The sequence below is a fragment of the Natator depressus genome, chromosome 7, assembly GCF_965152275.1.
Source record: "Natator depressus isolate rNatDep1 chromosome 7, rNatDep2.hap1, whole genome shotgun sequence".
Lineage (NCBI taxonomy): Eukaryota > Metazoa > Chordata > Testudines > Cheloniidae > Natator > Natator depressus.
Genome location: NC_134240.1, coordinates 60,663,016 through 61,797,160, shown reverse-complemented (window position 1 = coordinate 61,797,160; position 1,134,145 = coordinate 60,663,016). Strand labels below are relative to the sequence as shown.

The following is a 1,134,145-nucleotide window of genomic DNA, read 5'->3' as shown; positions in this document are numbered from 1 at the left end:
AGAATGTAACTAAGTAGAATCACAACCGAACTCCCTGCTTTTGGAGTGGATTTGCCCTTCTGGATTAGAGCACTGGTCTTTCTATCCAGTCTGAGATTCTGCCTTTGGCACTGGTCACTTGCAAGGGTGTCAGAGAGGAAGGGAACAGGGAGAATCCAGCTCAGTCTCTGATCCAGCAATGCACTTAGGTATGTACTTAAGTTTTAACATGTGAGCATTACCATTAAAGCCAGTGGGACTAATCATATAATTAAAGTTAAGCATGTGCGTAAGTACTCTGCTGGATCAGGTTCTAATTGTGCAGAACTCTGCATGAGGGATGAGCGGGTTAAATCTGAATCCACACCAGTGGACCAATGTGCTCCCATAATGGGAGGCTGAGACTGAATAGGGAAGCTGTAAAATGTGGACTACAGTAGGGAGGGCAATAACCATACAAAATTAGTCCCGTCCCCACAAGACAAACTTGGCTCCTACTGCTGAACACAAAGGGTGTCAGATACAGTGTGTACTGCTGCTTGATGAGTAATTAGCAAAATATGCCATAAGCTGATAAAATGCTATCGGACCTTGGGCGGGGCAGGCGGTAGATTCATTCAACAGAAAGAAAGCACAATGGCATACAGAAACACTCTTTTCTTCTTGCTTCTCTCTGTTTGATTCTGGTGTGAGGTTGTCCTCCACCTTCTTGCTACCACTCTGAAATGAATCATGAAAAGACCCAGAGTAATTAATTTGCTGCAAGCCTGAAAAGCAGACATTGGTAGTTCAGTGCATAAGTTATACGCTCAGGAATACACTTCAATGGCATCTTTTCTGGAACTACCTATTCCTAAGAGCTCTACAGACCTTTAGTTACTAGAGATGGGACAGAGGTTGGAAGTTCCAATCCTGGTATGAAATTTCCCAATGTTCAGGCACATGCAGATCCAGGGGGTCAGTTCAGCTTGTTTTAGAGGGGCCAGCTGAAAAGCTTGGAACTAGAGCTGAACTCTGTCAGAGTTCAGGGACGTGTAGGGGTGGGATTTTGGTGCAGACCCATCTCTGGCTCTTTCTTTATGTGCCCTTTACTGGCTCATAGTAAATTTTAAAAAATTCAACGCTGAAGACAGCTATAGATTTTAATTCATACACCCCCGACTCTTACCAGAAGGAAAAAAAAATTCAAACCCCAAATCCTTTTCAAACCCCTAGTGACAAGCTAACTATGTGTGTGTGTGTCACCTGCAAAACTGCAGCAATTAGGGCTGCAACTCAGCCAAAGGCTTGATATAAGCACATGCTCAATTTGAAGCTTGTAAGTATTCCCCTGACTTCCGTGGGACCTCTCACGTACTTGGAGTTAAGCACAAGTTTGATTCCTTGGCTGAATCATGGCCTAGAAGTGCTTCTTCCAGAATCGGTTCACTTCTCTTTTTCCTTGTGTGGACGCACAGCGACACCTAATGGTGGAGGTGGTGAATCTCTAGCACTTATTACCACCATAGACAGACATGCAAGTTACTGTAATACAGCAATATCTCTTTCATTCATAGGAGAAGTCCAAGTTCTGTTTTAAATAATGGTCCCTGGGTTGGGCTGTACATTTAGGACTACATACTCTCCTCCATCCACAGCAGAACCCCCAAAGACATCAATGGGAGGTTTGCACAATGATTAAGGGTGAAATACGGCTTTTATGTAGTAACTAAGGCCTCGTGTTTTGAAGCCATTCCCTCCCTCTCTTTTGTGGCAGGTTCTTTAAGTTTCTCTTGTCCAGCTCCCCCTGGGCTGGCTGCAAACTGGAGTTACCTCTGCAGCCTGGGACAGGGACTCTGCGTCACCCCTTTCCCTCCGGGGGTAGAGTCCACTGGCAAACAGTCCATCTCAATTTTCCCTTTCTCACAGTGACAGCAGAGAGCTTTTTGTGCTGTTTCCAGGGTTTTATCTTGATTGGTTCGGTGACTGAGTGGGAGAAAGGGGAGCCTATGCTACAAGGCTTCTTAGCCCTGGGTGCTTAAAGAAAGTCATGTCTTCTCCCTGAGACTCAGTCTTCCCCCAGAACTATCTTCTCTCTCCCCATGTCTACCTCAGCTGTCCCCATCATCATCATTCAGTAGAGTCTACTTTGAACAGAATAGCCTGGCATTGGATGCCACCTCCTTCCTAATTACTCTTTTCCTTTAAGGGCCAGTATACCCTGTTACAATTCCCAACTTGACACAGCTTAACAGGGCCTGATTTTTAGAAAATGCTGAGCACTCACTGTCTGAAAATCAGGCACCTTTAAGGTTTCTGAAATTGAGCATCCGGAAATTGAGGCATCTAAAATCATCAGTCACTGGAAAGTTTGGACCTAAACTTTTAGCTTAGATTTTATCATTATTATGTGCCTCATTGGCAGATGGGAATCACTCAGGGTGAAAACATTGCACCTGTAGGACCCGAGCTATCACTGCTGTCATAAATATAAAGGGAAGGGTAAATACCTTTAAATCCCTTCTAGCCAGAGGAAAAATCCTTTCACCTGTAAAGGGTTAAGAAGCTAGGATAACCTCGCTGGCACCTGACCACAATGACCAATGAGGAGACAAGATACTTTCAAAGCTGGAGGGAGCAGGAGGGTGAAACAAAGGGTTCTCTTTGTCTGCGTGTTGCTTTTGCCGGGACTAGAGCAGGAATGCAGGTCAGAACTCCTGTAAAGAGCTAATAAGCAATCTAGTTAGATATGTGTTAGATTCAGTTTTGTTTAAATGGCTGATAAAATAAGTTGTGCTGAATGGGATGTATATTCCTGGTTTTATGTCTTTTTGTAACGTAAGGTTTTGGCTAGAGGGCTTCTCTATGTTTTGAATCTGATTACCCTGTAAGCTATTTCCCTTCCTGATTTTACAGAGGTTTTTCTTTTACTTTCTCTTTAATTAAAATTCTCTTTTCAGAACCTGATTGCTTTTTCATTGTTCTTAAGATCCAAGGGTTTGGGTCTGTGTTCACCTATGCAAATTGGTGAGGATTTTTATCAAGCCTTCCCCAGGAAAGGGGGTGTAGTGCTTGGGGGGAAGACATTTCCAAGTGGGCACTTCTCCTGTTATTCTTTGTGTAACACTTTGGTGGTGGCAGCTTTTAACCTAAGCTGGTAAGAATAAGCTGAGGAGGTCTTTCATGCAGGTCCCCACATCTGTACCCTAGAGTTCAGAGTGGGGAAGGAACCTTGACAACTGCCCTTTCCCCCCCACCCCCGTCTCACTTTCCCTATATTTGTTTGTCTCCTCCTTCCTTCGCTCCCATCCCTGCAACAACTTATAGTCTCCACCACCACCCATAGGCTTCACTCCCATCTGCCAAAATAATCAAAAGAGCTGGTCTGAAGACAGCAGGGGTGGACACAAAGTGTTCCTGAATCACAAAATGTTCCTAAAATGTTTATTCTTGGCAAAATGTTCCACCCTAGCTCTTGTGGTCTCCAGTGGAATAGTCCTCTCTGGTCATATACCTTGGAGCCAAACTTTATAGGATCAAGAATCCACTCCTAGGCAACGGTCCAGCTCTATAGATCCATGGAGCTTATCATAATCCACCCCTGGTCTTGATGATTTTAATTTACCCTTTCATTCTAGGCCACCCGTTCTCCTGCACAGAGGCCTATACACAAGCTAAGTGTGAGGTTTCCTTAACTTGTAAATGATGAGAATACAAACAAGTCATTCAGAAAATTTGAGGAAAGCATTTTCTTCACTTAACTCCAAGCAGCTGACCTGATTTTGCTCAAACTTTCCAAACTAAATTTCATCCCTGGGCTGAGTCTCACATGGAAAATCTCAGACTTCAACAGCAATTTTTCATGTAAAAATGTTATGGGAAATTGAAGAAGTGAAAAGTGAGTCGAAAGAATAGTAAATATGGCAGGCGACCAGCTTGGCTTAATGGTGAAATCCTAGCGGATCTTAAACATAAAAAAGAAGCTTACAAGAAGTGGAAGGTTGGACATATGACCAGGGAAGAGTATAAAAATATTGCTCGGGCATGTAGGAATGAAATCAGGAGGGCCAAATTGCACCTGGAGCTGCAGCTAGCAAGAGATGTCAAGAGTAACAAGAAGGGTTTCTTCAGGTATGTTGGCAACAAGAAGAAAGCCAAGCAAAGCGTGGGCCCCTTACTGAATGAGGGAGGCAACCTAGTGACAGAGGATGTGGAAAAAGCTAATGTGCTCAATGCTTTTTTTGCCTCTGTCTTCACTAACAAGGACAGCTCCCAGACTGCTGCGCTGGGCATCACAACATGGGGAGTAGATGGCCAGCCCTCTGTGGAGAAAGAGGTGGTTAGGGACTATTTAGAAAAGCTGGACGTGCACAAGTCCATGGGGCCGGACGAGTTGCATCCGAGAGTGCTAAAGGAATTGGCGAATGTGATTGCAGAGCCATTGGCCATTATCTTTGAAAAAAGAAAAGGAGTACTTGTGGCACCTTAGAGACTAACCAATTTATTTGAGCATGAGCTTTCGTGAGCTACAGCTCACTTCATCGGATGCATACTGTGGAAATTGCAGAAGACATTATTATATACACAGACACCATGAAACAATACCTCCTCCAAGATGGGCTTGATGATCACTTTAGATAAGCTATTACCAGCAGGAGAGTGGGGTGGGAGGAGGTATTGTTTCATGGTGTCTGTGTATATAATAATGTCTTCTGCAATTTCCACAGTATGCATCCGATGAAGTGAGCTGTAGCTCACGAAAGCTCATGCTCAAATAAATTGGTTAGTCTCTAAGGTGCCACAAGTACTCCTTTTCTTTTTGCGAATACAGACTAACACGGCTGTTACTCTGAAACCTATCTTTGAAAACTCGTGGCGAACGGGGGAAGTCCCAGATGACTGGAAAAAGGCTAATGTAGTGCCAATCTTTAAAAAAGGGAAGAAGGAGGATCCTGGGAACTACAGGCCAGTCAGCCTCACCTCAGTCCCCGGAAAAATCATGGAGCAGGTCCTCAAGGAATCAATCCTGAAGCACTTACATGAGAGGAAGTGATCAGGAACAGTCAGCATGGATTCACCAAGGGTAGGTCATGCCTGACTAATCTAATCACCTTCTATGATGAGATTACTGATTCTGTGGATGAAGGGAAAGCAGTGGATGTATTGTTTCTTGACTTTAGCAAAGCTTTTGACACGGTCTCCCACAGTATTCTTGTCAGCAAGTTAAAGAAGTATGGGCTGGATGAATGCACTATAAGGTGGGTAGAAAGTTGGCTAGATTGTCGGGCTCAACGGGTAGTGATCAATGGCTCCATGTCTAGTTGGCAGCCGGTGTCAAGTGGAGTGCCCCAGGGGTCGGTGCTGGGGCCGGTTTTGTTCAATATCTTCATAAATGATCTGGAGGATGGTGTGGATTGCACTCTCAGCAAATTTGCGGATGATACTAAACTGGGAGGAGTGGTAGATACGCTGGAGGGCAGGGATAGGATACAGAGGGACCTAGACAAATTGGAGAATTGGGCCAAAAGAAACCTGATGAGGTTCAATAAGGATAAGTGCAGGGTCCTGCACTTAGGACGGAAGAACCCAATGCACAGCTACAGACTAGGGACCGAATGGCTAGGCAGCAGTTCTGCGGAAAAGGACCTAGGGGTTACAGTGGACGAGAAGCTGGATATGAGTCAGCAGTGTGCCCTTGTTGCCAAGAAGGCCAATGGCATTTTGGGATGTATAAGTAGGGGCATAGCGAGCAGATCGAGGGACGTGATCGTTCCCCTCTATTCGACATTGGTGAGGCCTCATCTGGAGTACTGTGTCCAGTTTTGGGCCCCACACTGCAAGGAGGACGTGGATAAATTGGAGAGAGTCCAGCGAAGGGCAACAAAAATGATTAGGGGTCTGGAACACATGACTTATGAGGAGAGGCTGAGGGAACTGGGATTGTTTAGTCTGCAGAAGAGAAGAATGAGGGGGGATTTGATAGCTGCTTTCAACTACCTGAGGGGTGGTTCCAGAGAGGATGGTTCTAGACTATTCTCAGTGGTAGAAGAGGACAGAGTGAGGAGTAATGGTCTCAAGTTGCAGTGGGGGAGGTTCAGGTTGGATATTAGGAAAAACTTTTTCACGAGGAGGGTGGTGAAACACTGGAATGCGTTACCTAGGGAGGTGGTAGAATCTCCTTCCTTGGAAGTTTTTAAGGTCAGGCTTGACAAAGCCCTGGCTGGGATGATTTGATTGGGGATTGGTCCTGCTTTGAGCAAGGGGTTGGACTAGATGACCTCCTGAGGTCCCTTCCAACCCTGATATTCTATGATTCTATATTCTATGATTCTATGAAGAGGAAGGAGAATGGAAATAGGAGTTCAACCTCACCTATAGCTTCTGATACCATGAAAGTTATTTACAGGACATTTATCTTCAGTACACATACAGCATGGGGACATTTTAGATTCTCTCCGTTGCTAAGGACACAGCTCTGAGCCTGACTTTGACCATCCCCTAACTTCACCACAATTAAAGCAACCTACCTGAAATGCTACAATTGCTCTTTTCTATCTATCTCGTCATTAAATGGTACCCATCACCATAGCATCTGAGCATCTCATGAATTCAATTAATTTATCTTCAAAATATCTATGGGTGGTAGGAAAGGATAGTATCCCCATTGTACAGATGGGGAGCTGAGCCATAGAGAGACTAAGTGACATGACCAAAATCACATAGGACCTTTGTGTCAGAGCTGGGAAATGAACCCAGATCTCATGAGTCTTAGGCTATGCCTACTCTACCGTGGTAAGTCGACCTACACTACGCAACTCCAGCTACATGAATAACGTAGCTGGAGTCAACGTACCTTACATCGAGTTACCGCAGGATCTACACCGCGGGGCGTCGACGGGAGAAAATCTCCCTCCAACTTACCTTACTCTTCTTATTGGGGGTAGAGTACAGAGGTCGACTGGAGAGTGATCTGCAGTCAATTTGGCGGGTCTTTACTAGACCCGCTAAATTGACTGCCAGTGGATCGATCTCAGAGCGTCGATCCCGGCTGTAGTATAGACCTGCCCTCAGTCTAGGGCATTAAGCTATCCTTACTCCATTATATTCAGAAAAAATTCTGAGGCAAATCATACAAGATATTAGGGAGCTATATGAGCTTTTAGTTCCACCCTAGACCACACCGGCATTATAATGGGTGGTAGAGATCCTAGAATGGGAAATTAGTAGATTTGGTGCTTGACTTGTCCTTCCCCTTCTACTTTTGTCAATTAGACCCTTCTATAGTATTCTATAAAACTGTAGTCTGAGATTTTCAGAGCAGCCTAAATTATTTGGACATCCAATTCCCATAAAAAATTAATTAAATTAGGAATCCAAATCCCCTAACCAGCTTTGGAACCTCACCCATAACCTTCTGCAGTGGAATGTGTGTGCATAAGCTTCTGTAAGCTTCTGTTAAAAGTATTGTCCAGGGTTGGCTTGAGGGAATGTTAGCTGAATCACCATCCTTGGTAGGTAAGATAAAACTAATTAGCATTTGATGCTAGCTCATGCACAGCAAGAAAGAGGCAGGACATGAAATGCCATCCACAGGCTGAAATTAAATAGTGAAGACTTGTGGGGGAGCTACAGTATATATGTCTGACTGTCTCTTCCAACATCCGGAGAAAGCTTCAGTGGGAAGTTGTGGCTCTGAGATGCCAGAACTGACCAATGAATTTTCTTTTCAGCCACATACACAAGAGACAGTTCCAAGAAATAGGGACTTAACGGGGTGAAAAAACCAAACATTTTATGGTGCAATCAAATCTGTATAGGAAAGTTGATCTATGCTTACCTGAATATTTCCTTTCTTTGAGCAATCAGGTCCACAGATCCAGCTCTCCCGGAAGACAAACAGATCATTCAGAACTGAGACAGAAATGGACATCTAAGTAATTGGGTTTGTCATCATTAGGTGGAATTTACCATGCTCTGCAGTAGGAGAAATTGTTTTAAATATACGTTGAAGGAAAAACCCTCAATAATCTGGAATTTAAGGAATTAGATTCCTGGCTGTGGAAGTTATCTCAACTGGAGGGAACTTCAGTAGGTGGGGCATTCCCCTCCTGACGGTGACTGACGGATCTGGTTCTGCCCCGAGGCTGCAAGTGGACTGAAGTATCCGTTGTAATGGATCTGTAGACTTTGACACGAAGACGAATCACTGTTCTCAGTTACTTTGTCCATCTTGCTATGTATTTCAGATGCCCATGAAAAGATGCTTTTTTGGGAACCCTATTTAAATCTAAAGCCTCCTTGATGGGAAGGAGGCTTTCAGCTAGACCATACAAATCACAGGTAACTTACTTTGCCGTCTCCCTGGCAGCACCAACCATGACTCTGCAGAGATACTGTTAGTGTCTGGGAATCCTCCAAACAAGTATTTTTTGCAGGAGGAGCTGAGGAAGACCCCTATATTTTATACTTAGTCTTGCTGCCTCCTGCATTCATGGCATCATGTGATAAGTCAGCTTGACTACTTGTGTCTGGTGCACCAAAAGTTTACACCTAAACTCTCTGTCTAGGTTTCCATACCATAGTGGCATCTGGACACGGGGCTACATGGACAAAATAAACACTGATCCTGGTACCAACACCACACAGAACAATGTTTTCCTGTCACTGCCCTATTTCCAACAGGAGGAAATGCAGCTATTCATTCTTGCATCCACAGTGTCCCATTGAAACTGATTTCAGCCTGTCAACCCTTTGAGGCAAGCTGGCCTCAGCCTTGCCCATTAGCAGCTATGACTCGGCCTTTTTGATGAACTGGCAACATAATAGCTAATTAGTGACACCACCCCCTCACTGGGTGTAATTAGAAACCAACCCTAATGAGTCAGGCTGCACACTTGGGGGGCGACTGATTAATTGTCTTCTGGCATAAGAGGCAGAGCTAGGCCTTAAATAGAGGTAGGAACTCAGTAGACGGGGGAAGATCCTGGAGGAAGGAACAAGTGGAGTTCCCCTGTGGGAAGAACCTGGGTAAGTCAGACTGAGAGACCCACAATGAGTAGAGTAGGTTTCTGTGGGGGAGCCCTCAGGTAGGGCCTACAAGGAAGCCCAGGAGAAGCAGAAAGACTATTTAGTTGCAGGGCCAGCTCTAGGTTTTTTGCCGCCCCAAGCAAAACATTTGCTGCCCCAAGCTCCAAGAGGACAACCGCCCAAGGAAAAAAAAAAAGGGGGGGGGGGCCGGAATGCCGCCCCTGGAATTGTGCCACCCCAAGCCCGTGCTTGCTTTGCTGGTGCCTGGAGCCGGTCCTGTTTAGTTGTAAAAGAAGCTCAGCAGCAGAGACACCTCTAAGGAAAGCTATCGGAATCCCTGAGGAAGAGAAGTAGTAAGGGAATCCTGCTGGAGAAGAAGCAAGATGAGAGAAGCTCTGTAGGGGCTAAAAAGGGCCAAGAAAGTGGAGCCCCAAAGGGGCAGAAAGACTACTATTTTGGATACTCGATTTTGGACTTTGAGTTGGACCTTAATTACCCTGGAAGGGGTGTGAACTTCACATGATTCAGCCAGAGGGCTGAGCCACAGAAGACCTGGAACCTGAGGCAAACGGCCCGGCCTGCAGGACATGCTGGAGCCAAAGATACTGGTGACATCACATTAGGTGGTGCTCCAAGGGTGTATGCACTCTGCCACCTCAAAGGCAGAATCAGAAAACGGACACCTTTTTGGTTTTAGATCTGACTTGGAAATAAAACCATAAATGTGAGCTCTGATTGGAGGATTTGAATCCAGACTATTCAAACAGATTTAGACGCAAAGTTCTGGTTGGGTCATCTCCAATAACCATCCTTATTTTGCTCTTTCGCTGGAAAGAAAGCACCTTCACTTAAGCTTTCTTCCAAATGGCTTACATTCTGATTGCTAAACATCTTATAGACTGTCTTTCTGCTTATGACCCAAAAAACAACTGCAATCACAGAAGGATGCTGAAGCTATTGATGTCCAACTGGTTTTAGAGCAGAAGTCTTCCTTTCCCCAGTAGCATAAGCTGACTAATAAACTTCCAACTATCAAAGTGAAAGTGGACACCTGGAAGTAATCAAGAGCAGCTTCCATTCTAGACAAACTTCATGCAAGTCTTAATAAGATATTCAGTGCCCAGATGACAAATCTATTAGACAGATTTCAGCAACCGATTTCCAACTTTATGCAACTTAGTAAAGTTGCCAGAAACAAATTTAATCTTTCTGGAAATCAGTGTGTAAAACAAGAGGGGAAATATTGCAACTTTCTTGGTCATCAGACACAAATATCTTTGTTGGGAATACATTTGAGGAATGGATTAATAAAAACAGAAAAAAATCATATTCCTTTTTACTTTGGCTCTTTACATTATATCCTGGACTACTCAATAGTCTGCTCTGGTACAATGGATTTCATTCACCAAGGACTTTTTCCACCAAAGCAAGAACCAGGCTGAATTTCACCAGGTCATTGCTTCGTCTAAGAGAAGCAGGTGCCATTGCAGAACTTCTCTAAAACAGAAAATGCAGTGTAGATTATTACTTACCATATTCAGTTTGTGACTACATAGTTTATCATCAGAATTAATCCCATGTGTTTCTCCCACCCCATCAATGTTGTGTCTTGTGTGTCAATAATGCATTTCTTTCAGAAATCCAATCATGATTTTACTCTGTCACTCCTTTATAAATCTTTCAAAATAATTTCTTCCTGCCATCTCCTGGCCGAATGAAGTATTACAGTGTTTCAGCCAACTGTCCACTATTCAGAATGGTCCAAAACTTCCTCTGTTTTTCAGGCCTTGCATTTCTTAAATGTTTTTAACTGCAAAAGATCTCCAGGTGAAATGCTGGCAATCTAAATTTTCCATATAATACACATGGGTTGCATTCCAGTGCAACATAAATACCTTGAAGAGAAGCTCCTCTTGCTAACATTTCAAGTTTTCTGCTTTCAAGAACACACAGCTCATCAGCAAAAAAACATCTTTGATACTTGTAGTTATAATTCCTGTCCTTATGCAGAGCTATGAATCAAACTGGGGATCTTGCACAACGAACATATAGAAGCTACTTCTCTGTTTAGGAACTCCCTATATAACCATGATACAAACTGTGGTGCTGGCTTAGACCAAAAAACACAACAAACCTATATTTCAAATATATACTGTTATAGATAATATACCAACCCTCACTCTTGAATGCACAATTATATACTGTTGCTTAGATGCTCTAAGATGTGAATAGTAAGAAATCAGCAAAACAGAGCCACACTCATGATCAGCTGTCTGAAAGACACAATGCATCACTATGCGGCTATTATTATCTATTAGAGCTAGGGAAATTATTTGAACAAAGACTTTCACTGAAAAATTGCCTTTTTTCAAAAGTGAAATATTTCACAATAAATTGACATTGTTGAAAATGTTTATTTTTAAAAAAAAAAAATCATGTTTTCTTTTTCCAAATATTTTCCACAATTTTTTATTGTTATGAAAAGTGTTATTGAAAACATTACTGAAATGGTGGTTGAAATGTTTTATTTACTGAAACCTGGTTTTCAGTAAATAAAACATTTCAAGGACAATTTTAATAAAGTTTCCAATATCATTTTTTATAAAAACGTTGGAAGTAAAATCAAAAACAAAGTTCAAGCAAGATTTTTAAAAGATGAAAAATGGAGCAGTTTCAAATACTCCAAAATCACGTCAGCTTCAAATTTTCACATTTTCACCCCCATGAAAATAGGCTTCTTGTTTGACCAAGTCTATTTATTATTTGCATTACAGTATTACTCAAAGGCTCAGTCAGGAGCAAAGCCTCGCTGTGCTAGGCGCTGCACAAATACATAGTAGGAAATGGTCTCTGCCCTGTAGAGAACTTCACAATATACTAAATACTGAGCAAGTAACAAGATGACCCAGAAAATCTAAGAGAAACTCCAACACGCAGAAGAAAGTAAAAAGGAGTTTCGGTAAAAGAGCTATTTGAAGTTACACGTGTTAGATGAGAAAAGTACTAGCATTGGCAAAACACTACATTTTGCAGTGTAAGAAACTGAGATCAGCTCAAACATCCTCTGTCTATGGTACTCATGTGGCCCACCATTACCATTGTATCTGACCATCTTGCAAACTTTAATGTATTTATCCTCGGAACACCTATGTGAAGTAGAATCCCCATTTTGCAAATGGGGAATAGAGGCAGAGAGAGAAAAAGTGTCTTGGCCAAGGTCACACAAAGGCTGAAACCAAGCAAGGAACTGATACCAGGTTTCCCAAGTCACAGGCTAGATCACTAGCCATTGGACCACCCCTTCCTCTCAATATCTATTATGTACAACAACTTCCCATCACATTATAAGCATCATCATTTGCACCCTGAACCTTCAGCCTTCCAGCACAGAGTATGTTGCAGAACTAAGCCAGACTTTTTAAAGGGCGTTAGATGCTTAAATGCCTTTAAAAACTTCGCCTTGAGTACATAGCTTTACAATGGACTGAACCAAAACCTTGGACGTTGAATTCCTGCCAGTGGGATTTCCAGATCAAAATCTGAACTCCCCCGAAGTTCAGAGGTGTTAGGGTTTGGCCTATTATATGGAAGAATCAATCCACATTCATGTGTCATAGACAACAGATGCAATTAGTAGATAGTGAATGATATATAATGTCTGTAATGTAAGTGCCCAATTCCGAGAGATGCAGTTCCATTGGTGCTCTCAGTTCATTCTATAGGAGATGATGGCACTTAGCACAGTGCGTCAGAATCATTGCAGAATACGAATTTAAAGATAATCTGAAGAATAGTTTTGCTCCTCTGCTGAGTGGTGGAAATCAGTGATGCAAAGTTGGGGGAACAAATATCTTTTCTCCCTGTGTACTTGATGCATTCAGAAGCCCCTTCTGTCATAGTCAAGTTCTGTTGCTTGTCATTTGCATGGACTGCTCTGGGCAGAACTCACATACTCAAGGCAGGGTTTACCAGGAAAAGCAACAAACCTGAAAGCGACGTTAGGCAACAGGCAGACAACTGCACAGAGAGGAAGCAGACCTGGGGGGGGACCAGTACATTTTTGGGGGCGTTGCCAACTCTCCTTTGCTGGAAAAATTATTCTCATTCTTTATATTCTGGTAGCACCTAGCTGCCCAAAGATCACGATCCCCCTGAACTGGGTGCTATGCTGCTAAACAAACACATAATGAGGGACAGAGAGCTTACAACCTAAATAGACATGACAGACGCACAGAGAGGTAGTGTGTTTTGCCCAGGGTCACACTGCAGGTCAGTGGCAGAGGAGGGTACAGAAACCAAGTTTCCTGATTTCTAATTCAGTGCCCCAACTAGTTTGCAATGCTTCCTCCCTTATAAGCATCACCAAGAGAACAGAAACACCCTTATTAAAACACATTTTGAGAGATTTTTTTTAAAAAAAATCTGTAATCCTATTTAACGAATGTGCTATCGGAAACCTGATTGCTTTTTAATTACTCAATTTAAAAAAATATCCAAGTAAAATCCAAGTTGACAGTGTTCCCTGAATGACGCATTGTTTGTCCCAACAATTTGACTGCCAGGATATTCCTCAGACTAGAGATTTTTGGAGTCTTTTCATTTGAAATTCCAGCCCAGAGAGTTAAAGCCATGCACACTTGATGGAGAGTGTCTTTCCCATGCTCATCCTTGCAAGCTGCAAGGAGGGAAGGCACTTTGAGCTGTTTCTCCCAGCTCCTTTAAAGTAAGCAGTAGAGAATGCCATTCGCCGTACTGCTGAGGAACATTGAAAGCCTTTACCTGTGCTGTCAGATATTCTGAAATCCTGCAAGCTTGACAGCATTGTCATCTTTTTATTGACAGCATCAGCCAGATGAAATCGGTCAAGGAGTAAATCAAGTAGAAGTAAAAGACCTTTTAATCCACAATCACACACATCTGCACTGCCTGAAGAAGGGTAAGTGCTTTAGAACCTTTTTGAATGGCAGGATATTAACATGCTTATTTGTCTTTCCTTCTGCTTTCAAGACTTTTTTCCTTTCAATCTTTTCTCCCCATCGACGTTTGTATCAGGACTGATGTACCTTATGCCTACTGACAGTTTTTGACACTGATGAAATCTGAACGCTGTGACAGCACTTGGTGGACTGTTAGCAATGTCAAGGTCACTTTATTTCTCTTGCTTTAGCTCTAATTCTTCCAGCCTGGGGAGTACTTTGTCTTAAGGGAATCCTTCTTCTTGAGCATCTCCTGATTCACAGCCTCCTTGCTCCATTACTGTCGCTATTTTAAGATCAGAGTGAAGTTCATACAGTAAATAAACTATTATCTGGATGGTGCTGTTGTACTTTCCTAATTACACCAGGTAGCACAGTTCTGACTGCTGGTAGCAAGACTTAAAACTACAGCTATTTTAAATCAGGGAGAATCAACAACTTAATCCAGCAGTACACAGACAAGCTGTAGGGTTTATCCATTGGACATAAGTGCCTAGGAAAAGAACTAGAGGAGGAAAAAAACCCACTCTGGACTGGACACATGCTGAGTTGCCAACAGCAGATTCAGAGAGGATACCAAAGGCTTGTGGAAAGGCCAGGTAACGTGCCAGTGACAGCATATTAGATAGCAAATAGGTACCAGTTGCTAAGGTATAATGATTTTTTTCTTCTGTTAATTGCAGATTGAAAAGCTGCCTTCCTGTTAAACTTGCAGCCTTGCATTTGGCAAAAGCATTGCAAGCCACCGAGTCCCCATTTTTCAAAGTCTTCCACGATGTATTTCAAAACTTCCTTTTTTACCAGAGTCTGCCACCTCGATGTTCGACAGAAACGTCCATTAACTCAGACACAGATCCCTCTGAGCTGAACCTCAATAGAGCTCTAGAGGAATATTCTTAAACCCGACAGACTTTAGAGACTTCTTTCTTTAAATGTCATCCTAGTAGTTTTAATCAGGAAGGGCTGGTTTGCTGAGTAGGGCAGCTCAGTCAATCCTGCTTCACTACCCACCCCCTTGGGAGCAACTGAAGTGTGCAAGAAGCACAAGAACCTTCTATTTTTTCTCCAGAAGCCTCTTCCCAGTGACCCATCCTTTGTGGCCATCGCTCACACATTCACTGAGCTTAGATCAGTAGCATTGGGAAGAGGGGCCTTCAAGGGGGTATAATTCTGATAGGAGAGAACAACACACGTGTTAACATACCCACTATCAAGTATTTCCCACTAGCAGTGAAAGGTACAGCAAAGGAATGCCTCTTCTCCACCAGTCAGCCAGGATTTCATTCATGGTACATGAACAATTAGACCCCGGTGAGTCCTCTTTACAGGGGCCTACCTCAAAACACTTTAAACAAACTGGTCACATGCATCAGCAGGGTGTGGATAGACAGTCAGAACACAGCAGGCTAGCGCAGGGTAGAGTCACACCCAGCTTGCTGCGCTCTCATTGTTTGTGGAGACAAGCCCTTCGTGTCACATGACCAGGCCATGGGCAGCCATGCCTAGTGATCAGAGGAGAGTCAGGCCTAGCATCAGAACAGGTGTGGATAGTCAGGAGTCAGAGCCAAGGGTCAGAGGTCAGGAACCAGAACCAAAGGTTCGTACCAAGTTACCATGAGTGAAACGAGACAGGGCAGGGCTGGAACAAGGTAGGGGCAGGGCTGGGAACAAGCAGACACAGGAGCGATCACAGACCTAAGCAAAAGGCTTGAGCAGCCATTGAAATGTTGCAGCTGCTGGGCTTACGAGCCAGTCTGCTGAGTCTTCCCATCGGTCTGGGGGTGTTGCCAATGAGGGAGCCTGCTCCAGGTCAGCTGTGTTCATTAGGTTGCCTGGAGACTGACTTTGCTGCAGGCCATGATTCCTGACACTTAGGGCATGTCTACACTGCAATTAGACACCTGCAGCTGGCCCATGCCAGCTGACTCAGGCTCGCAGGGCTCAGGCTGTGGGGCTGTTTAATTGCAATGTAGACTTTCAGGCTTGGGCTGCACCCAAACTCTGGGACCCTCCCACCTCGCAGGATCCTACAGCCTGGCTTCCAGCCTGAGCCTGGAAGTCTACACTGCAATTAAACAGTAAGTAAGGAGGAACGTGAAGGGAAATAGATGGCCCATGAGGACTAGTAATAAGGCAAAGAGTCATTCACCTCTAACGTCCTGATTCAAATCTAGCCCAGGCCAGTACGACCAAAAATTGCTATCTCTCAGTCTAATTCATAAAGGACAGGGGTCCATATCACAACTGCCCCAGGTCTGGCATTAATTGGAAGTCTGTCTCAGCAGAGACATCAAGGAAGGAATGGATATGAAGATTTCAATATTCTCCCCGCCAGAAAGGGGGCCTCTACAATCCAGGGCTTAGATGCATTTGGAGGACAATTGGGTTCTGAGTGTCATGAGGAGAAACTTGCAGTGTTGTTCCCTGTTTTGTCCCTAAACTGTGGTTAAAGAGGGGTCTGTATTCTCCAGATGCATCAGACAACTTTCCCAAGCAGTAAGTTTACTTTAAAAAACAAACGGTGCTTTAATCATTCATTCTGCTTTTCTCTTCAGACCAGAATAATTAAAACAGCATTAACACAGCAGTGCATTAAACAGAGACTGTCAAAGAGTCGGACGGACAGATTCTGCTCTCCGTTACTTTGGTGCAAATCAGGAACAACTCCACTAGTGTAACAGAGAGGAGAATCAGGCCCTAAATATTTAGGGAGAGCAATGAACTTCTATAGTTCCTGCTGTTTGAGAATTGGCAAAATAAAAGGCTATAAAATATGATGAAGTCAGCCAAGAAAGCAATATTGCTCTGCCATGTGCATGGGCTATATAAGGGTGAGTGCAGGATCTCATTTCAAAATCCCTGTAGGTGCCTCATTTAACCATCAGCCATAACCCGCTTCTTGCTTTCAATATCACTTGGTATTAGAGCTGCAGTGAACTGCTGGTGAGAGATTCTAATTCCTGCAAACAAGTCCCTCTAGGCTTGTATGGAAAATACAGAGTTCCCCTTTCAGTCGCCTGCTAGGTTCCCATCTGGCTGCTTTAACTTGGCTATTACTTTTAAATGTGCCTGTTTCTGCACATGAGACTGTGTCCTGCCTCAAGAGACTTTTGGATTTCCTGAGCTCAAGATTCTGGCCAAAATTTCAAGAGAGAGATTGGGTCTTTTCGGGGGACGGATGTGTGTGTGGAGAGGGGGGAGAGAGAGAAGAGATCAGATTCAAGGTTACAGTCAATGTGTAATTCCACTCACATGATCATTTCCTTGGTTCTTTCCCTGACTGGGTTCTTCCATAATGAAGACAAAGGGCCCCAGGATGTATTACCTGAGAGAGAAGGGCAGGCAATGGAAAGACGTCTGCAGAATAAAAAGATGTTCATATAGAAAAAGAGGAAGAAGGAGATGGAGCCGACAGATGTCCAAGTGCAGAAGCAGTAAAAAGAGCCATGCTAACTGAGTAATGATTTCATGCTTGGTGTTACTGTTTGAATCTTTCAAGTGTTTAGCTATTTTGTTTGTATTGGTTTTACTGTCAAACTTTTGTTTTATATTATTATTTAATATTTGTATGACAGCAGCACCCGGATGCTTTGATCAAGGGCTCCACTGTGTTAGGTGCTGTACAAAAGACAGACTAAGATAAATTTACATTCTAATTTAAGCCCTTGTTATCTAAAGACACCTGTGGCTGGTCTATGTTAATTATTCCACCTCCATTATCACCAGTGGAGGTGCACCACTGGGGAAAGTGATGGTAAAAGGAGAGGGAAAGAATGCTTCAGTGGTCAGGATGTTAGCCTGGGATCTGCTCCAGCCAGGTTCAGTTCCCTGCTCCACCACACACTCTCTTAGGTAAGTCACTTAGTCTCTCTCTGCCTCAGTTCTCCAACCATACAATGGGAATACTACTACTTACTGTGTCACCAGAGTATTGTGGATAAACACAGTAAAAGTTTGTGAAGCACTGAGGTACCGTAGACTAGCAATTCTCAAACTCAATTGCACCACAACCCCCTTCTGTCAATGTAAGTTACTTCACGACTCCAGGAGGGGGGACTGAAGCCTGAGCCCCACCTCCCCGAGCAGGGGGGCCAAAGCCCAACGGCCTCAGCCCTAGGTGTGGGGCCTGTAACCCAAGCCCCGCGACCCAGGGCTGAAGCCCTCGGGCCTCTGACCCAGATCCCAGCAAGTCTAAATGCACAGTTTGAGAACTGCTGCCACAGACAGATGAAATACTTATGTAGACAAGGCCCTGTAGTACATACTAACTGTTCAGGAAATGAACTAGAGCCTGCCTCGTTTATTTGGTACTTCCCACCTCAGCAAGCGACAGGCACTGAGTCAGTTGGAGTCTGCAATAAAATTAGGGGTGCTGAACCACTTGCAGGATACCTACCATGGGGGTGGGGCTTTGGGGATAGGGTGGCTCCAGAATGACTGCAGAGTGGAACCTGAGGCTTCCGGAATCAAATATCACTGCTCTGCAGACACAGGGCCCAGCCAAAGCCTGGCCAGTTCGGACTCAGTGCTTTGTGCATTTGTAAACTAATGCTTAATAACATCATATTGAAGTTGCTCTCACGCTCTCTGTGAAGCAAGGAAATAAATCCATATTGGTTACATTTAAGATTTCCACCCTGTCTTAATCCTTTCCTAAAGGTACAAGCTTGTTAAAAAAATCCATGCAGTAATACAATCCTAAAATGTTCCCAAGCTACAGTCTAGTTTTGGAATTAAAAATAATCCTCTCTAATGTATGTGGACTAGATCTTTGCAAAAAAAGTTTCCTATTTAAAGCCCTTGTAACATTTTTCTCTCCAGAACTTATTTTCTAATTACAAGGGACCATACCTTCCTACAGTTGCTGATTGTCACCAAAAATGGACCGGTTTCAATTAGCCCTGCAGGGTGGTTTACAAACACACAATCAGTGGCAGCACTTTTTGCCAGCTTTACAGCTCGGTCTTTTAGTATCTTTAAAAAAACGAAAACCACCTCAACAAAGACCCAGGTCTTCAATTAAAATTTTCATATAATTTTCCTCATTAGTCCAATCATCTGGTGTAACTCCTAAAGGCTGCACAGACGAATTCATCTCAAGGGCAATGCAGCACAAAACAGGGTGGAATGATTAGGAGTTACACTCCATGATGATAAGAGGAACTTGTTTGTTTGGTATTAGTCATGTGGAGCAAATGATGCTGCACACTTCCTGGGAAATCGAAGGGCTGTATGAAAGGGCACTTTGTTACAGAATGCATGACAGGGCATGAAATGGTGAAGCAACCATTCAGCACCAAGGGCTCAATCCCGCAAGGTGCACAGAGCTCCTCTGACATAAGTCCCTGAACCACGACCATGGGAGAGGGGAGAAAAATGTTAAAAGCTTACGGACTATAGCAGAAAACTAAAATCATACGAGAGAGATGGGACAAAAAGAGACCCCTTTTAGATCCCATCTTATTTGTGCCTTGCTGTCTCTGCTGGACACCTTCCTACAGTATGTTCCTCAGTGTTGATCCAATCTACTTTTAAACATCTAAAGTAATTGAGGTTCAAGCACTTTCCTTGGAAAGTCTAATGGATCAACAGACCTTACTGTTCGGGAATTTCTCCTAACCTGCATTTCCCTTTGCTTAATTTCATCTTATTGCATATTAAATGGTCACCCCAATGAGAGCTCCTTTCCTGAGGAAAGTTGTTAGTGCTCTTGAAATTAGCACGAAAGAAAAAAAAATCGTGTGTAGGCTAAAATCTCACAAAGGAATATATCTGGAGTATTCAAAACCCTGCTATATTGTCTGCATTTTTCCCCACACAGGTGAAAAACTGCTTTTCTCAAAATAAATCCTTTCTGCTATTTTTTTGTGTGTATGCCCCAAAGCTGTCTCTGCTGTTGAAGAAAAGAACATGGTGCAAAACTTGGAAAATTATAGAGATGAGTGTAAACCCAAACCGTGGGTACAGGTGTCCCGATATTACAAAAATGAACAAGGTATAAGAATTTATGAGGAATAGAACAGATTCAAAGCACTCCCAGATTTAGCTCTGGCTTTCTATTGTATCTAAACCACCTCAATCCACATAGTTCTGCGCTTTGGGGAAAGTTTGGATCTGAATCAGAATGTCAAGTTGATCACTGGTAAAAGTGCAATGTTCTTTGGAGGCGAGAATTGCAATAATTCCGTTTAAAGAGATTTTATTGGCATGACAAGCTATGCAACTGTTGCCAAAGTATATAATAAAAGAGACAGACCTTTCAGGCATCTTTCAGGAGGCAGGTAAGAGCCTGCCCTGGTAGGGCCACACACTGCCTGGGGTTTGATCCCCCATGTCCATTTGCCAGTACTGATCTGGCAACAGGTTGCTGAATAGCATGATGCCACCTCTGCCATCTCTCCCCCTTCTTGCCGATCCTCCTTTATAATGTGCATTGCTGTGGCACCCACCACATGCTAGGAGCTTTCCAAACAGAGAGAAAGGCCTGGTCTCTGTTCAGAAAAACTCACAATCTAAGCAAACAAATTATCACAACCTTTGTCAAGGGTAATAGAAATGAATGGGTTTTGCAGTGGGCAAAAATGAATGTATTTAAATGACTGTATTTCTGCAATCCAGACTCAAAGGAGTCAGATGGATGTGTTCTGAAATGTTGGTTTAACTTGTCACTAGCATCATTGGGTTGATGGAATCATCACCCCAACCAAGATGACCTCATTATCTCAGAAATTATTTAAGACGTAGCAAAGGCAATTGGGAATGAAATTTGCTCAATCTTAATGGTCGATATAAAATGCCAGTCTAGTGCAGTGTTAAGTAATAAAGGTTTCAGTTGAGCATGCAAGAGAAACCTCATTGCTCAGTAGGACATCCGGACCTATTGGAGAGGCTTATTTACTGAGAAATCAACAAATGGGTTTTTGCACTACCACAGCAGCAAATGTCATTGCAAAAGAGATGTAGATACTCAATTTCTTCTTTCAGGTGTGTCAAGGAAGACGTGACAGGGTGTACAAGCCCCATGCCAGGCAAGAAGGGCTTGGATGATGTTTCTCCTTAGTACAGAACATAATGAGATGTCCCTGGGCCACAATATTTAAGGGACCTGTCACGGAATAGACATGGAGACTGAACTATTCCCTTGCTTCTAAAAATGGCATCTCCAGTGTAGGGTTGAGATCCATTGTTGCTGCCCATACTGTACCTGTTCTGTGGATACATCATCATTAAATGCATTTCAAGCCCCCCTTTCTCACTCCACGTGGCAATGCACCAGTTTGACACTTTTCACCACAGCTGAATTCATTTTCAAAACTACAAAATGCAGTGCAGTGGAACGACAGTACCTTAAAGTATCAAGCAGTGAATTAGATGTTTACTCGGAGCTGCTGGACATGTGTGGTGGTGGTGGCTTTATCATTATACCTGTGTTCGTCACAGTGAATGATGTACTAAGGCAGGGTGCTGTTGCTGAGGATTATCTGAGGGGGGAGGGAGAGTGTTAATCACAATGCATTTGGAAGGGGCTGGGCTTTTCTTCTCCACAGCATGATTTGACAAGAAATTACTACACTGTCTTATGATGCTGCTTTCCTGAGGGACAAATTCCATACCTGTATAGTGACAGTGCAGAGGCAACCCTCATGGCTGGCTGCCTTTAGCAACACGTTCAGGCTCAACTGTACACTCTTCTAATAATAATGCAAAATTATTTGGAGGGCAAAGAACAGGACTAATTTACAGAGAATATTAGTTATGTATGAAAAGCTTCTCTTGGTTTATTTCAGAAAAGCTCTTTGGGATATCACCTGAGTGCATGAAACAGAAGAGGAGGTATGCTTCACACCAAGAGCTATTCCTCTGAAACCAGCAGCCAGGCACCATATGAAACACCAGCACTATCTGACCTTCAGAAGCTGTTCTGGTTCAGAGGAGGGTCTGACAATCATTTGGACCAAGTCTGGCCAAACCTATTCCTGGGAGATGCGTAAGGGGATATTGTATATTGTGTTGTTACTTGCACACTAGAGAGAGATGGAGGGGTGTAGAGGTGGTTAACAGTGAGAGGTAAAGCTATGCTCACATCACAGGGCTCCAAAGCCAAACACCATGACAGTCAGCCTCAAGTGGTTTGGATGTCATGAGAAGCTTGACATATACACATATAACTTACTCATAGTCTGCCTGAGCTGTGCTTTCTACGTTCCATGGATCACAATGGATTTTAGCAAGATAAACTTATTTATTATTTGTATCATGGACATTGACAACTGGGTCTTGGGGGGCTTTACCTCCTCCAAATATTTAGAGTTTGCATTTATAAAGGAAACAGTTTAAAACAGAAATTCATTTATCTCACTATATTAGAAGTGGACTCATTTAGTTATGGTACAAAGCTACTCCTTCAAGTGACATTCAACAGCTCTTATTTTATTATCTTTTAACTCTAGGTACCTCAAAAAAAAAAAAAAGGTGTCTATTCCCCTCTGTATATAATAGTGCCTAGAAGGCCCCAAACTGAGATCGCGATCTCATTGTGCTAAGCACTGTACATATACATGCTAAGAGAGAGTCCCTGCCCTTAAGACATTATGCTCTAAATAAGATGGACAATGAGTGAGAAAGGAAGTATTATTATGCCCATTTTACAGACAGGTAACTGAGGTCCAAGAGGTTCAGCCTTAGGAGTCAGAATGAAGAGAGGACAAAGTCCCATAATTATATGGTAGGAGGCCCTGCAGATGCAAAAGCAGAATTTCTTTTACCAGCTTATAACTAAATATCAAAACATATTACACAATTACTTTGTACTTGTGGCAAAAGAGACGTTGCTATGCTGAGCTACTTTGCCTCTCTCTATTAATCACCAGACAAACTATTTGTCTAAATTGCTTTTCATCCGAGAATCTTAAAGTGCTTTAAAAACATCATACAAACATCACAACTTCCTTGTGCAATAACTTTATCCCCATTTTACAGATGGGAAATCAGGGAGGCCTGGAGAAGGGAAATGACTTGTTCAAGGTCACACAGTGAGTCAGTGTCAGAAACAGGAATGGAACCCAAGAAAGAATGGCTATTTTCAAGAAGTGGGATCGGTGTGGATAGTTAAAGGAGAGTCCTAACTACTATCCTTTGCTCTAATCACTGAACAACATTCCCAGTGATTAACTACAAGGAGGAAATACCTGAACAACTGGTATCTCACAGGCTGATCCGTACTCATGTAGCCCCTTCCCTGAAGCGTGGCTCAAACCTTCTCCCTTCTCTCTCCATGCTGCTTGCCACCATCAATATTAGGAGTTGCTTCTTCCTTCTCCTTGCACAGGTTGGGTCCTGGGTATTTGCTGGCATGTGGTGCCTCCACCCAAGGTGACTCCTCACTGCCCAGTGCACAGGGATGCTGCCCTTTGAGAAAAATCAATACAACCAGCTGGCAAGGAGTGCAAAGCCTAGTACATGAGGGACAATGAAGTACATAAACAGAAACCCCAGCAAAGGAAGAACATACCCAAAAGAGCAGCATAACAAAGGCCTTGGCTACACTTGCAGATGTACAGTGCTCTGAGTTAAACCTGCCTTCGTACAGCTGAGTAGGGAAAGCGCTGCAGTCTGTCCACATTGGCAGCTGCCAGCGCACTGTTGTGGCCACATTTGCGGCACTTGCAGCGGCATTGGGAGTGGTGCATTATGGGCAGGTATCCCACAGAGCATCTCTTCCCATTCTGGTGTCATGGGTTGTAGGAAGGGGGCGTGGGGTGCGGGGCATTCTGGGTCCTGTCCTAATGCCCCGTGATGCATCACTTCGCATCCCAGCAATCTCTGTGTTTCCATCCACATTTGGTGCCATCTTTCAATGGTTTCTGTGCAGCGTGATCTGTGTTCCGTTTCGGTCTGCAGGAAATGGAGCCCCGAAGTACCGCGTCCAGCTCTTTGTAGAATCGGCAGGTCGTGCAGGGAGCACCCGAGTGGCCGTTTGCCTCGCGGGCTTTGCGGTAGGCACTCCACAGCTCCTTCACTTTAATCCTGCACTGCAGTGTGTCCCGGTCATGGCCCTTTCCCTCATGCCCCTTGATATCTGCCCGAAGGTATCGTAATTCCTACGGCTGGAGCGCAGCTGGGACTGGACAGCTTCCTCCCCCCAAACACTGATGAGGTCCAGCAATTCTCCATTGCTCCGTACGGGGCTCGCCTGGCACATGGAGGCATGGTCACCTGGAAAGATTCGCTGAGAGCACTCCACACCTAGCTGAGCAAACAGGAAGGTGATTTTCAAAATTCCCAGAGAATTTAAAGGGCGTGTCTGATGGTTGGTCACCTGAGGCCAGGGCAGTAGAGTTCGAACTGATGACCAGAGTGGCTAGAACAGGCATCGTGGGACACTTCCGAATACTTCTGGAGGCCAAACAGAGCGCATTGGGCGGCCACACTGGCGCCGCAGCACACCAGCGGCGGCGCAACAAACTGTATTCCTCTGGGGGAGGTGGAGGACCGGCAGTGCTGTAGCCATGGAGACCCAGCGCTGTACGTGCCTTGCCAATGTGGACGGGGAGTGAGGTACAGCGCTCTGGGCAGCTTTATTGTGCTGTAACGCGCAAGTCTAGCCAAGGCCAAAGGGAGGCTTTACTGGAACAGGAAAACAGGATCAAGGGAAGGAAAGGGTTACGGTTATCTAATAAGTACTAAACATTAAACAAACAAACAAACCCCTCACCTCCCAACACTTTATCCCAATAATCCCAATAATGACTAAGGTGTTAACATTTTATGTTCTGTGGGGTGCAATATTTTTCATCTTTCCCCCATTTCAAGAGAGGAAGAGTTAAATTTATCCCAACCTCTAGCTCCCATCTTGGCATCTTCCCAGGAACATAGCATCTTGAGGTTGAATCCTGAGATGGAGTGTTACAGCACTGTGACATGGGCAGGTTTAAATAGAAGTCAGCTTACTTTAATTCTTCATGCTTGGCTGGGCCAGGATCTTCTCTGGATTCATACCAGGCTTGCTGTTTCCATGGTCTAGAATCCTGGGGCGGGGGTCTTGGCTGGCTCTCAGTAGCTGGCGCCAGGTCGGATCTCTCTCTAGCTGGATGCTGCTTACCTGGTGCTGGAATGACCCAATCCATGCAGCTAGATCTCACAGCAGAGCAAGCACTTGCTTTGGGGGCAGTGGGAGCTGTGCTGTTTCTTTCCCACTTTCCAAACTCAAAACTTAAATTAAACCTATCTGTGTAGAGTCAGGCTGTCCCCTGGCTGGGGGCGTGCAGCCCTGGCTTGTCACTGGTCCAGGGGACTGCCTCCGTATTAGCCTCACCAGTAATTTCTAGTTCTTTCTGTCCCCACCCCTGACTCCATGCATGCTGGGAAATGGTGTCACAGGGCTCTGGTAGCTGTTTCAGTTGTAGTCCTTTTGGTAGCGCCCCCTAGGGCAGCAGTTCTCAAATCGGGGTCTCCCTGTGAGAGCATGGAATGTATTTCTGGGGGAGAGTGAGAAGCTTTAGGGGAAAAAAAAAAAAAAGACTTACTGCGCACATTTTACCCACAGCAATGTGTAACTAGCAAAGCTGATTCCTTGAGACATATCAGGTCCTCAGATGGCGCTGTGCATTTTGACGGATTTCTGTTAAGCTTGTATAGCATGATAGAAAGTTGTTGCCACCTGTACATTAATCCGTTTGCTGTCATGCAGTGTGCACATTTAATTGTAAGCATCGAACACAATCGCAGTTTTGCTTTTGCTTTTATTACAGTTTGAATCAATGCCTAACTGTTTTTAATATTCAGTGAGAGTTGTGTGTTGATTTTTTTAAAATCAGTATATGTACTTGTGTGGTGGGAAGGAGGGTATAAACTGCTACAGACACAAAGAAGGGGGTGCAATCAAATTAAAGACCCACTGACCTAGAGGCTCAGTCTGGTGCTCCAGCAGCGGGCAAATTCCAAGTGATGGTTACAATACCATCTCACATTCTTCAGTAGCCATCTCTCTAAGACCAAGGCACTATGGACTAACAGGGTTGTCTGTTAGCCATTCAATGCCCTGTAAAGCGAGCTGCAGTGCTTGCATTCTTCCCCAGGGTGAGTGGGTACTCACATTAAACAGTGCTATTTTAATGCAGAAAGTCAGCAATGATCTCAGTAAAACCTTCATCGTCTTTCAACAGATGGGCTGCTAGAAGTAAAGCAACTCTTCAAAGCCTCAATATTACTCACATCCTTAATGCAGCGGATGGGCCGTACAGTATCAACACAGGAGCCAGATATTACAAAGATCTGCAAGTAGCATACCATGGAGTAGAAGCGTTCGATGACCCTTCCTTTGATTTAAGTATCTTTTTCTATGATGCTGCTAATTTCATACACAAAGCCTTACACACGCCAGGAGGTAAGGAAGGGGTTTGATATTATGGGGCGCATGTGCGTAAGTGCTTTTCTGAATGGGACCTATAGCTCTAATTCAGACTATTTCAGTCAATTAAGCCGGAGAGGCAATATGAACCAAGGATGTGGGGGCCTGAGCCAATGCCCACTGAAGTCACTGGGATTCTTTCCAATCACTATTAGCATCATGGCCTAGTTGCTAGGAATTTTTTAGGTCTAGTTGTTCCCTCTGATCCTGACTGGCTGTGTGGTCTTTGGCAACTAGTCATTAAGGAGCTGATCCTGGGATGTACTGATCGTCCTCCACATCCTCCTCAGTGCCTCATGGGTCTGGGCAATGAACTGCTTTGCATCTCAGATTCTCCACAAGTAAAATGGAGAGAATAGTCACTTACACCTTTGCAAAGTTGAGGCGAGGGTTCATGTTCATACAGTACTTTGGAAAGGTAACAGGCTCTCTAAGTGCTAAGTGTAATTAGAAAAAAGAAACCACCTGGTGTTGTAACATAGGGGGAAATAGAGGTTTGCTCCTCACTGATACTTGGAAATAACATTTCATAATCCCAATAATGACTAAGGTGTTAACATTTTATGTTCTGTGGGGTGCAATATTTTTCATCTTTCCCCCATTTCAAGAGAGGAAGAGTTAAATTTTTTTTGTTTGCAGCAACCATTGGGGGCACAAATTTCAATCATGAGCCAAGGGGTCTGATCTTCAATGGCTTGGCTAAGGGCCCCAAAGCACCATGGGAAGAGAAAGTCCACCTATGATTAGTTCTGGTGAGGGCGTACCTAGATTACTGTGTTCAGTTCTGAGGCATCTCAATACCAGAAAGATTATCAGAAGGGTTTCAGAGCAGAGCAACAAAATACATAAAGGGACAGGAGGGTTTGACTTGCGAGGAAAGATTAATACATAGTTTGGCTGAAAAATAGCTAAGAGAGGGGACATGATAGGGTCCTACAAGTACAAGAAGCTTGCAAACACTAAGAGGAGTGGAATTCCCTTAGAGTACAACCTTGGAGTAATGAGGTGATAGTAAGAGAGAAAAAAGTTAAGCAGTATTAGGAAAAAATTCTTGTCCTGAGAGCTTTTAGTCTGTGGAATAGTCTCCCAAGGAAATTGATGGACTCTCCCCTGATTTGAGATAATTAAAGCTATTCTGGAGAAAGCTGTAGATTAAACCAGCTGGACTATAAATCTTTTTTCTATGTCTAACTGCCTTGGTTTGAGGAACATCTGAACCACTTGGCCTACAAAATGAAGGCAGAGACTTTTATTGTGAGATTTGAGGTACTTGTAAGTTTAAAAGTTGCATATCCCATTACCAACCTCCTGATGGTTTTGCCTAACAAGGTGCCAGGCAAGGACAACATGGAGGTCAAAATCACCTATCAAGAGGATACTTCCTTTAAAACCGGTGTAGAAACCACAGATGTGGGAAGAGTTCAGCACTTGGGTGACAAAAAAAAAAATAACGGTGATAACACTGCACTTCCCACTGGAATGCTTTTAAAATATTCAGTAGTTAAGCCTCACATCACAGTTGTTGATGTACAGTAGGTAACATACACATTTTACAGCCAAGTGATACATTGATGTGCAGACCAATTATATAACTTGCTGAAGGTCACCATTAGGGCCAGTTGAAAATTTTCTGATAAAACTGTTTTCATGGAAAACAACATTTTTCACAAAAAGCATCCACCTTCTGCAGAAAGTTTCAATTTTTTGTCAAAAAACCAAATCCCTGAAAACAAAATATTTTGATTTGGAAATGGGAGTTGTAGTTTGGTTTCTTTATGTCCCCATTGTCCTCTGTAGGTCATGCTTTCCGGCTGGATTAGATCTCCCATGATGCATCACCTCTCTTCTCCAAGATGGGTGACCATAGTGGGAGAAATAGTCCAACCAGGGGGAAATGGGAGTACAAAGCACTTAAACTACAACCCCCATGAGATGCTGTGGTAGCCTTTCCAAACTGAAATATTTTATTTTGGGGGCAAAATATTTCTGGCCAAAACATTTCAGCATTCAAATTTTATCCAAAATTTTCCATAGAAGAAAAACCCCATTTTTCAACCACCTCCAGTCACAGTGAGTCCATAGCAGAACCAAGATTATCATCAAGGAGTCCTGACGGCCAAGCCTTTGCTGTAAGATCTAGATCCCACTCCCTTCCGGCATACATTTAGTAGTATAGCTATTGCTGTTACTCATACATGGACGACCAGAGAGCTTCAGTGTCCCAAGCCAATAGCACCTCAGGATGCACTAACAATCAGTGAAAAACTGGCTATTTATTGTATTTATTGATTCTGACTGTTTTGACCCCTCTGGGTCTATCTTACCTTTCAAGTTCTAAATCCCACTGGGCACATGTTTTCTCATTTATTTGCAGGTAAAGTGTTTGTTCACTGTGCCATGGGGATAAGCCGCTCTGCATCTTTAGTGCTCGCTTTTTTAATGATCCATGAAAACATGACGCTTGTGGAGGCTTTAAAAATGGTGAATTTTCACAGAGAGATCTGCCCAAATACAGGATTCCTGAGCCAGCTCCGAGATCTGGACATCAAATTAAATGAAGAGAGGAAAGGAGTTAGAGAATCTGCCAACAAAGAACCATAATACAGAACTGCACAGAGAGTGGATGCAACACTATCAGTATTTCCTGGATTTCTTTTAATATGAATTATGTTTTCCAAGCCAAGGGCATAAACTGAAAATGCAGCGTAATACATATTCTATATGTAAATGCTTATTTGACTTTATTATCTATACATTGTATAAAGCCTATCTAAATTCTACCTGTAGCTCAGTTGGCTATGGTATTCTTCACTCCCTCCCCTCAACCTGTTGTGAGAAATAGCTGTAAACTGTTAAGCAGCTGCCAAGCTCCACCCTAGAGGTGACTGCATTTCAGTGATGCATGACACTTATATTAGTCTGCGAAGTGTTAGGATTCTTTGGAGGTGAAAAGTGCTTTGTTATTACATTATCTGTACTGCAGTAGTGCCTACAGGCCCCAATCAGGGCCCCCATGGTGCTATATATGTTTAAGATTGTTAATATTTTGAGGTTTTAATGTTGGCATCTGTTTGTTATAGGTTATAACAATTTGTGCAGCAGTCTGAGCCTCTTGGCTGGGCCATGGAGGCTCTTTAGATATAGAACAGCTGGGAAATGTTGAAGCCACTCTCTTAAGAAACAATTCCAGTCTGTTTTCCATACTCCTCCCCCTGGGTCTTCATCAGTAGGGGATTTTCATGAAAAGATCTTAACTTGAATGGATTTTCATCTGCTCTGGCTGCTCCCCACCAAAAGTCAAGCGGCTGCTGTAGAAAATGATTATGCTGTCATGAAGGAGGCGGCTTGGTAATGGTCTCACAGCTGAGGGTCTAAAACTATTGCGTTGGCAGCAGAGGGGGTGTGTAGGGGTGTGTGTGTGTGTGCTCGCACGCAAGGCAAAACTCAAAGCCATTGAGAATCAAGGGTCTTTCATTAGGTCTGAAAAGATGATACAACTTTGCAACTTTTAATTTTTATTTACTTACAGTTTTCCCTCTCAAAATCAAGACGACTTTCACAGAAAGAATCGTGTTTTGTAGTCTTTGCCCATCTGCAATGAGAAAACACAAAGAGAAGCTACTGGGGCACTGGATTGTTAAGGGGGATGCTAATAGGTACAGCACCTTTTATCTCAAGGTCCCTGGAGCAAGTCTGGGCCAGTGCAGCAGTGACCCACAGTCAGTGTCATCTGATGCCTCTATCGTAGCTTGTAATTATGTGAAATGAATCTTGCCATCCCAGTCTCATCCCCAGTAGACAGGCGTCCACATCACAAAGCCAGCTCCAGAACTGCCCCAGATGTGCCCATCCTTACGGCCAGTTTCAGGAATGAATCGGCATGGATACCAGACTACCCTGAGCTGCTTGCTCAGGAACAGAGCTGAGGCAGATGAGTAGGGCAGCATGGAAAAGCATGCATTGCCCCTCCCTGCGCTGTCCATAAGACAGATTTCAGCCTCCCGGGCAGTCAAGTGCAGAACTATCCACAATTATAGGATTTTCTCTGATTACCAGCAGATCCCATCTGCCTTAGCCTACCGAATGAATATGGAACTTTTAAGTAGACCAGACATCTTTGAGTACTCAAGCATGATCCTGGTACCATTAAAGTCTACAGCAGGGGTTGGCAACCTATGGCACGCGAGCTGATTTTCAGTGGCACTCACACTGCCCGGTCCTGGCCACCGGTCCGGGGGGGCTCTGCATTTTAATTTAATTTTAAATGAAGCTTCTTAAACATTTTAAAAACCTTATTTACTTTACATACAACAATAGTTTAGTTATATATTATAGACTTATAGAAAGAGACCTTCTAAAAATGTTAAAATGTATTACTGGCACACGAAACCTTAAATTAGAGTGAATAAATGAAGACTCGGCATACCGCTTCTGAAGGTTGCCGACCCCTGGTGTATAGCAAAGCTCTCATTGACTTCCATGGAGGGAGGACTGAGCTCTTCAGGCAATGTTTTCCTCCCAGGGGAACTATGGACTATAACATGTCATTGATATTACAGCTGTGATGGTTTACTTCATTCGTTTCCACGAAAGAAACTCTAGTGCATTTTCTCAGCATTGCTGATTTGTTGGGAAAAAAAAATCACTCGAATGGTGTTTACACTGTCTCTCTAATAGCAAATTCCAACCCAAGGATTTGCAGACTGTTCCTGTACTAAGTATACTCTGTGGGAGCAGGATGAGAGAACTAGCTAGGAGCTATGATCCCCTCTCACCAGTAGATGGCAGTATAAACCTGAGGCTGAGCTAAGGAACTCAGCAAACTAAACCCTAGGTAATATGTACACAGCACATTTAAAATCCTACATACAATCCACAAGTTTTCCCAGCACTCTTTCAAGAAAGCGAATCGCCACACCATACTGAATGTGTTCCATTAGAGCCAGAATTACCACATCTCAGATCATTAGGAAAGCTGTCTGTCGCCACCTTGAAATTCTTAATATAAACTCCTTTGCACAGTAATAAGCTGTAAACACACACACAGTTATATATATACATATAGCAAGCAATGATACAACCAGATTTGGACAAATTTGTTGCACAAACACGGAGAAAAATAATAAACTAATAACTTGTATTCCCTATGCGAGATGTGTTTTACTCCATGTTGAGGTAGAGGTCCTGTCCCAGGATTAATGAACAGCTAGTAGGAACAGATTGGCCCAGTCTGCACCTCTGGCTATTAATTCCATCTGGTCATTAATCCTCAGGAAATTCCCTGCAATGAATGCTTTATTGCTATTTTTATTTAGGATTCTTTGAAAAAATCCAAGGTGGATGGGATATTTTATGGCACTTTCAATTGATAGGTTTACTCAACAGCACAAGGAGTTCAGATTCCTGGGTGGTGTAAATCAATGTAGCTCCATTAACATTAGCGGAGCTACACCGATTTACACCAGCTGAGAATCTGATCCCATTTAGATCTCAGTTTCTGTCTGTTTTTGTCTCAGCTGCCCTTTACTGGATGATGCTTTTAGATCCAAAGGTGGAAGGAGATCATGGTTTATAATTAACTCATTAAAAATAGAAGTTGAATACACTTGAAAGTAGCAGGCAGTCGGGAAATCTGCTGTGTAACTGACATCTTAGGAAGAAGCTAAACGGCATCATTTAAACAAAATTAATCCAAAACAGCACAGTGAAGGAGCTGCAACTTCCAGGCAAGTACTTTTAAGCTTGTTTACAAACCAATAACACTAAATTTAATATGTGCACTGGGCAGCACAAAATTAATCATAGGCAACTATGTGAGTGGTGGAACAACTGCAGCTCCATGCCATGTTCTGATTTGCATTGTTGTTCCCAAAAACTGAAACATTTGTGAAGCTTTAGATTGCTTTCTCCAGTTGGATTACCAAGAGAAGCAACTTGCATTGAAAAGGATGATTAAAACAATAAGAAAAGGAGTACTTGTGGCACCTTAGAGATTAACCAATTTATTTGAGCATGATGCATCCGATGAAGTGAGCTGTAGCTCACGAAAGCTCATGCTCAAATAAATTGGTTAGTCTCTAAGGTGCCACAAGTACTCCTTTTCTTTTTGCGAATACAGACTAACACGGCTGCTACTCTGAAACCTGATTAAAACAAGGTTGCTTTTAATTCCAGTCCAGACAGGGCATTCCTAATTTAAATAGTAAATCCTATAATAACGTACTTCACAACATTTTGTAAGATTTTCCTGATCCACTGTTCATGTTTATAAGAGTCTTTTCAATGATTGACTAATATACAGAGAAAACGTGAAACTGATTATACACAAAATGCTGTCAAATGCACGAAGCAAACTGAAAAAATAGAGAAAGATTTTTTTTTGGTAACTCCTTTCAATTACAATGATCTTAGTAGTTACTTAAAACCAAAGCAGAATGTGAGAAATGTGATTTTTGCAGTGACAGAATTCCTTGTAAATTGCAGTTATTGAGGCAATGCCTACTATAGGGCTGGGAAGGCAGTGAGTAGGAACGTGCAATCGATCAATCTCTGAGAGCAAAGAGCACAGACCTAGGAAACTCGTTTAAATTAATTCCTGCTAAATATGGACCATCAGACATTACTGTCTGCATGGGAAATTATACACAGAGCTGTCCCAGGGCTAAGGGGACACTGTTTATCTAACCCTCGCTACGTAAGAATTTAAAGGAAAACTCCAACTCAGCACACAGGGCTCATCATCTGCTTCTGTCAAGATAAAATCATGGGGGAGATCATCCCCCTCGCTCCGGATCTATGCAGGACAGGCTCCTTTATATAGAGATCTACCCGCTTCATGTAGAAGGGAACTCCATCACGTCTGTGGTATTGGCCACCCTGCACCACTCAGGCCTTGCAGAGCTCTCTTCATGAAATCCATATGGTAGGAGAAGGAGACTAAGCCAAGGGCAGAGCCAGGGAGATGCAAATCATTCCCCTTCTAGTTCCATGGAATTTACTCTTAGAACCTGAAGCTGTTTTACCTTTATGTTACCCCTCCACTCCCTTTACCTCCACCAGGTTTCTCAGGGCACCCACAGATGAGGGCGTGCCTGGTAGCACAGTCCAATGCAGCCAGACTGCCAGGGGCCACAGCAGGGAAAGAGGAACTGGGTCTTGTTGCAGATAGCTTTAGCCTCAGTCCTCACCTTCTGCTGCTGTGGCTTTTTCCATGGGGGCCACACACCTCCAACCTGACCAGCCATCATGGGGCAATCACAGAGAGGGAAATGGGTCCTAACAGATTAGTAGAGCATGTTTGTGTCTGTTTTTAATAATCTATGAGGTTATTAAAGTAACAAGGGCAGTCTTTAAAATGAGTGTGTAAAAAACATGATTGTCCCTTTAAAAACAGAGCTGTCTGCTGGGGCTCCAATGCTACACTCCTCCCATCCTCTCTTAGCTTCATGCTCTCTCTGATCTTTCTTCCACATCTTCCACCTTAAGGTTTCTCTTTAGTGTGGCTGCTATCCTCTCTTTCAGGAACAATATCCACTCTACTTATTCAGTGCCCCTGTTTTGTGATTCCATTCTCCTGCTGTCTGCTAGGCAGGGAGCAGAAGTTGCAGGACCTGGAGCTGCCTTTGAGGTGCAGGTAATTATTATGTGCATCTGTTATTGTGATCTCTGCCTCAACAGGTGGAAAACATGCTGTTGCTCTGATAGATTTGCAGTGCTCTGCATTCTTGGCTTCTCCTTACTGTGAAGCTAGTCATGTGCTGTTTCTATAATAAACACAGCCTTACTACTGCCACAACACCCACCCATACCCCCCCAGTAAAAATCTTTTATCGGAATGAAACCTTATTAAGGATTTGAAGAGTTATTCATCGAAAGCAAAATATGAGCAGTAAGGTTGGGGAAAGAATGAAAGACTAGTTTGCTTCCTTTCCCTGGGGCCTATAAAGGCAGCAGTGCCTGCACTTTAGAGTTGGATATTGGGGAATTACTTAACCCAAAATGATGGAAACAATTCAGACTATTACAGTATAGCATGAAAGTTTCTCACATTACATCTGTTTCTCATTCTACAGGCTATATTCTGCCCTCAGATACACATGCACAACTCTCATCAACTTCAGGGCAAATTGTATCTGAGACCAAGACATGCCATGCTGTCTTCCTAAAGCATCTCTATGGTTTAGTTGATGAGCACTCTCACCTGTGGGCAAAAGGACTGTGCACACAGCTTGTCTGATTCCCAGTGGTTTAGTTCTGAGGGGTCCATACAAACATTTTGTTTTCTGGTGTCAGTTTGAGAGAGATCCCCGTTTGCTGAGTTTCGCTTTGAGTTTTATCTTCCTAGTAGCCCCAAGCTATAGGCCAATTTATCTACTATGTACAACTTATAAACTTCTTGAACGTATCATCCTCAAAAGAATATGCCCTTTTACTGAGCCAATTATCCCTGTCGAACAGGCAGGCTTCCGGCCAAAACGTAGTAGTTGTGATCAAGTTCTGGCACTCACAACTCACATTGAGGCTGGCTATTAAAAAAACCTAAAGACTGGCGTAGTATTTGTTGACCTGTCATCTGCATAAGATACTGAATGGATTAAGGGACTGATGCTGAAACTTGCTAAAATTATACCTTGCTACCAAACACTTCACCTTCTGTGGACCATGCTGAGTAACAGATGCCTATGGGTGTACCTGGGTAATAAGACTAGCTCACCCCATATCATAAACAACGGGCTACCATGAGGCTCTGTACTTGCGCCAACCCTTTTTAATATTTACATAAATGACATGCCTCCAACTAAATCACGATAATGTGGATATGCAGATGATCTTGCCATGACAATCCAAGCATTAAAAACCTACATGACATCGAGAAAGCATTAACTGAGGACCTCCAAAATATGGAACAATATTTCCGGAAATGGAAGCTCAAAACAAATCCTGGAAAAACAATAGTAAGCACATTTCATCTTGATAACAGGAGTGCCAAAAACACACTGAAAGTAGCTTTCTGCGGTAAAAATGTGCAACACGATTACACTCCAACATAGCATGGAGTGAAACTCGACCGCACCCTCTCCTTCCATGATCATCTTGAGAAGGTAGCTGCAAAGATAAAAACAAGAGCCAACATAATCCAGAAACTAGCAGGTACAACCCTGGGGTGCACCAGCATCAGTGCTGCGAACATCCGCAATAGCACTTGTATATTCAGTAGCTGAACATTGTGTGTATGGAGTAGATGCAGCCACACACCATTTGTGTGAATACAGTGATCTGGTGCATCCTGGGGACCCTTAAGGCGACTCCAACACATGCCAAACTGCTGCAACATTCCGTGAAGCTCAGCAAATCCGGGAAAACAGATGTCTTCCTATCCACCAAGATCTTGACAATGCCTCCCTGCAACATCTTAAGTCCCTCAAGCCTTTCTGGGAACATTCATTTAGCTTCACGCAATCAGGCTATGATCAGGAGGAGGCTTGGAAAGCAGATTGGGCTAAACAAGACTTAAAAAATAAGCACCTTGTGCCAGTTCCCATGTAGAAGGTTCCTGGTTTGACCTTCCACAGTATTCTTGGTCAACTCTGAACCGAATTCAAACCAACGATGGTAGATTTGGATATCTAATGCATAAATGGAAAATCAAGGACTCCCCGTTGTCCGAGTGTGGTTCCCCACGACAGACCATCAAACATATCACTACCTACTGCCCAATTTATAAATATGGAGGCGGCATTATTGCAAAAAACTCTGCCACTGGTCACGTAGCCATTTGCCTCGATCAACTTCAGGTGAAATTGTAGTTGCTGCTCTACACCAGCCCTACGCAAGAAAAAAAGTAGCTCCAGAACAAACTCAGAACAAAACATAGCCAAAACTTCCCATTTTCATCTCGTTTGGGGGTCATAAGCCACTGAGTTTCCCATGGGTTGGTCTCGAGCTAGTCCAGAATTTTCAGGCACAACATTTTTTCATCAGAAAACATTGATTTGTCCCGCAAACAGTCTTCATTTAGAAAGAGTCAGTTTCAATGAATCTCCTGATTTGAAAAAAAAAATTGAAAAGAAAAGTTTGAAACTGTTAGAATATCCCGTATTGACATTTTTTAAAAGAAAATTTTCATTTGCTGGTTTAAAAATGGCTTTTTGTGTAGAAATTTTAATTATTTGTAGTAAAAAAAAAAGTTAAAATAAAAAAGGCTCCATGAAAATGCAGTTTTTACAGGTTATTGAAATGAAAGGTTAGGGTTAGGCCCAATTACATTTTTGGATTATCCATTCACAAAAATTTTCAAGATTTCGATTTCTTCTTCTGATTTGGTCCTGGAAAGTTTTTTGATATCTCGAAAACTCTTGTGGGTCAGGAAAGTTGTTTCCCATCCAGCAAGAGTTTGTTCCAGATATCATAAAATTGACCCAAGCTTGTCTAAAAATGCTCTGATTTTTTCTCTCTTTCTTTCTTTCTTTCTTTCTTTCTTTTTCTTTTTCTTTTTTTTGGCAAATCAGGTCCAAGATTCAGACTGTTGAGGAAATCCCTAATAAATATTCCATTTTCTGTCTCCTGGAGATTTCATGTGGCTTTGGGATTCATTATGAAAGATTCACACCACTCTAATCCTGGCTGTAGATTCTCTGCAAGACTTCCATTTATCCCCAATGCTCACACTACAGAGTACTAGTCGGGGGCCAAAGGCAATTTGACCAGGGAGGTTCAAATTCTTCCATATTTGTCACAAAGATATGCAACCACACAGCCAAAAAAGGTCATCCTTTGTCCTGTGAGCAAATTAAGTTGGTCTGAATATCACTGTTGACCTATGGATCTGCATGAAGTCCCCAAACGAGGCTGTGCTACAACTCTACCTCTAGCATATATTGACGAAGGAGATAATTGACTTTCCTTTCTCATTCCAACTATTTCCCCCACGATCCCAGTTTAAAAACCAATCCAAATTAAGTGATGATTGTATGCTTTAGTTGGAAATTAAATACATCTTTTATCAACATTGTTCCATTTAAGATATTGATATATCTATTTATACATACGTATATCTGTTACAGCCTAGAGTGCAACCCCATTGGCTTCAGTAGGATTACATTCGTGTCACTGAGAGCCAGATTCTCCCAGCAAGTACAGAACCATACCTTGATTGTCCCAGGAGTTTAGAACAAGTTCAGTCCTGACTTTAGACCCTTTGGCCCCTACATGGGCAGACCCACCAGGCCGTTCTCTTTCTCACCAGTTTAATAGCCTAGTTCTTACTTGATTTATTATTAATTGCTAACATTTCGTGATTACTTTTTTCACTGCTTTGCAATGGAAGCAATAGGCTTGGTCTAGTGACCCTGTTGTTCATTGCTGTGCTCTGCTGTGAAAAAGATCCTGGGCCAATTCCTCGGACCTTTCTCTGGTGCCTCAAGTTGGGAGCCTTGAGAAGGCACAATGGTGAGCTCCAAGGTTGAATAGATTCATGGTTTACCCACAGAGTTAGAAACAAAAAACAATATTCAAATACTCCCCCTGAAAGATTGCAATGACACTACTTTATTTCTTAAAATGAAAAACCCTAGCACACAAGAACCAGCAAACAGTGAGAGATAAAGCAGGCTGCTCCCTAAGGCACAACTCAAGCCACCTTGCTCTAGCCTGGCTCTTTGCAGGCTGCCTGCTGAAGAACCAGATCACACACTTCTCCATAGAGCCCCCTAGGCTGTAAGCAGGACCAGGAAACCCCTGACTCTTAAAGTGATAGTGTCATTTTAACACAGTTTTCAATACACCACAATAAGCAGCTGACATGTCTTTACTGTAATGCCTGTAGCCAGTCCAACAGCAGTCTCAGTAGGCTCAGAACAGAGTTGCACCTAGTCCTCTATGACTGAAGGGCAGTTGTTGCAAAGGAAGCCACAGGGACAGATGGTACAAATAGAACTGAAGTGTGAGGAGAACCCACGCAGAGCACCACTAAAAGGATAACACCGAAAAACAAACAGGAGGGGATTCTCTGTGCCCAACTGTTTGTAAATACAGTTATAAAACCCTGCCTCCTCCAAATGTTAGAATGTCACATGGGATGAAGGGGATCCAGTTATTATTATTTATTATACGTATTGCTAGGCACTATATTTAATGGTCCTTGCCTCCAAGAACTTATTACCCAAAGATAAAGTCAAGAGACAATAACAAGTGGATAAGATAAATGGGAGCACAACAGTTAGAAGTTAGTCTTTGGGATCATTCTGTAAACACATAAACCTCGCTGTCAGTCAACCCACACACTAAGGTCACTTAGACCATTTATATCGCATAACATTCACTCTCATACAATGCTGTAAGTGTAGATGGAATGCAGACTCTTTTGCTCCAAAAACCAGAGGTCCCTACCATTAGAGTTTAAGGAGCACCTCCTTCAGCTAAAGCAGCATTAGGGATTACCGCCTCCTTAGGCCTCCAGCTACTAGAGGGAGACATGCCCTTCAGAAAGTTGACCCTTGCATCTAATAGAATAATTGTGCCTCTTTTTTTTTTTAATGGCTAACTAGTGCCTCATACTGCTCTTTGTAGAGATATCATTCCTTTACAGGGTAAATTTTGTTCTTTTCTCTTTTTTGCTTGTAATGTGTGTTAAGTTTTGGATCGTTTTTTTCTTGAATGGTTAGTTATTTTAGAAATGTGGTAAGAATTAACCTATACTCAGGCTGATCCAAAACAGACATATTTTGAATCCAGAAAACTAGCACAAATGCTGGGATGAAAGTCACCCACTAGGCAAAATCTGATCAGTTCCTGTTTGTCTCCTCTACAGCCAGCTTAACAGTGAGATTTTACAATGATGGCTTAGGTAGACTGGGATTTCATTTATTTCCACTATATTTTTTAGACTGTGACTGAGGATGAGCCAGCAAATCCCAGTCTGTTCAAGCTCAGTTTGACCTTTGTACTAATTTACTTTATTATTTTTAGTTCTCAAATGGTGCATTACTCTATACCCAGGGGTCTGATTATAACAGGCCAGTATTTTAATGATTTATGAGGGGCACCTGGGATTGCATGGGTAGCACATGCATTTTGTCACTGTTATCGGAGAAGCCTTTATTGATCCATACCCAAGCACCAAGACTGAAGCATCTCAAATTCCAATAAACTTTAGCTCACCAACCTGATTTAACAGGCGGTCAGGGTTGCACTTGGACTGACCATAGCCCTTTCTGTGGGAATAAAACAAAAGAGCTGACTTGCTTCGGTCTGTTGTAAGTCTCCCATCATGAGAAGATCTCCATTCCTCTCTTCTGTTCTGTTTCTACCTTGCCATGGGAAGGGAAGTGCCAGCCTTTGCCTATTATCCAGCTGGAACCCTAAAAGACAGGACGTTGCTACAACTGGCGTGGCTCATCTCTTTGCCAAAGGAGGTTGGTGGAAGGAACATGCTGCTGAAGCCGCACTTCTGAAGGCTCTCTGATGTGCTGAATCTTGGCCTTTGCAAGCAGCAGTCGTGTTGTTCGGATTAGTGGAAAGAGGTGAAGAGCCACTGAGAAAGCAAAACTCAGAGGCAGTCACAACATTTAGTGCAGGCGCATACCTGCTTTATGAGGGAGGTCCCACCCACAGCAACAGCAGCAAGGACCGTACAAGTTTCCCCAGTTCTGTCTGGGAAAGAGCCAGGAGTCCTGGAGAGCAGCATGTGGAGCTGTGATGTTTGTCACATCTTCCTTGGTTTGGGTGTGCACATCCTGAATTTCTTTCTGAACTTCAGGGTCAAGTGAACCCCGAAACTCGAAGCACCACTTAGCCAAAAGCATCAGTTCGGAGTGGGAATCATGCAGAAGCACCAACTTTTCCCCACTTTGCGCCTCAGACCCTAAACTGGCCCAGGCTCCCTGGGAGACAGACGTAGCTCTGGGAAAATCTTTCCCAAGTTTTGGACTTTGCCTGGATTTGGGTTTCACTACCAACATTTTGCACAGCTCTGCCCCTGGCTAAGCTAATAACCTGCAGTCACAGAACTGCTCATTGCCTCAGTTTCCCCATCTGTAAAATGGGGATACTAACGCCTGCGTCACAGGCTAAATTTAGTAATGACTCAGACTGCCATAAAATGCCCATTCTTAATATACTCACTGTCAACCTCCTGCCATTTCCCTTCATTCCTCCGACTCCCTCACTAAATGTAAAAGCCTCCCTTCTGTGTAAATACAGAGATACCCAAGTCATCGCTTTCCTGAAGCTCACAGCACAGAGCTACTGGTAAACCGCAACTCACAGCAAAGGCTATGGGTCAGGAACAGAGGCAGCAATGCTGCAGCTAGCCCTAAAGAAACAGACATGGGAGGAAGCAACCTGCTAGCAATGACCTTTCTAGACAGGAAAGTTAACCCCTTCTTTTTCGGCAGTTTTAATGGGGAAGCACTTTGGAGCTAATACAGGAGAGAAGAGCCTCACTTTATATCTGGTAAATAAGTACTTCGTCAGTAAATTTTTTGGGGCAAGGGTTGTCTCTTTACAAGTAATGGGATTGAACCTGGGACCTCTGGCTCTTAAACCATGAACCTCTACAGCCTGAGCTAAAAGATATAGCTGGCTCATCAACCTCTATATGTGGCTTGGCCACCACTAGAGGGGAACAGAGCCCCACACTGAGTGGGTGTGGGTTACAGTTGTGTTTTTGTACAATGCCTGGCACAATAAGGCTCTGGCAATATAAGTAATAAACATGATTCTGTTTCAGACTATTTGGGACAGAGATCAGCTGAGCCAATCTGGAAGAGTGGGTAGACTGAGAAAACGAACAAGGGTGTGAACCTAGCAATGGGTGAGAGGAATGGACGAGGGACGGGAAGCAGCACCAAAGCAGCATTTAGTCCTTCTGTCATCTAGCTAACTGTAGTCGGACCCGCTCGCTGTATGTGGCCTTCTCCTGTTGCACACAGCTGGTGACAAGATGTCCAGGTTGACAGCTCTCGAAAACAAGCCTGTATGTTAAATAGTGGAAGGCTTATGCCTGGTGGTCAGCATGACATGCTTTTAGAAGTTGCTTTGAGTACGACAGTCATCCCAAATGCCAGCAGCAGCTGCTAAAGAGAGAATGTTTTCTGCTACGAGAATTTACCTTGTGCGGATAAGGTCCTAACAAACCCCTTTCCTGCACAGCCATCACACTGGCGTTTAATTCAAATCACCATCAGTTACAGAGATGAAAAGGTACCTGCTTGGAAGAAATCAGCCCAAACCAGCTGTGAATAATCCAAAATGTGTGCTTCTCTGCAAGAGTACCCGAAACAAACGCTGTCTGCTATAATAAGATGGTTGGAGTCCGTACTAGGAGGATGTACTAGCCATGACATTTGGATCTGGATGCAAGTTTCCCAAAGTTCTAGGGGGTGGAACTGGAATTCCAAACCAAAACTCTCAATCTTTCCAGGCTCCAGACACTCTAGCCCCAGTGCATAAAATGTGACCTGGGGCAAGGGATGATTTGCCTTATCAAACAGTGAAAACTGAGGCTCCCCCCACTTCCAACAGAGCTTTGGTATTTCTCAGGCTTCACCTCAATAAGGCTGTGGCCCACAATTCACCATTGGCATCAATCCAATGCTGGAAGAAGATGTAGGGTCAGCAGGACTCGGGCAGGCATTAACCATCATGACCTCCTACAGATTTAAAGAAACAGTGCACATATCCTCACAGCACCCATTTATTTTTCCTGCAAGAGAAGCCAATAGTCTTATGAAATTCTCAGAGATTACTCAGTCGTAGTCAAGAGATCTAATGCAACAATGTGGCAGCCCACAGAGGGGCCATATCATTTTCATCACAATCCAAAACGGAGACCAACAGAAAACTTGGAGCAGAGCAGCAAAGCAAGCAAAGCGCTGGGTTTTAAACATAAAATGGCAGCATGTACCTCTGCTGACCCCACAATCCAAACCTCCCACTGAAGTCAGCCTTCCTAAATACCACTTAAAGTTTGTCTGGAGGGCCAGTTTGGGTGAAAGGTATGAACTATAGACTGGAGCTGTGAGCAAACCTATGAAAGGCACCTCTCAATTTGTCTTCATTTGAGATACCAGCATCTGAGCTGGGCAGGGCAGAAGTTGTTCACGGTCACACTTTTAATGCAGACTGAAGTGCTTTGCACAGAAAATGTTTGAGATCCCTGAATCACTAACAGTTTCTATCTTGCAGTTTTGTGCTGCTGCCCATGACTATAGTATCTGATCACCATGCATGTAAAGTAGACTTCAAGGAGTGTCTGGTTCCTCTCCATTTTCAGGTAATGGAAAGCTCCGCTGGGGTAGGATTTGAAGTTGTGACCGTTGTTGTGGTTATGGTGGGAAAGGTTTATTAAAGAGGACGCGATTGCAGCATTTCCTACAGGTGGGCAGACTGGATTCATCTCCTCTCCTCCAGACTTTCATTCCTCAGCCAGATCCCCTGGACCAAGAATGCATTTTCAACCAGTTTTCACGTGCATCAACCAGGACTTTGTCCCAGAGGGATGCAACTGTCCTGGTGGTTGATGGAAAGAAAGGCAGTGTGTAATACAGCTGGGTGCTGATCCATCCCTGGCTTTGAAGACTGTGACCAAGGCATTAAACTGGGAGCGGAAGCTGACTGGGAGCCTGTGGAGTTTCTGGAGCATGGGTTTCATCACAGAAGAGGTGGCAGATGCATTTTGGACCAGCTGGAGCCTTTGGATTGTTTCACATTCATAATCACCGTATCTGAAGCTGTACCAGAGCCTAAGTGTTTCACTTTACTGTTCAGGTTGATGGGAATGGAGGGAGCTCAGCAGTTCCCAGAAGCAGGGCTCTGTTGGGATGCACATGCTGTCATTACAGTTTCTGTTCCAGGGCGCCATCCTGCAGCCATTCTCCTGTACTTGCTCTGCCAAAAATCCAACCGTCTTCAATGGGCTGACAGGGGACTGACTGCAGGATTTGGCCCATGCTGCTTCCTTCATTCCTCTGCCAAGAGCTAAGTTCAGGCCCTCAGGGCTCTGTTTCTCTCATGCTCCAGCTGATGACCTCATGAACACCTAGCACAGGGGAGGAACACAGCTCCCTGCACAGCTTTAAATGTTTGTGTTTCCTTGCAAATGCCAATGGCATCATTGACACCTAAGGGCCTGACCTCCGGTCTTGGCAGGTAAAAGCCTTTTGGGTCACTTTACACTGGGGTTCCTGCTCTTGATGAATATTTATTTAATGATAGCTAGATGGCTGTAATTAAAGTTACTGTAAAGCACCGTCTAAAATGCACTAGTAATAAATTCTTAATAGCCGATGCTATAACAAGCAGTTACAAAAAATACATCGTAATGTGCAGATTGTTAACACAATGTCTGGGCCTGTTTAATGCAGGTCTTTAAAGAGTTACAATGCACGCTATTAAAGTGGCACATAAAATTCGTAACTAGTAAATAAAGGGCCCAATTCAGCAACAAAATATTTCCAGGCAGCAGGGGTGTAGAAACCATGGAAAATTGATTTCTGTGTGTTCACTGTCTGCTATGGTCCCCATAGCTCACTCTCACAGATCTTGGGAGACAGACCAGTCCTTGCTTACAGACAGCCCCCCAACCTGAAGCAAATACTCACCAGCAACCACACACCACATAACAAAAACACTAACCCAGGAACCTATCCTTGCAACAAAGCCCGATGCCAACTCTGTCCACGTATTTATTCAAGTGACACCATCATAGGACCTAATCACATTAGCCACGCCATCAGGGGCTCATTCACCTGCACATCTACCAATGTGATATATGCCATCATGTGCCAGCAATGCCTCTTTGCCATGTACATTGGCCAAACTGGACAGTCTCTACGTAAAAGAATAAATGGACACAAATCAGACGTCAAGAATTATAACATTCAAAAACCAGTCAGAGAACACTTCAGTCTCTTTGGTCACTCGATTACAGACCTAAAAGTGGCAATTCTTCAACAGAAAAGCTTCAAAAACAGATTCCAATGAGAAACTGCTGAGCTTGAATTAATATCCAAACTAGATACCATTAACTTGGGTTTGAATAGAGACTGGGAGTGGCTGGGTCATTACACATATTGAATCTATTTCCCTAAAATTAAGCATCCTCACACCTTCTTGTCAACTGTCTAAATGGGCCATCTAGATTATCACTACAAAAGATTTTTTCTCCTGCTGATAATAGCTCATCTTAACTAATTAGCCTCTCACAGTTTGTATGGCAACTTTCAATTTATCTCTTTGTATATATATGTCTTCTTACTATATGTTCCATTCTATGCATCTGATGAAGTGGGCTGTAGCCCACAAAAGCTTATGCTCTAATAAATTTGTTAGTCTCTAAGGTGCCACAAGTACTCCTGTTCTTTCTCCTAATGAAGCCTATTTAGCTGTTTCTTTGAACAGTGAGGAGGAACAAGTTAAACCAGACCAGGCACCCTTAGAGAGAGTCCACACTTCCCGGCTGGGACACCTTTCCACACCCCCTTAGTTTCACCGGGCTCTGGCATTCGAGCCCCTGGCTTAACTAGGTCCTTTCAGCTGAGGGTGACAGGTTAAACACCGTTCTGCTCCCCTTTATTCATACAATCATGACAACAACACTGGTAACACCATTTCACTACCCCTGCATTCAGTACTCAAGTGATTTGTAACCCAACACCAGCCAAAGTTGATTATTTTGAGCAACACCACTCTATCTGCTGGATATGTAAGCAGAGTAGGTGTGTTCATGTAAATACAGTTTGCTCCTGAAGTCTCTCCCCCTCCCATCTAGCTGTCAGGGGAGAATTCATTAGACCCTGCTTACAGTTGGAATAATGGTCTCCCAAGCCAGGAGAAAGAAGGGGAACTCCCATCTACTTTTAGCAGCGGAGCAAGAGCTGTGTTTCCCTGAACTTTAACCCCTGGCTGTGACCTTCAATGTAGTGTAGGCAACATCTTTGGTGAGCCCATTTCCATTTTAAAGAACAGTGACAGCAGCAGCTGTAACCAGACTTTGCAATTAACCACAGTATTACTGCACAATAGAGTGAATCCTCTCCATGCTCTCCCCTTCAGTGACCACACACACAAACATAATACTCATCAACAGATACACCAACTAGCTGATGTCACAAGAACATCTGATACTCTATAGAGCAATATAGACCCATCTGGAGGGACCATGTGCTGTTTTACTTCCTGAAACATTCAAGATCAGCAGGTATGATCCCAACTGACCAGCCCACAGAATCACTGAGAGAGGAAGAGAAATATGTCAGGGAGCCATATATGAGGCATGGTTTACAGAAGGGCTGTGTCTCCACACTTCCAGCTGAAGTCCATAGGAGCTGGGGCAGGCTCAACACCCCTGAAAATCACGCCAGATAGTGGTGCCCTTATTGATATTTGGGTAGTACACCTTACTCCACGAATAATTCCACTGCATTCAATGGGACTTCACATGGAGTAAGGTCGACTCAGTGTGAGTAAGGGCATCCAAATCGAGCCCTATATTGGGAGAGGACACTTGCTACCAGCATAGTATCCAAGGAGAACACAGGCAGATGTTTTATTCTCATCAGTGCAGCTCTATGTTGTGTGAAGACTGATCTAGCTCACATTCCTCCAGACATTGAGACCACATTGTATAGTGAAGAGCAGGCCACTGAAATGGATTCTGTAAAGTCACACTAGTGCATGTGGTCGTCACCTTACACAAAACGCACAGCTGGTGCTAAACTTGTCCCTACTAAATTTGGAAATGCTATTCAGATTACATCCTCCAGCTGCTGGAGAGATTTTCTTACAGACAGTTGGCTGCTCAAATACCTTGTGCATCCCTGGAAATGGCCAGTGTCTCAGCTTTCAAACCCAGCCAGTCCTACCTCAATCATCACTGTAGTTGATTCATACTATTTCCCACGGCACTCTCAGCAATCAATAAATTATGGCTCCAGTGAGACTATCAGGTTAAACAGCAAGAAGGAAGAATGATTACTATAATATTTGCAATTTGTGTAGAGATGTAACAGATAAAGTACAAAACCTTTCCTCAAACATATGTTATCATGCAGTAATCTTTCCAATGGATAGGTTTTCTGCAAAGTATTTGTGACTTTCAAAAGCACAACTGTTAGCAGTGGTGTTGTGGCAGTGTTGGTCCCAGGATATGAGAGCGACAAGGTGGGTGAGGTAATATCTTTTACTGGACCAATTTCTGTTGGTGAGAGAGACAAGCTTTCAAGCTACCCAGAGCTCTTCTTCAGGTCTGAGAAAGATAGTCAGAGTGTCACAGCTAAATACAAGGTGGAGCAGATTGTTAGCTTCTTATGCTAAACACACATTGCAAGAGACCATTCCGGGTGATGCAGAAATGTGTAGGACCCATGGATCTTGAAAAGTGTAGTGGGGGGGGGGTTATGATCATCATAGTAATGGAGATATGTCTGCAGGTTTTGCATCTGTGTAGCACCAGATCCTACCATCACAACATGTGGTGCACCTTATCCAGTGCACTAAATGCCCCAATAACAATTTCAGTGGGTGAAACAGACTACTACCATGCTCTTGAATGACCTCCCACAGAAAAATGATAAAAGACCATATAACCCATGGGTGAACACTTATCACAGAATGATCACTCCATATCTGACCTCTCTGTCCTCATCCTCAAAGCAAACCTGCACAACACCTTCCAAAAACAAGCCTGGGAGCTTAAATTCATGTCTTTGCTAGACACCAAAAATCATGGACTCAATAAAGACACTGGATTTATGGCTCATTACAACAATCTGTAACCCACTAACCCTCTGCTGTCTTAGGACTGCAGAGGTATTGGCTGCCTACTTCACCTTGAATGGTCTCTTGCAACATATGCTAATTACTTATGCTAAACAATCTGTTCCACCTTGTATTTAGCTGTGATACTCTAAGTACCTTTCCAGACTTAAAGAAGAGCTTTGCATAAACTCTAAAGCTTGTCTCTTGGTCCAATAAAAGCTATTACTTCACCCACCTTGTCTCTCTAAATATACAACTGGCACAAACCTGACATGCCCTATCTTGGCCAAACCCAGAGCTTCATTCTGGTCTTTTACAATCACCTGTCAAACATAATCCAACTGAAGTGCATTCAAGTTGACTTTTTAACTAAAATGACAGGGTTACAACATGTCCCACCAGTCAAAAACAAATCATGAGTAATGTCTCTGCAGGGTGAACATTAAAGGCGTGTTTATTAAGTTGGGGAAAAGATAGTATTCTACAAATGTATAGACTGATAATTACTGATGGGATTAAAACATTTAATAGATTATTGACGTAAGGGTACTGACGTCCTGAAATTTTCCAAAAATTTCTCCTCCATCTCACCAGAAAAAGGAAGTACAGTGAAGGGCTGATGAGCTAACTCTGTGCTAGGGCACTGGCTTCATATCCATGCAAACAACACAGTACCACCTACTGAAGCACCGACACCATTTTGTGCAGCACTGTGTCCTCTGCGAATATGGTGCAGCAGTTTGGTTCAGTCACTCAAAAGGAACAGTGCCACTTAGTCACAAGTCACCCTGCCCTATTATTTCCTTTCTTCCTATTTAGCCAAGTATTAGGTACACAGATACATTAGGGGAAAAGTAATATGAGTTTCAAAGGACTGGGATTTTTGTTAGGGGACCTTACCTCAAAGGCCCTCTCCATATTGTGGCACCAACCTGTGCTAGTTACAACACTATGCTTCAGGGCACCCCTGAGGGTATGTCTACACTACAAAATTACGTTGACTCAAGTTATGTCAGCATACAGCCACCGCAGTAATTAAATCACTTTTGCATTGCCACACTACATGCCTTGTGTTGGCGGTGCCCATCCTTACCATGAGCACTTGTATTAACTGAACTATCATAGAGTCATCAAATCATTGAGAGGTCATCTAGTCCAGTACCCTGCACTCAGGGTAGGGCTAAGTATTATCTAGACCAGTGGTTGCCAAACTTGTTCCACTGCTTGTGCAGGGAAAGCCCCTGGCGGGCCACGCCGGTTTGTTTATCTGCTGTGTCTGCAGGTTCGGCCGATCACGGCTCCCAGTGGCCACGGTTCGCTGCTCCAGGCCAATGGGAGCTGCTGGAAGCAGCGCGGGCAGAGGGATGTACTTTCCCTGCAAAAGTGGTGGAACAAGTTTGGGAACCACTGATCTAGACCACCCCAACAGGTGTTTGTCTAACCTGCTCTTAAAAATCTCCAATGATGGAGATTCCACAACCTCCCTAGGCAATTTATTTCAGTTCTTAACCACCCTGACAGGAAGTTTTTCCTAATGTCATAGAACCTTAGAATCATAGACTATCAGGGTTGGAAGGGACCTCAGGAGGTCATCTAGTCCAACCCCCTGTTCAAAGTAGGACCAATCCCCAACTAAATCATCCCAGCCAGGGCATTGTCAAGCCTGACCTTAAAAACTTCAAAGGAAGGAGATTCCACCCCCTCCCTAGGTAACGCATTCCAGTGCTTCACCACCCTCCTAGTGAAAAAGTTTTTCCTAATATCCAACCTAAACCTCCCCCACTGCAACTTGAGACCATTACTCCTCATTCTGTCATCTGCTACCACTGAGAACAGTCTAGATCCATCCTCTTTGGAACCCGTTTCAGGTAGTTGAAAGCAGCTATCAAATCCCCCCACCTTCCTCAGACTAAACAATCCCATGTCCAACCTAAACTGCCCTTACTGCAATTTAAGCCCAGTGTGGGGCATTGTGGAACAGTTTCTGAAAGCCAGTAACAGTCGTTGGAAGCAATGCAGGGTCTAGACTGATACTGTGTCAACCTAACCACATCAACATGGACTCTACACCTCTTCTGGAGTGGAGTTATTAAGTTGGTGTAGCAGGGCAGTTACGTTGGCAGGAGCAAAATTTGAGTGTGGACACTTACATAGTTAGATCAAGGTAAGCTGCCTCACGTCAACCTAACTCAGTAGTGTAGAGCAGGCCGGAGTTAATGAAAATGGTGCTGGAGAATCCACAATGAGGGCAGTCCAAAAGGACATTCATTGTTGCTTCTCTGAGTGGGAAGAGAGAAAAGACCTTCCCACCCACCCAAATGGTGATGAACAGACAGACTCTACCTGGGCATTCCCATGAGGGGAGTGAAGGACAACATGTGAAAGGACTTCAAGGCTGCCTTGAGACAAATCAACTGTCTTCCTAGCATATTACTTTTGTTACCCAGTCTTCCTCCTCCCCTCCATCCGGGCTCCCTTGTTTGTCTGTAAGCAATTGGGGGCAGGGACTGTTTACTACGTATTTGTACAGTATCTAGCACAATGGGCCCCTGAACTGGCTGGCCTTTAGGCACTACCATGATACCAATGCTAATTCTCCAAGAGTTGTTGGGCTAGATACTGGAATTACTGATGACACTCTAGCCTGTGTTCTGCAGGAGGTCAGACTAGATGATCATAATGTTTCTTTCTAGCCTTCAGATCTATTAAAGTCTTGCCTGATTGCAATTCTCCAGCTAACATATATTAAATATAGATATATATATTTATATTAAATTACATTATACAGTTCAGCTAAAATTACTAGCTCTAGTATAAAGTGATTCAAAATTAATTTAAATATAGTGCTAAAAATTTCTCTTACATGGTTGAATAATTACTGTGATACAGTTTCAATAGGGCAAAGACCGGAAATGTCTCATATGAATATCATTAAGAGCATCCCAACTGGATGGGCATTTTAGGACAATATAGCTCATTACATGTAAAGTCAGTCATAAAACAAGCCCACTACAGAAACAGAGCAAAAAGATTTAAATAAGCAATGTAAGATAAGTTAAACAAGCCAGTCATTAAATATATATTTTAAAAATATTTTACAATAGCTTTGGATAACCACATTGTTTATAATCCATGTGTGCTTAATGTTTTAAATGTACAACCTCATTTTAAGCAACATGCCTAGCTTATTTCAGCTAGACAAAATAACTTTCTGCATTTCATCACTTTGTTTAAAGTGTGCAATTAATTTGCATGTGTGAATTTAGTGTGTGAAAAAGTGATAGACAAAGCTAGAGCTAAAATAGTTTGGAGTGAATAGTTTATTCACTAAATTTTGCCTTTTCTGTTTGTAAATTTTCTGTCGGATGCTCCTTATTTTCTTGAATGGGTTCATTATTCAAATGATTTCTACAAGCAATTTTCTAGCTATAGACCATTTATGATCAATTTGCTATGAGTATTCTGTTTTTGAAATTTGAGCAATGATCGCTAGCTTTGATTGGACACAGAAGTCACATGACACGATTCTATTCCCTAACTGGATAAATGTGAGTCTTAGAATCAGGCTGTAGTGAGAATATTTGATGTGAGAATTCAAGGTTTGATTTCCATTAATTTACTGTAATGCTCACTTTTTCAGTGAACATCCCTGCTGGTAAACTCATTTGCTGGAATACAAAATGGGTGAGACTACAGCTGGAGCTTATTTGAGGACAGTTTTGGAGGGATTCACCCATCTTAGTTTCAGTCTCCAAGACTTTCAGTATATCTTCTCTTTATCCATAGGGCACGTACAGCACAAACTTCCCTGTACTACCTGGTCAGCATGCCTCTGCTCTCCTGGAACGACCACCTCTAGGGATACATTTACAACAGCACTATTCCCAACATTTGCCTACCACTGATGCTGCTCCATCAGTCATAGCATTGGTGGAACTGCTAGAGAATGCAGGATTGCAGGTGTTTTCACCATCAGGTCACACTCTGAACACAATTCAACAATGGGGTGATAAAGACAAGCTCATGCATGCTCTCTTTTAGTGCTTATACCATTGGCAACTCTTGGAAGTACACCACTGGTAGACAAACAGTGCCAAAAAGCTAGCGTAGACAAGGCTCTAGGGCAGAAAAGTCTCCGTGGCCCATTCAATCCTTGGTCTCTCTGCTGGGGCTTTCAGTAAATTCTAACTGTGTTTCAATAAATTCTAACAGGTGCCTCTGCACTGTCACCCAAGAAAATACTCTCTCTATTTGTATTTTGATAAACTGCCCTCTCCTAATATAACTTAACAGTCCAATTCCTGGAGGGGCAGTATGATAAATTTTAAGCCACTCTGTTTCCCAGATCTCATTCAGCAACACAATCCACACACAGCTACCCGCAATGCTCACAAGACAGCCTATAATTCATTACTACTGTATGGGTCTGAAAGGCGAGGTTGATAGGTTCTTTTGGCTCTCAAAGACTCAGCAATATTAATTAAAGTCAACCAAGAATTTTATGCAGTGGAGAAAGAAAGCAGTGGGGATGACAGGAAGCAGTAAATAAACAGAGGCCAAAACAGCTGAAGGAAGCTTATCAGGTCATCAGCTACACTGGAGTGGTCACCAGCCATGCTGCAAGGGATGGGATATGTCAAAGGAAGGGAAGGTTAGCTGCAGCTATTATGAGATGAGAGGGACTGAGGGAGCTGCGATTATTTAATGGAATGACAGATGGTTTGGTGGTTAAGACACAGAAAATGTTAGTTCTGTTTTTGCTGCAGACTTCCTTTGTGACATCAGGCAAGTCATCTAGGTGTTTGAGATCACCAGCTGGAGTGAGGGCATGAATTGACACAGTTAGATTCATTATGCATTGGGGGTGGAAGTACCTCTGAAGTAGCTAGTACTGGGACTCATCAATGTCAAACTGAGGATATCAGAATAGGTGGAGCATGTCTGTTCTTATATGCAAATTCCTGTGTTCCTTCTCTTGCCTAAAGTAAGCAGAGATGGGCAATTTTGTAAAGGCTCCATGTCTATGGCCAGTCCTCTGAAGCATTCTGGACCTTTATGCTCAAGAAACACTGCTGTGAGTGAGCCAGTGGCCATTATGGCCCAACTAGGCCCAGGGAGTTAAATAAAAGGCCAAGATGGAAAGAGGATTATCCGTAAGTGAATTTTTCCCCAACAATTTTTTTTATTGTGGTGTAGACAAAATAGTGACTTCACCTGCAGTCCCTAAGTGCTTTATCCCGCTCCTAAGAATTGTCCCAAAAGCTCAAGCCCATTTCCAGTTAAAGAACCAAGGCGCTACTATTCCAAGAGAAAGATATACCATACAGGGACTGAACAAACCCAGACACAAGCAAAGCCTGCAGTTCCGTTTTCTTTCTGCAGTTCCAACATTTATTTCAAGACTAGAAGTTTAGAAAGGAGAGAGAAAAGGAATGAAGGAGGAAAGTAAGTGAAATAAAATTTATGATCTCCAAAGTGCTAACATCCACAAGTCTGTGAAGTTGCTCATTAGTCAGACTTGTTCTGTCCAGTCCTACCATTCCTTCCTACTATGGCAGTTTGTCATGAGGACATTGGGTAGGGTCACTGGAACAGAACTGCTCAGTGCTATCACAATACAGCCCTTACAGCTGAATATATTATTATTATTATTACTACTATTTATATGGCAGTAATAGCTAGGAGCCCTTGTCATAGATCAGGACACAAAACACAGAACAAACAGATAGTAAGCTCTTTGGTGCAGGAATCTTGTAAGTTGTTATTGTAATTGTAGGTGAGTTTTTGAGTGGGAGGGAGAATGAAACACTGTATAAACGGGGGGGTATGTCTTCTCTATTCTATATTTCAGAATGGCTTTTGATTCGTTATGCAAAGATGACTTACTGCGCCCCAGGATACGAAGCGCTTCGAGCCTGACCCTTAGAAGCCAGAGCAATTACCAGACGCCACCTCTGACAGAGCTTCAACGCCTGCTGTGGACACATCAACCTTCCACTGGCCACGTGAATGAAGTCTGGCCAAACCTCTACGTGGGAGACTTGTAAGTGAGATTCTTCTAAAGAACCTGACCTCAAAATGAGACAAGAACTAGGAGATAAATGGGGGCGCTGTCAAATGAAATCACCTGAGAATGGAAGGTTTGGGAATCATCTGTTAATGGGGGGCCCAATCCTTGGGCCTGGTTGAACTATGCCTAGGGCAGGATCTAAAGGACAGGGGAGGAGAAGTCAGCTTTATGCCTCCTCTAATCCTAAAGCCAAAAGTGAGCATGGACTGCATCTCCTCTGTGGTAGTAGAGAAGCACTGCATCAGGACTGCATCAGTACAGCATCTAGGCACGCTACCAGTGCTTAAATAATAATGATACGTTTTTAAAAGTTTTCTTGGAAAAAATTTGGGTTTTCCAATGAAAACCTGAAAAAAACCTGATGGAAATGAAAAATTCACAAGAACCAGTTTGTGCTGAAAAAAACATATTGATGGGGAAAAAATCGAGCCGTGCCAGTTTGCTGGTATTTCAAAGCACCTAGCGTCTGCACTGTAACAACAATCAGCGCAGTAACCGACAGCAGCACAATTCCACTATAGTTTGGCCCAGAGGTTTGTAGGGCAGTGGGCAGAGAAATCCTTGCACAACACCCTGCAGACTCAAAGTGTTCCTTCTTTCAGATTTACAGCTCGGGACAAAGAGCAGCTGCGCCGAATGGGTATCACCCACATTGTGAATGCTGCAGCTGGCAGATATCATATTGACACTGGAGCTAAATTCTACAGAGACCTGCCTGTAGATTATTATGGAATAGAAGCGGACGATGATCCACATTTTGATCTCAGCATTTACTTCTATCAGGCTGCCAGATATATAAGAGCAGCGTTGAATTCTCCACGAGGTAACAACACTGGCTATGCATGTTACGTGGCTTCAGCATAAAAACAAGCAGAGCAAGTCATCAGCTAGCATTCAGCACAAGCAGATTCCAAGTTGAGATGGGTGGGAATTGAAATACCTAATCCACCTGGTCACACAGCCACTACCCATAGTCCCACAGCTAGTCTGGTAAGCCAGTTAGCTCATTAGCCATAAAGGGAAGGTGAGTAGTTTCTCATTCAAATCTTAGCCCTGCCAAGAGAAGGAGACACAAAGCCTCGCTACAACTCAAATCTACTTTTATATCTCCCACTATGCTCACAACTTACTCTTCATGGAAGTGCTTCTCCAAAGCCTAGTGACACAAAGACTCCTATAGACTTCAGTGGGGTTTAGATCAAGTCCAGAGTCTCTTTCTGTGGCATTTAGAGATCCAAATCCTGAACCCCAGTACTCAGTCAGAGCAGCCAGGCTGTGTGCTGTGGGGGAAAATAAGCTGCACGCAGTTAGTGTGGCTACCGCCAGCCCACAACACAGGAACAAGGGCATCTTTAAGACCCATCTTCACAGGTCTCACAATTACAGTAACATCTCTGCTAATTCACTGTGAAGATTCAGTGCCCACCAGCACTCATAATTGCTCCCAGCACCTGTGGAGTGATCTGTCCCTGGGGTGTAGTATATAGCATGCAGAGCCATTAGACTAGCATGTCTTTAAACCACAATCACACACCCCTATGCAAGTGCATTTTCTGCAGGTTACAGATCACAGTTTCTTTACATCTGGTCACTGGAAAAAATAGAGGCAAATTTAAAAGATGTGGCACTATGGGTGGGAGTAAACATCACCAGCCCTTATGCACCAGCAAGAAAAACTCAAACTTCTCATGCGGAAAAAGAGATCATAGAATATCAGGGTTGGAAGGGACCTCAGGAGGTCATCTAGTCCAACCCCCTGCTCAAAGCAGGACCAAATCCCCAATTTTTGCCCCAGATCCCTAAATGGCCCCCTCAAGGATTGAACTCACAACCCTGGGTTTAGCAGGCCAGTGCTCAAACCACTTTCAAATCTGCAGTATACTTCAATGCCAAGAAGCCAGTGGTCTGAAATATTATACAGCACAGAAGAATTTAGGGCCAGATTTTTCAAACAAATGAGGTATGCTGTTGTACACTCAGCATTCAAAGTAATTAGCATGATAGCAAATGTGGGGGAAAGGCGTTGCCATTTCTTGAGCTGTGGTCGGCCCCTTTTGGCCCCCTAGGGGAGAGCAGGTTGCATCTGCTTTCTGCCAGGACAATCTTCGTGAGTGGATTCTCTCTGTGGTCAGGAGGCATATACCCTGTGGTGAATCCAGATAGTTAAGTGCAAATCTTTAACGGGAGGGTTTTCCACAGCACCACAAAGTTAAGTGATTACAGACTTACACAAATGGTAATTATGCACCTAAAGGCCTGTTCTGTTTCAACAATTACAAGGTTTTACAGCAACATAGATCCTAAACAGTAATTATTAGGGTAGGATGTACCTGACACCAAGGTCCATAGCTACTACACTCTAGGGTTAGTCCTAAGCAGCAAAATTTGGACCTGGATTGTGAACACCCAGAAGTTCAAAGGCTATTTGGAAGACTTGATCTGTCCCATCATAAAGATTTACTTGGGCTTTGAAAAACTGAGGTCTATGTCTGGCATTCAAAACCACCACCAAAGTTGAGGGAGTTTGGATCTGGACCCATTTCTACTACAGTGTGTGCTATTTACAAATTAAGTCAGCCCCCTGAAGAAAGGTAGACTCCATTGTAAATTCTAGCATAGAGAATATACAAAGGAATAAAACATGAGAACCAAGCTGACTTACAGGCTCCCTTCCCCTCAGATAATGTTAGTACAACTTTGCCCACAAAGGAAATACAAAGCCTTTCTGGGTACATTCCAGAATACTGAAAGTGGAACAGTTAAGAAAATAGACTAGATTGTTGCCCCATGGAACTACAGTATGGGTATAAGGTAATCACAGCTGAACTAATCATAGCTAGAATTGATATTTAGTTCGAGTGTTACGGCTATAGATATTACTTTACTGAACTACCCGAGTCTACATGCCAGAAGGAGTGCTGGGAATGGAGAGAAAATCAAATTAAAAAAAACACTCAATCCAGCTGCTGCTGACAGTCATCATTTTAAGTTTTTTTTTTTTTAAAGGGGTGGCAGAGTTGGATACATATACAAACAAGATGTTCTGGAAGCACAATTCCCTGAGCTACAGCAACTCAGCAGCTCAATATCCAGGGCCTGCACAGGAAAGAAAGGAGGGATGGGTGTGTTATCCACATCTTTTAGAAGAGGGGGGAAAAAATAGCTGCATTTACTTAAAAGTACTGATGCACAACAACAGAAAGGTACCAGGTAACACGAGGGCCGTTCATTTTAAAGTCAGGATATACCATGTTTAATCGAGAAACTGTTTGGTAGAACTGCCACTTAATTATGACTAATTCGTTCCACACAGCTTTTTAGAAGGTATTTTTTATTAACTTGTTCATCCAGGATGATACTGAGTCACATTTAAGTATATATGATGCACACACACACATACTGGTTTTTTTAAGCTGTGAATCAAATACTTTATCTTTAGAATTACACTTGAGGCCAGATTCTGTTCTGTTACGCCATTGTAAATCCAGAGTAATGCCACTGAAATCGGAGTGACTCCAGATTTATGCTAGTGTAACTGATCAGGAGATGTTCCCAGTGGGGTAGGTTTGGTTTTGTTTGTCTTCAGTGGGAGCTCTATTGTATCCTTAAAGGGGAACTGTTGTCTTAAGTATTGGACACTCTTGACCTCCTTTCCACCAATACTATTCTGGAGTATTGGTAAGTAAAGGAGCATCTGTCACCCTCAATGTGCAACCTCTTACATCTTGACTGTCACAGAGGCTGCTGCCGTAGCCAGGCCATGAGAGCACTATTTCATGAGGTGCCACCATTCCAGCTTCTTTGGCTTGTGCCCTGCTTGAAAACCAGCCACTCCATACCTGCATGGCCCTATGGCACACAGTCAGTACAACTGTTGGTTTCAACTGACAATGTAACTACCACGGTAGTTTGAGAATCCCCATTCATGGGTCAGCAAGTGAGAGGAGTCTCCTCCAAGCAAGCTAATCCATGCAGCCAGAAATGTTTCTGGCTGATCTTTTACTGAACTTGTTTGCTTCAGATAGGAGAAGGCGCTAGAGGAGAGAACACCACCATGAATATCAATTTCGCCCCTTTGCATGGGAATGTGTACAATTTGCATTTTTTCAGACTATAACTAAACGTGAATGCACAGCTGCAGGTTTTGATAAAGTCTGCAGAAGGAGAAAAATAATCTGTGGGCACAGATGAGAGAAGTCCATGGACAATTATTAGACTATCTGCATGCAGAGAGAAAGGTTTGCAAATACAGGATTTTCCTTTTATTGATCTGTGCACATATTTTAAACAAGCAGATGAAAACCATCAATTAACTCATTGAAATTATGGGTGCTCAGAAAAGACCATTCTTCTAACATCGTGCTGGTGGAAATGCAAAAGTTGGTCTCCCCGTAAGGGAGGCAGAGCGGCCCAGCAACTTAACAAGAATTTTCCTCCTTGAATCTGCTGCAGGCTCATTAGGCATGTCACTTAACCTCTCACTTTCCCCACCTGATCACAATTCTTAGCCACATCTGTAGAGCATTTTCAAACCCCCAGATAAAAGGCGCGATACAGCATAAGGGCTTGTCTATACAGCACAGCAAAGTGTGTTAGAGGGGCTGATTTCTAAAGCGTTGTGTACTAACTGTCCCCTGTATGCCCTGCTGGCATGAACCAAAAGTTCCCTTGGGTGCATTAACGTAGAAATCACATCCCTCTAGTGAGCATTGCTATGCCGTGTAGATGAGCCCTATGTTGGAAGTCGGCCTTTGCTATTGTTCAGCTGATAGTAAAGACACAGATAATTGGTTCTGCCCATAGCTTTATGGTAGTGGGTAAAATGAAACAAGTGATGAGAAAAACAAGGGTAAGTGAGAAGATTCACAGATACGTAGAATAGGCCAGATCCTCAGCTGTTGTACATTGATGTTACTCCACTGAAGTCAATGGGGCAGGGCCCATTTACACTGGCTGAAGAGCTGGTTCACGGTTTTAACCCAAATTAGTTCAGTCCTATGAGGAAGCAAAGGCTAATTCAAGGCATTCAGCTCAGTTAATGATGGGTAACAAAAAGGACAATCAGATCTTATGTGCTGTAATGTCTAATTTGTTTAACAACATTCAATTTTCCAACTTGAATTTGGCCAACAAAGTTGAATTTGCAAAATTCATCCCTGGTGAAGCCCTGTCAAGTCAGTGGAGTTACATCAGGGACGAATCTGAGATAATAGCCATAATCCGTTGTTAGAAAGGAAGTGTTATTGTTCTATGTAAATCCCAATCAGATGACAGGTCTTCATCCATCCATGGCATGTCTAGCTTTCTGCTTACTCTATTTTGGGAATGAGGACCTGGAGCATGGATACCAGACGCCAAGGTGTCTTTACTAGCTGCTTCCCTGCTAGAGGCTTAGGTAATATTCTGCCATCAGAAGTGCTCAGGTCTGCCATCCAGAACATACCCATTTCAGGCTCTATTCAGTAAAACAAGTGCAATACATCACGGTGAGTTCAGATTGCACTTATCCCATTTATATCAACTGCTATCAGACAAGGATCACAGCCTGTAAGAAGAGCTAAATAGCAACATGGCTTTTTTCCCCCTTACTCAAGTTTAACATTCATTCGTTTGCTGCAAAACAATCACATAGTAAATTAAAATCCTCTTTCATTAGAGCAATTTCACACTAATGAAATCATTTCATGTGAATGATTTATCTGCATCAAACAGTCACTTTATTGTCAGCACACAGAATTCATCCTAATCTCTGTGCAACAAAGGACAGCAGCCAGGAATAAAGACTGAAAATATAAAGGAGGTAAATTATCTTAATCTACATGCCATGGTGATGAGTGCTTTAGAAAGCTAGGTAGATTAGCTCTAAAGCCAATCATAGGCTGGTCTAGTGTCTTGGTGGGAGACCTTCAGAAATTAATAGCTGATATGAAAAGGAGTAATTTAAAGTGAAGATATAGTCAGAGAAGCAAATATGAAAAATCAGCACCTTCTTACTGCCTCCATCGTCTCTTTGTATTTGAGACATATCTACTCACTCACTGATAAAATCAAAGGTCTGCTGCTCCTAGCCCTGAAGAGGAGAGGCAGGTAGGGGAGAGGGACCTCTGGCTTTATCCTGCATCCCTAACAAAAAAGGGGTCAGGTAAGTTCCAGTGGTGGAATCTTTGGGGGTGCATAAGGAGGAAAAACCACAGCTTGGTCTCCAGACCCCAGATTAAATGTGGAGACTGACAGGGGTGCTGGAACAATTTTTATATTTATATACAATTTTTATGAGAGCCATTGAACCAAACTGTAAGTCCTCTATATAATGGAAACCACTTCACACCAGGACATACAGAAGCACCCCTAGTTCCAGCACCTATGGAGACTGGGCATACTTGAGATGGAAGAGTCATTGAGTGAGAATAAATATGGAACCTAACATTTAAAAAAAAACCACAGTCACTTTGCTGATTGCAGTCTCACCCTCCAAGGTCTTGTCTGTACGGCAAGCTAGTGCATGGCAAGTGAGGGGGTGAATCTACAACCGCCGCAAGCTAACTCGCCATGTGGACCCTGCTATCATGCACTAAAAGTTCCATACAGGAAATTTTAGTCAAAGTCAAAGCACATTATGGCACTTTCAGTGCATGGTGGCAGGATCCACACAGCGCAGCAAGCTAGAATGCTGTAGATTCACACGCCTGGCTAGCCGCTCACTAATTTACCATGTACACAAGCCCAAAGCCAACAAATGGAGTTCTGCCTGCCAAGTCTGACCTGAACCAAGGACAAAGAGACTCAGAACAGTCTCCTATTTTAACCACGCTGAATTTCAGGGACAGTTTGGATTTAGATCCAAATTGTTCTATGGCTCTAGTGCTGGGTCAGACACAAACCAGTAGGACCTTCTTTTCTGGATGTAGCTCAAACCCTGGACATTTTTAATATTATTATTTCTAGAGCTTCATAAACATGTACAGTGTTTTTCAGACACATAAAAGAAAGTGTCCCTGGCTTCTTCCAGGAACATCCTTTCTTCCAAGATTTCCACCTTTTGAGGCTGAGGTATGCAAGAACTCCTGGAGTCTCCCAGTGCCACTAACTTGATGTTTGACCTTGTGCAAGCAACTTAGGCTTGGATTTTAAAGAAACAAATGGGAGTTAGGCACCTGATTCCTACTTAATTTTAACAGGAGTTGTGTGCTTAACTCCTTTAGGCTCCTTTGAAAATCCCAGTCCAAACTTACCTGGGTCTCAACTGCCCCCTCTCTAAAATGAGGAGAGCAATGCAAAACCTATCTACCTACCAGGGGTATTGTGAGGATTGATGATGGCACAGAACTTTGAAAATGAAGCACTGCTGCAGTGCAAGGAATTCTCTTTTAAAGGCCATTTCCCTGACAGCACATATTGCCCTATTTTGCAAATACTCCCATTGACTTCAATGGAACTATTCACGGTGTAAAATACAATTCAGCATGAGAAAGGGGATCATGCTGCGGCTCACAGTCATTTCTGAAATCTGTAGATGAAAAGGGAAAAGGATAACCCAAGCAGCAGCTGATATTTTTTTAATTGCAAGATCAACACAAGAGATTTTTTTAAAAAGTTTGAAAGCCTGATCCATATCTGCTCTCAGCAGAGCAGAGTTTGTACTACTTCTTTGTAGTCTATGTTTGTCCTTTTCTTTCTATTGAAGCCATGTCTATATTTAGAGGCAGGGCTCAGGTTTCTTATGCCAGGATAGTGAAAGGTGACAGTCTCATCAGACACAGGCCATTTTGGCATGAAACCTTCTCTGACCCTGCTGACAGGAAGAGGTTTTAAACCACATGCTCGCTCATTCTCTGAGCATGTGACGATGAGGTCGTCATTAGTCAAAACTGCAACTGTTGCTATAAGCTCCTTAAATAAAAGCTGTGTCACAAAAGTAATGAAATGTGAGATGCAAGCCAATGCACAGAGTACAAGGTATTAACAGCCAGGGAGACAGGCACAGCAAACAAGTTTCTTTGGCTGGACAGATTGACATAATCCAACAGGGGTATCTTTGGCCTGCTCTACACTGGAAAATTAAGTTGGCTTAAATAGGTCACTTGGATACTTGACAAATCCACGCCCGAGTGTTTTAATTAAGCCAATCTAACCCTCAGCGCAGACAGTGCCAGGTCGACCTAGCTAGCGCCTCTGGGGGAGGTGGATTACCTACACCAATGGGAAAATGCCTCCTGTTGGCACAGGTAGTGTCTACACTGAAGCACTACAGCGGCACAGCTGTCCCATTTCAAGTGTAGACAAGCCCTTTTTTCCTGATCCCTGAGAATAGAGAAGCTAACATGCTGTTAGAAGGAACAAACCCAGGACAAACCCTGACAAGCTCTAGGCTGTACAATGGCCACATCATCAAACACCTCTGCATTTTAAAGGCTTACAATAACCACAATAATTGTAATCTGCTTCCAAGGGATAACAAAATGGGATATTTTCTGACCCACTGGGATCAGTTATTCTCGCTTTCTTCTGGACATAAGTTGTAACATATTCTAACAATATCTAGCTGAGTTGGATGAATAGCATTTGGTAAGCAGGAAATTTGATGGATTAGTGGCCTTTGGAAAATGAGTTGGTCTCAGACCTGCTTCTATAAAACTCCCATTCCCCATTTGGGCTGGATCCTGAATAGTGGGGAGTGCTGAGTGGCACTCCCACTAGTTTGAATGGAGGAGAAGAGAACTCAAGTACAGAACAGCTGTGGAAAGTGAACTACCCAATCATACCTAGAGAGGGTCTCTCCAGGACAGGATGGTGACACACTGCAGGATTTGCTATACTGCTCTTCCCATAGTTTGCACATTACTGAAAACAGTGGCACACTCAAGATAGTCAAAAGAAAAAAGAAAAGGAGTACTTGTGGCACCTTAGAGACTAACCAGTTTATTTGAGCATGAGCTTTCCTGAGCTACAGCTCACTTCATCGGATGCATAGCATATCGTGGAAACTGCAGAAGACATTATATACACACAGAGACCATGAAACAAAACTTCCTCCCACCCCACTCTCCTGCTGGTAACAGCTTATCTAAAGTGATCTTCAAGTAGGGCCATTTCCAGCACAAATCCAGGTTTTCTCACCCTTCCCCCCCCACACACACATACACACATACAAACTCACTCTCCTGCTGGTAATAGCCCATCCCTCTTTGAAACCTCTCTTTATAATGCGCATGATAATCAAGGTGGGTCATTTCCAGCACTAATCCAGGTTCTCTCACCCCCCACACACACACACCCCCCTCCAAAAACCACACACACAAACTCACTCTCCTGCTGGCAATAGCTCATCTTACAATGTGCACAGCAATAATCCAAGTTTAACCAGAACGTCTTGGGGGGGGGGGGTTGTAGGAAAAAAACAAGGGGAGATAGGCTACCTTGCATAATGACTTAGCCACTCCCAGTCTCTATTCAAGCCCAAATTAATAGTATCCAATTTGCAAATGAATTCCAATTCAGCAGTTTCTCGCTGGAGTCTGGATTTGAAGTTTTTTTGCTTTAAGATAGCGACCCTCATGTCTGTGATTGCGTGACCAGAGAGATTGAAGTGCTCTCCGACTGGTTTATGAATGTTATAATTCTTAACATCTGATTTGTGTCCATTTATTCTTTTACGTAGAGACTGTCCAGTTTGACCAATGTACATGGCAGAGGGGCATTGCTGGCACATGATGGCATATATCACATTGGTGGATGTGCAGGTGAACGAGTCTCTGATAGTGTGGCTGATGTTGGGTACCCGCATGGCCCCACAGTATGTCAACATTTTTATGGCTGATTTAGAACAACGCTTCCTCAGCTCTCGTCCCCTAACGCCCCTACTTTACTTGCGCTATATTGATGACATCTTCATCATCTGGACCCATGGAAAAGCAGCCCTTGAGGAATTCCACCATGATTTCAACAATTTCCATCCCACCATCAACCTCAGCCTGCTCCAGTCCACACAAGAGATCCACTTCCTGGACACTACAGTGCTAATAAACGATGGTCACATCAACACCACCCTATACCGGAAACCTACTGACCGCTATTCCTACCTACATGCCTCCAGCTTTCACCCTGACCACACCACACGATCCATCGTCTACAGCCAAGCTCTGCGATACAACCGCATTTGCTCCAACCCCTCAGACAGAGACCAACACCTACAAGATCTCTATCAAGCATTCTTACAACTACAATACCCACCTGCGGAAGTGAAGAAACAGATTGATAGAGCCAGAAGAGTTCCCAGAAGTCACCTACTACAGGACAGGCCTAACAAAGAAAATAACAGAACGCCACTAGCCGTCACCTTCAGCCCCCAACTAAAACCCCTCCAACGCATTATTAAGGATCTACAACCTATCCTGAAGGATGACCCAACACTCTCACAAATCTTGGGAGAAAGGCCAGTCCTTGCCTACAGACAGCCCCCCAACCTGAAGCGAATACTCACCAACAACCACATACCACACAACAGAACCACTAACCCAGGAACCTATCCTTGCAACAAAGCCCGTTGCCAACTGTGCCCACATATCTATTCAGGGGACACCATCACAGGGCCTAACAACATCAGCCACACTATCAGAGGCTCGTTCACCTGCACATCCACCAATGTGATATATGCCATCATGTGCCAGCAATGCCCCTCTGCCATGTACATTGGTCAAACTGGACAGTCTCTACGTAAAAGAATAAATGGACACAAATCAGATGTTAAGAATTATAACATTCATAAACCAGTCGGAGAACACTTCAATCTCTCTGGTCACGCAATCACAGACATGAGGGTCGCTATCTTAAAGCAAAAAAACTTCAAATCCAGACTCCAGCGAGAAACTGCTGAATTGGAATTCATTTGCAAATTGGATACTATTAATTTGGGCTTGAATAGAGACTGGGAGTGGCTAAGTCATTATGCAAGGTAGCCTATCTCCCCTTGTTTTTTTCCTACAAACCCCCCCCCCCCCAAGACGTTCTGGTTAAACTTGGATTATTGCTGTGCACATTGTAAGATGAGCTATTGCCAGCAGGAGAGTGAGTTTGTGTGTGTGGTTTTTGGGGCGGGGTGTGTGTGTGGGGGGGGTGAGAAAACCTGGATTAGTGCTGGAAATGACCCACCTTGATTATCATGCGCATTATAAAGAAAGGTTTCAAAGAGGGATGGGCTATTACCAGCAGGAGAGTGAGTTTGTATGTGTGTATGTGTGTGTGTGGGGGGGAGAAGGGTGAGAAAACCTGGATTTGTGCTGGAAATGGCCCTACTTGAAGATCACTTTAGATAAGCTGTTACCAGCAGGAGAGTGGGGTGGGAGGAAGTTTTGTTTCATGGTCTCTGTGTGTATATAATGTCTTCTGCAGTTTCCACGATATGCTATGCATCCGATGAAGTGAGCTGTAGCTCACGAAAGCTCATGCTCAAATAAACTGGTTAGTCTCTAAGGTGCCACAAGTACTCCTTTTCTTTTTACGAATACAGACTAACACGGCTGTTACTCTGAAACCTGTCAAGATAGTCAATTATCCATTTTTAAAGTTACCTGCTAGTAAAGAATGAACTGGATGTCATAGGGATAGCAGCAATTGCTAAGCCCTTGTTGTAAAAGGAAAAAGCAAAGAGAATCATATTCAAATGAGTGCAGACAGCCTATTCAAATGTTAGGCTACTTTCCTCAAAGAAATGCCAATTAGGACTTAATTTTCACTCTCAGCTCCAAGAGGTGTCAGCACCTCTGAAAAGTCTTCCCCTCCGTGCTGCAGGCAGATAAATAGAGCAGGTAGAACAATGGGGAAATTTTGCAAAAGTTGGTTCACTTTTTTTGTTGGGAAATTTTGAAATTCAGAGTTTTTCAGCCAGCTCTTCTAGTAATACTTCGCCTTTCTATACCCGCTTTCATGGAAAGGCTCTCTGCCCACATTTTATGGGCAGACCTGTGAGCCAAAGAGCTTTGCAGAAGGATGAGTATAGTTCCCACTGCTGTGGATGAGGAAACCCAAACATAGAAGGGTGAAGGGCTGGACTGGCACCTTCCAGTTTGTCATGAGGGCAGGGACCAAATGGCAACTCAGTCACAGTTCAGTCCCTCCTCATTTCATGGTAGAAGTAAGCTGTTCCAGCCCTTCTTCTGGCATGCGTCCCTTCCCCCTTTGTGCTAGCTTAGCTCCACTGGCAGGTTCGTTGCGGGAGGATCCACCTTCACTCTGCACCCACTTGCACAGGATGGTGAGTAGGGTCTGGCTCTGCGGGTCAAGTACAGGTCCTTACACCTCCTTACTCCCCTATCTGCGCCTGCATCTGGAGTGATGAATGACTTGCCAAATAAGCCAATGGCCCACTATAGAACCTCGGAGGACATGTCTACACTGCACCTGGGACCACAGACTTGCAAGAGCAGGGCTCGTGCTAGCCTGCTAAAAGTAACTGTGTAGATGTTGCGGCTCAGGCTGGAACTCAGGCTCTGAAGCCTTGGCAGGTGGAAGTGAGATTCAGAGCCTGAGCCTCAATGTCAAAGCACCATCTACTCAGGTATTTTGAGTGCACTAGCATGAGTCTGGGAACCCAGGCTGGGAGGTTTGCTCTCAGATGCAATGTAGACATACCCTGAGTTTGTCTATCCTCGACCATCAGACTACATTCCCTCACAGATGATGTACCATGTCTGGTCTGATCATGAAAGTCTAGATGCTCCTGTCTGCAGCGAGTTTGCCAGCAGTAGCCCGGCCAAGCTCAGCCTGGATGAACTCCATCAGCAGATATGGTGTATAATAGTGACACCTGCTCTCTCTCTCTTATTTTCAGGCAGAGTATTAGTTCACTGTGCAATGGGGATCAGCCGATCAGCAACACTTGTACTTGCTTTCTTAATGATCTGTGAAAACAAGACCCTTGTTGATGCAATTCAGGCTGTGTGTAAACATCGAGGGGTCTGTCCCAATTCCGGCTTCCTCAAACAGCTTCAGGAGCTAGACATGCGATTAGCGAGGGAGAAAGGAAGAGAAGCAGATCCCCTCAGATTTTAGATGGGGAGATGTCTTCTGATTACAGACCAAGAGATACAGGTTGCCTCCCGGAAGATTGTACCTCTTGCAAGATAGATGAACCTGGACTATGCTGTACTTGCCTGGAGAAATCCATATGGGGCGAGCAGGGAGACTCAGAGTTTGAAATTTCACCTCCTGTGGAAATACAAGCCAGATCCTCAGCTGGTGCCTGTCAATGTCGTTCCACTGGACTTATGCCAATTCATAACAGCTGACCATCTGGCCCCTTCATTGGATCCCCTCCCTCCCCGGCAAGCCTTAGTGGACTTGTTGGAACCCCAACAAGCCCTTGTAGGTTAGTTGGAGTTCCTCACAACCACCCCACACACTCTCAGACCCTTATAATGATCAACAGATATGTGAGGTCCCAGTCACACGCTGGAAGCTGATGCACAGCTGTGAAATTACTAACACAACACAGTTAGAGCCCAAAGCCATGTTCTGAACGCTGCTATTTTATACAGAAACCACAATAGCTTCCATTTCCATTGGCTTTTAACCCCGGTGTCTCAAAACACTTGGCAAATAATTGGTTCAAGTCTCACAACCCCTCAGTGAGGTAGGTAAGTAATGTTAGCCCCATTTTACATATGGGGAAATCGAGGCCCGAAGATGTTAAGCAAACTGCCCTACTGACGCACTGCAAATCAGTAGCAATGCGAGGAGAGGAATCCAGATCCTCTGGCATCTAGTGCCATGTTCTGTTCACATTCCCCATCTTTCCCTTTGATAAAGGAACGCTAACCTCATGTCAGAGCAAAACCAGACAATGCACCTACCAAATCCAAAGCAGCAGCTCTGTAGTCAAGTTTCCCTTTTACATCCAATTGACCACATTCTATCTCATGAACAACTGGAAGGAGATATTGACTTCAGTGCAATTACAGCCCCATGCAGCCCACTGGCAAATGCAAATAATATAGAATTTCCACTTGACAGCAGATTAATTTGGTGTGATGTTTTCCCTGGAGAGTTCTTAAAGGCTTGCAGTAGTGAAAGTGCCATGCAGCTTGTATTTAGAGTACTGTGGATTCTGAGCTGGAATAGAGGGCTGTATACACTCACCTGGAACTGCTGGGTTTTTAAACTGCCACGCAGTAACATTTTGACTGAGCACAGCACTCTTCCTGTGTGTGTCTCAGACAGCAATATGAAAACGAGACTTCCCTGCAGAGCTGGTGGCTAAACTCAGCTGATATTTTCCTTTTCATAAGCACTGGTAAGCCTTTGCAACCGATGCTAAAGATTTGTATTCTCAGAGGGGTCAGGTGATAGCAAGGTTGGTTTCGTCTCCACTGTTAAGATAGGACAACTGGAAGAGGACCTATCCATTGGGGAATGGAGAAAGTGGCTGGTAGGGAGGTCACAGTTTATGATGGGGGGAGGGGGAGAAAATCACTGGTGTATTGCAGCTTTTCAAAGAAAAGCTCTAGGGATCATTTTAGGGATGCTGTGTTGTACAAGAGGTCAGGCTAGAGAATCACAGTGGTCCCTTCTAGCCTGGGAATCTATGACTCTAGGGTCTGATTGGCCTGCTTATTGGCAGTCTCAGCAGAGAGGCCAAGCATTTCAACACGCATGGAAGCTGAACTACCGTTTCCCTGTTAGAGGCGGTCCCCCTCCATGTCAGGGGCAGGGCATATTGATGGGGCAGCGTGGGGAATCTTGTGTTGTCACTGCCTGACCTGTACCTGTTTTGTGGATAGAAGCCTTCATTCTCCACAGCTGTCAACCGGACACCTTTCCTGAGCACCGGATTCACTTTAACTTGGTCTATGCAGTACGATGGGGCGTTACTGGGCAATCTTAGCAGAGTGCAGGTGATGTTAGAAAGGCACGAGTCCAAAGGCTCAATGCATTTATCCAGTCCAGAGATTTATCCACCCCCCATCAATTCCAGGCCTCTCCATGATTACACAGTGGAATTAAAACAAAACCGCCAACGATCAAATGCGTTATTGACACGGGCCTTGCATTATAACAGGGGAACTTGGACTGCGACCCAGTCAGTGCTGTGACAAGGAAACCTGACCAGATTCCTCAGGGGGCTCAAGTTCTTATCCCCTGACACCTCTCCACCAGCAACAGCAGCTCATGTTCAACAGCACACAGCAATGCAACACAAGCCGCAAACCTCACAATAGCAATGGCAGGACTCCCATGACCACCCCAAGTCACTGCAGGCCCAGCAGCATTAATTGAACTAGCTGATGAGGATAATAATATGAAACTTCTTCATGGTGGTGTTGTGAAGCTAAGTTCATGTGTGCAAAGCACTTTAAGTTGCTGGGATGAAAGGTGCCACAAAAAGTGTCACTATCTCATGTAGTCGTCTAGATTCTCTCTCTCAGCATGCAAGCAAGTGTTGACTCTCGGGCAGGCGTGCTGTGCTGTTCGCAGTTCTGGTTATGGACAGAGCTTTTGCATAGAGGCAGCTTTGGGTGAGAGGGAGCGGTGTGAGCAGCGGGAGACTGAGTCTGGGGCTCTGATTAGAGTCCAGTCCTGAAGCAGAGCAGGCATTGGAGTTGGGCTAAGACATCTGGAAGAAGGGGTTGCCTGTATGCTGTTTGACCATCTCGTCAGGACCGGTGCATGTGTGTAAATAAAGCAAGTTACACTCAGACTATAACCAGACTCTGTGTCACTGATTTAGCCTCCGTAGGGAAGCTGACCTGCACAGTCTCAGACATCTCCAACCGCTTGAGAGGTGACACCATGGGCAGCAGCACAAAGTATTATACTAGATAACATTCAAAGCATACACACAGGGTTGATTTACCCTTCTCTTGGGAGAGGGACCCAGAGAACTAAAAGAGGCCAAACTGCAGGAGCTGAAAGTGAACCAATAGCACCTCACTGATAAGAGAAAGATAAGGAAAGCTTTCCCCTCCCGTAGTGGTCAGGCTAGCTCCCAGTTACACCCCTTGAGTCATTCCATTTTGCCATAACTTCCAGGTGCTGGTGGGCAGCTAGTCCCCCTCTTTCTCCCTTTGAACTTGGTTTCATCACTTCACAGTTCCCCCTTCCCTTCCCACAGGTATTTTTATGGATATAATAGGTGCCTGCCTGCCTGTTGAACACACGCAGTAGCGATGAGAGCATCTACTAAAATAAAGGCCCCAGCACAGGTGCATCTTGGAATTAATATTTTATGAAGATTAAGCAATCATAACCCTTGACTCACATGTGTTACACACACTGGTGGCTTCTTCCCACCGAGCTTAGTTACCACGTAGAAATCTCTTAAAGTACACTTAGCATCAGGACAAAAATCAAAGAGGCATTAGGGGTTGGTTCCAGATTTATTCTCACTCAACAGCTTCCAGATCCCATGTGCAAAGCTTGCTCACTGAGATAGCTTTTCAAGCTGTGAGCTCTGCAAAACCAATTTGGGAATCTGAGAAATCCAGCTGTTATTTCTGCCGCTGCAATTCTCACCAGTAACAAGGAGTCTGATACCAGAACTTAGCTGGCAATTTTGCTGATCATGCACTAGGAGAATAGACTCCCACTCATTCTGCCATAGGTGTACTGACCCTGCAGTGCGAGTTCTAGTAAAACTTGTCTGCAAATGAACTCATTACTACTTGTGAGAAACACAGGCAGCAGATACTAGAGGCTGAGTAAGATGGTAGCATTTTTCTGTCCATAATGGCAAGTGCAGAGCTAGTCATAACAGATACATGCATGTTCCCTCATAAGCATTCTCTTCTTCCCACCCACATTTTACATGGCATTATATGAGCACTAAGGATGATTTCATCATCATCTATTCATCTTAGGTGCTTATATAACTCCACCACCATTACTGCGGTATATGAGCCTTGCAATCTGCAATATATGTATCCTCAAAATCCCTCTGAGAAAGGGAGTACTATTATTCCCATTCTACTGAGGGGGAACTGCGGCACAGAGAGGCTAAGCGACTTGTCCAAGGTCACACGGAATGTCTGGGGTAGATGAAGGAATTGAGCACCAGTCTCCCCAGTCCTGTGGCAGCTCCCCAACCACTGGACCATCTTTTCTCCCCTTCTGAAGATATATTAACAACCTCTCTGGCTCTCCCTCCCAGACATGCGTTAATGATAGTAATTATAGAGAACGTTGCAGCAGACATGTCTGTGCTGCATTATTCCTTCTTTGTTTTTGCACTTGGGGTTTTATTTGTAAAAGAAAAGAGAGACTATAAATCTGTCCTGTGAAGAGCTAAGGGAGGAGAGGCTACTGACTCCAAATAAGTAACATGAAAGGAGCAAGAATAGTGGCTTTTGCACCGGGGCTGATTTCCCAAAGAACAATTAAGGGCATTGCCAGATGTACACCATCTGGGGAGATGAATATGTGACTGAGGCAGCCATGACAGCTATGTATATTGGTCTCTTCATACCCTGGGGCATTAATTTATACCATCTCTCCAGAACTACAGATGCAAAACTTCCAAACATACCTCCACTGCTACAATGATAAATATGCTCCCCCCCCGCCACACACACACACACACCTTTCAAGATCCATGGGTCCTACACATGCCTATCACAGCATGTGGTGTATCTCAGCCAGTGCATCAAATGCCCCAACAAACAATTATGAGAAACCAGGCAATAACTATGCTCTCGAAAGAACTCACACAGAAAAAAAAGATAAAAGATATATCCATAGCTGACCTATCAGTTCTCGTCCTCAAAGGAAACCCGCACAACACCTTCAAAAAGGCAAGCCTGGGAATTAAATTCATAACTCTGCTGGACACTTAAAAAAAGGACTTAAAAGAGACACGGATTCTATGGCTCATTTACAACAATTTATAACACACCGTATGTACTGCCTGCTAATGCTTAACTGCCCACTTGATTTTAAGTGATCTCCTACAACATGTGTGAACCCCTTATGCTTAAGCGTGTCCCATCTTGTAATTAGCTTGGACACTCCAGTAATCTTCTCCAGACTGGAGGAAGAGGTCTGTGAAGGTTGAAAGCTTGCACCTTCCACCAACAGAAGTTGGTCCAATAAAAGATATTATCTGACCTCCCTTGTCTCTCTCACATCCTCGGACCAACCCAGCTACAAGAACAGGGCAAATATCCAGCTTTCTAGGATAGTTTCAGTGCAGTTATGAGAAGAACCACCCCCTCTATCGGGTTTTTATTTGTGTATGATGTGGTTGCTTTTGCTGTTCCTCTTCTACAAACAGCCTGGGCCCTTGCACCAGAACATATCATATTACTAGAACATTAAACATGACCATGATCTGTAATGCCTCAGCACGGGAAGGACTCATAGAGCAGGCTTAATTTGAGCACTTCCCAGTGTAACTCTTTGGCGTGCAACTTGCAATAAAAAGATACTTTTGCTCTTTGAGTATAGTACCCTAAAAACACGACACAGATCTAACAGCCTGTATCCAGATCTGAGTTGCATTCCCCTTGTGCTCCCACTTGCCCTCCCAGGATTTTAAAGCATGCCAAAGCTCGTTTGCCCACTGTTAATTTGCCACTGTTGTTGCTTTTCATTCCATGTGTACCAGAGATACCTCTGCTTTTGAGGAACGCCTAGCTGCCCAATGCTTTAGTATGAAGAGCTTCTGTGCAGGATACTTTCATGTTTTGAAAGATCACTGGAGATTTGTTCACAGTTAGGAATGTACATACATCTATTGGAATCTCATCAAGCTGGAGTCTTGGTCCCGATAGGCTTTGGCCAGTAAAACTTCCTTCAAACTTTTCCAGTTTCACTGCATCTTATGGACCAGATCCTCAGCTGGTGTAAATGAGTGTAGCTCCATTGAATTTGCTATTTGCAATGCACAAGAAGTTTTATTAGTTCTACAGAACTCAGAAACAATTATGCATTTTCTTGAGCACCACCTACTGACACTGTCAACGATTTTTAATTTTACACACACACACACACACACACCCCTCTATTTTATAGGGCTCTCCTGTAAAAATGCTAATTTATGCTCCTGTGGATCTGATCCTACATCTCCTCCTTTCGCTTGTGACACCACAACACTTTTCTGCTACCATCTGTACCTGGAACAGTCACATTCCTTCGGTTTGCCAAGCAGTCTCATTCTCTTCCTTCCCCCATACAAATCTCACTTCTTTTAGAAGATTGCTGTTGACAGAAGGGACTAGTGGCTATCACAGACACAGGCCTGCTTCAACAAAGTTTCCACTTTACTTCAGTCTGCAGTTATGCTTAGGTTTTCTCAGTTGACTTCTGGGCTCATATCTGAGTCCATACTACCCCTACCAAATCCTTGCCTGCATTTCCATGGCTCTGCCTCAGTTTTCAGGCACTAGGAAGACATGGTTTCAGGCAGGGAAGACAGAACTATCAGAAAGAGAATAAAAACTCTTGATTAAATATTTATAATCAAATTGGCATATAAAGATGACAAATTAAATACATTCACAGATTTCAAATCTGTTCTTGGAGAAATTACTCGGGAGATGAAACACCTCTCTCCAATACAAGCCCCCAGGGAAAAATATAAATATTCCCATAATAATAAAAGTTGAAAATCTGCAAAGCAAAAATGCAACCAAGATTCAATTCATATTTCTCCACAGCTGATTTAAAAAACATTTCCTAACTAGTGCCCAAAGTAGCCTCCCTCTGTAAGAAAAGTGCCAGTCTCCAGTGGACAAAATCTCCCACGTTACCCACCTTTGACAGGGCCTGATCCTGTAAGGTGCTTAGCATTCTCCATACCCACTGAAACCAAGGGATCTTGAGGCACTTAGCACCATAGAGAATCAGCCCTGGGTTGGGAGCACACAAATGATAAGACTCCACAGAGACAGAATCCTGATTCCTGCTGGGGTTCTTAGCTATTCATGCTGTACTGTATGTAAATCAATACTTTGGTGGATAAAAGCTGGAGCTGAGTTAACACATATTCGGATTCAACATAAGTGTTTACTCAAATGAAAAGCTGAACTTGCTTCAGCTGTGTTTGCTCTCTTTTGGCATTTGCTCCCCATTAATATTTGAGCAAATGAGCCTGATTCTAGGACTGCTCACCGAGGCAGCCAGTTTTAAGTAAACATTAGCTGGCAGCATTCTTTTAACTCATACATGGGAGTATTCTCACTGGAAAACTGATTATAAGAGCTATACCTATCCAGTCAGAGAACAGAGGCAGTACCATGTGACCTACATGTCCAATCCAATGAAAGCTAACCAATATACATCTCCAATGTGTTGATATCGAATATCTTCAACAAGCCACTCGTGAACAACATACAGACCAAAATTAGTGACCATATCCTTTTCTATGAATACTTCCTGGATAGCAATCATATTTGCAATAAACTATTAGAGAAAGAGGAGGCTTGGAATTTTTAAATGAAAAATGTCAAAGTCAACAATTTTTCATAAAGTTGTTAAAAAAAAAAAACCACAGCAATTTTTTGACAAAAATCCACCTTTCTAAAGAAAAAAAAATACCAACCAGCTCTAGCTACAAATTATTTGTTCAGATCTAGTGACAACTGACTGTTACTAGAATTATTCTGACACACTGTTCCAGAGAACATCTGTTTCCACTCTGACTCCTTTAACTTTCAGATGTGAACAACAAAAGCTTATTGTCATGCCATGCCTTCCATCTCCAGTTGGCAACAGCCTCATGATAATGAAGTTATTGTTATGCTGGATGTTCTGTTTGTCAGTTTATATTTTCCTTTGGTATCTATTTTTAGGTGCTCATTAGCATTCCGTGGGCCCTCTCCTATAAATCTTAAACCTTTATAGCACATCTTGACAACTCATTTCATGGAGCCAACCTCCAAGGAAAGGAAACCCAAACCACTTCCCCCCGCTTAACTGAATAAGATTCATACTCAAGTCTTTTAAACTTCAAACTCAACATTTTCCCATCTGCTCTTCAGACACCACGGCCCTTTTGCGCTACCAATATTTTATTCTCCATTCATAACCCTTTATTTCCCCCAAGAGGTTTCCAGATGCTTTTTAGTCTGCTACGCTCATGGAAGATTTGGATTTTAAGATCACTTTTCTCCCACTGCACCCAACCTTCAGGAAAAAATTACTGAGGTGGCTGAATGGCTATTACTCCCTCACAACAGTTACCTAGCAAAGTCCAAGGGTCACAGATTGTTCTTAATGCAATGTTTGTCCTTCCAGAGTGACTAACCAACACCACAGACTATCTACATTATTTTTTAAAATTTCTTTCATTTACTTTTCACTATTTACGCGGTTTGTTGACTTCCATTTCCATCAGCTTCGAGAAGGATGGAAAAAAGTTTCAACTGACCAATTTCAACCACTGTTGGCTGTGCATTGTTGGGGCACCAGCACTGCTGACATCAAAGGCAGCTGAACTCACAGTCCAGGGAGCATTCCAAACAGCTTTGCTCTGTAAATGAACTCTGGACTGCTCCAGGATCATCTTGACCGGATGACCTGGTCGTAATGCTGTGGCTCTGCGGCAACTCATCTAACGCTACCTGTCTGTACTGGATGCCCTGTTCATAATGATGATGATCGGGATTGTGCTGCTCAGCGGTGCTTCCTCCATCCTGCCTGACAGAAAGTGTTGGTATGCTAAAAATCAGAGGAATTATAGGATACTAGGAAAGAAATCGTGGGAGTTTGACCCCAAGCCCTAGGGTTCCAGATGGTATCCCACGATCCCACCACAAGAAAAACCAAGCAAGCGACAGGACATGGTATATCGGGCCAGAACACAGAGTGGTTATTTTCAAAAAGCAGAGAGCTGCCTAGTCACAGTGTCTCACAAAAGAATTAGATTAAGACAGCATAAACATGGGGTGGACAAAAAGTAAAAGTCATGGACAGGTATAGTTATACTGGTAAACTTATAGTGGGAACACGTATATTGGAAAAAACATTCCCATCTAGACAAGCCTCAAGGCAGATGGGCAGAATCCCTTGCTGTGCCTTTGTAGTAACACTTCATTTTAATTGAAAGTGAGTATGAGCCACAAAATTCAGATCCTAATATAGATTTCAAACACCCTGAACGCTGAGGTTTTTGGACCTGGGGATTTTGGTTCAGTCTACTCTGGTAACAGCAGCAAATTGAAAACCTTGAGCTGGAATCAAATTTGGAATCAGATAAGCACACATAATGCACCACTTAGTTTTGTGAGCAAGAACTGCAATATTGTCAGCCCCAAGTGTTCAGAAATGATGGGAAAGCTCCTGCCCCAGCCCACCCAATTATGAGCACTGTTTATAAGTCATGATATTTGGGGTTCTTTTTACTTGCCTTTTAAGGTTCACTGTTTAATGCTTTCATCCACAAAAGAAACTGACTTCTTTTACAAAAATGAAAGCTGAGGGTCTCATAGAGGAAATGACGATTTAAGAAACACATCAATCTGAGATGCAATAAAATTGCGAGGGTTGGAACATTGCCAACTGGCATGCCATGCAGATGTACTGGTGCTAACACAGATACAACTATAGGCTGTTGAATATACTTGGCTATGCCCTAAAATTAGAAGCTCTCAGGAAGGAATACATCTATACCAGTCCACACAAGAGATCCACTTCCTGGACACTAAAGTGCTAATAAACGATGGTCACATAAACACCACCCTATACCGGAAACCTACTGACCGCTATTCCTACCTACATGCCTCCAGCTTTTATCCAGACCACACCACACGATCCATTGTCTACAGCCAAGCTCTACGATACAACCGCATTTGCTCCAGCCCCTCAGACAGAGACAAACACCTACAAGATCTCTATCAAGCATTCTTACAACTACAATACCCACCTGCTGAATTGAAGAAAACAGATTGACAGAGCCAGAAGAGTACCCAGAAGTCATCTACTACAGGACAGGCCCAACAAAGAAAATAACAGAACGCCTCTAGCAGTCATCTTCAGCCCCCAGCTAAAACCTCTCCAACGCATCATCAAAGATCTACAACCTATCCTGAAGGACGACCCATCACTCTCACAGAGCTTGGGAGAAAGGCCTCACCAGCAACCACACACCACACAACAGAACCACTAACCCAGGAACCTATCCTTGCAATAAAGCCCGTTGCCAACTGTGTCCACATATCTATTCAGGGGACACCATCATAGGGCCTAATCACATCAGCCACACTATCAGAAGCTCGCTCACCTGCACATCTACCAATGTGATATATGCCATCATGTGCCAGCAATGCCCCTCTGCCATGTACATTGGTCAAACTGGACAATCTCTACGTAAAAGAATAAATGGACACAAATCAGACGTCAAGAATTATAACATTCAAAAACCAGTCGGAGAACACTTCAATCTCTTTGGTCACTTGATTGCAGACCTAAAAGTAGCAATTCTTCAACAAAACTTCAAAAACAGACTCCAACGATAGACTGCTGAATTGGAATTAATTTGCAAACTGAATACAATTAACTTAGGCTTGAATAAAGACTGGGAGTGGATGTTTCATTACACAAAGTAAAACTATTTCCCCTTGTTTATTCCACCCCCCACTGTTCCTCAGACGTTCTTGTCAACTGCTGGAAATGGGCCCACCTTGATTATCACTACAAAAGGTCCCCCACCCCAACCCACCCCGCTCTCCTGCTGGTAATAGCTCACCTTAAGTGATCACTCTCCTTACAGTGTGTATGGTAACACACATTGTTTCGTGTTCTCTATGTATATAAATCTCCCCACCGTATTTTCCACCGAATGCATCCGATGAAGTGAGCTGTAGCTCACAAAAGCTCGTGCTCAAATAAATTGGTTAGTCTCTAAGGTGCCACAAGTACTCCTTTTCTTTTTGCGAATACAGACTAACACGGCTGCTACTCTAAAACCTATCTATACCAGCATTATTGACTTCTACAGTACTGAGACATTTACAGTTAAGGCTACAATTTTGTCATGGAGGTTGCAGAAATCACAGATTCTGTGACTTCCAAAAACCTCTGGGGCAACTGGGAGCTGCAGGATCCTGCTGCCTCCCGCGGTGGCAGGGAGCTGTGGGGCCCCCAAAACTCTGAGCCACCATGGGCAGCAAGGGTACCCTGCAGCTCCCATCCCCCCCGGGAGACAGGGAGACCCCAGCAGCTCCTTACTGCCACGGTTGGCAAGCTGACCCCAGCAGTTCCCTGCCACCACAGGCAGCGGGGGCTCCCCGCAGTCCTTGCGCCCCATGGGCGGCCGGGGGATCCCCACAGCTCCAAGCTGTGGGTGGAGGGGAGCCCTGGATCTCAGAGCCCCCATGAGTGGTGGGGGCCCGCAGAGCTCCCAGCAGCCCCCACAGCTTCCCAGCAGCTTCCCATTTTGTCATGGATATTTTTAGTATTTTCTGTGAATTTTTCTTTGTTGCCCGTGACCTGTCCATGACTTTTACTAAAACTATCCGTGACAAAATCTTAGCCTTATTTATAAGCTTTTCTTTAATTAGCTACCTTGAGCCTTGCAAACTTTCAGGATGGGACAGCCTTTGGTAAAATATCAGTAAGGTTGAGGTAGCTAGTTATATCCAAGATAACTCCCAGCAGAAAGTGGAAATTTGACCAGCCCCCAGGTCACAGCAAATAAATTGATGGAACAGATTTGTGTGTCAATTTACAAACAGAGCCATAGCTAATCAAGTTTTTGACATCTGGAAAGACCATATAATAATAAGATTTACACAAGGCATTAGGCTTTACTAGGGAGAATTTGATACTTTAGCCTACGTGACAAAGTGGGGGAGATTCCTGGTTTCCTTGTTTCCTGTGGGGTTTTTTTTCCTTGGTTTTCCTATGGTTTGCACGCAGAGGGAGTGGGACTCAGTTTCCTTGGGGGTTACCGGTTTAACAAGGTGATGGGAGAGGGAGTTTGTTGTTCCAGAGGACCGGCGAGGGAAAGTGGGACCCCAGGCAATGACCTGGTGACCCAGAGGCCCAGCTCAGTCGCATCTGGTTCTGGCCAGCGGGAGAACAATGGGCTTTGAAGAGAGGACCCCCGGGGACCTGACCAGCCGGTTCCAGACAGAGGGGTAAGAGGGCAGACGAGAGGAGAGGAGGCCCAGGCGACCCTGTTTCCTGTTTACCTGGAGAGAAGACACTGGACAGAGGCGGGGCTTGGGGATGGTGATACTAGCGGCCCAGCTGGGCAGCAAGGGGTCTCTGGGCTGGAGAGAGAGGGCAGGCAGAGCCCACCTGGATGCAGGGAGATTTGGATGTGCTGTGCTGAGGGAGGCCAGGCCTGAGGGTCCTGAGAGTTCCTGGGCTGTGTTCAATGCTCAGTAAACCTCCTGTTTTACGCTGGCTGAGAGTCGCTCCGGTCTAGAGAACAGGGTTGCATCATCCGCTTCAGAGAGTGGAGACCCTGGGGGGTCCAGAGCGAGGGGACTCCCCAAGGGGGCCCACAGCAGAGACAGGCATGCTAAAGCTCCGAGAGGTGCAGATCCAAGAGGTGGAAGGGCTTACCTCCGCAAGAGAGTGGACCCCCGAGAAGAGCTGTCTCACTGAAAGGGGCACCCCCGACAGACCGCACGGGGCCAAGAGTGGGCACGACCTGTGAGTCCATGACAGCCTATAAGATCTTGTGCACATTGCCTGGTCTTGAAGCCATCTTCTCAGAAACATATACACACTTATAAATGAATCTTCAGTTGTAAAATGGGGAGAAAATGACATTTCATTTAGAACTATGTTTTGATTGTAACAAATGGATTTCTTTGAAACATACAGTGCTTAGCTTTATACACTGAACTACTGGCTGGTTTTGTAAATGTCATTAATATTTTATTGCAACAAAAAAATCAAATTCAGAGAAATAAAAAAAAGCGTGAACACTGGAGAATACAAGAGACGAACCGCAAGCCACTTACTTCACAGCTGGATCTGAACTTCAAGAAGTTGAAAGGACACATGATCTGGTGCTCCAATTCACTTTCACCTCTAACCATTACCTTCTTTTATTTGAAACATATTCAAACCATACTACTTTACTGGTATTGCTCAGCTCTGAAGTATCTGCAGTATTCATCAGTAATAATAAGACAACTATACCAGCACTGTTGTATGATTTGGTGGGTTAGACCTGAAGTTCTCAAACTGACTGGTGGCTCACCAGCTATCTACCGGCTTTAAAAACAGAAGACTTTGAGGGCCAACAAGAGATGAAATGAAGAGCAGAAAGAGTCATCAATGTAAGCAACTTGTTTTTTCAAAAAACACCCACCACCTCAAAATCAGCTAAAATATATATATTTATTTTAGGGAAGTTCTATATGACGAATTGTGGCAATGGTCACGTATGTGAGGAGACAGCCTGCACTAGGATGCGATCCACACTATTAAGAAGTATGCAACTCCTCCTGTAGACCATTACTCCAGAATGCAGCAGTGTCTTCATAAAGGTCTCTAACTGTTACACAAGCCATAGTGGACTTTTGCCAAGGTCTTTATTGTCTAGCAGTGACCAGGTGGAGGCATTACGATTCTGAGCCCCAAATTGGAGGGCCATTTACGATCACTATAGATTACCACTGCAATAACAGTAAAAGATCAGTATCAACACTGGAATCTCTCTGAAAAATGCATTAAGATTTTTTATGTTTATTAGCTGTAAGTTAGCTTTGCACATGATATTCTAGATTCATTATGTGGTGTCCCCTTTACAATCTTATTCCTAAATATACAGCGAAAAAAGGAGACACGTTTACTAACTTTCTCCACCCGCCCCAAACATGGCAACTGCTGTAGCCTTTAAAATGTGGAGTATTCCATGGCCCTTTGTCAGTCCATAAAGGATGGATTCCATAACCAGTTCTTTTGGAAGAATTCATGAAACAATTGTTAATTACGCATCTAGTTCATATTTTAAATAATATCCATTATTACTATGATGTTTTGAGCCCCCCCAAGAAGAAGGCTCAACCACTACGATGAAACCCCTCTCCAAAGAATCTAAATAGGAGAGATAATACGTCAGGTTCTTTGTGTAAGGGGTAGATAAGGAACAGGCCTTAAATTCAGCCAGAGCTGTCTGGAGTGGACCTCCAGTAAATATTTTTAACTCCCCTGGAATTTTTATAGAATGTTGGGCGGGGGATAAGGGCGGGCCTCCAGGAAATACACAATAAGAATTTAAACTGGATGTCTTTTGAAAAGCTGTCCTTTGGCTCAACCAAACAATACTGGGTTTGAAACAGGAATGACTGGGCAACATTCTCTGGCCTGTGTTATACAAGTGATCAGTCTAGATCAGTTGGTTCTCAACCTTTCCAGACTACTGTCCCCCTTTCAGGAGTCTGATTTGCCTTGTGTACCCCCAAGTTTCACCTCACTTAAAAACTATTTGCTTACAAAATCAGACATAAAAATACAAAGTGTCACAGCACACTAGTACTGAAATATTGCTACACTTTTTACCATATAATTATAAAATAAATCAACTGGAATATAGATAGTGTACAGAATATAGATCAGTATAAACAAGTCACTGTCTGTTTGAAATTTTAGTTTGTACTGACTTCACTAGTGCTTTTTCTGTAGCCTGTTGTAAAATTAGGCAAATATCTGGACGGGTTGATGTACTCCCTGGAAGACCTCTGCATACCCCCAGTGGTACACTACCCTGGTTGACAACCACTGGTCTAGATGATAATCATGGTCCCTTCTGGCCTTAAAAAGCTATGAAATATTTTGAGATTTCCTCAAAATATGAATCACAAGCTGGACAATCTTCTTTCCACCCCAGCCCACCTCCCGCTAGTCAAATTCATACATGTTTCTTCTAGTGCAGCATTGGTTATGTCATAAATAATTCTCGCACCTCTCTGCAAATCCTCCTCCAAATGAGCAAACTCCTTATAGCTGTTGAAATACAGAACAAAAATAATCCTGCTGTCATTTTCAAGTTCAAATTGGTAAAGTCTCTTTATAGATACATTATAGAACAGAGCTGAGAGATCAGATATAGTTCATTTCGTATTATTATATACCACTGAGATTCAGAGATACAAGAATAGTGAATGAGGTTGTCTGCCTCCCGGGTATAATCAATCAACTACACTTGCACTGTACAATGCTCTATAATTCTTATGCAATGTTAAAATCTTCACCTTTGTGAAGCAAGCCAGTCTCTTGAGCAGCTTTTGCAACCCTTCCAAACGAACACATTAGTACTTAAGGATTTTAGGAATATCCCTCAGATGAATCATTGCTCTTCTATTAATGCCACAAAGCATCTGCATTTTCCCAAAAATCTATTCAGCACATTTTATTCCAGTTGCTACAGAATGATCCTAGTTTTGATATCAATTGTTGTCTTTCTTGCGCTATGGTAACTCATCATTTATAAAGGTAACAATAAAATGGTAATAGTGGTAATAATTTTACAAGTAGAAAGCCTTTCATTTAAAGAACTCTATGTAAATTACAAATATTAGGACTCACAATGCTCCTGTAAAATCACTCAATATTATACCATTATTACAGATGGGTAAAATGAGGCAATTAGATGTGCACACAGAGAGATTAAATTACTTCCACAATATCAGTGAGAAAGAGAGTGGCAGAGATAAGAACAGAATCCAGAAGTTGACACACTGGACTATGCACACTAACTCGCACCCAAATGGATTCCTGCTCTCTTGATCAATCCCCGTTAAAGCATATTTGAGTGGAAGAAGTGCAGTAACAAACCTAACACGATTTGTCTTTAGTTTTTTTCATAAAATATTTCTAGAAACTAAGATGCGTGATGCATTTCATGGTCTAGCAATGCAGTGTCTTCGAGATTTTCATTCTGCAAAGGAAAAGCATTATCTAGCTCATTTGTATCTCAACCAAAGTCACCCATCCCTGGTAATAAACAGATCCAGTCAGGCCTCAATGACTCAGATGCTTTATTTGATGTCACCGAAACGAAGATGCAATTGCTGTTTTGCTGAAGGTTGTCACAAAGCTTTTCAGTAATCACTTTCAGACAGAATAGATGCTTAATTGTTCTTATTTCCCTCGAAGTCAGCTTGCTCTTCTTTAATAATTCCCTCAGATTTCATTTTTAATCTCTTAAGAAAATTACTAGGAAAGACCTTTGATGTATGCGCCAACCAAACTCATTCATTCCTCAGTAGTGGATGGAGTTGAGAGGATCTCCCATTCTTATGTCGGAGGATGATAATTATTACTTCAAAGCCCTGAGGCATTTTTTTTTTTTTTTTTAGCTTTTCCTGATTTCTTTGCAGAGTATATGTTTTGTGGGCCACCACCACTAAAATCCAGAACCAACTGTATTTGGATGCCAACAGCTGTGCCATCTTTCACAGTATAGCTCCTATTTCTACTTCACAGTGGAACAGCTCAGTCTGGACTGTTATTTCACCATGCAAGGTTGCACCCTATATCCAGTGCTTATGGTGTATAGCTCTTCAAAATGTTTTCATCTTAGTGCCTTAGGAAACTGCCTATACCCAGGCTTAGTCTACACTGCAGAGTTTTGCCAGCACAGCTATGCTGACTAGGCTTGGGGGGGGGGGGGAATACACACACCCAGCAGACATAGCAATGCCAGAAAAACCCCTGGTATAGACAACTACGGCGACAGAAGAGTGTTGGCTTTGCAAATATCATTCAGGGAGGTGGCTCAGCTATGCTGGCAGAAGAATTCTTTGCATTGGCTTTTGCATCTCCACTAGGGGGCTCTGCCAGCATAGCTATACCAGCAAAGGCTCTATAGCAGGGGTGCGCAAACTATGGCCCGCAGGCTACATCCGGCCCATCAGGCCTTTTAATCCAGCCCTCGAGCTCCTGCCAGGGAGCGGGGTCAGAGGCTAGCCCTGCTCTGACACACAGCTCCTGGAAGCAGCGCCATGTCCCCCTCCAGCTCCTACATGTAGCAGTAGCCAGGGGGCTTGCCACACGCTGCCTGTGTCCCAAGTGCCACCCCCACAGTTCCCATTGGCCAGGAACTGCAGCAAATGGGAGCTGCAGGGGCGGTGCCTGCGGATGGGGCAGCACGTAGAGCCGTATGGCCAGCACCGCATCCCTGGTAGGAGCTGTAAAGGGGCACGCCGCTGCTTCTGGGAGCTACTTGAGATAAGCTCTGCCCAGAGCCTGCACCCCGAGCCTTCCCCCATCCCCCGCTGCCCCAGCGCTGATCCCCCTCCTGCCCTCCGAACCCCTCAGTCCCAGCCCAGAGCCCACTCCTGCACCCCAAACACCTCAGTCCCAGCCCCACCCCAAAGCCCACCCCCCCAACCAGAGCCCCCACACCCTTGCCCCAGCCCGGATCCCTCTCCCACACCCTGAACTCCTCATTTCTGGCCCCACGCCAGGGCCCGCACCCCCAACCGGAGCCCTCACCCCAACCCCCAGTTCTGTGAGCCTTCATGGCCCACCATACAATTTTTATCCCCAGATGTGGCCCTCGGGCCAAAAAGTTTGCCCACCCCTGCTCTATAGTGTAGCCAAGCCCTCATAGTGAGAAGCGATTATAAGGCTTTTTCACCAAAGGGTAGTGCAGCTATTACACTATCGAGATGCCAAAACGTCCCTGGTAAATTTTGATGCATTGTTTTGCTGTTTTCTTTTATTACATTACATATATAGTAACTCCTCACTTAAAGTCATCCCGGTTAACGTTGTTTCGTTGTTATGTTGCTGATCAATTAGGGAACATGCTCGTTTAAAGTTGCACAATGCTCCCTTATAATGTCATTTGGCAGCCGCCTGCTTTGTCCCCTACTTGCAGAAAGAGCAGCCCCTTGTAGCTAGCTGGTGGGGGGCTTGGAACCAGGGTGAACCAGCAGCCCCCCATCAGCTCCCCACTCCCCTAAGTTCCCTGTGCAGCAGCCGCCCAGCAGGCTACCAATTGCCGGGCAGTTCAACTGTCCCTCCCCCCACTGCCATGTGCTGCTCCTGCCCTCTGCCTTGGAGCTGCTCGTGGGAGCCTCCTGCTTCCTGGGCGGGGGGTGAGGAGGAAGAGGGGTGCTTATATCAGGGTGTCCCCCTGCCCACTGCTCCTCCCCCCCCCACTTACCCCATCTCCATAGAGCAGGGGGACACACGACAGGGCTCAGGATGGAGGGAGCTTGCTGGAAGCAGCTGCTGTCTCAACTTGCTGATCTACTTAAAAAGGAAATGTACTTAGAATGGGGTCAGCATACTTAAAGGGGCAATGTGCATCTCTCTCTCTCTCTCTGACACACAGGGCGTGTGTCCCTGTCTGCCATGCTGTCTCCCCTCCCTCCATTTGTGCTGCCTTGTAGAGCGTGAGGCTACCTTAACAACAATGTTGCTGAGGGCTCAGCCAAGTGCTAGTTCATCATTTAGCAGTAAGGCATTCCCAGGGAAATATCCCACCCTCTTACTTCATCACCTCAACCAAGCTTCACAATCATCATTGCTGTGTACAGTATTAAACTGTTTGTTTAAAACTTATACTGTGTGTATATATATGTATATAAAAATATATATAGTCTTTTGTCTGGTGAAAAAAATTTCCCTGGAACCTAACCCCAGCCCCCTCCCCCCCCCATTTTACATTAATTCTTATGGGGAAATTGACTTTGCTTAACATCGTTTTGCTTAAAGTCACATTTTTCAGGAACATAACTACAATGTTAAGTGAGGAGTTACTGTATTTTGTTAATTCTGAGCTGGTTAGTGGGCCCAGCCTGACAGTGTTGCTGCAGATTATGTCACCACTGAGCGGCCATAATATAAGCAGTAGCTGGGGGGCGGGGGGGGGAGGGAAGGGGCATAGAATATTCAGTGCAAAGGTGGCAAATTCAAAACTGATAACAGAAACTATTTTTCACACTGTTAGCCTGTGGAACTCACTGTCACAATATATCATTAAGGCTTAGCAGTATCCAAGAAAGGATTGGACGTTTTATCTAGATAACAAGACCAACCGGAGACAAAAAGTAAGTGATTTAAAATAGTTTTGGAAGGAATATAAACGCTCTTGTTTTGGTCTTAAGCCACCTGCAATTGTTGGGGATTAGGTAGACATTTTCCCTGGGGGCAGGTTATCCTATAACCTCACACTTGAGGATTTCTTGGACCTTCCTCTCAAGTACCTAGAACTGGCTACCCTTGATGGCAGGACCCAGGATTATATGGACCAGTATGGCAATTTTCTCATTCCCTTATAGTGCACTGGCAAGGAGCCTGAAATCTGTACTGAAGGGATAACCGACAGCAATATAATTCCTGGCTATTTACTTTGTGTTAGACTCAGTTTTGGCATTCAGCACATCACATGAGGTTACTTTGACATGAAATGTGCACTCAGCATGCCTGGACAAAACTTTTAAATTAGAGTTACATTTAAAATATCAACTTATTTTTATTTACGTTGTGCTGAGGGAATAGATTGGCCTGTGTTTCCAAAATGAAAACCTCCCTGCCCTCATGCACAGTGAGAGGAAACAGACTGTGGCAATCTCCCAATTTCTCCTCCAGAGGATTGATTAAGCACAGTGCTATGTGTCATGCTCTAGTATGTTAACTATAAGGTCATCCTAATGGTGACAACATATATTGTACTCGCAGTGCAATTCAAATGCTGCACAACAGTTATGGTCCCCTTCATTGCTTGCAGCAGTCAGTGGTATGCAGGGCATCCTGACAGAAGTAGTTTATTCATTGGTCAATGTCCCCCCCACTTTTCAGGGTCCATTCACAGCAGCTCCTCTTCTGGGGCTGTCCTCCTGAACACTGACGAAGAGATAGACAAGCCTTCATTACGAAGGCCACCACACTCCTCCTGTTCCTAGCATGCTTTGTTAAGAGGAGGTGACAGGCTGTCCTCTTCCACCAGTCTGCTCTATACCATGCCCTATTCTCCAGGTAAGGACAAATCTCCCAAAGCCTGGTAACTTTGGGGGAGGGGGGAGAGGAGCCATAAATGGCCCTTCTCTCAGGGCTCTAGACTTGGGGCCCCACCAAACAAAGGGGGGAGAATACCATAAATTCAGCTTATTAAAAGGCAAGGTCTTTTCTTCCTTGAGATGCCTTCTTAATCCCCAGCAAGAGCTTATTCTGTCTCAGAGCCCAGGTACTGCCTTACAAATGCAACCATCATTACTAGGTTACTTGCTGTATGCTGCAGATAGATGCAATGTACAGCCTAGACACTCTAGCCACAATCATAGAATCACAGAAATGTAGGGCTGGAAGAGACCTCAAGAAGTCATCAAGTCCAGTCCTGTGCGCTAAGGCATGACCTAACAAACCTGGACCATCCCTGACAGGTGTTTGTTGAATCTGTTCTTAAAAACCTCCAACGATGGTGATTCCACAATCTCTCTTGGAAGGCTATTCCACAGCTTAATTACCCTTAGAGTTAAAAAGGTTTCCCTAATATCTAACCTAAATCTCCCTTGCTGCAGATTAACATTGCTTCTTGCCTTACCTTCATTGGACATGGAGAAATATTGATCATCATTCTCTTTATAAGAACAGTCTCCAAATATATTAAGGGGTATCAGGTCCCCACCTCCCACCCCAATCTTCTTTTCTCAAGACTAAACATGTTCATTAAAAAAAAAATTTCCCCATAGGTCAGGTTTTCTAAACCTTTTATCATTTTTCTCACTCTCCTCTGGACTCTCTCCAATCTATCCACATCTTTCTGTACCAGCTGCTCCAAGAAGCAGTCATTTAAAGTATCGAGAAATTTTGTCTCTGCATTTCGTCCTGAGGTGACATGTACCCAGTCAATATGGGGATAATTGAAATCCCCCACTATTATTGAGTTCTTTATTTTGATAGCCTCTCTAATCTCCCTTAACATTTCATCGTCACTATCACTGTCCTGGTCAGGTGGTCGATAATAGATCCCTACTGTTATATTCTTATTAGAGCATGGAATTACTATCCATAGAGATTCAATGGAACATGTGGATTCATTTAAGATTTTTATTTCATTTGATTCTACATTTTCTTTCACATATAGTGCCACTCCCCCCACCCTGCACGACCTGTTCTGTCCTTCCCATATATTTTGTACCCCTGAATGATTGCGTCCCATTGATTGTCCTCACTCCACCAGGTTTCTGTGATGCCTGTTATATCAATATCCTCCTTTAACACGAGGCACTCTAGTTCACCCATCTTATTATTTAGACTTCTAGCATTTGTGTACAAGCACTTTAAAAACTTGTCACTGTTTATTTGTCTGACCTTTTCTGATGTGTCAGATTCTTTATGTGAATGTTTCCCGTCTGATCTGGCCCACACTTTGTCCTCTTTCATCCCCTCCTCCTGACTAAAACCTAGAGAATCTCTATAAATAGACTCTCCTCTAACAGAAGTCTCTGTCCGATCCACGTGTGCCTCTGCAGCAATTGGCTTTCCCCCATCTCTTAGTTTAAAAACTGCTCTGCAGCCTTTTTAATGTTAAGTGCCAGCAGTCTGGATCCACTTGGGTTTAGGTGGAGCCCATCCTTCCTGTATAGGCTCCCCCTATCCCAAAAGTTTCCCCAGTTCCTCATAAATCTAAACCCCTCCTCTCTATACCATCGTCTCATCCATGCATTGAGACTCTGAAGCTCTGCCTGCCGACCTGGCCCTGCGCGTGGAACTGGTAGCATTTCTGAGAAAGCCACCATAGAGGTCCTGGATTTCAGTCTCTTTCCTGGCAGCCTAAATTGGCCTCCAGGACGTCTCTCCTACCCTTCCCTATGTCATTGGTATCTACATGTACCACAACCACCGGCTCCTCCCCAGCACTACGCATAAGTCTATCTAGATGCCTCAAGAGATCCACAACCTTCGCACCAGGCAGGCAAGTCACCATATGGTTCTCTCGGTCATCACAAACCCAGCTATCTATGACAGGTTTCAGAGTAGCAGCCGTGTTAGTCTGTATTCGCAAAAAGAAAAGGAGTACTTGTGGCACCTTAGAGACTAACCAATTTATTTGATCATAAGCTTTCGTGAGCTACAGCTCACTTCATCGGATGCATTAAGTGGAAAATGCAGTGAGGATGTTTTATACACACAGACCATGAAAAAATGGGTGTTTATCACTTCAAAAGGTTTTCTCTCCCCCCACCCCACTCTCCCGCTGGTAATAGCTTATCTAAAGTGATCACTCTCCTTACAATGTGTATGATAATCAAGGTGGGCCATTTCCAGCACAAATCCAGGGTTTAACAAAGTCTGAGGAACAGTGGGGGGGTTGGGGGGTAGGAAAAAACAAGGGGAAATAGGTTACCTTGCACAATGACTTAGCCACTCCCAGTCTCTATTCAAGCCTAAGTTAATTGCATCCAATTTGCAAATGAATTCCAATTCAGCAGTCTCTCGCTGGAGTCTGGTTTTGAAGTTTTTCTGTTGTAATATCGCAACTTTCATGTCTGTAATCGCGTGACCAGAGAGATTGAAGTGTTCTCTGACTGGTTTATGAATGTCATAATTCTTGACATCTGATTTGTGTCCATTTATTCTTTTACGTAGAGACTGTCCAGTTTGACCAATGTACATGGCAGAGGGGCATTGCTTGCACATGATGGCATATATCACATTGGTAGATGTGCAGGTGAACGAGCCTCTGATAGTGTGGCTGATGTTATTAGGCCCTGTGATGGTGTCCCCTGAATAGATATGTGGGCACAGTTGGCAACGGGCTTTGTTGCAAGGATAGGTTCCTGGGTTAGTGGTTCTGTTGTGTGGTGTGTGGTTGCTGGTAATTATTTGCTTCAGGTTGGAGGGCTGTTTGTAAGCAAGGACTGACCTGTCTCCCAAGATCTGTGAGAGTGATGGGTCATCCTTCAGGATAGGTTGTAGATCCTTGATGATGCGTTGGAGAGGTTTTAGTTGGGGGCTGAAGGTGACGGCTAGTGGCGTTCTGTTATTTTCTTTGTTAGGCCTGTCCTGTAGTAGGTGACTTCTGGGTACTCTTTTGGCTCTATCAATCTGTTTCTTCACTTCAGCAGGTGGGTATTGTAGTTGTAAGAATGCTTGATAGAGATCTTGTAGGTGTTTGTCTCTGTCTGAGGGGTTGGAAGGGGTACTCCTTTTCTTCCAGCTATCTATATTTCTAATGATTGAATCTCCCATTACTAACATCTTTCTTAAAGTGTGGCATACAGAATTGGACACTGTACTCCAGCTGAGGCCTCACCAGGGCCAAATAGAATGGAACATATAAAATACCTTTGTGATAATATCAGAAGTTGACAAGAAGCTCATAAAACTATATCAGCTTTCTGTTTGTTATGTTACTTGGATAAACAATACCTATAGCTATAAACAACAATGTTTGGCTCATGACTGGCTGAAAAAAGCAATGTAACAAGAGAAGCTTGTCCAGTAAAAGATATTACCTCACCCACCTTGTATCTCATGTAACAAGAGAGGGAACGAGTACTTTTGTCCAAGGCTTCAACAATACTAAGATTAGGAGCACTATTTGCCAGTCAGTTCCCAGCTGTAAGAAATGAATGCAGATTATTTATCTCTGAGGAGCCATTCAACTAACAGAAATCTGCATACACCTCCTGCATGGCTCAGAAAATTAATTTTTTTTGCAGGACCTTTCATTTAATCTCCCCTTTAGAATATTATGGGTTTGTTTGTTTTGTTTTTAATTTACACTTAAAATTATGGTCATAATGATGAAATTTCCAATAAATATCCAATCAAACAATTTAACAAGTATCTAACAATGCATACATACACATTATGTTTCAACAAACACCTAGATATATTGTCTTTTAAGGAAGTTAGTCACACCTGCTTTGCCTTGGTCAGAATTTTCATTTTCTTGATTTAACACAATTTTGATTTCTACCTTCATAAAAGGCATATACCTATCATGTCTCTTATGCCACCCATTTCTCATTGGGATAATAACTTGACCCTCCTTAGAGAAAGATCTTTATTACAAGTTTCTATCATTGTGTTAGACTATTGTAATTATTGCTCTATACCCCAACCCCTTAGGGTGCCAGTAGCATGCCAGGTATACCGCAGCTCACAGGCAAGCACTGTAGGACTTCAGCAGTGAGGCCTTCTTGGTTCTAATCTTCATCCTCTCTCTCTCATCAACCTTTGAAACAAACAACATATTAGACAACTAAAGGGCTGAATATTTTTTTAATAAAAATGAATTATTTGGTAGTGGTTACAATGGGGGAGAGAAGGAACAAATGAAAATTTAGATTGCAAGTAATGTAGAGCAGGGACTGTCTTTTTGTTATACCTATATACAGCATGTAGCATAATGATCTCTGATTGGCAATACCTCCATACAAATAATCAAGCCATGTCCTTATACATGTACAATATTGTCATACAAATTCTAGGCATCACTGTGCCTGCTTTAGTTGACTTTAATGAGTGTCAAAGGCACTCAGCATTTTGTAGAACTGGGCCATTTGTTTTTGAATGTGATGGTCTCAATCTGCAAAAATCAAAAAAGCCGTAGCTGTGCCATAGCTTATGTCTAGTTTAAAGACTGCTTGTCTGTGCAAAAGGAGACCATCTGGATTTGCTTAATGGTTAACTTTAAAAAAAAGTATGTATATATAAAGTTTCTTAACTTTTGCCAAAACAACTCAAAGCGTAATGGTTCCTGCATGCTATTAGCATTGCAGTGCAGCTGCAAACTTTCATTAGGATAATCTTATATAATTATATATGTAGTCTTCCCATACAATTGTTTAAAACCCTACCTCTCCAAATAACAGCATATTTTGTAATAAAAAGGAAATCTTCCAGTTAGGAGGAAAGAAATCATTTCAACCGGAACCTTATTCAGAGCTTTCATTTTTAAAATTAAATATTAAACTTTCAAAATGCCAGATTTTTCCAACTATACCTCCGGTGTGGTCTGGCCAAAATATCACGGTGGTTTTCCTCCCTCCTGTCTTCCTTGCCCAGTTGATTTATGGGGGGAAACTGAGTGCTTCTAAGAATTTTGTCACATTTCAGCTTTTACTAAGTTACTAAGTTAAAAAAATATGCATTAAAATTGTACATTGTTGGCTGCTATTTCAAAAGAGCCTCATCTCCAAAGACATGACTGAGATCATGGCCAAAGAGTGGAGCAAACAGTGAGGCCCTCTGAGCTCAGGCAATACAACACTCACTTCCAGATGTGTAAAGACACAGAGGAGAACAATACATCCAACGAAGTGGGTATTCAACCACAAAAGCTTATGCTCCAATACGTCTGTTAGCCTATAAGGTGCCACAGGACTCTTTGCTGCTAATACAGACTGTGTCAACTCCATTCTTCCTCTTCCAGATCTCAAAGCCTGGACGCATGGGATGTAAAGCCAGAAGTAAGAGGCAAAACTCCCAGTGACTTCAATGGGGACATGATTTCCTTCCATGGACCCTATGTTAAGCAGATCCAGAGATTACATTTACACAGATATTAGGAACCCAATACAAGTGATAATTCATAATGTAAATTGAAGCAGATCTTAGTGGTGATAGCATGAAAAAAAATTATTGGCATTGGGTAGGTGTATAATGTGGCTTGTAAGAGGGACCATCATCATTCTACTCTTTGGAGGTTAGGAGGCCAGCACAGCAGCTGCAGAAAGCAGTTCAAGCTAGGACTGACGGACAGAGGATGCTATCAGTGTGTTCTGCAGTTTTCACTCTGAACATGCTCTTCTCTTTGCTGATTGCCTGTTTGCACCAATTCCTCCTTCCCTCTCCGGCCCCCTCTCTTCCTTAGTCTTTCCATCTAGTTAATCCCCCGTCACTTAAAGAATTTAAAACAAACAAACAAAAATTGCAGAATTAACAGGACATTTGCTGCAGTTGCACTGTTCCCTCTGCTTCTATGTTCTCTCTCTTTCCCCATATCTTTCTCTGTCTTCTCTATTTAGACTGAATGCTCGTCAAGGCAAGGACGGTCTTTTATTGTAGTTTGTACAGCGCCTAGCATAATAGGGCATCATTTATTGAGTGGGCTCCTTGACACGATCATAATAAAAATGATAAATACATTATGCAACACTTCCTATTATTAGTGTTTGGGGTACTAGAGCTGACCTGGTTAGGAATGTCAATGTGTCCAAGTACCAGCTTTTTCATGGAGAGAAAAAGTCTATGAAACCAGGTAAGACCAGAACGGAGCATTAGATCTAGCCTGACCTCCTGTATTACACAGGCCATTACCCCTGTATTGAGCCAATAACTTGTGGTTGACTAAAGCATCTCTTCCAGCAAGGCATCCAGTCTTGATCTGAAAGCATCAAGAGATGCAAAATCCCACCATTCTCTTGATAGTTTGTTCCCCTAGTTAATCACCTTCTTGATAAAAATGTGCCTAATTTCCGGTTTGAGTTTTTTGGGCTTCAGATACCTGCATGTGACAATAAGGAAATATTGGCTACGTACAGGGCTAAATCCGTAATGATAAAGCAGGGTGTGTGGTTTAGAATGTCACTTGGAGAGTCTGGCAAAGACTAGTTCAAAAGTAACTAGTGACCTGGGGTATCTCAGCTTCTGGGTTCCTAACTGGGATACTTTAAAAGGACCTGATTTTCAGAGAGTGGGTGCTCAGCACTTTCTAAAAAATAAAAAAAATCAGATTGTCCCTTAATGCTCTTTCAGTCTGAAATCACTAGTCACTTCTGAAAATATTCTCCACAAAAGCTGTTGATAAAAAAATAAAACTAACAAGCACACACACAATTGGACCCCAAAATAGAACCTAGGTTTCTGGGAGTTAAAATCCACTTCCAAGCACTTATTTCAATTCTAGTGAATTGCAGCAAGAGCTTGTATTGTTCCGACAGCCAGGGAGACAAATAAATACATCTATTTCAGTTTAATATTCTTGACCCTAAAGAAAAAAAATTATATCTCAAAACTTTGTCAGACCATCACTCTGACAGCAAAAGGGCAAATTTGCTGAGTGACAGTTTAAGAATGGAAACATTCCACCACCCATAGATTATACAGTACCCACATTACATAACCTATTCTAATGAGCACTGCTATATCACTTTACCTCCATTCCCCCATGCTGGCTTGGTCGCCAGGATAAAAATAAAATGACCAGAGCAGCAGTTTCTGTCACATGAGATATATTGCCTTCTCCCCAGAAGGGAATTAATTTTTTCTACTACCTTCTGAGGTAACTTGGAAGGCTTAGCAGGTTTCTAACATCTAAAATCTTTTGTATTTTAAAGCCAACTATCTGAATAATTGGACAGGAAGCTTAATTGCTCTATTGTATAACAGCTAAGCTTGAATAACCTGCTTAGATAAAACAGGAATAGATCCATCGCCCAGAACTCAAACAGAAACTATTATTGCAATAGTAACCAAAGGTGAGAGTCAAGATTGTGGTCCCATTGTGCTAGGCAGAGTGCTAGATAGAAGTATGCAAAGACCCATTCCCTCCCCAAAGGGCTTTAGTAATCTAGAAAGAAGGCACAGGAAGGGTGGAGGAGAGGGATATGGGATAATGTTTTCGAAAGCACTTAAATTACTTCGGAATCTAAGGGTATGTCTACACTATGAAATTAGGTCGAATTTACAGAAGTCGTTCTTTTATAAATCATTTTTATATAGTCAATTGTGTGTGTCCCCACACAAAATGCTGTAAGTGTATTAGGTCCATTAACTTGGCAAAGTGCTTCCACAGTACTGAGGCTAGCGTCGACTTCCGGAGTGTTGCACTGTGGGTAGCTATCCCACAGTTCCCGCAGTCTCTGCCGCCCATTGGAATTCTGGGTTGAGATCCCAATGCCTAATGGGGCAAAAACATTGTCGCGGGTGGTTCTGGGTTCATGTCGTCAGGCCCTCCCTCCTTCTGTGAAAGCAACGACAGACAATCGTTTCGCTCCTTTTTTCCTGGGTTACCTGTGCAGACAGCATAGCACGGCAAGCATGGAGCCCGCTCAGCTCACTGTCACCGTACATCTCCTGGCAGACGCGGTACTGCATAGCTACACAGCAGCAGCTCATTGCCTTGTGGCAGCAGACGGTGCAATAGGCCTGATAACCATCGTCATCATGTCCTAGGTGCTCTTGGCCACCTCAGTCAGTCAGGAGCGCCTGGGCAGACATGGGTGCAGAGACTGAAATAGGAGTGATGCAACCAGGTCATTCTCTTTAATCCTGCCGGCAGTCGTATTGCACTGTCTTCTGGTGAGCAGCCAGGAGATGAGGATGGCTAGCAGTCCTATTGCACCGTCTTCTGGTGAGCAGCCAGGAGATGAGGATGGCTAGCAGTCCTATTGCACCGTCTTCTGGTGAGCAGCCGGGAGATGAGGATGGCTAGCAGTCCTATTGCACCGTCTTCTGCCGAGCAGCCAGGAGATGAGGATGGCTAGCAGTCCTACTGCACCGTCTTCTGCCGAGCAGCCAGGAGATGAGGATGGCTAGCAGTCCTACTGCACCGTCTGCTGCCAGCCAAAGATGTAAAAGTTAGATGGAGTGGATCAAAACAAGAAATAGACCAGATTTGTTTTGTATTCATTTGCTCCCCCCTCCCTCCCTCCCTCTGTGAAATCAAGGGTCTGTCTGCCCTGCAATCATGGGGTATGTGACTGTAGTATGCGTAGGTTTACCCAAGATAGCTTTAGTCTAGCTAGCTAGGCTACCAAGAGCAGCAAAGCTGAGGCAGCACTGGCTGCGGTGCCGTACAAACCCACCTGGACCCCTGGCAGCTAGCCCGCACTGAACTCCTTGCTGCTGCAGCTTAAAACTAAGGATTAAAGCTAGCTCAGGAATGGCTACAACACATGCTGCAGTGTAAACTCCATAACTGCAATGTAAACATATCCTTAGTCTCACTGAAAAAAAATCAATGGGACGTAGGCTCCTGTCAAGGCTGACTCCCCCCTCTGGCACTTCGACTGCAGAAAGTGGGGGCCCGCAAGGGTTCTAAAAATTAATATTTGCCACTCCAGGCTTGTATTAAACTCCCAAGGTTACAGCTTTTCTCTGACCTTGGATTGGTAGATGCTGCCATCACCCAAGTGCAGAACCCCCTTGAGAATCCAGGAAGGCGCACTTGGGAATTCCTTCCTGTGGGGTACCCTCAAGCCCTTTTACTCCCTCTCTGGGGGGGAGCTGAGAAAGAGGAAAAAAAAAAAGAGAAATCAGCTGTTACCACCAGCTAATTAAACAATTTGTGCACAAACCTCTTAAGACACAAAAATCCAATTATGTTCTTTAAAAAGGTAAATTTTATTAATAAAAAAAATACATTTGGGAACTTAGGCTTTTGCTAGATTTAAAAAAAAACAACTACAAGGATTAAGCATCAAGAATAGCTTTCTTGAGGTCTATCTTAAAGGTTACATGCAAAACAAAAGCATTTGGGGTTAGCACAGAGGAGTCCACAAGCCATAAAGAAATAAAAAGAGAGAAACCTAATCACGTCTTCCTAGACATTTCCTGATCTACTTACATATCTGGGGTTTCAGATGAGTAGTTTCTAGGTATGATACTGATGTTTTTTCATACCTGGCCCAAGCTTCTCACAGCATAACTCTACCCTGTCCCCTCTCTCCAGGAGAGCAACCACAGACAGACAAAAGGGGAGTCGTTTCAATTTTTAAAAAAGTTCTAGCCTTCCCATTGGCTCTTTTAGCCAGGTGCCCACTCACTTCCTTTTACCTATGCATCACAGTGATACTTTTTAACCCTTTACAGGTAGAGCAATTAGAGAACAGCTACTAAGAGGGCTTTTATAGCTACTGGCTGTCCATGAAAGGGAGCTCCCCGCCTCCTCCTTCATTTGTCACAGCTCCTCACTTGGGACTTGAATGCTTTTGAAAATGGAACTTGGCTAAAATTTCCAGAAGTACCACAATCAATTCAATACAGTTTTTAATGTAATTTTCAAGGGCACTTTTTCCTGCAGAAGGATAAAGATAGGGGCTGAAGTGTGGGTGTGGGTGATGAGACAAGTTAAGTCCACAAGTCCTGTCCATCACTCCCTCTGAAATACTGACTTGCAACTATTCTGTACCTGGGTGATAAGAAGGCACTGAAGTATGGGCAGGCCCTGGCTTGGTCTTGTGCTAAGTAACATCCAACGCAATCTCTCATTATAATTTTCTGCTTGTCCCATAGCCCCCACAACACCCTTCTCCCTTTGCCCCTGCCTGTGCAGCGTGTTTGAGACACTTTCTGACTCCTGTCCACATGGACTGGAAAGGTAGCAAGTGGAGCTGATGCTCATCTTTCCAAGCAGGGAATGGTCCTTAAGGAACTGGATATCTGCTGTGGGTGTCAGTGCTGGAGTGAGACAGAACACCTAATGAGGAAAATCTGTTTAACAAGCCAGGAGCTACTCACCACGTGCACACACTTGAGAGCCTGGAGCCCTGTGTGGCTGCATGGGTCTAAGGCCACCTCTGTTCCTGTGGTCCGTTATCTTGAAGGCATAAAGCCACCAGAGGCACTGTGTCTACAAACACCTGTTAATTGCTTCTAACAAAACCATGAGTAAACTTAGCATCAGGACCAAGAGGGGAATGGAAAGGTAAAAGAGACCTTCTTGTTTATTATTATAGCCAACGTGCAGACGTCACATTATCTTACTCTTGCTGTGACTGATCACAGACTATGACTAAATGGCAGGTTTAAGGTTCGGGTCACATCAGGGAATAGTTTTACAAGCAGATATAAAGATTCTCCCCAGGGACTGGGTAGCACACAAGGTCAGAGTAAGCAAATCCTACCCTAAATATAGATTCTAGTTTCAAAGTCGGTAAGATTTTCTGTGTCGTCCTGCCACACTTCATAGAGCCAAGCTACCTACGGTGCCTGCCTAAACTTACAGGTAAGCCTAACCAAAATCCACTTTGAATTATGTTTCCTATGCTACCACTCTTCCTTTTAAAAACTAGCTCAGCAAGTCATGGCACAGATTGAGAGCTGGGAAATCTTCCAAGGTAACTGATGGCTTCATAAAATTGTTATAAACAAAGGCATGAAAAAGTTTAGAATCAATTTTTGGAAGAATATAGGGCCAGTTTCTCTTAAAAATCCTAGTATGAGGAGACTTATAAAAGGAAAATTAGCTAAAATAAATGTTTATGACACAAATCCCCTTTAAATCTGGGTTGAAATTAGATTAAAAAGATAGCAGAGAAAATCCAGCTTCAGTTTACAGGTTAATTTTTTTGTGACATCCCCCTAAAATCAGAAATCCCCCCACCTGAAAATTTTGTTCATTCTCTGATGATCCCTGCTCCACCAGTTTAAATCTGACTTTTCCAATTCAGTTACAGATTTTATGAAATGAGAATGAGGTTTTAAGTTTCTTGGGCACTCTCAAGGTATTCAGTGGAGCCCCCAACTTAACCTGTTTTAAATTAACCAACAAAGAATGAGGGCAAAATGTATTTTTTAAAAAGGCATCAGAGGTTTAGAGATTCATTGAAATAGCTGGTTAGTTCGGAATGTACACAGCAGGAGGGTTTGGGAAATAATTACACAGAGGCTACAATTCTGTCTGGCTTGAAATTGTTTAAAGACAACTGCATAAAATGAACTATGTTACAGCCCCAAAATCCTTTAAATGTAAGGACATCTGGGTGATAAAAGAGGCTGACCGAAATGACAATTTCTGGTGAAGGTTGGAGGGGATAATAAATATGGATCATATTCTCAGGAGTTCCTTCATTTAATATAATGGGGGTATTTTAGGATTATTAGTTATGTATTTACAGCCCTTGCCTTCATTCTTTCTCGGCTCCCAGCTGAAGTAGAGGAAAACAGCTTTTATAGGGGATTCAGAGGGGTAAAAAAGTTAAGGTTTCCCCCTCCCACAGGATAGATTTTTAATAAATTCTAAATCTCAAATATTTTTTAATCAGATGTAAAAAAAAAAAAAAAATCCCAAACACATCCCTCAGTTCTTTGCCTAACTGCTGCAGGGCTCGGTAAGTGCCAGACTCACAGAGGATGGCATAAATCTCTGAGGATGTTGGTCAAGCAAAGTGTCATGAGGACAATATAATCAGGAGCAGCATTTTTCAGCCCTCAATACACTTAGGGAAGTAACCTAACCCAAAGGGTTTTTCTTCTTGTAATTTACGTACCGTTAGCTCTTTGTGACAAGTACCATCTTTGAACCTAGAAAGCAAAGCGCTGCTTACGTTCTCAGCCAAAAGTAGACAATGCACTCCACAGAGTCCATATGCTGAATTCTTAAATGACAGCTCTCTGCCATGTAACCACCTTCTGCTTAGCAAAATGAGATGTAGTGACATTGTTCAAAGAGGGTAAGTGCTTGTCTGCCCAGATCAGAAGTATGGACTGGTAACATCCCTACTATTAGTACTGCCTGGAAAGGAAAGTACAGAACATTAGCCAGGAATTCAGGGAACATACTACACTACCATTCACTATTTCTAAAGAAAGAATCTTGGCTTATTTTCCCTTTAGCACTGAGAGGGTACTAGTATGTAGACAGTCATACTGCTAAATTAGATCCAGATCTGTTGCATACTCTTGAGTACACATGAGAACTTGTCATTCTGATCACTTGATCTCAGATATTTCTCTCTCTCTCTCTCTCTCTCTCTCACATGCAGTGTTCGCAGCAATTTTTTTTTCTTTGTGTAGATCTTATGTTAAGTGTAGCTAAATAAGAAACCTCAGGTTGCACATATATAGAGCTTGATAGGGCCAGGATTTCACTCAAAGTCAATGGCAAAACTTCAGCGGTTACAATTGTCTTTCGTGGGGCAGGATATGCAATGAACAGGGGAAAAAATCAGTATTCCAATCCTCTACAGAAGAAAATACAGACATGAACGATTTATCGTAATGCTCATTTCATGCCTGGAAATGTTTCAACAAAACTCCTGAGTTTTCACTTCATTTCATCATTCAGCTTAAATACAAACGGCAGTAAATAAACTCTCACCCTGGCGTGAAATCTTGATTCCATTGACGTCAATGGGAATTTTACCACTGATTTCAGTGGGGCTGGTCCATGGGCTTTGTCCTGGCCATGAAGTTCACTAGGGACTTTGCTATTGCTATTACATGGAAGTCACCCAGACACTATGGTGATGGACAGCAATATATAATCTTAATGGACAGATGGTGCCTGTCTGCTCTCCTGAATTGTTTTGCTGTTTTCTTTCCCTCATACAGTGCTTTGAAGATCTTTACACACGCGCACACATAGACATACTAGGCATTGCCGAAACAAAAATGGAGTTAGGCTGAGGCTGCAGAATCCTAAGAAGTCAAGCCAACACTTTCACATGGGGGGAAGTAAGTTAGGCATCAGTATCCATATTTAAGCACCTAGATAAAAAGTGGCCTGGCTATCAGAGATGCTGAACAATGAAACCTGCAGGTGCTTGGAACTTCTTAAAGCACAACTTCTTTTACTAGAAACAAAACAAGTTTTAACCCAAGCTAACACTGCAGTGAAGACAAGCCCTAAGTGTCTTCACTCTTGCAAGTCAATGGGGCTATCTGTGCGAGGAAGGTGAACAGGCTCTCATTTAGGGAAAGCCTGACTAGTTCGCTGTGGACCTTCCCCAACCTGACTTCACTGACTGATTATTCCCAACCCTACACTGCACATGATCTAGTCACTTGCTTTCTATCTGTAGACTTTGTAAAATAACTGCCAGCATGCCAGGCCTGGTCTCAGAAAGAGAAGGACCAGCTGGAACTAGGCAGACACCATTACTGGCCTAACCTCCCGTCATGTTTCTATAGCTTGACATTTAGTCACAGAGGGGAAATTCACCTTATGCAGAGGGCTGGTACAAGGGAGTGCATTTGTGGGATAAGCCATTACACTTTGAAGAAGAGGTGCTCTAATCTTATCTCTATACCACACTCCCTCATCGATCAATTCTTCATAAAAATGTGCCAGCCCCCGCCCCTGCCCCCCGCCCTCTCCCTTCAGCCTGTAGTAAGGTGGAGGAAATAAAATAATGTACAATGAGCATGTATTATTTATATTATCGTAGCACCTAATAACCGTAGTCATGGACCTGTTCTACAAACACAAGACAAAAAGACAATCCTAATAATCAAAGTGCCTTACAAACAATCAAGTCTCCTAACACTCTTGTGAAGTGGGCAAGACTTAACCGCATTTTACAGCTATGAAGAGAGTCAGACAGCTCAGCTGCTAGTAGCAAAAGCAGAACTAGAACTCAGGAGTGTGAGTTCACGGTCCTGAGCTCTGACCACTAGGCCAAGAAACATTCTTCTTTACAGGCCACAAGCATCATATGGGAGGCTCTGGTGTCCACTACATCTATTACATGTGACTGTAAAAGTCACCCGCCTTTACTGCTTTGAGCCAATGACTCTTTAGCCTTTAGAAAACTGTTGCTAATAGAGACTGGAGTTGTGTCTACACAACAGGGTTATGACACAGCATCTTAGCTACGCTGCTATAGTCGCTGCAGCATAGACATGGCCTAACCGGGGACATTGGCAGGAATTCTTGCTGTTTAGCCAGGGATTGGGAAGCTGAAATGGTTGCATGCCTGTGGACCCTTAAAGCGACTAAGGAACTAGTCAGAATAGAAGGGCAGATGGGAAAGAAGATTTCTTTGCAGCTAGGGAGGCAGTGTGGGGTAGTAGGTAAAGCACTGGAATATGAGTCGGGAGATTTGGGTACTATTTTTGGCTCTGCCACTGAACTGCTGTGTGATCATCATTTCCCCACTCCATGCCTCAGTTTCCCTCCCGCCTTTTGTCTCGTTAGATTTTAATTTCTTTGGGGCAGTGATCATTTCTCTCTGTGTGTTTGTACAGCACCTAGCACAATTGGTCTCTGGTCTCAGCTGGGGCCTCTAGACTCTTTCACACAAATAACACAGGCAGAACTGGCAACAAGGGGTATGTCAGACTTGAGTAGTCTTGAGAGGGCTTTGTAGCTATCTAAAGGCAAAGAAGAGGAATCATCTGCACAGGGACAGGGTTGGTTGAGATTCTTGGAGGGAGCAGAGGACACATTCTCTTTTTTCCTTGCATCAGTCCTTTTCTCTCTACAATAGATGTCTGGACATAAATCTCACTGAGCAAAGTTGTCTGGTGTCTTGGCATGCAGCAGTAAGATTTATACAGCATGTCAAGCCAAAATATTTAGAAACAATAATACTTTGCATTTACAAAATGCCTTGTATCCATGGACCTTACAGTGCTTTAGAAACGTTCAGCAGGGCACGTAAAACAAGGGTGGGGTATCTACACATCATTACTGGAGATCACAAATCTACAACTTTCACATGCAGATCTGAGCACCAGAGTTCAGGGATGTTTTGTTCCCCTTTATACATGGGCCATCTGACACGCACAGAGGTTAAGGGTATCATTTCCAAGAAAGGCCCCTAATTTTGGGACACCCATGACCTGATTTTCAGAGGTGCTGAGCACCCACAACTCAGTGGGAGCTGCACCTGCTTGGCACCTCTGAAAATCAGGTCATGGGTGTCTCAAATTGGATGCCCAAAGTGAATACCCAGAGTGGACACTTGTGGAAATTTTGGCCTTTGGGACTAGCTCAAGGCCACACAAGTGAGTGAGGTGCAGACACAAGACTATACATTCTGACTCCCAGTCCTCTGCTTCTCCCACTGGACCATGCTCCTTCTCTGAAACAAACACCAGACAGACCAGCTATCACAATATTACAGACCAAGAGACTTCCCTTAACAATGGCAACAACAAAAGATAAACCACAATTCCATTTGGCAACTGTGGAGTGGATAGTGAGCATAAAGAAGAGATTCCTTTGCAGAGCCTAATGCATGCTGCTTATCCAAATTAGCTGCACAATTACTTCTATCAATGCAAAAATAGTTGAATGTTTTTTCTAGTGCACAGCACTTGAGAGAGACTTAAAATGCAGTGTAATTTGCCACAGTGTATGTCCTGAAGTGGTTTGCTAATGAAAAGAGGATTAAGTTTCCATTATTCTGAATTACCATTTTGTGAAATCACTAACAATATTTTCATTTATATACATATAACCCGGGGGTGGGGGTGGAATATTCCTTCCAACCAAATGCTTAACAAATAAAATTCATTAGATAATGTGCACTTTGCTCTTATTTATGCAAAGTAAGATTAGGGTATAAAATTGTAGATGCCGGAATTTCTATCAGCCTGTGTCTGACCATAAGTTTAAAGATTATCACAGAGTCATTCAGAAGCAACAGGTTTTGAACCTAATGGTTATGTCCTGGTTTGCAGAAAGGGTGAACCCTACAAATGACTCAGGGTGAATATGGGAAATCATGTCGGGCCTGATCTCATGCAAGGAGCACCAGCCTCAGCTCCCACTGAGAGTTGGTACTGAGTAAAGACTAACTACTAATTAAGAAACTCAGTGCTTGTCCCTAAGGGAATAGACAGCACTCAGCAACTCTGAGGATCAGGCCCTTCATGTACAGCTATCTGTCTGAGTCTCGCATGGCAAGGAGCAGGAGAGCAGCACAAGAAAGTTATAATACTTGACTCTTCCATGGCACTTTTCCTCCATAGATTCCAAGGGAAGATAATACATATCAATCTCCCCACCCATTTTCCAGTTGGGGAAACAGAGGCACATGGAGAATCATAGAATATCAGGGTTGGAAGGGACCTCAGGAGGTCATCTAGTCCAACCCCCTGCTCAAAGCAGGACCAATCCCCAACTAAATCATCCCAGCCAGGGCTTTGTCAAGCCTGACCTTAAAAATAAATGACATAACTAGCCCAAAATCACACAGTGAATCAGTTACAGAGCTGGGAACAGAACTCAAGTCTCCTGTTTCCCGTCCAGTGTACTCTCCACCCAGTAAAAAGCCAACGGGGCTCAAAGCATACTGCTCAGCGTGAAAGAACTGACATGGTACAGTGGCATAGCAATTTCTTTTCTCTGGAGCTTATCTTAGTTTCTCCTCTGTAAAGTGGGGATTCCTATTATTTAATATTCTACTGAAGGGGCATCTCGACACTCCAGTCAGAGATTAGGGTGACACTGTACACAAAAAATGATGGCCCCTCACCCCAAAGACCCTACAATCTAATAAGAGTGCTTCCCAAAAAATCTATGGATGAAAACGGACATAGAAGTGGTAAGTATTGTTATTCACTGTCAACAGAAGAGAAAAACAAAGCTGAGACACGCCATTCCAAGTCTGTCCTATAAAATAGACCGAGCCCTCTAAAAAAAAAAAGTGACTTTCCCTGCCATAACTTCTGATTTGTCTTAGACATAATTTATCATATTTATATTTGAGGCAATATCCGGGGGCAAGAGAAGGAAAAGAAATCCAACCAGTTTTTAACCTCTAATCTAAATTGAGGGGGTTGATTTGGGGAGCAATCCTCCCTTAGCTCTGTCTGTCATACACACAGAAGCCAATGAAAGGGCAGATTAGAGTGACTTGGTTCTTTGACTGACACTAACCTTTCCTCCCAAACAAATACTTGACAGGAATCAATTCCAGAGCTTGTGCAGGAAGCCAGCTTTTTATAACTGAAACGACATTATTTCCTACTTAAGTTTAGAATCAAATCTGAAATATATATTTTATTAGGGGAGTTTCAACGAATATTTCCTTGTATTGTAATTCAATTTAAATATCCCAGCAGCAGATAGCATTGGCAGGGGATGAAAGTGCATAGCTTGCTTGAGAGTTCAGGGGGGAATACGGCTTCCCAAGACAACCAGCAGAAATGTCTCAGAAGAGGTTCCATTTTCAGAGTGCTAACAAAGCTTAAAACTGAAATAGTATGTTGCAGTACCACAGATGATCATTTGCAGATGTAACTATCCAGTTTTAAGGTCTGCACTTTAAGTGCAAGACTATCGAAGTTACAAATCCATGTTCTGTGGTCACCAGATACCAGGGTGACCTGGGACAATTACCAGGGACATCTTTCTCTCACACACACAGCCTCACTTAGGGAGACAGGCCTAGAACCTCCGTCAGTCCCTCAGCATCAAAATTACAGGCCTCTTCCACTTGAGCTAAGGAGAACATTCTCCCAGCTAGCACGAGCAATAGGTCCTTTATCCTCAGAGTCTGCCACTAGCAAGGCACAACACTCCTCTCTCACCCATGCAGTTAGAACACATTATGTTGGTGTCTCTATAAAGAACGTTAGACAGCCAGTGTTAAACAGACTGGTGGCATGAGTGTGCTTTAGCCATTAGAAGAAAGAATTCTCCTCATGAATTATTGCTGAAGGTGCAGAAATAGAACTCCATGCTACTAAGCTCTGCAAAATACAGTGCAAGGCAGATACGCCAGAAGTGTGAGCACTCACATTTCCTTACAAAACTCAGAAGCCCATTTAGCCAAACAACCAGGGCCAGTCTAAGAGGTGGGTGGGCAATCAGGGCAGAAGGCCTGGGCACCAAATTGGCAGCAGCAGGGGTGGGGGGGCACATTGCTCAGCCTTCCCCCTATCCCTTTCCTTCTCAGCTGGTTGCCCCTGGGTGTTGTGGGGGAGGAGACAAAAATGTGTTCTATCGGGGGGTGGCGGGAGACACTCCTACGGCCAGCCCTGCAAACAACAATATATTTTAGGAAGTTTGGCTGAAAGATGGTATCACAGTTTCCAAGGTGTGTGAACATCTGACCTCTTTGCTGCCTCTATGAGAGCACCCCACTTAAGTCTCAGGCCTGTAGCCATCAGCTTTCTCAGGTCAGGATCCCATGATCCACTCCCTCCAGCTGGGAAGATTAGGCTGCAGAGCCTTGCAGTTCACTGTGATCGCCTCAGCAGTCTGGCCTTAGCTCAGCACCCTGCAGGACTCTTCTCTCTTTGGCAACAGCCACCTATCTGGTCTTGTTTCAGGCTAACCGCTGCCTCATTTTCCTGTGTCTCAGGCTGAATCTCGCCACCTTCCCAGGAAGGGCTCACTGCCATGTCCAAGCCTCTTTCCAGGCAGCGTTTTATTCTTCAAACATAGAACTCAGGCAAACATATCAAGCCCAAAAAGCAATATCTCTGCCCACCTCTCCTGCTACAGCTCCCAGAGACTTCTCCCCTGGCGCCTCTCACAGCTGAAAGGAGGACACACTATTCCCTTCAGAGCCTACCACAGAAGCCAGTCTCTCTCCCGGAACTCCTCTCAGCTGAGCTCTCTCACCCCTTCATAAGGGTCACCAAACACCTTCTGAGGGCTGCCTGGCCCCAGGTCTTTAGGGGGGGGACCAGCCAGCTTCCATAAAGCCATGTACTATTTAATCAAACAAAAGCATTACAAAAAAAAATTTCTCTAAACACAATAAACAGGTTATATACATGTCTAGCTTACCAGATGTTCCCCATCTTCTATACGGAGAGCCTCTCACAGGGCCTGTCCTTCTTGGTCAGTTTCATGACAGTTCTTGGATTGGGTGAGTCTCACCTTTTTCCCTACATCAGAGTGGGCACTTTATATGGTTTCCTGTTCTCTGGAACGAGGTCAGACCAAGCAAATCAATTTTCCCTAGTAAGATGAGCTTTGTTACCTGCATAGGGATGTAAGGGTTTGCATTCATTATCTCCCCTCTCCCCACAGTGACTTTAATTCCTGCAGGAAACTCTTTAGCTCTCCAAGAACCCGGAATACAATCCTGAGCCCATAAAGATACATATCACTTTTATAAAGCTGATGCAGTAGTCTTTGGATAGTCCATGTGCCCATAATCTCTATCACAGCTGGATCCCAGTGCTAGTGAGAATGAGCCCAGTTTCTGAACAAAGGTGCACACATACCAAACAAAAAGGAGCTTTCATGGTTTGATAGAAAATAGCCATTTTTGTTGAATTTTGTGGAAAAGCGACATTTCCTAGGCACCATTCCCCTCTTCCCCTCCTCCCCCCAATATCAGTGAACAAATCCAGTAGCGAATTTAGAGGAGTTTGGGGGAGCCAGTCCAGGGTACTTTGCCCGCAAGGAGCATGGGTTTCTAGCCACTGGGAGGCAGGCTGACCCTTTCAGGAAGATGGAGTCCTATTCCACCACCTCCCTCTGCTAGGAACCTGCTTTTCCAACTGAACTGCCCATCACTGCTGCCTATTGCTTAGACTCATGACCAGCAGTGGGGACTGCTGGTTGTATAAGGAAAGCAAGCAGGTTTTATGATCACAGCATACACACAGAGAAGTTAGAGAAAAACAAATAGTTTTGCTGGAAGGTTGCAACTTCAATTCTTATAATTTAGAACAAGAAAACCAAAAACACAGAGACACTAAGCAGGCTGCTCCCAAATTCAGAGGCACAACTCACCCCACTGTACTCTAGATTGGCTCAGGTTGCACACATCTCTACAAAGCCCCCTTCATCTACAAGCAAGACCAGGAAATTCGCGAGCATTTAAAGTGATAGCTCTACAATTTGAGTACAGGTTTCTGCAGGGAGATGGAAAAAACAAGCGAGACAATGGGGGAGAGTGAGTGGCAAGGCTAGCAGCTGTGCAAGGCATGTGGGCAATATGGAGGAAGGGAAGTTGTTCTCCAGTTGATGTTGGGGAAGGAGGGGAAAAAAGGAAGGAGGCACTAAAAACAAAAACAACCCTCCCTCCCCCACCATTTTTATTTAGTGCTCCAAGGTGAGACTGAGAGAACCAACACATACAGGGCAACAGAATTAAACTGTATTCAGAACACTTTGGATAGAATCAGCGCAAACCTACTGCCTTTTGCCCACTCTCATATTCTAAGGATTTTGGCTCCATAGAGAGGAACCCTGACTTCAAGTGCAAAGAGCAGATGAAAATTCGAGATGAACCCAGAATTCAAGCTTCTAAAGACAGGGTTTGATATGGAGATCAGCTGCACAGAGTAACATTCCGCAGGCAACCCACAGAACAAAGGCTCTCTTTGCCTTTGGTAACCTTACTGTCCATGAAAGAAGAACAAGAGAGGCATTACAATCTCTGTGTGCTTTGCAAGAACCCTCCTATGATATGCTGTCTGGATCTACGGCACGAGCATCCTTTTTGTAATATGCAGTGTCTCGGAGGCAGCATGGGTATGAAGCTACAGTTGTGTTGATTTGGACTGAACGTGACTCAAATATACATTTACCACTTGCCATTTTCTTCCCTGCGGCCTCTGATCTTCTACCGGGGATGTACCAGGTCAATAAAGAGGTTGCTCTTTAAAACATGCTCTAACTACATGAATAGCTCCATCTCACTGTAGTCCAGATTGAAATTACTCTGCCATGGAATTTCCCCTGAAATGTTTTTTTTTTTCTTAATGTGACTAGACTAGATTGAGAGTAGTGGGAATCTGAGAGCCAGATTCTCAGCTGGTGTAAATCAGCACTGTTGTGTTGGAAGGATCTGGCTCAAGGTAATTTTCCAACAGACAGAAAGGTTTCTGCTTGGCTTTGGCTAGGTTAGGTTAGGATTGAAGGTGTTTAGTTACATCACATTAGCTAACATATGCTAAGGGTGTGTCTCCACCAGGAAAAAGGTGTGTTCTTCCCAGAAGGTAAAATCCTAATGACAAAGCAGTTGGTAGTTTTCATGTGTGTCAGTGGGTAAAGTTAAAGGCTAGGCTCACAAGGCTCATCTACACTCCAATTAAAAAAAAAAAAAGTGTGCCACAGCGCAGCTGGCCAGAGTCAGCTGTTTCAGGCTTGTGAGGCTCAGGCTGCAGGGGCTATAAAATTGCAGTGTGGACATTCAGGCTTGGGCTGGGGCTCAGGCTGTGAGATTGAGGCTCTCATACCCTGGGCTCCAGCATGAGCCCAATGTCGACACTGCAATTTTATAGCCCTGTGAGGCCAAGTACTTTGGGACTCTGAGGCTCACTGCCATTGGTTTTTTATCGCAGCATAGACCTTAGTCCTTAATGTGTGTGTGAAACCTACACACTGCCTTGTCTGCGTTTGGATTTCACCTTGAGTTAGCTAACAAATGTTTTAAGTACACACCTTTTCTCCTAGTGAAGACACCGGCCTAGTGAAAAGTAAGGGAGGAGGGGGAGATTGGGATGATAAGGAAAGAGAAGCAGCCATCTTGGCATCCATCACTGGACAGACACTAGGGGCCAGAACTCTTGCAAGCTGAGAAAGATGAGTCCTTCAACAAAAGGGGTTGGAGACTGTGGGACAAAAGATTGGTAAGAAATCTATCTTGAACCAAACCTGTAGCTCGTTAAGTCTTAGCCATTAGAAACCATCTTTTTGCTTTTGTTTGCAACTCTTTCTAATTTTATTTCATCCCTTAACCTATGCCTTTTTGTTAATAAACCTGATTTACCTTTAATCTAAACCAATCCAGTGCTGAATGGAAGTACTTGTTAATTCCCGTTAATGTGGGAAGTGACTGGGCACTGTCTGTTTAAAGGAGCAAACCAACCCGATTATCCCTCTGAATGGTCCAGAAAAGGGTTGGACTTTGCAGAGAAAAGGTTTGGGGAAAATGTGGGACTCGGGGGAGTTGGGGTTATATCTTGCTAGGTATAATTAAACCCAGTGGAAACTAGAGCAGGGCTGTTGTGTTGTAGGCAGGCTGCTGGGATTGGAGCGCTGACACTCGGGGATCTACACTTTCATCTGCTGGCTGTAGGTGTCCGGGCTGTCAGCCACAGCAGCAAAGCAGTTAGGGCATCCGAGGTTACAGGGCAGGCAATGACACAACCCCTCGCTGGTCTGGGTCGCACCCCACAACAGGGCGGTCTATGACCACAGATGAGAATTAACGCATCTCTTTAGCTGAAGACTGCTCCCTTTGTTTAGTACGCAGCCTTTCCGAGCATGCAGATGGCAGTTACGCTTGCACTCCTGGCTGAAGAGCAGGTTCAGCTGGTCACACCGGCTATTAGTGCCCTGCAGCAACCGGGCAAACTAGCAAGTCTGGAAACAGTCATTTAAATGTTCAGTATGCAGAGCTGTGTTAAAAGTTTGAAAGAGTAAAACAAGGGCACCCCAAGGCCAGCCTTAGGGACAAACTCAGCCACTCTCTGATTTGCCGTATGTTAGATAAAGGTGCAGCCTGTGGAGACTAATGACTAACAACCTGGAGTCCAAGTCTTACCAGAAGGGACCATTGTGATTGTTTAGTTTGACCTCCAGAGAGGCCATAGAACTTCCTCGAATGGATTCCTGTGTGAACTAGGGCAGATTGTTTAGAAAAATGTCCCATATTGATTTTAAAATTTCATCTGATGGAGAAAATTCCCTTCAACTGGCTCTTTGGGGGCCTGAGGGTGGGGTTTTCAGAAACTCTTGAGGTCAGCTGACCTATAACCCTTGACTTTCCTGGGCACAAACTACCGAGGGGAGCAGAGTTGGGCCAGTGCTGAGCGCTTTGGAAAGTCCCACCCTTTATTTGTCTTCACTGCGAGCAAGTTTATCGAATGAGCTACTTCTAATTCCTCTCTCCAGGGAGCCAGCAGCACAAACAAATTCCAATCATGGGGCTGCATCTGTCAGAGAGGTGTCTATCCATTTATACACAGCTCCAAATCCAGGCACGCTGGTTGTGTTGCTCTCAGTGTCACAAAGGAGTGGGGTGGGAGGGAAGGGGCTTAACCAGAGTGGACCCAGTGGCTTTGACACTTCTCCCAGCTTTCTATTCTTTTTATGATTGCATTTTAGTTACTGTCATTCCAAGTATACAACACCATATAATCCCCTGGGGACAAGATGTCTTCAGCAGATTTGAACATCATGAAGAGAAGTGCCTACACAGCAATCAAAGTGGACCCTGACGGAGACTACTATACCCCCGGCACATTTGAACTGGAGCGGCTCTTCTGGAAAGGCAGCCCAAAGTATACTCATGTCAATGAAGTCTGGCCTAATCTCTACATAGGAGATGAGTAAGTGATAAATGCAACCCACCAATGGAGCCACAGGGGTTCCTATCCCCACACTCTGTTAGCCAGCACACAAGCCATTGCTGGCAGCCCAAACCAGTGCTCAGTATAGGAATAAGGAAGCCTCAGCTCTTCTCAGGATACACAAAAGCAAAGATTTCCCCTTCTAGTTTTCAAGCACCACAGCCCAGAGAAAAGGTTTTCATAGCCATGCAGGCATCTCTTCTTACCAAAGATTGCAGTAATGGTGTAGTAGTGACAGTAGGACAGGCTGCAGCATTTGGGGATAGTCATGTACTATTTTAAGATGGTTAATTTCAAGGAGTAATTTGTAATTTATTACCAAGTGACAGTCCCCTGGTCATGTTGAGTGAAGGGCACAGGTTGAGTGCACAGAACCATGGGTGAGAGTGGTTTTAGCCTGAAATGGAATTGTTGGAAGTGATTGAAGAGTCTTCCCAAAAGCTGGAAACATTTCAGTGTTGGTAAGTCAGAGCCTGGCTGGGGGAGTATGTCAAGGAGGAAGAGGGGGGCTCTCGTGCATTAAAATGGTCCAGGCTTTTAACAAATTTGTCCCTATTCATAGGGCTAGGCTACTTTGAACTCATTCTCTGCTGCAGGGCGCATCTCACTGCTGTTAGCAAATGAATGTGAAAGCACAGGATTAATCTGGAAGTGGCTATAACATACTGTTAAACAGAACCAACTCCATACGCAGACAATCAAACCTGTCTGCAGAGCAGGAGAACTTTTCTTAACCCTTAGGCACTATTGGTCGAATTCCCATTTTCCCCCTACTCCCTTCCCTCATGGGATGTTTATTTTACATCATTACTAAAAGGCACAATCTGCAACCCCACCGACTCCAAAGTATTCATAATATTTTTAAAAGGTCCCGAAATTCATCTGCTGCCAGATTATAAAAGTGGAAAGATAAACAGCTTTTTTAAAAAGTTATTCTAGTTCCAATATTGTTGACCAATTAATTCTGTGGCACCAGAGGCAACAGAAAGACCCCCATGAGAGATCTGGGCTATAAGCATCCAGGGGCTAACACTTTACAGAAGAAAAATCTTTTTTCCAAGTGTGGTGATAGTCTGGCCAACAAGCTCAGGGACAAGTGGGGGTGGGAAGAAGCGATTATTTGTTTCTTACTAGATCTTTTTTAACCCAAAATTCAGCAAAAGCAGAATGGACTCTGTTAAATTCACCTGGCATTTTCTTTCCCTTTCCTTGTTTAAAATTATTGGAATTATTTTTAACGTAATAGGTGGAAGTATTCTCCACTTATCTTTGAGATGAGGCTTCAACTCTGCCCCTTTGAGCTGGTGCAGAGAGGCCCAAGTGGCCAATCAGAACAAGGCTTTGAACATTCAGGGTCCCTAGACACAGGCCACCATCTACCAACCGTTATTTTTCCAACGACAGTTGTTTCTGTAATTCTGCCTGGTTACACCTCTAATTTGAACGTCTATAAGACAAATGCTAAGAATAAAGCACTTGTCCACTGGAGCAATTAATCAGGGAAACAAAACAGAAGCCCCACTTCCTTACATGAGACTATTCAGAGATACGTTGTTCGCTTAGGTGGGCTTGGCTGTTGAGAGAGTATCTTCTGGGGGGCAGAGCACACTAACTCTTAAGAAAATGGGGCGAGCTTTTAAGAATAGGTGGGAAAGGGTCACATGATGGTAGCACTGCAGGTAAAAGCCATCGGGTCAAAAGACCTTGCTAGCCCATCCCTGCAGGGCTTCACAATGAGACATTTTCTCCACCCTATTAGAGGCAGGGAAAGAAAGCTATATGAGAAGGAGAGATGACTGAGGATCAGGGGAAAAGGAAAGAAATAATGGAGGGATGGAAACAGATGAGGACCAGCTTTACTAGGCTGATGACCCACAAAAAATTAATTCTTTAGCTAGCACTCCAGTTCACATAGGGCCCAGCCTCCAGTCCCCAAGGATTTGGGACGATGAACTGGTCACCAGGCAAGACTCTGGCCCCATTACTGGGACAAGGTGGTAGTTAAGCATTTAATTCTAAACAGATGAAGTCCAGGATAATGGGGCCATAATAATCCACGTATACACAACTCCACATGCTGGCACTTTGGCAGTGCTGCTCTCAGTGTCAAAATAGGGGTGCCTCTTTATTAGAGTGGAACTGGTTTGCTTTGACACTTCACCCAGCTTTATGTTCCCTTTTAGTTATTTTCATGTCCTAAGCATGGAACACAAGATAAGCCCCTTGGGACAAGATGACCTTATTTGTGACCAACAGCTTCCGCCCTCAACTCAACAGTGTGCCTCTTTTTAGGGCCTGGTTGAAGCACTGGGCACCAAATAGCTACTGTGGAAAAGGCAACAGATGTCACGTTCATTTTGCATCCTTATCAACCAGGCTAAATTAAGGGTTGCCCTTAGAAGAATTTAGTGGCATGCTCATTGCAAATCAAGTGTACACACACATACAGAGTTTAATCTTCAGAGCCTCCACATCTGGGCCTCATTCCTGCCTTCTGCATTTACGAGGTTAGCAGCGACTGCTTATGGAAATGCCAATTAATTATCCTGACTACATAACCACAGCATTATTCTAATGCAACGCAGGCTATCATGGAGCCCTGTGAGGCCACTCATTCCTTTTGTTACAGGACTCCACTGCAGCTGTTTCCCAGGGGCAATGAAATCCTCATGAGGCCCGTCAGGCCCAGAATAATCAAAGCCTCAAATTTAACATCCTGTGTTCAGCTCCAGTTGAAGTTTTCCTCCGGCAAGTTCTAAAGACTTTTAAGACCAGACCCTGGAGACAATAGGAGCCTCCCAGTGACAGGAACAGAAACAGGCTTTTGGTTTATCCATGACCAGCATTAGTAACATGTAGATCATCTTCAATAGGATAGGGAGTTTCCTTCTTTTAACAGAGCACTGTTTGATGTGAGGCAGATGTCTTCTTCAGGTGGCCTGGTTGCTTGATCCCCAGCCATAGGGTACAACCAAAGCACAAGCAAAACTGGTGCTCAGAGGGAAACCCAGCTCCTAGTGCAGAGCCAGAAAGTAGAGATGGTAGCTGCCAAATTACCCATCACTACGGCTGTGATTCTGGGTTAAATCCAAAACTTAAAAAGGCCCATTTTCTGGAACCAGAGTACCATTCACAAGATTTCAGCTAAAGATGATGGTGGTCTCCTAAAAGCTTGGCCTCATCTGACCTCATCCCTAGCTCTGATTAGGTTTCAAATCTGAATCCTAGCCAGAACCTAATCTATATCTGAACACTGTCTCATTGGCCTGTCTCTACCAAAAAGAGAAACTAATCAAGAGATCCCTCCTTACATAATACATTTTAAGACTAACTTCCAGCTGCAAAGCAGAGCCAAACTCCTGTAGGAAAGGAAGCCTTCTCTATAGTTCAGCTGGTAGAGCTGACAACCATGCTTGCTACGAGGGGTATGGTTTGAGAACTGACTAAGGCAATTAAGTTTGCAGGTAGCACACACAGAGAGATCTAGAAGATAGGGAACTGTGCTAATTAAGCACACACTGAGTGTTTAGCCACCCATTGATTGACTCCCTCCCCTTCCTGGAGGATTTTGTCTGGCAAAGTGATGTCTTTGGCTCAGTCAAAATGGCTACATTTAAAGAGAAATGCCATTTGGATTAGTTCAGAGGAAATCAGATGGGAATTGGCTCAGTGCAATGGACAGTTACATCACACTGTTTAGAACATATGAACTCTTAGGACATCCACTGGTATTAATCACATCAAAATAGAAACATACCAGGTCGTATTGTTAGTGACCCAGGAGGTAGAAATATGTACACAGAATGGAGAGGGTGTGGGATCATTTTATTTTAAAAAGAAAGAGACATGGTGGAAGGTTTCACTGTAATATTAGCATTGTCATTTGCCAGTCCTAGTGGAGGCTTTATGAGCCGGAAGGTAAATATGTAACTCCATACAAAAAAATCTCTCAGGAACAAAAAGCGATGGTATGGACTTTAGCTTTAAACGCCAAGATACAAGCAGCATTGGCAGTTTACACTGCCAGTCCTCCTCACAAATCATTTTGGTCTGCAGCTGATTTGCAACAGTTGAAGCAATAAGGAAGAGTGTCAAAGTCTGAAATTAATTGTCTGTGTCAAACATTTTCCAAAACTCTTATGCTTTTGGGGAAGGTGGGGAAGGTGAAGAGGAGGTTCCTTGCCTATCACAGCATCCACAAAACGTCAGTCAGCGGATTTGCTTTGGGGACTGGATTGCTCAGTGAATCCTGGCTTTCCCCACTCAGCAACTCATGAGTTCCTCTGGTTGTGAAGAACTTGCTAGCTAGTTTGCAGAGGGAAAAAAATTTGCTCTGATTCATGCATCTGTGAAGACAAGGCAATGCCTTGTTAGGGACAAATGCTACATTATCTCTACTTAAGCTTCAGCCAGCAGTGCTTCTCTAGATGCAGGGGAAGTTGCGGAAACTTTAGGCCCAGTATTAGTGGAGATTGTCAACACCTGCCTTAGCAATGGCAGGTTGCAGACCACTCTTAAGGAAACAGAGGTACTGTCTATATTCAGGAATTCCTCATTTGACACTGAACATCTGGCAAATTAGTGCCCTGCCCCTAGCCTTCCCTTGGTGGTTAAAAATACTTGAAAATTTATGAAGAGACAATTCCTTCCACAATATCTCATTGCCTCAGATTTTCTTAACCCTTGTCAATCCAAGTATTAACTTGAGTATGATACAAACTAAGAAAGCAGCTGTTTGTGTTGCTCAATGATCTCCCTCAAGTGTTGGATAAAAGATGAGTGTCCATAATGATATTAGATACACCAGCCGCTGAGTCAGATAGCACTGACTATGAAATTCTGTTGACTTACCTGGGGGCTATAGGAGGAGTAGATAGTGTTGCTCTGTGCATTTCTTGTTGAACGATCTCAGAGGGTAGACTTGCTTTGCTTCCTGCTGGGCACTCAGAGGTTTTCACAGGGCTCCATCTTGTCCCTCCCCATTTAACACGTGTGTGAGGCCATTGGGAGGGTTAACAGAGAAGCATGGGTGGTGATGTCTTCAATATGTGGATGACACCCAGCTTGTGTTTCTGTCTCTTCTGACCAGATGGCGTGGCTGAGCATCTTCCCCAGTGTCTGGCTGAGACTAAAGCATGAATGAAGGGCTGAGTTATTGGTGCTCATGAGAGAGATGCCAATGAGAGAGGTGGTGATGGTGGGTTGGGGTAAACTATAGAAAGGGAAGGACAGTATCATTTTATTTTGCTATAAGGGTTAGCTAACTGTTGCTGGGATGAAATAGAATTTGTAGCAGTAGTGGTCTTTTTGCTATGAACTTTCATTTTAAATGAAGATCACAGGCTTGGATGGGCACCATCTTTTTGTCCTTGTATAAATCTTAAAGAAATAAGTACTATTCTTCAAGAAAATGGCTGCACTTAGTTATATTTTTGATTGGGCCTTTTCCCCTCAACTCAGTACTAGGCAATATGTTCTGAGGTGTGCATATAATCTAAAGTAAAAAGGGATTTCATCTTCTGTTTCCCCCATATGAGGGTCATGCCCATCTCAAGTACCCCCCACCCCCGTCACAGAACTTTACAAACACACTGATGGGTCCACCTGCCTCATGTTCCACTGTAGAGGCCCTGGTTTTGTAAAGAGTTGAGCCCCTGCTTAAAGGCTTTGCTGCATAAGGATGGACTTAAGCACATGCTTGACTTTGAGCATGTGCTTAAGTGCTTTGCTGAATCAAGGCCACTGTACCCAGTATATCTCTTGTTATTAAAAGGCCTGGTGGGTTTTTACTCAGGGACCCAAACTTTCCTCCATGCCTCCCTTCCCAGATTGAGATGTACTGTCATTTTCCTAATTATTTCCCAATACAGTACTTCACCTTCCCTACTCTGAAGTGCATTCAAGGCAGACATTGAAGATCATAATGGCTTATGCCATGTAAAAAGAAATCAAGCGCTAAAACACAGATGGCCCAGAAGAGTAAAATGAAAGCAACTGGAGGATGTCAAATGCTGATAGTTTCACCTACACTGGGCATTTAGAGCGAACTTTTCCTGGCATTGTGGTTTTATGTTCAATTATTACCAGAGAAATAGAAATATCTATCACATTTACAAGGCAATAGCATCACGTAGGGAGGGAGTAAGACAGAAAACTCTTAGCTGGACTATTAAACTCAGGTGGTGAGCTAATTGCAAGAGGGAGAACATCTGTGTGATGTGCTAGCTCAAAACAAATTAAGGATTGAATTATAAACCCTTGAACAAGGTTTATAATTCACACTAACAGCCTTTGTGTGACCCTAGCTCACTAGCTGTCTTACCCATTTGGCTGCTGGTAGGTATTCTTATTTTACATCCTCTTTCCTTTCATCTAAAATGCTATTACCACAGTAGTGGTGTAAGAAGTAAATGGAAGAAAAGGAAACACATACATCTTGTGATATACCCAAGAGTTCTAATGATATTAAAGCACAAAGGAGGTAAACTATGAACTGAGATTTTCACAAGTGACTCATGATTGTGGGTGCTTCTATGGGTACATCTACACCAAAGTTTTGGGTTGTGCTGTAAATCAACCTAACTGCTTGCCAATTATCTTGAGTTAATTGAGATGCTTGTAAATTCTAGTGTTGGCACTGCACAAAGGTTTGTTTCTGGTCATGGTTGTGTGAGCTACGGCCGGGAACAATATTTGCATTCAGAAACGTGCATGAGCTGCTACATCAGAATTTGCAATCATGTTAGTTACCTCAAGATCATTGACAATCAAGTCACTTCAATTAAAGCAAGACCAAAACCTATTACTATTATTTATTATTTGTAGAACCTAGGAGCCCCAGTTACTGACCAGGACCCCATTGTACTAGGTGCTATATAAACAGAAAAAGGATGGTTTCTGCCCCAAACAGCTTAAAACTAAGTATAAGAAAAGAGACCACAGATGGAGACAGGCTGCTGGTAAGCTGAGACCACTGCCGATCATGCTGACCAATAATGTCTCATTGTTTCCTTGCATGCCCCCATCTGTCTACCTGTTGTAAAGATTTTTTTGTAGGTATCATGGAAAAGAAAAGTTTGAGGGATTTTGAACGATAGGCCCATTATTTGGATATTCAACTGGAAGCACCTTAAAAGGGTCTAGGGTTGCCAATTTTGGTTGGATGTATTCCTGGAGGTTTCATCACATGACAATCGTTAGTTAAAAATTGATCTTTAATTCCTGGAGACTCCAGGGCAATCCTGGAGGATTGGCAACCCTACAAGGGCCTGATTATCAAAGGGCTAATCTGCAGCACTTTCTGAAAATTCTTTACAATATCTCAAGTTGGGCACTCAAAATCACTGGTCACTTTTGAAAATCTTGGTCTGAGGACCTGATCCTTTGTTACTATGAATGGCAAAACTTCAGTTTAAGCCAATAGGAGCAGGTTATAAATACAGAACCTCTTGCTAGCGGAGGGAAGAGGTCCTGTTAAGGACCTAACAGAGCTTAGTCACTGGAAAGGGAAATCACGCCATTTAAGCTTGCTGGAGCTCTCTAAAGAGGAAAGCAAAACAGCGTATGAGGTGGAAGCAGCAGCTGTGGAGTGATTTAATCCTTTATATTTTTCACAAAGATAGTGTGCTCAATGCTGTACAGAACAAAGGCACAAAATCCTGGCCCCGCAGAATACGCAACGTACTAGAAATCGTAGGAAAAGTTCCTGGTGTAAGCCTTCTACAGAAATGACAACCAACCCTTTCAGACGGAAGCAGCCAAACCCATACTGAGGCATCTAAATACATAGTCTTACCTGCAGAGGTGCAGAGAGCTCACAACTGGATCTGCAGGTGCGCAGCACCACTGAAAGTCAGGGCATTTATTAAGACACCAGTTCAGTAAAGTGTATGCTTAAATTCCACTGAAGTCAGTGCAACCTAAGCACATTCTTAAGTGCTTTGCTAAACTGGCATCTTAATGCCCCAAAATGGATCTGAATGCTTAACTCTGAGCACTCACGTTTGAAAGTTTTCTAGTTTTAGCAGCTAAAGAAGGAAGGGTTTGATCTGGGCCCATGTTAAACAATGGGTTATGGGACAGGCACCAGTGGGAATAAATGGCCTTATCTGTGGTAACCTTGCCTGCAAAAGGTCAGTTCTGAACTCGAACAGGTCCACAGAACAGCACTCAATACAGCAGAGTTTGAAGCAGTTGACCTGAGAGGCTAAGCTAAGAGGAAGGCAAGGATGACAGACAATTTAACATCAGCCTGCATGAAGCACTAAAGAGAACATGATAGAGAATAATCCTTCATTGGCAGGATGATGGTCTAGACAGAGCTCAGAATGTCTCTTCTGTATCTTATATCTATGATTAATTCAGAGCAGAAGAGGGACTCACAATGATAACAGATTTTGTTTATCACACTGTAAGCATTTGTAAGGTTTAAGACGGATCAGTTGCTCCTCTTTATCCAATCCCAACTGACAGAATGACTACATGAATAAATACATACCCAATATGCCTCTGCTAATATAAGGGGTTAGTCCAAACTGATCAAGAAAAATTATACTAAAGCTTCAGGACATAAGATAGTCAAGAGCAGGCATCAGGAAGGAACTCCATCCTCTACCCCCGGCCTCAACATACGCTTTCCCACAACGCCTGGGGCAAAAAGGAAAGGCAAAGAGGAGTGTTTTCCACTGAAACTTCAGGTATAGTCTGTTGCCAGGATACTGCAGTCAGTATACCAGTGGGCTGCTCCAATAGCATAGACCCCCCATGTCCCTAAACCTAAAGAGCCCTGGGAGGTTTCATTTGGGTACTGTAAGGAGAGGTAGAATGGAAGTGACTATGCAGATACAAAAATACCATGCTAATATGGGAGTGAGTATGGTAAACCCTGTGGTAACCCTTGGGTTTGCCCAGAACACACTAAATGTTTTTCTAAGCCTGAGCAGACTCTGACTTAGCTGAGCGCTGATGCAGTTAATAAAGAAGCACGGTGCCTTCTCTCTGACAAATGAGACTCCTGTGTGCTCACTAAACATTACAGCCACTGAACACACAAATGCGAGATCTCAGAGCCATGCAACACGTTATAATCAAAGCTCTCTCTTGGTATAGTGTCTGCGTCTAAGTTGGTTGCAGTGTTGTTGTAGCCGTGGTGGTCCCAGCATAGGAGTTGCAAAAGCTTTTGAGCTACATAGATCTCTTCTTCAGGTCCTTTTAGCTCAAAAGCCTGCCTCTCTCACCAGCACAAGTTGGTCCTCTGAAAGATATTACCTCACCCACCTTGTCTAATTTGCATTTAAGGCATTAATTTCTGACAGTCTCCTGAGAACCCAGTCAAGGAAACAGGGAAATTACGTCCCAGATGAATGTTGCAGTGTCAAATGCAGGGGTGACTTTAACATCGCTGCCCCTTTTGCACCCCCCATCGGCGGCTCTGCCGGGTCCCTACCAGCAGGGCCGCCAATGGGGGGGGCACAAAAGGGGCAGCGACGACCCGGCAGGGCCGCCGATGGGGGGCGCAAAAAGCTTTAACATCGCTGCCCCTTTTGCCCACCCCCCTGGCTGCTGACGGGGGTGGGGGAGAGACACAAAAGAAGTAGCTGCCCCAGGGCCGCGATTTAAAAGGGCCCTTTAAATTGCCACTGAAGCCCCAGGCAGTGCGGGCCAGGGAGCGCAGATGGACGGGCTGGGGTACGCTGACCCCCAGTTCTGCCCCTTCTGCCCGAGGCCCTGCCCCTTCTGGGGGGGCCAGAGCGGCCCCATACCCGGTAAGAGCTGCATTTTACTTTCACCCCTGCATGTGACCTATCGTTTGGCATTGTCTCTGTTTAGAACAACAACAATGTACATTGTTTAATTCAACTGCTATTTATTCGATTGAGCTGCATTTGCAGAATCCAAATTTGAACTTACTTTTCATGGACAGTTAATCTTTATTTTCCCATTGACCCTGACTACAATGTGGCCCTACTTGCTATTAAGCAAGGATTCCACTTGCAGGACTTCTAACTGAGCACAGATCTATGAACTGAAAGCATCATTTTTCCATGTTTGTTGGGCCAAGTCTGAAGAATGGAAAACAGATTTTTTTTCCCCATAAGGGTTGCAGGGGGGAACCACCACAAAACCAAACCTGAAAGCAGAATCCGTGTTTCACCTCAAGCGTGGCAGATTCAACAGAGTAGGGTAAGTCACCTGCCCTGAACTTCTCCCCAGGAAATTATTTCATCTGTTTTTAAAGCATCAATCTTTTTGATAGTATTGTAACAGAGTTACTCTGTGCTTGCTAGGACTGTATGTGGGGCACATCTACATGCAGCCCCTAACGAGGGGGGCTCTAAAGTTGTATGCATAACTGATTTCTCAGTCCACTGGCAATTCTGGAAAAAAAAATTACCATCTTGGGTTCATCCAAAAACAAATCATTTTTGAAATTTTTAGCAAATCAAGTAGTCAGAAAAAACACTGATTTGGGTCAAACGAAACATTTTGTTCAACATCTGCTGAAATGTTTTGATTCTGAGTGTTTTAAATGTTTTTAAATTTATAAAAATAAAACTGAAGTAAATTTTGAAAGTCATTTTGAATCAAATAAACATGGAACAGTTAGTATAGAAATGAAATGTTCAGATTTGTTTGGAATTATTTTTAGTTTTTATTTTCCGCTGAATCAGTTTGACATATTCTACACAAAGCCATAAAATGTTTCAGTCAACCCAAATCCGCATTTTTCCCCAAAAAAATTCACCTGAAAAACTTCACCCAGTTCTGTGGCTCCTCCCAGAGAGGAAGGACCCGGCCATCTCGGGAAGTAGCTCTGAGAGGAAGTTCAGGAGGTGAGCATACTTCCTGCCTAGGGGAGTAGGTGAAAGTGTGTTTGAGCACTACGGTCAGCAGAGGGCTGCACTGACTCTCGGCTCTCCTCCAATAACAATGCTGGGTCTCTACTGTTCAGTGAGCTCATGGCTGTGTAATTGTTCTGGGGAGTCTGCTAGATTGTGCTAACCCACCAAAACAAAGATCCCATGGTAACACAACAGTAGAAACTGACCCCACTGTCTTACCTTGTATAAAACACACAGCTTATTAGACATAGCCGCTAAACAATGCTCTTGTGTGGAAGCAAGAGCTATGTGCCTTGATACAGCAGCAGCTCTTCTGCATCCCTCAAGGAATTCTCAACCACACTTGTGTGTGCTCAGGTACAGCAGAGTACAATTAGAATTTCCTTTTTGTATCTGCTAGCCAACAGGGTTAGGAAGAAAGGATAAAGGATTCATATTAAGAACATAAGAACAGCCACACTGGTCCTTACAATCCTTACAGGGCTCATCTGTTTGCTGGGTGTTTGTACAGCACCTAGCACAGTGGGGCCCTGATCCATGACTAGGGCTCCTAGGCATGAGGGCCACATTAATAATAATAAACAACAATAGGCTGTTCTTATCAACAGGTTTACTGAAGGTTGGACTGCCACTTTCCTGTCCTTAGCACATCCGGGTGCCTGAGCATGGAAAGGGAAGCATTAGCTTTGCACATCCTGACCACTTTAAGAAGCTTGAATATTTTCAGTTTCATTCCCCCCACCCACCCAATAGATTCCCCCTCACCCCAGGAGCCAATTCCTCTTCACTCCAGAGGAAGAAGAGGACAGGGAGTAGCACTATCCCCTTTTACTTCTCTAAAGCAGTTACAGCTCTAAATCAGTGGCTGATATGTGATCTCCGAGTATAATGCTTTTGTCTTGAGACACCTTAACATGATCCGTTAGTACATGGCAGCAAGGAGGAGGCTGACAGGGCTTCTAGACCCTTTGGACACATGAGCATGAACAAGTTTCTTCCTCTAAGTGTAGAAGGGAAAAATCTCAGTGGTTGCATTTCTTTCACAGGTAGTAAGAGCCATGTGAACCCTAGCTGAATTTAATCCTCATTTGTAACTGACTTTTTGATTAGTTCTGTAATATTAAATGATGGGAGAGAATGTGTCAGATGGTTAAAGCCAGGGAGTGGGAGGAAGGATTCATGGATTCTATTTCTAGCTCTGCTGCTCACTCAGTTTGTGACCTTGGACAAGTCAACTTAACCTCTCTGTAGCTCAAGTTTCCCATCTGTAAAATGGGTAGAACCAATAACGGCTCACAGCATATGGCTGCTAGGCAGCTCAGTTTGTTTGTGACATCCTGGGATGAAAGGTATTGTGTAAAGGCAAAAAGAAAAGGAGTACTTGTGGCACCTTAGAGACTAACCAATTTATTTGAGCATCCAATGAAGTGAGCTGTAGCTCACGAAAGCTTATGCTCAAATAAATTGGTTAGTCTCTAAGGTGCCACAAGTACTCCTTTTCTTTTTGCGGACACAGACTAACATGGCTGCTACTCTGAAACCTGTGTAAAGGCAGGGGATCAGACTGCTTCTTTGAAGTATCATCAATGTCGTTGTGGTTTATGACTTGCAAAATAAGAGAAATATTTCTGAGCGGATGCAGCATGAGAGAGCTCCATTTACACATCTGACTGTGACATTTGTTTAACAGGAAAACTGCATTAGATCGCTACAGCCTTGAGAAAGCTGGCTTCACCCACATCCTCAATGCAGCCCACGGCCGGTGGAATGTGGACACAGGACCAGACTACTACAGTGACATAGCCATTGAGTACCATGGGGTAGAAGCAGATGATCTCACCACCTTCAACCTCAGCCAGTTCTTTTATTCAGCTGCTGAATTCATTGAAGCTGCACTCCAAGATCAGAGAAGTAAGGAGGGGGCAGAGTACGGTCAGAAAGACCTTGTTTGCTACAGTTGATCTCAGTGCACATGAGTATTCATCAAAAGTAGCCAACTCCCAAGGGGTAAAACAGGCAGAGAAAGTCAAGGACCACCGGTACAAGACAAACAAGCAATGGCTAATAATGGAGCTGGTCATTTCAGGGAAGTCAATGCTGTTATGGGGTTCAGGTCATCTCACAGCCACGTCAGCCATTCAAATCAAGGGGATTTGGTAGCAATCCAAGAGTCCTTACCTTCTGATGGGCCACTGTTAACCAGCGATCTCCCTAGCATACAGGTGTCCCTAGCACAAGCAGCGCTCATTGTACAGTCCTATGAAGCAAACAATCTCAGGAGGAAAGTCGTGAACTCAATGGGCCATGGAGCTCGTCTGCCATTCCTAGAAGTGGTCCCTTTCCAGTAAGCTGTGAGGTCTATTAGCAGGGTATCTGCCCAGGCTGTACTTACCCTGCGAATGTAGGACTCCAGTCTCCAAGGCTGTCACTTCAACATTTCTTACACTAAAGCATTAGGTTTGCTATAGAGACATATAAAAGCACTTTAGTACTTTTGCCATCAGATCATCTCCAAGCTGTAACAGGGATTTATTTTTATCACCTTCCAAGCCGTAGGAGACTGAAATCACTTTGACAGCACAGATCTGGAAACATTAGTTAAAGCCTTTGTAATTTCCCAGCTTGATTACTACAATTCATTATTTGCTGACCTCCAGCAGTGTTCTAACTAAGGGTTTAAGCTGATGTGAAGCACCACAGCCGCGACCCCACACTGTCTTTCAGCATTTACTCCAGTTCTTATTTAAAAAAAAAAAAATCTCAACAGGGTGTGTTTTACCAGGAGCAGCAGAGAAACTTAAGATCCTCCTGCTGACCTACAAAGCCTTTAATATCAAAGGGCCACATATATCAAGTTTCCAACCTTTTGTCAACTTGTGTTCTTGGCTGTTTAGATCAGCAGCTGCTGGTTACCTGGCATACCCCCAATAACCAGCCAGGTCTTAAGCTTTCAACAAGTACAGTCCTCAGCTACAGAATTTGCCCCTTGTTAAGGCAGAAAGACAATAAATCATCACTATTTTAAAATTGAAGTGTCATTAGCGTTTCGTGCTGCCTTAAGATTTTATGTTCTTAGAAGGAAGAGAGGTCCGTAGGTGAAGGAAGCTACTTAAAATTGACAAGACTCCACCCAAGTACTGCTTCTGGAAAGGGTGGGGAATAGTTAGATTTTCTGGGTGGCTGAAAGTGTCTGATCTCTAGCCTCACTTCTAATCACATTCCTAGAGAGGGCCTTAGGAGCTTGTCTACACAAACACGTAGTTTGTGGCAAGGTGGGGTGTGAATCTAGCTCACACTACCCTGCCACAGATTAACTAACCGCGTGCTCCCTGCTGTGGAGTTCATTAGAATGCTTCGCTCCAAGCTTCTTTAAAATGGGACTTGCTCAAAATACTCTAAAGAACTTGTGCCAGCAGGGTGCACCCAGAAACCTAGTCCACGGCAGGCTGGTGTGGGGTACAGTCACACCCCAACTTGCCATGGAGAAAATGTTTTTGCAGACAAGCCCTTAATAGCCTTCATTTCTCCGTCCTGCAGCCTTCTCTTCCCGTTCCCGCAGCATAGCGTGAAAGACATGGTAAACACACAGAAGTCAAGAGAGAAAGACTGTTTCCAACAGCACTACATTAAAGTGCACAAGCAGGTCCTACATGGACCTGTTAGTGCACAGCACACTAGTGCGCTTTAGAACTCAAAGCCCTGTCGTGCACATTGCTGCTCCATAGAGACAAGCCCTGGGAAGTCTAGCACATTCTCATGTGCTGATAAATGATGGGGGAGAGACTCAGAGCAGTTCGCAAGGCTCAAGCTTCAAAGCTTCCGGTTACAAGGCTGTATCAAACACCTGCGAAGCCTTGAGGCTCAGCCAAGCATTGATGCAGCAATGAAACAGAAGCCCGACTCAGAGAATGGAGTGATTCACTGATTAAAAATACTTCTGAATTCAAGAGTAACTAAATGTGTAATGCTGACACTTCTGTATGTAGCTGTTCTTCTGGCTGCTGCAGTGGTAAGGTGTTTGAATAACAAGGACAGAGAGTTGTGTTTTGTTCTTACATGCACTAGTGATGTAAAGATGACCATTGCCCGTAGTAGCCCTGGAGCAGAGAGGAGGACAAGAATGCAAAGAAACTCATGCTGGGAAACAAGGGGCTCTGAATACGTTACTCATACCACAGCCAAGTATGGCACCATTAAGCCTCACCTTCTTGTCCAGATGTGGATGGTCATTTTAGTGCATTCAGTGAAACATACACGTGCAATAGATTTAGGGCCTTTTTTTTTTTTTTTTTTGCTGATACGGCGGTTTCAGAAGTATTGTAGTGGGCATTTTCCCCATTCAGATAGTGGGCTACAGAAGTAGGACATGTAAAGAGATAAGAGGCAGTTAGCCAAGCAGCACATACTCCTATCAGTGCAAGGGATCAGCCTTAAAGAAATCTTACGCAAGAGTACATAATTTACAAACATACATACATACAAGTACATAACTTACGCAAGTACATAACTACCCTGTTTGATAAAGACCAGTCTCTGTTTAGCCACCTAGCATAGCAAGCTGCCACTTCTTTCACATGCTTAACTTAATTCCAGGCATCCTAGGAGTATAATAACCCAGTATGTTTGTCTGGTTAATGCCCTCCGGGTTCCTAACCCACACTTTGGAGTAAGTAGTAGAGGAAGGATGGTTCAGGGGCCAGGGCACTAGCTTGGGAAACCTAGATTTGAGTCTTTGCTCTGCCACAGACTTGCCATGTGACCCTGGGCAAATCACTTAGTCTTTCTTTGCCCTGGCTCCCCCTCTGTATGATGGGGATAATAGCACTTCCTGACCTCCCAGAGGGGTTGGGAGGATAAGTAAGATTGTGAGGCATCCAGATACTACGGCCATACAAGGAGCTTAGCAAGATAGATTAGCACCCCAAAGCATCTGAACAGCAACACACAAGCAGGCATCACTTCACCGACCCACACACTGCACAATTGGGCCCTTCAGGACAGGGCAAATTCCCTTCTTTATGGAAAGTCCTCTGAGATCTTCAGTGTTCACACAGCAGACAGGTTCTCCATCCTTGCCATTTCCAAAGAGACATGCACACTTTTTTCCTTCCTTTACGTGACAAAAAATACAGGTTCTCCTCTTCCCACTGATGCCCAGAAAGTTCTTCTCTGTTTCCCAGCTAGCCAAGCAAAGCCTTGATCCCTCAGCCTTCCCCTCATGTCAGTCATTTACTCCACCATTCTGCCCCAGCCCATTTACAAACCGGAGGCCCGAGCAAAGAGTGAAGGGCTGAACAAATGGGAGTTTTCATCTGTTTCAAATATTCAGAGTAATGATAGAAGGGATTATCATTTTCTGTTATCAGTGAGGCTGGAAATCTGCCATGATGCCTCTACAACTATCTGCTGGGATTAGGATGCAAACTGTGACCATTAATCCCCTTGTGCTGGCAGTTCTTGATGTGTCCATGACACAGCAGTGCTGCTCCTGCCAGGAAATCATCCCCTCCACTCCCAGCATCAAGGAGTGAATTGCTAGGAGTCGTAGCCAGATGTAGTTGACAAAGTAAAAGTGCCTCTGGCCTTGCAATGGTGTTTGTGGTGTTATCTGACGATAGGAAGTTGAAGTAGACAGAGCTTCAGATGCTGCCTTTATCAGGATACACTGATAAAAAAAAAACAAAAAACTCCATGGCAGCTAGTCTCAGAGCCCAGGGCAACGGACTTGGGCTCACACTACAGTGCTGCAACTAGTAGTATAGACGTTCCTGCTAGGGCTGGAGCTCAGGCTCTGAGACCCACCCTCCTCGCCAGGTTTCAGAGTCTGAGCAGGATCTCTCATGCCATACACAAGCCCGAGTCTGTTGACCCGGGCTCTGAGACTTGCTGCCAGGGGTTTTAAAACACAGTGTAGATGCACCCTCAATGGATCACCCTTTTCCTTCCAAAATGTAAAACTCCACCCCAGCTTTTCTCCTCCCAGGGTTTTGTAGCCCAGAAGCATTTCCATCAGTTCCTGCAGCACATGGAAGGGCCCAGTATCACTCACTCTCCTCCTCCGGCCCCTGGCTACTGCCAGTGGGGGAATCCCACTCTCATTCATGTGCCTTACAGCAGCGCTGAGAGGCTCTGGCAGAGACTGACACCTCATTGTGCTAGAGCTGCCTATACGCAGTAAGAGACAGCCCTGATCCCAAGAGCTAAAATCTAACTGGACAAGACAAACAGGGTGGGATGAAAGGAATTGTCATCCCGAGATGAGACACAGGGGGATAAAGTGATTCGTCCAAGATCACACCGGAAGTCTGAGGCAGAGCAGGGAACTAACTACTGAGTCATCCTTCCTCTCTGGCCCCTGGTATTCACAGAACCAAGGACTGGAAGGGGCCTCAAGAGGTCATCTAGTCCCGTCCCCTGCACTCATAGCAGGACTAAGTATTATATTACTAAGTATTGGGAGTGAGCAACTGAACACATCCTTTTCACCCTCCTGGAGGGAATGAGTATCTGGTTCATCAGCACCTCGCCGGCGCTGGTCCCCCGCCTCCTAATTCTGTTCCCGACCCAGAGAGCAAACACTCCTTGATTCAGCAGACTGAATGAAGCACAGTAAATCATGGATCTGTGGGAGCCCAATAAAGGGGAGGCTGCAGCTTGGCTTTGCTGGCTACCTACTGTCGCATTGCAGCCCATCCTGCCTGGCTGTAAATTGGCAATCCTTCAGTTGTTAAAGCATTAGGAGATCCAGATTTTACAATGGGACTCACTGGGTGACCATGGGCAAGTCACTTGATCTCTCTGTGCTTCAGAGTCCCTGCCTGTACAAGAGGACAGTATTTACCTGCCCTGCAGGGAGGCTGTACAGAGTATTCATGGCTGTGAAGCACTCAGATCTCTGGGCAGAAGGCCCTAGAGAAGGGGAGAGTGTTTATTATTGGTAAATCTGAAAGCCTTCTCTGTATTTGCTCTCCTCACTCATGCAGACAAGATCTTGGTTCATTGTGCCATGGGACGCAGCCGATCCGCCACCTTGGTCTTGGCTTACCTGATGATTTACAAGAATATGACAGTGGTTGATGCCATTGAGCAAGTGCTGCAGCACCGATGCATCCTCCCAAACCGCGGCTTCCTGAAACAGCTGAGAGAACTGGACATAAAGCTGGCTCTGGAGAGGACAAACGCCAAGAACGGCATCCAAGTCAGTGGAGAGGAGAATGGCAAAGAGATATAGCATTCCTCATGCCCTGAGGTTACTGCTACCTGGAAAAACACCTAGCAAGAGAAAACTGGAGTTGGAAAACAATACTGTCAAAAGTCCTTTGTAAGAAGTCCAGAGGGAAGAATCAAAAGCATTTGAAATGCCTTAAAGGGAATCTAAGGTTGGAGATAGATAAATGGAGAGGGGAAGCAATCTCGTTAGGGAGTGTAACACAGAATCCCCTTGTTTTAGTGCTGTTCTTCAGGGCTATGCTGTACAGAAGAGAAAAAGGAGGGACTTGTGATGGAAGGCAGTGGCTCTATAAGAACTATAGGGGTGGTGTCCAGTATGTAAAGGATGGGGTAAGTGTGCAAGCCCATGAAATACGAATCAGGCCCAGCTGCTCCTGCTGCCCTATTACAATAAATGTTGAACAGCCGTTATTTTAATACCGTTTATGAGGGGCTAGTTTATCCCAAGGCAAACCCACATGTAAAGTCTAACACATTTACTTAAATATAACCACCCCATGGCACAACATACATTTATTATACATGTCACAAGGTGTAAACTAAATAAGGAAGCATGAGCCCAGCTTCACCTGTGTTGCCTTGGGTTAGCAGAACCTTTCCACATGGTCATGCACCTATGATAACTGCCAACTCAGCACTCATTAGCTTTTGAGTCCATGCTGTAGGATCTAGAGAGAGGGAGAGGAGACCCAAACAGCCTTGCAAAGCCTGAGCCAGAACCCATAGCTGCAATCCTCCTTTAAACTAACTGGAGTGGGATACATGGGCAGTGGGTGAAGCTTCCTGTGGGAGAGGCTAGCTTCTTGTCCCGCCTCTTCCGACTGCGGCCCGACCCACACTCCACCCTGTTCAGCCACTCTGCTGCTGCCCGCTGCATCTCTCCTCACTCCCCCACCCGCTGTGAGACCCCCCCCGAACTTCTCCACATACCACTCTCTGAATCCCTCCTCATCCCCACCACCCGCTGCCTCTTGCCTCCTCACCCCCCAACCCGCAGCCAGTCACCTCCTCACTCCACCATCCACCATGTCCCTGCTTATCTCCTGCCCACCATGATACCCCCCACCTACCGCTGCTCACCTCCCCACTCCACCACCCACTGCAAGACCCCTCCTGCCCACTGCATCTCTCCTCACCCCCCGCCTGCTCACTCCACCGCATCCCTCCTCATCCCCTGCCCACAGACACTCACCTCATTTCACCACCCGCCATGAGACCCACCTGCCCAATCATCGTTCACCTCCTCACTCCACTGCATCCCTCCTCGTCCCCCAGCCCGCTGCCGCTCACCTCCTCACTCCCCCACCCGCTGCAAGAACCCCTGCCTGCTGAGTCCCTCCTCACCCTCCGCAACTTGCCTCCTCACTCCCCGACCTGCTGCTGCTTGCCTCCTCACTCCATCACCCACCACGAGACCCCTCCCGCCCACTGCCGCTCGCCTCCTCACTCCCTCACCCACCACAAGACCCAGCCTGCCATGTTCCTCCTCACCCCCCACCGCTCGCCTTCTCACTCCACCGCCCACCACGAGAAACCCCGCCCCCCACTGCATCCCTCCTCACCCTCCACCCCCATGGGGGAGGGAGGCAGAAAGCAGCTGGGACCTCTGGGGGGGGGGGAAGGTGGTGGGGAGGGGGAAGGGGAGGAGAGGAAGAAGACTCATCAGGCAGCAGCAGCAGGTAGTGGGGGCCTCCGGGAAGATGCGAGGCCACCATAGCCCAGGTGTCCAGCAGCAGGTCACTGGTGGCTGCACCAGGGGAGGCTTAGCCTCCCCTGGCCTGTTATACCCGCCGCCCATGGCGGGGTGGGAAAAAAAAGAGACTTTGGGTTTAGCTCCCTGTACCTAAGCACGGGCTCCCTTCAGAGCCCCAAAATCCTAAAGCCAGTCCTGTTGGAAATGAACCAGCGCTGTAACACACAGCGCCTACTGCAGTTCCATCTATTGAGGCTATTATTCTTTGACAAGGCCAAAAGCAGGCGTTTATGGGAAGGGTCAGAGATATGATTTGTATCTAATCTGGAGAAAATAAAATTCACTTTGTTTGCCATTCTCAGTCTGCTTCTTTGAAGAATGACCAGTTTTTACTCTGTTCCCACCTTCCCTGCTACTACCACGTCCCTGTCTTGTTTAATTTGTCAGAATACAGTGGACTATAATCACTGAGAACAGTTTGGGGGCTGGCCCGGAGGGGGTGTCATTCACCGAACACTCTCTAAGCAATGGGGTGCAAGTCACCTGGAAAACGTAGCTAAGCTCCAGCATCCTAAGGCCTGAATCTATTCTTTGAACATGCAGTACCGAACTCCAGCAGGATACAGTTTGGTTTGGTAAACCGATTCTGGGCAGCTGTTCGACACTCATAAGGCCTCTTACCTGTCAGCTTTCTTTCAATTGCTATTGGGGAGCTAAATTCCAGAACAGCACTATAAACGGGAACGTTCAAGATGACATCAGACCTCGCAAACTTCTCAACAGGTAGCTACTGTGAGCAGCGGCCAAGGCCATTGCCCACTGCTACAGCTCCCCCACTGTAGAAAACATGATAACATGAAGAGCAGGAGATTTATCGTAACTGAGTTTGGGAAGCCAATGACGGATCACGAGCTCCCCCCACTGCTGCATAATCAGTGCCACCAGGCCATCCCTCTTCCAACTTCTTTACCAGTTACTGCAAGGTCCTTTTTCCTTCCCCCATCTCTTCTCCCCAGCCCCTCATCCCCCCAGTTATGGCAGTGCTGGGGACACATTCCCTCTGTTTGGATCTCTGGGTTCTCCTCCACCTCTATGCTAGTCCACATAGGTTCCTGTACCATGTTCATCAACGCAGTATCTGATGTTTGGGCAGAGGAGTGTTGTGTTCTAGATTTTCTTTTTTTCAATACACACGTGCAGTTTGTAATATATTTAGGGTAGAGGAGGCAAGATCAAAGCAATACATTCCGCACTGAGAGTGGAAGGCAGCGAGGTTTGGGAAGGCTCTTTGCTCCTGCAAGAGCTCATTCCACAGTCTCAGCCCAGCCCCTGAGAAGCTCTGTCTCCTTTATCCTTATTGTAGAAGGTTCCACTTTGCCAGAGAAGTTGCTCCGCAGTTCCTGCGGTCCCCTCCATTACCTCTCTTCCTCACCAGTTTCTGCATCACTGAGCACCTGATTCTCTCCTCCAGCCCTCATTCCATTACTCTAGCACCGGACAACTGTTTCCCCTGCCCGTAGGGAAGTTGCATTGTCTGATGAAATAACCACAGGGCAGGAGCCAGGAACCTCTGAGTTCTATCCCCAGCTCTGCCACTGCCACAGACTGTGACCTCTTGGACACATCACCAGCCAGGGTGCACGGATGGGCTGGAGGAGAAGAAAGGGTGCCAGGAGACTGCAGCAGTCATTGGGCTGGCTGTGCAGGAGACAGGGGACATGGATGATGCCAGCCAGGAAGGAGGCACCAAAAGAGGCATTTCTGGGCACGCCTGGGAATTTGCTGTCCCCAACCCCAGCTCCCTCAGGCTTCTGAGAGGTGTAATCATGCTCTTAACTTCTCTGCCTGTTTTCCCCTTTTATTCACTGGGGGATAACATCTACTTCACAAGGTGCTTGAACATTAATGTCTGCACAGCACTTTAAACAATGGGCAGGGAACTGCCTTGGGTACCATTAACTAGCCCTCCTCCCTCTTAACTACTGCAGTATGAGGCGCCCATTTCTCCATCACTGGGCACCTCTCTTTACCCCTCCATTAACCCCCCACCTCATGAACTCAGCTCTAGGGTATGCTATATTCAGGGCCCCATACCCGAGGTAACCCTCCCATTTCCCGCTGAAGGAAGCTGTTCGTCAGGGTGATGCTTTGGAGAACTAGTAGGGACAGTCCCACCCGCCCATGGAAGGCACACAGCCCCATGTGTCAGAGCAGCATGAAGCCTCCTGTCTGACTCGCCAATGCGGCTGGATGCCATGCCAGCACCAATAACTAAAATCCCTCTTCCACCTACAGCTTGCTAGGAACCTTTGCTTCTCCCTCCGGGATGAGGACCTGGCCATGCTGGTCCCTGCAGGATTCCTGTCATTCACTATATCAGGAAGTGAGGGCGAGAACAGCACTCGGGCTCCAGCTGGTATAAAATGTGGCAGCCATCACCTTCATGGCTTAGGCCACTGTGAATGTATCTAGCCTGTGACCCAGTTCCTCCTCGGTCCCCCAGACAGCTGCAGCTCTCAGTTTAGAGCCTCGGTCATAATCATCAAAGTCAGGAATGGATCTGCACGCACATATGTTACACACTGCATTGCCAGCCATTTGCCACCAGGACAGTCAGGGACAATGCAGCTCATAAAGCCCACCATGAAGTATGCCAGAACCAAGGTCAAAGCATTCCCAAGCGGATCTGGCTGTAGAAGGAACTTCTGGAGGACAGGAGATGACTTCAGAGTCTAAAAGCCTTAGGAATAATGTTGCAATCGCTTCCTCTTTAATAACACTTTTCCTCCATAACTGACAGTCACAACTTCAAACCACCTCCTGTTCCAATCGTCCACTCCCACCCAAAATCCTACCCCAGCAGAGCTTTCTATAAGAAGGAGCCAGAGACTTCATGAAGTACACCAGTGACGTTACCATTCCCAATCTATTTTACATGGAACGTGTTCAGATGCTACAGTGATGGGCAACAGCACAAAATCCCCAAAATAGATCAATTAAATCTCACAGAAAGTGAATGCTGGAGGGTTTCCTGACCTGGAAGCTGCTGGGCAGCTAGTCAGCCAGCCAGCCAGCCATCTCATTTGTGCCACCTCCTGGCTTCTCTGCGTCTACTTTCTTCACATGAGAAGCTCCAGCGGAGCAGCATGCAGAGATCACACAGATGAAGTGGGTCACGCTCTCATTCTGCACAGCAGCTTTTGGAACAGGGCACAAAAAAGAAAACAAAATAAAAACCAACAGCAACAAAACCACCACACATACAACATCTCCTGAGCAGGTCAGGAGAGCAGCAAAAAATAGGAAATACAAATACTGCCAAAATTACACACAGCACATCTCTTATATGTTTGCACCATCTAGTTTTAACAGGCTCTTGCTAAATGTTCGAAAGGTCCAAATGTCACCTAATGCTCCTAATGAGTTTAAAGGTTCTGTCTACCACACATGATTGACTGGGATACAAGACAACGAACCAAGTTAGGAGAGAAAGACGTCTCCTTATTGCTATGGGCTTTGTTCTTCTGGAGCAGCACATGAAACAAATTTAACTGCTCAAACAATATACATTCCTTCTCTTGAGCAAACTGCTATTTCCTTTGGGCTGCTAAGGAGTGGTTTATGCTTAACATTATAAACAACCATGCTTCAAATAAAAGCAGTTTTAATGAGGTTCTGCATGTCTGCTTTTTTAAAGAGAAAAACACACTGAAGAGAGACAGTGTAGGTTAACCTGAGGATGGAAAATAAAACATTTACAAACCACCATATTGTTTTCATTATCCAAGACGGAGCTGTTGCTATGCTCTCAGTTATAACTGTTTATATTCACAAACAAGGAGCTGGGCTTGGGCCACACTACAAAACATTACTATGCTCAAACATGGCTTCTAACAATTCTGTTAACTGACACAGAAGGTGCCAATCTGCTCTGCCCACCAAACCCTATTCAGCATTGTGTCACCTAATACTAGCACTGGGAACTATGTTCAGAGATGGTGAAGGTTTGCAGCATGGACCAGACCTTGATGTTTTTCCACCTAGTCAAGACAAAAGACTAAAACAAACCACATTACTTCCATACCTTATTGACACCCTCAAAGGGACACAATCAACACCCTCTCCTCAGGAGTTTGCTCGTCTAACTCAAGATCTCAGTTAGAGAAAGGCTCATCTTCATGGCCCAGGGAAATAACTGCCTCACAGCACAGGAAACCAGAGCACTTTCTACTTCTGTACCAGGTGAACCACAAATGAGGGAACTGCAGGGAAGCTGTGGAATCGAAGCAGGGAGAGTGAGCTGAAAGTGGGACACAGCATCTCAAGCGGATGGGGCAGATTCTGTCTTTGAAGGCGGTGAGAAGCTGCTCTGTTGGGGAAGTCTCAGGGGAAAGGCAGAGCCATATTACATTCCTGAGGAGCCTTGTCTTGAACTGAGTTCGTGTAAGTACCGCTCATGGACTTTACAAAGTGACTGTCGCTAAGTGTGTTTCAAAGATGAATTTTCGGATGCCTTTTACCTGCTCTTTGTGGGGCCTGAGTATCTCTAATGCGAGATGGTGAGAAAGGAATTCCTGTTTCTTCATTCTCCTGGGGCAGAAGGGAAGCCATCATCCACCCCCCCCTGCAACACCCATGCCACAACACAGGCTGGTGCCACCAGTCATGTAGTGTACATATTTTGCCACTCCAAACCTCAGAAAGAAAATTCTGGGTCTAAAGCATTCACAAAGGCTTTGTGCAGGAGATACTTTACCCTCCCTCCTTCCCAAAAACCTTCCAGGCCAATCCCTCAGTGTGCACCTCCCTTTCAACTGGGGCAATGAATTAATTTGGGACAGCTGACCCAGCCCTAGTATCCTGACCATCTTTGTATTTAAAGCATGCAGTTGTAGACTTTCCTCTCTTCTGAGGAAGAGTTAAACTTTTCTTCTTGCCGATAAGGCCTATACATCCCATCACACTTTTATGGGTCCTCGCGTCAACCATGCAGACAGATGGAATGCATCATCATTCTCACTTCACTCTGGTTGGTGGCAGCCAATGAGGAAAACTCATCCTCCCCTAGCCAGGGTACCAGCTGTTTCAGTTCCTGTCCTTGGCCCGTTCAGTGGCTGTCCTAGCTAGAAGTGGATTTGTAGCTGGTTTGTTAAGTAGGTCCTTTATTGTGAAAAACAGACTGGAAATTATATTACAGCAAAGCTCTCTTGGGTCTGAGGGACAAGCGAGTGTCTGTCTGCACAAGTCTCACTGAAAGGAGAGAGGAGATGAAAAATTCCATTTCCTGTGACCTGTTTGCTACTGACGGGGATCGATTGGGTTTGTGAGTAGTGACTTCCCCACCAGGGATAGGAAGCAAATGCTGAAATTATTAAATGTATCCATCTGGCACAACAATGGATCATGTGCTCCTAAGACTGAAGGCCCACTGCTTGCAACCTGCACCCAGGCACTAGATCAATCCTATTATGCAGAGATTCTCAACTGGTCTGTGCAATACACACTGGCTCTTCCTTATCTCCAGCAGCATTTTGCATCTGAAGAAACTTCAATATTTCCATAAAATTACTTTCCAATATAAGCAATTGCTGTACTTACCTCAGGGATGTTCTTCCATAGTCAATGGGAGAAGAGTCCATGTATTAAAATGTGGCCCATGCTAGGAATATAGCTGAGTCCCCCCGCTACACTGGTTGTTAATAGTGGGAAGGGACTGCCACATGGCAATCTTAAAGACCAATTCTCTGTTTTCCCCACAACCTAGAAAGAAGCTTAATGGTCTTTCAATTTAGATGGACAAGGCCTATTAGCAAACTCAGCTTGCAAAACACAGGATCTGAGCCGTTTGCCTATTAGGAATCTGCAAGTTGCCATCGTACCATAAAGATAAAAACAAGTTCTCGTAAAAGGAACTGATTAGAGTCAGAACCTTGAGGGCTCTAAAAATATCACTGGAAGGGCCAAGTTGGTTGTTCTCCATCTAAGTCTGAAGGACTCTTCTGGGTGCTGCTCCCTAGGAAACGAGTGCTTGGTCCAGTGAGTAAAATCAATACAATGTTCGGCACAAAAAGAATGAAAAGTCATCATCATCCTAACAAGGATGTGGGAAAAGGAAGGGATTATAAAAAATGGTGCAGAGAGCAGCCAGCCAGAGTCTCCAGCCGGCAGGAGCAGGAGCAGGAACAGCCAACTCAAGGAATTCTGGACAGTCCAGTCAAACCGCTAGAACTTCTGTCTCTGCCCTGCTGACTGGCTGTTTGCTCCAACTCCTACCCCCACAGCCTCTTCACCAGTTTTATTCCATACCTGCCCTGCCTTACTCTCCCCTCTGCCACCCCCCCCACTCCCTTTCCCTTTTCTTTCCCTTTAGCTCAACCCCTCCTACGTAAAGCCACCCATTAAAAAAAAAACCACCCTAACACCCGCGGAACTAACATCATGTTTGCCACCATCTCATTGGTCACTCTGCTGGTCACATTGCCCTTCCCCCACCTGTCTTGTCCAGTTAGACAATATTGTCTCATTGTTTCCATGTACTTCCCATCTGTCTGTCTCCATACTTAGATTGTCAGCTCGTTGGGTCTTTCTGTACTGTGTTTGTACAGCACCTAGCACAATGGGCCACGACTGGGGCTCCAAGGCACTGTGAGACTACATATAAATAAATAATCATAATAAGAGGTAGGAAGCAAATTGGCTGAGAAAGAAACAAACATCCGGAATCCTGACGCAGGACAGGTGTTTTGCTGTATTATGATTGGTTGCCACCTGCCTGACAATGAAAAAGGTCTATGCCAATAGTCTGCAGCAATGGCAACCAGGCAACAGAAAATACTTTTTCTATAGCACCTTCCATCAAAGTATCTCAATGTGCTTTTACAAACATAAGTTATTCAAACTTATCGCTCATTATCCCTATTTTAGTGAGGGGGGAAATGAGAGACAAAGAGGCTAAGTGACATGCCAACGTTATATACAAAGGTTCTAGCACGGCCAGAAATAAAACCCCATTCTGCACATTAGTCACAAAACCCTCCCGCTTCCTGACCTTCTTGATCATTACTGATCTGGGCTTCATTTGCACTGAGAGAGAGGAAGTCTTCATCTGCCATTACCAATCCCACAAGCCATCCAGTCCCTAATAATCACTATAATAATGGATTTATTAGACATGCATATGCTTCCTATGTGTAAAAACAATCAAAAGATCTTTGATGCATCAGTTACTCGTTTTTGTATCAGTAATATGTAAATTCATATAGCCATAGGATGTAGCAGCGTGACCCCTCCCTTACTATGGCAGTTTGCTGGATTATTCCACCGTCACCATTCTCATTATCTATTTATAATATACCAAATGGAGTTTTGTATCAGCCAGTCTGAGTGACAGCTAGTTAATTTACTGGTAAAAACTCATTATGTGCAGATTTAGGGACAGTGGGCTCATTAAAAGCTTTTTGTGTCTGGGACTGATTACACAATACATGCTTTCTGTTGATATTACATTCCTTCCAACAGGATTAGCTCACAGGTTGGGTCTTTTTAATTTGGTTAAACTAGCCCAATCTTAAAGTGCAGTGCTAATCACTTACCACTGATTGACTGACAAAAGACTGAGCAAAACTTGCATCTTGGGGAGAGTGGGGTTTCAGTGCATTGGCATTTAATGGCTTGCACGTCAAGTGGGCTCGGTTTATACTAGGAGCGTTTGGCTATATAGCTTATTCCAGCCCCCACTCCCACAGCAAAATAAGCTATACTGGCAAAGGCAGTTTTGCCAGTATATCTGCATCTACACCAGGGATTGGCAACCTTTGGCACATGGCCCGTCAAGGAAAGCCACTGGAGGGCCAGGACTATTTGTTTACCTGCAGCGTCCGCAGATTGGGCCCATTGCAGCTCCCACTGGCCACAGTTTGCCTTCCAGGCCAATGCGGGCTGCAGGAAGCGGCGTGGGCTGAGGGATGTGCTGGCCGCTGCTTCCCACAGCCCCCATTGGCCTGGAATGGCAAATCGAGGCCAGTGGGAGCTGCGATCGGCCAAACCTGCGGACGCTTTAGGTAAACAAACTGTCCTGGCCTGCCAGCGGATTTCCCTGGCTGGCCACGTGCCAAAGGTTGCCAATCCCTGATCTACACTGTTTACAGCTATATCAATCAGGGCATAGGCGCCGACTCTGTGGGTGCTCCGGGGCTGGAGCACCCACAGGGAAAAATCAGTGGGTGCTTTGCCCCCACCAGCAGCCAAGCTCCCTGCCCCACGCCCCACTTCCTCCTCCTCCTCTGAGCGTGTCGCGTCCCTGCTCCTCCGCCTACCTCCCAGTGCTTCCTGCCTTGCCGCCACCAAACAGCTGTTTGGCAGTGTGCTTGGAGGGTGGGGGAGAAGTGGGAATGTGGCACGCTCAGGGGAGGAAGTGGGAAAGAGGCGGGGACAGGGTGGGTATTTGGGGAAGGAGTTCGGAATAGGGGCAGGGAGGGGGTGGAGTTGGGGCAGGGACTTTGGGGAAGGGGTTGGAATGGGGGCAGGGGAGGGCTGGGAGGAGGCAGGGCTGGGGGCAGGGGGGAGTCGAGCACCCACTGTTGGGAGAAGTCAGTGCCTATGAATCAGTGATCATACCGTATACTTCTGACCAATATAACTCTTCTAGCACAAGCTGAGAGTGTAGATCTGACCTAACTGCCAGCCATGCAAACTCACCAGAGGTTCAGGGTCGGGGTTCTTTCCATCTTTCACACCACCAGCCATAATAAAAGGTTCTGCTGTCCTAATTAGGCCCTCTTCACACTCTAGCAACCCCATGTTCTTTCGATTATTCCTGCAATAGCATCTGTGCAAAACTCATGGTCCCCACAGGGAATGCTGATTACAAGTCAGCAAATAATTCTGTTGATCCACTTCATGGAAGAGAATCCAGCTGATACTCTCTTCGCTACGTCGGTTCTTCACGGATAACAGGAGTAAAAAGAAGTGAAAACTTCTTTGTTACTAAAGTGAGCAGAGGTAAGTGACACTGAATATACACATGGAGCAGATCTATCTAGGAAGACAGGAGAGTTTTATAAAGCAGAGTTGTCAGTGTATAAATGCCACAAATGAAGAACTCAAAAGATGTCAAAAGCACTTGTCCTTCTGAAAGTAATTTGTTTCTGAAATTAAGTATTTATTATGTGCACACAGTACACAATTTTTCATGAAACTTTCAATCATATATTACAATGCTGAGCTCTCGCAATATTCTAGACTCAGCATGCTCAGGGCCAGAGCACCACACACTAAAATAACAGCTGGATCTGGCATGAACAGTGCTGCAAAACTGGTGTTGCACAGCAGTGGGTAAGGCCCAGTTGTCTTTATTTTTGATTTCATATAAATATACAAATACAAGTCACATAATATGCTGCTTCTATTTCACTGTGCAATCATTTAACACACACAGCTGCAGAGCTCCAGTTTAGAAATTTACACGCACACACAATCCTGCATGTGTTAATCTCCCATCACACATTGAAATAAGCACAGTTTTCTCTTCATTTCTCTTTGTCTTTGTTGTATTTCCCTAAAAATAAAGAGGCTACGGCAAAAACATTATGGCAGATGCTGCTCCTCCAAAGACATAGGCAGGTGTTTAGTTTTATGCACTATACATAGTCCCACTGGTTTCAACAGGACTATTCAGAGTGTATAAAGTTAAGCATGTGAGTAAGTCTTTGCAGTCATGTCCTTAATGCAGCATTATGGTTGACAGTTGAAACTCCCAAGAGACAGGGGTTCAAAGTTATGATTCTCACAACCACCATAGCCCCTGTTCATGCACACACCTACATATGTGAAGTAACTTCACACGAGTAGCCCCATCAAATTCAAATGGGATGACTCAGACATATAAAGATACTCACATGTGTAAGAGCCTGCAGGACCAGGGCCTTAATCTGACCACATTAGACATAAGTATTAAGGGGTGTTGTTTTTGTTAAGTAATACACACATTTCTGACTTTTGAGCAGTTAGATGCCCAACTATGAAGCTTCTTTTATAGATGTTTTTCAATGATGAATTAAGATGGCTGATGATTTTATTACGTCTACCATGTTTTAAAACTCAAATTATGCAAAAAATCAATATCAGCTTTAAGCGCAGAAACATTTTTAGAAATTCTCATAAGGATACATCTTTTCTGTGGTTTTGTTTCACATGCACCTGACCTAGATTTGAAAGACACATTTCATTATAGCTGCATTTATGAGACATTTTCAATTTTTATATATCTACAATTGCCAGGGCAAAGTTGTTTAAATATGCAACACTGTGAGGCAAGTTCAATTCTGGATGTTCAAAACATCTTGGAAACTGGATAACTCTCCATTGTAACTGAAGATAGTAGTCAAAAGGACCAAAGGGAATGCAGGTTTAATATTGAGAGACGGCTCAGTACAAACGCTGTGTACACTACAGTAAAACAGCCTTTTAACAAAGTAACAACTTTTTTTTTTTTTTTTTTTTTTTTTTTTTTTTTTTACAGAAAAGTAGTCCACATTCATTAAATATTTGGTAATGTTTTATATATGTAATTATTCAATATTTTGTTTTATTCAAGTTTTTTTTAATTATCCTAGATATTTTTATTTTCACAAAGTATACCCAGTTGTGAAGTGTAATCTACATTTAACCTTTAAAGGCCTAATCCAAAACCCATTGACTTTAAGAGGCTTTGGAGCAGGCCCCCTAGTCAAACAGATCTGTAATGAACACGGTAAGGCAAAGTGATAATTTTCCATGCAACATCAGACTATGACAAACACAAGAGGCTAAAAATGGCTCATCATAATTTATTTTATGTTAAAATGTACAGCTTGGGGTTGTTGGTTTTTTTTGTTTTTTTTTTTAAGTGACTGACTAAAAAGATAACAGATAAATACAAGAGTGTCACTGGGTCCTATTTTACACATGTATCAAGCCTCTTCTGCTCGGCCCTTACAGTCACTCTGTACAGGTACAAAGGCTACAAAAAAAGGAAGCAATATAAACAGACACATAACTTTTGCCTTTTTACATGCGATCTGTAAGCTTAGTTTGAACTATTCACACGCTACTGCTCTATTTTTTTTCCCTTAAAAAATAACTTCAATATTTTATAAAGATAGAAAAATCTACAGATGGAATGAAAATGTAAAGTTAGAAGCATTTCCATAAAATAGCAACTTTACACCAAATTCACTATTTTTTAAAATCCTGCCAAGTATTTGGACATATGTGAAAATGTTTCAAAACATGACAAATAAACACTGAGATATGCTTCATTCTGTCAACAAAAGTCTGTAATTATAAAACAGAAAGCTGCCTTTTTATTCCCCCCCTCCCCGAAAAAAACCCCAACAGAAATCAGTCACCAAAAATGGAAAAGAGTCTCAACTTTACACCAAACATTTAGCAATAAAACCCTTTGAACTAACAAAAATGTGAATAGCTTTTACAGTTTTTTTTAATTTTTTACAAGTTTTATAATTAACAAAAATATAGTTTTGTTTTTTTACCCTCAAACTAGGGTAACCTAATCAAGGCAAAAAACTTAAGAAATGGCTTACTGTTAAGCACAACACTTGTACAGTACTACAAAATGCACTGTCACTAACAAAGACATTAGCGGCATGCGGAAGTGTCACCTTAAGAAACAAAATGTACAATAAATGAAATGCTAAAAGGCATTTACATGTGGGGGAAGTGGAGAGAAAGCTCAGGGTCCAGTACTAAGTTTTGGAGTCTATGTATCCACATTTTTAATGGGAGCAGGCACATAAAATGGCTCTGAACCATTGGCTGCTGTGTAATTGCAGTTCGTAGAAAGAATTCTTCCTTTCCAGAGAACTTCAGTTAAAATTAAAAAACCAAAACAACTTCCCACCCCCCCCAAAACAAAATCAACAAAAAAAGAGAGGTTTAAGAAAGAAAGAAAGAAAGAAAGAAAGAAAGAAAGAAAGAAAGAAAGAAAGAACTTGTATAAGGCTTTCTGCTGCATACAGCTTTTAACATGGTGCCAACAAATGTTTTTGCATTCACACCAATTGCTGGTTTTGAAATCGTACTCTCCTACGTGTGCAGATCAATCCAATACGCCAGTTTGGTAATCTGACTCTCCAAAGAGCCTACCTTCTCATGTAGGATCCATTAAGAGACTGTTTAGACATGCCAGTATTCATGTAGCCATGATGCCCTGGAGGAGTGTACATCATGTTACTGTGTGGTGTTGTCTGCATTGGTTGCTGTGCATATGGCTGAGTTCCCATCATTCCCATCTGCATCTGCATAGGGTACTGGGCTGTTTGATTCATATATCCGTGGTTACTATGATATCCGCTGTTCATCATGGGCTGGGACATACTATATCCGTTCATAGCATTAAGGGTGTTCATATTCATGTTCACTGAATTGACATTATAAGCGGGGGCTGGCATCAAATTTACACTCATATTCATACCACGTTGCATTGTTAAGGTCCGTGCGGGTCCTTGCATGGCCACAGTCTGTGAAGCACGCCCATAGATTTGTGACTGATGGGCTGCTGCCGCTGGGGGCAGAGGGGCTGATTTGGTTCTCACAGACACGTGGCCTTTGCTGGCCATCTGAGTTTGCAGTCTTTGGGTATGGGATATTCCAATATTTGATGCTGCCATGTTACGCTGCAAAAGGGGAGGAGGCAAATTCATGGGAGGTGGAGTAAGATTAGGGGGCGGGGTCATAGTAGCCTGTGCTTGGGGTCCTCCAGGAACAGTGTGTGGAGACTGAGAAAGCTGAACAAGCCCTGTGTTACTTAAGGGTGTGGACAAAGAGGCACTGTTTGCATAGGAAGTTACAGCAGCTGAATGGCTGTAAGGCAATGAATGATCCATAAGTGTGTTAGTTAACTGTTGCAGTTTGGCAAGGCTAAAAGTGGCAGATGGCTGTGGGTAATGCCCTGCTCCAAATTCACTCTGACCCATTCTTTCATATAGGCCAATGTTGGCATTGCCAGTCTCTGGGATTTCAGTTAACTGCATAGGTGGTGTAAAATTAGCAGCCATGCTACACTGAGATAACTGTTGGTTGCTGCTTGGTGGCCTTTCAACAACACAGCCTTGAGGAGATTTTACATTACAGGTAGGAGGAGAATTGATGTTGGTTTGTTGCATCATACTGCAGCTTCCATTAATATTAGACATTTGCTGTGTCACTGCACAGCTACTCTGTGTTAAGTTACTAGATGTAAGGTTGCTATACGAGCAACTGTTTTGGGAAGAGTTGTTTCCACAGATGCTACTTCCCATTGTAGAATCGTAACTGCTTGGGTTTTCATAGTTTTCCGTTGTGCTCTCGATGCTTCCTAGATCACTAAACCCACTATCCACAACTTGCTGTGAATGATCAGAAACTGATGGGACATCCATCATTGGGCTGGTCTCCATGTTCTGTAAAGATGGCACAGAGATGGCACTTTGATCTGGGCTGATTTGAGCATAACTGTTCTCTAATGGAGGAACGTTTGGACTATTAACAGAACGAACTGACTGGCTAGGATGAGAATGGACAGATGAGACTGGGCTACTGTGGTCAGATTGTTGGCAATCATCCAATGTGGTCATTTGTGGACTTTGGTCAGTATGAGTATAATTCTGCAGGCTTCTACATGCCTCTTGCGTCTCTGAACAGTCCTGAAATGCATCTTCCTGTTCACTTGTTTCCTGGGTTAGAGACTGGACTGCTTGTACTGTCTCTGAATCAATCTCCATAGTTTCAGTACTTTCTTCCTTGAAATCAGAATTTAATTCTTCACTCTCCTTTTGGTCCTGATTATTATCTGTATGATCATAATCAGATTCAAGCACAGGCCCTGAATCTGCAGTAAGCTCTTTATGGTCACCTTCACACTCAGCTGCAAGGTCAACACCACAGTCCATTAAGTCTTCCTGATTTGAATTACCAGTTTGTACATTTAGGTCTAAAAAAGACTCCTGGTTCTCTAGCACTTCTTTGAAGGCTTCTCCTGGTAACTCCTCTTTCTCCACTTCTGTTGAACCCATATGGCTATCATCTTCATCATCTGCATCATGATCCTCATTGTGAGACGGTTCTTCCTCTTCTTCCTCCTCCTCTTCATGATCATCCAAATGCTCAGGCTCATCTTTTTGTGCACACATTTCCTTCTGTGGGTCTTTATCTTGATTTTTTGCATTGACAACATCTTCCTCTACATTTCTTTCTTCTTCCTCTACTTTCATTAGATCATTTTCTATGATTTCAAAGTGTTCACTGGGTGGGTTTAGAAGCTCAGGTTCCAGCTCTTTTACCTCATCTTGAGGCTGCAAATTCTTAATAGGCTCTTTAATCTCCTCTTCTGCAATAGCAGGAACTTGGCAGGGCTTGTCTTCAGATACTTGCTTCTGTTCCTCTATTATTACCTGGTAGTCAGGTTCCATAGGAGTCTCAGGTGGGGTGTATAAATTAAGTTTAAAACCAGGCTTTCTTTCTTTGTTCTGCCTCCACTTAGATGGACCACGCTTCACTCCTTTGGGCCAGCCCTGTTTACACCTCAAAGGTTCAGGATTGTCTTTAGTGCTTTCTTCCAAAACAGCTACATCCTCTGTGTTGTCTTTGGGAAGCAGAGAACAGAGAAAAGAAAAAAAAGGTCTTAGTTTGCATAAACAAATCCATTTCTATCAACAGACAGAACTGATTAATCCAAAATTAACTTATACATTCTTAAAAAAACTTTAGCTAATTAAACAAAAGTTATACTGCCAATAAATAGATACTCTTAATCTAACCACACATGACAGTAAGTAGGGGCAATATTTACTATACACACACTGCTTCCCACTCAGTAAAACTACACAAGAGTTTTAAACATTAGAGCATACTAGCTGAATAAATGTAGACAGACACCTTATTTGTAGCACTATAACAGTCAGCCTCATAACTATATATGTATTTAAAAATGCCACCTGATACTTCCTGAAAGAATTTTAAGCAAAAAACATTTTTAAACTGCAGAAAATGTACCCTACAAACCTTTGATTTAATATAAACTATCGCCTCACCTTGTGGTATTTATAAAATGTGGTGGACAAATAGAATACAAAGCTAGTTTGCAGAATAAAACAGAATGCTACAAAGTTTACAATTGTTAATCTCTCCCACTAGTGAGATAAACTAACCCCAGAGTGATTTTTACACACAAGCTCCCCTCTATACAGTAATATGCACCTTTATAAAAGATGGATATCAACTCTCATTATCTAGATATGGAATGCATGACTACATCCTTTTTGTTACTGCAGAAATGATAGAGCCACAGGATACACAAAGGAGCTCTAAGTCTAGGAAGTGTTCGATGCACAGAAATGCTGAGTTCGATGCACAGAAATTATTGCTCCAGTGCTGAAAAAGCAAAATAATTTTTTCTCCTCACAAGAAGTGTCTTGCAATACAAACCAAAATGTGGGGGGAGATTCCATGCAAAAACATATTCTGAAACAGAACTAAATAAAACTGAAAGCAGAGACGAAATAAAAAAAAAACCAACCAATTCAATTAATCACAAAAACAACTAGAATGAAATGTATTTCAGTGTTGAATATTGCTGCCTTCAAAGACACAGCTTCAGAAAAAGCATTACACTCTTAAATACTACCTCCCACTGAAAGGGTTACTCCAAAAGCATTGCAACAGTTGGGTAATGTGAACTAGACTCTTAGGTCTCATCTATACACAAATACCAGTATAGTTACAGCAGTACAACCCCACTACTGGGGATGCAATTTTATAAATATAAATGTGCTTACACCAGTACAGTTTATTTCTGTACAGGAAGTGGGATAAACTATACCAGTATAAGGCACCTTTACACAGGTAAAACAGCATCCACACTAGGGGTTGTACTAGTGCAGGGGTTCCCAAACTAGAGGTTGGGACCCCTAAGGGGGTTGTGAGGTTATTACATGGGGGGTTGTGAGTTGTCAGCCTCCACCCCAAACCCTGCTTTTCCTCCAGCATTTATAATGGTGTTAAATATAAAAAAAGTGTTTTTAATTTATAAGGTGAGGGATGGGGGGGGGTCACACTCAGAGGCTTGCTGTGTGAAAGGGGTCAACAGTACAAAGGTTTGAGAACCACTGTACTAGTGTAACTATATTGGTAGACTATCACACCCCTAACCAACAGAGTTATACGGTACAAAAGCTGTGTGCGAACCAGGCAACAGCAGATGATCTCTTAGTTGGGCAACACAAAAATTTAACTTCCTGACATGTCCTGAGAACTATTAGTTCTCCAGTACCACAGAGGTACCTGCAGCTTTTGAGAGAAAAGAGTTTGTATGTCGGAATCCATAATTCATTCCAAAATTGGAATTAAACTGATGTTTTCATCTGAGAGTTAAGAGGGAGAGAGATGAAGATTTTCTCAAAATTGCTCATTGGTGAATACACATTACATCCTTTAGCTTTCCAGCTGAGCAATATCCTTGAAATCTAACTTGATGAGCAGCTGTTAAAATGTACATTAAATAAATTGTTGTGCACTTTTTAGGGAAGACCTGGGATCCTAGAACAAAACATCTCCCTACAAATCAACAGAAGAACCCAGGATTTTGGCAGCTGTGCCAGTGCTTAAACAGCCCCAGGCTATTTTGAAAGATGGAAAGGGAAGTCTCTGGGTGCTCCTGGTGGAAGAATGTGAGGTCTCAGAGTTTATTAATATAGCATTGCAGAACTGCCAAACTAAAGTGAAGAGGACATATTGTTCCTGGGGAACTAGGCAGATTTCAGTAGTTCTCATAACTAAATTGGTGTCAATACTGAGTGCAAAAAAAAAAGTCATTGGTATCAACTACCTCTTGCTTTTTGTAGATAATGGTTTCACAAAACAAACTAAAGAGAAAGAAATCCCCTGGTTTTCTCTGGAAAAGTATGCTGAGGCCTGTTGTAGATATACAAGATTTTATTTTTGTTCTTTCCCAAATGGTAAAAACATGAATACCCCAAACTGAAACAAAACCTGCTAATCTTCTCCTGAACAGGAGTAATGAACTGAGGTTAATGTACTGAACAAGCTATAACAGGACAGAGAGAGAGAGAAGAAAAATTAAACACTAAAAATACTGAAAAAAGAGCAACATGCCTCAAGCTATTACACAAAGCAAGCAGATAAAGTGGGACTAATAGCGTAAAGCATATCTCAGGGGGACGGTGCATTAGTAAAAATGCATGTTATTTTGATTGTGAAATGTAAAAATTTCAACAGCTCTGAAAAGCTGGTCACAAAGTGGCTAGTTAACTACAAAAGCAAGTGTTGCCTTTGAATCCCAAGTAACAAGTTAACTTGAACATAGTTTAAAAATAACGTTCAACTTACTTCTACACTGAACATCATTTTTATAACAACGATTGTCTTTCTCCCCTTTGTCCTCCTCTTCCTCCTGGTTCTGCCTACCAGGTTGATACTGGAATACTTTTCTGATCACAGGCTTTAAGTCATCATCTTCCCCATCTATCTCACAAGTAGGTTCCAGCTGTGGCATGGGCCGCTCTTCATCCGAGTGATCAAAGGGCTCGTTCAACACCTCTGTGGTTTCAGAAATTGTCTCTGTTGTAACACTACTATTAATCCTTCTGCGTTTACGACCCCTTTTCTTTTTCAAGATGAAAGGTCTCTAAAAAAAAATTCCAAGAAATATAACAATGAACTGTTAGAGTCCAGGAAGAGTTACCTGACTTGGTACATAGAGAACAAATTAATTTTTGTGAAATGCGTTTATGATGGTCTAATCTATTTATCAATTTAGAAGTTACCTTATGTTACACTTTTAAATCTAGATTAGATTTTTTTACTGCTATATACTAAACCCATACAGTTAAGCAATGAGCGTGTGCCATCTGAGACAGAATGCACACTCTGGTCTTTGTTTTATGAAGGTGAAAATTAATATCTATAGTTTATGGTTGGCTTCCAGCCTCTACTCTGGTTAAACAAATAAAAATTCACAATAGTAGTATATAAAATATTTATGCTTACAAACACCTGGTTATATACTTAGTGGCTCATATTTCCACTAAAACCATTTGCAAGACTCAAATGTACATCTTATGCTTTTAGATTTCAGGTTCCTTAAAATTATGATGCTGCTTATAAACAAACAAGCAGAAAAATGATAAACAGCACAGTGCCAAGACAAATAGTCCAAGTCTTAAACTTGGTGTAAATAACAGCAATATACTAAAGAATGTTACAGTTTAGCAGCTGTAGAAAAGAAGGGTTTGATCAGGTTCAGCTAAAATTTCAGTAAGTTATATTTCCACTGTTACCTATTCATTTCTCAAAGATTCACATTTACTTTAAAATTCTCTAATCCAAAAATATACACAGTGGGACACTCATCTGTAGCTTCTCACCAAAGCAATGTAAATACATGCAGTAAGCCAAGTAGTTTAACATTTATGGGTTCTTAAATTATTAAGTTAATAAACATTCAACATGATTGCATAATTTTCAGCAAAAAAATTTAAATACTCAAGATTAAGCAGAATTTGGAGGGTTTAGTTCCTGGAATAAGAAGGCGCTGTATAAGAAAATAGAAATGTTGTAATATTTCGAGAAACAAATTTGTCTTAAAAAAATGCATTTGCTTTATTAACATATCTTGCAAAAGACCTTTTTATCCTGCTAATCTTGTAACAGGAGAAAACACATAATTGATTTGACTTCATCCCAAAAGGGCAAAAAAACCCAAGTGAGGGTATGGAAGAACCAATTAAAATGTTTAATCAGTACCAACCCTAAACAGCAGAGGGCAGTCATTAGTTTAAAAATAAATTCTAATTCTAATGTTCAGTGCCATCCATTTTTTCATAACAATATGAATAAGTCAAAAGGAAAGCCAAACTGCCTAGAAAACAGCTATGAACCAGGAAGGGCTTAGTGTGCAAACACAATTTAGATAAACATAAAAGAAGTCTAATTAAAGCTCGTAAACAGAAAAAAACCCTGCACTTTTTTTGTATCTTTTTGACAAACATGGTTTGATTGTAATGGACACTGAACAAGTTTAACTGAAAGTGCTAAAAGTAACATACCTTTCTTTTTATGGCCAGTGATTGTGGTTTGGTCAGCCGGGGAGGTGAACTTTGGTGATTCCCATCCCCCTCATCATCCTCACTGCTTTCTTTAGATTGCTCTGTGGATTGCCCTCGCTCTCCAACCACTGCCACACTCTCTGGAGATCGCAAGTATTTATTTTTAGATTGTACTTTTGCAGGTGATTGCCTACTATTAGTTCTTGTGGAGAATATATCTTGCTCTTCCTTTTCCCAGCAGCTAGCCTGTTCCATCAGACGCTCAGCCTGAAGGGTTGGGGTTAAAATAATGGGTCACTGAAACAGTATTAGCCATATCAAGTTCAGCTAAAGAGTTACAATAAGTCGACCCTGATTAGCACTGCTGCCTAACCAAGCAACAACATTTCAGCTGAATCATCTAGTAGCTCCTTTACAACAGTTAGGATAACAAACCAAAGAAGATTGCATTTCATGGGATATTTAGCACTATTAATGATGCAGCGAATTGATTTAAGTCTTTTAGCACTACATTACATGCCCGCTGACATGGATCACTTTGAGCAAGTTCATAAACACAAAGAATCGATTGACACTGCGGCCTTTGAGCTCTGCACCAAATCTGATCTGATTCCATGCTTCTAGACTACTTCAGGAGCAGTTAAGTACAACTTCATAGCAAGTGAGACAGAGTTTAGGTTTTCATATTCATTTTCCAAAACTTACTGTACAATCTCCAAAAACCCTGAGTTATAAGTGATTAGTGCTAAAGTGTTTCACACAAGCAGTTTTCCCCATAACTAAGATGTGACAATGTTAAACAATGCTATATTTAAGACAGCCTACTACTGAATGGTAAAAACTGGAGAAGAAATCCTAAGGAAAGGAATTCAGACTGACAATGTCTGCTGTTACCTCTTTTTCAGCTTCCCTCTCTTCTTCAGAAACCGCAGCATTAGAAACAAGCAGTGGAGTCCATCTCAAACTTTCAGGGTCTACTTCATTGACGCGTGGATTAGCTTTCAGTTTCTCCATGTGGCTTGAGATCAGTTTTTCCCTTCTAATTATTACAAATCTAGAATTCAAAAAGGATTTTTGATGTTAGAAAAACATCAAGATAAAGCAAAACAATCTCACATAACTACTTTGGAAAATAGAGGTCTGGGTAAAAATAAAGAGGGAGATGGAGACCACTATATACACATTAATATATCTTACATGCATGCAGGAGAAATATCGCTCATGCTGGTGTTTTTCATCAGAACAAAAATGTGCATAATCATTTACAAGATAAAAGACAGATATTAACAGGATTAAATAGGGAAAAGGAGAGAAAAGAGAATGCTCCTGCAGCAGTAGATGTTCACAGACATGTGGAAGATGTCTGAGCATGGACCCCAGGGCGACCTTACCCATCCCTGGCATAACTTTCTCCAGTTGTGTTACAGAACATATTAGGACAAAGCAGAATATATATGGGACCATGGTGCTTAAAACTGGGAAAGTTAGTGACTAGAGTATCAGTCCTGTAAACAGGATATGATTGGGCAGGAAAGCAAATTACAAATACAGGTATTCTAATAAAAGAAACAAAGAAGAAATAAATACATAAGAATGGCCATACTGGGTAAGACCAATGGTCCATCTAGCCCAATACCCTGGCTTCCGACAGTGGCCAATGCCCGATGCTTCAGAGTGAATGAACAGAGCACAGCAATTCTGAGTGATCTATCCCCTATCATCCAGTCCCAGATTCTGGCACTTGGCAGTTTAGGAACACCACGAGTATGGGGTTGCATCCCTGACCATCCTGGCTAACAGCTATTGATGGATCTATCCTCCATAATCTTATCTAATTCTTTTCTGAACTCAGTTTTGCTTTTGGCCTTCACCACAACCTACGGCAATGAATTCCATAGGTTGAATGTGCCTTGTGTGAAAGAAGTACTTCCTGATGTTTGTTTTAAACCTGCTACCTCTTAATTTCACTGGGTGACCCCTAGTTCTTGTGTTATGTGAAGGAGTAAGTAATACTTCTCTGTTCACTTTCCCCACACCATCCATGATTTTATAGAACTCTGTCATATTCCCCATATCCTCTCTTTTCTAAGATGAGCAACTTAAAGAGCAATCCTTTGGTTTTCCTTGGGACCCACTTCTATCATGATACCTGTAAGAAAGTTAATGAACTGAAGGGCAGATGGGTATAGTTGGCATCTTGTATTTTTTCATATCTATCTAGTTCAGGGATCGGCAACCTTTGGCATGTGGGGCCCGCCAAGGAAAGCCCCTGGTGGGCAAGGCTGGTTCGTTTACCTGCAGCGTCCGCAGGTTTGGCCGATCACAGCTCCCACTGGCCGCAGTTCGCCGTCCCAGGCCAATGGGGGCTGCGGGAAGTGGCATGGATTGAGGGATGTGCTGGCCGCCCTTCCCGCAGCCCCCATTGGCCTGGGACGGCGAACCATGGCCAGTGGGAGCCGCGATCGGCCGAACCTATAGATACTGCAGGTAAACAAACTGGCCCGGACTACCAGGGGCTCTCTCTGGCGGGCCGTGTGCCAAAGGTTGCTAATCCCTGATCTAGTTATATATAGTTATTTGGGGAAGAGGGAAAATTGCATAGGTAGATGTATATAAAAACCACATGTATCTGACTTAATCCCTTTCTCCCACCCTTTGTGGGTTGCTCTTTAAAATTTGGATGCTGTTTGGGGCAAGGACTGTGGGCCAAATTCTCTGCTGATATAAACTTGCACAGGTGCAGTGAAGGCAACAGAACTGCATCAAACATATACCAGCAGGGAATTTGGCTTCATGCTTTCATATTTCTTTGTGCCAAGTGCAATGGGGCTCCGATTGTGACTGTCGCCCATGGATGCTGCTTTCATTGTGCAGGGGATTCCGGGCATTTCATTGTGCAGGGCACAGTCCTGTGCAGACAACAAAACTATGGTTTCAACATCAAAAGTGTGGAACCTAGCATAGAAAACACAACACTCTGATCCTGCAAACACATACACATGTGAGTAACTTAATGCGCCTGAGTACATAACTATTCACATGCCTGAAGTTACTCATGTGCTGAAGTGTTTGTATGATTGGGCACTGGTGAGATTATTTCTATTTATCGAGAAGCATCTATTTATAAACTAGAGGCATATACCATTATTTTTAGCACCACATCAAAAACCAAACGTGGAAAAATATACACTTAATGATCCTCCAAACTCATCACCATTTACATGGAGACTCTCCCTCCTTAACCTACTCATTCCACCCAATCAAGGAATTTTATCTCATGGTTTGTTCTCATGTAAGTAATATTTTAATTTGCTGCATGACTGTTGGAGACTGTGTGGCCTAAAATACAAAACAATGCACAGAAGACAAAATATAAACCATCAGAATATTTGTGGACTGTCATGGTACCCTCCCCGAGCACAAGCAAACTCTTAACTTCCTTTAACAAATCTTCTCTCCAAAGCACTTACTGCTGACATGCTGTGTCAGATGTTGCAAAGTAGAACATTATAATCCTAAATTATGCCCTACCAAGAGCAGAGATCGAGAATATCCAAAATGAAGGACGTTACCATATTGGCTCTCCTCCTATGAAGGAGGACGTGTACTTAATTCCTATGTAGTGCTGCCAACTTTTGTGATTTTATTGCAAGTGTTCGCAAAAAGAAAAGGAGTACTTGTGGCACCTTAGAGACTAACCAATTTATTTGAGCATAAGTGCATCCGATGAAATGAGCTGTAGCTCACGAAAGCTTATGCTCAAATAAATTGGTTAGTCTCTAAGGTGCCACAAGTACTCCTTTTCTTTTTGTGAATACAGACTAACACAGCTGCTACTCTGAAACCTATTGCAAGTGTTGTGACTTTAGTGTAATTTTTAAAGCTCCAGCTCCTGGAATCATGAGAATCAAATGTCTAGCCATCATAGTTGCAGAGAATAGCTTGTAAAGTGAATGCATTCTAACAGCTCAGAAACCAGAAGGCAAAGAAAAAGAACCTCAAAATTATTATTATTTAAAAAAAACAAACCCTTATTTTTAAGCCAATCTCATATTTTGGTGATGGACTCATGGTTTTTTGTTTTTTTTTAATGCTTGAGGTTGGTAATACAGCAAAATGTACACGTGTTATTGAGTCCACAGTTACTGCCTTCTTCCTTGCTTTGTATGATACATTTTCTCAGCAATCACTGTCCCTTCACCAACTAATTTTGCAGACTTTTCGTTTCTGAAGCTGAAATTTTCCAAAGTGTTTAAGGGCTTACTTATGCTACAAGGACTATACCAGCATGGCTCTAGTGTCACAGCTATGCTGGCATAACCCCATAGTGTAGACACAGCCTACATCAATAGAAAGGTTTTTTTCTATCTGTGTAGGAATACCACTTCTCCAAGTGACTGTAGCTAAGTTGACAGAAGCATTCTTTCATTGTCCTAGCTGCACCAACACTGGGGGTCAGGTCAGCATAGTTATGTCACTCAAGGCTGTGGATTTTTCACATCCCTGAGTGATACAGCTAAGTTGATCTAACATGGAGACTAGGCTCATGAGATATAGAAGCACAGGTCCCACTGAAAATAAATAAGACCTGTGTCTTAAATCAGTTAGGCCTTTTGATAATTCCACCCTAAATGCTAAATCTAAATTTTTCAATCCAGTATACTAATAAGAAGAGACATGTAAAAAAGGACTCTGTCAACTTAAAAAAAATCTACTAATGTTACAAGCACTACTAAAGATTTCTATAAATGAAAGCAAATAAAGAAAAATATTCTATTGTTTTGCTTTCTCTGTGCATCTGCCTGAACTTGTGTATAGTCAGTTAGGTTCCCTTGTTCGTGTGTCTTTCACACCGTAATAAGAGGAGAAAACATTTTTTTTTTTTTGAGCAGGGAGGGAGGAACTAGGAAAACATGACTGTAAAACAATGAAAATTAGTGAGGGAACTCTGGTGTGGGTATGCTATCTGAAACTACCTTCAGTTTCAAAACAGGCGTTGGCTTGATTTTCAAGTTGGCAGTCCCTTCTCAGGCAGTGACGATCACCACTAAGCCTTCATAAAAGTCTATGCAAAGTACACTAGTTTTTTCCTATGGTAAAAGGTGCACTCTCAACGAGTATTGCTACAATGAATATTTTTGTCTTCATAAGTACTCTCCAAATGGTGTATGCTTTACTGACCTGTCTTCCCTCCTGTCTATCATGCTGTGCTGCTGCAGGGTTGTGGCAATATCATGTGGACACATTCCAGTGGCTCGGCTCATTCCCTTGATGCTGATATGTTTTTCATGGTGGCAATAAAGGTATTCTAATATGACACTTTTCCAGTAGGCCAAGTACGAGAGACGACCCAGATCAGACAGCGGCTTTTCAGGGGACCCTGCTTGTCCCTCTCTTCTAGAAAGTAAATAACCTAACAGAGGGAAGAGAAAGAACATTTTATTGAACCAACTCACCTTGAGAATTTAGGACATGTCCTATTAGAGAGACAATACATAACAGACATGTCAATGTGACCACACGCTATGAAAAAAAGAGAAAGATTCAGCTGAAAAAAAGGCAGAAAATGCTGTCTTTCCCTGTTTCGGTAGCATCTAAGAAGGTTCTGTGCGCCTTATTTCTCTGAATTCCTTATAGCAAACCTCAGATTCATTTGTGTGGTATCAGCATTTCAAACCTGCATAAAAATGTTTTAATCATGGGAAAAAATAATTTTTCAGGACAATAACTTGAACATACACACTGTCATTTAGACAGTTTCTTGCAAATACTGGAAATCAGGAGATAACATGAAAGTCCTTCCATGGCACCATCACAGGGAGTAACAGTCCATTCACTTTTCCTGTTGAGAGCTGTGTATTATCAAAGAGTCACCTTGACTAAAACGCAATAAGCAATGTACAATATAACTTGTGGGTTAACCTGAACTTGTGAGAAGTATTTTTTAAAATGCCATGTCCTTTAAGTCAGCTGTAAGAACATTCAGCTAGCTCCCATTTTATGTCTTCCACAGTAATTACCCTATTTAGCAGTATAATACAATAATCCTGTTCAAAAATGTCTTCCTCAATATATACCATGTAGGTCTCCATGGTATAATCTAGGCTAGTCCTTTAGCTCTCCTCAATTTCAAGAAGCTTTAAATTATAAAACAGAGCAAACCTGCTTAAAGAAAGTGAAAAAAAATCTGGAAGCTGTTATTGTAATTAAAATCTGCTTACGGAGAAGAAATGGTATAAACTAATGATGTCTACCTTTCCCTGATTAAATACTCCTTTAGCTTCACCTTTATGAACACTATTCAAATGCGGACCTTAAACAGCAGGTACCCATATTTATGAAATTATATTGCTCAGAATGTGTCAAACTTGAGCCCACCAGCACCACTGGTTCTCTCTCTTACAAATAACTTTCTAAAATGGCTTGATGCATTAAACTTCAAAAACGAGTCAGAATTTCATTTCTTTAAATCTCAAAGCTCACTGCAAATGCACCTTTACCATAGCCAACTTTGCATATCTCAAGACAAAATCAGCATATTCCCCATTACATTTCTGATTTCCCCCCCTATTTTAATCATAATGTTTTTCGCTATAAATTAAAGCCAGGTGATTAACATTTTGGTTAGTGAAACACAGTCATTCTTATGGACTTATTTCCTCGCTTTTCTGCATACTTTATGTTCTCCAAATCAATATTTTATAGTGTGAAACAATGGTCTTTGTTTTTCTTCTGTTGTGGGCCCCATCAGGGCTGACAATTGGAAAGTGTATCTACTCTGATCACACTCTCGCCTCCGGACCACAAAATGTCCATAATACAGAAAGGCAGACATGCCATTACACACAAGATGATCAGTAACATTGTGGGTGGCAGTTAAATATTATTCAGATATCTACTAGTCTGTTAACAGAAGAATTTATGAATAATAAAGCCTACTAGTTCATAAGGAGGAAAGTTGCCCCACTGGAAATGTAAAGTCTACTTATACCTATGGAAACCATGAAGACACTTGGGCCAGTACAACCTGTTCTATTTACCACACAACTGCCATCTAACATAGTGCTACTTAAGCTTACTGCAGTGAGGTAGCCTATGACAATATACCCATTATATACGATAGTGCCTTACAACATCTGTTGACTAAGATACATTTTCTAACAAGCTAAGCCACTGTGCATACAGAGGACGCTGGTCTTCATGTTCTAAGACTGATTGTATTTGGTCATTGTGGACTGGCTAGGTTGAAGGCCAAGAATAAATATCTTGCTTCAAACTTTGGTATAGCACAGCTCCTCTTTACCCCTGTACATTCTGTACAATTTTGGGGAAAATTTTAGTTCTAACTGATAAGAATTCAAAACCAGCTTACTTACACTGTAAAGTAAGACGAACTTTGTATTTAATGTGTACTACATGTCATTGCTAATCAGATAGAGTGTGAACCTGTAGTGCAAGAAATGGTGAGATGGTTTCAGATGCAGGCTGAAAGAGCATGTGGGTTTGTACAAAGATATGAAGTGTCCCATAATGCAGAGACTGAAGCTGGTTAAATTATCAAGTTATTTGAAATCATCAGCTAATGCCATAACTTGCAAAGACACTCAGACACAATCTTCTACGTTGTTTTGCTTTTACTAACATCATCCCATGTATTATGGTATTACTGCTCAGTGTATACTCTCCCAAAGTATCTTTGCATATCATTATGGTTGTTTAGCCTAGTGAATAGAGCACTAGACTGGGATTCAGGAGACTCAGTTTCTATTCCCAGCTCTGCCATTGGCTTACTGGGTGACCTTGGGGAAGTTACTTAACCTCTGTGTCTCCACTTCACCCCATCTGTAAAATAGGGATGATTACCTCCTTTATAAAGCACTTGGAGAACTACTGATGCAAACCACTGTATAAGAGCAAGGTATTACTTACTACTAGATCACTATAAATAACTTTACAATTTTACCGATTTATATTCTGAAGCACAGGCTCCTTCTGTTTGCTACATACTCATACTCCCAGAACCTCCTATTATAACTTTGTCTACATTAGGGACTTGTTAATTACACCCACTCCAGTGTAACTAACATGGAGGTAGCACCAGTGTGAATTTCCCCCCCAAAATTCTGCAGTACGCACACAGTAAAATGATAAAAAGTTTAGAAAACTTGAAGTTTCCTTGAGGAAAGGTTTAAAAAAACTGGGCATATTTAGTCTTAAGAAAAGAAGACCAAGGAGAAGGGGGACTGATAAGTCTTCAAATATGGTAAGAACTGTTATAAAAGAGGACAGTGATCAACTGTTCTCCATGTCCAGTGAAAGCAGGACAAGAAGCAAGTGACTTAATCTGCAGCAAGGGAGATTTAGGGTAAATATTAGGAAACTTTCTAACTATAAGGGTAGTTAAGCACTGGAATAAGGGAGGTTGTGGAATCCTCATCACTGTAAGTTTTTAAGAACCGGTTAGACAAACACTTGCCAAGGACAGTCTACATATACTAGGTCCTGCCTGAGCACAGGGGGATGGATTAGATGACCACTCAAGGTCCCTTCCAACCTTACATTTCTATGGTTCTATGGCCTACCTGTGCCCAAGATGCTCATATCATATTACCATAAAAATACTTTGAACTTGCAGTGTAAATAGTGCAGATTAAATACTAAATTCCTCTTATTTACAGCATACACAATTTAATTGGTTCTGTGATTTAAATTACATCTATTAAATTAAACTTACCAAACAGATGCCAAATAATTGATCTAAGTTGCAGGTAAATAAAAAACACTGATCTTGATAGCTCGTGTATTTATCCTGAAGCATCTGAAATGAGTACAACACGCCCCTGTTAAACAGATAGCCCCAGTGCTGGTATCTCCATCTAGTCTTAACAATGGATATCCTCAAAATGATGACCTAACAGATTTTCTAAGGATATAACTAGGAATGCTGGCAACTTTTGGAGGAAAAAGCACAATAAATGAAGTATAAACAGTGGATACCGTTTGTTATGAATAACAGTGAAGCGAAAGTACTACTAGGTGTTTCTTAGTTAAGAAAAGAGTCCCCTTGCTCTCTTCACAGGGATGCATGGTGCCAACTAAAGCCTACCAGACCACTGCACAATAAAATTAATATCCAGAAAAATACTAACATTTAGGACTCCTAGCCCTGTCTCCAGGTTTGAGAAACAATTTGTCCATGCAGATTCAGGCCCCTAGTTTTGTTGTATGAATCTCCTCATTACTACTACACTTCATCAACAGAAGAGACTAAGATTATATATGGGGGGCAGGGGAGAAATGTATAATCCTTTTTAATTAGGAAAACTCTAGTCCACAAATTTAAGAGCAGAGATGAGTAGCTCCCTAGGATTTTCATTAAAGAAATTATAGCAAACACTAAAAAGTCCCCTTTCAATCTGTTGCTATGCTCAGCTTGATACATTCTTATTCAGATGGATCCCAAGGGAATTGAGTATCTATGAAAGATTCTGCAGAATGCTTATTTCAGGCAATTAATTATATAAGTAGGTAATTTATTCTACATTGAACAATTCTGCGAAAAGCAATCTTTTAAATATTTATACCACCTTTATGTAACTTCAGAGCACAATCTCCCCTCTCCAGCCTCCATGGTTACACTCATAATGAGAGATGGGCCAATACTGCAGTGATCTAGATTTTGAACACTCCAAAGTTTGGGGCTGTCTGGATCTAGAGTTCAATTTGGATGAATCCTGACTCCCCAAGCAAGAGACTCAGAGGCTTACAAACACTGTATGAAAAAGGCAATCCTGATCCATCATTTTCTGATCAAATTCACACATGAATATAAGTTTTTTCACAGCATCTTTCAATATCCCAAGCTAGGGAAGTATCAAGCCAATTGTACTAAGTCTCTCTACTGACAGGGTCATAAATCTGAGCTCACATATATGCAAGTGTGGTCGATTCGGCTTCCTCCAGGGACTGTGTATAGTCTGAAGGAAGCAAAACAACAAGCTCCGCAGACTGAAGCAAACTTCCGTTTGATCTGACTGGAAAGTCAGTTCTTTTTTCGTGGAATTAAGACATTTTGCTTTGTATCGTTCTCCCTACAAACTCTAAATGAAGTTCTAACTTGCTGCAGGACCTGGCCACCCAGTTACCATTCAAATCTGTATTGAAATAATGAAGTCTTATTAATTGTTTAAAAAAACCCATACAGGCTTATTAAACTATGATTGCTGTCTCCATGGATTCAAGACAAGACTATCACGAAGATGCCCAAATAAGTTCTTAGGTTGGGTTGGAATGGGTGAGATGAGTCCCAAAAAGCAAATCAAGTGACAAGTGGTCTGGAAGAAAACTGCACAGAGGAAGATGTAAAACAGAAAAAAGTTCCACTCTAGAAAAATTAATAGTATCTATTTGGGGACCATTGCTATGAGCATTATTCTGTCAAAAGGTCTGCAGAAGAATGAAGTTAAGCCAGTTGGGCTTTATAAAGATGCCCATGTGCTGAGAGACACAACAGGATAGTGGTCTTGCAGATCTTCTCCGTGCAGGGCTGATGCCCTTTCTGCCCAGAAGACTGTTGTGGAACATGGACAGTGGGCTCTGATCCCTTCAGGAATTAGTTTATCTGTCGCTGAATAGACATTTCAGTATACAGCACCTAATCAATCTACCTATGGAGGATTTAGTTTCTTAAGCATTTACAGTGAAAGGAAATGAATAAATATGTTTTGCTTGTTCTCCCGAAGTGGTTGGCTATACTAAGATAAACTTTAACTGCTCAATAGCACATGCCATCTTTTTTCCAATAGTGTTAAGAGAATGAGGGAAGAAGGATCTCCTCTGATGTATGGAAAAGTTAACCTTAGCAATGAATTAATTGGCAGTATGATCAACAACCTTGTCCTGGGGGAAGATGAAATAATCTTTGTGTCTTCTAAATGCAGATGTTTCAAAATCCTTGACAAAAGGAAGCATGTCTTTATGCAGAGTAAACACAGGGAAATAGATGTGACTGCCTTGAAGGGACACAAGAGTTGTAGCAATTTAGAAAGATCTCATGTCAAGAAGATAGAACTAGCTGCTGTGAAAGGGAAGGAAGGAAGGAGCCCACAATCCAATGGTCCTCTTGTTTCCATCAAATGAGGGACTGGATCACTGTGGCTGAATGTTGTACTCTGCTTTGCATCTCTTGTTAAGAACAGCTGCAGGCCTCCAAGGAATCCCTGAAGTTTGCATGAATGTGTAACCTGAAGACCAAGGAGCTGCAGATACAGATGGATTGATGACACCATTCCATGACACTTCAGAAACCAATGCCTGGATCTTATCAAACTTTTCCTGTGTCAGGAAGACTTTGGCTCTCCTTGTGTCAACCCCACCTCATAGGTGGACTGTCCACTCAGAAAGAATCAGATAGCTCTTTAGGTTTATGGAAGTTGTCTTTCTAATGACTGTGAGCATCTGATGGGAAAATCATCTAAGAAAAGGCATAGCTGAGCTTTATGGGGCATGACTGGAATATAAAGATAAGCTCCTGCCAGATCCACTGAAGTAAGAAGGTCTCCTGCAACGACAATGAAAGATCTTGTCAGTTCTGTAGAATATTGTTGCGGCTGCCAGTGTTGCTGTTCTTGGGGCACCAATGTCAGCTGCACTAGCAGACAGTGCAGCATGTTAATTCAGCAGACCGTGATGTTGTTCTCAAGAAAGACCACAGGCTTGGTTCGGTGGCGAAGGTGCTCAGCCAGGTTTATTTGTCGACAAAGCACAGTACTAGAGCACAGGAGCAACACATGTATGCCTGCAACAAGGTACCTGCTCAGTCAGTACACCAGGATGCTGTCCCCTCAGCGAGTACAAAGTTGCCCCTCCTATGACTTCTCCTTTTATACATGGATACAAACAAGTTACAAAATACACTCCAGACGTTGTTAGTTACCACCCTTATCCTTATACCTGCTAGCTCGAACAAAACATCCTTACCCATTATCCTGTCATCCCATCCTTATCTTACGAGGGGTGGGTGTATTCTTATACCATCTCTTAGGAATGCATACATGTAGTTACTCAAGAGATCTGTGTGTTTTTATACCATCCTCTCCAGTCCGGAATGTGCTTATGTGGTGTTAGCTAATACCTACAGTGTTGTTATTTTGTCAAGGCCAGGCCACCTCTGATTCACAGCCTTTGGTTTACACTGGTTTTAGAGCAACAGCCGTGTTAGTCTGTATTCGTAAAAAGAAAAAAGAAAAGGAGTACTTGTGGCACCTTAGAGACTAACCAGTTTATTTGAGCAAGTTATTCCTAAGGCTGCAGCCAGGCCTACAAAAAGTAGAGTCTCCATCCTGAATTTCATCTTCTTCGCTGAGCAGGACCTGCAGGGCTTGGAGCCCCGAGAAGAAGAGTCAGGGTGGAGGGTAACCCCCCGAACCCGACTAGCACTAACTAAAACCAAAAACTAGAACTACAAACCAAACTAAAAACAACTATCTAAAGAGCTAGGGAAACGTGGAGAACTTGCTGAGCAAGCCGCCACAGTTCCAACGACCGTCACGGGCGGTAAGAAGGAACTGAGGGGGCTCCGGGTCAGCAGGGGTATGTATTGAGCGCCATGAAGGTGCCACTCCAGGGGGCTCCACAGCCGACCCACGGATGCTGCTGGGGGAAAACTTTCTGACGGCTGTGCACATGGCGTGCGCACACCTAATTGGAATCGATATGAGCGAGCACTCGAAGAAGAATAACCTGTTTCTGGCGTAGCCCATGGCAGATGGTTAACAGCAACACTAAAAGTTTAGAGCAAGACTATCATGTCCAATTGCAATACAGTGGGTTTTAGGGAGGAAGAACATAAGACAGTATTTGGCCAGGCCACCAGATTTAACAGTTCTTCTCCCATGAAAATGCCATGGGATATTTAACAATCACAAATTGTTGGAACAAATTAGTAAACAATCAATTTATAAGCCCGTACAGGATAACAGGGTTATAAGTAATAGCCAACAAGGATTTGTCATGAACAAATCATGCCAAACCAGCCTAATTTCCTTCTTTGACAGGGTTACTGGCCTGGAAAAAGGAAGCTGTAGACTTGATATATCTTCATTTTAGAAAGTTTTTTCATACAGTTCCACATGGCATTCTAGCAAACTCGGGAAATGTGGTCTAGATGAAATAACTATGAGCCGAGTGCAAAACTGGCTGAAAGAGCATACTTAAAGAGTAGTTATCAATGGTTTGCTATCAAACTGGGGCGTGGGGGGGGGGAAGAGTCCCACAGGGGTCTGCCCTGAGTCCACTACTATTCAATATTTTCATTAATGACTTGAATAATAGAGTGGGGAGTATGCTTATAAAGTTTGTGAATGACACCAAGCTGGGAGGGGTTGCAAACACTTTGGAGCAGAGGAGAGGAATTCAAAATGACCTTGACAAATTGGAGAATTGGTCTGAAATCAACAAGATGAAGTTCAGTAAAGACAAGTGCAAAGTACTTCACTTAGGAAGGAGCAATCAAATGAACAATTTCGAAATGGGGAATAACGGGCTAGGTGGTCGTACTGCAGAAAAAGATTTGAGAGTTATAGTGGATCACAAATTGAATATAAGCCAACAATGATATGCAGTGGAGAAAAACGCTGTGGTATACTAACAGGAGTGTCACATGTAAGACATGGGAAGTAAGTGTCCTGCTCTACTCGGCACTGCTGAGGTCTCAGATGGAGTACTGCGTCCAATTCTGGGTCCCACACTTTAGAAAAGAAGTAAACCAACTGGAGAGAGTCAAGAGGAGATCAACAAAAATTACAAAATGTTTAATAAATCTGACCTCTGGGAAAGGTTAAATAACTGGGCCAGTTTAGTCTTGAGAAAAGAAGACTGAGGCAGGGACTGGATATCAGTCTTCAAATATTGTGACAGGGTTAGGCCAGATGGCTACAGGAGAGTGATAGAAGGTAGATATATTAGCCACAGATTAAGCAGATCCCTTTTCCCTAAGTAAGATAATGGGCTGTTCCAGAACAATCAGGAAGTTGCTGGAACCAGTTAAGGCAGGCTAATCAGGGCACCTTGTTTTAAAAAGGACCTCACTTCAGTTAGTGAAGTGCGTACGAGGAGCTGGGAGCAAGAGGCGTGCAAGAAGCTGAGAGTGAGTAGGCGTACTTCTGGAAGACTGAGAAGTACAAGTGTTATCAGACATCAGGAGGAAGGTCCGGTGGTGAGGACAAAGAAGGTGTTGGGAGGAGGCCATGGGGAAGTAGCCCATGGAGTTGTAGCTGTCATGCAACTGTTACAGGAGACACTCTAGACAGCTGCAATCCACAGGTCCCTGGGCTGGAACCCAGAGTAGAGGGCGGGCCCGGGTTCCCCCCATCCCTCCAACTCCCTATTTGATATAAGAGGAGTCGATCTGGACTGTGGGTCCCACCAGAGGGGAAGGTCTCTGTCCTGTCCCCCGACCCGTTAGGTGGGCCAGCAGAGACTGCGGGGATTGTTCTCCTCCTTTCCCCCATGCTGGCCAGTGATGAGGTTAGCTGAGTGAACGGCAGGTTTGTGCCACTAGCCAAAGGAGCCAAACTGAGGACTGCTGTAAACCTCTGAGGCGAGCAAATCCGCCAGAAAGCGCAGAACCCACCAAGGCAGAGGAGGAACTTTGTCACAATATGTTAAAGGGCTGTTTTTTTTAAGAGGACAATTGTTCTCTATGTCAGATGGAGGTAGGACAAGAAGTAATGGGCTTAATCTGCAGGTTAGATATTAGGAAAAACTTTCTAAGTATAAGAATAGTTAAGCTCTGGAATAGGCTTCCAAGGGAGGTTGTGGAATCCCCATCACTGGAGGTTTTTAAGACTAGGTTAGACAAACACTTGTCAGGGATGGTCTGGGGTTTACTTGATCCTGCTCAGTGCAGGGGGCTGGACCAGGGGACCTCTGGAGGTCCCTTCCAGCACCGCATTTCTATGATTCCGTAAGTGATTAGGACCTCGGCTGCACCTCATGTGAAAAAGAGCACTTCCAGAAATATAAGATATGCTAAACCCAGTCAGGGCCATTTTCAATATAAATTCTGAGGGAGCATCCCCCTATTGAATCAGTAAAACCACTTCCTGCAGCATCTGTGTTCCTTGAATGTTCCTCATCCATATACTAACCTAGCCCAAGCTTGCTTAGTTTGCTGAATCTCACAGTATCACAGCCCAAAGCATGACCGTGGGTCATTCATTTTATGTGGTAAACAAAGGATATGGATCTGATCCAAAATGGCCATTCCTCGCTTCCTATAATGTGAATATTTACATTTATGCTGTTCCTTTGAGGATGACATCCTGGAAGACAATTGCTTCATTCTTCTGGAGGACCCTAAGTGTGACAAATTAAAATCTGCTCTGACCTTCTCTTTCACTGCATGTCACGCAGTACATGGGAGCATCTGACTATTGGATAAGAGAAAATTTGTTTATGTTACATATTTGAATCTAGAGGGTGAACAGCCTGTTCACCAAGATTACTGCCTTATATCTGCCACTGATATCCTCATGTTAAAAGGATTGAAGGACATTTCCTGAAAGAATGCTACATCACAGATCAGATGCTTCAGGTACTTTATTATGCAATTTTAACCAGCCACTAATAACCTAGGCATTCCATGAAATATAGTTTAAGAGACAAAATACAGGCAATCCATAGAAAACTAACACATACTTCCTCTCCTGACTTTTGGATTTTTCTGACTACTTATCTCCTGCTTTCATTTTTAAATAAATTTAGCTGGATGTTTCTCCTAAAACAGTACACAGTGATGAAGTTAATATATTGATATCTAAATTGATATCAAAGTTGCTGATATGAAAGGGACGATTTCCCATTTCTCAGAGCTGCTATTTCTTACTGGTTTTCTGAAGACTTTGCTTGACTGCACTACATTGGTTCACATTCAGAAGAGTCTCTTCTCACTCATAAGGGCTAGAAACTAAATTATTTTAAAAAATTAAATAAAGGATAAATTCTGAAGAAGCTGATGGAGCCAACAGAGCCTTGCTAGGATAGTATATAGGCAATACCAGCTCCGTCTGAACCCAGGCAGAAACTTATAGCTTGCAGCATTTTGTTTTGATAAAAACACAATTGTTTTTCAGTTATGCAAGAAAAAAAAAAGAGCATTTTAAAAATGAGCCCCTTAGACTGAGACTCATGTGATCTGCCTTTCAGTGGGGATGGAATTCTCATGTCAAAGTTTTAAAACCCTGGAAATCAGTGTTTACAGTGGAAAAAAGTCAGCACAACCTTAACTCTGCCTCTGTCACTGGGAAGCAATTTAATATATTAAACAAATTAACCCCCTCAAAATATATTTATAGCCCTGAGCAAATAGTCGCCTTTTTGTAATGTTTAGATTACACTAATTGCCCTCTTCTGGGAAACTAGAACCTAATGTTACTCTGAATAATAAACTCCACCCCCCCCCCCCAACATTCCCATCCTTTCAAGTAAAGAAATAAATAGCTAATAAAATTCTGGAAACTAAGAGGGGTTGAGTAGCTTAAGGCTCATAACTGAAGTGTCCTCAGCAATAGCTGGCCATCAGAAGCAGTTTGAGAGAAGGAATTGCTGGCCTCCATACTGACATATTGAGATTACCCTGTACACTTGTTTTTAAAAACAGGGTTACCTCTTTAGACTTCCACAGGCTCAACGAATGGATTGAAAGTGCTTTGAGAATAACTCAGTACAAATCAGTTACATTACAACCACCATCCTGTGCTGCAAATAAGTACAAAAAGAAAAGGAGTACTTGTGGCACCTTAGAGACGAACAAATTTATTTGAGCATAAGCTTTCGTGAGCTACAGCTCACTTCATTGGATACATTCAGTGGAAAATACAGTGGGGAGATTCATATACACAGAGAACATGAAACAGTGGGTGTTACCATACACACTGTAATGAGAGTGATCAGGTAAGGTGAGCTATTACCAGCAGGAGAGTGGGGGGGGGGGGCCCGGCGGGTGCGACCTTTTGAAGTGATAATCAAGGTGGGCCATTTCCAGCAGTTGATAAAAACGTCTGAGGAGGGGTGGTGGTGGTGGAATAAACATGGAGAAATAGTTTTACTTTGTGTAAAGGTGGGACAAACCTGGAACAACTGTGTTCGAGGCCATAATAAAGGAACTATTTCCCAAGTTAGAATACCTTTCTCACATGCTTTTAGCTCATCCACATTGATTTACTGTGCTGAAACGTGAGTTTAAATTCTGAAGTTCATCCAGTGTAGTCAAGGCCTTAAAATAAAATAAGATAGAAGTGTGTGACTAAGGATAAGAAGATATTTTGAACTTAAATCCTTATTTTGCTCTGCTAATTACTTGTGGATTGAAGCTAAATAGCTTTCTGCACAGCTCTGTTAAAGACAGATGGTATAACTGTTTGACATACATTCCATTTAAAAGTTAAACTCTTCACCTTATTTAGCTAAGCCCTTGTTCCTTTTGTGGTGTGCTTACAAATCCTTTTTGGCATCTTCTGTATGGCCTGGACACTTTACTACTGCTCACTGGAAAAGCCTCTCGCTAATCTGTTACAATTCACATTTCATGGAGCAATAGCAAGAGAGAGCAATAATTATTTCTTCTTTAAATAGGGAGGTTGAAGGAGTGGCAGTTCTGGGAAAGGAGTGCAGGAGTCTCATAGCAGGGTTGAGGAGAGTGGTTTTAAAGAAACTGGTGTTTCACTAGGAAACTTTTGCTTCCTCCATGTTTCTACCTGTAATCAGTTTATTGGAGACCAGCTTTCAAGCCACACAGAACTCTTCTTCAGGTCTGGGAAAGAAGAGCTCTGTGTGGCTTGAAAGCTTGTCTCTCTCACCAACAGAAGTTGGTCAGATAAAAGATATTACCTCAACCACCTTGTCTCTCTAACATCCTGGGACCAACATGGCTACAGCTACACTGCATGTAATCAGTCTGCCAAAGATCACCCACTTTCCACTCTGTGCTCAAAAAACTCTCACACTCCTCTCACAGATACCATTTCTGTTTGAATCTCAACCCACTTTCTACAGCAAATGGTTCTAAAACTGATAGATACACAGCATGTAAGCCTGGTCCAATTAATGTGATTTTTTTTCCCTATCAGGCTGGAGAATGACAGTTAAAGCATATCAACATTTGAAATTTTTCAAAAAAAATAATTTTTTTTTAAAGAAAAATCAGGGGAAAATTTCATAAACATTTTCAGGATTCCCCCCTCCTCCTTTTTAAAATACCTCTTTGCAAAAGGAAAGAAAATATGATGAAAAGACATAAGCTTTCAGACTCCCAATAGGCTTTTCAGTGTCTTTCTGACGGTAATTTAGAGAACTATACACAGATCAGTAGCTCTAATTCAAGTATAACCCATTAATCACTAGAACCAGAAGAACTGGTCTTACAGGAGTCAGTGGTAATTTCTAGGGTAAATTAAAAGAACAGAACACAACTGAAGTGTACTTGCACATTTTTCCACAAATGTAAGACCTACAGATGTCACTGCTTCCATGTACTTTAGCTGACTTCTCTGACGAGGAATCACGAACTCTTGCTAGTGGGCTACTTCACAGAAAGTGTCACGGTGAAGTTGTCACTTAGGAGGAAGACATGTTTCCTTCTCTAAGACACAAAAGGAGTCAGGGAAGGCTTCGCTGAATTTCCCAGAATGATCTCATATTTATATAACATCACTGACTGGAACAGGAACTCAGATTCTGAGTTGTCCAAACTGGATCAGTCCATGACAATTGTGATTTGAAGTGAGACAGTTGCAGAAGGAATTCCCTGAACCGATACAAACTGGAAAGTCTGCCAAGAGGAAGTATTTCAAAAGGTAAATTTAACCAGTGCAGGTCCGTTCAAGGCATCTGTTGGTGGAGACCAGCGGACTGGGGGTAGGAGTCCACTGAAGAATCTTCATGCTGACACAAGTTAGCAGTACCTCTGTAACACTGAGCACTGCACTCTTAGCAACTGGGCCCAGAGTCTGGATGAAGCCAAGCTTGTTAGCTCACAGAGCAGCCACAGATTGAGGGTTCGGGAGAATATCACAATTACAGCATATTTGAATCAAAGAGTACTTTTCTGGGTTGACAAAAAGAAAAAAAGGAGGATGACAAATACCAAAAGAAGCTTATGCCACCTGTCCAAACAAACCTGTGGCTATCCAACTGTGGCCAGCAGTATGCACAAACCACCTTTCTGCATATACACATTTATTGTATTTTTCTTGATTTACACATGCCTCTCTCAAACTCAATGCAAAACCAGCTATGCACTTTGTTAAAAACAAGACAATGACAACACAAAATCACCTCTTCTTCTTGCTTCCGCACATCTCAAATTATGCCAACAATGAAGCTACTGGGGGCCTTGTTAAAGGAGCTGTTGGGATAAATGGATAACATTAAATTGGCTTCCTATAAATACATCATAATTGGGCCAGACTGATGCCAGACACATAACGTACGGGTCCTTTTATAAAACAAGAACAGAAGGTTGCACTCAAGTTTTGAAGAAAGCTTTTAAGAAATTCATAAGGGCACTCACTCCCTAGAAGCTGGGAAAAGATCATGCTCTTAATGACTGGTGCTTGAGGATGTGCATCTCTTATTAAAGTGGGAAAGTGGGGGTAGGAAGGGTTAGCTTCTAAGAACCTTTGTTGCTCACTAGACTTGTGTCCCTGGAAATAAATTACTATCTCCATTGATTCCCTGGGCTTGACTATGACGAGATCATCTAGAGCTACTCCATTACTCAAAGGGTGCAGCAGTGTGCTTGTGAGGCAGAAGGAAGTCTGTAACAGAGAAGAAGACTACATGAAGGATGGTCTGTCCTTCTATGAGAATGATTTATAATTTTCTCCTAACGTTTCTTTTATTCCCTTCAGCACAGTCTCATCAACATAGCTCTGAATACTCCCCCTCCTTCTCCTGACCTCTCTCTGGGAATTGCTCTTTTCTTACTCACCTCTGCTTCTGCAGCATTTCTTCCACAAACTGCCTCATAGTCATCATGGTGCTGCTTATCTTTCAAAGGCAAGTGTCTGGACTTCTTCCTGATAAGCAATAAAGTGAAATTTACAAGTATCTCTCTCTCTCTCTCTCCCTGAGGCACCAAGGAACAGGATTTCCCAGAGCAGGATTCTTGTAAATTTCAATTTACCGCTTGCATATAAAAACAGAACAGAAAGGCATGCTATAGAAGAGCTCTCATCACATCCCAAAAGGCTTCTGCTCAGAGCAACTGTGCACCATTTTTTTAAAAAAAGCTATTTTAAAACCCTATAACATTTAAGTCAGGATTGCGCCGATGTTTAAAAATTAGAAGAAAATGTAAGTAACTGGAAAGATCCTAGGAAAAGATATGCACACAGTAACGAAGATCCAGATTTGGGCCTATTAACCCAGACAATATCCCCTAACAAAGCTTCTTTAAATCATATAAATCCTAATACTATAAATCCTGCTGTATTGGGGGGACCAAGTTTCAACACAGCAGAATCCTGCCACGGTTAAAGAATTGCTCAGTCTTGCCTGCATAAACAAGACCAAAGCATGTTTTAACTATGTTGCCACACCACATTACAGTCCAGGGGCCGTGGTACGATTGAGTCCTGTCTATTACACAGGATACTGTTTTCACAAAACTAATCCCAGTTTAAAACTCTGCCAGGGAATTATGGTGTTGTAAATCAGATCTCTCCAAACTAGTCATTTATTTCATTTTGTAGGTAATGTGTCATGGAGCTATTTTTGCCAAAGTTCCCCAGCACTGCTAGTACTGGTTCAGTTCCACCGGCAGTAACAACAGTGGAAACACGGATGTAGGTGGGCCTTCCGGGAGCTGCCAGGTTGGAAGTTGCATGTCATCTAACCCTGCTCATAACATATCTACACAACATGGTGCTTAAATGCCAACCCGCTGATCGCACCTGAACTACGCTAGTGCTCCTGCTGGTGGAGCTCAACTGGTGGCAGCAACGATGGGAAATTTTAGCAGCAGTATCCTAGATTAGACAGGACTTTTGAAAACCTGAAGCAATTTACAACTTGTTTTGTTGTCCTGAGATAAAAATCAAAAGCTTTCTATTATCTTTTGTAGCGTATTGGTGTCTCAAACCAATTTACTTCATTAACTGCTCATGCTGCAAAAGTAGTTACACATGTAACTGAATTTCTCTTAACCCACTGCACTGAATTTCCAAGAGCTCAATTTTTTAACTTGAAAAAAGATTTGCTGATGTGACAATATACTGCAGTTCAGCAATATTCAGTCTAAACACCATTCAATACAAGTAGTCAATGGATTTTTTCTACTGAATTTATTTTCAATCTTACTAAATTTAGAGTAATGAACATTTAAACTTCTACGTCTGTGCAACACATCATACTGTGTCAGAGCACTAAAATAGCCAATGGAAAGGACTTCACCAAGAGGCACTCTCCTTTCATGCATAGACATCACCTCCTGAATATGCTATTATTGGAAACGGGACATTTGGAGAACTAACCAGTTTTATGCTTTTCCTGCTAATATCTTGCATGCTGTTCTGGTTTCATGCCACAAACAGGTTTTATACATAAATCTGATATCCTCTTACACCGAACAACATATATTAACAGCTGTTTAAACAAAATTGATGAATGGACAAAAGTCTCATGAGTATTCTGACTGATCACTTGGTCCAGAGTGATTACAGTATAAAGAGGAACATTTGCACTTCAATTTAGTATGCAATTAGCCAATTTATACAGCTAGCCAATATGCAATTAATTAGTGCAACAAGGACTATGCCATTCTTATGCACCTAAGCTGATTATGTAGTTAAGCACTATGCTCTGAAGTTCACTGTATTTAATCTATCTGCCACTGAAGTCACAAATCACAATTCCGCTACTGATAGGAGTCTGATTGGGAAATAATGTCTGTCCAGACAGTGAACTGCATCAGGCACTATGCAAGGAGAATGGATTTGGAAGAATAATCTGAAGCTTTGAGGCACATAATGAGTATTCAGTCCTATTAAGAGCTGCAAAAATTAACCTCTCAAAAATTGAAGTTATTAAAAACAGCTTTAATATTGAAACTACTTTCTGCTGTAAAGGCCACACTCTGTAGTTCACTTGTCTCATTTTGCTTAATACAGCTACCTAAGTCTGCTATTTGCACAGCACAAATAACTACAGCATTCAGGTGCTAATATGTTAGTAAAATCATAAATTCACAAAACACCATTACACACTGCACTTAGATCTGATCTACAAAGATTATGAATAAAGCTTTTGTACCACCCCTGACAACTCAAGTCTGCCAATCCCAGTTTCAAGTGTGCCTGCATACTATATATACATATGCAGGTATATGTACACTTACACACACAGCATCACAGGCAGCCCCTGTACCATCTGAATGGTTCTCACAATGAAGATAGACTCAAATTACTTAGGAAAGCTTTTCAGATACATACACTAAAGATGCCATCACATTGCTGAAAACCCCGAGCACACAAAAGAGCTGCCACAAAACTGAACTGCTGCCAAAACTTGGGAACAGCTTGAGATCTGAAACTTTCTCACAGAGGCCCTCACAGACTAGAATGGGGCCTTTCAGAAAAAGAAAAAGTCAGCAGCACTATTTCATGTTCAAGAGATTGCTCTTAAATAATCTGCATTGCTGAACTCTTATTTTCTTTCCGATATTTGATTTTTTTTAAAAACTTACACTATAGCAATAGAAGGTATTAAAAAGAATCCATCTAATGCAAAGGAAGAGAGGGTCAGTGAACTTTTCTCAAAAGCATTTTCTGAGCTTTTATACATCCCCTTTAAAGGCTCCCAATGAGTGAATAACCATACTCAGAAGGGTTCACATCAGGCAGATTTTTATTAAACTGAGTTTTATTGACCATACAACCTGGTAAAATAAATCCTTAATATGCAAAGTAAGAACTGGAGGGATTTAGTGCTACATACTGTATCAAACAAGAGCTTTGAAAGCAAAATAGCAAACACTGGTAACAATTTTTATGATACACTACCACCTAAATGGAAAGGCAAGGTATTTTCACAGCATTTTAAACTATACCAAGAGACAGCTTTTAATTCTGTGCCATAACCAACAGTTTGTTTTTAAAATGAAATGATGCAAGAAATTATTAGAAAAACAAACAATGAGAAAGCAGCTGTATAGTACGGTACACTCTAAGTTGATGTTTCAGCACAGAATTTCAAGCTCCAAGTAGGAAATACCAAGGAAAAGAAAAAGAGAGAAAACCCAGAAAGGCAAAAATGTGAGATTAATATAAACGTACCCTCCCAAAATATGACTTGTTCATAAATAGTCTGTCCTATTTATGGCAATATTTTCCATGTGTGTGTATCCATACCTCCCATACAGGTCGGGGGGAGGAGGGGGAACTGTCAAAGATCGAGGACCTTAAATAGGAGTTTATATCCTTTTTGAAACTGCCTTAAGAATGCTTTCAAAGGGGCCACAATGCCAGGGTCCTTGTAAACATTACTGCTGAGAAAAAGAAAGGTCAGCTGTAACTTGAGATCCTTAGGTAAGTGAACAACCTGCTACATTCTCTTTTCTTCTTTGTCCAGTTAAAGAAAAAGCTTTACTTACTTTGAACAGGGCCAAGTCAAAGTTTTTCTCATTACTGTTACGAGGAAGAATGGTAGCTATCACTCACCTCTACATTCTCAACTAAACGCAGCACAGGGGGCCTGAAACCTTTGGTTCCTTTATAGAAAGTTTCATAGAGGAGGCTAAACAAATTCCCTCGACTAAGGGAAGGAAGGGTAATGCAGACAGTATTAAAGTCAAAACAACAAAAAGCTCCCTTTGAAAATTAATTGGCTAACACTCACTTCACCTGTGCCAGTCACCAGTAAATCCTTGACTGGGTTGTTTTTTTTGGTCTACAGGAAGTGGACTAATTAGAACTGTAGTGAGAGAATAAGTGAGAGGAGAGGAATTACAGCACCTCTGAAACCAAAACCATGGTGCCTGGTGCCAACAGGAGGAACAGATTTGTTAGCAGGTTAAGCAGTTCAAAAGATCATTACTGAAGTTTGATTCTTGCCCTGGATTTTATAAATATATTAATGACTTCAAACACTGAGATGTTTATAAATAGTATATGTAATTGTAACAGTTGAATAAATGTCATTAAGAACCACTGTTATTTTCTGGTGCTCCCATAACGTCGAGGGCTAAGCAACAACATTGGTTGCAAAATAGACTAGATGGTTGATTTGAAGATGGTGATCATATTTTTAACAAACTCTGAGAACTACAGAAGGTAACAGAGGGTACTTACGATGAGATAACCCATATTTCCAGGTAAGCTATTTATAATCATCTCAACTGATAAGTGTGTCATTCCAAGACAGAGAGAGATGGTCTCTAGCACTACTAAAGAGCATTCAAACAATTGGGACAGGGGCTCACAGAGGTTCTGTAACCAAAAGTCACATCACAGTTGTGCATATTGGTGCACATAACAAAAATTCATGTAGCGGGGGCGGGGCAGAGGGTTGGGGCCAGGGGAGGGGTGTCTCTCCCCCCTGGCCATGGCAGATCCAGGAGAGAGGTGCCTCTCCCTGCCACTGTACTGAGAGCCTGTGTGATGCTTAACAGGCTGCTGCACAGCCGCACAGCATAGAGGAAACTTAGGTTCTGGCCTAAGGTCAGGGAACAAAGCTAGGAGTAGAGCAACCCTATGTTCTTTTAAAAAGAAGGGAGGGGAAGTTTGAGGGCAGGGTGGCCTAGATGCCAATATATGAAAGGAAGGGAAGGAGCTGAGTGCCTTAGGAGGGTTTAACTGGAGCAGGGAATGCGGGAGGAGGATCTTTAAATGTCTCTGATATATAAATGGATACATCTGCATATGATGTGTGATGAAAGAGAAAAATGGAGTAAGTGATGGGGGGAACATAACACAGTGTGCGACTGGGCGGGAGGTGAATGCAATGGGTGATGGGGAATAAGGAGAATGGGGAACAGGAATAGGAGAGAGAGAAGACTGAGGAAATGAGAAAGGAAAGGGTGAATCAGGGAGAAGGGAGAGGCGAGAGAGTGAATGAATGGGGACAGGTAGATTGAATTTAGGTGAGTGTGTAAGTGAAAGAGAATGTATACGTGGCTACATGAAGGACTAAGAATTAAACCTGCATGCAGTCAGGCATTCTACACAGAGGGGGAAAAATAATGGAAGGAACATTGTTGAAAGGGAACAATCCCTTGGTCCCTCTGCAACCCAAACTGAGGACAGTGTCTATATACCAAATCTCACAAAATGTATTATTTAGGAACACTTATGTAACAGGCTAGTTTCATCTATCTATCTGACCCAATCCTCTTTGTTAGGAATAACACTTTTATACATCACTGTACAACATGCATTCCTGTTTTTCAGTCTAAAATTGTTGAAGATATTTAAATAAACAAAAACAAAAAAACCTTTTAAAAAGTAAAACCAATTGAATTAAGGAGTTTAGTTTGAAGTTTGCTTGGAGGGACATGGAGATAAGGTATCAGAATTAAAAATATCAGGTATTAGGTATGGAACACAAACATCTTTATGCCTATTTTCCAGATTCTTAAATCCTCTATTAAAACCTAGAAATGTCAGACTTCCTGCATTCAGGTGGAATTCTTATAATTTCAATAAGTTTCTTAGGGATCTTTCAAGAGTCATGCTGACAGAGAAAGGGACTCAAGTTTTCATCTGAGGCAATCAAATACCAAAGGTTACATGTTGGTAATATCTACAACAGACTGTTAAGGGAAGAACGAGGTTATCTTAGCAAGCGCGCTGTCTTGTCGAAATGTTGCCAGCAACAGGGAAATGAATGGAAGTGCTAGACGACATATGCCATGGGAGAATACCTGCTGTTTTCATCAGCACACTGCAATATAACTGGACTGTGTGGTTGACCATAGAAGCAAATAGCTTGGTCAATGCAGATGCTTTTTTATGAAAATCTGTAACCTTTCTGGGTCAAGCCTGCCTACTCACCCATTCTACTTTAAAGTCAACTTTGCCTATCAAATGCCCTGTCTTGACTGTTACCATGTTTTAGCCTTCCTTCTGGTTGCTTTCAATGTTAGCTTTCAATCACTGAAATATAGGTGCTCTTTGGTTAGAACAGTCTTATCGTTATGTCTGAAGTGACGTATCAGATTTCTTTTACCATTCTGATAAATGCACAGTGTCCTGAAGCTACATAAAATATGCTGAGAAATTCCCACAGGCTGATTTTCTTGGAATAACCATAAATCAACAAAACTTTTTTCAAAATTCATCTTTAGAAGAGTTCCTCTCTCTGAGCCAGGGGACTGTGGGAACTGCAGTCCACACACAGAAAGATTTTAAACAACATTTTGATTCAGCACACTGAGCCAAAACAGATCAGCATTTTCCAAACATAAAAGAGCATGAATGCTACAATATTAAATCAGTATTGCATCATATTCTCAATAGACGGAAATAAGAAAAATGTGGAGATTCCAGCACTGCACCTTACAAAATCATGAATAAAAATTACAGAAGCTGCAGTAGCCATGCAAATAAACAGGAGGGCAGGAACCTTGGCACAATATAGGTAAAGGCTGCTAAAAGGATGTGGAACTGTGTGGGGAGGAGAAGCTGCAGTGCCAGCTCTTTCAGTCTACACCAGCACTGCAGTGGTGCAGGATGACCTGATACAAAGGCGGTGGAGTCGGGCCCCAAGCATGTGTAATCACAGTGGTGCTAGCAGTGCTAGTGCACTATTGCAAACACTCATGCATGGATGCAAGATACTTGCAATGCAAAATTCTCTACTGTAGAGAAGACTGGAATAAGTTCCACAAAACCAGAACTTCAAAAAAGATCTGCCCCTAGTCCACTTCTAGCTGAACCTAGGGAGCTACAGCCAACTTGCTGCCCAGCATTTGATTAACCACTAAGCACCAAATGCTCAGCTCATGCATAGGAGTGCCCACTCTGCTGCACCAGCTGAGATCACATGATGATGATGTCATCATAGACAACCTGGAACCCATGGAGTTGGCCGCCTGCAGCATGGACCATAATTTGTTCTACGACATACTCCTCTGGATCCACCCTAGGGCCTTCCAGCCACTCACCGGAGATCCTGTGCTGCTTTTGGTTTGATGGCCAAGGGGGAGGGTAGAATCTGTTCTTCTCCGAGCGATTGCTCATATAGATTCTAAATCAGGTGTGCGCGCGCCGCATGCACAGCCTTCGGAAAGTTTTCCCCTAGCAGCATCCGTCGGGTCGGCAGTGGAGCCCTCTGGAGTGATGCCGCCATGGTGCTCAATAGATGACCCTGCCGATCCGTAGCCCTCTCAGTTCCTTCTTACCGCCTGTGACGGTCGTTGGAACTGTGGCGTCTTGCTCAGCAAGTTCTCCATGTTTCCCTAGCTTTGTTTAGAAAGTAGTTCTGATTTTTGTTGATAGTTTCTTTTGATTTTGTTGTAGTTAGTGGCAGTGGGGTTGGGGGGGTTTACCCTCCACCCCGACTGTCTTTCTTCGGGGCTCTCATGCCAAAGTCCCCAGGATTTGAGCCCTGCAAGTCCTGCTCCAAGCCCATGCCAACAGGCAACCCCCACGACTCTTGTCTGAAGTGTCTGGGGGAGGCTCACCAAGCCGAGAAGTGCAGGATCTGCAAGGGATTTCATCCTCAGGCTAACCAAAACCAAAACTATGCCAAAACCACCTGGCAGACCCTGGCCTCCATTCCCCCTGTGGCCAAGGGGGTCCAATGCAAATACTTTGTACCCTCAAAGGGGTGCGACTACCTATTCACGCACCTGCAGCACCTGCAGTTCGCGGAGCAGACTGACTCTAGGCTCTATAGCCTTAAGGACTCAAGGGTGACCATGTACGCCCTGGCAACCCAGCAGAAACACTTCAAGCCACAGCAGCGCTCCTACCCTCCTTGGCCGAGGCATGACTTTTACAGGCGGCGGGGACAGAATGGCAGAAGAAAGCCCTCCAATTCCCCGTATGGGCAAGGCCGGGGCCTAACCAAACCATTGTCGGTTTCCAAGCAGGCCTTTTGAAGGGACGCCCGAGGACGGTGTACCAGACTTACCCCTGATCCTTCCCTGCCCTTTTTTGAACTATCACACTTCCACCATGCGTGGTCCCAAATAACCTCGGACAGCTGGGTCCTTTGCACGGTGGAAGCGGGATACTCTCTCCAATTCTGCTCCTATCCGCCTTCCCACTCCCCTTCCCCATCCCTCTTCAGGAACCCCTCTCTCACAAGCAACTTCTTATTCAGGAGGTTCGGGTGCTCCTCCCCATGGGGGTGGTAGAAGAGGTTCCATGGGACCTAAGGGGCAAGGGGTTCTACTCCTGATATTTCCTAATCCCCAAGGCCAAAGGGGGCCTCCGGCCCATTCTGAACCTGTGTGGGCTCAACTGGAGACTGGTACGCCACTTTGACATGAAGGACGTGTACTTCCACATAACAATTCATCCGGCGCACAGGCGCTTCCTGTGCTTTGTGGTCAATCGTGAACATTACCAGTTTACAGCCCTTCCATTTGGTCTTTCAACAGCTCCCCAAGTGTTCACCAAGTGTATGTCAGTCATGGCTGCCTTCCTCCGTCGTTGGCACGTGCAAGTGTATCCCTACCTTGACAACTGGTTACTTCGGGGCCGCACCAGAGAGCAGCTGCAGTCCCAACTCCGCCTGGTCAGGTGTACGTTCGAATGGCTGGGTCTCCTCCTCAACGTGAAGAAATCGACCCTAGAATTCACCCAGAGGATAGAATTCATCGGGGTGGTGCTGGACTCAGTTCAGGCGCGGGCCCTCCTAATGAACTCCTGCTTTCATGCTATCGCAGGCATCATTCAAGACCTTCAGCAATTCCTGACCTTGATAGCATGAGAGTGCCTGAGTCTCCTCAGGCACATGGCTTCATGCACATATGTGACCCAGCAAGCCAGGCTTCGGCTCAAGCCATTGCAAGCATGGCTCACCTCTGTCTACCACCTGAGGCGTAACAGCTTCAATTCAGTGGTCACTGTACCGGGGCAGGTCCTCGCCTCCCTCCGCTGGTGGCTCGACCCCCGAGTGGTGTACGTGGCCTTGAAACAGCGAATCATGCCTTGGTCGAGAGGTTGGGGGACAGAAGTGGTATTGGGGGGGGAGAAAGACGACTTCAACGTTGTTATGTGCAAACCGGAGTGCTGCCGGGTGGCCAGGAGCATTGTCTATGATCAGCAACACTTTAAAGTCAAGTCCTTTCTCTTCAAGGTACCGCTTGACCTCCGGAATGAAACACTTGTGGAACCAATCCAGAAATAATGCTGCCGTCACCCAAGCCTTTTTATTTTATTGCCAGAACACAGGCAGGAGATTTTTGTTCTTGCCTTTTAGGGTACAGGGATTTGCAGCCCTGTAGAGCAAGCCCTACTTTATTAAATGCCCAGCTGCATTGCCACAAAACAATACAGTCCCACGGTCTTTAGCTGCTTTGAAGCCAGGGGTTTGTCTTTCTGATTTTGAAGTGTAAGTGTGGTTGGGCATGTTTTTCCAGAAGAGCCCAGTCTCGTCAGCATTAAAAACTTGTTCCAGAAGATAGCCCTTTTCTTCTATGATTTTCTTTAATTGTTTGGGGTAGGCTTTTGCTGCCTCTTCATTGGCAGATGAAGCTTCACCAGTAGTCTGCACGTCTTTGAGGTTGAAGCGGTTCCTAAAACTGTTAAATCAACCTTGGCTGGCTTTGAATTCCTTCTCATCAGAAGGCTATCCCTCTTCGGTGGGAGGTTTGAACAGCGCATAGAAGCGAAGAGCCTTTTCTCGCAACGTGTTGCCATCGATAGACACACGTTTACGGTTCATGTCTTCCAGTCATAAGTTTAATGCCTTTTCAGTCTTCACTAAAGTCTTCACCTGGCTCGTCACCTTAGCAGTTACTGGAGCACTTGATGCCACGGCTTGACGAATTTCTCTCTCTCGAATCTTGATGGCACGGATGCTAGATTCTTTGCGGCAATATTTACGCGCCACGCTGGAAACTGACATACCGTCTCTCAATAAGTCCAACACAGCCAGTTTTTCCTCCAGCGTTGGAACAGATCGCTGTTTCTTCGGATGAGCACCAGATGAAGTAGTTGGCTTGTGTTTAGGGGCCATGTTGTATGAAAAATATGTACAGTATCTTTAAACACTAGAATCACACTCAGCGCAGCGAGATGCTCACACTACAAGAGGCACGCGGGAACTGAGACTGACTGAGGGAACAGCAGATTCACGTCTCCCATCTCACGCTCACTCCGGGGCATACACTCATTGAGTGGAATGGTGAGTGGAATCGCCCGCACTATTTACAGGTATCTTGTTATTTTTCTTTTTTTTTGCTGAGCGCATATAGTTGAATTCGCGTAAGTTAAATGCGCGTATGATGCGACTCACCTGTACTCTGCTGTGCCCAACTGGCCTGGCTCTATCACAATATACATAAAGAAAGGAAGAAGGAAGCTCCTGCCCCAAGCATATTCAGGATTTTCTCTTTCTTTCAGGAACTGCTTAAAGCTACCAAAGTAACCTGCCTTCACTTACTATCACATCAAACACACCTCTTCCAATTCTCTAAAACACACGATGTGATCTAAAGAGACAAATCACCCTACCCCAATAGAATAGGACACCATCACAATCCAGGGACAAAAAACACCTACGCTGAACACAAAAATCTGTATTTATTGGCTGAAATTTTGAAACACTGGTGTTTAAAGTTAGGCACCTAAATAAAAGTAGCCCGGTTTTATATGGACTGAGCACCAACAGTTTTCAAATAAATCAGGGGGAGTTAACATGATTACCGCCTCCGAAAAAGTAGTTTTCTAAATTTGGATTGGGATGCCTAACTTTAACTAACCTATTCTGAAAATTTTGGTCATTGGTTTTCCCAAGAGAAAATAGCATCTGACAATGAGTAACAATACTGTATTTGTAAACTGATATTTTTCTAATGGCACAAGTTGGAATAATGAGTAATGTTCTTAAGAGTTATTCCAAATACAAGTGTAGAAACTAACACACGTAATATAATGTAATATAAGAATATTTATTAAAGTATACTGGGCGCAATAAAAAAAGAACAGTCACTTGAATCTTCTTCATAGCTAATAACATTGTACAAAACTCTTACTTTTAGAATATAAGACAAGTTAATTTTAGAGTAAGTGAATTAAAGAAAGTCAAACCAAACCTGGGTTTAAATATGAGCAGTTCTTCAATCTCAACAAATAGCTTGGAACTGGATATTGCATTTCCTGGGCCCCACCAAAACCACTGGAGTCAAGAAACAGATTCTTGTTCTGTAAACTGTGACAAAGTTCCTCCTCTACCTGGGTGGGTCTTGCGCTAAATGGTGGATTTGCTCGCCTCGGAGATTCACAGCAGCCCTCAGTTTGGCCGTTTTCGTGAACCCACAATCTAGGTCAACTCCTCCTGTGTCTGATCAGGAGTTGGGAGGTTTGGGGGGAACCCGGGCACGCCCTCTACTCCGGGTTCCAGTCCATGGCCCTGTGGAATGCAGCTGTCTAGAGTGCCTCCTGGAAAAGCTGTGTGACAGCTACAACACCCTGGGCTACTTCGCCATGGCCTCCTCCCAACACCTTCTTTATCCTCACCATAGGACCTTCCTCCGGGTGTCTGATAATGCTTGTACTCCTCAGTTCTCCAGCAGTCCACGTTCTCACTCTCAGCTCCTAGTGCCTCTTGCTCCCAGCTCCTCACACGTGCATCACAAACTGAAGTGAGTGCATTTTTAAACCCAGGTGCCCTGATTAGCCTGCCTTCATTGATTCTAGCAGCTTCTTGATTGGCTGCAGGTGTTCTAATCAGCCTGTCTGCCTTAGTTGTTTCCAGAAAGTTCCTGATTGTTCTGGAACCTTCCCTGTTACCTTACCCAGGGAAAAGGGACCTACTTAATCTGGGGCTAATATATATCTGCATTCTATCACTCTCCTGTAGCCATCTGGCCCGACCCTGTCACAAAACATACATCTTACCAGGCTTTCAAAAACCAGAATGGACAAGGTGCATAATGTCATGTTATAGAACACTTCCATTGAACTTAATTGTCACATACAGTAACACATGTGAAAAGAGATGTTGGCTGAAGGCATAATCAATTTTCATCCCTGCCATTTAATTGTCTTAATACACAAACTTCTTCCTCCTTCATAATTTGGTCTGCTCTTCCTCAAAACATACTTTTTCACTCAAGAGAATTCACAATACTGTATTCTTTTTGTCTGTGGGAACCAAGAAGTTTGAACATAGTACACCTCTACCCTGATATAATGTGGTCTGCGGGAGCCAAAAAATCTTACTGCATTATATGTGCAACTGCGTTATATCGAACTTGCTTTGGCCCCCCTGCTCCTTGTCTCCTGACCGCCCCCTCCAGAGACCCCCTGTCCCTAATCACCCCCAGGATCCCACCCACCCTCTCTGCTCCCTGTCCCGACCCCTATCCACACACTTGCCCCCTGACAGGCACTCACCAGCAGCGGCGGGAAGCGGAGAAACGTGGCTCCAGCCTGCTCCACTCTGCCGGCTCCCAGCTGCGGTGCTCCGCTTCCCGCCGCTGGTGAGTGCGGGGAGGTTGGGGAAAAGACCCCTTTCCCCAAGCCCCCTCCCCCGAGCGACACGGCTAGGGCCAGGGCGAGGAAAGCAGAGCAGGCTGCTCCCAGCCCCCCGCTAATCCCCTGGGTCACTCTGGGCCTGCGGGGCCCCCAAAAGTGCCCCCCCAACCCTGGGGGTGGGGGAGGGGCTGCTTTACCGCGTTATATGCGAACCCATGTTATACTGGGTCGTGTTATATCAGGGTAGAGGTGTATTATACTAATAGTTATAATCAGGTTTAGAAACAATAGTCATTTCAGCTCCTCTCCCTCACTCCAGAAGCAGTTCATTCCAGGTAATCTAACAGAAAAATGCAACATGGAATAGTGGTACAAATAGGTTACTTACACATAGACAGCTGTACGTTAACAGATGTTGAGAAGAAAGGGACAGACAGAAAAAAGATAAATTGGATCCTTTATATAATTTTTTGTTATTTATTTTTGTAGTAAAAACCTAAGAGATTTTCCCTTGGGCGTCACATGCCAAAAATCAACCTGATCTTTCTCTAAAGACAAACTTACTCCATGAAATCTAATGTCTATACCACCCTGCAGTTTGGACAAAAGAAGTGTGACTAGCAGTGTGCACCAAAGCGATATGTTCTAACTCCCCCGGGTGGGAGCTGTGGGTGCAAATCAAAAGGTTCCTACTTCATGCTAATAAAGTCCTCTTCAAACAGGACTACATTACTGGGAACTAGGAACCTTTTACTTCGCACCTCTAGCATCTACATGGGGGAGTTACAGCACATCACCTTGGAGCGCCCTGCTATTCACACCCCCGTAGCCGGAAGTGCGGGGCAGTGTAGACACAGCCTAAGTAAAAAGGTCTCCCAGACATCAGATGCTACACAATTCAAACTATACATGATTATCATGTATTTAAAAAAAAGCTAATAGGATGCAATCAACCAAATTATAGCAAAGTGCTACTAAAATGAAAGTAGTCCAGTGACTGACTTTCTCCTTAGAAAGTTTAACAAAAAAAAGGGTCACCTCAACAGAAGCCTGGGCAAATAGAAACAGACAGAAAGTTATATGTGCAATGTTAATTTTTATAAAATGATAATCATGAGCCATGAAAAAGAGGCATTTCTGCTGTTTGTAAGCAATAATCTGTTCATTGTTTTGAGATAAGTATCTGATATATCTCTAAACTACAAAGCGGTGCAGCTGTTTCTCAACAGCATGATTCAGTGAGCTCGATTTTAATTATTTTGGGCTAAAAACTCTGCTGGTTGTCTTTATGAAGTCAACAGATATTATCAATTATCACTTCACAGAATCTGAGATACAACAATTATTTCCTGTTTCAAGGAGAGGGAAATGCTACGATGTGAGAATGTGGTAAATTAAGACATTTTAGTATTAATCACTATGTCAAACTTATAACCACTTTGCAAAAAGCACATTAGAATGAAACATTCTGCAGATCAATGTTTCAGGTAAGTGCTTCTTTTAGTATTCTATACTTTGACTGGTTTCAGAGTAGCAGCCGTGTTAGTCTGTATCCGCAAAAAGAACAGGAGTACTTGTGGCACCTTAGAGGCTAACAAATTTATTTGAGCATAAACTTTGACTGTCATTTTGTGTTGATATGCCAGGAAGGTGAGGGTTAATTTTACCCTACTCAGCAGAATGTTAATTGGGCCACTCCACTCTGGCTAGTTGTGAAACAGTATGTTTCTCCTCTGAGAATATGATAATTAAAACCCTTATTCCTAGAATATGTGGCAAGTAAGCAGAACTGAAAATGGAAGGAGATGACAACTGTGGGAAGGCATTAGAGGGCTATCAGCACTAGAGCAATTTAGCCTGCAATCTCACTGGAAAGTGGGTGACAGTTACCAACCTGAGTGAAAGTGGAACCTGAATTCTAACCCAGATGCCCAATTGTGCTTGTTCACCTGGGTAGAAGCTACCACCTAACTCAGGTGAGAGGGTTGTGTGTGTGGACAGGGGAAGATGAGGGATAAGGGCAAGACCAGGGTAAGAGCCTGGGCTATTTCCGTAGTAAAGTCATACCCTAAATCATCTCTGAGAATGAGAAAAATTCCAGGGTTCTGATGTACTGCAGGCTCTTTACAAAAAGAGAATTTGAACACAAACTTAAGCAGGGCTACCTCCAAAGCCCCACTGGTTCCTTCAGATTAACAAATGCAGGAAAGTAAAAGGGATGGGGGAGGAGGCAGGTGGAAGAGAGATCCAGTAAGAAGCATAGTGCATTGAGTACCTGTGCCTGTCACTCCCTCCTGGACTGAATTAAATGAGAAAATACTCCCTTGTGCTGTGATCCAGCTAGATCTCACCAAGTTAAGCACGGCTGGGCCATGTCAAAGCTCACCTAACAGAATGCCAAGGAACACCTAAGTTTTAAAGTGGTGTTGGCAATTCAGTAGGGGTCACTCTGCCCTTTGTATCAGTACTAAATCAAAAATCTAGCATGGTGTTATTTGACGGTGTGGGTGTGTTACTGAATGTGCTGTCTTTCAGATAAGGCACAAAACTGAGGTTCTGACCACTTGTGGTCATTAAGAGTTCATCAGAGTAGAGGTGTTAATCCTCATGCCTGAGCCAAATTCAAACTCAAGTAACTATCCTCCTAAATTCCCCCTGCTGTTCTAACAGTATATGGTATTCTTCACTTCCTGCCCTAAAATGTTGTGTAATCTAACCGCACAGTTAGACAGCTGTTGTGTTCCACTCCACTGGTGGCTGCCTTTCAATGGTGGATGAAGTGATCCATATCTATCTCACTGGGGTGTTGTGAAGCTTAATTGTTTGTAAAGCTATTGGATGAAAGGCACTACAGACACAGTATTTTTATTAATCCTAATGTTCTTTAAAGGCAGTGTGGTCATGCTGCGTAGAATGTTGCAAGACGGAGAGTATCAAAACTCTATAGTCATAAGCTATTGTCTTAGTCCTGCTGTTATACCATAAATGTGTTTTATTTGCATGTTAATCCACTTGCATGCCCCTTTGAGGCAGGAACCATATTACTAGAACCCTGTAAATTTTTTTATTTATAAATTCTTTGTTTTATTTGTTGGGAAGTTTGTTTTCTCATGGGAAGCCCATTGTAAGACAGGGTTGGGTCCTGCCCTTGGGGTGGGAGGCTCTGGGGGAAGGAGGAGGGTGCTGTAGAATGAGTCAGCCCTGCACTCACACTGCAGCGGCAGCTCTTCTCCTTCAGGGTTGGGCCCAGCTCCCCGCTCTGGGCATTGCGGCACACGGGGTTGCACTGCCACTCAGGTTTGGAGCACCTACCTCTCCAAATTTGAGTATTTGCTAAAAACATGGGGCTCTACCTATTATCTTAGCTGCCCATGGTGCCGTGTACTCTTACAATGCTTTGAAATCATAGTGAAATCTCAATTTCCCAGTTCCCCACATATGTTAACCTGACTTCTCTATCCTCTCTCTAAATGACATTACAAAGTCAGGTTCAAAAGCACAGAAGGCATTTAACTGAAACATTTACCTACAGAATTTTGTTTTGAATTTTATTGTGATTTCAAATTGAGGGTTTTTTGGTGATACATGGGTACGTTTAAACAAATTATCCTTAGGCTTTTCGAACAGGACAGATGTACAGATTTGCATAATAAGGCAGCAAGCAAGGATACAACCATGAATGCCAGTTTATATATTTGCTACGAAGAGCAGAGTTTTCACTAGAGAAGCTAGGTAATGAAATTCCTCTTTCCCTCTCCCCCACTTTTTTTTTAAAAAGAAAAATTGAAATATTATGTTCTTTTCATAAGAATTGTTCTGCTAAAAATATGTTACAAGTTAAAAAAAATGTAGAAAGTGGAGAATGCCTTGGACTAACACCTTCTTTAGCTTTAATCACAAATAATTGCCTCTTTTTGTACTAATGAGCAGTGCAAAATGGAATGTAATTTAGACATTCATTCAGTGTAATAGCTTTGTGAGCTAATATTACTGCAGAGAGATCTATTCTCAATTTCCTGGAGTACAATAACAGAGCAGCAGTAAGTTTTTCACTTCAGGGAGCTTTTCTGCCCTATATAAATATAAATAGAAATCCCATTATCTATTGATAAAAACAACAAAGCAGGTTAAATAAAGTTTTATATGTTACTGTTTCCCATAACAACCATCAGCTCTGTGGCTCATGAATGTAAATAAAGCACTTCACTTACTGAAATCAATGAGAAACCTTCCAAATCCTTGCCTTTGATATTGGGGCATGATCATTATGCAGGAGACATTGTACTTCTGCTGGCAAAGCTTTTCCTGAGGGAAGGAGAAACAGATCAAGTATGTCAAAGCACTGCTGAAGTGGGCAATTCCCTGCACCTGCCACTGTCCTTGTAAAATATTCCAGAAAGGTGAAAAGACGTATCTGGTCAATACCAAAGCAGAATAAGTCTAAGGTATTCATTAATTATAAGGGGGAAAGTATCAATCAAATACACCCTCTAAGTAATTTCTTTTTTCTATTTAACTAGTCAGCACCATAGAAATTAAACAAAATCCCAAGGACTTGCATAAACAATATAATGACGGTTAAGTGCAAAATGGGGGGGGGGGAAGTCTTTTCATGTGATACCGATTATTCTGTCAGATATATACAAGGGGAAATAATATACACACACTCACCAAAAGAGAGCAAGTTAGGTTTGCAGCAATTGCCATGTTAAATAACTTACTGCCTTTCACCTACATTTCATCTTCTACCTTTTAGCAAATACTTTTAATGCTAGTACGATTGTGTAACTGAAGTGATACAGTTTTTTCACAGCCAAATGCATTCTCCTCTGATTACAAAGTGAAGGAAAAATGCTTGGGCCATCAGATCTCAGCATTTCAGGCAAGACAAAAATCACATGACTAAGAACATAATAGAAGCAAAGATTACACTGACTGCCTAAGACAAAGGGGAAAGCAGGCACAGAAACTAAACTAGGAAGCAGCCCTTGTAATATAGTCTGAAGGATTTTTGTTTTTTAAAATTTGGATGCAATATAGGGGCAGTAATGTTTTTGCAGGAGTATCCAAAAATGCCAAAATCCACAAAAGAACAGTCCTGAGACAGGCCTCTTCCTGTATTTAGGAGTACTGCAATTAAAAATAAGTAACTTTTAAAAATAAAGCTAACAGCATCCAAGACCTAAATCAGACCACTCAAATCCAGGGTGACATATTCAACAGAAAGCTGCAGCAAGCATAGACTTGATAGGAAACTACTCAGGGTAACACATGTAAGGAGATGCCAGAATAGTATGGGAATTGTCACTGTCACAAGTAGCAATAGGCCAGTTTCAAATCATACTCCTTCACTTATGAAATTTGATTGCCTCTTTGCCACATTTCATAAAAGTATCCCAGCTCCTGTGCAGATTTATACTGACAGTACCGCTTAGTCTCTAGTGTGGTCCAAAACCCCGTGAACTGACTGCCATAAGATGTACTTTGAAATATTACTGTGCCCATTGCAAAGGATTCAGGGGAATTTTTATCCACAAAAGAATACTAGCTACAGAAGACTGAAAAGAAAGGGCCCCAGTTCAGGAGAGCACTCCAGCATGTGCTAAGTCTTATTGAAGTCAGTGGGATTCAAGTACATGTTTCAGTGCTTTCCTGAACTGGTGCCAGGGACGTGACAAAGATAAGAGACTGGGTGAGCTGCTGAGAAGAAGAGGGCCAAAACAAATTTTTGGGGGTGGAGGGAGGGAGGGGAACAAATTCCAGTCTTCATTTTGAATGTTAATGCATCTCCAGCAGGTCTTTATACCTAATAAAGTTTAGAATGATGCCTCAGACAATGAATGTACTAGAAGGTATGTGCCAATCTCAGAAGTGGCAGTACTATTTTATCTGTAATCTACATACTTAGAATCATCTAAACTATGATTGATGAATAGGCCTACAAGGAAATAGATCAAAGACATATGAAATTCTAGGGTCTGAGGCAGTGCAAATTATGTCTGTCAATCTCACGGTTACTTAGGGAACGTCTACACTAAAAATGCTACAGTGGGATTCTTCCATTGCTGCCGTAAATCCATCCCCCTCGAGATGTGCTAACTAAATTAAAGACTTCTGTCAACCTAGTGGTGTCTACAGTGGGGCTTAGGTCAGCTTAACTGCATTGCACAGGACATGAAATTTTTCAATTTTGCCCTGAGCAATGTAGCTAGATCGACCTATGTTTTAGGTGCACACCATGCCTTAGATTCTCTTCAAGCCTTATATTTGAAGACAAACGTATCAGTCCAAAAACACCTCGGTAGACTATGCTGCTACTCCAACTTTAGCACTTTCAACAGATCTCTTTTAAAAAAAAATTCTTTCAGATAATTTTTTTGTTATTAAGAGAAAGCTAAAGGAAAATGAGAAAAATCACCCAATTTCCAAAGATAAAAATGATTGTATGACATGTTAGTTTGGAAGCCACTGATACACCAAACCTCTTATTTGAAAGTTGACAGAAACAAATATTGGCTCTCCTATTCCAGGAAATTCTACTTTTACCTTGCAATTAATTTTACTATAGCCTCTGTCAAGGCAATAAAGAGAAATTCCCTCTTAGCAATAATTGGGATTGTTGTTTTAAAATTCAAAGAATCACCACGAGTCAAAGACATCGACTATGAAAATTAGTAACTTAGGGCTTGATTTTCAGAAGTTTAATGTGCAATTAAAAACTGCAAAAAAAAATTCAGGTATTTACGCACACAAGTGACCAAAGATTAACAGAAATGGTCATTTGTTACATGTGTAAATAGCAAGTTTTACCAAAATACATCTGTAAATACAATACAAATAACCCATTTTGTACAAATAAAACTGCTGAAAGTCAGGCATAGTATATCTATGCAGAATCTGTAACTAAGTGAATTATATAGAAAAAGATTTCATGTCAAACTGAACAATTATAAATCACCAGATAAACAGTAAAAACAGATTTAACTGAATACTCAGGCTGTCAAGCGATTAAAAAAATGAATCGCAATTAATTGCACTGTTAAATAATAAAAGAAATCCAAAACTATTTAAATAAATGGTAATTTTCTACATTTTCAAATATACTGATTTCAATTACAACACAATACAAAGTATACAGTGCTCACTTTATATTTATTTTTGATTACAAATATTTGCACTGTAAAAAAGAAACAGTATTTTTCAATTCACCTAATACAGTTACTGTAGTGCAATCTCTTTATCATGGAAGTTGAACTTACAAATGTAGAATTATGTACAAAAAAACTGCATTCAAAAACAAAACAATGTAAAACTTTAGAGCCTAGAAGTCCACTCAGTCCTACTTCTTGTTCAGCTAATTGCTCAGACAAACAAGTTTCTTTACATTTTCAGGAGATAATGCTGCCCACTTCTTGTTTACAATATCACCTGAAAGTGAGAACAGGCGTTCGCATGGCACTGTTATAGCCAGCATTGCAAGATATTTATGTGCCAGATGCACTAAAAATTCTATTCCCTTCATACTTCAACCACCATTCCAGAGGAGGTGTATCCATGCTGATAACGGGTTGGGCTTGATAACCTTCCAAAGCAGTACGGACCAACACATATTCATTTCCATCATCTGAGTCAAATGTCACCAGCAGAAAGGTTGATTTTCTTTTTTGGTGGTTCAGGTTCTGCAGTTTCCACATTGGAGTGTTGCTCTTTTAAGACTTCTGAAAGCATGCTCTATACCTCGTCCGTCTCAGATTTTGGAAGGCACTTCAGATTCTTAAACCTTGGGTTGAGTGATGTAACTAGCTTTAGAAATTTCACGTTGGTACCTTCTTTGTGTTTTGTCAAATCTGCAGTGAAAGTGTTCTTAAATGAACAACATGTGCTGGGTCATGATCTGAGACTGCTATACATGAAATATACAGCAGAATGTGGGTAAAACAGAGCAGGAGACATACAGTTCTCCCCCAAGAAGTTCAGTCAAATTTAATGAACGCTTTTTTTTTTTTTAAATGAGCATCATCAGCATAGAAGCATGTCCTCTGGAATGGTGGCTGAAGCACGAAGAGGCATACAAATGTTTAACATAACTGACACATAAATACCTTGCAATCCCAGCTACAAAACTGCCATGTGAACGCCTGTTCTCACTTTCAGGTGACATTGTAAATAAGAAGCTGCCAGCATTATCTCTCATGAATGTAAACAAACTTTTTTGTCTTAGCTATTGGCTGAACAAGAAGTAGGACTGAGTGGACTTGTAAGCTCTAAAATTTTACATTATTTTGTTTTTGAGTGCAGTTATGCAACAAAAAATCTACATTTCTAAGTTGCACTTACACGATAAAGAGATTGCACAACAGTACTTGCATGAGGTGAACTGAAAAATACTATTTCTATTGTTTGCCATTTTTACAGTGCAAATATTTGTAATAAAAAATAATATAAAGTGAGCACTGTCAACTTTGTATACTGCGTTGTAATTGAAATCAATATATTTAAAAATGTAGAAAACATCCAAAAATATTGAATAAATTTCAATTGGTATTCTATTGTTTAACAGTGTGATTAAAACTGTGATTAATTTTTTTAATCGTGATTAATTTTTTTGAGTTAACAGCGTGAGTTAACTGCAATTAATTGACAGCTCTACTGAATACGCATAGAACTTTTCTCAGTTAATGTAAGTCTTTTTGGGATGGATAAAGATATTGTTATTGGTTATCAGACAGTGAACAATTTTATGAGACTTGCAGGTGGGATTTCAAATTTTAAAAAATTGTCTTCATTATCTATTGAAATTACATATGCAAAAATACTTGAATAAGAAGCATAATTTTTAACAGTGGAAAAATTATGAATTGTTAATATTAAAAAGCATATAGAGATATTGCTTTACCTTAGAGAAATATCCAACTAAGTGACAGCCTTTTTCATCATTTTTTGTAAGAACATAGAAAAGGAATGGCTCAACATCATAATACAATGTTTTGTGGTCCAGAAAAAGCTTGGCTAACAAGCAAAGATTTTGGCAATAAATTTTGCTCACATTTCCATCAACCTAAAAGAAAAAAAAATCACACAGATACATTTTTTCCCCACACAACCATTATTTCTCACAACACCACCATTTTAGCATAAAATGGTATCTTGTACTTACAGTATCCTTTAAGAAAACCTGAAAGGAAAAAAACGTTAATTTCAGAATAGAAATTCTCTATTAGTGCTAATTGTTTGCATTAGCAAGAATCTTCAGAAGATCTGGATTTATCAAACAATCAAGGTAAGTTGATCTGATAATTGGTCCAGTTAGACTTGGTTACATCCCTTTCACTTATTGCCCTATAATCCAACAGATATGAATAGCAGATAATGCAAACATTATTAAAGCTATCTTAAGCTCTAGATCATTATTGAAGGGGCTGCCCTCCAAAAGTAGTACAGATTGAACGCTTTATTCTGAGTCCCTGAGTAGGGCCAGCAAATGGGATGTCAGTTTGGTATTATACACTGCAGTATTTTAGATATAATTAGAGAAGATAAAAATTCTACGCTGGAGTGAAGATGCTACTGAGCAAGAGAAGTAAATTTTCAAGCTAAGTACCATAATTAGTCTATGTCTGTTATAAGTATAAAGAATCAAGCTGTGATACTGATGGTTGCAGACAGGCTAGGCACAAGTGCAAATTTCTTTGATCACAATCAGTTTCTCCTGAAATGAAGAGCAAAGTCAATGTAAGCAGCAGAGTCTTTCCCCAAGATTCTTCTTCAGGGAAATGATTACTTGCAACTAGAGTTCTTTGATGATAGGACCATCTGTATTTTATTTACACAGAGAGCCTTCTGGTCTATGCACAGCACCAGAAAGAAATTCCTGTATTATAATCCATTGCCAGAGTCAGTTTCTGGTGTAGCTTGGACAAGTCTCTGCTTTACCTGCTATAAACTGGGTAAGCATTAACCTCATATGGGTATGTGGGTATCTGGGGGTGGATCAGACAATATCTGTAAGTTATGTTAAGATAAAAAATATTACTTACGAGTTAAGAATTACTGATACAAATACTTATGTATAATCTCACATATAGTACCTAATAATTTCAGAAGTATTTTAAGCACACTCATGCAACTGACTCCCTTGTATGAAACTGGGGATTTTTTTGTTTTTTTTACACACGTGCAAACAAGTGAAAAAAACAAATGATAAAGTTGGCCTTAATTAGATTTTTTAAAACTTGTAATGGTTAACTAAAGAAATTTCAGTTCCTCTAAAAATGTTGGCAATGAATATTGGAGTTTGCTTTTCAACTCTCCTAAAAGAGGAAGTGTCCAATTGTTATGTTGTTTCAATGGAAGACTTCCTTGATATTAAAAAAAAATCCTAGAGACAGCCAATCCTTTAAAACATTCTATACGCTATTTTGTGAAAGAGCATTCATGTGAAGATGGAAAGGCATTCCGTAACTTTCTGATAAGACCAGCTTGTTCAGCATTTCAATGGGGGAAAATGGACTACAATCTCAGACACCAATGTTTGCTAGACTAGAATGGAGTAATAAATTATGACAATAAGTCTCCTCTTAGATCTGTCAAAGTTTTGCAATGGAGGGAAGGCATACATAAACATAAGATGCCCTGGGGCATTTTCTGCTCCCTGGAGAAACAGAAGGAGAATAAGAGCCCATCCCCTTCTCTGTCCTGTCACGCAGGGAATGAATGTGTTCAGTCACTGTATCTTGTTCGAAGTCTGCAGAATTTCTATCAACTCATTGAGTTTCTGCAACTATCAAAATTAGAAGTAATGGCCCTAGCCAACACTTCAAGCAAACTGGAAAAGTTAGTCTTCAAGAGTCTCAGTAATCCTTTCCAAGTGTCTCAAGTACAGAAGGAAAAAAGGGCCATCTGATGAGTCCAGATTTTCCTTCCACAAAATATTCTCTCTTCCAGGGCTCTTTTTGAGAGACCTTAAGAAAGCTTCAAAAAAAGAAAAATGAAGGACTAAATAAGTTTTGATGGCAGCTCACAGAATAACACTAACATAGTGGCAGATTCTCCAGTTGCCCTACTCCGTGTTAGCAGGTGTTAGAAGAACCCAGTAAAGAGGAACATGTTAATCATGTTCACTGGGAAAAGTGTGGCTTTTTATACTCTGGGAAAGTTTAAGGGAGGTGGGAGTAACTCTCTGGATGAGGGAACTAGGGTGTGGCTCACCCATGTCATGGGAAAACCATAGGAGCAGAAATATCTGGGAGAAAACACTTAGGCTGGGGGAAATGAGTGACTAGTAGGAGGGACACAAAGGGGGCACCAGCTAAAGGGGGGCACATGACCTCCCCACATGACTCCTCCCCGTCCCGCTCCCATGACCCATCCCCACCCCCAGCCTGGGGGCCTGCGCTCTGCTCCAGTCCCCCGGCATGTGTGGAGCCACTAATGCATTCTCCCAAGCAGCCTCCGGCCATGCTGCTGGCCTGGACTGTGGGCAGCACGGCCGGAGGCTGCCTGGGAGAGTGCAGCCACTGCGTGCTGCACTAGGCAGCGTGGCCAGAAGAGGAGAGGCTCTGGCCCCACCTCTTCCCTTCCAGTTCTGGCCTTGCCCCTTCATCTCCCCAGCTGCCGGCCTTGAGAGTTACTTTCCCCCCGCCTTCCCCACAGGTCACCATTGGCTGGGGTTGGTGCAGTTTTAATTCAGAATTTTATTTTAGTTAAGAACAAGAAATCTGTGACTGACTAGAACAAGTGTTAAGGTTTGGTTCAGTTGCATGGGGACTCCACCAGATTACACATCAATATTTCAAGACATGGAGTAGACAAGCATACCTGCAGGGGTAACAAATATATTTACACAATATGAAAGTGCTAGGTAGTGGCATCCGTGACATCCACACTACTTTGATTTTAAGCATTTTTTAAAATTCAGAATTTCTTTTCAGTACTGCTACTCAGAAATACTTGTGCCATTCTTCTGAGAGAATTAAGATGGTCCTAAGAACCTGGAAGTCTTTTCTGCTAGTAGTATTGGTACTGGTGCTTAAGAAATATGAATAAGTAGGTTAGGGTAATTGGGTGCAGCAATGACACTTGAAGCCAGGAGACAGAATACTCATTAGTTAAGCTCAAGGGTCTTTTCACAACAGAGCAATGTGGTCAAAAGTCCTTAAGAGATTAGCTCCAAAATGTCCCGAAGAATTATATTCTATTTGGTGTAATTTCTGAACTAACTAAATTAAAGGCAGTTAACCTTGACCAGACTTGTATCAGGCTGTGAAAGTAATACCGATAGCTAACAGGTTCAGCCTGGGACCCAACACACCCCAGCAGAATGCCTCAGGAGATATTTCTCAGGCTTTTTGTAGGGGGAATAACTTCAGTTTCAAAATTTAGTGCTCCTGGAGTCCTAAATCAACCTGCAGAAAACTTAAGTGAGGAAAATGTTACCTTTGCATTTCCTATACAGCCAATAGTCATGCTCATTGTTCTCTTCCTTCCCCAAATAATCATTGTGTCACAACTGAATGTCTATAAAAGGTCTATAAAATCATGAACCATGAATGGTGTGGAGAAAGTGAACGGTGAAGTTTTATTTACCCCTTCACATAACACAAGAACTAGCGGACACCCAAAGAAATTAATAGGCACAAGGTTTAAAACTAACATAAGGAAGTATTTCTTCACACAACACACAGTCAACCTGTGGAACTCGTTGACATGGGATATTGTGAAGGCCAAAGGTATAACTGGGTCCAAAAAAGAATTAGATAAATTCATGGAGATAGGTTCATCAGTGACTAATAGCCAAGATGGTCGGGGCACAATCCCATGCTCTGGGTGTCCCTAAACCTCTGACTGTCACAAGTTCGGACTGGACGACCAGGGATGAATCACTTTAAATTGTCCTATTTGTTCATTCCCCCAAAGCATCTGGCACTGGTCACTGTCAAGAGACAGGATGCTGGGCTAGATGGACCATTGATCTGATCCAGTATGACTGTTCTTATGTAATGGGTAGAAAGGGGAAAAGAAGGGTGCCCTTTTCATCTGACCAGAAGTAAAAGAACATGTAGTTGGAAGATATAGTTTCAATATACATCTAAAAGCCTGCTGCACCAGAAGGCTACAAAGCTCTTAAATTCTACATAACTTATGAGTACACAGGATATAAAAGGTGGGGAAAAGTGAAAGAGGAGACTTAATTTTTTGAGTACAATATGAATATTAGTGGGAAAATATTTACAGTAGAACTTCAGAGTTACGAACACCTCGGGAATGGAGGTTGTTCGTAACTCTGAAATGTTTGTAACTGAACAAAAGTTCAAAGTTACGGTTGTTCTTTCAAAAGTTTGCAGCTGAACATTGACTTAATACAGCTTTGAAACTTTACTATGCAGAAGAAAAAATGTTGCTTCCCCCCTCTTTTTTTTTTTTTTTTTTTTTTTTTTTAAGTATTTTACATTTAACACTCTACTGTATTTCTTTTTTTTTTTGGGGGGGGGGGGGTGTCTCTGCTGCTGCCTGATTGCGTACTTCTGGTTCCAAATGAGGTGTCTGGTTAACCGGTCAGTTCGTAACTCTGGTGTTTGTAACTCTGAGGTTCTACTCTAATACATTTTTATCTTTTTCTACTTTTGGCCTTCAACTGGTACATAATCAACTGATACATGTAAGTTTTTCTTTTTTAAACAATCTGGATTTTAATACACCTACCTCAAATACTGAAAGATCATTTCTTCTGTAGATTTCATTGGCTGGAGGGTGGAACCAACCACATTTCTTTGAGTGTCTTAGCAAAATGTTTTTACTTTTCATATATTTAAGACAGAATTCACACAGGTAAAGCTTTGATAGTCTGTTGAAATACAAAAATCATGAAGAGTTTGAGTGCTGTTACAGTTCTAAACTCTGTGACCAAAAAGCACATGTTCTCCCTCTCCACCCATCTTAAAAATATCTAAACAGACTTGAATTAAACTGTATTTCTGTGTGTGCCAAATATGCATCACGGGGGGAAGATTAAAACATGCATGCGTTATTTGAAAGTAATGCACATTAGAGACTCATGTAAGTGATTTTCTCCTAAATGAGATGGGAGGCTTTATTACATAGTAGAGTTGATTCAGCTGAGTCAGAAGTGAAGAATGCCTCATCTTGGCTGATCCATGGCTTGGACCAGGGGCGGGCAAACTTTTTGGCCTGAGGGCCACTTCGGGTTTCAGAAATTGTATGGAGGGCCGGTTAGGGGAGGCTGTCCCACGCTGTGTCCCCGCCCCCTATCTGCCGGCCCCCCCATTGCTTCTCGCCCCCTATCTGCCCCCCCCGGGGACTCCTGCCCCATCCAACCCCCCAGTTCCCTAACAGCCCCCCCCCAGGACTCCTGCCCCAGCCACCCCCACCCGCTCCCTGTCCCCTGATCACCCCTGGAATCCCTGCCCTGACTGCTCCCGCACCGCCCCATCCAACCCCCCCCCGCCGACTACTCCCGCCCCGGGACCCCTACCCCCAATCAACTCCCCCCATTCCCCACCCTCTGACCGCCCCGACCCCATCCCCACCCCCGCCCCCTGACCACAACCCCCAACTCCCCTGCCCTCTAGCTAACCCCCCCTGCTCCCTGCCCCCTTACTGCGCAGCACAGAGCACCGGTGGCTGGCAGCACTACAGCCACGCCACCCAGAGCGTTGCCCAGCCGCCCAGAGCATTGCGCCGGTGTAGTGTAGTAAATTGCTCTCCGTAACTGCTACCAGTAGCATATTCCTATGCAGAGCAGTTAAATATACTACTCCGGAAGCATGGCGCGGTGAGGCTGCGGGGGAGGGGAAACAGCGGGGGAGGGGCCGGGGGCAAGCCTCCCGGGCCAGGAGCTCAGGGGCCGGGCAGGAGGGTCCCGCGGGCCGGATGTGGCCCGCGGGCCATAGTTTGCCCACCTCTGGCCTGGACTGTCATTAGCAGCCTCACCAAATCACAGAAATTAGAGAAAGAAGACCAACTAGATCACCTAGTTTCATAGAATCATAGGACTAGAAGGGGCCTCGAGAGGTCATCTAGTCCAGTCCCCTACACTCATACTGCCAGAACAAAACTATTCCCTGCAGTAATTTTTCTAGCACTAGGTTTATCCACATTTTAAAACTACAGAAACAGCAGGACACTGTTGCATAAACTAATTATATTATATCATCTTTGGAGCAGAGGCCAATTTACAGGTGCTCTAAAAGCAACTAGCATGTCGTAGGACCGTATACAGGTGGTTATAATGGTTTACTTACTTCAAGTATTTGTAGACACTTATGTCCACATCTCCATCATCATTTTGCCAACCTATAGACATATTTAGTTTTTAATCTTTCCTGGAAAATCATCCCTGAAGACTTTTAATCATTTATGGTTTTTTTCCCCTCTATATCGGCATCTTTTTGGTAATTTGGTGCCTAAAACTGCACCTATTCTAGGGAGACCTGCCTCCATCACCATAAAGAGGAATTATCGATTCTCCATTCCATAATGTAATGCCTTTTGCAAGTCAAGAATCACAATGCCCATTTTAGATGCCATATCACACTGCTGGTTCACACTAATGTACTACCTGCTATCACCTCAGTCTCCCTGTTGCTCCCTGTACCTGGCTGTTCAGTCCCCAGTGTGGTAGAACTGAGGAAAAGTTTACAAACAAGTGAAGTAGGCTGTTGCCACTGGACAGTCCTGTAGTTAATAAAATGAAATTGGTCTAATCCAGTATATTCTGTTCACAATATACACCTCATTCTCAGTGGAAGAGGGAAATACCAGCTTGGAGTGGGGAGGGCGGGGAGGGGAGAGGCAGGATTTACAGCATGTTTGCAATAAAGGGACAACTAGGAACTCATACAAAATTAATAAGACTGCAAAAGAAGTGCTGTAGAAGTAATAGTTTTGGGTGCTGCTTCAATGTGTTGGTCAAATTTAATCTCAGCTGAAATACCATGAAACAAAAGAACAGGATGAAGCCCCCGTCCTCATCATCACATAAAAACAAACAGTAATCTTGACCACTCTACTACCTCGCATATTCCTGCGGATAAGGTGAAGAGTACCAGGTCTGGATCTCATACTTCCCGAATTCTATCACTGAAGGGTACCGGCCATTTGTTTCACTGCTGTTTTTACATCCGATTTTCTGTCAGGTGTAACAAAAGCAAAAAGTTCCAGTTATAAGGAATTAAAGGAGGGTCAATTCACATCTTCATTTTCATTTGGTTAAGATTAGAAAACCTTCAAGTTTCTCAGACATGATTAATTGCCAGAGGTCTCTGGAAATTGCCAAACATGGGGCTAGAACCCAGGCTGCAGAAAGCCTGGCAGGACTGGAGTGCAGCAGTAAAAGCTGGCTGTAAGCTCCATTCCACTGGAAGGCCTGGCGCTGGTTGATGCTGCCCACAAAACAGGCAGGGCTGGCAGAGGTTGGGCCCAGCTAAACAGATTTTCTGATTCAGTAAATCTCACAGGCAGTTGGCAGAGCCTGTCTGGAGTCCTGGCTCAAATTCTAAGGGGTCCTTCCCAGAACTAAATGAAGAAGGATGGTGACATTGGGAGCACCTGCTCTACCCCAGAAGTGGACTTACCCCTCCTGCAAGCAGACGCTGTGGGTACCGAGGGTTCAATTTGCAACCTCCAGTGCCCATAGGGTATTAAAATAAGTTAACTTTAGCTGAGATGACAGAAGTCCACTTGGTAGGACAATGACCTCCAGGGTCCACAGAGGAGGTTAAATGGGGACTGGGGGGGAGGGGGAGGAAGGTTACCTTAATCAAATAAGTCCAACTGAATATATTCTGAACTGTGGGAGAGGGATGAGAATTTGTTTATAAAGAGAAGTAGCTAGCAGGAAACTAAGAGGTAAAATTCTCAACAGCCAATCTCAAACTAGGCCAAAACACTTAGGGCTGAGATTATGCCTAATTTACACTTTGTGTCTATACCAGACAGTCTCAGTACTTGTACTTCTGGCCTGCAAGAGGAAGTTTATTACTGAGAGCCAAGCTAGACTCCCTTAAAAAAGACTGAGGGGTTGGACGAGGGCTTGCACAGGAGAGCACAAGTCTAGATTTAGACACAACCCTGCAAAAAATTGTAGTAGCAAGTGTTGCCGTGCACCCTCCATCCCATACTCTCAGAGATGCAGTTTTTGTCTGTCTCCATGAGCTCCACCTGTGAATAGCATTTTCCACAATGAGGTTTAAAAGAAAAGTCTTGTCCTTTCACACTGGCACAGGAAAGTAAAAGGGAAATCCAGTTTGTACGTCGGGGGCTCTCTCAGCCAAGTGTACAAGGAGCAAGGGAAAAAATACAGCCTCAGAAATATAACATATATTAAAAAAGAGAACATCTAAGCACCAGCTGGTGCAATAGTTTTAGGCAGATCCAGCTCAAACATTTCAATGACCATAATAATCTTATAGACTATTAAAATAGCTGGGCAACATAAAGCAGTGAAGTTCTATACTGATCATAAAATCCAGTTTTGCATTTCTTATAGAAGAGTGACAGGACACTGACATTATCTGGTGGCTTTTCATAGTGCCTGCTTTCTGCATTGACGGGGGGAAAGGATCGGGATTTTAGTCTTTGATTCCTTGTCTAGCCAATAGGAGGCAGATACCTAAAATCCACAAGTGTCACACATCTGATTCACTCCACCGGGATGACAGCGCTCCAATCCAAGGGAATACTACTGTATGCAGAACATCTCCACTCAACATACATCACGTATGATACGCTTGGTCAAAGGAAAAAAGAAAAGGAGTATTTGTGGCACCTTAGAGACTAACCAGTTTATTTGAGCATGAGCTTTCGTGAGCTACAGCTCACTTCATCGGATGCATAGCCTATGCATCCGATGAAGTGAGCTGTAGCTCACGAAAGCTCATGCTCAAATAAACTGGTTAGTCTCTAAGGTGCCACAAGTACTCCTTTTCTTTTTTCTTTTTACGAATACAGACTAACACGGCTGTTACTCTGAAGCTTGGTCAAAAGAGTGTATCAAAAATACCATGAGGCTGAATGAACATCAGAAAAATAACTCAGTGTTTATTTATAGAGGTAACTGAACTGACCACAACATGGTTCATTACTGAAATGATTTTCAGTTAGTCTTACCTCCAGAGAAAGTTCCCGAGCCTGCTTAAAAACTTCCACATCCTCCTCTGTAACAATTTCCTTGCTCCCCACCAGAATTACATCTGTATTTTCTTGTTTGATGCTTATTTTGATTTCTGTATCTGTTATTTAAAACCAGCAGAAGGTTTATTCACAGACATGAAGACCACGTCTTACAGTTCCTGAGTTGTACTCCTAAATAGCACTGCAGGCAGTGATGGCTCTTAGAAACTCCCATTCTAGTTTAGATTTGGACTCCTTTATACCTGTTATAGCAACTATGCCCCTCCTCCCTCTCTAGTTTTTAAAATTGCGGCTGCAGGAGCAATTTTCAGTATTTTCTTGCCGGTCTCTTATAGGCCTTTATAGGCTAGTTGAACGGTACTAAATGAATTCTGAGCACAAACCTCCTGAAATCGCTAAGTTGATACTAGTATATGTATAATGTATTCTCAGTCTCCAACGCTATTTCTCTATAAAAATAAAAATCTTGTGTCCCCTTCAGTGCTAGTTTAAACAAAAAACCTTTTTAAAAATTAGGAAACCAGTGCTATGCTAAATGTACATTCAGACACTATAAATATATTTCCTCTTACTTAAATAAAAAAAAAATCAGAAAAAGGACATTTTACAGCAGTACAGATCAAGTGTTGTGGAGACTGCAGCAGGATGGAATTGGTCATGAAAAAGCAATGGAGCAGAGGGAAATGAAGAATTGAAATGTCCATCATTATAAGCACTGACAGCACACAATCATAATGACAGCACTACTGCCAGAGAAAGGGCAGGGGAAAGAACAAGGAAGTAGCATGAAAGTGGCTACTCATGCGGTACTACAAGCTATAAGCAACGTTATGAAGGCATTTGGGGCTCCTAGTGCCACTACAGATGCAAAAATAATAATAAAACGGTGGTATAGTATTAGTCAGAAAAAACATTTTGGAGGTTTAGTCAGCATTAGGTAAAAGGTCAAAGTTTCATTGCTTTTGTATGAGAGTGAAGTAAGAATAAGAGAAATAGCTAAGACCTATGTGACAAAATAAGAATTTTGGTTTTGGACGGGACGCAGGTTTGGTTGGAGCTTTGACCTTTGCTTACCATCATCCTGATCAGGTTTAATCCTTCCGTCTGCCAAGCTCCCCTTCCCTGGTGAGGGGGTCCCCATCTGAGGGGTCACTTTATACTTTAATCTGCCTAGAATCCTGTGCTTTTTAAGGAAAGTTGTTCGCTTGAAGTGAGCAATTGCTTTAAAAGCACGTCCTCTAGACACACCCCATCCAGAGGTGGAGGAATGAGAAATAAACCTACTTCTAATCTCTTTCTTTCCATAGAAATGGGTATTAGATTTTGATGTGGAAGATAACTCTGGTTTACGACGCATACGTTTGGGTGGTGCATAACTCGGGTGTCCCTTTTTTCGAGACTGTCCCTGGGTGGTATAAATGTGAGAAAGTCCATCAAAGAGTCCCTTTAGCTGACTGTTATTAGGAAGGCTGCTAAAGGAGGGTGCACTTGACTGACTGGAAGAACTTTGGGGAGAGTTAGAAGAGGTGGAAGTGCAGGATTTTTGTGAACTGGGGCTCTGACCAGAGATGGGAGTTGGGGGTGGAAGTGAAGAAGGTGGAGGTTTTAGCTTTTGTGTGGTACCTGTAGCCAACACATGAGAAGTGCATGACTGTTTCTGAGAGACCTTTTTCCTTGGACGATAGTGCTTTGAAAAGTCTATTATTTCACCTCGTGATCTGCGACCATCGGGTGATGGTGTAAAAAACTTAGTAAGGCCATCAATGAGCCCTTTGGTTTTCTTGTTAACTTTAAGTGTAGAGGCAGATATGTAGGTGGAGGTGGTGGTGATTTTGGTGGTGGCACCAGGCCGAGTGGGGTCTGTAACAGGCAATCTGCTGCTTGAATCCTTCACAGATGCAGCATGACCAGATGAAGGTGTGGTACAGACTTTAGTCTTTTGACCCCTACCAGGTGACCCCCTTCCTGTGAATGCATTCATGGATCCTTCATCACTGGTTACAGACCTATGCAAAAATTTGGAAAATAAAATCAGCATTAAAAAAACTACAAAAACTGCTGACAAAACAATTCTACATAAAACATATATGCCATTGCACTTAAAAGTCAAGAGTGTAACAGTGACCCTTAAAAATACGTATGCACTACTGACACATGATTCACTGAATGAAAGTGAGCCGCTGATACCTATTAGATTTCACTGGGTAGTTCACAGCATGTACCAGTGGTAAGGAGGTGGGATAGAAAAGTCTTCAGTATATACAACACATTTTTTAAGGAAAAATATTCTCTTCTGAGAGAGAAAAACTGTTAACATACTGTTTTTGTTCACATCGAACACTTCATTGCTGTGAAATCTGTAACATACATCCAGGAGATGCACATGCCCTGTGCTACAAAGTATACATAGCATATCAAAACATTGTATTGATTTCAGCAGAATGTTCACTAAAAGACAGCAGAGGTGTTCCACCAGTATGGGGAAATAATACAGCCAATCTTCAGTAAACTGGGATTTTTGTATGATTTTATTAGATTACACTGATGAAATTAGTATTTTTTTTTTATAAAAGACCATAAAAATATCCCTTTAAAAAAAAATGAAGCTCTAAAGGCGGAATGAGGTAGTTTATGCACAGCACTACCCAGACAGCTAACAAAGCGACCACTCTATTTAAAAAAATAAAAGTGTAGTTAAAGCAAAAAATAGAGGGAAACAGCAAAAGCATAAATAAAATAATGATCAAAGAAAAGTCGTAACTGGGTTAGGCATGACATGGAAGAGCTTGAGGAGAAGTGGTAAAGTTTACTAAGAATGATCAGAGGACATGCTCCAGACCAAAGCTTACATTAAAAAATGCTGATTTAGCTGATGGCTAATGACCGAATGAGACGACAGAACACTGAAGGGAATACTGAAGAATGGTATTTTGTTGAAGTAATACAAACTGAACAGCTGAGCTTATTCATAGTAAAGAAATACATGTCATCAGGAAGTGTTATACTGCAAATCCAAACAAAGCTGCATAATTACATCAAATTATTCCACTCCCTCTCCTCTCCCACAAATGCATCCTTACATTTATTTAAAACATTTGTGTATTTTGCAGAGGAAGGTTTCCTTCCACAGATTTTTGTCTTCTTAATTGTGAAGCTGAAACAATTAATTCCAACAGATTACTTTTAGTTAGAGATGGAACAGCCTGGGGCTACCATCTGGTACCTGAACTCCAAGAGCCCACCAGCCTTAAAACTGGCCGCTGCTTCTCTCTCACACACCATTGAATTTGGGTAGCTGAAGAGCTCTTAAAATTCCCAATCTTGTTTAAAAATACTATCTTTTTCTCTAAAGTCTTCTGAATCTGTTGATGCCAGAAGTTCATATTTCTAGCTACAACACATATTGTCAGTACCAGATGTGCCAATAACCATACGTGCCCAGAAGTTAACAAGCACCTGGTGTTATTTAATCTCCTGCAGTAACTTGTCTGTTCAGGGTTCCATACAGAGGTCCTTTTAAGCAGTGCTATTCCACTAGTACGGGATAAGATCCCATACACTATATCAAAAGGGCTAAGCAACTTTATACGCATTAAGGTCCAGCACCATATGAAAGATGGCTAGATTCACTACCTCTCATACCCTCATACTGCTTTTAAAGTGGGATTATTTCTGCAGTAGATTCCATCTAGGGAATTATTCTTCTCTAGTCTTCTTACCCATCCTTGTAAATTAAGATATAATCCCATTTTTAAGGAATATTGTTCAATGGGAAACCATACACTCTTGAGTTTTAATGACAGAAATACATAGATACAATTGAGAAAACGGGGAAATAATTTATTCTTGCACAAATCCTACAAATCAATAATTTATTCTTACCCAAGAATCCTCAGACACAAGTGGGGAATGAGATTTTTATAGTCAAAACCATCATGCAAGCTCTTTCAGAGGACTTGCCCATTTTTAAATGTAGTATTTATTATATGGTTGTGGTGCAATGACCCAAATAGTTAAAGGTAACAGTGGAACCACATGTCATTCTCAATGTTTCCACTTTGTTTTAGTGGAAGTGAAATCAAGGCCCTTAGGTGCCATCCCCCGCCATGCCGCAACATGCACCCTACTTGGGTGATCAGATTTCAGCATCCCAAACTTGGCCCAAAGTTCTCTCTAGGGACTAGGTAGTGAGGAGAATAATGGGGCAGCAGCACTACTACAGTGAGAGGCTGAGATAGTTCTTACTTTTTTTTAACCTTTTTTTTTTTTTTTTTTTTAAATAAACTCCTACCCTTGTACTTATCCCCAAAGTGAAGTAGAGAGTCTAGGGTTTCCCGTCCCTACTCCCTTGCTGGTGTGCTTCTCACAGTCCCTTGGTTAATACCTTCATTCTTCAGGGACATGGAGAAGCCAGAGCCAGGGCGGAGCTGGAAAATCCCTCACTTTTCTCCACACAGGTGCCCCTTGATGCCCCCTTCATTACCAACACTTCTTCGAAAACAAAGGGAAATTCACTGCCCAAAAACTTGGTTAATGCAGAGTTAAGGTCGCCAGTAGTGCCTCAGACCCTTCCAGAACATCAAATACACCTATACTTAAGTCTAAGGTGATGACTCCCTTACCGCTGCCCTCCTGCAATTGGCAATAGGCACTGGAACAAATCAAAACCTGATGTACCTCTAATAAAATCTGCGCTCAATTTTGTCCAACTCAATGCTACATCGTTACTGCTCTTCACATTTTCTTACTGACACTGGGCTAGGCTCATAGCATATTGATCCAGAGGTTAGTTGCAGCAAGTCACCACAGCTCTCACAGCCATTTGAGGAGAAGTGCAGCTGATGCTAGAGGAATCAGGACTCTCTCTCTCTCTCTGTGATACACAGGAGGTCTGAGCCAACAAAAGTTGTTAAAATGTCTATAGAGAGTTTTAGTTTGCAATGTTGTTGTGTCCATGTCAGTCCCGGGTATTAGAGAGACAAGATGGGTAAGGTAATATCTTTTATTGGACCAACTTCTGCTGGTGAGAGAGACAAGCTTTTGAGCTACACAGAGCTCTTCTTCAGCTCTTAAGACTGCTGTAACAGCTGCTACTGTCACCTCCAAATACTGACATTCCACTGTGCATGGCAATAAGACAGGTGAATATAAGAGCGCTTCATCCATTTCTAACACTGTCTTGCATATTCTTAGTGCCCATTAGAACTCCACATTATCTGCACTGGCTTTCACCAAGTGCCATGCACCCTCTCTGTCCTGCTCTACCGCTCTAGGGAGGTCTAGCAGCTTGGTGGCACACATCATAGTGCACTGCCAGTCTCAGTCAGGGCTAGGTAAAGGTGATGTGTCACAGGCATTGCCTAGGACAAGGATGAATAGGTGTTAGAATCTGGCAACTCTTTGGTGGTTTGTCAAGAGTAAGTGAGGTGGTTGAATGTAGGTCATGCTTAACTAATTTGTGTTTACTAAGCCTGACCTACACTCGACCTAATAGTTTCCATCACATTACTCTTGTGCACTTTTCACGCTGTCCTCCAGCTGCTCAGAAAGGGTACAGTCCTCTGCTTTCTCACAGTGATGTAAGGGGGCAGGGTTAAGGTTTTGTGGCAGACTTCCTCTAACAATATATATCCCAGTTGTCAAAGGTTTAAGTTTGTTTTACTGTAACTCTTTGTTAGTCATTCAGAGCTTTAAGTATAGGTGCCTCTGACATTCTAGAGAAGTATAAGATGCTGCCAGTCAACCTTAACTCTGCATTAACCAAGTTTTTAGGCAGTGAATAGTAAATTTTTCACAATGTGGAGTGAAGAAACCTTAGGATGGTTTTAGGTGTGTAGAGAAAAATTTGATAGGGGCCATAGGACTGGGTCAAGTAGTAGAGTTCATTAATGATTGTGAAGCTCCCCTACAGTACAGTGATGAGAGCCATTCAAGTACAAATGAATAGCACTGGAGGAAAGCACTGAGGGGCACATGCAGGGGCAAAGGTAGGAACATGTGTTGGACGGTGACATGCTACTATCCTTCTCATCTTGCTTTGCAGATTCAAATAACCCATTCCTCACATTCAACATTAATGCAAAAGTTTCACTCAGCTTCTGTCAGGGTTCCCTCCCCACTCTGAACTCTAGGGTGCAGATGTGGGGACCTGCATGAAAGACCCCCTAAGCTTATTTCTACCAGCTTAGGTTAAAACTTCCCCAAGGCACAAACTCTTTGCCCTTGGACGGTACGCTGCCACCATCAAGTGATTTAACAAAGAATGAGGGACAGGACCACTTGGAGTTCCTATTCCCCCAAAATATTCCCCCAAGCCCTTACACCCCCTTTCCTGGGGAGGCTTGAGAATAATATCCTAACCAATTATTACAAAGTGATCACTGACCCCAAACCACTGGGTCTTAGGATAATAGAGAAATCAGTCAGGTTCTTAAAAGAAACAGAACTTTAATTAAAGAAAAGGTAAAAGAATCACCTCTGTAAAATCAGGATGGTAAGTACTTTACAGAATAACAAGAGACTCAAAAACACAGAGGATTCCCCTCTAGGCAAAACTTAAAGTTACAAAAACAGGGATAAACCTCTTAGCACAGGGAAAATTCACAAGCTAAAACAAAAGATAACCTAACGCATTTCTTTCCTATTACTTACTATTTCTGCAATACTAGATGCTTAGTTCAGACATAGCTCAGGGAGATGTATTTTTCCCTGCCCTGTTTCCTGGCTGGCTCCGAGAGACACAGACAAAAAACCTTTCCCGGCAGATTTGAAAGTATCTTCTCCCCTTATTGGTCCTTTTGGTCAGGTGCCAACCAGGTTATCTAAGCTTCTTAATCCTTTACAGGGTAAAGAGGGATTTTATGCTACCCTTAGCTGTATGTTTATGACAGCTTCTCTGCTGGGCCCAATGTGTTACCAACTCATCACCTGCCTCTCTGACGGTCACCTCTCTCTTTGATTTTGCCATAGTAGTGGGGATATCCAGGGTACAACCTGAACCACAGTAGTACAGCAATAAAGAAGTGGAGAAAGGGGATGGCAGAGGAACTTCATTGTGAAATGAAGGTGTCAACCGAGTGAATATCATCCCAGATCTGCTGAAGATAATGAAACTAGGACTCAGTCCTAAAACCTACTGATACAATTGCCAAAAAACCAGAACAATCCTGGACAACCAGGAGATCTGTTCACTCTAACTATGCAGCAGTGTTTGCACAGTCATCTTCTCCTTCTAACACCACAATGTGGGATGGACGGTCACTGGGGTCCCACAAAGGATGTTACAAATCCATCTACTTTTTAACATTTGCACTTGATTCCCAAATAGTAACTGTCATTATTAGATAAGCAAAAAGTAATTTATGTGCTCTAGACCTTGCAAGCTGATACTATAGTGTCAAGAGGCGGCAATCAATGGTGTGCATACATCACTGAACCTCACTCTTGCAACAAGAAATGTATGAGTGATCACCACAGATGTGCTTAGTGAAAAGTTGATGAAATGAATCAATGAGATGGCTTTAAATCTTGCCCTTTTTTTTTTTTTAGGTTGTCTTTTTAGTCCATGCTATCGATGTTCCTTTCTTTACTCTGCTTTCTCTTGTGTGTGAGCATGAAAAGATGGTGAGAAGGACAAAGAAGGTAGCTCCCCCACCCACAACAGCCCTCCCTCCAGCTTTAAGATGTCCAAGAAGTCTGTGTTCAGTTACATAAACGTTCACTGGGAAGCGGGGTGCCAAAGGTGCTACAGTACCCTCTTCTCTCAGACATTAATACCCATGGGCTGGAGAGAAGCATGAGGAACTGCAGCCCGCTCCCCTCCTGACTGGCATTACTTAGCAACAGCAAAGGTCAAAAAGGTTATTTTTCCAAAGTAACTCTGGACTCAATAGCTCAGTCTCATGGATACCTCTGGGCCTTGAAATGAGCACTGACTCATTATGGAGCTTGTGTTGTAGGCAGGGATTTTATATACATTAAGAGGGAATGTGTACCAATTTTAGGAGGTGGCGAGCAGCATTTCTGAAATAGCATATTCTTGCAAATAAATACTCAGCACAGAACAGTCTCCTGAATAGGCGACAAATCAATTGGAGGAAACCTTGCAAGACGTCTTTTGGGGTGAGGTGAATTACATTTTTCACTTTATCGGTGTATATCATCCATTTGATATGGATTGTGCAGATAACCCGGATATGACAGTTGTTTTTTTTAAAGTAATCAATCATATGGCTATTTATTATTGAGGACTGTTGGTACCATTTGGATTTGGGAAATGACACTGTTCACATATGAATTTAAGTTTAATTCCTTCCCTAGATCCAATAGTGATTTTTTTTAAAGTGATGCAAACTTTTAGGATAACTTTTTGCTGCCATCAGAAGACTCAGAAATATCTACTGTACTTAATTATTTTCCATTACATTGAACATTATGCATAATAGGTGCTGCTCATCATGTGATTTTTTTTCAGGCTGCAGTACTCAGCAAAAGCAGTAGTGTAATTTTAAATAAACTGTCACCTAAAATCTCATTGTATTACATTTTCAAGAACACTATAATCAATTGGAAAAAGGGAACCTACAACATTCGTTGCTTTAGTTTATTTTTAGGTCGTCCAATAGGTTTTGCATATCGTCGTCTTATTTGCGCAGCTTTCTCGTGAAGTAACTTTCTTCCCTTCTTCTTTGGTCTGCAGACCTGGCAAATCCACATCCCTGCATTGATTAAGAAAAAACAATTGTTTTAACTGTACATGCATGTAGTGTGTGTCCAGTTTGTACCCAAAGTATAGAAAGCTACACCTCAGGTGCATTATTCTAACAAATTCTACTTCAGCAAAAAGGATGGTTGGGGGAAGGGAAGAGAAACTCTCTCTATAGTTCAGAAGGATAGCTTTGCCCTTCCTATAGCAACAAGGATCACGGGGGAGTGGCACTAGCAAAAGGATTCTAACATGTCTCCTCTTTCTACTGCCAGACAGACCTCTCCCCATCCAGGAAGTACCAGACCAAGCTTTCAATTGAAAACAAAGTGATATATGTGAAGAGTTTTACTGTATCTTCAGCGTCTATGTTCTCTCAGTTTCATATTGTTAATTACCCTCATTTAGGTTTCCTGGACCAGTCAATAGGAGGCTGAGGAAGAACACTAGCGAACACAATCATTAGGCTTCTTACCATACAAACCCCTCTGCTGAGAGCATAACAAAAGCTCTGTTGTGCTAGCATAGTAGAATCTTGGTATGGCTTTCACACAACAAGATACCTTAATTCAACACTTATCAAGCTTATGTTACAATCTGCCTTGGGGACACTAAGAGTTTCCTGGGCACCAAGCATACCAATGTGTGGTGAGTTGTCCTGATCTAGAGGGAAAGCTCCACTACACTCTGCCTCCTTGAAATCCCATCTACATTGTAAAACCTACGTTGGATGAAATGGGTTACAGCATGGTAGTGTGTCTGCACAATTTTTTGGTCTTACAGTGTAGAAAGCACAAAATCATGCTCTGTATCGTACTGAAGCCCTGCTAAGGTTCAAGGGGTCAGCACGGTTAAAACATGTTTTAGTTCCATCCATGATGAAAGATGAACAGTATTTTAACCCTGTCAGGGGGACTGCTATGTTTTAACAAGATCCCCCAACTCGTTATATTTTGCAGTGTAGATAGATCAGCCTGCTAAATCAACACTCAGGCTGGCTATTGCACTTGGAACCATTTTCAAAAAGCTGTGATCAAAATAGCTGTAATATGGCTGTATATCTATGCTCCACATTATTAAACCAACTTAAAAGTGTATTTGAAAGCCACAGAAATTTGCAACAGGCTTAAGATACTGCACGATTGTCGCGAGGACAGAGTGGGGGGTTGTTCACAATGGTAACTGAAACTGTGATGGCTACAATTGTATCTATCTGTGAAAATCACACAAGACGACAACTATTTGCAAACACTTTAACTAGTAGGGTTCTGCTGTCAGCATGGACAAAATTTAACGTCCTGCTGACTCAACGAGGAGTCCTTGTGGCACCTTAGAGACTAACAAATTTATCTGAGCATATGCTTTCATGGGCTAAAACCCACTTCATCAGATGCATGGAGTGAAAAATGCAGTAGGTAGGTATACGTATTACAGAACATGAAAAGATGGGAGTTCTCTTACCAAGTGGGGGGTCAGTGCTAACTAGGCCAATTCAAACAGGGTGGATGTAGCCTATTCCCAACAGTTGATACGAAGGGGTGAATATCAGAGGGAAAATTACTTTTTGTAGTGCTAATGAGGGTGGATGTGGCCCATTCCCAACAGTTGACAAGAAGGTATGAGTATCAACAGAAGGAAAAATTACTTTTTGTAGTGACCCAGCCACTCCCAGTCTTTATTCAGGCCTAATTTTTCAGGCCTAATTTGATGGTATCAAGTTTTCAAATTAATTCCAGTTCTGCAGTTTCTTGTTGAAGTCTGTTTTTAAAGTTTTTTTGTTGAAGAATGGCCACTGATTCCCACCAGTCCCACTTCCTTCTCTGAAAGTATTTCGCTCTTTTCAGAACATGTGTGTTCAGTTGGAGCTTCCAGGTTCTAGATATGCTCAGTATACTTTATACTGGCTGCAGTGCTGAAAAATTCCCCACTCCTCATTTCCTATGGGCCCTTTAGACCTTTTCCGTACAGTTCTATTCCAAGATCCTGAAATAGTTCTTGAAAGCCATTTCAGGTAACATGGTTTTGCCAGATGATGCAAGCACTAGTAGATAGTGAAAAACTTAGTTGTTCACAACTGGTCAAGCCTAGGTAGGGGATACAGCTTAGAAACAATTAACAGTAGCAGGATTTTCCTAATCACTGTCCCAAAAATTTTCTGGAGGAGGCTAAACCATGTCACTGACAGTGGCAGCAGACTTACAGCATGGTTTCTTTTAGCATTGTTTGGTAAGGCAAATTGTTTTAGAACCTTGTCAACAGTAATTATGTTTACAGAAGGTTGTATAGTAGTGGATGCTTTTGTTCCCAGTGTAGGTGGGGCCAAACTTTATAACACTGATAAACATATAATTTTGCCATGTTCACATCTATTTTCAGCATTCTCCAAACTCCCCTCCAAAATGTTAACCAGCTTATACATTTTAGAAAATATAAGGAGGCTCTACAAACCCATCTACATCAATGGCTCTTGAAAAAAAAAGGCCAGATCATATCTAGCTGTAATTTCAAAGATATGGTGACTCAGCTATGCTAACAACCACCTAACCTTACTTGTCCAATGTTAAAGATGGGCAAATGAATACAAAAATACTGATTATTTAAGAAAAAGGGTGCTACAAAAACTTTGTATCTGGAGCAATTTTTATAATGAAATATAAGAAAAACCAGTGATCAGCAGTGATACAACAAAATGAGATATGACATACGGTACATATAATCCTAGATGGAGAAAGAGATCCTTTGAGAGAAGAGAGGAACTCTGACCACATGACTGTCAAATGGCTTTTTACAATGATATCCTCTGGAAGACACAAAGGAGGCTCTCTCCATGTGCCCTGATATGTCCAGCATGTATATCCCATATGCTGTCAGCTATGGCCTTCCCCAACAGCTTCACTCTGAATAATTAGTTCAGTGACTCAACTCATGTTATAAAATTAATCAATAGGAATGTCTTTCACTTTGCAGGAAGGAATCTTAGGAGCAGTCAAGCTCAAGAGGCTTTGCTTTTCATGTTCAGGACCATACCGCTAAGCAATCTATAAATGCTGAAAGTCTAACTTGGCACTTGAACATCCGGTCTAATTAATACATTAGTACAAGAAAGGTTTTCAGTATCACCTTTAGGCATTCGGGAAAGTGGTGGGTCACAGCATTCCATGTGGAACCCTCTATCACAAGAATCGCAGAAGAGCATGTTATCCTGAAATTGAAAAAAAGGCTTAATACAAAGTTACTAGAGATTCTGCATCAATACTTTTTGTATTTTTAAACCTGACAGTAAGAGAAAAAAAGAAACTGAAAACAGTGATTATAGAGCTTATTACATTATATAGAAGCTTATATTTTTACTCTTTTTAAAGTAGCCTGAAATTGTAAAGTTGAAGGGACTAGCCCACAGAATATGAGTGAATATGCAAACACGAACTCAAAAGACACTGTACTATTAAAATATTAACTTACTGCATTTTTGCCTTGGATTCTACATGCACTGCATGTCTTGCATTCGATACACTGCCATCTTAAGGCCTTTACGTTTGTTGTTAACTCAGGACAAAATTTCAAACATGATGGATGCCCTGCAAAACAGAGTATTTAAAATGTGCTGAGGTTTCATAGAGCTCCAACTCCTGTGTCCTACAACAGCTACGACACCACTGCACTTTCCGTCACTGGAACCCTGCCAATGTCAACCATTCTCAGAACTTTATATTATTCAACTTATTTTTCCTCCTCTGAACAGGACATGAAATAGCTGCTCAGAATGCTTTAGTGTGGGGAGAGCTGGAAAGTTTGCATTTACTGTAATCATAATGTGTCAATAAGTCTATAAGCACCTGAAACTGAATGATGTCTTGTCCAGGCTGTCTCCACAGCATATTAAACTATCACTGACTCTGAAAAAGATTCTTTTCATACACTTGAATTAATCCTTTTCATAGTAGCCAGAGTGAACCATAACTTATTAAAGAATTTAATATAATAGCATCAATACATTTCTAAATTTTAGAACTAGATTACAGTATTTTTAAAGTATGCACAATGGAAAATCTAATAAAATATATTCAATTAACTATACAAATATATTCCTTTCATTTTAGTTATATTACTACTTACACTGTCCTACAACACACACATTTTATGGCAACAGTAAAATAAAAAATGTAATAAGATATTTATAAGTAAAAAACTTAAAAAAAAAAATCTTTGGCTTCAACCAGAAATAAGGTGTATCTGACCCCTGACCTCCTCTGAAATGGACCCCCCTCTTTCATGAGAGTGAAATTTGGTGAGGAGACACAGTTCTCCTGGTTAAGATAGTCAATTCTTCCTTCAAAGAATGCAAATTATCAGGAACCTTAGCAAATGCAGTGGTATGTTTCTTCAGGATCAGTTGAACAATTATTGCCAATGACATCACTAGTAATCACCCTTAATTCTGACAAGGCAGACGTTATATTGATAGGAAAGGGCAAATCTTTAAAGGAAGAAGAATTTGCCAATTCTGTACCCACATTGATAATCAAGGCCATCAGACTACAAATTGTCAGGATGGTAAGAAGCTTTGGAGCCATACTAACTCATCACTATTTTTAGACAGGTGCATTGTCATAGCCACAAGGAATGCTCTTGTACATATCTATCAGTGCACTCTCAGAGGAGAGCCTAGCCATGTGATCCAAACTCTCTCCTCCTCCAAGTTAAACTGCTGTAAATCTATTTACTGGAAGATGAACTAAACCAGGGGTCTCAAACTCGCGGCCCACGGGCCATCTGCAGCCCGCAAACCTCCCCAATGTGGCCTGCAGGGCTCCAGCAGTTTTGGGGCTGGTCTCTCCCTTGGCCCCACCTGCCGCCCCCGGGCACTCCCCTCCCCCCGGGTGATTTAAAATGGCCCAGGACCCTGGTAGCACAGAGGAGCTGAGTGGCATCTGCCTGTTCGCTCCACGTGTCTGCCGGCCCCTCCCTGGGGCCCCAGGGCTGGGCTGTGCCTTTGCGTGCTGCCCCCGCCCCGAGCTCCCCTGTAGCCAATGGGAAGCTGTGGGGGCAGTGCCTGGGGGCAGCAGCACGCGGAGGCCCCCCGGCCTGCCCCGCCTTGGAGCCCCAGGTAAGCTTTGCACCCCCTGACCCGCTTGCAGAGCCTGAACCCCCATCCCCTTCCCACATACCCCCTCCTGGCCCCAAACTCTCTCCCAGAGCCTGCACCCTCCCCCACACTCCCAGCCCCCAAACTCCCTCCCCACACACCCCAGCCCCCAAACTCCCTCCCAGAGACTGCAACCCCACCGCCTCCCCCAGCCCCTGCCCCAGTCCAGAGCCTGAACCCAGCACTCAAACTCCATCCCAGAGCCTGCACCCCAATCCCCTACCCCAGACCACCTCCCGAGCCCAAATTCCCTCCCAGAACCTTAGGCAGGTGGAGGGGGAGACGGAGTTTTTGGGGGTGGGTTCTGGGTGGCATGAGTTACATTATTGGCCTGCTGGGACGATTGGAGGACTGGTACTGGCCCTAAGGTAAACTGAGTTTGAGACCCCTGAGCTAAACCATCACAAAAAAGCTAGATGGGATAAAGCATAAAAGAATTTCCTATCTTTGTCCTATCTCTAAAACCCGTCAACAGGCAGGGACATGACTATCTCAGGGAAGACCTCACCCCTCCATAATCCTTCAAGCAGCTTTGCTCCAAAGTAGCAATGCAGTGGGAGAAACCCAGTTTTAGACTATCAGGTGCTGGAGTAGAAGATTCATTAGGCAGAAGTTTTTATTTTAGTTGAGAGCAGATTTTCAAATTCTAATTTAGGCTCTGCCTCTATCATCTATGGCAACTGTCTCAACCTATCTGCCTCAGTGTCCTCATCTGTAAATTTGACAGACTTATGTTTACCATTGAGTGATTTTGTGACAAATCAGTTATCGTTTTTAAAGAACTATGCAAATAAGCATTATGCAACAGACAAGCAATTATTATCCTGCTAATCCAGAAATGCTAATATCCTGGGTTTCCAAGATTTTGTGGTCTTCTATTTCCACCATTCCTGTTATGCTACGCAATTCAGACATATCACTTGCTTCCAATGGTCTTCTACGTGGAAGAGAATTATTCACAAGAGTGCCCTTATTTTTTAAGCAGAAAGGATCAGGACACCTGTAACAGTCAGGATGCAAGTAAAAATATTTTAATAGCTGAAGGTATCTTAGTTGTTCGTTCCTCCTTCCAAACCAACCACCCTCTCCCAGTATTTTGGAATAAAAAAAATGGGACATGGGTCAGTAAATGAACAGAGAGTGGGAGGCAGCCCTCCCTATCCCCTTACTTTTGGCTCCAATCCCCATTCTCTAAACTGAAGTTATCTGTCCCATGCCCTGCAAATCCCAATTCCCTTTCTCCTCTCTCTCTCTCTCTGCCCTGTCCCCTGCTGTTCTTGGTTTGTTCTTCTGTCCTCCTCCCCATGCTCCCATGCCTCTGACTCTTTGCCCTTTGCCTTTTCAGTCTAACCTAGATTTGTACACATTAGCTAGATCCCACTCTCCCCTGCTGCCTAAATCTCCATCCATCTTCTCTTCCCCTTTTTTCTTACCTCCAACATAACTATCTCCTTCTGTCCTCTTTCCAAACATGTCCTACACTGACTGATTAAAAATGAGTCTGCATGACACTAGCTCAACTCTCCAAAGCTCTTTGGCACCTTTCACCTCTCAGCTGTGCAGTGGGGACCGAAAGCAATATCATGCTTCCTCTACACAGGTGAGAGGAAGCCAGAATGAGGATCAAAGGGCTATCAGGAAACTGCCAAAGCTGAACAATATCATCGTTACAGTGCACAGCAGCATCAGCAAGGCCAGGAGCAGGGTGACTAGATGCCCTAGTGGGCAAACTTTTTGGCCCGAGGGCCACATCTGAGAATGGAAATTGTATGGCAGACCATGAATGCTCACGAAATTGGGGGTTGGAGTGCGGGCTCCAGCTGGGGGTGCAGGCTCTGGGGTGGGGCCAGAAATGAGGAGTTCAGGGTGCGGGAGGGGGCTCCGGGCTGGGGTGCAGGTGGGGTGAGGGCTCCAGCTGGGGTGCGAGCCCTGGGGTGGGGCTGGAGATAGGAGTTGGGGGTGCAGAAGTGTGCTCTGGGCTGGGACCAAGGGGTTCAGAGAGTAGGAGAGGGATCAGGGCTGAGGCAGAGGGTTGGGGCGCGAGAGGGGTTCGGGGTGCAGGTTCTGGGCAGCGCTTACCTCAAGCAGCTCCCAGAAGCAGCAGCATGTCCTCCCTCCGGCTCCTACATGGAGGTGCAGCCAGGCGGCTCTGCACGCTGCCCTGTCTGCAGGTGCTTGGGGTGAAGGCAGAGTGCGAAGCCCCTTGGCTCCCCCTACACGTAGGAGCCGGAGGGGGGACATTCTGCTGCTTCCGGGAGCCATGCAGAGTGGGGCAAGCCCCAGACCCTGCTCCCCAGTGGGAACTCAAGGGCCAGATTAAAACATCTGGAGGGCCGGATGCAGCCCCCAGGCCATAGTTTGCCCACCCCGCCCTAGCTAGTTCTATATGTACACTGTTGGAGAAGGCCAGCAGTGAGCAGGACAGAGCTCCCCCAGATTTCAACTCTGAATGGCCTCTTTGTATCAGTGGTGAAAGAACCCTCCTCATGATAGAGGATTACAGTCACTTCAGAGGGAGAATATGCTGCCTTAGTGCACCCAGGCCCTACACGATTGGGAAATGGAGATGAAGCCTGGTTCCCAACAAACCCCAGGGCCAGTTCCCCTTTCTTTTAGGGGTCTTCTCCCTCCCATGCATACCTAAAGTTTCCCTCTGTTCTTGCTGGAGTCAGAGAACCCCTGTATGAAACGGCACATGTGACTGAAACAAAGAATACAGGAGAGCATAGAAAAACATGCACTGATTATGGGCATTGCAGTTTAACCCCTGAATCCCAGTTCCACAGATAGACTTGCTCTGTCCAGCAACAATGCAGATTATTCCTATAGTTTCTTTTACCCCGGTACAGAGGAACCTGCTTGTAGGTGCGCTGCAATGTGCAAATCACAAGTCCAATTACAACAAACCTCAACACAGTCAAATTTTTCTGTTTATATGGTGCTCTGAGATTGGTTTTTATTTTAATAAATCATCAGTAACTAAACTTTAGCCATCTTGCGATCTGATTGGCAGTCTCAGCATTTCAATGTGTATATCTAATACATCTTAGAAACTAATTAAAGATAATTTAGTCTTAATGAGGCAGAGAGAATGTATCAGTGTTAATTCAAATGGAAGCTGATCCATGAAAGTCAAGGCTTCCAATTCTAATGCTCCTTAGAACTGCCAGAGATTGTTTTATATTGGAAGAATAGCCAATATTTATTACATCCTGACTAATGCAAACCATGTTTGCAAAAAAGCCACTCTAACAAACTAAGTATCAATCCAGTTCTTTTCTAAAGAATATTAGATTTGGGATTGACAGAAAGCACAGAGAATTTGGTAAGTCACAAATAAAAGAGTTAAAGGAAACATCTTCTAACTTTCTATTGAAAATCTAGCAATTTGCTTTACTTTACAGTGTAAATACATTAGGATACATGCTTATGGAAGTCTATCACAAAGGGACACAAATCAATTCAGAAATGGATAATGGCAAAACTTTATCCTGCATAAATGAAAGTTTTTCTTTTTTTAGTTATAGAAGTCCACATTCTAGTCTATGCTGTCCTGTTTTATCCAGGTACTTATATGAGCCCATCTGTGGCTCACATTACTGTGGTAATTTGAGTGCCTCACAATCTTTAATGTATTTATCCTCACAACACCCTATAAAGATAGAAAGTGCTATTATCCCCATTTTACAGATGGGGAACCAAGTCAAAGAGAGATTAAGGGCTTGCCTACACTGAAGTGCTTCAGTGTAGATATTATCTGCGCTAACGGACAGGATTCGCTTATCAGTGTAGGTAATCCACCTCCCCAAGAGGTGGTAGCTAGGTTGATGGAAGAATTCCTCCATCAACCTAGTGCTGTCCACATGGGAACTTAGGTTGTCTTAACTACAGCGCTCAGGGTGTGGTTATTCAGACTTCTGACCAATTTAATTAAACCAACCTAATTTTCTAGCGTAGACCAGGCATAAGTGACTTGCCCAAGGTCACGTAGGAAGTCTGCGGCAGAGCAAGGAACGATCCAGACCAAAAGGAAGAGTAAGAGCTAAGTATCATCTGCATACTTGTGTCTCCAATGACCAGCCAACCTCATTAATTCAATTAATGACCTCATACACATGTTAACCAAGAGGTGACAGAACAGACCCTATGGGAAAAGCCCTTTGGGAAAATGAGCAGCTATCTAAAAGTCCTTTATGGGTCTGCTCAAAAAGTACTTGCTATCAACACTAAGTTATCACTATCACAATATCGTACAAGATTAAGTTAACTTGGGCCAAAGTACTTCTAAACTCATACTCTGGATTTCACACATACAAAGCAAAGATCACGAAAATTCAGTATTTTAAGAAAGATTCTATGCTAAGAGGTTGAATACAAATGTAAGTTTGCCGCAAACTTTGAAAGAAGAGTAACTGCCATGGGAGAGTGTGCACGGGAGAGTGTGGTGACCAGGACGAAGCTGTCAGGGAGCTGGTCAGAAGAGAAAGATGGGTTACTGTACACTGAGAGGAGGGAGAGAGAGAATGAGCATCTTAAGCAACTTTTCTTAAAACCATATAACATCTGGGGAAGATTTTCAAAGGTACAAAGGACATCAACTTTCCATGCAAGTTGGATGCCTAACTGACCTTGTGCTTTTGAAAGTCTCCCTCCGGTCTGCAGGGATGCATGACTATACAGTATTTATATAATTAATGTTAAAAAAATGTTTTAATCTTCAAGCATTATTGGTCCACAAATTGTTTCCCCCCCCAGGATAAACATGGGGAAACTAGTATACTGGCACTTATATTTCAAGTCATTTACTAAAATTACTATTTGTATTTTCATCCATATAATTTTTGTAAAACTTAATAGGATTTTATGTAAAATCGGCAGCAGTATAGATAATATCCAATTTCTTTATCCTCTACCCCAGCTTCTTTTAAATACTGTAACTCAGTGCTTGTAAAAGGTATCGGACTGATAGCCTTCGAGACGATGGAAAAAATTTTGAAACATGGATGCCAGAGTTAGGTTTCTAAAATCAAAGCTTTTGCCCCAATTTTCAAAACTTGCTGCCCCCACTGACTTCAGGGGGAGCTGAAGTCATTTAGCTCCTTTGAAATTCAAGCCCAAATGAATAATATGAATTTAAGAATCTAATTTTTAGCTATCATGGTTTGAAAACTTGGCCTAAGACTATTTTTGACTGTAACAGGAAATTTACATGCTGAACAATGACCAAAAAGATAGATTTACAGATGGCTCTTGTACAATTTGCAAGTAGAACCAACTTACCACTGCTGCCACAGTCTGCGCAGGAGAGCAGTTCTTCTGGTTTTTTTTCACGATTTGATTCTCTAGTCCCCAAACAAAAACTACATATTGGAATGGGATCAGCTCGTGGCTAGGGCAAAAATAAATACAAATTATTGTTACTTCTCTTACACAAAAAGTGATATTCCAACCCTCTTTTCTCAAAATCAGAAGACAATTTGCCTTCATTTTATTTTCTAAATGTTAGTTTCATGGTTTATCAGACACTTACTCTGGTATAGGAAGTTAATTTTTCCTAATAGATATTATGTTGTAGTCATCTCCCTCACCTTACATTTAACACAAATATATACTTTGTGCCACAACAGTATCATTCATCATATAGTATCAAACTGTTTTATAAATGTTCAGTTAGCCCCAAACACCATCAAGTTAAGATAGTTTATCATCTTCTTTTACAGATGGGGAAAACAGTGGCATAAATGGTGAAATAACTTGCTCAGGGTTGCTTCACATCAGTTGGAAAGCCAGGAGCAACTACTCATTCTGTGCTCAGTTGTATCAATTTAGCTGGAATAAATGGGCCAAACGTGTTAACATAACCCAGTCACCTTCTAACATTAAACAGTGTTAAACAAGGTCTGGGGTTTGGTATACACAGATCTCACCCTGCTTAGTACCATGGCAAACACAGCACTGAAAATGTTTTTAACCTTTTATTAAAGATACGGAGAAGGAAAAACAGTTAAAGCATTTCAAATGTAAAGCACTGAATGAGGCTTTCATTTTAGCAACATCCCTTGTTCCCTTTCCCATTAGCTGGAGAGAGATTTTAGAAGGAAAAACCCCTTGTTTGACAGTCTCTTCGATGGTATCTGAGATGGGAAAAGAGAAGAAGTTAGTTGAGATGGGAGGGAACTGTTGCTAAAGTCCAACCCCATTTCATCTCAGGTGGTGTTTGGGATTCAGCTGGAGCAGGTAGGGGTGGCGATGTCATCTGGAGCCCTCTCTGTGGCCCTATCTAGTTAGGACATCCCTCAGGATTAGGATGAACAAGGTCCGGGGTCTCAGAAGAGGGTGGGGGTGGCAGCCATCATGGTGAAGCTTGCTCTACTAGCCTTGATCTGTTCTTTTTGTATTTGCCCCCAAAGTTTCCTTAAAGACCCAAAAAGAGAGCGGTGGGTGGAATAGCCCATTCCATCATTATTTGTCCACCAGTTAGGCCTAATATCCAACACACCAATTTTGGTTCATTAATTTCCAATTCTACATGTTCTGTTTTTACCAAGCATGATTTCAGCAGAGTCACTGAACCATCTCAGCATTGGTAGGCCCAACTACCACAACATCTCTCATCCACGCTTACTCCAACTTAATAAGTAAGGGGATATTAAATGAAACTGAAGATGGCAAATTCAAAATTAGTAAAAGGAAATTACTATTCCACATGAGACAACTAGATTGTGGGAACTCATTGCCAGTATATATAATTAAGGCTAAGAGCTCAGCAAAATTCAAATAAAGATTGGGCATTTGCAGGGAAAACAAGAATATCACAAGCTATAATAATAACTACTACAAAAATAAATGAGAACTTTGGAAGAGACAAAGACCCTCAAGCCTCAGGGCATAAGGTAACTCTAAATATTAGGTAGGAGGAAACTCTCTCTGAGGACACGTTACCCCATAACTGTCCACTAGAGGGGTTTCTTGCACCTTTCTCTGAAGCAGCTGGTACTGGCCTCTGTTGGAGAAAGGATACTGAACTAAATGGACCACAATGATCTGATCCAGTCTTGCAATTTCTATGTCCCTATTAAATCAACATATTCTATGGCAATAAATTAGACAAATACAAACTTTAATTTAGGAAGTCAGTCTTTCAACAAAGCACATTTTTCTGATCAGGAATTCACTTAAGGGGGTCTCACTGTTTTTGCTCTTCTTCATTTGCTGTATGACAAGCTAACATCAACATATTAAAATACTTCAAAATAATTTGTGTAATAGATTTCAATGTGTTAAAAACAAACAATCACATCACCTAAAAAAGGCTTGCTTACTTAGGGTACTTATGGGCCTGATCCTGCAGGCACAGCCCTTTCTTCAAATGGAAGTACTCACTGTAGGAAGTACTAAATGTTTGCACAATTAGGTCCTAACAGAATTTTTAAGTGTCATGATTACTAGAAGATAACAATGAAACAGTTAAAAAATTCACATGAAAGATCTGGAATGCAGTAGAACTATAGTATTAGTTTACATAGCAAATTGAACAAATGATATTTTAAAAGTTACACAAGCTCTAAATCAACATTTTTGCATTTCCAAATTGAAAAAAAAGCAAGAGAACACTTAACCAACCTCTGGCATTATATGACGTTACTATAGAAATTCCTTTTAAGAACATACAAGTCTACATTTACTTCTCCCAATGGTTCTTTACTACTCCAAGCATTACTAAGTCCCCGTACATCTGTTTATGTGTAGACTCCTGAATGCACAGAGGTAGTAGTTTTCATAGCTGTTAACATGCTGCATTAAATAAAAATGTATTTCTCAGAACTACAGATTTGTTATTTGCTGGTATGTCCCTTTAAAATACAATTAAAAGGATTTTGATATTCACACACACACACACACACACACACATTCCACCCTTAGCAAAATATTTTTGATTTTATCAGGAATAATAAACTTATTGGTCTTAATCTTCCATAAATGCATTAAAAGAGACTGAAACATCATCTTATGTTGTGTCAAATATAACTGCAGACACCACATACTAATCAGTTTTATTAATGCCACAAATTGTTACAAATTATTTGCACTGCTGAAAAATCAAATCGCCACCTTGAGAGAAATAATTAAGAAAATGATCGTATTGTGTCATTTCTAATTCAATCATGTTTCTAAAACAGTGAAAATGAATTTCAATAATTTATTTTAAATTGTTGTGCGGTGACCTTCAATAGCATCATTAACCTTATTGGTGGGAGCATTCTTCATTTCAAAGTTTAAAAAACAATGCAAGAAGTGAGAGAGGAAAAAAAGAGCTGGGTTGATTGTTCTTGCTCAATAGTGGCCTTTTGAATTCAGTAAGCCCCTCCCTCCCACTTCAAGCACATTGCAATTTTTGTCTATGCAAATGTACTTTCTAGGAGTGTTAGGAACATTCCTCAAGTACAGAAACCTCTAAAGAATTTGCAAAAACAACTACGAATTGGTTACTGACCCTGCCATCACCTTACAAAAATGTCAGGCAATCAGTGCTATGCATTGATGGATCCAGTTATTACCTGCAACTGCTCAAATGCAGCATCTTGGGAACACTTTTTGCCCTTTAAATAACAATTAAAAGAACAATCTGATTTAAAAAGCAATAATATTCCCTCGACAGAGGTCAGTGAAAATCCTGTCTTTGCAGTCATGGTATTCTTACCTTCATTTGATTTAATAACGCTTTAGTCATTTCTGCCATGCTTACTGCAATAAATAATTCACAAAATGTCACATATCATTCATATAATGAAACAAATCCAGATCTACAATCCCATTTATCTTTCCCAGATGAATTTTTTGCTGAGAGAGAGACATGGCTATCGGCCAGCATTCATGCTCTTCTTTGTTTTTAACTAAAGGTAACATAAAGGACAAAGGTTGTTGGTAGTTCAAGGCTAGAAAGACTGATGTCCCCATAACAAACCTAATAATAGAAAGCTTACAGATCCTATCACTTCATGCTACGTTTTCTAGAACCCTACAGCGCTGATGTTCGCCTTTAGCTATTTATATTAATGATAACTATCTCAGCACACCAGTGCATTATAAGACAGAAATAATGTCTGCTGTGCTACCTATCACTGAAAATTCAAAACACTTTAAGACTCCTTCCCAATACAATAGGAGTACTTGTGGCACCGTAGAGACTAACCAATTTATTTGAGCATAAACTTTCGTGAGCTACTGCTCACTTCATCGGATGCATCCTATTCTTTTTGCAAATACAGACTAACACGGCTGTTACTCTGAAACCTTCCCAATACACTAACTCAATTATCCAAAATTATGTGCCGAGGATTTTAAATGAAATGGCATACAAACTGGCTGTAGGAATATTTTGGCTCACAGTTGTCTCAACTAGGATATGTACAAGAAATAATTTATTTTTAATGGATCAGGATATGATCCAACACAAACTAAAAATAGCACATTAGGTACTGTACATACCTCGTACCTATACCTGTGTTTTCAAGTCATATCCATTAGTTTAACTGCCCAACCCAAGTAATTAAGTACCAGTGTCATCACCACAAAGGTTACAGGTAAAGAGAACAAAGTAATTCCACTCTGCCTCTTATATGAACAAGAATTGCCCGGTAAGCTCAGATCCCACAATCTTCGTAGTTGGCAATAACTGCAGGAAGCAGAAAAGACACAGTGTGACTTTCATCTTGAACTCACAACTCACAATACTAGTATAGTTAAAGAAATCTTGTTGTGTCTTGTAAACTGAACTGATTTGATAGAAAAGATGTTGACTGAATAAATCTGGAACCTGAACATGTTTCTGATTGTAGAAGATCATCACAACTAATAATTTTGCTACCAACTTAACATTATTTTAAAAGCTCTTTTTTTTTTTTTTAAAGAATGCAGTTACTAGTTATGTTAAAAAAACATTTCTAGTCAGATGAGAGGCTGCATGCCACCTGTCCAAACCAAGTGCCATTGTTCCTTCAATACACCGAATTAATGAAGGGCCATTTCCCCCCCCCCCCACCTATTTACTTTAAGAGCCAGTGAAAATATTGTGATATATATGATGATTTCATTTCGTTTTTAAATATAGTTACTTAATATTTCTAAGTTGTATTTTCTCTCCAAGAGATGCCGGCTTACCAGATCATGCAGAGTGATCACCACTAGTAAAATTTTCAAAGTTAAAAATTGCCTCCCCTCCCGTCTCTCCCCTTGGTTTGAGAACTTGTGTGCTACTGATAACTGCAGCAAAAGCAAGTTTGAAAAGATTTCACATGCTAAAACGGGAGGAGGAGACTTCCAACACACTCTCCTGAAATATGTTAAAAAAAAAATTAGGACTCGAGGCATTTTCTACTATTTGTTAATGTGAGAGTATCATGACAGGACGTGTAATTCATTTGTATTTTAACATCTTACGAGATATCAAACTACCATTTGTGTATACACCAGACTACTGTAGTCAATCAACCTCTTGAACGTCACAAAAATACTAGAATGCTACAGTGATAGTAATTTCACTGCCATCAATAGTTCTGACACACGTCCATGGGAATGCAAGTGCCCTCCGGCTGCACACTTCATGACCTGGAGCTGCCCCCTAAGGGCAGCAAGCTGTCTCTCCTACAGTACATACCAAAGCCAAGACTGAGCTATAAAATAATAAAATATTTTATATGACCACTGAAGTAATTTATCTACAATGTTCAGCAGTTTATGTTATTTTAAACTTTAATAAAAAGAACTATTACTATTTGCGAAGAGGTACTTTTTAATTAATGTTACAAATATAGTACTAGTGTCAAAGAGGGTTCTACTTTCAGTACTCACAATTTCAAAGTATGATGTTATGATGTTAGTTAAACCAGTACAAGTTGTGTTTAGACAAGCCTTAAGTACCACCATCATGGAGCTTGTCTACCCTATGCAACCTGTACTTACAGCTTTCATGAACCACAGGTATTTGTCATAAGAAATTAATGAGCTTTTCCTAGTGAGCCAAATTAACAGTTGGAGTAACTCCACTGGATTTTAATGAATTTACACTAGGACAAATTTGGCTCAAAGGGTCAAAAGAGCTTGTATTTCTTTTCATCTGTTGCTAATGATCTTATGGAATTTGCGTGTTCTTCCGACATTCTCCATGTTACTTAGACTGGGGCAGTGCGTTGGTGTTTAAATGTCAAATGTCAAACATATGAGAGATCTTCCAGAAGTTCTAAATATCCAATCCTGCAAACTCCTACCTCAGTGAGTAGCATCATACCTTGGTGTAGTTTCACTGAATTCTATTTAGATTTTTAAATCTGTGCTTTTTTAAAATACACATTTCTAAAGAAAAGTTACAAATCTTTTTGAAAAGTTAAGCTCACTATTGTTCCACAAACTCCCTTATCTCAAAACTTCACCTCTATTAGAAAAGAGTTAAGTATTTTATATATATTATATACACAGACATTATACATCTATATTCTGTGGATAGAGACAGCACGTGAGTAGTTTCAGGCTGAAAAGAGCTTTTACAGCAAGTTAGAGGCTGGGGTCAAAACGGTTTAAAATGGAAATTGCCATGACCTTAACTGTGGATCCCCCGCCATGGTCCCATAATCTTTGTCCCTCTGCAGACTGCTAAACTCTATTTACAACCTCATGAAAGACTTCTAAAAACATTCCAATTAGAAGCATAAATCTACTATTCTGGCATTTTCTATATTTCCATAATGTTATTAAATGGCCCCTGAAGATTCTGCTTTTAATTTCAGTTCCTATTGAGACAGGGGTCTGCATATATAGACCACCTCCAGAGCCAATGCTAACTGGCACCGTTTTTCTGCCTCAGAAGACAGGCCAAGGACCAAATGGGCCATAGGGACTGCTATCTTCTCAAGAGCAATTATTTTGAAGGTTGATCATTGATTGATAAGGCACATTGGAATGGTATTATGAGTTCTTTAAACTGCAGTTCCCTTACTGCACCTGTTGTGTTGATAAAAAGTAGACTATTCTCTAGAACTGACAACCCATCTCCTTACTTACTTACTTACTTACTTACTTACCTACACACACACACACACACACACACACACGGTTTCTGCTCATGTTTCTCATCTAAAGTCAAACTGTCTTTCTGACATCACAGTTGATTGAAAGGATGATTATGATGTCACGATTAGGATTTAGGTTTCAGGTGCATAATAAAGAGGAGCAGGTACTTAGAAATACTTCTATAAAAAGCTCTTTAAATATATATTCATACTACCATTACCAGCTTTTTATCCAAGGATCTCAAAGTCCTTCAAAAACATTCCACTGCCTGAGCCTCCAACACCCTTGTGAAGCAGTAAAATGGGGATAACACTTTTTACAATTGGGAATTGGAGGCAGACACACACTAAAGGACTTGCTCAAGGTCGTATAGCACAGTCATGACAGAACCAGGTCCTCTGACTCCTAGCCCTGTGCTTAGCCTCAAGACCACTTTTCTTTTTAGCTTAAAAGTGCCAGAATGCACCGAAGCTCAAAGTAGATAGGCTAACAAATATCATTCACCTAGCACTTGCATTTTTAGAGCAGATTTCCACCCAAAGCCCTTATTAATTACTGTACAAATACACCACCCAACACTTATGTGCACCCAACTCTGGAAGTAACACAGTTCTCAGCTACACTATTTTCCGCTAATGTTTTAAATCAATACAGAATGCTCACTAGCAACATTCACTAATTACTGTACTATTACAGTTGATGGAATTTTGTATAAAGGGTACATCTTTATGAAAAAATCCTATGTTTACATTTTAATGGGGGAAGAAACGCAAAAAACAGCATACACTAAAAGACAGGTTTCTAAATGGGATATTTTTCAAGATTCTCATGAGGCAGCATTAGCTTTGTCAAACAGGAAGAGAATGTTTCAATTTACACTAGTACAGGTGAGCTCAAAAGAGCTACTACTTAGACAACAGTATCCAATTTGTAGCTTTGGGTGTCTAGAATATGAAAGATGATATAAAAAGTCAAACTCTAGTCTATTTGAAATGAAACTATCCATGTTCCACACATGATTCAAGAGATTAAAAATAAAACCCTAAACTAATCTCTGTGACGACGTATTACATCTACCATAGTAACATTCAAATGCCCCAATCAGGATGACTGCCCCATTGCACTCGGCACTATACAAAATACATATATATGTAGAAAAATTAAGATTAAAATTCACTCCATGTGCAGGGGACCTCCTCAAGGCCTCGGCACCAACTAAATGCAATTTTAGCAATTTAAGTCAAAATAAGGCTTAAGTAATGCCAAGGCCTTGGGTTGGTCCCCCACAATGTTATCTCAACATCCATTATCTCTTGAATCTTACTCTTTGTGTGATTGCATTTTATATCCACATAGACTGAAACCTAAACAATCTCCTGCCTCTGTAAATCAGTATTTCCCAAAGCGTGGGGCATACCACCCTGGGGAAGATGCAAAGAAGTAGCTGAGAGGTGAAGACAAGTCTCTCAGTTGTTCTCCAGTGTCTCAGCTTTCATTTTAAAAAAAGTCAGCCTCAAGCTGTTGTGGTTGTGGAGAAAACCATGACCTGAGTGTAATGGAGGCAGAGAAGTCTGTCCGAGTCTGCAGAGAGCCTGAAACAGTAGCTTTGTGATATCAACTCCCTTAATCATTTCAATGGCCATCAACTCAGATGCCAAGGATGATACTTCACGTTTCAACATAACTATTTCACTGTTCATCAGAACATGTAAAAAAAGGCATAGAATTAGCATATTATGAAGAACACTGCATGGCAACCTTGAAGAGAGTCTGATTTATTTTAATTTCTTGAATAGGGACTCATTTTTAAAAATTTCTTAACTTCAGTAACTTCTCACACAGCCCTTTCAAATGACATGATCAAACTGAAATTTAAGTAACTTCTTAAAATTCCAATTCCTGAACAGAGCAACTTCTTTTAAACACATGTGCCATTTTTCTTATATTCACTTTTAAAATATATGCTTATAAGCATCATTTGAGTAAAGGAAAGGAGCTTCTTTCAGTTACAGTAATCTTAGGTGTTATTTCTAACCACTGTAGGTACCCGTACAACATTTTCTCACAGAAAGGATTTTGAAGTTGACAGTGTCCCTTTAAATTGTGTATTCACATTTGGTAGGCATAAAAACAAAATACAAGTACCATTATAGTCCCTGTACAAGCATCTCTTCATGGAATTTCAGTTATACCCCAGTGATGGCATGCAATTTCTAGCTCTTGAGCTACCACGAGTAGAAACATGGAACAGCATTCACGTCGAACTCCCCATCAGTACCCGGTCCAAGTCCAGGAAGCTAATAATCCAACCAGTGGACCAAATTCAGTGATGAATCCTGATCACGTGCCACCTGAGGCACGTTGCGCATATGCTAAGAAAAGCCAACTACCAATTGGGCCAAACTGTACTAAGTTACATGATGGTTTGGTGATTTAAATAAATTAAAAGCCTGAGCAACTCATCTTCACTTATGACCTAAGGTTGCATCTAGACCTAAAGTGAAGAGAAAGCACATTAATCCCATTGTGCTGCTGGATACGCCGACTTTAGTCAGTCCCGATCACTTACCAAGCAAGAAAAGTTTCACAGTTAGAAGTTGCCATCTTGCAGCGGCCTAAGCCTAGCTAATGCCATGTCCTGGCCATTCCCGCCAAACCACACCCCCTCTGTGAAGGCAATCTCCTCTCTCTTTCCTCATAAAAATCAATGAAAGGATTGTTGAATATAGCACCTTAAACTTCTATGGTGTTGGAAAGCTTTTCCTCCTCTCCTACCATACCAACCCCATGGCTCGGAGAGAAGAACCCGACAACTCCCACGCCACTGGGAATTTTTGCTCAGGAGTTAGATAATAGCAGCTGAAGTGGTCAGATATGTGCTAAATAATATTCCTTTCCAGTTTGACCACCTTGTAGTTCTGGATTGCTACCAATCACTTGCTGTCAAACCAGAAAAGCAAGTTTTCCACATCAGCACCTGATCAGTATCTCAGTACAAATCTAATTTATATCCAAGATGCCATTAGATCTCTGTTATCACATCAGGCACCCAAGTATATTATAACTGCCTGATACAAGCTGGAACTCTGCTGTAACTCTCAGTAATTAGTGGCCAATGCCCTTCTATAGGGTAGTTTACGTACTTTGGTCCATTGCAGAAGGGTTCTCACATCAAAGCTCTGTTTCTGCTTTCATCCATCACAACTGCAGTTCTTTTTCACCTGCTTGTCACTGGCTTATGGAACTAGGAAGATGGGAAAAGGTGTCCCTCAGACTCCTGACTAGGTTTGTCAAGGTTCACTACACATGCTACCACCACTTTAGATCTTAGCCCTGGTCTACACTAGGAGTTGACGTCAAATTTAGCAAAGTTAAATCGATTTAACCCTGCACCTGTCCACACGACGAAGCCCTTTTTTTCGACTTAAAGGGCTCTTAAAATTGATTTCTTTACTCCACCCCCGACAAGGGGATTAGTGCTGAAATCGGCCTTGCCTGGTCGAATTTGGGGTAGCGTGGACTCAATTCGACGGTATTGGCCTCCAGGAGCTATCCCAGAGTGCTCCATTGTGACAGCTCTGGACAGCACTCTCAACTTAGATGCACTGGCCAGGCAGACAGGAAAAGTCCCGCAAACTTTTGAATCTCATTTCCTGTTTGGCCAGCGTGGCAAGCTGCAGGGGAGTGCAGAGCTCATCAGCAGAGATGACCATGCAGAGCTCATCAGCCGAGGTGACCATGATGGAGTCCCAGAATCGCAAAAAAGCTCCAGCATGGACCGAACGGGAGGTACAGGATCTGATCGCTGTATGGGGAGAAGAATCTGTGCTATCAGAACTACGTTCCAGTTTTCAAAATGCCAAAACATTTGTCAAAGTCTCCCAGGGCATGAAGGACAGAGGCCATAACAGGGACCCGAAGCAGTGCCGCATGAAACTTAAGGAGCTGAGGCAAGCCTACCAGAAAACCAGAGAGGCAAACGGCCGCTGCAGGTCAGAGCCCCAAACATGCCGCTTCTATGATGAGCTGCATGCCATTTTAGGTGGTTCAGCCACCACTACCCCAGCTGTGTGCTTTGACTCCGTCAATGGAGAGGGAGGCAACACAGAAGCAGGTTTTGGGCACAAGGAAGATGATGATGATGAGGTTGTAGTTAGCTCACAGCAAGCAAGCGGAGAAACCGGTTTTCCCAACAGCCAGGAACTGTTTCTCACCCTGCACCTGGAGCCAGTACCCCCCAAACCCACCCAAGGCTGCCTCCTGGACCCGCCAGGCAGAGAAGGGACTTCTGGTGAGTGTATCTTTTTAAATAGTATACATGGTTTAAAACCAAGCGTGTTTAATGATTAATTTGCCCTGGCATTCGCGGCCAGTACAGCTACTGGAAAAGTCTGTTAACGTGTCTGGGATGGAGCGGAAATCCTCCAGGGACATCTCCATAAAGCTCTCTTGGATGTACTCCCAAAGCCTCTGCAAAAGGTTTCTGAGGAGGGTAGCCTTATTCCGTCCACCATGGTAGGACACATGGTACCATGCCAGGCCAGTAGCAGGTAGTCGGGAATCACTGTAGAACAAAGCACTGCAGCGTATGTTTGCTGGTGTTCCAACAACATCCGTTCTTTATGTCTCTGTGTTATACTCAGGAGAGTGATATCATTCATGGTCACCTGGTTGAAATAGGGTGCTTTTCTTAAGGGGACATTAAGAGGTGCCCATTGCTGCTGGACTGTTTGCCTGTGGCTGAACAGAAACGTTACCCGCTGTTAGCCACGTGGTGGGGGGAAGCGGGAGGAGTGAGGGGTTAGCCACGCAGTGGGGGGAGGCAAAATGCGACCTTGGAACGAAAGCACATGTGCTATGTATGTAATGTTAACAGCAAGGTTTACCGTGAAAGAGTGTACCCATTCTTCTATAAAATGTGTCTTTTTAAATACCACTGTTCCTTTTTTTTCCCCTCCACCAGCTGCATGTGTTTCAAGGATCACAGGATCTTCTCCTTCCCAGAGGCTAGCGAAGATTAGAAGGCGAAAAAAATGCACTCACGATGAAATGTTCTCTGACCTCATGCTGTCCTCCCACACTGACAGAGCACAGATGAATGCGTGGAGGCAGACAATGTCAGAGTGCAGGAAAGCACAAAATGAACGCGAGAAGTGGCGGGCTGAAGACGATAGGTGGCGGCAGCGTGATGAAAGGAGGCAGGATTCAATGCTGAAGCTGCTGGAGGATCCAAGTAATATGCTCCAGAGTATGACTGAGCTGCAGGAAAGGCAGCTGGAGCACTGACCGCCGCTACAGCCTACCAACCGCCCTCCTCCCCAAGTTCCATAGCCTCCTCACCCAGACGCCCAAGAACGCAGTGGGGGGGCCTCTGGCCACCCAGTCACTCCACCCCAGAGGACTGCCCAAGCAACAGAAGGCTGGCATTCAATAAGTTTTAAAGTGCTGTGTGGCCTTGTCCTTCCCTCCTCCACCACCCCACCCAGTGCTTCCCTCCTCCACCATCCCTCCCGGGTTACCTTGGCAGTTATTCCCCTATTTATGTGATGAACTAATAAAGAATGCATGAATGTGAAGCAACAATGACTTTATTGCCTCTGCAAGCGGTGATCGAAGGAGGGAGGGGAGGGTGGCTAGCTTACAGGGAAGTAGAATGAACCAAGGGGGGCAGGGGGTTCATTAAGGAGAAACAAACAGAACTTTCGCACTGTAGCCCGGCCAGTCATGAAATTGGTTTTCAAAGCTTCTCTGATGCGCAGCGCGCCCTCCTGTGCTCTTCGAACCGCCCTGGTGTCTGGCTGCGGGTAACCAGCGGCCAGGCGATTTGCCTCAACCTCCCACCCCGCCACAAACGTCTCCCCTTACTCTCACAGATATTGTGGAGGGCACAGCAAGCAGTAATAACAGTGGGAATATTGGTTTCGCTGAGGTCTAACCGAGTCAGTAAACTGCGCCAGTGCACTTTTAAACATCCAAATGCACATTCTACCACCATTCTGCACTTGCTCAGCCTGTAGTTGAACAGCTCCTGACTACTGTCCAGGCTGCCTGTGTGTGGCTCCATGAGCCATCGCATTAAGGGGTAGGCTGGATCCCCAAGGATAACTATAGGCATTTCAACATCCCCAACGGTTATTTTCTGGTCTGGGAAGAAAGTCCCTTCTTGCAGCTTTTGAAACAGACCAGAGCTCCTGAAGATGCAAGCGTCATATACCTTTCCCGGCCATCCCCCGTTGATGTTGGTGAAATGTCCCTTGTGATCCACCAGTGCTTGCAGCACTATTGAAAAGTACCCCTTGCGGTTTATGTACTCGCCGGCTTGGTGCTCCGGTGCCAAGAAAGGGATATTGGTTCCGTCTATAGCCCCACCACAGTTAGGGAATCCCATTCCAGCAAAGCCATCCACTATGACCTGCACATTTCGCAGGGTCACTACCCTTGATATCAGCAGATCTTTGACTGCGTTGGCTACTTGCATTACAGCAGCCCCCACAGTAGATTTGCCCACTCCAAATTGATTCCCAACTGACAGGTAGCTGTCTGGCGTTGCAAGCTTCCACAGGGCTATTGCCACTCGCTTCTCAACTGTGAGGGCTGCTCTCATCTTGGTATTCTTGCGCCTCAGGGCAGGGTACAGCAAGTCAAAGTTCCATGAAAGTGCCCTTACGCATGCGAAAGTTTCACAGCCACTGAGAATCGTCCCAGACCTGCAACACTATGTGGTCCCACCAGTCTGTGCTTGTTTCCCGAGCCCAGAATCGGCGTTCCACCGCATGAACCTGCCCCATTAGCACCATGATGCATGCATTGGCAGGGCCCGTGCTTTGAGAGAAGTCCGTGTTCACGTCCTCATCACTCTCGTCACCGCGCTGACGTTGCCTACTCGCCCGGTTTCGATTTGGCAGGTTCTGGTGCTGCATATACTGCTGGATAATGCGTGTGGTGTTTAATGTGCTCCTAATTGCCAAAGTGATCCGAGCGGGCTCCATGCTTGCCGTGGTATGGCGTCTGCACAGAAAAAAGGCGTGGAACGATTGTCTGCCGTTGCTCTGACGGAGGGAGGGGCGACTGACGACATGGCTTACAGGGAATTAAAATCAACAAAGGGGGTAGCTTTACATCAAGGAGAAACAAAAACAACCATCATACAGAATCGCCCCCTCAAGGATTGAACTCAAAACCCTGGGTTTAGCAGGCCAATGCTCAACCCACTGAGCTATCCCTCCCCCCGGTATTCCAGACAGGACTGAATCGCCATTAAACTTTTCAAGGTGTCCCTGACAAACCTCACTGAAAGGACCGTCGGCCGTTGATTTCACGGAGGGAGGGAGGGGGGAGCAAATGAATACAAAACAAATCTGGTCTATTCCTTGTTTTGAGCCACTCCATCTAACTTTTACATCTTTGGCTGGCAGCAGATGGTGCAGTAGGACTGCTAGCCATCCTCATCTCCTGGCTGCTCGGCAGAAGACTGTGCAACACGACTGCCGGCAGGATTAAAGAGAATGACCTGGTCGAGTCACTCCTATTTCCATGTCTGCCCAGGTGCTTCTGACCGACCTTACCGAGGTGGCCAAGAGCACCTAGGACATGATGACGATGGTTATCAGGCCTATTGCACCGTCTACTGCCACAAGGCAATGAACTGCTGCTGTGTAGCAATGCAGTACCGCATCTGCCAGCACCCAGGAGATGTACGGCGACAGTGAGCTGAGCGGGCTCCATGCTTGCCGTGCTATGGCGTCTGCACAGTTAACCCAGGAAAAAAGGCGCAAAACGACTGTCTGCCTTTGCTTTCACGGAGGGAGGGAGGGCCTGACGGCATGTACCCAGAATCACCCGCGACAATGTTTTTGCCCCATAGGCATTGGGATCTCAACCCAGAATTCCAATGGGCGGCGGAGACTACGGGAACTGTGGGATAGCTACCCACAGTGCAACGCTCCGGAAGTCGACACTAGCCTCGGGACTGTGGAAGCACTCCGCCAAGTTAATGCACTTAATGCAATTAGAGCATTTTGTGTGGGGGGGACCACACAATCGACTATATAAAAACAATTTAAAAAAAACCAACTTCTATAAATTCGACCTAATTTCGTAGTGTAGACATACTCTTAGAAAGGATCAGAATAGCATTAGATTTTGCCTAGCAAAAAGGACCTGCCTAAAATATTTCTGAATGTCTTAAAATTTTAACTACATCACAGGAGTAACCACTTCCAATCTGCAGTCTAACCTTCAAACAACCTATGATCAGAAACAGATATAGAAATAGTTCCTCCATCAGAAGTGTTTAGTCATGCTAAAATTGCTGGGCAGAGTTTTAGTTATTTGAAAAGCACCTTCTGAAGAAGAATGCAAGAAAAGAAAAAAAGATAGCACTGTAGGTTACCAGCTTACAGTTTGAGAAAGCTATAGTTTAATACCTTTCATAGATTCCCATGTGAGAAGGACCATCATGATTATCTAGTCTGACCTCCTGTGTAATATGGGCCATAGAACTTCCCCAAAATAATGCCTACAACAGATTTTTCAGAAAAACATCCGATCTTGATTTTAAAAATGGTGAGTGATGGAGAATCCATCACGGTCCCTGGTAAACTGTTCCAATGGTTAATCACTTTCCTGGTTAAATTTTTACAGCTTATTTCCCATCTGAGTTTGTCTAGCTTTAACTTCTAGCCATTGGATCACGTTATACCTTTCTCAGCTAGAATGAAGAGCCCATTATTAAATATTTGTTCCCTAAGTAGGTATTTATAGACTATAATCAACTCACCCTTTAATCTTCTCTTTGTTAAGCTAAATAGATTGTGCTATTTGAGTCTATTACTATAAAGAAAGTTTTCTAATCCTTTAATCATTCTTGTGGCTCTTTACATGACCTAGACCTCTAATAGAAACTACTGTTCACTACATTACCTGCAACCAGATAATAACACCCTGAAACTTTTAAGGCAGGATACAGACTTTGCCGTTAGCCTGCTTTGTGAACTTGGGCAAGTCATTGCACTTCTCTGTGCTTCAGTTTCTAAGAAATACTGAACTCTTTGTAAAGCCCTTTGAGAGCTACTGATGCAAAGTGCTACATAAAGAGCTAGGTATCATTATTGTAAAAGAATAAACAAACAAATTCAGTGGAATGCTATACATAATCACAAGGGAGTGGGAGAGGATTTTCTATTAAAAAGGAAAGACAAACGAAATGTAGTGACAGACGGATGGAGGCCAGGGATGTAGGCAAACTTAAAGAAAACCTAGTAACACAGCCAAAAAAGAGCAGTCTCAAAATCCATTGAGGGACCAGCTGCCAAGGAAGAAAGCAGAGAGCACTCCTTCAGTGTTTTGTTTGGAGGATCCCCCTCAGCTCCCTCCAGCTTTCAGAGGGGCTCCACTCTCAAGTCCCCCTATCTCTAGGGGATCTTATGGCAAAGCACAACTTCTGCTTTGCACTAAAGACTCGCAGATCTACCTCTCTAAACTGGATCTGTTTTCTTCTGTCTAAATTAATATTATAGCCGCTTTCTAGCATCTTTGTTGAAGTGCAGCTGCCAAAGCAAGTTCAACGCGGCCAAAATTAAACTATTGATATTTTCCTTCCCAAGATCTCCCACTAGCCTCGGTCACCCTGGATACCTCCACTATCCTCCTTGTAACTCAGATCTGTAACCTAGGCCTCATTTTTTACTCCAACTTCTCTTGAGAGCCACACAACTATAGTGCATCTAAACCTTACTGCTGCTTCTTGTGCAAGGTCCTCAAGATCCAGCCTCCAGCTGCTCACAGAAATACCAGGTTTGTTATCCCCAAAGGGTCAGTGTACACACCAGCCTGTTTGATTCAACTGAGGATCAGCTCCTATACTGATTCAATTGAGGATCAGCTAACAGCACAGAGATACATTTATAATTATAACATAATTGTATTATAAACTAAATGGTAGGATAAACAAAAACAGATCTGTGACTAGGGTTTTTGATTTCAAAAGGGCTAACTTTAAAAAATTAAGGAAATTAGTTAGGGAAGTGGATTGGACTGAATAACTTGTGGATCTAAAGGCAGAGTTAAAGTTGCAGAAACTATCAGAAACCTGCATCCCAAGAAAGGAGAAAAAATTCATAGGCAGGAGTTGTAGACCAAGCTGGATGAGCAAGCATCTCAGAGAGGTGATTAAGAAAAAGCAGAAAGCCTACAAGGAGTGGAAGATGGGAGGGATCGGCAAGGAAGGTTACCTTATTGAGGTCAGAACATGTAGGGATAAAGTGAGAAAGGGCAAAACCCATGTAGAGTTGGACCTTGCAAAGGGAATTAAAAGCAATAGTAAAAGGTTCTATAGCCATATAAATCAGAAGAAAACAAAGAAAGAAGAAGTGGGACCGTTAAACACTGAGGATGGAGTGGAGGGTAAGGATAATCTAGGCATCGCCCAATATCTAAACAAATACTTTGCCTCAGTCTTTAATGAGGCTAATGAGGAGCTTAGGGATAATGGCAGGATGACAAATGGGAATAAGGATATGGAGGTAGATATTACCACATCCAAGGTAGAAGCGAAACTCGAACAGCTTAATGGGACTAAATCGGGGGGCCCAGATAATCTTCATCCAAGAATATTAAAGGAACTGGCACATGAAATTGCAAGCCCATTAGCAAGAATTTTTAATGAATCTGTAAACTCAGGGGTTGTACTGTATGACGGGAGAATTGCTAACATAGTTCCTATTTTTAAGAAAGGGAAAAATAGTGATCCGGGTTACTACAAGTCTGTTAGTTTGACATCTGTAGTATGCAAGGTCTTGGAGAAAGTAGTTAAGGACATTGAGATCAATGGTAATTGGGACAAAATACAACATGGTTTTACAAAAGGTAGATTGTGCCAAACCAACCTGATCTCCTTCTTTGAGAAGGTAACAGATTTTTTAGACAAAGGAAACGCAGTGGATCTAATTTACCTCGATTTCAGTAAGGCATTTGATACGGTTCCACATGGGGAATTGTTAGCTAAATTGGAAAAGACGGGGATGGGGATCAATATGAAAATTGAAAGGTGGATAAGGAACTGGTTAAAGGGGAGACTACAACGGGTCACACTGAAAGGTGAACTGTCAGGCTGGAAGGAGGTTACTAGTGGAGTTCCTCAGGGATTGGTTTTGGGACCAATCTTATTTAATCTTTTTATTACTGACCTTGGCACAAAAAGTGGGAATGTGCTAATAAAGTCTGCAGATGACACAAAGCTGGGAGGTATTGCCAATATAGAGAAGGACCGGGATATCATACAAGAAGATCTGGATGACCTTGTAAACTGGAGTAACAGTAATAGGATGAAATTTAATAGTGAAAAGTGAAAGGTCATACATTTAGAGATTAATAACAAGAATTTTTTTTATAAACTGGGGACACATCACTTGGAAGTGTCCACAGAGGAGGAGAAGGACGTCGGAGTATTGGTTGATCACAGGATGACTATGAGCCGCCAATGTGATATGGCCGTGAAAAAGGTTAATACGGTCTTGGGATGCATCAGGCGAGGTATTTCCAGTAGAGATAAGGAGGAGTTAGTACCGTTATACAAGGCACCGGTGAGACCTCATCTGGAATATTGTGTGCAGTTCTGGTCTCCCATGTTTAAGAAGGATGAATTCAAACTGGAATAGGTACAGAGAAGGGCTACTAGGATGATCTGAGGAATGGAAAACCTGTCTTATGAAAGGAGACTCAAAGAGCTTGACTTGTTTAGCCTAACCAAAAGAAGGCTGAGGGGAGATATGATTGCTCTCTGTAAATATATCAGAGGGATAAATACTAGGGAGGAAGAGGAATTATTTAAGCTCAGTACCAATCTGGACACAACAAATGGATATAACCAGGCCATCAGGAAGTTTATACTTGAAATTAGAAGAAGGTTTCTAAGCATCAGAGGAGTGAAGTCCTGGAACAGCCTTCCAAGGGAAGCAGTGGGGGCAAAAGACATATCTGGCTTCAAGACTAAGCTTGCTAAGTTTATGGAGGGGATGGTATGATGGGATAGCCTAATTTTTGCAATTAATTGATCTTTGACTATTAGCAGTAGATACGCCCAATGGCCTGTAATGGGATGTTAGATGGGGTGGGATCCGAGTTACTAAAGAGAATTCTTTCCTGGGTGTCTGGCTGATGAGTCTTGCCCACATGCTCAGGGTTTAGCTGATCACCATATTTGGGGTTGGGAAGCAATTTTCCTCCAGGGCAGACTGGCAGAGGCCCTGGGGGTTTTTCACCTTCCTCTGCAGCGTGGGGCATGGGTCACTTGCTGGAGGATTCTCTGCACCTTGAAGTCTTTAAACCACAATTTGAGGACTTCAATAGCTCAGATATAGGTTAGGCGTTTGTTACAGGAGTGGGTGGGTGAGATTCTGTGGCCTGTGTTGTGCAGGAGGTCAGACTAGACGATCATAATGGTCCCTTCTGACCTTAAAGTCTATGATTCTGTGATTATGTTAAGACTTAAGAGATAGCGAGCAAAGATAATATATGCTTTCTAGAGACCAAACTTAACGTTAACAGGCTAACCATATGTCTAAAAGCTGTCTAAATGTCCTTTACAGTGCTTCCAACCAAGGCAAGATGTGATCCCCTTTTCATGAATGCAATCATACTGCCCTGTTGCTTTCTCAGGTGCAGGATAAAGAGGTGTCCATTTGCCTTCTCCTTATATCCCCCAAATCCCTTGTTTGTCCCCTGAGTCGGGATGACCCCCCGTGATTATTCCCTGGTGTGCTGACTTCATGCTGACTTTGTATGCAAATGGAGCATTTCTTGTATTGGTTTATAATGCTTAATTTACATGTCAACTGAGGCATACATCCTTTATGTGGCAGAAATATGTTTGTCAACCCTGCCTTGATTCAGACTTTTTTAGGAACATATTTTCAGGGTGTACCCACGCACACCCATCTTACATGGTATCTGTACATACATTTCACAACAATATTCATGATTGGCATGCCTCTTTTTTATTGAAAACCTCACATGACATTCTTTATGGATAAATACTATGAAAGCAGTGTCCGCTAGGTGTGATGAGTTTGTCAGACCTGTCATGAGTTAGTTACAGAAGAGGGGGTTCTTAGGGTCACATACTTGTCTTCATTTTTAAGGCTTAATACCACCCTATCAATCATCTCTTAAACACCATCAACTACTGCTTCTGTTGTACTAACATGCCACCACTTATCCTTGGGAAGGGCACCTTTAAAATCCACAAGAGACACTATATTATCCTTCTTCAAATCTCACCTTACAACGCGCCTCTGCCACAATACCTACAAAACATTTGACAACGGGCAGGCAGCTGGTGTGTTGTGATACTGCTTATGAAGTTCTTAATCGTCTTCCTGTTTCCTTGTACACCCGTTAGTTGAATCCTACTGTTGTCTCTCCTCTTATACTTTGATTGTATGGAACTCTTTGGGGCAGGGCCCGTCCTTTTGTTATATATGTGTACAGTGCCTTGCACAACAGGGTCTCTAACTGCTCTTGCAATACAAATTATAAATACAAAGATAAAGCAGGATATTGGGGACACATATGTGACCATAGCAGTGATCAGACTGAGGTACAGTTCAGAGCCTAGGGCCTAGTAAGCATGTTTTCAAAGCCTTTTGGAAAGCATATCCTCTAAGGGGACTGAAGCAACTTATTTCTTTAGTATTAAATTACTTCATCACTATAAAGTTGTGCTTGCCCAGATGTTCACGTAACTGCATATTTTCTATTCATAACTTATTATCAAAGCCATCCTAATAAATGTTGATGTTTGCAGTGTAGCACAGGTAATTAATTGTTTGGGAAAATGTTTAACTGCATATTAAATTGATCACATACATGTTTTATTTAACGTACTCTTTTGGGGGCAAGTTTGCTGTCACTACAATACTGATTTGAATTGCCTTGGAATAAACAGAGCAGTATGGGCTTCATGGGACCAGACTAAACATTTGAAATGTCATCTTAATCAGAGGAAGAAGAACTCCAGTCATTGTGCTTCAGCAGTAAGTTGTTTAATTTACACATACCAAAGCAAATCACACAAGAAATAAATACTCTCATCCTCAAACAGAAAACCAACAACTGGCCTATTTGCCTTTGAGACTTAAAAGGGCTAGAAAAGGCAGGCCAAGGAGAATTGATTTGAAGTCTGAAACCAGACACAGAATGTCAAATGCAATACAGAAATTATAATCAAACAACGTTCATTCCTCAATACATCCACTACATATATATGGACCTGTATAGTATTGTTTTATTGAAAGTCAAACATTGTGGAATTCACACTCATGGAAACAGATTATTTCTTCATCATAGACATACTGTGCTTTCATTTAATTAGTTTAAGAATAAGAACAAATCATATTTCATCTGTATTAAAAGGGCATTCATCTCACTTACACAGCTGCACACTAGGGAATTTACACTACCAATACCAATTCACCATGTTAACTAGTGTGAAGAGGCTTGCAGGAAACATCCGGCATTCCATTTATCCATTGTTGAGAATCACTGATTTGTCTCTGGTAAATATCCGAAGTACGTACTATGCCATTTAACAAGAGTGTCATTTAGGTGCACTATGCTGTATTTACATAAGTGCCTTGTACATTATGCAACAATACAGATAATGAACACACATCCTGACAGCTATGAAAACAGATTCCTGGTCTCCCTGGTGAAAAACCTGTACAAATGTCCGATAGAACAAGTGCGAGACTATTTAACTTCTGATCCAACAGAAACTGAACTCTACTCTGAAGAGCATTATTATTTAACAGCTAAGACACTGAAGGCACTCATGGACTCCTTGCTTTACAAACCAGTACACCTGAGACATGATGCCATTGAAAATCCACCCATATTTATGACAAATACCAGTGAGGTTCATACAAGTCTTCTGAAGGAATTATGACTTATATGAATAGCAGTCTTAGTTTGGTAGAGAGGTAACAAAGGTGAATAATAAGTCAAGTAGTCCTAAGCCATGTGGAGATGCTTAAATTGTTGGTATTTCAATAGGAACCAGCCAGTTAAGAAATGGAGCAAGCTGCCTGTTCCATTAATCCATGCCACTTTAGATACATAAATAATAGTGCCTATTAACTGCTTCTGAGTACAGTTCCAACGGAAAAAATAATTCCATTATCGCACTTAATTTTTAAAACAAGCGAAATGTCTCCATGCAAAATTAAACTAAGTAATTTTAACAACTGATGCCACATACTCAAGTCCACAAGTAGCACAGAACAAAAGTAATGTTCTCTTTACAGAAGCCTACCAGTTTTTGGTGAAGTTATATACATACACTACTGACATAAATAAGGATGAAACCAAAATGCTTTTAAAAAGGGAATTTAAAAAGACTGAATTCCAAATCATTTATAGTAATGTAATGTATATGATTAACATACAGTTTTATTATTTAGACCCAAATTTTCAAAAACAGGAACGTGGTCAGGCTGCCAAATCCTGATTTTGACCCATAAATAAGCTGTCTGATTTTCAAAACTGCTGGGTACCTAGCAGTTCCTACTGCAGTAAGGAAGACCATGTTGCCCACAGAAAGTGAAATTAAAGTCTAGTTCTGTGAGGCCAATAGGTAAGGATCTCTCCATCATGATTTTTTGAGGGATTCCTCAAACAGCAAAGCAGACAGCCTGTACTTTACAGACAGGACTTCAGAGCAGAGTCACAGTATCAGGGTGCATCTGGCTATTACTCTACTTAGTGTAACTTTTCACAATACCTTGAGCATGTTCAGATCTGCATCAGGAGAGGAGACAACATGGCAAGAGCATTGCTAGTAGCCGCTGGTGGGAAAGCTCATTCCCTCCAAACCAGGGTGGATAAAAATCAATGATGTAAAAAAATTTTTAAAAAATTAAAAAAAAAAAAATCAGATTTTTTTGATAAAATGCTTTTTGAAGAAAAAAAATCTACCTAAAGATTTTTTTTAATTAAGATACATTATAGCTCAAAGATATCTCATCATGGAATGGGGATTATAAATTCTAATTCTGTAGTATGAGACAATATATTCATGTAATTTTTAAGAAAAGTTTTGTAAATGAGTTCCAATAGTTCATGGATTAGGGACCCAATCTTATGGGGTTCCAGGAGATTCTGTATAGATTATTTAGGTTAATCTTTCTATCTACCCAATGGGACTCAGTGCTCAGTCTAAAACATACCATCAGATATGCTTAGTTTTGCAGTTCCCAAACTGTGGATTTATGTTTCCAGAGATAACATGCTTGTTAACAGCAAAAATGTTTTAAAATAAATAAATATATAGAGGTGAGAAATAACAGACCTCAACCTTATTGTCCCTCTGCAAATTTGTGTACACAGAGTCAATCCCTTACCTCTCTCTAAAAGTGGAAAGTTTCAAAAAGTTCAATGAATAGAAGATAGTTGGGGATCAAAAAGATCTGGACAAGGAGAAGAAGTCTGTAGATAAATGTGAGAAGGGAGGGATAGGCAGTAGAAACAAAAGGGAAACTGTTTGAGCAGCATATTTCAGAAGTCTTGAGGTCTTTCTGAGTGTAGCCTTCATTGATTTGAGATCTACCATACCATTCTCCAAAAAGGAGGGAAAACCTATAATGGCAACAGGTCATAAAAGAGACCCAGGTTGGGAATATTTTAATGAGGTTCCTCTACCTGTGGGTAAGACAGGCATGCATGCAAAATGCAAACAGTGAAACAAAGAAATGCAAGGCCTGGTCGCCCAAATCAAACAACACCATGAGAAGTGTTCCATCTCATGAGGAAGCTGCGCTGAAGATGATGAAAGGAACATGTCTGAACATGCAGGATCTTCAGGTTGGTAAACTTTTTTTATTTCATACTTCTTTCTTAAGGACTGCCTGTCTTCCTTCTGGACTATTCTTGAATTCTCATGTTTGAGCAAAATATACAGTTGTTACTCTATGGTACTATCATTTTAGATGCAGTTGTGATAAAAAATAAATAGCTGAAATAAGCAGATCTTCCCTTTACAATTTCACCTTTAAAGTAGTACTGAGTGTCAGTGAATGCAGTGAGTAATACTAAATGAGCAGTATGGTAATAATAATTAAATAACTGCATTGACTTATTTTGTTTAGGAGAATCCATCCTCAACACACAGGATTCTGAAGACTATCCACCTTCAAGTTCACCATCATTTTCTATAATTTCAGAGTTATCTGCCAATGATAGTGTTTCAGTCACATCATGTATGTCACACAGCCACAGTATATCATCTGTAGCAAAAAGGAAAAAAAATCTCCATCATCCAAAAACCACCATAGATAAGTTTGTGACAAGAACCAGCAGATTACAAAAAGAGGTAATCAATGAAAAAATTGCCCTGTTTGTTTATGCAACAAACTCTCCTTTCCGTATGATTGAGAACCCACACTTCATTAACATGGTTCAGTCATTAAGACCAGGATACAGTCCACCCAACAGAGCAAATATTGCAGGCAAATTGCTGGATAAAATATATGAAAGAGAAACTGAGCAGTGTGCAAAAGGGTAAAATTGTTAACCTGAGTCTTGATGGGTAGAGCAATGTCCACAATGATCCTGTCGTATGTGCTTGTGTGACAACAAAAGAAGGGAATGCCTTCCTTACAGAAACAATTGATATATCAGGAAATGCACACACAGCAGAACAGAATGTCTAGTACGCAGCTTGGTCACAGACAATGCTGCAAATGCATCCAAGATGAGACAAAGTTATTTAGAAGAGAGTCCCAAACTAATAACATACAGTTGCAGTGTTCATTTGATGCGCCTCCTAGCCAAAGACTTCAGTGTTCTAGAAATAAAGGCTAATGTTGTTGAAATTGCAAAATACTCCTGTAACAACCACTTTGCAGCAGCTGCTCTGAAAAAAGTTGGAGGAATCAAGCTAACTCTCCCACAAGACGTGCAATGGAACTCAGTAGTGGACTGTTTTGAGCACTATATCAAGAACAAGCTTAATCTGATGACAGTTTGTGAACAAAATCATGAAAAAACAGATGGCACTGTCACAGCCAAAGTTCTCAACATTGGGCTTAAGAGAAATGTTGAACACATGCTAGGTACTCTGAAGCCTACTTCTGTAGCCTTGAACAAAATGCAGGGAAACTGCTCTTTTATTACTGACTCTGTTGAAATTTGGAAGGAACTGAGTGAGATCTTAAAAAGAGAAATATGCAATGACAGAGTTAAATTACAAGCATGAAAAAAACAAGCACTATCTCCAGCTCATTTTCTTGCAAATATTCTCAATATTCGGTGCCAAGGTCAAACTTTAACTGCTGAAGAAGAGGAGTTGGCTATGACATGGACATGCAGCAATCATCCCTCCATAATGCCAACTATAGTAAACTTCAGAGCTAAGGTGAACCATTCAAGAAATACGTTTGCTGATGATTTTAAAAGAAAGTCACACCAGTGAACTGGTGGAAGTCATTTAAACGCTTGGATTCAGAGACTGTTGAAGTGATAATCTCACTTTTAACAGCAGTAGCTTCTTCTGGTGGTGTAGAAAGAATATTTTCTTCCTTTGGACTAATTCATTCCAAATTGGGAAATCATTTGGGACCTGAAAAAGCAGGAAAGCTTGTTTTTCTTTTCCAGATTATGAACAAACAGGAAAATGAAGATGAAGACGACTGAGTTAGTTGCAGAAGCCAATATTTTAAGTTTCTCATGTTGACCTGGCTGACACAGTCTATTTAATTTTTGTTTTTTTAAAAAATTCATTTAATTATTTTAGTTAAACAATTTTAACAAAAACAAACCTGATTTTAAAAAACGTGAATGTTTCACTAATTCAAAAATTCATATGCTTGTTTTGTTAAAACATATGTTTGCTATTGAAGAAAAAAATCCAGAATATATGACGTTGTTGTTTTAATTAAATAGAACTATTTAAATGTCTGTCTAGTGATGTTCTCCTCCTAATACAGCATGGCAAGAAAATCCTCCAAATATTAATGATTAACCTGTTGAACTGGAGATAGTTCACATCCCAATGACTTCATAAATATCTGCTTCAATTACCTTTGGTAAATGAAATAACCAAACAATCATTCATAGCTGTAAAACTAATCTGAAAAGTTTTCAAAATAAACTACTTTAAAAATGTATAGTGTGTACCTTCTAAAAATGAAACCTACATCTGTGTCTGAGTTGTGAAGAATATGTATTCAGGTTATAACAATCAACAAGAATGCACTTTTATGTAGAAATCCATGATTAAATCAAGTCTTCCTAACTAGTGATTTAAACCATGATTTGAATCAATTTGATTTAAATCAAATCCACCCTGCTCCAAACAGCCAGGCTTTAGCAGCAGAGAGAGTGAAAAACAATTACCATTTGGGAAACTGATCACACACACAGATTAGAATGACAAAAAGATTATTGGATCTCTACGCCTCGTCTACAACAGAAAGTTGTATTCCGCTGTAACTAAACCTAAAGCTTTACACACACTGCTTATATAGTTTATTTCCATACAAGAAGGGTAATAAGTAGTGTAAGGCACCTTTATACCAGTATAACTGCATGCATACTAGAGCTTTTATCAGTATAAATGCATCAGGTAACAAAATGAATAAATAATGTAAACACATTCCTAGGCAAAATAGTTATACTGGTAAAGCTTTCAAGTGTAGACCAGGCCCAAAGATCCAGTAATCTTTGTCAGTGTAATCCCATATATTGTAAGAGGACAGCAAACAGATACACTGAAGTAAGAGCTATTGCAGGGATCCACTTTTAGGGATGACCTCCAAAACACCGATTTTTTTTCCTCTACAGAACTATACAACTTTTCCCTCACTCAAGCAGGAAGTAAAAGGGGGGGGTGCTTCTAGAGGGACAGCATGACGGAAACTACCAAATGGCATACATGGACATCCCTAGTCTAACCAGTTTGAAAATTACTTTGTTTGTGATAGATTAAGATGGCCACTAGCACAGACAGGCCCAAGTCTTCTGCCAAGGTTTTTCATAGTCAGACTCTTTGCTGTCTAGTTGCAACGACTATAAGAACGCCCTGGAAGGAGAACTCTGGCAAGGAGATCCTCAATTTAATCACTCTACTAGTCCTCTTTGAAGTGAGCAGCTTCTCCAGCAAAATAGTACAGAATGATCAGGTAATTATCTTTTGAAGAGGTTTCTCTATTTATGTATTTCCTTCCCTGCCTTGTGTTTTGATCTTTAGTTGTGTCTGAAGGGCAGTCAATCCCCTAAAATAATAAAAAAAATGCACAAAACAGAAAATAAAGTTTTCCTCATAGGAGCTGTTGAAACGAACTAGAGAGGCAGAAGAAAGTCTGGAAAAACAATCTACCTCTGCCTATCTAAAGTGCTTATTTGGTCCCCATCACTGTAGCATCTGAGCACTTTGCAATTGTGTGTTCATCCTCACAACAACCATGAAAAAGGGTAGTGCTGTTATCCCCATTTTACAGATGGGGAATTAAGCTACAGAGAGGCTAAGTAACTTGCCCAAGGTCATACAGGAAGTCTGTGGTGGAGCAGAGAACTGACTCCAGATCTTCCTCATATCCAAGGCTATGTCCTAACCACTGCAGATCCTTTGTCTCAATTTACTTGTGATGGTACCCCAAAAAATCCCCCCCAACTTTCCACACAAAAAGCCCTCTTCTAATAGGTGGTATTGCTGATCTGAATTGTTGTCCAAACAATGCAGACCTCTTTAAGTACTGAAATCTGTATTTTGTTTGCTTTTGTTTAACTTTACTAGGTTGATTACAGAAATCTTATTTTAAAAAGCCCAATAAACTTAAATGTCTATAAGATTAAAACTGCAATAACTAATGTATTTTACATAATGGTATTTCAAGGTAAAGAGACCAGGTTAAAATCTTACAGGAAAATCCTAGCCCCACTGAAGTTAATGGGAGTTTTGCCACTGACTTGAAGGGACTAGGATTTCACCCTTATGGATTAAAAAAAATCCTCTGCAAATTGTTTAAGTGAAACAGGTTTGGATGTGTCATTTAAGAGGCCCTGTGCTTTACAGAAAGCAGTTGTGCGTTTTATTATTGGTAAGCTAAAATGTACTTACAATTCAAACCATTTTCTTTTAAAGTTTGTTTGAACCCTACTTTCAGGGCCCAATAAACTGGCTGCTACTAAGTCCAATGTATGTTTCATGTTTGCAAAACCATCAAGCAAGGCATACAAGAATTAGTAAGAAAGCACTGAAGTAACCTGATCTGAGCAGAGCGCCTTAGACCACTGCCAAAGAAAAAGCATGATCTAGTTATTCCACATGCACCAAAAACATTTTGATAGGCTAATTAATCATGAACATAACTTTTCAGACATTACATAATTTCACACAGACTTGCTGCTAGCTCCTGCCAAAGAAAATAACAATTTGTATGAGAAATAAATCAATACTTAAAAAGAAGTGACAGTGACAAAACAAGAAAAAGGGAGGGAAAGCAGGGGGGGAAGAGAAAGGATGAACATTAATACTGCAAAAAAAAAAAACTTAATCTCTTTAATTTTACTTCTTAAAGCACAGTAAAATCCAGAGTACAGAAGTGAGACATTAGTTCAAATGTATGTATAAAGTGAAACCATTGACTCAAAATAATCTCTCTCCCCTGATGACATCCGTCACAAAGTCACTATCAACCTATCTAATTGTGGTCTCCACAGTTAGATACAAAGGGAAGCCATAAAAAACAGTTTCTCAATCTCTGGTACTCCTGTTTGGGAAAGTTAATAATACTTTCAATTTATCATCTGGGATAAATTGTTACTTGTAAACCCAATAGAGTTGAATTATTAATACTTTATATTGAAACAATATTCTCTAAAGGTTTTATCTGTTTGACAGCATGTCAACATCTTCCTCAATAAGTCAATATATGATCAACATGGTCTGTTGAAAACAGACGAAAAACTAATAAAAAAAATGTTAAGTTTTTTAAAAAATTCTCTTTAAACATAAATTGAAATAAAAACAATTAACATTTAAATTGCTGTAATCATTATTACAGTCAGGGGAGGATCGGAAAGATAGTCCAGTGGTAGGCTACCTGACTGACTCCAGACTCCAAGTGACATGGATTCATTTTCCAGCTCAGCCAGAGTCTTCCCACATGATCTTGGGTAAATCACTTAATCTACTCTGTACCTCAATTTCCTATCTGTATAAGGATTTTTACCTCACAAAAGGTGTTGTGAGAATAAAATCCATTCATGAACATAACTTTGGGAAGCATTCTGACACTATGGGGATGAAGGACATGAAAGTGCTGGATAGATAGGACAAAGAAATGAAACATAAAAGTCTCGATTTCCATTTCTGAGTACTAGATCAGTTGTTATTCGGATGCCACTATGATTTCTGCTGTTGTCTGGAATATTTAAATCATCTGCTAAATCTACTATACCAGTTTTGCCAGAATTCATATGCACAACAATAAAAATCAGGAAATTAAAAAATTTGGTTGCCCCATCTATGAAAATGTACGCAAGGAGCCAGGGTTAATTACTTTGCATCACTGTTAAGTTGTGCTCCCTTTAAGTCTAACAGAGGGCTTGAAAACTCACTTGCCAAAGGCAATAAACAGCACCATTTAATTTAGACTGTGGTAACATGCATAGTGTGCTGCTTGCTAAACAATAAGAAATAATGTCCTTGATGTGAAAAGCATAGTCTGAAAAAGGAATTTTCCTTGGAAAATGAGGTGTGGATGAGGTTATATCATCTATTTCCACAGAATTTTAGTTATCATGGTTGTGAAATAAGTTTGCATGGGAGGTTATGTGGGCAAACAGCAGTAATGTCACTGCTACAATTTGTGAAAGCAAATGAACAGTAAAAAAGATAAGAATCATGTTAATTTCACATCTCCTTCTGTTTGGGCAAGTTATGGTTGGTAGCAGCAGTGGAAAGCAGTGGAGCTACTGAGTAGACAGGACAGGCCTCGTTCCCCCTTCCCCTCCCCCCAAAAAGATCTGGAAAGACAGACCACTAGAGACTAATACCCATAAAAACCTACTCCAGAATTGTCAAGAGCATCTAGAGTTGGCAGCATATTCTCAAAAAGTCTAATTTTAGTACCAAAGTTAGCTATGGTCCACACAACACAAATCTGGTGTCCCTTTTCTTTTATTGTTGCAAGTTATTTACATATGCAGAATCATGGAACCTACGTTACATGGAGTTATTTGCAACACAAGAATGAACTTCTTAGCATTTTATGTTTTTTAAATGACAATTTGTGTGTCTCCCTAACTTTGAGCCTTGACAGGTTGAATGGTAAAGGCAGGGGGAGGGAAATGGAGGAGGAGAACAAGCGTCTCCCTTTCAGTAGCCACTAGGATCCCATAGCTTCTAATTGATCCAACACTCAGAGAGAGAAAGAGACTAAAATGAAAGATTGCGCTCCTGAGCAGGTTCAGGGATAGCACCCTGATACTATAGGATTCCAACACCATCGCTCTCCCAGTAGCTTATGGGGCAGGATGCTATGTTTCTGCCTGTGCCTCAGTGGTGAAATCCCCATTGGTCCTTTGTTACCTTCTAGCTAGGTGCACTAGTCCTCTGGCTAAGGGGGAAGTGTGGTATATTTTTTCCCATAGTACTCCCCTCTATATTTCAATTTTTAAGTTAATATTTTAAAAGAGCACCTAAGCTTAAACAATAAAGCCTCAGCTTTAGGTAAATTTTGACAGTTCTTTAAAAATACAAGCCATATAATAAGACAAGTCCAACAAGAAAGCCTTGACTATTCTAGAAACATAACAAAAAGTACCACGCTCAGACATTCCACCCACCCCCAAAAACCCAGATGAAGAGATCAGCAAATTATTCTCCCTTGACAGGTAACTACAGACAAAACCAGGATTTGAAGCACAAATTTACATCTGTTTCACTTTGCAATGCCTTGTCTCCCCTGTCTAGTGCCATCAGAAACTAGAGGCACAAGCAATTGCAATCCTGCCTCTTGGGTCTCAGATTGCTTGCATGCAACCATGTTGTTCTACCCTCCTGGTCACTCAACGGTGGCCACTGAAGTGACACACTAAGCACCCTAATGAGGACCTCCAGGAGAGTCTAGAATTCCCATCTTCAATAAAGTATCCATCTCCCTCACCCACTTGCCATCAAAAGACCCTCCCAATGCCCTATAACCTCTCAATTTAAAATTCCACCCTCTCAACCTCTCCAAAATAAGACCTCTCAATAAAGACAGCCTTCTCCCCTATAGGTAGTCACTTTATGCCATCTAACCACAAACCTCCTTCAAGTATTATCATCCTTCCAATCCACTCTCTCCTATCTGTAAAGTACCTCCCCACAAGGAAGCACACGAGTCTCACCCGAACACCAGAAGACAAATACTCTGAAATGTAACCGACTCCATCACTGAGGCCAAGTTGGAGGACATGATCCATACATGGTGGAAGAGCCAACTAATACTCTGACTCTGAGTGACAATCAACTACCACAAACACATCCTCTGTGCATGCTTCAAAACCCTGATCTCCAACAGCACTGAAAATTGTGGGAATGTGGCAGTGGTGGTGAAGAATTGATGGAGACTTTCTTCCCTTTCTCCATCAATCCTCCAAAGACTGGCTCAGCAATTGCAATGGAACCAAGCAAGTAAAAGCTTTAACTAATGCTCGGAATTGAAACTACATGCACAATAGGACTACACTCCCCAATGCGCACAAGATTTGATGGCATGGGTGTCATGGGCCAACAGACTGACAGAGGTAAAGGTCCCTGCAATGAGATCCATAGAAGTTAAGGAATGGGCAAGCTTGCAGCTCTGTTTTAACCAAAATAAACCAACTATTGGGAATTTACATGCTGCTGTAAGTGATTAACATTCAACTCGCGATTTGCACAAGCACATTTTAATTCTAAGACTGACTAATTGGGTCACGAATCATAAGTGCAATTACTACAAGTCTATAGGATCACATAAACCAACCAAACAGCAAATAGGAAGCAACTGCCAGATATTTTTTAAAAAGGTTGTCATAACTTTGGAATTGGTGTGTTTCAAGGCCATGCATAATGTAAAGCAATTTAGAAATGACTGTCAGTCTTCATTCAATGCTTTAAATTTAGTAACAAGTTAATAGCATTCAAGTAGAGTTGGTGAACATGTACACTCAATCTGATCAAAGATCAAAACAGGCCATGATGCTGTATAATCTCTTTCCAGTGCGCTCTCACAGTGGAGAAACTTCATCACACCCCCCAGATATCCACTGAGTCTGTTTTAACCAATTCAGTTTTCCAACAAGCACTAGATTCAGCCATTCAAAAATTTCAGAGACTACTCTCTTGCTTTGGCTAGGATGCTGTATGGCAAAATAAAAATTCTAAAGTTCTCTGGGAGCAGACAGGTCACAAAAAAGATCATACTAACAGACACCCTGAAAGGTTAGATTTAAAAGATACTGGCCTACATTTTCACTAGGCGCTAACGATTTGGGTGCTCACCTTAAGATATCATAGGACTATGAAGATAGGTTCTCAAAACTTTCTGACAATCAGGCCCCTTTAAGATGTACAACTGGGCTCCTAAATACCAAGACACGTAAAAATCACTTTTGAAATTTAGCCTATTAGCTACTGAAACAGCTGCACTCATAACCTACCTATTCCCATAAATGAATAGGTGATAACATGACATCAAAAACCTGGTATCACTATAAGTTGCCTTACAATTGCATAGGACATCTACTGAATTGTTACTATGAAATCTATGCCAAGTGGGTCATATAATGCCTGCTTTGGTGACCTTTTGTTTGATGGCCAAACTATTGAACAATGTTTGCTAGTATTTTGAGCATGTTTCTGATACACTATATAGTCTGTACACAGTAGTCCACTTTTACTACATGTAAATTACCAAAGATTTAGTTATTCACCAACACCACTGAAATTACTACACGAAACATGTTAAACTCACATAATCTGTTGGTATTCAGTCCTCCCACTGGCCAATTCCAGTCATGTTATGACCACTAAAGGATGATGAAGCCTGTCTCTAATTAGAGACCCCCCCATTCTTTCTACTAAGTGAGCTGTGTGAATGGTAACTTGTGATTCTTTAACTCTGCAGGGGAAAATGGTACCAATGGCAAAGTACCAATCTACACTAAATTTACAGCCACATGGACTTCAGCAACAACATAAGGATTATTTGTTTACTCCATGTTTTAGCTTGGTGAATTCTGAAACAATCAAGAGAGTAAATCTTGAGAAAGTCCGAGTTTAAAATGAAATAGTCTTAATCACAGCATTGCTACAGGAGTACTAGATCAATATCCTGCTGATCCTTCATTTTATCAACTGCTAAGAGAAGGTAGCTTTGCAGAAAGAAAAAAAAAAGGCCAGACAACCACCTACATTCATAAATTGTACTCGAACACGTATAAGCTGGGATCAACAGCCTCAAGAGAACATAGAAGTCCTAGACGTCTCTTCTGAATACCTCATAAGTGCAGAGCAGTGCAGCAAGTCAATTAGAAGCCCAATTACATTAAGTTTGTAAATCACTTAAAAAAACCCTAAATACTAGAAAGTTAATATTCACCTACCCCAGTTGAAGTTACCGGACAATTATTGTATCCTTAGACCAGGGTAATGTATTTCAACATAGTTTTGTTCTCTAGCTATACTTTCTGGAGCGAGGAGAAGGAGGTAACATATGTCCTCTAAACCCATTAACAGCCATAGTGTGGTTAAGAATCTATTTCATACTGTATTAGCTGTGTGTCTAATTTAGTGCAGATCTATAGAATAAAAAGTCTATTTTTAAAGAATCATTAGTATATTATTAACTACGTACAATAACAGTGTATTTGATTTTTTTCCCCCAGCAATTCTTCACTTGATACTCATTCATCTCCAGGGTTATCATATAACTACCAGTTTAAGGCTGAATCAATGTTTTTTCACTTGACTGAACAACCCAATCCATAGCAACAAGGACATTCTGCTGTCAAAAGCAACTGCCGTTTATGCTGCTAGTTCCCCCTGGGCTTGGTGTTACAGAACCATGTTAGATAGATACCACCACACAGTGCTCAATGTGACACTGATCACTCTGTAGGCACAGTACAGAGAACTGATATCATCTATACAGCTAAATCAACACAGATAATTATTTGCACCTTGTCATAAAAATAAGGGGAAGGGTAACCACCTTTCTGTATACAGTGCTATAAAATCCCTCATGGCCAGAGGCAAAACCCTTTCACCTGTAAAGGGTTATGAAGCTAAGATAACCTCGCTGGCACCTGACCAAAATGACCAATGAGGAGACAAGACACTTTCAAAGCTGGAGGGGGGGAGAAACAAAGGGTCTGTCTATCTGTGTGATGCTTTTGCCAGGAACAGATCAGGAATGCAGGCTCAGAAACTCTGTTAAGTTAGTAAGTAATCTAGCTAGACATGCGTTAGATTTCCTTTTGTTTAAATGGCTGATAAAATAAGCTGTGCTGAATGGAATGTATATTCCTGTTTTTGTGTCTTTTTGTAACTTAAGGTTTTGCCTAGAGGGATTCTCTGTGTTTTTAATCTGGTTACCCTGTAACGTATTTACCATCCTGATTTTACAGAGGTGATTCTTCTACCTTTTCTTTAATTAAAATTCTTCTTTTAAGAACCTGATTGATTTTTCATTGTTCTTAAGATCCAAGGGTTTGGGTCTGTGTTCACCTGTACAAATTGGTGAGGATTTTTATCAAGCCTTCTCCAGGAAAGGGGGTGTAGGGCTTGGGAGAATATTTTGGGGGAAGACGTCTCCAAATGGTCTCTTTCCCTGTTCTTTGTTTAAAACGCTTCTTGGTGGCAGCATACTGTTCAAAGACAAGGCAAAGTTTGTACCTTGGGGAAGTTTTTAACCTAAGCTGGTAAGAATAAGCTTAGGGGGTCTTTCATGCAGGTCCCCACATCTGTAACCTAGAGTTCAGAATGGGGAAGGAACCTTGACACACCTTAAGAAAATTAAACAGTTGTCAAGGCAAACAAGTTGAAAAACTATGTGTATCTTGCACTGCTAAGAAGAAAAAAATCAACCCACCATTTCTATATACATGATACACTTGAACATAAAATATTATATAATTAAAACAAAACAGAGTTGACTATAGATAAAAGCTTTTTTTATATTTGACAAATATTTGAAAATATGAAAATCAAATTGTTCATGCCACCTCGTGGAATCAACAAGGTTGCCCTTTCAATCCATAAGGTCATAAAGACTTTTCAAAAATTACACAAATCACAATTTCATTATATATTTGACATACAGGAAACATGTTTTACACTTTGTACATTACTTAACACATTTTCAGTTTAACACATGAATAGCAAGTGGATAAGGGGAAAAAAAGAGATAGGAAATGGCTACAAGATTTCACTGTTTAAATCCTTAGAAGTATTTGTTTAAAATATATTCCCAGAAATCTTTAGTGTGCAAATTAGGTTTACTCACTGGTCTGTCCAATCAGTGTGTATTCTGATGCTTCTAAAGTATCAAGTATGTGGATTCTGTAGAACCCAGTGATACTAATATAGTTCTGTTCCAATACAGTGTTACCTTTATATCATGCAGCAAAGTAATAGCTAGTACCAATGTACCCATTATGCTACAAGCCAAGAACTTCCACAAACATGAAGGCAATAGCTTCTGTATCCTGGAAAAAACAAGTCTGTTCACATGCTGTGTTTGGGATATTCCAGCTAACTGAATCCATACCATGTGCATTTAATTGACTGGCAGACTCACATTCTTTAGTTATATTTAGCGTTAGCTTTCATCTTTGCAAGGGTTTACAGAAATTACTAAGCAAGTACATATTTTGCTCTACTTTGGGTAACAAAATGTCACTTACACACTAGCGTTTTCTTCAATTATTTAGATTTATAACAGAACATATACAAAAATGATCCTATCCAAGGCTCTAAGTATCTTTACCAAAAATTTAAAAAACACAATTAAAAATAAAGCTAGCAGCTACCACTCCCCTCCCCCCAAAAATCAAAAATAAGGACTTATAAAAAATAATCTCCAAAATACCCCCTCTCCAAAAACTGGAGTAAATTAGATGGGCCCCATAGAATACCTTGAAGCAGGGGTTCTCAACATATTTCTTTCTGAGCGCTCTCCCCCCAACATGCTATAAAAACTCCACAGTCCCCTGTGCCACCATAAGTGGTTTTCTGCATATAAAAGCCAGGGCCAGCATTAGGGGGTAGCAAGCAGGGCAATTGCCTGGGGTACATGCCACAGGTGCCCCCATGAAGCTACATTGCTCAGGCTTCGGCTTCAGCCCCAGGTGACAGTGCTCAGGGCCCCAGGCTTCAGCCCGCTGCAGTGGGGCTTTGGCTTTCTGCCCTGGACCCCAGCAAGTCTAACACTGACCATGCTTGGAGTACCCCTGAAACCTGCTTGCGGCCCCCCAGCAGGCCCCGGACCCCTGGTTGAGAACCAGTGTCTTGAAAGTCACCAAATTTGGCTACTCCGTGTGAAGGCACAGAGTGAGAGTGTAAAGATTCCAAAGCTAGAGAAAGACTTTGACAGAGAACAACTTACTGGCAGTTCCTTCTTTTTTATACCTTGAGTACCTGTGGTGATTGCAACAGCAATTGGCACGATGTGTTTTAAGTCAATGCAGAGCTGTTGAAAGATACCTGTAAATCAGAGGTGGGCAAACTACGGCCTGCGGGCCACATCCAGCCTGCAGGACCATCCTGCCCGGCCCCTGAGGCTACCCCCGGCTCCTCCCCTGCTGTCCCCCCTCCTCCGCAACCTGAGTGCGCCGCGCGTGCTCTGGCCCGCCGCTCTTGCCAGGCAGCGCAGCCGTGTGGCTCGCTCCAGCATGGTAAGGGGTCGGGGGGGTCCCAGGGTGGCAGTCAGGGGACAGGGAGCGGTTGGATGGGTCAGAGGTTCTGGGGGGGCAGTTAGGGGACAGGGAGCAGGGGGTGGTAGGATGGGGTGGAGGTTTTGGGGGGGCGGTCAGGGGTCGGGGAACAGGGGGGGTTGGATAAGGCGTGGGAGTCCCAGGGGGCCTGTCAGGGGTCGGGGAACAGGGGGGGTTGGATAGGGCGTGGGAGTCCCAGGGGGCCTGTCAGGGGTCGGGGAACAGGGGGGGTTGGATAGGGCGTGGGAGTCCCAGGGGGCCTGTCAGGGGTCGGGGGTGTGGGAAGGGGCTGATAGGGGGCAGCCTTCCCTACCCGGCCCTCCATATAGTTTTGCAATCCCGATGTGGCCCTCGGGCCAAAAAGTTTGCCAAACCCAGCTGTAAACTGTTGAGTCCTGATCCAGCTCCAATCCAGCCTCCCCCCGTCCCCCCCAAAAAAGCTGTACATGTGTGGTAGAATCAAAGCCAGTCTTCCTAGGATCTACTTTTACCAACAAAGGGATAATTCTAAAATATACTATATAGCCCACAGTCTAGGCTTTCACCCAAGGCCTTGCTGCTCCCTGAGTTGACTGGCGGATTGATTCAGGAACCATGTACCAGGCCCAAGGCTCCTCTGCCAAAGGCTGAAGCCCACCTCCCTCATATCCACAATGAAGTGGAATGAGCCACACCTGCACATATAAGTCACCAGCAATCAACATGAAGTTCCTTGCAAGGTTTCAACACCTGCTACCGAAGTAAGGAAACAAGAGAAACCTACCAACCTATAATACTGTCATATTGACAGCCCTAGAAACAGAGAGTCTATTTTTAAAATCCATAAAACAGATCTAGCGTAGGAAATATCAATGAAGGTTTGGTTATCAACATGCCTCAACTGTGTTCTAAAGATACTCAGCTTGTGCGAATGAGTGTAGATCCATTTACTTTAACGTAATAACACTATCTTACACCAACTGAGGATCAGACCATCTCCATTATCTATAAATCCTTGGAGTCTCTGATGAAAATACTAGTTAAGGATATGAAATTTTATTGATAGGTATAAATGTGCAAACTTATTCACTTGGAACTAGACTAGGACTCCATCTCATTTACATAAACCACTGAACAGCCAAAGAGAGAGTACTGACCTCTAGTAATTACTGACCTGAGCTAGATTTAAAATAGTCACCTAGAGGTGAATGGCTTCGTATCCCATTACCAATCTCTTGATGGAAAAAGATATTAATGGATTGCAAAAACCCTTTCAGTAGGCTTCTCACTCTAAAAGCAAAGTCTGCAGAAACTCCACAAAACTTATCTGAACATGGTACATGTAAACACTGAGAACATGTTGCATTGACGTCATTTAACATAAGCTTCCAATGAAATTTCACTCATGTCTCCATGCCCGTCTTCTACAAGACAATTAGTATATGTGCAAATCTTATGTGAAACAAGCTACTGCATAAAACCAAAGAGGTGTCAATCTAAAATATATTGGGCATCAAGCAAGTTCACGTAGGAGATTGAAATTTACGATATTAAACCTCAAACAACAACAACAGCTGGGAGCAACAAATGCAAGGCAGACATAAGCAAAATAGCTGTGGAAGACAGACAGAAGAATGCCATTTTCCTCAATAACCTATAAGTGAAAAAGGAAATGACTAAGTAAACAATAAGCCTCATCAAAGAACTAAAGCTGAAAGTCTGCTTCAGTGGCATTCCATTAGCACCCAAAATTGATATTTTCCTTTGTTTACATTTTTACACCTCTTCAAAAAGCAAAATATTAGAATGTCTGAAAATTGCCATTGCAACAGTTACTCAATACTCTTCCTCTGTTTACATGGCCCACCAAACGTAATTTTCCATTGCAGAACAAAGCAAGGGGGAAACATGCTGTTGGATGTACACGCTTGATGTTTATTAAATGCGTAGCAATGATTTCAAAAGTGATATCGTCCCAGAACAGTACATTAAGTTATGCCAGAAATCTCTACAGTTGTTCTCCTAGTTTAATATTTTAGTGGAATGGAAGAATACTTTTTATGACTCATTGGTTTATTTGGCATGATGGGCTGTGTTTGTTGTAACGTCTTACAGATTTCTGTAAGTGTAAGTAGACCTTGCACTTTTAAACTGTATTAACAATATTGTTTAGAAACCAATGTATGTTTTATAGGAACACTGTAGCATAATGAAGAGTTCCAATATTTTGAGCAAAATGCATCTCAAATAGGAAATGAGTTTTTTAACTTCACAATTTGTTATTTTGATCTTGGTGTATATTTTTGCAAATGTTATAGGACAATAATAAGTTGGGTAACTCAGGTGGGGCACAGAGAACAATGATTATTATATGGCAGTGGGGAACTAGCTAGTTTCTACAAGAGGGGAGCACAGCTCCAGGAAGCCCACCAAAAGCCATATGCACACCTTATTAAGTCTGTAGGATGTGTATGCAAAGTGGGAGGGGTATTGGTGGTAATGTAACACCTAGACAGGATATGAGGTGATGAAATGGACCACTCTCCTTACCACTTCAAAAGTTATTTTTCCTCCCTTGGTATCCTGCTGTCAATTGAATTGTCTCCTTAGACTAACCTCACACTTGGTAAGGCAATTCACATCTTTTCATGTATTTACACCTGCTCCTGTATCTTCCACTCCATGCATCTGATGAAGTGGGTTCTAGCCCACGAAAGCTTATGCCCAAATAAATTTGTTAGTCTCTAAGGTGCCACAAGGACTCCTTGTTGGTTTTTTTAGAAAATGGTGGGAAAACAAGGGGAAAGCAAATAAGATACACCACAGAGTATTTCTCCACCCTTGACAGTGTGTACACAGAGTTGGGACTAGAGCTTATATCAGCCTCCCTGGGAAAAAAGAGGCTAAACAGTTGACACCAAAAATGCAAAGCATGCTTAACATATAAAACTGTATTAAGCAGCAGAGCAAGACAGTTTCCTAGTTCTTCCTTCTCTCCTATCTTGGTGTCTAGGGCTTCATGCTTGAGAATACATCATCTTCCCTCTTGCTGTCCTTCGCCTTCTATACATATCCCTGCTCTTATGAGCCCCTAACTTACCACTTCCCTGATTTCCTTATTGTGGCATTTATTCCATCTCTTTATAATAATTTCCCCACTAAGCTACCTCCCTCCTACAAAAGCCAAACCTATAAGGCACTTCTTCCCTGCATGGTAAGCAAAACCAAACAACTAAATTTGAATTTTCCCAGACCAAGCCACTTTGGAGAAACAAGTCAGAAAAAAAAACTGGGAAAATTTTCAGTGTCAACAGTAATGTTTTTGTAACATTATGGGTCAGATTCTCACCTGTCTTAAACTGATGTAGGAGCCACACTGATTTATGGCAGCTGAGAATCTGACCTCATAACTTAATTTTTCTACTGATTTTTTCCCGAAGACCCCCTCCTGAAAAATTCTACCCAGAGATGAGTTATGACACGTGAAATTTCAGAGGACTTGGTTTCTTTGGGGGGTGTTAGGAACAGGATGAAAAGTTAGGCGTACAGTGGGAAGAAACTAGCTTTAGTCTTAACTTTGGAGTGGCTAACATCACTCCATGACTCTTGCACTTTTTATTTCAGTTTTATTACCTTATCAGATTACAGTCTCCTCTAAAAGGGAGATGAGAAGAGTATTTTTCCTGCAACAGAAAGCAATCCTGGCCAAAACAGGATCTGCCCATTAGCCACCCTATCTCCACAAAGACAGCAGCCTTATTAAATTACAACTGTTTGAACAAGGTCAAGCACTCAGGGTTTAATTCAAAGTGTTTCCAGGTATAATGCTGTCAGATCAACTTAAACAAGCCAACAGAGGCTTTGAGCCTGATTAAATATTAAAACAGAATCTTTCACATCTGTTTTTACCCAAGGATGAAATTACTGTGCATCACTTCAAACAGCTCATTAATACACTGTACACATATCTTGCCTCAAAGGTTACAAGAATATCAATGCTTTCGGAGTGCCTGCAGTGAAACCTACACAACCACAGCTAGAAGTGAGGTCACTTTATACTTTAGCAGGATGTCAATATTTCTTTATAAATGTGAAAGGTAATCAGTTAGACATAGATTAATTTTAAATTAAAGGATGGAAACCTCCAGTGAACCTAAACCAGTTACTTTTGAGCTGAACCTTTTAATCATTCATCTCATTTTCTTTGATAGATAATTTGATAACAGACGTTGCCACAGAAAGTTTGATCCAACAGTAATTATTTTTCAAACTGGAGGGCTGTCATGTCCAACGAGAAATCTGTGGTGGTTTTTTTTTTAATTTACAAAGCATAATTTTTAATTGGAACATAAAAAGGTCCATCAGGATCATCTGTTTAAGCACCTACCATTTCTAATGATACTTTGATGCGAGATTAGAGTAGAGAAGACGTTTGAAGATATGTTTTCTTTGACAATGATACATACTGCATTAATGTACTCAGTGAAATATCTGTAGTACTCTAACAACCAAAATAATTGAATAACTCCTCCACTATGACTTTTGTGAGACAGACTAGAAATTAATCATGTTATGCTTTTGAATAAAATCTATAAAAATACACCGTGCCAATTTAAAGACTTACCTTTAAAAATGTATGGGCAGGGTGGGACTTAGGGAAAAGATGCAGGAGAGAGTGACTTTGTATCTAATCTCTACTTATGTTAGAAGAGAGTCACTGTGATCCACAAGCCAATTGCCTACTGAAGTGGAGTTTAAACATGTATGTATGTGTGCATATATATCTCAAGTGATGACAAAAATATTCTTCGTGAATTTGCCACAAAACATTTTACCTTACGATGCAGTTTTACCAACCCAACACTACAGAAGAAAAATACTCCGTGAATACAAACAGGCTTACATAACGAATAAGAGAAACCTAAAAGAAACTTTCAGAATGTTTTGGCATCTATACCAAGGGTCAAAACGACACATTTTAAGCACTTCTAGTTAATAAAGCATGAGACAATTTGCTTAGGACAAAATAAAATTCCAATACAACACAGAGTCTTCTACCACCCACTAATTTATACTTGAGTGATATAATCAACGAGACCAAACTATGCTTAAAGTAAAGTCAATAAATTCTTTTTTGGCTGTTGACACAAAAACCTACTGGGAATTTAACACTAGAGGAAATTAATCATTATAACACTTTGGCTCAATGCATTTCTACATTGAAATAATTCAGTCTGTAATCCACTTTATTTGTAGTTGGATTTAAAGCAGTAAATTTAATAGAAGCTGGTCTCATTAAACTGGATCAGGTTCAAAATGGTCTTCCATTAACACCGATATATTTGAACTAAAATCAAAATATTCATTTCCTATAACATGTACAATTGTTCATTATAGAACAACCCAAACAAACCACCATCATTAGAGTGTAATAAAATAAAAGCATTTAAATTTGATTTGATCAAGAGTCTACAGCGATAGATTTGCCTACTGCAGAGACAGATTTTCCTCAGGCATTATCGGTGTCATCAATTCTTATGTCCACCAAATAGGCTGCTGTGGATTTAAGTTTTTCCAAATACATCTCCCACGAGCCTCACACATACTATGACAAAATCTTTGCTACCTGAACTTTTCTTAAAAGCTTAGTTCATCTAACATGGATTTGGGATGCTTTGCAGAGACACTACAGACTAAACTAAATCGTGCTGAACATATTCCACCAGGTTTTAAGAACACAGGCTCCCCCCCTGCTATGTCTTTACCCTTTTTTAGTCTGAGAAGGGAAGGCTGTGAAGGACTTGCTCTCTCAGAGGCAGATCCTTCAGTTGGTATAGCTGTCAGCTGCATTGCAGTCAGTTTATACTCCTTGAGGATCTGCCCCGCTATGCCCCACATCCTGGCCATTTCCCCCTTCTCCTTCAAAGAGGAATTTGTTTCCATTTAAAATGAAAGCCAGCATGTTTACATTGTAGTTGCAGAGGAAAGTCCCCACAGTGTGTGCTTATTTCCCCATCTCATTTGGAAAGGCAGATAAGCCCAGAATCCTGGCCCTCACTATAAGATATACACCTGCTTCTACTCTAGGTTTAGTTCTGCAGGAGTTCTGTGTATGTTTGAGAAGCATGTTTTAGGGATGCAGGATGTCATATCTGGGATGCAAAAGGTGTTTCATCATTAAAAGAGCAGAATGGGCACCTTATAAATGTGGCTCCAGCCCTGAAAACAGCTAGCCCCTTGCCAGTCCGGGTACAGTAGCGAGGCTACCTCTACGCAATCCCTCCTACCCTGGATGGCATGGAACAGCGCTCATCGCAGGATAATGTAATTACTGTGTCTGGTATAGTGAACCCAGCAGTGGGGCAAGGAAGAGAAGTGGTAGAATGGGCAGTTCAGAGAACACACTGATTGGCACAATTAATCCCTGAGGCTTGGGGAACAGGCTCAGATGCAGCAGTTTCCATCAGACAGTTGCAGCACAGCAAAAACCGATCATCACTTTCAGCACGGAGACACTAATTTTCATGTTAAAGCTTGTCTTTATTGGAGACAGGCTGTACACCTCCATTTCAAGCAGACTCCATCTGCCCACTGCATCCTAATCATCAGTGACATAAGGTAGAAACGGAGAGTGTGTTGGCAGAACCGTGGCATTGCACAATTGTGGGGTCTCTCTCTGATTAACAGGATCCTTGGAAGAGAACAGAGACAAGCCAAATTTAGTTCTCTTACCTATAATTTCGGTACTTCCTAAAATGGATCCACTGCTCTGGACCAGAGTCATAGCTCATGGGTATTTCTGTCCCATATAGCAGAAGTGAGGCAGAGCCATTAGTTAAAAGTGCCTCCTGCTGGTATGTTAGCTGAATCCATAATGCCCTTCCCACACAAATGCTTCCAAGGCCAGGGAGGCAAAACTAAATCATTACAACTTACACTGAAGGAAAAAGAAAATCAATGTGTTTATGTCGTGATTGTGACATGTTAGCCCCACTTAATAGCCCACCCTGTTCTGAATTGAAATTAGACATAAAAGAAGGTTTTGCAAAACTAAGCCCACAGAGGATACTACATATAAATGTACTAGGAGAAACTAAAACAGACAGGTAATGCAAAACCAGTCCTTTCTCCCACAACAGATTTATGGCTCTGGACAGAAGTCATAGGTAATGGGAAGTAACAATCAGTGACCATCAACTAGTCATATGCAGAGGGTAATAAAATAGTGGGGAAATGCAAAATGTCACTACAAATAAAAGAAAGTGGCTGTGATTCAAACAGCAACGAGACTAATAAGAAATCCTCGATAAGACAATATTAGCCTGAGATTTAGAAGCTATGGTAAACCTATTGAATTAGCCTTGAATTCAAAAATAACTAGCTTGCAGAAGCAATAATTATCTTTATATATTTACATATAATCTGTATAAATACAAATATACATATGAAAACAAATTTTACTGGTATCTCTTGGTCCTAAAATGCACTGATAGAGTAAAGGATCTACTGGCTGAAAGTTTGTTTTTTTTAATTTGATGAGTATAACAATTCAATTTGGAAACCTTTAGAAAAAGAATGAAGGTTCTGGTGACCAGTTAGCCTTGGACGTTTCCTTCAAACAGGGTTGGTATTTTTCCACCCAACATACTACATATTTTTTCTTCTGTAGCATAAGCACCAAAATGCCAAAGGAGGTTTCCAGACTACCAATTTATTTGCCTGGAAAAAGGCATTCACTGATCCTTCTGGCACAGTAGAATGTGGAGGATTACATGCCCTTTTTATATGACTGCCAACCCCATGAAAAAGGCATCTGATTTCCTCCATAGATCAATTTTTGTAGACACCTGGAAGGAAGGTGCAACATGGGAATACTGAAAAAGAAGCAAAAAATTAACTAGTCCCATTGCAGAGGAAGCCATTTGGTTGAGATTAGTTAGAGAATCACCAGGATGGGATCCAACAAATGTATGGAATTTTATTAATTAACCAGTCTGCTCGGGGGGGAAAAAAACCTGTACATGGCTTGGGATTTCTTTACCTTTGTGGGTCAAAACATGAACAGCACCTCAGCCATGAGGATTTCTTCCAGGGGACTTCAACCAATAGCTTAATGTGCTTCAACAGAAGTGGGTTTGCTGGTATTCTAGATTTTAACACAAACACACACGTTAATTCTCCAGAGCTCCTTTTGTATCAACTATAATGAATGCTGGAGTAGATTTAATGTATGATGTGGCCTCGTAATATACTTGGTTCTTTGAAAGTAAATCCTCATTATCCACTTCAGACCTCAACTGCAGAAAGGAATTGCAAGTTTCATGCAAATTCAGGGACAGGACTGTAGATATCGCTGCTGCTAATGTCTGTTCATCTGGACTTCAACTATTTGGAAAGCACTGAAGAAGTTTGTCCTCCAATAAGCTGAAAAATGACCTTGTGGCAGATCAGTTGGGCTAAAGATAAGCACTGTGTATTTTGGGACCTTTCCCTGTTTTAAACTACACTAAATGCCAGTCAGTCTTGCTGCAGAGGTGGGAAATTAAATCAACCCTGAGCTTTACTGCCAAATCATGGTCCGGGGGAAAGAGGACACTGTGTCACTGGCAGGCTGGTGGTAAGAAATACTGTCCCCCATGTCAGTGGAGCATCCTGGGTAGGTAGCAAAAGAGAGAAACTAGGCCTACCTAGTATCTCTCAGAGGAAGAAATAAACTGTTAGAAATCACACTGATTCACCATTTCAATACTGAGCTGTGGCGAGACAGAGTACTTTGAGCGTTTGTTAACGACAGATGAGGCACTCAACAGGAGAAAAGGACAGTGGTGTTTATAAGAGAACCAGAACCAGCTACTATGTCAAGCAGTGGGGTCCCATGCACTAAATGACCTTGAAAATCATCTCCCTGAGGAATACTGAGCTACACTAAGACTGAAGATGAAAGAAAGGAAGGGCTAATTCTCAGGTCTTCTCTGGCCTTGCTTTCTTTATGAACTTTTCCCCTAAGGACAGCTTTGGATTGGGAGATTCCTGTGGCTTTAAGAGTTCTGTGATCGTGTGCATACACCAGGAAGTTCTTCCTTTTTCCTCAGATGAGCTATCTGACAATGCAGTAGCAGGAGAGCATGGAATGAAAGAATAATTAGCCTCATGAATTAGATATGCTCTGGAGATTATTTTGAGGAAGTTCTCTGGCCTGTGTTATGCAGGAGGTCAGACTAGGATCACAATGGTCCCTTCTGGCCTTGGAATCTAATAACTGCAGGGACAGTGAATGCAGACACAGAGAAAAAGTGATGGTAAGGCCCTCCCCTCAAGTGCGTAAGTCAAAAAGAAAATTGTTCCAGTCATCATCTGCATGGGGCTCCTCCAGGATCTTCCTTTCCTTACCTGGACTTGCTTGCAGGCTTTACGGGAAACAGACTGACGGTGTTAGTTCAAAGATTGCTCTGCTATTGACCCCAAGAGGATCCCAAACTCAATACCAATACAGTGGACGCTGGCTCATGCTGTATACATGATGGCTGATTACATTAGCTTTACAGCACCTGAGAATACCCCCACACCACAGGAAGGCCAGCAACTGCAAAATAAGCTATTTATCCAACTTGAAAAGTTAGCAAAGAATGTCTAGTTGGCAGAATGGTTGCCAAAACCTCTCAGAAAGTAAGAGCCTTAACCATAAATTCACCATTCCAAAATTGAGAGTACAGAGAGTCACATTCCCATTCTCCTGCTTCACATTCCACTATCCTGCTTTCATAAAGCTTCTCTTTACTTTCCACCCCCACCCCTTCCTCACTGAGTCTAGCACTCTATTTTTCTGTTTACCAACAATCTTCACACAACAGCAAGGGTGGTAAATCACTGTTCCAATGTGCACAATCGAGAAGGCACTGAAACTGGCAAATGCGTGGGGACAGACAGAAAGAAAATATTGTTTTGAAGATAAACAGCTTACAGCACCACAGGAAAATTCTGAAAAAACCCCAATTATTTGCATAACTATCTGAAGCTCTGATGCTAAGCAGCCTTAACCACAAGATCATAGCACATCCCACAATTTTCCCCTGCTGAGATTTATAGTTAAAATTCTAACAAATACTTACTGGTTAAATTAGATAGAATGAGCTATACCTTTTATCAGACCAACAAATATGTTATAGTACACAAGCTTCTGGGCCTAAAAGATTTTTCTTCTTCGGGTGCTGAGATTTTATCAATTAAATTATTTGTAATGTAAAAAAAGCTTTATAATTAGTGCTTATATCATCATGAAAACCTTGCAATTCACTGCTACAATGTCACAGCCTAATGGGTTTGCTTCTTTCTTTCTATCCATTTGCGCAGCCTATATTCTTGCATCTAACTGCAGTCAAATCCATTATTTTCTATATAACTGACCAAGTACAACAGCCATAATTCTTTCCCCATAAATACGGTACGTTAAATGATCTAGGGTTACAGTTACCACTCTTAAAACAATTCCATAATGTACACTGGGCTCAGTTTATATTCTGACAAAGCTTAAGATGCTTCATCCCACAGCCCACAAAAGTTTGATTTAAAAAAAACACTGTACAGTAATTAGATTTAAGCAACAGAATTACTTAAAGCAATACACTCATTGACGGGTAGAGCTTTTACAGTAATAGATTAGACTCATTACCTAAAGAGACTGAAAAGCAGCAGGAGCTTCATTTACCTCCTATTCCAGAAATTTACACATTTAGTTCCAGTGACAGCAGTCGATGGGAACACATAGATATGAGTTCTGCAGGTCCACCAGTGCCAGATAATCACCTGGACTGATGGAGACAGAAAATGTCTTGGCTGATTCAATCTTGAAGCAGTGGCAAACTTGTTTAGTACGCCTAATCTTCTGGAAAACCCTGCAATACACTCACTTAGAAACCCTTTTATCCAGAAAACTAAAATGGTAACTTCTATATTGCACCCAGATGCAAGACAGTTGATAGCACTCTTTAGTAATATTTTTATCACTTAACATAAAATACTGAGATAGCTGCATGTTCTTATGCACAACATATTTTGTTCTCATATGAAGAGGAAACAAACACGTTTGGGAAAATACAAGTGTCCTATTTAACAGGCACTAAAGTAAATATGCTATGAAAGCTGAGAAACAAACATTTCTTTCTGAACAGCCTACAGCCTAAATTTAGGATTGCCCGACTGGAGCCAAGGAGGAATAAGAGGACAGAAATAAGAAAATGGCAGATTTCATCAAGCTAGAGCTGTACTTTATAAATGTCCCAACTGTTAACATTGTACATGTGATCCAAAGACTCTATTTAGGCACCCATTGGTGTGATTTTTCAAAAGTCACTTAGGAGTACAACTCCCATTGATTTCAGACTGCAAAGTCTGATGGAGGAGTATAGCCTGGTCAAAGCATTTCAGCTCTCTTGACCTGTGGAAGCTCAATATATTAGAGGTGATGTTGGTTGAAAACATAGTGTGGACTATTTGCACAGCAATTTTATGTCTGAGTTTTTGTTCTAATAGGAAGGATGTTAATGAGGGCCCGGACTTGTCTTTTTCAGCATAGATGAACAGCTGAAGTGTAAAATTTAGCAGAAAAAAGTCTTTGTAAAATCTAAAATTCTACTAACAATTAGCAAACTAAAGAAAAGTATGAAACACCCAGTTTAGTAATTTAGTCTATAAAATGAGAAATGAACTAGAAATGTAAATAAATCCAATTTAGATTTTTTTTAAAATAGTGATTTTTATCCATTCTGCTTCCACAGTGTCACTTACTCACACGCTCTCTAGCTGGTTGCAGTTTTCTAGAGCGGAATTGATGATAATATCCCAATCAAGTAACTTATTAATAAATGTATATTGATAACATCACTGATTTAATTCTTCTAGTTTCACAGAGACACCAAGGATCTTACTATTGGAATTTTTGATCCAGTATTTTACCATCTCCATTATTTACATTTGTGGTGGAAGCGGTGGTAATTCTGAGAGTGTGCCTCTATTCTGCAGGGCTTTTAAGCTTCTCACTTTTGGCTTCTGCATCAAGATATTGTAGACAACCAGCATGGGAAGGTCCCAGAGCTCAGACTGCAACCTGACTCCAAACCTGTCTCCACTGCAATTAAACACCCCATTAGCCCAAGCCCTACGAGCCTGAGTCACCTGACATTGGCCAGCCGCGGGTTTTTAATTGTAGGGTAGACATACCCCTATACACAGTGAGAAATCTAGCCCTCTACCCCGTCCCTCCCCACCCTCCACACACCCTATATTCCCCTTGTAGAAAAAGCCCAAACTTACTGTTTAAGGATTATGGGCACTGGAAGAATATTCAAGTTTCCTCCAAGTAGTATAAGAGAATTCCATCAGAACCAGAATACAGCAAACCTGTATCGTTAAATACATCAGCAGCAAAGGAAGTAGTTTGGTAGCCAAGCAGAGGGTGTCTGAGGTCTTAGGTGCTCAAGAAGGGACAAGAGCTGGTTTGGGAGTTTGCATACCTTCTGGTTAAGGCTTGGACCCAACACAGCTCTAGTTTTTCTCCCCTCTTGCAGACAGAGGTGGGAAGTGAAATGAATTCCTAATTCAGATCCCTAAAATCCTCCACAGCAAACATCATGCCAAAATAAATAAGCACATATGCTAGACATGCCTTAAAATTATCAGTGGTCAAAACAGTTAACAGTGACATCAATTCTGAAGCCTACTGATGACGATTAAACAAACCCCCTGAGATGATTCAAGCCATTCCTACCTCTCAGAGCTTTCCCTTCTGCATGTCTGATTGCATACACACACACAAAACCCCTCATTATTGGTTCAGATTTTCTCTGAGAACATTTAATTTTTTTGATTAATAATGAAAGCTTAGATTCTAGAGGAAGGAGTGGATTTTGTTGCAAAAGCCAAAGAAATTCAGATGGTTCCTCCAATTAGAACTGTTCATATCCACAGCATATGGAAATGCATCTTCTAGAAGCCCATCACATTTTTTTTGAATGGACTGTGTGCTAGCAGGGATCAAAGGAACTTGGGGACCAAAGTCAGGCTGTTGAAGTCGATCTGATATTTTCTGGAGCTATTCAAGTAGCTCTGGCCTACCTGATGGAAACCTGAAGCCAAATTCTTGTGGAAAAAGGGCAAAGGTGTACTCCCATCTAGTAAGACTGAGGTGTAGCTCCGTACTGGGAGTTTGACTGAGCACAGCCCCAACCAAAGCTGGTCCTGGTGAATGGCCATCTTTGTTCAGACGCCCTGGGCTGTGATCTAGATTTATTAGAATTTCCCTAATCCTCCAATAAGCAGGGATTAAAAATGTAAGTATATGGGGAAAATGGGAATATCTTTATATGTAAGTATACTTGTATATGTAAGTATACGGGGAAAAGGGCTTAGGTTTCGTCTACGCTGCCAACTTATGACGGTGTAACTAAAGTCGCTCAGCAACATACTCAGCTGAGCAACATAGTACCAACCTTACTCGTGTAGACAGTGGGATGTCAACAAGGAGAGAAGCTCTCCCATTGGCATAGGCAGCGTCTTCACTAAGCTCAACAGCAGCTCTGCTAAAGCGCTTTAAACTGTAGACAAGCCCCTAGTCACTGCATCTCTGAATTAGAAATCCAAATCAGTTCAGTTTACAATCAAGTAAAAACGTAACTGCTTTCAGGACACCTATGGTTTGGTTTATAGAACCAAAATTACTGGAATGTAAGTATCTTAAAATTTGGCTGACAGCTCTGTTAGCAACAGGAATATAAATGAAATATATCAAGCCACATTACTAGCTTTTGAAAACATCCTTAATTGGTGCTGGGCATAAAGAGGCAACAAGATGGCATCTGGCAATAACTTAGAGGAAGGTTTGGACTTTTGGTCAGATATCCAGTTGACCTTGCCTTCCTAGTCAAAGAGCCCTGCTAGAAGGAGCAAGTAAGCCTAAGTGAAACAGCACAGAACAAAACAAAAAAAAAAACCTCTTTAAAAAAGCACCATCTATTGTTTTCAGGTCATGTTTGCAAGGTGCATTCACGTTGCAGGGAAAGAGACTACCAATAAGCTGAGGATAACAGCTGGATCATTTTTAAAGGTAGGACCACCCGCATAACCTGTCACATTTTGAGATTCTCTTTTAAAAAAAAAAATCAGAAATCTTTCCAGTTAAAATGACTTTAGAAGTTAACAGAAAATGTTATGAAAGACACCTTTGTTGGATTAACAGTACCATTTGGCCCTGAAAGTCATCTTCTATAAATCGAATGCATTACTGCTTTTGATTCAGGAGTCTGAGGCCATGTTTACACCACAAACTTTGTTTAACGCAAGTTATGTCAGCATAAAGCCCCTGCAAGTCAGCACATTGCTTCTTTGTGACAGTACTTGGCTCCTTCCATCAGCGTTGTGTGTACTCACCAGGATTGCTTGTGTTGCTGCCGAGTAGCTGTCCCAGTGCACAACTTGCCACCATGCAGCACACTGTCTTTTGAGAAGTTTTGGCAATGGATAGTGAGGCAGAAACAAGTCACGCAGGAGTGACGGGAGCAAGGAGTCAACTCCCCAGTGCATAACTGTCTCCATCTTATGTCATCTACCATCCCATAATTCATCTTTTTTTAAAAATCCCATGGACCCACTTAGCCCTCATAGCTGTTTGCCATCTCTGACAGAAGCATTGAACCTGCACAACTCTTCACTACTGTCATAAGCGCTGCAAGCACAGGACACTGTCTGCCGATATTTGCAGAGCTGTGAGAACCACCAAATAAGCAGGGACCATGACAATTTCTTGGAGAACATATTGCTGTGGGACACAGCAAGAACTAATTCAAGTTTGCTGATGGCATTCCCAGAGTAATTGCAGATGGTGGAGCGCCACTTCTGTGCCTGAGAAATGAGCCAACTGGTGGGATTGTAATGCAGGTTTGGGATGATGAGCAGTCGCAGCAGAACCTTCACACGTGCAAGACCACATTCCTGGATCTGTGGGATAAACTCTCCCCAACCCTCCAGCACAGGGACACCAAAATGAGAGCTACACTGACAGTGGAGAAGTGAGTGGCGATCGCACTACAGAAATTTGCAACATCAGACTGATACCAGTCAGTGGGAAATCATTTTGCAGTTGGAAAAATCCACTGCAGAAACCATTGTCATGCAAGTGTGCACAGCCATTAATCATCTCCTGCTATGCAAGACTGTGATTCTCAGCAATGTGCAGGACATTGTGGGTGGTTTTGCAGCAATGCCGTTCCCAAACTGCAGTGCAGAAACAGATGGCATGCATATCCTGTTCTGGCATCAGACCACCTTGTTATAGAGTACACCAACAGAAAGGGCTATTTTTCTATTGTTATACCAGTGTAGACGGTTCACCAGGGACACTTCACTGACATCAGCGTTGACTCGTCAGGTAAGTGGCATGATGCTCGCATCTTTAAGAACAAAAGGACTATTCAGAAAGCCACAAGCAGCGACTCTTTCCTGACTGGCAGATTACCTACCATTGGCAATGTTGAAACACCAACAGTGATACTGGGGGACCCAGCCTACCCTTTGTTTCCCTGGCTCATGAAGCTGTACACTAGTTATCTCAACACCACCAAGGAAAGACTGAACTATAGGTTCAGCAGGTGAACAATGACAGTCCAATGTGCTTTTGGTAAATTTAAGGGACGATGACATTATTTACTCACAAGATTGGATATCATTAAAAAGAAATCCCAATGGCTATAGCTGCCTGCTGTGTCTGCATAATATCCATGAAGCAAAGGCAGAAAAGTTGCCTCAGGGGTGGAGATGGAGCAGTTATCTGCTGAGTTTGAACAGCCAAGGACCATTAGAAGAGCTCAACATGGAGCTATACAGCTCAGGAGGGCTTTGAAAGACGCACTTTAACAGTGAGCCACAGTAATACTTTGTGGTGTACTGTGTTCTAACTGGCCCTGCTGTTTTGGGCCCGAAAGGAATTCTGTGATGTTTGGCGTATATCTATGAATATAACACTGTCAATGTACCTATTAATTTTGTAGTGCTTGCTGTACATTTATGGATTATTATACAGTGTGTCACTGATCCTATAAGTTGTGTGGCAATGTACAGTAACAAGTAAGTGGGTGCTTTCAGAACTGCTAGGCACTCTGAAGCATATCTTGTGAATTAATAAAGATGAATTATTTTCCAAATAATAGAATTTTATTCAGTAACAAAACCAGTGCAAAGAAAAATCTGTGCAATTAAAAGCAAATACATAAAAAACTTGAAAAATTAATAAAACAGAACTTAAGGGAAAGAACATTCATGTTCATTTTATCTCCATATACAGCAACCATGCCTTTCACAGGTCAGCATATGTGAAGCTGTGGTTGTCCTTAATGTCCCCCAGGGTGGACTGGTAGGGGTAAGGGATTCGGCCCCTGACACCATGTGGAATGTTGAGGGGAGGAAAGCGTAGGGAGCTGCTGTAATGAGATTCTCCATGAATTGCAAAAGGGAGGCGAGCCCAAGATTGTTGGGCATTCAGGTCCACAAGAGTATGCAGCATCTGTGTTTGCTGCTGGAGAAGCCCTGTTACATCCCGGTACATCTTCCTCTCCTTTTCCTCCTGGAACTCTCTCCTGTCAGCTCTTTCCCTCCCCGGGCTGTCTGCAATGGTCACCCTCCAGGACCTTTGCTCACGATCTGATGCAGCACTCGCTTGCAGTATCTCTCACTGAATGTGTCATCCCAAATCCTCTTCTCTCTGGCATTCTGTGCATGTGGAGGAGGAACCTCTCAAGGTCTAAATAGTGTCAGCTGCAGATAGAAACACAGAGGTACCACTGTCAATGCATTCACAACAGAAAGAGAAAGTTAAGATTCAGAACTCCCTTCCCTTGCTTTCCTGAAGTTTTATACAAGACATGCTTATTGATACTCCTGCTTTCAAGTGCATGTTAACACTCACAGCACCAACCATGGTGACTATGGCCCACTAGGAGTGAGGGAAATGAGGGGGGGGCGTTGCTTGGTTGTGAAACTAGGAGTATAGTGCAATGGCACTGAATACTGGCATCATTTTCCATAGGCAGTGGTGATTTCAGCGGATCTCTCACTCCTGAGGATAACAAAGGCACAGAGTGCACAGCTGCTACTGGTGTCCCAAAGCAGCCCGGCCCGTACGCTGCTTGCCTGTACAGCAATAGTGCCTGCCAAATGTACCGCTGACGGGCATGGGAAAGTGTCCTACCGTACCTAGACCTCTGCAGGAGAGGACTGCAAAGTACCTCCATGGAAGTTTCTTTGAGATCCCAAGATGAATCAAGGGACATCCCTGTGTATATAAACAAACTGCTCCGCATGGCCCTCTCCTGCCTAACTCTATGAGGAAACAAAAAGCAAACAACACACACTCTCTCTCTGTTGTATTGCTATCTTTTAGTACGAGCTCATTAATGAAAAGTTGATAGCTGTGTTCTGTTAAATTAGAAGCACCATCAGTAAATCATTTTAATGGGAAACACACTTACCTGAGGTTCCTTCCCCTGCATCAGGCTTGCCTGTACTAGACTGCCGGGACTGACTGGACTGCAGGGGAGTCTCAAACCGGTCCTGGCTCACAGCATAGCTGAACCCTCCCCAGTCATGTGTCCCCCATCGTCCTGTTCTGTGTTTTTCATTCCAGGGACCTGTGACTCGGGTTCCTCAGAGGTATCCATGGTGGTCTGTGCTGTGGAGGGGTGTCTCTGCTAAGTATAGCATGCAGCTCTTTGTAAAAGCAGCAAGTCTGGGGGTTGGCACCGGATCGACTGTTCGCCTCCTGATATGCCTGATGCAGTTCCTTCACTTTCACACGGCACTGCTGCTGGTCCCTGTTGTACCCCCTTGTACTGCAACCCCCATGCAATCTGCTCGTAGATGTCCTCATTTCTACAGCTGATTTCTAGCTGTGCCTGCTCAGCATCTTCTCTCCACAGGGCCAGGAGACCCAACATCTCCTCACTACACCAAGCTTGAGTGTGTCTGGAGCGTGTAGCTGGCATGGTCACCTGAGCAGTTGCACACAACAATGGAGAGCTGCTAGGTGTGCTCGCCAAGATGGACAAACAGGAAACATTTCAGAAATTTGCTGGCCTTTGAAGGGGAGATAGGCCTTCTAGTCTCAGTGACCCCTGGGCAGTGGAGTTCACAATTGTGCTCAGAGTGGTCAGTGTCAGACATTGTGGGACAGCTTCTGGAGGACTGTTAAGGTCAACATAAGTAACGCAGTGCCTACACTTGCGCTGTGTCAACCTCAGTATATTAACCAAGGCTCAACACCTGCCAGGGAGGTAGTATTACTGATTTGCTGTAATGGGTCACTTCCATTGATGGGAGGCAAATTTTAAGTGTAGACACATGCACAACTAGGCTGACGCAAAGCAACTTACATCAACCTAACTTTGCAGTTTAGGCTTGGCCTGAGAAAGGGCTAACTTAAATGCCTTTAACACTGTAGTTTGGAGAGGAAACTCCTATTTTCCCATACAAGTTTCCTGGAGATTTCTTTGCACTCAGAATCCTTTACTGAGGCAGAGAAAATTTCCATGCTCTTCGATAATTCCCACTATTCATTTGGGTGCTTGGTTCTTCTATTAAGGGCCTCTCTACTCAAGAACGAGTGTTGTAACTTGTGCACTGAAGAGTTATCATTTTCCTCCAATTGTAGAAATTTGGAGTATTTTGCTAAGAGTCCACCTAAAAGAAAAGGCCTTGTGCTAAAGCTCTTATATAACTATAACGGTATTAGGACACCCGCTTAGAACATAATTAACATTTGCTAATATCTGTTAAAATTTGGATGGGACCACAGCTGCGCTAAAGCCTTCCAAGGCTTTATCCCAGTTACATCATGGATAGGTACTGCCCACTCTGCTAATTTTAGCAATGTCAGGTCAGAAGAAAACTGTGCTGTAACCAACCTGAGCCAGCTATCTTTTTAGTGCACACTGGACCTGAATGGATGAAAAGAAAAAAGGTAACGTTAATCAGGAAAGGGGAAGAAACAGAAGTTAAGCCGACGGCAAAGTGAGTTAATTCTGCCCCCCCACCCCCCCGAAGATAAGCAGGATTTGAAGCACTTTCACATTTTCCTGTAGCATTTTATATAAAAAATTAATTTGTTTTTATTTTAACATTGCTAGTGAATTGAAATACAAATCTGGGAAATGGCAGGAAACTGTCTACGATGCAGTATCCTACACTAGGATGTGAAATGCACTCCGAATGTGGTTGGCTTTTTCCTTCCACTATTTGTTAGCAATGGAACCACAAAATCTAAGTTAATATCTTATTGGGAAGGGTACTACAAAAGCAATAAACCCTGTTCTGCTTGAAATCACTGAACTAGTAATTAATTTAGGTGAGAAAGTGAAATCTGTTCATCTCAAGTACTCTATATCTCTAATAATCGTCATCATAAAGCCTTGATGAATTACTCATGCTACTATTTATTTACTATCCCAATTAGTGCTTCTAATGCTTCAGTAATAAGCTTTTAAGATACCCAAATATAGAGAATTGTTTGCAAAATTTTTAAAAAGCAACAAAACACTCAGCACTGCTATGTCTTCTGATGTGCGGTTTTGATGCATGTTGTCCAGGCTGTATGGACTGTACCTACTTTGTGCATAGATAGGCAACTGCTCTCTCGTGTTACAAGTCTGAAACCTGTGATGCTATATTCATGGTTGGCATTGCAGGAAAGTAGAATTCGATAAAATGTCATGGATGCACGTGCAAAAAGTGTTTTCCCAAAACTGTACTGAATACAAACACAACTCCAAAATTTTTTAGCCCACAAGTGAATAGTTATATTCACAAATACCTATAAACTTTTGAATGATAAACACCATCATAATTCCTCTACTACTACACAGTCACAACCATAGAGATGGTTCAAACTGGAGCATTTGGATCTGAGCTTTCCCAAGTATCCAAGGAGCTCAGTCAGTTTTAGTTCAGGGTGTTCTCTAATTTTAAATGGCTGCTTTAGGAAAATTATTCCCATCATGTAAATCAAGACCATTAAATAAAAAAAAAAAACCAAAACCAATGGTTATAACCTATGCAGGAAGGACTGAGTGAGCTAAAGGGGAGGGGGACTGGTACTCTGTCAAAAATGGCAAAAATATCTGTTTCCAAGTTACTGATAACTTAGAAGAAATGCTTATGGATCAATGTCCTACCAGAACAAAAGCACAACATGGCGTATTAGTTGGCACCTCCCATGTGCCAAAAGAAAAACCATCAGGCAGCAAGTCCACAAACAACGTTACTGAGCACTAAACCGGTGCCAGTCGTCTTCACACCTTTCTGCCCCCTACACAGTAGATGAAGTGGACACGGGTCTCTCCAACACTAAATGTGGGAAAGGAGCAGCAATGGATGGAATATATCCAAAATTTCTGAAGGATCTTGGTCCGAAGGCAAGAAGGTGGCTGGCAGACTTATTCACCAACATCCACTCTTCTGCCATAATACTGAAGGAGTGGAATGTAGCTAAAATCATTCATTGTTGAATCTGCCACCAAATCATGGAGATTGGACAGAGGCTTTCCAAAAGGATCAGTTTTAGCACCTGCTCTATTCAATCTCAATACCAGTGTGTGTGTGTGTCCCTAAATGCAGCCCCCACCAGCCCACAAGAGACATATCCATTACTATGGTGATACTAGTAGAAGGTTGGATAAATGGAACATCTGCACAGACATTGTGAGGGTTCTTCCACCAACCGAGGGAATCTTGTATTTGATGAGGGACTGATACCAGGCTGTCCAGACTGTCTGTTCAGCGTGTAAACCGTCCTGAGCCACCACTGGAAGCAGCAAAGGCGTGTCACCATGCTGCATCACCATGGCACATTACAAACCTGCTCTGTGTCCCAGTAGTTGAAGATAATTTCTTGTTGATGGCTGTGGACTTATTTGATTTTTTTAAATAAAGTTTGAAACCGCAGAGAACCTGTCCACGTGAAGGTAAGCTGTGGCTGTTACTGTGTATAAGGTGATCCCTATGATTCCAACTGGACATTTCAATGTTGAGCTGGTTTCCTAACCTGGGGAACAGGGACAATGCTATGTTTATGGTAGAGAGAATCTCATAAGTCCAGCCCTTGAGAGCCGATCATCCAGGTATGGAAAACTATCCCCAGTTAACAAAGTGGCGACCACCGCCAAAACTATCAAAGAATACCCTCAGACCAAAGGAAAGGCAAAAAGGAAGTACATGATACTGGAAGTGATATCAAATCAACAGGAAACTAAAGGAATCTCTTTCTGAGCAGGATGAATCACAACATGAAAGTATATGTCCCTATATGTAGAGGGCCAAAAAAACCCAATCCTCTGGATTGAATTATAGCTGAAAGCATCACCATACTAATTTACTGTATCTTCAAATGTTGTTTAGGAGTCTTATATTTAGAATCTTTTGGGGAACCAGAAAATACTTGGAGTAAAATCCCTTCTCCCTATGCCGAGCTGGAACTGGTTCTATGGCTCCTAAATGTAAAAGGGAAGCAATTTCCTGTCTCAGCAAGTGTTCATGAGAGGGGTCCCTGAAGAGGGACAGGGATGACAGGTAAGGGAGGGAAGTAAAATGAATGGCATAACCTGACCTTATAATCTCCAAAACCTATTTGTCATATGTGATCTGCTCCCATGCAGATTGAAGGTGAGAGAGATGGTACCCAAAGGGAGAGAAGGAGGTATACTGGCGCAGCTGGAGATCAGAGAAGTGAGGTTGTTTCAGACTCTCAACCAAGCCATCAAAATTGATGTTTTGATTATGGGGATTGATGAGCGGTTGAAGTGGAGGTAGAGAATGGCTTCTTTCTTTGAAATATTGGTTTCTTCCGAGATGTCTCAGAATATTGGGTGGGCTGGGCAATCTCTGTGCAGTTTGGGACCTACTAAATTGTTTACTTGCAAGTCTATAAATCCCAAGTGATCGCAAAGTCCTTTTAGGTGCACAATGATTCATCAGTAATCTAAGCACAGAGTTTTAAACAATCAAAGGGGAGGTATTTTAGACTTGTTCAGGGAACCCAGAAAACCGGAGCCAGGATGCCTGACGCATAACGACTGCCAAGGAGATGGAGTGTGCTACAGTGTCAGCCTCATCTAGGAAGGCCTGTAATGATGTTCTAGCCAGTACCTGACCCTCAGCTATTATGCCATGGAACAGTTTGCAATGTTCTACTGAAAGGTGTTCAATGAATGTGGTGAACTTGGAATGGTTCATGTGATTAGTATTACCAAGCTCTTATAGTGCAATTTACATTCCTAAACTGTAAGGTCACAGAGAGATAACTCTTATGGCCAAAAAGGTCAAGGTGTTTTTGGTCCTTGTTAAATGGGGTTGATGTAGAGTGGTGTTGTCTACCACGTTAATTTACCACTTCAACAACCAGTGAGTTAGACAAAGGATGCAAAAATAAAAACTCAGTTCTTGGCTGGGACATAATACTCCTTAGCAGCACACCTGCACATCGATGGTACAGTTGCTGGGGTCTGCCAGATGATCCTGGCAGAATCTAGGAAGGCCTCATTAATGGCCATGGCTACTAAAGCAAAACGTGTCACTTGAAAAATGTCTAAGAACTTGTGCTGCGACTCTTGGACCTCCTCGAGGGGAACTGCAAATGAGCCTGTTACACATTTTATTAGCTTCTGAAATTGTTTTGAAGTCATAGGCCAGAGAAGGAGGATGAGGCATAACCACCTCATGCGGGGAAGATGAGGAGATATTAGTTAGTGGAGTAGCCGCCTTGACTGCTCTGGCCTCTTGCTCCTCAAAGGTTTTCTCCTGTAGTTGAGGTAGCAGAGAAGGAACAGATAGAGTAGGGGAATGCCTCCACCGGTGGCTCCAAGGAGAAAGGCTAGGAGCTCATGAGAATTGTTATCAGTAGGCACCCCAAGGGTTCCAATATAGCCACTCTGGAAGACCACAGGGTATAGGGGATGGCATTCATTGCTGCTCATACCATTGAGGAGCAGCCCTGGTTTGTCTCTCATGTGAGCCATCACAATGACAGATGACAATTTCCTAACTCAAAGAGTGTGGCATGCAACACAAACAAACTCTGTATTAGACCTTCTCTTGACAGATAAAGAGGAACTCATCACAGAACTAAAAAATAATGGTAGCTTAGATATAAATGTGATCATGATCACTTGTAACGTGCAAACAGAATGAAGTCCAAACCAGCAAAATATACACTTGGTGCTTTAAAGGGCCAATTTCACAAAATTGAAAACAATTATGAGCCAAATCAACTGGGAGAAAGAATTTAAACCAGAAAAAGTGAATAATTGGGAACCATTTAAGAATACTTTACTAGATACCCAAAAAGTTACCCAAAAATCGAGGAAGGTTAAAACAAACACAGATCTGGTTTGGAGGGAAAGTGAAGGCAGCTATAAAAAAATAAAAATCTAAATATAATGAATGGAAGAAAAGAGAAGTCAAGAATAATGGATATAAATCAGAAGCTAGGAACTGAAGAAAATTGATAATGGAAGCAAAGGGTCACAAAGAGAAATCTATGGCCAGCAGAGCTATGGGCAATAAGGAGTCGTTTTAAGTATATTAGGAACAAAAAGAATCTTAATGGTATTGGTCCATTACTAGCTGAGAATGGTAGAATTATCAATAATAATGCAGAAAAGGTAGAAGTGTTCATTAAATATTTCTGTTCTGTATTTGGGGGGAAAGCAGATGACTAAACATTAGGAGGATGTTAAACAGCAGCTACTAAAATCAGAAGGTCTGGATAACTTGCAACCAAGAATTTTAAAAGAACTGGCTGAGGAGACTCGCTGGACTGTTAACGTTGGTTTTCAATAAGTCTTGGAACATTGGGAAAGTTACAGAAGTCTGAAAGAAAGTGAATGTTGTGCCAATCTTTAAAAAAAGAGTAAATGGGATGACCCAGGTAATTATAGGCCTGTCTGACACAGATCCTGAGCAAGATAATGTAGTGGCTGATATGGGACTCGATTAATAGAGAATTAAACAAGGGTAATATAATTAATGCCAATCAACATGCTTTTATGGAAAATGGATCCTATCAAACTAAAAAAATTTTATGAGATTACAACTTCGGTTGATAAAGGGAATAGTGCTGACATAATACGCTTTGACTTCTGTAAGACATTTGACTTAGTAACACACGGCATTTTAATTTAAAAAAATAGAAAGATAAAATGAACATGGCATACATTAAATGGATGAAAAGCTGGCTAACTGATAGGTCTCAAAATGTAACTGTAAATAGGGAATCAACATTGTGTGCTTCCAGTGGGGTCCCACAGGGGTCAGTTCTTGGCACTACTGTATTTAACATTTTTATTAATGACCTGGAAGAAAACACAAAATCACTACTGATAAAGTTTGCAGATTACACAAAAATTGGGGGGTGGTAAATAATGAAAAGGACATGTCATTGTTCAGAAAAACGTAAATGTATACATCTAGGAAAAATGAACATAGGCCATACTAACAGGATGGGGGCCTCTGTCCTGGCAAGCCGTGATTCTGAAAATGATTTTTGGGGGGGGCGGGGAGGGGGGAGAGAAGATAATCAGCTGAACACAAAGTCCCAGTGTAAAATGCTGTGGCCTAAAGATGCATAAACAGGAATCTCAAATAGAAGTAAAGAGATTATTTGACATTGGTGCAGCCACTGCAGACATATATTATGTCCATTTCTGGTGTCCACAATTCAGGAAGGATGCTGATAAATTGGGGAGGGTTCAGAGAAGAACCATGCAAATAATTAAAGGACTAGAAAACATACCACACAGTCAGACTAGAGGAGCTTAATTCATTTAGATTTCACAAAGAGAAGGCTAAGGGGTGACTTGATTACAGTTTGTAAGTACCTACATGGAGAATATTTAATAATGAGCTCTTCAGAGAAAGGTATAACATGATCCAATGGCTGGAAATAGAAACTAGACAATCCAGATTGGCAATTAAGGCATACATTTTTATTCGTGAGTAATTAACCCTGGAATAATTTACCAAGGGTCCTGGTGGATTACCAATCATTGACCATCTTTAAAATCAAGATTGGATTTTTTTTTTATATAAAAGATCTACTCTAGGAATTATTTTGGGGAACTTCTATGGCCTGTTATACGAGAGGCCAGAGTCACACCAGGTAATCACAATGGTCCCTTCTGGCTGTGGCACCTTTGAAACTACGAGAGAGAAAATATATATATTATATAAAACGGACCTAACCTATTTTTAGATTAACATTCCTACTACTACAGTAGCTAAAGTTCTGTTATTCTGTTCCTATTAACACCCTGTATTTATATGAAGTTTTCAGCATGCCTAAAAGAATGTTTAACAAACAGCAATTGAGAAAAAATTCCCCAAGTATGAATTTATGCCTGTGATCAAAAGTTCTCTACAGCGTCACCCATTTTCTTCCTCTGTGGATGTTTTGTTTTTGTTTGTCTAAATGCAGTGTTATGACTCAAAGACCCACTGGAAACCAGTAAATAATGTGCAGACTATGCTATATTTTTACTGCATAGTAGTCGATTGCAGGCTTTGACTTGACAGACTTCATATCACTGCAGCCTTAAATATCAGCATATGTAGGTACAATGACTGTTAGCTATTTGAGTATAAAACCAGAAATTACTAAAAACAAAGGGACAAAAGCAAAACATACCATCACCTCGAATTCTATTCCCTTGAAAATAAATTCCCCTTCGGAAGCTTTTTTAAAGGAAAAATAGCTTGGAATAGATTCAGAATCCCAGGCCTAGACAGAACTGCACTGACATTAAAACAGTCTTCACGAAGAATGAGCAAGAAATGAGTAAGTACCAGTCGAAAAATCTCTGCAGCTCCACCTGATGAACAGTCTCCAGAGCATTACAGCAGGCTTTGGGAAACCACTTGCAGGAAAAGCAAAGCAGCTTTAAACTTCCTTCTTGTGTTTGACAAGAATTTGTTGCCTATTCTATATAAGCACAACTACAAAGAGTATTTTAGAAAATAGATACACAGGACATTAGGATGTTTATGCACATACTTGCAAGTTTCAAAATATCAACAGACAAACTTATTTGATGTTACTAATGAACAGAGAACGTGTGTAGACACTCACATACACACTTTACAACCAAATGCTACATTGATAACGTGCAGTGAAGCTAGAAATCAATTTCTGTACTGCAGTTGTGCAATTGCTGGCATAAAAATACTTCTGCCTACACACTGTCTGCCTCTGTGAAATTAGTCCGAATTATGGGTCCAATTCTCCTCACATGCTAATTTTACACCGGTTTAATACCACTATCTTCAGTGGAATCACTCATTTAAGTGAAAGAAAAAAAACCAATGTTACTATAGTTTAATATGAGACGACAACTCCAGAACTCTGATAATTAACTTCAGAAAGTACCAGCATTTTCCTTCTATCATGCTGCCTGAATATCTGAGTCCTGACATATTAACCTATAGTCCTGAGCTATTAGGCTCCTGCCTGTTTTGCCCAAAGCAAGCACTAATATTTGCATAATTTTGCCTTTGCTAAAAAAAGAGTCTTTGTATAACCTAGCAAAGGTTACCAAAGTGAAAGGTTCGTTACAGTAGATTCAAGTGCTAATTTCCATATGTATAATTACGCTATAGTTACATTAGAATCTGTACACTCTATGTAAACACACAATCATCCCCAAAGGAGGCAATTTTAAGGACTGAATAAGACATCTTTTGTTTTCAAACTGGCATTTATATACTAGACTTTATTCTACACACTGACAAGAGTTCTAGAACTTAGATCATAGAGCAAAAAAGATCTCAGGTTACATATTTATTTGATAAAATGGAGAAGAATAATGATAAGCATGGGAAAGGAACTGGAATTGGAATAAGACACTTGACTAGAGTAAGAAAAAAAAAAAAGCTCTAAAGAAATTCCACTGGGAACAAGAGAAAAATCCATTTGTTAAGCCTAAGAAGCTGATTCAAATATCAATTTATGATGAGATGCAACCCACGGTTAAATGTAACATTTTGCTTAGTAGTGGAGGCTGATTTGATTCACGATAATGAAATGTGGCAATTGGGATAATCAAACAAAGTAGAAACCTATTTCTCCTTTATTCAGAGTTTAGAATTATTATTTGACTAAGACATCTTTGATAGATCTGGCAAAACATCTTGCTGCCCAGGTCTCCTGTAAATGTCTCCTCTGAGTAGCATATTAAAATCTTACTATAACTATATGAAGTGTATTATTTATTTGTCACACAGGCCTTAAACGGATAATGTAAAATGTAAATCACAGTTGTAAACGCTATCAATTCCTTCTGTACCAAAAGCAGACTTTATGTTCGCCTTTATATACATTTAAAATATATGAAGTCAGATATTTCATTACAATCTTCATATAAAAATAGGCATTTCAAGTTCAGCACTAATCCAGTTTTAACAGGATTTTTTATAGGGAAATTTTCTGGTGTGGGGTGGAGATCAGTGCTTAATTTGTAATAAAAAAGATGCTCAAGCCATTTTTTACTTTCATAACTCAGATGGCATGCCCAGAGGTGCCAAGGCTATGAACTGCCAAGCCTACAGGTGCCAGGGCTCAGCCCAGGCAAGCTGTGGCACAAATTAAGCGGAGGTGGAGAGTGATGGATGGTTAGTAGAAGGAATCTGATCAGTATAAAAGGTGAGAGTAATGAAAACTGCAGATTTACCAATTAGAAAATATTTTTATGAAGACATTAGGGAGGTGTGCTATTTTAAGTCTGAAGAGGCATAAGAAAAATCAAACCAACAGTAAGTAGGGTAAATAATTATTCAGCACTCAAAACACTTTCCTTCCTTAAACTGTAACTGGTCAGGACTTTAAAATATACCTTTCACCTAAAAATACATAGTGACACTTCAGACAACACTTTACACGTTTCTGCATGAAGAAAATCCTTGTTGAGTAGACCATGATGCATAAAGGAACCTACTCTCTATGAACACACACTTCAGAATCTTCATTTTCTGTTATGAAAGGGAGAAGATGGCCATATGGTACACAGCAAGTTGGAATGAATATCTCTCTTCACACATTCAAATAAACTATAGAATTCATCTAATTCAAATGCACCTTTAAAGGTTTTGACAACTAGGGTTTAAAAAAGGTCATTTTTGGAATTAAGTTTTAAATGATCTCTTGATATTTAAAGAATATAGTTTATCTTTGAAAAAACTAGGGCTGTTGATCAATCACAGTTAACTCATGCGATCAACTCAAAAAAATTAATCGTGTTTAATTGCAGTTTTAATCACACTGTTAAACAATGGAATCCCAATTGAAATTTATTAAATATTTTTGGATGTTTTTCTACATTTTCAAACATATTGACTTCAATTACAACACAGAACACAAAGTGTACAGTGCTCACTTTATTTTTATTACAAATATTTGCACTGTAAAAATGATAAAATAGTATTTTTCAATTCACCTGATACAAGTACTGTAATGCAATCTCTTTATTTGAAAAATGCAGTTTATAAATGCAGATTTTTTTGTTACATAATTGCACTCAAAAACAAAACAAATGTAAAACTTTAGAGCCTACAAGTCCACTCAGTCCTACTTCTTGTTCAGCCAACAGCTAAGACAAACAAGTTTGTTTACATTTAAAGGAGATAATGCTGGCAGCTTCTTATTTACATCACCTGAAAGTGAGAACAGGCATTCACATGGCACTTTTGTAGCTGGCATTGCAAGGTATTTACCTGCCAGATATGCTAAACATTCGTATGCCCCTTCATGCTTCAGCCACCATTCCAGAGGACATGCTTCAATGCTGATGATTCTTGTTAAAAAATAATGCCCTGATTAAATTTGTGACTGAACTTCTTGGGGGAGAATTGTATGTTTCCTGCTCTGTTTTACCCACAGTCTGCCATATATTTCATATTATAGCACTCTCGGATGATGACGACGCAGCACATATTGTTCATTTTAAGAACACTTTCACTGCAGATTTGACAAAACGCAAAGAAGGTACCAATGTGAGCTTTCTAAGGATAGATACAGCACTCAACCCAAGGTTTAAGAATCTAAAGTTCCTTCCAAAATCTGAGAGGGACGAGGTGTGAAGCATGCTTTCAGAAGTCTTAAAAGAGCAACACTCCGATGCGGAAACTACAGAATTTGAACCACCAAAAAAGAAAATCAATCTTCTGCTGGTGGCATCTGACTCAGATGATGAAAATGAACATGTTTTGGTCCACACTGTTTTGAATCATTACCGAGCAGAACCCATCATCAGCATGGATGCATGTCCTGTAGTATTGTGGTTAAAGCATGAAGGAACATATGAATCTTTAGCGCATCTGGCACGTAAAAATCTTGAGACGCTGGCTACGACAGTGCCATGTGAGCGCCTGTTCTCACTTTCAGGTGACATTCTGAGCAAGAAGCGGGCAGCATTATCTCCTGAAAATGTAAACAAATTTGTTTGTCTGAGCGATTGGCTGAACAAGAAGTAGGACTGAGTGGACTTGTAGGCTCTAAAGTTTTACATTGTTTTGTTTTTGAATGCAGGCTTTTTGGTACATAATTCTATATTTGTAAGTTCGACTTTCATGATAAAGAGATTGCACTACAGTACTTCTAATCGGGGAACTGAAAAATACTATTTTTTTTTACAGTGCAAATATTCGTAATAAAAAATATAAAAGTGAGCACTGTACACTTTGTATTCTGTGTTGTAATTGAAATCAATATATTTGAAAAATGTAAAAAACACCCAAAAATATTTAAATTGTATTTTGTTTAACATTGCAATGAATTTTTTTAATTGCAATTAATTGCACTGAATTTTTTAAAATCACTTGACAGCCCTAAAAAAACAACACGGTACAGTTCTGAAGAGTTTATGAAATTGTAGCGAGCAGCAAACATTATGAAGCTTGATTTACGTTGACTTGCAAATTGATAATATCAATGCTTGCAAGTTTTAAATTTAGGTTTTTTTGTTTAAATTTGTCAACGCTGTGGTATCAGGAAACAAGACCGTCGTTTCTACAGAGAGCTGAATCACCACCCAAGAGGCATATGTATTCCAATGCTGGTGAATTATGCTCACACTTACTTCTAGGGCTTGGATGGCTGATTTCTCATATTTTAAATGTGTCCTCTCATAACATCCTTGGAAAATCTCGAATCCTAATATAACCATATTCTTTACAAGACAGACTAGGCAACTGTGGCAAATGTCCATAATGGATGCTGTTTGGATACAGAGTGAATCGTTTTCGCGATAAGCTCTTTGGGGCAGTCACCATACATGTGCACAATGAAGCCCTAAGTCTCTGATAGGAGCCTGTGAGTACTAAAGAAGTCACCCACATATTAGTATCATCTCCAGGGAACACTGGAAACCAAATCTCAAAATTAATTTTCCGAATAAAGCCAGTTTCCCATAGAAGAACAACTTATCTGAAAGTCTAATTCTCTCTGAACTCGAGTGAAACATGGAAAGTAAAATAATTACAGTGAAGTAAGCATTAGCTAACAAATCAGAAATATTACTAAGCAGGTACACTTGCCAATACTATCAAAAGAAGGGAGAAACCTACAGACAGCCTAATCAGAACCCATAAAAGTAAACAGATAGCCAGAACCACCACCTTGTCATTGTCTCTATTAACATCTAAGGATTTTGATTTCTCTGACATTTGCCATGTGATTTATACCTTAAGTTAGGCTGCTCTGACTTCAGAGGAAGTCTTTCTAAAAATTAAGTAAACAATAAGAGCCCGAGCAGTAAACTCAGCTTCCTAAATAAGCCCAAATAAACCTCTGGTTGCTAATCTACCTAATTTCTACCCAAATTTCATCTTATTAGAAAGTAAGTGCTCACAGAAAAAAAATAAAACAAGCTTGAAAAAAGGGTAGCATTTAGTCAAACATATGAGAAACCATTATTTCAATGGATTTAGTTAACTGCATGAATATAAGAGCAGCGTGTTTTTCTTTTTTTATTGAAAATATTGAACATGGTGGCTAAATAAAATGAATTCTGTGGTGTTGCTATGCTGCATACCTAGAACCAGGCTGAACACCCTTTAACATAGTCTTTGTCCACTCCAGATCCAGAATTAAACAACACTAGAGCAGCTGCTCTCTGACTGGTCTGCAGAATTCAATGAATGACAAAAGGTTACCTTAATTCAATGAGATAATCAGCACACATTTACCCACTACCAAGAGTTTCCTAACCATCTGCAAGGCGGCAGAGCTAACTGCCTAGAAAACAACTGGCAGCATGCTGACATGTCCTCAAGTCCCTCATGTCAATAAAAATTTATCTCTTAGCAACAGCTAAAAAGAAGCTGTACTTAACAGAAATTTTAGAAGCATCATGAGCCAATGACTTCTTAGCACATGATGTTCATTGCTACTGATCCCTAAACAGATTTATTTAATATATTTTTACCAATAGGATTAGACATTCATAAACTATTTAACTTTTTTGTAAGAGATAACAAAGGGGTACACAAAGGCAGAGCCAACCTTATTTAAAGCTGCTACCCTCCCAATCATACCAGAAACAATTAGGCCAAACAAAAATGCATGTGACCAATTGAACAAGAAATCAATGATTGCTGCTCTAATTTCTATCAGCCTTACATTCAGCTAAAACATAGGCTTGTGCTGACCCAAACTGAAATGCTAAGTACGTTAAAAATACATATATTGGGGTTTTTTTTACTATGCAGTTTATACCCAAAAAGATTTTTCTTCCAAAATATTTTAAAGGTGAATTGGTAGATTAAAAACTACTTTAAGAAGAAACAAATTTGTTACTAAAGTTAAAATTAGCCCCTTCCCCCCAAAAAAACTCAGTTCTCTTTTGCCTATATAGTAATAAAAGCTTTTCTATTAGATGCAAGACAAACAAAACAGAAAATAAAATTTGGACCTCAAACTCTAAGTGTTCCTTTTAAAAAAAGGAAACTTCTGAAAATCATTGTGCCCATCGCTAAAGTCTTGATATCACCATCAAAACAGCCAGTGAATTAAAAGGGTGAACCACGTACCCTTTTATCTTTATAAGTTTATCTTTGCTTAAGAAGTCTATTTAAAATTTAAGTACACTGAAGTGCAGCATTGGGAAAGAAAATATTTTGGTCCTCAGAGGTTAGGTATAGAAACATGCCCTCTTAACAGATTGCAAACACTTTCTCCCTTTAGAAGCTGCATAAAACAAATTAAATCTGGCATGTTCACACAATGAAATTTGAGCATCCAGTGATTTTTGCCATAACAGAACAGAGCTCCAGGCTCTCAGTGTCATTTTCTAAAATAAAACAAGTTTACAGCAAGTTTACCAACTGATTTGCACTCAAAGCCTCATTTTAAAAATTATCTACACGAGTCTACTTTTATCATGCTGGTGCGTGGCTCCATACCAGCCACACAGAACATTGTTTTTTCCCTTTTTGGTCATATCTCTTTATCAAATGGTATTTGTAATTACAGTATTGTTAAGTCTCTTTGCAAAGAGATTCAAAGCCAGACTTTACCAGCCTTACTCATGTTGAATAGCCCCATTGATTACACATAATAGGGTGTTATTCACCATGAATGGGGGAGAGAGGCCAGAATCTGTCTCTCTATTATTAAAAAGTCAAATTTATTTCAATATCCTCAAATTTTGTTCTAGCAGGTAGTTACATTTGAACATTATTTACAGCACTTGTTTGAAACAGTGATATGATACATGAACAGTATGTTGTACCCTGACTGGATTCTTTCCCAAGCACACACATTTCCCAGTAGAACAAATCTTGGGTGACACTCACTTACCAATGATGGTAGTCTTTCAAAAGAAATTATTTCCATTCCTGATTTCTATGATTTTATTATATAGGACTGCAGGTTATAAACTGAACGGAAACCAGTTAAACTCCATTCTAGATACTTTAAGGTAAAACTCATCTGGAAATAAATATTAAAGTGGGTGCTACGCAAACTGGGAAGGAATAAGGAACAACCTTGATCATCCAAACTTCTTCATGAGAGATGCTCAGGTACCCTGAGGCTTTCAGGTATGCAAGGATAACAAAATGGAGGAACTAGAACAACTGGTGCAGGAAGTGAAACCAGATATTAGAGCAGTGGCAAGCAACCTGCAGCCTGTCAGGGTAAGCCACTGGCGGGCTGCCAGACCGTTTGTTTACATTTGCATGGCCGCCTGCAGCTCCCAGTTGCCATGGTTTGCTGTTCCCAGCCAATGGGAAGTGCGGGAACCAGCACGGACCAGGCCAATCTAGGCATGGTCCAACACCGAAACTAAACAGTTTTTAAATGACGCTAATTAAGAGCATAGGGCTAGTGTTAGGGTGGCTAATGGGAACAAGGGTATGGAGGTAGAAACTACCACATCCAAAGGTGGAAGTCAAACTCAAACAGCTTAACAAGACTAAATCAGAGGACCTGGACAATCTCCATCCAAGAATATTAAAGGAACTGGCACATGAAATTGTAAGACCAATAGCAAGTGGGACAGGATCAGGCCAGATGGCTACAGGAGAGTGACAGAAGGCAGATATATTAGCCACAGGTTAAGTAGGTCCCTTTTCCCTGGGTAAGGTAACTGGGAAGGTTCCAGAACAAACAGGAACTTTCTAGAAACAATTAAGGCAGACAGGCTGATTAGAACAACTGCAGCCAATCAAGAAGCTGCCAGAATCGATTAAGACAGGCAGGCTAATCAGGACACCTGGGTTTAAAAAGGAGCTCACTTCAGTTTGTGGTGTGCGTGCGACGAGCTGGGAGCAAGAGGTGCAAGAAGCTGAGAGTGAGAAGGCGTACTATTCGAAGAATGAGAAGTACAAGCATTATCAGACATCAGGAGGAAAGTCCTGTGGTGAGAATAAAGAAGGTATTGGGAAGAGGCCATGGGAAAGTAGCCCAGGGAGTTGTAGCTGTCACGCAGCTGTTACAGAAGACACTGTAGACAGCTGCAATCCACAGGGCCCTGGGCTGAAACCTGGAGTAGAGGGCAGGCCCGGGTTCCCCCCATCCCTCCAACTCCCTACTTCATACCGGAGAAGTTGAACTGGACTGTGGGTTCCATCAGAGAGGAAAGTCTCTGGCCTGTTCCCCGATCCACTAGGTGGATCAACAGAGACTGCGCGGATTGTTCTTCTTCTTTTCCCCATGTTGGCCAGTGATGAGGCTAACTGAGTGAACGGCAGATTTGAGCCACGAAAGTGGCCAAACTGAGGGCTGCCGTGAACCTCTGAGGCGAGCAAATCTGCCAGTAAGTGCAGGACCCACCAAGGCAGAGGAGGAACTTTGTCACAATATATAGCTGGTCAAAACTACTAAATGAGGTAATGTTAGGCTTCAACAAGTATTTGGAAGGCTATAAACATAAACGTGAGCTGAATTATTTATATTAGCACCAAGTGATGTAACCAGAAGCTATGGTACGAAACCAATAATGAAAATTTCACCACCAAAATCCAATTGGTCTACAGAGAAGTTTTACAAAAGGAATTTTTTTTTTTAAACGAAGTATAATTGCTGGAAACATTTTGAATTCAGCTGGACACTACACGTTAATGACTTCAGTGGCAGCTGAATCCTCTTCTTCCAGGGCTAAATTTGACCAAATGAACATCCTGCAGGAAATAATCCTGGCAAGTGTGCTGGATTACCAAATAGATCTTTTCTTCTTCTGTTTCAGTCTAGATTCTTCTCTTGTGAAGCATCAAAAAAATGTAATTTTGAAGCAGTTTAACATGTTTTGCTAGTTAAGCTAGTCTTTCATATCCATGTTAAATTCTACCTCTGTTTGAAACATCATGCAATATACATACTCCAAGAATTCACATGAAAATTGTTGGGGATAGCTAGAATTTCAGTGTAGAGACTTGTTCTGTTTGAGTGCTCATGTATGCGAAGAGGCAGTGATTGGATTTATATCTGAAATGTTAACAGAAAACCTTCATTCTCTAACATTAGAAATCAGTTTCTGCACAGCACCTTCTGCCCTACTGTAACTGAATAATACAAAACATGGGATCTGAAGAGGCACAGAGTGTATACAGATGATAGTAAAGAGTGACTGAAGTTTTAAAACTTTCAGTTGGCAAACATGAAAACAAGATAAACAGGTAAGATCAATTTCAGAGTAACAGCCGTGTTAGTCTGTATTCACAAAAAGAAAAGGAGTACTTGTGGCACCTTAGAGACTAACCAATTTATTTGAGCATAAGCTTTCGTGAGCTACAGCTGTAGCTCACAAAAGCTTATGCTCAAATAAATTGGTTAGTCTCTAAGGTGCCACAAGTACTCCTTTTCTTTTTAGGTAAGATCAATGTTATTAGTACAACTGTAAATCTGTTAAGCTCTTGTTCAGCTGAGCAGTAACACACACATTAGTTATGAGTATGGAGGGTTCAAATCAATAAGCCAAATGGATGCAAAGATTAAATGTCAGTCACATACCAGTTCTGGTATGTCAATTGCTGAGATGTTTAGATGCACTAGCCTGTCTGCTGCCAAATTTTGTAATTTACTTATGGCTGGAGCTAACATTTAAAGTTGAATAAAACTAAGTTACTTAACTTCTCATTCTAAGTACACAAATACCCTCTCAATAGTGTAACTGTTTATGTAGTTCAATATTTAATGACTTAAAGAAACCCACTTTGGTTATATAAAAAGGTTACACAAATTTAATCCATAGCAGATAGAACCCTGATCCTACAAATTCTTACTTCCTTGAATAAAGGTTATTTGTGTGAATAGTCCAAATGCCTTTAACTGAACAATTTGTTTAAGAGTTTTGCAGGATCAGAGTCTAAGTTATATGTATTTCAAGATTGGAAAAAAAGTACCTGTCACAGAGAATCAAACTTTCAGGCCAAATTCTGCTTTGTTGTGCAGGCATGAACATAGAGTAACCCATGTAATGGGGTGGAATGAAATCCAGCATGTGCTGTTACTTGAAGATTATACTAATTTTGTTCATGTGAGCCCTCTAATTTTCACACCTAAAACAAAATTTAAGTGTGTCTTACACACAGAAACTGACCAATGAGGTTGTCCTAAATGTATTGCCCCAAATTAAAAAAAACAGTGAGAAAACCAGAAGTACCACTGGGGCTAAACAACAAAGTAAAAGAACAGTGAGACAAAAAGGCATCCTTTAAAAAGTGGAAGTTAAATCCTAGTGAGGAAAATAGAAAGGAGCATAAACTCTGTCACATGAAGTATAAAAATACAATCAGGAAGGCCAAAAAAGAATTTGAAGAACAGCTAGGCAAAGACTCAAAAAGTAATAGCAAAAATTGTTTTTAAAGTCCATCAGAAGCAGGAAGCCTGCTAAACAACCAGTGGGGCCACTGGATGATCAAGATGCCAAAGGAGTACTCAAGGACAATAAGGCCATTGCAGAGAAACTACATGAATTCTTCGCATCGGTCTTCACGGCTGAGAATGTGAGGGAGAGTCCCAAACCTGAGCCATTCTTTTTAGGTGACAAATCTGAGGAACTGTCCCAGATTGAGGTGTCAGAGGAGAATTTGGAACAAATTGATTAAACAGTAATAAGTCACCAGGACCAGATGGTTTTCACCCAAGAGTTTTGAAGGAACTCAAATGTGAAATTGCAGAACTAACTGTAGTCTGTAACCTATCAATCAGCTTTTGTGCCAAATGACTGGAAGATAGCTTATGTGATGCCAATTTTTTTAAAAGGGCTCCAGAGGAGATCCCAGCAATTACAAGCTGGTGAGCCTGACTTCAGTATCGGGCAAACTGGTTGAAACTAGTAAAGAACAAATATTGTCAGACCATATAGATTGATATAATTTGTTGGGGGAAGAGTCCACATGGTTTTTGTAAAGAGAAATCATGCCTCACCAATCTACTTGAATTCTTTGAGGCGGTCAACAAGCAGGTGGACAAGGGGGATCCAGGGGATATAGTGTACTTAGATTTTCAGAAAGCCTTTGACAAGGTCCCTCACCAAAGGCTCTTAAGCGAAGTAAGCAGTCATGGGATAAGACAGAAGATCCTCTCATGGATTAGTAACTGGTTAAAAGATAGGAAACAAAGGGTAGGAATAAATAGTTTTCAGAATGGAGAGAGGTAGATAGTGGTGTCCCCCAGAGGTCTGTACTGGAACCAGTCCTCTTCAACATATTCATAAAATGATCTGGGAAAAAAAGGAGTTAACAGTGAGGTGGCAAAATCTGCAGATGAGTCAAAACTACTGAAGAGAGTTTAGTCCCAAGCAGACTGTGAAGAGCTACAAAGGGATCTCACAAAACTGGGTGACTGGGCAACAAAATGGCAGATGAAATTCAATGTTGATAAATCCAAAGTAATGCACATTGGAAAACGTAATTCCAACTCTACATATAAAATGATGGGATCTAAATTTGCTATTACCACTCAAGAAAGATCTTGCAGTCATTGTGGATAGTTCTCTGAAAACATCCACTCTACGTGCAGCGGCGGTCAAAAAAGCGAACAGAACGTTGGGAATCATTCTGAAAGGGATAGATCAGATAGAAAATATCATATTGCCTCTATATAAATCCATGGTATGCCCACATCTTGAATACTGCATGCAGATGCGGTTGCCCCATCTCAAAAGATATATTGGAATTGGAAAAGGTTCAGAAAAGGGCAACAAAAATTATTAGAGGTATGGAATGGCTTCCATATGAGGCGAGATTAATAAAACTGGGACTTTTCATCTTGGAAAAGAGATGACCAAGGAGGGATATGATAGAGGTCTATAAAATCATGACCAGTGTAGAGAAAGTAAATAAGAGTGTTATTTACTCCTTTCCATAACACAAGAACTGGGTCACCAAATGACATTAAAAGCAACAGGTTTAAAACAAACAAAAGGAAGTATTTTTTCACAACATACACAGTCAACCTGTGGAATTCCTTGCTGGAAGATGTTGTGAAGGCCAAGACTATAACAGGGTTCAAGAAATAACTAGGTAAGTTCATGGAGGATCGGTCCATCAATGGCTATTAGCCAGTATGGGCAGAGATGGTGTCCCTAGCCTCTGTTTCCCAGAAGCTGGGAACGGGCAACAGCGGACGGATCACTTAATAATTACCTGTACTTTTCATTCCCTCTGGGGCACCTGGCATTGGCCACTGTCAGAAGACAGGATACTAGGCTAGATGGACCTTTGGTCTGACTCAGTATGGCCATTCTTATGTTCCTATGGTTTCATGCAGGTGTGTGTGTACACACACACACACACACACACACACACACGGTTTAACCTTTCTGTTTCTGAAATCTTCTCGCTCCTGTGTCATTTTAATTGATCTCAAGGTTTTCATAGTTTTTAAATGAAAATATATTGCTATTAAATTCTTCATATGTATCCCTTTTGTTTTAAAGTGTGATGATTAACATAATAAGAGAAGATTAACATCACTAACTACAGCCAACTAGTGCAAGTAGGGTCTATGCAAATACCCTTCCCCTCCTCCCATAAATTCTGGACCTGCAAGTCCTTGATTTCTATAGGTCTTTTTGCAAACTCAGATCCTGAGCGATCCAATAACTCACTCCATTTCTGGCCTGCAAGAAAGGCTTGCAGTGGTCTTCATCCTACTGTTGAAGCAAAGACTTCCACTTCTGCCAAGCGGTGTGGTGGCTTTCTGATGTGGATAAATGTGCTGTCTTTGAGATGGCTAGATTCACTTCACATGTCTCATGAAGGCTAATGCAATTTAGACTGTGGACCAAACGGGGATTTCACAGAGTTACAGTGGGGAGAATCTGGATTTAAAAGTTCAGATTTTATTCAAGTGCGCTGAGGAAGCAGTAAAGTACAAGTTACTGAAAAGCACTACTAATTTAGAGTTATATCAACAAATGGTGTTTTTAACTTGAAAGTAGCCACATTAACCACATGACATTTAGTTGCATCTACCAGCTAGAGATAACACACAAACTATTCAAATTCCAGTCTTCCCTCAAAGCCTCTGGTTCCGCTCAATCATACTCCTCCGAAATAAAGCACAAAAAGTAATAAACAGTTGCATCCATTGGTTCACAATGCATAATAAAATCGTTTACTTTTTATTTGGGGAAAGTAGCATGAAAATTACGCTTGAAACAAGATGTAAGAGAGATGTATCTAGTTATGTTTGAAACTAGTATAACCCAATTAAGCATCAAGTGACGGGGTGTATAAACCCTGCACTGGAACTAAAGCGGTTAAGGAGCAATTCTAGGCCAGGACACACATGCAGAGCATGCTCCAGCTGAAAGTGAACCTTAAAAAGGGAGCCAGGCAGCTCAGAAGAGGCCTGATAGGGCAGGGAGAGAGACCTACCCCGAGAGTTCCTGAAGAATGGTGCAGCAGAAACCTTCTCCCAGAGAGAAAGAGCCTGCCTGCTCAGCCAAAAGGGCTGAAGAGTCAATTATTATCTTTTCTTTTATTATTTCAAGGCAAACTGTAAGACTTTGGCAAGAGAGTGGATGGTAGAAAGTAGCCCAGGGAAGCAATCTTAAGGGATACATAGGTGGAGAAGGAGGGCCCAGGCTCCCCTACCAACCCTCCTCGTTAAGAAGGGCATGAAAACCCTCACTTCTAGCCTCTCCATGGGGTAAGGAAGGAAAGGGTAAAGACCTTTGGAAAGCCGCAACTGGAATGGAGACTCACAACAGTCAGACAGACAGACCCCCGTATCTTCCTTCGAACCATCACCTCTGGGAGAGATAAAACTGATTGGTGACATGACCAAAGGATCAAATCACCACCCAGCTAGACCGCCTCAAGTCATGACAGAAGCCTGGGAGTAAGATTAGAGATGCAGCAAAATAGAGGCCAAACCCAGCCCCAACCACTAGGTTGCGAACCACTTGCGAACACCATCCATCAGGGAGGGGAAAAAAAAAATCTAGACATTATTGCTTTTTAGTTCAGCTGACCTCTTAATATTGGGATCAGACAACTCTGCTTTCAGGAAGGTCAGCTTAAGAACAGATTTCGCCGGAAGGGAGAGGGGTGGAATGCATTAAAACAAAAATACCTGTTTACAGAGTATATTTGGGTGTCAGGTAGCCAATGGATAGAAGAAGAAAAAAAAAAGCACAGCGAGAATGGCTTTCCATCCAATTTATCTCTACAAACTTGGAATTTAACTGGGGTTTTCCTAAAAAACAGCTGCCAAGATATTTTCAAATTAGGCAGAGTTCCTCAAACATTTCCTCAGATGGGTTATTTTACCTAATAAACTAATACTATTAACAATAATTCCTTAGGATCATACATGCCAGGATCTCAGCATGCTTTTTAAACCATTAAAGATGCATAATGCTCCTGTGAGGTGGGCAACAACTGTCCCCTTCCAAAGGGAGTGGAAGGAGGTATGCAGAAATTAAAATAACTTGCCCATTAATACTGATACACAGCCAATAATACAATCCATATTTCCAGGCCCCTAATCCTTAAAAAAAAAAGTTTACAACCCATTTCCTGCTGAATGACTCACTGAAGATGACTTTCCTCAGTAGCTATACCATTAAATTCTAAGATAGAATATCTTTAATGGTTAAAAATCACCAACAGAAATGAAGCTACAAATAAAATGCAAAAACACCAGTGTTAGATAAGCAGAAGCCATCTACTTGCTCTGCCGGGGGGGGGGGGGGGGGGGGGGGGAGGGGGGCGCGTGTCTTAGTGCCCTTTTAGAAAGAAGATTTAAATTACCATGAAGAATTAAAAATACAGCTAGCAGGATTTTTCCCCCTCCCTTAAGGTGTGCAGCATATAGAAATGTCAAGTGCCTTGATACAAGGCATTTTTTGCTGTATGTCACAGAACTGATGGGAACCTAGATTTAAAATGGCCACAGAAAAGCAAATCACTGGTTCTTAAGATCACACTGTATCAGCTCTAATGCTGTGCAGCAGCGCTAAATACAATGCACATATGCAAGTGCTGTAGCAGATTCTTGAAAGATATACAGCAATGCATCAGATTAGAATTTGTCCCAATAACTTGTTTTCTTCAGTCATCATTTCTCACATCATTTCTCCTATAAAAAATGGTAGATGTTCAGAAAATGTCTATGATTTGTACCTGATCATTTTCCAAAACTGCCTGAAGGCTTGCATTCATAAGACAGAAAGATTTATTGCCAACCAACATGCCATCCTAAATTGGAATTATTTCTATTACACAATTTTCCAGTATCAGAAAAATAAAAATTTCTAAACGTGTGTGAATGGTTTCTTGGAATAGAAGTTATTGGCAGTGGTGCTAAATTTCTGCTGCTAGTGAAAAAATTTGGATAAGTTAGAAAGTTCATAACAGGTCAAAGCTAATCACATCAGAAGAGTCTACTTCTGTTTATCCGTTCTAAAAAGTATGTTTATAGACAGACTGATGAACACGTGTCCTTAACAGACCATTTTTCCCCCCCCAAGCATCCCTGTTAATTGGCTCCTGCAGTAGGTCTACTGGAGCACACAAGATGAAAGCAAGAGGAACAAAGTCAGAAATCAAAGCAGAACATCTTTTCTCCTATAATTTGAGGACCTGGCTGTCTATAAAAAGTGGATCTTCCTTAACTAGCCATTGTTAAATAAGTTAGCCAAGCAAAGAACATAATTGTTACATTAAAATGCTTTTATAAAACAACAAAACTAAATTGTTTTTGACAAAAGTATTACTATTTTGACTATTTAAAAAGAGGCACTACAAAAAGAGACAAGGATTAAGCTGAACTGTATTTCTATATAGCTATTTTTATGGAGCTTGCTTTAATTACCTTCATATTCTAACACTTCAATGAATTAAGCTTCAGAACATGCTTATGAATTAGGTGTTATCCACATTTTTACAGAGGAAGAAATGGAGAGGGGGGTATGATGAAGGTCACTATTCAACAATAAGCTCCAGATGAGAGGATGGCAAGCTCACAGGGAGTCCAATGGACTTCATGCAGGTGGATGGCTATTGAAGCCAGCTGCCGGATCAGGGCCTACGGATAACTTTAAAGTCACACAGAAAATCTTGTGGCAAACCCCATAAGAAAACCTAGATTAGGGGTCTCAAACACACGGCCCCCGCGGAGTTATTTCCTGAGGCCCTCCATAAGAGCCGACTCCAAACAACCAGGAGACTGGTAGGGAGCCTGCCCCAGCCCCGCCAACCTTCCCCACAGCACCCGCGGTGCCCCCTGGGCTGTCCCCCCGAGTTGCCTCCCCGTCTCCCAAGTTTTAGTCAGAGGTATATAGTAAAAGTTATGGACAAGTCACGGGCTGTGAATTTTTGTTTACTGCCCATGACTTTTACTAAAAATACCCGTGACTAAAACGTAGCCTTAACTATGCCTAATCACCAGGATGAAATACACTAATGCCACCAAAAGCCTTGGTTTTGCACTGACCAAACCACACTCCCCATTAATGCTGCCTCCCACCACACAGACACCACATTTAAAAAAAAAAAAAAAAAAAAAGTCAATTAATGCCAGGCCACCCCTGAATAAAACATTGTTAGGGGACAAGAAAATAGATGGCATTAAGTGCTGCCAACTCCATTACATTTATGCTGGCTCTTCCTACAGAGGGCTCTGCTGCATGGCAGGAGTGCCACTCCCCCCAGCACACCCCAAAATGGAGAACTTTGTGGGGTAATGAAGTTTACCCTCTCCTGGACCAGATCCCAGCCCACCCAAACAGCAAGGAACAATTAGGCTCCACCAAGCAGATGGTCTGCTGGAGTTGGCCCCATGCCTGCCACCTCAGAGGGAAATAAGTGTGGTGGTCGCCCTGGCCCCAGACCCAAGAACGCCCTGCTGGGATAGCAAGAACCCTCAACCCCAAAAATACCCCTTTTGGTGGGTGCCAGGATACAACAGCAGAGACCTTACACATACACGGGACTCTCTTCTGAGGCAACGGAGTCCAGCATAACCTCCCTCTGCAGAGGAAACAGCTCCCACAGCACTCAAACAAGAGCAGCTGAACTCTTCCCCTCCACCCATGCAAACAGCCTCTCTGGAGCCTATGACGTCTGTTTACACCATTCACAACTGGAAGGTTGCCTTTGCAACTATGAGGACCATAAACTTACAGCCAGAAGCTTAGATTCTGCAGAAGCTGACAGCACTCATCCATGAAAGAGTCTTACTCACCCAGGGAGAGTTATTGATTTTTCTAAACGTGGTTGCACAGAGTCACTGACTAAAACACAAAACACTAGTCAGTTTGTTTGGTTTTTTTGTCATCAGTAGGAAGGTCATCAAACATATTCAAACCAAGTCATAAAACCAATACAAGGCTTAGATTGGGCTAGTATGGCCCAGCTGCACCTTTCTCAAACTTTTTAGTGTACCTCTAGTTCTTCAGAGTTGAAAAAGGTGTATAACCAATGCAGAGATGTCCAAGTCCACTGAAAGCCTACAACAGTAGCTCTGAGAGGCATGAGTGGCCCCTTCCATCTCACTGAGATGTTAACTGATACCCAGAAACGATGATCTGAATGTCAATTTTGTTAAACATTTTATTAATCATTTAAAAAGGGAGGATCACAGATTTGCACAACTGGTCTTATTTGGGTGGCCTAAGTGGGTGGTGTTTGGGAGATACCGTTACCACTTCTTTCCCTCTCCACCCCTCCCCGCCAAAAAATATCAACAGTGAAGCCCAAGAAGGCTAGCAGGGCCCATGGGCATATTCAAACCCCAATCAACCCCAGTAACAGCCAAAAGCTCAAGGAGCCCAGCAGAGGTCAGAGAGCTCTCCAGATTTGTATGTCTGCATATTCTACTGTGATCAGTCTCTCATTCCGCAAATTCATGTGGGCAGAGCTTATTTTGCAGGTGGAGAATTTTCTTTTTTTCCCCCCCAAACACTGCCTACCATTAATTTTCACACTGAAAATGTTCATCTATACTGAAAAAGGTAAGTCCAGGACCGCAACATTGTCATTGGAACACCACAAAGCAAGCAAATAGCTCCAGGTATAACTGCAGTTAACATTACCTTCCAATATATTGAACTTCCACAAATCAAGAGAGCTGAAATGCTTTGACTGGGCTCTATACCTCATTAACATTTGCAGTCTGAAGTCAATGGGACTTGTGCTCCTAAGTCACTTAGTCACCTCTGAAAAATCCAACCATTAGCCAAAATATAGGCTTCAGAGACTAGCTTTAGGTTTTTACTTTTCAAAAAATTTGGCTGATAAGTTACTATAACTTCAATGTTTTCAAAATCCAAATAACTTTTCCTTGTTAACACTGAAGCAATATTGTTTTGAAGTGACAGAGGCTTTGCATCTAAGAAAAGGTTTTAATAAAAATGCAATTTTAGCTCTTGACGCTGCATACACGTATACACATGGGTTTTCCTATTGAAGGAAATGGGACTATTCATGTGAGTAAGGTTATATAACTGCTTTAAGACTCAGATCCTGCAATATTTATTTTTTAATTTTTACTAAGCTATTCTAGGCAAAAAAAAAATTAAGGAAGAGTAAGACACCCCACCGGTAGTGACATTAAAAAATTCCACAGCATTTAAAATTTACTGTTATAAATTTTAATCTACATTTGCAGTATGTCAGGAGCCTGGTATTGTACCCTGGTCCGTCAGTTTCCTAGATGGTGTCCCTAGCTGCCACACCACAATGGCACTCCGACACTGTCCCCATCAGAGAGCCTTAGAGCTTAAGGCCTGCAGCATCACAGTAGCCACTCCCCAGGTCTCTGACTGGCTGAGCAGTCAGCATCCTCCTTGGATACCTAATGCAGAAACCAACAGGAAGAAGCAGCTGTCTGAACAACAGGCCATTGCCTGCTGGTCGCTGCCTAGACCGCCTTGCCTTTTTACCCTTGCATAACTATACCTTGCTACCCTTGTGCTTTGCCTGACCCTGCCCAGCCCACCCTCACCTCCCTAATCCACTGACCCAGTCCCATAAAATGGCTCTACTGACTACTGACCCCTGCAAGAACTCCCACCTGGCCCCAGACTGACTCTGATACTGATTGACCTCCTGATTAACAGACCACCCGTGCACACTTGAGTTCAGCTCTAGACTGCCCCTAATCCACTCCAGCCACCAGGCATTACAGCAGTAGTACAGGTTCTCAAGTTAGTTTATAAAATCTCAACCCAATTTAAAATAAAATTGGTAATCATACTGATTCTTTCTGGCTACCAGCAGTTTACAGGTAAAGTTTTTTTGCACCCTAACTGGTTACTGCCCTGGAAATATCCTGGCATCTTGTAAATGTGCTCTGACTCAAAGCATCACCAATCTCAAAATTCTGCAACTGAAATCTTGTGAATTCTTCTTACAATGCACAAGGCAGAACAGAATCCATCTCACTCATCCACAGTTAGGCTAGTACTCATTTTTGCATTCCTTACACAGCACCAGCATATTATTCGTGCTAAGGAGTCCCAGCGCCAAAGAGCTCAAAATTGGCATTGCAATTAAGTTGCCAAGAAAGGGTTTTCTAAACCACTTGACTTCCAAACTCTGCTCTGTCAGGAAGAAAGATTCTCTACTGCAATTTTGAGATATCAAATTAGGAAGCTTTGGTTGATCAGCAGTTGATTTATACTCAAAGGATCTTAAACATAAAGGGAGGAAATCAGTCAAGAAAAAAAAAAAAGGCAGAAAACAGTTCCTAGTTTTTCCACCACATGTTGTACAACTGTGTTCCTGTAATATCAAGGAACAATGGGATGTATAGACAGTTGGAATCTCATAAGCATCAACAAATCCCAAATGTACTACAATGAGCAAACATTAGCCAAACAGGGGAGTTGAAAAGAACTACTTAATAAAATTAAGGCTGCTCTTGGGGGGGTGGGGGGATGACCAGCTTTGTGAAACTGGACAAGAGACTAAAAGAGAAAACAGATTAGAGGATTCATGGAAGGATACAAGGATTCTAGTGGGTTTAGGAAGAATGCCATCTCCTGGTCACAAGATTTCTCGAGAGGCCATTTACTGAACCCCTCAGAATTCTTGGCATGAAGGCCTTGAGGTAACTAGCAGTCCTCTTCTTGAGCCCACACTGATAGAGATCAAGGAAAAAGAAAGTTTCTCTGTCCCTATCCCTAGGGACCTGAACCAGATCAAGCAGTATGTGAAAGACAGACTTCTTGTGGCAGTAGAGGAGGAATTTGTACAATCTTTGAAACTCCCTGGGATTTTAAGGACTAGTCAAGAGTCAGGCCCCGAGCATGCAGAATGTAGAGACAAGGGTTCAGCACTGGACCTGGATTCAGGAGGCTGTCTATTATTCCCCCCCCACCAGCTCCAACCACCTCTCTGCAATCAAGTGGAGCAGGTCCAGGAAGTAGAGTCACTCTGCCTACCAGCACCAAGAAGCACCCTCCTCTTTTCATAAAATCATAGAATCATGGGACTGGAATGGACACTGAGAGGCCATCTAATCCAGACCCCTGCACTCATGGCAGGACTAAGTATTATCTAGACCATCCCTAACAGGGGTTTGTCTAACCTGCTCTTAAAAATCTCCAATGATGGAGATTCCACAACCCCACTAGGCTATTTATTCCTGTGCTTAATCACTGACAGTTAGGAAGTTTTTCCTAATATCCCACCTAAACCTCCCTTGCTTCAATTTAAGCCCATTGCTTCTCGTCCTATCCTCAGAGGTTAAGAACAATTTTTTCTCCCTCCTCCCTGTAACACACTTTAAGTACTTGAAAACTATCATGTTCCTCTCAGTCTTCTCTTCTCCACACTAACCAAACACAAATTTTTTCAATCTTCTCTCCTAGGTCTTGTTTTCTAGACTTTTAATCATTTTTGTTGCTGTCCTCTGGACTTTCTCTAATTTGTCCACATCTTTCCTGAAATGTGGCACCCAGAACTGGACACAATACTCCAGTTGAGGCCTAACCAGTGTGGAGTAGAGTGGAAAAATTATTTCTCTTGTCTCGTGGTTCTCTAAGATTTTCTGGAGGAGCAAAATGGTTTGAAAGGAAGGCCTAAGATTGCTTGTTTAACCAGCTGATCATGAACACATTCCAGGCCAGAACTCCCTAGGTTTGATATCTGTTGCGGGGACTGGGGAACCTGATAGTTCTGGGGGAGACTGCAAATAGGTTACATTATAGTGACCTAGTCTGCTGATACCCACTTGAAAACTGCCCTGTAGAGTTTACATTTGCCTGGATAGATGAGATAATGGCCATAACTATTAAATTGGCTGGACACATGAAGAGCCTTCTGAGATCCAGATTTCTCCTCTACTTAATGCAAAAGCAGGACAGACTTACTCATGAGGCACCAGTTCTTGGTTCACGTAGGCTGTCATTGATGAGTTCTCCAACCTGATCATGATTTACTGGACTGGATGGTATTTCAGAGAAACCAGAGCAAGCCTGACAGCCCTAACTTCTAGTACACTGCCTCTCCCTGGGAGAACTAAACTTTCTGAACATACCCCAAGGGGGAAAATGAACATCATATCCACTGGCATCTATGTGGAGGGGAGGAAGTCCTTCAATAAGGACTTGCCTCAGAGAAATTGACCCATTCATTCAGGGCAGAGAGGACCTCCCTGACAGGAGGGCCTCCAGTTTGAATTCCAGGAGATCCCCAGTAGGTGAAAGACTAAAAACATACCAGCTGTTGGCAGGCTGGCCACCAGGGTCACCTGTAAGGATATGCAGCTCCTGATGGATACCTCTGTAAGATTAAAAGCTGGAGTTGCTTTCAGGCCTTGAGGAGAGAGCTCTTTTTATCTACTACGACTCCAAAATGGGGTGAGGGAGCTTTTCGCCTGGTTCACAACAAGCCCAGAGTTTCAAATGTGAGGAGGTATCCATCTGGATGCTGCCTATTTAGCGCCTTTGGACACAAATCCCTGAAAGAGGCCAGACATAAGGCATTAAATAGTTTGTCTGAGAGCAGCAGCTAATTACCATCACCATTTTGTTGGACACTCCAGGGGTCAGACTCCATCCTTAACTGTTGTATTTAATAATTGGATCAGTAACGACAGGACTAGGCTCAGCCTCATTCCCCAGATCATTCACAGACATGAAAGTACCTTGAGAAGACCCACAGGCCTGTTTGGTCCAAGGAATTGGCAAGATGGCTCCTAGCGGAGGGTTTTGGCCACAACGGTTCTGGTTTGACAAAGGGCAGAAGCAAGGGTAAGAAACTCCATTAAGTATTTTGCAAGAACTACTTCAAAGACTCAGCGGATTCTAGAACAGGGGTGGCCAACCTGAGCATGAGAAGGAGCCAGAATTCACCAATGTACGTTGCCAAAGAGCCCTCGCATCAGCTCCCACCCACTGGCAGCCCCACCAATCAGCGCCCCCACCCCCCGCACCTCCTGATCAGCTGTGTCATGGCATGCAGGAGGCTCTGGGGGGGGAGGGAGAGGAGCGAGGGCATGGCATGGCAGGCTCAAGGGAGGGGAAAGGAAGGGGTGGAGTCGGGGCAGGGCCTGTGGCAGAGCCAGGGGTTGAGCAGTGAGCACCCCCTGGCACATTGAAAAGTTGGCACCTGCAGCTTCAGGCCCGGAGTCGGTGCCTATACAAGGAGCCACATATTAACTTCTAAAGAGCTGCATGTGGCTCCAGAGCCACAGGTTGGCCACCCCTGTTCTAGAACAACCATGCAGGCAACAAGAAATCCTTCCTCTTGGCACCTCTGACTCAGGAGGATCAGAGGGAAAGAAATAAAGCGTATTACACCCTCTTTAAATTAAGGCTCAGGCTTGAAGTTGGTTCCTAGAACTTGTTAGTGTTAAACTTGTGCCTGACTACAAGCCAGCACAGAGAGAGAAATAGGCTTATTCCTCTGGAATGAGGAAGATGGAGAGGTGACTATTTGCTCTTGTTTTAAAAACTGCTGGAGTAAAGAGATTTTTGCGTCTGAAACCTTTATAAACAAACATTTGGGTCAACCCTGAATATTTTTCAGCCACTGAAGGAAGAGAATATCTTCTCTCCTCAGAAATGCACCCAGATGGGGTTGGAACCAAGAAAGCTAGGATGTTGTCTGTTAGTTGATTGGAGTCCTGGAATATGTGGCTGAGGTTCTTCACTAGCAGAAGACATATGGAGAGTTGCCTGCAGACTATCTCTGCGAGTGGGGCAGGTGGTCCTGGATAATTTAATGTCAGCTATAGTAGGTCACTGTAGGCAAACAGACATCAATGGGTGTGGAACGCTGCCCTAATTATGGAACAAGTACAGTGGGCAGAAGCAGGAGAGACAGCTTCCTTTCTGCCTGGCTTTCTGTTTCTGCTGTCCAGTATATCTGGAGGCCAGATGGGTAAGGTGGAGCAATTAGCAAAATCTTTAGCCAACAGGCTCCAGCTGCCTTTCCACAGGGAAGGAGCAGAGAGGGGAGGAGCCAGGAAGAGGGGGCTGGGTGCCAGAATCTTCTCTATACATTGGCTCCCTGCCTGACAGACAGAAGGAGGAACACCCAGTGTCTGCACTGGCAGAAGCAGCATCCCAGACAATTGAAATTCAACCCATGCCAAGTTATAATTTGACAAGCAAGTAAGGTCTTCATAGGCCAGTAAAAACATTAAATAGGAGTTCAAAGTATGAAAAATTAATAAAACAGCTTGTTTTTGCAATAACATCAATTTGTAGGGACAAAATGAAAGTGAAAAAGAAAAACCATACAAAGAATGACTCTTGGCATAAAAATCTAATGCAGAGAACTATTACTCAACTGTGGGTTTTTGTTTTTCAAAAAGGCATTCAAGAGGTCTAAGAAAATATTAAAGATGAATACATATCAGATGCAATATATTGTCTCTTCTGATTCACCCAGAACACAGGAAAGCCCAATAGCTATACCTGTGCTATAGACACCCATTATCTGTCACAAACCACGGCACATCCATGTCTACACAGAGTAACCTCTTGCAAATGATCAACCCACATGCCTTGTTTTAAAACAGCCCCTCTTTATTAGTACGTGGGGGGCGAGGGAGAGAAGGTAAGTGTAAGCGACCACACTAGTCCCAAAATAGTTATCTGTGATGCTCTTTAGAGACGCTCAATTCATATAGCTCTAATCACACTTTCTGCCATCCAGCCCAGAAAGCTTATTGTTGACAACCTAGGGGACATTACTAATGGAATATGTTTTGCCTATGGGCCAGGTGCATCCATCCCCTCATGCAGATGGAGAGGAGCAAAAGGATATGGAAAAATAAGTGGCTCCATTGCACACTTCTCTTCCCATACTGCTGGGGGCCTTTGGAAGCCCCTCCATGTAAGTAGTACAGTCAGAAGACCATAAGAGCTGCCATGCCAGGTCAGACCACAGTCCATTTTGCCCAGTATCCGGTCTCCAACAGTGGCCATACCACAGCTTCAGTGGGAGTGTACAGAACAGAGCAATTATGGAGCAATCCAGCCCTCTCTTCCAGTAGTCAGAGGTTTAGGGTCACCCCAAGCATGGGGCTACATCCCTCACAATCTTAGTTAATAGTCATGTATAGACCTATCCTCCATGAATTTACCCAATTCTTTTGGGAACCCAGTTATACTTTGGCCATCACAATATCCTATGGCAATGAGTTCCACAGGCTAGCTGTGCATTTTGTGAATAAGTACTTCCTCTTGTTTGTATTAAATCTGCTGCCTCTTTATTTCATTGGGCAATGGCAGGTTTTTGTATTGTGTGAAAGGGTTAATATCACTTCTTTATACATTTTCTCCACACCATTCATGATTTTATAGAGCTCTATCATATTTCCCTTTAGTCAGTTCTTTTCTAAGCTTATCAGCCTAAATCTTTTTAGTCTGTCTTCATATGGAAGCTGTTCCACACCCTTGACCATCTTTTTCCACTACTCTGAAACTCTACAGGAAGCGGAGCTGACATTTAAACACATGGTCCCCTCTGGACTCATGCACATTTTCTATGGAAAATACACATGGTAGTTAAAACTTGCAGAAACAGCATTACCTCTACTCTGTGGTGTCTATTCCCACTGGAGCAGGGAGGTACTGCACAGCTATGGTGGAGTACCAATGGACTATACCACTTCTAACATAACCCTGATGCCCGAAGAAAATGGATCCAGACAGCTTCATGGAAAAGGCTAACCCAGGATCCACACAGCAGTGCTCTAACATCTCTCTGGACCCTTGGGATCTGCATGCAGCACATCTCATCTGTGAGTTCACACCCCACCCCTCCACCACCAACATTTAAAGGGAATTTGCAACTCCTGTTTTGCAAGGCAAACTTCAGAGTTCCCACCGCATTATTTTGTTTACTACAGCAGCACCTAGAAGCCCCAACTGAGATCAGGCCCCCACTGTGGCGAACACTATATAAACATAACGAGACAGTACCTCACAATGGGTTCCCTCCAAGCGCCACCGCCACCCCCCCCCCCCCCGAGGGGAATATCAAGGTCTGCATTTGTTCCCACCAGTCTGAAAGCTCAGTTTGCTTCAACCAACCTTTTGAATAGATGCATAGATTTCCATGATGTACACTCACACAGCATCTCACTTATCCCACCCTGACGTGTTACTACTTGTATTAGTAAGTACAACTTGTATAAGCAAGGGTTTACAAGACCAGACTAAATGTCCATAAAACACTGAGTTCTGGAATTCAAAGATGCTATTCTAATCATCATTTCTACAGAAGGGGCAACATGAATGGTCATGACCAATCTTCTGACAAACTTTCTTTTTCTCCAGTATAAGAAATCATACTTTAGTAAGGAGTATATACTACCAGATTTAGATCAAAGAGGGGCCTTTAAAACATACTAGCCCTATCAAAGTCTAGCTTTCAATGCGAAAGGCCAGGTGGCTACATTCTGGTAAATCAAATTCAAGGGATAATCTTGGGACACACCCTTGTACAACCATTCTGTGAACTATTTCTACTTGCACCACATTTTTCCCTTCAGTACTAACCTGTTCACTCATGGAAAGTAAATGCAGCAGCAAGATGAATAATATAAGCCATGTATAAATTATTTTAAAATAAAGTCATGAAACTGGTAGTTACACACAGGATATTGCCACATTAAACTATATTGTAAGAATTCATGTATCAACCATTATGGGGCCAGATCCTCAGCTGCTACATCAGCCCAGCTCTGTTATTTGAGTGGAGCTATACAGGTTTCCAGAAGCTGCTGTAAAAACTTTGAATAAAATCTAAGCAGCATAAATTAGCAGTACGTCTTTATACCTGAATTTACTTCATATAATGAAAGCTCAATTCTTGTAACAACACTTGACATCAGAGGACTGATTTGTTGGACAAATGTTCAAAAATCAAATTTAGATCTATATCAGTGTTTCTTAGTAGTACAATAAAGGCTAACTTTTCCAGGACTGTGACCTATTTGACCATTTGCTTGCCCTGAACGCGGAGTCACTATCCCTATACTACCAGTGGAGATTTCCTCTTGAGAACACGGATCATGAAGATCTGACATATTAATGTGTTTTTGTTTGCTTCAAATGATTCACTTCAGTGTAGAATACTGGAACTACAGTAAGAATTCCTAAAGGTACTTGTAATGATGAAGTTCTGAGTGGTTTGCATAATTAAACCTATACAGTGTATGAATATAGCAATCATCATATGGTAAGCAATACTCCTGAATTCCTATTCCAATTCTAGGGCCTGATACGCCATGTACTTTTCATACCCATTTATTTCAGTGAGACTGCTCATGTAACTTTGCTCGAGCACCCCCATATATTTAATTAATTCTGCAGGCTCAAGCTTCTAGTCAGTGTCACTTTGCCATTAGCTCCATAGCCGAATTGCTTCTGTACAACAATGTAGGACAAGACACAGGCTAGGCTGAGAGAAGGAAAGGAAAGGAAGAAATCAGTGTGAAAACTGCTAAAAGGAGGATTGATGGAGATGCCGTTTGCAGCCCCCATAATTGTCAAAAGAAATGTGTATGTTATGCAAAGTCAGAATTGAGCACTACCAAAATGCATGTGAAGTTCAAAAGCCACTCTGCAATTAATCCATTAAAAAAGCCACTGAGATGAATAATTCAAGCAGAGTGGGATACCAGATGGCAGAGTAGGAAAAATTCTAGTGAAGTTTCAAAAAGCACACCACAACCTCTAAGTAAGGAATGACCAAGGGTTCCCTTTAGGTATTTTTTATGCCACTGATTCTCTCTCTCTCTCTCATCTCATCCTTTAAAATCTTGGGATGAAAACACGGATAAGTTTTAGAAAGAAGCCAGAGCCATTAAACACCTCTGCTGGAAGTGTAAGGCCCACCTGGTAACGAAGCAGATGTATGATGGTCAAGAGGAATAAAATCGGCTGAGGACATTCTTCAGGACACAAAGCCACAAAAGATCCCATGGTAGAAGGAAGAGGAAGCAACACATTTATCTGCCATCTTTAGTTCAGTTCCTAGAATGCATGTATTATTAACTCCAGCTCATAATAACCACAGTTCTAAGGCTGAGAATAACTAAAATAAGTCTTTTTTTAAAAAAGGACTTAAGACTACATTAGAAATGTATTAACAATAGATCTATTAATTAGTAGTACTACAGTTGTGAAACAAATTGTGTCTGATCCATGCATTATAGTACAAAACTATACACACGAAGTAGTGAACTGCTTGAATTTTACTGATTTTTATGCCAGGATTCTAGCAACATCATAACATTACTTTATCAAGCTGGTGGAAGAGGTGACAAAAAGAAATCATTTCATCTCCAGAAGTGCCAAAGTGCAAACGCACACACACCCTTTTTCCACATAGCTCCTCTTCCCATTTCTTAAAAAACAAAACCAGGAACAACCCAAACACTTCACAATAGCATATACAGCAATGCAGGCATCACCTTTCAGAATGTGTTTGTCAAAGATTCATGCACAAACAGTTAAATTAATCCAAAACTATTCCAGATGATAACAAGCAACTTTATATAAAACCAAGGGAAAACTGGAGCAGTCATTTATTTGGATTTTGTTTTCACATCTAGATTTGCCTTCATTTTCCACACTTACCTGGTCTTTTTCATGGGGTAGAAGGCTTACGGGTGGGAGAGAAGCTGGGAAAGCACTGGAATATTTTGGAGTTCCTTTACTGTCCAAACTACCATAATTCACCCTATATTGAGGTCCATCCTTCAGTAACCTCCCATTATTTACAGCACGCTTGGCCCCCAGCCGTAATCTCTGCTGAAAGACAGGGTTGTTGAAAATACTTGCTAGGTCATTTTGACTTCTCAAATATTTCTCTATGTTTTTCAGAGAGGAGCCATTTGGTTCCTGAAGCCCTTCGATTGCTCTTCTCAATAGTTTATTCCAATCCACATTACGAAGCTCATTCGAGGCTCCTCTAGATCCCTTAACAGACTTAGGAAGAGTGCCAGCTTTAACAGACGAAAAACGCCCAGGATTATCTGGGTCCTTGTAGGATGCAAGGCCTTTGTTGGTAACTTTAAGAATAGAGCCATCTTGAACACTTAGTTCCAACTGTTCTGAAACAGTTTTCTTATCTAATCCATGTGAAGCGCACACAGCATGACAAATTCTTTCTTCAGATGGCCTTTGCTTTTGCTTTTTAACCTTTTGTATAGCCTCAAGAATCCACTCTGTATAAAGTGGGTTTGCAAGTTTTACCATGGTTGACCAATAATATCTTCCAGCCAAAAAAGTTACCCATAGAGGTTCCTCTTTATTCTTTTAACAAACCTTTCAAAGGTTATTCACAACTCTAAAACAATCAGAGGATTCCACATGCTGTTTAGAAGCTTCTCATAAATATCCATCCTTCAGGAATCAGAAGAGACACAGAAACACGTGCTGATTGAAATTCCTTATTGTTTTACCAACATGGAAGTCTAGAAAGACTGTTCCTGGTGATACGGGTACATCCTTATCAAGGAAGGTAAAAGCTTTAGAGAGAAGAAAAAGAAAAACAGTTAGTGCTGAAATAGATACAAGTTAGCAATAAAAAAAAATTCTGGTGTCATTTTTTTTAGATTGGAGATGCTCCAGTAATGAAGCCTCCGTATGACCTTTAAAAACAGCACTTTATTTGCAAAATGTGTTTGATAATTCCACACTTCCCTCCCCGTTTAGAAAGTGATCCACAGAATGCATAAATTTCTACTCATACCCAGTGTAACTGTAATTTTTAAGAGTCCCAACTCCCCAACCAATTACTTCACTGCTTAGTTCTTAAAAGGATTCAATTCAGTGAAATCTTTCCTGGTGGAACAGTAGTGGTCAACAGACCTTCTTGAAGCCAAACAATGTAAAAAGTAAACACCATGCATATGCACTATGGTCTTGTAATTAATGAAGAAAGGATTAGTTGCACCTGTTAGGGAATTCATTGATGTAGCCTGTTGAAAAGAAAGGAATGCTTGACAAAGGGCACTCAACAATTAAAAACTACCTGTTTTGTTTAATTAGTTTATATATAGTTTAATCACAACCACCACCAAAACATGAACACTATGACTGATATAGTGCCCATAACAAGTATCAACGTCACAGTACGTACAGGGATAACCATACACCACTGAGCTACCATCACCTCTGGGGCTGAAAACAAGGGCCTACCTGTGCCAGCAATACCAGAGATTCTTAGGAAGGAGGAACTTTGCCAGTGGAGTGACAGGACGAGTCTGAGATAGGCATAATATAATTACATTTATAATTCCTATTTTCAATATGAAGGCACATAGAACACTTGACTTAAATGTACCATTTATCTGTGGCATTTGTCTCAAAACACAAATTTCCTCCAGTTTCTTGTATTTAGCAAGTGATTACATGGCCTCCAAAGTTAGCTGAAGTTTAGAACACCATAAATAGTTTCTCGGTAAGGTGTAGACTCATTTTGTGTCAAGCTGTTAAGCAAATAAATATACCTATAAATGGAGATGAAAATATACTTCATTGTTAAGATCATTCTGTCTCATGATGTAATCTTCAAATCTTAAAAACAGGTGTTTAAAAAAAGAAGTTAACCAACTACTTCTGAGGACATGCCCTATTATACACCAGCTTTAAACAACCACCACCACTTGATAGGATTAATACTTTGATAAGAGATAAAGTAGAAAATAATAAATACCACCACATGGAACAGAACTCCTCAAGATTTAAACTGATTGTTCTCTTGAAAAGGAGAAGATTCTCCAATTCTCCAGAAAAATCTAAATTTAAACAAATATATGTATGTGTCAGCTGATGAGGCAGCACACAATGACTCAACGGCAAAGTGCAAAGCCAATATTAATATCTCATGTAAAAAAAATGGCTTTTGCAATCAAGTCTGTCTATCCAATAATAATAAGCTCACCTTGTTCTTTTAAATAAAAATATTCTTCATCTACAATAAACTGAAAATTGAGTATACGGCATACTATATTACCAGAAAATGGAATTGCAATTCCACAGGTCACACTTATCTAGTAGTTGTAATTATTCTAATCTTCTTAGAAGGTTGTAAGTAATTTTCAACAGGAGCAAATAGGCATGTTTTGGGTCTAATATTTTTCTTCTTTCTTTAAGTTTCAACTCCAGATCAGGTCTCATGAGGTACTGCCCAGTAGGATTAAATAGTGGAAGCGTGTTCAGTTACTGATGAATTTAAATGGCTCTAGACCAGAGGTTCTCAAACTGTGGTCCGCGAGCTCCATTCAGGTGGTCCACGGATAGTTCCCTCTAAGGTGTGTGTCTAGGCGGCTGTACACAAGACAATGAAGGGCCACCCAACTAATTTGTGGAGCCATGCAGGCATGGCTCCACAAATTAGGTGCCTGAACCCTGGAGAAGATGCACATGTAAGGTGAAGTGGTGGCCTTGGGGAGGAATAAGAGGTAGGTGGGAGGGGGGAATTTGGGATATGCAAGGCTGCGGCAGCCAGAGAAAGATGTGACTTTCCCCAGCTCCAGGGCTGCGGCTGCCAGGGAGAGACGGCCATCCTTCCCAGCCTCAGCTCTGTGGCGGGGGACACCCCCCTGCTTCCCAGCCCCAGCTTGGGGGCTGCTGCGGTGCAGGACAGAGAGACCCCCTCCCCTCCTCTCCAGCTTGGTGGCGGCCGCAGCAGGCAAAACCCCCCTCCTTCCCAGCCCCAGCTTGGGGGCTGCCATGGCAGGGGAGAGAGGGCACATTCTTTGCTTTAGAAAGGTAAGACTACTGATATTAAAATATGAATTGTGTGCTTTTGTTTGCAGAGCAAAGAACTTAAAAGTTTTTTTTATATAGCACTTTTATCCAAAGTGCTTTACAATAGTTAGCTAACGGTAAAAACAACATTTGGAAAGAACATTAAGTGGCCCGCCAAGACTCTCAGCAATTTTCAAGTGGTCCATGAAAGAAAAGTTTGAGAACCACAGCTCTAGACCTAATCAAGAGATCAGTGTCAACCTTTAGTTTTGGTTGGGGCTTAAGTAGTTTTGGGATTACAAACACAGAAATTCAACAGTTGGCCAGAATAAAAAGACATTCCAAATAAAAAAAAAACAGGATTTGGATGTTGCACTGATTCCTACACTGAAGCTTGTTGATCTAAACAGACTGGCTAGTGAAAAGATAGCCCCACCCATTCAAAGTTTAATTCAAGTCCACACTAGTACACAAGCTACATTACCTATTACTATTTGAAAACTGTTCTGCACATTTGAGAACAGTTTTCAGACTGCTGTGGCTAGAAGTGTTTAAATATACATTGATATTCCACTGTGGACAGGGTGAAGTTTAAGATAGAATGTCTACTCACGGGACCCATGCTCTGGTTAACTACCCGACGAAGATTCTAATACAGTTTCATTTTGGAACCAAGTAGTACGTGGATGAGAATTGTGGGTGAAGACCATTTCAGATATAGCTGCAATGCTCAAACAGGGAGAGAGCTTTAGGGTGAAAACAGCCCATGCTTTAATTTTTGAGCATTTTTGAACCCTGGAAACTGTAAAAAAAAAAAAAAAAAAAAAAAAAAAACCCCCACCACAACTAAATATACTTTAGAAGTCACACTAACACCATTTTATAGGGCTTGCCCATATCCTGTAATAAAATCTTGAGGGAATTCCTTGCAGAGGCAAGAGATTCCTATACAGCTATATTTAAAAAAAAAAAAAAAAAAAGCGTTATTGAGTTGTGTGGCTCTACCATGGATTTTCCATGGGGATAAAGGTCAGTGCCTTAATTAAGCCCTCAAAACCATAATTACTGAGTCATACAAATTTGCCACATTTTAAATTTACTCAAGTTTATACTATTACGTTAATGTCATATGAACTACCATATCATTTCCATTAAATTCCAAAGCACACAGTGTAGGTTCTGTTCTAACCTCCGAGGATACTGATGAAGCATATCAATATAAATACTGTAACCTGTGGGTTACAGGAATTTTTATTAGCCAATGGCTGTGGCAGAGGCATATGCAAGCAAGAGGCTACTGCTAAGCATAACTGTACACTTACCTGTTTACTTTAAATTCCCTCTGTGTCACACAACCTCCTGCATGCTAGCACCTACTAAATCAACACTGGTGGAGTGTATCACCAGAAGTACAGGAGAATTTCCACTGCATATGACAAGGTTTACTCAACGGAGAAGCAAGACCTCTACAATGTACTTGCTCCAGAGGTCCAGCAGAGCCTGAGCTTGTTGAGCTTCAAGGCCACAGTGCAATGCTTGTGCGGTCAGGCTTTTGAATGACTTTTTTAAAAAGTTAACAAATAATGTGTCTGTTATTCTGTTGTTTTGTCACGGCGTGTATTTAATTAGGCAAAGCACACAGACGCATTCACAATGGGCACCAAAAAGGTCTATTGTAAATGAAATACTTAATAGCAAACATTCTCCCCCAGAACATAGCCCAGTTCAGTGCTTTTGTGTCTGGCTTGCCTTACGTTGTAGAACTTTTAACTTTTTTTTTTTTAATTAAGAAAAAACAAACTTTTTCGGAAATCGGAAACATTGGTAGCAGTTATTAAACCAAGTCTAAGACAACCAAAAATCAGATATAGTCTTTCAGATTCAATTCCCCAGTACATATTCAGCAAAATATATGACTCCAAGAGTATTTTCAATGTTAAAACAAGTGAATACTGTAAGCCTGAAAATAAAGCTATGATTGATAATTTTGCGAACAATGCTTATCTAGTCAGATCGAAGTCACACACATTTAAAACTCAAAACTGCAATTATTTGGCCTAAAGTTTGTTGGCAACTTCATTTTATTATGTATAATAGTGTTCTTTACTACAATCTTCTTGGTGTCCACATTAATGTTCCAGAAAAAATTCATTATCATTAAGCAATATTCTATTAAGACTTTCATAAGCTCCAACAAAGCAAGGATTAGTTTCACCACCATAATCTTGGGAGGGACCAGTTCCAAGTCTCTTGGTAGCAGGCATTAACTTAGTGGGTTTAGCTGCCTCACACTGTGTATTATGGTTTCAGTTTCTCAAATGCTTAATTATACCTTGTTTTGAAAGTAATAGCAACTTTGATTACTTTTAAAATGTAGTATTTTAGCAGCCAAGTGGTTAGGAGTCATTAATCCTTTGGATATATTTTGCGAACATATAGACATTAATATTGAACATGCAGATACAGGAGCTCTGGAAAGCACAGTATCTTACTTTGCAGTCCAAGAAAAAGACATCTCTGTTCAATGATTGGCCTGTGTTTAAAATTATGAACTAGGCTAGATCCAAAATAGTTGCAAAATCATAACAAATTTTAGAATGAAGCTAAGTATCCCAGTTGTAAAAACAAATCTACTGTAGGGCTAAAGCTAATTAAAGAATATCTTGACTGAACATGTCGTTCTTGAGTGTAGTCACTAATCCTATAATGATGACATCTTTCTTCAGACCAAAATAGTATCTGGATCATTCAGAAACAATTCTAGTTTCAGAAAACAAACTGTTTGCTTAAATGGAAAGAAGTTTTAATTTTTCTGTTCTTTTTATTAAGAAAAACAACAAGCTTTTCACACAAAGATCTGGAAAAAAAAAGCTCAAAGTCATCCTCAGTTGCTTTAAATATTATGCACAAATAAAAGTTTTTAAAATATGATTTTAACAGAATACATTGGGGGGATGGGGGGGGTCGAGAAAAACACAGAAAAGACAGTTGTGCAACCTGCTGGTGACCTATGAAGTACCATTTCATTCAGCTCCTTCCTACTTGCTCTGTTCACAGACAGCAGGAGCAGGCCAGCTCTCTGCTGCAGCATCAGGTCATGTAAGGATTGCAGCAGGAGTGGAGAAAAGAGAAAACTGCCACTGCATTAAACAAACTCTCTTGGCCACACTCCTTTCATCCAGCCCATTATTTAGAATTATGCAGCCCATCAATTCTAATTCTTCCCTACTATCCCCTCAACTAAAGATTCAAGACATAAGTTTCCATCTCAAAATAAATACAGCCACAAAAGAAAAATCAAACAGGGGGATTCCCAGTTCATAAGACACTCTTTAAACTAAAATTATTCAGACCATGGAGCCAGTGATTTCTTTTCTCTTCTCATTGTATATACACCTTTAATTATGACAAGTGAATGAACTGGTACTTGTATAAACCTTACTTAACTGTAAAGAGAGAGGCATTAGCAACTTTAGCTGCAAGAAACAGATCAAGGGGCTATTTAATTTCTTGGAGAGCAGCATGTGTAAATCAGGATCTGATGAAGTGTTTGTATGCTGCAGTACCCCACAAACCAGCATAACAGCACATATTAAAACAGCAACAACATGACAGAAACAAGTACCAGCAGCAGCAAGCAGCACCACCACCACAAAACTAAACGTTGACCCTTCCCACCTTCCCCCTTGCATATTTTTAAAGCACTGAATGTGCTACTACTATGACAGTGATTTCAAGTCATCAGCGACTGGAAGGAGGGAATATTTTGACTCCTTGGTTAATCTGGGGTGGATGCTTTTGTTGGAGATATATTTTTGAGGGACTGGGAGTAATTTAAAGGCAAAGTTTTTTTTGCAGGGGACGGGGGAAGGGATTTGTAATTCTCAGTGAGAGAAGTGGCAAGTTTTGGCTGGGGAGGTATTTTAAACTAAGTGTTTTCAAGGTGGAATTTTTGAGGTTGCAAGTTTATTTTGAAATGTGCATTATATTTTTGCAACCTGGGGTGGGGAGGATGTACTGGCAAGTCTCAGTCAGCTATCACAGGGGGATGCTTTATTGGGAAGGGGGATGAAGGGTGCGATTTTATTTTAATTTTTAAATCCTCGCCCCCTCCCTCCCCCCATTTTAATGCACAAACGTTCTGCACGTTTTATCTGGCAGGGCTGCAGGACCGAGTGGGTGGGGAGGGCGGCATCACTGTGCAGCTGTCCCCACATGAGGCGGTGCCTGTGTATGTGTGACATGCCCTCCCCTCCCCTCCCCTGGGGGCGGATGCTGTGGGGACAGAGCTCCCCTCCCCCTCTCAGGGTACCACTCACCTCTGCTGGGATCAGGACTGGGAGGGGGAGGAGCAACCTCCAGGTGCTGCTGCTGCTGCTCCCCCTGCTGCTGCTGCTAGGCTGAGGCAGCTGCCGCCACTGCTGCTGCGGCTGGCTCCCCCCCGCCCCCAGCTGCTGTGCTCCCCCTGCTGCTGCTGCTGGGCTCACCTAAGCCGCCGCCATTTTGTTTCACCCTGTTGTAGTTAACGTGAATCCGACATGACACTGATTACAGCCCAATGGAGTCTCATTAAAACCTTACCTACCCACCCCCTCCCCCCCCAGCCTCGCGCGCCCCGCCCACCGCCGCCCAACATTGGGCCGCGCCGCACCAAGCTCATTGGCCGCTCCTCGGTGTCCATCACCAACCCGCAAGAGCGTCGCACCGCGCCCAGCAGCCACCCAGGCTCCCCATTGGAAGGTGGGGCGTGCCAATCACGGGACACGCCCCTTCACTCACAAGGAACCCCGCCTACCTGTCAAGGGGGAAGCACTGTGAGCAACCATTGGCCGTTGCCGCCGCCAAACACTCGCAGGGACCCAGCTAGCCCCTGGCCCAGCCTTGAACTCTACCGATTGGCGGCCGATTACTACTTGGGGCGAGAAATCTCGCAGCCTTGCCCTTCTATTGGCTGCTGCACCCGTCAATCTCGCCTTCTTCCCACCCCATTCCCCCAGTCACCGCCTACTCCTGAAGTTTGTTCGAGAGGTGAGCGCTGGCAAGCGACAGCCGCTGCTGAGCTAATACTTCAGGGCGGGCGCGCGACACACACTAATACACAGCGTTAAATATTGAGCTTCATGCGCGTGCCGCGGATCTTCCCACTCGTACGGGCGGGCGAGATAGATGCTGCGTGTTCTCTCAGCAAAACCCTCCCGAGGTGCCTGGCACTAGCAGCGGCATAGCGCGCACAGACGCAGCCCGCACCACGGAATGTAGGGGTGAGGGGCACAATGACTCCCAGCTCCAACGCCACATGCAGGTCCCTGCAAGTTTCCCCACGCAAAGCGCAAGGACTTCCCTGTCATCCCTTCTGCTAAGGAACAATTACAACCTACCCGTACAGGCTGGGCGCATGCAACACACAAAAAGCCAGCCGCCCCCTGCCTTCCCTCCCCCACCCAATCCAGCCGTCCCTTCCTCTGCAATATACACAGGGACGCTGCAATGCTTTACCGAGCATAAGTGTCTACAAACACGTGCATCAGCCTCCAATGCAAAAAGAAAAAAAAAGTACCCAGCTTACTGACAAGCCCCTTGCACAGAGAGAGGAGGGAAAGGGGGTTATTACGGTAAATTGCAGCCTGTCACCTAATGCAAAACAAAACCCATCGCATTCTCCCTGTTATTCCCCCCCCCCCCACATAAACTCCTATGAGTCTAACCTCTGGTGCAGGTTTCCCCCCTTTGCTTGCAATGACCTCCTTTCTCTGGCTGTGTGTGTTTCTGCAGCAGCGGTTCCTGCGGAATGTGCTGCCCCTGAAACGCGATCGCGGCTTCTCTCTCTCTCTCTCTCTCTCTCTCCTGGCTGCAACCAGAGCCAGGAACACAACAACAACACAACCTCCCCCTCACACATACTCAGTGAGGAAACGCAGCCAGGAGAGACAGACAAGGGGGGGGGGAGGTTGAGAGAATCCCAAGTTAACGGATTGATTGCATCAGTTACCTTCTCTAAACTCCTTTACAAAAGGAAAAAAAGAATAATATATAGAGAATACCTTGTCTCCCCTCCTCCTCTGTGGGGCTCGTCTTCTTACACTTACACACACACACAAAGAGGGGTGGGGGAGAGATCAGACACACAAAAATGGGTTGCAACCGTTCACATCAGGATGTGGAGAAGCAAAGGGAAAACATTAGAACAAATAATGACTATTATTAATTTTTTTTAAAACCCACCCTAAACCTCAAGCCTTCCTGATGCTAAATGGAGGCAAATTGGAGGACTGGTGCTAAAACACAGAACCTGATAACAGCTAATTGAAAGGTTAATCTACATAGGCTGTGACAGATGAGGTCCCTCCCCACTTTTCTGTCTGCTGCTGGAAAGTAGGAAATTGAGCTTTTTCAAAAAAAGGAGGAAAAAATTGAGGAAGCTTGGAGGGGTTGTTTGTTTCTGATTATCAGTGCAAGTCTAAGTTTAGGTCTGGGTTACATGCCAGGCATTAGGGGGGTGAGGTTTGGGGTGTTTTGGTTGCGGTGGATGGTGGAACATGGTTATCATAGATATCTTTGGTGATTTTAAAGCATTCTGCAGGGCTCTCAAGCTGCTGAGATCATTTGAATGAGCGAAAATATATAGAGAGAGATTTAAAATGTTTAAATAAAAAAAACCACCCAGAGAGACTGTAAAATCCTTCATCATAAAATGCTTTAAAATTGCTTCAATCCATAATAAGGGAGTCTCCTGCACCCCACTTTCCCCACTCTGGGCAGGTCTGTGTTAGAGGCAATCAAAATTACAAATGGGACAGAAAAAGGATGAGCAATTTCTGAATATTTCCCTCCCTTCAAATCTGATGTTTATCTGGTGAGATTAGTATAAGGACTTATTTTAGGAGACAGGGTGTCCTGATTTCAATGTGTATTGGGGTTATGGGAGGGCTACACTTGTGTTGAGTCCCATTTCCCACCCCCATTTTCATGCTGCAGTCTTGAGTGACATTGGCAAGAGCCAGACATCAGGTCAAAGCTTTCATACCTTCAGATGTTTGCTCAGCTATGGTTAGCAAACATCACACTTCACCATAGTCTAACATAATAGAATGTTACCTGCTGTGGTAGCATGTGATAGGGTGAATGGTAACTTACTCCAGCATCTTTTCAAAAATATCCTCCCTGTTTCAGATACCCAGTTTGGGATTTGATCCTGCAAACACACACATGCTTAATGTTACTCACATGAGTAGGCCCACTAACTTCGCTTTCCACACACTGTGGATGAAATGCTGCCCGCAGGTGTTCCTCTGTAACCACAGACCCTCAAAGTTTTGTGAAGTTCAGCTCTGGCTCTGTACCTGTACCCCAGAGGAAAAAAGAAAAGAATGATCTCTTCCTTCACAGTATGGATAGAAAATTACCTGTTCCAATAAATCAAGAAGGTCTTTCCCAGAGAGTAGATGCTCTCTGTAGATCAGCAGGGGATCTACACTTCCATACTAATGCTAAATATTAAGGTTTATTACAACTATTTCAGCAAGTCAGTTGTTTCAGATTGTGTATAAGACAGCTACGTTGTGATGTTTTAGAACCCTGTAAAATTGAGTGGGCTATTTACAAAAAGCGACTTAGTGAAAATTTTATTCCAGTCTATATCTATGGAAAAACATCTGTTTTTATCTGCCCAAGTGAAGTATTACAAACACATGGTGGGAAATTGTATTTTGATCTAGCATTTGTTGGAGAATCTTGCTTTCAGCATCTACCACATTCGTGTAATATACAGGATTTGGTGATGCTTTAAAAATAGTTTTAAAATTATTGGGAAATAATATAAATCATGAAAAGGGGCTGTAGCACGGCCTCACATTTGGAACACTGTTCAGAATGTTGTGTCAACATTTCTATTGTAAACCCCTTTTTACAGGACGTTTGCAACTTGGTTGGTGGTAAAAGAGAAAAAAATTTCTTGAGACTGAAACTTGTCATGACACATCTCAGTCCAGGAAACAAAACTCTGGGGAAAACTTGACAATGTATTTGGCCATTTTGGATTTAAGAGTGTACTAAAGACATAAAAAACAGGACTGCTATTGTTTTCAGATATTCCTCCTTCACCCCCCTTACCACACCCCAATTCTTTTCTATCTAGAAGGGCTTCTCTAAAAGGAAATTTTTCAGAATTCTAGACCATTAAATGTTCTGTTCTAGTTTTTTAGCACTTGAAAAGAAGGAGCATTCAAAACTATTTTATAAAAATATCCATGTCCAGGAATATTTAATTGGGCGAAAGTTCCTAAAGGAGTCAGATTTATGAACTTGAGGATGGTTCACATGATTCGTAAGTGTTGGAAGGTTTGGGGCCCAACTTAGTGTGTTTGCTGTACTGTTATTTTGCACATAATTTTTCCCCACTCAGATGTATTTTAGTCTGTGAGCTAAATATGGGATCCCTATGTCGTATTATATTTGATCTAATCAAAGCAAACCATATCTTAATTAAAAACAAATTTTTTTAAATTGATATATATAAATTCCAAGGACATTAAGAATGTGACAGAAGACAGTAAAAGTAATAGTAAAGAAATGTTTTTCCCCATCTAACTGTGGGGGATTTACATTCCTACAACTACTATTTGCAGTGTTGTTGTTGCTGTGTTGGCCCCAGGATATGAGATAGACAAGGTAGGTGGGGTAATATCTTTTATTGGATCAACTTCTGTTGGTGAAAGAGACAAGCTTTTGAGCTCCACAGAGAAGAAGAGCTTGAAAGCTTGTCTCTTTCACTAACAGAAGTTGCTCCAATAAAAGATATTACACTATCCCCCTCTTGTCTCTTAACACTAATGAGCTACAATCCCAAATAGTGCCCCTAAGCACTGAGAGATGTCTAGACACCTCAGGGAGAAATGTACTATATTATTCCCCCTACTTACCAGAGAGCCTCTAATAAATACTATCCAAGATCAAAAGCATACTATTGCACCTGCATCTATAAGGAAATATTATGGTTCAATTCACCGTACTGTGTCAATTTCCTTCCCTTAATTATGATAATCCTAATACTTTTGTTTTTCTGTTAGAAAATATAGGTAAAACGTCACATTCGTCCCATTAGACACATTTGTTTACACATATCTATATGTTTTATGTACCGTATGTCTTTAGGGTTAGTGCAGAAATCCAGACACACTGCCCACGTTGGGGACACACGCCAATGCAAACAAAGATGTAGCCAGGGCCTGATTTTTAGAAGTGCTGAGCATTCTCAGGGGCCACATACTTTAGTTGGAGCTGTGGATGCTCAGCATGTCTGACAATCAAGCCCTTCAGGCTGAAATATTATCCTTGTAACCACAGAGTTATAGACATTTGATCTCAGACCTTCATCTGAAGTGCTACAATACTTGTGTTCAGACCTGTGTGTGAAGCATGTGTTGGGGATTATACAATAATAATAAATTAGGGCCTGATCCTGCAATCTATGTAGGGGCTACTCCTTCAAGTCAGTGGAGCTACTCCTGTGTGTAAAGTTATTCCCATATGTAAGTAGGATCAGGGCCTTAATCCGTGGTGTAACTCCATTAAGATCAGTAGGGTTACACCAGGATGGATTCATGCAACAAGGCTCAGGGAACCAGAGAAACAAGATGAAGCTGAAGTTTCAACCTTCACTTTAAACCTCTTTACTTTATTTGTGTCAAACAAACAAACATCAGCTAAAGGCTAACAAATTAGCAACAGTTCTGACATGTGAGGTCTCTATCAGCTAAATACACATGCTGCCAATTTGCAAAAGGCATGTCCTTCACCGAGTGTGTTTCTCTTCTGTGGAGTCATTATCGTCCATTATTTTTATATGAATTTAGAAAAAAAAATGCGGGGGAGGTTACATCATTTTAACAATAGACCCCCATTTAGCTCTTCTGGAGCTGTTAAGGGCTGAAATCTAGACCCCACTGAAGTAAATGGCAAAAGTCCCATTGACTTAAATTCAGCAACAATGTCACCTAAGACTTATTGTGTAATGACCATACATATACACATATCAGCAAATTCCACCTGAAACTCTCCTGTCCCTGACTCAGACCATTGGCTGTAGTGACCTTGGGGATAAAGCTAGCTATAAGAGCTCAGTAAGTTACCTCTCTGTCCAGGAGTCTTGTAAGTGTAAGTGTCTCCATGGATCTGTCAGATACACAGATTCTGTAGCTGCATCTCATCTTCTGGTCTGCTTCACTGCCCGAGCTCAACAGCTAGGCTGTGTCCCTCACTGTGGCCTCGAGCTCCCAAATAGATTTCTTTCTGGCCTGGAATAACATCCCTTCGTCATCTCACCTCTGCCTTTTCTGCAGCCTGTTACTTGCATTGTAACTGAACCTGAAAGAGTGATCCATAGATATGAGACAATCCCTTTGAATGTGGATTTTACATTTCTTGTCTTATGTATGAGAATCTATGATATGCTTTCTTATATGCACTATAGCATAATGGAACTCCGATCCCAGCCTTGAGGTTTCACCTCACACAAGTAATTAATAAATAGTAATAAATATGCCTAGTGAAATATTTATTAAAGTATATTCTGGGCATGTGCAGTACTCACTTCTCAACATCAGCTAGCTCAGCCATTATACTTAAAGAACCTAGATGATAGTATAAATAATCACCTGCTGATACCTCATTTAGTTCTTTTGTTTTATTTCTAAATCCCTGAAACTAAGGGTTTACAGGAGAAATGCTGACACAGCCTTAGCTCAAGAATTATAATTGGTGTGATGCTATAATACGAGAATAACAATGTTTGTGCTGGATCAATTGCCATCCCATTGGGATAAAGAGTGACTTCATAATAAATCATACTTCTGTAACTTGTTTAATCCAAGGATCTCATTTACAAACATTAATTAATTAAGCCTCACAACAGCCCTGTTTGGCGAGTGCGTATTATTATCCCTGTTTTACAGATAGAGAAACTGAGGCACAGAGTAGAGTAGCTTGTAGTGAGTGCTAGAGCTGAGAAGACAACGCAGCCATTCTGAAAGTTAGTCCCCTGTTCAAACCCCTTAGGGTCTGACTACACTGTAATAAAACACCCACAGCTGGCCTGCGTCAGCTGACTTGGGCTCATGGGGCTCTGGCCGAGGGGCTATAAAATTGCAGTGTAGACATTCAGATTCAGGCTGGTGCCCAGGCTTTTGGACCCTGGGAACCTCACAGCCAGAGCCTGAACATATTCTCAGCAATTTTATAGCCCCGCAGCCTGTGCCTCGCGATCCTGGGTCAGCTGACATGGGCCAGCCATGGGTGTTTTATTGTAATGTAGACATGCCCTTAGAACACCTTTCCACGTCCAGTTAGAGAATAACTGTTAGCCAAAGAGAGCAAAACCACTTGCTTGTGAATACACATATTGAAACCTTGTTCTTTTGCCACAGTAACTACAGTTCAAGGCAGATTCACCTCATGTACCTCATCAAGAGGAATGGGTTTCCACAGCTTTAAAGAAGCAGGCCTCCCACAAAACAAACAAGGAAACAAACAAAAATTCCCTAAAACAAAGCAGAAGAATGAAATGTGAGGTTTATATCATATAGTGCCTTTCTTATGCACATTATCCCAAAGCCCTGTGCAATGCATAACCAAATCAAGGTCAGACTGCATACTAACAGATTCCATTTATAAATAGTTAATAAAGGGTTAATAAGTGATTAATAGCTGTTTTAACAAATGGTTAATCAATTGTTATGAGTCCCAACAGGTCAATAGGATACTTATAACCTTGACTTATAATCCTCTATAACATCGATCAACGTGCTTATAAACCTCTATAACACATACTGCTCATGTCTGCAACATGCTTATAACGCCTGTTAATCATTTATTAACCCTTTATAAATGGAACCATAATGTAGAGTGTGATCCAAAACTATTCTGATAAAGAAAAAACAGTTGCCTCTGGTCATCCAATCTGCAGTAAATTTTGTCATATTTATATTTGTTTTAAGGGATTTCCCCCCGTGTAAAATGTATCTTTATGGCAGATGGAGTTTGACTGCTGGGTGCAAAAGTAGTATTTTCCTGTCTAATCTCAAGAGGAAAGGCTGTCCTTTTAAATTCCAGCTCTCTGTGTCAGGCAGTATCACTGAACTTGGCACAGCTCTGTGTTTTTACACATATTTACCATGATACTTTGTTAAGGCAGCTGATTAGATGAAGGATGGAACTGAAAATGAATAGAGATCTGTTTTCTCAGAACTAGTGAAAGCGGCCATAATCAGGGGTCTGTATAGGCCCTTCATCCACAAATTGTTCTAGGTTTTGTTAGTCTAGGTGAAACAGGAGGAGGATGGTGTTTGCAGGAACCAGTTTAACACCTCAGCTTGTCTTTGTTAGCATTAAAGTAATTAACTCTCCAATTGTTATCGGTTGACTTGCCCACAGGTTCAGGTTTCCCTCCTGCTGTTTCCTTTGGGGATATTGAGTTGTCACTTGTTGAGAGGATGGGATTCTCTTTAGAGTTCACATGAAATCCCTTTCATGGCTTCCCAACAGCTGCTGGAGGGCTCTCGCTCACTCTTTTAATTTTACATTCACAACCTTCTCCAGACCCATTTGGAGAGGATGAGGGAGAAAATACCTCTCCCCTTGCTGAGCACACCAGGAAAAAACAAGACCATCCTCGCCCACAGCTGAGCCACTGGGAGAAACTGGATTGGCAGATTTAATAAATAACAATATTCTGAGCTTCTGAAGCACCCTAAATCTAAGGATCCCAATAGTTAATGAATGAAGCCTCACAACTTCCTACTGGGAGGTAGTTATAGAACATTGTTATCCAGTTATAGCTGGTTGAAATTTTCCAGATTTTGATTTTTCTATTAGTTGTTCTTGTCAGATGTTGTCAAGAAGAATAGAATGTGTGGGAGGGGACGTTTGACCACATTTTCATCAATTCCATTCCCCTCTCATCCCTCCTGTATTTTTTAACTAGCTGTATCCCCATTTACCAGATGAGGAAACTGAAATGGCCCTATCAGTGCATTACAAGCCAGCATAGTATAGAGCAGCCCTGAGTCTGTTCTGAGTTACTCTGGAAGCTGAGTAACTTCCTTTGTGGTCCCTCCCCTTTACGTCTTGTGAAGTTGTGCCATGTGGAGCTCAGCCAGACACCAGGATTGTGGCTGCTATCTCCTGCTGGGATTTTAACTGGATATATTTACTTGTTTATTGTTATTTGTATATTTAATGTTTTATTTAAAATGCATTGACTGCTTTAGCTGTGGATGCCCTAGTCAACCACTTCCCATGGCTGCTAACACCAGCTCAGCTCCACTCATCTTTGCAACATAGATGGGAAGTCCATTGCCCAGACCACTTCAAACATGATGTGTTCTAACCTTGCTCAGAGCTGATCTAATCAGCACGGTGTCATCAGCCAGCAGTCAGTTTAACACTGCTGAAGCCGAACCAGTGTTATAAACAGAGGGACATGTTTTTAAAACATCTCTTGTGTAGGAAAGAACTGTGTGTAAAGAGAATTTTTGGAAAGGTACCTGATGGATCAATCAATCAATCGACTGATCTGCCTCTGGTATTTGAGAGCGTTAATGACCAGAGAAGCTAGGAACTGCTGTAAAGCTAAGGTAAATTATCAGTGCTAGAAACATAAAGTAATCCTCTTTAAATATTCAGCTGCAGAGCCCTGTGGCACAAGCTATCCCTTATGTTCTCTGTCATGGCTAGGTAGATAGTGACTCATCACGATGCTGGGGTGGGGGACTCACAGTCTGGCATCATTAACCCTTTTGTTTAATTCATAGAAAAATATTGTTTTATTTTAAAAGGGGGAAATTTCCAATTCTCTCAGCTGATAGAAGCAGAAGCAAGATCAGGGCAGGGAGTGCAGTGGTTGCATGTATTTTTGTGGTGCTAGCCATCACCCCCTCACTATCCTGATGTTTTTTCCCTTTGTTATTTTGTATCCCACAGTGCCAGCTAAGTCAGTGAGTTGTCACACTCAGCACTGGTACTGTAGGATACAAAATAGCTGAGGGGGAAAAATCAGAATGGTTGGAAGGTGGAAAGGAAAGGCCAATAATTTTTTTTTTATTTTTTTTTTTTAATGAAAACAGTAGCACCAGCTGCATCCTGCAAGTTGCTAAATTAGCCAGTCAGTTGTTTTTATTTTAATTTTTGTGTGAATTCAAGAATAGGTTGTGGATGTCTTGGCAACTCATGAATGCGGCCTTTTATGAAAGAATTCACCTTGCAGAGGCGCTGCTGTCAGACGCACAGGCCTCTTTCCATTAATTAAGCTACAGAACATCCTCTCTCATTTTTGATCCCCCTTGATGCCTGGGTAATCAGGCCCTGAGCTTTTCCCCAACATCCATCCCTGTTTCACTTGCTTTTTCAGGATGTCCTCCCTCCCCATTAATTTTGGGCCACCAAACATTTTTGTTTAATACCTGTTCATGTTGCTTATTGCCAGCTATTTAGATTTTATCTCCTGTGGTTATAAGGAACATGAATATCTTGCTCTGATGCAGACACCAGTGTTCTCCATATCAGCAACTGAAGGTGCCTGAGAGCAAAGGGGAATATTTTCAAAGCACAGATGGGAGCTAGGCAATTAATTGACTTTCAGTGGGAATTGGGTGCCTAACTCCCATCTGTGCCAGTCAAAATCTCCTCTTAATTCTAGCTTGTCTTACTCACATGAGCAGTCCTTTTGAAGGCAATAGGAGTTTGCAAGCATCATTGCTTGCAAATTCTAGTGCAGAATTGGGGCCTGTATCAACTTAGACTTACATTGTGCCTTGTATCCCGAAGGATCCCAATGGTCTATGTAACTGTATAGTAAAAGCACAATTAATGAAGTGAAGCATCTACCTCATACAACTCTTTAATACAGCCTTGCAAAACTGCCATAGGGCCTTACCTGCCCAGATTCAAACTCTCTTCACCCATCCTTTTCTTCGATGATTATAAAATGGAAATGCTTACTATCAAAATGTCTATTTTCCCTGAGCGAATATAGGCCTCAGTCCTGCAAACTCTTAAGGACATGTGTAATTTTACTCATCTGAGTAATCTTAAAGATTTCAATGGCATTACTCATGTGAATAAAGTTATGCACCTGCTTAAGGGCCTGATCCAAAGATCACTGAAGTCAATGGAAAGACTCCGATTTAGTTCCATGAACTTTGAATCTCACCCTATGTGTTTGCATGATCAGGGCCTAATTTTGTGAGGCTGAATTAATATAACTATAAAACAAGAAAATAAAAGTACAGTGTGGAACAACACAGTATAAATATAGGTTTCAAAATTTTGTATACTAATTGTTCCACATAAAGGTCAACATTTTCAAAAATGACTAGTGATTTTGGGTGCCCAACTTAAGACACCTTAATGGGGCCTGATTTTCTGAAAGGGATGAACATTTGCCCTTTGATAATCAAACATCTTTCTTAGGGTGGCCAGCTGCTTGGTTTTTGACCAGAAAGTCCAACTGAAAAGGGGACCTGACAGTGTCCGGTCAGCTCTACTTACTGGACCCCAAAGTCCAGTTACTGCAAGCGGGGAAGGCACCCTACTCAGCCGGTGCCACCTCCTATCTGCATCGGGCTGCTTCAGCTCCTAGCCCCAGCAAAGTAGGCAAGTCCCTCCTGACCTGCGCGGAGGAGTGGGAGAGGAAAAGCAGCGAGCGACAGAGTGGAGGGAGGAAGAGGAGTGGATGGGTGCGGAGCCTTGGATGAAGAACCAAAGCAGGGGTGGGGCCCTGGAGAGAAGAGGCGGGGCAGTGGAGGTTCTGGCACTCCTGCTGGAGTGTCCAGTTTTTAAATATTACCAAGTTGGCAACCCTACTTATGCTGTGTGAGATTGGGCACCCCAAAATAAGTTATTTTTTAAAATCTTGGCCAAAAGAAATTCCATTCAAATATAAGAAATACATCTGTGACCCCCTACCTCTTGCTCTTACTGGGAGACAAAGGGTACATTTGTGGATCATAAAGAAAACAGATACTGCGTTATCTAACAGGAAGGAAATCTACAAACATATGTAATAAATTCCCACATTACATCATAAATAGAACTACCTTACAAATGCCACTATGAATGCTAAGAAGCATGAGAGAACATTCAATCAGTGGTAAAAACTGATAAGTAAATAAGAAATGATTTACACTGAACATATTAGTTTTCCTTGTACTATGGTTTCCCTGTTTGCCTTTAAAAAGACAGCATATTCCAACAGTTACCAGATTATCTGAGATACCACAGGTTTTCCCTGTATTAAAACTTGGAACAGGTAGAATTGGAAATACTACTTAGATTTTTCCATGCAGAGACTATTCTTTCATTATGTTATAGACAGTGTCTTGTACAATGATGCTTCAGCTTCACAATACTTGACTGGAGTCTTTAGGCTCAACCATAATATGTAAATACATAATAATACTACTTAATAAACTGTATGCTTTCTATTAGCAAATGTTGACTTTTTTAATGGCAACCTCTGTAGCTTATTTTAAAACCAATTCAGAAATATACTGTCCTCAATTGTACATTTAGAACACCCAGGAAAAGGAGAAAAATATTCCCTCCTCCATTCTGTGTTACATTAAACACAAGAGAAGGGTAAAATGGTCTTGTGGCTTAAGTTAGCAGTACTGGGAGTCAGAAAACTTGGGTTTTAATCTGGATTTTATTGATTTTAATGGGATTTACAGGTTGCCAACACATCTGAAAATCAGGCCCGTAATTTCTTTGTACCTTCATTTCCCCAACTACAAAGTCCCAGAGGGGTTATTATTAAAAGTTGTTCTCTCTTACCACAGCGGGCAAGACAAGAGGCAATGAGTTCAAACTACAGCACAGCAGATTTATATTAAATCTCAGGAAAAACTTCCTAACTGTAAGAACAATAGGACAATGGAAAAGACTGCCTTGGTAGGTTGTGGAAGCTTCTTCACTGAAGGTTTTCAAGAGGAGGCTGGATAGCCATCTATCTTGGATGGTTTAGACACAAAAATCCTGCATCTTGGCCGGGGGTTAGACAGTGGTTATCAAACTTACTTGATCACACCCCCTTCTTTATGCCTGTAGTAGTTTACGCCTCCACCCCGCAAGTACATATACTAATAAAAAAACAACAGGCAACTCTCACTAAATATCAAAAACAGTTAAGTCACTGAGTCAAACAGAGCTATTTAAGTATATCGTAATGTAAATTTTAAGAGAGATACCTATTGTAGGGGGGTTGTGGTATTGCCACCCTTACTTCTGTGCTGCCTTCAGAGCTGGGCGGCTGGAGAGCAGTGGGTGGCCGGGCGCCCAGCTCTGAACACAGTGCCACCGCCAGAGAAGTAAGAGTGGCAATACCATACCATGTCACCCTTCTTTGCTGCTGCTGGCCGTGGGACTGCGTTCAGAGCTGGGTGGTAGGAGAGCAGCGGCTAGTGGCCGGGTGCCCCGCTTTGAAGGCAGCACTGCCATCAGCTGCAGTGCAGAAGTAAGGGTGGGATGGAATATACAACTGTATGAACACATCTGTGAAATTTGCTCTTTATGCCCTGACCAACCCATGAAAAATATGTGATTTCTCCACGATTTAAGTAGACCCCTATTCATTGCTGTGGGTAAAATGTGTGCAGTAAGTTTTTTTTTTCCCTAAAGCTTCTCACGTCCCCGCAGAATGCATTCCATGCCCACCTGGAATTTGAGAACCCCCCCAGTTTGAGAACCTCTAGACTAGATGACCTTTGTGGTCCCTTCTATGATTCACTTTCTACAGTGGGATGTTGTGAAATCCAATCCATTGATATTTGTAAAGTGCTTTGAGATGAAAATATTAGGTCAGGTCAAATTATTATTATGAACACAGCAATCGAAGAAGGCATTCCTGTCCAGATTCCATTTCTTCACTGACCCTGCTCTCACATTCTTAATCTATTTCAGAGGCTAACTCTTCATTGTTCTTCCCTGTTTTCCTGCAAAACATTCCCATAACCACCAGAAACCTGTGAAATAATGGGAAGTAGCAGAGCCTAATGGTCTGAGCACAGTACTGGGCAGCAGGAACTCCTGAGTTCTAAACATAGCTTTGACACAAAAGCCCCTCACTAGTCTTGCCTTAACCCCCTTGCCTCAGTTTCCCCATTTGTGAAATAGGGACAGTATTAACCTACCTCACAATGAAACACTTTGAAGCTGAAAAGTGATACTCCCTATGTAAGTACTGAGTATTATTACACAGAACACGATCAGCAAAGGACAGGGTTTCCTGAGCACAGAGAACACCCCACTCTATTTCAATTGCTGCATACATTTTTCTATTATAACAATTAACCTCTTATAAAAGAATCAGCAGTGAGTTTACATGTTGAATTTATACACAATGGATAATTGCTTTAAAAATGTCTACAGTCAAGGAAATTGCATTTCTCCTTTTGCTTCTAAAATTACAATCTTCTACTTCCCAGCTGGTAGGTAACAGAAGCAATCAGAGTAGGGTCCCTTGAGCACAGCTGTATAACACACATGAAAACCAATCTCATTTTAAAAAGAATTAACCCACAGCCAGCCATGTTTAATAGCACTAATTTGTGACTCAAGCCCACCCAGTCAAGAAGATGCACATCCCATTGTGCTTAGGTTGCAATGAATTTGTCAGGTAGTTTTGCAACCACACAGAGGCCTACAAGAGCAAGACACACTGATAGAAAGGAAGGATGGTTTTGGTGTTAAAGCACCGGACTGGAACTCAGGAGATCTGGCTTCACCTCCTGGCTCTGCCACAGACTCCCTGCATGACCTGGTGCCCTGATCTCTCTGGGCCTCAGTTCCCATCTGTAAAATGGGGACATTACTACTCCCTTCATCTATCTTGTCTGTTTAGATTGAAAAACAAGGGAGCCCCAATCTCAGCTGAGGCTTCTAGGTGCTACTGTAACAAATAAATAACAAAGAAATAATGCTAAATGTGGTGGGCCTGCTTCCATTTTGAATGTCTTTGGGTTTTTCAGTTTAAAAATCTTTCTTTCCCTTGCTTCTCCTCCCCCCTTTTAAGCTGTTCTTAAAAATTAAAAACCCTCCCCAGTATTGAATCGTAGAAATAAACAATGGAAAATGGATTGTCATGTCCATTTTCCTGGGGTCAGGGGTGGGCAAAGCATTTTACTAATTTACTCATGATAGCTATTTGTAGTATATTTGTGCTTTGTTCAGCCTAGCTTTAAAGGTGACCTGCAAATGAAAATTCAGAATTAAGTAATGAACGCTTAACTCAATTTTGAGCTTTCCTCTGCAAGTCACCTTAATTTGACCCAAACAGTGGGGCTCCTACCACTCCCCTGAGAGATCATTCCACAGTCTGTAGAACACGCCATCAGGACTTTTTCCCTCATATTCAGCTTACATTTTTTCTTTTCTTTTCACCTTACTATGCTCCTAATTATGGCCTCTAAACAATTCCTTTCCTTTCCTGGTGTTTATCTGTAGATAGTTATTCTATGCACGCAGTTGCCACATCCCTCCCCAGGCATCATTTAACCAAGCTATAACCGCTTGTTTCTGTTCCTCAGAAGCAGCTCATGTCAGCCCCATTTTAAACTTTTTTTATACTGGAAGATTCTAAGGTCCAGCACATTCAGTTATTCCAAAATCTACAGCTCAGTGGATGTTGTGCTTAGTAGAAAACATATTGCATGAACAGGTTGCATTCTATTAGCATAGTCAGAAGACTGACTCCTCTGTGTGTGTGTGCGCACGTGCACATTTAAAGGTGTTAGATTGAGAACCGTGGCAATTGAGCTGCTGGGACTTGGAACATGGTACTTTGATTTCCCCTGATTTGAGAGCTAGCAAAATATAGAAATACAGATTACAGTGGTGTAACTCAACTCCTTAACCTCATCATGCTGCCACCGGACACATACTGTATTTGTCAGACTAGATATATTTTTTTAAAACATCTTCTTACTGAAATGAGTACAAGAGTGTCATAGCGATGGCTGCTACATGGACTTTGATGTTACAGTGTGGCCCTCATCTTGCAAACACATATACGTATGAATAAGGCCCTATCTACACAGAGGTGGGGTTTTTTGCACTCATGATACGATGTCAATATGGTTTCAAATTAGCATATGCCACACCCCTTCAAGCACTGTTTTACATTCGTGCAGCACACCTGCATATTTTGCACTGATGTAATGCCAAAAAAAAAAAAAAAAAAAAATTCTGCATGGCCACAGCCTAACTTTACATACATTAGAAGTCCTATTGAACTCAAAGGTATATTACTAAAGCTCCAATCCTGAACATGCTTATATGCCCACGTGTAGTATTATTGAAGTCACTACTCACCAGCGAAAATGCTGGATTGGTGCTAGAGGGAGCACAATGAAAGGTCTCAATTATTTCTCAGTCTATAACCCAGTTGTTCATTGGGAGCTCACCATGAAATCATGTCATGTACCATCCAGACCTTTTTCAATGCCCATTGCTGTTTGATACACAAAATGGTTGTGAGAAGTAGAATCATCTTCAAAGGACTCCTTGAGCGAACAACCTTGGCTTCAGTAGAACGTTCTCATTTTCTTCAGTTGCATTCACTATTTGTTGTATCTTTGCCCATCTTTTTAGTAGATTTTACACACTGCCACATTCTCTATACTTACAGTTATGGTTCTCTGTATGGTAGCTCTAACTTGTGTTGATCTCAGATATATATGTGTTTCAGAGGTTTTTTTTTAAAGGCCAATAAAGATCAGGAATCATGAAATCCTACTGTATCTTACGTAACCCCCTGGAGCTCACCTAGGTCCCTGGGGCTTTATGTCCTGGTAGCTCAGGGAGAGGCACACTCAGGGCCGGATTAACCTTGGAGCCCCAAGTCTGTATACAGGGGGTTCTCCCTGAGAACTGGGCTCTGGGGACCTGGAAGCAAGATGAGCCCTCAGTTTGGCCCTGTCCCTCTCCAAGATGACTCCCAGTTTGTAGAGTTTTGTTAGGAAAACTCCCACCTAGCCAGGCTGAGTTAACCCTCTAGCTGCCTAAGGAAAATCAGTCACCACATGACCAGCTCTGCTCTGGCTTCTAGTCCAGGGCTGCTACCTGCTGGGAGTGCCTGAGCCCTAGGGTAGGAGACTAAAGTTTGGATTTTTAGTATAGTTTTGTAATTGGCACCTTGGGCCCTGCACCCCTTTGTAGTGAGGGGAAATCCTGGGACCAGAAGCAGTCTGACTCCTGCATGAAGAGGGCACATGCCAGCAGCGGTCATCAGCCTCTCTGCAGTGACGGAGGAGTCCACAGCCTTCTCTGAACCTGAGGAGCCATGGCGGAGTTGTGAGTGTGCCATCCTTTAAGTTAGCTAGTCAGAGAGATTGTTTGGGAGACCCCATACTACCTGCATAGTGTTCTAAAGACAGGGGGAACGGGTTTGGGGATTTTGTTACCTACTGCCTATTAAACCTTTGGAGGGACTTAACATCTTATCCCACTTGAGAGTCTTCTGGGCTGTACTGAACCCAGTCAGCCAAGTTGCTAACTGCTGCACAGAAGATATCATGGTCACAGGTCATCAAAGGCCCCTGCAAAGTATGCATACCAATGGGACACTAATTTTAAGCTTGCTATATCAGGTCATGTTACTGGGGAAATTCGCAGGTATTAGCATGGGCACCGATGACCCTGAGAATAGTGTTTTACCAAGTTATGTTATCTTTATCTTCTGTTCAATATATTTTACACAGTAATTATATTAATGTGTTTGCAGTGGTGCTGGAACTGGTGGTGCTGCCATACCCCCTGGCTTGAAGTAGAAATAACAAACACCAAATACATGGTTTCCATTCAGCAGCATCCCCACTATAAAAATTGTTCCAGCACTCCTGGGTGCTTGTTTTATTTATTGGATGTCTCCAACTATCTGGCAAGTAAGGCGGGGAGGGGTTTATCCTGTGGTTAGAATTTTCTTCCCAGACTGCCCGGGTGACACTGCCAGGAAGGAGCAAGGGGGGTGGAGGCATGGCCAACTAAATTCATATGGGAAGAAAAAGAAGCTACACCCTGCTGAGTAGTAGGGATGTAAAAGGTTAAATAGTAAACCGGTAAGCATTAGGCTTACCGTTAACTGACCTTAACCATTAACCCCAGTGGCCCCACACCAGCTGGAGGGACCCCAACCGCACCACAGTGACCCTGGCCCCGCCCGACCCATGCCAGGCCGGCTGGAGTGACCTTGGTTAACAATTAACTGGTTAAACAATATAATTTTAATAATATAACTGGTTAACTTTTAAAACCGATATTTACAACCCTACTGAGTGGGTGGCAGGATCCAGAAGAACTCAGGCCTATCCATCAAAACTCTTAAGGAGATAACCGGGTGAATAGGGGGTGCTATACTTACATTTCACATTTCTTGCTATATTTTGTGTTAGTGGGCAAGAATTTTCCCAAACCTCCAACTCAGTATTTTCCTCCATTTACTAAACTAGTTAAACCATTTTTAAGAGCTAAGAAGGCAATATATATTTAATAATTCAAGGTTGTTTTGAATTTTCTTCCATCCCATAAGTACAGGTTAAATTTTACAGACCCTAAGGGCCTGAATCAGCAAAGCACTTCAGCTGGCATTTTCAAAGGAGCTTGGCACCCAACTTTGATTGATGTTCAGTTGTGACTGGGTTCAGAACTGTCTTATGCCTTCAAAAATCCCAGCACATGCTCAAGGTTAGATGCTTTGCTGAACTAGATCTTAAAGGCCAAATTCTGTCTTCAGTTCCACACTTATGCAACCCCATTGATATCAAAACAGTTGTTTAAGTGAGTAAGGCAAGAGGACTGAGTGGCTTTAAGTTATGGCACACAGAAGCACTTCAAAGAAAACCAGAAGGGATTCAGGCTCTTATTTAGGAAAGCACTTAAGAATGTGCTTTCCTAAATTGCAGCCCCAGATAGGGAGGTAAAGGAATTAAATAGTTTGCCTTTTTTCTCACTTTCAAAGAGAGAACATTCTTTCATTCAGCTGATTTTGTTTTTAACATGCAACGAAGTTAAATAATATACAAAAACTGCAGCTAAGGATAAGGACTAGACCGGGGTAGCCAAACTGTGGCTCACGAGCCACATGCAGCTCTTTTACCATTAAAGTGCGGCTTGCAAGCCCCCTCTGCCCCTGCATTCTCCACCTACCAGGCAGGGAGGGCCGAGCTTGGGACATCTGCCTTGCAGTGCGGTGGTGGGGTAGGAGCTTCTGTCCAGCGGGGAAGAGGGTCTTGGGATTTCAGCCCTGTGGTTTCAACCCTGCCAGTCCTTGGGGATTCAGCAGGACTGGGGCTGAAGCCCCAGCTCCTGGCAGGTGTGTTTTGGACCTTGAACTTCTGAAGATTGTTGTATGCAGCTCAGAAGGCCAGTAAGTTTGGCCACCCCTCGTCTAGACCAAAATCAAAGCCCCAAGAAAGTATCGTTAAGACTATACTCTCAAAAGTCTCCCTATTAAATAGACCTTTCAACAGCATCTCATTACAGAACCAATGTTACCTCCACTCTGAGGTGCGCTCAGTTATTTTGTGATGTATAATTTAGATTTCAAATGCAGAATCATGAAATGGAATGTGTTGGAAAATGTTACTGGCTAAAAGCATGAATGGCTCATTGCATTAATGTTTCTATTCTGGTATTTTTTTCTTGTGTTGCCCATTTTGATCTTTGTCTCATATTTGGTCCTTGGCAGGCTGAGAGCTGTGCTAATATACACAGATAATGCAAAAGGGTTGCAGACAGAGTACAGCAATGCAGGGATTGTACCCTAAGCGTTGAACTACCTCTGATAGGTGAAATGATGTAAATGCAGCTCTCAACCTGGTTAGGTCCATGTGTGGGCTGAGGTGCACCAAATGAGGAGGTCACAAGAAAAATAGTAATGCAGAAAATAAGGCGGAATTAATTTCTTTAGTCCATACAGCGTTTCAGCTTTCACGCTGCAGTCCCATGCTCATAGGTGACAATATGCTTTCAGGGTTGTTTTTTTTGTTTTTTTAAATATCTAATTTCCAAATTGAGAATAAGCAGAGTGGCTTTACCTTGGTTGGAAGACAATTTGTTCTGGTCCTCCAAAATTCAGGTTATTTCATTATTTTGTATGTGAAAGTAATTTTCTTAACACATTAATGACCATGGATAATTTCTAATCCAATCAAATGGATGTTGAATCTAGTTGGCTTGGGTGGGGAAGCAAATTTTGTGCAAGTATCTTTTTTGTTTTTGTTACTTAATCTGCTTGTGGGACAGGAAGGTAAAAACTACTAATTTCAAATAACTGTTCCGCCAATAACTCTCTCTGTGTCCCTTGTCAAGTCACTAGGGATATGTTGCACTTTGAGCTGGACTTGTGATTCCCAGCTTGAGAAGACATCCTTGCACTAGCTCTGATCATGCTAGCGTGCTAAAAAGAGCACACAGCTGTGACAGCACGAGCAGCAGGAATGGCTAGCTGCCCCAAGTATGTGCTCATATAGCAAGTAGAAGCCCCTCCCACTGCCATAGCTTCATTCTATTTGTATTGCACTAGATTAGAGCTAGTGCAGGTATGTCTCTTTGAGCTGGGAATTACACACTCCAGCTCAAAGCAGAGACCTGCCTTCAAGCAAGGTTTAGCAAGGTCAAACTGCACGGTTTACCATTTGTGTGGCACCCAGGTCTGAGCACATGGGTAAGTATTTCCTGGATGTGAGCATTGCCACTGCAAATCCCTACCCACATTGCTGTGTCCTCACTCGTTCTAGACTTCTTTCTCAGTCAGCTGTGTCAAATACAGAAAAACTGGTCTGTCCTTCAGGGGAATTGTGGGAAGGTATTGGAAGACTATCAATACTTGAGTGGTTTAGCATGCTTCCCCACTGCAAAGTGGGCAGGTTCCAGTCCAAGTTCAAATGGAATCTGGTCTCAAATCCATACCCCTGCCCAGGTAAACTAGTTTAGGCTTAAAGTATCTCCAAACCAGTGTCAAAGGTTTTTCTGCATGGACGGTAGTGCGGGTAAGGGCCCAGGTTAACTGTGCAGCATAGACATACCCTTAGGGACATGTGTCACTGATTGTTAGCAGACCTACCCATTTAAACTGATGGCACGATATGGCTGTTAAGCTCTCTGTATCTCAGTTTTCCCATCTGTAAAATGGGGATGATGACTCTGATCTTCCTCCCAGGAACATTGTGAGGTTAATGAGGCAGTGTTTGTACAGAGCTAAGCCGTATCATTGCTCTAGTTTTTACGATTTCTTTAGGCAAACCAGCAGGAAGAGATTAATAAATAAAGTAATGCACAAAGTCATAATGCAACACCACCAGAAATGAAAGTGACTGTAAATTGTGTTAATGCATGAATAACTAATGCAGTAAAGAGAAGAGGATAGACAAAACATTCCTTTGCTGAAGAGTGTGAAAAGCCTGACAGCTATAGGTGTCCCATACATCCTTTGTAGTGCAATAAATGTATTTTACAGTGCACAAATCAAAGGAAAAGTGCAGGTCTCACCCGTGGAAAGTGACTGTCCACTGGGGAAACTCGCCGAGCCAAACTGCACTGAGGTTTGTTTTACTGTGCACAGTTTGGTGTGCTGTGAAGTGCTGAGTTCCCAGTTAAGGCCCAGATGTAGCTACTAACTCTAGTATGTGCAGAACTTGAATCACATGAGCAGTCCAATTCGGGTCAACAGATCAACTCACAGGCTTAAAGTTTGCCTTGTCCAAAAGTACATTTCTGAACTGGGGCCTGATTCAATGGGCAATGAGCGTGCTCAGCAATTCCCAGGAGGTTCTCAGCAACCCACAGGTTTGGGTCTTGGTTGAAAGCAGAGATTGGGTTAAAAAACTTAAACCCATCTCCAGGCCTTGGGAAAGATCCTTTTTGGCCCATGAAACAAACTGATATGTAGGCAGCAAATCACATACATGTTGTGCAGGACTGAAATCAGGACAGGGGAATTCATTGACTATAAAGCCAGAAGAGACACTGATCTTCAAGCCTGGCCTCTTGGATATCACAGGTCAGAGAATTCTACCCAGGGGGGTCCGCCATTGAGCCCAGTAGTTTTGTGGCTGAGCTATAGCATATCTTTTAGACAAACATACGGATGTCTAAAATGCTCCAAAGCTTTCAGAGACCCTCCCCTCCAGGCTCCAAGCACAGACATCTGCCTTTGTGGTAAGGATAATGACAAAGGCTTTGCATTGGCCAGGAATTTAACCCAGACCTCCCAAATGGCAGGTGAGAATTCTACTCCTGAAGCATCCAGGCTGCAATTATTGTTACTTTTTCCATGCCAGCAAAAAAGGGATGGTACAAGTAACAGTGGCTGCCTTTCTCTTATCCCTATGGCCCTCATATGCCTGTATGCGCATTCTACATGGAGACATCGCCCCTTCAGCTAAACATAAGCCTTCTTTCCCCCAACACCATTGAATTGTGAAGTGGAAGGGGAAAAAAGAGGAGCTGGTTGTCAGAGATTAATCCATTAAGACTCTTCATTAAAAATGGAAACAAGTGTCTGCTGATTACAACACACTTCCCCCTTCCTTGTAAAGTAGAGAATTAATATAACACTACACCTGTACATGAGTTTATTTCCTCAGGTTGCTGCTCACTTACTCAGCAGCACACAGCTGCCATAGTAAAAATATTCATTCATTATGAATGGCAGAGTTGTTCATATGAATTGTTACTCACTGTTGCTAGCACAGGTAGGGAAAAGGGGTCTGTTGAAAAGTGGGATATAATGGTATGAAAATAAGCAAAGTCCATGTTTTGTTTGTCATAAGAACAAATGCGAATGGACTCTCCGAACACTTAGAACTGTCTTAGAACCAGGATTCTGTTATACTGAAGATTTCAGGGGAAAACCTAAGGCCTCAGTCTTTCAAACATATGCATGGTAACTTTTTACTCAAGTGAGTAAGTCTGTTGAGTTCAGTGGGACTACTCACATGGGTAATGTCACTCTTGTGCAAAAGTGTTTGTAGAATAGGGCCCTAGCATATGAAAATAACATCTCCCTGTTAGTTAACCGGCAGTAAACATCCCCAGGCTACGGACCAAATCCTCAGCTGGTGTGAATTGACATAGCACCTCTGACTTTCCATCAGCTAAGGATTGGGCCCTAGAAGCTTTCTTTTTTCACTGCCTAGAATAGCAGCCACATATTTAACAAGGCTTGTTGGTGTATAATTTAATGCAGGGTTAATCTGTGGAGTGGCCAAATTCTGGCTAGTGCTGTGCGCATGTATAAGCCAGCAAAACTGCAGCCAAAGTGAAAGTACAGCGTGAAAATGGACCTCCTGTTTTCTGCCTTCTACCAGTCTTCTGTGGTTTGCAACAAAAAAAAAAATGTGACGGGATGGTTCACCTTTTGTCCACATACCCATATATGGTGACTTTTAGCAAGTATTGCCACCCCAGCCTCCCCCCCTTCCTCTCAACCCCCTCACCAATAACTCCTAGTACCAGGAATAGAATATACACAAGGCAGGGCAGTTGATATGGTGGCTTCAGCCAGGATGCAGGTGCATGTCAGTGCTGCTTTTGCAATATATTAGTGCTGCTGCTTAGAGCAGAGGCCAGTCACATCTGTTCCCAGACACCAGCTAGAGCCTGGCCTGAGATTCAAACAAAGGTATCATGATAGTTTTCGGTGCTGGCTGGAATTATTCTGTCTAAGGTATGTCGACTAGTCAAAGATGACACACAATATTTACTAATAGGTAGATGGACGAGATTAAAGAGGCTACACAACATCTGCAAACAAATCTTTAAAATTTAGACAGAGTTAAGGTAGGGCTGGAGCATGTCATTGATCTATCAGCAAACCTCTGTACTGAATTCACTACAGGCGTCTATTTAAAAAGTGATGGCACAATATGGCCTTTAGCTACAATATACTGCAGTATAGGTTCCCTTTCTCCCCTTTTAAAAGTGAATTTGCTGCTAATTAAATTCACAGGATTGGAAGATGATGGCCTTTGTTTAGCCAGTGTAAATTTTCCCACAGCACTCCTTCAATGTGCTTTGACCTTGCGTGTGCCAGGGATGAAGGGTTATCTGATCAGACATTCCTCTTTCAGTTGTGGGCTGTTCTGCTGAAATGACCAGAGAAGGGACTAATTGTGGTGGCGGTTTTTGCACTGTGGGTGCTTGCTTATTAAGAGCCAAACTGAATCCTATCAAACGCATTTCATACATAGGTCACCAAACAGCCATCACATCTTAATTAGCTCTGATCAGATTCTAATTCCCATCACCAATTCTCTGAAATTTCCCCAAATGTGTTTACATTACTGTAATAAACAGCCCTCCCACGATTTCAAACCAACCCCAAACAATTATCTGTGGAATGGCATTTTAATACCATCAGTCTTAGTTTTTAACTGGGTAAATGGCTCCCTAATGAAGACATACTAGAGATGGCTTCATTGTTCTCAGTAGCAATAATAAGGAAATGTCCTCCCTAATTCTGAGCTTGTCCACAGTGATTCAGTATTATGGCATCACATACATCTAAAACCAGATGCAATCAGGCTACACTGTTGCCCAAGGGCTGCCAGAATTTTTCAATGATTTTCATGTGAGTTGAGGTATCTGATATTACTTAAATGTTCTTTCCTTTAAAATAACGTGAATATGTTAAAATCCTAGGCTATATTAATTCAGTTTAGGAGACCACACACCAAATCCCTGGCCCTCTTCCAGTGATGGTGCCAAAGCAAAGCCATAGGGAGAGACTGGTAAGGTAGGTTAATAGGCCCAAATCAAAACCCTGGATCCAAACAACCATGAACTTCATAGGTAGCTGGATCCAGATCCAGACCAAAGTTAGCAAATGGGCCCTATCTTTTACTGAGTCAAACCAATATCCTGGATCTGAACTGCTCCCCCCGGCTCCAGCTGTTAAAGATCCAGAGTTCATTTCTACTTCCTTTGAATTTGCTTCATTGGCTGGGAAGATGATATCTATGCCTCTGTCTGGTTTGCTAACAGGCACTGCTACATTGTGCTTCCCGGCTGCATAGCTGTCACAACGGCAGCTGCAGAGAGAGGAATTTGCTCTGAGAGCTCACTTAGGGCATGTCTACGCTACAAAGTGAAGTTGACTTAATGTAAGTCGACATCCAGTCTCCGCATTAATTAAGTCAATCATGCATGTCCACACCCCACACATTGTGTCGGTGGAGTGTGTCCTCACTCGCAGCACTTGCATCAATGGGTATAGCAGTGCACCACTGGTGGTTTTGGGATGTGCTTGCAATGCCTCATGGGACCAAAACGTTGTTGCAAGGGGGAATGGAAACCTGGCTTTGACCTCCCATGATGCAGTTTCCTCCCACCCTGCCCTGAAATCAACAGCAAACAACTCATGTTTTTTTGCTCCTTTTTTTCAAAAGCCTGGCTTAGCCATGCATGCGGCATAGTCCAAGAAGCATGAACCCTGCTCAGCTGTGCATTCTTGTTGTGAACATTACAAATGCCGCACACCTTATCCTGCAGTATTTCCAGGGCTGAGACAGGAGCTGCCACACAGAACATAGCAATGTCATTCAAGCATGGGTGGTGGGTGGAGACTAGCCCCCCAGTTCCGCCCGCTTGGGCTGGAGCCCTGAGCCCCCCCCAACTCCCTCCTGCAGCTGGAGCCCTGACACCCCCTGCCCTCCCACCCCCACGGATGGAGCAACGAGCCGCCACCCCACACACCCGGAGAAGCCCTGCGCACCACCCTCCTCGGCCCAAGCGAGCGCCCCCCCCCCAGCAGGAGGAGCCCCATTCCCCGCCACTGCTGGGAGGAGCCCCCGGGCCAGCCACACCTCCCCTCCCCAGACCCCAAGCCACGTGAGAAAACCACAGTGTGACAGCGTCTCTTCCTGAAGAAGAACCTGAGCTTTTGCTATGCTCCATGCAGGTTCTGAGACGGCTGAGGAGGCAGTATCTGCTACTTAGCTTTCTGGGTTCATCAGTAATCTCTCTAGAGTCTAGGGAGATTACGGATGAACCCAGGGAGCTGAATAGCACATACCACCACCTCAGCTGCTCCTGCATGGGGCATAATAAAGCAAAAACTTCCGCAGACAAACCCACAACTAGGCGTCCAGCAGCAGCACCACGGGAGGTAGAACCTTCCCTGGCCTATTACACCCACTGCCCATGCATTCACGCAGCCCTGCTGGAAGCCACAGAATGAAACAATTCCCAGTTGCTGAGGGCAGTCACGCAGCAGCTAAACACGGTTGAGCACCGTTTCTGGTCCCGGGAAACTGACACTAGTGGGATCGCATTATTATGCAGTTATGGGATGACTAGCAGTGCCTGCAGAGCTTTGGAATGCAGAAGGGCTCTTTCCAGGAATCTTGTACGGAGCTTTCCCCAGCCCTGAATGAGATCTGCTCTGACAGCGGAGGAGCAAGTTGGAATCGCTCGGTGGAAGCTTGTACCGCCAGACTGCTACCGGTCAATGGGGAATCAATTCAGAATTGCTAAATCCACCTTGGGAGCTGTTGTGATTCAGGTGTGCAAGGCCATTAATCGACTTCCGTTAAGAAGGGTAGTGACTCTGGGCAACCTGCAGGACATAGTGGATGGTTTTGCTGCAATGGGGTTCCCTAACTGCAGGTGGTGCGATAGATAGGGATATGCGTGCCATCTTGGCACCAGACCACCTTGCCAAAGTGTACATAAACCAAAAGGGATACTTTTCAATGATGTTGCAAGCACTGGTGGATCACAGGGGGTGTTTCACCAACATCAGTGTGGGATGGTCAGGAAAGGTGCATGATGCGCCCATCTTTAGGAACACAGGTCTGTTCAAAATGCTGCAATCAGGGACTTTTTTTCTAGATCGCAAAATAACCATTGATGATGTTGAAATGCCAATAGTGATCCTGGGAGACCCAGCCTATCCCTTCCTCCCATGGCTCATGAAGCTGTACACTGGACAGCAGTAAGGAGTGCTTCAACAGTAGGCTGAACAAGTGCAGAATGGTGGTGGAATGTGCCTTTGGATGTTTAAAGGGTTGCTGGCGCAGTTTGCTTACTAGGTTAGACCTCAGTGAAAGCAATATCCCCATTGTTATTGCTGCCTGCTGTGTGCTACATAATATTTGGAAGGCAAAGGGAGAGAAGTTTCCACAGGGGTGGGGCTTGGAGGTGCATAGACTGGTAGCTAATTTTGAGCAGCCAGATACCAGGGCAATAAGAAGAGCCCAGTGAGGAGCTCTGCATCTCCAGGAGGCTTTGAAAACCCTTTTCAGTAATGTGCACTACTTATCTGCGTTGTGCCTTCCCATACCATCCCCTCCATTGCATCAGTTTCCCTGTATCTCCCCTTCACCCTCCAAACCCCCATGCCTGGAATAAAGAGTGTTTAATTCTCACAAAGTTGACTTTTACTGCACAAACCAAGAAACTAAAGATCAGGAAAATAATTTAACCTTGGACAAATGGTATGATAAAACTGGGAGAGGAGAAACCAAGTCAGACTGTCTGTGAAATCATAGAAGTCTTGTCCATCAAAGGTCTTCAAATGGCCATCTCTTGTTCTTAGTACCCTCCCCTGGTGTTGAGTGGAAGGGTTACTGCACCTTCCTTCCCTCCTCCTGGAACGTTTGGGGGAGGGGGATTGGGAACAGGTCGATGGTTGCAAGCCATTGTGTAGGGGCTGTAGAGGGAGTCTAGCCTCCAGCTGTTTTTTTGTTTTTTTTTTTTTTAAAGCTCAGCCAGATGCCTCAGCATGTCTGATTGGTCCTTCATAATCCACAGCATCTCATCCTGTGTAGCCCACTCATGCTTCTGGGATGCTCTCCATGTCCATGTCCAGATTTTCAGACAATGAAATCCTCCAGGCTCTCAGCTCCATGTCAGCTGTCCTGGAGGCGTTCATTATCTCATTTAACGTGTCATCATGCGTTATCTTTTTCCATCTTCTAATCTGCTGTGCTGAAGGCCAAGCTTTCCACTGTAAGGCATGCAAAGCAGAAGGCAACATTATCAGTGCATTCCCTGGGTCTGGTATAAGGTTGCTATTTAAAGTCTCTCCCCTTCTTACAGTCAAGTGCAAGCCAGACCACAATGAGAATCCCTGGCTATTCAATGAACTGGTTTCCAGTACCAGCCATGGTAAGTTGGGGCCCAGGGGCATGAGTGATGAGCCTTGTGCTGTAACTTGTGGGGAACTCGCATCAGGAGCAGAGGTGGACAATGCCCCCTCCCCCTAGCAACATGGATGTTGCTTTGAGATCAGGGACCAGCATTAAGTCTCCAAAATTGTGGTCTTTGTCTGAGGCAGCTCTGAAGGGGGTGGGGGGGAGGTGTGTTTGCGGCCACGAGAGAACACAGGAAACCCCTCCTCCCATCTCTTTAACACTGCTAGTAGCAGTCGCCCTAGGCTTGCAGATTCTGAGGTCAACACCGATTCCTGCCACCGAAACCACCGGCATGTTAGGGAAACCGTGGTTGAGGGACCTGGAAATGACCATGGGTGGGGGATCACATGCTGTATTGTTTGTGGTACGTGCACTTGTAATGAAAACTTCCACTGTCCCCCCTAGGTGACCCTATGTGATATCAGTCTCCTGAGTGTAAGAGAGGCGGCAAGGGAGCAGATGCTGCAAGTCTCTGAGTACAGACCTGGTCCTTAAGCTGCTATGCTGTGTACCGTAATGATGCCAGCAGAGTTGATACTAGAGTGGCACAGGAAAGTATCCTACCATGGTGGAAGAAATAAGGCAGCCCTCCCCAGAAACCTTGTGCAAAGGATTGCAGAGTATCTCCATGATAGTTTCCTCGAGATCTCCATGGAGGATTCCTGGGCCATCCCGGTGCACATAAACAGTCTTTTCGGGGGGGGGGGACCCTTGGTGTAGCTGGAGCAGCCACTGGGAAATAAATACCCACTGCACCTCACTTTTTTTTTTTTCCAGATTAAACAAAAAAGAGCACGAAACCCCTACCAACTGATTGGAATTGCATACTTACCAAAGGTGCCTGCCCTGGCATCACATTCGGCCACCATGCTCTCCAGCGACTGGCTGGGCTCTGGGGTTAAAAATAGCTCCTGGGGAGAATGGATCCATTGCTCCCCTTCCATTCTCCTCCTCCTCTTTGTTGGCCAGAATGTCATCCTTGTTGTTGCCTGAGGTGGCCCGTGACCCAGACTCCTGGGAGGTATCCACGCTGTGTTTGGCAGTAGTGGTGCGGTCACCACGAAGAATTGCATGGCGCATGTCTGTGATGCAGAACCAGAACGACTGTTCACCTCCTTTCTCGTCTGGTATGCCTGCTGAAGTTCTCTGATTTCATGTGGCACTGTTGCGTGTCCCTGCTATAGCCCTTCTCCACCATGCCCTGGGCAATCTTTGCATAGAGGCTACTTTTCTTTGGCTGGATCAAAGCTGTGCCTGCATAGACTCTTCTCCCCACAGATGAATAAGATCCACCACTTCCTGTATACTCCAGGCTGGAGCGCATTTGGGACATTGAGTCACCATGATCAGCTGGGCTGGCAAACTCTCTGTGCTGATCGAACAGGAAATGGGAATTCAAAAGTTCATGGGGCTTTAACAGGGGAGGGGCTGTTTCCTATGTCCCTGGCTGCTTGTGCAGCAGAGGTGAAAATGTTCTCCAGAGCGGTCAAAGCAAAGCATTGTGGGACATCTCCTGGAGGCCAATTCAGTCGACCTACACAACAGTGCATCTACACTGCCTCTGTTGACCCATCAACATCGAATTAAGCATCACGCTGCTCGTGGAGGTGGAGTAATTAAGTTGACATTACAGGCGAGTTAGGTCTGCGGAAGGGACCTGGTAGTTAAGACGCATACATTATTAGGTTGACTTAAGGCGGCTTCTGTCAACCTACATTTGTAGTGTAGACCAGGCCTTAGCAATGCAAAGGGAAAGTAGGACAATGCACCAATATGCAACCCATCTGCTAGGGAAAGTGCATGCAGGTCAGTGTCTTATGGATGGAATTCACTGAGATGGGGAGATCTCATGCAAAACCTTCCATCTCACTTGTGCTCAGTGGGACAGCATATAGACAGAATGGCCACCCTGGGAGCGGAGGCTGATACACCCACACCTTATGTTCTGTAGAGGTCTCAACTTCAGATAAGGAAGCATAAAGACCATGGAGCAGGGCAATTGCTATAGGATCTGTGCTTCTATGTATCCAGTGGCCCAAAATGCTGTGCAGAGGTCATGGAGTTGCCATTCCAGCCCACAGGATATGTGTACACTGCCAGTGGAGGTGTGACTGCAGCTCAGGTATTCAGACCCATGCTCTAGCTAGCAAGGCTAATGATAGCAGTGAAACTGTGGCAGCACGGGCTTCAGCATGAGCTGTACAAGCCGCTCAGAACCCTGGGTGCATATTTGTGCTTCTAGCCCACAGTGAAGCCCATGCCTCTGCGACTGTTTTTAGCCATGCTCGTTAGATGAAAGCTAGCGCAGGTATGCTTCGGCAAACTGCAAGAGCGGGTTACTCACCTTGTGCAGTAACTGAGGTTAATTGAGCTGTGTCCCCCTGTGGGTGCTCCACTATTCGATTGCAGTGTAGCCGTACCCATAGGCTGAAGCAGTGACTGCAGGTGGCTTACAGTGCAGCACTATAACCTATGTGAGTTCGAGTGAGGAGACGTTTCCGCTGCTCAAAGTGCCTCAGACCAAGCCCAATTACCAGGCCTTTGTGAAGGGAAGGGATGAATTTAACTCAGAATGAGCAGCAGTTCATTAAGTAGCACAATCATCTGACACTCAGGACTAACTAGAACTGTTTACAAAATGCTTTCACACTTCAGCAAGGAAGAGCCTGGATATTTCTGGCTTGTGGAGCAGAAAGCAATCTTATAATAATGCCTCATCTTTACCCAATCATTCCAAATTATTCACATGAAAGATATTGTTTTCTCTGTTGGATTTTAATGAAGTTCCTGTTGACCCAATTCATTCCTGGCTATTCATGTATTATCTAAAAGGAAATTTCAGAAGTTTTGTCATTAGGAATAATTCTTGTTTGGTGAGAAGCATGTTTTGGTTTTTTTTATTTGGTTTTCTTTCTTTCTTTCTTCCTTTTGCTCTTAAGTCCTAGATTTAGCAAGCAATTTCCAGTGCTATAATTGGAAAGAAAGAGATAAAACATATCAGACTGCAGTACACAAATGAGAAAACACTTCAGATTAGTATGAATATAATTACGTTTTTCTTGACATTGATTTTTTAAAAATTTTTCTGATAAAAGTAAACTGAGTGCGGGTAGGGGGAAGGAAGTGCCAAAAACAACAGTTAGACTTTAGTGAGATAATTAACTCAGCAATTAAACATATTTTGTATTCCACATTTGTCCTCTGTAGCACTTGGCATATGTGACATTTGTCCTTCATTCAAAATCTTGACTCTTGCCGTCTTTTCTGTCAGCAGGAACGGCAGCCAGTAAGAGTCCTGTGTGAACGCCCAATTCTTGTGTGGCTCACCTTTAAAAGTGAATATTAGTAACTATGGTTTTATAGAGCGGAAGCAAATAATAAAGGAAATAAAATGTTCAGCCAGGTTACTAGCAGAATTGGGAGGCATGAGATTTGTGCATAGTGGTCTGTTGTTTCCTTTCATCAGCAGAATTTTGGGGGAAATAGGTGACCCTCTCTGCTGCTTGTACTAAACAACATCATCACGCTGTAAAGCAGGGATATAGGGAAATACACCTTGTGCTCTGATCCCATTAGACACCACAGTGTTAGGCTGGCTCAGTACATGACCTCCAAGGGACAATTACAATACTGTAGGAAGTGAGGCTAGTAATTTGCTGGGTTGCACTCAGACAGTACTGAGCCAATGGATCACTATAGTTTTAAGAGGCATTGTGTGATGGTGAACTTGTCATTAAAAATCTCATTGGCCTTTTTGCCAGGGTTGTCTAATTTCAGCATCCCTTGATAGTCCAGTATGATACCTGGACCAGTAAAGAGTGAGAGGGAGACAGTGTCAAGGGAAATTACTTGGACACTGGAAAAATGTCTCCATCTCGAGTATCAGAAAAGACCAGAGCTTCTCAGGGAAAATGAGATCATGTTAAAACACGTGAGGCATTGAGGTAACTAAAATGGTATTAAACATGGATTTGCAGTTAGGGGTGTGTTTAACATTGTGTCAGCTGGCTGTGGGTAGAGCTGTAGCTCCAGTAGGATAAAACTGTTAGTTAGCACAACTCCTCAAACTCATCGTGACTTTTTTTGTTTTTTAAGTGAAGGCAAGCTCCAGAGGCCTGTTCTCAGGGGAGAACTATTTCTGAGGATCAGATAAAACCAAATATGCTCTAGGGGATCCCATTTTGAGCCACACAAGATTGTGGGTTATGGTGCACAAGAAGAAAGGAAACCACCTGCATTCAAAAGAGCACATCCAGTGGAGCACTGATAGGAATTGAGAGGCTGATCCTCAGCTGCTGGAAACTAAGTTAAATTTACAGAGTTGGCAGTTAAGAAAAATCTTCTTACATGCATACGGAGGAGCGTTCATTGATCTGGAAAGCACTGGGATTCAATAAACATGGACCTTCAGGAGGCACTGTATAGTATTTTTTTTTCTTTTTTTAGAGTATAAACACATTTTTAAGGCAATATGCATCCAGGGCACACCCTTCCCTAAAGCCAGGCCGCCTAAACTGTGCAGTGTGGGGACATCTCTGGCCGTTGATGGAATCCAAAGGTTGCATCAATAAATGTATAGTAGAACCTCAGAAGTTACAAACACCTTGTAACTCTGAACAAAATGTTATGGTTGGTCTTTCAAAAGTTTACAACTGACTTAATACAGCTTTGAAACTTCAGTATGCAGAAGAAAAATGCTACTTTCCCTTTATTTTTTTAGTAGTTTATGTTTACCACAGCACTCTACTGTATTTGTTTTTTGGGGAGGGAGGGGGCGGGTCGCTGCTGCTACCTGATGGTGTACTTACAGTTCCAGATCAGGTGTGTGGTTGACTGGTCAGTTTGTAACTCTGAGGTTCTACTGTACATTTCACTATCTGACACAAACACCAGCAGCCCTATTATTTGTGTGTGTGTGTACCATCCTTTGTAGATGACATGGAATCATTGGTCGCTGACATTCTCCACCAACAAAAGAAGATCAGCTTTGTCTTTACCCTGCAGGAAAGCAGCAGCAGCTGGCTGCTTTTGAGGCCCTCTAAGCCACACCTTGGGTACGCCAGTCAGAGGTTTTTAACACTACCTCCCTGAGTTAGAGCTTTACACAGCAAGCACCCCTATGGTTCCCCGGCCCAGCACAGTGATTATAAATTACATTTTCAAGCAATGCAATTTCTAAAATAAATACTTCCATCTGGTATAATCCCACAGATAGATGGTGCCTTTGGAGTTATATCACACAATTCTCTATTGCACTTGTATTCGTCATTCCATTTATACTCTGCTGATCCACAGGCAGCGATTCCAATAGCCTTCATGTCTGGGAGGACCATTGTGATTGGAAAGAAACAACTTGCTCTGTAAAATATATTCAGTTAGAGGGGCTTACCTCTGCTGTGGAGGTGCCAACACTATAAATGGAAATAAGTTATTTAGTAGCATTATAACTGCTGCCTAAATGACAGCTTAGGGATAGATGGGAGAGTTTGGTGCACTCTCCAGTGGGTATGTTAATAACAAGATGGGTGTTGAAAAGAGCCACCCTCAGTTTCCAATCCAATTGATTTTAAAAACAGATTTCAGAGTAGGTGCTACCCCCTGCCACTGAGTCCCTCGACCAATGTTTTGTGGGTTTACAGCTGCATTTATCTATTTGTTTTTAATGTTTCTCTCTCCACTGTTGCTGTATGAAACCCCATAAAAACCAAAAACTCAGTGACTATATAGTAAAAACAGTGACATTCACTCTCCACAAAGTGCAGTAAATGCGCACAGTAATATATTCAATATATAAAATTTCTCTGAATAATCTTTTTCATAAAATTCCATGTTACTTGTAACAACAGTAGGTAAAATACTGTTCATAGTGAAGTGTGCTTTTTTCAAACTGACTGTGTCCCTTTTAAGCATTCCACCAGATGTTGTTTTTATTTAACCGCAGCCATACAGAACTTCTTTTTGGGAAAAATTCTACACTGATTTACATCTCATGCAACTCCATGGGTTGCAGGGTTTAGTCAGTGCACAATTTGGCCTTTTAAATTTAATCTAGTGATGCCTCCATATAGCTATGCATTTATACTGAACCAATCACTTGGGATGTTTAGAACTATCATCGCTGATGTTTCTTTACAGCCTTTAATAAGAAGATCTTAAAGTGCTTTACAGAGAGCACTAAGAGGTAAGTAGTAGTATCCCACTTTTACAGATAGGGAAACAGAGGCACAGAGCGGTGATGCATTTTGTCAAAATGTGTACAGCAGTCCATCACAAAGTTGGGAATGGAAGCTAGGCATGATTGATTCCCAGCCCTCTGTCTCTGATTTGAGCAGCAGCTCAGGTCGACGGCAGGCTGAACTTTGGAGATGATTTGCCTGCTAAGCTATAGCACATTTCTGATTTGTAGGTGTCTGGTCTGACTTGGCTTCATTTTTAACTTTTCATTTTCTTTTAGGGAACCAAACTGTTCAGTGGGTTTGGCAGCTGATGGCTATTAACTGTCACAATCCAATAACCAGGGGATAGTTAGAACAGCATTAAATATTTGGACTGTGCAGCAGGGCTATACTTCATCTCAGCACACAGGAATCCCATGCTCTAATCACACTGAAAAGAAACCCACCGTACTGCTATTCAGATCTATCTGTCCATCTCTCTTCCCATCCTGTCATTAGGCATGCAAGGCCTGTCAAGGCCATTGACACAAACAAGAGTTTTCTCACCAACTCTGGTGAGACCTGACAAAAATAGGACACAAAAGACTTGCTGCTTTTTCAAAGTATGTTTATTTGGTTTTCATTTTGTAATGAGCCTGGTTATTACATGTCTTGATAAGAGAATATTTCTCCTCCATCTCTGAATCCCTGACATGCAATGATACATTGTGCATCTAATAGGAACAGGGTCTGTGTAACATTCACTGTTATTAACACAGAATTAACTCTACTGGTGCGGTGGTTTTTAGCTGTCCACTTTGAGTGGCCCTCAGGGTTAGATGGTGCAGCTTTGTTTTAAATACAGATTTTCAGCATTTTAACTCTGTCATTTTTGTTCTAATCTTTAAAAAAAGATACTACACAAGGGGCACCCAAAGGTCTGCATTTAAAAAGCAGAATTTTTGTTGGCCTCTGCAGGAAATATTTAAAGCATAAACTGAATAATGTTTGCCATAGAAGTCAGTTAGCATTCTTTTTAGATTAACAATAGTGCTCAGAGAAGCCCTTGCAAGGGATTAGACCAAGAGGAAGATGCTTAGGCACTAACCTCTGAGTCATTTGGTTGCTGAACAAGTCACAATAGAAATAACTATCTCAAAAGGTCTTAAGCGTGAGAATTATCTCCAGGAAGTGCTCAGTGAGTTAGAGAGATATAAAACAATAGGCTCCTGCCTTAATACACGCAGTTAGTACTGCACATGTTCATTTTCCATTTAATCTATGTAAAACGCTCAGACAGTAGCAGTCAGTGCCCAAATTAAGATACTCTTTCCCTTTGATCTTTTGTAAAGACTAATGAATTGTATAATCTCTAACACCTCTGAACTCCATCGGGTTAAAGGGAAGTATTCCTACCTTTCCCATGCCTGTCTCAATTCACTACATGAGAGCTATATTTAACAACAGGCCAATCACATGATCACTGAAAAGGAACAGCACAAGAAGCCATAATCCTAATGCTCATGAGCGCTGATTGCTATAAATCCTTTGCAGGGTGATTTCATTTAAATCCCGAACATGGCATCACACTTTTAATTTACATTTCTCTGCTAAAACTGTGGTTAAGACACTCTAAATTAGACATTGTTCCCAAACTTGTCATATTTCAATAGCTTGTATTTCTATTGTAATTTCCAGCTAGAATATTTGAAGATGAAGCTTTATTCTTCCCCCAAAACAAGGTGTAACACTTAACACTATCCTCTCTTAAAAAATATATGGGGCACATAGCTGCTACAAGAAAAAGCAATTATAACTATAAAAGGCAAGTCAAGGAAAAGATACAATGAATGATATTGCCAATACTATTGTACTCAAGGGTGCACTACTTTATCCATTGGGGATACTGGGGTATAGAGCGGTGAAGTGACTTGTCCAAGATCACACAGTGAATCAATGGCTGAGATGGAAACAGGACCCAGGTAGCCTGATTCCTAGTCCTACTCCCAAACCAGTGGAGTACATGGATTATGCTGCCTCTCTGAATAATGGACCATTTTGCTCAATGGCATAACTCCCATTAACTTCAATGGTATCAGTTGAAGCCCAAATTGTGTAATGTTGAGTAAAATTATTTGCAGTCAATGGGAGTTTTAGCTGGGTAAGCACTGGGGCCAATGGTTAATAAGTGGTGTGTTTCAAAGGGGTACCCTCCTGACACTGTCCTGATCTGAGGACTCTGGCTTTGAATGATGATTCAAGTTCAGAGTCAGACTCACCTGAGTTCATCTGGCAGAGCTGGGATTTCAGACAATTGCACATGTCAGAGCTTGACAAGTCTTTGATGGCATGTTTTTCAGGAAGCCCATTCTTACATCGAGGTGGTCAGTAGAGGACAAACTGGAGAAAAAGAATACTTATAGAGACAGGCCAGGGATGGCACCAGTAACCATTATATGGACAAAAATCTTCCAGTGGAGGTAAGCAAAAAAAAGAAACAGATGCTGAAAGGAATTCTGAAGGAAAACAGCTGACAGTACCTTTGGAAGTTACTTAGCATAGCTTGGCAAGCTATTTCTAAGTATTCATGCATCGTCCTACGATTTCCAGATATTGAGGAACTAAACATACTGGGTCAGATTCTGATGATGTAGTTGGCTTTGGTCCCATGGGTTTCAAGCTAGTCTCGTTAGCTGGATTGACAAAAACAGCTAAAGTGTCAACAGTCCAAGCTCTCACAGTAGCTCAGTGCCAGAACTGGGAATAGAACCTAAGACCCGAACTCCTCTGCTCTTTGTACTAAAATGAAGAAACTCACGCTATATATATATATGAAATGTAAAATATATTCCATATCCTGTGGATCTTAATAGACCAGACCTCTTTCACCATTGAAACTGAATGTAATTAATATGAAATGGGGAGCATATCCATTGTAAATTCTGTTGTTTTAAATGAATCATAACTCTCTGGGTGGAACAGGGATTACATGGAATGAAGGTGTTACAAAAGGGAATGGAACATGTCACTGAGTGCCGAGTAATAGCAATGTCAGATTTAACCATTTTCCCAACTGCCACACAAATTCCTGGTTACAAGATGATATCTGTGTTAAGCTACACAGCAACAAGCTACTCTTATTCCAGAATGAGAGTGTCCCCTCATGGAGTTATTTAGGAATAGCGCCAAGTGTAGACAAGCCCTAAGTGTGAAATCTTATGAGTTAACAGTGGAAGATTAGAAGCTGTGAAGTCAGAAGGTGTCAATTGTAAATACACATAGTTGTATTAACAGAACTGAAGAGAGCCTGCCTCTACCCTGTCCATTTCTTAAGTCTCACTAAATCCTTTAAGTATAGATTGTGCTCATTTGGCACCAGCTCACTGGGGACAGTGGAGTCATAGAATCATAGAATATCAGGGTTGGAAGGGACCTCAGGAGGTCATCTAGTCCAACCCCCTGCTCAAAGCAGGACCAATCCCCAACTCCCCAGATCCCTAAATGGCCCCCTGAAGGATTGAACTCACAACCCTGGGTTTAGCAGGCCAATGCTCAAACCACTGAGCTATCCCTCCCTCCCAAGTCACGACTGAAAAGTGTGCTTTGGGAAGTACTGTGCCTCCTGGAGTTCCCTGGTGTGTAGGCAGAAGTGCCCTCTGTACCATTTGTTTTGAAGGTGGAGCCTGCTCTCCTCTGCAGCCAACCAGCTTCCTTGGCCCATGCACAGGATCATGGTCTTGCCTCCCCCCCACTCTCTTTGGGGTGCATAGCACCCCAGCATGTGCTAGCAGAGAGTAGTCTCTGCACTCAGGAGAATGCAAGACTGCATCTGTTTGTGACGCCCTTTGGTGGTTCATTGAACCTTAGCTACTAACTTCTCATCTCTTCTGTGGTGAGAACACTACACTGATGAGAAAATACACAACCACTTCCTTCCTTAATGATGAGCAAATTCCTGAGACTGAACCCTGTGTCAGTCTGGACACTTAAAGTTGCAAATAAAATCTCAAGCTCCATCATATAATGTGGGTTGAGCACCTGCTTCCTGGCCCCTGGTTTAATAAGATCTGTGCAGGAAGGTTGAACGCACACTGCACTATTCTCACTGTGTTCTTGGCAACAAAAGGCCAGGGAATTACTATATGACAATTTTTTATTCATCAATACCAAATTACATAGCAAAGTAATGAAGGCAAGTGTCAGACAATCTCTTTTGAATACTGTAATACAAATAAAATCCGGCATATTGTTTCATTATCCAAAGTAAATTACAAGTTTAAAAGTGTGCGTTTAAGAGATTCCATTTGGCATATCCTGACAAGACATCCTGCATAAATATTTCTGTACCTCATTTTCACTATGTGTTTGTATCTTAATTAAATTCAGCCTTTAAAAAGCTTACACTGAGGAGACAGATATAAAATGTACAGCTAGATCCTATCATGAGATCATGTCTCTGCCTCAGAATCACTGAGAGTGCCTGTCTTACTGGCCAGTCTGAGAGATGCAAATGAATTTACAAATTAAGGGTCAGATCCTGCTAGAAAATACTGCCTGATCCAAACCCACAGACATCAATGGAAAGACTCTTAATAATGGACTGAAACATGGACTTCGGATGAGGCCTTTGAATTACTGGCAAAACATCTATTAACTTGATTGGAAACAGGACTGAGCAGATCTTGCATGTTATACTTACACAAGTAGATCTCTTGGGCCTGATTCTCTTCAAACTTACACTACTTTTAACACTGGACAATCACCATTGATTTAGGAAGAGTTATTATTGATTTACACCATTGTGAGATGAATGTCAGGCCTGCTGATTTTACATATGAATAAGATGAGCAGGATTTGGCGATGATGAAACACAAACTAGAGGTTTCTGTAGAAGTGTTTTAACAGAGTTAATCAGCTGTGGCATCTACATGAGACTTCTCTTGTAACCTATGTAAATAATACAACTTTTCCAAGTTGATAAGAGAATAAGCGTCATATAGCACTGTAATCCCTAAATTAAGACTAGTGAGACATTATGGTAGGATGAATAGGAAAATACCATAGCAATATATGTTTTGTATAGCATAAAGTGAACAGAAGTACAGAAGCCTTGATGCAGGTAATTGGGAGGGTGAGAAAGGGGAAGTAGGAAATATTTAGGCAGCAATCCCATAAACATAAGAGTTTCCCTTGATCCCTCCGATTCATTGGTATCAGTGGAAGTCAGGCTTTTCTGGGAAAGTACAACCAGAACGCTTTATGATCACGCTGGCTGCATAATGTCCGGCTCGGATGCACTCTGTCAGCAGTCGGTCATAGACAAGCTGAGAGAGAAAGCCTACAGAACAAAAGAATGGAGAGAGAGTGAAGAAAATAGTTAGATTTTGAGTATATCATATAGTCCCTAATTTGGCAAAGCACTTAACATATGCTTAATTCTAAGCATATTAGTAGTCCCACTGAAGTTAAATTTAAACTCAGGCCCATGTTTAAGTAACTTGCTAAACTGGGGCCTTACTTATTTTTATTTAAAGCTTCCACCTGGTGGCTTCAAGCAAATGGTATAACTATCAAGGTTGTTTTTTTTTATTAGTGACTTCAAACAAAAAGGATCACACTTCCTAGTTCTCCCCTTCTTTCAGGGGGAGCTGCTGGTACCTCTAATCCCATTTAAAAAAGTAGAAGCAACTCTTCCTATTGGAGAGTTTCTACTTTTCATATCGGCTGCATTTACAGGCCCACCAACTTACCTCTGGACAATGTGTTCCTTTTAAGAAAGCAAACTGCTTAAGAGCATAAATGTTAACTTTATTCATAGATGTAGGTGTCCAAAGCAAAATCAAATGAGAAATTTTAAACTGATCAGAAAATTTAGATGGCAGCTGTTGTTCCCTACTCATTAGGGAAAGAGGAATCAAGATTTTAAAAACTGGGTGCCTTAAATTGAACTCTGTAGTTTGAACTTAGGCATCTAAATAAGTGGCCCCATTTTCCAGAATGTTGACCAATCAGGACACATATCTAGCTACCAATGGCTACCAACTACCATAACCACTGCCTACAAAACCTGAAAGCAAGAGGAGTTCAGCACTTTTGAAAATCAGCTCCACCTGTTTAAGTGCCTCTATGTGGACTCAAAAGCCTAACTTTAATCTCCTTGGCTGGGGTTTTTCAAAGGAGCCTAAAAGAGCTAGGCGCCACTGGGAATTAGGTGAATAACTCCCTTAGGTGCTTTGAAAATCCCAGCTTCATTTTGGAAACTCTTGTCCGTGATCTGCATACATGCATCAGCACAAAGCAACAACATGGTTAACAGACTGACAATACTTACTGCAGATAGGAAATAAAATACATTTGAAAACTAGAATTCAACATGGCTTGAAATGGGAAGAAATAAATTAAATAATCAGAACCAACCCCACAATATTTGGTAAACATTTTCTACTCTTACCAAGTAGTTTGACCTTTTTTAAAAAGCATCTCAGATGTCACAGGTTGGGTTCTCCCTTTCCCATCCAAGCACAGGAGCAAAAGCACCCTCAGCCAGTCAATTAAGGTAATTAAGGTAAACCCAAACAGATTCTGTAAGGCTTTCACCCATCCTTTTACTCTTGACCTCCATTTTCACTCTTTAAAGTCCCCATGTCACGTTCAGGCTGCCTCTGTGTTTCGACAGTGCAAGATTAGTCTCAAATCACATCTCATAAAAGTAGCTCAAATCTACCATCTTCCGACTTATCAGAAATTCTGGTTCAAAGAGAATGACACATTCCACTAGTTCTCTTTTGAGAGAACCCTATATGTTTTTTATATTCAGCTTGGTTACTATGAAAATAAACTACCTACATTTTAGTGCAATACTCTAAAGCCCTAAAGGAAGATTATTTTCATTTAACCTGTATTAAATATTTACTCCTCATGGGATGTTCAACCCTATTTTAGAACACAAAAAAAACATTCTATCTTGTGTAATAATGCCTGTTAGTAATTTAGAGATCAATTTATAATACAAAAAACACATAAAACATGAAACACAAAGAATCTCAAGAACTGTGGACAATACCAATGAGCCAAAAAGACCACTGTCAATGACTAAGTAGGTTCTAACCTCTCCCCATCATAACCAACCGTGAAAAAAGGCTTAACTGATCCTCAATGTCATCTCTAAATGCCACTGACATGGAGAAAAGCAGGGCTTTTTATATAAAAGCCACAGGTTCTATTAGTCAGATACCACAGATTTTCCAATGGAATGCGTGAGATGCTGGAACGTAGGTGTTTTGGTTGACAGCTTGACAACCATGAAAGATTCTGGGTGTGTTTTAAAATCAGTATTTTTCCAGGGAAACCTGAGCCATAAGTTAGCTACAGTTTCACAGATATGACGTCACTGACAAACTCTGAGGCCATAAATGTAAGTGAAAGTCAGAAGTCTTCAATACACAAGGATGAGAGCCTTAACAAGTGAAGAGGAATTGTGCCATGAGCACTGCCAGCAGTGGCAGTCTGAGGCTGACATACCCCCTGACTGGTGGCAGGAGGGTCCATCCAGCAACCAGGTTTGGATAATAGTTCTGAAATTCAAAACCCATGTCTGGTAGAAATCAGATGGTTTCTGAATAATGCAATTAAAATAGTCTGCTCTCCATTAAATTCGCTTGTATTCTTAGTAGAACCCGTCCTGGATACACAGGGAATGTCAGTCACTACATCTGAACTGCCTGGGAGGCATGAGCTTGCCAGTGAGTTTCTGGGTGGTTAAAACTTGAGTGCTAGTGTGTCCATACGTAAAATTAGGCAATTAAGAATGTCCATTTCTAAATCAGTAAGTCTAAGAAATGTATTGTGCAGGCCTCAAAAAATACATACAACTCTCAGCTTCGTAAAGAGCATGAGTCCAGAAAGGGCTTTATATAAAAAAGAAAATCATACTCTTTGTTGAAGGTCAATACTTTGAATATTTATGAAAATAAGGAACCCAAGGTATGTGAAGGATCTTAAGAAATGAAATATCATTTAATATGAACTACCTCTAGGGCCTGACTGCCTTTCAGCTTACCACAGTTTTAGACCAGTGTATTTCCACTGACTTCAATGGAGCTACTCCTGATTAGATTCACACTGAAGTAACTGAGAGCAGACTCAAGGTCCTAGTTCAACTGCTACTTGTGTAATGTGTAGAATCTGCTGTGGAAAGTTTGCCCCAGATCAATATCTAATCTTGAAAGTTTCTTTTAAAAATTATTTATTTTTTATAGGAATGACAAAGGAGAATGGCGCAGCATCAGAAGTAATATCACATCAAGTAATAATGCAAACACATAAATCACAAGCATATAAGTATAGCACATACTAAACATAGGCAGTTAGCAAAGTAGACCCTAGGGAAGCACCAGAAAGCACTCTTGGTTTAGTAGAAAAACAAAGAACTCAGTCAGGCAGACTGCTTTAGCTGCAGAGTGGCCTTTTAAGTATACTCAATAAAAGGCAATCAAATTCAAATATAATTCTGGGTTTGGGTTCTCCAGTGTGATATGTTCTGTACTGCAAATACTGTGGGACCTATCCAGTACTCCAGTCCTAGAAAAAGAAGTGCAAGAATGTACTTCCAGTATGTGATAGTACTGGAACACCATTAGTTCCCCCCAAAAGTGCCAGCACAGCATTCCGGAGCATTCCAGCATGACTCCAACCTTGGCCCGTATCCTCAGCCTCTCTCCATCCCCTATGTACTGATTACGTGTCACTTGCTCTTAGTCCCACATGGGCATAATGGGCATGGTTATCCTTCTGTGATTCTGGGTCATGGGACTGGCCTCTAAGGCGTGAGCAACTATTCTAATTTATGCCAGGGCAGAGCCAGTTTCTTGGCTTCCCTCACGCTCAGTGCAGTGCAAAGGTGGCACAACTCCCTAACCAAGAAAAGCTCAGCTAGACCTGAGAATCTGGCCTTGTATATTCTATCAAATCAGCCTTAGAGAATACAATGCATTTTTGTCTAAATATTGTTTAGACTTATTTTCTAATTGCAGATGATAGGCGCGGGAAGTAGGATGCGGGCTTCAGCACCCCCAGGTTTTATTTGGGGCCACTGGCCCCACGCCCAGAGCTCCACTCCCCGGCTCAGGTCCCGGGGGCTGGCCCTGCTCCCCAGCCGCTTGCTCTATGCCTGGGGCCCTGCTCTTGGCCCTCCGCCCAGGACTCCACTTCCCAACTACCGCCGCTGGCCGAGTGCCTGGGGTCACACGCTCAGCCCCACCTCCCGCTCACATGCTTCCACTCCCAGGGCTCTGCTCCTGGCCCCACACCCGCCCCCAGCTGCGGCCATAGTCTCAGCCCCCCTTACCTCTGACCGGGTCTCCCCCCCCCAGAGACACAGCTCGGCTCTCAGTCCCAGCTTTGGGGGAAGGGGAGAGGCACGGACAGGAGTAAGGGGGGTGCCTTTCAGCACCCCTACTACTAAAAATGTTCCAGCGCCACTGTGCGGATGATATTGCCAGTAGCATTTTTCCAGAGTCCAAACACATGGATACATCGCACACTTTAATAGAAACCTCTGCTGGCCAGAGTGTTGGGGGAGGAACCAGAGTCAAGGCCCCACTCATTGCTTGCCCCTGCTCTACCACCTCTCTTTGGAGTGTGTGTGGAGGAGGTGGGAATAGCAGATCCATGGTGATTGCTCTGCCTCCCTACTATAATCAGGGATCTGGGTAGCTCATGCAGGGGAGTAAGAGGTGCCTTCTCCCCACCACACCCACACAGACATGCTGAACAAGTGACAATCTTACCCTTATTCATTACAGCAACTCAGTTGGAATTGTGTTCAATAAAATGGTGTTTGAAAAACCAAATTTTGTACCTCACAAGGGTACAAAACAAAGCTGTGCACAAATTCTCAGCCAATGGAAATGGTTATGGGAAAACATCAACAGCTTTAACGGCCCAATTTTATTTCCTAAAGAGAATTGCAGGGCTTCTATCTACCCAGGAGCTAAAATGCAGTTTGGCTCTGAAAAGTGTCTCTGATATCACTGAGTACTATCTTTATTGTCTCTCAACGATTTCCATGCTGTCTGTACTCAATTTTACAAGTATTAAGACAGTTTTTCTAACTTCCAGCCCTGCAGGCTCAACATGGGATATGAAAGTCAAGTTGGTTTCTTTCCTCCTGGCACATCGTCATCAGACATAAAGCTTCTGCAGGCCAAATTAGGCCCTCAATGGAACCAGCATAATATTATTGTCTACCATTTATGCCCTCAGTGACACCTGTGATGTCATACTCCCAACTGTCGTCAAATGGTTTTGCATGGGTATAACTGACTGGAACCTAGAAAATCATGCTCTTGATGATCACAAGCAGGAATAAAATCCAGTTCACTCCCTCACAGCTTTATTAATACAAACTCTGAAAAGACTGAGGGAGCAATAGCTGTTTTTACTTAGTTACTTTTGAGAGCAGAACTGAACTTCAGCATCATTAAAGGAAAACTGCATTCATTTTACTGTGGTCAGCTATATGGAAGTTCCAAACCCACTGTGTCAGGAGCAATTGTCACTATAATCAATGTATTTTAAAAAGGTTTTGTTCCAAAATTACCATTGACATCTCTGAATAAGGGTCTAGTGCTAGTGCGATGACATCAGCTAGAGCTGAGATTTCAAAATAGTTTTGCTCTGCTTTAGTAATGGTTTAACAACACCTAAAACCAGCTTATATTGAAAGCCAAACATTTAATTTCAAATTGTAAACTTGACAATTAATTTTAATGACTGTTAATTACTAAAATTGGCTGGAAACTGGCTTGAAGTCTCTGACAGGGAGCTCCTGGGTTGCCATTCTTATAAGAACACTATTTTTGAGATGGGTTCCCCCACAAGTATGTCACATTTTATTCCTCCTCACACCGTGAAAACTTTAGTAAAACGCCCAAAGCAAAGTGAATTTTTTCCTTTAAATAAAAAAGGTAGACAGAAAAAGCAGTTATCAGATGTGTCAACTGGAAGACTAACAAACCCTACGCAAGAGCAGCATGATCCTTAAAAAAAGTCTGCATCCTGATCCTCCCAGATATTTCTCCACCTACCAAATCAGTCTAAAATAAAAATCTATTCTTATATGATTCCACTAGCCATTCAGGCCAGCAATGACAAAAAGAATTAGGGAGGATGTAGTTTTAAGGAAGTAGTACTCTAGCATCAAACCATTTACAACCTTTTAGCCAATACTGCTGCACTTTTCTGTAAGTCTGTTAGTGCTACTGGCATGGGATAATGTTATGGTAACACAAATCTGGTCAATTGTGATCAGCTGGTTAGCAAAGCTGGTGCCAAGAAATCAGCCAGCCAACCTAGATTCTGTAAAAGTATTTGGCATAAGATGTTTCTGCAATGTAGTCGCTGAACAACTGTACTTAGACATGCTGTGGTTCTCCTCTTTCATTTCTGTGGCAAATGGTGGATATTACAGCCAAGAATTGGGGTAAGCCAGAAGCCCTGCCCATCTATCAAACTGACAGTCGGCTATTCTAAATAGAAATATTTTTTATTAAAGGTGTCATCTATGGGTTAAAGTATAAGTTTAAAGTTTACTTTTAAGCCTAAAAGTAAGATATAGGTCAGGGATCGGCAATCTTTGGCCTGCGGCCCACCAGGGTAAGCCCCCTAGCGGGCCGGGCCGGTTTGTTTGCCTGCTGCATCCGCAGGTTCAGACGATCGCAGGTCCCACTGGCCGCGATTCGCCACTCCAGGCCAATGGGGGCTGCGGGAAGCGGCGTGGGCCAAGGGACGTGCTGCCTGCCGCTTCCGGCAGCCCCCATTGGCCTGGAGTGGCAAATCGTGGCCAGTGGGAGCTGCGATCGTCTGAACCTGCGGATGCGGCAGGTAAACAAACCGGCCCGCCAGGGGGATTACCGTGGCGGGCCACGGGCCAAAGGTTGCCGATCCCTGATATAGGTATAAGGCAGTAATGCAAGAAGTCTACAGGCACAGACCTGTAAGATACTAGCTTAAGCATTCAGTAGAAGGAAATTAGGCCTATAAACCTTAGCATAAGTAAGTTGACCAACAGTGACCCTAAGTCACAAGATGGCATAAGAGATAATTTTGCAATAAACAGTTTTACTGAAAGTCTGTATAAAACGCTAACAGGTAACTGCAAAAAGTCAGTTGATTCCAGTTTGGGTATTTTAGGATAGGAAAATTAGCAAATGCTTAACTGCAGGATTGCTATAGTAACCAATGGATGTATACATTTAAGGTAATTAATATACTAACATGTAGAATAAGGATACCCCAACAATATGATGGTGAGGAAGTTAGTTACGAGCAAAGGAGCTCAAATGCTCACATGAATATTCATTGCAGCCATCAGATACTACAACAGGGCTAACCATGGCTTAGACCAGGGGTAGACAACCTATGGCATGCGTACCGCCTTTCAGTGGCACAAACACTGCCCGGGTCCTGGCCACCGGTCTGGGGGGGCTCTGCATTTTAATTTAATTTTATATGAAGCTTCTTAAACATTTTAAAAACCTTATTTACTTTACATACAACCATAGTTTAGTTATATATTATAGACTTATAGAAAGAGACCTTCTAAAAATGTTAAAATGTATTACTGGCACGCAAAACCTTAAATTAGAGTGAATAAATGAAGACTCGGCACACCGCTTCTGAAACGTTGCCGACCCCTGGCTTAGACAAGTAAGACCTCGATCACCGGAGTCTTTTGGAATGCCACAGATAGGTTAGGACCTCATGAAGCAGGTTAGGATCTTGTGGGCCACCACCTGTCTCCCTGCCCTAGGTCTCCACAAGAATTGTGTGAGTATGCGTATGACAGTTACTATTGAGTATTATTACTGAGTAATACTGAGTTACTATTGGATTACTGTTACATTCTTGTTTGGCTTAGAACTTTTGTGTGTTTACAAATTGTGTTAATAAAACTACTTCAAATTCAAAAGCTTTTTCCTAAGTGTGAGTGTTGCAATTGTGCACATTGGGGTTTCCAATTTAACCCTAACTCTAATAACTCTGGGTCTAATCTTGGAAGTGAAACCTGTCAAACCTCAGAGTGTTAATCTGAGGGAATCAATTGGGAATTCTTAAACAATCAATGCAAAATCATTAGATCAGGCAACACAGGTAGAATTTTAGCAATGCAGCTTGGCACACTGTTACAATGCGTAAGACAAACCAGTGCTGGGCTAATTACACGTGAAAGAAAAAAAGTTACTCATCCCTCTCAACAAAATCATTTGTTTAAAACGTAGATCTAACAAGTGGCAACCTTGCATTCTCACTGTAGCTGAAAGCACATTAGAAGTGCCTTTCTGATTATACCACTAGAGGAAAGTTTTAATAAAAACTAATTAAACTACAAAAATCCCAAGCGGTTAACTGATTTTAGGGGCTAAATTTCTAGCAATTCTAATTATCCTCTCGCAGCTTTACTTAGTGTTTCACAACCATGACAGATGACAATGAAAAACTGCAGTTAAATTCATCCATCCTGACACCATGCTAAGCACTAGCTTCTCCCTCTCCAAGTAAAATCAATACCACGTTTGAGTAAACATGTTTACAGCTTTATTAGGATGTCTTGCTTGTTCTGTAACAGCTACCTGAAGCCCTGGTAACAAATCGACTCAACTCAGTTAAACCTAGAGAGCTGGGTAAGAGGCCCATCAATAAGGTTGTTATAAAAATAAACTGCAGGAGATCAGAAAGCTGGAACAAGCAGCCTGGTAAATGTCAATATTTTTACTTCCACAGAATGACAAAACCATGAGATCATGAATAAAAGGTTTCGGAAGTCTATTTTCACTCTGTTTATAAAATGTTTCACGTGCTAAATGGTGAATACTTTTCACTGACTATATAAAAAACCTTGTTACAAAGCTTCTTATTTTCTAATCACCAGCATGAAGGCTAAAACAAGTATGCACTCAAGAGTAGCAGTGCTGTTATTGCTATCTCCATTCCTCTTGTTTCCTTTATATTTACTGCACTCAATTTCTTTAAGGATCACTCAGTTGTGTGTGCATTTTCCTCAGCCTGAGTTTATACAATCATTTATGGGTGGACACTCACACAAACAATGCAACTTTGCACTGACTGGATGATGTGGGTAAGCGATGGGGGCGGTTTCGCACTGCTTTAGTAGTCATTTCCTGCTGAAATGAAGGTGCTGTGTGCAGCTATGCTCTCGAGCAAAAAGAACTAAAAAAAAAACTATAAAAGAATACCTGTGAAACAAGTCTACAAGAGCAAAGGACAGAATAAACCCCACATCATCCCTGTTATCTCAGCAATGAATCAGTTAATGTTTACGAAGTATTTTTTTATTGCAAAGCATGTTTGTACTATTAATATCATCAGTAAGTTTACTGAGCAGTTCACTAATGCTGGTGGCGTGAGGCATAATCATACTTCTCAGTGCCAGCCAGGATGCTTGTGCCCTACAGGGATTTTAGTGTTGCCACATCATCTCCCACCTTGATGCTTGTGTTGTGGGCCGGCAAGCGTAAACTGCAGCTGGAACTCTACAGGAGCTCTGCTGCTGAAGGTTGTTCAAAGGATGCACATATGGCCTCTGTCAAAGCCCAGAGAAGTCAATGGGAGTCCTTTCATTAACTTCAAGGTGCTTTGCATGAGCCCCTTAATCAGCTCATACCTTGGCTGCCCTGCACATGCCTAGTGATTACCACCCACCTCTGTGATTAGCAATATGCCCATATGAAACCCAGGGTAGAGGGGAGGATGCAGCATTTTCCACTGACACAGCCTCCTCTCCTGGTAAACTTTCCATAATCAGAGGACTCTGCTTGCGTCTATGCTTTTTTATGCCAGCGTAGAGACCCAGTAGTGAATCTGGCCACTTAGGGTATACCTACACTGCATTTTAAAACCATGGCAGGAAATCTCAGAGCCTCCATCTTCAGACCCGGGCTCACACTACAGTACTAAAAACAGCTGTGTAGATGTTCAGGTTTGGGCTGGAACTTGGACTCTGAAACCATCCCCCCGCGTGGGTTTCACAGCCCTACAATTTGCAATGTACAAAAACCAGATGAACCTAAAAAGAAAAGGAGTACTTGTGGCACCTTAGAGACTAACCAATTTATTTGAGCATAAGCTTTCGTGAGCTACAGCTCACTTCATCGGATGCATATTGTGGAAAATACAGAAGATGTTTTTATACACACAGACCATGAAAAAATGGGTGTTTATCACTACAAAAGGTCTTCTCTCCCCCCACCACACTCTCCTGCTGGTAATAGCTTATCTAAAGTGATCACTCTCCTTAGAATGTGTATGATAATCAAGGTGGGCCATTTCCAGCACAAATCCAGGGTTTAACAAGAACATCTGAGGAACAGTGGGAGGGGGAAAGGAATAAACAAGGGGAAATAGGTTACTTTTTATAATGAATCAACCATTCCCAGTCTCTATTCAAGCCTAAGTTAATTGTATCCAATTTGCAAATTAATTCCAATTCAGCAGTCTCTCGTTGGAGTCTGTTTTCGAAGTTTTTTTGTTGAAGGATAGTCACTTTGAGATCAGAAATCGAGTGACCAGAGAGATTGAAGTGTTCTCTGACTGGTTTATGAATGTTATAATTCTTGACATCTGATTTGTGTCCATTTATTCTTTTACGTAGAGACTGTCCAGTTTGCCCAATGTACATGGCAGAGGGGCATTGCTGGCACATGATGGCATATATCACACTGGTAGATGTGCAGGTGAATGAGCCTCTGATAGTGTGGCTGATGTTATTAGGCCCTGTGATGGTGTCCCCTGAATAGATATGTGGACACAGTTGACAACGGGCTTTGTTGCAAGGATAGGTTCCTGGGTTAGTGGTTGTGTTGTGTGGTATGTGGTTGCTGGTGAGTATTCGCTTCAGGTTGGGGGGCTGTCTGTAGGCAAGGACTGGCCTGTCTCCCAAGATTTGTGAGAGTGTTGGGTCGTCCTTCAGGATAGGTTGTAGATCCTTGATTGGAGGGGTTTTAGTTGGGGGCTGAAGGTGACGGCTAGTGGCGTTCTGTTATTTTCTTTGTTAGGCCTGTCCTGTAGTAGGTGACTTCTGGGAACTCTTCTGGCTCTATCAATCTGTTTCTTCACTTCTGCAGGTGGGTATTGTAGTTGTAAGAATGCTTGACAGAGATCTTGTAGGTGTTTGTCTCTGTCTGAGGGGTTGGAGCAAATGCGGTTGTATCGCAGAGCTTGGCTGTAGACAATGGATCGTGTGGTGTGGTCAGGGTGAAAGCTGGAGGCATGTAGGTAGGAATAGCGGTCAGTAGGTTTCCGGTATAGGGTGGTGTTTATGTGAGCATCGCTTATTAGCACTGTAGTGTCCAGGAAGCGGATCTCTTGTGTGGACTGGACCAGGCTGAGGTTGATGGTGGGATGGAAATTGTTGAAATCATGGTGGAATTCCTCAAGGGCTTCTTTTCCATGGGTCCAGATGATGAAGATGTCATCAATACAGCGCAAGTAGAGTAGGGGCGTTAGGGGACAAGAGCTGAGGAAGCGTTGCTCTAAGTCAGCCATAAAAATGTTGGCATACTGTGGGGCCATGCGGGTATCCATAGCAGTGCCGCTGATTTGAAAGTATACATTGTCCCCAAATGTAAAATAGTTATGGGTAAGGACAAAGTCACAAAGTTCAGCCACCAGGTTAGCCGTGACATTATTGGGGATAGTGTTCTTGACGGCTTGTAGTCCATCTTTGTGTGGAATGTTGGTGTAGAGGGCTTCTACATCCATAGTGGCCAGGATGGTGTTATCAGGAAGATCACTGATGGATTGTAGTTTCCTCAGGAAGTCAGTGGTGTCTCGAAAGTAGCTGGGAGTGCTGGTAGTGTAGGGCCTGAGGAGGAAGTCTACATAGCCAGACAATCCTGCTGTCAGGGTGCCAATGCCTGAGATGATGGGGCGCCCAGGATTTCCAGGTTTATGGATCTTGGGTAGTAGATAGAATACCCCAGGTCGGGGTTCCAGCGGTGTGTCTGTGCGGATTTGATCTTGTGCTTTTTCAGGGAGTTTCTTGAGCAAATGCTGTAGTTTCTTTTGGTAACTCTCAGTGGGATCAGAGGGTAATGGCTTACAGAAAGTGGTGTTGGAGAGCTGCCGAGCAGCTTCTTGTTCATATTCCAACCTATTCATGATGACAACAGCACCTCCTTTGTCAGCCTTTTTGATTATGATGTCAGAGTTGTTTCTGAGGCTGTGGATGGCACTGTGTTCTGCATGGCTGAGGTTGTGGGGCAAGTGATGCTGCTTTTCCACAATTTCAGCCCGTGCACCGTCGGCGGAAGCACTCTATGTAGAAGTCCAGTCTGCTGTCTCAACCTTCAGGAGGAGTCCACCTAGAATCCTTCTTTTTGTAGTGTTGGTAGGGAGGTCTCTGTGGATTATGTAGCGTAGGGCCTGCGGAGGGAGTCTTCATAGCCAGACAATCCTGTTGTAAGGGTGCCAATGCCTGAGATGATGGGGCGCCCAGGATTTCCAGGTTTATGGATCTTGGGTAGCAGATAGAATATCCCAGGTTGGGGTTCCAGGGGTGTGTCTGTGCGGATTTGATCTTGTGCTTTTTCAGGGAGTTTCTTGAGCAAATGCTGTAGTTTCTTTTGGTAACTCTCAGTGGGATCAGAGGGTAATGGCTTATAGAAAGTGGCCTCAGAAACAACTTTCCCCATCTTTCATCATCTGGACCCATGGAAAAGAAGCCCTTGAGGAATTCCACCACGATTTCAACAATTTCCATCCCACCATCAACCTCAGCCTGGTCCAGTCCACACAAGAGATCCGCTTCCTGGACACTACAGTGCTAATAAGCGATGCTCACATAAACACCATCCTATACCGGAAACCTACTGACCGCTATTCCTACCTACATGCCTCCAGCTTTCACCCTGACCACACCACACGATCCATTGTCTACAGCCAAGCTCTGCGATACAACCGCATTTGCTCCAACCCCTCAGACAGAGAAAAACACCTACAAGATCTCTGTCAAGCATTCTTACAACTACAATACCCACCTGCGGAAGTGAAGAAACAGATTGATAGAGCCAGAAGAGTTCCCAGAAGTCACCTACTACAGGACAGGCCTAACAAAGAAAATAACAGAACGCCACTAGCCGTCACCTTCAGCCCCCAACTAAAACCCCTCCAATCAAGGATCTACAACCTATCCTGAAGGACGACCCAACACTCTCACAAATCTTGGGAGACAGGCCAGTCCTTGCCTACAGACAGCCCCCCAACCTGAAGCGAATACTCACCAGCAACCACATACCACACAACACAACCACTACCCCAGGAACCTATCCTTGCAACAAAGCCCGTTGCCAACTGTGTCCACATATCTATTCAGGGGACACCATCACAGGGCCTAATAACATCAGCCAAACTATCAGAGGCTCATTCACCTGCACATCTACCAATGTGATATATGCCATCATGTGCCAGCAATGCCCCTCTGCCATGTACATTGGGCAAACTAGACAGTCTCTACGTAAAAGAATAAATGGACACAAATCAGATGTCAAGAATTATAACATTCATAAACCAGTCGGAGAACACTTCAATCTCTCTGGTCACTTGATTTCTGATCTCAAAGTGACTATCCTTCAACAAAAAAACTTCGAAAACAGACTCCAACGAGAGACTGCTGAATTGGAATTAATTTGCAAATTGGATACAATTAACTTAGGCTTGAATAGAGACTGGGAATGGTTGATTCATTACAAAAAGTAACCTATTTCCCCTTGTTTATTCCTTTCCCCCACCACTGTTCCTCAGACGTTCTTGTTAAACCCTGGATTTGTGCTGGAAATGGCCCACCTTGATTATCATACACATTCTAAGGAGAGTGATCACTTTAGATAAGCTATTACCAGCAGGAGAGTGGGGTGTGGGGAGAGAAAACCTTTTGTAGTGATAAACACCCATTTTTTCATGGTCTGTGTGTATAAAAACATCTTCTGTATTTTCCACAGTATGCGTCCGATGAAGTGAGCTGTAGCTCACGAAAGCTTATGCTCAAATAAATTGGTTAGTCTCTAAGGTGCCACAAGTACTCCTTTTCTTTTTGCGAATACAGACTAACCCGGCTGTTACTCTGAAACCTGTCAGATGAACCTAAAATCTCCTCTCAGAAATGTGTGATGGAAGGATATTAGTAAGTCCTAAATGGTGATTGTCCCATCAAACTTTTCTTTTATTTTCTACCTACTGATCTTTGAAGAAGTTCACATTTGGATCTGGCCCTGCTTAACCAGGATAAGGGAAAACAATTTGAGGGAAATGTATTTCACTGTCTCCAGGCTTCCAAAAGGTAATCTGAGCATTGCATCAGTTACATTAAAACTTGGATACTTTTATCTGAAGTACCTTTTCTGGCTATCTGAAAAAAAATTATCTCCAAGCTGATATTTCTCTGACTTTTTCTTAGCACACAAGTGAATTGTTTCTGGGAAGTTGGATAAAGTTCTCTTTCACCATTTTTGAGATATCAGAATGAAGACAAGTGGATTTTTAACAGTTCAGAAAATTTTCAGGTGCTATTTATCTGCTTCAATAACCCAAACATGGCACCTGGGTCCAGATACCATGGCAATGGGCATGCTATAAAAATAATGACTAGAAGAGAATTTGGTTCATTTCATGTAAAAAAGATAAAGTTATAAACATTACAAAACAGAATGCAAAATGCTACTTTCTGTTCAGTTTTTAAACACTTTTTGGGGTGGGGGGGATGATGCTCCTATCATCTGCTTGAGGAAATGAAATGCAAAGAGGCTGCATGAATGTAACATTATGGTTGAGATTTCACATGCACAAAAGCCAGGAAATTCGAAGTTATAGTTCCCACAGCAACCATAAGTCAGCCACACTGCAGTTTGCAAATACATTGCCAGACATTAAAGCATGCAGAGTGTAACAAAATAAAACCTTTGTGCAAGGGGGATGACTTTTGTGGGCTGAAATTCTCTACCACAGCACTATATTAATAGAGCTTCTATGCAATGAATTCAGAAGGGTCGTATTTAATGTCTTTCTTTTTTTTTTTAATAACTACTACTATGCTAAATTGACATGGCCAGGAAAAAGCCTCTTGTCAATTACTAAGAAGTGTCAATGACAGTAGTGTTTATTAAGTACAGTAGGAAAGCAAGATAAGGCAACTTCTCAACTGCACACAATATTTTACTCTTTGTGGCCCTGATCCTGCAAACACTGTTGCATATGCTTAACTTTGATATTGTGAGTAGCTCTGTTAGGATATAGATATTCAGGCCTCTCTGTAAAGGCCTATACTCTAAGAATTTAGGTGTATTCTTATCACTTAGCTAGTTATAGAGGTATAAAGAGAGAATCAAAATCACTGTCTGCCGGTATAAGAGCCTTCTCTTACTGTGACAGTCTGAGGCCCTGTTCTTAGGCTAAGGCCTTTGGCTAAGCAGCAGAGGCAGCCATAAGCTGGGAAGCAAATGGTCACATCCTCACATTCCAATCTAGTCACATTGAAATAAGGTGCTATTGGGCTGTTAGGAATACAGTCCTGTCCTGATAATGCCTATCGCCTCCAGAGAAAGGGAAGTGCCTAGAAGATGTAAAAGGAAACTTAGTTTGATACCATCCTGTCTGGCAAGAACTCACTTATCAATAGCTGGGATGTGAAATTCTCACTTCTGTATTGTTTTGTCATTATAGTTCCCACTTTGCTATTGCTTATTTGCATGGTCTCTGTCTGGTTCTGTGATTGTTTCTGTCTGCTGTATAATTAATTTTGCTGGGTGTAAACTAATTAAGGTGGTGGGATATAATTGGTTAAATAATCATGTTACAATATGTTAGGATTGGTTAGTTAAATTTCAGTAAAATGATTGGTTAAGGTATAGCTAAGCAGAACTCAAGTTTCACTATATAGTCTGCAATCAGGAAGTGAGTGGGTGGGAGGGAAATGGGAACAGGGAATGGGGGTGGGGAAATTGGAATAATGTTTTGCTAAGGGGGGGAATGGGAACAGGGACACAGGTAAGGCTCTGTGGCGTCAGAGCTGGGAAGGGGGACACTAAGGAAGGAAACTGGAATCATGCTTGCTGGAAGTTCACCCCAATAAACATCAAATTGTTTGCACCTTTGGACTTCGGGTATTGTTGCTCTCTGTTCATGCGAGAAGGACCAGGGAAGTAAGTTGGTGAAGGAATAAGCCCCCTAACAAGCTCTACTGATTTCAGTGACACTACCCACAGTAGTAAAGCTAAGCATGTGCATACAAATATTTGCAGAATCGGTGCCCATGTGTTTAAATATTTTGCAGTAATTTTCACCCCAGCACATCTCTGGGGTGAAATCCTAGTTCCAATGAAGCGAATGGGGGTTTTTCTATCAACTTCACCTGTGCCAGGATTTCACCCTAGTTATATTCCCACCCGAGAAGTGGGTGCATTTCAGTGCTGGGGAAGGTGATATACACTATATAAAATTGGGGGACCTGTCAGATATGAGATAGCTAATATATTTCAAGTATTTTATACTTCAATATGTTTTATATTTTATGATAATATAATATCAGCTTAATTTTATGCATCATCTCTCAGGGGACGATATCCTGCCGTGTCTCCCAGAGGAGTCTGCTCAATGATCTAGTTTGACTAGTGCCTGTATTTCTACTCAGAATACATTAAACCAGTGCAAAAATATTACCAATATTCTGAGTGAGAGATAATAACTCATTAAAGTCACTGCTCTAACCTTCCATACAACATTTTCTTCATCATTACATGATTTTCTAATGGATGCCACATTAACATAAAATAAAATGATACACTGACAGTAGGCGTGACAAAATATTTTTAAACAGTGATGATTTGCTTTCAGACTTTAAGTCACATTGTGTCCCAGAACTAACAGAGCAAAAACTGGAACCTTATAATTTGTTATGAAAATCTACTTCTAATGCAAAATATTTTTAAACATACATAACACATATTCAGTTTTTGTTTCCCATCAAGTCTGTCTAGAAAGTCATTAAGAATAATGTCTGTCCTTTAAGGCCTAATTCTGCAAGGTAATGAGCGTTCTACAGTGCTGTTGATATCAATGAGAACTGACAATGCTCAGTACCTTGATAGATCAGGCCCTAATTCTGCCAAACCAAGAACTGTGGGGCATTTTATTCCATACACACATCCCTTTTAATGCATTAAAAAATTAAATGTTACTTTCAAAATGAGAGCAGATGAATTAGCATTTAGTTTATCTTGCACTTATTTCTTTACATTGTTTTCTAAAGCATGTGTGTTTTGTGTAATTGGAAATTAAAATTTTTAATTTACTGTATTTTAATAAGATGAAATACAGACAAGACAGTAAAACCAAAGAGTTGAATACCTGGATCCCAGTGGAAAGGTGATAAGTAAGAAAAACAGATAGGACTGTACTGAAATTGCATTTGGCCGTGTACATATACCAATAAAGTATAATGTATTGCTTCCAAATAAAGCTTTCATGATTGCAAACATCTGATTAGTTTTCATTATAATTAATATTTAGGAATTTGTACAGTCTGAAACAGTGAGGTAAATAGAAAAGGGAAATATGCAGTGTTTTTTCTGAGTGACGTGTTTATTTTTATATTATGCTTTTTAAAAAAGTGGCGGCAATTCAAACAGTATGGCAAATTTCTAAATTGTACCAATTCCAATGTGGAAAGTGCATACTGGTGGCTGACTACAACATTTATCAGAATAATAGTGCACCTCCAGCAGTGACAGAGAAAAATCCACTATGAAGGCAAAATTTGACAATATTCTAGTTTACGGAAGGTCAGTTATAGAGACAGAGGGGGCATCTAATAGCCTCGTTTTAGATGTGGCATTTATCTTTGTGAGTTAAGGATGACATCAGAACACATGAGCAGTACAGTAATGAACAAGTTGAGAGTTCTGACAAGTCATCCCCATGGAAGTGAAGACTGATGCCCTATCTACAGCTGAGTTATTATACTGGTGTGTGCTGTTTATACAACAGCAGTGTTAAAGATGTGGAAAATGGGTTGTCAGTCAAAATGCTTATAATATTAAAAGAGTATTTTTATTTCCACACTTTATTTTTCATCAACTATGATTTCAACAACAGGATTGCTCAGAGGCAATTAGTCGCCCATGTTGTATAAATGAAGACAACATGGGCACTGATCTTTGTTAGAACATTTATCTTCACTTGGAAGGAAAGACAGAATAATGCCCAAGTAGTTTCCCCTCACCTCTTTCCTTATGAAGATACATTTTATAGCAGAAATAAGCCATTGCATGTTACATATCAATATATATTTAATTGCTATCACAACAATCATACTGCCAGCTGGCAAATAAAGTCGTATCTGAGGGCTATGGTAGCATCAGAGGGCTGTATTTCGTGCTTGTGATATTATATCCATGAAATGTGTCTTTTTAAAATGTGTTTGAAAAAACTGTGACAACTTTCCATGGTATTTTAACCAATTAAAATAGCTACACACAGATGAACTAAATGCCACTGTATAGTGATTAAGTAGTCTCTGATGTCACAGTTCTGCCACTCAACAATGAATTGTTCCTAGTTTCTGAAACTTGATTTCATGACATCTAGAATTGTTTTTCTTGTATGTCTGTCTATGTTACAGAAACAAACACATAAGAAGCAAAAGGATATGCTGTGCTCGCTACAATTTTAGTAAAAACATGGTTTTTATTTATAACTTTGTAATATCATATAAATATAGTAAGTACAAGAACTTTTGAATAAGGCCATAAACTCATTCATCTCAGAGTTTTTATATCACAAACCACCGAAACTACTGTTTGTTGACCACGCCAAAAGAACTTTCTGATGTGTAATCTCACAGCTATCTTGTGCAGCACTCTCTAGTGATATCTACAGTATATATGTATGTCCACACAAAATGCCATCTCTTTAAAAGCAGGAAGGATGTGTGGGTCTCTTCAAGATGATGCACATTCATGCACCATGTCGAAATTACTAAGGGAGGAGGGAATTTCCATGGCTGCTTGTGAAAGCTTCACTTTTGGTTCAGTCAGTTTCTAAACCATCCTAAGAGCTCTCAGAAAATGGTGGAGGCTGGGATTTTCAAAGGGGCTTAAAGGAGTTAGGTGCCCAACTTCCATGGACTTTCAGTAAGATTTGCGCACCTAACTTCCTTAAACTTCTTTGAAAATCCTGCTGGAAGTCAAACTAAATTTTTCAAGCTTCTTGAATTCTCCGTGCAGGAGGGAATGCCCGGAGCCATGGACAATAAAGGGGAAGGGATGCAGATTGGGATAAATAAAGAGCTCATAAGAGATTTTCTGACTAATTTGAATGAATTCTAAATGATGAATGAATAGCCTGATGCTATTCACCCCAGAGTGCTGAAGGAATTAGTTGAAGAAATCTCAGAGCCACTGGTGATATTTGCAAATTCATAGATGACAGGAGAGGTCCCAGAAGACTGGAGTAGGGCTAATGTAGTGCCCATCTTTAAAAAGGGGGGAAAGGAGGATTTGGGGAACTGTAGACCAGTCAGCCTGACCTCAATACCTGGGAAGCTACTGAGCAATGTATAAAACATTCCATTTGCAAATACCTGGAGGTTGAAAGGGTGATCACTAGCAGCCAGCATGAATTTGCCAAGAACAAATCATGCCAAACCAGCTTGATTGCCTTCTTTGACAAAGAAACTGTTTTGGTGGTGTCATAAATACAAAGGGAAGGGTAACCACCTTTCTGTATACAGTGCTATAAAATCCCTCCTGGCCAGAGGCAAAATCCTTTCACCTGTAAAGGGTTAAGAAGCTAAAGTAACCTCACTGGCACCTGACACAAAATGGCCAATGAGGAGACAAGATTCTTTCAAATCTGGAGCGGGGGGGGGGGACAAAGGGATTGGGCTGTCTGTGTGATGCTTTTACCGAGAACAGATCAGGAATGCAGCCTTACAACTCCTGTAAAGTTAGTAAGTAATCTAGCTAGATTGTTTAATGGCTTGTAAAATAAGCTGTGCTGGAGTGAATGTATATTCCTGTTTTTGTGTCTTTTTGTAACTTAAGGTTTTGCCTAGAGGGATTCTCTATGTTTTGAATCTGATTACCCTATAAGGTATTTACCATCCTGATTTTACAGAGGTGATTCTTTTACCTTTTCTTTAATTAAAATTCTTCTTTTAAGAACCTGATTGATTTTTCATTGTTCTTAAGATTCAAGGGTTTGGGTCTGTGTTCACCTTTACCAATTGGTGAGGATTATTATCAAGCCTTCCCCAGGAAAGGGGGTGTAGGGTTTGGGGGGGGGATATTTTGGGGGAAGACGTCTCCAAGTGGTCTCTTTCCCTGTTCTTTGTTTAAAACGCTTCTTGGTGGCAGCATACTGTTCAAGGACAAGGCAAAGTTTGTACCTTGGGGAAGTTTTTAACCTAAGCTGGTAAGAACAAGCTTAGGGGGTCTTTCATGCAGGTCCCCACATCTGTACCCCAGAGTTCAGAGTGGGGAAGGAACCTTGACAGGTGGCTAGGGGGAATGCGGTGGACGTAATACACCTGGCCTTTAGCATGGCTTTTGACATAGTCCCGCATGACATTCTCATAAGTAAGCTGGAGAAATGCAGGTTCAGTAGAACTACCATTAAGTAGATACATAATGGGTTAAACAACCACAAACAAAGACTATTAATGGAATGATGTCATATTGGATGGAGGTCTCAAGTGGGGTCCCAGAGGTATCTGTTCTGGGTCCAGTGTTATTTAACATTTTTATTAATGACCTGGCTGTAGGAATAGAGACCATACTGATCAAATTTGCAGAAGATACAAAGCTGGGGGTGAGTTGCAAGCACTCTGGAGGATAGAGCTAAAATTCAAAGGGATGTTGACAAATAGGAGAACTGGGCTATAGACAATAAAATTCAACAAATACAAATGTAAGGTGCTACACTTAGGGAAGAAAAAACAAATGCACAAATTCAGGATGGGGGATAACTGGTTTGGCAGCAGCACTGCTGAGAAGGATCTGGTTGCTGTGTTGGCTCACAATCTCAACATGAGTCAACAATGCAATGCTCTTGAAAAAAAAAGCAAATGCAATTTTGGGTTGCATTAACTGAGGCACAGCATACAAATCACAGGAGGGGATACTACCACTCTGCTTGGTGCTGATTAGGCCTCAGCTGGAGTACCGTGTCCAATTCTGGTCACTGCTGTATAGAAAGGATCTAGAGAAACTGGACAGGATCCAGAGGCCGAGTGAGAAGAAAGATCAAAGAGATGGAATCCAAGCCATATGAGCAAAGGCTGAAGGAATTGTGTATGCTTAGTTTGGAAAAGTGGAGATGAAGGGGGGACATGATAGCAGTATTCAAATACTTGAAAGGCTGCCATAAGAAAGATGGAGAAAAAGTGTTCTCTTTTACCACAGAGGGCAGGACAAGAGACAATGGGTTCAAACTACAGCATAGCAGATTTAGATTAAATCTTAGGAAAAACTTCCCAACTGTAAGAACAGTAGGACAATGGAACAAATTGCCTAGGAATGTCATGAAATCTCCTTCACTGGAGCTTTTCAAAAGGAGGCTGGATAACCATCTGTCATGGATGGTTTAGACAAAACAAATCCTGCATCTTAGCAGGGGGTTAAACTAGATGACCCTTGTGGTCCCTTCTAACCCGATGGTTCTATGACTCTATGGCAGCATCTTTAAAAATGTTGGATTTCATTCTGCTTTCACTTACACCAATGGTGAAACTACTGATTTCAGTGAAGTTATTCCTGATTTACACTGGTTTATTACAATCAATCCCTTTGGTTTTATGTTAAACAACTTCTTGGAGCAACATTTATACCATTGAAGTAATGATGTGCTAAAGCTACCCCCTCGAAGGGATTATGTGGTCTGCATAAGCCTGTTTATACATCTGATGTATTTTACATATTCAGAGCAATTTAAAAAAAAGTCAATAATGTACAAATTAATGCTGTCGATTAATCGCAGTTAACTCACGCGATTAACTCAAAAAATTAATCGTGATAAAAAAATTAATAGCAACTAATCAGTTTTAATCGCACTGTTATATAGAATACCAATTGAAATTTATTAAATATTTTTGATGTTTTTCTACATTTTCATATATATTATATTCTGAGTTGTAATTGAAATCAAAGTGTATATTATTTTTGATTACAAATACTTGCACAGTAAAAATAATAAACAAAAGAAACCATATTTTTCAATTCACCTCATACAAGTACTGTAGTGGAATCTCTTTGTCGTAAAAATTCAACTTACAAATGTAGATTTTGTTGTTGTTACATAACTGCACTCAAAAACAAAACAATGTAAAACTTCAGAGCCTACAAGTCCACTCAGTTCTACTTCTTGTTCAGCCAATCGCTAAGACAAACAAGTTTGTTTACATTTACAGGAGATAATGCTGCCCTCTTCTTATTTACACTGTCACCAGAGAGTGAGAACAGGCATTTACATAGCTCTTTTGTAGCTGGCATTGCAAGGTATTTACGTTCTAGATATGCTATACATTCGTATGGCCCTTCATGCCTCGGCCACCATTCCAGAGGACATGCTTCCATGCTGATGACGCTCGTTAAAAAAATAATGCATTCATTAAATTTGTGACTGAACTCCTGGGGGGGGGGAGAATTGTATGTCTCCAGCTCTGTTTTACTCACATTCTGCCACATATTTCATGTAATAGTCGTCTCGGATGATAACTCAGCACATCCGATGAAGTGAGCTGTAGCTCACGAAAGCTTATGCCCAAATAAATTTGTTAGTCTCTAAGGTGCCACAAGTACTCCTTTTCTTTTTGCGGATACAGACTAACACGGCTGCTACTCTGAAATCAGCACATGTTGTTCATTTTAAGAACACTTTCGCTGCATATTTGACAAAACACAAAGAGGGTACCAATCTGAGATTTCTAAAGATAACTACAGCACTCAACCCAAGGTTTAAGAATCTGAAGTGCCTTCCAAAATCTGAGAGGGACGAGGTGTGGAGCATGCTTTCAGAAGTCTTAAAAGAGCAACACTCCAATGCGGAAACTACAGAACCCGAACCACCAAAAAAGAACATCAACCTTCTGCTGGTGGCATCTGACTCAGATAATGAAAATGAACATATGTCGGTCCGCACTGCTTTGGATTGTTATCGAGCAGAACCCGTCATCAGCATGGACATATGTCCCCTGGAATGGTGGTTGAAGCATGAAGGACGTATGAATCTTTAGCGCATCTGGCACATAACTATCTTGCGATGCCAGCTACAACAGTGCCACGGGAACGCCTGTTCTCACTTTCAGGTGACATTGTGAACAAGAAGCAGGCAACATTATCTTCTGCAAATGTAAACAAACTTGTTTGTCTCAGTGATTGGCTGAACAGGAAGTAGGACTGAATGGACTTGTAGGCTGTAAAGTTTTACATTGTTTTATTTTTGAATGCAGGTTTTTTTGTACATAATTCTACATTTGTAAGTTAGACTTTCATGATAAAGAGATTGCACTGCAGTACTTCTAATGGGGGAACTGAAAAATACTATTTCTTTTGTTTTTTTGACAGTGCAAATATTTGTATTAAAAATAAATATCAAGCGAGCACTGTACATTTTGTATTCTGTGTTTGTAATTGAAATCAATATATTTGAAAATGTAAAAAAATCCAAAAATATATTAATAAATTGTATTCTATTGTTTAAAATCACGATTAATAGCAATACTTTTTTTAATTGCTTGACAGCCTTACTACAAATATACAAAATATTACATTGTTCTGAAATCATATCTGGATGTTAACCTACAGAGAATCATTTGTGTTTGCCACAAGAAAGAGGCCAATCCTTGCACAGTTTAGGGACACTTGGCAACTTGCCAGCAGTTCAAAGGCCAGATGTAATTTGTAAAGGCATTCTGATCAAGGGGGAGTATCACAAACTGGGACCTGCATTCTCCACAGGCCTTACCTCTATATTAAAGTTGAGGGTTTTGGCTTTATTTTGGCCCATGTGGCAACAAGAATATAACAAAAGACAGGAAAATATATCTAATAAATCCTGTGTATCTCAAAATGATAAGCTAAAGCAAGATTCAATGAGGCACACAGAAGATATGTAGGAGGACAGACTATTCCTGTTGTGTCAAGTACTAACTTCGATATGAATTGTGTTCTGATGGCTGATACAGTAGCTGTCACTGAGCAAGACTGATGCTATGTTTCATTAAAAGGGGAGAGATAATTGTTTATTCTGCAAGCATGTACACCGAAGCAGGATTTCTCTTTGTAGTTTTTAAACTATAGGTAACTTCTTCCTAGGATCTGTCTCTATGTTCAAGCTATCAGTTGGATTTTGAAAATGACAACGGGTGGGAGCTGATGACTACAGCTTTGATACCGACAGAAGTAAAATGCTCTGGCTAGTACTTGGCACCTCACAGCACTTAATGAGGAGCTGCTTTTACCTCAAGAATGTTGGCCCTTGCAAGTGGCATAAGATTTTTTATCACATGGCTATAATGTTACTGCATATATTCTGTCACTGCTGCATTAAACTCTTTAAAAATGATTTGCAGTTACAGTTCATACTCTAACACTTTTCTTACAGCATACAATGAAATCACATTAGATTAGCTACAACATTTGTTAGAGAACCTGTAGAACATATTGATTTTGCACCCTTTTCTGTCCATTTGTTATGATTTTTTTTCCCAGTTCCATTTAGTGGATGAGACTAGGGGAGAGGTTTTGCAGGGAACAATGACAGTGATTGTCACAAAATATTCTCACTGTTTTCATTTGTTACTGTGACAATGTCAAAGAGGATTCCAAATGGCAGACAGACCTACTCTGACAAAACAGCAGGACAGCAAAAAGGAGTTTTCTCTTGATCTAGGAAATTAGGAAGGCACATTGAGCTCAAAATGATATAACCGTTCCTATTTCCAATGTGCACTGCCATTACATAGGCTTTGCAACACACGATTAGGGCTGTTCAAGATGGGACTGGCTAAATAATAAGGAAACCTCTCCAAGCGCTACAGAATCAGGCTGTAATTTCATTCCGGGGGCCCTGGTGACATAAACCATGTTAGCAAAGCTCAAGTGATTTGTCAATGTCACCAGAATCCGAGGTGGAATTACAGCTTTACTTTGCGGGTGTTTCAGGGATTCATTTCATATTAGAAATGGAAATCTGGTGTGCCTCTGCAAACCACTAGAGGTGCTGAATTACTGTAAAGCTGCTTGTCGTTGCTTAAGCTGGTAAAAGGATGTGCTGCTGCTGAAAACCACTGGAGGCAGCAGAACTGACGGTAGTGTTCAGAGAAGTGTTTCAAAATAAAGATACATTTTAGAAGCTTTTAAAATTCAGTTTCTTATGGGACAGTCTGGACAATGGGTAACGTGGTTTTCTGCCTGCAGATGGAAGCAGGGAATTCAATGAAATGTTTGATGTCAAACCCTATCAAGACAAGTTCCACTTAAAGAATCCAGTTCATTTTTTGTCTCTAGTTGCTTGGCTGAGCAGAGCTTTGAGCTACTTACACTAGGAGACTTGAGGCCTCATTTTTAGAGGTGCTGAACACCCAGAATGCCAGTTGAAGCCAATGTGAGCTACAGGTGCTCAGAAACTTTTAAAAAATCTTTCTTCTCAATGATTTTAAAATTTACTGAACTTTAGTAGTTAGACTCTTTATAGAGAAAAAAATACATTTCTTATTTTTGCCTTTTCTCACCTTTCTTGTCCCTAAAGCTATTTGGGAGGAACAGCCTTCCAATCTTGTATTTCCGGTTATTCACTGAGGCCAACTTTTTCTTGCAATCTTGTGGGCCCCAGAACTAGATTCCACCTCAGTTTCCCATGTCTGAGGACATGAGTGGCTTAGCTCAAAGGTTTTCAAGGCATTCTATCACCCTGACCACTTGGGAAAAAAACAGACTCCCTGAATGCAGTCTTTAGTTTCCAGCAGGGCTGACACAACCCTGTCTCAGCCACTAGCTGAAGCAAAGGCCTTTGATCCAGCAGCCCACAGCTCAGCCATGCTAATTTACCACTCCCAGAGAAGTATGGTTAAGCTCTGCTGAGAGGATTTTGCTTCCTTTAATTTGAAAAACCAGCCATGTTTTCCAGTCACTAATACAACCATGAGTGCATTTTACGAGTCAACAGATGGGATTTGAAGCATTTTGCTATAAGGAAACTAAAAGCTGAATCAAAATCGTATACTGAGGTGTCAGGCGTATCAATACACATGACCTTTTAAAGTAAGGAGTATTGAAAAGATAGAATAAAAACTTTCCCTTATAAAAAAAAATTGGGTAGGACAGTAATTCAACATCTGGCTCCATGGCTTGAGTAGGGACTATAAATGTCAAAAAATACAACTACTACCACCACCACCACCATAATATAGGATCATCTCTTGTGAATAGATCATAGAAGGCTGTATCTTCCACAAATATAATTTTTTAAAGGGAAGAATTTTTTTAATAGATAACACGGAGATTGTTTCCAGTGGAACACAGATCAGATCAGTCCTGTAGTCAATATAGTCCACTTTCCCGTCTCTGAGGATGGCCAGTATCAGAGGCTTCAGATGAAAGTGAAAGAAACAATGTTGTGGACAATTATAGTGTAATTGCCAAAAGGGGAAGTTTCTTCCTAATCCCCATTAATGAGTGGTTGGCTCATGCCTTGAAGAGGGAAGGACTCTTCTTAATTTTTTTATCCTCTCTAATGTGGATGTTCTCTTTATATAAAATTTTAGTTCACTTTTGAACCTACTAAGTGCTCAGTCTCAATATCTTGTGGCAATGAGTTCCATTGACTAAAAAGTACACAATTCTATGTGGGGACCTTTCAGGGGCACTGAATGTCCCTGGAACAGAAGAAAGAATTATTGCTATGTAATTCCCAGCATCAATCCTAGTGTTGCCATTAAAGATACATATAACATTTGCTACTCCCGAGGGCCCAGTATATTAAATGATTTTAATGAGAGACTGTGTACATGTGTTAGCAGATCAGCCACTTCATGCTTAAGCTCCTTCAGGACATGTGGATTTCTTATTCTTTAATTTATCAGCTTGTTCCAGCACCTTCTCTTTTGATGCCTCAATCGCTGATATCTATCTTTACTACCAGAAAAAGACTGGCCCAGGAAAGGTTTTTCCCTACTACTCTCTGTGGTGAAGAATGAGGGAAAGTAATAACTCAGCTTCTCTGGAATGCCCTTATCCTCCTTATTTGCTTCCTTTATTCTCCGGTAATCCAGGAGACACCAATTCCTCTCAGATTTTCAGCTTCTGATTTATTTAAATAATTTCTTATTTATTTTTATTTCTTTGGTAATTTCCTAGTTTCCTTCTTAGATTTTACCTGTCACGAGAGATGCTCCATTCTGTTAGTCTCCTAGGGTTGGATTTCCATTTTTGGCTCAAAAAAGCATGTGAACTTTACCATCTAACTCTATTTTTACTTCTTTGCTTAGGCTCATATTTTCTGAAGTCCCCTTTCTAGAGTTTAATGGCCCTGGGCTAGTTTGGGTACAATTCCTTGGCTGAGGATGTTGAACAGGTCAGGAAATATTAAATTATTGGATGATTTTGTGAAAGTTGATTCGCTGAACTGGGAGAACTGTGTTGCTGTTTGCATGGATGGTGCTGCTGCTATGAGAGGCAATAGGAGTGGTGTTGTAGAAAGAATATGAGCCATAAACCCACAGGTAATTGTAACAGGCTGTGTGTTGCATCTCTAGGCCCTTACATCAAAGAAAATGGAACCCGAATTACATGATATGCTAAATGGAGCTGTGACAGTTGTGAATTTTGTAAAGTCCTGGCCTTTGAATTCATGCCTTTTTGCAAAGCTTTGCTAAGAAATGGGTGCTGGACATGACAAATTATTGTTTCATACAGAAGTGTGTTGGATACCTTGCGACAGAGTGTTGGAAAGAGTTTTTGAGCTTCGCAAAGAGCTGCTGGGTTTTCTTTCTGTGCACAATCCCAAGATGGCCACAAACTTTTCTGACCCAATATGGATCGCGCAGCTTGCATACCTCACAGACATTTTTAACTTGTTGAATGCGCTGAACCTGTCCACACAAGGGGGCAGTACAGTCATACTTGAGGTGAGTGACAAGAGTGCAGCATTTCAGAAGAAAGTAGAGATTTGGAAAACTAGGCTGATCAGTGAAACATCAGATCTGTTTCTGCTTTTCACAGAATTTCTGGATCCTCACAGAATGACAACTGGCTTTGAGAGAACCAGGATCGTTGGTCACCTTTCAACTTTAGCCGAGCACTTCACTATTTACTTTAAAAATATCAACACGGAGGAATATGATTGGGTTTGGGATCCATTCTCAACTTTTGCTATGTCATCTCGCCATTTGAGTGCAAAAGCAGAACAGGAGCTGCTCGAACTACCTGTGCCCACACACTGAAAATTAAGTTTCAGGAACAGAGACCTTGCCAGTTTTGGCCAACTATTGCTACAGAGTACTCAGTTTTAGTTACAGAAGCAATGAAAGTGTGGCTACCTTTCCCAACAATACATATATGTGAAGCACCATTTCTGCCATGCCAGCTATGAAGACAAAGTTCGAGTCTCGACTGGAAGTTGAGAGTGATTTACGACTTTGCTTGTGAACCATCACACAAAGGATAGATAGACTCTGCAGTAAGAAACAGGCCCACCCATCGCACTGATATCTATAAGTACTCTTCTACTCTTTTTCTTAAAGCATCACTAACAGTACGTGTTTATACAAAGTACACAGATACTTTTGTCAATCAGTTTCTCAGTTGGGGGGTGCATGATTAACATTGCATTTGAAAAGAGGTCAGTCAACAAAAAAATGTTTGAGAATCTCTATCTTAGTCTGTGCTTCCAGTAAGTTAAGGTCTAATGGGACACTTGCTGCTATTAATCAGGGCTAGTCTACTCTAGAAAGTTAGGTCGGCTTAACTACATTGCTCAGGGCTGTGAAAAATTTCACTCCCTCTGCAATGTATTTAAGCTGACCTAAGCCCTGGCATAGACACTGCTAAGTCAATGGAAGAATTCTTCCATCAATTTAGCTACCAGCTCTTGGAGAGCCTGATTTACTGCAGTGATAGAAGAACACATTCCATCGCTGCAGTGAGTGTGTACACTACAGCAGCACAGCTGTAGCACTGCAACTGTGCCATTCTAGAGTTTCCAGTGTGGCCTTCAAGATGCGATAGCATGTCACTGCACTACATAAATGCTACAATCAGCTAGGGAATTTTTGGATTGGATTTTTTATTGGCTTATATTGAGTCATTTTGAAACCAGGCACAGACATAACATCCTCTTTTTTTGAGGGCTTATGCCAAAGATTAGTCAATTTGCAAATGAATATTAAGCAGTGCCAGATAATATTCTAGTCTAGTTTTAAAAAGTTAACCCTTTATATTATTTTCTGATCTCCAAACTACTAGACTGGAAACAGATGTTCTAGAACAAAACAACATGATCAGAAGACATTACACTCAATTATTAAAATGCTATTTAATATTCACCACAACCTGTTTTAAAGAACAACAATGTGTTAAAATTTAAGCCAGGAGGGATCTGAGTACACTATATAATGTATTTGATGCAGCTTGTTTATGCAACATTCTGACAGATACAATTAATCTCGTGAAAACGACCACGGTATAACGTAATAGCATATTATCTTTAAAGTCATAGAACACATTTTTTCCTGTGAAAATTAACACTTAATTAAAACACAATCTCAGGATGTAAACGAAAGCTTGAAAAGAACAAAATTTACTCTAAAGAACAATCTGAAATTCTAGACTGAAAAATGCATATTCCATCAAGAATAGGGGGAAAAAAGTCTAACCTCCAAATAAGAGAAAAAGAAAGCAATAAGTACCTCCAACAAATGCATCACCAGCTCCATTGGTATCAATGATTTCACTCTGGTCACTGTCTAAGACTGGGAAAGCAGTCACTTCATTTTCTACAAGAGTAGGGGAAAAGAAAACATTAGTAATTTGGGAAACAAATCTGAAACACCTCACTGCAAAATAAAACAATCAACATGTGAATGTCAGTGCTCAACAACTCAATTTGGACCAAAAAGATCACACATTTAGTTTACATGTCAATTTATATACCACATGGACACGTGTGTATAGGTGGTCAAACTAAGCGACAGAAAAACACAAGAAGATGCAGAGACAGATGAAAAGAGAGATGGAGAAAAATCCATCCTGCCAAAACCAGGACCTCCTGCCAGCTGCAGACAGCTGATGCAACCTCTAGACTAGACAGTCAAGGCCTCAGGAAGTAACAAGCCCAATAGGGAGGACCTACAAGTATGTGCGTAAGAAAAGCCAAAATAAATGTGAAATAATAAAAATGTAAGATACAAGGGGAAAGCTAATACGTTTTGGGGTAGTAAAATACTTTGAAACTGCATCTCATTTGAAAATGTGTCTGAGGATGGACCCTAGGAATTTGCAGCCAAAGTAGATTTGGTTTCAAAATGTCCAGTGACCTCAGCCTTCTTCCTTAGTGGTTTTTTTTAGTCTCTCTCCCCTGAAGCTCTCTATCCTCTACTGGCACCCATAAAAACTATTTCAACAGATGGATCTAGAGCATCTGCACCTCCAATTCACCAACACACTACAACTGAACATAATTACACCACTTACGTATGATAACTTTAGCAATCTAGGGTTATAAATTTAATATATGCCACTAATTAATCAGCTAGGGCTTTCCAGGTGGTAATGTCATAATGACGTGATAAAAAGATAATGACTACTTTGTCACAATACCTTGTTAAAGTGTAAATTACCCCTGTAATAGAGCCAATGGAAGTTCTGCCTCTGGTATTCAGTGTGCATTAAAATGGTCTCAGCAAATGGATTTCCTTTGGCAGATAGTTAAAAAAATTGCCTGTCAGCCAGCAACACTGAAAACTATCAGAGCTGTCTTCACCCTTTAATTTTTGATAAAAATAGAAGTAACATGACAAATAGTCCCTGCAATATGTAAAAATTTCAGGTGTTTAGTCTTTTCATTACCCAGCTACACAGCAGATCATAAAATGGTTCATACACAGAGTACTTGTCCAATACACGGTCATGAACAAAGCATCTCAGGTTGGGAAGCAAACACAGAATTAACAGTCTCAAACCAGGAGCCTGTGCGTGTGTGTGTTACAGAGGTACCAGAAGGATCCTGGTTTCTGTGAAGTGCAGTGTACCAGCTCTACTGCTCTTCGCCATCTGCTATTAAGTGAACCAGGCAGATATAATGATGGTACCTCCAGAGGGAACTGTTGGCTGGCCCACCAGAAAGGGAGGGGAGTGTTAGCAACAACCATCAGTGAGAGGCAAAGGAAAAAAGGAAAAGGGTAACGAAAAAAATATAAGAATATTCCAGTTAAAGAACAGGTTTTAGTCAGTACTCTGTGTATCCTCTCTATTTCATTTATAAAGCTATTTAGAAACGTGACTTAAATGCTGTTGCATTACGGTATTCAAGAGCTAAGCGTTTCACCCCTGATAGTACTTTAACAGGATTCATTTGAACTGAAAATCAAGGAATACAGGTTTTGTATTGAACTCTGCAGGGAGAGCAGAGTGCAGTCAACCATCTGATAAGGAAGTATAACATATTTTGTTCTAGCTTATGCAAAAACAATCCATAAAATGACAAACCTGTTAAAAGACACATTACAATGAAGAAGTTTGTTTTGTTGTTGTGGCCTTCTGCAGATTTCCTTTCCCCTAACAAATATACACACACAGAGGTACCGTATAAAGTACATGTGCGTACACAGCTGTTTGTGTATGTGTATGAATGTATATGTATGTGCACAGAAAAGACATAATGCACAAATGTTGTACTTGAATAAGCTAAACAAGCAAGGATCAAGATTAAACAGGATTCTGTATTCAAGCAAACTCACGTGAATGAAAGAGCTCCCACCACCATCTTCTCTTTCTCCTCACTTCTCTCCTCCTGCGTCCTTCCCTAAGCTGCCTGTAGTACTCTTAAGTACTGGACTTATAAACTTCTATGCTATTCATTCTGTATTAGATATAATAGTAGGACACTCTGAATTATTTTAAAAAATAAATGCACCAATGACTTCAGCTGATATGATATAAACCTGCTTTACTCTCACAATTTTCAGTTTTAAATGGGTCATCCAGTCTGTTCTTCCTGCTTCTATAACTTTATACGTTTTCAAGTGGGGTGAGTCAGGATGCTGAGGGTTCAGAAACAGTTTGTCTGGTTTTGCAGCATGTACTACTTTGAAAAGAAGTTGATAGTCTTACATACTGCACATGTTCAATACAGCAAATTATAAAACTTTCTCTGTGCAAATGTCTATTGCCACAACAGAATTTAATCACTCTTTTGGACCTACGGTATCAGACTACTTCTGATCAGTATCAGACTACTTTTGTTACAATCGGCAGATAACATAACACACATTTAAAATACACTGAAGTAATATAAAGGATCTATCTTTAACTCACACAAAATGAAGTCAATAGGCTTAATTCACTTTGCTATGCCCATGCAGCAGGATATGCGATATCTAACATTATCCACCACTATGCAGGTCCTGTAATAACCAGGAACAATGGGGTGAATTAAGGATGAACCAGAAGCCTCCACTCTGAATTTCCTTGCTATTGTGAGTTTAATGTTACTTTAACTTAGTTTTCATGTGTGATATATTATATTATAAACCTCCCAAATCCATCATAGTGAACACAGGGACACCTTGGCTAAGTGCACTGGTCATCAAATGACCTTGCTTTTCAAAGTCAGGTCTGATTTCATTTATCATTCTGACAGCTTATGAAATAAAGAATAATTACATAAGTATTTTGAAATCCAAGTGCTGCTCCTCTGGGCATAAAATCCAGTGTGCTATTTTTAAGCAACAAACCTCTTCTATGGTAAACACATTCAAATACAGGGCACCCTCTCTATGTTGCTTCTTGGAAGCTAAGGATTGTGTGTGAGTGAGAGTTACAGCAGGTGTAAATAATTAAGCAAAATTTGGGAATGAATATCATTGAAAGCTAGAGCCTTAGGGCTTGATCTCACACTAGTTTCACACTGATAAAGTTCCATTAACTTTAACACTTGATTTACACTGATGTAAGTATGACCAGAATCAGGCTCTAATGTAGTGGCCTCCTGTGCTTAAGACACCTTTATAACATACAACCTTAGTCAAAGTAGGTTCAGTGGTAAATCCTAGCTGTTATTAATTGTTGCATTATCATATAGGACCTATCTTTTTTCCTTAGAAAATATGTACGCTAATGTATCCACCAAAACAATATTTTTGCAGGTAAAACAGAGCCTGGAGGTAATGCTGCAGAACAATATTGACAGAAAAACATCCTTCCTCCCCCCCTAATACACACAGAAATTAAAGTTGCCAAATAAATATAGCCAGTTTCATGATGCTAGCTGAAACACTGATGGTAGCTTCAAGTACCACAGGTCTGCCTCTAAACCAAATTAGAATCACAGATTATACGTCTGCTTGTAGTAGTACGGTAATAAACACTAGCAAACAATCATTACATCCAATTAGGCTGAGTACTTTTCTTAACTGGGTCATTTACTAGTCTCTCTTGCTCTTAGAAGTAAATTAAATGTGTAAGCTTATATTTAATTACCTGTAACAGAACTCTTAAAGGCAACATGTCCGAGTGCCCTTAACTTCTCATTTTTTAAAAAAGGGAGTTTAAATGCCAAAGTATTGTCTAGCTGCTTCCTAAAATAATAATCTTTAGATACATGGGCAGAATATTGATTATACAGATGCTGACAAGCTGGGACACATTCATTTTTCATTTGTAAGCTGAACTTTTTAATAAAACAATAACTGTGAAATAGAACCCACCCGCAACCCCGCACACAATTTTCTTTAGATCAGGGGCCAAATCCAGATGGAAAGGAAAGGAGAGGAAAAGAAAGGACAGAAAAAAATAGAAAGAAGATATTAACTTAAGCCCAGAAATATATAAATGGTTCTGGGCCGCTGTGGTGGGGAGAAGTGAGAGAAGTATTCGGAATAAACTCCAAGTCAGCAGAGCAGAACCTGAATTCTTAACCCACTCCAAAGAAGGGTGAAAAAGAACCTAACAGTGTTTAGGCTTCCACATCATCCTTACATCGAGGTAATTAAAAAACCCTTTAAATTAGTAGAGTAATAATGTTTTTTCTTGTTTTTACTGCTGTAGGCACCAATGTCACTGCTGTCTTCCACAAAAGGAAAAAAGGAAACCAGTATCGTGTACATTAAGTAGATACTGTCATACCAATATCAGCTCAGAGATGCCCAAAGCTATAAAGAATCCACAGGGATGGTGTAGTGCAATGGTTCTCAAAGCCGGCCGGCCGCATGTTCAGGGAAAGCCCCTGGCAGGCTGGACCAGGTTGTTTACCTGCCGCGTCCGCAGGTTTGGCCGATCATGGCTCCCACAGGCCGCGGTTCGCTGCTCCAGGCCAATGGGGGCTGCGGGAAGGGTGGCCAGCACGTCCCTTGGCATTCTGTACTCTACCTCCACAGGTCGACATGGGGATAGTGTAGACACTGCATTGTGTAAATCGAATAAATTGGCCTTCAGGAGGTGTCCCATAATGCTCCACTGTGACTGCTCTGGAGAGCACTTTCAACTCCACTGCACATCAGCCAGGTACACAGGAAACAGCCAGTCCCAGGTTAAACCCCAGGAACTTTTGGATTTTCATTTCCTGTTTGATCAGTGTGGAGAGCCAGCACAGCACAGCTGATCATGGAGACTCAAGGCTGCAAATGTGCTCCAGCATGGAATATAAAGGAGGTGGTGGATCTTATTGCTGTGTGGGGAGAAGAGCCTATGCAGGCAGAACTCCGATCCAGCAGAAGAAACGCTGACATCTAGGCCAAGATTGCACAGGGCACGGGGGAGAAGGGCTACACCAGGGACATGCAGCAGTGCTGCATGAAAATAAAGGAGTTTCAGCAAGTGTACCAGAAGACAAGGGAGGTGAACAGTTGTTCTGGTTCTGTCCCACAGACATGTCTCTTTTATGAAGAGCTGCATGCAATCCTCCGCGGCGACCCCACCCCATGCCAGAACTCTCCGTGGATACGTCCCAGGAGCCCCAGGTGACCTTGAGCAACAAAAAGGACAACATTGTTGACGAGGAAGGGGAGGAGGAGAAGGAGGAGAATGTGAGGCTGGCATGCGGAGGATCCATTCTCCCCAACAGCCAAGAACTGTTTTTAACCCTGGAGCCCATCCCTTAACAGGACCAGTTGGTGGGCAGAATGCGACGCCGGGGAAGGCATCTCTGGTGAGTACACATTTCCAAACAAACCTTAGGGATTTCATGCTGCTATTTTTTTATGTTTAATATGAACAAAAAAGTAGGGGTAGTGGGTATCGGTGGCCACTCCAGCTACACAGAGGATGCTCTCCGAAAAAGACTTTTTATGTGCACGGCAATGGTCCGGGAATCCTCCATGGAGCTCTCTAGGAAGCTTTCATGAAGGTACTCTGCAATCCTTTGTAGAAGGTTTCTGGGGAGGGCTGCCTTATTTCGTCCACCACTATAGGACACTTTCCCACACCACTCCAGTATTAACTCTGCTGGCATCACTGCAGCACACAGCATTGCAGCATAAGGACTGGGTCTATTCCCAGACGCTTGCAGCATTTGCTCCCTTGCTGCCTCTGTTACCCTCAGGAGAGTGATATAGCATAGGGTCACCTAGGGGAAATGGGGGGAAGTTTTGAATGCTAGCCCTTAAACTGCAAACAATTCAACAAATAGTCCGTCCCCCATTTGGGGACATCTGGGTCACACAACCACGCTTTCCCAAACATGCCGTGGTTGTAAGAGATCACCGTGTATTGCAAGCAGCACTGTAAAAAAGGGGGGGGTGGAGGCTTCCTGTTTGTCTCCCTCACCCCCCCTCACCCGGTGCCTTTTTTGTAAAAAAATATTTGGGGGGCTTTACACTGGTGCCTGTCCTCAAGGACCATCCAGGTTGCTAGGGGACAGGGGGCTTTTCTCAAGTTCCAACCTGTGATCCAAATGATGTCTTCACAAAAGCAGAACCACAAGATGTCTTACCCATGCCTCATGGCCTTGCTCACCATGGCTGGAGTAGAAAACTGACTCTTGCAATAGCCACCAGTTGTGATGTCATTGTGGCTTGCAGTGAAGTGTATTGTGAGGTGGGTTTTTTTTAATGAAAATAATTAACCTTGCACCAGAAACAATGTATGCACTGTCAATGCTACCCTTGTGCTTTGTATTCCTTGCAGCTGAAACCTTGTCCGTTGGTGCATCCTCCACACTGGGACAGAAACTTTCCCAGATTAGAAGGTGGAAAAAGAAGACTCAGGAAGACATGTTCAGTGAGTTAATGCACGCCTCCGAGAGTGACAAGATGGAGCTCAGAGCATGGAGTATTACACTGTCCAAGAACCTGGACATGGACAGGGAGGACAGGAGAGCATTCAGGGAACACAAGCATGCCATGCAGGAAGAGATGCTGCAGATTATGAAGGAGCAATCAGATATGTTGAGACATCTGATTGAGGTTCAAGAAAGGCAGTTGGATGCCAGAGTCCCTCTGCAGCCTATGCTGAACCTGCTGCCATCACCGCCCAGTTCTACATCCACCTCCCCAAACATTGTATAGGGGGAAGGGGAAAGAATTCAGTATCCCTTTCACTCAACGCCAGGGGAGGATACAAGGACCAGAAGGCGCCCATTCCCACACCTTTGATTGTTATTGCAGTGCATCTGTAAGCAAGCTTTCCTTGTTTCTCCCGCCCAGAGTGTTATCAGCCCTTTTACCCCAGGTTATCTTACTTTTTTTTTTTTGCCGTCTCTGTGTGTGCGTGCATAAAAAAACTGAACAGATTGAGGAGAAAAGGCTCTTTATTCATTCAACACAGTGGTTGGTGGGGGTGGCGTTTACAGGGAAGAAAATGCACTGGAGGGGACAATTCGGTAAGGAACAGTATACGTAAGTATCACATTACTCTGGCTCATTGCTTATTGCCCTGGTGCCTGGCTGCTCAAAATAGGCTGCCAGGCGATCCGCCTAAACTCCCCACTCCCGCTGTAAACTTTTCTCCCTTTGTTTCACAGATATTATGGAGCACACAGCAGACAGCAATAACAATAGGGATATTGCTTTCACTGAGGTCTAACCTAGTAAGCAAACAACGCCAGTGACCTTTTAAATGTCCAAAGGCACATTCCACCACCATTCTGCAGTTGCTCAGCCTACGGTTGAACAGGTCCTTAGTGCTTTCCAGGATGCCTGTGTATGGCTTCATGAGCCATGGGAGCATCATGCACCTTTCCAAACCATCCCATGTTGATGTCGGTGAAATGGCCCCTGTGATCCACCAGCGCTTGCAACACCATTGAGAAGTAACCTTTTTCAGTTTATGTATTCTTTGGCAGGGTGGTGTGGTGTCAAAGTTGGGATATGCATTCCGCCTGTTGCCCCACCACAACTAGGGAACGCAATTGTGGGAAAACCATCCACTATGTCCTGCACGTTGCCCAGAGTCACTATCCTTCTTAGCAGAAGTCCGTTGATGGCCCTGCAATGGTGGATCACAACAGATCCCATGGTAGATTTACTCACTCCAAATTGATGCCCCATTAACTGGTAGCAGTCTGGCATTGCAAGCTTCTACAGAGCTATCACCATTTGCTTCTCCACTGTCAGAGCAACTCTCATTTTAGTATTGCTTCATTTCAGGGCTGGGGAAAACTCTTCACACAGTTCCTGGAAAGTGGCATAACACATTCAAAAGTTCTGCAGCTACTGCACATCATCCCATAGCTGCATAACAATGTGATTCCACCAGTCAGTGCTTGTTTCCCAGGCCCAGAAACGGCACTCAACCATGTCAAGGTGATGTGTGACTGTCGCCAGCAACTGCAAATTGCTCTGTTCTATGTCTTCCAGCAGGGCTGCTTGCATGGCATCACACTGTTCCACGTGGCGGCTCTTGTATTGGCTGTGTAAATATTGCAGGATAAGGTATGAGGTGTTTGTAATGCTCACAACAACAGTTTACAGCTGAGCGGGGTCCAGGCTTATCGTGCTATAGCGTCCGTGCGGGTAACCAAGGCTTACAAAAAAGGCTTGGTTTGTCTGCCGTTGATTTCAGGGAGGGAGGTAAGTGCATCATGGGAGGCTAACATTATGTTCCTATAACTACCCGCGCCAAGATTTTGCTCCCATAAGGCATTGTAAACCCAACCCAAAATTCCACTTGGCTATGTGCACTGTGGGATAGCTACCTGCAGTGCAGTGCTCCATGTGTCGATGCGAGCCCTGCTAGCGAGGATGCACTCGGCCGATACAATAAGTCTAGTGTGAACATGCAAGATCAACTTGCTTAAATCGGAGACTCAGTGTCGACTTACATTAAGTCGACTTAACTTTGTAGTGTAGACATGGCCTCAGACTCTATCTAGTTGCAAGAACTGCAAAACTTAACAGCTCTAATGAATGACTCAGTCTTGAATGGTTTTTATAGACCCCAAAGTGTTTTCTTTATAGGAGGTATGGGAGCTCCTTCCCCTTTGGCATTCTCTGTCCAGTTCACTGCTGATGCCAACAGCTGAAGTTCTGTTTCATTTTTTAAATCTTATTATGTTTTGTTTAGACTGGTACAGAAAACACCATAATTATGTATATCAGACAGAGGAGCAGGGGAGGGTAGCAGAAGATGCTAAAGTTTTATTTTTATTCTGGCTCTGATGAAATATATACCTATGTAAACATATATATTCCTAAGAAAAAGTGCCCTGAAGAACTGGCTGAGGAATTTTTCTGGCATGTGTCACAATGTTTAAAGTTTAGAACTGCAGTGAATTCTGTTGAAAAAGCCCTTCCAAGTTCACAAGAGAACTCCATTTGCCTGCTAGGCATGCTTTTCATGCCTGAAACTGCAGCCACTGAACTGCCAGAAAACTAACTCCCCTAATTCAGCATGGCTGATAAAGACATAAGGTAGCATTCAGAATTAAACCACTTTCCTGTGATCTCTGTCTGAACAAGGAAAGGGATTGGAGGCTGAGGAAAGGCAAAGAGTGTTAAGATTTAAGCATCACACATGAAAGAAGAAGAGCTTGATTCTGAACTTGTACAGTTTTTACACTACAGTAACTCAAATGACTATAATAGAGTTACTCCTGAATTATACCAGTGTATGATCATAATCAGGCCTGAAGAGAGAATGGATGGGTCACAGCAATCCAAGACCCAAAATACACTTTCCCAAGCCCTGCTCAGACATGTAGGGCTTGATTTTCCACTGCATTACTCCAGTTTTACCACAGTGTAGCTTCACTGAAATCAGTCAAGCAACACCAGCATAAAACTAGTGTAACATAGTGGTGAATCTGGCCTTAGACATTTATGTGGACAGACCTTATATTTGTAAATATGCACACATAGAAACTTCAGAGCACAATGATTTCAGCCACCATAAATAAAAAGATTTCCAATTTTTACCTTTTAGTTTTTAAAAAACAAATCAGGTTATTTATTTACTTATTTGTCATCTACAAAACCAGAGCCTGTTTGTTTCAGGGGCATGGCGGTGCAAGCTAGGAAAAGAAGACATAGCTGACCGCCAGGAAAGAATTACTGTTTACTAAGCAGAAAACCAAAACCTTCGTTTGTTTTTTATTGACTAGTTTAGTCTTTTTGCCAGTCTTTCTTTTGTTTATGGTTGTAAGTGTGCCTGATTGCTGGTATTAGTGTATGACGCTATGGGCAGGTCGACACTACGGGGCTCAGTCAACCTAAGTTACACAACTCCAGCTACGTTATTCACGTAGCTGGAGTCAACATAGCTTAGGTCAACCTTTTGCAGTGTCTACACCGGATCGATGGGAGAAACTCTCCCGTCGACTTACCTTATGCGTCTCGTTCTGGTGGAGTTCCGGAGTCGATGGGAGAGCGATCAGTGGTCGATTTAGCAGGTCTACCCACTAAATCGACCACCGGTGGATTCATCGCCACGCGTCGATCCCCCAGTAAGTGGAGACAAGCCCTAATGTTGATATCCATGTACAAGAATACATGTGACTGATGGATAAAAATCTGCAGGATTGTTGCTCAGTATTGGTGAGACGCAGAGGAATTCCTTTTGAGTCAATTCACTAATAGTTAATGTAATTTCATAATAATTTTGTCCTTTCATCCAAGGATCTCAAAGTACTTAAAAGCTATTAGTTAATTAAGATTCACCGGACCTCTCTGAGGTAGGATAATGTTATCTCCACTTTAGAGTTGGGTAAACAGAGGCGCAGAGAAATTAAAACTACCATGTTCAAACATTGGGTGCCTAAATCAGGCCAGTTTTATTTAGGTGCTAAATCCAGATTTAGGCACCTAAATAAAACTGGCCTGATTTTTCAGAGATGCTGAACATCCTGACTCCCACCAGTGTCAATGGGAGTTGCCCAGGGCCATCCGAGGGTAAAATTCACCCAGATGAATTGGACCAACAAAAGGCTTTGTACACTAAAGATCCATAGTAGAGCTGTAAGTGCATCAGAAGCCATGGAGCAGACAGCCACATCGGCAAGCTTTTGGATCCCCTTATGCCTCTGAAGAGTTCTCTTTGCTGGGGCCCTGTGTGTGTTGTCATAGAGGATTAGCTTTGGGAGGAGGGATCAGAGGTTCTGCAATTACCAGGTTTCAGCAACTAAGACACTGCAAAAGTGTTGCAGGCCACTGTTCTTGATTTATGGGATTGGGTGGCTGTACTTCAGCTTGGTTACTGGGGTGTTAAGTAGATGCAGCAAATTTCACCCTATGAAAGGAGCCAGCATGCTTGCATCTATCGTTTACACTGGGCTACACATTATGAGAAGTAGATATATTTTACTTCCCATTTCAGGATACTGAAAGACAGATATTAAAAAAAATACTATATTGCTTGTACTATGAAGATGTTAGAATATGGAAAAATTTTCAAGAACATACTGATCAATATTTAAGGAAAAAACCCTCAAAAACATAAGTTGGACATTTGCAAAAAAAATTGAGTGTAATTTAATTTTGAAAAGGAAGAGAATTATGTTTTCCCTCATATTTTCACCAGGTTGCTCCCATTTACACATAGCCCTGGTCTACACTAGGAGTTGAGGTTGAATTTAGCAGCGTTAAATCGATTTAACCCTGCACCTGTCCACACGACGAAGCCCTTTTTTTTGACTTAAAGGGCTCTTAAAATTGATTTCCTTACTCCACCCTCGACAAGGGGATTAGCGCTTAAATCGGCCTTGCCAGGTCAAATTTGGGGTACTGTGGACGCAATTAGACGGTATTGGCCTCCGGGAGCTATCCCAGAGTGCTCTACTGTGACCGCTCTGGACAGCACTCTCAACTCAGATGCACTGGCCAGGTAGACAGGAAAAGGCCCGCAAACTTTTGAATTTCAATTTCCTGTTTGAATGGTCACCTGAAGCGTGCCATGCTGGCCAGAGCTCATCAGCAGAGGTGACCATGATGGAGTCCCAGAATCGCAAAAGAGCTCCAGCATGGACCAAACGGGAGGTATGGGATCTGATCGCTGTATGGGAAGAGGAATCCGCGCTATCAGAACTCCGTTCCAGTTTTTGAAATGCCAAAACATTTGTCAAAATCTTCCAGGGCATGAAGGACAGAGGCCATAACAGGGACCCGAAGCAATGCCGTGTGAAACTTAAGGAGCTGAGGCAAGCCTACCAGAAAACCAGAGAGGCAAACGGCCGCTGCGGGTCAGAACCCCAAACATGCCGCTTCTATGATGAGCTGCATGCCATTTTAGGGGGTTCAGCCACCACTACCCCAGCCGTGTTGTTTGACTCCTTCAATGGAGATGGAGGCAACACGGAAGCAGGTTTTGGGGACGAGGAAGATGATGATGATGAAGTTGTAGATAGCTCACAGCAAGCAAGCGGAGAAACCGGTTTTCCCGACAGCCAGGAACTGTTGCTCACCCTGGACCTGGAGCCAGTACCCCCTGAACCCACCCAAGGCTGCCTCCCGGACCCGCCAGGCGGAGAAGGGACCTCTGGTGAGTGTACCTTTTAAAATACTATACATGGTTTAAAAGCAAGCATGTTTAATGATTAATTTGCCCTGGCATTCGTGGCTCTCCTGGATGTACTCCCAAAGCCGTTGCAAAAGGTTTCTGGGGAGGGCAGGCTTATTCCACCCACCATGGTAGGACACTTTACCACACCAGGCCAGTAGCACGTACTCGGGAATCATTATAGAACAAAGCATTGCAGTGTATGTTTGCTGGCATTCAAACAACATCCATTCTTTATCTCTCTGTGTTATCCTCAGGAGAGTGACATCATTCATGGTCACCTGGTTGAAATAGGGTGCTTTTCTTAAGGGAACATTCAGAGGTGCCTGTTCCTGCTGGGCTGTTTGCCTATGGCTGAACAGAAATGTACCCCACTGTTAGCCACGGGGAGGGATGAGGGGCTAGCCACGTGGTGGGGGGAGGCAAAATGCGACCTTGTAACGAAAGCACATGTGCTGTGTATATAATGTTAACAGCAAGGTTTACGATGAAAGAGTGTACCCATTGTTCTAGAAAATGTGTCTTTTTAAATACCACTGTCTCTTTTTTTTTTCTCCACTAGCTGCGTGTGTTTCAAGGATCACAGGATCTTCTCCTTCCCAGAGGCTAGTGAAGATTAGAAGGCGAAAAAAATGCACTCGTGATGAAATGTTCTCTGAGCTCATGCTGTCCTCTCACACTGACAGAGCACAGACGAATGCGTGGAGGCAGACAATGTCAGAGTGCAGGAAAGCACAAAATGACCGGGAGGAGAGGTGGCGGGCTGAAGAGAGTAAGTGGCAGGCTGAAGACAGGGCTGAAGTTGAAAGGTGGCAGCAGCATGATGAGAGGAGGCAGGATTCAATGCTGAGGCTGCTGGAGGATCAAACCAATATGCTCCAGCGTATGGTTGAGCTGCAGGAAAGGCAGCAGGAGCACAGACCACTGCTACAGCCCGTGTAACCAACCGCCCTCCTCCCCAAGTTCCATAGCCTCCTCACCCAGACGCCCAAGAACGCGGTGGGGGGGCCTCCGGCCACCGAGCCACTCCACCCCAGAGGATTGCCCAAGCAACAGAAGGCTGGCATTCAATAAGTTTTAAAGTTTTAAACTTTTAAAGTGCTGTGTGGCCTTGTCCTTCCCTCCTCCACCACCCCTCCTGGTGCTTCTCTCCTCCACCATCCCGCCTGGGCTACCTTGGTAGTTATCCCCCTATTTGTGTGATGAATGAATAAAGAATGCATGAATGTGAAGCAACAATGACTTTATTGCCTCTGCAAGTGGTGATTGAAGGGAAGAGGGGAGGGTGGTTAGCTTACAGGGAAGTAGAGTGAACCAAGGGGCGGGGGGTTTCATCAAGGAGAAACAAATAGAACTTTCACACCGTAGCCTGTCCAGTCATGAAACTGGTTTTCAAAGCTTCTCTGATGTGCACCGTGCCCTCCTGTGCTCTTCGAACCGCCCTGGTGTCTGGCTGTGTGTAACCAGCAGCCAGGCGATTTGCCTCAACCTCCCACCCCGCCATAAACATCTCCCCCTTACTCTCACAGATATTGTGGAGCGCACAGCAAGCAGTAATAACAGTGGGGATATTGGTTTCGCTGAGGTCTAACCGAGTCAGTAAACTGCACCAGCGCGCTTTTAAACGTCCAAATGCACATTCTACCACCATTCTGCACTTGCTCAGCCTGTAGTTGAACAGCTCCTGACTACTGTCCAGGCTGCCTGTGTATGGCTTCATGAGCCATGGCATTAAGGGGTAGGCTGGGTCCCCAAGGATACCTATAGGCGTTTCAACATCCCCAACGGTTATTTTCTGGTCTGGGAATAAAGTTCCTTCTTGCAGCTTTTGAAACAGACCAGAGCTCCTGAAGATGCGAGCGTCATGTACCTTTCCTGGCCATCCCACGTTGATGTTGGTGAAATGTCCCTTGTGATCCACCAGTGCTTGCAGCACTATTGAAAAGTACCCCTTGCGGTTTATGTACTCGTCGGCTTGGTGCTCCAGTGCCAAGATAGGGATATGGGTTCCGTCTATGGCCCCACCACAGTTAGGGAATCCCATTGCAGCAAAGCCATCCACTAAGACCTGCACATTTCCCAGGGTCACTACCCTTGATATCAGCAGATCTTTGATTGCGTTGGCTACTTGCATCACAGCAGCCCCCACAGTAGATTTGCCCACTCCAAATTGATTCCCAACTGACAGGTAGCTGTCTGGCGTTGCAAGCTTCCACAGGGCTATTGCCACTCGCTTCTCAACTGTGAGGGCTGCTCTCATCTTGGTATTCTTGCGCTTCAGGGCAGGGTACAGCAAGTCACAAAGTTCCATGAAAGTGCCCTTACGCATGCGAAAGTTTCACAGCCACTGGGAATCGTCCCAGACCCGCAACACTATGCGGTCCCACCAGTCTGTGCTTGTTTCCCGAGCCCAGAATCGGCGTTCCACCACATGAACCTGCCCCATTAGCACCATGATGCCCACACTGCCAGGGCCCGTGCTTTGAGAGAAGTCTGTGTCCATGTCCTCATCATTCACATCACCATGCTGACGTTGCCTACTCGCCCGGTATCGCTTTGCCAGGTTCTGGTGCTGCATATACTGCTGGATAATGCGTGTGGTGTTTAATGTGCTCCTAATTGCCAAAGTGATCTGAGCGGGCTCCATGCTTGCCGTGGTATGGTGTCTGCACAGAAAAAAGGCGCGGAACAATTGTCTGCCGTTGCCCTGACGGAGGGAGGGGCGACTGACGACATGGCTTACAGGGTTGGCTTACAGGGAATTAAAATCAACAAAGGGGGTGGCTTTGCGAGAAACTGAATGGCCCCCTCAAGGATAGAACTCAAAACCTTAAGGATAGAACTCAAAACTGGGTTTAGCAGGCCATTGATTTCACAGAGGGAGGGAGGGAGGGAGGAGAAAATGAATACAAAACAAATCTGATCTATTTCTTGTTTTGATCCATTTCATCTATCTTTATACATCTTGCTGGCAGCAGACTGTGCAGTACGACTGCTAGCCATCGTCAACACCTGGGTGCTCGGCAGAAGATGGTGCAGTATGACGACTAGCCATCATCTTCTGCTAGCTGCAGGTTAAAAGACAGTGCACTGCCGGTAGGACTCAACCGGCACAAGACGAAACAAGGGAAATGACCTGGCTGAGTCACTCCCATGTTTGCCCAGGCGCCCGGTTAAAAGAGCACCCAGGACTACGTCGATGACAGCTACCAGTCATATTGCACTGTCTGCTGCCAAAAGGCAATAAACTGCTGCCGTGTAGCAACGCATTACCACGTCTGCCAGCACCCAGGAGACATACGGTGACGGTTAGCTGGGCAGGCTCCATGCTTGCTCTGGTATGGCGTCTGCACAGGTAACTCAAGAAAAGGCAAAACAATTGTCTGCCCTTGCTTTCACGGAGGGAGGGAGGGAACGGGGGCCTGACGATATGTACCCAGAACCACCCGTGACAATGTTTTAGCCACATCAGGCACTGGGATTTCTACCCAGAATTCAAATGGGCGGCGGAGACTGCGGGAACTGTGGGATAGCCACCCACAGTGCAACGCTCCGGAAGTCAACGATTGCCTCGGTACTGTGGACACACTCCGCCAACTACATGCACTTAGAGCATTTTTGTGGGGACACACACAATCAACTGTATAAAAACGCTTTCTACAAAACCGACGTCTATAAATTCGACCTAATTTCGTAGTGTAGACATACCCATAGCTTCATTTTCCCATTGGTTATGTGCAGACCTCCACCATGAGACTTGCAAGTTTCCTCAGCTACACCTCAATTTCAGAGTGGAGAATACAGAAATCACATAATTTAAATGAGGCCATGTTAGACGACAGTTTCGTTTATGTTACATGATAATCTGAGAAACACAGGTCGTCAGGAGAGGCAGAAATGGGCCCAAGGCATTTCTGTTTTATTTGAGCATGACTGAGACTGAACAGAGAAGGCGTGAGCCCTTGGTCACTACAGAGCACTCTTGAAGGAGCTTTTTCTTCGGGAAGATTTTACATTTAATTTTATAAATATGATCAGTGCATCAGAGAAAGACTTCCCCAGCACATGACTAATTTTTTATTCATTAGACTTCATTCTCTTGGACAAAGTTCAGGAAGAAGAGAGAAAAATTTGAGTGACCCTATATTAGTGCCTTTAAATACCTAATTTCTACCTGGAGATTTTAATTTCTCCTAGTTTTGTTTAGAAGCTAGATCTAGGGTTTTTAATTACTATTTTTGTTGCTCTCATTCTGTATTTATAAATTCTCTGTTGCCTTTAATTAAGATCTCTCTAGACTGATTTTTTTTTAACAGAATGGGAGTTTGCTTATTAAGTGGATTCTCCTAGGCTTTCACAGCTTTTATATATCTATTAGAAGATGCGAGTGCAGTGTGGGCTGAGATTTGTGCTAATCTCAAAGGGCCAAATTCTGCTCTCAGATATACCCAATAAAAATCAGGAGCAACTCCATTATCTTTGGTGGAAATACTCTACATTTACACCATGGTAACTAAGAGCAGAATCTGGTGCAAAATGAAGGAGGTTTTTTTCACCCTAAATTAGTTGTTTATTGTTCTTTTGATAATTAAATACACAAAACTATGATCCTTTTGGAATCACCTAATTAGTATCAAAATGATATTACTTAATTACGGCTGTAAACTGAATGTATAGGATTTACTCAGTTCAAAATAATTACACATACAGTTTAATGTAAATTATGCAACACTATAAATTTAGTTTATAAATTATTTCCTACATAGTGAACAGGACTCATTATGATGCAGTTATTATAACAATAGTTTTGACAGACAGTTTCTAGCAAGAGCACTTGAATCGTATGTTTGCATAGCAAGCTCTTTAAAGCATGGCTGTAGGATATAGGCACTCATAAAGGTAACACAACAGGATTTATAGTGCACGCACCACTGTCATTTACAGTAAAACCTGAAGCTATAAAAACAGGCTGCTTGACAAAACCACAATAATCAAGTTAGAAGGCATAAATTAAAAATCTCCATCCTCCACATTTACAGAACCGTGTCGAGTTTGTACCATAGCCTGTCACTTTTACTCACTCTTCCTTCAAGGTTTTACTACCATACTATTAGCTGCATCCTACAGTTTTATATTTAAAAAATAAATAAAAAAAAAAAAATCTTTTTAACCCTTTGATCATGTATTTTGAGCTTTAAAAACACCCCAAAATCACAACTTCCATGAGCATATTAAAGAAAGCTCGAGTTGTGACCATTCTAGCAAAAATGATAAAAATAAATACAACTATTTTTGGATTACAGACCCTGTTCTGTTGCAACTACTAGTTATTCTGAATGAAAAGGAAAAAAGACAGGAAACAAAGTCTGCTGTTTAAAGCAGAATATTACTTCATGGAGAGCTACAGGGCCAAATTTTCTGTTTTCATACCTGTGGAAGGAAATAGAACATGTCACTTACACCTTGAGATGAGGAAAGGATGGTGGAAAAAGACAATTATGTGTTGCTTTTTAATCCATCCATCATAGAGGATGTATTTGATGATTATTTATGCACAGTATCTAATTTTAAAAAACAACTGAAATGAACTCTGAATCTTTGAATTTAAATATGTCAAACACACACTTTAGACTAATAAAAACTATCCTTTAGGGTATGGAAACAAAATGAACTATCAAATTGCCAAGTTTACATTTGCACACAGTTGTCATCCAACCCTGTTCATAATTTGACTCACCTTTCTTTTTCTAACATATTTCTTTTCACCTTTCTTTGCCACCAGTTGAATTCTACTGACTGCAGAGACAACTACTGTCGACTCTGCATTCATCTGTAGGTTTCCCTGCAGCTGAATGTAGCCTACATTTTGAGCATATATTTTGGATTTTTATGCCAACAAAAACTTTGAAGACTTTTTTCTTTTTCCATATAAAAAGCAAATGCAACAGGAGCCTGCTACTCACTGTGAGCAGTAACTTAGGGCTAGTACAAGGTGCCGAGGAAAGAACAAGGCTTCTTGGAAACAGGATAAGTTTAGACCATTTTTCTGCTGAGTGAACTTGTTGGACCTGATCTTTGACCTTGTATTACTTTACTCCTCCATTCACCAGCTTCCTTTTTCTGATTTTATTGGTTAAACAGTTGTTTCGCTTTCAGTGGAATGCAGGACGAAACAGGAAGAGGAGTACTTCCCCCCTCTCTACCCTTTTATGGGCAGGCCTCTTGTCACCTGGCTAACCAATTCCAGCATTTGTAAGAAGCATAGGGAATTTCACCAATGACAGCCTTTCTAACAAAACAGGGCTGCCATCTGTCACTGTTGTGCCATCTAGGGGTGTGGTTCCAATCTCTGGCCATTGCCTTGCAATCTGGGTTTAAGAAGCCAACTTCTTTCCCCCTCTTTACTGTACTCTTTACTCTCTAATAGATTTTAATTGCTATACCAGTTTCCTCCAAGTCATTTGGGGCCACAGCCTCACTTGCTTTCATTTTCTATCCCCTATCCTAAAAACCTGCCCCACAATCTATAGATTTCTAGTACAAATGTTTGACACTTTTTGTTTCATGTTTCCAAATTTTGGGTGCACACACAGGGACTCCTTAATGGCTTCCCCCTCTCTTTCCCACCTTTATTAAATCTTAAATAAAAATCCTTGCATGATTGTTGAAGTTTCTAAGATGCCCAGGCTAATAGGACATCCAAGAAACAATCTTCATGCACCAGCTAGAAAAATGTCAATGTAAGAGACACATAAATACTTCCATCCCACAAGCCAAGGAACATTAAAAGAGAACTGCACTATTAATGCAACTGACGTGTTTAAGTGCTCACAGATGGAAGTTCATATTTGTGTAGTGATTAACAGTGAGCAATAGGTATTGTAATCTAGCCTACTATATTTACATAATTATTGATGAACATGCTGTTGATAAACAATGCAAGCATTCGGATATTAAATTTCTTACAATTAAGTGACTAAGAAAGCTGTTTATCGCCTTCCCCTATACCCTCCGTTAATAAAATCGACATTGCAGATGTTCATGTATGCTGCATTGATGTTTAATGATGCATGATGCTCTAGGTGGTTCCCATAACCTTGCTTTGTCTACTATGAGCTGCCTCGATTGATATGATAATAGAGAAAAGAGGTCTGAAACAAGCTGGGCTGTACTGGCACAATTTGCATAACCTTTAAATTTGCCATTCTTTGATAGCCAACTGCTCCTAAAAATTCTTGTCCAGTTGTCACTGACAACAATACATTGTACAAACACTATTCTGAAACTTGCGAGGTGGGGGGGAAGGCATGGAGGAGGAGATATTGCTTGTGGCACTTGTTTTATTCCATCAGAAAAGGTACTTATCAAATTTCTAAAGCCAACAATTTGGAATGGAGTTCTGCAGTTTCATCCTGTGATCAATTGCTATTAGCCACAATGCATGGCCCAGCATAAATGCAGGTTCACAGTGCAATATCACAATGTCAGATTTTAAGTGCTACAAATATTTGGCTTCACAGAACATCTTTTTGCTGCCCTCCCCCAGTTAATGGGCAGTGAACAAAGCGAAAAACATCAAGTCAAGTAAACTCAACATGAATATGTCTGTGAACTTTAAATCTCATCAGGATGTCTGGATGTATCTTTTTAAAACAATCAGTATTATTATATTGTTATATCACCTTGCATGTATGGCCATAAAACTAACTGTATACAAACAGTTGTTTGCAGTGTTGTCATAGTCGTGTTTGTCCCAGGTATCTGAGACACAAGGTGGGTGAGGTAATTGTTTTTATTGGACCAACTTCTATTGCTGAAATCAAGAGACAGTATGTGTTAATTACTTATGCTAAATAATCTGTTCCACCTTGTATTTAGCTGTGACACTGTGAATACCTTTCCCAGACCTGAAGAAAAGTTCTGTGGAGCTCGAAAACTTGTCTCTTTCACAAACAGAAGTTGCTTCAATAAAAAGATATTACCTCACCCACCTTGTCTCTTGTCCTTCTTATTTAACAGATCTGCTTACTTTACTGACACAAATAAGTCTTTATTTTACTCCTCTTAGCAATGTAGAATGCACACAGATAGGAGAGAGTGAGCAAGAATCTACTTTGGTTCACAAAGGATCAACCAAAGTGTTAATTATCAACTTCAGATTCTTCTCCTTGTGGTATTCATGTGTACACCTAAATTGTACTTTAAATATACCACATCAGTTTCAAGGTTATTGATGATGCTGCGTGAACAACAAAGGTCAGAGTTTGATTTCCAAATACTGGAGTTAAAGTCATTCCCACTCTTTTATTTGAAAACAAGAAAATTTACTATTGAAACTTTTAAGTCACACTAACCACAGAATCTCACCAGTCCACTTTTAGATAATTTTCACTTTGTAGAGTGAACCCTCACTTGACTATTTTTATATTCATGCCAGCTCCTAGGTATGTTGGTGCCCTATACAAATAATTATCTCTAGACTCCTGACCCAAAAATCAGTCAAGCAGGTCCCCTCCAACTATTTACTTTCTCTATTTCCTCCATCTTTTTCATTTTTTTCTACCAGCCACCCATCTCTGTCTTGTCCTTCCTAGCACTAAGAATCCATTGTCTGTCTGGTCACCCTCCTCCCACAGCCTATACCTCCTGGGAACGGCCTCTCCAGTACAGAAACATCTGATCAGATGGCTACTTCCTGCAGTGGGTTTCCTCCGAGAGTCACAGACATGCCCCCTACCCACACATCCTTATTTTGTACAATAATTTTATGGTGACTATTTGAGCTTGTGAAGATTAGAGGACTGACAATGTAAGTTCTGTCATCTACAGCAAAAGCACGACACAGGTAGCTACAATTTGAACTTTCCTACAATGCTCACTCAACTATAATCACAAGATGGGAACTTAAGTCTCTAAATTGGAGTCTGTAGGGCAACTTCCAGCAGAGACGGCTGTTCTAACTCCTTTGTGATGATTTGTTATGAAGTGATCTGCTATCAAATATAACAAGGCTAAGACTTCCAAAATTCTGGAAAAAAGACTCCTCTACATAAAATGTGCTCCCAAGGTGCCACTGGTCTAAGTGTCCAGTTCTCTCTCCACCTCATTTGTAAGAGACTACAAAGCATATACCCTAAGGTAAAATGTGTTACCAAGCCTTTGAATATATAGAAAGTTCTCTACTGATGAACTTGCAGGTGAATATGAGAAGTGAATCAGAGGATGCAGACAAGGTACAATACATACAAAGATGAATGCAGCAGTTGCAGTAATTAAGTATAAATGAACATTTTGTTGTAAGTTCTTTACCACCATAAACAATCCCCACTAAAGTTAATGGGATTTCCATTGATGTCAATGAAGTTTTCAAAGAATTTCATATTTTTTGCATGTATTCCAGCCTACACTTCAAACTTCAATAGCATGCTGCTAGACCCTGCCCCCTAACATCTACAGGCAGCCAAGAAAAAACGAGCAAAAGGTGTCAGTCACCTTATTCCAAAAAGAACTTAGAAAATGCATAGTATAATGTCACATAATGTCATTGTGGAAAGTGTAATACCCTTACTTAACTGAAGAGTGGTCAAGGCTGCAGTAGTTATTTGCGATGTTACCAACAATACTAGAGTACCAGATCCATAAGATTTGTAAAAATCTAATTTGCCATCCTCCCAAAAGGTTTTTAACTTTGAGCTCGAGAACGCAGTGCTTCATGATGTGTTCAGACTCATGTCTTCTAACACATCTAAGCCCACCCAGACAACGGATTTACTCACTGATACTAGAGTTATAAGTTCAAATTGGCCTTGATCTTGGGCAGTATGACATTATCAGAAAGCCATTAATGGTCTGAAACTGAAACACAAGCTCATTAATAAAAGCAAAACCATACAAAGGTTAAAAAAGGAAGTTTTATTAAAAGTATTGATCATGACCTAGGGCACCACAGACATTGATCTTTCTGCATCCCCACAAGAAAAAATGTTAAAGCCAACTTATTATTATGATCTATTATGAAACTTGCTGAAGTAGTTGGCTCTTTAATCCCATACAATGAAAAAAATAATCACACATAATTAGGGTAAAACTAAAATAGATTTCTAAAAAATCTGTAGTAGAATTTAGGTAATAAGCATGACATCAGATTAATCTCACAAAATAATCACCAGATTAATTTATGTGACATAAAACTGGATACCATACCAGAGGTTTTCATTTGTTGCTTGAGCTATGATTTGAACCCAAAGGTTGGGAGGTGAAAGACTAGTGCACTATAACTCTCTTAATCACCTGCCCTGTGTATCACCTTATTAAACGGCATTGGCTGTTCAAAGAGAAACAAGCTGTATCAAACGCTGAATGTTACAGCAGAATAAAATATGCATATGAATTATTAGAACACCGAATTTAAATTTTGAAATACACATTTAATGAAAAGTTTATAAAAGAATTATTGTGCATTGCATATGTATCAAATAAATATTTTCTTCTGAATAAAGATTTTATGCAGGCATACAGGAAAGCTATGACTGAGGCGCACGTACATACTTGCCCTAAGCCAAAGACAAGGTGAAGAACCATTCAGCTGAACTCTATTGGGCAGTGCCCTTCTGATTCATGTAGATTGTCTCTCCCTATTAACAGTCTTTTCAAATAAACTTTGCAATTACTGTGTTAAGTTTTTACAGGAAAGATAGATAAGCTCCAGAATGATCTCTATGGATCTTTCAACCACAAGAGCTGTGGGTTCCTGATGTGCTATCCCCTCAATTGAATTCATGTTGGTTCATTTTGAGGATGTCTAAAGGGAGTTGGTTGGCAGTGGTTGACAATTGTGTCGTCAGTAATGTTATTGATCTATTATACAATTTGAAAACTGGCACTCTTCAAAGATCTATCCCGGCCACCATATTGTTCAGTTATAAGCTGAGCTGGCAGTGGCGCTTATAGCTACTTTAACAGGTCTTTCCATTATAAGACCTTGTTTTCAGTTGCTCATAACTTTGCCAAACTTTAAGCACCCAGGCTGCAATTTTTCATACCAGGAGTCTGTTTCAGCAAAAACAGCTCAAACATTTCCAAGAACAAGGTTAAGAAACAGTATGCTGTTTTGCCAATTTCAAAAAATTCTGACAACCATTTCCCTTAGAAACTTTTGTGTCCCCATGCTTTGGAGCAGGGAATTACTATTTGGCAAGGGATTTTGCCCTAGGGTCAGACAGATGCTTTTTGCTATTCCTATGAAAATCCATCCCAATTTGGGAAAGTTTTAAGCCCCTGAAATCCATTTCAGTATTACCGATCTCAAGAGCTCAAACATGAATTAAGCCTCAGAAAATCATGAAATTCATGAGTTCTTTTTAAAAAATACAGTTTTATAGTTGCCTTCTGGTTTCTGACACTTTGGAGTACACTTGAATCATGTTTTCAAGCTTTTCTCTGCAACCACCTAGGCTAGGGCATTACTTTTTTAAAAAAATGAAAGCTGAGATTCCCCCCTAATCACATGCCTCTAGGTGCTGGGGCTTTACAGACAAACACTAAATATCACAAGACATGATAAAATCATGAGAATTGGCAACACTGCCTTTTGCATGTGTTCAGGTAAAAGTTTATTAGAGATGGCAGCGAATTTCTTTGAAGATATTGTCTGCACTGAACATGCTCCAGCCCAGGGCTTCAGGGGTTTAACAGGATTTTCCCTGCAATTGCTCTTCCCGCTTCTTGGGGACACTATGGCACCAGACACCAGAACTGGGAGAAGACTGCCCCACCTCAACTTCCGTTCCTTCCCATGAAGGAGCCTAGGCAGCATGGACGATGCAGCAGTAGGAGAATGCAGCCAAACTCAAATGTAGAGTGGTGAGGAACAGAAGGGTGGTAGACAGGGGCAAGCTAGGGGATGGACGGGGTAGAGGGAGGTATGCTAGCAGGAACACGCTGGGACAGGGGCAGAAGTGGAGGAAAAGGGCAGAAAGGTCTTTAATCACTAGAGGACACTTCCCGCAAGAACCAGGAATAGAACTCAGGTTTCCTAAATCCCAATATTCCGCTGATGTCTAGCAAATAGTTGTGAAACCCACTGGCCAAGAGCATGTCTTATCCCCCTCTAATGGCAGGATTACATAGAGGATAACATCATATTAATGCTACCAGTTGCTCTGTAGCTCTAAATGTTCCAACCCCGATTAACCAGTGTGAAGGTCAATGTGATTCCATTTGATGGAATTCCTGTTTTTTTTTCAGTTTGCTTAAAAACATAGAAAATTATGTACAAAAAAATCCTACATTGAAATAACATTATGGTTGCTAATTCAGGAACTCAAAAGTTAGGAAATGCCAGAAATAAAGTGTCCTGTGCACTGATTGAGGCAAGTGTCCTGTGGAAAAAAATAGTAGGTAATCATGTAATTAAAATCTGTATTGTAATACATATGCACAAGTTGCAAGGTTGCAATTAATTGAGGCATTTCATAACTTTTGATTTTGCACATTTTGAATTATTTTAAAATGGCCTTTTATTAAAAAATATCATATTACAGAGTAAGACTTTGAGGGGATCATTTCTATGCTGAAGATACACCACTCTAAACCTCTTGGCCCTGTATCTTTCAGCTTTGATCTTTGGCTTGCAGGCATGCCTATACAATATTGTCAGCTGCATATGTTCCTCTCAATCTTGTGAACATGGAGCAGTAGCAGTAATTAAGTACAAATGAACATTTTGTTGTAAGTTCTTTACCACCATAAACAATCCCCACTAAAGTTAATGGGATTTCCATTGACGTCAATGAAGTTTTCAAAGAATTTCATATTTTTTGCATGTATTCAAGCTTACACTTCAAATTCAATAGCATGCTGCTAGTCCCTGTCCCCTAATATCTACAGGCAGCCTAGAAAAAATAAGCAAAAGGTGTCAGTCACCTTATTCCAAAAAGGGATTGTAAATAAGAGGAGGATTATTCCTCCATGTCCCAACTAGTAAAGAATAATTTGTTTTGAAGTAATAAGCCAGGTTAAGAATCTTGGGATCATTTTCAACCATACCTCTTCTGTGGAAAGCAACATGTACAATGTGCACAGGCTCTACCCTTATATTTTCCGTGATGGTCTCACAACAGCAGTGCATATCTTTATAACTACAAAGTTTTGATGGGTAACTGTGTTCTGATGCCTGTCTTTTAGGAAACTCATCACTTCCACTTGGGCAAGAGAGCATGCCACTGCTGTGGTGGGCCTCTGGTGTGCAACTTGTCCCCTCTTGACATTCATTTCAGTTCACCTGCTCTTATTATTTTTATATTGGACCTCCAAAAGTCTCTGATATCTACTACGGAAATGATACAGTTGAGCATTAACAGGTATGGTTCTGGTGATTATTTTATTATGGTACAATATTTGACTTACTATATCTAAATGAAATTTGTATGTGGGAAACAACTTTAAGCGTTACTTGGAGTAATTCATGAGAAGAAACACTATCCAGTGGAGTAAGAATGGGTGCTAACTCTCAGCTTTGCCGTAGACCTTCTGTGTTGACTCTGAGCAAGTTACTCAAGTGGAGTTTTACTCTGAGTAGTGACTATAAAAATGGTGTTTGTGGAATCCCATGTTTATCGTCTCTCACTGATTGCAAAAAATTTACTCAGTTTAAAAGGGTACTTTTCCCTAAATACCAGCCCTGCAAATTCACCCTAGGATCTGAAAGTCAAAGTAGATTTAATTGAGGGCCTTTTAGGTTCCTTATTACGAGTGATGATTAAGGCTATGATTTAGTCACAGAGGTCACGGCAGTCACGGATTCTGTGACTTTACCGGAGCTCTGTGACTTCACGGCTTCAGGAGGTGGAGGTGGGACTATGCGCCCCTGCCCTGTAACTGGGGCTGGCTGGAACCAGGACCCTGCAGCGCCAGCCCCGCAGCTTCTTCCAGGGCTGCATGCTCCAAACCTGTGGTGTCCTGGGTTTGGCAGGGGCTGCAGCCAGCGCCATGCTTTCGCAAGGGGCTGCAGTTGAAGCCGTCTGACCCTCCCCGGCTGCTGCAGTGGGGGCCATGCACCCCCCTCATGGCTTCCCAGGGCTGTGCATGCCCCACCCTGGCTGTGGCCAGGACTTGGTGGGCGCTGCAGCCCTTTCCTGCAGCTAGCTCTGGAGTGGGGGCTGTGCCCCCACCATAGCGGGGGGCTTGGCCTGTCAGTCCCACACCCATGGGACTCCATTCCTCCCTCCTACCTAGCCCTGCCCCCTGGTTATTTTTAGTAAAGTCACGGACAGGTCATGGGCTCTGTGAATTTTTGTTTATTGCTTGTGACCTGTCCGTGACTTTTATTAAAAATAACAGTGACAAAATCTTAGCCTTAGTGATGATGTGTGAAAAGGAAAGTTCCCAGTTTGATTCTCAGTTGTTAGGTTAAATATGCAGGGCTGACAGTTAGAAAAAGATACCATTAATTTAACCTGAGCAAATTTGATATGGAATCATTCAGAGACAACTAACATGGGAGGTCCCACAGAGCCTTTTTTCAGGGTAAAAGTATTCTATTCTATATAGGTGCTTATACTGCACTCCTCACCGCAGTATCTGAACGCCTTCCAGCAGTGCATTAAGTAACATGACTAATATCTGTCACGTCATTTGTTCTCTCATCCTCTCTGCAAGCAGAGAACTACAGTTTAACCTCCCTGTGCTTCAGTCTCTACTTTGGTAAAATGGGGCTAATAATACCTTTCTACCTCACAAGGTTGTTTTGATGCCCAATTCATGACTGTAAACCTTTGAATACTTTGGAAGTTGCTAGAAAAATTCAAAAAATGATTAGGTATTATGCATTCTTTGAAACATAATTATTAGTCGAAGACGATATCAGTGTCCAGAAACTTAAGGTTTAATAACATATCAGTTTGTGCTTCCTAGAAATATTCTTAAGCAGCCTCTCTCACAGAGCATCCTGGTGAGCGCCAATCACACACACATACTGCCAGCCTTGTCATTCATTAACACATAATTGCGGACTTCCATCATTAACTTGTGCTTGATGTTTTCCTAAACAACAGTATTTTAGAACAATTGAAAGACAAAGTAATTCAAATAAAATTAGAATAGGACCTCTGGAGCATGGATGGTGTTTTATGTCTCTTTACCGACTATTCATTGTATGCTCAAAGTTTTCTGTTTTTCAGATCAGAATAACAGTTCACTCGATCTTTATTTTGCTTTGCTATACACAAAGTACTGGAAACTTGTCACTGAATTTGTGAATAGGAAAAACAATCCTCTGGAAAAACAGGTACACTGTAATATAATCTTAAACAGAACACTTTGAACATTCAACATTTCCTAAAACCAACAAATCTCCCAATTGTGTGCAACCCAAATATAGTAAGACTGAATAGCATACTGGTTAATTGGGATTTTCCTGCTTTCCCGAAGGCCGAGCATGAAATCCACCATAACTGAAGAGAAAACCTTTGGTTCGCTATTTGAGTTCAGCACACCAAATCCATAGTAACCTATGGAACGATGGGCTAAAAACATACCCAGCACAAAATGGCAAAAATATCAACAGTGATAAATGCCTCTGTGTTTTATAGATAAGCTTACAAGCAACATGCTGGGCAACGTTTATAGTATTATCTGTCAAAGAAAACCTACTGACCTCTAGTAAAGGCTTGGCTAAACTTGCAAGTTAGAGTGCATTAAAGGAGCCCCGGGTGCACCCGCTCACTACCCGTCCACACTAGCAAGGCATGTAGAGCGCTCCGACTAGGTGGCTAGAGCGCTCCTGGTACTCCACTTCGGTGAGTGGAATAATGTTTGGTGCGCCCCCGCTGGAGCGCCGAGGCGCCAGTGTGGACACCCTGGTATGTTAATGTGCTCTGATCAGCCTCCAGAAGTGTCCCACAATGCCTGTTCTAGCCACTCTGGTCATCACTTTGAACTCTATTGCCTTGCCCTCAGGTGACCAACCGTCAGACCTGCTCTTTAAATTCTTTGGGAATTTTGAAAATCCCCTTCCTGTTTGCTCAGCCAGGTGTGGAGTGCTCTCAGCGAATCTTTCCCGGTGACCACGCCTCCACACGCCAGGCGATCCCCAGTATGGAGCAATGGCGAGGTGCTGGACCTCATCAGTGTTTGAGGGGAGGAAGCTGTCCAATCCCAGCTGCGCTCCTGCCGTAGGAATTACAATACCTTTGGGCAGATATCAAGGGACATGATGGAAAGGGGCCATGACCAGGATGCTCTGCAGTGCAGGATTAAAGTGAAGGAGCTGCGGAATGCGTACCGCAAAGCCCGCAAGGCAAACTGCCACTCTGGTGCTGCCCCTGCGACCTGCCATTTCTATAAAGAGCTGGATGCGATACTTGGGGGCGACCCCACCTCAATTCCGAGGACCAACATGGACCAACTTCAGAGCCCAGTGCAATGAGGAGGAGGAAGAGCAAAGTGGGAGCGAGGGTGCTGAGGCGGAGGAAGACACCCCGGAATCCCTAGATGCATGCAGCCAGGAGCTGTTCTCAAGCCAGGAGGAAGGTACACAGTAGCGGTGGCCGGTGCTTGGGGAAGGACAAACACCAGAGGAGGTTCCCGGTAAGCGGCTTTTATTTTGGGAAGTAAGCAGAGGTGAAAGTAAGCCAGTACGCCCCAGTACGGCGTACCGGCAAGAGCCAGTGCACCGTATTGGGGCAGCCCGGCTTCCCCAGGGGGCAATTTAAAGGGCCTGGGGCTCCCAGCAGTGGCTGGGGCCTCAGGCCCTTTAAATTGCCTCCAGAGCCCCGCTGCTGGAGCCCTGGGGTAGCAGCTGCAGGGCTCGGGCAGCTATTTAAATGGCCTGGGGCTCCCCTGCTTCTACTGCCCGGGACCTTTAAATAGCCACTGGAGCCCCGCCGCTGCTACTCCAGGGCTCCGGTGGCTATTTAAAGGACCAGAGCAGTAGAAGCAGGGGAGCCACAGGCCCTTTAAATAGCCCCCAGACCCCTGGGGTAGCGCGGGCTCCAGGGACTATTTAAAGGGCCGGGGCTCCAGCTGCCTCTGCCACCCTGGTCCTTTAAATAACCGCTGGAGCCCCGCCGCTTCCCCAGGGCTCCAGTGGCTATTTAAAGTGCCAGGGCAGTAGAAGAGGGGAGCCCCGGGCCCTTTAAATAGCCCCCGGAGCCCTGGGCTGCTGCTGCTACCCTGGTGGGGGGGCACTTAACTTACAGGGTGGGCTGGGGCTGGCTCTGACCCCCTCAACCCCGCCCCTTCCGCCCTAGGCCCTGCCCCTTTCGGAGGCCAGAGCTGGCCCCAGAGTACTGGTAAGTCACTCGACTTACTTTCACCCCTGGAAGTAAGTTATTCGGTGCGGGCTCTTGGGGCGAAGAGGGTTAGTGCTGCATGCATGCCTAGATGTGGAATGGGGGTTGATGTGCTCTCTGACATTGTGGTAATCGGCCTCAGTGATCTCTTCAAAGGTCTTATCCAAAACTTGGGCAATATGCTTGTGCAGGTTTCTCGGGAGAGCCACTGTGGTCCTTGTCCCAGTAAGGCTAACTTGTCCACACCGCTGTGCCGTGCGGGGCGTGGGGGACCATTGCTGCACAGAGGCAAGCTGTATATGGGCCAGGGTGGAAGCCGCATCGCAGTAGAAGACCCTCCCTTGCTTCCCAGGTCACCCTCAGCAGTGAGATATCTTCCAGGACGAACTCCTGTGGAAAATGTGGGGACAGTGTTCAGTATAGGGGCCCCCTGCTGCTGTTGGCTCTCCCCAAGGCACAGAAACCCAGAGGACAGTACAGCCGTGAAACAATCAGTCAGGCTTGACCCTGTGCTTACTCACCATTTTGGGGCTCCCGTGGTGCACTCGCTTTGGGATGGGCAAATTACGCTATTGTGTAGACTGTGCTTGCCCTTAAGTACGGGGGAATCATTCCTCTGTCTGTTGTGAACAATTCTGCCTCTGTTAAGTGTTGCATTTTGCCTTTACAGATGCAACCCTGAGATCCCAGCCGTCCGTGTTATCACCGGTCAAAAGACTCCAAAGAATCAGAAAGAGGCCACGTAGAAGCAAGGAAGACATGTTGCATGAAGTAATGCAGCATTCAAGTAATAAAAATAAAAAAGTGCAGGAGTGGTGGGACAGTGAAAGGAGGATCCGCCAGCAGAATGAGGAGCACCGGCACAAAAGCGTGGTGCTCTTGTAGCCAAGCACGGATCGGCTGATAAGCATACTGGAGCGCCAAGCGGACTCTATCCAGGCACTTGTAGCCATGCAGGCGGAACACTACTGCACCCCCTCTCCTCCCCCGGCAGCTCTTGTCCCCAAACTCTTTCCCTTGTGCCCCCATGTTACCTCCAACCCACTTTCCCCAACATCTGGGTTCTTACTACCACGAGCTGCCTCCAACTCCTGTAGCTTCACCACCCAGCCCTGAAAACTATGACCCTTACCCTCTGCACTCAACCCCTATCACCATGCAGTATAGCCATCCTGAAGTGTAGCACTCATTGCACAGCACTCCAGACAGGAAGGCTGAGTATGATAACAGGACATATGCAAATCTGTGATTGTACTGTCCCCACCCCACCCCTTTGCCCTTTCTGTTTCCCAAGCAGTTGTGTTTCTTTTTAATACATGAATTTTCTTTTCAATAAATGGATTTTTTGGCTTTGAAAACATTCTTTATTATTGCATAAAGTAAACGATACCTTAGCCCAGGAAAGAAACAGGCACTGCAAGTCAGCGTAGCACACACAGATTCCTACTAACATTGGAACCACTGCACTTGACTCCCGTGCAGGGCACCAGACATTACTGGTGGCTTTCAGCCTCAAATTGCTCCCTCAAGGCATCCCTAATCCTTGCAGCCCTGCACTGGGCCCCTCTAATAGCCCTGCTCTCTGGCTGTTCAAATTCAGCCTCCAGATGTTGAACCTCCGAGTTCCATGCCTGAGTGAATCGTTCACCCTTCCCTTCAAAAATGTTATGGAGGGTACAGCACGCAGATATAACTGAGGGGATGCTGTCATCGGCCAGGTCCAGCATCCCATACAGAGAGCGCCAGCGGCCCTTTAAACCAGAAGTGGGCAAGCTACGGCTCGCGGGCCACATCCAGCCTGCGGGACACTCCTGCCCAGCCCCTGAGCTCCTAGCCTGGGAGGCTCGCCCCTGGCCCCTTCCCCGCTGTCCCCCCTCCCCCGCAGCCTCAGCGCGCCGCACTGCTGGCGCAATGCTCTGGGCGGCCGGGCAGCGCAGTTGCAGAGCCACGGCCTGACCCAGTGCTGCAGGCAGTGCAGCTGTAGCACCGCCAGCCACTGGTGCTCCAGGAGTGCAGTAAGGGGGAAGGGGGGGTGTTGGATAGAGGGCAGGGGAATTAGGGGGGGTGACCAGGGGGTGGGGGTATGGATAGGGGTCGGGGTGGTCAGAGGGCGGGGAACAGGGGGGTTGGATGGAGCAGGGATCCTAGGGGGGCAGTCAGGAAGGAGAGGGGGGTTCGATGGGGTGGTGGAGGGCAGTCAGGGGCAGGGGTTCCGGGGGTGGTCAGGGGACAGGGAAAAGGGGTGGTTGGATGGGGCAGGGGTCCCAGGGGGCAAGTCAGAAATGAGAGGGGGGGTTGGATGGGGCAGTAGGGGGCAGTCAGGGGTGCGGGGGTCCGGGGGTGGTCAGGGAACAGGGAGCAGGGGGTGGTGGATGGGGTAGGAGTGGGGGGGGTGTCAGGGGATAAGGGGGTTGGATGGGGCAGGAGTCCCAGGGAAGCCATTGGGGGTGAGAAGTGGGGCAGGGTCAGATAGGAGGCAGGGGCCGGGCCATACCTGGCTGTTTGGGGAGACACAGCCTACCCTAACCGGTCCTCCATACAATTTTGGAAACCCGATGTCGCCCTCAGGCCAAAAAGTTTGCCTGCCCCTGCTTTAAACAGCCAAAAGCACACTCCACAGTCATTCTTCAGCCTGTTGTTGAACCACTCCTTGCTGCTGTCAAGGCTCCCTGTGTAGGGTTTCACTAGCCACGGCACTAAGGGTAAGCGGGGTCTCCAAGGATAACAATGGGCATTCGACTTCCCCTACGGTGATCTTCTGGTCTGGGAAAAGTGTCCCAGCTTGCAGATCCCTGAATAGGTCAGTGTTCTGAAAGATGCATGCGTCATGCGCCTTTCCGGGCTAGCCTGCATTAATGTCAATGAAATGCCCACGGTGATCCACAACCACCTGGAGAACCATAGAGAAATGCCCCCTCCGATTAACATCCTTGGAGGCTAGATGGGCTGGTGCCAGAATTGGAATATGCGTGCCATCTATCGCCCCTCCACATTTAGGGAAACCCATTCATGCAAAGCCAGCCACAATGTCATGCACGTTACCCGGTGTCACAGTTCTTCTGAGCAGGATGCAATTAATGGCCCTGCAAACTTGCATCAACACGATACCAATGGTAGACTTTCCCACTCCAAACTGGTTAGCGACTGATCGGTAGCTGTCTGGAGTTGCCAGCTTCCAGATTGCAATAGCCACCCGCTTCTCCACCGTCAGGACAGCTCTCAATCTCGTGTCCTTGCGCCGCAGGGTGGGGGCAAGCTCATCACATAGTCCAGTGAAAGTGGCTTTTCTCATTCAAAAGTTCTGCACCACTGCTCCTCATCCCAGACTTGCACGACGATGTGATCCCACCACTCAGTGCTTGTTTCCCGAGCCCAGAAGCAGCGTTCCACGGTGGTCAGCATGTCTGTGAATCCCACAAGCAAATTCGTGTCATATGCGTTACTTGAGTCGATATCATTGTTGGAGCCCTCACTGTCACTTTGGATCAAAAGGAATAACTCGACTGCCAAATGTGACATGCTGGCAAGACTCGTCAGCACACTCCTCAGCAGTTCGGGCTCCATTCCCGCAGACCGAAAGGGAAGTCAGAGCGCGCAGTACAAAAAATGTTGAAAGACTGTGCCAAATTCAGACAGAAGCAGAGGGATTGCTGGGATGCGAACCGATGCATCACAGGGTGTTGGGACAGGACCCAGAATGCCCTGCACCCCCTTCCCACAAGCCACAGCGCCAGAATGGGAAGAGGTGCTCTGTGGGATAGCTGCCCATAATGCACCATTCCCAGTGCCGCTGCAAGTGCCGCAAATGTGACCACACCAGTGCGATTGCAACCGTCAGTGTGGATAGACTGCTGCGCTCTCCCTACTGCGCTCTCCGAAGGCGGGTTTAACTCAAAGCGCTCTACATCTGCAAGTGTAGCCATGCCCCAAGAGCTCATTGCATGCTTGAACACCAACAACTCCTCTTGATTCCCAATTAAAGCTTATTGTATCATAACATTGTGATTAAGTAACAACCGTTCCTTCAATTCCTTATCTTGCAAAATTTCTATAAGATTTCTAAGACATTAAATTAAAATAAAAAAAAAAACCTTCTGAAAATATTAAAGGCTGCAACACATCCTTCTAAAATGGAGGGAGTTCCATGATTCATAAGTTAATACTATCCATATTTGTGATTGACTTCAAATAGGATCAAGATCTGGCCCAAACCAAACGTATATTTAGACTTATGAATTATAAACACATTTATGCATTAAAACTAAATATTTTAGATTCAGTTCCTTATTTTCTTACCTATATTAACTCAGTGAGACTACTAGCATGTATAAAAGTTACTTACATGGATAAATGGTTCAGGATTGGGGCCTACATGTAAAACCTAGTCTTACTGCAACATTAAAGATTTGGAAAGCACTCAAATCAGGAAATGCTGAAAGGTTTAACTGCCAAAATGTTAACATGGCCACATAGCATATTCGGCTTATTTTATGATATAGATTAACTAACAAGTACTAATATAAAGGGTCACATTTAACAAGGAAAACAGGAATAGAAATTATTACATATTTACAATGTGACAGAGTTAACAAATGGAATTTCCTGACTTTGGAGCACTTGGTATCTTAATCTTAATGTTGCATAAATACCAGCTTTTCCATTTAATTTACATAAGCTTTTTAAGAGGAAAAAGCTCTGCTAAATTGCTTTAAAGATGCCTTAGCGCACCTATCAAAATTTAAATACTCCTTGATGTTTCTACCGCATTTGGGAACACATTCGTTACTGATGCATCCAGCCCAAAATGAAGTGGCCTTAACTGAAGCATCATTAACACAACAGGGCTTACCTAAGGTGGTCTAAATGCTTGAATCTTTAAAAACACATCCAACCTTAACTGCCGTGTTCCTAATAAAGGAGCCCATAAGCAACATGCCCTTAACAGAGGTGGTCTTAAAAACACTGGGAAAAATGAATGGAAAATTCTAATATTCATGCCTGAATACGCCAAATTTCATCATTCATAACTTTAAAAATACTGAAGTGACTTTCTTCAAACTGGGATTGTTTTTCTTTCCTCTATTAAAACCATAAAACAAGATAAGTTTAAAGTTTGTAGCTTCAGCTGTTTTTTAATTATGCAAATATTTCAAGAGAAAAGTGTGTTTTCCACTGCTAAACTGATTATGCTCAGATTTTCCAAAAGATTTTCCCTTGGGCCGAGCCCAGACATAAAATGTATCTGACCAAAAGCAATTTGTTTAAAAGTGTCATGAGCAGCCCTGAAAAGGAGATACATTTCACAGCATTTGATACTGACAAATGTTACAGTGCACATATAACTATGACATATATCCATACCCATAAGAAATTAATGTACATACACAAATCACATCACCCTCCAATGAACTATTCATGAAAATGTGATACAGTAGTTGTTTAAATAGGGCACAGGAACAATACATAATGTCAAAATACTGCTGCTAGAAATCACCACTCTCTCTTGTTGCTCTGTACCTGCTTCATCTACTTTGATACATCTAATTTAACCCCGACAGCCCTTTTCTGCCTACTCATTTTCTCATAAACCTCTCCCAGACTCTATACCCATTCCAGTCCTTTCTTCTTAGTTCTCCGTGTTCCCTTCTATTTCTCTTGGCTCTCTACTTTTTCCCCATACTACCTCCCTACCATCAACAATCTTTTTCTTATAGACCATCCCGACCTTAAAACACTCTTTTGCCTAGCTTTCCATTCATGACCAACAACAACTCTGCCTGCTCATACTCTCTTGACTCATCCTTTAATTTGTTGTATTGCAACCATCCAATGTCAATTGTAAACTTCTTGAGGGATGGACCTTAAATTGTAAGATTCTCGAGGCAGGGACCTGTCTAAAGCTCTGGTCAGTGCGATCACACTTACCATATAGCAGTTTATAAGTAAGAGTAAGCCTGATAAATAATAATGATAAGCAACCATTTTAGGACAGGAAGTGAAGAATAACATATCCAATGGAACTGCAGGAGGAATTTCACGGTTTTATAGATGTTTCATAGAGTTTAAGGCTAGAAGTGACCATTAGATCATCTAGCCTGATTTCCTCTATATCACAGGCCATCGATTTTCACTCAGATGCCCCTTTAGTAAACCCAAAGACCTTAGTTTGACTAAAGCATTTCAATATTCAGGAGACTAACCTGTATACCGCCGGCAGAGAATGGGAGAAACCAAGGTGCCAGCAAAGCCCAAGGCCCCTGCACTGGCAGGGAATTGATTAGGTGAGTTATGCCCAGATGATCCCAACAGGTGAGCCATGCCCCATGCTGCAGAAGAAGGTGAAAATCCCCCAAGGTCCCAGTCAGTCTGATCTGGGGGCAAATTCTTTCCTGACCCCACATCTGTCAGTAACTGTGAACTTAAGCATATGAGCAAAACACACCAGCCGGACACCTAGAAAGAAGATTCTCAGTAGTACCTCAGAGTACCAGTCAATCCTGTCTAGTGTCCCATCTCCAGCTACAGCCATTCTCTGATGCTTTAGAGGAAGGCAAACAAACAAACAAAAATATTACACAGAATACATATAGCCAATTGTGCATCAGCAGGAAAAAAATTCCATTTAGGCAAGTATCCATTGTGACAAAGTTCCTCCTCTACCTTGGTGGGTCTTGCGCTTATTGGTGGATTTGCTCGCCTTGGAGCTTCACGGCAGCCCTTAGTTTGGCCGTTTTCGTGAACCCACAGTCCAGGTCAACTCCTGTGTCTGACCAGGAGTTGGGAGGTTTGGGGGGAACTCAGGCCTGCCCTCTACTCTGGGTTCCAGCCCAGGGCCCTGTGGAATGCAGCTGTCTAGAGTGCCTCCTGGAACAGCTGTGCAACAGCTACAACTCCCTGGGCTACTTCCCCATGGCTTCCTCCCAATACATTATTTATCCTCATCATAGGACCTTCCTCCTGGTGTCTGATAATGCTTGTACTCCTCAGTCCTCCAACTGTCCGCGTTCTCACTCTCAGCTCCTAGTGCCTCTTGCTCCCAGCTCCTCACACGTGCACCACAAACTGAAGTGAGCTCCTTTTTAAAACCCAGGTGCCCTGATTAGCCTGCCTTAATTGATTCTAGCAGCTTCTTGATTGGCTGCAGGTGTTCTAATCAGCCTGTCTGTCTTAATTGTCTCCAGAAGGTTCCTGATTGTTCTGGAACCTTCCCTTTTACCTTACCCAGGGGAAAGGGACCTACTTAACCTGGGGCTAATATATCTGCCTTCTATTACTCTCCTGTAGCCATCTGGCCTGACCCTGTCACACCATGTAATTCCCCAAGCTGGATGTGCTACAGTATCTTTAATAAGCTCAAAGAGCTTTTTTTTTTACTATTCAACTAAAAGAGGTAGTACCAAGACCTTCAGCTGATGTATAGAGGCCTAGCTCCATTGACTTCAATGAAGCGAGGTCATTTTATATTAGCTGTCCCACAATGTACAAATATGTGCAGAAGCAAATCAGATATTTAAAAAATAATAATCCCAGACCTAGACCTATGACCAGCTGGGAGGATTTACAAAAGTGCCTGGTTCTGCTAGGTAAAACACTAAGGCTCTCCTGATGTCAAAGGTATGGAATCGCTCTTCTTCCCTGCTCATATGTGGCTTTGGATAAAATACTGGCAAATAAGTTGTCTGGTTGATGTGGAAAGAAAAAAACACCTTTAGGACGAACTTTGGATGAGGACATAGGTAAACTGTGTCCTTAAAAGGGATCGTGTACGGAGGCCACAACATTAATGCCTGCAGCTCCCCATCTCTTCTGGCAGAGGCAATAGCCACCAAAAATTTCACCTTCATTGACAGATGCAGCAGACAGCAGGTAGCCAACGGTTCAATCTGGGAACCCATAAGTCTTGACAATACTGAGTGTAGATCCCATGGGGAAACAGTCTTGCACCAGTGGGTATAATTTAACAAAGCCTTTAAAAAACCTTATGGATTGGACAAAATAGAGCGACTGTCCATTTTAGGGTAGAATGCTGAAGTAGCTGCCAGATGTACCTTGACTGAATGAACTGCTAAACCTTGATGTTTCAGGTATGATAAGTAGTCCAGAATATGTTTAACTGAAGAACTGGTCAGTGACACTGTCCTGGTAAGACCATATGGAAAAAATGTTTCCATTTAGATAAGTAAGTAGCTCTTGTAGAAGGCTTTTTACTATTTAGCAGGATCTCTTGACCAACTTTTGATCAGGTCTACTCTCTAGTGTCTAGCCACGGAGCATCCATGCAGTTAAGTGAAGGGATTGTAGGCTTGGGTGGATTATGCGACCATGATCCTGAGAGATTAGGTTCAAGTCTACTGGAAGTGAAATTGGAAGTTTCACTGACAGTTCCAGGAAAGTGGAGAACCAGTGCTGATGGGCCCATGCTGGGGCTATAAGTCTGACTTTGGCACGGTGCTGTCTTATTTTTAGTAATACCCTGTGAATATGCTGATCTGGGAGAAAACATAGAGGAGCCTACTTGACCACATCAGTAAAATGGCATCTACTATAGAACCTTGGCTGTGACTCCCTAGGGAGCAGAATTGCTGACACTTTTTGTTGGACTTTGTCCCAAAACAGGTCTACTTGGGGAAACCCCCACCATTGGAATATGTATCTAGCCACATCTGGGCGAAGAAACAACTCATAAATGATCTGCTCAGTTGGTCTGCTAGGTCATTCTGTAACCTGGCAAGTAAGATGCTTCTAGATCAGTGGTTCCCAAACTTGTTCCGCCACTTGTGCAGGGAAAGCCTGTGGCGGGCCGGGCCGGTTTGTTTACCTGCTGCGTCCACAGGTTCAGCCGATAGCGGCTCCCAGTGGCCGCAATTCGCTGCTCCAGGCCAATGGAAGCTTCTGGAAGTGGCGCGGGCCGAGGGACGTACTGGCAGCAGCTTCCTGCAGCTCCTATTGGCCTGGAGCAGCGAACCGCAGCCACTGGGAGCCACGACTGGCCGCACCTGCGGACGCAGCAGGTAAACAAACCGGCCTGGCCCGCCACGGGCTTTCCCTGCACAAGCGGTGGAACAAGTTTGGGAACCACTGTTCTAGCTCTATCGTGCTGGCATTGCAGAGCTCCCAGAGTACAGTCCTGCTTGTTGAGGTGAAACACTGCCACCATGTTGTCTGTGAGGACTAATAGGCTGCTTCCCCTCATCAGCGATAGAAATACTTGGCACACCAGTCTGACAGCTTTCAGTTCTCTGACACTGATGTGTAAAGCTAAGTCCTTTGAGGATCACAGACCCTGCAGCTGTAGAGAACCCAGGTGGGCTCTCTGACCACGGTGGGGCTGATCTAGTCAGGGCCGGGGACCGGTGCCAAGAGCCTGGCAATGGGCAGAGTGATGCCATCATTGCTGGTTTGGCCCTGGGTGGGACCGAGGCCTCCCTGTCCAAGAAGCAGCCAACTGAGTATCGGTGTTTGAGTCGCTGGTGGACAGGGCAGTGGTGCTGAGGGATCAGACTCCTGTAAGGAAAGACACAGGCACCAAGAGACAGATTTCTTGCTGCTGCAAACTCCTCTGGAGTAGTCGGCCCTGAGATGGTCTCTTGTCTTGGTGCTGAAGAAGTTGATGGTGCCACTTACAGCATTGGTCTCGACCGTGCTCGTTGTGGCACTGGAGCTGACTGAGCCAATTTAGGCACTGATTTGGAGTAATACCTAGGTTTCAGGTGCACTCGCCGTGACTCCTTCTTGCTCCTCTTACCAGACTTAGAGACTGAAGAGCTTGCCCTAGTCGGGCTTCTCTGGAAGTTTTGTATTTCTTCCTCAGTACAGGCAAGGGATAATGGTGCCAGGATTATGCTAAAGCTGGAGGTGCGCTTCTCACTGAAGTTGCACCTCTTGGCACTGAGTCAGACAGGGATGACTCCAGTGGTAGCCTAAGTGCTGCCTCCATCAGCAGGAATTTCAGCCTCGCCTCCCTATCCTTCTTCACTCTAGGCTTGAACTCCCTGCAAATCTGGCACTGGTCCTTTGTGTGAGCTTCCCCCAAGCACTTCAGGCAGCTATTGTGCAGGTCGCTCACTGGCACAGGCCTCAAGCAAGAAGTGCATGCGGGCAGTGGTCACTACTGAGTCCTTCCCCGGCATTAGGATATCTTGGGACTCGCTAAGTAACATTTCCAAGAGCGCCCTTCCCATATACATTGATTAGGTTGGGAGAGGTCTGATAGTTGCCCCCTGGAAAGAGACCTCTGCTAAATAGATAAGGTAGCATTTCTTTTCTTCACTCAAAAAGGCAACCTCCACAGCTGCAGAACTTTCTTTGGGCAACAACTAAAAGGCTCATTTTGATTGAATCAGGCATACTTCTGGATCAACACCTGCATTAGCAAACGGAGGCAACCTGGACCATTTTAACTGTCAGGATTCGCTGCACTAGCTCATATGATAGTATGTACAAAAAATTACTCAACTATATGTTAATGGATGCAATCTGATAGCTCAACTAAATCAAGAGCATTGCCTCCTCTGTTCTCAGGTGGGAGAACTTTCAAATAAACCAAATGCTGAAAAAAACATCAAACCATTCCCACAAATATTTATGACAAAAAACTCAAAACACATTGTACAATTACCTTCACAGAAATACCTAGTAAAGCCATTTGTATATCCCCAACTTTTTCTTTTATTTATGGACAGCAAATGGTGACTATGAACAACTTGGCTTTTCTAGAGGCCACAATTTTGTTTAATCAACTTTCTGCTTTCATTTTGGTCTGCTTTTCATGGTGTGATCACTACCAAAAGGTATCGCTGAATGTCTTGTTATTATGCGTGGAAGCTTGCAGTGATACCTATAGTTAAAGTTGCCTTGCACTTTCCAAAATAAGGGCTTGTCTAATGTGATGACATTTACTGGCAGTACTATGCTGGTATAATATAGTTCTGCTGGTAAATTTCCCCAAGTACACAATCCCTAAGTCCCTGTGTTCATTTGCTTATAACTTTGCCTAACTTGAACAATTTTGGCTGCCATTTTTCTTGGGCCAGATGTCTGCCTCAGTGTATTTTTTTCCTTTGAAAGTTTCAGCAAAAATGGTTCTGTTGTTTCTGAGAACGTTAGGGGTAAAAATGGTGTTTTGCCAGGGTTAATTCTTACATTCATCATGTTGAGAAGCTCCATGTTTTGGAGCAAATGTGAAATTTGGTGGACTTGTTTCCCCTCTCAACAGAGACACCTTTTGTTGTCCCCCATGAAAGTGCAACCATATTACGGCCAAGTGAGAAGCCAATGAAAATTGTCATTTGCACATGCTCAATAGAGTGTTGTTAGAGGCTGGCATCTCAATTCAGTCTGCTTCACCCTCACACAGTGCCCTGAGCATGCTGCAGGCCAGAGCTCAACAGAACTTTCCCTGCAATTGCTCCTGCCAGCCTGGCAGCTGGAGTCCATTGTGGCAAAGGAGACTAGAACTTATAGCAGGTGCCCCCCAAAGCTCCTGTGGATGGAGGTGGTTAATTTTTCCTAGGTTGGCATAAAGAGAATTCGAGGAGACTTCAAGTGATCTGTTCAATAACTGTTTCAGGACAGTTAATGGCAGCAAGGGAAGAAGGGATAGAAGTAGCAGAGTCTGTTGCATAGATGCTGAAGCCCTGAGATAGGGTGGGAGAAATTAAATTATTCATGTTTATATTGCTTTTAGACATCTCTCTTTGACCTAGTAACCAGGAAGTTCCTTTTGTCATGTTCAGCTGGTCATAACCGGACAAAAGGTTATTTAATTGCAGTCTAAAGTAGGAGCTCTCCACTAGCATGCTCAAACCCATGGCTGGCTAACTGCCTCCTTTTCCTTGCAAGTATTCTTTTAATCTCTGACCAAACTCTTCCTGAATATCTGATCTCTTCAGAAAGGCATTAGAATAAACTGCACCACAACTGGTCCCTGTGAACATGTATTAATTGTCTTTTATGCAGTAAAGAAGAGAGGCTTGATTTGTACACTCAGATATTGTTCAGTGCAGCAATCTTTCCAATGACCTTTTATAAACACTTTACAATGCAGGGTTTAAAACACAACAAGCCCTAATTAGTGTTGAAATAACTGTGTTAACACTGCCCTATGCCAGTCTGTGGTGTCACTATATGCTAAATCAAGGGACACATTTTCCTTCTATCCTTCATTAGTAGTTTAAAGCTAGGAGGTGGGAAAAGGCTGATCCATATTCAAGAAGAGAGGAGGGGGTGGGGAACAATAACAAATTGGTATCTCTTTTGAGAACTGCCCCACAGGCCAAGCATTTTTATGTTCTTAATCATTATTAAATGACTTAACATGACACACAGAGCCTGGCAAATGATTGCATCCTGACATGAGAACGAATTACAAATGAAATGAAAGATCAAGCTGTATTAGAGGACTGCCTCTGGGAAATGAAAATCTTTAATTCTCTTTTATTATTGACATTTATTTGGCTGCCATGAATAACAACATAGCAAAGAGATTCAGCTATGCTTGTGCACTGAATAGTTTATCCCAGGGCTCAAAACTGCCTTAACATTTATCATGTTTGCTTTTGTAGCTGACACCACTGCATACCTTCTCTATCCATCTTGCATTTATCATGCATACAAAGTGCATTCTCTAATTTAAGTTCGTTTTCATAGGGAACAAACAGCTAAGATTAGCAAGTGTCAGTTCTCAAATAAGCTCCCAGTTGGAAAAATATCAAAGAATGGATTAATGGATTTGTTAACAACTCCAGTTTAAAGAATAAAATAAATACACAGTGAAAATTAAATAAGAGCACAGGAGGGTTACATGTAAGATTTAGGTTTACCACCATTATTACTAACTCATGTATAAAAACATTTTTACTGCTATTTTTTCAGCCAACTGTACAAAGCTCAAGTGGAGCATCTCCATATGGACCATTCAAATATTGCAGTGATTTTTTGGAAGCAAAGCTGTCATGCTTGCAAGACAAGACAGACATATCCAACTCTGAACCCGTGTTGTTTGAAAGCCGTTTGTGGCTAACAAATTATGGGAAGAAAATCTAAAAAACAGAAATAATTTAGATTTCTCCTAAGAACAAATTGTAAGGTAGTGACATATTTACTTGGAGCCCAATCCTGAAGTCCTAGCCTCACAGGAGGCACTCCGCACCTAACAGAACCAGACCCTTAATTAATACCTTACCTTGTGCAGGAATTAATGACTAAAATGGCTTGCAACAGCACATGGCAGTAATTGTATTATTTAATCTAGCAATTATAGGTGGACAAATTAAAGCGCCTGCTCAAAGGCAGGCAGTCATGTTTGTAATGCTTAAATCTGTGTGTCACATATCATTATTTCAAACAGCAGAAGCCACTCATATCCCAGCTAGAACACCTTTTTTCCACTTATTCCTTTGAGAATGGAAGAGCAGACAGCTGAGAAAAGCTAGAAGTGAGACTTTCTGTTCAAATCAAAAAAGACTGGAAATTCACTTAGTGCTGGATTTCACTTCCTCATTTTCACAAATGCTTAAATGTACTCTACTGTTGCTGCAGCTGTTCCCAACAAGTATAGTGTGTTCTTGTTTGCAGCAAAGATGGCTTTGCAGATAAAATCTGAAGTAATAAAAAGCAGAGTAAAACCAATTGGAGAAATATTTTAGATCTATGTTATAAAAATAACTTAAGATATCCATAACTAAGTTGTTGAACTTTCCTGTGAAATATTAACTTCTGATGTTTAGGACATTTAAGGGGTTAAAAACATGAGAAACATTTATTAAGATAAAATCAGGGAAAGACAAGTACTTTGAATACAATTTCACAGTTATTATTTGTAAAACTAATACATGATTTACCGCATATGTATTCTGTATAACAATACAGCTTTAAAAAGATACCTGTAGCCATTATAGTGTCATCTTTCCCTTGGGTGAAGACTACAATTCGTTGCCTTTTAGGGTTCACCTTTGGCAGGGCTTGTGCCTTCCGGGCTATCTCTTTAATATCTTCAGTCTATTAATAGCAAGGGAGAAAAAATTCTTGTAACCAGCATAGCAGAGCAGTGAAAGATTAAGACTTTATTAGTAGATCAAAGATTTATCCTCTTATGACTAGATAATAAAATAGACTTTATTGTGTGTTGAGAAAGATTTTTAAGAGGAAGAATACTTCATTCTCTTAAAGGTTTATGTAGTACCAAGAGGCCATTGGCTATAATCTTGGAAGTGATACTGGAGCTATACCAATCACCACAATGCAGAGCCTAATGAAAGAATTACACAGCATTTCCTAATTAGCAATTTCTATTGATTTTCCGTGCTTTGGCTAAATTCTAACCTTATTCCCCATAAAATTAAAAATAAAATGAGAAAGAGAATAACTCAGAAAATCTCAGGGCTTGATTCTCTTCCCATATATAGAGGGTTTACGCTGCTGTAACAGCACTGATTCAATGGAATTACTGCTGATTTACAACAGTGTAATTCAAGGAGAATCAGGCCCTTGCTGTTTCTCTGAACACTTCTGAGGGACTACAAATTTCCACACCATATTGTATATATGTAGAAACATAGAAATTGCCAAATTGAATCAGACTAGTGGTCCATCCATTCCAGTATCCTATCTCTGATAGTGGCCAGTATAAGATGCTTCATTTAGATGCAAGACACCCAGTAACTGACACTTATGGAATGACCAGCCTTTAGGAATCCTTCCTAATCCCATCTGTTGGTGATTGTGCTATGGTCTGAAGCACAAGAGTTTCTATTCCTATTTTTAAAAATCTTACCTAATGTAAATGTTCTCATTATCCATATAAAGGTCTAATCATTTTTTTTAATGCTACAGTACTGAGCTTTTGGTCTCAAAGATATTCTACATCAATGAATTCCACAAGTTAGTGTGTTAAAAGTATTTCGTTTCTTCAGTTACAAAATATGCTGCCTTTCAATTCAATTTGAGAATGCCCCTTTGCATCTAATTTGTAAGAGCGTGAATAACAAAATGAACATGCTTTCTCTGTGCCATTTGCTATGTCCCTTCTTATTTATATCTAGGTGTGCAAGGATTAAATTTCTATCGATAAATGTCAATTTCACTATACACATACAAACCAATGAAAAGATATTGCCATTAATAATAATAGAAATTTACAGCTGGGCAAAGTAAGAAAAATGCTGCTTGAGAACTTATTAGAGTTTGATTTAAGGATATGTACTATACTATGCAGTATATTTATTATAAAATCATGAATGGTGTGGAGAAAGTGAATAAGGAAGTGTTATTTACTCCTTCACGTAACTCAAGAACCAGGGATCACCCAACAAATAAATAGGCAGCAGGTTTAAAACAAACAAAAGGAAGTACGTCTTCACACAATGCACAGTTAACCTGTGGAACTCATTGACAGAGGATGTTGTGAAGGCCAAAAGTATAACGGGCTTCAGAAAAGAATTAGATAAATTAATGGAGGATAGATCCATCAATGGGGATTAGCCAAGATGGTCAAAGATGCAATACCATGCTCTTGGTGTCCCTAGCCTCTGACTACCAGAAGCTGGGAGTGGACCACAGGGGATGGATCACTTCATGATTGCCTGTTCTGTTCATTTCCTCTGAATCACCTGGCACCAGCCACTGTCGGAAGCCAGGACACTGGGCTAGATGGACCACTGGTTTGACGTAATGGCCATTCTTATGTACTTTGTATATTTTGACATGTGATGTTGACAATTTGTGTTTTAACATTTATAAAGCTTTAAATTTTTGAATATCAACATATACTATTTGACAATCCCCAGAAATAATTTTCAGCAACTGTGAAAATTTTAATTGATAAAAATAAAACAATGCTTAAAATAATCAATATTAGCCATTAAAATAACAAAATAAAAATTGAATCCTGCCAAAACCTATTTATATCCTCTCTAAGCTAAACAGTCTCAGTCTTTCCTATCTGCCTTTATATGGAAGTGACTGGAACTGAACTCAGCAAGTCTGTGAGGGTGGACTGTTTGTTAATGTAATATCATTATAATATTTTCAGTATAATTTTCTGCCCCGTTCTTTATTCTAACTTTTATTTATTTATTTTAAACCACCACTATATATTGAGCAGAGGTTTTCATAGAGCTGTCCACATTGGCTCCTCAAGACTTTTACTTGAGTGGTTACAGTTAATTTAGAATCCAGCAATGTACGAGTATTTCAAATGATACCTTCCCATGTTCATTATCTTGTATGTCAAAAGTGAATTTAATTTCACTTAGCTTTGTTAGATCCCTCAAAGTTGTCCATATCCTCATAGACTTTGAGGCCAGAAGGGATCATCATGATCATGTAGTCTGACTTTGTGCACATCACAGGCCACAGCACCTCACCCACCCACTCCTGTAACAGACCCCTACCCTCTGGCTGAGTTACTGACATCCTCAAACCATGGTTTAAAGACCCCAAGTTACAGAGACTCCACCATTTACACTAATTTTATGCCAATCCGACCCAGGGAAAAATTCATTCCTGACCCCAAATATGGCAATCAGTTAGACCCTGAGCAGTTGGATAAGACCCAGTAGCCAAACACCTGGGAAAGAATTCTCGGTAGTAACTCAGAGCCCTTCCCATCTAGTGTCCCATCATAAGAGATTGGAAATATTTGCTGCTTGCAGTCACAGATCAGCTACATGACATTGTAGGCTGTCTCATCATACCACCCCCTCCATAAACTTATCAAGCTCAGTCTTGAAGCCAGTTAGGTATTTTGCCCTTACTGCTCCCCTTGGAAGGCTGTTCCAGAACTTTACTCTTCTGATGGTTAGAAACTAATTTCGACCCTAAACTTGTTGATGGCCAATTTATATCCATTTGCTCTTGTGTCCACAATGGTGCTTACCTTAAATAACTCCTCTCCCTCCCCGGTATTTATCCCTGATTTATTTATAGAGAGAAATCATCTCTCCTGTCAACCTTCTTGTTAGGCTAAACAAGACAAGTCTCCTCTCTAGTATTGGGTAGCCTAAATAATTTTAGGCCAGATTTTGCTACTCATACTGGGGGTGGGGGAGGAGGGAGAGCTGGAGAGATAGTTTCCATTCCGTTTTACCATTTATGTAAGTGTCTAAGACATGCCTACATGACCATGTAATTGTCTCAGTTTATGCAGGTTTTATCATGTGTCTTGTCCTGGCTTTCTAATTCAGAACTAACTTCCTAGATGATTGTAGTGGGCATAATTGAGACCAGGATTGTAACTAAAATTATTACTACATACTTGTCAACTGCATTATTTTGGTCAGGGCTACCCTGCGTTTTTGAAATTTAGTTCCAGATGTTTACAGTCCCTGACAATGTCACAGGAAGGTCACACAATTTTTCAAACTGGCCTCTCACTAGTAGGCTATGCCATCCTGAGTGGGTGGGAGGTCTCTGGCTGCCTTTGCTCCCCAAACTCCTTACCATAGCTGCTTTGCTGCCTGCTGGAGTATCCAAAAATGATCCAGGGCAGAAAGCATATGAGGCAGTAAGAAGGCAACCAGACAAGCTTCTGCCCTGCCCGCATAGTGCCAGCTCCTCTTAATGTATAAAAGATAAATATGGAGAGAGAGAAAAGATGTGGTGGTTGGTCTCCCCGGATGGGAGGACAGATGCAGGGTGACATACATGGACACTGGGAGAAGGGAACACAGAGATTGGAAGATAGCCTTCCCTACCAGAAAGACAAATGGAAGGAGTCCCACATCTCTCCTGGTTGAGGGGAGGAGGACAGAAAGGCCACATTGCACTATTCTCCAGGAAAAGAAGGATGAGATGAACCATGAAGATGCCAGAGAAGGAACTGGGCCTTCTCTTCTTCTGTAAAGATGCTATAGTACCTCTCCTTAAGAAGATAACTGCAAGTGGTGAATAGGAGATGTTGGGGGCTAGAGAATAGCAGGCCTACATTGGTTGAGACAAGTATCCAGGCTACTAGATGTTTTAATCTAAATCCTGAACCTTTAGAGGCCATGAAGAGAGCCATGAAGGAGGAGAGACTAAAGCATCAGAGAGCTCAAGGAAAATAAGGCTAGAAAAGAGGCTATTAGATTTAACTAGGAGGTGGTCCCTAGTGATAATCGTTAGAGAGCTCATAGTAAAGAGAATGAAGGAATCAGAGAATTTGAGGACATTTGGAGTAAACTAACTTGCTCAGACTTCAGAGTCAAAGGAAACAAGAATGATGGGCTATAGTTTGAGAAAATGGTGTGATCAAGAGAGGATTTCTTCAGGGTGAGGGATTACAAGGGTGTCCTTGAAATCAGAGAGGAAAGACCCAAGGGAAAAAAAGATTAATTGAGGATGAAGGTAAAGGAGGAAATGAAAGACAGTAAGATAAAGCACAAGTTTTCAAGTAGATCTAAGTATATGGGGAAGTAGGAGTAATAAGCTGTCTTTGAGTTACACAGAAACAAAAAAACATTGTACAAAAGTCAGAATTTCAAACCAGGGTAATTTAGTGTCCTGTAACTGTTCCTGCAACCTTTGAATAAAATTGGACATTATCTTTTACCTTGTGAATAAATCAGTTAATTTTCAGGCCAAACTAATCTTCCATACCAAAGTCATTGGGAATGACAAAGGGAACTAAAATGGGGCCTTATAACAGAAGATGGTTATAATCTTAATGTGGGAAAGTCCTTCACCTCTCCACAGTCTAGCTTAGTCTGACCATTACGCACTGCTATATTCTGAAGCGCGGTTGTCGTGTTTTGTGTCACGTGGTTCAGTGAAGTGACAGACAAATGACAAGTAAGGGCTTCAGCTGTGGCATGTCTTTCAAGTCCCTGTAAGATGCTACCTTCCCTCAAGTTTGAATAAGTAATTTCTATTCAGCAAAATGATTCCATATATATTATTTTGAAATACCTGTAGCAAAGATTATTTCCTACTTTTATTCGTAACTTGCATTGGATTATATTTGAATTCTTATCCAGGGCACCGTTCTGAATCCCTTACTCCCTTACATATATGGGTGAGTGCAAACATATCATTGCTTTATGGTCCCAAAGTATCTAAAAGAGTGTCATAAATGCACATGATGCCTCGAAATGCAGGATTTTACATTTGGATTTGGCTCTGATTTAGCTAGGGAGATATAAAAATCACACAGGGGCAGGCAGCTCTCTATTGAATAAGGCATCTGAGGAGGCTCACAGGCTGCATTTACTCTATCAAGTAGAACATATTACACTTCAGAAACATATGTCATGTATGCTGAATAACAGGTACATACAGTTGAAACCTCCCACAGTTGGTCAAACAAAGCCTCCAATTCTTTATCTCTGAATATATGTACATTAAATATAATGGGACTAGTTCAGACCTGGCTTAAACAGGCTTAAATCCTTGAAATTAATGGAGTTGTGCCCACACACATCAAGGCTGAATTTGGTCCAATACATCTAAAGTAATGGTTTGGGATTTTTTTGGAAGTCTGCAGTATTCTGGGAGACCAACAGTTTTGTGTGGAGGCACTACTAGCCCCTAATACACACAGTCATGGGGGGGATGGCCCTTATAAATGGCCCAGCCCACCTGTGACATTACTAATCTGATTAATCAAGTAGAAAGACTGAAGCAAGTCATGACTAAATCAGGACTCTGGGAAGGAAAACAGAGGTTTGTGATCAGTCACTGGGGCAACTGCAGGCCAGAGCTGCAGGGGGAGAGAGCCGCCTGCTGTGGTCCCCAGGGAAGGGAGTTGTGGCTCTCTTTGTTTTCCATTTCAGAAGGCAAAGAAAGTAGGACATGTCCTGCATCTTCTCCACATGCTCAGAGAACAGAAAGGGAGTCTCCCAGGGTAGAAGGACTGTGCCCAGCTTAGGATGGGTAGAAGAGTTTGGGTATTTGTTTTTTTGGAACTTTGTGATAATGAAGGGCTGTTACTGGATGAGACAGACTGTGTGGAATTATTCATTGACCCCGAAGAGGTGAAACAGAGGGAGAGTCCTGCAACGTGACCTCAGGTCACGAGGGGGAGCTCAGGAGGTAGCTGCCCTATTACACACATATTATCCTATTTTACTATATATCCTTTTCACAAAAAGCGCTAAGATTAGAACTGAGCCCTAAATTTTCTATGAAGGTAAAATGGTACTTCCTAAATCCCTAGATAAAATTAGCAGAAAGCTATCAGCCATTATACAGGACGAACCCAGAAAGCCTGGTGTAACACATTCTAATTCTCCATTTAACTTACTTGAAAACAGATCTATTGCAAGGCTGGTTTCTTAGCAGCAGTACCTTATACTACTTCATGGTACAACCAGGCCTGAGAGTAAGCTTGGAACAAGTAGTTGTGGCTACGCAGACCTTGTAATGCATTGCTGGGGATGAAGCATTGACTTCAGAGGGAGCACACACTACTCATTTAGCAGAGCACTTAGCAAAAAATTCATGCAGTAAGCAGGTATTGATGTGCCACTGTAGGAAGCCATACATTAGAGGTTAAGTTCCACCTACAATTAATATAGCTGAATGTGGGGCAGGAGATAAAGGCAGGAAATGGTGGCCTTAGAATGCAGTGCTGGATGAAAACTCACTGATATTTCCTTCAAGTGAGACAGAAGACCATCTAACTCGATAAACTGGAGCTGGAGTACATCCAAAGAGTCCTTCAAATGTGATCTTTCTTAGCAGCATTTTTGTGATTTTTTTATACAACTAAAGATTTTCCCCTATCTCTGGCACAAAGCAACAAGTTATTTCTATGTAAAAGTATAACTTTATTGAAAATGACTAAATTGTGTTTTCTCTTTCTTTAAACCTGGTCCTTTAAAATCTTTACAGACATATGGAATTGAATATATATTTATAGAAGCATTTTGTCTAATACAAGTCCTAAAAGTATAAAGCCGCTTTAATAATTTGCAGCTAGAAATGCAGTAGATATGAAAAACTCTAGTTATAACTAATTTTCAATGCTAAATCATGCTTGTGAAACTTTTAGATAAAGTATCTTAACTTTAAGTTCTTAGCAGGACTGTCATTTAAATCAGGTACTCAACCATATGTGGGAACAAAATCAAAAAGGGTAAGGCACAAAATGAGTTACGCCTAGCAAGGGACATAAAATAAGAAGACGTTTTTAAATACATTAGGAGCAAGAGAAAAACAAAGCACAGGGTAGGTCCTCTACTTAGTGGGGAAAGAGTACTAAGAACTGATGACATCATGAAAGCTGCGGTGCTTAGTGCATATTTTGCTTCAGTCTTCACTGAAAAGGTTAATTAATATTAACAACAAGGGGGAAAGAATGCAAGCCAAAAAAGGGAAAGAACAGGTTAAATAATATTTAGATAAGTTAGATGTATTCAAGTTGGCAGCTCTTGATGAAATTAATCAGAAAGTACATAAGGAACTAGCTGAAGCAATCTCAGAACCATTAGCAACTATCTTTCTCCTGGGGGATGGGTGAGGTCCCAGAAGACTGGAGAAGAGCAAACATAGTATCTGTCTTTAAAAAGTAGAACAAAGAGGACCCAGGGAACTATAGACCAGCCATCCTACTGGAAAGATACTGGCACAAATTATTAAACAATCAGCTTGTAAGCACCTGGAGGATAGTAGGTTTATAAGGAATAGCCAGCATGGATTTCTCAAAAACAGATTATGCCAAAATAACCTAATTTCCTTTTTTGACAGAGTTACTGGCCTAGTGGATAAGGGGGAAGCAGTAGATGTGATATATCTTGATTTTAGTAAGGCTTTTGACTGAGTCCCACATGACATTCTCATAAGCAAACTAAGGAAATGTGGTCTAGAAGAAATTATTATAAGATGGGTGCACAATTGGTTGAAAGACCAGAGTATTTATCAGTGGTTAGATGTCAGACTGGCAGGGTGAATCTTGAGGGGTCCCACAGAGGTCAGGCTTAGATATGGTCCTATTCAATATTTTCATTAATGACTTGGATAATAGAGTGGAGAGCATGCTTATAAAATTTGCAGAGGACACCAAGCCGGGAGGGGGTGCAAGCACTTTGGAGGACAGGATTATAATTCAACATAACCTTGACAAATTGAAAAACTGGTCTGAAATCAACAAGATGAAATGCAGAGAAGAGAAGCGCAAAGTACTTCACCTAGGAAGGAAAAATCAAATGCACAACTACAAAATATGGAATAACGAGCTAAAGGGTAGTACTGCTGAAAAGGATCTAGGGGTTACAAATGGATCACAAACTGAGTCAAAAATCTGATGCAGTTGTGAAAAAGGCTAATATTCTGCGGGGTGGGGGGTTTTTAACAGGAGTGTTGTATATAAGACACAGGAAGCAACTGTCCCACTCTACTTGGCGCTGGTGAAGCATCAGCTTGGAGTACTGTATCCCACTCTGGGTGCCACACTTTAGGAAGGATGTGGACAAATTGGAGAGAGTCCAGAGGAGAGCAACAAAAATAACAAAACATTTAGAAAACTTGACCTATGAGGAAAGGTTTAAAAAACGGGGCATGTTTAGTCTTAAGAAAAGAAGACTGAGGGAGGACCTGATAACAGTCTTCCAATATGTTGAGAGTTACTATAAAGAATGTGATCAATTGTTCTCCATGTCCACTGAAGGTAGGACAAGAAGTAATGGGCTTCATCTGCAGCAAGGGAGATTAGGTTGGACATTAGGAAAAACTTTCTAACTACAAAGGTAGTTAAGCTCTGGAACAGGCTTCCAAGGGAGGCTGTGGAAACCCCATCACAGAAGGTTTTAAAAACTGTTTGGACAAACACATGTCAGGGATGATCTAGGTTTACTTGGTCCTGCCACATCACAGGGGGCTGGACCTGATGCCTTCTTGAGGTCCCATTCAGCCCTACATTTCTATGATTCTAATAATCCATTATCTACTTGAAAAATATTCAGTTTTTTGCTCTGCCCAACTCCAGTTCTTATCTTGCTCTCAACTACTCTTCAAGCTGTCTCTTCTCACTGCAAATCAATGTATCCATTTTAGAGATTTAGTTCTTCTTTAAAAAAATCATGCAAAATTTACAAAGAAACAAACAAACAAAAAAATAGAATGTCGTGTAATAGTTGACTCAGGACTGACCTTTCCTCATGCCTAAACAATGGTTATTTCTCCACACATTCTGGTATGCTTACAAACAGCTAGTCTAGCCATTTCTTTTTATATTACACTTGTTTTTAAGTCTGGTTAGTTTATACTGTGCTTTATTCACAGAAGTACAAACAGGCATTTCCAAATTACTCTGTGCTGTCCAAAGCAAGCTCTGAAAACATTCTCAAATAGCAGTGGCTTGGCTCAGCTTTTTCCAGTTTGAGTTTCACACAGGCATTATGTTTTATTATTTATGAAACATCTAACGGAGGTTATTCTACCTTCCCTTGATGTCGCTTTTTGGTGCTCGGAATTTTTTTTCAAACCAGAAGAGAAAACAATAGAGCGGACACGTATCAAATTTTATATATAACTGTCAGCAAACTTGACATGATAGTTATTGCCAAGCATGGGGCCAATAGGAGATAAGATCATAATCACTGTGCACTTTACCGATGTGCTCTAATCAAATGTGGCAGATTTAGGATGTTCAGAAAAAACTATGCTAGAATCTCTAAGCAAACGCTAATGGAAAGGTTAATATGATGGTGGTTAGTGGACACCAGCAAAAGTGGTTTGTCACTAGGATTGAATTTAAACAAGACACATTCAAAATCTTTAGCTCAAGGTGGCAATAAAAATATAGAATGGGTTGGCTTAATACACTACTTCCTCTTTTTCTTTATTGTCTAGCTACTACTGGGTCCCAATAATTTGTTACACTACATGTGATACTTGGAAGCATCTGCAAAATTCATTTAATTGACAGAATAAATGGAAAATGTATTTTTATGCTAACAATACAGATTATACAAATGAATCCGGACAGTGATAAAATGTCTAGATTTCTACAAAGCAACTGCAAGAATTTATGACACACACATTGAAATGGGACAGTTTTAATATCCAAAACATTAATATACCTGCTAGTGAATGATCCTAAAGAAATCTAAATCGGAGAACAAAAGATATAAATATTTCCCTCTTCTTTTGTACACAATCAGACCCACACAAAAGTCGCATTTCTCAAATTAACCTATAGGGTTCTAACTGTGCTGCTCTTATTAATGCCAATGGGAGCTGAAGAGTCAAAGCTCTATCTATACATTTGTACTAAGAACATATAACTTTGAGTTGGTCTGATTCCCACTTAAAAGTGCTGAAAGGGATTTACATGTGCTCTGTGTTGCAATTTACATTTCAGTAGGATCACTTAACTATCAGTAAAATTAGTACAGTTGTCGTCACAATAATTATAGTGTTTAAGAACTGCACATTTGGAGATGGCACTATAGTCCTACTGCTGATAAAGCTCCTGATCAAGTTATTGTATGTGAATTTAGCCAGTGAGAAACTATAAAAAAGCTTAGTCATTCAAATAAATACATCAAGATGATAAAGTTGACATCAAAAGCTCTGAAAAATCACTGTAAAATCAACAGTGTTTACTTCAAGAAAGTGAGTGTTAAGTGAAGGTTGTATATTTTGGAGAACACAGACGGAAAACACCAACTTGTGTGCGTGTGAAAACAAAAACTTACACTACCCTTCCAAAAGGGGCTGTTTGTAGAAGCAGGGTTCACATTAATCAGTTCCTAACCATTTCATTTACAACCTTTCTAAAATTCATTTGCATAATGATAATCCGCATGTGGCAGGGTTTAAGTTATTTAAAACGGTGTTATATTTCACTGTTTAGTCTTGCTTCACCACTGCTTTAGCAGCGAATCCTTATGGAGTGTAATGCAGCTAATGAGGTAGCTTTTTAACTGAACAAACTGACAGGTCCCATATCTGCAGAGGCAGCTTGAAACCGTGCCCAACCTCTCGGCTTCCCAAGAGGCTTTTCAAAATTCAATAAATAACATCTGTAGGCGATGTTGGGTGCAGACCTAGCAGAGTGCGTCATAACACTGAGCTGGCAGAACAAAGAAACCATGACGACTGCCAAGTTTCCATGGCAACCACTGCGAGGCTTTGAGAGTATAATAGCACATCAATCACTGTCCAAAAGAACTTTATTATCAGCAAGAAAAAAACCTTTAGGATCTGTTTAGTGTGCAATTGTGGGTTAACTCACCTCAAAGCCTTGCTCTCTGGCTAAAGAGGCAGCTTCCTGAAATAATAAAAATAAAAAACAGTTAATTATAAAGTGCTAGATAATGAAGAAATAATACATTTTGAAACTCATTCAGGCCATCTTCTCTTTTACACAATTATCTCAGTATATCCATATACAGTTGCTCAATTTTGATATTTGCACCCCGCCCCATCCCCAGCAAGACAGCAGGGTATTATCAATGGACTTCACAAGTTACAATGAAGAAGGTGCAATGTATGTTTTTCTTCAAGCAGGCAAATTCACTTCTGGTTATAGTAACTTTAACAACCAACCCAGGCATATGGCTTTAAGATATATTCTTAATTAAAAAGCATCATGTCCCTATTTGTCTATTAGACTTCAGGATATATAGGTCATTAAGCCTTTTAAAAATCATTTGTCATCTACTGCGCATTAAAAAGATAGGATTAGATATTATTTAAACAAAATGAGATCAAACCTTTGTGGCAGAATCACATGAACATTTCTAAATACTCAGATGTCTTAATCACAGTGTCAGGCACTGTAACTATGTTCCTTTCCTCAAAGAGCAGAAGAAACATCAGGGAACCACAATGTCCTTGTTTCTTACCTATGTTAATTGCTCCAGCCATATCTTTTGTGTTTCAATGAAAGCAGAGACATAGAGGACGATAGCAATGTTATTTTCCTATCCACTTTCCAACTTAGCATAAGCAAATATTGCAGACAATTGTCAAGAGTCTTTACACCTTAACTTGCCTTCTTCCAAATTAACTTTGCCAAGTGATATTAATAGATGGATGGGTCTTGAGCTGGAATAGCAAGATGATCCAACTAAATTAAAACAACTACCATACCAAACCATTTAAGGCAGTGTACTTAAACATACTATCAGTATCTCTAGGACAGCTTTTGGTAATGCTTCACTTTTAAGCAGTACACTGGGGAGGGAAAAATACACATTTGTGAACCTACATAACCTGTCAATTTTTTGACAATTTAAGAACTTGAAGTGGATGTAATTGATTACAACAGTAAGGTCAGGTTAATAAAATGTGATAAGCTGAAAAGCACAACTCCTCAGGCTGCTCACTGCAGAAATATAAGGCCGCCCAGGTTAGTCTTAGCTGATGTTGACAGAAAAACTGAATCATGGTCCTGACAATTGGGTGCAGGCAAGGTTAGCCACTTTGACAATTTACTTACAATAGAATTCCTTCTTGTACATCACATAGTCAATGACATTTGCTAGCCAGGCTGTCAAGGAAGAGTGTAGGGTTCAAAGATATCATGCAGTGTTTCCTAAACCAGCATGTCATTAACAAAGCCTATACTCATATGAAAAAAGGAGTCTGCAAGCTTCTACTATAAAGTGATGCATGTACAATGAACTGCAATACAATCAGGAAAGGCTTAGATGGGACTGGGACACAGAAAAAGCAACAATGAGAAAAATAGAGGGGTGATAAGCTTCACAGAGAATATAAAAATGAACTAAAAACCATGTATTGTAGCCAGATTACATTTTTAACCTTGGTTTTTAGTTATAAAATTGAAATACGAAGTTATACTGATCTATCCCGATGGGCCTTAAAGAAGGCCCCAGAGCAACAAGACATTAACATCTGTGTTAAACTATTGTTTGGACAGGAAAGTGGATACCAGTACACTCTTACATCTGTGACGTGCAAACTATTGCAGTTAACAGTATTTTTATTTCCTTATATGGGAGAGAGACTTTAAGGAAATTCATCTTAATTTTCTGGAATTGGGCATTCTCATATAACACATGCAGCTTGAAAGCCCTGGCCCATGCACAAAAATGTGTAAGCACTTGAACAACACTTAAAACATATCTTATCTTCTGATTTTCCCCTCTTATAGCTTCATCTTTTATGCTGGTCTGCTATCTCTACAGCTACATAAGTGACGGTAGCTAGTTTATACAACCACAGATTTGTCTATAATGAACCTTCGATCTAAAGATGTTTGAAAGTACCACAGAGCAACAGCAGTGTTTGTCTCTCCCTTGACCAACAAAACCATCAAAACAAGTTGTCTTGTGGGCTTGATCAACACATGCAACTCCCTATGAAGGATCACACCCATTTAAAAATAACCTTAACCTTAAAGCCCTCATAGTACAGAAAATAGTAAAGCTCAAAACACAATACTGAAGATTTGCAGACTGGGTTTGCGGAAGAGTGAAAAATATTAGTTTTAGGGATAGTTCAAAGTAAATTAACCAAACAGAACTGGAGAGGATGACCCCATCATACCTTAATGGGGAGGAGAGGAAGAGGCATTGTCTGGCTTTCTGGGGGAAGGGGAATAGTGCTTTAGGAGTGGAGGGTGGGAGAGGGGCTCAGAAGCTGCTGCAAAAGTGGGAGTGGGTCAGTGAGGTGACACTGACTCACCCCCAGGGACTGGAAGGGCTGGGGAGTTGAAAAGGGGCAAGCCCAGTAGGAGAAGCCCCTTTTCTCCAGACCAGGCGGAGCAGCACTCACACTCCCTCCCCTTGACAAAATATCAGGTTTGGTCAGGACTTGCTGTGAGCATCACACTAGTCGCTCCTTTCTAGGGGGGCTGGGAAGGAATTTTTTCCTCACCACCAGACTGGCCTAGGTGGAGTGGGTTTTTTTGCCTTCCTGGGGGGCTTTATTACAGTGAGTAGGGAAGGGAGCTAGGTTATGATGTCGCAGCTCATTCTGTAAGTTTGGGGTGGATGTCCTGTGCAGGTACGCCATAGGGAAGGGCTACAGTTACCAAAGAAATGGCTTGGTAAAGGACTTAGAAAGGAGGTGTTTGTTAAAGGAGCGGAATGGGGGGGAGGTTTGGGGCTCCTGTGACTGGCACAGCAGGGAGCCCTTTCCTTATAGTACATCTTAACCCTTGTTTGAGGTGGTGGGAAGGTAAGGTCCCAGCAATTGGTTGGCTGGGGGACCCGGATGGAAAAAATGGGGGTTGGCGTAAGCCCCCATAGCTATTCAAATGACCACGGAGTTACCTGCACTGTAACTGTAGTCCCAGACATCTAACAATAAAGTTGCAGCCCGATTAAAGCCATATCAAGTGTCTCTTGTTGTTCTTTCAGTATAGCTGGACAATCTTTAGTTTCTATTCACAATAAGAGTGAAAGAGGAAACAAGCAGTCCCCATCTGTGCTGCCTCAGGGTGCCTCATACTGAGCTTCACATCACTAATGAAGTAGTCAGTTTAAAATCTAACCTTAGAGTGGTTGTAACATGTGGAGTCTGCTAGGGTTATGATAGCCAGTCAGGGCGTTCCCTCATGCAGGTGATAATCAGTATGATAATCACTATATTTACAGGCTTTCCATTTTATATCTGACATCAGGAGTCACAAAGAAGGAAGGATTAAGGAAATAAACAACCCACTCAGAGACTTTACTGCTCCCTGGAGAATGCAGCATCTTCATTCATGCATGACATGCGACAACATAAAGCAAAACAGCAACAAAACAGAATTTTCTTAGGAGGCTGGATAGGTTTTTTCCCCACTTTTGATAAACTTTCACTAACTCATATTTTCACAACACAACACTTACTTTTATAAAAGCTTCATTGTGTGCTCATTCAAACTATGATATATATTTATAATCATCAGACTCTCATTTATACCATCTTTGTATTGCCTATCACAACAGATTTGTTACGGATAGCCCAAACTAGAAATAGAACTGGTTTAACAATAATGCATCATCAAGTTGGGAAAAACATTCCTTAGTAGTACATGGAAATTCACACTGTAAAACTGTGTGTACAGGGCAGTTTAACTTGAATAACACTGTATCACTAAAATTAACACTGAACAGTTTACACAGGAAAGGAGAGATAAACTAAAGAGATAACAATAAAAAACGACAACTTCCTTTAGTACCTACCACTGCTATTATACTACATCTCTTTTGCTAGCTTAAAACCATTTACACGTTTGCATGTATTTTATTGCTGTTAGTTTCCTAGTATTTATTAAGTGGAGCTGTCTATAATCTGGACTGAAACTAATTGTATCGTGGCTTGTTAAAATTCCGAGGCTTTTTATAACCAATAATATAAAACTATTTGTTTATGAATAAACAGAAACATATCCTCCAAACACAAGTTTAATTAACCTCGACTTTGTTATGGCTATTTAACCCCCTGTTCAGCAAGAATTTTATGATTACAGAGCTAGATGGTTCAACTATCAATGACTGTATGTTCTCTTTGCCATAACAAACACTAGGTAAACTACATATTACATTTTCCTGGCATACTGAGTTCTTTTTTTATTGGTACCAAGGTTATATGGTGTCTTGATTAAATTATATTCAAAACAGTAACAAAATGCATGCCGGATTAAATTGAATTAATTTAGGCCAATATAAAACTCATACAATTCTCTTCAACAGCATTTAAAACTATGTATTGCTGAAATCAAGTGACAAGACCTTCCAAAAAGTGCCAGCAATGGTATTATCTACATTATGCATTTTGACTTTTAAGCCTGCAAAAATATCACAGCAAATCAAATTGCATTTTGTTGCTAAAACCAACACTATGTCATAAATAAATTATAAAACAGCAGGAAACAATAACCTTGCACATGAATGCGTTTTCAATAATTATACAAGATCGCAAATGCAGGGGATGCACAACCTAACCTTTCCTCAAAATCCTTCTTGAAGGAAGGAATATCTCACTGAACACCATAAAACCCAGTCACTTTTACCTACGTTTCTCTCATAAATTTGCCATGGTAGAATACTGACTATTAATGAGGGAGTTCTCACTGCCACACCTGTAAATCTGCACACCCATCATGGAAGGTCACGGATACAGCATTTTCTGCCTACATTTGCTTACAGTTTTATAAGTGGTACCCTCCATTTCCTTTGGGAAGACAAACCAGCAGCATATCAGTAGATTCTGGAACATGAATAATTTTAAAGCCTCCTCCCCCATAGAACGGTTTTAGAGTATTAAAATGCTTTTCCCAAATCCAAGTGGATTATGAGCAACAAAACTTTAATGGATCCTTAAAACCACTAAGATCATGCAGTTTGAGTCTGCATTTGGCAGACCCACTCATTCACTATTTTACTCCCACTAATATCTCATTTAAACACTTCTTGAATGATGTCTCTATCATATTATCTAGCAATCCATAGCATGGCCAAATTGCTCTTTCTTTTAAAAATTTCTAAAATCTAAACTTTCCCTTCTTTACCTTCAGGCTATTGCTCCTTGCACTATCAGCTTCTGAGAGTTGTGAATTATTATTTTCTTTCATTTATATTGTTTCCTTGAGGGTATTAAAGACTATGATCACCTCCTCAGAGACTTCTCTTTTTTCTACACCATAATCATTTAGTCTTCTCAGTCTCTCCTACTAATTCTCCTCTAATCCTTGTATAACTTTGTCTTCTTTGAATTCTCTCTTGTTTTTCTACATCTCACCTTGTCCGCCATAATGAAATGCTAGTAGCATAAAATTTTACTAAAGTGAAACCCTAATTATCTAAATGGAATGGAGGACAAGAAAGTAATATAAATAAATAGGGATGCAGTTAAGAGAGAGAGTTTTTAACAAATGATGCACTTTGGAAGTTGGATTTTCTATCAGGGGTTTTTCTGATAGACATGGTTCAGACAGTCTAAGTTTTGCTGTAGTAATGACACACTACCTTTGAGCTAAGTGGTTAAAAAGTATATCCATGATATAGACACTCATTTATTTTGCCCAAAATCCCTGTAAATTTTTTTTAAAAATAAATAAATAGAAGAAATCAAACACATTTGAGTATGCTTTGGTCACAACGCATCACAGACGTGTCAGACATGAAGCTCTACTCAAGAATGAGTGTATGCAGAAAGATTTGTCCCTCCTGGATGTTGTAAACTAGGGAAAAAATAGCCCACCTCTTTCTCTCCTACATCATTCTCTGACCCTTGCTAGCAGTCCCCTTCCACATGGATTAATGCTTAATTGCACACACCATTGCTTTCTCTTTCCTCACTCCATGAATTAAAGCAAACTACAAACAAATAAATGCTCAGCTTCCAGGTTTGCAATCCAGCTGGCCTCTCCCTTTGTGTATACTGCAAACTTCAAAGGTGCTGAGCTGCCTTTGACTTCAGTGGGATATCTGGGTGCTCAGCACTTCTGAAAATCAGGCACCTTTTTGCTGAAGACTTTTTTCCCCTCTTATGGAAGGTGGTAACTTTCCTCACACTTATGTAGAAACCTGGTCTCTAAGAATACTGCTATCAAGAGCACCAAGAGTCCCTTGCATGTGCCTCTCTTGTAACAGACGCATCATTGTGTGGGAGTTAAACTTGTCTTTGAGTAGGGGGTGAAGTTTTTATTAAATGCCTCAGTAAGCTGTGCCACATTTTCCACTCTTTCAACTGCAGACCAGGTCACACTATTAAATACGATCCTAGAAATGGCATCTGTCTTAATGCATAAAAAGGATAACAGCTTTCTGGTTGCTATGTTTTGGAATATAACAAAGACATCCTACATACATCACCAACTCCATGACATACTTCTTGGTAGGGGTTTTTTTATACCAAACCTGACTATTCTATAAAGCACATAAAAAACTTCATAATATGATCTGTTCTTACAACTCACTTCACTGTATAATGTGCTACATTATAATGTGCATAATATGTATGATGTCTTCATTTTATTACCTGTCCTGCTCTCAAATGAGGAGCAGTAACAGCAAACCACATACCTTAATATGATGAATTAATAGGATGCAAGAGCCACGATTAACCTTACATCATGTAGTTAGGAGCGATGCCATGACTGTGTAATAGCAATCAAGAAGTATAAGCAAGTAGATATATGTTTAAGATCATTTATGTTTGATTAAGGAAGGTACATATTACTGAGTTGTAGCTGATATTTCAAATAAAAATAGATTTAAAGTATACTAATGATATTAGCGCAATTAAGATGAGCATTCTGATTACTTGGCATCTGGGTATAGATATTTTAAAACAAGAATTCTATGAAGTGTCCACCAGTGTCCACACGGCACCCTGACATTTAAAAAAGGATAGATATACAGTTTATGTGGCAGATCCTCAGTTGGGTGTAAACTGTCATAATGCTATTCACTTCAATGGAGCTATTACAATTTACATGACCCAAGGACCTGCCTCCATATACTTTCTTTAATGGCAGCAGTAAACTTGTTGTGAATAGTGACAACAACATGTATTTTCACATCAATCCAGTTTAATGCAATTACCAATAGTTATTTACAACACAAAACATTGGTCTATTCTATACAGACTTTTACTTGGTTGCAATTTGGTTTAGGCAGACATTCCTTTTAGGTCAGATAGTACCACATTCCATTGTATCAAAACAATACATCCTCCTAAACCTTTATAAAAACTGCCCATTTATAAAGGGTACTCAGAACTCAGCAGCAAAGAAATATTGTTCCAGAATTTTTAAAAATTTCTTTAGAAAGGGAGAGACGGAGAGCTTGGGAGCAGAGGGGAAAAGAAAGAAAGGGAAACATCAAGCATATCTTCTTGAAGCAAATATGTATCTGATAAAATTCTCATGCAGTTGGTAAAGTTTGATCCATACTTGGAGATGCTTCCTGGGAGTACAATGCTTCAAAATATTTTGCCCCTTGACAAATATGAGAGATTCATCTAAAAGATTTCTCTAGTCAGGAGCATACAACTGTTCACATTTTCAGACAAGGGATCAATAAAAGCTGGTCACAGACTGGGCGGCTCCTGCATAGAGCCTGAGAACCATCACTATAATCTCTGAAAAAGTGCATACCCACCACTATATATTACAGATTAAAGCACATCTGGCATTAACTGGATGAAATACTGAAAACTTTTACCTTTCCTGCGAGCAGTGTCAGATCCCAAAGTTATCTTAGTTCATAGAGGCTAGCAGGGATGCACATTATGCCCTATATTGTTGTCTCAAATTGTCCCACTGCTGCTACAGAAACTGACCAATTCATAAAGTACATGGGTTTCACCAAATGAGGGGAAAAAAATCAGTTTAGAACATGTGAAAACACTATGTGGGACAAGAGCTGCAATGTGCACATTATTTCGTAGTGTTCTACCGGAGGGAGTGATTTGTGAGGGCCCATTTAGAAAATAATTAAAACTTTGTTTCCCATATCAGCCTTGGCAAGGCTCAAGCATCTTTATTACCTATGCATCATCATCAACTGTTTTCTTATTCAGGTTATTACTAGAATTGTAGTGGCTGTCAGAATCTTCTGGCAAAATAATAATTAATAATAATAATAATAATAAAAGTCACTCAGAGTCAGAGGCTTAATGCCATTACAAGGTCTGCAACAGCTGCAATAGTGATACACTTCTGAGCCATTTTGAAATTTTATGATGAATAAAGAGCTATTACTTATATCTCTACTTTACACCCTAATCTAAGGAACAGCACTATTTATGCCTCTCTTCACTGTATCTCAACTCGTATGCTTCTGGTATCAAATTAGCTACATCATATTACCTTAAATTGTCCATTTGTCTATATGAATGCATCTGTCTCTAATTAAAAATAAATGCAGAAGGGGGAAAAAGATAAATGCCTCTTGCTTAATCCACAGATCAAGTAAACAAAATAAAGATGGAAACAAATATGTTAAAATCAAGTAGATAGGGTATTAGGGGAGATAAGGAATTAATAAATGTATAAAAATGAAAGATGTCCAGGATCTTTTGAAATCTATAATGCTGGCCCTTGGATTCTCTCAGTCTGTAATCTGAAACCTCCTGTATTATTTCCTGGCTGAGGGATGACAAACAGAAATAAAGGACTGCATCACTTTCAACAAGTCCTTCTGTGATTGCAGGCACTCAAACTGGCCTGAAATCACTGGCCTGAAATTACAGCAATCTTAGCTGAGGAAAATGATTAGGTAGTTCTAAAACTGCTGTGATGTAGCAGGACTTGCAGATCACATATTGTCAACTGAACACCTAAAAGGTTAATAGATTTTTAGCAGTAAAAGCAAGATGTTTGATATACATTGTTTGTATGATGTCATGTGTGGCCATTTAGAATTATAACTAATGGCTATCGCATCAGGAACCCTACAAAGAACAGGGGGTGAACGATCACATAACTCTCTTTCTGTGCTAGGTTTAACTGCTCAGCTAACTCCTATCAAAAAAATAAAATTGACCGCCCCATCTGTCAGCAAGAGTCCTGACTTTTTACTGATATTAACAGTACTGATTTTACCTTTTTAAAGTTAATTTGAATTCAGTTGACTTAGACATTCTTATTATAGAGAATTTGTTATGCCAGTGCCTGTTAACTTAGTCTGTACATTTTTTGTAGCTCTCTCTGAAAACCCCACTTAAATTTCATGGCTTCTGTTGCACTTTACAGGTTTGGCTACTACAGTTATACCCACATGGTATGTCTACACTGCAATTTAAGCCCCATATTAGTAGAACTCGACTTAGCAGACCCTGGGCTTGTTAACTTAGGGCTTGAGCCTCTACACTCATTTTGGAACCCCAGGTTAGGAATTGATGAACCATGGGTCCCAACCTGGGGCTCCAGGGTCTGCACTGTATTATGTGGGCCTGAGTCCAACCACACATATTCCAGCTTTCCTAGTGCCCTCCCAAAACGTGGCCACTCTATCCCTTTGTTCATGGTGCAATGTGGGAGAACTTGACTGTTCACCAAACTTGACTATCCAGAGGACAAAGAAAGTTGGCCTGTGGGATACTTTTGGTCAACTCCCAGAGCACAAGTCCAGTGAGGCTGCATCTACATTGCAAAGCAATAGGGCTCGAACCCTGGGTTCCAGCTTGACTCGGGCTTGGACCCTTCACCCCGTGGATTCCTGGGAAGCTGAGTCTGAGCCCTGGGTTAGCATGATATGTTTGTAGACAGAAAGGGGGATAGATTGTCAAACCCAAATGACAACACCCACAAGTAGCACTAAAGGTTTTGATAGGAAGTGGACTTCAGTCTACAGATTTATTTCAATAAGGCCAATAAGGGTACATCTACACTGCAATTAAAAACCCGTGGTTGGCCTGTGCCAGCTCACTGGGGCTCGCAGGGCTTGGGCTGCAGAGCAGTTTAATTGCAGTGTAGATGTTTGGACTTGGGCTGGAGCCCAGGCTCTAGGATCCTGAGAGGTGGGAGGGTCCCAAAGCTCAGACTGCAGCCTCAGCCAGGAAGTCTACATTGCAGTTAAACAACCCTGCAGCCCAAGCCCTGGTAGCCTGAGTCATCTGGCACGGGCAACTGTGGGTTTCAAATTGCAGTGTAGATATACCTTAAGTTCCTACCAACCGTGGACAGATGTGAACAAGAAACAAAAGGCTCTGTATCCCATTAGTGATTTCTTCAGACACCTAGTCACCTTCTCATATGATTTGAATTTAATTATCTTTTTGAAAAATTGGCTTAGGTAAAAAGATAATGTCTATTCTGCCAGCTGGTTTTCTGCTCTCATATGCGAAAATAGGATATTTTCAGGAAAAAAATGGGTTCAGCATTCCTACGCTGAAAAGGAAATGAGGATACTTCTCACCATGCCCTTTCTAATTTGAAGGCACATCTCTTTTGCCAGTAAAAACAAATTGTAAACTGTAAAAAGCAAAAAAAACTGAATCACTGTCTGGCGAAAAAAAAAGTATACTTACTAATTAACTTGTTTTAAGTTTTAAAAATAAAACTCAACCATGTTAAAATTACTTTCCTGTATAAATAAGCATGTGATGTTTCACCTAATACTTGGTAATGTAATTCACCTGGCAAACAAAATTCATACAATTTATCAAAGATATGGGTAGTTACAGGCACATAGTCTTGAAGAGTGTCACATTGGTGATTTCGTACAATGTGTGTTCCTTCACCTGATGTGATCTTTTCAGGAACTCTGCTCAGAGCTGTACTGGATTTTTTTAAAGATATATGGCAATATGAATAAACATATCTGACATAAGTGTTTCTGCATGTCAGTACCTTGATAACATTTGATATCCTTGTCTTTACTTTTCCAAATGCAGAGTGTTTCTTGTAGCTCAACAAAATGAGAACTTCAGGTAATTGTATGTGAGGGCATCAGATCCCTTTCCTATAGGGTGTATTCTTTACTTTTATTTTCATGCCTATATCCCCTACACCAGATTCTTACTGTGGATTTTCATTCTCCAGACCACTTCCTAGGAGAAAGATCAGATTTTCTTATTAAAAATATTGTATTCTGCTGACCATCAAGAAGAACTCTGCAGACCACTGGTTCTCTATGGACTATCGTTAAAGACCACTAGGTTAAAACAACATTAATCTTAGACAGTGATAACCAAATTATAACTATAAATGGCTTTGTTAATATAGTTTTAAACTTTTAATTGATTAGTTTACCTTTTCTGTTAAAAATACCATTTCATGTGTTACCTAGTCATAAAAATGTTAAAGTTCAAATATATTTTTCCTACAGTTTAATGAATATGAATATTGCACTAACTTATTCCACAGATTGTAAATCTGTGTGGTTAACTTTTAACTCTAGGATGAAAATGAAAGGTTTGGGCTTAATTCACATAAAAATATTAAGGATGACTTAGTTATGGGCACAGATGCGCTACAAAGGGGGAGACTTGGTTTAAGTCCAAATTAAACTCTTTAATTTTCGGATGTGACGAGGACTGGCAATATTACAGAAGCTGACCTCCAAGCCTCTACGAAGTAAGGAAACAACTGCAGGAACACCACTTGTTTGAAATTGTCACTTGCATCGCTTTCTTTGCAGCAGTGTAACACATTCACAGAACAACACACTTTCTGACATTTTGGTACATATATCTTCAGCTTGCCTGTCAGCTTTGATAATATCAGATAACAGATTTGATCCAGCACTACAATTTGAACCACTTATCATTTCAGTTTCTCCCCCGCTATATTTAAAATCTTCCATTTATTTTAGACTCTGTCATACTATCACCATTTTCTTTTCTTTTTTCTTTAATTACTGGGATTTACAGATTAGTCCTGCAGTATATATAGATGACATGCTTACACTGTTCAAGATTTATCCCCCACTAGGTGACATGATAACTGAAAAACTATAAATCGTCTTCAAACTGAAATTAAAATTTTTAGATTAGCTTTGGATTTAATGGCTCCTTCAGTCTCTCTATGTACTTACATGGCCCCATCACCATAGCATCTGAGCACATCCCAAGCATTTAAAAATGGAAATAATCTCTCTCTCTTTTCCTGTTCTTGCCTGTAGTATAAATAGCTTAATTAGAATGTTTGCTTCTTATGTATTATAGGGGGTGCTGATAGCAACCCCTATATTTAGGATGCCTAACACTTTTCACTATAAAAGATTCATGTGACCTTTTATTAAGAAGCTGTACTACCTCCATTTTTTGCAGCAGATGTTTGAAATTTAGCAGGGCGAAAGCCCTGGGACCAAAGAGTTGCCTATTCCTTGTCCCATGTCTTTCATTTGTATTGTCAGCAAAATTTTGGCAACATGCCAAAAATAAAGTAACTCATTATGAATATTCTTAAAGGACAATCCTGCGCTGCCAAAGCACCAGCACCGCCACACTGCCTTGGGAACCCAAAGAGAAAAGGGCCTCATTTGTGGTGGTGAGGGAGAAAGAGAGAGCCAGGCTGGGATCTCTTTGCCTGTTTTATAGGAGTGGCATAGATTTATAGAAATCCCTTGTGTTTGCATCGCTCTGTTCTAAAACTGTCCTATTCAAAACTCCCTAAAAACATCTGAGAAAAATTTTGGGGCTCACATAATACAGAAATATATTACAAATACCTAGTTATGAACACCAAAACAAAATAGAAAAGCAGAACTTGCATAGGTCGGTGCATCTGCATTAAAAGTCAAGACTATGGTCCTCTCCCATTTTCCTAGACATCTGTTAAAGTTTCAATCTCATCATCATCATCTTTTTTTGCTTCCAGTGAGGAGAAATAGATTATTTTCCCTCTCATTTATGCTTTCTGAGGGTCTTGAATGATGTCTGCTGTGCCATGTTTTAGAAATGTTTCCCTGATCACAGATTTATATTATATAAAAGAAACACACAACCCCACCCCAGACACTTCACCCATAACTTGACCGGCTCACATGATCAACAGTTGGACATTACACAGAAGATACTGTATTGAAAATACTGTTTTTTTGGTAAATAATATTGAACCAGTTCTTTTCAAACCTGGCATCTGTCCAAAGCACATATGGAACATTAAACATAACCATAAAATTTTATGTGCCAGATTTGACTAGGGTCCTAGGCTCTAACTTATATTTTCTGCATTTTGATGGAAGACTAGCTGCATTTCATAAAGTTACATCATAAGGATCCTGTTCTCCTAACACTTATACCCCAGACAGCTGGACTTGGAAAGTAATTTTTAAGTACAAGAGCCAAGTAATTCAGTAATTATTCTTGTGTTGTGAATCTCCCAGGGATATTGCCATGTACTGAGGACACTAGAGGAAGATGTATCTCCAACAAAAGGGTGGGGACCTGGGTGTTCCCATCCCCATCAATGAGCCTGCTACATATGGTCTCTCAATGAACTTAATACTATAGTTGCCTCCAATAATATTCCATAGTATTTAAATAAGTGTATGTACACAATTAGAGCTGCCCCTGGTGTCTGAATATATCTCAGGTTGAATTGTTTTTCTCCCTCCACTTGCTCACAGCAGCCAGGGAACTAAGTGATGGCAATTGCAACACTCAATTCCATTACGTAAACACATCTTCCTTGCCAAATTCTCCTGCAGTGCTCCCACTTCAAGAAATGAGTCTAGCATTTGGTGATGTACTGTACCAGCAGTTCTCTTTCATGTGACAGAAAATTATGTCCTCTTCTCCTGGCTGAGGAGGAGCATGTGTGTGAACATGTCCTAGGGAGTCCACCCCAGACCATGTGGCTGGACCACCAGCAGAGGGTAAGGAAGGAATACTATATTCAAGTAGCAGCAGATGATCAAGAATATGAAACCACAATTTTAGTAGCAGCAGCACAGCCTTCGTTTAGAAAATGTATGTGGCTCATTCCTTCAAAGTCTGTTGTTTATATAGTAAGGGCCAGGATATATGGCACCTTCACTTTCTATAGTGCTAGTGTGCACTTTCCTATGTTCACATTTGCCAACAATGGTAAAATATACTATGACGTAACTTTCCTATAGGTCAGTGTCTGGCTGCGCATTTTAAAGTCACCAGTTGGAATGTAAAAACAACGAGGAGTCCAAGGACTCCTCGTTGTTTTTGCTGATACAGACTAACACAGCTACCCCTCTGAAACCAGTTAGAATGTACTCATCATGGGCTATAAAAGCAATAAGTGGCAAAATGAGAAATGCATAGATGTAAGGAGTAGGAAGTGGAAAAAGGCCCAATGGGATTTGACAAACTAAGCTAGTAAACCCAATAAATCAACCATATACCTGACCTATCACTGACTATCCTTTGAGAAGATTGCAAGGTGTGCACCACTCCAAACCATCCAACTCTGCTGGTCAGAGAGATGAAGAACATGGGTGGTCACTGCCTTGTCCTCACTTGGGCCTACCTTCTCCAGACTTATTGTGGCTAGTTCATGTGTGGTAAGTGTGGCCATATGGTAAGTGATGTGAGGCTTCTTCCATCCTCTCCTGTTTGTACACCTGTGCAGAGAGTGGATACAATATGGTGCTCAGAAAACAATTAAGCACAATCCGCTTCTACTGTCCTTTGGAGAGAGCAAACTTTTTACTTTCACATAGAAAGGAATATAGCTGAGAAATCCAAAACTAGTTTAAAGTGCTTGTCAATGATGAACTGTAAAGCAGAGAAAAAAGTTGCATTAGTTCCATTTACACAGTATGCAGGCAGCCTGAGAGTTATGATAAACAGTGTTTTCAAAAAAAATTAAAAATATCTTGTCCTGACTTCAGTCATTTTACTGGGGCACTTTGGTCATCATTAGAGGGGTCTGGACAGTGACCTCACAGCATGAGGCTGAAACCTGAGCCGTGCAATCCCAGTTCCTGATTGAAGGGTTACGGGATGCTGAGTCAAGCTTCACAGTCTCACTCCCTACAACTAAACAATCCCTAACCTTTCAATGTAGGATTGTTTTTAGCTCTTCCTGCCAGTTTCCTTACCCACCAAAAATTAGATTGTCCACTAACGGCTATGAGAGGCTGGGTGACATGTGCTCGTGCATCTAAGCTAGGTGTTAAAGGTGAGGAACCTGAGCCAGCACACTGCATCCTGAGCCTGTAACCCTGTACTCATGAATCTGCACACAACTGTCTGTATGAGCAGAGAGGGAAGACAGCCAGTTTTTAAGGAACTCATGAAGATTTATACACATCTCTAGGAACATATTTGCAGAGCCAAAGGAGGGGAAAGAGCAGATCTGTGGTAATAGAGCTCTCTGTATCTCTATTCATTAGTCTGCCACCCTCCTGTGGGGTAATACTAATTTAGGAATCTAAGACTCAAGATTCCTAATCCCACACCTTGGGGCCAGAGGAGCTGCACCTCACTTCAGCTCTGAGCTGTGTGAAGTCATCACCTAGGTCTTCCAGAAGATTACCAAAGTCTTCCAGTAAATATAGGAAAAGACAGGACCAGATATATTCTCACGCAGAAAAACAAACTAAGGGGGAAAAAACATTGGGAGGCCATCTTTACATATTCTAAAGGAGCAATAAGAGAGCCAAAAGATGTCTCTGTTTGGAAGTTCACCTTTTCAATCAGAGAAAATGTCTTCCTGAATGCTACACATTTTTATCTTGGAATACTGCAGATAAGTACTGATATGCTGCACAAGATATTGGGTTAAATATACAGTAGTAGATACCCTGCTGATAAGGGAAGCTTTTATTTTACTTCAGTAGCATAGGTTTTACAGTACTAGCAATAATAGAGACCTGAGATCTACTCAGACCAATTACTTTTCACCATAAAATGTTTTGTAAATCAATATGTGTTGCTGTTTATTTAGAAAGGTATGTGGCAAGTTCTTAAGTTCTACCTGCCGTAGAAAACAATCACAATTCAGGTTGCATATGGGTGTTATGCATTTCAAAACTAGCATAGGAATCAGACGATAAGACCATTGCTATGGTAACTACACTTTTGTAGTGAACACTGAAGTAAACAGGTACATAAAACTTGTATAAGTTGTCACTATGTAAGTTACTGTTGCCCTGGAGCTGCAATAATTTACTCTCTTTAAAATAGTTAAATCTAGCCATAAATTATTAGTATCTCCCCATGTACCTTTATTTCACTAAGATGACAATCTTCCCTTTGCCTCCTACAGTGCATAAAGGTGAGCTGATCATTCACCTAAAAAGGTTCGATGAACTTTTCAAAAGAATAATTTATGCTATTAGGGCTCTAGCCAGCAGAATGTATTCACAGTCTCATGGCTCATACAAAACCCAGAAAGCCAGTCACATGAGTGGACTTTAACTGGGGAAAGGCTGATATACTGTGTACAGTTGGAAAGGCTGGGGAAATTGTTCCACATCTGGGAAGTGCAGAGCTGCTTGGGAGTGTAGAGCTTCTGTAAATGAGCTCTCTGCATCCTGTGTGCCACAACTCTTTAGGCTGGATTCGGTCCCTTCCACAGTAGGAGTAATTTTCTTGCATAGACCATGAATGGCGGGGGTATGGGTTTAGTACAGGGAGAATACAGCTGGCTCCTGGGCCCCATCCTCTTTTTATTATTTTTAAAAAAAGGGGCGGGGGCTATATATTGTGGAGTGAGGCTTTTTGCCTACTTTCACACTATTCTTCATTTGGGATGGGGATGAACAGAATATTTGGTCCAGTGAGTCCCTTCTCTTTTCACTAGTTAAACTTCAAAATGCAACTGTCAGACCTATAACGCAGCTCTTTTTTTCTTTTTTTTTTTAAACAGGCATCTTTACTCTTCTTACTTATGTACATGGTGCTGAGACACACAGTGATGGAAAGCCATTGATAGGCAGAGAAAGAAAGCAAAGGTAATTTCCAGTTCAGAATATGTAGCCCCTTCATTTTTTATTCCCCGACTTAGCATTGACTAACCTGCTGGGGAAGAACTAAGCTCCTTGTCAGGACATAACTGGTTGAATTGAGCATGTTTGGTGGATCCCCCAACACGATTTCCATGTGTGCCTCGGGGGGGGGGGGGGGGAGAGGGAAACGGAGGTGGTCTTGGGTGACATCATTATGTCATCATGTCAGAGGGGTAAGGATCAATGTACAGACTGGGAGGTCAAAAGAGTTATTGCATATCAGAAGCTATAGGGGCATAAAGCTCTCATAAACGCTTCTACCAGTACATGTTCAGTGAGGTGTCATTTGATTGGATGAATACAGAGTTCTTTTTTAAATAAAAAAAATCAGCTCATGCAAAGAAAAAAAAATCTGACAATCTTGAGATAAAATTATATTTTTTGTATGTGGAAAAAATGTGAGTCAATGTATTGTACAAGTGCTAGTCATGAATCCACAATTAACTATGAGTTCTGTTTTGTACTCAAAGCAGGGATTTGACATTTGTTTTGTATGGGACAGCATATTGACCCCAAATTTACAGCACTTACTCTGAGTGTAGAATGAATTTTCTGCAAATTTACAAATACATTTGTTAATTAGTTTCTGTCTCACATAAATTAAAAACTGGGTCCTTAATGACATTTAGCATTTAGTGCTTGAAAGGTTCCCCGTGGTACTGCTCCCTTAGTTCCACTGCACTTCACACTGTTGGGGCAAATCAGGCAGAAGCTCACAAAGAACTTGGGACTCAGGGACTGGGCTCTCCCTCTTCACAGAGCACCGGTCTCACTAACACAACCCTCTAAACCAGTAAGTCAATTGCAATTTCAGGGTCAGATTCACTAGACTGCTTTGGCTGCTTTGCACTGCTCTGATGATGCAAAAGAGTTGTAAATTCATTTTAGCTGGCCTGGTTGCTTTGGTGTACCAGTGAATCTTGCCTTAAAAGTAAATCATTTTTTGAAAAAATTTTAAGGTTGATATTCCATATCTTCAAATCTTTAAAAATGTCACAAGGTAGCATTCTCCTTGGGTTTCTCATGTAGTGCTCTTGTGTGACATTTTAAATAATTTTAAAAAGCCAAGAAAAACACTTATATTAAGGTGGAGTTAATGTTGAGAGTATGTATCAGTTAATTAAGGGCAAAAACATTACAAGAATGTTGTATCCCAAAACCAAGCATTATAAACCCAGAAAATTCCTTGAGAGGAAAAATATATGAAAAAAACCCTATTATGTCTTTAAAAATTAATCTCATCTAATCTGGGACCACAAGCATTAAAATATTTTAATCTTAACTATGGTTGTTACATGGCACTGCTATAGGGCAAAATACTATTACTACTCTTGGTGGTAGCTGGGGCAACTCTGTGGCTCCTCTCTTGTGCTGATGGGGAATGACGTTGCTACAGACCTTAAAGGAGATCCGCACACTTCCCTCACCTTATCGAGGAGGTTCTGCTGGCCAGCACATGGTGTTGGTGAAGCCACAGCTCCCTCTGTCAGACCACCTTATACTTGCTTGCAGGGAGAGGAAGAGCTAGCACACAGCCCTGGCTCTTCCCAAAATGCCTGGAGCCACGATAAAGGCAGTGCTAATGTGACAAGGAAGGAAGGCTGCATCTTGCTGTCCTCTGCTCTCCAACATGACTGCGTTAGACCAGGACACAATCTCAGCCATAAGGAGCATGTATTTCTTAGCACACCACCTCTTCCATTTCTTTAACTGATGTTCAACAGCTGGTATAAAATGTGGTGCCTACTTTGGAAGTATTTGTGGAGAAAGGAAACTAAAATGATTGACAGTGAATTTGTACTTATATAGCAAAGACTAATTTGCATTTTACGCTGTTTCAGCAGTCTGACTATTTTCTTCAAAATCACTGTCTCAGTGGCACCATATGGAGCATGTTGAACTTAAGATACCAAGAATGTGTCCAAGATATATCTCACTCCAGTGTGTTAAAACATTCCACTCTGCAGCTGCCATTATAAGAATATAATTCATACCCTAAAGTTTAAAGAAAAACAGCATAGCTTACTATGCTTACAAAAACACAAGAATTCTTCATTTCCAAGTAACCGTCACTAGATTCTACTGAAGAATGATTCTCAGTTAATACTCAGCATTGCTTTTTAAAAACATTTGATGTTTGATTGCTAATAAGCCACACTAGAAGGAACTACTCCAAGTGAGCTGTAGCTCACGAAAGCTTATGCTCAAATAAATTGGTTAGTCTCTAAAGTGCCACAAGTTCTCCTTTTCTTTTTACTCCAAAAGGTAAGTATCACATTTTATGGATTTGGTTTAATTTGGCATCTATAGTTATATATGGAACTATGGATAAAATCAGTTCAACTTTTAATACTTTGTAAGAGGAGTTGGGGATGTTTTCTTTTTACACTTGGGAACTCTACATATACAGTCTCTCCCTCTTGTTCATTATCCTCAACAAGCACTTACTGCAAGAAGGTTACCAGTTTATCATCATCATAAGTCAACTACTTTCTTTACTTTTTCTGCTAGCAGACAATAAACTGGAATTTGTTCAAAGCTTACACAAGTGCTGGTGGTATGCTGCATGCTCCCAATGAACCTCAACATAACATAACATAACCTCAACATAACCATTTGTTACCCACACCTAAATTCTCTGAGTGCTCAGGACCTTCCCTCTTGTAGTGTTCAGCCACAGGCTGCAGTTAGAGGCTGACCACTCAGGTAAGATTTTTAGAAGTAGCTGGATGCCCACATATACTTAGCCAGGTGCTGCTCGTTTAGTCATATCAGCAGTAATGTGTGTGGTACAAGTTAAACCATTAGGGCCAAGATCCTCAAAGATATTTAAGCTACTAACTCCCATTGATTTCAGGAGCAGTTAGGTGCCTAAAGACCTTTGCATATCTGGGCCTAAGGCACCAGACACTCATAGGTTGCTCTGCACTCTACACAGCTAAAATGCTCACTCCAAACCAATTAAATATCCTATCCTTTCTTCCTGAACAAATAGTCAGGTGAGCATGGGTGAGAGAGAGTGAACATGCAAGCAGTTTTCAAGGGGCTCTAGGCTTGGTTATTTGAGAGAGGAAGCCAATTAGACTGCCCAGGTATAGGACAGGGGAGGACTAAGAAAAGGCCTTAGGGAAGATGCTCGCCAGTCCTGGGTGGAAGCTGTGGCAATCTTTGGCTGTAGCACAACACCCAACCATTCTAGTACATGTTGAGCCAAGTAAGGGAAAGGAGAACAAAACTTTCACTGGCTCACAGATGCTCTTCACACAGGGTCTACAAGCCAAGGAAGAACTTCCTTGACTTCATCACGGCACAGGTAGACTAGCAACACAGGCTCATCCCAGAAGTCATCATTCACCTTATATAGTGAGATAAGGGATGACCTGGAGAAGACAACAAACAGGGGCTCCACCTTTTCTCTCCCAGTCAGTGTTATCACTGCCTTGGGCTCAGTTACCATGGAGTCCTTCCAGAAGACCATAGTGGACACTGGCATTAGCTAATCTGCTGCCTGGAAGATTTCCTTAATGCAATGGTGAGGAAGGGTTACAGAGTATATAACTTTCCTATAGTGAGAAACAGACAGCTTGAAACCTGCTAAGATTCTATGAGATAGCCCCTGTTCCTTCTGTGATAATCACAGTGGACATGGAGGCTTGAGAAAGGCTCATCAACAACAGGAGCCAAAAACCCAGCTACTGCTGCGAACACTAATCTCCTGATCTCATGCAGCTGTGACTGCAGTCTAGACAACCTTACTCAAAGCCTGAGCCAGCCTCCTGCTGAAGTCGATAGGAGTTTTTCCATTGACTTTAATAGAAGTTGCACTGGGGTCTAAACTATTACACAGCTTTAACTTCTTTTCTGTCCAAACCTGAGCATATTCCTTGTACTGACCTCATCCTGCAGAGCAGTAAGTGTGGCATTTACTTCCAAAGACACCAATACCGGGAGAAAGGAATGAGTGGAGGAAGAACAATCAAGGTACCAACTTTGTGCTACATCAATCCCAATATTTTCACATAGAGGCCTTGAGGGAACCAGCAAAATGTTATAAATGTTCTTCAATGTGACTTGGAGGGAAGAATCAAAATATGCTGTCTTCGGGTATACCATCTGAGCAAGACGGACACATTCATGGTGCTGTTTCTTCCTTGTTGTGGAGCAGGGTATATGGGAGAGAGAGTAAAGAACAACCCTGGGAAGTAAGTCCTCTCCTTCCCCCATTCTTACACCAGCTTCCTTCTAAAAGGCCCTGGTCATGCATAAAGCTCCAGGCAGGCATTTCCCTAAGTCTACAGGGAGCTACTATAAAAGTCAGTAGATATAAATGGATGGCAAATGCCAATCTACCATTTCCCCCAGAAGACACATTTTCTTTGCTAAAGGGGCCTCCTAATCTCCCACAATGGTAGCATCTTTCTTTGAGATGGGGTGAGAGTTTTCCTCAAGAGTCATTTAGGAGGCTCGATTAAATGCCTTCAAAGGAGTGAAACTGAGGATGAAACTAGTGGCATCACAAACAGTTGTCCAATTCTAATTTTTAAAAAAATGCAATAGAAAGTCATAACATTACCTAAATTGTGATGAGAACAACTCTGATTACATAACTATGAGTTCTCCGTTCTTCAGAGAAAAATAATTGCAAAAGGAACATAGGAATTGCCCATATTGGAGTAGACTAGTGATCTATCTACTCCAGTATCCTGTCTGACAATTCAGCAACAGATTCTTCAGAGGAAATGGCAAGAAACCCATATTGGACAATTATAGAATAGTCTGCTCATATGAGATGTTTCTCTCCAATTGTCATCAGATGATGGCTGACTTATGCCCTGAAGAATGAGAGTTTATATCTCCCTTAACTGTGGATGTTCTCATTATCCATCTAAATGTCCAATCCTCTCCACCCATCCAGCATATAGAATTATTACACCAATAAAATTATATATAGTCTAAAATGGAAAACTTAGGCTTTTTAATTTGCATGATGAAATTAAACAGTTTTACAAAATAAAAGAAAAATGTAAATTACATATCTTCTATTTCTGCTGTAATTTGTTATTTTAAAAAATAGTGAGAGGAAGGAATGCCTGCATAATTTACTCCTGAATTAAGCACCTTCCTGGGGTGATATCATCCCTCTATAACCTATTACACTTTCCTTTCTCATTCTGGATCCATCTAAATGCCTTCTGAAGCAACCAATGTTTCTGCTTGTTTATGTCGCAGTATTCCACATGGCGTATTTTTCAGTTTGAAATAACAAGGAGGATAAAATCTTATTTAAGAATAGTAGAGGTGAAGGTTGATTAAAAAGAGGTAATTGACATTTATCCCCTGACAAAAATAGCTCCAGAAGAGAAAGTGGGAATTTAATAGGTAGACTTTGAATTAGGATTGTGTTATAAGGAAGAAAAACCTGAATTAAGATTGTGTTATATTATTTACCATGTGTGCAGATTACTTATTTTGGTTAGTCACTTCCACTATGGCCTAGAAAGAATTCCAGGGATACAGTTGTAGGAGGCTAGTACAGCAAATGCTATAATCTTAATCTGAGTTTCACTTAAATGAAACAGAGCTATATCTCAGTTTGACACACACACCCTTTTCCTGCTTCAAATGTTTTGCTTTAAATATGTCAGGGACTGAGAGAGTATGGAATCCACACCTTAATGTATCTGGGGAATTAACTCTCACTAAAATGAAAGGTGGTATATGTGTAATTGTTATGTTTTGGTAGATCATGTCTACACAGAATTCCAAGTGAGTGTAATGACTTATACAGATATTATGTTAAATTAATAGCAAAGTGATGCTGCTATAGTGTAGCTATTCCTCCACTGCAGCTTTCAGATTTTGTTAGTATTTGATCAAGCAATTCTGTGGAAAAGCCAAAATCTGACCACCAACCCCCAAAATATGCAATTAGGGATGCACACTCACAAAGCTGTAGATTTATACCTGCCATTCGGATGGCTGATCAGTTGCTTAGATAATTCAGATTTTCCCCATCCCGTTTTCCAACAACTAATTTCATAGAATCATAGAATATCAGGGTTGGAAGGGACCCCAGAAGGTCATCTAGTCCAACCCCCTGCTCGAAGCAGGACCAATTCCCAGTTAAATCATCCCAGCCAGGGCTTTGTCAAGCCTGACCTTAAAAACCTCTAAGGAAGGAGATTCTACCACCTCCCTAGGTAACGCATTCCAGTGTTTCACCACCCTCTTAGTGAAAAAGTTTTTCCTAATATCCAATCTAAACCTCCCCCATTGCAACTTGAGACCATTACTCCTCGTTCTGTCATCTGCTACCATTGAGAACAGTCTAGAGCCATCCTCTTTGGAACCCCCTTTCAGGTAGTTGAAAGCAGCTATCAAATCCCCCCTCATTCTTCTCTTCTGCAGACTAAACAATCCCAGCTCCCTCAGCCTCTCCTCATAAGTCATGTGCTCTAGACCCCTAATCATTTTTGTTGCCCTTCGCTGGACTCTCTCCAATTTATCCACATCCTTCTTGTAGTGTGGGGCCCAAAATTGGACACAGTACTCCAGATGAGGCCTCACCAGTGTCGAATAGAGGGGAACGATCACATCCCTCGATCTGCTCGCTATGCCCCTACTTATACATCCCAAAATGCCATTGGCCTTCTTGGCAACAAGGGCACACTGCTGACTCATATCCAGCTTCTCGTCCACTGTCACCCCTAGGTCCTTTTCCACAGAACTGCTGCCTAGCCATTCGGTCCCTAGTCTGTAGCGGTGCATTGGATTCTTCCATCCTAAGTGTAGGACCCTGCACTTATCCTTATTGAACCTCATCAGATTTCTTTTGGCCCAATCCTCCAATTTGTCTAGGTCCTTCTGTATCCTATCTCTCCCCTCCAGCATATCTACCACTCCTCCCAGTTTAGTATCATCCGCAAATTTGCTGAGAGTGCAATCCACACCATCCTCCAGATCATTTATGAAGATATTGAACAAAACCGGCCCCAGGACTGACCCCTGGGGCACTCCACTTGACACCGGCTGCCAACTAGACATGGAGCCATTGATCACTACCCGTTGAGCCCGACAATCTAGCCAGCTTTCTACCCACCTTATAGTGCATTCATCCAGCCCATACTTCCTTAACTTGCTGACAAGAATACTGTGGGAGACCGTGTCAAAAGCTTTGCTAAAGTCAAGAAACAATACATCCACTGCTTTCCATTCATCCACAGAACCAGTAATCTCATCATAAAAGGCGATTAGATTAGTCAGGCATGACCTTCCTTTGGTGAATCCATGCTGACTGTTCCTGATCACTTTCCTCTCATGTAAGTGCTTCAGGATTGATTCCTTGAGGACCTGCTCCATGATTTTTCCGGGGACTGAGGTGAGGCTGACTGGCCTGTAGTTCCCAGGATCCTCCTTCTTCCCTTTTTTAAAGATTGGCACTACATTAGCCTTTTTCCAGTCATCCGGGACTTCCCCCGTTCGCCACGAGTTTTCAAAGATAATGGCCAAGGGCTCTGCAATCACAGCCGCCAATTCCTTCAGCACTCTCGGATGCAACTCGTCCGGCCCCATGGACTTGTGCACGTCCAGCTTTTCTAAATAGTCCCTAACCACCTCTATCTCCACAGAGGGCTGGCCATCTCTTCCGCATTTTGTGATGCCCAGCGCAGCAGTCTGGGAGCTGACCTTGTTAGTGAAAACAGAGGCAAAAAAAAGCATTGAGCACATTAGCTTTTTCCACATCCTCTGTCACTAGGTTGCCTCCCTCATTCAGTAAGGGGCCCACACTTTCCTTGGCTTTCTTCTTGTTGCCAACATACCTGAAGAAACCCTTCTTGTTACTCTTGACATCTCTTGCGAGCTGCAGCTCCAGGTGCGATTTGGCCCTCCTGATATCTTTCCTACATGCCCGAGCAATATTTTTATACTCTTCCCTGGTCATATGTCCAACCTTCCACTTCTTGTAAGCTTCTTTTTTATGTTTAAGATCCGCTAGGATTTCACCATTAAGCCAAGCTGGTCGCCTGCCATGTTTACTATTCTTTCGACTCATCGGGATGGTTTGTCCCTGTAACCTCAACAGGGATTCCTTGAAATACAGCCAGCTCTCCTGGACTCCCTTCCCCTTCATGTTAGTCCCCCAGGAGATCCTGGCCATCTGTTCCCTGAGGGAGTCGAAGTCTGCTTTCCTGAAGTCCAGGGTCCGTATCCTGCTGCTTACCTTTCTTCCCTGCGTCAGGATCCTGAACTCAACCACAATTTCCTAATGTTGTGGTGGTATTTTGAGAAAGATTGTCAAGAATACTTTCTCAGCTGTTCGTATGATATTTTATGAATGAGAGAGCTTGCTTATGTTGCGCTGTGCCATGAAGGCTTCCTTTGAATCCCCTTTATATGGTTAAAATACAGTTGGTAGATTGGGCTAATGGCAATGCACTGTACTGCAACTCTAGTGACCCCAGAATTCCAGTATGGACTTTAGTCCTTGGACCATGGGTTAGCAGAAGTCAATGCATAGTTCTTAAACAATGCATTCTCTTACAGGAAGGAAAAAAAATTGATGAATCTCTCTGTTATTCACAAGGCTTCTTGGGCAGTCCTTATCAAACAGCCTCAATATTGTCATTGGTAACTTAGGTTTCTTCCTACTGATAGTAGATTACAGAAATAGAAGTGGGGGGGAGGAGGAAAACGTTAATGGGAGATGCAGGCTGCCTAGGATTTGCTCTCCCTCTCCATACAGATTCAAAAAATTAAACAGTTGTTGCTGAGTTTAGAATCTGGATGTGCAACCCTCTTCACTGGGGTAAGCGTATTCTATAAGCTATATGCAGAAATTGAGACAGAGTATATGTGGGTGATGGATTGAGGGGGCAGAGGAGAGAGGAGTTGGGTGTGTGGTTTTAGAGAAATGGGACTACATGATCGTGTGGGAATATATGATGTATAATAAAGAAATTGTCACCAGTATTTCTGAAGCATATTGCAGTAAGCTTCAAGGTTATTTCCCAAAAAGCAAGCTATATTCCTTACACAAGTTATGAAAACCCAAACAGCCTTTGTCATCGGCTTCCAACATATTTCCGTACAATTAGAAATACGCAGAAGAACAAGCACCTATTTCCCTCAAGTAAAGCAGATATTAAAATAATTTTCTATAACATTTAAATTGGAATAGAATGGCTGTACCTATGTTTGTTTCAAACCTGCTGCCTATTAATTTAATTGGATGACCCCTGGTTCTTGTGTTATGTGAAGGGGTAAATAACACTTCCTTTTCACTTTTCCCATATCATTCATGACTTTATAGATCTCTATCATATCCCCTCCTCAGCCATCTCTTCTCTAAGCTAAACAGTCCCAGTCTTTTTAATCTCTCCTCATATGGAAGTTGTTCCATACCACTAACAATTTTTGTTACCCTTCTCTGTACTTTTTTCAATTCTAATATATCTTTTTTTGAGATGGAGTGACCAGGACTGCATGCAATATTCAAGGTTTGGAAGTACCACAGATTTATACAGTGGCGTTGTGTTATTTTCTGTCTTATTATCTATTCCTTTCCTAATGGCTCCCAAAATTCTGCTAGTTTTTTTGATTGACACTGCACATTGAGCAGATGTTTTCAGAGAACTATCCACAATTACTCCAAGATCTCTTTCTGGAGTGCTAACAGCTAACTTAGACCCCATCATTTTGTATGTATAGTTGGGATTATGTTTTCCAATATGCATTACTTTGCACTTATCAACATTGAAATTCATCTCCCATTTTGTTGCCCAGTCACCCAGTTTTGTGAGATCCCTTTGTAACTCTTTGCAGTCAGCTTTGAACATAACTATCTTGAGTAATTTTGGATCGCCTATATACTTTGCCAGTTCACCGTTTACCCTTTTTTCTAGATCATTTATGAATAGGGCCCCACAAAATTCATGGTCCATTTTGGCCAATTTCAGTCATAGGATTTAAAAAATCCTAAATTTCATGATTTCATCTATTTAAATCTGAAATTTCATGGTGTTGTAATTGTAGGGGTCCTGACCCAAAAAGGAGTTGTGGGTCGGTTGCAAAGTTATTGTAGGGAGAGGGGGTGAGGGGGGATTGCAGGACTGCTACCCTTTCTTCTGCACTGCTGCTGACGGTGGCGCTGCCTTCAGAGCTGGGCAGCTGGGGAGCAGTGGCTGCTGGCCAGGATCCCAGCTCTGAAGGCAGAGCCGCTGCCAGCAGCAGCAGAGAATTAAGGATGGCATGGTATAGTATTGCCACCATTACTTCTACACTGCTGCTGGCGGAGTGCTGTCTTCGGAGCTGGGCGTCTGGCCAACAGCTGCTGTTCTCCGGCTGCCCACCTCTGAAGGCAGTGTAGAAGTAAGGGTGGCAATACCGCAACCCACCTGAAATTACCTTGTGACCCCCCCTCCAACTTCCTTTTGGGTCAGGACCCCCATTTGAGAAACGCTGATCTTCCCCATTAAATCTGATGTGTTGTGTGCTTTTACCCTATACTATACAGATTTCATGGGGGGAGACAAGATTTCACAGTTCATGATGCGTTTTTCATGGCTGTGAATTTGGTAGGACCCTATTTATATATACGCTGAACAGCACAGGTCCCAGTACAGATCCCTGGGGGAACCCCACTAGTTACCTCTCTTTATTGTGAAAACTGACCATTTATTCCTACCCTTTGTGTCATATTTTTCCTATCACTATAGCAACTGAGTGCTTCACAAACAATAATAAACTGAACTTAATAGCCCTGTGAGGTGAGATGCTATTATTATACTTATTTTACAATTGGGAAACTGAGGCACAGAGCAAATAATACCAAAACTGTCAAAGGAATCCAATAATTTAGGGTGTTCAACTTGGGATGTCTAATGCCTGACAACTTTCTAGAAGACTTATAAAGTGCTTAAAATGCTATTTTCAAAGCACAGCTCCAACTTACTTCAGTTGCAGCTGTGAGTGCTCAGCACTTCTATAAAGCAGGCTCCAGGTGTCTCACACTGGGCACTCAGACAATGAGGATCACACAATTACAAGCACCTGTGATAATTCTGCTTTAAGTGACTTGTCCAAAGTCACGTTCACCTTTGTGGCAAAGGCAGGAATAGAATTCAGTTCTCAAGAGTGACATTCAACTTCCTTAACTGTGAGACCATTTTTTTATTTTCTAGCAGTCCCTAATCTCATTCACTACACACCTTCCAACTTCTGCAACAACTGAGGCAGGGGTCCTACAGACAACAGCTTCGTTCATGGAACAACCCTGATTAATTTCCTGAACTCTGTACACTGAATGAGGCAGGGTTCCTGTGGAAAAAATAGTGAAATTTGACCATGTAACTGAAGACCCTATATATTGTGTCGTTTACTTTTTACACAACTTATGTAATATGAAGCAACCACACATACACAACGGGGTCTAAATAATCTTGTTGACTAACTATATGCAACTTGCAAGGCCTACCTACATATATACATTTCTGTCCTGGTAGGGTTCTGGCAGTTTCTAGAACACAGAAGAGAGAGAAGGGCAATAGACAGCTCAGAAACGATTTGAAGAGATACTCCCCAATTCCTATAGACTAGGATTCAAGGTTTCAGAGTAGCAGCCGTGTTAGTCTGTATCCGCAAAAAGAAAAGGAGTACTTGTGGCACCTTAGAGACTAACCAATTTATTTGAGCATAAGCTTTCGTGAGCTACAGCTCACTTCATCGGATGCAACTTCATGCATCCAATGAAGTGAGCTGTAGCTCACGAAAGCTTATGCTCAAATAAATTCAAGGTTGCATGTGCAACCTTAATTCTGGTATTTCCTATCTTCTGAGTGCTTGACCTTTAAACCTTAGTGTTTTTTTTAACATCATGTTTTTGTGTGTATAATTTCTTAAATTAAAAGAAAATGGAAAAAGCAAATTCCACCATCTGGAACCATGGGTCATCAGCAGGGTCAGAACCTTTGGATCCACAGCACAGACCTCTCTATCACTTGAGCTAATGAAGTAAGTCGTAGCATTAGTAGGGAGTGTTCTCTACTAGTTACAGATCCTTTTGCCACTGTCCCTCCCCAAGTCTGCCACATTCTGTTCCATCCCATACTTGTTTAGACCCAGGTTTACAATCAGAAGAAGTATCAATACATAACGATTGGAAAACTACAAACTGTTCTTTATGAAAAGCCTCACAGCTACTTGTGTACAAGAACTCTACAACTACATGTGGACTTTATCAGCGTAGAGCAATATTCCACTAACTGTCTATATTTCTATATAGAACAATATCTCACCATAGTTCTTATTTCTATGTTCTTACCTTGACATAATACAAATCCTAAAAACTCTGAGCCATAGCCTGGCCCCCACTGTGTTCTCTTTGTCCACTCTGAGGGAACCCTACAGTGGCTAAGCTCACCCTGGCATAAGGAGTAAGGCAGAGGAAAAGAACATAGCTGGAGTATTCCTGGTTGGCCTTACAGTCCCTGGCAAGCCCTAGTTATGCTGAAGGCTATATCTACCCCAGCCAGCCCTAGTATTGCGGAGCTACAGGACAAACTTCAGCTGCTGCTGAGTACTGAACTCTGCATTCATACCCACATATTTGGCATGTGGAGTTATCTGCAAATATTTGTGAAATACAAACAGAAGAGCTTTTGTAAACATTTCCATTTTCTTCTCTGTTGCTTCATATTAATTATACTATTTAGTTTTATTAGTATTCTGACTGATCACAGCTGTTTTATGATGTAAGTGCCCTGCTTTTTGTCTACTGCATGTGCTTTACCTTTAATAAGTCCTCAAAGATAAACTTTAAAATAATAAACTAAAAAATAAAAGCCAAATTCTGCATGTCTTATACCTCCAGCTAACAGAGTTTGGGCCAAAACAGATCCACTGTGGAGGCAGCATTTCTAGAAGTTAGAGAAACGGAAAGTACCAGAAATCCTTAAGTATGCTTGTTCCTAACTCTGTTACTAACTTGCTGCATGACCTTGGGCTCAGGTTGTCCATTTGTAAAAAGGGACAATAATACACCACTACCCCATTGGTATAATTTGAGGTTTAATGTCTGTAAAGTGTTCCGAGATTATCTGAAAAGTGCTACACAGTGCAAAGTATTATCATCATTACTAACAGAGAAGCTGTTGAGCTACAATGGAATCTGCCTTCTCCTCTAGAATAACCCTTCCATCTTGTACTACACTCAATAGTACACTGACTTTTTTAATTCCTGATCTCAGAAGTATCTAAAACCTGGACAGATTAATAAAAGATCTGCCCCCAGGGCTGGCCTTACCATGAGGTGAACTGAGGTGGCTGCCTCAGGTGCCAGACTGGGGGGGTGGGGGGGGGCGCCACTAGGACCCACAGTGTAGAAAATTGTGTCTGCTGCTGGTGCATATGTATTCTCTCTGCTCTAGATGCACAGAGATGGTGGAGTGCTGTGCTGCAGGAAGGAGGACACAAGAGACATAACAGGAAGGCAGGAGAAAAGGTGAGAGATAATAACAGAAAGCAGCAGCAGCTGCAGGGAGAGAGAGGAGGAGGAGCCTCTTATGTACCTCTCTAGCACCCCCAGGAGCCTGGACTGATTAACATCAGCTTCTCCGGGAGCTTCCTGTTTCCTGCTGCTTCCCTGAACCCACTTGAGGAGAACAAGAAGTCAACTGAAGTAGTAGGAGCCAGTAGGCCCTTAAGACACTGATCTCTTCTCTCACTCAGGCCCAGCTACCAGCCTACTTATTTGTCCCCTTCAACTGCGTGTTGAGAGCCACTATAGCTGGCACAGAACAGCAGTCATGAGTGAAAGAAGAAAATGCCCCACTGGGGCAGCATTCAGAAAAAAGAAAGAAAGAAAGCAAAGGAAGCTTTTCTATCTAAGCAGGAAGGAGCTCTCCTGAGATACACAGACACGAATGTTCATGGTGAGCCTACCGGCCTCAGTGAGGATGTGAGCGGTGAGGAGATGCCTGATCTTCCAGTTAGTCAGAGTGCAGATGACCTGGCAGCTACTGCAGCATCCGTATCTCCATCTCAAATGGATGTAACCATGCACATTCCTGAAGAAAAGTGTAGATCAGAGAAGAGTGTGATGGAGGCGCAAGAAACAGCTGCTGCTGAGTTTAGTTTCTTAAGTCTAGATGATCCAGGACTGTGGACCCACTTGAGCAGTAGCCTGAGGGACTTCCTTGTACTGCATGGGCCACAGCAAGTGAAAAACTTCATGTTCCCCAAAGACAATGAAAATAGAAGTTTCCATCCAACACATTACTGGCATGAAATCTCCAATGGTGACAAAGTGGAGAGGCCATGGCTTATGTACTCAAAAACCCAGAATGCGGCATACTGTTTTTGTTGCAAACTCTTCCAGTCTAATGTTCCAGCCACATTGGGTTCTACAGGAACAAAGGACTGGAAAAATCTGGCTAGAAATTTGGCATGCCATGAGAAGGCAGCAAATCACCAGAGAGTATTCCATAGGTGGAAAGAGCTTGAGATGAGACTAAGGTTAAAGGCCACCATAGATGATCAGCATCAAGAGAAGATTGCATCAGAGTCTCTTTACGGGCAAAATGTTCTGAAAAGGCTCATTGCCATTGTAAGAATGCTTACTACCCAAAACCTAGCACTGCGTGGCACTTCAGATCAGCTGTATGTGCCAAACAATAGAAACTTCCTTAAAATTGTGGAGCTGATGGCTGAGTTTGATGCTGTACTCCAGGAACATCTAAGAAGAGTCACCACCCAAGAAATGTACACACACCACTACCTTTGAAAAATAATTCAAAATGAGATCATACAGTTCCTGGCAACAAAAGTCAAAGAGAAGATTGTGGCAGATCTGAAGTCAGCAAGGTATTACTCTGTTATTCTGGACTGCACACCTGACATCAGCCATATGGAACAAATGACTTTACTGGTGCATTTTGTAACAACAACAGAACCTAGTGAAAATATCCCTGCAATGGTGACTGTCAGAGAGCATTTTCTAGAATTTATTGACATTGATGATACTACAGGAGCTGGTATGACAAATGTGCTTCTTAAAAAGCTGGAAGATAAGGGAATTGTGATAGCTGACATGAGAGGTCAGGGCTACGATCATGGTGCCAACATGAGAGGAAAGAACAGAGGAGTGCAGACACGGATCTGAGAGTTAAACCCTCGAGCTTTTTTTGTCCCATGCAGTTCTCATTCATTGAACTTGGTGGTCAGTGATGCAGTACCAGCTTCTAGTGAGGCTGCTGAATTTTTTAATGTAATTCAAAGCATTCTATGTATTTTTCTCTGCATCAACTCATCAATGGCAAATTTTGAAGCAACATCTGGGAACATCCTCTCTGACACTGAAACCACTGAGTGCCACACGATGGGAAAGTCGAGTGGAGGCGATAAAGCCTATCAAACACCAGATTGGAAAGATAGATGATGCCATAGTTGCCATTATGGAGGATAATGCTATGACAGAATTGTTCATGGGAGAACAGTGGCAGAGGGAAATGGAATCAGCAGAAACATACGTAACTTCAAATTTCTGTGTGGCTTTGTGTTGTGGCATGACATACTGTTTGAAATAAATGTTGTAAGCAAGAGACTCCAAGGTGTTAACCTTGATATAGCTGGATCAATGGAACAACTGGACAAAACAAAGTCATACCTACAGTCTTACCGGTCAGATGAGGGATTTCAAACCGTTCTGAAGCGTGCACAGAAGTTGGCAGAGGAACTTCACACTGAAGCTATTTTCCCACCCATTCAAGAATACAAGAGTCACCGAAGATGACATTTTGATTACGAGGCATGGGATAATCCCATAAGAGACCCCAAACAACAATTCAAAGTTGAATTCTTTAACCAGGTGCTAGATTGTGCAATACAATCCGTTTAAGAACATCTCAGGCAGCTCAAGGAACACAGCAGTATATTTGGGATGTTGTATGATATTCCAAATCTCCTCACTATACCTGAAGAAGACCTACACCAGCAATGCAGGGCACTAGAGACAGTGTGGACACATGATGACATGCGCGATATTGATGCGAGTGATTTAGGTGATGACCTGAAAATCCTTTCAAGATACATTTCAGCAGGATCAACTCCAAAGGCTGTTCTGGAATATGTGTGCACAAATAAGATGACCACCCTCTTTCCAAATGCTTTTGTTGCTCTGCGCATACTTCTTACACTTTCTGTAACAGCTGCCAGTGGAGAACGCAGCTTCTCCAAGCTGAAATTAATAAAAACACATCTACGCTCCACAATGACACAGGAGAGGCTGGTTGGCCTTGCAACCATCTCAATAGAGCATGAGCTGGCCCAGACTGTGGACCTGCAGGAAGCAGTTCAAATCTTTGCAACCAAGAAGGCATGAAAAGCACCACTTTGATTATTCAAACAGATAAAAATGCCAGTGTTTACTATGCAGACAAGAAAAGTCACATTTGCTGTTCAGGCGTTTGAAAGTTAAGTGTTACTTAAAAATTTTGAACAAGGAATTTTAAGTTGTTAGTTCTCTTTATTGGGGTAGATAGCAGAGCAGTACCATGAGAGGAGTAGAACAGGAAGAAGGCAGAATTGAGACCTTTCAAAGTTTTGGCCCAAGCGAAGGGGCATGGAGGCGTCATTTGAGCTCCCCGCCTCAGGTGCCAAAATGTTGTGGGCCGGCCCTGTCTGCCTCCTCCTCTGTCAGAGAGGCTACTGGAAAATGTCATTAGCTTTAAGCAGCAAAGCTTGCTGTAAAATGTAGTCGCCTTTTTTATATGCTCATTCGTTTTCAACATGTGGTAAAAACATTTTTGAGGGGAGATTCCCAAATTATTTAAATAGCTAATGATTAGTTAAAAGCAGCCCTAAATATCAACTTAAATATTAGGCTCTCAATTTTTCTTTCATTCATAATATACTAGGTAAACTATACTAAAATAATGACTTGCTTGTTACTCCTGAATTTGTACTGCAGCAGCTGAGACCGTGTAGATAAACAGGAAGATTAACTGAAGCAGAATGAATCACACTGAAATGTGTTGCTGTATAAGGTATGATTAACTCCACCGTGATTGAGATTATTTCAAATAACAGGGCTTTTATCAATGATGGCTGCAAGGCTGGGAAATGATTTAAAAGCATTTCATGTAAAGACAGCCACTGCAGTTCACAAAAAAAAAAAAAAAACTGGGGGGGAGGAGTAGTGGGGGAGAGAGAGAAGGAGATTCAGTGTCTGCAGCTGAAATAGCCTTGGGCTATTTCAGAATCCTTCCCAAAGCACATCTTTACAACATGCCATTGACATTATAAACCTTGTGCTATAGAACACCTCATTTTTCTGTGGTACACAATTTATTAGACACTGAGATACTGAGGAAGTTAATTCTGTGAATTTAGCAGTAATATGATGATGCCATAGGTCTTGTAATTGAAAAGTCAATACCTTCACCAGAAAATCAGTGTCAAAATTCTGCAAAGAAACAGAAGAGCTTTTGTAAAAAAAACAATATTCTTCCTCTTTTGAAAATTACCTTCTTTAAATGTCTGTCCATTCCCCCCCCCCATCCCCCTCTTCCAGTTACAGATTTTATAAAAATCAAAATCCAGTCTTTAGAACACAGAATGCTATTTGCTTATAACATCAAAAGAACAAACACCGGCATCTATGGACCTTAAATGTCTGTTCCTGTTAGACTGAAAGAGAAGATGAGATGTCTTCTTACAAAGGTTTTCCCTGTATGTGTTTAATAAGAAAACAGACCAGAGAGTTAAGAGATCTGGGTGCTATTCTTAGCTCTGCCACAGATTACCATGTGAACTTGGGCAAGCCTGAGTTTTTCTGATTCATTCCCCGCCTCATCTATAAAGCGAGATAATAATACTTAACTTCATCCAGAGAGTAGGTGTTGGTAAAGCACTTTGAGACCCTTAGATTATGGAAGGCATTGTGAAATGCAAAGTATTGGCTGATGTAATTGTAAATTCAAAACTGAAATTAAGATTGTTAGCATTGCTGAAAATTTACTTCAAAACGAATCAAATTATCAAGTGAATTTAGAGACAGATTACCAACAATTAGTGAGTGGAAATAACCTCTCAACATATATAGGAGCAGTCCTACTAAGTCAAATAAAGAAAAAAAAATCTCTCTCTTTCTCCATACACTATACTCATGTCATACCAAAATGAGGTTTCACTGAGGTATCCAGCTTTATTCCAGATACAGTTCTAATAGTTGGCTTCAGCTAAATCATTTGAAATACTGATATGATTGACACCAACTAATTAGGAAGAGGAAATGCTTCTACCTATGATGTTTATGGCATGACCAACCACTCTCTACTTACCTCTCCTCTCTTGTGAGCCCACCATGATTTAGAAGAGGAGGAGAGACTGATGAGGCTCTGTTCCCTTCTCATCTTTTATTGTAGCTCCAACTACATTTTCCTTCCTCCATACAGCCCGTTTATGTCAAAACCTCTCAGCAGCAACTGCTTACACCAAACACTCCCCAGTATCAGACACTCCTCAGGCAAAGGAATGAACACAGGAAGCCTGGAATATTGTATCTTTAAAATGCACCTACTAGGATTTAGTCCCATCTCAGTTAAACTGGTGTAAATCCAGAGTAACTCCATTGAAGATAACTGAATTATTCTGGATTTACACTAATGTAATCAAAATTGGAAGATACCTGATTTACTGTAGGAAGGTCATTTGTTTCATTCCCCACTTGCCATATGTGGGCCAAAATTAAAGCAGCTAATTTAGAAGCTGGACTGCAGTTTGACTCAAATGTTCAGTGCATTTTACATAGAAATGCGTACAAAATGCAAAGTTGTATACAACATAATACAATATTACAAGTAAAGGAAATAGATAGCAGGATCTATTTAGACTGCAAAACAAAGTATTTACATCCATTCTTGCAGTTAAAACAAGCACAAAGAAGCAGCAAATCAGCTTCCAGTGCACAAAAGCAAGTTCAAAGTCAGGACAACTGCAATCATTATCAGTGCTTTTAGATTTAAGGCTTTTCCTTGTCATTGAAAGAGGAGTAACAATAGAATGTACAACTTAAACACATATTAAACAAGATGGACAGTATCAAAATAAATAGTAGAATCACTGAATAATACACTTTGCAATATGCTATCTGTACATACTGCGTCCAAATAATATCTTTTTGTGAGGATTTTTATGTGTTATTATTTGATACTTTATAAGATTTGCAAACATTTTAATTTAAGGAGGCACCATATGCCATTTTCGTACAACTGTTAAACACAATGATGACAAGGCCTGCTTGTTTTATTGTTTTTGCATGCAGATGTACCCATCTTTCTACAGCTCAGGATACATGACTCCAGAACCATTATTAAAGCTATTGTTATTGCTTTTCAAAATGTACAAGTCCTTTCGTAACAGCACTTTTGTTGTTGCACCCACATCACTTTCCCAATCTGGTTGCAACAGTACTCTGTAATTGCAGAACTTCAGTTTAGAATTCTGTAATTAATTTGTTCAGAGACCACACCTTTAGAAGTAACCGCTTCACACACTGAAGAGAAGAGGGTTCTGATTTTCAAGGGAGCTTGTTAATTTATTGTCTATATTATTGTGTTGCTTCAAAAAACTGATTTCACCTTCACGTTTGGGATCACCGTTCTACACATCCTCCTTGTAACTTCCACTGATTTGTGAACTATGAGCCATATTGTTTGCTTATGTGGCTTTATTACTTAAAAAACTGACAGGGCACTCAAAATCTTATTCCAAGTCCAAAGAAAATAAATAAATTTCCTATGGAGAAATCCTACAGAAATAGACATAGGACCCCGGAAACCCGGCAAGCTTCACCATGCCAACTTCCTAACAAATGGTCCTCTCAGGGACAGAGGGGCTTGCAACGGCAGGAATGTGGTGCTGAAGTGGCAGGGAAGTTTGCAGACAGCTTCTCCTGCACCATATATTACCATCCCTTAGGTGTGGCCATTGGCTTCTGCACCCTCTTTGAGAGGTATAGAACTTGGGTTCATTCTCCTAAGACCAGCATATACTCCCCATGTGAACAGACACAGGTTTTGAGAGGGAACAGATAACACAGAGTTACTGCTTCCTGGATCCATCCTCCTTTGACCCAAAACAGGCCTACCAGAGTTGTGGAACCCTCATCACAAAAACCAGGGCGAATGGAGCTTTCAAAGAAATGGGAGAACAAGCATGCAGCTGTGGTACTGCTCTCCACCTTTCACTTATCCTCTTATGTGTGCTCTTCCGCTTGCACAGCACCTGTTGTGCAAGAAGAAATCATCTGCCCATTAGGTGAGTTTAGATTTGGATCTAATTTTTAAAGCCTTCATCTCTAACAACCCAAACCACTGTTGTGTTATTGAAAGTTAGCTTGAGTTGTAAAAAGTATGTATTAGGAGGTGAGTTGTTACAGATGAATTAGGTAGCAACTGGTGACAAAGCAGTTATCATCAGGAGATAATTGACCTTATTTGAGAGTTAAGCATCCTGAGGCAAAGTAGAGTGTGCTTAATCCTGGCAGGTTAATTATCCAGTGATTATGATAGTTTGGAAGGTATTATTGCTAAGAACCATTTGCAAAATGACACTATTAAAAAAAAACTTAATTTAATAAAAATTAAAAGCAATAACAATAATCATTGTTCTCTAGTCATGTATTGCCAGATAATGACTTCAGAATGGCCTTAATTGGTTAGTAGCACTGGCTGTATGATTATTTTTATATTGAATGTTTTCTATTAAATTTATTATGTGAAGTCTAGTTAATAAGTGCCAAATATCCAAGCCAAAATGTTTTGGATAGGTATGAAAGAGATTTCAAAGACAAATGATCAACATACCAATGGCCACTGAGCTACAGTTGTAGCTGATAACTACTACAGTTTATTATAGCAGTGTTCAGCACCACCACTGCAGTTAAGGGTATGTTGACATTTACATTCTAAACTAGAGTATTTATTTTGTGAGGTTTACAACTTGCCCATTTTAATTATCATCTAGCTGAAACTTGGAATAACCAATCTCCATTCAGTTGTAAATTTTTAAGTGCAAGATGTAATTTAAAATCTCTTTGCCAATTTGTTTTTAGTTTAAGAATGGCATCAATTTGGAATTCTGCTGCTCTTTTGATGCTTTTTGCATTACTCTAAAAAATAATGTTCAACAATAAAACTGTGTCGGTCTATAATGTGAAGTGAAGATAAATATACAGAAGAGTAAAATCTTGTGTGAGGCTACTCTCTGTTCTAATAAAGTAATAATTATACCATCTAGTATGCATTTTATAGCTTATATACTTAACTTATGTATGTCCCTTTACTGTTTATGATAGATAAATTAGCAAAACTCAGTGAAAACAAAATATAAAGACAGAAGGAATGATCAAAATAGATGGGGAAAAATAGGTGTTTAGGTATACATTGGCTCAGCCAAGTGGTTCACTTCACATGAAGACATACATAAATAGACAGACAATTAAACATTATTATACAAGACTCAAAATCAGGGAAATGAATCCAGGAGAAGAAATGAGAAGAGGAGCATTCAGAAAGTTGAATTGTGCCAGAGAAACTTTTCTTGTTAAAAGGGTTTTGCATGCTCTTAACCACAAGCCAAGATACATGGAACAAAAACACTGGGAGCCAGAAGATACAGCCCAAGCCAATAATTAGGAAGTGTACCATGGAAAGAGAAAGGGTTTCAAATCACAGAGTAACAAGAGAATATACCGCAGTGAAAGGTATCCTAAAGAAAGAAGAATCTAAAGTGGCAATAAGTAGGTTACACAGCAAGAAGCAAAGATGAACTTTGCTTACAATGAACGGGAAATCCCACTCTAGCAAGGCTGCAAGCAACATAGATCAAGATGTCTCGTACTCTTTAAAGTGCATAAACAGTATGGTAACATTTAATGATGATAGCTTATATTTAAATAGTATCTTTTACCCCAACAGATAACAGACTGCTTCAAAAACCATATACAGTAAATGCAGGGAGGATTTTACACTGCATTATGCATTACAGTATTACACAATAAGTTATGACAAGTAAGTAAGTAATACCATATCCTATTGAAACAGCAGGGGGCATTAAAGTAGGCAGAATGCAGTTTCCATTGAACCGGTTGCATCTAGTTTTGTGAAATGTTGTTGTAAATCTAATGGCAAGTGATCACAACTTCTGTTTTATATTTCATCTGAAAAATGGCACCTTACACACCACAGTGATGTATTATATCAGAAAGTTTAGGGGAGCAGTATCAACACAAAAGGAGGAGGAACACAACACTGGGTTTTCCTGGGAGGTTTCCCATTCAAGAATTGACCAGGCCTGACTCTGCTAACTTGTGAGATCTGACAAGATCAACACCTGAGATTGTATGGTTCCTGAAAAGAAATACATGGTAGCACCTCAGTGAGGTCTTCACAATGCAAATGACAGAATGAGGCTGTCATAGTGACAACGATAGGGGAAAAAACTGTTACCTATCTGTTGTGCAACTGTTGTCCTTCGAGATGTGGGCACAGATATGTATTCCACTCAGGTGTGCTCGTGCCCAGTGCACGGAAGCCAGAGAAAGTTGCCCAGCAGCACCTGTAGGGACAAAGCCCATGCTCTCTGGCCCTTAGCCCCTCCCCTGGCTATTGAAGGGCAGGGCTTCCCTGATGCCTTTCAGTTCCTCTGCACCTAATGTCAAGAGTAGAGACTCTGATGTAGAGGGGATGGAGGATGAGTCATGGAATACCCATCTTCACCCACATCTTGAAGAGCAACAGTTACAAAACAGGTAGGTAACCATTTTTTCTTCTTTCAGTGGTTGCAGACGTGTATTCCACACAGGTGACTCACAAGCAGTAGTTGTAGGAGGTGGGATTCAGAGTCTATTTAAACAACTACAACAGAATGGCCTTCCCAACATTGCACCTGACCTGGATGCAGTGGTAACAGCATAGTGCTTGGTTAACATATGAGTAGCAGTCCTGCAAATGTGCTATATCAAACATCACCGAGAAATGCTAGACATTGCTTGAGCTCTCATCAACTGAGCCTGCAATCTTTGCAGAGGCATGGTCTGAGATACTTCATATGGGGTTGTAATGAAGGAAGTTATCCACCTGGAAATTGTGTACATAGAGACAGCCTGACCCTTAGTTCAATCCACATAGGAGACAAAACGACAAGGTGATGAACATCAAGGCTTTGTCTTCTCCAGGTAAAACGCCAAGCATCGTTTCACATCCAATGTATGAAGTCTCTGTTCATCTGCACTTGAGTGTGGTTTAGGAAAGAACACCAGTAGGTATATTACTTGGTTAAGGTAGAAATGGGGAACCACTTTCAACAAGAATTTAGGATATGGTTGTAGGGCTACTTTGTCTTTGAAAAACTGCATATGGGGGCTCTGCCATTAAGCCCCATAGCTCAGTTACTCTCCTTGCAGATGTTATAGCAACAAGGCTGTCTTCTGGCACAGGAGGGACAAAGAGCAGGTTGCCAGGGGCTCAAATGGAAGCCCCGTAACAGCAGTTAACACAATATTAAGGTCCTTCAAGGGAACCGGCTCTTTCACTGGTGGGAGGTAATGAATGACTCATCTCAGAAATCTCACTATCATGAAGTTTGAGAAAATGGCTTCCCTTGGATGGACGGATGGAATGCTGAGATTGCCGCTAAGGCCTGGTCTACACTATGAGTTTATGTCGGATTTAGCAGCGTTAAATCGAATTAACCCTGCACCCGTCCACACAACAAAGCCATTTTTTTTTTTTGACATAAAGGGCTCTTAAAACTGATTTCTGTAGTCCTCCCCAACGAGGGGATTAGCACTGAAATCGACATCGCCGTTTCGAATTAGGGTTAGTGTGGACGCAATTTGAAGGTATTGGCCTCCAGGAGCTATCCCACAGTGCACCATTGTGACCACTTTGGACAGCACTCTGAACTTCAATGCATTGGCCAGGTGTACAGGAAAAGCCCTGGGAACTTTTGAATCTCATTTCCTGTTTGGCCAGGCGAGCTCATCAGCACAGGTGACCATGCAGTCCCAGAATCGAAAAAGAGCCCCAGCATGGACCGAATGGGAGGTACTGGATCTGATCGCTATATGGGGAGAGGAATCTGTGCTATCAGAACTACGTTCCAAAAGACGAAATGCCAAAACATTTCAAAAAATCTCCGAGGCCATGAGGGACAGAGGCTGCAGCAGGGACGCAACACAGTGCTGCGTGAAACTTAAGGAGCTCAGACAAGCGTACCAGAAAACCAAAGAATAAAACGGATGCTCCGGGACAGAGCCCCAGACATGCTGCTTCTACCCTGAGCTGCATGCAATTCTAGGGGGGGCCACCACCACTACCCCACCCCTGTCCATGGACTCCGATGATGAGGTACTCTCCGCCATGCCTGAGCATCTTGTGGACGGGGAATATGAGGAGGACGAGGATGAGCTTGAGGAGAGCACACAGCACACCGTTCTCCCCGACAGCCAGGATCTTTTTATCACCCTGACTGAAATACCCTCCCAACTCAACCAAGCTGGAGAAGGGACCTCTGGTGAGTGTACCTTTTAAAATATAATACATATTATAAAAACAAGCAGTTTTTAATGATTAAGTAGCCCTGAGGACTTGGGATGCATTCATGGCCAGTACAGCCACTGGAAAAGTCTGTTAACATGTCTGGGGATGTAGCGGAAATCCTCCAGGGACATCTCCATGAAGCTCTCCTGGAGATACTCTAAAAGCCTTTGCAGAAGGTTTCTGGGGAGAGCAGCCTTATTCCATGCTCCATGGTAGGACACTTTACCACGCCATGCTAGTAGCAAGTAATCTGGTATCACTGCATAACAAAGCCTGGCAGCATATGGTCCCAGTGTTTGCTGGCATTCAAGCAACATCCGTTCTTTATCTCTCTGTGTTATCCTCAGGAGAGTGATATCATTCATGGTAACCTGGTTGAAATAGGGGAATTTAATTAAGGGGACATTCAGAGGTGGCCGTTCCTACTGGGCTGGTTGCCTGTGGCTGAAAAGAAATCCTCCCTGCAGTTAGCCACGCGGTGGGGAGGGGGCAAAGGCGCTGAGCTGTTCACATTTGGCTATCTCAGATAAGGAGGCAAAAAAAACGCACGCGTGATGAAATGTTCTCTGAGCTCATGCAGTTGTCCAGCACTGACAGAGCTCAGCAGAATATGTGGACGGGCACAATAGCAGAGTACAGGAAAGTGGCCGATGAACGTGAGGAGAGGTGGCGGCAGGAAGATCAGAGGAGGCATGATGCAACACTGGGGCTACTGCGGGATCAAACGAACATCCTCCAGCATCTGGTGGAGGTTCATGAATGGCAGCAGGAGCACAGACTGCTGCTGCAGCCCCTGTTTAACCACCCTCCCTCCTTCCCAAGTTCCATAGCCTCCTCACCCAGTCGCCCAAGAACGTTGGCGGGGGAGGCTCTGGGCACCCTCGCACTCCACCCCAGTGGACAGCCCAAGCAACAGAAGGCTGTCATTCAACAAGTTTTGAAGTGGTCTTTTCTTTCCCTCCTACCCTCCTCCCACACCCCACCTGGGCAACCTTGTGAGTTATCTCCCTATTTTTATAATAAATTAATAAAGAATACATGCTTTTTAAACAATAGTGACTTTATTTCCTTTGCAAGCAAGCTGTGATCGAAGGGGGGAGGGCGGGTGGCTTACAGGGAATTTAGAGGCAACCAAGGGGGTGGATTTTCATCAAGGAGAAACAAACAGAAGTGTCACACAGTACCCTGGCCAGTCATGAAACTGGTTTTCAAAACTTCTCTGATGCACAGCACTTCCTGCTGTGCTCTTCTAACCACCCTGGTGTCTGGCTGGGCATATTCAGCGGCCAGGCGATTTGCCTCAACCTACCACCCCACCATAAACGTCTCCCCCTTACTCTCACAGAGATTGTGGAGCACATAGCAAGCAGCAATAACAATGGGAATATTGGTTTCGCTGAGGTCTGAGCGAGACAGTAAACTGTGCCAGCGACCCTTTAAACGTCCTAATGCACATTCTACCACCATTCTGCCCTTGCTCAGCCTATAGTTGAACAGCTCCTTACTACTGTCCAGGGCTTCATGAGCCAGGGCATTAAGGGGTAGGCTAGGTCCCCAAGGATAACTATAGGCATTTCAACATCCCCAACGGTTATTTTCTGGTCTGGGAAGTAAATCCCTTCCTGCAGCCGTTTAAACAGACCAGAGTTCCTGAAGACGTGAGCGTCACGAACCTTTCCCGGCCATCCCACGTTGATGCTGGTGAAACGTCCCTTGTGATCTACCAGTGCTTGCAGCACCATTGAAAAGTACCCCTTGCGGTGTATGTACTGGCTGCCCTGGTGGTCCTGTCCCAAGATAGGAATATGCATTCCGTCTATAGCCCCACCACAGTAAGGGAATCCCATTGCAGCAAAGCCATCTAGTATGACCTGCACATTTCCCAGAGTCACTACCTTTGATAGCAGTAATTCAATGATTGCGTTGGCTACTTGCATCACAGCAACCCCCACAGTAGATTTGCCCACTCCAAATTGATTACCGACTGACCGGTAGCTGTCTGGCATTGCAAGCTTCTACAGGGCTATTGCCACTCACTTGTGAACTGTGAGGGCTGCTCTCATCTTGGTATTCTTGAGCTTCAGGGCAGGGGAAAGCAAGTCACAAAGTTCCATGAAAGTGCCTTAGGCATGCGAAAGTTTTGGAGCCACTGGGAATCATCCTAAACCTGTAACACTATGCGGTCCCACCACTCTGTGCTGGTTTCCCGGGCCCCGAATCGGCGTTCCATGGCATGAGCCTGCCCCAGTAACACCATGATCTCCAAATTGTCGGGGACCGCGGTTTTAAAGAAATCTGTGTTCATGTCCTCATTACCGCGCTGCCGTCGCCTCCTCGCCTGGTTTTTCAGGTGCTGGTTCTGCGTAAACCGCACAATAATGCGCGAGGTGTTTACAATGGCTATAACTGCTGCGGTGAGCTGAACGGGCTCCATGCTTGCCATGCTATGGCGTCTGCTCAGGCAATCCAGGGAAAAGGGTGTGAAATGATTTTCTGCTGCTGTTTTCACGGAGGGAGGGAGGGTTGACTGACAACATTTACCCATAACCACCCACGACAAATTTTTGGCCCCATCAGGCATTGGGAGCTCAGCCCAGAATTCCAGTGGGCAGTGGGGACTGCGGGAACTGTGTGATAGCTACCCACAGTGCACCGCTCGGAATGTCGACGCTTGCCACGATACTGTGGACGCACACCGCCGAATTAATGTGCTTAGCGTGGACACATGCACTCGACTTTATACAATCTGTTCCCAAAAATCGACTTCTGTAAAATCTGAGTACTTTCGTAATGTAGACATGGCCTAAGAGAGACAGACCTAAGCACTGAGATGTAGCAGATACTCCAAAATTTCCTGAATACAAGCTAGCTCTCGTTGAATGCCCAGGGCCAGTGATCAATTTGAAAACCACTTCCATTTCGCCAAATGCGTAGCTCTAGTGGATGGTTTTCTGCTATTGAGAGGTATTTGTCAAACATCATGCATTCCTCTTCCTCATCTAGCCATGCAGCATCCACGCAACGAGATACAGACTGCTCAGTGTTGGATGCAAAACTCAACCATAGTGCTGAGTCAGTAGGCAGTAGATCAGGACAATGAGGAAGAGAGATGGGAGGCTGAATAGATAGTCTTAGTAGGTCAGAGAACCAACATTGTCTCAGCCGAATTGTTGCAATGAGAATTAGCTTGGTATGATTCAGTTTTAGTTTGAGAATAAGCTGAGGAATCAGTGGGATCATGGGAAAGGCATACATTAGCACTGATTCCCAGTTCAGGTGGAAGGCACTGGTTAAGGTTCCTGGACTAAGACCAAGCTGAGAGCAAAATTGATCGCACTTGTTGTCTTTTGTTGCAAACAGATCAATAGCTGGGAGGCTCCATTTTGCGAAGATGGATCTCAGCACGTAACTTCAGAGACCACTCGTGATTCTGGGAGAAAATCTGACTGAAGTGATCTACCAAGTGATTGTGTATCCCTGGGTAAATGAGCAGCTATGCAAATTATGTTTTCCTCGATGAAGAACTGCCAAAACTTACTGCTTCTTGACAAGCCGGTTGGAGCAGGCTCTTCCTTGCTTATTCATGCAATACACTGCGGTGTTGTTGTCTGTGAGTATGTGAACCGCTGTGTCCCTGATATGATCTCAAAAGACTTGGTATGCATTGTAAATGGCTTGAAGCTCCAGGACATTGAAATGGACAGACACTCTTCTTCTGATCACAAGCCCTGAATTTTCAGTGCCCCTAGATGTGGTCCCCAAACTATTGGAGAGGCATTGGTGATTACAGTTCATAGAATCATAGAAGATTTGGGTTGGAAGAGACCTTAGGAGATCATCTAGTCCAACCCCCTGCTCAAAGCAGGACCAACACCAACTAAATCATCCCTGACAAAGCTTTGTCAAGCCAGGCCTTGAAAACCTCTAAGGATGGAGATTCCACTACATCCCTAGGTAACCCATTCCAGTGCTTCACCACCCTCCTAGCGAAATAGTGTTTCCTAATATCCAACCTAGACTTCCCCCACTGCAGCTTGAAACCACTGCTCCTTGTTCTGTCATCTGCCACCACTGAGAACAGCCGAGCTCCATCCTCTTTGGAACCCCCTTTTAGGTAGTTGAAGGCTGCTATCAAATCCCCCCCTTACTCTTCTCTTCTGCAGAAGTTCTGGTTGGTGGAGCAAAGGGAACAACCTGGCAAACATTGCTCTGAACTGCCCACCACTGTAGGGAGACCAGGATTGCCGGGGACACCCAGAGAATTTGGGCAATTGACAACTCAGGCAATAGACCAACTTCAATCACACTTACAGACGAAGGGGCAATCTCACATACTGAACTATGTACATGCACGCAGCCACATGGCCTAATAACTTCACGCATACATGGACTGTAGTTCAAGGTTGAGACTGAAGTGCCAAACACAGATGATGAAATGCCTAAAATCGTTCATTTGGAAGAAGTGCTCTCGAACTCAAGAGTCTAGTAGGGCCCCCAAAGAACTCATTTTTTTTGAGTCACTGTTAAACAACTTCCCTTTGTTCAAAATCAGACCCAGACGATTGTAGAGACAAAGAATTGGACATGTGAGAGAACTTGCCCCTCAGTAACCAGTCATCCAGATATGGGAAGATATTAACTCCTTTTTTCCTGAGCTATGCTGCTACCATGGTCATGCAGTTGGTAAATACCAATGGAATGGAGGACAGGCTAAACAGAAACACGGTGTACTGATAATGCTGACCTGCCATTACAAATCACAGAAACCTCCTGTGACCTGGAAAAATCGCCACATGAAAGTAAGCATCCTGAAAATCAAGGGTAGCAAACCAGTTTTGATTCAAAGCAGGGAGAACAGTCATTAAGGTAACCATGAGGAATCTTGTATCTTCCCTTGGACTTGGAGACCAGGAAGTACCATAAGTAGAATTATTTTCCCTGATTCTGAAGGGAAACCTCCTCTGTGACCCCCAAAGCTCAAAAAGTGTGCACCTACTGAAGAAGCAGACTCTTAAGAGGGTTCCCTGAAATGGGATGGGGTAGAAGTGTGCATAAATAGGAACTGAATGGCATAACCCAGTCCCAGTGCTTCGGACCCAGTTGTCTGTAATTATTGACTCTCAAGCCCTGTAGAAGTTGCAAAGCCTATCCTCAAATGGCGGCTTGAAGCATAATGACTGGAATGCCGACCTCGGAGACAGAGTCAAATTGGCTGCTTGGCAGAAGCTGATGGAGGACGGGCTGACTGATTGACATTGGCACCAGAAGACCTTATCCTATGAGACTTGTGCCTCTTTTTGGAGACAATTCGACCTGAAAAACCACTGAGGGCGATATTGCTGCTGCTGACATCTGTTTACTGCTGGGGTAAAAATCCCCAAATGAATGCAATTTAGCTCACAAGTCTTTACATGAATGTAACATCTCTTCAGTTTTGTCAGAAAACAAGATTTGTGGCTGCAGCAACAGATGTGCAGGAGGAGAGGCGACCGGCAGAATCGGTAATATCATTCTGGACTGCACCAAGGATTGAGACCATGCTGACTTTGGAACATCCCTGAGATTCCAAGGAGGCCACTCTGGGTAAGGGTACTGCACTGATGGCCAGTAGGCACTAGGCCAAGGATGCCTCACTTTTCTACAGGATTGGTGCCAATCCGGGTACTGATGGGTGATCCCCGGGAGGTCTTGATGACTTCTGCGAGTGATAACAAGAAGGAGAGGGAGAAGATAAAGATGTCTCTGAGCCCGATACTGAGAAACTTTCCACATAGTCCACATGCAATGGAAGAGCCATCCCCAGCAGGCTCAACAAATGTCCAGCCTCATCCAAAGTCCACCACATCAGATGCACTGGTAATGATGAAGTTAAAACCCTAGACACTTCAAGCACTGATAGGGCTTCACACTTACATTCTATACCAGAGCAGATGTCAACACTGAAGTTGAAGCCAGCACTATTCCCATCATGGCAGTGAGCACCAGAGTCATCAATAGCAGCAAAGAGAATACCTGCGCTGATTTTCAGTGCCCAAAAGGCGGGCAACTTTAGTTCTGTACCCTCAGTTAGAAGAGGTGCCAAAGTTGGTGCCTACACTAATGACAAGTCCACAACCCATACAGATGGCGCCAAGGGCACTGACGAAGAAGCCATCACACCTGAGCACCCTTAAATCTGAGGAGACTCAGGAACTGTCAGGCAAAGCAAGTCTGATGCTTCCTGATATGTCTGCACTGGTATGCTGTCAAGCAAAGCAAGTCTGATGCTGCCAACACTGACACCACAGGTACCAGACTCAATGGTGGACCCACAGATGATACTGGAGACAACAGTACTGAGTCCACTTGCTCTCGCCTCAGTGCCAAAAAGCAGGTAGATGACCCTGCTCTCACGTACAGGATGAATCACGGTACCTGTCTGCACTCCTCTTAGAAGGGAAAGAGGAATCTTTCCTAGCTCTGGAACAGCTCCAGTCTCTTTTATGAGATTTTTTTCTAGGGGGACCAGAGGAAGGAGAACGGTCTTTCTTCCTCCGGGGAGAGCCCATGCTGCCTCAAATACCCTCTGGGAGGTCTACCTATCCGTGAAGGTCCCCAGTGCCAAAGCAGGCCATATGGCTTGCTCCAGAAGGTGCTGTTTCAAATGCAGGTTCTGCATTCACTTACAGATGCAGCACCTTTACTTAAAGTGTCCCTAACACAGGCATAATAAACAGCATGTGTGGGGTCACTATTGAGGACAGTCATCTCACACAAAGCATAATGTTTAAACTCTGGTGATGGCATCAGCCAAGATGATGATCCATCTAAACTACTACAATAAATTAACCTGAGAGTACCACTAACTATTTTAATTATTAACTATACACAATAAAATCCCAAACAGACTGAGGTAGAGCAGCATGAGGTAAAATACCACACAAAATGTTCTGACTCTAGCCGCAGGCAGTGAGAAGGAACTGAGAGGTGTCAGAGCAGAGCTGCCCTTAAACAGTCAAGGGAGAGGCTAAGGGCCAAAGGGCACAGGCATTACCCCTGTGGGTACTGCTAGGCCAAGTTCTCCGGGTTCAATGTGCTGGGTGCACACATACCTGAGTGGAATACATGTCTGCAACCATTCAAAGAAGAACTGTCGATGTTAAATACTCCTCCCATCCAACTACCCGTGGTTAATAGACTCTCACTATCGTACTGCACCTGAAGAAATATTCTATTTTCTAATCTTTAAAAAAGTATTCAGGGCTGGTCTATGCTAGTTGTTGCACTGGTGTACCTGCACCAATGTACACCCCGAGAGCAGACATGCTGCACCAGTGTAAAAAGTCACTTTCCCAATACAGTTTACTCTGATCTGACACTTAGACAAGCTTCAATAATGCATGTAACCTATGCTGGTGCAAAAATTTCAAGTGTAGACAAGCCCTCACTCAGTTCATTTATTTATGTGACTTTCTCAGGCGTTCATGATAAGCAAACATATAAATGCTTACAAGAGAACCCTGTGGAATTAAGAAAATGCAAAGTGATATTAATACAATCAGTAAACTGTTGGCCTCATTGAGGTCAATGGCTATTTTGCCATTGAGTTCAGTGGGCACAGAATTTCACCCCATCTATTTACCCCACTCTTGCACAGAAAAGCATAACAAAACTGAATTTCTATAGATGGTTTGGCACTCTATCTTCCATAGAGATCAATGAGAAATTTATAAACTGCGTTTTCCTAATGTCCTTCTCCTCCTGCTTAAAGAAAGTGTCTACTTTATTGCAGAATGGGCCGTCAAGACTAAAGCTATCAAGATGAAAACTTTTAACAGGTTAACACATTAGCAGTCCATTGAACCACTGCACTCGTTTAATTCTCTCTTTTTAAACTCAGACTGTAAATTAGATTTTACAGTGTCATTTTACACAAAGTTCCTTAAAATATATGTTAATGGAGAAAAAACCCCAGAGATTATTTTAAACATAAACATCTGTCAGAAACAAATATTTTTAGTAGGACTCACCATCTCATTTCCGAAAAGTATGTCAACATAAGGCATGACTTTCATCAGTGGCTCTTTATAGACCTGGCTAATAAATGGTGCAGAAAGATTCAAAGTGAAGATCTTGTTGTTTGCAGAAGAATGACTGGCCACCTTTAATATTGCTTCTGGTGAAACTGTAAGAAAAAATCCCTGCAAGCAAGCAAGCAAATATATATTACTAATTTCAAATTAGGAATCATATTAAATAAGTTGTTTGCAGGTAGGACAAAAAATGAAAAGCACACTTATTGAATGTGAAACTGTGTATAAATGGCATCCTTTGATTTAATTTAATTAGTTAGATTAATCCATTATGCCTGATCTCTTAATAATGCAGTATAATATTTAAACAATGAAAAAGATGTCATCCAACATAATTGATAATATTTTATAATATAAAATATGAAGCCATTTATATGTTAATGAAGCCAATAACAATAAAAGGAAACTGAAATAAATAACTACATAAATTAGGGTTGCCAACCCTCCAGGATTGCCCTGGAGTCTCCAGGAATTAAAGATTAATCTTTAATTAAAGAGTATGTCATGTAATGAAACCTCCAGGAATATGTCCAATCAAAACTGGCCACCTAAGTGCGATCTCCCAAAGGAAAAGTTAATTTAGAATAAGGAGTGCAGATCAGGGTTTAAGAAAGTAATAAGAGTGAAGATCAGACCAGGCCTTTACTTCACTTGATTCCCTTCTGAGGAAACCAACTCTGCTGGAATGTATATGAGGCTCATTCAAATTCACACGTTGAAGCTAAAAGAAAATCTTCATTACCTGACATTAGTAGTCCCTATCACTTTCTTTAAGGTTTCCAGACAGCAGAAGAACAGGCCACATATACCTTTTAGTCTTGAACTGTAATACACCCTTGTTACTTTGCAATACATACTAACCCACAGAGACTTTCCTACCAAGACTACAAAAAGAAGGATTCTGGGTGGACTCCTCCTGAAGGTCGAAACAACAGACTGGACTTCTACATAGAGTGCTTCTGCCGACGTGCCCGAGCTGAAATTGTGGAAAAGCAGCATCACTTGTCCCATAACCTCAGCCGTGCAGAACACAATGCGATCCACAGCCTCAGAAACAACTGTGACATCATAATCAAAAAGGCTGACAAAGGAGGTGCTGTCGTCATCATGAATAGGTCGGAATATGAACAAGAGGCTGGTAGGCAGCTCTCCAACCACCACTTTCTACAAGCCATTACCCTCTGATCCCATTGAGGGTTACCAAAAGAAACTACAGCATTTGCTCAAGAAACTCCCTGAAAAAGCAAAAGAACAAATCCACACAGACACACCCCTGGAACCCCGACCTGGGGTATTCTATCTGCTACCCAAGATCCATAAACCTGGAAATCCTGGATGCCCCATCATCTCAGGCATTGGCACCCTGACAGCAGGATTGTCTGGCTATGTAGATTTCCTTCTCAGGCCCTATGCTACCAGCACTCCCAGCTATCTTCAAGACACCACTGACTTCCTAAGGAAACTACAATCCATCGGTGATCTTCCTGAAAACACCATTCTGGCCACTATGGATGTAGAAGCCCTCTACACCAACATTCCACACAAAGATGGACTACAAGCCGTCAAGAACACTATCCCCAATAATGTCACGGCTAACCTGGTGGCTGAACTTTGTGACTTTGTCCTCACCCATAACTATTTCACATTTGGGGACAATGTATACCTTCAAATCAGCGGCACTGCTATGGGTACCCGCATGGCCCACAGTATGCCAACATTTTTATGGCTGACTTAGAACAACGGTTCCTCAGCTCTCGTCCCCTAATGCCCCTACTCTACTTGCGCTACATTGATGACATCTTCATCATCTGGACCCATGGAAAAGAAGCCCTTGAGGAATTCCACCATGATTTCAACAATTTCCATCCCACCATCAACCTCAGCCTGGACCAGTCCACACAAGAGATCCGCTTCCTGGACACTACGGTGCTAATAAGCGATGGTCACATAAAAACCACCCTATTCCGGAAACCTACTGACCGCTATGCCTACCTACATGCCTCCAGCTTTCATCCAGACCACACCATACAATCCATTGTCTACAGCCAAGCTCTACGATACAACTGCATTTGCTCCAACCCCTCAGACAGAGACAAACACCTACAAGATCTCTATCAAGCATTCTTACAACTACAATACCCACCTGCAGAAGTGAAGAAACAGATTGATAGAGCCAGAAGAGTTCCCAGAAGTCACCTACTACAGGACAGGCCTAACAAAGAAAATAACAGAACGCCACTAGCCGTCACCTTCAGCCCCCAACTAAAACCCCTCCAATCAAGGATCTACAACCTATCCTGAAGGACGACCCAACACTCTCACAAATCTTGGGAGACAGGCCAGTCCTTGCCTACAGACAGCCCCCCAACCTGAAGCGAATACTCACCAGCAACCACATACCACACAACACAAACACTAACCCAGGAACCTATCCTTGCAACAAAGCCCGTTGTCAACTGTGTCCACATATCTATTCAGGGGACACCATCACAGGGCCTAATAACATCAGCCACACTATCAGAGGCTCATTCACCTGCACATTTACCAATGTGATATATGCCATCATGTGCCAGCAATGCCCCTCTGCCATGTACATTGGGCAAACTGGACAGTCTCTACGTAAAAGAATAAATGGACACAAATCAGATGTCAAGAATTATAACATTCAAAAACCAGTCGGAGAACACTTCAATCTCTTTGGTCATTCAATTACAGACCTAAAAGTGGCAATTCTTCAACAAAAAAACTTCAAAAACAGACTCCAATGAGAGACTGCTGAATTGGAATTAATTTGCAAACTGGATACAATTAACTTAGGCTTGAATAAAGACTGGGAGTGGATGGGTCATTACACAAAGTAAAACTATTTCCCCATGTTTATGCCCCCCCACCTCCCACTGTTCCTCAGACGTTCTTGTCAACTGCTAGAAATGGCCCACCTTGATTATCACTAGAAAAGGTCCCCCCCCCCCCGGTCTCCTGCTGGTAATAGCTCATCTTAAGTGATCACTCTTGTTACAGTGTGTATGGTAACACCCATTGTTTCATGTTCTCTGTGTATATAAATCTCCCCACTGTATTTTCCACTGAATGCATCTGATGAAGTGAGCTGTAGCTCACGAAAGCTTATGCTCAAATAAATTTGTTAATCTCTAAGGTGCCACAAGTACTCCTTTTCTAGTTACTATTCAGTATCCCTGTTTTGGTATTTTATATTTATATAAATCAAGGTTCGGCATCCTTTGGCATGTGGCCCATCAGGGAAATCTGATGGCGGGCCTTTACCAGCAGCGTCCACAGGTTTGGCCGATTGCAGCTCCCACTGGCCGTGGTTCACCGTCCCAGGCCAACAGGGGCTGCGGGAAGCAGCAGCCAGCACATCCCTCAGCTCATGCCGCTTCCTGAAGCCCCCATTGGCCTGGAACGGCGAACAGTGGCCAGTGGGAGCTGCAATTGGCCAAACCTGCGGACGCTGCAGGTAAACAAACTGTCCCGGCCCGCCAGCGGATTTCCCTGACGGACCGCATGCCAAAGGCTGCCGATCCCTGATACAGATGCTACACATTGGTGGGGAATACTAGTTAATGTAACTACTGCAAGCTCTGTAGATTGTACATACTTTATAATAGTAGTAATTTTTTCAAGAGCTTCTCCCTCTCCGAACTCAAATGATGAAAACATGACAAATATAAAATAAGTGTCAAAAATGAAATACTGAATAAACAGAGTTGAACCAGAAACAATCCAGTATCTCATTTAATTAAATTTCGGTTTACTTTCTTTCCCCCTCCTTTATTTTATCCTCTCACATCCTTAAGTGCATATGGCATTCACCAGTTTTCCACCATTTATTTTGGTCTTGGGCTAATCTGTTCAGGCTTCTGAATGTCATGTTGATGAATTTAGCTCTCTCTATTGTTCTAAGTAATGTTTCTCTAGGTTGTCATCTTTCTACTCTTTCCAGGTGGTGCCCACGTTATCACTTGCTGTGGAAGTTATGTTATTGGCATCTTTAAAGCATGTCCTAAATATGTCCATCATTTTCTTCTTGCATATTTGATGCTTCAGTATGGTGTGCTCTCCTTTGAATTTCTGATGTTGCAAGAAACTGTCTTCAGTGCACTCAGAAGATCCTTCATAGGCATTTACTTTGGAATGAGTTAATCTTCTCATCAATTTCTGTTGTAGATTTCTATGACTCCGCTCCAGACATGACACGAGTATTCAAAATTCATAGCTGTGTGTCAGTGCCAATCATGCTACTTTTCCAGATCTTCTCAAGCTTATGAAAGTTGTTTGCTGCTTTTGATATTCATTGCTTGACATCTAGCATGGTGTCACTATCGTTGTATTTCTGATTCCATAGATAGGTAAAATGACTTACTTCTTCTAGTAGGTTGACGTCAAAATGGGAACCATGATTGAAAAGATGTGATGGCTGCCATTTTGAGCTCAACATTCTGAATCTTTGTGACTAAAATCTAACATGCAATGTTGCACTGCACATATACCAATCATCACTTCAAAACCAATTGCAACTTAGTAGAATCAATAATTAAAAGCAGGCAAAATGATTGAGTCTTCATTAAGGAGCAATCACTTACCAAGTCTGGTTATGCAAATAAAATAAAATTGGTTTTATTCCTACAAGTGAAAAAATCCATGACCTCAAATTCCCTCATATGAAATGGCAGACTTTGTCCCTGCTCAAAATTACTGATCTCAGTTTGTACACCCAATGTGTTGTGATGATTAGTAGTAGTCCATCTTTTATACATTGTTTCAACCAAAAAAGGGACTTTTTTTTTTAAACTGGTGACACACTGACTTTACCATGGTAAACTGTAACATTTTTCAGTTCCATAAAGTTTAATATCAAGTAGGATACCAAGTTAAACATACTCTAAGATGCTTCACTTATTAAAAATAATACCTTTATAATTGCTTAATTATAGTAGTTTTGCATTTCCATAACCTTAAAGAGTTCACTAAATATCCTCAAATTTGATTAAACATACTGAATTAAAGGCAGCAATCACATGTGCTGCAAAATAACAAGCAACTTGCAAGTAGGGTTTTGTAAGTAAAGCGCCATTTCAGTCCTATCTATAGCAACACTACTGCAACACTCTAAAAACATAATGATGAAAGGGTTCTATTTTCCAGTTCTCATCACCATATTATTCTGTCTTCACATTAGAATACATCTGTATTTTTATTCAAAGTAATTCAGCTAAAGATCATCTTGAAAGTTCTACTCATTGACAAATTTTAGTCTAACAAGGAGTTTACAGATTAAAGATCATTTCAAAAACATTGTCTAAATATTTCCCATTGCTCCACACTTTCCAGTTTAGCAAATATACGATCACCGCCAAAATCTGGACTGGATCCTGCCAAGAGATGAGCGCCCCATTAAAGGCAACAGGAGCTGAGGACCCTTTAAATTTCCTTGAGGTGCTCAGCACCTTTCAGGATTGAACCATATAAGCAACAAACCTGCCTCCTTTCTATTTTTGTATCCTAAAGAATTAAAACAAACATTATATAACATCTTGTCTCCATAGCAATCTCTTCCATCTTTTAGTGTTTCATTTAATGAGCAGTGAGAATTATTATCCTGGTCAAATAATTAGGCTTCTTACCAATTTCAGATTGAAAACTTGATCTGAACTAAAATCCATCTGATTGTAATTTAAGGTACAGAATAGTATCCCCTTGGGATCTAAGTCATGCCTAAGTCCAACTTTTTCCCCTCTTCTTTTGAAATGCAACATAAGGGTATTTGAGATGTACAAAGTATAATTTGCATTACAGACCTTGCACAGTAAAGGCCATGAACTCACCAAAGTTGAAAGATTGACTTTTGGGTTTCTTTAAAATAAATTCCTCAATTTAATTTCACTCCACTCTTCAAAAGGTTTCTTTCCCTCATATTTTTCTTAAAATGAATATTTGGTCTTAAAACATTTAGGGATTACAGCTGTATTATAGAGGAGAGAGCTTTTTTTTTTTAATACTCTGCCAACCATAATTTTTCTTTGTAGAAGTAATTTTCGGCTGTTTGTTCCAGGCAACAGTGCCGAAAAAGAATGTAGGGGGAAATTTGACTGGTCTTTAACCAGAGAGCTGGGTTTAAGAAAGCCAACCAGTTTGCATTCCAAGAACTGAAATGGACTTTGGCCATGTTTTTACTGAGGCTCCAATTTCAGCCATCATTGTCCAGCTATCAGTGCAGTTGCACCAATGCAACTAGTGGACACACTAAAAAAATTGTAAGTTTTGATTTGCACCACTGTAGCTTACTATAGTTTTAAATAGGAGTAAGCTCCACCAGTTCAAATAACAGTTTTCCTTGTCTATGCTAGATGTTTGCACCAGTGTTGCTACAAGAATGCCTGGCCACAATAGCTGTAATCAGGACAAATCACCACTGTAGACAAAGCCTTTGAAATTCCATACGCAAATTTCTCTCTTATGCTTAAGCAAGTGGCTTGCAGCATTTTCAAATTGGTAGGCTACAACCAACATCTAGTAATAACGTAAGGTCAACAAAAGTATATTTGTCGGTCCAAGGAGTGAACATTTAGTAATAAAAATATGATTAGTTTATTGGAAACCGGACACATAACAGGACAAAGTAACATCAAATTATCCTTCTGATTCTCATACCCTCGAGCACTGCCAACTTCCTAAGTGGCTGGAAGTTATATTTCCTAGTTACACATTAACCAGTGTTAAAAAACATGATTATTGCCTTAAAACTCTCATTATTGTATAGGACACATGGAAACCACTTCAGCTGTATTCTCTAGCTGCAAACGAACACATTTTGAACTCGCAACAGAAATGTTTTGAGTGGAGGAAGAATATAAAACAGCTAATCAGGAGAACTCTCTTAGCAGAACACTCTCATCTTGATGTTTATGGATGAAACTGCCATTTAGTATTAATGGGAGTTATAACGAGAGGTCACCTACTAGCAGCTGTTATTTGAGGGCATTATCTATGCATATTCCAACTTGCAGGATTGGCACCTCCTGGTATTGAGCAGTGGAATCTTCTAGAGAGCAGTGTCTGTTGAGGCCACTTGCCCCTCCCTTCCATTCCACTTGTGGATGATTCCCAGAATATGAAGTGGGGAGTGGCCCCAGCCACTGTTCAGTGCCTTCTCTAATTTTGGAATTCTTTACCTGAGACATCAGAGAAGTGGGGAAGGTGGGCAGGGGCTGTGAACACACAGAGGCAACACTCTCAAAGAACAATTATTACTGGCAAATAACTTCTCTTTTTTCTTCCAGTGGCCTCTACACATTCCCTCTTGTGGGAGATTAACAAGCAGCACATCTCCATAGGAAGGTGGGCTGAGGAGTTCTAGATGAACAAGAACTGCAGAACTGCCAAAATGAGCATCAGCTCTGAATGGCAGGTCAAGAGAGTATTAGAGGATGGCCACAATTTTGCTCTCCCTGATCACACCTAAGTAAGGGACACAGTTTTGCTTCAAGTAACAACTTTACAAATTCCATGAAAAGACTAAGCCCCCAAAGGATGCTGCCTTCAGATTAACTGAATATCTTTTAATATATATCCAGGTGAATGGAAACCTGGTGAATCATACCAAGGGTGTACAAGAGACTTGGGGAATACAGACAAGTTTAGTGGCCTGTAAGAGATGGAAACAGAGATGACTTGAGACTGGAAATGGAGAAGAGGATACCAATGAAATCCTACTTCACTTTATAGAGGAATAGCCATTTGGCCTGTATTTCACTGAGGCTTGGTTTACACAGTTTTGGTACCAAGATAACTATGTTACTTAGGGGTGTGATTTTTTTACTTATACTGGCACTGGACTACTTCAAGCAAGTGGTGCATTTGGAAACAGTGTCAAAACCTTGGCAGCAAATTCAGATGGTTATTGGACCATCAATGCTATAAATTATGGGCATCAAGTGGTTCACCAGGTCCATGGTGCTGGATACTACACACTGCACTCTGTTGATCTGTATGGATCAAGGGATTTCTATGGTGTCTGACTGTCAGCACCAAATTAAGTCGACCCATAAGGCTCTGAGGACTTTGGCACAAAGCTGACAGTACCAGAACCTTGGTGCTGAATTAGGTTGACCTGGAGGAATCCAGAAACCTCAGAGCCAGCACAGGCCCTAGCACTGGGGTACAACAGATAAGATCAAAGACATGGATGCCACCAGATATAAAGCCAGTTAGCTTAGTTGATGTCTAAACTGGATGCTGGAGGTACACATTGCCAGACTGAGTCAACTGGACCTGAGAGGCCTCCCCCATCAGTAGAGCTGTGTGAGGTGGCCCTCCTGCCCCTTTCCATCTTTCATATTCAGGTGTCCTTTTCATAGACATCAGAATGACTGGAAGCATTTAGTAATTTTCTGCACAAGTAATTTGTTTTGTGAGGTCATCTCTCCTATTTTTATCATAGAAGACCCAGAGAGTTTCTTCTGACTCGCACTAAACCTATGCAGCACCAGCAATAGCAGATGTGAGTGAAACAAATTAAGGGTGTCAGAAGTGTCCACATTACAGGACTGGAGACGGCTGAAGCATCTCCTGGAGCCAGGAATACTCCACCTGTGGTGAAGGTATTTCTCTATAAAGTGTTCCACCCAAAGGCACTGATCCTGCAATTACGTGTGCATATGAGAAACTTTATTCACATGCATAGTTCCACTGAACTCAGTAAGATAACACAAGAGTGAAATTATTCACATGCATGAGCGTTTGCATGATCAGGGCCAAGATTTTCTAAAGCCAACAAGTATTTCTTTAAACCCAAAGCTGAAATCTGTGACTTATTATTCATTTAGACAAACCCAGACTCAGAAGACAACAAGCAACTATGTATTGCTGGATTTATGATTCTTGAATACCACACAGACAATGTTTGTATGAGAACAAAAAATAGGACTCAAGAAAAAAAGAGAAGGTTAGTTACCTGTAACTGAGGTTCTTCAAAATGTGTGGTCCCTATCTTTCGGAGTAGCAGCTGTGTTAGTCTTTTATCCACAAAAAGAAAAGGAGTACTTGGGGGCACCTTAGAGACTAACAAATTTATTTAAGCATAAGCTTTCGTGAGCTACAGCTCACTTGTTATACGCATGTGCCATACATCCGGAGCTGGATATTTTGAAAGTAGTAGTGCCTGTTAGTTCATGCATGCACCCTTGCTTCACTGTGTTATACCAATAAAATAAAAACCAGCAGGATCTTATTAAAGGGAATAAGGCAAAATGCTACATTTATTGTGAATCCAGAAAGAATCATAGTAAGCAGTTAGTTATAGCTATAACATTCCATTCAATTTCATATTTATTCACACATTCATTCATACACACACACACACACACACACACACACACACACACAGGTTCTGCAAGGTTATCATCATAATTACCAGCCTTAAAGTTGCTCATCCCAAGCCAATGGCCAGGTGGCCTGGACACGAGGAGGGAGCAGGGCCTTGTCAGATGCTCATCTGATGGTCCTGGAAGTTGGTTTGCAGAATCAGACCCCAAAGTTCTCAGTTTCTAGAGTCCATTTTTATAGGAATGTATTCCTATGCCAGTCTATGGGAATTGCTTCATCATGCTGTTGCTGAATCAATCAGCAGATGGCACATTCCTGACGGCTCCGTGCTGCCAGATGTTGTTATCTTGTTCTTTGATTCTCCCATTCTTGAGGCTGTTGGGTGGATTCCAGTCTGCCCTCCGGGGGTCCTCTGGTTGTTTCCACTTGACGCTATCTTCGGCCGATTGACACTGGATTCTTAGGCTGGCACCTCCCTGATCATTCATTTATTATCCACACCAAGCATTCATCCACATACATCCTCTATCTCTATTTTAATCACAATTGTTAACAAAGCGAGATGAATATAACAAAAGGGTGGGGAGTCTCTGTGTGCTGTTTCTGTTGTTACAAAGTATCGCTTTGGTCTCTCTCTCTGTGAGTAGTTGTTGTTACAAAGTATTGCTTTGAGAACAGACTCTGTTTTAGGATGTACTAACACAATTAGCAGCTTGCAAGTTTCACACAGAGAGGGAGAGAAACAGTAAAAATAAGAGACCAAAAACCAAGAGACCTCTTAATTAGTAATACCCTGGAATTTAAACTATGGGAAATCAAACTCATTTGTGATTTTAATACAGAACTTCTTTAATATGATCCAACATAACAACCATTTCATCCGAGGTGCTGATGGGTAGGGCGGACCAAGTGTGCCTTCAGTTCCTTCTCCACCACAAACTAAGAAATCCGCAGCAGAGGGGAAGGAGCGCAGGATTGGAATACAGATAGGGACCTCACATCTCAAAGAACCTCCAGTTACAGGTAAGTAACCTCTTCTCTTTGAGTGATGGTCCCTATTGTATTCCACTGAGGGTGAAAGGAAGATGATGGAATCATGGAACAGAGAACATCCACACTGAACGAGGCATACATTGCAGAATCTTGCACCAAGGAATAATGGGAAAAGAAGGTATGTACTGAACTCCATGTGGCCAACCTACATATGCCTGCAAGTGGTACGTTGTGAGGTGCTGCTGTAGTCACTGCTTACACTCTTATGAAGTGGGCTCTTACCCCAAGTGGTGGAGACAATCCCGATAACTGATAAGAGTGTAATGCACCCTGAAACCCACTTAGAATGGAGATCGCTTGCCCTTTAATCCTGGTCCGTTACAGTGATAAAAAGTCTAGGGCAGTGGTTCTCAACCAGGGGTCTGGAGCCCCTTGGGGGGTCGCAAACAGGTTTCAGGGGGTCCACCAAGTAGGGTCAGTGTTACAGTAGCTGGGGCCCAGGGCAGAAAGCTGAAGCCCTCCTGCATGGGACTGAAGTCCAGGGCTCTGAGCCCCGCCACCCAGGGTGGACGCTGAAGCCTGAGCAACATAATTTCATGGGGGTCTCTGTGGCATGGGGCCCCAGACAACTGCCCTGCTTGCTACCCACTACATTAGCCCTTGACTTTATATGCAGAAAAACAGCTATTGTGGGCTGTGGATTTTTTATAGCACCTTGTGGGGGCCTCAGAAAGAAAAAGGTTGAGAACCCCTGGTCTAGGGGACTTCCTGAATGATCTTGTCTTCTGAAGATAGAAGGCCAGGGCCTGGCGGACATCAAGGGAGTGAAGGTGCTGTTCCTCCACTGAGGAGTGAGGTTTTTGAAAAAAAGCAAGCAAGTATATGGATTGGTTGAGATGAAAGCGGGATAAATCCTTTGACATAAACTTGGGATGCAAGCACAGGGAAAAAAATGTCTTTACGGAACATGGTAAAGGGGGGATTCTGCCATCATGGCCCCCAGTTCACCAACCCTTCTTTCAGAAGTAATAGCTACCAGGAAGGCAACCCTCCTGGAGAGGAGAGACAGGGAGCAGGAGGCCAGAGGTTCAAAGGGCGATTTCGTCAATGCCATGAGGACAAGGATGAGGTTCCATTGGGGAACGATGGGTTGAACGGGAGGAAAAGCCTGTAGGAAGCCCTTCCAAAACCTAGTAGTCAAGGGGTGAGTAAAGACAGAGTGCCTTTCCACAAGGGGGTGGAAAGCACTGATAGCAGCTATGTGCACCTTGATGGACTTGAGAGCGAGGCCTGATGCCTTCAGGGAGAGGAGATAGTCCAAAAGAAGAGGGATGTCCACTGCTTCAGGAGCAAGACACCTTTGTTGGAATCATGAAGAGAAATGCTTCCACTTGGCCCTATAGGACTGCCTTGTGGACTCTTTTGTGCTACTCGAGAGGATATCTTGTACTGCTGATGAACATTCCCATTCTAGTGAAAATGCCTCTGGGTTCATCTTCACAACCATTAGCATCTCCTACGCTTAGTCTTCGCAGAAGTGATATTTCGGAGAGCATCTAGAGAGCCACAACCCCCCTCATGCTGTAAACCTGACCTACCCACTTCGGGGGGTATCTAGCACTCTTTTTACAAGCTTGGAGTGCTATAACAATGGACAAATGGGTCCTGGATGTCATTCAACATGGCTATATGATTGAGTTCACAACATTACCTCATCCACGTCCCCCACCCTGGCCCCGCCTCAGGGACCACTCTCACAACAGCATTCTCACCCTAAAAGTAGACTCCCTATTGCAAAGGGGAGTGTCATAACCATACAGCTAAGGGTAGTCTAGAATTCCTCCTTACCTGTAAGGGGTTAAGAAGCTCAAATAACCTGGTTGGCACCTGACCAAAAGGACCAATGGGGAAAGAAGATACTTTCAAATCTTGGCGGAGGGAAGGCTTTGTTTTGTGTGTTCTCTTGGGAAGCAGAGAAGCATCAGCTCAGAAAACTCCTTCTCCTATAAACCATCCTAAAAGTCTCTCATATTACAAAAATTGTAAGTAAAAGCCAGGCAAGGCGTGATAGATTATCTTTTATTTTGCTTGTGAATTTTTCCTCTGCTGGAGGGAGGTTTATTCTTGTTTTTTGTAACTTTGAAACTAAGCCTAGAGGAAGTTCTGCTGTGTTTTTGAATCTTTTGTTACCCTGTAAAGTTATTTTCCATCCTGATTTTACAGAGGTGGTTTTTACCTTTTTTAAAATAAAATCCTTCTTTTAAGAACCTGACTGATTTCTCTATTGTCCTAAGACCTAGGGGTTTGGGTCTGTGATCACTTTGTGACCAATTGGTTAGGATATTATTCTCAAGCCTCCCCAGAAAAGGGGGTGTAAGGGCTTGGGGGGGATATTTTTGGGGAATAGGAACTCCAAGTGGTCCTGTCCCTGATTCTTTGTTAAATCACTTGGTGGTGGCAGCGTACCCTCCAAGGGCAAAGAATTTGTGCTTTGGGGAAGTTTTAACCTAAGCTGGTAGAAAAAGCTTAGGGGGTCTTTCATGTGGGTCCCCACAGCTGTACCCTAGAGTTCAGAGTGGGGAGGGAACCCTGACAGGGAGTGATAGGTCTATCAGGGTGCAGGGTTCTGTTCCACCTATTTCCTAGTTGCCAAGAAGGGCAGGTGGAAACTGATCTTAGACCTCCACTGTCTCAACTGCTTCATATGCAAGCCAAAGTTTCATTAGAAAGAGGCATGTGATTTCCAGCTCTCCATATGCAGGACACATACTTCCACGTGGATATCCGTCATACCCACAGACATTTCCTGATATTCATGATGGGCCTTTGTCACCTCCAATACAGGGTTTTACTGTTTGTACTCACCACTGCTTTATGGGTCTTCACCAAAGTTTTGTTGGTAGTGGAAGCCCACCTCCTGCGCCAAGAGGTCCTTATGTTCCCTTCTCTTGACAATTGGCTGCTAGCAGTGCAATCAAAAGGGGAGGCTCATGCCTCGACCTCTATGCTTCTCACGCTCTTCTCCTCCCTGGGAGTGAGTGTAAACGTTGAAAAATTGACTTTGGATCCCACATGTCCCTAGAATTTATTGGTGGCCGCATTGACGTGATCTTGACACGCTTCTGCCTACAGGAGGACAGTTCCAGGCCCTATCAGGGCTCATTTCCAAGGTGATTTCCAGTTCTTCTGTTCTGGTCAGGACTTACCTTTCTCTTCTTGGCCACATGACAGCTTGCACATAAATTACTGCCTTAAATCTTCTACGCTTTCGCCTCCTACAACTGTGGCTCAAAAGAACATATTCTCCCATGCACCACAGCAGGGACTTCCTACTGATGGTTCCCCACGAGGTTCTCTCCTCCTTCCAGTGGTGGACGGGGACTGCACTGGGACACCATTCCTTCCATCCTCCCCAAGCATGACGATCATCACAGATGCAACGATGATCAGATGGGGTGGTAAGCACATGACTCAAGGGATTTGGACCGCTCAAGAATCCCATATGCACATCAATATCATGTAACTCTGGGTGGTGTGGACAGCATGTTATGCATTTCTCCCATCCATTTATTCCAATCATGTTCTCATCATGTCAGGCAAAACCACTGTTTACTACAGCAACAAACAAGGGGCACAAGGTCACCTGCGCTTTGTGCAGAGGCAGTTCGTCTTTGGGATTGGTGCATTGGCCACATGATCCTGTTGATGGCAGCATATCTTCCTGGGATTCAAAACGTAATTACAAGTCCCTCAGCAGGAAATTCGTGACCAACCACAAATGGGAGCTCCACGACACCATGGTCTCCAACATTTTCAACCACTGCAGGATTCCTACCTCAGACCTCTTTGCCTCCCATGCCAACAGCAAATGCACCAGTACTGCTTGGCGCTCTTTCTCAAGGCAATGCACAAGTCATCCGCTTGTCAGATCAGATAAATTATGCCATGCCTCCCCTACTGCTCCTGCTGCATGTCCTACAGGAGATCAGACAGAAGAGAGCAGTTTTCTGATCACCCCGTTCTGGCCTTGCCAGTTCTGGTTTCCCCTTCGTCTCCACATGTCAGCGTGTTCCCCCACTTCCAGCTTTCCTGGAACTCCTCATGCAACACAGCGGCAGGATCCAGCATCCTGATCCACAGACTTCACCTCAGAGCTTGGTTTTTGGATAGGCATTTTGGATGGGGCCATTGGGTCTTCTGCATCTGCAAGGAGGCCCATAGGACCATTGGTGGAAGAATTGGGGAGCTTTAAAATGTTGCACCAGTGGCGGGCAGTAAACCTTGCACTTGAGTGCTGGTATGTAGATACCCAGTGATTGCAGAGTGGCTCTGAAGTCCTTGAGGAAGTGAAGGGAATCATTAGTCTTCTGATAGAAGAGATGAGACTCATTAAAAGGAAGGTCCTATATGGTGTTCTGGACTTCCTTTGAGAAACCTGATGAATGCAGCCACGACTCCCTCCTCATGACGATCCCTGTAGCCATAGTGTGCAAAGAAGTGTTTGCTGCATGCATCGCTGACTGGAGTAGTTGTCTTTGCAACCAGTTTTCCCTTCTGTAGGATAGCCTGGAAGTGGGCTTGATCGTGCTGGAGAAATCTGTCAGAGAAATCTGCCAACTTGCCATAGGTAAGGCAGATATATGTAGTGAATACAGCCAAGTGACTGGAGATGAGAAATTGAAGGCTGGCAGAGAAGACGACCGTGTGACCCAGAAGATCCAGTTGCTTGCCCTCTTTGTCTGCCAGGAGGGAGTGCGAGTGTTGTTGATGGGCCTGCTCCATTGCTGCCTGTATGATGAGGGAATTGGGTGGGGAATGAGAGAACAGAAAGTTGGACCCTTTTGCAGGTACATAGTACCTCTTCTATGCCCCCTTGAGGGTGGGTGTGCAAGTGGCTGGAGTGTGCCAGACATTCTGGACCGGTTGAAGAATGGCACCATTGATTGGTAGAGCCACTCTTGCTTGTAAGATTTCAAGCAGCTGGTGCTGTTTCTCCTGTACTTCCTCCAGTGGAATGCGGAGGGCATCAGCCACCCAACATAATTCCTGGAACTGATGGTAGTCATCTGGGGGCAAGGAGGGAGTCGAAGACACTGCAGCGTCTGCAGACAACGAAGGGAAATGCTCTGGTTCTTGTGGTACTGTTAGAGTCAGACTACGCGGTCGAAGAGGAGAGACGGGGGACTCCTCTCAAGTGGCGTGAGAAGGTTTCAAAAGGCAGATACTGCGGTTATGACCCCCAGTACAGTCAACCAGGCAGATCTGGCGGTTGCTGTAGAGTGTCCCAAGAAGCAGGGTGCCAATGGCTCCATTGCTTAGGAAAGGGAGAGTATTGCCATTGAGTCGGTGTAACCTTAGGTTAGTTGTATTGGTGGTATGGGAGGACCGGACCCTGGGCTCCATCTGAGTTCTCTGATGCTGAAAAATCAGAGCCCAGTTCAAACGGCAGTGACATTGGAACTGTGGGATCTGTAGGTAAACCGGCAGTAACTTGACCCGAGGGAGGCAACTCTAATGTAGGAAAGCATACCCACCTAGGAGGCGACAGCACTTGAAGATGTGGAGATCTCACCTCCTCCAAGGCAAAGAGGTCATGAGGCTTGGGGGCCAACTTGAGTCTCCCCAGTATCAGTGGTACGCACTCCACAGTTGGAACAAGAGCTGGAACAGAGGACTGCCTCAGAACCGAAGGTTCCCTTGACTTCAGTAGCACTGACCTGGAAGGAATACACGGCTTGGTGGACAGAACAGGCAGAGCCGACGGTCTGTGCAACTTCTTATTGTGCTTTTGAGCACTGGAACATGCTGCTTCTCCGTGGCTGGAACTAGGGGATGGAACAGTATCCTTCTTGGGTCTGGAGGAAGACTTACTGCCATGCTGATGTGCACACTTCCTTGTCTCACAAATAGATTCCAGCATGGGGTCCATAACACTGGTACCCGCGGAACCGGACTGGAACTCTGCATCAGGAGGTGCACTCCTTGATTGCTCAGGCCAATGTACAGGGGGTTTCCTAGCCTGGATCCAACTGCGGCCTCATGGCAACCTCCATGAGGTGCTTCTTGAGGCGGAGAGCCCGGCCTTCCTAGGTACACCTTGGGAAGGAGAGGCAGATACTGCACCTGAATGCAATGTGGGCTTCCCCCAAGCAGTAACAGCAGCACTGCTGCTCATCGCTGATTGAGAACAAGCAAGGGCAGGAAGTGCAGATCTTGAACCCCAGCATCTTCAGCATAATCTAGTACCCTGGCGTGGGTACTGAGAGGGTGCGGGGAGTGAGAGATTGGCAAAACAGCATCCCAAAGTCCTTAAAACTACTACTCACAGTATAACTACTACATAAATAACAAAGATACTATTCGAAGAATAAAAGTCTTCTTTCTGTGTTTTAGAAAGTATGTCACAAGAGAACAGTAGAAGCTCCAACTCGGACCATGCAGCAGTGAGAAGGAACTGAGGGTGCAGTCAGTCCGCTCTGCCCTTTATCACCTCAGATGAAACCGTGAGGTGGAGGAAGGGCACATGAGCAGACCAATAGACACTACTACTTTCAAAATCCCTAACTCCAGATGCTTGGCGCATGTGTATAACCCTCAGTGGAATATAATAGGAACCATCATTCGAAGCAGAACTAAAACAGTTTACATAAAAATAATTCATAGCCATCTGAGCCAATGGATTTTGATTCATGATGGTCTGGACTGATTTTCAAACAGCATTTGATAACAATATAGAAAAATTGTAAGGGAGAATCAAAATATTTAACTGTCAGAACCAAATATAAAGCTGCCTGATGCCTTTTAAAACAGGTTATATTCTGCCAACACAGAAAGGAATAAATTCTTTAATCCAAATTTATTTTTTGGGAAACATTTACAGCAATATGCAATTTCAATTACACCACCCTCATCCATCAAAAGGATGGAAGTTTTCTGTACATATAGGCAATCGGACATTGCTGTAATGAAAATCCTGATTTAAGTCCTGACTCAGCAAAGCATTTAAGATCTTGCTTAACTTGGGGCTGGTCTACACTAAAGTTAGGCCGGATTAACTATATTGCTCAGGCCCTATGCCCTTTGCAAAGTAGATAAACCAACCTAAATCCCAGTGTAGAAACCACTAGGTTGACGGAAGAAGTGGATTTACTACAGTGATGCAAGAACCCCTTCTGTTGCTGCGGTCAATGTCTACACTACAGCAGCACTGCCCCTGTGCCCCTGTAGCATTTCTAGTGTAAACATAGCCTAAGCATGTGACTAGTCCCACTGAAGTCTTAAAGTTTAGCACATGCTTAAGTCCTCTGCTGAAGTGGAGTCATAACTCACTAGGTCAGATCTTTTGCTCAGGTTAAATCTCCTTTGAACTCCAATACCACAAAGGGGACTTAAAGCTACCTTAATCAGATAGATGAACAGTCCCTTATCATAGTGTAGCCTTGCACCATCCATTCCTCCCCCTGTAAACCTAGTGAGCATATCAGGGGCATGCATAATGGAGTAAAGCTGGTAAACAATGCATTCTGGCAATCCTAGGCCTGCAGAATGATCCCTCAGGGACTCATTTTAGCTAGGATACATTAGAACAAGCCCCTATGAGTATATCTTTCCCCATGGAGAAGGTAGAAAGGTGGCTGAAAAAATAGAAAGGTGGAAGGTAGAAAGATGGCCCTGCCTGGAGCATTCTCCCATGGAAGGCTGTGGCAGAACAGGCACATCTGCCTCAATTTCCCTCCTTCAGAGATCCCAGTAACTCCCCTGAAAGATTTCTTAACTCACTAATACCTTCCTTGGGGCTGGTTTATTACTGAAAGATGGTTTAAATAAGCCATAACAAAGGTCCCAAACATAGTTCATTTCTCAAACCCATTATACATAGTCTTTAAAATTCCGCATCTTCCCATCCATCAACGTACTACATAGCATGCTCCAGCATCTTCCACCACTCATGGCCTCTTCTTTGGTCTTGGCCTGGCCTTTTATCAGAACAACCACCCCAACCCTTTTAGTTGGAGTGCAACCCTGCTCTTACCAGTGGGAGGCCCCACAACCTCTCTCCTGGGAGTCTGTCCTCACAAGGTGAGCATCTCTCACTCCCTCGAGCTCTCTCATTGTTCTCCTGGCTCCCGTTCTCCCCTCTGCTGGTCCACTGCTTTCAGCCCTCGCTGGCTTAGAAATCAGCAGGCAACTCCTTGTGCTGTTCTCTGGCCTTCAGCTCTCTGGCTTAGGGAGGTCATCCAGCAAACCCCACCTTCTGATCTCCTGCCTCCCCCCTTCCGCCAGGAACTACCACTGCTACCTTCAGAGACCACCTGGTCTCTCATCTGCCAATCTCTCTCCCCCAGGGAGCTGTTGCTGACTCTACCACTGTCCTGATCAATCCCTCCCATCTAGGGCCCAGCTTCTGTCTTTCCAGCCCAACTGGAGTCAGCTGATGAGTCATAAGTGCACTAGCCTCTTCCTGCTTAAAGGGCCAGTGCCACCTTGCGGCTGGGGTAAAGAGACACCTTTGCTTCCCATCATTTGAGCTGCATGGAGCATGAGCTTGATGCAGCCCAGAATCCACCCACTGTGCATCATAGCTCTAAAACATTCTTCCTTTGAGTTAAAACTTCCATTGGTAGCTCTGAGGCATTAGGTGAATTTTCTTATAAAGTTAATGTAAAATACCTTTACTTGTATCTGAGTTATGTATATGGATGTAGGGGGAGAGAGAGGGGGACAGGGAGAACCATTTGAAAAATTTCATCTTTAAATCTTGAAATGTCTGGGTACAATACTACACAGGACATACAATATTGCCAAAGAAATGGGTTTAATAAACCAGGTAACTTTTTCCTCAATTATGACCATTTAAATTAATAATCTAAAAATACATTAATGTAACTTTTACAGCTTAATTATACAGGTATCCGATAGTAGATAACCAAATGACTTAGGTATTAAAATACTGCTGTTGTACAAAAACCCCTAAAATATAAAACTTAAACAAAACAACACTAAAAGAGTGTCAACTTTTTTTAATGAAGGTGTTTTTTTTTAAATATCTTGTACTTCACCTAGGAGGAGAAAATAATCTACACAGAACATCCACTACACACATACAAAATGGTTGCAGTACATGAAAGCTGTTCAAACTCTATAGCCCTTTTCCTCAGGAACACTAAGTACCTACACAGTGCTCACTGTACTTTCAAATTACATTTTATCTTCTAGTGATCAGCAAATGGCTATTTAATGAAATATAAACCACTGGTTTCCACTAGTTCCTACTGGAAACAGTTGTTTTAAATCAGAAAGTAAAGATGGCAAAAACGCAACAATTTCTCTGAGTAATAGTTTTGGCTCACTGCAGTTTGCATTGTTTATTTTTATGAAAGTATCACTTTATAACTGGAAAATGACTAAGCTGTAAGCTATTGTTTTATCATTCTGAGTGGCCAGTGTTTCTGTTTTTGATAAAAGCCAAGTTTCAAACAGTTTTCAGTAAGGAAAAAGCTTAACTATCAGTAAATGTGCTTATATTAACCCTGACATTTTCTTCTAAAATGGTGCCAACATGTCAAAAGGAGAGGATTGCTTTCAGACTTGAACAGCTTTTTTCTGCTGAAGCAAACTCTGATTGCTGCCATATTAGTATCTATCAGATTGCAACAGTAGCATAAAAACTCATACAAATATTGACATTAGATGATTAACAGAATTGTTTTGTGCACATTATAGCAACTTTTTAATTCCTTAAACAATTTAGAAATGCATTTCAGTTAAAATTACTGTAAAGGTTAAGATATGCATTCTTCAGGAATTTCTATCAGCCAAACCTAGGACAAAACAGCAACATGATTTTACATATGAAATCTGTTAAATTATTGTGTCTGAGCACATGCACTTACAGAACAAAGAGACAGACCGACAGAGAAGCAATAGAGGGATAAGGGAAAAGACTGATGAAGGGAAGTTCCTATCATTTTTCCCCCTCTTCATTCTCCCCAGACAAAGGGCTTCAGTATCACAATGGTCCTCATTTTGGCAAGGAGGGCTAGTTCCTTAAGTCTGTCTCTGAGTTAGCTACAGAAGGTCTCCACCATCTCCAAGGGGCTGAATGAACAGATTTACCAGGTGCAGGAACTGGGATCCCTGTGTTGTTCTGGCTCCAGAAACTGGATCTTGTAATCATTCCAAGATATTCTTCCCCCTAGTCTCCACGTGTTCAACATTTGTATGGTCATCAATAAGCTGATTTCAGATTTTTGTATATTCCCTGACTGAATAAACCTCTGCTGCTCAGAGCAATAGAAAGCAGGTTATTATGCCATATGAGGGGTATATGTGTGCAAGAACTAAGCATACATTAACTACTGATGAAATAAACGGGAGCAAAAGTCATATACAATAAATTGTAAGGTCTAAAATACCATGTGCCATCTGCATGGGAATTTTCCCACTTTCAGCAGACATGATTCCAGTGGGACAGAGAGCATATAATTCACAGGAGTCCCCGGACAGTGCCCTCTTGACATACTTTGTTTATCTTGTGTAACAAAGGCTAGCAGGTAAGTTATTGAAGAGCAGAGTGTTTCATAGAGACGCCCGTCCAATATACAATATGAACACATCTATTCACAAATGAAGTAGATCAGAGAAGGCGGCATGCCATGGAAGTGCTGAAGCCCACAGTGAGATTGCCCAGTTTTTTACCCATCAGTATAGTTTTATGGTAGCAAGTTTGCTGTGCAAGAGTTAAGAGTCTAGCATTGTTTTCATTATAAACCAAAGATACAAATTTATCTGGGATGAATTTAGCATACAAAAGGTCAGGCAAACAGTATAGTAAAAAATAAACATATTTCCTTTAAAGTGTGGTTCTACTCTGAAATATAACCATAAAAATGGCAGTGTGGGTTCCATGTTTAGTTTCTCTCAATGATTTCCATATCAAAAGTGCTCACTTTACAAGTAAAATCTTTTTCTGTCACCTTGTGCATTCAGACTTGGCAAAGGGACTACTTGCAAAGTAAGATACTTACTCATTGTGAGTAAAGGTGGCAGAACTCAGCACTATATATTGAACCTACTACATCCTGTATTAAAAGAGTAAGCAAGCACTTTCTCCACATGTTGATTCCCCTTTATAATAGCTGCTGCCTCTTATATTTACACTCACGTCTGAGTTTGAGCCTAACCTTATGCCTTAATCCACAAAGAGAACAAAGATCCACATATTTCCATGGGTGACCTGTAGTAGGTTCATTTAATTACTAATATGCTTCAAAAGATCTTTCTTTGAAGTAACTTTCATTCATATGATTGAGGAGCTGTTCCAATATTAGAAGTTCTGGTTGGCCATTTAATGTAAAACAAAGTCCCCTCTGAAACTTGATAACTAATATCCACCCATTGACCACTTTCTGACAATTCAGTATCTTTCTGATCTTTCATTGACTCAACAAAGTCAGTTTCACAGAAAAAATATCAGTGGCCAATATCTAAATATTGTAAACATGAGAATTATTATTTGCTGTAGCATCAACAATATGCTATGTGTTCCACAAACAAAAAATGAGGAATGGTCCTTGCCCCAAAGGTTTATACTCTATATCCTGGGTTCCTGCAGTTAACAACTGTCTCAATGAACTCAGTGAGCTGGCAGTTCTAGAGTTTCATGCAAAAGATTAAAATACGTTTCTTCAGCAAATATGGTCTTTACACTGAAAAGAGTAGCTTTGACATGCTTTTTATTGAAATACTGTAGATTTTTCATTCAAAATATATTTTGTGGTTACAAAAATGCATTTTGCCTGCATCAGTCATTTCCACACTGTGCTTTTCCTAATATTTTTCAATATGCAGAGAATTTATGAAAAAGTGTTGTTAGGGCATAAGACGGAGTCAGAACTCATGAGTTTTATTTTCTGCCAAATCTTGATCAAATCATTTAACCTTTTGGTGCCTCCGTTTACTCAACTGAAAAATTGATATAATAATATTGTGAAGTCCTTTGCAAAATTGTTGTGAGGTTTAATTAATTAATGCTAGTAAAGGGTTTTGAGATGCTATGCTGAAAGGTATTACAGAATGCAGAGTATTATCAATAAAATATAAGCTGCAAATCAAAGAAGATAAAGGGCAATCTGCTTTTCCTTCCTCACTCCTATACCCCAAAACACTGTGCTTTACTTTTTGTATATAAAATATATTGCATTTTTTATTCCTGCCTTGGGATAAAAATCTAGAATCTGGATAGCAATGTGAAACCAGTCTTCTCTTAATCTTTGAAACAATTTTTGTGGGTTAAAAAAAGAGAGAAGGAGAAGTTGCCTCTTGCCCCCTCCCTCTGTCACTTGAAAAAAAAATCTTTACTCAATTTAGGGAAGCTCAGTGCACACCTATAAAAAAAAAGGGGGACATAAATCATTGAGACTAAAATCAGGACCATACACTCTATGTTTCCTATTGTAGGAATATTTAAATGTGCAGTTAAGGATATCAACCACTACGACTAGGAACATTAGGCTGGATTTTCAACTTTAATTTCCTCTATTTTGAGCTTAATTCTAGAGCAATTGTTCTGGCAACTGGTGTTTTGTTGAGTCAGAAATACATGATAAGAGAGTTTGTGTGGGTTAAACTGGATCCTTGATGTTAGTGCAACATTTTTTTTGGTGGTTTGTAACATCAGTGTAATTTAGCATCTCATTAAGTATGTAAATATCAACCATATGTTGAATTCATCGAAGTTTGGGGTGACGAGATTATTTACAGAACAGTATTAACTGTGTATTGACAAAATCAATATTATCATGAATCTATAAAGAAAAATTTCTAATTCTTTGGAGGTTTTAAAATATCTAATATTTATAATCTATAAGGAAACATTTAAAACAAACCTATTTCCTTGTTTATTCAAACAGCCCTGGAGAAGAAAATAAGGAATGTGAATAATTTTAAATTATTTAGATTTAGACTGGCACAATGGTTCTTTTTATAGATATAGATTAAATACTAAAGATTGGGAAAAAATGGCTGTCCCATACATTACTACATTACTAGACAAAATCACTCTTGGCTGTCTGTGTATCAAAAGAGCTTGTAAAAACTTGGATAATTTTACATGATTTTAAAGGGTCTTGGAGAGCTATTCAAAACTATAATATTATTCTTGCTTACACAACATTTGTTTGTCCTTGACATTTTGATGGCTTGAAAAGCTGAAAAATTCTTTAGCACTGGACAAGTGACTATGTATGTATTTAAACATTTCTTGGGAAGTGGAAGGGTTGGTGGGAGAAGGAGGAACTGATCTGAAACTATCCTCCTATTTATCAAAGAGACATCCTTTCTATGCAGAGCATATTAATTGGGCACTTTCAGTGTTGGGATTCCCTGATGCTTCAGAAGAGTGCTGAGAAATGACACCAGCTCTAGGCAAAAACAATTGATCCATATGAACAAATAAAAGAATGAATCAAATACCATAGAAAAATAAATCAACTTCATGTGAGCACCATGCCCTCTGTTTCATGTGAATTTCCATGTATATGAAATGGTCACTGTGTAAAACAGTGCTATATCTGGATTCAGTTTATAAAACATACAAGGGTACTAAAATACCATGTATAGTTTCCAAGTGAGGTAGACACTGAAAAATTTTAGCTAAAAAAAATCTTTGAGATCTTGATGTTGTAAGCATGTAGCAGCATGGGGATTAAATATTAATCAAAGTCAATTACCATCATCTTTAGAACACATTTCAAGAGCCCTGAAGAAAGAGCATATTATTTCACTGATAATGATCACATAATCAAAAGGACTGCACTCTGATAATGGAGCATAGTAGGTGTTAAAAAAATGAATAGGTAACAAAAAAATTACTGAAGCTTACTGTACTGTACAAAAGCAAGCCATATTCTATTCTAAGTGAATTCGTGCCTAAGTAAAGCAAACTCACAAAGGACAAAATAGTAGCCTATATATAGCCACAGACATATACTATATATTATGACAAAGTTCCTGCTCTTGGTGGGTCTTGTGCTTATTGGCGGATTTGCTCGCCTTGGAGCTTCACGGCAGCCCTCAGCTTGGCCCTTTTTCTGAATTCACAGTCCAGGTCGACTCCTCCTGTGTCTGACCAGGAGTTGGGAGGATTTGGGGGAAACGCGGGCCCGCCCTCTACTCTGGGTTCCAGCCCCGGGCCCTGTGGAATGCAGCTGTCTAGAGTGCCTCCTGGAACAGCTGTACGACAGCTACAACTCCCTGGGCTGCTTCCCCATGTCCTCCTCCCAACACCTTCTTTATCCTTACCATAGGACCTTCCTCCTGGTGTCTGACAATGCTTGTACACCTCAGTCCTCCAATAGTCCGCGTTCTCACTCTCAGCTCCTAGTGCCTCTTGCTCCCAGCTCCTCACACGCACACCACAAACTGAAGTGAGCTCCTTTTTAAAACCCAGGTGCCCTGATTAACCTGCCTTAATTGATTCTAGCAGCTTCTTGATTGGCTGCAGGTGTTCTAATCAGCATGTCTTAATTGTCTCCAGAAGGTTCCTGATTGTTCTGGAACCTTCCCTGTTACCTTACCCAGGGAAAAGGGACCTACTTAGCCTGGGGCTCATATATCTGCCTTCTATTACTCTCCTGTAGCCATCTGGCCCGACCCTGTCACAATATTTTAAAATGTTATTTTGTAAACAAAAATAACCAAACAAACCCAGTGCTAGATTCTAGTATTATACCAGTGAAAATCCACAATAGCTCCACTGGAGCTCTTCTGAACTGATGTCAATTGGGGTAGCTGAGACCATAATCTGGTCGACAGTCTGTATTTTATAACATTTTTGGAGGAGAACACCATCCAAAACATACTTTTTACAGCTGTAAGTAAAGAACAGTTCATACATTTACTAATCACAGTTTCTGTGTGTCAACCTCTAGAGCTGATGCTCAGTTTGGCTGAGATGTCACACCGTAAGAATTAAACTGCTAGCTAATCACCAAGCACAGGATCCAAGTGCACAGATACTCCTAGAAGAAAGAGTTGTTGCTTACTTTACAGTAAGTGAGGTTCTTCAAGATTGTCTATGTAGATCTATGTGGATCTCACTTTTGTTGCACATGATCCCCATGTGAAGGAGATCAGAATCTTTAAACAAGTAGTGTTCTCCGGGCCTGCACATGTACCCACATTTCCTTGTGCTACCCCTCCTGAGGGCAGAGCGACTCCAACTGCCATTCAGTACCTTTGCCACCCAGAATCAGGGAAAGAGGGTGAAGTCATGGGATCAACAGGGATGGAAGATGCCAAAGAACTACAATCTCCCCTGAAAGAATGCAAGGTGAAGTCTGACATGCAGTGTTACAAAGGTTCAGAAGGCCATATTACCAAGTAGCTGGAGACAGACTTTTACCAAAGTTAATGGATGAGGCTGAAGATCCACTATGAAGTGTTGAATAGTATAAAATCTTTCCCGGGGAAGATAGAACCCTGAATCAAGAATTGCTCCTCTGAACTCTGACCATTGTGTAGGAGTAAGAACAGTTTTGCTGTGGCTGTCCCTGAGACCCTGTGAGGTAAAGAATGGAAGAACTAAGCCTTGGTCACTTGATGAGCTGACCTTCCCTGTATCAGCCAATCATGGAGGTAAGGGTAAACATAAAGACATATCTCCTTAGACGAGCAGCTATAAAAAAAAAACATTTTGTGAATACCCTGGTGGTACTGCAGAGACCAAAAGGGAGCACTCCTGTTACCACAAAATATAGATAATTCCTATCAGCTGGATGGATAGACACACAAGTAACTGTCCTGTAAGCCAAGAGTTCTGAACCAATCCATGGGACCTAAGGAAAGTATAATGAAAGCGAATGTTACCATGTGGAATATGAAGTTATTGATAAACCTGTTGAGATGCCTGAGGTCCAGGATAGGTCACAAACCTCCATTCTTCTTCAGAATTTGGAAGTATAGGAAATAGAACCCTTTTTCCTGGAATGCAGGACACACTGTTTCTATTGCACCCACGTTACAGAATTACAGAAGCCACCTCTTGTTAAAGCAGACTCTCTTGAGAATGGTCCTTGAAGAAGCATGGGGGTAGAGAGGAGGCAGAGACTGGAACTGGATGACATAACTTCCTTGAATGACTATGAGGACCCACTGGTCCATCCTAATTCCAGTCTAAACATCCTCAAAACAAAGTGAGTACCGAAAGGAGGGGAGAAGGGGTAGACATCCTTGCAGATTAATCCAGAACTCTTGACATCATATTTGCTGCATCTAGCTAAGTCCAGGCTGTGATGTTGCGGTGGAAAAGGAAACACACTTCCTTTTCTGGCAGTGTGGTCTCTTATACAATTTGGTAGATTTTTTTGATAGTAGAAATGTATTAATGGGCAACTCACAACTCTTCCCAACCTCCAGATCCCTCCCTGATATGTTCCCAAGCAGATGGTGTGCTGAGGTCTATGGGTCTATTAAAGGAGTGAGTGAGTGGGTGAGGTTCTGTGGCCTGCAATGTGCCGGAGGTAAGATTAGGTTATCATAATGGTCCCTTCTGGCTTTAAAGTCTATGAGATTGAGCCCTAAAACAAGTGCTGCAGAAGTGTGACTGCTGGCCAAGTTAAACAAAAAGGCTTCCCTTACGATGTCTTCACCCCTGAGAAAAGGACAAGAAGCAATGGGCTTAAATTGCAGCAAGGGAGGTTTAGGGTGGATATTTGAAAAAATCTCCTGTCCGGGTAGTTAAGCACTGGAATAAATGCCCTAGGGAGGTCGTGAAATCTCCATCACTGGAGATTTTTAAGAGCAGGTTAGACAACCACCTCTCAGGGATGGTCTAGATAATACTTAGTCCTGCCATGAGTGCAGGGGACTGGACTAGATGACCTCTCAAAGTTCCTTCCAGTCCTATGATTCCTGGAGGGAAGGAATTATTGATGCGAATGTAACCATCCGGAATTTCAGCTGATGAATATATTTAGCTGACAAAGATCCATGATGAGTCTCCACCCTCCACCCTTTATGGGGAGGAGAAAATATGGTGAGTAGAACCCTCTCTGTTGGTAGAGAGGCGGGACAACCTCAATCACACCCCTGAGGAGCAGGGAGTTTGCTTCCTAGGGAAGAATCAATTTGTGGGAGGGTAATGAGGCAGGAAGGAAAGAAACTCTATGGAGTATCCTTGATGATCTCCAGTACCCAACTGTCCAAACTGTGGGCAAAGAGGGAAAGGCGACTGACAAAAATGATGGGCGGTGAGGTAGGTGGCATTGAAACTTGTTCACAGGTCTAGACCCGTATGTCAAAAGTGACCCCTGACCTGCAGCTGGGAGAGGGAGGAGGAGGTGGCAGTGGCTGGGCCTGGAAACCAGGTTCTCTGGGACCTCTGTCATTTACGGAGAGGTTTCAGTGGCCATTGATAGTAGGTGGCCAGGCAGTAGGTGGCCATGGTCTGAAGGACTGTCTCTGGTGCTTCCTCCTGGGAGCCAGGGTATACATCCCCAGGGACTGCAGAATGGAGCGTGAATCATTGAGGGACTGCAGAGACCTGTCCGTCTTATCATTGAAAAGATTGGCTTCATGGAAAGGGAGGTCCTTGATGGTGTTTTGGACCTCCCTTGGGAAACCAGAAGACTGGAGCTAAGAGTCTCTGCACATAACGAGCCCAGTAGCCAGGGAACAGGATGTAGCATCAGCTACATCCATCATGGACCATAGAGCCACCTTTGCCACCAATTTCCCCTCATCTACTCAGGCCTGGCACTGGGCATGGTCGTTTGCAGGGAGCTTGTCCTTAAATTCTGCCACGTCTTTCAAAATGTAAGCCCCCTATTGTTCTCTGGACTTGTTTTGGGATACCAAATGCAACCAAGCAAGAGTTGATATTGATCTTGTAGTTGTATCAGCAGCATTTAGAGCTACTTGCAACTTGATCTGGGAATTAATTGCCCCACAGATTTTAATTCTTCCTTAAATTCCACTGGACCTTCATCCAAAGATTGGGAAACTCTGTCTTCTTGTAAATACAGTAGTCAAATTTGGTTAGTAAAGCCTGACAGTTAGCTATTCTGACTGGTAAAATAGCTGAAGGATATATTTTTCTCCTGAAAAGATCTAATCTCTTTGATGCCTTACCTTTTGGGGTAGACTTTGATGGACCAGACTACCTCAATGCTTCATTTACAGCCATAACAACAAGTGATTCTGGGATAGGGTGAGCATAAAAATCCTTTTGATGGGACTTGATATTTGTGATCCACTTGTCTGGGGACTACAGAAATGGATGCTGGGGTCTGCCAAAGATCTCTGGATGGATCTAAAATACCCTTATTAATAGGCACTGTTAAATGGCCCTGTGTGGCAGAGTATAAAATGTCAAATAGCTTATATGATTTTTCTTGAACCACTTCTAGTGCTATTTCCAGGGTTTGGCCATCCGCTTAAGAAGGTCCCAAAATGCCTTGAAATCATCCACTATAGATGTAACTACTGGGATCATAGTTTCATCTTGCAAAGATGGAGAAAAGGTTAAAGGTGTTGAAGGATCTGTCTGCTGGTTGATGCTATTGTCCCCTTTACTCTACAACCCCTGCTCCTCTGCCCCAACTTCTTCCTTACATTAACATCTATGTGACTTTCAGTTTGTCTTTATTTTACTCAAAGGGAACATTCATTCACAAAACTAAAACAATAGGAAAACAACTCATAAAAATCAGAATAAAACGATCAATAAAATAAAAAAGGGAATAATTTTAATAATTGGTCTGAGACTTCTTCTACCATTACAACAGTTAAGCATAAATGCTATAATTTGAATCCTATCTCTTGTAACTATCATTCCTCTCACAACTCTATCCCTCGAACTGCAAATCTGCATCGCCTTACTTCACAGTAAATATTATATTTACCATGAACAAGCAATTAGGTCCTAATCACTTGGATTAATTAGCACAGCAGGGTTTACTATAAAACTTACTAACACTTCTCCACATTAAAATGCACTATTTAAGAGAAAAATGTTTTTGTCTGGGCTTTTTATTTTCATTATGTACAGCTTTTGCATTGTTTGTGAACACACAAAACAATGTGGGTAGGGACCAGCACGACATCTAATAAATTATTGAATAATACAATTGAAATGTGGACAGCTGCTAAACCCCAAAGATAGATACTCGCACTTAAATTAGTTTTGGGAACAGAACGTTAATTAATGTCTGCACTTGGAACACAAAGTGATATCTCAACTGTAAGTACTAAGTATCAATATTATAATCCACATATACCCTTTCTTCAGACTCAGGGGAGGGGGGAAATCTAACTACTAACTTTTTAGAGCCAGATGACACTTACAGTTAAATACCTGCTTCTAAAATATTTGTGATCTCATACTTTTTACTTTTTTTAATCATGCGGCTTCTGCTCTAATCAAAGAGAATAGTGTCAAGATTTTTTATTTCCAACTACTATAATCTAATTGAAAAGTTATCTATTTTCTAAAATACTGCTTATTATAATGTCATATTATTGCACAAGTGACAGGTTGCATAATGGCTTCCATTCTAAGCCCCTATTTTAGGTGCCCAACTTTGCAAGAAGGACATTTTCCACACTTCCTCTCTGCCAAGTATGATTCGCGCCCCCCCCCAGCAAAATCTGAATAAAAACATGTTCAAACTCCATGGGCGCAAAAGAGTAAAAACACTTTTTCCATTAAAAAGATCACTTTTTTAAAAAGACAGTTCTAGAGCCATAAAAGGTGGAAATAGAAAGTCAAAATTAGTCAGACAGCTAATACTTGCTGAGTAAAAGAGCCTTTGACTTTTCCCATGAAAACTAGTTTTAATTTGAGAGAATTTTGAACCTTTAAAAATACATACTAAATTTCAGAATTATATTGCTAAACTAAAGACTGCTGAGCTAGTTAAACTTGGATGTACATGGGCTGAGGCAAAGGTCCCATTGTGCACCTGCGGAAAATGCCCTGCTTGGGTGGCCCTTACAGTTCACTGGGGAGAAGTCTCCCTCCTGCACATATTGTAATGTGCATGAAACGAGACACTCAAGTGGTGTCTAGCTAAATAGTTACAAATTAAGGAATATTTCCCCCTGCATTTTTTTTTAAATCACAAACCTAGGAAATTCCACTTAAAAAACTTAAAGTGAATGTTTCATGGCTAAGTACTCAGAATTCAGGAAATGCCAAACTATGCTGCCCTGTGTGTATATATTATGATGCAGTTTTTAATTATAAAACCATATACTACTTCTCTTATAAATACTATATAATATTATACACATTTTTCTACAACTGTGTAAACATATGGGTATTTTATAATATTATGTACGACAAAGTAATGAAAATCACTTAAATGAGAAGTCTCAGTAAATTGCACTAACATCAATTTACAAATTAAGATTAATAATGTAGAATAGTAGTGAAAATTAGGTATCTTAATGATAACCTACATTTGTGATTGCATGGGCAACCCTTATGGCTCAAAAGCTGTTATTTTTATGGAATTGTAGTTACATTTACAAAGACACTTCCAACACGATTGTTTTCAGAAGTTTAGAACTAAAAAACCTTTTTGCCTGAAATTTCCCCTAGTTGTTCTCAGCCACCAGGTGAATTTATTGTTTGACATAATTCCATTTGCTTGTTTTTGAAATGTTGGAGCCAAAAGAAAAAAAAAGTGGTTTATATGAGTTAAGACATCTTTAGGGTACTTTTGTTCACACATTACTTGTTTTTGAAAGTTCAAACTCACCGTCATTTAAAACTTGCTTGTAACATACTTGAAGAAGTTTGGTTGAAAAATAATGGAGTTAGTGATATTTCAAAAATTACATAGCATTTGGGCTGAATAAACCTTCTCCTATTATCTATTCACTTTCACAACATTCTAAAGTGCTCCAGATACATCAGAGGAGGCCAAACTACGCACCGCGGGCCACATCTGGCCCGCGGGATCATCCTGCCTGGCCCTTGAGCTCCCAGCCGGGGAGGCTATCTCCCGGCCCCTCCCCTGCTGTCCCCCGTCCCCTGCAGCCATGCCGCCACGCAGGCAGTGTGGCTGCGAGCTCCTGCTGCTCTGAGCTGCATGGTAAGGAGGCGGGGGGGGGGCGGGTTGGATAAGGGGCAGGAGGTCCTGGGATGGGGCAGTCAGGGGACAGGGAGCAGTTGGATGGGGCGGAGATTCTGGGAGGGCGGGGGGGGGGTCTGGAGACAGGGAGCAGGGGGTGGTTGGATAGGTGTGGGAGACCCGGGGGGCCTGTCAGGGGTGTGGATAGGGTTTTGGGGGGGCAGTCAGGGGATGGGGAACAGGGGGTTGGATAGGGGGTGGGGTCCTGGGAGGGGGCGGTCAGGGGACATGGAGCCGGGGGGGGGCAGGGTTGGATGGGTCGGGGATTCTGAGGGGTGCAGTCGGGGGCGGGAAGTGGGAGGGGGCACGGGGGGCTAGGCTGTTTGGGGAGGCATAGCCTTCCCTACCCAGCCCTCCATACAGTTTTGCACCCCAATGTGGCCCTCGGGCCAAAAAGTTTGCCCACCCCTGAGACATGTGTATATAAGCATCACATAACGAAAAAACACCACTGCCTGTTTATACCTTGCAGATGAAACAAACGCATTCAGGGTGAAACAGCCCCCCTGTGAACAGGGCCCTCTTGAGACCATCTGGGCCACTTTAGGCCCTCCTGAGACTTACATTAAGAGCTTAAATGAGATTCACACAATGTACTGAGCCTCGTGTACACAGAGCTCTCTGTACAGAGGTGAATTTCACCTTGAGACCAAGGATTATTAAAGCAAATCCTCTGCTCTTTCTCCCCCTTCCGCCTCCCACTCTTTTCTGGCTATGACTTTCCCATTTTTGTCTTTGAAAATAAAACAAAATGAGGAAATTAAACACAAAAGTCATGTTAATTCAATGTTATGGTTGAGACTTTAACCATACAAGTGGCAGAAAATTCAAGATTTTAGTTCCCATAAAACTATAACTTGGCCATACTGGACAGGTATAAAGGCATAATTGTTGTTATACTGGATAAAAGGAAAGCAGCCCTATGTAGGACAGCATTTAAGCACATATTTATCTGCTTTCTTGAAATGGGGCCATAGTATATATAAGTCACTCAGAATACTCTCTGCTTTTTTGGATGTAAGTTGATTCTTTATGTTGACATCATTCTCCATACCCAAATTAGGACCTGTTTTAACTGTATAGCCATGTTCTCATTGTAAAGAGTGAAAGTAATTGGGCCACTTGGAAGTGACACATGACTTGCATATTTTCATAATAAACATATAAAACCACAATAGGACATAAGAGTGGAATCATTTAAATCCTACGGTATCCATGAGACATCAACAATCTCCTCTTTCAAGATCTAAACAGTTTTTATGTTAATGGGATTCTCTAATTTTTAGATGCTGACTTGATCCTTCTATTGAGGACGATAACATCCCTGCAACACAGATAACTTGGAGAATAAAGGGTTTTCCAAGATGAGCTATGTGGCTTTTAACCTCAGATTCATTTGTGCATTACCTGCTTTTTCCTCCATTTATTATCCCAACAAATCAGGGGATCCCTTTAAATAGTCAAAAGTTAGCCACAGTTACCATATAGTGTTATTAGGGATGCCACAGTTTCCCCCTAATAACAAGAGGAGGAAATAATTGAGGAATCTCGGATCTGTGGTAACTATGGGTAAATCTCTACTTTTAATTACAAACAACTCTTCAGGATGAACTCAGAGGATGAAATTAAAGAAGGACAAATGCAAAGTACTCCATTTAGGAAGGAACAATCAGTTACACATATACAAAATGGAAAATGACTGCCTAGGAGAAAGTACTGCAGAAAGGGATCTGGGAGTTATAGTAGATCACAAACTAAATATGAGTGAACAGTGTAACACTTGCAAAAAAACATCATTCTCGGATGTGTTAGCAGGAGTGTCATAAGCAAGACACAAGACGTAATTCTTCTGCTCTACTCCGTGCTGATTAGGCCTCCACTGGAGTATTGTGTACAGTTCTAGGTGCCACATTTCAGGAAAGATGTGGACAAACTGGAGAAAGTCCAGAGAAGAGCAACAAAAATGATTAAAGGTCTAGAACAGGGGTCGGCAACCTGCGGCACACATGCCAAAGGCGGCACATGAGCCGATTTTTACTGGCACGCTGCTGCCAGCCGGGGTCCCGGCTGCTGGCCCCATTCAGCACGCTGCCTGCCTGCGTGAACGGAACCCCAGGCTGGCAGCAGGCTGAGCAGGGCCGGCGGCCGGGACCCCGGCTCCTGGCTGGCAGGAGCCGGCAGAAGGAACCCCAGACTGGCGGTGGGCTGAAGTGCTCAGCCCACTGCTGGCCTGGGGTTCTGTCCTCTGGCTCCGCTCAGCCCGCTGCTGGTCTGGAGTTCCGGCTGCCGATCCCTTGCCAGCTGGGGTCCCGGCCACTGGCCCCGCTCAGCCCGCTGCCTGCCTGCATGAACGGAACCCCCGGCTGGCAGTGGGCTGAGCGGGGCCGGCGGCTGGGAACCCAGCTGGCAGGAGCCAGCAGAACCCCAGACCGGCAGCGGGTGAGCCGCTGCTGGTCTGGGGTTCTGTCCACCACCCCACTCAGCCAGCTGACGGTCTGCGGTTCCATTGGGGGGCCCCTGTAAATGTAAAATTTATTACTGGCATGCAAAACCTTAAATTAATGAAGACTTGGCACACCACTTCTCAAAGGTTGCTGACCCCTGGTCTAGAAAACATGACTTATGAGGGAATGGTAGCACCCATTGTTTCATGTTCTCTTGTCAACTGCTGGAAATGGCCCACCTTGATTATCATTACAAGAGGCTCCCCCCCCCCCCCCCGCTCTCCTGCTGGTAATAGCTCACCTTACCTGATCACTCTGGTTACAGTGTGTATGGTAACACCCATTGTTTCATGTTCTCTGTATATATATATCTCCCCACTGTATTTTCCACTGCATGCATCCAATGAAGTGAGCTGTAGCTCACGAAAGCTTATGCTCAAATAAATTTGTTAGTCTCTAAGGTGCCACAAGTACTCCTTTTCTTTTTGCGGATACAGACTAACACGGCTGCTACTCTGAAACCTGAAAAAATTGGGTTTGTTTAGTGTGGAGAAGAGACGACTGAGAGGGGACATGATAACAGTTTTCAAGTACATAAAAGGTTGTTACAAGTAGGAGGGAGAAAAATTGTTGTTCTTAACCTCTGAGGATAGAACAAGAAGCAACGGGCTTAAATTGCAGTAAGGGGTGGTTTAGGTTGGACATTAGGGAAAACTTCCTAACTGTTGGAGTGGTTAAGCACTGGAATAAATTGCCTAGGGAGGTTGTGGAATCTCCATCATTGTTGATTTTTAAGAGCAGGTTAGATAAACGCCTGTCAGGGATGGTCTATATAATACTTAGTCCTGTCACGGGTGCAGGGGACTAGACTAGATGACTTCTCAAGGTCCCTTCCAGTCCTACGATTCTATGATTTTATGCTTCTTCACTTTCAGTTTGGTCCTCTGACTGTGTCTCAAGACACAGTACTTAAGATAGACACTGCTACCTGTACATTGATGCTAAATGATAGCCATATTAAGGACTAAGTATTCTGCAGGTCAAGACCAAACTTAGATGGCTCACTTTTGACACAGAAGTGTAAATACAGCTACTACACTGGGAACATACTGCTGCTCCCGATACTCTTTCACCCTCCTCATAGCCTCCTGTTAAAGTTGTTGCGCTTCCCCATAGTAATTATTATTATGAATCAAAGAGTTAACTAGCTAGCATTGACACGAATAAAAAAATTGCTTGAGGAAATTCCACCCTTCTTCCAATCTCTACCAAAAGCTTCAAAATGTAATTATAAATTTTCACCAAAGATGTCAGATTCTTATGTTAATCTTCATATGGTCTGACATTGCCATTCTTCAACTTTTACGGATGTGAACAGTTATCACTTTGTTTGTATGTCACCACAGACAACATAATCAATAGTTTTCATATCTTACTGTTCATACGTTTTGTTACGGTGAATTTTGTGAGTGCTGCCTGCTTTTGTTCCACTATGGAACTTGTTACTGCTTGAATAGAGAGCACTTTATCTCAACAATAAACATTTTAATATAAGATAAAGCCATAGGGAAAAAAAGGTTCAAGATTTGTTCAGTCCCCATTTTAAGATACTTTGCCCTTATCAAATTAATATCTAACAGCCATATGAAAGCAACACAATGGATGTCTTTGTTCTCTTTAGATGTGCTAATTTAAGGTGCAAACTCCATTTCCCTCCTTTTTCCTTCACTCTCTGTGTTTCTGTAGTAAGGGAATCTTATTCCTTGAATATGAATGGAGAAAAAAATAACTAAAAAGGTCTATAAAATAACATGGATTTCCTTTGTCCACAGTCTATAACAGGACTCATTACCATCACACACAGAAATAGTATTTTACCTGAGAATTGTTTTTTGTGGCCAGATGCTACCTGCTAATGAGGTATTCCTTCTGATCTGTCCCTCAGTTACAAGCAACCTATTGTAATGTTCAAATCTTTCCACAATTATATAGTAATATTTTATCGCTTGTGTACTATTAGAATTATTCTGTTGTGCCAACATGTATATTACATATTGTATAAAAACATAAGAAGGGCCATACTGGGTCAGAACAAAGGTCCATCTAGCCCAGTATCCTGTCTTCCGACAGTGGCCAATGCCAGGTGCCCCCGAGGGAATGAACAGAAAAGGTACTCATCAAGTGATCCATCCCCCATCGCCCAATCCCAGTTTCTGGCAAACGGAGGCTAGAGACACCATCCCTGCCCATCCTGGCTAACAGCCATTGATGAACCTATCCTCAATGAATTTATCTAGTTCTTTTTTGAATGTTGGTCTTCACAACATTCTCTGGCAAAGAGTTCCACAGGTTGACTGTGCATTGCGTGAAAAAATACTTCCTTTTGTTTGTTTTAAACCTGCTGCCTATTAATTTCATTTGGTGACCCCTAGTTCTTTTGTTATGAGGAGTAAATAACACTTCCTTTTTTACTTTCTCCACACCAGTCATGATTTCATAGACCTCTATCATATCCCTAGTTGTCTCTTTTCCAGGCTGAAAAGTCCCAGTCTTATTAATCTCTCCTCATATGGAAGCAGTTCCATACCCCTAATTATTTTTGTTGCGCTTTTCTGAACCTTTTCCAATTCCAATACACACCTCTACCCCGATATAACGCTGTCCTCGGGAGCCAAAAAAATCTAACCGCATTATAGGTGAAACCGCGTTACATTAACCTTGCTTTGAGCCACCGGAGCACGCAGTCCTGTGCCCCCCCCCCCCCCCCCGAGCGCTGCTTACTGCATTATATCCGAATGCAGTGTTATATCGGGTCACGTTATATCAGGGTAGAGGTGTACCTTTTTTGAGATGGGGCAACCACATCTGCATGCAGTGTTCAAGAAGTGGGTGTACCATGGATTTACACAGAGGCAATATTATATTTTCTGTTTTATTATCTATCCTTTTCCTAACGATTTCCAACATTCTGTTTGCTTTTTTGACTGCCGCTGCACATTGAGTAGATGTTTTCAGAGAACTATCCACAATGACCCCAAGATTTCTTTCTTGAGCGGTAACAGCTAATTTAGATCACATCATCTTATATGTATAGTTGGGATGATGTTTTCCAATGAGCAGTACTTTGCATTTATCAACATTGAATTTCATCTGCCATTTTGTTGCCCAGTCACCCAGTTTTGTGAGAAACTTTTGCAGCTGTTCGATAATTCAGGGTTAAATTCACTGATGGCATAAGCATGTGCAACTCTGTTAGCCTCTATGGATTTCCACCCATTTATGCCAGCAGTGAATTTGGCCCTGAATTTGCAATGCTTCATGAATGTGTGGCTGGAACTTCATTTAGTTTCTTTACATACAGCCTTAGCAGGAAGCCTTCCCTCAGGCCACCCAACAGAGAAAACTGCTCTGACAGAATGAACATTTAACTTTTAAAAATTTAATACAGTTCTCTAGTATAGACAACATGCCATTTAGATTGCACAAGTCATGATGATTTAAAGCTTTCAAGGCCCTTCTATCATGATTAAAAGAATATATCCATCAGATATTTAGCACATATGTCAGGATTCTCCTTAGAGGCAGCAAGTGAAATAATTTCTCTATGTCTGAGCTAAGTCAGACACTAGGGAGTGCAATTCCTTGAAAAAATCTTAGTGGGTACAAGTTTAGGAGTGTGTTTTTCAGTGCCACATCTTCCTTGCTGAAACCAGATACAAAGAATTACTAAGGAGGACATTTTGCATCACCTCAACATCTTCAGTGAATAAGAATAAATGGAACTACCACTGGGGTTAGACAAGGGTAGGAAAAGACTTCTGAGCATCAGATTAAAACTTCAAGGAAGGGAAACTTCTTTCATCCTAGGTCTAATTTCAGAATGGTCCAACCTTTTCAATTCTATGAGCCAGATGCTGTTTCTGTAGCCACATACAGAAATACAATTCCAGATTCTAGAATCAGATCTTTTTTTAGGATTTAACTATTAATCCATTAAAGGGGTTAAGAGATAATAAAATTAAATTAAATAACGGCATAGCTCATCCCTTACTTGAACTTCAGTGACATATCAAGGTAGGGGCATCCCCAGAAATTTTTCAAATAGTATGCTTATGCCCCTCCCCATTTTGAATCAGGGAGGAGACTGGCAGCAGCCTCACTATGGTCAGTGTGCATGCTCAGACCCTTTGGCCTATGAAGCAGTAAAGATCCCCTCCACCACCACACCTTAGCACTGACCATAGGGAAGGCAGGGGCAGGGGGCCACAAGGTGACAGGGCAGGAGGGCCAAGCTCCCGCTCTCCCCTTGGCCAGCTCTGAGACTGCAGAGACCAGCAGGTGCCACCTCCCCTCCTGGCCATGCCTGAGACAAGTGTGGGCAGCCCCGTGGCCAGGAACTTACTGCCCATTCAATAGAGGACAGGCTCAGGTACCCGCATCCCTACCCAACATGGGAGCCCCTGCCCGAGTCCTTGACAGGGGGATTACAGCCCAGTTGCTGGGGCTTTCCATGGTGAGCAGGGTCACAGGGGGCCTGAGGGGCTGCATGGTACTGGCTCCCCCTTCACTTTCCAGGCTGTGCCCTGCCCTGCCCTGGCACCAAGGCACATCCCAGCGCAGCTGCAAAAGCCTTGCACCAAGAGGAATCTAAGGCAATGTCTACACTACAAGCTAAGGGTGTTATCCCCCTGCTTGCTTACACACACACACTCACTAGCTGCTCTCAAGCTAGCCTGAGTATAAATGGCAGTGTAGCCGCAGTAGCACGGGCAGTAGTAGCAAAGCCAAGGCTGAGCCATGCCGAGTACATACCCCCCGGTTTCCGGCAGGTTTGTACTCAGTGTAGCTCAGCCGTGCCTCTGCTACCACTACCAGTGCTACTGCACCTACCCTGCTATTTATACTCCTGGTAGCTCAGTGAGAGCTAGTGCGATTATGTGTACATGAGCAGGGGAATTACATCCCTAACTCGTAGCGTAGATGTAGCTTAAGAAAGCTGACTGTCTGGGTCTCACATATGCCATCCTCTCCCTGTCCATTCTGATGCCATAGTAAAGGAACTTTAGAATGTTCGCTATGGATGATATTCCTGTGGAAAATTTTTGTCTTCTCAAGATGTTCTAAGACTAAGGGCTTGTCTTCACTATCGGGGAGATCGACGCTGCTGCAGTCAATGCAAATCAATGACAGAACTCTCTCCGGTTTTATTATCGAAATTATCGAATATAAAATTAATATTGTCACAGTATATTTCTTACTTTACTGGGAAGTGTAAAAAATACAGTAATCCAAAGTGTTTTCCAAAACCTAATCTAATTTAACTGAGGCTGCAAATGTGTGTACATGTGTATTTATGTATATAGATATATAAAATTTACACTGCCTATTTGTTCATGCTTCTTCTGACAGAGTGTATTGAGAGGGCAAGATTACAATTTTGTGAAATGAAGAGTATTAGTGTTGACACTGTGCTAATGTTGAACGATCTTGTAATATGTAAATACTGAAATATTCAGACACTTAGGCTTGGTTTACACTACAAACTTACTTTGGTATAACTACATTGCTTAGGGTGTGGATTTTCCACACCTCTGAGAAACATAGTTATACCAACCTAATCCCCAGACATAGCTACCACCTCTCAGGGAACTGGACTACCTATGATGATGGGAGAATCTCTTCCATAGGTATAGGTAGCGTCTTCACTAAGCACTACAGCGGTGCAGCTGAATCACTTATACCAACATGCTAACTGTTCAAAGCTTTGTGTACGGCAATCTGAATTTTTAATTCAATTAGTCTTTGGGTAAAATGTATTCAGTGGAACAGAGAAGATTTTTTTTAAAACAGTTTGAACCAAAGGGATCTACAGTATTTTGAGCCATAGGGCCAATTTTGTTTGCATTCTAAAGATATTTTATAGCAGTTGTTTTCAATCATGGGTTTGCCGACCAGCATTGCACTTAATTTTCTCGTGACTGGTAATCTAGAGTGCCCATCCCTGATGAGTCTCCGAACCACTATGCACCCCTTGCTTCCTGTTCAACTGTGTAAGCTCTAACCTTTGTTCCACTCACATTTGAGGAAGCCTGGCATTCAGAACTCAGTGGAGTTCCCAAAGGGATGCCTTTCTGCTTTGAGATAAAGGAGGAAAAGCATTGTGTGAGAAATGAGGAGCACTATTCCAATATGAGCATGAAGACAAAATGAAGCTAAACTATTTACACCACTGCGGCATGTTGGCAGGGATGACCCATCAGTCTGGATGGAGGACACAGGCACGAAAAACATTTCTCACTAGAAACTACTGACTACTTCACAAAAGACTATGTAACTTGCATTGAAGACAGATGCTATTAACAGAGTGGAAGATGTGTAAACATTATTAAATAACTGCATTTCTCATGTATGGCAAATTTAGTGGAGACACTACATATTTTGGTTCTCTTATATAGAAAAACTACTCCAAAGGTGGCTTTCTGTAGAAAAAGAACACCTTTAAATGGGGCCTTTAAAGTTGCTAAAAATCAGCAAATTTAATCTATCCACTTTCTTTTGACCTTTAAACTCGACCTGAAAAAAGTGTTCAGCAACATAAATTCGATCTCTAAAGGCTTGCTGCTGATCTCATTTTTTGCTGTTTTTCCATTAGGCATTTATGGGACTTGCTGGTGTTACAGGGGACTAGTAAAATGTCGAAGTAATCTTGCAGTTCCTGTGTATGAATTCAGCTTTTCCCTATGAGATGATAACATTTTTTTTCTGCCAAGGCTTTTTCAGATACTGGAGTACAGGCCTAATACCATAGGTGTGATGTTATTTTTTTCTTTTGGTAACATTAACCAGATCTAGCAGTTCAAGTGTTGAAACAAAAGAATTCTTTTTTGAGCCAATAAGGTGGCTTGGTGCACATCTGCACTAACTGAAATCACAGCATGGCTTTTCAGGATTGGAACTGTATCCAAAGCATACAGAGGATTTGAAGATCTCAGTTGTGTGTATGTATTCTCTTAAGTGCTGAGGAAACCAGCTGCTTCTGTTTATGTAGTGTGCTGACACATGTGCCTCAATGACATAATATAGAACATGGCAACTTAAAGGTTTGCCAACTGATTAAAAAAAGACAGGGATATACAAATGAACAGAGTAATAAAGAGTAAATGATAACAAAGGAAAGTATTCCTAAGGTTTAAGCAGCGCTTTCTAAAACATGTGTTATAATTTAATAGGACTAAAATTAGATAAATATAATCAAAAGAAAGCTGTTATGTTGTCCTTTCTTCCATTGACATGGTTGTTGAGTCTCTCCATGCTAAACTCTCCTCTACCCTTGCCTCTTTTGCCCGTCTCCCATCTCAAGGTCTGCCTGATCCCAATACCTGCTTCTTCTGTTCCCACTCCCACTCTGCAGAGTGCCTTTAGTGGAAAAGCCATGACCAGACTGACTTCCTCCACTACAAATCTGTTCTCTCCTCTTTCAGGACTGCCATCTTCCTACGCTGAACAACTCTGTTTCTTCAATGTAACTGTGTCCCATTCTTGCAATCCCAGCTGCCTTTTCGCAAACTTTGACTTACTCATCAAACCCTTCCCTTCTCCTGCCTCCAATTCTTTCTCCACACAGGATTTTACTGATTTGTTTCAAAATATGATGTAACCTTTCCCCTTCTCTCCTACAACTCTCTTCCTCCTTCTCCCGTTTGCAAATGTTGACATTTCTCATCTGCCCCTCCACTTACAGCAGTGACACCATCCGATCTCCTGATCTCCTTTGTGCCCACTCTCATCCCCTCTTTTACTTTTCTCCTTAACCTCTCACTCTCCTCTGGCTCTTTCCTCTCACAATATAAATACGCTTTAGTTTCTTCCATATTGAAATAGAACCACCTTGACACCTCAGGTGCCTCTCCCTTTCACCTTGAAGATCATAGAATGCATTATCTATATTTCTCTCCTCCATTTCCATCCTAGACCCTCTCCAATTGGGCTTCTGCCACTGGCACTCCACTCAAACTACTCTAACTGAAGTTTCTAATGACCTCTTCCTAGTCAAAGCTCAGAACCAGTACTCTATCGCCCTCCATCCTTGACACGTCAGTCAGCTTGACACAACTGACCATACTTCTTCTTCTTGAAATCTTGCCCTCCCTTAGGAGAGGGACAGAGTCATAAAAGCTCTCTCTCTAATTGGTCCTTCAGCATGTCCTTTGGAAGATACTCCTCATCCCCCACCAACTTTCTGCAGCAGTTCCACAAGGCTCTGTCCTTGGTCCTCTTCTCTTCTCCCGCTATCCACCTTAACACTGGGTAATCTCGTCCACAAACACAAATTCTAGTACCGTTTTTATACAGACTACTCTAGACCTGTCCATACTAAAATGTGTCCATACCGAAATCATCTTCTGTCCATACTAAAATCTTGGCCTGTCACTGACATCTCCTCATAGATGTCTAGCCATCTGCTCCAGCTCAACACAGCTAAACAAAGCTCTTTATTTTCCCTTCAAACCCCTCCCTAATGCCTTCTTTCTCAATCACTGTGGACACCACCACCATCCTGCTTTTCACTCAGGCCCATAACTTGGGTATCATCTTTGACTCATACCTCTTTCAGACCTCACATCTATGCTATGTCTAAATCTTGCAGATTGTTTCTGCATAATATCTCTAAAATACAGCCTTTCCAATCCATCATCTTGTGTCTCAGTCATTACAACATCCTTCTCTCTGGTCTTGACAAATGATATCTTGTCCCGCTCATACCCATTCAGAATGCTGCTGCAAAGATCATTTTCCTTCCCTGTTGCTTTGATCATGTCACCCCTCTCTTTGCATCCGCAACTGGCTCCATGGTCTCTTTTCACATAAAACATTAGCTACTTGTCTTCACTTTCAAGGCCCTTCATGGCCTATCCTCATCCTACTTATTATCCCTCATTCACTACTGAGCTGTCAAAGCTCGTCTCCAACTGGCCCATGATGCCAGCCTCCATTGCCCACTTGTTAAATTTTCAAACAAGAACCTGCAGGCTTTCCTCCATGCTGCCCCCCAGGTTTGGAAGAAGCTCCACATACATATCTACAAAACTAATTTACTATCCTCCTTCAAACTCTCCTTTTCCACAATGGCCATAAAACAACTTGACAATGGTTAGTGTACTGGTGTACAGAGGGTCTATCATGCTGACCAATATGGTCTCATTGTTTCCTTGTGCTCCCCTATCTGTCTGTATCCCTCTGCTGTCTCTTGTCTTAGATTGTGAGATCCATAGGGAAGGTACTGTCTGATTCTGTGCTTTTAAAGTACCTAGCACAATGGAGACCTGGAGTTTTCTAAGAGTAACAGTGTTAGTAGGAGTAAGAGAGTAAGAATATGTTAGTCTCCAATTTGGCCAACTATTTCCTGGCTTTCTAATTTCACCCTGTAGGCTCAAGTGCATATTGCATTCCATACCTCCTGTCCTAAACTATCATGTAACACTCCTATATGTTATTGAACAACTACTGTATTCCACTCTAGAGGAAGAGGAATTGATTCTTAAATAATACACTAGTTCATAAAATTTGGAGAGTGCTTTGAGATCCTCTAGGATAAAGTTATCAGAGATATACAGTTATACAACTGACAAATAATGCAAACTACATAATTGCAGCTTTTCTATTACAAATAAAAGTACAGACTAACGTACCAGTAGTTTATTTTGGTTTACAATTTGCAGAGGCCAGTGAAGAATGAAAACCACATAAAATATAAAGCCAGAACATAGTTTCAGAAAGGCTACCTTGATATCTCTCACACAGATTGCAGTTTGCACCTAGACTTTAGAAAAATGTGAAAACTTCATTTAACAGACTTTAAAACAAAATGGAATTGACAATGCTGAGAAATGTACTTCCCTGCACTCTTTTCCCTCAGTTCTTACCCTTCTCTACAATTTTTTTAAACTCTAGATGACAAAAACACAAGCATGTCCTGCATATCAGTGCCAATCACTCTGTAAACCTCTCACCCTCTAGCAGCTCACACAGGAATGAGGAAACTGGATCCTCAAACAACACCTCGTCCAAAAGCCTCAAAAGGATTTTAAAAACCCCAAACCAATGTATAAACACAAGGGAATGCAAATCTCTTTTATTCCTCTGTAAGAGACAGAAACAGGAGAAGTGCTTGATTGTTCAAGTCTTTCTTGCCAACTCCCACAAAAGTGGTAAGAATACTGTAAATCTGGGTTATTGCTATTTTAATTTTCTGATTTGGAGTCAGACAGGCAAGCAGGGTAACCCAGTAACTGTTTATATTATTAGCTTACTGCAAAGAAAAGTCATGCCGACTGACATCTTGGTGAATCCAACTTAAAAAGCCAGGCCATACTGAAATGTAGAGCAACAGATTCTGCCACAATCTAGCCTATAAATCTTTTCTTTTTACGAGAGAAAAATGAAAGAAACCAGTCATAAGAAGTGTGCAAAGAGAAATTAAAAATGTGTCTTTACTACAGAAAAAACTATAAAATGCTTAATTTAGGGATACCCATTTTATTATACAGGAAGATGCTGTACAGTTTGCATAATTGCATACAGGCCGACACGAGAAAATGTAGTAATTAAGTGACAGGTTTCAGAGTAACAGCCGTGTTAGTCTGTATTCGCAAAAAGAAAAGGGGGACTTGTGGCACCTTAGAGACTAACCAATTTATTTGAGCATGAGCTTTCGTGAGCTACAGCTCACTTCATCGGATGCATACTGTGGAAATTGCAGAAGACATTATATACACAGACACCATGAAACAATACCTCCTCCCACCCCACTCTCCTGCTGGTAATAGCTTATCTAAAGTGATCATCAAGTTGGGCCATTTCCAGCACAAATCCAGGTTTTCTCACCCTCCGCCCCCCCACAGACAAACTCACTCTCTTGCTGGTAATAGCCCATCAAAAGTGACCACTGTCTTCACAATGTGTATGATAATCAAGGTGGGCCATTTCCTGCTGGCAATAGCTCATCCATACTGACCACTCTCCCCACACTGTGCATGACAATCAAGGTGGGCCACTTCCAGCATAATTCCAAGTTTAACCAGAACGTCGGGGGGGGGGGGGGGGAAACAAGGGGAAATAGGCTACCTTGCATAATGACTTAGCCACTCCCACCTTGATTATCATACACATTGTGAAGACAGTGGTCACTTTTGATGGGCTATTACCAGCAAGAGAGTGAGTTTGTCTGTGGGGGGGCGGAGGGTGAGAAAACCTGGATTTGTGCTGGAAATGGCCCAACTTGATGATCACTTTAGATAAGCTATTACCAGCAGGAGAGTGGGGTGGGAGGAGGTATTGTTTCATGGTCTCTGTGTATATAATGTCTTCTGCAATTTCCACAGTATGCATCCGATGAAGTGAGCTGTAGCTCACGAAAGCTCATGCTCAAATAAATTGGTTAGTCTCTAAGGTGCCACAAGTCCTCCTTTTCTTTTTAGTAATTAAGTGTAACCCTTCTGCCAGGTGTTGTCAGCAGCAATAAGGGCTGAGTTCAAATAGCTATATTGAGTCACTCTTATAACTAACACACCACCAGCTGTAGTCTGTACCCAGAATTTCTGGGATCACTAAATAGCTTCCCTGGGCATCCTTAATAAGCAACACTTCCCCTCTCTCAAGTATTGAGTATAGGCATGAAACAAGGCAAACTTAATTAGAGAAAAGGGAACATAGCATAAACTTGGGAAAACACAGCACCAGTATTTCTAAAAGAATGATAAGCAAAACACTTCCACATGGTAACTTTGGCAGTAGCCCTTTAGCTTGGTTCCCCATCTACCAGTATTAACATTCAATACACAAATGTCCCTTTATCAAATCACTTCCCCCTTCTCCATCCACTAAACTGCCACACATGGTTTGGTGTCAGGAGTGGCAAAGTCCCAGAGTCCTGAGGTGCACTCAGACAGACATAGCTCTAGTCCCTTGGGAAACACTACCTGGTCCTGTCCTGAGGCTCCACCGCCTAACCCAGAGATTGTGATTTCAGCTTCATTTAGCGCCTGGGTAAAAGGGGCTTCACTGAAGGTCATTCAGCTTCAGCATAGGGCCTCTCTGTGTTGCACCCTGTTGAGGAGCTGCTTCTGTGTTATCTCTGTCAAAGTGCTGCCTCTGCATCATGTCCTGTCACAATGTCTTCTGTAACAACTCTTGCAGCAAAGCCTCAGTCTGCATCGTCTCTCACCATTAAGTCCTTTCAACAGTGCAGAATCCTCAGGGGAGGGGAACCAGTAACATGTAGGACCTTTGAGCAGACCCCTTGCCAGTGAGCATGCATGCCTTGCAACAGGGTAGGAGCCCTTTCCCTCCCTCAGTTTAATTCCACTACCCAACCAAGTGAGTTTGTGTCCCATTATGGAAGCTCCCAAAGAATTACTGGAGGAATTCTGTGAAGAAAGCTTATGCAGATGAAGCCCTTTCTGTAGCTGTACTTCCTCTGTTTACTAATAGAGAGCAGCAGAAAGCTCCTTCCCCTCTGAAGCTTCTGCCCATCTGGCATTCTAGGTAAACAGCTTATGAAGCAGCTCCTTGGCCCTTCTTCCCTGTTTACCACCAGAAAGGAGCAGGGAGCTCCTTACCCTTTATGCTTCAGGCCACAAGGCTTACATTAGACCTGCCTACACTGCAAATACAACTTTGCTAGGAGAGCCAACTAGAACATGGTTATCCCTTGACTCTGTTAAAACAGTTTAGTCCTGCAGTGTAGATGGGACCAAATAATGTTTTATGTGCATGGAGACATCCAGGGCTTACCACAATTTGGAGACAGGATGAAAATACAGCTATGTTCCATCAACAATACAGTGGTTTACTAGTGTCAGAGGACCAACCATGTTTTACCAGTTTTAGGAGACAAATGGGTTATAAAGAGCCCCAGCAGAAATGCATTAATAGTGTAGACAGGTTTTAAAAGTTTGCAAGCCTCTTTAAAATATTTTCGGCATGAACCGGGCTGATGATCTAAAATGGTAAAACTAAAACAGCCATTGGTTTTACAATGCAGATCAATGCTTATAAACACCGAGTAGCTCTGCTATACTTTCCATATATCAGTTACAGGTTCCTGTATGAAGTTCTAAGTTACTGTGGCAAAATGGTAACTGAATAGACTATGTAAATGTAACTTCTCTTTTATTGCTAATTATAGATCACAATCATTGAGTACCAATATTTTTCTCTTTGCTGCTGAGTCAGGAATACAGATAAGAGGGAAAATTGGCATGGTGTTTATCTCCCCAGTTTAATACATGTATAAATATACACACACACGTGCACACGCTGCATTCAAACACACCAATATACGAATAGACCATTATCCATTTTTCATATGTAACATGGATGTAATCCTTTAGGTATTTGTCATTTGAAAGAAATATAATCAACATATTTTAAAATAAGTGTACTTTATTCCTCCTTAACGTAGCTGCTGGTGTATGGAACCATGACCAAACAATGGGTCCCCATTCAGTGGTGGAAACATACAATGGTATTTGATTTTATTAAAATAACATATGAAAAATGTATTACATATTGAACTTCATTTTGGAAACTTTAGTGGTCCTGTGAGACGACACAGTCTATAATTTTTCTTACTAGGATAAATCTGTATAGTTTTGGAAAGATCTTAAAAGAAATTTAAATGTGCATTAAAAAGCATATGTTTTACAAGTACTTTTGTTTTGGTTTTTTTGTGTGAGCTCTAAAAATGACAATTTTTATGTTTTAATATTTAATTCAATTCAGTTAGTCTTTCCACTATTTGTCTTGTACTACAAACTACAAAAAGGTTGAAAAGTTAAAGAAAGAGGGCATTTATCTAATTAAAAAGAAATCTTTTAATGATGTTATGAAACCATTCAAAGCAATATTTTAGATTTGCTCCTGCTGTTGGCTTGAAGCTATGGTGTTAAAAAATGCCCCGGTTAAAGTTACAGACTGTTCTAAAAAACTGTGAGGAATTTATGTAGGATTTAAAACAGACACATGCTTTTAAAGTCGAGAACCTTCAAATGCTACAGCTAATCCACACAATAATTCAACAGCCAACCCAAGCTCCAATTCCTAACAGATACCATATGCAACCTGTAATAAAAACTGCATCAAGGTATTTCAGGCAATGGGATAATTTCATTTTCCACTTAAGAGTCCTGTTTACTTTTAATTAACAAACTGTTAAAAGGTGCAGGAAGAATATTCGACCATTTTGCACACAATGCTTATACTGAAATAGATCATGAAGATCCTTCAGTGTGTCAAGAGACTGAGTTTTACTTCAGCAGGATGCATCATGATTAAATCAGATATTGGTTTTCTAAATGAACTTGACAAGCATGCACCCCAATGGCAATTTCTGTGCATGTCATTTCTTTCTATTTATTTACTTACGCGAGGGAACAAGACTGGTCAAGATGACTAAAGAGGTCCTTTATAGCTAAAACTCAGAATCTATTTTTGGGAGAGGAAATGGAGGGGTTTGGGGGGTTTTTTTTGGTAAAGATAAAAACGACTAAAAAATTAACTTATATATAACATTCCCTTAAGTTCCCGCCAGGATATTTTATTTTGCAGGAACAAATACTAACAATTATTTGCACTTCTACTGCACAGTGTCTTCTATTTGAAGATTAAAGCTTTTTACATACTTTAATGAATTCAACCTCACAACAGCTCTGCAAGGGAGATAAGAATTATACCCATTTTGCAGATTGGAAACTGCAGCAGAGAGAGGGTAAATATCTTGCATATTTTTTGATGTTTTTCTACATTTTCAAATATATTGATTTCAATTACAACACAGAACACAAAGTGTACACTGCTTACTTTATATTACATTTGATTAAAAATATTTGCACTATAAAATGATAAAAAAGCAACAATATTTTTCAATTCACCTTATATAAGTAATGTTGTGCAATCTCTTTATCTTGAAAGTGCAACTTGCAAATGTAGATTTTTTTTTGTTACATAACTGCACTAAAAAACAAAACAATGTAAAACTTTAGAGCCTACAAGTCCACTCAATCCTACTTCTTGTTCAGCCAATCGTTAAAACAAATAAGTTTGTTTACATCTACAGGAGATAATACTGCCCACTTTTTATTTACGTCACCAGAGAACAGGTGTTCGCATGGGACTTTTGTAGCCAACATTGCAAGGTATTTACGTTCTAGATAGGCTGAACTTTCTTATGTCCCTTCATGCTTCGGCCACCATTCCAGAGGACATGTTTCCATGCTGATGACGCTTGTTAAAAAAAAATGTGTTAATTAAATTTGTGACTGAACTCCTTGGGGGAGAATTGTATGTCCCCTGCTCTGTTTTACCTGCATTTTGCCACATATTTCATGTCATAGCAGTCTCGGATGATGACCCAGCACATGTTGTTCATTTTAAGAACACTTTCACTGCAGATTTCACAAAACGCAAAGAAGGTACCAATGTGAGATTTCTAAAGATAACTACAGCACTCAACCCAACATTTAAGAATTTGAAGTGCCTTCCAAAATCTGAGAGGGATGAGGTGTGGAGCATGCTTTCAGAAATCTTAAAAGAGCAACACTCCGATGTGGAAACTATGGAACCCGAACCACCAAAGAAGAAAATCAACCTTCTGCTGGTGACATCAGACTCAGATGATGAAAGTGAACATGCATCAATCTGCACTGCTTTAGATTGTTATCAAGTAGAACCCGTCATCAGCATGGATGTATGTCCTCTAGAATGGTGCATGAAGCATGGAGGGATATATGAATCTTTAGCAGATCTGGCATGTAAATATCTCGCGGCGCTGGCTATATCACTGCCATGCACATGACTGTTTTCTCACTTTCAGGAGACGTAAACAAGAAGCAGACCAAATTATCTCCCATAAATGTAAACAAACCTGTTTGTCTGAGCAACTGGCTGAACAAGAAATAGGACTGTGGACTTGTAGGGTAGAATGTGGAGATTGCAAAGTGAAGTATATAAAAGCTAGGAAATGCCAAAATTTAGATTGCCCCTTACATCTTTAATTCTGTTCCCGTGTGCATATGTATTATGATACAGTCTTTAAGTATGACAACTATTTCTTTCAGAGGACCTCTACCTATTTCAGAGTACAGGATGAAGTGTACTAGGAAATGTTGTATCTAATTTTTTTAAAGAAAAAACAAATTCTATTATGTGCATATGAAATATGTATATGCATCTTCAGCAGTCATTTTACTTGAATTCCTTCCATAGGTTCAGTTTTGTGTGACATGCTGAAGCATGATGTCAGGACAGTGCCTGTGCAGTACTAATAGGATGGTGAGAGATTTGAGTGGTTAAATTCTAGTAAATGCTTTTAAGCAAACCTCAGATGGGAAACAGTGATTTTGGACAGTTTAAAATTCCACCCAATCTGAATGGATTTTCCTGGAAATTGGAAAGAGCTGTCCTAACCCAAGGATAATCCCACTGCCAAATTTCAAATTTCTGTTGCAAGCCGTGGATGTGTTAGAGCAAGCTCTTAATAAACCAGTCATTTTTTTGTAGTGTTAGGCAACTAAATATAGGGGTTGCTATTGCTCTGCTACTTAAGGCCTTTCAGCCTCCCATCACTTTCTGTCAAGTTGCAGCAGTCTGAAATCTCAGCAAATCGTCCCTCAGAAAACAGTTCTGCAATTGTCAGTCATTCTTAAATCACAAGAGTCTTTAGAGGATTGATTAATATATTTTCACCAGAGATCTTACTCTTTATTTTACCTGTCATAAACAACATTTTTAATTGCAGTAACATTTGGAAGAAGAATTAGTTTAACGTTGGAAGATACTGTATTACACAGGGACAAAGCTGTCTCAAAACCTCAACCCAAATTTTTACCAAAATTAGTGTGCGAGTTCTACCTATATCTGACCATTAATCTCTTCGTTTTCTTTTCCAAACCTCCTTCTTTATCAAGGGAAACCAGACTCCATATATAGACATCAAATGGAATTCAATAATTCACTAAGTGGATTAGGTTGCACACTGAGACATGTTATGTTTCCAGTTTGGGTGACAATACCTTAAGGCCTTTAAAAAGGCAATTAAAGACATTATGGAGCTGCATAGTATATTCCGTTATTTAATAAGACTATCTAGTCAAAAGCTTCTGTGCAGCCATAAAATCTATCCTGGATTCTGTTTCCAAGAACCAACTCACTATACAGTGTGCAAGCCTTAAGTCCTAAAAATCTCCCAGAACAGTCTAACATAGAGGCAATCCTGTACTAAGAAAGCAGTTAATGATCATAAAAATATTAAAAGCTGAAAATTCCTTCATTCTTTTTCATTGTTGTTAAAGTGCATTTTATAAGATTCCCACAACTGTTCTTAAAATTGTCTCCTCTTTCATCATCAATATATTTTACACTACAAGTAGAATAGCTACCTTTTCAAACATCCAAAACTTACTCTTTAAAATTAAATTAATCAATTTAGTTATTTCTAAAATGTCATTAAATTGTAAGTCTAAAAGCTGTAAGATCTTTTACATAAACCAGTGAATGAAATGGCTGGTTTTTTGCTTGTTTCTGAATTTGTTTCATGGACAGACGAGGGGAAAGAAAATGATGAAGTAGTTTTTAAAAGCAAAATTATTGAACAACTAATAATAACTTGAAGTGAAATCCTTTATAAAGGCTTTTAATTGCCTTAAATTTGTGAAAAACTACCCAGGAGATTGACAAATTCACATGAATGAACTGTATTATACTAGTGAGAACCCTTGGCCTGAAGCCAGGAAGAACAAATAGAATGGACCATTCTCACTTGGCTGCAAATTATCAAAAAGCTAAAAGAAAGCTATGGAGTTAAAGTGACATGCTTGCATGGTGGGAAAAAGATCAAATATTGATCGTCCAAGCTGAGGTAATTAGAGTGGTTGTCAAGGAGATGGGATGCATGTAGTTAGCCCCACAGAAATGCATCTTTGTTTTACACTGAGTGAATTAGCAGTTCACCAGTTGGCAGTGCTTTTATTTTTTTTAAAGGTTTGTATCCAACCTAGTAGGTGCCCATTCCTGTAATTAATTTTTTTTTTACAAACAGAAATGCGTATACACTTTAAAAAAAGATTATTGCAAATATTGACAATTTTCCAGATTGGTTTTTCTGGTGGCTTTTTGTCTGAAATGGAATTGCATAGCATGCATCTTACTATTATTGTAAGGGTACACTGATGACAGAGTTCCAGACTGTAAATGAAGCGAGATGAATGGAGTGGAATCAAATTGGCTGCAGTTTTATTAAAACTGAGCAACCTACCTCCAGGTAGTAAATCCTTGCAGATTAGGATCAGACCAATGGGGACTGGAAATTCGCACCATTACATGAACCACAGGGACCCAACTGCTGGGGCTGGTACCACTAGTGAATTCCATCTACTATCTAATTGCTTATGCCTCATTAATGGCCCAACCTGCTATGCTAAGATTTCACACAGTGACTCCCTCTCCTCCATTAACTATACCTGAGAAGGCCTTATATTGATAGTAGGCATCTCCTCCCATGCTTAGTCAGCAAGGAGGTACCTGCCTGGATTACCAAATCTCAAAACAAGATTCAATAAGTGCTATCCCTATTTGGCTGTATAGCGTTACTGAGGAACACAAAAACTCGTTGCAAAATTCAGCTCTGTAAATCAGATATACTCCAGTCTTACAATAGCCACAAAAATACATCTTTACCAAAAGGGCAAATTATTACAAGTTGGGCTGTTAGCACTACCTATTATTGAGAAACTGGGAGAGGAGACTGGAAAAGATGGTTACCTTTCATAACTATTGTTCTTTGAGATGTGTTGCTCATGTCCATTCCATTGTAGGTGTGTGTGCTCTCCACATACACTGATGCCAGGAGTTTTTCCCTCAGTGGTATCCGTAGCGGACTGGCTCTGGTGCCGCTGGTTCCCCCCTGCCTTAGATCCTTCTTACTGGAACTCCGACAGAGGGGAAGGCGGGTGGGTCATGGAATGGATACGAGCAACACATCTCAAAGAACAACAGTTAAGAAAGATAATCATCTTTTTTTCTTCGAGTGTTTGTTCCTGTCCATTCCATTGTAGATGACTCCCAACCATTACCATTGAAGGCGGGTAGGAGTTCATGGATGTGTCAACTGCAACACAGCTCTGCAAATCCAGCATCATGTCTGACTTGCTAGGTGATGGTCTAATGCGTCATGAACATATATACCAAAGACCACATCGCAGTCCTGAAGATGTCCTGGATATGACATATGACAGGAAGGCAGCTGAAGAGGCCTGAGCCCTAGTCGAGTGAGCCTTCACTATCGGTGGAGGCACAGCTTGCACCTACTCATAACAAGTACTAATGCAGGTGGTGACCCAATTCAAAATCCTCCGAGAGGACACTAGAAGGCCCTTCATCCTGTCAGCTATAGCAAAAAAGGGGTGGATTGATCTTCTTGGTGTTCTCCAGATAGAAAGCCAGGGCACACCTGACATCTAGAGCGTGCAGCCACCTCTCCTCATTGGTCGTGTGAGGGTTTGGACAGAACATTGGCAGGAAGATACCCTAGTTGACATGGAAGTGCGACACCACCTTTGGCAGGAAGGCTGGATGGGGCCGCAAGACCTCGTCCTTGTAGAATACCATGTACAAGGGCTCAGAAATGAGGGCTTTAATCTCGGAGACACGTCTCGCTGAGGTAATAGCTATAAGGAATGCAACCTTCCACGATGAGTGGGAAAGCGAACAAGAAGCCATAAGTTCAAAGGGCGGACCCTTGAGCCTGAAGAGGACCAGGTTGAGGTCCCATTGGGGAACTGGGTCCCAGATTAGCGGAGAGAGTCCTTCAAGGCCTTTCAGGAATCTGATCGACATCTCATGCGAGAATACTGATCTACCCTGGATGTGAGGATGGAAAGCCGATATGGTTGTCAGATACACCCTGATCGAAGAGAAGGCGAGGCCCTGGTGCTTTAAGTGAAGCAGGTAATCCAGGATGGACTGCAGAGACGACTGAGTCAGGGAGATATTCTGCTCCAATGCTGAGCAGGAGAAATGCTTCCACTTAGCCAGTTAAGTAGCTCTGGTGGAGGGCTTTCTGCTCTCCAAGAGAACCTGCCGTACCTGACTGAGCAGGCTTGTTCCCCTGGATTCAGCCACACAGCATCCAAGCTGTGAGGTGGAGAAAGGCAAGGTTCGGGTGCAGGAGCCAACTGTGATCCTGCAAGAGTAGATCTGGGCAGCTGGGAAGTGGCCACGGGGCTGCTACGGCCAAGTCCATGAGCATGCCGAACAAATGCTGGCCAGGCCAGGCTGGGGCAATAATAATGACCCGTGCCTTGTCCCTCTTGATTTCTGAGACGATTTTGCTGATGAGCAGAATTGGCGGAAAGGCGTACATCAAGGCTCCTGAGCATGACAGGAGAAAGACATCGGAAAATGAGCCTCTGCCGAGGCCTTGGAGAGAGCAGAACTGATGACACATTTTGTTTTCTCTGGTGGCAAATAGGTCCTGTCGGGGAGCTCCCCACTTCTGGAAGAGTACTCTGATGACCTCTGAGTGGAGGGACCACTCATGCTGAGCGAAGAAGGACCTGCTGAGCAGTGTTCCCGCTAATATTTTACATCCATATGTGGAATTAATTTTGTAATGTGCACCAATATGGAGGTGATGTGTGGTGGGGGTGGAGCAGAGGGGTTCGGAATGTGGGAGGGGGCTCAGGGTTGGGGTGCAGGGCGGGTGAGGTCTCTGGCTGGGGGTGCGGGCTCTGGGGTGGGGCCAGGGATGAGGGGATTGAGGTGTCGAAGGGGGTTCAGGGCTAGGGCAGAGGGTTGAGGCATGGGGGGATGAGGGCTCTGCCTGGGGGTGCGGGCTCTGGGGTGAGGCCGGGGATGAGGGGTTTGTGATGCAGGCTGCCCCGGGGCTGCAGCGGGGAGAAAAGACTCCCCCTCCCCCCCAGCCCTCTCTCGATGCAGCAGCTTGGGACCAGGTGAGAGGCGCCTCTCCCGGGCCGCGGCAGCTCCGGTAGCCCTGGGCTGGGGGAGGGAGTAGTGGGAGTAAAACCCTTTCTCCCCCAGGCAGTGGTGAGTGGATAGGCAGTGACGCTGGCAATCAGATCTGACGTCCTGAACCTGGCCTCTGGCAGGAATGCTCTGGCCAGGGTAGAATCAAGTACCACTCTAATAGACTCTACCCTTTGGACCGGGATCAATGTTAATTTTTGTTCATTTATCAACAGGCACAGAGCTTGACAAGTGGCTCGCAATGTCTCAGTGCTGCTCTGGACCTAGACTGGCCCTTGATGAGTCAGTCATTGATGTATGGGTAGATCTGGATACTCCAACTTCTGAGGTAGACTGCCACTGCCAACATGCACTTTGTAAACACCCTTGGCGCTGTTGCTAGGCCAAAAGGGAGCAATGCGAATTGGTAGTGGGTGGTCCCAACTACGAAACTTAGGAACCGTCTATGTCCGTGATATATTGATATGTGAAAGTAAGCATCTTTCAGGTTGAGGGCAGCTTACCCAGTCTCCCGGATCCAGGGAAGGGATGGCCAAGTTCATGGACTCGTTGCCAGAGGAGCCCAGAAAGGAGTTCCTGACTATTCTGGATGATGGCAGAGCTGTGGCCAGGGCAGCCCTCTAAGAGGCCTCAGACGCAGCAATCTCCGCGGCCTGAACCCTGGCTTAGGCCATTTCGATTAGGTTTGCATCCTGGGCCATCCCCATCCCTGTTCAGGGATGCTTCTCACAAGCATTTGCTTGCTCAGGAGGTGCAGGGCTTTCTGCGAGTGGGAGCCATGAAGAAAGTCCCCCTGCACTGAGGGAGAAAGCATTTTACTCCTGCTATTTTTATAACCCAAAGGCCAATGGAGGGGGGGCGGAGGGGTCTATGCCCTATCCTCGACCTGTGGAGCATCAACAAGTTGAAGTTCTGCATGGTCTTGCGGGACTGCCAAATGTTAAAATCATAATGGCCAAGTAGGGACTGATGGTTGGCCACCCCTAACTGGAGGCTATAAATTTTTCTGCCGAAGAGATTGAGCCTCTTCGCCTCCTTATTCTTAGGGGCTGATCCCAGCTGGCCCTGTCTATCGCGCTCATTGGCCACTGACACCAACAGTGAGCTTGGAGTGTGGTGTGTATATAGGTATTCAAATCCCTTAGTAGGGACGTAATACTTTCTCTCCCCACGCTTGGAGATGGGGGGCACAGAGGAGGGAGTTTGCCACAACACCTTGATCAGCTTTACCACTCCCTCGTGGATGGGTAATGCCACCCTGGAGGGAGCTGCTGCACTTAAAACATCAAACAGGGAGTTGAAGGGTTCCACCAACTCCTTCAGCCACCAACCCCAGGTTAGATGTCACCCTCTTTAAAAGCTCCTGGTGAGCCTTTACTTCGTCCTGGGGAACCCTGTGGGAAGGTCCTGCTATTGCCTTTCAGACGAAGAGGATGAAGAGGCGGATATAGGTGGGCCTGTCAACTCCATAGCATCTGCCAGGGGAACCTCGGCTGCGGCTGGCTGTCCCTGGGGATCTTGCTCTGATTCCACTTCCGAGTCCGGGGATGGGCGGGAGATTGTTTCTCAGAGGCCCTTGAGAGTTTTTGGTGCCTCTGCGACGCTTGGAAAAACCCTCAGGGGTTCCATAGCTGCCAGGGAGCTGACCATTGGCACTGGGGCCATATGGCCACCAGTGGTCCCGATGGGAATGCTGATGCCCCCAAAGGGGGGCCTTGGCCTGCAGGCAGATCTTCTCCGAGCCTGAGGAGCGAGAGACTCGTCTAGGGGACCAGACCAGTACGAAAGCCACCTCTCTATCCCGTTCCCGTCGACCTTCTCCTTGGGTCTCCACTGGTGACGTGTACCGAGAAGACAGCTCTCAATGCCGTGCCTCCGGTGACCAGTGGCAGCGTTCAGCAGATCAGCGATGGTACCCCGGCGATTGATGCCTCATATTTTGAGAGCAGTGCTGCTCTGGGGACTGGGACCTGATGTGAGAGAATTGACGTCTTGGCTCAGGAGAACATCGAAGTGCCCAGGAGGATCTGTAGCAGTGAATCAGAGACCGGTGCCAGGACTCCAGGGACTGGCGATGCGGCTCCATAGGTCTGCACTAGACACCCAGCGGTTGGTGCTGGGATCCCAGGGAACGCTGCCTAGAGTCTGGAGAATGATGCCGGGCACTCTGACAGGTAAGCTGACCCTTATCTGGGGGCTGGCGGCACTGCTCAGGCAAGCGCTGCTGGGGCACCCCCTGCATCTGAGTGCAGTGCCGCACTGATGGCGACTGCTGGAAAGGTCCCAGAATGGGTTTACCCCTCGAAGGGGGCACCTTGCTGGCCGAGGTAGGCGGCACTGGAAGGAACAATATGTCCTTAGTGGCCTGAAAGGCCTCCAGCGTGGATGGCATTGCCAGGTGCGGAGTGCCTCTGCCTCTTCCCAGGGTGGCAGGCAGATTTTGAAGGAGGCTTCACAGTGCAACGGGTGCTGGAGCCTGGCCACCGTCTGGAGAGGAGTTGCCGCCCCACATGGGTCTTTGCTCTCCTCTGGCTCTCTCCTTCCCTTTATGGGACATAGAAGAATGCCCTCTCCCAGCCTTTCTTTTTTTTTAGCCGGTACCTGGGTTGGGAATCGACGCTTGTTGGAGGCCAGTGCTGGTGGCGTGCTCTGCACCGATGCTGCAGTGCTCAGAGAGGAGTCCAATCTAGCCGGCTCTGAGGCCGGTGTGAGGGCAGACTCCATGAGGAGCGCTCTAAGTCAAATGTCCCACTCCTTTTGAATCTCCCCCAAACACTTCAGACAGCTTTGATCGGGATCACTGACTGGCATAGGTTTTTGCAGCGGTCACAAGACTTGAAGCCCGGGGATCAGGGCATGCCCTGTCCCGAGGCTGTCCCGTAGGGGACTAACTATTTCTAACTTGTGCATTAAGGGAACTAATAAACGATACAAACTTTCTAAGAACTATATACAGAGAATCACAACTAGACACTGTTGAGAAGGAAAGCTTGTGAAGGCCAGGAGACGTTCCAGCATGGTTAAGAAGGAACTGAGGGAAGGGGAAGCCAGCGGCACCTCTTATAGAGGTGCATACGCACGCCACTCCAGAGGGCCCTAGAGCCGGTCCCCTACGAATACCACTGAGGGAAAAACTCACACCTACAATAAGAAAAGGAGGAGTTGTGGCACCTTAGAGATTAACAAATTTATTTGAGCATAAGCTTTCGTGAGCTACAGCTCACTTCATCGGATGCATTCAGTGGAAAATACAGTGGGGAGATTTATATATACAGAGAACATGAAACAATGGGTGTTACCATATATAATGTAAGGAGAGTGATCAGGTAAGGTGAGCTATTACCAGCAGGAGAGCGGGGGGGGAGGGGGATCTTTTGTAGTAATAATCAAGGTGGGCCATTTCCAGCAGTTGACAAGAACGTCTGAGGAACAGCGGGTGGGGTGGGGGTGGGGAATAAACATGGGGAAATAGTTTTACTTTGTGTAATGACCCATCCACTCCCAGTCTTTATTCAAGCCTAAGTTAATTGTATCCAGTTTGCAAATTAATTCCAATTCAGCAGTCTCTCATTGGAGTCTGTTTCTGAAGTTTTTTTGTTGAAGAATTGCCACTTTTAGGTCTGTAATTGAGTGACGAAAGAGATTGAAGTGTTCTCCGACTGGTTTTTGAATGTTATAATTCTTGATGTCCGATTTGTGTCCATTTATTCTTTTACGTAGAGACTGTCCAGTTTGGCCAATGTACATGGCAGAGGGGCATTGCTGGCACATGATGGCATATATCACATTGGTAGATGTGCAGGTGAACGAGCTTCTGATAGTGTGGCTGATGTGATTAGGCCCTGTGATGGTGTCCCCTGAATAGATATGTGGACACAGTTGGCAACGGGCTTTGTTGCAAGGATAGGTTCCTGGGTTAGTGGTTCTGTTGTGTAGTGTGTGGTTGCTGGTGAGTATTTGCTTCAGGTTGGGGGGCTGTCTGTAACCAAGGACTGGCCTGTCTCCCAAGCTCTGTGAGAATGAGGGGTCATCCTTCAGGATAGGTTGTAGATCCTTGATGATACGTTGGAGAGGTTTTAGTTGGGGGCTGAAGGTGATGGTTAGTAGCGTTCTGTTATTTTCTTTGTTGGGCCTGTCCTGTAGTAGGTAACTTCTGGGTACTCTTCTGGCTCTGTCAATCTGTTTCTTCACTTCAGCAGGTGGGTATTGTAGTTGTAAGAATGCTTGACAGAGATCTTGTAGGTATTTGTCTCTGTCTGAGGGATTGGAGCAAATGCGGTTGGATCGTAGAGCTTAGCTGTAGACAATGGATCGTGTGGTGTGGTCTGGATGAAAGCTGGAGGCATGTAGGCAGGCATAGCGCTCAGTAGGTTTCCGGTATAGGGTGGTTTTTATGTGACCATCGCTTATTAGCACCGCAGTGTCCAGGAAGTGGATCTCTTGTGTGGACTGGTCCAGGCTGAGGTTGATGGTGGGATGGAAATTGTTGAAATCATGGTGGAATTCCTCAAGGACTTCTTTTCCCTGGGTCCAGATGATGAAGATGTCATCAATCTAGTGCAAGTAGAGTAGGGGCATTAGGGGACGAGAGCTGAGGAAGCGTTGTTCTAAGTCAGCCATAAAAATGTGGGCATACTGTCGGGCCATGCGGGTATCCATAGCAGTGCCGCTGATTTGAAGGTATACATTGTCCCCAAATGTGAAATAGTTACGGGTGAGGACAAAGTCACAAAGTTCAGCCACCAGGTTTGGCGTGACATTATCGGCGATACTGTTCCTGACGGCTTATAGTCCATCTTTGTGTGGAATGTTGGTGTAGAGGGCTTCCACATCCATAGTGGCTAGGATGGTGTTTTCAGGAAGATCACCGATGGATTGTAATTTCCTCAGGAAGTCAGTGGTGTATCACACTATCAGAGACTCGTTCACCTGCATATCTACCAATGTGATATATGCCATCAAGTGCCAGCAATGTCCCTCTGCCATGTACAAGTCTCAAAAAGAGACTCCAACGAGAGACTGCTGAATTGGAATAATTTGCTAACTGGACACCATTAAATTAGGCTTGAATAAAGACTTGGAATGGATGTGTCATTTCACAAATTAAAACTATTTCCCCATGTTTAATCCCGTCCCCCGCTGTTCCTCAGACGTTCTTGTCAACTGCTGGAAATGGCCCACCTTGATTATCACTACAAAACGCTTTCCCCCGCCCCGCTCTCCTGCTGGTAATAGCTCACCTTACCTGATCACTCTCCTTACATTATATATGGTAACACCCATTGTTTCATGTTCTCTGTATATATAAATCTCCCCACTGTATTTTCCACTGAATGCATCCGATGAAGTGAGCTGTAGCTCACGAAAGCTTATGCTCAAATAAATTTGTTAGTCTCTAAGGTGCCACAAGTCCTCCTTTTCTTTTTGCGGATACAGACTAACACGGCTGCTACTCTGACTCCTACAATGTGGGCGAGCACACACACTTACAATGGAATGGAAATGAGCAAGCACTCAAAGAAGAACTGGGACCTTCTGGGGCCGGAGGAAGGACGACGAGGGAGAGGGGAGACAAATCTGACAAGGAATCAGGGAGTTGCGAGGAAGAACTGGCATTCACTGTGCAAAGAGGCTGGGACAAGAAGCTAGGAAGCAGGTGGAAGGAGGAAATCTGAGAAGGCCTTATATTGATAGTAGGCATCTCCTCCCATGGACAAGGAGCCGAAGGAGGGAGACTGGGACTGGGAAGCCAGTGGGGCAAGGGAATACGGGTGGAGGGTAGGGATGAACAGAGGTCAGGTGTAGACAAAATGGTAACCAAAAGCATTTTATCCACCATGTCCTCCAGTCCTGTTCTGAGCAACGTTAGACAGCATGATCTGCGGTAGCAACTGGGTAGCAACAGTGGGAATTTTTAGTGAAAAAAGGCTAATGTAGCACAGCCTATCAATGCTACTTTAACCACAGAAGAGGAGCAAATTTTAACAGATGAATATACTTTCCCACCCTTTCAGTATTGGATATGCTGTGGAAATAATAATAAGCTAACCAGGAAAAGCATTCTTCTACATACAATATTAGCATACGTCTTACCAAATGGAGTTTAATTTACATGAAGCTTCTGCAATATCTACTAATACTACTAAGAGAGACTCCTTCTGCCCTACTCTTATTTCACACCTACACGTACCGTACATACGGTATAAAATTCCCAGAGTTTTCTACAAAAAATCAGCTGCAGCTGCTCTATCCAATTAATCAAAACCAGGAAATTAAAACATGTAATGAGCGAGTCTGCCTCTGAGGTATTGGCCTTTGTTTAGTTTACATCAGGTGATACAACTCAAAGCACCAGCCTCAGCTGTAGGAAAGCTGGGGATTGTACTTAATACTACTTCACAAGTCTTACACTTCTTTACAAGAAAGTGGTATGTAACACATGGATCCTGAAGGCTCTTTTGTTCATTCACTCTTCCCTACAGTTTACTCCTGGACTCCTGGCATTGTTTTATGGTAGTGCACATCACATTTCCAGGAAAAGCAACACACTACAGCTACTTGGGCTTAAGTCCTAATACTACTGAAGCTTTGACAGACAGAATAAATGGAAAATCCTAGATGAGTGCAATTTTCCCACTATCTAGGTGCTTGTATGGCTCCCATCATCATAGTATTTTATGAATGGCTGCTAATAGAGTAGAGCAGGGACTGGGGGAAAAAAGCCTTCAATCTGTACATTATCTCTGAAATACTTCAACACCTATTTCACATCTACATTTCTGCCATTTCCAGGCTGAAAAATCAATTTTCTTTTTTCTATCTACATTAAATGTTTCCCATCAGAATGTGGTTGAAAACACCAGTGCTTCAAAGTAAAAAAACTATAATTCAGACTGTGGCAGTGTCCTAAAAGGTGCCTGCTCTCAATCACATTGCTGTCAGCACCACACTCACCGCTGTGACCTTTAATGGAAGCGGAAAAATAAAGCTTTTTATTTCTTTATATACCCCAAAAACCTTCCCTTATTCTCACTTCATTAACCCCATAAATCACAAAATATACAACCCCTCCCCACCAACAGCAATGTAAGTTTCATAGATCTCAAGGCCAAAAGGGATCATTGGGATCATCTAGTCTGACCTTTTGTCTAACACAGGCCAGAGAACGTCCCCAAAATAATTCCCAGAGCAGATCTTTTAGAAAAACATCCAATCTTGTTTTAAAAATGGTCAGTGATGGAGAATCTACCATGACCTTTGATAAGATGTTCCAATGGTTAATTACTCCCATTGTTAAAAACATATCCCTTATTTCCAGTCTGATTTTTTCTAGCAGTTTTACATCATTCCTCCTAAGTTTTAATAGCACAGAGATATAGTGAGATCTTTTATTAGTAGGACTTAATTATTTTTATATAATATACCATACTACAGTTTTCAACATTGAAAAGCCAACATTTGCCAACAGATACAACATGGTATTATAAATGGTGGAGAAAACAGTGATATCTAAATACTGCTGTATGGCACCTATTGGCTGACGCTGAAAGCTGTGAATTTTAAATGGCAACACCTGTATATTTACTATAATGCTATTATGATGAAAAATTAAAGCTGTACTGCACTTGTCAAAATCCATGAACAAGGTACATACTGTGAAGTATGAATGATCCTTGTTTACTGTGTGTGTTCATTTATTTTCAAGTTCACAAAATTTCATATTTACTCATTAGTGCAACTAATAGTTTCTATTGCCTTAAAATCACAAAGTAAATACCATATATGTTTGGCATAATCAGACCTTCAGATCTGCCTCTGTTGTCCCTTTTCACTGCCAATGCTGAGATTAAATTTGTATTGTTCCGAAAGTGTAAACTACAATCCCTTTTTTAGGCCAGCAAACAAGTAAATAAATAAATAAATAAATAAATCCTCACTCCTCTTACCTGCTAATGGCCAGATTATAACTAGACCCTATGAGATGCAATGAACTTTCCCCCTTTGCTACCTGTATACTTGCAATTGTATCCTTTGCCCTACCCTGAATGAAAGTAGGGCTAAGGCTAAGGGCTAGTGCCTCCATAGGCACTAACTTCTCAAATAAAATAGTGGGGGGATGGGAGGCCCATGGGCTCCATCCCAATATGCAACTGCCAGCACAGTTTACCAGATACAGAAGGGAGCTCATAGGGTGACTGCACTGTCTCCAATTCAGGCTAGAATTTAATGGCTCAATCCAGCCCTATAAGTCTTATGTAACTTGGCGGTACAAATCCTCATCAGTCAATTAAAGAAGTGGCAGCTAATCAAGAAGAGGAATGTTGTGTGCCCTGCTTTGCTCTCTCTTTTAGAAGGCTCCCAAGGAATGTTCTAAAGCCTCTCTGCATTTCTTAGTGACATGAAAACTTTTAGCCACACCTTAGCACAAGACAGCGCTGTAATGGGTTGGTGCCTTCCCCTGTAATCAAATCATGGGAAAAAATTGGCAAAGAAATGCTTCAATTAGGTGGCTTTGGCATTTGGATCCTTTATGATGACTTTAGTAGGCCACTACCAATGTGCTATCTGACCATAATAGGACAGGTGATGTCTGGATGCTTCTGTTACAATTATTTGCACTGTTCACAAATGCAGGATGTTTATTGAGCCTGGAGCTATGGCGGAGTAAAGCAGCACAACAGCTCAAGGACCTTTGCCTGATCTTTGTTAACTCCATTGTTCTCTATAGATTAATGAGCATGATTCAGTGCCTTAATATTAGTATTGAAAACCAGAGATAATCTAGAACCTACAGGCTTGATTTTTACTCTGAGATTTAATTGGGCAAGTTAATGAAGTAAATTTTTAGTTTATTTGTGATAAATCATCTGGAGACCTCCAGGTGTTGATGCCCAAAAATTATTTCTGTGGACCATTTTCTCTGCATTAATTTCTGAGCAGTATGTGCTACCTACACTGACACACTCTTGTCCACAGTAATGCACATGCTGAAGAGGTAGATGGAGCAGATGTTGAGGAAGTTGGGCCTGCAAGCTACCATTCTTTAAGATCTTCATCTGTGGTGAGCACTCACATGAATGCTTTTGTTTTCTATGCCTTCAGTAGGTACTGTAGTAGGAGCCCTGAGCAGAACTGGGGCTGATGATCAGTTCTAGAGTGACCCTAAGATTGCCAAGGAGAGAAATACTGCTTTATCCACCTTCTAGTGTGGAGGCAGGTGGCCAAATGGATAGAGCACTGGACTGGGACTTAGGAGATATGGACTCTTTTCCCAGCTCTGCCAGTGGCCTGCTGGGTGACCTTGGCTGTCACTTCCCCTCTATGCACCTCAGTTTCCTCAACTATAAAATGGAGATAGTGATATTAACTTCTTTTGTAAAGCGCTTTGAGATCTATTAATGAAAAGCTCTACAAAGGGCGAGGTATTATTATTATTATTGGAAGTTGTGGGCCAGGGTTAATATTTTTCCAATTCTTTCTAAGAATGAGCTTCTTTTTACCTCAGTTAACCATCTACTGTAGAGTGACACATTACTAGGAGCCTGGTAACTGCCAATTTGACCTCCAGAGATGATTTTGATACACAACAATGGAATTCATCCCTGCAGGAACCAAGAACTATGTCAAACCGCGCCATTTTCTGTTTCAGTGCAAAGTATATTTCTTCAGCCTAGTCTTCACTAATAAAATAACCTAACATATTGTATAAAAAAAACAAACACAAAGAAAGGACATTAAAAACTCCAAACAAAATGAAGACCACACATGATTTTCCCCCGAAGAGAAAAATGGAAAAGGAACCACGTCACATTGCTTATTGCATTGTTGGAAGATGCTCCATTACCTAGTGATTAGGGTGGTATAATAAAATAAATGATAATAAATAATAATAATAATAATACCTAGCTCTCACATAGCTCTTTACATCATGATTTCTCAAAGCACTTTACAATCTTTAATGCGTTTATCCTCACAGCACTCTTATGAGGTGGAGGGAGGGGGAACTAAGGTACAGAGAAGCTGAGAAACTCACCCAAGGTCACACAGGAAGTCTTTGGGACAGCAGGAATTGAACCTAAAGTTGATCAAATCTATAAAGAACTCAGGGACCTTTCTTGCTCACTCACCATGTAGATCCAAGTGTTAGGAAGAAATAAAACCATGTTTCTACTGGTTTATAACCTGCAAGAATTTGCCACTTCTCTCTACCTGTTATTTCACTATTGTTGCTTAAAACTTTGCAATGATGAAATCAAATTGATGATTTTCACATGAAAAAGCAATGTCAACTTGAGAGCCTGCTGGAAAATACGTTTGTAGAAAAGAGTCAAAATCCCTATCCCTCAGACATATCTACCACAGACGGAGAGGACAATGCCTGTCACAATCAAGTCACAGAAAAGCCATGAAATTAGTTATCTTGTCCACTTTTCCTCAAGGGCTAAAACAACTCAAAATGTTTTAGGGTTCATTAAGTTGTTTAAATAATATTCCATCCTGCACTACTACAATACATCAAACTGTCTTGAGTACCTGCAAAGTCCTATATAAACGTAAGGTGGTATTCTATTCATTCTCCCTGCAAGCATGAAGGTGTACCTCTTGTCCCAGCAAGGGAGCTTTCATTTGACAGGACTTGAATTTTGTCTACTGTTATTTCAAGTCAATAAAGCAACTTCCCTCCACATATATACAGCAGTTTCAGAAAAGGCAGGCAGATTTGTAGCATCATAACCCTTGAAAAAAGGTAGAAGGGAAACCCACTTATTTTTCGCTTTTGACATCTTCCTGATGCTTAATTAGAAGTGGAAAAAAAGCAATTTTCATGCATTAACAGGCCACTGACCTACTAATAAGTTAAGATGATAATAAGATAGCACAGTTAATTAGTCTTTGAAACATTTATCTCCTAAACCACTAATCCTAAAACAAATATTTGTACTGAAAAGAATAACAATATAGAAACATTATATATTACGTTTTTACTTGTCTCAGGGAGGTATCATTATGATGTTTGATAATGAAGTCTGTCTATCTGAAGAACAACAGGGAATTAAAATAATGTAAGATTTAAGACCTGTTTCAGAGTACATAACTTCCAACATCTGAGTAAGTGAGTCAGATTTCACTTGTGGCTCAAACCCCTAATGCTATAACAGTTTAATTTAGTTGAACCAGAGATTCCCATCTACAATTAAATCAAGAACTAGAACAGAACAATTGTTTTATAAACTGCTGAAAAATTAATTTGCAACTGATGAAAGATGGTAAAATCGATAATGTCTTGCAGCAATTCTACATCTATATTAGGTTTTTGTAAGTTCTGCTGGATGCTGAAATATCAGAGTTGATAAAAGATGCCTGTCATATTGTTCTCTTAGCCAGATATTTTACATTATCACTGACTTTTCTTATCTATACCTAGAGCATGCATTACAAGTTAGTTATGCAACTAGGAGAAAAAATTCAAGTTCATTTTCTTCAAGAGTCCTGTAGGGTCTGAGAGAATGTCTTTTCACCCTATTCAAAAGCAAACAAAGTCATCTTAAAAAGGACTAGATTTTGCGATTTACTTTTGACTAAATTTGAAAATCCAAAAAATAGCCATTGTCAGGTCTGACTTTACACGGAGCAACATTTTTTAGGATCGCAGAAAAAAGTATCAAGTACGTAAAGGCACAAATAAATTTTGAAAATATCACTACAAAAGATAAATGAAACAAAATATAATCCCAATTTTGTAACATCGTAAATTCATAATCATGATTAAAAATGGGACACTAGAGACAGTTTCGTTTTCTTAGAACATGCTTCTTATTTCAAAACTCCACAATTTCCTTACGGATTATATCACCATCATAATGGGTACAGATGGGACCTATGGACATATTCTACATATATTAGTGATTACATATTAGTGATTGCTAGGGTTGCCAACTTTCTAATCGCACAAAACCAAACACCCCTTCCCCCACACCCTTCCCCGAGGCCCCGCCTCCCGCTCGCTCCACCCGTCGCTCATTCTCCCGCATCCTCATTCACTTTCATCAGGCTTGGGCAGGGGGTTCGGTGTGGGAGGGGGGTGAGGACCCCAGCTGGGGGTGCGGGCTCTGGGGTGAGGCCGGGGATGAGGGATTTGGGGTGTGGGAGAGTGCTTTGGGGTGGGGCAGGAGGTTGGAGTGTGGGGCAGTGGGCTCCGGGCGGAAATGAGGGGGTCAGGGTGTGGGAGAGGGCTCTGGGCTTGGGCAGGGGGTTAGGGGGCGGGAGAGCTCTGGCTAGGGGTTGGGCTTTGGGGTGGGGCTGGGGATGAGGTGTTTGGGGTACAGGACGGGGCTCAGGGCTGGGGCAGGGGATTAGGGTTTGAGGGGGGTTGCAGAGTGCCGGCTCTGGGAGCGAATTGGGATGCGGGATCCCGGCGGCGCTTACTACAGCTCTCAGGAAGTGGCCGCCAGGTCCCTGTGGCCCATAGGTTCATGGGCGGCAAGTGAGGCTCTGCTTGCTGCCCTCATGCCTGCAGGCGCCCCCACCCCAACTCCCATTGATTGCGGTTCCTGGCCATGGGGAGCTGCTTAGCCAGCACTCGGGGTGAGGTCAGCACGCTGAGCCTCCCTGGCTGCCCATGCACCATGGGGCCGCAGGGACCTGGTGGCCACTTCCAGGAGCCACACGGAGCCAGGGCAGGCAGGTAGCCTGCCTTAGCCCTGGGCCTGCGCTGCCAACCGGCCCAGTCGGTAGTGCTGACCAGAGCTGCCACAGTCCCTTTTCGACCGGGCATTCCTGTTGAAAACTGGAAGCCTGGCAACCCTATTGCAGAAGAAAGTATTTGGGTAACATATTATACCATAAGCAAGTAGTCAACAACAAGGCTAATGAAAATATTTTGTGCTTATACCAGATGCAACCTTCCACTGAAGAAATTCAAAACACTTTACAACCATTCATGAATAAAGCCAAACAGCATTTCCATAACCCAAGGTTATGCAGGAAGCCTATGGCAGAGCCAGGAATAGAACCCTTTCTCATGGCTCCAGATCTTGTGTCTTAACCATGAGTACCCTTCCTCCCCTGATAGAGCCTTGGAGGAGTATGGTTAATTCTAAGCCTCTTGGAGGTTCTAACAAATTGATTACATGAGTCTGATTCTGTCACCCTTTCTCACTGTAAGGATCTGTCTACACCAGGAAGTTATTGTGCAGAGAGGTAGGGTGTGAATTTAAAGCATAACAGCTGCTGCACACTAAGCATGGACACTCTTCCTACACATTAATGCTACGTCCACACTATGATCTAAAGGTGTGATTCCCCAGCTCATGTACACATACTCATACTAGCTCTCATTGAGGTAATGCAACTGTAAATAGCAAGGTAGCAGTGGTAGCACAGGTAGCAGCAGTGGGGGCACAGCTGACCTGTGCCAAGTAAAAACCTGCTTAAAAGCTTTGGTTATGTTGCGGTAAGGGTGGTGGCTTGGCTTGGCCACCCAAGCTTAGATCCAGAAAGTCAAGCAGGCTTGGATTCAAGCGGCTAGCCTGAGCTGCCACCAGTGCAGCAATGTCCACAAATCCTCACTCTTATGCAAGTGTTCACAAAAAGCAGAAAGGACTCTGAGCTTCGCCAACCTCAAGAGGAGCAGGACTGAACCCTAAGATTTTTGCTAATTTGGCACAACCAGTTCTAATATTAAGAGATGTTGTAATGGACTCTTTTGTTCCTCGTATGAGCTATACAGTAATCTCCTGATGGTCAGTGTTCTGCAACACATGCACAAGGGATGTAGTTCTCATTTGTTTCCAAAAATATACAAAGCTACACAAATGAAAGCACACAAATGTGCTTATGAGACAAGAACATCACTGGCATGGTCAAGAATGGGCTCCTATTTCACAGTCTGTTTTGCATTATCTTTCTCAAAGAGAAAATATACTTAAACACATTGTTAATATATAGAAATCTCTAACACAGCTATGCAAATATGTTGGAAAGAAAGCCAGGAAAAGTTTCATTCATTCCCAAGCTGAATGAGAGACGCAGGTTGCACTTATACAGTTAATAATTCATTTTAGTCAATTTAACGATAATTACTCAGCAATCACCACTTATTTATAAACATGTAAATGCTTGCTTTAGCGACAGATTTAATCATAAGACACATAAGGTATTTAATATTGTAATTAAATATAGATATATTAATGACACCAAACATTTGTTACTAATTAATACATACAGTTAATCACTAAGTATCTTACTAAGTGCATATTAGGATGTCTATGTCCATGAACAGCTGATTTTCCTTTGTCATCTGCCTGATACTGTTACATTTCAGTTCAACAGGAAGGAGGAGGAATGGAAAGGGAGGTGCAACCTCAAAGAAAATTATTTATATTATCAATAATATGAAATTCTGCTAGACTTTTACCTCACAAAACATATTTATTTTCAGAAACAACTCTGCTTGAATCACATTTTCAGTTATTTCTCTTCCTGCTTTAAACAACCTTTGCATTTAAAAGTGGTTCTGACTCAGCGAATGGGAGTTTTACTTGAGTAAGTATATTTCCCCCATGGAGGAGATTTGTATTATCCCAGGAAAGCCAAAGTTAGTAGGCTATACAAAGCAGACTAACATGGGGGATGAGGGGGAAAGGAGTCCTGGAGACTGAGTGTCCCTGTGCAGATGAGCTGGAACAACTACTTATTATTATTAAGCTTTTATAATTTATTCATGTTGTGACAGAACCCAAAGCCCCAATCAGGATTGTGATATCATTATGTTAGGTGCTGTACACACACAGGGAGACAGAGTCTTTGTCTCAAAGAGCTTATAACCTTTTTAAAAAAGGAACAAAGTGAGGGGAAAGGGATATAACATACAAGCAAAGTGATTAAGGTGATGATAGGCAAAAATCTTATTAGATTCATGGTGTTTTTGTATCCTTCTTAGTAAACTCTCAGCTGTCTCTCCAAATTACTTAGCCATTGTTCAACTGCACTTAAAAAACCCAAAACATTTCCATCTACTATTTTAGTTACGCTTTTGTACTTAGTGAGCCCCCTGCCAATAAATAACCTGAGTTACTACATCACCTTTTCATCATCCTGCCTTTCTATTCCCCACATGTCTCAATCCCCCATTCCTAACTAGGACCTTACGGGGGGGGGGGGGGTAGGGTGTGTGTGTGGGGCAAGGAGAGAGAAACAAAAAGAAAAAAAAAGCCAATATGAACCCTTGAACAGTTATTCAACTCAACTAGTTGAGCCCACTTCCATGGTTACCCAGCCCTTCCACAGAGTTTCAATGGCTCCAGGAGTAGGAGTAGTAGCCAATGACCAGTGTAAGCTGTGAGGTCATCAGGGTGCTGGGCTGTGGAGTTATGCCAGTGGGGAGTCCTGGTATCTTCTTTGTGTAGGTCTACACCTGGCAGAAGCTTGCCCCAACTTATGTGGCCGATAAGCTGGGGTGGGGTTCTGCTTGATGCCATGTACCCAGAAGGGGCAACAGTGAGCCACTGTTCTCCCTTATGCAGAATGTTAGTCAGTGAATCTGTATAACTGGTGGAATTGGCCATGACCTGCCACTTCTATACTGCCCACCGGTGTATGTCCACGAACAACACCACTGAGAAGCAGTGATTTCAACTACTGACCTCTTTGTCAGCACTCCCCATCCTAAGCAACAGAGAACATTTACCTACTACCCTTAACTTGTACTATTTAAAAAAGCTTTAGGGAATTCTGAACAAAGGTTTTTAAAAGGTTAGAAGTTTGGGCCTGTTTGTCTTTCTGGTGTGGCTAAATGTTTAAATATAAAAATGTTCTCACCTTATCTTTTCCCTTCTTACATTCCCCACCATCCTTGTCTCCCAATCTCCTCTTCCCTGTCTTTAATTTTAAATTATTAGTTCACAGAAGGGCACAAATGGGGCAAGGGAAGTGGGAATACAAGAGACAAGCATAAAGGCAAAAAGAACAGGAGTACTTGTGGCACCTTAGAGACTAACAAATTTATTAGAACATAAGCTTTCGTGGGCTACAGCCCACTTCACTGGATGCATAGAATGGAACATACAGTAAGAAGATATATATACAGAGAAGGTGGAAGTTGCCATACAAACTGTAAGAGGCTAATTAATTAAGATAGCTATTATCAGCAGGAGAAAAAAACTTTTGTAGTGATAATCAAGATGGCCCATTTAGATAGTTTGCCTGGGCTGTGAAACTGCTGCAAACTCCAGGTCTTTTTATATGAGATTTTTCTCCATAATAGACAATACGTAATTAAGCAAGTATCATCATGAGCTAATGGGTCTTCACCAATACTTTCAAACTTCAGGGGATTACGCTCTGGAAATTATGCTTCCTCTTCTCCATTGGTGGATTGCAAATGTGAAAAGACATAGGGCTCTGACACCTCAGAGTGATCTGCTTCTATATTCTTGTCTGTTAAGTAATTATGTTTTCCTTTTATGCCTCCACATGAACTGTTATATGGTTTCTATAATGAAGAGAATTTTTAAAATGGACATATACCACATGCATTCCTTTACTGTAAATAGAATGGTTAGTATTGCAACTGCTGGGGTAAATCTAGTTACTGACGATAGAGTTTAAATGATGCTCACTGTAGCTCTACATGATAAATGTTCAGGAAGTCTGAGTGATCAAAATATGATTGATTTAATGTGCATATTTGTAATTACTTAAAAAGGGGAATAACTTGCCCCTTTTCCATTTTTTGAGAAGCAAATAGAAAAATTTGTTCAAATTTCAGTCCAACTTTTTGCAAAATTTCACTTTAAAATAATTAAATTGCTTGTTTGTAATGGAAAAGCAGCATGAAGTAGTTAATTTATTATAAATTAATTTCTAAGGATTTTTTCCACTCATGATTGAGCAATGAGCTAACAGATGGCTAACTGATTGTGTTCAAATCTTCCAGAGAAATTTGCTCTTGACCTGTGACCTTGAAGAGATGACATTTACATGAAATGTATCATCCTCTGAAAAAGCAGTATCTAATGAAAACAAAAACACAAATTTAAGTCCAGCATTGTGAACTCAACAGCATAATGTGTGCATATATGCAATAGCAGCAACGTATGTACAAATAAAATTAAAATATTCTAATAGGAGCTAGCAGCTGTGCTAGGGGAATGTGCTGGGCAAAAGACATTCTGATTTGCTGAGAACAGATGTAAGCATGGGACTACCAATTCTGTCTTCCCCAGAGTTTGGCTGCAAGAATCAAACATATCAAATAGTCTCAAAACAATCAGCAGTGACTCATCCAGTCTCTTCTCCACACTTTACATGACTTGGCAGCCTTGAAACGGCATGAGAAAAGGGCAGTGACCCAGATGCTAGTGACTCAAAGATACTGAAGTAATATAAGCTGTACCCCCAGTAAGCAATGAAAACTTTGCATACACATAAATGAAATCCTACAAAAGGTGGAATTGCTACTGAAAATATACTTTTCAAAACATTCCTTATCTTAGTTTTTGGAGTATTTTATCATCATTTCTGGCCATTGTAGATTGTCTGTATTACAGACCAGCCAAAGAAGGAAAAGGCAGGCCACTAGCAGATATTGCAGAGGTGACCATGCTTCCCTCTTGTGAAAACTCTTTGGGAATAGCTGCTGGACTCTCAGACACATTTTTAGAATGATGATTAGGGTGCAGTGAAAGAGCAATGCCAATTATCACAGTTAGGGTGACCAGATGTCCCGATTTTATAGGGACAGTCCCAATTTTGGGGTCTTTTTCTTATACAGGCTCCTATTACCCTCCACCCCCATCCCGATTTTTCACATTTGCTGTCTGGTCACCCTAGTCACAGCTGAAGGAAACTGCACCTGTTTTCCCCCTTTATGGTCCAGGAAGGGCACCACTCTAGGCTCCTCAGCCGTCATCTCTTTTGGATGGAGACACGTCTCTCCCCGTCCTGGCTGGGGTATGTCCAGGCTGAACAGTTCCCTGCCTTGACTGTGTTATTCCCCAACAAAAGACAGACTATCTAAATAGGCCTGCTTTGCTTCTCCTCAGACACAATTCACAGTGTAATTGCCAGAGTTAGGATACCACATACCCTTTAAAAGGGAGCATATTTGTTTGTAAGATGAAAAGCCTTACAGAGAGAACATATTAAAAACAATAAAAGAACCTACATGCATGCTAGTAAGATAATCAGAGATCACCCCCTTTCTCCAAAAAGGGCTCTGATTGGTGATTAGTACATCAAATCCCATACAGGAGTTTTCCCTGTGGTCACAAGTTCATCACAGCTTCAGCTCAGAACAAGCACCCAAGTCTTATGGGATCTCAGTAAGCCAAAGATCTTTGAACCCTGCTCTAAGGATTGGGACCTCCCCTGGATCAGAGGTCCTGTCCATATGCTGGAGCAAAAAAAAAAGCCTAGATTCAGTTTTAACTCAGGCTATTTAACCAAAAATCCTTTCTTTGTCTGTGTAGGTACCAGGGCCTGGGTGGTCAAGTCCAATGGCTAGAATCAGGAGCCTGGAACCAGAGCCAGGGTCAGAGCTGGATGCAAAGCCAAAGGTCAGAGACAAAGCCAGGAGTCAAGACAGGGTCAATGCCTGCGTCAGCAACAAGGGTGGAGCGGAGACCAGGAGCAGACGAGAGTTTGGAATGAGAAGGCCTGGAACAGGTAGGAAGGCAGGGCTCTAGCAAGTAGAAAGGATCTGTAGTAGCAGCCAGTCGGGGAGTCACTTAGTTGCTCCTACAACTTCCTGTGCCTGTTTCTGGCTTAAGTAGTGCATCCCAGCCAATCAGTGGGGTGGACATCTCCCGCAATCAGGTGTTTTGAGTGCAAGGCTTTTTGTGAGCTAAAGCTTCACTAGCCCCCTTCTCCATGGCTTCAAGTGAGCTGCTGCATGGTAGCCATTGTCTGAGCACTGCCTAATGACCTGCAGGCCCAGATTTGAGACTCATAGTCCCTCAGTCTGTTGGTCTGAAGTGAATCCAGTTTGAACCAATGTATGCAAGCCTTTCCAGGTAGTGGCACCTCTCTGGAATTGTTACAGTTTGAGTGAATTTGCCTAATCACACCACTCCACTTCTTAGTCCCTGGAGGACCGTGGTTCCCCTCCCCCATGGAAATACATACAATTCCTCAACAGCATATAAATATTTGCATTTTTAATACAATGAACTCTTAAAATACTTAAAGCTAATTTAATAAGGTTTGTCCAGGATACTGTCATCTCTAACACCAATATTAGTAGGATACTGGGAAATAAGGCTTTTCTGTATAAGCTGCTCAAAGCTGAAAGAGTGGTGGTCAAGAGATCTGCCGTATCTACAGTGGAAGACTGAAGAAATGTTAAATCTACAATGAACTTATCTGTGCTAACTATTTTTCCAGTCCTGCTGGTGAGCACTGATGGGTTTTAACATGCTGCTCGGGCCATTGATACCAATTGTACTTAGTGTGTAAAAATACATATGGGTCTTGATTCTCCATCCTATCTAGTGGAGGCTGGCAAACCAGGTGCTCACTGCAGTTCTCCGATTCAGGGTTACTCTAACTTAAACCAGCCACAGCTCCACTCCACAGTTCTACACCCTTCTCCCCTCTCCGTCCTGTCCATATCACACCAATGGTATGCTCCCTCTCTCCCCTTACACTGAGGTTGCGGGTGGCCAATGGTGCAATAAGTGTCAGAGTTGCCTCTGCCAACTTTACTTCAGTGAAGAGTTCCCCTGAAGAGGAGAAATTCTCCCCTGGTTTTCTAATGTTTCAGAAGACCAAGGAATCTGGTCCATGGTTTCAACTGCATGTACATTGAAGATCATCCTGGTAATCAAGCTATATAAAATATATTTTAAAAATATTTGGCGAAATCTGAGGTAACATTTACCCAGCCTTTGTGATTAGAATTTGCAAAAAATGTTCTTAACTTACACACAAACACTTCTCTGGAATAAGACCAAGGGAAAAAAAAGACTTTATGCTCTGGGCTTTTATTCTTAATATGGTGCAGTACTTAGATAAGTAAGTGATGAACACTAGATGAAAACAACCAACCAACACATAAGCTACATTTGAATACAATACATTCAGCATATTGAGCATGTTTGCCAATTTCCTTCCTGTTCTAATAAACCATAACAGGTCAATTATTTGGGAGGAATATAAAAACATTCCCAATAGGCATGAATAAAGTATGTAGCCTTCTTCACAGTTCAGGAGGGGAACACTTCATTTATTTTTTAGTTACTACTTGTACATATTAGGCTTACATTTTGTGGCAGACGGGTTAAGTGCAGAGGTGCTATGTTAGATTGCTGTGAAGGTTCAGCCTGAAGGCACTGTGATATTTATTACACACAGTTAAAAACCATTGAGCAAGTCAGAAGTGAATACGCCTGTTTAGGGTAACATTAATTAATTATTAGTACTTAAAAAAACTCCTAACAAATTGTTTAACAACAGTTCTGAAAAAAAAACTGATGTAGTGGCCCACAGAAGATCATTTAAATAAATATTGGCTAATTAAAGTCAAGGTATTTGTTATTTTTTGGAGTGAAAAGGTGTTGGCAATAGCTGAAACCACAGGCAAAGTTTTAGGACAAGAAAGGCTATTCCTGTAGTCATACACCAACCCCTCCTCACCTTCTCCCACGCCACCCACACACACCAAAAAATCCACAAAAACCAAATCATTGTAACATGTTCATAACCAATGCTCTAGTGGTAGGTGTTTAAACTAAATCCTGTGCATCTAATCATGGGTAGAACCAGTGACTCATTAAGCAGAGGAATTCCCAACCTTCTGGTGGAACAATTGGGTAGAAAATTACATGAGGGAAATAGGGTTGCCAACTTTCTAATTGCAGAAAACCAAACACCCTTGTGCTGCCCTTCCCCAAGGCCCCGCCTCCCACACACTCTATCCCCCCTCCCTCCACCGCTTGCTCTCCCCCACCCTCGCTCACTCGCTCATTTTCACCAAGCTGGGACAGGGGGTTGGGGTTCGGGAGGGGGTTTGGACTCTGGCTGTGGGCACTAGGCTGGGGCCATGGATGAGAGGTTTGAGGTGCAGGAGGGGGTTCTGGCCTGGGGTAGAGGGGTTCAGAGTGTGGGAGGGGGCTCCAGGCTGGGGTGCAGGAGGGAATATGGGCCCTGGGTTGGGGGTGTGGGCTCCAGGGTGGGGCTAGAAATGAGAGGTTGAAGGTGAGGGAGGGGGCTCCAGGCTGGGGTGGGTACTGGGGGTGTGGGAGTGGGGTGCAGGAGGGGGCTCTGGGCAAGGGCCTAGGGGTTCAGAGCACACGAGGGGGCTCAGGGCTGAGGTGCAGGAGGGGGTGCAGTCTCCAGGAGGGAGTTTGGGTGTGGGAGGGGGTTCCAAGCTGGGGCAGGGGGTTGAGGCGCAAGATGGGATTCGGGCTCCAGGCAGTGCTGACCTTAGGCAGCTCCTGGGAAGTGGTGACATGTCCCTTTGTCTCCTAGGTGGATGGGCGGCCAGGTGGCTCTGTGCGCTGCTCCTGACCGCAGGTGCCACCCTCGCAGCTTCCACTGGCTGTGGTTCCCAGCAAATGGGAGCTGCAGAGCCAGCGCATGGAGCCCTGATGGCCACCCCTGTGCCTAGGAGCCAGACATGCCTGTCGCTTTCCAGGAGCCATGCGAAGCCAGGCACGGAGTCTGCCAGCGCTACTGCGCTGCTAAATGGACTTTTAACAGCCCCGTCAGCGCTGCCAGAGTCCTTTTTTGACTGGGTGTTCCAGTTGAAAACTGGACACGTGGCAACCCTAGGGGAAGCCAAACAGATTAAAAGCTACTTCAGGAGACACAGTACGTAAGGTTGAGCCTAGGAGGACTTTATGTCACCTTTGCATCTCCCATATTCTGGAATGATTTGGTTTGGCCCTTGGCAAAGACTCGAGTGGCCCCAGGAACTGCTGTAACTTATGATGGTTGCCCTCAGCAGACCAAATTAGTCAGAGTGAAAACTGCTCTATCTACTCCCCATCCAGTTCCCATTTACCCCCAGCAGGCCTCTTCATGGAGTTTTGGGCATGGAGAAAGAACAAGAAGTTACGGAGGAATTTCCCAGGGGCCTGTTATGTTGCTTTTCTTGGTCCTTTATGACCGTTAAGCTGCCACAAGGGAGTCCCTGAGGAGTCTGTATAATACTGTAAAAGATTAGATAAGATTTCACTATAAACATAACTTTGGTTTTCTTTCCTGTCAGTTTTCTTATCACATCCACGGGAATACAATATATTAATTTTTACCCAACATGTTGACAGAGCCTCAGGGGTCATTGGAATTGCCATTTCAGTGATCCTTCCAGTCTAGTTTCCTGTTTCAGACATTGGCCAGTACCAGATGCTTTAGAAGAAGGTGCAAGAAACCCCATAGACTATAAATTAATTTGCCCATGGGGAAGTTTCTTCCTAATTCTCTGTCAGCTAATAGTTGGCTTATGCCCTTGAAATATGAAGGTTTATATCCGTAAATAAATAAAAAAAAAGGTCAGCTATATAGATAGTCTCATTTTCCACAGACACTTTCAGAGGAAATATCCATAACCTAATCATGTCAACAAGCCAAATGTTCAGATTTTATACATCACAATAGATAGGCTGATAGAGTTGAAGACTAAAAGACATGGGAAATTAAAGGGAATTCAGATTTAAAAGCAAACTATTATTTTTACCTCATGACACCATAAAGCAAGAGTCACAGTTGACAATCATGATTCTTAAAAACAACTTACATTTGAATAATTTTTGTATCAAATTTTACTTACATCATATTTTTGCCTGTGGACACTCTACTATGACACACAAAAATGGTATTTTTTAAAAACAGTCATGATAGCACATGAGAAATGATTCCACAGACCCAAACAATTCAGAATTATACTGTACAAATGTATTGGCAATATCCATAGCACTGGATAAGTATGCACCACATCCATCAATTTTTTATGCACTACCTATTCATTTAGCTCTGGTCAGTTTTGAAAGGTAAAGCTCCTGGTAAGCATAAATAATTTTGAGGGTAACATTGTATTAGTTATCTAATAGACTTTAGCCACTGTATGGAGCCACTATGGCCTGTCTTGTAAATCCACTCAGTGCTTTTTAAAAAGTTAAATTACATACTATTAGTGCTTAGCCACACTAAACAGTCTCATGCTTTTTTCCCCCTTTCCCCAAAACATCAAAAGTAATCCAGGCCATGTCCATAACTTAGGCCCTGATCCTGCAATCGGATAAACACAGGCAGACTGGTGCACTGATACAGAACTCACTGAAAGTAAAGGCACTGTGTGGGCACAAAGGGTCCACCTGTGCAGACCCAATTGCAGGATTGGACCCTACGGAGATGTAGCAAGATAGTTACGGGTCAAATTGTATCTATTTTAAACAATTATTATATGAAACAATCTCTCAGTCATAATTCTAATGGACTGAAATAAGCTTGGTATATAAATATATATACATACACACACACACTAGTATACTGACAGTACACGCAAAGTGTCAGATCAGAATTGTTTTTTGAAGACAAGTTTAAACATTGTAACATTATCAACTGATATTTTGGTAAGTACTAACACATTATTATTATTTATATTATTACTACTACTTAATTTATTTATTTATTTGTATATAAAAGACAATGTTACAATTAAGCAATAAGACACGAGCCGTGAATTTCTAGGTAACTAAAGCATATTTTGGCACTGTTATTCTTTGGCACTTTAGCCATCTTTAAAAAAAAAAGTGCAATAATAGCCCTGAAATACACAGTCTGGAGTGCCTGAGTGCTACTATATAATAGAATCTGCAGTATACATAAAACTAAGCCAAGTAGATTCACTGCACAATATAACATAGGCATCACCGATGATAGTCAGAAAGCTCGAGTTGTGGCCAGAATTCTAAAGCTATTTTGTAAATTTGAAATCAACACTATAGTGTACATATGAAATACTTGCTGATTGTAATATCATTTTACAAACAGTTTTCCTTGTTTCCCCAGGTACCAGTAGATTTACTTGATAAATTAGCTTATAATTTGTTATGGGTACAATGTTATTTCAAGTCAACATTTTCAATATGAACTCATATTGTCTTCATGAAGTAAAGAAATATTATAATCCATTAATATCTCTTTCAACAAAAAGGATGAAATTTTCCACTGGTTAGGCAGATAAACACTTCAGTGTCAAAACTAAGCTTCTTTATCATGATAACCCAGAAGTAATGGTCTGCTGCTCGAGGCAGTTATCTACTTTACAGATGAAAAATCAGTTCTACTTTCATGGAATTAGATTAATGCCATAACAGGAAATACTTCTGGGGCTGAACTTGCTTCATGCCGTCAAAGCTGGCTGCACATTTAAAGTACTTCCTGAACTCAAAAGATAAGACAGGAGAGAAGGAAAAAGAAAAACAGTGGAGTGACCCTCTTTCTGAAGAAAAATATTGCTTCCTGAAAAAAACTGTTGAAAGCTACTTGCTAAGGGCATTGTGCTCCTGAAGGCCTAGGGCAAGTCTGGTTTAGTTGAACATGAGGATTCTGGGTATATATCAGACACTTGCCATAAATCTGTTCCTTCCATAATCCTTTCTGATAAACTTTTTCTTTTTTAAGTCATCTTACTTGGCAAAAGCTAAAGTAATAACTTTCTCAGCTTTTAGCAAATACAAAACAGCTTGCTATTTTATGTACAGTATTTTTGAAGGATTACCGTTCTGCAAACTTTGAAAAATACAGACCCCAAACTCTAGAATTAAATTTCAACTCTGAAAATGGACATCAAGCAGCAAATCCAGTAACATCTTTACTGTAATATATAAACGGCCTTATAATAAAAGATGTAAGGCATTCTTAAGAGTAATTCCACATGTCCAGTAACAGACCCTTCCTTTGAGAATATACAAAATGCAAATATTATTAATGCCACATGTCTGGGAATTCTGAGTGAACATCAGCAGCATCGTGAAAGTGAGCTGAATGGTCTCATGTTCCCTGTCCCATAAAACAATATCAAGAAGTCACTCCAAGATACCATTTTTATGCAATATATATTTAATTTGTGGAACTTATTGCCACAAGATATTATTAAATCAAGTAGTTAAGTAAGCTGTTAAATACATGAGTAACTGTAGCATATGCATAATTATAACAACTAGGGTACAATTATAAGGGCTAGAGTATAACTGGTTTGCTGCACTCCACATGACCACCAAAGGAGATCAGGAATATATTTTTCATTTCTCACAACCTACTATTTAACAGTACCTCAAACCTGACTGGGTAGATTATTATAGGATTTTATTTTTTGGTTTCTTACATCTCTAGAATATCTGGAATAGGTTACCAGATTAGATGGATGATTGGCTCCTGAGAGAATTACATAAGAACTGCTTTACTAAAACAAACTAATCTTTCAAGCCTTTACTTAGGTAAGTAGTCTTTACTTACATGAGTAGTCCATTAAAGGGTCCTTAGAGACAGACTTTTGCAGCTCCATGGATGTTATGTAAAATCAAAAGACAGATTTAGTGTCCCTTTAATGCTTTATTTTAATTACACTACATAAAAAAAAATCTTTTTCCTGATAAAACATCCTTTCAATTACATATTCTAATTATTTTTATTCCTTTTTTTTTTAAAGTATTTTTTTAACCCGATGGTATTGACCCAAGATCTTTGAAGGAACTCAAATATGAAACTGCAGAACTACTAACTGGGGTCTGTAACCTATCAAATCTGCTTCTGGAGGACAGCTAACGTGACACCATTTTTTAAAAAAAGCTCTAAAGGCGATCCTGGTAATCACAGGCTGATAAACCTAACTTCAGTACAAACTGGTTGAAACTATAGTAAAGAACAGAATTATTAGATAGATTAACATGATTTGTTGGGGAAGAGTCAACACAGCTTTTGTAAAGGGAAATCATGCCTCACCAATCTATTAGAATCCTTTGAGAGGGTTAAAACAAACACGTAGATAAGGGTGATTCAGCAGACATAAAGTACTTGGACATTCAGAAAGCCTTTGACAAGGTCCCTCAAAGGCTCTTAAGCAAAGCAAGCAGTCATGGGATAAGAGGAAAGATCCTCTCATGGATCAGTAACTGGTTAAAAGACAAGAAACTAACAGTAGGAATAAATGGCCAGTTTTCAGAATGGAGAGAGGTAAATAGCAGTGTCCCCCAAGGATCTGTACTTGGACCAGTGCCATTCAATATATTCAGAAATGATCTGGAAAAAGGGGTAAAGTGTGAGGTGGCAAAGTTTGAGGATAACACAAAATTACACACAAAAAGACTCAGTTAAGTCCAAAGCAGATTGTGAAGCATTACAAAGGGATCACACAAAACTGGGTGACTGGGCAACAAAGTGGCAGATGAAATTTAACGTTGATAAATGCAAAGTAATGCACACTGGAAAACACAATCCCAAATATACATACAAAATGATGAGGTGTAAACCAGCTGTTACCACTCAAGAAAGATCTTGGAGTCATTGTGGATAGTTCTCTGAAAACATCTGCTCAATGTGCAGAGGCAGTGAAAAAAGCTAACAATGTTAGGAACCATTAGGAAAGGGATAGATATTAAGACAAAAAATATCAGAATGCCGCTATATAAATCCATGGTATGCCCACACCTGGAATACTGCATACAGTTCCGGTCACCCCATCTCAAAAAAGATATATTCGAAATGGAAAAGGTGCAGAGAAGGGCAACAAAAAATATTCAGGTTATGGAACAGCTTCCACCTGGGGAGAGATTAAAAAGACTGGGACTCTTCAGCTTGGAAAAGAGATGATGGGGGGGGGGGGAATATGATAGAGGTCTATAAAATCATGAATGGCATGGAGAAAGTGAATTAGGAAGTGTTATTTACCCTTCACAGTACAGAATAACCAAGGGTCAAGCAATGAAACTAAGAGGCAGCAGTTTTAAAACAAACAAAATGAAGTACTTCACACAACACACAATTAACCTGTGGAACTCATTGCTAGGGGATGTTGTGAAGGCAAAAACTGTAACTGGATTAAAAAAAGAATTAGATAATTTCATGGAGGATACTTCCATCAATGACTATTAGCCAAGACGGTCAGGGACCGAACCTGATGTTCTGGGTGTCCCTTGGCCTCTGACTGCCAAATGCTGGGACTGGACCAAAGGGGATCGATCACTTGATAACTGCACTGTACTGTTGATTCCCCCTGAAGCATCTGGCAATGGCCACTGTTGGAAGACAGTATTCTGGGCTAGGTGGATCACTGGCCTGACCCAGTATGGGCATTCTAATGTTCTCAACTCCCCTGCTGTGTTTAAAACCAGCTTTTGGATGGCCCTGAAAGCAACACTGTCAAATATGCACAGGCCCATGCCTTACTCCTTCTACCCTCCTCTTTGTGCGCACACTTGCCTATTGCCTCTTCATTTTCAATAGCATCTTTACAGTTATTATGCCTGGTAAATACTGTCTTTCATGGCCTGGGGGAAAGCAGGCATATGCATTTCACTCCTTCCCCTCCACAGATGTAGTGGCTCTTTATTAAACACAATTCTTTAGGATTTCAACTGCTCATTTATTCTGGGCCAATATATTTCTGTTTTATGATCCTATTTCCTTCTCTTTCTTGTTTTTGTTATGCTCTCAGTATGTTCCTGCTGCAGGCTAAAGATGTATTTGGAGTGAAACTTAACCAACTCTACCCTCACCCTGGTGATAGAAAATCACCTCTGTAATGCTATTAGCCCTGAAGATGCAAAGTCCAAGAATTCATTCCTAGCTCTGATCTTGTGTGCTGAGCCATTATTTCTACAGGTTTCAGAGTACCAGCCGTGTTAGTCTGTATTCGCAAAAAGAAAAGGAGTACTTGTGGCACCTTTGTTAGTTTCTAAGGTGCCACAAGTACTCCTATTATTTCTACACTTCACTTGGACTTTAAGCAAAAAATATGCTTTGGAACAACAAACAAGAATGTAGCTTACACTTATCCAACAGCCTTTACAACACAACTATCCAACTGGCATAATTATCCAGGAAGAAATGGTATAGTTGGTTGATTGCTTGTAAGTGCTCTGGTTCAGGATTCCATGACACCCGCCAGAGCCATACATTGTTTCTAGATGTGAACTTTATTTCCAGAATTAAACAGGTAAATAAAAAAACAAAACATGTCCACAATTTATCATCATTCTTCAAAAGGTGGAACATGTCAGAGACATAAGAGGCATAGCCTGCAAGGTCTAAGCTCTGTATGCACTTGTAAGCACCAATTTAATCAGTGGGAATAACTATAGAGGTTTTCTAAAGATGAGTGAGAGGTGAGAGTGTGCTCAAAAGGCATAAAAGAAATGAGACTAACTGTATTTAAAGAAAAACTGCTTAAAGCATGCTTTTCACATTTCAAAGCAACTAGCTGAAATTGAAATGTGAGTATGGTTGTTTAACTGTCTACAAAGGCTGTAACAAACCACATTTTTTCTTTGTTTGGCTAATTTAGATTTTACAAAGATCAGTGAAAAATTACGGTTAGCTATCCCATTCTACTGGTCTTCCCAGGAAACAACCTGATATACCAAACCAAATCAGCCTGTGCTATTAACAGCACACTGTAATACTGGCAACATCTGCAAACTAGCCCATACTCATTTGTTACCTAAATTATATAGTACTCAAAAATCTGGTAGATAAAGACTGGAAAAATCACTCAACTTTTAATATGATACAGTCAGTAAGTCTATTTAAAGTTGTCATCTTTGAAACTGTACAGAATTAGGGTTGGGAAAATAATGAATTTTTTTGGTTCACTGGCAATTTTGAAAAGTCAGCAACAAATTCATTTTCAGGTAGGATCAAAAATTAAAATTTTCAAAATTTAAGAAAAATTTAGTTTCAGTGCAAATGAAATGTTTTGTTTCAACAAAACCATAATGTTTAAATTTCAACCATTTTAAAATGCTTTCGAATTTAAAAAAATCAGGAAAGTTTTTAACAAAAAGTCATGTCAAATTGAAAAATCAAAATATTTAATTTAGAACGTACTGAGATTAAATGTTAATTTTTTAAAGATTTTTTTCCCACAAAACAAACAATTCGGCAAAATTGACATGAATTTACAAAAAGTTTCAACATTGCCGAATCTGCATTTTTTCTTAAAAAACAATTTTTTTGGACGAAAAAAGTTGTCCAGTTCTTCTCTGAATGTCAAAACTGTCACCTGCACATATCAAAATCCATCTGTAAGTAGTAGTTCTTTGTAGCCCTTTCATAATGATCATAATATTGCTACCACCACTCTTTTTGGTTTGAGCATAAGCTTTCGTGAGCTACAGCTTACTTCATCGGAGCTGTAGCTCATGAAAGCTTATGCTCAAATAAATTTGTTAGTCTCTAAGGTGCCACAAGTACTCCTTTTCTTTTTGCGGATACAGACTAACACGGCTGCTACTCTGAAACCTGTCTTTTTGGTTGTGAGTCTTAAGGACAGGGTACTATATTCTGACCACCTTATGCCTTTCCTGAAATTGAATATGATTTGCAGGTGGACCAGCTTACCTACTTAGTGTTTTTTTGTACCTAATGTTTATCTATGAAACACACTGGGCACCACCCTTAATTGCACAATTAGTCTCATTGAGCTGGATTGTCGCTTTACGTGCTGTACCCTGTAACAAACAGCATGGTAAGTGTGACACACCACGAGCAGCAATTCCTTCCCTGCTCTTCACTTACCCCTGGAAAAAATGTAATATACTGCAGATCCTTAACAGTAGCAGATTACTAACTCCCATGCCAGCTCAGCTGTACTGACCAGCATATTGAAGAGGCAGAGCCCAGGCTCCACTCATTCCCTGCTCTATGCCAACTCCTTGCCCACATACATGGAGAGAAGTGAGGCATGCAGCCTCCTGCTTGCTGCCTAGACCTGTAATGGAGATAGAAAGACCACACAAAAGAGGGGGGATGACAGGTATTGCTTCCCTTTTGCCTTTGCACAGCCACACAGGGCCTAACCACAATCTGGGTCATTGACTTCTAGAGGACAACTCACAGAATAAGGTACTATTCAACGCGAGGAAGGGTCACAGAAAGATAACTGTAATTTAAAATAAATAGATGCATTTATTTATCTATCTACAACTATTAAAAGAACAAGCACTAATCTCTTAAAAACAAAAATGTTATAAACAGAAATAACATGCAGTATTCAGGAATATACAATAAATAATAAATCAGAAAGCAAACTTTCCTCTTATAGGTTTCAGAGTGGTATCCGTGTTAGTCTGTATCAGCGAAAACAACGAGGAGTCCCTGTGGCACCTTAGAAAGCTTATGACCAAATAAATTTGTTAATCTCTAAATGCCACAAGGACTCTGTTGTTTTTCCTCTCAGTTCTTAAAACACCCCCAGGAGACAGTAAATGCCCTTCACACTTTCACAGAGTTCAAGGTATCTCAGCTAATCTATTCTTCTCAATTGTTACATATTTCTCAGACCTTCCCTCCAAAATCCATTGTTGGCAAATGGCACCAAACTGGCTCTACAGGATTTATGCATTCCCAAATTTCCGCTCCTTCCATTGAGCTTTCCCACTAAGCTGCTGCTCTCCAAACAAACGACCAGCTACCTTGATGTGACAGTTCATACCCAGTCTTCATTCTAGAATGTAATGCAAAAGGTGCCACAACTGCATCCTGGTGAGCTACTTAAGCAACTCCTAGCCCTCAAGCAGTTCCAAATTCTATTCCAGGAGGGCAGTAAGAAAATAATAGGATTTCCATGTAATAAAAGATACTTGGAAGTATATTGATAAGGGGAGTGTGATATAGAAGGAGTGTTGTTGAGAAGGTTTGACTATGCACTGTTTGTAAATTTAAAGTTCATGTTATACTAAGGCCAAAAATATTCAAATAATGTTTCAAAATACCTCAAAGCAAAATGTAAGTGACACCACTGCAAGTAATGGACAATATCTTTCTACTCAGAAGTCATGTCGCAGATACTTAATTTTCTATTAAAAAACAGCCTGAGGGATACACTACAACTTACACAGTCATATCCTTTCACCAGTGCTTTTAAGGAAATGTATACTATAGAAACCATCTTTGTTATTAGGAGCACAATTATTTGTATAAACTATTTAAAATAATTACAGTGGAAGCCCATGAAACTGGATTCAGAGATGAGAGCAATATAGATTTGTGCAGGCTTCAGAAAAAACTATAATTTGCTCTCTTTTAATCTGGACTGGGCTCTTTGGTTCAGGAATACTGGACAGACTTTGAAGGGCTCAAATAAATTGGTGCTACTTTTTCCTTTGTATTGTATTTGGCCTCCCAGACAAAATGTTTGCTAACTGAACTGTTAAACTATGCTTTAAAAACAATGTTAATGTAATGTTAGGAATGCAGTTTAATTCACACAGATATCAGGAATTTCAAAGTTAAGGTTCCACAGCAACCTGTACTCAACTTGTATGAGGTTACTGTGACATTACACCCCATATTCCTCATAGAAATACTGTTATGATATACATATGGCATAACTATAATTTATGCAATATGCGTCATCTGAGGTATCATTGTAAAAGTTATGATGTACTGAATAAGATTATCCCATTTGTATGCATGTATCATTTCTGTCACTGAAGTTAGGAAAATTGACTATGTATCAATTACTAAAGTGTTTGCACCCGGGGAACACGCACCAGACAGTAGGCAATCAGCCTGGATGAGCCATTAGGAAGGACAATAGGACTTTGAAGATGCTAATCTCCCACCTTCCTCAGAAGATTCCTGGGATGCTGCTTTGTCACTGCAGAGGCATGTGATCATGTCACCCGGTGCTGGACCCCATCTTGGCCTGCTCGTATTTTTCCACAAAAAGGGGTGGAGATCAAACTAGGAAACAAAGACTTCCCGCCAAATGTAAATCCTATTTAATGCTGGGGAGTGAGTTAATCAGGGTCGACTCTTCACTGAATTCCTCCTCAAGATGACTGCTAAAAACACCTAAGATTGAACTGGGGAAGAGCTGAACTCAGGCTAGAAGGTGTCTGGCCTGTGAAGGGAATATCTGGAATTCTAAACTGCATGCAAAAGAAATTGGTCTTCAAGAATCTCTGCAACCTGCTTAAAACAATATTTAGGGTGAGAAATTACTACTTGTATCCAGTTTCTTTAGTGTATTAAGCTTAGTTTGCATGTTTACTTTATTTGCTCAGTAATCTACTTTGATCCGTTTGCTATCCCTTATAATGAGTTAAAATCTATCCTTTGTAGTTAATAAACCCTTTTTGTTTTCTAAAACCCAGTTTGTGCCATTCATAAGTGAGGAGGACAAAAAGCTGTGCCTATCTTCCTCTAAATTGAGGGAGGGAGTGAATTTTATGAGCTTACATTGGAGAGTTTTCTGTGCAGCACAAGACAATATAATTTTTGGCTTACACTCCAGACGGGGTGTGCATTTGAGTGCAGGGCAATCCCCAAGCTTAGTCTTCCCACACTGAGCTGATCTCAGTGTCTGTGTCCTTTTGCAACTTGGTGTGGCGCTAGCTGTGTGTGTGCTAGAGGAGGCTTGAGGGCCTGGCTCACCCAGAAAGAGAGAGGGAGTCCAGGCTGGTGGAACAGGTAGGCTCAGTGGGACCCCAGTATATCAGATGGAATCCGTCACAGTCACACATTATCTATGGAGTCTTTCATTACAGGATCAAACATTGTGTGTACATTCATTAATATCAAATACTAGTTACCAGCAGTGCTTCCTAGATTTTTTTTAAAATTTAATCATTCCCAACATGGCTGTTGGAAGCAGGAATTTGGATGCTTTCTCAGATGGCTGTATCTACCTAATGAAGTGATGTAGGAGCTTTGTCCCAACAAGAAGCATAATGTGGGATTTTCTGATGCTTGGAAAACAATATCCGAAGACATTATGTTTTTCCTTTAGCTCTTCAAACCAGTTACAATTTTTCGACCTTACAGACCAGGCTCGTCCAACAGTTATTACACTCAAACTTATGACCTCATTTTTCAGAGTGCTGAACCTCACCCTCTCCATTGACTTGCATGGGAGTTATGGGTGCTCAGCACATCTGAGAAGCAGGCAATTTGTACTTTACATTTGAAGCTGTGATTCCCTAAATGGACTGTCATAGTATTTTGGGATATCAACAAGGGAAGTAGTCAAAGAGTGTCAGTTTTCCTCGAGAACTCAATGAAATTACAATTATCGTTACATCCTCATTTCAGTTACAGCAGCATTTACTTTCACTTCTGAAAATGTGTGGGGTTTATTATACCTCATTCATTAGCGCACACATTGATCTTGCTACTATCAGCTGAAGACTGCGCATAAACCATGAGTATATAGTGCTACATAGATGTGTTTGAACTAAAAACAATTAGAATCCTTCTATATGAAAAACATAAATTTAAGACACTAGAATGCTAAAAGACACATTTCAAGATTTCACTCAGATGTTTTATCAAAGTTAAAAGCATCATTATGGAACAATTAAATTGCTTTTGTGAAATGGGGTCCATTCTGTTGATAGAATTTCAGTGGGAGACTTCAATCTTATAAATAATTCACAAGTGAATGAGACTGTTATAAATGGTTCTCCTGATGTCAGAACCTTGATATAGTTATGTATGCCTAGCAAAGGTTTGCAGGGCATTTTTCATCTTTTCTGAAATAAAGTTTATGATTTTCTTTCTACATTTCCACATGCAGGAAAAAAATTCAAAATTTCAGTCTTATGGGAAGTACCACAGAAATACTGATGTTCTCCAACTGCATCGTCTACAATTAATAAAGAGAAACATTTCAAGTGTGTAAAGCAGTTATTTTATTAAAAATAAGTAAATGTGAAACTGTATTTTCACTTCTTTAATCTTTCATTGTAATGTTTATTCCTTCAGACACCTTAATACACTAACCCCCCTTTTAAATCTAGAGTAAAACAACACTAGAGCACATGGTCATGGGAGGCTCCAGAGATATCACCCATTAATCTACTTGTTTCAGTATTTGTTGCCAAAGGAGTTGGAGGACCTCACCCTCAAACACAGGCACTTTCTCTCCCACATAGGCTGAGGATGCATCCACATTAGTATTTACATTCCTGATGGGCTAGTCTTTGAGATTTGTTAGTGAAGTGTTCATCTCAAAAGAAGATCAATGGGATATTCAATGTGTTGGGTTAATTTGGGGAATATGACAAAATCCACACCCTCCGTTTAAAAAGTTATCTATGTCTCACTGTCCTTGAGAAGAGATAACTAGTATTTATACTGAGAGGTTTTGAGCTTATTAGGAATCCTGACACTGGCTGAACTGCATGGGCCACCCTGAAAACAGACTCCGATTTAACTGTATTGCACTCCCTTACTAAAAGAGAAGCTATTTCTTGAAGTCTCAGCGAAACTACAGTTAATTATTTCTCATTGCTCTTGCTCAGATTTTTATTTTGGGGTTGTTCCTTGTTTAAGTGTTCCATTAAGAATTCATATATAACCTTTCAATGTGTTTGGGGCTCAGCACAGCACTGGAACAAGATGGCAGACTCTAAGGACTTGTCTTCTCTACAAGTTTAACTCAAGTTGTAATTCACGTGTTGCCTCTAAATTGAGTCCCAACCACACATAAAATCCTTTACTTGGAAGATGGGTGTGCTTTTAATTTGGATTGACTGGCCTGAGAGTGGTCTAGGCTAAAATTCAATTTAGCTTAACTCAGCAGCTGTTAACTGACCACTCCATAGCCTGGATGCAGTCTGGCACCACCGAAGTGCCTGTTAGTCCTCCAATGCCCTTCCACAATTCCTGCCATGTGCCTTGAAAGGGCACACAATTCATTGATGAAAAACTTCATACAGTTGCTGAGTTTACTGAAGAGCAAATCACCATGGGATGTACCCCCAGAAGTCTTAGCACCACACACAAGTGAGCATAGTGCCATTGTGGACATGTAGATTGAGTATTACTTTGCACTGTGAATTTTCTCACTCAAGCTAACTTGAGATAAATCTGCAGTAAAGTGGTATCTGTATGGAAAGTACAGCTCTTCTCGGGAGTCACATTAGCTTCAAGTGCTTTAAGATTCGGGATAATTACTGTCACATCATGATGGAGGCTACTTCAGTTAATTCCAACCAGGATATAAAGGCAATGGTAGTGTTATTCTGAGCCACAAAGCTACAGGAACAGTCAGTCTGGATAGGATGATTAGTCTGTAGTTCACATTGTGTCACCAGTAAAGCCAACCCCCAGGAAGGGAATGAATATGACACTATGTCAGAGTCTATGTACTCTGTTGAGGATTGGGTAGGAATTTAGCAGATTCACGAACTCACAGAATAGGTGCTCAAATTATTTGACACACCAATGAAACTGTAAAAGAAAGCATGTCTCGAAACAGCATTATACACCAGTGATATCCTCCTCTACCCTAACAGTTCTTTTCCATTTCTTCCTAAAGTACATTGTGTACAACTGTAAAATTAACATTTCAAATTATGAGTGGTCTGTACAACATACAGGGGAATAGGAACATTTGAGGCTGTGAAGATGTGTTATAATTTATAAGGTTAATTTTATAATCTTCTCACACTGTGCAGAGCTGCCTGCAGTGCAGCTGTCAGAGTTAGGTGTAGGAGGACATCATTGCTGCACAATGATATCTGGTGACATGCCTCCTTTCATGACATTATTCAACCTTTAGAAATCATTGACTGCTCTGGCATTAAGCCACATTTAGCAGCCCACACTTGGTAATTATGTGTTCATACCTTGTTTTATTATAATTTCATTTTTGAATCTACTTCCAATGGGTATATGATCATCTCACCTTGCTAAACACACAGTTTATAGTATTTTGAGAGAAATGGAAAAATCCAAGACGGATAGAACATCTGGGCATATGACTTACAAATAAGTGCATGACATCTCTGTATTGCAAATAAATATACACTTCAACTTTGACCTTACATGCACATACCACAAGTATCAATCATAGATACAAATCATGTGGCATGTAAACACTGACATGAATAACTGTTACCGTAAGTCCTACAATTTTGACTGTCACCTATATGCACTAGATGATCCCCATGTATTCAGAAGCCCGCAAACTGATCATAACAGCTCCCAACAGGGGTCTTCTCCAGATTGCCTTTCTGCATTAGTTCCCCATAGAAATTGTACTGGTTTTTCACATTCTTTGAACAAATAGTCTAAAGAGCACATCTAGTAATAGAACAAGTTATTTAGAGAGAAAATCATATTAAATAAATGTTTTTATAACATACTGAGTCTTAAAATTGACCTTTAGAGGATATATTTTTTAAATTGGGCTAATGCCCGCATTATGCTTCTTTATGGCATATAAGGAACACTTGAATTTTTTTTCTGGTTGTTTTTTAGCTTATAAGTCTCAATCTCACAACCTGGTTTTGCAGGAAGATTTTCTGGATTTCTCCATGTGCTTGTGTACTGTGAACTCTTACATCTTAACTGAAAGGTCAGGGTTATTGAATTTTTAAGAAAAATTTCCTCTCTCCAAAATGGTAATTAGGCATTTCAAGTTAAACAGAAGTTAATAAAAACAAAAAACACAAAAAGTAAGTTTTAAACAGTCTAACTAAAAAGTTCCTTCCTCTCTCAACAGCTTAGTTTTCCCTCTCTTGGTTCATGATAGCATTCCTCTAGTTTGCCAGTTACTCAGGAGCCTTTGAGAGCAGGCAAGACCTGAATGTTTAACATAAAAAAAGAAGGAAAACAACAATTTTTTTCAAAAAGCCTTTCACGCCATCTTATACACCTTAAAAGGGGGGTGGGGAAGGGAAGCACAACCAACATAAAGCCCTTTGCAGGGGATTTTAAACTTCACAAAAGCTAATCTAGATATGTACATCTGTGTAGTAAGAGTGAGGAAACAAGGAAGCAAATTCTGATTTCTTTCTGCAACTTGTTCTCTATGTCAGGCAGCACATCAGAGACAGCCTCAGGTCTCGAGGTAGCTGTAATGCTCCTGTTGTATCAATTGCCTTGGTTCATTTTCCTTTCTTTTTCCTGGAGTCCACCCTCTTGTAATACTCAGGTTATTTTGTTCTGGTAACCTCTGGCCCTCTCCAACAAAGATATTTACACAGGCCTCCCCTGTGCTTTGTTTTCTCTACAGCCATTGACTCTTGTAATTGCTTTCTTTGGGCAAAAAAGTTTGTTTGTGTTCTTCATGTACATAACGCTCAAATTTAAAAAAAAAAAAAAAAAAAGCACTCTCCCAAGCTCTACCCACCTGAGACACCACTCAATGTGCCGGAATGGTTATAAAAGCAAAGAAAAGGTTTACATGTATAAAGAATAGGTTAGAAAAATAATACTGAAAATATTAAAAATGCCATTATACAAATCAAATGGAACACCTTCAACTGGAATACTATGTTCAGTTTTGGTAATCCTATCTCAAAACAGAAACAGCACAAACGGAAGGGGCAGAGATGAGTGATTAAAATGTTATGCAAAGAAAGATGTCTGTCAGAAGAAAGAATGAGAAGATTGGGACTGTTTAATTTAGAGTGGAGATGCATGAGAGATATACAAATAATGAATGGTGCAGAGTAATACAAGAGATCTCCAATCACATTTAAAGGCAACAAATTTAAAACTGTGTAAAAAGCTCAAGGTCTTTTATCAATACACATTTAACCTGTGGAACTCAGTACCACAAGATACCATCAAGGTCAAGAGCATAGTAGGAATCAAAAATAGATTATATGTTTACATGGATAAGAAGAACAGGCACAGTTAGTTACATGAGATACGACATTATATATTTTAAATTAGGGATATGAATGCCCACGTTTCAAGGCACAACCACACACTGTTGAGTGGTAGGAAGAAACCATTTCTAGGGCAGGTTATTCCATAACTGTCCACTTCCACTAAAGCATTTGGTGCCACTCCTGTTCAAGACAGACTACTGGACTAGATGTACCACTGGACTGATGCAGCATGGCTATTCTATATTTCTGTATTCCTATTTTTTTGTGCCATCATGCAGCCCATTCATTTAGCTTGGTCTCTGGAGTTCTTGATGTTGTATGTTACCCACAGTGTGAGAGCAGATAGACCTAAGTGGAGCTGTGTTTTGCTATTTCATATTCATCTCCTGAAGGAATTGTATATATTGTAAATAAACCAAATTAGGATAGTTTATTAATCTATTACCTGCATCTCCTCCTACCTCTTCTTGAAAAAAGTTAACTGCTTTACATTTCTGAGAAAATAAGTTTTTACTGCTTTTTTACTTCAGTTAACACAATGCAGAGCCTATAATGATGTAAGAGAGCAAGTTGGATTGTATTAAGACTCATACTTCAGTAAATTTGGTAACTAAGTTCCAATTTAACTTTTTTTTAAATAATAATAGATGATGTGCCAGCTAGAAAGAAAGCAGCTGGTTGGTCAATATCAGTAATAAAAAAACGTGAAAACTGAGCAAATTTGATATGGCATCATTGGTGGAAATAACCACATGGTACCATTTTAAAAATCATTTCTTTAGAGTGCATTCACATTGTATGCAGTATGTTTGTGAACACACAAGCTAGTGGAAGAGTCAGGAATAAAAGTCGTGAGTCCCAGTAGTTTGTTCTAATCACTAGACCACAAAACAATTGTACAAAGTGGTGCAATACAATCATCAAGTGAATATAATGAACTGTATAGTCACCAACACAAGTGAAATAATGTATAACAATTAAACATAACAGGACACCTGAGAGGGGAATAAAAGGTGAGACAGATATTTACCATATATTAGGTTATACATCAATTTTCCCCTGGGTCCACACATCGAACAAAAACCAAGACAAAAAACTGCCATTTGACATGAACTAAATTAATCACCTTCACTAGCTGTTCAGTACAATATTATGTAATTAATGACATGAACAAATGAAAGTAACAGGAAAAAACCCACAAATAATTTAAGTTGCTTTTCACTTGACGTGCTGCCAAACATTCAATATAGATTTCAGAGCAGCAGCCGTGTTAGTCTGTATCCGCAAAAGGAAAAGGAGTACTTGTGGCACCTTACAGACTAACAAATTTATTTGAGCATAAGCTCTCGTGAGCTACAGCTCACTTCATCAGGTGCATTCAGTGGAAAGATGAAGTGAGCTGTAGCTCATGAAAGCTTATGCTCAAATATATTTGTTAGTCTCTAAAGTGCCGCAAGTACTCCTTTTCTTATAGAGTTCTTACAACATAACAAAACTATAATCTTCCTTAGATCCACTAGTTAGCACAGTCTAGGAACTAAATTTCCTTATTTGGACTTTTAAAAAAAACCCAATGACAGTAAATGTAGCATACCACTGACCAACTTGTGCTTGAACATTTGTTGATTTAAATGTCCATGGTGCAATTTTGGAGAGCATCCTAAATGATCAAGATCAATCAGAATACAAAGTAGTGCTAAACAAAGCATTACTGAAAGTGGCTTTAGAGTAACAGCCGTGTTAGTCTGTATTCGCAAAAAGAAAAGGAGTACTTGTGGCACCTTAGAGACTAACCAATTTATTTGAGCATGAGCTTTCGTGAGCTACAGCTGCTGTAGCTCACGAAAGCTCATGCTCAAATAAATTGGTTAGTCTCTAAGGTGCCAAAAGTACTCCTTTTCTTTTTGAAAGTGGCTTGGCTTTTGTTTAGCTGTAACAACAGTCAATACTCCTGTTATGTCACAACTCGAACATTATTGCCACATCTGGAAGAGGACTAATCCTATTTCTTTCAAGCCTATTACAGGGTAATGAGCTACTATTATCAGCTTGCAGAATGATCATGGATCGCCATCACTGTACCTTTCTCAGTAAGTTAAGTTATTTCCTTCCTGTTTCCTTGCCTAAAACTGTACGAATTTCACATATCTAAATAAATCTTGATAAAAGAGGAAGTTGGAATTGTGCTTGGTTTAACATCTGGATTGCTATTAACATAGAAAACTTAATTTCTGAAATGACGCTACCTTTAATGTTATTGCTTTTTTAAGACATCCTTGGTTAAATACAATGACAAATTCTGCAGTCTTCTGACTAGGTTTAAGGAGGAATGAACTGTAACATTAATATTTAAAAAAAACAAACACACATACTACAGTGCACAGAGTACTTTTTTCCTATTTAATCCACACTGAATATATCAAGTTATTTAACAGCTTTTACTGTTAAATGCAGGCTATGGTCAATATATTACATAATATAACTAAGGTTATGGTTTTTTGAATTACATAGTGTATTGTGACTGGCATTTAACACTCTCTTATAACAACCTATGAAGTATATACTGAAAAAAATCCTAGTACACTTGAATTTCATGCTAAATTTGAGCCCCAATACCATACGCTAATTCAAGGGCAATCAACTGGCTCAGAACAGTAAATATTCATGGTACTTTAACCACATATCTGGGGATTTTATTTTTATTTTATTTAGTTAGTTACTGTACTTAACCAATGCTGTGCTTTCAGCAAAACCACACTGTAAACCAAATGGGCCATCCCATATCCTGGTAAAATATCTTAAATATGTTCCATAAACACACTAGCTATTTTACCTATACAGTTCTAAACTGTGCCATAACATTCTTATCATCCCACCTATCATTTAGTTTCATGTCTGTGTTGTAAATAAAGTTATACCTTCTTCAACAGCAATTCCTGGCTGTACCACTTCCTTCTTTGGGTAATTTATGAAGTTCATAACTCAACCTACAAAGGCCCAAATGTGTGACAGTGGACTTTAAAATGTGGTACATCGTCAAACAGGAGAAATCTTCAAATGATTAAGGTTTATTTGTATTTTTCATGTCAAATTACTTTAACAAACTAAAAGCATGTGTGCACCAAGAAAATTTAGCTGTAAAATAAGTGACAGTATATAGAACCCTGTCAGAAGATACAGCTGAAGTATGGGGAGATTAAGTAAGCCTTTCTCTTTGGACGCCAAAGCAATCACCTTTGTAGCATAAACACTCTGTGTTCATGAACTCTAAGATCTTGAAGTTGCTCATTAGTATGTGAGCACTCCTTTTAATATGACAAGTTAGAGAGAGCCAGATGAACAAAATTTAATTTTGCTGTCGTAACATTGCCAAAGGGGAAGAGTTTTTTGGGGGACTGGAAAACTTTGTGTACTATTTGCTTATTAGAAAGACCATGCCAAATAAGTCTATACAAAACAAGACAGACTGACTGAAAAGGTGTTTTCTTAATGTATTTAGTTTCAACACTTGATATTATGTTCTTGAGATTACAAGCAAAGAGCTTTCAGAAAAAAAATACTGCCAGTCCAAAATCATCAATAGAGCATTAGATGATTTTAAAAAAAAGATGAAGTCCAATATGAAAAACAGAGACCTCGATGTAAAAAGAAAAAAAAAGAATCCCTCTCAGAAGCTTTGGAAATGAAACATAAAAACTATGGCAATCATACAGCAGAATGGGAAGTGGTGGTAACCCTTAATATCTACAGTGCTGAGTAGTCTACTGTAATATATTTTCAGCAATTGTAGCTCTTTTGGGGCAATGATTCTATTGAGATAGAGATGGACCTAAAGTGTTTCATAGGATTTCTTAAAGCTTTTAATTATTTTTACTCAAGAGACTAATTTGAGAACTGCTTTTATGTCTGCTCTAGAACTTACAACTAATTTGTAAAATCTGGCGAATATTAACTTCCTTTTATTTACACAAGGCTTGTTTTTGAACCATCAACCATTTCAGGGCAATCATCATTTCCAAGTATTGCTAGGGAAACATGTCAATGAAGGCAAGGAAAAATCCAAAGTAAACATTTCTCCTGTAGAATTTACAGTGCCAATGCATACTTCATGCTTTTCATCAAAACTTTTATATTCAGCCAGAGCTCTTCAACTCAAGGGAGTTATAAAAATCCCTTAGACTTTAAGTAACCTTATGAAGATTTCTAGCTTAAGAATTTACCTAAATCACAATGCTTACTGTCCATATTCAATAACTGTACCATTGTCACAAAGTATTTAATTGTGTTTCCATTAAAAATAATGAAACACACATATGCAAAGCATAAAATCATATGTAGTGTAACTCCAATTTTTCTTTGTATTTAGCTGCAGGCTACTGTTGTCCTTCTAGTATAAATGAGTAAGCCCATTATACACTGATTTTGTGCCAGTGGCTGTATCAACAAACCATGGTTCATATTATTTCAATCCTTCTTTTCTTGTTGTACTAAAAACAGAGATTGATTTCTATTGGAAGTTTTGAATTTGTAAAAATGAGAACACATATTTGCTACCTAGGGGGCACAGTCAGTGCTTCTTACTCATGCAAAACTGTGTTTGGCTTCAATGGGAGTTTTGCCTGAGTAAAGAGTGATCAATAAGAACATACATACTTTACTATCTAAAAAAAATTTCAAACTATTGTTATTGTTACCATTTTTAAATTGAAAACCATGCTGACTCATAAAGAACAGACAATGATTTCTGAAACTGACATGGAAAAAACTGTTACCTACCTTTCATAAAAGTTGTTCTTCGAGATGTGTTGCTCATATTCATTCCAATTATGTGCGTGTGCGCCACGTGCATGGCAGCCAGAAAGATTTTCCCCTACGGTACCCGTGGGATCATCCAGGCGCCCCCTGACTTTGCGCCTCCATGGTGCCGAATATAGAGCCCTGCCGAACCATCGCCACTCCAGTTTCTTCTTGCTGGCCATGCTCTGACAGAGGGGTAAGCGTGTGAGTATTGGAATGGACATGGGCAACACATCTCGAAGAACAAGAGTTATGAAAGGCAGGTAACCATTTTTTCTTCTTCGAGTGATCGCTCATGTCATTTCCAATTAGATCATAGGCGGCAACTCTGTGGGAGCTCCAGGGCTGGAGCACCCACAGGGAAAAATTAGCGGGTGCTCTGCACCCACCGGCAGCCAAGCTCCCCTCTCCTCACCTCCTTCTCTCCCAGAGCGCCGTGTCCCCGCTCCTCCCCCTCCCTCCCAGAGCTTCCTGTCCACTGCTTAACAGCTGTTTGGCAGCATATAGGACTTTCTGGGAGGGAGAGGGAGGAGCGGGGATGCGGCGTGCCACGGGGAGGAGGTGGAGAAGAGGCAGGGCAGGGGCGGGGACTTGGGAGAAGGGGGTGGAATGGAGGCAGGAAGGGGGCGGGGCTGGGGTGGGAAAAGGTGGACTGGGGCGGGGACTTTGGGGAAGGAGTGGAATGGGGGTGGGGCAAGGGCAGGAAGAGGCAGGGCAGGGGCGGGGCCAGGGGTGGGTCGAGCCCCCACTAGGCAGAGGGGAAGTCGACTTTATGAATTAGGTGATTACCAAGCCTAAATTTTGGAGGTGGGGTTGGAGCTCAAAGGCTTGCTGACTGTTGCACCGCTCTGCCAAAGGCTGCATTATCTCTAGCCTGCTTGAGTAATGGTGTAATGCGAGGTAAAAGTGTGGATTGAGGACCACATAGCAGCTCTGCAGATTTCCTGAGTCAGAACCTAGGCCAGGAACGCCATTAACGATGCCTGTGCTCTTATGGAGTGCACTGTAAGTGGAGGGGCAGGTATCTGCGCCAGATTGTAGCGTGCCCAGATACAGCATGTGATCCATGATGAAATTCTTTGGGAGGAGACTGGAAGTCCTTTCGTTCTGTCTGCTACTGTGACAAACAGCTGAATAGACTTCCAAAACAGTTTCATCTGCTCAATATTGAAGGCTAATGCCTGGCAAACATCAAACAAATGACATTTTTGCTCCATACTGCATGCGTGTGGCTTGGGGTAGAAAACTGGAAGAAAGATATCTTGGTTAACATGAAATTGGGAGACAACTTTAGAAAGAAAGGTCAGATGTGGTCTAAGCTGAACCTTGTCCTTACAGAACACAGTGTAAGGAGGCTCAGCCGTTAGAGCCTTGGGCTCAAACACCCTCCTGGTCAAAGTTATCACTACCAGGAATGCCACCTTATATGAGAAGTACAGCAGACAACATGTTGCAAGTGTTTCAAAAGGTGGTCCCAATAGCCTGGAGAGTACAAGATTAAGGTCCCAAGCTGGGATCAGCTGTCATACGTGAGGCGATGGTCTCTCGAGATCTTAAAGAAAACGGCCTACTATCAGGTTGGCAAAGACAGACAAGCCCTCCACATCTGGATAGAAGGCGGAAATGGCAGCCAAGTGTACTTTTATTGAAGACATAGAAAGCCCTTGCCGCTTTAGGTGGAGAGGTAGTCCAATATCATAGGTATGGACGAGAGTGTTGGAGACTGGAGATACTGCAAAAACCAAATTGTGAATTTTTTCCATTTGACTAGGTAGGTAGCCCTAGTGGCGGATTTCCTACTGCCAAGGAGGACTTCCCTGACTGGACTCGAACAGGCGAGCTCCATTGGGTTCAGCCATGGAGCTTCCACGCCATGAGGTGAAGAGTTTTGAGGTTCGGGTGCCGGAGACGGCTGTGATCCTGGGTTAGCAGGTCTGGGAGCAGCAGTAAGGTGATTGGGTTTTCAATGGACATTTCCAGGAGAGATGTGTACCAGTGCTGACAGGGCCACCCTGGCCCTATCAATATCACCAAGGCTTTGTCTCTTCAAACCTTGAGCAGTACCTCATGAACGAAAGGTACGGGTGGAAATATGTACAGAAGGTGTCCTTTCCAGGGAAGGAGGAAAGCATCTGTGACAGAGCCTGGGCTGTGATTCAGGAAGGAGCAGAACTGTAGACACTTCCAGTTGTGTCACATGGTGAACAAACCTATCTGGGGAAACCACCACTGCTGGAAAATGGTGTTCGTGATATCCGGCCAGATGGACCACTCACGGCTGTGAAAGGACTTGCTGAGATAGTCTGCCAAATCGATCTGGACTCCAGGAAGGTACGACGCCTCCAGTGTATTGAGTGAGCTATGCAAAAGTCTCACAATTTGAGGGCTTCCTGGCACAAGGAAGAGGAGGGTGCACCCCCATCTGTTTATATAAAACATCAGTGTTCTATTGTCCATCACGACTGATACACATGTCCCTTCCAAATGGGCTTGGAATGCCTGGCAGGTTAGATGGACTGCTCTAAGCTCTCTGATGTTGATGTGAAGTGAGAGCTCTGCTTGGGACTAGAGGCCCTGAGTCCTGAGGTCTTCCAGGTGCGCACCCCAACCCATCGTTGACATGTCCATCACCAGTGAAAGGGAAGTCTGCGGTCCAGTGAGGTGACAGCCACACACACACACTGCTTGTGAGTCAAGCCACCATAGGAGGGATTTGAGAACTGGTTGAGGTAGAGTGACGAGTTTGTGCAGACCGTCCCAAGTAGGCTGATACACCAAAGCCAGCCACGCCTGAAGAGGTCGGAGTCAGTCTGGCGCGCTGAACTACATAGGTACAAGCTGCCATGTGTCCCAGAAGCTTTAGGCAAATTCCTTGCTGTGGTGGTAGGGAACTGCCCGAGACTTCGTATGATGTTGCACGAGACTGGAAACACGACTCCGGGAGGCATGCCCTTGCCTGCACAGAGTCCAATACTGCCCCTACAAACTCTATCCGCTGAACGGCACATAGCGTTGACTTCTGTACGTTCAGTAAAAGGCCCAGGTAGTCAAAAGTAGCCCTTATGAAGCTCACTTGCACCTCCACTTGAGCCCTAGAGCAGCCCTTGATTAGCCAGTCGTCACGGAAACACCTGCACCTGACACTTGCGCAAGAACACAGCCACAACTGGCATGCACTTGGTAAACACTCGAGGAGCTGCTGACAGGCCGAACGGAAGGACTGTAAACTGATAACGATTGTGGTTCACCACAACCTGAGGTACATTCTGTGGGATGGCATTATTGAAATATGAAAGTAAGCGTCCTTCAAGTCAAGGGCGGCATACCAGTCCCCTGGATCCAAGGAAGGGATAATGGAGACCAAAGAGACCATGCGGAACTTCAGTTTCTTTATGAACTTGTTGAGGTCTCGCAGCTCTAGAATGGGCCTGAGGCCACCTTTGGCTTTTGGTATTAGGGAATATCGGGACTAGAACCCCTTTCTTTCAGCTCCTGAAGAACCTCTTCCACTGCCCCCACCGTTAGGAGTGTGTGCACCTCCTGCATGATGAGTTGCACATGAGAAGGGTCCCTGAAGAGGGACCGGAAATGGGAGGTAGAAGGGGGTGAGGGAGGAGAACTGGAGGTAGTATCCCCTTTCTACCATGCGGAGTACCCAGTGATCTGATGTAATTCGGGCCCAGACAGGGTAGAAACGGGATAGTTGGCACAAGAAGGTAAGGGGATGGATCCAGAGTCTGGACTCATGCGTCCCCCCTGGGCACACCTTCAAAAGTTCTGTTTCTGGCCTGAGGACTGTTTCGCCTGCCCAGAGCCCTGGGTTGACGAGGGGGGAGGCCCCTTTCTATTGTTCCTGTTATGGCTTCTTGAAAAATCCTGCCTGTTTTGTGGGTGGTAGAATCGAGGCGGGGCTTAAAGTGCCATTGCGTAGCCGGAATGTAAAGGCCAAGGGACTTGAGGGTGGCCCTCAACTCTTTGAGGCTATGAAACCGCGAATCAGTTTTCTCTGAAAAGATGGATGAGCCATTAAAGGGGAGGTCCTGTATGGTCTTCTGGACCTCATATGGGAGCCCTGATACTTGCAGTCAGGAACTCCTCCTCATGGCTACTCCCGAGGCCATGGTGCGGGTGGCCAAAACAGCCACATCTAGGACTGCCTGGAGCAAAGCCCTGGCAATCAGCTTATCCTCCTCTATTAAGGAGGAGAACTCTGCCCTGGAGTCCTCTAGCAGAAGCTCCATGAACTTGGCCATAGCTCCACATGAGTTGTAGTTGTACCAGCTGAGGACAGCTTGTGGTTGGAAATTCGGAACTGGAGCCCCCCGTGGGAATAAATTTTCCTCCCAAAGAGGTCCATCTTCTTAGCCTCCTGATTTTTAGGGGATGGGCCCTGGTATCCTTGGCACTCCCGCTCATTTGCCACTGCTACCACTAGAAAGTCTGGCAGGGGATAAGTATAAAAATGGTCAAACCCCTTAGAGGGAACGAAGTACTTTCTTTCAGTCCTCTTCAACGCTGATGGTATGGAGGCAGGGGTCTGCTACAGTGTCTTAATGGTGCCCTGGATAGTTTTAATAAGTGGCAGAGCAATACGGGAGAGGCCAGAGGGGCAAAAGATGTCTACCATCAGATCTGATGCTTCAGTGATCTCCTCAACCTGGATCCCCAGATTCTGTGCCACTCTTCTGAGCAGCTGCTGCAGCACCCTGCTGTCCTCCAGGGCAGGGGCTGTTGAAATTCCCGCTACCGCCTCATCTGGCGAGGATGAGGATGAGGCCCTAGCTGGGTGTGGGTCCTGCTCTCTGCCCTTGTCACCAAGGGGATCATGCGGCGCCTGGTCTTCCAGTGCGGTAGGTACTGGTGCTGCGTGGTGTGGTTGGTCCTGCCCCAGGTGAGGTGCTGGAGGCACATATTATGGCGAAGGCACCAATGCCAACTTCCGTGAATAAGACCCTTCGCTCTGGCCTTGACTGTGGTGGAACATCGAGGGGTTCCAGAAAGGCCACTGAGTTAGAGCCTGCCATTGTCCAGGCCATGGCGCTGGATGGAACTGTTGCCTGTGTCTATTGGACCTGGACTGCCTGCTTCGCCTCAAACTACAGGATTCCAACTCAGACTCTGACTGGGAGGACTTGCTGTAGGATGACCATGGAAGGGCATGGCCACCAGGGCCAAGCAGTGGTGCTGGAAACTTGGGGACCAGTGTGGCTCCCCTGTCCGTCCGCTGGTGGAAGGTACTGGTGACCAGTGCCAAGGGGATGGTGATCGGCATGGTACTGTTGCCAGCTTGCCTCTAGACAGCACCGAGGGTCTCTCGGGCGCCTCTGAGATGGAGCTCGGTGTCCTGTCGTGCCTAGGAGGGGAAGGCAGCACCGTGAAAGCAATGAGATCCCTGGCAGCTTCAAACGTCTCTGGTGTGAAAACCAACTGCAGGAATTTGTGACCTTCCCAGAGAGGGGAGTGCTGGGGGCCCAGACTCGACTGGTCCCATGGTGGGGCAGGAATCGATGGAACCCTACCCGGCGGTGCCAAGCATATGTGGCCCGACATGGGTCTCACGGCAGCAGACTCCTTCTGCGCCAGTCTGGGCATGGGGGAGTGGCCCCTTTCGAGTCTCCTCTTCTTGTGGGGCACCAGGGACTGTGAACGGTGCCACCCACTTGCCTTATGTGGGAACTTTGCCGGTACTGAGGGTCTCTGGCAGAGTCCTTCCTCGCTGCTGACTCACGCCGCGACAGTGCTGGAGTGTTGCGCACGAATGTCGAGGTGCTCGGTGTCGGCTCGGCTGACCCCGGGTTCAAGTGGGGAATGGAGGGAAGTTTCCACCAGAAGGATCTTGAGGCGCTGGTCCCTCTCCTTCTGAGTTCTAGGGCGAAATCCCCTGCAGATTTTACAGTGTTCCTTTTGGTGGGCTTCCCCCAAACACTTCAAGCAGGAAGTGTGGGGGTCACTCCTGGGCATAGACTTGCCACACGCTGTGCAGGGTTTAAACCCCAGGGACCGAGGCATATCCTGGTAATGGGAGAGAAGAGGGGACACAAGGAGTACCCCCAAATGAACTCCTATGGAGAGCTAACTAACAAACAACTGCTAGGACTAACTATATCAAACTAACTATTTACAGGAAAAACTGCTTAGAGACAGAGAAGGCTTGCTGAAGCAAGAGATAAGTATTCTGGCTAACCGTCACAGGTGGTAGGAAGGAACTGAAGTGGCAGCGCGTCAGCAGGACCCTATATTTGGCGAAATGCAGGTGCAACTCCAGGGGGCGCCTGGATCAACCCAACAGGTACTCCTAGGGGAAAATCTTTCCGCTGCCGTGCACATGGCGCGCACACACCTAATCAGAATTGACATGAGCAAATACTCGAAGAAGGAAAGTATATTACTTTAGCACAGGGGTTCTCAAACTGGAGGTTGGGACCCCTCATGGGTCATGAGGTTATTACATGGGGGTTGCAAGCTGTCAGCCTCCACCCCAACCCCCGCTTTGCATCCAGCATTTACAATGGTGTTAATGTGTTTTTAATTTATAAGGGGGGGGGTCACACTCAGAGCCTTGCTATGTGAAAGGGGTCACCAGTACAAAAGTTTGAGAACCACTGCTTTAGCAAGAGGAAGTACTTACAAACAAATTATTATTTTTAACAACACGGTATAGAATGTACTAACAAATGTGAAAGATGATTGAACCAAATATTTTGGGCCAAACTGTAATTGGTCCTGACAACGCTACTCAGGGAAATGAAGGCCAAAAGTGCCCCTTCACAACCTATCTAGTCTGCTTAGTTTGAGTGTGGGGGAAGAAGGGGAAAGAGAGAGCAAGCTCTGAGGGGCTTCTCCTACTCAAGTGGATGGAAAGTGAATAGACAGGAGGTGGGGAGCAGGCAGAAGCTTTCCCCATGCAATGTGTTAGCACAGGAATATGATGTGCCCCGTAAAATGTTATACAAATTACTCCACCGCCTTAGGAAGCAAAGAATGAGTACAGGGAAAAAATATTACTCTCCAGGATAAATCCTCATCGACTTCAATGGAGCTATGACAATTTATACCAGGCTTCAGACCTGCCCCCAGTCACAATTACTTCCCTGAGCTGCTCTGGGGGGTACTGCCCTTACATAGGGCAAGACAAAAGTCTAAATCTAACCCTTTGTTTATTTACATCTTATCAGAGCCTACAAGCATAAGCACAAATTTTACTCTCTTAAATACATGATTCAGCACAGTTATTAGTAACAGTTTTTTGGTAGGCTTTATTCTTACCAAAAATATTACAAATATTCCACTATTATTCACACAAGTTTAGGATGTGTTTTACTCTAAGCAAACCACCACCGTATATCTACATACGAATGCATTGCTGTATCTGGATGTCTTATTATTAATTTATTAATGCTTTGCAATCTAGTATCTCCAAGAACATTTTTTTTTCTTTTGCAGAGGTAAAGAAGGGGTTCTTGAAATATATCTTCAAGTAGACAAAATTAGCCGCTCTCTGAAAGGGAGACAGAATTAAATTTATCAGAAAAGACATCTTAAATTATTTAATCTTAAATTATTGCCTCTCTCCTATCACTCTTCCTCCCACGTTCCTTCTCTCACAGGGTCAGAATTACAGTATTGCTATTTAAATTGGAGAAAAAACAGAGTTGAGAAATGAAAGATGCAAAGTATGCATCTTTACTGATGATGTGTGAAGAGGTCATTCTGCTGAAGCAGTCTGAATCAAGTATTCCTCTGACCCTCCCTGTAGTCATACCAGTGTCACATGACTTGATAACATTTATAATGTGCAAACAGAATAAAGTCCAAACCAGTAACATATATACATTAGATGCTTTAAAAGGGCCAATTTCACAAAACTGAAAACAATAATGAGCCAAATCAGCTTGGAGGAAGAATTTAATCAGAAAAATGTGAATGATCATTGGAAATGATTTAAGAATGCTTTACTAGATGCCCCCAAATCCACAATCGAGGAAGAAGGCCGTGCTGGTTCAAATAACCGTCTGATTTAGAAAGGACATGAAGGCAGCTGTAAAAACTAAAATAAATGTATATATAACAAATGGAAGAAAGGGGAAGTTGATATTAATGAATATGAATCAGAGGGTAAGCATTGTAGAAAACTGATAAGGGAAGCAAAGGGACACCAGGAGAAATCTATGGCCAGCAGAGTTAAGGAAAATAAGGAGTTTTTAAAGTATGTTAGGAACAAAAAAACTGTTAAATACCATCAGTCCATTACTAGATTGAAATGGTAGAATTATCAATAATAATGCATAAAAGGCAGAACTGTTCAATAAATATTTCTGTTCTGTATTTGGGGAAAACACAAATAATGTACTCATGCCATATGATGATGATGATGATGAAATATTTTCCACTCCAACAGTAACTAAGGATGATGTCCAACTCAAGCTATTAAAGTGAAACACTTATAAATCAGCAGGTCCAAATAATTTGTAACCAAGAGTTCTAAAAGAGTTGGCAGTGGCTGAGGCGCTCGCTTGACCGCTAACGTTGATTTTTCAGTACATCTTAGAACACTAGGGAAGTTCCAGGAAACTGGACGAAAGCTAATGCTGTGACAATATTTAAAACAATTACCAAGGTAATTATAGGCCTGTCCATCTGACATTGATCCTAGGAAAGGAAATGGAGCGGCTGATATGGGACTTGATTAATAAAGAATTAAAGGAGGATAATATAATTCATGCCAATCAACATGTGCTATGGAAAACAGATCCTGTCAAACTAACTTGATATCTTTTTTTATCAGATTACAAATTTGGTTGATAAAGGGAATAGTGTTGATGTAATATACTTAGACTTCTGTAAGCTGTGATGCTCTGAGTACATTTCTCAGACCTGAAGAAGAGCTCTATATAAGCTCAAAAGCTTGTCTCTCTCACCAACACAAGCTCGTCCAATAGAAGGTATTACCTCAACCACCTTGTCTCTCTAATATCCTCGGAGCAACATGGCTACAACATTGCATTAGACTTATGCAAGGCAGTTGACTTGGTACTGCACAACATTTTGATTAAAAACTAGAATAATATAAAATTAACATGGCACACATTAAATGGTTTAAAAATTTCCAACTGATAGGTCTCAACATGTAATTGTAAATAGGGAATCATCGTGGAGTGGGTGGGTTTCTAATGAGGTCCTGCATGGACTGGTTATTTGGTCCTATGCTGTTTAACATTTTTATCAGTGAAAACAATGTTTTCAATATAGAAAACATAAAATCATCACTGACAAAGTTTGCAGTAAAATTGGGGGAGTGGTAAATAATGAAGAGGACAGGTCATTGATACAGAGCGATCTTCATCACTTGGTAAGATGGGCTCAAGCAAACAATATGCAGTTTAATACAGCTAAATGTATATGTCTATATGTAGGAACAAAGAATGCAGGCCATACTTACAGGATGGGGGACTCTAGTCTGGAAAGCAGTGACTCTGAAAAATGCTTGGGGATCATGATGGATAAGCAGCTGAACATGAGCTGAGCTCCCAGGGTGACACCGTGTCCAAAAAGGCTAATGAGATCCTTAGGTTCATAAACAGGGGAATCTCAAATAGGAGTAGAGAGCTTATTTTATCTCTATATTTGGCATTGGTGAAACAGCAACTGAAATATTGTGTTGCATTCTGATGTCCACAATTCAAGATACATTGGAGAGTGTCCAGAGAGAAGAGCCACAAAAATTATTAAAGAATTGGAAAACATGCCTTAGAGTGATAGATTCAAGGAGCTTAACTATTTAGCTTAAGTATGAGAAATTATGGGGTGACCTGATCACAGTCTCTAAGTACATACAAGAGGAACAAATATTTGATAACAGGCTCTTCAATCTAGCAGAGAAAGGTATGGCTAGAAATTGAAGCTAGACAAATTTAGACTGGAAATAAGGTGTAAATTTTTGAGAGAGAGAGAAATTAATTACTGGCACAATATACCAAAGGTCACAGTGGATTCTCCATCACTGGCAATTTGAAAATTAGGACTGGATGCTTTTCTAAAAAAATGTGCTCTAGGAATTATGTTGGGCAAGTTCTGTTGCCTGTGTTATGCAGGAGGTCATATTAGATTATCATAATGGTCACTTCTGGCTTTGGAATCTATGACACAATAAGAATTTGTTTAAAGATTGTAAATTTTCTCATAAATGAGATTGTAGTAATCTAATATTGTACAGAAACCTGTTCTGTTCAGTAGACATCTTTCCCAAAAGATTCTCATTTCACTCCCAGAAGACAGTAGTGAGTCTATAAACCTATGTTCTATACTCTAAGAAATTTGGTTAGGGAATATGGCTGAAATTAAAGCAATTCCTTGCAGATGATATGATCACATGAACTGAAAAAAAGCAAATAATGCACCCTTATAGGGCACTTAGAAACATCCTTTTCCAATATCCACCTAAAGAGCTGATATTGCTGAATGTTTCTGTCACCCCTTCCCTGGTGTACAATCACCTCATGAAGATGAACGTATGAATTGACAACTCTGCAGTTGACAACAATATTATAACAGTTTTGCTTGAAGAAAAAAATGCCAACAGCTTTCTACTCTACTAATATTAGCTATTAATTAGTATAGTAGGCAGTGAAACAAAGCAGCATATAAATTAACTTCATATTCCAATCTTTTCAGGGCTTTCTAATAAATGTTTTAGTATTTTCAAAGTTACTAAAAGTTTAAATGCTGAATACTTTGACCAACACACTACCTTTTTTCCTTCCAAAAATTACCCTATGAAAAGGTTCAGACAATTGTCTTTATTGTTCTAATGCCACCCTCAAATTATTTCACATCCTAGGCCACTATGAACTTTCTAACAACATTTCTATTGGCATTACCCTTACATGAACTACATTCTAGCCACCTGCTGTTACTGAGAAATGCATTAAGGCAAGTCACATGATTTCACTCTTGGCAACAAATGATGGCTCAATTAGGCAGATAAGAATCTACAGCCCTCAGTAGAGTATCTCTTCAGCCCATTCTCAGCAGTTGAAAGAAGTACTTAGGGACAGCACTAGTCCTGAGGAATGAATGCTTGCTATCCTTTATCAACCCCCATTGAAAACTTTTTTTTTTCCTCAAAAGAAAATTGGACCTATAGTATACCTGAATATTTCCAATCCAGTGCAGTTTATAAATCTATTTCTTCAATGGGTCACTGCTCTAAAATTGAATTAATGTTTAAAATCAATGAAATGATGAGGTATTCCAGTTACTGCACACTGCTTTACGAGTTCTCTACAGCAAGATACAGAATGCTCAGCTTGAAGTAATATATATATAAAAAACCAAAGAAAATTACACTGAGGTTTAGATCCCAACCCAGAAAATGCACTAAGGATGAAACTAATTCTTACCTTACCCTACTGGGATTACATACGACAGCAGTGGTTCTCAAACTTTTGTACTGGTGATCCCTTTCAAATAGCAACCCTCTGAGTGTGACTTCCCTTATAAATTAAAAACACTTTTTTAAATATTTAACACCATTATAAATGCTGGATGCAGAGCAGGGTTTGGGGTAGAGGCTGGCAGCTTGCGATCCCCCATGCAATAACCTCGCAACCCCCTGAGGGGTCCCACCCTCCAGTTTGAGAATCCCTGTACTACAGGAACTACTAGCACAAAGAGCGCCAAAATTAATGGTATTAAGCCTAGCCATGAATGCTGCTCGCTTTTTGTGTGCCCCCAATGGAAGCCACTGCTCAAGCTCCCACTACTGGCTCTGTTTAACACACCATCTTCCAAGCCCACACAGTCAGTGTGCCTTTATTTTGCTGAGTTGCTCATTAGTACTAATATTGATTTACAGAGAAATCTCTTCAGAATACAGCACTCCCTCCCCCAAGGCTACACCCATTTTTTCACCATGATCACACTTTGCATAGGTTCATAGAGCAAAAGTAGTGGGTATCCAACTATCCCATGTTCCACTTGCCTGCCTTTTTTCTTCTTTATGCCTCACTCTTTATGCCCTTCACCAGAGGCAAATTAGGGATTTGTGAGGCCCTCGGCCAGAGCAAGTGGGGGCCCCCTCACCACTCCTTTTGCCTGTAGTCCCTCTCAACCCTCCCACCCAGTCGCTTCTGTCAGGGAAATGGGGTCAGGGTGCTGGGACTTCCCCCATCTGCCCAGCGCTCCTGCTGAGGAGTGGGGTTGGGGCGTGGGGGCTTGCCTAGCTCCTCGGCAGGAGCTCTGGGCAGGCAGAGCAGGTCAGGCACGGGGGTGCCCATTTTTCCGGGGGCACCCATCGGCTGGGGCCCCTGGGCACGGGCCCTGTTGGCCAACTGGCTAATCCACCACTGCCTTGCAATCCTTGATAACTCATACCTCTTGCCTCTGCCCTCCACAAATGCTCACTTCCATGATGTTCCTCCTGACCACGCTGTACACTACACACTCTCAGAAAGACATACCTAGAATAAGGAGCCACATTACATGCTGGATAGCATCAGCTACTGCTACCCCCTTTCCATATCTCAAATGGGGAGGTATTACTACATTGCATCAGGCGAGATTCCACTGCCACGGAACTAATTGCAAACAATAGCAACATTTGCATTCACAACATATCACACATATTATCCATGTTATAAAACACAGTAACACTTACAATGTATACAGCCATTTTCATCTACAGATCTCTACGTGTGTAGGCTCCCTCAGCATTTCACAGATACAGAAACCCAGGCATAGATGTACAATACATAGGGACATGAGAGTGAATGATGGTTAGAGTCTCAGGATGAAGTCCAAGGCCTGGTCTATGCATAAAAAATCTGCAGGCATACCAATATCAAGAAGAGTTCTTTTGTTGGTATAAGCTGCGTCTCCATTAAGAGGGTTTGTGGATATGGCTATCCTGGAAAACACCTTCCAGTGTAGAGAAGACCAAAGCATCTTTGGCTTCTTTTGGTTTAAATCAGACCCTTGCTAGTATTACATCTATGTGTTTTTCTTGTTCAAGATCTATAATATTTTGTTTAATCAGTGAAGCCCTACTTACTGCCACGGTGGGCTATAATTCTTCAGATAGGGTTAACAAGTAGCAGAATCTTGCTGAAATGGTAATCAGCCCCATTAATACATTCACTATTTATTTAGCAAAGTTAGCATTTGCTGTACAATATATAGAAAAATAACCGGTCCCTTTCCTTTAGGTCTTACAATCTTGACAGTCCAGCGGAAATGCACTGAATGGAGCAGATGAAAGTCCAATTACAAAATGGTACAGATTTTGTTTATTTCTTGTGGTTTTGGTGTACTATTGTTGAAAGTTTGTGCAGAAGTGTCTTCACAGAAACTTTACACCCATCCTACTCCAACATGAAATTGCTACTATTATATCATCATACACGAGTTCTGCAAGTCACAAATCTTTATGATGTTGATGAGTAAGTTATTTACATAGAAACTTCATCTAGTTTTCTAAATGAGAATTATGTATTGTATCAAAAAGTGTTCTTGACATTTCTATCTTGTCCCAGTCTTTCCCACTTCCTCAGATAACACAAAGTGCCGCTAGTCTACAATGTGGACTAATGCCATTTTAAAATTTTTTGTTCACGTGATGTAGAAGCCAAGAAAGGAACACAGTTTCTGAATTACAAAGAAATGTGCACATTTTTGGAGACCAATAATATTAATTTTTGCTTTCTATAAAAGCAAGGAAACTAAATTGTTTTGTCCTTCAATTTTGTTAAAGGCAAGCCCATAGCCTTTTTGACATACCAGGTACAATTTCCTGCATTTTAGAAAGTTATAAAACATTTCAAATTGTGGCTCAAAGCCATAGTTTGTGGCACAGGAAGTCCTAGAGAAGGAGAGCCCAAGTGGCTGCACTTCCATCTATGCCCATCTAGCACTGCTGCATTCTTTCCTTCTTGTGCATTATCACCAGTATCAATTTTTCAGCACATAGATTATACTCTCATTTATATCTGCAACTCTACTTTCTCCTATTATGGTTGCTCATGCATAAATGAAGTATTTATTTGGTCTCCAGGCCTCATTACTTTTCAGCCAGCTTGACTCTCAGCTCTCAAGTTGAATTTGCAGGTACTGGTGTTAGATAAATCATCTTTTTGTTTGTAAACAGAGCACATTTGATCTGAACATGATTGAAAACACAGTTCATAGTCCCAATTTACAGTAATTTTCCAGAGCAGAACAACACTTTAAAATTGTACTCTTATAAGGCTTTTTTCCTGTCTAGGCCTGAATTCAGGACTGCACATTTTTACTGCAGCATTTAATGAGAAACATAAAGAATGCAGTTTTTAGAATTAAAGAGACTTCCATGGCTTTCTGTGTAACTGAGATTAACTTTTGTAGAAGAAACACAGAACAAAGAACTTGGATCAATTGTGATTAATTAAGTATTGAATATTTATTTTATTTTTTTAAAATTCTCTTTTAATTAAAAAATTATCCCAAACTGAGGGGTGTGACAGGGTTGGGCCAGATGGCTATAGGAGAGTAATTTTTTTTTGAAGCAAAAGATATTTTTATTTGCATAACACACTTACAAAGTAAAAACAGCAGCATATGCAATGTGTAACACAGCAACCAATCACAATTGTTTTCTCATTAGCTTCAGGGGAGGGAAGTGTTCAAGCTTGCCTGGGCCCAGAGCGGGGGGCTTCCTCGACTCTCATGGTCTTCCACCCTTCCGAGTTACCTGGTGGCCCAGAGCGAGGGGGCTTCATCGACTCTCATGGTCTTCCACCCCCTCGAGTTACCTGGCGCCACGCCCGAGTGTCACCAACAATTCCCTCCTCTGAAAGCACCCAACAAGAGGGGCAGGCTGTGGGGTGGACAATCCGGGGGGGGGGGAAGGGCACGTGCACCCACGTGTGAAAGGACCCCTCTAGGGTGGTGGTGTCCGCAGCAGCAATGGCTGGGGCTGGGGTCACTTACTCTCTCCCCCAATCAAAGGGTCAGACAAAAGGGACCCGGATGGGGACACCAAGCAGAGAACCTTGGACAGCGCCCACCGCTCCTCAAAAGCATCAAGGGAGTCGGTGGACGCCGCCCAGAGGAACTCCGCTCGGATACGTGAACGGACCGAGGATCGGAAAACGGCCCCACAGTCACAGGAAACTCCATCGGCCTACCTCCTCTCTCTGGTTTTATAGATGGCCGTTTTAGCCAGGGCCAGGAGAAGGTTAACTAGGAGATCCCGCGACTTTGTGAGGCCACGGATGGGGAGTGCATAAATAAAAAGGTGAGGGGAAAAATGCAACCAAAAACATAATAGGAGATTTGTGAGGAGCTGGAACAGGGACTGCAGCCTGGCGCACTCCAAATATACGTGCGCCAGGGTTTCCCTCACACCACAAAAGAGACAAGTATCTGGGATGGGGTGAACCGCGCCAAGTACGTGCCCGTGCTCACATTTCCGTGAAGGAGCCGCCAACTAATGTCCCCGACGAGCCTCAGAACCAAGGTGGAATATAGGCTGGCCCACTAGGGCTGCTCACCCTCCAAAGGTGGCAGAAGGTCTCGCCAGTTTGTGTTGGGGCGGGACACTAGGGTGAGGGCGTGAAGGGTGTAGAGTGTGTATAGATGTTTCCTTGGCGCGGTTTGGAAGCATACCGGCTGCAGTTCATGCAGCCGGCTCGCAGTGAAGGGGTGGGGGGGTCGATTGGATCTGCGGGGCAGGGGTCCAATTAAAAAGTCTGGCGGGCCTGGCGTAGAGGGTGGGCGGGGCGTGCCCTCGAGCAGGACCTGGTCGAGGTAAGCTCGAGCAGCAGGCGGCAAAGCGGCCTTCACCTCCTGAAGTACGCGCCGGGGGGTACGAGGTCTGGAGAGCCCCATGCGCCGGGCGAGCGTCAGGGGATCCAGCCAGTCTCCCGGTCGTAGTCCAGGAGGTCTCCGACTCTTGTGACTTCTGCCAGGATCAAGCTCTGGCGCACCGAGTGGGACTCCGCCACCTGCACACGGAGCTGGGGGTTGTATAGCAGGGGCTCCGCGAGGAGATCTGCCCCCTTCGTGGCCGCCACGGACCTGGTCATTAAAAACAGTTTCCAAGTCCGGAGGAGGTCCTGGTAGAAGACTGGCAGCCCGGAGAGGTCTCGCGGAAGACCTCCCGGATGGAGATAAAAGAGCTGCCGGTCATATTGGAGCCCTCGGATGCGGCGCAGGATGGCGTGTGCCAGTGTGCTCCACGCCGAACTGCCTGCACCATAGAGGAGCCTCTGTAGGGCCTGGAGGCGGAAAACATGGACCTGAGTGTGTAGACACTTCAGGCCCTGTCCTCTTTCCCTCAGGGGTAGATGAAGAACCCCTACAGGGGCCCAGTGTGTTCCTGACCAAAAGAACCCCAGAATCAATGTCCGGAGGTTGGTCAGGAAACCCGGGGCCGGGACCAGGGTGTTGAGCCGGGATCAGAGCATGGACAGGACTAGTTGATTAAGCACCAGCGCTCTTCCTCGGACGGAGAGACATAGAAGTAGTCCCATCCATTTCCAGAGCCGCTCTATCACCCCACCCTCTAAATTTTCCCAGTTCTCCGGCGGAGAGGGATACGTGGCGGAAAGGTAAATGCCGAGGTAGAGCAGCGGACCCGCGCTCCACCGGATGGTCTGAAGCGCGGGTGGGAGGGAGCTTGCCTGCCACCAGTCTCCTACTGCTAAGCCAGAGCTCTTGACCCAGTTGACCCGGGTGGAGGAGGCTGCCGAATAGATGGCCTGGCAAGCCTCCACCTGCGTCAAGTCACCGGGGTCCTGGATCACGAGGAGCACGTCACCAGCGTACGCCGACAGGACCAGCCGCAGCTCCGGCTCCCGCAGCATCAACCCTGTCAACCTCCTGCGGAGGAGACAGAGGAAGGGCTCGATCACCAGAGCATACAGCTGGCCCGAGAGGGGGCACCCCTACCGTACTCCTCGCTCAAAACTGACCGGTTCGGTCAGGGTCCAGTTGAGCTTAACCAGACACTCTGCGGAGGCGTACAGAACCCGCAGAAAACCCACAAACTGGGGTCCGAAGCCAAACGCCTGCAGAGTGCTCAGGAGGTACCCGTGGTCCACCCTCTCAAACGCCTTCTCCTGATTTAGGGACAGGAGGGCGAACGACAGACTGTCTCTACGCCCGAGTTCCAAAAGGTCCCGAACCAGAAATAGGTTATCAAAGATACTGCGGTCCGGGATGGAGTAGGTCTGGTCTGGGTGGATCACATCCACCAGCACAGACCCTAGCCGCAGCAAGATTGCTTTCGCTACGATTTTGTAGTCTGTGCTGAGGAGCGAGACGGGACGCCAATTTCATAAATCGCGGAGGTCCCCCCTTCTTCGGCAATAAGGCGAGCACAGCTCGCCTGCACAGGAGAGGGAGGACCCTGCTCTGCAGAGACTTGGCCCAGACGGTGACTAGGTCTGGGCCGAGGACGTCCCAAAACACGCGGTAGAACTCCACGGTCAGCCCGTCCATGCCTGGAGACTTATTGGTGGCCATACGACGGAGGGCTTCCGAGAACTCGGCCACAGTGAGAGGCAACTCTAGGCGGTCTCGGTCGCTTGCGCTGACCGTAGGGAGCTCCTCCCAAAGCACTCTGCAAGCGCTAGGGTCGGTCGGATCCAGGGAGAAAAGACTTGCGTAGAAGGCTCGGGCCCTCCCGCACATCTCCGCCGGTTCCGTGAGGGGGGTGCCGTCTTCTGCCGAGAGGCAGGTGACGTGTTTCTTGGCCCCCCTCGTTTTCTCCAGGGCATAGAAGAAGCGGGAGCCGTGATCCATCTCCCGAAGGAGGCGGATGCGGGATCGAACAAAGGCGCCCCGAGCCCGATGGTCCTCGAGGGCCCGGAGTTCCTCCCGCTTCTCCCGGCACGCTCCGCAGAGGAGCGGGTCTTCAGGGCTGGCGGCCAGATGCTTCTCCAGCTCTAAGACCTCCTGTTCCAACTGGTCTATCGCCGCATTTCTCCATCGGCTGGTGCCCCGGGTGTAGTCGTGACAGAAAAGCCGGGCGCGCACCTTCCCCAGGTCCCACCATCGCCGCGCCGAGGGAAAGGCACGCCGCTGCCCTCGCCAGGCCAGCCAGAATTCCCGGAAGGACGTCACGAAGCCCTCATCCTCCAACAGGCTGTTGCTAAAATGACAATAGGCCGGCCCTGGCCTCTCCGCACAGAGGGAGGCTGTCACAGTGGCTAGGTGATGGTCAGAAAATGGGGCCAGCCGAATGCTGGAGGAGTGGGCTCGTGAGAGATGGAAGCGTGATAGATAAATGCGGTCCAACCGGGAGTGGCTTGACCGATGGGCTTCCACCCGGACAAAGGTGAACGTGGAAGTGTCATCCGGGTGGTGGTCACGCCAGATGTTCACTAGGGAGTGATGTTCAACTATCTCCCGGAGGGTGTCCGCGGCGGCCGGGCACTGCTCGGTCCCCGAGCGGTCTCGCTCCTCGAGGGTGGTATTGAAATCCCCTCCCAGGACCAGGCACTCGTGAGAATCTAAGGTGCCGAGGAAGGCGGATGCCTGCTGATAGAATTGCAGCTGCTCCAGGCCCGATGTCGGGGCACAGACGTTAACGAGGTTAACCACGAGCCCCTCCATACGGACTCGGAAATGCAGCAGGCGACCCTGCATGGCCTCGGCGACCCCTAGCACCTCGGGCCATAGGTCGGTGGAGAACAGGGTCGCCACTCCAGCCTGCCGAATCATGGAATGGCTAAAGTAGACCCTGTCACCCCACTCCAGCCGCCAAATATCTTTGGCGGTCGGATCCGTTGGGTCTCCTGCAGGAAAATCACAGAGTACCCTCCCTCCTGAAGGAAGGAGAGCACCTGGGACCTGCGGAGAGCCATCCTACAACCCCGGGTGTTCAACGTTGAGATGGTGAGAGGTGTCATGGGAAGGGCTGGGGGTGGGGGGGTCCTCGCTGGCAGGGACGCTCGCATCCCCCAGCGGGCCGCGCAACAGTCCTTGACCCATCCCGTAGGTGAGTAATTGGTCACGGAAGACGCGGACCCGCCAGTAGGCCGCGGCATCCTGCTTCTCCGTCCCTTTACCTTCCCCCATGAGAGCCCTTGTGGCCCAGAGAATTTGAAAAAAATCCCCCCATCGCTGGAGAGCAAGCTGTACCTTGTTGCGGGAGCTACGGACATCCTCTAAAAACTTCCGCAGCTCTCCTCGCAGCTCATGGGGGGGTGGGATTAGGGTTTCCTGGTTGTTCCCCGGTGGGGCCCTTAGTGCAGCCCCGTGGTCCACTAAAACGGACAAGCACTGATGGGGTGCCTGATGGGCTGGAGCTTCTAGGCCCGCCTCAAGCTCTGGGGCGATAGGGGGCAGTGGAGGGAAAATAGCAGCCCCTAATGGGTCGGAGCAGGAGAACGCAAAGGCCGCTCCCAGGGGTCATCGGTCGGAAAAGGGAAGGAGACAGCCCCGGGGGCGGCGATAACATCGCAGGAGGTAGACTGGATAGGGGTAGGGGCAGGGGCAGGGGCAGAGGCGAGGTTCTGGGTTTCGGGAGGCGAGCAGCTGGATGGTGGCGCCTCCCGATCAGGCTCAAGGGTTAAGAGGGTGGGGAGGGAACTCTCAGTGACACTGGGCAAGCGCTCTGTGGTGGATTTAGCGGCTACAGCATCAGGAGGTGGATTATCTTCTGTTGGGCCCCAGCCCGGGAAGGAAATCATTTGCTCCGCACCAACGGGGGGTGCCCCTGGTGGCTCGTGCCCCGGCCGCGTGGCGCCGGCTGTCACCTGAGCAGGCTCGGTGGTCGTCAGCGGGGTGCCATCAGCGGCCGGGTCAATGGAGGAGTCCAGGGGCTCCTCGGAGGTGGGAGCAGAAACAGCAGTTAGGGGGAGGGAACATGGGGAAAAGAGGGGTGGAGTGAGGTCACGCAAATCGAGGTTTGCTGGCAAAAGGTTGTCCTCCCCCTGGGTGACCGGGGTCAGATCTAGGGCCTCGATCTCCTCAAACATGGAGGAGAGGACACTTTCCGTCGCCCCGGGGTTCTCCCCGCTAGCACCCGCCACGACGGTTGCCTCGGGGTTCACGGGGGCTTCGAGTAGTGTCAGGACAGAAGGGGCTTCCTCGAGGGGAGGGTCTCCCGTGGAGGGGAGACACTACCTTCCGGTGCTACCACGTCTTTCCCAGCTGACACCGGTGTATGGGACGCACTCGTGGGCAAAGCGGAAGGCTTGGCATCGGTGCCCCCCTTCCTTGTCTTCCGGGGGGCCTCCGCCTCGGGTAGATGAGGCGGAGCTTGAGCCTTCCGCTTGTCTCGCTTCCCCTGGACTAGGGCCCAGCCCTCCATGGCATCATCTGCGGGCTGGTTAGCAGGGGTCGTGTCAGGGTGTAAAGGCGATAGCTCAGGGGGTTGGGGGGTGGGGACGGTGGGATGGCATAAGGGAGGGAGGATTCTCCCTGGGACAGGCTCGCTCCCATGCCTGGTGGTATCTCTGCCACACCCTCCTCCATAGGCCCCGCCAGATTGTCAGCCGCGAAGGTGGGGCTCTCCCTCTCGTCTGGGCGTTGTAGGGGAGGTGCCCCTTGGGCCTGAGCGGGAGAAGTGGTGGTCCGAAGAGGAGGGGGGCGGTTCGGGTATCGGGCATCGGGCGGCCAGGGGTGTCGGCAATGACGGGGCTGATGTCCTGCCGGGTCTCGGGAAGCCCAGGTGCCCCTCCTTGCCGGGCTAAGGGGCAGTCCCTCCGGACATGCCCTGATGCCCGACAGAGGTAGCACCGGGCTTCCCCCGTGGAGAAATACACCCGTAACGGGCCCCCTGGTGGGGGACTAGGAAGGACCCCTCGTGCGCCTCTCCATCGCGCGCCGCCGACAGCAGTAGAAGCTGCACTTGCTGGCGGAAGGAAAAGATGTGACGGAGGGTTGGGTCCTTGCAGCCCAACGGGAGAGGGCTGATGACAGAAACAGGTTTCCCCAAGGTGGAAAGGGCGGGTAACAGGGCAGCACTGGGGAGAAAAGGAGGGACAGAGGTCAGGACCAGGCGGATGCCCAGGTCCTCTACCGGTTCTAGGGGGACAAACACCCCCCCACCGCCAGGGCCCTCTCCACCGCCTCCTGGGCGGCAGCCTCCGATGCTAAGAAGATGACAACCTTCCCATACATTTTGGAGGCCGCCACAATGGCCGAGGGCCCCACCACCCTCGCCAACACGCACACGTAGGTCTCCACGTGGGGCGAGGCGGGCACCAGGAGGCATCGGACACCTTGCTTCCTTGTCATGGTGGGGAACGGGCACCGGCCGCTGTTGATGGTGGCGGAGGCAGTGGGCGGGAGAGATGACGAGGCGGCAGGCGGGGGGGCTGCTGCCGCCCGGGCATACGTCCTGGGGGGTGAGGGAGGGACACCCGCAGAGCCGGTGGAGGGAGCAGCGGGGAGGGACACCGTGGTCGGTGGCGGGGCCTCAGCAGTGGGGGTGGCCCCTGCCACGGAGGGCCTGGTGGTTTTAGCGGGGCCCTTCCCCTTCTTCTTGCCCTGGCCTTTCCTGCCGGCTGGGGGGGCTCCCCTAGAGTCTGGGGAGGCGGTGGGCATAGCAGCAGCGGAGGTCACCCCAGTGCCCTCCATTGCCAATGCCCCAGCGAGGGCGGTGGCAGGTGGTTAAGTGGAGTTGGGGTCAGGTAAAAAGGGACGGACTGTGGGATGGGCAGTTCGGGGGGGGGGGGGGCAACATGAACCACCATACGCTTGTCCAGAGAGTCCTGTTTGGTTGGCTGGTGTTTCTGGCCCACACGGTGGAATCAGGGTGAGCAGCTAAGTCCAGAGGCAGATGTTAAACAGCCAGCAATGACGATGGAGGGGGCAGTGATGAGGATAGTAGTGTGTGTGGGGGACGACACACAGATGGATCCGGGGGCAGCTCCGTGCCACACCCCCTGTGTCCCTACAAACACAGTCACGACACAGTCAAGGCCTCCCCCCACACGAGAGCACAGTTCGAAAGTTACTCAGTCTTGGGCCCCCTCCACGACAATTTGTAGATTCCCCGGGAGGTGTTCCTCCAGTAGACGGCTGTTTCCCTTCCTTGTCCGGGCTTTCTTTTTCGCAGCTCCAACATTCCAGGGATGCCAGAGCAGGTAATAAGAAATTCTCTCAGCCGGAGACGGGTCCACAAACAAACAGCAAGCGGCTGGGTCTGGGTCCTTCTGCTCCCCCACTCCGGGGAGAGGGTCAGCAGGCCCCCCTTCTCTCGGGGGGGGGATTTCAGCTGGAGTGGCAGCAGCGTCCGAGGGCGGGCGGCGGGAGGGTGCTAACAGCCGGCCGGCAGCCGGCCAGCACTCTAGCAACAGCAGAGAAAGAAAAAACAAAAACAAAAAACAAAAAAAAAAGAAAGGGGGAGAGCGTCTGGCCCGGTCGGGGTGGGGTGGGGGGGGAGAGCCGAAGCAGAGGCAAAAAGCAAGAAAAGCCCAGGCCAGAGGGCAGCAATAGGAGAGCAGGCTAAATAGGTCCCTTTTCCCTGGGTAAGGTAACAGGGAAGGTTCCAGAACAATCAGGAACCTCCTGCAGACAATTAAGACAGGCTGATTAGAACACCTGCAGCCAATCAAGAAGCTGCTAGAATCAATTAAGGCAGGTTAATCAGGGCACCTGGGTTTTAAAAAGGAGCTCACTTCAGTTTGTGGTGTGCGTGTGAGGAGCTGAGAGCAAAAGGCACTAGGAGCTGAGAGTGAGAACACGGACTGTTGGAGGACTGAGGTGTACAAGCATTATCAGACACCAGGAGGAAGGTCCTATGGTGAGGATAAAGAAGGTGTTGGGAGGAGGCCATGGGGAAGTAGCCCAGGGAGTTGTAGCTGTCGTACAGCTGTTCCAGGAGGCACTCTAGACAGCTGCATTCCACAGGGCCCTGGGCTGGAACCCGGAGTAGAGGGTGGGCCTGGGTTCTCCCCAACTTCTCCCAACTCCTGGTCAGACACAGGAGGAGTCAACCTGCACTGTGAATTCAGAAAAACGGCCATGCTGAGGGCTGCCGTGAAGCTCCAAGGTGAGCAAATCCGCCAATAAGCACAAGACCCACCAAGGTAGAGCAAGAACTTTGTCACAGGGGATAATGTCAATGTCAAAGGTGAATATAGTAGTTTTAAAATCTTTCTGGAATGAATTTTTTTTTAAGACCTGTGTATTAGGAAAATACTCACATCCTCAAATATTGTATGATACAGCAGCAATAGCAATGCCACTCACAGCAGTAAACTTCTTCTAAATTTGCCTGTGCTTTGTTTTTGAGATCTCGTCATAAGAAATGTGACATGGTAAGAGACTAAAATCTTACATCCTCATAAGGATAGCATCTAATAAGACTGACAAGCAAGAGGATAGCGATAAAAATCTCCTTCAAATTGACTCCCTCCACCCCCTTGAATATGGAAGCTTCTCTTTTAATTTACATTTAAATAGTGTGTTAAGTCTGCCCAGACTTTACATACAATTTGAGACTCAACATCCCTAAAGGCAGAGTCATCTGGGAGAGCAGGATAAGTACACTTGCAGGCCTCTGTTGTAAAATCTGCTTGCAGTCAGATAGATCAATGTGGATTTATATGCTCTGAGGTTTCCTCCCCCTGGTGGTAGTGTTCAGGCTGATGAATATCTATTTTCACTCACTCCCTTTCTTGCACAAAGGCTGATTCAGGTTTTGCAGTTGAAGCGGCTCATTACCAGTAGACTGGTTTAGTATTCTAGCAGATTTACAAATTTTGCTAATGAAATAAAAGCATGCCATTTTCCCACCTCCCATTTTTTTCTAAAAAGCAATATATTTTTAAAAGGGAAATGCAATTACAACCATTATGTCAACGAAAATTACACGCTGGGTTTATCTCCGTAGGTATCTGTCAACTGCAAAATGTACACAACGTCTTCTGAGTAATAATGATGTTTTATCATTTTAATTACAAACACTGGAAAAAAAATCCCTGAAGTGTACCAATTGGGGTGGTCTAAATTAACAGTAGCTTGATAGCCCAAGGGTAGCAAAAATAGATTGAGCTACCAAATTTCATAGTAGTTATAGCAGCTGTCTTCTTGCCTCAGGGAACCTGGGTATTTAACAAAGCAGACAGCCTGGCAATGGCATCTGATTAGCAATGTGCGTATTGTTGGCTAGAATACTTGCAGCTCTATTGTTTCAGATTAGGGATTTGGAGAGTTGTGACATCATGTAGCTCTTACAGTTCAGCTTCTGTATGTTCACTTACAGGTACTGTAAGTGTATCATGATAATTTCTCAGTTACAACTAGTTGTATACGATAGGAACAGCTCTTTCTGTAGACTTGAAAATGATCAATGAAACAGGACAGGATTTAAATGTCAGATTCATTTTCCTATGAGAGAATAAAATTTTCTTTCTAAAAAAAGATCTGTTTATATTAAGTGCAAATTTGGGAGGAAGACTATCTCCAGGAAGAATGGCCCCAAAGAAGCCATCAAACTGTTAATTTTTTTAAACATTCTAATTAAATAAATCTGAATAATGGTAAAAACTCTGTTAGCTAACACAGCTTATCTAGAAGTCCCCATCTTGGGAAACAACCTTAATGCAAACAGCAATATTACTTTGAGGTGACAGTCTGAACTTCATACTTCCAAAGAGAACCCCCATATGGCTCTTTCTTCCCCTCACCTCATGCTTTAAGTACATATCACAAATTATTGGTGCTTGTTGGCAGAGTTCAATCACTGAACTCACTGCAAATAGTCTACTTCTGCTAGAAGTACATTCTTTTACTCTATCAAATCCATCTGAGGTAATAAGACTTGATGTTTTATTCAACAGAGCAGAGGAAAATTGTTGCACAATAGGTTAATTCAAAATGGCAGCATAGAAAATGCATCTGTCAGGGGGGATCAAATTACAGGGCAAGCTCCTCTCAATGCTTAGAAAAACAAGTCTGCAGTTCTACAGATTATGTTCATGTGTGTGTTTAAAGGGGTGGGAAAGGAGCTAAATATCTGAGCTAACCTCCAATTAAAGTCAATCATAAAAACAGCCAATTTAATGAGTGCAGATTTCTTTGGGTAATTATAACACCAACCACTTTTTTCTCTTTTAAATCTGTAATTCTGCCTTCTTGTTATTGCTTGCTTTGTCATTAATCGCCTCAGGAACTTGATTTCCTAGCAACAGACTCTGCCACCAAACATTTGGCTCCTGTTCAACATTTTCTTTGTGAAAAATGGCACTGCTGTTGCTGTCTGGCTGTTGCAGCTAGACTGGCTGTGTAAGTGCTCTAATAATGCATTCTTAAAAATCACATGATAAGAGGAGCAATGACCAAGCTTCACTAATTACTGTGCTGACTGTGCTGAGGAAGTTTATCTGCAATTTAAAGGCTACTGGGATGCAGGGAGGGTGGGGGAAGAGTGTGCATATTCCACATATAAATAAATATCATTGGCAACTTAAAGGTGAATATTTACAAATAAACATTTTTATTCTCTTTGTTACGTGGGCTCCTGTTAATTTGCTATTTGGGAAAAGGGTGGGTAACATTTCTGAAATATTGTTTGATGGATTTTTTTTTTCTCCACAAGGTAAGCATCAATAATCTTCACATACTGGATTGGACCATTGTGGATCGCAATTTGCAAAAATCCCCAGAAAGCAAACAGAACCCAACCCAGCTTTTTTCCAGTTAAATTACTTGAGAAGTTAGTAACAAAGACATCTGCATATAGAATCACATTCTGAGATGCAGGGTGAGACTTCATTGTGTATCTTCACAATATGCAGTATGTATCATGGCATTACTCAATACATTGTGCTGAAAATTTACAAGACCTTTGGTTCACATTTTGATCAAGTTTTCCTTTCTTTAAAGGGAGGGAAAAGTTGTTTTTATTTCTCAATTGCTTATGAGATAGGAAATATTTGGGTACTGTGCTGCATGCCTGTGAAGGATGTATGGATTTTCCTTTCTACACAGCTACAGGACCTGCTCATGGTAGTTGGCACCCTGTTTCCTCCATAATTCCCAAAAGTACAATCTTACAAAATGGTGGTTTTGGAAGTGACAAGATACAACATGCCAGTGATGTAACATTACAATCATCCACTGCTAGCTGTGGCCTCATCTTTGAGATCAGACTAGAAGATAAGAATGGTTCCTTTCCAACCTTCAAATCTACGAATTATTCCCAGATGCAGTTATTTAGGAAATGTTGGACCATTACAGTTAAGAATATCAGTGGAGGCATGAGTATTGTGCAGCTATCCACAGCTACAAATACTTGGTGGATATTTTGATTTCTGCCAGTCTCTGTGAGTGCCACTAGTTTCCCATGCATAGGGAAGCACCAGCACATCTCAAAATACTGATCACAATCCATCTTAAATGTATCAATCATCATATAACTAAATTATAATAAAAATGGCTTCATTGAACATACCTTTGAAAGGAGGAGACAGCACAAAAGAAATTTCATTTATACTTACATTGTTATATCAGAATTTTTTTCTCTAAAGCAGAATAGCCCAAAACCATGTAAAAAGAACAAAATGCTGTGAAGTAGTATTTAAGATGTGCTACACATTGCTGACATCAAGCTAAAGTTTTGACAATCATGTTGAAACCAGATAATTCCACCATGAAGCCCATATACTACCACAGTATTTCTCTGCTTAGATAAGTAGCCATTGTAGGAAAATAAATGTAAAAATGACATTTTATATGTTCATAAATATGCCATGGACTTTGGAGATTTAAGAACTATTCCTCCAACAGGTAGGCATATTATACTGTATTGATTATCACCCACTGCAAATACATGACATTCTGTCCTTCGAACAGAATCTATAAAACAAAATACATAATCTTGAAAAGTGGTTGCCATTAAAATTATGCACTTATTAGTTTTATAAATATACAGAGGTACTGAAGTATTAAACTGTAATTTATTTAATTTAATGGGCATATTTAAAACAGTATTACATATCATACACTCAAATAAAGAATGGTTAAAACTCAAAAGCTACCTTTTTGTTCAGTGTAGCATAAAATATATTTTGCTTTGTTCTTTTTTAAGTGCATGCATACAATCTAAACAGATTTAGAAGATTTTATCCTAAATACAATGCCACTGAAGGCCATCATCATACGCCACCAATAGTAGTGAATGGGAACCTGTTTCTCCAGTTTGCTTGTAGAGCAAAGAGTTAATACCTTTTGAACTGTTCTAAGAACCCCAATCCATTTCAGTTAAATAATCTGTGTCATCCAGATTCTAAGTATCAAAATACTGAAATAGTGTTTGTAAGCAACAGAGCTTATTGAAAATTTTCTTTCAAACATTTTTATTTTTAATAAATGGAAAATACCTTTTTAACCAAACCAATTGTGTTTGCCAAATTTCATTTTGGCTGAAGTGTTTGTTTATCTTTTATGAAAATTTTCAAAATGAAAAATTCTGAATGTTTTCAACAAATTCTGTTTTCATTGGAGAGGGAAAGGTAAAGTAACTTTGTGCACCCCACCCTACCCCTGCCACCCACACCGCTCCACAATCAAACAAGGAGGGAAAAGTAAAAATATTTGAAGTTAGGGAGAAAAAAAATCCCAAATTTTTTTTACTTCAGCCTTTTACAAATGGGGAAAAGGAAGATAAGATGTGCAAGTGTTTGCCCCTATATAAGATATGCAAGTGTTTCCCACATAAAAAACAAATTTTTTGTTGAAAAAACAAGAAATTCACAGAAAATTTCTAACAATTTTTTAAAAAATACTTACTTTTTCCGAACAGCTGCAGTAATCAGTGTACAATGTTAGCACATTTCCAAGGAGTATGGGGTGCCATATGGTGGCATATCATCCTTCAAACAAGACAGTTGGGATCACTGAATATCTTTTAGATTCATACGAGTAAGCCTTCAGTGTTGTAAAATTTGAATGATTTACCATCACATGAAAATACATAGGAAAGTTTAGATTCTCATGGATAATGGTGAACTAGCATCTTATGAACAAACAGGCTGAATGAAATGTGACACTGAGGTCTAGGCACCATCACCTCACATGAAAGCAGGATGTGACCTTACAATTCTGAAGAGAACAAACCAAAAATTCAGCTGAGCACAATTATAAGAGTAGAAAAGTTTCAGAGCAGCAGCTGTGTTAGTCTGTATCAGCAAAAAGAACAGGAGTACTTGTGGCACCTTAGAGACTAACAAATTTATTTGAGCGTAAGCTTTCGTGGGCTAAAACCCACTTCATCGGATGCATGTAGTGGAAAATACAGCAGGAAGATTTTATATACACAGAGAACATGAAACCATGAGTGTTACCATACATACTATACCGAGACTGATCAGTTAAGGTGAGCTATTACCAGCCGGAGAGAAGAAAACCTTTTGTAGTGATAATTAAGATGGGCCATTTCCAGCAGTTGATAAGAACATGTGAGGAACAGTAGGGGGGAATATAAACATGGGGAAATAGTTTTACTTTGTGTAATGGCACATCCACTCCCAGTCTCTATTCAAGCCTAATTTAATGGTGTCCAGTTTGCAAATTAATTCCAATTCAGCAGTCTCTCATTGGAGTCTGTTTTTGAAGTTTTTTTTGTTGAAGAATTGCCACTTTTAGGTCTGTAATCGAGTGACCAAAGAGATTGAAGTGTTCTCCAACTGGTTTTTGAATGTTATAATTATTAATGTCTGATGTGTGTCCATTTATTCTTTTACGTAGAGACTGTCCAGTTTGGCCAATGTACATGGCAAGGGGCATTGCTGGCACATGATGGCATATATCACATTGGTAGATGTGCAGGTGAACGAGCCTCTGATAGTGTGGCTGATGTGATTAGGCCCTATGATGGTGTCCCCTGAATAGATATGTGGACACAGTTGGCAACGGGCTTTGTTGCAAGGATAGGTTCCTGGGTTAGTGGTTCTGTTGTGTGGTTGCTGGTATTTGCTTCAGGTTGGGGGGCTGTCTGTAAGCAAGAACTGGCCTGTCTCCCAAGCTCTGTGAGAATGATGGGTCGTCCTTCAGGATAGGCTGTAGATCCTTGATGATGAGCTGGAGAGGTTTTAGTTGGGGGCCGAAGGTGACGGCTAGTGGCATTCTGTTATTTTCTTTGTTGGGCCTGTCCTGTAGTAGGTGACTTCTGGCAACCCTTCTGGCTCTATCAATCTGTTTCTTCACTTCTGCAGGTGGGTACTGTAATTGTAAGAATGCTTGATAGAGATCCTCTAGGTGTTTGTCTCTGTCTGAGGGGTTGGAGCAAATGCGGTTGTTTCGTAGAGCTTAGCTGTAGACAATGGACCGTGTGGTGTGGTCTGGGTGAAAGCTGGAGGCATGTAGGTAGGAATAGTGGTCAGTAGGTTTCTGGTATAGGGTGGTGTTTATGTGACCATCACTTATTAGCACCGTAGTGTCCAGGAAGTGGATCTCTTGTGTGGACTGGTCCAGGCTGAGGTTGATGGTGGGATGGAAATTGTTGAAATCATGGTGGAATTCCTCAAGGGCTTCTTTTTCATGGATCCAGATGATGAAGATGTCATCAATGTAGCACAAGTAGAGTAGGGGCATTAGGGGATGAGAACTGAGGAAGCGTTGTTCTAAGTCGGCCATAAAAATGTTGGCATACTGTGGGTCCATGCGGCTACCCATAGCAGTGCCGCTAATTTGAAGGTATACATTGTCCCCAAATGTGAAATAGTTATGGGTGAGGACAAAGTCACAAAAGTTCAGCCACCAGGTTTGCCGTGACATTATCGGGGATAGTGTTCCTGACGGCTTGTAGTCCATCTTTGTGTGGAATGTTGGTGTAGAGGGCTTCTACATTCATAGTGGCTAGGATGATGTTTTCAGGCAGATCACCAATGGAGTGTAGTTTCCTCAGGAAGTCAGTGGTGTCTCGAAGATAGCTGGGAATGCTGGTAGCGTAGGGCCTGAGGAGGGAGTCTACATAGCCAGACAATCCTGCTGTCAGGGTGCAGGATAATGCCTGAGATAATGGGGAGTCCAGGATTTCCAGGTTTATGGATCTTGGGTAGCAGATAGAATACCCCAGGTCAGGATTCTAGGGGTGTGTCTGTGCGGATTTGCTCTTGTGCTTTTTCAGGGAGTTTCTTGAGCAGACGGTGTAGTTTCTTTTGGTAACCCTCAGTGGAATCAGAGGGTAATGGCTTGTAGAATGTGATGTTGGAGAGCTGCCTAGCAATCTCTTGTTCATATTCCGACCTATTCATGATGACGACAGCACCTCCTTTGTCAGCCTTTTTGATTATGATGTCAGAGTTGTTTCTGAGGCTGTGGATGGCACTGTGTTCTGCACGCCTGAGGTTATGGGGCAAGTGATGCTGCTTTTCCACAATTTCAGCCTGTGCACATCGGCGGAAGCACTCTATGTAGAAGTCCAGTCTGTTGTTTTGACCTTCAGGAGGAGTCCACCCAGCATCCTTCTTTTTGTAGTGTTGGTAGGAAGGTCTCTGTGGGTTAGTACGCTGTTCAGAGGTGTGTTGGAAATATTCCTTGAGTCAGAGACGTCGAAAATAGGATTCTAGGTCACCACAGAACTGTATCACTGCCCTATATCTTCTTTCTGACAAATTCATAGGTACTGAGGAACATGAAAGTTTCAAGCACTGCCAGGGCAAAGAACTGAGCATCAGAGGCATTAAACAGGCACCCATGCTAAAGGAGAAACAAATATTGGTCCTGCAGGGAGCTGAGCCACATGATGACATATCCTTTAATTGCCAATTGGCTACTCAAAAAGCCCTTGAAGACACTAAAATAGCAAAGATTTTAAAGAGACATCATTGAAATATATTAATATGTTAACTACTTATGTTAAACAATCTGTTCCATCTTGTATGTAGCTGTGACACTCTGAGTAAACTTCCTAGAACTGAAGAGCTGTCTAAGCTTGAAAGCTTTTTCTCTCTCACCAACAAAAGTTGGTCCAATAAAAGATACCCCGTTTGTCTCTTTCTCTTAAGCACTCACAAATTAAAAGGTTTTTTTTTTTGTTTACAAGCCTTAACTTTAAAAAGTAATTCAAAGACATTCCCTCACCAACAATCTATTATTTTCCCTTTTAAGGAAAGGGTCATTTGGATATTCTACTAATTCAGTGATCTGATTGGTTTAACATTCTTAAAAGCTGTGCAATTATTCAACACTAAAAGCCACCACATTAACATGTGAGTTATTAAATAGAACAGTAATGGTAATCAATCATGTAATTTCAACGCACTCAGTAAGGGGCAACTGTTTATGAGCAGATGAACAACTAAAGGCAAAACAAAGAAATTTCTAAGAGTACAAAGATATAAGCAATTAATGCATTAACAGCAACAAGTTATGGTACTTCACCTACTCTACACCTCCAACAGCAAACATTAATTAACATGGGTACAGTACTGAAGAGCAAATTGAGAAACACTAACTGGGAGAAATGGTGATATCTAATTGGGACATGAGGAAAAATATGGAACAGGATACAACACATAAGGAAAAGTTTATATTATTCTGTCTGCATGAGGAAGCAGAATCAATCATCAGAACTGAATTAAAATCCCACCTGGTTAACTGCAACTTTTAATGAAGACAAGCACTTCCTCTGTTCTCAATTTTTTCCCCATTGTCATTGGATAAGCAGAGAATTCCATGTCAATATATAACAGTGTTTATTGAATAACAGAGTCAAATAAAAAGTAAAACATCTGAATAAGACCCTCCTTTTCTGCTCTCCTCAATGGCTCTCTTCAATAGGCAGCCCTTTTTTTCACAGGAGATATTAATAAAGATTGTATTATATTAAATTCCAAATGTTTGGAATTTTTTTCAAATGTAAGTGTCTAAATTAGGCACCTAAATAAGTACTCTGACTTTCAGAAGTGTGAGCACCTGCAGTTCACAAGAAGAATTGCAGATGGTCATCTGACAATCAGACTTCCTATTTAGATGCCTAAATAATCACAATAATGGTAGTGCAGTGTCTCTGAAAAAATCAGACCATTCAGGTGCCTAAATAGAGATTTAGGTCACTCTAATTTGAAAATTTTAGCCACAATTTCTAAAAATCCAGTCCCAAAAGAATGTACATATTGATAGAAGAAAACCACTAAGAAACATAAGTCTTACATAAATAAAATCAGAGTTCAGGATACGGCCCATTAATGGACTACAGAAACAGACAGTACTTTGATGTTTAGAGTAGGAAGAACTCTTAAACAGGAACTTTGAGGAAGCGTAAGTGCCCAAGCATGAGCAAACATTAAAGTCCTGTCAGGAAACTCTGATTAGCCACCAAAAGTACAGCTGATCCAGAATGAAAAGAAGATAAGAATCTGTAGGATACAATGCCAATGGAAGAAACTGCTGTGTTTAATTAAGACTGGAGAGTGGAAGGGAGGGGGTTTGAAGATACTCACCTGTAAAATATTATGAAAAATTGCTAAAATATGGAATTATTTCAAAACTAAAAGAATTGATCAGTCTTCTGTTTTCTTCTTTCTTTCCTTGACATCTTTTTCAGTTTTCCCAACTTTAGAGAATTGGTTCAGCCTGGCCTACATCTTTCTTCAACCTATGGTTTTCAAGGTTCTCTTCTTTGGTAGTTTCTCTCCAATCTGTCTACATCTTTTCGCCAGATGGATAAAATGAATGTATTGTGTTCATAAACGGTAACACAAATTCCCTCTCAGGGTTCTGCCATAGGTCCATTGTTCTTTTTCTTTGGACCTGTTCCCCCTCTGTGAACTGATTAGATTTCAGGGCTGAGTTTCTTCTGAATGCTGCTCTACTGAATGCTGCATTTGAAAAGGCATATGTATCTACTCTAGTAAGTATATATAGGGGACCATACAATATTTCAGAACTGTCTTAGGGAAGCATTGCCCATCTGTACCTAGAAGATGGAATAGCTTGATATCCTCAGGACAAGGCTTTCATGCGTATTGTGACAGGGTTGGGCTGGATGGCTACAGGAGAGTAATAGAAGGCAGATATATTAGCCCCAGGTTAAGTAGGTCCGTTTTCCCTGTGTAAGGGAACAGGGAAGATTCCAGAACAATCGGGAACCTTCTGGAGACAATTAAGACAGACAGGCTGATTAGAACACCTGCAGCCAATCAAGAAGCTGCTAGAATCAATTAAGGCAGGCTAATCTGGGTTTAAAAAGGAGCTTCCTTCAGTTTGTGGTGCGCATGTGAGGAGCTGGGAGCAAGAGGCACTAGGAGCTGAGAGTGAGAACGCGGACTGTTGGAGGACTGAGGAGTACAAGCATTATCAGACACCAGGAGGAAGGTCCTATGGTGAGAATAAAGAAGGTGTTGGGAGCAGGCCATGGGGAAGTAGCCCAGGGAGTTGTAGCTGTCAAACAGCTGTTCCAGGAGGCACTCTAGACAGCTGCATTCCACAGGGCCCTGGGCTGGAACCCAGAGTAGAGGGCGTGCCTGAGTTCCCCCCAAACCTCCCAACTCCTGGTTAGACACAGCAGTTGTCGACCTGGACTATGGGTTCAGAAAAACGGCCAAGCTGAGGGCTGCCATGAAGCTCCAAGGCAAGCAAATCCGCCAATAAGCGCAAGACCCACCAAGGTAGAGGAGGAACTTTGTCACAGCATATACTTCAGTAATAATACATTTGAATGCTTATTGGCTTTATGTCTTTTCTTTGGCGTATCATAATCCAGTGTATGAACAGATTGTAAAGCTCCAAGGCCTTCTGTTCAATTCAATAGAATTGTATGGCATTTTTTATATCTAAGTTTTTGAGATGCCTCAGCTTTTTTGGAAGGAAATGGGCATTAAGATAGGAGATCCTGAATATCCTGATTCTGGTGAAAAAATAATGGAGTGTTTGGGCATAAAAGATAGCACAGTACGCCGGTTAAGTTGTCTTTATGGATACCTGAAAAGAGAGAGTGTGTTCTGTAAGCAAATGCTGCTATCTCAAAAATAGTCTTAATGGTTAAGAACTTTAAAGAGATTTTTTCATAAAGTATTGCAAAGAGTGTGCAACACTAGACTAAACGTTGAATGGATACTATGTTTAATAAAGTCAAAAGTGTTCCAGAGACCTTGAGAGGTACCTTGTATGGAGGATAAAGAAAGCTCTCAATAAGTCATTCAGTAAGAGTTCTAATATATAGAACTGTTGAACAAACAATGTCAGGTGGGAACTGGACAATTTTAGACTCTCCTGAAAAGGCTATCTAGTTTTCCGGGAAGTAGGGAGGGAGTTAGTTGACGCATGAAAAACATTTCCTATTTTCAGAAATTTATTTCTCACATCAAGAGCAGCACATTCCAAAAGAACAAATGAAATTTTACCGAATTGGCCTATCCAGAAATGATGTGTATCTCAAAATATTGCATTGTTTCAGTTTACCACTATCAAACCCAGTCAGAAATGAACGATCTACTCCAAGTGGTCACTATGAGTCATCAAAGTTTGAGCTCAAATTCTGTGTCTCAGTCCCAATGACAGCAGAAGATAGAGGATTTCCAGCAGACAATTAATGGCAGGGATCCAGAAGAAATGCCAATTGATTAACCTTGTTAAGTACTGGGATGTTGCAACCATCACCAAAAAAGGATGGGGTTAACTCTATTTTGCAGTCTATCATCCAAGTTACTGGCTTGAGTGGTGGCAGTACTGCACCTTTGTAGTGGTCATACACAATGGAGAACTGGACTGAGGGAAGAATGCAACAAAGAGAGAGGAGAAAATGACAATTGGCCTCTTCTTGCCAGAATATTCTCCGGGTCCCACTATCAACCTGGTGTTCCATGAATCTGCCCTTCATTTTCAAATATCCAGTATAATTTCCCAGCTCTTCACAGTTGAAATTTGAAATTTCCCAGCTCTTCTCCATTGAAATTTATTCATATCTTCTGTTTTATTCTCAGTTTTGCAAGCTTATTCCCTAACTTTTGTGCTTCTTGGTCAATGAGGGTAATAAAGTCTGGATGGCCATCAGACTTCAGGAATTTCTCTTTAATATAAGCCCAAATCTGTACGGTAAATCGGCTCCTCAATGTGTGGTTGAGCTCGGTGCTTGAACACAGAAGATGGGCTTCTAAAACCAAAATTAAGTGTAGAGTGGACTTCTATACAACAAAATCCCTTTTTTCCCCTTATGTGACCTTCCCAACTTTCCCTGAACCATTTCAACTAAGAATAATTATTCTAAATCACACATTAAAAGATTCAGTGATAATTATATACAAGTATCAAATATAGAAAACAGACAGCTTAGTTCAGTATGGCTTTGGCTAACATTTGTCATTCTTCTTCATTTAACAATACTCAATTCTTGCTGCAATTTTTAGCTCTATAGCATTTAGCCCCAAGTCTGGCATTCAGAACAGACTACAGTATAATCATCTGAAATTTAAAATACTGTCCATTTTTAAAAGTATACATTAAAGATGAGCAGACTATTGAAGAAATACATATTTTTTAAATACATCTTAAATATGCAGCAGAAGCAATGGGATGTCTTTCCTTTGTATAATCTTCTCAGTGTAAGTATTTGTTTGACAGCTATAAAGGGGCATCCTTGGCCATATACAAGAATCAATAACAACCATGTAAAGCCTACAGCAGTGCACACTAACAGGCTGTAGGAGACATTAACGCTAGCTGAAAGAAATAACTATTTTCAATGTACTTATTCCTCCTGGATAATCAATTTTTTACACTTCTTACCAGCTGTTCCCAAATAGCTCAGGTTGCGAAATGACAGCAGCTTTCATACAGAAAGCATGTATTATCTGCATATTATGTGTTTTTAATCTATCATAGATGTTTTATACATTTTCTAATTGCCATTGGTCATATCAAGAGAGAAAGATGAAAAATTTACCACTTATATGTAGGCAGAAGGCAATCTACACAAATATGGTTTCATTAATTCCAAAATTTAAAAAAAAAACCCAAGAAATAATATTTATTCTGAAAACTAACTGGTTTTTTTCCGCCTTGAAAATTTTTCATTTTCCCCCAAAGCTTGGTACCAGAAGTAAAATTTAGTCACTGATATCATAGCTTGCCCCCTCTGCCCATATTCAAGAGACTTGTCATGATCATTGTTTCTGAAATATCAAGTTGTAAGTTGCAATGGTAATTACTATGGAATAAATAGCAATTAAGATGGTTCACACAAATAAACTCAAACTGTTTGCAGTGAATAATTAGGCTAATATTGTTTTTCTACATGATCTATGCATCCTTCACAACAATTTGCCAGAAAATGTGAAATGTAAATTTGGTGCACTATTATAAAAACTCTTAAAATGTGTTCTTTCTTATGGCTTCCTGTGCTCATTTTAAGAATGCATATAACTAACAGTATTTACAAGGATGTAAACTTCAAGGTAAACAAATCTGATCAAGTTACAACAGAAGCAGACATTTTATTTCTCAACATTCACAAAAGTTATCCTGCATCATATGCAAAATGGACACTAGTGCTACAGAAATTGAGTACAGTAACCCACAAACATTTCATAACTTTAAAATAAGCCAAACTTACTGCTATGTAATAAACTTTGGCCTTTTCCACCAGTTTCCAGTTCTTCTCCAGATCAAGGTGTTTTTCCTTATTGTAACAATTGGCAGCAGCAAGGTGAGCTACAAGAGACCTAAAATGACCAAAGAAACACATATTAATTAGACACATCCTTTTTCTTAACACTAGTATTGTTCTTCCCATCAGATAAAAAGATTCTTTAAAAATACTTATATCTGAGGGCGTGAATGCTACCATAATGTAAAATAGTTAAATAGTCCATGTAAAATATATCTACATAACATGTATAAATTTATACGGAGAGAAAAATCATAAAAACTTGAGAAACATTTTTTTAAATCCACATTTACGGAGAAACCTATAAACGTATGTCATACACATACACAGTCATTAGTATGCAATTCCACTATGAAAAGATTTAACACAACCACTCCGGTGTAAAAACACTTGCCCATGAACACACTGTATACCTGGGGAGAGTTCTGGCCCCTAGTTCCCTGCTCTAAGCATTAGATCCTTCTGCATATTTTAAAATAAAAATTGTTGTAAAGGGGAAAAAAAAAAGGAAAACTTCCTTTCTATGGAAAAGGGAAATCAAGAACAGTGCATGCAGGGTTATTTTTTTCTATCAGAGATTTATGGTACTAGGAACCACCTCCACTAATATGAATTAATTTAATATGAAATGACCCAAAACTCCAAAAACTACAGGGCAATAGGAGAAAGAATTGAGATGAATATATTCTGCCAGATCATCATTTACTGAAGCAAAAGTATAATTTAAAAGGATAAGGAAGCATAAATAACCTTTTCCTCCACCTTTTAGTGGCTTTGATTCAACCAAACTCTTGAAAGTAGTTCTTGGCTAAATAAGCTGAAAAGTCAAATTCACTTCTGTCTGCAGCTGAATAAACTATTAGTACCACTGTGAGAAAGCTGTTGCATGAAGAATGAAAAAACGACTCTTAAGAATACATTTAAATGTGGTTTTTGAATTTTTGTGATGATAAAAAGAGCAAGATTAACAAATCTGGAAAGTGCAGTGCTCTATTTATCCACAGAACACAGCACAAGCTACTACCGGGTATTGCTAATTATGGATTTTGTGTGTGTGAATATGTCTACACTGCAATGTAAGCCTGTGTTTAAGCCTGGGCTCCAGGCTAACCCCCATTGTGTCTACACTCCAATTGTGCTAACCTGTGGTTTGGACCCAGGGTCCCAGGACCCTGCAGGGCTAAAGGGTCCAAGTTCAAGACAAGCTGGGACCCAGAAGCTGAGCCCTATTTCTTTGCAGCAAAGATGCAGCTTCACTTGACTCAGGTCCCAAGTAGGGTTGCCAGCTTTCTATTTGCAGAAAACTGAATACCCTTGCCCTGTCCTCTGCCCCAGCCCTTTCCCGAGGTCCCGCCCACTGCTCACTCTATCCACCCTCTGTCTGTCACTCACTCTCCCCTACCCTCGCTCATGTTCTCATTTTAACCAGGCTAGGGGAGAGGGTTGGGTGTGAGAAGGGGTGACGGCTCCAGCTGGAGCTGGAGATGACTGATTTGGGATGCATGAGGGGGCTCCTGGCTGGGGGGTGGGGCCAAGGGGTTCAGAGTGCAGGAGCGGGCTCCGGGTTGGGGTGAGGGCTCAGGCTGGGGGTGCAGGCTCTGGGATGGAGCCGGGGATGAGGAGTTTGGGGTGCAGGAGGGGGCACCTGACTGGGGCCAAGAGGTTCGGACTGCAGAAGGGGGCTCAAAGCTCAGGCAGAGAGTTTGGGTGCAGGAGAGGGTGAGGGGTGCAGGCTCCAGGCGGTGCTCACCTCAGGTGGCTCCCAGAAGCTGCTGGCATCTCCCTCTGGCTCCTAGGCGGAGGGATGCGTGGCCAGGCAGCTCCGTGTGCTACCCCTGCTGGTGGGTGCTGCCCCCGCCGACGGGCACTGCCCCCACAGCTCCCATTGGCCACAGTTCCCAGCCAATGGGGGTTGCGGAGCCGATGCTCAGGCAGTGAGTGGAGCCATTGGGGCTACTTCTATGCCCAGGAGCCAGAGAGAGATGCCAGCAGCTTCCTGGGAGCCATGCAGACAGCTTGCCTGCCCTGCTGCGGGTGGCCAACCGGACTTTTAATGGCCCAGTCAGCAGTGCTCACCGGAGCCGCCAGGGTCCCTTTTCGACTGGGCGTTCCAGTTGAAAACCGAATGCCTGGCAACCCTAGTCCCAGGCGTCATCCAGAAGTATCCTACAATTCTATGGGAAGAACTTCCTTAGTCCTCTCTATCCCAACAATCCACAATCAATTTTATCCCCTTTGCAAACAGCAATCCACATCCCTTTTGCAAACAGCAGCAGCTCAACTCAGGTCAGCATTAGCCAAATCTCTTCTGATCAGCAACCCACAAGTATACTATCAGAGAGCATTCAAGGGCAAGTGAACCAATCAAGCCTTTTGCAAAGCAAGCTCCTCCTTGATAATGTGCTAGGCGGGCAGTAAAGTTTTCCCAAAGTACGCCATGGTCCTAGGGCTAGTGCGGCCACATTTTGGGATGGTGGGGGGTGCTAGGGACTCTGAGAAATGGTTACTCTGTTCAGCAGAGTCCACTGAAGCTAACTAATGCCACTGAATAAACATTTAACAGTTTCAGAAAAATGTATCAGTTGCTATTCCAGATGATCAAATCTAGAAATTCTTCTACCTACTTATGCATTAAAGCATGAACTAGCTTGAACGGATCTCTATCCCATGAAATTATAGCATAAGACATAATTGTGATGCTGGCAGACCAGGAGCCAGCTCTTGCCAAGACTTCAGGCCTCAGCCGAGCACTGACAAATTTGTTGCTAGAAACCAATCTGTTTCACCTGTGTGTTAGTATGGTTAAGATGGTTATTGAACTTATAACAATGTGTTTAGTTCTAGACTATATGAAATGCTTGAAAGCTGCTGCACGCATTAATATCACTTACAATTTCTTTATCACATGCTATAAGGTAATATTTAAGTTTTCACTTTATAACTGTAAAAAACATTTTCTCTGAAACTGTGAACCCAGTCAGGAGGGATCGTCTCTTGCTCATCAAGAAGGCCTATCAAAACTAAACGGGCCTTTGTGCGAGATCACATATTTGTTAACTCTCCCTTCACTCCCATGAAGAGGCTATGTGCAAACGGGCTTGTCCCATCAGCTTGAATTCTGGAAGAAGGAAATAAAAGTAGCTCACAGTAATATTTTTGATCTCTCTTGGTGTTTGGACTCTCACATGGCTGAAGCTACCAAACACAAGCAGGCATCCCTAGAGTCAACCTGGGTTAGCTCTAAAAGACATTCAGAGCTGACATTACTACAGCTCTGTCATCTTTTAAAACCACTGACTGTAACTCATTTGTCTATATGTGTGTGCCTACTTTAACCTTGTAAAAGACAGTCACCTTTCCGTAACTGGTTGTCTTTGAGATGTGTTGCTCATGTTCATTCCACAATAGGTGTGTGTGCTCGCCACGTGCACCGGTGCCGGAAGTTGTTCCCTTAGCAGTACCCGTAGGGAAGCGCCCCTAGCAACTCCTGGAGTGGCGCCACCATGGCGCGATATAAGGGGCACTGCGCGCTCCCCCCACCCTCAGTCGCTTCTTGCCAGACAACTCCAACAAAGGGGAAGGAGGGCGGGAAGTGGAATGGACATGAGCAACACATCTTGAAGAACACCAGTTACGGAAAGGTAACTGTCTTTTCTTCTTCGAGTGACTGCTCATGTGCATTCCACAATAGGTGATTCCAAGCTGTATCTGTTGGAGGTGGGCAGGAGCTCACAGACACTCGGGACGGAGCATGGCCCTGCTGAACCCAGTGTCCTCCCTGGTTTGGGAGACGATCACATAATGCGAGGTGAACGTGTGAACCGATGACCATGTGGCAGCCCTGCCCATGTCCTGAATAGGGACATGGGCCAGAAAAGCAACCAACAAGGCTTGTGCCCTGGTCGAGTGTGCCCTCACAACGGCGGCAGGGGGACTCCTGCCAGGTCTTAACAAGTATGGATACATAAGGTGATCCAGTCGGAGAGTGGCTGGCCTCTCATGTGTTCGGCTGAGGCGATGAACAGTTGCGAAGACTTCCTGAACAGTTTTGTACATTCCAGGTAAAAGGCCAGAGCCCGTCTCACATCCAGCATGTGGAAGCGGTGCTCCTTGCTGGATGCATGGGGTTTGGGATAGAGCACCGATAGGAAAATGTCCTGGCCCATATGGTAGGCAGAGACCACCTTAGGGAGGAACAAAGGATGTGGTTGTAGCTGGACCTTATCTTTATGGAATACCATGTATGGGGGTTCGGAGGTCAGGGCCCAGAGCTCCGAGACCTGTATAGCGGACGCGATTGCCACCAGGAAGGCTACCTTCCATGAGAGGTGTGACCAGCAGCATGTATCTGGTGGTTCAAATGGAGGTTCCGTTAACCTGGCCAGCACCAAGTTCAGGTCCCACTGTGGGACTGGGGGCCTAACATACGGGAAGAGGCGATCCAAACCCTTAAGGAATCAGCCAGTCATGGCATGAGAGAATATCGTGTGACCCTGCACTGGCGGGTGGAAGGTCGATATGGCCACCAAGTGCACTTTGACAGATGAGGGTGCTAGGCCCTGGGCTCTAACATGAAGGAGGTAGTCTAATATAAAATGGATCAGAGCAGCCACAGGCAAGATGCCCCGATCAGCGGCCCACTGGAAAAACCGAGACCATTTCGCCAGGTAGGCCTGACACGTGGAGGGCTGCCTGCCCTCCAGGAGGAAGCATTGAACCCCTTCCAAGCAAGTCCTCTCCTCCCAGCCTAACCATTGAGCAGCCATGCCGTGAGGTTGGGGTGGAAGAGGCGACACTGGTCCTGGGAGAGCTGGTCCAGGCAGGATGGCAATGGCCAGAGCGGGGCGACTGCCAGGCTTGTGAGAGTCCCGTACCAATGTTGCCTGGGCCATGCCAGGGCGATTAGGAGGACCTGGGCCCTGTCCGTTTTTATCTTTTTCAAGACCTTGCCAATCAGTGGAATAGGGGGAAAGGCATAGAAAAATTGGCCTAACCAGGACAGAAGGCAAGCGTCTGAGATCGCGCCCATGCCCAACCCTCCCCTGGAGCAGAAGCGGGGACACCGGCGGTTCTGCCAGGTCATGAACAGGTCCACTTGGTGAGTGCCCCACGTTTGGAAACTCCTGTGCACCACCTCAAGGTGCAGTGACCACTTGTGCTGAGAGGAGAAGTCTCGGCTCAGCCGATCCGCCCTAGAGTTCCGGATGCCCGGTAAGTGGTGGGCTTCCAAGTAAATGTTGCGGGCTATGCAGAAGTCCCACAGTCTGAGGGCTTCCTGGCAGAGGGCTGAGGAACGGGCCCCACCTTTCCTGTTGATGTAGAACATCGAGGCTGTGTTGTCCGTGAGAACCCTGACCACTCTGCTTACCAGGTGCGAGAGGAAGGCCACGCATGCCAGACGGACCGCCCTTAGCTCCTTGACATTTTTGTGCAGGGCAAGGTCCTGTGTGGACCACAGACCTTGGGTCTGGAGGTTTCCCACATGGGCTCCCCACCCCAGATCCGATGCGTCAATTTCATAGAAGACACCAATTTCATAGAAGGGGGCGTCCCCTGAATGGGACCTCTTGGAGCATGTTTCTCGGGGAGGATCACCAGCGCAGGGAGGCTATCACCCATTCGAGCACAGCGAGGACTTTGTCCATCCTGTCTTTGGACTGGGAGAATACTGAGGTTAATCAGAGCTGGAGGAGCTGCATCCTGAGTCTGCATGACGAACCACCTACGTGCATGCCGACATATGACCCAGGAGTTGGAGACACGCTCTGGCTGTGGTCATGAGGAACCTCATGACTGAGCTGATTAGCTCCCTTAGGGTTTCAAATCTGTCCAGTGGGAGGGAGGCTCTGGCCGATGTCGTGTCCCGAATTGCCACAATGAACTCTATGCGTTGCACCAGAACTAATGTGGACTTGGCTGTTGTTTACCAACAGGCCCAGTGTGGTGCATGTGTACAGGAGGAGTGATACATGATCCTGTACCAGCGACCTGGAGCTGCCCTTGACCAGCCAGTTGTCGAGGTAGGGAAAGATCTGGACCCCCCGACGTCTGAGGTAGGCCGCTATCACAGACATACACTTTGTGAATACCCTAGGGGCCATGGACAGGCTAAATGGGAGAACAGTGAACTGGTAGTGCTCCGGCCCAGCCGTGAAACGGAGGAAACGCCTGCATCCCCCGAATATATGAATGTGGAAGTACGCGTCCTGTAGATCGAGAGCAGCATACGAGTCCCCGCGATCCAGGGAGGGGCCAATGGAGGCCAGAGAGATCATGTAAAACTTGAACTTTACCATGTACTGGTTCAGGCCTCCCTTTGGCCTTCGGGATAAGGAAATAGTGGGAGTAGAACCCCTTGCGTCTGAACTTCGTTGGCGCCACCTCCACCGCTCGTAAGCCAAGAAGCCACCTCACCTTTTGCTCAAGTAGGCTCTCGTCAGAGAGGTTTCTGAGGAGGGACAGGGATGGAGGGTGGGGTAGAAGTAAACTAGAGGGTGTAGCCCTGGGAGACGGTGTTGAGGACCCATCAGTCTGAGGTCAGCCGCGAACACTCCGGGAGAAAAACATGCAACTGGTTGGAGAAGGGAAGTTTTATTACAGGTGGATCCCTGGTATGAACTGGTAAATCCAGGGCATCCCGTCAAAACTGGCACTTTCCTGCCTGTTTACCCTTAGAGGGCCCAGGCTGGGGTGCAGGCCGGGATTGCCTTTGCAGGCGCTTTTTATAATCCCTTGACTTTTTATAAAGGGGCTCGTATCTGGAGTGGGTGGCCTGACCGGGAACCTGTTGCGGTTTGAACTTGGTCCTGGCCAGGGCTGGGACATAGAGGCCAAGGGTCTTTAATGTCTTGTGGGAGTCCTTCAGACTGTGTAACTTCATGTCTGTTTGTTCCACCAACCTGCTGTGGCACTGGTGGAGTGGGCTGTCCAGCCTGACTAGCCTGTCCCATTGACTGACAACTTCGAAGGGAGGCCGGGCTGGCATACAATTGACCGCTATCCTGGGACTGGGATGAGTGGTGGTGTCGGGAGTGGTGCCAACCACAAGACCGTGATCCCATCGTGGAGGAGCAGGAGTACTGCTGGTAGCAGCTGCTCCATGACCAGCTCCGATGGGCGGATCCGCAATGGTGGGGTGCTGGCGATTGACGCCTGGGGCTTCGGGAGTGGTGCCATGGTGGGGACCTCGAGCGAGACAAACGGGAACGGCGTTGATGCCCTTACTGCAAGGGGCTATGGTAGCTTCTCAGAGACAATGACCTCCAGTATCATCTGTCCCGGTCCCGACGGGGCACACTCTCCTCGTGAGATCTACGTTCTCTCGAGGTGTAGTGGTACCTGGAACCCCTGATGGCCGGTACCCAGCCAGACAACCTGGTGGGGGTCGATGGGAACCAGTGTAGATTGCGCACAGGGTGGTCACTGAGCGGGGAACGGTGTTGAGAACGCAGGTCTAGTCTCTCCCCCAGTCTTGCTCCGGTGCCTTGGTGGAGAAGACCTCTTCTTCGCCTTTTTGGAATGTCCCGTGGACAGGGAGCGGTACCGACCGTTGGGTTGCTGTGCACCGATGCCACGATGCTCGGGCCTGACTCGGAGCAGTGCAAAGGTGTCAGGGTTAGGGCCAACTCCCTCAAAATGGCTCAGAGCCGAATGTCCATCTCCTTCTTGGTCCGAGGTTTGAAGGAACTGCAAATCTTGCAGCCATCACTGAGATGGGTTTCTCCCAGACAGCGTAAACAGTCCGTGTGCAAATCACTCACGGGCATAGGCTGTTTGTAAGTGTCGCACGATTTCAAGCCCGGGGCATGCCCCGACCGCAGGCGCACTTAACTAATTCTAACTAAGACTACCCTTAAAAAAAAACAAACACAACTACAGGCATTACTAATTACGAACTAACAGAGTTTAAGAGGGAAAGCAACAGCAGAGCTGGAGCAGAGCAGTTCCGAAGCACCTTCGCTGGTGGCAAGGAGGAACTGAGGGTGGAGGGAGCACGCAGCTCCCCTTGTACCGCGCCATAGCAGAGCCCTCTAGGTCACTAGAGGCGCTCCCCTATGGGTACTGCTAAAGGAAAAACTTCTGGCACTGGTGCACGTGGCAAGCACGCACACCTATTGTGGAATGCACATGAGCAATCACTCAAAGAAGAATAACTTATTTGTTTTTCCTAGTTAATAAATCTTTAACTAGTTTATTATAGGATTGTCTACAAGCATTATCTTTAGCCAGAGGTCTAAGGTACAAATTGCCCTGAGGTAAGTAACTGATCTCTTGGGACTGGAAGGAACCTGAATCTTTTGTGATCTTTGGTAATATAGCAATCATCACTAAGTCTGGCTTGCCTGGGTGGCAAGATAGACTGGAATGCCCAAGGAAACTGTCTGACTCCATAGAAAGACTGTTATAGTGCTTTAGGAGTTCACAACTGTTACTGCGTTGGTGAAATCTCATTATAGACCATACAGCGGGTTTGGGGTCTCTGCCCTGCTTCTTGACAGTCTGCCCTGAGGTTGGCACTCATGGTCATGAGTCACTCCAGAAAGCATAACAGACATCTCAAGTCTTCAGCAACCATCATTAAAATCAGTATGTGTCAGCAACAGTAAAGAAGAAACCTTTTTGTGCAGAGAAAATAAAATCAAGAAGATGCTCAGAATGAGTTACTGTATCTTCATTCTCTTCTTCAAAACTCTTCGTTTTTATTGGTTTTATTGCAGTAGCACCCAAAATGCTCCAATCAGGATGAGAGTCCCATAGCACAATGTTCAGTACAGCCAAACTGGAATTTATGGTCCCTGTCATGAAGCACTTACTATTTAATTTAAGACAAGATGAGACAAATGAATGTGTCATGAGTGTGAAACTTCAATGATATGCAGATCAATTAAAATAAGAACAAATAAAAATCTCAAATACAAATAAAACACATAGCAATGAATAGTTCAATGTTATGCTTATTCTAATTGTTCAGTTACAATTTCAGGATATCATTCATTCATTGTTTCACTCACCTCTGTTGAGTTACAGTTCTCATATTAACTTGTGAACATCAGTGACAAACAATATCTCACTTTTCATCCTTCCATACAGTGACAGCACTGGACTGATTAACTGGTATCTACCCTCTTTAAATACACTAATTACAGTAATATTTTTCATCACTCATAGTGATGTGCCAATCAACTTTCATCTACAATTAACAGAGGGACTTTGAGATTAACCGCTGCCTCCCAAGGTTTTCCTGGACACAGTCCTTTGTCTAGAACAACAGAGTTTAAGGCTCAGTAACAAGAAGCTACTTTCGATTATTGGCCACCCATGGTGCCAAACACTCTACAGAGTTCAGCTTACATTGCCAGTCGGAAATATTTTGCTCCTTTTTCCATGGCTGTGGAAGTGGTGTGAACTGAGACACTGAACCGAGTTCAGACCTGGGGTAACTAACTGGGCAGCTCCACTGAAGACAGTGGAATTATTGCTCTCACCTACGCCAGCTGTGAGTCTGGCCCTGCGTCTCAACCTTGAAGCTGTATCTTGAATTTACTTATAGTAAACACTACAATGTTAACAGTGGGCACAAGAGGGAGGGGCGTTAACCCTGGTGTCCTGGCCAAATTCCAGCTTGAGTAATTACATTTTACCTCCCTTAGATGCATAGTGGGATATCCTCTTTGCTTCGCCTGCCTCTCGAGACTAAGGTGAGGCTGGAGTAGTTAATGTGCACAGAGAAGAATGTGCATCTGAAGAAGTGGGGTTTTTAACCCATGAAAGCTTATGCTCAAATAAATCTTAGTCTTTAAGGTGCCGCCGGACTCCTGATTAGTATACTAACACCCTTCCATTGTCATGCACCTTATATACTCAGAACATGAAAACAAAAATAGAAGAGCCAGCCTGCCTCAACTCCCCAAATAAATAATGTTGTTAATACTGCATCTTTATTGTGTATATTACATTTTCAAGGTCAAATATTGAAAATATATTCCAAATCAAAAGGTAGACTTCTATTTTATCTGCACTCATATCCTTCAGAACAAGAAAAACTTCTAGGGAAAGACATCCGACCTGTTGTCACCAGTGATGCAGGCAGCACAAGTTCCTGTTGGCTCGTCACTCTGCTCATAGTAATGAGCATCCACGTGAGCTTCCTCAGTTTTGTTCTTCAGGATCTCACCAAATTTATCTGTTCCAATGCACCCAAAGAAAGTTGCTGCTTTGTAAGGGCTCTGGATCATCCACTGCCGATGGAAAGAAAAAAAAATACAAATAACTGAGAATGTTTGATATATACTTTTTTCCACCTCTTTTCTAAGTCAGGTCACATACTCTGTGCCATAGGTTTTAAAAAAAAGTATTAGATACATTAACTCAGGAAAGGTTAACAAAGGATTCACATAGAATAATGTTGAGGGTTTAATAATTCAAAATTAAAGTAAAACTCATGAGTCCCTCTGATACTATATTCAAATACAATGATGTACTGTAAAAAAAAAATCACTTGCCTGTGAGATCAGATACATCAGTGAATCTGTGTTCCTTCAAAAGAACTTAAAAGGGATTTTGTGTGGTTTTTTTAAATAGTAATTGCAAAACAGAAGAAAACAAAACACAAACGGAAGAGCAAAACAGAGGAAGACAGTACATTTGAAAAAAATAGAAAGTCTACAATGTTCACAATATAGATTTTAAAAATGCAACTAGCATTGAAAATAACCCTTTGTATTTAACAGTTATTTGCAAAATAAGGGAATTATCCTATCCACACTGGTAAATTATATGTAAAAATCTCTGTCCTGAACTTTACTCAGAGCAATTCTGCAAATTGATTTTTAAATAAAGAGTATAGCTGTGTAGTGCTGCTAAACCGTTGGGTTATTTCACAAAGCTTCTCTTTACAAAAGAAGGACAGATATATCAATCAACTGTAACTGATTCTGTGTTGTGTGCTAAAATGGGAAAAATAAAATTTAACCACAAGATAAAACTGGCAGTGACCTAAAATATAATAAATGTCATGAAGAAACAATACAAAACTCTACCCTGGCAGTCATGAGTCAACCAACTGAAGTCATTATAATTCCCCCTACTTAAAATCAGTAAGCTTATCCACTCAATCTACAGTATGAATTAAAGGCAACATGAATTTACTGCATGCTAAACCCCCACTTATAATTGTTTCCTAATCAAGATTTAAATAAATGATAATGTCTCCGTTACAAATCTGTGGGTTGTAGAAAGTTCAAGTAACTGAGCTGGAAATACAGTCTTAGTCATGTCTCCATTATTATTCAGTTCCAGAGGAAAAAAGGGCTTTATTCACATAAAAAAGTCTTCACTAATTAGGAAAAAGTGGACAAAACTGAAAATGTGGTATCTTTATTGGAGCAACAGAAGTTTTTCACACACAAAAATGTATCTTTGATGAGCTATGCAGACCTATTTGTTCTTATTCTAAATTAATAAAGAAAGTAACTGAACCTCTACAGAATAAGGAATTTTTTTATGTAAGAGACTGAGATGTTACACAGAATACTTTACAAAACCAATAGCTGATCTCTTTCAGATAGATTAGTTTACTATCTTTGAAGGCAGGGGAAAGCAGAACAGATTATTTTATAAGATTAAGAATACCATACGCTCCTTTATGGAATGCAGGGAACCAGTTTCCATGTTGATAAGAGGAGACAGGTTCAAATCTTGTGTTCTCTGCCAAAAAGTGTGACTTACTCTCACAAATTACTAGAATTTGCAGGGTATACTATGGACAGCACTTAAAGCATCCGCTCTATATGAACCCTGCCGATTCCTCAAAAATCCCTGTGGAATTTCACAAACTGCCCCTTGGGGATCTAACACATCTTAGCAAACTACATATCTGTTTTTTCATCCTTATATACCATCTGATCAAAATTGGAGCATTAACACCACTCATGTACTATATCATAGATATTTATGAAAAAGTATTTATGCTACAATGCCACAGTTTTGACTATGTGCAGCAGGTCAACTGAGTTTAAACATGCAACTTGCCATCAAATATTCAAATCAAGGCCGGCCTTGGCAGGCAGGTGATCAGAGTGGTCGCACTGAGGACCAATTTCCAAGGATGTCATTCTCTCTCACTCCAGGTAAATCCACTTCGGAAGGGGAGGTCAAAAACATTTTCTGGACTGGGTGGCTGAACACTTAGGTCCTGCACGGATTCAAGTCTATACCAGTCTTCATTTTCAGTTTAAGTACAGGTGTCCTGATGTATCAGAAATAAAGGTTACTTACTGAAGTTCTTTGAGATGAGCCTGCGCATTCCTGTTACTGGGAGATGTGCCCATGATACAGCAGACAGAGATTCTTCAGGTGGCAGTGCCTGTCGAGGGGCCTGCGCACACCTCTGAACATTCCAGATGCATGCATATGAAAAGAGGGTGGGGCATGCTCACTGCCTCAGCTCCTTCCACATGAACTTCAAAGCCTGGCACAGCAACAGAACTCTGAGGAAGAGGGGACCGTGGACTGGCAGCGTGACTGTGCAGAGGCTTTTCCCAAAAAACTCCACATACTGAAAGGTTTCTTCTTTGAGTGACCTCTGCACATTCCCACTTTGGAGAGTTCAACTAGTAGTGATATTCCTCCCAAAAATGGCGGGTTGAGGAGTGCTAGTTAAATAAGGATTGCAATATTACTTTGCCTTTGTGGCAGATTTACACAAGTTGAAAGAGTAAATCTTAGTAAACATATGTACTGAGTGCCATAGGTCTGGCAAGAATATGTCTATGGCATACAATTAAGGTGATCTCGCCAATGAGCCAGCATAAGAACACTGCTAACTTATAAAACTCTTCCAATGTAAAGCCTGATGCTTTTGGATGGGTGCTGGGCACTGATGACATCTCCCTAATAGTTACCCCTATAGGACAGGGGTGGCCAACCTGTGGCTCCAGAGATGCATGCGGCTCTTCAGAGGTTAATATGCGGCTCCTTGCGTAGGCACTGATTTTGAGGCTGGAGCTACAGATGCTAACTTTCCAATGTGCTGTGGGGTGCTCACTGCTCAACCCCCTGCTCTGCCCCAGGTCCTGCCACCCCCCTTCCCCCAAGGCCCCTGCCCCTTCCCCTGAGCATGCCATGCCCTCGCTCCTCCCCCTGCCCCACCAGAGCCTCCTGCGCACTGCAAAACAGCTGATTGCAGCGGGCAGGAGGCAAAGGGAGGGAGGGGGGTAGGGTGAACAGACAGCAAATGTGAAAAATCAGGACACGGGGTGGGGGGTAATAGGAGCCTACATAAGAAAAAGGCTCAAAAATCGGGACATCTGGTCACCCTAGAGGGGGGTAGCGAACGGGTGTCTGCTGCCATATTACTGTGGCTCTTTGGTAACGTTCATTGGTTAATTCTGGCTCCTTCTCAGGCTCAGGTTGGCCACCCCTGCTATAGGATAACTATTAGGGTAAGTAGTTCCCTGGGCCAGTAATTCTCAACCTATGGGCCACTTGCAGCCCAATCAGCACACAGCTGGGACCCGTGTGACATCTTCAGGGCCATATAGGAAGTATATATATTGTATGGATGTGGCCCACATAACAAACACAGAGAGCTGCATATGTGGCTCACACGGGTAAAAAGGTTGAGAACCACTATTATAGGCAGTGAAAAACATGGGTGATTTTCTGGATTCTTTGGATCTACTGAAGTAGAAATGCTTTATTCACATTTAATGAATGTAACTGAGCTTTCTTTCAATGGGAAGTGGTCTTGGAAAGAATGCTGACAAATTTATTGCCAGATTCTCATAATAATCCTCAACACTTTGGGAAAGATGAGGGTGAAGGAAAATTTCATCCTCATGAAATACTGTAAAATGAAGGTCACCCATAAGAGCCTGAAGCTCATTGACCCTTCCTGCAAACGTTATGAGAATAAAGAATGCTGTTTTCACAGAGAAATTAAATAGAAAGCAATTGGCCATTGGTTTCAAAGAGGGCTTCAATAAACCTATGAGGTCTAAGTTCAGGTCCCAAATTGGTGTTGGGTCTTTCACTGTAGAGTGACTGAACACACTCTTGCTGTTTACTAGATCAGGGGTCCCCAAACTTTTCACGGTCACGCCCCCCTCCTTACCCTGTCCATACCCCCCCACACACTCCAGGAACCAGGCTGCAGCGGGGGTGGGAGGATGGACAGAATAAAGGGGGCCGAGGCTATGGCCGCAGCTGGGGATGGGCCTGGGACCTCTGTACTAGATGACGAGCTGAAAGAGCTCCTCTATACGTTACTAGAGAGGATAGGGACAAGGTAGTGGAGAGTGAAAATTTTCTAGGATTGATGACATTGGGACTGAAATTGGAGAGATAATATTATTGTTTGTCCACAGCAAAAGCCTTTTCCAATTGTGAAGGTAATAAGCAGGAGAAGATCATTTCTTGTAATTCGTCAGGAACTCATGAACTTGATTTTGAGCAGCATGGTCCTGGAGCCGTCAAAGTCCCATGGCCCAAGCCGCAAGGTGAACAGACTCTGGGTTGGACGCTGGATCTATCTATCTGTTCTTCTCAGACAATAATTGCGGTGAAATTCGTAAGAACCAGGACAATTGAAGCAACTCAGAATACCTCTCATGCTGATGCAATAAGTATTACCTCCTATGATTTTTCAAAGACTCCTTGATATGAAAGGAATGGGGGGGGAAAGGTACAGAGGTGGGCTCTTCTCTAGTCCAGGAGAAAAACACCTGTTTTGGAATGATTTTCTAGGCCTCCTGATGAGCAGAATCTTTTGCATTTGGTGTCCAGACTAAGGTCTTTGGCTGGACATCCCCACTGTGGAAAATCCACTCTACTACTGACTGTTTCACAGACAACTCATGTTGGTTTTGAAGACTTTGGTTGAGCTGGCATGTAAGAGTACTGTCTCTTCCTGCAAGATGGAAAACCACCTGCTAAACATGATAAATACAGTTTCTAATGAACTACTCCCACTTTGCAGAATTGCTTGGAATCAACTCCCTCCTTGCTTAGTACATATGATCACAGACTATGTGAACAATTCTTCTTGAATCTTGAGGAAGAAGGATTGAGGGCCCATCTCACTACTAGGGATGTAAAATGTTAACCGATTGAATGGTAAGCATGAGTCTTACTGGTTTACCTGCCTCAATCGTTAACCCACACACCAGCTGGATCGGCCCCAGCCAGCACTGCCACCAGCCAGATTGCGCCCAGCTGCTTAATCAGTTAACCATTTAAACAAAATATTTTAAATCATTTAAACAGTTAGCTTTTTAAATGGTATTTACATCCCTACTCGTTAACCACTGCTCCAAGATGTTTATGTGTAACTTTCCCAAACATCTCTGGATCCTGTGCCCTTTATTATTCCCCTACATTCCATAGAGACTTCTTCTATTGCTCCCAACTGCGGTAAGGATTGCACTTTGTCTTTCACCACTGTCTTGTAAGAAAGAGCCTTGAAAACATATGGGAAAGTTTCAGAGTGAAATTAGATTACACAGTCTTTTATGAATGACCTCTAGAGCCCAATGACCCATAGCAATTCCTCTTCATGCCACGTGCAACAGAGACTATTATTCTCTAAAAGTAGGGAAAAGGGAAACAAAGTTGTGTTTAAGATTGGTTTGTGGCTCTCAAATATCCCATATGGCCTCAATTCTCCAGAATGAGGATGCTGGGTTGAAAGATGAACCAGATCATATCTCTTTAGCCTTTGTTTGAAAGGCTTTCCTCTGCTGTTGTTGGTATGGCCACCTTAGAGGAGGGTACAAACAGCACAAGGTATTACCGTCTGACACTGGTAGTGGAGAGCAGTGCCTCCATTTCTCAGGCGAAGACAGACCCAGAGATTGAGCAACTGAACTGGTTTTCCTCAGCTTCTCCATTGTGAAGAGACCTTTGCCTTCAAAAGGAAGGTCTTCTGCTCTTGGGTGTCAGCAGATAATCTTAAAGACCTGTCATCTTGAGGAGACAGTTCTAGAAACAGTCTAAATAGTCAACTGGTGCTTTCAGACTGCACCAACAGCTCTTCAGAGTTACAACATTAGCAAGTTTACTCTAATCCTCAGACAATTTCTGAACAAATAGCCATCTTGTCCCTTAGATGGTATTGGTAACTGGGAAATATTGGCAATCCTGATGACGAAAGAGACTGATAAATACATCTTTTTGTCAATGCAATCCATCTTTTGATCTTTATCAGCCAATGCAGACTGAGTTCTTGAATCTTTCTGAAGCTGCAGCTATTAGCATACTTACATATCAAAGCTGAAGAGAGAGGTCTGAAAGTCTCCTCATGCTAGCAACATTACCATGAAGCATCTGAAGCCTTCTCCTTAGTGCGATGTTCCTTCTAAGCAGAAGGAATTTTCAGTGCTGCACTTTTGAATCTTGGGTTCTTAGAAACTGATGTACTCGGCTAGGAGCATTGTATCCCTCCGCTCTGAAGTAAGCAGTAAATGGAATCTTAGTCACTAAACCCAACATGATTGTCTGTGCTCCAAATCCAGAAATAGAGGTCAATAGGGATCCTGGAGCTGATTTCTTAGAACCTGCTTGGAAAAGGAGACAGCCTCTTAGGGCCTTGCACAAAACCCAAAGATTCTGCTGGCTTAAAACCTACAGACTTGGCTGCTAGGACCTCTGAATGAAAGAAGCCCTGAAAAGGATTCTCTCTCTCCTTTCTAGTCCATGGGTTGAAGGACACAGAAAATACTGAGATGGGAAATGTGTATCACCAAGACATGTGAGGCCCTGAACTTAGGAATCTGAAGCATGGAAGGCCCTTGGAAGGCCCTGTTTGAACCCTGACCTCTTCACTGTGCAATCTGCCATATCTGATCCTGTCAGAACTGCAAATCACACCTGTGAGCACAGAGGGCTCGACAACTATAAAACTAGCTAATATATTACCTGTTTACAAAAACCTAACATTAACTATCTTCACCACCACTTACCATTTTTTAATAAATCAATAGAAAGACTGACAAAGGTCAATGGAGACAGGCTAGAAGTTTCAGGTCTGCCCACAACTGCATGTGAAAAGAATTTCAGAGGAGGTTAGAGAGCCCCTTCATCAGCAAAATATTCAGAGCCAAAAGAGTCCCAAAAGGCACTACTTTCAGACTGTTTCACCAGCCTGCTGCACCCTGGGCATCTCTCTCAATAGTGAGAATATGGAGAGTCCCTTTGAAAATAATTTGTTATGAACACTTTAAATGGAAGGATGTAGAAAGGAGGTTTATCACAACTCAGCTTAGAAGACCATTAATGTAAGGAAAAAAATTGAAGTAAAAACTAAACCATTATATGAATCTGGCAAAAACATATGCATACATTGAATACTCCAAAGCCCTTTGTACAGCAGGGACCAGAATATGGCATTTATAGTGTATACCAGTGTTCATTAAGGAAAGCTGAAAGAGCTTTATTAACATTAACTAAGCTACTTGAGAGAATTAACTTGTAGACTCTTTTTACTGATACGTTAAGAGATGCAAAGATGTTAAGTGACATGTCCAAAGTCATACAGCAGGCGTGTAGCAAAGCAGTGAATACAACACAGGAATAAAGCTAGCCATGTAGTACAGAGGTTCTCAAACTGTGGTCCACAAGCTCCATTCAGGTGGTCCGTGGACAGTTCCCTCTAAAGTGCGCACCTGGGTGGCTGCACACAAGAGAATGAAGGGCCACCCACCTAATTAGTTGACTTGCGCAGGCGCGGCTCCACTACTTAGGTGCCTGGACCCTGAAGAAGACGCACATGTAAGGTGAGGTGGTGGCCTTGGGGGGAATATGGGGTAGGTGGGAGGAGGCAGTGGGGTGAGAAGAGGGGATGGGAGGAATTTGGGATGTGCAGGACTGCGGTGGCCAGAGAACAAGGCCACTTTCCCCAGCTCCAGGACTGCGGCTGCTGGGGAGAGATGGCCCTCCTTCCCAGCCTCAGCTCTGTGGCTGCTGTGGCGGGGGAGAGACCCCCGCCCCGCCCTTTCCCAGCCCCAGCGCCAGCTCGGGGGCTGCTACTGCAGAGGAGAGCGGGAGAGTCGCCCCTCCTTCCCAGCCCCAGCCTGGGGGGCTGCTGAGGTGGGGGAGAGAGGGCACATCCATCGTATTAGAAAGGTAAGACTACGGATATTAAAATATGAATTGTGTGCTTTTATTTGTAGAACAAAAAAGGTTTATTATTATTAAGATTTTTTTATACAGCGCTTTTATCCAAAGTGCTTTACAATAGTTAGCTAATGGTACAAACAACATTTGGAAAGATCATTAAAAGGTCTGCCAAGACCCTCAGCAATTTTCAAATGGCCCGTGAAAAAAAAAGTTTGAGAACCACTGGTAAAGTGTAATTGCAAACTACAGAATGTATCTGCTGTTATTGGAAGAAGTGTGGTATAAAGGTGAGAGAACAAGTCTAGACTTCAGAGTTCTGAGGTGTATTACCAGTTCTGGCATAGATTCACTATTTGACCATCATCAGCATGTTGCAATCTGTGCATGCTTCAGCTCACCCATTGTACAAAAGGTATAATACTTGCTCCACAGGGACATTGCGAAGTGTGGTAAGTGTCTGAAAAACGCTTTCAAATTCTCCAATGAAAGGCACTGTGTAAGTACAAAGTAGTTAAATGACTATTAACCTTCCAGGATAGGTATCACCGCTGCCAAATACAAATACGATTTAATGTAGGATTTCCTTGTGACAGATTAAAATGATACAAAATATATGAAAAAGCACACCTATAACCCCCAAAAAGTCATCTTTACTTTTCAGAATGCAAGAATGTGCCATGTTTGCACCTCCAGTGAATGCTGTGCAGTCTGATACCTGATACCTGAATCACACCAAAAGAGTCTGAGTGAAAGGATCTCCATTGCTCTCTGTAGCGTTGATTTCATAAAGAGCAGTACTCCCTCATACTGTAAACATCTGCCTCTCAACTTCTATCAGCAACAGTATCAAAAACAGATGGCAAAGGTCAAGGCAAAATTTATTGACATTGATGAACTTTGACAGCCTCTATTAAATTACTTCTTCCCTTAAGGTGTAAGTGATCAAAGCAGCAGAGAGATTTTCACTCAGTCACATAACAAGCTATTTGTTGAGACTGAAACATCTGGTCAATATCTCCTAACACTGCAATTTCATGCACAGTTAGCAATAGGGTACATTTCTTCTCTTCTTCTTACAGGGTCCATAAGGGTGGCGCATATGGCTGATCATTTCATTCAAAACGGATTCAATTTGAGGCATTACATACAATTGTCTCTATGCTTTATGGTGTTTTAAGTCTACCTGCCATCATTTTCCATCATCATTGCTGTTTGCCGTACGCTTCTGCTATAAAAGCCTGTAAGTATGACAGAGCACTTAAAGCTTAACAGCCTTTGACTACTGGAGTTAGAAAGCATTTAAGGCAACAGAGCCTTTAAAAGTGGCAGGTCTTCATCTGTTGTCAAGAACTCCCAATACATTAAACTATTTACCATTTAGTAAAGCTCAAGCAACATAGTTTGTAAAAGTAATTTTTGTTGTCAAATCAAAGCCCTCGCTTATGCGTGCTTGAACTATTAGAGAACACTCTTTTGACTAATTTTTAAGTTATTATACATTTTCATAAACATAACAATTTAATATACAATTTACATTTCATTTAGAAAGAATGTGTGACAATTATAAGAATTTGGCAAATGATAATCCTACTCCTGAATTGGAAAGAGCAGAAAGACACTGCAATTTTATCAATCCCATATGCTGAAAATTTTCCTCTTTAAATTCATATATTTTTGTTGCCACAGCAACAAGTTGCAGATCACAGATAAAACATTTTACTGTACTAAGTATGAACTCACAATCCAGTTCTTCTTTTGCAACTCCACCCAGCATAGCCATTTTAAAAAAATTGGTTTTGTTGGGTGAGGAGGGATTATAGAAAAGCTGGTTTCTAATTTCTGGTGTATTTTTCTTCCATACACAAGAGAATGAAGGCAGTAAGGATGCTGTCCAGTTTAAGCATTTGCCTAATCACTGCTTAACAATAACTATATTTTAAAATAATCAGCCTCCTTTAAGAAAAAGTCTTCAGGTTTATTTATACACAGAGTTTACAATAAAGCAAGATTTAGAGGACATTGCGAAAAACTGATGTATGTTTAGTCCTCTGGGCTCTCTGACACTTTTCACAAACATTTTATTTGCATATTTAAAAACTAATGCTGATCTGCTTCAGTTGTGCTCCCACCTAAAAGAACTTACCATCTTAAGCGGATGATTTACGATGGCTTATGCTGCCCAAATAAACAAAAAAGTAATGTGTTCCCCTCCCCCAAAGCCAGATGAAGGGTGGTTAGTATCATCCACTCAAATAAAAAACTAATACCATTTTGTATCTCAGTTAATTATTTGATTTTTTTAAAGTATATGGATTGATGGGCAGAGTTGGGTGGGGCCCAGTCAAGTTTTTGCACAATTGAAAGGTGAGAACTGTATTTGTCTATTTATTCAGTACTTGTATGTCTAACTTACTAACTTCTCAGACTTACAAACACCTCAGGAATGGAGGTTGTTCATAACTTTGAAATGTTCGTAACTCTGAACAAAATGTTATGTTTGTTCTTTCAAAAGTTAACAACTGAACATTGACTTAAGATAGTTTTGAAATTTTACTATGCAGAAGAAAAATAATGCTTTTAACCATCTTAATTGAAATGAAACAAGCACAGAAAGTTTCCTTACCTTGTCAAATCTTTTTTCAACTTTCCCTTTATTTTTTTTATAGTTTATGTTTAACACCGTAAACGTGTATTTTACGTACTGTATTTGCATTTTTGTTTGTTTTTCCCATCTCTGCTGCTGCCTGATTGCATACTTCTGGTTCCAAATGAGGAGTGTAGCTGACCAGTCAGTTCGTAACTCTGGTGTTCATAACTCTGAGGTTCTGTTGTACTGAGATGTGTTATAGATGCCCAGACAACTAATAAGGAGGAATTATATTTTATCTCACTTTCCCCTGTTGCCCACCTCATCTCTAACATCTCAAAAAGTGCTGTGGACAGACAAGACCATATCTTTTCCCAGGATCTTTAATTTGAAAATGCTTCTATTTGCCATAAAATACAGACTTGGCTGCTAGGGCCTCTGAATTAAAGAAGGCCTGAAAAGGATTCTCTCTCTTCTTCCTAGCCCATAGATTGAAGGAATGACACAGTAAATACTGAGATGAGAAATACGTATTGCTAAAACACGTCAAGCCCTGAACTTAGGAATCTGAAGCATGGATGGCTCTTGGAAGCAAACTGTTTGAACCCTGACCTCTTCACTATGCAATTTGCCATAACTGTTTCCAAAGACACCCAAGAAAAGAGCAGACTATAATTGTTTAGTATAACAGAATTATTCATGCTCATACTGTTAATTTCTGTTATTCCTTCACTGGAGTAATTATATTGGTGTGTTAAAAATTAATAAAAAGGATTTTAACAAAATTGACAAAAGAAGTGACCTATAATTATGTACCTTTGAAAGGAATGATTAGGACTCCCAGAATTCCTTGGCATGCAGATCAAATCTCTGACAAATTCAAACCATTTTCACAGAAAGAATAACTAAACTGTTACGGAAAAAATTAGCAGGAATCCTCTCTCTCAGTGGATTTCTGTGCAATTGCCGATTGCTCATAGTTACGAACTCATTTCATTGGGAGCTGAAGATGCGCAGTACCTCACATTATCACACCCTGCATCATGGCAGACCTGATCCTGCACTGAAGGAAGTTAGTGGAAGTTATGGGCATAATCCAACCCCGACTGAAGTAAAAAACGACTCTCACTGAATTTCAATAGGAGTTGGATCAGACCTTTTGCCACTGACTACAGCGACACCAGGATCAGGCCTGATCAGATTCATCCAGTGGTGAGCGGGAGCCGGTTTGCACCGGTTCGCTGGAACTGTTGTCCCGGGACAACTGGTTCTAAAAGGGCTTCTAAATTTAACAACTAGCCAAAAGTGGTGCCTTAGGCACCGACTCCATGGGTGCTCTGGGGCTGGAGCACCCACGGGGAAAATTTGGTGGATGCAGAGCACCCACCGGCAGCTCTCTGCCCCGCAACACACCCGGCCCCAGCTCACCTCCACTCCGCTTCCACCCCACCCCGCTCTGCTTCTCCGCTCCCCCACCCTGCTTCCCGCGAATCAGTTGTTTGCGCGGGAAGCCTGGGAGGGCTGAGAAGCAAGCAGCGGCTTCGCGCTCAGGCCCAGGAAGGCGGAGGGGAGGTGAGCTGTGGTGGGGGCACACGCGAGGAGCGCTCCCCGCGCCACAGCAGGTAACCCGGGGGGGGTGGGAGGGGGGGCGTGCAGGGGAACAGCTCCGCGCCCCAGCTCGCCTCCGCCTCCCTGGGCCTGAGCGTGAAGCCACCGCTTGTTTCTCAGCCCTCCCAGGCTTCCCGCACGAACAGCTGATTCGCGGGAAGGGCGGAGAAGCAGAGCAGGGCGGCGTGTTCAGGGGAGGAGGCGGAGTGGAGGTGAGCTGGGGCCGGGCGTGGGGCGGGGAGCTGCCAGTGGGTGCTTCAGCCCTGGGAGCCAAAGGGACCTGCTGGATGCTTCCCGGAAGCCGCCCCAGGTAAGTACCGCCAGGACTCGCTACCTCGCCCCGCCAGGGCCCTCTGGCTCATAGGAGCAGGGCGTGGTGGGCACCCACTATGGTGGCCCACGAGACCTGCCTGCCCGGTTCCGGGGGCAGTCAGGGGACAGAGGAGGGGCATGGATGGGGCAGGGGTCCCGGGAGGGGGGCGGGCCATGACCCCCTCGTGGGGTGAGGAGGGAACCAGATAAGATTTTGGCAGCTCATCACTGGATTCATTTTATCTCTACAAAAAGAGAAAGATTAACAAAAGCCCATTTCAAAATAAAGAACAAATAATATGGGAAAGAAAAACCGAAGATCCAAAGAAAAAGATTTCTGTGGACATTTTATATCCCTGATCTAGTTAGTATTTTTGAAAAGTTTATGGAATTCAGCAATGTGAGGTAAACATTTGAAGTCAGATACTTTTTAAGATGTACTGTAGTTTTCAGTTTTGCCTGAAAAGTTGGAATGCACAGCAGACCTGACTGTGATCTCAATTAGTCCAGTTTTACACTGGTGTAAATCTATTTACTTCAGTAAAGTTACTCTTGAGTAATACAGGATGTGAATGAGATAAGAATCATTTCCAGTAGCTGTCCCTATATATTTCATCCTTTCCCATTTGGCACAAAGTAATTTATTAATGGTGATCCTAAAGGAACATATGTCAATAGGGCCCCCCTTTTTTTTTAAATTGTAAATTCTTTGGTACAGGGATTGTCATTAAGTATATGTTTGAACAGAACCTGGCACATCAGGACCTCAACCTGGATGGTCTCTAGGCACAACCACAATGTGAATGTTAAATAATGATAATAAATGATAAGACACACGAAAACTGTCATGGTCATTGAAAAAGTTGTGGATTTGGCATTTAGTACAGATTACACTTATGGAAATGTATTATGCATGTTGGAGAATAAAATTGAAGAATTCTTTAAAATATGGAAACAAGGTTTAGTCTATATTAAAAAAAAATAAAATAAAATACCCAACTTCCAGAAGTCATCCCACTGTGAAATTCAAATGGGAATATTTCAACTAGCTTTCTTTTCCCCTCACTCCCTGTTTTCAGGGAGGCAGTAAAAAAGCGATAAGGATAGCAACCTATATTGCATTTCCATTAAAAAAATTAAATATAGATTTTAATTTTACAAAATGCTAATTAATTTGGACCCCCAACAAAAAAAAAATCATCATCTGGTGGGAACAATCCTCCACATTTTCTCTTATTGATAATACAAGATGCTAGAGACCAAGGTGAATCTCAGATCATCAAACAGCAAAACCTGTTACGTGATTGTGACGTTTATAGAACTTTAATTCTCAGTTCAGTCCTCTAGATCAGATGGTGTGGCTAACAAAAGGCCTTTTCATAAGGAGGAAAAGGGCCTTGATGAAAATGCAGGATTGCCCTATAGCTCCAAATTCACAAACCTGAGATTTCCTGACCTGACCATTTTTACTATAGCTGGGTAGCATCAGTCTTGAGAAAAGTTGTACTACAAGGGTTAAGTGTCAGATGGTGGCTGTACAGGGAGGAGGAATAATAAGAGTTGAAAGGGGCTGACACAAAAATGGGGGGGAAGAAGGGGGAGAAACAAAGAAAAAGAAAAACCCATCACACAGAGGAAATACCAAGAAAGAATTAATTCTCAAAGCTGTGCAAATTCCTGCGGCTATCAGAATCAGTGGCAGTCCACAAATAGTGCCCGAAATAAAATGATAATCGATGTTGCCAAAACTCTGTTAAACTGTGAGATATTCATTTGATCTGTGCTTATACTGGAAGAAGTCCAATACTTCTAAGTAATTAACCTGAATACTCCTGGTTGATACATCCAGACTATTCAAATTGCATGATCTATTATTAGATTCATCATCTGAGAATTTCTCTCTTCTTGGGTAATTACGAAGTATACAAATAGCCTCCTCTTCTTTTGAGTAATTCCATCATAGATTATCCCAATCCTAATATGTTCAATAGTACATTAAATTAAATATATTTCTCAAACAATTAATCTATTATAGAATTACCAGTAAATTAAATTTAAACATAGTATGATCAACAGCACAATTCAGTAACTATTAATAGTAAATGTTTTGAGGGAAGTTACTGCTTTCAGCCATACTGGAAAAGCCAAAGACTGCATATCTTACTTTCATTGACTACAAAATATGCGAATTGTAAATCCTGCAAATTCAATGCTTTGTGCTGTGTGTACTCAGCCTGAATTTTTAACCAAATCTATGTAAATTAGTTTGGATCTAAAATCATAATACTGTAGTAGGTCTTTGGTACTCCATGTAGTCATCATCTATACCGCATAAAATCTGTGGTAATAAAAAACTTGCATAGATATAAATTCATTAAACTTAAAAGCAAAGCAAAAACACATTTAAACACAAGAGACTGCAACCTAAACTAAAATGATAAAAGTCTAGAAATTGTAGCTTTTTTTCTTAATAGTTAAAAACAGAAACATAGCTTTATGTAATGTTTTTTGTTAACCACTCTACTAATACGTTAATTATATCATTACATGATTTTTCAAGAACATGTAATTCCATTTATTTATTCTCTATAGAGGCAGAGGAAAGAAGTAGATTAAGAAGCTGTCAAGATGATAAAATGACAGCCAATGCAAATTTATTTTTGCAGTATAGCATGAAAGATTTGTAAATGTTATTATAAAACAGAAGCAGGAAAGTAGCTTCAGGCACTGAATGGATGAAATAATACTAAGACATTAGAAAGTCTGAAGCAACTGAGGAATAAAAAAAGTTAAAGGCTCCATCTAAACTGCATTAAAAAGAGAACCTGACAGTAAATCAAGCCAAAGATAAGGACACGTTCCAGTATTAAAACACTCAAATAGTTATAAAAGTTAGCATGTAACCTGGAAGCAGACTGCTAAAGAATTACTGTATTTGCTACACCACTGTGTTTGATTGAACTATGTGATTACAAAGACAACAGTTAGCAAATTAGACCCTTATCTTCAGTTTTCCAGAAGACACCTCAGAGTATTCCACTTTCATATAAGCTAAAAGCTACATTTTCCTCTCATATACACTAGTGGTATCTCACTGATTTCAGTGGGGATGTAACAACATACTGTGACATGATAATTTGGCCCCAAAGCATCCTGTCTTTACTTCAGTAGGTTATGCTACTTAGTAGGTAACCAGTGAAGACTTGGGAATACAAAAACATTCCTATATCAAAGGGCTATGGCGAGATTAACTAATGCTTGCAATGCAGTTTGAAATTAAAAAGCACTACATAAATGCTAAGCGTTATTATTATTATTACCATAGCACTAAGTTATTCCATATTTTTAGTGTGTGTGTATGTGTGTGTGTGTGTGTGTATATATATATATATATATATATATATATATAAAAACATGGAATAACTTAGTGCTATGGTAATAATATATATATTATTGTATATATATAAATTGTATGTTTACAAGTGTGTGTGTATATATATACACACACACACACACACATATACACACACACACTTGTAAACATACAATTTAATCATTTTTATTATTTGTAAGGAAGCATGACAAATTCTCTATCATCAACTTTTTCGGTAGCAATAGTGCACATGCAGAAATAACGTAGTTAAACCATTATGGCAATTGCTTTCCTTGTAATTCAAGCACTAGGATCTCAAGAAAAACATGTGGAAATTATGCCAAATCCTTCAGACATCAAGTCTTAACAAAACAACTTCTATAGACTGATAGATTAATTATTTTTAAAATGCTTAAAATCTTCATCCCGTATTAACATGACATAACCTATATTCAGGAAAAGTCTGTTGGGACTTGATATATTATCTGATAACCATCTTTTCCCCTCTACAAACCTGGTGATTAATAAGAACAATTTTTTAAAATTATGTGTTAATATGACCATCTCAATTTTAAGTTGGGCTAACATGGGTGGATAAGCTGTTGCTGAGGGCCACATGAATGTACCTTTGGAGTTTTATAATACAACCTACAACTATCTTAATATTTGATACGCAGGTGTGGCCTATGACAATTGTATTAAAGTATGATGGGAATTGACAAGCTAGGATCTATATAAAGGTCATTCAAATATTTCTGTGTCCTCTCTCTTTAATGAGTGATCATGTTTGGAAGTTTCAGAGGAGGTAGCAGCCCCTCACTGCAGTATCTAACCAGTGGCTATTCACCATCTCATCATTCTAACTGCTGCCAGGCTCCCCCAGATGAACCCTTTCATTTTACCATCATTTTGGAACAGCAGATCTAACTGTAAGAAAAGACAGCAGGCTCAAACATAGATCATAACAGACTTTTATCTCAAACAGAGGGACAAACACAAAAAGTCTAAGCCAAAACATGAGTTAAATCAAGCAAGGGACATAGAAGGGAATAAGAAGAAGTTCTTTAAATACATTGAGAGCAAGAGAAAGATGAAGGAAAGTGTAGTTCCTCTATTTAGTGGAAAAGGAGCACTAATAACTCAGGACATCAAGACAGTTGAGGTTAAATGCCTATCTTGCTTCAGTCTTCATTAAAAAAGGTTAATGGTGACCAGATAGTCAACTCAATTAATATCAACTACAAGGGAATGCAAACAAAACAACAACAACAGGTTAAATAATATTTAGATAAGTTAGATGTATTCAAGTTGGCAAGCCATGATGAAATTGGGTACTTAAGGAACTAGCTGAAGTCGTCTAGGAACCGTTAGCCAGTTATCTTCGAGAACTCATGGAGGCTGGGTATGGTCCCAGAAGACTGGAGAAAGGCAAACACAGCACCTATATTTAAAGAGTGGAACAAAGAGGACCTGGGGAACTATAGAGCAGTCAGTCTAACTCTGATACCTGGAAAGAGCTGGAACAGATTATTAAACAATCAATTTATAAGCACCTGGAGGATAAATAGGGCTATAAGAAATAGCTAGCATGGATTTGTCAAGAGTAAATCATGCCAAACCACCTTAATATCCTTCTTTGATAGAACTGCTGGCCCAGTGGATGGGAGGAAGCAATCAATGTGATATATCTTGATTTTAGTAAGGCTTTTGACACAGTCCCGCATGACACTTACATAAGCAAACTAGGGAAATGCAATCTAGATTATTTTGCTATAAGGTGGGTGCATAACTGGTTGAAAGACCTTACTCAAAGAGTAGTTATCTGTGGTTCACTGTTAAACAGCGAGGGTGTATCTAGAGGGATCCGGAAAGGGACTGTCCAACGTCTGGTAAAAATCAATATTTTCATTAATGATTTCAATAATGAAGTGGAGAGTATGCTTATAAAATTTGCAAATGACACCAAGCAGGGAGCGATTGCAAGCATTCTGGAGGACAGGACTGGAATTCAGAGGACCTTGACAAATTGGAGAATTGGTCTGAATTCAACAAGCTGAAATTCAATAAATACAAGTGCAGAATACTTCACTTAGGAAGGAAAAATCTAATGCATAATTACAAAGTGAGGAATAACCAGCTAGATGGTAGTACTGCTGAAAAGGATCTGGGGATCACAAATTGAATGTGAGTCAATGTGATGCAGTTGTGAAATAGGCTAATATCACTGTGGGGTATATTAACAGAAGTTTTGTATGTAAGACACGTGAGGTAATTATACTGCTCTATTCGGTACTGGTGAGGCCTGAGTTGGAGAACTGTGTCCAATTCTGTGCACCACACTTCAGGAAAGATGTGGACAAACTGGAGAGAGTCCACAGGGCAGCAACAAAAATGATAAATGGTTTAGAAAACCTAACCTATGACGAAAGGTCTTGAGAAAATACAACTGAGGGGGGACCTAATAGCAGTCTTCAAATATGTTAAGGGAAGTTATAAAGAGGACTGTGACCAATTGTTCTTCCTGTCCACTGAAGGTAGGACAAGAAGAAATGGCCTTAATCTACAGCAAGGGAGACTTAGGTTAGATATTAGGAAAAACTTTCTAACTAGAAGGGTAGTTAAGCACTAGCACAAACTTTCAAGGGAGGTTGTGGCATTTCCATCACTGGAAGTTTTTAAGAACAGGTTGGAAAAACATATATCAGGGATGGTCTAAGTGTATTTGGTCCTGTCTTAATGCAATAGGCTGGACTTGATGAGTTGTCGAGATCCCTTCCAGCCCTACACTTCTGTAATTCTTTTCTTATGGTTATATTACCACATTTGTCACCCCCACTATTTGTCTTATTTTAGGCAGTGCCCCAGGCAGCCACAGTCCCAAACACTCCTGTATCCAGATTTGCCACATCTCCAGGTTCACCCACCACTGATCTCCAGAGGTAGAGAAACTGCAGCTCACAGTGAGGAACCCTTCCAGAATCAGTGATATTAAAAGTTCGTCCTTTGACCGGGGAGGTGGGGGGGCAGGGGGGGCGTGGTTAACAAGCCAAAATAAATACCTTACTTTCCAAAATGTATTAGTTAAAATCCCACTCTAAACTAATACTTTAATATTTTAGAAAGCTTATGGAGATATATGTAGGAAAACAATGTGGGTACAGTCATTCCTACAATTAAATATGACATTCAATATAATAACTTCAACTTTTTAAAAAAGTTTTCCTTTACTGAAAGCCAAAAGTAACATTCTTTAATCCAAGAACTGTACCTAATTTCCTTGCTAATCCACTAACCATTGTAATAAATGACTCAAGGTTGAACAAGGGATAGCAGTATTAAAAACTTAGAACTAGAAAAACATCAGCATGGATATCTTGATCTTTCAGAAACAAGTAAAAACAGGAGGGTAGCTTTGCAAAACTTCAGACTGCACGTTTAGGAAGGTATCTATGTTGTAATTTCAGATGCAGAAATCCCTTTAACCCACACAGGGATCATATACAGTATACTCCAGATGTTAGAAAGTTATTGAGTGCTAGAAGAAAGAATATCATAATACAGGAGTCCCAATTTATTCCTGAAGTTTCTTAGATTCCCCGCAAAAAAAAAAAAACCCTACCTATTGACTGCCAACCTACACCACTGCCAACAGTACATTCAAAAATGAGGCTAAGCAGTTTGCACTCTAGTGTATGCAGAAAGAACAAAAACAGCAAACAGGAACTTAGAGTGCATTGATGAATGCTGGCAAACCATGGCATGTAAAGATGAAGCCCAGTTATGGTATATCAGTAGCCTTTATCAGATTCGATTGAAATCAGCTGATTTGTGGAACTGAGGATTTTATAATGAACATAGAACTTCTTTTCATGTAAGAAAATGGTGTTGTGATAAGACGTGAATGACCTTCAAATAGGGAGGGCACAAAACCATAAGTATCCTGCACATATGATTAAGTGTCACTAAAGATATCGCATTATCGCTTTGCAGATAGAATGACTCCAAATTTCTCAGGTATATCTTGCATATTGTGATAACTGGCCCTTGCAAGACAATGCCATTCTGGAGAGGGAAAGCTGGCCCTTGAATAACATGCTACTTGTGGAGAGAGTTCAGTCAGCTGGTCTCCCAGTTAAAAGCCTGAACTTCTGTCTGGGAGTAGTGCAACACTGCAACTTCCTCAAGAAATTCCTTTGGTGGGCTTCCCCTGAACATCCTGTTGGTGCAACGCTAGACTTCCTTGAACTAGATATGAGCCCTTCAACTGCAGAAACTAACTGAATTAAGTTGGGAGAGAAACTAAGCTATTGTTTCCAGTATATCAGTACACTGTGTATGTTCACTGAATCAAAATAAACAAACTTTACATTTCCATTGAAGCCTGCAAAAGCACTGTCCTCTGTATACCCAGGAAATTTGGTATAAAAGAGGCTGAGCAAAAAGTGTAGGTATGAAGTAATAATAAATAATAAAAGATCAAAATGGCAGAGTTCTTACTGAAGGTGATTTTATCAAATGTAAGTGGAGCAATTACTTGCCATTCTGTATGCCGCTTACAATATAGTAGCACAGAAAAGAGAATACAGGGCCGGAGACATCAATCCTGACAAAGGATGCGTTCTAATATGATAATGAAGCTTGGGAAAAGCACCAGGGGTAGAAAACAGATCAGCAGAACTGCTTAAAGCAATTGGTTTCCACAGTACTGATCTCATGTGAAAAATTTGCCACAACATATGGATGACTCAAAATCGACCGGATGGGAAGAAGGGACTCTTTAACTTACCCCAAAGAAAGGGGATATCACAGAGTGCAGTAGCTACTATATCATCTCCCTGATAATGCTGCACTACATAATTCAAGATCACATGAATTGAATGATAGAAGCGGAACTACCACCAGAACAAGCTGCCAAATCATTGAAAAATGCAGGGCATATAATCACCACCTGACTATGCGTTTCATTGACTGCTCCAAAGTGTACGATACCATTTGACATGACTGTCTCTGGAGGATACTGGCAGACATGTGGATTCTGAAGCATCAAACTGAGCTCATTGCAAGTCTCTACTGTCAGCAATAGACCATGGTGCAAACAACAGGTGTGACAACGAGTGGTTTTTCACTGGGCGTAGTGTGAAACAAGGCTGCATTCTGTTTCCAAGTCTTTCCAACATGTATGCAGAATTTATTATGAGACAAGCCCAGGAAGATTTTGATAAAGTGGAAGGAAGTAGGATTTACATTGTTGGCACCTCTTAACTGACTTCAGAAATACTGATGATATGACTTGACACAGAGGCTCACTGGTGTCAACTGGCAAAGGGTTAACTGTTCTTTACAAGCAACTCCTGTCTCAGGCTTGGCAAACTCACCACATATAATACACCATTTTCTTGATATTTATCCTTACAGGATAGCATGTGAGGTCTCTACTGAAAGCTTGTACCTCATTGATACTCAATCATTGCGATGTGTGTGTACAGGTAATATTTAAGGAATGATGTAACTATATTGAAAATTAAGCTCTTAGGGTCTTGGAATGAAAGTGAGTCACCAGGGAATGATATGTTTCAGTGATGGTCCATTCAAGTGGGGGGGACTTGTCACCCCTCCTCAGCTAGCCAATGATGTAATGTATTGCTCAACTGTCCACCTTTTCACCAACCCACAAAAGTCCATGAAAAATCATCCAAGACAAACACTGAAACCTCCTGGAAGTGAAAAGGAATGATACAACAGTGCAGGGATCGCCCTATCTGTGAATAAAGACAAAAGACCTATTCAATATATCACAGGGTGAAGATAGACACTCTGGATCCATTCCCTGGGGAGTTACCTTGATGAGAGGGCGTGCTTCATGTCCGTCTGGATTCTAGCTGCAAAGACTGAACTTTGGAGTGAAAACCTACTTTATTCGATAGGAAAGGTAACTATTATTAAGGGTACGCCCTAGTTTGCATTTTATGATTTTATTTTGTATGTAATCTTTTGTTTCTACCATTCACGCTTGTTCCTCTTTGAATCTCTACTCTTTCTTAACTAAATTTCCTTTTATTTTACTATAATTGAACTCAAGAGCTGTGTGTAATACAGCAGTAGTAGGCTATGGTAAAACTGGTAAGCTGGAGTACACTGTTTCTTTAGGAGCAGAGGATCTGGATTTATACGGGTAACCAGAGATCAGGGGCTGGATTCCTCTGGGGGACATTTTGAAGGGACTCGGGAGCTGGGGTGCATCTATTGTCAATCTATTGCATCTCAGGGCAATGGAAGACCTGAGAGGCTGACAGGCTTATTCTGTTAGGAAGTTTACACTAGCTGGCAAAGGCAAGACTCCCTCATGCTGGAGACAGGTGGCAACGGGATAACTCACAGCCATGGGTGCTACATTCTTTGCCTCAAACATCAGTGCAGTGAAACAAATGTTGGAGTCCACAAAAATAGTGAGGAATAGGGACTATCCCTGAACTTGGCAAGAATAAAATGTGTGTATGTTGACACAATCAATTATAATAGGACATAAGTGGACATCATGATTAGTCGTCAAACTATAGAGGCAGTTGTTGAATTTAATTACGTGGGATCATACATATTCAACCAAGGAGACTGTTTTAAAGAAATTGGAGGATAACTAGGGATGGCTCCTTCAGCCACGGTCTCCCTTACAAAAGTGTGGAATCATTGTGGCATCTCAAAATATACAAAGGTTTGACTAGTGATTTATAGATGAGAATCCTGGGAAATTAATGCTGCTGACAAGAAGAAAACTGGAGCCTTTCAGATGTGGTGCTGGGAAAGACTCTTGAGTAGCTCTTGGACAGAAATTAGAAATATTACAAGAATCACATTAGGTGTACAGATGGAAATAACCTTGAGAAAGATATCATGGAAGGAATGGTGGCAGGTCCTTGTACCAGGGGACAGGCAGTGAAGAGATGGATAGATGGCATGTGGAAGATCACCGGAAGGTCAGCTGCTGAGTGTCAGTGACTGGTATGTGGGTGGTTGTGCCTAGAGTTGGAGCAGGAATCAAGCCTAGCACTTACAGCTGGAGTCAGTAGCCAGGAACAGGAGCTAAGGGTCAGAGTCTGAGGCCAGATGCCAGAGCCAAGGGTCAGATCCAGAGTCAGAAATTTGAACTAAGAGTCAGAACCAGAGTCAGAAGCCAGATGGTAGAGCCAAGCACCTGAGCCCGAGTCAGAAGTCACCAATCAGAACCGAGGCACAGAGCCGAGGCACAGAGCCTGGAAAGAGGCAAGGCAGGGACAAGACTGGGGCCAAGGCAGAAGCAGGACAAAATATGGTGGAAACAATCAGGAGCTATTGCAGCCATGGGCAAATGCTTTAAGCAGCTGCTTATGCTGCTGGGCTTAATGGCGAGTCTGCTGACTCTTCTAACCAATCAGACCATGTAGCTAGTCAGCAGAGGTGGTGCTAGCCCATTGGGGGCCTAAGTAGAAATATTTTGGGGCCCCCTCCTTGACACAACGCATAATAAAAAGTGAATAGGAGCCTCTTTGAGCTGCTCAGAACCCTAGCCAACTGCTTAGTCTGCTTATGCCTAGAACTAGCTCTGCCAGTCAGGCAGCTTACTATAGGCGAGCTGCACTCATTAGGCTGTCCATATACTAGCTCTGCTGCAGGCTCTGGTTCCTGACGCTGAGCGTGTAAAGTTAGCAATGGATCAAGAAGGCTTCCAAAAATTCTGCTAGGATGTCACCAGTATTGAGACATGAATAAATTGAGTTTACTTACTTACAAAATAATTCTCCCTTTTGGAAAAGATTTGTACAGAAATCCCATCAAATTCTAAGCATTTGGAGTCAATCTTTTCTAAACAGAAAAGAATATCCGATAATAAACTAAACTTTATACTTTATTATAAGTACCTATCAAATAACATCAAATATAAAAAACATGCTCAGCCAAATCTACTATAACTAGAGTAATACTCACCGACAATAAGTAATAACTGTCATATCCAACCAGCCAAAACTATCTAAAACAGTATTTATAAGGCCCTGATCAACATAGTATCTCAGTGCCTCTCAACACATCCCTCTATCAAAAGTCTCAGAAAAAAGTGAGCTATGAAGTGTACTTGTAAGGTTGAACAATGCAGCCAAATGTGTGGGGACTGAGATCCAGAGAATGTTCCTAGCCACTAATCTCCTCCCTTTTACACTGACAGGGTGTTAGCAAGAATGCCTCTGCTGATCACAACTGGTAATATCACAAAGAGAGACAGGTGATCTCTCAAGTGACCGATTCCAAATGATTTAGGCCTTTCCAGCTCAAAACCAACCCCTTAAAATCTTCTCAAACAAGGCAGTCAGTGAAAACTACAGAGCACTGGTGTGTGTTGTGCTGTCTGAATAAGGTACCGTTTAATACAAGGGGCAGCTGTGCTCTGCACCAAACTTCTGCTTTTGAATGGTACCAAAGCAGAGCCCCATAAAAAGAGTTTATTACAGTAGTTTAGTGACAAAAACATGTATAACTGTAGCAAGATACACATGTGAAAGAAATGTGGCTTTCTTTTTGCCCACTGGAGATGGAAAAATCAAGTTTTGCTCTCAGGTGCTAAATGAGTATCCAGGGGAAGTGCAGGATAGAAGACGGCCACTAATGTGGCATTTGGCCATCTACGCGTGGCCAGAAGGCAATGCTCATTTGGATGCGGATGTTACTACTTTCATCTATGCAACTTCATGTTTGGACTACTGCAACGTCTTGAAGCACTGGTTACCTAACCCAGACAGATTTAAAATGTTAGTTTTCACCTAAAAAGTCCTCCATAGCCTGGGACTAGTCTACCTATGAGCCCCTCTCTCTCAGAGACAGTGCTACAGTTGTAATCAGTAGAAACACTTATGCTTTCCTCAATCAAATAGAAAGATGGCTGTTGGCAGAGCATTTTCTTAAAGGGTCCCTGAGCAACCTAACCTATTAGTACAGATCTTACACTCCATATGCAAATCTGAAAGCAGGCTGACTCAAAACAAGGATATCTGAGGATTCCGGATACTCTATCTCAATAAACCTACACAGAAAAGGAAATCTGGACACAAGGTTAACAGGTAGCAAGATCATTAGACTCAAGAGGGTTGTGTTTTTTTGGGGGGGGGGGGGGGAGGTGTTAAGTAGAAGTTCCACAATGGCTTTCTTAGTGACAACTGGCACCCTAAACCAATAAAATAAAGATGACGACATTGATGAGTACTTCTCCATTAGACTGACATGATAATCTTGGATTCCAAAATGGCTGCCAGAAATAAGTGAGATTTTTCTTCAGAGACGTGGATAAAACACACAATTAATTTTTTTAAACTATAAAAATTAGATTTCCCTTTAAATCACTTCTCTCAGAATTACTGAGTTTTGATTTTTTCATAGACATACACTCATCACACCTCTTACATTAAATCTCGAAAAATTAACTGTTCTGCTAATCACCTCTGCCTCAGCAAATCAATGAGCAATACAATGTCCACTAGTACGTGACAGCAATTCTTTCTTTTTTGAGTCTAATGACCACATTTCAGTAATTAATGAACCAAACACAGCTCAGTTAATCCCATTACTTCAGTAAGGATCTATCCTCTTGATGTGCATGCATAACTCCCATTAACACTAATGGAAGTTATGAATGTTTATCATAGTGGTAATAAGCTCTTTTGAATGTACAGCGCACAACCTACCTGGGGATGTGAAATGATTCTATTATGATATATTGCATTCCCTACTGCAACATCATGGAAAAAAGATTGTGCACACCTCTGTTGACCGCAATGTGATGACTCTGAAAGGGTAGTCATACTGGAGGAGATATACGGAATGACTACAAGTATGAGTATCTGTCACAACTGTTGTGCACTCCATATTTTCTTTCTTAAAACAGTATCAGATTTTTAATCTTTTGGGATTTTTATATGCTAGTGGACTAATGAGGTGATGGAGAAACAGGTAAATAGTTGTCCTAATTTTGAGAGCCTTAAGAGAACAGGTTTCGGAGTAGCAGCCGTGTTAGTCTGTACCCGCAAAAAGAAAACGAGTACTTGTGGCACCTTCGAGACTAACAAATTTATTTGAGCATAAGCTTTCATGAGCTACAGCTCACTTCATCGGATGCATGCAGTGGAAAATACAGTGGGGAGATTTTATATACACCGAGAACATGAAACAATGGGTGTTACCATACACACTGTAACAAGAATGATCAGGTAAGGTGAGCTATTACCAGCAAGAGAGCGGGGGGGGGAGAGGGGCGGGGAACCTTTTGTAGTGATAATCAAGGTGGGCCTTTTCTTGTTACAGTATGTATGGTAACACCCACTTTTTCATGTTCTCTGTGTATATAAAATCTCCCCACTGTATTTTCCACTGCATGCATCCGATGAAGTGAGCTGTAGCTCACGAAAGCTTATGCTCAAATAAATTAGTCTCTAAGGTGCCATAAGTACGCCTTTTCTTTTTTAAGAGAACAAATTATAGAACTCCACAGGATATTATTATAGTGCAAAGCATCAAGTGATGGGACAAAAATTATCAGATCAATGGGCTCACAGTACAATTCCAAGGAATATATCAACAAGGCAGTACACAACTGATGAAGGAAGGAAGGAAGGAAAAGTAGCAAGGTTCCCTGAAGCTAAGACATTTTGGGAAAAGAAGCCAGAGCCTACGAGAATGACCATGTGAAAGGGACAGTAGCTAAGTACGTAGAATAAGAGATCATAAGATTTCCCCCACACTAAAACAAAAATTAGACGTAGAAATCTAGCGCTGCAAAATTTGGCTAATACAAAACATGCCTGCAACTTGTATCTTTGTCTTGTGATATTGTTACCGCATGAAATCCGAAGCCCTAGTTATAACAGGCTGAGTTAAACAAAGTTAACATAGCCAAAATAAAGGGCTTCGATTTTAGATCTATTAGAGTTTTTCAGTTTTCAAATATAAATTAACACCTAAAGTGTTTTAAAAATACTCTATAACATGATATCTGTGTACAATTTTAGAAATGTATTTTGTGTAATCTATATATGAAATATTTTAAAACACTAACTATAACTCAGGATTCTTTCAGGCACAAAAGAAAAGTTTATTTGAAAGACTTCCAAAATCACTTTTATCGCTGACGTGAAACTGACACATTGACCTGCTAAACATTTGTGCAAGTACTAACAACCAAGCAAAGCATATTAAAGACAGTGACTAAAAGAACAAACAGCTGCTTGTACTTAAGCATTCCATTCTGCTAGCATAGCTAATAGCATTGGCAAAGGAAGTTACACCCACTTTATAATACTACTACTACATTTGGCAAGTAGATGTTCTAAATGGAAATATTCCAGCAATGAATTTTCCAAAAGGTGTTGCGTGATTCATTTAAAAAAAGGTCAAAACTATAAATTTCATTGCAAAAAAGCTTGAGAATTATTAAAATTATGCACATACATATAATGTGTGTATATACAGTACATGACTATTTAAGATTAATATCACTTGGGTTCAGAAATTAGTGATCATAAATCAAGAGGCTATTAGTAGATTGTGAAATATAGTTGAAATGTATTTATTTCAGCTGGTATATGTGATAGTATATGTGAACCTCTTACCGATTTGAGGATGGCCATTATCAGCAAACTCTGGCAATTTTCAGCAAACTCTGGCAGCATAAGGAGAGGCTACTCACCTCATGCAAAAACCAACGTTCTTCAAGGTGTGTCCCCCTATGGTTGTTCTACTACTGTGCCCCTGATTGGAAATTTCTGATAGCAGTGCCTGTTCAGCCCACGCATGCACCCCATATATCCTCGTGCCTCGCATCAATGTTATATGGGGTGCATCAGCAAACCACCCTCAGTTCCTTCTCCATCACAAAGACCCACAAGGGAGACACTGAAGCAGAAAAGAAAGAGGGTAGGTAGTGTAGCACACACAGGTGAATACATCTCAAAGTTGTACTGTGGGTACTGCAGAAGGTGAGTAAGTTCTCCTTCTCGTTGGATTAGTGTCCCTGTGGGGGCTCCACTTCAAATGACTCCAAAGCAGTACCCGCTTTAAGGAGGTGGGAGGTTCAGATCGGAGGCCAATACAGATGAGATAACTGCATTGCCGCAGGTACCACAGCATAATGATTAGAAAAAGTATGAACAGCTGACCAAGTTACCACTTCTTGACTAGTTCTGTGCAGTTTGGGGGAAAAAAATTAGAAGATGAAAGGTTTGATTAATATGAAATTCTAAGCTACCTTCAGTAAAAATCTTGGATGTCCTGCAAGTGTGGTGAGCTATTTTCAGAAACACTCATCTTCATGGATGCAGTAACCATCCCAAACGCACCAAGTAATTTGTTATCTACAGCCAGGCACCCTGACACCATAGAGTATGCGCCGAGGAGAAAGACTGGGATATACATGTTAACACACTCAAGTCCGCCTTCATCAAACAAGGACACTTCACCAGAAAAGTAGACCATATCATGGAACAGGCCACCCAAATACCCCGAGAGAACCTGTTTCAACACAGAAATAAAACCCCCTCTGACTGCACACCCCTAGTTGTCACCTACTAACCCACACTGGAACCCATAAGGGATATCATCAAACAACTACAACCCAAACTTGATGGGGACCCCATCCTGAAAGAAATCTTTCCCGAACACCCCCTTCTGGCCTTCAAACAACTCCCCAAACTCTCCCCAGCAGAAGCAAGCCCCCCACAGACCAAGGCACACCAACTCAAAGCAGCACCAGACCTTGCCAGAACAACAGATGCAAAACCTGCAGACATATCTCCACTGCTAAATGATCAACACCCACCACAAGATCCATGGGTCCTAAGCATGCCCATCACAACATGTTGTGTACCTCATCCAGTGCACTAAATTCCCCTCAAAAAACTATGTGGATGAAACCACACAATCACTACATTCTCAAATGAACTTGTACAGGAAAATGATAAGCCAAAAACACTATCACCTGTGGCTTAACACTTTTCACAAAGTGATCACTCTATATCTGAGTGATCTAAAGTTTCACAACGTGATCACTCTATATCTCTCAATCCTCATCCTCAAAGGAAATCAGCATAACAATTTCAACAGATGAGCCTGGGAGCTTAAATTCATAACTTTGCTAGACACTAAAAATCATGGGGTTAATAAAGACACTGGTTTTATGACATATTATAAGAATCTGTAACCCACTAACCCCCTTTTTGTCCTATGACTACTGGGGTGTTAACAGGCCACTTCATCTTGAATGGTCCCTAAGAATATGTTCCCACTACTTACACTGAACTATCTGTTTGGTCTTGTGTTTAGCTGTGACACTCTGAGTAACTTTCCAAGACGTAAGGAAGCACTCCGTGTAGCTCAAAAGCTTCTCTCTTTCACCAACAGAAGTTGGTCCAATAAAAGATATTATCTCATCCCCTTGTCTCTCTAGTAACCTGGAACTGACACAGCTACACCACTGCATATGAGAAATCTGTTGAGTCTGCAAATAGCTTGCGACCATCAAAGGGATAATCTTTGGAATTACTCTGAACCTCTCTTGGAAAGCCCAACAGCTGTAGCAAAGACACTATTCTCATGACCACTGCAATGGACACAGACCGTGTTGCCGTATCTGCAGCATCCAAGCAGGCCTGGAGCAAATCTCTTTGCCAGGAGCTGATTCTCTTCTATAATGGACTTAAACTGGTCCCAGTGTTCTTAGAACATGAGAATGGCCAACCTGGGCCAGAACAGCCATCCTGGGCAAACAGAGGCTAGGGACACCATTCTTGCCCATCCTGGCTAATAGCCATTGATGGACCTATCCTCCATGAACTTATCTCATTCTTCTTTGAACTCTGTGATAGTCTTGGCTTTCACAACATCCTCTGGCAAGGAGTTCCACAGGTTGACTGTGCATTGTGTGGAAAAAATACTTCCTTTTGTTTTAAACCTTCTGCCTATTAATTTCATTTTGTGACCCCTAGTTCTTGTGTTATGAGAAGAGTAAATAACACTTCCTTATTTACTTTCTCCATACCAGTCATGATTTTATAGACCACTATTATATCCCCCCTTAGTCATCTCTTTTCCAAGCTGAAAAGTCCCAGTCTTATTAATCTCTCCTCAAATGGCAGCCATTCCATACCCCTAATAATTTCTGTTGTCCTCTTCTGAACCTTTTCTAATTCCAGTATATCTTTTTTGAGATGGGGTGACCAAATCTGCACACAGTATTCAAGATGTGAGTGTACCATGGATTTAAATAGAGGCAATATGATATTTTTTGTCTTATTATCTATCCCTTTCTTAATCATTCACAACATTCTGTTAGCTTTGACTACTGCTGCACATTGAATGGATGTTTTTAGAGAACTATCCACAATGACTCCATTCTTTGAGTGGTAACAGCTAATTTAGACCCCATCATTTTATATGTATAGTTGGGATTATGTTTTCCACAATGCATTACGTTGCATTTATTAACATTGAATTTCATCTGCCATTTTGTTGACCAGTCACCCAGTTTTGAGAGATTCCTTTGTAGCTCATTAACTATCTTGAGTAGTTTTGTATTATCTGCAAATTTTGCCACCTCACTGTTTACCCCTTTTTCCAGATCATTTATGAATATGTTAAATAGGACTGGGCACAGTACAGACTCCTGGGGGGACACCACTATTTACCTCTCTCCATTCTGAAAACTGACCATTTATTCCTGCCCTGTGTTTCCTATGTTTTAACCAGTTACCAATCCATAAGAGGACCTTCCCTCGTATCCCATGACTGCTTACTTTACTTAAGAGCCTTTGGTGAACCTTGTCAAAGGCTTTCTGAAAATCTATGTATAGCATATCCACTGGATCCCCCTTGTCCATATGTTTGTTGATCCCCTCAAAGAATTCTAGTGGATTGGTGAAGCATGATTTCCCTTTACAAAAACCATGTTAACTCTTCCCCAACAAACTATGTTCATCTATGTGTGACAATTTTGTTCTTTATTATAGTTTCAACCAGTTTGCCCAGTACTGGTCACCTCTGCCGGGATCACCTTTGAAGCCCTTTTTAAAAATTGGAGTCACATTAGCTATCCTCCACTCATTTGGTACAGAAGCTGATTTAAATGATAGGTTACAGACTACAGTTAATAGTTCTGCAATTTCACATTTGAGTTCCTTCAGAACTCTTGGGTGCATACCATCTGGTCCTGGTGACTTATTACTGCTTAGTTTATCAATTTGTTCCAAATACTCCTCTAATGACACCTCAATCTAGGACAGTTCCTCAGATTTGTCACCTAAAAAGAATGGCTCAGGTTTGGGAATCTCCCTCACATCCCTCAGCTGTGAAGATCGATGCAAAGAATTCATTTAGTTTCTCCACAATGGCCTTCTCGTCCTTGAGTGCTCCTTTAATATCTCGATCGTCCAGTGGCTCCACTGGTTGTTTAACAGGCTTCCCGCTTCTGATGTACTTAAACTTTTTTTTTTTTTTTTTTTTTTTTTTTTGCTATTACTGAGTCATTGGCTAGCTGTTCTTCAAATTCTTTTTTGGCCTTCCTAATTACATTTTTACACTTCATTTGCCAGAGTGTATACTCCTTTCTATTTTTCTCACTAGGATTTAACTTCTACTTTTTAAAGGATGCCTTTTTGCCTCTCTCTGCTTCTTTTACTTTGTTGTTCAGCCAGGGGGGCACTTTTTTGGTTCTCTATGTTTTTTAATATGGGGAATACATTTAAGTTGAGCTTCTATTATGGTGTGTTTAAAAAGTTTCCATGCAGCTTGCAGGGATTTCACTTTTTGTGCTGTATCTTTTAATTTCTGTTTAACTAACTTCCTCATTTTTGTGTAATCACCCTTTCTGAAATTAAATGCTACAGTGCTGGCTTCTGTGGTGTTTTCCCCACCATGGGGATGTTAAATTTAATTATATTATGGTCACTATTATCAAGCGGTCCAGCTATATTCAGCTCTTGGACCAGATCCTGTGCTCCACTTAGGACTAAATCAAGAATTGCCTCTCCTCTTGTGGGTTCCAGGACTAGCTGCTCCAAGAAGCAGTCATTTAAGGTGTCCAGAAACTTTATCTCTGCATCCCGTCCTGAGGTGACATGTACCCAGGCAATATGGGGATAGTTGAAATCCCCCATTATTATTGAGTTTTTTTTATTTTTATAGCCTCTCTAATCTCCCTGAGCATTTCACAGTCACTATCATCATCCTAGTCAGATGGTTGGTAATATATTTCTATTGCTATATTGTTATTATTTGACCATGGAATTACTATCCATAGAGATTCTATGGTACAGTTTGGTTCATTTAAGATTTTTACTTCATTTGATTCTACGCTTTCTTTCACATATAGTGCCACTCCCCCATCAGCCCAACCTGTTCTGTCCTTCCGATATTTTTTGTACCATGGTATTACTGTGTCCCATTGATTATCCTCACTCCACCAAGTTTCTGTGATGCCTATTATATCAATATCCTCATTTAATACGAGGCACTCTAGTTCACCCATCTTATTATTTAGACTTCTAGCATTGGTATATAAGAACTTTAAAAACTTGGCACTGTTTAGCTGTCTGCCATTACATGATGTAACTGACTGGGACTTTTTTTTTCATTTGACTGTTTCTCATCAGATCCTGTCCACATTTTATCATCTTCCATCCTCTCCTCCTTACTAGGACATAGAGAATCTCCATTAATAGATCCTCCCCTCTGTCTGAACCCCATGCTCCTCTGCACGTGTCGTTTAAAAACTGCTCTACAAGCTTTTTAATTTTAAGTGCCAGCAATCTGATTCCATTTTGGTTTAGGTGGAGCCCACCCTTCCTGTATAGGCTCCCCCTTTCCCAAAAGTTTCCCTAGTTCCTAATAAACCTAAACCCCTCCTCCCTACACCATCCTCTCATCCATGCATTGAGACCTTGCAGTTCTGCCTGTATAACTGGCTCTGCACATGGAACTGGAAGCATTTCAGAGGATGCTACAAGGTCGTAGACTTCCATCTCTTACCTAGCAGACTGAATTTGGCTTCCAGGACCTCTCTCCTATCCTTCCCTATGTCATTGGTACCTACATGTACATGACCACCGGCTCCTCCCCAGCACTACACATAAGTCTACCTAGAGGTCTTGAGAGATCCATAACCATCGCACCGGGCAGACAAGTCACCATGTGGTTCGCCTGGTCAGTGCAAACCCAGCTATCTATATTTCTGATGATTGAATCGCCCATTACTAATACCTGTCTCTTTCCAATGACTGCAGTTCCCTCCCCTGGAGAGGTATCCTCAGTGCGAGAGGATACCACAACATTATCTGGAAGGAGGGTCCGAACCATGGGATCTTTTCCCTCTGCTCCAGTTGGATGTTCTCCTTCCCTGAGACTTTTATTTTCCGCAACAGCACAGAGGCTGTCAGACCGGGGGTGGGACCACTCTACTGTGTCCTGGAAAGTCTCATCTATGTACCTCTCTGTCTCCCTTGCTCCTCCAGTTAAGCCACTCTGATCTCCAAAGTCCGTACACTGTCTCTGAGGGCCAGGAGCTCCTTGCACTGAATGCACACATATGCCACTTGCCCATAGAGAAGATAACCATACATGCTGTATTGGGTGCAATAAACTGCATAGCCCCCATGATGTTGCTGGACTTATGCCTGCATTGTCTTAACTCCTGAAACTTGTTCCTTTGTTCTTTCTTTTTTAATCAGGGGGTGTTTTGGGCTTTAAGTTTAAAGAAGTTTAAGGAACAGTAAGTGTATCTAGCCCCCACATACTCCCCCTTGGAGAACTACCTTGCAAACCCCCGTTAGCTGTTCCTATTTGCTAGCTCCTCTGGTCACTTAGGAGCGGTCTTTTTAAAGCCCATGTCTTCCTGAGTCACGCCCTCTCCCAGTTAAGGGCTGATGGATGCTAAAGGACTTAGGGATCAAAGCACTCTCAAAAGGCCTGCTTGTTACCTGTCTGGTTGCGGGTAGAGCTCGTGTGAGCTGAAGGGGTCAGCTGATGGCTTTGCCGACACTTGTACCCCTTGTCCTTCTTGCTGAAGGGCTCTGACCAGGATTGGCTCCCAAATCTGTGCAACTCTGCGGCTTGAACCACTTCCTCATCGGCCCTGGTGTATAAAAGCCCAGAGAGCGCAGCGTCTTTCAGGCCGTGCAATTTACTGTCTGTTCCAAGAACAGTGCCAGACCATCAAACGGAAGGTCCTAGATGGACTGTTGAACCTCCACCAACAGGCCCGATGACTGTAGTCAGGAAGCACGCCTCATCGAAATGGCCAAAGCCATGGTTCTGGCCGTGGAATCCACCGCATGGGAGGCTGCTTGGAGGGCTTGGCCACAGCCCTCCTCCCATCAAGGATCACCAGGAACTCCTTCCTGGGCTCCTCTGGCAGTAAATCCAAGAACTTGGCCATGAACTGCCAAATATTAAAACCATTACAGCCAAGACCTCACCTGGAGGCTGGCCATAGAATAAATCTTTCTGCCAAAGAGATCAAGCCTCTTTGCCTCCTTATTCTTCGGCATCGATCCTGGTTGGCCCAATCTATTGCCCTCATTGACTACTGATGCAACCAGTGAGCTTGGAGTGGGGTGGGTATACAGATATTCAAACCCCTTAGCAGGGACGTAGTACTTTCTTTCTGCCCATTTGGAGATGGGGGGCAGGGAGCAGGGAGTTTGCCACAAGGCCTTGATCAGTTTTACTACTCCCTCGTGGACTGGCAATGCCACCCTGGAGAGAGCTGCTGTACTTAATACAAACAGGGAGTCAGAAGGCTCAGCCAATTCCTTGGTTTCCAGCCCCAGGTTTGGTGCCACCCTCTTTAACAGCTCCTGGTGGGCCCTTGCATCATCCTGGGGAGCTGTGTGGGAAGGCCCTGCTATTGCCTCATCAGGCGAAGATGAGGAGGAGGAGGGTATAGGCTGGTCTGCCAAATCCACTGCCTCTGCCAGGGGAACCTCAGCTGAGGCTGGCTGCACCTCGGGACCATGCTCTGACTCTGCTTCCGAGTGCAGGAGACTGTTGCTGAATGTCTTTCATATACCCCGGAGACTGACTGGTGCCCTTGCCACGGTTGTGAAACCCCCCAGGAGTTCCATAATTGCCAGGGGACTGGCCACTGGCCCTCAGGCCATGCAGCCACTGGTGGCCCGGACAGAAATGCCGATGCGCCTGGTGGGTGGCCTTGGCCTGCAGGCAGGTCTTCCTCCTCACTTTCAGAGCCTGAGGAAGGGGAAACTTGTCTGGGGGACCAGGATGGTACCGATGCCGCCTGTCTACCCCGTTCCCGTGGGCCCTCTCCGCATACCTCAGCAGGGGACCTGTACTAGCATGATGGCTCTTGGTGCCGCGAGCTTGGTGACCAGCAGCGGTGTTTGGCAGATCGGCGATGGTACCCCAGTGATCGACACCTCATGTTTTGAGAGCAGTGCCACTCCGTGGACCAGGAGCAAGAACGGGAATGAGAGGATCGATGTCTCTGAGACCGTTGACGTACCAGCGATCTGGAGACAGGACTCTGGGGACAAGTGTCTGGACTCTTTGGAGCGGTGCTTTGCGTTTGGAGATTGACCCTGCTGCTCCGGAGACTGGTGCCCGGACTCCAGGGACTGGTGACGTGCCTCCACAGATCTGCACCAGACAGTCAGCGATCGACACTGGGATCCCAGGGAATGCCGCCTAGAGTCCGGGGAACAATGCCAGGAACTCTGACAGGTGGGCCGACCTGTATTTATTTTAAAACTATCACTGGAGTGATTAATTGAAAATAACAGATTGCAGAATATTTAGAACTTTTTCTGAATAGCTAATGTCATTACAAGACACAAATCGAGAATATGGTAAATACAATCCTGAATTCACTGGAATTAAGGAAGAGATGAATTTAGTGCAATAGTTTATTTAAGAAGGTTCTGGTATGATGCAAATATGACATAATACAAAATGTAATCACTTTCAAACAAGATTTACTAAAATAACTAAAGAATGGAGGAGAAGCAGAGTGAATGCAACAGAAAAAGAACACTGACCTTGATAAAACAAGTGAGTAGCCTAATATTTTTCAAGAGCAGTTCTTGAAATTCTGCATTTTCAAAAATTGTGGCCTGCTCTGCTGTAATACAATCACAAAAGTTGGGAAATTCAAAGAAATACATAGCTTCCTTCTTTCTTGACCTTTCATTCTGAGGTTCAATATCCCTAAGTCTCTTTTCTTTCACTTCACCCCAGTCTCTATGCCCTAAGACATATACCTTAACAGTCTTTGACTGACGGATTTCATGACAATGAGCAATAAAACATGTTATTGGATAAATATTTTAAAATACATACATTTATTCAAGATTAAATAAGAACATAAGAATGGCCACACTGGGTTGGACCAGTGGTCCATCTATCCCAGTACCCTGTCTTCCAACCGTTGCCAGTGCCAGAGACTTCAGAGGGAATGAACAGAACAGGGCAATTATCGAGTGATCCATCTCCATCATCTAGTCTCAGCTACTGGCAGCAAGGGGTTTAGTGACAACCAGAGCATGAGGTTGCATCCCTGACTATGTAACACACTTTTATTTAGTTGTATCAGATTAACAGGTTGTTCCATAAATGTATAAAGAAAAATGTATTGTGCAGAGTAATAACCATTAGTTTATGCTCAATTTAAATCACGTCTCTGTGGAAAATAAAAGATATTTGTAATAAGTAAACCATAAGGTCAGTTTTTTACACTGGCTCTTGCCCCAATAGCAGACACTCAGATTCTGATAAAATTATGCAATGTGGTATGTGAAATTTACCTGATTTATCTCTTGTAAACATTATCTGGCTGGGGCCACAATGTATCATTTGCATAACATTACTACAAGGAAATGCATATTCATCGTTTGTACTCAAATACAGTGATTCATTCTTCCAAAATGTCACCTTATCCAGGGTCTCAGAGAAATTTATTAGATAGCATGATTTCCAAATTGCGTTAAAAGATTGTTTTTAATTTACTGGGGCTATGACGTGACCAAACAATGGATGGTATCCCAAATGCATGCTATAAAGATCTACCATCATCCTTTTATGCCATTTAACTAAAAATTATAAAACAGATTTAGAATGCGAACCCACAAAAAATGAACGAGACTGAACTTCTGGAAATTGGAAAGGAGAAGGTACTTCCTTGACAAATTCTGGTATTATCCTTTGCCATTTCTTATCCATTATTTTTGTAATCTAATATAAAAGGATCAGGTGGAAATTTAGGGTCCTCAGAGAATAAAACAAAGAGGCTCTGACGCAATTGTGGTAAAACAGGAATTCCAGGGAGACTCTAGATTTGTTTGCCAAAGATGCAGAGAAGACATTTTATTCACCATATCGGTAGTCCTTACATATAAACACGGTTTGTGCTCTGGTCTACAAAAATCTCCCCCTTCTACATGCTTATTGCACTAGAATTAAAGCCTTTGACAGAGACCTTCAAAAGAACCCTGAAATATCAGCTATACTATATAGTTCAAGGGAGAATAAATGAATGCTCTCTGGTTGCAGATGATATGGTATTTACTCTTGTTTAGTCAGAGCTGCCCTTCAATCAAATACTTGATTTGATAACATCCTTCAGGGGAAATCTGTCAAAAAGGCAAATATTTAACAGATATGGCCCCAAACCCAGTGCAAGCAAGGGGGAAAAGAGCTATATTTAGCTGTCATGAAGCCATTGCACAGCTATATTTCACTAGAATTGATAACAAAAGAAACATCTTTTTCTGACAATTGACATTTAGAAACTGTCATTTTAAGTGTCTGATAATCTCTCATTCCCACTTCAATTCTTGATGGCTACATTTTTAGTCCTGAGAGGGAGGAGGCAAACTTCATTTTTTAGAAGAATTTAGATAACCTTTTTCACTTAGAAATATTTATTTCAGAATGTCTGAAGTGCAAGTAACTGTCAACATTTTTAAACCTAGGTGCCTAAATCCACAGTTAGGCACCTGAACGGAACTGGCCCCAATCTTCAGAAGTACTAGACAATTCCATCTCCCACTTAAGTTAGTGGGAGATAGGAGTGCTGTTTTCTATGAGAGCAGGAGTGCACAGCACTTCTGGATATTGTGCTGCTTCTATCTAGATACCAGAGCTTTAAGGTGAATGGAAATTGCATTTTGCAGAGGACTTTGAAGTTCCTTTTTGTTCCACGTAGGAACAAAACCTCAAAAATTTGAAATTCTCTGCAAAATAAAATTCTGAAAAAATTGCTCCAACATAAAGCAATACCAAAACATCAGAGATTGTAAGGCCAGAAAGGCTCATTGGGATCATCTGCATTACACACACCAAAGAACCTCAAGATTTCTACATCAAGCAGAAGCTCTCAAATTGTTTCACTGGGTGGACCCCAACTAGACTCTTCCCTCTCATTCACTATCACATGGATGACCTCCCCTCCTATCTCCAGTCATATGAAACATTCCAAGCTGCACAGGCCACCTCAACTCCTTCACGTAAAACTCCTGCATCCACTACAGATATTGGTTACATGAAAAAATAATATTAAGATAGCATTTTAGTGTATTTTAAGCTTTCTTCACGCAACGTAGCAGACAGGAACAAAAAGAAGCCACCACAATGTGACCAGCCAACTTTCCATGGACATGCTCGCAAGTCCTCTATGGTTCAAGGTTTGTGAACTGCTGTATTTGAGCAAGGCTCAAATTGGTGAGTTCTTTTACTGCTTTGAGGTACTATGGACCCACTTCCATTCTCCGATATACCTGAGACAAACGTGTCATCTCCTTGCACTCAGTGAGTATAAAGGTCATCAGGTCAGATTCTCATTTAAATGTAATTTATTTCAATGGTACAGCATCAAACCATATGAGTACAAAAAAACCAGTGTTCTACACAAAATGTTTATTCACTTTTGAGAGCATTTTAAGATGTTGCTTATGATCTGCAAAGATTCAAATGGTTTGGAATAGTTAAAGATGGAGAATCTTTCTTCATCTTTCTCTTAAGGCAAGGGAAGGGGTAGAATGGAAAAGGCCTCCCAAAGGGTCAGGAAGTTGGGAGGAGATCTAAAGTAACAAGGATGCTACTCCAGTGAGGAGTATCTGGGATGGGTGCAGAGAAAGAGGGAGCAAAGGCGATCTCCAGTCTAGCGGCCAGTAGGCTACCAATTTATTTATCAAAAACCAACTAGTCAGAGGCTCTTACTACCCACAGATTTGCAGATTTAAAGCGAGAAAGGACCATTCTGATAATCTAGTCTGACCTCCTGCATTACAGAGATCAAAGAACCTCAAACAAAAATTTCTACATCAAGCCATGGAGCCCAAACTAAGCAGGGTCTAGGAACAAACACACCATTCCCAGCAGACAGCTTCTCCCCAGGATATTGCCCTTGGACTTTAGTGCTGAGGTGACCCCCAATCCCTAATTTTCTATATCAGCCTCGAGTTACTAAAGCAGGCTCAAAACTGGTTTACCATCTCTAGCATTATACTTTCATACTTTGAGTGTCTATATGGCATCAATTTTTAGCAAAATAGAAGTCTCCAGTTCTAGCCTTAGAAATACTATTTGTAATCAAGAACTGAAAATAATATATTTCACATTTATCTATGGTGACAAATGCTTCTTAACCTGTGAACCGTTCAACATTAGGGCTCAGCAAGAAGGTGCACCTTTTCCTTTAAATATTATAATTAGGGTCAAAACATTAAATGACAAGAGACACTGCTTCCATGACACATTAAAAAATGTTCCGTTTGGAAAAGGGGCATTTGGGTACCCTGCCCCCTAATATGAGTTAGTTTAACTGGGAACTATTGTCTCTTGTGCTGCTGGCCAGCAAAAAATTTACATAATGATGCTAAGTTGCAGCCTCCAATTTAAGGCATTTCCTTGTTTATTGTTTTGTGGCACTGGTCAAGGATACCCATTCTTATTCTCTAATTTTCAACTGAGTCTTTTACTCATCATTGATTGATATGATAAAGGCCCAAGTATTAAAAGCATTAATTTGGGGAAATCCCTTGTGTGATTATATGCAGAACAGTATTTTATTTGGTCAGATTGCTCCATCTTCTCGCAAGCTATGAAGCTTGTAGAGAAATTCTTAAGTCAGTTTGGCTATTAAGCAGCAAGAACAGAAGAACCACAATTCCTTTTTAATTAAATAATAATAAAGATTAATAATCCAAGTGAAATGGTGTCTGGGTAGTTTAGCACATCTGATCATTACAATTTAAAGAGACACTGCAAATGTCACCTCTTTTCAGAACGGTCTCTGTTGCTTCCTATTTTGGGGAAGTTATGTGCATTGGCACAATGAGTTCAAAACCATAAAGTAGTGCCCACCAAAGCCACATGAATCCTCCCCCTCAGATCTCCATGTTCAGAACAAGGTTATAAAAGATACCCATGAGCCCAACCATCCTCAGGTCCTTCTTTATGGCAGGTACTGGGAAAAAAATCATGCCTTACCATTCATTCTCTGCATTTTTAAACTTAAAGTAGCTATGAAAAGTCCATATCTTCAAATTTTGCCTGATGAGCTTCACAGTTGCTTCAGCATCCATATTTGAGGATTATCAGCAGTTTCAAGATTACTAAGAAAAATGGCTGAGGCTTTCAATTTACCATGAAAGTTTAAATAAATAAATAACTAAAGCAAGCATATCCCTAATTCAGTGTGCTCCTGCCTAAAAAGGATGAGAACACCACATTCCCTATTAACCCAAGTTTTCCTTCATTAACATTTGGTCTCACTCAAGACTTCCTTGCTACTGTTTTGAGAAATGCTAGTTGCCTTTGTTAGGTATCCCACAAAGAGTTAAAACATTTCCCCCCCCCCATTCTCCACACTATGGTAGTTTCACAATGGTCAAGAATATGCTAAGCAGATCTGTCTGATCCCCACCTTCTGACAAGCATTCCAACTTGCTCAAAAAAATATTTATTAATCTGTGACTTTGGCTCCCCATATCACTAACCATCAAGCCACTCTAAGTGGAAAGACTGATAATCATAACCATCTGCCTCTTCTGGAACGCCTACGGGAACAATTTTAGAAATATTTGAATGAGGCGGTGTCCTCTCAGGGTCAGAGTACCACCCATCTTCTACACGGTTTTAAGTTTGTAGCGCTATGGATAGGCATGTCCTAAGAGTTTAGATCTGTAGAGACAATATACTCTAAGAACTACAGTTACTGATAAGTAAAATCTCTTTACATGCAATCCTACAGCAACAAACTAATGTATAGTAAAATTAAAGTGAAAGTAAAATTAAAGGTAAAGCAAGATATAGTTTCAAGATATCAAAAGTTAATAATCGTTAAAATTAGAGACTGATGATGAGACCTAAAAACATGGGGCACTTACAGCAAATCCAGTGTACTTAGTGTGTTCCATATGCAATATCTAATTCTACAAATCCACTGGAAGCTAGAAAATGAAATCTTCTGTCTATACACACATACTGGGATGACAACATTTTTAAAGTGGTATGCTAAAGCATTGGTTTTGGAAAAAACTAAATAAATATAAACTTTAAACCTGAGCTGTATGCAGTGCTCAACGAGTAATACTTTGCTTTACCACTTTTGAAAAAAAATTGGTGAAGGAAAAAAAGATAAAAACTAATTAAAAAATGCGTGCACACTGTAGTTCCTTTTCTTGGTGAATTACCAGGAAGAACACACTGAGAAATATTGGTCTTGAAAAATTACTCACCTCTTCGATGAACATAGTGCAAACCAGAATGCATACTATAACAGAAAACTGAACATTACATTGTGCTTTACAAAATAAATATGAAGGTAGGGTCCCTTCCCCAAAGGAACTGAGAACCAAACTCAAAGAATACTCAAATAACAGTTAAAGTGTAAGAATGAGTGGGGACATTGTCATTGAGGAGATGAATGAATGTAGGTTTCAGGAAACAAGTGAGATTTACACATTTACTGGCTGGATTACTGCTAAAGCTGTACTTCACATATATCTTTATTGTTCCGATGGCTACATGGATTGGTTCAAAGGAAAGATTACATACCTAGAGTTTTAAAGGTAAACTGTTCAATATGTGGCAATTGACAAGGTGAGCCAATCAGTAGAACCTATCAGACGTGATATATACTTTAATAATATAGTAACCCTTAAAGCAGATACAAAGTTCAAAATTGGTGTGGTGCAGTGTTTTAAGTATGAAATTATTTTGAATCTGAGGGCAGATGGACGTAGACCAAAAAACCCACACTTTTGCTCAACTTTTCTTTTTCGTAGAGCAGATTAAAAGATTTTTGATGTACTCAGGGAGATCAATATGAGATGACAAATGACCACCAACTATGTAAAGTACAGGTTTCAGAGTAACAGCCGTGTTAGTCTGTATTCGCAAAAAGAAAAGGAGTACTTGTGGCCCCTTAGAGACTAACCAATTTATTTGAGCATGAGCTTTCATGAGCATTCGCCACACAACAGAGGATAAATTGTCTGAAATAAAGGACAGTGACAATGAAATAGAAGAATTTATTAAAGGATGAATGTAAGATGCTTGCCCCACAGATTCAAAAGCATTTGACAGAGTAATTTATAGGATGGGATTGTACAATGCTTACAAATGTGAATCAGTTAAAAAAATATCATCAACAACAGGAGACTTGGTAATATGATTTGTCAATAATCAATGTTATTAAATGAACAAAAACAAAAGCCAAGCTAACAGAGGATCAGTGTTCTAGAGGGAAAGGGTGGGAACAGTCTGAGACAGTTGCTATATTATTTATGAAAACTAGGGAAGAACCAGTTATAGCTACAATAATGTATAGCTTCTCCCTGCTCTATAATCAGTTTAGACCAGGGGTCTCAAACATGTGGACCACGGAGTTATTTCCTGCGGCCCGCCATAGGCGCCGACTCCACTGGCAGCCAAGCTCCCCTCACCCAAGCTGTTTGGCGGCGCTTAGGACTTTCCAGGAGGGAAGGGGGAGGAGCGGGGACATGGCACACTCGGGGGAGGAGGCAGAGAAGAGGCAGAGCCAGGGCGGGGATTTGGGGAAGGGGTTGGAATAGGGACGGGGGGGGGGGCAGAGACTTTGGGGAAGGGGTTGGAAGAGGAGGGGCAGGGCAGGGTCTCATGGAAGGGGAGGAGTGGGGGCAGGGCCGGGGGGCTTTTGTATTTTTGTGTGAAAACATTTCAGTGATGTGGCCCTCATGGTGATTTGAGTTTGAGATCCCTGGTTTAGACTGTGTCTGAGTATTGAGATAAAAAGAGATGTTCAGTGGTTTTCTACTAAATTGCCCATTGTGATTAGACACGAGGCAATTAATGAACTAGATATTCAAAATATGAGCGCTATTGAAGATAGATGCTATTTTGGGTGGGAAAGCCATTCATTACTTGTTACTATTTACATATAGTTACACATCTAGTTTTTAGATAAGTGATGGGAGGAGACATTTAATGGGTGGGTAAAGAACCAACATGATATCAAGGTACTGAATCTCTCTCAAATGATTAAAGTCATTTGGGATATTGGTATAAAACTTGCCTAAGTGAGCTCAGACTCCAGTCCAAATTAACTGCTCTTGTGGCAACAATGTAAAGGGGTGGCCACTTCCAGTAATGCACATTGCATAGGGGAGAAAATCAATTCTATGAATTACAGGATTAGCATAATACAACAGACTGAAGAGAGAAAGAAAATAAGAGGAAAGAGAAATAGCTAATAAATTTGGGGAGCAAGTTAAATTTGATTGAAGAATTGCACCTTCACTGAAAGGTATAGGAGGGAATGGGTTACCAGCAGCTCAAAGGAGAGGGGAGCCATCAGCTTTGCTAAAACTAGATTCCAGCTCCATAGGGGAACAGGATTGTATACCCATGAATATAGTTGCCCAGACTTTTACAAATCTGATAGACATCGGATTGGAAAAGAATCAACGGTTATCAACAGGATGGCAGAAAGCTGAGCTAGCTGCTAGGTATCCTCCAATGGACTAATGAACTAATGGCTAACTCTTGGCTGTTTCAGGAAAAGGAGAGAGTCCAATACATGCTGGATAGAAGCTGGAAACACTTTTCTGCCAGCGCCCGATGGAGAGTCTTTTCCATTTAGCTATGTATATACTCCTACTTAAATGTTTTCTACTATTTAGAAGCACTTCCTGTACTCCTTTAAGAACAATATTCTTCCAAAGATGTCAGCTATGAACCATCCAGGCCATGAGGCAGAGGCCCTTTAGGTCAGGATGGAGATCGCAGCTGCAGCAGTATTGGGAAATCATGTCTGTGTTTAGTGGGAGTGACAATGGTCGCCTGGCCAATATAGCTAGTAAAGCTGAAAACCAGTGTCGATGGGGGGACGCTGGGGCTATAAGGTGTGCCCAGTCTTGATTTTGCACAAAACTTTGGGAAGTAGAGGAAGGGAAGGTATACAGCATGTCATTGGGAGGTAGGAAGGTATCTGTCCAAGAACCCAGACTGTGACCTGCTCAGGAACAAAACTGATGACATTTTGTGTTGATCTCTGCTGCTAACAGGTCCACATGGGAAGCTCCCTAGAGCTGGAAAATGGATCTTGCCACTTGTGGACGAAAATGATAGCTCATGATCAACAATCTGCTTAGTCTGCCAGAGCATTCTGTATTCCTGGAAGGCAAGCTGCTTTCAGGTGCATAGAGTTGGTGGTACAGAAATCTCAAAGCAGAACAGCCTCCTGGAACAATTGTCTCACTGGGCTCCCCGTTGCTTGCTCACATGAAGCATGGCTGCTGTATTGTCTATTGGTACCAACAAATTCATTCCTGTTTTGTGTGGAAGGTACAGCATGAATGATAAATATATGGCTCGCAACTCCCTCACATTTAGATGCTGGGCAGACCAGAGATCTTGTATCAAGCAAGCTGCTCAACCTACGTCCGATGTATCTGTGACAAAGGTGAGTGACTGTTGTGAAAGAGCAAAGGGAATGCCTGTGCAAACATTGGAGGATTATGTTCATCAGTCCAAGAAGGACAAGAATTGATGTGGTACTTGGACAACAATGTCCATATAATGACAGAATGGTGAATATTCTGGAGCTATCCAATCTTGTAGCTTCCTGAAGTGCAGTGTGGCATACAGTGCTACGTAAGTGCATGCCACCATGTGTCCTAGAAGTTTGAGGCAGTTTCATATTATAGTGATTGGTTGTGCCTTTAAGTCTAGAGCAATGTTTTGCATGTTTGGAATCTGAATCATGACAGGAAGATGTTGCCCTCTGTAGAGTCCAGAATAACTCCAATAATTCTAATTTTGGTACAGCAGACAGGATCAACTTCTATGTGTTGATTAGCAATGCCAGTGCATCAAAAGTGGTCAGCACTTGAGATATGGACTGGCCTCTCACCAGCCAATCATGTAGGTAAGGTACACATGGACTCCTGACCTCCACCAACACTGCTAGCACTACCATACACTTCATGAACACACAAGGGGTAGCTGACAAGCCAAAGAGCAGCACCATCAACTGATAGTAGGATGCACTGGCCATGAATCTTAGCAATTTTCAGTGGCTCTCAAAAACTGCCATGTGAAAATATGAATCTTAAGAGTCAAGGGTAGCATAACAGTCCCCTGGATCCAGAGAAGGAATAAAGGAAGCTAGAGTGACCACCTGGAATTTTATTTTCTTTAGGAACTTATTGTGCTCTCTTAGATCTAAAAATTGGACTGAGATTCCCGTTTTGCTTTTTGGATGTGGAAGTAGTGGGAACAAAACCCCTTCCCCTTAGTAATGGAGTAACTTCCTCTATGGCCCCCCAATTCCATCATGCTTAAGACCCACCGATCTGTGGTAATGTGAGACCAAGTACTTAGGAAGTGGGATAAGCAATTGGCAAATAGGAGGAGAGGAAAAAATGGTATTCTGGGAACTTGTATTCTGTCCTTGACCAACACACCAAAATGTTTGTTTGGAGTTTTGGTCAGTTTACCTAGATGGTCCAGCCGCTGCAGCGGAAGGAGGAGGTGGTGCATGTTTTCTGTAACCTCTGCCATTCTTTATGGAGAGGTCCTGGGTATGAGTCACAAAACTTGGATTCCTTTGGGAGTGCTGTGAGGAAAAGGGCTGTCTAGTTGTCACTGGTGTATACGTATGCAGAAACTTAAGGGTTGCTCTTGAATCGTTGAGACTGTGCAGCCTCTCACCAATGTTTCCAGAAAAGAGCAAAGGACCCTCATAAGGAAGGTCTTGGATGCTCTCTTGAACCTCTGGGGGAAGACCAGATGACTGCAGCCATGAAAACTGTTATATAGTGAGGGTGGAGGCCATGGCTCAAGTGGCAGAGTCAGCCACACTCTAGATCTCCCTGAAAAAGCTTTCTGACAACTAATTTGTTCTCATCCACCATTGCTGAAAATTGCTGTTGCAGCTCATCTGGAAGCCTGTCAAATTTTAAATTGTTATCCCACAGGGTAAAATTGTAATGATCCAGTAGAGCCTGCTAGTTTGCAATTTGAAGCTGTAACCCCCCTTCTGTGGAATAAAGCTTGCTTCCAAATAAGTTTCTTTTCTTCCTTGCTTTTTGGCACTGATGCCTGGTGACCCTCTCCCATTCATTAGCTGCAAAGACTACCAGGGAGCCCCGAGGGGCATGATTACAGAAAAGTTCAAAGCCCTGTGAGGGGACATCATTATCTCCTCTCTGCTCATTCTGCAGTACAGGGCAGGAAAGATAGATGGCTATGGCAGACCCCAACAGCCTCCAGGATAGCTTGAACAAGCCTATGAGACTTTCCCTGGACCTCCTCTGGTTGGATATAAAGAGCTGCAGCCATCCTCTTCAACAATTTCTGATGGGCTCTGTAATAATCAGGAGGCACAGAAACAGACTCTGCTAGCACTGCCTCATGAGGGGATGAAGAAGAGAAGGCCAAGAGTTGGTGAGGCTGAGCTTCCTCCAATTCCTCCAGGGGCAGCTCCTAAGAGTGAACATCCTCATGCAGGGTACTGAGAAAGGATTGATGCTGATGTAAGTGGTCATGATACACAATTGAAGGAGGATGTGAAGGGTGTGGCGATAACCCTGAATTGAGGAAGGAACCCCAAGCATTCCTGAAAGGCCACTGATATAATGCTGGACCCCAACTATGTCTGTGCAATGGGTTTTTGTGGTACGGTTATACTGCAACTGAGGCCAATACCATGGAGGGGAGACACTGCATAGGGGCTTCTGAATGTGTCCAAGCTGTGATACATAAGTAACCACCTCAGAATATGAGGAGTCTGTTTCTTCCAACCAGGATGAAGCTGACCCTGTTGGTACCAGGGAGATAGGTTAAGAGCCCAGAAGTAGGAGGTACTGGGGAGATCATAGGTGGTTTTCCCCCTAGTCAATACTGACCTGGGAGGCACATTAACTGTTGGGTCCAATGGTACTGTACTACGTATAGGAGCTGAAGCAGGAACAGTCAACATGAGGAGGTTACTTACCTGTAGCTGGAGGTTCTTCGAGATGTGTGGTCCCTCTCTATATTCCACTGAGGGTTTATGCATGCACACCATGCATCCAGAACTGGAGAATCTGAAAGTAGCAGCATCTGTTGGTCTGCGCACGTGCCCTTGCCTCGCCTCATGGTTTTGTTTGAGGTGATAAGGGGCGGGGCAGACCGACTGCATCTCTAGTTTCTTCTTCATTGCAAATCCAACAGATCTGCTGCAGAGGGGTAGGGAGGGAAATGAAATACAGATAGGGATCACAAATCTCGAAGAATTTCCAGTTACAGGTAAGTAACCTCCTCCTCTTCTTTGAGTGATGGTCCCGATTGTATTCCATGAGGGTGATTAACAAGCAATACCTAAGACGGAGGAGGGTGCGAGGATGAAGATGGTATGGTTCAGCAGAAGACAGCTGCACTGAAGAAGGTAGCCACAGCTGAGTCCTGCACCAAAGCATAATGTGAGCAAAGGTGTGTATTGAACTCCATGTGGCTGCTCTACATACGTCCCGGAGTGGTACGTCATAGTAGGAGGCCATGGTCAAAGCCTGAGCTCTCGTGGAATGGGCCCGCACCCCAGAGAGTGGAGGCAGTCCTGATAACTGAGTGTAATGCATTCCGAAATCCACTTTGAGATTTTCTGTGTGGAGATTGCCTGACCCTTCTTTCACCTAGTGTGACAAATAGCCTAGGACATTTGCCAGATCCTTCTTGGCCTCCGCAAGTAGAAGGCCAAGGCCTGACAGGCATCAAGGCAGTGGAGTCATCATTCTATTTTATTTTTTGCAAAAACACTACATGAGAGATTTTGTGAGAATTATTTCTAAAGTAACACATACCCACACAGTATATCAGTATTAAATAAAGACACACACAGAGATTGTACTTTACAGAATGGTCTCATTAGGGCTGCTCCAACACACTGAAGGGGCCAAAGCAGCCCCCCCCAGATTGAAGAAGGTTCTCTGACTGGAGTATTGCTCACCACTGGCTCTGCACCAGTCCCTCACACTGCCCGCAAAATGGGAAGCATGCCAGTGTAGGTCAAAGGCATGGTCAACACACACACAGGCTAAGTTTACTTACACACAGGCTAAGTTACTCACTAACTCCCATTAAGCCAGTGCGCTAAAAAAAAATAGTGTAGCTGTGGTAGCACGGGGAGCAGTGGCATAGGCTAGCTGCCTGACGCACAAACCCAACTCAATCTTGTGGGCATGCAATCAGGGTGGCTAGCTCGTTCCGCCGCTTCCCCAATATTGTGGCTACACTGCTTACTGCTGGGGAAATTCTGGGCCACTATGCAAGAGCAGAATTAATATCTTCCACAGATTTTTTTTTTCTCCTGCAGAATAACTGATTCTAACAGGGAGGTGAAGGGAAGCTGCAATTACATCTTTTACCCACCAGGGGCTGATGTGGCACTGGAAGAGGGGGCAGATAGCTCATGGGCCAGAGCAGCCAGATATGGAGAGGGCTGGGGCAGAAGCTGCCTTCCTAACAGCGCTCTGCCCATGAGGCCAGGTAAAGAGGAACCAGATATGAGGGGACAGACAGAGCAGGGTACAAATGGCTGCTGGGGGTGGGGGGTGTCACACAGACTGGGGCTCAGAAGGGGAAGTGGGAGGACAGACTGGGGGAGGCACAGGAGCTCATGGGGTGACAACATTGAGCCAAGGACTGAATGGGAATGGGGGGCGCAGGGCCATATGGGGATGGGGAAGTGGGGTGGCTGAGTGGGGGTGCTGGGACATGGGAACAGGGGAAGGAGTGCCTGACTGAATGGGAGAGGCTAAGGGTCAGCCAGGGTCTGTCTGGGGGAGGCTCCCCAACATACTAACAATCCCTCACCCAAAAAAAATTGTTCCATGCTTCTCCCTCCCACACGCAACAACCCACCAGGTTCACTCCCAGGCTCCCAGCAATTACTTCCCTCAGCTCCTCTGTTACCTCGGACTACCCCATGCCTTTGCACTGCTTCTGAGGGGTGCAGGAAATACGTTTCTGTATTGTAGTTTAAATGAATTATTACTCAAAGTTCTGTATTAAGATTCCTAGTAAGGAATCTATTTGTCAAAAATAACATTTCCTGACTCTCTTTTGTCTGTATTGTTACAGACATACTTGCTGACATGTATTTCGAAATAAATTACTAAAATAATTGAAACTGGCCTGATTATATTGTGTTATTTTGACAAATAAAATATGCAGAATTTTTAATTTTTTGGTGCAGAATTCCCGCCAGGAGTAACTGTTTTAAATATGCTAGTTCAAGTATGTACCCATGAGCTGGGAATCACTCATAATGCAGACGTAGCCACAGAGAGCCACTTACAAACCATAATAACTTATGGCAGCACTTGGGTCGCCAGCATACTTCACATTCAAAATTAATTTTAAGTGCATCAAAATAATCCAAAATACTGATTCATTTTCCAGAATGCTTTTTAAAATACCATTTTAATCAACATGCAGATTATCAAGCCAATTATTAAATTCTAGTTACCCAAGCACTTTTCAGTGACCTTTTTAACTTATGATCCATTTTAGTCATATTTTTAGTAGTAACATAACATCTGTTTTTGGGTAGTTGAGACAAAACGAAGTTCTACTCTACTGGATGGATTATTGATGCTCAGACCTTCCATGGGGTTAATGCTCAGTTTTTATCCCGACACTGGCTCTCTTTGTATAATGTTCAACATGCTCCCTGCTGTAATAAGGTTTCCTTTTAACAATGTACTCTGGTAGATGCCACATTTTTAATATGCTACTCAGATTATAACGCTTTTATGACTGCAAATGCAGTTATCCTCACTGCTACATTTTTTCTACACTTCCTATGAATTCCCAGCTTTTCTATAGAGGTTTTGTGAAGAATGACACCACTGAACTTGAATAACTTATTTCAATTTTGTATGTGTCAGTTGGCTATCCTTCACAATCAATGTTCCAAGTCATCTCTTAAATTGGTAAACTTAAAGTTAGGACAAATTTCCAACTCCTATATTGCTTTCATGGACTAATTAAAGTTCCTTCAAAAATACATACTATATACACTACCTTTATTGATAATGGAGAAAGATTTGGATTCTGTATGTGACAGATTTTGTTTTGTTTAATTTCTAAATTCCACACCACTCTGTAGGATAAGGCTCACAATTTCTTATTAACTGGTTTATTGAGTATCAACCTTTTTCCCCAGTATCTTGAGCTTATTATACATCTGCCCATCATGCACGTTTTCTTGTCTTAGTATTGCCTCATTTCTGACACTGGGCTTGCACTGTATTTCCTTACAAAACTGTATCAGTTATTAAGGTAGAAAGGGCTTTCATCTTAATGCTTATCCCTTAATTGCACTTTGAATATTCTGGTATTACTATTCTATGCTATCACATTGATGTTATAATGATTTCACATCACTGCCCTCCAGGAACACCATGGCTTGTGACACAAATCAGACTTCAGTTTTGTCACACTCTAAATGTGTGAGAGAGATAATATTACTGAAAGATATATATTAAATGGTGGAATCTTCTCCTGTTTGCCAATACTAATACTGTGCTTTCTGTGTGGAAAAAATTCCCATTAATAATTACAGTATTCCCAAAAGAAACCACATAGTGACAGATGTCGTCTATCCAGAAACTAATCATAAATTTGTCTGTTCCTGGTCTCACCATAATGCACTTAGTTTTGCGCTATTATAAAAATTGGTTAGAGCAGCATACAATATAGTCTGTGTGGGGGACCGTCTCCTCAGACCATGCCCCCTAGTAGTCAGAGCACTGGCTATCCAGAACAACTTGGTGCAAATCCAAGTGTTCGGCAGTAGCGCCTAATGGTGCAGGTCTGGAGGTTTAACGATAGCGAAATTCAAGCCCTCTCACCTCCCCGGGTTCCACCTCAGGGTCCTGGAGCAGGCAGTTCAGGTGTCAGACCTTGGCTAGGGTATCACCCTGGCTCATGGCCTGCGACGTGTCTGCCACAGAAGGGGCCCAAGAGATTCCCTTCCCCACTCATAAGCAGCTACTCTGCTGTCTCTGCTGCATTGGCTTGCGACTGTAAGTTGAGGTCAGCCTCCGGACAATGTGAGGCACCTGCTGGATTCCTGCAGGAGCTACCAGTGCATGTCTGGTCCCGTGCACTGTCTGCCCTGACTTGGCTATGCTGCCCCCTTTTAAGCTCCACCTCCACTGGGAGCACACCCAGCAGGCATGGCTGGGCAGAGCCACCCATAACCAGAGCTGCTCACTAAAGCCCTGCTCATCAGTGTGAGGTTTGTACACCCCATCAGGCAGTCAGTCATGCAATTAAGAAATAAAAAGACAACAAAGTCATGCTAATAACTTTCTCTCATTACCACATTAGAAATCATTATCACAAACACATTATTTAATCTGCTGCTGGATTAATATAGTGCAAAATTGCTAATCACACATTGACGTAGGATTTGTTGTGAGATGCAGGATTTGTTGTTATGGCCTTTTTAAAACTTTAATGGAATTTGATTTAAAAATAATAAAGGAAAATTCAAGTTTTATGTACAATATGCCTTTAAAACAAACAAAACCAATATACCATGACAGGAAAGCTAGCAGGTAACAAATTCACAAGCATCATTCTGGAAATAATTGCAGAAATTCAGTCATCTGGGACATATTTAGAAGTTACAATTTGACCAATGTAAATAAAACTCATTATAATAAGGTCCACTTTCTGTTAACATCCAATGCTATGTTTACACCACTCTCAGATTGCATTACGGGGATGTGAATAGCAGTGCACACCAAAGTTCTGCACTGTAACTCCCCGGTGAGGACACTGAGGGTGCAAACTAAAAGGTTCGTAGTTCACATTAATATAATCCTGTTTGAAGAGGTCTACGTTAACACAAAATAGGAACCTTTAAGTTCCCACCCACAATGTCCACACAGGAGGGAGTTACAGCACAGCATTTTGGTGAATACTGCTAAGTCACACTCACACCCCCATAGTCCAAACTGCAGTACAGTGTAGGCAAGCCCTAAGTAGTTTTTTCTAGCAGCCTCAAGTGTCCATGAATACAGTCCTATCTTCCTTTCATTCAATGCTGGCTTTTTGTTTCATACAAGTGTGAAAACACATGAAAAGCATTCCCCTTTTCCCCAGCACCAACTTCAGTGTGCACACCAACGGTAAACTATGGAAGAATTATTGTAAGTTTCACTGTTAATCTAAATATTCAGAATTATATATAAACCTCAAAAAGACCCAGTCTGGCACGTTTCGGATATTTGTGTAATTTCTGTTTAAGATTAGCTCAGAATATACCTGTTCACGTTTCTCAAAACTGGGGGAAATGCTAATACCAGCAGAATAAATAATAGTACTGTAGTGTGGTTAGATTGCAACTTAATGCAAGGCAAAATTAGTTTGAAGCAGATTTGAGTTATTGGCAAGACAAGGTTGTATTAATTATAAACATAACTTTGACAAGTAATCAAATTTAATGCTGGGTTAGAGCTTTATTGTATTTTACTGTTTACCCATTTTGTTAACTACTCAAAGGAAATGAGCATTGTAAAGTGTTTTGATTGGTTTCCAGAGTCACAGGCGGCAGGGTTGGTCAAGGGAATGAAAGTAAGATCTAGCAATCTTGTGACTCAGACTCTCCCTGCTGGGGCCAACCATTTTTTTTAAATTACAGTATTATTTAGTATATATACCACATGATTATGTATCAGACATATAGTTTAAATGAAATACTGTCAGTAAATTACCAGTAAATAACAGTTTATATACAAAATTTCCACCAAGTGTGAAAATTAGTTTAAGCTGCTCCCAGTTGCTGAGGTTGCATCTAAAACCTTTGCACTGGTGCACATCAGTTTCACACTGAGGAAGAACAAGTGGGCTGCAAGTATCTACAATGGTTGCCACAAAATACCCGTTAAACACCATTTATGACATGGTGTAAGATGAAAACGCTCCTTTTCTACCCCACACCCAGGCACACACATTTTCCCCCAAGGAAATAGTCATCACACAGTGTTTCAGTGCCAGATCCGTGAGTAATTCCTGCACCCCTATTGCAAAGGCTGTATTAAAGCCCCAGGTATTATATCAATAGGAGACTCAGAGAAGCGCACAAAGAAACCAAGAAAGTCATGGACAAAGGAAACTTTTTTTTTTTTTAAACAATAATACAGTCTGTAAAGAATCACACATAATATGTACCTTTCCTCAGGCACTGGAAACCTCTAGAATAGATTATCATATTTGCTATGATGTCTAAGCAAAGCAGAGCTAAAATATGGGATCTCTAGTAGCCTTAACTTTGAAATATCCCTCCAACGCAATGAAATTCAAGTTTATGATTAAAGTAATTAGTTTCAGTAAGATATTTAAATACTTGATAATCCTGTGGTTTCTGTTCCATCAACTTGATGGTTCAGTCTTAGATTTTATAGAAATATTGAATCTGAGCGGCGAACAGCAGAGAGGCTAACAGAGGGAGTTTGCCTGGGTAGAGCCCACTTAGGCTTACATCTTGCCGGCTTCTCTGAGTAGTTTCTGCAACTCCTGAGGAAGCTCGCAGAAGGAAGGTAATATGGACGGGGAGTGTTCAGCTGTTGTGACCTGCACTGGATGTGCCATGTTTGTCTTTCTTCCACAGGACAGAAGTGACTTTGTCTGTACAAAGTGCAAGCTGGTCTCCATATTGGAAGAGAAGGTTCAAGGTCTGAAGAAACAAGTATCGACCCTGCGTTGCATAAGAGAAACTGAAGATTTCCTGGACAGATGTCAGGATATGCTTTTACGGACACAATGTTCTGAAGATTCAGAGCAGGCTGTGCTGCGGGGACAGGAGGATGGTGAAGAAATTTGGCAGCACGTGACCTCCAGAAGAAGAAAGGGAATGTCCATGTACCAGCAATGCAGATACAGGTAAGCAACCGTTTTTCATGTTCTCTCCACAGGTACTAATGTGGAGAGTGGATCAGATGATAAATCTGAGGGAAGGGAACAGAAGGAGACTCCGCCAATTGGAAGGCATGAGATGCACTGTCCTAGGGATGGGGGTTCCACGACCACCACTCCCAAGAGAAGGAGGCGGGTGGTGGTGGTTGGAGACTCTCTCCTCAGGGGGACTGAATCATCTATCTCCTGCCCCAACCGGGAAAACCGAGAAGTCTGCTGCTTGCCAGGAGCTAGGATTCACGATGTGATGGAGAGACTGCTGAGACTCATCAAGCCCTTGGATCGCTACCCCTTCTTGCTTCTCCACGTGGGCACCAATGACACTGCCAAGAATGACCTTGAGCGGATCACTGCAGATTACGTGGCTCTGGGAAGAAGGATAAAGGAGTTTGAGGTGCAAGTGGCGTTCTCATCCATCCTCTCCATGGAAGGAAAAGGCCTGGGTAGAGACCGTCGAATCGTGGAAGTCAACAAATGGGTATGCAGGTGGTGTCGGAGAGAAGGCTTTGGATTCTTTGTCCATGGGATGGTGTTCCAAGAAGGAGAAGTGCTAGGCAGAGACGGGCTCCACCTAACGAAGAGAGGGAAGAGCATCTTCGCAAGCAAGCTGGCTAACCTAGTGAGGAGGGCTTTAAACTAGGCTCACCGGGGGAAGGAGACCAAAGCCCTGAGGTAAGTGGGGAAGTGGGATACCGGGAGGAAGCATGAGCAGGAGAGGGTAAGAGGGGAGGGCTCCTGCCTCATACCAAGAAAGCAGGACAAACAGCAAGTTATCTCAAGTGCCTATACACAAATGCAAGAAGCCTGGGAAACAAGCAGGGAGAACTGAAAGTCCTGGCACAGTCAAGGAATTATGATGTGATTGGAATAACAGAGGCTTGGTGGGATAACTCACATGACTGGAGTACTGTCATGATGGATATAAACTGTTCAGGAAGAACAGGCAGGGCAGAAAAGGTGGGGGAGTTGCATTGTATCTAAGAGAGCAGTATGACTGCTCAGAGCTCCGGTATGAAACTGCAGAAAAGCCTGAGAGTCTCTGGATTAAGTTTAGAAGTGTGAGCAACAAGGGTGATGTCGTGGTGGGAGTCTGCTATAGACCACCGGACCAGGGGATGAGGTGGACGAGGCTTTCTTCCGGCAACTAATGGAAGTTACTAGATCGCAGGCCCTGGTTCTCATGGGAGACTTCAATCACCCTGATATCTGCTGGGAGAACAATACAGCGGTGCACAGACAATCCAGGAAGTTTTTGGGAAGCATAGGGGACAATTTCCTGGTGCAAGTGCTAAAGGAACCAACTAGGGGCAGAGTTCTTCTTGACCTTCTGCTCACAAACCGGGAAGAATTAGTAGGGGAAGAAAAAGTGGATGGGAACCTGGGAGGCAGTGACCATGAGATGGTCGAGTTCAGGATCCTGACACAAGGAAGAAAGGAGAGCAGCAGAATACGGACCTGGACTTCAGAAAAGCAGACTTTGACAACCGCAGGGAACTGATGGGCAGGATCCCTGGGAGAATAACATGAGGGGGAAAAGGAGTCCAGGAGTGCTGGCTGTATTTTAAAGAATTCTTATTGAGGTTACAGGGACAAACCATCCCGATGTGTAGAAAGAATAGTAAATATGGCAGGCGACCAGCTTGGTTTAACAGTGAAATCCTTGCTGATCTTAAATACAAAAAAGAAGCTTACAAGAAGTGGAAGGTTGGACAAATGACCAGGGAAGAGTATAAAAATATTGCTTGGGCATGCAGGAGTGAAATCAGGAAGGCCAAATCATACCTGGAGTTGCAGCTAGCAAGAGATGTTAAGAGTAACAAGAAGGGTTTCTTCAGGTATGTTAGCAACAAGAAGAAAGTCAAGGAAAGTGTGGGCCCCTTACTGAATGAAAGAGGCAACCTAGTGACAGAGGATGTGGAAAAAGCTAATGTACTCAATGCTTTTTTTGCCTCTGTCTTCATGAACAAGGTCAGCTCCCAGACTGCTGCACTGGGCAGCACAGCATGGGGAGGAGGTGACCAGCCCTCTGTGGAGAAAGAAGTGTTTCGGGACTATTTAGAAAAGCTGGATGAGCACAAGTCCATGGGGCCGGTTGTGCTGCATCCGAGAGTGCTAAAGGATGTGACTGCAGAGCCATTGGCCATTATCTTTGAAAATTCATGGCAATCGGGGAGGTCCCAGACGACTGGAAAAAGGCTAATGTAGTGCCCATCTTTAAAAAAAGGGAAGGAGGAGGATCCTGGGAACTACAGGCCACTCAGCCTCACCTCAGTCCCTGGAAAAATCATGGAGCAGGTCCTCAAGGAATCAATTCTGAAGCACTTAGAGGAGAGGAAAGTGATCAGGAACAGTCAGCATGGATTTACCAAGGGCAAATCATGCCAGACTAATCTAATTGCCTTCTATGACGTGGATGAGGGGAAAACAGTGGATGTGTTGTTCCTTGACTTTAGCAAAGCTTTTGACACGATCTCCCACAGTATTCTTGCCAGCAAGTTAAAGAAGTATGGGCTGGATGAATGGACTATAAGGTGGATAGAAAGCTGGCTAGATTGTCGGGCTCAGCAGGTAGTGATCAATGGCTCCATGTCTAGTTGGCAGCCGGTATCAAGTGGAGTGCCCCAAGGGTCGGTCCTGGGGCTGGTTTTGTTCAATATCTTCATTAATGATCTGGAGGATGGTGTGGATTGTACCCTCAGCAAGTCTGCAGATGACACTAAACTGGGAGAAGCAGTAGATATGCTGGAGGGTAGGGATAGGATACAGAGGGATCTAGACAAATTAAGAGGATTGGGCCAAAACAAATCTGAGGAGGTTCAACAAGGACAAGTGCAGAGACCTGCACTTAGGACGGAAGAATCCCATGCACCGCTACAGACTAGGGACCAAATGGCTAGGCAGCAGTTCTGCAGAAAAGGACCTAGGGATTACAATGGACGAGAAGCTGGATATGAGTCAACAGTGTGCCCTTGTTGCCAAGAAGGCCAATGGCATTTTGGGATGTATATGTAGGGGCATTGCCAGCAGATCAAGGGACATGATCGTTCCCCTCTATTCGACATTGGTGAGGCCTCATCTGGAGTACTGTGTCCAGTTTTGGGCCTCACACCACAAGAAGGATGTGGAAAAATTGAAAACATCCAGCGGAGGGCAACAAAAATGATTAGGGGACTGGAACACATGACTTATGAGGAGAGGCTGAGGGAACTGGGATTGTTTAGTCTGCGGAAGAGAAGAATGAGGGGGATTTGATAGCTGCTTTCAACTACCTGAAAGGGGGTTCCAAAGAGGATGGATCTAGACTGTTCTCAGTGGTAGCAGATGACAGAAACAAGGAGTAATGGTCTCAAGTTGCAGTGGGGGAGGTTTAGTTTGGATATTAGGAAAAACTTTTTCACTAGGAGGGTGGTGAAACACTGGAATGCGTTACCTAGGGAGGTGGTGGAATCTCCTTCCTTAGAAGTTTTTAAGGTCAGGCTTGACAAAGCCCTGTCTGGGATGATTTAGTTGGGGCTTGGTCCTGCTTTGAGCAGGGGGTTGGACTAGATGACCTCCTGAGGTCCCTTCCAACCCTGATATTCTATGATTCTATGAACATAAAATAGAAACAAGCTGAAAAAGCTCTCCTAGCATTTAACAGATAAATTTTTTTCCTAAAATACAGACAGCATATTCTTAACAATCTTGGATTCAAGACTTTCTTCAGCAAAGATTGGAGCAATTATAAGCATTTTATTTTTTTATCTATTAGGCTCCTACTTGGAATATACCATTTTACAGTTTGCAGATTTGTATCTCAACTACAATCCCAAAACACTATTTCTGTGAAAATAAGGGGTTTTTTTCCTGAAATTTATGACAAGAGCTGATAACATATGCATAACGCCTCATATAATGTTACAGACTATATTTGTAAACCAGTAATTTTCTATTCATCCACATACCAACAACCACTAAAAGTTTTTATAGCATAAAATTCCTTGCATCCTGCAAAATTGTTTTCAATCCCTATAATTTTCTTTCCAAGAGGAATCTCAAGAATTTCCGATAATGCTGATTTACGGTTATAATTAGAAAAACATTGCTCAAATCCAGAATATCCATATAAATTCCCCTGGATACTATTACTTTTAAGTCATAGAGGGTTAATGGGCATCCTAAATGATTTTGTCATTTTGAAGAAATTTAAAAAAAAAATTCAATTTATTCACACACAGAAAAACTACATAAACATTAAAGGTCTGAGTTTTACCAACAAAAGTAAAGAAATCCTAGTTGGAGGCCTTATTTTAACCTGCTGGGTATCTAGGTAATGCACCACATGTCACATACAAGATCAGTCATTGCTGTCAGACTGCTGCAATACCTAGACACAACAAGGTATATTGAAGACAGCACACAAGCCTACGCTAAAATCCTCTTCTGTGGTATCACTGTACACTGTATTTCAAACTTTTTTTTAAGAAAAGAAGCAAGAATGAACAAACAAAGGACATATACAATTGTTTTAAAAAATCTATTCCATCTCTATTCGGTTTTCCATTCCATCTTCCAAGACAGCATAAGTTATAAGTATACAGAGGGAAGACTTGATTTAACTGGTTTTATCATAGTCTATACTAAAAGCACTGAAGTTAGTGGGATTTCATCAGTACAAGTGAAAAGAGAATTGGACCCAGATTCTTCTTTAAAAGTCTTTGCACTATCATGTGCCACTACCTAAGTGTAATCAGTAAAAGTTTTTGGTGACAGAATATTGAACGTAGTCTCCTCTGAATAAGGTAATATTTCTATAATTGAATTTTACTTTTCTGAAATAGTACTTTAATAAAGACAATTGAATATATGAAAAAATTCTTTGGTTTTGATATAAATGGACATAAAAAAATGGACCTGACTCAAGGGAAGTTAATTGACTGACAAAATATTCCTAAAATACAAACGTTCACGAATAAAGTTAATAATTCTCACTATAGGTTAATATTAATATTTTTCTCTGTCTTTGACAAAGAAGGACTCTTCATTAATGGAGTATGACCTCACTACAGACAAGTAGTATGCAGGGTTTTTTAGTTCTATACAATAAAGGCTATGTTGTGGAATTTATGACACTGTCCTAAAACAGGGAATGGAGTGAAGTCACTCCAACACAAGAAGGGCACTTGGGACAGTGGTCTAGGATTCTCAGCTGCACAGAGTTTCTGCCTGGCACAGCTTTGGGGAGTGCAGGGGACTGTTACAGTTCCTGGGTTCTTAAAGCAGACCTGTGCCATCCTGAGTCCCAGAGAAGGCTAGCACAGTGCAAGAAGACAGGAACTGCAAATATAAGAGGTCCTTGTCATAATTGCACAAAGGGGTTGGGGGGGAAGGCTTCTTGGTTCTTGTATTCACGCAAGGGCTCCCAGTGGAGCTGTTCGGAACGTTTTTGATTAAACATTTTTGTCTGAAAAGCTGTTTTTTCAAAACCAAAATGTTTAATAAAGATTACTGATTCTGATGAAGTTTTCAGCAGGAAGGTTTCTGAGGTCCAGGATGGTATCTGCAAGCATTTTGTGAGAGTGAGAGAAACTTGACCTTTCAATAAAAATAAATGGATGCTTAGATATCATTCCATTTCTCAAAAACACTGAAAAGGTTCTGTTTTCATTCCAACGCAGAACAAAAACAACCTTGATTGTAGTCATGATATAGAATTGTCATCCCTGTCCAGCTCTAGCCGCTAACAAACTGGCCCTAGTGTTTTGGATCACCAAGTAAGTCATCTTCCATCAAACCATCAACTAGGAACCTTCAGTTTGTATATTGGTAAACAAGTGTGGTGAATGAGTTTGATGAAAAGCTTTACAAAAAAGGTACATATTGACAAAATTTAGACAGAAATACACCAAAAGTAGTCAGGACCTCTGGTGTCCAAAATGCTTTTAAATCTTGTTCTTTGACTTTAGATTTGAACACACAGGATTTGGTTTTGCACACACAAGCCTCATGAAATGCTTTCCTCTTTGCATTATGCCCTATTACATTACCAGTGGCAATGGAACTACCAAGTACCTACTTCAGTATATATATGTAGAGAGAAAGACCACCACACTTATTCTGAATACTTACTATACAGCAGTTGGCTCTTCTTGAAAGACAGCATTCTAATGCCTTCAGGAATAAAATATAAATATAGCTAAAAAAATTAAAATCCCCACTCAAATCAATACCAAAACTCCCACAAACTTCCACAGAAAAAACACTGGGCCCACAATGAGAAAAGCTAGAGACAAACCAGCTCTAAAATTAATAAAAACTAAAGGTCAATCGTACAGACCTTACTGAGGCAAAATATCCCAATGAACTGATTAAGGACTGATCAGGTCCCTGAATAGTAGCCAAAAAGATGGCACTGCTTTGGGAGCACAAAAGTTATTTCCTTCAATTTAAGTTTTTGCATTTGCTTCTTCACAAGCTTAAATCACACAGCTCCACCCATGCACCTGAGCCCTAATGTCTAACTTCTGAACATTTCAAGACCATCAACACATGACAGAAGGCAAATCTTCCCCAATTAATAATATGTTTTTAAACACAAATATAGATTCACATGAGACCAAATATATTTACATTTGCAATGTAATCTTCACTAGAATGTTTTGGTAACTCACTATCCAAAGCCAATGTGGCCCTTAGCCACAATATGAATTCATTACAGAAAAAAAGCTGCCTGTCAGTTGTCATCTAACTGAATTGGAAGACCTCTTCTCATAATCACCTCCCAATTCAGTTTTTAAGCTTTTAGCTCAGTTAAAAGCTGAACATCAAGTTCTGGAATTATAGGATCATAGAAGAAGATTAGGGTTGGAAGAGACCTCAGGAGGTCATCTAGATAAGCACCAGCTTTTTACTTCTCAAAGGACAAGTTAAAAGAAGGCAATGCCTGATGGAGTAACAACAGATACTCTTAAGAGAAACAACTGCTTAATCTTCCAACCCAACCACAAGGCTCAGCAGTAAGAGAGGCAGCCAAGCCCATCCCCTATGAGATCAGTTGTTTTTTATGCAGCCATTTGTGGCCACTTGACCACTTTCAACTTACTTTAAATTTAAAATCTGAAATGATCTACGATCCCAATATTAGATTACTTAATAGAAAGTAAGAGTTAAAAATGGCCATTGATCACAAATTGTTGCTGAAATGGTATTGAAGTTCATGGGGACTGAGAAGGAGAAATGGTCATAAAAATGCAGAGAAGAGTTAAAGCAAGTTATTTTAACAAACATGTATGGTTACTCTAATAAAATAAGGGTGTAATCACCTTTTACCTACTATTTCCTCTTGCTCTACCATTGTTTTTCATAGTGGAAAGACACACTGCATAGCCTCTCTTTCCATCACAATGTGGTTTAAAATATTTTCTTAATGAAATTTAAACTTGCACATAACTCTAATAGCCATTAGCCAGGAAGAGGTCTGCATTAGTGTGCTTAAGTGAAGTTCTACCTTATCTGAAAGCACAGCACACCCAAAGAGTCCACCAACAGCGTACTAATGCACATCTCACTGCAGCCTATTGCTCTATTTGCATCCAAATCTACAGAGACAACTTCCCTGCATTAATTTAATAGATCTGCACAGACCAGCTGCCTTTAAAAGTGTTTAATTTGATTACTGGAGTGGTCTTTTGGCCATCTTTTCACCACAATTACACCAGTCAGTTAACATCAAAGGCAAAAAAGTTTGCTGACTCAGAGGAGAAAGGCTGTATAATATATTCTTTACACAATACAGAAAATTTAAATGCTGTCAAGGTCAGAGGCAATTCTTTGCATGGAGTGAATTTCATCAGGTAAGAATGCAGCATAAGCAGGGGAGGGGAAGACAGCCAGTAAGTATTTGCCTCACATTCTTGTTTCTGATATAATTTTGAACTGGGGCCAGGGCTGACCTTAGTCATGAGCAATGCAAAGTAGTGCTTGGGGCCCTGCAGACCTGTGCTTGATAATCCAAAGGCTGGATTGAGTTCCCCTTCAGTGTGCTAGAAGAGAAAAATTATCCATTGGTATATACCCAGGTATTTAGACCCACACTCCACCCTGATATTTAAATAAAATAAGTAGTTCATCCTAAATGGGTGGTTCTCACCCCCCGCCCCCTCCAGTTTGTGTCATCTCCCTCTCTCTCCCTCTGCTCCTCTTCCCCAACAGGTTTTATTGTTATTGTTGAAGGAAAGCTAAGGAAAAGAGGAGGATTTTACAAATGGGTCTGAAGACAAAGATTTGAGGTCACTGATCTCTCCAGGAATGAGATAGGAAACTCTGGGCCACATTCAGCAGTGATGTGAAATGGTCACAAGACAAATTCCCTTATTCTAAATTTGATTCCGTAGTCCTCTGTTAAATGGAGTCTAAGTTACAAAAGAAAATTAACTTACACCATCTTACACATTGTCTCTGAATGCAGCCCTCTGTTTCTAGCTTTCACAGCTCTAACTCTTATTTTTAATAGATCCATTGTTCATAAGGAGCAAAACTGTTGTGAAAGGGGGAAATCTCTCTCAGGTAGCTCAGCCCCAACAAATGGAGGACTTTGAAGACTAGTATCGTGATCTGGAGCTGGCATCATGTAATGGGGAACCAGTGTAGTGGTCAGAGCATTAAGATAACGTGCTCCCACTGTCAGTGTTGCTGGGCAAGCCAAGTGCCATATTCTAGACCACTTGGAATTATTTTAGGGATTGTGTACTTTCCAGGTATTGGAGTGTTACAGTAATCAAGACTGTAAATCTCAAAAGTATGGAAAACCATCCCTAGGGCTGCAATTGCCAGAATAAAGTTCAGACTCCTAGTTTAAAAGGGTGCTTCTGAGATCCACATCCAGGATTGGTGAAACGTCCAGGAAGACCACAAGACTGCGCAGCATTTTAACTGAGGGCCAGTTCTCTCAATGATTTGTCTTAAGCTGCTAATTAACTCTTCATGGTGGCTTTATCTTTCCACTAGCATCACTTCTGTATTGACTGAGTTCAGCTTCAGTGACCTACTTCTCATATATGCACTGGTTTCACATAAAAGCTTTGATATGGCTAAGAGATGGTATTTTCTGCACTTAATGTGAAGAAAAATGTACAGCTATTTGATGTTTGCACACTGCTGGCATTTGATAACATACACGGTGCCTCGTGATCTCCCCTGACGGTTTCTCATAAAATGTTAACTAACACAGGGAAGAAGACAGAGCCCTGAGGAACTCCATATGCAACATCTCAAAAAGCCAAAATACAGTTGTCCATCATAACTTTCTAGGTTTAGCTCTGAAAGGAAGGAGGGCAGGCTTGTAAGGTGTGACTGAGTCCCTGGAATGGGCCTCACTGAGAATGCCACACTCAGGGCAGACTGCAAGAAATAGGGCAGACAATCCTCAAAACTAGTGGTTTACTCTATAATTAGATTCACCAAGCCAGTAACAAAATAGCTTCTGCAGTACTATGCTGATTAACCAGAAGCCAAACACAGTCCCCCTTAGGCAATGCAGCCCTTGGCTCCTATCCAGATAAACAGATCTAATATGGTGAGGGGTTATTGAAAACCTATTTCACCATATGTGAGGTTCTTACTGATCACAGGAGGATCAGACCCACATCCTCATATCAATATGGATCTTAGATCTTACCCAATAATCATTCTAATGTCAATCCTTTAGTAACTTAAAGGTTTAATAATAAAAGAAAAGAAGAAGAGTTATATAAATGGTTAATAGATCATATACATACAAGGGATTTTTCAGTGTTGATAGATCAGGATCATACTAGCGATGGAATAAACTGCTAGCTTGCAAAAGTCTCTCTGGAATTACCCATACAGACTGGAAGTCATCAGTCCTTGTTCACAGTTTCCTTGTTAGAAATGTAGCCCAGAGAAACGAAGCAGGAAATTAAGACAAAATGGAGATGTCTCAGGTGTCTTTTTATATCTTCTGCACGTGCACGGAAACTTACTGTCCCAAACAAAGCCCACAACCCCTGTTTGTGAAAAGTTACAGGTACAAGATGGAGGCCAGGGTCACATGAACATATCACATGTCCTTACATGGCTTGCAGACACACAGTGGGTGGCTATTGGCCCCTTGGAGTCTGAGGCATTCGCAAGAAGAGCTATATGAGCAGGATGAGTACCTTTTATGGCTCACTGAGAGAGCTAAGTGTCCTTGATGGGCCATCTATACATAGCTGCGTAGCCTGGATGTAAATCCATCCGGTGGGTGTCACCCAGGAATACAACACGGGTTTCAAATACGAATACGCAGCCAATATTCATAATTTCAGACGCAGAAATAATACATGGATTTAACCAGATAATCATATTTGATAGATTGTAATTTTTCCATTGACATCTTACTTGATACCCTAAGATTTATGGAAATTGTGTATGTATACACTGGTAGAGTTTCTTCACTGGCAGTTACATTGCCGCTCAGAGAGCGCTGAAGGGAAACTGCTGTTGTGTGTTCACACTGTCAGCTGCCTTCGTGTTCATACTTGCGGCACTTGCAGCGGCATTCGGAGCAGTGCACTCTGGGCAACTATCTCACAGAGCATCTCTTCCTCTTCTGCCACTAAGTGTTGTGGGAAGGTGTAGGGGGTTGCGGGGCACCCTAGGTCCTGTCCCTATGCACCATGATGCATTGCTTCACATCCCAGCAATTCCTGTGCTTCCATCCGCATTTGGCGCCATCTTTCACCAGTTCCTGTACTGCGTGCTCTGCCTCTTCGGTCTGCAGGAATGGATCCCACACTGTTGACCAATATGCTGCTCGCTCTCACTAACACATCACAAGTGGCAGTGGAGTTATTCCTTAAACTACAAAGGCAAGAGGTGTCCGACATCAATCTCACCACATGTAGTAGCTATGACACGAAATTGCTTGTGGCATTCATGGAGGTGCTGCCCACAGTGGGAAACAAGCAGTGAGTGGTGGGATCACATCGTCATGCATGTCTAGGATGACGAGCAGTGGCTACAGAACTTTCTCATGAGGAAAGCCACATTCATGGGACTGTGTGATGAGCTCTCCCCAGCACTGTGGCGCAATGACATGAGAATGAGAGCTGCCCTGTTGTTGGAGAAGCATGTGGTGACTGCACGGTGGAAGCTGGCTACTCCAGACTGCTACCAATCGATTGCTAACCAGTTCACAGTGAGAAAGTCAACTGTTCGACTTATGTTCACGGAAGTGTGCATCCTGCTCCGAAAGACCGTGACTCTGGGCAACATGCGTGACATTGTGGATGATTTTGCACAAATGGGTTTCCCTAACTGCGGAGGGGCGATGATGGCATGCATATTCCAGTTCTGGTGCCAGCCCACCTAGCCACCGAGTACATTAATTGGAAGGGTTATTTCTTGATGGGTTTCGTGATCACTGTGGGCGTTTCACAGACATTACCGCAGGCTGGTCCAGAAAGGTGCATCATGCACAAATCTTTGGGAACACTGGCCTGTTCAGAAAGCTGCAATCAGGAACTTTCTTCCCAGACCAGAAGATCATCATAGGGGAAGTTGAAATGCCCATTGTCATCCTGGAACACCCTGCCTGCACCTTAATGCCATGGCTTATGAAGCCATATGCTGCTGTCAAGGTTCACCGTAAGGAGCAGTTCAACAGGCTGAACAAAGTGCAGAATGACAGGTTGAGTGTGCTTTTGGCTGTTTAAAGGCCCGCTGGCACTGCCTATATGGAGAGGAGTTGTTGCATTATACATCAAAAATATTTACACTTGTTCTGAGGTCCAGAAGGTGGTGAGAGGCAGGCCACCTGAAAGTCCCTGGATAAAGGTGAAACACTGCAAAAAAACCAGGGCTGGCGTAATGATAGGAGTCTACTATAGACCACAAAATCAGGAAGTGGAGCTGGATGAGGAACTTCTATAAAAAACAACAGAAATATCCAAAACAAGACCAGGTAGTAAAGGGGACTTTAACTGCATAGACATCAGTTGGAACAGTAATACAGCAAAACACAAAATTTCTAATAAGTTCTTGGAATGTTTTGGGAACAACTTTTTGATTCAGAAAGTGGTAGTAGTAACCAGGGGGACAGCTGTTTTAGACTTCATTCTGAACAGTGAGGAATTAGTTACTAATCTGAAAGTGGAAGGTAATTTGGGTGAAAGTGACATGAAATGATAGATTTCATGATTCTGAGGAGGAAGAGAAATGAGAACAGCAGAATAAGGACAATGGACTTCAAAAAAGCAGACTTTGACAAACACAGAGAACCGGTAGGTAAGGTCCCCTGGAAAGAAAATCTAAGTGATAATGGAATTCAGGAGAGCTTTCAGTTTCTCAAGGAGACAATATTAAAGACAACTGAAAATCATCCCAATGTGAAAGAAAGGTAGGGAAAATAGTAAAAGGTCAATATGGCTCTATTAGGAGTTCTTTGACCTGAAAATCAAAACGGAATCCTACAAATCGTAGAAACAGATAAAGTGCTAAGGAGGCATACAAAAGAACAACCACCACAATTAGGGACAAAAACAGAAAGGCTAAGGCACAAAATGAGTTATACCTAGCAAGGGACATAAAAGGCAATAAGACGCTCTTTAACAACATTAGGAGCAAAAGAACAACAAAGGACAGTATACAGATTTTACTTAGTGGGGAAGGAGAGCTAATAACTGATGAGATCAAGAAGGATGAGGTGTTGAATGACTATTTTGCTTCAATTTTCACTAAAAAGATTAATGATGAGCAGATATCAACACAATTATCATCAACAAGGGGAAGAAACATTCACCAACACAAGGAAAGAAGAGGTTAAAGACTATTTAGATAAGTTAGATGTATTCAAGTTGGCAGGACCTGATGAATTTCATCCTAGGATACTTAAGGAACTATCTGAAGCCATCTCAGAATTGTTAGTAATTATCTTTGAGAACTCATGGAGGATTCATGAGGTCCTAGAAGACTGGAGAGGATAAACATAGTATTTATCTGAACAAAGAGGACCCAAGGTATTATAGACCAGTCACTCTAACTTCTATACCTGTAAAGATACTGGAACAAATTACTAAACAATCAGTTGTACGCACCTGGAGGAGAATAGGATTATAAGGAATAGTCAGCACGGTTTTGTCAAGAACAAATAATGCCAAACCAACCTAATTTCCTTCTTTCACACTGTTACTGGCCTAGGGGAGAAGCAGTAGATATGCTATAACTTGATCTTAGTAAAGCTTTTGCCACAGTTTTACATCACATTCTCATAAGCAAACTAGGGAAATGTGGTCTAGATTAAATTACTATGGGTTTGGTGCACAACAGGTTGAAAGACTGTACTCAAAGGTTACACCTACAATACACACTCCTTTCAGCAGCATGTAGTGTACACACACTGCACACACTCCTAGGAAGTGTATAAATAGCAGCGGAGATGGTGAAGCACTGCTTAGGCAAGCAGCGTGAACACACACCTGAACCCTGTGGGTCTGTACCTGGGTATGTACTCTACTTGCCCAAGCAGCTTCTCCCTGTTTACACTGCTATTTTCAGCAGTGTAGCATCCTTCTCCCTCCCCACTGCTGGAATCTTCTCCCACCAGAGGGAAAGGCTCCAGCAGCAGGGAAAGAATTTGGTCAGTGGAGAGTTTCCCTACAACAGTGAATGACTCCGGTAGCGGAGAGGGAAGCAGCGGTGAAAGGCTGCCTCCCCCTCAGTGGAGGGCCTTTCACTGAAACACACAGCTATGAACTGCAGTGTGGATGCAACCCGCTTTTCACTGCGATGTGTAGCTACATGTACCTACATGCCGCTGCAAGCGGTATGCATGGACGACCTAGCGAAAGAATAGTTATCAGTGGCTCTCTGTCAAACTGGGAGGGTGTATCTCATTGGGTACCGCAGGGGTCAGTCCTGGGTCCAAAACTATTCAATATTTTCATTAATGATTTGGATAACGGAGTGAAGAGTATGTTTATAAAATCTGCAGATGATACCAAGCTGAGAGGGGTTGCAAGCTCTTGGGAGAATAGGATTAGAATTCTAAACAATCTTGACAAATTAAATAATTTGTCTGAAAAAATGATGAAATTCAGTAACGACAAGCGAAAAGCACTTAGGAAGGAAAAATCAAATGCACAACTATAAAATGGGGAATAACCAGGTAGGAGGTAGTACTGCTGAAAAAGATCTGGGGGTTACAGTGGATTACAAACTGAATATGAGTTAACAACTTGATGCAGCTGCAAAAAAGGCTAATATCTTCTGGGATGGATTAACAGAAGCTTTGCATGAAAGACACAGGAGGTAACTGTCCCACTCTGCTTGGCACCAGTGCCTCAGCTGGAGTACTGTGTCCAATTCTGGGCACTACACTTTAGGAAAGATGTGGATAACTGGAGAGAGCCCAGAGGGGAGCAACAATGATAAAAGATTTAGAAAACCTGACCTATGAGGAAAACAAACAAAAAAAAAAGATGCTATCTTAAAATTGCAGTAAAAAAGCACCTTCCCCACAACACACTTTTTAATGACAGGAAAGTCTGATGTGAACTCTGCTTTGCATCACCATCTGCCACATTGTGCTCTGATATTTATAAATATAGTTGTGTTGCTGACATTTCCACAATTGCTCCAGGTGTAAACCATTAGGACAGACAGCGCCTTGTGATCACATCGGTGGCATTTCTTCCTTTAACATCCAAGCAGAGCTGGCCTTCTCACAGTTTCCCAGAGCAACACCTACTAAAAGACCATTTAACCTTTAACTTATTTTTGCAGGTAAACAAAAGATCCTCCAAAAGGATCAGCACGGTCAGAGTTTTTATTTTATTTTATATATGCACACTCCCACAAATAAAGATCAAGTTCAGAGATTTTAACAAGCCTTTGATTTTCTCAAGTTTGTTTGAACACTTTCTCCCAAAATTCTAGTGTTAATTAGACGGTTACAAAGGTCATGTTTTGTCCAGTTCACTAATTCTTTGCATAATACTATAATATATCATTTAAAGACATTTTAGTTCTTTTGAGAAGCAAGATTTAGAGTCCTGGATTCTGAAGTCCTTTCTCCACCCACACTTCAGGTCTGGCACAGACAGCAACAAAGCAAGCTTCCCTTCTATCCCATTTCCCCATGTCCTGTCAATTTGCATAATCTTTGATGAGGAAGTGCTATCTTTAGAAGAGAAAAAGGAGTAGGGTTTTTATGCTCATTTAGTCCTTAACCAGTAAAGATGCTACTTTTGAACCCAATCCAGCAAGTTGCAGAGCACTCTTATGACTTCAGTGGGAAATAAGGGCATACAGCACTATACAAGATTCTTGCAGGGAATATGAGAGTAGTGGATTAGGAAACTGGTGTCAAGCTGCCAGGGTTGGAACTACTCAGTGGATAAAAGGATTCCTTCCTACACTATCCCTGAAATGAAACTCTTGATAAGTCATCTCTGAGCATCTCTCTTTACTTGCTTCTATGATTTATGACTCCCTCCCATAGCAACTGAAGGATTTGGGGCTCTTCCTCCCCGTTGCCAGGAATGCTTTTTTCCCCACCAACCATACTACCCTCTGTAAGGGACAAAGTAGGAAGTTATTACTTCTCTAGGATACAACTCTAGCTTCAGTGTCATAGCCAAAGCACCACCAGGCCCTGCCTTCAATCAGCAGGTGGGAATGGAGCTGGGAAAGAAAATACAACAAAACCCGAGATGCATATCTCAAAATTAAAAGAAAATAACTATTCAGTATTTACTCTAAAGCACCTAACTATTTAAGTGTAGCAGCCAGTGGTACAACCAGTTTTGTTTTTTTCATGTATTTTTAACTTACGTCTATCCCAGTATTCTGCTAATTTAGGATCTTACGCATTTTTATATATTGATAAAAAGTATTTCGGTTCATTTCAGGAGATTTTAGAAAAAAATTTCAAAACAGTTTTGACTTGACTTCCACTTACACTAGCACTTGAACAAAACCAATATTTGACATGCTAAAGCAGATACATTGCTGAATGTTTACGATTACCAGTAAGTCTTATTTATAAAAAAGGGCCTTGTAATAAAAAAAGCTCTTTAATCATTTTAAATAATACCATGAAAAAAACAAAAAAGAAGTATAAGATTGGGTAGTATCTGAAATTAGTTGTTATCTGACAGTGGTTTAGTGGATCACATGAAATCAATTTGTGGACCCAGTACATCTTCCACTTGATCCACATCCATATCCAAAACAATTGTCAGAGTGTAGTGATTGTCTGGTTTCATCTACATAGCTGTTTTTGGGGCATTAGTTGGTCCAGTAAAAGATATTACCTCACACGCCTTGCATATACACACACACACATATATACCTGAGTTCACTCAAAAGAAACACACAGGGATAGCTATAAATGAACATCAATGTTATTGAAAAACACCAAAGCAAACCTGTAATTGAAGGTTATATTTCTATTTCTTCTTAAGCAATTAATCATTCCCATTTTTATGATGTACTTTTCAAATACTTTATACATTTATCTTCTAACATGCGTATGCTAAAGCTGAATAATCTGTACATTAGAGCAAGCAGGAGAGGAATCTCATTTTTTTCTTGATGAAAACTGATAATCAAAACAGACATGCTAAAGTTAAAAAAATCAATTTGAAAATAGTTACCTACTAAATATGGTTTCTATATTTATCTTATTTAAGCCAATACAGTAGCATAGTAATCGTTATGTTTCTAAAAGGCTGAAAAAGGGAAACTAACAAGCTGCTGAACTTGTAAGCAGGAAGTCCTTGAAGTTAATTGATATGGTTGGGTTGCAGAGGGCTGCCATTTCTGTGTGTGAGATATGGCCTGTTCAACCCCACACCACCGTTGAAGGGGTGAAGGTAGCTCAGAAGGGGCAAATTAATCTGGTTGGCTGCACCTGGGGAGAGAATTAGGCTTGATTGATAAATTACTAATTGCTGATGAAGCCCTGCTGGAGGAGAAGCTGGGTAACGTATAAAGCCAGGAAGTTTGTAGCAGAAGTGGGCTGCAGGGAGAGAGTCTGCAGTTGCTCTCTGGGCACAAAAAGGTCGGTAGGAGGAAACCCGGGGGAAGCAAAGTCCCTGGGATCCTGTCCCTGACAGACGGTGTTTACCCAGAGGAGTTGTGAGGAAGAAAGCCTATGGAAGGCAAAGCAGGAAGAAGCCCAAGGAAAGAGCAGTGAGGGTGGAGACTGTGTGGACCTTGGCTGCTAATTATGGACCCAGAGTAGTGCATAGGCCCGAGTTCCCCTGCCAGCCACTGGGAAATGGTGCAGGACTGGTGAAAGCAGCATCCCGACAGTTGGCCCAGTGAGACTTTGATAGCCCAGAAGGAGAAGACCATATAGTGACTTAGAAGGAGGGCTAAGTCACAAGAGAAAGCACCCAAGTCCAGGAGAGTGAGAAGGGCCACAAGACGAGCAAGAGATGGAAGGAGGCCCTATAGTGGACCCCAGATCCAGCCACAAAGGGCTGCCCCACCGGTGAGTGAACCTGCCAACACGGGGTCCCAAGATCTCAGCACTATTATTCCAACTGCAAACACTACTTTAACAGTGAAACCACCAAATCTCACATGGAGAGATTCAGATCTTCTGTATAACCATCAGTTCTGGCCAGTAAAGTTGCTTCCAGCTACACCGAAGGCGGCATGATTTCAATACTCCATGAGCAAAATATGATCTCCCCAGTGGAGGGGACTTGTTCCATCCCTTGCTGCTAGAATCACCAGGAGCACAAGTGAGACTGGGCTAGAAGTTGATATACTGCTACAAGACGCAATTACTAGTAGAGCATCCTGAGCTATAAAAAGGAAAAAGGAACATTAGGAAATTAGTATTTCATATGTGTAACAATAGTATATATGCAAAAAAGCACACTATACTTCAACAGAGGATAGATAGATGGGAAAGTTCCAGGCTACAAGAGGAGCAACAGAGACTATTGCTGATCCAATTTAAAGGCCATACCAAAACCAAAGGACTGGGTAGGATTAGTTAATGGTAGTCATCAGCAAGCACATGTCCTCTGGGACCATGATACTACCAATCTTTTCAGCCGTCATTCAACTTTAAAGGGAAAACAGTTTTCTTCAAACTTGTGACACTGTATGTCATAGAATATTGGACTACTTCAGGCATGGAAGCAAATAAGATTTCAGACTGTCTGCTTTTTGTAAAAATCCACATTTGCTGAAGTATATCTATATATTCTCCTCTATCTCTTTAAAGTGAATCCCTTCTGCTCTGAAAATAAACTCCACAGGAATCACACAGACTGTTTATGATGTCTCTCTGACTCAAAATCAAATATGTTCCATTTACAAATAAAGAGAGTTGTTCTATGTGCCAGGCCCACAAGTTCTATCTGGCATCTGAGTAAAGCCGAATTCTTTCCCTTTCATGCATCATCACTAGTAATAAAAGATTATGCTGGACAATGATTTCCTTAATTACATCTATAAAATGTCATTGAAAGCTAATGATGTTTCACAAGGTATAACTTAGGGCATCAGCTGGCCTGCAGAATGTTTACTATGGTGATGATGTAGGATAGAGAAGAAGCCAGCTTGACTCTGGGTCTGGGCTAGGCTTGCAAGGTGGCCCATTTAAAACTAAAAACAAAAATTGAACAAATGATATGGAAGCACTGAGACAAACATGGAACTCCATGGTGTACTTTTTAAAGGCAATGGATTTAACCCCTATTATAAATGTCTGCTCGACCTTCTCTCTTGCCACCTGGCAGGTGTGGGTGCTGCTAAAATGGAAAGGAGAAAGATTACCTGACTTTAAGGTTGACAAATTCAGCTTCATTGAAGATTGCAGAATTTGATTGAATAATTATAAAAGGACAAAATTCTAAAATGTAGATTAGATCAACTATAAGGTCATCAGGAAATATAGTCTAGATGAGTACAGTTGGGTTCTACCTACTATGACAGCCAATTTTAATTCTCCTTAAACTTCCCTTACAAGGAAGTGTTTATATCAAAGCTCTTTTTGACAGAGCTGGAGGCCGTAACAGATGCTACATATGTCAGTGTGGTCTTAGCACTGGCAGCACTTAAGAAGAGGAAAATCCTTTCTGGACGTGCCCAGGTTCAGCTATTTAAGGATATTTTCTTTCCTAATCCCTTGATAATCTCCTCTGAAAATAACTGGAATTGTCATAGGCATTTCATCTCAAAAATTTTCTGGAGATTTTTGTTAGTCCTAAAATTGTGGAAAAAATCTACTTTACAGACTATGCATAGATATTAATTATTCAATTTATGTGAGTAGAAAGATCAGTAGATGGCTACAGTTGTACATATGATATGATACCTTTCTCACTTGGGTATCATAATTGAAAGACACCTCATAATTGAGAGCAGAATGCAGAAATGGTATTTAACTATGCCATCATGCTGTCTACTTTCAATGCTTACTTTCATTTGGCACGGTATGGCAGAAAAGGAACTAGAATTACTGCATTCTTGCTCTTATTTGGAGAATTACAAATTCAGAGTGTAATAGGGAACACAAACTTTTTTCTTTTTTTTTAATCCCTATGGCATACCTCAACGGGACACCTGTAACCCATATCTATCAAACTTTTTAATACAGAAAAACAGTCACATCAAAAAATAAAAATAATAAAAAGATAGGACACGGAAGGCAGGTACAAAGCCCTAAAAATCAGATACGGTAGGTGTGAAAGTGACAGGAAACTCATTTTTATCAAATGTACAATCCCACAACAAGGAAAATATTATAATACCATTGTATCAAGCAATGGTGTAGTCTCATCTCAAATACTGAGTTTTCTTATCCTATCTCGAAGATCTATCAAATAGAGACATCAAAGATGAAAATGACTGAGGCATAAAAAGACTTTGATATGAAGGGACATAGAAAAGATTAGGACTATTTAGTTTAGAGAGAAAATGATAAGAAATAACATGATAGACATATGTAAAATAATGAATGGTACATAGAGGATCAGTAAAGCACTCCTTTTAGCCCTCATCTAATACAAGCAGAAAAAAAATCAAAATTAAAAAGCAAATACTGTTTTACACAATGGGAAATTAATCTATAAAACTCTTTGTTCCAAGGAATCAAGGAAGCCAAGAGCTTTATAAATTTCAGAAAAGGATTATACATGTATATGAGTAATAAGATCATCAACAGACAGGATAAATAATATATAAACAGATTTAAACACTTATGTTGCAGGTTATAAAAAAAGTCAATTACTAACTGCCTGGGGTTCAGGAAGAAACTTCCCTATTGGCATACTATTCCATAACTGCCTTTAAGAAGATTTCTTGTACCTTACTCCAAAAACAACAACAACAACAACGAAACGCCCTAATATGAGGCCACTGTCAGAGATATTGAAATATGGATCACAGATCTGATTGGTATGGCAATCCCATATTCCTGTGAGATCATCAGTGTGGGGTTTTTTTTTTTTTTAATAGGAATAGAATACCATTGCAGTTTTAGAAATTCTCATATTTATAATACTTAGTAATTATATGTTCTACATTTTCAAAACACTATGAAAACTTTAATACAGCAATCCTCCTGTGAAATAAGCAAGCATTCATCACCACAAACGGGAATTTGAGAGGGAGTTTGTGGGAGGGAGACGTAACAGAATCGCTGTGGTTAGGAAGGGCTGCATTGCCAGTGCCAGTGCTGTTTCTATCTCCTCCACCTGCGCCCCTATCCAAACAGACAACCTAACCCTGGATGCCTCTACCCATATCCTGGTGTGAATTCGCAGAGACTGTGGCCTTCATTTCCCACTCACAGAAAGCCAGGCTGGGGGGGACCATCCAGTGTGAAAGATGCTTGCTGGTGGAATCTCTCAAGAGGCAGGTGGGAAGGAGGAGGTAGTGGTTAGGCTGAGGAGCATCCATGCCCACAAGGAATTCTTTGAGAATATTCATATGGAGACATGAGGAAACTATCCAGCTACAGAGGACTGCTGTCACACCAACAGGGGAGGAGGATATAGTTCTGACACAGGGAGGACACTGGCTATTGGTTACTTCTGGCAGCAGGCAGTGCTCCACCCCTACTCCCAACCCACCCACCATGGTGATGGAAAACTGATATGCTGCCCTGGCAACGAGTGATGAGAAATCATCCCCAAAACTACAGGAAGAGAAACCATGTACCCCCAAGGCTGGGAGGAACGCAGCCACCACTCCCAGGAGGAAACGTAGGGTACTGGTGGTTGGTGACTCTTCTAAGGGGCATGGAGGCACCCATCTGTTGCCCTGACATGGCATCCCGGAAAGTATGCTGCCTGCCAGGGGCCCATATCCGAGACATTACAGAGGAATGGTTGAGGATCATCCAGCCCTCTGACTACAACCCCATGCTACTCATCCATGTGGGCACAAATGATACTGCAAGGTATGACCCTCAACAGATCAGAAGTGACTTCAAGGCTCTGGGAGTAAGAGTGAAGGAGTTGGGAATGCAGGTGGTGTTTTCCTTGATCCTTCCGGTCAAGGGTAGGGGCCCAGGCAGAGACAGATGCATTCTGGAGGTGAATGACTGGCTGCGAAGATGGTGTCGCCAGGAGGGCTTTGGCTTCCTTGACCATAGGATTCTGTTCCAGGAAGAAGGACTGCTAAGCAGAGAGAGGGTCCACCTATTGAAGAAGGGGAAGAGCATATTTAGATACAGACTGGCAAACCTAGTGAGGAGTGTTTTAAACTAGGTTCGAAGGGGGCAGGTGACCAAAGCCCACAGGTAAGTCAAAAACATGGAGACCTGGAAGAAGGGTCTGTTACAGTAGGGATAAAGGAGAGACAAGACAGAACTGGGGGGGGGGGGGTGAGGTGTCCAATCAGTATCTTAGATGTCTGTATACTAATGCAAAAAGTATAGGGAATAACCAGGAAGAATTTGAAATACTAGTAAATAAACACAACTATGACATAGTTGGCATCATAGAGACTTGGTGGGATAATAAACATGACTGGAATATTGGTACAGAAGGGTACAGCTTGCTCAGGAAGGACAGGCAGGGAAAAAAGGGAGGAGGTGTTGCCTTTTTATTAAAAATGTTTACACTTGAACTGAGGTTAAGATAGAAATAGCAGACTTGTTGAAAGTCTCTTGGTAAGGATAAAAGGGATAAAAAACCCAAGGGTGATGACATAGTAGGGGTCTACTACAGACCACCTAACCAGAAGAAGAAGTCGATGAGGGTTTTTTTAAACAACTAACAAAATCATCCAAAGCACAGGACTTGGTGGTGATGGGGGACTTCAACTACTCAGACATCTGTTGGGAAAATAACACAGCAGGACACAGATTATCCAACAAGTTCTTGGAATGTATTGGAGACCATTTTTTTTTTTAATATCAGAAGCTGGAGAAAGCTACCAGAGGAGAGGCTGTGCTAGATTTGATTTTAGAGAGGAACTGATTGAAATAGGGAGGAACTGATTGAAAATTTGAAATGTAAGGTAGCTTGGGTGAAAGTGATTATGAAATGGTAGAGTTCATGATTCTAAGGAATGGTAGGAAGGAGAACAGCAAAATAAAGACAATGGATTTCAAGAAGGCAGACTTTAGCAAACTCAGAGATTTAGTAGGTAAGATTCCCATGGGAAGCAAGTCTAAGGGGAAAAACGACTGACGTCAGTTAGCAGTTTTTCTAAGAGATATTATTAAGGGCACAAGAGCAAACTATCCCACTGTGTAGGAAAGATAGGAAGTATGGCAAGAGATCACCCTGGTTTAACCAAGAGATCTTCAATTATCAAAAATCAAAAAAAGAGTCCTACAAAAAGTGGAAACTAGGTCAAATGACAAAGGATAAAGATAAACAACACAAGTATGTAGGGACAAAATTAGAAAGGCCAAGACACAAAACGAGATTAAACTAGCTAGAGACAGAAAGGGTAACAAGAAAACACTCTACAAATACATTAGAAGCAATAGGAAGACCAAGAACAGGGTAGGCCCGTTACTCAATGAGTGGGGAAAAACAGAAACAGAAGATGCAGAAATGGCAGAGGTGCTTAATGACTTCTTTTTTCAGTTTTCAACAAGGTTGGTGGTGACTGCACATCTAATACAGTGAATGCCAGTGAAAATGAGGTAGGATCAAAGGCTAAAATAGGGAAAGAACAAGTTAAAAATTACTTAGACAAATTTGATGTCTTCAAGTCACCAGGGCCTGATGAAATACATCCTAGAATACCCAAGAAGATGACTGAGGAGGTATCTGAGCCATTAGCAATTATCTTTGAAAAGTCATGGAAGACAGAAGAGATTTCAGAAGACTGGAAAAGGGCAAATATAGTGCCCATCTATAAAAAGGGAAATAAGGACAACCTACAGACCAGTCAGCTTAACTTCTGTACCTGGAAAGATAATGGAGCAAATAATTCAGCAACCAATTTGCAAACATCTAGAAGATAATAAGGTGAGAAGATACATGGATTTGTCAAGAACAAATCGTGTCAAACCAACTTGATAACTTTGACATGGTAACAAGCCTTGCGGATGGGGGAAGCAGTAGATGTGGTATATCTTGCCTTTAGTAAAGCTTTTGATACTGTCTCGCAAGACCTTCTCATAAACCAACTAAGAAAATACATCCTAGATGGAGCTTCTATAAGGTGGGTGCAAAACTAGTTGGAAAACTGTTCCCAGAGAGTAGTTATCAGTAGTTCACAGTCATGTTGGAAGGGCATAATGAGTGGGGTCCCGCAGGGATCAGTTCTGGTCCGGTTCTATTCAATATCTTCATCAATGATTTAGATAATGGCATAGAGAATACACTTATAAAGTTAGTAGACAATACCACGCTGGGAGGGGTTGCAAGTGCTTTAGAGAATAGGATTAATATTCAAAATGATCTGAACAAACTGGAGAAATGGCCTGAAGTAAACAGGATGAAATGAAACAGGGACAAATGCAAATTACTCCACTTAGGAAGGGACAAATGCAAATTACTCCACTTAGGAAGGAACAATCGGTTGCACACATACAAAATGGAAAATGACTGCCTTGGAAGGAGTACTGCAGAAAGAGATATAGGGGTCATAGTGGACCACAAACTAAATATGAGTCAACAGTGTAACACTGTTGGCAAAAAAAAAGGCAGCATCATTCTGGGAAGTATTAGCAGGAGCGTTGTAAGTCAGAAAAGATGTAATTCTTCCACTTTACTCTGCACTGATTGGGCCTCAACTGGAGTATTGTGTCCAGTTCCGGGCGCCAGATTTCAGGAAAGATGTGGACAAATTGGAGAAAGTCTAGGGAAGAGCAACAAAAATGATTAATTTCAGAGTAGCAGCCGTGTTAGTCTGTATTCGCAAAAGGAAAAGGAGTACTTGTGGCACCTTAGAGACTAACCAATTTATTTGAGCATAAGCTTTCGTGAAGCTCACGAAAGCTTATGCTCAAATAAATTGGTTAGTCTCTAAGGTGCCACAAGTACTTCTTTTCTTTTTAAAAATGATTAAAGGTCTAGAAAACATGACCTATGAGGGAAGATTGAAAAAACTGGGTTTGTTTAGTCTGGAAAAAAGAAGACTGTGAGGGGACATGATAACAGTTTTCATGTACATAAAAGGAGAAGGGAGAAGAATTGTTCTTCTTAACTTCTGAGGATCAGACAAGAAGCAATGGGCTTAAATTGCAGCACTGGAGGTTTAGGTTGGACATTAGGAAAAACTTCCAAACTGTCAGGGTGGTTAAGTACTGGAATAAATTGCGTAGGGAGGTTGCTGAATCTCCATCATTGGAGATTTTAAAGAGCTGGTTAGACAAACACCTGTCAGGAATGGTCTAGCTAATACTTAGTCCTGCCATGAGTGCAGGGGACTGGAGTAGATGACCTCTCGAGGTCCCTTCCAGTCCTATGATTCTCTGATTTACAAATGAGAAAAGTGAAACAGAAAGGTGAAGTCTTAAAGCCACAAAGCAAGTTAGTGGCAAAGCTAGTTTCAGCACTCAAGATTACAGAATTTGTCACAAGTCTACCTGGATGGAGTACAAACTAGAGAAACATTTCTAGGGGGAAAATAATGGTTTCAGGCAACAAACCTTTAAAACTACCTTGAGCCTATCTAGCACATGTGCAATAAAGTTATAAGACTGTTATATTTTTGAAACAAGTTAAGATACAATACATTCTTGTTAAATATTATACAACTATATGTAGTTAAATTTAAAGGTTAGGTAATGAGAGGCAATGAACAAAATAATATGAGGTGATTACTTAATGTGTGGCTATATTCTGTGGAGTACTGTAAACACAGCATTGTGGGTTCCAGATTTATCTGCATCACATTTGCTCAAAAATTGTAACTTAAAAGATCTTTTTCCCAATAACTGCCAGCCCTTCAAACTCATCTTGAAATCTGAAAGACAAGCTGTGTTCTTTCTCGCTCAAGCATCATCACTAGTAACAGAAATTCTGCAATGAGAATTTAGTTAATCCTCTGTATAATACAAGAGACAACAGAATACAGTTCACTTTCTCTGCTAGTTGGATTAGGATTCACAGCAACAATAGAAGCGTTAAAGTCAGAGCAAGCTGATATGAAACTGAGCACCAACCCAGAATAATTCTGTTGAGTAAGGAGGTGCTATTTTTACAGTCCTTTTCTCGATCGTAAGTGCACTTGCACAATACCAAAACTAAAAGCACACTCATCCACAAACCAACTCTTCATCAACAGGGCTACCCGCGTTAGTGTTTAAAATCAGCTGTATTATCATCAGATTTGGTTTGAAACAGTAAACTACTACCAGTAATTGAAATAGAAAAATAAACCAAGTGATTGTACTTCTCATCCCCCCACATTAAAAGAACAATTATGAGACATGTGGGTATAGAAAATGATGGGGTCTAAATTAGCTGTTACCGCTCAAGAAAGAGATCTTGGAGTCATGTGGATACTTCTCTGAAAACATCCACTCAATGTGCAGCGGCAATCAAAAAAGCGAACAGAATGTTGGGAATCATTAAGAAAGGGACAGATAAGACGACAAAAAATATATTCCCTCTATATAAATCCATGGTATACCCACATCTTGAATACTGCAGATGTGGTCGCCCCATCTCTAAAAAGATATATTGGAATTGGAAAAAGTGCAGAAAAGGGCAACAAAAATGATTAGGGTATGGAATGGCTTCTGTATGAGGAGAGATTAATAAGATTGGGACTTTTCGGCTTGGAAAAGAGAGGACTACGGGGGGATATGATTGAGGTCTATAAAATCATGACTGGTGCGGAGAAAGTAAATAAGGAAGTGTTATTCACTCCTTCTCATAACACAAAAACTAATTTCAAATGAAATTAATAGGCAGCAGGTTTAAAGCAAACAAAAGGAAGTATTTCTTCACAGAACACACACTCAACCTGTGTAACTCTTTGCCAGAAGACGTTGTGAAGGCCAAGACTATAACGGTTCAAAAAAGAACTAGATAAATTCATGAAAGATAGCCATTGATGGACCTATTAGGCAGGAAGGGCAGGGATGGTGTCCCTAGCTTCTGTTTGCCAGAATGAGCCACTTGATGATTACCTGTTCATTCCCACTGGAGCACCTGGCATTGGCCACTGTCTGAATACAGGATACTGGGCTAGATGGACCTTTGGTCTGACTCAGTATGGCCATTCTTATGTACAGCATGACCCGCAATACAAACTAATTTTGAACACACAAACTATCTTCGGTTCTTTTAAAGCAGCTATCACCATGATCCCTAAAACTCAAAGATGTGAGTTTTATTGTTTTGCCCCCTCAAGCCAATGTTTGCTATGAGACAAGTATTAATGAAAAAAATGCAGAAAGATGTTCATGAATAGTGAAATACTATATTCACAAATCTGAATTTAGGTAGTTGGCAGAACTCAAACAATAATACATTATTCATGATCTGTATACAGCTATCTACATACATATTTTGCAGATTGAATATAATGGATCCAATTGTTTGAAGGCATTGCAGCGATCTCAGATGAGAGCAAATGTCACATATCATGAGAGATATAAAGCCAAGATTTAATGAGATAAATTAAAATGAGATTAACAGCAAGATGCAATCCTAAAGAATTCTTATTATTTTTGTAAGTGTGCATCATTATTTCAATGTTCAAGACAAAAAGAAAAAAATTCTACACGAAGGACAAATCCAAAATCTAGAATCTACCGAAGCAAGTAGTGTTGAATTTGAGATTTTAAACCTGAAACATCCTTCCATCATGTTTTGGATCATGCCGTTTTCAGTGATGTTAGAGTCTGAGGGCATGGCTACACTTGCAGATGTAGAGCGCTTTAAGTTAAACCAGTCTTCGGAGAGCACAGTAGGGAAAGCGCTGCAGTCCATCCACACTGACAGCTTCAAGCGCACTGGCATGACCACATTTGCAGCACTTGCAGCAGCATTGGGAGCAGTGCATTATGGGCAGCTATCCCAGCATGCAAGTGACTGCAATGTGTTTTTCAAATGGGGGGAGGGGTGGAGTCTGATAGGGTGCTGTGAATATGTGGGGGGAGAGAGTGGGTTTCTGGGGGGCTGAGAGCATGTCACCATGCTGTCTTGTAAATTCAGACAGCAGCAGACCCCACCACCCGCTATCTCTCTCACACAGCATTCCACACTAATGGCTTGCTTTGTCTCGGAGCAGATAAGCAGCCGGCTATTGGAAATGGAGCTTTCAAAGGGCATATGCACATTCCTGCAGTGATTCAAAAACAATGACAAGAGTGGCCACTTGACTTAAGGGGATTATGGGACGTTTCTGGAGGCTGATCAGAGTGCAGTAATGCAACACTTCGTTCACACTGGCGCCATGGTGCTCCAGCGGGGGCGCAACCAACGTTATTCCACTCACCAAGGTGGAGTACTAGCAGCGCTGTAGCCGCGGAGTCAGAACGCTCTATGTGCCTTGCCAGTGTGGACGGGTAGTGAGCTAGTGCACCTGGGGCTCCTTTCATAGAATCATAGAATATCAGGGTTGGAAGGGACCCCAGAAGGTCATCTAGTCCAATCCCCTGCTCGAAGCAGGACCAATTCCCAGTTAAATCATCCCAGCCAGGGCTTTGTCAAGCCTGACCCTAAAAACCTCTAAGGAAGGAGATTCTACCACCTCCCTAGGTAACGCATTCCAGTGTTTCACCACCCTCTTAGTGAAAAAGTTTTTCCTAATATCCAATCTAAACCTCCCCCATTGCAACTTGAGACCATTACTCCTCGTTCTGTCATCTGCTACCATTGAGAACAGTCTAGAGCCATCCTCTTTGGAACCCCCTTTCAGGTAGTTGAAAGCAGCTATCAAATCCCCCCTCATTCTTCTCTTCTGCAGACTAAACAATCCCAGCTCCCTCAGCCTCTCCTCATAAGTCATGTGCTCTAGACCCCTAATCATTTTTGTTGCCCTTCGCTGGACTCTCTCCAATTTATCCACATCCTTCTTGTAGTGTGGGGCCCAAAACTGGACACAGTACTCCAGATGAGGCCTCACCAGTGTCGAATAGAGGGGAACGATCACGTCCCTCGATCTGCTCGCTATGCCCCTACTTATACATCCCAAAATGCCATTGGCCTTCTTGGCAACAAGGGCACACTGCTGACTCATATCCAGCTTCTCGTCCACTGTCACCCCTAGGTCCTTTTCTGCAGAACTGCTGCCTAGCCATTCGGTCCCTAGTCTGTAGCGGTGCATTGGATTCTTCCATCCTAAGTGCAGGACCCTGCACTTATCCTTATTGAACCTCATCAGATTTCTTTTGGCCCAATCCTCCAATTTGTCTAGGTCCTTCTGTATCCTATCCCTCCCCTCCAGCGTATCTACCACTCCTCCCAGTTTAGTATCATCCGCAAATTTGCTGAGAGTGCAATCCACACCATCCTCCAGATCATTTATGAAGATATTGAACAAAACCGCCCCCAGGACCGACCCCTGGGGCACACCACTTGACACCGCCTGCCAACTAGACATGGAGCCATTGATCACTACCCGTTGAGCCCGACAATCTAGCCAGCTTTCTACCCACCTTATAGTGCATTCATCTAGCCCATACTTCCTTAACTTGCTGACAAGAATACTGTGGGAGACCGTGTCAAAAGCTTTGCTAAAGTCAAGAAACAATACATCCACTGCTTTCCCTTCATCCACAGAACCAGTAATCTCATCATAAAAGGCAATTAGATTAGTCAGGCATGACCTTCCCTTGGTGAACCCATGCTGACTGTTCCTGATCACTTTCCTCTCATGTAAGTGCTTCAGGATTGATTCTTTGAGGACCTGCTCCATGATTTTTCCAGGGACTGAGGTGAGGCTGACTGGCCTGTAGTTCCCAGGATCCTCCTTCTTCCCTTTTTTAAAGATTGGCACTACATTAGCCTTTTTCCAGTCATCCGGGACTTCCCCCATTCGCCACGAGTTTTCAAAGATAGTGGCCAAGGGCTCTGCAATCACAGCCGCCAATTCCTTCAGCACTCTCGGATGCAACTCGTCCGGCCCCATGGACTTGTGCACGTCCAGCTTTTCTAAATAGTCCCTAACCACCTCTATCTCCACAGAGGGCTGGCCATCTCTTCCCCATTCTGTGATGCCCAGCGCAGCAGTCTGGGAGCTGACCTTGTTAGTGAAAACAGAGGCAAAAAAAGCATTGAGTACATTAGCTTTTTCCACATCCTCTGTCACTAGGTTGCCTCCCTCATTCAGTAAGGGGCCCACACTTTCCTTGGCTTTCTTCTTGTTGCCAACATACCTGAAGAAACCCTTCTTGTTACTCTTGACATCTCTTGCTAGCTGCAGCTCCAGGTGCAATTTGGCCCTCCTGATATCTTTCCTACATGCCCGAGCAATATTTTTATACTCTTCCCTGGTCATATGTCCAACCTTCCACTTCTTGTAAGCTTCTTTTTTATGTTTAAGATCCGCTAGGATTTCACCATTAAGCCAAGCTGGTCGCCTGCCATATTTACTATTCTTTCGACGCATCGGGATGGTTTGTCCCTGTAACCTCAACAGGGATTCCTTGAAATACAGCCAGCTCTCCTGGACTCCCTTCCCCTTCATGTTAGTCCCCCAGGGGATCCTGGCCATCCGTTCCCTGAGGGAGTCGAAGTCTGCTTTCCTGAAGTCCAGGGTCCGTATCCTGCTGCTTACCTTTCTTCCCTGCGTCAGGATCCTGAACTCAACCAACTCATGGTCACTGCCTCCCAGATTCCCATCCACTTTTGCTTCCCCCACTAATTCTACCCGGTTTGTGAGCAGCAGGTCAAGAAAAGCGCCCCCCCTAGTTGGCTCCCCTAGCACTTGCGCCAGGAAATTGTCCCCTACGCTTTCCAAAAACTTCCTGGATTGTCTATGCACCGCTGTATTGCTCTCCCAGCAGATATCAGGAAAATTAAAGTCACCCATGAGAATCAGGGCATGCGATCTAGTAGCTTCCGTGAGTTGCCGGAAGAAAGCCTCATCCACCTCATCCCCCTGGTCCGGTGGTCTATAGCAGACTCCCACCACTACATCACTCTTGTTGCACACACTTCTAAACTTAATCCAGAGACACTCAGGTTTTTCCACAGTTTCGTACTTTATTGCGCTGTAACTCGCAAGTGTAGCCAAGCCCTAATTTCATATCAGTATCTATCTGAAACTAAATGTTGGATACGTTTTAGTTTTTAAAAAGGGAGGTTAATGGATGAGCAAAGACTTTGAAATCACTTCCTCCATTATCCACTTTATTGAGGCTTTCACCCTCACCAATCTACTCAAACAGTTAGGCGTTTCTCTGGTGGGGCGGCTGCTCCACCCCTACGAGAGATAGGACTAGAGTAGGCCAGAGTGGTGCGCAATCAGGGCCAGTATTCCAGCCAGCCAATCAGGGCTAGGCTAGGCCCTATATAAAGGCTGCCCAGGAAGGAAGCAGGCAGTCTGTCCCAGACCTTCATGGGGGAAGGTCTGTCTCCTGAGCAGGAGACAGGCACCTCAGACAGAGCAGTGCTGGGTAGGCTCGGGGGAGCATAGAAGGGCTCCAGCCCAATACCTGCCACAATGCAGGCCCTCATAGAAAGGGCCTAGAAGATGTGAAGGCCAGAAGGGAAGTGGCCCAGGGACAGTTAGACAAGGGGAGAGAAGGAGGGCAGGGAGGCTGCCACTAGAGGGTCCCTGGGTCGGGAACCAGAGTAGTGGGCGGGCCTGGGTCCCCCTGCTTCCTCCTTGTACAGCACCTGGCTGTGGAAGGGTGGCCTGCAACCGTGACTTGAACTGCAACTGGCCCTTGAACAGAGGGGCTAGACTCAAGGGGTTGTGGTTGGCCACTGCAGCAGGAGCGAACTGGAAAGACTGCTGTTAACCCCCGCCCCTGCACGGGGGCGAGTGTGGACTTGGGGGGCACTGCCGGAGGGCAGTGTCCTGAAGAGGACACTGGTAGCAACGCAGGTCGAGACGCCAATCGAGGGTGAGAGACAGACGAGACACCACCGGCAGAGGGCGATCCGCATGAACTGAGCTAATTCCCAGACTGAACAGCAGGAGGCGCTGTGGTGGTAAGTCTCAACCCCATCACAGTTTCCAATTCCCTTCCATCTTCTAAAGGTATGTCTGCACTGCCAAAAAAAGACCCAAGGCAGCAAATCTTTGAGTATGTCCACTTTCCAAAGAACAGCCAGGACCTTGAGTCTCAGAGTCCAGGTCAACTGACTTGGGCTCATACTACATGGTTACAAATAGCAGTGTAGACACTCCTGCTCAGGCTGGAGCCTGGATTCTGACACCCACCCCCTCGCCAAGTTTCAGAACCTAGGCAGGAACACCGACACTACCATTTTTAGCTCCATAGCGCACGCCTGAGGCCTTTCCTACATTACCAAGTTTTTTCACCAAAAACTGCTTTTTGTCTAAGAAACAGTATGTGCATAGTGCATACACATGGCGATGCGACTTTTGTCGGGAAAAATGCCCGGTTTTGGTGACAAAAATACATCCATCCCGATGAGAGACTTATGTCTTTTTCCTCTCCAATTTCTCAACTAAGTGCCAGTACAGACACCACGCTTGATTTCATTGGTTTAATTGGCCTCCGGGAGGTGTCTCACAATACCCATCCTTACCGCTCCAGTCAGCAGTTTGAACTCCATTGTCCTGCAGCCAAGTAAACAATGATCCGCCCCTCCCCCTTAGAAGCTCCAGGAATTTTTGAAATTTAATTTCCTGCTGGCTCAGCATGGAGAAGTCTCATTACATCTTCCCAGGTGACCATGGTGGGTTATCGCACCAAACATTCTCCTGCTTGGACCACTGTGGAGCTGTTGGATCTGATCAGTATATTACGGGGAGATGAGGCTGTGCAGTCCCAGCTGCGCTTTAGCCGTAGGAATTGGGATACCTATGGGCACATTTCTCAAGCTTGTGTGAAAAGGGCTATGATTGGGACACGCTGCAGTGCAGAGCGAAGATAAAGGAGCTAAGGCAGGCGTACCATAAGGCAAGGGAGGCGGACCATTACTCAATGCTTCACCTAAGACCTGTCGGTTCTATAGGGAGCTGGACGCTATCCTCAGTGGTGACCCCACCTCCACTGTCAAGAGCCCCGTGGATACTTCGAGGGAATGGAGGCAGATGAAAGAGGACCTAACCCAGAGGACTAAGTTATTGATGAAGAGGTGAAGTTAGATTAGGATGTACAGCTCCCAGCGGGGTCGCCCGGTCAGCCAGGCAACCAGGCACTGTTCTCCACTCCAGAGGCATCTAGCCAGCCTCAGCAGTCGCTATCGTGGGAGAAAGAAGCAGGTGATGAGTCTGGTAAGTGGCTGTGGCTTGTGTAGTGCGGAGGTGGGTTCAGGGTATAGAAATGTGGGAGGCTGGCTGTGTTTCTTTGAGGTGAACATTTCCCAGTGTAGCTAATCTGTACAGCAGAACAGGTTGTTGATGCACGCAGAGATCCCACAGGAATCCTCCAGCAAGATCTCCAGGAAAGTTTCCTGGGGGTACTTGGTAATCCTCTGCCAAAAGTTCTGTGGCAGAGCAGCTCTGTTCCGTCCCCCATTGTAGGAAACATTCCCACACCATTTGGTAATCACTTGTGCAGGGACCAAAGCGTCATATTGGCGAACAGCATATGGAGCAGGGCGGAAGCCAAGCCAAGCATGGAGTAGATGTACACTCCTTTCCCTGCTTACCTGTAGCAGTTAGATGTCTGCTAGAATGATCCCCGCCAGTGGAAGAATGTGGAAGAATTTTCCATAGAAAGCTGCACCATGACCCTTGCAGAGAGTGTGTGCGCTTTTCCCCATGTGGAGCAGGCCCCCCACCTCCAACACTCACCATGCTTTGGCTGTTCGCAGAGATATGTGCCTGGCTAGGGTCAGTAAGAAGGTGATGGCAATATTGCAAAAGGTGTATTAACTGAAATGTTACAATGCTGTGTGTGAACTTAACAATCCCGCTTCTGTGCATTGTCCCCTGTGCTTCACCAGAAGTGGCCTTGAGGAACACCCCACACACGCCTGCCAAGCACCTCCACCAGATAAGAAAGCGCCCAAGAAACAGCAAAGACGACCTGTTCTGGGAGGTACTGCAGTGTTCCAATGCAGAAAAAAAAAGGGATCGTAAGGACTGCTGGGAAGCCAAACGGCAGGACAGAAAAGAGAATGAAGCATTTGTTAAGGACGCAGCTGAGAGGATGATTAAAGTAATGGAGGAGCAAATGCAGATGCTACAGTCCTTAATAGTGCTGCAGACTGAGCAGATCCATGCTCACCCTCCTCTGCAGAACATTCAGAACACTTTTCTTTCCCTTCCCCCACAAACTCCACTTGCACATTCCTTTCCACTTTCCAGGAGTTCTTGGTTTCCCCTTCACTCCACTCCCTAGGAAAACTTTCACAATGATAGCTGGACCTACATACAGTTGTGAAAGTCTGTCCTTCCCTGGTTCCTCCTTCCCATCAGGCATCTATGTCTTTGTGTGTGCTGTTTCTTGTTCAATAAAATCAAAGTTATTTAATGGTGAATCACCTTTATTTTTTTTCCCTACAAATTGAGATTGCAGGTACCACCAATACATGCACAGGCATTATTATCATTGTCTTATGGAAATACAAGGCCCAAAATGACACCATTGCATCCTAGGAAAACTTGCACCTCTGACAGAGATATACATTACTGGTGCTCATTGTCAAAGTGCTGCCTCAAAGCCTCCCTGATTCAAACTGGCCCCCTCTGACAGCCCCGTATCTGGCTGCTCAAAAATAGCAGCTAAGCGGTCTGCCTCAGCACTCCACTTGAGCAAACCTTTCACCCTTAGCTTCACAGAGATTATGCAACGTACAGCATGCAGCTATGACCATGGGAATATTATCCTCATTAAGGTCTAGCCTGCCATATAGGCATTGCCAGGGTGCCTTTAATCTGCCAAACGCACATTCAACTGTCATCCGGCACATACTCAGCCTGTTGTTGAACCTCTCCTTACTGCTGTCCAGGTGTTCCATATAAGGTTTCATGAACCACAGCTATAAAGGGTATGCCAGGTCTTCTGGGATCACTATGGGCATTTCAACATCCCCCACTATAATCTTTTGGTCTCGAAAGGAAGTTCCCGATTGTAGCTTTCTGTACAGGCTGGTGTTCCTGAAGATGCGTGGCTCATGCATCTTCCCGGACCACCCCGCGTTGTCGTCAGTGAAACACCCACGGTGATCCACAAGCGCTTGCAACACCATGGAGAAGTACCCCTTCCTATTGATGTATTCCGTCTTAAGGTGGTCTGGTTCCAAAATTGGAACGTGTGCACCATCTATCACCCCTCCACAGTTAGGGAACCCCATTTCTGCAAAGCCGTCCACTATTTCATGCACATTTCCCAGAGTCACAGTCCTTCGTAGCAGGATGCAATTAATTGCCCTGAACACTTGCATTAACGCAGCCCCAGTGGTCGACTTCCTGACTCCAAATTGATTCGCGACTGACTGGTAGCAGTCTGGAGTCACCAGCTTCCATACAGCGATTGCCACATGTTTCTTTACTGAGAGGGCAGCTCTCATTCTGGTGTCCTTGTGCCACAGGTCTGTGGCGAGCTCCACACACAGTTCCAGGAAGGTGGCTTTCCACATCCAAAAATTCTGTTGCCACTGCTCTTCATCCCACACCTGCATTACAATACGATCCCACCATTCAGTTAGGTGAGCAGCTTGTTAGGTGAGCCCAAAAGTGATGATCTACCTTATGCAGCTGCTCTGTGAATGCCAAAAGTAATCTATGTCGGGTGCCTGAAAGTGTTCTTCAGTTAGGAACTTGACAATTAACTGAACTGCCATCCACAATTTCTTCATGACAGTTAACAGAGCATTGGAGAGCAGTGCGAGATCCATCTCTTCCCACAAAGATGCTGGGGTTCACAGCAGATAATGACTGTTGCAAAAATGCCTCAAAAGAAAGCTGGAAGCCCATGGACTGCTGGGACACAAAGCAATGCAGCACAGGACATTAAGCCAGGGCCCAAGATGCACTGCAATCTGCTCTGCCTTCCCACATCACCTAGCAACAGAAGGTGTTGATGTGGACTGTGGGACAGGTACCCACAGTGCAATGCTCACACTGTTAAGGATGGTGCCCCCACTGTGGACATGCTCTGTCAACAGAGGGAGTAAGTGTGAATATGAGATTCTGATTTTTATTATGTCGACTTTTGGGTGTCGCCATCACTTTTGTTGACAAAAATTGGTCGTGTAGACATAGCCTGAGTCAGGTCACCTGGGCTCTGAAACTCACTGCTGCAGGTTCTGTTTTGCAGGTTAGACTTACCCTCAGCGGTCAGGTCAACTGACTGAAGCTTGCGCTACGGGGCTAGAAATAGCAACACAGACATTCCCACTCAGGCTGAAGCCCAGGCTCTGAAATCTGATGAGGGGTGTGGGTCTCAGAGCCTGGGGTCCAGCCCAAGCAGAAATGTCTATATTGCTATATTTAGCCCCGTGGCCCAAGTCCCATGAGCCTGAGTCAGTTGACCTGGGCTCCGAGACTCGCTGCTGTGAGTTTTTTGTTTTTAAACAGTGTAGATGTACCCTTAGTATTCTTTTCTCTCATTTATCTTTATTCTCACTGTGTTTTTTGATGATGAAACACTGTTTATCACATGCTTTTCCCGTCTAAACTTTTCTCTGGATTCATGCCCTACCATTCTAAACGTTTCTTGTAGATTCCATGTGTCGGGTTATACCTTGTCTTAAAATTTATACAAGTCATCTCTCTCTCTTCAATTAAGCTTTTGTTATCTTCTGCCTTGATTTCTAGCTTATCTTCCTGGCTCTTTCTATAAATAACTAGCTTGTTGACAATTCTGCTGCCCGCCTACTCAAACAATGTTTCTGCCATGACTCCCCACGCCATCCAATCACCTGCCTACCAACCCCACACCGCACACTAAGTTTAAGATGCTTGTTCTAACCTTCTTAGCCCTCCATCTAACTGGCCTGTTTCAGTTGGCCTGGTAGTTTGATGACACTGGCCTATCTCCAGTCTCTAATAATTGTATATATTCCCCCTCTATAGCTTCTATAGATAAGGCCTTGGAAAAGCTTCCTGCACTACTGCTCTTTTACTTACAGTTAGTTGGTAAAGCATGCCTATTCAGTGGAACAAGCAACCATAACTGTTTTACACACTTTGTTTATAAACTTGTAGATTGATTGGTCTATCTTCAGTCAGCAAACCCCACTGGATTTTAAAGCCCTTATGGGAGAAGGGGCCATGACAATATTCTGCACCAACTCAACAAAAGCCTCATTCTGATGAGTGTGTGTGTCTCTTCATTATGCACCTTTCAGATGTTACAATATTTCATTTTAGCCTGCATTTGCTGTTGTAGCCTCTGGAGAATGCACTTACCTCCAGGATCAACTACCTTAGCTCATCTAACCTCACTTTAATTTGTCTGTAAGCTACTTGGGGCAGACCTTTTTCCCTATATTTACTCTGATGAAACAGCACATATTTTAATAGCACTATATAAATGATCTAAATAAAGACCCTTTAAAAAGGGATTCAGATTGTATAGATGTAATATTCCACTGACTCAAACCCTAGAAAGCAAGGAAATGTCCAGTTATGGGACACCTCTAATGCCCACAGAGGGCATATTTCCACTGAGGGCAACAGAGTCCACCGCTACAAGGATGATACCTCCAACTGATAAGGAGACATAACATTTATTTCCAGCACAGTATAATGCAAAATTTTAATTAGAATGCTCCCAAACACCTTGGGTGGAGAGAAAAGGAATCTGTCAAGTGCCATCTCTGCTCCACTGGGCCAGCTATGGCTGTCTAGATTGGAGAACCCTCTGTCGAAGATGCAGCACTTCAACTGAAGCTGAAGAACTCACAACACGGGAAATCAAAGCAGCTCTTAACTGGCAACCCTGGCTGGTATCACCCACAGACTCAGTCAGGGTTTACAGCATAGACAACCTTCTTATAGTTTCCTAACCTTAGAGCATAGTGGGGAGAGGATGGAGGGGAACTTCACGGAGAGCAGCCTGAAGCTTCAAAGCCATTGGAAAGACGAGCTAAGAGGCGGCCATCTTTACTGGGCAGCCTCAATTTCACATGACCATCAAAACTCTCAAGTCTACTGCATTTCAGCTGAATCAGAGTTCCAGTTTATGTGAGTGACAAATTCCCTAACAAAATACATTTTAGCACAGTGGAAGGTGCACTGAACTGGGAGGCAGGACACCAGGAGTTCACATTTCATGTCTTTTGATTGCTCTTATTTATATTTCTTTATATTTCTGTACATTTCACAGACCTATTATTGAGCAAACCCCTATATTAAGAGGCACTCAAGTATCACTCACTCCGTTTTACAAATAAATTATCTGCAACATTGCAAAAGAAATGAAAATAGAACCAATGTAGTTCTGTGATTAACTTTCAGTCTCAGCCACTCACAGAAAGAATCTGTCAACTCTATAAGCGATTGTAATCAGTAAACCACTGTTCCAGAGCTAGGAACAAAGCCAGGGTTCCTGACATTCAGCACGTCTTGCAAATGGTTGCGAAATCCATTCAAAAATCCCCTTTGGTGGCTGAACCACACAGAGAATAGCTGCCTATGCTACTACTACCGCCATCTTCTGTAGCTCAAGTGGTAGCGATATGGACTCAAGATCTGAATGTCTTGGGTTGAAACTCTACCGATGGTCCATGTAGTGGTCCTTATAAGTGAACGTGATAAAATTCCTATTTTTCCAGTTCATTTTCTATTTTTTTAAATGTTTCATCTAATTTACAGAGTGAAGAACGATCTTAAAACAGGTTTTATATAAAAAATGATTATAATCTGAATTATGATGTGACACACAACAAAATATAGGAGTTCACATTTCAGTCATTGGTCATACCTTTCAATTGCTCGTGTCAAAGACTGGTAGGTTTAAGGTTTGAAAAGTGTGATGGCCTTAGTGAAATGGCAGCCATATTTCCTAATGGTTGTCTATGGCTTCAAAGCCCAGTTGGAAACATTAGAAAATGGATGCTATTTTTATTAGGGTATCCCTCCCAATAGTAAAGTAGTGATCATCTTTACCTAGGACATAAACGCCTTTAATCCCACTTGGTAGCTGGAGTCCCACTGTAAATTATGGGAAATAGCTATTTTGAGTAAGAGAAAATTGTGAATATAACTGTAAAGCAAAACAAAGCTTAATAACTTTGCTGAATTACAATCTAACTTCTTCAAAATGAGCATTTGAAGGTATCTGGCAATATGTTTTATCTACATAGGAAGTCTGAAGAACAACAAACCAGCCATTAGTTAGTAAAAGAATTCTAAATAAAAGTTGCACATTTTAAATTATGGGATTTATGCAATACACTTTCAGATTGTGTGGTGGGTGTATCTACAATTGTACACACAAAATGTATTACTAGATTAGCTTTCATTCACTAGTATATAACAAAATACATTCTCCATTATCAAAATGCACAAAACCTACCTTGGATCAGTGCAAGCCCAACTTTATGATATTCATATCTCTAAAATTCTCCTCATGTAAAAAAATTTTCACTTCAATCATTTATGCACAGGTTATAAACCCTTAACAAATAAATGTGGTTATAATTAAAATGTTGCAACTTGAACAATAACAGTGCAACAGAAAAAAAAAGAAAAAAATATTTAAGTCACTTCTAGAGTACAGAGCTCAACTTATTTTAGGCAACAGACTAACATGCACTCACTGAGTAATGCCTCTGGGCAACATGATAAGCAACTTAGAACAAGAAGTTGTTTAACAGTCAACACCTTTAGAATATTTTACAGTTAATTTCTTTTAAGGAAGAACAAACCTGGGCCACTTTAACAGAATTTTGAGTAGAGCCACCAGCATGATATTCTACGTTGAACCTTTTCACAAGTTCTTCAAACCTGTAAGAAACCACCAGGGTGAGGGGGTGGGGGGTGGGGGTGAGGTGGGGAGAGAAAAGGAGAGAGAGAGAGAGAGAAAGGCAGTCAGATCCTGTAATTTTTCACAGTGAAAAACTATATAAGCATCTAAATTAGAAATGTATGAGATCAAGTTATTTGTAAACAGGAAATTCAGACATATTAGCTCTTTTACAAGGTGCTAGCTGAGAAAACACAGACTAAAATAGCATGCATGCACAGTATGTGCACTAAGCAACTGGCTCAATGACAAAGCAAGTGATATCAACTTGATTTCACTCCCTTACAGTTGTATTGTAAGTCTAGAACATTTAAAGAATGTCTTAGGAATACAGCATCTGGAGCTTGTGCACGATGATAATTAACTTTCAAGCTTCTAAAGTATATGCTCACATGTAAAAGAAAAAAAATTAAAGGAAACCAATGAGGAGGTGCTGATTCACACTTCCTCTAGCTAAATACGTAACATAAAAGTTCAATAATAAAATAAAATAATAATAATAAGATACTTTATCTGCTTTAAAACTTTAGTCAAATAGTGTGCACTCAAAATTTAAACAATATTTTAAAGCATGAATTTTTAACTTGTGTTTGTCAGGTATTGGAACTTTATAAATAGATCTACTGCTAGTTTGAGAAAATCCGGATATAAAAAATAAGAATTGTAAAATGTGTGTAAATTGTGGCAGACCAGTTCTCTTTCAGTTTTTTAGTCCTCTAAGTTGGATCATTGTGTAAAAAATAAATTAATTAATATAAAAGCTCCGCTGTCCAAATGTTTTGAAAGAACACTTGGTTTCACTAGCAAAACCTATTTTCACAATATAAAAATATGTATAAAGACAGCTTGATTACTTTAAAAGGAAAAGTCACTGTTTTTAACATAATGTACATAACAATTATAAGTTAATAATGTCTGGTTCCACTAGTTAGATCTGGTGCATAGCTACCACTGAAACAATGAAAGGGACTTTGTTAAAAAATGCAGTGCAAGTTAAATTGTTTAAGTTCCAGAAAGGTCGATAAATGGTCAGTACAAAAGTAATGTAAAATTTTAATTAGGTTTGGACTACCATCAAGAAAAATCCCAATATTCAAGAGAAATATAGTGAAACCTGTCTTAAGGGACCAACTAAAATAGTTTAACAGAAGTGGTCTTCTAATGAAGATGGAGCAGAATAGTATTCTATCCATTTGTGGATTCTTTGTGATAATCTCTGAAAATAGGAGGTTGACTAATAAGTGCATTCTCTTGCACAGGGGTTCTCAAACTGGGGGACGTGACCTCTCAGGGGGGTCATGAGGTTATTACCTAGGGTTATGGGCGGTCAGCCTTCACCCTCAAACGTGGCTTCTCCTCCAGCATTTATAATAGCATTAAATATACAAAAATGTGTTTTTAATTTATAAGGGGGTCGCACTCAGAGGCTTGCCATGTGAAAAGGGTCACCAATACAAAGGTTTGAGAACCACTACTCGTGCACACTGTATGAAAATGTATTTCATTTCAACTTATGCATGTTACTTTTCATGTGTCGCAGTCCTGATAGTTTTTTCATTATTGTCTCCTTGTTCATACATCAACAGAAAACACTTTCCCCTTGTTTTAATACACATAATTTTTAAATAAGTTAGGCACCCATCCAACCTTACAATAAATACTAGTAGCAGAAAGCCTGTGCTGTCACAAGAATGTAATTCATTAAGTGAAGTGTGTAAAAAAAGCTGAAAATGGCTGAGAATTTAAAAATAGGATGGCAACACACTGTGAATCCAAGGGATGATTGAACCAGATGATATTATATTCAAAAAGAACTCTCAACCATGCTTGTAGCTGTTTCCATTTTTCACGCTGACTCAACTGACATTCTAGGCTACAAAGTGATTTGAGGGATTATTATGTGTGCTGGTTGTGTTGATTTGTGTAGTCTCTTTCATGCAACCATTTCACTGGTTGTAGGCAAAATAGCTGCAGACTAAAGGTGGTGACTGGATGAGTTACCTCTGATATCACAATGGTCTAGGACAATGGTACCAAAACTTTACTTGTCATGCCCTCCCCCTTACTACTAGTGGAATCTTTCCGCACTCCCCCTCTACCATTACTGCACAGTTGGCTCAGCAAAGGAGTTTGTGCTGAAGCTGGGGCAAGAGACAGAGCTGGCCGGGGGGGGGGGTGGTATTGAGAGGCAATGAGGGCAGAGCTTAACTGGGGATGGAGAAGGGGGTGGAGTGGAGCTGTGGCTGGGGCCAGAGCTGGGCAGAGCAGAACTGCAGCTGGGTTGTGCTCCCTTCCCGCCCCCTGTGGGGGCTGCCCCAGGCCCTGCCACACACACCCCATTCCTCCACGCCCCCCTTGGGGGGCATGCCCCACAGTTTGGGGACTATTGATCTAGGCATGGCATAAATACATGCCTACTGTAGCTTGTGGCAGAGCTCTGACCTTGTCCCCGTGGGTCCCACACTTCCAGGCAGTTTATGCTAGCTTCAGAGGCTCACTGCAACCCTCCACATAGCCATTCTCTCTCTAGGGTCAGGGATACAGTCTACTGAGCCCTTTTCATCATAAGTCAGCAAGGAGGTCGGTGAGAGAACTCCCACAGTCTCTGTTGCTCCTACGGCCTCATACCAAAACAGTTTAGCCTCCTGGTCCTGACAGGGGCCTGTTTTCCCCTCCCAGGAGGTGTTTCTGTAGTGGTGGGTTGGGGGGGAACCTGGGCCCACCCTCTACTCCGGGTTCCGGCCCAGGGACCCGAATGGTAGGAGCTGTTGGCAGCCAACCTTTCACTGCCAGAGTTGCTACATTTCCCTGGGCCACTTCCCCACAGCTCTCCTGCTTCTCCCTTCTTCACCCTTACCTTAGGGCTCCCTTACCAATGACTTGAGGGTGTCTTCATTAACCAGCCCTTCAGCCGCACTTCCTCTCCTCTGGCTCTCCCCTGCCTGACTAGAGTGAGCCCTTTTATAGTATCAGAGGGGCCTTAAGAGTCAGGTGGTCACATTAGCTTAATGGTCTCACCTGACTATTTGCAAGTTAATTGGAGTCAGGTGTTCTCATTAGCCTGGAGCAGCCTCTGCTCTGGTCAGTCAGGGGACAGAACTGTTAATCTAGTGGCCAGTATATCTGCCTTCTGCTACTCTGCTGTATCCAACTGGCCTGGATCGATCACAAGCTATACACTGCATGAGGGTAATCTGTAAAGTCAAAATGGCTGAAAACTTAAAAATTTGATCATAACAGACCACGAAACCCAGTGATGAGTCAACCTGGATATATTCTGAACATAAAGAGCTCTCAACCATGCTTGTGGCTGTTTCCATCACTTCACCCTGACTCAATGGACATTTTAGACTTCAGAGTGACTCACAAAATCTTATTATATAAATACAGATTACCTATAATACAACAATGAAAAAGAAATAAACATCAGCCAGAAAAGTAACTATTAAAAAAAGGCATCTTCTTTCAACATATTTGCTAATGCCAAAACACAAATGCCAACGACCATGATCCAGATACAGTATATCTATCAGAAAGAGTTACATTCCATTCTGTCTTGTGTTCTATAACCATAAAGTAAAGGAGTACTTGTGGCACCTTAGAGACTAACCAATTTATTTGAGCATAAGCTTTTGTGAGCTACAGCTCACTTCATCAGATGCATACCAGCAAAGTATTCCTCATTTAGCTCTCCACCCACACTGCTCTCAGCAAGCTGCAGGACTCTTATCCCCATAAGGATATCTCAGGGAAGGAAGACTAATATCATAACTTACTTTTAGAAGTAAGTTATTCATCATTTAGTCCCACTGAAATCAACTGGACTTCTCAAGGTGTTAAATACTCCTTCTCACCCTGTACTCCATCTGTTTTCAGGTGTTGATGGGGTAATTGGGGTCTGTCAGCTAGAACTAGATGCCCCATGAGAAGACTGCTGAAGTGTCATGGCTGACCAAAGTGAGGCTGGATGTGGCACTGAGTGATGGAGTCTGGAGTCGAACTAAGTTCTTGGGATGCTGAGTGGAATGAGGTCTCTGAGGGAATCCCAACATCGTTGGTGCTGCTTCTGTAGTCCTTACTCTGGTAAAACTCACTTACAGGAAGTTCTTCCCAGGTCACCTAACACGGCTGCTACTCTGAAACCTGTCATTTGTGACTGGCTACAAGCATTATCTCTAGTTTGAGAGCTGAAGTACAGTTGACCTGGGAAGAACTTCCTCTAAGTGGAGTTTTACCAGAGTAAGGACTACAGAAGCAGCACCAACGATGTTGGGATTCCCTCAGAGACCTCGTTCCACTCAGCATCCCAAGAACTTAGTTCGACTCCAGACTCCATCACTCAGTGCCACATCCAGCCTCACTTTGGTCAGCCATGACACTTCAGCAGTCTTCTCATGGGGCATCTAGTTCTAGCTGACAGACCCCAATTACCCCATCAACACCTGAAAACAGATGGAGTACAGGGTGAGAAGGAGTATTTAACACCTTGAGAAGTCCAGTTGATTTCAGGGGGACTAACTGAGGAATAACTTACTACTAAAAGTAAGTTATGATATTAGTCTTCCTTCCCTGAGATATCCTTATGGGGATAAGAGTCCTGCAGCTTGCTGAGAGCAGTGTGGGTGGAGAGCTAAATGAGGAATACTTTGCTGGTATGCATCCGATGAAGTGAGCTGTAGCTCACAAAAGCTTATGCTCAAATAAATTGATTAGTCTCTAAGGTGCCACAAGTACTCCTTTTCTTTTTGCAAATACAGACTAACACGGCTGTTACTCTGAAATCTATAACCATAGTGAAAGATAAATTTTTATTAAAAAACTTAATTATTTGTGATGTCAGAAGCAGAAAACACTGCCTGATTTTCAGATCTCAGGTTGAGTTTCCAGGGCTATCAGATCAAATACATCATTTTGAATGGTCAGCTTAGCAATCTGCTGTACAAGTAAGTAATCAATAAATATGGAATCCCACAATGTCATTTTATTACAGCCATACTAATATGAAAGTTACACTTCCGGATGTTCATTATATTTATTTTCTTGGGTTGACGCTCTCCTATAATAGATGGAAAACCTTGTTGCACAGCAGTTTTATCATACAATATCCAGAATAGAAACTTCCTATCCTATGACAGAGGCCCATGTCACCTTAAATAAATAAATCATCATGAATAGGGTCTCTTGATTATTAGTATCTGTGCTGCTAAGAGGCTGCTGCTTCCGTTATGACATCCATTCACAGACTACTTTTATAAGCAGTTGTACCTTAATGATTCTACAATAGTTTCCTCTAAGTCACATTTGCAAATTACTTTGAAAATGGAGGCATCAGCAATGACTATTTAAGGTTGAGCTGAGATGTACATGGACATTAGATCTAAAATTCGAGGCTTACTTTTAAAATTTGGCACATTGACTTTTCATAGAAGAATTTTGTTTTCTAGTTTTGTTTTAATTTTATATTTGCACATACACACACACACACACAATTTAGCAATGTGGGCACAGGAAATATCTAAAAATGCTCACATCTGCACCTTTGGTCCTGTTTTCCTTGCATTTTCTTTGAGTAACTTATCTCTTCAGTCTCTCACAAATAGGTTAAGTATTGGAATTTAAAATATTAAAGGTTTTTAATTTCTTGCTATCATTTACCTTGTTTGAGGCTGGACGACTACAACAAGAGAAAGGCAAAGGAGAGAAGTAGCACAGTTTAGTTCAACATTTTTGCCATTGTACTGAGAACTGAAAGAGTTGTATGGAGGATGGATTAGTGAAAGACTGAGCAGAGTTTCTATCTGACAAAGTGCATCTGCTATCACACATTTCAGTTTTCTGGAGAAGAGCCTGAAGAGAACTACTATAAGGAAAATGCTGGAAATGGAAAGTTATCCATTAATATTAAAGTAGTCAAAACTGTAGCTCCCACCACCCTTCATTCGAGAAGAGTACTGCCTATTGTATAATACTTACAACCAGTTATATAGTACATACCATTAAGTACTGGTGGAATTCAATCATTATCATCAAATAGTAGATCATGTACCGGAGTTAAGTTTTAACACTAAGTTGAATACAATTTAAGCTTCTATTGAAGTCCAATAATTGGGTCCAAGTTTACATCTCACTTTACAATATTACATATTTACACTCAAAAGCCTCAACTCGTTAAGCTCAAATTTAGCGAGCGATATATAGGTTTTTTTGGTTTCATGTATTTTGTTTCAGTTTTGAAGTCTCTGTTAAAATACTTATCAAAACAATATTTTTCAGGATGAGGGGGGGAAAAAACACTACCTAAACCATATTATCCATCCTGTCACATACACACATACTTCTCTATAGCATATGACAGGGGACATAATTGTCCAATAATTACTCATGTACTTCAATACTCTGTTAAAGGTCAGAGTTATGATCTTTTTCTTTCCACAATGATTTCTCCATTTCAAATGTTTGAATAATGAGATACCCATCCTAGCAAACTAACGACAGGCAGGCAATTAGAAAGAATCACAAACTAAATTACTACATATGCTTTTCACAGCCATCCACACTAGTAATTATCTACCAATTGTATACCAAGCAATTGCAACCTCTACTGATATCAAGTTGCTGAGGGAAAAAAGCAACAACAATATGTCTCATAACAACCACTTCTCAAATAAAGAAATGCAACAACAACATGAACTAACAATGTTTCAGCAAGATTTATAAAATTAAATTTGTAAAATTAAATCTTACATTTTCTATCAGTTTAAACGCTTGGTACCCAATCCATATGGTTAATTTTTGTTATTTGTGTATCTATGAGCATAGCAATTAAAATATTAACTTCTTTACCAGAAAATACCTGCTACTACAACTGCCTTGGTGACTGAGAGGTAACTCAAGACTACTTGTATTAATATATACTAGATGCCCTACTGTCTCTCTTTATTTAGAGCTGTGACTTCTAGTGCATTTAATCACTTTATTCTGTGGTCTGTGTGATGAAGGTTTGGCTACAACGAGGATGGCTTCTAAACTAAAATAAATATGCAGTAACTGGCATCAGATAAAATATTGTCTTTAATATTTCAATCTCAAGGTGACAGCCAGCAGAGAGTAAAAAAATTACTTTCAATTATTTCATTGAATTAGGCATGCAGACAGTGAGACTTTGACTGCTGCCCTTCACTATTTCAATCAGAAGTATTTAAAAAAAAAACCACCTCATTTCATCATTTTTTATATAACAAGGTCTTCAGGAGCCTTGGGTGAATATGTCAATTCAAAGAAAATGCGTACAAATGCAAGGAAATCCCTTTTGCTGACTGTCTTCAATATCATGATGTAAGGCTGATATCAATTAAATGTGTTAATTTATCCACAAGAGTCCATTAACCAACTTCTGACCTGAAACTTAAGAATGACAACTGGATTTCATTTTTAAAAATTAACATTTCGACAGACAAAAAAAATCAGTACATGATCAAGGGAGCATGGGGAAACCTGCTGTGCCATTGTCCGCACTATACCTGGCCTACAAATAGGAAATTCCATGCCAGCACCTTTCAAGAGTGTTAAATTTGCTTTTCTATATATTTTTGTTTTAGGGGGGAAAAAAATCAACTGGAGCAACGGTCTTTCAGGCCAGTGGATACCAAAGGCACCTTGTGTGTGTGCGCTGAGTGAACTGTTATCATGTCTGGGACAAATTCAAGAAAATTAGAACTTTATAAGCTAGACTAACATTGCTGTTTCTGGTTCTGCAACTGATGATCCTTCTGAATATTTCTGAAGTCTCTGGCATATCTGAGAACTCTGGTTCTTTTGTCGATCTTTGAACATACCATCACCTTCAACAATGCAATAAATCTCACCATCCGCACCATCCAGAAGGCCATGAGTTTGGTACCATAAATTTGGTCATCATATTTTAGAGAAAACATGTTTGCAACAGTAGCAAAACATGTTTCTAGCTGTGGTACTGCTGATTAACAATAGCACTGACCAAAAAGAATGCAAGTATGTTAATGTTTTCATAAACAACATTGGCAATGATAGCACGTCTGTCACTTGTTTTGTAGAACTGAACTGCTAATAAAAGCTGATGCTGAAGGGCATATCTGAACAAGAGATTCACTTTTTAGGAGATTTGGAAAGCAGAAAAAGCAACTTAATAAGAGTACTGCAATTATTCAGATTTAATTTTTATATTGCAGTAGCTAGCACCTGGAAGCCACCCAGATCACAGCCCCATTGTGCAAGGTACCATTTTTAAAAACATTTGGGAAATGCCAGTCCTTGCCACAAAGATCTTACAGTCTAAAAATCGACTTGGAACAAAACCAAAAAGCAAAGGTCAGCCAAAGTTGGTATCCATTTATTGTCGTCTCATATCTTCTGTCTATCCTCACAGTGAAGTGTAAGACTGAATGGAAAGGGGTGTTCTTGTTGAGTTTAAAGTGCATTAACTTTCCGGAATGGAGTGTCTAAAAGAATACAAACAAGACAAAAGGTCCTAAGTGACTTTGGAACCTAAATCCCATTTTCAAAAGTGACTTAGGATCTTAGATCTCATTAACTTCCGAAGTCTCTTTTGAAAATGGGACTTGGAAGTTATAGACACACAATATGGCTGCCAACATGACTACACAAATCCTAATTTTATTTTGCTTAAATATGGGCCTGATTCTGTTATGCACATCTGTCTTGCACTAGTGTCAGTCCATTGACCTTAATACAGTTACTCTTCATTTACATTATTGTGAGACCAAAATCAGGTCCTGTAAATCTAACATGGCAAACTCACTTAGGTATGAATTCCAGTCATTTATTTGTGGATTAGATGAGTAAAATTAGTTTTTTAACCATCAGTAAAACAATTTAACCATCCTCCTTTATTCACACATATTGTAACCATGGAATAATTGATGATCCTCCTACCGCATACAGATTTATATCCTTCTGGATATTTATAGATAAGGTTACGTTTTTCAAAAGTGCTTAAATCCCATTTCAAAAGGGATTTAGGCACTTTGGAGCCCAAGTCTTATTGACCTCTGAAGTTGTATAAATGAGTATAAAAAACGGACCTAAAAACCATTCTACACAAGTTACACACAGAGAAAAAATGCCTGAGAGAAAGACACTGTTGATGCAGATGTCAAGGGCCACTTTATCTTCAAGAAGTAAAAAGAAATGTAGTTTCTTGTTTTTCAGCAAGATGGGTTTTCTTGGCTATTTTCTTAAGTATTTCCTTGTTACCCAGGATGACTCTATAGCACACACCAGCAGGAAGCCACATTTTAAAGATCAGCTGCCTAAGAGCTGCTGCAGAGGAGGAGGGAAAAAGCGTATTTGTAACTGAAGGTGTTTTATTTGTTCATATGTTTTTTTCTGTTTATTTTGTATATTAGAAATTCAGGTCCTGGCTCACCTATTTTTCCCCAGAGATTTTTAGTTAGATTATTCAAATTCTTTTGTTTGTTTTTGTTAACTCAAACTGCCTGACAAGCAGTTAGGAGGAAAGATCTTTGTTAAAGGTTCAACATCCTTGCAACTTGCTGCTTTAATAAGATAGTAAAACAATGTTTGGGTGTTTTTGTTTGTGTAATATATATTACATTTATCTCACCTTCTCTAGTTGCCTAACATTTTCAGTTGCAAGAACAGGTCATGCTAGACACAGATCTCAGTTTACTGTATAGCAGCAAGGAGAACCCAACTAACGTCCCAATGTCCTCATGTCTAATCTTACTATTTAGATTTTTTTTTTAAAAGCCATTTAAATCTTCAGATGAGGCAATGAGTGACAGAATGTCTAAAGAATCAGCATTGTAAATCAAAGAAAAATTGCTTCAGAGTGAGATAACATTCCTACAAGAGCTATTTAAGTGCCACTAGAAAGTCGGCATTATGTGGCTTTTAGATAGTGTTACCATTTCCAGTTAAAAAAAAAACTAGTTAAAAACAATTGCAAAATCTAATCATCCTATTTTTCAGTCAATACTTGATATTTTCAAGTACTCATACATCTGGTGACCCTGTCATCATTCGTGTCCCAAGTTTAATAATTTCAGGATAGGCAGGTCCAATACAGCCAGAGTCTCACACAGACTATATAATTTACATACTGTACAGGAGACAGAAGTAATCAGTAATTACCACTTCTGTGAGAAAAGTAAATCAATAATTTGTAATAACTGGAAATGAAATTTACAGATACAGTATTTCAGTAACAAGAATTTTAATGTGTTGTTGAATATCTGAATTCACAGAGGAATGAAGGGTCATTATCTAAGTTCCGTCTTAGCTGTACAGCCGCACAGCAGTCTATTAAGCGCCACGCAGCAGCCTATTAAGCGCCACGCAGGGGTTCAGGGCTGTGGCAGGGAGAGAGGCCTCTCCCCCCAGCCCTGGACCTGCCACAGCGGGGAGAGGCAACCCTCACCTGGCCCTAACCCAGTCCAGACCTGCCACGGCCGGGGAAGAGGCACTCCTTCCGAGGCCCCAACCCAGCCCAGCCTGGACCTGCCACAGCGGAGTGAGAGGCGCCTATCCCATGGCCCCAGCCCTGGAGCTGCCACAGCGGGGAGAAGAGACTCTCCCTCCGAGCCCAGATGATGCAGCAGGGAGAGAGAGCTCGGGGGGTCCTCTTTCCCCGCTGTAGCCCCAGGGCAACCTGTATCCCAAACCCCTCATCCCTGGCCCCACCCCAGAGCCTGCACCCCCAGCCACAGCCCTCACCCCCGCTGTACCCCAACCCTTTGCCCCAGCACTGAGCCCCCTCCTACACTCCAAACCCCTCAGCCTCACCCCCGCCACATGAATTTTGTTTTGTGCACGAATATGGAGGTGATGTGCACATAACAAAATTCATTCCACACATGCATGGGAAAAATTAGAGGGAACACTGGTTTTAATAACTGATTACTAAGAAATCAACTAAGACAGTTTTCCATATGGTGTTCATGAATAACAATGGACCAAAACTAGTTCTACAATTCAAGGTAAAAGTTGATTACCTTAACTGCAAGGTAATAATTAAGAAGTTTTTTCTTCTTTTTTCTCCTTTCTTTCTTTCTTTTTTAAAAGTAAAATACTACTGTACCGTGAAAGGTGGACATTTGATTATTTTTTTTTTATATTCTAAGTAAGTAGAGAAGTTAATGATTATATTAAATTTTCAGCTTTGGGTTTCAGATTTTAAATTCTGTCTAAGACAAAAAGTTAAAACACATTAAATGAGTCCATCCCTAATCCTCTCTGGACTTTTGTCCACATCTCAAAATGATCTCAAAGCTTGTCACAACTGGCAGTCGCTGCTCAAGGAGAGGCCTGAAAGAGCAAAAATGTTGCATTTCAGAACTGAGGTGCAATGGCAGAGCTACAAGGGAAAGTTTACATAGTACTTCGCTGGCTATGACTGGCTTTACCCAGTGCAACTAACTCCTGATTTTTCTATACACTAGACTGATCCAGAGTTAAAAGTGAAAAAAAAAAACCAAGCAAACCTAGATTCATGTTGCAGAACAAACAAACATACCAAAAAAAAAAAAAAAAAAAAAAAAGATTTACCATTGGGTTCAGCTACCAGCATAGAAGAGTCAACTTATTTTAGGAATATGATGGATAAGTTACAGTTGAATGTAGCTATGATCTTTTTCAGTGAAGTTCAAAAAACAATGACTCTTCATGGAAGTATTTACTACGGCAAACTAGAATTTCACATTCAGTATTTTCCTAACCACCTCATCCAAACAAACAGCAAATTAAAAATAAATAAATAAATAAAATCAGTAATTCCAAACAGGTTAGGCTTATGAGTACCAAATGTTAACAGAAGAAAGAGAAAAAATGCATAGGCAAATTGTAAGATTAATAGCTTTGAAATATTTTACCACAAATGTTCACGAGGTTGAAAAAAAATGCACTTAAATGTCAGTTTGATAAAAGCCAAAAGAAGATTTTCCACATATGTTTGCATTTAAGCATAGTGAAACAAGATGAAAAAAAGTAACAGTCATTCAAAAGTAAGGTTAAAACATCAGCTCTTAAGGATCATGATTTAAAGGCATTTCTCCAAGTTAATTTTTTTTTCTTTCTTCAGTAGAAAGTCAGGCAGCTTTACATAAGTGTTCCTTGAAAAGCCCTAAAATATGAAGGCCCCTCTTTTTCTAAACTATTTGAATGTTCCCACAAACACGCTCCACCCATCCATTCACCACATATCCTTGAAGATACACAGAATTGTGCTCAGAAATGTCAGGTAGAATTAAATAAAATTAATTGTTGAGATGTTGACACTATACAAGATGAAAAATTAAAAAGTAAATCAGTTATGTTTCCAAGTTATCAGAAAACAATTAAAATATTAGGCTTCTGCTTTTACTTATTGCAAAAGACACACTAATATATACTGTATATACATAGAGTACACGGCCATGGGCATGCACGCATACACCTTGAACTTCTATCTACTATGTAATTAGATTAATAGTTTGCATTCCATAGTAATAGCATTTGACTTTCCCCCTCTTAAATCTTGAAACAAATCGTTAAAAGGGATACATGCTCATAAAAAAAAATAGTCTGTAGTTGATGGACTATACAACTAAGGAGCATCTAAGTAACAAGAAAGTGGTCTAAGGGAATGTTGTTGGACAGAAACATTAGAAACCTATAATCTTTATTGCGTGTGACAACTATAAGTTTACTCACCTGTGCATATTCCACAGAACTGAGAAAGAAATATACATGAAATAAAGGGGATGAAAATTTAACTTTGTGCAAAATAATGAAAAACAGTGAAAATTCTGGTGAAGTCTTCAACTGAGTAGAAAACGAAACATTTCCTTGTATCTAATGAATTCACTAGGAGCTTAAAATCCTATAGTTAGTATCTACACTTTCTTCTCTCTCGGGAGATTTTCCAAATGCTTTTTAGAGTCTCATCCACCCCACCAACAGACCCCATGTTACAACAGCTATAATTCCAATAACGGGGATGCATCAACAACATCCTTAAATTTGTCAGAGATGCTGCTTGCACAAAAGCAACACACACAGCACCGACGTGCACCATTTCCCTCATACACAGCCACTACCTTTCCCAAGATCAAAGGACAGTGCTTCCACAGACGTGCGCAGGCTGAAATTGCCCCATAACCTCAGCTGTATGGAACACAACGCCATCCACAGCCTCAGAAACAACTCTTACATTTTGTGGGTACAGACTAACACGGCTACCCCTCTGATACTTGGTACAACAAAAATAGTAAAAACAAAAGCTTTATTTAATCAAAACATTTCCTCCTACATGGCTATAATTTTACAGTATTAAAACAATAGGCTAGGGCAAGATACAACAGTAAAATAACTGTACTATATTAAATATAGGTGGCGTGTGAAATGTTGAACTCAAACTTCAAATGTATTTGCAATAAACCTTTGTTCAAGTTAAACCTGCAATCATGAATCAACAGTAATTTGTTCAAGTCTTGTTGGCATCTAAGTACTTACAGTCAAAATTAGATATGAACGTTTTTGTTCTATTAGGCTCCTTTTCACTGGTGTATTACATATTATCTATGCTCACTAGAAAAAGTTATCTGAGTACTTCTAATATGGCTACTAGTTCCATTTTCATTTCTTGCCAACTCCATGCAAACATGCACAAACCATGTGAACTGGTTCACAATGAGATTAGGCCATGGAAGAATTAGGTTAATTTGACTTTGGTCATCGAAGAGTAGGGTTCATGTAAACTCTAAGCTTCTCTTATTTAAGGGTTTATGAACAAGTGTGACACAAAGCAAAAAGCATACTTGGCAGTGTTACACAGAACTCTAGAAAAATACATTTGGGCACAGAACAGCCCGTTGGTTCTCAGCCCTGCCATTCTTGGCAGCACAAAGAGGACTTAAAGCTGCTTTAGGTAGATAGATAGGGATTAAGAAAATTTTTAAAAAAAACAAAGAAAAATAGAATGGCCATACTGGGTAAGACCAAAGGTTCATCTAGGTGGCCAATGCCAGGTGCCCCAGAGGGAAATTAACAAAACAGATAATCATCAAGTAATCCATGCCCTGTCACCCATTCCCAGCTTCTGGCGAACAGGCTAGGGACACCATCCCTGTCCATCCTGGCTTATAGCCATTGATGGACCTATCCTCCATGAATTTATCTAGTTCTTTTTTTAATCCTGTTATAGTCTTGGCCTTCACAACATCCTCTGGCAGGGTGGATAAAAATCAATGATTTAAAAAAAAAAAATCTGATTTTTTTTTATTTAAATCAGATTTTTTTTTTTATAAAATGCTTTTTGTGGAAAAAATCTAAAGATTGTTTTAATTAAGATATATCTTTGAGCTATAATGTCTCATCATGGAATACAGATTATAAATTCTAATTCTACAGTATGAGACAATATATTCATGTAATGTTTAAGAAAAGTTTTGTAAAAGAGTTCCAATAGTTCATGGATTACGGACCCAATCTTATGGGGTTCCAGGGGCTTCTATATAGATTATTTAGGTTAATCTTTCTATCTACTCAATAGGGCTCAGTCTAGGAGAGACCATCAGAGATGCTTAGTTTTGCAGTTCTCAAACGCGGATTTGTGTCTCCAGAGATAACATGCTTGTTAATAGCAAAAATATTTTTAAATAAATAATATAGAGAGGTGAGAAATAACAGACCTCAACCCTACTGTCCCTCTGCAAATTTGTATACACAGAGTCAATCCCTTACCTCTCTCTAAAAGTGCAAAGTTTCAAAAAGTTCAATGAATAGATTATTGTTGGGGCAGAATAGATCTGGACAAGGAGAAGTCTGGAGATAAATGTGAGGCGGGAGGGACAGGCAGTAGAAACAAAAGTGAAAGTGTTTGAGCATCATATTCCAGAATTCTTGAGGTCTTTCTGAGTGTAGCCTTCATTGATTTGAGATCTACCATACCATTCTCCCACTAGAAGGGAAAACCTATAATGGCAGCAGGCCGTAAAAGAGACCCAGTTTGGGAATATTTTAATGAAGTTCCTCTACCTGTGGGTAAGACAGGCATACATGCAAAATGCAAACAGCGCAACAAAGAAATGCAAGGCCTGGTTGCCCCAATGAAACAACATCATGAGAAGTGTTCCTTCTCAGGAGGAAGCTGCGTTGATGATGATGATGAAAGGAACATCACTTTAAAAATGTATAGTGTGTATCTTCTAAAAATGAAACCTACATCTATCTGAGTTGTGAAGAATATGTACTAAGGTTATAACAACCAACAAGAATGCACTTTTATGTAGAAATCCATGATTAAACAGAGTCTTCCTGACTAGTGATCTAATGACTAGTGATCAAATCAATTTGATTTAAATTAAATCCACCCTATCCTCTGGCAAGGAGTTCCACAGGTTGACTGTGCGTTGTGTGAAGAAATAGTTCCTTTTGTTTGTTTTAAACCTGCTGCCTATTAATTTCATTTGGTGACCCTTAGTTCTTGTGTTATGAGAAGGAGTAAATAACATTTCCCTATTTATTTTCTCCACCCCAGTCATGATTTTATAGACCTCTATCATATCCGCCCTTAGTCATCTCTTTTCAAAGCTGAAAAGTCCCCATTCTATTAATCTCTCCTTATAGGGAAGCTGTCCCACACCCCTAATAATTTTTGTTGCCCTTTTCTGAATCTTTTCCAATTCCAATATACCTTTTCTGAGATGGGGTGACCACATCTGCATGCAGTATTCAAGATGTGGGCGTACCATGGATTTATACAGAGGGAATATGATATTTTCTGTCTCATCATCTATCCCTTTCTTAATGATTCCAAACAGTCTGTTAGCTTTTTTGACTGCCGCTACACATCCATAGAGTGGATGTTTTCAGAAAACTATCCACAACAACTCCAAGATCTCTTTCTTGAGTGGTAACAGTTCATTTAGACCACATCATTTTATACGTATAGTTGGGATTATGTTTTCCAATGTGCATTACTTTGCATTTATCAACATTGAATTTCATCTGCCATTTTGTTGCCCAATCACCCAGTTTTGTGTGATCCCTTTGTGGCTCTTCACGGTCTGCTTGAGACTAAAACAATCTTGAGTGGTTTTGTATCATCTACAAATTTTGCCACCTCACTGCTTACCCCTTTTTCCAGATCATTTATGAATATGTTGAATAGTACTAGTCCCAGCACAGACCCCTGGGGGATACCAGTATTTACTTTTCTCCATTCTGAAAACTGACCATTTATTCTTACCCTTTGTTTCCCATCTTTTAACCAGTTCCCAATCCATGAGAGGATCTTCCCTCTTATCCTATGACAGCTAATTTTGCTTAAGAGACTTTGGTGAGGGACCTTATGAAAGGCTTTCTGAAAATCTAAGTACACTATATCCCCTGGATCACCCTTGTCCTCATGATTGTTGACCCCCTCAAAGAATTCTAGTAGATTGGCAAGGCATGATTTCCCTTTACAAAAACCATGGACTCTTCCCCAAAAAATTATGTTTATCTATGTGTCTGACAATTTTATTCTTTACTATAGTTTCAACCAGTTTGCCTGGTACTGAAAAGACCGTTACCTTTTCCGTAACTGGTGTTCTTCGAGATGTGGTGCTCATGTCCATTCAACTTAGGTGTGTGTGCTCGCCAGATGCACCAGTGCCAGAAGTTTTTCCCTCAGCAGTATCCATTGGGCTCTGGAGCCCCCTGGAGTGGTGCGCACATGCCACAGTATATAGTTCGCCACCGGCTCCCCCACTCTCAGTTCCTTCTTGCCAGAAACTCCGACAATGGGAAGGAGGGCGGGTTGTAAAATGGATATGAGCAACATGTTGAAGAACACCAGTTATGGAAAAGATAACTGTCTTTTATTCTTTGAGTGCTTGCTCATGTCGATTCAACTTAGGTGACTCCCAAGCAGTTCCCCTTGGAGGCGGTTAGGGGTTCACGGATGTGTAGATTGCAACACAGTTCTGCCAAACCCAGTGTCGTTCCTGGCCTGCTGAGTGATGGCATAGTGGGCCATGAACATGTGCACTAAGGACCACGTCACAGCTCAACAGGTGTCCTGGATTGGGAAGTGTGCCAGGAAGACCGCTGAAGATGCCTGCACTCTCATCGAGTGGGCTCTGACGATCCTGCCAACTCATAGCAGGTGCAAATGCAAGAGATGATCCAGTTAAAAATGCTCTGCGTGGACCCTGGGAGGCCCTTTATTTTATCAGCTGTAGAGATGAAAAGCTGAGTTGACTTACAGAAAGGCTTTATCTGATCTAGGGAGAAAGCCAGGGCCCTTCTTACATCCATAGCATGAAGGCGCCTCTCTTCACCGGTCTCATGGGGCTTGGGGCATAAGACTGGAAGGAGGATGTCCTGGCTTACGTGGAAAGTAGACACCACCTTGGGAATGAAGGCCAGGTGGGGCCGGAGCTGAACCTTGTCCTTATAGAAGACTGTGTATGGCGGTTCTGAGGTCAGGGCTCGCAGTTTGGAGACTCGCCTCGTCAACATCACTCCTACCAGGAAAGCTACCTTCCATGATAGGTGAGACAGGGAGCATGAGGCCAAAGGCTCAAAGGGCGGGCCTGTGAGACTGGACAGACCCAGATCTCAGTTGAGATCTCACTGAGGGACCAGGGACCGAACTTGTGGAAAAAGTCTCAAGACCTCTGAGGAACCTGACCATCATGTCATGGGAGAACACCATCTGCCCCTGGATTGGTGGATGAAAGGCGGAAATGGCTGCTAGATGCACCCTGATATACGAGTGTGCCAGGCCCCGGTTCCTCAAATGAAGCAGGTAGTCTAAGATCGACTGTACAGAAGACTAAGAAAGGGAGATGCCTCGTTCGGCCACCCAGCGGGAGAACCTCGTCCACTTTGCCAGGTAAGTCTGTCTAGTCAAGAGCTTTCTACTCTCCAGAGGACCCTTTGAACAGGCCTATTCCTCAGGGTTCAGCCACTCAACATCTATGCCATGAAGAGGAGGGGTGTGAGGTTCGGATGCAAGAGTCGACCGTGATCCTGTGACAGCAGGTCCGGTCGGTTTGGCAGGGGCCACAGAGGGATAGCTACCAGGCTCAACAGCGTCCTGAACCAGTGCTGGCAAGGCCACACCGGGGCGATCATGATAACCTGAGCCTTGTCGCTATTGATATTTGCTAGGACCTTGCTGATGAGCAGAATCAGAGGAAAGGCATAAATCAGGCTCTCTGTCCATGACAGGAGGAAGGCATCGGAGAGGGTGCCCTTGCCCAAACCCAATCTGGACCAAAACATGTGGCACCTCCTGTTCTGCCTCGTGGTGAACACTTGGGGAGTTCCCCACCACTGAAAGAGCGTGCCGGCTACTTCTGGGTGGAGCACCCAATTGCGGTGAGAGAAGTCCCTGTTTAGATGATCTGCTAGCATGTTCTTGGCCCCCAGAAGGTGACACGCTTCTAGGTGGATTTCGTGGTTGATGCAGAAGCCCCAGACACAGAGTGCCACTTGGCAGACGGCCGAGGATAGTGCTCCCCCTTGTCCGTTGATGTAGAACATCAAGGCTGTGTTGGCTGTCAAGACTCTGACCACTCTGCCTGACAGGTGAGGTACCCTGTGCCACATGTCCTGAGTTCCTTGATGTTTATGTGTAGCATCATTTCCTCTGGGGACTACATACCCTGGGTCTGGAGAGTGCCGAGGTGCACCCCCCAGCCCAGATCTGAGGCATCTAAAACCAACTCCATTGAGTGAGGAGTGCTGACAAAGGGAACTCTTTCCAGGACTTTCCCAGGGTCAGTCCACCATCGCAGTGAAGTACTGACGCAGGGATGGTAACGACCTTTTCCAGGTGGTCCCCAGACTGGGAGTAGACCGTCGCCAGTCATTGCCGCAGGGATCGCCTCCGTAGCCTGGCGTGGCACACCACATATGTGCATGCTGCCACCTGACTTAGGAAGTGCAGGCAAACCCTGGCAGTAGTCAGGAGGAATGCAGAGACCTCTGTGGTGAGGTCCATCAATGTCCTGAATCTCTCCAGTGGCAGAGATGCCCTGGCGCAGGTCAAGTTGAGCACCACTCCGATGAACTCTATCCTCTGTACCAGAACTAACGTGGATTTTTTGTTGTTTACCAAAAAACAAGACAACAGGCCAAGACAACAGCAAGTGGCCAACAGCATCGTGACATCCTTTTGGACCTGGGACCTGGAGCTGCCTTTGACTAGCCAGACGTCGAGGTATGGGTAGATCTGTAGACCCGGATGTCGGAGGTAAGCAGCTACCACTGACATGCACTTGGTAAATAACTGTGGTGCTGTTGCTAGGCCAAATGGGAGGACCACAAACTGACAGTGGTTGGGAGCAACCATAAACTGGAGGAAGTGTCTGTATCCCTTGAAGATGGCGATCTGATGTATGCATTTTTCTGATCGAGGGTGGCGTCTCCCAGATCCTCCAGATCCAGGGAGGGGATAATGGAGGCCAGGGAGACCATGCAGAACTTCAGCTTTGCTAGGAAGCGGCTCAAGTTTTGCAGGTCCAGGATAGGTCGCTGACCATCCTTGGCCTTTGGGATTAAAAAGTAATGGGAATAGAACCCCTTGTTCCTGTACTCTGGAGAAACAGTCTCCACCACACCAAACTGCAGTAACCCCTTTGCCTCCTGCGCAAGGATACTCTCGTGAGAAGGGTCTCTGAAGAGGGACAGGGAAAGGGGGTGGGAAGGAGGAGTAGAAAGCAACTGAAGGGTGTAACCCCATGCCACCGTACTGGAGGACCCATCGGTCCAATATTACAGATACCCATGCAGGGAGGAAAGGAGAAAAGCGGTTGGCAAAAATAGGAGACAAAGTATCCTGGGAACAGACCGATAGGTCGCCCTTGGGCATAACCTCAAAATGAGCGCTTGCCCGCCTGCTTATTGCTGCTTGGGCTCGACTGAGAAGCCTGAGGAGGCTGGTGGCTAGGACGCCGCTTGTAGCCTCTGGATTTTCCTACGGGGAGGCTCCTGGCAAGGGGGGCTCCCTTGGCCATGAGGCTGCTGTGGCTTGAACCGCTTGCAGGCAGGGCTGGGAATGTACAGGCCCAACATTTTAAGGGTTGTGTGGGAGTCCTTGAGGCCATGGAGCTTATTGTCTATCTGTTCTGCAAACAGGGCTTGCCCATTGAAGGGAAGGGCTTGCATCGATTGCTGAGCCTCCATGGACAAACCAGAGTTGAGCAGCCAGGATTCCTGGCACATAGCGACGGCTGAGGCCATGGTTCAGGCAGCAGTGTCTGCTGCATCTGACATTGCCTGGAGTGTCGTGCCCTCCTCCATAATTGCCCGGAACTCCTAGCTAGAAGCCTCAGGAAGGAGGCTTGGCCATGGCTTGCCACATGTTAAAATCACAGCGTCCCAAGAGGGCCTGGTGGTTGGCCACCCTCAACTGGAAACTAGAGGCTGAATAAATCTTAAACCCAAACAAGTGTTGTCTCTTGGAGTCTTTATTCTTATGGGTAACCTGTCGCTCACTGTGGTTAACCACCTCCACCACTAGAGAATTGGGACCCGGGTGGGTGTACAGGTACTCGTGGCCTTTGGATGGCACAACGTACCTGAGCTCAGCCCTCTTGGAGGTGGGGGGCAAGGAGGAAGGAGTTTGCCACAGGGCTTTGGTGATCTTTCAAACCCCTTCATGAAGGGGCAAAGCCACCCTGGCCAGTGCTGTGGAGCAGAGACCATCAAAAAGAGAGTCTGAGGGCTCCTTTAACAACTCCGCCTGAACCCCCAGGTTGGCAGTGCCCCTCTTCAGTAGTTCCTGGTGCACTTTAGCATCATCCAGAGGAACCGGGGGGTGCCCATTATAGCCTCATCTGGCAACGACAAGGAAGATGCCAGTGCCGTAGGGTCTCCACAACCACTGGTGGCCCAGTGGCTTGTTCCCATACTCCTTCTTGGACCTGCAGGGTCTTTGTGCCCAAGGTTTCGTGCACTGGAGGAGGGTGGGAGAGAGAGGCAGCTGGTCTCACTGAGGCTCCGGACACCAAGATGGCGGCCTGGGAAGGCTGGGTAAACCCCCACAGGTTTCATGGGTACCATGGTGCCGGCCACTGGGCCTGACACCACGGGACCGGTTTCAGTGCCAACAATGTAGCTGGTACCGGAGCTTGTTCTGCCATCAGGGAACCTTGCTCCAAACCAGAGCTGGACCCTGAGCGGTCACTCCCAGGCAACTGATCACTCCGCCTGGAGTCCGATCTGGAATGGGGTCTTGGGGACCAGCAGTGCTTGATGGATCCGCGATGGCCAAGAGTTGGCTATCTATGTCTTGCACTTGACAAACGGTACTGGGATGAAGAGCGGGACGGGGAATCGGAACAGGCCCAGTGCCAGTAAGGGCCCTCACGTGGTGATGCCCTCCGAAGGGATCAGTGATGGTAGCTTTGATCCCTTGATTGGTCCCTAGAGCAGTACCACGGTCTTGGAGATACCGGGTGCCAGGTGCTGCGTCTTGAGCCTCTCTGCCCAGGCCCAAGGTCTGGGGACTGAATGGAGCTGCACTGCATCTACCTTTCACAGTCGTGGCAGAGACGGGAGGGTGAGCGCTGGCGTGATGTGCCCCGCGACAGGGAATGGTGACACTGAGATGGGGATCACGGCAGTCCGAACGCGGGTTTACCCCGTGACCAGTGAACCATGGGAGCCGGTGTGGGCGGCACCCAGAGGAACATGAACTCCTACACCACCTGCAGGGCCTCAGGCATGGACAGTACCCGGAACTGACGGAGGCCTCTGCCACTATCCGGGGTGGCCGGTGGGGAGCGGGCTGGGCTACACCGCTCAACCAGAGTTTGGGCCCGAGATCTCGACAGGGTGACGAGTTGCCTGGCATGGGACCTTGCTCACACCGTGTCTTATCCTTTCCCTTGTAGGAGGTTGGAGACCGACCTTGCAACGTCTTCTTGGCCGGAGCCACAGATGGGGACTGGTGCCAGCCAGTGGACGGTCCCGGTGGGAAACCACGTACCGAGGTTACAGTGCTTGGCGCTGAGTCGGAGCGTGGCTCCGGTGCTGGGGGGGGGGGGGGGGCGGCCGACTCCATAAGGAGCACTCTTAAATGAATATCATGCTCCTTCTTAGTCCTTGGCTTGAAGGACTTGCACTTTTCACTAATGTGTCCAAGACAGCTCCTGTGTGGTTCACTAATGGGCATGGGCCTCTTGCAGTAACCACAGGGATTAAAGCATGGGAACCAGGGCATTCCCGATCCCGTGGCAAAGTCCTGCTCGGGACCTATGAAGTCTCTAACTATAGCTAAGGGATTTACTAACACTAACAGGCAACTATACACGTTCAAATACAAGGATTAACGAGTTAGTACGAACAAAAATGCAACAGCGCTAGCTGAAGCAGCAACAGTTCCAGCACCGTCACTGGCGGCAAGAAGGAACTGAGGGTGGGGGGACCGGTGGCGCCCTATATATTGCGGCATGTGCCCGCCGCTACAGGGGGTGCCAGAGCTGGTCCCCTATGGATACTGCTGAGGGGAAAACTTTCGGCACCAGTGCATGTGGTGAGCACACACTCCTAAGTTGAATGGACATGAGAAAGCACTCGAAAAAGTCAGGTTTACCAATCTGTAATTGCCGGGATCACCTCTGGAGCCCTTTTTAAAAATTGGTGTCATATTAGCTCATTTAGTACAGAAGCTGGTTAAAATGATAGGTTACAAACCAACCATTAGTAGTTCTGCAATTTCACATTTGAGTTCCTTCAGAACTCTTGGGTAAATAGCATCTGGTCCTGGTGACTTATTGCTGTTAAATTTATCCTTTATTCCAAAACCTCCTCTAATGACATCTCAGTCCCAGACTTTTCCTCAGATATGTCACCTAAACAGAATGGCTCAGGTTTGGGAATCTCCCTCACATCCTCAGCCATTAAGATCAATGCGAAGAATTCATTTAGTTTCTCCGCAATGGCCTTATTGTCCTTCAGTGCTCCTTTAGCATCTCAATCGTCCAGTGGCCCCACTGGTTGTTTAGAAGGCTTCCTGCTTCTGATGGACTTAAAAAAAATTTTGCTATTGCTTTGTGTGTCTTCGGCTAGCTGTTCTTCAAATTCTTTTTTGCCTTCCTAATGCTTTCAAAGTAGAGAAAGCCCTAGGCACCATGAAGTATAAACTGTCTACACAGTCTCTTTCCTGTTCCCCAAGCCCAGGTTCATGGGTATGCTGGAGGCTGGGAGGATTGTTGCGTACAAGGCTGTTACAAGCAAACACAAATTAGAGCAATTGTAAGGTTGCCCTAAATTGTAGCAGTGCTCTGTAGCCACAGAGATCGGGGTGATGGAAGAAACATTTGCCTACCCCACCCCTCCAGATGTGTCAAAATCTGTTCTGAAGCCCCTGAGGATATAGAGACCATCCTTTGCTTTGTCATATTTGTTTCTCATTTGTAATACAAAATATTTGCACGTGTGCCTGATATCATTGATGGCAGTGGTTTTCCATTTGTGCAACTATTTGAGAAAAACTTTCCTACTTCAGAATATTCTACTATACTATAGGCACATAAGAGAAAAGGAGAGAACACAAGCATTCTAAAAATCAGATACATCTGTGGATATCCGTTGCTCATCACAGGTTATATTGAAAGGAATAAGCAGAAGGGCAGGCTATTTATCTGATTAAAAAGTGAACGTATACTTTTTAATCTTTTCAATACTGAAAATGTCATCTGTTCTTCAGTAAAGATGCAGGGTGGAAGTACTACTGAACACTTTAGAAATAATATTTGCTTTACAAAATAAAAATAAAATTAGTGATCATAACCCTAATTATGTAATAATCACATGAGATGTTTCCCATTTGGCATAGTAGAGACCAGAAGTTAACAGTCAATAATTTTTCAGTAAATGCTAACTGAAGCTGCAATTTCACAAGCTTCAAATTACTCCAGTTCATATTAAAGTGAAAATTTGTTTAATTTAACAGAACATTTGCCAAGAACGTTTAATATTAAAATTATCAAGCCATCACGCACGAGATCTTAGCTCTTATCTTTGCTACAATTTGGATTAACTAAATAAAGCTGCAGATTAAACCATCCTAAGCCTCCTTCAGAAGGGTGATACCTTTAAAAAAAAAAAAAAAGACGACGACTTGCTAGCATGAGGTGATTTACCATCTACAAGTCAGTGACTTTATAATTTGCACTTGTATCTATCAATATAACAGACTTGGAAACAAAAATTGTTCAAAGCTAGAAATGGAAAAATTCAAGAATTTGGTTTCTAATTCAAGGCACATAAAATATCTGATAAGTCTGCCTAAACACAACTCAAACTAATTGCTTCCATGTACCACTCCTGGATTTAAGAAAACTCTACCCAAGTAAAATTTCCATTCCATTAGTACGCACAAAATAATTACTAATGATAATATTAATAATCAATATTCTATAAACTGATTTGTTGATTTTTTTCCACTTACAAAAACAATGTCAATAACTACATGGCTGCAATATTTGTTACGTATCAGTCTTCTTTATCACCTGTGTTGTTTTTAAACATTTTAATCAAGCATCAATCCAGGATGTTGGTTTTAACTAAACAGTATCAAAAGCATATTAGGATACGTCCAAGAAACCATTACAGGTACACTACTACTACTGGATTTGCAGTAAACTGTATCAATGCTATGGCAAATCTCAGAAACAAAATTAAAATAAGTACAGCAAAACTTAGTTGAGTAAGCACCATTATGAGATAAACACCAGTCTTACTTCATATTTACTAAAGTCTAAGGTTTCCAATAAAATTTGATGGTTAAAAAAGATAATTTAAGACAAGTTTTCAGCTATTGATGATGGTTCTTAGTTCAGGTTTCTATTTCAAAACAAAATGCAATACTCATTATGACAGATGGTTATTTTGAAACATCTAATTATGCATTCAATTTCTGAATCTTTGTGTACTTACTTCATGTTGTCTTGGATAAGTAATTCCTGAGATGCACCTAATCAACATGCCCAAACTTGCATTTTCATTTAAGGGTACTGGGAGTTCACAGGAAACAATGTCCTCTCGAAAGTATCATTATCATTAAGAATAATGTCTTTGCATGTTAGGTTATAAGTGCATATTAACAAAGATACTGCTTATTGTCCATACATGTGGGGAAAAGTGGGGGCTGAGATGAAGCATAGGTCAGATCCAAACTGGTTTTGGGAGATGATGTAATGAGGAACCAGAGCACCTGGGCCAGTGGTGGGCAACCTGTGGCCCGTGGGCCGCATGCGGTCTGTCAGGGTAATCTGCTGGCGGGCTGCGAGACCATTTGTTTACATTGACCATCCATAGGCATGGCCACCCCCAGCTCCCAGTAGCCGTGGTTCACCATTCCCGGCCAATGGGAGCTGTGGGAAGCCGCGGGCTGCAGGGACGTGCTGGATTCTGGCAGAAAGAGTTCCCAGGACTGGATACACACACTGTTACTTAAGGGAATGTGAGACAAACTGCCTGCTGGAGAGAAAATGAAGTTTCTAATATGTAAGGTATTTATCGTATCTTACTTAACCCAGTCCCTACAACTAAATCTTGTGGTCCACTTAGTAGCAATTTTCATGACATACAATCTAAATTACATTTTCTCTATGCCAATAAATTATGGTTTTAGCCTGGACAACGTAAATTGGAGGTACAGGCTCAAATTAGGATATGCACCATTCAGACACCTTGTAGAGAAGGAGCCTGAACAATTACCTTGAATGGATAGAGTCAGGAGTGATAACTGTCAGAGCACCTTGTCAATCACCAAATATTGATGTGAGCAAGATGACTTAGGACAGTGTGGATACAGGAAGAGTCAATTAACCTTAGTGCTAGGCTTTTTGTTACGCTTGTATCTGATAGAAGGTACCTTATATTTCAACAAATCCACTATATGGATGTCTTTAATTGCTCAATTACTAGCCATCAGCCTAATTGTACCAATCTATAAACAGCCTTATTGTTTAGCATTGTGACAATTACTCACTGAAATAAACTCTAATCAGTTTTAGAGTTCAGTCACCTAACATAAATGAGAAGCGGGCCAATAATCCCAAACAGTAATCAACCAAGCAGTGCAAAAGAAATTAGCTTGAAATCAGATACCCTCTGATCCCAAGAACTAAGAGAACTCTTCCAACAAAAACATCACATAAAAAAGCAGCATTAAAAGTCTCCATGTGACACAACAACTTGATAATTTCTCACTATTCTTTCAGTTCATCTCATTTACAGAATCCTCTTTCATGTAGTCCTTCAGGTTCTATATTTTTATAAACTAATCATTCACATTATTGAGTATCAGGAACTCAACAAGTGAGGTAAATGAAGCAATTGGTTTAACACCTTTGAGCAATTACCACCCAAGTAGATAGTTATAGATAAAAGTGATTTTTGTACCAAGGAGACAAAGCATATTTCTACATCAATAGCTGTCAAACAAAACAAATTGTATACAGTCAGGTTTCAGAGTAGCAGCCGTGTTAGTCTGTATTCGCAAAAAGAAAAGGAGTAGTCTCTAAGGTGCCACAAGTACTCCTTTTCTTTTTGTGTATACAGTCAGACTCCTAAAAAGCTTGGTGAAGAGGAAGAAAAAACAAATGGAGAAAGTGTAGATTCTCCTGCAGAAACAATTAATTCTTTTTACAATGTAAATTCTACAGTAGGCCATCAAAACAAAGATGTTGCATAAGCCTTAGATAAAACAACGTACAGAATTTTGATTTCTGTCAATGATAGAAACTAGGGCTATCGCAGTTTTAATCACACTGTTAAACAACAGAATACCAACTGAAATTTATTAAATATGCTTGGATGTTTTTCTACATTTTCAAATATATTGATTTAAATTACAACACAGAATGCAAAGTGTACAGGGCTCACTTTCTATTATTATTTTTATTACAAATATTTTCACTCTAAAAAAACCCAAAAGAAACCATATTTTTCAATTCACCTCATACAAGTACCATAATGCAATCGCTTTATTGTGAAAGTGCAACTTAGAAATGTAGATTTTTTTTTGTTACGTAACTGCACTCAAAAACAAAACAATGTAAAACTTTAGAGCCTACAAGTCCACTCAGTCCTGCTTCTTGTTCAGCCAATCCCTAAGACAAACAAGTTTGTTTACATTTACGGGAGATAATGCTGCCCTCTTCTTATTTACAATATCACCTGAAAGTGAGAACAGGCATTCGCATGGCACTTTTGTAGCCGGCATTGCAAGGTATTTAAGTGCCAGATATGCTAAACTTTCCAATGTGACTTCATGCTTCAGCCACCATTCCAGAGGACATGCTTCTGTGCTGATCACGCTCGTTAAAAAAATAATGTGTTAATTAAATTTTGACTGAACTCCTTGGGGGAGAATAGTATGTCTGCTGCTCTGTTCCACCCACATTCTGCCATGTATTTCATATTATAGCAGTCTCGGATCATGACCCAGCACATGTTGTTCGTTTTAAGAATACTTTCACTGCAGATTTCACAGAATGCAAAGAAGGTACCAATGTGAGATTTCTAAAGATAGCTACAGGACTCAACCCAAGGTTTAAGAATCTGAAGTGCCTTCCAAATCTGAGAGGGATGAGGTCTGGAGCATATTTTCAGAAGTGTTCAAAGAGCAACACTCCGATGCAGAAACTACAGAACCTGAACACCGAAAAAGGAAATCAACCTTCTGCTGGTGGCATCTGACTCAGATGATGAAAATGAAAATGCGTCGGTCTGCACCGCTTTGGATCGTTATCGAGCAGAACCCGTTTTCAGCATGGGCGCATGTTCTCTGGAATGGTGGTTGAAGAATGAAGGGACGTATGAATCTTTAGCACGTCTGGCATGTAAATATCTTGCAATGCCGGCTACAACAGTGCCATGCGAATGTCTGTTCTCACTTTCAGGTGACATTGTAAACAAGAAGCAGATAGCATTATCTCTTGCAAATGTAATAAATGTGTTTGTCTGAGTGACTGGCTAAACAAGAAGTAGGACTGAATGGACTTGTAGGCTATAAAGTTTGACATTGTTTTATTTTGGAATGCAGTTATTTTTTGTACATAATTGTACATTTGTAAGTTCAACTTTCATCATAAAGAGATTGCATTACAGTATTTATATGAGGGTGAATTGAAAAATACTATTTCTTTTGTTTTTTTACAGTGGAAATATTTGTAATCAAAAATAAAGTGAGTACTGTACACTTTGTGTTCTCTGTTGTAATTGAAATCAATAAATTTTAAAATGTTGAAAACATTCAAAAAAATTTAAATAAATGGTATTCTATTATTGTTTAGCAGTGCAATTAATCGTGCGATTAATCACAAGTAATTTTTTTAATTGCACGATTAATCACAATTACTTTTTTTAATTGCTTGACAGCCCTAATAGAAACTTACACTTAACACTCTGCATAGGGAAAACTACTGCTAGCTTCTGAACCAAGTGCTTTTTGCTAAATCAGATCCCTTAGGTATCAACTGCATTTTGAATTACATGCTTAGTATCTGATTCTCTTGTATCTGTAAAAGGTGTGCTGGGCATCAATTAAGCTTCTCTAAACTGTGTTTATCACTAGAATAGTCAATAGATTTTTCAAAAAGAAAAAGGAGTACTTGTGGCACCTTAGAGACTAACCAATTTATTTGAGCATGAGCTTTCATGAGCTACAGCTCACTTCATCGGATGCATCCGATGAAGTGAGCTGTAGCTCATGAAAGCTCATGCTCAAATAAATTGGTTAGTCTCTAAGGTGCCACAAGTACTCCTTTTTCTTTTTGCGAATACAGACTAACACGGCTGTTACTCTGAAATAGATTTTTCATCACACTTTTAGTATTTGAGATTTTTATATATATTACAATACAGGCCTCCTTTTTTCACATATAATGTTTACATATTGGTGATAAGTCTCTACTTCAAATATATTTCATATTTGAAGTTTCATTCACTTGACAGAATGTCTCCAGTAGAGATTAGCCTGTTATTATTTGCTGCAGACCCTTTCTGAAAGCAAGAAGAGGCTCATTTTCTCCAGATGAGTCATTAACAGGCAGGAAAGAATGAAGTGTTCCAGCTTGAAATGCCAAGACCTAAAAATAACTCAATCTCACAGCCGATGATAATTCAGTCCATCTCTTTATTCTATCAGCACAATTTCAGAGAATCACCTTTTGAAAAAAAAAAAAAAGACATTTAACCTATTTAATTAATAACAAAAAAAATTCTAAAGAAACAAAAAACTTAGGGGAATGGTACTGCATAAGTCATAAAAATGTGAGTTCCAAATTCCTCAGTATTAAGGAGCCAGGTCTACAGCATAATTGATAACCCTAGATTGAAAAAAAAAAAACCACTAACTTGTGACAAGTGGGAAGCTTCCTCTGATGAGTGAGGCCATCTAAAGTAAATTTCTGCATAATTTAGCTTTCTTTTAAAAGAAACAAGTTTTTTATGCTTATATAGTTGCAAAGATCATACTAGGAACATTAAGTCAATGCACGTTTGCCTTCCTGATTCTGCAGACACCTAGCCACAGTGACTGCAAGCAGCAGCTGAGTATATTTAGCTAGACTCTGTATCAGTTTCAGAACTCTTATTATGAACCCTGTAGCCAGCAGAGAAATCGTCAAGAATCAGGATAATTTCTTGCTGATGCTACTTGGACAAATGACAAAGAGCAGCAGATTCAGCCAAGAGAGTTGGCCATGAGGGAGAAAGACCAACAAAAATGGAGACTAGGCTCAGGACAGAGTAGTAGAAAATTCTTTCCTTTCTCCTCACAACTCCCAACAAGGATGGGGAGGAATGGTGAATCTGGATCTATAAATAAAGAAAATCATCAGCTAAGAAACTTTCTCACTTCTCTATGCTTGACATTCCTGGAACTATATTTCAACAGCAGTATGAATTCATTCATTGCGAGGGAATTTTAACTTAATGCCCATTTGCATGAGTATATCAAAATAATACAAAATCAATGGGGTACTATAGTTTGCAGCACCTATTTGCCAAAGGAGGCAAACACAAAACTTGAATATCCAATTTATATTTTTATTTTGCAAGATTTCCTTACAGGAAGCAAATGATTTTTCTGGCTCATGAGATAACTTTTTTCTGATCTTGATAAAGGAAGTAGGCCTTTTGTAGGCTTAGATACTACTTTCATATAGTATTTAACTCATTACTTAACTCATCAGGCTTTTGATGAGTTTAATGCTTTCTTATCCTTAACACTGTAATATAGCACAAAGATGGAATAGGGCTTTTTTCTGTTCAGGTATGGTTTGGATTAGTATGCAGCATTCCCAGGGTTTGCCATTCCTTTCTCTTTGATCAATGGGGTTTAGGCAGGAAGAAAGGCAACTTGACTTTGGGTATGAATACAGGGCTTAGGTGAAAGACAACCTTGCCTTTATGGAATACATAACCACAGGGATTCCATAGAAAGTATCCCCAGTTCCAAGACTAAAAGAAAAGCAATGGCAACTAGAAGGTGATTTCTGGAGCTACATAGCTACAAAGTTTAAGTCCTTCCTGAAGAGAGAAAGACAATGAGAGGAAACTGCACCTCCCACCTAGACCCCTCACTTGTGGTCTCCCATAAGGATCTCTCCCTGGTCCAATTCAACATCCACATGCAGCCACTAGGTCAGTGGTGGGCAAACTACGGCCCGTCAGGGCTTTGGATCCGGCCCACAGGATTGCCACCCCTGTGGCACCGCAGGCCCCGTGCCGCTCCCGAAACTGGCCGCCACCACATCCCTGTGACCCCTGGGGGAGAGGGGGGGGCAGAGGGCTCCACGCGCTGCCCTCATCTGCAGGCACCGCCCCTCGCAGCTCCCATTGGTCGGAAACGGGGAACCGTGGCCAATGGGAGCTTCGGGGGAAGTACCTGCAGGCAAGGAGCCCTCTGCCCTCTCTTCCCCCAGGTGCCGCAGGGACGTGGTGCTGGCAGCTTCTGGGAGTGGTGCAGGGCCAGAGCAGGCAGGGATCCTGCCTTAGCCCCGCTGCGTGCCTCTGCCACCCCAGAGACGCTCAAGGTAAACGGCACCAGGCCGGAGCCTACACCCTGAACCTCTCGTGCATCCCTCACCTCAATTCCCTTCCCTGAGCCCCCTCCTGCACCCCAACCCCCTGACCTGAGCCCTCTGCCGCACCCTGCACCCCTCCTGCATCCCAACCCCCTGCTGCACCCCACAATCCTCCTGCACCCCAACCCCCTACCCTGAGCCCTCTCGTACACCTTGTACCCCTCCTCCACCCAAACCCCTTGCCCTGAGCCCCTTCCTGTACACTGAACCCCCTCCCACACCCCAACCTCCTGCCCCAACCCTAAATTCACGGCCCTGCATGCAATTTCCCCACCTACATGTGGCCCTCGGGCCAAAATGTTTGCCCACCCCTGCAGTAGGTGAACTAATCTGACAACATGGACTCAAGTGCCAGCAATATGCAGATGACACAGCTCTACCATCACATACCACCACATCATTACCTCCAAGAGGGGCCAGTACTTTGATGAGATCAGCTGATGGGTAAAGAACGGCTGGTTTAAGCTGAATCTGAGTAAGACAGAGATTATGCTGTGAGCACAGGAAAACATTTTGGAGACCGAAGCCAGCCTTGGTTGGTGACATACACACACAACTAGTCAATTTAGTCTGTAATTTAGGAATGCATTCTAAATGCAACCTGGATTCTTCACTGACACTAGCCTATCACATAGCAGCATCTACAAGTAATGCCTTCTATTGCCTCTGGTTGGCCAGGGTATTCCATTTCATCATGGCAAACAATGACCTGGCTTCAGGTATTCACACGTTTATTACCTCACTGGATTACAGCAAATACAATATGCCTGGGCATGAAGCCTTCAGCACTTTGGAAACTCCAACTGATATAGAACTCTACAGCACATGTCATCAGCAACACTGGCTGCTATGGACAAATTAAACCTGACTCCCTGCAATTACCCAAGTATGCCCCCTGCCAGGGGGTTCTGTGCACCACACCACCCCATTTCCCTCTCCGCTCCCTATGTTAGCTTTCCATAGAATACTGAATCAAATTCAAGGTCAGTCCTTATCTTCAAGGCACTCAATGCCCTGGGCTGAAGATATCTAAAAGATTGACTAAAACTGTGGGATGAAGACTATGGTCAATAATTTCATTCCTCTGTCACAATGGAAAAGTCTACAATAAGGGCAAAGCTCATCTGTGCAGGACACAGAGCTTTCTAGGGGGCTGGTCTCAACTGCAGAATGAACTCCTGCAGGAACAAAGGGCTATCATGAACCTCATCACCTTCTGCTCTCAGTGCAAAGTACATTTCTTTGACCTTGCCTTTTCTAACAAAAGATACAGCAACATGTGTAGCTATTGCTAGTGTGTCGCACACCTTGTAGCTTCTGTAGTCCAAGTTTATTGCACACACCTGGGGCTCCTTGCATCCTTCCTCCATTCTGTCCTACAATCTCCCTGTGCACCACCCTCCTATCCCCCTCCACTTCAGGGACTCCCTGCAAATCCCCCATGCTGGGGTTTTGTGTGCCCCCCGTCCCTCCACTCTCCCATACCAGGGTTCCTCATTATTTCCTCCCTACCAGCAGCACTAAGTGCACCTCCATTCCCCATCCCCAACATGCCCCCCCTGTGCCCCATGGCTGGGGCTCTGTGGGCCCCCTAACTTCACATGAAGTTTCTCCAGTCTCCCCCCATGGCAGATATTCTGTATGTGCACCATTATTCTCTTTCCTCCTATACTCTTCCACCTATACCAGGGTCCCCATTCTCTACTCCCTCTGTACCATGGGGTCTGTCTACCCCATTTCCACCTTCCCCAGTCACTAGGTGAATACTTCAATATTTACATCCATGGCAGAGGTTGTGTGTGCACTGCCATTCCTCTCCTTTCTCCCATGCCCCACCCCCCATTACCCACTGCCCCTATATCAGGGATTCTGTCTACCCTTATTTCCATCTTCCCTCACTAGGAGCTCTGTGTGCCCCATATACCAAAGTCCCCCAATTCTCCTCCAGGGTTCTGTGTACTCCCCTAATACTTCCCCACTCATCACACCAGGGTCACCCCATTCTCCCCTTCATGCCATGAGTGGCCTTCATATAGCCATTCCCCTAAATCCCCCATTATTATTTGTCTGTTAGATAAGTCAAGTTAAACTCTGTTGGGAGGATGAGCAGGGATACAGTTATGCTGAAACACATTAATGGGTGACATCACCCAGTTTTTTCAACTACAGAAAACTGCAGAGGTGCTTTAAATTGTAGTTGTGCTAAATAGATGGAAGGGGCTCCATGTATCTCATGCTTTCCCCAAATTCAATAGGGTTCTGCCACTGATACCTAAAACATTCCCTGAAATTTTGGAATTGATTGGATGTAGCTTTCAAAAATTATCACATTGGATACAGACAGACACAGAAATGCCATCCAGTTGAGCGTAAGGCCTTGCAAATTCAGCTAAAAAACAATTCCAACACAAAACACTCCACTGCACACACTTCTACCCTTGGGAGAGTATAGGAGAACAAATACATGACAGATATTAGTCAGGTTCCATAATGCACTATGGGAAACTGCTCAGATACAACAGTGATGCGCACCATATAAGAACCTATATGGAATGGTGATAGAACAGTGGTTCAAAAAGTGGTCTCATGAACGGGTCAGAACTAGATTATGTTTCCATGGGCAAATCTGAATTTCCTGGGAGCTAACTGACTGATTTTAGAAATCTTTTTATACAAGAATAAAAGGGATTCTAGGATTATCAGTTCCTACAAGACATGGTTGAATATGGTGTTGGCTTTAAGCTCCAGGGTCAATACGTCTTGAAGCAATTCCAACGTGTAGCAAATCTTAACTGGTCTGATTTGGGGCTTAGTCACTGATGCAGAGAACTGAAAATTAAAATCTGGTGTATTCCAACTTGGTGGACCTCTTACTGGAAACCAGAAGAACATATGTTACTATTATTGGGAATAGCCTTATATCTTCAGCTGCCTCTTCTCAATATCCATGTCGTTAACCAAGGTTTCCCTAGTCTAAGGGGACTCAGAGATCCTTGTGTAAAAAGGTTCTCTTGGTTTGGTAGGTGACCGTTGAGAGAACATGTTCATAATATCAGAAACCAGAATTTAACTCCAAAGTCAGAATGAAGTAAAAAGAATTACTTGTGCCTTCTCCCATTTGATCTTCTGTAGTATGTTGGGTTCTGGAGGAGGAAAAAAAGAGGTTTAGAAGACATGCAGGATTACCCCAAGACCAAAGACGGAGATGACACTGAAAGCTAGGGCTGGAGTTCCCCCAAGATGTGTCTCCATTGAAAATAATCCACTGACTATGGCTTTCTCTTGGAAACAAAAATGGTCCACTGTTGGCAACCCAAATTTCTCCATTAGTTGCCAAAAGGCTGATGGATGGAGGGAGGCTCCACTCCACTGGGGTCCACCATCCTGCCTGCTCAGTCAAGCTGCCATTGACTTTAGCTCTCGTGAAGAGCACAACTAGTTTTGGGTTCTTCACTGTCTAATTCCTAAGGAGACATGGCTTCCTTGTGCATGCTGGATGACTGTATATCCCATTGCTTGTTTATTAATGACATACTCCTCATCACGTGTTATCACGATCTTATGATAGTGAAATATATGTTCTCTCAGAGAGAGTACAGTCAGGTGAATTGCTACTTGTTGAATTTTTTTGGAGGGTGGGGGTGGAGGGGAGAGACATAGTTCTGGATCAGTTGCTGGGTGCAATGAGCTATTCCCTCCCTGAAACAAGATGGCACCCACTATTGTTGACCCTGTAAATAAATTGTTGCATGGAGATTGTTGTAGAAGTGGTGGACGGAACTTAAAATAAAAGGACACAGTGAAGGCACAACCATGGGAGTCTGTACCATTTCTGTGGGGAGAAAACAGGAGAGGAGTCACACCCCATTAAACCATGTCAAGAGGTCCGGACAAGAGGCTATCATTCCTAAGATCCTGGATAGCATCTTGATGTAAGATAATGGCTGACAGAAAACTTGCTATATGTAATTTTGGTTTTGGAGCATGATTTCTGAGGGGAAAAAAACGTTCTTTGTGGTCTTCTATTGGTTGTAACTCCCAACTGTTGAATGCTCCATGAAGTAATGGGCTGGCTTTTTCTCAATTTGATCAGACAACTGTGAATATGAAAAAATCTAATAATGAATTCCACAACATGTAGGCTTTTTCTCTGGATGGAGCTCTGATGAAGACATAATCCAACAGGTAGATATGTATACAATTTTGTCTGAAAGCAGCTATTCAAACTTAGATCCTCCTGGATTCTGAAAAGCTAAGTACACTGTACTGAAAATGGTCCTGAAGGTCTTGTGAGATTCTCTGTTGAGAACATATTGATACATTTTTTTTTAGATCCATGGAGATCAGAAAATCATTCTTGAAAGTTGCTGCTTGAGTTCTATTTTCTTAACTGACTTTTTCCCAGTCCTTTGGATCTAACAGTGCTTTGTTCTTGCAACTAGGAAAAATATAAAATGAGTTCTTTACCCCCGATTCTACATTCAGACTGGTTCAATAGCTCCCATTTCTAGTAAATTGGATAACGTTTTACTCATCTGAGCAAGTTTGGAGATGTTTGTAGATAAGTGTGGTTAAAAAAAAAATAGTGATGGGCAATTTGGAATTCCATTGTATATCCTTTGGTGACCTAGCTGTCTTCAGATTTGGAAGCCCCAGTATGGACTGAATTAGATCAAAGCAATTTAAAATAGTGACTTAGATCATCAACCTGGAAACCAGGATTTAAATAATTGATTTTAATCTTATTTTGCATTCATACTTTTTCGATATTTTCTTAAAGCAAAGCTGATTCGCATTGGTGAAGGCGTAACTGGAGGGTGACAAAGTGCCTTACCTTGTGCCAGGGAAAGGGGGAACCCACTGACCCCTATCCAAACTGCTTCCATGATTATTAAACAAAGTTCCAAAAACACTGTAGTTAGGGGCCTGCTGATCTGACTAGATTATTAATAAAGTGAAATGCATTACTGTTTGCCTAAGTGATGACCAGCTCCAAATATAATTATCCCCCACATGGTTCATACTGCTGACCCTATGTGTTCCCAGTGCATTTCTGACCCATTCCTGAAGTCTTTTTGTTGTAAAGAATACAAACATTCTGAGACTTTATGATTCTGTGCGTGGTTTACATAGCAGTCAACCTGTTAATCTGGCTGATTACAGAACAAGTACTCCTTCTCACCTACTGCAGTATGGTGGGGCAGAGTCCCACCCCCTGAGAAAAGGGCTGAACCAGGCCAGAGAGGCTTCACGAACCAGCAGCCAAACAGTGAAGGCCTGGGGAGAGCCAATCAGGGAGGGGGAAGGGGCCACCAATCAGGACAGGGCAAGGCCCTATATAAAGGCTGCCCAGCTAGGGAGCAGGGCAGTCTCTCCCTGACAGGCAAGGGAGGAGGACTGGCTCCTGTGTGGAAAGGTAGCACCTTGGATGGAGCAGTGCTGGGGAAGGGCAGAAGGAGCTGGGGAGCTCCAGCCAAGGAAAACCCCAGGCTGCAGGCCTTGCTACAAAGGGCTGAGCAGGTGCACAGGGCCGAAGGGGAAGTGGCCCAGGGACAATAGTTTGACAAGGGGAGAGAAGGAGGGCAGAGAGGCTGCCACTAGAGGGTTCCTGGATTGAGACTCAGAGTAGCAGATGGGCCTGGGTCCTCCTTGTACCACACCTGGCTAAGGAGGAGCGAGGCCAGGTACAGGCAGTGGCTGGCCCCTGTGACAAAGGGGCTAGACTTTGAGGCTGCAGTCGGCCACTAGAGCTGTTGTAGATCGAAGACTGCTGATAACACAAAACCCCCGGAAGGGGGTGAGACCAGGGCAGTGTCCTGAAGAGGACACTGTCGAGCGGGGAACAACGAGGGTCCCCAAAGCAGCAGAGCAGACAAAGGGCAAGGCACCATGCTCAAAAGGTGCTCCAGGACTGGACAGAGCTAATTCCCGGAGCAACCAGTGGGAGGCGCCAGCGGTGGTGAGTCCGAACCCCGTCAAATGTAGTAACTCAAAGGAGAAAGAGGATACAAATAATGGAATAAAAAAGGTTTCTCTTAAGTAAGGAAATGTACTGTCTTTGACCATGGCATTTTATAATATTCTCTTCTTAGTCCTGGTCTACGCTACTGCTTAAGTCAATGTATTTTACGTCACTCAGGGGTGTGAAAATGACACCCCCAAGCAACATAAGTTGCATTAATTTAAACCACTGTCCACACCACGTTATGCTGGCGGGAGATGCTCTCCCACTGACACAGCGCGTCTTCACCAGACGCACTAGAGTAGCAGGTGCAGCTGCGTCAATGTAGCACGGTAATGTACACATGCCTTTACTTAAAGTTCTTGGACTTCTACTAGCACTGCCCTAGAGACAGAAATATATAGAGTATTAAACATTCCCACAGTCCTGTGGCATCTTCTTCATATTCCTTTCAGTGTCTTAAGACATTCTTCCCATGCTTTTCTCTGCAGGCCAAAGTCCTGGAGGCAGAACTAGGGAACAGGCCTGTAAGTAGGGAATCCAGAAACAAATTAGAAGCCTGAGGCGTCAGCCTGACATTTAAAACAATACCTTCCACCAGAAAGTTTGGGGAGGTAAAAGAAAATATAAATGGAAAAAGAACAATGGTGGCTGACTCCAACTGAGCTTTGGGTCTTTTTAGTGAAGTTAAAAAAAATGACCAGGATACCAATACCTTAATTATCTCCTTGCAACCCTAGTACAAGATTATACATTCACCATTTTCTAACATAATAAAGTAAAAATTAAGAATCTGAATAAATGCATGTTAAGCTATGTAACTGCTAAAAATAAATATTGTCCTAATTAGCAAAAGGAAGTACCAAATTTAGTGTAAAGGTTATATTCAGTTTCAAATCAACATGTTGATATTTCAGATCAACAGTTCTACAGTGGCAGACCTATGGCATTGAAGCTGTCACTATAGCACCGCACTGTAAACGCTTCCTACATCAATGGAAGTGCTTTTCCGTGAATGTAGATTTCCGAGAGGTAGTAGCTAACTTGATGGATGAATTCTGGGTTGACCTAGCTGCATCTACACTGGACCTAACTACAGCTCTCAGGATGCAAAACTGTCATCACTGCCCTGATTGACACAGCTAGGTAAATCTAATTTTTAAGGGTAGACCAAGCCTTAGAGCCACTCAGCCCTCAGATAGCAGGGGTCCCTAACTGCTCCAATGGACCTTTATGAGTCTCTCTTGTATTTTTAATTGCTCTTGAATTAAGGGTCACATTTCCAATGACAGGAACACTGGAGACATAAATTATGAACACAGATGCCTATGTTCCAGGTCTGTACTCTGAGTCCAATGTAGCTCTCATGGACACAGAATAAGCTTCAGTCTGCACTGCCTCACCTTTTGTATGTACTTCTTGAAGGACTTAAAATTGCACACTTGGCAGTGATAGATGCCTTTACTATCTGGGTGAGGAACTTGTCGTGGGTATCAGAGGAATAATCCCTGCACAGGAGGAACATGGATTGAATTCCTGGAGATCTGTCAGCCATAAGCTGCTGCTTTTTCTTTTTCTTTTTTTTCCACGTACTGCTAACAAGCTAATTGAAACAGTAACAAGTCCACTAAATACGATGTATAAACAAATTAAGTACCAACTATAAATCTAATTACTAAGGCCTTGTCTAAAAATTAGTTCAACATGACTGTGTTGCTCAGTGTTGTGATGAAAAATTTCACATCCTGAGCACCGCAGTTAGATCAACCTAACCCCACCATAGATATGACTAGGTCGATGGAAGATGCAACTAGCTCTTGGAAAGGTGGATTACCTAGTTCAACAGAAGAACCCCTTCCATCAATGTGGGAAGCATCTATACTATGGTTCTACATGGGCACAGCTGCAGTGCCCTTTACACCACAGGGGGTACAGGGCACATGCAAAACTCCTACTGGATACGGCTACTGAAAACTTTCCAAACTCCTGTGCTGAGGCACGTGGACACCATAAAGGGGATCCCACATGTGCAGTAACCCAAAGAAAAAAGTTTCATGAAATCAATTGAGTGATTTCAAACCCCTTTTAGGAACAAATTTCTTTCACTTTATTATTCATCTGAAGGCCAATGTTCCTGACAGTTTTCAGTATAGCTTTCCTAACGTCCATACATGGCCCTTGACTACTTACCACTTTGTCAGCACGTAGGATTTATTTGACTACTTAAATTTCATAATATAGATGCTGCTGTATAATCTGCCTTTATTCATTTTCACTCATTGATTAGGAAGAGTATGAAGAAGCCATCCTCAAGTTTCTTCTTGGGCCTAGACAGGACAAGCGGAAGACTTAGAACATAAAAAGCCTCATTATAAGCTTGTGGCTCGGAATGACCTATCAATATTTGTGAAGAAATATGGCTATTGGAAGTGTTTTCTTAAATAAAATCCAAAACTATTTTATACATACACTGCTGGGCTGCACACAACTCAGTGGAAACAAATGTGGTTGATTCAATTATCGAATCAGCTATTTTAAGTTTAATTAGTAGCTATTCTTTCTTTTTGTTAACATGCTCAGTTTCACGAGCAACAGAATACAATTTCTACAATGGCAGCTACACATGACAACGAAATAAAATGTCATGTCTCTTATTTCATTCCTTAAAGATTTAAGTTTAAGGAAATTATTACATTTTTATAGCTATTTATAATATTATAGCACACTAAGTGATTCAAACAGTGTTCTGATTTTCAGAAGTACATAGTTATTGTGATACAATTTTTAATTTGTTAGTTTGAACCTGGTCTTTCCCTAGTGTGCAGGAACAAAGCAACTCACACACAATGCCCTGCAGTCAGTAAAACTCATGAGGTATTAATTTACAGCTTCATCTGTGATCAGTTAAATTTTATGTGAAATCTTAAACATTTTAAAAAACATCACATAGTTCAATAAGAGATTTTTTTCAGTAACATTGCTTTAACAGAAACCATAAGATTATTGATAAAATAGAACCAGAGATTAAACACAAATTGTGTTTAAGCCTGCATTCTAGTAACCAGACAATACTAAAAGATGTTATCTTTTAACATCTAAAGCACTAGTCAAAAACAAAAAGCACAGGAGTCAGAAGTAAAATATGCCTCATAAAACCTCTTTACTCTTTGTTTATACTAAGGCTTTAGAAAATCAAGGCACAGAACAAACAAATTTAATTTTTATATAAAACTAATTATACATACAACATTGTTTTTGATCTAGAATATACATTCAGTGTAAGATATTGCAGTTAAATTCTACTAAGTCTTTAGAAAACGTAGTCAGAAGGCAGAGTGTTCTCAACTGAGGGTCTTCTACTCTGGAACTTACTCCCCCTTTCAATTTAACAGAGCTCAAGTTTGGTGTATTTTTTTCAGGACACGTAGCAAGGCACACCTATTTTTGCAGACCTTTTTTGATGAGATGTTAACATGGAGATTTTATTTTGGTTGATAATTAATGTAGCAACTGGGTTAGCTGGAGTACTTTTTTTAATTGATATCTGTTATTAATGTGTTTAGATTTTTTAAGTGTGCATATATGTAAGGATGCATTTTATAAATCTTGCAATTATATTTTAACAATTTCTTTCAGTTTAGCAAGCCAGATTATTGTGAGAAGTTTTTAAATTAAGACTGTTTTTGGAGTATCAAGGTGCAAAGAAAGCATTTGAAAATATTATAAAACTTTTTCCACAGCACGGTAACTAAAAATTGGCTTACCACCTGTCCTTTACATTTTCAATATAAATATTCTTCATTGTAACCAATAGACCAAGAGTAATGAAGAGAAAATTGAAATCTAAATACAGTTTTTGGAAAGAGTTATAAGCACAGAAAATAGGAGCTTAGCAAAGAATTGCCAACCTAGCCTTATCTACTGCATCACTACAATGCTGATATGAATACACGCTGTGGAAATAATGTCATATTGCTTTTATGTCCTTTTTCAATGACTGGCACTGCAAGTCATAAGAATGCTCTACTCAATAGCCTTCTCATATGCATTAATTCACTGTTATCTTTCCTTCTTATAAAGATTTTTTTTTTTAATCACCACCTCTAAGGAACTAGTTGCATCTTGTGAGAGTATCTGTACACAAAGAATATTTATATAGTGCATACACCATGAATGTGTTGTAAGTAAAATACCCTTGGTAAGAAATACTGTTTTAATTTTCACTCAGCGTGGCCTAATCTGCAACTCGCAGCTCTGTTCCACTTCACTAGTTAATACTGTAGTCATCCTAATGTATGAAAATATATAATATGAAGGATTAGACATATTACACGATTATTGGATGTGCCAAAATTCAACTATAAATAAAGACAATACAGATAATGAGCTTTATGCTATTAACAGCAGAAAGAATGACCAATTGATACCATAGTTTACACTTGGAGTTATACCTCAGACTTTAAGGCCAGAAGGGACCATCATGATCTAGTCTGCATACTGCAGGCCACAGACCCTCACCCACCCATTCCTGTAATAGACCATAGTTCAGTCTTGAAGCCAATTAGGTTTTTTGCCCTCACTGCTTCCCTTGGAAGGCTGTTCCAAAACGTCACTTCTCTGATGGTTAGAAACCTTACACAAAGGCCACTCCTCTACCAAATTTCAAGACCCTGGTCCCACAAAGAGGTAGCCAGAATTTTTTTAAATGGACAAAACATTCTTCCTAGCCTCATTCTTGGAAATAGAGGAAGGTGGATTTTGGGGAGTTTTTTTGTTTGTTTGTTTGTTTGTTTTTAAATCATCAGCCTGAAGCAGACACGAGGCATGGATAATTTCAGCCCAAACAGTTAAAATTTGGTAAAGTTATAAGCAACTGACAAAATGGGTCTTATAAGAGGATGTATTGGGCAGCCTTAATAACAGGCACAGTGGTGCAGATTACCCACATAAGTGTGATAACTAGTTGAGTCTACTTACCCTTAAGAACAGCACAGCAAGACGGTGGCTCAATCTCCGCCCGGCAAACATTTTAATACATGTAGGCAGGCGCACACACAGAAAACAGCAGAAGTCTTTCTATCTTGCAAATGGCTTATATTTATTCCAGTAATAAATATTACAGCAATATTAAGCACCTTAAGAACTAAATCTACCTTCCATTATTCCATACTTCCAACAGTGAGGATGTACATGGTTTACCTGAATGTAACTGAGTCCTTAGTCCTAATGTAGTGGGAGAAAAACTAAGCATCCATGTCAGACAGTCAAGCACAAAATTATTTAGTCTGAGAGGCATCAGTTTTTGTCTAATTTACCAATATCACACTTCTTTTCACCAATAAATGGAGGAGATATAGATTTAGGAATAAATTATGCATTAGTTGATTTAATATTTAATAATTCACTTCATGTTGCGTACATTTCTTTATACACAGTGTTTTTAATACTAATATTAATGATTTAGAATACTTTGTTCATCAGATCAAGAAGAAATATCACCTTTCTTCAGAGCCCATTATCTACAACCTGATTTCAAATCTGTATAATTTGTGCTGTAAAATTAGTGTTAATTACATAAAGACAAATGAAACTTTTCATAGTACCAGCTTTCAAACAAAATTACCATATTAGTAGTACAATTTGGAAAAAATTTTCATTATACAATGTACTACACATTGTTAAAGAGAGATCGCAGTGTAATTCCTTTATGCAAATAATGTCATTTACTTTGAAATATAGTGAACAGATTATCTCCACCTCATGACATAAAAGTATATTCTGAACAAGAGTCCTCCCATATTATTTCCTGTAAGTAATTTAATCTCAGTGGGGCTACATTCTTCCTGTTTTATATAGAGTAGCACAAGTATTTTTCATTGCTTGTCTAATCAACATTCAGGCAACTCAAACAGAAGTAACAAAGTCAAGTGGTTTTTATATGAAGGAACTACAATTTTTGTAGTTAATTCATGTAGAAATATGTTAAAGTTTTTAAAACACCACCACTATGGTTAAAAAAAATCTTAACTATTTTGAGGAACAGCCCATCATGCAGATGCATGCATTTTCAGAAAAGATCTTTATTTTCAATGGATTAGAGAAGTTTTGACAATTTTCAGAGAATAGCAGATTTCACAAATGACACACACATACATGCTCCAGTAATTGTAAAAAACAAAATGTTTTCATGGTTAATAAAAGTAACATTTCTCCATAAAGATGAATGGTAACAAACAACAAGTTACAGTATATACAAATAAATTATATATTTAGGGCTTCTGATTTTAAGTTTTAACCAATCAACACCAACAACACCTCCACAATACAAATAAAATGAAATTGGTACTTATCCAATAAACACAGGGAAAACACATGGGAATAGTTTCGGGGGCAGGGGGTGTCACGCCCTCCCCCACCACCAAACTGCAAGCCTCAGGCAGGCACAGAATTTGCCCCCCTTCCCTCCACGCAACCCTATTGGCCTGACTGGAGCGCCCCCCTCACCCCCCCATATGGAAGTCAAAGTACACCTACTGGAAAACACTGGAAACGGTTATTTGTATCGAAGGGTTTTTCCTACATGGAGCAGTAAAGCAGACTATGAGCATGAGATTTCTAAAGCGCGCTAACATGATGCACATTAATTGGTCTGCATAGATCCCAGCTGGTGTGCACGAAAGGTTCCCTTTAACATAGTGCTGTTTGAAACAGTACCACCTTAAAGCACACCAAGGAACATTACAGAGAGATTACTTATCACAGTATATACAAAGAGAAAGCCCTGAAAAACCTGGATTTCTGGACATATACACAACCGAAAAACTGTTAAAAATAAACCCCAAAAAACAGAAGCCCTAGCTATACTGTATGTGTTGCTGTATCTGTTCTTCAGCAGTAAAGTCATTCTCTCCTCCTCCTTTAAACAAAAAAAAAAACACTAAACAAAAACAATACATTTATTGTTCATCTTTTTTCTTCCTGTCAAACTTTTTCTATTCTTCACAAAAACCTGAAGCATTTTATCTTCTACCGAACAGTGGAATCATTTACCATTTCAATGTATTTATTACTATCTTTTCGAAGTAATTTGTATTCCCCTATGCTGATTAATTATGAAAATATTGTCTGAGTGAAATCTGCAAATTATGACAAGAACAAACACTGCCTTTGTCTATCAATCGTTATTTCAAACAATGAAAGAAGAATCAGTATAAAATGCAGAAAATTTTAGAACTAAATCACTAACCCTTACAATGTTTGTACATTTTAGAAACCTTAGAACAGTTCAGGTAGATAAAAAAAATCTCAATTAACAGGAAGTACCTACAAAAACCAATCATGACGCTGCTCAGTACATCTCAAATTTCTTGACTTAAAATAATCTATATTTAAACTTAACTTTACTTCTTTCCAAAGCAACTGCTGTTACCTCACTTTTAATTACTGTAAATTGACAAACGCTGAATCAAGAAACAGGACAGAAGCAACTTTGTCTGTACAAAGTGCAAGCTGGTCTCCATATTGGAAGAGAAGATTGAAGGTCTGGAGCAACAGATAAGGACCCTGCCTTGCATACGAGAATCTGAGGATTTTCTGGACAAAAGTCAGGATATGCTTCTACGGGGACAAAGCTCTAACGATTTAGAGCAGGTTGCTCAGCGGGGCCAAGAGGCCAGTGAAGAAGCTTGGCAACATGTGACCTCCAGAAGAAGAAGGGGGAATGTCCCGGTTCCAGCAACGCGGACACAGGTAACTAACCACTTTCATGTTCTCTCCACAGGTACCATTGCGGAGAGTGGACCAGATGATACGTCTGGGGGGAGAAAGCAGAAGGAGACTCTGCTGGTTGGAAGGCATGAGATGCACTGTCCTGAGGTTGGGGGTTCCACGACCACCACTCCCAAGAGAAGGAGGCGGGTGGTGGTGGTCGGGGACTCTCTCCTCAGGGGGACTGAGTCATCTATCTGCCGCCCTGACCGGGAAAACCGAGAAGTCTGCTGCTTGCCAGGGGCTAAGATTCGCGATGTGACGGAGAGACTGCCGAGACTCATCAAGCCCTCGGATCGCTACCCCTTCCTGCTTCTCCACGTGGGCACCAATGATACTGCCAAGAATGACCTTGAGCGGATCACTGCGGACTACGTGGCTCTGGGAAGAAGGATAAAGGAGTTTGAGGCGCAAGTGGTGTTCTCGTCCATCCTCCCCGTGGAAGGAAAAGGCCTGGGTAGGGACCGTCGAACCGTGGAAGTCAACGAATGGCTACGCAGGTGGTGTCGGAGAGAAGGCTTTGGATTCTTTGACCATGGGATGGTGTTCCATGAAGGAGGAGTGCTGGGCAGAGACGGGCTCCACCTTACGAAGAGAGGGAAGAGCATCTTTGCGAGCAGGCTGGCTAACCTAGTGAGGAGGGCTTTAAACTAGGTTCACCGGGGGAAGGAGACCAAAGCCCTGAGGTAAGTGGGAAAGCGGGATACCGGGAGGAAGCACAAGCAGGAACGTCTGTGAGGGGAGGGCTCCTGCCTCATACTGAGAATGAGGGGCAATCAGCAGGTTCTCTCAAGTGCTTATATACAAATGCACAAAGCCTTGGAAACAAGCAGGGAGAACTGGAGGTCCTGGTGATGTCAAGGAATTATGACGTGATTGGAATAACAGAGACTTGGTGGGATAACTCACATGACTGGAGTACTGTCATGGATGGTTATAAACTGTTCAGGAAGGACAGGCAGGGCAGAAAAGGTGGGGGAGTAGCACTGTATGTAAGGGAGCAGTATGACTGCTCAGAGCTCCGGTATGAAACTGCAGAAAAACCTGAGTGTCTCTGGATTAAGTTTAGAAGTGTGAGCAACAAGAGTGATGTAGTGGTGGGAGTCTGCTATAGACCACCGGACCAGAGGGATGAGGTGGATGAGGCTTTCTGCCGGTAACTCGCAGAAGCTACTAGATCGCACGCCCTGATTCTCATGGGTGACTTTAATTTTCCTGATATCTGCTGGGAGAGCAATACAGCGGTGCATAGACAATCCAGGAAGTTTTTGGAAAACGTAGGGGACAATTTCCTGGTGCAAGTGCTAGAGGAGCCAACTTGGGGGGGGGGGGGAGCTTTTCTTGACCTGCTGCTCACAAACCGGGAAGAATTAGTGGGGGAAGCAAAAGTGGATGGGAATTTGGGAGGCAGTGACCATGAGTTGGTTGAGTTCAGGATCCTGACACAAGGAAGAAAGGTAAGCAGCAGGATACGGACCCTGGACTTCAGCAAAGCAGACTTCGACTCCCTCAGGGAGCGGATGGGTAGGATCCCCTGGGGGACTAACATGAAGGGGAAAGGAGTCCAGGAGAGCTGGCTGTATTTCAAGGAATCCCTGTTGAGGTTACAGGGACAAACCATCCCGATGCGTCGAAAGAATAGTAAATATGGCAGGCGACCAGCTTGGCTTAACGGTGAAATCCTAGCGGATCTTAAACATAAAAAAGAAGCTTACAAGAAGTGGAAGGTTGGACATATGACCAGGGAAGAGTATAAAAATATTGCTCGGGCATGTAGGAATGAAATCAGGAGGGCCAAATCGCACCTGGAGCTGCAGCTAGCAAGAGATGTCAAGAGTAACAAGAAGGGTTTCTTCAGGTATGTTGGCAACAAGAAGAAAGCCAAGGAAAGTGTGGGCCCCTTACTGAATGAGGGAGGCAACCTAGTGACAGAGGATGTGGAAAAAGCTAATGTACTCAATGCTTTTTTTGCCTCTGTCTTCACTAACAAGGTCAGCTCCCAGACTGCTGCGCTGGGCATCACAGCATGGGGAGTAGATGACCAGCCCTCTGTGGAGAAAGAGGTGGTTAGGGACTATTTAGAAAAGCTGGACGAGCACAAGTCCATGGGGCCGGACGAGTTGCATCCGAGAGTGCTAAAGGAATTGGCGGCTGTGATTGCAGAGCCATTGGCCATTATCTTTGAAAACTCGTGGCGAACGGGGGAAGTCCCAGATGACTGGAAAAAGGCTAATGTAGTGCCCATCTTTAAAAAAGGGAAGAAGGAGGATCCTGGGAACTACAGGCCAGTCAGCCTCACTCCAGTCCCCGGAAAAATCATGGAGCAGGTCCTCAAAGAATCAATCCTGAAGCACTTACATGAGAGGAAAGTGATCAGGAACAGTCAGCATGGATTCACCAAGGGAAGGTCATGCCTGACTAATCTAATCACCTTCTATGATGAGATTACTGGTTCTGTGGATGAAAGGAAAGCAGTGGATGTATTGTTTCTTGACTTTAGCAAAGCTTTTGACACGGTCTCCCACAGTATTCTTGTCAGCAAGTTAAAGAAGTATGGGCTGGATGAATGCACTATAAGGTGGGTAAAGTTGGCTAGATTGTCGGGCTCAACGGGTAGTGATCAATGGCTCCATGTCTAGCTGGCAGCCGGTATGAAGTGGAGTGCCCCAGGGGTCGGTCCTGGGGCCGGTTTTGTTCAATATCTTCATAAATGATCTAGAGGATGGTGTGGATTGCACTCTCAGCAAATTTGTGGATGATACTAAACTAGGAGGAGTGGTAGATACGCTGGAGGGCAAGGATAGGATACAGAGGGACCTAGACAAATTGGAGGATTGGGCCAAAAGAAATCTGATGAGGTTCAACAAGGACAAGTGCAGAGTCCTGCACTTAGGACGGAAGAATCCAATGCACCACTACAGACTAGGGACGGAATGGCTAGGCAGCAGTTCTGTGGAAAAGGACCTAGGGGTGACAGTGGACGAGAAGCTGGATATGAGTCAGCAGTGTGCCCTTGTTGCCAAGAAGGCCAATGGCATTTTGGGATGTATAAGTAGGGGCATAGCGAGCAGATCGAGGGACGTGATCATCCCCCTCTATTCGACATTAGTGAGGCCTCATCTGGAGTAGTGTGTCCAGTTTTGGGCCCCACACTACAAGAAGGATGTGGATAAACTGGAGAGAGTCCAGCGAAGGGCAACAGAAATGATTAGGGGTCTGGAACACATGACTTATGAGGAGAGGCTGAGGGAACTGGGACTGTTTAGTCTGCAGAAGAGAAGAATGAGGGGGGATTTGATAGCTGCTTTCAACTACCTGAGAGGTGGTTCCAGAGAGGATGGTTCTAGACTATTCTCAGTGGTAGAAGAGGACAGGACAAGGAGTAATGGTCTCAAGTTGCAGTGGGGGAGGTTTAGGTTGGATATTAGGAAAAACTTTTTCACTAGGAGGGTGGTGAAACACTGGAATGCATTACCTAGGGAGGTGGTAGAATCTCCTTCCTTAGAAGTTTTTAAGGTCAGGCTTGACAAAGCCCTGGCTGGGATGATTTAATTGGGGATTGTTCCTGCTTTGAGCAGGGGGTTGGACTAGATCCCTTCCAACCCTGATATTCTATGATTCTATGTCAGTGTTGATGGTGAGGGAAAAGACTATATATAAAATAGATATCAATCTATCTGTTTTAATTTCCAGATTCCAACTCGTGTATCCTTCATTTTGAACTTATTCTGGAATAAATGTGTCCACATGGGGATTTAACCAGTATATTTCTGTCAGAAAAGTAAACCATGTGTACGTACACACACACACACACACACACACACACACACACACACACAAAAAGAAATCAAAGAAGATTTTTTTAATTATCACCACTTTAAAAAAATACATATATGCTACCATAAATGCCATTAGAAAAATTCAAAGAAGTTTTGTGGGTCACTTTTAATGAGTAAAACTAAAATTCAAAGTCAGAGAAGCACACACGGATTTGATCATGCTCAAATAAATTGGTTAGTCTCTTTTGGGGGGAAAAAAGCATCTTCCAACTATTTTTATTTTTCTGGAAGCTAGACAATAACTACTTTACAATCTTAATATCTCAAGTGTCGTCTTTCAGATAATATCCAACTCTTTAGTACATTAGGCATCTAAATTAAAGCGTTTCGAATGGAAGCATTATGGAATGAAATCGCCTTATAAATCCATTAGACAAGTTACAAAACTACTTTTCTTGAAATGGGTTACCTTAACTCTATCTATTAGCTAACGACATCTATGTGCAACAACATTTCCTACAGTAGAAGTAGACTTCACTAACCTATGCCTGCATTTCAAGAAACCCAAAAGCACCACAACTTTGAAATCAAGTAGTGGACAACCAAAAAAAGTATTTTTTTCAGTAAAATTATTGCTCTTTTATTTGTATAGTTAATTAAAAGGCAGTAATCTGGATTTTCCTAGTCTGAGTTTGCAGCCTTTATAAGCCTTTGGACACTCCTAGCAGTACAGAAATCTATATTTTTTTGAAAACATTACTTCTACCAATAGTATTTCCATATGACATGACAGATACAGGTAGCCATTTAAAATGCCATTTTCATGTCCTAAGTAGTAATAAAGGCAATACATCTCTTATCCACATGAATACCGTTCTGTCAGATCTACTGTTCAGAACCAAGGGAGTCACAGAAACAAAACGCAAAGTTAAAAGCAGTGCTCCCTCCCACCCCACCCTCTTCTCTAAAGGCTCTTCACTACAAGAATTACCTTAAGAACATTACTGGCAAGATTCAGACATACCATTCAACCTTACAATTCAATACAACCATCATATGTTTAAAAACATTTAAAATACTTTTTCTTGTATTAACTTCTTAATTTTCATACAAGATTAAAGTACTTAAGGTTCACACACTTCAGATCACATAGCTATAGAGCTACAGTATATCCACTCTCACTGATTCTAGAATCTGAAACTTTGGCACATAGCATTATACCTTTTTGTTTGAGGGATGCAAAAAACAGGCCTAACTGAAAGCATCTCTGCCTATTTTCCCCATCTGCAAGGGCAAACAACAGATTACAGATGTCTACTACCACCATTCATCAATATAGTGGAGTGGCAGCCATGACCCCAGTGTTGATGGTTATGTTTACAATAAAAAAGGGTAAAGTTATATTTTATGTAAATATATTACATCTAATACTCATCAGCCACTCCTTAATCATATTTTTTAAAACAAAACAAAAGTTTTTCAGACCACATCTTTCTCTTGTAAACTTAAGGAGCTTATTCTTCTAGAAATTAATGATTTACTTACATACACATACACACACCCCTGCCCCCTGATATTTGTTCTATCGTTTTGCTTGAAGTAGATGTTAGGTTTAAAAAGCATAAAATGCCAGGATGACACTTCTTTTCTGAAGATCAGTACACCATTTGCTCTTCTCCAGTATTCTGGAACCTCCCTAGTTTTCCATTTTCAAACCTAAATTCTCTGTCAAACAGAAAGCTCATTTTCCAATTCACTTACAACCCCAGCATTGATGTCATCCAGAATGGCTGATATGAATAAAATTACAATTTCAAAAGTATTCTCTTCCCTGTTCTTTAAGAACAATATTTTACAACAGTGGCATCACTTACTATTTTTTCTAATTGCTTTCCTGTATTTTTCTTATTGAAGTTTTAAAATAGATGTCTACTCTCCTGTCTATTTCTGAGTTATAAATTTCAACCTCCTAATTTATTAATAGGTACCACTCTGGTACCTCATTTTCCTTTATGAAATATTTATAAAAGCCTTTTATTCTCTTCACCCTCTTTAGCTAGCATTGAGCTAATTATGCACTTTTTTCCCCGACCTTATTGTTACTCTACAGGCCTTCACCAATTCTGTAGTTTTGTTTGGTTGTCTCCCCCTTTTCCATTTATAATATATTTTTTCATTTGTTTTGTTTATTTGATTTGCATGTTTTTGAAAACCATATTAGTTTTTCATAGCTTCCATAATTTTCTGTAGAACTGCAGCCTGATTTGTTTTAAATTGCAGAATCTTTTGGGTATTCCCCACTGGTGGATTGTAGTAAAGTACTTCCCCTCACTGGACCTTATTCAAATTCGATGAGGGAAGCATGCAAAGAACCTCCTCATTTGCACGGCCTCAACAAGGACCAGTCAGAATTCCAACCCTGCCCTTCTCTCCTGGAGGCTCACGGTGACCCTCAACAGGCAGAGATGGGCATGAAGGGGATGGGGCCATGGCTCTGATTTCCACCCTATGCATCATATGTGAACTGCACCATAAAGAGATGCAGCACTCAGTGTGCAGGCTCTGCATACCTAGGAGCACAGTGAAGCAGTAAGTCCTGGGGCTACCTCTGGGACAGCGTAGCACTACAGAGTACTGGTACCACCTGGTACTGTGCATATAAGGCAACAGATCTAGACTTCTTAATTCCTCAACTATTTGCTTTAAAAAAATAAAAAAAACCCAAACCCTAATATCCTTTTATTGCTGTACTTCATGATACCACTCCTTACTCTGTTGAATTCAAACGACTCATGGTTATGGGTTCAAATTTTCCTTATTTTTCTTTTTTAAATCCATTACTTTCTGTTTGTAAGAAATAGAAGAAAGTTGGTTTCTCAACTTTTAAGAAGCATAGATTTGTTTTCTATGTAAATTAGAAACATCTGTGATGAAACTGCCCATATTTTACCCAACATACGTTGGAATAGCTAAAATATCTAGAACAGTTAAATAACCCTGAGAATTCGTCCATGTATTTTTCCATTATCACTTCCCTCATCTCTGGTGGCCTGTAGCAGATGCCCAGTGTTTCCATGTATCCTATTTAAGCAAAAGCACCTTTGCCGCCCAGTTTAGAGCCCATTCAGCAAGATCTACTTATGCTTTATACTGGCAGTGTTTTAAACTTAACAAAATAAAGTTAAAACATTAACTAATTCATTCTCTGTTTTCAGCTTTACATATATAGTTTTTTGATCAAACTATAAAGAGAATGGATTAATTGTCTTATATCTGGAGTTTAGTAAAGTAATTACTGTCCCTCAGAAAATCTTGTTTAACAAATTAATTCAGTTGGCTTTAACAGAGCATCATTACATGGGTATAAAACTAGTATAAGGTTGACAACTAAAGGGTAGTGATAAATGCAATGTATCAAGTTCAGGGGCAGCATCCACAGTAGGTCACCACAGACACACGAAATGCTATCTTGAGGGAAAACTCAGGCAATAAGGAGTTAGGAATCAGACTGGAGAGCATGTAGTGTAACTGCCCACAGAGAGGTGAGAAGGCCCAAAACAGCTGGAATGTACAGAAAGTGAATAGGAGTCATTCACATGTACATTAAGTATTGAGTACAGACTCAACTGTTCAAGACAGTTCTTGCTGAATTCAATGGATCATAACAAATGTTAACTGGGCTTATAAATCTCTTTCCAAAAGATTCTGAAAACACTCGGAGCAGTTTCTATTGAAATCACATTTCATCCCTTCAAAATAGTCCAACACATTATCAAATTGAAAAATGTTAATAAAAACTGCTATTTTAACCAAATGAAACCTGTTTTTTTATTTTCGAAGCAAGCGCTCAGTTCTCCACACAAAGCCATAACAATCAGTACCGTTCTTCCTAGCTACACTTCTCATAGGCTGAAATTTAACCATCAGTTATGTACTTTGCACTTACATCCATACCTACCTCTTTTTTTTCTTTTTAATTAGGACTTCAAAGCACTTTTACAAATATTAATTAACCCTGATACCTCTGAGGTAAATATGATTAGAATTTTTGTAAGAGATGGTATCATGTTTTGGGGTACAATCCAGACCAGTGAGGGGTTGTGTCACTGCCTGCCCTGTAACCTAGAGTTCCTCAAAATGCTCTGCTGCTGTAGCTCTCTTGACTGGACATTTTCAGCCAGCATACAAGCATGCACCAAGTTTCTTTGTGTTAAGCAACCCTGGCTCAGCATCCTGCTTGTTACACCATTGCCATACTCTGGCCTCCACCAGCCTTGGTTACATTTGGCAGGATGGTCCAATATGCAGTCCGAAATTTTCCCAAAACTGTGCTCTGCAATGTCCAGATCTCTCCTATACCATTAAGAGAGATATTAATGTTTGTTTGTTCTTTTAATACCCAGTAGCTTGCCACATTAACTTTACATCAAACAGCACTGGGTTGGCTTACATTAAATTTAAAACAAAACAAAAGGAAACAAGATGTTAAGTCAGCACAAGTACAAAGCAGATAAAAGTGAAAAACACGTTCTCGAGGCTAAGACTTAACAAAACAAGCTACAGCCTTTGTTGAAGGTAGTTCTTCCTATCAATCTACCTTCCAGAAAGATGGCTGACCATCCTTCTGGTCAGAATCTCCCACAAAGTCCCAAGTGCTCAGTTCCTTTGTCTTATGTGAAAGGTAACTTGGGTGATTTGCGTCCTTTCTTTTATAGTCCAGTGAACCTTTGAAATGGATTCTTTTGAAGATTATCCCCCAAAGTTCATTCAAGCTGTGAGGAAAACAATATGGAATCTGGCGTTGAAGGAAGTTCTCTGTTGGTTTCTTTCCCCACTGGTGTTCGCTAAAATGCAAATTGATGGGTTTCCTGCAATGTCATCTCCCTGCTGTGAGGCTGAGTGGTTACCTCCTCCTCTCCTTGTTGGCTTGATAGTCCTATTTACATTCTATGTAAAGTGTATTCCCATTGTCTCTTTATGTCCCTTGGAAATACCTTCCTGGTGGCAGAACCACATTCCTTTCTCTAGGATGGGGTAACATCAGCCCTGCCCTGCAGACACATTTGGATAATAAACAAACGAGTAGGTTTGTAATTCTGAATTTGTCCTCCGGACACATATCACACAATAATATTATTGATCAGTATGTTAACCGCTTTCTATTGGTATCGTCCATGATGCCTTCTAGATACAGGTTCTGACATTAGTGAGCTGGGGAACACTGAACTGGTCAGCCTAGGAGAAACCTACCACCAGATATCAGTGAGTCCCTTGCCTTTTTGCACTGGGATGCTGTCAGGGTCACAGATCTGGAAATTGAGTCTTGGAGAGGTTAACGGATTCGTCCAACATGGCATTAGTCATCAGCAAGCTTCATCTGTATTTTACCGCAATCAAGGATTTCACTAGAAAATGTTTGCAACATTTGATATCTAAAATTACTACTTAAATCATACTGGTACCGTTATATACATTTAATCGAGCCAAAAACATAGAGCTAGACAGCTCATTTTTGCTCAGAGAAAACTAGCTTTCATCTCTCTAGGACATACACAAAAACAAGTTTCATTATACCATACTCTCATTTTTTTTAAAATGAGATACCCCTGAAAATATGACTCAGGCACAGGACCATCAACAACATTCCTTTCAGAAACTAAACCTTGAGAGAGAAAATCTGTAGTCCAGGATAACTAGGGGAACGGGGGGGGGATTATTTATTTTTTTTGAGTGAGAGCAAGTGCATAATGTTCTGCTACCACTTTAACTTATTTAAATATATTTTATAAGTAGTATATTCTTCTTTAAATTGGCAAGTATGTTACATTTTGAAAAAATATATAATCAGTGGGCCTGATTGTGCTCAATGTAGTGTAAATCAGGAGTAACTCCATTTAGATCAACAGTTAACCATTGTAAAAGGAGAGAGAATACTCATATTGAATACACAGTAGAACCTCAGTTACGAACACCAGAGTTACAAACTGACCAGTCAACCACAGATTTCATTTGGAACCAGAAGTATGCAACCAGGCAACAGCAGAGACCAAAAAAAAAAAAAAAAAAAATCAAATACGGTACTGTACTGTATTAAACGTAAACTACTAAAAGAATAAAGGGATTTCTTCTGCATAGTAAAGTTTCAAAGCTGTATTAAGTCAATGTTCAGTTGTAAACTTTTGAAAGAACAACCATTTTGTTCAGAATTACAAAAATTTCAGAGTTATGAAGTACCTCCATTCCTGAGGTGTTTGTAACTCTGAGATTCTACTGTATTTAAGATGTAAAATGTTTTGGCCTCTAGCAAACTGAGGTCTTAACACAGCATTCACTTGGTTAAATTGTAAGAACATGATTAATCCCATGGAAAGCAGGCCCTAGGTGACTGCTTCTCTCCCCCGGCATCATGTGATGGTGTGGAAGTCACTGCAGTGCACCACCCCCTTTCAGTCAGGCACAGCACCAGAAGTAAGCCCTGACCCACTTCCCTTCACTCAGGTGATAAACAAGTCCAGACTGACCTTTATTAATCAAACAGCACTCTTTTTCAACAGTCTCATTTATTAACAAGAGCCATAAACAAATGTAGGAGCCTCTTCTTTCCTGTGCCTGTGAATGGTCTCTATTTCTAGAACATCACCCTGTTCATTCTCTGGACTACTCCTGTCAGTCCTTCTTTAAGCACTAACCCTCAGCTCTCCTCTCTGGAACTGGGCTACGTTAGTTAGTCCCCTAATGAATGAACAGGGTGATGTTCTAGAAATAGAGACCATTCACAGGCACAGGAAAGAAGAGGTTCCTACATTTGTTTAATATTTTTTTCTCCTGAAACTGCAGTCTCCCCAAGTCTCCTCTTTGAAGCTGAGTTCTGTTAATCAGATTTCTTAGTCCTTCTTAAGAAGGATCCCTCAGTTCTCCTCTCTGGAGCTGATTTGTACTTTAGCAAACTGTAAGGCCTTTGCCAGCTTCTGTCTCAGCTGGCTTCTTTTCCTCAGTCAGGCTTCAGGGTGCTCAACAGGGCACCGGTTCTTTTGTCTGCTATGAGGGAGGAGGTAGTATTTATGCTGGCCCCCTTCTTCTAGCTCATCCCCAATTGATTGGGGTAAGGGAGAGCCTTGCTCCATGCTCTCTGCAAGGCTCCTGACCCCAGCCCTTACTTACTCTTGAGGAAATTCTGCACCAAAAGTTTAAAAATGCTGTGCCAAAAAAAAAAAAAAATCTGCACACAATATTTTAAAATTCTGCAAAATTCTGCATATTTTATTGGTCCAAACAACACATTATAGTCATGCCAGTTTCAATTATTTTAGTAATTTATTTCAAAATACTTGTCAACAAATATGTCTGTAACAATACAGACAATTTAAGATTCAGGAAATGTTTTTTTGACAAATAGATTCCTTACTTGGCATATTAATACAGAACTCTGAGTAATAATTCATGTAAACTACAATACAGGAATGTATTTCCCGCACCCCTCAGAAGCAGTGCAAAGACTTGGGAGAGTCAAGGATAATGGAGGAGCTGAGGGAGAGGGAAGTAATTGCTGGGAAGAAGTCTGGGAATGAACCTAGAGGGTTGTTGGGTGTGGATGGGAGAAGTATGGAACAGGGTTGGAGGGGGGGAGGGCTTTGGAAAGGGGGGCGGAATTGTTATGGAGTTAGTGAGCCTCCCACATGCAGACCCTGGTTGACCCCTAGCTTATCTCATTTAGTAAGACACATCTGCCCCGTCCCCATGTAGCCCTGCACCCTCCACCCACATTCCCATCCAGACCCCACCCTAGTCTGTCCACCACACTAGCCCTTCTGAAACCCAGTCTGTGATCCCTCCCAGCAGCCATGTGTGCCCCACACTGCAGGCAGGGCACTGTGAGGAACGCAGCCTCTGCCCTCCCCTATCCGCTGTTACAGCTGGTGAGCAGCTGTGCTCCGTTCTGGTGACACAGCAGGCCCCTGGTGGGCAAAAGGCATAACTGTAGCACCTCTCCAACAGAATGTATTTTCTGCAGAGAAAAAAAAATCTGCAGGGGACATGAATTCTGTGCATGCACAGTGGTGCAGAATTCCCCCAGGAGTACTTACTGTTTCTTTGATGGGATTTCCTCCCAAACAATTCTTACTCTTGGGGCCACTTCCTCTCTTCCAATATCTCCCAGGTCCTTATACACATCATTGGATCTTCCAAACTCTTCAAGGCCCATGACTGCTCCAGGCCACATGACAGGGTGGGCTAACTATGAGGCACCACTACTCTAAAGGGACACACTACTCAGTCACATACCACCATGGCAGCTAAGGTAAACTATTGTGCTATCATTAACAGTTTCTAGATTTCAATATCCAGATACTGTTGGTAGGGCGATTCAGCAATTAGAGTAGATGACCAGATCTCACTTCTCCATTCCAAAAAGGCCTAATCCAAAACCCACTCAAACCCATGTTCAGAGCATGATGCAAGAAGTCCCAAAGCAGCTTCCTCTCCTAAAATGACAAAATAGTATCTAAGAACTTGGATGAGAGTTTTGATGACATTGTTTAACAGGCCAGACACCTTTTAGCCACTATGCTGTTTAACATACTTCTCAAGGAAGCCCCAGAAACATCCTTATCTATATCAAGGAATAAGAAGTTTCTTACCTTAATTGACTTCAATGGAGTTTCGATCAAGCCTGAAGAGCCAGATTTTGTATGTCTTTAGGCCATTAGTTTATGAAGATTTTTGTCTGAGTGTTGCAGAGCAATGTATTTATTATCAAACCTAGTATTTGGACAGCCTACTTTTTGTTTTTATTAAAGAGACATGGATAATTTCAAATTAATCATTTTTTTTTAAGGAATTACAAGTAGTAAGGCACAACCTCTGCCAAATTTTACAACTTTATAGTTATATTTCACTTGGGTTTTTTGTTTGTTTTTTAAAGTGTTTTTCTCTCCCAGGTTATTGTGTGAAAGACAAAGAGTAAACAGACTAACTAGTATAGTGTATCGAGGAAAAGCATGATTCTAACACAAAACACTGTCAAATACACAAATTAAACAACCTAAGAAATATATTTATCATCAGTTATAGAAATCTTAACCTGTGATGTTTTTAGGTTAAATCATGTCCCTTGAATAATATTTGGTCTGTGTTTTTTCAATTTGTCCATGTACCCAGAGGCATTTTAAAAAAAATAAAAATAAACAGGTCCAAAAGACATAACAGAGGCTCTTTCTCCAGGGAACACATGTAGCTGAGCTTCCATGAGTTTCTGAATATCCTTAGACATTTTCAATTCTTTCTTCAGAAAGAAATAACTTTCCCATGAAACATATGATGAAGTCCAATTCCAGAGGAGTGGTCTATAATAGGAAAAAAGGACTTTTCTTCTGATTGGTCATCAGACCCAGACGTTGGGACAGATGAAACACCTTGGAAACAACTTCCTAAACTAAATTAAGTGAGGGACCTTGGATCATCCAGCTGTCCTGATGAAGAAAAATTAATAACCTCCACTGCCTTTGAAGAGCTGCTTTTATAATAACTGACTTTGTGAAGATGCTTGATGTGGTGATGACTACAAAAGCCACAATACTTCTATTAAAGATGACAGGGCCATAGAGTGTAAAGAAGATATCAAAACACATACACAAAAATAAATAAATTCGAAGTTCTGTTGGGATATGGAGGCAGGATTCTAAAAAGTTTACACAAAAACATAACATGCAGGAGTGACCACCCAGAGCACTGGACAAGATATCAGCATCTTGAAATATCTCTGCATAACATACTGATTCTAAGTCAAATTAGCTAATTACTCAAATTTTGGAGAACTTAAATAGTAATAAACAGAACACTTCAAAATGTTCTTCTTTGGGCACTTGATCACTTCCCCAGTGGCAATGATGCAATACAGTACATCGGACTCCTTCTTGTTTACAGAATTCAGGGGTAGAGGAGAGAGATTTTCTATCTGTTACCCGTGTTTATCACTAACAGGAACTGTGTGCACATTTTATCTGTGGCTCCCAAATACTGTCAAGCAAGCAATCGCTTCTGGGAGTAAAGTGGTAGACCTCCTGAGGAGACACAAGAAATCAGTGTGTTGGAAAACAGTCTTGGAACCTTCAACACAGAGTATATCTGTGCAGTGAAGAAGACCTGGTATTTTTAAGTCTAAGTCCCTTCTGTTAAAAAAATTTTAAAAAATTTTGCCTGATTTCGTAACAGTGAAAGAGTGAGTGCCCATTTTGTTTTCTAAATTGTTCAGAGGATGGTGCAAAAAATACTAAAGAATCTTACTCACATAAAATGACAAAATAGTATCTTTAAGAACTTGGATGAGAGTTTTGATGACATTGTCTAACAAGCCAGAAATCTCTCCGGCACAGTGCTGTTTTATGTACTTCTCAAGGAAGCCCCAGAAACATCACTCTCTATATCAAGGAGTAAGAAGTTTCTTGCCTGATAATTTTTTGCTAGCAGCTTCTCTCCTCATTCACAACAAACGGGTAAAGCCACTCACTTGTGGAATTTGGAGTTGCTCCTATTGTTGTTGCTATAGGAACTAAACCTTGTCCTCCCACAGCCAGAGAAACACACCAGCAGAAGATTAGCATTATGACAATAACTTGAAATTATATTAACTAAAGCAATTTTATGTTAAGTCTTCCTTTAGAGAAAAACTTCAATTTGTTACAAATTGTACTCAAATCATTTGCCAGACTACTAGGGCAGGTTGAATGAGGAGAGAAGCTGATAACAGAATGAAAATCATCAGGTAAGAAAACTCTTTCTGGTGCACCACTTCTCTCCCCATTCAGAAGAAATGGGAAGTAGCAAGCAGAGATTCACACAAGTAGGGGAGGAAAGGATAAAGCAATTTTTTAATTAATATAGTAGAATAATTAGACGTCTCCTCCTTATAAAGCAAAATCTTTGAATTTAAGGAATTATTTGGGAACCATCCCAGTAGCAATTTCCAAATAAAGGATGCCTCCACAGAGGAATGTAAACCTACTTTGTGAATTTCTCTCAGCTGAGGAACACTTTCGTCCCACAGTGTCATTAGGGATGTAGCAGAAGGAACTTTGATTCCCCCCATGAATAATTTCCCAGATGTTGAACATGGCAACTACTGCAGGTATCTAAAATCTTGCCTGCAGCAACTTTAAAGCCCTAAAACGCGAGCATTTTGGATGGAATGAGATGAACAGTGTATTATTGGTGTGTGTATGCATGAGATAGTGGGCATTCCTAGAGTTTTAAAGCTTATTCCATAACCTTTCAAAAGGTATGCTGAAGATGGGACCAAAATGAGAACTATTTACAAGGAAGGATGGAAAAAATAATTTACCTTGGGCAGAAAGGTTTCTGCAGCCAGTCTGATTGGTCTTGATTCCTGGGTTTATTTATTACATTAGATTGAAAAAGTTCTTGATTTTTAACAACTTTTGGGTTTGAATTCTTTCCAACAGCTGACAAATTATGAGTGGTCTTTTCTCTTGACAGGGCATGGATTGCGACAGTCTCCACAAATGGACATATATGGGACCTGAGCCTTGCTGTGACTACTATCGGCCACTGAAGAAGCTGGGTGCAGAGATCAGATCATAAGGAGGAGTCTTGTATAAAAACCAATACGGTTTCATTCACTAAAGTTCATTTTGCCTCTGTGAAACTGAGGATTTTGTTGGGTTGGGAAGAAAAATGTATCTAGGTTTCATTGGAATTATAGACTATTGTGGATTTGACAGTGAGAACTGAAGCCCTTTTGTTTTCTCAGATAATTTCTTTAGTGTTTCCCAAAAGAGCCTCAGACCTGTAAATCTGGACACATGGAGTTTGGGACAATTGTTTCCTTATTCATGGGTAATCCCTGTAATCCCATGAATGTGCTTCTGTTCATGACACATATTGCTTGAACTGCACCTTATGTTTATCTGCTAGTGAGACAAATAACGTGTGGGTCTTTCCGAAGGACTTTGTCCTATCCAGATAGGAGGCCAGGGCTCTCCTGATGTCAAGGGTGTGCTGCAGTGCCTCCTGGTTATCTAGAGGCAGTTTGGGATGGAAGAGAGGCAGGTGAATGGGCTGCTTAAAATGAAACTCCAAAGAAACCTTCAGCAAGAATTTGGGGGGGGGGGGCTCAACGTGACCTTGTACTTAAAAAATACTGTGAAAGGATAGTATGCCATCAAGGCCTCTATTTCTCCAATCTGTTGCACCAACGTGATGGCTATCAGGAATGCTGTCTTCACTGACAAATGGAGCAATGAGCAGGTAGACATTGGTTCAAACTGTGGTCTTGTGAGGTATTTACGGACCAGACTGAAGACCCATACCAGAGTAGGGTGTCAGACCAGAGGATAGAGGTTTCCAAGCCCCCTGAGGAATCTTGCTGTGGTTGGATGGGTAAAGATGGAATAACCCTCTATTGGGGAGTGGAAAGCCATGATGGCTGCCAGGTGGACTCTTATGGATCTCATCGATAGTCTGAAGTTTTTTGAGTTACGATGTAGCCCAGTATACCTGATAGCAATGAGGTCATCAATGGAACATGCCTGAGGTCACACCAGCTGACAAACCTCATCCATTTTTTAGAGTATATGCAGAGAGTAGATTGTTTCCTGCTGTGTAATAGTACTCTTTTTACGGCCTCTGAGCAGGTTGCCTCTAATCTGGTGTCCCATTGACCAATCCTGCTTTCAGATGAAGCACTGAGAGATTGAGGTGAAGAATCTTCCTGCCTTCTGGGAAAGGAGATGAGGAGCAGTGTGATCGGAGAGCAAATGGCCAACTGATGGGACTAGTTCTATAGCTACCAAGCGTAAGAGAGCGTCCACTTTTTGATTAAGCAAGCTCTCATGAGAGGACTCTCTGAAGAGGGATGCAGGGTTTGGTGGAAGTGTAGTAAGCTGGATGCTGTATCCTGTGGAGATGATCTCCAAAACCCACTTGTCCATAAGCGATTGACTCCCACGCCCACCTGAAGTGGTGAAGGCAGTCACCAAGGGAGGAAAACTGGTGAATTAGTGCAGCTGAAGAGGATGAGGATGTGAATTCAAGCCCGCAACCAACCCCTCAAAACCGAGCAGCAGAGACTCAGGTGTCTCAGATACAGCAAGGTCCTGGGGAAAGCGATACTGCGTGTGTTATCGGTACTAAACCTGTAGTCTGCACTGAGGTGACCATGGCCAAGGGCATTGATAGTACTGTAGGTCTTGTGAGCTCTGAAGGAAGCGTGGGCACAGCCCAAGCAGGCTTCTTGGGTACTGAGGAAACAAAGTAAGTGGTTTTCTGACTGCCATTAATAGTACAAATAATCTCTCCGAGCCCAAGGCTTTGCCTTCTTTCAGTCTAGCCATGCCCAGGATACCTGAGGAATCAGGTACCACACAGGTATCTGATTGGAGATCCAATGGCACTGGAGTAGCTGAAGATACCAAAGACCTCGGCTTTTTAGAGATAAATTCTCTATCTGGTAGCCAGGGGCATTTTCCTTTGAGGGCTTATGAGAGAAGTCAAGGGTCTGTCTCTTAGATGCCCTGGAGGTGTGGGATTCCAATGTTGTGGAGGCAGCAGACTTGCTCAGAGACCATCGTATGGGGATGGGGAGATGTCCCTTTGCTTGGGTCAGAAGCCAGGCATAGAGAGTGCTCTATCATGAGGAGTTGAAGCTTTATCTCTCTTCTCTTGATTTCAGTGCCAGACAAAATTTGCACTTCTGGGCAACATGATTTCCCAAGGCAATAGATGCAACGGGAGTGCCAGTCACTGACTGGGGTCACCTCCTGGCACAATAGACAATGTTTGAAGCTGGGAAAAGCAGGCATAACCTTCAGTAAAGAAGAGCTACTAACTAATATCTATCTTAATACCATACAAGGAAAAATAAAACAAAAAACATTTTCTTAAAAAAAAAAAAAAAAAAAAAAAAAGCTATACTATTACTATTTACTAAATATTGAAACTAACACCAATACTACAACTAACTATTAATAAGAAAAGAGGATAAAGTTTAGGAAATCTCAACTGGACAATTGCCACAGCTCTGTCTCAGGCCAAGGCAATTGAGAAAGCACTGTGTAGGTAACTGCCCTCAATTCCATATGATAGCAACAGGGGGCACAAGACTGACTAACATGCATATGTGGGCCAAACGGACACTGCTATGAGAAATCGCCAAAGGCACAGGGGGTGCTAGCGCATCTACAGTGGAGCACCCGTATGGACACTACTCAAAGAAAAAGGGTTAAATCCTGATCTTTACACCATTTGCTCATTAACAATATGTATTGCTACATCATATTATGATGGGGACTCTTGCTTTGTCTTTTGGGACCCAGTGTCTCAAATTTGGCAGCGATGGGTTCTCAGTTCCTTGGTCAAGCATTCTCATGACAGAACTATGACTTTGGGGGAGTGGAAGGGGTGGCAAGGCCCTGGCACATTGGTCCAACTCAAAACTCCATGCCTTGGCAGAGTGAGGGTCAGTGGCTTACAACTGCAAGGTACAGCTTGCCCTCTGAAGCCCCATGCCTTGGCAAAGCAAAGGTCAGTGGCTTGTGGCAGCAGGGCACAGATCATGTGCTGAGGTTTCTAAAAACCTGTTTATAGCAATTCTTGAACATGCACAGGCTTCAATGCTGCAGAGCTTCTTCACTGCTATGCTGGGCCATAGAAGGAGCCCACTTGAGAGGCACTGCACCATCAGAATTTCAGAGCCTCAATGCTCTGATAACTCCTCAGCTGAAAAGAGAGAGAGTATGGAGCTATACGATAAAATGAAGTTGCTACTCCACAAAAAAAAGAAAAATTAATTTATTAAACAAAAGTGACCAGAGGAAACCTAAGCACCGAGTTGTTCCACCACAGTAGCCAGAAATTGATGTCACCTGAATTGAAGGTTGGGGCTTGGTCCTGGACCCTATAGCAACAACATTGGACCACCTTTTAATTCCACAGGTGGGAAGCATTACACATTTGTCATGAGTAAGAAGAGAAGTTGTGCAACAGAAACACTGGTAGCCAGATAGGAGAGATTTCTGGAACTGAATGGTTGGACAACTACTAGGTATCTCATTCAACATTAAACATTCCAATAAGTCTAACACACAAGGTACAGTATTCACGATCCTGAATATAGCTAAATGTGAAATAATTTAATGATCCATCACATTTTTGTTAATAGGATCCATTGTAGATACAACCCTCTTCAAAAGAAGCAGGTGCCTAAAGCAGGGTATAATTTAAGACCCTTGCTTGTTTTAACCTTCATTGGAAGCTTTTACAATTTAGAAGGTCTGTTAAGCTCAAAATTTCTCTCGCTGTTTCTCTTCAGCAAATGACTCCACTACACTGTACACAACCAAGACTTGTCTGGATGCTAACTTCTTATCTACAATGATGTGAAATACCCCCTCTCCAGTCAGGAAAGGAGTAACAGAGACCCATTTGCTGGGGTTTGCTTATGGAGACCCTTGTGATACTATTTTCCATGATCATTCTCCCCTGCCTGAAAATTCAGACTCACCAGGTACGTAGCACCACATACACATTTTCTTGAAGTGGGCTTGTGAGAGGAAAATTCTCAATCAGGTTGTTAAAAGATAACAGGAGCCCTATTACATGTGCCTGTTCACTGTAGAAAGAGCTGGATGAGGCAAGAGAGCCAAAGAAATAGCGGTATCAGAAACACTTCCTCTTTCACATGTGTTTGCGCAATAAGATCACTACAATGTTCTGTAATTTACTCAAGATCTTTGTCATCCCCTTCCCACCTTGTATGACCTGTTGCTGCCATCTAGAGTTACAACATAATCTGGATAAGAGAAGGCTACAGAGTAGACCATGCTCTCTGACCAAGCAATAATTGACTGGAGTTAAAGATCGATAACATTTTTCTTTTTTCCATTCCATGATTACCTACTGAGTTGACAGTGCAACAGAGCAAGAAAAAAACTGATTTAATCTATAATTGTTCTTTCTGAGCAGAAGACATAGTGGGAACTCATGAATTCAAAGAGGGAAGTGGATTAATTGAGCCCCAAAATCTCATCTCTGTCATAATCTGCCAGATTACCATGAAGGAGCACCAATAAGTTCCAGATTGTCATACAGTGGATGCAGAAACATTTTTGTGGTTTGGTTTTAAAGTAGAGCAATATTTGGTGCTTGTTTGTGGACTTGTTATTTAGTGATTATCTAACCTTAATTTTAAAATTTCCTCCTTCTAAATTCAAATAAGTGTGCTGATGAAACATTTTCCCACATGTTTTTGCATCCTAAATAATTCACTCATTTTACAATGAACTAAGTTAAATTAGAGCCCCTAATTAGAGCGGGTAAGAAGTTATGTGCAAAATTCTACAAATAGGCATATGGGGAAAAAATCTTTTCTGAAGTACTAATAGCATAAAATCTAATTGGCCACTAGCTATTACTGCTCAACTGCCAAGGGCAGTGTAACTTCTAGTAAATTTCATTTACAACTGCTCACTTGAATGTTGTTAAGAGTGAGCCAATTTTCAATACCAGATAATTAAGAATAGGGCACTGAATAAGAACTACAAGCTGCTTGAATGTATTATATCATCAGTGGTTTCAGCCCATAGCATTAATCTTCTCAAGAAGAATGAACAGGTTTCAGTTATTCTTCTGAGCTGAAGAATGAAATCTTTTGTATCGCATTGTTGATAGGAAAGTATTTATGTGCACTATTTGGCATTATGATTTCCTTTATTTTTCCTCCATTTGAATGCTTCAAATTTTGTTAATACAATAAATCTGTTGTATTAAGTCTGAACCTGATTAATGATGCACTGTATCCAGCTAAGTAGAATTAAATTAGTGTGTAATTGATTAGTGTGTAATTGGAGCAGTGTTGTAGATTTACCAACTTTAATTAGGATGGCTTATTACAGATAATTTACATTATCATAATAGAAAATAGAAGCATGATGAAGTTCATCAAAAGCTTAACATAAGATCAGGTGGACAACCTTTTAGATTAGAAAGGCATATAAACTAATGCCTTGCCAAATTCTTTAAGACTAGTAAATCATATTAGTTTAAGTCCTTTAAGAATGGCAAATTGCTTATTAACCTTTTACCCTGGATTTTCTAAGCAATTAGACTGTTTATACTAATTTACTGTAATAGACTTTTCTAACAGAAGTGGATAAATCTACAATGCTACTACAATTAAACACCAAATCAATTTAGCCTGAATACAATACTGCAATCATACCAAAAACTGCGGAAGTCAATGTACACTTAAAACATTACTAGTCTCTAAAAAAGTTAAAAAACCAAAATCAACAACACTTAAAACTGAAATTTATTGCAGACAACTTTCAAAGAATGCATATTTTATTAGAGGCATCCAGAAAGGAGAAACATCATCTCAGCTATAACACACTGCGGCAGTATTTGCAGTTTTCTCAATACTCCTGTGAGTGGTAACTAAAGCCCAGAACCTTGGACATGAATTCCACGCTCCCAGGAGCATACCACCATAATAATTATGTTCATAACCATTCATGCTAATGACAGAGATAATAAGCTTGCAGTGAATAATTCATGCATTGCCAGGTCTCACTATGATGTTCACTACTAACAGGTTATTTATAGCACAAGTTAAACTGGATTTTTTTACATCTTAAATTTAGTGCATAAACATTCAGGAACTATTTAGTTTAGTCAATTATAATTTAATATCATTAACTACTAATGAAGTTATAGTAAAATAATTTCATATTAGAATTCTAAATTGGGGCAAGCCAGCAGGGCTGAAATGACCAATGAGCGAACTTTACGGATGCAATACATAGAACTCGGAGAATCAGAAATGATAGTAAAACCTGATAGTAAATTAACAACAAAAATGAGGAGTCAAGGTAGATGGAGAGTTTTAACTAGGTCATCTATATGTTTTTCTCTATGGATTGATTTGGGGGGTTTTATGCACTATCAAGACATGAGTACATGCCCCACCTATTTTTACTACATGCTATCTTTTTAAGTATATAAAATCTAAACATAACAGAATTCAAATACACCCAAATGAATATAACTGACCTACTTACCTAGGTTGCTAATACATTAAACATCTACAGTATCTTCTATTACCAAATTCAAATCAACACAATTTGTCAATTTGCAGTCGTCTCCAATTTTCTTATAGTTTTCCTTGACTACACATTCTGCTTTTAGCTCAGAAAATTTGAGATGAATGCATTTTAATCCATTTTAAAATGATTGTTTCCACTGGAAAACTGCCATAACTTGTCTTACAACCGACACATATTACTACATCCTCTGTGTCAACACACAGCTGGATTACCCTTATTTCAATATCTCAAACAGTAATGTACAAATCTCATAGCACTCTTTTTGCACTTCAGCATTGATTGGCTCAGAAAAATTTACCCTCTCTTCCAAAAGTCGTTTCTAATATAGAAGTGAATTAAAAGTTTATGTTGCAGCAACATGGGTGAGAGCCAATACTGTCTTTCAACAGACATGAAAGGTTGGTGTAATTTTAATTATTAGAGGGGGAAATTGGTGGGAGGGTGGTCCTTAGAAATAAGGAATCTGTAATGAAGAATCTCACCATCGTTACTGCAGACAGTAGCCATGTGCTTCTTTTATTTTCCATGTATCATTAGCAAAGTCTCTCAATTAATACATTAACTCCACTTAATAAGACATATTGTCAAACCCACATTACAAAAGCCTTGAAAGAGTCACGGCTAGTTAACTATAAATGTGGACAAATAAAATCATCAAGTATTGAGGGCCTGATCTCAACAAAATGAGACACTACTATTGCGGGTTTCACTGCAACCACAGAGATTACTCTCCATTCTGTTTAACGAGGGAGTGTAGCCTTGGCCTCTGAAGAATCCAGAAGTTGCCTGATCTCTTTGGGAGGTCTCCCAGCCCAGGTAGACAGACTTGCACTAGTGGGGCTAGTGCACCAAAAATAGTAATGTGGATTGTTCTGGCTTGGGCTATCCAGCCAACCTGATCCCCTAGGCTTCAAAAGTCCCTGTCAGCATATCCACATTGCTATTTTTAGCAGGCTAGCTAGACTCACTCCCAGTTGCAGTATAGACATACCCTTTGATACTGTAGTAATGAGCATCATAAAAAACCTTAAGCTGTACACAGAGAAATTGACTCCATCCATCTCCATTTATAATATGGTCAACTGGGTCCTTGTAAACTCTATAACTAGATTTACTGACCATAGTCCTGAATCTCCAATATGATCCACATGCAAATCCCTCCCCCGCCACCCCCGAGGTCAATAGTATCCATATGTATACAGGGATCCACACTAGCACATCATATTAGAAGATCATGGCCACCTCAACAAGTTACTCAACATCCAAATACTGAAAATTATTTCAGGCAAGGAAAAATTACATGTGGCTACTCAGGAAGAATTGTAAATACAGTCAAAATATATTTGATTCCCCTCTCTCTATCAAATTCTCTCTATTCCAGGGTGAAGATAGAGGTGGTCATGTGACCCACAGATATGCCCTGATGCCCTGTACATATGTAATTTGTTTTTTTGCTGTAGATATTAAGGTTTTCATCATAACCTTAATGCAAACACATTGCACACATGTAGGGCTCAATTACTAGCTCCCGGATAACGATAAAGGACATAAAAACAAGAAGTGATGATGACAAGTCAACAAAAGACCAGAAAATATCAATACTGTGAATAAACTTAAGAGGAACAAAAAAAGAATGAATATACTTAGTTAAAAAGTGCCAGACCTAAAAGTAATTTCAAGAAAAGTAATTACTTTGAGTAATTTCCAGTAAGATTTAAATAGGTGGGATGTTCTACATTATCCTTACCAGGCAGAACAGAAACAATATATAAATGTTGTCCTAAAAAATATTTTATCTCCATACCCAAAAACCAGATTGACATAGTTGGAAAATATATGTGAAACTCATATGAAATAGGAACATACCAAGAGTCAAATAAAAATCTTTGTAGCTCTTGCAGAAAAATAGAGGACTATCCTTATCAAATATAATGGCTATTGTATTGTGCAACCCAAATTAGGTCTTGGAACAAAGAAGACGAGATCAAAGAGTTACAGATTGGAAAAAAATAGTCAAGTTATTAATATCACCAAAAGAAAGAGTTGTAACGTATGTCAACCAAAAAATAACCCATGGATTTTTAGTGTGCTGCAATTATGAAAAAATAAGAGAAGGACTAGCGTTTTCAAGGGATACTTCAAATCTGATCACTATATATAAAATCCCATATATTATACCAATTATACCAAAAGGTACTAGGGGACACAAACAAGATTAAAACAGATAAATTTGTCAAAATTGCACTAAAGAATTTCACACAATTCAAGGGAAACAAATTAGGAAAATGGACTTTTCCATTCCTTTTACCTAGGTTATTTAAAAAAAAAAAAATCCAACTGGAGGCAGTTCTCCAAACAGCAGCCAAGGAAGTTATGAGAAAAAAAAATAGGAAAATTACAGGTACATATATTTACAGAAGTACATGCACTACTAACAATGCAAGATGAGGTAATGTTGGGAAAAGAAAATGAACCCACAAGTCTTTACAGGTTATCAGAAGGATATCATGAAAACTCTGATTAGATATTACCAGTGTTATGACAGTCTCAAAACAAAATACACATACAGTTCACAGCAAAAAGCTAGAAGAAATACCATTATATGGGGGAAATCATCTTTACATGATCTGGGAAACTTTCAAAATGAAAGATTTCTGCCCTGAAGTTACAAAACCAGTGTAATAGTAATTTCAAGGCTCTCTCTATACATATCCCCAAATTCTTATAATGGTGGTAGGGAAATATTCTAATTTAGTGACTTTGAACAATCGGTCTACTTTCTTAGAATACTATAGTGAAATCCTGACGCCACTGAATTCAATGTGAGAGTGTTGCAATTGTATTCACTGAGGACAGGATTTCATCCTTGATGTCTAAAGACAACAGTTCACACCGGGGTCCCCAACGCGGTGCTCGTGGGGTATCTGGCACCCGCCACATTCTTTTGGGAATAGGAATATGCTATTCGCACAGAAACGTTGGGGACCACTGATTTACACTATTATGGGCCGTGTCCTACAAACCTTTACTCAATGGGACAGTTTATGTGATGTGACTTTTGGTGGCAAAAATGCCCTGTTTTGGTGACCAAATAAAACCACCCCAACACGAGACGTAAGGTTTTTGTGCACAATTTTAGTTGACAAAGTGCCAATGTAGACACCATGTTTGATTCTATTGCTTTAATTAGCCTCCAGGAGGTATCCCCCAATACCCATCCTGACCACTCTGATCAGCAGTTTGGAGTCCACTGCCCTGCAGCCAGGTCAACAATCATCTGCCCCGCCCCCTTAGAAGCCCCAGGAATTTTTGAAATTCCATTTCCTGTTTGTTCGGCATGAAGAGGTCTCATTGCATCTTCTCAGATGACCATGGCAGGTTATCGCAGCAATTCTCTCCTGCTTGGACCACTGCGGAGCTGCTGGATCTGCTCAGTATATTATGGGGAGAGGAAGCTGTGCAGTCCCAGCTGCGCTTGAGCCGTAGGAATTGGGATACCTACCGGCAGATTTCCCAAGGCTCGTGTGAAAAGGGCTATAGTTGGGACACACCACAGTGCAGAGCAAAGATAAAGGAGCTGAGGCAGGCGTACCATGCAAACGGTTGCTTCGGTGCTGCAACTAAGACCTGCCGGTTCTATAAGGAGCTGGATGTTATCCTTCGTGGCGACCCCACGTCTACCACCAAGAACCCTGTGGATACTTCAGCAGCCCTGGAGGCAGCAGAAAGAAGACCTAACCTGGAGGATGAAGTCACTGATGAAGAGGTGGAATTAGACAATGATGTTGAGCTCCCGGCAGGGTCACCCAGGTTTGGCAGGCAGCCAGGAACTGTTCACGACTCCGGAGGTTGTCTACCAGTGTCAGCAGTTGCTCTCTGGTGAGCAAGAAGTAGGATAAGAGACACCTAGTAAGTAGCTGTGGTTTGTGTAGTGCAGAGGTAGGTTCAGGGTATAGAAATGTACACGGCTGGCTGTGTTTGTGTGCGCTGGACATTTCCCTGTGTAGCTAATCAGTATGGCGAAACAGGGTGTTGATGTACACTGAGATCTCACAGGAATCCAGAGAGATCTCTAGGAAAGTTTCCTGGAGGTACTCAGTAATCCTCTGCCGAAGGTTCCTTGGCAGAGATGCTTTGTTCCTTCCCCCATTGTAGGAAACTTTCCCATGCCATTCAGCAATCACTTGTGCAGGGACCAAAGCAGCACACAGACAAGCAGTATAGGGACCATGGCAGAAGCCACGTATAGTAGATGTACCCTCACTTCCCTGCTTACCCTCAACAGTGAGATATCTGCTACAATGACCCCTGCCTGTGGAAAAGTGTGGAAGAATTTTAGAATTTTTTCCCTAGTCGGCTGCAATAAAAGCAAAGTTTTTGAATTGTAACTCATCTTTGTTTCCTACAAATTGAGATAGAAGGCACTACCAATATATACACAGGCAGTTTAATCATTTGCTTACTAGAACGTAAGGCCCCAAATGTCATTATTGCTTCCTTGGAAAACTACATGTAATGTAACGTTGCAGCACCAATCACAGAGATGTACATTACTCGTTCTCATTTTCAAAGTGTTGCCTCAAAGCCTCCCTGATTCGAATTGCCCCCCTCTGATAGCCCTGGTATCTGGCTGCTCAAAATCAGCAGCCAAGCAGTCTGCCTCAACCTCCACGCTGAGCAAACCTTTTATCCTTAGCATCACAAAGATTATGCAACATACAGCATGCGGCTATGACCAAGGGAATATTATCCTCATTGAGGTCTAGTCTGCCAAAAAGGCATCACCAGTGCGCCTTTAATCTGCCAAAGGCACATTCAACTGTCATCCGGCACATACTCAGCCTGCTGTTGAACCACTCCTTACTACTGTCCAGGTTTCCCGTGTAAAGTTTCATGAGCCATGGCTTTAAGGGGTATGCTGCGTCTCCCAGGGTCACTATGGGCATTTCAACATCCCCCACTATAATCTTTTGGTCTGGAAAGAAAGTCCCCACTTGTAGCTTTCTATACAGGCAGATGTTCCTGAAGATGCGCGGGTCATGCACCTTCCCGGACCACCCCGCGTTGATGTCAGTGAAACGTCCATGGTGATCCACAAGCACCTGCAACACCATAGAAAAATACCCCTTCTTATTGATGTATTCCATCACAAGGTGGTCTGGTGCCAAAATTGGAATGTGTGTGCCATCTATCCCCCTCCACAGTTCGGAAAACCCATTTCTGCAAAGCCATCCACTATTTCACGCACATTTTCCAGAGTCACAGTCCTTTGTAGCAGTATGTGATTAATTGTTCTGCACACTTGCATTAATGCAGCCCCAACGGTCGGCTTCCTGATTCCAAATTGAGTCACGACTGACTGGTAGCAGTCTGGAGTCACCAGCTTCCACACAGCGATTGCCACACACTTCTCAAATGATAGGGCAGCTCTCATTCTGGTGTCCTTGCGCCACAGTGCTGAGGGGAGCTCCACATACAGTTCCAGGAAGATGGCCTTCCTCATCCAAAAGTTCTGTAGCCACTGCTCATCATCCCATACCTGCATGATGATATGATCCCACCATTTTGTGCTTGTTTCCCAAGCCCAAAAGCAATAGTCCACCCTCTGCAGCTGTTCTTTGCTATCTAAAGTTGCTCCTATCCTTATCACACAGCGTGTCAGGCAACTGGGAGTCTTCTTCAGTTAGAAACTTCATGATTAACTGCACTGCCACCCACGATGTCTTCATGACAGTTATCAGAGCATAGGAGAGCAGTGCAGGATCCATCCCATCTCCATCCCGCCGGGGTGCACAGCAAAGAAGGGCCGTTGAAAAATGCTGCAAAAGCAAGCTGAAAGCCCATGAAATGCTGGGACAGAAAACAATGCGTCACGGGACACTGAGCCCAGTCCCAAGATGTGCCACGATCTGCTCTGCGTTCCCACAAGACCAAGCGACTGAAGGTGTCAAGCTGGGCTATCGGATAGGTACTCACAGTGCACTGCTCACACTGTCGATGCTAGTGCCCCAAGTGTGGGCACGCTCTGCTGTCAGAGGGAGTAACTGTGAACTTGCCATATCGATTTTTATTATAGTGCTTTTTGAGTGTTGACATAAGGCCTTAGGTTTTGGAGGACCAAGCACTATTTAGTATTATTACTTAAGTTCATATTTATTTTATATTAGTGCCCAGAAACCCCAATTAAGAAGGGTCCCCCTTTTGCTAGGCCTTGTAAAAAGTACACACACAGAGACCTAGTCCAGTTTTGAAGAGTTTACAATCTAAGGAGACAAGTGAAGAGCAGGAATACAATTAAATTCCTTATCTAGTTTAAAAAAGAACTAGATAAGTTCACAAAGGATAGGTCTATCAATGGCTATTAGCCAGGATGGACAGGGATGGTGTCCCTAGCTTCTGTTTGCCAGAAGCTGAGAATGGGTGATCGGATAGATCACTTCATGATTATTTGTTCTGTTCATTCCCTGTGGGGCACCTGGCATTGACCACTGTCGGAAGACAGGGTGCTGGGATAGATGGACCTTTGGTCTGACCAAGTATGTCCGTTCTTATGTAAATATGCATATTTACAATCTGGGGGAGAGGTTTATAGAACAAAGACTATTACCCCCCATAGGAATATAGATGATAAAAATTTTTTGAGAAGTAGAATGACTGACTCCCTGTAACCACTTAATAAATGAAAAGCTTGGGGAAATATAGACCAAATTGATTCAACTGGTTAAAAATATACCACTGACATTTTTTTGGATATGTCAGGGTTCCTTCCCCACTCTGAACTCTGGGCTACAGATGTGGGGAAGGAACCCTGACATGGTGGCAGAGCGGTGGTATCATTTTGAACCAGAGATCATTTTGAATTAGAAGCACAAACCTTAGAAATGTTTTTTTCTTCTTTTAGGTGCTTGGGAAAAGCAGGAGCTGAGAACAGCTGGAGTTTTTTTCTCTGCCTGAAGGCAGAGGTGTTAGATTACAGCCAGAAAATTCACAAGCAGGTTTTTTTTTTTTTTTTCTTTCTAGCTCTCGGGTGAGCTGCGCAAGCAGGAGCTAGGATGGCGAAACGCAATGTCCAACAGAAACTAGAATTAGCTAAATCTGAAGCTGAATAGAGACAAAAAGAACATGACAGACAGCCTTAAAAAGCTTGGAGTTGGAAGCAGAGGAGAGGAAACAGGCAAAACGCATGGAGGCGGAGGCAGAGGCAGAGAAGCACCGCTTGGAGGCGGAGTTAGCATTCAAGTGCTTAGATCTGGAAAGGGCTAAGATAGGTCCACCGGATAACCCTAACAATCCTTCCCCAAAAATCCACAAATGGGAGCGACTATGTCCACAGTATGATGAATCTAGTGATATTGCTGAATATTTCATCACCTTTGAGAGACTGTGCACCCTCCATGCAATTCCTGATGATCACAAGATGACCACATTGATAGCAAAATTGACTGGCAGAGCTCTGGACATATTCAATAAGATGCCCATTGATGACGCTTCAAACTATGGTAAATTTAAGGACTTGGTTTTGAAACAATTTCAGGTTACACCTGAAACCTACAGAGTAAAATTTAGAGCCCTTAAGAGAGGGGCTGGACTAAGTAATGTGGCTTATATAAACGAGATGAAGGATCTGTTCGATAAATGGGTCAAAGGGATATGACTAGCTTTGAAGGACTGGGTGATTTAATGATACAGGAGCAGTTCCTGACTATGACCAATGATGATGTAAAACAGTGGTTATGGGATAAGAAAATGGACTCAACAGAAAGTCTTGCTTCTTATGGTGATCAATATGAGCAGTCCCAGACCGCCAGGGAGGCAAGGAAAATTGGAACCAAATGGGTGGGGGTAGCCGAAAGTAACAACCCTGGTCACAGTTTGGGTGGATACCAGAAGAGACACCCTGAGACCACACCACACCACCAGGGGCAGCCCAAGGCCCCACCTACACCCCAAGGAAAACCCCAGACCCCTTATCGTCCCACCACACCATTCTCCAGCAACCCGCCTCACCCCAGTGACCAGTCAGCTGGGTGATGTTTTAAATGTAATGAGCTGGGGCATGTAAAGGCCAACTGCCCCATGAACCCCAACAGATTACAGTTCATTGCACCGGGGTCACACCAAAGGTCCTCAGGCCCAGATGCCTCCCAGATACCCTCAGAGCGAAGGGAAACTGTGAGTGTGGGCAGGAAGAAGGTTACAGCGTGGAGGGACACTGGAGTGCAGGTGTCAGCTATCCATCAATTCTTAGTGGACCCCAACTTAATCAACTCAGAGGCCCAAGTGATGATTCAACCATTCAAGTCCAACTCTTTTGATTTGCTTACAGCCGAGTTGTCTGACCAGTACAAGGGCTGATCAAGAATGTGGACTTTTGCAGTCTATGATTATTATCCCATTCCCATGCTGCTGGGGGAAGACCTGGCCAATCATGAGAAGCTAGCCATGTGAAGCTGGTCACCTGCAGCCAGGCTAAGCAAGCTTTCACACCTATCCCTGTTCCTGAGCCTTCTACCAGGGCCCAGTCTGTGTTACCAGAGACCCAGATGGAGGTGGTGGAACCAGAACTGCCAACAACTGCAATGGCCGTAGCAGACCCAGTCCCAGAGACCCAGCCAAAGCCAGTCCCCGAACCGAAACTGGCGAAGCAACCAGCACCAGAACCATTGCCAGCACTGAGTCCAGCGCTTGCAACCCCACCTACAGCTCCAACACCTGAGGCCACCACCGAGCCTGTACTGGCAGCAGCAGCAGATAACAGTATAAGTAGTAAGCAGATACACTAGAGACTCAGCCAGAGCCTGAAATACCACACAGTGCACCAGCGGAGAATGGTTCACAGTCAGCGAAAACAGCCCCATCACCTGCATCGCTTCCAGAGGGACCAAGCCCAAGTCCACAATCCATTGAGGAACTGATGTCTCCAGCATCAAGGGAACAGTTCCAGGCCGAACAGGAAGCAGATGAAAGCCTCCAGAGAGCAACCCACCGCCTCTCAGCTCTTCTAATCGATCCAGGTTTGTTGTATAAAAGTCCTCTTTCTACAAGGAAACTCTTTCTGGTGGACACCAGGAAGACTGGCATCCTCAAAGACAGTTGGTAGTTCCAACCAAGTATCAGGAAAAGCTCTTGAGCTTAGCCCACGATCATCCTAGTGGCCATATTGGGGTGAACAGGACCAAAGACCATTTGGGGAAGTCATTCCACTGGGAGGGAATGGGCAAGGATATTTCTGCCTATGTCCGGTCTTGTGAGGTATGCCAAAGAAGGGAAAGCCTCAAGACCAGGTCAAAGCCCCTCTCCAGTCACTCCCCATCATTGAGGTTCCATTTCAGCGAGTAGCTGTGGATATTCTGGGTCCTTTTCCAAAAAAGACACCCAAAGGAAAGCAGTACTTACTGACTTTCATGGATTTTGACACGTGATGGCCAGAAGCAGTAGCTCTAAGCAACACTAGGGCTAAAAGTGTGTGCCAGGCACTAACAGACATTTTTGCCAGGGTAGGTTGGCCCTCCGAATCCTTACAGATTCAGGAACTAATTTCGGGGCAGGGACCATGAAAAGCCTTTGGGAAGCTCATGGGGTAAATCACTTGGTTGCCACCCCTTACCACCACCGAACAAACGGCCTGGTGGAGAAGTTTAATGGAACTTTGGGGGCCATGATACATAAATTCATAAATGAGCACTCCAATGATTGGGACCTAGTGTTACAGCAGTTGCTCTTTGCCTACAGGGCTGTACCACATCCCAGTTTAGGGTTTTCACCATTTGAACTTGTGTATGGCTGCAAGGTTAAGGGGCCATTACAGTAGGTGAAGCAGCAATGGGAGGGTTTTACGCCTTCTCCAGGAACTAAAGTTCTGGACTTTGTAACCAACCTACAAAACACCCTCCGAGACTCTTTAGCCCTTGCTAAAGAAAACCTAAAAGATGCTCAGGAAGAGCAAAAAGCCTGGTATGATAAACATGCCAGACAGCGTTCCTTCAAAGTGGGGGACCAGGTCATGGTCTTGAAGGCGCTTCAGGCCCATAAGATGGAAGCATCGTGGGAAGGGCCATTCACGGTCCAAGAGCACCTGGGAGCAGTTAACTCTCTCATAGCATTTCCCACCTCAACCCTAAAGCCTAAGGTATACCATATTAATTCTCTAAAGCCCTTTCATTCCAGAGAATTAAAGGTTTGTCAGTTTACAGCCCAGGGAGGAGATGACGCTGAGTGGCCTGAAGGTGTCTACTATGAAGGAAAAAGTGACGGTGGCGTGGAAGAGGTGAACCTCTCCATGACCCTTGGACGTATGCAGCAACAACAGATCAAGGAGCTGTGCAGTAGCTTCACGCCGATGTTCTCAGCCACCCCAGGATGGACCGAACGGGCATACCACTCCATTGACACAGGTAATGCTCACCCAATTAGAGCCCAACCTTACGGGTGTCTCCTCAAACTAAAACTGCTATAGAACAGGAGATCCAGGATATGCTACAGATGGGTGTAATCTGCCCCTCTAACAGTGCACGGGCATCTCCAGTGGTTCTAGTTCCCAAACCAGATGGGGAGATACGTTTTTGTGTGGACTACCATAAGCTAAATGCTGTAACTCTCCCAGATACCATGCACAGATGAACTATTGGAGAAACTGGGATGGGCCCAGTTCATCTCTACCTTAGGACTTAACCAAGGGGTACTGGCAGGTACAGCTAGATGAATCCGTCAAGGAAAGGTCAGCCTTCATTTGTTTTTCTGTTCTTTGTCTGTCTGTTCTGTGTGCTTGCTGGAGACCGATCAAAAGAAGCAGGAACTTCAACTCCATTAGAACTCATAAGTACTAGCAAGGGAACGCGTTAGCTTATCTTTGTTTTGGTTTGTGTTTTTCTCTGTGCTGAGAGGGAAGGTGTATTCCTGGTTTGCTTTTTTTCGTAACGTTAAAGTTTTGCCTAGAGGGAAATCCTCGGTGTTCTTGAATCTGAGTACCCTGTGAAGTATTTTCCATCCTGATTTTACAGAGATGATTTTTACCTTTCTTTTTTTAATAAAATCCATCTTTTAAGAACCTGACTGATTTTTCCATTGTTCCAAGACCCGGGGGTTTGGGTCTTTGATCATTTTGTAACCAATTGGTTAGGATATTATTCTCAAGCCTCCCCAGGAAAGGGGGTGGAAGGGCTTGGGGGGATTTTGGGGGAAAGAGGAACTCCAAGTGGTCCTTTTCCCTGATTCTTTGTCTAAATCACCTGGTGGGGCAGCATACTGTTCAAGGACAAGGTGGAATTTGTGCCTTTGGAAAGTTTTTAACCTAAGCTGGTAAAAATAAGCTTAGGGGCTCTTGCATGCGGGTCCCCACATCTGTACCCAGAGTTCAGAATGGGGAAGGAACCCTGACAGTATCATACAAATGTAATCCATAATTTATACTGCTTTACTTTACTGTATGCCCTAAATTTATGTATTTCGCTGTTTATGTAATAACACTTGCACAACAATTGTTTAGCTTTAGCACAAAATGTAGTAATAAATTTATGCTTGAATATATACAGTAAAATAAAAAACGTTACCTGTGCACGAAAGGGACGGATTATGGTTATGGTGAGAATATTAATGCTCAATTTCCTTTCATTATTTTAAAATTCACAACTTTAAATTTATTTCATTAATGTAAGAATGTACCAAATACAGAGATGAACCATAAGCAATGAGTGGTCTGTCCAAATAAAAAGATATATTTTTAAAGAAATTCATCACGAAGGTCACCTTTAGACTTTTCATTCAAATTTATATAAAAAATGGGGAAAAACAAATGTGCAAACACTTTCAACTTCAGTTTGAAACATGTTTCCAATTCCTTTGTTTCAGAGCTATTCACAGAACCCCTGAAGTTCTAAAAGATTCATGTTAAAATAAATCCAACTTCTCCATGATTTGAATCTCTGAATATATGGACATCCTCGGCATTCAACAGTTTACTGCATGTTCATACAGGGTTTGCTGGTTCCATGGAACTAGAAGTGGGATTTGTATTACACAAGCACTCAAAGTTATGTGAGCAGATACAGGCTTAATAGCAAGAACTGAGACTTGAAAGTTTTCCTCTTTCAAACGACTGTGTCCCAATATAACTGCAGCGTTTTCTTATACCTCCCCACTCTTTCCTGTATATTAATCTTTTGAAATCTCCCAGTCCACAATTTCAGCAACTTTTCTGAATACATTACAGAAGCACACTACTTCATCCATTACAACTGAAAAGCTTTTTATTTAAAAAGGTACATTAAGTAGACATGATGCTTGCTAACAATCTTCAAAACACTAGAGAAAGGATAGTGAAAGACATGCCAGTGTTAAAAATGTGAGGCTATGAACCTAGAAGTTCTGACAAGAAACACAGATATCCAGAGTATGCTTGGTTTTCACTGGGTTGCAACGAAAGTATTCCATAAACACACAGTGACTGCACTCTTAGTCCTACCCCGTCAACTACTGTATTTCCATTATCTATTTAACTATCCACATACTCATGCTCCAGTTGGTCTCTAAATAAATCATCCTCCCATAAATAAGAGAAACTGTTTGCCTTCTTAAATTATGAAATTTAGATCAATTTTCTGGCACTTTAAATCAATGTAACTAATGGACCAATTTCCAATCAATTTGATGCATGTAATTTAAGATAAACATGTGTGTCTTTCCAATGCAAGGCTAACAAACGAGTTTTCAATGACTTCACCATGAATACTATAGGAATTTAAGCAAGATTAGAACATACAGTTATAAAGTAAAAACAACTGAACCTTAGGGAAATCTTGCCCATGAGCAGAGACAGGGAAGGTCAAAATGCTACACTTCACCAGAGAGATCCAAAGAAATCATCAACCTTTCCAGTTACATGAAAGTAAGTCAGTTTTCCACTGTTTAGTCTTTTGACATTTTGATATATGGTAGTGCCTTTTCAAAAGTTTAGGAATTTAACTGATTTCTCTCTGAAGTTTAAAAACATATTACAGAACTCACCACAAATTCAAACAGTCTCGTGAGTTTTTAAAAGAGATTTCCCGAATGGACGTGATAAGCCTCAAATGTCAAAGTTCAAGAATAAAATTTCTAAAAAGTTTAAAAACAAACAGCCCAGATCCTTAAACCCCACCTCCATACCCCATTCCCTTAGGAACTCCTGAGCCAGAACAGCAGGCTCTACAACAGCCCTTTCTCCCCACTCCCCACAGGCATATTATGGGGAACTTAGTAAAGTGCTATATGCTCTGGTGATCCCCTGTTAAAGCAATGATCTGTTGGGGTTGTTGTGGGCCAGTGGAATTTTGAGTCTCTCCCCTAAGGCTGCTGCAAGTTCCTTTGGGACAAAACTGGCCCCTGACTGTTTTAGGGGAGCCCCAAAGTGACCTTGAGAGTCCTTTTCACCCATTCCCTGAAGCTTTGTGAAAAACAGAATCTGGTCAAATCAAAGGAGCTGATCCATGTAGTCAATAATTGTGTCATAACCACATAATCTTGCCTAATGGAAAACATTGCTTCTGATCAACAATGCGGGGTAAAAAAGACCAAACCAAAAGAGGCTAAAAACCCCACAAAACAGAACATCTCAGGCTACAAAGAAACATAAAACACTTCACTGCCACCCCACAAACCCACTACAATTGGATCAGATGCCCTTCTGCCCTCATTCCCATCTTCCCCACTAGATGAGGAAATGATTCTAAACCCCACCTCAGAGAGGGAAAACGGTAATGTCTGCAAAGCACTGAGGTCACTTTCAGGGACCTCCACACTTAATTTTAAGAAGGCTACATGGGGAAGGCAGACAGTGAAAGATAAATAGTACCTCTATTCAAGTCAGTCAACAGCAGACATTGGCTGACTTGAGGATCCACAAAGCAGGCCAATTTACCGTGATGTGTATACCATAAGGAAGAGTAATCGGTCTACCTATTAGGAAGTAAGAGGTGGATTTTGATTTACCCAAAATAAGAGGGCAATTTTATAAGACAAAAAGATAAAGTAGCTTGAAGTAAAAGACCCAACAAATGTTAAAAGTTATAAGATACTCTGCATAGCCACAGTCCAGGTGGAACAGAACGGGATTTGCATTTTTTGCTTGCCTAAACTGGGCTCCAATATTGTGCATCTGGTATTCCAAATTACTTTGCATCCTGTGCGTCAAAAAAGTTTTCAATGTTGTAGTTCCATTACTGAGCTGCTAATACCCATGTCACACAGATTTTGGGTGGGACAAATCAGGAGTAATTTGTATGTACTGCTTCTACTCATACCAAGAAAATGTTGATTATGTACCACCACTTTTTAATTTTGCAAGCAGTAATCAATGTGACATTTAGGTATTGTAAGCAAAATTTAAAAAATGAATGATATAAGCAACCTGCAGTACTATTAAGGCTATTTAAGAAGAGCTGTGCTGTGGTTGCCATGACACATGATGTGACTGAAATCTCTGATGAAATACACTGATCATACAGCATGTTCCACAGTAAAGGAAGTTTTATTTAAATTACTTGGACATTAAAATCCCCTTAACTTCTGTATGCAGCAATAGCCAAAACAAAAACCAAAACTGAACATAGCCAAGCCAAATAAATATATCCTACATTCTTCTCCAGAGGCTGTCACACAGCCACTGTTCAAATCCAGAAACCAATAAGGACACTGCGGCCTCTCTTATCTTCTGCATCAAAGTATCACAGAAGGTGAAAAGTGCTTTCTGAGGTTGCCAGAACCAATGTAACTAACACCTTAAACTGCAGGATGGAGAGCCACCCAGAAGCTGATTGAAAGCCACATTCATAAACTGCATTAGTATGTTTTTTTTAGTAGCAAGTTCCACATAATAATCGAAGTATAGTATATCATCACCGACAACAGCCAGTTATCTCTTACTTCCTCTAGATTTGTGTGTTTTCTTTTTAATCTTCCGATAGAACCTTATCAGTGAACAAAGGCTCCATAATTAACAGATGAGCACCTGTCCTAGCTGACAGTAATGCCCAAGTCCTGTAAAGATACTTAATATCTTCAAATCCCAATATAGTAGTTATTCTTTTCCAAGAGTGCAGTGTTGAACTCTTCACTATGTCTTCAATTGTTTATTCTTAAGAAATAAAAGCTTCTCATATACACATTAACCATAACCAACATGAGTTTCAGACACAGAAGTTCAACATTTCAAGGTTTAACAATACCACCGCAACTACCAAACAGCTTGATGGATAGTGCTTTTCCTTGCCCCCAGAAGTTTCAAGTTTGAGGATCATTTCAAACTCTCACATACAGAGCCAACAAAAATGGTGACACTTTGGCAGTCATGGAAGGGAGGGTAGTACACAGTGAGGAAACTGAAGAATGAGCTGGCTCATCTTTTAGTCTTCTAAATGTAGAGAATTTGCATTGTGATTTACAGTGTCAGGAGAGAAGGTCATCTCTCTCTCTCTGGCATGAGACATTGGACTGGAAAGGAAGCTATGGCTTATCTCCAGAACAAAATAAGGAAAACTGCACAGGTAAAATGGCAACCAATATTCAACATTGAAATAAGGAGCTAAAGCCACACAACCCACATTTGGATTGGCTATAATTAGCAAGTCCTTGCATTGGGGCCTGTTTTACGATACAGCTCAGACAGGGCTGCATGAAGGGCAAAAGAAAACACCTTTCCTAGCACTGTCACCACAAATCCAGGATATTTTACAAATAAATTTAGAACAGCAGCCTTCCTTTTATTCATCAGAGTTGTAGCAGATAATACTAGTGACCTTTACTGTTAGCTGCTTCTGAGGACAATTTAAAGCTCACGTATATCAAGAACCAGACTTTGTGTGTAAGGTACTGACCCACATAATGGGTGGTCCAGAGCTGCACCATACAAGTGGCAGCTAGAAGAACTGTGCCTCAAAGAAGCTTACATTTCTCCTCTGTGCTCCCAAGCATGCAGAGATAGTGCTTCCATTGCACTTTGACAGTACGAAGAGGCTCCACCCCAGTAGCGTAGTCACAGAGTAAACACGAGTAAACAGAGTTTACCCACTTCTCATTTACACAATATGGAGTTTAGTTTAGGATAGTTTACCCATTTCTTTCTTTTCTTTTCACCACTACTCCTGAGAATTTACATAGCAATGCAAATTTGCTACATTTTAGACGACTAAAGGAAATTCAATCTGCTAGCTGAGTGCTGTACTGTGAGCACAGTAACTGCAAACATTTCTTCACCAGATTGGGGCAGGCTCCCTGCACTCTCACCAATTTGTGTGGAAATTCAAGAGGTCCAGGCCCCAAATGAGCACTTATTTGATAGAGGTGGGCCTGGAAAGTTAATATCTTCAATTATTCTAGAATAAACTGAAGCAATTGCAGAAATCTAAAATATTTGACAAGTTTCTGCTTTCCAAGTTGTTCTCTTTAATAACTACATTCTTCAGTTTAATACTAATTTGAATGTCAACACAAAGATTACCTCATTTTTTATTCTATAGAAATCAGTGTTTTAAGATACTAAGATATTTACATACACAATGCTTACTTGCAAACAAAATTCCCCTCAAGATAAACACCATAGTGTTAAATCTCCTCACAGTGCAATTAAATGTTCTTCATTATGATCAAAGTTCAACCAACTGAACTAAGTTGTTTTAAACAACTTCAAGCACTTGGAAAGAAATCATGACGTAATATGGTATATTTAAATATAAAAGGTTACATCATATTGTGATTTTGGGATTTTAACTAAAAAAAAAAATCATCTCTGTATGTGCTTCTTACACACTTATATTCCTGGCGAAATTCAGCGCCACTACAGCAGAGCAGAAAAATGCCCCCCCTTGCAGATTTTCTTTGCTTCCTTTCAGAAAATGGTTTCTGTGGGGAAGCAAAGAGAAGCTGCACCAGTACTCACTCTCCCCCTCCCTGGCAGCTCAGACACATCTGTTTGGGCAGCCGGGGGAGAGGTAAATCACTAGGGTGAGGGGAGTTTGGGGATGCCCCAGTCACTCAGGGACCTTAGTCCCAGCTGGGGGTGTGGGGGGGAGAGGAAAGGGAGGACGGAGATGGAGTTCCCCCTCCCCTGTACGGAGCAGCTGGGGCTAGGTCAGATCAACCCCCAGAAACTTCCTCTGGCTGCAGAAAGCTCTGCACCACGGAGAGGGGGGTCTCGGTGTGTGTGGGGAAGGGGGGTCCAGATGCGTGGGGTTTGGGTGGACAGGGGGATATGCTCCCTGTACAGTGACCCCTTCCTCCCCCCATGCAGCCAGGACGCTCCCACCGAGCCTCCTACCCCTGCATCAGGAGTCCTCCACACCCAGAACCACACATCAAACCTCACCCTCTACATCAGGAGCCCCCCACCCCACTGAGCCCCAATGAGGTGAATTCTGACCCCCCGACCCCACCAAGCCCCACTCCCCCAGCCCTAACCACCTTCACCTGGACTCCCCTGCAAAGTCCCATTCTCTCTGCATCCAGAACCCCACACCGAGACCCTGTGCATCCAGATTCCCCCCATGCACGCAGACCCCACACCAAGCTGCCAACATCCAGATCCCACCACACGCAACCCTGGTACTCTTGAGGGAATTCTGCGTCAAAAAATTTAAAAAATTAAAATTCTTCACAGTTCTGCATATTGTGTCAAAATAGCACAGAAACACAACAACAATATAATCACACCATTTTCAATTATTTTTGTAATTTATTTCAAAATACTTCTCAGCAAATAATTGAAAATGGTGTGATTATACTGCATTACTTTGACAAATAAAATAAGCAGAATTTTGCAGAATTTTTTAGTGCAGCGGTCTCTCAGGAGTAACATTTAGTGAGGATGTAACAGTAAAAAATGAGCTTGCCTTGTATATCTGCTATTCCCAAGATGATATCTTTGTAGAATTCTCATTCCTAAATATCTTCTTAGAATGATGCTGGCAAAACATCCCTAACTCAAAGATTTTTCACATCCCAGTAGCAGCACTGAGTGTGAGACAAGCCTTTATTGGCTATTGCACATCACCCCTGCTGTATGTAAAAGCTGCCCTCCACAGCAAAAAGCAGAGCTCTCGCAGAGAGAAACAAATCCCAAAATGAACAAGACAGGACAAAAAACAATGTGCCTCAAAGATAACTGAAAAAAAATCAAATTGCAAAGTGAAAAATACCTCCAAAAGTATACATCTAAGCAATGATGGGAGGTGGATATGGGGGGAGGAGGGAGAATGAGCAACCTGAAAAAGAAGAACAGGAGTACTTGTGGCACCTTAGAGATTAACAGATTTATTAGAGCATAAGCTTTCGTGGGCTACAGAAAAAAGAAAAAAAAGAAAAAAAGAAGATCATCATACGAACAGGAAAATAGGGTTGCAGTTTTCCTCTCCAAATATATCAGCTGTGCTGGATTCTCATACCTACAGAGCAAAAAGTTTGAAGGATGTCTCTAAAGAAAAATGAAAGCTCAGCTGCAACATGCAAGAACAGTAAACGCAATGCCAAAAATGTGAGCTGGAAGAGTTTTATCTAGCGATACCTGAATGAAACAACATTCAAGTCTGTAGAACAAATGAGTAACTGGGAAGAAAAGAAGAAGTTGTCCAATGGAAAATAAGGTACACCCCCAAAACAAAGAAAAATCTGTTAAGGGGGTTGGAAAGTTTGGGCTCTATAACCCTGGAAATGGGTTTGGGAGTAGAGAGAAAGACCGAACCGAATTCTGTCCAGGAGAATCCAAGCAATAATGGTTTGTAAATGTGTAGACAGAGGACCATGAAGCTGCCTTTGATGGAAAGCTCATTGAGACACGGAGTGATGATTCCCTTGCCTTGAGAAAAACCTACTTCATGATAGACTATAATAGTTAAACCCAGTCAAGTGAAGATAAACAGATTAGCAATTTTGGGGCAGAAGTCCACAATGGCTTATTTACCACACTGCAAACTGCTTCCATTTGTAAGTGTATGTCATTCCGGTAAATGGCTTTTGAAACGTTAAGAGCACCACCCATTCCAAAACATCACACCTAAAGATTTCTATCCTGCCAGGAGCTAAAGCTGTTAAGGAGAGAGCCATAATGGTATCAAACATGAAAAAAGTTTGGTGCTGAGGCACTAAGCCCAGAACCACATTCCAAATAGCACTAGCACCAGAGCACTGAATCACAGGGTATTGAAACACCCTTCAGAACTTTGGCAATGAAGCACACGAAGTCAACCATCGATAGGGTGAGAGAAACAAATTAAAATGTATATACTGAGAAAATACTGATGTTGAAGCATTGTGGTAATGCCAAGGCACTACCATGCAGAATGCAGCGAGAACCAAAGAGCAGATACTAAGTCACCAAAACTAGCTGTGCTGAAAAAAGCAGATAGTGAAGCACAATTGATGAATATCAAAAAATATTGGAGACAAATAGCTCAAACTGGAAAAATAAAAACATTAACAATCGGGAGTTTCATCAGTCTCACAGTAAGGAGATAAACACCAGGAATGAGAATCCTGAACAGATGGTATCTTTAAAATTTATCTTGTTCATCACATTTGAAGTAGAATGCTCTGAAACAAATTTGTTATATGAAATCTATCACGACTACTGTACATTACACATTTAAAAGCATATGCTACACAGCCACTGCTGCAATATGACAATATTGCTAGATCTTGATTGTCGAACACCCTGTCTCTATTCATTCACACTGACTAAAACATGAGTATAGGATGTGTTGCTTCATAACAGTCAGAAAATAAAGCTACAGTAAAAAACTTAAGTGAGCCGGGCCCATCCAATAAACATGTGAGAACTACATTTGGGAATGCATCTGGGGTTCATGCTTTTTTCAACGGCCAAGACTGGATACGCTGTACAGGTATTGATTTCTAGAGATGAAGGGGTTGGGCATCTACCTCTCTCAAGACTGTCCACACCATTCTTCCTCTCAACCGAAAAGCTGGAGGATTTAATATGAACCACATCCTTTCTCCGTACAGGATGGTGGTCATGAACAACGGGAGAGGAAAACAAATGAAAAGGTATATCCTGAATCATTTATCTAGTCACCTTAATTTATAATTTTCATTTCAATTAGTGGGGTTTTTTAAACACATTTAATTCTTAGTTCATTCACAGGCATAAAAATTATTAAGAAGTTATATAGATATTTTAGCTCCTTTTTTTAATGCAACAGAGAGAATGTTACTTTGGAAAAATCCTACAAAAAGCCTCAAAACAAAACGTGCCCAAGGAAACCATTACTCCTATTATCCATTGGTGAATACCAATTATTCCTGAGGGAAGTCTGCGCCAAAAAATTGAAAATTCGCAGAAAAAGGGGGGGGGGGGAAGCACAGCGACACGTGACCCTTCATGACCCCCTGCATGCCTCGCCTCTGTTTGTGGGGCAATGCTTCCCCCAGACTATGCCCAAGGGCGTCCCCAGTCTCACCCCCACTCCCGCACAGCTTCCCTTTGCTTCCCCATCATTTTCTGCAGGGAAGCAAAGAAATTCTGCAGAGGGATATGAATTCTGTGGGCATGCAGAATTCCCCGAGGAGTAAATAAGCGATTATACAGAAAAGCTTGCCTTTTAGACTAGAGCCCTTGGGACACACCATACTTCCCCATTTCTTCATAAGAGGAACTGTTACTTTTTAGAACAAACAAAAGCAGCACAGGTATATATTTTTCTACAGTAAATTTACACAAAAAATAACCAAGCAAATGCAAGTTTAAATTCACAGGACAGATTTAGTGGACACATGATAAACAAACTGAAGGGCTGGCCTACTGCAAATGGAGCCAACAAGCAGCTTTGGTTTCAGTAAGAGATGAGTGAGTTCATCAAGCAAGTAAACCTCTTCTGAAACATGCATCTTGTTTACAAGGTCACCCTTCTTCGCTAATTCCATGTGTGCCACTAAATTAAAGACTGGCATTGGTAGCACTCAATTTCTTTTCTTTTTTTTTTAAAAATTGAACCTATGTTTTATGCTGCAACTTCTGTGGGCAGATCCAAACAAATGAAATAAGTACAGGTGAAAGGGGAGCAAAGGAATAGAGAAAGGAGGAAGAATATAAAAATCATAACACCGTTTTTAACTTCAGCATATTGGAAAAATTGGATTGCATCTTCAATTCTTCATACAATACTTGAAGATAAATTTCAAAACATTCTAGACATTTTAACTCTCCATCTCTAACCTAATCATTAAACTGAAATCTTTAAAAGCGGGTGCACTTTTTCAAGCAATTGCTTACTGCTTGAAATGCAAATTTATATGGAGGACTCATTTTTCCCACCTAAAAAAAAAATATGAAGGGCTTTCAAAAGCTAATTTACCTTCTCATTTATATGGGGTAATGCACTGTATTTGCATAAAGCAGTCACAACTTTTTTTAAAAAAAATGTATTAGATAGCTAACTATGTAACCCCTGCCGTTTTAAAAGACAGTCCCCTTGTTAGAAAAGCATTCCAAGTGACAATTTCAGTAACTCAGCATCTCTTTATGGATAATTAGACTTTTTATGAATATGCAGATTTTACAGAGCTGATTGGCTTATGTGTCTCCTTCCTCAAGATCATCTACAATAAAAACAATTGTATTATCAAACAGTGGGCTCACTGTCAAGTTTATATTAAACATTAATCTGCAAAGCACAAATACAGGTCACACAAGACAGAGTTACCCTCTGCTCCAACCTTTTCAAAGGTATAGGTTAAGGATTAATATTTCCATATTGGTATTGTGACCCAGTAACACCAAATTTTCTTTTAACAAGGCTTCACAGATTTTTTTTTTTGGGGGGGGGGGGGAGGAGTTGCTTATGGTGTCCATGTTATCAAAGAGCAGAATTCAAACAGCATAACAATAGCACCATCCAGTGGCAATCTCTTCATTTAAAGAGGGAACCATTCGATTTTCTGATCATGCCTGAGAAATAATATGAAACAAGATGGGCCTGCAAGGAATCTACATTCTGAGAGTAGGGGGATCCAAGGGGGAAGGTAGAACAAACAACTCAGTTGAAGAGAGGAATTGCATCTTAAATATAGAGCACTTACAACTAGCTACTGGATATGAGTTAACTAATTTACCCATAATATTTACAGGCTTTATAATGTGAAACCATTTTAGTACTGAAAATCCAGCTACTGATCTACACACTGGATTGCAAGAACCTTCTCCGAAACAGCAGTCCTGTTTTGTTTTCACTGTTATTACTTTGCTAAATGCAAAGTAATGCAGACTGGAAAACATAATCCTAACTATACATATACAATGATGGGGTCTAAATTAGCTGTTACCACTCAAGAAAGAGATCTTGGAGTCATTGTGGATAGTTCTCTGAAATCATCCACTCAATGTGCAGCGGCAGTCAAAAAAGCAAACAGAATGTTGGGAATCATCAAGAAAGGGATAGATAATAAGACAGAAAATACCCTATCGCCTCTGCATAAATCCATGGTACGCCCACACCTTGAATACTGCGTGCAGATGTGGTTGTCCCATCTCAAAAAAGATATATTGGAATTGGAAAAGGTTCAGAAAAGGGCAACAAAAATGATTAGGGGTATGGAACGGCTTCCGTATGAGGAGAGATTAATAAGACTGGGACTTTTCAGCTTGGAAAAGAGGCGACTAAAGGGGGATATGACAGAGGTCTATAAAATCATGAGTGGTATAGAGAAAGTAAATAAGGAAGTGTTATTTCCTCCTTCTCATAATACAAGAACAAGGAGCCACCAAATGAAATTAGTAGGTAGCAGGTTTAAAACAAGAAAGTATTTTTTCATGCAACGCACTGTCAATCTCTGGAACTCCTTGCCAGAGGGTGTTGTGAAGGCCAGTAGTATAACAGGGTTCAAAAGGGAGCTAGATAGATTCATGGAAGATAGGGCCATCAATGGCTATTAGCCAGGATGGGCAGGAATGGTGTCCCTAGCCTCTGTTTGCCAGAAGCTGGGACTGGGTGACAGGGCATGGATCACTTGATGATAACCTGTCTGTTCATTCCCTTTGGGGCATTTGCCATTGCCCACTGTCAGAGGACAGGATACTGGGCTTGATGGATCTTTGGTCTGACCCAGTATGGCCGTTCTTATGAGCCTGAACCCGGTATTTACTTAGTGCATGCACCAACACACTTCTGAAGCCTGGTCCTCAGTATGCTTTTCTATCTGTTTTCCTCTGATCTTTCTTATTTCTATTGTTGGTCAGTTTTTGCCTATTTACTTTTCTGATGGCCTCACTTTCTTATTTTCTTTGAAGGCTACAAGCTCTTGGGGATCAGGGTGGGGGCCTCCATTCAGGGCACCCAGCTGCATGCACACACGGCAGAGGTGAATACCAGGAAAGCAGAAAAGAGAAAGTGGGGCTGAGGAGCTCCTGCTGAGGCTCTCTATGTGAGTACTTCCCATGTACATCAGCATTAAGGACCACCTCAAGAGTAGGGTTAGAAGAAGTTGGCTTTAAAACATGTTTGCAAGGGGTATGTGGGGACAGGACAGGGGAAGTAGATCTGGAGTCATGCAGTTTACCTCTACCCTACTGCTCCTCTCTGCCTCAACCCCCGGATCAGTTTGGCACCCACGCTGTGGTTCACATCCCTCCATATTAGGAAACATTGGCATAAATTGCATCAGTCTCTAAAACAGAGATTTGGACCACCTTAACAGCACGATCTTCTCTGCACTGTTCACTGGGGCGTTCACACAGTAAAGGTGAAGATCAACCTACCACTTCAAGGCTCATCGTTAATTGCTGTTGCTCGGATAAATAAATTAATGCTTGTTAGGCACTCAGATTCTATGGTAATTGGAGCTATAGAAGTACACAGAAGTGACAGAATAAGACTTATTTTCAACAATTTTGCAATGCTGTACTCAGAGGCCAGACAAAAAGTCTATTCCCCCAGCCTTACCAAACATTTCCCTCTCTCCATAGAACCACACACAATCACTAACTGAGTGTGTATTATACACTTATACGGCCAGGTACATCACTCTCATGAATGGACACGTGTTCACACACCCTTCTGGACAAGCTTATATCTATATGTGCACTTCACACAGCTCTCTCTCTCTACACGTGACACGACCCTGACATTCACTTACCACTTTAAGCTCATTTTAGTCACACACAATCCATTCATTATCTGATCTTCTCAATCCATGATACCTCATTGTGCTGACTCATTTGGATTTAACATTTGATAATCTAATGCTTTGTAGTAACAGGAGTATTTGGTGCTTTGGTTGAAGTGGCACTGTAAGTTTAGTGTTCTTTTCTGTATTTAATTATGGTTAAGCTTAAAACATGTTAAGATATGGAAATATATAGTTGGACACCTGAACAACCAATAGGGACACTATGCAATAACCATATGCCTTAAGCACATGCACTTCAGTACTTGTGGTGCCAGATTTGATCAACTTGATTTTTAAAAGACATCTTATTTTTTTTCTTCCACCCTCATGGAGTCACAAGGAATTTCCTTTTTAATTAAAATTAAATCCACTAAAACTAAACATGAAAGTTAAACAGAATGTTATGTGATATTTTGAAGCATTTGAAGATATTAACATCAACATCACATCATTTTTGCAATTTAACTTTTAGAGTCTGATTCACCAGAAGAAGAGCACCATGGCCAGTTAAGCTTGATTTACAACTGCTTTGTTTGAAAGAAAAATGCAACACAGCTGGAATATACACTAAAGTTTTCCCCTCCTTCCTATCCTCCAAATTTCACCTCCTTCTTGCACCTCTCACTATGTACCTGTGTACACATTCCAAATTCCATGTCCTTGGGAAACTTGGAGTATACCCTCCAGCTGCTTTGTGATATTTTGGATAAACAAATTAGCAGAAAACCCTAGTTAGCTGGCCACTATGTTTTTGTATTGGTGAATTCCTCAAATCCCCCCCTTCCTCCTGCACCCCACATAGCCCTGCAAACATATCTCTTCCAGTTTCCCTCTTCCTCCCTCATCCCCTGCATGCAGGCACGTATGTGGATTCACACTAGTTTCCCCCTCCTTCCTGTTTACCTTGTTGGCTAGATTTGGCACAAAAGGCAGCTTTTGATCAATAATATTTAGTACTAATGAATATTTTTTGCATTTACTTGTAACAAAGTTTCTTTGTCATCAGACACAATCATAAAATCTCCTTCAAAAAAAAAAAACCTCAAAGAATCGCCTTCGTTCACAATGGGCATCACCCTCCATCATTCCTAATGAGACTGAAGCTAAGCTGTTCTCTCTCATCTGGTGCTCCCCTGCTATTAGACAGAGAAGAACATTCATCCCAATTTCTTTTTCAAATGTAGCCTATGCTCAAGATTTCACTGACCTAATTATATGGGAGGTCTGAAGCATCTGCTTTATTCTGCTAAAACCATCTGGGACCAACCAAAGACTAACACCAGATGCTAAAGGAACCACTGTAAAATAAATTTCAGCTCCAAAACTAGTTAATGGATTTACTCGCAAATTTCCAGAAAATTCATTCTATACTCAGAGTAAAGGCCATAATTTTGAGGATAAACTGTATTTTCCCATATGTTTAAAAAAAGAAATTAATCCTCTCTTTAAATCTCAGAACTTAGTGTTAACTATGGGGCTGCTACTGGTGTCTCCATGATAATGAAGAAGTGGAAGTTTAAGATAAGGTATTTAGAATAACATGCCTCAACAGACTGTAGCTCTATCCACATTTGGGTTCATAAACTCTAGTTTGATCCTTGTGGAGTTCTTGTCAAACAAGAAAGAAAAGGCAACTGTCCGAAAACTATTCAAATTGTTTTTACACTAGTTTATGGTTCTATTGTTAAGTGTGAGGGTAGGTGAATGTGCGTCATGCTGGGGGACTGTGCTGATTTGTGCAGATAGTGACTTAAAGGGGTATGCTGCGAAGTAATTCACCATCCATACAGTCTCCATATAACCAATGAAATTGTTGTATGAAATTAGCTGTAGAGGAAGGGTGGTAACTGGTTGATATCACAATGGTCTAGCACTCGGCATGGCATAGCTGTATGTCTTCCTGTCGCATGGGTGTAACTTGTAAAGTCAAAAGAATTTATACTGAATGGTAACAGAATCGGACAGGAACAGATTGCATATCCCAGTTATGACTGAACCTAGTGATATTCTGAACAAAAAGAGAGCCCTCAACCATGCCTGTCGCTGTTTCCATTTACTTCACGTTGACTCAGACATGCTAAGCTTCAGAACGACAGAGACAGGTGACAACCCTGGAATATTATTATATAGATAGGTTATTGGTCTTAATTGCATCCCTAGTAGATGGCCATCTGTTTAAGATAAAGAAATCACCATACTGAGCACTAATTAATACCCTTGTGGCCAGGCTCAGCTGAGGAAATGAAGACTGAGTGGGTCATGAAATCTAACCTACCCTCTCAGATGCAGAGATCATCCTTCCACCAGAAAACTGAGGTATGTTAGTGGGACGGGGTGAGGAAATTTTTATGGCTGCTGCTCAGCTGAACCTGTTCTGCACATAAAGAGTCTAAGATATTAATGAAGAATTTTTAAAGTAAATTTAGTACAGGTGAAAAATCTGCTTTCATACCAGTATAAATTAGAAGTAATTCAAATGCAATCAGTCTACAGAGTTACACCAAAATAATAAAGGTGTGAATAGATGAGTCTTTTACTCTCCAAAGCTATAATATGGTACCTTTCTTTTGCACTAAATTTGCTTTAAAAATAGCCTAATTTAAAATTAAGATTTTCATATTCAAAGTTTTTAATTAACATGCAATGGAAAAAATCTCTACCATCTTGTGCATTGAAAAGTAAGACCCAAGGATAATACGACCATACAGTAATACATCTCTTACTGCTAAAATGCCAATACATTTACAAGTAACACACTATGAAAAAACAGGAATTATATCTTGATAACTCAGCTACCTGGAGATTATGGAGGAACTAATAATTAGATATAAAAAAAATACATGTACAGGTACCAGTATCAGACAGTTCGATGGGTTTACTTCAAAATGCCACACACTAGTTGGCAGCAGTTTAGGATTTAATCATCTATTAAATCCAAAAGGCATCAAAGGAAAGTTTATACTAAAGTCCAGTTTCAGTATTTCTTTTTCATTAAAGTGTGATAATGCAGAAAATCTAAAAGCAGTTTTTACACTCTCCTTCTCTCCATCTATTTCTCTGTGTGTGCAAAACACACATATGAATGTCAAGTTCATGGTTTAGTTCCACTAAGCTGGCCACACAACTATACTAATTATGCAGTGGCCTGTTTCTAGTTAATCATATTGTCTGTAACCAGTGTAAGTGATGTTAAAATAATCGTGTCTGGACTAGGTCATACTAGTAACAGAAAAATAACTTGCGTTAAGAAACCATTTTCATAAATATTATGACTGATTCTAGAAGTACTTACCTAAAGAACTTCCACACCAAAAGCATGTGTGGTCTTTACAGAAAGAAATATGAAACCTGCTTGTTTTACACTGCTGTACATGGAATGCTCAGCATAAAACAAAACTGTTATTTCTTGGACTTAACTTGTGATGGAATACACACTTCTCCCTCCACTCCATTTTAAAAGTCTGCATTAAAGTAGCATCCTAGATTCAAATGCAGGATCTTGCAGGGAGAGGGCGGACTTACTGGGTGCATGACAAAGCACTTTACAATGATTGGAGACTTCAGATTTTATGGTAGCCTCTAGCGTTTTATTCATTTCCAACTAAAATGCATAACAACTGCCACCTTGTGGCAAAGTTATATTAATGGCAAATATAAGTATCTGAATTTTGTAGAGTATAACAAAGCTGACTTGTCCATTGTTATTTTCTTTCATTAAAGTTTGTACAGAAATAGAGTTCACAGCAGCTGTCAAATGAGTGAAGAGGATTCAAAAGAGTTTTCCTTTTAAATGTCATTTTATAAAATATTCAAGCAGGAGTCACTTCTACATTGACCTGCGAGAAACACGGGCAGTTTCTAGTCCTGGTCTCTCACTCTTCAGGATACTGATAGCCAAATGTGCTTCCCACACCCTGAGAGTAGGGGGTTTTATCAGGCCACAGGGAAGGAAAAAGTGATGGTGCCTTTCAAGACACTCCCCCGCCACACGTACACCCCTTTTGTTTAGAGGGGGAAGACAGGGAGAGGGACCACTACCTGAGCCAGGGTGAACCAGAAGTGGCCCAGGTGGGCCACTGACACATGAGCACCTTGGGGAGAAAGGTTGTTTATACCCTATTCCTGCCAGACAGAGCAATCTTTTCATCCTGGAGCAGCAGAACTCTTCAGGGGACTGCCAGCAGAAATACTCCCTGTGAAACTGCCACCTTTTGAAGTGAAGAAAAAGATACAATAGAGAAGTAGGAGCCACACCCTGATATGAAGTTAAACTAGAGACCCATTCTTTTGGTAATTTTCAAGGCAAACACACTGGAAGAAATTCAGAATGAGTTGTACTTACTGGTGGGCAGAAAAAAGGCAAGGCAGAGAACCATCTTATAGAAGAGTCAATCATCCTTTATGTATTTCTGCCAAGTGAAATTTTAAGAAGGGTGGTGTTTGAAGTCATTATTAATTAGCAACTGAATTAGTAATAACTTTCTAACCTTTAACTTTGAAATGTGTGCTGGACTGCATGCCAAACAAATGCTTAAAACTCAGAAATATATCTACACACTCCAAAGGAAACCTGATCTGGCTATTTTTAAATGGAGCATTTGATAATTATGAATAGTAGAGTTGGACAGAGAAGGAAGACAATTTCACTTGCTAAATCAACCAACATTTATTGCATTTTAGAATTAATGCTAAATTATGAAAGCCTATGCTACACTGATTTGCAGACTTTGTGCACTCTGTGAAAGAGACAGCTAAGTTAAAAAATTCCCATGTGAAGCTTGAAATAGAAACCTTTAAAAATCTAGACATCCCCCTCCCCACTATTTACATTTCTCTTCGCTTTGAATAGCTAGAGAAATTGCTTCAAAATTGTTTAATCATTTTTCTAGTAAATTTAACTTTTATATTTTCATGCACTAGCAAAATGCTTCCGTGTTTTGGTTTGTGAATACTGTAAGTGGATGTTTATCAAGATTGAGTCCTGTAATGTTTGTTTAATTTACATAAAAATATATTTCTATTGGTCTTAAATTTAGAAGACCATTTTTATAAAAATTCGGGTGAGGGAGGGAGGGGTGTTGCTCATATGTTGACCTGACATGTTTCTTTAACTGAAGAGGCAGTGACCCCATTTAGAATGTGTGAGATCCACAATACAAGGCCAGGCAAGGCCACAACAACTCATCTCACTAGTTTACCAGGTTTAAGGAGCTCCATGCTCACGAGGTAATGACAAGTCAGATCAATGCTACAAGGACAGGTTTCCAAAGTACAGAATCTTCTTGCGCAGCCACTTCCTATAAACCCAAGGATGGGGTATGAGAGCTTCCAAAAGTGTAAATCTTTAAATAAGATGTTGATAGGTCTACTAGACCATTTGTGACTTTGGAGGTATAAGGAAGGGAAGCAAAGGGTAAAGGTGGTTGCAAAACTTTTCTTGGGGCCACGGTGGATGAAATAGCAAACCAGATTGATTAGGAGGCTAATTCTTCTGTCAATGAAGTTACAGGGGAAGGAGATAGTTTGCTGTAAATTAAGTTCTCACCCTACAGTATATACCGACTGAAGAGAAGGTCCTTTTTCCTCTCTGCCTGAGGTTTCCAACAAGACAAAATCTTGATCTAATCTGAGTTTAGATGATCCCGGGGATTTTCCCTAAAGGGTCCATCTGTCCCTGATCTCTGAAAGAAGTTCAGACATCTTTTTTATTCCTGGATTGGAACTAACCAAATCCACCCTCTCACATGAGAATGAATAGGCAAAAGCTCTTCTGCATATCTGTGATAGATACCCTAGAGCAGGGATTCTCAAACTGGGGTTGGGACCCCTCAGGGGGTCGTGAGGTTATTACATGGGGGGTCGTGAGCTGTCAGCCTCCACCCCAAGCCCTGCTTTACATCCAGCATTTATAATACTGTTAAATAGATTTAAAAGTGTTTTTAATTTATGGGGGGAGGGAGGGTTGCACTCAGAGGCTTGCTATGTGAAAGGGGTCACCAGTACTAAAGTTTGAGAACCATTGCCTTAGAGCCTACCCTCCATTACACATTGGTTCTTCTGAACCAGCTCCAGGAAAATTATCCAGCACCACTCTGATACCTACTTTTAGGGGATGTCGTCTTGAAGCACAGACTTTCATAGCCTAGCAAAACTTTAAATCAGCTAATTATCTCTTCTCTATGTACTGGCAATGCATTCCTGGTTCTTCACAAGCCATTTCTTGTACTACTAACCTTAACACCAAACTACACCCAAAGGGTCTGTATGGGATAGCACAGCATTAACAATTAAGTCAACAGACTAGTTCAGTACCTTCAGAGAGCAGGAGTGTTTTTTTGTTTGTTTGTTTTAAGGTAGATTGCTAAATTCACAAAATATAACATTCACCTATGAATCGGTATCATAAGAATCTTCAAAACATGTTAAGATAAAAAGCATTTTTAAAAACCCTTACTTATAGCTGTATCACTCCAGACAACAGAATTTAAACTAAATTACTTTAATGGAAAACCCATTTTACTAAGTGTTTCAGATACCCCAAACTCCTTCCTGACTTTGGTATTTCATAAAGAATTTTTTTTAAACATTATTTTTCAGAGAAGTCATGATTTACCCGAAAATCATTAGTGGTATGGTATTACTTTACCACTTTCACTTAACTTAGCTTTCAAGGCTTTGAGGACTTCAATAGCTCAGACATAGGTGAGGTTTTCCGCAGGAGTGGGTGGGTGAGATTCTGTGGCCTGCATTGTGCAGGAGGTCAGACTAGATGATCATAATGGTCCCTTCTGACCTTAGTATCTATGAAGGCAAAACTAGACTAGCCTTTTTCACTTCCTAGTTTTTACACATTGGGATCATGTTGTTGTGTTTGACTTCACAGCACTGCTGGAGAATAGTTCAGCAAAATTTCATATTTTTAATAAAATGAAAAGGAGTACTTGTGGCACCTTAGAGACTAACAAATTTATCTGAGCATAAGCTTTCGTGAGCTACAGCTCACTTCATCGGATGCATTCAGTGGAAAATACAGTGGGGAGATTTATATACATAGAGAACATGAAACAATGGGTGTTACCATACACACTGTAACGAGAGTGATCACCAGCAGGAGAGCGGGGGTAGCGGGGGGAGGAGGAACCTTTTGTAGTGATAACCAAGGTGGGCCACTTCCAGCAGTTGACAAGAACGTCTGAGGAATGGTGGGGGATGGGAAAATAAACATGGGGAAATAGTTTTACGTTGTGTAATGACCCATCCACTCCCAGTCTCTATTCAAGCCTAAGTTAATTGTATCCAGTTTGCAAATTAATTCCAATTCAGCAGTCTCTCGTTGGAGTCTGTTTTTGAAGTTTTTTTTGTTGAAGAATTGCCACTTTTAGGTCTGTAATCGAGTGACCAAAGAGATTGAAGTGTTCTCCGACTGGTTTTTGAATGTTACAATTCTTGATGTCTGCTTTGTGTCCATTTATTCTTTTACGTAGAGACAGTCCATTTTGACCAATGTACATGGGAGAGGGGCATTGTTGGCACATGATGGCATATATCACATTGGTAGATGTGCAGGTGAACGAGCCTCTGATAGTGTGGCTGATGTGATTAGGCCCTATGATGGTGTCCCCTGAATAGATATGTGGACACAGTTGGCAACAGGCTTTGTTGCAAGGATAGGTTCCTGGGTTAGTGGTTCTGTTGTGTGGTGTGCGGTTGCTGGTGAGTATTTGCTTCAGGTTGGGAGGCTTTCTGTAAGCAAGGACTGGCCTGTCTCCCAAGGTCTGTGAGAGTGATGGGTCGTCCTTCAGGATAGGTTATAGATCCTTGATGATGCATTGGAGAGGTTTTAGTTGGGGGCTGACGGTGATGGCTAGTGGCATTCTGTTGGGTTTTTTTGTTGGGCCTGTCCTGCAGTAGGTGACTTCTGGGTACTCTTCTGGCTCTGTCAGTCTGTTTCTTCACTTCAGCAGGTGGGTATTGTAGTTGTAAGAATGCTTGATAGAGATCTTGTCGGTGTTTGTCTCTGTCTGAGGGGCTGGAGCAAATGCGGTTGGATAGTAGAGCTTGCCTGTAGACAATGGATTGTGTGGTGTGGTCTGGGTGAAAGCTGGAGGCATGTACATAAGTATAGCGGTCAGTAGGTTTCCGGTATAGGGTGGTGTTTATGTGACCATCGCTTATTAGCACCATAGTGTCCACGAAGTGGATCTCTTGTGTGGACTGGTCCAGGCTGAGGTTGATGGTGGGATGGAAATTGTTGAAATCATGGTGGAATTCCTCAAGGGCTTCTTTTCCATGGGTCCAGATGATGAAGATGTCATCAATGTAGCGCAAGTAGAGTAGGAGCATTAGGGGACGAGAACTGAGAAAGCGTTGTTCTAAGTCAGCCATAAAAATGCTGGCAAAATGTCCCCACCCCCCCACCCTCCTGCTGGTAATAGCTCACCTTAAGTGATCACTCTCCTTACAGTGTGTATGTTAACACCTATTGTTTCATGTTTTCTATGTATATAAATCCCCCCACTGTATTTTCCACCGAATGCATCCGATGAAGTGAGCTGCAGCTCACGAAAGCTTATGCTCAAATAAATTTGTTAGTCTCTAAGGTGCCACAAGTACTCCTTTTCTTTTTGTGAATACAGACTAACATGGCTGCTACTCTGAAACCTGTCATATTTTTAATATATACTATGTTAATGAGAATACCAAGTCAGGAGGTTTGCTTTTAAAAAAAAAAAAAGTATGTACATAATCAATCTGCAATATTTGACTTCTTTATAAATAAGCTACACATTAGATTTACCATACAATATGTAAAACAGATTAATAAACATTTCATGAGTAGATTTAGATATTCATCTGGGATCAAGATAAAAAAATTTAAATGGGTGCCTCACAGTCAACTAGGATTTAGGAGCCTATCTTGAGGCACCCACTTTTGGGGGGAAAAAAAACTTAGATGTTTTTCTAATACCAGAAGTTTCACAAATTTGTGTGGCCCTATTTTTCTCTCAGTGGTGTATTTAGAAAAAATGTACATGAAAAAATTCAAGTTGGAGGAAATTTTTCAGGCTACCGTAAGAGAGTTTATTTAGACAAATAAGCAAATTCTTAGTTTATTACAGAGATGAGCAAGCATTTTAAAATGTCATGTGGCAAAAAGCCAAACTTCAATTTTAAAAAAGTTCTACAGAGGGAGCCAATAACCCAAAGAACAGACTTGACAGGTTTGTTCCAGAGCAGTAGGCAAAATTCATCCAGGCGAACCATCTCTTTCATCATATTTACATATTTTCCACCAAATATTTTAATGTTTAGTCCAAACAACATTATTTTATCAGCAATAAATAGCAAATCTACCCAGCAACTCACAAAGCCTCCAAACTTTTACATGTTTTACCTGAGCCACAGAAGCCTTTGCCATTGTTTAGACTCCTTTTTAAACATGGACAGCATGCCATAAAACCATCACACCAATACAAATCAGTTGATAGTTAGCATGTGAAAACTGACAATTTAAGAGAGCGATAATTCTATTTTACAGTTTATTAATTTAAAAATAGTGTAGAATTAGTACAACCTGGAAAAGGTAAAAATTAAGATTAACAAAAAATTGTCACCCTGGATATTAAATCAAAAAGGGCATTTTTCTATTGAGACTTCCATATATAGCAGTCCTTTCAATGAAAAGGACAGTATGATAGTCTAATCGAGAAACATGAGCAGCAAATCAAGATAATTAAAACACAAATTGTAAAAATGCCATAATTAATATGCTCTTTAAACAAAGAAAACTTGTGTGACAATTATGGACATTTTCTAATATTTTTATGAAACTGTGTGACTCAGTTCACCAACTTACTTTGTATTGTATTGTATTTGTATTGCGTGTGAAGGAGTTAATTTTACCTCTGGTACAGGGGAATAAGGGATGGGGTGTACACATATATATGAACTGTCCAAATATGAATGAAGTTGCCTGGGAGAGACAATAGAGGACCAACAACCAGATATTAATTGTTAATGACTGGCAGCCAAAAGAAGCAGAACAGATGGAACAAACCAGATGGCAACCTGAAACAAAGCTCTTGGGGTGTCAGGACTCTGATAAGAACTCAGCTAGCTAGTGGAAGGATCCATGGGACTGGAACTCAAGTTTGAGGAGCCTGAGATGGCTGACATGGCTACATTGCCACCAGAAAGGCAGGCAGAGCCATCTGCAGGGAACATTGTGGAGATCAGGTGCCACAGGAAGTACCGCCTAAAGCAGCAGTTCTCAACCTGCGTCCGGACCCCAAAATGGGTCGTGACCCCATTTTAATGGGGGTCACCATAGCTGGTGTTAGACTTTCTGGGACTGAAGCTGAAGCCTGAGCCCCACTGTCCAGGGCTGAAGTCGAAGACCAAGGTCTTCAGCCCTGGGTGGCGGGGCTCAGGTTATAGGCTTTGGGCCCCCCTGCCCTAGTTGGTGGAACTGGGTTCCCCCCTCCCCTGGAGGGCAGGGCTCAGGTAGGCTCAGGCTTCGATCCCCCCTCCTGGGGTCATGTAGTAATTTTTGTTGACAGAAGGGGGTCATGGTGCAATGAAGTTTCAGAACCCTTGGCCTAAAGGGTTCAATGTGACAGTATACTGCGGCCCTCTGAGTGGTCAAGTACACTATTTAACCCTGGTGGGTCCCCCAGAAAGTTGTCTTGACTTCTGGCCTGCTGCAACTTCCATCCATACCTTGTCTTCTGATTGCCAGTCTCAGACCCCATCCTGACTCTTGCCTTCTGATTCCAGCCTGGTATACTACCTCTGATCTGCAGTCTCTGACCCTAGCCTCACTCGGACCCTGACTCTTGCTTATTGAACTCTGCTCTAGTGATTCCTCCAATCCCTGCTCACAGGCTACTGTCTTGTGGGCATCCTTGATGTTTGGACACCAGCCCACTTGTGACCATTAAGCCAGACTGCCTACAGACCGGTCCCTTACGTCCAGTGTAGAGGAAGAGACAGAGATGAAATCCAGAAGGCTTGGAAAAGAGGGGTGGGCGACGCTGCCAACGTGAACTGTGAATTAAGTTTTGCCTTTCCATACTAACTTGAGAACACAAACACTAATCCAGTTGACTAATAAATGCTGGCTTGTCTTGAAAAAGCTGTCTTGCATTACTACAAATAACTACTGATTGCATCGCTCCTAAAGGGGCAAAGTATCTCACAGGGATCAAAACTCATTTGGACCCACTGAAGAGCAACACGGTGCTGAAGTTCAAATGCCCAGTCCTGGAGAAGCAGAATCACAGGGCTTGTTGTTGCAAAAAGTGGAGGCCTCAGGACTAGCGCAATACAAAGGACAACTCCAACAGATGGAGTATAAAGGTTGGGGGCATGGAGCACCCTGTAAATCTCTGACAGAATACAATAATGGAATTCCATTAACTATTCTCCAAACTAACTTCCTGTCAAATCATACTAAATATTAACTACTGGTTCATGAAAAAATAAAATTAGGTAAATTAGACAAAATAATAGCTGCCAATAGTTTTGAAAGACAAGATGTTTATCAAGAGTCAAACACTCCCACACCCATCCTAACATACAGCCTCAGACTTCCAGCAGGTGGTTTAACAAAAGCAGGGAAGCCCAGACTTGACTTTCCTGATGTTTCTAGCATTTAAAGGGAAAAAAATCCCTCGTAATTTCAAAGTCCACCTTTGTTGTCCATTATAAGGCAGAAAAACAAAAATGGGGGGAGAACAAGCCCAATCTGTTAATTCTTTGCAGGTCACCTTTAAACAAGTGTCCGAAAAACACAGGTGATCAGAGAATATCAAAAAAATCAATAGGACACATTGATACCTGCCTGCAAACTCTGCAGAAGAATTTGCAAGCAATATGCAGTTTAAGAGTAGGCAGTACCCTCTGGTGGCATTGTCTATGTGTTGCAGCTTTCTGGTTTCAATTGAACATTAAGGTGGTTGAATACTTCCTCTTCTCACCCCACCAATGACACTTCCTTCAATCAGTGCACATGTTGGACAGTCAGTGAGGAAAAGCTGTGTAGCAAACTGTTCTAGGGTGAGTGAATAAGGCAAGGGAACTCTGGACAAGTTCTGTGGAACACAGTAAGGCTGAGGTGCATTGGAGGAAAAAGAGTATACTGTGGTCCTGTGATGACACTGGACTGGGTGTCAGGAGCTATGATTCTATTCCTGTCTGCCAGAGTTTCCCTGTGCGATATTAACGAAGGCCCTTCAACACTCTTTGCCTCCGTTCTATATGGAAAGAGGATGCAGTACTTCCACCAGGGTGTTACAATAATAAAGTCATCAAGGTTGGTGGAGATACAGAAAACAAATATTATTTAGTGCAGCTTTTGGTTGGTATGCAAGTGAATGAGACTTGGGACCAAACACTGAACAATGTTTTTTTGCTTTTTAAAGAAAGGACAGATGCCTGTTTCAACAATCATCTGTTCTGGCCGCTGAATGAAGCAGGAGTCAGTCCTACAGAAATAGTAGTATAGGATCATGTAATTGAAAGACTATCATAATACACTCACAAATACAGGCACAGTTACAGTTGTGCACGTAATCTTTACTTTGTGACTTCCAGCCTTTGAAGTGCTTCCACTCTGGGACCTCGACACTCTTTAACAGTCGGGGTTTTGTATAGTGTTCAGAATATCAGGCATGAATATATGGATATAAGAAAGACAGCAGGATAAAAGATGATGCTGCATATTCAACTTTTAAAAAAACGAATAGTGTAGAAAAGACAACTAAGCAAACAAATCACGCTAATAGCCTAGACTTTTTTTTTTTTTTTTTTTTTTAAATATTACTTGGGTAGAATGCCATTCTTGGGTATGCTTTTAGGACGCTGCTTCACATACAGCAGTTGTGTGTCCAAGTCCATTAGTGAGAATTTTGGTTTTGACAATAGGTCTTTTCTAAAAGGTTTTGTTTGTTTTAACATGTTACTGTGTGTGCATGGGCATTCATTTTGACTACTAGTCTACTAAGACTACTTGGACACCGGGAATGGAAAAAGCATCTGATGACTCAGTAAGGGTATGTCTGATTTTATTTTATTTTTTTTACATAAATAGCCATTTATTCTAGGGAATTTTGACGTTACTGATACTTGGGCTGATGTTCAGCATATTGGATGTTTTACTGTTCAACTTCACTGAACGCAAGTGTCTGTGGCAGGGGCACAATTAGGAAAAAGCAATATAAGCTGCCACTCTGGATCATATACAGACTTTGCAACTCACAGAAATGCACAATTTCCTTCCCACTGCTCACTTACAGCAGTGGGACTGAAAAAAGAGGAAACTCATGGACAACTTTTACCTTCCTCTTTCTCCATCACTTTGTGACCTGTAGTTTACAAAGATGACCAGTTGTGAACACCACAGGTCCTATTTATCTTTCCTTCTGCTTCAACTAAGGCCCCCAAAAAATCATTAAAAGTGGTTTGAGAATAGACAGACAGTTAATACTGTGTGACCATCAGCCAAACATATTAAACCAGCATTTTGAAGTACTGTTACAGACTAGATGGTACTAAGTTTTAAACAATGCTTTAAACACACTCATTTAATACACTTTAGCTCCCTATTCATAGAATCAGTTTAAGGTCAGAAGGCACCACCAGATCATCCACCCCGTTAAATTCATTCAAGCCAGTCAAATTTTCAGGGTTTTGCTGCAACCATTTTAGCAATGTCTGAACATTAAATAATGTTCTTTGGCCCACAAAGGTGGAGTCTACATTTCTAGCCATAAGTACATTTGGAAATGGGTAAACAATATAGCATTCTGCTTTAACTTCCAAGACAAGCTGAACCAGGCCACCATCATTACTAACTGCAATGAGTTTTAATTTCTTCTTCCCAACAAAAATATGTTTGATCTTGAACCACAGTCAGAAAAGCAGTCTACATCACGGGGGAAAAGAAAAAAAAAAGCATATGGGACTATTTGTTCAAATTGATCTCAGTGTCAACAGCATTAGTGCAGTTCTAAGAATTAAAAATGGGAATAATTCCAGCCAAGAGAAGGATTATTTAGAGGGACATTGTCAAGATAAATAAAATTTACGAAAAATTATTTAATAAAAGCAAAGTGTCATGTCACTATTTTGAGTAGAAAGCATTTAAGAGTCTTTCTTGGAAGAGAAAGAAAATACATGTTAAGATAAATATTAAGTAAGTCTCATTAGATGAACACTCATTTCCATATTTCTAGAATGAGCTTGTTCCTGCTTTTCCTCAAAGTTCTAGGTGGTGGGCGACAGAGGGCATTAAACAACAGCCCCCACCCATCCCTTAGGATGCAAAGTACCACCAATTCCATTTGGGTAGAAGACAGAAAACTCTTATGTCACAAAGGTTAAAGGCCACTGCCTGGGATCTGGCAACCCATAGCAACATCTGGGTGTTGATTTGCAACCAAGATAATAATAATCCACCACCACCACCTCCACCCAAAGGGAACATAGGTTTTGCATCTTCACTTACAACTGACACTTTAAAAAAAAAATAGTAGCAGGGCTGCATCATCTGCAAAACCAACAGCTTGGAAGGTAAGGTGGGTACAAACATTTGAGCACAGTCAGATAACATAGCAAGAACTGAAGCTCTTTGAGGCAGGGACAGCCTCAGAGCTAAATAAACTCCATTACTCAGGTGACAAACTGTTTGGGAAGTGCATATAACACAGGTAGCACAGTTTCATGGGAAGTCTATTTAAGAGTAGCAGAAGTTTGGAAGCTAACAGAAAAGACAAATAGGATATTCTTAATTTGAACAAGTGTTTTTCCAAAAAAATAAATTAATTACAAGCATCAAGATGAGCAGGGTTGTGTTGCACTGGACCAGCCTGTCACAATGATCCATGAGAGTTCCTCCACTGAGCAGGGTCAGATATGAACAGATAGTTGAGGCACTGGAGAACACCTCATTTCCACAGCAAGAGCAGAGTACTTTATTCATCTGTTAAAGCCAATGGCTTATAAATCTGAACCTTGGGAGCTCCAGCCCTACCTCACGATATCACCATAGAGCCAAGAGTAGGGTTCTGTTGTGGCTGATGGCTGGGGGGGGGGGGGGGGGAGAAATCACAATTTTTGTACTGAAAAATTAATAAGTTAAATATTAAGCAATGCCCTCAATTGTTTACAAAGCATGTCTTTTATCTGGTACACTGGTACAGCAAATAGTAAAAGCAGGAACTTTATCTCATTGCTGTTTTTAAAATCTCAATGTACTGAAGTCTAAATTTTGACCCCAACTATTTGGCACTGTTACTCGCACAGTAACAACTTATCTGTAATAAACTACTGTGCAACTCACATTTTAAAAGGGCAGGAGAAGGTGAAGGCTTTAGTATAAAGTTTGAACTATTTCAAAAAGAAAAGTTTACATTAAATGTTAAGTTTGGTCAAGATATATTACACAAATAAAAGTTGTGTACACAGTACAATGTGTACTGACCAGAATAAACGTGTGTTTATGTAGACACAATATTGCCTTTCAGCTTGGGCTTAACCCCTTAGAATGGTGGCATTTTCCACACCTCCAGACTAACAACTTCAAAAGATGTACTTCCGCTGTATTCGGTGGGTACTGTGGGTTAAACACATCTAAAATGTCCTTACATGTTCTGTCATCACAGCTAATGTCCTACATGTAAATGACTTTGATTAGTATATTAGGTTAACTGCTGCTGCCTATCTTTTGCCTGCAGCACTACTAGATTTAATGTCTGAGGTATATTACCATGACATACAAATAAATTTAATGCCCTTTTTAAATCCTCGGCAAAAACACTTCAACTATTTTAAAATAAAACATTTGTTACATTTTTTGTTAAAGCTCTCAGTACACTTCAGGCACTATACAAATAATAGTTTCCATTTGAACTCAACTAGTTCACTATAAGAACACTTATTTTTGAAGCCTGAAGTCTGTGGCCTTCTTGAAGAATATCCAAGCCTGTAACATTGAACTTAAGTGACAGGTAGAGCTATCAACTTGGCAAGGATAGTTACTTTAATTTGTATGCAGATACATTGTTTAACACTTTAAAATGTTGTAAGGTTTTGAGTGATAAGGAAGATGGTAAATTCTGTGAAAGAACTGAACTTGCGGAGGGGGGGAGAGGTTGAATATTCATAACTCTATTTTAGTGAAAGATATAAACAATACCCACCTGCTGAAGTGAAGAAACAGACTGACAGAGCCAGAAGAGTACCCAAAAGTTACCTACTGCAGGACAGGCCCAACAAAAAAAAAAAAAAAAAAAAAAAAAAAAAACACACAACAGAACGCCACTAGCCATCACCTTCAGCCCCCAACTAAAACCTCTCCAACGCATCATCAAGGATCAACAGCTTATCCTGAAGGACGACCCAGCACTCTCACAGATCTTGGGAGACAGGCCAGTTCTTGCTTACAGACAGCCCCCCAACCTGAAGCAAATACTCGCCAACAACCACACAACAGAACCACTAACCCAGGAACTTATCCTTGCAACAAAGCCCGTTGCCAGCTGTGTCCACATATCTATTCAGGGGATACCTTCATAGGGCCTAATCACATCAGCCACACTATCAGAGGCTCATTCACCTGCACATCTACCAGTGTGACATGTGCCATCATGTGCCAGCAATGCCCCTCTGCCATGTACATTGGCCAGACTGGACAGTCTCTATGTAAAAGAATAAATGGACACAAATCAGACGTCAAGGATTATACACCATTAAATTAGGCCTGAATAAAGACTGGGAGTGGATATGTCATTACACAAAGTAAAACTATTTCCCCATGTTTATTTTTCCCCCCGACTGTGCCTCGGACGTTCTTGTAAATTGCTGGAAATGGCCCACCTTGATTATCAATACAAAAGGTTCACCCCCCCCCCCGCCCCCCCATACAGACTTACACTACTCTGAAACCTGTCATAGTAATATGAGGGAAGGAGGGCCCTGAGCAGCAGAGAGAAAGGACAGCTGAAAGAGAATAATTATCAGGCAAGATCTGAAAACAGATTAAGTGGATGAGGTGAGAACAGCCACATGTTGGAGAAGACTTTTGTGCCAGTGGAAGAAACCTGTGATGGAACAAAGGCGGCCAGTTGTGAAAGAGATGGAAAAAGCACCAAGGATCATGAGATAGAATTACTTCACACTATGAAGCATTTTTAAAAAAACAAAAAGGGAAATTTGTAACTAAAACCTGAAGTTAACAGGGTGATCTTATGCTTTTTTTAATACATAAGATGGCAATAAGCACAATTCTGTACATACATAGACAAAAGCTGAAACATTTCCCCCCTCCCTGTTGTGCTGTTCTTTGTTTTTCCTCACATTATTACTATTTATGATTAACACGATTCTAAGAAAGTGAGTGTGATTCTAAGTACTCCTCAATGCCAACTGTCAAAGGTGTCACTGTTCTGTAACAGCAACTCCTATCAGGCCTGACAAATTCATTACACCCAATATACTGTTTTCATAGCATTTACCCAAAAAGGGTCATAGGTGGTGTCTAATGGAAGCTTACATCATACTGATCCTTAGTCCTTGAGTGATATACATATGGGTGACATTTAAAAAGGTTTATGTATGTTCTGAAAATAGGCTTTAGAACAGGGGCAGGTAAACTTTTGGGCCCAAGGGCCACATCTGGATATGGAAATTGTATGTTGGGCCATGAATGCTCACCAAATTAGGGGTTGGTGTGCGGTAGGGTGTGAGGGCTCCGACTGGGGGTGCAGGCTGTGGGGTGGGGTGGGGGGCCAGAAATGAAGAGTTCAGGGTGCTGGAGGGGGCTCCGGGCTGGGGTGTGGGTGGGAGTGTGGGGTCTGGGGTGTGGGAGGGTGGGACCGAGGGGTTCAGAGTGTGGGAGGCAGGATCAGAGCTGGGGCAGGGGGTTGGGGCACTGGAGAGGGTCCAAGAGTGCAGGCTCTGGGCGACGCTTACCTCAAGCAGCTCCCAGAAGCAGTGACATGTCCCTCCTCTGGCTCCTATGGGGCGACATGGCCAGGCAGCTCTGCACACTGCCCCGTCCACAGGCAACGCCCCTGCAGCTCCCATTGGCTGCAGTTGTCGGCCAATGGGAGCTGCAGGGGTGGTGCTTTCAGAGTCCCCTGGCTGCCCCTACACATAGGAGATGGGGAGAGGACAGGATGCTGCTTCCAGGAGCCGCGCGGAGCCATGGCACACGTGGAGCGGGGCAAACCGCAGACCCTGCTCCCTGGCAGGAGCTCGAGGGTCGGATTAAAACATCTGAAGGGCCGGATGCAGCCCCCAGGCCGTAGTTTGCCCACCTCTGCTTTAGAATCTGTGTTTCAAGCAGGGTTAGCAAGCTGGTTTTGCCAGACCAAAGGGTGTGACATCACCTGCCTCAGTACATATGTAAATTAAGCTTTGTAAAGTAAACACAAACGAAACCCCATTTATATGTGAAAGTCAACAGGAAAATCAGGTGGACGGTGAGGGCAGGGAAGTGAAACAAACAGGAGTATGGGGGATGACACTTCACAGCCAGCACCCCAGGAAAGAAACCAAGGTGTCATCCTGACTCTGGGGACAAAAAACAGTCGACTTTGGAATGTAAGGACCACCCCGCTTCATCCTGCATTGTGGGGGTAACTGGGCTCTGCTGTTATACTCATGAAAACAGGATCTAAACCAACCTTGGATGAAATGCTGCAAGAAAGTGCTTAGGTGAAAAACTGCTTTAGACAAGGTTAGCCTGTTAGAGTTAGGTTTTAGTCTAGTAGAAGCATTATATTTTTGTTTTATTTGTAACCTGTTGTACTTATTTCTCTTGCTCACCATCTTCTAAATCTTTACCTTAGTTAATAAACTTACACTTGTTTTCACTATGAATAGATTACACTGCCATGCTGCTATATTGGAGTGTATATTCAGTTGACTCAAGCTGGTATGCGTATACTATTGCCTTGGGAGTAGCGAACAAGGCAATTACCGTGGGTGTCCAGTAACAGGGACTGGACACTATAGGGGGATAGTTCTGAGAAGTTCAGGGACTGAGGCACCTGAAAGGCATAAGTAAGGGCTGGCAGAGGCCAGAGAGTGCTTGAGTGGCTGAAGGGCGGCAGCGTCACAAAGCAGATATCCAGTGACCACAAAACAGACTCGCTTTTGCTGGAGGCAGGAAGATACACGGTCACTCACAGTGTTGGACACTGGAAGGAAGCGTCATCATGTAAGGTTATAGTGAAGTTAAGATGTATGGATACCATTGTACACTATTTTGTGAATATGTTTCTTCCCTCACTACACTGATTCTGACTTTGTCAACAATTCAATCAGAGAAAGGATACCAAAGCCTGAAGAGGGCTCCTGCACCCTCAAAGCTACACGTAATTCAGCAACTCATGTGAAATGGTGAAGAATTTCAGTTTAACACTCCCTGTTTGGAAGAATGTTTTGTTAATATTCCTACAAGTTCCTTTCAAGCAATATCAGATTGAATCAAATGCTCTACCCACCATTGAGAAGGCATCAACAGATCTTTAATGCACTCAGAAAAAGATTAAGAACAGCAAGGTTTCAAGCATTTTCAAAATTTATTTCGTAAGAGGATGAGAAAAATTTGCCTCACTAATCAATAAAGATATGATCAAATAGATTTTAAAAGAGAAAAACCTTCAGGTATGAGCCAAGGGAGATACACCCCATGCTATATACCCACAACTATCAAGGAATTCCACTGTAACACAAAGCAGGCCTATTAAAAGCAGTGGGTGGTTTCAAGTAATTGATATGTAAGTTTCTGGGATGGTTTCAGAAAGGTATTATATACCTTTTGAAATGTTACATTAATGTTTACAACCTGTCAGAAAATAATTTCATTCATATCTTAAACTCCAGGCAAAATGTGTACACATTTGCCTGTACGTGTTATTGCCCTAATATGGATGTGCCTGTAACTAAAATTTTGGCATTGTTAAAACCATCACATTACTATTTTATAGACTGCATTTGGTAATGAATTGGTAAAATGTCCTCTCTCCTGAAAGGAATTTTTTTTTTTCTGAATAGTTTCACCAACACCGCAAAATTAAATTTCATCAGAGTTTATTTACCTCCAACTCCAACAACCTTCCAATTTAAAATGACAACATCACAATCTTTTACCAAGAAGAGTCAACGCGAAGTACTGGTCAATTAAACATGTTCTTAATTTTTATAGCTTTAAAAAAAACAACACAAAAAAAACTGTAGATGTTTTTCTTCTCTGTTTTTACGTTCCAGCTTCTCCAGACCACCTTCTCTCTAGACAGAATAGCAGACTATCGTTGTCCAATAAGAGATGTTTGTAGTCATGTCATTTGTACTCAAGCCTTTCTATTATTAGGATGGAAGACCAACAAATTCCATAGCATGTTCACCAAGGAATGTTGCCACATGGCTGGCAATTATGTGGCCGCCACAAGCTCTGTAGCATGATAACAGTGCCACTGAGGGACATAAACTGATTATCCAGCCAGACAACATTAAGGACCTACCTAAAGATTGATATGGGTGGCACTCAATCTGCCAGGGTGCTATGTCCTTTTGGATTTACCATGAGGAGGATGGAGCAGTCTCTCTTGTTCTCTCACCCTGCCTCAGTGAATTTTATCAGGCCCTGCAGTAGTCTTAATGCCACTACACAGAATGTTAGTTTGACAAAATTTGTTCAGAAACCAGTATCTTACCATCTTACATAGTGCCGCCCCTCCCCTCAAAAAAACAAAACAACCACCACAGAAAAACTTGGAGGGGAGAAGAGGAATTTATTTATGTAGTACCCTTTATGTCTGAAGTTACTAGAACAATCTATCCTCTCTCAGTCTAGCAACCTTCATATACTATTAGAATATTTAAAATTAGCCTCCCTCTCAGTTTATAGGGTTCCTCCCACTCAACATTTAAAACATTCCTTTGAACTTACACAGACATCAATTATGTGCAACATTTCTTTACATACATTTGGGCAGCATAAAGATCTTTGGCATGTTAATGGGTTTTTAGGGATTTCTTGACTGTCTTTTCCTGACTTGTCAGACAATAAGCCAGTCGCTCCATTTTTTGTCCGTAAATTGACGTTTCACATCACGCTCAATAATACCAATCTATAAAGAATGCATTTCTCTATTCATAGTAACTACTCCATCTGACACAGCTTTGCTAAGAACTAAATTAAGTGGTAAAAAAGTAGGCTTGCTTACTTAAGTAAAACATTAAGTCTTCTGAATAAGCTTGCAGAATACATGCGTCTCCACTCAGTGCGGTCCAATGGACAGGACACTGGACAGGCAATCAGGAGACCTGCATTTTATTCTTGGCTCTGCCACAGTTGTACTGCTTAACCTTGGCAAGCCACTTGACCTCTGTGGTTCAGTTTCCCCATCTATAAAACAGGAATACCATCAACCCCGCTGGGTTCTTATAAAGAGTTTTGAGATTTATGGTTGAAAACCACCTAAGAGCTCATCATTTTAACATTTATATTTTTTAAACCCTATGCAAACACAACTAATTCTCACAATATTCTGTGAAGCAGATACTAGTTTACTATTCAAATTCAACATACAACAGCTTTCAGTATGCAACTTTATCTTGTTTATATAGGTACTACGTTGTTGAACAGTTTTAAAAAACTAAGCATCTGTAAACTATTTTAATATGGTTTAGCCTCCTGCTTTCTTCTTAAAATTTAAATATTCTTCTGACCAACCACAAAAGATAACAGTGTGTTATGAACGTCAATGTTTATATATAATTAGAATTCCAGGGTGGAGGCTGTTCTTGAGACTTGAAAGGATCTGCAGCAGATTAAATAAACGTGTTATCTTATGCATCATGTTTAAGGCTATGATTTAGGCCTGGAGGCCACGGATTCTGTGACTTTACCAGATAAATGTGATTTCTTCGGCTTCAGCTGTCAGGGACTGAAGCCAGGGCTGGAGGAGGGACTGTGCACTCCTGCCCTGCAACTGGGGCCAGAACCAGGATCCTGCGGCTTGCGGTGGGGACCGCAGTGGAGGCCATGCGCCCCTACTCCACAGCTTCCACCGGGGGCTGCAGCTGTGGCCGCAGCAGGGGCCATGTGCCCCCTTCGCCGTTTCCCATGGCCATGTGCCCCTCCCCCGAGCCGGGGCTTGGTGCACCCCTGTCCTGCGGCTGCGGACAGCTTTGGAGAAGGGGCTGTGCACCCCCCCATGGCTGTGCCCTGTCAGTCTCCCTCCCCCCACCAAGCTCTGCCCCTGGTTATTTTTAGTGAAGTCACCGACAGGACAGGGTCCTGTGAATTTTTGTTTATTGCCACTGACCTCTCAGTGACTTTTACTAAAAACAACAGAGACAAAATCTTAGCCTTAATCATGTTTAAAGGGAAAAACAGTACTTGCCCTCTTCAGTCCAAAACAAAATAACAAAAACAAAAAAGGCCCTCCATGAACTGTACACTTCATGCAATAAAAACATTTTTATTTTTTTAAAACACAGCAAAAATGTTGTACACCAATACTGAAATCATAACCTAGTAATCCCGCAAAGTGGGATTCTGGCCAGAAAAAAATGACAGTTTAACTGGATGAAAGTTTGCATAAATATAAGTTGGTGAGCAACACAGAAAGGGGGTGTGTAGTACTCTGCCAAGAGGCCTGGAAGTAGGCTTTCTGTCAGCACTCCTGAAATATATACACCACTCTTTTGAACCCAAATGTGAACAAACTTATTAATAGGTCAAATTTACAGTGAGAATTAATCAGAATAATAGAACTGGAAGGGACCTCGAGAGGTCATCTAGTCCAGCCCCCTAAACTTATGGCAGGACTAAGTATTATCTAGGCCATGCCTGACAGGTGTTTGTCTAATCTGCTTTTAGGACATTTCACAACCTCCCTAGCAATTTATTCCAGTGCTTAACTACCATGACAGATAGGAAGTTTTCCCTCATGTCCAACCTAAACTGCCCTTGCTGCAATTTAAGTGCACTGTTTCTTGTCCTATCTCAGAGGTTAAGGAGAACATTTTTTCCTCTCTCCTCCTTATAACAACTTTTAAATGCAGCTGAAAACTGTTATATCCCCTCTCAGTCTTCTCTTCTCCACAGTAAACAAACCCACATTTTTCAATCTTCCCTCATAGGTCATATTTTCTAGACCTTTAATCATTTTTGTTGCTCTTCTTTGGACTTTGTCCACATCTTTCCTGAAATGTGATGCCCAGAACTGGACACAGCACTCCAGTGGAGGCCTAATCAGTGCAGAATAGAGCAGAATTACTACTTCCCATGTATTGCTTAAAACTCTTCTGCTTATACATCCCAGAATGATGTTTGATTTTTTTGCAGTGTTGCACTGTTGACTCATACTTAGCTTATGATCCACTATAATCCTTCCAGATCCCTTTCTGCAGTACTCTTTCCTAGGGAGTCATTTCCCATTTTGTATGTGTGTAACTGATTATTCCTTCCTAAATGGAATACTTTGCATTTGTCCTCACTGAATTTCATCCTATTTATTTCAGACCATTTCTGGTCCAGATCATTTTGAATTTTAATCCTATCCTCCAAAGCACTTGCAACCACTACCAGTGTATCATCTTCCGCAAACTTTATAAATGTATTCTCTATGCCATTATCTAAATCATTGATGAAGATACTGGACAGAACCGGACCCAGAACTGATCCCTGTGGGGAACCCACTCGATATGCCCTTCCACCTTGACTGTAAATCACTGATAACTACTCTCTGGGAATGGTTTTCAACCAGTTACGCACCAACTTATAGTAGCTCCATCTAGCTTGTATTTCCCTAGTTTGTTTCTGAGAAGGTCAAGAAAGAGTATCAAAAGCCTTACTAAAGTCAAGATATGCCACATCTACCGCTTCCCCCCATCTACAAGGCTTGTTACCCTATCAAAGAAAGTGGTTAGGTTGGTTTAACATGATTTGTTCTTGACAAATCCATGCAGACTATTACTTATCACATTATCCTTTAAGTGTTTGCAAACTGATTGCTTATTTATTTGCTCCATTATCTTTCTGGTTACTGAAGTTAAGCTGACTGGTCTGTAATTCGCTGGGTTGTACTTATTCCCCTTTTCATAGATTGGCACTATATTTGCCCTCTTTCAGTCTTCTGGAATCTCTCCGGTCTTCCATGACTTTTCAAAGATAATCGCTAATGGCTCAGATATCTCCTCAGTCAGCTCCTTGAGTGTTCTAGGATGCATTTTATCAGGCTCTGGTGACTTGAAGACATCTAACTTGTCTAAGTAATTTTTAAATTGTTCTCTCTCTATTTTAGCCTCATATCTACCTCATTTTCACTGGCATTCACTATATTAGACGTCCAATCGCTAGTAACCTTTCTGATGAAAACAAAAAAACAAAAAAATGTCATTTAGCACTTCTAAGATTTCAACATTTTCTGTTACTGTTGTCGTCCCCTCCGCCCCCACCATTGAATAACGGGCCTTCCCTGTTCTTGGTCTTCCTCTTGCTTCTAATGTATTTGTAGATTGTTTTATTATTACCGTTTATGTCTCTAGATAGTTTAATCTCATTTTGTGCCTTGGCCTTTCTTATTTTGTCCCTACATACTTGTGTTATTTGTTTATCATTCATCCTTTGTCATTTGACCTAGATTCCATTTTTTATAGGACTCTTTTTTTTATTTTTAGATCATTGAAGATCTCCTGGTTAAGACAGGGTGGTCTCTTGCCATACTTCCTATCTTTCTTACACAGTGGGATAGTTTGCTCTTGTGCCCTTAATAATGTCTCTTTGAAAAACTGCAAACTGTCTTCAATCGTTTTTCCCCTTAGACTTGCTTCCCATGGGATCTTCGCTTCCAACTCCTTCAATTTGCTGAAGTCTGCCTTCTTGAAATCAATTGTCTTTATTTTGCTGTTTTCCCTCCTCTGATTCCTTAGAATCCTGAACTCTACCATTTAATGATCACTTTCACCCAAGCCTTCCTCTTTCAATTCTCAACCAGTTCCTTCCTATTTGTCAAAAAAACAAATCTAGCACAGCCTCTTCTCTAGGAGCTTTCTCCACCTTCTGAAATAAAAAACTGTCTCCAATACATTCCGAGAACTTGCGGGATAATCTGTGCCCTGCCATATTATTTTCCCTACAGATGTCTCGGTAGTTGAAGTCCCCCATCAACACCAAGTCCTGTGCTTTGGATGATTTTGTTAGTTGTTTAAAAAAACCCTCATCCACCTCTTTCTTCTTGGTTGGTGGTCCATAGTAGACCCCCTACCATGACATCATCATTTTTTTTTGCCCCTTTTATCCTTACCCAGAGAGACTTTCAACAAGTCTGTCTTCTATTTCCATCTCAACCTCAGTCCAAGTGTATACATTTTAATATATAATGCAGCACCTCCTCCCTTTCTTCCCTGCCTGTCTTATGAAGACTGTACCCTTCTATACCAATATTCCAGTCGTGTGTTATCCCACCAAGTCTCTGTGATGCATGCTATGTCATAGTTGTGTTTATTAACTAGCATCTTAAGTTCTTCCTGCTTAATCCCCATACTTCTCGCATTAGTATACAGACATCTCAGATACTGATTTAATATTACATTTAAAATCCAGAAACTCTTGTTTTAGACTGAGAGGAAACATTGTCTGGAAATAAGCATTTTCTTGTATGGCTTCAAATTCACTTTTACATATGTATCAACTCTAATGGACTTGCAGTGAATAAAAAGAGTGGGTATATACAACAAACTCTGGTTATTAGAGACTGTTTGCCCAATAACGTCTCAGGCCCTGGCATCTTGTCTCTTATGTCCTTCATACACTTTCCTCCCACAAGATGTCTCATTCTTGCTAACAAGGATTTAAGTAACTGAGTATACCAAAGCTGCAGCTAATAATTTTTTACTGACATTATTTATACTGGGAAAGTGACCAAATCACTATGAAAGCCGTGTTTTGTATATAGCAGGATATTTCTTGTAAGGTTGTCTTCAACCCTTCTATTTCTTCCCCTTTGTTCTCTGTCAGCTGGACAAACTTGGGAGAGAACTCAGGATTTTAGGTTCAGAGCAGCAAGGGATTGTGCCTTTACCTATGAGTATTGACAGAAGTCTGCCAGATTTTCCATTTAGATCTCAATTATTCTGATGACCAACATTATTTTTGGTCCTCTGCCTTTATCAGATTGAATATCCTGATGCTTTCCCACAATCATGACCCAATATTACTCACTAACTCCTTTTCTTGTGAGCAAAGAAACAGAGTATCACTGCACGTCCTCACATACTTAAGCAGGGGCATAGATGCTTCAACAATAAATCTCACCTATCCAAGAGTTTTGAGCAGTATGCAAGGATTTACCCTTTTCCATTTGCATATATCTCAGATTATCCCCAATTCCCTGCATATGGACCACCAAGCCAACTTCATGGGTTTTGAAAAGACGTTTCTTCATTACTGGGAACTGCAGTCTTATAAAGGCAGCTTTAGTTAATTATTTTTATCATCTTTCAAAGGTAAATGTTGTGTTTCAGTAAAACTAAAAGGCTTTCCAAGGAACCTGAGAATTCTAAGTCTGGTCATTAAGACTTCCTCCCTCTCCATGGTTCAAAAACACTTACAAAGTGTTCTCATTCGTACATTTAAATTTTAAGGTAGCCAATTGGGAATAAACTCCAGAATGGCTCTGCTTTTCTAAGGACATTGAGCCTTAGGCTGTCTCTTCACTGTCACTTTCAGCGCTAAAACTTTTATCATTCAGGGGTGTGAAAAAACACACCCTGAGTGACAAAAGTTTTGGCACTGAAAAGCACCAGTGTAGACAGCTCGTTATCACCAGAAGCCACACTCCTGGTGATAAAGCTACCATCATTCGTTAGGGGTGGGTTTGTTTGTTTTTTAAAAATCGCCAGGAGAGCTCTTTTCCGGTGATGAAGCGCGTCTACACTGCCCATGTCACAGCGCTGCCACAGCCGCGCTGTAACGTGGGTAGTGTAGACATACCCTTAGAGTCCCGTCCTCTCCTTTTACTTCCCAAACTTAACGTCCCTTTACAACCCCACCTTCCATTGACCTAAGTTTGATAATTACAGCCAAACCTCCAAAAACAGACAGCAGTTCTTTAACGCTGCTTTATAGCTTTTAAAGGCAGTGAACACTGACTAGCAGATCCTAATCCCTTTTTAGTTGCCCTACATTTCTTACAAATTCCCCTTAGGATAAAATTTTCCATCCCTGGTCACAGCACAAATGTTTTTTCTTTTTCTTCTAAGTTGGAGCTGAATCCGTTCAGACATTTTTGAGTTACTCAAGCATGAAGACAAAATTTGCACTCATAAAATCTCCAAGGGCTTAAGCTAGAATTTTCAGACTTGGGCTGTTCCCTGGCAAAGGAAGGGAAAACAATTAGTTTGAAGAAAATTTTTAGCATGTTGTGATGTTATTGACAGAATCTGTAACCGTATAGATCGCTGTTGCAACCACTGTGACATATTTACAGCAAATATTGTATAAAGGTTGTTGTGTAAGGGGTCTATGAAGACGTTATGGTTTGCTGGTTATGATTATGCTGTCTATATGTGCGTATCATTTTTGTAGTTGAAGTTATGAATATTGGCTCTATAATGTCTGTATTTCAAATGTATGCTATGCTTCTGGGTGACACCCCAGACAAGTTGGTGTCAGCTCTGCCTATCCTGCTTGATGGCCCATTAAGGGCCATCAGATATACAACTGACCCATTGACAGAAGGCAGACACACCTTGTGACTCAGCAAGGCATGCAGGGACATGCCTATGGACAGAACTCTGAGGTTTTTCCATGCCAAGCGATGGACAGCTTGTCTTTGGAACAAAGAAAGACAGACCACATGGCAAGAAAATAGAAAAAGCTGCTGCAGCTCCTCTATCTTGTCTTCAATCCTGCTTCATACCTCTGGAGGGACTTTGCTACAAACAGAAGCTCTACACAAAGGACTGATGACCCATCCCAGTTGTGGATGTACTCCAGAGACTTGATTTGAACCTGCAGTTTATTCCATCACGGCTACAAGCCTGAACTAAGAACTTTGCCATTACTGTATGTAATTGATTCCATTTAACCAATTCTAGCTCTCATCTGTATCTTTTTCCTTTTATGAATAAACCTTTAGATTTTAGATTCTAAAGGATTGGCAACAGTGTGATTTGTGGTTAAGATCTGATTTGTATATTGACCTGGGTCTGGGGCTTGGTCCTTTGGGATCGAGAGAACCTTTTTTCTTTTAGTGGGGCATTGGCGTTCATAACCGTTTGCCCCCATAACGAGTGGCACTGGTGGTGATACTGGGAAACTGGAGTGTCTAAGGGAATTGCTTGTGTGACTTGTGGTTAGCCAGTGGGGTAAAACCAAAGTCTTCTCTGCTTGGCTGGTTTGGTTTGCCTTGGTGTGCAAAAGAACACCTGCCTCGGGCTGTAATTGCCCTGCTTTAAGCAATTTGTCCTGAACTGGCACTCTCAGTTGGGTCCCGCCAGAACCAGCATCGTTACACGTGTCAACGCAGAATTTTATGCACATGCAGCTTAGAATCCTGGGTGCACACAGAATTATTTTAAGCTTTAGGCTATGTTAAGGGATGTGATACCTGTAGATATTTTTAAATGATATATGAAGTTACTATTATTGCAATATTAAGGTTGAGAAAGCAGGCATGCAAAGATCAAAAAATTCAGAAACTTAGCCATTCTGCATAGTTTCTGTTGACATTTTAACAACATTATTTATATTCCAGAAGCACATTAGTACCATCTACATATGGGAAAGATTCAGTACCTGCACTAATGTTAAATGTAAACTTTTCATATTACTGTTTATATTTAGCCATGGGGGGGAAAAATCGATGTTATTCTGGATGCAAAAGGATTCTCCTCCTTATATTAAGTCCTCTTTTCTATGGTTTGGGTAGGTAGCAACAACTACAAATTTATATCTAGATTTGATAGCCAGCACACTGCCTCAGTAGTGAGCTGGTGAATGTCCTTCAGGCCCCTGACAAAAGAATGAAGGGGACACTCAGCCATGAAGTCCTCCATCGTTTGTGCCTGGTGACCAGTCAGTCACATACAGGTGTTTGCCTCATTTTCCATTTAAAGAGGGTTTGTCCACATCTCCTATGAGACGTCCTGAAGCAATTCAATCTGTACCAGTCTTTCTGACATAAATCAAAACCCGGTGGTTCCTTGGCAGGGTCAATGACAAGCTGTTTGTTTTGAGCGGTCGAAACATTCCATATGTTTACTTATATTAAGTGATTCATATGACTGAAGGTGTGACCTTAAGAGCCCCTTTATGCCAACTTGCAAAGGGCACATCTAACATGGCATCAAAATATTTAGACAAACCATGTCTTGTAAGCTATCATGTAATAATCAGTGACATGCTGGTCATAAATATCATGTGATGTATATAAAGAAGGTATATAAAGAGGTACATACATGTGATGGAAGTATGTTCCCAATATATGTTTTGGAAGCAGTTGATAAACAAGGCTGCCATAAACAATGGACTGTGGATTTGACTGTTTGCATGGCTTGATTACAGGCACAGGACAACTGAAGTATATTTACATCTTAAGGTAAACAAAGTGATTGGCTGAATCAAAATAGCAAATTGACCAGATGATGAGGAAGACAGCATGGCATCTACACACCAGCAGAGGATAACAACTGTCTGAGGTACATATTTCAAAGGAATATATTTCAAAGGTTTATTGACTATACAAAGCAGAGGAGAGAACCCCTTTGTTATCCATCACTTCAGGGACAAAGGGGCCAGAGCTCTTGAAATCTGTGGAAGGTGGATCCTTCAACTATGTGAGCTCAGGACACAGAGAACTGACTGTAGGTGAGAAATTGCCTGATACCAGGTTTATAATCTGTTACATTTTAGACACTAGAAAGCATGCTTTGTTTTATTTGCTACCATTTCTGTTTCTATTATTTCTGCTTAGTATCACTTAAATGTGCTGTTATATAAGAGTACAGTATGAGTCTTCAATTGAGCCAAGAGGCCATCTCTTTGGAGACCATGGATTTAGTTAATTTCTTTCAGTGTCCAGTGAGAAGGACTGGACACTGCGGGGCGGGTGGGGGGACACTCAGGAGCTGGAGTTCACTGTTACCTGCAAGGCAAGGTTTAGACTGGCAGTGTCCTGAGGAGTTTGCTGGTGAGGTGGCCAGACGACCGTGGAAGGGAGCTATCACACAATTGTAGCTCCAGCAAAGCTCTCTCTTACGGAGGTGAAGAAGTAACATTGGGGCTTATAGTTCTGGACTCCCTGAGGAGAGCATCACAGAAGATATATGCTGATTTACAGAGGAAGTATCCTTAAGAGGCTTTTCAAGAAGTTCCACTGATGGCTCTAGAGTTTCCTCTAGGTTTCTCACATACTGCTTTGAGATTTATTTGGAACCATTATCTGGATTTCAAGCTTTTAAAAAAATATTCATGTTTTTGTTATAACATTTGATTAAAATATCTATTGCCAGTTGTGCTGCAAGACAATGAATTAATAACTATGTAGATAAAGAAAATCTTCCACAGGTTAGTTCATAAGTTCTCATTGTACATGTAAAAAGAGTAATGAAGTCAGCTCAGCTAAAATAGGCAACATTTCAAGATCACAGAAATTAGGAAGCTGACAATAAGTAACAGCATGCAAAAGCACTGTGCAGTATTATCAGTTTAAATAAAAGGACATTATCTGAAATAGTTGTTTTTTTCAGTTTGCAGCAGATATGAATAATGATTTCATATCAAAAACACTGCTTGTGGACATTCACTAATTATGTCATCATTACTAGAGCTTAGTGCAAGTTACCACAATCAGCAGGGGAGGTGCGGGATGGGGGTGTATTTCCCCATAAGTTTGCTTACGGTATGTCATCAGTAGCTACATTATGGTATTCTTCAACCATGTAGCTACTGATGACAGTAAAGTAACACACAGCAGCAGATACTACTGAACTCTGAGGGCTTGTCTATATGGAACAGCAACGTGCACTACGGGAGATGTGATTTCTAAAGCTCAGTGACATGTTGCGCAATCACTGGTCTTTGCAGGCCCTGGCAGTGAACACTACAGGTCCGCTGCACTTTAATGCAGTACTGTATGTTAAAATGCTCAAGGAAGTGTTTATGTAGACCGTGGTGGTGTGTACTGATGAATCAAAGTGCAATACATCAGTGTGCTTTAGAAATCATACACCCCCATAGGGTGCTTTACCCCACCATGTAGACAAGCCTTAAGGGGAAAAAAAACAAACATTGTCTTGAAAAACAGCAAACATTTTCTTACAGTAACTGTTTCAAACCTTTTTTAAAAAGGGTAGGAGGAGGAGCAAATTCATATGCACATAATCGTGTCTGTCAGCCTAAATACAAGAGTATATAAAAACTTACAGTTCTTTATGTTTGTCCTCTGCCAAGATTTGGTCATTTGGCTTCAGCCCATACCTTAAAGGGGGTGGGATGGGGGGAGGGGGGAAAAAAACAGGAGAAAAAAAGTTACTTTAGTTCTTAAACAAAAAATTTGTTTTCAGTTTACATTTGAAAAGTAGACAATCTTAAAATCTTTGTCTACTGAAAGGCATTTCACGTATTTTAAAACCAGAGAGCAATACCTGTTAAAAGAGACAGCATTTTAGAGTTAACATAGCTAACATCACAAAGCCTTCATCTTGCATGACAAGAAATAAAGACCGCCAACAAATAATTCCCATGGATATTGTGAGGTGTCAAGAGAAACAAACTGTACAGAAGTTTTGAGAACCCACAGCAATTAAAAGCTTCAGGAGGGAAGTGGAGGCAGATGTGAAAAAAAAGTACCAGCATGTAAATTCAGGCTGATTTAAGTGTTACATTACTTCATGCTTTTCTGGGGAAGGGAAGCTCCAACTGATCTGCATACATCATGACCATAAACCCTGGAATTCTTCATGCTAAAATATGCAGTATGTATTTATATCCAGAAGGATTCCATGGTACTTTGTTTCGTTCATAAATCCATAGAACTAGAGGCTAGAGGGGACCATTATATTATATGGTATGATCTCCTTTATCTCAGAGGTCATTACATTTCACCTACTTACCTCTGTATTGAACCCAATCTTATTGTTAAACTGAACAGATTGAGCTCTCGTCTGTTGCTCTAAAGCATTTTCTCCAGACCTTGAATCATTTGTGGCAATTTCCTACACCCCAACATCCTTTTTTAAGATATTGACACGAGAACTGGACGCAGTGTTGTAGTATCAGTCTAACCAATGCCAGATACAGAGGTAAAAATCACAGTCCTATTCCTATACCCTCATTTATACATTCAAGGATTTTACTGGGCCTTTTTGCTACAGCATTGCACTGGGAGTGCATGTTTAGTTCTTTATCAACTATATCCCCTAAATCTTCTTCAGAGTCACTAATTTCCATGAGATAGCACCCCCACTCTGTAGCAATGGCTTGCATTCCTTATGCCTAGATTAATAGCCTTCCTTTTGGCTGTATTACAATGCATTTCATCTGAATGGACCCAGTGTACCAAGCAATACAGATCACCTCTGTATGGCTGCCGCCATCCTCATCATTATTTACCACTCTGCCAATCTTCATGCCATCTACCAATTTTATCAGCAGTGACTTTATATTTATTTCCACATCAGTCAAAATGTTGACTAGCATCAAGCCTACCACTGATCCCTGTGGAACTCCACTAATAACAGCCCCATTTGATGATGATTCCCCATTAGCAACTACTTTTTGAGATCCATTAGCCAGTTTTAAATCCATGTAACATGTATTTTATTGATATTGCACAGTGATTTTTTAAAATTAGAATATCATGCAATACTAACTTAAAATGCCTTACAAATATCTAACGTGTACCTATTTCAACTAAACTTGTAATGTCAAAGAATGAAATCAGGTTTGTTTGACAAGACCTATTTTCCATGTTGACCAGCATTAATTATATTCCTAACCTTAATACTTTACCTACTGTGCAATACATTCCATATATAGGGATCACCTCATCCACCACTGAAATGGAACCTTGTCAGAGGTATAATACAATAGCCATGCTTCACCAATAGCTCCACATAACTTTTCAGATAAGACATGAAAAAGGAACTTCTTCACTTCACACTAAAGGAGGAATTATGTACAGTAAACAGAATTTGTCCAGGACACTGGAACTAAACAGTCAGGAAATACATCACGGGATCTTTAATGACTGAAGGAGGGACATAACTAGTCTGGCTTTGGGCCTTCCCACCACCACAGTTTCCTTTCCATCATGCAAACAAAACATTCCATCTGGTGTTTTCACAATCCTGCTCCCCTGGGCTTAGTTTGTCCTTTCAATTTATAAATGGGCTTTAGCCGCCTCTCTCAGCTCAGAAGTCTTTCAATTCTTCTATCAGGTTTTCCCCTTCCTTATAGGTCTCCCTCCAGGCTCACACTCCTTTGCATCCCTTTTAGGATATCTCTACACAGAGCACCAATGTGCACTACAGGGGTGAGATTTCATAAGTGCACTTACTAACTGGTCCGTGTAGACCCTGCTGGTGTGTATTAGAAGTTCCTTAGTGCTCTTTAAGGTAGCACTGTTTCAAACAGCACTACATTAAAGTGCACCAGCCGGGTCTACACGCACCAATTAACATGCAACACATGAATGCTGTACACATTAGAAATCATTCCCATTCTGTACATTACCCCACCATGTAGACATGCCCTCAGAATTGGGCTTTTCACCCCATAAGTGTCTGCTCCTTACATGTCTATCTCCCCAAGGCCTTTTGCCTGGGAGCCTTGGAGAGTTTCACCTCCTCTCCTCCCTGCAAGCTCCCTCCTCAAACTAACTCAGGCTGCACTTACTTTCCCCAGAAGGGTTGTGCTGAGTCAAGGCTTCCATTGTATAACCCATGGACTCACTCTCTACACCTAGGAAGGTAGGCTACATCTAGCAAAAGTAAGGCTGAACTCCAACCCTCTTAAAGGGCAAACACTAAAGCTGTCAATAGCAGCTAATGTATGCGATTAACACAAAACAAATGAAATAGATTAAAAAAATAGTTGTGATTAATCACAGTTTCAATCATACTGTCAATAGAATTTAAATAAAATTAAATAAAACGTAAATTTATTATAAACATTTTGGATGTTTTTCTACATTTTCAAATATATTGATTTCAATTACAACAGAATACAAAGTGTACAGTGCTCACTTTATATTATTTTTGATTACAAATATTTGCACTGTAAAAACAAAAGAATAGTATTTTAATTCACCTCATACAAGTACTGTAGTGCAATCTCTATCATTACAGTGCAACTTACAATCAAAGATTTATTTTTTGTTACATAACTGCAGTAAAAACAAAACAATGTAAAACTTTAGAGCCTACAAGCTCACTCAGTCCTACTTCTTGTTCAGCCAATCACTAAGACAAACACGTCTGTTTACATTTACAAGGAGATAATGCTGCCCCCTTTTTATTTACAGTGTCACCTGGAAGTAAGAACAGGTGTTCGCACAGCACTGTTGTAGCCAGTGCTGCAAGGTATTTACATGCCATTTACGTAAACATTCGAATTCTCCTTCATGCGTCAACTTGTAGTCTCATTGGTTGTAAGCCTCAACTGAAAAATAGCACCGCAAGCAGCATTTACACCTTGACAAAAAGGAGGTGTTGACAGGGTACCAACTCTGATTAGTGCAATGTTTAGTACATGCAATATGTTGTACTATTGGCTATGATACATGCTTTAACCATATTTTGGACTGCTGACCCCGATCAACGATGGTGGTACATTAAGGTACAGTTGCTCATTTCAAATAGTAATTATATGCTAATCTGGGATAGTAGAACAGAATTACTTTGATAGCCTGCATCACTGATCAGGGTATGCGGTCCATAATAGGGTTCCAGCAACAAAATATGGACACATACAGCTGTTTTGCGCTGCAAGCCTGGGAGGGAGGGAAAAGCCGAGCGGCGGCACGGTTGGGGGAGGCTGCAGTGTTGCAGAGGAGGTGAGTTGGGGTGGGGAGCAGTTCCTCTACCCTCCTCCATTACTTCCTGTGCTCTCCTCCCCTCGCTCACCTCCGCTCCACCTGCTCCCTGAAGGCGCTGCCTCTCCCTCGCTTGAGAGGGACGGGGGAGAAGCAGAGCGGCGGCGTGTTCAGGGGAGCAGGCAGAGCAGAGGTGAGCTAGGGTGGAGGGTTGTGGGGGTGTCTAAATATAAAGGGAAGGGTAAACCTCTTTAAAATCTCTCCTGGCCAGAGGAAAAATCCTCTCACCTGTAAAGGGTTAAGAAGCTAAAGGTAACCTCGCTGGCACCTGACCAAAATGACCAATGAGGAGACAAGATACTTTCAAAAGCTGGGAGGAGGGAGAGAAACAAAGGGTCTGTGTCTGTCGGTATGCTGCTTTGCCGGGGATAGAACAGGAATGAAGTCTTAGAACTTTTAGTAAGTAATCTAGCTAGGTATGCGTTAGATTATGATTTCTTTAAACGGCTGAGAAAAGAATTGTGCTGAATAGAATGACTATTTCTGTCTGTGTGTCTTTTTTTGTAACTTAAGGTTTTGCCTAGAGGGATTCTCTATGTTTTGAATCTAATTACCCTGTAAGGTACCTACCATCCTGATTTTACAGGGGTGATTCCTTTACTCCTATTTACTTCTATTTCTATTAAAAGTCGTCTTTAAGAAAACTGAATGCTTTTTCATTGCTCTCAGATCCAAGGGTTTGGGTCTGTGGTCACCTATGCAAATTGGTGAGGATTTTTACCAAACCTTTCCCAGGAAGTGGGGTGCAAGGGTTGGGAGGATTTTGGGGGGAAAGACGTGTCCAAACTACGTTTCCCAGTAAACCCAGTTAGAGTTTGGTGGTGGCAGTGGTTATTCCAAGGACAAAAGATAAAATTAATTTGTACCTTGGGGAAATTTTAACCTAAGCTGGTAAAAGTAAGCTTAGGAGGTTTTCATGCAGGTCCCCACATCTGTACCCTAGAGTTCAGAGTAGGGGAGGAACCTTGACAGGGGGGAAGCGGTTGGGAAGGGGGGCACGAAAAAAAAGCAGGGGCAGCCAAAAATTTTTTTGCTTAGGGCAGCAAAAATCCTAGAGCAGGCCCAGGTGGGAGAAGGGGTTCGGTGCTAGAGGGGGGTACATGGAGCAGCACCATTGGGGGGCCCCGCGTCTGCGCTGCAGCTGGTACCTGCACTGCGCAGCCATCCGGGCAGCCACTCCGGGGCCCCGCGCACAGAGGCCGATCCGATGCCGCCTCGCTCAGCAGCTGCAGCCGAGCTCCATGCTGCTTCCTGCCCAGCCCAGGAAGCGCGACCAGCTGCGTTGGGCAGGGAGATCAGACACCATGTGACTGGGCACCGCGTAGGGCCGGGGAGCCAGGCCCCTGGCAGCAGCAGCTTTCTCTGCCCCAGGAGCCGGGCAGGGCCGGCTGGTGCCATGGCTGGGGGCTGCCTTGGGCGTGCTGGGGCGAGCCCCCTGCCCAGTCTCTCCCGCTCCTGTGCTGTGGGGCTGTCCAGCCTCCAACACTCAGGGGCGCTCACATTCCGCGGTGGGGAGTCAGGCAGATGGCAGCCTTTGCCTGCAGGGAGCCGCCGCCCCACATGCCGGGAGCAACCCCACTGATGCAAGGGCTGCAGGACTCCTGCGCCACCAGCAGGCACCTGGGATGGAGAACGGGCCTGGGGAGGGCTGGGGGGCAGGACAGAGCCTGGGGGTGCAAGATGGAGCCGGGGGGGGGGGGTTAGGGGGCAGGACAGAGGCACATCCCTTAAATCAGAACTTTTTATAGGGAACCGGTTGTTAAGATTTTGGCAGCCCATCAGTGCTTTCCATCATATGTTTTTACAGTTTTACTACCTACTGTCACAGGCATTCCACCCACTGTAAAAATGAGCATATGAAAATAGGCCAACAATCAAGTGTTCCATTTCCTATAGGAGCCAATTCCTCCCAATTTGCCATTCTTAACATGGTGAGAAAAAGTGTCTTAACTGTAACAGTTATCAATTTATGCTCTGAAGCTTGGGAGTCTTGGATCGTAACCTAGATAGTTAAACCGCAAGTGTTATTCAGATAAGATGTGATCTATTTTTTAGAATCATTTGTTTTAAGATCCTTCAACTGAACATTATATAAGACTAGTTCAAATTTGAATTGTTTTGCCCTTTGATATTAAGCGTTTTCTTATTGTTAATCAAGGAAAAGTTAAAAAAAAAAAGTCACTGGTCTGGCCTTCACCTTACTCCACTGAATTAGAGAATTAACTCCAGGTTAGCATCAAGCCCAGATCTATTCCATGAACCAGAATTTCCTGAAAAACTGGTAAGAAAACATAACTGCCCTAAGGCCCAAGATACATAAGTGTCATTTGGAGATATGGGCCAATAGATAAAAACTGAGTTTAGCAGAATATCTAGTAAAAAGGATTTCCCCGTTCATGACTTCCTGTGAATTGCATTAATGAGATTAAACAAAAAGTTGTGTTACCCTGGATATATACAGCATATGAAGCCAGTGTAGAGATCAAAGTTAAAAATTTTATATATCCCCAAAGCAGGGTGCGCACGTGATTAAGTCTAAATGTCCATCATTGAAATTGCACAGAAGTAGAAAAAGTTGTATAAAAACTAAAATTTAATTTATAATTTCAGAAAAAAGGGATCATGAAGAAATAAGGTGCTGAAGAGAACAAGTCCTATTAGTGCAAGTTTTTAAAAAAAACAAACTATTAGTTTATAACGTGAACTAGACAAAAAGCTATGAATGAAAGAAGAAATGTGTATATTGCAACCATGCAGTCATTTTCCCCCTTGTTTGATGTTCATATGGATGTGAACATGTTACATACAGACTCTCCTGCTATAGCTGACCAAGCCAGTTCCACATTATACATACTGGCACAGGGGGCTTTGTTGAAAAATACTAACTACTACACTGTCTGGCAATTATAATAAGTAAGGATACAATTTGGTCACGGAGGTCATGCATTCTGTGACTTTAACAGACCTCTGATTTCTTGGTCTCCAGCTCTCAGCCCCAGGCGGTGGGGCTCCAGCTTTGGCTTCAGCGCCACTGTGACCATACCCTGAATCTGTCTGTATTTCCCTCGTGGCTGTTCTGTGAATTTTGCTTAATTTTACCGTGACAAAATTGTATCTATAATAAGCAGCATATCAACTACATTACTGAAACTGATTTTAAAATGGTGTGAGAAAGGGGCACATTTCTCAGACAGAGTTTCTTCCATCTTAGTTAAAAAAAAAAAAAAAAAACCTCGAGGTGCTGTGAAAGTCGCTTTTTGAGGATGCCCTATGAGAAACCTAGAGCAGTAGTTAGTACAGTGAAGTAAGTTGTACTGATGAGCATACGAGTTAATGGTATAATATTTCTAAAGAAGTGCTGTACTGTGCTAGGCTCTACTTCAATCATTAAAAAGGGGCCTTTTAGAATGTAACTTTGCACATGCACCTCTGCAGAAACTCTCATTAAAGTCCCTGAGCAACCCAAATAATTTCCACAAACAGCTCTTGCTTCAGGTTTATCAGAAGATGTCATCCAAAAGAATGAGTTGGCCTTCTTCAATGCAGTTGTGTTTCTTAAAGTGATGTTAAAGCCACGTTTGGTCTCTTGCAAAAAAGAAAAAAGAAAAAAAAAAAAGATACTTTTGTGTGTATGTAATGCCCCACCTGCACTGGAGGCTGCTGGGTCACAAGAGCAATGAGAGCAGTGAAGTTGGTGTTTAGAATGTCATTCTGTATTTTTTAAAAAGAGGAGGAGCCTGAAACTGCTGCTCTGGGGAGTGGAGAAGGAGATCTTGAACTAAGGATTCAGGGCAGTTGAAGTGGGTGAGCTTGAGCCCAGGACAATTTTGTGGGGAGAAATTAAAAAAATAAAATAAAAAAAATAGTAGGAGAGAGCAGGCGGCAGCTTTTCCTTCCAGAGCACTGCTGTGAGCATGCCAAACAGGCAGGAGTGGAATTGGCAGGTGGCATCTGGAAGGAGGCTGCCCACATTGACAGACAGTGGCCATTAACAAGTGAGGCAGCACCTGGCACCAGACAAGAAGGGATGCAGTAAGTGGGGTGCAAGCAGCCTCAGTGACTGAGCTGCATCATTGTAGGGGCACCAGGAACCCAACTGAAAAGGGAAAAAGTCCAGTTCAGCGGAGACGGGAAAGACTGAGATAGTAGGAACAATAGGGATCGTCACAAAAGAGCCAGTACCTAGAAAAAGGAAAGAGTGGTATAAGGGGAAAGAGGAAATGTTAAAGGAACAGTACAGTTAGACCAGAGGAAAAATAACTGAAGTATCTCAAAGTAATCTAAGAAATAAAAAAAAAACATTGCTAGAAAATAGTGAGAAAAGTAAAGCAAGAATTAAATGGAAAGGAAATAAAAACTGTGATAAAATATGTGCGTTTCTCTTTAATTCCAGTGTAAGAAATAAGAAGGATGTGAGCTGTAGTAAAAATAAGAAAATAGTAAGGACTGCAAAACGAAACACCCAGACAGCATCTCAAGGTATACAAGGTGAAGTGACACGAATAGAGAGTGTCAAAAGAGCAGAGACGAAACCAGAAAGGAGTGGAGGGATAATTGTTCAATCAAGAAACCAATACATTGAATCAAGGAATACTTGTCTTTATTTATGCAGGAACTCAAATGCTAGCAACAGAATTGCTCAACATATAAACTAAAATCCTAAGAACTTTTCCTCCAAATTCCAGGCTCCCAGAGGCTGGAAACTGAGAAACTGAAAAGGGAATATATAATGGTGGGGTCTATTCTAATGCATTGTATTTTCTAATTCCAAATTCTGTATTTCATAAATGTAAACTGTTACCTATAAAGTGAGTTTAATTTAGTTAATAGTAGTTAATATACAGTTGGTAACAGCAATAGTTTACAGTGTAAATTTAAGTAGTAGTTCCTGCTAAAAGTAACTCATTGATTTGCTTGTGGATTTATTTTTCTACGTAAGCCCTGGTCTACACTAGGACTTTAGGTCGAATTTAGCAGCATTAAATCGATGTAAACCTGCACCTGTCCACACGATGAAGCCCTTTATTTCGACTTAAAGGGCTCTTAAAATCGATTTCCTTACTCCACCCCTGACAAGTGGATTAGCGCTTAAATCGGCCTTGCCGGGTCGAATTTGGGGTACTGTGGACACAATTCGACGGTATTGGCCTCCGGGAGCTATCCCAGAGTGCTCCATTTTGACCGCTCTGGACAGCACTCTCAACTCAGATGCACTGGCCAGGTAGACAGGAAAAGAACCACGAACTTTTGAATCTCATTTCCTGTTTGGCCAGCGTGGCAAGCTGCAGGTGACCATACAGAGCTCATCAGCAGAGGTGACCATGATGGAGTCTCAGAATCGCAAAAGAGCTCCAGCATGGACCAAACGGGAGGTACGGGATCTGATCGCTGTATGGGGAGAGGAATCCGTGCTATCAGAACTCCGTTCCAGTTTTCGAAATGCCAAAAAACTGTGTCAAAATCTCCCAGGGCATGAAGGACAGAGGCCATAACAGGGACCCGAAGCAGTGCCGCGTGAAACTGAAGGAGCTGAGGCAAGCCTACCAGAAAACCAGAGAGGCGAACGGCCGCTCCGGGTCAGAGCCCCAAACATGCCGCTTCTATGATGAGCTGCATGCCATTTTAGGGGGTTCAGCCACCACTACCCCAGCCGTGTTGTTTGACTCCTTCAATGGAGATGGAGGCAATACGGAAGCAGGTTTTGGGGACGAAGAAGATGATGACGACGACGAGGTTGTAGATAGCTCACAGCAAGCAAGCGGAGAAACCGGTTTTCCCGACAGCCAGGAACTGTTTCTCACCCTGGACCCGGAGCCAGTACCCCCTGAACCCACCCAAGGCTGCCTCCTGGACCCAGCAGGCGGAGAAGGGACCTCCGGTGAGTGTACCTTTTAAAATACTATACATGGTTTAAAAGCAAGCATGTGAAAGGATTACTTTGCCCTGGCATTCGCGGCTCTCCTGGATATACTCCCAAAGCCTTTGCAAAAGGTTTCTGGGGAGGGCAGACTTATTGCGTCCGTCATGGTAGGACACTTTACCACTCCAGGCCAGTAACACGTACTCGGGAATCATTGTACAACAAAACATTGCAGTGTATGTTTGCTGGCGTTGAAGCAACATCCGTTCTTTATCTCTCTGTGTTATCCTCAGGAGAGTGAGATATAATCCATGGTCACCTGGTTGAAATAGGGTGCTTTTCTTCAGGGGACACTCAGAGGAGCCCATTCCTGCTGGGCTGTTTGCCTGCGGCTAAACAGAAACGTTCCCCGCTGTTAGCCACAGGGAGGGGGGAGGGTTGAGGGGGTAGCCACGCGGTGGGGGGAGGCAAAATGCGACCCTGTAACGAAAGCACATGTGCTATGTATGTAATGTTAACAGCAAGGTTTACCCTGAAAGAGTTTCAGAGTAACAGCCGTGTTAGTCTGTATTCGTAAAAAGAAAAAAGAAAAGGAGTACTTGTGGCACCTTAGAGACTAACCAGTTTATTTGAGCATGAGCTTTCGTGAGCTACAGCTCACTTCATCGGATGCATCCGATGAAGTGAGCTGTAGCTCACGAAAGCTCATGCTCAAATAAACTAGTTTGCCTGAAAGAGTGTAGCCAGTGTTTTATAAAAATGTGTCTTTTTAAATACCGCTGTCCCTTTTCTTTTCTCCACCAGCTGCATGTGTTTCAAAGATCACAGGATCTTCTCCTTCCCAGAGGCTAGTGAAGATTAGAAAGAAAAAAAAAATGCACTCGAGATGAAATGTTCTCCGAGCTCATGCTGTCCTCCCACACTGACAGAGCACAGACGAATGCGTGGAGGCAAATAATGTCAGACTGCAGGAAAGCACAAAATGACCAGGAGGAGAGGTGGCGGGCTGAAGAGAGGGCTGAAGCTCGAATGTGGCGGCAGCGTGATGAGAGGAGGTAGGATTCAATGCTGAGGCTGCTGGAGGACCAAACCAGTATGCTCCAGTGTATGGTTGAGCTGCAGCAAAGGCAGCAGGAGCACAGACTGCCACTACAGCCCCTGTGTAACCAACCGCCCTCCTCCCCAAGTTCCATAGCCTCCACACCCAGACGCCCAAGAACGCGGTGGGGGGGCCACCGGCCAACCAGCCACTCCACCACAGAGGATTGCCCAAAAAAAAAGAAGGCTGTCATTGAATAAATTTTCAAGTTGTAAACTTTTAAAGTGCTGTGTGGCATTTTCCTTCCCTCCTCCACCACCCCTCCTGGGCTACCTTGGTAGTCATCCCTTTATTTGTGTGATGAATGAATAAAGAATGCATGAATGTGAAGCAACAATGACTTTATTGCCTCTGCAAGCTGTGATCAAAGGGAGGAGGGGAGGGTGGTTAGCTTACAGGGAAGTAGAGTGAACCAAGGGGCGGGGGGTTTCATCAAGGAGAAACAAACAGAACTTTCACACCGTAGCCTGGCCAGTCATGAAACTGGTTTTCAAAGCCTCTCTGATGCGTACCGCACCCTCCTGTGCTCTTCTAACCGCGCTGGTGTCTGGCTGCGCGTAACCAGCAGCCAGGCGATTTGCCTCAACCTCCCACCCCACCATAAACGTCTCCCCCTTACTCTCACAGATATTGCGGAGCACACAGCAAGCAGTAATAACAGTGGGAATATTGGTTTCGCTGAGGTCTAAGCGAGTCAGTAAACTGCGCCAGCGCGCCTTTAAACGTCCAAATGCACATTCTACCACCATTCTGCACTTGCTCAGCCTGTAGTTGAACAGCTCCTGACTGCTGTCCAGGCTGCCTGTGTACGGCTTCATGAGCCATGGCATTAAGGGGTAGGCTGGGTCCCCAAGGATACATATAGGCATTTCAACATCACCAACAGTTATTTTCTGGTCTGGGAAGAAAGTCCCTTCTTGAAGCTTTTGAAACAGACCAGAGTTCCTGAAGATGCGAGAGTCATGTACCTTTCCCGGCCATCCCACGTTGATGTTGGTGAAACATCCCTTGTGATCCACCAGAGCTTGCAGCACTATTGAAAAGTACCACTTGCGGTTTATGTACTCGGCTGCTTGGTGCTCCGGTGCCAAGATAGGGATATGGGTTCCGTCTATGGCCCCACCACAGTTAGGGAATCCCATTGCAGCAAAGCCATCCACTATGACCTGCACATTTCGCAGGGTCACTACCCTTGATATCAGCAGATCTTTGATTGCGTGGGCTACTTGCATCACAGCAGCCCCCACAGTAGATTTGCCCACTCCAAATTGATTCCCAACTGACCGGTAGCTGTCTGGCGTTGCAAGCTTCCACAGGGCTATCGCCACTCGCTTCTCAACTGTGAGGGCTGCTCTCATCTTGGTATTCATGCGCTTCAGGGCAGGGGAAAGCAAGTCACAAAGTTCCATGAAAGTGCCCTTACGCATGCGAAAGTTTCGCAGCCACTGGGAATCGTCCCAGACCTGCAACACTATGCGGTCCCACCAGTCTGTACTTGTTTCCCGAGCCCAGAATCGGCGTTCCACAGCATGAACCTGCCCCATTAGCACCATGATGCATGCATTGGCAGGGCCCATGCTTTCAGAGAAATCTGTGTCCATGTCCTGATCACTCACGTGACCGCGCTGACGTCGCCTCCTCGCCCGGTAGCGCTTTGCCAGGTTCTGGTGCTGCATATACTGCTGGATAATGCGTGTGGTGTTTAATGTGCTCCTAATTGCCAAAGTGAGCTGAGCGGACTCCATGCTTGCCTTGGTATGGCGTCCGCACAGAAAAAAGGCGCGGAATGATTGTCTGCCGTTGCTCTGACGGAGGGAGGGGCGACTGACGACACGGCTTACAGGGTTGGCTTCAGGGGGCTAAAATCCACAAAGGGGGTGGCTTTACATCAAGGAGTAGTTCAGGCAGGACTTCACAGAGGGTTCCAATAAGAAATGGTGCACCTAAGTTATTGTTCCTATTGGAACAAGGAGGTTAGCCTGGCCTCTGATTGATACATGGCTAGATTTACCTCGCTGCACCTTCTCTGTGAGTGACTGCAGTGTGACCTAGAGGAATGAGTCCCCTAGACAGGGGAGAAGGCAAATGAGTACAAAACAAATCTGGTCTATTTCTTCTTTTGATCCACTCCATCTATCTTTTAGATCTTTGGCTGGCAGCAGACGGTGCAGAAGGACTGCAAGCCATCCACATCTCATGGCTGCTCGGCAGAAGATGGTACAGTACGACTGCTAGCCATCCTCATCTCTTGCCTGCCTGGCAGAAGATGGCACAGTACGATTGCTAGCCATCGTCATCTCTTGCCTGCCCGGCAGAAGATGGTACAATACGATTGCTAGCAATCCGTATGGCCTGCCTGCTCACCATTAGACGGTTCAATACGACTGACTGCAGGACTAAAGAGAATGACCTGGTCAAGTCACCAAAAATTTAGTCCCTGCGCCCATGTCTGCCCAGGCGCTCCCAGCCGACGTGGCCAGGAGCACCTCGGACATGACGAGGACGGCTATCAGTCATACTGCACCGTCTGCTGCCAGAAAGCAATGGGTTGCTGCTACTGTGTAGCAATGCCGTACCGCGTCTGCCAGCACCCAGGAGACATACGGTGACGGTTACCTGAGCGGGCTCCATGCTTGCGGTGGTATGGCGTCCGCACAGGTAACTCAGGAAAAAAGGCGCGAAACGATTGTCTGCCCTTGCCTTCACGGAGGGAGGGAGGGAGGGAACGGGGGCCGGACAATATGTACCCAGAACCACCCGCGACAATGTTTTAGCCCAATCAGAGTGCTCCATTGGGCTGCTCTGGACAGCACTCTCAACTCAGATGCACAATTGTTTGCCGTTGCTCTGACGCAGGGAGGGGCGACTGAGGACACGGCTTACAGGGTTGACTTCACGGAGGGTTCCAATAAGAAATGGTGCACCTAAGTTATTGTTCTTATTGGAACAAGGAGGTTAGCCTGGCCTCTGATTGATACATGGCTAGATTTACCTCGCTGCACCTTCTCTGTGAGTGACTGCAGTGTGACCTAGAGGAATGAGTCCCCTAGACAGGGGAGGAGGCAAATGAGTACAAAACAAATCTGGTCTATTTCTTGTTTTATCCACTCCATCTATCTTTTACATCTTTGGCTGGCAGCAGACGGTGCAGAAGGACATATTGCCTGCCTGCTCACCATAAGACGGTTCAATAGGACTGACTGCCGGACTTAAGAGAATGACCTGGTCAAGTCACTAAAAATTTAGTCCCTGCGCCCATGTCTGCCCAGGCGCTCCTGATCGACCTCCCACAGGCGACCAGGAGTACCTCGGACATGACGAGGACGGCTACCAGTCGTATTGTACCGTCTGCCGCCACAAGGCAATGGGTTGCTGCTACTGTGTAGCAATGCCGTACCGCGTCTGCCAGCACCCAGGAGACATACGGTGACCGTTACCTGAGCGGGCTCCATGCTTGCGGTGGTATGGCGTCCGCACAGGTAACTCAGGAAAAAAGGCGCGAAACGATTGTCTGCCCTTGCTTTCACGGAGGGAGGGAGGGACGGAAGGGGGGACTGACAATATGTACCCAGAACCACCCGCGACAATGTTTCAGCCCCATCAGGCATTGGGATCTCAACCCAGAACTCCAATGGGCAGCGGAGACTGCGGGAACTGTGGGATAGCTACCCACAGTGCAACGCTCCGGAAGTCGACTCTAGCCTTGGTACTGTGGAAGCACTCCGCCGAGTTAATGCACTTAATGCACTTCTGAGGGGACACACACACTCAAATATATAAAACCGATTTCTAAAAAACCGACTTCTATAAATTCGACCTTATTCCGTAGTGTAGACATACCCTAAGTGATTTCTACTTTACCCACAACTGACTGAGAAAACATAATTTGGCCTCTGTAGTAGTTAGATTGCCTCTGCCTCTCCTTATTGGTCTGATTCAAAACACCCCACCATCAGGCTTGTTACATATATGTTTTCAATAATTAATCTAAAAAGACTAAGACAGTGAGCATGAGGAATGTCTGTGCTTGCTTGTCCATTTTTTCCAGAGTGCATCAGCTACTCTTTAAATAGATGCAGTTAGAGATCCCCTGGGATTTTTCGATGCTAAAAAGCCTAACGGAGATATATTGAAAATCTGCTACAAAGGTGCATTCTCCTTCCCATTTGCTGAGGACTATCACCAATATATGTGGTTAAGACCAATAGATATTCAAAAACAAATCAGACTTAGGAGTCCAGAAAAAAAAGTTTAGACTTATCAGACACAAAGATTAACAAAAATGTTACTTTATCACACTATTTAGCACCATTGAGCTTGGTAATTCCATTTATCCATTGCTTCAGATGGGGTTTACCAAAACAGGAACCAGAGAGAGTAACTGAACTGCTTTAACAGCAGTGAAAGTACTATCGTCTTGTGTCAAGTAAAATTTCTGCACTGTCTGTTACGGCCAGTCACTTGCAAATTCTGAAAGAGTCTGTTATCTCCTATATTGCAGGGAGAGAGAGAGAGAACACTAGCATAAAGCTTAGCATCTAGGATCATGCACTTTATTTTTAGCACTATAAAAGAAATAAGTAGCCTGTCCTAGGCTCTATATGCCAGATATTTCTTTAAACAAAAAAACCATCCCACACACCACACATCATAAATATAAATCCAGTAGACAAACCTCCATCTAAGCCAGACATTACCAACTAAACCAGTATAAAGTCTTTTTTGAAGTATACACACATCATCCACCCCAAACACGAGTCCTTGGACATCACTTCTCTTCATAAAAGTCCCAGTAAAAAGAGGGGCTCTGCAGCATATCCTGAAAGTCACACAATCTCTTGCCCCACTCAAGTTCTGCCTTCATGCTCTCTGTTTTCTGTCAATCATGTGCCTGTGTTTTCCCCTCACTCTTCCCCCTCTGCTACCTTATACCTCTACAGCACCTCAACCTCTGATGGTTAGAAAAATAGACAGGAAATTAGAGAGCACGGAAGGAATAACCATTTTACTTGATGACACCCTGGCTTCAGTGCAATTGGAAACAATGCGAGACGTCTTTGCTAGGGGCTGCCTCATCCAACTGCAAAGGTCGTAGGAGAAATGACAGCCATCTTAACTGAAAGTAGCCTGTGTATTTACTTCCACTGAGAATAATGGGAAACGGCAATCATTTCGACTCTAGGAAAATTCAAATTTATGTCAGCATACAGATGGATTTTTTTTAAACATTTTAAGGAAAATTCCATATACTAAATAATCTTAAGACTCTTAAAGTCAGGAGAGTTTCACTGATTCAGGCTAGGAGAGTTAAAAGAATCATGAGTAAACCCTCAAAAATGCATGAGGTTTTTAAAAATTATTTTAAAAAAAAGATGGTTTTTGGTCTACAGCCTTTTTGGAAAAAAATCAAAAACATATCTCTGTACAAACAAGTGAAGGTCACTTTGTTGGTTGTTAGAGGGAGATGCCACTTATTGTCTCCTAACTTCTGGGATTAAGAAGCTCCCATACCCTCCCTTATCATTATTATCATCTTCCACCCTCCAAGCCCTTGGCCCCCACAGCCTCTTGCCCCCATCGCCCTATCTCTGATCCCTCAAACTCTCCCCCCATTTCTTCTCAAAAGTTGTCTACATTATGAAAGTTACCTATTGCTCACTAATGCAGCTGAACCAGTGTTGAATACGATTAAAACCTGATAATGTAGACATGATTAAAACCTGCTAGTATAACCAGGGTTTCATTATCCTGCACCCCAAAAATCTCTGCCTGTCCTACTGTATACCCACGTGCAGTCATCTAGTCTCTTTGTCACACCATATTCCCACCCGTAAGTATCCCTGCCCTCCCACATTCTCCTGTTCTTTCCACATCCTCCCGTTCTTCTCCCCCTTCCCTGTCTACTTGATCTCATCTCACGACTGGCCCACACACTAATACATCACCACCTCCCTTGAGGGCAGCATGACTTCAGACCTACTAAAAGTGGGAGACTGAGTCTGCCCCCATACAACCTTTTTAGATAAAAATCGGAGCTACTCAACTAAGGACAGTCTGAGAGACAACTCAAAATGACACAGGAGGACAACTGTGGCTTCAATCCCATTACTGTTAATAGGACATAAAACATTTTGAAGATCTTTACCAGCTGGAAGCCTGAAACCAAAAGATTATGAGAAGCCTTTAATAATTGAACCACAAGTATCATAAGACTCTGGTTCCAAAGCTGAGGGGTCCTCGTATAATATAGTCTTAAGAGCACCTCTCTTTTAAATCTGGAGCTAGCCACAAGTGTGGCAGTATCATACAATGATACAACCAGGTTCTCACCTTAGAATTCACCTCAAAAGCCACAATCAGTCAGTGCAGCTCACCAAGCAATTGTGCACTGTGTTCACAATGACACACCCAGGTCAACGTAATTTATTTCCTTCAATTAAAAAATTATTATTCCTATACAATGACACATTTAATAAGGGAAGCTATTATATTAAAGAAATATTTACTAAAAACTTATTGGCCAAAGATGGCATCGAGTCCAAAAATTAGTATCCTTTTCCATTAACCTGAAAGATTCAGGGCAATTTGTACATGACAGTGATAAAAGGCCCAACAGTGAAGGTGTACTTTCTGCAAATCCAAAACTTGCAACAATCAACCTGCTATAGCTGCTGGCCACCTACAGCAGAGGAGTCAGTGTCCAGAAGAAAGCACCAGGCATTCACCTAGGGAAAAGTTAGGGCTGCTTCTAGATGGGTTTCACAGGAATCAGTACTAGGCCTGATGCTATTCAACATTTTTATGAGTGATCTGGAATTAAATATAAAATCACTGCTGATAAACTTGATAGGAGATACAAGTCTGGCACACTGGTAAATAATGAGGTGGATGGGGCAGTCACAGAGTTATCTGGATCGTTTGGTAACCTTGGCCCATTGAAATAAAATGTCTAAATACAGCTAAGTGCAGACACACACATCTAGGTACAAAGAATGCAAGTCATAGCTACAGGAAGGGAATGAACTGTACCCTGAAAAGCAGTGGATTCTGAAAAGGATTTAAGGATCACAGTGGATAAGAAACAACATGAGTTCCCACTGTGAGGCTGTGGTAAAGCGGTCCAGTGCGATACTTGGTTATGTAAACAGGGGAGAAGCGAGTAGGCAGTCAGATTAGATGATTTTACATTCCCTTCTGGCCAAAAAAAAAAAAAAAAACACCACTGTAAAAGATAACCAGGTAACTGAATAATATGTCCAACAGAGAAGAAAGCTAAGTGATAGAGAAACATGCTGGGGAAAGAGGAAGAGGAATAAGAGTGACAGAAAGGAGATCTGAAATTAAGAGCAAAAGGAGAAAGGGGATATCTTTGTCTTCTTTAAAAAAAGCTGTATCATGTTAAAGAGGATTGAAAATTAATGCTTTCAACATTACCAATTGCTGCAGCTGCCTCAGACAAGTTATGCAATTGTGAATGGATACGAGAGGTGGTCCATGAGGTTGATGATCTCTCTACTATGATGTAGTCACACTAGGAAAAAATGGAGCACTCCTACCCCTGGCAGTGAGTTGGGTTCGGTACATTAAGTGGAACCATATCTTCAAGCAGTGTTTGTGCTTGTCAACAAGGGTACCTTCATAAATAAAGATATTTAAACTCAAGGCAGAAATCCAAAGCGAGGTAGTTTTACTCAAGAAGATTCCTAGACTTGAAATGTTGCTTTTAGGATATGACTGCTTTTAGTTCTGAAGAAATTGTCAACACACTTTTCAGTACCTGCGCTGGAGGAGTTTCTCATATTTTGACTTTTTCAGCCCCAGATTTTTAATAACTCTTATGCGCCAATGTGGGTGGAGGCTTATTTGGCCTGCAACAGGCCCAGACCATATTTAAACGTTCTTAAAAAATAACTTTTACAATTTCCCTCAGTGAAAAAAGCCAACCAATATTTTCAGCTCATGTCCTTTGCACATTTTTTCAGTGGGTTATTCGTTTATAATATAAAATCACTAATTCTGAATTTTCACATAGTAGTAATCTAAGGATTATAAAACTATGCCATCTATTATTTGAAAATTATCTGTTCCCTCGGTTTGCAGTGAGGTCTCTGAAGTCTCACACCATGGATTGTTTTAGCATAATTAGGATACCAAATCCTCACATGGGTAATGGCCACTAATAAATTTAAGCATTGCTGGGGGTAGGCTTTTGTTGATCCAACATTATCCTGCATAGTTTTGTTTTCCAACAGCCCATTCAACCAAACAGTCAGTGGGGAATCTGTGTGTTTGGAAACCAGGATGTTAAGCAGCTATTAATATTGTAAGACAGATTTAAAGGGCTTTGGAAATTGAAGTCGAAACAATAATAGGTTTAAATGATTAAAATGGATTACAAAAGAAAGAAAAGTTCACAGCTTTGTTAATCACCACACTGAGGCATGCTATGATGCATTTAATCAGGTTTGCCCTATCACTCTGGATTGAAGCATACAGTAAGAGGCTTGTCAAAACAGTTTCTTATAACCAAACCAGAGGGTCAGAAATTACAATAAGACATGTAAGCACTTTAAGTATTTGAAAAGGAAAGCGTGCTGAAAAAATTGAACTGTTGGCATATGCAACTGTACAAGATTCCTCCCCTCTTCTAAGAATCGTTCTTAGAAAGTTATATCTAATGCACTTTATATTCACCAAACACATTCACTATGTTTAGCACAATTTTCAACAGATGCTCTAAATTCTATGCTCTCCTCACTTCTAGACCTTACTTCAAGTTAGGCTTTCAATATGCAAAAATTGTGCAACAGTTGTATAAACATATTTATAACAAATTTAATGTTTTGTGCAAGCCAATTTCAGCCTATTGACAGCTTGAGCTCTTTGCATATTCCTTTGAATATTATTCCTTTGAGTATTTAATATCTGAGCTGTGTCATTAATGATTTAAGTTGTTGTATTGTTCCTGTTCAAGAATAAACTAACCTTTATACACTGTTTTTGCTTCCACCAGCAACAAACTTGTTTTGTGGTTAAATGAGTTTCAGCTTTCGAGTAAAGTTAATTTTAGAAACATCAGTACAAAAACAAAACAAATCCGATAAAAACAACACACTGTACTCCCCGAAATATTCACAGAGAAGTACGTACACAAAACCTAAACAAGAGAGTCTATTTAGAAACTGCTGAAATGTTCATGAACCCTCTCTCTCACTGTTTAATCAGATCTATTTGCCAGCATCATTTGCAAAAAATGTTTTGTTAGGCTCTGTCTGCCAACACAAACGGCAACTTCTCTCTCTAGGAGTGATTGAAAAATCTGGAGCTAAGTGACAGTGATCCTCCCCAGCTAGATATCCTGCTCCTCCATAAGAATTCAGATTGTAACATACTTTCCTCCCTTCCCTTCAAGATGAAGTTCCCTTAAAGCCTACTTGCCAAAAAGTGTGGTTGCAGGGTTTTCGGGAAGCAATCTTGAGAATCCTCCAGCTAGACTTGAAGAGTATTTTGAAGAGTAAAGGCTATTCTTTATCTGCCATAGTTGAATTAATCATTCAAGTCAACACATGGAGCATCTTAAAGCCTGGAATACCATTACTTTGCATGTGTTTTTCTTAAAAGCAATGTTCATAAGGTATTGGATCCAGCTCAATATATACACTATAGCTCTATAGTTAAAGTCAAGAGTTGATGCCAGGAGTCAACTAAGAGTGGCAGTGATGCCGTAGTACAGTAAATTCATTACAATAGTTTTCATCATCAAAAAGAAGAATCTTAGAAATGGAATTAAAGCCTTGTTTAGATATAAACTAATGCTTACTACCCATCCACCATAACAGGAAAATTAAAATAGAGTTCCTGAATGTATGACTAACCCTCTCTACTATACAAGTCAAGTGACAAATATAAGTAAGGCAGTCAGTTCAGAATAGGAGAAAAACCCAATAGCTACTCCCTAACCAGAAATTGGTATTCCACAAGTCAGTCCAGAAAGTTATTTTCCAGCAGTAAACCACAGTGAGGTTGTATAATGGAAGTGCTGACTGAACAACCTTGAAGATTACTATTGGTATTGCACTGCTATAAATAGGGTTTTTTTGGTTTATTTTTCAAAACCAGAAGACAGACCTTTCCATTATTTATGCAATAGAACCTCAGAGTTACGAACCCCAGAGTTACGAACTGATCAGTCAACCACAGACCTCATTTGGAACTGAAAGTACGCAATCAGGCAGCAGCAGAGACCAAAAAAGAAAAGCTAATACAGCAGCAGTCGGCAACCTTTCAGAAGCGGTGTGCCGAGTCTTCATTTATTCACTCTAATTTAAGGTTTTGCGTGCCAGTAATACATTTTAACATTTTCAGGTCTCTTTCTATAAGTCTACAACGTATAACTAAACTATTGTTGTACGTAAAGTAAATAAGGTTTTTAAATTGTTTAAGAAGCTTCATTTAAAATTAAATTAAAATGCAGAGCCTCCCGGACCGGTGGCCAGGACCCGGGCAGTGTGAGTGCCACTGAAAATCAGCTTGTGTGCCGCCTTTGGCACACGTGCCATAGGTTGCCTACCCCTGTAGTACAGTATTAAACATCAACTACTAAAAAAATAAAGGGAAAGCAGCATATTTCTTTTGCATAGTAATGTTTCAAAGTTGTATGAAGCCAATGCTCAGTGTAAATTTTTGAAAGAACTATAATGTTTTGTTCAGTTATGAACATTTCAGAGTTATGAACAACCTCTATTCCCAAAATGTTCGTAACTCTGAGGTTCTACTGTAGTTATACAGAAGAAAAATAACTTAAGCTAGGTATTTGTAGATTCTAAAGGATTGTCCACATATAAAAGTTAACCTAGAGTAAGGTATAGGGTGATCTTAGAGCAGATAATCGGGAATAGTTTAACTCCATGTGTGGATGCTCTTATTCTGGAATAAGAGTACCCTATTCTGAATTTAGCTTAATGCACTTCCAAATGGATTAAACTAATTCAGAATAAGGCACTCATTCTTGAATAGGAGCATCCACACATGGAATTAATCACAAATAACTCCCAGTGTGGACAAGCAGGGGCGGCAGGTTTGTAGAAATTTTGGTGGTGCCCAGAACCAGTGCGTTCCCCCACCACACCTGCCTAAGGCTCTGGGAGGGAGTTTGGGTGTGGGAGGAGGTCTGGGGTTCAGGCCCTGGGCTGGGGCAGGGTGCAGGCTCTGGGAGGGAGTTTGGGAGCAGCAGGAGTGAGAGGTTGGGCTCTGGGAGGGGGCCTGGGGTGCAGGCTCTGGGATGGAGTTTGGGTGCTGGGATGGGGGTGCAGGAGGGGATGAGGGGTGCAGGCTCTGGGCTGCATCAGGGGGTGTAGGAGAAGGGGTTGAGGGATGCAGGCTCTGGGACGGAGTTTAGGTGCAGGCTGTGGGTTGGGGCAGGAGGGGGTGAGGGGAGCAGGCTCCGGGCTGGGGCAGGAGTGCAGGCTCTGGGAGTGAGTTTGAGGGCAGGAGGGGCTGTGTGGGAAGGAGAGGGGGTGCAGGCTCGGGGAGGGAGTTTGGGGGCAGGAGGGGGTGCGTGGGAAAGGGGTGGGGCTGCAAGCTATGGGAGGGAGTGGTAGGGGTGCGGCGCTTACCTGGGGCTCCTAGGCAGGGCGTGCCAGGGGGCCTCCATGGGCTGCTATTCCCAGACACCACCCCCGCAGCTTCCTATTGGCTACAAGGGCACTTGGGGCGGGAGCAGCGCACACAGACACAGACCCACCCTGCCCAGGGGCCAGCAGCCATGTGGAGCAAGCAGGCAGGAAGCCTCTCAGCTCTGCTGCGCCACCCTGCAGGTGGTGGGTGGGGACCCCGGGCCATTTTAAATCACCCGGGAAACACGCAGGGGGAGCACCTGGGGATGGAAGGCAGGGCCAAGGGAGAGACCCGGCCTCAAACATTGCTGGAGCTGGGCCCTGGGCCAGAAATATTCCTGGTGCCCAGGCACCACGGGCCCATGTAACTCGCCACCTATGTGGACAAACCCTAACTAAGATTCACTTGCCAGATAGCAGGACATGTTTCAAGGTTTAAAAAGCCTAAAATTTTTACTAAATTTTGCTATTAGACAATTTAAAGCATATTTTGTTGTTTGGGCTAGTCAGGTGATGTAATGATATCACTAATCACATGTTATTACCATCTAAACAACAACCCTGAGGCAGTAGAAAACCCAACCCTCTCATGAGCATGTTAATCATAAGTAAGGTCACGCATACCTTTTTCACTTCTAACGGAAACTGATCTAACTTTAAAGTAACATTGTCAAGCAGTTGATGGGCCTTTATTTATTTCCCCCTTGATGTAGGCAAGTGACCAGCCCTCCAAACACAAGGATTTTCATCTGTCCTGAAATTCCAGCTATGCTAAGTGAACTTAAGGAAGCTACAGTTGGACTTTGTGCTTCCTGGGACCATGCATGCAGGGGATGAAATCCATATTTATCTGTTTCCAGAAGTTTTGTTCGTGTGAGTTAGCATAATTATGTTTGAAATAGATAATATCCTTCTGATTTGGAAGGATGGCACATTTCTCTTTGTATTGATTGAAATTATGACCTTTTTATCTATACATATTAAATCTTACAATTTCCTGCTTGGAGGAATGAGGAAAAAAAAAGCCAGCAACCATTCAGACATTCTTGTACAAGGGAATAATCTGGAGTCAACATTTTAGGCAAAGCAGATAGCTAACTTTCACCCTAAGCACCCTTTAACCCTAGCTTCAATAAACTTAAATCTTTAGATAGTAAAATCAGCTGAATAAAACCAAACTATAGAAATAAATTGTGCATGTTAAAAGATGCCCCTACCACAGTAGCCACTACAAGAAAAATCAAGTGGCAAATCATCCAAAAAGAGATTGCTAGGTTCCTTTAGAAAAAGGGAAACTCCTAGTAAGCAACAGTCTGAGTGAGGATGAAATCCAGTACCAAATACTAGTAGCACTGAACTTCTTAAGTTCACAGATATGGAAAATACAACAGAATTCTTTTATGTAGATCAGTTAACAGCCTATTTATTTTGTTGTGATTATTAAATTTTAGCATGTTGCAGTAAAAGATTAAAATGTTTAGTGTGAGGAACAATCCTGCATTGGCAGAGAAACAGACTAATGATCTAAATGTTCTTTTCCACCTCTGACTTCTATGAGAGCACAAAGATGCAACAATTTTAGTGACAAAGCCTACACGATGCAAATGCCTAAAAATTTTGTTTTGTTTGGGTGCGTGTTGAAAGCAATATTAAAATTCTAGGAGATCAAAGTAAAAATGTGGAAAACAGTTATACTGAAATTAAAAAATTAGAAATGTTACTGTATTTCCCACTGATAAGAACTTGTCAATTGGATAATTCATTAGTGCAGCAACTAATAATTTCAATTGAAAACACATCCTGACGTGTTAAGACAAGAGGAAGATCAGAAATGCAGCAGAAGAATTTCACAGCATTTCTTAGGGAAAATATGCACTCCAAGATCCTGGAAAAGATAGGAGAGAGAGAAAATTCACCTTAAAGAACTATGACTATCTGCAGTTATCTGCATTTCTGGCTGCAGCTCTGACCTGGTCTTCATACAGGTCCTCCAGCTTTTCAATTTCACTTCTTCCTGCTTCAGTATTAACTTTAAAATGTTATACATGTCACAGATATTTCAAAAGTAGTGACTAAATGTTGGGAAGGAATTTTCCTCTAAGTCAGATTGGCAGAGACCCTGCTGGGGGGGGGGGGGGGGGGCGGTGTCACCTTCTTTGGCAGCGTGGGGCACAGATTGATCACTTGAGGGTTTTAACTAGAATGGTAGACTCTGTAACTTGAAGACTTTAAAATCAAGATTTGAGGACTTCAGTAACTCAGACAGAGATTATGGGCCTTTTACAGGAGTGTTTGGGGTGAGGTTCTGTGGCCTGCAACATACAGGTCAGACTAGATAATCATGCTGGTCCCTTCTGGACTTCAAGTCTTTGAGCCAAATGTTTCATATTGGATTGACTGGAAACACAGTAAACTGCAGACAAAACACCACTAGGTCAGAACATAGTATTTTTCTACAATTAGAACTCTATTATCAGTTTTTTCACGGCATTAAAATCAGATTTGAAAATGTAGTGTAAAGTATGAGACTCTACAAGCAGCAGAATTAAATTTCACTCATTTTTACTTCAAGTGTACCTATACATTAAAAAAAAGCTAAACGTTAAACCATATTCATGATGCTTTAATTTTAAAACCATCTTTTAAATCATTTGAATTTTCTCTGAGGAAAGAAATTCCTCCAGGCATAATTCTTACATAAAAAGATCTGTTGAAACAACAAGTAATAATAATGAATTAAAAGCATTCTTTTCTCCTATTCTGTTTCCAATACAACAGACATACAAGCACAAACTGATAATATAAAATTCAACTTTTAACAAAAGATATGAATTCTAATAAAAACATTCATGCTCAGCATTATCTAATGACAGCTGGGACTCAGCCTACGAAAGACTGTCTTTTTGTCCCAAGCAGCAATGTTCTTGTCATATACATTGAGTAAAATGCCTCTCTAGTTTGTCATCAGGGTGAGGCCAAACTACACACCGGCACAATCATGTTTATTACCCAAGATGAAAGTGCATGTCTACTATTGAAGTCATTCTTTTATATGTTTAAAGTAAACTTGAAGAAAATTAACGTTGCGCTGATTTTATGCAACTGAAACCAGCTTTTAAACAAGATGTCTCTGGAGCAGGAATTAAGAACTTTGATCTCTCTCACCAAACCCAAGTTGGTTCCATTCAGATTCTATTTTTTTACTTCCAGGCCAGGAACACTCAAGAGGCATGCACTCAAGTGAAGATCAAGATAAATCATTCAATCATTTTTTTTAAGCTTGGAATTTACCTGTGTTCAATGTTGGCAGCATTTGTTCAAAAGTATCACAGATTTTACTACGGATTTTCCCCACATTTTCTTGCAAAATATTTTTCAGTTTGAGTGCTGACAAGAAAAAAGGCAAAGACCCCCAAAAGAAAATCACTTTCACTTTTGAGTCAGACCTTTTGAGTTTTGAAAGAGCTGCCAGAGGGGATATTATCCTTGTAATCACCAAGTTCTAGTGGATAAAGCTAAGGGCTAGAATTTGAGATCTCCTGTTCTCTATTGCCAACTCTGCAACCAACTAGTTGTAATATTTTGTACTCCATACTTTCCAAACTATAAATTTATCACCAGCAGCATCAACTCAATTTTGACACTGGTCCCTCTTCCTCAGATTGCTGCATCTCTTTGGATGCTTAATAGGCAGAGACTGAGAATATGCAGAATCATGACTCTAGCAGCTCTTCTGAAAAACTGGGGAAGGTGTAGCACAGCTATGCTGAAATGAATACATGTATTTACACCTGCTCCTGTATTGTCCACTCCATGCATCAGAAGAAGTGGGTTCTAGCCCACGAAAGCTTATGCCCAAAAAAATTTGTTAGTCTCTAAGGTGCCACAAGGACCCCTCTTATTTTTTTTTTTAAGAAAGCTGTGTCATCATGAGTGGACAATAAGAATTAATAGCTGCATGAGAAGAAGAGCACAAGCCATTAAGATGACAGCATTTCAATAACCACCAAGTGCTATCCTTGATGGGCTGCAGTGTCTTAACAACCAGGAATAAAGCAGTTGCTGCCTTCTTTGATCTTATGATCTCAACCTTTCCAGACTACTGTACCCCTTTCAAGTGTCTGATTTGTCTTGCACATCCCCAAGTTTCACCTCACTGAAAAAATACTGGCTTACAAAAATCAGACATAAAAATACAGAAGTGTCACAGCACACTAGTACTGAAATACTGCTTACTTTCTCGTTTTTACCAGGATTATAAAATAAATCTGTTTGAATACAAAATTGTACTTACATTTCAGTGAATAGTATATAGAGCAGTATAAACAAGTCATTTTTTGTATGAAATTCTGGTTTGTACTGACTTCGCTAGTGCTTTTCACGTAGCCTGTTGTAAAAGTAGGCAAATATCTAGATGTACACCCAGAAGAACTCTGCGTACCCCTAAGGATTGAGAACCACTGTGCTGTAACTCCTAACAAAGAAGGCTGAACCAGTATCTCTTGGCTGGACTGGCCACAAAGCTCCAATTATTACTGCCTTCCTTGCTACCAAGGGAGAATACCAGTTTAAGAGAAGGGAAAGGAACTCTCCACACCATTAAGGCCAAAAGGAGCCCACAACACAATGTTAAAAATTCATGGTTCTAGAGCCCATCTTGCTGCAGGTGGCCCCATTAGGCATTCTTATGTCCAGTCAAATTAAATATAAACACAGAAATCTTAAATCCTTTTGTTCCTTCTTTCAAGTTGAATGGTTTTCACTCAGAGAGGGGAAGAAAGGGAGGAAGGGAAGAGAATGGTATCATTTTATCATGCAGGAGACAAAGCAGTTTAGGATTCTGGGATAGCAAGCCCATTGTCTCCATCAGATGACAAGTAGGAAATATACCAGTCAAAATGCCTGTGTATTGAAGAATGGAAAGACCTGCTTGGTTCTTTATTATTATTATTATTAATTATTATTTCTACAGTAAATCAGGTAGCTTACAGGAATGCAGATCTGTTCCAAGGATGCCATTATTAAATTGCAGCAATAAAAACAATATATTGAAGGATAGAGGAAAATAATATTGAAATATAGCTTCCACGTATACCTTTATATCAACATTGTGCTAGATCTTCCAAAACTATTAAGTCAGAACTAATGATATACTGGTACACACATTTGCTGCAATATCTCGACACAAAAGTTCAGCTTTAAATAAGGTAGTAGGTTCCAAATGTTTTCCAACTTAGAAACCAGAGAGGGAAGAAACCAAATTTTTTAACTATTCTTCCTCACAATTCATGCATCAAGATGACACAGGATACAGTGCCTAATTGAAATCATATACAATCTAGAGTGACTAAGGAGCAGTGTCACAATGATCCATCTGATAGTCACATTTTCAAAGCTCTTTTTGAAGAATTAACTGAATTCCAAAATACTAAAATAAAAAGGCTAAAAAAAAAAAACCTTTCCCTAAAAATAACTTCAATTACAAATCATATATATAAAAAATTTCATCATGTCCCTAGTTTCTCATATATGTGACTTTATTATTATATTGCTATCGGTGGTAATTCCTGAGCAATCAGACTAGTTTACTTCATTACTATAGTAACTAGGATCATCCCTCTATTCTTTCCTATTTGTTGTTGTTCTCAATACTGGTTTTAGAAAGAGGACAGGGAAAAGAGCACAAAGCCAGTCTTAAACAGCAAGAAATGTCTACAACCATACCAAAACTAAAAGTCATGTTTATATATAGCAGATTCAGTCTAAAAGAAAAAAACAAAAACAAATATTCTTGGTATACTGGGGCATGACAATCTTTTGGATGGAGAACAAGCCATCCTAATTCACAGTGAATTGAATGTGAATACAAATTAAGACTCTCTCTTGTTTAGGGGCAAGTCCCAGGCCACAGAAGCCAATGCTCTATCATTTGTTTTGCAAGTACTGGGGGGAAAAAACACACAGGAAAAGCAAGAAGTTTAATAATTTTTTCTTAAGTTTTGTGAAAACAATTCTCTTATCTAAAGTAAGTTGTGAGCTTAGACTACCCATGTGCTGCTTTAGATTCCATGTAAAAAAAATTCAAACTATCAATCCAAAACCAGCCATTTTCTACTTTGACAGGTAGTGTTACAGAGTGCACTCACCTCAGGTGAGCGCCCCCTGGCGGAGTGTATGAGTGCCTGCAGTTTTTTCTCAATTTCTCTGCTCAAGGTGTCCCCTGTGGCTGCTACACTCATCAGGTGGGTCTTTGGTGACTCAGCCCTCCAGCCCAGTCACACATAGTCTGTATGTGAAAACCAAGAACTCCTTCTGGCGTATATGGTCCAACTGAGACTATCTCAATGTCCTCAGTAATGTCCTGAAGCCCCTTCCCCACAGCTCAGTCCATTAACAGTCCAACAGGGCCCATCATGAAACCCTTCTGTTGGCAACGTCTCTGTAGCCTTCCCTGGACTCAGTCCTTAGTCAGTCTGTCAACAGGGCTCATCACAGTATCCTCCATTGGGGTCTGGCTACCTGGCAAAGGTTCCTGCTCTGGAATGGAGCAGCACATCCAGGGTTTCTTCCCTGGAGACTCTCTGCCGTCACTTGAGTCCTCAGTGACTACAGCTCTCCCACTAACCCATTACTCTTAAACGCAGTTCACTTACCCCAGCTGAGAGACAGTCTCAGTTCAGCCCCCTTCTCAGGGTATGTCTACACTACGAAATTAGGTCGAATTTATAGAAGTCAGTTTTGTAGAAAGCGTTTTTATATAGTCGATTGTGTGTGACCCCACACGAATGGTCTAAGTGCATGTAGTCGGTGGAATGTGTCCACAGTACCAAGGCAACCACTGACTTCCGGAGTGTTGCACTATGGGTAGCTATGCCACAGTTCCCACAGTCTCCGCCGCCCATTTGAATTCTGGGTAGAAATCCCAGTGCCTGATGGGGCTAAAATATTGTCGCGGGTGGTTCTGGGTACATATCGTCAGGCCCCCCTTCCCTCCCTCCCTCCGTGAAAGCAAGGGCAGACAATCCTTTTGCGCCTTTTTTCTTGAGTTACCTGTGCAGACGCCATACCACGGCAAGCATGGAGCCCGCTCAGCTAACCGTCACCGTATGTCTCCTGGGTGCTGGCAGACGCGGTACTGCATTGCTACACAGCAACAGTTTATTGCCTTTTGGCAGCAGACAGTGCAGTATGACTGGTAGCCGTCGTCGACGTAGTCCAGGGTGCTCTTTTAACCGACCTCAATGAGATCAGGGGTGTCTGGGCAAACATGGGAGTGATTCAGCCAAGTTAATTCCCTTTTAAGTTTCATTTCATGGCGATTCAGTCCTACCAGCAGTGCACTGTCCTCTAATCTGCAGCCAGCAGAAGACGATGGCCAGCAGACATACTGCATGGTCTTCTGCCGAGCACCCAGGAGATGAGGATGGCTAGCGGTCGTACTGCACAGTCTGCTGCCAGCAAGATGTATAAAGATAGATGAAGTGGATCAAAACCAGAAATAGACCAGATTTGTTTTGTATTCATTTTCTCCTCCCTCCCTCCATGAAATCAACGGCCTGCTAAACCCAGTTTTGAGTTCTATCCTTGAGCGGGCGATTCTGTTTCTCACAAAGCCACCCCCTTTGTTGATTTTAATTCCCTGTAAACCAACCCTGTAAGCCATGTCGGCAGTCGCCCCTCCCTCCATCAGAGAAATGGCAAACAATCATTCCGCGACTTTTTTCTGTGCAGACACCATACCACGGCAAGCATGGAGCCCGCTCAGATCACTTTGGCAATTAGGAGCACATTAAACACCACACACATTATTCAGCAGTATATGCAGCACCAGAAGCTGGCAAAGCGAAACCAGGAGAGTAGGCAACATCAGTGCTGTGACGAGAGTGATGAGGACATGGACACAGACTTCTCTCAAAGCACGGGCCCTGGCAATGTGGGCATCATGGTGCTAATGGAGCAGGTTCATGCGGTGGAACGCCGATTCTGGGCTCGGGAAACAAGCACAGACTGGTGGGACCGCATAGTGTTGCGGGTCTGGGACGATTCCCAGGGGCTGCGAAACTTTCGCATGAGTAAGGGCACTTTCATGGAACTTTGTGACTTGCTTTCCCCTGCCCTGACATGCAAGAATACCAAGATGAGAGCAGCCCTCACAGTTGAGAAGCGAGTGGCAATAGCCCTGTGGAAGCTTGCTACGCCAGACAGCTACCGATCAGTCGGGAATCAATTTGGAGTGGGCAAATCTACTGTGGGGGCTGCTGTGATGCAAGTAGCCAACGCAATCAAAGATCTGCTGATATCAAGGGTAGTGACCCTGCGAAATGTGCAGGTCATAGTGGATGGCTTTGCTGCAATGGGATTCCCTAACTGTGGTGGGGCCATAGACGGAACCCATATCCCTATCTTGGCACCAGAGCACCAAGTCAGCGAGTAAATAAACCAAAAGGGGTACTTTTCAATAGTGCTGCAAGCTCTGGTGGATCACAAGGGACATTTCACCAACATCAACATGGGATGGCCGGGAAAGGTATATGACGCTTGCATCTTCAGGAACTCTGGTCTGTTTCAAAAGCTGCAAGAAGGGACTTTCTTCCCAGACCAGAAAATAACCGTTGGGGATGTTGAAATGCCTACAGTTATCCTTGGGGACCCAGCCTACCCCTTAATGCCATGGCTCATGAAGCCATACACAGGCAGCCTGGACAGTAGTCAGGAGCTGTTCAACTACAGGCTGAGCAAGTGCAGAATGGTGGTAGAATGTGCATTTGGATATTTAAAAGCACGCTGGCACAGTTTACTGACTCGCTTAGACCTCAGCAAAACCAATATTCCCACTGTTATTACTGCTTGCTGTGCGCTCCACAATGTCTGTGAGAGTAAGGGGGAGACGTTTATGGTGGGGTGGGAGGTTCAGGCAAATTGCCTGGCTGCTGGTTACGCGCAGCCAGACACCAGGGCTGTTAGAAGAGCACAGGAAGGCGCAGTGCACATCAGAGAAGCTTTGAAAACCAGTTTCATGACTGGCCAGGCTACGGTGTGAAAGTTCTGTTTGTTTCTCCTTGATGAAACCCCCCGTCCTTGGTTCACTCTACTTCCCTGTAAGCTAACCACCCTCCCCTCCTCCCTTCGATCACCACTTGCAGAGGCAATAAAGTCATTGTTGCTTCACATTCATGCATTCTTTATTAATTCATCTCACAAATAGGGGGATAACTACCAAGGTAGCCCAGGAGGGGTGGTGGAGGAGGGAAGGACAAGTTTTAAACTTTAAAACTTATTGAATGCCAGCCTTCCGTTGCTTGGGCAATCCTCTGGGGTGGAGTGGCTGGAGGCCCCCCCAACCACGTTCTTGGGCGTCTGGGTGAGGAGGCTATGGAACTTGGGGAGGAGGGTGGTTGGTTACACAGGGGCTGTAGCGGCGGTCTGTGCTCCTGCTGCCTTTCCTGCAGCTCAACCATACACTGCAGCATATTAGTTTGATCCTCCAGCAGCCTCAGCATTGAATCCTGCCTCCTCTCATCACGCTCCAGCCACCTTTCAGCTTCAGCCCTCCCGTCAGCCTGCCACCTCTCCTCCCTGTCATTTTGTGCTTTCCTGCACTCTGACATTGTCTGCCTCCAAGCATTCGTCTGTGCTCTGTCAGTGTGGGACGACAGCATAAGCTCAAAGAACATTTCATCGCGAGTGCATTTTTTTTGCCTTCTAATCTTCGCTAGCCTCTGGGAAGGAGAAGATCCTGTGATCCTTGAAACACATGCAGCTGGTGGAAGGGAAAAAAAGGGACAGTGGTATTTAAAAGCACACATTTTATAGAACAATGGGTACACTCTTTCACGGTAAACCTTGCTGTTAACATTACATACATAGCACATGTGCTTTCGTTCCAAGGTCGCATTTTCCTCCCCCCACCGCGTGGCTAGCCCCTCATCCCTCACCGTGGCTAACAGCAGGGAACATTTCTGTTCAGCTACAGGCAAACAGCCCAGCAGGAATGGGCACCTCTGAATGTCCCCTTAAGAAAAGCACCCTATTTCAACCAGGTGATCATGAATGATATCACTCTCCTGATGATAACACAGAGAGATAAAGAATGGATGTTGTTTGAACACCAGCAAACATATACTGCAATGCTTTGTTCTACAATGACTCCCGAGTACGTGCTACTGGCCTGGAGTGGTAAAGTGTCCTACCATGGTGGACGGAATAAGGCTGCCCTACCCAGAAACCTTTTGCAAAGGCTTTGGGAGTACATCCAGGAGAGCCACGAATGCCAGGGCAAATTAATCATTAAACATGCTTGCTTTTAAACCATGTATAGTATTTTAAAAAGGTACACTCACCAGAGGTCCTCTCCGCCTGGCGGGTCCAGGAGGCAGCCTTGGGTGGGTTCAGGGGGTACTGGCTCCAGGTCCAGGGTGAGAAACCGTTCCTAGCTGTCGGGAAACCCGTTTCTCCATTTGCTTGCTGTGAGCTATCATCTTCCTCGTCCCCAAAACCTGCTTCCATGTTGCCTCCATCTCCATTGAAGGAGTGAGACAACACGGCTGGGGTCGTGGTGGCTGAATCCCCTAAAATGGCATGCAGCTCATCATAGAAGCGGCATGCTTTGGGCTCTGACCCGGAGCGGCCGTTCACCTCTCTGGTTTTCTGGTAGGCTTGCCTCAGCTCCTTAAGTTTCACGCGGCACTGCTTCGGGTCCCTGTTATGGCCTCTGTCCTTCATGCCCTGGGAGATTTTGACAAATGTTTTGGCATTTCGAAAACTGGAACGTAGTTCTGATAGCACCGATTCCTCTCCCCATACAGCGATCAGATCCCATACCTCCCGTTCGGTCCATGCTGGAGCTCTTTTGCGATTCTGAGACTCCATCATGGTCACCTCTGCTGATGAGCTCTGCATGGTCACCTGCAGCTTGCCACGCTGGCCAAACAGGAAATGAGATTCAAAAGTTCGTGGTTCTTTTCCTGTCTACCTGGCCAGTGCATCTGAGTTGAGAGTGCTGTCCAGAGCGGTCACAATGGAGCACTGTAGGATAGCTCCCGGAGGCCAATACTGTCTAATTGCGTCCACAGTACCCCAAATTCGACCTGGCAAGGCCAATTTCAGCACTAATCTCCTTGTCAGGGGTGGAGTTTTTTTGTTTTTTTAAGAGCCCTTTAAGTTGAAAAAAAGGGCTTCGTCGTGTGGACAGGTGCAGGGTTAAATCGATTTAACGCTGCTAAATTCGACCTCAACTCCTAGTGTAGACCAAGGCTCAGGGTAACAATTCCATATACAGCCCTTCCCTGGGCCTGTTTAAACTCCCTTGCTCAGGGCTTAGCCACTTCCCTAGTGGCTATTTGGGGGGCATCCTCTAAGTAGCAGTCACATGGAACATCCCTTTAATTAACTGCATCCGTAGGCCACTTCCCCACAGCCCCGGTCTTCCTCAAGTCCCAGCAGCCAGCCAGGAGCACCTTCCTTGCTCCCCTGGTCCCTACCAGCAGACTGAACGTACTCTGTCCCTGCAGCTCCTTTTATACAAGCTTGCTTGGCCCTGAGAGGCTGCAAGGAAGCAGTCTCTTTCTGACTGGCTGCATTCTAGGGTGCCTAGAGCAGCTGCGTGGAGGACTCACCTCCTCTGTGGTAGGGCTGCAAGGCCTCCAGCAGGGGGCCTCAGGGTCTGGAATACCCCATCACACATGGTTACATCAGCATATCTGATGCAGCATTAAAAGAAAGTAGTAGCATTTTAAAGATTTATCTATAGTATATTTACTAGGCAAACATTTGGACACACCATTTCTGAAAAATAAAAATAATTAAGACAACAGTGGTAAAGAGGAAGGTAATAATAGAAGACAGAGCATTTCACATTCATGAACATTCTATCCAGACTTCAAAGCGTATACAGTTACATACAAGCTTCCCCAGAATGAATACTCAGTAACCTCAGGATGACCTTAAAGATTTAATACCCTGGAAGCAAAACTTTATCTTAGCAGAGGTTGATTTTCCATATATCCCTTTATAGAGAACTTATTGTAAGTCCTACATCATTTATTACTACCAGAGTTCAGCTAATGCACCAGTGGCAAGAATCAGGCTTGTACCATGCAATTAGTTTTGACAGCTTTAAATTATACTCTAGCATGTATGTTATTGAAGTTTACAGCGCCACTGGTGCTGAAGGATTCTCTTATTGAAAGTCATATACAACAAAATAGCCTTAACCTCTACCAGCAGAAAATAAAGCTTGTGCCAAACTCCATCATTCATTATTCAGTAGATTGAAAATGTATCAGTAACTAAGGCTTTGTCTACACTGCCACTTTACAGCGCTGCAACTTTCTCACTCAGGGGTGTGAAAAAAAAAAAAAAGCCACCCCTAAGCACTGCAAGTTTCAGTGCTGTAAAGTGGCAGTGTAGACAGCACTCCCAGCACTGATAGTACTCCTCTCGTGGTGGTGAGGTTCTTTTTGGTGTTTTTTTGGTTTTTGTTTTTTTTAAATATAGCCCTGGGAGAGCTCTCTCCCCCAGGACTGGTGCCACGACTACAGCGCCATGATAAAGCGCTGCCGAAGCTTTATCATTGCTAGTGAATACATACCCTTAGTGATGTCTGCTTAGTCACTAATTAAAATTAGTTTAGCACAGTGGATGCAACTCAAAACAAAAGGTTACAATAAAAGCTTTACTAGTTAAGATACTCAGATCCTGGACCAAATCAAGTGATCCTAGGGTGTGTTTTTGGGATCCAGTAGCCTGTCTTTGGAATTATAGAGACAACGGATTTTCTGTATCTAAGTCACCTTCAAAAAAGGAAGGGCCGCAACTTTTAGGCCAACCATAAATAAAAAGTTTCCCTTTTTTACTGAGCACTGTTGTTACGTTCTGTACACCATACAGAAAGAGGAAGACAGCTCCAGACACAAAATTACATTGTAAGCCGGGGTGGGCAAACTACGGCCCCTCAGGGCTTCCCCCTGTTGCGCCGCGGGCCCCGCACTGCAGCCCCTGTGGGAGGAGGGGCAGAGGGCTCCATGCGTTGCCCTTGCCTCCAGGCACTGTCCCGTCCCCCCTCCACCCCCCACAGCTCCCATTGGCCAGGAACGGGGAACCGTGGCCAATGGGAGCTTCGGGGAGGTACCTGAGGGCGCAGCAATGGCAGTACTCCGAGCCCTGTGACCCCCCCAACCCCCAGGTGCCGTACAGGCACTTGGTGCCAGACGCTTCCCGGAGTGGCATGGAGCCAGGGCTGGCATGCAGGGAGCCTGCCCTGGCCCCGATGCATGCCACTACCACCCCGGAGCCGCTTTAGGTAAGTGGCGCCGGGCTGGAGCCTGAACCACTCCAGCACTCCACACCCCCCCTGCACCCCAATCCCCTGCCCTGAGCCCCCTCATATACCCCACACCCCTCCTCTGCCCCAATCCCTTGCCCTGAGCCCCTTCCTGCACACAGCACCCCCCTCCCACACCCTGCACTCCCTCCCGCACTCCAGCCCTGCATACCATTTCCCCACCCAGATGTGGCCCTCGGGCCAAAAAGTTTGCCCACCCCTGTTGTAGGTTGCTGGCTCATATCTCCAGCCAAGGAAGAATTAAAACCACACTTAGAGTCCATTTCAGGCCTTTTCTCAGAGATTCAAGCTTTATTTTTTCCTTCTGTATAAAACTGGTAACAAATTCCACATTTCAAGCCTGTCTCTTCTTTTGACTCAGGGACTTCCTGCTGGACCCTCCTCACTCCTGGCAGCTCTTCCCCAGTACTCTTACAGGCCACCTGCCTGAGAATTACCATATTCCATGACCTGCCATAGGAGCCAACCTGCTTCCTCTAGCTTTCCCCACTGTCCCAGGATCTTCCCAGCTGGGCTTCTTTCTGCTTTTACAAATCAGCTGATCAGTCTCTGCTGGGAGGTAGCTTAAAAAGTCGGGGTAAGGCTGAGTTCCAACTCCCCTTAAAGAGTCAGCCCCCCCGGGAGATAACAAAATATCATTTGGATTAGATAACGCTGTTTAAAAATATTTACTGTTTGCATGAACTGATGAAGCCTTATTTGCTCAAGATGACAAATATTTGGGTTGGGGATTGTGTTTACAAACTTATGACTTAATTTGGATAAGAAACTAGTGTAATTATGAATGAAGAACAAAGAATAGCAAGGATTACCTGGGCCAGCTAGTGAGAATCATGCTGGTGCCCATTAGTTTGCAACAACTGGGATGTAAATTTTAACACACCACCTAGACAAGCCCTAGGTTCTCTTGCAACCCAATGAGCAGTTCAGTCAACCTCTTATAATAGTGTTGCTTTTCCAAAGCAAGCCCCAGTACAATGCTCTCCCATCACTTCACTGCTGTGGCATATATCCCAAAACAATTCTTATGGTCTTAGTTTAATAAAGGGTTTAAAAAAAAACAAACCAAAAAACCCGAAAGATTTTCTGAATGGTTTTACAAGTATTACAATGGACACTTTATTGCTTGCACTAAACAAGAATGCAGCAAGTTTTATTTATTTAACATTTATAAGAGTTTCAGAAACCCTTTTAGGAGAATTCAAAAATTTCATACTTTGAGTGATTCACTTCCAATTCTTTGCAGTCTTATCTCCAAGTTATGTCATTCAGGCTCCTTATCAAACTTACCTTTAAAATATAAAAGCTTTAAATACATATTGTCATGTTTGTTTTCTATCATTAAGAGGAATAATTTGTTTTTGTTTTTAATCTTAGCAGAGCAAATGAATACAAGTATAAAACAGGCAGAAAAGTTTCATAGGAAAGCAAGAGAAATAGGAGTGAGTTAGATGAGGATAAGAAGTCAATGATAAAACTGTAATTGTTCTTTTTCTTCCTCTGATTCTGAGTCCAATACTTCCATTAACAACCGAAGGGAAAGAATGGAGATAACACTGAATGTTAAACATATTTATACAACATGAAGTCAAGAATAAATTGTGACTACTTGGAACGATAGGACTAACCCATTCACTTCTCGCTAAAAACGAAACACAATAGAAGCGAGAAACGGAAGGAGCTGAATTTATGTGGAAGTATCCAGGGAGACAGCTTGGTGACTGGAGCACTATTAATAGCTGAAGCTTTCTAAGCCAGGCAATGGGAAAGCTGAAGTTGCATCTGCTACTTCACAGCACGAGGAAGCTTCATGCCACCAATGGAACAAAGGTGGTGGCACTGGTGGTAAAGTGGCAGGCCTGTTTGGAGAAGTTGTGTAAGGGCTGCAGAATCCGTCAAGAGGACAATCCATGTGATTAAACAGTTTCTGCTCTTAAGTAGCACATCAGAACTACATTAAATACCACAAGCCAGAAAATTAAAGAAACGGGCCAAACAAAAATCCATTAAAATATGAACTGGTTCCCGAAGAGATGAGGAAAAAAATCCATGAAAATGCAATACTGGATTATATCAGGGGTATCATATGAAGAAAGACAAATATTTATTGTACATGTAGCTATCTGCTTAGGTAAATATGAAGAAATCAGAGGGGAGCAACAAGTGACAAAGTTTGGAAAATACAAAAACTTTAAGGTTAAGGGAAGAGAGGATGTACAGCCTATATTAGATAACAGATAGTTACCATCAAATATGTAAATAGATATGATAGAGGACACTGTAATTGTTCTCAGTCAGCAAGGGCTGAAATAAGCCTCACCACGGTGCTGGGAGAATCAATTCAATGATGCATTAGCGATCTCTTCTGGCATGAGACCACAATACTAAAAAGGATAAAGTTAAGCACTTGTGTTCAGCAGGTGCTCCATTCCATGTTGCTTTTCTAAAATTTGTAGAATTAATCAGCAATATTTAGGAAATTAATGTGAAAATATCTTTATACTTACTTGTCAAGGAAGTCCTTGTCCACTACTGCACAAATATCAAGAAGAGGATTTCCCATTCCAAAAAGCACATTTTCACTACAAAAGAACCAAAGTTTTTCAAATGTAGTTTAATGTTTCTAGTCTAACATCATATTGCACTGACAAACAGATTAGGACAAAACTAATTTTGCCCAACCATGGGCTGCATGGTCAATTTGCCTGCAATCCAGACAGCACAGCTAATTTGAACAAAATGCAAACTTTTATTATCTCTCAGTGAATTGCGTACAATACAAAAGTCTCAAACATGCACATTCATTTAAGCAACCCTTCAATCAGAGAATGAGCCATGCATGCTATAATCTAGTTTCTAAGAATTGTGCTTGGGTTGCATTTGCAGGTCATATAAAGTGGCAATGGTGGACCAGATTGTAGAGTTCCATGAGCCAGATTTTGTTGTTTATCTGAGCAGCCACAAATATAACCTTATACAAGTAATTGTTAAGAGCAGTATTTAATTCTACACCACCCCTCAACTATCCTTACAAAAAGTATTTGTTTACTGATAAAATGTTGACTTTTTTAATACAAAAAAAAAATTACTAAACATGCAATGTATGATGCAAAGCAGCAAGTTACCAAAAGGCATTATCTAATGATCAAGTATTTTTATAATAATTTAAAAAAAAATTTAGCATATTCAGTCAGTTATCTTACATACTTCAGTGATACAGTAATAATTAAGAACTAGATAATACATGACAGAGGCAAATGGTAGTGAATGCAGCTGTTCCAACTAGACTTTCTAATACTAGATTCAATTCCATCACATACCCCTCCAAGCCAACACCTGCTGGCTCCAATTGGCAGGTTAAACACCCATAGCATCTGGCGACTGAAATCATTTCTGAAAATTTAACAAAGAAGCCATCAAATATACACCTTCTTCCCCATCAACTGCTCATTTTTCAAGGATTTTCATTAGCCCAATATTCTCCAAAGCACTACCACAGGATTTCAGCCTTAAAATCTTAATGCTCAAACACAGCCAGGCAACAAAGTAACTTAATGTGGCTGTCTTTAGCTTTCAGACCCTTCTTCAACTCTGCGTTAGGTCACAAGTGAAGGAGTTTCCATGGCATTTTGACAGGTCGTCAGATATTAGGACCCTGCATGGAGGTATAGCTGTTCTGCCAGCATGCCCCTCGGCCTGCACCGCTTCCCCCAGCTCCCATTGGCTGGCAACGGCAAACCACGGCCATTAAGAGCTGAGGGGCTCCGTGCCTGCGGACACTCCAGGTAAACAAAACATCCCGGCCTGCTAGCAGCTTACCCTGATGGGCCGGGAGCCAAAGTTTGCCGACCCCTGATCTACAATAACAATGTATTAGATATTCAATTCAATAGAGCTTAAAATCGTCAAATTTTGGTGTAGACCCGTTGACAAGCCAACCCCCGCTTTTTGATGCTTCACTTTTTTACCAAAAAAATTTGGCTTATGAATGAGTATATATAGCAGCTATACTGGCAAAGCCTTCCCAGTTTTGATCTGGCTTTGCTCTCCACCTGCTCCAGCAACTCTATTACCTCCCACTCTCTTGGCCTTGTCCTCACACTCCTTAACACGTCTCTCCCTGCTCTGGAGCTCTCCTAATACAAGCTTTACACCTTTTGCTATCCTCAAAAAAAGCCAACCCTGGTCCCCAAACACTTCTCCAACTGCCCCATATCCCTTCAGCTACAAACTCTTGAATGTGTTGTCTACAATCATTGTAAGTGGTTATTTGTATTACAGTAGCACCAAAAGGATCCCACCAAATGGGGCCCCCATTGCAATAAGTGCTGTACAACCACATGGTCCTGACACCAAAGACATTACAGTCCAAGGACACAAGACAAGAAGGGGTGGGAGGGGAAACATAGGCAGAGAGAAGTGACTTGCACAAAGTCACACAGCAGAGCTGGAAGAGAACCTAAAACGCCTCTCAGTCCAGTGCCCCATTCAGTGGGCCACACTATCTTGGTTTATGAATATACATGTTTAAATATAGAACTTTTCAAATGCTGACAAATGTTGTGTTTTTAATAGGACCCAAGATTAAGTATGTTGTGCTGTGAAGTATATTTGTCCTTGGCTATATACAAAAAAGCCTGGATGGTGGGTATAATCCCTGATATTCCTGTTTAGGTCAAGGTACTTTCAATTATAAAATACTTCTCCCAGTTTCTCTTTCACCTCCACCCTGGATCCCCTCCAATCCATGTTCTGTCCTCCTATTCTATGAAGCTGCTCTTTCACCAAGATCTATATTGACCCTCACCTGGCCAAATTTCAGGGCTCATCCTACTCCTCATCTTCTGCTTCTTGACATTTTATTCAACTGAGGCTTCTGCAACAACATCCTCTCTTATTTCTCCTCCTACTTCTTTAGCAGCCCTTTCAGTAGATCCTCCTTCTCATATACCATCCATGGAGGTCCCATAAGTCTCTTACTTTTCACCCTTCCACTCCTCTTTTTACACTCTTTCTTTGGGAGATCCTAGCTACTCTCACAGCTGCATTCACCATCTCGACCTCAATTACTCAAATCTACCTTTTCACTCCTGACTTATCAGGAAAGTGCTGATATATGGGTTTGGCTGGATGAAGACATCTCTTGCGTCTCTTGCCATCAACTCAAGCTTAACTCTCCTCTTTCACCACTACCACCAGCATCCTCCCTTTCACTCCAGCCCATAAACTAGGAATCATGATTATTCTCCATTGCCTCATGCATCCAGTTGCTATTCAAGTCTTACCATTTCCTCCTCCAAAGCATTACCAAGAGGCTACAGTTAAAAACTCATCCAGGCACTAACATTTCCCATCTTAAACTCTGGGGCTACGAAATTATATTATTTAACATGGTCAATTACCACCTTGACTATGTATTTGCCCCTGACAATTTACTCCCCCTTTCCAGTTTTTTTTTTCCTTGTAATCTGTACAAGAAATAGACAGACCGTGGTTTCCTGTACTACATTTTGAGTAAATCTATTGGAAATCAGCAATAAGTCTCAGCGGAAACACCCAGTACTGGAATAGATATGCACTACCATGTTTTCCTAGTATACAGGTATCAAATTTCTACATGCATCACCCTTGCCCACTACCAAAGGCCATAAGCTTAATCATAGAATCATAGACTAGCAGGGTTGGAAGGGACCTCAGGAGGTCATCTAGTCCAACCTCCTGCTTGAAGCAGGACCAATCCCCAATTTTTGCCCCGATCCCTAAATGGCCCTCTTAAGGATTGAACTCACAACCCTGGGTTTAGCAGGCCAATGCTCAAACCACTGAGCTATCCCTCCCCCCTTATATCTTTAAGCATCAAATTCACACAAACGAATTTACCAAGATAGAGCTAAAATTCTGCTAGAAGTTGGCCCAATATAAAGTTAAATTAGAATTTGGGTAATTCATAACCCTAAGCAAGCAAAAACCAAATGAGAATTGCTGATTTTTTAGCTGACCAATAAACTGAAAAACTTCTCTTTTATGATAGCTTAATCATAAAATAGAAGTTTTACAGTATGTTTCAGTAAATATGGCAGTTAATAGCCAAGAATGTTCAATTTAGCAAAAACACTAAGAATACAAAATAAAATATGGGGTTGTGTCACGGAGTCACCGGGCGATGCTCTGGAACTACTCTGTACGAAGCCAGTCAGGACTCTGTGGAAGCATGCCTCCTCTCTGTGAGCAGACTGTCTCCAGGGTAAGAAGCTTACACAACTTTGGCATTCCTGGGGCTGACCTCAGAGCATTCAGCATCCCCGTTTACACCATGTGCTTCCCACAGCGAGTCCGCACCGGCGGGGCTCCTGGGGAAGCCAAAGGGCCCTGCACTCCAGCTCCGCAGTCAGACGTGACTCTCAGTCAGCCAGTAAAACAGAAGGTTTATTAGATGACAGAAACATGGTCTAAAACAGAGCCTGTAGGTACAGAGAACAGGACCCCTCAGTCAGGTCTGCCTTGGGGGGCAGGGAGCTCAGAGCCCCATCTGCACCTCCCTCCATTTCCCCAGCCAGCTCCAAACTGAAACTCTCCTGCCCCTCCTCTTGCCTTTGTCTCTTTCCTGGGCCAGGAGACCACCTGATCTCTTTGTTCTCCGGCACCTTTGCAGAGGAGGGGCCCAGGCCATCAGTTGCTAGGAGACAGGGTGTCTGCCATTCTCTGTGCAGACACCATCACACTGGCCCTCTGGGGCTCTGCAACAATCACACATCCTTATCCCACCACCTAGATACTTAAGAAATGCCTAGGGAAACTGAGGCACCCACACAGTATTCAGAGAAAACATTAAGAACATTCTCACTTCATCACAGGTTGTGACCAACTAGAAACTGACAATTTACAGTAAGTGGAACTAAGAATCACTGAGTATTTTGTGTGTGAGTGAAACAGTTAGATCTTTACAACATTACAGGACTAAATCCTCGTTTCAAAAATAATTTTGCAGACTAGATCTTAAATATTCATAGATTCCAAGACCAGACGGGACCACTGTGATCATCTACTCTGACCCCTGTATAATACAGGCCACAGAACCTTCCCAACATAATTCCTTGAGCATATCTTTTAGAAAAATATCCAGTCTTGATTTAATAATTCCAGTGATGGAGAATCCACCATGACCTCTGGTAAATTGTTCTAATGGTTAATTGCCATCACTGTTAAAAATGTATGCTTTATTTGCAATCTGAACTTGTTTACCTTCAACTTCCAGCCACTGGAGCCCATTATTAAATATTTGTTTCACATGTAGGTACTTAAACTGTAATCAAATATCTTCTCTTTGTTAAGCTAAATAGACAGACTCAAGGAGCTCAGTCACTATAAAGCATGCTTTCCAATTCTTTAATCATCCTCAATAGCTTTTCTGTGAGCCCTCTCCAGTTTATCAACATCCTTTTTAAAATGTGCACACCACAACTGGACACAATATTCCAGCAGCAGTCACACCAGTGCCAAATACAGAGGTAAAATTCCCTTTTATGCATTGCAGGATCACATTACCTCTCTTGCAAAAAGAAAAGGAGTACTTGTGGCACCAGACTAACCAATTTATTTGAGCATAAGCTTTCGTGAGCTACAGCTCACTTACTCTGAAACCTGTCATTACCTCTTTTGGCCACAGCATCACACTGGGAGCTCATGTTCAGCTGATTATCCACAACAACCTCCACATCTTTTTACCAGGATAGAGTCCCCCATAGTGCAAGTATGACCTACACTCTTTGTTCCTACATGTATACATTTAGCCATATTGTAACACATATTGTTTGCCTGAGCTCAGCTTACCTAGTGATCCCAATCGCTCTGTCTGAGTGTCTTATCCTCTTCGTTATTTACCACTCCCCCAATCTGAGTATCATCTGCAAATTTTTATCAGTGATGATTTTGTTTTCTTCCAGGTCTTTGGTATTTCACCACTTTTTGAGCCACAATATTTTTAATATCCATATTTATTTTATAGTCTGAGGATTTGTTTATTGTAGAAGGCTAGATATAGTAAAGACTTTAAAAAGTAGGGGGGGTTTTGTGTTAAATCAGTGATTAATTTGAATTTATACAAACGGTGGAGAAAAGCCAAAATATTTGCAAGTGTTGAATATGAGTTTGCCCAAGATTCCATATGCCTACGTTTATTGTCCACTGAGCTGCTACTTATATGCTGTAGAGAGAGGTATAACAATCATACAGTATCTGTGTGATGCACTTTGGGATCCCTGAAGACGAAATGCACGATACGTGATATTTCCAGTTAACATCTCAATCAAAACTGAAGTATGAACAGACAAGTGTCAGTGTTGTATATGGGATATTAACAACCGCACATAAAATGCCAAAAAAAATTTTAAAAGTCTCAATGCAATGCAATTAAACTTACTAGTTTCTCTCCGCCTCATGGTCCAAGGGCTTCTCTACATGGCCCCACAGTACTGCACTACCACTCCCCTGTGTGGATGCTGCCGATGCAAACTAAAAAGTATCGTGTTCACAAAGTCCTCTTTCAAATGCAGGTGATATTTGGGAAAATATTCCCCAGTGTGCCCCTCACTACCACAAGCTATCTGATGGTAACATCATGGGAAATTCTTCAATAATTGCAAGTCACCATTGGACTTGTTGACATAAGCATTAATGAAGGTAAGAGAAACTAAGAGGACAGGCTATGAAAAGATGGGAATACCAACATTTATGCAGTGTGGATATCCAGATCAGGAAAAAGGGGTTGGAACCCTCATGCATATAAGAGTTATTAATGAGAGTAATTCAGAATAAAAGTATGAAAAAGGAAGGAGGAATTCATAAGGAGGCCTTCCACAAATGACGACCTGTTGAGCGATACTAGCATCTCCAAGGGGACTACAGAGATGGATGTATGAAATCATTGATGCTAGCGTGACAAGGCACCTCCTTCGTCTCACCAGACTTTGCACGTCCCCCCTCTAGTGATGGCAGGCCTGAGGTAAATCAGCCCCACCCTGGGCAGTGTTGGCCTTCCCCCTTCTGTGCTCCTTTGGTTGTATTTTCAGGGTAGGCCCCAGGGTCAGCCTGATGGGTGATTTTTCACCAGACAAAAAGGAAACTGTATCAAACACAAAAACAGAAGGGAATACCTTTCCCTGCCTCCTCGCTGGGGCAGTGTGTTGCCCTGTTTCTTGCCCTGGGGTGTCAGTCCTTCCCCTAGCAGGCACTCAGATTTGGCTGTTCCCCTAAGGGAAGGAGTACAGGCTCTCAGCCTGAAAAAGCTTGTTTCCCTGCTGCCACTAGCCTTGCAGTAGCTTGTCTCTCTCTCCCTCTTTGACCTCTCCAGAGGAGGAGTTGATAAAGGCCTCAGGCAACCCTTAATTGGATTCAGGGGTCCCTAACTGACACAAGATAACTTCTTCTCAGCTTGTAGGAAAAACGGCGTTTAACATTCTAGGCCTAACGTATCAGCCTTCCAGGACCCTCTTGCAGCTGTCCAGCCTGACTGTAACACTAGATATCTTAAAGACAGGTTTCAGAGTAGCAGCAGTATTAGTCTGTATCTGCAAAAAGAAAAGGAGGACTTGTGGCACCTTAGAGACTAACAAATTTATTTGAGCACAAGCTTTCGTGAGCTACAGCTCACTTCATCTGAATGCATCCGATGAAGTGAGCTGTAGCTCACGAAACCTTGTGCTCAAATAAATTTGTTAGTCTCTAAGGTGCCAAAAGTCCTCCTTTTCTTTTTGTAGATATCTTAAAGGTTGTCTCTCGCTATGTATATTTCAATAGTTGTGGCTCTGCTCATCTGCTTAATGAAGCTGTTAATAAAGGGATGACTGATAACCCATGAACATTACTGTAGTCATTGCTATTGTTCCTTGTGTGCTCCTAGAGTCTCCAAATGTAACGATATTTCTAAGGGTATGTCTACACTTGCCATTTAAAGCGGAAGAAGTCCCTTTTTTGCGCAAAAACCATGGGAGCATCTACACCTGCCAATGACTTTTTGCAGTGAAACTCAAAAGTGAACTCAAAAGTTTCACTGCAAAAAGAAAACCACCTCCACAAGAGGCGTACAGCTTTTATCAATGATGTGCAAGTGAAGACACATTCTGCCTGTTTACAGAGCTTTTAGCCTCCGGAGGATATCCCACAGTGCCAAGATGACCACTCTGGCCAGCAGCTCTGCTGCTCTGATGCCAGGTAAACTGACATCCACCCCGACCCCCTGGGAACTTTGAAACTCCCCTTGCTGTTTTCTTGGCAAATGCTCACTTATCTGGCAAGGTGACAATGCCTGCTCCACAGAGCAAACAATCCCCTGCTTGGAGCAATGCTGAGCTACTGGAGCTGATCAGTGTTTGGGGAGAGGACACTGTGTAGGGACCCAGGATGCCCCACGATCACCTCCCCCTTCCCACAAGGCCTATCGTCAAAATGGAGAGAACTGCACTGTGGGATAGCTGCCCTCAGTGCGCTGCTCTCATCTGCGATGGAAGTGCTTTCACTGGTTCACTATCACCGGTGAAACTGACAACGCAAAAACTCCTCAAGTGTAGACATAGCCTAATAGTTGTTCTGATCTTGCTAATTCTGATACTGTAGCCTTTAGGGAGTGCAAACCTTTGGCATAGGTTACTAAGGTTTAATGCCACTGGTAATATCAACCCATCAATATTATAAAGGCTACATTGCCATGGGCACACCTAACATGACACTTAAAAAAAAAAAAAAAAAGGTAACTGACACCAGCAAGAGTAGGTTCAGCATTTGGAACCAACACTGTTTCTACTGTCTTCAATTTAGGTGTTCCATAAAGAGGCAATTACAACAGAACAGCATTTGGCACTTAATTTTCAAATACCACATGAGACTTTGCATATCTTATCCGTTAGCATCCAGAGTGGTCTGCTGAGAACTACATAAGGAGAGAAGACAGAAACATGTGAACTGTTTAGATACCACTGCTCCTCAAACAGTAACATTAGTATCCTAAATCTAACCTGAGTAAGGGCACGTCTTCACTGGCAATGTTAAAGCACTGCCACGGCAGTGCTTTAATGTGGCTTGTGTAGTCTTGGCACAGCTTAAAATGGAGCTCTTAAAAATGTACAAGCGATGAAATTACAGCAGTTTATGATCGTCAACATAACTTAAGTCGCCTTAACTCTGTAGTGTAGACATGGCCTATGTAAAACAAGACAAGATTCTGTAGGCCATATTGTACAGATATAAAATGAAAGCCATATTTACATGCTTGAAGTTACTAGTGAAGTCAGACAACAGTTAAATCTGGACAGTGTAAAGAAAAGCATTAAACTCTGACCAGTGTTATTACCACCACCTTAAAAGCAGTAAAAAACTCTTTAACATAACACATATCCTGTTTAGTTTTTGCTTTTTAGTCATGTTGGACAGCAAAACTGGACTGGTCAATTTCACATCTTGGTTATCAATTATTTACACTCAAGGAGGAAAAGTTAAAGATTGGATAAGATACAAAATAGAAGGTGCAGACTGGTGAATCAAGGATGTGTGTGTTCCACAATTTTTTTCTTTTGAAGTCTAAATATTGACTTAGAATAGTCTTGTTTAATTTATTTAACCGTCTTTACTGTTCCCCTTCATTGAGTCCATCTGGGCTTGTCGGACCACAGACAGAGGTCCATCCCTCCCATACAATAGGAAATGCATCTCTGACCATTACAAGTATCACAATGCAATCATCAAAAAAAAAAAAAAAAAAAAGCCCTTGCCACAGAAAATGCTTGTTACACCAAAAAAAAAAAAAAAAAAAGGCTAAGATCACAAAAATACCAGTGGCTTACTTTCCAGAAGACACAGACATTGCTGAGGAGGGAATATGGACATGCACATGTGCGCATGCACACACTCACATACATACACACAAAAAACAGAAAGGATCAAATTGTCCATAGTAAAGACCAAGGCTTTTTATTGACTTTGCAATTACTACAGAACCTAGTGAAAATAACTAGTAGTCACAAGCTTTTAAGTTATGTACATTATTAAATATAACCCATGTTCTGCCAACCATGTTGGGGGGGTAGGTTTGTTCACTAGAGAGATTAAATTTCCACAAATAGCCAATGATCTTTCCGAAATGTTTTGGATATTACTCTCTCATGATCACAATTAACAGAAGTAATGAGGTGCAGCCAACATACCAAAAACAAAACAAAAAAAAAAACCCTCTCTTTTGCTTCTGAATTGACTGCCACTTCAAGTCATTTTTATAAATGTCAAACTAATCTTAACTGACCGTACTTTGCAAATATGCGTTTAATCTTTTTATGCAATCTTGAGTACATAATATTACTTGTTTTCAAAATTAGATAAATATTTCTTCTTTCTATGCAACTCCAAAATTGGTAACCAGACACCAGTAGCACTGATTTTAATCGAAGTATTTCATCTTCTCACACATCTATCTGCACTTTAGCACAACAGCAGTGTGAAAGAGTGACATCAAAACAGGAATGGAAGCGTATCAGTGTCCAATAACATACGGGGGGAAAAAAACTTCAGTCTTTTTGCTTAAAAAATATTTGAAAAATACACACTGGATTATTTTTGCAGCAGTTATGACATTTGGAAACGTCAAATCCAAGCAGCGATCTGCATGGCTCATTAGCAACCAGTAGAACCTCAGAGTTACAAACTAACCAGTCAACCACACACCTCATTTGGAACCCAAAGTATGCAATCAGACAGAAGCAGAGACCCCCTTCGCCCAGCCCCAAAAAGGCAAATACAGTACTGTGTTAAACATAAAGTACTAAAAAAAGGGAAAGCAGCATTTTTCTTCTGCATAGTAAAGTTTCAAAGCTCTATTAAGTCAATGTTCAGCTGTAAACTTTTGAAAGAACCATAACATCTTGTTCAGAGATACAAACATTTCAGAGTTACGAACAACCTCAATTCCCAAGATGTTTGGCAATTCTGAGGTTCTACTGAACTACACTGTCTAGACAATAGCAGCAAATAACTTATTTTACTATTAATTGATCATTGTGTTTTATAAGTCTACAAAAACAGCTTTGCTGGTCATTGTAAAGTATGTATAAGATCAGAAGTTTCCCTGGGTAGATGGGCATTCACTTTTCAGTGTCCAGATAGCTTTACAAGAAAAGTAATATTTGCACTGTTGTTGTAGCCATGTTAGTTCCAGGATATCAGAGAGAGCCAAAGTGGGTGTGGTAATATCTTTTATAGAACCAAATTATCTTAGTGAAAGAGACAAGCTTCTGAGCTCCACAGAACAGACCCAAAGGAGAGCTCCACAGAGCTCTAAAGCTTCTCTTTCCCTCCCCCCTCCCGCCCCCAAGAGAAGTTGGTCCAATAAAAGTATTACTTCACTACCTTCTCTCCCCCAAAAATAAAAATGTCCGAATACTTACAACATGGTTTGGCCTGTTCCTGTGTGGAGCTAAAGTTATACTACAAGTTTGCTACTAAACCATGTCTTAAATTTATGAAGAGATAGCATATTTCATGAAAAAAACACTGGCGTTTAACATTTCTATAACACTTATGTAAGACCTGTTCTCAAAAGCAAATCCAAACAAGCCACTATATAGAGACAGACTTGTACACTGTTCAGTTAGGACAGGGTTTCAAGATGTAATAAAACAGCTATGCATATTCATTCACAGAAACCCTTTTAAAATCTTGCTAGCAACAACACTGCTGAAAGCTTTTGACCAATACAGTTCTGTTCACAGCCCAATTACTTCTACAACACAAAGATCATTTATCCTTCACTGTAATTAATCTGAGACCAGAGGCACTTCAGTGCTAGTTAGGGGTGCTAGAACAATTTGTATAGTGGGGGTGCTGAGAGCCATTGAACCAAACTATAAACCCTGTATATGATGGAAACCACTTCAAGTGAGGGTGCAGCAGCATCCCAGCACATTAGTTCCAGCACCTATGGTGCTAGTACTCCATAGTCTATAAAGTTTAAAGGTCATTTCAATTACATCTCTATTAAGTAAAGCACTTAAGCCTAACTTTAAGCATGCAAGTAGCCCCACTGAAATCAAAGGGCTATTCATATGCTTTGCTGAATTGGGGCTTTAAAGAAATGAAGTTAACATTTGGCTAACACATTGCATATTTACACACAGGGTTAATGCAGTATCTTCAATACACATTTCACAATCCTCTGAAAGACGTAATTTATTTTAGATTCCAAGCACTTTAAAGCCAAGGCCTGTTGGAACTAGGTCTGTCATACTAATGAACACTGTTCTACCACTAGTGAGATTTTAAGGCAGTTGCATTAGCTCAACATAACCTGGCAGCTGAATAGCATCATGTTGTGGAAGAGTCACTGGTCTCTACTCCTTAACTGGAGACAAGGTGGCATCTGATATACTGCACGGGGGGAGGGAATGGGAGAGGCAACTTGAAATGATAATTAAACTCAGCAACTTTAGACAGCTCTTCAGGAACTATTGGACTGATCAGTATGTATATAAATATATATGATAAAGGTCACCAGTTCACTTGATAGTACAAGTCCATTTAAGAGAGGAGGGTCTTTAAGAAAAAACTAATTATACAAAAAAAGAATTCACACTACTGCATGTTAAGCTATAAATTTTAAATCTAGTCACTGTAATCATTACCCATCTGTGACCCTGGCATAATAAATGTGTCGAGGGTCTTAAATTTTATCCTCCTCAGCATTTGGGATTGATCTAAACTGAGCTTAAAAATGTGGCAAATATTAAAACTGGATCATAATGTTCATCTATTACTGCAAGATTATGCAAGTTACTGTCATATTACTGTAGTTGCTCTTTCCCCACAATTAAATGTGTAGCATAGAGGGGAAAAAGGCTTAGCTCCAAACCAAACTTTAGAATGGATAGTCCTGCCAACATTATACACCAAGAATGATTTTAGAACTGTCACAAATATATGCATCTAATTCTCGTCCTTCATCAATTTCACATTGCCCCACATTTGCCCCGCATTACAGCAGTTCGATAGTCCATCACTTTAAAGTCAACATACTCCCAAATGATTTTCCTGGAAATGCTTATCATGGCAGGCCAATGACAGACAGATCTCTCCACACATCCTAATTTGAGACTTGCATTTCAACCCAGATGCCCTCATGCCTCCCATGTTAGTGCAACACATTATTAAACGCTGCGAAGATTTAGAGCAATTTCAGACTAAAAACCACTTTACTTTGCCAGCTAGTGTCCAAGAGAAAAAGAGCAAAAGGATGTAAAGAGGCAGGTAATTCGTTTTCATATTGGACAGGCTTTTAATTTTGTTTCAACTAAACCCTGTTAAACCATAGGTGGGAGCGTAATAGACAAGGGAGCAGCTCAGGGCAGGGTACTTGTCTGTAAACCATCCAGTACGCTCATGGTGCCACATAAATAATAAGCATCCATAATATTGTATATTTTTGCAACGTACAGATAATTGCCATCTGATTTAAAGATAGCACTTACATAGTTAAAGTTGCGGGGAGGGGGTCCCAGTGGGATGGATGTCAAACACCAAATGAACTGGTTATGGAGGGAGCGGGGCGGGGGGGTGAAACAGCACAGTTCCCACCCAGAACCGGAGGAAAAGGGAGGGGAGGGAAAGGAATGGGGAAACGAAGCCACCCCAAGCCCACGACCCATCGGGGAAGGCAATTAAACTAAGCCATCCCAAGTCTAGGCAGAGGTAGTAAGTCAATGCACTGCTCAGACAGCAGCCCGTTGCCCTAGGGGACGCGCTAGGGGGGCAAGCCACAGCAGCATCAACGTCTATGCACTACCTGAGAACTGGCATGGTTCCCTCCGCACCCTCCTGGAAGGAGGAGTCCCCACTCGCAGCAGCGGCCGTACACAAGACCCCCGCAGGAGCACCGCAGCCGCCGCTCAGCTCCTCTCCTCAGCTCCCTCTACCTCCCCTGAGCAGCCCGGCCGCTCACCCTGCCAGTAGCCCCGCCCACACACACACACACGCGCGCCGCGATCGGCTAACACCCAACCGGTGGGCGTCACCCCTGCGAGAAGAAGAGACTGAGGCGAGGGGGAGCGAGACTCGCGAAGCGGCCGTAAGCAAGTGGAGGGCTCGCCCCTTGGCTCCCTGAGGCGCACGAGACCAGGCAGTTACAGGACCTGGAATGCCATGCTCGCTCCCTTTATCCGCCATCTTTCCTGTGGGCACACACACCCTCACGTAATCTGTCACCCAACTTTAAAACCCACACCCAGTGCACCATGTTAAATGGGTTGTTTTACAAAGATCTTTCTGCCCATATTAAAGATGGCCACAAAGTGTTTGGAGGGGACCCTCACAATTACTGTGCCTCACTACACTCTGAGCCTGATCATCTTCCCTCAGGGGGCTGCCCTACTGCATGCACAAATAAACTGCTGTGGTGGGGGAAGGTAATAGCAGTAGCTGCACCTGTGTGCATTGTTGAGGTCCTGCCCTTACTTCCAAAAGCTATTTATGCCCCACAGAATTGCCAAGTCTGAGTGTTCCATAATCATGAGGCAGGTCCATCCCACAACTCATCAGTGTGGCCTTAAAATAATCAGATGGATTTTTTTTCTTTTCCCCAGTACAGATTGGGTTATTTTAATTTAGTTGCTGGGTTTTGAGCCTTTAAGATGCACTTAGGTCACAGTGTCCAGCTTTTCTCTGCAATGGTGACCACAAGAGACATTCATTTCTTTCAACAACAAGCAGGTAATCAAGAAGTGAAACATCCAAGCAATTTCAGGATCTGGGGCTTGAAGAAACTACACCAAATACTGTCGGAGTTAGCAAGATTGATTTCCCATCCCCGAGCCCCAGAGCCATCCCTTGGGTATGGTGAATCAGGGCAACCGCCCCGGGCCCTGTGCTTTGGGGGTTCCTGCACTTCGATAAAATTGTGAGGAGGCGGGCAGGGAGGTGAGGTGGGAGGGCAAGTAAGTGAACAGGCAAACAGGGAGGCAAGCGGCAGGGAGGTGAGGAGGCAGGCGGGAGGGTTGACAGCAAGGAGAAGAGCGACAGGTGGGAGGGGCAAGGAGGAGCCCCCCTATCAGAACCTCCCCCTTCTCCCAGTGCCTCCTGCCCACCAGCAGGCCCCACCCATCAGCACCTCCCCCTCCCTCTCAGCACCTACCACGGATCAGATGTTTTGCAGAGTCAGGAGGTGCTAGAGGGGAGGGGAGCGAGGGCACAGCACACTCAGGGGAGGGAGCAGAACTGTGCAGGGAAAAGGCAGGGCGGGGTTGACACCACCTTGGGGGATACAAAAGAGTGGCCGTAGCCATCTAAAATGACTTGTGCCCCTCATCGCACATGGGATGAGCCTAGACAAGTGCTTTTTCAGTAGTAAAAGGCATTAATAGCCCCAGAATTTATTGTTCTTCTCTCCCCTCTGTTATCTACCTCTCAAATTGTTCCTTATTTTACAGCTAAGAATGCTCATAACCTACATAGATTTGGCATTTGTTTATTGTGTGAAGTTACTGCTACCAGAAATACTGAGTCATGAACACTGATGTCACACACGTTATTTATGCCAAAAAAATGTCCTGCTTAGTATTTCTGCAGTACTTTCTATCTAAGAGTGACAAAATCATTTCTCCTCAACCTACCTCCCTCAGACAGGAAGAGTAATTCAGACTGCCCACTTCCCTTTTAGAATTTTAAATGACTGTGTGCATATTTGCAACTTCTAAAATTACCTCCGCTGGGGAGAAGTTCATATTTCTTATTCCAATCATAAATGCTATAACATTTATCTGCCAATAATTCTGTATTAGAGAACTACAAAATGTTGTGTTCTAACTTTCCATTGCAGTTCTACCAGCACTGCTTTTCTGACAATAATTTTATGGACCACATGTTGTACTAATAAAAGGAAATCTGTACAACCAGTTGAGTTTTCATCAAATTGCAAACAGTAGTCTACGCTATTTTTATCATTCTGCTCTTCCCTTTAGAAGTCAAAGGGCCAAATCCTTGAGCCCACTTTATGCCTCTGACTACGCAAGGCAGCCAGAAAGCCAGCCACTGGGGGGTGGGTGTTCCCTTGTGTAAACAGAATCCTGAGGTGGCTTATAGCTACCTTCACACGTCCAGGCATAGGACCCAGTTAAAGTCTCCCGTCCCATCTAAAATAGCTGAGAGGTGGTTTCATACAGATTTATAAAGTTAGTTTATCTATTCATAGTTACCGTCTCTATCATATAAAGTGTGGATTACTTCAAATGGAATTTTTTTCTGTTTAGAATTGCAACAATTCTGTGTTTTCCTTCTTACAAAAGGCAAAATGCATCTCTCTAATTCATCTTTTTTAGTTTTGATGGCTCTTTATGAAGAGATGAGTTGCTTATATACATCTTAGGTACAACTTTTGAAAGTTAGTTCAGTATCTATTACACACCAAGAAATACTTTGTGTGGATTGGTTTCAGAGTGGTAACCGTGTTAGCAAAAAAAACGAGGAGTACTTGTGGCACCTTAGAGACTAACAAATTTATTTGGGCATAAGCTTCATGCATCCGATAAAGTGGGTTTTAGCCCACGAAAGCTTATGCCCAAATAAATGTTAGTCTCTAAGGTGCCACAAGTACGCCTCAATTTTTTTATGTGGATTATTATTCAGGAATAATAGGAGAGCGACTGAAACCAAAGTGTGCTTTATTTCTTTAATCATAGTATCTGATAGCAGTTAAGATACCACAGTGAGGTGAGTGATATTTTATCAAGCTGAGTGATTGCCAAAGGAGAGAGGAATAGAGAAAAAGAAGAGGGAAAGAATAGAAAAAAAAGAAAGAAAGTGCACCCTTTACATATTTCTTAGGTATACTCAATAAAGGGGAGAGGAATGGAGAGAGGGTCACCTGCCTCTCTTCCTTTCTTTCAAGAATAAATTGAATAGTCATCTCTCTCAACTAGAATTTTGTGAACAACAGGGGTTTTTTTGGTTCGCTAACACTTTAAAAAAAAAAACCAACCAGTTTGGGGTTAAAGGAAACATTGTTTGACGAAAAATGAAAAAGCTTTGTTTTTATTTTAAAAAGGCTCAGTCAAATCAAAGAAAATTAGTACTGAAACAAAGATATTTCAAAAATGTGAAAGTCTTGCCAAATCTGTATTTTTTGCTGAAAAAAGTGTACACAATTTTTTTCACCTAGCTCTAGTCTCAATTTTCATAGTTTGTCTCTTCATCTAGGATTAAAACAAACAAATAAAAATGCAAACTTTGATCTTACAGAAAAATAACCCACAACATTTATATAGGATACTATGGTGATGAGGGTCAAGTAAGTATCAGTCTCCAAAGTCCTAACCCTATAAAGACACACACACACAGCTTTACACACACACAGTGTGTACTCAGGGGGGCTATTCACATACATAAAGTTAAGCAAATGCACCACTTTCACAGAATGGGGACCTTCAGAAAGAATTTTCTTCATATAATCAGCCTGTTACTTGGTTGCATGCAGGCATAGAAAGAAAAAATATTTTTGAAGCATACCTAACCTGCATATCCTTATATCAACATTTGTAAAGATATGAATTACTCTGTATCAAAGTATCTAATTTATGATTTTCATTAAAAAAATCAAAATACAGAGGTGAGTTTTGAAGGGGATACCTTATAATATTCATATACCCCAGTGAGGTTAATACTAATCAATTTCAACAGGATACTGTTTTCCTACACTTCTCTAGAAATGTCAGTTAACCTTTTGTTAGCAATACATTCCCCAATCCTAGAATTGGATCCACACAGCAGACCCTTACACATGTGCAGAGCAGGACCCTGGTGGGAAGGCTCCAAGGACAGTTGAAGATATCTGTGAACCATCTCTGTATAAGTGGACAAAAACCCCACAAACATAGTTTGTTTCCTCCTCACCCCCCAGTAACTCAAATTCAATATCACAACCCTGAATCACAAGCTATCACTCTCCATAATACAGTTTTGCACACTCTATAAGCAAATAATAAAAAACAGAGTAAACCAAAATTAAGCCCTAGATCCAAAACAGTTTCTTTTACACTCACAACTTGTCCACATTGACTCTCCAACAATTTCCACACAAAAGGGAAAGGAGGAAATTCTCCCCCCCTATTTCCAGTTACCTTACAAGTTTATTTGTAGGTAAGATCAGCTGACCTGATTAGATGAGTAATGCTACCCAGCTGCCGTCCTTCTGTCCCAGACCAGTTGGATAGAAAGGAACTCACAAAAGACCTGGGAAGAATCCAATTGAATTTCAGAATTCATTATCAAACCTGCATATTTGCTGGGAACAGTGAACCCAGAGAGATAATGTAGACAATGAGGGGAAATACGGATGGTTATAGCCCAAGAGAGTTCTTTCCAGTGACCCCCAAAGTGCTTGTACACCCCTTCATACACTGCATGAAATGAATACATTATTTAAATCAACAACAAAATAAATAGGTCTCTGTTCCAATCTGATAATGGACAAGAATCAAAAATTACCCAGTGCAGTTTTTTTCTGGCAACTCAGGCATGATTACTTCAAGTTTTGAGCAATGACATGTGGGGCCCTAACTACTAATTATAGAATTAAGTAACTGCATAAGGTGAAACAGATCCTTCGTCATTATAATGCTAGCATTTTTCAGTTGGCCAGTCAACTAACTGCTTTGGAAGATATATATTTATGTCCCAACAGCAGCCAGAGGAAAGTTTGTTGCTCATATTCCCTCATAGAATGAAACCAAAGCACCTTTGTGCTCTGCTCATCTTTCTAAAGAGAGAGGTTTGTAAAATATTACTCCCTAAATTTCCACCTGTCAACAATATACTTATTGGTTTTATCTGTCTTTCAGGTTTTATCTGTCTTTCAGGACCCAATATTCCAAGCTAATACATACAGTCACACATCTGCATAGAGCCACACTGAAGTCAGTTCCCATGTGGCCAATGAGAATACTCATATGAGCGAAGCTATGCACCTGCTTACCTGTTTGCATAATTGGGCCCTACAAGGGGATCTGGGAAGAAAAAAGATGCACAGATCTGAGGGGGTGAAAACAAAGGACAGAAATAAAAGAGAGTAGGGTGAAATGAAAAAGCAAGAGAAATGAAACAAAGTGAATTGCTCACTTCTAGATGGGAAATTTATTGGAGTTTATTTAAGATACCAATCTAGTTTACAGTCGATTTTATTTGGATTGGTAGCTGAAAGAAGACACAATAAAACCTCTTCCCTAAAATTGTGCAATCTTCCTTTACTTGAAAGAAGTCTGGAAAGGGAATAATTTTAAAATGCATGAAATACTAGTAACTTAGCAAAGAAGCTAACTGTAAAATAACATTAATAAAAAAAACTTTGCATTTTTTTATACATCGATAAATAGACCAGGGCCCAAATTCAACTTTAATTATGACCAACAACTCTTCCTAAAAACCATTAACAATTGTGTGCTTCATAACTTAGTCTAAGGAGAATAAGTTGCCTAATACTAATAGAGAAAGGAGGATATTGTGCTTTGTATTTTTAGTTTAAAACACCACCTGCCAAAATTCAGTGCTTACCTATTCTGCATGTAGACAAATCAATTTCTTCAAACTGCCATCTACATCATGACCATCCAATTAATATAAGAGATGCAGAGCATCCACAGGAAAATGATAATGTAGCGGACAGGACTTTATCACAGGAAAGAATAGCATTTGTTAGAAAGAGCTTCCAAGGAAGTTGTTCATTTGCCTGTTCCATATATACATATATAGAGAGAATTTTTTAGAGGAATTTTCAAATTATTTTATAATCTCAGCAACAATTTATGCAATAACATATATTGCAATTTATGCAATGACATAACATCTTCTGTATTATCCTCTATCCCTATCCTTAAATAACCTACCCTTTTGTTTGCCCTTTTTTTTTTTTTTTTTAAATCACAGCTGTACAATGAACAGAGCTCTTCCTTGAGCTGTCCACAGTGATGCCCACGTCCTTTCCCTGAGCTGGTAAAGTTAATTTAGAACCCAGTAAGGTGTATGAGTAGTTCACATTTTTCCCACCCATGCAAACTACTTTACATTTATCAACATTGAGTTTAATTTGCCATGCCATCGTGTTGCCCATTCACCTAGCTTGGTTAGGTCTTTCTGAAGTTCCTCACAGTCCTCTGTAGACTTGGCTAACCTACACAATTTTGTGTCATCTGCACATTTTACCATCTCACTGCTCCGTCCTTTTTCCAGATCACTGATAAATATATTAAGCTACACTGGTCCTACAATAGAATCATGTGGCACCACACCATTAACTTTCTGCCATGATGGCAATGGACCATTTATTTGTTTTCTGTTTCCTAGCCAATTTTTGATCCCTGACAATATTTTGCCTCTCACCCTAGGACTACTGTGTTTCTTTTAGTAATCTGATATGGAGGAACTTAGTCAAAGATCAGACGACTGGAGAGTCTAAATAAATAATGTCATCCATTTTTGGGTATCAGCTAGTTACTGACAAGTTCAAAGCATTCTAAAGTTTAGTGAGGCATGATTTTCCTTTGCAGCAACCATTCTGGTTAGATCCTAAATACTGCTAAATTACAGTTTTTGTTTGTTGAGTTTTTTCTATAAACTCTCCTCCCTCCCCTCCCCCTGAAAAAGACAACTTAAATCATCATCCATCACAGGCTCCGGGTATCCTGAAACCAATTAAAAGCCCAATGTAAAAAACAACAAAAAAAAACCAACCACCACCCCAAAAATAAAACAAAAACAAACAAGCAGTTATTTTCTTCTCCCCATCTCCTACAAAACACTCCTCAGTCAGCAGACCTATTAAAACTCCAATCCTACACAGCCATTCCAGACCCAACTAAGAATCACAATGGCAGCAGTATGTCACAGGGAGAGAGTCTCTCAAGTAGGTCCCAGATCATTTAAGGCTTTATTATGTCATAAACAATGCCTTTTACACACTGCTGAGAAGTCAATTGGCACCCAGTGGAGATCTCAGGGAAAAAGTGCAATATATCCTTATCACAAGATACTGTGTGGGCATGGCTACACTTACGAATTAGAGCACATTAAAGCAGTCCAGTGCACTCTAACTCATGACGCGTCCACACTAGCAAGACACGTAAAGCGCTCTGATTCCGCGGCTAGAGCACTCCTGGTACTCCACCTCGACAAGTGGAATGATGTTTGATGCACCCCTGCTGGAGCACCGCGGCGCCAGTGTGGACGCCCTGGTATGTTAATCCGCTCTGATCGGCCTCCAGAAGTGTCCCACAATGCCTGTACTAGCCACTATGGTCATCACTTTGAACTCTACTGCCTTGCCCTTAGGTGACCAACCATCAGACCCGCCCTTTAAATTCTCTGGGAATTTTGAAGATCCCCTTCCTGTTTACTCAGCAAGGCGTGGAGTGCTCTCAGCGAATCTCTCCAGGTGACCACGCCTCCACACGCCAGGCGATCCCCAGTATGGAGCAATGGCAAAGTGCTGGACCTCATCAGTGTTTGGGGGAAGGAAGCTGTCCAGTCCTAGCTGCGCTCCAGCCGTAGGAATTACAATACCTTCGGGTAGATATCAAGGGACATGATGGAAAGGGGCCATGACCAAGACGCTCTCTAGTGCAGGGTTAAAGTGAAGGTGCTGCGGAATGCCTACCGCAAAGCCCGTGAGGCAAACAGCCACTCCGGTCCTGCCCCCACGACCTGCCATTTTTACAAAGAGCTGGACGCAATACTTGGGGGCGACCCCACCTCCACTCTGAGTACCACCATGGACACTTCAGAGCACAGTCCAACAAGGCAGGAGGAGGAGGAGGAAAGCAGGAGCGAGGGTGCTGAGGAGGAGGAAGACACCACAGCATCCCTAGATGCATGCGGACAAGGAGCTGTTCTCAAGCCAGGAGGAAGGTAGCCAGTCACGGCAGATGGTGCTTGGGGAAGGACAAACACCAGAGGAGGTTCCCAGTAAGCGGCTTTTATTTTGGGAAGTAAGTTATTCGGTGCAGGCTCTTGGAGCAAGGAGGGTTAAGGCTGCATGGATGCCTAGATGCAGAATAGGGGGTTGATGTGCTCTCTCACATCATGGTAATCGGCCTCAGTGATCTCTTCAAAGGTCTCATCCAGAACTTGGGCAATGTGCTTGTGCAGGTTTCATGGGAGAGCCACTGTGGTCCTTGTCCCAGTCAGGCTAACATGTCCGCGCCACTGTGCCGTGACGGGCAGGGGGGACCATTGCTGCACACAGGGAAGCTGCATATGGATGGGCCAGGACAGAAGCCGCATTGTAGTAGAAGACCCTCCCTTGCTTCCCAGGTCACCCTCAGCAGCGAGATATATTCCAGGATGAACTCCTGTGGAAAATGTGGGGACAGTATTCAGAAAAGGGCCCCCCTTGCAGCTGCTGGCTCTCTCCAAGGCACAAAAACCCATAGGACAGTACAGCCATGAAAGAATCAGTCCCCCTTCACCCTGTGCTTACTCACCATCTTGGGGCTCCTGTGGGTTATGTGCGCTCGCTTTGGGATGGGCAAATTATGCTATTGTGTAGACTGTGCTTGCCCTTAAGTACAGGGGAATCATTCCTCTCTCTTGTGAACAATTCTGCATCTGTTAAGTGTTGCATTTTGCCTTTACAGATGCAACCCTGAGATCCCAGCCATCCATGTTATCACTGGCCGAGAGGCTGCAAAGAATCAGGAAGAGGCCATGTAGAAGCAAAGAGGACATGCTGCATGAAGTCAGGCATCACTCCCTTAATGAAAATCAGAAAGCGCAGGAGTGGCGGGAGAGTGAAAAGAGGGTCTGCCAGCAGAATGTGGATTGCCGGCACCAAAGCACAGAGCGGCTGCTAAGCATCATGGAGCGCCAAGCCGACTCGATCTAGGTGCTCATAGCCATGCAGGCGGAGCATTACCGCGCCCCCCTCCCCTGCAGCCCTTGTCCCAAAACTCGTTCCCCCATGTTACCTCCAACCCACTTTCCCCAACATCCGGGTTCTTATCACCACCAGCTGCCTCCAACACCTGTAGCTTCACCACCCAGCCCTGAAAACTACGACCCTTACCCACTGCACTCAACCCCCATCACCATGCATTTTACCCAGCCTGAAGTGCAGCACTCATTGCACAGCACTCCAAACAGGAAGGCTGAGTATGATAATGGGACATACTCAAACCTGTAATTGTTTCGTTTCCCACCCCGCCCCCTTGCCCTTTGTGTTTCCCAAGCAGTTGTGTTTCTTTTCAAAAAATGAATTTTCTTTTCATTAAATGGATGTTTTTGCTTTGAAAACATTCTTTATTATTGCATAAAGTAAACGATACTTTAGCCCAGGAAAGCAACAGGCACTGCAAGTCAGTGTATCATAAGTAGCAAACACACAATGTTCCTACTAACATTGGAACCACTGCACTTCACTCCCGTGCAGGGCACCAGACATTACTGGTGGCTTTCGGCCTCAAATTGCTCCCTCAAGGCATCCCTAATCCTTGCAGCCCTGCGCTGGGCCCCTCTAATAGCCCTGCTCTCTGGCTGTTCAAATTCAGCCTCCAGATGTTGAACCTCCAAGTTCCCTGCCTGAGTGAATCTTTCACCCTTCCCTTCACAAATGTTATGGAGGGTATGGCGCGCAGATATAACTGCAGAGATGCTGTCATCGGCCAGGTCCAGCTTCCCATACAGAGAGGCCAGTGGCCCTTTAAATGGCCAAAAGCACACTCCACAGTCATTCTGCACCAGCTCAGCCTGTTGTTGAACCGCTCCTTGCTGCTGTCAATGCTCCCTGTGTAGGGTTTCATGAGCCACGGCATTAAAGGGTAAGCGGGGTCTCCAAGGATCACAATAGGCATTTCGACTTCCCCTACGGCGATCTTCTGGTCTGGGAAAAAAAGTCCCGGCTTGCAGCTTCCTGCACAGACCAGTGTTCTGAAAGATGCGTGCGTCATGCACCTTTCTGGGCCAGCCTGCGTTAATGTCAATGAAATGCCCACGGTGATCCACAAGCGCCTGGAGAACCATGGAGACATAGCCCTTCCGATTAACGTAGTCGGAGGCTAGGTGGGCTGGTGCCAGAATAGGAATATGCGTGCCATCTATCGCCCCTCCACATTTAGGGAAACCCATTCATGCAAAGCCAGCCACAATGTCATGCACGTTACCTGGTGTCACAGTTCTTCTGAGCAGGATGCGATTAATGGCCCTGCAAACTTGCATCAACATGATTCCAGTGGTCAACTTCCCCACTCCAAACTGGTTAGTGACTGATCAGTAGCTGTCTGAAGTTGCCAGCTTCCAGATTGCAATAGCCACCTGCTTCTCCCCCATCAGGGCAGCTCTCAATCTCGTGTCCTTGCCCCTCAGGGTGGGGCAAGCTCCTCACACAGTCCCATGAAAGTGGCTTTTCTCATCCGAAAGTTCTGCAGCCACTGCTCCTCATCCCAGACTTGCATGACAATGTGATCCCACCACTATCCTGAGCCCAAAAGCGCCGTTCCATAGCGGTGAGCATGTCCGTGAATGCCACACGCAATCTCATGTCGTATGCGTTACTTGCGTCGATATCATCGTCGGAGTCCTCACTGTCACTTTGGATCTTAAGAAGTAACTCGACTGCCAAACATGACGTGCTGGCGAGACTCATCAGCATATTCCTCAGCAGTTCGGGCTCCATTCCCGCAGACCGAAAGGAAAGATAGAGTGGGCAATACAAAAACATTCAAAGATGGCGCCAATTGTGGACGGAAGCAGAGGGATTGCTAGGATAACCGATGCATCACGGGGCGTTGGGACAGAACCCAGAATGCTCCACACCCTCCACACAAGCCACAGTGCCAGAATGGGAAGAAGTACTCTGTGGGATGGCTGCCCACAATGCACCGCTCCCAATGCCGCTGCAAGTGCCGCAAATGTGGACATGCCAGAGTGCTTGCAGCTGTCAGTGTGGACAGACTTCAGCACTTTCCCTACTGCACTCTACAAAGGCTGGTTTAACTCAGAGCGCTCTACATCTGCAAATGTAGCCATGCCCTGTGTGTGTCAAGCAAGCTGCTGTTTTATGTAAATTAGGGCCTGGCTACACTTGCAGCTGTAGAGCACTGAGAGTTAAACCAGCCCTCGGAGACCGCAGCAGGGAAAGCGCTGCAGTGTGTTCACACTGTCAGCTGCAAGTGCACTGGCATGGCCACATTTGCAGCACTTGCAGCAGCATTGGGAGCAGTGCATTATGGCCAGCTATCCCACAGAGCACCTCTTCCCATTCTGGCGCTGTCCTGTCCCAATGCCCCGTGATGCATCGCTTCGTATCCCAGGAATCCCTGTGCTTCCGTCTACATTTGCAGTCGAGTTACTCCTTAAGCTACAAAGTGACAGTGAGGAGTCCGAGGATGATGTTGACTCGCATAACGCTTACAACACTAGATTGCTTGTGTCATTCGTGGACATGCTCACCAGAGTGGATCGCCACTTTTGGGCTCGGGAAACCAGCAGCGAGAGTTGGGATCACATCATCATGCAAGTCTGGGATGACGACCAGTGGCTCCAGAACTTTCGGATGAGAAAAGCCACTTTCATGGGACTGTGTGATGAGCTTGCCCCCACCCTGGGGCACAAGGACACAAGATTGAGAGCTGCCCTGCCGGTGGAGAAGTGGGTGGCTATTGCAATCTGGATGTTGGCAACTCCAGACAGCTACCGATCAGTCGCTAACCAGTCGCTAACCAGGTAAAGGACGACTGATTGTTTCACAGCGTACTGTCCTCTGGGGTTCTGTGCCTTGGAGAGAGCCAGCAGCTGCAAGGGGGGCCCTTTTCTGAATACTGTCCCCACATTTTCCACAGGAGTTCATCCTGGAATATATCTCGCTGCTGCGGGTGACCTGAGAAGCAAGGGAGGATCTTCTATTACAATGTGGCTTCTGCCCTGGCCCATATGCAGCTTGCCTGTGTGCAGGAATGGTCACCCCACCCGTCACGGAATAGTGGTGCGGACATGTTAGCCTTACTGGGACAAGGAGCACAGTAGCTCTGCCAAGGAACCTGCGCTAGCTTCTGCATGAGATCTTTGAAGTGATCACTGAGGCCGATTACCGCGATGTGAGAGAGCATATCAACACCCTATTCCGCGTCTAGGCATGCATGCAGCCTTAACCCTCCTCGCCCCAAGAGCCCACACCAAACAACTTCCTTCCCAAAATAAAAGCCGCTTACTGGGCACCTCCTCTGCTGTTTGTCCTTGCCCAAGCACTGGCTGCTACGACTGGCTACCTTCCTCCTGGCTTGAGAACAGCTCCTGGCTGCATGCATCTGGGGTTGCTGGGCTGTCTCCTTCCTCCTCAGCACCCTCGCTTCCGCTTTCCTCATACTACTACCTTGTTGAACTGGGCTCTGAAGTGTCCATGGTGGTCTTTGGAGTAGAGGTGGGGTCACCCCCAAGTATTGTGTCCAGCTCTCTGTAGAAACAGCAGGTCGTGGGGGCAGCACTGGAGCGGCGGTTTGCCTCACGGGCTTTGTGGTAGGCATTCCGAGCTCCTTCACTTTAACCCTGCACTACAATGCGTCCCGGTCATGGCCCCTTTCCATCATGTCCCTTGAAATCTGCCCAAAGAAATCGTAATTCCTATGGCTGGAGCGCAGCTGGGGACTGGACAGCTTTCTCCCCCCAAACACTGATGAGGTCCAGCACCTCGCCACTGCTCCATACTGGGGATCGCCTGGTGCATGGAGGCATGGTCACCTGGAAAGATTCGCTGAGAGCACTCCACGCCTTGCTGAGTAAACAGGAAGGGGATTTTCAAAATTCCCAGAGAATTTAAAGGGCGGGTCTGACGGTTGGTCACCTGAGGACAGGGCAGTAGAGTTCGAAGTAATGACCAGAGTGGCTAGAACAGGCATTGTGCGACACTTGTGGAGGCCGATCAGAGCGCATTAATAGACCAGGGCGTCCACACTGGCGACGCGGTGCTCCAGCCATGGCGTAGCAAGCGTTATGCTTCTCGTGGAGGTGGATTACCAGGAGCGCTCCAGCCGTGGAGTCCGAGCGCTCTACATGCCTTGCCAGTGTGAACGCGTCATGAATTAGGGCACCCAGGGCCACTTTAACGCGCTCTAACTTGCAAGTGTAGCCGTGCCCTAACTTCAGCTTCTGGTTCAGTTTAAGGTATAACCACCCCACATATAGCATGCAACAGTCAGGTCTATAGGCACCCTTTAATTGTAAACAATGAAACAACTATTATGGACTTTATATCTTGTTTTGGGACAGCATTAACGATGATCCACATTGTTTCTTTACTTGGCTTATTCTGTAGTTATTTCTTTTTATATGTCTCTTGAATTAATTCTGTTTTGGAAATTAAGGATAGCAAAAATAATGACTGAGAGTGACTGACTGAGGAGGGAAATTTTAAGTTTGACAGACAACAATTAACCACAGATGGATGTTAAAGGGAGGTGAGGGAGCACCGGAGTCCAGGGAAAGCACCATTTGGGGGGGAAAAAAAAAAAAAAACATTCCTTTTGAGCTTCCCACTTGATAGTGGCCTTGGACCATGCTGGGAGAGGTTTCCATCTTTCCTGCTGACCTCCAGCTAGTAGCTGCCTGGTAAATTTTCAACCCTTCTTGGTTCTGTGTTACATCCTTTGATTCTCAGTCACAATAGATTGCCCCCTCAGTTTTTCTAATATACTTTATTACTGAAGTGTTGGATTACAGGTGCTATGGTTCATTTTAAAATATAAGTGTATCTACTTTAACTTTTTAGGTAGAACTTGATCTGATTAAGATGCAGTTCGCTGTGTTTGGCTATATGAGCAGAGTGTTGGATTCCTGCTCTCTCTTCATGCTAAGAACTAATTTAAGGACACTGGCATTAACTGTAATTTTTTTTAATACAAATTTATATTTTTGCTTATAATAATGTTTTATTTGCTTGGTTTTGGTGGTTTTCTTGTTGGTTTTGGTTTTTGCAGTGCAGATATTTTTTCCTCTTCCATTATCCACAATTGTCAACATCACCTATTATTAGACTTCAAACAGTCATTCATCTGCCAAAAAAACAAATCACTGAAATACACCGATTTCTGCACTGACAAAAAAATGCCAAGCTTAATTTAGGAGGAATAGTTAATCTGTGACTTTTTATCATGACTGTTCTCATCCCAGTGTTAAAAGTACCTTTGCTTAATGCTGCATTTTTAAAAAAAGGATTAGTTACCATTGGACTCTAAGCCCCTTCTGTCAAGCCATGTTTCAAATTGTTCATTGCTTTATGATGTTCACTTATGCAATACTGTAACCAAATCAAATTCCAAGATGATTCTATTCATATGTGGTTATCTACATGCTCCTGTTTTGAACATGCTTCCTGCTTTGAACTAATTTGTTCACCTGCACATCTACCAATGTGATATGTTATGTGCCAGCAATGCCCCTCTGCCATGTACATTGGCCAAACCGGACAGTCTCTACGCAAAAGAATAAATGGACAAAATCAGGTATCAAGAACTGTAACATTCAAAAACCAGTAAGAGAGCACTTCAATTTCCCTGGACACTCAATAACAGACTTAAAAGTCACCATTCTTCAACAAAAAACTTCAAAAACAGACTTCAACAAGAAACTGTGGAACTAGAATTAATTTGCAAACTTGACACCATCAAATTAGGCCTGAATAAAGACTGGGAGTGGTGGGGTCACTACAAAAAATAATTTTACCTCTGTTGATATTCACCCCTTCTTGTCAACTATTGGGAATGGGTCACATCCAGCATGACTGAATTGGCCTCCTTAGCACTGACCCTCCACTTGGTAAGGCAACTCCCATCTTTTCATGTGCTGTATATTTATACCTGCTTACTGTATTTTCCACTCCCTGCATCTGATGAAGTGGGTTATAGCCCACGAAAGCTTATGCCCAAATAAATGTGTTAGTCTCTAAGGTGCCACAAGGACTCCTTGTTGTTTTTAAACTGAGACAGACTAACACGGCTACCCCTCTGAAACCTGTCATTTTTCCTCAGATAGAATCATAGAATATCAGGGTTGGAAGGGACCTCAGGAGCTCATCTAGTCCAACCCCCTGCTCAAAGCAGGACCAAGCCCCAACTAAATCACCCCAGCCAGGGCTCTGTCAAGCCTGACCTTAAAAACTTCTAAGGAAGGAGATTCCACTACCTCCCTAGGTGAAACACTGGAATGTGTTACCACCCTCCTAGTGAAAAAGTTTTTCCTAATATCCAACCTAAACCTCCCCCACTGCAACTTGAGACCATTACTCCTTGTTCTGTCATCAGCTACCACTGAGAACAGTCTAGATCCATCCTCTTTGGAACCCCCTTTCAGGTAGTTGAAAGCAGCTATCAAATCCCCCCTCATTCTTCTCTTCCACAGACTAAACAATCCCAGTTCCCTCAGCCTCTCCTCATAAATTATGTGTTCCAGTCCCCTAATAATTTTTGTTGCCCTCCGCTGGACTCTTTCCAATTTTTCCACATCCTTCTTGTAGTGTGGGGCCCAAAACTGGACACAGTACTCCAGATGAGGCCTCACCAATGTCGAATAGAGGGGAACGATCACGTCCCTCGATCTGCTGGCAATGCCCCTACTTGTACATCCCAAAATGCCATTGGCCTTCTTGGCAACAAGGGCACACTGTTGACTCGTATCCAGCTTCTCGTCCACAGTAACCCCTAGGTCCTTTTCTACAGAACTGCTTCCGAGCCATTCGGTCCCTAGTCTGTAGCAGTGCATGGGATTCTTCCGTCCTAAGTGCAGGACTCTGCACTTGTCCTTGTTGAACCTCCTCAGATTTCTTTTGGCCCAATCCTCTAATTTGTCTAGGGCCCTCTGTATCCTATCCCTACCCTCCAGTGTATCTACCTCTCCTCCCAGTTTAGTGTCATCTGCAAACTTGCTGAGGGTGCAATCCACACCATCCTCCAGATCATTTATGAAGATACTAAACAAAACCGGCCCAAGGACCGACCCTTGGGGCACTCCACTTGATACCTCCGCTCAGAGGCTTAATAGTAGCACTCTCCTTCCTGGCACCCAGCAGCTGTGTCCTTATCAGTCACTGAATGAACTAGCAGGGACTGGCATTTTCCTCTCCTCTGCAGCTCCTACTGTCAACTTGCTCAAGAGGACACTGTTTCTTTCACTGCTGTCTGCTGGATTCTTAGTACTCTTTGATCTGCACTTTGCAACCATCCCATTTTCCCCCGTTCCAAATACTGATTGGCCTGAAATGATAGGAAGAACCTAGGTGCCCTTACTAAGTGCCTAGGTACTCATGCCTAAAGCATGCCATGGAGGGACATCATCTGGTTCTATATAAAATCCGGTTACACGTGACAGAAGGAAAGTGTAACGATCCTCTTCCCCCTCATGGCACATGACACAGACTTTCTATTCTCCACCAAGTGCATGGAGTTCAGAACAAGACTGCAGGCACCATGTATGACACAACCACGTGTAGGAAGAGATATTGCAAACCCACAACTCCTGTGTACCGAAAGATAAACCCGACTGCTTAAAACAAAGTTCTCATTGTCCTTTATGCTGCGATTTTCAACTCACTGACATTTGTCTCCTGGATTGGAATACTTTATGCAATGGCGATAAAATGAAGGACTTGGGGGGGTTGGCAGAAACACCCTCCCCCCGATAGCAACCTAAACAATCCAGCAACATACCGGTACCTACTCACAGGGGGAGGAAAAGAATTAAATATTCTACCAGCAACACATTAACTACTGAACCCTCCTCCCTAGGACGATCTCAACATAACCCTAGGTTACTGTCAAGAGTACGCCGGTCCGCAGCCACAGGTAACGGGTGTAATTAAAGAATCTTAGAAAAACACACAAATCCTGTAACAACATATTCAACCGTTACAAAGAAATCTGTGCCTATACCTCAGGGTTAAAGTGCCTGTGCTGGATATACCGCATTTTCTAGAAAGCAACCCAGGAACTGACAACGTGCGCCGGCTATGGAGAAGCCGGTAACTGTACTACGCACAAACACATTAAATTGTTTTATTGTATTGTCGCACAGAGGCTGCCCAAGTACCCCCAGCTACACGGTAACACAACAGCCGTTCTGTTCTACTGGGTCTGTGCATGCCTGCTGGGGGTGACTTTCAGGCTGCACTTTAGTTGAACAGCACGTGTTAACCTTTAGCCGGGGCAGAGTGAGATTGACAAAAGAACCCTTTAATAGCAAACACTCCCTGCTGCCCGTTTTCATGCACGCTCTCGGGGTGAAGCTGACGTTCATTCTCTCTCGCTCGCTCTCTTTTTATTTGTTACCTAAGTTGGTTTTGTTCCAGCTTGGGCTTCTTGGCTTGTGGTTCCTCTGCTGCCATCTTCATGCTCAGTGTATCTAGCAGGCGCGCAGCCCCGGCCTCGTCACGATCCCCTTGTACCGGCGGCTCAGCCTCCAACCCGGGCAACAAGCCGCCAGCAGCAGCGGGGCGTGGAGCGGAGCGGGCTACAGAGCGCCTGATTCAAGAATTGGTCAGGAGCGGGGTACCCACTTTTAAAATAACGTGGCAATTGCTGAATCAGTGCAGCAGCCTTTATTGCTGGAGAATCATATCGCCTTGGGCATCTGATACAAATCCCCTCCTTCTTTGTAATGCAAATAATGACCAGGCTTAAATTGACTGGCCACCGAAGTCAGATGCCAATGCACGGCTTGCCAAACTCAAAGCGGCTCCAGCGTGGCGAGATTTCTTGCAGATTCACAGGCGAGTCAAACATACAGTCTTGCACGGATGAAGGCAGTCGCATAGACGCCTGTGCGTGCGTCTGGGGGAGGAGGCATGGGCTGTGTGGGGTCCTCGTAGCCATATTTGCCACTGTTTCTGGGGGAGCGGGGTCCGTGTTCTGAGTGGGAGCGGTGGCTCGGGGAGCGGCAGGTGAATATGTCTTAGCCCCGGAATTCGGGGGCGGATAGTCTACTGTCCTTGCGGGTTTTTTTTTTTAAGTTAAAATGTTATTGTGATAGCTGGAGGAGCTGATACTTTTGGAAAAGAGGTTGATGGCTCTTTGTTCTGCATACATTTGTGCGACCGTGAAAGTCCCAGGCACTCATCCCACTCCTGTTCCTCAGAATTTATTACCTTTCTATTGGTTAATGTTTGCGAAGTGCATGAAGTGCACTATGAAGTGCTGAGAATTTATGTTAACAACAGAATCGTGGCTGTCGTCCAGCCAAATAAGGTGTGCTGAGGTGGCGGGTTTTTTTGTGGGAAGAGAGAGTTCGGGAGAAATCGAAGGTGTATTACGTTGTGTGTGTGTGTCAGTTTCTAGTTCTTCCATTCTTGCTAGGTAATAGTTCCTGTCTGGTTAAATTCATTTTAATGAAAAATTCTTAAAAACCCAAAGTCTGACAGAGACCCAGTTAAGTTTCACTAAGCAACTCCTTTAACTTTACAAAATTTAAAATACGTTTCAGTTAATGTAACTGTTCCTGTCTCCCCGCCATAAATTGTGCTGTAATGAGATCTAATATCTGATTCTGTTTTAATTTGCTATGTACTGAGCCTTTGGTTTTCAGATTGGATTTTACTCATAAGAACTATCTTTACTACTATACTGATTTAGCTTTGGATCTTGGAAGCTTTCTTTGCTGTAAGAGAAAATGAGTTGTTACTGTCCTAATGCGTCTCAGCTCTTCTACTTCAATCATTGTATGAAACCTCTTCCCCCAAGAATAGGCTTGTTTCAGAGTTAAATTGTGATATAATTTTTATCATATTCAGGTTCTCATTTATTATAGATTTTAAAAACTATGTGTGTATATATACACATACACACTCTAAATTTGGGGTTAATTTTCTTAACAGACTGTAAATTCAGAATCTCTGATTTTAACAACTAAGTTACAAATAAAAACACTAGACTTGTGTGGGACAGAAGTACATTTTGGTTTGCACTGTGTGCTTAAAAGTTCATTTGAGAGTTATGTGGAGTGTTTTGTTTTTATTGTCTGAACTGAGAAATAAATGCATAGAAAAGCCAATTCTAACTGAGTGAGAAGTAAATGTGCATAGAAAAGCAAATTCTTTCAATTTTAATAGTCTTCAGAATTCAAGTAAGGACTTTCTTAGAGAAAGGGTCAGTTTAAAGACTTATTTTTAACAGCCACACCCATGTGTATTTCACAGAAGTAGTCACATAATAATCTTTCAAAAACAGTGCAATCAAGAAGCTTGATATTAAGGCAATGTAACATTATATTAAGCAAAGTGGTCCGTTATGTCAAGATCTATGGTGAAAGTTTAATTTATCATTATTTATAAAGCACCTAAGTTTTCTAGGCCCATTATAGATCACTAAATACATGTCCCTGGCCCTGCAAAGGTTTTAGTCTAAATTTTATATACATCTGAATAAGTGATCTGTGCAATGGCATGAGAGCAGGAAGATGGGAGAGGAGTTACAATAGTATGGTCATGTGGTTAGTTAGGTTTGTTACATCTTTTTAGTGGTTCTAAATAACTTTTTGGCTTTGCCTTTAATTGTTTATGAACAGTCAGGAGAACAATATCTTGTTGGTAACACTCGGTTTCTCTGAAGCTTTTTCTATGCTAGGAAGTTTAACAGTTGCTGATAATTTGTCAGCAATTGGTGCAGTTGAACCAGTATTGAAAGTAGCTTAACTGCAAGTGGATCTTGTATACGCCTGGGGAAACTTTCTGAAGGTTTCCCATCCTTACTAACATCGGTTTAATTGCATTGATGTTGGGAGCACTAGTATATACAGCTCAGTTTTTAGCAGCCCTTTTCAGGACCATGAGAAGCTTGCTCTGAAAAGATTTAATGGATGGATGTAAAAGAGCTCCTAGCACCTTGCCTTGTCATTAGTGTTCCCAGCAGGACAGTCTTCACCAGTGGCAGCATCAGTAAGAATTTTTTGTAAGAGTCCCTCATGTGTACACAGCCTTACTAGTAGTTTCAAAGTCAGCTCTCTGTGTTTAGTCCCTTTTCTGTTATTGCTTTGTGTTCCATCCCAGTAGCCCCAACTGGCTCCAGCTCAGAGTGGGTACCTGCTGTACTCTGAGCTGAATGTGCAGCTGTTGAAACAGTTGCTCATCCATAAAACTTACCATCTCAGAAAAAAGGGGGGGGAATGATTCCTATATTACGCACAACTGAGGCACTAAGTGACTTGCTGACAATCGAACAAAGTCTGTAAAAGAGCTGGGAATGGAACTAGTGTTTCCTGAATCCCAGAGCCTTAACCACAAGACTGTCCTTCCTCCGTTTTGCTCTCAACAAGGGTTACTTGTATTAGTAAGCAGCCATGTTATTGTCGGTTACTGTAACATATGACAACAGCCAACCCATTGTCACTTTTTTTTTTTTTGGTCATGTACTTTTTTTCCTCCCTCTTCTTCTGTTGAGCTGAATATACCACAGTTGTGATTCTCAGTAGTACTCATCTTTAAAGTGGTAGTGAACCTTTCATCCCAGCTATCTACTTTTACTTGGTCTAACTAAGAGAACAGTATCAGCATACAATGTAGTCGCTTTAGGTTTTTTTGTTTTGTTAGGTTTTTTGTTTTTTAAAAGGAGTTACACCCGCTCCTGAGTCTCCCTGCCAATTTTTAGTTTTTGTAATGTTTTAAAGTGAGTTATCTCCCCTGTTTCTAGGCCCATACAAATGAAGATAAAAATTTACTAGTCAAAGTACTGCCCTGTGCACAAAGTAAGCAAAGTATGCATTAAGATGACTAATAGAATTATCAGTTGTTGTTTCTCAGGTGTTACTTGTAGCAAAATAGTAGGGCTGTTGATTTAATCGCAGATAAGTCACATGATTAACAAATTAATGATGATTTTAAAAATTGCGATTAATTATACTGTTAAACAATAGAATACCAATTGATTTTATTAAATATTTTGGATGTTTTTCAATATTTTCAAACATTGATTTCAACACAGAATACGAAGTGTACGCTGCTCACTTTATATCTTTTACACATTTGCACTGAAAAATAGTATTTTTTCAGTTCACCTCATACAAGTACTGTAGTGCAATCTCTTTATCATGAAAGTGTAACTTACAATTGTAGAGTGTTTTGTTTTTGAGTGCAGTTATGGAACAATGTAAAACTTCCGAGTCTACAAGTCTACTCAGTCCTACTTCTTGTCCAGTCAACCGCTAAGACAAAACAAGTTTGTATACATTTATGGGAGATACTGCTGCCTGCTTATTTACAATGTCACCTAAAAGTGAGAATTGGCGTTCGCATGGAACTTTTGTAGCCGGTGTTGAATGTTTAGCATATCTCGTACATACATAGCTTGCGTTTGCCCCTTCATGCTTCGGCCACCATTCCAGAGGAATTACTGCCATGCTGATGCTTGTTAAAGTGAGTTAATTAAATTAGACTATACTCCTTGGGGGAGAATTGTATGTTACCCACTCTGTTTTACGTGCATTATGCATATATTTGTTTACAACAGTCTCACATGATGACCCAGCACATGTTCATTTTAAGAACACTTTCACAGTAGATTTGATAAAACGCAAAGAAGGTACCAATGTGAGATTTCTAAAAAAAGCTATAGCACTTGACCCAAGGTTTAAGAATCTGAAGTGCTGTCCAAAATCTGAGACCAACAAGGTGTGGAGCATGTTTTCAGAAGTCTTAAAAGAGCAGCACTCCGATGCAGAAACTACAGAATCCGAACCACCAAAAAAGAAAAATCCACCTTCTGCTGATAGCATCTGACTGAGATGATAATGAATATGCATTGGTCCGCTCTGCTTTGGAGCATTATCGAGGAGAACCCATCATCAGCATGGACATGTCTTCTGGAATAATGGTTGAAGCATGAAGGGACATATGAATCTTTAGCACATCTGGCATGTAAATACCTTGCTCTGTACACTTTGTATTCTATGTTGTAATTGAAATCAATATATTTGAAAATGTAGAAAACATCCAGAAATATTTAAATGGTATTCTTGTTTATCGCATGATTAATTTATCACGTGATTGATCGTTTGGCAGCCCTAAAGTCTTTTAAAATGTTGAAGATAAAGCAACTTAACAGTAAAGAAAGTCTTTTCCCTGAATCATTTATATACATGGAGAGAAAAATGGAACCTTTAAGTTAATAATTCATTTGCATTACTAACCATTTAAATGCAATGCACTATGAATTTTATGAAGACAACAAGGTTAGCCCAAGAGCCAAAAACCAATTCAAGAGGCAGGCTTTTTCTCTCTCTCTCAAAAAGCTTATGGAGGAAAAAGCTGGCTGAGTGCAGGATACATAATAAAATGCAGATACCTATAGAAATATAGGCTCATACAGAGTGGTGTAAAGTATTGGAGGAAAGAGAAGCTACTCTGCATGCAAAATAGAAGTAAAACAAGTAAATTACAAGTGCAACCACTAAAACTGATAGGAGTGATGTTGTACAAAGTGAAAGGAAGACTTGAGATGTAACAGAAAAATAATCTTGATTACAGTAACAGGCTAAGAACAGTATACAACCTGTTCCATTTACCAAAACAGAACTCAAATGGTTTTGACTACTAAAAATCAAGGATTTAATCTGTAATATGCTCTGTATTTTGTCACTGAAAATACTCAATCTCGGAAAAGTGGCAAAAGCAGATTCCCACCTATCTGTACGTAGATACATGAAAATTCCACATAGGCATGAAAAAGTGTTTTTATTTTTAATCCTGCGATCCTAAGTCCTATTGGGTGAAGTCCACTGGTGTCCAGAGGGCTAGAACAAGATCTGTGCACCATGTGAATTCCACTTCGTCCCTCAAAAGACAACTCACTTCAGTGGCACCGTGGCTTTTTACTATCCTTTCTGCACAGCAATGGACTTCATCCACAGAGTGATGCCTCTAAAAATCAATAGGTCTGTAATGAGTACGGTGCTAGTCAACATGAATAAGGGTGACGGAAGCTTGTCCCTTTGATACTGATAGCAATGCTATTAAAAGTGGGAGAAGTTGCTAAAAATCTAATTGCTGTTTAAGCTGTATATTTATTCTAACTTTAGATGAATAAGTTTCTAGTCCATTTCAGGTTCTTATGAACTAGCCACGACGCAGCAATGTTTCAGTTATAAACACTGTAGGTAAATGTTTAAAAGAAATAAATCTACTAGCTTGGCATTGGAGGTGGGGAATGTGTTTAAGTATTTACAAAACCTAAACCAGTTGTTGGTATTGCCTCTGCAACATCTGGTTTATGTGCCAAAAAAGTTATGGAAAGAATAGTCACCTATCCAGTGGTTTGTGCATGGTAAAGATTCTGTAATACAGTGCTTAAACTAGGGGCAATTGAGCATTGAGAGGAGCCTGATGCTAACCTTTTCCTTGTGGTAAGTGTTAATTTTCTGCTTCTGGGAGCATTATGGAGGAATGGTAGATAGAAACAAAAGACCTGTCCCTGATAAGTGGGTCCGAAGATGGTTGAGAATGGATAGCACCTCTGCAGGAGAAACTAGGGACCTTGTAATTTTGAGCCCAAAATGGAGGTAGTGAGAATTTGGGGGGGGAAATAATGCTGACATATTACATCCCATGCAATATCTTTGAGGGCCATATTGTATTAAGTTGACAATCCCTGGCTCACAGTGATACATATACAGCTCCAAAGGGAGGCTTAATCACAGCTCCAGGAACTGGAGACAGGGAAGGGCAATTGCATCAGTTAGGTTGTAAACACCTCCACAGAGGTCCCACCCCTGGCAGAGGCTGCATGTACTCGTTCAAACTTGATTCCACATAGACCAACAGACAAAGGAAGGGCTGTTGGCATAAAAGGCTGTATTTAAACAGACTCCTGGTTTTCCTTTTAGCAAATGGACGGGACTTTGTCTCCAAGGGCTCCCTCCTTCCCCCCCACCATTGCAAAGGGTTGGAGGGACTGCTGGGTAACAACTCCTGTTGTGTTTAAATCGGGGTCTCACTGTGTTGTCTCAGTAATGCTTTTTTACCTTAAGATTAAATGTGCTTGCTTAAAAAGAGCTGTGTGGTAACTGCTGCCAATACATTGTTCATAGCACTCAGAGAAAAAGCGAAGCACAAGTGCTGGCCTTAGGCAGATTAGCTTGCTGGGGATTGTGACTGGTTTGGTCACAGAGATCCCCTTGGGACTGTCACTTGATGTGCTGAAATTAACTTTGAGTCCATTTTCCCTGCCAGCTTGAGACTTCCAGAACCTGGTCTTGTTGAGCCAGACACACTAGCCTGCTGCAACACAGACCCAGGGTCCGGATCATGCCCCCAAAGCTGCAGGCTTTAAGTTAAAACAGCTCAACAGGTTACTTGTCTCCAGCACCTAGACATCCAGTTCCCAGTGGGATCCAAACCCCAAATAAATCCATTTTACTCTGTATAAAGCTTATACAGGGTAAATTCATAAATTGTCCGCCCGCTATAACACTGATAGAGAGAGATGCACAGCTGTTTGCTCCCCTGGGTATCAATCACTTACTCTAGATTTATTAACCAACAAAAGTGATTTTTATTAAGTAATAAAAAGTAGGATTTAAGTGGTTTCAAGTAATAACAGATGGAATGAAGTAAGTCACAAAAGCAAAATAAAACTAACTTGCAAGTCTAAGCCTAATACATTAAGAAGCTGATTACAGGTAATATCTCACCCTTAAAGATGTTCCAGTAAACTGCTTTTGCAGACTAGACTCTTTCCTATTCTGGGTCCAATCCTTTCCCGGTACAGTCTTTGTTAAATCCAGCAGACATGTCAGGTGGTAAGCAGGGGTTCTCATATGACTGGCTGCCCCTTTCGTTGTGCTCCACCCCTTTTTATAGCTTTGGCACAAGGCAGGAATCTTTTGTCTGTGCTTGTCCCCATCCCTGCCTCATCAATGGAAAAGTACAATAATTAAGATGGATTCCAGGATCATGTGACATGGTCACATGTCACTAAGACTCGTAGTCTCCATTTTTTCTGGGGTGGTCCACAAGTACACAGGAAGGCTTGCACGTAAATAAACCATTTACAACCAATTGTCCTAGTCACTGGGAGCCATGAAGATTCTAAACCACCATTAATAGCCCACACTTTGCGTAATTATAATAGGACCTCGAGTTATACTTCATATTTCCAGCTTCAGTTATAAGAATGGTACATGTATACAAATAGGAGGAATATATTCAGTAGTTTATAACCTTTGTTATGCCTTACAAGAGATCTTTTGCATAAAGCATATGAGTGTTACATCATATTCACACAAGCATATTTCTGTAAAACATATGGAGTGCAACGTCACAGGGAGATCAGTGTAAGGCAGGGAGCTGTGCAGCCTTTTAAAACTCCCCAGTCAAAAGGGAGTGGGACCACAGTGCCTGCCTGGAGACAGGTGACCGCTTGAGACCTGACCAGGGAAAACAGGTGCAGTTATCCTGAAACTCTGACAAAGACATTTAACTTTCTAGCCTTTTCATGCTTACTAATAACTGAGCAATTACATACTCTTATTGTGAGATTTCTATTTGTGGGAGAGAAGGTGGGGTCATACACATGGAGAAGTATGAATGGCAGATAGTAAGTGCTGGTGTGGCAATTGGCTGATATTCATAGGAGCAATATCTGGTAGAACCCAGAATTAAAACTTCCCCATTTAAAATGTAGCAGTTTTCCCTCTTGTTCTCCCTTTACCCCTAGCCTTGCCCATTTAATAGAATATGCAGCAAGATTTCACTCCCATACATAAACAAAGTGGAACCTGTTGAATACAAAGTTGGTTTTGGACCGACAGATTTACAGAGGGACAAGGTGGGTGAGTCAGTATTTTTTACTGGACCAAATTCTGTTGTGGAAGGGAAGCTTTTGAACTCTACAGAGTTGTTCTTCAGGTGTGGGAAAGGTAATCAGTGTTTCATGGCTAAATATAAGGTGAAGCAGTGTTGAACATAAGGAGTTAGCACATGTTGCAAGAAACCATTCAAAATGAAGCAGGTAATTACTACCTCTGCAGTTGTAGGACAAAGGAGAGTTAGTGGGTTACAGGCTCTTGTAATGAGACACACAATCATTGTCTCTATTGAATCAATGATATTTGGTTATGAATATAAGCTCCCAGGCTTGTTTTTGAAGGTGTTGCACAAGTTTCCTTTGAGGACAAGGACTGAGAGGTTAGATATGGAGTGATCATTTACAGGGTCTCCTTTTAAACACTTGAAACTGGCATGCAGCAGATGAAATCTTTAATTAAAAAAAAATTGAAACAGCTTTGGCTCTGGTAAAAGACACTGATTAAAGTTTCAGAGTAACAGCCGTGTTAGTCTGTATTCGCAAAAAGAAAAGGAGTACTTGTGGCACCTTAGAGACTAACCAATTTATTTGATCATAAGCTTTCGTGAGCTACACTCACTTCATCGTAGCTCACGAAAGCTTATGCTCAAATAAATTGGTTAGTCTCTAAGGTGCCACAAGTACTGATTAAAGTGAATCAAATGGATATTGGAATTCCTGTTAGTCTCTGGGACTTGGGATGTTTGTTGTTGTTTACAATAGAAGATCAGGAAAATACATCTTACAAATCCTAGACACAGTCTTTACCTATTTGCAACTCAATGCGTTTTAAATGCCATTCAATTTAATATGCAAGAACATTTTCTCCCCCAGAAAACAAGCAACCCACATCTTTTAGAACTACTTACTCCTCTATTTTGTATTTTTCTCCTTCCTTTTTGTGTTTTGGAGGAGAAAAAGGAATAGGTTAGTTAGGCTTCTGCAGACTGTGGGATTATTCCCCATATTTTGTTCAAAATCCATCCCATTCTATCTCCATCCAAACAGGACTCCTTCATACAGATCTGTCTTTACCACATCCATAACACATTCCTTCACAGATGTCATCCCTGTCCTTTCAGTACCTGAGAAGGTCTGTTAGGTATTAATAGACACTGTAACCTAACTCAACTGTTTTTCTGCTTGGACTCATTTGTGAATACATCTTAGAAACACATCCTAAATGCCTCCCAGTTACAACCTAGAAACTTATGGAAGACTAACTTTAAATCAGCATTTCTTGTGATCTCTTGGCTGCTTTTCCCCACCCTTTCCCCTGGAATACTTTTTCCAATCACTTCATGTCTCTCTTTTTGTTTTTTAAATAAAGGGATGTATCAGTGGGTAAACAACCACATACTTCTAACAAATCTCTCTTCTAAACACTGGATCTTCTAAAAAGGTTTTAAAAGTAAGGATTCTGTTGCTGTCTCATTTAGATCTCTGAAATTCTTTTCCAGGCAGCCCCATAGCACTAAATGTTGTTGGTGTGCAAACTTGATTTCAGGCCCAATGCTTAGATACCTGCGCAGATACAAATTTATATCTGTGGCTATAAATCAGTATCTGCTGAACCACAGGGCTCTGGCGGGAATTGCAGCAGTGAAAGGAGCTGAACATGGGGCCACTGCTCCCAGGAGCCAGCACCCCATGCCAGCAGTTTCTCCCAAGTGACTATACCGCCCCCAGACCCACCCCCATCCCTTCCACACAGCTGTCTGTGTCTCCTGTCTTGGGTCTGTACAGCCATGCCAGAGGATAGGGCTGGGGGCAGATATAAATTTGTATCCGCGCAGAGCTCTAAGAGTACTTCTGCCTCTGCTCATGTGAGCAGGAGTGCCATTGAAGCTGGTCAGAGGTCCAACTGTGTGCTGTGCCTCATGGAGGTAGAAGTGCTTTTATTTCACCCTTGCACCGCTCAGATTCTGGGATGGCTGCAGGCCAGCACTATTTCTTGGCATCAGTTAAAGCAACTCCCAAAGCTGCTCTAACTTACCACAGCCTCCCAATGGCTATCTATAGGCTGTTGTACTGCATTTCAATACTTTGTGGCTTTTTGGCACTGTGCAAACACATCCCTTCCTGCTCTCAGAATGTCTCTTAAGAAGGGAGCAGCGTGGGGCTGACTAATAGGCCCCACATTGCTTTAGTGCTTTTAAGGCTTCTGAGTGTTAGCTGGGCAGTGGGGAGAATCTCCCAAGGGCTACAAGACCAGATTTCTGGCTTCCTAATGGCCAAATCTTGTTAACTGCGGAGTTCTCTTAATGGTCAATGGTACTGGTGCAATTTGACACTACTTGGCATGCTGCATGATTGGTCCCCAATTCTACAAAGAATATGAAAATCTGTTTGATAGTTAAGATGTTGGGAATACTACTGTCTAGTTAGTTCTCCAGTACAATATCTGACCTGTTTTTTGGATAGTAAATTTCCTCAGACATTCCCACAGCATTCTTTACCAGACTTCCTTGGATGTAACTTCTATTTAAGATGCAGTTCCATTCACATTTTCCAGGAATGTGGAATTAGACATGAAGGTTTTTTAAATTCTGTTTCCAAATGAGTCACTTGGATTTCCAGCTTTAATGATGAAACTTTCTATCCTCTGTCCTCAAAGGAAATGTGATTATTCCACTTCTAATACTGTAATGATCTCTGTAATTGTGTTACTCGGGTCCGGGCAATTGTGTTAGTAGAGTCTTGCCAGTGATGGAGTGAATCAGGTCTGGAAACAGACTGAACTGAGGCTGCATGTAAATACTTTATAAAAGGCCTGTCAGTTGGTAGATGAAATACTGTACAAATCTCTACTTCAAACACAGGTTATGATTTCCATTATGGAAAAACAAGACAGATAATGGAAAGGGTTGTTTTGCACACTAAATTACTGATTAACAATAACTTCAAAGCATCCTTAAAAATACAATTTATTTAAAAAATTAAAAAAGGATCTCAAAAGGTGATTACCAATGGGTTTTAAAAAATGCTAATTAGATGTTGAGGAACACATGGGAACCAGGAACTTTAACCAGCATTGCTTTATACAGTTTTTTTTTTTTTTTTAAACATATGACTCAAATCTATTGCAGCTGTCATTCAAGCAGAAGCCCTTCTTAATCTCACTTACTCCCATTCTGGTTCTGGGAGTTTCAGGTGAGTAAAGGGGATGAGTCACTAGACACCAAGCAGTTATGAATTGACTGCATAATACATTTGTCCTAATAATGACCCTTGAATTCTGGCTTTTAGAAGTTTCTGAATATCAACAATCCTGTTTCGAAATAAGGAATGTTAATTAAAATGACAATGCTACAAAGATAAGGTTACAGAGTAATTGTACTTATATAAGATTGAATCTTGGAAAAAAGAATGGTTCCTTACTTTGTAGGAACTGTGGCTCTTTGGGATATTCTGTATATGTGGATCCTGCTTATGGTATCCACGTACCCCCACACAGGAGTTCAGAATGTTTTCACTAGTAATGTTCAGGAGGGGTTGTGCATGTACCTTTTATGCCCTTGAACTCCCGTCCAGCCCCAAGGGCTTAAGTAGCATAGCAGCTCCAACCACCACTCAATTCCTTTGCCCCCCAGCATCTTCATTTAGAAGACTCCAAGCTGTGGGGACAGAGGGTAGGTCGTGGGCTCTACATGTGCAGAACATCTTGAAGAACCAAAATTTACTCTAAAGTTAAGTAATCATTGTTTCTTCACTGTAATTGTGGATCCTGCATATGGTGATGAGCCAGCAGTCACCCGCTAGGAATTATCTGGAAAAAAAATTGCAAAACTTCTCTTCAGAAACAGGGTCAAATCTTGAAGCGGTTGCTAAAAAATGTTTCCTAAATGTATAAGCTGAAGACCAGATAGCTGCTCCACAGATTTCCAATATTGCAATTTGTCTTAGACATGCTACCGATGTGACTTGTGCTCTGGTGGAGTGGATTCAGATGTTTGGAGGACGACTACTTAATGTCATAAGCATTTCTAATACAAATAGATACCCATTGTGAGTTTAAGATGAAAGCCATCCCCTTGGATTTATTCCCGTTAGCAATGTCAAGTCTAAGCTTAATGAAAAGATCTGTCTAGATAATAAAATAGCAATCTTCTCATACCTGGAGTATGTAATCTAAATTCAGACAATGAAGTATGAGGTTTTGGAAAAAAGGCTAGTAAGTTAATAAACAGATTGGCAATGCTCTTGGAATAAAAGATGGGTGTGGTCTCATGCTTACCCTACCCATATGAAACTCTGCAAGGAGGATTTATCAATAAGGCTTGCAATTTGATTATTCTACTAGTTGATGTAACTGCTACCAAGAATGCCACTTTCATTTCCAGATGAATTGGACAGTTTGATAAAGGCTCAAGGGAGGATCTGTAAGTGAAGAAAAGACTATATTTAAGTCCCATGGTGTAGCTCTCTCTCACAGAAGGAAAAATATGAACAAGCCCTCTCAAATCTAGTCACTGACTGGGGTGGGGGGGGGGAAAACTGAACTTCCCTCTGTTTGAGTAAGGAATGCAGATATAGCAGCCAAGTGACTTTGACTGAAGCAATCGATAATTCAGAGTGCTTTAAAAATAAGTAATCTAAAATAACTGGACTAGAACACCAATGTGGAATGTAACCCTCTTAAGATCTCACCCATAATGAAAACGGTTTGCATTTTGCAGTATATGTGAATAACTTCCTGTTCTGAAGAGGACTTTTTACCAAAGACATATAGATATTATCCAGGATGTGATACTCAATGAGGCTGGGTTTGGGTAAAGAATTAGACAGTGATATCACACTTCCAGTTCATAAAGGTCATGATAAATTTGGCAATAGCAGTAGGTCTGAGAACCAAAATGGATTAGGGTAAAGTAGGAGCGACCAATACAGCTCAAGCTTTTTCTTGCCTTATTTTCCAAAACACTCTTTGATTTAGTGGAAACAGAGGGAAAGCATCCATCAGATGGTGTGACCAACAAATAATGAAGGCAACTGCTAGAGATCCTGGATTCTTTCCTGCTTGAGAACAAAATATCAGACACTTCCCTGTTTTGATTTGACATGAATAAGTCTCTGTGGGGAAGCCCTCCTCTTGAAAAATTCAATCAGTTTTTTTAATTCCCACTCATGGGACGGAATATTTTCCTGCTTAGTACGGCCACTAGACTCCTGGGAAGTGAAGAGCTGTGTGCACTTCTGAATACTCCATTCCCAAAGTTTATGACTTCCTGACAAAGAAGGTCTAATATCACACCTCCCTGCCTGTTTATAGAATAGGCCCCTGTGAAATTGTCTGAGACCCCTTGGATTGAAAAATCCTTGAATATAGGTAGAAACGCTTTTAAGAGGCATGAGATTAGCTTGCAAATTCTAGCACATTCATGTAAATTGTGTATTCTCGATGAGACCTAAATTCATGAGGCTGAATTATCTATTTATGCTTCCCAACCCATCTTGGATTAATCAATTAGAGTTTTGGACACAATCAGAGAAGACAATCTGAATTCCTGCACATACATTTCCTATCATTCACCATTCCGTAGAGGTTAGAATTTAATCTGGAATCCACACATTTAATGATATGTGGAGTCTTGATTTGCAAACTGTATTTGATTCTAGCTTGAAGTGGTCCGAGACACAATCTGGCAAATGAAGTTATGAACATATATGAAGCCATGTGGCCTAGAAGTTTGAGACATATCCTGTTTTTTGTTTGAGGCCAAGTACAGAAGTGGAGGATCTGTTTTTGTTTTAAATGAGGAATCTGTCCAGTGGGAGGAATGCTCTTGCTGCTGCTGAATCTAGCAGAATTTAATGAACTTTATAGATCAGGATGGAATCTGATTCAAGTTTAAGTTGATCCTCAAATCCAGGATGGCGGAGGGGGGAAGAAATCACTTTCCTTGTGGTTGTTATTACCTGCATTTGTGATTTCCTGTCCCTACACCTTCCCCATGCACGTGCGCAAGCCAGTTAGAGGTTAAATGTGCAACCCTTGTCCGTGTAGATGAGCTGCTATTACTGTTAGGCACATTGTAAACACCCTTGGGTGATAAAATTCTGAAAGGAAGAACTGTTAACGATGCAGTGGAGCCATAAAAGTTAGGGGTGTGTGTATTTATTGACACATGAAAATGAGCATCCTGCAAGTTGAGGGGAATGAACCATTCCGTGGGACCTAGAGCAGGAATAACTGGAGTTAGCAAGCATACAGAATTCGATATGTAGTTGTTGGGGTTCCTGAGATATAGAATTGAATGCAAGCCCCATTTTTGGGGGGGTACGGGCGTGAGGAAACTGAGAATAGAAACCTTTCCCAACATACTCCTGAGCACTCTGTCTATTGCACCTAACTTGATTTAGGTGGTCTGTTTTCTCATACAAGTGCCATGCATTAGAATGGTACCTGGGAAGAGGGTGGGAAGGAGGCAAGGTTTGAAATTGAATGGTGTAACTGTCCCTGATTTGAAGGACTCATTGGTCTGTGGTGATCGCCATCCAAGCCTCCTTGAAATACAACAGATGGGAACCAAAGGGTGGAGTAGAAGGGTATAAGATTAGTCATTGTAGATTAGTCCAAGGGTAGTGGAACTGGCTTTTTCTAACATCTAGATCTTTATGGATTGCTCAGTTATGAGACTGTTTCTCTTCATATTGGAGTGTTTCTCTGTCTGTACTAGGAAAAAGAAGATTGAGGATAAAGGTTTTTTTCTGAACATAGGATTATATAAATCGTATGATCTGAGAGTGGATCTCGAGTCTCAATGAGGAGACGCATCAGCCTTAATGCTAAATAAATTCTGACCATTGAATGGTAAATAGCCAATGGTTGCTTGCACTTCTCTCAGGAAAATTGTTATAAAGAACTATGATGAGCATTGCATCACAGCACTTGGAGCCATTGAACTAGCACCTAATGCCGCTGAGAGAGATTTTAGCACTCAGTAGATCCTCTTTACAGATTTAAACTTGTTGGAGGTGTTTTATACAAGGTATTACCGCAACACTAATTTAGCCATAAATTCCTTTATTGAATCCACAGGCCAAATGGAATTTATGCAGTTCTAAACATGCCTAAATAAGCAATTTACTACATCCAACAGTAACAAAACATTTATAAGCATTTGATCAAGATACTTATAAATGTTCTAAACCCAGGGGTGCTTAGTCTCATGTTGGTCATCCCCAATGTGGTCAGGCAGGTATTAGCCACAAACCCTTCAAGAGTTTAATTTTTATATCCTTTAACAAACAAGTGATTGTCAGTTACTGACTTCAGCTAAACACCAATTTTGAGAGAGTTCATCCTTATTTCCCATCTTAATCCAGATTATATTTACAACCTCCTTTCTCCCCAAGGCCTTTCCTCCCTGCTGACCAACAGATTTTCTTGCATCAGGGTTTGCATAAGCTTTACTTTTAAGATAACACTGGCATGTGTGGTGGGAAGATCCAGCTGGTTCCTTCGAGACCGATTCTTTGTGTTGTTTTAAAACCATTTGCAGACACCCCTGCTGGTTAGAGGCTTTTTTGGGAGAGTGGTGGGGGGGAACCAGACTAACAGAATCTCCAAGGTGCAGCCTGGGACTGTGGGACCGTTGTGCCCCATTAACTCTCCAGCCTGGGTTGTCTCTCACAATACTGGGCTAGTGCCGAGCAGGAAACCCCTCCAGGCGCTGTTATCACTCAGCACAACAGCATGTGGAGACCCACACCCAGCTAGATTGAATGAATGTTCCCAAAGCCACTCATGAATCACACAGAAAGGCACCAGCCAAATCCTGTCCCCCAGCTCCCAGCCTTGTACCTCAGGAATATACCGTCTTGCACTGCTCAAGACAAGCAGTGCAGGTTTATTTATTGGTTCCCCACTTCATCTGTGGAAAGCGGATATACACCAGCCTTTGTAAACCTGAGCAGATTTACCAAACAGTTCAGGCAAACTCACTGCTAAAGATAAACAGTAAAGCAAGTTTACTGACTACGAGAGAGATTGTAAGTGATAGGCAACAAGTCAGAGTGGTTACCAAAATAAAATATATAAGCACGCAGTCTAAACTCTCAACTCCATTAGACTGGGCAACATCTAGATTAAGCAGTTTTTCTCACCCCACTAGATATTGCAGTTCATAGTACACAGGTTTCAAAGTTGAAACCTGTGTACTGTCTCCCCTGTTGGAGTCTTCAGTCTTCTCAGTCTCCTTGTTGCTTGCAGCATTGGGGTGGGGGGAAAAAGGGGAGAAAAGGCCAAGCATTGGGCCACTGTGTTCTGTTTTATACCCTTAGCCCATGTGCTTGGAGAACAAGTCCAGGCATGTCTGGTGGGCAAGGTGAAGCAATACCCAGGTATGTATCCTGTGAGTGAGTAATGGAATTGTAACTCCTCTACTGGACAATGGCTGGTGATGTCTGTTCAGCACCCACTTGGGCGTTGGTTACCTCCCTTGTCATGGTCTCTGGAGAGCTAGTATCTGGGCACTTCCCAAACCCACAGCATATTTTAGTGAAAACCATACAAGATGATTATTTTTATATGCATTAATGAAACACACATTTAGCTGGAACAATGAGTTTCAGCAGATCATAACCTTTCCCCAGTACCTCACATGGCATGTTTTATATGCCATATCAAAATTATATATAGATGAGGAATATGGGGGGTTATCGGACACTCCCCCGAGGTATAGTGTCACAGATATCTTCCATACTCCATTCCTGTTGGCCTTATAACTCACTCTTGAGGCCTGCCTCCTACTTGCTAGTCAGGGCCTTTCTTTATAACACATTTCCTTAAGATAACACTTTAATGTCATATTTATTCTACACTTGTCTTAAACGGAGGGTAATTTGTCCTTAATCTGACAGTCTATCCCATTGCAGATAATCCTTACTTAGTTAGCATGGTTTGATAGCTTACTGTTCTGATATGCAGAGCAACCGAAGAGTAGATTTTTCTTAGAGATCCAGGCTTTTGGGTGCTTTCTCCGTGGGAGTTGATTTCCTTGACTGTTTTGATCTCACTGGTGGCAACACCACCAGTGAAGATGGAGCCAGGGTATAAAAATACTCAAAACCTTTGACAATACTTGGTTTATATAATATAATAAAATCAGCACATTTTGAAGTAGCTGAAACGAAGGCAGGATCATCTAAAGAACTTTGCTGCCTTCAATATCCCTTCACTAATAGGTAGAGCAACTCTGCTTTGGGACGTTGGTTATAGAATATAAACAGCTGATAGGCTTTTTCTGAATTGTATCCAAAAGAATGTCCGGGATTGTGCTTTCCCCCATGCACTTCAGTCATTCGAGTGAGTTTTTTTAAAAATCATCAGCTGACACTAGTGTAGCCTGTGGAAGGGTTTCATTGGGTACCAAAGAACAAAGTGGAAGATCCAAGAATTCTCCTGGTGAACATGTATTTCTACATCATTTGGAATTTATTGTTCTTCTGTTTGGTGAACTTAATGAGGAGAGTGATTATATGCAAGTTCTCATGAATCTTGCATATAGATGATACATGACACAGGAGAACTTATCCTTTACATTGTGGCCATGAGGGCCAATATGGCCATGGTTGCAGACCATACGGGAAAGGGACATTTGACCAAATCAGAGGAAACCAAGGAAAGTTGTGAGAATTAACATCCTCAGGTCCAATAGGAGGGTCTTTCCCATATCCCTCTCTAGTCTTGTTTTCTTTCCTTTTTGGTGGAAGACTTGTGTGAGGGTGAAAAGGAGTCAGCCTTTTGGATGAGGAAATCTCTAATGCAGGAGCCATAATAGGAGATTGAAGGATGTGTGTGGGACTCGCATCCTTAATTGTACTTGAATGTTGATTCAGAGAACTTTTCGTCACACAAACCCTTGCTGCTTTCTGAGGAGGGCATCAGTCTGGCACCAAAACTGAGGTAACTTCCAGGACTGAAGACTTTGGGTCTCACCAGACCTCAGGGTCATTCCAGGACACTAAGGAACCTGTTCGTGATGTTGTGATGAAGTGGGAGTTTTCTGTAGTAATCTTATGATTCCCGTATGTACTGTGCATTGCTACTCAATGGAGGCAAAAAGGTTAACACCGCTTTTGGAACAGCCCAGGACACACGAGGTACATGGGTCAGCTAACTGTCTGGGTGGAATAGCTGGGTCAGTAAAGAACGGTCTGAAACTGACCCAAATCAACAGAGGATCCAGCAAAACACCCCCCTTCTGTCCTCCCCAGTGACTGAAGAGTTGACACCTAAAAGCAGGAAAACCTGGCAGTGGGATATGCAAACTGAGCTGGAGAATAAAAGGGGGAAAAATTACCTTGTTTTGAAAACACTGTTGCTGCAAATACTTGCTGAGAGCATTGCACCCTGAAGGGGGAATAGTACAAGCCTCCCACAGGAGTTTGCTGTTGGGAAGCTACAGAGAGGAACAGGGATTGATGGAGCCAAAGGCCCAATCTTGGAGACCATAAGCCTACCCTGGTGGGACTGTGTAGGTCCTTCGGGCCCAACCAAAGGTGGTGCTAGCCCCTTAAGCTGCTTAGGGCCTAAGCAATTGCTTAGTCTGCTTATGCCTAGTACTGGTTCTGGGTCCAGCACATTAAAGGGTCACTCTCAAGAGACTGGTCACCAGCTGGGGCAGAGGTCAGACCCTGTGGATCTCTCGATAGCTATAAAATTATTGTTAAGCAGCATCTGTGCTAAGGGTGCTGTAGCTGACCCCCTCCATACTAACAGTTTGTCAGTGACTGCAGCTGCTTATGTAGAGGAAGATTTAGCTAATGCTGCCAGAGCTGACAAAGGACGTGCTGAGGTAGTTTCCTGAGCACGCTGGTGCTGAGAGGGACTGTGCAGATAAATCTGGTACTGAAATAGGATGAGAGATGCATCTTTGCCCTTGAGCTCTTTTTGGCAAAGATATCATTTTGTACTGGCCCCTTGCTATGGTGCAACACCAAGAATTCCACTCCAACTTTTTCCTGTGCCAACAACTCCTTTGAAGAGCTCTTCCTTGTGCCTGGAAAAGGAGACATGGCTCAATGCTGGGGAACTGAACTGGAGTCAGATCCTGTGTCCCTGGACAATAGGGATCTGTGACTGTCCTGATGGATTTGAGTGTCTCTAGGCTTCCTGATTGTTCCCGAGCTCAGTGTTACATCTCTGGTGACAAGAGCATTGCAAGGATGAATCAAATGAAGAAGTCTCTGTACCAGTGTGACATGCCAGGGTACAGTCCAGACTTTGTGGGGATTTGTCTCCCTGCCCTTGAACCTTGGGTGCCTTACAATGCCTTGCTTTAGTAGCTCCCACCTGGGCTGCTCACAAATAGACTTCCAGCATGCAGGCCACACCTTGAGTCTGTGTGTGACCGCAGCCAACCAGCTCTACATCCTGGCTCTGACCAGCCTTGGTGATACTGCAGGGTGACCCCTTCCTCCCCCCCAACATACCCAGTTTTGGATTTTCCCACAGAAATGTATGTCTTGAACTGCCCATCCCTTTTCCAGACACTACAAGTATATTGTCTATTATTTCTTTAAGGCAGATGTTCTCAAACTGTGGTCCATAAGCTCCATTCAGGTGGTCCATGAATAGTTCCCTCTAAGGTGCACACCTGGGTAGCTGCACACAAGAGAATGAAGGGCCACCCATCCAATTAGTGGAGCCACACAGGCTTGGCTCCACTAAATAGGAGCCTGGACCTTGGAGAAGATGCACATGGAGGTGGTGGCCTTGTGGGGGAATAGGAGGTAGGTGGGAGGCGGTAGTGGGCTGAGAAGAGGGGGTGGCAGGAATTTGGGACATGCAGGGCTGCAGCGGCCAGAGAAAGAGGCTACTTTCCCCAGCTTGGGGGCTGCCATGGCAGTGGAGAGGCCCCCCGCTCCTTCCCAGCCCCAGCTCGGGGGCTGCTGCAGCAGGGGAGAGAGGGTACATCCATCGCATTAGAAAGGTAAGACTACTTATGCTAAAATATGAATTGTGTGCTTTTATTTGTAGAACAAAATTTATATAGCATTTTTTATCCAAAGTGCTTTACAATAGTTAACTAATGGTACAAATATTTGGAAAGCTCATTAAAAGGTCCACCGAGACCCTCGGCAAATTTCAAGCGGTCCACGAAAAAGGAAGTTTGAGAACCACTGTTTTAAGGGAATAATGTGCTAGTTGATTACTTTAAATAGTTACCCAAACACTTCAATTTATACACACTGGGTTAGATAAAACCATAAAACTAAGACTTTGAGAGCATAAGTAATGATGCATAAGAGTCAGAAATGGTTAAGAAAAAAGTAAGATTCTTAGTAATATCTACTTAAATTATTTTAGGTGCAAAGCAAACTTTCACCCCATGCTCCCGCAGATTACTGACCAAGCTTTCAGGTCGGAACCCCTCCTGCAGAGTCCAATGACCATTTTGTCTTCTCAGGTGCAGAGAATGAGGTGGGGGGGGTTGTCCCTTTTTTTTATAGTTTCAGTTCCTCTCTTGAAAATCATTCCCAGCTGAGACCCAGGAGACAAAGCATATATGTAGGATAGTCCCTGCTGGGTTTTTTCCCACCTGTTTGAACCTCCCTTCTTTTCCCTCCCTACTTGATGACTGTTTATTCCTTATATGCAAATTAAGGCAAGCACACATTCCTTCCTTTCGGACAGACCTGACTTCTGCCTGCACAGTGCTGTGGGGTTTGGAACTTGTGTTAATATCATACAGGGGAATCATAACTTTGCCACACATTTTACCAGGACAATACCAGCAAATTGAGTTTTCAAAGGATACCTCACAAGGCATGCTTTGTACATGGATTAGAATAGCGTGAAGGGTGGGGAATACAAGGGTGTATTCTCTCACCACCAGGTCTGTGTTCAGAGTTTACCAAAGCGATTACGGATTTTTTCCATGAGGAAAAACTGTCAGTCTGGACTGTCTCTCCTTGTGTGTTTTTGCTTCTTGACAGACTTGCGTTTAAGCACACTTAGAGATTATACTCCTCCCCCAAACAGCCATGGGTGTCCGTCAGAGAAATAACCCCTTTACACAGGAGGGCCATGGCTTGAAGCCAGGAGATCTAGGCTCCACCATTAGCTCCGTTCTGTGCTTTCTTATTTTATATAGTCTTACTGCCAATAAGCTAAATGAAACAGTAACAATTACACTAACTACAAACATTAACTACTAGTCTAATGACTAAGTAACAAAAACAGGAAAAAAAAAAAAGACCACAGAGCAGGACACTGTTGTTGGGATTGCTATGTCCTTTATGCCCTTGGGGGAAGAGGGACTGTGAGGGAACACAACTGCTACTGGACAGTACCAGTGGAAGTGTTCCCAACTCCAGTGCTGGGGCACACTCCCACATGTGGAGTAACTTGAAGAAGCAGCAGTTAGACTTCTAGAAATATCGGCGGTTCAATTTTATGTGTAATCAGTACCAATGTCTATGGTTGATTGTTAGGATGTGTCTGATAATTCAGAGGAGCTGTTACTCTGGCTCTATTATTGAATGTAACCAAAAGCTGTGTGGTAGAATTGTCTGTCGTATCTGCTTTGTGAGGAGCAGCGTATTCATCTGTAATTAGTGTGTGGTATGTGACTGAAAAACTAGGAGTCAGAATAGTAAACAGGAAAGATCTGGGAGTCATCAGTGTCATAAAGTTCAAGTATGTCCAGGCTTCAAAAAAGAAAACACTTAACCTTGCCTTTGCTTTGGCATGACCAGCCACCCTGCAGTTTAACATTAAAAACTCATCTGTAAGACAGGATAAACATTAAGAGAAGGGGGGGGGGGGGGAGGAATTTTTTTTTTTTTTTCCCCAGTTAAGAATCGGTCATGGCGGTTCACTCACCGGTAGAGCGCCTCCTCCTGGCTGCTCTGGGGGATTAGCTCTTTCCAGGTCCCATGTCCCCTTCTGTAGCTTGTTGTGCACCCTGCCACTTCTCTCCCCAACACTCTCTGACTCCCATGTGCTCTTTTTCTGGCTTAGCCCTCTGGCCAGGTTAGTATAGTCCTTACCCCAGAAGAGGGAATCAAAGACTTTTTGTACAAACTGTCTCTCTGATAGTCTTTCCACTCATTGCCCAGACCGTGCTACCTCACCAGTGGCTGGTAAGGTAACCTGGGTCCGCCCTTTACTCCATGGTCTACCTCAGGCATCCTCTAATTGGCAGCAAAGGTCTGCACCATCTTAAACCTTGTTTCCGTTTTCCTGAGCCTTTTTGTATACCTATTCCTCTAGATTTATTTCCATCCTTCCTTCTCTAATGGACAGAGCATGGCTATAGACTCCTCCGCTGTACTCTCCTTCTGCTACTAGCTTCCTGGCTCTCTACTACCCCCACCTGTTCCTTCTCAGCTGGGCACATTATAATTCAGGGGATTATTTAGGTCACCTTATTCCCCTCAGATGTAGCCTATCCAGTTAATTGGCCCTTCTAGGCTAGTGTCAGGTGAATACCCCATCACTGGGCCAAAACTTCATCACCACAGAGGCTTTGTGAACTTCTGCACCTGAGCCCTTACAGAACCTAATGCTAATCTGGGACATAAATGAAATCAGAAGGCCACATCTGGCCAGATCTTAACATCCTTCCAATAAACCACTAGTCAGCATTGATGGAAGTGAGACTTCACTGGCCATGTTCATGAGCCCTCTGCTGTTAATAAGGGAGAGGAGTGTTCTCTGTCTGTGGGTAGCAAGTTAGCTGTCAGATGGCTTGACCATTCAGTGGAAATGTGGGATTTTCAAAGTAGCCTAAGGGAATTCAGCACCTAAATCCCACAAATCAGTAGGAGATGGGAACCTAACTCTCAAGCTCCTGTGATAATACCAGCTTTCGTGCTTAAAAGCATGAGATTGGGTGGGAGCAGCTCAAAGCCCGACTACTGACTTATGAGATGCTGGACAAGTCACTCTTGTGACCTGTAAATTGAAGAAAGTTTCTCTATGTCACAGGGTTTCACCTGCTTCCTGAGCTGCAGGACTGAGCAAGTCTCTGGATCACTTGGTCAAGGGGTTAATTGACATCGTGTCTGCCCTTTCCCTGCAGCATGAGCTGCTCATACCACTTTTTGGTGAAGCTCTAGGGAATGTGGTGAGCAGTGAGGAGAGATGTGGAAGGGGTCGGAGCAGTGCAGGGAATGAGTGGGAACTCTACACCTTTGCTAATGTTCGCTGCCAAGGGCTGTGCTCCGAGGGACCAGCAGAACCTGAGACCACAACCCTTATTGAAGTGTAAGGGATCATCCAACCACTGTTTTGAAAACCCGGTTCAGTGACGAAAGCTGTGATGGAAAAACTGGGTTTCCAAATATGTAACTTTTCTACAATCTCTTAGTGAATAAGGGGTCATCTTCCAAGGGACCTTTGGTTTCTGGGAGCTCAGAAGCACTAACAGAGCAGAACCAGTGGAAGGGGGGCACCTTCCTGTTCTGTGACATACTCGAAGGGGAAGGGAAATTGAGTCAGCTGGGCCATCCCCCACTGTTCTACAGTTTAACTCTCTCCATGCCCTTATTCAACATTTCTTCCCATGGCTGCTCAACCAGGGCAAAGGAGGGAGTTTAGGGCCTCCTCTTGCCTCAACTTGTCCTTGATCAAGAGAAGGAACCCAAATCTTCCTTTCCCATGCTGCCTCCAGTAATAGGGAAGGGACACTAGGCACAGCCTTCCCCTTGCTGCTGCTGCTTCTCAGGGAAAGTGCAGTTCAGAAGAGCTGTGGGGAAGGAGAATGGGTTCAGCTGTGTCCTCCCTGACTCTCAGTCTCTGCGCTGTTTCTACATCCTCTTCCCCAGCTTCTCAACCCTCAGGGAAGAGGGCTGGGGAGGGAGGATCAAGCTGCTGGACAGGCACAGAGATGCTGTGGGGGCAGTGAAGAGGCTGACATACAGCCAGTGATTTCTGTGGCTCAGATAATCACTGTGAAGGAGCAGAGGCTGTGGAACACGGGGATGCAGAGAGGTTTGTTTTTTGTTTTTTGTGTTTTGTTTTGTTTTACAAGGAAATCAGATTCCCCCCCAAAGTTTGTAACACAGAGTTAAGGTTGTCTGGTGATGCCTGGTGCGCTTCCCAAATGTCAAATTCAGCTACACTCAAACCTCCACATATCAAGAACTATAGTTAAAGAACACCCCATGCCCAAAACACAACTTTAGCTTTTCCTTCTTCAGGTTATACCCTAACATGTCAACAACACATATATTAGCACTCTGGTCTCAGGATGGCACATAACACTAGGAGCAGAGCACCGTAGGGCAAAGTCTAACACTCCCTTTTTGCTAAGGCAAAACATAGATTTAGGTTAGGTGTAGCAAACAGGAGCTACCTCCACCTGACACAAACTGATGCAATCTTACGAAGTGTTATCACCTCTTCACCTTTCCCCTGTTCTGAGATTGCCTTCACTGAGCCCTGGGGAACATATGCATACATGCCACCAGACTGCTGACAATCCCTAAGAAGTCTCCTGTGCCCTGCTACTGACACAGACCTCCTCACTGAAATGAGGCATACTTGTTCCCCAGAGTTACACCTACATCTTTCCTCATATTAATGAAACCTCTGCCAGCGCTTTGCTACTAATCCCACCATTCAGTATCTACTCCTGATACTGCATCTGGACCGTGTGCAAATAAACACTGTAATTCAGATCTGTGGAACACAGGACAAACCGGCATATTTTCAGTCATCCATGGGTACTTATTATGGCATACCCGTTGCTGAAACCTTCCCCGGGGGTTAGTGCCAGCTGCAGAGGGCGGAGCTAAGGTAGCACTGTTGGATGGTGATGTGTACTTTAACTCTTGGTTTCCTGCTTTGAGTGTAGCTGAACTCAACTTTCTGGAAGGACACAAGGCATCACTGGGTAACACTGTACTCAATAAATTTTGGGGCAGATAATGCCAGCAAAGGATAGGCATGCTTCCTGAGTGATAGCCCCTACGTTACTTCCTTACCAATAAGTACCACTTCACGGGGGCAGCGGGTTTGTAGAAATTTTGGTGGTGCCCAGAGTCTGTCCCCCCCAAACTTCACCCCCACCTGCCCAAGGCTCTGGGAGGGAGTTTGGGTGGGGGAAGGAGGTTTGGGGTGCAGGCCTTGGGCTGGTGCAGGGGACTGGGGTGCAGGAGTGGTGCAGGCTCTGGGAGGGAGTTTAGGGGTGGGAGGGGGTGTGTGGCAAAGAGGTGGGGGTGCAGGCTCTGGGAGGGGATAGGGGGTGTAGCGCTTACCTGGGGCTCCTAGGTAGGGCAGGCTGGAAGGCCTCCACATGCTGCTACCCCCAGGCACTGCCCCCGCAGCTTCCTATTGGCCATAGGGGTGTTTGGGGCGGGAGCAGTGCATGTAGACCTAGACCCACCCCGCCCAAGGGCCGGCAGCCACATGGAGCGAGCAGGCAGGAAGCAGCTCGGCTCCTCTATGCTGCCGGTGGTGGGTGGGGGTCCTGGACCCTTTTAAATAGCCTGGAGGATGCATGGGGGGGAGCACCCAGGGGCAGAAGGCAGGGCCCAGGGAGAGATCTGGCCTCAAACATTGCTGGAGCCGGCTCTGGGCCAGGAATATTCCTGGTGCCCAGGCACCACGGGCACAAAGAACTCGCCACCCATACCACTTCAGTCCAGTGAACTTCCTCAGACTTTCCTCTAGATTTTTCTTGTGGCCAGGCAACAAGAAAAGAGTGAAACTGTAGAATCTGGATTTGATCAAAAGTTGAGAGAGAGCGTGCGCGCTATCATCAGCATATTGAAGACACATTGGACAAAACCACGTCAGTTTCCGGAGGGCAGGGCAGGGGGTTCCTCGTTCCCTTGGTATAGGAAGGGTGACCAGAAAGAACCCAGTGGGATCTCACGTAGCTGAGCTATTGACAAAAAATGAGCAGATAGTCCCCAACAGTCTGGTCAACAATCCTTCAATACCGCCAATTGAAGGCTGCAAGTTTATTAAAATAAGCATGAATGACTTGCCCTGGGCTATTGTCATGAGTTAATCATCCATGAACGTCCACAGTCTGTTCCTTTATAAAGGTCTGAAAGTAGAGATCCAGGAGATCTGTGCAGTATTGTTCTCAGGCATACCCTCTTAACGCTTTACATATTGAACTTTTCTACTGCCTCCTTTAACTGCTGTGGCCTAGTGTTTTACAAAGCGCTCTTTGGGAAGGTTATCCATGAACTGCTGTGGAGATACTCGGATGATTCTTTGATGGGGTGGGTGGCTGTATATGTATAATTTCTAGGCTTTGATCCAGGAACTTTACCCTCAGAATATCCCAGTTCTAAAAATACTCTGCACTGTGTGACTACTGGTGTCATTTACTTGACCTTTTGATGTAAAGATTAATTCAGTCTTGCTTTTTAGTGGCTTCACTTACGCTCTGATGTTAAGAAGTACTTTGCCAAGTAGAGCAGGCCTGGTCTGACTTTTTTTTTTTTTTCCCTTGCAAAACTTGAGCTCTGATTCCAGACAGATCAATAAATAGAGATAAAGATTCAGCATTTAAATGGTGGCTGCATGGCCTAATGAAGCTTGTATACTAGAGCAGGGGCTTGCAAACTTCACTGCTCCGCAACCCCTTCTGACAACAAAGTGACTATATGACCCAGGGGGTGCAGAGGCTGAGCCCCACCCCTCTGGGTAGGGGTGGAGCTTGGGCTTCAGCCCTGGGTCCCAGCAAATCTAATGCTCTCCCTGGCAACCCCATTAAAATAAGGTCCTGACCTAGTCTGAGAACCGCTGTACTAGAGACTATTGTAAATTTCTACTAACTAAGGCTCTAAAATAGCAAACAGTAAAATAACAATCCAATGATCCATGCAGTAAATATTTAATGAAGGAAGCACATAATTTGCTAACCTCTTTTTAACTTATGATAATCGAAATGCCAGCTGTTCAATGCCCTATGTGAAATCATCATTCTGAATCCAGTTTGTTGTAGATAAGTGTCCACATCACCATTAGCTCTCCTTTGTTGACAATAATAGCAGAGAGGCCTAGGATTGAATGGGAGGCAGAACTGCCATTTTATTGACATGGTGGTTCTTCCAGATCAGGAGTGTGGGGTCACAATTGCCTATGCACCTCTCACGAGGACTAAATTGGGGCTGGGGGCTGTGAGAGAGAATGTCCCTTTGAAGGGAACTCTAAAGCTGGGATTGAAATAGTAAAGCTATTTTGGAAAGTCAGAAATTGTAAGTTTAGAAATTTGCAAACGCTGTCATAAAACTCAGCAGTATTTATGGAACAAAATAAACACCTATCCAGTTTGCAGTTGTAAGGTCCATAAACAGGGTTTATTACCTCAACTGTGACAGCAGTAATACAGTCAATTTGAAGGATGATCCAGGAGCACTTGCTAGGGTCAGAATTTAAACAAATCAACATTTAGCAGTTCAGCATTTCAGTATGAGTGATGCATGTTTATAAAAAATGTAGCACATGCTGGTCCATAGAATCTGTGGGCTTTAACAGCAGGACAATTTCTAGAGTTTAAAAATGCTCCATGATTCAGACATCTGATCCAAAGACCTTTTGCAGTTCATGGGAATCTTTATAAACTACACTGGGTTTTGAATCAGGCCCTTGTAGAGATGAACTCTTATTTCTGTAGCCAGATCCAGAGCTGCTTGTATTGAAACTCTCCTGTGCAACTTTGTTTACATTTGCTGTGAATTGGAGGTTGTCTTTATTAACAAAGAGGCTATTGTATCCACATTAAAATGCATGCAAGAACTATTCTAAGATTTCATAGCTGATTACTTTCATGTGTGTCTCCTGTGCTGGTGTGGAACAATACTGACAGTGGTTGATTAGACTTATCACACTTGTGTGGCCATCTTGAGAGACTTTGTAGAGATTTAATGTGCAGTACCTGCTAAATTCAAGACAAGGTTGGTCAAACTGGATTAAAGTGGTTATGTCCAGGTTCCTGTGTTTAAGAACACTTAACTCGTTTTAAAAGTTGCCCAGTTTTTTCAAATTCTGTTGTTGTTCCAGTAACAAACTAAATGTTGGATGAGTTAACCCTATGTATGCTCAATGAAGACTTGCAATAGTGTTAATTTCCAGGATGGATTGATTTAAATCAAGGGAATGTAAAACTTCAAGAGGAAAGCTTTGATTGAAATCCGATTTTAATCAACTTTTTCATTTATACTTGTTTTCTTTAAAAAGGGTACATTCTCAGTGGTTGATATAATCATTAAAATATGTTGATTTACAATAAAATAGAACCTTTACACTAGATTTGGTACATCTTTTTGCTACTTAGCGGGGTACACTAGAACTATATACATTTTATTTAAGCAATATCTAGCTCAATATTTTCAGAATGAGAAACTGTTGCAGAATATTTTTTATTTACTAGATAAACTAACTTTCTGCTCATGGTTTGTCATGAAGCATTATGATGGTAAGTTGGAATTTATTTACACACACAGCATATACAATTTATTTTTATTTAACAAAACAACCTTAAATGTTTTGCATTCATAAACTTATCAAAACATTTTTCACATTTACAACTAATTGATTTATTACACAGAGGGATTAACTGTAGTCACTGAATTAAATTGATTATTTCAGGTTAGCTTGGAAAAAAATTTTCATATGGCTAATTGACTGGAGTTTAAGTTCCTACTCACCTAAATATCTTGAAGATGAAACAGTTTAAGTTACGTAGGCTGACCTGTTGTGCCATATATACAGCTTGATCTCAAAAGTTAGAATCGGGAAAATAGTTAGAAATTTTTTGATAGAGGCTCAAGATTAAGCATATTATTTCATTTTAAATGTTTAGGGGATTATAAATTTAGGCTTAACATATGTTATGGGATAGTCAGATTTCATTTTAAAGAGGTTTATTTTTAAAGAAAAAAACTTAAATTGGATTTTGATTATTATTTTTAAATTACAAAAATTAGATTTGTTTTTTTTAAATCCATTTTTATCCACCCTGTTAATTTCTAGCTTTAGTGTCGTCTTCTCCTCCTGCAGCTAAGTACCATAGATGATTACTAAGTATCCTCTTCTAAAGTTCCATCTTGGGTCAATGGGACTCTTAGCCTGTATAAGGGCCACAACATGTGGCTGGTTTTTCTGCTGCTCTTTGCATCTTCACTAGGAAAAAAGATGTTTTTAACTTCAGTTAGCTAAGTCGAAGTAAAATCCTAGTGAAGACAAGACCAATGTGTTGGCTACAAGGTTGAGGGGTTTTGTGCTGACTTCCCTTGCACCCCTATCCCCACTCCCCTCCCCGATGGAAACATCAGTCAACTTTTACTCAATTATTTTACTCAATAAAATAAATCTTACAGAACAGTAACCTTGTCTCTCTAAAATAAAAAATAGTGGCTGTTTAACAGATCTCTTCAAACTGTATTTCAGGTACAGGAGTGTCTATACATGCCACAACATCTTTTGTTTTGTGTTTTTTTTTTTTTTTTGTGTTTTGTGGGGGGGGGCTGTTGAGAAGACAGCTCTTCTGCCATAAGAGTAACCCTAAAGAAACCATGGTATGCACACACCCTCACCGCTGTGCAGATGCAAGCGTATCTTTTTTTTTAAAAAAAAGGCCAAACAAGTCAATGTTCAAGCGTTTGTGCTTTCTAGTATTGCAGCTTTTACTTTAGAAAACTACTGTACATCTTTTCTGACCAGTTTGATGGATGAACCTATTTTGCTTTCATTTTTTGGTCAATACCTAAAAGCCATGTTAGAGCATTGCAAGTGACTTGGAAACTCAACAAAGTGAGAGGACGCTTGAGTTTTGAGAACAGCAGAAAGTGTCTGGAACTAAACACTTTTCCCAGTAGTCTGACAAGTCTCAAGCATAGGATATGTTGGGGAGGACGGGAAGGGAGGGGCAACTTTGTGGGCGAGTCATTAAACCTGGAGGTTTCAGGTCTATGTAAATATTTTTGTGGCTGAGTTGTGTTTCTTAAGGAATAAGAGGTTGCCATTTCACATCTTGGACAGACCACCCAGATTAATGAAAATACTTTTTTTCAATGGCTTTTCCTGGATATATGAAGCTGCTGTTCTCTCCATCCCCAATGCCCTAGAAACTGATACAGATTAACTATGTTGGTTTTTCACAACCGAGTACCCTTGTAAAACTCAATACAGAAGAACCAATGGTTATGTTGTAAACAAGACGCAAGAAGTAATTCTTCCACCTGCTGAGCACTGATAAGGCCTCAACTAGCGTATTGTGTCCAGTTCTGACCACCATACTTTGGGAAAGATGTGGACAAATTGGAGAGCAACAAAAATGATTAAATGCCAAGAAAACCTGACCTACCAGGAAATACTGGGGAAAATGGGTTTGTTTAATCTGGAGAAGAGAAGACGGAGGGGGGACATAAAAGGTGGTTATAAAGAGGAGGGAGATAAACTGTTCTCCTTAGCCACTGAGGACAGGACAAGAAGTAAAGGGATTAAATTGCAGCAAGGGAGATTTAGTTTAGAGATTAGGAAAAGCTTATCAAGGACCTTTCTGGTCTTACATTTCTATGATGCTTTGTTTTGACTTTCTGAAGTTTGAACTTAACTGCATGTTTAAGTGCAGTTTTATATTTTTATCAGTTGACAGTTTGTGCAGCTGGACAGAGTAAATACTGTAGCTTTAATACTTTGAACTTACTTAGCTATTCTTAAAGTGTGGGTGCCTTGAATTAAAAAAAAATTCTAAGTACTTACTACAGTGACAGCTTACTGTCCTTGTGGGTATTTTCTTTTATTAAGTAAAGAAATTGCAGCAAATACTGCAGTAATGCAAAATATGATGCAGTAACTTAAAAAAAAAAATTCACAGTGCATGTTGGTACAAAGCCAACACCCAAGTGAAGGGAAGGTGGGAGGAGAGGTAATGTCAATCTTCAAATCACTTCCATCTGTATAACATGTGTGAATGTGTCTCCAACAGAAAATGATCCACAGTCTGTTTCTTATAAACTGTTCTGGTGATATATTCTTGGAGAAGCACTGGAAGAGCGTTGTGAGCCAATCTGTGTGTGATTATTTCTTTGAAGCTCAGGAGAAAGCAGCCGATGTTGAGAATGTGCCTCCTGTCATCTCAACGCCCCACCACTACCTCATCAGCATCTACCGGGAAAAAATCTTCTTTGTGTCTGTCATACAGACAGAAGTGCCACCGCTCTTTGTAATTGAATTCCTGCACCGAGTAGCAGATACATTCCAGGTTTGTCGCTGATAAATTCTTTGAATTTTCAGTTTAGCTAAGTGTGTGTGTCTCTTGCACAAGTTGGGGGGGGGGGGGGGGAAATAGTAGCAAACCTCTCCCTGTCAATAATCTGATTCCCCTTGTGATCTGTGGTGGTTTTTTTTTTTTAGCACAGTTTTGCTTAATAAAGCACAAAGTCACAAAAGGTTTGCTTTGTTTCTTTACTTGTGGATATTCACTTGCAGTAAACTTACACTTCAAACAAAACAAATACTGACTTACAGAAGCTTCAACCTTTTGATAAGATTGTGTATTCATGTTATACTGATGCATCTGGTGTAATAAAACTGCCAGTTACAATTGTAATTTTTGTAATACAGTTTACCATGTTGCAGCATAAAGCTATTTGACAGATGCAATGAATAGCACTGAAGAACCTACATGGTGGTGTATTCAGAATATTCCTTGAACTGAAAACTGAACAATAACCAGAGACTGTACCTATATTTGCACTGGACTCTATAATAGTCCCATGATTCAAGGCATGTCCAGAAATGCCCTTGCTAACATTATTATTAGTTTGTTTTATAAGCAAAATAAACTTTTTAAAGTGTTTTTATTATGAATAAAAATCCTTTCCCTTTGTAATCTCTGATTTGTTTAGGATTATTTTGGAGAGTGCTCTGAGACTGCAATTAAGGACAATGTGGTTATTGTGTATGAGCTTCTAGAAGAAATGTTAGACAATGGCTTTCCATTGGCAACGGAATCAAATATCTTAAAAGAGTTGATTAAACCTCCCACAATTCTGCGCTCTGTTGTCAATTCCATCACAGGTATGATTAAAACAGCCAGCTAGCTTTGAAATTTTTTAAATAAAATTAACTAACTACTCTCTGGGAATATCAATGGTTCACAGTCAAGCTGGAAGGGCATGTCGAGTGGGGTCCCACAGGGATTGCTCCTAGGTTCAGTTCAATATCTTCATCAATGATTTAGCTAATGATATTGAAAATATACTTACACTTTGTGGATGATACCAAGCTGGGAGGGGCTGCAAGTGTTTTGGAGAATAGGATTAAAATTCAAAATGATCTGGACAAAAACTGGAGAAATGGTCTGAAGTAAACAGGATGAAATTCATTAAGGACAAATGCAAAATACTCCATTTAGGAAGGAACAATCAGTTACACCGGGGTCGGCAACCTTTTAGAAGTGGTGTGCCGAGTCTTCATTTATTCACTTTAAGGTTTCGCATGCCAATAATACATTTTAACGTTTTTTAGAAGGTCTCTCTATAAGTCTATATATTCTATAACTAAACTATTGTCGTATGTAAACAAGGTTTTCAAAATGTTTAAGAAGCTTCATTTAAAATTAAATTAAAATGCTGATCTTACGCCGCTGGCCTGGGGTTCTGCTCACCTAAGCCAGCAGCGGGCTGAGCGGGGCCTGCAGTCAGGACCCCGGCTGGCAAGGGGCAGGCAGCCAGAACCCCAGACCGGCAGTGGGCTGAGCGGGGCCGGTGGCCAGGACCCCAGACTGGCAGTGGGCTGAGCGGCTCAGCCCGCTGTCAGTCTGGGGTTCCGTCCGCCGGCTCCTGCCAGCCAGGGTCCCGGCTGTCGGCCCCGCTCAGCCCGCTGCCAGTCTGGGATCCCAGCCTGCCCACGTAGAGTGGGTACCTACCTTCTCCCTGGTTCTAGCCATTCTCTCTTTCTCTCTCTGCACTGAGATGAGGGTGGGAGTGTGCTGAGAACAGGGCTGGGGGTGAAGGAGCGGGCTGGGGGTTGGGGTGCAGGGTCTTGCCAGGAGCTAGAATGAGGGAGGGGGCTCAGGTTTGGGGCAGGAGGTTTGGGTGTGGAACGCTTACCTGGGCAGCTCCCATTTGGTGCGAGGGGTGCAGGTGGGAATGTGGGGGGGGAGGGTGCAGGAGCTCCTGTTCAGTGCTCAGGGTGGGAGTGGGGATTTGGGGGGTGCAAGAGTCAGGGCATGGGGTGTGGGGGGGTATGTGGGGGGCGTGCAGGAGTCAGGGCAGGGGGCTGGGGGTGTGAGGAGGATGCAGGAGTCAGGGCAGGAGGCTGAGAGGGCTGGATATGTGTGGAGGGTGCCAGAGTCAGGGCTGGGGTTGGGGGGGGGGTGCAGGGGTCAGGGCACGGGGCTGGGGTTGGGGGGGGGGGGTGTGCAGGGGTCAGGGCAGAGGGCTGGGTGTGTGTGTGTGAGGGGGGTGCAGGGGTCAGGGCAGAGGGCTGGGGATGTGGGCTGGGGTCGTGGGGTGCTCCCAGCCCCCTGCCCTGAGCGGCTCACGGCAGGGGACTGGAGGGGATATGCCCTGATTCCACCCCCTTCCCCAAGGTCCCTGTAGCAAGGGCCATCAGTTGATCGGCCACAAGGAGGGAGAGAAGGAGGGGGCAGGAACCCAGCACGCTGGGGGAAGCTTGTCTGCCCTGCAAGGAGAGAGCAGGGGGTGGAAAAGGGCGGGCCGGGCAGGATTTTTAGTGGCACGCTGCTGTCTGCCCGGGTCCGGCAGACAGCAGCATGCCATTAAAAATTGGCATGCGTGCCATAGGTTGCCAACCCCTGAGTTACACACATACAAAATGAGAGATGACTACCTAGGAGGATGTACTGTGGAAAGCGATCTGGGGGTTAGTGGATCATAAGGTAAATATGAGTCAATACTCTTACCACTGTTGCAGAAAAAGCAAACGTCATTCTAGGATGTATTAGCAGGAGTGTTGTAAGCAAGACACGAGAAGTAATTCTTCTGCTCTATTCCATACTGATTAGGCCTTAACTGGAGTATTGTTGCCTAGTTCTGGGTGCCACATTTTAGGAAAGATGTGAACAAATTTGACAAAGTCCAGAGAAGAGCAACAAAACTTATTAAAGGTCTAGAAAACACGACCAGTGAGGAAAGATTGAATAAACTGAGTTTAGTCTGGAGAAGAGAAGATTGACAAGGGACATAATAGTTTAAGTACACAGAAGATTGTTACACGGAGGAGGGTGAAAAATTGTTCTCCTTAACCTCTGAGGATAGGACAAGAAGCAATGGACTTAAAATGCAGCAAGGAAGGTTTACGTTGGACTTTAGGAAAAACTTCCTAAACTATCCTGACGGTTAGCACTGGAACACATTGCCTAGGGAAGTTGTGGAATCTCTGTGTAACCAGTTCTTAAAAACCTCCAAAGACTAACACCTGTCAGAAATGGTCTAGTTATTACTTAGTCCTGCCTCGAGTGCAGGGGACTGAACTTGATGACCTCTCTATGTCCCTTACAGTCCTATACTTCTGTTATTCTATATTTACCTTTAAGGTTAAGAACCATTTTTCTTTCCAAATTTTGACTACGAGAGGGTAAAATATTCAAATGTGCCTTAAGCGACTTTGGCTCCTAAATCACTAATCCTGCATTGTTAGCACCCTAAAAGCTCCTGCTGACTCAGGTCAAATATTTAGAGGTGCAAAGAATGCAGAGTAGAGCACTGTCAGAAAGGACTCTTTCAGAAAATGTGACTCTGGATCATCAATTAAGGAAATCCTGATGTTTATAATTTGTGGTTCCTGGGTTTGTCTTATTTTGGTGCATAACTGTGGGATCTGGAACAAACCTAACGGATTGTTTGTTTGAATTGTCTGCATTTCCCAGGCAGTAGCAATATGGGTGAAACGCTTCCCACTGGACAGCTGTCCAGCATTCCTTGGCGCAGAGCAGCGGTAAAGTACACAAACAACGAAGCCTATTTTGATGTAATTGAAGAAATAGATGCAATTATAGACAAATCAGGTAAGATGTCATGTCAACGTAGATGTGCTTGTCAAAGGACATTTCAACATTCTATTTAGCTAGTGCTGTTTAGAGAGAATTCAAGCAGTCTAACTGGCTGCCTTATACGTAACAAATAAGTATGCTGCCAGTTTGAAATACCATGCACAAACCTATTTCTTTAATCTCATAATAGCAATATGGCCTGGGCCACTTACTCGGCAAGCTTTTGATTTGCAAGAAGTATCTGCATCTAGATAATTATGGTTTATCTATTGGTACCTTCTTACAGTTACCAAAGGAAAAATATTTCTTTAAGGCCAAAGCTTTAGCTGGTCTTTTATCTTTATGTCCACTATTCTTTTATGCTAACAACTCATCCTTATGTTCAAGGCTCCTCACCGTATGAGCAGGACAAAAGTTGTCACTCTCCAGCTTCCCCATTATCTGCCTCTGTGTAACATTGAGAGAATGTTCTTTTCCAAGTAGCCAGGCAGTCTGAAGGCTGAAATATTGAATGCAGGGGCATGACAGTCAGAATACCTTGATACGTAATATGTATTGCACCTAACTTGCTCAATACCATCCAAAAAATATAATAGGTCTACCTAGTTAGTAATGGTATAACAAAACTGCCATCTGTACTTCCATTATGGCTCCCTTTTCCAGCAAAGTCTGAGACTATTTGAATCCTATGTTGTTGCACTAGCAGTGAGCAGTTCACATTTCCCCCCCTAAGATTATTTGACTTGAGTTCCTGAAAGGATCTCACTTCCTTTCTTGAGAGACTCCTAGACTTCGTTAGAATGTAGGCAGCAGATAAGGATCCTTCCATAGCATAGGACGTTGCCTCATTTTACACAGAGACTCTCAAATCATGTCCATTTGAAATGGTATCTCTTCCTCTTCAGGCACGTCACTAACATAAATATTAGCCTAAGTTTCCTCTCTTCTGGCCCCTTTCAAAATGAGTGAACAGTAGCTTCTAATGAGTAGCAAAATGAGTGAACAGTAGCATCCCACCCCCCCTCCCCCCAATTAATTCTTCTGTTTTATGGCTACATAAGCCCAGAATTCCATTAAAGACTCAAGACCTTTTTGTTCCCATGGGGCATTTAAGGAAGCAGTTGCTTGCTAGATAAGAAATCTCATGGTCTTGCCTTGTCTGTCAAGACATGACAGATGTAAGAGACTTATTTCACTAAACAATGAGAGTAACCCACAACATGGCAATCTATGAAAGCCAAGGATAATCCAGGCAAGTGTTTCCTGACAAGAGCTGATCACCTGTGCATATCGCATGTTTTTTTGTCTTGCTTCAGCCTCCATATACAACACTGCACAACTTATTAGGAGCAGAATGGTGGGGGGAGGAGCTTTCATATGTGACATTACCCAGAGTACAGTTTCGACTGTTGAACAGCTGATCCCATCAATTCTCCAGCCTCTGGCGCCTTTTACAGTGCTTCGCTATGAGAGCTACTACTCTTGGTCTCCTCATACACAGCTTCCAGCCAATAAATCATTCCCCGTTATACTGTCTGAGTGCTACAGCCAACCGCTCTTGAATTACCAGCTAATTCCCAGTCACAGACTTTCCCCAGAAATGTGCATCTTATACTAGCCAGCCCTCTCCTGGATGATACAAGCTCATCTAAAGTCCATCATTTTTATTTATAGACTATGATATTCACAAATCCTGTAATCCCAAATGGAGTTGTCCAAACACACTGGTTTAGATAAAACAAGTTTATTAGCTACAGAAAGATAGTTTGTAAGTGATTACAAGTAATGAGGCATACAAGTCAGAATTGATTACAAAAAAATAAAAAGTAAGAACACAACTAATATCTAACTTTAGCAAGCTAAGTGAATTCAAAGCAAAAAGTTTCTCGCGTGTTCTATCAGACTGGTGGCTGAATTTCTTTCATACAGGATTCCTCCCTAAATCCAAAGCTGTTTCTTTGTTCTTCAGGTGGTGGTGTTGCCCCAAATCATTTCTCCCTTTCTTTCTACCCATGGCATCTGTTCCCCATTCTTTACCCTTTTCTTTGAGAATCATCTCCAGCTAGGGTTCAGGAGACAATCTATGGGGACAGGAACCTCCAGCTGTTTGTTTGCCAAGATGTAAATTTCTCGCTCACACCCTTTTTCCTGCCCAAAAATGGCCAATTAACCAGGTGATGGTCTATTTGATTTTGTTGACATCTGGCTGAGGCATCAGTTTGCCTTTTGTCACTGAGGAACTGGTTTGTGACTGCTCTTAGTAATATCATACAGTAAAATCTTATAACTTTACATACAGTATTGCCACACATTTTACCAGGACAGTTATGATGATCAGCAAATTATGAGTTGTCAAATGATACCTCAGAAGGCATGCTTCGGACAGAATTTATCAGTCTTGTAAAAGAGGTGAACATAGGGTTATAGATTGTCACAATATTCTCAAACACGTATTGCCCACTGCTAGGGACAGGATGCCTGTTTAGGCACAGCAATGTTCAATGTAACAAATCCTGTGTGATTAAGCAATAATCAACTGGGGTGGGACCTGAACAATTGTTTGCTGCAGCTGATATACCCCAGCAAGCCTTCTGTGACACATGTAACAAGAATGATACTTTCTGTTTGCATAGCTGGGTGCTAAACATAGTGATATCTGCACCATTGTATATGATGCATTTATGTCCTCTTTAGTGCACCTCCTGTTATATTTGGTAAGCTGACCACAGTATACTAAATCATCTCTCTCTCTCTCACACTACTTTTCCAGGTTCCACAGTCTTTGCAGAAATTCAAGGTGTCATTGATTCCTGCATTAAGTTGTCAGGAATGCCTGATCTTTCTCTTTCATTCATGGTAAACCTAGCAGTGCAATTGGCCATCTAAATGTAACTGTTTTGTGTTGTTGTGTTTCTAGTAGAGTTAGAACCCCCCCTTCTCCGTGACTGCCCCCCACCGCCGCCCTCCTTCCTGACTTCACCCCCCCACCCAGGACCCCTGCCCCATTTAAACTCGCTGCCCTCTGACCACCCTGATCCCTATCCACACCCCCGCCCTCTGACCACCACGCTGAACTCCCCTGCCCTCTATCCAACCCATCCTGACCCCTTACCACACTGCCTGGAGCACCGGTGGCTGGCAACGCTACAGCTGCACTGCCCAGAGCACCAGGACAGGCAGCCGTGCCACCCGGTTGGAGCCAGTCACGCCACTGCGCACCACAGAGCACCAGGTGAGGCCGGCTCTGCAGCTGTGCTGCCTGGAAGAGCTCGCAGCCTCACTGCCTAGAGCATGGCACTGGCGGTGCAGTGAGCTGAGGCTGTGGGGGGGAACAGCAGGGGAGGGGCCGGGGGCGAGCCTCATGGGCCAGGAGTTCAGTGGTTGGCCAGGAGGGTCCCCGTGGCCATAGTTTGCCCATCTCTGGTCTAGCACCTCTCTGCAGCAGCAAAGCTAGGAGGCTGGGGTGGGAAGGAAGGAATAAGCCAACTGATATCAAACCTTCACCAGATGTGGGAGAAGCTTACATCTGTCTTGCTTCCTGTAGAACCCAAGGCTTCTGGATGATGTCAGCTTCCATCCCTGTATTCGGTTCAAGCGTTGGGAGTCTGAAAGAGTGCTCTCATTTATTCCTCCAGACGGCAACTTCAGACTGATATCCTACCGTGTGAGCTCCCAAAAGTAAGTTTTGTGTTCGCTACCCAGCCTTCACTTAGGACTTGTCTGCACAGTGCGTTAGCCTATGCAAGAGGGGAGCAAATTCTAGTGCGGACTAGGATGTTGTGCACTGAATTGCCTGTGTGGACCCTGCTGGCATGCACTAAAAGTTTCAAACAGGGTTTATTAATGTTCCCTAGGGAACTTTTAGTACACACCAGCAGGTGCCACATGGGCCATTTAGTGCACACCATGGTAGTGCACACTGGAATCCACACCCCACTTGTGGGCTAATGCACCCTCTAAACAAGCCCTGGAATAATCTCATGAACATCTCAATTTGCTCTGATTTATGATTTAATGACTAGAATTCTCATTATTGCTAAATGCATGTTCATGGGTAGCTGTCTGAGATTTATTTAATCTGATGCTCTGTCACAGTTTTTCTAACATAAAAAAACCCTTCTTGGCAGAGATGCTGATATCATCTCAGCTGTGATTGTTCAACTGGGCAGATCACTAGCTTGTAACGGAAGATTTAACTCCTGATGTTTCCATTGCTAGAAACTGCTCTGTAATTAAGACGCTATCTCTCTGTAGTACATTGATCTTCACTGGCTTTAAACAAACCTCCACTAAACTGCAATTATCTTCAAGCTTGGTTTCATTTTAATGTAGGCAAAAGTGAGAATGTGTCCAGTCAGATTGCCTGTAAGTACCTTTTTGTATGATTGTTGTAAAACTGTTCACCACCAATAGAACTTGCTAATGCATTACAAACCACTAACTTAAGGACTCCGATTTTTTTCCCCCCCTTTTTGGATCTTTTTTTAGGAGAGTATTACTTTCTACTTTCAAGAGAAATTGGTTTTGATTTATCCTGCCAACACCATGATAGATATAAGAATCCTCTGCAAACTGTACTTTTATTTCCCCTAATTTATCTGAAGTAGTCTTTTAATTCCCAGTTTCTGTCTTCAGCTTGGTAGCAATTCCTGTGTATGTGAAACACATAATCAGTTTTAAGGAGAACAGCTCTTCAGGGAGATTCGATGTTACAATTGGACCTAAACAGAATATGGGGAAGACAGTGGAAGGAGTCATTGTGACGGTTCATATGCCAAAAGCTGTACTAAACATGAACCTTACTTCCACGCAAGGCAGCTATACATTTGATCCCGTCCTTAAAGTAAGTCTTGAGCTGTTTTTTCTGTCTTTAAATTCAATGCAGACAAAATTAAAGAAATCAAGAGAGAGCTTCATACTCTAGAGTGCTTTACGTACCCTAGCAAAAATACAAACTTAACCATTCAATATAGTTTTATGATGATCTAAAAAACTTCTGGTTTTATCATTTTTTCTGTTAAATTTTTAAGGGCCACGGTCATCTTTGAAACCACAGTTTGTATCTGTGTTACCATAATTCTAAAAGGGACCACAGAACCACATACTTCCAGTTTGTTTAATGCATGTTCGCACTTTGTGTCAGTTTCCTTGGTGGTGCCTGCCCTTCCCCCAAGCTCTGTGAGAAGACATTTACTTGTAACTGCTGCAGCAGAACTTCAAACTCAAGACAGCAAGTACCAGGCGGGCATAAGCTGCAACAGGCAAAATGGTCAGCAAGTAGCAGACGAGGGGGTGGATTTGGGTATGTTCGCTGTTGCTCTCATGCCGCCCAAAAAATCTTTGTAAACAAACAGGGAGTGTAATGGAAAACAGTTGACCTATAATTTTGCTTCTCAGAACGATGTTGGAATGATATATTCAAAATTATGACTCTCTTGCACATGGGGGTTGACACCCAGAACTCAAAGTTTTCTTTGAAGCTTAAGAGCAATTGTAGTAGGATGGGGTTTGGGCCAAGGCCCACTACTGTATGTCTCATGTCACTTCCTGGGGCAGCAGTAAGCTCAGAAAGTTGCCAGTTAGCTCTTGCTTTGAGCAAGAAGCAACAGTTCCCCGAAGAAACAGACTGATTAAAAATGAAAATAAATTATTGAATCAAAGTGAAGAGACCCAAGGCAGACAAACATACTAGAACTTTCCCCAGGTGAAAGGGAAGGTGGGCGAAGGAGCAAATAGCCCCAAAACACAAGTAAAACCTACTTACACATCCAGCTTCTGGTTCTTCTCAAGTTGGTAAAATCATGCAAATGATCAGTGTCCCTTTCTACTGTCGTTCAGGAAAACTCATTTGGGAAGAGACAAAATAAAAAGTAGGAAAGAAGACAGAAAATCTTGCTGTCTTCCCCCCCCACTGTAACACCTTGTTGTGTATTAGTACAGAGATACATGAAATTGTGTCCAAAGGCCTGTGTATGGCTTGGAACCAAAACTTGATTTACCTTAATAGTCTGCTGGCCTATCATGCACCACAGGACATTTGATCTGCCCCTGTAGAGCCAGGCAAGCACACATTGTGTCCGTTCCTACCTCATGTTGAGTTCAATGTATGATCAGGCTGCAGTCGCAAAACCCTGTTCCTACAGCTCTGCTGACTTGTGTCTGATGCCTTTTGCCAGCATGGTTTGTCCTGTTAATTTTGGTACATTAAAAGCTTTAATGGAATGGAGAGAAGGGCCAAATGAGGGCTCTTGTACTAATCTTTCCTTCTAAAGGAGTAACAGTCACGTGAAACAATTGAACCTATAAAGCCCTGGTGATGCAGATGGTCTTCTAACTGCAAATCCCTCCTCTTCCTTCTCTCCACCCCCTCCAATTCTCTCCTACCTGGGTACCTGCTAGCTTTATGCTGCTTCCCCTCCTATCTCTCCTGCCCTGTTGACTTATCTGAGTTATTTATCAGGCACCATTGCTAAGGAAATGGGTCCCATTAAGGGTTCCTGACCCCTGGTCATTGCTCTTATCTGGCAGCAGGAAGACAGATTCACTTTGGATTTAATCCAGGCAAGGGTCCTGCCCAGACCTGGTGTCAAGCTGCCAGATTTTTTCTACAGACTAGCTTCCCTGCCCAACACACAAACTAGCAGCTAGATATTAACTTGACAAAGTATTTGCTAAAATTCACTCACTACTATTTTTTTTTTTTTTAGGTGTTAACTTGGGACATTGGCAAAATTACCCCTCAAAAGCTACCAAATCTTAAGGGCATAGTGAATCTACAATCTGGAGCCCCCAAGCCAGAGGAGAATCCCAGCCTAAATGTTCAGTTTAAGATACAACAACTAGCTATTTCAGGTGAGAGAGCTGCATTAATCAGAACTAATACGGTTGGAGGAGGTAGGAATAGGGGTCTCCTAGCATTGAATTGGAGCTGCTGACCCAGTGAATCTGCAGAACACAAAGCAGAGTTCAGTTCAAACAGATGAAGTTACCTTGAAACACTTACAGTTTCATCTTGCAAGTAGAAGATCGTGAAATCTTGATGATTTGGATCATTTCTCATGGCCTTTCCAGGGCAAAACAGTGGGCATTTCACAGGCTTCTGCCTGGAACATACATGAACTTCTCTGGTGCAGGGCGAGGAAGAGTTTAGTGTGTGGCAGTATGGTTTTCCTTAGTTCTTTGACTTCTGTGGGCCTAGCACAGAAAAAACCCATCCTGATTATCAGTGACAATTTTATTTTGGGAAATTATTTCTCCTCCTAACTCTGGTAATCATTGAAAGTTCTTAACTGCCTCCATCAGCTTCAGAGGAACTCCCCTAGTTTCAGAGCATGAAGGCTACAGTGTTAATACAACCATGGACATGAGAAATTAAGCCTGCAGGCCCCAGTCCTACAAACAAAGTATGTGAAACCAATTGGATTTGTGTAAAGTTACTCCCATAAGCAAGTGTTTGCAGGAACAGGGCCTTAACCTTAACTCAGGCATATTCTATATATTTGATTATACACTTGCAGAAAACATTACTTACAACCTAATGAGGTGGGAATGAGGATCAGTGAGGGCAGTGGGTTAGCAAGGGCAGAAGACAGTGGTAGTGTAAGCACCTTCTCACTGGGGAGGTTCCAGAATGCTGTGGTGGTCAGGTGTATAGCAAATGACCAAACCTGGCAACTCAGGCACAGCCTCTGGAGCTGCAGTGCAGTTGAGGAGGCCACTCACCTACTGAAACGCTGCTCAACTTGCATTGGCCTATCCGGAGGACTTTCTAGACTCCACAGTGCTGACCTCGAAGCTTACTGAATGGCTGAAATTTGTGTTGCCAGCCAAAGCCCTTCTGAGACATACACGTTCCCTCTCTATTTTGAGCTTTTTTCCATCTCTTGTACCTGTGCTAACGTGCGTTTGCTAATGACCGCATGCTGTATAGTGCTTATGTGAATAACTGGAGACTTGAACAAATCAGGTTTAATGGCCTCAGTTCTAAGGAAAGACTTTCAAAAAGGTGTGATTAACTTCAGCTTGGAAATAAGTGCAAACTTATAACCGTGAAGGTAACTAACCATTGCTGGCATTGACCAATGGCTGCTGTAGTTTATCGTTTGAAAACTTTTAACGCAAGAGTGGATGTCTTTGTAAAAGCTCTGCTATAGTCCAATTGCCTATTTAGCTCAGAGGTGGAATTATTAGGTGTAGCTATTGTACAGAATGTGCTATGCAACAGGTCAGAATGGATCTGTGTACCAGGATCTCTCTCTCTCACTTAGCAATATAGGAGAGATGGGGTGGCCGCACTGCCAGGTTAAGAAGCCCTAGACTAGAGGAGGGTTACAGTCATCCCTTCTGGCATAAAAATCAACTGAGAAAGAAAGGTTAGAGGAGAAACCAATTCAAACTGAACAGTAGTGCTTGCTAGATGGAAGAACTAAACTCCTCTGCTCAGGTCATTTCCAAAGCAGATTATCCAGACTTCAAGGGGAGGCGAGTGTGAAAATGTAAACTCTTGCTCTTCATGTTCCCCTTTGTGTAGGACTGAAAGTAAATCGCCTTGACATGTTTGGAGAGAAATACAAGCCTTTTAAAGGTGTCAAGTACATCACAAAAGCAGGAAAATTCCAAGTCCGGACATGAGAAGATGCTCTATTTGCCAGAGCAAGTAGTACTATTTTTTTCCTTCAGATTTGGAAATTGCGACCGCTTAGTGACATATGTTGCTATTAGGTACCAATTGAGTAATAATGCACACTAATTAATTTGGGATCAAAGCATTTCTGTTCACAGCAGCTATTCAAATGAAAGTGTAGTCTGTTTTTTATAAACATGGCTTTAAACTAGGTTGATTTTTTTTCTAACATAATTTCACACTTTTAATAAATTCTTTTGAACAAGGATTGTTTGAGGATTGGGTGATTCACAGAATGCCGCTAACACACTGCCAAATAAGATACCAAAGCCAGAATTGCAGGTGGTGAAGCACACTGGCAAAGGCCATGCAACCCAGCAGGACCCTCTTGTGATGGCAGGTCTTACTGCTGCAGGGTGAGAGAATACTACCCTTTCTCAGAGCCTGCCACGAGTTAACATTTCACAGTGCAGCATGTATCTCTTCAGAACTAGAATGCAGCCGAAAGAATGGGTCGGCTTCCAGGTGAACATGGGACATGTCAGAATTGTCACATGCCTTGAGACCCTTTCTGATGAACAGAAAAATCTTTTGCTCATGTTTACAAGATACTGCCTTAGGAAGTGTTTGCCTTACTTGGCTTTCATTTGTGCCACCAACAGATGAGCTGATAAAATAACCTTCTGCATCCAAACCTGGGAGTGATTGTTGCTTCAATACTCCACTTTCTTTCCACTTCTCACCTTACTTTGTATTTTTTTTACAAATACAGTTAGAGGAAAATCTATTTTTATGTAAAGCCTCAGCTTTGATTTAGAGGCACTTCCTCTTCGAAGCAAATGCCACCAGACTTGTGTGCCATGTGTACATTGGAGTGTAGCTTTTAGGTAGCACAGTAGAAAATGTAAAATGTACGTAAAGATTGTATGCTTTATTGTAATTAATTAAAATAAAAGGGAACTTTGCTGCAAATATCTCCGCTTGTAAAAATGTATTTTTGCTTATGACCTGCATATCTCCTGCTCTGGCAAACAGCACATGAAACTTTCTTATACAAACAAAGCAACCACCAGTTACAGCTACCCTTACCAACTTGCTCACCTCTCCAGTGCGAAGGAATAAGTACCATCACTAACAGGACATGGAGGTGATAAGCCATTCACTTCATTTAGCTTTGCTGCCTAAAAAATATTGAAATGTACAACTGTCAATCACCTTCCTAACACTAACCACTGGGTCTTCTCTAAAGCTGAGAACAAAACCACTTATTAGGCACTGGCATTGTCTGGACTGCCAGTTAAATGAATGTGCCATGAAACAGACTGAGGTCCAACATTGTCGCATTGTTAGGAGGAGCAAGGAATCAGGACACTGCAGTTAGTGTCCCTACTTTGCCACTGACTTTGCTGCCGGACTTGTGCCTATTTACCTGTAACAGGGGTAAGTAGGTATTAAGACCTGACCTGAGAGGAAAAGATTAACCAAAGCAAAGGTCCGCAGCCTAAACTTTCAAACCTGGATAGTAAAACTAGCTTTCTTAATTCTTATTTAAGCACTTAACAAAAAAAAGCCTGACTGAGCAACTCCAGCTTCCATTGACATTAGTGCAAGTTGTAGGTGTTCAGCTTGTCTGAAAATCTGGCTAATTTTATTTAGGATGAAGCGTAACTTTTGGTATCCACGCTTATATTTGGAACACTAATAATCTTCTAGTACAACCAATGTCGTAATCAGCATTCTGAGAGAGACAGAATAATAACTACTTTTCAACCAATGAGGAATTAAATGTTTGCATGTGTTCTCATTGGACAGGGAGTTAGTTGATTATATAGCAGAGTAACGCCTCCCTATTACCGTGAGCAACGAAAAACTTCAATTCAGCCCATAATTCCTCAGTCAGGTGTTATGGATAACAAGAATTTTCCCTTAAGGGCCACTGGAAGTGCATAGTGATTTCCAAGTGCTCTAGAAAAAACGATCATTCTGTAAGAAATGTGCTGTAAATCTTTGATCTCACAAGTACAAGCAATGGACAGCTAGAACTTGCACTTCAAAACTATAGAACATTACAATCTTTGAATATCCAATCAAAATGTAACTGCTACCCTCAATTCCCCAAGGAAAACTGTTTGCATGACTGTATCCAATCCATCCGCAGTGCAGGTTATACTAACATCCTACTGAGGGCTTTAAAGTTAACAGCAGATTTAACAAGCTTAAAAATAGGAGAGACACTAGTTACACCCAAGGCCTCGTATGTTCTGTGACAGACTCTCCCCACCACGCTCTATATCGCTCCAGTGCAGCAGCCTGGAAATGCTGCAGCAGCTTCATTTAAAACTGGTAGCTCCATGGAATTAGAAGTAAAAATGAATCCTATTAGCCATACTGGAGCTCATGTTTGATACTCCAGTGTTATTGAAAATGTCCTACGCTGCCAACAAAGCTACCCTAGAGAGTGTACTTCAGTGTCTTACACAAAGTCATGCAATGAGCCAGATAGAGTTCATAGATACTAAGGTCAGAAGGGCCCATTATGCTCATCTAGTCCGACCTCCTGCACAACACAGGACACAGAATCTCATCCACCCACTCCTGCGAAAAACCTCCCACCTATGTCTGAGCTATTGAAGTCCTCAAATCATGGTTTAAAGACTTCAAGGAGCAGAGAATCCTCCAGCAAGTGACCCGTGCCCCATGCTACAGAGGAAGACGAAAAACCTCCAGGGCCTCTTCCAATCTGCCCTGGAGGAAAATTCCTTCCTGACCCCAAATATGGTGATCAGCTGAACCTTGAGCATATGGGCAAGATTCACCAGCCAGATACCCAGATCTGCTTTCCTAAACTGGAGTATAGTGTCCAGTTTCAAACACTGAACATATTCAGCACTGTTATGAGAGTAAAGTCCTGATTTTGAAGGAAGAGGGTACGCAAAGCTCCTACATCTGAAGGGACTGCTGTTCACATTTTCTCCCACGAGAGGTCATTATCTACAAAAATTCCAGTAGGAGCAACCTACACTATGCAATAGACTGATGGAAAAATAGGAACGAGCATTCTAAATTCTGAGCTATTCAAGCCCCAAATTCTGACTTCACCTAAGTGAGAAGCTCAGCTTTCATTTTCAGAAAGTTCCTAGCCCTCATTCTTGCAAAGAAAAAATGGAAGATGTGAAAGCTGGCAAAGGAGAATACAACCTGTTTACAATCATGGCTCACAATTTTTTGAACAAGGTTGGCAATGCTGGGATGACTCATGTCATACTGTACCTAGAGCTGTCCTCTGCCAAGTGTCCACTTTTCTCCAGCACCCTATATGAACTGAGAGCCAGGTTCCTCTCTCACATTAGTAGCCCCCAGATCCTTTCCTGAACTGTCAAACGATATTGTCTCCTTATGGAAGGCAGAGGTGTTATTTAAGTAGGACCACAGCTTTAGTGCATCTTAAGGACCTTTTGACAACTTATTCCCAATTGCACAGAACATTTTGTTTCTGAGCTGCAGCAATTGCGTAGATGGAACAGTATTAGATGTCTTGTGTACTAAGGCCATGGCTACACTACAGACCTATCGGCATAACTACATCACTCAGGGCTGTGAAAAATCCACAGCCTGAGCAACCCAGTTATACCAACCTAACCCTCCTGTGTAGGCAGAGCTACCTGGGTGGGAGAACTTCTCCCATCAACATAGCTACTGCCTCCTAGGGAGGTGGATTAACTATGCAAACAGGAGAAGCTCTCCCCATCAGCAGAGGAGTGTCTTCACTGAAGCACTACAGCAGCACCGGTGCAAATGTGCTGCTGTACGTGAAGACAAGCCCTCAGTGTCTGGCTCTGTTAATCACACTTCATTTTACTCTCCCTTTCCAAACATTGGTTTCTCTCTGACAGCAATGAGGAAGAGCCAGCAGCAGCCCAGTCTCTGCATGCCAGTGATAGCTCACGAGCATTAGTTTGGGAATGTGATTTAGATTAGATCTTCAGGGCACTTAAGATGTGCTATTTCCTCTAAAGTACTTGGCGAAGTTACAGTATGGTGTGCTTCAATAGGTCGTGGCTTGGATCCACAGAAAGGCCCGTACAGCATGCTGCTTTGCCTACAGACCTTGTCTTTGCTCCAGCCTATAAAAATATCACAGAATGGATGAGCACTATACAAAATAAACCTGTTTGATAGGTTTAATGTGCAACACTATGTTGTAAGTACCAATTGGCAGGTTTCCATCCCTTAAATTCCAGCTGACCTCCAGTCCTGTTGAAAATCTAGCTGCTGTCAATGCATTGTTGGTTTACGCAAAGCCATGTTTTTTTCCCTCTTAAAGTTTACATGGACAACCAAACCCTTGACTGCCTCTAAAACAATGATCTACGTCAAACCTAGCTCTTAGCGATAAGTGAAAAGCACTATTATTTTAGTGGATATCGTCACTACAGTACAAGTCTAACCCTCCACTAGCACACTGCTCTTCACACACTCCTATTGCCTGGCTTTCTCAGTGAAGCCCACCCAAGCTTTTCTCCAGCGGCAGCTACCAGCCCACAGCAGAGGCTACAACAGTGGAGGTGGCAGGTAAACTTCTTGCATGTCTGATTTATTATGGGTACAGTATAAATATTTGCCCCTGGACTTACTGTAGCAGATATATCTTACAAGTGGATGCAGCCTGGGGATGGACCTTTAGTCAGTGAGGATTGATTAGCTGCTTCCTGGCAGCAGGTGGATTCCAGTTCAAAGCTTGGTTCCTTCCCATCAGACCAGCTTCAGCTGGAGATTGAGGGCAGCTCCTAAAGAAAGGCACAGACTTTTCCACTATGCTCTCTTGCAAAGAAATCCCATCTCCTGCTGCTACTCCCAGCTGAAGTTGCTATTCTTAAGATCTGAGAGCCAAGGCAGAGAGCCATTCCTTCTTCACTCCTAGAAGTTCTCATTCTTGTTCGCCTGCTACTGGCTCCATAGTTAAATCCCAATTCAACCTAGTGCCTGTACAAAGAGGGAAGCTGTGGTGTTTATCTAAACCAGAAGCTGTGTTAATTTTTTTATTTAAGGGATTATTTTTAAATCGACTGAAAATAAATTAAGGGGTCTGCCCTCCACTCTGCTCCAACTGCCAATCTGAACCTTCCCTCTGCTTGAATAGGAAGCCCAGACACACCTTTTCCTTGCACCATCGAAAGAGCTTTACAGCACCAGCCCTTCAACAGAGCCACTCTGATTTACAGACCTCTTTTCAGGTGCCCAAGTCACTTGCTTCCACCTAGACAAGATATCATTGCCAGCGTTTATGGGGCACCTTCTGGTTTAAGACGTCAACTGCAACTAGGGTAGGAAAATTCTAGGCAACAATCACTGGTGCCCTCGTCCCGTCCTAGGCAGAAAGCGACATGAGGCCAAGCAAGCTTGTTGGGCCTTACTGAGAGGCAAGTGCACCAGATCCTTTTGTAAACACACTAATGGCTGTCCCTTCTGTATGGAGCAACACACAAAAACATTACTCCAATGGGATCTTGTCTGATTACATCCATGCTATTGCACCTCATGTTCCCTGAGGTTTCCCTGCCATTTTGGAAAGAACACAGCTTCATTAAACCATGAACATGCTTCACACCTAGTTCAATGAAATGCAGAGAGGCCGGCTGGCTGGCTGCCCACCAACACCATCTTTTCCCTATTGTTTTTCTGTCCAACACGACTTGTGTCTTCAGGCAGCCACAGAACTCCAAAAAAATCCTGAGACCTGAGCCACACTCAAAGGCTTGGAAAAGCAAAGGTGAGTCAGGCTACCAGGCAACTTCAAGGGGTCCAACACTAACACACCAATCCTAGTGGAGCTTTATGGGAATACCATGTTTCAGGATGATGAGGGATTTGGTACCTGAAGCATATGACACCCCACCCTAAACCCTTCCATCTATTTTAAGGGTATCTTTTATATACCTTCTGATGTGAGTGAAGCTACCAGCAGAAAAAGGCTGGCAAAAAGGTCCTTTCCCTTCATCTCTGACTCCACTGTCAAAATAGCAGTCACATGGGAATAGGTTGTTAGCTAATATGAAAGGCTGACCAACTGCTAGACTTCTCCCAAGGCATTACTTGGAGAAGGCCAAGCCCATAGGATGTGTGTAGTTATGAATGTTTTAACTCATTTTTGGAGTACATGGCAGCTGCTCTTATGCCCAGAGAGGGTATAATTTAGACACTTTTGAAACTTCCCTACCAGACTCTAAGTTTCCCTAGGCCCTTAACAAACTTGCCTGGCACTGAGCTGGAATCTGACCAGGAACTAGATCTCCCTCATAATAGAGAAAGCAAACTCAAAGTTGACCTTCCTTACCTCCAAATCTGCCTACTGACCTGTTGGCACTTGTATGCAGGATGGCCACGTCCAGCACGGTCAGTGGTTGCTTGATGAAAGTTGACAGCAGCCTTCCACCACCATGTGACAATTGCCTCCAAAACCATGGGGTAGTCTGGCTGAGTGGAACAGGGATTTGCAAGGACTTCCATGGTGTTTCCTTGTGCCCAGTAGTCCCTTCTCCAACCTCCAACATAACCACTCTGACTCTTCAGGCTAAACAGGTGTGCACCCAGAAACTGCTGGATCATAGGGTTCAAGCAGGACTTAGCACTTCTGAATGCTGGCTGATGAATCTTGCCCATATGCTCAGGGTTTAGCTGATCACCATATTTGGGGTCGGGAAGGAATTTTCCTCCAGGGCAGATTGGAAGAGGCCCTGGAGGTTTTTCGCCTTCCTCTGTAGCATAGGGCACGGGTCACTTGCTGGAGGATTCTCTGCTCCTTGAAGTCTTTAAACCATGATTTGAGGACTTCAATAGCACAGACATAGGTGAGGTTTTTTGCAGGAGTGGTGGGTGAAATTCTGTGGCCTGCGTTGTGCAGGAGGTCAGACTAGATGGTCATAATGGTCCCTTCTGACCTAAATATCTATGAATTATTTCCTGTATGGGCACCAGAAATTTGTCCTACAAGGTAAGTGAACAGTCTGCACAAAGTACCAAAACATTTAACCTCCCCCACCCCTCATTGCAATGCTTTTTTCACTTTGTACGACAAATAATAGCTATGTCAGAGTCCTCCATGTATTAGAAACTCATAAGTGTTAACTCTTTCAGATAACTTGTACCAAATCAGAGCCAGAAGCCCACATAACTGATAGAAAGATAGAATCACTACTCCTATTCTGAATGTATAGAAATTGTTAGGTTACCTATTTAAGCACATTGGGGGTGCATAACTATTACTCAGCATACAATTGTTTTATAACTTTTTAGAAAATAATTAACCCTCTAAATTCATATTTCTGGTGTGCTGACCTATGTTCTTTCTGCAATTAAAGAACATTCTTACTATTCAGTCCCTGTAAATGTTCATAAAGTGACATTTATACAAATGCATTTTTATTTTTTTTTACAGAACAAAAAGAAAAGGTTGAAAATATTAGACTATACAACAAATTTTGATTTATAAACAAAGTATTAGTGGTAAAACATTTCTAACCAACATTCAAGGTCTTTAAAATTTTGCTTCATTTTAGGTCTGAAGACCAATAGTCTTCAAGAAAGCACAAATTGCATAAGGTGTACAGTATTTGAGATCCTACAAAACAGTTTAAGAACTCATAGCAAACATTCTGAAGAAATATCAAAGGCAAACATGATTCATAACTTTCCCAAACATTCCTTAATAAAACAAAAAGTGATCTTTGGCATAAACAATCATGTATTAAAGGCATTAGTAATATTGCATTAATATCAGTCAAGCAACTAGACAGTGATGCTAAAAATCTCAGAGTACGTCTACACAGCAACTAGACACTTGCGGCTGGCCAGTGCCAGCCAAGTTGGGCTCAGGGGACTCACCTCACAGGGTCCTGAGCCCAAGCCCAGAAGTCTACACAGCAACAAAACAGCCCTGCAGCCCAAGCCCTGTGAGCCCAAGTTGGTTGGAATAGGCCAGTCGTGGGCATCTAGTTACTGTGTAGATGTACCCACAGAGAAGCTTGAACTATTTTGAAAGCAAATGCAGGAAGACTATTCTGAAGACCCTCAAGAGTCCCCTCCTATTCAGTGTTTACTATTAAATAGAAATGACTACATTACATAGTGTTAAGGGTCCAATATAAGCCAACCAAAGGCAAGACATTCTGGTTAAGGCTCTATCCCACTCCTTCATCCTTCCTGGTGTGGGTAGTTATTGGAGGAGTCTGAGAAAAGACCCTAAGTACCATGTATTTGGCATTATCAGGAAGGAAGGAGTGAATTAAGGATGAACAAGGGCTTTCTCTTGCTAAAATCAGTTTGAGGCAGATTATTATAATGTAGTTTAAATATGTAATTTCCCTTTTTGATAACCATGCAGGCGAGAGAAAAACAGGAAGTGTAGAGTAACTGTTGTCTGACGCTGTACTGCACAGCTTGCCTTTGCTGTTACTGTGTGTCTGATCAATGGGCAGCAACAGCACATTAGCAAAAGTGGCTTGAGCATGATCATTGTGACAATCCGTACCAAACGGAAACTAAGGAGCGATTATGCTGTCAATGCTGGCGTATATAATCAAGTTAGCAAAGGTTTTTGCACACAAAGGCCGTCTCTAAAATTTTAGCAATCTAATTACTTTTCATTTTAAATGCCAAAAAATATTATTGAACAGCTCTCATAAGCATGTTAAAAATGAAGGCATGTAAGAAGTATGGAAGTACAAAAACCATCCCAAGTCTGTTTTCTTAACACGATTGGAAAAAAATAATTTATCTAATTCAGTTAATTGCTACTAAGCTTTAAATGTGTATATAGAATTTCCGTCTAGAAATCATTTTCATGGCTCATTAAAGTTATCTGAACAACAGATTTACATTGGGAACACCAACAGACTCCATAAATTGAGTGCCTCTACTTTCCCACATGCTCCATCGTTAGAATGAAGGGCAGTGAGGCACAAGCATCATTAAACGGAGTGTAATTTTCCCCTAAAACAACTCTGAAGGAAGTGTGCGGAGGTGGAGTGTGGGTGTGCCAGGTTTCCAAGAAAAGGAGATGGAGCTTGATTGTGTTCTATCTGAGCATTTTTTTTCATACAAAAAGTTGCTTTGAACATGATTGACTGACTAATGCAGCTAACTCGATGGATTCCAAATATTTAGCTCCGTATTCTATCAAATTTTTACTGGGGGGCAGGGATGGGAGTCTGTGCTTTTCTAAGGCCTCTGAAACTTGAACAGTCAAGCTGTCATTATTTGTGACGAACATCCACCGCCAACCATTTTAGTATAGCACAAGAATGCAGATTCTGGAATGACTACAGGTGGCAATGGGAAGTAAAGAAGACAGCTCAGTATTTCCTGACCTAGGATATCACTGCCAGACAAAGTAACAGCAGCATAAGAGACTATTTTAGCAATGTGATTTCCCCCTCCCCCAAAAAAGAGGGGGTCACTTCTGATGTAAATGAACTTCACTACATATACCTTGTAACACTTTTGTGGTGTGAGAAAAGCTAACTGAAAATGTCATTAAAACAATTCACCTTTTCAGTGTCATTGATTGTCTCCCCAAAATAGCTAAGTAACACGGTTAGTATTCCAGACCTACAATTCAAGCTTGAGCAAAGTCCATGTGTCATACCACCATATGGAAACTACTGAAATATACAGTGCATAAATGAGAAGTGTGTCTCTGGGATTACAGAATTAATGAAAAGAGAGAATCTTCAAAACCAAAAAGAATAAAAACTGTCAATGTGTCGGAAGCAATTCTGAGATGCTTTCCGAAGATGTTTAAATGCATATTTTTATAATTAATGCCCTTAGAATGGGGCATTAGCATAAGCTAATTTTAAGCTCATGTTAACAGCACATTTTGCTGTTAAAAAATTCTCTTCTGCTTCAAAAAGGCTTTTTATGTTTCAGAAGATTGTTATTTGGCAGTTGTTTACTGATACCAAGGAGTCTTTCTAACCCAGCGAAGAGTGAATCCAGCATCTGTTCTAATCTTAATAGACGCTGCTTCCGCTTCTCTCACAGTCTCCTTTACAGATTGCATAAGGTTCTGGGCATTGTGAACCAACATCTCAGTAGCCTGCGGACAAAGGAAAGGTGTTATTCTTTCAAGTTCTTAAATATCCATGGTGGTAAAACAGTGTTCACATTCAGATGAGCAATTGTTTAACACAGAAGCATAAAATCCCACCCTGCCTGGGGCCTCACAACAGGAACATGATGTTACGTCATTCTTGCTAATGTATGTTTCATGATAGTCAAATGTAAAAAATGACCTGTTCCATAACTGGGAAGGCTACCCCCTCACTCCAAGCAGCAAGTGATTCTCTCGTTCACAAGAAGGAGAGATTACACACCTTATGCCGTAAGTGGAGTTCTCTGAGACATGTCCCCTTATGGGTGCTCCACTTCAAGTGTGCCTGTGACCTGCAATTCTGACAGATTTTTGGTAAGGGTGCCTATTCAGCCTGTGCATGCACCCCACATATACTTGTGCCCCGAACCAAGGTTACATAGGGCTATGTGGATGTACCACCCTCAGTTCCTTCACCACCACCAATTCCCACGAGCGAGACTCTGAAGCAGAGGGAAAGGAGGGTGGGTAATAGAGCATTCACAGGGACACACATCTCGAAGAACTCCAGTTATTGCACAAGAAGTAACCTCTCTTCTGTGGGTGCTCAACTTCAGGTGACTCCAAAGGTGTCCTAAGAAGGTGGACGGTTCAGACCAGAGTCCAAAACAGAAAAAAAAACTGACCTGCCTAGCTGTAGGCACCATGGCATAAATGTTGAGAAAACACACAAACAGAGGACCATATTGTCATTCTATAGATCTCTGCAATCGGTATATCCTTAAGTAAGGCTATAGACACAGTGTTCTTGTCGAACGTGATATCACTCTTGAAGTGGGCTGAACAAATCTTAATACAACTGGAGATACTCTTTGATAACCTGTTTTGAAACTGCCGAACCCTCGTTTCTGTCTGCAAAGGATACAAATAGTCTAGGAGATCTTCTAAATGTTTTGGAGCTGGGTGAGAACACAGAAACTCTGGTTCCATGGCAGGGACATAATATTTTCCCTCCGCCCTCTTGCAGGTAGGTAGTGCTGTACCTAGTGTTTGCCGAACAGTCTTAGCAGGCTCCATAAGAGCTTCATTGCCTGGAATGGTGAGCCTCACAGATGTCAAAGTTTGCAAGATATCCAGGAGTTTATGGTGGGACACCTGAAATACCTTAGAGAATCCACAGCATGCCCGCAATTCACTTCATCAGTTCTTGAAACTGCCTGAAGTCATCTGCCATAGGAGGAGGTGGAGGCATCAGAGCTTCATCAGGTGATGAGGAAGAAATATTAGTAAGAGGAGTCATCTCCTTATCCCCCCTTTGCTTTCTGCTCCTCACAGGTCTCTTCCTCTGGCATAGGTGGTAGAACAGGAGGCTGGGGAGAATGGGCCCTTTCCTGCTCCCTCCTGTGGTGTGACAATTTCTTTGTAAATTGTTGACAAGAGAACGCCCACAGGACCCAATGAAGCCATGGATGGGGGCCAAATAGCATAGGTGGAGGCGTCCATGTGTGTTCCTGCCATGTGGGTGTCACCTGAGGTTTATTCTCCTGTATTAAGTCAGTGGAGGAGGGACAGCGATGTGTCCTAGGCTCGACTGGGGAACCCTGCGCTGATATCTAAGAGTCGGAAATATCCTCTTCCACGTACTCCAACGCGGGGAAAGGGGTGGAGGGGCAGCGACACAGCTGTCCGGCTTGCAAAGATGATGAGGGCAAGTATGGTACTCTAGGCGATACAGGAGCCGGTGACCAAGAGAGAGTCTTGATGCTGACAAACCCCCCCATGCTCATTAAGAGACGAGGCACTGGCTTCCAAGATACTAGCAGGTCTTTAGGGTACCTATGACCTTGTAGTACTGATGGTATAAAAGATAGGGTTGAGCAAGAACCTGTGGAGGACGGCTCTTTACCATGCAGCTGGTACCAAACATTTAGCATAGGAGTGAGTCTACTCAGATTCCATTGGTACCACAGGTAGCCGAGCGGTCTTTGTTGACTTTCATGCTACCGGTACTCAGTGCTGCTCAGGGACAGGCTTAGAACTTTTTTCACCAGTGTCTCTGCCGGTATGGGTACCTGAATTCAGTACCATGTCTGTCTTAGACAACTGCCTCCTATTCATCTTTGTGGTACCAGCATCACTCAGAGCCTGCATGGAACTCCATTGGAACCCGAGGTCTCCGTAGTCGTCATCTGCATTGGTGATGAAGATTTTCTTGGAAATTTACTCCTTACCACTTTCTGCTTCGAGGCAGATGTTGAGGTTACCTCTATGAAGGACTTCAGCACCTTAGATGTACTAGTTGCTGCGGTGCCGCCTCTCTCTTTAGGGATCTCTGGTGACTGAGATCTTGATGTGAACAGGGCACTAATGGTACTGGAAGTCTGTGTGCACAGGGGTCCTCCACTCCTGGAGCTGAAGCTGGTTGTTAAGTTTGCGCCATCTGCGGGAATTTTAACTTGATTTCCCTATTTTTTGTGGATCTCCCCTTGAAGGAAGCACAGATCTTGCACTTACTGGGGATGAGTCTACCTCCCAAATAGCAAACACACACAGAGTGTCCATCATTGATGGCAATCACCTCACCACAGGAGAGACACCTTTTGAATCCCAGCAAGCCTGGCATTTCTGCATAATATAACAAAGAGGACCCCTGGAAGGGAAAAAGCTCTTAACTATTATCTAAGTCTACCTAGCAATAAAATGTTGGGGGGGTTTTTTTAGTTAAAGGAAAAAGGGAAAAAAGGGAATTGTTCCAACAACTACATACACTATAAGGTAACTAACCAATTATCAAATACTATGGCAAACAGGCACACAGTAGACGTAGTCTCTGGCCAAAGGCAGTTGAGAAGGAACTGAGGCCTGTTGGCCTGTGCAGTCCCATATAGCCTTGGTGCAGGGCATGAGGGTGTGTGGATGCATGCACATGCCGAATGGGCACTACTACCAAAAGTCTCTGATCAAAGTTGCAGGCACACCTGAAGAGCACATAAAGGGGGACACTACTCAAAGAAGAACAGCACTGGCTCCTGTTCCTCATGGCCTACCTTTTGAAAAGCTGAGTGAAAGCTAATGTCTGAACACAAGCTGAACAGCTCACTATTCCTAACACATCCATCTACCAAACAAAAGCTTATGCTCAAATACATTTGTTAGTCTCTAAGGTGCCACAAGTACTCCTTTTCTTTAGAGAACCTACAGGAATTCTAGACCAAAAATGTAACTAAATATACCCAGAGTCATTGAAGGTAGCTGCAGAAGTCGAAGTTTCACAAAACAAAGATGAAGTTGCTGGTTAAGAAGCAGGGAGAGCTGAAACTAAAAATGTTTTAAATGATTGCCCGCTTTAGTTACAGTATTCTTAAACTTGTATTCATTGTAAACCACCAGAGGGTGCTAATGAATAATCTCCTATGCCAAAAAAACAGCTCTACCTTTTTGTTTTGGACTGTGGATTGTTTTAAAACAAGAGGCAATATCAGGTTAGAAGCAAATTAAGTCTTCTCCATGAGACAGAGCAATGTCCTATTGTTAACTGCAGAATATATACCAAGGTGTATTGAAATTAACACATTTACTGGACACTGGGTCAGATTTACTAACTCACAGTATCTGGGACACATCTGATTATATATAGGACACAGAATATCAGGGTTGGAAGGGACCTCAGGAGGTCATCTAGTCCAACCCCCTGCTCAAAGCAGGACCAAGCCCCAATTTTTGCCCTAGATTCCCTAAATGGCCCCCTCAAGGATTGAACTCACAACCCTGGGTTTAGCAGGCCAATGCTCAAACCACTGAGCTATCCCTCCCCCCTCTGAGTAGGGTGCCAGAAGAAAAGATTGCAGCATCTCACCAACCGACAGAAGGCACTCATGGGAGTCTAGATAATACTTAGTCCTGCCTCAGTGCATGGGACTAGACTAGATGACCTATCAAGGTCCCTTCCAGTCCTACGATCCCATGATTACTCTTGAAAGAGGAGGCTTTGACCTGACCTGACACACACACCTGACCTCCCTCTCCCGCATCAACGAGCGAGCAGGAGTTTACATTACAATCAATTATGCAGCTCTTACCTGTTCTGACTCCTCATCACTGATGTTTGTCCTGCCCAACATGGTAGCTTTAACAGTGGAGAGGATTTTGAGTTGGGTGCTGATGGTTGGGATTCGCTCACAGACCTAAGAAGTCGGGAAGGTGCATCATTTTAGTTTTTAAACTTGAAACAATTGATATCCCATTTTTAAAGTAAAACTAAGATTTTGCTTCACTCTACAGCAGTTTCTCTTTGCTGATGGCTCAGGTACAAGCATACAATGTACATGTAAACTTCAAGGGTACCTTGCATGATGTCACGGAAGACATGTTTATGTGAACACTTACTGCACGGCAAGTTGGGTTGGAAATCTACAGCGCTCCAGCATGTTATGCACTAACTCACCATGTGGACCCTGCTGCCGCACACTGAAAGGTCCCTAGAGCGCACTGATGTACTGTGGTTTTAAACAGCACAACGTCAAAGTGCACACAGGATCTTTTAGCAAGCAGCAGCAGCAACCACCCGGACAGTTAGTGCGCAGCACCCTGGAGTGCTGTAGATTTAGATTTGCTGTGCCCTAAGTGTTCTTGTAGACATGACCTAAGGCACTGCAATTTAATTCCCATTCCTTCCTGATAAGCTTGGGTGACCATTCTAGCAACTTGCTAAAGCAGAATTCACTTTTCCTTTGCCCAGTATTCCTTCAAGAGTCTGTTTCATCAGGAATGGAGGATGGGATTTGGGGATGTATTGGTTTATGCTATTGCCAATACCCTATGACTTGATAAGGCTGACTATGTGGATGGCCAAGGTGATATAGACATTGCTAGACTGGTCTCTTGACATTCATGGAATTTTCAAAGACTCTCTTACAGGACACTGACATGTCTTCTCCCATCTGAATAAAAGGACCTGAAGTCACAAAGTGGGAGTTGAAGAAAATCAACATTTCACATACTTGGGCCTCAAGACTCACAAAAGCTGGGACAGGGAGCCAAGGGAATCCACAGGTGACTCTCAGCCAAAAATAAACTCACTCTCCAGCCTTGAGCCATACTGAAGGAGCAGGACTCAGGAAGAAAGTGGTATGTGCATTATTTTAAAGTTAGCCCAGGTTATTACCTGCAAGAGGTTTGTTCGAATGCGCTTGTCGGTGCACTGCTTTGCCACCTCCTTAGCCAATCGAGTCACTTCATCTGACGCTTTAGCGATATCCTTGGCACACTGAATAAGGGCACGCTTGTTTCCACTGACGCCTCTCACTAGGCGGGACATCTCTGCCATCAGCAGAGCCATTCGCTTCGCAGCAGCAATTATATCGTTACCCTGCAGGGAACAAATATAACAATGAATGTTAGACATGGCAGTGTTAGGCCAGCAGTCACAAAAAAGGTAATATAATTACACCTGAACTGTAATCCACACTCACTAGCAAACCCTTTCATTAAGTCAAGGAAGAACAATTCAAGTCTATTGAAAAAGATTCTTCATAAGGAGCACTGAAGATTTGTACAAATGTTTGTGAAATACTTTCCCCTCCAACACTCAATGAAAAAGTTTCAAAACTGGGAAAAAAAAAAAAAAGATGATGACCAAAATGTTAGTTTGTCCATGGAAGTGGAAGTGACTAGGCTGCTGCCTGGATTTTAAGAACAAGTGTGTTCAAGTGTTATGGACATTCTAGATTTCCCCAATAAAAGCAGCATTACTGAAAACACAAGTGCCAATTAAAAAAAAGTAAGTTAAATCAAACAGTACCAATTCTCTGAACAAAAGAGCATAAGAACAGCCATATTGGATCAGACCAAAGGCCCATCAAGCCCAGTATCCTGTCCTCTGACAGTGGCCAAGGGCAGGTGCCCCAAAGGGAATGAACAGACAGGTTATTATCAAGTGATCCATGGCCTGTCACCCAATCCCAGCTTCTGGCAAACAGAGGCTAGGGACACCATTCCTGCCCATCCTGGCTAATAGCCATTGATGGCCCTATCTTCCATGAATCTATCTAGTTCCCTTCTGAACCTCGTTATAGTATTGGCCTTCACAACACCCTCTGGCAAGGAGTTCCAGAGATTGACAATGCGTTGCATGAAAAAATACTCTCTTGTGTTTGTTTTAAACCTGCTACCTATTAATTTCATTTGGTGGCCCCTTGTTCTCGTATTATGAGAAGGAGGAAATAACACTTCCTTATTTACTTTCTCTATATCATTCATGATTTTATAGACCTCTATCATATCCCCCTTTAGTCGTCTCTTTTCCAAGCTGAAAAGTCCCAGTCTTATTAATCTCTCCTCATACGGAAGCGGTTCCATACCCCTAATCATTTTTGTTGCCCTTTTCTGAACCTTTTCCAATTCCAATATATCTTTTTTGAGATGGGACAACCACATCTGCACGCAGTATTCAAGGTGTGGGCGTACCATGGATTTATGCAGAGGCAATAGGGTATTTTCTGTCTTATTATCTATCCCTTTCTTGATGAGTCCCAACATTCTGTTTGCTTTTTTGACTGCGCTGCACATTGAGTGGATGATTTCAGAGAACTATCCACAATGACTCCAAGATCTCTTTCTTGAGTGGTAACAGCTAATTTAGACCCCATCATTGTAAATGTATAGTTACAATTATGTTTTCCAATGTGCACTACTTTGTATTTATCAACATTAAATTTCATCTGCCAGTTTGTTGCCCAGTTTTGTGAGATCCTTTTGTAGCTCTTCACAGTCTGCCTGGGACGTAACTATCTTGAGTAGTTTTGTGTCATCTGCAAATTTTGCCATCTCACTGTTTACCCCTTTTTCCAGATCGTTCATGTATATGTTGAATAGGACTGGCCCAGTACAGATCCCTGGGGCACACCTCTCTCCATTCTGAAAACTGACCATGTATTCCCACCCTTTGTTTCCTATCTTTTAACCAGTTACCAATCCATGAGAGAACCTTCCCTCGTATCCCATGACTGCTTACTTTGCTGAAGAGCCTTTGGCGTGGGGCCTTGTCAAAGGCTTTCTGAAAATCTCAATACACTATATCCACTGGATCTCCTTTGTCCGCATGCTTGTTGACCCCCTCAAAGAATTCTAGTAGACTGGTGAGGCTTGATTTCCCTTGTTAAAAACCATGTTAGCTATTTCCCAACCAATTATGTCCATCTCTGTGTCTGACAATTCTGTTCTTTACGGTAGTTTCAACCAGCCTGCCCGGTCCTGCCGTTTTCAATCCGTTAAAGAAAGCGGTGAAGAACAGGCAACTTTTCCATTCATTCGTAAAGAGGGATAAAGGAGCTTGGAATATTCAACAACATCATTTGTGAAACCCTCTGTTTATCTAGCACTAGGGCAGGAATATTTTTGAAAGCCCTTTCTATTAAAAATGAATGACTGACCACATATGACACACACACACTCACTGGAGAGCAACAACCTTACATATCTTGAAGCACGCCGGTTCCACGATGAAGTAAGTGACCAGCCTTGCAAAAACTTTTTTGTGTTTAGACACAAGACAGTACTTGTAAATGTCTGAACTCCAGCTTAGCTCTCCATTGGTACCATATAAACAGTTTTGATCTCAGCAACTAATGCATTCAGTGCAGGTTCTTTAAAAGGAGTTCTCTCATCCAAGCCAGCATTTGCAGTACAGCCAAGTGCAAGTCAGCAGAAAGTCCTCCTTGATAACACTGCCATACAAAGCCATTCCTTGTCATACGGATTTTAGCTGAAGCCGTCGATAGAGGCAAAGCACAATAGACATGTTAAATGACTTCTTGAATGACTTAGGTTCTGTTATTATCTGGAAGTCATTGAGAAACCAACCATGGCTTCACAGGTGATCAGAAAAATGTATTTTACATTTTTAAATACTGCCATACGCAGAAAGATAGGAAGATGCAATCAAAGGGAAAAAAAGCCTTTTTATTCTAAAAAGTGACCCAAAAATCAAGCTGAAATCTGGCCTTGACAGACCTACCAAACTTGTGAAGCCACTCTCAATCCTTAAAATGAAGTGCAGGCAAAAGTTTATTCACTCAGACTCATGGGGCCCAGCAAGTATCAAGAGTGATGCAAATGTGTCAGCATTCCAAATGGCTGGATGCACACAGATCGGTTGCCAGTGGGAAACTGAGGAGTACCTTACTAGACCACTTGGTTGCTTCCCGATGCAGAGACTGAGCAGCGGCCAGAATGGGCTGGTTAACGGGCTGACTGGTTGGCATTAACAGCAGCTCAGGCTCGTAATCATCTTCAGTGTCAGAGGGGAGAGTGAATTCAACATCATCTGCATCCTCCTGCTCATCTACATCTACATCAGCCTCAGCGGCTTCATTAACCTCAGTCACATCAGGCTTTGAAGGTGGCAGGGAGATTGGAGAAACAGGGACAGTTAGTATTAGAAGCAGGATTTGGTAAAAGAGCTGAGCTGGTTTAGTAATCAAACAACCTCTTGGTCTATGAAAGGAAAATGAAAGCAATCCAAGGGTCAGCAGAAAGGGGGCCAACCATTTCACCTGTGAACCAGAATTACTAAGAAGTTAAGGAGAGAAAAAGTTAGGATTATTTGAAAGATGTGGAAAGAAATATTGTTCAGATGAGTACACATGATTTATCTTATGCATTTCAAGGAAATCAGAATTTCAGAACAACATTTTCTGGCAAGACAATGGTGGCATAATTTGGTAATGGTGAAAACAAACTTTGTGGATGTGGTTTCACATAAGGATGTCTGGATGGGATAAGAATAGGCTGAGGTAATATAGATTCCAGATACTGCTTTCTGTTCCCTTAGAGAGGTAAAGAAGAGAATTAACAACAGAGGAGTAGCAGGATTGGAAGTGAAGGGCTACTAGAGTACACAGAGAACAAAAAAGATTAAAGGGAAAGGAGCTCATTCTTGGAAATTAAGTTATTAGTGTTTGCTAACAGACTGAAAATGGACTTAGTAAAACAAAGCACTGTGAATACGAATGATTAGAGTACAAAGGGATTATGAAGAGAACTATATTGTTTTGCCATAATGTTGCAGTTATTACCTTTTCTGTGTGAAAAAATGATGATTTAAGCCATTACAAATAATGGCTACAGTACAGAGTGTGGGGAGGAGATACGTAAGAAAACAATGTCATAGCATATTTTGCATGGCATGTTACCATAGCCAACACTTCCAGGACCATTGTATTATACAAAATTACTAATCACATTCTTCATACCAGACGAAGAGAATGAAACAAGCCAAACAATCCTTATCAAGAAGGTATGTATTTTCTAATGAGCCTTGTTTTTAAGGCAAGGCCTTTTATGGGCAAAATCTACACCAGAAAAACACTGAAAGGGAAAAGCTACAATTTAAACTCAATAAGTGACTCATCTTAAAAAAAATCTTAGTCATGCAGAGCATCTTCCAGACATTACACAATATTAGCCCCTTTTGATTGATAGACTTTATAAAACTGGCAAACCCTAATGCCAAAGCTATCCTGATATAGATAATGCAGAGGCAGAAACTATGTATTTGGGAAACCTGACCCACATGGGTTTATGGACCCTCCATAAGACATTACAGAGGTGAGAGAATTCCTGGGTTTGCCCAGTGAAAAATGACATTTGTAAAAAGATTAAACTGGTAACTTTTGAGTCTTATAAAAACAGAGCAATAAAAAGCCTGTTAAAAAGATATTAAGCATTCCTTCCCCTCCCCCGCCCGTACAAAAAGTTATAAAAGCATCTGATTGTGATAATAAAACCCCAGGAAAACACAAAAATGAAATATTGGCTTTGTGCACTGAGAGCCTGCCTCAGCCTGAAGTCCAGCAGGCTTGGGATGAGCTGGATCTTGTGTCTCATGATCTGTCAAGTCCCACACATCACGCTCAGTGCCTGCCATGCTAGATTTTCTTCCTAAGAGAAGGCCACCTCCTGTGGCTGCAGTGGAAAGTTAAGACTCATCTTTTAAATAGCTTCTCTGAGGATCATTACTGCTCAAAAGAAAGCATTTTAAAACTGAACCCAGATTAAATCCAAGATGGTATCCATGATCCGCAGGGAAGAGCAGGGGCGGGGGATGCACACCATGGGACATTGCCATTTCCTGCAGTTGTACTCATGAGACCAGCTTGCTATGCAGCTGGTGCAACTTTAAAAGCATGAACGAAGGATGAAAGGTTAGACTTCAATTTCCTGGTTTTGCTGGTTTTAATCACTTTTCTTGAAAGGTTCTGAAAATATTGTTTTATAATCCAGAAACCCCAGAGTTGAGGCTCATGCTAAATACAGGAGAAGTTGTACATTTTGTTATTTTTTTAAGCTGTACTGGTGTTTTGCTCTGGTAGGTAAATATTTTAGTAGGCATATTACTTAACATATAAACTACATATGGTAAACAAATATTTAAGTTCTTATTGTATTTAATTGGATTGTCAGCTTTAAAATCCAAACCACAAAGCACTTTCTGAAAAGTGGAAATTATAACCCATTGTTCCTCAAAATTACCTTTTAAGATGATTAACAAGATAAAGGAGTACTCCTTTTGGGATATAAACACACACAGGTAACAATAAACCCAGCAGAAAATATACTGAACTTCTCATGTAAAACACATTTCTAGTCGGAAAAGTGGCTCCAAAATGGATTTGCAGGGTTTCATGTTTATTACATCAATGATCCAGATCAATTTTCCTCATTTTACAAGTAAAGAGGCCTTTCCGACTCAGTGCTCCTAACTCATTAGGATCTGTTTTCTGGTTTACACATCATCCCAAACAATGGCAATTTTGCAGACCAAATTCTGGCCTACAAGTTACACCTGTGGAAGCCCACACCTCCTGCCTAGAATGGGCTTTGTACAGCTGCAAACAAGGGCAGCATTTGTCTCTATAATTGTAAAATAGCTAAAAAATTACATTGATGTACAAACCAGAATAGACTCCAGATTCTCAAAGCACCTGTCAATATAGCTAAGAGGAGGAAAGACATATTTTTGTCAGTATGTGTAAGCATGACTGAATAAAAAGGAGTGAGGTGGTCCCATTTTTATACTGGTCACTTTGACCATAAATCTTACAAACTTTAATATAATTTCCACACAGTACATTTATACAGCTATTGTAGAAAAGCTCTCCCCAGAATTAACACAACCCAGCTCACAAGTGCTGCAAGTTTCACTTTTCCTACGTATGGAATTCTAATGCGCCGAGCATTAATCTCCCAATTCAGTGCTAATTTTAACCCTTTAAATTGAATGATCTTCAACCCCAAAGTCATACAATGGCTTTTAATAATAAGGTGTCTTAACAAATAGTACCTTCCTAGAACACACAGCTCAAAGGGGTAGAGGTTTTTTTAAACAAAAATGATACATCTTCTAGAAACAGATGGCTCAGGAGGAGAAGAGTTCAATGAATGAGCTACCTACAGTCACCCAATCTAGCCTGACTGATTGGTTTCTGTGATGTCCACCAGAACTACTTATAGTAGTTTTAACATAGCTGTCAGTTTCCTACCTTAAACGGGCAAAAAATATCCATGGTTCTGTGACACACTAACCAGCTTTGATGACCACAAACACAAAGTGAGCATGGAAGGCAAATCCATACTTACACAGAATGTAAGGTGCAGTATAGTAGCTCTCCACATAAGAATGACCTTGAGACAGCTGTTCTGCTATTTGATGTTTTGAAGGTAAAAAAGCTTCTAATTTCTCCAGCGGCAATGATTCAAGAATAGATATCCAGTGGATGGGTATAAACATTCAAACAGAGTGGCTTCACTAATTCAGGGGTGCTATAATCAAGAGCCGGTCTACTTCACAACAAGCTTGGCCTAATTCTGTGACAATACTCTTGCATTCTGCAGCCACATTATAGCAGTGAGGAGATTCTGTGGCATCTTCCAACTGCATTTTCATATTTAATTTAAAAAAAAACTAATTATAATTGTACCCTTTGTTTCATGTGATATTAAATTCCATCTATTTTATTCTGCCCCTAACATTTACATTTTCAGCACACTCCAGAACTTTGGGTATGTCTACAGAAGTGCAGCTACACCGCTGTAATGTAGACACTTCCCTTCTGTTGCTTCAGTGTGTTTATTCCAATTGCTGTAGTAAATCTATCCTCTCAAGAGGAAGTAGGTAGGCCAATGGAAGAATTCTTCCATCGAACTAGCTGTATGTACAGCGGGAGTTAGGTTGACCTAACTACATCACGCAGGGTGCAAAATTTTTCACAGCCCTGAGCAATGTAGTTAGGTCAACCTAAGTATTAGGTGTAGAGCGGGGCTTAGCAGTACAAATGTATAAATTCTATTATAAAAGGGGGTCAGGAGAAAGCAGGAGGTTTTGCAGCTGTAGGGGAAAATAGGAGGTGGTTTCAGTATCTGAGAAGCTATGGAAGGCCGTCTGGGTTTGTGGGATAAGCACATTAATTTGGATTGTTAACTAGTTCACTAGCATTTAACAATACTGCCACTGAAATCTGCATCATTAGTTTTCAAAATTAACACCCCATGGAGGCATATGGAGCACATCATGTCTCACAGAGCCATTTTTTAGAGATTTACACACATCGTTGCATTGACTCCTAGTCTGAGAAGTATACAATTTTTTCACAGCCATAAAGGTTGGAAAAATGAAAGCCTGTAATCTTCAGCATAATGCTGTGACAAATATCCAGCTGTTTAATCATGGTATACACAGAGTCCCAACTATAATGCTTCATTTTATCCCAGGAAATGAAAGGAATGGCAACAGCTGACTTTGGACAGTCAAGCTCATGATTGGTCCTGGACAATGACTCTGATTTCTTTCAGTCCTAGATCTTTGACTGTTATTTCTAATTTCCAGAGATAAACACCTTTCTTACGTTAGTTGTTAGAGTCAATAGAAACAAGCCCTTTTATACACTTCACTTACCTTGCTAGACCATTTTCGGGCTTCATCATGTAGCTGCCTAGCAGCCATCATCATGGGCTGATTAATCACCTCTCCCGCTTTCTGCTCTGGGAACTCTTCATCTTTCTCTTCGGGAGGAGGTGGTCTGGGTGGTGGAACTTCACCCTCTGGAAGGGGTGGTTTTGGAGGTGCAAGTTCATCAGTCAGCTGAGCAAGAAAGGAATATATTCAGTACGCTTGAAAATATACTGGCACAAAACATGGTACCAGGTTGTTAGGCATCTGTAGGACAATGAGGAGCTCATGCTGTCTGACATTGAAAGGACTCTCCATCACAAGAAAAGTACGTTCACAGTAGTTTACGACTTTGCACACTGAAGGCTGGCCCACTAAGTTTGTGGTGCTGACCAGCCAAATACAACTAACATTTTTATTTAAAGAATAAAACAAATGTTTTCCATTTGGTCAAAATCAATACTTCTCCTCTACATTAAACTAACCCATATCACAGGCGAAAGTATGGGAGATCATAACTAGTATGAACTAGTGGGTAGAATTTGAGGCTTCCCCACTCCTCACTACATGAGACAAAGCATATAAGAGTGAGGTGATATTTCTAATCATTTTATTTGCTAAGACAAAAATTACAACCATTGCGCTGAAAGACATTCTCTTTAGAAGATGCAGTTAACTTCTGTATTTCCTGTTTGAAAGTCCTGTCACTTAAGAAACATGGATCTATAAAGCAAACAATGGACTGGAGTCTAGCTGTCTCAAAGGTTGCCTCTCTCCCTCTATCTGCTTCAAGAAGAGTTCCGTGATGTTTGCACCTCATGCAAAGTCCACTGAAGTTAATGAAAGTCTTCCATTGGTCTTTGTATCAGGCTCTTTGATGAAGTGCTTCAATCTTAAGTTAAGTAATTAAGTAATTATGCTAGCTTCTAAAAAAGGACCACCAAAACTATTTAAAGTGAAAACTCCAGTACATCCCAACACGACTCTACCTGAACTGAAGTGTCTCTGATAAAAGCTTTATTGTCACTGGATGCAATCATAGATTCATAGATATTTAGGTCAGAAGGGACCATTATGATCATCTAGTCTGACCTCCTGCACAACGCAGGCCACAGAATTTCACCTACCACTCCTGCAAAAAACCTCACACCTATATCTGTGCTACTGAAGTCCTCAAATCGTAGTTTAAAGACTTCAAGGAGCAGAGAATCCTCCAGCAAGTGACCCGTGCCCCACGCTACAGAGGAAGGCGAAAAACCTCCACGGCCTCTTCCAATCTGCCCTGGAGGAAAATTCCTTCCCGACCCCAAATATGGCGATCAGCTAAACCCTGAGCATATGGGCAAGATTCATCAGCCAGATACTACAGAAAATTCTTTCCTGGGTAACTCGGATCCCACCCCATCTAATATCCCATCACAGGCCATTGGGCCTATTTACCATGAATATTTAATTACCAAAACCATGTTATCCCATCATACCATCTCCTCCATAAACTTATCGAGTTTAATCTTAAAGCCAATCAGTACCAGTGCAACTCAAATGTACCATTACTGAGAAACTGAATTGTACTTACATGAAGCTGCTCAATGTCAGGGGGGGGAGGAGGAGGGAAATCAGGTTCTTGAGGCTGGAAGGCTTCTCTGACTTTTGCCACAGCTCCCAGAATCCTATATCCAGAATCCAGGAAGCTCTTCTGCAAACCTGAACAGAAAATCCAATGCTTAATGTAATATGCCCTTGTCACCCTGCATGCTTGGGGGGGGGAAAAGCACTACTCTCAGGAGTATTTGCAGTTTGCACAATATCTGGTTCAAATTTAGGTACCTTCAACACTTAGTTGCAAAATATAATGGCATTTAAACAACAGACAGAATGTTGTACAGTGAGTTTTAATTTTTGGAATGTTAACTGTAGAATAGCCAGCGGGTTTAAACTAGTGCTATGACTAGAGTAAGAATCCACTATGAATAGCCAAAGTAGACTCAGGCACAAATACACAACATCCTGCCATTTTACAGAAAAAATACAGGTGTCCTCTTGCCAGCACATTTCAGATATTCACCTGGGACAAAGATCACAAGATACAAGTCTCTTCATAGGTGGTAACAAAAGTAGTAAACTACAGGCTGATCCTGTTCCCTTTAACTCACTGGAGGTTTTCCCACTGAACTTAATAAAAGCATTAAGTAGTGTGCATCTTGATTGCATGATACTGGGGTTTTTGAGGTCATGATATATGGACAAGGAGAAAAACTAATAGTTTCAAACGTGCAAAAGCTTCAAGCATCAAAAAGGGGAAAAAATGTTTGAGAGAAGCTCTTTGCTTTATGCTTACCAGGATCAGAAATGTTTCCTGCCACAGCTTTAGCATCCATTACCATTGGTGATATAGTTTTGCTTAGGTCGTCAGAGGCTGCCTTAACAGCTTCACGGAATTTGGGATCCTCTGAATTTTCAACTTCCTTCTTTGCCACCAACAAGATTCGGTTTGCTCGCCGAGCAATGCTGGTGGCACCAGCTACAAGCATCTGAGGTTGGATATTGGCCATTGCAACTTTACATTTATCTAGGTCTTTCTTAATAGCTTCTTCTGATGCGTCCAACAGAGACTTGGTATCAATTGCTTCATCTACCAACCCTAGGATAAAAATTGAACATGTTAACATTCCACTTCCATGTATGGAAAGGGAAATGGGTATTTAGGGCTCTGGAGGTTGTTCACATTTGGAAGTATTTACTCTCCTGGATGTTTGGCTCCTTAGATACAGAGTTTAGATTGTTAGAGAAAAGTGTGCCAGAGAAAGTTACATACAGTAACACAAAGATACAGCATTATCTTCATCATTTGTTCGTTGTAACAACTTAAAACAAATTTTCCCAACGATTGTCATACGTCACCTTGAAAGAAGGAACAAGAAATACCATTATCTAGAAATGTTATTGCATGAACAGCATACAATCCACAATCCACTCATGCCTGCCCTCATCCACAGCATGCCAGCAGCAACATGCACAGTGGAACAGAGCTCAACAGTAATCTGCTGCTCTGTGGCAGCAAGACAAGTCACATCGGAAAGGATGACTTTTAGAAGAAATTTGTTTTGATTGACAAGATATCCCAGTGTAGAAATACCATGCTGAAAGTGCATTAGAAAGGCCTTTGCAAGTCTGAACTAGAGCAGCGGTTCTCAAACTGTGGGTCGGGAGCCTAAAGTGTGTCGCAACTCCATTTTAATGGGGTCGCCAGGGCTGGCTTAGACTTGCTGGGGCCCAGGGCCAAAGCCCAAGCCCTTGGGCCCCCCAGCCTGGGGCAGTGGCTCCCCCTGGGGTGGAGGGGCTTGGGTGGGGCGGGCTCAGGCTTCGCTCCCCCTTCCTGGGGTCCTGTAGTAATTTTTGTTGTCAGAAGGGGGTCGCAGTGCAATAAAGTTTGAGGACCCCTAAACTAGAGAACAATGGGTGGGTTTAATTTAGCACCTATATAAAAGGAAGAAACCAGTACTGTTAGTACTATGCAACATAGGTGTTTTCCTGGGTCAAACTGTAGGCCTGCTATTTCTTTCAGACACAAAAAGTTGTGCAGCCATTATATTGTGCACATTTCATTTTTTCTCCTGAAAAAATACCCATAACGAGCAATGAGTAACAAAGCTTTCCACAAGAATTCTTTACCTGTCATTTTTTCTACATTATCAATCCATTGGTTTTTCATGGTCTCAAAATGTTCATAAGCAGCTTGATTTCCAGGGTTTCTTAAGAGGATACGAGCAGCTGATATTACCTGCCAAATGTAAAATATTTAATACAAAAATATTGTTACACAGGGATACTATACATTGTCATGAAACTACACTATTTTTAATACAACTAGTTTTCCAGTTTTACTTTTAATATTCATATGTCAATTTTAGTTCCACTATGAAAAGCCTTCAGCTGCACAAAGAATTCCACTGTGTGAAAAGGATTTAAAATTGCCCTTAGACACCAGGTATCTCAAATTGCAATTCACGTGTCACACAAAAAGGTCCACTTTCATGATAAAATTTTGCTCAAAAGAGCTAAAGCAAATGAGCAGTATATATCAAACATAGATCTATATGACTGTACAAAATTATGCTTTTACATGAAGTTAGAAAATCATTTTAAAAGAAAAATACATTATTTTCTGCTCATATGTTTTGTTAAACATCATTTTTGTTAGGAGGAAAATTCATCGAAATTACTGCCCAAAAGTTGGAGAGCATGAGACTGTCTCCATCATCTATTCAGCCTTGTTGTGTGTAATAGCTAAACACATCCTCATTTTTATAGTTCCACCTTGAAGTGGACATCACAACACAAATACACACAGGGTTCTTCATGTTAGTTACATCTTAACACAAATGCTAACGGTAAGATCACCCACATCATGCTTTGGTGACTGGGATCATACAGAAAATTCCTTTGGAGATTAACAATGCCAACTAATTTATTATAATTATGAGATGAGCAAAGAGACCTGCGGCGTGAGTTCTCTTGCTGATTTCACAGCTGCTTGAATGCCTTCCACTGTGGTTTTATTAGCAGTTCCAACAGCAGCTGCTTTTTCTGCTGTTGCTCCAAGTCTAGCAGCATGGTTTTCAAAGTTTGCTGCCCTTTCATCAAACACCTGTAAGAGAGTGGGGGAAAAGTGCATTATTACCTTCTCAAAGAGATGCTTTCTTTTCTATTCAAAGTGTAATACCACACTCTGCACCATGCTGTCTGACCTACTAATAGATTTACTTCAGACACTGGGGGGATTTGAACCCAAGATTTCCTATTTGCTAGTCAGGTGCTTTTACCAAGTAGTATCTTGGGACAATGTTTTACTTTGTAATTCTTATGTTATTTCCAAGTTTTTCTAATCAAATTAACAGACATTTTAAACTGCTAATCCATCCTGTACAGCTTGTTGCCAAGGTGTGTTATCACACTTCCACTGATGAATGGTATTTCTTACATTATTCTGTAGTAGAACTAGTCAGGAATTCCTCACACTGCATAATAAAAGGCATTTTGTCACAGCAGCTTTGAACCCATAGCTCCCTAGGAATTAATTTGCCTAACAAAAACTAGGTTTCGTTGATGGGAAGAATGCAGCACATGCCAAAGGTTATGACTGTCATGCTTGATATAATTATTTCTAAATTCATTAAGTTTCACAGATTTTTCCTAAAAGGCTTTAATATATCTAATTTAAAAAAGTAAGAAATAAAAACAGAAAAGAATTTTCCATGGAAGGTTATAATAAAGTGGATATTTATTCTAGAAACTAAAACATTCTAAATAGAAAAATGTCTGTCTCTCCACACACACACACACACTTTGTTTTATACACTTATTTTCTGAATATGTGCTCTAGTCTTTTAAAAAAAAAAATTTTTTTTTAAATCTATCCTGCAAAGCCAAATTCTCAGGCATCTGGAATCGTTCTGGCCCTGTGCCAACCAGCTGGCCAAATACAACTTCCAAGTACAGCACTTAGTACATTTTGCATAAAGCCAGTGATCAGAAGCACAGAACGTGAGTTTCATAGTGAAAAAAATTAGGTCTAACACATTGATTGATGTGTCCTTAGATGAACATGATCAGCATCTATTACATATAAAGATACAAAAAGGATTAACTAGTTTAAGTACCCATCTGTCATACAAGTAGCTTAAGAATGTCAACAGCATCATGACAGAAGATCCTTGGTAAGATCCTAAGATTTACTGAATGTTTAGGGACTAACTTTTCCAGTGAATCATGACATAACCTTCAACTCCCAGTAGTTCAGACTACGGCTCATCCATTCTTTATTAGCAATTATGGATCAGAAGACTAAGGGCAAAAATCTTGTCTTGTAAAACTGTGTAGTTAAGTATTAGAAGCTGAATGTAAGAAAATATTGGTTTTCCTACCACACTTACCTCATCCCTATTGGGTGCATCAGGAGGTGCAGTGGCTGCCACTGCCAATAGTTTAATTGGGGTTGTAGTGTCACTAAATATATCAGAAACCTCCTGCGTCATAGCTTCTTGCATCCTTGTTTTCAGATCCTGAAAAACATAGCATGAAAATCATAAGATTTTGTAGGACCTTCAAATCCCAGAAACAGCATTCTTGCAAAAACAAACTTCATGGGACCACACAAAATGGCAACCAACAGAAATATCCTTTACCAAGTATTTTTAAATACTGCTTCTTAAAGCTGTCTGTAATGTTAACCCTTTGGCTACTAGTGATTATAGACCAAATTACCATTGAGGGAATGAATAGTATAGTGTGAGACCCTAGATGGTCCTCAGATAAGTAGCTGCTGATGTGGTATCTTTGGTAAGTGAAAAAGAAAACTTTAAATACTTGGCCAATTTTCTGAGCATCTCTTTCCATGTACAAAACCCATCCTGCTGCTCATCAGGAACTGCAGATAGAATAGACTCTTTAAATTAGTCTGTCTTTCCTACAGCACACCAAGATTTGGTCCCTAAAGTATGAAACCAAGTGCTTTAAGTCTCACTGAAGCATGGAGCTCTCTATACTTCCAGTGAAAGCTGCTTCCACAGTCAAATATTCACTGCAAGTTTTCCTATGCTACTTCATACTGAATTTAGTATTTATGTACCCACCCCACCAGCATGAGCAGAGGCTTCCTCAGTTCTTAAACTGCTACAAAATGGCGACCATTCTACCTATGATGAAGTTTTACCTTCAAAGAATCCTGGAGCTGAGTAGCAATCGCCCTAGCCTGAGGTGACTCTCCTTCTCCTCTTGCTGCCAGATCAGCTAGCTGGGCAGCCAGCTGTTCTACACGATCACATTTGGCAAGGAGGTCTTGACGATAAGGTCCTATCATGACATTGGCTAAACGACGACCTTCAGCAACCAGTCCCCGGATTGCAGCCTGGCCTACAATTGAAAGAAGTACAATACTTCAGTAATTCACAGACCCCAGAGGTAGAGGGAGGAACTCAGTTGTACTGTCAAGTGAATAGCAATTAAGGACTAATTGTATTTTTTGGTTCAAAACTTAACCTTCTGGTTATTCAGCTGTATTTGAAGAACAAGATTTGCACTCAACCGCATTTCAAACCCAATGGAGAGTTAAAGTCTCTTCAAACTCTCCTTTTGTGCAATATGCTGATGCTTGGCCCGAGCCTCACCATCCTTAACTAGGGTGGGTTGGCAAGAACAGATTATTAGTTAATTGTGTTCCCACTGACCTAATCACCATGAACTTGATACCACCTTAACAATACTCACCGATTCTGATTACTGTAAATTGGCCTCCATCCCCCCAAAATTATTTTAGGGAAAAAAAGTCTAGGTGCAATAACTAAACCAAGCAAAGGCAACAAGGAGGAAGAGACAAAAAATAAAAGGGGTAGAAAACAGAGTAGTGATGTGCATCATATCCTCTTTTTCTTCAGACATCATAGATAGGAGAGATTTATCAGCTGTGATGTGAGACTTAAGTTTCCAAGGGTTGGGGTAGAGGCGGGGAGAGAGGGATGACAACCATTTTTTTCTTGCAAATCATCTCCATATTTAGTCTTGACAATCTGTGGTGTTCATTTGTTTAGAGACTGGTGCTCTTTGTTTTTCTAATAGCACAGCAGAGTTCTATTAAATAGGAGTTATTACATTTAAGTCTTAAAGATACATGAAGTATGGCTGTCTTCACTTAAGTCTAACACACACAAATTTGGCTGACTCTGCAACAGAAAAGTTTAGAGCTCAGGAGATAAGTTTACAGATTTGGTTACAGAGAGATGAGAATAATTGTGTCACAGCCCCAGAATATACGAGATGCAACATTTTGTGACATCTCTTAGTTTAGCCAAGTAGAGTCTTGTTGGAATCCAGTAATATCTATTCAAGTTGTTGTTTTGGAGTAAGCAAGGAGCAGGTGATGAAGACATTCATTTGGTATATTTCACCCTATCCTGCCCAATTTTTAATCTGGCAGTGAGAATTAAAAAGATTTCAATCCATTTATCGCTCAGTAGAGGCAGATTATAATGAAGCTGTTTACAAAGCAAACAGCAGGAGATGCCAGCAAAATGACCCACACCATTATAGAACAACATATGTTTTATGGTTCAGAACTTCAATCAATCCATACTATAGGGCCAAATTTTACACTGGGAGAAGTGTAAACATGCAAAGTTATTTGTGACATGGTCAAACTCCCTGTTCAGAGAACAGCTCAGAAATATTTTCATAAGACTAAATTTACCAGGCCATATTCTTTCAATAGTACTGTAGAGATCTAACAGAGCACTGTGTTCTCAATGAATCCTTCATAGAGGAATCTTACCAACAGCCATAATAAAATAAAAGTCAAAAACAACACACATTAATGTAACATTACAACAAATTTTTAAACACTTAAATTCCAAAGTTAAGGCTCCCACAACTACTTATTCTGGCTCTTCACACATTTTTGGCATCATATATTATTGTACCTATTGACTAAAGCCTTAACATATTTCCAATGCAGGAGAGTTCCAATTCCTATGGAAATTACATAATTTGCATGTAAAATCTCAAATGTAACTATGCAATTATAAATCTTTTTTGCATCTAAACTTTTGCTTATTTTTCTTTTGAAGGGGAAAGAGTGAACAATCGTATCTGTTTACATTTCATGCTTCCAGGAGCTGAATGCTGATGTAGGATGCAGTGGATTCTGGGGCAGTTTGAAATTGGAGAAGCTCCCACCAAGGCAACCAGACCTCCTGGGACACTCTTTCACAGCTTCCAAAAGGCCTGGGGAGTCTTATCACACTTTGTTGTACAGTTCCTGCATCAGAAAATGGCTAAAATTGCATGGTACAGTTCCACATTTATTGTCAACTTCTAGAGAAAATTGGCAAAGTTCAAAAATAAAAAGGTCTCTAACTGCCAGCCTTGCAAACCCTACCAGTGATCTAAAAATCAGGTTGTTCACACACCAACAGACGTAATCCTGACCGCACCGAAAGGTGAGGGCAGGCACTGAAGGTCTACAACTGCACTACACCTGGGTCAGGTTGGGATTCCTCATAGCTTTCACAGCTCTGCTGTCTGCACCTCGCTACTATGATGAATGAGATTGTAAAATGAAGATTTCAAAGAAAACTTTATTGAAATTATTTTTTGGATAAAAGCCACCCTGCCAGCTAGAAAGCTGGTCAGAAAACAAGAAAAACACCACAAATGTGAGGGGGTGGGGATGCAGCATTTGTCTTCGTAAAAAAGATTTCATTAATTTTCCCACCACTTCCAATTATTAACAATAAAGCAACTCCTGCATCGTTACTATATGCCTGCAAGTGACATACCATGACTATTTGATCACTTTTTCCATTGCTTGCTGGTAACAAAACAATATTGCTGTTCCATAAGATTGTGCAGAAACTGTATGAGGTGAAGCCATATCTTTATGAAAAACCCTTACAGAATGTAACATCTACTTTCTATTTACATGGGAGTTAATTTCCTAATTTACCAGCCGATATACAAATGTGTATATTAGGCATTGTACTTGAATTACAAACAATACAAAGCAGTGTAAAAAATATTGCATTTTATTTTGTTCCTACTTACATGTATGGATATTAGAAAGTAACTTCAAAGGCATGTATGGTACCACTTGTTGACTTATCCAGTTTTTTGTGAACACAGTGATTTTATACCAATTTTTATTTAGGATAGCGAACACATGTTAAATTCACAAATCCAACTGATCTGACGATCACCTTGGAAAGGTCCTCAAAGTTTTCTTAGCCTTTGTGCCCTTTCTACATTGCAAGTTCTCCCATCTTCAATATGATGCTCATTTTCCTCTGCTTAAATTCATAAGTGGAGGATCCATCACCACACTTCACCAGCAGAAGCAGCACAGAATGCTGCTATGAGCCACAGGCTATAAACTATGCACCTCTACATAAACCAAACGTCTCAGATGTGCTAAACAAAATCTCAGGAGATGCAGTTTTATTGTTCCGATTTATTATGAAGCCGAACAGTTATTCAGCAAACAGCTCACCTACTCCACGGTCATCAACTGTCGGATTGTCAATCCACCTTTGAGCTTGCTCAATCTTGCCCTCCAAATGAACAGCTGCCTTAACTGGCCTGGTGTTTGCTACTGCCCTGTTCGTTTTAGATTGTAAATTCTGCAGTGATGTAGCTACTTGCTTAGCCAGTACCCGGGCCTCTGGAGAGTCTCCTTTCCCACTGAAAATCCAAAAAAGATAGTTGAAGTCACACGCTCAACTGAAATCAATACAAGACATTATATATTTCTGAAAACAGATTTAACTGTAATACTCTCGTGAATCAGTTCACTATAACTATGTTCATTATGTACAAAAACAGAAATTAAGAATAATGACTTATACAGGACTTTATTTACGGGGTTAGAAAGACACCAATGTACAGACTGTAGGGTAGCAAAATCTGAAGAAAACCTTATGTTAAAAGCACTAACTACAAATGGAAAAAGTGGCAGATTTAATATTAAAGACCACTGTTGACACCCACATAAGTGTAACCTTCCTCTTCCACCCTGCACCTTCTTTTCAGACCTGATATTGAAACACTTTCTTTAGCTAAGTATTGAACTAAAGCTGACAGATCCTTGTGGGACCATTTTAATGCTATGCTTTTCTAAGCTTTATCTGATTTAGAACATAGGCATAACGATTAATGATCCAAGTGCTTGAAAGATCATCTGATAGTTTAGTAACTTTCTTAAAGGACCAGAGTTATCATTTGGGAAGGCAACTGTATAAGTAAATGCATAAGTGCACCTTAGTTAGCATTACAGACTGTAGGCAAAATTCTGTGTTATTCTGCAGCTCCTTTCTACTGCTTCGGTGGTGCAAAGAGGCCAGTTTCTATCTACACCTTGCCTGCGGAGAATTTTTATAGCAGAGATAGGTATCTTCTTATAGTGGGACCTCATGCCATCTGATCTTCTGTAGTAGAGATATGGGACAGGAAGGAATCCCTTGCTACAAGCTACTTGTGAATCTGAAGTGTGAAGACTATGATATTCTCTGTCCCATGAAAATGTTTTGCTCCATGCAGGAGGAAAACCCACAGTATGAGACATTCATTCTCAACAGAACAGCTAATTACACTTTCAGGATGCAAATTTCTCTGTGTAACTACTTTGAATTTCCTGATCCATCGAATTCATGCACTCAAACTGCAACTGCAAGATGCTCGGATACCACAATGTGCGCAGTATAGATACATACTGTCTTCGTAGATCTGACAGTTTAGCTGTCAGAGCAGAGATTTCTCCCAGGGAACGCAGAATGTCATCTCTGTCTTTGGGGTCCTCACACAGTTCTGCAATTTTCCTGGCTTCGGCCATAATTCCCCGAATTTGTTCTTCCCCTTCACTTCCCCCATTAGGGTCTGCGAGCCAGTTCTTCATATAAAGGAATAGGTACAAATAAAGATTAAGTCACCTACTTATATAAAATCTTTTGAACACGGGCATTTCACAAAAGATTCTCATATTGATAACATACCCTGATATTCTAATGGCTACTAGGTGTTTTGTTATATGAGGCAAGCCATACTAAGTTATATACATCTTAGCTACCATTGTAAAGTCCCACTTACATATACTGTTTTCACAAGTTCACTTTAACTAGATGCTGTTTAAGTATTCACAATTATTTTATACCTATGTTTCCCACAAGTCCGAATTTATTTATTTCTTTATTTGACAATGTAGAGTTCTTTTTAGGAATCTTTCTAAAAATGTTGTACAATAGGATGTTCGATAATAGTTCTTTTTTTAACACTGAATTAATGGAGTGCATGACCTAACAATTGAAGATGAAGTTTTCCTGTTATGAAGAAGATGCTACATATCCTTCCTCCATTATAGAGCTGAATAAACTACCCTCTTGGTCAAGCAATGTACTGTTTTATACCATTTGCATAAAACACAGCAGCACTCAATCTGCATTTGTACTTCCCACAGAGAGCCCCAGGGAGTTCAACATTGTGAAACTTTCATAGTATTGGCTCCATAATTCTTTAACAAAAATGTTATGGCCAAAATTAGACTGTACCTCCCGCTCTATTTTCAGAAATGTATCAGTTTACATCTGTGTTAAAAGAATTTCCATTTTGAGAGAGAGAGAGAGAAAACGAACTCTTCTGGGCTCCCACTAGATAGTGAAATCAGAAAGAAGAGACTTATGTATGCTCAAGAAAGTGTCCCCAATATATACCTCATGTAAAGTAATCACCATGTTTGGGGATACCTGCAATAGTTCAGCACAGTGACTTAAAGGCACAGTGTGAGACATTTTTTGAATTCATAAAATTACTATGTACCTGAGCAGCATCAATTTTTTTAGCAATCGCCTGCTTAGAGTTGGTCATGGCCTCCAGTTTGCGGGCTGCATTTTCCACTTTTGCTGTAAGCAAATCCAGACCTTGAGACACCTGCTGTGCTTTCTGAATGGCCATTGGTGTAGCACCTTGTCCTCTACTCAAAAAACACAAAGATCATCACAGGAATATCATACAAATTTTTTTTTTAATTTTAATTACAAGAGGCACTAACAGTGGTTTCAAACTTTTCATCAATTCTTACCACAATCATGATATCGCAAAGGTGTTCAGGAAACATGTTTAAAACGTACACAGGGGAGCGGGAACAAGAAGGCAACAGCTCATCTGAACACTGGCTAGGACAGGTGCCTCTTAAAAAGGAAACACAAATGGTGCCTGTCTCTTACTAGAGTTTTACATGCAACATCAGCACAAGAACTGAATTTTTTGAAGGTTCCCTAGTATGACGACGAGAAGAGGAAAGAGCATTATGGGGGCAGAGTGCAACTGAATTACCCGTGGCAGGGCCCTGTGTCCACTTCCTCTGGTCATTCCTCAGAGGCTTCCCAACACTCCTAGGACAGTTTAAACCATGGCACTTAGGGGGAATAATGCTTTTCCACATCTTATGCTGCATACAGCAAGGAGGGCTGGATTAAATGAGTTATGTACTGCAATTTAAAGGTACACTCTGCTTTGGTTCCCATATTTACACCAGTTCAAAAGATAGAATACTGAAAAACACACAGGCTCTTGGTAGGACATCTTACTAAATTTGAACCCAAGGGAAGGTTATTGAAATACATATAGGAAATCAGCAGGGCTCTGCAGGAGAAGAACTGAAACCACCACAGGTGGCTGTTCAAACATTTAGAAATAAAGTACAACTGAAGAGGAACATTCTTTAAAGTAAAAGCCCAAGAATCTTACAGGTTTTTAGATGTGGTTGTAGGAATCTCAGGTTCTAAGTGTCTGAAGTACTAGAGTTCATAAAGAGATTTTTCCTCTTCTTATAAAAGAATACGTTGTTAGTTTAATAGAGCAGGCATAGATGACAGGAGAGAAAAAACACCAAATGAGGAGGTTGTGGATAATCATGTAGTAGTAGGCCTAAGGGCCCCTCTCCTGAGTCAGGCCAGAACTTCAGATATGCTTCTTCAACCCTAACCTCTAAGAAATTAGATACAAGGACCTTTAACTATTTAGCCAGCACAGAAATTAACTGTTGAGTGGGGGTGGGGGTGGGGGTGGGGGTGGGATGTCATCTTCCTAGACGTCTCAAGCCAATACAAGACTGGTACCAACTGTTGCTTTGTGAAAGCAAGAAAACTCAACCTTGAGACTGAATTTGTCCTTGACGCTCTGCAAAGAACAGGTAAAATTTCAAGGCAAATCCTGCATTATTTCTTTATGAATCTGCTAGAAGCTTTTAAAGAGTGAAGTTTTAACCTTTTTCTTCCACTGCTCCCATGAAGGCTGAAATGGATCGACGCCTTGAAACTGGTTTTGAGGACAATGCAACTAATAATTTGGAGACGGCTTCAGGTTTAAGAATTGCACAAATGGAATCATTAAGCAACTAAATAAATATTCTGAAAGTTGGATCATACTCCAGATTTGTGCCTTTTTGATGTACAAGGACTGTGAACTGATAACGACTGTTAATGTATGCCAGTGCTTATTTAGCTAAATATAAAAGAAGTATTCCAAGCATGAGCATATACGATTAGAATGTTTTATAGTTTGGCATACGGAGGATTTAATAGCTTTAGTTTAAAGAGAGCTCAAAATAAGTAACTTGTAAGTAATTTCTGGCTTTGTTCACTTCTCACCCATATTTCACTAGAAGGCTTATGCCAGAAGAGGCCATTTGGTTTACGTACGTTTGAAAAACATGGTATTTATGAAGTTTTGTTTTACATGCTCTCCTCTTACCAATTTCTGTTGCCACTCCTGGCAATATGCAAGATGCATTAATATTTAAAAAAATAATAATAATAATTGTGCCAGGAAGCCACCACATATCTACCTAATGGATCACTGGAACAGTTTGTTTTGTTGAGGTAAGATCAGTGTTAGGAAACTGACTGACAGTCTTCAACTGCACATCAATTTTGTGTCCTCAGCCACCAAAATTCAATTACAAAATTCATATTACGAGGTATTTTGTAACCCTCCTGCCTTTCCACTTTCACAAAGGAACACAAGGCCCCCTGAGCTTTTGAGAGTATAATAAGTTCTTAGTGCTTTGGCATTGCCTTTCCTGTTCAAAGTGCTCTACAAAACATGATCTAATTGATCCCATTAGGCTACCATATATTGAACTGTGTCTGCTACAAAATTGCTCTTCCAGCCCAGAAACAGAATTTCATCATGGGACAGTGGGCCTGATTCTCCTCCCAAAACACTGTGTAAGTCTGGAGTAACTCTTGCAGTCAATGAAGTAACACAGATGGAAGAATGGTGTAAGCAAAAGAATCAGGCTCATAAGGCCAAATGCAAAACAGAAACAAAAAGAACTTGTAGGTGAAGACTAACTTCTACATTATTTATCAGGGTGATGAGCAACTGCTATCTTCTGGTACATCACCTCTGGCAACCCAAAGGACTAGGGTACTCTGAATCATATGAAATGTGTTGATTTATAAAAGGCACCTGAGTTTGTGGAATTATTTATACTGAGCTGAAGACCCCACTTCTGCTTGTTGATTTTTCAAGGCAAATCAGATCGCTACATGTTTGCAATTGAGGGAAGTCTGAATGATCTAATTCAACTATTTTGTTTGCTTTGTCCCAAGAACACTGGTAAATATGAATTCACATCACCATGTGTTTTATCCTTCTGGAAGAGATGGCAAGACAAACAAACAAGATAATGTGTATGCTCCTACAAATGTAACCTGTTGTTCCACAGTGATGAGCATCACAGCCTAAACAGCTATATACTTCAGAGACACTCTTTTATTAATAATAGAAGGTTTACCTAGCTCGGAAATCAGCCACTTGATCAGTCATCTGGCCTAGCATTTTACAGGTTCCCAGAATCTCTCTGCGTTCTTTGCCTGCACACAGTTCTCCCACTTTTCCGGCTTCATCAAGGATCTGTCTTATAGCTTGCTCACCAGGATCCCCTAATATGCAGGAGACAGTCAATAAGTACACTGAAAGACACTCATTGCTTATTAAGAGGAAACTGCTAATTCCACCATGACCTGCTGCACTAATCATACTTCATTCACTGAGTAAAGTACATTAACTGAAATGACTGGAAAGGCACACAGAGTACAAGAAATCCCATACCTTTTACTAAGACAATGTTCCTGAAACAGCATAGTGTTGTTTTAATAGTATATCCTGTCCCATGAATTAGGCATGAAATGAATCCCTAAAGATCGTTTCATTTCTACTGATGAAGCTTCTATATAAAAGTTTAGGAATATAAAAACATTTTAAAAGAACATGATTTTGAATTGTGGGGTTTTTTGGGTGGGAGGCAAGGGAAAGAGGGACTAACTTTCAAAGTCTTAGCTGGAGCCTACAGCAAAGCTTTCTTGGTGTTCAACAAAGAGCACGGTAGTTCTAGATTCTTTTTCTTTTTAAAAAAACCACCCAGGTGTTGTGGGCACCTCCAGCACTCACAGAACGTTCATGTGCCAAAGAGCTTACAGCTTAGGAATGACTCAATGAAAGCGGGCAACAAAACAGTACGGACAAAAGATTTGGGATTAATGAGGTTACTTCAATTAAACCTAGTGTGCTACAGGACAGATTTATTTTTTCTAATCTAGAAACTAACAACTTGTTTGACTTGCTTCTTAAAATTTGATTATTGCTTTTCTATAATGCTGTACACACCTAGTTAATACAATAATTAAAATCCAAGTGTAAGATACAAAATTTCTTTTAAAAGGAAAGTTGCCAACCCAGTTAAAACTGGATTGTATTAGAAACACATTCATTAAAATGTTATTTTGTAGGATGCATTTCAATGACCTTTAGCCACAGGAAATTGAAGTTGCCACGACTGACTATGTAGAGGGAGGGAGAGAGAGTGAGAGGGAGGTTTAAAACAGTGATACCATACACAGCAAAAATAAACACTTCCAGTATTGCCGCTCAGGTGTACATTGACCTACACCTTAAAAAAAAAAGAAATTAGTTTAGATCTTTGATGCACAAATGAAAAAAAAAAACCTGCCAGCTGGTTATGTTTAGCCACAGGAAAGTCTTACAGGAATTAAAAAAAAAATAGATAAGGTGTCATAAATAGCAGTTTTATATGTTAAAAAGATATATCTGAGAAGACGGGGGGGGGGGGCCACCGGTAAAGGGGGGAATAAATAAATAATGGAAATATAGCAGCCTGATCAATACTATATAGAACTCAAAGTATGAAGCATGAAATTGCCTATGGGATTTTTTTATTCTCTGGGCTGCAGAGCCACGTTTTCCCATATTAATTGTAATGTATTACACTTTTTTACTAGCAAAGGAAGATAAATATAGCACTAAATATTGAACACATTTTCTAACAGAATGGAAAAGAGAAGATTCGTTTTCACATGGTTTGAACTATATCATTTGAACAACATGAATAAAAAACCAACAAAGCTTTCCAAAGCACTTTGCATATAAATTATTTTCTTAACATTAATATTTGAAGGAAGGAACATCTAAGCATTTCTTTTCAGAATACTTCACCTGTAATTTAGTAATATACCAGAATTTTTTCTAAAAAAACCACAATCATTTAGACAGTAAACTCTGAACACTGCATGGGTGGAGTATGATTTTTACCTGGTGATGCATTGGGATCCCTTAGCCAGCCCTTTGCCTGGTTCATCTTGGAATCTATTAAGGCCAAAGCTCTCTTCATAGCTTCAGTGTCCTTTACAAAAGAGAAACCTTCACAATCATTCTCTTTGCCAAAGCACAGATAGTAAACGCAATCAAAGCTGACAGAAAATTAAGCTTAACACAAGTCGATTCTCCTATTAAAACAGCTCCAAAATGTACTGGACAGCAGCAGGTCACAGTCTTTTCTTGAGAATTAAAACCAAAAGACGTTTTCATTTCACTCAAAATGCAAAGAACTCTTACATGCAAGTTTTTAGTTACTTTTTCTGTTCAGTTATTTTCCCTGTGCTACAATTCCTGCAGGAAAAAAGCTGCAACAATTTTCAGACATAGTATCTTGGAAATCAGGATTTTTAAGTGTATACCAAGACTCTGTAGCAACTATAGTAAATTTAGCAACAAGATTATGGTTTATAGGTCTTTTCAGAAATGACTTGATACTACTGGAAGTGGCGTCTTATAGTTAAGAGGTCAATGACAATTTTAATGCCCCTTTCTACCTAATCTGTTGAACACCTACATTTTTGGAATTCATCTGCCCTTTAAAGTCAGACACTAGCTGAGTGTCACTTTTGAGGAAACAATAACAAGGATGGAAGAAGATACAGATTTACTGTCAGCTATTAGGATTCAGAGAATAATCAGAACTTTTAAATCTATGGAGACTAAGACATACATGCACTTTAGGTCCTTTCTAATAAGTAAAAACTTTATCTTCTCTACCCATGGCAATGAGTCTCTTCCTGAGAAGCTCTATTCTAACAATAGCAAAGGTATTGGCTCATTAACACCTTCACCTAGAAAAGCAGAAAACATGGAGTCCTTTCTCTGTGTGTACTTGCCAGTGTTGATCAGTTAACTCTCCACTAGAGGGCACTGTGAGTTTGCTAGCCAACATAGTAGGAGCGAACAAGAACAATCAAATGCAAGAAGTCTGAGACAGGGCCAGAACAACAGCTCTTCAATAAGCATGTGATAAAAGTAACTTACATTTGTTTATTCTAAATGGTGTTAATGAGCTGCCCCTGCCACAGAGTCATGTCTTTACGATAACATCTTTATGCAGAATTCTGCATACAGTAGTAAGTCAGCAGAACCCAGCCCTCTCTCTCTCTCTCTTTCCTCCCTGCCCCGTTACACAATCCCAAGGCACCCATGTCAGATCTCTTATTTAGACTGCAAGATACTTGGGACAGGATTCAGTGTCTTGTACACTTGTCTGTGTCTTGTACAATGAGAGGTACACTTGCAGCACTAAAGAGGCTGAAACCCTTCTTTAAAGTGGATCAGTGTATCCATGCCAAAACTAGATTGGTGCAGTAATGTTGTGTTTAGGGTCAAGCACAGGAACTTCACTTGGTGCAGTATGCAGCTACTCTTTTCTTAGGGTGAGCTGTTTTCAACAGACTATACCCTGCTCCATCCATGATCTGCACCAGGTACCTATTCACCTCTGAGCATAATTCAAAGGACTGGTTTCCATCTATGCAGTCCTATATTGTATGGGACCCAGCTCCTTAAAGGTCACCTCATGCCATATTGCAACTTCTAGGTGGCTCTTGGAGTCAGGGGCTGGGTTTGAGCTCTCCAGGTCCGGTGACAGAACATGCTCATTAGAAGGCCTAGGTCTCAGAACCTGCTTCCTCTACAGTCTGTCAGAACTAGAGATTGAAGAGCTTCAGGGGTAAGTGAAAGATCTGTACTTGGAGCAGCTTTTAAATGACTTCAAACCATTATAGGGCAGGATATACTGGTTTTTATTAACTTTAGACCTCTATAATTTGTGAATTCTGTATTTAATGTAAGGCAAGTTATAAAACGATAAGCACCATGCATAAAGCTATTAAACATTTAATTAAGCTGATAAACTTATCACTTGTGATGATGGTTACAGCTTTTAGTTATTGCATACCAGACTAAAGGAGTTTTAGCTCTGAATGGATAGTGGAGAGCAAACCAGCCACTCCATAAATAATCCAAAAACAAAAGCATTAACTGAAGCTTTAAAAAGGTATACATATTAGTCACTAGTCTCTATATTAATGCTCTGACCCTGTAGAGACTTGATGGGATCACTCAGTGCTTAAAGTTAAGCTTGTGCATAAATCTTTGTAGAATCAGGGCTTTACCACTGAGAAACGGGTTTATAAATGAAAGGATTTTTAAAGTTGTGTTTGTCCACCACATCCATATCTCTGAAGCATTCAGTAGAACACTGCACTTTCAAGCTTTGGATTTATACTATGTATTGAAGAGGTTCCAAGAGGACAGACTGAAAAAAACCTCATTGATTTTTTTCCACTTTAAGTCTACTTAAAAATTTTAGAAACCCATATCTTCCTCCTCAGTAATGTGCACTGATGATGCCCAAGAATTATATTTGATCATGCTAATTGCAGTCCTCTTCATTGCTTTGTATATTTATAATCAGTAAAATGACACTGAAGGTTTCCTGTATATTACTGAGTCTCTTGTTTCGTAAACACAAGGAAACATGATTTTACTTTATTTTATTTTTTTTAGCTTTTACACTTTTTATTTTGAAAACTCTCAGCACTACGTTCTCAACCTGGGATCTAAGAGAGACAAGTTGTCTTCTATCACCTTTCCCATCAGCACCGGGGCTCCATTCCTGATCATTCTGTTGTCTAAGTCTTGCCATCCTGTGTATCAAATACATCAATTCCTGGGGCTCCCCAAAAGCTACAGACATAATGCACAGATTTGAACAGCATTCTCCCCCCCACACCTTTTTTTTTTTTTTCTTTTTCTTTTTTTGTGGTGGTAAGTCAAGATCTGTTCTGCTTGGATATTTCAGATTTCTGCTAGAAAACTCATTCACGTAGCCAATAAATTGTTTCAATCAATTCAAGAGCATCTCCTCTTTAAAAGCATAGTTACCAAGCTTCACATCAACCCATGGACTACCCAGATAGCTCCACAGTTGTAGCCTACCCAAATCATGGTTGTATGGTACTAGAGTATCTGCTTTTGAACAGCAACACATAAGATTGCTCTCAGCTTTTAGCCTGTTTTAACATTTTCATTCTATCCAGGCAGGATTCATTTCTAGTGGACACACTCCATCAGAACAGGCCCCTTAACTGGACACACTGATACTGTACTTGTTGTATGCTTCATCCCTTCAGCACTGACAGAGCCTAGCCCACTGTCAGACTTTGGGAGAGGGTTGGAGCGCAGAGATCATTGAAACCTACAGTCCTGTTGATTGACGAAGGTTGGCAAGCAGAGACCTGGAACTAAAAACGTATCCAGGGAAGCCAGTTTTAGTACCAAAATATTAAAAGATGTTTTAAAAGAAACAAAAGATGTTTCAGTTTCCGGACTTTGATCCTCTTGGAGTTCTGAAACTGTTCCACTGATTTGTCTCCCTTCTGATGCAGCTAAAATTATGCTGTCTAAATTTTCCTCAGATAAAGGAGGTGGAGCAATAGAAACAAAACTGAGTCCAGTGGCACCTTAAAGATTAACAGATTTATTTGAGCATAAGTTTACGTGGGTAAAAACCCCACTTCTTCAGATGAATGGAGTGAAAATTACAGACGGTTGTCCACTTGTGAGGTAACTCCCTTCTCTCCGTGTGTCAGTATATTTATGTCTGCATCTGTAATTTTCACTCCATGCATCTGAAGAAGTAGGGTTTTTACCCACGTAAGCTTATGCTCAAATAAATCTGTTAGTCTTTAAAGTGCCACCAGACTCCTTGTTGTTTTTGTGGATACAGACTAACACGGCTACCCCCGATACTAGAAACAAAACTGTTTTTTCACAGAGCCTAAATAAAACAGGCAAAACAATCATGGTTACCACTGCCTGACTCGGGAAGAGGCAATGGGCATTTTACAAGCCAATCCTCCAGCAAGGGTACCTCCTAGATCTACTTTCCTCTTTTTGCTGCTTCCGCCATCACTAGTAATTTTGTGAACAGCCATAGAACTAGCCCAGATTGGAAAAATGATATTGGCAATTTTCCTGCCTCAGAGGGAATCTCCAAAATCTGACACTTTCTCTTGTTGCTAAATATTAACTATAATCTCTGAATCATTAAGTACTCTAAGTCTAGAGAAGTTGTGCAATATCTGCATTTCTTTACCAAAGAAGGCAATGTTGGGAAAGTACAGCAAGTCCTGTTTTCTGGCATATCAACTAGCTTAGTCAAACAAGGTTCAAGCCTGGGAAGCGTCCAACAAGACTGCTGGATGCTTCCCAACAGCCCTCAATTCTCAAGAAATGCTCAGTCTCTTGCAGAATCCATTCCTTATTCACTACCGGCTTGCTCGTCTTCAGCCTCAGTGGGAATTATATAAATTGAGCACTGTAGCAGCAGATTCTTTTTTCCTAGTTTTGTTACAGCCTGTAGACATTTGAATTAAAGGAGAAACTAAATATTTATATACTCAAATGTATTCCATTTGTAGTTTCATCCTCACTCATCTACTGGGATTTTTCATTTAACTGTTCGTTGGGGGGGAGGAGGGGCGGGGGGGCCCTGCACATGAAAAACTTGTTGCAACCAAACAATTCAACAATTAAGTTTTGCTTCAGAAAAACTGTCAACATTCATTCAGCATTTAAATTCTAAACCAACACTCACATTATGTTTAATCAAAAACAAAACAAAATCTATATTTAAGCAAATTCATGGTTTGCCAGAACTATAAATATTGTCTACATTTGAAATTAACACCCAGTCTAAAAAACAGTGTTGGAATTATCTTAATGAAGTTAATAATGGTGTGCACTTGATAGGAAAAACAGTTCTGCTCTAAATTTTTTCCTCCACTTACTTTATTCCCTCTCCTTTCTGTAGGAATCATCTCTTTCCATTGGAAGTCTCCATCAGTAAGGAGAAGCATGCAACAGGTACAGCAAATATAAGTAAATTAATAGTCCCTCTCTCCCCAAATCAAGCATTTGCCATGTGTATCAATAGAGGAAGGTCTGCTGTGTGGGACCACTAGCAAGACAACCAATACCAGGACTTATTTCTTCTCACAAGTGTTCAGTTGTAACATTTAATATCCTTTGTACCATGAACAGTTCAACACACAAGCAATGCCCAATGCTACATGTCTAAAATGCAGGCAGACTATCATAATCCTGCATGTTGAAATATAATTTATAATTATAATATTACTCTAAATTTACCTAGAGTGCACAATGATGTACTTGGAATACTGACCACAAAGCATACTTATGTATTATGCACACTGGCCAAAATTTTCCACTTACAGATACTGTCAATGTAAGCATTTGTATAAAAGCTCCTTGACTTGTGTTACTAACAGAAATTTTTCACATATATCTTAAGAATTTTGAAAATCTCCCTTACTATCTACTTTGCCCTGCATTCATCTTAGGACAGTGAAAGCTTCCTGGTTTCCCATGCACTAGAATAGTGAGGTTGTGTGGGTTTCAAAGAAAGTGGGGGAAATGTTTAAATCCATAAAGAAAAACTAATTTTAAAAAAGTAACTTAAGTTATGAGCCTAAGCCACCTGCCCTGTATAGAAGGCTCAAGCTCTCTGAGGAAACTTATTTATTGAGGGGCTGTGCTGATGAAAAGCAAGAGATTCTTCCCACAAACTATGGGATGGGCAAGATTACTATATAAAGCTTTCCATCAGACAGAAAGCCTGCTTCTGCATAATTGGACTCTATGATCATGAGCACCAGAAGCTAGTAACATAGGTTAAACAAAAACATTCAACAGGAACCTGTCCTAAAGACTTGGGAAGACTCCCATCAAACTCTTAACAGCAGAGTTGCGTAGTCTGGGCTGTCATCACCCAACCCTAACAAGCTGCTCCAAACTTCAGATATATTAGAGTAGAGCAGGGGTAGCTAAGCTCATTTAAAAACCTCTATTAGACCTACATACATAAGTATGGTGTTACAACTGGCACACAGGAAAAAAATATACACAGCACACAGTCTGCACACAGCACAAAATCCCACAGACATGCTTTTTTGTTTTAGTACAAAAGTACAGGTGTGGGGTGTGGAAGAAATCTTACCTTCTAAAGGTGAGAAAAGATAAACAGAAGAACAAAAACAAAGATGCATAAAGTAATCATAATAAAGAAGTAGTAGTGGTAAAATACTTCAAATGCAAAATCAGGGTCAAGGCACCAATACATAGGCTAATGTGATTTTAATGTCTCTATCACAACAGGTTTTCTAAGGGGGAACTAGTCTGTCTTTATGTCTAAACATTTTTTAAAATATAGTTTTTCAGTTATTTGCTGCTGTGCCACTGATCCTAAAAAGCCTGTTAGCAGCACACTTTAAAGGCCATCCAAACACAGTGGGCATCCCAACCACTAGTTGTGCTGCTGTGTTTGCTGGTAACTGCAGCTACACAGGACGTGAATGCACAAAGCAGTAGCTCTGCATTCGGCCTGTGCTCTACCCGTGTGAGCAGGCAGGCATTGACATAGCAGCATTTTCTGTACTAAGCGGACAGTCAGGTAAAGCAGAGCAATGGCATCCCTTGCACACTCCATGTGCATGCCAGTAGCGGCAAACAAAACCCAAATACGTTGGGTTGACTGGGAGTCATTTTTGTAGAAGTTCCAACTTCTCAGGTCTCATTTCACACCTCTTGTCCTCCAGAAGGACTGTTTCGAACACAGAGCCTTTTTGGAGGCGAGGGGTAAGAAGAACATATACTGATACTAATCCCACCCACACCCAGGTTGATACAAAAAGATTTGCTCAGTTAAGATGGAGTTCTTCACCTCGTCTTTACACCGAGCGACAAATTCAAGTTTCTAGCGATAATATGAATGCAAACTAACTGCCTGCTGACACATATAGAAGCGCCTTAAGGTAATACTAGATTGGGTGTTTAAGTACTGTACTGAGTTGGACAAATTTTGTACAGACCTCAAGGGACAGCTTGTGTGCCCAATTTACTCACACCACACAGTGTAAAATTTGGTCACCACATGACTGAGATAAACACACTCTTTCCTTGAAAAGAGCATACTAAAGTCTAGCACTTCCCTATCAAGCCAAAGAGAGAGACCAGAAATGAGCACAAAACCCTGATCTCCTACATGGCAATACAGAGTGCTTCCAATAAGGCACTGTGCCATGCATTTTAACCTACTTGTTTTAATCATGTGCCATGCATTTTAACCTACTTGTTTCTATTATAGGAATCAGCAAAGACTAAGCAATGGGACAGGCAAGTTACTTTTAAAAACAAGCTTTAACTGGGACCAAATTATCTCCAAAGATATTCTTTGTACCTTGGTATCTTGTGATTAGCTTGGCAGAATTCAATTTTTTTAAAAATAATTTTGATGGACAATATTGATGGTTTATTTTAAGCACTTTATTTTTATTCATTTAAAATCTTTCACAATTGTGGGAAACTATGGGGAGCAGACAGTTTAATGACAGACATTCAGATTCAAAAAAAGTTAAAGCTTCTTAACTGTTAAAACACAAATTTCAACCAATGTCAAAATATACAACGTAAATAGCCTTAAGTCAAACTCTGGTAAGTTCTCAAGTTGCATTTTTCTTACATTGCCTATCTGTAAATTTTGATCAGCATCAATGGAAACATTTTTCATTGTTTGTGTGTATACAGTGAAATGAGCATTTACTGAAAAATCTAGTCCTTCCAAGCCTATTTATGATATAATACTATATCGTGTTACAAGATAAGGTTGTGCACATTCTAGTCAAACATTCTTGAAAACCTCAATTTATAGTTGCTGTGAGAAGCTAAGTAGAATCTGACTTCTATTTCCAGAAAGAACAGTGAACATACCTTGCTAGCCCAGGCATCCTCATCCCAGGAAGTGAGCTGTAACACCCGGATGATCTCATTTATTTCAGCACTCATCTTCTCTACTGTGAAATTGCGGTTTTTCAAGGCCTCTTCTATTCCTTGGCTTTTGGAACTTTTAGTCGTTACAAAAATCTTCATAGCTGTGAACATTGCACTCTAGATTAGAGAAACTATCTAAGATATGATTGATATACAAGATCTCCTCCTCCTGCATAAACTCAGAAACAGTAAGCTATATGTTTTGAACAGGACAGGAAAACACCATAAAGACTTTAAAGGCTGGTCTACACTTAAGTTTTACTGGTAAATCTATTTTGATTTATACAGTGTGGGTTTTTTGCTGATAGTTATAAATATGTCTACACTAGAGCTCAAACAAGAATAAGCTATAGTAGCATATACACTTTTACACTAGAATAACTGTTTCTACACTAGAGAGGTTTTTTGCCACTTTAACTGTACTGTTTGTTAATTTATGAGAAGGGGTAGAACATATTTCTTAGAATTTGGTTACAACCTGACAAGTTTTCTGCTCTAGAGCTAGGACCAATCGAACTACACCTCTTAGACTAGCTAACCAAGTGTCACAATTACTCCCACATTTCTGTGAAGAATGATACCAAGTGCATTCCGCTCTGCAAAACACATCCATAATACTCTGCTCGAGGTAGAGGGCATGCAGCAGCTGAGGCAACATAGGAGGGAGAGCTGCCCAGGTTTTCACAGAATGCACAGATGCAGAAACATGGTTGTGCGGTACAGTCAGTGCAGTTTTTTCTGGGAAAAATGGTGCTGTGTGGATGCATTCAACTGTGTTTGCTTGCAATCAGGCTCTGCCATGGTTACACAACAGTCCCATTCTTAGGCTAGATACATGTGGTGACCAAAAAAAAAAAAAATCTTATTTAAAGAGAAAGAAAAGTTATCCTACTGTTCTGTTTACATCAATTTATCATATATTCAGCAAAAATGCAGAGGCAATTTGCCACTTTTGAAGCTTGTAAGAGTCCTGTGGCACCTTATAGACTAACAGACATATTGGAGCATAAGCTTTCGTGGGTGAATACCCACTTCATCGGATACATGTTGGGTATTCACCCACAAAAGCTTATGCTCCAATACTTCTGTTAGTCTATAAGGTGCCACAGGACTCTTTGCCGCTTTTACAGATCCAGACTAACACGGCTACCCTTCTGATACTTGAATTATAAGCTTGTTTCCTCTTCTCTTCCATGTTGCCAGTTACAATCCACCCCAGGACAACAGTAATTAAAAAACCCCATCTGCATTACAAACACCACTGTATTTTAGCAAGTTTCAGAACAGCAGCTGTTAGTCTGTATCCGTAAAAAGAAAAGGAGTACCTGTGGCACCTTAGAGACTAACAAATTTATTAGAGCATAAGCTTTCATGAGCTACAGCTCACTTCATCGGATGAGCTGTAGCTCACGAAAGCTTATGCTCTAATAAATTTGTTAGTCTCTGAAGTGCCACAAGTACTTGTATTTTAGCACTGGACTTAAATGCAGACATGGCCATATGTATTACAAGTTGGTTTAGCTTGCCTCCCAGAACCAAAACCATGTTAGAATCAAGCTTTAACTCTGGTTTGATCCTGTTTAAACGCTCAACTAATCCTCCAACCTCTTGGACTCAGTTCCACAGACTAAGACGGAGGCACGTTGGCAGGGCATTAGCACTGCTGTAAATTCTTCTGGAGATAGAGGCCAAAATCTGAGTGACCCTTTGACAGTAAATTCACTTAAAAATCAAAGGCAGGACAAAAGTAGGGCTTTAAGAGGAATTACACATGGACCAGATGCAGGCGAGTTCTGTGCAGCCTTCCTACACAGCTTTGCTTACAAGCTTCCATCCTCTGTCCTGATCTGTAACACTGATGGCTACTCTAGTTTGGGCCTCTGAGTAGGTAATTTGGTTAAATGTGCTTTATGATATACCAGATGACACTCATTTAGCAGCAAGAAGCAACTGTCAAATTCATTTTCAGTTTCTACTTCATTTTATGGTCAGTTCTTAAAATAAAAGCAATGCTTTAATGTACTAAACCGCTTATACCACTAGGCAAAATCCAGCAAAGTACCAGAGAGGGGGTTAATATGTTCACAAGTGTGAAAACCCTGACATACTAAAATGTGCTCAGTCCTATTACATGCCTCCCTCTCCCCCAATCCCCCTTTCACCCTTGTCTTGGGGAGGATATTCCGCCTTCCTCTGTACTTTATCAGACCAGCATTCCCTCTGGCTAACCACATGAATTTTGCTAGACGAATAAGCTATTTCAGCTGTTGGACTGGCAGTTCTGCTCCTGAACAATCTTCAGCTGTTAAGCTCTCCTTTCTTCTTGTCCATTCGCAGGGTAAAAAAAACCCATATCATGCCAGACAAAAGGGTGAGAAATACAGAAGAAGTGTGCCCCCTTTTTGGTATACTTTTCAATGGCTCTCACCCTCAAAATTTTTTTTAGATCCTTCCCCTTAATCCTTCATGATGGCAACTAGATTTTATTAATGTGAGACATGTTATGAACAGATACTGAAAAAAAATAAGACAACCATGAGGGAGTTTATCCATATGAATGCACACATGCAGACTGCCATTTACAAATACTCATTAAACCCTCTACACTGTGACAAGTATGCATGACACAAATACATCTGATATAAATAGTGTATCACTAGTTTATGTAGCTCATTTTAAATCGGAGGTGCACAGAACTTAAAATAGGAAATACCCAGAGTATGCATATGGAGAGTTGGCATTATAACTTGCCATCCCCTCCCAGTTTGCCACAAATCAGCCAAACATCTAAATATTTGCAGTCAGCCCAAGAGGCATGTCAAAGCTTCTATTTTTAATGGTATAATACACATGCATCCAAATTCAGATTATGTATTTGCATCTAATAGGACAGCAGAAACTACCTGAAATAAGGACTGGCAACAGCTCCTTCACAGTGTTCATGGAGTTCACCAACATCACTCTGTGTTCCTGATGAGTCAATTCCTGCTGTCTTTCATCAATCATTTTAGCCATCTTTGTCATTCCTAAGTCATACAACGAAGTTCAAGTGATAAAACTGTTCATATTGAGTTTCCCCAGATTTATTAACATTTTACAAAGAATGTCTAGGCTCAGTTATTTTTTAGCTTTCCAGACAAGAACGCAAAAAATGTAATGAGTTATGACACCACTGAAGAAGCTTTGTATCACCTACTTTTCATTAAACCATATTTCAGTAGTTTCAGGGAAGCCACAGATCCAGTTTCTAGTTGTTAATTCAAGCTAGAATATAGGTCTCATATTTTTGACGTTCATTTATCAAGAAGTTTAAGAAAAGAACTATACAAATGTAAAAGTAATAAATATCCTACTTCAGGAAAATTAGTCAGCTTAGCAATGTATGACAAGGTAGTTTAGAACTCTTTTTCCTCCTTTAGCTTTGATCAGTTCTCACCTAAATAATGGGGTGGTTGACAAGAATAGGAAAATAGAACTGACACAGGTTTAGGTTTGCTGGCTTCAAAGACTTTCAACATGAGTGTATTATTTTACACTATCCTAGAAAAACTAAATAAGAATATTTTAATTCTCTAAAAAAAATTATACCGGTGATGAAAGGAAGAGAATCAAAGCATGTGTTACTTTGGATTTCTGGAGTAAATGCACTTTCAAGACTTACATGAGGAACATAATGACAGGTTTCAGAGTAGCAGCCGTGTTAGTCTGTATTCGCAAAAAGAAAAGGAGTACTTGTGGCACCTTAGCGACTAACAAATTTATTTGAGCATAAGCATAAGCTTTTGTGAGCTACCGCTTCATCCGATGAAGTGAGCTGTAGCTCACGAAAGCTTATGCTCAAATAAATTTGTTAGTCTCTAAGGTGCCAGAAGCACTCCTTTTCTTTTTGCGAATACAGACTAACATGGCTGCTACTCTGAAACCTGAGAGGTGGAGTAGTAGCATTATGCCTAAGACTATATAAAACTTACTATCAATATTATGTTTTAAGTGTTTAGTGACTATTTGAGCCAAACAAATGTTCTTCCTAAATCAAAATCCAGCCCAAGTGAAGCCAAAAAGGAAGAAGCACAACTTAGACATGTAAAATATTTGGAGGGCTAGGAGGAATTTTGAAGATAAAGAGCCTGAGATACAAAATAAGTAGGCTTGGCAGGGTTCGATTTTAATGGATAGATACCAGCAAATGTCGATTTCAGCTGACTCACTGAAACAGATGAAAAAAATATTCATTAGTAACAGCTTGTGAGAGTGCAGCCTACTCTCCTAACTTTGCACCTGCAGGGATTGGGTGTCACCAGCCCTATGCAAGTGCAGGAAGCCCTCTGTGGCCTTGCTGTCACTGGGGATACGACAGCAGAGCTCTAGAGGGCTCCCTGCACAACCGGTGACACCTGATCTCTGCAGGTGCAAGGTTCTGGGAAGGCTGCTGTGCTGGCAGGGGGAGCAGAGTCCTCTGGCCAGGATGGTAAGGAGGAAGAGCTTCCTGACCACAAGGGAGGCCACCCCACTATAGAATGGCTCCATCCCTAGGCAAGAATTGTTCAGCAATAGGGTGGTCTCCCTCATGGCTGGGGGCTCATCTTCCCCCTTGCAGCCCTTTGCTCTGCGGGGCCAGAACCAAAACCTCCCCTGCACCTTGCACCCTGGTGTGTTGGTCCCCCGGGCTGAGCAGGGAACCCCCTGCAGCCCCATTATCAATGCTATTAATCGTCAAAATTGCACACACACAAAAAATCAATTCTGCCATGCCTAAAAATAAGCAACAATTATACCAGAAGGAGAAACCTGTGAGACAACTGGTGGGTCTACATGATTGCATTGGAGCAAAGGAGAATGTTACTGATCCACTCTTTCCTGGTAATGAAGACAAGGCACTGTCAGCAACTGAGGTATCAAAGGCCTTGTCTAAACTTGCAGTGGTGGCATGTAGTGTATGTGTAGTTACACACCGCAGTGAAAAGCGGGTAGTGTTCACACTGCAGCATGTAGCTATTCACAGCAGTGAAAGGCTCTGGCAGGGGGAGGTAGCAGGGAAAGGCTCTAGGACACTACACTGCCAAAAACAGCAGAAAAAATGCAATCTCAGTAAAATCACCTATACCAGAGACAATGCTTGAAGTGTGCTGGGTCGCAGTTCAGGAAATAAAATTTCCAAAAAGCAAGCTAGGTCACTGAGGGATACACATTTTTAGTGCTACCTGGGGAAAACACCCTCTAATTGGCTGCTCTTCCTCAGAAGATGGGCAAGCAGGGAAACAGCCAATTAGGGCAAAAGCAGGTAGAGCTCTCTTCCCTTAGGAACCAACATCATTCTCATTGGAAATGAAAGGATAGGAGATAGCTGGTGGGGGATGACACAGCAGCTCAGAATGGCTCCACTCCCTATTCCCATCCTGCAAGCAACAGCAAGGCTCCTCTACTCCTCCCACCCCCCCTGCAACTGGGCAGAAAGGTCCTCACTGTAGCCCCCTCACCCCACAGGGCTGGGAGAGAGAAAGAACCCCACATGCTGCAGATATGAGGCATGGGGAGTAGGACTGATTTGGGGCTGGGGGCAGAATTGATTTCTGGGCAGATATGGGGGTGACGACAGACACACACACACACACACACACACACTTTTTTGGAGACCACTTTAAACACTAACCATATGACTGGTAGATCGCAAATATTGCACCTGGCTATATGAAAGACAGCAGACACTATTGTGGGAATGACAGACCCATGAGATTTGTTTCAGTGCCAGCTGAACTGGCTGGAAAATGAGAGTTATAAAATACCGAGATAAACAGCACTGGGACAAACCAGCATGATTCCTGCAAAGCAAAATCATGGCTCTCCAATCCACTCTAAGTTTCAGCCTATCAACAAAGTAGACAACACAAGAGCTATATTTAGTCTGAGAACTCTCTCACAACAGGCCATAAAATAATCTTAGTTATGAGGAGCAAGAGTTAAGGATTGTCATGGATTAGAAACTGTTTAAGAGACAGACAGAAGGAATAGTCAGTTTTCAGCATGGCAAAAAAGATTAACAGTGAAAGGGTACTGCCCCATCAATGACCTGGGCTAGGACTGGAGTTTAATATGTGCTAATAATAACATATTAATATTCTGGAGTAGGGGATCAATGACAAAGTGGAAAGTTATGAAGCTAACATTTATGGTGATACCGCAACTAGAGAAGACTGAAGAACTTCAGAGGAACCTAACACTAGATAAAATACACAATACCATAGCAGATGAAATTCAGGGTTGAAAAATGCAAAGTTTCTAAACACTGATAGGCATAATTTGAACTACTCATACACATTATTGGGTTCAAAATTAATTGTAACCACTCAGGAAACCAAGCTGTGCTTACTGTGCACAGCTCAATGAAAATATCTGCTTAATAAGTCATTGCAGTCAAAACAAAAATGCTAGGATGTATAAAAAACAACAGCTTGCTCTGATATAGCGCTTTTCATCAGTAAATCTCAAATTGCTTGACCAAGGAGGTAAATATTATCCTCATTTTGTAAATCAATGGTGTATCCTCACCTGAAATAGAGTTCAGTTCTGGTAACCTTAGCTCAAAAATAAATAATTTTATATATCTCAGAAGTAAAGGAAGTCCAGAGAAAACCAGTGGAAACAATTAGAGCTATAGAATGACTTCCATATGAAAAAACCGGCAAGAATATGACTGTTGATTTAGAGATGATGACTAAGTGGATACAAAAAAGAAGTATGTAAAATAATGAATGGTTCTTATTTCTTTAAGCACAACAAGGGGATGCCAAATACATTGCCTTCAATTTCATTATTTCTCATAGGATTTTTTTTTAACCACAATGCATAACCAACTTGTGGAACTTATTACTACAAGGTAACACTGAGGCCAGGAGTTTAGGAGGATGAAAAAGATTACCCGTTGTGGCAAGGCACCTCCTCCATCTCGCCGGGCTTAGTACTTCCCCCTTTGATGGTGGCGGGACCTGGAGTAAATCAACCCCACTCTGGACAGTGTTTGTCTTCCCACTCTGAGTTTACTTATCAGTATTTTCAAGGTAGGCCTCGGGGCAGGCTCAAGGAGTACTCCTCCACCAAACAAAAGAAACCAATTCATAAACACAAAACAAGGGGATGCACCTTTCCCTGCTCCCTTGCTGGATGGGGGGGGGGGGGGGGGTGTCAGTCCTTCCCCTAAACAGGCATTCAGTTTTGGTTGTTTCCCCTGTAGGGAGGAGAGCTGCCTCTCACTCTAGAAAAGCCTATCTTCCTGCCACCGCTAGCCCTGCAGCAGCTTGTCTCTTTTCTCTTTCCCTCACCAGAGGAGGGTTTTTGTGTCCCTAACTGACCTGAGGTAACCCCTTCTCAGCCTGTAGGAAAAAGGGCGCATCACTCTAGGGCTATCATACCTGCCCTTCCACCACTCTCTTGCAACCGTCCAGCCTGACTTTGTCACACCGTATATAATGGGACAAACATGCTTCATGCCACAGGACAACTTCTAACAGGTGTTACTTAAAATTCCCCTGTGGGCCAGTTATTTCAGGATATGGTTTCTTGGTTCTCTCTCTGAAGCAGCTGACAATGGCCAATGTCAGAGACAAGGTACTAGACGAGATGGCTCATTTGTCTGATATTGTATGGTAATTCTTATTTACATGGACATACTTATTTTTATTCAAATCAAAGTTTAATATCTAATATTTTCCTGCAGCACAACTAGCACCTCTGCCAGTCACACAGGCTTTATCAGACTCTTGGGCAAAGGCATCAATACATGTAACAGAAAGACCTCATCAGTAAGGTAACAGGTCATAAAAAGGCTGCAATCTAGCTGGCAAGTAAAGAAGGGATGGTGAGTAATGAGGGGAAAAGGGGTAGGGCCCAAGCTGGCCTTTTATAACATTATTTTCTGCATTCTCACTAACTTGAAGATGTCAAACTCATACTGTGGTTTAAATGTATACCATCCCAAGAGATGCCTTCAAGACATAAACCATCTGAATCAGAACACAGTGTCTATTTCCACAAATGGGATTCAGCTCGGTGTTAGTGAGTGCACAGCTTCCACAACTGTACTTTATGATGTACAGCAAAAGTACAACAGCAAATTCCAACTTTTAGCACATTACTACATCAAAGTAAAAGACTTTATAGTGCATACCATTAACCTCTCTTATGGATATTCTAACATGGGTAAACCAACACTGGTCAATTAAATCATGGTGCACAATTTTCTAATTAGAACTACTATACATACTGAAAAGAATATTTGTCAAGCAGAAAGAGGTGGAAAATGGTTGGCCTCTAGTAGTTTTCAAAGCCCCAGCTTTAGCTCTCTCCAAGATCTTGCCTCTGAACTACTGGAGAAATAAAGCTGCATGCAAGAATATAGTCACAGAGGACTGGAAAGGTCTAACCTGGACCCAGATTCTTTGTGTATGTCACCAAGTCCTCCATAGTCTCTACCACCTCTGCTACAGTTAGGTATTCCAAAATTCCTTTGCAGACACGGATGATTTTACGGACCTAGGGAAAAAAAACATTCCAGCATTTATAAGACCAAGCTATAATACAATAAATTAGAAATGCTTGTTTATTACTGAAACAGAACAGGTACAGCATTTGGTAGCATAATTTATAGAAAAGTATGTGGTTTGGAATGCTGAATAAGCTGCTCACCATTTGATTACTCAAGAAAGCCTCATTAGCCAAAATCAACATATCTGTACTTAGAAATGAAAATCCTGCTTCTAACGATTTCCAACTGTATGATGACAAAGAATATCAGAGAAGTAGTAGTAAAATGGTGAAGAAGTGTATTTAACTATTATGGCACTAGAGAAAATGCTGTCAGTTTGAAGACAGCATAGTTTCAAGTTTATTATTGCTATTCAACTGGTAAAAAAAGAAATCACCTAAGCCAACCTATATCAGAGAGCTGCCTCTCACTCTAGAAAAGCCTATCTTCCTGCCACCGCTAGCCCTGCAGCAGCTTGTCTCTTTTCTCTTTCCCTCACCAGAGGAGGGTTTTTGTGTCCCTAACTGACCTGAGGTAACCCCTTCTCAGCCTGTAGGAAAAAGGGCGCATCACTCTAGGGCTATCATACCTGCCCTTCCACCACTCTCTTGCAACCGTCCAGCCTGACTTTGTCACACCGTATATAACGGGACAAACATGCTTCATGCCACAGGACAACTTCTAACAGGTGTTACTTAAAATTGCCTCTTGAATTCTTCTACCACATACTTCAGAGCATGGCAAAACAGACAGATCCCACGGCACCATGAAATCTTATTTTAGAGGATGTAACTTTGAAAGTACTGCTTGTGGTGGATTCAAATCAAACTCCAAGTGTTGATAAGTTTGAAATTATGCTTCTAGAAATTGTCCTCAAAAACAGGAGCTCATTACTACCCCTAAAAATAAGGTAGATAAGCAAACATTAGAACAAGGCTCTTTTGAAAGATATGAATATGAGTGGTTGGGAACATGCTAAATTTGTGAAAATCAAATCCAGAGTCAAATATATGTGTCTTGTTGAACTTGGGTATGTCACAGCTGAGGTTGAGAGCTTTTTAAAAAGTTTAACTTAAAAAAAACAGAGTTCTCTTCTTGAACTGGATCTATAGGTGGAATAGGTGAACATGCCCATAACTCTTTTTGGTACTGATTATAATCACCTGCAAGAATATATGTGATCACTAGTGCCACAAAGTAATTTACTTTTTACTCTCAGGATGTCATGATGAGAAAGTTTCAGTAATCAGTGAGTTAACAGTGAAGCAGCAATACTGGTACTGGAGTGCTCACATACCATGGGAAGGAAAGCATATGCAGACTTTGCAGGTTGAAAGGTATGACATAGGTAAACATTGTAAGCAGCATCAATTTTTCCTCAACCAAATGGGATATGTTTATCTTAACTTCATTCCCTCTTAAAGGCATGACACTAGTTGCTAGAAAACAGGAGATAACATATTCCTAAGAAGGGGAAACATGGTCACAAAAGTGAAGCAACCCAATTGGTTCCATTACTAACACCAGACACACAAACATACACAAGATGAAGCAGAAGCCTCAATCTCACATTTCCTTCTATCTATGGGTTTACATAAGCTCCTGATTACCTTTTTTTTTTTTTTTTGGGGGGGGGGGGGAATGGGAGGAGGGGATTTAAGAAATACACAAAAATCTATAAGTAACAAGACAGCATGAAAAGGCTTTTCTTGGCAGGAAGATAAATTGAAAGCATTCTTTGTGCCTATCCAAACAGAGTCTGTGTCACGGATAATGAATTTTGGGAAGTGCTGTAAAATTAGCAAATGTAAATTAAGTGGGTATTTGAGATAACATGATACTGATGTTATTGGTACTAGGACACCTACCTCAGCCTCATCAAACGTCAGAAGCAAGTCTGATGTACCAGAGAGGATGCCTCTTGATCCATCAATGAGATAATCACGAGCAGGTACTGAATAAGGATCTGCTTGCAGCATCTGGGCTGCCTGGACAAGTTTAGTGCAGGCATTCTCCACTCTGTGTGCAACAATAAGATACAGCCATTAATACTTATTCTGAATACTCTGCCAGGAGGTGAACAGCTGTATAAACTTGTAGGGGGTTACTATCAAAACACAGCCAGCAAACTGTTCATCCATCCCAACAAACACATATTTATGGTTTAAATATGCAAATATAAATATTTACATATCACTGATTAAATCAGCCATTGTCTTTAGCGCAAGATATATAACAACACTGAGGTAACAGATTAGAGACACTGACATGAGTCACAAAATACCCTTTTAATTCCAACAAGCCAGGAGGTTAGGTAGAGGGGAGCTTTTCCAACAGGATCACAAAGTCAAAGTAATCACTGTGCAACATCCTGGCATTTGCATTATGTTCTATTAATGTCAACAGGCAAATGCATCAATAGGCAATTAGTCACAGCTGTAAGTTAAGATAACAAAAAGACATTTTGTGAAAAGTATTGAGGCTCCTCAGATCCTCATTTGTTAATGAAGAAGCTTTCCAGCTCTTTAAAATATATTACTACTTGTGCACATCAATATCATGTGAATAGGCATATGGTTTGAATCTCCCATCTTGTTAGCAAATACAAGATCTCTCAACTTCTGATACCAAGTCTAAGAGAGAAGGTCCCAAATGCAGAATGTCTGAGTGTTATTGTAACTCTTAACTCAACACAGTTGATATGAGCTTTAAAATTAATATTAAACTAATTCTATCCAGCTATTTGAAATGCAGCCCTAAAGAAAACTATTTTGAGTTAAGGAGTTAACCCTGTTTCAGTTATCAATTTCTTTTTCACTTTTCACAAATGCCATATTCTTTGAACAAGTCAATCAGAAGCTTTCTGGTAGCAGAGCAAAAGCTTGCTTTCCAGCCAGACTCTAAAGCTTTAACACAGAAGTTCAAACTAACCAACTGTTAACTTGGCCTCTCATATCTGGATAGTATCCTGGCACATAGATTAGCAAGCAAGCATCTGGTCTGCCACAATTTTGTTGCAGGGCAAAGCTATCAGTGGAGTATTTTCCCAAGTTTAACTCATTGATCAAACAGTATTCATATCTTCTATGTTCACATTTCCCTGAGCATTCATGCAAACAGAAGCATTTGAAGTGGTGCTTCTTAGTGTGAATACAGGCATTTGTATAGGTGTGCATATATTTTCAACAAGTGCTCACCCAACTACCTTTTGTATATTTAATCCCACCAAGGAAATATTTGACAAAACCAAAAAGAAATCAATTGTAAAATTTGCTTAACAGCTTAAAAAACTAGCTTCCACCTTCCTCCTTCTCCACAATAATTGTGCTTTTAGCTATCACAGCTGGGCACCAACACCAAACAGCACAACTCTGAATACTCATCACTGAACACAAGTTAGGAATTTATATTAGATTTGCAGAAGTGGGGAGAAGTTAACACACTCATCCTGAAGTTGGGGCATGGGGAGAGAAGGAAACAGAAAACATTACACATTAGGTGCAATGGCATAGACAATGAGGGGCTGAAGGAGTAGAATTAACAATTTTAAACTGTCCCCTCCCTACCAAGTACCACAATTCTCCACTACAGCTGTACTCAGATATGTGCCTACAGTTGAGTAAGTAAGATTCAGTAGAGTTGTCTGTGGTTAACTAGGTGCAGCAAGGAAAGCAACTGAAAAACAATAATGTATTTATAAGACAAGGAACATTAAGAGACTGTTAAAGAGGAAACTTTACATGGTTACATACTCAATGGTAAGATGACAGAAATAAGGCTAGTACCAAAGTTTGTTTACAACACAAAATCATTTAAGTGTACTAACAAAGAACTCTAAGATGTCCTGTCTTCTTTCTGCATCCACACAGGGAGGAAGAAAGCCTCTTGGGGTTGCATATGCAGAGGTGCCCAGGCAGCGTGCACTGTGAGAGTAGTGAGTGGGAGCCAGCCACACAACTTCCCCACAGATCCCTTCTCCCTGCCTCCTGGGGGTAGCGGGGGCAGGGATCCTAGCGGTGGTACTGGGGATGCACTTCACTGCTCCACAGCTGGCAGCAGCCCGGCTGGGGGATGTGTGTGCTTTTCCTCTAAAACCTACATTTTATGGCAAACTTCAAAAACAGACAAAAATAAATAGAAAACCAGCTAAACAAAATCCCTTTCACTGAACATCCCATTCCGGGTTGACAGCCCTGGACACTGATGTCCTAATTATCCACAGAACAGGTGCGCATGGGCCTTTTCCTGCCAATGTGACTCAACCTAGAGGTGGAGAACCCAGTGCTCAGATTAGATTTCAGTTCCGTATAAAGCCGATTCACATTGCCGTCATGGGCACCTGAGCCCCATCAATAGCACCATCACAGTTAGGAAACACGGTGGACAATATCGTTTTCCCACCTTGCAACACATTCTTAAGGCTAGAGTGTCGATGGGGTGAGGGTGAGGGGGGGGAGAATGCTCGGCACCCTTGGGTCTGTGCACTGCAGTGTGGACACCAGAGCCCTAGGTTTGAGCACAGGTCAGAAAATCCTTAACCTAGGGTTAAAATGCAGTGTAGATGCTCATGCCCAGGATTCCCTGATACAGGTCAATTGACTCGAGTCCCACTAGCCCTAGATTAACATTGCTGTGTAGACATATCCTCACATGCCTAATGGACACTGCTGGCCAAAAGAGTACAAACTGGAGTACATGAGGTACACATGCACCAATGGTGGAATACACTCGGACAAGTACTTGAAGATCACAGATCCCTTCTGTGTTTGAAGCTCACAAAAGGAAGGGTGCGGACATCAAGATTACAAGACTTATCCTCCCCAGCTACCCACTTTTGGGAGCCTATAACAAGCATCAAGCAGAGTACTGTTAAAGTGACGCATTCTAGCTTTTTGGGTAATCATTGCCGGCCTAGTAACAGATACAAATTAAGATGCAGGACCTTCCTGGAGATACGACACTGATTATGTTGCTCATGGATTTCCCTCCATCTTCTGGCTTCCTCCCACAAGATAGTTAAGTACAGCGCAGGACTTAAGATCAGTGTAAGGAGAATCTAAGTGTCATCCATCGATTCGATCTTAAGCTATCCTTGAATAAAGTTCAGTCAAACATGAAACTCTTACTACACCGGTTCTGAGATAAACCAAGATTTACTACACTAAGAAACTGGATCATGATACCTAACTTTCTTCATGATGACCAGAGTTCCTCCTAATAAGCATTTAGAGACACAGTGCTGAGAGCAGTGAAATCATTGAAAATTGACTAATCCATCCTATATTCCTGAACCCACTAAGAAATAAAACATAATACTTAAAAGTTGTGTCAGAACAATACAAGATTTTCAGCCAGCGGTTCCCCTGAGTAGACTTAAATGGGCCAGCAAACAGACCTTATCACAAGATGTAGTCTACAATGAAACATCTGGTCAGCTCATTAGGGGTAATAGTCACAATTGCATAAGAAAATCCATTAAGACTAACAAGAGTCAGAAAACAGGAATGATCTTGTCTCTGCTGTGTAAAATGTAACTGTAGCTTTCAGTCCAACATTCTTCACTAAAGTTAGTTTCCCACTGCTGAAAGCAGTTAAACTATGCATATTTTTTCTTTTCAGCCACACTAAGAAAGGCATTAAACAGGTCACCTATCCACCCAAATCAAAATAATAGGCTCAAAACTGCTGGATTTGCACTGCGGAATTTCATGGTCGTTTGTATAAAAGTTCCAATGCAGGTAGGGCTGTATTTCCCATTTGTGAACAATTGATGTAAAAGTAAAAACTCTTTAAATCTTCATGTCAGCATGTGAATGGAATTTCTTAGCTGCAATGTAGTTTTAATTTAAAAAACACTGAGAAGATTTAGAGGTGGATTTGTGTTTTAATTGTACAAAGCCCAGTTTAGTGAAATGTTCCAAGTCCTCTCAAAATACTGCAACTTCGGATTCTGTGCCTCTGCCTGCAGGAATGGGGTTTTGTAAAAGAACAAAATAATTTGTTGCCCAATTTAAAAAAATCAGTATGAGTTGAAAGACATTCAAAAAACACAATCACAGCACTCAATTGCTTTTTCCTCCAACGGGATCTATATAGAGTATGTTAAAAAAATTGAACAAAAATTAACGGCTAGATTTGGACTCAACCAGAGAACACAAAGCTTTTAAGCTACAAAATCATTCAGATATTATTGGCTGAAGACAACTCTCTCATATCTTATGCTCTTATTTCGTAAAAAGTCAAATAGAGGATCCATAATTATCTAGACAAGATTAATTACTACGCCAACACAAATTTCAGGTAGGTAGATCGTGGGTAGGTGTAAAGGACAAAAAATGCTTAGAAACTCATTCTTTTTTATGCTCAATGCTATATAAATAGTTAAGTAATGAACTAATTACAACTTATGATTCAATTTATTTTCTCCCACCCAGTAAAATTATTGGAGGACTTGAGGGAAGACTGTAGGCTAAGATTTTGTCAACACCAATCCAGGGGGAGGAGTGGATTTATTTTTTACATCTAGTGTTTAGATTTCTTATTCTTTTCTCAAAGATTTTGAGAGCAGTTTCCCCTCAACCTATATTAATGTCAGTTTATACATTCTGTAAAGCAAAAATACTAATCTAACACTTCTCTGCTAACATCAAGGCTATTTTTCAGGGTTTGGGGGCGGGGGAGCTTTGTTCATTTTAACATACAGAATGCATGCTAATGACAATAATTTGAAATGGAAATGCCACTAGACAGAAAATGGTAGCTCTAGAAATCTGACTGCCAGACTCGTCAACTCACCTCTGCTGTAACACCAGGCAGCAGCACCACATTTATAGGGCAGATTAATTATATATAAATATACTTTGATACTCTTGTTTTTAGACATGAGCAGAACATTAGGAAGACTTGTGATGTAATTGGATCCGTATGTGTCAAAACGTCTATTTATTTTTTAAACACCAGAGCCAATCCTTAATTTTAAATGCCACACAAAAGCTCAGTTGCTAAAGATAAAGTTTAATTGCTGCAGGTGTGCCGATATATCTTTCTCATGTTTTATTCTCTGATGTACTTCCCTTCTGGTACAATTATTTTATATTACATTTCATTACAGTCAATGACATTTGCATCATTCTGTTGGAATTACTGACATTAGAGCAGTTTCAAGCTTTTCCCATAATTACAAAAATGTTAAAGGACTCTTGGCAATCAATTATCATTTCTTCAGAAACTAGTTTCCATAAGTGCACAGGGTACACTTGCAATTTATAGCAACAGTGACATTTACCACAAGGAACACAATGTAAAGTTGACCAACAGCAATCTAGTTAGTAGAGTGGAAGTTTTCCAACATATTGTCAAACTGCTGTCAAGTTAGTGATAAATTTAAAATAACATTCAAATATTTTAATAGAATACCTCATACTGAACAGATATTTAAACCTAAAATCAAGCAGGACACAAGCCTGAAAAATGAAATACCATTTGTTGAATGCTAGGTAATTCCTCAATGTTTCCAAAATGCTCTATAAAAATGCTGCATGAAAGTAAGTAGTGCCTTCTGAATCCTTTCCAGGTTTGGTAGTTATATGGAAAACACACACATACAAACAATGGTTCAATGAAATTCTGTAGTCACTTGCGTCTTTGCTCAACTTTTCCAATTCATATTCTGTAACATGACCTCAAATAACCAATCAATCAAACCTTATTTCCCACAGGCACCTCTTCTGAAATGTTTTATTTGCAAGCCACTCGTTATAGCAGCAAGAGTCAGTCTTAATATATCATTTTACAGCAGTGCTCATCCCAAAGGATCCCATGTGAAACAAATTACACCCAATGATCTCTTTATCCACCTCTGAGATAGACTAGGGCAATTGGTTGATAGTATGTAGAAACAAAACAATACGTCAGGGCAGGAAGTTAACACTCAAGTTATTTCTGAAAGTTTCCTCCAAAATTACTTAGGCTGCTAAATCTCACTTCCAAAAGTATCTCGGAAGTTAGGAGCCTTTGAAAATTCTACCCTTTGTCCAAATGAAACTAATTACTTAAGTGCCATTCAGCTAGGACACAGAATTCAGAGACTCTTCTCTTGCCTTCACTAAAATTCCCATGGCACGCCTCATAAGAAATCATGACCTTTTTGGGTCTCACACAAAATATGAAACCTCTAACAAGATAGATCCATTTAACATCATAAAAGGCATCCCTCAATACCAACTGCAATGGAACTGTGCCATCTATTTAATTCACTAGTAGCACTGCCTACAACAGACTGAGCAGGAGATCTGTAAGGAGTATCTCCAGCTCAAATATAGACCTGGCCTAACCAATCTGATAGGGTCATAGCCCAAGGTAAAGTGGATACACATTTTCCACAAAAAAGCTCCAAGTTCCCTGAACTGAATTGAATGATTATCCCCTGGCACTATGATGAAGGGCTATAGCATAGAACCTGATGATAAATCATTAGAAGAATAAGGATATTCAGCAAGTGAAAGATACTGCATTTTAGACACTAAAATGTAGCTGCAATAAACTCATCATAACAAGGAGCATTTTTTCATTCCTGAAAGTACCTAACATACTTTCAACATTGTTTAAATGACAGTACCAATTTCTTGCAAGGTCTTAAATTTCTACAGTTTTGCCATATCACACAAAAAAGTCAGGTCACTTTACTGATAAAAGCATTTTTGTTATTAACAAGAGAATAAAATGTAAGAGCCCTCTCTGCTGCAAATTCTGGGCACAGCAATAGTAAAGACTAATCATTTTTTAGTATACAATTTCAATATTAGTAATTAAGGAACAGTTATTTAACTACATAGGTATCTATGTGAAACACTATCCTCTATTTTAGTACCATTAGTAAGTGTAAGTGTGCCAAAGCAAACCTAGCCATGTGAAAAGATATTAAAATAGTTCATAACCCATCCACAAGGATGTCATTTGTGGTAGCTAGTTTGTAACTCAAGAAAGTTACAACTAGAGCTGTCAAGTGATTAAAAAAATTAAATACAATTAATCGCAGTTTTAATCACACTGTTAAACAATATTAGAATACCATTTATTTAAATAATTTGGGGGTTTTCTATATTTTCAAATATAGGATCATGGCTTGGGGCTCTGGGCTTCAGCCCTGCTTGGGAGCTGCTCCAACCCCACCACCACCCAAGGAGCTGCGGGCTGGGGCTGCTCCAACTCCCCCGGTGCCAATGCCTCCTGTCCCTGTTAAACTATGTGATTAACACGTAGAAAAAAAAAAGTTAATTTTGCTTCCAGTTAATTACAGGCATTAACTTCAATTAATTGACAGCCCCAAAAATAACCCAAATTACATAACTGATATATTTGTACTTCTTATACTGCATACCAGTGCTTATCAAAAATGGTGGTTCTGTGAAAGTCTGCATATTTATGACGACAATTTTTATGTTCAGATATTAAATTCTTTAGATTCTGTAAAGAATCAGGAATAACACAATTGTAGTGGAATAATTAACTGTCTGGAGGTCTTTAGGTATCACAGCAATATTCAACGTCAGACACGTATATCAATTAAGCATGCACTCCTGTTACCAAGGTTTTACTTTTGTTCTTACAACAGAATAAGGTCTATAATAAAAGCTGTGAATATACTTTTAGCCACTGTTATGATCTAATCAAATTATCAAATGCTCAAAAGAACCTGAGACCCAGACTGTCTCTTAAAGAAATGTGATGTAATGGTGCACATTTAACCAGCAAAAGTAAACTCTGTATTCTAGACTTCAGCATCGTTAATTACTAACTTTTGTGGGCAGTACATGTTATTTTCTTACAAGCAAAAGATAAGGGAATACAACACAGTTGAGGCAGCACAAGTTAAGTTACAGTAGGTATACATCATTATGAAGATTATATGTTTTTGTTATTGTAAAATCACAATCCATTTTGCTCATTTTTCCTTAAACACTTCAGATATTTAGAGACGGGCAATAAATAGTTTCATTTCTCTTAACTTTTATTCTAACAAACCTCTTTTCTGTGGACTGCACTTGTTTTTGCAACCATAGTGATGAAATACATTGGCTTCAGTCACAAATACCTATTCAGTATTACTTTAACATCAGCAAATTTGTTTTCAAAATGAGCTATGTAGGTCACTAAAACCATGTTTCCAAAATGATCAAAGTTAACTGACAACACTAAAATTTTTGAAGAAAGCTACAGATATACAAAACATATTCTACAATATAAAGTTGTGTTATTGTTTCTCTGTCAGTAGACCATCTAAAACAAGAAAATCTAGAACTTTTTCACCTACTTTGCAAGCAAATTTTAAGACAACGGAACAAAATTATTCACCTGTACTGCTTTATTTTGTGCTCCCAATTAGAAAAAAGTGACCATCTTCTATTTTACCTATGTATTGATGCTACTTCCATTTCCTCCCCCAGTTTGGCAGCCCCTCAAAAATGCTGAAACAGCAAAATGCAGACGACATATCAAAATCATTAAAATACACTAAAGAAAGGATTTGACCAGAAAGTTGTATTGTAACCATTACTCTATAAAAATTTATATTTTAGCACCAACCAAATATTGTACTGACAAAATACATAAGTAATCTCTCCAACAACCACCTCTCGGTGTAAGCCAAGTTTACCCATGTGGGCAGAGGTCCATTAATTATGCAGCTTTATTCAGTGCACTGACCGCTTAGGCCCATTTCCCAAATATACAGATTTTTTTTATGTCCATTTTAAAAGACTCGAGTAAGTCTGATACCTGTTTTTGAGTCCATTTTTTACTTTTGTTCCCAGCTGGAATAATCATCTACATGAACAAACATTTCAGAGATAAAATATAAAAGCCCAGTCTTGTACAAATACACTGTTTTGCTAACTGTTTTGATACTTGGCAAAATATTTATTTTTAAAAATGAATTTGTTCAGGGTTGACCCAATATCTACTGCTTAGATATCCTTCACAAAACTTCCAACACAATTCCGCTTCACTCTAACATATACTGACTTAACGACTGATACTTAAAAAGTTTCCACAAAGCAGTGCTGGCTCACTAAATTCCAGGAAAGTTATTAATTTCTTCCATCTGCTTCTTCCATCACGCTCCTAAACAAAGGGTATCAACTAAACCATGGCTTCACTTTATTATCTATACATCTTGAACAGCAAAGGGCAACAAAATAAACCATTTTGCATAACTTTAAAGGAGCAGCAATACAAAAAATGTAAGCCTCCAAAACAATAAACATAGCCCTGCCATGCATGTAAATCTTCACAAAATCTTAGAAAATTATTCAAAAATGTTTCTCTTTGAGAACCATTCTGTTCCCCTCCTCCCATACACACACACACACTCACAGTACTCATTTGTTTATTATTTTAGTATTTGGTTCAGTAGTTTCCGCTTCTAGTTCTTGAGCATCTTGTCTCTCTCTCTCTCTCTCTCAAGAAAACATTAGGATATTCAGTGACTTAGCATGTGCCAGCAGAAATTGCTAATAAAGAAAACACTGAATTCACGGGGGTGGCTGGGTAAGGGAAGTCTTTTCAATGAGAGTTTCTCATTTGACAATGACAGGTGTGGCAGTTTAATGACCACTAAAAAGTGATGTTTCATTTTTAAGACTCAAGGCCACAGAGGAGAAAATCATTTATCTTCAGTTCTGAGCCATGAACTTAATTAGAAGTGAGTTAGTTTTTAGTCAGTTAGTTTTTAGGTGTCTTAAAAATATTTCCAAGTCCTGTTATACTCCTCCTCCAGCCAAAGAATGGAAAACACTTATGGGGAGAACAGCACTAAATGTTAGAAAACGCTCTTTAGCACAGCTTAATACCAATGCACGGAGAAATACTGTGCGCCCTCCATCAGTGTCCCTCCAGAGGGAAAGAAACATACCGGGGGGAGGAAAGAAGGGGGGAAGCTACCCATACAAGCAAAGACTAGCAAAGTAGCTATCTCTGGCAGAGATTTGGCATCTGGCTACTCCTGTTAGCAAAAGCCTACAATGTTTCTGTCTAAGGGCAGGCCTACACTACAGTCGGGATTGACGCTCTGAGATGGTTCCACCGGCAGTCGATTTAGCGGGTCTAGTGAAGGGCTGCCAAATCAACAGCAGATCGCTCTCCTGTACTCTACCCCGGACAAGAAGAGTAAGGTAAGTCGACGGGAGAGTTATTCACGTAGCTAGAGTTGCGTAGCATAGGCCGACTTACCGCGGTAGCGTAGACATTGCCTGAGCAAGTAAATGAGACCAGGAAAGTAAAAGGCATATTAAAATAAAGGCCATTAAAAATAAAGTCCCCCTCCCCCTCATTGTAAAGAAACATTTACTTCTAGATGTAGGTTCCTGTACCTATGGCAGACATTTTGAATATGTTGATACACTTACTTGATAAAGGCTGGTGGCATGTCCCTTTTCAAAATCTGGTCTTCGGTTGTCTGCACTGTTTCTTTTCCAACCTGTATGAAAAATCCAAGAGTCATATTTAACCCCTCAGCTTTGGATTCAGTTTAATGCTTACATCAATCAGATCATATACCAGCAAAAGGAACTAGTAACTGACAAGCCCTTTTATTAGTTTTGGTAATGTTTATATAGAGCAGGGATCGGCAACCTTTGGCATGTGGCGGAGCGGGCCAGGCCGGTTTGTTTACCAGCTGCGTCCGCAGGTTCGGTCGATCGCGGCTCCCACTGGCCGCGGTTCGCCACTGCAGGCCAGTGGGGGCTGCGGAAAGCAGGGGCCAGCACATCCCTTGGCCTGCACCGCTTCCCGCAGCCCCCATCGGCCTGGAGTGGCGAACTGCAGCCAGTGGGAGCCGCAATCGGCCAAACCTGCGGACACTGCAGGTAAACAAACTGGTCCGGCCCGCCAGGGGGCTTACCCTTGTGGGCTGCGTGCCAAACGTTGCCGATCCTTGGTATAGAGTTTTGAATATGTAAAGCATTATATAGGTGCTAAATAGTAGAATTTTTAAAAAGTTTACTCTTTTTGGAAAGCATTAAATTCATGGACAATAAACAGCTTGTTAATCACTGTACAAGTTTTGTGGAGTGCAGTATGGTAATGTTCCCTGTACAGATCTGGTCAAATTAATAATACCAATACAAACATTGCTTTCCAAAATTGCTGCAGTCAAGTTTCGAGGAAACAATTCTCGCTACTGCTGAAAGACAATTCTTTTTTTTACAGGTAATATGCATTTCAAGAACACCAGCTGCAGCACTGAGCCATAAAAATAAAATAGCTAATCATTTTTATAAAGCAAACAACATGAGTTGCACATTTAGTCTTATAGCAATCTTATTTATGAGTTTGTGGGATTCCACTTATGTGAGCATGCGTATATGCGAAATGAGAGCACTTTTTAAAAGTACATACTAATAGCCAAATATAGCTGGACATTGCATCGTTAATGTAAGTACATCAACATGACCTTGGTGCTAGTCACATTATCATGTATTATGAATAAAGGCATTTTATGTCCTGTGTGACACCTCTACTAAATCTCAATGCAGAAACAGAGAAGAAGTTAGTTTGTTTTTTCCCCCTTCAAAAATTGTAAGAAAAAAAATCATCATTTCTTGCACAATTATGCAAGAAAAGAGAAGGAACTTTATATCCCCAATAAGCTTTGCAGGCTTGCCAATAAAATGTGAATCAGAAAGAAGACCCCAAGGTAAAAAACAAACAAAACAAATCCCTCTTCTACCCTTCGACCTGACTAGCCTATCAGAAAGTAAACACACGCACACACACTATAGATTATCCTCAGGCAAAAATAATGGTGCACAAGTTTCCCCTTACAGTTAATAATTATAGGACTAAACTAAGATCAGGGTAAAAACATTCACTGTTTTCATACACAATAGCTCTTGTGTTACACAAATCTTTCAAATCAGCAGCTGGTTCTCTATGGTCTATGAGATCATAAACTTGACAGAGTATTTCCAGTTGCATTGTTCACTGTATTTTCCAGCTGAATAAACCATTCAGCAAGGCCCAGGGAAGCAGAAGGTCTTTAACCCAGACACTAGTTTGTATTAAGTGCTTCCAGGACTGCCTGAGCTACAGACAAGACAACATTGTATCCTAATTTTTACTGTACCCACAAATATGTTTTAACATACAATCATTAAACCAAAGAGGTTTGCCTGAGTTATACTCCCAGACCAAAGAGATTTTAAAGCTGGTGCATATTATTAAAACTTTTGTCAGAATCCATAAGACACACACACAGCTTGCACACGGCTGCTATTCTGAAACCTCAACACTTGACTGTCTTTCAGGAGTGCAAGCTACACTCTGCTCACCAGCACTGTCCCCATTTGACCTTTTCAATACAGTTCTAAACGTTACAGGGACAAGACACAGGAAAATATAGCCCTGACATTTTCTAGTTCTTACACGAAAAAACAGTCCACGTTTACCACTAACATACATATTGTAACTTAGGAGTGCTACACTTGCAAGGTATAGGAGTCATTTCCGCCCTTGGATACATAACAGAAACTCCCACTGAAGACCATCAGAGCTGTGTGAATGTTTGAGGAAAGAATATCCAGACTTCATGTGGAGGTAATTCTCAATCTCTTTTTTGCATATATGCAGACTATAACAAGTCAAAATAAATTATAAACATCTGTGTCTTTTGCATTCAAAGTTGGTATAATAGAGCTGGGAAGTCATCTGTTTACCCATCCCATGAAAATTTGAGATTTTGAAATTTTTTCCAAACACTAGCTGGGATGAGAAAAGTAAAAATCTCAACATTTTTTCAAACCAAAAACTTGAAAAAAAAAGTCTGTTTGGGTCAACAGAAATACAGATAATTTCAAAACATTTCAGTTTGATTTTGGCTTTTTTTAAAATGGTTTTACTGTCATTTTGAATGAAAAAACAAGAATTTTTTATTAGAAAATTTAAAAAAAATTCAAGTCAAGAAATTTGTTGAAATCAGCCCATTCCTACAAACTGTTTTGATGAATCAGCATTTTCCTGACAAAAAATAACGAGGAGTCCTTCTGGCACCTTAGAGACAAACAAATTTATTTAGTCTCTAAGGTACCACAAGGACTCCTTGTTGTTTTTGCTAATACAGACTAATATGGCTACCACTCTGAAACCTGACAAAAAAATGTTTCTGAAAAATTCCCAAACAGCTCTACTGCATAATAGACTCATAGACTTTACAGTCAGAAGGGACCATTATGATTGTCTAGTCTGACCTCCTGCACAACGCAGGCCACAGAATCTCACCCACCCACTCTTGTAATAAACCCCTAACCTATGTCTGAGCTACTGAAGTCTTCAAATCATGGTTTAAAGACTTCAAGGTGCAGAGAATCCTCCAGCAAGTGACCAGTGCCCCACGCTGCAGGGGAAGGCGAAAAACTCCCAGGGTCTCTGCCAATCTGCACTGAAGGAAAATTCCTTCCTGACCCCAAATATGGCGATCAGCTAAACCCTGAGCACGTGGACAAGACTCACCAGCCAGACGCCCACAAAAGAATTCTCTGTAATAACTCAGATCCCACCCCATCTAACATCCCATTATAGGCCATTGGGCATATTTACCCCTAATAGTCAAAGATCAATTAATTCCCAAAATTAGGCTATCCCATCATACCATCCCCTCCATAAATTTATCAAGCTTAGTCTTGAAGCCAGATATGTCTTTTGCCCCCACTGCTTCCCTTGGAAGGCTGTTCCAGAACTTCACTCCTCTGATGGTTAGAAACCTTCATTTAATTTCAAGTCTAAACTTCCTGATGGCCAGTTTATATCCACTTCTTCTTGTGTCCACATTGGTTCTGAGCTTAAATAATTCCTCTCCCTCCCTGATATTTATCTCTCTGATATATTTATAGAGAGCAATCATATCTCCCCTCAGCCTTCTTTTGGTTAGGCTAAACGAGCCCAGCTCTTTGAGTCTCCTTTCATAAAACCGGTTTTCCATTCCTCGGATCATCCTAGTAGCCCTTCTCTGTACCAGTTTGAATTCATCCCTCTTAAACACTGGAGACCAGAACTGCACACAATATTCCAGGTGAGGTCTCACCAGTGCCTTGTATAATGGTACTAACACGTCCTTATCTCTACTGGAAATACCTCGCCTGATGCATCCCCAGACCGCATTAGCTTTTTTCATGTCCATATCACATTGGTGACTCATAGTCATCCTGTGATCAACCAATACTCTGAGGTCCTTCTCCTCCTCCATTACTTCCAGTGATGTGTCCCCAACTTATAACAAAAATTTTTGTTATTAATCCCTAAATGCATGACCTTGCACTTTTCACTATTAAATTCCATCCTATTACTATTACTCCAGTTTACAAGGTCATCCAGATCTTCCTGTATGATATCCCGGTCCTTCTCTATATTGGCAATACCTCCCAGCTTTATGTCATCTGCAAACTTTATTAGCACACTCCCACTTTTTGTGCCAAGGTCAGTAATAAAAAGATTAAATAAGATTGGTCCCAAAACCGGTCCCTGAGGAACTCCACTAGTAACTTCCTTCCAGCCTGACAGTTCACTTTTCAGTATGACCCACTGTAGTCTCCCCTTTAACCAGCTCCTTATCCACCTTTCAATTTTCATTTTGAACCCCATCTTTTCCAGTTTAACTAATAATTCCCCATGTGGAACCATATCAAATGCCTTACTGAAATCGAGGTAAATTAGATCCCCTGCATTTCCTTTGTCTAAAAAAATCTGTTACCTTCTCAAAGAAAGAGATCAGGTTGGTTTGGCATGATCTACCTTCTGTAAAACCATGTCGTATTTTGTCCCAATTACCATTGACCTCAATCATAGATGTCCTTAACGACTTTCTCCTTCAAAATTTTTTCCAAGACCTTGCATACTACAGATGTCAAACTAACAGGGCTGTAGTTACCACAATCACTCTTTTTTCCTTTCTTAAAAATATGAACAACGTTAGCAATTCTCCAGTCATACGGTACAACCCCTGAGTTTACAGATTCATTAAAAATTCTTCCTAATGGGCTTGCAATTTCATGTGCCAGTTCCTTTAATATTCTCGGAAGAAGATTATCTGGGCCCCCCGATTTAGTCCCATTAAGATGTTCGAGTTTGGCTTCTACCTCCATATCCTCATTCCCATTTGTCATCCTGCCATTATCCCTAAGCTCCTCATTAGCCTCATTAAAGACTGAGACAAAGTATTTGTTTAGAAATTGGGCCATAACTAGATTATCCTTAACCTCCACTCCATCCTCTGTGTTTAGCGATCCCACTTCTTCTTTCTTTGTTTTCTTCTGATTTATATGGCTATAGAACCTTTTACTATTGGTTTTAATTCCCTTTGCAAGGTCCAACTCTACATGGCTTTTGCCCTTTCTCACTTTATCCCTACATGTTCTGACCTCAATAAGGTAGCTTTCCTTGCTGATCCCTCCCATTTTCCACTCCCTGTATGCTTTCTGCTTTTTCTTAATCACCTCTCTGAGATGCTTGCTCATCCAGCTTGGTCTACAACTCCCGCCTATGAATTTTTTCCCCTTTCTCGGGATGCAGGCTTCTGATAGTTTCTGCAACTTTGACTTGAAGTAATTCCAGGCCTCCTCCACCTTTAGATCCACAAGTTCTTCAGTCCAATCCACCTCCCTAACTAATTTCTTTAAGTTTTGAAAATCAGCCCTTTTGAAATCAAAAGCCTAGTTGCACATTTATTTTTGTTAATCCTTCTGTTCAGTTTGAACTGAATTAGCTCATGATCACTTGAACCAAGATTGTCCCCTACAACCATTTCTTTTATGAGGTCTTCACTATTCACCAAAACCAAATCTAAAATGACATCCCCTCTTGTTGGTTCAGCAACTACTTGGTGAAGGAATCCATCAGCTATTGCATCCAGGAAAATCTGAGCCCTATTATTATTACTAGGGCTTGTCTCCAGTCAATATCTGGGAAGTTAAAGTCTCCCATGATCACACAATTCCCATTAGTATTTACTTCATTAAAAACATTAAAGAGGGCTCTATCCATATCCAAATTGGATCCCGGCGGTCTATATCATACCCCAACCACTATCTCAGGGAAGGCTCCAGTAGCTTTCTTCCCCAATGTAATTTTTGCCCACACAGACTCTATCTTATCCATTCCATCACTTCTTATTTCTTTACAGTCTACCTCATCATTGACATACAATGCTACTCCACCACCTTTGCCTTTATTTCTGTCTTTCCTGAATAGCACATACCCTTCAATACCTGTATTCCAGTCATGACTACAATTCCACCATGTTTCTGTTATCCCTATAATATCTGGGATCACTTCCTGCACCAGTAGCTCTAGTTACTCTATTTTGTTACCTATGCTCCTCACATTGGTGTACAAACATCTTAATTTTTGCTGTTTGGCTTCGCTCACATTCTTTACCCGATTAGGCACAGACATTCCACCACCAGAATCACCTATTAGACTGGTATCTACACTACCCTTCCTCCTTATGTCCATTCTCCTACCCACGGCTGTATCCTTTCTTACCTCGTTTTCTTCTCTCTCAATGTTAAAATCCGGTGTGGAGATTACCTGGACATCTCCCAACCATCTCCCCCAAATTCCTAGTTTAAAGCTCTCTTAATCAGTTGTGCCAGCCTCCATCCTAGAAGTCTATTTCTCTCCCTACTCAGGTGAAGACCATCCGAGAGAACAGTCCTCTGTCCACAAATGCCTCCCAGTGGCCATACATCCCAAAGCCCTCCTTATAGCACCACTGCCTAAGCCACCTGTTGATCATCATAATCTTGTCACACCTTTGTTGTCCTTCTCTAGGAATAGGCAGAATCCCACTGAGTCTCGATTTCCTTAAGCATCTTCCCCAGGCTGGCGTAGTCTCCCTTGATACGTTCCACAGAGAATCTAGCCCTATCATTTGTTCCCACATGAAGGACTATCAGTGGATTCTTTTCTGCTCCCATTAGAATCCTCTTCAGCCTCAGGTCCACATCCCATATCTTAGCACCCAGCAGACAACACACCCTTCTATTCTCTGGATCAGCTCTGGTTACAGGCCTGTCTAGTCTTCTCAGTAAGGAGTCCCCAATCATGTAGACCTGCCTTTTCCTGGTGATGGTGCGATTCTCCAGTCTATCCCCCGTTCCCTCTGGCTGAAAGTCCTCTCGATTCCTATTCTCCCTTGCAATCCTCTGCAACCCATCCTGTATCCTCCTGGGGCTCATATTTGGTGTTGTTATCTCCATTGACTCTTCCCCTCTTCCTATAGAACTAGCTGCTCTTCTCTTCTTCCTTGCCCTCCAACCTTCAGTGACCACCTGCTGTGCCCCTTCTTCATTTTCCAACTCCGCAAACCTGTTCCTGAGCTCTATTTCTCCTTCACTAGCCCAGGGTGCAGGAGTGGGCAAACTTTTCGGCCCACCACACCTGGGAATAGAAATTGTATGGCAGGCCATGAATGCTCAGAAAATAGGGGTTGGAGTGTGTGTGGAGGGTGAGGGCTCTAGTTGGGGGTGCGGACTCCTGGGTGGGGCCAGAAATGAGGACTTCAGACTGCGGGAGGGGACTCAGAGTTGGGGTGGGGGAGGGCTCTGGCTGGGGTGTGGGCTCTGAGATGGGGCTGGGGATGTGGAGTTTGGGGTGTAGGAGGATGCTCTGGGCTGGGATCGAGAGGTTCGGAGGGGAATCAGGGCTGGGGCAGGGGTTTGGGGTGCAGGAAGAGGTGCAGGCTCTGGCTGTGGTTGTGGGCTCCGGGCTGGGATCAAAGGGTTCAGAGAGTGGAAGGGGGATCAGGGATGGGGCGGAGGGCTGGGGCATGGGGAGAGGCTCAGAGGTGCAGGCTCCGGGAGGCGCTTACCTCAAGCGGCTCCTGGAAGCAGCGGCATGTCCCTTCTCCAGCTCCCACGCAGAGGCACAGCCAGATGGCTCTGCATGCTGCCCCATCCGCAGGCACCACCCCTGCCGCTCCCATTGGCGCGCTGGAGGGGACCCATGCCACGGCTTCCAGGAGCTGCGTGGAGCAGACCTGGACCCTGCACCCCAGCTTAAAAGCTTGTTTAAAACAAGATCTGTTTTCCATAAAATTATTCACCAGTGTCAAACAACAAGACCAAAAAAAAAAGGGGGGGGGGAGGGGGAGGGGTCGACTTTCATCTTACTATTAAAGACCATAACAAATAAATTCAGCTGCTGTAGCTGAACACCAGTGTGGCAGGGGTTTGTCAGCTGGATAACTGATAAAAAGCGAAGAGGTAAATAAACAAATTTAGCATAACAAATGCTAGGAATGGCTTGTGCAGAAAATGACCTTATCTACTGAACTTGTCTAGTTTATATCCCAGAAATATATCATCACTACCCCAAGCCACATGCATATGCATTAAGCCAGCAACAGGATTTTAAAATGTTTCCAGATTTTAAAGCAAGCCAATAAGGAATACACAGACTGTGAAAAAGAAGATGTTTTAGCAATTGTGTGTTAAAACTCATGTCAGAAATTATCTACTTATCTGTGCAACTCAATCAAATCCTCTGCAACTTCTACAGTTTCTCATCTTCCTCATCTCTTAGGAATTTGTCTTGAAAACAAATACTAATGACCTACTGAAGCATTAAAGGGCAAATGGAAAACAACTTCCTGGTTACACACAATCAGGACCCACATTAATGTCAAACTGCAATATCCAGAGCAAAATATTTAGGCTGTAGGAGCTGATGGTCAATATCATTTCTGTCAGCCCTAAAACAATAAAAAATGGCCTAGGCTGCAAGGCTAAAAATAAGCATCTGTCAAATGCTATTGGAATCAGCCAGCAATTATGATAAATTTATGCCAGCCTCCTGTTCGTACAGAACTGCTAAGTTTGAGGTCCGGTAACAGAAAATATTTACTACACTGGGTGAGATTATCAGACGCTTTATTCAGATCACTCTGATCTGAGACTGTAAACTCAATGTTTAATTTGCAGTTTATTTTATATTTATTTATTTATTTAGCATGTAAATACAGGACCAAATTTAGCAACCACACACAGCAGTAGCCACTGAAACATGGCGAAACATGGCAAAACATTTGGCTCCTATAGGCAATCAACAGCATTTTTTAAATATGGCTCAAGTTCGAAGTTGCTTTATGGGACTCGGTCCCCATATACCGCCACCCAGCAGGATTTAATTTAAAAAATTACCGAAGAATAAACTAGGTCAACTCTACTTTACACACTCTGGTTTAGCAATAAAAAACTGAATTTTCTGAATAAAGATACATAGAGTTTAGATGGCTCATTAAAGCTGTCAGATTTAATGCAGTTTTCACTTGTCACTCCTCAATTCCAATAAATAGTCTGATGGGATGATGACCTCAGCATCCTATAGAGAAGGTGTAGTACACTTTACAAGCAAGAATGAATGAAGACTATGGAGGACTCGTGAACAGGCTATTTTAGGAGAACACCCGTTTTACAAGCTACTCCCTGCCCGCTACTCCAGTTCATTGACGTCAGTGGGACTACTCAGATATTTAAAACTAATTTGTTAAATCAAGGTCCTAATAAAGCAAATGGAAACATCTTGCCATTTTACAATGTATTTATCCAAGTTGAAATAATCTTGAAAATTAGTTAATAAATAATCTAGGAATAATGAGGAAAAACACAGCCTAACAGCTTTATTCTAGCGCAGTGGTTCTCAGCCAAGGGTACACATACCTTTGGGGATACGCAGAGGTCTTCCAGGGAGTACATCAATTCATCTAGATATTTGCCTCGTTTTACAACAGGCTACATAAAAAGCACTAGTTAAGTCAATACAAACTAAATTTGATACAGATAATAACTTGTTTATACTGCTCTATACACTAAAATGTACTGTGACAGGGTCAGGCCAGATGGCTATAGGAGAGTAAAAGAAGGCAGATATATTAGCCCCCGGCTAAGTAGGTCCCTTTTCCCTGGGTAAGGGAACAGGCATGGTTCCAGAACAATCAGGAACCTTCTGTCAATTAAGATAGGCTGATTAGAACACCTGCAGCCAATCAAGAAGCTGCTAGAATCAATTAAGGCAGGCTAATCAGGGCACCTGGGTTTTAAAAAGGAGCTCCCTTCAGTTTGTGGTGTGCGTGTGAGGAGCTGGGAGCAAGAGGCACTAGGAGCTGAGAGTGAGAACGTGGACTGTTGGAGGACTGAGGTGTACAAGCATTATCAGACACCAGGAGGAAGGTCCTATGGTGAGGATAAAGAAGGTGTTGGGAGGAGGCCATGGGGAAGTAGCCCAGGGAGTTGTAGCTGTCGCACAGCTGTTCCAGGAGGCACTCTAGACAGCTGCATTCCACAGGGCCCTGGGCTGGAACCCAGAGTAGAGGGCGGGCCCGGGTTCCCCCCAAATCCTCCCAACTCCTGGTCAGACACAGGAGGAGCTGACCTGGACTGTGGGTTCAGAAAAACAGCCAAGCTGAGGGCTGCCATGAAGCTCCAAGGCAAGCAAATCCACCAATAAGCGCAAGACCCACCAAGGTAGAGCAGACACTTTGTCACAATACATACATTATTTATATTCCAATTGATTTTATAAATATATGGTAAAAATGAAAAAGTAAGCAATTTTTCAGTAACACTGTGTTGTGACGCTTCGTATTTTTATGTCTGATTTGTAAGCAAGTAGTTTTTAAGTGAGGAGAAACTTGGGGGTACGCAAGACAAATCAGACTCCTGAAAGGGGTACAGTAGTCTGGAAAGGTTGAGAGCCACTGATCTAGTGCATGTTTCTCAATCAAAATTCATCCCTGTCGCATTTAGCACCTTGAACTTTAAATTGTTCCACTTCCACTCTTAAATCAGTTGCACCAGCTCAAAAGAAGAGATTAAAAGGTGTCACTGACAGATGTTTAAAAAGCATACTCTAGCACTATTTTATGAACTTTTTGATAAAGCCTATATATTGCACTTCTTCTGTGAAAAGTAGCCACATCTTCTTAGGAGCTGCAAGATAAACCCGTAAGTAAACCAGAAAGAAACCAAGCTCTTCCTTTCTTTCCTGTAGTTCATATCAAGTATCTTATGGTCCTCTAACACAATTAATCTTTATCACTGCAACATTAACACTTGACCCAACCTCAGTATAGCCTGATTCAGCAAAGTACCTAAGCACACACCTAACTTTAAGCACGTAAGTAGTTTCAATACAGTCAACAGAATTATTCACACTGTAAGTTAGGCACATGCTTAAATACCTTGCTGAATCAGTTCCATCATTTACATATGCTTTTTTTGGCTAGTTTTCTCACGATTACATTGGAGACTGAATTCCAGAAGTTTCAAGGCACCATTCCAACATCCTCTGGCAATAAATCAAGAAAATTAAAGCTTGGCCATCAGTCCCTATCATCAGGCAACAAGCCTACTTGCTACACTGAAATTTTTCAACACCAGTTCCAACTGCCCATGGCCAAGGAAATCCTAGAATGAAAACCTACAATTCAACTAAAACAGTTTAATTACAGAAAAAGACTACACAGAAACCAGAATGAGTGACATCGTTTGGACAGAAAAATTTATTTCTATTGATGCTGCAGAAGCCTAGTAACCCTGTGCAGATAATGAGTCCACTGCATAACTGTTCTGATTAAATGCAGGGTACATAAATCAACATGAAGGAAACACAAAAGCAAATATTAGGTATGGCACAGTGAACTGTTCAATACAAAATATTTTAATTGGAGAATTTTTCCAGCACTATTATGAAAAGCTTCTCTCCTGCTGCAATACTTCTGAGAATAGAACTACTTCAAGATTATAATATGCTAGCTTCACTCTAATCAGGCCCATACAAAGATTAACTCTTTCCTCCTAGATTTTCCAGATAAAGTTTATATATGAACAGGGATAGCACAAGAAAAATGGCAACTGTCTCGTCGGTAAAATGCACAATTGCAATAAGTTAACTCTGCCTCACATGAAGGAGACACAGGAAAAGCTTTCACAGCAGATACCAAAAAACTGTTCTCTGACCCATTTTTAAGACATCTATGGCTGTGAAAGATCTCTAAGTCTCAAAGTGGCTCCAGTAGGTGATACAGAATTCTATAGAAGTACACAAACATTTGGAGAAAGACAACATGTGAACTGAAGCATACCACCAGGGAGTTTCATGAAAAGTAGGGCAATTGTGATATTGTAGGGCTAAACCCCTCTGCATATCTAATAGAAACATACTAGTCTGAAGAGCGGGGCAGAGTATATTGTACATCAATGATACATAGGTATGTTTGTATCACTGTTAGTGATGGCCTAGTGTTGGTCAACAACCCCAACTCCAACAAAAAATAAAAGTTTAGCAGTCTTTTTCCAGGGAGAAGCAGAGATGGAAATATATGTAAAGTATTAATGGGGACGTTTGAGAGGGAAGCAAAGATAGGAACTTCTTTTTAGCACTCTTTACTTCAAGTACGGGAATGTTACAAGAACGGTTCTAGAAACTGTCAACTTAATCCACTCAAATGGGAAGACTCATTGACAGTTCAAAAATTTCATTAAAGAACTGGATCTTGAAGACAAACCTAATGATGTCTCTTTCCATTGTGTTTATTTAGTAAAGGTCATGTACATTTATGGCACTAAATAACTGAATGAACAGGGATAGCACAAGATGCTTCATTTTGTAGAAACGACTAAAGGCAGGACAAACAGAATGATCACACCCAGATTCTAAGATGACCCCACACTAAAGCACTTTCTCTTTTTAAACTTTCTCTGTTGTCTATAACCTTACTTGACCACAATAAACAGCTTTTTTTTTTAAAATGTCCCAAGATTCACTTCAGCATTTAATTACAAAAATCTGAATTGCTTTCTGTACTCCATTGCCATGAACATCAATCAGTCTTGAAACATACTGCTAACTTTTAACAGTAATTGTGAGTTGCATAAAGAGCTCTAATATATCCAAATAAAAATGCAGCTAGCTGCCACGTACTGAATTTTAAGGTCTTACATTCATCATGTGCAAATACTTGCATTGACTTTCTAAATACCAGATTGCTTAAAACACAGAGATCCCTTTTCAGTGGCAAGAGTGAAGCCAGCCCTGCCTTTCTCAGGAGTGCCAGTATTTTAACAGATTTCAGAGTAGCAGCCATGTTAGTCTGTATTCTCAAAAAGAAAAGGAGGACTTGTGGCACCTTAGAGACTAACAAATTTATTTGAGCATAAGCTTTCGTGAGCTACAACTCACTTCATAACAGTATCATGATGATAATTCCAGTGAATCTCAAGCACCTTTCTTGTGAAAAATCAAGGTAATAGCAGTTCTGTGTCTGAAGACAGGATTGAGAAGTGTGGGGAGGGTAGGAAGAGAATAAATTAGTGCAGTTAGTTTATTTTGAATTCTAAATTTCTTTTGAGGTATAACTGCAGTAACACAAGTGAAAATTATAATCCCATTTTACAGATGGGAAATTGAGGAACAGATTCCAAGCAACTTGCACCACAGAAGACCAGATGACACACTAATGACCAAAGCACTACAATATACTATACAGGAGACCTGGATTCATAAAGGAATTCTTGGGCTATTGATTCTCAGGCCAGCTGGGTCTGCCAGTCTTGAGGAGAGGAAGTGCTCTGTTTTGAAGAAAGCAGGTACAAAATGCATCATGTTTATGAACCCTTTACCAGTTTAGGTACTCAGAACTACCGTGATGAGCACCATATAAGAACAGGAAGCACTCATTCTCTGCCAGTTGTGGAATGTAAGAGCCACAGTAAGAGTTCTCAGGAAGAGTGAGAGAAAGAGCAAGAAGCAGCTTTAAACCAAAGCCAACAGCTCTTAATATCAGTTAACAGCAAGAGTCGCTCCGCCAAGATGGCAAGGCCAACTTCTCATGTGTCACTGTCAGGAGTAACTGGAGAGCATCCAGATACCTGGGACATAATCTCCAGAATAAAGTAGTGTTATGACAGACTTCAGTTTTATTCTATAGGTGTATTTTTATATATATTCTCAGAAAACATCTGCTTAATGTGCAGTGGCAGTGAAAAAAGCTAACAAATGTTAGGAACCATTAGGAAAGGGATAGATAGTAAGACAGAAAAGAACAGAATGCCTCTATATAAATCCATGGTATGCCAACACTTTGAATACTGCGTGCAGTTCTGGTTACCCCATCTCAACAAAGGTATGAGAATTGGAAAAGATACAGAGAAGGGCAAGAAAAATTATTAGGGCTGTGGAACAACTTCCATACGAGGATAGATTACAAATATTGGGACTATGACAAAGATCTATAAAATCATCAATGGTGCAGAGAAAATGAATAAGGAAATGTTGTTTACTCCTTCACATAACACAAGAACCAGGGGTCACCCAATGAAATTAACAGGCAGCAGGTTTTACACAAACAAAAGGAAGTACTTCGCACAACGCACAACCAACCTGTGGAACTCATTGTCAGGGGATGCTGTGAAGGCCAAAACTACAACAGGGTTAAAAAAGAACTAGATAAGTTCCTGGAGGATAGGTCCATCAATGTCTATTAGCCAAGATGGTCAGGGATGCAACCCAATCCTCTGAGTGTCCCTAGCCTCTGTTTACCAGAAGTTGGGAGTGGACAACAGAGGATGGATTACTCGATTATTGCTTGTTCTGTTTATTCCTTCTGAAGCACCTGGCATTGGCCACTGTCAGAAGACAGGATGAGCTAACTGGACCACTGGTCTGACCCAGTATGGCCATTCTTATGTTCTTAGGTAGAAGCTATAGTAATTATCATCAACATTAGGCTGGAAAATCAGGTTAACACCAAAAGTAAGTTTCCTTTGGAACAGTTTAATGCTGGGATATGTCATGGGTAGTTTTACGCCAACCTACCAGCAACTCGAAGAGGAGGATGGAATGTAGAGTGACTACATGTTTCCCCCACACCTTCCAATCTCTTTGAGGTGCTGAGGAAGTACAGGGTCACTGATGCAGTACCAGGTTAATAACAGGTCAGACAGACACCGGTCAGAAATGGTCTAGTTATTAGATAGTCCTGCCTTGAGTGCAGGGGACTGGACTAGATGACCTATTGAGGTCCCTTCCAGTCCTACACTTCTGTGATTTTATGACACTTGCTAACAAAGGAGGCACACTAGCCCTGCACAGGCCACTAGGAAAATGCATTACCTACCGGCAGAGGTAACGCTACAGGAATGTTTGACTAAGTAACTGGGAATCAGGGTGGATAAAAATCAATGATTTAAAAAAAAAAAAAAGATTTTTTTTAATTTAAAATCAGATTTTTTTGATAAAATGCTTTTTGAGGAAATAACACCTATCTAGAGATAGTTTTAATTAAGATATCTTTAATGAACTATAATGTATCTCATCATGGAATAGGGATTATAAATTCTAATTCTATGGTATGAGAGAATATATTCATGTAATTTTTAAGAAAAGTTTTGTAAATGAGTTCCAATAGTTCATGGATCAGGGACCCAATCTTATGGGGTTCCAGAGGCTTCTGTATAGATTGGTTAATCTTTCTATCTACTCAGTAGGACTCAGTGCTAAGTCTAGAAGAGACCATCAGAGATGCTTAGTTTTGCAGTTCTCAAACTGTGGATTTGTGTCTCCAGAGATAATGTGCTTGTTGACAACAAAAATGTTTTAAATAAATAAATAATATATAGAGGTGAGAAATAACAGACCTCAACCCTATTGTCCCTCTGCAAATTTGTGTACACAGAGTCAATCCCTTACCGCTCTCTAAAAGTGCAAAGTTTCAAAAAGTTCAATGAATAGAAGATTGTTGGGGATGGAATAGATCTGGACAAGGAGAAGAAGTCTGGAGATAAATGTGAGAAGAGAGGGACAGGCAGTAGAAACAAAAGTGAAACTGTTTGAGCACCATATTCAAGAAGTTTTGAGGTCTTTCTGAGTGTAGCCTTCATTGATTTGAGATCTACCATACCATTCTCCTAATAGAAGGGAAAACCTATAATGGTAGCAGGCCATAAGAGAGACCCAGTTTGACAATATTTAAATGAAGTTCCTCTACCCGTGGGTAAGACAGGCATGCGTGCAAAATGCAAACAGTGCAACAAAGAAATGCAAGGCCTGGGCACCCGAATGAAACATCATGAGAACTGTTCCTTCTCAGGAGGAAGCTGTGTTGAAGATGATGAAAGGAACATGTCTGAAGATGCAGGATCTTCAGGTTGGTAAACTTTTTTATTTCATACTTCTTTCTTAAGGACTGCCTGTCTTCCTTCTGGACTATTCTTGAATTCTCATGTTTGAGCAAAATATATAGTTGTTACTCTATGGTACTATCATTTTAGATGCAGTTGTGATAAAAATAAATAGCTGAAAGAGGCAGATCTTCCTTTTACAATTTCACCTTTAAAGTAGTACTGAGTGTCAGTGAATGCAATGAGTAATACTAAATGAGCAGTATGGTAATAATAATTAAATAACTGCATTGACTTATTTTGTTTAGGAGAATCCATCCTCAACATACAGGATTCTGAAGACTATCCACCTTCAAGTTCACCATCATTTTCTATAATTTCAGAGTTATCTGCCAATGATAGTGTTTCAGTCACATCATGTATGTCACATAGCCACAGTATATCACCTGTAGCAAAGGGGAAAAAAAATCTCCATCATCCAGAAACAACCATAGATAAGTTTGTGATAAGAACCAACAGATTACAAAAAGAAGTAATCGATGAAAAAATTGCCCAGTTTGTTTATGCAACAAACTCTCCTTTCCGTATGATTGAGAACCCACACTTCATTAACATGGTTCAGTCATTAAGACCAGGATACAGTCCACACAACAGGGCAGATGTCGCAGGCAAACTGCTGGATAAAATGTATGAAAGAGAAATTGAGCAGTGTGCAAAAGGTCTAGAGGGTAAAATTGTTAACCTGAGTCTTGATGGGTGGAGCAATGTCCACAATGATCCTGTCGTATGTGCTTGTGTGACAACAGAAGAAGGGAATGTCTTCCTTACAGAAACAATTGATACATCAGGAAAGGCACACACAGCAGAATATTTACAAGTAGCAGCAGTAAAAGCTATAACAAACTGTGAAAAAAAATTCAAATGTCTAGTATGCAGCTTGCTCACAGACGTACACTCTATGCGACTCTAGCGTATCTGGTGAAGACACTCTATGTCAACTACTCTAAATACTCCATTTCTGTGAGAGATGGAAGCTATGTCAGCGGGACATAGAACTGGTGTGGACAGCACTTAGATCGCTGTAACTTGCGTCCCTCGGGGGGGTGTATTTTCACACCCCACGTGACGTAAATTAGATTGACTTAAGCGGTAGTGCAGACTTGAACTAAGTCTGCTCTCAGGGCATACCAAGAGGTCGGGGGCGGGGGGCGGGGGTCTGTCCGTCCCCTAGCTGTCTGAGCAGACTGAATTAAAGGATTGTCCAAGGCCAACCATCATCAATGGAAAATCCGAGAAGAAAATGGAAAACCCGATCACCAGAACACTGATACCTACGAACCAAGGATCCATAGGGTGGAGGGTTTGCCTGCCTCTCAGCAGGCTAGCTGAGCAGAGATTCCCAGCTCGAGAACAAAGGAGCAGGAGGCGGGAGAATAAAGAGTTGGCTTCTGGAAGAAGCTTGGATGCTCTCTCTCACCTGGGAACTGACTAAGGAAGGAAGTTAGTGAGAAACACAGCCTGAAAATAGAGTTCACAACAGCTTGGCTGGTGAATTCCTCTGGACTGTCCAGAATGGACAATGCTTTAACCTTTATTTCTTTGTGTTACCCTAAGGACTTCCAGTTCTGTGTTCCAGCTAACTAATAAACCCTACTATTCTGAAAATGCTGCTTCAGCATCACTGCAAATACTGGGTGAGGTGCATTAGTCCTGAAGACTGTACAAGATTCTACCAGGAGTATCTCAGGCCTGGTCTACGCTACAGAGTTTGGTCAATATAAGGCAGCTTACACTGACCTAAGTTTGTAAGCGTCTACACTACAATGTTGCTCCTGCTGATCTAAGCCCTGGTCTACACTCGGGGGGGGAATCGATCTAAGTACCTCGTACTTAGACTTACCATGGTGTCCTCACCGTGGTGAGTTGACTGCTGCTGCTCCCCCATCGACTCTACCTACGCCTCTCGCGGCAGTGGAGTACAGGAGTAGACTAGACGCGATAAATCGATCCCTGATGGATCGATCGCTGCCGGAGGGTAATGTAGACATACCCTTTGTCACTTACTCCACCAACCTAATAATTCCACCTCTGTGAGAAGCACAGTGCTTAGTCACAGTGTACACACTGTGTTGACTGTTCTGGGTGTCTGACAGCCCAGAGCCCCGGCAGCTGTCAGCCCTGGGCGGTGGAGCCCCTGGCAGAGGTCCATGCCCAATACTGTCAATTAAATCGGTGGAAGTGCTCCTGGTGAGCACGCACATCGCCGACAGATGGAGGGTAGTGTGGACATGCAAAATCAATTTAATTACTGCAGTGGCTGTACATCAATGTAACTTAAGTTGACTTAATTTTGTAGTGTCGGCTTGCCCTCAGTTGGAGACATTGAGCAGCACTCACGGTGTGAAACAGGAGTACTGAAAGCCCAGAGGTTCAGTCTCAGCAGGTGGTGAGGCTGCTTGGTCTACCCTGAAGGAAGGTCTGGCACATTGACCGTGATCCTCCAGGGGACTGTTCCAAAGGTGGGGACACAGCACTGATCCTGTGGATCTGCGACAGATGGTCTACCAATGATTACCTGTCCTGCTCTTACCTCCCATACGGTACTGATCAGGGGAATTCATTGCCAGAGTGAGGAAATTTGAAGATACCCTCTGTTAAGAGCAGATTAGTTCTAGTCATAACCAATACCAATCAACATGGATCTGTTCTTATTTAAGCTTTACCCAGCTTCTCTGGATGCTCAGAATGCCTGACAATACCTGCTTTATCAGGGCTTGGGTCTTCAGCAGATTACAAAACCCATTTGAGGGTAGGAGTGGTGGTTTTGGTCCAAAGCTGACAATTTGTGAGGCCTGTGGTGTCAAGTGCAAGTCTCTAAGTAGGAATAGAGTGGGTAAGAAGGGAAGGGTGGGAGGGAGGAACCTGAAATGGCTTCTCTTCTAGTCCCCCTCCTAGAGGGCGTTATCTAGTCAGGAGTTTCCTCTTCTTTAGAGGATCTCCTTCGGTTACTATTAATCTATCCTAAATCATGAACAGTGACAAAGGGGAAAAACATAAACCCTTGCTGTGCCCCACCCAGCCCCCCAAAAAGGTTCATTTTTCTGACCACAGCTGCACTTCTATTACTTGCCAGCCACAGTTTGGACTATTCAATAGGGCTTCTGTTTTTCAGAGTTTATTTTTGAGTGTTATATACATGTCCAAAAATTGAGGGTTTTCGGGATTCTTTGTATGTATACTGTAGTAAATAATGTACAGTCAATCCATTATGCATTATAATAGTATATATTGTAATGAGCAATGTCTCTGTACAGTTCCTTAGTGTGCTTTATCAAGGTTCTGTTTCACTACATTAAAGCACAATAGGGAACCTTTAGTGAGTGCCAGCAGGGTCTGGACAGACCAATTACCATGCAACGCATTAGTGTGCTTTAAATATCCCACCCCACAGAGTATGCATTACTGCTTTGTATAGACAAGACCTTAGATACAAGTAGCCATTTATGTTTATCTAATAAACACTGGATTTTTTTTTTAAATGTACCAGGGTGTTTTATGAGTGTTCATCAGTTAAAACTGAAAATCAGGAGCCCTACAATTAAAATATTGATGTCAGTCCAGTTGGAGTACCATCATACTTTGCTATTTTCACAACCAGAAGCTAAATGTGAAGAACAGATCATCTGCTAATGCCATCAGTGTGTCACTATTTAAAAGCTTCCCATCACCTCTTTGAAAGCTCACTGCAGGATAACACCATCCAAAAATACCAAGCACTATTCTACATGAATAGAAAGTACATTTTGTAAGACTTTACTAGCCCTAGAGAACAAAGCTTTCTACCGTTTAACTGGTGCCAAGCTGAGCTAAAGACTGCCTTGAACCAATCTGTGCCTTTTTGAACTACTAAGGAGTCAAGACAACTTTGGAATTACCATACACAATTTACTGTCTCCTATTTATCTGAACTGAAGGCTGACCCGCTGAACAGTGAAACAAGAGAATAGCTGCTGTGTCTCCACACAATTTAAACTGGCAAACACAAAGACGTTCAAGTATAAAGAAACTGTAAACCAGCCAAAGCAATATTTTGCTGTCTGAATCCTCTTACTCATCTTTCATGGTGACAGGTTTCAGAGTGTTAGCCTGTATCAGCAAAAAGAACGAGGCGTACTTGTGGCACCTTAAAGACTAACAAATTTATCTGAGCATAAGGTCTTTAAGGTGCCACAAGTACTCCTCGTTCTTTTTACTCATCTTTGTTACAGCACAATGTTTACATCAGAACACTGAGATTAACAACCACAACATTTTCTCAAATCAAACCTTGTTAGATTGTGTTATATTACCTTTTTGAACTAATTCAGTATAACAAATGTTCCCCTCCCCCTCAAAAAGCAGTACATGTGGGTATGGAATGAGAAATTTGGATCGTTCTTCCAGTGTAAGAACAAGTTCACAACCCATGAGATATTTATTAGACATTCTACTAGCTTTAAAACATTTTTTGTTCATCCACGCAGCCTATTAGCTGTTCTGTACACAGAAGTCGCAATTATTTTGAGCCCAGTGTCAAAGCTCCAATAGACATTAAAAGGAATGGGAAAAGCAACTACAACTGGAATGCTATCATGAAGCAAAAATGCTTCAATAGAAGTGATCCATAAAGGTTTATGTGCAATTCAATGTTTCTTAATTTTTTGTACTTTGCTAGAAGCATGTTCACTACAAATATTTCATAGAAAAATAAAACTGAGATAATAGAAAAAGAAAACAGTGTTCAGAGTCTGATTTCAACTAAAGTTTGTATTAAAATATAATATAATATATTTTAGCAATAATGTCAGGATGAGTATGCAATCTTCTTCTTAGCATATGTGCAATGTGCCTCAGGTGGCACATGACCAGGATTCATCACCAAATTTGGTCCTCTGGTTGGATCATTGGCTTCCCCAGCCTGGCCTGGGTACTGACGGGGAGTGCGACATGAATGCTGATCTATGCACCCCTGTATATGCAATGACAGGGAATATAGCATGCACTCAGTACAGTGTCTCTCTCAAGGAAATTGAAGCCCACATCAAACCATTTATACATATATTTTAAGAGCTTTTAAGACTGAACCATCTCTTAATTTGAAGACCAGTACATGAATCAGAATTCTCACCCTTGCCATAAAAGTTGTGATGTTTGTTGTGTGCAATACTCACACTGTTGTGATAATTCAGCCTACAACTTACCTACATGCCTCCAGCTTTCATCCAGACCACACCACATGATCTATTGTCTACAGGCAAGCTCTACGATACAACCGCATTTGCTCCAACCCCTCAGACAGAGACAAACACCTACAATACCTCTATCAAGCATTCTTACAACTACAATACCCACCTGCTGAAGCGAAGAAACAGATTGACAGAGCCAGAAGAGTACCCAGAAGTTACCTACTACAGGACAGGCCCAACAAAGAAAATAACAGAACGCCACTAGCCATCATCTTCAGCCCCCAAGTAAAACCTCTCCAACACATCGTCAAGGATCTACAACCTATCCTGAAGGATGACCCATCCTTCTCACAGATCTTGGGAGACAGGTCAGTCCTTGCTTACAGACAGCCTCCCACAACCTGAAGCAAATACTCACCTGCAACCACAGACCACACAACAAAAACACTAACCCAGGAACAGGTTGCAGAGTAGCAGCTGTGTTAGTCTGTATTCGCAAAAAGAAAAGGAGTACTTGTGGCACCTTAGAAACTAACAAATGTATTTGAGCATAAGCTTTTGTGAGCTACAGCTCACAACCCAGGAACCTATCCTTGCAACAAAGCCCACTGCCAACTGTGTCCACATATCTATTCAGGGGACACCATCACAGGGCCTAATCACATCAGCCACGCTATCAGAGGCTCGTTCACCTGCACATCTACCAATGTGATATATGCCATCATGTGCCAGCAATGCCCCTCTCCCATGTACATTGGCCAAACCGGACAGTCTCTATGTAAAAGAATAAATGGACACAAATCAGACATCAAGAATTATGACATTCAAAAACCAGTCGGAGAACACTTCAATCTCTCTGGTCACTCGATTACAGACCTAAAAGTCGCAATATTACAACAAAACAAAAAAACTTCAAAAACAGACTCCAATGAGAGACTGCTGAATTGGAATTAATTTGAAAACTGGACACCATTAATTTAGGCTTGAATAAAGACTGGGAGTGGATGTGTCATTACACAAAGTAAAACTATTTCCCCACGTTTATTTTCCCCCCCTACTGTTCCTCAGACGTTCCTGTCAACTGCTGGAAATGGCCCACCTTGATTATCACTACAAAAAGGTTTTTTTTCCTCTCCTGCTGGTAATAGCTCACCTTACCTGATCACTCTCGTTACAGTGTGTATGGTATCACCCATTGTTTCATGTTCTCTGTGTATATAAAATATTCCTACTGTATTTTCCACTGCATGCATCCGATGAAGTGAGCTGTAGCTCATGAAAGCTTATGCTCAAATAAATTTGTTAGACTCTAAGGTTCCACAAGTACTCCTTTTCTTTTTGCGGATACAGACTAACACGGCTGCTACTCTGAAATCAGCCTACAAACTTAACCCAGTTGTGAGTTTAACTGTAAAGGTTAATAAAACATCAACCCATAACAATAAATATTGATGGGGAAAGATCTGAAAGGGAGACAGAGAAACTGAATTAGTCCAAACAAAAAAGCCTACTGATATATTTCAAGGGCTGGGTCAAGATCATGTCTGGTAAACAAGAGAAGTGTGCAATGAGAAATCAATGAACCAAAACTGATGTGTTGGAAATGAGGCTACTCTGCCCATCAATTCCCCTTTTGGGGTCCTTAAGGGAAGACTTTGAAAAACTGGCTACATAACCATCATGACTGCCACCATCTCCCGGGACCCTGGACCTTCTTCATCCTAATCCTGAGAAATGTCTTGACCGGACCAGGCCAGAGAGAGGAACCCAGATGACACAGCCACCTCCACTGGCTCCAGCTAAATCCCAAATACCATCTGGAACGTGAGACTTGGTCTCTTTTCCTTCCCACTCCCATATGTCCTTTTCCTTCGCCACCTTATTTCTTCTCTTACCTATTCCTCTTCTTTTTGCTTCTGTCTAATAAGAGTCCGGCTTAGTAGGCTAAAACTGTATATTCTGTAACACTACTGCTAGCCTGTGAGCAGAAAAAAGCAACTAAAAGCAATGCCCTCAACAGCCCAATGTTGGTACAAGTTACCAGATCTTGACAAGGCTGATAGGAACGTGTGCTGTGCCTATGTTTCTCCAGCACTGAGGTTGCAAGTGAAAGTCAACAGCAAAGACAGAAGCTGTATTTTCTATCTTTGCTATTTTCTTCTCTTCCCGTGTGTGTATGGTTTTGTCTTATAGGAAACGGGATCGGACTTCAACAACAGCAACAATGATGGCTGCAGCTCATCTTACTAACTTCCCTTTTCCCCCCAAAAAAGGAGTCATTACCATCTTTTATCTAAAAGACTGTCAAACAAGGGGGGGGAGGGGAGTTTCCTTCTAAAAACTCTCACCAGCTGAAGGGAAAGGGAACAAGGGATGTTGCTGAAATGAAAGCCTAACTTAATACTTTACATTTCAAGTGCTTTAGCTGTTTTTCCTTCTTTTCTGTATCTTTAATAAAAAGTTAACACAGATTTTCAATGTTGTACTTGCCAAGGTACTAAGCAGGCTGAGGTCTCTGCATGCCAAATCCTGAACCTTGTTTAAAACACTTTTGGCCCATCTAGTCCATCTAAATCAAAAATTTGTGAACTGTTCACAGTCAGTTCCTTCACTGGTAGCAACAGAGCTGATCATCCTCTCTAAAAGCTTCCCCAAAAGCAGCTGCCAACCTCATCAACCAGGACACTTACAGTACTTTACACCTGTGGTTCTCAAACTGATTTGATTGTGCCCCAGCCCCTCCTTTGTGTCTGTAGTAGTTGATGCCTCCCACCCCACCACTCAAGTACATATACTGATAAAAAAAATAAATCAACATGCAATTCCCACTAAATGTTAAAAACAGTAAGGCATTGATTCAAACAGAGCAATTTAAGCATATAGTAATGTGTATTTTAAGTGAGATACCGATTATGGGGGTGGGAGGGGTCGCAGTATTGTCACCCTTACTTCTGCGCTACCTTCCCAGCTGGGTGGCCGGAGAGCAACAGCTGCTCGCCAGGCAACCACCTTAGAAGGCAGAAGCTCCACCAGCAGCAGCTCAGAAGTAGGGGTGGCATGGAATATACAACTGAATGAACACATCCACAAAATTTGCTCTTTATCCTCTGACCAACCTGTGAAATATGTATGATTTCTCCACGATTTAAGTAGACCCCTATTCACTGGTGTGGGTAAAATGTGCACCGTTTTTTTCCCTTAAAGCTTCTCACCCTCCCAGAATACATTCCACACACCCCAGTTTGAGAACCTCTGGTCTACACAGTATTTTGCAGACTGTGGGACCAAGCCTCCCAGCCCGAGTTGACAGACATGGGCGAGCAGGGCTGGCACTTCCACTCCAAATATAGCTGTACAGGCTGAGCTTTGAAGTTACAGCTTGGGCTGGAGCTTGGGTTCTGAACCCTAAAGGGATGGACTTCAGAGCCAGAGCTCCAGTCCAAATTGCAACTTCAAAGCACAGCTATATTTATAGCATGAGCACAAGCCTTGCTAGCCCAAGTCTACCAATCTCGAGGGCTCCAAAAAGCTGTATAGACAGACCTTAGGGGCTTCTCCATTTCCTCCCTTCACTTCCTTAGCCAGACCTTGATGACTGCATTATACACTGACACCGAGCAAAGGGTCAGCAGTCCACATGAGTAACTGTACAGGAGATGCACAAAAAGGCAAAATAAACACCAAAGGCCACAAAAAGGTCAGTCTGACTTCACAAAAGTGATACCAATTTCTTGCATGAGTTCATGCCAGGTATGAGGCCTCCCATTTGGAGGCATTAATGTTAGCTGATGTCACTAATTCCATATAGTTAGTAAAAAAAAATTATCACAGGCAAGTGAAGGCATTTGCAGGTATCTGTTTTGATAGCCATGTCCAAGGGTAATATGCCACCGACTACTACTGTACATAAAAAAGGAGAGCCTATTAGGAGCACCTTGTGAGCCCGTGGTAGCACAAAGCTTTACCGTTCAGCAGGTTAGGACAACTTACTATAACCTTTTCAAGAGCAGCACGGATCCTCATCTCAGGATGGGAGCTGACTCTGCTGATGGTAACCCTGTAGATTTCTTTAAGTTTAACAGGAGAGTATGGTTAGAGGAATGGCTCAACCTCTGACATTCCTATCCAAAACAAGAAAGATGTTTAAAGCCTTTTCATGGGTTTGCAAAGCAACTATGACTTGAGCTCATGAGAAAGGTTGAGCTAATGCAGCTGTTTCCAAGCTTTAAACCTACGGAGACTTTCGAAGTCAATTTTTGCATTGTTAAGAGTGCTGGTCACAGAGTCCAAGAGGACTCTTATGAGACTCCAGGACATCATCTATAACTGAAGGCCCTAACTTTTAAGACATGCTCGTTTATATTGTGACTCCATACATCTATACCAGCAATACATTATTTTGGACCTTGACTAGAAAGCTGAGATAATATATTCATAAGGGCAGATCCACTCCTGGGCTGATTGATATTACAGAATATTGAAGAGGTAAGAAATTATAAATGCAGTTTATACACCAAATAAATTCACTTTAATGTTTTCTTCATTCAGAGAAGCAATTTTATTGCCCAAACAAGATACTTAATTGCTCCCTAATAGGGCCTGTGCTTCTACAATTAACAATAAATGCCAGAAGAAATTATCCTTTTGCAGCAATTAAAACCCCTTGCACCAGAGTGAACTCTATATCAAAGTGGATTGCTTACCAGTGTTTAAATGAGCATGAGAGAAACTATCCATGAGTGGGGCCTTTTTTTAAACTTCATTTGTACGTCAACAGAAACATTTTAATTAGGTAGGGTAGGGTCTGTAGCTTTAAGGGGAAAAAAGTTTCCAATTCCTCAGTGGAATAATGGATTTATTTGGCTTTCTCCATCCTTATTTTGGGGCAGGGGACTGCAGGAGAAGATTAACACTGGCAACCCAGCATTAAATTTTTACAGTCCTCATGCTTCCACATGACCAAAGACTACTGTGTATTAAGGCCTTGATTCAGCAACAACTTAAGCATATGAATAGTCTCATTGACTTCAACAGGCCTTAAGCACTATACATAAATTCTTCACCAAATCAGGGCCTTAATGCATTAAAAGTCAGTTTACTCCATTTTTTCCAGTTAACTTCCCCTCCCCTTCAAAACTTTTAGTACGCTGAGTCATTTTGATGAATAAGCCCCCTATATGCTTTTGAATATTTGAAGCTTGGTAACAAAAAACCCAAGTAACTGGCTCTGCATCAACTGTGCTGCATTATAGTCTAAGGCTTGAAGCTGTCTAGCAACTGGGGCTTTGTGAAAAAAATCCATATATCTGAAACTACTAGGACATTTGAAACTGAAGCTGTTCCACATTTTAAAATGACTATCCCTAAGTCAGAGGAGAAATGACCCAAACTACCTCTCTGCATACATTCATATTTAGAAGTAGCATCTGTGGTATGACTCCAACATCATAACTGCAATGGCTATACCCCAAGAAGAATGAAATGTCAAGTTTATGGGGAAGGAAATTCACTATAAAATGAAAAAGACTTACAAATATCCACCTCAAAAGGACAAATGGTCTGAGGAAAAATGATACAGTGTTTGAGAAATATAAATTAAGTATGGGATAATGAGAAGTGAGGCTTTCTGTTCAGTGTTTGAGATAAGGCTCAGTCTATTTCTAGTTCTCTGTTCCAGCTGTCATTTCAACTATGAATGTTCTTAATATAGTGAGTGCCATACACAGTGACTCTGCACGTAATGAGGTGCATCTTAAAGAAAAGATTTACAATGGACTTCAATGCAACTGGAAGCAACCGTTTAGAAACATCACATAAAAAAGCTTTGTAACAGGAAAGGAGATGACAAGCAAGCAAATCATGTGACTATATAAAATACAGATAACATTAAACAAGATACCTATAGCTATGGTCTAGGCCAGTGGTCACCAACTGGTCGATCGCGATCTCCGGTGGCATAGTGGGGCTGCTGCTAAGGGCAGGGGAAGCAGCCCCGTGGGTGGGGAGAGGTGGGCCAGAGGGCTTGATGTGCTGCTCCTACCTGCAAGCACCGTCCCTGCAGCTCCCATTGGCTGGGAACAGGGAATTGCAGCCAATGGGAGCTGCGGGGGGCAGTGCCTGCAGAGAGGGCACATGCCCCCTGCCCCCTCCTCAGGGGCGCGTTAGCCCCTTCTGGGAGCAGGGAGCCTGCCTTAGCCTCACTGCACCACCAACCAGGAGCTGCCCCAGGTAAGTGCCGCCCATCAGGAGGCCGCACCCCAACCCCCAGCCCTGACCCCCTCCCAGAGCCAGCACCCTGGACCCCATCCTGGACCCCAACACTCTGCCCCAGCCCAGGGCCCTCTTGTGCACCCAAACTCCCTCCCAGAGCTTGCACCATGCACCACCTCCTGCACCCAACACTCCTCCCCGGCCCGGAGCCCCCTCCTGCACTCCAACCCCCTGCCCCAAGCTCAGCCCAGAGCCCCCTCCCACACTGTGAACCCCTTGGCCCCAGCCCGGAGCCCGCACCCCCTCCCGAACCCCAACCTCCCGCCCCAGTCTGGTGAACATGAGTGAGGGTGGGGGAGAGTGAGTGACGGGGGGGGGAATGGAGTGAGTGGGGTGGGGCTTCGGGGAGTGGGGCGGGGTAGATCATGGGTTGCCCTTAAGTTCAAAAAGTGATCTTGGGCATAAAAAGGTTGCCTAGACCAGTGGTCTCGACAACGTCAGATGAACTGAAGTGGATGGCCACAAAAACTCTCATTCAGAAGCAAAATGAGGGCTATGAACCTTGAAGAAGGGACTAACAGGGGAAATGGACATTTTAATATCAGACCAAATTAACACCACATTTGGAACACAAGAGAACTAGAAACATGTACCAGAGTTCACCAGAACCAACTAACATTTTTTTAACGTAAGTCTCTAGTAATTAGGTGCTACGTGGTGTTTAAAAATCTCAATATGTGTTGGCCAACATGTGTTAAAAAACACCATTTTTTCACCCAGATTACACAGTCTTCTAAAGGAGCAACTACACACTCTAAATTCCAGCCATAAGGAGAAAAACAGCTGAAAAACAAACTGCTACGTCTTGGTAAGTTGATGTAGTACACTGGTATTCTGCAGTTTCCAAGACATTCCAAACAGTTTTCTGTCCGGCCCTGCATAGTCAACTTAATAAATTCTCTTTAAAAAATTATGTAGCAAGAGCATGATGGCACTTCAAAATTTAAAAAATCCCACTCGCTTTCTACAAAGCACTACGTATCTCACGTTGACGCTCCATAAGTTATCACCAAACCACATCAATCCACACACAGTTCCTCAACCCATCAACATAACCTGGCCCTAACAACTGAACTCCCACTACAGTGGTTCAGTTATAAATTAAGTATAGGTATCTGCTTCCACAAATTGCAACAGATATGCAGCAAGCTACTGGCCACAAAAGTTGTCAGGCTGAAAATGGTCTCACCACAATACAGTAAAGTTACAGGTAAGAAATAAAATGTTTTAAAAGACAGCTTTTCAAATGACTACTCAGACTAGCTGCAAATTATAGATTTTCTGTAACATGGGTGGTATGTAGCAGTTCAGAATGCAGACAATATGCTATGTCCAGTCAATCACATTCAGGTTACCAATCATCAGTGTTCCCAATTTTTCTGCCTAGAACAAGTTGAGGAGACAATCACTAATTGTTTAGCTAACTGAAACATAGTTAAAGACAGTTACCCATAATCAAGAAATGGAAGATTCCTTTCAGAAATGATGGCAGAGAATAGTAAGAAAAGTCATAGAACATATCAACAGAACAAAAGATTATCATCCATTCAAATGAAAGACTGATTCATCTCCTTTACAGATCACTCCCAAATGATGAAAACAAGGAACTAGCTATTGATGTGTGCCGGCATTACCACAAAGCTGGTTTCTTCCTTTTTGACTATTCATCTAAAAATATCAACTTACTTGATCAAAACAGATGACCACTTGTTACAGAAAATGTCTAAAGATCACTAAATTATCAAGCAATTGCAGGTACACTGAAGAAAAACAGATGTTTTCAACCCCTTTCTTAATAGAAAACTCAAATAGACAGTTGCACCTGTAAAAGTTCTCTTCTTAAATACAATTATTAGATCATATATTTTATTTCACAAGTGTAAGCTACACAAACCTACAGTGAATTTTTTTTTATCTTCTCATTAGCTAGGCAGGACTCCTCTAGCAAGCTGTTATTTTTCATTTGACAGTAGCTTTAGGAATATAACATAATCCAGATGGGCTGGCATAAGAATTGGTTTTTTTGATCCTAGTGAGATGTTCAAGTACCAGAGATTTATCAAGGCCCTACTTTTTAAAGCACGTAAGACTGTACACCTACAAAGTTAAAAAAAGTCAAGAATATTAAGCACTGATGACCTGGAAGGCACATGCACAAGTCCTTTGTTACCCCAAAACATCTTTTGTTAAGATCCACAAAGGAGAACCTCCATTTTTAAAAAATTCTCAAGGCCTTTTCCTTGCAAAGGTAACCATTGCAAACTAATTGCTAACCCAATGAATCATCTCACTAAGTCCCTGCAAAAACCTTTAAGATTGCCTTGTGCATACTGGAGTTATAATCACACAAATCAAATAAACTGGGAGAGACAGGGGTGACAAATGGAAAATAAATTGTTTTGCAATCAACCCTCCAAACACTCATGTCATTTCTGTTTATTAACAGTGTTCAGACCTGAGCGTGCCTACTATTGCTATTTACTGTGACAATGGTTGCAGATCCCTGCTTGTGTCCCACACCAAGGCCTCTAGGCGTACATACAATATAGTTCTCACAACCCGCACTACCAATTTCTCCAGAAGCACACGAGGAAAACAGGAGACAGGGACAAGCTATAAGAACATAAGAATGGTCATACTGGGTCAGACCAAAAGTCCATCAAGCTCAGTATCCTGCCCTCTGACACTGGCCAATGGCAGGTGCCCCAAAGGAAATGAACAGACAGGTTATCATCAAGTGATCCATGGCCTGTCACCCAATCCCAGCTTCTGGCAAACAGAGGCTAGGGACACCATTCCTGCCCATCCTGGCTAATAGCCACTGATGGACTTATCTTCCATGAAGCTATCTAGCTCCCTTTTGAACCCCCATTATAGTATTGGCCTTCACAACACCCTCTGGCAAGGAGTTCCAGAGGTTGACAATGCGTTGCATGAAAAAATACTCTCGTGTTTGTTTTAAACCTGCTACCAATTAATTTCGTTTGGTGGCCCCTTGTTCTTGTATTATGAGAAGGAGTAAATAACACTGCCTTATTTACTTTCTCTATATCACTCATGATTCTATAGACCTCTATCATAGCCCCCATTAGTTGCCTCTTTTCCAAGCTGAAAAGTCCCAGTCTTATTAATCTCTCCTCATACGGAAGCCATTCCATACCCCAATCCTTTTTGTTGCTCTTTTCTGAACCTTTTCCAATTCCAATATATCTTTTCTGAGATGGGACAACCACATCTGCAAGCAGTATTCAAGGTGTGGGCGTACCATGGATTTATATAGAGGCAATAGGGTATTTTCTGTCTTATTATCTACCCTTTTCTTGATGAGTCCCAACATTCTGTTCACTTTTTTGACTGCGCTGCACATTGAGTGGATGATTTCAGAGAACTATCCACAATGACTCCAGGATCTCTTTCTTGAGTAGTAACAGCTAATTTAGACCCCATCGTTGTATATGTACAGTTAGGATTATGTTTTCCAATGTGCATTACTTTGCATTTATCAACGTTAAATTTCATCTGCCATTTTGTTGCCCAGTCCCCCAGTTTTGTGAGATCCTTTTGTAGCTCTTCGCAGTCTGCCTGGGACTTAACTATCTTGAGTAGTTTTGTATCTGCAAATTTTGTTTATCCTTTGTTTATCTCACTGTTTATCCCTTCTTCCAGATTGTTTATGAATATGTTAAATAGGACTGAGCCCAGTACAGATCCCTGGGGGACATCACTATTTCTCTTTCCATTCTGAAAACTGACTATTTATTCCTACCCTTTGTTTCCTATCTTTTAACCAGTTACCAATCCATGAGAGAACCTTCCCTCTTACACCATGACTGCTTATTTTGCTTAAGAGCCTTTGGCGAGGGACCTTGTCAAAGGCTTTCTGAAAATCTCAATACACTATATCCACTAGATCTCCTTTGTCCGCATGCTTGTTGACCCCCTCAAAGAATTCTAGTAGATTGGTGAGCATGATTTCCCTTGTCAAAAACCATGTTGGCTATTTCCCAACAAATTATGTTCATCTATTTGTCTCACAATTTTGTTCTTTACGATAGTTTCAATGAATCTGCCTGGTACTGAAGTGAGGCTTACTGGCCTGAAGTTGCCAGGGTCACCTCTGGAGCCCTTTTTAAAAATTGGCGCCACATTAGCTATCCTCCAGTCATTTGGTACAGAAGCTGATTTAAATGATAGGTTACAGATGACAGTTAGTAGTCCTGAAATTTCACATTTGAGTTCCTTCAGAACTCTTGGATGAATACCATGAGGTCCTGGAGACTTATTCCTGTTTAGTTTATGAATTTGTTCCATTTATTGAGTGGGAGTCTCACAGCCACTGTAGCTGTAGCCCTTATCGCTGCTTATTCCTGTCTGCTAAGCCCCAGCACAGAGTCTGAAAAGTTGTGACTGGGAGGGAGCCTTGTGCATCCATCAATAAGCCAAAGGAAACCGTATCTATGTACTTAATGAGACACTCCCCCCAGACACACACAGATAAGATGAAGGAGACCTCTCTGCCAGTCAGGGATAACTCCAAGAACCAAAGGGTACCCAGAATGCCCAACAACCCAGCACATATATAGAAGGGCCTGCTCCCTCACCTTCCCCCCCAAAAATAATCACAGCACACCCAGAGACCACTGTCTGCCACCATTATCAGCAAAGGTTGAAAGACAACCCACCTGCTACCACTGCTGCTCCAAGTAACAGGTGCCAGGTAGAGAGCCTCAGGCTATGGCTACATTTGCGGATGTAGAGCGCCGGGAGCTAAACCAGCCCTTGGAGACAGCAGCAGGGAAAGCGCTGCAGTGTGTTCACACTTTCAGCTGCAAGCACAGTGGCATGGCCACAGATGCGGCACTTGCAGCAGCATTCGGAGTGGTGCATTATGGGCAGCTATCCCACAGAGCACCTCTTCCCATTCTAACATTGAGGCTCGTGGGAAGTGGGAGTGGGGGGTGCTGGGCATCCTGGGTCCTGTCCCAATGCCCCGTGATGCATCACTTAGCATCCAAGCAATACCTGTGCTTCTGTCCACATTTGGTGCCATCTTTCAAAGTTTTTTGTACTGCACGCTCTGTCTTCCCTTTCGGTCTGCAGGAATGGATCCCGAACTTCTGAGGAATATGCTGACAGATCTCACCAGCAAGTCACAAACTGCAGTCGAGTTACTTCTTAAGCTACAAAGTGACAGTGAGGAGTCCAACAATGATGTCGACACACAATGCACATGACACGAGATTGCTGGTGGCATTCACGGACATGCTCACCACTGTGGAAAACCACTTTTGGACTTGGGAAACACACACTGAATGGTGGGATCACATCAGCATGCAAGTTTGGGATGAGCTCACCCCCACCCTGCAGCGCAAGGACATGAGATTGAGAGCTGCCCTGCCAGTGGAGAAGCGCATGGCGATTGTAATCTGGAAGATGGCTACTCCAGACAGCTACCAATCAGTCACTAACCAGTTCAGAGTGGGAAAGTCTACCGTTGAAATCGTGTTGATGCAAGTGTGCAGGGCCACTAATTGCATCCTGCTCAGAAGAACCGTGACCCTGGGCAATGTGCGTGACATTGTGGATGGCTTTGCACTAACAGTTTTCCCTAACTGCAAAGGTGCGATAGATGGTACACATATTCCAATTCTGGCACCAGACCACCAAGCCTCCGAGTACAGAAATCGGAAGGGGTATTTCTCTATGGGTCTCCAGGCACTTGTGGATGTTTCACGGACATTAATGCAAGCTGGTCTGAAAAGGTGCATTATGCATACATCTTTCGGAACACAGGCCTGTTCAGGAAACTGCAAGCCAGGACTTTCTTCCCAGACCAGAAGATCACTGTAGGGGAAGTCAATATGCCCACTGTGATCCTTGGAGACCCCACCTACCCTTTAATGCAATGGCTCATGAAACCATACACAGGGAACCTTGACAGCAGCAAGGAGAGGTTCAACAACAGGCTGAGCCGGTGCAGAATGACCACAAAGGGCCGCTGTGCTGTCTGTATGGGAAACTGGACCTGGCCGCTGACAATATCCCTACGGTTATAGCCACGTGCTGTACCCATCGTAACATTTGTGAAGGGAAGGGTGAAAGCTTCACTCAGACATTGGCTGCTGAGGTTGAACGCGTAGAGGCTGAATTTGAACAGCCAGAGACCAGGACTATTAGAGGGGCGCAGCATGAGGCCATAAGGATTAGGGATGCCTTGAGGGAGCAATCTGATGCTGAAAGCCACCAGTAACGTTTGGTGCCCTGCACAGGAGTGAAGTGCAGTGATTCCAATGTTAGTAGACATTTGTGTTTGCTATGAATGATGCACTGACGAGCAGCGCCTGTTGCTTCCCTAGGCTATGCTATCTTTTACTTAATGTAATAAAGAAGGTTTCCAAAACCAAAAAATTAATTTATTGAAAAGAAACACAACTGCTGGAGAAATACACATGGCATGATACATCTGTGCTGTGTGGGAGGAAGGAAGGGGGAGGGGTGGGGAGGGGTGGGGAATGGAACAATCACAGATTTGCGTATGTCCTGTTATCATATTCAGCCTTCCTATCTGGAGTGCTGTGCAACGAGTGCTGCACTTCAGGCTGGCTAAAATGCATGGTGATGGGGGTTGAGTGTAGTGCGTAAAGGTCATAGTTTGCAGGGCTGGGAGGTGAAGCTACAGGTGTTGGAGGCAGCTGGTGGTGATAAGAAACCGGATATTGGGGAAAGTAGGTTGGCAGTGACATGAGAGCACAAGGGAAAGTTTTGTGACAAGGGCTTCAGGGAGGGAGCGGGCACGGATCTGCTCCCTATGCAGTGCTATGAGTGCCTGCACTGAGTCCACTTGGCGCTCCATAATGCTTAGGAGCCACTCCATGGTTTGTTGCCGGCAATCTGCATTCTCCTGGCAGACCCACCTTTCGGTCTCCCACCACTCCTGTACTTTTTTATTTTCAGTAAAGGATTGCTGCATGACTTCATGCAGAAGGGCCTCCTTGCTTCTTCGCGGCCGCTTCTGGAGTCTTTGCAGCCTTTCAGCCGTTGATAACAAGGATGGCTGGGATCTGAAGGTTGCATCTGTAAAGCCAAAATGCAACATTTAAACAGAGGCAACATTGTTAACACTAGACAGAGCAATGATTCAGCTGAACTTCTAGACAAGCACAGTGCACACAACAGCACAAACTGCCTGTCCCAAGCCGAGCGCACATAACCCACAAGAGCCCCGAAATGGTGAGTAACCACAGGAGCAGGGGGGACTGATTGTTCCAGGGCCATACTGTCCTCTGGGGTCCTGTGCCTCGGGGAGAGCCAACAGCTGCAGGGGGCCCCTATACTCAACACTCTCCCCACATTTTCCACAGGATGGGTTCGTCCTGGAAGATATCTCGTGGCTGAGGGTGACCTGGAAAACAAGGGAAGGTCTTCTGCAACAATGAGGCTTCCGGCCTGGCCCTTATGTGGCTTGCCTGTGTGCAGCAATGGTCCCCCCGCCCCTCATGGCACAGTGGCACAGATATGTTAGCATTACTGGGACAAGGAGCTCAGTAGCTCTGCCACAGAACCTCTGCAAGCGGATTGCCCAGCTTCTGCACGAGACCTTTGATGAGATCACTGAGGCCGATTACCACAATGTGAGAGAGTACATCAATGATCTATTCTGCATCTCAGCATGCATGCAGCCCTAACTCTTCTTTCTGCAACCCTCCTCTCCTCAACAGCCTGCACCCAACAACTCCCTTCTCAAAATAAAAGCCGCTTACCAGGCACCTCATCTGCTGTTTGTTCTTCCCTAAGCACTGTCCACCGCGACTGGCTACCGTCCTCCTGGCTTGAAAACAGATCCTGGCTGCATGCATCTAGGGATGCCGGGCCATCGTCTGGCTCTGGGCCCACCTCCTCCTCCGCACCCTCGCTCCCACTTTCCTCCTCCTGCCTTGTTGCACTCTGGGCTGCCATGGCCTCTGAAGTGTGCATGGTGCTCTTCGGAGTGGAGGTGGGGTCACCCCCAAATATCTTGTCCAGCTCTTTGTAGAACGGGCAGGTCGTGGGGGCAGCACCAGAGCAGCGGTTTGCCTCCTGCACTTTGTGGTACGCATTCCGCAGCTCCTTCACTTTGACCCTGCACTGCAGTGCGTCCCGATCATGGCCCCTTTCTATCATGGCCCTTGATATCTGCCCATAGGTATCATAATTCCTGGATTTACTGGAGCACAGCTGGGACTGGACAGCTTCCTCCCCCGAAACACGGATGAGGCCCAGCACCTTACCATTGCTCCATACTGGGAATCGCCTGGCGTGTGGAGGCATGGTCACCTGGAAAGATGCACTGAGAGTACTCCACGCCTAGCTGAGCAAACAGGAAGGGGACTTTCAAAATTCCCAGAGAATTTAAAGGGTGGGTCTGACGGTTGGTCACCTGAGGGCAGGGCAGCAGACTTCAAAGTGATGACCAGAGTGGCTAGAACAGGCATTGTGGGACACTTCCTGGAGGCTGATCAGAATGTGTTAACAGACCAAGGCGTCCACACTTGCACCACAGTGCTCCAGCCAGGGTGCAGCAAGCTCATTGCTTCTTGTGGAGGTGGATTACCAGGGGCACTCCAGCCAGAATCCGGGCGCTCTACGTGCCTTGCCAGTGTGGACACCTCAGGAGTTAGAGCACCTGGGGCTGATTTAATGGGCTCCAACTTCCGAGTGTAGCCAAGCCCTCAGTGAGGTACTGGGAAAGGGAAAGCATGATGATTTGAAAAATAGTGGTCAAGAGGTTGCAAGGACTGATATAACTGAGGTAGCAGGAAGAGTGTAGAACTGATGATTTTTTGTGGGGGACAGGGCAAGAAGCAGCACTTTACCCAGAGAATGTCAGTTTTATCCAGATAATGTTATTTTTATTTTAATTATTACGGGTATATCTTAGAGTGTGGGAAAACATCTCATGAGCAGTATCAGCACCTTTCATTCTCACACACTTTCTATTCATGGAATATTCCCCTCCCCCTCGATCTCCCCAATGACAGGTATTAGTTGAAGAAGGAAGCTGTCATTTAATTCTAAAAGCCTAAAACCGTCTTTTCTGGAGTATGTGTGAACAAACACACACACACCCCTTTCGCAGATCTAAAGGCCGTGTTTACTGAAGAAAACCTCCATTGGTCTATGATTGATAATTATTTGTGACAAGAACTGGTTTAACCAATTTTAGATAATTACTCTTTTACTATGCACTATGTATAAGGGAAAAGTATTCAAATTACCACAGCTGCAGGCCAAGATATCTACAACCTCCCATGAGACATTTACTGATGAATAATAACCTTCTATGCTCATTTGGGGTTGTTGCTGAAAGGCTAAAAGATATTCCCTCAATTCTGCAAAACAATTATTTTAACTCTAAAAACAACTGTGCTTAAATACTAACAGAAATCCAGAACACAGCACAAACTAGTAGCTGAATGCACTTCTAAACAAAATTCAGTCTGAGCATACGATTTACCTACCTTAGTTTTACTAGCTCTGAAAGATACATTTACAGATTCACAGCCTAGCAATAATTCTGTGTATGTAATTATGAAGAGACCAGTCCTGGACCAAAGACTTCCCAGCACGACAGTTCACAAAGCTTATTTTTTAAACTACTTCCCAATTACTGGTAATTTTTCACAGTACTATAACTTCTCTGAAAACAGTAGATTAACTAGTGACTCAGTTTTAGAAACTCATTTTATTCATCACCATTATGCTAAACTCTGTTCAGTCAAGTTTGACCGGAGTTAGAATTTTGAACTTCATTTCACAAAGCAATTAATTCAATAGGGCTCTCAAATACACTCGCCTGCTCACCACACCAGTTACTGCTCAGTTTAAGCTTTCTGTTTTACAGTTATTAAGAGAGCCCCAAAATAAATCAAAACCCAGTGATTAAAGCAACATGAAACAAAAACCCTTACCCTGCAGCAGCAGTTCCTGTTCCTTGGGTCCCGCTCAGGTTTGGCCCAGCAGCCCAGTCATCATGATGGAGAGGTGGCTGGGCCAAACTTGGGCTGTGCTATCAACCCAGGAGCCAGGTCGCAATGCCTGGAGCGGGGAGCTGGGCCCAACTGCATACGACAGCTGCTGGGTGCATTTGGGGCAGGTTCATTCTGCAACACCACCCCCACCAAGGCCTTCCACACATAACCCACTGGAGCAGGACCCAACCCTGGATTGGTAAAGATAGATAATACAAGAAATTCCTAAAAAAGAAAAAGAAAAATTATACAAAAATAAAAAGGATTTCATGGGACTCTAGTTTTTAGCTCACTGGCAGCAAAGGAAACCCTCTAACAAACTACTTATAGCACAGACTTCTTCAATCGACAGACACCACGTAATATAGAGAGGTGTGTATTGCCTCAAATTTGTGTCAGTTGTGTGCTAAAACTGAAGCTTCTCCATCATTTAGTTTTATCCGCATGGGCTCTGGGATAGTACATGGCATAAAAGTCTTCCAGCTAGTGACCCACTGGATCTTCTGTCAAAGGTCAACTTCAAAGTGACTTCTTTATGAGTGTTGCATTACACTTAGAATTTTTACAAAAAATTCTGACATTAGCAATGGAAGTTCCAGAGTGAAGACAAGTGGCACAACCTGCCCCTTCCTTGGCACACACATTATTCAACTTCCATGTCACCAGATTATCAGTCGAGCCTTTTTATCCCTCCATCTTCATCTCAGGACACTTGACTGTAAATACTGGGCCGCTTTTTCGCTGTTTTTCCTTAACTATGTCAAGGGTCCTGCAGATCTCTTCAATACCTACCAATTGACTATGCCTCCATCTTCTATGTTTGACAAAACACAAAACTTTTATTTAACTTGAGTAAACACCACAAACAGATCAATAAACTTTCAGTAACCTTCCTAGTTCACACTGTAATAGGGATTGTATACGTTCACAAGAGGTTCCTTTCTCCAGTCACAGGAGCCAACCGATGAACCTGCTCCCTCTTTCCAGCTGCTGAGTCTTCAAATTCAAACCCGCGAAGTTCCTAAAGAGCAGTTTGGGTGGCGCTTCCCTCCAGGAGTCCAAGCCTTTGTGTGTCCATGCACCCTCTGGCATATGTTCTTTTTGGTCTTTGTCCCGTAACATACCCATCATACAACTTCACTTAACATTTACCCTCTGGCAGCATCTCATACCAAATGGTTTTCAAACCAACTTAGTTCCTTCTTCACAACAGGGTCTGGTAGAACATGGAGCTAAAGCACCTTCTTTTTTCAGGAACATTTCTGATTCAACACCACCTGTAGCTGCTCTGTATTTCTGAAGCAAGCCAAAGCCACATGGCCACAGGGAAGAAACAGTACTTGTTATAAAAGCTAATGTTTAAAATCAAGTTTACACAAGTTAAGAAGGAAGGTACTGTTACATATCGGGTCAGGCTTGAGTTATGAGAGATTACAAGTATCGGTTACAAGGTTCACAAGATGCATACATAGCACAATCAGCATAGACCCAGATTGGGGTGCGGGAGTTTTTAAAGCGTCAGTGAATAAGTGATCTCAGGTATGCCACCCATAGAATGTATTTAGAGTCCAAGTCAGTATTGGTGCAGCGAATAGGTACATGGGTGGGGTGCGTCCCTTGGTTCGTCAGGGGAGAAAGTAGGTTATTTCCCTGACCGGTGGTTTCCATATAGCTAATGGACAACTATTTGTTAAATGAAGCTAGGATGCCTCCCATAGCCACAGCCCAAAATGGAAGACAAACTTAGTGGTGTTAATAGTCAAGAATAAGAGAATCTCATTTTGTGACTTCTTTTTACCAACAAAATCTTTTATCCAGAATAAAATGATTGCATAATGAAGTAAAATCAAACCAGCTTGACACAGTGACCACCACAAAATTTCACTACAAAATTCTCCTTGAAAGGAAAATTTGGGTATAACTACCCCAGACACCTAGGGTTCATCTCCTCAGGGCCTATATATAAAATTCTTTTCCAAGAGGGAGCTAAGCAAAAAGCACAGATATTCCAGACAATACATCACTATTGCTAAAACTCTGTGCCCAAGATTCTTTCCCTAACAGGTACTGCAACAATGTAATAAAGTTAACAAAATTTCCAAATTAAAAGTGAGTACTAATACCTAGAGCCGTGGGAGGATACAAAATTTGTATCCTCATCCAATCCGCAAACATGGTCCACAGATATCAAGCGGATATCTGCAGATTTGCAGGGCTCTACTAATACCACAGTAATCAGTACTGTATGGCACTTCTAGGGCCTTACAATGGCCTATAATTGCACAATCCACATATCCTTTATAGAGGCATTCCTGACGTATTTTCCCCCTATATATCCCAGCAGCCCCATTATCTGAGCTTGAAAGTCAGTCCTGTTTGGTATGACATTCCATCTAAATAATAGATTTTGTTTTATTTTCTGAAGCATTAGTACAGCAGTCATCCAATATTTATCTGTATGTGCAAAAGAAGTAGAGTTAATATTCCCAGAGTCGATGTTATGTCCTGCTGCAGTACCACATTAAAAGTAGTATAAAAATCTTTTCTAAAATAGACTACAGGATTTTTTGGTGCAGATTAATGCTTAGAAGGTGGGAAAGAGTTGTATCCCAGTTTTTAACGAACTTATATTGACAATGCAGAAATTGCTTTTTATGAGCATCTTAAAAGATTAATGACCAAAATAAAGAATTTAATGTGATATGGGAGTAATTCGCCTTCTCTATAAAGGAAGCCACAGATGTGCAAGGAAAAGATACGTGCAATCTCTAGGGAGTTGTGGAGATAGGAAATGGCACAGCAACCTAACGATTTACAAAGCAAAACGTGCATGTTTGTTGCCTGTCTGTAATTTGTTATTCTTTAGATATAATTTAGTATCAATGTTTTAATATCCAATGAAAACATTTTAATGCTTTCCAGTTTTTTGGACTTCCCAGACACAAGGTCAGTTAGCAACTAAGACATGGTAAACTGCTAAAGTGATGCTCTGAAGGCAAGACTCGGGGGGAAAAAAAAAAAAATCAGAGATTAAAACTGACTTTTCATTGTCTCTAGGTAAGGTTAGCATTTTGGGAAGCAGTAACTCACTGTTGAAAAACACAATCCCAGCTTTTTTATTTGAAACAAACAAGAAGTCCTGACTCCACACATACCAACAGCTGTGCTAACTATGCAACCCTCTTCACTACAAACCAACACAAATATCATTACTGACTTACACACTTAAAAAAAGAAAACAGTTTATCACATCAAAGCAACACTTGAACTTACGGAGAAAGCAATTTACAAAATAGAGGTAAACACTTTATTGACAAAACAAAAGAGATTGATGATCCATCAGCAGTTTCAAAATATATCCTTCCCAATATGGAAAGCATGATGCAGATACCAATAATTATGGTGCATTACTGCCTCTGAACAGAGTGCATAAAATAAAAAAGAACAAATTTTTAAGCCATTAAGATCTTAAGCAACTGTTGCATATGGGGCTATTGAACAATCAGCAGAACTCACAAAACAACTCAAGGAGCAAACAACAAACAAACAAAGAATCTGATGTAGTTTTAAAATAAAAACTGAAGAAAAGCTTTTCCACGTTGGACCTAATTATTTCTGAACAGAAACGTCTTCACCGCTTAGGAAGCCAGCATCTTTCTGCCATGCAGAAAGGAGCAAGTTATTAAGAGTTGACTGTATGGGAGTATAAAATATAGATACAAAGTGTTTTTGGGTGGGGAGATTTGATAAACCCTGTCTAGAGAAAATAAGACAGAGAGGGACTGGAGCTGTCCCCCTACCTAGGGGAGAGCTGTAGAGGGCCTGTGACAGGGAGGGACTGGAAGAGCCGACTCAGAGCGAGTGGCCCGGAGGTTGGTGCTATCACTTCTCACCGCACCCTGAGGAGACTGGAGCGGGGGCAGGAGGAGAGCGACTGGAGGCCCTGAGGGGAGGGGAGCTCGCTGGTGACTAGGGCACACTGAGTATCCTTGAGCCTCAGCTCCCTTCCCTGGGCGCTGAGTAGGGAAGAGAGGCAGGGGAGGAGCGACGAGCAGCGTGAGGGGATGGGAGCGGAGCAAAGGCACGCTCAGGGACCGAGCAGCGGTTGGCATTAAGCGGAGAGGGAAGTTCGAGGCAGAGGAGGCGGGCCCGGGAGCGGCTGGCGCGGGGAGCCCTTCCCAGGCGGGTGCCCGGCTGGCCTCGTCCCACACTCACCCGGACCAGGTTGCTGACGGCAGCCTGCACTGCGGCCACGGGGGCGGTCAGGTCCGGAATGGCCTTGCCGTCCACCTCCCCCTCTTCGTGCATGATGACCAGGTGGGAGATCTGCTGCGCCACGGGCTCCAGGATGCTCTCGATGGTGCGGGTGTGGAAGACGGGCATGGCGGCGGCGTGGCGGGGGGCCGGGGCCCAAACTCTGGACAAACTCCCAGCGAACCTCTCCCCTCCGGCGGAGGCGCCGCTCCCCTACTAACCCCGCGGAAAAACTACAGCGGCCCGCCAGGAACTCCCGACTCGGCCTACCGCGGGACTCGAACTCGCTGCACTTCTCACTCAGCAGCGCCTGCCCCACTGACTCCTCGCCTCCTGGGGCCCAGCAGGGGCTTTCAACCGGCGCAACCTACCCCTCCCCTTCCCCGCCCTCTCGCCGCTCCCGCCCAATGGCGGGGCCCTGCCGCTGGCTCCCAATGGCTGCGGCATCGTGTCCATCAACATTCCAACGGCTCCAGCTCGCTTTTCCCAACCAAGTTTGGTTGCGTAGGCCCTGGTTTCCCAGAGTTGGATGACGTCAGACATTCTGGTGTCCATATAAGGAGATGGTTAAAGCCAGAGCGGCTAGGCTAACTCGAGAGGGGGAGATGGGAGTGCGGGATTCTAACCGCTTGAGGGTGAGGGAACGCCCTGCCCGGTCAGCTGGTAGGTGTGGGGGAGTCTGGGACTCCCACTAGGGTCAGCGAACGGTGCTGCCAGCTGTGTAGTTTGCAGCAACTTGTAAGGCGCTGGTTTTCCAAGGGAGCCGGGGGGTGGATTAATCCGTACTCCTGGAGGGAAGGTGGAGTGGTCAGAAAACTACCGATTTGTTTTCAGAGTCCTTGGTGTTGCTGCGAAAAACTGGCATTTCGTCCCTAGGTACAACATGTAAGACTCAGTGGGCTTTTTTTTTTCTTTCTTTCTCCCACAATAGTTCCAAAAAACTATCATTCGGCGCTAGTTTCTGGGATTGCTCGATAGGCTGTACACGCTTTTCAGCAATGACTTCCACACATGGGGCTGTGTGTTTACATACAGGCATATTAACCAAACCCCACCCAATGCGGGCAGGGTGAGTGTGGGATGTAGTTAGCAAACCACTTCTCTGCTTCTTGTTTTCACTTGCGAAGAATCCTTCTTTGAAGAAATGACTTCTTGAAACAGTGCTCTACGATAGATCGGTAGCACTTTACATGTCATGCTCTTATTACGGAAACTTTTGTCCCCTAGATATTGTGGTGCAGAGGAAAGTTGTGTTAACGTAGTTTTCCGTCCTTGTTCGAGGATTCCAGGTGCATCCTTCGTTTGTGGCCTGAGATCCTTTTTGAATGTTTTTAATGTATGTTTTTAACATGTTATATATTGCACCTTTTCTTGCTGATAGGACGCTTACAACAACCACTTCTGCTGTTGGAATATTCTTTATTCCAAGCAACGATTGTATTTATTTGCCTAAATAGTCTCCTACACTATTTAGAGCTTTAGCAGGATTGGGCACCCGAAAGGGGTTTTCTTTGTCCTGTGTGAATGAAAACCAAAAATTAAACAGAGTGATAAGTAAAGTGGACTTCTAAAACTATTGCAGCTTCATAACCATCCATCTAAGGTGGTGGTAGTAACAAAGATATGGAAATTTGTTTTAAAATATGCTTAAGTGTGTTTGGAGGAAAATAAACACTACAGGTGTTCCATTCTATGCATCCAATGAAGTGAGCTGTAGCTCACGAAAGCTTATGCTCGGCTAAATTTGTTAGCCTCTAAGGTGCCACAAGTACTCCTGTTGTTCTTACTACAATTAGGGAACCCAAATAGAATTACTACTGCCCTTTCTTCTGTTACATTCAAAGCAAGAATCTTAGCTTCTGTTAGTATGTATCATATTGTGAATAAATTGCCTTAAAACCTGGCGTTCAATAGGTTAAAGATGAATTTATGTAGGTGAATTTCTTGCCCAAATGTATCATTCCCATACAGGCCTATAGCACAGTGTTTTTCAAAGTTTGGGTCGCAACCCAGTACTGGGTCCCGACATGTAAGGTATTAGGTTGCTGTGATGAGCGCCACCGACTGGGACGTTAAAAGTCCTGGAAGCAGCCAGTAGTGGCTCCGGCTTCTAGGCGGGGGGCCACAGGGCTCCACATGCTGCCCCTGCCCCAAACGCTGGTCCACACTCCCATTGTCCGGTTCCCGTTGGGGCAGTGCCTGCAGGCGAGAGCCATATGGAGCCGCTTGTGTACCTCTGGCTAGGAGATGGACCTGCTGCTGGCCACTTCTGGAGCGCAGTGCGATCCGTGGTGTCACGACAGGCAGGAAGCCTGCCTCTGTACCCCAACTGCACCACTGATGGGGAGCTGCTGGAGGTAAGGCTGTGCCCCAGCCCTGAGCTTCCCCCAAACCTGGAACCCCTTCATTCACCCCAAATCCCTCATCCTTGGCTCCACCCCAGAGCCTGCACCTAGAGCCCTGACCCTCTCCCACACCTCTGCCCCAGTCCTAAGTCTCGCCTCCCACTCAGAGCCCCCCTCCTGCATATCAACCCCCTCATCCCTGGCCCCACCCCAGAGCTCTGACTCCCTTCTGCACCCCCAGCCCAGAGCCCCCTTCCACACTCCAAACCCCTCATCCCCAGCTCCTTTGGGTCACGGGCATCAACAGTTTTCTTGAACTGAGTCCCCAGAAAAAAAGTTTGAAAACCACTGCACAGTCCAGAAAAGGTCTGCAAAATGCTGCCCCACTTCTTGTGAAATCATTGTTATTTATGAGATTGCTCAGGGCCTCAATACTCCTCTGAACCCTAATAAACTATTATGTGTTCTCCTGTATATAGTCTACCCCTCTCACCCACCTCGCAGGTTTTGCTTTTACTGAGCTTTGGGACATCCAGACTATTCATAGTAATAAAGTTGAGCATGTGCATCAACTTTTGAAGGATTTGAGACTTTTATACCCCCCATGCAATGAAATTTGGACAACATTTGTGGAGTCTTGTCTTTTTTTTCTTGTCCTAATAGTGCTACTTTGTGCTGTGAATCAGTGGTTTGGAGGCTTTCTCTGAGAGAGCTCTTACATACTTCAGTACAAACAGGATGGCTTCTTTAGTTGAAATTTCCTCGGCAATACATGAACAAAGAATCCATTAGAACCCTGATCCTGCAATGAAATTTGCATAGATGCACCTGTACAGAATCCCAGTGAAATCAGTAGGGTTCCTGGTGTGGGTGATGGGTTGCCAGTGTGCATCTTATTGATGGATTAGAGTGTACTACTAGCTCTTTTAGCATGGTGGGATTATATGTGTGTGTGAGCAAGACGGAGAGAAATGTATAATGGGGAAGTCAGACAGTTTATTTCCATGTTATGGGATCCAGTGCTGTTTGGGAGCAGATATGTTAATACACTCGATAAAGTTTTTAGTTGAGTTTTCTAGTAACATTAAAAAATGTACTTATGAGCATAAGTAAGAACACTTGTTCTTTAATGTGGGCTCTAAATGCACATTAATTATGACTTGCGTGTTATTGAGATTTAAGCTATGACACACTTTGCGTATAATTCTGTGGCATACTGGGGGACAATCCAGACTACTGGGGGCTGTCACCCCTCCCTTGCAACTTGGGTGCCTTAAATGCCTTGCTGTAGTAACTCTCACCTGGGCTGCTCACAAACAGCCTTCCAGCATGCAAGCCACACCCTGAGTGTCTGTGTGTAATTGCAGTCTGCCAGTTACACCCTGGCTCTCACCTGCTTTGGTTATACTGCAGGGTGACCCCCAATACATCCTGTACTGGATGTCCTGTACGGCCCGGCCCTCTCCTGCACAGTACAAATATATTGAGTTCATTATTCCTTAAGGGAATAATATGCCAATTTATTACCTTAAATAGTTACTAAAACACTTCAGTTTAAACATACTGGATTCAATAAAATAGTAAAACAAGTTTATTAACTAAAGAGATTTTTTTAAGTGAGTACAAGTAATGAGGCATAAAAGTCAGAAATGGTTACAAGAAAAATACAGATAAAATGCTTACTAGCATTTATTTAGGAAACTATCTTAGGTGCAAAGCAAACTTTCTCATCACATGCTCCAGCAGATTGCTGACCAAACTCTCAGGTCAGGACCCCTCTCCTAGAGTCCAAAGGCAGTTTCCTTTTGTCTTCTCAGCTGTGGAGAATGGGGCGTGGGGTGGTCTTGAACTCTCTGCCCTTTCTTTTTATAGTCCTGTCCCCCCTTTGAGGAGCATTTCCAGCTGGGAGCAAGGTAACAGGATTCTAGTGAAGAAAGGAAACTCCATGATGTTTCTTTGCTAAGGTGTAATTTTTTGGCTTTCACCCCTTTCGTTCCTTGCCAGAGAATGGCCACTTAACAGGTAATCGTCCACCGGCCTTGTTGACACCTGGCTGAGGCATCAGCTTGCCTTTTGTCTCTGAGGAAGTGGTTTAGCCACTCCCCAGACTTATCTGGGAAACATACTTCAGTCGTGATTACTGCTTATAACTTCATATATAATGTTGCTCTGTGCATTTTGCCATGATATTCTTGATAAGCAAGTTATGAGTTTGTGTTGCTAACACCCTCCTTCATTATCCACTCTATGGCAATGCCAAACAGTGTAAAACAAGGCTGCATTTTATCTTCACTAGTGTCCATGTTGAACCACTATGGACAACCAGACAACATCCTTACAGACCACTTTACAGAGTTGTACACAACCTTGATGATGATGACTTTTAGGGATTCTGTGGGACTGAAGAATATTCCTGCACAGACATACATTGTGGCTATCAAATGCCTTTTGAAAACCAGTGAAATTGGTGAAGGGGGGAGCCTGCCATTCTGATCATTCTTCTCTGATGGTCCTCACTGTGACTATCTGATCTGCACAGGTTTTCTTGCTCAACCTTTGCATCCACTGCATGTTTCATCCTGTGTAGTATCATATTGCAGAAGCTTTCCATGTAACCGAGATAAATGTAACGTCTCTCCAGTAGTTAGTCAGTAAGATTGCCCTTTTGGGGTATTCTGACAATGATTCCATGTTTCCACTGGTCAGGATGGATCTCTCACCCAAACTTCATTGAATAGCTGTCATTTTAATTAGGATGGTGGTATTAAACATTTCTGCTGTAATTTGATCATCTCCTGCTGATTTATTTTTTTCAGCTATTTTGATTGCAGTCCATACTTCTAACACCAATGTTAATGTCAAGTTGATCAGGTTCACATGTTTCATCAATATCTGGCCCTCAGGTGGGGTTGGGCCTATTGAGGACTTCCCTGAAATGCTTTGCCCATCTGTTTTTCTGTTCTACCTCAGTTGTAAGCATTTTATATCTTTTTGCTTTTTATTGGCCTATGTCCTGTTGTGAAATTTTCACACAGGGTTCTAGTCACTTGGTAAATGGCTCTGTGGTTTCCTATCATAGCTACAGCTGCTAATCTTTAACTTATCTCTGTTTATCTTTCCTTATGTTGCTTTTCACTGCTTTGTCTTCTTTCTTATACCCCACCTTTGCCTTTTCCAATAGCTTGTTGGTCTTAGTATTCAAGAGTTTTCCTATCAGTACAGTAGAACCTCAGTTATGAACACCAGAGTTACAAACTGACCAGTTAACCACACTCCTCATTTGGAACTGGGTGTATGCAATCAGGCAGCAGCAGAGACCAAAAAACCGAAGTAAATACAGTACAGTACTGTGTTAAACATCTTGCAACCTTTCTCGTCTCCATGCCAGAACTAAAATAGTATCAGCAACAATAACTGAACTCCAGTACGCAGATGATTGTTCTGTAGTTGCACGCTCAAAGGAGGATCTTCAAACAGCCTTAATTGCTTCTCAAAAGCTTAGGGCTAAGTCTGAACATCAGCAAAACAAAAGTTCTCCATCAGTCAGTTCCTTGTCAATCATCAAGACCCAGCAAGGAAGATCCATATTGACAAAGAAGAACTGGAAAATGTAGACTACTTTGCCTATCTTGGCAGCCATCTCTCACAGAGGGCAGACATAGACATTGGGATTCAGCACAGAATTCACTGTGCCAGCCTTGCCTTTGGCAGACTGTTTCGCCGGGTGTTCAACAATCACAACATCAGAACACATACTGAACTTTTAGTTTACAAAGTGGTGGTAATCCCAACTCTCCTCTACGGCCGTGAGACTTGGATGACCTACAGAAAACACCTGAAAAACCTGGAACACCAGCACTAGCACTTTCTTTGGAAGATCCTCAACATAAAGTGGGAGGATCATCTCACTAATATCCGTGTCCTCACAGAGGCCAACATCTTCAGTGTTGAGGCCCTGATTATCCAGCACCAGCTGAGGTGGAGCGGGCACTGTGTGCACATGCCTGATGTACGCTTACCAGAACAACTGCTGTATGCCCAACTCACCAAAGGAAATGACGAGTCCAAAAGAAATGCTTTAAAGACCCCCCTCAAGATAAACATCAAGAGATGTGGCATCAACACCACACAGTGGGGACAGCAGGATAGGGATAACTGGTGAAAACTTGCCAGAGGGAAGTCCACTTTTGAGGGAAATCGCCTTGCACTGGTCACAGAAAAATGCCAGAAAAGAAAGTTAAAGCAATCACTGCCCAACCCTGTCTTCAAACACCACCTGCAATGTCTATCAATTTGCCTGTGGCTCAAGAATCGGACTCTTCAGTCACCAGAGGACCCATGAAAAATAAAACCTGTGAAAGAGATCACTGCTTTTCTGAAAGTGATGGTGGAGGTTTGGAGGGATTTTTGCTGCCAGCATCAAACTTTTTGGGATCCTGGCTTCTGGAGACTGACTTTTGCCAGAGCCTTCATGCAATACAAGGGCTTGGCAGTGTTCATTTTTACTAGAATGGTAGCTTGGTTCCATTTCTATAACCAGTGAAATGCTTTTATGAGGCTAGGTTGGTCTTGTGCTCAATCCTCCCCACTTTATCTGTGGTTGGGACTGGCAACCACATCAAGGCGCAGCAGGTGGAGTTTTGCATATTCTAAATCAGTAATAATGAGTGCCCAGTAAAAATCCTCCTGGAAATAAATGTGCAGCAGCTGGGAATTACAAAAAGCAATAGTCCATATTATGAACTAATCATCTGCAAAATTCCATTTTGCAGAAGTATGCAAAACTGATGAACGACTTAATTCTCTTTTGTGGAAATTAAATGAGCTAAAATCTGATTTTAAAACCAATTGCTTTCAGGGTTTTTTAGTGAGTTCTAGCCTAAATATGCATACATTTATGTCTTAAAGGACAGAAAACAAATCTTGTTTGGCAATTCTAAACCACTACTTTTCAGAAAGAAAAGGAGTACTTGTGGCACCTTAGCTTATGCTCAAATAAATTTTAGTCTCTATCATGAGCTACAGCTCACTTCATCAGATGGCTCCAATAGGTGCTGCTACTGTATGCATAATATATAAAAGAACAGATGGCCATTTTAGCATCCTTCTAAAATCATGCTTACCTAAAAGGTCAGAGTGGTTGGTTTTTGTTTTTTTTTTTAAGGGCTGAGGAAGCTGCTGCATCTTGGCCATGGTAATAATGGGGAAAGAGATTTTTTTTTTTTGCCTCGGTTGGTCAGTTTTCAGGACTGTTACAAGGCTGCATTATAGGTTCAGCATTTATATGCTCTGCTAGTTAGTACCATGGGCAACTAATTTTGAGACTAAACTAACATTTAACAAAAGATCAGCTAGTAATGTACTGAATGCTCCATATAATATTAAACAGAAGTTGCCTTTAAATTGTTTTTCCTTTACTTTGCAATGTTCAAATCTGTCTCCTTGACTCCAGATGAGTAATTCTGCAGTTGTCTCTTGTTGTTGTTTAAATCAGACTCTTGCTTAGTCTAACGTTCAATATTTGTAATTTTAAATTAATTATGCTCTTCCTGTTGGATTCTTTCTCTGGCATTTATGGCTTATTAATTTGCCAGCTCCTAGCTGGCTAGAATATGATGGATTTTTATCATAGTATTTTCTGGTTGAGTGCATGGTGGGAAGTATGAGTTATTTTATTTGTGTCTGTATTTGGTCTGGTATTACAGACATACAAGATCTTATTCCCAGACCAAATAAAAAAAAAAGATGAAGTTTTCTTTCCCCTTCAAAAATATTTCATATAGTCTAGAAGCAGTACCTATTATGATTAGCAATACAGTAGTGCTTAGCAGCCACAGGGTCCTAGTGATTAGAGTGAAGGGATTAAGAGTCAGGAAACCTCTATTTTCCCAGCTCTGCTACTAATTCGTGGTGAGTGTCACAGTTCCTGAAGTAACTTGTACCTCTGATCCTTTCTTGGCCCCCGAGGGCACCTCACTTAGGTCTTAGGTGGCAGCTTGACATTTTTCTCAGGGCAGGAGATTTTCCTTCCAGGCTGGGGATTTAGGATGTGGTTTGTCCTGCAGTTCACTGTGATCAGCTTAGCAAGTCTGACTTTACTTCAGCATCTGCCATTCTGGTCTCAGGAGCAAAGACAGGGTTAACCAGTGATCAGCCAGCCTTCATAGAGCGAAGTATTATTTATTCGGAACAAAAGCATTGCAGAGAAAAGGTAGCTTGAAAACAATAAATAGCTTATATTCAGGTCTTGGCTTACTAGACAATCATCCATCTTCCACAAAGAAAGCCTGATAGGAACAAAGTACTTCAACCGCTTTCTGTAGGGTCTTCCCTCTTATTACAATCTCATGCCAATTCTTGGTCTGGTTGAGAGTGAACCCTCCTGCTATATCAGGCTGATCAGTTTATACAGTTCTTTACTTACCAGTCTTCTCCATCCAAGTAAAATGAGTCTATGCTGTTTCTCACAGGGGGTGAGGTTTCTCCAGGCTTGTTCATCTGCCTCGGTATTTACATTACATTAATTACCCTCCGGCAATTTTACTTCCTGCAAGAAACTCTGAAGGAACTCCTTCCCCATGGAACTAAAATAGAAATGCTAGCGCATATAGGTAGGTATGACATTTATAAAGTTGATGTGATGGTCTTTGAATATTTCATGATGCTATAGCTCAGTTCTCAGGCTGATAGTTCCTGATAGCTCATTCATGCTTACATGACTTCCCTGCAGTCACTGCTTTGCTTGTCCTGTTTGAAGAAAGCAATTAACCCCTTCACACCTAGAAGCACAAGGTGAGAGGGAAAACCGATTCACATTTTTCCATCAAAATAAATCAGTTTCCATGTATCTGTAATATCTGTCACAGTGAGAATTTGAGTAAGTCATTTAAGCCTTCAGCACAGGCAGACCTTTCTACTTGTATGGAGCTTGATTGACTTCAGGGCCGTAACCTCTCTCTCTCTCTCTCGCTCTTTATTACAGTCCGCTCTTCTGTAAAATTGGGATAATAACCTGAATAAAGACAGAGCTCCTTGGATGTAAAGGTGCTATGTTGCTGCAAGTATCAACAGACTTTTTTTAAACAAACTTAACACAAGACCAGACAAAGGGGGTGATTAAGACCTGTCCATTCCAAGTTGGATGTCATTGGGAGTCTTTCCACTGACTGTAATGGTAGTTGGATCAGGCCCATAATGAAGTAAGGAAATACGAATGTAGGTGCTGACTCCGTGGGTGCTCCAGGGCTGGAGCACCCACGGGGAAAAATTAGTGGGTGCTCTGCACCCACCAGCAGCCAAGCTCCCCTTTTTCCTCTTCCCCTGAGCACGCTGCATCCCCGCTCCTCCACCTATCTCCCACCACTTCCTGCCTGGCCAGCGCCAAACAGCTGTTTGGCAGTGTTAGCAAGCATGCTCAGGGGAAGCGGCGGGGCCGGGACAGGGATTTGGGGAAGGAGTTGGAATGTTGGCAGGGAGGGGGTGGAGTTGGGGCAGGGACTTTGGGGAAGAGGTTGGAATGGGGGCAGGGAAAGGGTGGGAAGAAGCAGGGCAAGGGTAGGGCCTCATGGAAGGGGTGGAGTGGGGGCAGGGCTGGGGGCAAATGGGGGGTCGAGCACCCACATGAAAGTGGGGAAGTCGGTGCCTATGAATACTAATGCATCTCTGTCCCATCATCTTAACCCTAAATATCCCAGTGTCCCCAGAGTGTTACTCAGTTCTATCGTGTACTGATCTGTTACTTAGTTCTGTTGTTCACATTGGCTGAGCAGTTGCAGCCCTGAATTTTGTTGGAAATATATTCTGGGTCACTGGTTTGTATGCTGGTGCCCTCTTCCCCTCCATTAGTCACTTCCTTTAGGGATCTTTTTAATAAGTAATAACAAAGTCGCATGTTACTTTTACTAAAAGTAGAATAAGTTTGGTGTGAGAATTCACACAATTTGTTCATGGTGGAAAAGAAAGAACATTGCACATTTACAAATCACATAGCTACAATGCAGCCTCTCTAGCGATACTCAGTCCCCATCATCTCAGGCATTGGCACCCTGACAGCAGGATTGTCTGGCTATGTAGACTCCCTCCTCAGGCCCTAAGCTACCAGCGCTCCCAGCTACCTTCAAGACACCACTGACTTTCTGAGGAAACTACAATCCATCGGTGAGCTTCCTGAAAACACCATCCTGGCTACTATGGATGTAGAAGCCCTCAACACCAACACTCCACACAGATGGACTACAAGCCATCAGGAACAGTATCCCCGATAATGTCACGGCAAACCTGGTGGAGGAACTTTGACTTTATCCTCACCCATAACTATTTCACATTTGGGGACAATGTATACCTTCAAATCAGCGGCACTGCTATGGGTACCCGCATGGCCCCACAATATGCCAACATTTTTATGGTTGACTTAGAACAACGCTTCCTCAGCTCTCGTCCCCTAATGCCCCTACTCTACTTGCGCTACGTTGATGACATCTTCATCATCTGGACCCAGGGAAAAGAAGCCCTTGAGGAATTCCACCATGATTTCAACAATTTCCATCCCTATCAACCTCAGCCTGGACCAGTTCACACGAGATCCACTTCCTGGACACTACAGTGCAAATAAGCGATGGTCACATAAACACCACCCTATACTGGAAACCTACTGACCGCTATACTTACCTACATGCCTCCAGCTTTCATCCAGACCACGCCACATGATCCATTGTCTACAGCCAAGCTCTTCGATACAACCGCATTTGCTCCAACCCCTCAGACAGAGACAAACACCGACAAGATCTCTATCAAGCATTCTTACAACTACAATACCTACCTGCTGAAGCGAAGAAACAGATTGACAGAGCCAGAAGAGTACCCAGAAGTCACCTACCACAGGACAGGCCCAACAAAGAAAATAACAGAACGCCACTAGCCGTCACCTTCAGCCCCCAACTAAAACCTCTCCAACGCATCAAGGATCTACAACCTATCCTGAAGGACAACCCATCACTGTCACAGATCTTGGGAGACAGGCCAGTCCTTGCTTACAGACAGCCCCCCCAACCTGAAGCAAATACTCACCAGCAACCACACACCACACAACAGAACCACTAACCCAGGAACCTATCCTTGCAGGAAAGCCCGTTGCCAACTGTGTCCACATACCTATTCAGGGGACACCATCATAGGGCCTAATCACATCAGCCACACTGTCAGAGGCTCGTTCACCTGCACATCTACCAATGGGATATATGCCATCATGTGCCAGCAATGCCCCTCTGCCATGTACATTGGGCAAACTGGACAGTCTCTGAGTAAAAGAATAAATGGACACAAATCAGACATCAAGAATTATAACATTCAAAAACCAGTCGGAGAACACTTCAATCTCTCTGGTCACTCAATTTACAGACCTAAAAGTGGCAATATTTCAACAAAAAAACTTCGAAAACAGACTCCAACGAGAGACTGCTGAATTGGAATTAATTTGCAAACTGGATACAATTAACTTAGTTTTACTTTGTGTAATGACCCATCCACTCCCACTCTCTATTCAAGCCTATTTCCCCACCCCCCACTGTTTCTCACACGTTCTTGTCAACTGCTGGAAATGGCCCACCTTGATTATCACTACAAAAGGTTCCCCCCACCGCTCTCCTGCTGGTAATAGCTCACCTTAAGTGATCGCTCTGGTTACAGTGTGTATGGTAACACCCATTGTTTCATGTTCTCTGTGTATATAAATGTCCCCACTGTATTTTCCACTGAATGCATCTGATGAAGTGAGCTGTAGCTCACGAAAGCTTATGCTCAAATTTGTTAGTCTCTGAGGTGCCACAAGTACTCCTTTTTTCTTTTTGCGAATACAGACTAACACGGCTGCTACTCTGAAACCTGTACTTGGCTGTTTGCATTGCATGCTATTACGTGGGGATGCAGTGTACTGTAATAGCAAGTGTCGTCAGTGGAGTAGAATCTCTAAGGGCTTGCTGCTCCAAGTGCTTAATGTTGAGGGATATTCTTGCTACCATAAAGTCCAACTGAAGTTAGTTTGCCTGCTTATAGTAGGTAGTAAGTTCCTACACATGGCAGTAAATGTTTCAAGGATTGGACCGTAAGTATCAATACTGCATGTGCAGGATTGCACAAGGGCCCTGATCCTCCAAAGATTTAAACACATGCAGAAGGCCTTGTCTACACTAAACAGTTTTGTCGACAAAAGTCAGGTTTCATCAACAAAACAATGGATGTGTAAACACTGCAATGCTCCTTCTGCTGACAAAACATTCCTGCTTTGCTAACAAAATAAAACCACCTTGATGAGAGGCATAGAGCTTTTTTGTGCCAAAGTTATATCGACAAAGTGTTAGTGTAGACACTGCACTTGGTTATGTTGCTGTAAGCCTCCAGGAGGTGTCCCGCAATGCCCACGCTGACCACTCTGGTGAGCATTTCAAACTCTGCTGCCCTGCACCCAGGTGCACAGGCCTCTGCCCCTTCCCCTTTAAAGGCCTGGGAATTTTTGAAATTCTACTTCCTGATTGCTCGGTATGGACAGCTCACATCACATCTTTCCGGCTGACCATGGTGGCTCCATGCAGCAAACACTCTCCCACTTGGAGCACATGTGAGTTGTTGGATCTGCTGGCACTGCAGGGAGAGGAGGCTGTGCAATCCCAGCTCCACTCCTGCCATAGGAACTTTGATACCTATGGCAGATTTCTCATGGCTTCTTGGATAAGGGCTATGAATGGGGGACACATCAGTGCCATACGAAGATCAAGGAGCTGAGGCAGGCATACCAGAAGACAAAGGAGGCAAACCGTCACTCTGGTGCTGCACCGAAGACCTGCAGTTTCTATAAGGAACTGGACACCATCCTTGGCAGTGACACCACCTCCACTGCCAAGAGGTCCGTGGCTACTTTGGCAGGACTGGCGGTGGTGGACAGTGGACCAAACCCCAAGGACAAAGTTGTGGATGAGGAGGTCGAGTTGGAGGACAATGTGGAGCACACAGCAGGGTCGTCTGGTAGCAGAGAGCCAGGACCTCTCTTCCACTCCAGAGGGGTCTAGCCAGTCCCAGCAGTCTGTGTCTGGTGCACATGATGCAGGAAAGCAGAGCCGTGGTAAGTCACCTTTTTGAGTTGAGGCTGCTCGGTTATATGAGGTAGAGCTGTGCTTTGCTGTATCTATTGTAGAAGTGGGTGAAGGGATAGAAATGTACCAGACTAGCTGTGTTTGAGTGGTCCACATTCCCCTGTGCAGCTCTGTAGTGCGGTGGAACCGTGTGTTTAATGCACACTGAGATTTCAAGGGAATCGTCCAGAGAAATCTCTAGGAAACTCTCCTGGAGGTACTCGCCAATCGTCTGCCAAAGGTTCCTTGGAAGAGCTGCTTTGTTCCTTCCTCCCATTGTAGGAAACTTTCCCATGCCAATCAGCAATTACTTGTGCAGGGACCAAAGCGGCACACAGGCGAGCTGCATAGGGACTGGGTCAGAAGCCACACACGTGCAGAAGATGTACAGTTTCATCCTTGCTTACCCTCAGGAGTGATATATTGGATTCAATTAACCCCACTTGTGGAAAATAATGGCTGAATTTACAATATTGTCCCTAGTCACCTGCAGTGATCACCTTTAGAAAACACCTCGACCCTTTGCCCCATCTTGAGCTCCCAACCCCTCCTGGGCCAAACTCATCATGTTTAGGGTGTTCACCTAGATGTGTGTTTGCCAAGGGACAGTGGGAAAGTGAATGGTATATTACAAGACATGTATTTTACTATCATTCAGTGCTGTGTGAATTAACAATCATGCTGCTGTGTATTGTTTCTTGTGCTTCTACAGATGTGGCCTTCAGGGGAACCCCCTACACACCAGTGGAGTGCCCCTGCCAGATTAGGAAGCAACCAAGGCAGAGCAAGGAGGGCATGTTTTGAGAGGTGCACCAATTCTCAAAGTCTGAAAAAAGAGACCACAGGGAGTAGAGAGACCATGAAGGAAAAATGTAAAATAGAAAGGCAGGACAGAAAGGATAGTGAAAAGTGCACTGTAAAGGGCCAGGAGCAGATGATAAAAGTGATGGAGGAGCAAACAGATGTTGAAGTCCCTAATCACACTCAAGGCAGAACATATGCCTGCTCTTCTCTCCCTGCAGCTATTACTAGAACTGCTTTCCATGCCCTTCCCAGACTCCTCCTACCCCATTCACTCCACCCCTAGAATAGCTTCCAAAATGATAGCTGGATTTACACACAGCTCTGAGAGCCTCCACTGCAGGGTGGAGGCTAACTAGTTACCACTGAGTGTCCTTATGACAATGGTACCGTGTTCTGTTATGTTGTAGTCACTTCTCACTTTATTGTGCTAAAGAGTAGTTAAGCACTGAATGGTCCTAGCAGATGTATACAATTTAATAAACAAAACTAAGAAGCTATGCCAGTACTTTTTTTCCTGTAGGCAGATGTCTTTGAAAATCATAGTAATTTTTTAGCAAGTTTGCTCTTGTAGGAAAGTGCTGGATTGTTATCCTCAATGTATAGGTGCCTTAAACAGAGAGGATAAGTCCCATGAGGTCAGATGGCCAGCAGAAAGTCATCTTCTACCTTCAGATCAAATTAATCGGAGGCAAAAGCAATTGAAACTTTAGTCCTGATAGGGCTCATGTGCTTAGAGCAGTACAGGACACAAATTCAATCTCTACCTGAAGGTGTTTGCTTTCTTAAAGACAGACCCAGCAATGGCAACATTCACTGAGAAGCCCAAACAAGGGCAAGTTTTAAGGTTGTTTTTCCCCCCCACCACCGAGTTTTTGTGCCAACTACGCTGGGTCCAAAACACTTTATTAACCACATTGCATTCTTCAGCAGGTTATGTTGGAGTATTATGCTAGTATCTTTGCTGTTACAGTCTTTATAAGTATTGGCTAGAGAAATGTTTTGAAGGACAGAAAACAGATGCTGTGGGGAAGAAAGCGGCCGAAGCCAAATATAACCTCTGGTAGAGACTCTGGGGTGAAGGTCTAATGCAATCTCCCTTGTTTTGAACAATTTCAAACAAATATATTTCTCTTCTCTTTTCTCTTGTGTGCGTAACTATAAACTAGGGGCTGGGATATGTATATAGTGTTACAATACACACTATAAGCAAAGAAAATTCCTTACTCTTTGTGGTTATAACATTACTACTCTTTATACACAACACAGTTTGATTTTCAAGAGACTGTGGGCAAATGCAAGTGGTTTGACTCTGTGTTCAATTATACAGTTACCATGCAACCAAAAGGAATGGCAACAAAAGTCAGCAAATTGTTTCTAAACATTGTATAAAGCATAAGTATTTCTATCATTGCTGTGTGCTCTCCAGTAAACATTGAGTGCTGATAAGACTTCTGAACTTTCTTGTATTTATAAGAAACGACTACTGACCTGGGACATGCATTTGTGGGAGTCAATTGCAGCTGAGAAGGTGAATCTCTCTTTGGTGTGGCATTTTATGCTTGCCTATCATAGCTCCTTTCCCAGGACTTCTACACTCTGACCTTCATCCACCAAACCATTTAAGCACGTGTTTAAGTACATGAATAGTTATAAAACTCAAGTGTTTTGTTGATTTGCGGACTCTGTGGTACATCTCTGTGCTCTGGAGTTAGAGGGTTCTGGGTTTTCTGGACTTTTGTGAATGTATTTGTTCACCACACAGCCAGCACCTGTGACTTTCCAGGGCTTCTGTGGCACATTATGTCACTACTACAATGACAGACTATATTCAGTAATAAATTGTGTGCATGTGGCAGAGAGTTCCACTTCTCTTTACTGACTAGACTCAGAACGGTTTAACTCTGTCATAGATCCTATGTGACTATAAATCCATGTGATAAATTACTTTGGATATGCATGTTTGATAGCCTCATCTATACTCTGCTCATTAATTCATCTCCAGAAGCACTATTTCCAACACTAAATCTCAGAGCAGCTTCAAACATCTGCATTCAACAACAAAATAGGCTACTACAACGATATTGCCTTCTTTCTATCCTTAGGCCTGGGTCTTCCCCTTACCTCTTTGTGACTTAACCCTCCATTCACACAGAGCCCCACAGAACCTGGGCAGGAGGCTCAGCACAGGAAATATGCCAGGTGGAGCTCACTACAGGATCAGGGCCTTAATGTATCATTTTCTTTCCCCATCTGCTGTCACCTTACATTTGACCTAAAGCCCTGAACAGGCACTATTGAACTCTGCATCACTGACAGGTGTAAAAAATGCAAAATATCGGGTCATCAGGGCTACAGGTGGGAGTTTGCAAAGCAGGGAGTCCCAGTTTTCCATGGAGACATGCAGCACATGCTTCTAGACCTGGAAAATTTTGCATTTATCACATTTATGTTTACAAGAACTATGGTAAGTAATTTTATAAGATTCTTTTGAAAGGTACTGGTCACATTCTTTTGTCTCCTGCAACAGCCTGTACAATTGCATGGTTACTAAGGGTCAGAGTGTCAACCGCTTACCCATACTGAAACTCACTTCACTCTGTCTTACTGTATTCCTAGGGAGAGGTGTTACTCAATGGCTTAGACTGTGACTTCCTTACAGTGGGGAGCAGTTACTCACAGGGCAGGTCTACACAATGGGGCACAGTCGACCTAAGTTACGCATTTTCAGCTATGTGAATAACGTAGCTGGAATTGACGTAGCTTAGGTTGACCTTTTGCAGTGTCTACACCTCACTGGGGTCAACAGGAGAGCAATCGGTAGTCAATTTAGTGGGACTTCACTAGACCTGATAAATCAACCCCGGTGGATCGATCACCATGCATCAATCCCCTGTAAGTGGAGACAAGCCCACAGAGTAGTCCCATCTACTTCAGGGGCACTATTCATATGAGTAACTGTTCAGTGCTGGGAGTGATGCACTCAGAATCTGTGACTAAAGAAGCTTGGCTTTTCAGATAGAAGAATTGAACAAATTAGTTCCAGTAAAATGTTTTAAAACCATTTCTAAATAGCTTTATTTGGTTAAAGATGAAGCATATGCATGACTGGCAGTGACATGGGATGTACTCACTCATCGTTTCACCATAAGTGAGTACTTTAGCCATCCCAAATTCATGCTGAGAAAGACTTTAAGCCACATTGTGACACATACAACCTTGAAGCAGGACAGTGTGGCAAAACTGTACATCCAGTATAGGAATGGAATGTGCTCAGGGTTGTCCCTAGATCAAATGGTGCCCCAAGTGAGGAGCATCTTTGGTGCTCCCCACCAACACATTTGTTAAACTTTTGAAAACTTTATTTTGCATTTATAGCCTGTTTCACAACTTTTATGCATGATTTGCATGCATGATTTCTCTCTGTCATATAAGATGATAAATTTGCATGCTAAGATCTGTAAGTCTGTATTTATTCATGCCATATATAAGCAAATAAAAAATACATTTCCTCTATGCTTATAGGAACTTTAATTTTAAGAATAACTGGAATGTACTAACATCAAGAAACTGAACTATGCACCAAGATTGGGTGGACCAGTATTAAATAGAGCTACAGTAGGTGACAGCCTTAGAATACTAACCCTACTCCATTAGTTCAGAAGGTTGCTTTTCTCACCTTTGCCCTCCCAAACGGAAGCATAGCGTCAGAGTGATCCAAAGACTGGCCAATGGCATTTTCAAGTGATAAAATAGCAAGCGATGTCAGTCTCTCATCGGCCATCATTAATCAAAGATACGTTTTAATGAGCCTGAGCTTTGAAAGTCTTAGAAATTCATCAAATATTACTTATTAAGTATGGCAAAAGAAGTAACAGTATTTCTTTTGTATTGTTGCATAGATAGGGGTTTGATAGATATCTCTAGCATCTCATTAAATAGGTCCTTTATTAGTCACTACTTACATTCTTCAAGTTTTAAAACACAAGTATAGTTTCATAATTACACAATAAAACAAGGTTCACAATATTGCCCCTGGGCTCTTTACTTCACTTCATTTTGTTCCTATATCTCATTGACTGACTGACTGGCGACACCCTACGCCTTATATACCCCTGAGGGCATGGCTGACAACATTCTAGGAGATTCCAGGAAAGTGTAGTTCTCAGAAAGTCTGGAAGGTTCCATGAGATTCTACAAAGGACAAGAACATTCTAGAAAGTTAGTGAAAAATGAATCCACATACGGAATACCTGAAACATTTTACTTCAAACATTCTATTTTCCCTTTTGTTGCTAACAACAAAAATAGTACCCAGAGCCCAGCACCCCCCAAGCCTGGCACCTCAGGTGGTTGCCTGCCCATAAATCCAGGCCTGAATGTGCTCTTCTACAGTAATTATTAAGGGAATTTTATTTTCAAAAGGACACTCAAGGCTATAATGCTTTGCACTTACATTATGCAGAGCTTTTTATCTCGCAGCATTCTACAAACATGAGCTAATCCTCACCAAACCCTGTTGGAAGGCAAGTAATATTAAAAAAAAGACACATGAAGTGATTTTTCCCAAGGCCTGTTTGGAATTAATTTGCAGTCTTGAGAACAGAACTTGAGAGTTGTCCTAGGGTCCATCTACACCGTAGAAAAAAACCCTGCAGCACCAAGTTTCAGAGCCTGACTCAGATGACCTGGGCCAGCCATGGCATGCTGCGAATCTGTTATTGTAGTGTAGACATACCCTTACTGTTTATTTCACCTTGATCTATTAGTGGCCTTACTCTTGCTTCTACTGCAGTCAACAGTGGTTTTATTTGGTGGATACCCAGTTTCCCGGTGAGTTAATATTGCATTTTCAGAGAGGAAAACAATAATAAGATTTGGCTGTTATAGTGCTTTTTATTTGTAGATCTCAAAGAGCTTTATAAAGTTTGCCAAACTTCATTACCCACATTTTACAAGTGGAGAAACTGAAGTACAGAGAGCCTATGGGTGTGCCTACACAGCAGCTAGACGCTGGTGGCCGCTGGCTTGTGCCAGCCAACTCAGACATGCGGAGCTCAGGCTGCAGGGCTGTTGCACTGCTGTGTGGACTTCCAGGCTCTGGCGGGAGCCCACGCTCTGGGACCCTCCCATGCTCCAGCCCATGCTCCAGCCTGACCCTGGAAGTCTACACAGCAATGAAACAGCCCCAGGAGCCCAATCCCCACAAGCCCGAGTTGGCTGGCACAGGTCACCCACAGGTGTCTAGTTACTGTGTAGACAAACCCTAAGTGGCTTGCCTGAGGTCATGTAACATACAGTGGAAGTTAGAACCCAGGTTTCCTGACTCCCAGGTGTATGCTACCCACAGTCCACTGGGTCATTCTGCCTGTACTGCCACACCATATTACAGAGCTGTGGAGAGGGAACCAAAAAAAAAACTTGGCTGAGGGGAGCAGGAGGATGGGGAGAAGTCTGGAGGGACTGGCTCTCTGTGCAGATCCCTGAGGGCTGTAGGGAAGAAAGTGAGTTTCCATACAGACCCTTGCGCTCCGTGTGGTTACAAATGCCTCCTGTATGTAGCCACAAACACCTTCCCAGTGAGTGGAGAATACGATAGCAACTCTGTACTTCATACACAGGGCGAGATCCTCCACTGCCCTGCACTTTATGGTGTTATTCACATCTATGCAAAGTGGGGGCAAAATTCTACCATACCAGAGTCACAGGCATAAATGACAACACAATGTGCGAGGCAGTAGCATTTCAGGCCCACCAAGTTTTTGAAATACTTTTTCCTTTCCTGCAAACTTTCTGCATTAGCTCCAGTTTCCTTAATGAAGTAGTTAGTCAAGGCTGGACTCACATTTTTCCTTCATACTGTATTTGATTTACATCGGTTCAAGGGAATAGTAATGTGCAACAGTGACTTTGGAATTTAAACAGCAGCCCACAAGGGATTTCCAAGCTGCAGGCCAACTTCCAAATATGGGAGCATATAAGCAGCTGCAGCAGTAGTAGTGCAGAAAGCCATCCTTAGTATGACAAGAAGCAAAATTCAGAGCTTGCCAATACTTGGAATATATGGGCCTCTTCAAACTGGCTCAGAAAGGTGACTGCTGTATTACTTGCATTAGTCAAAATAAGGGATGAAATTAATATGCTTCTGCACCTGGAAAGGTAAATACCATGGAGGTTTAATCATACGGGGATAAGCACTAGAGCGGTAAAATCAACATTTCCCCATTATCATCCCAGTCTTAGTGTGTTAATGGTGCATGTACCCCAAAAGTTCAGATGCTTGTGCAGGCTTCAACCAAGGTATCCCCATCTCTTGAGTCTGCCACCTTGTCTTGAGGTCTTAAGAGTTTCTCTTCGCACATGAGAAAACTGGTGGTATTTACTACCATCCCTGGCCAGAAATTCATTCAGAACAGACTTTCTGATTCAGGCCCATGAGCTTTAGGCCCCAGTCTTGCAAACACTTGTTCAAGGGCTTCACAGAATCAGGCCCATAAGGCACAGCACCGTCAGGGTCACTGTTTTAGAAAAATAGTAAGGAAAGTGGAGGAGTAATAGCAGGAAAGGGTTCTAAGAAGGCATGGGCTGATTAACGTGTATTTAGCTATTTCAGATATGCCAGCTTTCTGGCCTTGAGAAGCAGTGATAGCTGTGTGTCAGGCATGTGCAGCAGAGTAGTGCCATGCAGTCTAGCAGAGTGCAGAGCCAGACAAGGCAAGCCAGCTCTGAGAGCAAAGGGCTGCAGAGTGGTGGCTGTTTCTAATGTGCCACTATTGTATTGTTTGCGAAAACAACCAACCAGTTCTGGCCCCCTTGCTGACTGCCTCTCAGCAGGGGTTAAACCCTTTAACTGGGCTGAGAGGCTAAACCTAACCCACAGAAAGTACTGGCAGCTGTTGCCAATTAGGCTGCTGGGAGGTGGAACTAACAACTTTCCTCGCTCCTACCCCCGCAAACTGAGAAGCCATAAAAAAAGCAAGCCTGGAATGGATGCCCTTTTGAAGAAGAAACAGCTTCTGTTTCCCTTCTCCAAGTGAGAGGTAATAGGTAGGAGTTTTCTGGAGTGAGGGGCAAGCCCAGAGCCCCTCAGAAAGAGTTGTGAAACTTATTGATTAAAGGAACTGTAGTAGCTGTAAGTCAGACTGTTTTATCTTTGGGTTTCCCTTTGGACTGGATTGAAGGAAGCTACCCTGTTTACATTTTGTTCTTAACTGGACTGGGCTAATAGAAGCTGGTTTTGGACTTTGATGTTTCCAAAGCTAGGGCATGAGGCATTGGCCCTGTTATTGTGTTGTCACTCTGACACCGGTGTTGAACCTGCATTAAATAATTTTTTTGAAAGGGGTTGCAAGATTGTTAATTTGTTGTTGTTGCACAGATGTAAATCTCTCTCCCGCAAGAAAACCTTCCTCTTTCACTATCTTAAGGCTTGTCTACATTACCCACAGGATTGATGGGCAGCGATTGATCCAGCGGGGGTCGATTTATCGCATCTAGTCTAGACACGATAGATCAGTCCAGCTGGATGCTCTCCCATCGACTCCAGTACTCCACCAGGGCGTGAGGTGCAGGCGGAGTCAACGGGAGAGCGCAGTGAAGACACCACAGTAAGTAGATCTAAGTATGTCGACTTCAGCTACGTTATTCACATAGCTGAAATTGTGTAACTTAGATCAATTTTCTCTCTTTCTCCCGTCCCGTCCCTCCCACCCCCGTCCTAGTGTAGACCAGGCCTCAGTCTCCATCTTTCCCAGATTCAGAACAAAGATCTAACAGAGCTGCATGCCAAGAGAAGCATGATTAATAAATAGGCTATGTCCTGAGTTTCTATCTTCCGACTTTGTCCTATGACCATATTAGCCATCGTGATGCCATGATATTGCATTGTGTATCACTGAACCACCATGGTGGTATTTCACAGGAAAATATATCAATGTGCTTATATTTCAGAGGATTTGGAAGTGATTTCCAAGGCCTAGGAATATCCTACAAAGAGACTGATGGCCAGGCACTAGGTTAGTCTGGGAAAATTGTCACATTGTCCCATATCCTGTGGAAATAGTAGTATATGATCATGTCATTAAAGACTATATCATAATGCACAGATATAAGGGGGCTGATTTAAAGTTGCATGGTAACCTTAATTCTGGCATGTCTTGACTTTTGAGTGCTTGACTTAGCAATCTTAACATTCTTTAAACATAGGGTAATTTACATAACAGTGGGCAGATGCACCAAGATTTCCCTCCTCTGATTCCAAGGTTCTCTTGTTCACCTATGTCTCTGTGTCTATAGCAATTTGCTATGCCACCAAATACAAAAGTAACTGATGATGTAGGCGAGAGGCAAATGGAAAGAAATTGTGGTGGTTTACACCTACCCATAATCCAAGCACTACTCAAGCTCCACCTACTCCCTTAAACCAGGCTTCTAATTCCAAAGTAGACAAGTGTTCAACTAAATATTTAGTGGTGTTGACATTAAATTGTAGCTATTAGGCTTCAGTGCTAACTATGTTAAATGGGGCTGTTTGCATCACTGTTAAAGCTATTGTTCCTGTCCAGCTACAGACTCAATAATTTGGAAGACTTATTACAACCACAAGGGCTTGAAACATGGTGTATGATTCTCCACTGCCTTGCACCTTCCACCTCTGCAGAGTTCGATGTAAGACACTCCCAAATCAGAATCTGACAGTCTGGTAGAGTCCGACACCCATTTTGCAAAGATGTAAATGACACTTACCCTACACAAGGTGCAAGGTATCAGAACCTTAACTTTTAAAAATAAAACCTCTGGGTTCCGCACAGAATGATGCCTCTGGAAGTGCTGGTATGACATTGATGAGAACTGGCTCAGTCTGACTTCTGTCTGTAGAAGCTATATTTAAAGACTTAAGGGGTTTTTGTTGGTGGTGGGTTTGTTTGTTTTGTTTTTTAATTGTGTCCTGTGTCATCCACAGTTTCAGTAATGGTTGCCTTTTGGATTTGAGACACTTAGTTGTTGAGGCCATTGCTATGGAATTGGGCCTTGCAGTCTTTCTGGACTTGGAGTTGGAAAGGGTATCCTAGGCAGGGCATGCAAGGTAAGGTGATACAGCTAGCTAATTGTTCTCACATACTTAGTGTGAATTAGCAGAAGGAGGAGTATGGACTTGGGGAAATCAGACATGTCCACAGTATATCAGACTTTTCCACACCATATTTGTTGGCATTGGTTTATTTCACACATAACCTATTCAAAGGGTCATCGGAGAACAGGAGTAGAACAAATAAATGAATGGAATACAGCACAGATGACACTTCTCAGTCTTCCTGTTAGTGTGTTACTTTAAAGGGAGTGAGGCGAGTCCTTTCTGCTGGTTTGCCTGACTCTTATTCCACGTGTCTGGTGGCTCTTGTGCAGTGGCTTGTCTGTCTTGTTAGTGTTTTATCCATTGTTGCACCTTTTGGAAGCTATATCACTTTGAGGCCTGGTCTAAACATCAAACTTGGGTTTGCGTTGCTATGGTGCACAGCTATGTTGATGAAAGAATGCTTCCTACCTATCATCGCTAAGGGAGGTAGAGTTCCTGCAGTGATGAGAAAACCCTTTCCATCACTGGAGTCTGTGTCTACACTATTGGGGTTATGTCGGCATAGTTACACGGCTGTAGCTATGGCCATGTCTGCATTACAAAATTAAGTCAACCTAACGTACGTCGGCATACAGCCACCACAGTAATTACATTGCTTGAGCATGTCCACACTACACTCCTTGTGTTGGGGGTGCGTGTCCTCACTAGGAGTGCTTGTATTGATGTCAAGTGCAGTAGACCGTGTGTAGCTATCCCACTGTGAAGTTCACTCCCATCCAGCGCAGGGTGTTTTGGGAAGTTTCTGCAATGCCTCATGGGGCCGAAACAAATCGTACAGGGGTGACTGGGAGCATGGGTTCAACTTCCCATAATGCAGTGTTCTCATTCCATAATTGCATCGGCATCCGATAATATGTTGCACCTCTCTTCAAAAATCCCACAAACAGGCCCATCCTTCCTCACTGTCCATGGAGCTTGCAGAGCTCTGCACTATTGTGATGAGTGTTACGAGCACAGGCTGCCTGATCCTGCCATATTCAAAATTGTTGGCAATGTTCCCGGAGCAGCTTCAGATTGTGGAAAGCCAGTTCTGGATCTGAGAAATAAGCACTGACTGGTGGGATTGCATTGTCATGCACATTTGGGTTGACAAACCGTGGCTGCAGAACTTTTGGATGTGCAAGGCTCCATTCCTGGATCTGTGTACCAAACTCACTCCAGCCCTCCAGCACAGTGACACCAAAATGAGACCTGCACTGACCGTGTAGAAGTGAGCGGTGATCGCATTGGGGAAACCTGCAATGCCAGATTGCTACCGATCAGTCAGGAATGAATTTGGAGTTGGGGAATCTATGTTATGATCTAAGTGCACAGGGCCATTTATCACCTCCTGCTATGAGGGACAGTAACTCTGGGCAATGTGCAGGATATAGTGGGTGGTTTTGCAGCAATGGAGTTACCTAACTGTGATGGGATAATAGATGGCATGCATATCCCTATTTTGGCACCGGACACTTTGCAACAGAGTACAGCAACAGAAAGGGCTACTTTTTATGGTAATGCAAGCACTGGTGAATCACTGGGGAAGCTTTACTGACGTGAGGGAAGGTGCATGGTGTGTGCATCATTAAGCACATAGTACTGTTCAGAAAGCTGCAAGCAGGGGCATTCTTTCCCAACTGGCACATTACCACTGGCGATGTTGAAATGCCAGTACTGATCCTGGGAGACCCAGCCTACCCCTTGCTCCCTTGGCCATGAAGCCAGGCACCTTGACAGCACCAAAGAGTGATTCAGCTACAGGCTGAGCAGGTGCAGAATGACTGTTGAATGTGCTTTTGGTTTTTTCAAAGGTTGCTCGTGCTGTCTACTCATGAGATTTGGACCTCAGTGGAAAAAATATTCCAGTGGTTATAGCTGTCTGCTGTGTCCTGCAAAATATCCGTGACGCAAAGGAGGAAAAGTTTTCACTGGGTTGGAGGGCAAAGGTGGAATGGCTGCCTGCTGATTTTTGAGCAGCCAGATATGAGGGCTATAAGGAGAGCTCAATGCGGAGCTATTCAGCTTTGAAAGATCATTTTAGTAGTGAACCAGAGTAGAGTGTGTTACTGTAGTGTGCTATAACTGGCCTTGCACTTTTGCAGCCCTGTATGAACCCTTGGATGCTGTGTTTGTTGTAATGTAACATTGCCAATGCACCTATTAATACTGTCTGTGAATGATGTCCGCACCACCCAGCATATGTTGTGATCTAATAAAGATGAATTACATTTCCAAAAACACTTATTCCATAACACTGCAAATAGTAAAACATTTATAACTTAATAAATTAAGGGGAAAGAACAGTCATTTTCATTTCAGAAACACACACCAACAGTGTCTTTCACAGGTTAGTGTGTATGTGCAGCTGTGAATGTCTTTAATGTCCCCAGGGGTGGAGTGGTAGGTGTCATGCAGTGGCCCCTGATGCCACATGGAATGTTGAGGGGGCTGTAGGGAGTTCCCAATATGCAGTTCTCTATGGGCTGCACACAGAGGTGAGCATGGAATTGTTGAACCTGCAGGTCCACCAGAGTCTGCAGCATGTCTGTTTTGCAGCCTGAGAAGCGCAAGCATCTCCTGCTCCCCATACCTCTCCTTTTCCTGTGCCTTTGTCCTCTCCAGTCTATCCCTGCCTATGCTATCTGCAAAGGCGATCCTCCAAGCCTTGTGCTCTGTTATCTGAAGCACCGGAGGCTTGCAGGCTCTCTTGGAACATGTCATCCCAAGTCCTCTTCCTCCTTCTCCTTATCTGGCTGAGCCGCTCTCCTGGTGTGGATGGAGAGACCCTCAAGGCCACATTTGCAGCTGTTGAAGATGCAATGCACAGAGGTACCACTGTCAGTGTATTCACGAGAGGTTGTAAGTGCTGCATTCTCCTTTCTGCATGGCAGCAGTGTCAATGCCATCCATGGTGAGTATGGTCCTGGGGCTGTGGGGCAAATTGGGGAAATGAGGCAGGATAGCTCATGGACCTGAATATGTGCATATAGAGCAACTGAACTGCATACTGGCACTGTTTTGCCACAGGTAGGGGTGCTTTTTAGCTGATATCTCACTCCTGAGGGTAAGAGAGGCTTAATGGGAACTGCTCCTGCAGGCATCTGGCTGTTGCCTGGGACCATATGCTACTAGCTTGTGTGCTGCAAAGGTTCCCGCTGAAATAATTGCTGAGTGGCATGGGAAAGTGTGGTACCATGGCACAAGGGATAGGGCAGCCCTCCCCAGAAATCTCCAGCAGGGGATTGCAAAGTACCTGCACGAAAGTTTCATCGAGATCTCTCTGGAGGGTTCATAGGACATCCCGGTGCACATAAACAGAGTGTTCCATGGGGCCCCTCTGCCTAACTCTAGAGGGAGATAAAAAACCAATAATTCTACCTCTGTTGGTGGTTTCACTACCTCTTCTAGCATAAGTAAACAAGATTAAATCAACAGATGTGTCCTGCTACTCTGGAGCTTCTAGCCTTATAATTTCAAAGCAAACAGCATAATTATCAGCGATTCCTTCCCCTGTATCAGGCTTGCCCGTGCTGGGCTGTAGGGACTGGTTGGACTGCACTGGAGTCCAAACATGTCCTGGCTTGCTGCTCAGCTGGATCCCACAGTTGCCTGTCCACCATACTCCTCCTCTTCCTCATCCAACACCACCTCCTCGTTATTCATGGCAGGGACTTCTGACTCTGGCTCCTCCCAAGTATCCACAAGGCTCTTGGGGTTGATGATGGGGTCTCATCCAAGGATGGCATGCAGCTCTTTGTAAAAGCAGCAGGTCTGTATCTCTGCACCAGAGTGACTGTTGGCCTCCCTTGCCTTCTGGTACACCTGCCGCAGCTCCTTGGCTTTCACGCAGCACTGCTGCTGGTCCCTGTTGGAGGAGATTGGCTACATACCCCAAGCGATCTGCTTGTGGATGTTGAAGTTTCTACAGATGGATCAGAGCTGTGCCTGTATAGTCTCTTCTCCCCACAGACCCAGGAGATCCACCAACTGCTGTGTACTCCAGGCAGGAGCGTGTCTATAGTATGTAGCCAGCATGGTTAGCTGGGCAGTTGGTAGGTGTGCTCTCCAAGCTGGGCAACCAGGAAGTGGAATTTCAAAAATTCACATGGCTTTAAAGGGGAGGGACGTTTCCCTGGCCAGCTGACTGCTGGGCAACAGAGTTCACAATGGTGACCAGAGCGGTCAGGGTGGGGCATTGTGGGACACCTTCTGGAGGCCACTCAGTTGATGTAAGTAATGCAGTGTCTATACTGACACTGTGGCAACCTAAGCACATCAATGCTCACTCTATGCCGCTCATGGAGGAGGTATTATTAAGTCAGCCTAGTGGGGCAGTTACATTGGTGGGAGTGAAATTTAAGTGTAGACACGTCCATAGTTAGGTGGACGTAAGCTGCCTTGTGTCCACCTAACTCTGTAGTATAGACCAGGCCCCTATGCTGCTATAGTCCCTGTAGTGTAGACATGGCCTAAGTAGGGTTGCAAACCCTCCTGGATTGGCCGGGAGTCTCCCAGAATCGGCCTCCATCTTCCAGTGATTATTAAAGGTGATCCAGGAGATTTTAAGAGGCCAAAGTCTGGTTGGCGGTGCAGCAGGGCTAAGGCAGGCTCCCAACCTGCCCTGGCTCTGCGTGGCTCCCAGAAGCAACCAGCATGTCCAGCCCCTAGGCACAGAGGTGTGTGCATTGCCCTTGCCTTGCCGGGAACCATGGCCAATGGGAGCTGCGGGGGCAGTGCCTGCAGGTAGGGACAGCACATAGAACTGCCTGGCTGCCCCGAGCCGAGGAGCTGGACATGCTGGTCACTTCTGGGAGCCGCCTGAGGTAAGCACTGCCTGACTGGAGCCTACACTCATCACCCCTTCCTGCACCCAAACTCCCTGCCCCAGCCCTGAGCCCCCTCCTGCACACCAACCCCCTGCCCCAGACTCAGCCCTGAACTCCCTCCTGCACCCAAACTCCCTTCCAGAGCCCACACCCTGCCCGCCCTTCTGCACCCCAAACCCCTGCCCCAGCCCAGTGAAAGTGAGTGAGAGTGGGGGAGAGAGCAAATGACTGAGCGAGGGGGATGGAGTGAGCAGGGGGTGGGGCCTTGGAGAAGGGGCAGGGCAAGGGCTGAGCCTGAGGGAATGTGCGGGGCAAGGGTATTTGGGTTGGCAACCCTAGGCCTAAGGCAGTTAAGAGCAATCAGGTTGGCAGGATGCCCTTTCAAGACTTCAGCTCAGTAGAATGTCATTTTAGTACTGCATGATTTTTTGGAGCAAAAGTTCATTTTCATCTGCCAAAAAGCTATTTCCTGTTCTTGGGCAAGAAGACTGTGTCTCTAGTGTTTCATATTACACAGAAATCCAGCTGAGGAGGGTGATGAAAGACTAATGATTCCCAGACGAACACAAGAAGAAGCTTCAGTTTAATAATAATCATAAATAGATACTGAAATAGCAGTAGCAATGTGAGTTTGGGATTAATATGCTGTAAGAGCTCTTTATTCTCAGGCTTGTCTTGAGGCTGTGTACTTCCCAAACCCCTCCCCCCCCCCCCGTTTTCCTCTTTATTTTGGGTTCTCTTCTCTCTTCTCCCCCCCCCCACCAGTGCGAAACAAGAATTTAAGCATATAGGTTTATGCCTTAGTCATCTCAGTGAATCATGTACTCCTTGTACAGACAGTAATTAAACAGAGAAAAGAAAAGTTTGTTTCCTTTGGTTTTATCTTCACTGCAGTGTTAGCTCAAGTTATCTATGCTCAAGTCAACTTCTCTCAACTTAGCTTGCTCAGATGACCGTAATCATGTTGCAGAACACTTGAGCAGCACAGATTGCATAAATTTGCAGGACAGAGTAGCTGGGTCCCCACTCCATTACTAGCTTTAGCATCAGTAGCAATTCTGGGACCGCTAGCTTGAGCGCGCGTGCGCGTGTGTGTGTGTGTGTGTGTGTGTGTGTGTGTGTTGAGCTAACAGTGTAGTGAAGAGAAGCCCTTAGTTATTTTTAGACAAATTCTGTGTTATGGGGCGCTGTATGAAAGGTGCTTTGTGTATCACGAATTAGCAATAAAATGTGCACGGAGCTAATCATCTGACATTATTCAACTTCACTTTAAAGGAGCAGAATGCTAAATTAAATATTGTGCTCAGTGAGTCAGCTAGGTGATGAACTGGTTGATAGAGCTAATCAGAATTGTTTTGTCAAAACAGTTTTTTAGACCCCCCAAAAAGTGTTTGTAACCAAAACACACACATTTGTGGAAAATTTTAAGAACGGTAAAAATGTTTCCCTTTTGTTTTTGACAAACTGGAAACCAAAATTCAAGGTTTTTTCAGTAAATCCTTTTCATTTGAGGTAAAATAAAATGTTGGGAGGTGCTTGAAAACTAAAAGTTTTTCAAAAGCTGAAATTCTTTTGTTTTTGTTTTTTCATTGCAAAAGCTGAAACTTGTGGGAAATGTTGGGGGCAAAAAAAAGGTCAACATTTCCCATGACACATCACTAGTAGAGCAAACTGAAAGTACCATTTATGTGAAGGAAAAGTGCTGAATGTGTAGGAGAGCCCTTGCTAATGAGCTGCTTACTAAATGCAGCTTCCACATTTTCAAACATGGTCTCTGGTTTTGGGTGCCTTAGTCTGTGGTAGCCCAACGTGTCATCCCAGAAATGGGAGCTATTGGTGACCAGCACTGCTGCTCAAGATGTCTCAAGTTGAGCTAATAAACAGGCACCCAAAACCAAAAGGCACTTCTTAAAATGTGTGTCAACAGTGCAGCACAGCCTTCCAAGGGAAACAGATGTGCTAAGCACTTCCTCTGCCTCAAGCATTAATCTGGTGTCATTAAAGGTACACATTGGACCTCATCCTGCTTTCTCATCCACAGGCTTTGCACAAGTCTAACTCCACTGAGTAGAGGAAGTTGCGCCTTACTTTCACCAGTGTTAGACAGCAGAATCTGGCCCACTGCCTGTAAGTGGAGATGGGGCCCAAATTGTAACATCTCGGAACTTTGGGGATGTTCTGATCCATATCTCTGTCATGGGCCAAACCAAAACCCAGGGTATGAACCCCCTGTCTGACTTCTACTCATGTCAGTAAAGTGAGGAGTTGGGCCTTTAAATCCTCATAGGGGAAAAAATGAAATACAGGGTCTTATGCTTGCTGACATACTCATATAAAGTATCCTTTAATGGTGCAGGATTAAGCATCAAAGTCAACAGGAGTCTTTATCTGGGGTTTGTGTGTGGGGGGTGGGTGTTTTTTTTTGTTTTTTTTGGTCCTATACACCACTGCAAGCTTCACTTATAAAATCAATAGAAAACCAGTTACAAACACTAGAATCTGACAATGCATGCCATAAATTCTCAGACAAATGCCTGACGCACTCAAACCTTGAACAGCATCTACGGCGCTACACATTTATTTCAGCTTAACATACAGTATGTGATTCTCCTGTTTGGTCCTTGCTCTTTGTATATTCCTGTGCAGTGTGCCTCAGCCATAGCTCCTTCTGTTTCATATATAAACAGCTGAAGTCTATATGACACAGCTGTTCACCATGCTTCCTTTCTGCAATGAAATTCTTATTTTTCTCACTTGCATGCCCAAATCCTTGCCAAACTCATCTAGCTGTGCTGCAAACAATATATTTTGATTTCACTATGACAGTGTCAGTTGCTAGGACACTGTAAAGATGCAGACATAGCTTTGCCGACTCACCAGACCAGCAGATCCTTATTAGGGATCCAGTGCAGGGGCATAAAAAGAATGTGAGGAGGCCCTGTAGGACGAGGGAACTGGACGAGAGGCGGGAAAGCTGTGTTCTAAGCCTCAGTACCGGGTTTGGAGTGGTGCCATGGTGCTAGGCCCACACTTGGGAAGGAGCCCATAATCCCAGGTTGGGGGTGCACAGGCAGTGAGCGGGAGGTGGCGCAGCATCTGGCCCCGCCTCCCCTCAGCGGCTTATATTACTTGGTGGAGCAGGGGGCTCAGCAGGCTCCAGTCAGGGGTTTCTGGCTGCTCCGGGGACACCTGGGCTCCCCTGTCATGGCCTACATGCGGATGGTGCAGCCCCCGCCTCCTTCCTGGACTCTCGAGCCCCTGCCAGGCCTGGGGCAGCATGGGTGGGAGGGTGCTGCGCAGACAGCTCCCCCACCCCATGTGCCCAACCTGCCATTATTCAAATGCAGAGACCAGGGAACATGGGGGTCCCAGATCATGTGGTCAAGAGGCGGTGGCAGCAGCAGCTGGCAGATGCACTCCCCAACCACTGGGTGCTGCTAGCTCCAGGTAGCCCTCCTCAGCTTGGGCCCGGTGGAGCAGCTGGAGTCCCATCGCCTTATCTCTCCACCAGTGCCCCTGGGGGAGACTGGAACTCCCCCTGCACCCCTGACCCATCTCTCTCCACCAGTCCCCCTGGGGGAGACTGGACCTTCCCCTGCACCCCTGACCCATCTCTCTCCACCAGTGCCCTTGGGGGAGACTTGAGCCCGCCGTGCTCCCCTGGCCCACCTGTGCTGCAGGCCTGGTGGGGAGCTGCTCCCGGCCAACTGCACCCCAGGCGTGGCCCCGTTCAGTTCAGAAGAGAACAGGGACATATCGATAGCAGTGGATGGCTTTGGAGTGGGGGCCTGAGAGGGGTGTGGCTGGGGGTTTGGGGGGTGGGTGTCTGGTCTGGGAATAGAGGTTCAGGAGGAGCCCTGTTCTGGTAGGCAGTGGGAAGGTTCAGGTTGAGAGGGGTCAGTTCACAGAGGGGTCTGATCTAGTTTGTGCTGGAGGGGGGTTTGGTCCAGTTTGGGGGGAGGGGGTTGATCTGGGGGGGGATGCGGGTCTGGTCTGATTTAGAGGGTTGGGCCGGTCTTTTCGGGGCACAGTTGGTTCTGATCCTAGTCTCTGTGCCTCTCTGCCTGGGGGGAAGGACTAGCAGGACTAGTGTGAATAATGATGCTGTAAATAAAATGTATTAAAGTTTTTCATATTTTTTAATTTTTAAACTTTTTAAACAGTTTTTCAAATCCACCCCAACTTCATACAAAAATTTAATTCAAGCCGTGGTAGCTCATATGAGAAACATGAAGGGTGAGAGAGTGTGACAGTTCCCGTTTAGTGGGAGCAGCACATGGCTGGTTGTTTTGGCCAGCTTTGGTTTTTGTTAGCTGTTTTTATCCACTGTGTTCTATTTTGTATTTTTTCTTTCTTTCAGAATTTATTTTAAGTGCCCTTCTGTGTATTCTTTTTTCCAGTGGGCTCCCATTGCGGGTACCCTAATGGCAGCCACCTTCATCTGCCACTTAAATTTGTAAATAAAACCTGTGCAGCTGTGTGCTGTGTCAAAGACCACTCCTATGTCAATCTCCTGTCTTATACAGTTGTTCCCCAGTGGGGGTGGGGTGGGGTGCACAAATATGTTTGGAGATGGGCCCACAAAAGATTAATCCGTCCCTGCTAATCCTGGTGCTGTCACTGTCCTGCTGTGACTTCACTTCCCTCTGTCTTTCTTCTCAAACCCTTTGGCCCAGATCCTGAAAGCTATTTACACTGAAGCTCTTCAAGGCAGGATCTGTCTCTGGGAGGGTATGTACAACATCTAGCACAATAGGGTTCTCATCTTTTTTGAAGTCTCCAGGTGCTACTGTAATGGCTCAGAGAGGAGGAGTGTATTTTGTTAAAACTAAGAATTAAAGGCAGACTTTGCAGGCGGGTGAACTTTGGCCACTGTGTGTGCATGCTGAACTGAGAGAGCAGGGTGTGGACAATTCCCATTCAGACCACCCTCCCATCCCCCCCCAAAATGCCGACAGAGGCATACCGTGTATCTTCAACAGTGTCTACACTGGCAACGCTAAAGCAGCAGTGCTTTAACGTGCCTTGTGTGGTCGCGGCGCAGCCCAGCACTCTAAAAAAACCCACCTCAACGAGGAGCGTAGCTCCGAGCGCTGGGGCGCTGTTTATACTGGTGCTTTACAGCACTGCAACTTGCTGCGCTCAGGAGGGAGTTTTTTTCACACCCCGAACGAGAAAGTTGCAGCACTGTTAATTGCCAGCATAGACAAGCCCTTAGTTACTAACCTCACCTTCACCGTGTAACCCAATGGGGGAAATAATTACAGTTAATGGCAGCTGCTCTTGTTTTGATCTGGCCTCAATTTAAAGCTGTAGGGGAAAGTAATGAAACTAAACAGAAGCTGTAGCTTAAAAACTAAGATACAGGATGTGGCTTTTTTTTTTTATCACTTTAAAGACCTTTAATGTGTGCACAAATCTGCATGTGCTGGGGCCAAGCAAGTTTTCCTGCCTCTCCCCTACAGAACAGAGAGCCCTAGGGATGTATGGCATGGTGCTCAATCAGCAAAGTCTATGGTTGGTTTTATTGCCTGCATTCATGAAGGCCACAACCTTTAAACATGACTCTGCAGCTGCTTTTTTTTGTACCTGTTTCTTGAAAAGCTCTAGATAGGTCTTTCTGGCACCAGAAAGCAAAACTGCCTTGTACTTAGCAGTGGTGCTCTTGTGAAAATGGAAATGGAGTCTCCAGCACAGACTAGGGGTTGAATCCTCCCCAAGGCCAAGCTGGATCTAGCACCAGAGGAAAGCTTTGAGCTGATGAGATGAAATCCTCCACCTTCAATTCATACCTGGTCCCAGGCTGCAGTAACCTACAAAGCACTAAAAAATAATCAAACTTTCTGCACTATACAGACATTTCATCTGTGCTTTATGAAGCTGGGTAGCTGTTATCCACCCCCATTTTACAAATGGGAAGTCTGAGGCACAGAGAACTTAAATGGCTTACCTAAGGCAAGTCAGTGCAGAGCTGGGTACAGAATTGGGTCTTGACCCCCAGTCTCGTGCCCTATTGTCTAGAGTCTAGGCCACACATGTGCCCTTGTTTGTGGGAGAGACTGACTTCAAGTCCTGGTCCCAGGTTTCCATCTACAGCAGAAGGCACCTGTGGAATTGAGCTCCCCAGTCTTCACTGGGACAGTATGGACACACTCAGGCTTCTCAAATCCTGTCCATCAGAACCACATTGTTTTTGCTGCAGCCTAGGCCTCCCATACATGCAGAGGGGACTGGAGTTGCCCCCCAGATACAGGCTGAGTACTGAAACTTCAGCCCTCAAGCAATTATATTCTCCAGTATAAAATGGTCATGCCTCAACACAACAATGAGCTAAATGTTTTGAATTTTCTCAAGAAAGAGGCTGCTTATCTGTCAGGCCAACAAGAAACCCTAGGGAGATATTATGTGACAGGAAAATAACTAGCTATTATCTTCTGTTGCTGCTGCTCCCTGTTCCACATGTGAGCAAGCTTTTCTTCCACTCAGTATTTAGAATGCACTTGGGTAATTGCATTAGCCTCTGTTATAGCAGAGATAACATATAAAACAAGAGCTGTTTACACTTCAAATTAGTAGTGGTATGCAAATAAATGAAAGGGGGACCTGATGCATGCCACCATGCCCTGTCTGAGAGAATATTTGTAAGGGGAAACTTTAGATAAAATGATCATGGTTGGAAGGTGGCTGCCTCCTTTTATAGAGACACCTTTTGTTCACCACCCCAATCCCACTAGAGATACATACACTCGCTCCATGTGGGTGTCTCCAGATGGCTGCCCCCTTGAAAAACTCCTCTCCACCCTGTGCATGTGACATACTGACACCATGTGACGTACGTACCCCATTGCATGTGAACTTGAAGTTATCTGTTGTGTGATCTCCCCACTGAAGAAGAGAAGAACTGCAGGAAAGTCTCATGAACTACTTCTCTGTGCAACTCATTTTCTCCCAATTCCTAACCCACTCTAATGTGGTAGGCTTAAATTCTATTTGGGTTTTATTAGGTTTGCAATTCTCCTGGAGACTGGGAGAAAGAACAGTGAGAAAATAGAACAAGTGTGAAAATTAGTTTTGAAAATGAGGTAGGGGGAAAACAGCCAGATTTGAATGAAGAGCTGAGATGGGAGAGAATTTCTAATGGAAAAATGTACTCTGTACATATTCTATACAGAACTCCTGCGAGACAGTTTAGCACTGGGTTGTATTTTTGTTCTGGGTGGGGAAGGAGGGTTTTATTCCATCCATGGAGCAAGGGCGAGTACAGAAACATGGTGTGTGTGCTTCAATTTTAAATTCCATGTAGTTCATGCATCCATAGCACAAAGCCCACCGTGGACTTATCTACCTTAAGCTTGCATAGGAAGCCAGTGCCCAGAGAATAACCCTCTTGCTGCCAGGAGGAAGTTTTAATCAAGTATTCAAACGCACTTAGTAATCTTATTTTTATCAGCAGCAAAGACCACATGCTTCACTTGTTAATGTCAATAGAGCTCAGCACATGAGACATGCTTTCTGAGAACTGAGATCGTGGGCTTAACACACTAGACTTCACCTCTTAGGACTTGTTGCATTGGTGTGAAGTGGGAATAACTCCACTAGCAGCAGTGTAGGGATAAGAGAGAGGAGACCTTGGATTCATAAGTTCAAGTCTGATTCACATTGCAAAAGTGAGCAGACTTCAGCCTCGTCCCTATTTGTGCAAATTACAGGTTTTATCCCAGAAAGGCAACTTCAGCAATAAGGGCAGTGACTGGGGAGTGTTGCACTTGCTAAAGCAATTGCTCAGCTCTCACCTTTGTGAAAGAGCAACAAGAGTTATTGAGGTTATTCTACACTTAATGCTACAGCAGCACAGCTGTACATCCGTATAGCTACATCTGTCAGAGGTGTGAAAAATCCACACCCCGCAGAGACACAGTTATACTGACCTAAGCCCCGGGGTAGTCAGCGCTAAGTTGATGGAAGAATTCTTCTGTTGAGCTAGATACCACCTCTTGGGGAGGTGGATCCCCTCTGCCAACGGGAAAACTCCTTCTGTTGGCATAGGTAGTGTCTACTCTGAAGTGCTGCAGTGGCACTGCTGTAGCTTTTTAAGTGTAGCCATACCCTTAGAAAGTCTCTGCTCAGGAAAGCCCAGGGTTTGGTAGTGCTTAAAATCAGGAGTGATAGGTTAGCAGAGCTTTAGGAGCCCATAACTGGAAAAACAGGGAGTGCTGAAGATTATGGAAGAGATGCAATGCCAGCACTCCATGGGGAACCCATGACTAGAATAGCAAGGGGTGATGCAGGTCGAGGATTAAGGTGCATTGTCATAGAATAGCTATGTTAGGCATCTTACCCAGCACCCGTCCATGGTGTCCCCATGACTTCATTCTGATGCAGTGAAATTAAGGCTATCCATTTACCCCAAAAAAGAATGTTTTAGCTTTTGAAAAAACTCCTACCTTTCGCTTGCATAAGGGGGAAAAAAAGTCAGCAGAGAAAGTCATCCAAAATGCAATCATTGCTTTCCTACTGAGTGTGAAATAGCTTAAAGTGCATCCCAATAGAAGTTGAATAACTTGAAAATTATGGTAACAGACCACAGTAATCTTTGATGCTAGTGATAAAACATTTTAATACATCTTAAGTTAAAGCTTCTTGGTGCCATAATTTCACTTGAATGCACTGGCACTGCAGAAGCATTCCAGGGAATTAGAAATATGCAGTTGACCATGTTATTGGGGTGGGGAAATTGTCACCTCTCCCTCCAGATCCACACAGTATCTCAAAAAGAAAAGGAGTACTTGTGCCACTGAAAGCTTATGCTCAAATAAATTTGGTAGTCTCTAAGGTACCACAAGTCCTCCTTTTCTTTTTGCGGATACCGACTAACACAGCTGCTACTTTGAAACAGTATCTCAGTATGTGGATCTCCCTGCTGCTGAACAGAAGGGGAGGCAAGGGCTGACTGCCTTTCCATTGGGCCTCACAAGTGGCTTTCTCTGGGTGGGGATTCACATGGGGCAAGTGGGTGGGATGGGGGCATGGGCTGGGGTACTCCTTTACTTTGGTCCCAGGGGTCCTCCTTTAGTCCCTGGTGGCATGGTGCCAGTGGAGGTGATCTGGCCTTTTATCTGTGAATATACAAAGTATAGGTAAGGCTATGATTAAGTCACGGGTATTTTTAGTAAAAGTCATGGACAGGTCACAGACAATAAACAAAAATTCATGGCCCAGGATTGTCCATGACTTGTAATATATACCCGTGACTAAATCTTACCTAGGGAGTGGGGGACTGCTCTGGAGGAGGTCCGGGGGCCAGTGGCACCAGCTGCTGAGGGCCTCCGAGGCCAGCAGTACCAACTGCCAGGGGCCACTGAGCAGCAGCTGCTCCAGCTGCCTCTGGGGCCATCCACTCACTGCTGCTCCCCCCGCCCCTGGGACCACTGCTCAGGCAGTCCCCAGGGCCAGCTGCACCAGCTGTTGTTCAGGCAGTCCCTGGGGGCCAGCTGCCTGGGGCCACCCGAGCAGAAGCCGGTGCAGCTGGCCACAGGACCACTTCAGCTGCACCAGTATGGCTGGCTGTGGGGCCGCCCACCTGCCACTGCTCTGTTTCCAATCTGAAATTTTTTTGAACTTACTGTTTTGAAAACAAAAAACCCCAATATTTTGACATTTTATCCTGCCCTTACCAAGTGTAGGAAAAAAATGTGGTTCCCAGCTGCTATCCTGTCACATATCAGTGTATCATGGTATTAAGAAGCTGAATTGATATTTCTCATTTAATTGTAAAACATCTTTGGTTTTTTTCTTCTCACTTGAAAGGAGGAACCATTCTCTCCACCCGTTGAGATGAAGCAACATATAGATACTCAGTGGGATTTTTAAAAGCACTTAAGTCATTTAAGAATACAAATCCCATTCGTTCTGAAAAGTCCATCCATTGTAGACTCCCCTCTATAGGCATAGTTCACATGGTGATACCAATAATGCAGTCGGAGAGTCATTCGGTATTAGTCTGACAGAGCTGCTGAGCATGTACACCTCCCATTAAAGTCTGTGGGAGATGTAGGAAGTCAAGACTGACCACAGATACTTATCAGCATTAAACAGGCTTCTCCATTTTACGAGCAATACGGCCTAGTATTTAGTGACTGAAAGCATTTTTAGCATGAATTCATACATTCTCTATTGGGTGACCACCTTCCTGGTGTTTATGGGTGGGTGTTCTCTTTACTTCCAACTATATTCTTATCACGTTTTTTTCCTACAAATAAGTCATTGTCTATATTAGCACTTTACATTTTTCAAAGGATAATTCATGCATTAGCTAGTTAATCCTCAGCTCCCACTTTGGGCGTAGTTAGGCAAGTAACAGTTTCTCCGTGTTACAAATCATGAAACGGGGTACAAGTTGAAATAAATGCAAACTAGTCATTCTTACTCTGTATCTGTCAATGGAAATTACCAAGTCACTTGTTTGAGTGCAATAGTCAATCTGTTCTTTAAGCAGCTTTTTTCACACCAAAGTGGAGCAGCTACTCTTTTTTTTTAACCGTTTCCTTTTACTGGTATTTCTGCAATGACTCTGATTGTTCTGCACACAACAGTTGTGCCCAGCACATCAGATTTTGGATCGTATGATTGTTTGTGCATTCTCAGCTACGTTGGGAGTGGGTCACATGTAAGGCTAGCTTGTCCATTGTTAATGCTATTGGGTCTCTTTTGTATAAATCTCTACTAGCTATATAATGCGCAGTATAGTCCCGTGGATAAGGCACTGAATAGGAGATGAGACCTTGGTCCTAGTCCTAGCTCTGCCACTGACTCTTGGTGACCATAGGTAGTTTTCATAGATCCATTGGCTTTAATAATTTATACCAGCTGAGGTTCTGTCCCAATTAAGTGCCATTAGTTTTGGATGGGAGCCATGTGATATTACTGAGGTCTTGTTTAAACACAAAAGTGTATTACTTTAACTATACTGGGATAGTTGAAGTGGTAAAAACTGCTGAGTGTGGATAGAATTATACCAATATAAATGTGCTTATGCTCGCATCACTTATTCTACTTCCCATATGGAACTAAGCTATACCAGTGTAAAGGTGTCTCCATATTGATATAACTGCATGCAGTGATGAGCTGCCAAAATCTTAACAACGGGTTCCCTCCTCACCCCACGAGGGGGTCGTTGCCCACCGCCCCCGGGACTCCTGCCCCATCCAACCCTCCCACGTTCCTTGATGCCCCCCCCAGGACCCCTGCCCCATCCACCCCCCTCCCTTGTCCCCTGACTGCCCCCAGAACCGGGCAGGAGGGTCTCGTGGGCCACTGTAGTGGGTGCCCACCCCACCCCTAAGAGCCAGAGGCACCTGCCGGGGGGTGAGGTGGGGAGTCCCGGCGGTGCTTACCTGGGGTGGCTCCCAGGAAGCATCCGGCAGGTCCCTCTAGCTCGTAGGGGCGGGGAAGCGTAGCTATGGGGGAGCAGGGGGAGCGGCCGCTCCCCCACTGATCACATCAAAAGTGGCACCTTAGGCACCGACTCCCTGGGTGCTCTGGGGCTGGAGCACGCACGGGGAAAATTGGTGGGTGCAGAGCCCCCACCGGCAGCTCCCCTCCCTGCGCCCGGCTCCAGCTCACCTCCACTCTGCCTCCTCCCCTGAATTCACCGCCCCGCTCTACTTCTCCGCGCCCCCCCCCCCCCGGCTTCCCACGAATCAGCTGTTCAGCGGGAAGCCGGAGAGGGCAGAGAAGCAGGTTGCGGCTTCCTGCTCAGGCCAAGGGTGGTGGAGGTGAGCTGGGGCGGGGAGCGGTTCCCCTGCGCGCCCCCCCCACAGGTTACCTGCTGCGGCGCGGGCGGCCCTCCTCGTGCCCCCCTGCTCGAGCTCACCTCCGCCTCCCTGGGCCTGAGCAGGAAGCTGCCACTTGCTTCTCAGCCCCCCGGCTTCCCGCGCGAACAGTTGATTCGCGGGAAGCGGGGGGGGGGCAGAGAAGCAGAGCGGGGCGATGAATTCAGGGGAGGAGGCGGAGCGGAGGTGAGCTGGAGCTGGGCGCAGGGAGGGGAGCTGCCGGTGGGGGCTCTGCACCCACCAAATTTCCCCCTTGGGTGCTCCAGGGCTGAAGCACCCATGGAGTCGGCGCCTAAGGCGCCACTTTTGGCCAGTTAAATTTAGAAGCCCTTTTAGAACTGGTTGTCCCTCGCGAACCGGTGCAAACCGGCTCCAGCTCACCACTGACTGCATGTACACTAGGGGTTACACCAGTATGTCTATATCTGTGAAAAGTCACACCCCTAACATACTGAGTTATAACAGTGTAAAAACTGTGTGTAGACCAGACCTGAGTCTTCCATAGTTTTTGACCCAAACCATGACTTGGCCCTAGGGTGACCAGATGTCCTGATTTTATAGGGACAATCCTGATTTTGGGGGCTTTTTCTTATATAGGTACCTATTACCTCCCACCTCCTGTCCCGATTTTTCACACTTGCTATCTGGCCATCCTACTTGGCCCAGACTTGGTCAGAACTCAACCCAAGTTTCCAGACTTGGCCTGAGTTCTGTGTGTGTAAGGAAATTCCCAACCCAGTCACTTCTGATTTCATTCTGAGTGTCTTACACTACCCAAATTATCAGCTTTGTTCTGGTGTGTTATTGCTTTAATTGCATGGAGAGGGTTTTCAATCAACGAGTGTCAACTGTAATGGAAAAAGCAATATGAAGAGAGTAGCAATCTGAAGGGGGTACTGAATGGCGTGAAACATTTAGATAAAATACCAGATTTTAAAAAACAAATCAAATATAACTTGTATTTTTTTGAGCAACTTCTCTGCAGATAAACTGGCAAAGGATGCAAGTGTTCTTACAAATTCTCTTACTGTAGTTAAGTGAAAACTCCCATCTCACCATCACTGCCTGTATTTCTGAAAAACGTTCTGTTCATTTGTTTAATCTAGTGTGCTAAATAATGCTAATGTGTATGGAATATTGCAATTGGAACAACTTTTGCTTGAAAGAAAAAGTGGAAACGATTTTTTTTAATGGTCAGTCTTTTGATTAAAAATACATGTTTTCTAAACAAAAGTTGCTTTAGGAATGAGAATGCACTTAGTATATGTGGCTTACTGTGTAGGACACCTGTAGTCAGAAGGGCTGAGCCACATATGTCTACTTGGTTGCAGCTTCTTGATGAACAAGATCTACAAAAAGGTTTACTTATTTCCTGAGCATTTGTTAGAAGATCGTGAACTAACCTGAATATAAATTGCCAGATTAGGCCTTGTCTACAATGCAGAATTTTGTTGTCAAAAGGCAGCTTTTGGCTGCAAAACAGTGGAGGTGTACATATTGCAATGCTACTTTGATGACAAAACAAAACTGCCTCAATGAGAGACATAGGGCTTTTTGCACAAAAGTCTTGTCGACAAAGTGCCAGTGTAGATGCTGCCATTTTTTATGTCAACATACCTGGCCTCCCTGGTATCCCATAATGCCTGCTGTGACCCCTCTGCTCACTGTTTTGAACTCGACTGCCCTGCAGGTATGCACCCCTCCCCTTTCAAAGCTCTGGGAAGCTTTGACATTCCTCAGCCTGGAAAGCTCACAGAGCTGCTGAGGATGCTGCTCCTGGTATCTGAGGAGACTGAGGGAGAACTTGGAGGGAATCACAGAACCATAGGCAGGCAGGTTGCACCGGGGTGGTGGTGGGGGAGACAGCTGTGCTGTACAGAGCTGGGGGCTGATGGTGGGGGTGTCCCCCTCCCCCAGGATTGGTTGTTCAGCCTGCTCTCTGAACTTAGAGACAGCATGCCGACATACTCTCTGCCAACACACACACTTCCCCAACAGACACACGCACTCACTCTCTGTCTCACATATACACTCCCCCCCCCAAATCTCTCACACACTTCCCCAACACACACAATTTCTGTCTCCCCCATAACACACACACTCTCCCCCCTCCTCCCCACATACACTTCAGTTGCAAAGCAGCTGGCAATGTAGTAGGATGCCCATGGAAAGATGCAATCGAGAAACATGCATCAAATGACACTTCCTGCCCCATGAGGCATTTCAAACCCTTCCCAAAGCACCCAGCGGCCAGTTGCACAGTGGGATAGCTACCCACAGTGGACCACTCTCTGTGTCATTGCAAAAGCTGCTAGTGTGGATGCGCTGTGCCAACACAAGAGCTGTTAGTATGGACATGCAATTGAATTAAAGTGGTGTTGACCATAGTGGAATGCTGCTTTTGGGTTGGGAAACAAGCACTGAGTGGTGGGATCACGTCGTGATGCACGTCTGAGATGACGAACAGTGGCTGCAGAACTTTCGCATGAGGAAAGCCACATTCATGGGACTGTGTGATGAGCTCACCCCAGCCCTGGGGCGCAGGGACATGAGAATGAGAGCTGCCCTGTCGCTGGAGAAGCACGTCGCGATTGCACTGTGGAAGCTGGCCACTCCAGACTGCTACCGATCAGTCGCTAACCAGTTCAGAGTGGGAAAGTCAACCATTGGAGTCATGTTGATGGAAGTGTGCAGGGCCCTTATTCTCATCCTGCTCCAAAAGACTGTGACTCTGGGCAATGTGCATGACACTGTGGATGGCTTTGCACAAATGGGCTTTCCTAACTGCAGAGGGGCGATAGATGGCATGCACATTCCAATTCTGGCACCAGACAACCTAGTCACTGAGTATATTAATCGCAAGGGGTATTTCTCAATGGTTCTCCAGGCGCTTGTGGATCACTGTGGGCATTCACAGACATTAACGCAGGCTGGTCAGGAAAGGTGCATGACTCATGCATCTTTTGGAACGCTGGCCTGTTCAAGAAGCTGCAAGCAGGAACTTTCTTCCCAGACCAGAAGATCACTGTAGGGGAAGTTGAAATGCCCATTGTGATCCTGGGAGACCTGCCTACCCCTTAATGCCATGGCTTGTGAAGCCATACACCAGGCAACTTGACAGCAGCAAGGAGCGGTTCAACAACAGGCTGAGCAAGTGCAGAATGACTGTTGAGCAGGGCTATCCTTAGGATTTATGGGGCCCTATGCAGTATTATTAAACTGGTGCCCCATGCCTGACGGCAGCCCGGACTCGTAGCATGGGGCGGAGAGACAAGGCAGCAAAGGGTACCAAGCTGCCTGGCCCACCTCACGGTGGCGGAGAGTCACAGTTCCCCGCAGAGAGCCCCATGGTGCTGGCACATTCAGCTCTGTGAATACAGCCCCTGCCTAAGGAGACTGCAGTGCGCACTGGGTGTGTGGGAGCCAACCCGCTCTTACCTGCTGTAATGAGCGGTGGGTGAAGCTGCCTTTTGGGGAGGCTAGCTCCCCAGTCCACCTCTTCTGCCTGTGGCCCTGCCCATACTCCACCCCTGCTCTGCCCCAGGCCCCACCCCCACTCTGTCCAGGCCCTGCCCTCTCCCCACTTTCTCCCTTCTCTCTTCCTTCCCCCTCCCTGATCACCCCCTTTCAGTCAAATCCCTGAATCCAAATGAAGCAAATGACATTTGAAAAAAACACTCTTCTGCAATTTCTTTCTAAAGAAAATGGAGCATGTTTTCCACTGCAAGCTAGAAGGTGGAGACTGGCATGCAGAAGGTACCTAATTAAAAGCACTAAATTTGGGAATAAAAAATGTCAGTCGTGGGTTTTTTGACATACCCTGAAGTTTGTCAGAGATTTATTGGCAAAAACTTTGTAGTAAGGGCAAGTCAACTGTCCTGCTGAATACAACATTAAATATTATGGAATACATGATGCAGCTCTTCTCTGTTTTACATTTTCTTAATGAGTATTTCTAAGCTGATTCTATATTTTAAACGTACTCTTAAACCTTCATAAAGTAATCATTCCAGATTACTACATATTTAAATCACTCCCCATGTTTATCCCCACCCCCACCCCCCACTGTTCCTCAGACGTTCTTGTCAACTGCTGGAAATGGCCCACCTTGATTATCACTGCAAAAGGTTCCGCCTCCCTGCCGCCGCCAACCCCCCCCCACATCCCCCGCTGTCCTGCTGGTAATAGCTCATCTGAAGTGATCACTCTCGTTACAGTGTGTATGGTAACACCCATTGTTTCATGTTCTCTGTGTATATAAATCTCCCCACTGTATTTTCCACTGAATGCATCCAATGAAGTGAGCTGTAGCTCACGAAAGCTTATGCTCAAATAAATTTGTTAGTCTCTAAGGTGCCACAAGTACTCCTTTTCTTTTTGCGAATACAGACTAACACGGCTGCTACTCTGAAACCTGTCAGGATGCAGCTGCAGGAAGGGTCAGAACAGGGATAGGGAGAAGTGGGAGGGTGGACAGTAAGACCCAGGGATGCCCCAAATTTTTGGGTGCCCTACTCAGCCGCATATGCGGTGTATGCCTACGGATGGCCCTGCTGTTGAATGTGCATTTGGCCATTTAAAAGCCCGCTGGCAATGCCTGTATGGGAAGCTGGACATGGCCGATGACAATATTCCTATGCTTATAGCCACATCCTGTACGCTCCCATAATATTTGTGAAGGGAAGGGTGAAAGCTTCACTCAGGGCTGGACCACAGAGGCTCAGCGCCTGGAGGCTGAGTTTCACCAGCCACAGACCAAGGCTGTTACAGGGGCACAGTGCAGGGCCGTCAGGATCAGGGATGCCTCAAGGCAGCAATTTGAAGCTGAAAGCCACTAATATTTGTTGCTATGCTCGGGATTGCAGTGCTTGTAATGCTAGGTGATTGGTGCACATGATGGAAGAAGGGGCCTTTACGTAATTTTATGTTGCTTTGCAGTGCTCTTTTTGCTTTCACTTAATAGAAAAAAGACTGCTTTCAAACAAACACAATTCTTTTATTAAAAGACAACAATCAGAGTACAGAGTCAAATGAAAAAATTAATCAGCAGGGAGAGGGATGGGGCACAGGGGAAGGGGAAGAGGGGTCCTGGGACGGCTACAGATTTGTGTGTGTCCAGGGATCATACCCAACCTTCTCCTTTGGAGTACAATGCAGTGAGTGCTGTACTTCAGCAGGGCCAAACTGCAGAGGGATGGGTGTTGAGTGCAGTGGGTAGTGGGAGTCCACAGTACTGGACTGTGAGGAGGGAAGAGTGGAATGCTGCGGGTAGAGACTGGAGCCAGGAGGTTGATAAGAGTGTTTTGGCAGTGTGTGTGGGGTGCATGGGAAAGAGTTTTGTGACAGCAGCTGCAGGGGAGGGCGGGTGCGGAGCTGCTCAGTTTGAAGAGCTAGTATCACCTGGAGCATGTCCACTTGGCGCTCCATAACGTTTAAGAGCCGCTCTGTGACTTCTTTCTGCTGTGCTACATTCTCCTTTCAGTCCCTCTTCTCGCTGTCTCGCAACTCCTTCAATTCCTGTTTCTTGGCGGCGGAGTACATCATAACCTCACAGAGAAAGTCCTCCTTAGTTCTTCGTGGCCACTTTCTAATTCTGCGCAGCCGTTCTGCTGCTGATAACAAAGAGGGAGGCTGGGCTCCCAAGGTCATTTCTGTGACGTTTAAATGCAACATTTTACAGAAGCAGTATTGTTTGCAACACAGACAACACTGATTCAGTGCTTTAAAACACAGCCAGTACTCACACAACTGTCTCCAACTGGCTGACCCCAGGCAAGCATACATGAGCCACAAGACCCCCAAAACAGTAAGTAGCCGCAGGGGCAGGGTAAATCACTCTTCCCGGACCCTGCTGTATGCTGGGCATGTGGCTCTTGGGGGGAGCCAGCACTGCAGGGTGGGGCCTGATAATCATTCCTGTCCACACACTTTCCACAGGAGGTGATCATTATGGAAGATATCTCGCTGCTGAGTGTGAGCAGGGATTCAAGGGAGGGTCTTCTCCAAGCCTGCGGCTTCTGCCTTGGCCCCTCTGCGGCTTGCCTATGTGCAGCAATGGTCCTCCCGCCCCCACCCCCGCCCCATGACGGCACAGCAGCAGCGGATTGCCCAGTATCTCCACAAGAGTTTCCTGGAGATCTGAGGGAGATTCCTGTGAAGTAAGGGAGTCTATCAACAGCCTGTTCCGCTGCTCAGACTTGGCATGCGGTGGGAGACAACCTGCTTTCTGCAACCCTCCTGCCCCCAACATATTGCATCAGCAATTCCCAAAATCAGATCCACTTACCGGGGGCCTCCTCTCCTGTTTGCGCTTCTCCAGGATCCAACTTCTGTGACTGGCTAGGCTCCTCTGGGGTAGAAAAGAGCTCCTGACTGCATGCATCTCTAGCATCCGAGTCATCCTCTGCCTCTGGATCCTCCTCCCCCTCTTTGTCCAAGATTTCCTCCTCCTGGCTTGGTCCACTCTTGATTGACACGTGAGCCAATGAAGTATCCACAGGGGCCTTCGCAGTGGAGGTAGGGTTGCCACCAAGTATTGCATCCTGCTCTTTGTAGAACTGGCAGCTTGTGGGCATAGCACCGGAGCGGCGGTTTGCTTCTTGTGCCTCGTGGTAGGCGTTCCACAGCTCCTTCACTTTTACCCTACACTGCAATCTATCACAGTCATGGCCCCTTTCTATCATGCATCGTGAAATCTGTCCGTAGTTATCATAATTCCTATGGCTGGAGCACAGCTGGGACTGCACAGCCTCCTCTCCCCAAATGCTGATGAGGTCCAGCAGCTCGACATTGCTCCAAGCAGAGGATCTTCTGGTGCGTGGAGCAGGCATGACCATCTAGAAAGATGCAGTGAGACCACTGCACGCATTACTGAGCGAACAGGAAGGGGACTTTCAAATTTGCAAAGGATTGTATGGGGTGCAGATGACGGTTGGTACCTGAGGGCAGGGCAGTAGAGTTCAAAACGATGACCAGAGAGGTGAGAACAGGCATTGTGGGACACCTCCAGGAGGCCAATCGCAGCGCTGTAGCCCCGGTGCAGAAAGCTCTACGCCTCTCATCGGCGTGGTTTTTTTAGAGCGCTACAGCTGTGCAGTTTCTGCACAGTAGGTGGCTTGGCAGTGTGTACACCTTGGGAGTTATAGCGCAAAAAGGTGCTTTACTGCACAGAAACTTGCCCGTGTAGATGTGGTCTGAGTTTGCATGGCTGGTTTGGAGTGCAGAAGCAAGGTTGGTTTTGCTGATAGTTAGGAAGGTGGAGAAACTTTTCATGCATGGCCAGAAATGGTAGGAGAGTTCTTGTTTTTTTTGGTTTGCCTGAGCAGGGACGCTTCAAAATGTTTACAATATTCTGGAAACAAATTCGGCCTAGGTACCCAGTAGAACTGGTCAAAAAATCAATGTCCTGTAGAAAATTTCTGTATTTTGAAACATTTCTTTTGTTCCAAAATCAGGATAAAATGTCAAAATATTAGGGTTTTTTGTTTTCAGAACAGTAAGTTCAAAAAAATTTCAGTTTGGAAATGTCAAAACATATCATTTAGATGTTTCTGATTGAAATGAAACTTTTCTACATTTCTGTATTGAGATGTTTCATTTTGCTTTGTCAAACCAAATTTTAAAAAACTTTTAAATGTAGTTTGACGTAAGTCTGTGTTCCCTTCCCTGAGCTGCTGCAGTGCCGCATGAGAATTGTTTGAATGTTTCATGCCCCCATACCCCTCTATGGGCTTGGTTTCCTGGGCGGACTAAATTGCCCATGATGCTCCATGGTCATGGGACTCCTATGCTTCATGCAGTGCCAACCAAAATTAACTATCCCAATTTGAAATTAAAAATTTTTAAAAAATCCGCCTTGTTTTGTGGAAAAATCAGTTTTTCCAGAAACTACAGTTTTTATGGAAATATTGTGACAGAAATTTCACAACCAGCCCTAGTGTTCAGGCAGGGTAGTGTGAGAAAGTTTGTTTCATTGTTGTCTGTGTTGTATTGTACTGTGGATAGTGATCTTCAGTTTCCAAGGCTGTCAGTGTGGTCCTGAGCCTCTCGCTAGCACTGAAATCATTTAAATGCTAAAACGTCATTTAAAAAAAAAAATCTCTGCATAGGGACACTGATTTGGATAAACTAAGAACTAGAACCAACTTTTAATCCAAATCCAAGATGTTTTAGAGGCTACAAATCTCTTAATCTCTTTACCTCAGATTCACTCTCCACTTGCCCCTCTTACCCTTTGTTCCCTGTGCTTCAATGTCCCCTCTCCCTTCACTTTTCTATCCATTTATGTTAGCTCCTCCTAACTAACCACCCCCACCAGACAATTTTTTTTTATAATAGAACCAACATGACTTTCCTGACATCACATTGTTCACTCTGCTGGGTTTATACCCTTCGTCCTCTCCCCCCATGCCTGGCTTGTCTATTTAGACTGTAAGCTGAGGCAGGGACCATCTGCTACTGTGTTTCTATAGCCCCTAACACAATGCGGGGGCCTGATCTTGGTTGTTTCTTAGGAACTAATGTAATAAACATCATTAATAATAGTAATACTAGGAAGTAGTCTGTCTAACTTTGATTTTCCTATGCTGTTGAGACCAACAGTGAACATACTGAAATACTATGGGAAGCTGTTCATGATGGGGTTGATTTTCAAAAAGCAAAACAGGAGTGTTAGGCTGAAAAAGAGGAAGCAGAACACAGTGGAACTCACATGAGACTATTATTGCTAAATTTCTAGTTTGATTGTGTGGACTTGAGGTTTGCGTTAAACTTTGGGTGTAATCCTGGCTCCACTGAGTCAATAGCAAAATAAAAATCCCATTGACTGTAACAGGGCCAGGGTTTCTCCCCTAACCTTTTTAGGTGCTTTTTTGACAGGAATAAGAACTATGACCTTTCTAAGTATCAACAGCGCTCCTCATATTCATGAGCACTGAAATTCACAAAACTAATGGAAAAAATGTTTATATATATACACTCTCTTTCTTTAGTGAATAAATTCATCCCTGACTTAAACTCTTGCAACACAATTGAAATCAATGGTACCGTATGGGGAATGTGGGAGTCAAACAGAGCAGAATTTGATCTTGGTTTTTATGGTCATAAACACACTATGAACATTATTTCTGTTTTTAAAATCAAGCCTGTCTCACTACAGTGGACAAACCACTCCTGTATAACATGTTCAGCTACCAGGTCAGCTATGAATTAGAACAAAAATGTCCATCCAGAATAAAGTGCACAGTATCTGCTGGCTTCCCCTTTATGCACTGAAGTAATTCTTGTAACAAATTGCACAAGGGCTGCAGCCGACCAGAATAAAGTACATCTGCAAACACCAGCACTGCAATCGGCAGGTTTTATTGAGGCTGTCGTTTTCGTGATAGAAATCAAGAGAAAAATCCATCAAGTCTTGGGGCTCTAGGAAGTGTAAGAGTTTTCATCAGCTTCTGTGTAACCAGAGCTATCAGTCGTACTAACTTATCCTGGAAGATGACCAGAGGTGGATTTACAATTAAACACACAGTGCCTTAGGGGCCCCAGGGCCGGGCAGCCCAGCACCGTCCAGCACCCCCTGTGGGCAGGACCGCTGCTGGGGCAGAAGCTTTTGGGGAGAGCAGGGAGGAGGCGGTTTAAGAGCTGGCTGGAGGCGTGCAGTGGGTTCTCCCAGCTGATGAGCTGGGCTCCTGGGACTCCTGCTGCAGGTAGCCAGGGGAGGCAGGCAGTGAGGAGCCGGCTGGGGGCGCGCTGTAGGGGAGGCGGGCATGCTCCCCTGGTGGGGCATCCATCTGTGCCTGTCCCGCTGCCCTGCTTCTCTGGATGCTGGGCAGTGCAGGTGCAGTCCCTGGAGTGCACTGCTCCTTGTGGTCCCGGGGAAAAAAGCCAGGGGAAGGGAGTGGCAGGCCAGGGGGTCTCAGCTCTCACATGCTGCTGCCGCCTCAGCTCCCTTTGGCAGCGAACAGGAGCAGCGGCGGGGCAGGGACAAGTCCACCATCCAGCCAGTCAGGTAAGGTAACCCGGCGGCCATGACTGGGACTGCCCCAGCCCCGAGCTCCCCCACCGCGCACTGCCCCCTACACACACACACACCCCAGCCACCTGCCCTGAGCCGCTCATACAGCCCTGACTCCTGCACCTCCCTCACACAGCCCCAGCCCCCTGACCTCCCTGACTCCTGCAGCCCCCCCACACCCAGCCCCCCACACCCCATTGCCCTGATTCCTGCACCTCCCCATCCTCCCCCCACCCTGAGCACCAAATGGGAGCTCCTGCACCCCCCATCCCCACGTGCACCCCTCGCACCAAACAGAAGGTGCCCCAGGTAAGCGCTCCGCACCCCAACCCTCTGCCCCAGCTCTGAGCCCTAACTCTCTCCCAGACCCCACCCCCAACCCTGAGCTCCCTCCCACACCCTAACTCCTGGCCAGACCCCGCACCCCAACTCCCAGCCCACTCCTGCACCCTAACTCTCTCCCAGACCCCACCCCTGAGCTCCCTCCCACATCCTAACTCCTGGCCAGACCCCGCACCCCAATGGTTTTTTACATTTTTTTATAAAGGGCTCTTATCCAAAGCACTTTACAATAGTTAGCTAGCGGTACAAACAATATTTGGAAAGATCATTAAGTCGTCTGCCGAGACCCTCGGCAATTTTCAAGTGGACTGTGGGGAAAAAAGGTTAGACTACAAAAACAATCAAGGTACCTTACTTTATTTTCATTTACTTCCTATTATTTATCATATAGGAGGAGGATGAAGAAAAAAAGAATGAAAAACAGGGATGGGGGAGATAAGAGAGAATGTTCTTTTTCTTGGCTGGGTCCCGAAGGTGACCCCCAAAATGAAGCTGAGCACAGGGCCCCACTAGCTCTAAATCCACCACTGGAGGTGACAGGAAGCTTCTGGTCACTCAGACAGGCCTCTGAGGCACAATCAATATTATTTGGGATATTCCTATAAAAATTTAGATAGCAAGGGGCAGAAATGCTATTAATATCTTCCTGAGAGGCCAAAACATGCCTTTGATCATTTTAAAATCATCGCTATAAAGTGTTTCTTTTGTTATGGCAGTGCAGGCCATCTGCTAGCAATTTAGCAGATTGTCACTGTGTACAAAGTAGGGCTGTCAACTTTGCTGTAGTAGATCCCTCTCCCCTAGCAATGCTATAAAGATTCTCCCAGTTGTGCTTGTAAGAGAGCTGTCATGGAATACAGCTGTAATTAACTATGGCTGCTCAACTCTGCTGCAACTTCTTTGGAAGCAGCATTTGGCAGCCAGCCTTCAAGGGTCAACCTCAGCATTCCATCAGCACATCGATGTAGATGTGTCTAGATGGAGAAGCACTAAATGTCTTTGTACCAAGTATGCCAGACAGCACTCAGAAAGCTAGTAATATGAAAAGTTCTCCTGCTTTCTATGGTAGTGTGTAAGTTGCTACAGGAGGGCAGAGAAGTAGACAAGTCACTGCAAAGTATTGTGTCAATTACAGTGATGAAGACCTCATCTTTGCTTGGAATTAGCCCTGATTGGAGCTGTTGGTGTAGCTGCAGCAGTGCAAACCCCTAGTGTAGGCAAGGAAAACTGCCATTTGCATTTTGCTCAACAATGGGTTAAACTCTGCTGATGCACATCTCTGCTTCCTTTCTGCATACTAGGGGTTTGCATCAGTGTAGCTACACCAAAGGCTGAAAGCAAGATTAATGATGCAACACAGGTGAACTTAACAAAAGTATCTGAAGAGCACAAACACCAAGGTGGGAAAGCATGCCAGAATGTGACCTAGGCAGCTGTGCAAACCAGACAGAGTTTTCAGTACAAAGTACTTAATATTGTGTAAAGGTGTTTCAGAAAAGTTAGAGAAGGTCTGCATAAGCAAGAAAGCCATTACAAAACTTCCTTTAAAAACATGATCTCCTTTAATCCTCTTTAGACTACTCAGATGGTCCATAAGTATCATTCATGGCTGTTGGAGGGATGGCCAAAACAGACCCCTTTGATGGTGCCTGTTATATTGCTGAGGCTCAATGCATTGGCTACTGTAGCTTTCTTCAGGTCAATATCTGAAACTTTTATTCCCCTCTCCCTTGTAAATCCCCAAACTTTGGAAGTATAGCCCTCTTTTCGTCCTAAGAATGGCATGAGGAGAAAAAGAAAAATACAAAGCAGAGCACAGGTGCCATCAGCTTTCTAATCATAGAGCCCCTTACCTGCCTCTCAGCTAATTACTCTTCCACTGTGGTGGTATTGGTCTAAGACATTCTGGAGAGCTCTCCACAGAACTTCTAGTGGTTAGGCTGGCTTATCACAGCAATTTGTTCTTTCCTTCTCTCTCTATGGAAGAGACTCTACATCACTTTTAGTTATCACGTAAATGAGGCTGTTCAGATTCAAATGCATCTGTATCTCCTCAGTTCAGGGTTTTCTCTGATATTCACTAGATCAGCCCACAGAGTTGTCAGCTCACAAGATTTTTATCACAAGTGTTGCCATACTTGGTGTATTTTTCTTAAAGCTCCATTTCCTTCAGTCTTGTGACAAGCTGAGAACCTCTGCTTACTTTTTTTAAAATGAAAGTTTCTGCCTTCATGGTTGTGGAGAAATGCTGAAAATGTGATACCTACGTGATGCAAAACGTCTTTAAAAAAATCTCATTATTTTAAAGTCAAATCTTTCTTTTTTAAAAAGAAAAGGAGTACTTGTGGCACCTTAGAGACTAACCAATTTATTTGAGCGTAAGCTTTCGTGAGCTACAGCCCACTTCATTGGTTGCATTCAGTGGAAAATACAGTGGGGAGATTTATATACACAGAGAACATGAAACAATGGGTGTTACCGTACACACAACTCTACACAAAGGATATTAGGAGGTGGCAGTGGAAGGGAATGTCTCTAAAAGAAGCTACACTTTGGATTCTGTTAAGGAGAATCATAACTCAGCTGGTAGCCAGTATTCCAAGGATTCAAGAGCCGTAATGCTCCAGATCTTGCCAAAGATGACTCCTGATGGCAAGGCTGCAAGTTCATGTCCCACCCAACAGATAGCACCTTTGGCAGCACAATGCCTCTTTAACCCCATGCTGGAACAATGGTCAGCACCAGCTCAAAGAGTGTCATCCACTTCCTACAGCACCAAGGGTGGAGCTGTCCTATGTTCACGCTGACTGAGCCAAACTTGCTCCAGCTTGTGAACTAGGAGGCAATCACAGCCCCAGGTGGCATGGTGCATCTTGGGATGTAACGTAGGCCAAGATCTTACAAACCACAATATCCAACTCCTGCAAGCCAAGAAGAGTCCATTCAGCGTCTTTCAGAAAGGAAAGAATTGGCTTCCCTATAGTGAACGCTGCAGTTGAGCCAGGTCACAGCACTTTAAGGCAGGGACAACATTTGCCAGACTCGCACTCGGTATACTGTGCTGAATAGAATGAATATTCCTGTCTGTGTGTCTTTTTTGTAACTTAAGGTTTTGCCTAGAGGGATTCTCTATGTTTTGAATCTAATTACCCTGTAAGGTATTTACCATCCTGATTTTACAGAAGTGATTCTTTTTTACTTCTATTAAAAGTCTTCTTGTAAGGAAACTGAATGCTTTTTCATTGTTCTAAGATCCAAGCGTTTGGGTCTGTGGTCACCTATGCAAATTGGTGAGGATTTTTACCAAACCTTCCCCCGGAAGTGGGGTGCAAGGGTTGGGAGGATTTTGCGGGGAAAGACGTGTCCAAACTACGTTTTCTCAGGAACCCAGATAAAGTTTGGTGGTGGCAGTGGAAGTCCAGGGGCAAAGGGTAAAATAATTTGTACCTTGGGGAAGTTTTAACCTAAGCTGGTAAAAGTAAGCTTAGGAGGTTTTCATGCAGGTCCCCACATCTGTACCCTAGAGTTCAGAGTGGGGAAGGAACCTTGACATGGTTCATGTCTGGCAAATGTTGTCCCTGCCTTAAAGTGCTGTGACCTGGCTCAACTGCAGCGTTCACTACAGGGAAGCCAATTCTTTCCTTTCTGAAAGGTGCTGGTGCTGACCATTGTTCCAGCATGGGGTTAAAGAGGCATTGTGCTGCCAAAGGTGCTATCTGTTGGGTGGGACATGAACTTGCAGCCTTGCCATCAGGAGTCATCTTTGGCAAGATCTGGAGCATTACGGCTCTTGAATCCTTGGAATACTGGCTGCCAGCTGAGTTATGATTCTCCTTAACAGAATCCAAAGTGTGGCTTCTTTTAGAGACATTCCCTTCCACTGCCGCCTCCTAATATCCTTTGTGTAGAGTTGTGTGTATGGTAACACCCATTGTTTCATGTTCTCTGTGTATATAAATCTCCCCACTGTATTTTCCACTGAATGCAACCGATGAAGTGGGTTGTAGCTCACGAAAGCTTATGCTCAAATAAATTGGTTAGTCTCTAAGGTGCCACAAGTCCGCCTTTTCTTTTTGCGAATACAGACTAACACGGCTGCTACTCTGAAATCTTTCTTTTTTGTTTGCTTTGTTTGTTTGCTTGGGTTTTTTTTTTAAATGTTTGGCATTGACTACACTGAACCCATAAAACACCCCATTGCATACAAGTGGCCTGTTCGGACCACACTAAATTCTGCTCTGTGGCCAAAACCTATAAGTAAGAGTAAAGGGGTAAAGTTCAACCAGAATTTTCCTTTGCTTAACCTCAAACATTTCTGAACTATGATAATGTTTACAAAACTGTAGAAAGAGTCTCCCAAAGGAAGTAGTTGTTACACTCATTGTTTTAGTGACTTAATATGCTCAAATGTAGCACTTCATTAGTAGCACCTCTATAACTTCGATTGCATGGCAGGGACTGTCTTCTAATATGTGTATGTACAGCACCTAGCACAGTGGGCCCTGATCATGGTTTAAGGCCTCTGGGTGCTATGTTTACACTAATTATAATAATTAGTAGGGGATATAAATCATCTCATTTATTTTTACTAAACTGGGAATAGGTCGAAAGAGGGTATATGTCTGTAGAAAGCCAGCTATTATGCACATAGAGATAAACATCTTTTTTCACTATGAGCAATTTTCTGGAAACATTAAACTTAATGGGACACACTGTCTTTTGGGCTGTTAGATCATCTGTTTATGTAAGGCAACCTATTCAGTAAAAGCTGGTATTACTAGGCAATGTTTTAAAGTGACTGTAAGTGGCTTTGGAAGGATCTGTGTTTGTGTCTGAGTGTTCATCTCAATCTGATATGTTTACAAGTTAAAACTTTTCTGTTGGTGTTTGACTGCCAGTGCTGTAAACTCTGGCTGGAATGTGAAAACCAAGCTGAGTATTGTTTCTGACTCATGCATTGCCTGTGATGAGGAGCTCTTGTACCTTGGTGATGAGCGTGGAATAAAAACCTACATAAAGACCCTGCAATTCTGTTGACAGTGAATGAGCCAGAATAGAATTCAGAGTTCTGTAGGGGTAGTGGGGAAAGCTAATTTTTGATCACTAGAGTTAGCAGCTACAGTTCTGGATACACCCGGGGGAAGATATGTAGAAGAAAAAGGGTCATTTTTTAAAAATTGGGATTTGTCAGAGATGACAGCTCTCTTAAGATCCAAATACAGATCTCTTCTGTGTAGAAAATTGATTGTGGGGCATTCAAACAAATGTAGTTCAATACAGTTTTCACTGGAAGCAGTGTAAAACTGAACATCAGCAGCAAAGAGCTGTTGTAACCTAAATCCCATAGGGCTATTGGATCAGTGTACAGAGTGACGATTACTGGAATTTTTAGAACTAGCAGCTCTAACAAAGGCTCTGTTCCAGCCAGATGTATGCAGAGATCTAACTTAGTCTCCTAAATTACTTGTTCCAGGTTTCATGCAAAACCCAACATGTGCTGGGGTGCTGTTGTTGGATGGAGTTATCTACTGGTCCTGGTCAGGACCACTGGACAGTGCAGCACCACTGCAGGATATACTTATCGGTGATATCGTACATAACATTTGTGAGCAACGGAAAATGAAATGGGAAAAGGAATCCAAAGTAGCAAGTCTGCAGAAGGCTAGTAAATAATAAAATTGAATCAACTCTGAACGTGACTCAGTCTCTCCTTGAGGGATTCCGTATCTCACCGGGTCAGGGCCTAAATTCTGACCGCGTGACTTGTGAAATTGTTTGACTTGAGCTGAAATAAGCAATGCAGATTGGAATATGACCATCTAAAGAAAACCCAATTTATAGTTCTAACTTCTTTGCCATGCTTATCTGAAGAGACCTGCAGCTCTTTTGTTCTCTTACCAGTAGGGCATACAAGTAGAAAATGCATCCAAGTTTGAAAGCTGCATGTAAGAGAGCTCTCTTCCTCATTAGCTATGTAACCGGCACATGCCTAAGCAAAGCTCCCCCCCACAAAGGCTTGTGGGGAATAACTGCCAGAGATAATAAAGGGGAAAGGTCTATTTACCATCTTGATTCACTCCTGTCTTCTTTCTTCTGTTGACAGGAATATAATGCTTGCGTCTCTCCCCGTCTAATCTATTACCGGAACTTTCCCAGGGCATGGTGTGCCGACATGCTCTGTCACAGCACTTGGCTGTGAAAGATTAGAGAGCCTTACCATATTCTCTTCAAAGTGTCAGACTTATTAACCTTTGCCTTCCTCTGTTAAAAGCTCAGTTTGGTGACAGGGCTAATTATTAAGACTGGCTGAAAAAGGAACAGATCTGTTTTACCAAAAAAAAAGTAGAGGTCTTGAAATTTCTTTTTTCTGATACAAGAGGAGACCTTTCAAATTGTTACAAAAAAACATGAGTGACCCACCCACAAGCTCCTACAGTGCACTGAGTTGGTGCACTCTTATAACTGAGTGAAGAGAAATGTATGCACACAAAGGAGCAGAGTTAAGGCAGAGTGCGTATGCGCTAGGGTGACCTTATGTCCCGTGTTGGCTGGGACAGTCTTTTTTTTTTTTTTAAGCCTTGTCCTAGCCGTCCCGATTTTTTTGGCAAAATTGAGCATTTGTCCCATTTGTCTTGCAGATTTAATCAGCTGGCAAGAGCAAACAGGACAAATACCCATTTTTGTCAAAAAAGTGGGGTGCAGTGTGGAGGAATGCGTTGGGGGGGCAGAGATGGCAACCCCGCACAGTGCGGGAAGCAGGGCTTGGGTGAGCAGCAACACTGGCCCCAGCCTCTTGGCGGGAGGCAAGGCTCGGGCGAGTGGCTGAGGCCAGCTCCGACAGGTGCGGGGGCTCAGGTGAGTGGGTCAGGCCAGCCCCGTGCAGGCAGGGGAGGGCTCGTGCCAGCCCCGCATGCTGTCCCGTTTTCCCTTTGGGAAATATGGTCACTCTAGTGTGTGCAAATGTAAGGGGACTCTTGTCCCCTTACTAAAACTCAGTGAGGGTTTTTTTTTTGGTGGGCTAACTCCCAGTGCCAAAAGAAAGGGGGTGGGTTGATGGGAAATCAGGACCCTGAGACTGACAGTCCCCAGGAACAATGGGGAGAGGCCAATGCTCCAGGTCAGCCTGATTGACAGGGCGGGCAGGCTAATCAGGGAGTCAGGAGGCCAGGGGGGTCCCATCCTCCACGTGAGTTGGAATTGGCTGGATCAGACAGAGTGGGACCGAGCTGAGGAGAAAGCAGGGGCCCAAGCTGGGCTGGGGAGCAGAGCCTTGCCAGCCAGAGGGGCCAGAAAAGCAGCCCAGGGAGCAGATCCTGTGGTGGGAGCAGGGCTGCAGCCACAGAGCCAGAGAAGCAGCTCAGGGGGCTGGAGGCAGAGCAGCAGCATCAGTGCTGAGGCAGAGTGGAGGCGGAGCTAGAACAGCGGAGCTGGGGCTGGAGCTGGGTGCAGTGAGCAACGGGGGCCAGCCTAGGAGGGACCCTGGGCAAAGGGCCCCGCGCAGAAAACACCCCCAGACAAGGGTCCTTGCAGGCCAGACTGGGAGGGGGATCTTAACCCGATGGGGGGCTGAGGCTGGGAAGAAGGGTCCCACCACCCAAAGCCCGGAAGCGTGTGGCCACCACCAGAGCAAGTGTCCAACCCACAGCATCCCTGCAGCACAGCCAGGGCCTGAGGAGGAGGCCTGGGACCTATAAGGAACAGACTGTGAACTGCCCTGACATTCAAGAGACACTGTTTGTGATGTTCCCTGCCACAGAGTGGGGTGATGTGTTTTCCTTTAACCTTTCCCATTTTTCCTTATTCTTTTTAAAATTAATTGCTGATTAAATAAATTGTATTTATTTTAAATTGTATGTCAGGGAAGTGTCCAGTGCAGAGAGAGCACCCCGGAGTGGGGGCACCCTAGCCCCTGTCCTAGGTGACCACAGCAAGGTTGGGGGTCGAGCCCCCCAGGAATCCTGGGCCCAGCCTTGTTGGGGTTACAAGGACTCTGCCAGACAGGAGAGTGGAAGGGGAGTCCTTGAGGGCAGGGAGGCCTCTGGGTAAAGGAAGTGGGAGCGAGGACTCAGATCTTTCTGCTAGCCCATTTCACTGGGATAAGTGCAGAAGCCAGGAAAGTTCCCCACAATAGTGGGCCCATTCCCCCGCTTACACATGCATGCAGCCTTCATTTTGGCACACTGAGTGTCTAACAAAGCTGTATGGAGAACAGGACTCTTGTTTACTCTGAATGATATACAGACAAATTTTATACTATTTAGTAGTTTCCCTGATTCTTACTGAGTGTGTTGTAGGATACTCTTGAGCTACCTCACCTTCAAGTTAGCAAAGTGTGTGGTGGGTGTGTGTTTTGTGGGAACTATATATATATCGAAACCCAAACCATTTTCAGCCACATTACACAAACACTTTTCAGAAACCACCTGATCCTATTATTGTTGCCCCTTTGTATGTTTGAAATTTGACTGTAAGATCTTCGGAGTGGGGATCGGACTTGTGCCATTTATTTCTATGGCAGTGTTCCTCCTGGCTGCTGTAAAATAATAAACAGGTCTGCACCTTCTAGTGTGCCTCACGCACCTGTGTTACCTTTGGGTAAATGGCAGCTGCTGTGTCTGCCAAAGAGTTACTGATGTTAATATGCTCCCCAGCAGATGCAACAGTGTTCCGTCCCTAATAATGAAATGTCTTTTTTTAATAAAAACATTTACACCAGGGGATTCTAGAAAGGTATGTAATCGCAGGAACAAGAGAGAATTTCAGTTGAAAATATTATATATGCAATCCAATAAATGGAAAAAAAGTTAAAAAAAAAAAAGCCTACCAGCTAACATAAAATGATGGTGAAATATCAAAAGAGTGGCTGGAACTGGATGAAGTTTATAGGGTACAATTGGACCTGGATGCTTTCAGAGACACTGTAAGGTTTAATTACTGCTTCATTAATATTCCCCCCCATATCTGACTGGAGTAGCTGAGTGCTGTTGTGAGGTGAAGGCAATTGAAATCCCTCTAAGGAAATAACTCATTGCTGAAGTGTGCTACCTACCAGTGTGGCCATCTCATTACTTCACCCCATTCCAATTATTCCAGTTTTTACTCAATAGGAACATAAGAATGGCCATACTGGGTCAGATCAATGGTCCATGTAGCCCAGTGTCCTGTCTTCTCATAGTGGCCAATGCTAGATGCTTCAAAGGAAATGAACAGAACAGGGCAACCGTCAAGTGATCTATCCTCTGTCATCCAGTTCCAGCATTTGACAGTCAAAGGCCTAGGGACACCCAGAGCATCGAGTTGCATCCCTGACCATCTTGGCAAATAACCACTGATGGACCTATTCTCCATGAATTTATCTAATTATTTTTTAATCCAGTTGTACTTCTGGCCTTCACAACATCCCCTGGCAACAAGTTCCACAGGTTGACTGCGCTGTGCGAAGTACTTCCTTTTGTTTGTTTTAAAACTGCTGC

The 1,134,145-nt window shown here is 42.3% G+C and overlaps 8 protein-coding genes and 1 pseudogene across 20 annotated transcripts; 5 read left to right on the top strand and 4 right to left on the bottom strand.

Moving 5' to 3' along the window:
* Nucleotides 1-21,796: 21,796 nt before the first annotated feature.
* Nucleotides 21,797-28,971, top strand: LOC141991590 (dual specificity protein phosphatase 13B-like). The gene is made up of 3 exons (XM_074959928.1): nt 21,797-21,948; nt 26,126-26,346; nt 28,745-28,971. Exons 1-3 carry the CDS (start codon nt 21,797-21,799, stop codon nt 28,969-28,971), a joined length of 600 nt encoding a protein of 199 aa, XP_074816029.1.
* Nucleotides 28,972-52,121: 23,150 nt separating this feature from the next.
* Nucleotides 52,122-66,244, top strand: LOC141991329 (dual specificity protein phosphatase 13B-like). Its single transcript, XM_074959633.1, has 5 exons — nt 52,122-52,157; nt 52,484-52,572; nt 52,979-53,170; nt 53,800-54,020; nt 66,024-66,244. The coding sequence occupies exons 1-5, from the start codon at nt 52,122-52,124 to the stop codon at nt 66,242-66,244; spliced, it is 759 nt and encodes a 252-aa protein (XP_074815734.1).
* Nucleotides 66,245-109,790: 43,546 nt separating this feature from the next.
* On the top strand, nt 109,791-128,305 carry DUSP29 (dual specificity phosphatase 29). The gene is made up of 3 exons (XM_074959927.1): nt 109,791-109,966; nt 122,519-122,739; nt 127,812-128,305. The coding sequence occupies exons 1-3, from the start codon at nt 109,791-109,793 to the stop codon at nt 128,057-128,059; spliced, it is 645 nt and encodes a 214-aa protein (XP_074816028.1). The 3' UTR covers nt 128,060-128,305.
* A 12,807-nt stretch (nt 128,306-141,112) lies between these two features.
* KAT6B (lysine acetyltransferase 6B) lies at nt 141,113-318,557 on the bottom strand. 4 transcript variants are annotated; one of them, XM_074958639.1, is made up of 17 exons: nt 318,408-318,557; nt 309,583-310,475; nt 218,780-218,888; nt 211,816-211,931; nt 211,474-211,555; nt 208,234-208,366; nt 200,724-201,655; nt 199,626-199,747; nt 197,531-197,646; nt 195,201-195,342; nt 190,396-190,557; nt 185,711-185,804; nt 154,033-154,264; nt 149,746-149,905; nt 148,852-149,118; nt 147,134-147,431; nt 141,113-144,371 (listed from the first exon to the last, which is right to left on the bottom strand). In XM_074958639.1, exons 2-17 carry the CDS (start codon nt 310,201-310,203, stop codon nt 141,892-141,894), a joined length of 6,066 nt encoding a protein of 2,021 aa, XP_074814740.1. In that variant the 5' UTR covers nt 310,204-310,475; nt 318,408-318,557; the 3' UTR covers nt 141,113-141,891. The 4 variants fall into 4 exon arrangements, with proteins under 4 accessions (XP_074814740.1, XP_074814739.1, XP_074814742.1 ...); XM_074958638.1 differs by lacking the exon at nt 318,408-318,557 and adding an exon at nt 317,022-317,149; XM_074958641.1 differs by lacking the exon at nt 318,408-318,557 and adding an exon at nt 317,022-317,147 and having other exon boundaries at nt 201,273-201,655.
* Nucleotides 318,558-351,639: 33,082 nt separating this feature from the next.
* ADK (adenosine kinase) lies at nt 351,640-920,103 on the bottom strand. 5 transcript variants are annotated; one of them, XM_074958633.1, is made up of 11 exons: nt 919,661-920,028; nt 888,851-888,925; nt 850,758-850,811; nt 728,351-728,429; nt 634,621-634,793; nt 624,502-624,610; nt 490,404-490,574; nt 440,689-440,724; nt 429,419-429,533; nt 386,010-386,096; nt 354,608-356,375 (listed from the first exon to the last, which is right to left on the bottom strand). In XM_074958633.1, the coding sequence occupies exons 1-11, from the start codon at nt 919,720-919,722 to the stop codon at nt 356,251-356,253; spliced, it is 1,086 nt and encodes a 361-aa protein (XP_074814734.1). In that variant the 5' UTR covers nt 919,723-920,028; the 3' UTR covers nt 354,608-356,250. The 5 variants fall into 5 exon arrangements, with proteins under 5 accessions (XP_074814738.1, XP_074814734.1, XP_074814735.1 ...); XM_074958634.1 differs by lacking the exon at nt 919,661-920,028 and adding an exon at nt 902,161-902,273 and having other exon boundaries at nt 354,609-356,375; XM_074958637.1 differs by lacking the exon at nt 490,404-490,574 and having other exon boundaries at nt 351,640-356,375; nt 919,661-920,103.
* Nucleotides 397,674-410,943, top strand: LOC141991278 (uncharacterized; annotated as a pseudogene).
* On the top strand, nt 919,919-964,482 carry AP3M1 (adaptor related protein complex 3 subunit mu 1). Of its 3 annotated transcripts, none has more exons than XM_074958631.1 (9): nt 919,919-920,100; nt 951,067-951,342; nt 951,989-952,160; nt 954,976-955,113; nt 957,869-957,954; nt 958,643-958,776; nt 959,734-959,941; nt 961,806-961,950; nt 963,629-964,482. In XM_074958631.1, the coding sequence occupies exons 2-9, from the start codon at nt 951,070-951,072 to the stop codon at nt 963,727-963,729; spliced, it is 1,257 nt and encodes a 418-aa protein (XP_074814732.1). In that variant the 5' UTR covers nt 919,919-920,100; nt 951,067-951,069; the 3' UTR covers nt 963,730-964,482. The 3 variants fall into 3 exon arrangements, with proteins under 3 accessions (XP_074814732.1, XP_074814731.1, XP_074814733.1); XM_074958630.1 differs by lacking the exon at nt 919,919-920,100 and adding an exon at nt 920,200-920,271; XM_074958632.1 differs by lacking the exon at nt 919,919-920,100 and adding an exon at nt 925,608-925,718.
* Nucleotides 964,483-971,219: 6,737 nt separating this feature from the next.
* VCL (vinculin) lies at nt 971,220-1,074,610 on the bottom strand. 3 transcript variants are annotated; one of them, XM_074958629.1, is made up of 22 exons: nt 1,074,236-1,074,610; nt 1,032,757-1,032,827; nt 1,022,221-1,022,371; nt 1,020,252-1,020,360; nt 1,014,738-1,014,860; nt 1,011,775-1,011,935; nt 1,003,909-1,003,999; nt 1,002,095-1,002,242; nt 999,112-999,265; nt 998,013-998,188; nt 996,794-996,984; nt 993,470-993,669; nt 992,691-992,819; nt 991,256-991,405; nt 990,430-990,538; nt 989,096-989,398; nt 988,334-988,461; nt 986,764-986,949; nt 981,989-982,201; nt 978,976-979,179; nt 977,891-977,995; nt 971,220-973,817 (listed from the first exon to the last, which is right to left on the bottom strand). In XM_074958629.1, exons 1-22 carry the CDS (start codon nt 1,074,401-1,074,403, stop codon nt 973,671-973,673), a joined length of 3,417 nt encoding a protein of 1,138 aa, XP_074814730.1. In that variant the 5' UTR covers nt 1,074,404-1,074,610; the 3' UTR covers nt 971,220-973,670. The 3 variants fall into 3 exon arrangements, with proteins under 3 accessions (XP_074814730.1, XP_074814728.1, XP_074814729.1); XM_074958627.1 differs by lacking the exon at nt 981,989-982,201 and having other exon boundaries at nt 971,221-973,817; nt 1,003,909-1,004,002; XM_074958628.1 differs by lacking the exon at nt 981,989-982,201 and having other exon boundaries at nt 971,221-973,817.
* Nucleotides 1,065,058-1,068,822, bottom strand: LOC141991588 (uncharacterized). Of its 2 annotated transcripts, XM_074959925.1 has the most exons (3): nt 1,067,774-1,068,822; nt 1,066,928-1,067,087; nt 1,065,058-1,065,193 (listed from the first exon to the last, which is right to left on the bottom strand). In XM_074959925.1, the coding sequence occupies exons 1-3, from the start codon at nt 1,068,318-1,068,320 to the stop codon at nt 1,065,067-1,065,069; spliced, it is 834 nt and encodes a 277-aa protein (XP_074816026.1). In that variant the 5' UTR covers nt 1,068,321-1,068,822; the 3' UTR covers nt 1,065,058-1,065,066. The 2 variants fall into 2 exon arrangements, with proteins under 2 accessions (XP_074816026.1, XP_074816025.1); XM_074959924.1 differs by lacking the exon at nt 1,065,058-1,065,193 and having other exon boundaries at nt 1,066,559-1,067,087.
* Nucleotides 1,074,611-1,134,145: the final 59,535 nt, after the last annotated feature.

What these genes read in the sequence shown, in the direction of transcription:
- LOC141991329 (XM_074959633.1), top strand. Translation starts at nt 52,122, where the DNA reads ATGGGCAATTTTGTAAAGGCTCCATGTCTATGGCCA. An exon ending in AAAAGGAATGAAGGAGGAAA is followed by an intron (nt 52,573 to 52,978) that starts GTAAGTGAAATA and finishes TCTATATTTCAG; the next exon opens with AATGGCTTTTGATTCGTTAT. An exon ending in AACCTCTACGTGGGAGACTT is followed by an intron (nt 53,171 to 53,799) that starts GTAAGTGAGATT and finishes TCCTTCTTTCAG; the next exon opens with ATTTACAGCTCGGGACAAAG.
- VCL (XM_074958629.1), bottom strand. Translation starts at nt 1,074,403, where the DNA reads ATGCCCGTCTTCCACACCCGCACCATCGAGAGCATCCTGGAGCCCGTG. An exon ending in CTGTCAGATCTACGAAGACA is followed by an intron (nt 996,985 to 998,012) that starts GTATGTATCTAT and finishes TTGGATTTTCAG; the next exon opens with TGGGAAAGGAGACTCTCCAG. An exon ending in GTGATGAGGAGTCAGAACAG is followed by an intron (nt 973,818 to 977,890) that starts GTAAGAGCTGCA and finishes CTTTGTCCGCAG; the next exon opens with GCTACTGAGATGTTGGTTCA.
- ADK (XM_074958633.1), bottom strand. Translation starts at nt 919,722, where the DNA reads ATGAAGATGGCAGCAGAGGAACCACAAGCCAAGAAGCCCAAGCTGGAA. An exon ending in TGCATCACTGGTGACAACAG is followed by an intron (nt 624,611 to 634,620) that starts GTCGGATGTCTT and finishes TGGTCATTTTAG; the next exon opens with GTCTCTTGTAGCTCACCTTG. An exon ending in TACTTTTCGGAAATGAGATG is followed by an intron (nt 440,725 to 490,403) that starts GTGAGTCCTACT and finishes TTATTATTTCAG; the next exon opens with GAAGCTGCCTCTTTAGCCAG.
- DUSP29 (XM_074959927.1), top strand. Translation starts at nt 109,791, where the DNA reads ATGTCTTCAGCAGATTTGAACATCATGAAGAGAAGTGCCTACACAGCA. An exon ending in AATCTCTACATAGGAGATGA is followed by an intron (nt 109,967 to 122,518) that starts GTAAGTGATAAA and finishes TTTGTTTAACAG; the next exon opens with GAAAACTGCATTAGATCGCT. An exon ending in TGCACTCCAAGATCAGAGAA is followed by an intron (nt 122,740 to 127,811) that starts GTAAGGAGGGGG and finishes TCACTCATGCAG; the next exon opens with ACAAGATCTTGGTTCATTGT.
- LOC141991590 (XM_074959928.1), top strand. Translation starts at nt 21,797, where the DNA reads ATGCTTCACACCAAGAGCTATTCCTCTGAAACCAGCAGCCAGGCACCA. An exon ending in AACCTATTCCTGGGAGATGC is followed by an intron (nt 21,949 to 26,125) that starts GTAAGGGGATAT and finishes GTCTTTCAACAG; the next exon opens with ATGGGCTGCTAGAAGTAAAG. An exon ending in AGCCTTACACACGCCAGGAG is followed by an intron (nt 26,347 to 28,744) that starts GTAAGGAAGGGG and finishes ATTTATTTGCAG; the next exon opens with GTAAAGTGTTTGTTCACTGT.
- KAT6B (XM_074958639.1), bottom strand. Translation starts at nt 310,203, where the DNA reads ATGGTAAAACTTGCAAACCCACTTTATACAGAGTGGATTCTTGAGGCT. An exon ending in GAATCCAAGGCAAAAATGCA is followed by an intron (nt 211,556 to 211,815) that starts GTAAGTTAATAT and finishes TTTCAATTTCAG; the next exon opens with GATAACATGCTCTTCTGCGA. An exon ending in ATAGACAGGAGGGAAGACAG is followed by an intron (nt 149,906 to 154,032) that starts GTCAGTAAAGCA and finishes TTTGAATTCTAG; the next exon opens with ATTTGTAATAATTAGAAGGG.
- AP3M1 (XM_074958631.1), top strand. Translation starts at nt 951,070, where the DNA reads ATGATCCACAGTCTGTTTCTTATAAACTGTTCTGGTGATATATTCTTG. An exon ending in ATCTTTCTCTTTCATTCATG is followed by an intron (nt 957,955 to 958,642) that starts GTAAACCTAGCA and finishes TGCTTCCTGTAG; the next exon opens with AACCCAAGGCTTCTGGATGA. An exon ending in ACAACAACTAGCTATTTCAG is followed by an intron (nt 961,951 to 963,628) that starts GTGAGAGAGCTG and finishes CCCTTTGTGTAG; the next exon opens with GACTGAAAGTAAATCGCCTT.
- LOC141991588 (XM_074959924.1), bottom strand. Translation starts at nt 1,068,320, where the DNA reads ATGCCTCCACACGCCAGGCGATTCCCAGTATGGAGCAATGGTAAGGTG. An exon ending in AACAGCAGATGAGGTGCCTG is followed by an intron (nt 1,067,088 to 1,067,773) that starts GTAAGCGGCTTT and finishes TTGGCTTTACAG; the next exon opens with ATGCAACCTTCAGATCCCAG.